Source organism: Acanthopagrus latus, chromosome 16 (genome assembly GCF_904848185.1).
Source record: "Acanthopagrus latus isolate v.2019 chromosome 16, fAcaLat1.1, whole genome shotgun sequence".
In the NCBI taxonomy this organism is placed as follows: Eukaryota; Metazoa; Chordata; class Actinopteri; order Spariformes; family Sparidae; genus Acanthopagrus; species Acanthopagrus latus.
In genome coordinates this window covers 11,290,308-12,416,870 of record NC_051054.1, presented here as the reverse complement: position 1 = coordinate 12,416,870, position 1,126,563 = coordinate 11,290,308, and the positions used below count along the sequence as shown (strand labels likewise).

Genomic DNA, 1,126,563 nt, shown 5'->3' with positions numbered 1-1,126,563 from the left:
AAAGAACGCCACAACACTCATGTTTGTGACCACCTTTTTAAATGTAACCCTGTTAAAAAGATAAATAAATAAACAGTGGAATAAAAAGCACTAATTTTATTTATTTTTGTTATTTGTTTCGTTTTCTTTTTCTTTGTAATAAGTGTATATTTGTGTTTGAGAAGAACATAAGAGTAATCTTTAAAAGTGAAAATATGTATTGGTTTAGGTTTCGTTACCTGAGGAAATCCCATGAGAGAGCGAGGTGAGAGGTCAGGCAGATGCGGAAGTGAGAGGAGAAGCAGAGACAAGCGAGGAGATGCATGGCGGAGCTGCGCTGCGCTCCTGCCCGAATAAACAAAGACATTAGACGCTGGTTAATGAAGGTGCAGGAGACAATCGGCCAGAGAGTCTCGTGGTGCAACTATTGAACTTGTTTTCACTATCAGTATTTAATCCATTCTGTCCAATAACATTTGGAAAGTCTAGAAGAGCTGAAGGTTAGAATATATTGTGCCTATAGAAGTTAACAGAAAGCTTAACTAGATGTTAGCTCCAGCCTGCATGCAGAACAGTGTGGAAGATCTGGTTAATTTAATCCCTGGGAGGTTGAACTTTGGCTTCATGCGACTCTGAGACACTTTCAAAAGGAATGAATGATGCTGTAAGCAGTTGTCATTACACATCCATGGGCTCTGCTCACCATTAAAGATCAGAGTGCACAAATGTTTTTTCCACCAGCAGTCGAGGCCTGAACGGAACAGAGGCTGAACTGATACAAAAAATACAGTTTTTGGTGAAGTATTCATGTACGATGAAGATTAAAAGCCCATTTTGAATTGAGTCAGGGAGCAAATTATGCCCAAATTGCTTCTCTTCGTAGTGCTTTCAATAAAATGCCTCACAAATTGGTAAAGGGTTATGGGGTGCCACATCAAAATGACAGAATAATTATGGCAAGGGCTATTTCATTGGTATAAAAAAGGACTCTGACTAGACAGAGGCCACTTTCTCTGTGTGATGTAGCAGTTTCTATATTTCATAATGCATTCTCTCAAAATAATTGAGTATATAACAGCTTGTTTGAACATTTAAAAACCATTATGACCGTAATTTATTGCACACTTTTGGGCTATATCTTCATCCTCTTTATCGTGAGTGTTCATAAAGCTCAGACACCCCGTTCTGGTCCCCGCCCAGGAGGTCTGGCCCATCCAGTGACCCCAGTGTCCCCCCGTCAGACTAAACAATGATGCTGGGTCAGCTCCTCATGGCCCAAGACAGATGGCTGGCTCCTCTCTGTGGTCGCCACCATGGCCAAGGTCACCTCCCCTGCTTTCTGTGCACCTGCACCCTAACACTCCCATCATCTTTATTCCCGCTACACCTAGCACACGCCACTGTGCAAAAAACCCCTCCCCCAACCCCCCCTCCCATGTTAACAGAGGAGAAAATGAACCATTTAGATTCTGCTGGTGTGTGTCACACCATGCTGAGGACTACATCCCATCTGCAAAAAATACCTGATGTACAATGATGGAAATGGAAGAAAATACTCTGCTTAAAGACAATTTCATTCATTTCTTAAGAGTTTATCAGCTGATTCGGTTATTACTGAAGAGCTATTCTGTTTGCATTAATTAGGGTATGATGCAGGATTGGCAAAAGAAGATAAAAGAGTGAAAGAGCAATGAAATCGCACTGAAATAACGCTAAATCACGACAAGTGCCTCTCTTCAGCAGCCCAAATCAATTGGCACCTGTGCCATTCTAGAAAATGCTCCACAGCACACCACTGGAGAGGGGGAGTGGTATTGATGAGAGGCTGTGATCCATGAGACAGGCTACCTGTCACCATCACAGGAGTCCCTCCCTCACCCATTCAATACAGCAGACCATCAGATCAATGTCCAGACACAGTCCTCCCCCCTGCAAAACTAATTATCTGAGCATTTTATACCACCAAGTCCCCTCCGCGCTTTGTTTATGCAGGCTGCAATTAGTGGAATAGTCAATAAAAATCTGGGGGAGGTACCGGTGAGGCAGGAACAATAGCAGAAGGTGAGTGGGGGAGTTTCAGGAGAGCTGTCACTGCAAAAGCAGGACGCACCACGGCAGGACAGTGTGTGTGACGGGGCAGACGGTATACTTTGAATTTCACAACGTGATCACGATCCAACACGGACTGTTCCTGTGAGTTTCTCACGAGTCCAAGTCCAAGTGAGGTGCCAAGCACTGTAGCATCGATTCCCCCGGAAGCATGATGCTGCCGGGTCTTTATATCACTCCAGCATGCACAATTAAGTTGCTGTGAATATTTATGACAGGTTTAAAGACATCTCTCTCAGTCCCCCAGGTGTCACAAAGAGGCTGTAATCAGAATTCAGAGGAGTCTCCTGCTCTCTGTCGATAGCCTGCTTGTCTACTGAGAGCTATAAAATCCACTCTGCTTCTAAAGGTTTGGTTAAGCAGCAGAGAGCCATGTTGCAGCAGCAGCTCAGGTTATCACACCGCAAGTGCCACCAGTACTGCTGGATATACAGATAAAAAGTTTAGCTTTTCAAGTTGTTCATAATGGTCATTATTTCATGTTTTCTGTGCAATATAAGGTCCAATGTTTGATATTGTTATTAGTGGCATTTATGTATAACTCATATTGTTAACTACAGTCACAGATATCTTGCATATCTATTTCTAGAGGCCAATTTGTCTTTCGATCTAACTGAAGTCTCCAGTTAATACAAAAATGAGTAAAGGTTGATCTGAATTCAACCAAAGAGACACACCGTTGCTCACTAAGTTCAGTTCAGTGTCAGTGTACAGCCTCCCCGTCCCCGAACCAGCAATGTGCAACCAAATGAAGCACAAAGTCAACAGCGTCAAACTGATGTTTCTTTAGATCGTCAATAATATTAGTTAATCTTTGAAACCTTTCAAACTAAAATTCTGGCCATATCCTATGTATACACCAACCTTCAATTGTGGGTAAATTGTAGTTGTTGACAAATACATTCATATACGCATATATACTATGTTATGAACCATCCATCCATTGTCTGTAACAGCTTTATCCCTTTTATGGGGTCATGTGGGTTTTTGCTGGAGCCAATCCCAGCAGTCTCTGCGCGAGGGCAGGGTACACCCTGGACGAGTCGCCAGCTCATCGCAGGGCCCTCACTGATGGCAGAGGACACTATACAAGGTGCCAACCGCATATCAGGAGCTGGGGTTCAGTATCTTGCTCAAGGACACTTTGACATGCAGCTCTGCTCAGCTCCGCAGCTGGGATATGAACCATCGACCTTCCGATCACTAGCCGACCTGCTCTCCTCGCGGAGCTACAGCCGCACCTCCGTTATGAATTTGTTAAATATTTCTGAACTTTTTATGAATGCTAAATAAGGGGTCTTAACGAAAAGTGTTACCAAAACCATTTGGAGACACTAAGGGACGTGAAACAGTCCATCCAAACACTAACATGACAGCAGGGTTTGCCTCCTCTGTGTGTGTGCGTGTTTGTATTTGTGTAACGCAGCAGGAGGGGGATAGCAAAAAGATTCAAATTGGACTTTTTTTCCACGGGGAGACAGTGATTGTTTCTGTTCACTGCAGGTCTAACGCCTACCATCTGTCAATAGAGCTATTCTGAGTCCGTCTGAAGCTCACCCATGTGCTTGAAATTCTGGAGGCAGATTAACGCAGGGGAAACAGATCTGCTGCAGTCTCACCACAAATCCCGATTAGTATGTTCATCTGATAATTCAACGACAGTTGGCGTGTCACTGAACACCGTAATGCTCGTGCATGGTGACACTGGAACTCTACTACGTGACGAAGCCAATAGATTTCCATGTTAACACTGGAGCAGTCAGCGTTTAATTTTCCTCCAGAGAGCTGCCAAGCCCGGGCCACCAGCTTGTAAAACCTAAAGGCCTGCACAACACATATCTTTGAGCGCACTCTTATCTTTAATTAGATTAAGAACCTTGATTTCCCTCCGCTGAGCGTTGATTTCCTCCTGGTGCAATTAAGCCGGTCAAACGTGTGCACTGATGTGTTTGGTCACTGGCAGATGATCTATCCAGAGAGCATTGATCCCTGACCATTGTTGCCAAGAGCATTCATCACCTCCATCAGAGGAGGGAAAACTCCTTAGATGATGCTAAACTAATATTTACCAAATAGGTGTGTTCATTGGTGCTAATGATAAGAGTTCAATCTATGAGAATTAATAGTTTGATTTTAGTTTCAGCCAAATCACGTCATTAGATTTGGATTTTTTCTCAAATAACGTTTTTGATGACCAGCTCCAGCCCTCATCTCTGTGGAAATAACCAACCTGCACCTGCACTATTGATTCCCAGGAAATTTTGTGCATGGTTGGTGAACATTATAACTGCTCAGGTAAGCATGTTAGTATTGTCACCGTGTGCATGATAGCTTGCTGATGTCAGCATTTAACACATTGCACTACTGTGGCTTGGTACAGCCTGGCAGAGCCGCTAACATGGGACTGTGAGTGCGTGGTGGCTATGGGCCTTATCTGAAACAGAGGTTACATTGACTTAAAGTTGAACTGCAATGGAGGGACAAGAATTTTTGTCCCTGGGTGATCAAACAAAAAAAATCCTTGCAGCAAACAGTTAATCTTGTAGCCTCTACAATATAAAACGAGGTGTTTTCATTGAAAATGACCAGTAGTTTGATGCTTTAAAAGAACAGATATTTGAATCCATCTCACTGGCATTTAGAACTGGGAGAGGTGCCATGTTATATCAGCCCTAACCCTTCATACTGGTTTCTTTAATACTCTTGCGGTTATCCCACAACATCTTTAATTACAAAGCTTGCTTTCTTCTTGTGAATAAAGCAAACAATCGGCCACAAGCCAATCGAAATTTTCAAAAACAAAAACTCTGATCCCCCCTCCCCCCATTTTTAATTGTTTCCTTTCATACATAGTGGGTAAGCAGTGTGTGGCTAGTTGACTAACTTCCACTCCCCTGCAGGTATGCAGACAATTAGCAAAGCCTCTCTCTTTGGTATTATTCCCTGCAGCTGTTCTACTGAGGGCAGGAGAGTGGTGGTGCCTTTTAATCAGCGCCGACGTAGGAAGCTCCCATGTGTGACCAAAGCCCCCCCAGACAATCTGAAATGAGTCAAGAAAAATAAGAGTTTGTCCCATACTCTCTCACAATCACTCCGCTCCCCTTCGCTTGCTTTCCCCCCACATTTCTCAGCCGTCCTGCAATTGCTCTGTGGCATTAGGTTGGCGACTCTCGCCTCAGCGTTATCTCCAGACAGCAGCCTTGGCAGCCAGAGCCAAAGTGTGGGAAATTCAAGATCCTGTCTCAAATGCAACCCTGGAACTGAGCCTTATCAAATGCCAGGTATGCCTCAGATGCCTCAAATGGGTTCAAAAACATCAAAACTCCCATACGAGTGCTTTAGACATCTGTGAGCAACTATCTTCTCATCCATCCATTTATCCCCTCTTATTCGCATCCAGGATCATCAGCGCTGGAGTCTTTCTTGGCATAAACTGGGAGGAAAAGGCTGGTTAACAATCTGCGCAGGTCACTAGACCATCACAGCGACAACAAGTGCTACGTGTTTTCATATTTCATATCTTGGTCTGGATTCACACACTTAGGATCGCAAATTAGGTCCACAGAACAAATCGCAACAATAGTCTGGGAGTTTTTTTTTTTTTCTTCTATAATTTGTTTTGAAACCAAAACAAAGGGTTCCCCAGCTCAAACAGTTTCCTGACATCCTCGGCACAGCAGAAGGATGCGTCCTCCTCCCCTTATCTTAGAGGAAGACGCTCTTTGTTCTGAACACGGTGGTGAGAATCTTTGACAACATCAAAGCCTCGCGGAGTGTTTCTCCAACCGGAGCGCTAATGAGAGACGACCATCCTGCACGGGTGTGATTACAGCAGCTTCATTAAGGGGTGAACTGATACGGCGCGCTCGGCTCTGGAACTGCTGCCTTTGGGAGCCTCTTTTCCTCCATACAACTCACATTCACTGAAGATCAGGTCTGTCAGTGATGAGACTGAGTTAAAACACTCCTCTGATGACTTTTGATCTCATGAAGAAAACAATAATGAGTGGCTGCCATTGTAAAATCTTGAGACGATATGGCAAGTGTGTTCAAAGAAGATTACATGTAAAATCAGTATCCTGCCAGGGCTGACAGAAACTTCCCGGTGCAAAAAACAAAACAAAACAAAAAAATCCTCCTCAGGGGTGAAAAGAGCCAGCGTGTGCAGCTGAGCTGTTTATCATCGCCTCGAGAGCCATGGAGCTATTCACTCAAAACAGGGAGGAAGGGGAAAAACAAAAGGGACTCAGTTAGCATTACGTGACACAAAACATAAACCCCGACAAATCACTAGAAAACCAACTGAGAGCGAGAAAGAGGGGAAATGAGAACAACTTGACCCTGGAATTCACTCCTTCAGCGAGGGACACCAGCGAGAGTTTATTTCAGCAGCCACGCGTCAGAGCACCTAGCCGCTGTATTTACAGTCCGGCCAACCTGCACTGATATTGTTATGGATTATTCTGTAAAATTGGTCTTTGTAATTTATCGTGGTTTATGGTTGGATTAATTGCTTGACCTTTTTGCCGTGTGTGGGACTCTGTGTGTGTGTGAGAGAGAGAGACTTGGGGGGGGGAATGAAAAACTGGACATATTCATTCGGCAAATTGTGCCATTTCTACAAATCTAATCAGAAACAATGAGAAAATAGAATCTACAACAGACTCGCTGACCCATATTGCCTGCTGTACAGGCCCTCAGTAGAATCAGTTTAACAGATCTGACTCCACCTTTTGAAACACAAACCAAGATCTCCTCCCTCCTCTCTTCCTCTAAATGGGGGTGAACGCTTTAAAGCCTCCCTCTTCTTCTCCATCCTCCTCCGATCGTGCCATAATTATTTGAGTTGCATTAGGTCTCCCATTAAAATTAGCAATGTTTTATGGTAATTCATTTCGGAAAAAAAACCCTGTTGCTTAGGGAGATAATTATCTCGATTATTCAGGCTCTCGTACCCAAGATGCATAGGGCACAGCCTCCCGTTTGCTCCGGGCCGTTCTCACCCACAAGTGGAAATAATTGAAATGTGGCAGATGTTTAATTATTGCTATTTTAAATGCAGTAGATCTTAATGAAGAGTGTATCGTTTCGAAGATTACCAAGTACGATAATCACACATTTCGTACATGCTGAGCGTAATTATTTTTTGTAGTAATCTAAACGTTGAACTGGTGAAATGATGATCAAGGAAAAAGGGTTCCTGTAAAGAGCAAAGAGAAAGGGGGGGGGCATTAGCTTTACAAAGACAAAACCAAATATTACAGTAGCATAAAATACACAACATCATATGTGATGATGTATGGTATGTGCAACACCAAGGCAACATGATGGATCAGTGGGCAGCTCGGACCCCAAAGGAAACGTGCTGGCCTGATATGATCTAGGATTCTCTTAATAACGAGGGTAGGCACAAGGGCACCGGTCTCAAAGGACATCATCCATTATTCATCTGAAGATCTCATGAATTAACAATGAGATAATCTCACCATATATGTTTTACATCATAAACAGGAAAAAACACTATTATCACCAATATTGTCTTATTTCCTTGCGTGATTCCAATTCTAAATTGATAAGTACATGCCGCACAAAGGCAATATTAATATTTGATTGAGAAGTGGAGGGAGGGTCTTGTCAGATCAAGTCAGTCATCTAAAATTAGAGATTAATTTGTACGACTGATTGTGATTGAAGAGGCGGCGAGGCTGCCCTCAGACGACAAAAACATCACCATTTTAAACACTAATTGACTCAAAACTACATCGCAGCTGGAGTCCTCAGAGGCAGATTTGTCTCAGGAATAAGTAACTAACACCCATCACACGCTGAAAGGATAATCATCGTAAGACCAAAACCAACAATGAATTGATCCCACTAACAAGTACTGCCTGTGTAAACAAAGCTTAATATGGTTTATATCTCAAAAACACATCACTGAGCCACACTGTCTCTTGTTGGGGTTTTGGTTTTAGTTGTTTCTCGTTTTATTTTGGAAGATTTATCCTCATGTGTCTTGTTGTGACTTTCCACTTCCTTTCTTTGTCCCTTTTCTGCTCTTGTTCTATGCACTCGTCTTGTTTTTGTTTGTATTCATTAGCCATTGTCTGTTTTGTTCTTGTATCTCCTGCATTTCTCATCTGTTCCCTGCCGAGCCTTCTCCTGTTTTGTCCGTGTTGGCTGCCCGTGTCTTATGTTATCCTTGTTTGTACTTGGTTTAGTTTTTCAGCTCTCGAGTTACTCTCGTTTTGTTGTCAGCTTTTCTTGCCTGTCTTTTGTGACTTGCGCTTTGGATATATGGACTACAGCTTCTCTTCATTAGAATCAGAATCAGTAATCCTGACTAACCCATCTGCCTCAGTTTTGTCTGCATTTGCCATTTGGACACTTGTCTTTGTTTGCCACACCTTAACACAGTGTACTGATGTGTTCCTTAGTCAGACTTAATGTGGGCACTGTAGATTATTTTGATGTGATTCTACAACCACGATCCTGCAGCTGAAAATACCTGCAAGAACATCAAATATACTCATCCGCTGCTGAAAATCGTCCCAGGCAAATACACAATTTTCTCCTGTTTTAGTAACTTCTGCTGAAGACTACAATGCCCAGCTGTTTTCAGAAAAACGCTGTTGTCTAAAAACAAAAATCGAACATACTTGACCTGTTTTTTAAGATGTCTATGGGAATAAAATGGCTTCGTGCCAGTCAAAGCATTGAGACGTGCAGACACATTGTTGGTTTTGGACTTTTTATGTGATTTTTTGAAAAGATGAATGATAGACAGAAGGGATATCTCCAGACCTTTACTTTAATCTCAGTTTTAATACACTTTCATACTTCAGGTCACTAATAAAACAATCTCACCTTCATATTAATTAGCATTAAAGGACCCCACAAAGGTGTCCGTCTGTCTTTGTGCTTGTGAGGGCAGATTGCTCTCACCCTATGGTCCACCTCTCACCCTCTGAGCCTCCCTCCTCTGAAGCAGGTCTTTTAATTAAAACATCGTAGTCGGACTGTACCATGTGTCCAACAGCCCCTCCTCCCCTCAGACGAGCAGGGCGAGCCCAGCGTTGAGCCGTAGTGGATGCACAGGGCCTGCCAGGAAGGAGATGTGATAAGAGTGGACATGATACAAGCCCATCACTGCAGGGTGGAGCGAAGTCATGGAGATTTGGGCCGCGGTCCAGCTGTCCCTCCCTTAATGCCAGAAATAACGTTCAGCACACGGACAAACAAATAGGATATTTGACTAATTGCTGAATATTCATTGCAAGAGTCTAGTATGTAAGTTAGGAAAAATCAACATGATGGTAAGAAAATGTATCTTACTCTGACCAACATGGATTTGTGCAGACTTAGCCGCTGCTGCTCACTCGTCAGCCCCTGAACAGGCAGAAGAACACGGCACCCATCATGTTTTACTGACATTTCAAATGGAGAGAGAGTGACAGCCACATGTGTGTGCGCCCTGCAGCTCCGTGAAACCTCTCGTGAAGAGGCAGCACCCTGAATCAGTCGCAGAAACAGCTTTAGTGCACATCTGTACGCTCTCGGTGTAAACATTTACAACAAGCTATCTGTGCGGTTATAGTGTTACATAATTCTTATCATGAATTTCAATTGGAGTTAATTAAGTCCTTAATCAGAGCCTTATTAGACAAGTCAATCCACAACCTTGGTCTATACTAGAGAGCCTGAAGTTTTCATCAGTGGTGGAGGAAGTACTCAGATGTGTTATCAGTCACATGCACTTCCCGTGTGATAGACACATTGTTTGACATACTAAGGTTGTTAATACTGATGCATCCTCTGCAGTAGCTGCTCAAGGTGGAGTTAGTTTTAACTACTGTATGTAGAGTTGGGTAGTGTAGTCCAGCAGTTGCCAACCTACACAGTCACCAGATAACACCGATGGTGCCTTAGATGATTAATAAGGGAGAAAAAACAAAGTCCTGCTTTACAAATCTGTCTTCATTCTCCTGACTTTTCCTCTGCGCCGAGGGGAAATGTCTCTTTGGTGGAACTAACAACTCACAGACATCTGAAACATGCCAAGGGACCCCAACTACATCCGGTTTTGTTGTAAGAGGTCACAAGCCAAAACTAATCTGCCTTCATCAATATATTTTTAATCTTACCGGCGATTTTGTTTCAAATACACATATTAATCTGACTGTAAACTATAGCTGTAGAAGGACTAGAAGTGTAACGTGGCATAAAATGGAAATGCAATTTTGAGGTACTTTCCTCAAGCGCAGCACTTCAGTAAATGTAGTCAGGTACTTTCCACCACTGGCTTTCGTCAGGGCTCACAGTAACAGAATGAAAGTGCTTTTAAACAAACAGGTTTTCATACTAGGAGAGAGCAAACATCTCACTCGAAGGAAAGCAATCCAATGTTTCAATTAGTCCGCTGGGCCGAAGCCAAGAAATCTGGGAAGTCACCGAACGAACGAGCTGGATGACATCACGATACTGGCATTACTGTGGTCGGTGCTGTTTAAGTGTGTTACAGGCAGGATCTGTCGCTTGGTATGAATGTCCACAATCCCTGAACAAACCGCTTCCCGACATGTGTTGTTTCATTCCGCCAAATTACAGAAAGATTGGCATTTACATAAAGTTGCTCAAATGCAAATTGTGCAAATAACTTCCACATACGTGTAAATGTTACATGGCAAGTGCATACGGGACAAGATTTGTGTTCAGGTTTTTTCCCAGGGGAATGCAATTACCGACCAATTTACACCCCCTCGTTTCTCTATGCTGCATTTATCTTTAGCAAGGTGCACTTGCGTTGAAATGAAGCATGGCAATGGTCTCAGTTTATGAACACTATCAAAACACAGTGGAATTGTCTGCCATATGCTCCGACGTGCTCAGGTTGCCCATCAATATGACTTCAAATTAGAGAGAATTCATCCCTCGTGTTCCTGTTTGATTTGGGCTTTCACTCCGAGTCCACTTAGCTTCGACAGATTACGGCTAATTGGTGTTTTTTTTTTTCTTGCCGGGATGCTCGCCACATTGCCGGAGCATCTCTCATGCCTTGTTGTTTGAATGTCGACTAAACGTGCTTCTGTTCAGCTGTTAACATGCACGCACGGCGCTACGCTTAACACCAGGGCCCGTGGAATTGTTTTCCACTAATGCTTCTTTGGATGAGTAACCGAAGAGCAAGAGTAAATCTCCCGAAGTGGTGATATGTCTACAAACACTATTTAACAAAGCCTGATGAATATTCAGAGTTCTTTTGCCCAGGCAGGAAATCCCTATCAGCCATTTTACAAAGTATAGCACATAATTATGCCACCTCTAAAATGGAGATCTAACGCCCAGTCTTGTCTGATGCCCCCAAGCTTTTAATTAACTAAATTACTGCATACTTCTCCCTGCATTGATTACTGCTATGGGGATTGATTATTTCCACACACACACATTCGCAGAGCCGCTGCAGGTGTGAAAACTAGATCTAATGAGAAGACTCGTTGAAAAATCTTGACAAAATGAAAGTAAAATATAGACATTGTGCCGGCTGTGGGTTTCACCCGACTGCTTGACCTCATTTGCAAATGAACCGTATTACAGATTTTGCTGGTGGGGGCATAAACGTCCTCCAAGCGCAGACAGAGGACAGATGTCCGGCTGTATCCACAGCCCCTCTCCCTGATCGCTGTGGGGTGACACACAGTCGCAGATTACCTGTTTCTGACTGCAGCCACAGGGAGGAAAGCATGTTCACCTGGCCTGTGCAGCTATTTCACTTGACACGTGTGGGAAGATGGGAAGGGGCTGCATCTTCAGTCCCCTTTATAAAGACAGACATTTTGAACCAGAGTGAAATTGCGGGGTTAAATCGTGTTCAACTGGATGGAAAATCGCAGGCGATGTTTTCCCTCCCAGTGCAGAGCGACTTTGTGCTTGGCAGCGTGCGGTGCGAGCGTGATCGTTCAGCAGCGCTTCCCCTAAATGTGGAGTAACTGATCAGACTGGTTCTTGTTTCAGCCTCACCTTGTTAAGATCCTTTACAGTTACTAGCATTTCTACGAGCCGAGTAATTTATCTCAGCCTTCAACCACACCTTAATTGAAAGGTAGTGATTAAATCGCAATTAATCAAATAGTCAGACTCTGCTTGCTATTTCAGACTCGGGCTCCGAGGAAAAACATGTCAAGAGCAGATATTTTACACAAAGACACGTGAATTTAATGGTTGCAGTTCCAATAAATGATTCTGTATAGTTAATGTTTACTTCACGGTTTTCAAGGACTCACATCATCATACAATTTGAGACTCTGCCTGAGGCTTCCTTTGAGCGAGCTGCAGGGCCGGGGCTCTCTGAATTACTGTAACCCCATAAAAGCACCTAAAGGCTAATTTTAAGACAAGCCCAAATAATAATCCAAAACCTGAATACATACAGGCACATACACGTTTTGTTTTTTGTTTTTTTCCCAACTGTGAAACTCCCATGGACTTTGAACCTTTTGACTTTCCTCTTGCATCAGCTGCTGGCACATCTGTCCAGAAGCTTGCTGGCCATTCTTGTTTTCACCCGCCAGAGCAAAAGTCACAGCTGTATCCGTATGGCACCTTTCGTGACATTCAGAAGAGGTGATTTGCAATCTCTCCACCACACTGACATTCAACAATATGGGCTCCATGTTATGATAGGATCTCTCTCTCTCTCTCTCTCTCTCTCTCTCTCTCTCTCTCTCTCCCTCTCTCTCTCTCTCTCTCTCTCCACCCCCCTTGTTTTCCTCTTGGGCTCTCAGAGAGATGGTGCAGGCTGCGGCTGCCACAGCCCTGCTGTCAGACTGCCATAGCAGCATCTCTCTCCCCCCTCTCAGCCCATGGGGTACAGCTGACAACACATGATCCTCAGAGCCAGACAGCCAGCTCGAGCACAGCAAGAGAGCCTTCAGCTAGTGCTGACATATTCCAGGGCCCATTTCAACAGATGGAGTTTTTACAGGTACCGTTTGGGGTAAAATACCTCGCTTCGGGGTACAGCATCTGGTCCATCACAAAGTGGATAGTGTACCCCGCCTAACCCCCCTTCTGCCACACATCTTCAACCCCTATCACCCAGTCCTTCCTTGCCTTTCTCCTTCTCCTTTGTACTTGGTAGGTACTGTCCATCAGAACAAACACAACACTCTTGTATCCTTGCTGTGGAGCATGCACACGCTGGTGAAGCATCCCTTTTCTGATTCATTTTCAGTCCACTTTCAGTCCATAATTCCTCAATATTTAATGCACTGAGCATATTAAGCATTGCATCAACAGATACAATTCAGCCCCACTCTGATTTTTTAATTTTTTTTCTCCCAGCTAAGGTCTATGACATGACTCAGTGTTAAATCTCATTTCCGCAGCAACTTGAGCCTCGCGGACCACTCCAAGTCTCCATCACTCACGCTGCGCTCAATAACCTTGGACTCATATTTCTCTGGCAGTGATTTAACGACTTGCAAAATTACATTGCGGTCGGGGCGCGCCTGTGTTGATGTTGATATCTCTACTCTTTACTGTCCTGTGTCCTGTCAGTCCACTCCTGTTATTTATCGCGACTCACGCCATGACACACAAGCAGCGCCCAATCGGCCATTCATCTCCCTGTTAAATAATACGTGCCAGGCTGGGTCCGGATCAGAGGAGCAAGGTGAACTATGAGGTTTTGAAAACTGCAGCGGATGAGTTACAGCCGTCGAAGAGTTCCTCTGAAGTTGTGCCACAGCGAGTCTTGCTAAGGCCTGACAGGCTGTAAAAAGAAATTTACACATGCGAGGCAGTTACTGTGGCTAGATTAGTGAGCTGCTTAATCCTGCTAGGTGGAATTTATGTGTTTTTATGTCACAGAACGCCAAAGAATTACCGTCGTGTGTTGTAGGAACTGATGCAAATCCTGAGCTCAAGTATGAGAAAGCGCAGGAAGACAAGAGACAGACTTAATACTGCAGTCTAACTGCCTTTTCATACTCCTTTGTCTCATATGTCACAGAGAGGGCTAAATCGGAGGTTCTCTGCATAAAAACACAATTGTAGAGCGGGAGAAAATCAATATTTGAAGAGTCTCAGTCTGTGCATTTTAAGTAGCCTATGAGAGACGAAGCATGCATATTCCTCTATGTCTGAATTATTAACAGTTCTATGGTTTGCCTCCGTATTGTAGCCGAATTAAGTCAAGAATGTGCACTCATTCATATATATTTGTTATTCATTTTATATGCTTGTTTACTCTGAGGTGGGATTGTATTGAGAAGACAACCTCGAGATATTTTTTACTTGAGCACACAAGCCAGAATAAACATGTGAATGAAAATATACTCTTAGCTTATCTGAGAACAACAGTTGAGTTTACTGTAAATGTCAGCTACTCTGGGTGGATTCCTTCCAGTTGATCTCCCCAGTGACTCTTTATTTATTTACTCCTGCTAATCGTAATTCAGTCCACACCACTCCTTCGCGGTAATTGCTACATACCGCACGTTGCTGGCAATTAATTCGCTAAAAATGTGGTGGAGCAGCGAGAGCACACAGAGGTATAGGTTACATAAATACTGCATGCACGCAATGATGCGTGTTTACACAGCGACATGCTGTGTGGGGGTCCATTTTGAAGGACCCACCTCGCTGCAAACACTATTCTAGAGGAAAATCATTGTCCCCATCACGGGAGCTTCACTAGGGCCTGTAAAATCTCTTTTACAAAAATCGATTTTTACCATTCATTTAAATGAAGACTCATAGCAAAATGCATCAACAGTAAGTCGCTAAAACCACTCAAGAGCTACAAAACTGAATCTCCTTCTTCTACTGAACATTGTTGAGTGCGGATGTGTTATTTTGAGGTATGTGCCATGGGTGTGAATTAAATCTTGCAAGGAGGATAAAAGATGAGGCTGACAAGGCAGACTTGCTTAATGGAAGTCACGATGGCACATGAGGTTGGTCTTAAATGGGAATATGTGACAAAGAAGATCCCAGTATCGCCACAAAATGGCCCTTGCTTTCTTTGTCACATCTGATGAACTTATGATGGACAGCGGCAACAACGAGATTAACACTGATATGACAGCAAGACAATCATGGCAGACAAATGGCCTGTAATTCAATCACTGGTGCAGGGCATGTCATGTCAGCCAGTCTATTGACTCTGACAGGCTGCACGAGGCGCTGGCAGACTTATATTGACCCGAGGCACACAAAGTGCTGATGCATCGTTGTGTAAATTACAATGAGACCGGTCTCCGTCACCTTTGACCAACAGCTTAGGAGAGGGGGACCTACAGAGTCAAAGGAGGAGACTCTTAAGCAAAAGATTATGCCACACCGAGAGTATATTTGTCACAGGCAGTCATGTTTTCTTCTTGGTTGCCAACGGTAACGACAAAAAATGTAATTGCTTACACAAAAGCAAACGGAACAATGACTCATAATAGCACTATTCTGATACCTAGAGGAAGGGTTTAATTGAATAGAGCTGAAAAAGTTTCCTGGACCAGAGGTGTTCTATAACTGCCGGATAATGCACCAGACAAAGCCTCAAAATATTAAGGAGATGATGGAGAATTATGTCCCACATCCCTTCAGTTCCCATTCCCATCACAGCTCGGATGCAATGCACAGCCACACATCCAGATCCTATTCATTAAATAATTTGCGTCCGGCCGTGATGGACTTTGATTGAATTGATCCGGACGAGCCCGGTGGAGGAGAAAGACGATGGGCCGCGATGTTTGGATCCGCTTCCACGCTGCGAGAGAATCTGTGTGTCCGGAGGATTTATCGAACACATTACAGCAGGAAGCAGAAACAAGCCTCCCTCAGCAGCATGACTAATGCCATTACAGAACAAAAACCCTAGTTTGTGTTTGGGTAATTACTGTTCGGACACAGTGATGGACAGAGTAAACACTGTTGATGAACGCCCACGCCCGTCCGCCACGATGTGAATAAAACACTCAGTGTCACTCAGGCTATTAATTTTACTGCCATCCAAGCCCCGATGGTAATTAAAACATGTTTGTCATTTTTGTCTTCTTTTCCAGGGGCACAGCTGAGTCTGATATGCAAAGGTGCCCAAAAAGGGATGTTCATCTCACACATACAGTGTGTGTGTGTGTGTGTGTGTGTGTGTGTGTGTGTGTGTGTGTGTGTATTATGGAGGGGAGGTGGGAGGGTAGGACTCAATCATGAAGAACTCTTAATCCGTTTTCATACCTTTGTTCAAAGGCACAATCACAGACAAAATGGGAACTAACACTAACAAAGAAGAGTAAGAGTGGGCGGATACAAGAAGTGACAGACTGCACAATAAGCAGGGGGGCAGATGAAGATGGGTGAAGGTAGGTGGTGCTACCTGTGCCATGACACCTCCGCCGCACAGCTTGCATGAGGCAGGTGTTGCCAGCCTCAGGGGTTTGGACCGTCTTTCACCTTACTGTACGCGATATTATTCCACCACCCCGATGCATGCAGAACTACGCAAACACTGCAGCGCACAAACACGGGGCAAACAAGCGCGCGCACACAAAGAACAGAGAGGTGGATGGGGGTGGAGGCGCAGGCAGGGCGAGCCAAAGGAGAAGGCACGGCACAAAAAAGAAAAAAAAAAAAAGCTGCTGCTGCTTGTGTAAATTGGCTGATGCTGCCTCCTCTTTGCCAGATTAACTCCACAGGGCAAGGAAGGGAAGGAGGGAGGGAAAGAGTGTGAGCGGGGGGCTGGGTTCAGTCCTTTCATCAAAGGCCCTTTCTCCCCCACCACTTCTCTTTCTTTCTCTGTGTGAGGGAGTGCCAACTCCAGAGTGGGCAGTCCATTTTGTGATTGCATGTCAAGAAGTAAAAACTACATTGTCTTCTCTGGAAATCACACCTGGCAGAAATAACAAGCTTTGCCGCAAAACTCTTGCAAGACATTATGCATCAAGCACTCACTTCCACGTTCGCATTTGTGCTTCGGTTTGGTCCAACAAAAACAGGCTGCAGAAATTTTCATCCCAGTGGATGCTCATGGAATAACAATGAATTGCATGCATCATCCTCTCGTCCCATTATTCTAATTCCAGCCCGTGTGTCCTGTGTTTGGGAGTGCTGTTTCCAGGCCCTGCGGCCAGGATATTTTAATCTCTCGTGCCTGGCCCGGGGCCATGAGACCGACCCTCAACCCTGAGAGACAGGTCTGCTGACACTCCTCTGCTCTCTATTGTGAGGCTGTCACATCCCTCTCTCAAATCCCCTGCCCACTTCTGTCTTCTTCTCTCCCCAGAGTGGGTGTAATTACATTAAGGAGTCAATCCGTGCTCAACCTTCCTATACCCACATCTCTGTCCCGCTGCATATCTTAGCATTCGTTTTGCCATAATCCTAACCTAGGGCAATAATAATGACCTGTGTCCAAGGGGCCGCAGCGCATTAGCCCCGAAACAAGACTTCTCCCACCTCATCCTGGAATAACAGTTCGTCTCTGAAAAGATGCACGGATAAACTAAACTTGTCATGTTTTCTTCTCTTTCTTAAATGTGATTCAGCTTGTTGTCTGATCAAATATCTGCTAAAAAATCAGTGTGCTGGTTTCATGAAAAGAAGAAGAGCTGCAGTATAATTTACAGCACGACATGTAGCTTGGCAGGCTAAGTTATGACAAAGGCGGGTTTAAGTGGGTGTCACTGAAAGATCTGAATATTAATCTCACTGTAAAAGACAAGTCAAAGGCAAAGAGAGGTGCACGCCTGCTCTTTATGGATAAATTATGTCTTCATTCAATCCGGAGGGGTTGAAGTTCACCGAGCTAATCACATTCGGGAATATTCACTCAGCTTCATAATTGCTTTAGCACCAAACCTGTAGTTGTAATCACATCACTTGGTTAATATCAGCATTGGGCTACTGTTAATCCAATTCCGTGCGAAGTGGGAAAGCATTGCTCCAAAGTTGTCGTAATTGAGTTACAGGCTATCGTTTTCAGGAAAATTCAGCCGGATTTCCACGGCTCTAAATGGGTGATTTGCTGGTGTGCAGAGTCCCCGAGGAAATCAGAGGTCTGATCAGACATGAAACCAAAGTGACAAAAGAATTGCTGCACCAAAATAAAACATCAATCATGGTTCTTACAGCTGCCTTACAATGGAATATGTAGCATTAATCGGCTCTTTGCCGACACTTCATTACAGAGGGGGCCGCTGGACAGAATATTTTAAGAAGTACAACAATAATACAATGTTTGAAGATAAATTAATTTTACATTGCAGCATCAATACTCATTTTGCAAAACTGGAAGACGAAATTGGAATCCTATTCAGTCCTTCTTGCAGCGCTGATGTTTGAGGGGGGATCGTAGATCAGTCCCAAACCTGGCCCTGTTTGAGTCTTAAGTGACGTTTTAATATACGATCAGTAAAAAAAAAAAAAAAGGTTTCAAATCGATCACATTTTTCACGTCTAAAAAGTGAAAATGCCCATTTTCAATGCAAAGCGAGGGCAGCTGAGGAAATACTGCTGTAACTGCTTCCACTTGTATGAATTATCTCCTGAAAGATCAAAGTGCTCCAGCCACATGTTCAATCATGTACAACCCCACTGAATAATTCTCCATAACTCTCCCATTGATTAGGAAGGAGAGATCAGTGCAGTGTACAGCGAGAGACGCTCCGGCACAGAGCTACAGTATAGGGCACTATTCCGCTCTCCTCCTTACATGAATGCATCAAAAGTATTTATCCACCCTCCACCTTTGCGCGGGTGAAAACAATGAATTTTGCATGGCTTCCCCTCCAAAGACAAAAGTGCCAGGTCTGTGAAGAAGGCTGGTATTGTGGTGCCCCCCAGAATCCACCCCAGACCCCCCGCGTGGAACCCCCCCGTCTGAAGTTACTCTGAGCGGAGAGGAGATGCCTGCCTGCCTCATCGAGGACCTGCTACTCCATATTCATGTGTGGATTTCAGGGGAAGACTCGCTCATCAAACACAGCAAAAAGTCAAACTCAAAGCACCTCCTTTTTTGGATATGGGGGCCTGTTTGATGTTTGCAGTGGTGCACTGTCATAAAAAAAGAAAAAAAGAAAAAAAAGAAAACAGTGTTCACTTTTGTGGTGCAGAGAATGAATCCCCCTGCCGTTAGTCCCCAATGTCCATACAAAAAAGCAATTCCAGCACATAAAGGATCAGTGCTCTATATTTTTTGTCTGTGTAATTTTTGGTCATAGTTTTGCCAAATGCACGATACAGTAGCCGAGATAAGTGAAGCGCACTGCATTCTTCAAAGTTCCCCCCCAAAAAAAACACAGTCGGGGACTGTGATACAAGGGGGCATTTCATTTGGTTGCAATCTGTAACCTCACCACTGCATGCTACCAAATCCACCACACTGGACCTTTAAACAAAGGGCCCCGACACACATGACATTGTGCTGTTGGTGAGTATCTGTCGAACCAGTTGTTGCAGTGTGTCCGGTGCCGTTTGCACCAGTCGACCCTGGTTGCTATTTTTTGTTGATCAACACAGTGAAACGGTAGCGGATCTTGTGAGAGATTGGCTGTTCAATTAAGTGAACCAGCACACTAGAAAAGAGACAGAGTAAGATTGGGGAAATGTCACCATAGTGTCCATGATTTCACCCATTTACGTGTTTTCTCACCTCCGCCTCATCACAGGTTCCATTTGCAGCTTTTTTTTTATCAGATATGTTCTCGGTCAAAAGTGGCTATATTAGCAAGTGGGGTGTGAATATGATTGACTGAATTGTGCTGCTGAAAAATGCTGCTTTATCATAATGGTTTGTATATCCACTGTCTTCAGTCCTCCATTATTCCTTTTTGATTGAAGTGTTTTCTTTGTGATGCATTCAGGTTCAGCCTTTTTTGGCAGAGACACGGGAGACCTGAGGCGACGCAACTGTCGACCTTTGTTGTCGCTAGTTCTTTGATGACAGGTCGGTGTGTTGGTGTGTTTAAACCAACAAGAGCACAAAAACAAACAAAAAAAAAAACACAAGGAGCTGTGTAGATTTCAGTGTCCTGCTACAATATAAACCAAAAGGTCCAGTTCATCAGATGACAGGACACCTTGCAGCGGTTCATACTCATCTAAGATCAGACGTTAATCCCACATTTGCCTCAAAGGGCTTCGTAATCTCTGTACATTGCTGCAATTAGCACATCAGCAGGGGACTATACACAGTCAGGTTGGACGATGTTGCACTGCAGTGTTGCAAAGTTGAGCCAAGAGCAACTTTTTGACGGACAACCATTGTTTGTTTTTTTCCCCGCAGCCCTCAGCGGCAGCTACCCCGGTCTCCTTGAAATAGAATGAGCCCGTGTTGCTTTTTTTGACACAGTGCTACCGTCGTTCCGAGCGTGGCCTACGGATACACAGGGCGTATTCAAGTGAATGACAAACCAAAGAAAACTACAGATGGTAAGAAGGTCTTTTAACGGGCAACAATAAGCATCGAGCATTTGTGTGTTTCATGGCTGTGTGTGGTTTTGTCAGAAAGGGCGAGAGAGGACGAGGCTGGCTGCCAACAGCTTGTCAAAATGCCCTCCGTGCAGAGTCCAGCTGCTGATTGTGCCATTTACATCTATCTTGCTTTTACCCCAGCATGCTTTCCACAGAGAGAAGCTTCCTTGTCATGTAAAGAAATAGCTAGTCAGTGAGTTAGAACTGGGACGTATGAATGTTCAGATGAATGCAAAATGTGCAGGAAAGGGATAAGATTTCGGTATCAGAAGCATACATTTGTATTCTGTTTGCTGTCCAAGTGCTATTGGCCAATCACGTAAAACCGGGCTTTGATTGTACGCATGTAAACAGTCCCTGTGTCGAGCATAATAGATGGAACAAAGAGCCCATCAGCTATCATCTGATGATAATTTAGCGTTTGTGAAAAAATCTGGAAGAGGACATCGTCTTTCAACTCCAGTCTTGCGCCTCAGATTGCTAACCCTGCAATCCATAAAGTGCAGCAGTTTAACAAAAGAGGCTACTGATACTGGTTGAATATGTGCCCTCGTTCTTCGCACTGAAAAGATGTCAGATCTTTCCTTCCCCGCGCTGAGAAAGGAGAGTCTATTGCAGCTGTGCACGAGTGCCTGTCAACATCTGAGCCAAGACAAACTGTGTGTGCATGCAACTGCTCCCCGGCCCTGTCATATGAGAGGTTTGAGGCTGTTAACACTACCACACAACTGCGGAGTAATATAGCTCGCAATCAAATCGCCGAACAAGCAACTAACCAGGAACCTGGTGTTTCTCTCCCCGAGAATTGTTTGTCTTCTTGACTTCTGCCGGTTGTTATCGTGTTACATTCTTCGTCCGAGCATTTGGAGGTTTTATGGTGATGTGATTTATATGGGCTTGTGGCACGTTAATGATGCCAGGGAGCCTTGCCTGACATCCATATTCATGAACAACTGTGTTAGGGGAGCTGTGGAGATGGGAGGAGGAGGAGGAGGAGGAGGAGGGACCGCCGCACGTCCGCCAAAAGTCTCCCGAGCACAAAGTCTGGATGGTGGAGCTGCCGAGGCCTCGAGTTCACATGCCTGTAGGCACTGGCCCACCTGTTCATCCAGACTAGTCGCATTCCCAGAGAGAAGATCAATGCTTATGGAGGAACAAAGCAACAACATGCTGAGATCTGGATATTCAATGTGCAGCTGCCAAACTTTAACCTCACACTGTGGCTACTGGTATATAGATTACAGATTACAGAACAGTCAACAAAATCCTCAGCTCCTAATGATCAATATCAGTGAAAATAGAGACAAACCTGGACTGTAGTTGAACCATCGTTTAGATAACCATTATTATTTAGATGGATTCTGGCACGTAATCACGGCTAATATGTATTTCCCCCGTTTGGCAGCAGTCCTTGTCACAAGAGGATCTTCACTTGCTGTATGCTGTGGTGAACAGGGCAGCAGGAGGCACAATGTGTGTGGATAAAAAAAGCCTGTCTGCTCCTTTTCCGACTGGCAATCCAGTCAGTTTGGCAGCCTGGCACCAGTTCTGTCTGCTTTCATATTTCTAGTATAGACTAAATGTTTGAATCTGTTATTTGCAACTGTGAGGAAAACGTATCCAATGATCCAATTCTCTTTGCAACAGCGGCGACAACATTAATATCAATTGGAAAAGCTACGGCAGGGGAAGTCGTCTGTTGCCACAATAAATACTTCAATTTTTTGCTATTTTATACTTCAGCTGCACTACATTTTAGAGGCAAATGCTCTTTAAATTCCATTACATTTATTTGATATTGTCACTCTTACTATGCACTTTGCGGACTGCAATTGGATATAGAAAAACATCCAATATTATTATACTATTCAGCGCTGACGATAATCAATCAACCCACAGTTTAAAGTAAATAATACATCTAAATACATGCATAATTCACTAACATTCTTTATACTGAAGTACATTTAATAGCAGATACGTTTAAGACTTTAACTCTAGTACTATTTTCCCTTTAACGCAAGTAATATTTTCCAATGATACAACTCTACACTCTAAGCTATAATTATATTGAAAAGGCAGGACATGATACGTGCTGCTGTGTGGAGATGTAGCAGTAATACCTTGCAACCACCCTCACAACATGTCATAACACATCCATCCAAAACAGGAAACCATACTGATGGACACAAGGCTGCAGTTTGCAGTCAGAGCAACTGCTTTCGGACAGTAAGACACAAAATCAGCCAGAATGCCTTCTGTCAGCTGGCTGGGACGACATCACCCGGCTGCTTCTCGTGGCAACAGACTGAAGTCACTGTATGACTTCACACTCAAAATCAGCATGTTAAGCACGTCTCCCGTAAACTCACAGATCCCCCCAATATTCTTAACTTGCATAGATTAACTGCTTTGTTAGAATCGCTGACTTATACTTCACAGTATATAGTCTGTGATTGTAATTCAAACGGGCTGCTAAAAAAGGGATGTGCACTGAAAATGTGACTGTAAAACACTGTTATTACACATTTGCCTATTCAAGTACTTAACTCCGAGGCGATTTAGAACCTCCATCCATTCTTGTCTATATCAGTGGAGAAGGCGGCAGGATTTCACGTCCTATTAGCGATCACGACCTAATCAATGAGCTGTGCCTTAAAACAGCTGACAGCTAATTACGAGGGCAGCTCTCTCTGTGTGCCATGCCATTCAGGTAACCAGCGGTAATTAAAGAGGAGGAAGAAATATCTGTTGGAGGTTGTTCCGAGCGCGGCAGAGGCGGCGCACAGAGAATTGCGTGGATACTCCAGGGTGAGGCCTAATTTGCTCCTGAGCAAATCAATAACCATTTCATCTCAGTTGCTATGGCGCAACATATACTAAAAACACAATGAACATTACCTTGGGGAAATTGGCGGCAGGAATAATCTCACTGCCGCTATTTTGAACAATGTCTTGTTGCTTCATTTGAAAAAAAGAAAAAAACAAAAAGAAATGGGCTGAGCGTTGTCAAGGACATTATGTTTTGTTCCATCCTCAGAGGGGTTTCCGTGCAGTTTCATTACTGTAACAACAAGGACCACAGTCAAATTACTTTCTTGCACCGCAGTACACAATAAAAAAAAACATGCGCTTTTGATGTAAAAATGAGTCTCGCTATATGACAGTTTCACACATTCTGTGATAACAATCATAAAAAAGGAGGCTCGGTACTCGTCTCTGTGATTTTAATACCTTTGGGAATCTGCATTACTGTACGATCTTCCACATGGGGCTCCACAGAGAAATATAATCATAAAAGAAAATAATTAACAGGGTCCTCCTGCCGAATTAAAGTCATTCATGAATCTTTTCATGTGCAGGGTTCTTTGCTCACAAACACACAGAACAAGATTCTAGAATACTATTCAGAAAGAAAATATACAAAGTCAAGCATCCTCCCCATGTTTTCATCATCGCCATCACTCTCATACTATGTTTCAGCAGTCGTGCTCATTACCGCAGTGCTGAGAGGTCCAGCAGGGTGTGATGAGAATGCATGGATGTCTTTCTGACGGGTCAAAGAGGTCGTACTTTAAAGTGGACCAGATGAAAGCTGGGGGTTGTGAGTTCAGTCGGCCGAGTGACGACATTGTTGACATGGAGCGACCGGTGGCGGTCCTACTTTCGGAGCTGTGGACGAGGGTCTCCGTGTTAGCACAGGAGGGGGAGGTCAGTCAAGAATGTCCCATCGTGGCTGAGCTCCACTTCCAAGTTCGTCACTGAAACTGAACCTCCGTGCTTCACATGCTTCACTTTGTCTGAAACAGGAGCTAACAAGGGGGGAAAAAATAGCTGGCGATCAAGAAGCTGTTTGTAAAATCTGATCTGATTTTAAACTTCAGGGGGAAAAATTATAATGATTTTTTAAATTATTCATTTATGATTACAATTAACTAATCTAAAAGTTACAAGCACTCTGGAAACTAATTGAAACTAACCCCGAGGCTGTGCCTCAGGAGTAGAGCCAGTCTCTTGTTCAGAAGGCCACTGGTTTGATTCCCCTGGCCTGCAAACTCTTGATGTGGTTGGCAGCTTGCATGGCACCCGACACCATCAGTGTATGAATGTATGTAAGTCGCTTTGGACAAAAAAGCGTAAACTAAATTGAAAATCAAAAATTTAACGAAACATTTTCACAAAACTAAGCTAATAACATACCAGACATTTGGAGAACATGATAATACAGCTGACAAAACTCACTATAAGGCATGTGGATGAGAAAAAAATACCAAATACTCTTAATATTCTGGTGCACTGTTGACTTGAATAGCAGACAAATGGTCTCTATTATACCATGACTGTCAGCTGCAATTAAGCGCAAACCAGAAACAAGGAAGATTGATCCAGTCCATCAGTAATTCAGAGAACACATTTATTCCCCACCTTGTTTTGGCGATGAATGAATAGCAGTAAAAGAGAGAGGGGGATTGTAACAGCCTGCCAACCAACTCAAACAGGCAAACAGCAGGACGCGCGCTCCCCGCCAGACGAGCCGCCATCACGGCAACTGTTGCCACGGCGCAGAGCTGCCAGCCTACTTTTGATTAGCGAGCGCCTTTGGATGTGATTGGCTGCAGTATGAATGGTGAGGCAAATAAGGGTCTTAAATGTTGGGTAATTAACCTCTTCACTCGCACATATTCCACTTCAGACAGCACAACTACTGACAGCCTCCTGTCAGCAACCTGCGCCAATCAGGCTCTAATGTGGGAGACAGAGAGAGGGAACACAAAGACAATATTTGGGCTGTCACCACTGTGGTGTGTCTGAAACTGTCTGTTGAGACAATGCACTGTGTCTCAGTGTTGACAATGAAAGGGGGGCCACTCACCGGTGCGGTGGAAGAAGAAGAAGAAAAAAAAATGCCTCACAGCTATAATCATCATCATCTACATGTGTAAATGAAAACAGCACACATAATCACAAGGTGTGAGTGAGGGGCAGGTGAAGGCAGGATGGGTAGAACGAGGCTTTGTCTGATTTGTGGATTAACCCAGAGGTTGGACTGTGACAGTCTGTTTACATTTTTCTGTATTCACAGTGAAAAAATATGTAAACTGGGAATGCAACAATGCGCTCACGATAATGTGAATTACAAGAAAAATACAAAAGAACGGGGGCGGAACAAAACATGTACGAGCATTACTGCAAAATGGTCACTATACTGCAAGAACATTAAGATCTGCCTTTGAAAAAAGAGAAAATAGGGCGAAGCATAAGATGCTGCAGTGATTTCCAGTATACATTTATGATGCGCATTAAGTTCACACGGTGTCCAATGTAGTGTTCTGACAAGGTTTGCTGCACAGTACACGTTGCATCCTTTCAGATGTTAGAAACCAGATCAGGTTTCTTCTTTAAAGTTGTAATATCGTCTACTTCACAACGATTCGGTGATGCTGATTCCAGACAGCTTTGATTGAGAAAGAAATATTTTTTCCCTCCCTTTCAAAGCCAATGCACACACTAACCTGAACAACGTCTTTATCGCAGGAGGCGCTTGTGCTCAAAATACTTTTGTCCACAGGCGTCTCCAGAATCAACAACAACAACAACAACAAAACAAATCCTTGTGGCAGCTTCAAGTTTGAATCTCTCATCAAAATGATTTCCATCAGGTTGAGTAAATATTGTCCTTGTAACCAACAGCTACTTGGCCGTTTGTGCACTGAATGCCTGTATTCTGTCTACAGAGGGTTAGGGTTAGGGTTCTGCAAAACCCCCTTCGACAAAGATACACAAAATGACTCTATCTGGTATAAAGAGGGAGACAAAATTCTGCTTTTCCACTGAGGAAATCCATTTCATCTAATCTGTTGCCATAACAGAGACCTGAAACCACATTAGCTTCATGAGTCACAGTTCCATCCAGGAAAAGATGGACAGTGCAGTGATCTAACCACCGAAAGGGGACAGGATGTTAGAAACTTGACTTACCAATTATGTTGAGCTGAATATGAAATCACCCTTCTATAGCAGGAGCTTTTAAAGGCGCCCTGCAATCTTCTGATTAGAGTATCTCCCACACAGTCTTTCAACATGCAATCACCAGGTGGTCATTTTTTTGTATATGGTTTCACTAATGAAGAGGCACTGGAGGAGCATTTAGAAAATGTCTGAAGAGGGGATGTCTCACCTCAGGGCTCAAAAAATGTAATTTAAAGCCCCATTTTTCCCATAAGATTTCATTTAAATATGAATCATTGCAATGAGTTACACACCTAACGCACGTCAACACAGCTAATTGCGTTTCCATTTCATCATGTTCCGTCTGACCAGCCTCTGCGACGCTGCACATCTCGGTGTGTTAGTTTGTTAGTTTGACCCCTGATCGCCACACGGAGCACAAAGCTACCAGATTTAAAAGAGTGAGGACCCGTTAACTCGAGCGTTTTCCCCGTGTCCTTGGGCTCCGTGTCGGCTCAGTGGATCAGGGAACCACCCTGTAGCCCCGGTGCTGCTGTCCACCAGATGGCTGCCGCTGTGAGCCAGCTAAGAGCCTGCCTGGTGGCCACTGAAACTTAAACGTAGAGGGGGCTGACGGTTATGAAGAAACGTCTTCAGACTAATTAAAAGGGTCTTTTTCATCACGCCCGCCCATCTGTTAAGAGAACACAACCTGATGGAATGGCTGGCTACTCAGTTTCACTGTGCAATTAACAGCGATATCTCAGAGAGCACTTTTTTTTTCTTTTTTTTTTTTTTAGAATTGAATTATTTAGCTTCTTCTGTGGGAATAATGAAATTTTTTATAGCCAGGGATCTCCTGAGTGCAATTTGCACATCTTTAAAAGAGGAAAAAAAAAAAAAGAAGACCTGCATAGTCAAACACAAAGTCATTAACCTGACTGTAGTGTACCACAACCGACCCAACAATTGATGTAATCAAGGACTTTACACTGTCTATTTTTTTTTCTGCTCAATTGTGTAGAACCTCTTTTTTTTTTTAAATCATGAATATTCATTGCTCATTAGCTCCCCACATCAGTATTCTAAAAGCATTTTAAAACAGTGTTTCTAAACAAAGCCTTTATGTAAATCAGTGGTTGTCTACAAGCAATCCGAACCAAGGGACTACGAGACCAACAAGGTCGGCGCGCGTGGTGCAGAAAGTTCTTCTCCTCAACATCCTCTGACAAGGTCAGTGCATCGTGTGCTGACCAAACATGGTAAACTCAGCTGTTGCACGAATAACTCGCATTTCAAATCACATTATACTGTAGTCAATCCTGGATTAGTCCTGTGCAGTGATTGGGAAAATGACATAACGCATTAAAAATGTAACGCCTCGTCTTGGCAGCAACATAAAACATCCACCTCTCCTGTGACTCACCCGTCCACCGGCACTTTCAGACTACATAATAGCATGATACTGCCAGCTCACTGTCAGACTGTATCAGAGACTGGCCGTGTGTGTATGTGTGTGTGTGTGCATTTTCATCACTTAGACGCTCGTTACCTTGCCAGCTTGCAGGTCAACACACAACAGGCTGTTTGAACTTGTGACCCACATCCTGCTCCTCATTACAGTCCAAACCAGACAGGCTGGATGAGGTAATAACAAGGGAGATGATTCACATTACAGTTTGCACCGGTATGCTAAATTATATACCCTATATGGTCTACGTCAATACTGCTTATAATGGCAACGCTTGCTAGCTCCCCAGCCTCTCTTTGCCCTGATGCTTGCAATATTACACTGAGTAAACAAGGTTAAGTCTCCAGCGATGGATCATTTCAAGTCGTCTCTAAGAGGCTAATTAATTCACCCTCACATTCACGTTGGTTTGATTTACCGCCTGTAGCGTTATCTCAGCCCGGTGGCACGTTGTTGGACTCATACAGTCACCCAAACTGAATTTACAGCGCAAGCCTACAGGACTGCACATCTTAAAGCTCCCCGTCATGGTGCAAAGTTCCTTCACACATGCAATCTGTTTTGAGGACGGAGATGTCAATGGTTACGACCTCCCTGAAGCACGACCATGCAGGCAGAGAACTGCGAGAGAGTGTGTGTGTGTGTGTGTGTGTGGTTTTTCATCTCGACTATAGCCTCTGATAATTTAAGGACTTTTCTCCACGCCAGCTTGTTTTAATTACTGGGAATAAGTGGCAGCATTTGGTCAGGTTTATGGGTCTTCTTCAAAGAGCGAGCTCACTTCAGACGGACCAATCTGTGGGACTGCAGTGCTGTAAATCCAAAAGTGAGAAACTGCTTCCACTAACAATGGCCAGGGCAGACACAGGCGGCCTAACATGAGCGGGAGGGGGAGATAGAGGGGGTTCAAGAAGCCGGTTTTCCTCTAATATGTCTGAAAGTTATAATCAACATTTAATGTGGTTGTAGACATAAGGTCATCCAGAATGACAATACCGAAGGAATTAAAAAATCAAAGTGCCATTTTCTTTGAGATATTTGGACATGCATTTGTCGGATTTAAATGCCTTTCAAGTGTCAAAGAGGGCAAAGAGTGCTCATTACAAAGATAACAAAAATGAGAGATGTAAAGAAAAGAAAGGAGGCTATCAAATAGACTGAGAGGTGGAGTGGATTTGGACGGCTTTGGATTGGGACTGAGCAGAGTTTCAATGCAGGGCCACTGGGTCAGCGCTGGGTTGGGGTGAAAAACTCCTGACTTTTCAGTGAACTCATTTCTATTCTCATACAACACCCAACTCCCTGCTAATGATGAGAGCCCCGAGGCAAGGTGAGCTGGGATACGGAAGGGAGTGGGGGGCCGACTGCTCTTAGCACAGTCTCAGCAGCCATCAGACGTCTGCAGCAGCCCAGGCCGACTGTTTCCACTCAGACTCTGAATTCCTAGGTACAGTCTGAGCTGACGGGCTCTGGAGTGATTTGACAAAGGGCTTGTGCTGTCTGCCAAATCACAACAGGCTGAGGATTCAGTGAATACTAATTTCAAAAAAGTTTCATACATTTTATTTGTCATGCTCACGTATCTTCGATTTGATTCCTCTGTAGGGTGATGACTCGTCTCTTCTTCTCAAGGTGTCAAAGCCTGAGAGCAAAAATCACCCCTGAGAATTAGATTTGAAACACGGCGACCAGCTGCTCTTTCCAGCCAGCCAGAATTAACCTCTCGTGCTTTTGATCAAAACAGAATTAACAGGGAGGAGGCAAGATGTTATTGCTCAGCAGGGTTTGGTTTCTCGCCGAACACATTCACAGTGCTACAGTATAACACTCAACAGGACTTCATGTATCACACTGAGCAGAGAGCCCCTCTGATGCACTGAGTAATTAATCACTCTGGACCTGCACCATCTCTTTTTATCTCACTTGCTATTTATCATATTCAACGTTTTAACAGTTTTACCAATTTGCCTCTGTTGATTCAAGCGGGCGAGACAACTGTATGTCCTCCCCAACCAGGAAAGTCTAAATTTGTTTGGGATTCAGTGATGCGTCAGGCTTAGGTGCAGCAAGCAAGTCATTTCAGACGTCCCTGAGTCACATTAATGTAAAATCAATGTGGAAAGCATCCAAAATAAATAAATGCTCTTTTCTACATCTAATGGTTTAGTTAGTCCACAAATTTCTTTAGCAAGTTTAGTCATTAAGCCTTTTTAAATCTGCTCTGGCTTTTCCATTATTTTGTACATATAAATAATAAGGTTCCAAAATGATAGAATATTGCAAGACTGCCAGTTGTAAACATGCATATTGGGGTCAGGCAATCAGTATAACCTACAGGAGGCTAGTATTATAGTAATCTCTTGATTTGATGTTTAAAACTGCTACAGTATTAATCCTTAGGCCAAAGAATGAAATAATATAATGACTGCATGAACCAGCAGGCAACTGGTGTATTTATGTGTGGTGAAATAGTATGAAATAATGAGGAAAATAGTTGAATTACTGGTGCACTAGTCTGTCTGTCTTGGAAACATTCAGCTTAATTAAACGTTGCACACAGGTGTTTTCAGTCACCGCGGCTGATCAGACCTCTGCTCAGTCTTTGGGCTGAGGTTGGACTGTCTGCCTGGCCTGCCAATACAAATGGTAACGGTAAGATTGATGTCATTCAAGGTCATTATGTTAAATAGTTTATTTTACTGTCATTAGTGCCACCAAATTTTAAAGAATCATATTTTCACACTATCTTGTTTTCATACACATCCATCCATGAACTCTCTGCTGCCTTCCTGAACAATGGTGGTGAATGTTATATTGTTTTGGTGCTCCCATAGTAGTTAAGTATATTTACTCAAGTAAATTACTATGCCTAAATACAACTCAAATAATCTATGATCTACTAGTTTAGATTAAGATCAACTCTATTGACCCTTGAGGGGAAATTCACAAGCGACCCTGCAGACTAACTATAGAAAGTAGATAAACCACCTTTACCAGCTTCAACATTAATGCATCAATAATTGTAATCCAGTGATGTAATATTCGGAAATACGCTATTGTGCATAATGAGTACTTTAGCTTTTGATACATTTAGAGTATTCTGATCCTAATACTTTTGGACTTTTACTTGTAATGGAGTATTTCTACACTGTGGTATTGCTTCTTTTGCTTGTAAGTACTTTTTGCTTTTATATCATGCTATATCATGCTGCATACAGTGTACCTTTTACCCATCCACACAATACGCTGTGTTCAATCCTATCGACTTCCATTTACTTTGACATGCAGTATTTAGGGAAACACGGGGTCTGACATGTCAGTTTACTATGGTTGGTCTAATATTCAGTTCAGAGTCAGAGTCAGAAACATTGTGGCTGTGTAGTGTGACTTCTTTTTATTATTTTGTGCACCAAACAAATTGAAAATAATATTGTGAGATTGCTTTTTGTAATGCATGCAATGCCATATAGATTACTGTATCATGTTTTATATTCAACTAAACTCAATTAAACGTAATTGCTAAAAGAAAATTAAATTGTGTAAAAGTAAGAAAGCCACATCAATGTCAGTGTGTCATATACTGTATGTATTAATCAACATTTCATTTCTTACGTAGTTCAGGTTGTTTGGTAACTTTTCAGCTGGCTGACTGATGTGGAGCTTAGTGATTAATTGACCGTTTGGATTTCCCAGTAAGATGAGAGACTTACAAACAGCCACATACAACTGAAATAATCACAAGTTTTCCCTCTGATGTAGTCGTCTGATCTATCACACCTCGGCTACCTGCTGTTTCTTCTTTGTGATAGTGTGGAGACAAACAACCCTGTGAATGAATACAGAACCTGTGAGCTCATGAAAAACAATCAACTCTGGATCATCAGTAAGAAGAAACATTTTATTCACAGGTACTGTAAAAGTAAAACACAAGCTGCCGTATTATACATTTATACACAGGGTTTGAAAATCCTATACAAAAACAAAGATATTCGAAAATATGGGTTTTGATATGAAATATGACCTCACATATAATAATTTCTTGGAAAAAGGTCTCGGTTTGGTAATAGTTATTTAATTCATAAGCCTAAACCCACATTAGTGAAAACTGAAGTTATTGTAAAAAATTAGAATGGTAAAAATGGAGTAGAAATCATCCTTAAAAATGACTAAAAAATCTCATGCAGCATCTTGAGAGAGGGCCTGAGAGAGTACATCTTTGTAAAAGGAAAAGAAAGCAAAATCATATTTGTCATAGATATAGAAACAAACATACCAAAATACAACAAAGCCAGTTTGTTTTTCCCGTAACAATCATTTTCGCCAATCATCTTTCCCCTCTCTGTGTCAGCCGTCTGATTCATAACAAGCACATTCTGGCAGCTACAAAGAGCTGATATCATGATTGATTTTCCAAAACAATGTCACCATCACTTGCCTTTTTTATTCACTGCATCATTTCACAGAAAACCAACTATTCTTGAGTCTTTGTTTGAGACACTGGATCAACTTCGCTAATTTGTCTATTTGAAACAAAAAACAAAACAAAAAAAAAAGCAAACAGGGGACAAAAGAGGACAAACTGTGTTTCTGCCCTTAAGTTATTATTGAGGTGTTTTTTTACAGTAGTTGCAGTGAAACTATTGGAATGCATAGAGGCTTTCTAGCGCTTGAAAAATACTGTAAAAGAGGCGAGTGGGCCGGCGCTATCTCATCTGTGCCTCTTTGTTTTTACAGTGTATGGATAGATAGCACCCAGTCCAAGGCCATTTGGAGAGAAATTGGGCTCACTGATGAGCGCCGCTATCAGTGTAACCATTCATCATGCTATCCTCCTCGGCTTGTGTAGCGAGGGTCAACTCTCTCAGGGTTGCGCGACCACATACTGTACTGAGGCACCGGAGAGAATGGCTGAATCAAGAATAATCGCTCGCTATCCATCACAGTGGTCCTCTGATTGATATGTTTTGGCTTAATCTCTCATTTTCAGTGAGATAAACACGGGCAGGCGCAGCTTGAGAAAAAAGCCCTCCGTCCCCCAACACGACTGCTGCTCTACCTTAGTGCATCCACTGAGACCCATTTTGATCAAGGCAACTGGAGGGAAAGAAAAAAAAATAATTCACCCAAGCCCGCTAGCGCTCACAGGCCAGCTGGCAGGCGATGAGTGATGACAGCAAACGCAGTCCTTGATGAGATAACATAGTCCAGTTTGGAAATCTAGAAAAACTACAGAACCAGAGAGTTAACATAAGGCGCAAGAGGCTGAATGAACATGGATAAAATGCTGACTGAGGTTTCAAACAAGAGAAAAGGCAAAGTCTGGGAGCGCAATAACATTAGCTTATTGCTTTTTCTTTTTTCCTCTTTATTTTTTTTTCCCCTTAAAAAGGATATTTGTACACACCACATAATCATATAAATACACTATACAATGCAATATAAAATATTTTTTTCTTAAAAGCAATATGTTCAGGGTTTGCCTAGGTATGCTGAAGATACCTGCACCATATGAAAAATAATGACTCAAAACAAAAACAATAGAAAAGGCACTTCCAGGTGTTGTTCATTGACTCTTGAGTAAGTGATGGCCACCACCTTGCCCGGCAGGCAAAAGCATTTGTGCTCACATTTCATCTCTCTGCCGTAAAAACACGTCCTGGGCAACGAGGCACTGTAGATTTCCTCGGATTTCATGCAAAGATCCGCTCTCGTCCCGTCTCTGTCACTTGTTGCTCCTCGCCCCAGCGATACGTCTCGTCATTCCTTTGTTCTCTCACTTCCTCGTTTCTCCACGTCGACTTTCTTTTCGTCCTCAGACTTCCACTTCACGCCGTCCCTCCGGAGCACCTGGCGTTGGCATGCTGATGTCAAAGCAGGTCACCATCATGACGCGGGACTTGCATAGATTGACACAGAACTCCAGCTCCTCTGTGGCCTGTGCCAAGGCCTCTAGGTACTCTGGAGACTCTTTATCCAAATTCGGGTCCACATCAACTGTTGGAAAAGGGGAAATTAGTTTTTTGATCACACGATGGCTTTTCATATTAACTTACATTAAAAGAACATTAAGCAGCCACTTACACTCTCCTATCCACTTGCTGGGCTCCATCATCAGTCGGACCTTGGTGTCTTCTAGCTCCTCCAACAACACTTCATGCTTCGCCCTTAGTTCCTTTACTTGCTGTTGCCTTCTCTCCAGCATCTTCAGTTTACTGTTAAAATACTGCAGGCCCTAAGAGACAAAGAGAGAGATTATTCACTACAGAGATCTTCCCTAAAGTTGCTTTGGTAGATTAGTTGACTGCAGTACCAGAAAGTAAACTGGCTGAAAACTGATAAGTGGAATGTAAAGAAACTAAAGAAACCTAAAGCTAACATCTTACTTGTATGTCTTGTTTTATAACCCTGCCCCTATGCTTCCAATTTTGTGACGTGAAAAATTGTTCTCTCCATTGTCTACTGGATTATAATCATGTTTATGTAAAACAGCCTGTTCTGCTAATAATTAAACCTGAGTCATCGTGAAAAATGAGCTCACCTTGTCAACATCCTGGAATGGTTGCTGGAGAAATTAAGGGGGAAACAGATGGAACAAGTTAGCATGTGAAACAAGACAAAATATAGTTTCTCAATAAACACACGAACTGCAGACGCAAGCGACTGACAACTGAAAACATTTCAGCAGTAATTTCGAGATGTGGAGGATAAGTCGTGGGAAAGCTATTTTACTATTCAGACAGCGACTGCTGCGAGAGAGAGAGATCATTTTTTCCTAATTGAAAGTAAATCAAACCACCATCTCGCTGATTTAATATCTTCTCTTAACAAATCCCTGTCTGGCTGCGCTGAACTTAAGGGAGCAGTTAATGATCCACAGAAGAAGAGTCAGCTATAAAAAGCCATCAGGCAGCCGGCGATGAGTGCTAGCGGTGAGCTGATTTGGGCTTGTGTTAGGCACCCTCGCATTCATCACACATTCCCTGACCAATCTTCTCATACCATCTTTTTCATTTTCACCTCTGCACATCACCAACAGCGTCTTCAGCTGCGAGGCTGAGCCATCGCTCATATCCAAACCAATTAACCCTCGTCAGTAATTGCCTCCCGAACTCTTGACATTCCCAAGGCTCACTGCCAAAATACCAAGCTCTGGGAATCTGGACGTAGACACTTAAACTCCGGGATTTGCCACTGAGCTGACTAAAGGTCAGACGTCTGAGACACATTATTCCTGTCTTGTTCTTTAAAAAGAAACTGGGAAAAGTTGAGAGAAGACATTCCCACAAGTCGGTGTGGAACATCTTGAGTGTTTAATGCAATAATGTCACACATGCACAATATTGCTCAGGCTTAGCAAGTGGGATTCACAGGACCTTGACCCAGACGTCACATTATCTCCAACAAGTTCAACAAGATGAACTACCACGTAGGACAAGATGGGAGTGACCCTCTGCTCACCTCTGCGCTTTCCTCCTGACGTCGCCTCTGGAGCCGTTCCACATCGTCGATCTCGTACACCTTGATCTCAAAAGGCTCCTTCAGTGGTCCTGACATTGGAGGCAAGTCCACCCACTGGCCTGCTGCGCTCGCCTTCTTCCCCAGGGAAGAAGTGTCTGGCAGGGGAGCGGGGATAAGCCGTCTTCTCTGGAAGCCTACAAAACCCAGGCACTCGTTACATTTGTGGTACAGACAACGGTGGTATCTGCTGGAATCTGCGAGTACATATGTATGAGTTTCATTCTGAGATATAAAGGGATGCAAGGCTTTATACAGGTTGGCAGAGGTGTGCTGATTGCATATTTATAAGTGTTGCATGAGTCACTATTTTGTATATACGCAACCTGAATAAACTCGGCGTGCTGTTTAAATGCACATGTATTCAAATGGTTGCTTATATAGGGCTGCAAAAAACCTGATCCAGGTCACTGCTGCTCATGTTCAATTCATCTTATTTGATCGCACTGTTCGAAGTCATCTTGTCTGGGACATTCATTATTATTTTCCCATATACAGTATGTATGAATAATGTATGCTGCTGATTCAAGAGGAACGAAAATCCAATGAAATACCAATTTGTGGATGTAATAAGAATGGATTCATAAAGTAAGAGGCTATGTGGCTAATTTCCTCGGAGAGGGTATTCATATATGGATGCTATTCCATCTCACACACACTTATTTCCTTGTGATATTTGTGAATATCGCCTCTACCCACATAGGAACTTGTAAAACCCAAACACCCAAAGTAGTTTCTCACCATTTGCTCTCTTTTTGGGATACTTGGAGCTTCTCGTTCTGCCCGAGGACGACATGCCGCTCTCGCTCATGGAGTCGTGGGCAGAGGAAGCGCTGCCTGTGGCCTCGCTGTCACGGATCATGCTCTCATATCCACTGCTGCCACCACTGTGGTAGAACAGAGCCGTGCGTCCCATAGCTGGAGGCAGCTCCCCACTCAACACACTACTGTTGTCACTGCCGTGGCCACTGCTGTAGCGTTGAGGCCGTCTGGGTGCTGTAATTTTGCTGTATGGAGAGGGCAGCATGGCCATGGGGGATTTGTCATCACTCACATTCACCCCGCTGTCATTCCCACTGTCTGAATCTCCTGAACCCCTCATGTGTTTGCCTGATATGTTGCCTGTTGCCAGTTCACTCACACGGCTGTTTGCAGCCCTCATGGCCTGCTTTGTGCCCATAATCGTTCGTGGAGGCTTACTGCTGACAGCGGTGGTGGTTCGAGGAGCTGGCGTCCGCCCTGATGGAGGAAGGTTGGCATTGGTATTCCTGGTAACGGGAGCGGCCAAAGATTTGGTGGAGGAGCTCAGGCCCTTGGAGCTGTTGGCCGAAAGCGACCGTGCCTTACTAGCATTGACTGCCCCTAATGCTCTGGGATTCACAGATGCTTTTACCTGACCAGGTTTGTTAAGAGTTCCTCCACTTGGGGATGATGGGCAGGTAGCTATAGGAGAGCTGGATGAATTAGGAATACCAAATCTTGGAATGGATTTGCTGGATTTGCCACTGCTGCTGCCCAGACTTGCTCCACTGTTCTCCCTACTGAGTGTAGCTCTGGAACCCGATAAGGACAGGCTTTCACACCTTTCCAAGGACATTTGACTGCCGTAATGCTGCCCAACCTCACCTCTGGCCCCTCTGCCCTTCAAGCTGGAGGTAACTTTGGCTGTGTTGAGGCTGGAGGTTTTGAAACTGATAGAGTCTCCTCTGTGACGTACCTCAAGCTCATCCTCTGATACAGCTGCCCTTGCTCCAGAGGTCCTTCCTGCCTCCCCATATGCTGACTTTAAGGCACTTTGGGGCAGCAGGGTCTTAGTCTTATGGTCAAGACTGGACTTTCTCACCGGAGGTGGTGGAGGAGAGGTGCAGCCAGGTCTGGGGAGATTGCTCGCTTTCTGTGAGTTAGCCTTGTTGTTCTTACCCAAAGAGGAGAATTTAAGGTTTGTGGTTGATGCAATAATATCTTGGGCTGCCTTGTAGTCTGTGGTGGAGTGGATGACCGGCACTGTTCCAAGGGTGGTGGCACCTCGTCTCAGCTGAGGCATTTTGCTGGGCGGATTCTTAATGGCTGACTTCTCACAGCCATCAACCACCCTCTGGGATGAGGTAGACCCCTGCACCTTAGGAGGGCGAGGTACACTGTTGCTGTTGTTGGATGTTTTGCCAGAGGGGATACCAGTGGGGGGGTGTCTGAGAAATTTGCTGGTGCTGCTGGAGTCAGAAAACTGAGGTTCTGAGTGGTTGTCGTTGCGCTGCCAAGGATCCTCCTGCTTCGCCTCTTGCCTTGGTGGCTCTCTACTGCTGCTGCTGCTACTGCTGCTACTATGTGAGATGGATGAGGTAGGTTTGATCTTCCTGGGAAGACTGGAGTGGACTATGGAGGGGCCATGTGGAAGTTGGGAGGAGCTAAGTGAGTGAGCTTTAGTTATTTTGGATGTGAATCTGAGGGAGCCTTTGGCTGATTCTGGAGACGGGGGGCACTTTGTCAAAGATAGTTTGCTTGAGGCGGCACTGTCACTGTCTAGTTCAGAAAAACTAAATCCGCTGTCATTTAAGGAGTTCTTGGCATCTCTTGGAGAAGACACACAGTGGAACATATCCAGGGAATCGAAGTAAAAGGTGGCCTCTGGTCCCATATGTTTGGCCTGAGGGAGGAAGACGTCCGTAGAATGAGCCCCTTCACTCTCCAAGGTGCAGACACTGACCTCACTCAGCCAAGAGCTGATAGATGAACCCCTGCTGTCTATACACTCCATTGCTCCCTCCTGGAGAGGTGCTACCACCGCAACGTTCACCTCTGATCCTCCGACAGCTGACGTGTAGGCATCAAACTCGTCATTAATGCTGCTGATGATGCTGACAGGTCGCGAACCAGAGGCCAGCGCCTGAAGGGAGCAGTCACTGTTAAAGCTGATAATGCTGGATGGCCGACCTTTGTCAACAAGACTGCCTATAGACAGCTCCTCCACCACAGTGAACACCAGCTCATCCTCCCCATTCAGCTCCACAGGCTGCTGCAAGGTGACAGTGGCTCTCAGGATGTCCCGATCCAGACATCTTTCTCTTAAGGTAGAGCGCACCTGGCACACCTCCACTGGCGCTCTGAGCACAGGGGAATTGTAAGGATCCCTCTTTTTCATCGCTTGGTGGCTCATCCCTACAGGAGGCATTCTGGTGCTGGACCTTTCCTCATGGTCTGTGTTTTCCTTGCAGGAGTCTCTCTGTTGAGAAGGAGGTGGGGCTGGTTTCGGCAAAGCTTTCTTGTTGAAGTAGACCTTCTCCCTCACCACAGGCTCAGAATTAGGTTTGTTGGTGCTAACTTTGCTCTCAGAAACCAAGGCTTTCTCACCATCAGCGCTGGTCCTGCATACATTTTGAACACTTTCTGATATTGGTGCAGGTATGCATTGCGCCTTGGCACTGTCCAGTTTAGATTTTGTGGTGGGACTGCCAGATGGTTGTGTGGCAACTGATTTAGGAGATTGTTTGGGTGACACACCCTCTTGGGTGTGAGAAGTATTTGCTACAGTCTTTGGTGAAACCGAGCCTTGGCTCTCCTTGGATATCTCAGTCTTAGGGCTAGCAGGATTCCGCTTGCCCTCCCCAACAAAGGCAGTGGGTTCTTCACTGCCATCAATACACTCAAGCCTCTCCTGCAGCTCAGCAAATGTGTTGCATTTAAAGAACTGGTCTCTGTCCAGTGGGCCCTCTCTTGCAGGCTTCTTCCTGTTGAGGGAGGGGATGATTGGAACAAAGGCAGGCGGGCCTTCATTATCACTGAGCTCTCTGTCCGAGATCGCAGTTCCCCCAGGGCCCACATAAATGACAGTATCACAAGACTGTTCACTGCTGGAGGAGTAGTCTGGGTCACTGAGCACTGCAGGCAGGTCTGGGTCCAGGGCTACGGTCCGAGGGTGGAAGGGCCTGAGGTGAGGCGGCCGGCGGATCCTCCCCTCCTCACAGGAACTTTCCCCTCCAGATGAACTGGATGCATACTGCGAAACAGAGTTAAAGCGAAAGCAAAGTTATTCTTTGGGTTTTGAAAATGATCTCATAAATGCAATTCTATCTTCTGAAAACATTAATGTACCAATCTTGTCTTTGTACACATCCATTTCCTCCTAAGATTAATTTCTTGACAATTTCATGTGGAAATCAATCGTGGGGCAAGTATTAATTCCTGTGAAACTGCCAGTCAATATTTCTACAGGTTAAAAGTGCACGTCAATAGACACACTGAAATTAATGTCAATAATACAAATTGCTGTATGTGGACTGCATTGTAATCATGCCTGGGACCAACGGTGATTAAATACATGCTGTCATACCACCTAATTATGTGGAGCATATATTTCCCTAATCCGGGGAGCATTACACACTTCCTCGGGCAGTGGTATTGATTACATGATTAGGTGTTAAAGAGAAGAGAAAAACTAGTTGTGAGTTACTGCACTAATAGTCTTCCATTTAGAGATGCATTCACACATTAATTTTCCTAATAGCTCTAAAGTTACAGCGGGAAGACAAATGTAAGGACTTAACACCACGGTTTGAAATACGACGCATGAAATCTAAGTTTCACATGCACATTAGAAATGTAATTGCGTTGATAGGAACACATGAAATTATGTTAAATAACATTTACCCTGCATGTATCATTTCTAAACAATGGAGATTAAATGCAGCACAGTTCATGCAAGAATCATTATTCAGAAGCACAATTATTCAAGCTGCTAAATATGCATATGTCGTTCCATTTAAAATTGTGCCATTACTGGTGGCTCTGGATTGTCCTCCATTACTTGTTTATGAGTTTATTACTGCATATGTTTCAGCAGATTTATCACTGCACCTTAGATTTCTTCTTCCTCATGCGGTGGATGCGGGATGCCAGCTGGATCGTCGTGAGTGAGTCAGCGTAGTTGGCGGGGGAATCGGAGATGTGGGCGATCATGGTGGTTCTGCAATTGATGTTGCCAAGGGACTCCCTCAACAACATGGTCAGTTTGCTGTCCCTACAGGGTGAATTTACATTATTAGTAAACAGCATAGTGATGTTTCGATATGGCAAAAGCTGACATGATTCCATGGGGGGGGGCATTTTGGATTCTCTGAACTGAAGAGTACCCCAAAATGACGAGTCATTAGTCTCATTATTCAGTCATTACCTGAGTAACTATAATGTCATCTTGAGCAACAGTGAAAGCTTTTATATGAGGCTAACTCAACAAACTAAACAGTCACACAGCAAACCTGAAAGACCGACAACACATGCAGCAACTTGCATGAAACAATTACTTATAGATACAACTTAACGGAAGCCAAAAGACAGTCAAATCAAAACTAATGAAGGGGTATCTTACCTGTAAGGTACATGTTTTGCTCCATTTGCCAAAGCCATGATGACATTTCCCAGTGCGTTAAGAGAAAGACACAAGCCTCCCCCTCCGTCTCTGCTCTTACTTAGGACCTTCTCACAGCTCCCCAGGTCGATGAGGTGCAGCCTGCTCCGTCCGCCTGACACTGTGCCAAGGACAGAAGCAGAACCAGGTGAGCTCAGAACAGACACTCCCTCTCTGAAGTCACTTCCTCACGCATAGCGCCGTGATGACAGGAGGGGCCCAAAGTTCAGCCAAGACCAGACGGTGGACTGTCGGAGCTGTCTGATTTATTTATGAGTAAGATTCCCACGCTGAAGTGATTCAAACTGTAGCCAGACCAGTGAACACCCAACAGATGTGTAACTCCTGGTAACTAGGAGGCCTTGCTGGTTAGACGCATAAAAAAACAAAAGTGGAACACGTACACGGTCCCCTTCTGATGATTTAAAATACATTGAGTGGGAATAGGCTGTCATTATAAAAATCACAGGGCTTCACGTTGTTATGTGGGTGATGTAATTGCACAAACAAGCAACAAAACACTAAACTCCTGTCAGAGAGGCTTCAAATCATTTGCTCTTGGCCAAAGTGTAACATGAATGCTAACAGATTTCTGCTTTACAGAGGCTACAACCAACTCATTCATAAACATTGCCAGTAAGAGCCTTGTCTGATGTTCTATTCATACTGTTTTTCTGCCATCTAGCTCGCAACAATTCCACCTTTTGATTATTCAGTGTGAAACAGAAGTCACCTTTCGATGGCTATAATCAGTAGGGGAAATGTTGTGCTCATGTTTCACACATGTAAGATGATGTGTACAAGTGTGAAATTGAAAAAAAAAAAAAAAGACCATTAGCAGTCATTAGTTTATTGCACAAATGTGAGGTGGCAAAGTGTAGATAAGGTAATCTGATGGTACTGACTTCCTCCCTTGCCGCTCTTCTCCATGCGGTACTGGTAAATGTGCAGCGTGAACAACATGTGGGAGTTGCGTCGATCCTCCTCATCTGCACTGGGCCTGCTGGTGCTGCGTGCAGCGATGGCGGCATCCAGGAAGAAGGCGGCTTTATCCGCCGTCGGGGCACGTAGCTCACTCTGATTCTGGAGCTGCGTTGGGGGGGAGGAGGAGACAGAGAGCTGGGTTAGGGTGAGCAAAGGAGACCACATAGGGCTTGAGAAAGAGGACAGATGTGAAAAGGATACCGGGGAAGAGAGGATAGAGAAGAGAGAGGGGAGCCAGTTAATTGGACCCCGGCACGCATTTCTTGCCCATTAGATTGGGTCTCGGGGGCAATTAAAACAGCAGATATGCACACAGAGGGAGGAGGATTAGGAGAGGTAATGGCGGAGCAGGAGGCAGGGGCACTTCCCTCACAGTGGATGTGATGATGGTGGTGATACAGAAAGAGAGGAGGGGAAAGGAGGGAAGGTAGAAGAGAGAGAAGGCGAGGGGGGGAGCATCATGAAGAGAGCCCACGTGTGGCTGCTGAGAGGAAAAGCAGGAAGGAGCTTCACAGAAGTGCTCAGCCTTTGAAGTCGGGGTCCATACAGATCCCCAAAAAACAACATCTGACAGCAACACCTGTGAGTGCCTTCAAACCTACAGTCTCCCACCATCCCCCCAACAGCACTTCCATTGTGCTGGAGAGGGCCAGTGCTAACACACAGGTAATAGATGCTGATGGATGCTGACAAGGGAGTCAATACAAAGGTAAGAAGAAAGCCATCAATACCACAGATGGGTTTGGTGGTAATATAAAGCGAGGATTTCAGAAGCGGGTGAGATAGAGCGAGGCTGACGAGGAAATTCCTGGGAGATGAAATAAAATACGCACACACACACACACACAAATGGGCACTCAAAAGAAAGAAGTCAAACATCTTTGGGAGAGGAAGAGGAAGATCATAGCAAGAAAGAAATCAATACTCAGACAGACTAATACTCCATAACCCGCAGAGAGAATGAAAAAGGATCAGCGAACAAAGACAGAGGAGAGATGGAGCGCTTCTCACCTGAGTGCCACAGATGGGATCCTCCCTCAGGTGGATGCCCGGGGACTGGCCGTCCTGCAGGCTGCCTGTTGACACCTCGGACAGAAGGTCCTTCAGCTCCTCGTCCTTCCCGAAGATTTCCACTGCGGATACTCGGACGGAGAAGCGCGTGCCCGTCTTCTCCTTGCGCTCATTGATGAGCTTGAAGAGCCAGGAAATGGCACAGGGCACGATGCCTAGGCTCTGAGTGGTGCTGTCTTTGCCAATCATGGTGTATGTCTTGCCTGGGGATGTGTGAAAGAGAGAGGGGGGATTGGAAATGGAAATATTGCCTTGTGTCTGGAAACCAGCTGCACTCACTATATGTTCACACTAAAATTACTTCTTTCATTAAGCTGTCTGGAATGGGCAGGAAGTTGACCAAGGAATAGACCCTGACAGTGGATATTTTCTGAGGGTTATTGTGTTTAACAGCTGCTGATGAATAAAAAATTAATAATGGTTGATGTGGGGCTGTGGAGGTGGTATCCAGTACATGCAAAATAAAAAAAAGTGCTAATCCAAGAACCCATTCCAGAAGCAGTAATTCTGCTGAGAATTATAGGTAGTGGAAACAGCAGCATGAGGAGAGTGAGCCCTTCAGCCTAAGAGCACTGGGCAGGCCAATTACTAAGATTTTAATTACAGACTGAGCCCTGAAGCCTGGATGCAGCATTTTACCCCCACACCCCCACCCGCCCAAGACTCACTACCCATTCCTTCTCTCCAATCTCCAATTCCTTGACTCACCCCAGTGCACCGCTAAGTCAATTGTGGACATCAAGTGTGGCTAACAAAGAGCAACGAGAGTTTTCTTTGGCTAACAAAGGCTCCCGTCTAATCTCTCGCCAGTGGAGGAGCTTACCGAGCTTGACTTGGCCGAAGCAGAAGATGCAGCCGTCTGCGCCGTTCACCACGGACTGGATGACCTCGGCTACTGTCCCTGAGCACACCTCAGCCTGTGAAAAAAAAGACAGAACAATGAATCCAAAAATGAAACCACATAAACCGGTTATTTGGTTTTGCTCACACCAAATCCCATTAATAGTTTCAGTATTTTTCATCACTCAGGAAGCGCGTGCATTTGTGTGTGTTTGTGTGCGCTGCAACACGCGGATTATTTTTTGCAATCTGTTTCAGTATGGGTCCTCTGGGGCGAGGCTTCTGCAGCAGAGGCCCCTTCCCCATACATCACACAGCAAACAAGGCCTCTAACAGCAGAACAGCTTGCTGTTAGCCACCAGCAGTGCCATCCCAGCGGCACAATCTAGCAGCTTGGCCTCGGCTCTGCAGCAGCAACATTTAGTCGGCGGCTTACTTAGGGAAATACTTGCTCCAAGTAGGTGGTGTGATAGTGGAGCTGAAGCTGTCACCCGTCTTACACCGGTGATGACAATCTCCTCTGATCTCGTGGCTATTTAGAGTTTACTGGGGAGATGTGGATACATGGATACAACCATTCCATTAAAAGGCAACGGTGTTTGTTTTAGTCCGTCAAGAGAGCAAAACTGGTCGACTCCCATGTTGCCAAATAGTAAACATGTACATGACCCTTTGCCTTTGATCTCAGTGGGTATGCCTGCTGTAGGCTGCAGGGGTCTGAGGTCATATATAGCTGTCCAATGAAAGGAGAGGTTAGATATAACTGGTATGGATTCAAATCATTCCCCGGAGGGCTTAAAAGGCCCAGCTGTTCGGCCCACACTGGTAAGAACAACCTCTGACCCAAGACAGGCATTTTTCCTCTAAGCCCCTGACCACACCCTGCCACCATAAAGACATCCCCTTGCCCTTGAGAGGCTGAATTCCCACACGACACCTTAAAAAAAACCACACACACATATAGCACACATGTTCTGCTGGCGCTTACTTGTGAGGCATCCTGGGTAAAAACAGCATCGAAGGCGAATATCTTTGGGACGGCCACGGTGGCAGATCGCCTGTGTCCTGAACCGGAGTGCGGGCTGGAGGCGGGGTCGTAGAGGGTGAGCTGCTTCTTCCTGCTGTCCACTTTCAGGAATGACTGAGACTCGGAGGAGTCTGCAGCCTCCAGAGATGGACAGATACGCATCATCACCTTCACCTAAAGCACAGAGCGAAGAGGAGAAAAAAAAAAAAAAATGATTAGAGAGTGAGAAAACATGAAAAATGGAGAGGTGGGCTCAGCAGAGGGGTGTAGGAATGCATTTTATGGTCTAAGCTTAACATCCTTGACTTCCAGAGGACAGAGCGGAAATGTGTGGTGGGCATGTTCATGAACGTTGAAGGCTGCCATGGAAACACTCAGTCTCACATTGACCGGCGAGCCCGATGGGTCAGCACATCGCCTTTAATGGTTTCAGCAAAAGGCAACAAGGTGCGTAAATGGCAGACCTTAATGCGGGTGAAGCGCCACGCTGGGCGTGGTGGATTATCCCTCGAGCCGGGTTGTTTTTCTGGACCAGGAGCAGCTCACCAGCATGGGAGTGCAGGAGCATATGGCCCCCCTCTTATCCCACCCACTCACTCACTCTTCCCTCCTTCCCCTCCCTCTCCCCCTCTGCAGCCTGGAAAATGGCGGCTCCGCATTAAGAAAGCTGGATGGAAACACAGCCTGTTGCATTCTGGGGCTCAACGTGCGTAAAGCGAGCTTACAGTCTTAGCACATTCCGCAGGTCGAGGTACAGTTCATCACACCCGCAGTGCTAAAAAGGATGACGGCTCATATCTAAGGGTGTTGATTTGGTGCTGCTCTGACAAGCCCGCTCATGTCTAATGTTATTGCTGTGGTTACAGCGGTGAAGTCATCCTGCCGGTTGCGTGGAGTGGCACCTCTTACTAATAATACCAAGTAACTTTCACCGATTACTTGTAATAATGAGTCAAAGGCAAAAGAAGTGTAACATCTTTAACATCTGCAGTGGAAGATTTATTAAAAAAACATTGACATTTTGGTCAAAAAGACCTTTCTCAATACATTTCCTCACGCATGTCTGGTTGCACGCCCATATTACAATCACCTTCATCTGACTTGCTGACAACTCTACTGTCTTACAATCTGATGGCCTGAAATACACCTAAACTGTATCTCCAAAGGCACTGCGCGGCAATATATCTGTGACTGACAGGAGACGCAAACGGCTCTTGGGATATGTATAGCAGTCTTTGGGCTCCCTGTCAACTCCCTGAGTGTTTAGTGTTACACCTTGCATAATATCAACTGAACAGTTTCCATATCCTGCAGTGTATGTGATAGGGAATTCAATCCCGAGCCGTTTCAAAGCTCCTTGAGAGAGTACCTATGATGCCTCTTGGGCATTGAAATAAAGACCCTCAAATATAGCTAACTGCCTTTCCTTTTTGAGAGAAGACTCTTTTGCTCAGCCTGGGACTCTCCACCCTCTCTACAGCTACACAAAAGGCCCATTCTTACCCGCACTAGTGTATAAATATTGCCACAGATCCTGGCACCAGCCCTGTGGAACTATGTCAATGGAAATCCCTTTCTTTCAGTGAGTGAATCCATCTTGGACTCCACAGGCCAAGTGCAAGCTCTCTTTATACTCCACAGGGGGCTGTTATCGTGACTGACATGTGCATATGTTGAGTAAATTACATTTGCTATGACATTTAAACCGGGCTTCCATATACGACGGCTGAGTCTACCAGACAGAGGCTAGCAGGCGGGCTAATGTCTCAGTTTTATTTATGTTGGCGGAGATCAGATACTCGAGGCTACAAGAGGATTGGCTACACTATTTTCACACCTCAGACTGTGTGCTAATGGCCCCTGTTTCCCTGTCCCTTGATCCCCCCCCGAAATCCATTAGTGTGGCTTGGCATTCCTCCATCAACTCAACTGTCTGTGCCTGGAAGACCTGCGTCTGGGTCAAAAGTGGAAAAGTGGAAGTGACCCACATACGGCTGATGGAAACAAGACATTCACCCAAGTCGAGGTGGGTTGAATTAATATGAAACAGATGCAGGCAAAGCTAAGGCTGTGTATGCTACTAAGAAATGTTATTGCAACTGTGATTCAACAGGCAAAAGACCGACAGGGACAAAGCCACAGAAAGCACATTGATGTGTCTGCTTTAAAATAACAGAACCTGAGAATCTGGCCAGGAGGAGCATCATAAATCCTGATCTCCCTTTAAATCCAGCCCCTTAAGCTGCACAGATGTGCAATACACCTCAGGTGTGGGCTTGAGGAGGCTTGTTAATAACACAGTTTTTTTATGAAGTCCGCGTGTCAATGGGAGATTTATAATATATGGCAGAATCTCTACCCGTCTGGATACCTGGCAACAGAAGCGAGCACTTCCTATCCAGGTGGGATCTAATCTTGTTAGGGGACTTCTTCTCCTGCTTTATAAATACAGGACGCCAGCTCAGACAAACAATACCCAATAAACCACAAAGGAAGAGCGACGTGTTTATACAGCTTTGTTTAATGACCATCCTATTGCTGCCAGCCCTGACTTTCATCATCGCTCAGCGTACCTAAAATGGAATCACACATCCTGCAGCTAGCGTGACCGCAGATTTGTGAATTATAGCTTTCGCTCTCTTTTCTGTATTCAGGCAGAGGAATGCTGGTTTCACAAACTGACTGAATTCATGACATTCCACGAGGCTTATCGGAATACATCTGCATGCACTGGACCAGACGGCACGCTGCCCGCGGACCAGTGTGTCGCCACCCTGCATTCCCCCCCTGCAAATGGGGCTCTGTGTGCATCTGTGGTTGTGTAGGGGTGAGAGCATAGTCTGTGTGCGTTATTGAGTCTTTGTGTATGTTGGTGTGCTCTCACCTTTCCCATCCCCGGGTTCTCTTTCACTTTGGACACGGCTCGGAGCAGGCATGGTGGGGCGGGGGGCGGCGAGACCTGCAGGATGCCGCTGAAGTTGGTGGGGTAAATGGAGGGCTCCTGCGGGTGGAGGAGCGAGGGCTGGTGCTTCTTCCGCTTGGAGGACAGATTCAGCTTCTGAGCTGCCCTGGAATTTAAAAAAAAAAAAAGAAGAAGACCTTTAGATTCAAGCTAAACTTAGAGAACCAGCTATCCATAAAGTCCATAGTATACATGAGCAAATCATTGCAGCTTGGGCAATGTTTTCTTGCAGCATGGTAGCCAACCAAGACCTTATTGATTTTAAATGTCTAGCGTGACATTTTTTTATAGATGTGCTGCAAAGCCTTTTAGAAATCCCACTGTAGCATAAAGGTCAACTAGCTGCTTTTAGTTTTTCAAAGTAAAAAAAAAAAATTCAGCAGGAGAGCAACACTATGAACATTTACCACTCAAAGAGCAAAACACCTCAACTACAATTTTTTTCACCAGAAACTACAAAGTCCATAAGATAAATGATCACCAGAAACATGGCTCCTCGTCTGTCAGGGACCAAACATAGGTTGTCACAGCAGGAAGGCACAGTAAATACATGCATTTATCTTGATCAAACACAAAACAACTGTCACAGACATGACGCGTTAGGACTGCTCACACACTGCCCTCTGGGATTGTCGTGTCTATCTCTGTTACTTAAGCTAAGCGATTATGACTGAGTATGTTCACCTGTCATTTAAGTCAAAGTGGAGAGGGTACTATATGTTGGGATCATTTACATCGGACAAGCTGGCCAGCACTCGATCTAGATAGCCCGAGCAGTTCTGCTGTGCTGGCACCAAACGGAACCCTCTGCTGTAACCGAATCCAGCCTTTTTGACAGTCCTCTAATTAAAATCCACTGTCATCCCGGCCTCTTGTCTCCCAGACTCGGTGCTAAGCAGACATAGATTGGTCACAGGGCCAGCAGAGTGAGGCACGTGCACCCCTATCTGTCTAAAATTCCTGCAACTCAAAGGACGGCAGCAATATCTCTGCACAGCCTGCGGGGAATCTGGCCAGACTTTGAGTGGTTCCAGGTACGGCATCGCTTTGGATCAGCTAACACCGCACCTCAGCTGGAAATTCAAGGTCAGGGAGGAAAGTAATACTCCGAGGAAATTTAAATGGTTTTCACTCAAGCAGTCGGATTTCAGAGAAACGCGGGGCAGACAAAGAGACGGTTGTCAACATGAGGGAAAGAGTGGCACAGAGAATGAAAAGAGAATTGGAGAGAGAGATTAAAAGATGAGAAATCTGCAGAGCAGGGGATTTTTAGAGGTAGGGGAAGCAGAGCATGGGAAAAAGAGGAGGAAGGAGAGAGCAGAAAGGAGCAGCTTCATGTGTGTCCTGGTGAGCAGCAGTTCCCTAATAGGCCAGCCTGAGCTCATTAGTCCAGCTCTGGACTCCTCCGGACAAGACTGGGTGGGCTACTGCCAAAAACACGAACCCCCCCTCCCCTTCCGTCCCTCCCCACACGTCCTGGAGTGACAACTGGCCGCCCCCACCTCTCCTCCTCAACACACCCCTCTCCACTGTACGCCCCCTGCAGCGACAGCCCAAGAGCACAATCAGGGAACACACTGCCGGCTGATGGAATAATTATTGCATCCAAGTAGGCTACAGGAGAAGGCTCTCCCCGGGGAGCTGCCTATGTGATAGCATGCGAGACGGATCGCGTGACAGGAAAAAAAAAAAAAAAATGAGATGGTATAGATGAATGTGAGATGGAGGGAAAGAAAAGGGGAAAACTACACCGGAGTACACGTGGCTGTGTGTGCAACTACGTGTGTGTGTATGTGTGTGTGTGCGCACGCATTTATGAGAGGCATCTGCAGCACATTCATTCAAGATAAATGTACACTGCTTCTCGCTCCCTCTCTCTCACCTCATTCTGTCTCTTTTCTCTTTCAGAAAAGAGATGAATCAAGCATCAGGAGTCACCATGAAGGAAAATAAATTTAAAAAAAAGCCACTATACTGATTTATAATTGTCTTGACCAGTGAGGAGTGCTCGCAACCTAAAGCTGTAACCTTGAGGTTTTAATTCACGCTGCACAATGACAACCGGTGCACATGTGCTCTTCAGTGGGAGGTGAGAAAAAGGGCCGATATTGCTGCTTTTTCAGCACAGTCGCACGAACACAGGGGAATTAATTGCTTGTCACTTTCTCCCCCTCCCTCCCTCCCACCCTCCCTCCTTCTCTGTTCCTCTCTCCGCCTTGCCCAACTACATGATCAGTGAATGGGAAATAGGCGGCGAGGAGAGGCTCGGATTTCTACGCCAACAACAGCTCGTCCACCTGTTCACTCCCGGTCTCCGTGCTAATGAAGCCGTTTCCCTGCACAACTTGTTCTACACGCTCAAACTGAAGCAGGAGCTCCGACTTCAAAGTCTGCCTTAAGTTTGTACAAAACGCTCTGTCACACAAACTGAAACCGAACGTTCGCTTCAACATGCAGCGGTGAGAGAAAAAAAAACGCAGCCGTGGTGTACTTACAGCTCTTTCCAATCCATTATCTAGTTTGTGCTTATAGTCAAAAAACAGACAAATGACAGAGTTCAACTTTGGGGTCCATGTCCGTGATGCCACTGTTCTCCATTACTCGCACATTTGATACGCTGGCACAGTCGCAGGGAAACAGAGCGAGGCGGGGTCGCTCGCTAGTTGGGGCACAGGGGTCCTCTTTGCTCCGATCGCAATCATCGAGGTTCCACTTGATTTCACAGAGGTTTGTAAGAACCTGAAGGGGTGGAGGGAGAACCAGGAGGAGGAGGAGGAGGCAGCAGCGTGGGCGTCATAGTAACTAAATGGAACAAGCGCCAGGTGGGGCAGGGTGGAGGTGGGCAGACAGGATGAGTGCCCTGCGGGGAAAAAGCAGTAGGGTTCACAGTGAGGGGGCCAGGTAGCCCGGAGAGCTTCTTTAAGAGAAGCGCCTCCTCTATTCCAATAAAGCTCCTCTAACTCTTTCCATGCCTCCTCTCCAGGAAAAGTTCAGCGTCAGTTCAGAGATGCAAAAAAAAAAAAAAACACCCTGCAACGGATTTCCCACTCCTTCTTTAACATCCAATCCAGCATTCATCCCACATGCAGCATGGTTGTCTCATTCAGTTAATCCACTGTAGCGCGTCTGCTGTGAGTGGCTTGCAGGTTTCCGATGCCCAGGTCCTTCCCGGAGTCGCCGCTGCTCACAGGCAGGAGGAGGGGGGGAGAGAATCAGCACGCATGGCCGGGCTGGAAGATTTCCTTGGGTAGCTGAGAATGAGGAGAATTCCTGCTCCTGTTCCGCCTCTCAGTCCTTCTCCTGCTATCGGAGAAATGCTGGCAGCTGTCCTGCCGTGTCTCTCTCTCTCTCTCTCTCTCTCTCTCTCTCTCTCTCTCTCCTTCACACACACACACATACACACACACACACACTGCCTCCCTCCTCTCTCTCTCTCTCCCTTTCTTTCCTCAGCCCAGCCCCTTTTTCCCTCCGACTGCCAGACGAGGTGTCAGCGCTCGATTGCTGGCTGCTCGCGGCGCAATTTGCGAGTACTCTTTCTCTCTCTCCACACACACACACACACACACACACACACACACACACACACACACACACACACACACACTCTGTCTCATACAAACCCTGGCGCGCGCACACACACGAATGCACCCCACCACACGTCACATGAATACTTAATGCATACAGGAGCCTTCTCTTCTTTTAGGGTCCCACACTTCAAACAGATTTGGTTAGTATGCCTACAGTGCATGCATGCATGAGCTTGAGTGTGTGTGTGTGTGTGTGTGTGTGTGTGTGGGTAGAGAGTGCACACATTTGTATTTTTTTTTCTTTGTTGAAGGATGTAATTAGCCAGATGAATGAGAGTGTTATTAATCATAAGGAGTGACGCACAGATAAGGAAGGATATACTTAAGAGCAGAAAGACGGATTGCCCGAATGAGCGATGCTCCGGCTCAATCGGTGAGCTGAGAGTGATTAAAAAAAATTGAACGCGAGCAAAGAGGAGGGGAAAATGGAGAGAGCGGTGGACAGACAATGAGCAGATGACATCTTAAAAAAGGCAGATTTATGCTGGCCAGCGTGGAGAGAGTGCAGCCAGTCAATGGTCAAGGGTAAAAACGGGGATTGAAAGCATGCGAGTGGGCGAGCGGCGGGGCGAGAGTACCCTGTATTCCCTGGGCTTCCAATTTACCAGTAAGCCCTCTCAGCCCCCCGTCCAGCCAGTTCTTGTTTGAAAGGCTGCTGCTTTTGGCTGCAGAGTGCCTACTACTACAACACATCGGCAGACAGAGTGGGTGTGAGACTTGCCAGATGAAAGTGCATTCAGCACACACACATACACACACACACACACATACACACAAGCTCTCTATCTCTCCGTTGGCTCTCTCCTTCTGACACAGTGCCCCTCACATGAACTCTGCTGGATTAAATTTGGAGGCTAAAAAAAAATAAAAAATAAGAAAATAAAAAATCTCCCTCCACCGCTATTTGGATAGCGCGGCGTAGCAATAAAACCGCTTGATATATCACATAACCTTTACCTTCCTCCTTGCCACAGCGAGCTTACCTCTGCTTTTTCCGCAGTGAATTCGCCTGAGGTGGGCTTATTTCCAAAGAGCAGGAACTGTGTCCCGAAGCGCTTCCGCTGAATCCCCTTTGAATCATGATTGGCAACAGAGTAGAAGACAATACTAATGTGGGCACCAGTGACAGTGCAGTCGGTCATTATTCCCATTGCAGCTGCCCTCAGTGTGGTTTCAAAATGACATAACAATACGGACCAGCCACAGTCGGAGCTGCTCCGATAGCCTTTCAGCTCCATCACTGTCTCCTTGTGAACAGACCTCAGGGACAGATAACGACTGTAATATATATAAATGAGCCGAAGCAAGACAGATGTAAAAATCAAAGATGGCTTGAAATAAAAAGCTCTGCGGGCGCCTTTTGTTCCAGAGAGGGCATCTAGATTCTGTCCTCACCTATAGAGGTGGCGACATTGAGGGAGGAGGGAGTGGAGGTCAATGACGGTGGAGAAGCTGTGTTCAAAGCGTCACTCTCGGCAGCTGTCAATACTCGCTCCAGCCTCCCTTTCGAGCTTTGTCAAATTAACAAGAGAAATTCCTCGGCCCAGGAGAACCATTAGCTGCCGCACCCATTATTTTGTTTGTGCGAATTTGTCTCTGTTCTCCCGGCTCTTTAGGTAGCCTGTCTCTGTGGCTAATTACCATGTTGGCCACATTTGCTATCCTTGACATTTCCTTTCAGTTATTCTCCTTTTTTCTCCCCCTCTTCCACAGACAAGATAAGGCTGCTCCGGCCATTCATGCAGGGATCAGATCGGTGGGACTGATAGGAGACACCCCCCCCCGACAGTGAGTATACCTCACACAGCTGATGATTAGCGGGCCGGCTTAGCTCCTCATGAATGGTGGTGGAAATACTGGGCTGCAGCCAGCCTCAACGCCATGCAATGATAATGACTTCGGCACAATGAGTCGGGTACGCTCACTGCTGGGTGCATTCACTGTTGATCCTGGACTCCGTAGTGAAGGTATTTTCTGAGATTTTCCTTGAGTAGAGAAGCAATGTTGTTGGTGTCATGAGACAAACCCAAAATGCCAAATCAGCAGCTGGTCGGATTGATTGGGCTGGATGTGTGCTGGTCTATGAGGTGAGGTGCTATGTTTTTAAGTCATAAGATAATCAATGAGAAACCTCCCCAGAGCTAAAATCAGTACGCACTGTCTTATTGATGGGCTGCCCTTGACATGATCAAACAGTATTCTGCCCCAAAGGTGTATGTGTGTGTGTGTGTGTGTGTGTGTGTGTGCGTGTGCGTGTGCGTGTGCGTGTGTGTGTGTGTGTGTGTGTGTGTGTGTGTGTGTGTGTTGGGGGGGGGGGGGGAAAACACAAATCCACCAACTGAGCTCGACTATTACAGTGTTAGTTCAGTCAAAGCCGAAGCAGCAGGCTGAAGTGCAGACGGACACCGCTGCTGCACTGTTCCCCAAATTTGGCTCGGATTAAAACAAAACTGAATCTCTGGTCGCCCACAGCCTGACCCGGCCGCTGCTCAGCTCCAGCGGTGATTAAGCCACCATGACATCAGCCCGTGAACACGCACAAACTCATATGGTGCACACACAAGAGGAGATGATGTCATACTCTGCCCACCAGCAGCCCTGGCAGCAAGAGGGCCCACCCAGATGAGATTTACTAGTGAGGTCAGGATGATGATCATTAATGCCTCCACACTGTTAAATGTTTTGGTTTTTTTTCTGAGTCAAACCACTTGTAAAGACATTTGTGTATACATGTGCATTACCCCAACACTCAAAGCTGAGAGGGTCACAAAGGGTGGGCTCTTAAAATAACCAAAGAAGTATGTGGATTCAGGTTACCTGCGCTGCACTGTTAGGCACATGTGGACAGTAAAAGAGAAACAGGCTGTTGAGTGGATGACAAAGCTGATCCTGTGTGGCGCTGAGGTTTAGTCTGGTAATGAGTCTGTCTCCTTTCTAAAGTCCCCCTGCAATCAAGGGACCACTGGTATAAACATTCATTTTGTTTTTTAATCACTTCCTCTCCCTTACCCTAAATCACTCAAAACAACTAATGCCTGAGGCCGAAACATCCTGAATACTGTGATTAATCCATGAATGCGAGGCAGCAAATGTTAATTCTGCCAAAAATGTGCAGGTTTTCTTCACAGGCGCTGCTAAAAAAGCTCCCCACCAAGAGATATGGAAACAGACGTTCCCCTCCGTTCAATGTTGTTATCTTATCATTCAGATTACCATCAACCAGATCCCAGATCTTTCCAGTCGTTTTGAAAAATGTGTTTCCTCTCTCTCCCTCTGCAGCCTGAGATACATTAAAATGGAAGAGAGAACTAACGGGCTTATCAGACTGTCAGGTGAATCTTATCAATCCAAAGCTGAAGCTTTTTCACTGACTGCCAGCCTGTTTTTTCGCTCCCGTGTGGCTGTTTTAATGATAGTCTGGGAGTAGAGCTTCTCTCTTGTGCTGGTTTACGCAACCAGCAGTTTGCAGGAAGTGGCCAAAACACCTCCAGGGCAGGATTTATACACTTCCTATAAATCTTCAGAAATAGATAAATGGATCCCGGCTAAACCAGACAGCGATGGATGCGATGTCCAGTTAGCTGTGCAGCATCCTGCCTGGCACGTTCCAAACATATTGGACCAAGGCCTTTAAGAAAGTCTCTTTGTTCCAACAAGGTGTTCAACAAGCCTTTTGTTCCTGCGCGGCGTCTGGCCTTGGACCCAGAATACCAAATGGGGCATCATTTGTGCGCTGACTGCCGACAGCCCAAGGCTGCACACACATCTTCACTGCACCAATCCCCGGCCAATTAGGTAAGGCCAAACACATTCATGTAACATCTGTGAGTACAATGCGTTGTCATATAAAAGAAAATCTCCCCCCCCAAAAAATGATGTCTCCTTATGCAACTGACTTGTAACATTCATGTCCCAGTGCAGTCAAAGAGAAGCTTCGCGTAAATAAAATCCTAAATTCTACTCAGGGTTTTCTAAACCTGTTCTGTCACGGTCTCCTCTGAACTCTTTTGAAACTGTTTGTGGACTGAGGTGGAAAACGAGGGATTAGGGCATCCTCCGGAGAATAGCTTGAATAACGGGGGATCATTTGAAGCACAGGGGAAGAAAGAAACGGAGCGCAAGTGGGGGAACGGGGAAGAAAGCAGCGCGGAGGCGAGGACGGCAGTGACAAAATAACAAATTAGAGATCACTGAGATGGAGAAAGAACCTCCAAATACAGTCAGGAAGAGGAAGGAGGAAGGGAGGCAGAAAAGAAAGAGGCAGTGAGAGATGGAGCTGTGGGGTGTACAGCCAAGTCCTCTCTTCGATCAGTGGGCCTGGCTCCATGCCAAGAAGTGCTGTCCATGAGGAGGTAAATCATTTTCTGCCTGAGAAAGAAACAGGGAAAAATGATCGTTGGGGCTATGCCACAGCCAGCTTGGAATTGCTTTATTCCCAAAGATGGGAATCCCCAGTCGGCCAAGAATAAATGGAACAGTTGGCGCCAAAAAGTGAAAAAACTCATCAATATTCAAGGAAGTCTGGTTTGTTGCTACAATGTTGAAGGCGTCAGTAGATTTAGGCGCTGGCTCGCATCAACACAGAGGTAAAAAGGCAACTTCGTAATCCATTTTGCTCTGATTTTGTCGCAAAATATCAAAGGAGCTATGTTAAGCGGATTTATCATCTGTGCCTTTGGACATCAGATCAAGAAGAAAAGGCTCGTGCCAACAGATTCTCACGTCCCAAAGGACAGTGCAAAGATGCAAATCTGCATCTTTGCCAAGGTTAACCCCTTAATGATGGAGGAGGGAATACTCTTCCTCAAACCCTTACCCTGAGGTAACAGTGACATCCGCTGTTTTTGTGTTTAATACCCTGCCCACAGAGCACCCAGCGCCCCAGTCACACACCCACCAATTCCCCAATCCCCGTGCTGAAAGGCCACAAAGCTTTCCTGCTAAGTTAGGGGCTTAAGGGGGCTTAAGTCAAGCAAAGGAATGAAACTTAAGAGTAAAAGTCAGTGGCTGTAATTCTATTTACAGTTCAATTTATTGTTCGTTTATGGCCTTAACTAGCTTGAACACTAGGCAATGAAGAGGTGAACAAAGCACGGGCATCAGCTCTGCAGGACCCATTTGTTAGTCAATGAGAAGAAAGGGGCCAATTTAAGGCCCCGGGAGGAAAGAATTGAAAATACCTGCAATGAGAGTAAAAAGGTCCTCAAAAGGAAAAACTCTAGCAATTGACCTCAACTTGTTTACAAGAGCCTCCCAGAAAACTGCAGCTTTGGGATGCGAGCGGCGGATAAGACGCTCAGCTATTACGTCAAAATTGGTTCAGGCAGCAAAAATAAAAGCCTTGGAAGAAAATTCACTTTTCAGCTGATGGGTGACAGACGATAATGAAGACATGCTCTTCCCTGCTCTGCAGACTGCAGCCCCCCCACCCCTGGCACTGCTGACAAAGATTAACAGCTGCTTTCATCTCCTCCAGCGCAGCTTCTCTCCTGCTCCTGCAGACACTGCTCCAGGTATACTCTGCTACGCCTCTCTCCCAGGCTGCAGAGAAGCTGGAATAACTTCTCTCTTTCAGTACACATGTTGAACTCTGATTCACCCGCCATCCCACCCACGTCTTCCCTTGAAAACCTCAGGAAAGTTGTTCTGCTCTGGGCATGCACAGAAAGCTCCTGGCACTCACATCAAGTCATCACTGACTTGAGTGACGTTTCCTGTCTCAAGAACCGGCTCAGCACACAATGGAGGCAGGATATTTGATATGTAACAGACAAATGATGATAATTATGAACGTGAAATGCCTCCCTGATAAAATATAATGTCCCTTTAGATAAATACACAACACCTTATCAGAACGATGAGTAACTTAAGAGCGGGACAAGTGTGGGAGAGACAGACGCAGGAGAAGAAAGCCAGCATACTTCTGCTCCACTTCTCGGCACCATTAATCACTCGCTGCCAGGGTAAGACACCTAGCGATTATTTATTTGCACTTCTCCACACAGAGGCTATCACAACAAACAGGCCCGCAGGCTGCTGGGAACATTTGGGAGTGATTAATCAGTGGGCCATCCGGAGAGACGGAATGGAGGGGCAGGGGAGTCCTAACATGTGTTTCTTAATCTATCATCTATATTCAAGTCAATAGGCAAGCTAACCAAAACTAGCGGGGGTCCAAGTCAGGTGGAATGAGCTGTACTGTCAGCGAGACGATGGCAGATCTGGGAGCAGACGATGAAATGACGTGTCTTTGGATGGAAGGAAGAGTCATCTTTCGGTGAACAAGTCACAGAAGTACAGGGGGGTCAAAAATACTTCTATATTACATTTGTTTCAAATGTCAGGACTCCTTGTTCTTCTTTGGTCTTTGGATATTAAATACTATTCATTGAGTATCTTTTTCAGAAAAAAACAGTTTTCACTCAATTGTTAAGCTGAAAAAAAATGTATTACATTTGAAAAAAACATGCAAAATAGATGAATTCAAACTACTGGTCCCAGACCTTTTGACCCTACTGTGTATAAAAAACAGAATACTTGCCTAGCTTCATGAGGAAAATGTCTCCCTGAGAGCATTCACTAAGACATTAGCGACTACAACCGCATTAACCCAAGCTAAGCAGTTTATCCTGTATCACACACCCATAAAGTCAAACCTGCAGAAACACACACACACAGAGAAACACTCACTGGGCCACATAGAGCGTATGGGGATAATGGGATTTTGTAGCACACTGCTGCTGGCTCTCACGTGCTGGGTCGTGAACCGATTACGGGCAATAATCCTCTTCATTCATGACGATGATGTGCACGCCGAAAAGCAGCAGAAACACAGGGGAGATAAATCCTCCGTGCTGCTTTTAGTTTCAAGCAGCGGTTTTGCAACTGGACAAGAAAAGGTCGGGGGTATAATATCCTACACAGAAACTCTTAATCTTTACTAATTCTCCGCTAAGAACTACATTGTGGTGCAAATATGATGTGGAATATGTACTAGAAGCACTATAATGCTTTCCCTGTGGTTGGTTGCACCAGTCTACATTTAAGCCAAGGGTTCATTTTGCACATTTGCAGATACAGTATGTTTCATCAGTCTCATAATTCCTTGGTTTTAATCCTCCACAGTTGCCATTGGACTGTCTTAACATTTTAAACCTCGGCCCTCCAGCAGCCATACTACCTTTTCACAATACTGATGGTGAAACATGTCATCAATTGAGGCTGTGGGTGATGATGTATACACCATCCCACCTGTCCTGACAATGGCCTTATCCTCCGTGGTAATCTGAGCTTCATCCCTAAGAGCTGGACCTCTCCCTTTTTACAAACACAAGGATAGGGGTGCTGTTTCTGACAAACTAAGGCACCAGCGTTGGGGGAAATCAATCCACTACCACCACCAATTAAGCAGCTATTAGTTATTCATGTGGAATCCACGCTGAGGCCGAGCACTGAGGAGCAACAAACCATGAGGAAGCCCCCACCAGGAGCCACCTTTGTTCCTCTGCACTGGGAGACATAAAGGCAGCTCATGGGAGCCGAGGCCACGGGCTCTCGTCTATGCATCTGCACACAATGGGTCATAAAATTTCCACAACGCGTATTCCCTGCCACCAGCTACCACGATTCTTATCCCGCGACACTCTCACACTGTGTCTCAACAACAATGCCGAGGTGACTGTAATGACAAAGATAATAGACTCGATTTGCATGACACCTTTCACTGAGGGACACTAAAGAGCTCTGGATGGCGTCGCTCAGCCCCCACAGGCACGACCCGTAATATCCACTCAACAGGATGGAGCTGCGATAACTGAACACTAATGCACTGATCGCGGAGGCCTGTGGGCAACTATCAGAGCCGTTATCCGGTCGAAGGAATGCCAGACGTGGGCCGGCAAACAGAGCTGGAAATGTATTGGTGCCGACCTCGCCTGCCCACACTCAACTAGTCGCACACAACCTGGCCTTTAAGATCATCCTCACCGACACACTAAGAGACAAAGGCAGCCCTGTGTGAGGTGACAAGCCTACAGGACAGAGGTCCGCGCTCCACATCCTCTCATTTCTCTACGTGTGAAAGGAATCTGTCAGGAATGGATGGCAGCGCTTCCCCCCTCTCCCCACAGGGCTTAGTAAACGTGGACCCGGGGTGAGCGTACAGGCTTGAGTCAGCGCTTCGTCTCTTTGTTTGTCGGCTACCCCCTGCACGGCCCCCCTGCAGGCTGTGTGAGTGGGCCAGACAGACTTCCTGACTCAGGGATTTATTCAGGAGGGGGGGACAGGGGAAAGGTTATCCCTTGCGCAGGCTTGGCAAACCCTCTGCTTTTCTTTTCTTTATCACTGGAGCCGATTGCCATTCATGATGACAGGCACAAGAGATTTGGACGCTGCCCCGCCACCCTGGTGCTGCGAGGGCCACTGAACTATCACACCATGTTATCATGTCCCAGGGAGGAGCGAGACAACCGGAAGGAGGCCACAGGGAGAGAGCAGCGATTATGTGAAGAATCAAAATGAGCACGTCTGTCAGAACATGCTCTTCTGTAGCACCGTTAAGACATGCATCAGAAACAATGATGCCTGTTATGTGAGAATCATTGAATATTATGAGTCAGATGGACGAGATGGAGCATGAGGGTAGTGGGACGCATCTACCTGCTGGAGATGCCTACAGCCGGATCTCCATCAACAGCTCAGCCTTGACGGCGCCTGACAGGCCTTGGATGGATTCACACCCGTGCTTATCTACAGGCTGCAGCCCCTTCGTGGCCTCAGCTGGTGCTGCCACTGTGCCTGCCGCTGCACGGGAGCAGCCATTAGCCCCATCAGCCCTGATTATTGCAGGAAAATGCCAGCTGGTGTTTTATCCAACAGCAAACAAAGACAAATACCACAGAGCAGCTCACCCATCCTGGCTACCACCCACTCAATACTTCTGACAAGCCATTCGCCGCCCTGGGCATGTGTTGCTCAGATTCAACAGATTGATATGAATCAATTCTCATTTGTAAGGCTCTGGAGGTAGCGCTAGTATTAACACTGCAGCTCCACCGAGGCTGTTTCTCCTCAAAATGGAGCCGGCAGTATGTTTTCTGCCATGCTATACATTCTGCTCACACGCTCACTTTTGGCGGAGGAATCCATCTCGCTGTGGCCTGACAACAAAACCATTACCTTCTCACCTCCGGGGAGCAGACAGTCCAACTCCGACTGCACAGAACTGCACGTTCCACAGAGCAGAACAGAGAGAGAGTGGGGGGGGAATGACACTGCAGCTCGGCGGACAGAATCAAAAACCCGACACACAAACGTTTGGCTGCACGTACAAGACAAACGCAAGAGCATCACACTTCAGAGTTGTCTCCACTCTTGTCTGTGTGCAACATAACTTACTTGACTCCCATGGTAGTGAATCCAATATTCTCCTCCGCAGACCTCCTGCCTCTGTCAGAGTGGAGCATCAGCCCGAGCATGCCTTCTGAATGACAACATTTACGAGCACATTCGTCCCACGTAGATGCCGTCCTGCTCTATATCTTTATCCCCCTGCCATGTGGGCCACGTCCACCGTGCTCAGCAGCAGACCCCTCTGCTCCACATAATCTGCCCCGCCTATTAGTCAGTGGCAGAGATCCCTGCTGTCAATCACAGCACAGCCGACCAAACACAGCGCGGTCCTGCTTTCTTTGTCTGCTTCGAGCCTCTCTGGAAGTTAGAGGTTAGTTTCGTACTTGTTGTTGTTGTAAGCTTCCTTTTTACTACATATTCCCACCTGCTGATGTCTGCATTTGGGTCCTCACCTTTCTTCAAACTCTACCTTTCGTCGCTCCTACAATAATCACGCAAAAATGTTGTGATATTTGTTTTTGTTGCCCATTACTGGCGAGTATTTTTGAGAAGATTTGAAAATATCAACATCTATATTGTGTATTGCCATACAGCCCATTGCAATGTTATTTCAGGCCATATCGCCCAGTCCTGATGGAAACTACACACTGAATGGACAATGGACTTCATCAAGTCATCCAGCATGCATTGCTCACAACAAGCACTCGTGAACCCGCAGTGCATCCACTTTGCAGCACGCAGGACTCATTATTGAAGAGATGCTCGTCCCTCCCTCCCACTAAATTATAGTCCAGCGCGGCAGAGAGGGCTATTTCAACTTCCTGATTTCCAATCTCCACTTTTGAAAGAAAAATCAGTCACATTTTATTCCCACAAGCTAATGACTTGTTTCTATGGTTACTCAGCCTGGGGGATGAAGGGCAGAACGAGTGCTGCTGACACAAAGGCAGGGTCTTGTGTGTGCGCTGGAGAACAGAGGCTAAATGGCCCTTCTACCACAATTACAGGAGGATTCCTTCTGCGGGATCACAGTCATTACAGCACAAACACTCACCTGGGCAGCAGCTGCGGGGCGGCGATGGACAGACCATAAAAATCGCTTCCTCCTGACACCCCTCCAGGGCTGCATTCCAACAAACAGCTGTCCGCCTGCCCCCGAAAAAGCCTGCCCGCCAGCATGTGTGCCACCCCAAATCCTCTACCGACTTGTTGCATCTCCAAGGCCCTCTAAACTTTTCCAGTCATTACTCACATGCGTCTTCAGAGCGAGTAAATAATCCCTCTCATGAGGATGATTAGTGCAAGAAACATAAACAAGGGGCCAACTATAGACCGTGGAAAGTGTCCACGCAGAAACGAGCACACCAGGAAAAGTAGATTGTAAACTGAGCAGTCGAGTCCTGTCAGCAGTGCGCACCGAGAAATCCCGCGGGCCCGCTGGGTAATAAACCCACCGTCACAATCAGCAGGTGTTAATGGAACAGAAAGATGGGTAGAAGGATCTGCAAGGCGGCAGTTAGCCACATAGTCTGGCCCCCCCGCTGTGAACCCCGCCTGGTTTCATTACACTACGCTGTGTCAATACACTAATCATATGTTCTGTCACAAGGCAATCAGTGCTCAACGTGCTAGTCAGCTGAGCGCATGGCTCTAAATCCATTACCCCCACCCCCAGTAATACACAGACACACACACACACACACACACACACACACACACACGTAATGATATGCAAACATGCACCCCCACACACACACACACCACCCGGTCATAGATTGACCCTTGGCTCCTCCTGTCTCCCTGCACTGTATAGTCAGACTAATTGCCAATTGGTCATTACTGACCCCGAGGTCATCTTTGTTTCAGGTTTTCATAATTGCAAGAGACAGGAAGCAGGAAGAAAAGAACAACTTAATAACTGGAGTTTCATGAAGATAAATTCATTCATTGTGTGATCAAAGACTTTTTCTAGTTTCTATACACTCTACTGCTGGTGCTTCTACTACTGAGTCATCAAAACAAGCGTATGTGAATGTTTTTACCCCATTTGAAGTCACTTAAAGGCACAATTAAGTAATTCGGGGGCACCGGTTATTATTTCTGAGGAGACACATTACTAATGTGTGCATGAAATGTACAAAAGTGTGTCTCTGACCTGCTGGTCTCTGCAGTTATCAAATCAACATTTATCCTAAAAGGATTTTTCAACTCAGTAGACATCTTAAATGAAACATATTAAATGCTTTTTCTAACCAGTTGAACGGTTCACTTATTTCCGCAATGAAAAATGAATGAATTGCTTTTGTTCTTCTCTCCGAGCAGCAGACTAGCTGCAGCAGCTCGACTCTAGCTAATTGCGTTCTAATTAAAATTTCATCTCTGAGTGGAACGGTGTTAGTGAATGTCAGACAAGTGTCTAAGGAGCCTTCTCCACTCCATCGGGGTAGAAACTGCTGTTTGGTTATTCTGCTCCAACATCCCGGGCTCTCAGGATTCATACATGCATCCCACTAATTGTATCTTTCGAGAACAAAAAGGAATACTAATAAGATGCAAGTTCTTAATCAAGTCTAAAACATGAAGGACACTCATTCCTTTGCTTTCTCTATTTTTTTCAATTGCAGATCCCCAGGCAGAGAAAAGAAAACAAAAAAAACCTGTTGATTGATTCAATCAGTTCTGACTTTTGCAGACTTACATTTCAATCAGCAGCGATCCACAAAATGATGAAACAAAGACACCCGCAAGATGATGATGATGATGATGATGATGATGATGGTATTCCTGTTGCAGGCAACAGCTGCAGAGGGTCAGGAAACGGGTGTGTGCTTCAAATCAAGCACAGTGCATCTCCACCGCTCTTTTCTCTATCTGCGGGATGTGATGCTGTTCAAAGCTGGCCCATCATCATTGTGTTCCTCTGGGCCAAGTAAAACACCACATTCTTGGCAGCAAATTATCACTGGGATGAAATGAAAGGTGGAACCCTTTTACTGTACTTCCACCTACACCTCCTCTGCCCCACCAGGACCCGCTACAGGGGAAATAACAAGTCCACCTCCCTCTTTTTTCCCTGCGCCTGGCTAGACTCGGCTCTCTGCGCAACTCTTTTTGAGCTCAGGTCCAAAGAAAACATGAAGAACTAATAAATCAGTGTCAGGAATTAACCCTGTCTAGCTGAGGGCGGCACCTCGCTGTTGTTCACGTCTGCTCTTGTGACGGGAAGCGGCACGCACAGGAAGTTGCATTTGTAGTGGAGGAACTGGAATGTCCCCTTCGCCAAAAGAAGAGGCCGCATGGCCCCCACTGATATGCTCTGACCCTGCGAAAGCTGGCAAGACAAACTCCATTTGGGGGTGCTTGGAAAAAAAGCTCCACAGATCCCCCATGGGCTTCCTGTCACACTCCACAAGTCCCTTCACCTCCCGTGGTGCAGAGCTTCAATGGTCCTATGCATCACTCTTAGCCAGCTTCCCTTTTCGCCAACATTCATTACGGCACAGCACTCCACAGAGAGTGGAGGCAGTGAATGTATGCACTGACCAGCCTGCCAGGGAATCTATCACTGACAATATAGCACATTGCAGCAGCCATCCACCCGCCTGGAGAGGGTGAAGTACTCTCCGGGGCAACAACAACACCGGAGCCAAGGAGGGCTGAGAAAGCCTGAGATATACAGGGACCAAATGGCTTAACGGAAAATGAATAAGTTGCAAAATCTGGAGCGCTGTTTCGAGTTGAAGACGCAAAAATGATAAATGTGGATCATGGAGACGACCTGAGCAACGACAGATGCATACTGAGCTCCGTGTGAGCTTATTTTTTTTCAGCACTTCACTAAAACAACAAAGAAACAAAGGAAAAAAAACACACCAAACATGAAATACCTGAGCTTTAACTTAAGCCCCTTCGTGAGACACTCCCTCTTCATATCCAATTATGTAATTCTATTATCTATTCATGGGCACTGGTGCCTGTAACTAAAGGTTCATTTAGTCCCATGATGGTGCGTATCCCAAGGCGATGCTACGAGTCAACCGTGGCAAGAACAACATCTCCACGGTGCAGGTGCCCCACATGGTAGTCAACACCGTGAACCTTTGACAGACATTCGAAAGGCGAGTCTGTGCACATCTCCTCCTCGCGAGCTCACGCAAACGCTAAACACTTCGTTTCACACCGCAAATGGCTCAAGCTAATCTCCCTAGCTTTTGACACACTCGTCCAGGGCGTGCTTACCTAATGAAGAAGGAGGCTGCTGCAGATGAGGAGGTGGATGTGTTGGCGACGGGCGCTGGGAGTCCCGGTTGGCTGGAGCTCCTCAGTCGGCAGGGTGTCAGGGTGCTGCTGCTGGTGCTGCCGGTGGTCATGGTGGTGACTTGGGCCTCCGAGGCAGTGACGTCCCTGTCTGCCTCTCCCATCAAACCCTGGGCCTGTTAACACACAGATACAGAGATAGGGCCAAAACCATCACTTACAAGTTTTGCTGCTCCTGCCCACCTTCCTTCCACTCCATTACTCCCCCTGTGCCACAGATGGACAGGCAGCTGCTGCAGCCAGCACCGGTTAGCGGGAGTCAGCGGTATCCACCAGAGAGCTCCCTAAAGAACAGCAAGGATGCTGCACCATTCATTGATTCTGGCAACACTCTTGAGGTTGCTCTGGCTGTAGCCCGCTGTAATTAAGAGATAACCCACATTTAATTAGTGATTAAATCACTAGCGATTTACTTCACCCTGCTCCAGATTGTATCTATACCTCCATGGGTAATTTGGAACTTTATTCATCGGGAACGAGGAACGCGTCTCCCTGCGAGTTGAGTTATACTTGGACGATCAAGCCTCCGAGGGAGTAAACAATCAACAACAACGTGAGAAATTAGATTTCCATGGCCTTAATGTTAATGAGGTATAAAACTGTGGCCGCATGAGCACACACAGCTCCGGCAGCGGAGGAGGAAACTGAGGTGAGGTGCATCTGTTTCTCTGCTAACTAATGCCAAAGATACACTGGATACACCGCCTGTATGCCTTCCTATTTGTTCAGCAGGTCATTTAAAAACAGCCCAGACAGTTTCATCATCAACACGATTCATAAATACAAAATTCTGAGTATGAATATGGCTGAACACAGGGCTACAGATGCACAGTCCACAAAAAATGGAAACCATCCATACACTAAGCCTTCTAGCCATCCGTTTCAAGTTGAAGATAAAACTGGTGTAGCTTAGTGGACATGGTGCATAAAGGTTCATCTGGAGCTCTGGGGCCTGCAGTGGTTCACTGACTGCTCATAGAGCAACTGAAGGAGTGCAAAGAGCTAATTATAAAAGCCAAAAGCCAACTCTGAGGCTATACGCTTCAGCTGGAGCCACCACAAACTGACAAAAGGTTAATCCTCACCGGAGACGCTAGTTTATCCTGCAAGACAATGATCAATAGCAGCTGACAAAAAATGGTTCTGTGGCTTTTCAGCGTCCGAAATTAAATAAATAAAGGCAAAGTTTTCCTAAAAACATTTATAACACACTGACACATGGACATTGTGTAATCAGCAACGACCTTGAATGGAGCACAACACAGCACTGCAGCCTCAGTGCCATTTGACAGGATATGTATTATAAACACAGTTCAGGCCCTCTGCATATTTACCACCTCGGTGTTTGCCCTGGATTCATGTTTGGCAACTAAAATAACATCCTTTACAATCTTTTTTTTTTGCAAAGTGTACGGCCTTCCATTATCTGCCATTTGTCAACACGGGCTGACAGCTGCACTATTTATATGCCAGGCCTGACATGTGAACGCTATACATCACGATGTGAGGACATATTCACATTCTGACATTCACATGAGAGGCTCGGCCGCCCTGCAGAGTGCCGCCACTGTCAACTTTGTATGTGCTACACTGTGCTGTTCTCCTCCCAGAAAAAGCTCAGGGACCAATTGTAAAACAGTGGTCCAGGGGCCTCATTACAGTACAAATGTCCTGTCTTCACTTATAGGAAAAATCCTATCATCCTATTACAGAAGCAATTCTTAACAGTGATGTCAGCTCCTCGTGTTGACGTGTTCATGTTGCTCCTCATCTTTATGGGCGGGGTCGATGCAATTCTATCTTGGATTTTTTTTAACTTTTCTCCCAACTGCAGCAGGGAAGCAGTTTTTTTCTGATAAACGAAAAATACTAAAAGCCATCCTAAACTGAGATAAGATTTCAGACAGACATTTCTGTAATGAGGCCCCTGCAGTGCATGTACCTCATGAATTCCCACTTTCCCATCTCTTCCCCTTTGAGCTTGTTATCAGAGTTACGAATCACAGCCCTAGTTTTTGGGGGTCTGGTTTTGCTCTCTTGAGACTTCATCATGGAGGTTAAGTCAGATATCAAGCTGCGGTTGTGCGAAGTTATGGCCTGAGAAGCACACCGTGGAAAGACTGGCTGCAAAGTCAAATGAGCCAAATACAGATCCTTGTGCAGATGTCAGAGCGGAAAGCCTCGCACCATGCTGGTGTCGGTGACAGGTTAGGAACTCGGTGCATACCAGGGAAGCAGACCCATTACACTTTGGCACGAAAGACGAGAGCACTCCACACACAGCCGTACAGGAAGCTGATGTGTAAAGAACATCAGATCTGTCACCGATCGAGTCTGAGCAGTTTTTAAACGGTTTAAAAAACAAGTGGCCGACAGTTTCGGGACAAACTGCGGACTCAGTGACACGTGCATACACACTCAAGCACATCACGGTGCCTATCAAAGATTTTTGTTCCCTGTGGTATTAAAACTGGAGACTTAAGCCCCTCAGCCAGGCTGCTCTCTGCAGCCTTGGACCTGAGCTGGCCCTGATTCTGGCTGAAAAGTACAATCTATCCCCTGGTCAGGTAATTAGGCCGTGTCAGTAGAGCCATGTGTGCTCAGCCGTTTGCGCTGAGAGTCGGTAATGAGCTGGCCTTCCACCCTTTAACCCTCAGCCCTCCCTGATCCCTTTGCCTTGGTTTACCACTAGAATGAAAAGGGCCAGAAAAAGGAGGGGGGGGGATACAAAGCAAGAGATTTGAACATAATGGAGAGAGTGAAGAAGACAATTGAAAGAGAGAAGAAGAGCTTGGGAAAGTGCTTCCTGTGAAGTCTGAGGTAAACAGCATAGGCCAGCACCCAATCAGCGGACTATCTTCTCCTCAGCCACAGAGAGTAGCCGGACTCCCCAGTGACCTATGATCCCAGCGGTCAACAGAAGATTACTGCTGAAGTGAAATAGGCCTTGTGTTAATCTGGCTGTCATGCTTGGATGGCCTCTCTAACCAACAGAAAGCAACTGAGGTGAGAATCGACTTCTAACAACACTGGAATCCTACAGTGCCCTCAGACACCCTGAAATTTCGCTACCGTCGATAAGAAAATACCAAAACACCAATGCCATTTATGTTGTGATTTTTTTTTCCCTACTTTGGCAGGACTTTGGATTTTCCCTCCCTTCCTTTCCTGTATCCTTTTCTTCCCCGATCATCGTCTCGGTGGCACACTGCCATGCAAACCCAGCTGCACCAAAGAAGCAGCAGCCAAGATCATCTGCTGGGCTTCCAATTGGTGGCAACGGAGCTGGCCCATGGCAGCAGGCAACCAGTGGGCCAATAACGGAAACCCTCGTGGGTCAAGAGTACTTGGACCCTAGTAGATTAGCGCACATGTGGTTGTGAGTTTTGTGGAGCAAAGGACAATCAGTTTCTTGTTCTGAATCGTCGCGCAGCACTGCTTGAAATGTTGTCTTCTGGATCACCTAAACTGCCATTGATTTCAAGAACTGGTTAAGCAGTGGGGCATTTGGAGCTGATCTAAGTTTGGGTTCTGCACCAGGTTTCTAGCAAAAGACAGTCTCTGCTACATTCATATGACCCATCGTCAGCCAGTTACTAAAAGGGAGCAAGATAGTTCAATTCCAACAACCACAAACATCATTCCAGATGTTAACCAGGGCCTTTTCCCTAATGGGAGATTCAAGGTGCCCTATAATGGGCTGTGTGTGGGAGCGCCCCAGGCTCCCTGGTTAACACACTCTGAAGGATTTCGGTCTAACACGCACAACGTCTATGCCTGCCTCTTTGTCTGAACACCACTCCGTGCTTTCCCCACACACACAAAAAAGAAAAAAACCAAGAGGGGATAATGAATTGAAGCTTTCGGCACAGCCTAACTCCCAATCCTCAAGAGCGTGTGTGGGTTTTTGTCATTCTGAAGGATCTGGTTTTAATGAAAGAAACCAGTTAAAGCCCTGTTTCTGCTGTGTCTGTAACTTCATGTCTTGGAGGGACATTTCTCTCTGTCGAACAAGGGCCCCGGCCTCAGCCAGCTATGTGGCAATGAGCAACTCATCCCAGCTCCGAGGGCCGCTAATTGCTTTTAGACACATAGATGAAGAACACAAGTCAGACTCTCCCTTCTGTGCCAGGCCGTTTGATTTGCCCTAGATTGCGTACATGCAGTTAAAAGCTTTTGATGGCTGCCCATAAACCATTGCCAAAGGCACTTGTTGACATTAAAGGGAGGAGTGAAAATCTGTCTTCAATTGTCGAGCAGAAAGGAAGGAATAACACTGCCAAGACCCATAACAGACTGGAGTTATCAACACAGTTGGAACAGAAATTTACAGTGTATATATATATATAATGGGAAGTATCAAAGTGCAAGGACTGGATAGTGTCAGCACATGCTGTTTGGTTTGTACACCGAGTCTGCCTGGTGAAGAATGTCACAGTGGTTTGTAAATGAGGTCTGAAACCAGATGTCCCTGTCAATACAGGAGGAGGCGCATCAGTAGAAAAGACAGAATGAAAAGAAATATGCTGTCTGATTCCAGAAACTTTTATTTTCATTTTCTCTTAATCTGCTTTTTACTTTCACCACTGATAAATCGATCATTTAGTCTATAAAATGTCAAACCACAAAACACTCAATTTATGATCATTCATAACATAAAAATTGTCATTTTTGCTTACAAAATGATTATCAGTTGACTATCAAAATAGCTGGCAATTTATTGTCTTTTGAAAAACCAATCAATTTATCGACAAGTTGTTGCAACTCCATTTGAAATCATTGTCTGAAAAATGTGGGTTGAGATGAAAAAAAAACTGCTTAATTGTGCAAATAAGCAGAACAAACATGATACAGCATGATGAATACCCCGATGGTGAAAGACCTCTCCAGCTCTCTTAGACATCAAACAACACACACTAAGGCTCATCCAACATGACAGAAGAGTTATGTCGAGGCTGTGGGGTGGTCATTTGAAATGCCCTTGAGGAGGAGGTCAGCAGATTAGTGTTGCGATGACCTCTGACCTCAGATCACTCAGGCTCCATGACCGCTGAGGAATGAGAGGTCAGCACAAGAGTTCTGACCCACAGATTCTCTGCAGGGCTTCTTCATATGCTTGTTGTGTAACTCAGATCTTAGATCTTAGGTGCACCAGAGTTTATGTGGATGGTATTTCTTATGTATTGTAACCAGGGCATCATTACAAAAGAGTGCTTGCTCAGCATCATCATCATCATCATCATCTCCTACATTTACATGAACAATGCACATGTTTATGCACACAAATTAATCTATTCTTTATATAAATTCTGTTCTAGTTTATCTTATTTATCTTTAGTAAATGTCTACTCTTGCGCTGCTACTTTTTTCCCCTTGTGCTGCTGTGTTGAACTGAATTTTCCCCACAGACGATCAATAAAGGCACATCATATCCTGATGTCTTAAAGGAAAAAAAACACCTGCCTAAGCATCAACTTCAAGGATTTTTCAAACTTTACAGGCCACAGATTGATACAAGGCTCCACACTGATCATATAACATGAGAAGTAGCATACTTAACAGAAGCTCACAGACAACTATTGGAAAGAAGAGAGAAGGATGAATGTGTGAACGCTTCTTAATTGTGCTTTCTGCGTCGCCTATTTACTGATAAAAATATCAAAAGGCCTTCGGATCGCTCTATCTCTCCTCGTCATTATTAAATCTTAGGATTCCAATGCCACGATGTAGATATGGCCCTCGCAACTTCAAAAAGGGGCTGAAGTAGCTAGTCGGAGTTATTGTCTGCTTTTATGAATTTAGGCTCATGCTAATGTATAAATATAAATCTTTAAATAGCAATGAATGAATGAAAAAGCGTGCAGTGTGATATAAAACGGAAAGGGACACCTTCAAAACATACCGGTTGAGGCTGAGGCAGGAAGTTGTTGACCCTGGAGATGCTCCACATGCCCTCGAGGTACTGCTGTGCCTGAATGGTGACAGTGCTCAAGGATCCACTGAGCTGCCCTCCTGCCACCGTCACCTGGACGCTTGTCTTTGGCCCTGAAGACACCGAGGGGCCCTGCGACCAGCCTGGTACCCTGTGCCGCTCGCCCAAGGGCAGCACAGAGTGGGCAGCCGGCTGACCTTTGGACAGCTGTTTTGCATGGACGCCGGAGGACACGGTGAATCTAGCAGGCTGCGGCAAGAAGGATGTAGCAGGCAGGGCGGCCATGTCTGAGCTAATGGTGAGGATGGGAGCGTGGAGGGTCTGCAAGGCCTCCCGCCTCAGTTGGTGGAGAGACGTGGCGCACACCTGGCAACAGCTGACACCAGCTTCATTGCTCCCAGGTGTTTGGAGCTGCTCGAACAGGAAGGATGCATATCCAGGGTCCTGTGGAGCAAACGGACAGAAGAGAGAGGCTTTAACAAGATTGCATGCAGCTGATCTCGAGCATATTTCACTATCTTTTCAAAGGATTTCCTGTATGTTGTTCACATTTTCCAGGCGCGTCAGTGGTCTGCAACCAGTGTGGTCCCTGACTGCCCTCCGGGACCCTCATTCCCTAATTCAACCACTTCCTCTTTTTTGGAATGGTTGTTTGTTTAGACTGAGATGCTTTGCCTGCATGCAACTTTAGACTGTTGATCAGGTCCACCAAACAATTTGAGAACAAACAAGCTATACTTGAGGAGACAACTCTGAAACAAGGCTTGTAGGGATTAGTGGAAGATCCCACAGAGGCATTCCTCACAACCAAAAAAAAAAAAAACAAGCAAACTGTGTCTTTTATTTATTTTGTGAAGACACAAGAGGAGTGAGCAGATTTCAGCTTATTTCTGCTTTCAGAGATGGTGTCCAGTGGAGTTTTGTCCTTTCACTTCATCTCTAAGTAGGCTCCCTAGGGTGTCCATCTCTGCTTGGGAGAAATGACAAAAGAAAACAACAGCTGAGGGGACTCTTGCGCCCCCAGAGCCATACATTTACATATGACAAGTGTCCCAGCATGAAAGCCTATGATGAGCTACCAAATGTGAAAATAAATACCTCCTCCAGGAAGCCGGAGGCACGGAGAGCTATCAGTGAGGGCGGAACATAACTTTCTCTTTGTTTTTAGTAAATAAACACGCACACAAACGCGCACACAAGCACACAGACAACAGGGTCTCTTAAGAGGCATAAAGGGGCACCGGGCTTCTGCCCAGCGGAGTCGTGGCCTAAGACATGAGCCCACAGCCCGTACATAAATGTTTACGAGGCCTTTGCTCCGTGGAACCTCCGAGGTGATCAGGAGGAGTGAGGCGGCGGGCAAACAACAATCCTCTGCTCTAATGCAGTGCCACTTAATACAGCTAACCCAGCAGACCTAGAGACCACAGAGGCAGGCCCTAAATCTCCTCCTCGTGAAAGCAGCTCAATACAAAGATGACCTTTTCTCCGCATACACACACAGAATTAAAAGTATGATCACGCAGACGTTCCAGAAAAATCAGATGGACAGAGAGCAGTTTAAGTAAATGCACCCTGCTGGGTAAGCATAATCTCCAGATCATCACTCTGTCATTTAAAGGATGGTCATGCAAAGGGTTGACCTGACGTTAACGGATTGGTCCCGGTTAATGATTTACTGTGTTGGCTGCTTACTTCACACATGGGCAGGCACGGACAGGATGCAAGCACATCTCAGAAAATACACTCAGGATGTAGAACACCCCATAAATCTCACGAAGAATAAGGAATGAGAAACGGGCTGACGACTGCGTAATGGCAGATCGAGTGCCATGTATATCCCAACGAGGAATGGATTTAAATGTAAGAAGCTTATGCTGGAATATGATGCTATGATAAAGCTTTAAACGCTGCTGGATCTCTGCTGTCGGATATTTATGCGCGGGGACGGGACAGTTCCGTTGGAATAAGATGAAACAGTCTGTGACAAATTGGAGTGGAACAAGATACAGGGCTGAAGAAAAAAAAAAAACACCACTGACTGCTATTTTCACAGTCTGGTCTGCCTTTACCTACATGCCTCTCAGACAGGAAATTGAAGCGAAGTCATAACCAGTCAACTCCGCCCTTCCATCACCCCTCACCCTTTACCCTCTCCAACCACCCCTCTACCCACCTCGGGGCACTGGTAGATGCAAGAAATCAATTTCCCTCTCTCCCTCCATGCATTGTTGGGTGTTGATTTAGGAGAGCTAATAAAAGGACACACAAAGCTGAGCCCATCTGCTATTCAGTTAGGATTCTGGAGGTTAGAGAGCGGGCTGCTCCTGTAAAGCTGTCTGTAAGCTTTATGCCCGGCGGAGTGAATAAAGGGTCAGGGCCACAAGGCTATGGAGGATGATGGTGGTGATGATGTTGGGGTTGCGGAGGAGAGTGATGTCGGTATGATAAAACTGGAGGCCACAGAATCCGTCTTTATATCATGGCTGGCTGGCTGTTAAAATAATATTGTGAGTTTGAGGGCTGTAGCGCGATACACAAAATATATGTGGACATTTTGAAATCTCCTCAAAAGAACTTCATGAATGCTCTGCAACACTCTCAGACCAAATACCTCATATATATATATATATATATATGAGGTATTTATATATCATGAAAATACAAATCATGACTATTGGTAGTGCTGCAAAATATAAAGGTGCAATATGTAAGAACTGGCATCCTGTTGAAATCACAGTCAAAACAAAGAGGCGGCATCCCATCACCAGCACAGTTAACTGCTGTTGAATGTTGCTACCGCTAGCTATGCTAGCTCAGTCGGCCATGCAGCTAGCGGTCCAGGCTGAGTGCTCGGGGTCCCCTAGTGAGTGTTGATGTTCAAACTGCTAGCACAGGACCACTTGCCTAAAAGTCAGCATGTAGTGACAGTCTTTCACAGCTCCTATGTCTGTGCTTAAGAGCTTGTGCATAAGCATAAAGTGGGAAAAAAAAACATGTTATGCACGAGTGCTCCCAGCCCAGAAGCCATATTGTTTCTTTTATCATCCATATGATCTATTACTGGCAGGTGCAAGTGGGTGTGAATAGTATTGCTGCTTCACAGGAGCTTGTAATGTGCGGCATCAATACAAACCAAATGTTCAAAGCATTCCCCCTGGCAGCGAGGCGTGGAGCAGGGCACTGACTCCTCCGGCCATTGTTCTGTGCGAGTGGGAGATGGTTTTGGTTTTTGACCTGAGGTCTGTCCACAGAGAGAGGCGAACTGCACGAGCGAGGATGTGAGGACACAGAGAGAGATAGAGAGAGAGGGAGGGAGGAGGAAGGTCGGGGTTGTGGCCCTTGCCTGGAGGCTTGTGGGTGGTTGTGTTGGTTTACTGCCTGTCAGCACTGATCTTTATTAAACTCTGGGGACAAATGCAGTCAGATGCTATGGCCTTATTATGGAAAGGAGGTGTGCCGAGCACACTGGGGAGAAAAAAGCCCTGCCTGTGGAATGAGCCCTTCACGGTCCTTAGAGACCTAAGTTTGTCTCTGTCCCTGCACTAACTGTGATGAAATGCAGGGCAGCCGCAGCAGGAGAGACAGCCACCCAACTAACTGACTGTCTCGCTGGGCTGATGGAGAGTGTCATCACAGACAGCACATGCCCGGAGGCTGATGGAAACAAGCTCAGCCGTAACCACTTATGGATGAGGGGACAGCGCGAAAGGTGTGCATGATTTCTCTCCTGTGCCTCCTTAGGGTGCACACAGAACCGGGCCAAGTCCCACATCGGATCTTTCCTCAAATCACACCTCATTTGCCTCGTCTCGTCAGCACACCTTTTCTCTAACCAGACAAAGTGTGACTGCCATCTGAATGTCTCCGCATTCATCATCTGATGGGCCTCTGCCGCCGAGCGCAAGGCCACATACACAAGCTGACTCAAATCAGTGGAAGGTTATACTGATTTGAAATGCATGAGGCCCCCTCGCCAGCCGAGAGACTTTTAGGCACGCTCCGTTGAAAGTAAAATACTCTGGGAAAGCATATTTTCTATTCCAGTTGAGCCCATCACACACTTCCCAGACATAAAGGCAGCACGTGACCCGCTGCAGCAGTGGCAGAAAGAGAAATGGGGCAAAATTGTACCAGCGTGTATCCATGATGTCGAGAAAAAAAAAAAAGCAAAGTTCTGGTGCTCGTCAGCTCATATCTGAATTGTTGGTTCGGTCTGTTGAATGTGGATTTCTTTTTCTACTTTCTAACATCATTCATAGTGCAAAGGATCCTCACTATTCCTTGCTCCCTCTGTGTTCATTGCGGCAGTTCAGTAAACAGAAATCGAAACACCAAAAAGACGATTTTAGGATCAAATTGTTCAGTCGGTCTTCCTTTCCTTCCCATTCCGGGCTTCTCCTTTATTATTCTACTAGCATGGAAACATTCCTGAAGTCGAAGCAACACCACGCTGCTTTATATCCGTGCTCGCTCAACCCTCTTCTCACCAGCACCAGTCCTGTTTACACATTACAATTCTTAAGTACTTCCTATGACTGCATTTCTTGTAAAAACTCAAGACCACACAGCAGCTGCCAGATCTAATGCCCCTTCACCTCCTGGCTCTCCCTTCCTCTGCCTCCCTTTAAGGATGCGACCGAGCCCTCTCTGTTTACTCGGCCGGAGACAGTGTTGACCCTAACCACACACCGTCTCTAGAGGTCTCAAAGGGATTGGCCCCCCAATAAACCGCAGGAGCCCAGGCCCAGGTCCCGGGGTGAGGACGAGAGCTTCCGGCAGGCCCACTTTCCCACAGGTAGCCCCGGCTCACTCTGACAGCCAAGCCGGAGAAAAACGAGCACAGCTGCTGGCCTTGCCCCGGGTGAGCACGGGGCATTAAGGCAGATTACATTCCCAGGATAAAAGCAACACATCCAGTGGTGTAATCCCTCTCGGCCTCCTGCTCCTTCTCAACTCTCACACCCGCCTCCCAAGCCGGCCGACTCGACTCAGAACCCCCTGGAGGAGCGGAGGGCTGGAAGGCCTGCGACTCTGATTAGATACCAGGTCGAGCTTTTAGTGCAGCAGCAGATCTGGGCCACAGACCATTAAATTTAACCACTGCCTGCTCGGAGGCAGAGGAGACAATGACTCAGGATGTCACACTAGCACGCTATTTAGCTCTGTGGGAACGCCTCTGGTCGAACACCAAAATGGGACGGCTCACCGAATCACATCAAACAGATGTTTTGCGCCTGTTTGCTGACTCGACAAGATTAAACAGACCTGTAATAAGACTTTCCCCCAAACAAAGAGACGGTATCTGCAGCAACACAAGTACACTGTCATTACCTCGCTGATAATACCGCCGCGCCACTGCAGGAATGAATCCATTCATCCTGTGTGTGTGTGTGTTTGTGTTTGTGTGTGTGTGTGTGTGTGTGTCTGTATGTGTGTGACTGTATGTGTGTGTGAGAAAAAAAAAAAGTCTGGCTGCTTCATTTTTCTGTCACTCTTTGGGGGTTTTATTGGAGCACAATGAGATCCCCATCAAATAATGATGAAATATCTCCGCCGCTCCCCCTGCATTCCTAATGTGAAATTTGGCTTTTGTCTGAGCGCGGCTACATTTAGATTCTTATCCCATTATCTTAGCTTAAGCTTTTGTGAGAGATAATGGCAGCAAAAAAATCGATTCCACTCTTGCCTTTTTCCGCGGGCTGCTGTCTCACCACTCCAATTTTCTCTCCGACTCTCCTGTGAATTCAAGTGTTTCAAACTCGACAACTTTTGTGAATTAAGGTAAAAACCGCGCAGTGAAGGGTGCGCGGGGTAGATAGTTGAATATGGATGCTTTGGGTTGGAAAACGCCCCATGAGCAGCAAAGTATGAAGGGTGCTTTCACAACAAACTGGCTTAGTTCAATTCAAATGGACCCTAGTGCGTTTCCCGGCTGCATGTGGTTCGCTCTGGCCGGTATGAAACCTGTCACTCGAATCAAACAACTGGACATGAAGACACAAGACAAACAGCGCCATTTCTTAAGTCTGCAAGAGTTTGTATTATCACATTCTTCAGAGATTGATAAGCTAGAATTACCTACTTCTGCAACTATCTTGAAGACAAACTGCTTACTTACAAAGTCAACAACACATTACAATGAACAAACTTCCCCACTTTTCAGATCAAACAGAAGATTACCTTGTTTAGAGAGATCTGTGCATCAGTATTCCATTAAATGAACAGCCAAGTGTCCCCTGCGTCGAGCATCTGTTTCATGTGGAGCTCACAGAGACAGATGTCAGTCTGTCTGCCATGTGCGGTTTAGTCCTTTTTCCTCCCTTTAACTGTCAGTGAACTGCTGACGGAAAATGCAAATGGACGGTGACACCTCCGACACATGATAGCCCCACCTGTCCGGAGTGTCACAGTGACACATCCTCGAAAGAAACCTGCAAGATCTTCTACAAAATACACTGTATTTTGTAGAATGCCCTGATAAGATCTAGAGTCTCGCTTTGTGATGGACGCTACAGTTAAAGCCGTCAAAACAGATGTCACCGTCCATCAAAGATAAAAAGGCTGTAGATGCTGCTGACCCTGAGGTTAAACACAGATAGAGTCAGATGCAATCACTCGTGAGTCTTTGCCAAACCACCCAGCAACCATTAATGACCTCATATTATGACGAGGCACCACTCCATATGGTCGACCCATTTATCAGGGCGTGAGTGCTTGTAGCTCCTCTCACTGAAGGCATACATGTTTTTATAAAAGTGTAATTACATGAAAGGTTCACTGAACCAGGCTTTAGAAGGAGAAACAGACGAAACAGATGCGTGTGTGTGTGTGTGTCCTCTTGTGTGGCTGTCTCTTTACACCACACCCATCCATCACTCCAGCCTTTCGCCACTTGGCCAGTTAATTACCTTTTCCTGTTCACTCGCGCACATAAAGAAAACAAGCCTCTTTCAGACTATTTGGACAGACTTCATTCCCCCCCCCCCCCCCCCGACTCCAACATCTCTCTCTGTCTCTATCCTCTGTGGACTCAAGGCGGCCTTCCCTGTCTCAGCCCCGGATCCGTCAAGCTTTCATCGGCTTCGGCCGAGGTCAGGCCAGGATACACCAGGTGGAGAAGCGGGGTGACTTTAGCAACTGCCAGAATGACGTCTTCCTTGGACGTCTAGTAGTGAATGAATATGTCAACTCAATAAGGAACTGATTTCACAGTAAAGAAACAACTAGCCCTCCAAAGTTTTCTCAACAGTGAAAAAAGCACCAGATAATCTAAAATGATGAAAATATAAGAAAATGTTCCACTTCCTGCTCATTCCTCATGCAGGGCTGCTTGCTATGCTGTCCTCACCAGGGACACACTGGATTGTGTATGTACACTTCCAACAACAATTGTTCAATTCTAATTAGAATGGCTAATTTTTTGGCTGCGAGACGCTCTCAAGGTACTTTCTCTTTTCCCCCAGCCGGGGCTCTGCTGTGGAAACGAACCGGAATGAGTACATATTGAAAAATTCAACACACAAGCTGGATAGGCAGGAGCCAGGTGTTGCTGTAAACCACAGGTGAATGCAAGGGCACCATGGGGGGGAGGGGAGGGGGAGGTGGGGTGATGGGCTGGAGGTTCAAAAGAGGAGAAGCAGGTTAAAAAAATCACCCGGCACGTTCTCGGAATGAAAAAACAGAGATTGTTATTCAGTCTTATACTCTGAATACATTATTTTGCAAAAGTGTGCGACAATTCGAATGTGAAAGCCAAAGCCGAGCATTTGCATTGGGCGTAGAACATTTCACCACTTGTCCATATATTTCCAAAGTCCTCATTAGTGTGCAGAGTGAAACTGAAACAGTACTTCCAGCCATCCACTGGAGCTCGTCGAGAGATCTATTTCTGTCCTGGAGCCCACTTTAAAACACTCATCGCCGAGCAGAGGATCCTGATACAATAGTTCCTTCCAACAGCCCATAGCACTACTTCACTTGTATTTCAAACCCCTATTCAGCCTATACACAGTGATGACAGCCACCTGCTTCTCCTCTGTCTGAGCTGTCACACCAAGAGAGCTGCACTCACTGCAGTTTGTCAGACAGGACGACTTCTCGTTTCAACCGGGGGGGGGGGGCCTCCCATCTCCCCACCATTTATTTAGAGAGAAAACAAACTGCTGCTGAAGCTCATGGCAGCCACGCGGAGGGTAGAGTGTGACATGCGGGTAATGTGCACGCGAATGGTTAATTATGACCGAAAAAATGCAAAGGGAGTTACTCATGCTCAAACACTAGTAATTGCACATCTTCATCAGCATCCTCCAGACTCCATAATGGGGAAAAAAAACCCCTCAGCCTACACATCAACAACATGATTAAAATTCATCATATTTAGATCAACATTTAAACGCTTTTTTCATGCCAAGCGGCGCGGTTGCCGTGCACACAAACATACGGAGCTACCATATTAGCATACCGCCTGCATTTTTCTACAGTTATCACAATATTTCATCCCTGACACCCTCCAGCGAAAATGCATAGCCACACATAGCGGTGTGAAAGTGATGACAAGGTGAAATGTTGAGTGTCCTACAACAATTATTCTCTCCACTTTCCCCCTCAGTATGGACGGTGCGGTAATTATCCTGGCAGGCAGCCATACGGATAGATTTTCAAGTTTTCTGTCGTTGCTGCTGCTTGGGTTTCAGTCCACCTCCCACTCTCTCTCTGTACATGGAGTGACTGCGCAGGTCCATCCTGCGAGGAAAAGCCCCATAATGACACTCCGTAAGTGGTTATTGTCGAGCGTGGCACTTCTTTATTTTGAAGACATCTCAATTTTCACTTATCGGCCCATGTGCCAGCTCGCATACGCAGGCAACAGGCTAACTTATTAGCATCACAAAGCTGCAGGGAATATAGGACGAGCTAAAGGTTAGTCCCCTCCATTTCGGCTCCTCAACTGCGTTCGTTACAGCAAAGCGCAAACCACCCTGAGCCAAGGTGAGCCTCCCTGTCCCATCCACTCCCAGCCTGCGGAGCATTATCTCAGAGAGTGACATGCTTTGTGTCTGACAAAGCTGCTGCGTGTCGGCAGAACAATGGAGCGGCAGAGTTTGCGAGCGGCGGAGCTGTTCTGGTGCAACAGCCAAGTGTAGGTACAGCAGCGAGAGAGAGAGGGGGAATACTAATTTATCATGAAAGATGTCATTACCATGCCAATGACTTCTCAGAGAACACAATTATCACTAATAATAGAAATTTAAACATCAGCCCGGGGCATTCAGCCAGGAGGGGTTGTATTATTGGAAAACTGTTGTCTGTTTATGAGAACTAGATACTGAAGGCTGGTGAGGGTACTGGTGGAAAAAACCACACTGAGATAAGCACTAACCATTATCTGTTTTTTCTTTTTGTTTTTTTTTCTCTCCTTGCTAATTGAGACGTCTAGACACATTCAATTGAACATCAGTGAGATAAGGAAGTAGGCTGAACTATCTCTGCGGAGAATAGTGCACACTAATCCACTTACTGAGTCTGATGGATTTTCATTCACTATCCTAGAAAATGCCTGGCTTATCGAAATGTTTTCACATGCACATTTTGCCACTTTGTCTTTTAGGAACAATGGCATCCCACAAATGGCCTTATGGCCTCCGACAAGAGGCAACTCCAACCATTTCACTTCTTATTCAAATCAGTTGGTGAGGATTGGTTTTTATTTTCTTAATGGTAAAAAAAAAACATGAAATTCTGCTTTATTTCAGAATTTACAGATCCTGTGTGTAGGAGTCAACTGACAGAGATGGAATATAGTATTCATAAATGTCATGTCTGCATTAGCGTATCCCCAGATATAACTAAGGGTCACCATGACCTTTCATGACCTTAAAATGAGCCTTTTGTATCTACAGAGGTCAGCGATTCAGATACTTTGCAGGATAAGTAAAGACTTCGACCTGCTGGTGGCGTTATAAGTCAGTGTGATTCATCCACTGGGAACCATGAATCTCTGCACATCATTTTATGGCAATGCGCCCAGCTGTTGTTGACATATTTCAATAACAGCCAAAGAGGGAAAGTCAGGGGATCAACAAAGTCAATGAGATCCATCCTCGGGGAAAGTCTGTGCAAAATGCCATGACAATTCATCCAGTAACTGTTGAGGTGTTTTACTCTGGGAGACAAATGCTCAGGAACATTCCAGCAGACAGGAGAAAGCAGACCAATTTGCGAAGGCTTTGTAACTTGTGTTCGAACGAGCCTGTGCACGACTAAGAGGTTGGACAAATCACCATCTAAGGAGACACGACTCAACAGCAGGAGACTGCCAATCTAGCCTTTTTCTCAGCACAAGCTATCACAAAACAGGGAGCGAGTTACAAAACACAACTCTATACAACAACGCTATTCCTGTGTCAGGGACGCCAACATCAGCGGACAAGGACACAGCTGCTGTCACTCCGCATCATGAAATGAAGAGATAACCTTGGAGCTGTTGGCAGCTTTGAGTTCTGAGTTCTTGGCTAGATACATTTGTCGAGGGATTTTTTTTTTTTTTTTTCAGCTCGTATGAAATGTCACAACACAGCAGGGCTCAGCAAGAGTTTAGGAATTCATCGTGATGGAGAAACAAGCAATCCTCGGAGAAATGGAAGGAAGAGGCAGGTTCGCAGCTGAATGGCGTGTTCCAGAGCCGCGCTGCAAGGACGGAACATGTCAAACAAAGTGAAAAACAGAAAAGTCTGCAGTGAGAGTCATACTTTTTGGCTCAAGGATGGTGTTCATCTGAGTCTGTCTGTCTGCATAAGCCCTGAGTGATGTGCTTTAATTGCACTTAAGAGCATGAGAACCACACAGTTAAGAGCAGTTAAATAACAACAGTCACTTAAGGAGGGAAGAGCTGTACATGCTGCAGGAGACGGATGCAGACTAATGGATCTTTTATATATTTATGAATGTAGAATGGGAAAGTAGCTAGAGGTATCATTAAGGTGGGGGGGTGTAAAACTTTGTGTATGGCTCATATTGCTTTGTTTGTATGAAGTAGATTGAAACAAAGGAAAGCTATTATGTCATGTCAGACTGAATCTTAAGCTGCATCTGGGCCTTTTTCAGCTGCAAACACACACACACACACACACACACACACACACACACACACACACAGTCATACGTAAAGAGGGTCTGGGGATGCAAAAGCATGCCCGCTCCATGCTCCGGGTTTGATTGTGGGACTCAGGGGTCAAAGGGTAACTAATTGTGCGACTCATGGGGGTCAGCATCGGCGCGGCCTTCTGCCACAGCACTGGAACACCACCTGAAGGTCTGTCAAGAAAGACAGATGAACTCCGACCTCCCTGCTGATGACATCGACCCCAGTCAGCAGCCGCGCGCCGTATCTTAATCTGGGTCATGGCGACAGGAGCAGAGCAAACGCTGCTGCTCCAGACAGGACGTGCTGAAGAAGCTATTGCTGATGTTTACCTGCCCAGTCTGGTGTTCAGTTACCCATCAATTATCAAAAATAAAACAAGAATTCTCCACAAGGTCAAACTTGGCGACTGCGTTGAGTCTGTAGTGTGCACACGACCTGCTGGGACAACAAAAGCAGAAAAGCCTGCTTGCGCGGTGCAACCCGGCTGATCTGACAATAGCATTCTTGTGTAAGCAGCTCTTTCTTTTTAAGAGATCCCATAAAAGGCTAAACTTAGCTCTGCCTTCAAACTCTCGGAATTCCACAAGAGCAACTCTCAGTTTTTACACGGCGGCTCCCCTGAGCAGCACCGAGGCGGGAGATGGTTATCATTTTTCAGCAGTCAATAATTAGCTGACGCGCTAATCAGCTGTTTGTGCAGCGTGCCTGTCCGTGCCTTCTCATTTCGCTGTGTCACAGCAGACGCCGGGGCTTTTACCTGCCATGCCATCAGTAATCCACCGCCTGAACCGCACTGATAGCTGACTCCACTGTCTGGAATGTACTTCTCACAGTTGAGACCCATAAAAGAGCACTTATCAGGTCGACTGTGCGCACGTGTGTGTGTGTGTGTGTGTGTGTGTGTGTGTGTGTGTGTGTGTGTGTGTGTGTGTGCGTGTGTGTGCCATCCTGTTGTAAAGGATTAACAAATATGTGTGATGGATGGTCACAAGCGCAGGACAACTCCAGCCTCATGGAAAAGGTATTGTGATGGAGGTCTCGGGATCATCCAAAGAAAAGGAGTGTCTCGCTTTCATGATTAACAAAATGTCAAAAAGGATTTCCCTTCCTAAACAGAGACTACAATCCAATGCGAGGCTGCCAGCCAAGGGGACACGGCCAGATGGGACGTCTCTCCTCTCTCTTCTGCCGCACTGTTTTGGAGACAAAAATGACCCGGACCTGTGTCAACAGCTGGGGAAAGCATCCCTCGCTGCGCTTTGTGAAAGTGATAAAAATAACGCCATGAAGGATCCCGCTGCGGGTTACGCCCTGGACGGGTCTGTTTTTCCTGGCCTGGAGGGTCACTGTCAGGCAGAGCTGGACCTCCAGCCAACACACATCAAGGCAGCGCTTTCCTAGCCTCCATTCTCGCCCCTGTCCTTTCCTGTTTTGACAGGAAACAGGAGATGATAACACAGGCGCACAAACAAGCAGAGATTGCCTCCGACCTGCTGCCACGCTGTCCTCGTGTGGTGGTGGACTTCTGTTTTCTTTAGAGGGCCTCGTGTCCAAACATACCAAAAAAAAAACAACACGCAGTCTAATGCAAACATGGACACCAGGCCACTGTGACGCACATGCATGCAGACACACCTGACACACATGTCGCCTACACACCTGTCCCCGTGCCAAGCTTGAATAGCCTCTTCAGAGCCTGGCACCGTCTTCTGTGTGTCTAGCACTTCCTCGCGGGCTCCCAGCAGCGTGCCAGCACGGTGTCACACACAGGAACACAATAAAATGGACCACCAAAGTCACGGACACAAGGCTGAAAGAAGAGAGATGAAAGCTGCAGTCGCCACAGGGAACCAAACATACACTGCGGAGGTGAGCCGTGGAGCAATGTCAGTACATAGCAGAGAGAGGCAGAGGAAAGGGAGGCATCTCTTGTCCAAGGCTCTTTTTTTTGGAATGTGGGCCTTTTATGTTGTCAGGAAGCACACCACGGTGAGACACAACAAGCGGAGTGACGGGGCCATTAGAGAGGCTTTGTTGACGGTGAGAGAAGCTCAAAGGGACGGTTCACTTTGATTGCCCTCTCTGATCCCCCTCTAGCCTTTGTTTATGAGCTAATTAAGTATTGTTTAGCGGCTGCAGGAGCCTCGAGCCCACCGTCCCCAGAGCGCCACCATGACTTTCAATGGCTACTGTAGGGCTTTTACAGCACCCTCTATAACTTAACAACTCCAGCTGGAATCTCTTTCTGAACTCTTTTCCTTATACGGGAACCAACCTCTGATGAACCCTGGATGCGAACGCACATGCAAGTGCATAAAGGAGAGGGAAACCGCACAATTCAGGTACAGTCCCGACGGGTCAAACGCAGTTCAAATGTGGTCTGCAGTGGCCTCGTCTGTGGGAGTTCAAGTGTGCCCTGCTTTCACCCCTCAACCCGACGCCGCAGCCAAAACAGCCTCGCGCTCACAAAGAGATGAAGACACAAATGCCCAGCGTGGGATGAGGGGAGGCCGAGGGGTCAGCGAGTGGACAGAACAGGGAGGAGGGGTGGGGGGGGCAACGTCTCGCTAGATGAATGTGGTAATGACCGTGTGACAGCGGTGAACACATGTTGCTGAGGGGCTGCTCACACAGACAGCTTCATATAAAATCTAACACTGACTATACTGAGTACAGTTTACTCAAGAACTGTACCTAACTACAATTCTAGAGTACTTTTACTTTCCATTTTCTGCTACTTTATACACCCACTTCACTTTATCATAGAGGCAAACTTTGTATCCCACTGCATGTATCTGATAACTTCAGTTACTAGATACTTTGCAGACTCAGGTTTTTCTGTGTTAATGACTCATTACTATCAGTGCTGTACCCAGAAGTCATGCTTGAGTCGCAGTTAACTCGTATGACCTAATGAATTATTTCGGAACAGCTCATGAACTCAACCCCAAAGGTCAGCATTGCTTTGTCTGACCACGTCCTCCCCTGGAAACCAGCACATTGCTTCAACGTCAAACTCAAACCTCTAAAACACTGCGTGTAAATAAAACCACACATTTAAGTTGGACCACAGAATAGTTTTACGGCCAGCCAGCTGTCTGGACTTGCAGCGGACACAGGAGAATGAGAGTTTCGGCTCTAATGAGCTGCCGAGTCGCCTGCTCTTGGAGGAGGGAAGGGGGAGGTGGGCTCGGACGCAGCGGAGGGTCAGAGGACCGAACATTAGCGTCCACTCCCGACAAGCTATGCAGGAATTCGCCAAGGCTACAGACACAGGTGTGCTCCCCAAGAGCTTCCCTCCTTCTCAACGGGCATCTGAGGGAGGGAAGCATTTCCGCGTCGCACAGACACGTTCAAAGGCATTCCAGCAAGGTTTTTTTTTTGTTTGATGCATACGTTTAGAGCAGTAAACAACGGCTACTATCTATCATGCTGAGCACTTTAAACACCACAAAACACCAGAGCTGCAATGATTGATAGGTTGGTTGTCGACTTTTATTTTGTCAATCATCGCCAACTATTTTGATAATCTAATAATCAGTTTGGCAAATTTTTTTAAAGGAAAAATGTCACAATTCTCGGATTGAAGCTTCTTAAATGTGAATATTTTCTGCTTTCCTTGTTCTTCTATGACAGAAGGTAAACCGAATATCTTTGGGTTGTGGACAAAGCAGGACATTTGGGAATATCATCTTGGGCTCCGATCAGCGTCTTTCACCATTTTCTCGACAACAAAAAAAAAATCGGCAGTCGCAGCTCCAAGAAGCGCCAGAAAGTAGGCAGCTCCAAACGACAGCAAATCTGTCTAACGGCCTCCAGTTGGGCCAAAGAGACTTCCATGAAAAATCTGTACACATACACACACATACTTGTCCACACTCTCTCTCACGGGCTTGTTCTCGCACTCGGCATGGGAGTCGGCCACTTAGTTGGGGGTCTGCTCTGCCCAGCGAGGCCCAGGCAGCGAGTTCCCAGAACAGAGAGGAATAGCTGGGCTTTTATGGGCGATGCTGAGCTGATACTGGGAAGCAAACGCAGAGGATGGAGAGGCAGTTTGGGACTCATAAACACAGAGGTTTAAGTTTAAGTGCCCGACACACACGAAGGAGATAAAACAGCCCAGAGCTCTTCAGCAGAGAGAGTGACATCATAAAATGGAGCGGCCGTAACAAGAGGGGAAGCATAAAGGACGGATCTATTAATGGGAGCTGGTTCATGGGAGAGAAGCAGGGGAAGGTTTACTCCACAAGCATCCGCCGGGAGTGATGACAAGCTCGAGATGGCATCAGTTCTCAAGACGGTATATCTCTGCTGATCGGAATGTAAATTAATTATCCTCATTTAGACTTTTTTTCTGAACACCAATGACCTCCTTGAAGTAAATGTGCTCACTTCACCAGCTCAGAAGTGGGTGGAAATATGAGCCAAGTTCATGATTGCACAAAAACTCAGTGATGATTATGAGGAACTGGGTTTTCTTGACTTTTATAATAAAATCCAAAGACGGAGCAAAGGGAAGTCCAAATGAAGAAAAACGAAAGAGAAATAGAAAACGGAGGACAAAGCACAAAACCATGAGGAGCAAATCAGGGAGACAGGGAGCACTGAAGGACACATGAGGACCGGGGGAACAGGGACAGGAGCACAGGAGATTTGCAGACAGGATGAATACCAACTAAAATAACGAGGGGATGAGGAAGAGAGTCACACTGGGAACAGGGCAGTGCTGAAGAGGTCGAGGGGACAAACGTATGGGGGGGAATCAGGCTGGGGAGGAGCACAGGAACACAGGAGGGAAACAGAGCACTGGCAACACAGGTGAGCAGGTGACAAACAAGATACAAGAGGATGTTAACTACAACATTAAACAAGAAATAACAGACCAAAAACCAAAACCATGGCACTGACAGGTCAAGCAGCCCAAAAGTAGCAAAAGCCACAATGTACCTCAGTCTTTGCTGCGTTTGGGAGCTCCTCAAACGTTTTCCCAAAAGTGCAAAAATCCGAGAGAAAAAGCCCTCACCTGCCAATCAACCGCAAACAATACCCCTACTGTACCTTGATTGACTTTTTTTTCCGGTGAAAATCCATTATGAAAATCCATACAGCTGAGGCTGACCTTTTCATGCGTTCCGCCAATTGAGAAGTTCGGCGACGCACAGTTTTCCACGGGAATAAAAGCAACTTCTGCTGCCATTTTGCAGAACGCATCGCCATGCTGTTTCCTTTCAAATGTCAGCGGGCAAATTGCAAAGTCGAGCCGTTCAATAATGAAAGAAAAATGCACGCCCAAACACACACTTTCCACTTCCACTACCCTTCCTCTGCTTCTGACTGCAGCAGGGGTAAATACTAACGTGCAAGTCTGAGATAAATATTGGACGATAAAACAACACAGGCCACTTACAGCTGATAAGTGAGTGGAATATAGTTTAACAGTAAGGATAAGTGCTATGATATAAGCACCCGGCCAGTTGCAAGTCAGAAAACAGCAGGGTGAAACTCACAGTTAAAAAGAGGTTGTATTCTCAATATACACCCTAAAGCCTAAGCCTGCTGAGTACCAGAGTAATGGCACCGGCTGGTCACCTTCTCCATCACCTTCTACATTAACTAGACCACCACCAGCCCTGTGCGCTGGAATGAGGATAAAACACGGGCTGTAATAATGCAATCATAAATTGGTAGCAGTTAAGTTCAGAAAGACGAATGACTTCTGCGGAAAAGTGGAAAGGATGGAGCGACTCCCGAAAGTGCTTTATCTCTTTTCTTTTTCCCTTGGTACTTACACGCACATTCACACATCATCAATACACACACACACACACACTCATCCCCGCTCACAGGGGCTGGACACTCAAGCATGAAATGAACATGAGCGGCGTGAACTTTGACTGGCATTTTCACGCCGCGCCAGGATTTATGGTGCACTATATACGTATCAGAACGAGCTCCCCGACGATAAAGAATAGCTCGGCGCATAGCTGGGAAAAGCCCAGCAGGACGGGTTAACACAAGCCACCTACCAATCACAACACAATCCCCATCACGATCCATCTACTGTTACACAAACACGAATGGCATCAAATGGGGATGTATGCATACCATCACCAGGGCACATATACAGAAATACGACATGAAAGCACGCTGGCGCACTCACGTAGCAGGATCACGACACAACCGCACTTTACTACTGTTGGTCGCTGAGAGGCTCCTTGGACATGTTGGCTTTAAATAAATATCAAAATGCAGCCAGTGCTTCCAGCCAGTGTTGATACAATCGGATGTCCTACTACTCCAGGTGATGATTATATTTTTTTTTTTTGTCCACAGGAGCAGCCAGAATCAACAAAAGCGCACGTTCCTTGTAACTGTTTTAGACAACTACATGCAAGAATTCTGTTCAAGTTCACTTTGCACATGTAAGAGAAAAATGAAAAGTCTAAAAGTGCTTGGGGGGGGGGGGCTCATTCCCTCTAAGCATTTATCACGGATTTTGTAAACCTCTAACATCCAACACTTAACATCTGCCAAAGAGGAAAACAAACAAGGCCAATGTCAAGTCCAACTCAGGCACCGCACTCCGCTGATCCACTGTTTGCTGTGAGCACGGGAGCCACGCCCAAACAGCCCCGAGTTTGCCGTCTGCATATCCATCTTGGCAAGGATACACAGCGCTGGCATTCTCTTTCAGCACATTGCTATAAGCCAGGCGATTTGTCTGCTACCACAAGGCCCGCTGTCAATTGAGCGCCGTTTTATGGAGCCAGCAGGAGATTACCTCCAACTTGGTGCTCCTCGATGTCTGTGCGCCGCCTTGAAAATGTATCTCAACAACTATGTTTTTTCCAATACTCAGAATCAAACTCAATAATGGACTGTAGTCTGCCTGGGTCGAGTGCATCTCACTTCACCGTGACAGACAGAGTCGGGCGGTAGGAGCCCCGAGATAGCATAAAACAAACATATACGTACTCAGAACCACACTGAGGCGGCGGGTCTCTAAATTAACCAGTCAAACTGATTGATTCCCTCTGGTTACACTTCTTGTTGCATTTGTGTTCTTTGCTCGTTGACATTTTCTGCTTTTGTTGCTCCGTTCCCATGCTGGCAGACCTGCGCTGTGCCGTAACACATCACCCTGTCAGCCCAGACTGCAGAGCCATTGTTTCAATTCAGTCTGGCTCAGTGTAACACATGATCCTTCAGCAAACAGCAGCAAGCCCATTCAGACAAGTGCCATTATGCATGGCAATCATCCTTCAACCACGCCAACAATGAGAAAACAGCTTACTAATGCAGGTGATGTCACAATCGCGGCCTTACCTGGTGCTTTACTTTAAAGGATTCTGTAAAAATGATCGCTAATAAAACAAAACTAGACCCAGGCCTCACTTTTGATAGCTCGGCAAATACACACCCGAGAACAAAATACTGCCTGCTAGCACCTTTCGAGTTCATTCTGTGAAACCACAACCTGTTTATTTTACACGTTTGAACAAATGACAAATGTGCTTTCTGTGAAATAAGAGTGTTTCACAAAGTGCCAGAGAAAGTATCATGGTGTTACTGTCTGTCACACATTGAGGCCAATACCATTCCTTTGTACAGAATACATCTCTTTAAATGCATCACACCACTCCAACATTTTAGAAAAGATCTAGGATAAAAGCTAAGACGGTCAACCGAGCGTGAAGCTCCTTGTCCTCTGGTTATTGCCTTCTCATCAGCTCATTATAATGAAATGGTGCAGCTGGTCTCCTAAGTCGCACACTTTGATTGAACGTCTTTACTGAATAGCGGTTCGGGATAATAGGTCGGCTTTACATATTTGACTTTAATGAATGAGAGAGGCACTGCAACCTTTACACTAAGTGAAGGCGGCAGAGTAAATTCCCGGAGTAAAGTCTGAGCTGCTCTAAATAGCTCGTCTCACCTCGACAGGTAACTGAGGGAACATCTGGACGCCTCTCTGTAAACGTTAAAGTGGCATGCGGCCGCACTGGGAAGGGCCAGATGGCCAGGAGAGGACATATTCAGGTAAACTCTGTCCATATGTGCGTGCGTGTCTGGGCTCACGCATGAGTTCACCTGTGTGCACGTGCCTGTGTATGTAAATTGTGTGTGTGTGTGTGTGTGTGTGCGTGTGTGTGTGTGTGTGTGTGTGAGTGCCGAGGAGCCTCAGTCAGCTCCTGTTTCATCTCTGCAGTGCAGACGTAAGGAATGGCAGTTATTCCAGGTGGAGAATTCCTCATCCTCCACTAACGGATTCCTTCACTATCCACCAGATGAAAGCCGATGAGCATCAGCCCTTTTTCCGCAGCTCATTTTCCAGCCAGACCCATCAACCCTTGCATCTGCACACCCTGAACCCATTTCCTGCACTCTGCCTCGCAGCAATTTACCCTCGCAATCGGCGATAAGTAACAGACCAGGCAGCAACAATTGGGGTCAATTCACTTTCAGCTCGTCAAATTAAAGATGTAAAGTGAAACTGCGGCAGACACGGTGGAGATGTGGCCTTCATTCCAGAGCTGCCTCAAGGTTAGAAAAAAGGGTTCTGCCCAGTCAAAGTCGACCCCTTTGAAAAGCAAGACCGGCTGTGAAAATCTGCAGGCAGGAAAGTGAATGAGGAACTCTTTACGCTTCCTTAACTACCGGTGGAGTTGTTCCACCATCCACATTATAAGCACTGTGGCTGCAATGTGCAGCTTCCAAGTGGAGATAAAGGCTGGAAAATAAAAGAAATGAAGGAATTTTTCTTCAAAGGCAACCAAAAAGGGAACCAAATGAGTCTTTTGTACCCTGCCATAATGAGCTTGTTCATTTGAAGAGTTTTTTTAAAGCCTACTAGTGGCAATGGGATCAGAATTTTGTGCAAGTGCCAAATGATGACCAGTTTTCTATAAAAATAAGCCAGAAATTCGCAGGTGAGCAGTGACATGAAGAGAAAAAAAATCATGCATAGAAATCAGAAATTCTGACGCAAGATGCATCGATGACCATTTTATTACTGCATCGTAGCCCTCTGAAACAAAGTGGGATCAAATCATGGGCTGCCGAGAGAGCGAACACAATGCATGCAAATGTGTCATGTGACAAGGTGGCTGTCAGCTGAAGAGGGAACGAATGGAGCTGTGGAAACTTGAGGTGAGGTGGCAGTGAACAGCTGCACGTCGCCGAGGCTCACAGATACACTGCGGCACGGTAGCGCCGTGACTGATGTCTGTGGTCTGCGGACCACTTGACACCAGATTATTGCTCTGCTGTTTAATACAGCCACATGCCATAAAGCAGAAGTCACACTGCACGCAGGGATGAAGCGGGGGGGGCACACCTCAGCCCAGAGTCTCCTCTATTCTCCTCTCTCGTCTCTCATCTCCTCCCAGGCTCTCTGGAGTGCATGCACTGCTGAGCAGGCACACAGGCACGCAACACACACATCACACTGAGCCTCGGGGGCTCAGGTGCTTAGAGGTGAATAGAATAATATAGTCATGCTCTGTTTTAACTCCACGTTAGCTCGAGTTTCACAACCGGAGGGGTTTTTTTTCCATACACTCCTTGTTTTTTTCATTATCCTTCCCACCATCCGTCTGCCAGTCACTCCGTCCTGTCGTCTGCCCTCCTGCAGCGAATCTATGGCAGCCTACACCTGTTTCGGCCCAGGTCGGCCCCCTGAAACCCTAACCCGCCATAAAGACTGGGAGAACTGACGGAAAGGTCAGAGGTCAGTCAACAAAGGCCTGAGACTCGCCTGAGAAACAGTAGCCAGGTAGGTTGACCTGCAGCTATCGACGAGCGCCCACTTTTCTCTGTCTCCCCTGAACCATTTCTCTCACACTGACGACTAAACACACACTCATCTACACACAGTATACTATTATCAACAAAGCATTGTTCCTGCCGGCTACTTGGCCATGGCAACCAAACACTTCTTCTCTGACAGTTTATAAATCCCCAAGTGGGCACGCAGGCATGGAATGTGTTAGAAAAATAGGTGGAAAGCAGGCACCATACAGTGAATACATGAGATTGGTATACATGCACACAAAAGACTGTGTAGAAAGAAGTGTTTACTTCACACCGAGCTACATCAAACAAACTCATACCACACAATGTCACCGACTTTTTGGCCAGGAAACATTTCGCATGACGTAAGGTTGATTAATTTCCTTTCTTCAGTGCTTCAGGAAACAGAGTCTGATTTGTAACACTCGCGTCGGATCCACTAACAACTCTGCGCTTGTGGTGGATCATGGGTCAAATGAGGAACAAAGCCCAAACAAATCAAACATGAATCCGAATGAGCTATTTGTGGGAATTACTGGAGCCATAATTTATGAATTCAACATGAAAAAACTGGCAGAAGGCCTCGTGGTGAAAATTAATTCCTGCAGCCGCATTCATAGTCAGACTCTCGCACACACGCACACATACACACACACACACACCATCCATAACAGGCATGGACACATTGTGCATACATCAGCGGTGCGTGGTACACATGATTCGCTGGCGGTTTGCTCTTTCTCTGTCTCCCAAATGTAACTACATTACACCTTTGTCTTCATGCTGACCTGGTCAGTTTTTTAAATCCTAAATTCAGTTCGAACATATCCAGAAGGCAAAGGTTATCAGAAAGGTGAGGCCTGGCTGCGACTGACCTCAACCTCCAAGCTCTCAAAGCCCTGCAGGACGTTTTCTGTTAATCATTCCGCGTACTCGCAAGGTCCAAGACTGCTTAAGTGTATTCATAGGCCTCAGTATTTATGAGTGGGTGTTAACACTGCTGACTTTATCTCTGACCTGCAGTCTCTGCAACATACCATACCCCAATATAGGCCTATGTGCTCTGGAACTGAACTGCAAAGACTTTAACATATATCCATGTTCCAGCCTCTTAGTTTTACGTATCAGTAACTAATGGCACACGATAAAGCGCACGCCTCCAACAAGACCCAGCAGTCTGATGTTGTACTCACTATTAGATACCAGCGACCTAAATCCTCCAATAAAAACCAGAACCTGCTTAGCCTTATTCCCATTCTCTCTGAGAGTTAGATGAAAAGAGTGACACCAGTCTTACGTATGGATGCTTAATAGGCTTATGAAGCTTTAGCTAGTCACTAGCCTTGCACATTGCAATTTGCATTTAAGTTGTGACTGCAACTGACCAAGATGAAGAACAGTGTCTATGACACCTCAACCTCACCTTGAACTGAGGTGCTAGCAGCGAGCTAACTTTAGCTGCTTCCCAGACACCACGACAGCAGTGGTATCCGTCCTTACACGAATTGGTGTATTCCTTTAACCTGAGCAACAAGGCACCCCCCTTCACCGCTCTCATCCTCCCTGACTGTCATCTCTCTCATGGATCGGCGAATACAATTAAGGTTAGCCCTTTCAAAAGACAAAAAAAACCCAACAAGGTATCAAGTGACAGAGCTCCTGTCTAAGCTGTGACTGTGGGGCTTGAGCTGCTCCAGCGTGGCCACGGGCGAGGAATTAAGGTCCTTACAGGTCACGGCCTATTGTTGTCACTGACACCCGCTTGGTTATTTCATGAGATGGTCGATGGCACGGGCACAAAAACACTGTCCGCTCATTACATCTCATCAGCACACACTACCAAAACGCGAAGTACCCCGCAGACTTACAGAGAGCAGTTTATGGGCCGAGGCTGGCTCTGATCCAGCTGCATGGTCCTGTCTGCCTGTGTTGACGGAGCCTCTGATTACAGCGAGACGCTCGCTGCTATCTTTGAAGCCGAGGCTGCAGTGATCATCTTTCTTTACATCGCACCTCACCCAGCCACCGTGTCCAGCCACAATAAGCGCAGCCTGCAATTATTGAATCCAGACTGTCTGCCGTTCGCTATTGAAGTTGTCGCTTACTGTGCCGTGGGTTTTAATTATGCAAATTAAGCAGGTGAATTCCCCTGATGAGATCAAATCTGGAGGTTGTCAGTGTGTGCGCCTGCTCGTCCTTTGAGCAGAGGGCATTTTCCTCCCAGAGTTTTTTAAATCATCCGCTGGTCTGAGGGCGGCTGGAGCTTAAGGCTGTTCGCCCAAGGGCATTAATTTCAGCAAAGTTAATTTGGGGTTGGGCCCTTCAACACAGTGTCATAAAATATTTATAATTAGAAAAGCATTGCAAACGATGTGTAGAAAGGGCAATGTCATTGCATGTGCAGTTGAAACAGTTTGAAAAAGTTGTCAAACTCTGCTCCTCCTGAAATAAAGCGGGAACTCACAGGCAGGAAGCATGAAAAATGTTTAATTGCTCTCGGTGGATGTGGACGCACAAGCAATAATTTGTCATCTTGAGTTTTCTAATGCTGGCTGGGCGGTTTCTGTGCAAAAATAGGAAGAAGGAGAAGAACGCGTTGCTGCCAGTTTTCACCTAGAAAAAGGGAAAAGGCCTTTGCTTGCCTACATTTCTTGCAGGCTGAGTGTAAGCTGTTTCCTTTAGACCCAAACAGGAAAACACAAGAGCTGTCTGGGAGGCCTCGGTGTGTGTGAACAGTGAACTTTCCCTCCAGGCGGCTTCGTGTATAAAAACACATTCGCTCTACCCAAACTCTCTTCCTTGAATTTTTATCTACTCGCCGCTACTACTGTATTCAAACAATAAGTCTACAGGCAGGGGTGACGGGGGAGAGGGATGTCTGGGGACCGAGCCGACTTCCTCCGCACAAAAAAAAAAAAAAAAAAAACGGATGGGGAGGGAGGGGAAGCGGGACCTCGGGTAAACAGTCTCCGCTCTCGATTTTTTTCCCATGACGACCGCAGACACAACACTGGACGGACCCTGGCAGGTAGCTCGGTCCCAGACACACACTCGGGGCCACCTGAGTCGCCCCGTTGACCTTATTCCCTCTGTGGAGGAAGCAATTTGGAAGCGATCATCCGTGACTGCGCCCATCCTATGAGGGCCCCGACAGGTGGGCAAAGACAATGGGTTTATTATCCCTTGGCTGGAGCAGCCCATACCATAACCCCGGCACAATAAGAGCACCCTGCCATCACCGTTTGCCACCCCAAAATTAAGGCCCAATTTAGCCATCAACACATGCAGAATGGGGGGGAAATGGGCTGCTCCCATCTACAAAGCACCTGGTGAAGGCCGCAAAGTGCTGCTGGAGGGTCCCACACTAAAAAAGGGGAGGTCAGTTCCCATGGCAGATAATGGCACTTTGCAGTGGGCTTAATGTGTTTACGGGGGGAACTCACCTGATACCTGAACATAGATCTGATACGCTCAGAACAAAGATTTAGACCACACATGCAGATGTCCCAAACAAGGAGCCCAGGTGCTCCAGAAATGGCCCCTTGTCTACCTGCTCAGGGTGCTGTGGGATTCTGGGGGGAGCCTTGAAGAGCTGTAATCCAACCCCTACTTCTCTCTCTAAAACGGGACAACAAAGGAGAACCAACCCGAGGGGGCAAACCCAGCCCGCCACAACAACAGCAGCAGTCTCAGGGCCTATATTTAACAGCGGTGGGAATTGTGGGAGCAGCCGCACAGGAACACTTTCAATGCACGGCGAAGGTCGACTGGGACTCCGACTTCCTCCTCCAGTCTCCGACGTGAGCGGCTCGCTCATTTCAACTCCCTCGACCACCCCCACACCCAGCAGCAAAATAAAGAGATAAGCATTGTTTGGCTAAACAATGGGCCACTTTCAAAGTCTCAAAAGCTTCCATTTTCACATCCAAGGCCAGCATTTGAAGTCGAGCATGCCAATAAACAACTTTACAGAAGGATGGCGAGAGCCGTCTCAGCACTATTATAAACCGTGGAGAGGATCAGATTTCATTGTCCAGAGATATCAGAGTTAAGAGCAGGTGCAGGTGTGCAGGAAAAGCCAGGAGACATGTGAGGTGCTACAGCAAGCAGCTCAGACTGAGAGGCTGCTGCCAAAGCTGACAAATGTGTACTGTGTGAGCCCTATTTTAACTATCATCAAACAAGAAATACTGTAAAAAAAAAAAAAAAAAGCAACTCAGGTGGTCACAGTACTTGTAACTTTAAGGTGTAAATAACTGCAAAAGAAAGCTTGAATTTGAAGCTAAAATAGTGCCAAGCTTATTAAACCAACCTTCAGTGAGTTGTGGTCAGCCAGGGCCAGGGCCTGCTTCCTCAGCTCGGTGACTTTCTTCTGACATTGCTGGCAGAAGCCTCCCTTCTCCTCCGACTCGGAGATGGAAACCGACCCGGCGCCCTCGGGAGGAGGCCGGCTGCTGCACCGCGCGTCCTCCGCAGAGTGAAGCCTCTTCCTGGGGGTTGCCGGAGACTCTCCGCTCGGACATCCCTCCACCTTCAGCACAAAGAAGATAGAGTTTGGTTAACTTTGACTGTTAGAATGACGACGGGTCACACCTGCAGTGCGCCCAAGTGAGAGCGAAACTTTGTTCTACCGCCAACCGTTTGCACCTGTCTAAGTGCGCACCGAGGGGATGCGAGTTGTGCGTCCTTTTTTTCCCCCACGTTGGGTGAAGACAACCCTGTTCAAACACTTGATCGTGAGCAGTGAGACACTTACGGTGAACATGCGGTCGTTGCGGTCCCCTCCATCAGGAGTTGCGCTGCACCCAAACGAGCTCATTCTCCCAGATCAAGGTTTCACCTTCAGGAGAACGTCTTCGTCAAACTCAAAAGCTTTCGCGGCTGAAAAAACACGGGACAGAGCCATAGGCTAGACTGGAGACCTGGGTGAGGGCTGCCGGTCATCTGTCAGACTGTACTGGACCAGCAGCCTCTGATGGGTCGAAGGCAAGTGGTGAGTGTGTGCCATAAGTTTCCAGCGGAGGAGTTTTGGTACAGGAGTGCGCTCAGCGGTGCGCAGGAGGCGGTGTTACTCCTGGAGAGGGAGGGCTGAGGAAAAGTTTTCCTGCGCTGGGTGGAGGGACTAAACGGGGGGCTGGGGACTGTTATTATGCCTCAAAGCACTCTGCATTGACTGTGTGGTGAACAGTGATATATTAGTCTACTAATACAACCTCATAATATGTACCTTCCCCTTCATTTCCTCTTGTTTTAAGGTGGGAAAATGATCCTGAATCCAGCTCAGTGGAGCTATGTGGCGTCAGACCCCAGACTTAGAGGGGGTTTTGTTTTGTTTTGTTTTTTGTTTTGTTTTGTTTTGTTTTGTTTTGTTTTGTTTTGTTTTTTATGGCTGCATTAATGGATACCATTAAATGACAATTCTGTGGACTTGTATTATTTTACGCAAATGTACCCAAAATTCCACCCTAAATTTGAGGAATCTCTTGGATCTCCATATGGATCAGGTGTTTATTCAGGGGTTCAGTCGGTTTAAAGGTCAGATTCCTCACCTCTTGATGATCATAGGTTGAAAACTTAATGCACATCTTCAGAAAATGATTGACTTTATGTAGGCTACCCACTCTGTTCTCTGCGTTGGCTTTATGTCACAGTCAGCACATTCCACCTTGATGAAAGGTGGTTCAGTTGAGTTTAAGGTACCTAGGCCATATAACGTTGATTAACGGATCCATCGGACCACCGCTCAGAGACTAAAATATATCATTTCCATCATGAGGTTTCTGTCTCAGCTGGTCCAGCAACTGTTGCCTGTCCTCTCAGAGCGCAGCGCTCTGCGCCCCTGCGTGTTGTTGGTGTCTGGCGCCATCGTCTGGCCAAAACGCAGAACAGCGTCTCTCAAACTGGGAGGGTTTTTCGGGACCAAGGTTAAATATTTAATAGGTAAATTTTAAATATTTCATGTGGATGATGTAAGCGACAGTATCCTCCGCGGTTTCTTTTTTTTTCTTCCTGCCCTCAAACGACCCACTTACAGACACTCAGTCTTTTGTCTTCTGGTTTGTACAACTCATACCGCACTGAAGACGATGTGACGGGCTGAAATTGAAAGCATAGAAGCTCAAATACGTCTTATACTGTCGTTAAAGCCGCTTTCGAGCTTTTTGAGGATTGTCTAAAAGATACGCAAAGATTTGTGTAAGAATAACAAAAAAAAGCAAAATTCATGATTAGCCTAGTCACAAATCTTCAGATAATCCGCAAATGCTCCAACTAGGACTTGTCGTTTAATTATTCGAATTCCGTTAAAAACTTTGGGGAGGTTCTTTATTTTCAACATACGGGATGATTCCTGAGAAGAAAAGTTGATCGATGATTTGCTGCACAATCTTGCTAAAGTGTTGAAAGAGACAAACTCAAGATGAGTGAGATCCGAGGCTGAGTGTACAGAGCTGGAGAGGAGCGTGAGGATGCTGCGAGATGCTGTTCAAGGTGCTCAACACCGGACAGGAGCCGTCACATCACTTGCCCGCCTCAACACCAGTTCACATTTATTTTAATATGACAGATCAGATAAGATTTTGATTTTTTTTTATTTATTTTTAAAAAAAAAACAGGTGTTTCAGGAAACTCTTACCCTTGTTTTCCTCTTCAGCAGGTGACTTGTAAATCCAAATATGATGTCGGAGTCAACGAAGATCGTCCCCAGGTCTATGACGCCGGGGTTGGGCTTCCCAGCTCCGGGAGACCCCGGTGAGTTTGGCAAAGCCATGTGGGCTGCGCGCGTGTCGCCTAGAGAATCCTCCACTCCTCGGGAAACCTATCTGACTTGTGTATCCATCTAATTCACCTCGCTGGTACCCCCGCGCAAAAAGATCCACCGCCAGGCGTTTTAATCCGGACATCCAGTGACTCACGGTGAGCGCCCCTGGCACGTGTGCGTAAAACCGCCTCTCAGATTTCCAGTGGTCCGAGAAGACAATAAAGCGGTACAATCCATCAGGCGCGCGAGAAAATATGGTTTAAATCCGGTGAAAGACTTTTTTTTTAATTTTTTCTGAAGCCACCCTGAGGCTGCTCGTGTCTGATCTTTGAGCGCTGCAGGTCTGAGAGCGGAGGAGCACCTTGTGCGTCTGCGGCTCTCTGCTCTCCAGCCCCCACCACTCTCTCTCTCTCTCTCTCTCTCTCTCTCTCTCTCTCTCTCTCTCTCTCTCTCTCTCACTCACTCAGCCATCATCTCTCTCTCTCAGTCCCCCTGTCAGACACTGATGAGCTGCTCTCCCATATGATGATGTGCTTGTGCGTCGTTGTCAGCCCCCCTCCCCACAACGACACTCCTGACCATAACCCCTTAATGACAGATCCCCTCTAATAATCCCATAATATTCATGTGGGGACTCAGTAATGACCTCATTGCAGCTTACTTTGTACCATCTCTCTCTTCTACATGATGTCCCTGCAGGACAGTACTGTATTCAAATGCATTTTTTTAAGATGGAGACGCCTGATTTCTTGTGATGATGAAGCTAAACTGGAGTGAGGTTTTTCAAATGAAAGGAAAACTGATTTGATTTTGATTGGTTTTAATATCCTTTATTTATTTATTCTTATCACAGGCTGTATAAAACATTGAATCAATCAAAATCTGCTTTAAAATAATCAACCAAACACTGAATAAAGCTCTCTTGCGACCTCCGAGCGACTTGATCATTTGAGGTGTTTGTGGCCGCTGGTGCTAAATAATGCATCTGATGTCTAAAAGTCAGTAAGATCTCGTGATTGCAAATCAATACTCAATGAATAGCCTTCACCATGTCCAGGCTGAGGGTAGTTATCCCACAGACTGAATGGAAGAGACCAGCAAGGTAGCTGCATGAAGCCATTATGTCGATGTCATTAGGCTGACTGTGCAGTATGAAAGACAATGTGAACACACAGATTCAGTCTTGGTCTTGGTCTGTCAGCTCATTTCTAATGTATGCACATGGAGCAGCAGAGAGACAGAGTGTAGTGATGATGTCATCCACAGAAGGTGAACAGTGGGGCAGGGTGACAGCACCCACAGTGATTTCACTCACACACGGTCATGTTTCCTGATTCACAGCTGGTCACTGCATTTAAATCACACTCATTTTAACTGTGACAACTCAAAAAAAAAAACAAAAAAAAAGAATCTGTGCCATCAGCGTCTACAGTAAGTCAGTGGTTTTGGATTTAAAGGGATGTGACTTAGTCTTGCATGCACTCTGTAACATTGGAGGACAGATTTTATAAGCCACCAAGGTTTGACATCCTGACTTTTTCCCTGGTGGGGGTCAAGCTTTTAAAAAAAGTGTATCCTACATTTCCCATAATGAATTATTACCCCATGCCCACAGTTTTGAACACATGCAGGCTGTCCTCTTCTTTTTTTATTGTATCGTGTTCAGACCATACAGTTCTTTTAAACCAAAGATATAAACTGAGAAACATTCATTTTAAAAGTAAAACCCGTCTTGATTAAAATCAAAGATGAAAAAACAGTGAAAACACAAATACGAACAAATGAAACCTAACAACAATACATAAAAAACATAGAGGTGTCATGTATCGTGCAATAAATACACAGACAAAAAATACCTAGAGTTTTACACATTTCCCCAGTTTTCAGTGCTTTCACTGGCTTTTTGTTATGAACATATAACCCTGATGATGTCACTATTACATCATCATATTTTCAGACTTGGAAAGCCACAGAGGACTGTTGACCGCGGACTTCTAGTAACCACGATCAGTATACTGATTTTGAAGTGTGAAATAGGTGTAATGCTTCTTTAAAGATATTAAAAATCCTAAAGTTTAAAGATTTCTAGACTTTTTGTTATTTATTTTGCTGCGCCGTGTACTTACGTTATCCCAAATGTTTCCAGCAATATTCAAATCCAGAGAAATCCCCAATCAGCTGAAGGTAACGGTGTGTTTCATTCCATCGCCTGTTGCTTTTACCTCAGAGTACCGCGAGGTGATAGGTCAGAGGGCGAGGAAGCAAGGAAGCAAACTTGACATGGATAAAACTTTAAAACTCGCATGTGAATATTTCTTGCCTGAGTCACGTCATACAGATTTTCATCTGTCATGGTGGTGGTTGTTTAACAATGAAGACAACAACTCCCATGATCCCACACTCCTTCTGATGTGATCTAACCATACATTTTTGTTTACATTGTTTTGATTGAGAGACCCCTGGTGGCGAAAATGACAAACTGGGCCTTTAAGTGAAAAGTCAGCGGAACATCTATATTTAGGGTGGATTCTCCCTTTAATCATTTGACGATTATGATTCAGCCTAGATGTCCCTCAGAAAGATTGTATTTAAACTCTCATGTTTGCCTTAATAGAGAACAATTATTTACATAATCTGGCAAACGTTTTGAAACTTCAAGGTTGAAGGTCAGCAGGACAAAGAGAAGTTTGAGGGGCTTGGACAAGTTTCATTATTAAAGGAAAGAAGACAGACTCTAGTGCAACAGTGACAGCTGAGCGGGGGGGTAAATAATAAATATTCTAGGGATGAATAAATTATTTTTGATCTCATACAAACACCTCACACACACGCACACACACACAGACAGAGAGGGAGAGGGAGACTCACACACAAACGCACACACACACACACACACACACACACTTTGGGTGATAAGGGGGAGGCAGTGCTTGTCAGCAAACCGATAATTACAATCCATAGTAAAGATGATTTACCACGTCCGTCACCCGGCTCTCCCCTCTGGAGGAGGTCGGGGCCGGGTTGGGTGTCTCTCCCCCCCGGACCGCTGATGAAATTCCGAGGACAGGGGGTGTGGTGGTGGTGGTGGTGGTGATGGGGGTCCCCTGGGACCGGATGTACTACTACATCTGCTGCCCTCGCTCACGCGCGCACGGTGAGATGGCTCCGGGCATCTCATTATCGCCTCTCCCCGCGTCTGATCCCCTCCGCCGGGGAGACCTCTGCAGCCTCTCATCCCGGTGCGCGGCCGGGCTTTGTGAGAAGCGTTTAGCAAATATTGATAGTTCTTGGCGCATGGAGGAGATCAAAGTAAGGGGGGAGAAAGGGAGGAGAAGAAGGGGGCTGTCTGAAAAGGAGAGGGGGAATAATCGGTGCACAGTGCTTTCATGAATGATTTATGCGGTATAAAGTAGCCTGTACCTTTGGGGAAGGGGAGGGGGGGATTTTCTTTGCTGGAGTTGTGTCAGATTTTGATCAGATAAAAGATCTGGACGCAATTTAGATGCGTTTAGAATATTTTATCGGGAATTAAGTCCTGGACACGTCTTATAAATCGAGATGCATGCAGAAATAAGGTGACCCAGTGACCTAAAAAATAGCCAGTTTCATGTGGGAAGTGACGGCAGGACGCATTGCATTTTGACATATTTCCCATAGCCGAAAGTTTCAGTGCTTTGGACAGCGACCATCCAACCGCAGATCCACGATCCACCATCCCGCACTGGACTCGACAGAGACAAATGAATCTTTATTGACTTGTTTTAATCAGTGCTTCTGAACGGTAAAGCAGCAACCAAAAAAAAAAAAAAAACAGGACAGGAGCGCTGTTAAAAACTTTGACTGTGTGCCAGCAGAATAAGATTACTGGAGCCTGAAGATTTTTACAGCCCTCCACGGTTTTCTGGACTGCAGTTGTAACACAAGGGGGCACAATGAGAGTGGAATGACGAGAGAGAGACATTCAGGGAGAAGAGAGGAGCAGAGGAAATCAAACATTTGGAGTAAAGACATCAAATAGATAAAAGCAAAAGCGTGCCTTGAGAGATGTTCGACTTTCTCAATAAAGGATCCATTCAAAAGGTAGTGTTTCCCCATGCGGATAGCATTTGTCTGACTGGTCAAGTGGTCCTAAACATTTCACAATTTTCTCAAAGAACTGTTGAACTGTTGAGAACCACTTAATCAGAGAGACACTTCTCCTCCTTCTCCTTCTTTGTCTTGTTCTTCATCTTGGCAAAATCCGTCAAACTTCACTTCGCCACAGTTGACTCCTCTGGTGAAAGAACAGAAAGAAGAAAAACAAAAAGCAGCAGCAGCAGCGAGGATTAGTTTCCTGACAGCAGCTGTAAGACAGCGAACAAATCACGGCAACAGATTTCAGGCGCTGAGGGGCCTCGGAGAGAAAACAGGCTGTGTGTCAAGAGTGCTTACCTGCAGAAGGTGAGGAGCTCTGTCCTTTGTGCGAATGTGATTCCTCGGTGTCACCCCTGCTCAGAGTGACTGACTGCACAGTTGAGAGCTCTTTATATAGTGTTTTTTGGGGCTAGGTCCATACAAGCCTCTTATTCAAGGAGGAATGAGGCCCATGCTGGTCTAACCGGATGAGCTGGGTTCCACCGGCAAGGAGCACGACAGGGCAGCCGCCCTCGAGACAGAGATAGCAAATACCAGCCAGTGCAGGCTGAGAAGTCACATGGACGCGTGGGGTTTTAATGTCATCCACCTTTTGTCTAATTTCTGGCAAATTTACCCTGCAGTCAGTTAAAAAAAAGAAAAAGGTGTTGGATAACCTCCATGTTAAAGTTTGATGTATTCCTCCTCGAGGCCTGCTGCTGCAGTCACAGTCCAATTATTATTCTGAACACATTTCTTGAGAGAACACAAAGGAACCGTGCTCACTAAGAGAAATGACCTCCACCAATTGGCTGGATGTGCACTAATTCATACAGAGAACCATGTCAAATGGGAAATTGCTCGTGAATCTTCAGCCAGGAGGAGCACGGCCACGGTTTCAGTGTGAGTTTCAGGGTTCGGTGCGACACAGAAGCAATCACTGGAGACAGTGTGTCGAAACAAAAGATTTATTTCTGTTGCTTGAGAAGGACCCATCACACACATACACACATGCACACACACACACACACACACACACCCTTTACATTTTTTTGAATACAACAAAGACAGTACAGACATTAACACAAACAGGACCACACATTTGAAGTCGTCTCAAAGTTGTTTGCACTTTAAAGTCACGTGTCATCACAGAAGATTCCAACATAGATAACGTTAAAGTATACAAAAGTGACCTGTTTATTTTAAAAAGTGAATCATATCGAACAACGTTTAACACCACGTGCACACAATGGTCATTTGTTTTGCCGAGGGTACGGCAGAAACTGCAGCTTCATCTCCGTTTCCATTTGAAAAGGGGGAGATGAGTGACTCTTCCAGCTCGACGATCAGCGAGTGGAACAGGCTGGATGAGTCTGAAGGGTGACTGCAGGTTTTTGTTGCACCTGTTTAAGCAGACGGAAATGAGAAACCTCCACTTCAGGGGCAGAGGCATACGTGGACTAGTGCTACAGTTCGACAGGATGCATGATTTGATAAGTTTGCAGACTCTGGTTGTAAAAATAAGCATAAAAATAGAGCTCACCCTGTTGTTCCAGATATCACTGATATATTGCTTTAGCAAGAGACAACAGTACTTCATAAAGTAATGTCACAGCAGTAGTCAGAGTTCTTTAACTCTTTTGGTGAATTATAAAATAAAGATTTAACCACAACCACATTCACCGTTAAAGGTTTCAGCATTCTTCATGTTAAAAACAGCTCAGGTTCAGCCTGAATTCCCTGATTCCACATGTATGTTCTACATACTTAGTGATAAAAGCACTTGATTCAAATATTCAGGATGATAATGTTTCCTCATACATGTACTGCTGTGCAACAATTAAAAATATACGTACACATAGTGCTTTTTTTAAGCACTGCGCATTCAAATCAGTGGCTACACAATGTTGTGCTTTCAGTGGGGTTGGAGGGAAAGACTGTAGGCCGCGGTGGCTTTAAACGTCACACAGATATACATGCTCAAAGCGAGAGTGACTGTGAGATTCAGCAGGACGGTGGACGCCGGGTGAAGGACGATTTAAGGGTGAAGTGGACGCAAACTGAGGACGGTTCCTGTTTGTCGGCTCACATTGCTTCTGGACGGGCGGTGAACTCGATCACTCCGCTCTGCAGGACCGAGACAAACAGAGACAGGGTTAGTATGGAGCGTTGGAGAGGTGAGAGACGTTTCGGTGCTCTTTGACTAGAAGCGCGCGCACACCATCACAAACACACGGGTACACGTGCCGGTCAGCCTTGTTTAAAGCAGGCTGCACAGGTTTAGCAGTTCAGGCTTTTGAAAAAGGTAAAAAGGTCTGAGGCAAGTTCAGCGCCTACAGTGACAGCTCAGCTCTAGTTTTGTTTTGGATTTTTATATTCATAGAACACATTATTAAAAACAGACAAATTAGGAAATCCTCACATCTGAAAAGCTGGAACCAGTGAAGCACATGTTGCTTTGACTCTGATTTGATCAAATTGCTCAAACAAACAATTTGTTAATTAATCACATTAAGTCCACTATAATACTTTTTTTAAAAAATGTAATTTTTTAGAAATGTACCAGATTACCAGATTTTCTCTTACATCCACTTTTTGAAATCTCTTTTAATTCATTTGGCTGTTCTCTCCAGCAGAGACCTCAGTGTGTGGGGTCAGGTGTTCTCATGCTGTCTGTGCAGGTTTTCCTCCAAGTGTTGGGTGAATTGGCAGCTCTAGATTGCCTGTGGCTGTCAATGTGTGTGTGTGTGGTATACACATGGTGTGTTTGCTTTAGTTCCATCATAGAATGTGACACTGGCAAGGAGTGTGATGTTGCTGTTTGCTCAGTGCATGCACTTCCAAAGACATTGGGCAGGACAAAAATGGACAGATCGATAGGTAATAGGCACAAGATGATATACACAAAGATAGAGGAGAGCCAAAGCAGCCATGAGAGAGGATCTCAGAGACAGATCGCAAGCATGCCCCGCCCATCATGGAGGGGAAAACCACTCATCGCTTTCCACTGATTTTGTGTTGCGTGAGGGTGGCTAATACACTTTAATTCATCTGTGTTTGTCTGTAAAAGGTATTATTTTTGCATGTGGTGTGTTCAGGAGGTCTTCCAAATTTAGAAACGAATTGTTTCGTGATGATATTGCTTTGCTGTAATTTGATTAACTTACTCAAGTTATTGGCCGAGTCACAGAGCAACAGGTTAGATTACAGGTTTATTTTTTTTGTTGCAACGAGAAACACGTTAGTTTTGCAATTCTAATCTCTAATCTAGTGTAATTTTCAAATAAATAATACATCCCTCTTCCTCTGGCGCCCACAAAGTACAAAGTACAAAAAAAAAAGAAAATCTCAGATGCCTTTGCACCAAAAAAGAACACACAATATATTAACTTTCTGGGATATGTGCACCCCTGCTGACAATAGATTTTATGATTTATAATCAAACATAAATAACTAATGAAGAGCTGTTAAATGATAGAGTCTCTGTCATCCTGCATGGTTAAAGGGGGTTTTCAGTTATAATAAACAAAATTACTCTAATGAGTCACTTTTCTCAGTGGGTAACCCTGTCACGTAATGAATTACTTTTAAATAGCAGTAATGAGCAGTAAGTTGCTTTCTAAAGTACCGCTACCCAACAATGGCTATTTGTGACTTTGCTAGCTTGATTGTAACTTCATACAGAATCTGTGTGGTATAATTTGTTCTCCAAAAGTTGGCAAAATTATTTCTTTATTCATTTGACCAACTTCTGGAGCTTATTACCACAACGTCAGCTCGGAGAGACCTCCTATGAATCTGTGGTTAACAGAATAAATGGCTGGTTGAAGCCAAAAAGTGACAGTTGTGCTAGAAAATGAAATGTGCACATTTTTACAGATATTTTGGTCGTGTTTCAGCCCTCGGTTTCATACTGTGGTGCCAACTGTTTTCCCTCCTGGTTTTCAGAGCGTGACATGTTGCTCTCTCTCTCCATGGCCATTATGGGACAAGCACACAAACTAGGAGACACACACATTCACCAAATCTCATTTACCTCATCATCATCATCATCATATTCATCATACTCATTAAAGTCACCAAATACTGTCTGAAATTAAATAAGACACACATGTAATTGAGAGGAAATTATAAACAGAGAATTAAACAAAAGCATATTGAATTAATCTGTTTGACATGAAAGAATTAGGTACATGCAGCAGCTAGAAGAGATCGGAATCACCTTGGATTTAGTGCTCATGAGATGGACTAAAAAGGCTACCACATCTTTTTTGCCAACAGCCTTGGCCTGTGAAGAAGAATATGGGTCAGTCAACAGGAAGTGGTTTTAATTTATGGATTCATAAGTGTTTCTCAAGTGGAACCCGACTCTCGAGAACGCACCACTTGAATGGCCGTCTGTCCATCATAGCCTGGTTTACTCAGATCTGCTCCGGCGAAGTTCCAGATTTCCAGGCCCTCCAGGTCACCGCTGGCTGCCAGGCTGACACACAGGATTTGACAGTTATTATTACTGCAAACAGCTCTGTTTAGCAAAATCAGTACAGAGTGCCACAGGGATGATATACTGTTTCAGGACTATCAGGAAGTTAGCAATGCCTTGGGCCCCTCTATAATATAAGGTGTAATGGAGTATTTTTAAATTGGATTTTGGATTATTGCAGAAAACAAGATGACATATTTTATGTCATAGAATAAAACATGAAAAACCAACCGAAAAAAAAACCCCGACTTCAAAAAGATGGAAGCAATTTGCAAATATGCAACCGCATCGTCTGGTTTTAGGGCTCATGCCTGCAGCACTGTTATTGATACATTAAACAGACACAAATGGGAGAAGGTTGTGTTGAAAAGACCTCGCCAACACATCAAGGAAACACATTTAAAAAAAAGTCGGGCTTCATGACGCAGATGTTTTTTGACTTCCCATAATAGCAACCTGTCATTCTTATTGTACCTCAAGGCAGGTGTGTTTCTGAAACTGCAAATCGGAACTGTCTTGACAAAACCTGTTGAGTGTCTCGGGCAGATAACTAACAGGGGCCACAGAGTGTGTGGTATACCTGCCGACACCAGTGATGCAAATCAGATCCGAAGCTATGCTGCCAGGGGGCATTCCTACAGTTTGCGTAACAGCGGGGCGACTGGTTGCACCGGTGTCAGCTATGCAGGATGGGTCACTGTGGATGGCAGTGAACTGGCGACAGTATATGTGTGTGATTGTTTGAAGACATGCTTCTTGTGTGTCTCACCTGCACAGCTCTGTTCCTGCTTCCTCCAGCTTGTTTCTGGAGAAGTGGGCCCCAGTCTTTCTCAGCAGCTGCACAACATCCTTGTGCCTGAGTTAGAGGACATGAGATGAAGGGATATATTTATCACTGTTTATATTAGCTGACACTGTAATCATCAAAGGATCATTTGGATATAACGTAATTTTCAACATGTTCATTTAATGCCTAGGGTTCTAGACTTTCAAATGTGGACTTTCACTGACAGAGCCAGCCTGGCAGCGACTGGAGTTTGGCATGTGGGAACACGTTCCTTGTGCCTGCAAAGAGTCGCCCACGCAGGAGTCACCTGCAGTGACACCCTTGGTGACAGGCGTTTAACAACTAAACAAAAAGCCCTGAAATTGCCCTACACTGAGTTTAGAAAAAAAGAACGAGGCTTGCTGTGCAATAAAGATTCAATTTGAGGTTTAATTGTTTAAAGGAATGTGGCGTTACAGCAAAGAAACTATTGAGAAGGACTTAGAAGACTTCCTGTCACGCGTTTAGAAGCCAGTATCTCTCATCTGTGAAACTGGGAGCAGGTTGGTAAGACTGGTTTAGAGGACACTCCCCATATTTGCTGTTTAACCCTTCTCTTTAGGTTTCTGCTACTCCTTATAAGGGCATCCAAGTGTGGTAATTAAGAAATGACGCATCACAGCAACTCCAGATGTATGACTAAGCTTCAGTCCATTAAATGATTTTATGAAGACATACAACTAAATCTAAACTTGTGTTGCACCAATAACGACATTAAAAAAAAAATACATTAAGAGAGAGCAGAGCAAGCCCAGGTGTGTGGCATAGGAAGTGTTACAACAGGTGTAAGCGCTCTAATACGTCCCTCCGCCATGACAAAAGGAAACAGGTCCACACTTGCAGTGTCAACCGTTAAAATAGGACAACAGCCATTTGGCACAGCTTCCACACATACAACGTTTTCACCCTGAGGCTCAACATTAAAAAAACTGGAAACATTAAGCACGGCTTCTCCCTCATAGACTTTTAGAGCAATGTCAACGAATGATGAAAATTAAAAAAATAAACAGCTATGGTAAAAATAAACACCATCTGAACTGTCAGATGACAATTAGCCTAATTAGTTTATAATTATTGCCTGGCCTCTAAACTCCATTATGAGTTGCTCCCCTGGTTTCAACCCCCCTCCAACAGCCGCTGCACCCTTGCTGTCACTTAAGCAGAGCCAGATTCCCTACCTTGCAGCAGCTCATTTAATGAAGTCGCCTCTACAGCTGCTATTAACAACACATTTTACCAGCAAACACTTAATGGTCCCTAATGGCCAAAAGGGGGACTTTAAATGTCTGCAACTTCATAAATGGCCATATTACTTTAAAAGGCAGAGGAAAACAAACATCAGCCCATTACGGTTTGAGTCTTACCTGAAGCGTACAGCGTTGCACAGGGGTGTGTCCCCATAACGATCTTTAGCATAGACTGACGCTCCGTTAATCAATAAGTACTGCACCATATTCAAGTGGCCCTCACATGCGGCGATATGCAGGGGTGTCCGTCCGTCGTAGTCGCCCAGACACAAATTACTCCCCTGTGATGAAGGAAAACATGTGAAAACATACTTTTGACAAGGCTGTCAAAAGTATTGATACATTTAAATCCAAGGCTGCAGGTTAATAAAAGAAAAAAAAGTCATCCTATTATGTGTGCTGAGGACCTTTTTTTTCTTTTTGCCTTGGTTTACCTGGAGCTTTAAGGATATGTCTGATGGGTAGAGACATTGTAATTTTTTTCTTACAGTCAACAAATCTGGAATAAAATGAAAAGACAAAAAGGCCAATGATGAATTGATCCTTCTGTATAACCTGATATAGCTTTTCCTCTGTGACATAGACTTCTGTCGTCATTCAAAAAACCCAGCAATGAGCCACACACTGGGTGACACATGGCTTGGCCACAATGACGCTACAGTGTCAGGCTGTTTCATGAAATAACTAAGCCTTTAAATTAATCTTTATGTTTTCCACGTGCTTTTAACAGAAATTATGGGAGTGGAGTGCCACGGACAGCATAGGGAAGTTGAGGGGGGGATTAACACATTGTTGGGATCTGTTTTTTCATGGGGTGTTCTGATAGCAACAATAATATATATTAACACCAGCCTTTTATGTGATGAAGAGTGCAATTTCTTGACTTTATTACTGGTCAGCAGCACTTGTAGAACAGAGGCAAGAATCAAATAAAGGAGGAGTGGGTGGATAAATGAAAACTGAAATGAAATCAAAGCTCAAGTGCTTTTATTCAAGTGTCAGGATGTTCAGATAAACGGCTGCTCACCAGTCAAGCTACATAAAAATACGCTAAGCCTGCCTTACCAGTCTCACCTCGTGTTTTGCTTGGCTGTGTGAATGACCTTGAGCATTTTTTCTGTGGCAAACCACCAGTGGGAGAGGTTTACCTGGGGGCATTGACCGCACTATACAAACAGATAAGATGGTTCAAATGCTGTTTGGCTGGCATAAAGGTTAATCTCTGAGTTGTGTTTCGAGGGTCTCAGAAGGCTGATGCATCAGACATCTCACAGGTTTGGAAATAAAATGGTTATTACATTACCACGTGAACTGTGTGTCAAATTGTTTGTTGATAGAGACCAGAGGGCTGTTTACCATTTCCTTTAGGGCTTCTAAGGCCTCCACGTCTCCGATCTTGGCAGCAGCACATGCCAGTGGGGGAGTCAGGGCATCACGGATGGCTTCGAGCTCCTGCAGACACCACAGGTTTTTGTTTTTTTTTTTTTTAAAAACTGCTACTTGTCTGAATATGTAATGACTGAAGCTTTTTTTTTATTGTTAAAGTGCCACTAACCTCCTTGCAGCTGATGCTCAGAGACTTGGCGATGACCTGGATGAAACGGCTGTCGCTCAGATTCAGCTTGGCTCCTGCTAAGTCGGCGCTCATCTCACCTCGGAGGTTCTGACTCATCATCTGGACACAAGAACACATGCATCTGTGCTTCACTTTTTTGCTTATGATAATAAGTGAGCTCCTGTTACTCAATAACATTTATGAATGTAGGCACCAACCTTTTTCTTGGCAGCTAGATCAAGGTCTTTCTTGGCCAGTACGTAGGACAGCTTTGACAGAGCCGCCTCTGGCGTCATGTCTCCACCTGCTATCAGCCCAGCATCCATCAACACCTGGGACAGTCAAAGGAATACGTGATTTGAATGATTCTTTAAAAATGTCGCGTTCGGTATTGACTTGCAGTTAATATGGCACACCTTGCCAGTGTTGTAAGACGCTGACACGGTCCCCCTCAGACACTGGGTGCAGTTTATGATGATGACACCAGAGTCAGTGGCCTTCTTCAGCTCTTCCAGCAGGTCAGGGCGGTTATCAGGGGCATTGCCACTGCCATAGGTCTCCAGGACCACACCTTCCATGGGTGGCTGCAGGAAAGCCCTCACCTGGAGACAGATAAAATAAAGACTCACACTGAAAACTCTCAAAATCATGGCCAACTAAACTGGCTGCTGAACCGTGCAGAATTAAATTGAGGAATTAGTATTCCATGTTATTTTTCCTGCGGCATCTCTCCCTCCAATGCACGAGTCCATCCACTCTCCTAAAAGCCCATCTGGTGCCGTCTATGCAACCAGCATCTCAGTCGCTGGTTGGCTGGCACCAGGAGGCCCTATACCACATCATTAGCCATGGCATATGACTAGAATGGCAGATGACTGAAATGGCAGGAAGGAGAGCAATTAATCTGAAGGTGTTAGCATGCATAAAGTCACTTGGCAAGACCAAGGCAGTTACCGTAAAATGTGAGAAGAAGGTGACATTAAAAGTGCCAGGTTCAGTCAGTATTTTTTGATGCGATAAGCAGTTTTGACGAGTAATGTTTGACAGCAGATTACCAATGAAGCTCTAGTACAGCAGGGAGCACACGGGGGCCCTGTGCCTAATCAAAACGCTGCCTCGTAAAGGCACTTAAATGCTGTAAGGAAGCCTTGATAGCCGAGCTGGGCAGTAGGAGCAGATTGAGACAGTAAAGTCAGCTTCCCAGCATCCTCTGCAGGGGAGGGGGGGTGGTGGCTAAATGTTACAGCATCTACGCCAATCCTCCCTTTTTTACAGGGTGATTGGTCATGGCCCATAACTCCCTCTCATCTTTCTCTGGGCTGAGCTTTGATGGCAGTTTACATGACCGCGAAGGTAACTGACGACGGGTAATAGCGCAATTAAATTAAAGTTAACTATATTTTACTGCAGTTCGACAGAACTACAGATTCAAGCAGTCATTTACCTCTGAAGAACATATTTTTAATTACATTTTAATACATTGAGAGGGCAAACATTTTCTGCATGCTGGTTAAACTTTAAGTATTTCCTGCCTTCATCATTTGACTAAAAACAATCTGGTGTTGATTTGAAATTGTGCAATTACCCAAAAATAATGGAATGACATCAGATTGCACTTGTGTGACAAAGTGTTCCTTTTTTTCTAAGATCATGTAACTAACAAGATTCAAAACCACCAACACTTTTGATGTATCGTTCAAATATTTTAACTATTTGCTCACGTGTCACATGACGGTGACAGAGATAGAATAAAACTTCTGAGGTCCGGTTCAGGGGCTGAACGACTCACAGTAGCAGCAGTGATTCCTGGGAAAAGCCGAAGCAGGCCCACATTCCTGTTCAGCTCGGTGCTGACTTGAAACTTTGCTGTGGTGTTGGCCCTCCACACTGTATCCCAGTTGACTGAAAAGGAAAAGATGGAGACACAGATTTAAAGAAGGACTCTTTCTGAAGAATAGTCACAAAAACTTTGACAGCGCTGATTTACTTGTAATATCCACTTCAGCGATGGCCAAAGGAGCCAAGTTAGGAGAGTTGAAGGCATTGAAGCTCCCCGTATCCACCTTGGTCACACGATTCCCTCTGTAGAGTTTGTTATAGAAATACAGGCACACCTGAACAGAGACAAAGATTTAACATATGAATGGAAACCTGTGTACATAAGTCAAAAGGCATTTGTCAAAACTGATTATCAAATGTCTGTAAATGAAAACCAGGCCATTTTTGTATCATGATTTAATACAAAGGATGCAACTGTTGTATCCACACTTTGGTTATAAATTGATAGATAACACATTGTTCAACCTGTTCTGTAATCATTGTGTGGTATTGCGAAATGCTGTCGTTAGCAAGCAATCTCATCAGACAAGCTGCCTTTGTTACCTGCTGACGCCCGTCTTTGTAGGACACACCACATTTCTCCACGCATTACGAATATATGGGTTTAAAATATTATCAGATTATTCTTATTGGTTCATTTTGAATTCATTTAATTTTTCATTTATCAACTTTACACATAAAATCTTAAAATCTTAAACTGGCATTCAGCCACAGCCTCAGTTTTTACTCGGCCCCTGACCCTGATTTTCTTCTACTCTCATACCAGGGAGAGCAAAATGTATTTCCCAGTTCCATTTCCTCACCTCAGGAATAACAAACTGGCCGGCAATCAGCAGCGCCCCCAGCAAGTTGTCTCTGCCATCATTTCTCATCTCATAGATGGGCACCTGAAGGAGGAGAGCGAATTACTTCCAAAGCATTTTGGTTATTCTGTTTGTCAGACCCCTGAGGACAGTGACTCTTACCTGTGAGCCGGTGAGAATGATGGGTTTGCCCAAATGTTCACACATGAAGGACAGGGCCGAGGCCGTGTAAGCCATAGTGTCTGTGCCGTGCAGGATCACAAAACCATCAAAGTTTTCATAGTTTTTCTAGAGAAAGACAAGAAAAAAAGGTTGATCAGAATGTCAGAATCAAATAAAATGTTCCCCGACATATCATATCGACATAGATCCAGCAGCAAGTACCTCAATGTCCTTTCCAATTCTACCCCAGTCATCTGTAGTCATATTGGAGGAGTCCAGCAACGGGTTGTACTCTATTACCGTGTATATTATCCTTTTATTGTCTTTGCTTAGCCTGGAAGAGAGCGAGAGGTTTATCTATGAGTTTCTATCATTATATACACAGGTTAATTATCATATCTACAGAAACCAAAGCAGAACAAAAGCAGCCCAAAGTGAATCAGTGGTTTTAGTCTTTATTAGTTCACTCCAAAACTAATTAAGGACACACGGTTAAACAAATGATTATCATCTTCACAGATGAGTGTTAGTCCTCATTGTGCTCACTTAACAAAGTTCTGGTTAAGTGTGAGAAGTGAGTTTAAAGAAGGGTAGGGGAATGCTAAAAGCCGAGCTGACTTTATGAAGCGAGACAAAGTCTATTTAGCTGGGCCTTCTGTCTCGGCAGCAGGGTGCCAGAACCTGTTTCAGACAGAGAGGTTTAAAGTGTAAAAGGGAGGGGCATGGCAGGCGTACGGTGAGTGCTGCACTTTCAAACGTGCCATTTTTCCTTTCCACCGTCAAGTCCTAATGTTCTGTAGTGCTTTATCACTGTGTATTGTAAATACAGGCAAAGCTGAGGGGAATTCAGGTGGCTGATTATATTTAACTTGAGGGTTATTTGATGAGACATTCCAGGCTAGAGCAAAAGAAAAAAACCCTGCGTTTCCTTTTCATTTAAAAACAAGCCTTGCATGAATTTATGTCGCCTCCAAGTGGAGTTTAACTCCCATGGCCCCACCTGCGATGCTCCGTGTAAGGCAGCGTGACTGGCCAAACAGCCATGGAAAGATTTTCTTTTTAATCTCCCTTTTAAAGAGACAGGGTGGGACACCCCCCGCATTACCATAGGGAAGCCTTATAACGCGGAGACAGGAGCTGAATGGAACAGCAGGGGGACGAGCAAGCAAGCCCCAGTCCACCCAACCAGGGGTCCTGCACTCACTCTTCTAATTGGCCCCAAGTCCATACACGACCCTCAAACATATGTTGTTGATAATCTTAAGGCCAACATGCCACAAGAAAACACTATTCAAATCACCAATTATTCATCTTTCTGGCAGTGTACCCCAAGGTGGAGCAAAGCTACACATTAGCATACCGGTGCTAAGATGCCTCATAGCTTAAGAATAATGAATATCTTTAAGTGTGGGTGTGTGTGTGCATCTGTATGTGTACGTGTAAGTGTTGGAGGTGGGGCGCGAATGGCCTTGTGGCACTGCCTCTCGTCATCCCATGAATAAAGCTTTTCAATAAATCAATAAACTAATTCCCTCCTTCAGCATAGGCTGGGCATAGGATCAACAGTATGTCTATTAGACTTGCAGATGAGCCCACTTCAGGTGATTTTAACGCTACACCAGGGCAAGGATGTGCAAATGTTCAAATGTAAACCGACAAAAAATATTAGTAAATTCAACAAGAACATGCTCAGACATTCACATTAAAAATTCAGTTGAATATCATGTTAGCAAAGGCTACGTTATCGACTCTGTCATTTTATGTAGTTCTCATCACGCTGATGTATGTTAGATTTTTTATGCAATATGAACAAAAAGACAAACTGGTTTGCGGCTGCAGATTTCTGAAAGAAAAAATAAAGTACTATGCAAGTATTTGATATATTAGCAAAGTTCAGAGCTGCAAGCCCGACCTCCAATGTTCCTGTGCTTTTGGAGAGTACTGAGGTCTTTTTGGGGGGTAAAATAATGTCCGCTGAATTTAATTTACATCTCGTCTCCCTGCAGTTTCAACGCACTGAGTTTCTCCAAAGGCGCCCAGTCCTTGGGGAAGGTTCCTTGGGTGGAAACATGGGTAATTAAGACCCCACAGAGACTGCTGATCAGCTGGGAGGCCAGTCGCGAGCTCTGCTCTTACCGCTCCACAGCACATGCACAAGACAATATGGATCAAACATGCGGCAGAGTAAGTTAGCCTTGCTGTTCCCAGCAGGCCGTAAGCAGCTACTCACAAACTAAACCTCCAAGAAACAGCAGGTTATCTCAGCTGGGATACAAATTAAAGCAGCTATCTTGTTGATGACAGAGGCGACATTAGTAGGCAACACACAGCTCCATGCTCCTGTGTCCTCCCTGGTATTTCCTCCTATTGCCAAAAGGCCACGTCGGCATGCACTTCCTGTCATGCAAGCACACAATAACATTGGGTCTCTAAGACAGCAGAGTAATTATAATACTCTCAAGCTCACTGCAAGCACACACACAACGCTAGAACTGCAACAGCACCCATGATGTAGATTCTCAGAATGATGTGTTATTTTCCTGTTAAAGCAACAAAAGGAATGTAGGGTTATTAAAACAATTACTAGGAGGAGAGGGAGTTGTTTCCATTTAGTTTCTGCCTCCTCTAGTATGATATTATATGAAGACCATAACACAAACTGTACTCATAGTAATAAAGATGTAGTCATGATTATAAAGGCGAAGATTTAATTTGTTTGAACATTATTTAGCCTATACAACCAACTGTTTTTGCAAACTATCTTAAAAGCCTATGTATTATTTCACATACTGTGGAAGTGAAATGATTCAGGCCTGGGTTAGCTTCCTAAGACAATAACCCTACTTTAGATTAAGTGGTACATTTTCTCACTATGAGGACGGGTAGTCCTTTAAGATATGATAGGCTTCCTTAAGAATATCTGTAAAAGCTGTCTATAAATCTTTCATTTCTTGGTTTAAAAATGTCAGGAAAAGTAGTAAATAAACTAGAAAATAATCACTTTTAAGAAGCTGGAACCAGAGGAGTTTGACTTTTTAACACTCAGACTAGACAAGATCATGCAAATGTGAAGAGCAGAACTAAACTTAAAGCTGTGTGAGGAATTCTGGGGGCACTTACGGCAGGACCAGGGTGTTCTCAGACCCGTAGTAGTCATACAGGCAGGTCTGCTGGGCGTACAGCTCATCGTGGATGATGGGCAACTTACGCAGGCTCTGCACAAACGCATTGGCTTTTGGGGCGAGCACTGTAGATTATACAGTAGAAATAGGAAGAAACAAGTGGTTATTGCAATATTTCATAGGTTTCCCTTGGTGGAATAACTGAACCAGCAACAATTTAGGAGAAAAGTACAGTCAACACCACACAGCAGTCTCATACTGAACCCTAGTGGTAGATGTAGGACATTGCATCATTGTAGAGGCTGAAAAGGATGCTAGTCTGACACACATTAAGTTAGGAAGTTTTAGGCTGTTGAACTAAGTACATTTATAAAATCTTTATGCAAAAGTGAAGACCTTTGTTTGGGATAATGAAATTCTAGAAAAATTTCCTGACATATAAAGACAGACAGATTGGAGAGAAAAGACTGTCATGGTCAATCATGACCAGCGCACACAAAGTAAACATATGCCATTAGGTCCAAAGTGGAGGTCATGTTTCAGTCACCTCAGTCGTTTCCATATGCCACAACAAACAGTGGTCATACTATTTGACTAGGGACTGACGCTGTTGAACTGACACACTGATATCGTGGATGATCCCAGTGTCTTTGAACACAGTAACGGTGAGAGACGTCATGATGAGTGTGTGCTAAACATCCACATCAGCATACTCGTCAAAGCTCCAGTACGGAGTGAGAGACAAGCCTACAATTATGATAAGATCTGATTACACAGCACTGTCAAAGCAATGCTGCCTTATGAGGTGAGTAAACACCACAGAGTACACAAGACAGAGCCTTTTACCACAGGTGGTGAAATATTGATGGATGGCCCTGCAGAAGTGTGGTTCTGGCTTAAACCCAGTGATGGAATGGAACTGAGAACATTCACTCAAGTACTGAACTTAAATACAATTTTGATGTACTTGTACCTTATTTGAGTATTTCCATTTTTACTGCTACTTCATACATCTACTCCACCGCATTTTTATGGCAAATATTATACTTTTACTCATCTACATGTATTTGATAACTTATTATCAAATACATGCACATGTATTTGATAACTTATTATCAAATACATGTAGTTATTTAGGTGTAGGTTATTAGTTATTTGCAATTTGCATGCTGCACCACAGCCAAAGTAGGTGCACTGTTTTAAATACTTTATTTTATCCTCAATAAATTGAATACTTGCATTGAGATTGTGTATAGAACATGGCCATGGAGGAGCAAAATAACAGCACGTCTGCCTGCTCAGAGTGTTACCAAATGCCCAAATTATGTCTTAGAGCTTCAGGAAGCAACCCTCCCATGCATGGTTATCTGTTTAACAACATAACACGGGGGTGATGCAGAGTCTCTCCCCTCTAGCCAGACGACTAGGAGGTAAAATAAGTCAGAGACACTAAATCTGCTAACATAGATAGATTCAAGCTCTCCTTACGAGTTTTACGCAAACAGCTTTGCCTTAGCTTGATTCGTCAGACATGTGGTCTGTAGAGGTATCGACAGTAGCTTTCAATATCTAGGTTGCAGAGACTGCAGAGCGGCCTTCACTATCCTTATCCAGACTTTAACATCTGTATAACATATGTATGCATGTATGTATGTATGTATGTATGTATGTATGTATGTATGTATGTATGTATGTATGTAAGTATGACCTCCTATTGTGTGGAGACAGAATGACCTGGGAGAATCGTATTTTTCTCCCATGGTATGTGTGTAGTAAGTAGCAGAGAAGGAAAACACTCAAGTAAACTCTAAATTGTACTTAGCATATGCACTTAGTTACATTCTATCACCATGTATAATTGACTCTTAATTGGGCTTTTGATACTTAAGTACATTTAATATCAGATACTTTTACACGATTACCCATGTTTTCCCTTCAGAGGGGAACTTTCCCTTTTACTTTGGTGAATTGGTAACCATTGGTAATCTTTTAACATGGTATGTTTATCATTTAAGTTTGACTTTTGGGTACTTTGTGTGACACTGCTTTTGGCTGAAGCTGGAGGGACCTTTAAATGTCAACGAAGTTCACTCCAATGCTCCACGCACACTGCCTTCAAGTCAACAACTACTTTGGTTATTCATTGAAAGAACCTGGGCTGCTGCTCCAGCTGCTGCTGTTTTTCAGCATGGCCTCCCTCACAGATTTACCTACTGTCATTCTAATAGCTGGCCATGCCGATTCTGTGGAACACCGATACAACGACTCGTTTATACATTTAAAACCAGCTGTCACACGAGGGCGCTTTGTGGAGCTACAGACCTATATATCCCGGCATGGTCTGTGTTGTTAATCTGCATGCAGGACTATTTTAGGACGCGTCTGCTGTCGTCACGCGGGGCTTAACGTTACTCCATGCCTCATGGTAACACGAGAACAACACGACTGCTACCAACACGCCACCTGCCCTCCACTCAGGCTGCTAACGCCAAAAAAAAAAAAAAACATCAGTAAAGTGACTGCAATACAGCTACCGTTGTCGTGAAGCGTCATCCCGATGGTCCCTCCGGTGTTGATGACGAGGACTCGCGCCTCCGCGGCCGCGGGGGAGACCAGCGGCTCGATGAGGTCCAGCGAGTTGCAGCTCGACAACTTTCTCATGCGGGTCGGGTGAAGCTGAATGCCTCGCGGAGGACCGACATCATTCCCCTCTGGCAGGTCCAACTGTGGCTGTGACAAAGCGCGAGCGAGCGGCGTGAGGTTATAGTCCGCCATGATGACTTCAGAGGAGATGGTGATGATGGGAGCCGCTGCTGCCACGTTAAAGAGCGCCTCTTCTTCTTCGTCTTCTTCTTCTCGTCCTTCCTCCTTTTCTTCTTCTTCTTCTTCTTCTGTCTCTCTCTTCTCCTCTAAGTGTTCAAACCACGGTGGTCTTTGAGCGCCCTGACGTACGTGTTAAATTCAGAAAGGCTGCTTCCATTCCCAGCCATGTGAAGGAGAAAAGAAAATCTTTTCAGTCAACTATGTTTTTAATTCAGCCTGCATGACTCTTCCTCGTGTAGGAGGAAGAACCCTCTTGACAGCGTTGTCCTTCAAACGCGGGTGGACAGTATCCTATCTGACGTCACTGGTGTGGGCGCGGCCTGAAGTGCCAGATACAGTAAATTCCTCTGCACTGATGCAATAACACGGTTGAAATTAATGCATCATAATGTATTTGAATATTATGTACTGCACTGAAATACTAGGTATTTGCAGGCAACTGCTTTTGAGGTGGTGAAAAAGTTCTTGTTTTACTTTAAAGGGGCACTGTTTTAATATTTACATCACTGATAAGGTAACAGGACAGTTGCAGAAATTTTTATTTGTTTTCCATAACTGAATAAGGTCACCAGAACAGTGCTTGAAGCTAGAGAGGTGGCAGGGTCCGCCACACGTAAACTGTGTTGTCCTTTTCAGTCGGTTTGTTTGTTCAGTCATGAAACAGGGACAGTTTGTACACTTAGTTTGTTTTGGCATGCAAACATAAGTAAATGAAGATATTTCCCCTCTGGTTAAATTGACTTAAATTGACCCACACAGCACAACTGCAAATCATCAAACCCAGCTGCATGTGAAATAAGTCATAGTTTAGCAACAATAAGCTCTACAACAACAACTAGCGCATGGTGTTTCATGCAGTTATTTTTTTGTTTTGTTTTGTTTTTTGTTAATGTGTTGAAGCTAATCTTTGCATGTCTTAACTCTTTAAGAGAAGAGTCTGTAATTTAAAGTCACACAAAAGTATGCAATTCAAGTCTTTGAATACAAAAGAAGCTACACAATAATCTCTAACACACTCAAAGTGAACAGAACTCTTAAATAATCTAATCCTACATTCAATGACCATGAGAAATAAAACACAGTTATGTCCAATGTCTTGCAGTGTTGGTATTTGATATGGTTTATAAATCCTGAATTTCTTATCCTGTTTAAGGCATATTTGAACCACTGTCCCTTTGAGCATTTTTGGCTGTCAGTCATATAAACCATGACAGTATATGTTACAATGCAAATTTAACTGTGAGCATTTCATATTGATTAAAAAATGTCAGCTATTGAATTATTTCCACCTTCTTCTATTGACCTGATTTGAAGTAGTTAAAGATGTAAGATTAGTTGATTTCATAACATTATGGGATTTGGCAAATGAGTCTGGTATGAATTTAAAAAGAAAAAGTTTAATCTCTATTCCACAATAAGAAGCGGAAGTTAACATAAGTTTTTCACTTTGATATAACTCTCCATTGTAAGGGACAATAAAAACTAAGAAGAAAAGATGCTCATTTATACCAAAGAATACAAATGGAACATATTACATTGGCCTCTGTGTAAAAGGAACACTGAAAACTTTCTGCCAAGCAGCAACCTGCTCATCCAGTTCTAGGAGCATATTAATAACCAAATGCTCAGTTCAAATGAACTCAAACCACAAGTCACAAGCAACTGCACAGACTGTGTGACCACACTGTGCTGCTAAGAAATCTTACTATGAGGCTCTTCCACAAAATCTGTACCACCATTTTCAACGGCTATCAAACATTACGAAAGTTGTTGAAAGACGAGATAATATCCATCAACATATTGACGACAAGAGACATAAAATAAAAACTAATGCACCCAGAGCATGTGACAAAAAAGAAGTTCCTATGTATTAATAACTCAGCAAAAGTGAAAAGCATGTCTCGGCATGTTTCACTGGGGGGAAAAATACCAAGCCTTGCTAGTGATCAACTGGTTTGATATATATAGGGTAATGACACAGAAGCACACACGTTTGCATGGTCTCTAGCAGTTTGGTGTCAATAGCACAATTGGATTATTGTGCCTGTTGACACGTCTCAAATCAAGTCCACACGGAACACATCTGTCTGTTATGTGGCACCAAATGGCCGGAGTGGTTCGGTTTAATCAACTGAAATCAAAATAAGGTGCTGATAAGAACCACCCAATAAACATTTAGCTCAGACTGCATTAAAACTATTGTTAAATCAGAGTTATTTATTTATTTGCATTTCTGACATCACTTGATCAGATGTGTGGGTTAGATGTGTTGTCTTCACACATTTAAATGTAGTATCTGTCTCCTACACATCTAGGAGACATACACTATATTTAAATGTGTGACAACGTGATATAACTTCATAATAATGGTACAAATCATAACATTAACTGATAAATGGACAAATTTAGCTCAATTCCAGCTACATGCAGCTTTATTTCGACCTGTGTATTGCTCAGTCGCTCTTTAAAGCAGGTCAGTATCTACTTTGTTTATTTTTTTTAATCATATTGGTCTTCCTAGAGGTGCAGAAGTTTGCAAAAATATACATAATGACAGTTAAATGTAAATGAAATCCAGCAAACTTAATTCAATTACTTAGGTAACTGACTTAACTTTTCCAAGTGGTGTGAACTAATCGCTTTAATTCATAGTGACTTGATCATTTGTTAAAGCTGATCAACAGGAATTCAAGCATTACATCATAACAAAATATACAGCAGTTAAGTATATGATTAATACAATAATTATAGCCATGATTAGTTTGATGAGGAGACCTTTTCCACATTTAACTCTTCTACTTTTCATAAGAAAATATTGTAGGCTACACACTCCACTTTACCCACCAGCTTCACGCTGTCAGGACTGTTTCAACCTGATCAAGTTCATTAAAATGCTGCAACATATTATCAAACTTTTAACAGTGAGAGTATTTGACCAAATGTTCATTAATGTTCTGAGTGACATCCCTACCACTAACAGACATTGATGACGCATGCAAAAATGAAATGTACTGAATGACTGTACAGGAGACTGACTAACTCTGGACTGTGTTGGTGTGTACAGATTACATGGAACAGAGCCATTGCAGTGTGGCATTTCACCAGTGCTTTTCCTGCTATGACAAGTCAAAATTTCCTGCTGCACATGACGTCACTGATTGTAGATTGTCATGCATGTTTTTATGAAGGTTGTATCTGACATTATATTGAACTTGCTTTAAAAGACGTGCCCCCGCGCGTTTTTGACGGCCATCACCACACAAATCATGTTTCTTGAAAAACCCTATTTTCATGTTATTACATGCCTGGTCACAGAAAATGTAGAAAACGCCAAGGGCAATTTCCATGTTGAAAAATCGTTATCTGCAACAGGTATATTCATTGCTTGGGTGTGTAAAGACCACAGGGGGAGGCTAGGATTTGATATTTCACAGCTTTAAGAACAGCAGCCTGCGTGGTCTGATATGAAGATTGACTTATTTTGGAAATCTTTTCTGCAACTGGTTCGTGCTCGTAGGTGTGAAATGTGTGAAATAATAAAGATGTTGGTAATTCATTAGAGTTGATTTGTTGTGTTGACATTTTCATTTGGTGGGTTTTTTTCTTTTAATGAAAATGTGATTATAACAGAAATAACAGTGAAATATTCAAAACTAATGTGGCAGCCTAGTGCAGTAGCACCAAATAGACACAAAGGGGCGACATTACCATTTACAAAAACACTGTAGGGAGTCACTAATCAAATTGAAACACTGGATTTAAAAAAATAAAAATTAGTCATGCTATGTATTGCCATTAATATGTAAATAAAAACGTGTGGTCATACCAAAGAAATCCACCAGGAAGTGCTCATGTCTCTAGCAGGCACAGTTTTGAAACTAAATATAATACCATTAACATTCTGACATGAATTACAGTTCACGCAAAAGGTTAACTAGAAACTAGATGGTGTAAAGAGAAGTAACGCCACAGTTTTGTTTAATCTAGTTTGGGTATTTCATTGTTATTCCTACGAGGACGTGGTTGCCCCAGACAGTGAGGGCTGCACCGAGCAGCAGCAGCAGCAGCAGCAGCAGCAGCAGCAGCTTGAATGAAGTAGACGGGAGGAAGTGGCGGTTAATGCAGCTCCACACCTTTCCGGTGTAGCAGCACTGCGACCAGCTCGACTTAAAGGAGAAAGGCGAGAGCTGGGTGTATTTATCGAGACAGGAGGGGGAGAAAGGAGGTAAATTACTTGTTTTTCAATTTAAAGTTCCGCTCATGAGGATGTGAGCGAAGCATTTAGTCACGGTAGCGCGTATTTTTATATTCAAATGTGAGCAGTTTGTAACAGCTAATCTAGTTAGCTCAAGGCTAGCTCTCAAGGCAACAAGCTAGCTGGTTGTTAGCTCGCTAGCATTCTTTTAGCAGCCATGAGCTGTAGCCTGCTAATTTGGCATGTCTGACCCTCCTCCTAAATCTCTTTTTCAGGGGGACAAGAAGTGGAGTTTAATGAGTGGATACATGTGCTGCTGAGTCACCGAGGGTTTTTTTTTTTAATTTCGAAGACGTCCCGCCCAGCACGGTGAAGTTACCCGGCGCGACGCTTGATGGACTAGCCGCAGAAAGCTGATTTTTCTCCTCCGGTAGCCGTGAAGAGAACAAGGGCGCACCCGATGAGGAGGACCGCCAGGCACAGACACCAGGAGGAATTTATAAGTACCGCGGCTTTTTCTGGGGCCTTGTGAGCACACCGTGTGTCGGCTCTCTGCAGCTTTTTAATCACCACGGCCTGTCTCTTGTCGCGCAGTTTCACGTTGATTTGGGCAACAGAATGAACGTCCTGCAACAGCTGCTGCTGCCAAGTTCTTAGTGTTAACTGTGCCATGTTGTGTACAGGCCCCGCAAACACTGTGATACTCTGAACAGCACTTCACAGGACGCACAGACTCTCGAGTAAAAAAAAGAAAAAAAAAAGTCGCCAAGTACTGTGTTAGGTTTTAACATGAGTGTGCATTTTTGACTTTTTTTCACCCTCCCCTCTTCATATGCTCTTCACCGAGTCATGTGTTCACAAGTAAGCCCATGAACTGAAGCTATAATCGCAGCGAATAATCATCAGCACTGTATATCGGACATTATTTTTTTTTCTCTGTAGGAACTAAGTATTTATGCATAAGAGCTCAAGATGGGGAAAATGCTCTCAAAGATATTCGGCAACAAGGAGATGAGAATATTAATGCTCGGACTTGACGCTGCTGGAAAGACAACAATCCTTTACAAACTCAAACTCGGACAGTCTGTCACCACGATCCCCACAGTCGGCTTCAATGTGGAGACTGTCACCTACAAAAACGTCAAGTTCAACGTGTGGGATGTTGGAGGCCAAGATAAGATTCGCCCTCTGTGGCGACACTACTACACGGGCACCCAGGGGTTAATTTTCGTGGTGGATTGCGCGGACAGGGATCGCATCGACGAGGCGAGGCAGGAACTTCACCGCATCATCAATGACCGGGAGATGAGGGATGCCATCATCTTGATATTCGCCAATAAGCAAGACCTTCCGGACGCCATGAAGCCGCATGAGATCCAGGAGAAGCTCGGATTGACCCGCATCAGAGATAGGAATTGGTATGTTCAGCCCTCCTGTGCGACCACAGGTGATGGACTGTATGAGGGCTTGACATGGCTAACCTCGAATTACAAATCTTAATGATTGAGTGCAGACTGTTTTAGGTCGAAACTATAATAACGTTGCAAGTAACAAAATAACTTCTCAAAATGAGTATGGTTAAGGAAAAAAAAGTTGATTATCTCCCGTTTATTTTTAATACTACGTTTACCCCATGACTAATTTATCTTAAACTGGGTTTGCTGGCTTCAAGTTTTGCTTGTACTCTGTAGCAGGCCTATATCACATTCATTATTTTGGGGCTTGCTTGATGAATATTGAGTTAATTGGGCCTAATGCTAAAGCCACAGAGAACACCGTCTTTGCCTATTCTGTTCCCTGTTTTATATTATTTTTCTAATGAAGCTGAAGTTTGTATCCTCATTCTTGGACTTAAGCTTGTTTCAAGGTTCTTCGGTCTCTGTTGCATTGGATTTTTTTTTCTTCTAAGGTGAGATCTTTACTTTCATGTAGCCAACAGTGAAGGACTATGGCATTGTTTAAACACAGTACTGTGATGAAAAGTATTTCTTCTCAATGGTATTGACTGAAAATATTCACCATTGCTTACATTTCATTGTCATCAGAAAAAAACAGACATGTTTTGTTACCCTCCCAATTCCCTTATGTGGGCCATATAGTTTACTGATTGACCTTTTGTGTCGCGTCTTGATACCTAATTGTGCTGAATATTCAACAAATAGGCCTCCAGTAACACTTTAAAAACATGCTTGTCAGGATGCATCTTTAATTTTGGGTAACACGTAGTCAGTCGACTCAATCTTTCCAAAGGAATGTCATTCAGCTCTGAACTCTCTCAATCTGATACCACAGTTGATTAGTCTCAGTATTGGGACATTATATGATAGCCTATATCTGTAGCATGAGTACGAAAGTACTGTAACCCTACATCAGAGTCCATCTGTCGTGCAGTCAGAGGGAGCTGTGTACCTGGTGAAATGTTGAAGACACCCTGTGGTGCAGCTCTTACTCCTCTTTTGACTGGGGGAACCATGTACAGAACAATGTCATTGTAATGTCTTATTAAAAAAGTGATTTTAAATCTGTTATGTCTGTTTTTTGGAGTTTATTTCAAGGATTTAAAGGCAGCTTGTGTGATTAGGTCTGTAATATTAAGCCACTCTAAATTTGGCAAAAGTCCAAAAAAGAAACTTTTACTTAAAAAGTAGTAGAGCTTCACATATGAACACTGGTTCTAAAAGGAAAAACATCTCTGGGAAAGTTTCGAGAATTCTCATAGTTCAAAGCAGAAGTCTGTATTTTTAATACTCTCCTGGGTTTTTGTGCTATGTGGCAGATTCTTCATAAAGGGTTTATGTCCACCCTCAGACTAAGTTGCTGGCCTCAGTTCCCTTGCCAGTAAAATGGGAAAATGTACAAAACAGGAAGTCCGACTGCTGGTCTTTTTGGAGCAACAACAGAGCCACATGATAGTTTGCATGAGAGTCAGAGGGCCAGTGGAGATATAGAGCTGAATTGTGAATTCTTTTTGAATGTTGCGTGTTGGTCGAGAGCCATGGTTGAGTTGATGCTGAGCTGTCAGCTGTAACTTCCTGAGTTTGCTTTTGGTTGGGACTGGTATGAATACGTGACTCTCAGTTGTATTTATTCAGTGAGTACAAAGTCTGATACAGGTCTGGTGTTGAGAAATTCAAAGGCAACACATATGGGATAAAAACAAAAGTGTGAGTAAGACTGTTGACAGAAATGACAGTTTACCAGTAAGAGTGTATGAGTAACCTGTAAGGAGTTGCAAATGAAACCTTTAATGACACTTTTCAAGGCAAGAAGCCACCTGCCACTGTGTGTTAACTGTTTCCACATAAGTATGAGCAGAATGAGTGTTGTAACAATACAACCATAGTCTGTGTGTATTCATATAGTCTCTCTATGTAATCTCTATCTGACCTCTGAGTTTCCAACATATAATAACTAATACCTGCTAGCAGGGAAGGAAGATGAGGTTCTCATCCTTTGTATTTTTACCCTTTTCTACCCTGCTAAAATAATGACCTCATTTAATTCTTGCTGCCACTGAAGAGTCATTTCTTCCACGCTTGAGTCTGTATAACTACATTACATTTTAATTGCAAAAAGTACTTCTTTTAAAGTTGAATTTGTCAGTTCAAAGTCTGAGACAGAGACCACTGAGGAGGAGGAATGTTTCAAAAGCTGATTAACAAGAGTGTGTTTTCGCTCCTGACAAAGACAGGATTGATGGTGACAAATGGTCTGACTGCTGTGTTTAGGGCTACAAAAGATTACTTAGTATTATTCTGCAGATTTTGAAGGATTTTTCCACTCGGCACACTGAAGGGCACTGTGTCTTTGCCAGTGTTGCACACATCCACATAAAAACTGGCACTATGGCAGCTGCTCAAGAAAGCACAGAGTTTGCATTTTTTTTCTTTGCATTTACAAGAATAGGATGCACACTCCCTCTCGCAAGAACACAAGTAAAGTATTTGCAGCGTTCACTGATACTCGGCCAACGTACCCACGGGCATCCACAGGCGTTTGGCTGGTGGCATTTTCTGTGTGGAAAAAAAGAAACTAACGCTTAGCAAGAAGCTGTGGAGGCCTCAGGATGTTTGCTCTAGCACCGCAGAGGTTTCCGTCAGACAGGTCAGGTGACACAGATAGATGTGACTCCACCGCCACAGACGATGTTTCACACAACCCACACGCCTCCTGCCGTTGTGATTTGAATGCTCCAGCAAAAGAACAGAAAGGATCAATAACTGAAATGATCAGCCATGATGCAAGTGAAGAGCATCCGCGGCCTCTGAGGGTATGTGTACATGCTTGCTGTCAGTAAGGGCTCGGTCAAGGGCCTCCATTAGACACTGATGGCGGTTTAATTGGGCTGTAATGGCCACTTTGGTTCCCACCACTTCATTACATCCATATGATCTTCACAGCTTTATTGGTAACACTGGAGCCCTCGGGGCAAGGACAGAGACTGTAAGCAAGGTTTATGACCTCCCTCCTCTGTAAAGATGAGACCTCCTGGCCCTTCGATCAACTCCCTCCATGCTCAGCTGGAATTCCTTGCACTTCCTGAGAGGAAAGGTTAGGAATGGGTTTGAGGTCATGGAAGGAAGCTCATTACTAAGTGTTAGAGGTCTTGAGTTTCAGTCTGGCTGGCAAAGGTGTGGGTAGAACATAAGTGTGTTCAACAGGTTGATTTGGAGCACGTGGTTCATATCTCACTGGTGTCGTAATCCGTGACTGAAATTCTTCCACTGGTTTGCATCAGAATGTGTGTGACAGTTAGGTCTTAGGCGGCCAGCGCGCCTGTTTGTTGGTGCAGTTCCTATGGCGACGGCCTGATGGGACCTCTGCCAGTGTGGCCTAGTGTTTTTGGTATCGCATAGGTGGCTCACCATGCCGCAAGTTTCCAGTCATTTCCTCTGTCGCTCGCGAAAAGGGGAAGAGTGGGAAGAAATCGAAAGAGAGCAAAGTTTTGCAATGTTGAAACCCCCCCCCCCCCATCCCCCACCCTTGTTGCACTGACAATTCGGCCCTTCATTAGCCAACTTGCCAAAGATTTAAAACAGCTTCAGAATAGCTGTGGTGAGTTGTATTACAGCTGCACTCCTGACACGCCTATACCCTGAGTTTTTGTTTGTGGTTTTCAGGGGTGTGGTCTGTCTTCCTCGCTTGTCTTCACTTCCTCTTAGCTCCCAGCTGCGCGGCAACATGCACGCAGGTAGCTCTGACACGACACAGATCTGGCCGTGGGTTGTGAAAATAGTCATCTGTGGCTCAGCGCTGGCCCACAGTTAAACAGCCACACCCGGCTGAATAATCGCTGTAGGATTTGTGTACATGCAGACACAAGCATTCTCGAAGACCATCATTAAAGTGGTTTATTTATCTGCCAAATGTAGGAGGAAACACCGATTCTGAGCTTAGGTTAGCGGCTCCCCAGGGACTGTAAAACGGCCTCTTTGGTTATGAAATTTTCTCTCTGTCCTCAGGTTAAGTCCTCCTCGAGAGAGCTAGCGAATAATGAACTCACGCAGAGCTCAGAAAGCAGGTCCGGAAGTGGCTGGAAGTTGTTTCAGGTTTCCTGCTGAGGTTAACGTGCTTGAATGCCATGCTCAAATGCAAGAAGCCCTTGGTTGCCCTTACACACACAAAGTCTTATCTATCTGTACTGCAGGTGTGGCGTTTTTTAACAGGGGCTCTGCTGCGTTATAGGCCTGCTGAATAAAGTTGAAAATGTGAGGCTGTGTAGTCCAAGGTGCACTCTGGGCACAGGTCCAAAACACATTCCGTTCATATCTGCGGCTGAAGGTTACTTGCTGTGGTGAAATTACAAATTCAGAGAACCAGAAAATTGTTGCGAAGCGTTGAAAGTCCACATGACATAACCAATTTGTGTTTTTAATGGAGAGATCAAGTGCTCATACGAGCATTAACTACATAATTTACGGCACTAAGCATACAGTTGTGTTGGTACAGTTTCGCTGGCCTATAATCATGTTTGTTTTTTCCACTTTGAAAACCATCCAATCTAAGACCCATTACATTTTCTGAGCCTCAGGGCTTCTATTTATATTCCATTATGTGAAAACCTGAAATTTGTCCACATGGCTCCCCTTGAGAATTGCAGGATGTTTAGCGCAGCTGTGTGAGACTGTGGACCAGTTTGTCCCTGGACTCGTGCGCCGTGTTTTTCCAGCTGTATCACTAGAGAGTGTAAAGGGGATCATAGCTGAGAGTCTTGCCTTTAGATGTAAGCAGTGTAGGAGATGGAGGGAGGGAGGAGGGGAGGGGAGGGGGGTAGGCGTTATAGATGGTGCTGCAGTCTCTTAGCTGCAAGGCACAGAAAGCTAAGTGCATCTGTTTCTGAAGCAAAAATGAAATCAATTGTTTTGACCTATGGCTCATTCATGCAGCACACAGGCCACTGACCTCTGCCATGTGGCGCCTCTCATTTGGCTTTTACATAACCTCCTCAACACTCACAGACACACTTTAAGATGTCAGGAGTCATTCACCCAGCATCAGTGTCCACCAGCCGCATGCATTCGCTCACAGCCTCCACACGCACACACTGGCTGACAGAATGATGAAGATCCATGCAAAGCAACCTCAAAGGCTCCCTTCAGCCGCTTGCCAACACCACTGTCACACTCCATGACTGACTACATCTGTGTATCTGACAAGATCGCTGTAATTACAGAGAAGTCAGTGTTTCGGGTGACAGTGCGTCTGGATTAGACAACAGTTTGGGGGCCTTGGAGGAAATCTCAGATCTTTGGCGAGTCAGGCGCTGCTGCCTACACTCATACACACAGTCCAGATTCAGAGTAGTGAGAGGTAATGACTCAGGGAAACGCTACACACACACACAGGCATGCTGCTCCCCTCCCTTCTGCAAACTCTCCCCTTGGTGCTGGGCCGCCACACATCCTAATGATGACAAATACATCATTGCACTAGAATGCTGTAGGGACAGCAGTCATAGGCAGTCAAGTTGCGATGAAACCTGTGGTGTTTTCGGGCACAGGATCAATACACTGTTACGTTTTTACTGATACCGCATGAGAGTCAATCCCTCTAATACATGAAGATTATTATAACAGTTTTCAACCTAAAGACTGCCTACAAAGACGGGATTCATACATGTTTGTGTTGCATGATTGTCATATCTAATCATTTCAATCCTTAAGATTCAGACTTTTTCTGGTAACACTTAATAAGGTACACAAAAATGTGAGTAGTTGCCAGGGAGCGAGCACCTGATAATTAATGAATCCTTAACGGGTGCTTCATGAATAACTGTGATCCAAGTACAATATAGTAAATAATCATCATATTAATGAATCATTTGGTAATGATTAGTTAATAATTATCTGTTACGTTTTTATTTTTATGTCAACAAATTATTCAAAAAATGATAATACATCTATAGAGCTCGTATAAAGGTGCAGATAAAAGTATCTCTTTTCCTTAAAAACATTACAGTGATTGTGAATTAAAGGAGCACTGTATAGTTTTATGGAAGAAATTCAAACTGAGCATTGAAATATTTTCAAGATTATTGAGGTAATGGTACAAACTTTTTTCATAAGTGAATAAACGAGCTGTGCTCAGAGGAAGACAAGGTCCTCAAAACGCTGTTGGAAGCTCAAAAGGTGGCAGGGTCCGCCAAATATAAACAAAGTGTAACAGTATGAAATAGTGTTGTCCTTGAAGGTCAGTCCCTCCCAGTCTTTTCTTTAGTAACTCATCATTATCTACTCTATAGTCTTTGCCACACAGGGATTCAGGAGCTACTCATTAATGATACATTATCAAGTCTTTCCCTAGTAGCCACCCATAGTTTTGTGTACCCTTTTTCTCCGAGTGCTGATATTACAGTATGAACACGAATGGAAGAAGGGGGGCAAACGTTCTCAATATTCTCACAGTTCTGGATTTGAGTCCCCTCTCAACTGCAGCACAGCTGTCTTAACAGCACCCCACCCTCCCCCTATTCCCCTGCAGGGTGTGTGTGTGTGTGTGAGTGTGTGTGTGCACAGCATTGTGTTTCTACAAGACGGTTGTCCTGACTGCTGGCACCGTACCACCTCTTGCTTTAAAATGCAAAGAGAGAATGTGCCACAAATGATCACAGTTGTTGCACCTCATTACTGGAGCTGAGGAACAACACTAATCACATGCACCGTTTTGGACTGGTGCCCCGGCCTGTTGTGCTTTTGCGCGGCACAAAGTTCAGCAGGCTTCAATTTGTCATGTAAAAATCGAGAGGGGTGCTCTGTGTGTGCTGGTGCTCACATTTGCAGGATCAGAGGAGTCACACATTTCTGCAGCCCGTCTCCTTCTATTTTTAATCAGCCCCAGTTTGATGTCTATTCTTGAGCCACTCCCTAATAGTTAGTGAGAAAATGAGTCTTCCTTTTTCTGGAGCAGTGTCTCTTGGCTCCAGGCAGCACGATGATGGTGATACAAAGGATCTTCTGTGTCACTTGGCTGTGATGCAGCAGAGTGGAGCGCGCCGCACAGGCCGCATGGAGTCAGGCTCCCCTCCACCCATCTGGTTTGGAGGGGTGCTGTGCTGCACCCTCATGTTTACTTGTTTTCAAACAACCAGGGAGGATGAACCAAAACCAATCATATACAAAAAGAGAGGAAAAAACAAGCCACATCGCACCATAACAACCTGACAGTGTTAAGGCAGTGCACCGTGTGGCCTATTCATCAACTTGTCAGGGCTGTGTTGTTCCTGCTGCTGGTTTTCCTCCGCAGGTAAGCCGTATTTCTACTAATAGCACCATCTGTTGGCAGAAGACGCCCCCATTCTGTCTTGGTGCATACAGCGTGCACCGCCACATGTTCAGTAATGACTGTTTACAGTCGCCAGAATCAACTGTTGTGTGTATATGATAACAGATTAGAGACGCCACCGCTTCAGTGTGGGCTGCCCTCATTCACCGTGAGCCTCCCTGTATTCCCCTATAGTGCTAGCCTAATTAGAAGACTATAACTGCATTTTAAAAAAATTATTTTTGGTTAACATTTAAGGAGGAGCGAGCACCAGAGAGACTGCAAAATAGATTCTGAATGATCTGACCGAGAGAGAGCGATGGGTGGGCAGGGTGCAGGGGGGGTTGGGGGCGGCTGGGATGTTGACACAGAATAGTAGAGCGCCCCTCTGCCCCTCTAATCTTCCCAATATCCCCTCTGGGTGCTGTCCCCGCCACACGGGGGGGACGTGGACTTAATACCAGCTGTGAGTCAAATTAATTAGCTGAACATATCCTGGTCAAAGCCAAAGGAGACCTCAATAGAGGGCTGATTGGGATTGCAGCAGTCCAGCTGCCCCAGGCAGAAGCAAGAGGGCAGAGGACGGCCACAGGGAGTGATTATCTAATATGAGCTAGTGTAGTAATTTATAGTAGCTGGAGAAAAAAAAGGCAATTAATCTCACTCTATTCCTCTAGTGATAGGTTGAATCATCGACCAAGGCCTACAGGGACTCAGGGGTCAGATTGCCAAGCTATGATTCAGCCCAACTACACCTCCATCTCTCTCCATGTACACGTTTTAAACCCTTTGCAGTCACAATAGGGCTATTGTTAATATTGAGGCAATTAGCTGAGACAGTGTTTGTGCCAGCATGTTTTCAGAGAAGCAAACAGGTGATAATGTTGTGTTCAAATGGCGCTTTACAGTGCATTGATTCTGCACACAAAGCTAATGCAGCTGCTGAAAATGGGACCGTGAAGAGATGCTTGTTTCTGTTTAAAATCCCAATCATTAAATTCAGGAATATTCATGGGTCTGGGGCGCCGTGCCATCACAGATGTTCCTGCTTTACAGTATCAGTGGATTTCAGGCAAGCAGGTTAGCTTTGCACTCCTGGATCCCAGCGGAGGAATACAGGGAGAAAAGAAAGGATGAGCACAAGGAGCATCTTATTAATGCATGATCGGAAGTGGTTTCGCTGTATTCTGTGATAAAGTGATTTATTTAATGGGACCTTCGGCGTGAACCCCATCCCGTCCACTTCAGCATTAACATTTTTATTTGGTCTGAGCATCGGAGGCCACCCTGCTCATTACACTACAGCTCTACTGTGTAAACAGAGAGCAGCATGAAAGGACTGTGAGGGGCCCCTGCATGCCTGTGGGAGTGTGGGGCGTACTTCATGGTTTATGCTCGAAAAAGAGCCGTAATCTTCCAGCTAATCTGGGGCTTGGAGCGGAATTCCCCTCGCATGGAGGGCAAAAGCTTTCAGCGGAGATGGACTACACTGTGTTGGCTACAGTTTTAATAACTGGGTAATCTACATAAATATAAACATATGGATTAAGAATTTAAAAGTCCAGATTTATTTTTCCCACTTGCAATAAATTCAGATTATGTAGTAGCGAACGCTGTCTTCACGGTTTATGTGAGTATTTATCTCAGAGATAAACATATTCAGATTAGTAATCTGACAAGATACAAAACATTTACACATAGTTTAATTCTTTTTTATTTCTGACAACTATTGCCCCCTAGCGTTCCACATGGGCAATGACTGACTTGACATTCCCGTTCACAATTACAGGAAATGTTGTAAATTACAGTGACAACCACTCACGCAAGGGGAATTGAACCAGCGACCTTCCGTCATGGCTAACGTTAGCTCTATCCCTGAGCCACAGCTGCTCGCTGTGATTATGCCTAATTATGCCTAAATATGCTAATTCAATGAACCACCATACTGTTTGTTTTAATAATGCACAGCAGAAAAAAGGCCAGTGCTCCAGATCAGAAGCTCAGTGAGTGGATCACAAACATTTTCAAGGCTAATCCTCAGCCTCATCTATGTGAACACCTTGGTTCAGTCTCCTCATCGCCTGTTTCTGACCTCTCTTGACCACAGTTCTGCCATGTCTGCCATCTACCTTCACAGCCCTACAATTACACAGACAATGACAGATAGTGTATGAGAAATAATTTTTTATTATGGGTTCACTTTTTATTTATTTTTATTCCAATCATACATCAGGACAGTGTTTTAAAAAAATGTTTTAAAAAAAGGTGCAGAAATGAAGACACATTGAATAGTCCACACATACTTTAAATATTCCATTTCACAATCTGATTTTCATACGGCATTATGATGGAACATTGATAACCGTACGTACAAGTTTTACCACACAAACTCAGACTTTTCTTCGGATGTGCAGGATGTGGATGTCTGGACAGCTAAACTCAGGGTCTTGCTTCTCTGATGGGATCTCCTCACAGCTGAAGTCTTGTTGCAGCAACTGGAAGACGAAAAAAAAGGCCGCAATGACTCACTGAGAGGCGACACAAAATATTGTTTATTATAATTGAACACAGTTCTCACCTTGAAGAACTGCCTTTCCACCTTTGGGTTGACGCCCTCGGTGCGCTGCTCGTAGCAGCAAATAATGCAGGTGTCTGGTCCGGAGAGCAGCTTCAGGCTCTCCACCAGCGGAATAATTGACTGTGTGGAATGAAATTATAGGTCACAAAGGGAAAACATTTGATACAGGGTTGTGTTCAAGAACTGCTGTAAATTACCTGCTCGTAATAGATGCAGTCTGCCATTAGGATATAATGTGGGGGTGGCATGAACTCAGACACATCCTCACCCCTTGAAAGAGAGTAGAAATCAAGCAGTTAGCATTTGTGTCTTACAATATTTTCAAAATGCGGCTTGGATGTGTGACTCAAATCAAATCCAAGAATATATAAAATAGAAACACAAGTACAAACCATTGCAGTACCTTGGCAGTAACTGATCCGCTACTGAGAAGTGCCTGGTTTTCCTGGATGTTCACCCTCAGGAGGGTCTGCAAATCCTCAAGATCTGTCACAGTCACCTGAGCTCTAAGGGGTGGAACATACAATGATGAGAACTGTCTTTTTTTTTTTTTTTTTTTTTTTAAATGTTATTAGTTTAATAATTAAAGGATGTTAGTTCTGCTCACACACTGTAAAGCAAGGGAGAATGATGTTGTGATATCTAATATGATATCTAAGCGACAGAGTAACAGGTGGACACACAGACTAAAAAGGCTGTCTCACCCCAGTGATGCTGCCATCAGACCAACAGCTCCTGTCCCAGCTCCTAGCTCCACTACCCTCCTGCCAGCCCACACGTTCACCCCTGAGGACGGGTCATGAAACTGCTTCGTCTCTAAATATTTCGCCAGAACAATGGCGGCATCCCAGACGACACAGCCGACATCTCCCAAGTAGCACTGCTTCACCTTTAAGACACAGCCGTCGTTCTTCTCAATTTCTCTCACAAAGTAATGACTGTCGTCTGCGTCGGCCGCCATGCTGGCTGCAACCGGAATAAGAAGAGTACTTCCGGTTTGACCTTTCCATAATAAAAGACACTAAACATTTACAAGAAACTTTCTTGATTTCCTGATTCAGCAAGAATTAATTCTATAGATTGTGTGTGGTTATTATTATGTTCTAATAAAAGTCAAGGTGTTGATGTTTTATTGATATGTCAAGTCAACAGTTCTCCACGAGGGCTTTATATACTCACAAGTGTTTTCAGAATAAAGTCATGGCCATGCTTAAAGTCATCCACAGGTTATAATTGTGATATAATGACAATAAACATTTGTATCAGGAAAGCCCATTTGTCAAAAGGCTCCTACGTGCATACTTTCATGTTTGTGGATTAAATCATTTTGTTCCATCTTTGTCCCTCTTACTTAATCTTCTTGACTGAACAACCTCTGGATTAAATTGCTGCTCTCTAGAGTAGAGCCCTGCTTTGTGTGGTTAAAGTCTTTTGCTGTTATTCTTTTGTGTAAACATTGCATTGGTGCATAAGATGATTGCTTCTATAGCCTAATATTATCAATTAATAAACAAACCTTTCATCCAAATACAATACATGTCCTCGTATTCATTGTTCTTGTTTCTATTTTGTCTACATACTTCCTAGGGCATTTGGTTTACAATGCCTTTAGACATTTACATTACGTATTCATTCATTTGTTGAGCCATTAAATGTAACTGCGCCAACAGACATGACCAAATGTTTCATAATTTAAATCAAACAGTCCTAGTAGGGATTAAGTGTTCTTGACATGCGCAGATTGTCGCTGCTGATGACGCACCGTATTACCATGGTAATACCGGTTGGCGCGTAAAGTCACGTCAATTCGATGCGGCGGGGCTGAGCTAACTAGTTAGCATATTGGATTTTACAGCTGCACACCTACGTTTGGTCATACAGGCCTTTCGAGCTGCCTGTGCCAGGTTTTAAAATGTTTGGCAGCAGCACAGAGGAGGTAAACTCCAGCGGTGACACCCCAGAATGTGGACAGACCTGGGGGGTGTCCTCAATGGACAGAAGCGGGCCTAATGAAACTACCTCTTATGGTCCCACATCAGCATCCTCGGGATCATCCCACCAAACTGTAGATGAAGGCAGTACGAGCTCCAGCCACTGCCCGTCACTCCCCCGGGTGGCCTCAGGTAATTAATGGGCAGCCAGAGTAAATTAAGGCACTAAGCTAACATTAGCATCTTTGACGTTTTACAACAGGGGTGATGCCAAACATTGAAGTTAGCTGAAATATAACAGTGACATACTGGATATTGAGTTCTCAAATCTCTAATGTTTTCACAGTGGATAAGGACACTGTCTCTGAGCATGACACTGCAGTATTAGTATTGCACAGACCCTCTCCTTATACTTTGCCTTGACATACAGGAGGTCAGCTCCATCACAGCTTCCAGTTGGGCGGGTTAACCTCCAGGAGCACCCCACTCCGCAGCCATGGAGGAACACCAGGACTCAGAAGGACTCTGGGCTCCTCAAGCTCCCACCCTGCACGGACACCGCTGACTGATCCTACGGGTACCATCGCTCTTTCAGTGGGTGTAAAGCTGTCTCAGGCTGTGTTTCTAATTCTGATTTCTTTCTTTCCTTCTTTTTTGCAGCGACAAGTTGCTCCTCAGCGACCTCAGCCTTTGGTGCCTCTGTGATTGTGGCTCTTGTTGAAGGGCGCGGGTTGGCCAGGGGAGAGATTGGCATGGCCAGTCTCAACTTGAAGTATCCAGAGCTTGTCCTCTCTCAGTTTGCGGACACTGGGACGTATGCCAAGGTAGCCCAGCCATTCATTGTCTAAAGCTATAAACTACAGGCTTGACTGATGGTTAATCACAGCTACTCTCTCAAATAATAGAGGGAACTCTTGTCTCAGCCATGTATTGTTTTGCTGAAGGTCATAACCAAGATTCACATCTTGATGCCTCTGGAAATACTGATGCCAGACACAGCCAGTGAGAAGGGGAAAGGGACAAAACTGTTCAGCCTCATCACAGAGAACTTCCCGGTACCAGTACAGAGCATGAGTAAACCACAAAATCCATTTAAACAAATATCCATTATTAAAGCAGAACGTAGCTGACTCATTTCACTTACTCATGCTTATTTAGCACTATTGTGTTTCTTTTTGTTTGGTGTGTCCCACCTAGTGTACATTGTGTTCCTGTTGTGAGTTGATGTAATATGTGCATTTTTATTGCGTTTCTTGGTCAGGGAGTTGCTTTCACTGCAATCCGAAGGAAGTATTTTAACGAGAGGAAAGGACTGGAGTACGTTCAGCAGCTGTGTGCTCCAGAATTTGGCACTGTCCTCATGGAAGTGCAAGCAAAGTACGCCACTGAGTACAATAATGTATAGAAATAGATATAATGTAACATTATATACTTTTTTATTACCCAGTGTCTTGATTTGCTCAGGTATTATTGCCTAGCAGCAGCAGCTGCTCTGCTGAAATATTTAGAGTTCATCCAGAACTCTGTCTACGCTGCCAAGTCACTCAAAGTGAGCTTTAAAGGGAGCGAACAGACGGCAATGATTGACTCGGCATCTGCCTCTAACTTGGAGTTGGTGGTTAACAACAGAGATCACAGGTGAGGCAGCCAGACCATGACAGCATACTCTTTGTGTAATGCTTGTAGAATCACACAAGTATTCAGTCTGCCTCTGCTTACCCGTGTATAGGAGCGAACATAGTCTTTTAGGTGTGCTTAACCACACTAAAACACCTGGTGGTGCTAGAAGACTGCGCTCCAATATTCTGGAGCCTCTGGTGGATGTGGACACCATCAACATACGCTTGGATGCCATACAAGAGCTGCTGCAGTACGAGGAGCTCTTCTTTGGCCTGACAAATGGTCAGAAACAAGAACAAAATGTTTTTAATCACACATCGAACATTGTGTATTCTGAAGATGAGAGTGTAGCACAGAATGTCAATATCTGTTCTTTGTCTGTACTCTTCAGGCATAGGTCACTTCCTTGACACTGACCAGCTGCTCTCGGTTCTCATCCAAATCCCGAAACAGGAAACAGTATGTACAGCACTTTCATTACTCATACTTGCAATGGAATGTCTTGTCATTAAGTGAATTTGTGTGTATGTGTGTGTGTGTGTGTGTCTGTTTAAATTCATAAAGGGACAGTTCACTTCTAAATCAACACTACATATATTTCTGCTTGGATCTAGATTGTTTTGGTGTGAGATGTCACATTTTGGCGATACCAGCCTTCTCCTAAACATGATTGAACAAGATGACAATACAATTCACCAACAATGACTTTCAAATCATGACCTAGTTGGTCAAGATAATTCACAGATTTTGCAGTGAACAGTATAATGTTGTTTTCTCTGTACCTATATATAACTGTGCCCACCAACTGTGTCATTGGGCAGAAGGAAGCATGCATCTACTCATGGAGGAGAGGCTTGTGCTTGTGAAAGTGCAGGAAAGTAAACATTAATGATGGTACATGAAAACAGTCATAATGGATAAATAGCATGACAGGCAACATGAAAAACAAAGTGTTTTTGATTGCGGGGAGAACTGTCCCTTTATCTCACTAAATGCCCAAAAATGTATACGTGCAAAATGTTGGCTTGTCATCCTCCTTTCCTACTCTTTTCTGTACTGTGACTATATTCCTACAGGTTCAGGTGGCTGAAGCAAAAATAACACATGTGATTCAGCTCAAACACACACTGGATCTGGTGCCACGTTTAAGGGTCTGTGTATATGTCTATTCACATACATGAATCTATTTCATGATCATCCTACAGCAATGGATGGGATGGGATAAAAGCATTTTACTCCACAAAAAACATAGTTGGAATGCAAATAGGAACTCCTTAAAGCATTAAACTTTCTGAACAGATGGTGTTGAAGAACTGCAATACAGCCCTACTGAAGGCATACAGCACCTCACTGGAAGACAACAGGTAATCGGATCTGTGCCTATGTTGGATTTAAATTTACTTTGGTGTGCTGTCTACTGGCTTCTCCCACTGTTTGTCGTTGTGTCCATCTCAGGTTTGACATCCTCCTAGAGCAGATCAAGACGGTGATTAATGATGACACCACCTACCTGAAGGGGAGCCTGAACATGCGCACCCAGAAGTGCTACGCTGTTCGCCCCAACATCAATGAGTTCCTTGACATTGCGCGCAGAGCTTACACAGAGATAGTGGACGACATTGCAGGTGTTTACTCTGGCTGATCTGTTGATGTCTTTGTTTTTTAAAATGCTTGTGTGAAGTATTTATACCAGGACGCTTATTGAATGGCACTGTGTTGCACAGGACTAGTGAACCAGACGGCAGAGAAATATGGCTTGCCAATGCGTACCAGCTTCAGCACAGCTCGAGGTTTCTTCATCCAGATGAAGCTGGAGGGAGTTGTGTTGCCTGAAGGGAAACTACCCGCAGAGTTTATTAAGGTACAGTCCATTAAAGGCAGATATAATGACAACACAAAGCTGACAGACAGATTAAGAGCAGAAAAAAAGGATACATTTGTGGACAATGTGAGGCATAATGTTTGATTCACTGAATGAAAATTAAAGCTGGGTTTTTAACATCTCCCACCTCAGGCAACCAAGCAAAAGAACAACTATAGCTTCACTACTGCAGACTTAATGAAGATGAATGACCGCTGTGACGAGGCCCTGAGGGAGATCTTTCACATGTCCTATTTGTGAGCAGATTGATCCTATGACGCACAAACATTCACAGTAATGTACTGTATGCTTGTAATGAATACTAACAGGGAGAAAAAATGGCTTTGTATAAGGGTTCATCTAAAGAGTTTTTTTTGCTGGGCTTTCTTTGAATAATTAGTTGATTTAATCTGTCAAATTGTTTCTCTGGATTTCCTTTCATTCCACAGATAAATATGATTACATATGAATGGCTAAATTCAAGGCTTATCTTTAAAAAATGTTTTGATGTCTGAGATGTGACTATTATTATACTGTAATGACTGACTTAATCCCAAGATAAAAAGCTAAAAAAGATTTTATTAGCTGACAAAGACCTTGACAGCCAATTAGTCAACATATTCATTAAAAGTGGGCACTGCAAGATTGTACATTTGTCTATCTAAGATAGTTTTCATCTAATTAACAGATGAATTAGATCAGATTATTTTGTTCTAATTTTTGTCCACTAGAGGGTGCTGTATATAAACTGTTATTTTCCCTCAGTGCTTTGTCCCTGCAGCATCTGCCCTGTCTCCATACAGAGTGATATGTCAGCTGCTGAGCACTGTCCACGAGCACATTCACTGCCTTTACAAGCTCTCTGATGCTGTATCCATGCTGGACATGCTGCTCTCACTAGCCAAAGCCTGCACCATCTCGGACTATGGTGAGTATGAATCACCGTCAAAGTCTAGTGTCGCATCAGTCAAACTGTCAAATCAACCTGGAAGAGGTCTGATGTTGTCTGAGGGAGTGCTGTATGCACATGAGGCAGCACCCAGCCAAAGTCACACATGACAGCCAGAAAAAACTCTACTGAGCCGGCGGCTCTGTTGGCCTCACTTCTTTTTTTTTTTGAGAGGGTCGTGGGCAGCACCAGTCCGGTCAGCCACGTGGGTGGTGAGCGCTGGCCCTCAGCTGTCTGAAAGCGTATCTCCATAGACATGTGCTGAGTGCCTGCCCCCTTCTATCCCAGCCAGCATGTACTCAAATTACCCCTGTTACATAAGTGTGCACTGGTGTGCTGTATTTACTGAGACAAATCTCCCCAGCAGAGGAGCTAGCTGGCTGTAACCACTGCACACACCTCTCTCAGAAATCCATTTTGTATTGTATTGTGACACACCACTTAGTTAACCAACCAGCAATTCCTTATGATAGAATGTATTCAGGTCACATCATAACCCTTTGTATCACTATGAAATATACATGCTTGCACAAGTCATCACAGAATCAAAAACTTGCTATACTAGTTTGAAGGGAAAATGGCAAATACTCATTCAGTATGGCTGTACTTGAATGCATGATCTCATGGAAATACATGAGTTACTATATAATCAAAACACCATCAAACTGAGTTATTTACGATTGTTGCTTTTTTTCTGCTGTGTCTGCCAGTGCGCCCAGAGTTCACAGACACTCTGGCCATCAAGCAGGGTCGTCACCCCATTCTGGAGCGAATGGCTGGACAGCTGCCTGTGTCGAACAATAGCTACATCTCTGAGGGCAGCAACTTTGTCATCATCACCGGACCCAACATGAGCGGCAAATCCACCTACCTCAAACAGGTGGCGCTGTGTCAGATCATGGCTCAGATAGGTTGGTGGCAAAACTTGTCAGGTTCACATGAATTTCAGGACATCACATGTCTCTGTGAAATCAGAGTTTTGAAAATAGACATAAGTAGACACTGAAAGTGTTGGAATTTATATAGATGTTTTGTGCTAGAATAGAGTCCTTGAATTTGATGTTTAAGAAGGTGTGTGAACCCTAGAATGTGTAGTGCAAAACTGTACAGTGCTATGCTTTTACTTGACATCATATTTGAGTGAAACCTTTGCATTATAATTCCAGGCTCTTTTGTCCCTGCTCAGTATGCCTCGTTCCGTGTCGCCGATCAGATTTTCACCAGAATCGGTGTAGATGATGATTTTGAAACCAACTCTTCCACCTTTATGTTGGAAATGAAGGAGGTGTATACTTCGGGGTTGCTCCCATTTTTTAATTACATTTACGATGGTAAACAATAATTTAGTCATCACTGACTGCATATTTTCACTCCTACAGATCTCTTACATAGTCCACAACGTGAGTGACAGATCCCTGATCATCATAGATGAATTGGGGCGTGGTACCAGCGCTGAGGAGGGGATCGGCATCTGTCACTCTGTTTGTGAGTTCCTCCTTAGCCTCAAGGTAGAGTATGTCTCTCTGTACAGTTCTGCACTGCTGCTCCTGAGTAAATAAAAACCAGATTAATCACATTCTTGTTCTTAATGCTAGTCATTTCATTTGCTATTATCTGTTGTGGTACACCTCTTTTGTCAACAGTCAAATAATAAAATAAATAAAGCGACAGTGAATGATTTCCAGTGTTTTAATCTTTAAGGCGTGTGCTGTTTCCATGCTGTTCACAGGCGTTCACCCTGTTTGCCACACACTTTCTTGAGCTGTGCCAGCTTGAGTCTCTTTATCCCAACGTGGAGAACCAGCACATGGAGGTTCAGCACACGCGCAGTGGTGACACTGGTGTTGAGAGCGTGGTGTATACGTACTTGCTGAATCGAGGCTGCTCTGAGGAAAGACACTATGGTACAGAGTCAGTGACATCCATGTACAATCCTGTTTAAATGAAGAAGTTACTGAGCTTGTTTTTGCTCTTCCAGGTCTGAGAGCAGCGGAAATGACTGCACTGCCTTCAACCATAATCCAAGAGGCAAAAACGATTGCCTCCAAAGTTAGCCAGCAACTATTGGTATGGTTCACGAAGATCTGATTTTTCCTTTTGTCCGGCTGATTCTGACGCCATAACCAGTGTACCTTACAGTGATTTGAAGCAAAACAAGCTTTTGTTTTACAAGAAATCAATATTAGATCCCTAGAGACTCAAATGCTGTAATGTGGCCTGTCATGACAGAGCACAAATATTGTTTTGTACCATAAATGATCCTGGTTTATATCAGAGTAGTGCTGGATAAAGAGACGAGACCCATGGTGTGGTTTATTATTGCTCTAGGCCAAACATCACAGCGATCCGGAAACACAGAGGCAGAGAGCTGTGTACCACCTGGCCAACCGCCTCCTGCAGACAGCCAGGAACTCCAGACTGGACCCCGACAGCTTACGCATGTATCTGAAGGGCCTGAAGAAGCAGTTTGAGATAGAGATGCTGGCAGCAGGGCAGCCAGCGTCCGTCGACAAAGAGGAAGAATGACTGACTCAGCCTTACAGTGGGGAGGGGCAGTGATACACTGATCAGCATCTAGACAGACTGTGTTTATAGTTTAGCTTATTTGATGTTAAAAGGCCCTATTTGAATTCCAGTTTGACCATGCCATTTAAAGTAAAAAAAATATTGCATGCTTGTTTTTGAAGTGGCAATAACTGTTTGCGAATGTCCTGAAGTCATAAGAAATTAAAATAAAGGAGGTAGCTGGGGAAGGAGATACTTCAAACATACTGGGAGTCCCAATAGAAATGTTTAGTACCAGATATACTGTATGAAAGTACTTTTTGTACTCATGTGTCTTATGGACTTGGGGGGAAGTGCAATGACCACTCCCCTCTTTGATTTTCACGTTCATTAGATATAAATTGCAGGGCTGTCTCGAAAAGGCGGGGCTATTTCTTGGCTGGCCTTGCATAAAAGCATCTCCAGACGGTATGCCCTGAGTCCCAAAACAAGCGTCCACCAGCAGTCTGCCTATGACCCGCCCCCGCGAACCAGAAACAGGAGATAGTCTGACGGATAGCGCAGAAGAAAGCCAGGCTGGAGGAGCTGCCCCGGGAAGTCAGGAGTCTGCCAGAGTCAACGCAGAACAACGCCATTTCACCACTTGTTAAGGGAGCAGCAAACTAAAGCTACAGGTATGTCTTGAGCCACTGTTTTCGGCGATATTTTGTTTATTTCATGTTTAAAAAGCCGCTTACTCCGGTCTCAGCGCAGCTAAGCTCTGTACCCAGGCCTAGCGCCGGCCCTCAGGACTTGAACGGCAGAATGAAGCAGCAGACCGGGTCAGAGATTTCAGGAGAGAGGGAGGCTGGGTCAGCGGAGAGACGAGGCCCGTGGAGGCAGATGTCCACGCCTCCAGACTGGCTCAGTGTTTTAGAAAGAGAAACTTAAGTGTTGCTACATTCATGGCACAGTTTCTTCCTCTCTACTAAATATCGTTACTGGCCGGCTAACGTGGGTACCTGACTCACGTTAGTTGGCTAGCGTTTATGTTAGCTAGCTCATTCATAGTGCTGAGCTCTGGCTACTCCAACTTAAGTGGCGACAAGCGTTTATCCAGTAGGCATTTAACTACCAACTACTTGTAGCGATGGGCAGGTCACTGTTGAGCCTCCCCTGATAAAATCAGCCCATTTTTGCTAGTCATGTTGGTGGAGTGAGCCGGACGTCGACAGATCTGTGCCTCCTCATTCTCTTTTATGGTTCATCTGACTATAACGTGTTACTTATGAGCTAGCTAGCTGGGCTAAGTTAGCAAAAGGCCACTGACGCCTATGTCAAATCACTTCTGCTTTTTCTTTGATTGAAGGCTTTTTTGTTGCTGTAAGAAACAGCTGCCTTTACGTATCTTGGTTGAGTAGCATGCACAAGGCCGACGATCAGACATGACCTAGCATGCTGGGACATTTGGTACTCAACCATATAGTGACGTGCCCTTGTTGAACGGCGAAGTGGACTTCACCAAGTACCCAACCTTAACCCAAGACAAGGCGAGGGGTGGTAACTTATTTCTGGTTACCTGTGTAAATTAAACGACACTTGGCAAACATGCAGTGAGGTGGTGACTAAAGATATACCAGTGTATACCTGCCATTGGCCACACTTGAGACATATTGGCTATGAATCAATCAGCCTCTCCTGTCTCTTGTGACATGGTGTCAGTTCTGTCCTGGTGGCATCTTTAGTGCAAGTTTCCCTTGAGGTCTATATGTAGATAAGCTCTTATTTAGGGGGTGTCTTGGTTTAACTTAATTCAATATGTATCGTGCTCATGAGTTTCCTTGTTACACCCTGACCAGGAAGATCAGAGCATTTCACAGGACTAATTTACTTGTTATCTATTCCAATGTTTATTACTTGATGCCCTACCTTCGGTCTAGTTTATTACTACTGTGCTGTCTGATGATTGTGAATCATCATTTTGTTGTCCTTACAGCTTAATTTTTCAGACAGAACAACCTTCCAGGTGTCATAAATATAACTTCAGTATTTCTTTTGATTACCAGTTAATGGTAATTGCCTTCAATCTTGAAAACGGTCTGGCTAAAAGGTAAAAGTCATTAGAGACTAATAGTCATTTCATAATGCTGGAGGTGCTGGAGCGACTGCCCGTTTGGACTTCACAGCTTGTGTTTTAGTTTGTGTGTGTAATTCTCCCCGAAATCATGTTGTTTCTTGGCTGAAGATTTCCTGAACTTTGTGCTTCCAGGAACTCATAAAGTAAGTTATAAGCGATATTTTCATCTAATATAGAAATTGGTTTCAAGATAACATTTTCAGCCATTTTGCCAAACACTTAGCACCATCTTAGACTAATTTGGAACTAAGAAAACATTTGTTTTGTATGTAGTTAATTACACTTGTGGTTGATGTGTAGTATATACATTAGACAAACTGTTCACTTGAATAGCTTTAAGTTTCTATGCTTTATTTTGCCATCTTGAAGGTGTTACATGTAGAGTGCATCATGGCCTGGTTTTGAAGTACTGTCTGGGTGCTTTTGGGCCTGATAGTCATCAGGAGTTCCCTCTCTGTCCAGGCCTGCCAAATCAGGAGGCCTGGCCAGCCAAGTGGCTAGATTCCGGGGAGCCAACTGCCCGAGAGGGCTTTGTCCTCCGGGCTCATTTTGATGCTGGAACAAGGCTCAGGCTGCACAAGGAAACTCATGCACCTTCCTCTTTGAGGCCTCGGACTGAAGGAAAGAACGCAAGCAAGCAGGCTTTAAACTTTCATACAACTTACTCCACCCATAGTAGCAATGTTGCTTTGAGGGTTATTTCACACTTTCTTTTTTTCTGACATGGGAGTTTCCTGGAACATGAATCGAATGTGATGTAAAAGAGTTTCCTGATTTAGGGGCCACTGAAAGGTAGGAGTTGAAACTCCATTACATCCATGGTGTTTATCTAGTACATACTGTACTATGGCTTTTTTGTGTTGGTGGTCTTATTTGGCCAACCTAGTTCTTGTCCAGTCAAAATCTCTAGGCCACTGAGAGGCCTTTTTTGGTCTTTGCATGCTTCTTATTAGCCTTTTCTGGATTCTGTACTGGTGTGTTGCTATTAAGAATGACACATCTTTTAATGAGGTCAGGTAAGAAAACCGTATAGAGCAGACAAATAGAGAATAACGGACTCTCAAGAACAAACTAATTTGTGTAAAGTATGGTATTGGTTTTGACTCTACCCTGAGTTTGCACAGTGCTCTCTAACCCAACAGCCATTTCTAAAATGTATTTGTTCTGAGTTTGTCCTCGGCTGCAGCCTATCAAGTGTGGAGGAATGCATGCTCTTTGAAACAGATGCCATGCAAGCGCATTCAAGGAATGTATAAGGAAAACATCCCTCATCAACTTGTAAGATCAGATGTATTGGACAGGGTCAAAACTCTTGGAAAAAAGTCACATAAGAGGAAAAACTTAGATCTTGAATTGGTAAGTAATTTGTTCACAATAAGATAAGTCAAGTATTAAGGGTTATATCAGACTTTTCATATATTTGTCTGTTTTGGAAGATTTAATGAGAGTCTTGGAGGTGCGAGAGAAACAGGGTCACCATTGCACTATAGGACTAAGCCTGTCAGTTCTCAGGAAGCCATGCTGTGGAAAGTTATTCTTAAATGTATTATCATGGGTAATCTGCTTAATCCAAATTACTAAAGAGGTCTGCTCTACGATGCTGACTCCTACGCTGTATTACTGCCGCGGATCTTGGGATTGTGCTGCACGTCAGGTCACTCGCTCTGTTGACAACACAATGCTGCTGTCGTCATCCAGGGTCTAACAAAACAGATTTTATTTTTCTTAAGTGCGCTGAGTTTGTAACAGATGACAATTGTGTGACCTCAGCAATTGTCACATCGAGTATGTCATATATGATCTAGTTAGGTTGATTAAGGATTGATTTTTTTTTTTTTTAAACTGCAAGCTCCCTGCCTATCCCGACAGCTGACATCAACATTTGACTGAGTTTAAGAAGGTTTTATTGAAATTGACTGTCGAAACATTGCTTTTACTTAAGTACTTGGGTGAGACACTGGATTCATAGAAATGTATGAGTAACTGTTGATGACATCTCATCTTAGCAGTGTGACTTATGTGTCATTTATACCAAGAAATGACAGTAGTGGTGTATTGGTTTGGTTTTAGTGGCTTCCCTCTGCTGAGCTGTAAAATGCCTTATGTCTCAAATTATTACTGCTTTATTTGCGTTGATTCCACCCCAGTTCATTCTCACTGCGCAGCCTTGAGGAGACAACACATTGTTCCTAAGAATATCTTTGGCAGATGCTAAACTGATGAAGTCTCGGGACCTCTTGACTTTGTAAACTTTGCCTGCAGTTGAGGAGGAACCCTTTTCTCCCCATGGCTTGAAGCAGGCAGGGGCCAAACTGCAGCTGCAGCAGACCTCGGCGGGTGACACTTGCATGTGGGTGTATTTTTGCCTCTTGCAAATCCATCCTGATATGAGTTGTGAATACCGCCATGTCGTCCTTGTGGGGGCTGAAGGAGGGAAGTGACTAAATGAGACAGTGAGCCATCTTCCTTTTTAGCGCAGTTGTCATTAGATGTTCTCGACCTATTTTATCCCCCTTTAAGCCACTGTGAGTGGAGTTTATGGCTTTGGTTCTCCTCTGATAACTTTGCTGTTTTCAAGTGGATAGGGCCAGCAGACTGGATACGCTTTTTTCTGTGTGTGTAAATCTGTCTAAAGTAGGGACGATGTTAAGCTGTGTAGCTGGGGTAGTGTTATCTAATTGGATCATATCATTGAGAGGGCAGGGTGTCAGTAAGAGCCCTCTCACTAGCACCCTCTCAACACTATTAATGTACTAACACCTCCTTTGCCAGTTGCCTTTGTTGGGAGAATTCTGTCAGTATAATGTCACACATAGAGTCTGTGAAAGATATTGGCAGATTGATGTAGTGCAAAGTAGCGGGCCTGCTTTTTAACTGTTTGTGCAACTAAGTGGCCTAAACAAACATCTTTTTTTCTTTCCTTGTCTTTTCAGAATGGCGGTGGACATCTACGACTCTCAGTACCTACTCATCCTGGCCCCTTCCCTGGTCATCGCCCTCATGTTCCTCTTCTTCTGGCTCTTCATGAAGGAAACCTCCTATGATGAGGTGCTGGCCAGGCAGAAGCGTGACCTCAAGCTACCGCCATCCAAGCCGGACACCCGTAAGAAGAACGAAAAGAAGAAGAGCAAGAAGAAGGAGAGTGCGAGTGGAGGAGGCGGTGGTGGAGGTGGCGGAGGAGAGTCTGAAGAGGATCTTCGGGATTTTGATGTCGCTGATGGTGCCAACAGCTCAGCTCTGGAGGTAGAGGAGGAACCTGTGGCTACACCAGATCCTTCTCCACCAGTACCTATTGCCTATGTGCCTCTTTCAGTGTCACCGGAGGCTCCTGTTGGTCTGAGGGAGAGAAAGAAGAAGGAGAAAAAAGCTGCCAAGGCTGCTGCCGCTGCTGCGGCTGCTGCCGCAGCTACAGCACCGTCAGAGGAACCAGAAGTGAATGGCTCAAAGCCAGTCAGCCGCAAGACAGAGGCACCTCTGGCCACGAGCAAACAATCTAGCCCTCCCTCTCCCCAGCTTGAGGTTCAGATCCAAGTCCAGGCCTCTCAGGCTCCCGTTCAGGCTCAGACACCTCCCCCAGTCTCTGGGAAGAAGAAGGAGAAGAAGAAACAGAAAGTAGAACCTGGTGAGTAGCCAGTTACAGTTGGTTGTCAAATAATTTCTCTTGGGGAAAAAAATGGAATGTGCTAACCCTTTCATTGAATAAATTCATCCTAAACTGTAGTGAGTAGTATTGGCAAAGAAATGTGAGAGGAAAAGTTAGCCAAGAGGTTTAGCCCAATAGCTGTGATGATAATTGAATATCCTCTACGATCAGTCTCAAGACAGACTTCCTGAGCTTGATAGTATTGTTCTCTATCCAGTGGATGACCAGCAGCCGGAGGTTAAAGCCGAGCAGGCTCCTGCTCCCGTCAAGAAGGAGGCTCCCATTGTGGCTGAAACCAAAGTTTTGGATGGTGCAGCCCCACCTGCTACCAGTGGCAAGAAGAAGAACTCAGCCAAGAAGCAGAAGACAGAGCCTGGTAATGATGATACAGTGGTCCAGGATTATATTTCTGCTTTTTTCACACTCTCAAACTGAAGCCTGAACTTGTACTGCCTTTTTCTCAAACCCAGTAGATGAAGCCCATGTTCTGGCTGACTCAACAGCTTCCGCCAACCACCAGGCAGCTCATAACGATGACGTACCATCCAAAGAAAAAGGAAAGAAACAGAAGAATGAGACAGACAAAGGTAAGGGGGATCCAGTCTTTGGTTTCTTTTTGCATACCAGCTGTTCAGCCTCACATTCACACCACCTATCCGATGTGATATTAACAGAGAACACTGAGGTGAAGCTGAAGGAGCTGCTGTCTGGTCTGTCCAGCTTGGCTCTGTCAGAAGCTGAGGCTGTTAGTGTGATGGCTCTTCTCAGAGAGAAGAGCCCTAATGCTCTGGATGCCTGGCAGAAAGTAAGGGATTAATAAACAATGTGTTCGAATGAGGTGTTCTTGACGAGTGACATTTCACACCATTTGCATTTGGCACCAGACCTGATATGCGTTTTTTTTAACATTGTGTCTCACCTCCAGTCTGCAGCCAGACCTGACCCAGCTGCACAGGAGCGAGAGAGACTTCTCACAACCCTGCAGGAGGAGGCCTCCATTGCCAAGGACAAAGTTAAACAGCTCAGCCAGGTTGAGAATCCAGAGTTTATGAATTACACTATGTAATTGATGTTGTATTATTATTAATATTTTTTTTTGTTCTTCTTCATATGCCCTCTTGCTTCTCTGCTTCAGGAGCTGCAGGTTGAAAAGCAAAAGACAGGCCGTGTGGAGGCTGTGATGAGAGAGCAACGAGCGGCCATGGAGAAAGAACTGGGGGGCATGCAGGCCAAAGCACAGGGCAGCTACCAGGAGCTCCAGACCATGCAGATAAAGGTGAAGGCACTGAATTATAGAGATGAACTTTCTGTTTCCAATTTTGTTGTTTTTATTACAACACTCCATGTTCTTGATAAACATGAAGGAACCCACTGGCATTCTTCTCAAGGCTGCACAGAGACTGAATCCTGTTGTTGTTGTTGTGTAGTTCCAGCAGATGAGGGAGCAGCTGGAAAGCCAGATCACTCGACTGCAGCAGGAGAATGGTATCCTGAGGGACGCAGTCAGCTCTGCCACCAACCAGATGGAGAGCAAGTCAGTGTTGCAGTATAATGGATAAGAACCCTTCTGGTCACACTCTCTAGAGCTTCATACATGTCTCGTCAGATACTCTTGGTCAGATACTCCAATTTATCTAATTAATATTGGAATTCGAGTTCAATGTCCTTACATTGCAGTTATATTTAAGAATTTTTGCATCTCTACATTATCCACAATATTTCTTTCTGCTCATGTCGCTCACGTTAAGGCACATATACACAGTGTGAAATGCAGCAAACAAGGTATTTGTAGTTTGATTCAGCATCCCACAAAAATGCCTCATCCACCGTTTTCCTCATCACTCATTTGCGCTCGATAGGAATTCCGCCGAGCTGAACAAGCTGCGTTCAGAGTATTCTGGCCTGATGAAAGAGCTGGCAGACAACAACAGCAAGCTGCAGCAGGAGGAGCACCAGAGGAAGTCACTGGAGGTCAGCTACAAGCAGAACGTGTCACAGCTGGAGGTACACTAATCCAGATGCACAATGTGTTTGTTTAGCCTGTGCTTCAGTTTCCCCCAGCCGAGACAAAAATTAACTGAGCTGTACAAAACCTGAGCTACGTGGGTGTGGTGGCGTTATCTGGGAAATGGGAGGAGGTTCTAGTGGAAGTCCTGGGGAGGGGTGTGGGAAATAAAACCTGAGAGCGAGGATTGTGTTGGCTTTGGAAGCAGGAATGTTTTGGGGCTTTGTACTATGTCTAAACAACACTTTTCCTGCTAAGCACCCCGATCAGCCTTTCCTGTCTTTCTCAACAGAAAACCTGCTTTTCTTTATTGCACAGACTATAGGGATTAATGAAAGAAGGCCAACAAGAATTTGGACTATCTATTTACTTAGTTTGACAGATCCAGAGAAGGGAATGGAAGAGACTGATCACAATTAAAACTTACAATAAAAGTTGATATGAACAGATGTTAAAATACACAAAGGAACAATATAGAGTACATTGGTTGATACGGGTGTAAAGGAATCTGCACATTTCATCTTTTGACCATGAAAGGAAAGAAAATGGATGGATGTCGTTGGCTAACTTACCCATTGGAGTGTAGTTGTACACTTGAAGCCGTAGGATTTTGATTCCCTCTCAAGCCACCCATGATACAATTTCATAAGCACTTGTTTTCTAGTATAATGTGTGGGAGGACAAGTGCTCACTAAATTAGATACATCTCTCCATCCCCAGGCCCAACTGCAGGACGCTAAGCGTCGTTGGGAAGAACTGCAGAATTTCCTCCATAATGTCAATGCTGAGAGAGAGAAACTTCAGGCCTCAAAGCAAGGTGAGCAAATATAACATCACACTATACATTTGATTATTTTAACTACTGCTACATCAAAAATGAATCTTCAGGTTACAATCAGCAACTGAATTTCTGTTCATGTGGGCGCAGAACTCCACAGCCAGATGCTGGCAGCAGAGACCGAGATGAACAACAAGAACAAGGAGATCCAGACCCTTCACAGCAGCCTGACTGAAGCCATGGTCTCCAAGGAGCGGCTCGAGCAGAGAGTTGTGGAGCTGATGGAAATGTCTCAGCACAGCATGCCTGACGACGCACTGCAGGCAAGAGTTCAGGTGAGCCAACATCACACACAACCAACTGTCCTTAGGTGGGAAATGCCCAAACTTAAAAATGTTGTGCGTTTAAGATACGTTGTTATAAAGACAGCAATTAAAATGCATAGTCAATTTATTCAGTGAGTATAGAAAGTGTGAGTTGCTCTTCACAATTATGCTCTGTTTTTAACAGGAACTCATGAATGAAAACAAAAACCTCCAGGCCCAGAATGAGAGCATGCAGGCCCAGATCTCTACACAGGTATATTTCTCAACCTCATTTACAGATGTTTAGTCAGATTAAGACTTATGTAGACTAATGAGATTTCTTCTCTTCTCATTTAGGCCACCCATGTCTCCCACATTGAGGAGATACAGAAGCTGTAAGAAAGAATTTAGTCTTTCAATCTTTTTCAGGCCTACTGATATGATTATTGTTGAGCAATTTTACATGTTCTCTCCTAACTCTTGCGTTTGTTCTGTTCAGATTGGCTGACAAGGAGTTGCAGAGGAAGAGTCTGGAGGATTCTCTAAATGCTGAGAGGAGTAGTGGGGCCAGTAGAGAAACTAAAATGCAGGTACAGTCACAGATTTGCCAGATTCTTATACGAAGATGTCATTGCTTCATTAGTCTGTAGGAATTTGTTTAACATGTTTCAGGCCTCATTGTGTTGGCAGGGAATATGGATTGAGCCCCTGCCAGAAAGCGGGCATGTTGAATCACATATTCAGATATTTTTCGTTCAGATGCGAAATGGATATAACTGAATTAGTAGTGTTACGAATTTGACACTGAGTGCTCTGTCAATGTTCCAGCTGTTGTCTGTCAGAACCTGTGTTGTCTTGGCATAATAAGTACAGTTGTTTGTATTTCCTGTCTTCCTCTTCTTTTTTAGGCCTTGCACAATGACAACATGTCACTGAAGGCAGAGATTCAGAATCTGCAGGCACAGATTTCTGATCAGGTCAGCTATGTACCTTGTCTGTTTTTCCAAATTAAAAAGCACTATGTCGTTGTTTGTTTGCCTGTTGGACACGCCCTCTCTATCTATTTACCTTTGACTGTCTCCCTGCAGGCTGCCTCCCAAATGGCTTTCGACCAGTTCCAAAAGAGGTGTGTGTTAAAATGGGAACATGTTTTGAATATATTTGCTGGCTTTGCATACTATCTCTTTCCTCCACAAAACTAATGTGTAATGGTAATTTACTGATAGTGACCTGTATAAATATTGCTTCCTACTCAGTGTCCTGGAGAAGGAGGAGAACATGAAAACCGTGGAGGGGCTGCTAGAGAAGGGGCTGATTGAGGTGGCCAACAAGGAGGAAGAGCTCAAGGTGTGTCTGTGTGTGTTCTTTGTTTAGCCAAGGAGGAACAAATGGGGAGCAAAGCTTCAACATGCTGTCTCTCACACAAACCCACATTTGGCTCACAATAGCTTAGTTCAAGTGACTCTGCATTTCACTGCTTGCCTTGTAATCACAATACCTAATGGGCAGAAAGTCTTACTGAAAGTCTTTCCCTGACTCAGGCTCTCAGAGAAGAGAACGAGGCACTAAAACGAGAAATGGAAGTCATCAAGAGTAACTCGGCAGAACAGGCAGGTTTTCTTAAAATCTTTATTAAAAAGGAATTTCTATGTTTTCTCCATGGTACTGTATTAATTTGTCTTAAATTATCTCTCCTTTAAATCACAGGCATCATCAGAGTCGACAGTGGAAGACCTCCAGAGCATGTAAGATCAATCAATTTAACTGATATTCACGGATAATGACAATGTATTAGTGCAAGTCTATGTTCCCCACCCTTGTCAACAACAAACAAAGACATTGATGGATAACAACATCTACATTTAGTTCCTCAAGGTCTCTACAGGTCCATCTATTAAAAGTCAAATAGTGTCTTTAATTCAATTTTATAAATATCGGGCCTTACAAGTCATTAAATGTTTCAATTTAAATTGGGCTTGGAATTGTAAAATGTCCCCTTAAAGTGGTATGTTGAAATAGATTCTGATTCTGTGTGACTTCAAACAGGTTGATAATGAACCTTTTGATAAAATTTCCTTTATAGGATCCAAGAGCAGGACATGAAACTAAAATCAATGGAGGAGAGTCTACAGGCAGCACAAAACAGCATCACAGCCAAAGAGAAGACAGCTGAGGTGTGGGCTTTTCTGTAATACACTTGATGCGGTTCCTTGTACTGTTCATGTTGCATTGTCCTAGTTTGAGCTCTCGTCTGAAGCAGTTTTTGTCTCGCAGGCTCTGGAGCAGCAGTTGGTTGCCCTGCAGGCAGAGATTGAGCAGCTGAGACAGAAGGAGACTCTAGAGGATCTGACCAGTGCTGGTAGCCAGCTCCAAGAACTCCAGGCTCAGTAAGTGACACACAAACTTGGCCTTGCAGTCTTCCACACTAAGAATCAAATCAGACCTATGATGAGCACATCTGACCTGCAGGTTAGTGTCGAAGGACCAGGAGATCCAGGTGCTGCAGGCTGAGCTGGGTGCGAGAACAAAAGAGCTGAGTGAGACGATGGAGCAGATGCATCAACAGGTGAGAAATTATCATAACAATATTGCTCACTTAAGCCTGCTATCCAATATGTTTTACAGTTTAAATTGGGAAGATTTATTCAGCTGTGAAAGACCAAGAAACCATAAAAGAACAAATTTACCCTCTGAACCCTGAGCAGTTTGTGGATGTTTCTTGTCTCTTGTATTTGCCTCTCCTCCTCCTTGCAGTTCAGTCTCCAGTTTCACACAATTTTTACATATAACTGTCAGTCATTTACAGCTTCCCTGTGCAGTAGTGCAAAGTTAGTTGAATGTTTGTTTTGCAGGATCTGATTATTGCAAACAGTTAATTTTTGTGCAAAGTAATATATGCAGAATAAAGTGATTTTCATGAAATATCACTATTTCAAGCTTGGAATTGAGTATTTTTCTTACCATGAGCGTTTCTCACGCATGATCCATTCAAGGACCTCCGTAAATGTGACAGTCCTGCTATAATTAAGCTGGAAGAATGGGATATGTGATTCAGGATGGAGAAAAACACTCATTTGAATCGAACTGCTCGTCATGAGGATCATCATAAATTAAAACTGGGACATAATGAAAATGAAATGAAAAATGTTATCTGCGTCTCCCCCCCCCCCCCCCCCCTTTTTTTTTTTACAGCAGTCCCACGCAGCGGTGCCAAGCCCAGAGCTTCTTACAGCGTGAGTAATGTTGGGTGCCATATGATGCCTCTTTTTTTTTTTTCTTTTTTTTTTTTTTAGGAGACTTGTATAATAATGTTAGTAATGAGTGTTTATATTGTTGGTCATCAGATTGTCAGAGAAGGAGAAGCAGGTCTCAGATCTGCAGTGTGAGCTGGACGAGCTGAAGGACTCCCTGGAGCTTCATAGGAAGAAGAACAACGTAGGTTTCCTGCAGTGATGACCTGAACCTCTAACAACAGTAACTGCTCTGGTCTAAAGCCCTGCGAGACATCACATCACTCTTCCTCTTGTGTCGTACCCCAAAACACCCCCCTCACACTGGAGTTGCACACTACATACATCCATACTTCCTGTTGTCCACTGCCACTTGGTCTCACCTGTTCTGCTTTTTGTTCAGGTTCTTTTTAGCTTTCCTCGGCTATGGTTGTGTTCCTCAACATGATTATACACATCAGTACAGATGTCTATTTTGATTTGCATTGCTTAAGCTGAGTGTTGCGTAACAGGGCTTCCAGCCTACTCTTGTTATGCTCGCCGTTGGCCACGACTGTTTCAGCTAGCTTGTCTGTGCTTGTGGGTGATTCAGAGCATCAGAAATGTGCCTGCCTTTTATTTTCGAGAGATGCAAATTATATTTGATCTATTATGTGTTTTTCATTTTTGTATCTACCATAAATATATCAAAACCTTATTGCTTTTCATTTTAGTAGAAAGTACTATAGCTGTCTTGCATACTGTGCATGTTGATTTTCCAACACAAGGTGCGAGACTGCGTCTCTCGAGGCTATTTGCTCATACTTATTTTTAGCGGATGGAGCACGGGTGAAAGGCAGAGCGTAGTCATTTTAGGATGAGAAATGCGTTCGGTTTGTTCTGTTACTCTACCAGTCTTCATATGAGGGTCACTGAATGCAATTTTCCCTGAGGCTGAACTGAAAGTAGTTATCTCTCTGGAACTGACCAAAACAGGAGCTTCGGGAGAAAAACTGGAGTGCAATGGAAGCTCTGTCAGCCACCGAGTCCATGCTTCAAGGGAAACTCAGCAAAGCTGTCAAGGTTCGGCACCCCCACCTCAGTCTACTTCACTCTAGTTCCAATCTGATGCATCCGCCCGCCCAAATGCTCTTGTTTTTATTTTTTTGCCATAATTGACCCAGTGAAATTTGTTTTTCCACCATCATCCATAATGAAGCTGCATACTCATTTACTTCCCTCTCGCCCTCCCCTCTGTTGTTTGGCCTCAAGTTTTCAATTGGCTGCGCGTTGAGCTTTTGACATCTGCTACTCCCCCTCAGAATCTTAGACTGTTTTAATAAATAATGGTTTCTTTAGTGGATATATTTCTGCTTTCAGCTCTGATACATGAAAGATTTCTCCCTGCCCAAAGCTCAGACTGATGCCTGGAAATGAGTGTGCAGTGTACTAGAAATGATCTCACTAGATGTCATTAGATTGAGATTCATGGTAATCATTTTACAGCTTCCTGTCTTTCTGTCATGTGACTCATTTCTAGCATGTTTTCCTGCCATCCTGCTTTGTGACATCCGTAATGTCAATATCACCACTTAATCTTCAAATTTGTTTAATTTGCTCAAATTTTTAAAGGGACAGTTCACCCCAAAATCTAAGATAGACTTTCCTCTTTCTTGTGGCGCTTTCAGCCATCTAAATTGTTTTGTGAGTTGCTGAGTTTTTGAGATATCAGCCGTAGATGTGTTTTTAAGACCCAGCAACTGTCACTGAAACAATCTAAATGGATAAATAACACTACAGGAAAGAGTATTTGTTATTTTTGATTTTGTGGTGAGCTGTCCTTTTTAATGCAGCTTATTCCTTTTTGGAATGTGTGATTGAAAACGTTTTAATTAATATGCAACTGTGCCCTTATGTTTCTCACAACTTACGCATCCTTGTCCTCCATCAGGATGAACAGATGTAATTAAATGTAAAACAAAATCTACAGTGTGTTTCTCGTAGCTGCAGGTCTCTTCCTGAAGAAGCAGGGTGGGTTACCAGATAGCTGGTCTATTCACAGTTACAGTGAAGTGTGTGTATATATGTGCCCTCCTCCCCCTACTTTAGGGAAGGGTACATGCTGAACCATCAGCACAGCAGCTGCTCTCCTGCCATCTGAGTACAGTAGAAAGCACCTTCTCTTCGATGAGCCAGGGAGTTCCTTGGCAGCTGTTGTGTACTGTCAGTGCATGCTGGTTGTATTCGACTCTACACTCGTCTCAGAGCTGCCTTGTGTGACACAGTGTGTTAATGTGAATAGAGCTTAGACTGCCAGCTGGCTAGTGCTTGGCATACATTCTCCCTTCAGGCCTCAGAGTGACAGTGCATGATGCTGCCCTATTGTGGGAGGACTGAAAGCTACCTTTTTAATTTATTGAAGAGTTTCGAGGTACTTTGTACAGTTCCATGAAAGCAAATTGATTTGTTTGTGGTTGCAGGAAGACTAAAGCATGTATTACGCTCTGAAGCTGAGGTTGTTGACACTTGATGTAGGTTTGGCCTGTTGAAAGATGTTTCCCTTGGGAAATGGGGGAGGTAGGACTGATATTGCGTGTATCCTGATTCTCTAAACTCAATTTAAGATCATGTTTAATGAATCATTCCAGTGACACTGATTGGAGTGTCTCGATGGATGACTTGATGTGTGATTTATTATAAAACAAGAAATGTGGTGGTCACATGCTTCGATGACCTCTTGGCCTTGTCTTCGAAGTGACAGGAATGTTTTAACAGTTGGTGCTCAATCTTCTCTCCGCTCTTTTTGTCCTCCTTACCCCCTCCCATCACATTGTAGGAGAACCAGACAGCACTCGCAGTGACTCAGGCCGAGTGTCGAGACGTTCTGCACAAACTTCTGCCCAATGTGCCTCTGCCCAGTGAGCAGGTATGTGTAATACTGGACTTCGACTGCAATTCAAATTGTGTTTGAATACCTCTTTCCTCCTGTGTTTCTCCTAAATCTTTATCTACTCTCTACTAGAACCATCAGGAGTGGCTCCACACATTTGAAAGGGCAGCAGCTGAAAGCTCAGCTACACAATCCACCCCTGTATCAGGGGACTCTGAGGTAAATAGAGTGGAAATGTAAATATGCACACCTTTCTTCTTAAACCAAAGGAATCTGGAGCAAAAAATTCTTCTCCTCTCTCTGTAAATAGGCACTGTCTGAGAAGCTGAAAGAAGCTGAGGAAACCCAAAGGATTCTACAGAAAGACTGTGAGACTTACAAGAAGGTTTTGGCAGAGACGGTGAGATAAGGTTTTACTTTGTAATAGTTGAGGTTCCATGGTTTAGACATGATTGCCAAACTAAGCTGTCATCCCTGCTGTCTCCACAGGAGGGCATCCTGCAGCGCCTCCAGAACAGCGTGGAGCAGGAGGAGTCTCGCTGGAGGGTGAAGCTGGAGCTATCCCAGGGAGAGCTCAAAGAGGTATGTGTTGAGGATGAGCAAGAAAAACAACTCCCAGATTTAAAGTGGTTATGTCATTTTGCTGTGTGCACCATTAATTGCAAAATTCTCTTGTGTTTTACCTTAGATGAGCCAGAAAGTCACATCTCTGGAGCAAGAGATTGAAAGACTAAGTGATGGAGCTGAGTTGGAAAATGTCAGTTCTCTTGAAACACAAATCTAAAGCTGACAGTCTCACATTTGTTAGAAGATGTATCATAGTTCATACTTCAACCATCTTGCTGGTTTTTCATCTTGTCTTTTGTCTTCTGCAGCTGAGACGAGAAAAGCAGCACTTGGAGTCTGAGCTAGAGAGGGCAGAGCGTGAGAGTGCCACCTATGTGACGGAGGTCAGAGAGGTGAGCCTTCAGATTCCTAGTAATGTCATGGCTGTGCATCTGTACATGTGGTCATTCCTGGAGAATGAGCTCTTTTGTCCATCGCTTTCATGTTCATGGTGTGTTTTTGGTTTTTGGGGGTTTTGTTTGCGTTTTGATGTTTTTGTGACATCCTTTTACTCTGTTTGTTTGAGGCCTATGATGTCCACACACAACAGACAATAAATACTAAACTGAAAGAACACATGTCAGCACTAGCAATTACTGGACTGACTTAATTGACCCCCTTTGGTAATTCAGAGTCATGCAAAATAGTATCCCCTGTTTTATTCATCACTACACACTAGGGGTGGGAGTCTCTTGGCACCTCACGATTCGGTTCGATCACAATTCAGAGGGCTATGATGATAAAACTATAAGCCCTGATTCTTACCAACAATACGGACATAAGTCCTTGGCAATAAAAGTTGCAGTAGAGATTGTAATTTGCGTTGCCCTGTCTGAGTTGGGTGGAAAATTTGATGTCTTGCTCAATGGTCCTCCGGTTGGAAGCAACTACAACCGACTGTTGTTTCCCTCCTCTGGGTGGAAACATGTAATGTGGTTCCTCATGTTTGTCATTTTTCCAAAATATTTTAGTTTAGTTTGACGCAACTTGCATATGATGTGGCTTGACCAGGTCCTTTTTCCCTTCAGCTGTTACTGAAGCCCGAATGTTTCCACGCTCTTGGTTTTATACCAGAGGGTTCCAGTAGAATTTCACTCAGCCATCTCGTGTTTTTTGTTCTGTGCATGCCATCAGCTGTCCGGGCGCTGCACTTCCGCACCTCCGAATTCTGCCTCTTGCGTTCTGTCAACATTATGTTGTCACTTAACATTTAGAAAATCAGTTTTTGACATTTGACATGAATCTATTCAGAATCGTCCGCATTGCAATGCATCTAAGAATAAATTATTTCTCCCACCCCTACTATACACCCCTGCTAAATATCAGCTCATATTACTGCATAGACTGTGTGCTAGTAGTGCTGTCCTGGATCCGACTCCCACAGACTCCCATTAAACACATGATCTCAAACTTAATTTCAGCTCAAAGATCTGTTGACTGAATTGCAGACCAGACTTGATGGCTCATATACAGAGGCTATCAGACAGAATGAGGAGCTGAATTTGGTAAGCGTTGCTCACTCTGTAGCTAGAGCTCCTTTTTTTAAAAACCTCTCCCTTATTGCTCTGCCAAAGGAAAGAGGGGTGTTTCCTGGCATCTTCTGCAGCTTTGGGTCATCATCCATAACCTCAGTGAACATGCTCTCTCAGCCTCTAACTTCCAGAGTCAGAGGTGGAAAATGATGACTCGCTTTCACACTTGGTGATACTTTAATGACTAATTCTTCCTTCTCTTCACTGGTACTTGACCTCAACTCACTCTGTCACGCCAGACATCTAACAAATGGCTTACTAGTTAACTTGCCTTCCTTCTGCAATGCAGAAGCCAAACACGCACTCAATTTTGTTACTCCACGCCTTCAACTGCACACTATTACTCCCTCAGCTTCCTCACAAACCTTGTCTGTCGGATTTGTCTCATTGTCTCTGTCTTCCCAAAATGCCCCTGGACATTTCTGTTGTCTTTGTGAAGCATTTGTGGTCATCAGTTTTTCTACAATGTAATGGCTGTGTTAAGACCAGCAACAGCACTATAAAGAAATGTTGTATTTTTCTGCCACGCTTTGCTGCATTGGCCAGTTGGGTACACACAAGTGTATATTCCTTGTACTCCTTCCTCGTGAATTTTTATAAGGCAAATGATGTAGTTTTACTCTTTTATCTTGCAATCTTGGAGACAAGAGAAGAAGTGACGGTAGACATAACTTTCCAGAGTATCATAAACTGTGTAACCACATCTGATAAGCCTTACAACGTGACTATATTACTCAAACTGGACTTCCCAGATCGTGATTCATCCTCTCACCGGTACCTGTAGAAGCATGCCCACACCAACACAGCCCCTTGCAGTCTTACACAGTGCTATTTTTGGTTCGAACACAGCCTAAGTAGGACAAGCAAAATCTGTTAAATCTGTCCAAGTGTTGAGCTCTCGATACACACTCTTTCTGTACATTGAATGCTTCTTCTTTTTTTTTATAACTAGGGTTAACAGGTGCCAATGGGAGGCTGTAATGTGCAGTAGAACATGTACTGACTGTCTGTTTTAATTTCAGCTGAAAACCCAACTCACTCAGACTCTGTCCAAGCTGGAGACAGAAGAGAATGAGAGGCAAAAGGTGGCTGGTGACTTGTATAAGGTAAAATTGTGAATTATTATGCTGCTGTTATAGGTCCAACCCCAGGCCACTTTGTTAACAAATGGAACTTTCTGGTTCTTTATCCAGGCCCAGCAGTCTCTTGATCTGATCCAGGGAGAGCTCTCAAAGGTTACGGACAACGCTGATGAGCTGATAGAGAATAGCAGTCTGACATCACAGAGGGTAAGATACTTGGGCATTTTGTGGGTGATGTATGTCTTTGTGTTCATGGTATCTGGTTGGTGACATTGCATTTGCCATGTCTTTTATAGGAAGAGATAGACAGAAAGGAGAAAATGACTGCAGGACTGAACCAAACGGTCAGAGAACTGCAGCAGCTGCTACAAGCCGTCAGCCGGCAACTCGCCAAGGGACAGGAAGGGGTAAGGCCTATTGCAACACTGTACTTACTGCCCAATAAAACATTATGGTATCCTAATCCTGAAGTCTGAGCATTTTGCATTTTTTAATTTCCTGCAGGAGGCTGACAAAGATCTGCCCAAGGTATAGTGAGAGGAGGACAGACCCCCATGCAGCCACCCTGACTGCACTACAGAGACCATCTTTGACCTTCGGTCTCATCACTACCACCGTCACACCATACTGTCACACCCAGCCCCCCCCCCTGTTTCCAAATCTCTGTCACCTCACCTGTACTGTAGGCAGCCCACAGCTGAGGTGCTGACAAACCACTCCCAGGCTCACTGTTGGCCATGAGGGAGCAGGCAGAGGTTTCCGTTGATTCCAAACACTCCAGACACTGTACCAAAACGCACTACTTCGCTCCCACCACATTCCTCTTCTTCAGCATCATAGCCAGATAATTTTTTCTCTCAACGTAAAAATGACATCCAGCATAATTTAAACTGTGTGGCAACCATTCCTGGTTCCTGTTCCTCTTCCCTGTTTAAAACACCTGTGTTTTTCAGTGAAATCCTTTTGAATACTACAGTAGTGTGTTGTTTATTTGTTAAGAGAGGGCAGTGATACAAATTTCCAACTTGATGAAACAAACTTTGGGTTTTCAGTCCTTTTTTTCTTAACTTAAAATCATGTATTGTTTAAATGTACCAGTTAGGACCTGCTGAAACACACGATGTTGTTGATCTGTTTGCCTCCTGACCAGAACTATTTCAAACTGTTCATTCATTCATGAATTCATAGCTTCATGCATACCTTGGCTCAGTATTGGGTGGGAGAGGGGGAGATCAGAAGGGGTCTCAGTGTATCCGAAGGGTCACTACGTGACTGTAACTATGGAGATGTATGGACAAATTGTAGTCAAGTCTGTACTGCAGCTCCAGAGAGGAGGGAATCTGTGACCCTGGCTGTGGAAGGAGAGGCCAGGTCAGCAGTGTTAGAGGTTTTTAATCCTACTGCAACTACTCTAGGAATAAGCGTCCCATATCATCTGTAATCAACACTTGCTATATTGTTGCTAAGTTCATTAACACTGAAGATTTTGTTCTTTTTGTAACAGGTGATGTTAATAAAAGGGATGCTTGATAAATCTGTGCAACGTTCCTGTTCTACTTATTTTTCTTCCACTGTACTTTTTTCCCCAGTACTTCTTTCCCCCAACCACTGGGGGGCAGCACACAACTTCAGTTGACATTTCAAACTGCTTTAGCTCACCCTCAAGCCAACTTCTGCTCATGAAGCTTTGACGGTGATGTATATTCTGCATTGTGAAGTATTTATCTGACTTCCTGGCACCCAAAATGTGTGTAACGTGCTGGGTTTATTTTAGGTAAGTTTTGTCGGACCATAGAGACGCTGACACTGTGTGCTGCCTCAATCATGGAACATTTGGGGTGTGACCAGTTTCCTGTGATGGCAACATGCTGTATAATCCCTCAGAACAGGAGACTGTTTTCTCAGCTCCTGCATGAAGTTTTCCAAAATATTTCCCATCAGTGAAACGATGTGAAAGAAAACAGGATTGCAACTGGTAGCTGAAATAATCAAAACCTTACAAGAACAATGTCGAACTTGGCTGTGATGTTGGGAAAATAAATCACTCTGTTGTGGTCCCTTGTTGATGCTGTGAGTGGCCGAGTGTGAAAGTGTGCTGTAAGCCCAGCTGTGCCATGTTTCTGATTTTTTTTTTTTCTTTCACCACTTCCAGCTGTCTATTTTATTGAAAGGATAAAGTCTGTGAACGAATTTGCTCTCTGTATGTGCACAGTAAGCTCTTGCTCTCATCTTTTGCATGTTAAAACAGCCTTTTAAAACAACAGGACTGTTGTGCTGGCTGGGGGGTCAGGTCAGGGGCGCGAGCAACATGGGATCAGCACATTCCCCACATTCTCCCACACTGTCATGCTGCAGTCAGCTGATTGGAGATCTGGCTTTTACCTTCATGGAAACCTCGCGACGGAACAGGCGCTGCTGTATCCTCAACACGCTCATCAGTAACTGGATAATACAGGGAGCGCCTTTCTCAGCTAGCTGCGCTGGAGGCTGTGCCTCATTACAGTGCCCTATGATGTAGCTGAATATAAAGTTGTGGGTTTAAATGTCTTGTTTCCTCTGAGTGAAATAAATAAACTGTCTAATACATTTACTGACACTTTTGTGGTTACATTTCCCACAGCTCTGTCATAGTGTCACAGTTCTTAGAAAACACTGGCATGTGATCCAATGTTGGTAAATGACAAAAGATTTAAATCTGTGAGGGTCATGTTACACTCCGTCAGACACTTACTGGTAGTCTCATGACTCCCAGAGACAGTCTGGTGTGTAATGCCTGTTGAAGAGCACCGAGGAAGTTAATGGGGGCTTTGTATTTCCTATGTCATCACCGCTCACACTGCCAGTCTCCATTGCGCAATTTAGGCTGTCGCAGTAGGCCTCCTCTGCTCCGCACGCTTCTTGCCTGGTAACATTTGACTCCTCCTCCTAAACATAGATTTGCACTCACACTCCGCCAGCACAACTTCGGCAAGGCAGCCCACTCCCTGCATCTGCTCTCCATCAGTGTGGTATGTGCTAGAGAGCCTTTGATCCCCACTCCCCCAACTCTACTGTGTGTGTGTGTGTGTGTGTGTGTGTGTGCGCGCACATAAGGGAGGGTGATTCAGACAGACATAGAAAAGACTGTAGTGCTCTTTTACACGCACAATGCCCAGTGGATGAAAGCAAGCGGAAAGAGACAGTGACACAAAAGAGCAGTAAACATTCATTATAGCCACAGTTTTTAAGGCCAGCCCCCTGGGCCTGTAGTTATAAACCTAATGCAGCCGGATCCTTGTGCACAAGTGCTGAAGAAGCTGAAGCTTCACTCCTCTGTACTATTAATGGAGAAGTATGTGCAGCTATGAGCAGAACTGCCAAATGCCATGGATTTATCTGAAGTGTATTGCTTACAAATGGAATAACACATCAACGTTGTATCTTGTTGTACTGCAGGGTTTTAGTACATAGAGGTGGGGAGGAGAGTAACTTCTCTGGCCCTGGTGACCCCCTGCTACCTTTTGTTTTTGTGTCAAGTGTTATTGCACTTTGAAACTGAACACCAGTTCAAACAGGAGGCCATAATTGCAGAAGCAATAGGACCACTGAAGGGGGGGCTGAAGCACTCAGGGTGCCTCCAGCTAGGGAGATCCTTGCAAAAACAAGACAGAGGCAGTAAAATGCTGATGGGACTGCCAGACAAAAGTGGAGAAGTGGCACATTCATCAGAAAGGCGTGAGAACAACTGGACAAGTGGGAGACATTGGAGGTTGAGAAGTTCTTGACATCCTCGCACAAGGTGTGGACATTTGGTTACAGTCTGCAAGTCATTCCCAGAAGAAGCAATTAAGCAGATGACTGGGTCTTGCTGTTATTATTAGACTGATTTGCATCTTCTCACATGTAGCCAGGTGACTAACAAGATACCACAGAGAGAATTACGCATATACCTGTAGGCCTTGCAGCCAACAGGAGATGAAACTAGGAAGCTCGACAATGAAATGAAATGATCAAAATGAACAATGGGGATGTGAAAATAAAACTTCCGGGCATGCAGATAAATAGTGATGTGATTATGTTGCATCAATCACATGTATTTTAGGACTGCAATAAAGTCATAATCAAATAAAGTTCTTGAAAGGGCCCAGGGGGGTCACCAATAAAATAAGCAAATCTGATTTCACCATCCTTTCACTGGCCGCATGTTATCTCAGTCAGGAAATTCATACCAGGATGATTGTTTTCACTGCCCAACCTTCTCTGCAGGCTCAAGTTACTTAGGACAAAGTAGTCATACCTCATAAAATTATGTCAGCGTTGACACATTTGTGCAGAGAGCGAAGTGAGCCACGTGACGCCGACATTCACAAGACGTTCCGACGAGACGTCTGTAGAAAAAACAAAACAAAACAAAAGGAAACGTAGTCTTGTCACTTGTGGGAAACTGGAAACTCTGCTAAGATTTCAAGAGAAGTATGATCGCTTTAAGAATTCCCAGATTGTACTCTTTGTTTACATAACACAGGGTGCGATCCATGGCCCATGAGAGGTGGCGAGGGTAGGGGATTTTACTGTCGGCAAGATAATATTGTTCACCCAGTGATAAATCAAACTCAAAACGCGTACCTCGGATGTAATTATGACCTTTAGTAATGACACGGAGAGGATTCATGCAAAAACTGTGGTTTAAACCTAGATTCGGTGCGGAGTCCCCCCCTACACAAAGTAAAGAGCAGCAGAATGGTACGTCCCGGCCCTGCTCCTCGCTGTTTTTGTATCTGCTTCAGAGCGGATTCAGCCGCCAAGTAAGTTACATTTTTGCCATGTCACGCTACAGAAGTTTGAGACCAATCTATTTATAGAAAAAAACTGATTTTGGTGTGGGCACCGAGACATATGCTGCTGGACATATGATCTGAAATGAGAGCCTGACGCGTCTTTTGAAGGGAATTCCTGGTGATTTTCTTTCCTTTTTTTCTCTTTGGTTGAGCCGCTGTTATTACTGTATAGCTGAGGTTACACAGTGAAGCCAGAAGCCTCATGTTTTCGTCAAGCCAAGAGGAGCACTGCGCCCCGTCCAAAGACCCGGTGAAGTACGGGGAGCTGGTGGTGCTGGGGTAAGTTCATCCTCGTTGAGACGTATTTTTGAGGGGGATATTTTCTCACCGTATAGGCTCATTTACGTGGACGAGAAAGCGAGTATTCGTCGCCAGCGAACTTTCACTCGAGCGGGCACTCACGCAGCCAACTCAGCGACGCGACTGTAAGTTTTGAAAATAAGATATGTCTATATTATGGCTTTCTTTTCATTAATACAGCCAAATGGCGACTTTTACACGGTTGGCTAGCTCTTTGCTTAATCAAGAAAACACGTCAAGCCCCGTGGAGATTCACGCGCTCACGTTACTCCACTAATCAGACACGTGCGCAATCACGAATGTGTACGTTTTTACTTGGTTGCCGAGTTGAAGGCGATGTCTCATTAGCTCACCGCCAGGACAGAAACAGCGTTAACAAGAGCTGCGATTGAACCTAACCACGGCCACATAGATCGTATCGTGGAGGACAACTTTAGAGGCCGAGGTTGAAATGAATCCCGCACTCAGCAAGTCTGACCAGGGCGCTCCCTCCTACCTTAAAGTTGGATTCATGGGGTTTAAGGAATTCGGAAGTGGTGATGGTCCCCTCCCCCAGTCCCCAGGGTTCGTCCTATTTTTCTTAACGCTATCTGTGGCGCAGACCACAAAACTTTACATCTGTGTTAAGACACACAGGTTACAGTCCCGCACACATGCACCGCAAGGCCGTGGCTTGGCGTTACTTCCAAGATGCCCACAGATCATTGTTGAAGTCAATGGTTTTTCTTATTCTTTACATTCACTAATGTCTGCTGCTCACATGGTCAGGTAGGGGACCTGAACAGCTACCATGCTTTTTGACCACTGAAGACCAACAGCGTCATTGTTGTGGGGGGATAAAACACCTGTATCACCAGATATCACCACAATATCTCAGTATCACTATATATTTAATTTTGGAGCTATATTCATCTACAGAATTGTTTATGCATACAGTTGCCACAAAGGGATATATATGCCCTTGGCCAAGGCTTGAGAAATCAAGGTACTCAAATCATTTCAAGCCCCGTGAGGCAGACTGTGACTTTGTGATGTGATTGGTTAATCAAGTAAGGTGTCAGTTGATGCTAAAATCATATCAAAATATTTCCATAAAACAGTCCTGCTCACTGATTTTCAGGATTCCACACAATGGTCTGATGCAACCATGGATAAAAGAAAAGTGGAAAGCTACCATATAGACACTTGTGTAGGCTCACAGGGTATATATTGTCACATCCCCACATGACAGCCTTGATTAAAGGTCCCAAACCCCGTGGGCGCACTTTTCTTTCATAGGCCCTTTAATTAAGCTATCTTTTCTGTAGCATGGTGGTGACAGTGAACATTTCACAATAATAGTGCAGTTATTCTCAATCTCAGCATGTCTTTGTTTATTTCTCTAAACTCTGCAGTACTTTTAACGTTTTATGCTGAAATAACATTAGAATAGGGCCTCATTGGACCTTGCTACTAAATAAAATGTGTCCATGGCACAGAGAATCAAAAACTGTTAAGTAGGGCTTAACCAATGATTATTTTCATTATTGATTACTGTCATTCACAGATTATCATCTAAATGAATGTCTTTCATAAAATGACTGTAAATGCACCAAAAAATGTTTTACAATTTCCTGAAGGCTGGAATGATTGATGATCAATCATTCGTAGTAGATTATTGTTTTCAGATCAAGTACTGGAAGTTGACATCAAATGCCTCTACAGATCTATTTTCATACTTTTATTATATATATCTTGCTCAAAACTAAACCGAAAGCCTATTTTAGACAAGTTTATTATGTCAAAGCTCCTGCATTGTGTTGAGATAGCACTCCACATTGGAGTACTTAGACTTCTTTTGTTGAATTGAAAAGAAGACATCTATGTATTATTCCAATAAGGTTTTAATTTATTTGGCACTGATACTGAAGCCGTCACATTGGCACACAGTGTTACACTATTTCAAACAATACCCAGCCCTAATCTGTTGCTGTGAAAACACACAAGACAGGGGCATTAGTATACGTGTCTCATCCTGCCACTGGTAAAACCTGGTGTGGCCTTTTCTTTGTTTGTCAGAGCGATTTCAAAACCACTACTGTGTTTTTTCAGGATTTGTTCAGGTGAAACTGCAGCCAGTTATCATTCTCAACAATCATGTTTATATTTCTAAGCTGTCAAGGGCAACATGAAAACACCTGCTGTGTCATCAGTGATTGGAGTTTGTCCAGAACTGCAACTCAGCTCAAAGTTATTAGGACTTAAAATGAACATTTCTAGGTGTTTGTGCTGAGGGAATTGCCTATATAGCATTTGTCTGGAGCTCTTGAAATGAGGTGTTTAGAAAGGTTACACACACATCTCGTGGTAGAGTGTGGTTTTGTCCCCTGCCCTCCACCCATACATTCACAGCCAGACTGCTTATTATAAGGGACAAAAAGTGCCGACTGCTTATTACCCAGGGCTGAGCATGTGGCATGCTTGAAGCTGCTACTTTTGTTCTCTCTCCTGACATAAAGACACATATTTGAATCAGATGTGACGGGTGTATAATCACTACCATGACATCACATCCCATTGATAAAACTGATGGTAGACAAGATAGCTGACAGCATGGAACAAAGCTTGTTTGAGCAGCAGTTCCCTCAGCGGTTTGTTGCCATGACCGTGGTGGCTCTTATTACTTGCATGGCTGCCCCCCATCTCTGCCTGCCTGGGCGGATTGGCTTGGTGCTGGTCAGTGAGGAGGGAGGAGGGGGGGTCGGGGGGTGGCTGCATGGGTATCCTGGAAATGAAAGGATGGATTGATCAGGGCCCAGCCTTTGCCTCTCCTCAGCTTCCTCTGTCCATTGTGGCGGGGTGACTGGGCCTATTGATTGAACTTTGAACATTTATCCTTAAAGAACCGCTCGGTAAAGGAAGTGTACAAATCAACTAGGGGACATCTTTGGTACAAACTGGCACTGATTGTTGAGATGAGATGGGTGTTTGTTGACCAGTGACTGCCTCCCATGTAGTGATAATCTGCTGTTTGTTTCAGCATTTTCCGATTATTGGGATTTTTCCTCCCATGTACCTTTTTATTTAAATTCTCTGATTCCATCTTCTGAATTATAATTATTTTCTGGTTTCTTGACTTTCTTGGGCAGTAAATTGAATATCTTTGGGTTGTGGACAAAACAAAACAAGATGTCATGTTGGGCTTGCTTTTTCCACCATTTTTTGCCAACATTTGACACAAAGCATGACTTCCTTGGCAGAGCTTAACCAAAAAAATCTTTAGTTGCAGGCAACTTATGGGGTAAAAAGTACAATATTTGCCTTGAAAATGTAGTGGAGAGGAAGTAAGCCTATAAAGTTATGTCAATTAATCAATTGAAAGGAAATAAATGCCATCTATTTATGAAAATTGACAGTTTTGGTCCTTAATGTAAAGATTTGCTGCTTTTCTGAATCATTTATGTCAGTGAATGAAGAGTCTTTGGGTGATGGACTGCTGGTTGGACAAAAAAAGCACTTTGGAGGCACCATCTTGGTTTTTGGGAAATTGTGATGAGAGTTATTCATAAATCTTTGACATTTTATCGCCTGAACAAACTGTGAAAATAATGGGCAGATTAATCGATAATGAAAACAGTCGTTGCAGTTGCAGCCCCTGTTTCAAATATCTGTCATCTACCAATCCCAAATTTGTACAGTTTAGACTGACATATCTGCAGCATTGATAGCCTTTAGTCTTACTTTGCAGCAGCATCTGACCTCTGTGCCACCCTCTGTGACCCTTTAAGGCCACCCTGCCTCTGTGTCATGCTAATGAGGGTTATAACAACTCAGCATATCTCCTCCTCATTCCCTTCACATTAGCCTTTCATGTTAGCATAAGAGGTAGGAGGTACTGTTGGCTCCTTAGTGCAACCCTGGAGGATAGGTGATATGCCAGAGTCTTCTAATCCCCGCTACTGAGTATTGGAAGGTAAATCCGCCGTCTGTCTGGCACAGGTCAAAAGGGAAAGCGATCACAATTAGTTGGAGCGCAGCTTTAAAGAGCCTGTCCTTGCTAATGTGACGGTGGCGGTTCCTCGATGTAACGATGAATGAAGGGCACGTGCTGCGATTCTGAAAGAGCCATGGTTGTATTTTCAGAATTCATCATGGCGATAAATGATGAGCTGCATATCATCTTATTATGTGTTGCATGTGAGACTTCCAGGCACAGGTTCCCGGCAGATAGCCCCCACCGTAACTACAAGGAAATCTGAATAATATATAGGCCTAGCTGCTCTTTATTTAGGTGGAAGTTTCTAGGACAGGTCTGATGAAATTGGAGTGTAGCGTTGGACTAGAGTTTGTGTTCTGTCTCATATGGGTCAAAACCACATAATATTTATATGTTTGTAGCCTCTGATTAATAAACATACTGTAGGAAAACAGTCCTGAACCGTCTTTTCAGAATGGATGTCTTTTTAAAGCAGCACATAAAAGAAAACCACTATTAGACAAGAATCATCAACAATCTATGTAAAATCTGAATTAATAACACATATATAATTCTGTATCCACTGTTATTTTGCCATCTTCCTCCTGCTGTCAGTATATTGGTTGTAGTCTTGTCCACATTGCCTCTCTAGTTCTCTGTGGGTGGCTTGTCCTACAGGCCAGCTTTGTGCACTGTGCTGACTGGGACCATGTGTTTCCATGCCTGACCAGCCATGTGGAGACATGGGACAGGTGGACTAGCTTTGGAGGGAGGTAGGGAGGAGTAGAAAGAGTCTTTTGATGCTGTATTTGTGTAGCAACAAAAATGAGAAAAATGTCACGTTGTGTTGTGGTTTGCGGGGTTCATCATTCCCTCAGTGATATTCATTGCTATGCAAACCTGAGGCTTTTAACAGAGATATATCAGTAGTGCAAAGTAGCTGTGCACCTCACTGTGGCTACATGTGAGCATGTGACAGAAGGTCTGTGTGTTGGATGGGAGTAGAGCATGGGGTGTCCCAGCTGTAGGAACCAGCTGGTGGATGGGGAGAGGACCAGAGCTTCCGGAAGCTTCTTCATTCACAAGGACCTGCCCTAAGTGCCTCGCAGCAGACTGAAGGGCAAAACTGGAATCCGCTATCGAGAAGTGAAAAGGGAGAGTAATCTTAGATGCTCTTCGAGTCGCGCTGAGAGGCTCTGAAATCAGATCTTAGAGCTTTCCGTATCAGTGTTTCAAATCCAGCTATGAGAGAACCAGTTTCAGTCATGTGAGCCAGTCCTCCACCCAGACTGTGCGTTCCCAAACCTGACGTGCATCTTAAAACCTGCTCCTGCCTAGCTGGGACACAGAGCAAGAGAACAGCTGCAGTTTACACAGAGTTGGCTCACTGAAATCACAAGTACCAGAGTGCATTATGTAATGAGAGACATTATCCAAGGTAACGCTTAGTTTGCTAATAGGGTGCATTAGATTGCCAGTGATGTAATGCGTGGCAAATCTCCTTTTGCAAAAAACAACACATGAATGTTTCTAATTCCCCATGTGTACTTGTTAGATGAATACAAGAATTTTGCCTGTAAATCACATTAGACACAAGTTTTTTTTTTCTTTTACAGCTTAAAAAGCCGTTTTCATAAAATATTTAACTGTGAATTTGTTGTCCTTCCCTCCTCCCTCCCCTGTGTCACAGGTACAATGGCTCCCTGCCCAATGGAGATCGGGGTAGACGGAAAAGCAGATTTGCGCTGTACAGGAGGACCAAAGCCAATGGTGTTAAGCCGAGTACTGTGCACATCCTCAACACACCCCAGGCAAACAAGGTACCAAATAGATCAGAGGATAAATAAGTGATTTATTTAACAGACTCTCAGTGAGAATGAACAATCGTCTGTGTGTCTCTTGATGTATATTTTGGACAGAAATGTATATAAGCATGCGATCCTATGACTGAGACAGAGGATTCATATTGTGATTGAACTCAGGAACTCAGCAGTAGGGATTTCAGTAGCTGATGGAACGTGCAGCAGCAAACTCCTTTACATTATTGTTGGCAGATTTTAAAGTTGACATTTCCACTACAATAACTCTAGTTCCTAGCCGGGCCTCATAGCTTTTCTTTGCACCGGAGTGCCTGCCAGAAACTGCCCCGTCGAGTATAACATGTCTGCATTCCTGCCGTTGGTTCCCAAGCAAAACTGCTAAACAAGCCAGAGGGATGTGCTTACCTCTGCACCTCTCAGAGGCCAATATTCCAGACATTTGTTGGGAGTTTAGACCCTCTGGTTCAGGTTACTCTCACCTTGTGGAACTTGACTCCTGATATGTGCTTAGAGGTTTTTCTGTGGCAGAAGCTTTTCATTGCAGTGATTGTGCATCATTCCATTCAAGATGTCTCTGCTGCTTCATGTTCCAAGTTGCAGGCTGTATGCTGGTCCTTAGAAAGTCTTGAATTGTCTTAAGTTCAATTTAAGACGTATATGCTTTAAGAATCCTTAAATGGTCATCAATTTGAATTTCTGTCAATTTATCTAATCTACTTACATTTGTCTAATCAATTTAAGGCAAAATAAGTCCACATTTCTGCACCGGTGCACCTGGAATTTAGCACGTCTGATTATGTTCTGTCGTACATATTTTTAACAATTAGTTTAAACTTTTACATCATTAAATATTTTTCAAAATACCCCACACAAACTTTACATTCATTTCAGTGCAAGATTAGCATGCAAATAATTGAAGTTATCCCAATTTCTTGTTGCGAGTGCTGTGAATTGAATCACTAAAACATTTAGGTGCACATTTTATTCCTGTTTAAATTCATGCACGCAAATGTTATATCAGGTGCAACTAAATTATATGCACCTTACCCATGTCAACAGTAAGTCTGGAGCCTTATATTTCTACATAAAACCTACCTCTGCACAAAAATCAGCATTACATTTGATAAAAAATGATTTTGAAAAGCATTAAATTGAAGTTTGTGATACCTGTAGACACCCTGAGTTGTCTCTCAGACATTTTGCTCAGACAACCATGTTTCACTGGACCCCGGCTGTTTTTACTGCAAAGCTTAGTTGAGCAAAGAATGCCATTTGCACGGACCGTTTCAAAGATAGGAACTGCTGTGCGCTTCTTCCCCTTTCACCACTCTTCCTCCCTGCCACCCTGTTTGTTACTAGGCCTGGGATTAGGAGAGTTGAACTAAAGAGGAAGTTGTTGCAGTTGCCTGACCCTACACTCCCAGCTGTACACAAGGTCAAAAATAGCCATTCCTTAGAGACGAGCAGTGTGGTGAGCTTAATTTGAGGAGAGCCTTCTTTTTGCACACGGAGTAAAGCAGACCAAGCTTTCATCCTTCTTTTTCTATTATTTTCTTTTTTTCAGCAGTCCCCCAGCCTGTTCCAGCTCCCTCACAGTGTAGCAGTGTCATATGAGCGAACTGAGAACGCTCTATGGCTCAGAAGCTGAGAGGGAAAGCTCACGTGTCTGTGCACACTCTGGTGTTCATGACAGATAATGAGGAGCTCCTGTGACGCTGCTGCCAGTCGCATATTCAAATCCTGCCTCTGCTTTCTCATCTCACCACTTGATCTCAATTACGGCAGTTGTGCATATGTGAATGTTTGCATTGTCCCTCCTTTGGGTGTCAGATGGCATGTGGCTGTGTTTTTATTTTCTTTCCCCACCAAAAAGGGGGTGGGGGGGTGACATTGTGCGGGGGAGGGTGTGCTCCCCCCCATTAAAAAAAGAAGAAAAAAAAGGATGCTTCCGTTAGGAGCGTGCATCTCTGAACAGGTGGAGCACCATTTGTTTGTAGTGGCGCAGTCGAGACAAGACTGCATGTGATGATGACATTTGTCCCCGTCTGTCTCCGAGGTTACAGCAGAGCGCTGATGACCCACTTTCTCTCTCCCTCTTTCCCTCTAGCACGTGACAAAGAGGAGGAGGAGGGGAGGGGGGTTGTTTTGGAAATGGCATTCGCAGATTAGAGCGGGATGATAGTGGCATGTGGTAAAGTGTTGATGGGAGCTGAGTGGCTTTGACCCACCACCCTCCGTCACTACACTGACTGACCGAGGCAGTTCAGCTGGTAGGCAAGCTTGTGTTAACTCAGGCCGGTTTATGGTCACTGTCATGGGAGTGTGACTTCACACACTCGTCTCTGTTCCTCTGCCAGAAATTCCTGCCACGCATCTTTGGTTTTAGGCAGTATGACTCTGAAATGAAAAAATGTTCTCGCTTTAATCAGGGATTTTAAAAAGTTTTGAAAGTTTGGGAAGAATTTGACTATTTTGTTGTCATGGTTAGAAATATTCAAATATATTCTTTAAAAGCAGAACAGTGTTCCATCTGGACATTCACTCATGTAAATGAAAAATCTTACTACTACATCTTCATAATATTTGAAAAAATGAAACAATCCCATAGTCATATTTGTTGTTCAGTTTAGTGAATATTAAAGGATATAAGCTTTGAAAGTCAGGACAGATTTGGTACAATGAAAATGCCTGGAAAGTCCTGGAATCTTAATTTCTGTCATGAATTAAAAAAAAATGTTTAAGTTAAACAAAAAACCTAATATGATGAAAATGAGAGGAAATATACGATGTATTCTCTTCTAACTAGCGCCATGGTTGTTGTTGAATCTTATTTGCCCTGGTCTGAAATTTAACATCAGCAATGATACAATGACTGCATAAGGCAGAAGTTGGTAAATAAAACACTCCTTTGTTGTTGGCACACCTATACTTAAACTGTTAAAATGTCCATTTGTTGTGTTTTGAAATGGCATTGTGATGTGTGACAGGTTTTTTAATTAGTTGTTTGTTTTATTTCAGGCTGTGAACTGTAAAGGCCAACACAGCATCTCCTACACGCTGTCCAGAAACCAGACGGTGGTGGTGGAGTACTGCCATGACAAAGACACAGACATGTTTCAGGTAAAGCTCAGTTACACTGACGATGATCGATCCAGAATAATTTCCCAAGGCCAAAAAGGGGATTGCTTGTTTTACCTTCTTTTTTTGTCTTTGTGCTAACACCTTGATACTACACAGAACAAAGAAAAACATTTAAAAAAAAGGTTTTAGAAGCTGTATTTATTTTTGGTGCAATAAAATATACTTGACAGTGATTATCAAAATATATGCTGATTTAATTTCTTGTGGTTTGATTGACTAATCTGGTCAATTCTAAAATTGATTATGAATATTTGCAGCTGTGACTGCATATTTTGTTGTTCTTCCCGAACCACTAGAGAGTGCTTGTGGCCTGCAACTGTTCTGTCTGTAGCTTTAATCTGAATGTACAGCAAGCTGATGATGAGCAAAGGGACACATGCCTCGCATTCAGCCCCTGTGTCCATGTGTCTGTGAACAACACTGAATAAATAGAAACGGACACAGCAGAGACAGGAAAACTACTCAGAAAATAGGACTTGGGGCAATTTGAAGTGAAAAAAAAGAGGAAATGAAAGGGGGAAATGCTTATTTTAAGCTCTGCTTATTCAGCTTGAGAACTGTTTGGACAAATTTCAACGGCGAACTCTGTGGTGGCCTAGAAAATAAAACTAAAATAATATTTTGGAGAAAAAAAACTTGGATTCTCTTCAGAGATGCACTGATATAATAACATGCTGCAGCACGAAACCGTGTTTTGTGCGCACACACACACAGCAAGATGATCCTGTATACCTTCATTCAAATGTCAAACCGCCACAAGCAGCCAAATGGCTGAAATGCCGGGAAGCAGAAATGTTTGAATGTCTGCAGGGAATTCAAAAGAAACCCTCCATTCATCCATGCAAATATACTGCAAGAGATCACGAGAAACTATATGATTATGGTATGATGTTGATTAATGAGTGTTGTTTTTCAGATTGGGCGTTCTACTGAGAGTCCCATTGACTTTGTGGTGACTGACACAATAGCAGGAGGCCAGGAGGGCGAGGAGACTCCCATCACTCAGAGCACCATCTCCCGTTTTGCCTGCCGAGTTGTCTGCGAGCGCAACCCGCCCTTCACTGCTCGCATCTACGCTGCTGGTTTTGATTCCTCCAAAAACATCTTCCTCGGGGTAATTATGATTCAGTGTACCGCCTGTTTACACACCGGATATAGAATTTCTGTCATTGACGCTGTTGTGTCAACAGTGGACTGCCACACAGCAAATCAGCTGTGTCATCATCTATGTTCTGTCTCACTCATAGGAAAAAGCCGCAAAATGGAAGAATCCTGACGGTCACATGGATGGACTGACCACCAATGGCGTGCTGGTGATGCACCCTAAGGGCGGGTTCACGACGGAGTCAAAGCCTGGAGTCTGGAGGGAGATTTCTGTTTGTGGCGATGTTTACACACTGAGAGAGACCCGCTCAGCACAGACCCCCGGCAAACTGGTTGGTATACATACATTAACTGAAGCATCATAAAGTATTAAGGAACAGTTCACCCAAACATTAAGCAGTCATTATAGAAACTTTGGTGAGGTGTTGTAGTCTAGAAAACATTTTTGGAGCTTCACAGCAAAACAGCGTTGTAGCATTCTCTTAAACAACGGAAGTAGCTGGGGATTTGGGGAAGTTTAAAACTTACACAATTAAAACCAAACATAAATCCTCAGCCATCTGATATAATCTGTGTCTCCAAAAGCCACGAGATCCCAAATTGGTTTGCAAAGAGATTATTTACACATTTACATTTTCCTTTTTGGGAGAAGTGTTCCTTGCATGCATGTTACATGCATGAGCATTCTTTTTTTTTTTGTTCTGCTAAGTGAAACTAAATGTGTGCCTGCTACATCCTCCTCTGCAGGTGGAGAATGAGAGTAATATCCTGCAGGACGGCTCCCTGGTGGATCTGTGTGGAGCCACTTTACTGTGGCGTACTGCGGAAGGCCTCTTCCACACTCCCACCCAAAAGCATCTGGAGGCTCTCAGGCAGGAGATCAACGCGGCACGGCCCCAGTGCCCCGTGGGTCTCAACACGCTTGCCTTCCCCAGCATGCAACGCAGCCGCGCCCTCTCATCTCTCGAGGACAAGCAGCCATGGGTCTACTTGGCGTGCGGCCACGTGCACGGTTACCACAACTGGGGCCACCGTTCAGAGCAGGAGGCCAGCACTCAGCGAGAGTGTCCCATGTGCCGGATGGTTGGGCCCTACGTGCCGCTGTGGCTGGGCTGTGAGGCGGCTTTCTACGTGGACACAGGTGCACCAACACATGCCTTTGTGCCATGTGGACACGTGTGTTCGGAGAAGTCCGTCAAGTACTGGGCGGAGATCCCTCTGCCTCACGGCACCCACGCCTTCCACGCCGCCTGCCCCTTCTGTGCCACCCAGCTCAGTCTCACTCAGGGCTGTACCAAGCTAATCTTCCAGGGCCCGGTGGACTGAGCGGAAGGGTCCTGCTCCGGCAGAGAAGATTAAACAGGAATGCCAACACGCTGTGAAACTGTTCCCATTATTTTGTGCTTTGTTTTGTTCGTATAAGCCAGCTGTGGAAAGGAGTAAGTCTTCTCAAGTTCTGGTCATAAACTGTGGATTCTGCACAACAGAGAGCCATTACAGATTGTTCAGGGCCTCTTGTGGATGTTCAGATGGCCACTGTGGGACGCAGAGATGGTGGAGCACACTGGACCACAGGTGCCTGGCTCCTCCAGAATGAAATACTGATTCAGCTGTCCTGCCGCTTTAAACAAGGCTCCAGCACTGGGCTGTTTTAAACTGCAATGGCTGCTGGTTTCCCATCAGAGAGCCATAGAATTAAGGTTGTAGAAGGAATGAATTGCTTTTACTCATGAATCAGACTGAAGCAGGTAATGGCAGAGTAGTTTTGGGAATAAGAAAAGGGGGGAGGGTTTTTAGTTCAATCCCTGATGGGTCTGAGAGAAAGTTTTACAGAGCCAGACAGCTGGACTGTTGGCTGGGAGAGAGGCCAGGAGAAACTGGGGTCTAACGAGTTAAGCGTTCCCCATTGCCCTGTCGTCCCTGAACCCCTAATGGCATCTAGATCATGTAGCTCTCCAGATTTTGGCTTCCATTTGCTGAACAAACATTAAGGACGGGGGAGGGGGGCGGGACTTTTTGTGTATAGAGATATAATCCAGTGCCTCAAATCCCAATAAACTGGGAATATTTTTCATAAACGAGAAAAGATATTTTGTTGAAGGCAAAGGGAGGGGTAGTTTTGCAGACGTAAGGTGATGACAACCCACACAGATTCTTCTCCACATTTATATCCAACAGAGGACGTATTTTACTACACTGAGGCCCTTGTACTGTTTTGTAATGCAAATGTTAATATATTTTTCTCCTGCATAAATAATGTGTGTGAGAATGTTTGAGAGTGTGTGCATGCATGTGTGATTGCGTGTGGGTTGGGCTGTGTGGGTGTCCTCGGGCTTTGTTTAAAATTGCCCTGCATCATTTCACCCCAATCCCCTTTACTATGATCTCGCCCACCACCCCAAAAAAAAAAGCTACCAGAGAGAACACAGGACTGAAATGGACCTCGCAGGGTTTGACAATGAATGTACTGAAATACATCGACTCTCCTCGCTGGTGGCGCCTCAGTTACACAGCTGTTCAAGGTATATGTAAGGCCGTCATTGGAGCTGTACCACCACATGCATCAACTGCACCTGATTTGCTAGCTTGCAAGCTAGTCGTGTCGCTGCCCCACACACACACACACGTACTGTATTCAATCTGCACTGTTGTTAGCTTTATCCCATGCTGGGTCTGATCCAATGATTTTGTACGCTGTCAAACCTGGGCACAGTCTCAGCAGCATCCAGAGATTATACCAAATATAAGGAGGAGCTGTTTTTCTCTCCACACGCAAGATGTAACGACCACTCTCTCCGATCCAAAGTGTTTCTGTAAACAATACTAAACCCAAACGGCTGCTATGGTGGAGTGTTGACAGCTCTGGATTACAGTCAGGGCTGTTAAGTTGCTCGCAAACCGTTCTCCATGGGAATAATGATATTATCGCGCACCATGCCAAATTTGGTGAGTTCTATTGTGCGTGGATGAGTCGAGTTGTCCAAAACAAAAGTAGCGGACAAATTGAAACTAAAGAATCTGGGACGAATCTTTGCACTCTTCCGGATGTTGGCTTGCCAGACTGTGCCCACATGTAGAGTGTAGTTGAAGGCGTTAATTCTGCCACTGGCTCATCAAAATACGATATAAAGCATTTATGAGATGTTGAGGGTAAAGTTCCTATTGTAGCATTCAAATTTTGCCCCAGGCCTCACTGACAAAGCCATGATCTCAACGGCTCTTTTTTGTTTTTGTTTTTTGGTTCCCTTTCGAAGTGAAACCTAGCTAGCATTCTGAAAAAGCAACATCAGCAGCATTACGCTTTACTCATACCACAGAGCATTTCTGAATGGCCCAATCGCTCCAGATTTTATGTAACCACCGAGCAGGGTCACGTACTAAAAGCCACATACTGTACAGTAGCATTCCTCTTCCAACACTTCGAGCTCAAACACTGTGCCCATTGCTTAAGACTGTGTTCTGTAACAGCTGCGGAGTAGCTGCCTCAAACATTCCTCCTTGGTAAACATGGGTGGGGCCCTCAGTTCACCCAAGGGCTTGTTCTATGATTATTTGTCTCCTACAGGAACTCTGTACACAAGCCATAGAACGCACTGATGCTCCCAATGCCTCCTTTGCAAAGAATAAAATATTTTTTAAAAATAACTTTTAAAGTGTGAGTTGGTTGTCTCTCCCTTGTTTCCGGGACCTGCTTTAAACCTGACAGTCGTGTAGAATTCCAACCTCTTTGCTAAGATAATGATTCAGTGATTTTAACAAGTTATGTGCAGCTGCTGAGGATCGGTTCCTTTTGTCAAGCTGCTGCCTTTGAACCCCAGATGTCCCCGCTGTGTACGCACAACACAGCATAACATAATGTTTAATCACAGTTACATGTGTGTTTCATCATTCGGCTGTGTGAGTATTTCTCTACTATCTTGGTTGCCAACATAGCTCTGGGTTTTGATAGCTCTATCAAACAGTATTTTTTTTATTTATTTATTTATTTTTTTTGAGATAAGGGACACATTTTTCTTGAAGTCTATTTTATTCACATTTCATGTTACATCTTATCAGCCTCATCTTAATATTTCCCATAGAAAATGACTGCATGAGCAACACTCCCTGGTGTTTAGTGCTGGCTGTAGTTTCCGTCTGAAGCCACAAGAGGGCACTATTTCCTCAACAATAGAGATGTTGGCTGTGAGCCCACCCAGCCACAGAGCCTGCGGCAGTCAGTAGCCACAAACACAGAGCAGAGAAATGGAAGTTTGAAGTCTTTTATGAAAAAGAATACATCACGAATACATACGAAAATTAACTAAACTGGCACGCCAATCCCCTATGTGCAATTATGTTTCTGCAGGAGATGCATGTTGGTATAGATTTAAAAAATGGACATTTCCTGATTAATCTATACATTCCATATGTCTCTGCTTTTGCTTTTAGTTCCCTTCAAATTAATTATACTGTTCTTAGATTCATTTCAGATTTAAATCCTGGCATCATAAATAAGGCATGGCTGACAAATATGCACAGTCTTGAGCTTTTATGTTATGTTCATGCAATGAAACATTGTGCTATGATGATGATGATGATGACATTTTCCATCATTCGCACGTGACTCCATCTCCTCTATAATAAGGGCACATGAAAGGGATTTAAATACATAACATGTCAGTTAGGCGTGTGGGGAGGAATGGAGCCGTGGGATGCCTTGCCTCCTAATTAACATTTCCGCAGTCGATGTGCGATGGGTTCATCGTGTCTGCACACTTGCCTGTTTTTCTGAATGACAGAAGAGACACTGAAGGTGACAGCATGCTAATTTTGAGATCACTCGGTGGCTCCCCTGCTTTAAGCGGGGCAGGGTTATGCAAATAAAGTGGAATGATACAATATATATATTATTTATTTTTTTCTCGAACCAGCTTCCTGGATGAGAAAGCGAGGTTCGTGTGCTACACTGACGCCGGTCTTTGTAAGAGAGTGACACAAACCTCAGTTCTCCCATCATCACCTTTTTAAACCTAATTAACTCCTAGCCCGTCACAGACACACACTCATATGTTATTCAGCTGCATCATTATAGTTGGACTAAAAAGTTCCTCTTTGGATAAATACAACACTTTTTTATTTGACACACACAATGTCGGACTGAGGCCTGTTCTGCACGAGGGAAGCATTGCAGGGGAAACACAACTACTGTCTGCTCTTTTAAAACTGGATCAGGAAAATGGTGCAGGAGATGTGCAGTTATGAAGTGTTTAGAAGCAGGGTTATATCAGTGAATACAGTAAATTCAGCAGTTTGGTGTTGCACTCTCACAAAGTTGGAGAACGAAAGACATAAACACATCAAAGACGGACAGGACAGGCAAACGTATCCTGACTAGAGAATGCAAAAAACACATCCTACATTTCCCATAATGCAACTCAATAGTGTCTTTCAATATACCTCAGCCCCTCTCTAGAGACATAGTTAGCATTATCTTTGATATTTTCCCTACAGAGGTTTTCACAAGCCGAGTAGTGCTCGACCAGAAGAGCAAACCTTTTCTAAAGTCGGTACAGTGATGATCCATTCAAGGTGTTATTTACATAATACAGTGACATGTAGCGATTGCAACATTTGAACAAACTCATAATATTTGTAAGCCCGTCACCAACAAAAACAGAATGTGACAAACATTATGTCCCAATCAAGTTATTCGTGCATGGAGGACAAGAAAAGCCAAGTCAAGTTAGGGCCGTCTAGCAACTGTCGTAGATGAGATGTCACACTCTGGTCAGGATGCATCACTCCACCACATCTTTAGATACCAAACAGATGTTTGCTGCTACATTCAAGGGTCTCTGCGGAACTTCTGTGTTGTGTTTGAAGCCAGCTGTTTAAGTTGGTGGACTCCACTGGCTGCCGTTGCTCTCGGTTGGAGGAGTGGACAGAGACTGAGACAAGACGTGTGCATACAGTCACATCCTTCCCACTGTCCTTCACAAAGAGATCCGCAGTCCGGCAGCATTAATCAACTTGAACAAATCATCCACAGGCTCGTACTGACAACTGAGAGAGGTGGGGGAGGTCTCGGTTTTATGTGTCATGTCACAATCCGCTCACATATGGCCAATAAAGAAGTGATGAATACATGAAAATCGGTATAAATTGTTACACAGAGCCCCTTTTAACAGGGGAGGTGCTCAGATCTTGCACTTAAGTTAAAGAACCAATATAAAAGTTTAGAAATACTTGGTAAAAGTCATGCATTTAAATCTTTATTCAAGTGAAAGTAAAAAAAGTGTCAGCATGAAAGCATTTAAAGTACTCCTCATGCAAAAATGAGATATTTCATATATATTATTAGATTATACTTACTGATGTATTAAGGTTTCCATCACTTAACTAATGTTGAAGCTGAAGTTGAAGGTGATCCTACCACTTTATAGGTTTATAGGTTGTGAATTTCATAGTTCTATCTTATATAATACATCATCATGATATATTTGTTGATTATATTTGCAATCATTAAACTAAATCCCAATGTGACAAGTAACTAAGGTTGTCATATCAATGTAGTGGAGTAAATAGTGAAAGTACCTCAAAATTGAACTTAAGTGCGGCACACCTTCATCTACTGTGTCTCAGATCAGAAAAAACCTGCAACTACCTGTTTCTGAGTGTTCAGCCTCAGCTCCGTGTGTTGTCTTTGCGCCCGTCTGCCCCCGAGACCCAACATGTGAGATGTCACAGGTGGCTGCAGGCTGCGCGCCAAGCTATCAGCGGGACGCCGTAGCTGGCAAGTTTAAGGCTGTGATATTTACCTCAATTACCCAGCATGCAGCTGAGGCAAATTATATGCAGATCATCATCTGTAAATAAGAGATAGTGCTCTTCCCCTCGCGTAAAATTAGGTAACAGCACATACAACCCCTCGGAAGCAAACACAAGACATGTTTGCCTGCCCGGTTTTTAATATAGTAAACTTGGCAGCCATGTTTTTCTTTATCTCCCGGGAAATTGGGCTGCCGTGGCACAGTGGCATGCGTTGGACGATGTTTTTTTTAAAATCCTCACTATTTCTGTCTTGTGTGGTTAGTCACTATTTACGCTGGCTGTTTTTTTTTTTTTTTTCGCCACTTACCAACACGGCGCTGACACTTTGCTGTCACCTTTAAGTCACCTTTCTTTATCCACGCCCAAGGTCAAACACCTCACACAGGACTCTCACTTTGCTCCCACGCAATTTGATCTCGACAAACAAAAAATCACATTTTTTCTGGGTATTACTTCCGCCTTTGCTTTCGGCGAGCTTTGCAGGGGTACCATTACACAATTCAAGCCGTACGCAGTGCAGTTTGAAGAGGATTACGATTATATCGGGCCTATTTACTATTTCATGTGGCTCTTGATGATACTTTGTACTCAGCCTACTCAGCTTATTACTTTCTCAATGAATAACAAATGAGTTGTCAAATAAAAGGCAAATAAACACAGGGCTAAGGAGGAGCCGAAACAAATATTTTATTAGAACATGCGAGGGGAAAATAGGTTTGGAGAATGAAGCATTAAATTCAAACATTCAGAGTCTACCTCTCTGAGCCTCTCGTGCCCTCTTTCTCTCGTCTGCTCCTACGGGGGCACATGTGGCGTCTTGCCTACTCATCCAAACAAGGGGACAAATTACTTTAATTATGGAGTAATTGCAGAGTCTTGTGTTAATTAAATCTTTATCAGTTCAAGTAAGTGGATTTCTCCCACATGGAAACCATGCAGAGACGTGCTTTCTTGCCCCCCCCTTCCTGCTCTGGCTATATTTTCCTCCGACGCCACAGTCTGAGGCCATCTTTTCTTCCCCAGTTTCACCCGGCTCTCCCTCTCCCTCACCCCTGAGATGATTGGGATTAGTGTCATCGGTGGGAAGGGGGCTGTTTCACCAACTCAGTCAGTAGCCAGCTGTTTCTTAAAAATACCATAACAAACATGATAGCAGCGGCGCGAGGGAGTGTCCTCCGCTGGAAAATGAGATACAAGATTTATCTGAGGTTCCTGGTGTTTGACAAAATTGAATCCTCTCATTTTAATTGCTCTCGACTAGGTGTGCTGCTGCAGGCGACGGGAAAACAGGAGCTCTGTATGTTGTCCCTTGTTCTCTCCAGACTATTATGTTCCATTGTGCAAAATGCCGATTATGATTTGCTTTATCCTTGTCATCTATCTTATTTAGGATCATTTAGGTAGCCACATGTTACAAAGGAACAGCGGCGCGCCCTGTTATTATGTATGTTTGAGTCCCCTGCTTCTCGTAATGAGAACAGGATCACAGAGGAGAATTAATCTCTCTGAAGACTCGTTCACTGGTTCAAGGTCCTCGCTGCATTTTAGAGAAAATGCAGGAAAATTGACTTGTTTTGTTTGATTTTTGTCGCTCGAGCATTTGATCCAAGGCTTGGAATATTAATACAAGCACTTGTCATTTTTCTTGCAGCTCTTGCTCCGTGGTTTTCTGAGTGTAAAGAGAGGGTGACGGCTCTGCATGATAGAATGTAAAAGGTCTCCAGAGTGACTTGGCTTTCCTCTTAGTAGGGGAAACTAACAAAATAATTACATGATGTTTTAAGGTTGTTGATTTTAAGTATCAGTATATTTTTTTTCCTTGCCATGTGTTTAAAACAATGTGATATCCACATTCAATGTTCCCTGGCGACATTTTTCAATACAAAGTTGCACAGATGTTAATGTTATTATCATTAAAAGAATAGAACAAAAAAATTAAAACAGTGATTGTATTTTATGCGCCCAGGACTTTGTTTTCTTTTTGCTGAGGTATCATAGGCGGTCTCTAGTTTAGTATGGAAGCTTGATATTCTGTCATCATGGAAACATTATCTTTTATACATTTTTTTTTCATTCGTATGGCATCAGGGTTGGAGGGGGGTTTACTGTAAAAATATATTCTGATACAGCTACTAATCACCGGTTAGAAGTGCAGTCAGTAATGTTATCCAAGTATCACAATATTAAAAGAACTTGATTACTTGCTGTTACTTTTGGATTACCTCAATACAAAACATATGCAGATAATGAGTAGAGTACAAACTGGTGCCAAGAATGTCCGCCCAAAATGGATGTGACACATCAGATAAAACACAACCACTGCTATCGGTGACTGTAATCACATTTGCCAAGTATCAAGGTGTATATCATGCGATACCAATGATAAGCTGAAATATCGGTGTGCCCCCACTCATCAGTGGCAATGAAACAAAATGTGCTGATCATATTTGTCATTTCTGCTGTCTACCTCACCATGCTGTGCCTTTAATGCATTATGTTTTGCTATGTTTTCAACCTGGGGAAGGTCAGCTGAGCATGGCTTCTCTCTGCAGTGCCTGTGCCACACTTGCACAAAAGCAAATGCCACTGTTTCTTTTATCCATTTCCATCAGTACAGTATGTGGATTTTGGCTCGTGGACACTGTCAGTGAGCAACTGTTTGGTAGTGCGACTGTTTATGGGACAACGAATGGGTGCAGTATGGCTGTGAAGCAGATTCAAAAGGGCTTAACTGGATTACACCTCATTTCAAGGATGCTTAAGGTAAGATTAAAACAGATACGCGGTAAGTGAGAAAAACACAAAATCAAATACATTGAATTTCACTCAGTGGTCTCGTAAGCCACTTGCTCGTGCGAGGCGGCCTATCCTGTGTTGTTTTTGTGAGGCGGCGGGTTATAAAACTTATCAGCAGCAATCAGATGAGACAATATGTAGATTGTTAGTGTAAAAAGGAATCGGCAGAGGGAACATACGCCACATTTCAAACAACAGTTTTGCTCTGTTGGACCGTCACAATTCACCATTAATGTCCTTTCTTATCTCATGCTACAAATCCCCAGAGCTGGAACATTAGAAGTCTCTAATCACACACACTGGCACACACACACACACAACTCACATAGAATCAGAAAAGATAATGAATTTAATACCACTGCCATTACAGTCAACTAATGTTTGTTAATAGCTTGGTGCCATATGGAACGAGGGCCTTAACCACGTGGGTAATTCCTCTGTTTGGACAAGCTGTCAATAAAAAAAAAAGGGGACCTACATTTTGTGGATGCATGAGGCTGGAGGATGTGCTTAATCCAGCAGACTCTCTAATGATGCCTCTGTGCCTGGAATAGCAGCTACAGGCCTCTGTGAATGTACTCGCAGCTGTTTTTTTTTTTTATCTTTCCAATCAGGGCTGAAATATGTGTTCGTATTAACACTCCATTGAGCATATGCTGTTCAGTCTGGCTGGGCGCAAGACTTTGGTTTTCTATGTGGCTAATGGAAGTGGTGGTTTTAGAGAAAAGACTTTATGACGTGCCTGATTACCCCCCCTTCTCTCCACCTCCCCAAATTTACTCCATCTCCTCCCCATATCCCTCTGGCAGCACTGCAGCCCAGCGGATAACCAAGCGTGGATTAGCAGTGACATCACACTGAAGAGATGGCTGAGCCCGAGTGTGAGGAAGGGTGAGTACTTGGGTGTGTGTGTGTGTGTGTGTGTGTGTGTGTCAGATGGGTGTGAGTGTTGTGTGAGCGTGTGTGTGTGTGTGTGTGTGTGTGTTCAGGACTGATTAGACGATGAGGGTGGTGGTGAGAGGGAAGCGAGGATTAGAGAGCCATCCGAGAGTTGGCTAGGTGCTGACACCACTCCACCTCACCAAGGGCTCAATTTACTGAGGGATCAGACTCATTTACGGTGGGCTGGGATTATCATCGGTTCAATAGGGCAATTTCTTTATTACAGTCACCCTTCAACCTGTGAAATATGGACACTTGTGAGACATTTACGGGTGCATGTATCTTGTTTCTGTTCTAATCTGGCGCTCTTCTGCTACAATCGATGTTGTATTGGCCACTGAAGCTAGCTTGATCGTGTTTAAATTAAGCAGTATTACTCTTACAAGACGCAAAGTCTCTGTTTGCTGCCAGTGCAGTGGTCACAATTAAACATCTATTAGGAAACGTGAGACAAATCCATCCATCACAACTCAAGTCCCTGGAGTTTAAACAGGGCTGCAGTGATGACTATGACTTGGAGTTTTTTTTTTTCTTGAAGGCTCCAAATCGGATAAGACAGACAGCTATGTTTGAGTTTGGGTTTACCTGGAATGTCAACACTCTTAAGCTGGCCCTCTGTATTGAACCCCTTGTAATGCAACGAGCATCACCTGATTCTCCAACCACACGGTCTGCTGAGAAAACAGGTTTGGGCTGCAGCCGCAACAAAAGAACAAGTTTAGTTGCAGCCAAATGTGAAGGAAGTGGATGCTGTGGCACTGAGGCAGGTTTGTTAGCTTGGGTGGGAGCTAGAGTGCAATGTTGAAAGACAAACCGCCTCAACAGATCTCTTTGTAGATATACATACAGTATGAACAAAAACACAACCTTTATTCATAATCTGGCAAGAAAAAGTAAATGCTTGCACTAAGAAAAACATACCGCAAAATGTGTTTGTACATTATTATTTTATATTTGTCTGTAAATTGACATTCAAAAATGTTATGCAAAATTGTAAGAAATAAAAAAGCTTAAGTATTCATCATTTCACTTATTTTCAGATGAATGCACACTCAGGAGCTGCTTTGCTGGTGTGGCAGACCCTCCCTCTCTCAGCCATGTATGCAGAGGAGGTGAGAGAGATCTCAGCTCCTCAGTCACAGCCAGGAAGTGCATTCCCTAGGTTTTCACAGGCAAAGCGTGCGAGGAAAACACGCGAGTCTTACTTCACTGAAAGGAAGGTAAATTATTATATTCGCAAGTAACAAATATAAACCAAAGCCACTTAAGTGACTGCTGTAACTTTTAGGAATGGCGCGTCCGTTGGTAGTATCGCGAGGCTTGAATTTTTGGGCGAGAATCCGCCTGATACTTCCCGGAAACAGGCGCATTACAATGTAGCCAGCCCGCACAAACAAACCCGTAATGTTAAGTCTTTACTTGGAGTCTTATTAACTTAACCTCAGCTCCAGACTAGCGTCTGTTCACACGTAGCTCGTAGCTTACAGTTTTATTTCCAAACTCCTCGGCGCCCGCTATGAATAGACGCTAACTAGCTTGCTAGTCGGGAGACAAGCAGCAGTTGACTGAAAAATTACCCGAAGAGAGAAATGTCGGCGGAGCAAAGGACAAGCTGGATGCTGACAGGCGCCACGGTCGCTGGTGTCACCGCCCTGTATGTGCCCTGTGTGCAGAGGACTGTGTCCGGCGGAGACTCAGGTTGGTGTTAGCCAGCTAGCTAATGCTCGCATGATCACGTGGTTTTGTTGTTTTGCTCGGCAGCCAATCGTGTGGCGCCTTGTCTGACGCTGCAACAGCACGGGTGCTGTCCGTGGTGCTGCAGGTACAGGAGCGTGAGTTTAACAACCCAAACTTCTACCAGCATGAGACACACGAGGCCTGCTTGAGAACAACATATCTTCATACTACTGTACTGATTAAAATACACGCACTGATAAAGACATCCAGTTTATAAAGGTGAGCATCAGCCTCAGTTATGTGATAACTTCACACTCCAGTACATTTTTTCACAGTCTCTTTAGTGGGTGAATGTTGAAGGCAGAATTGAATGTATAGTAAACACATTTAAAGGATAAGTTCACCCAAAAAAGAAAAATTCAGTCATTAACTACTCGCCGCCATGCCGATGAGATGGCGGGGGTGAGTCGATTTTAACTGAATTTTCACTTTTGGGTCAATTTGTCCTTTAAGATACTGCTTTCTGTATGAACATCGCTGGTAAATTAGGATTCTTTGAAATCAGTTTAATGAACAAATAAGATAACAAATATGAGATTTATATTTAATAACTTGTATCAACATATATAATTGTATTTTTTAAGGTTATTCTATTCTATAAATAAGTTACTTAAGTATGACAGTTGAAGTACATTCATATTTCTATGCAGATAATGCTGCGTGAAGGATTTCAGTGTTCATTTTGACACTAGAAATGATGAGAAGAAGGTTTCTATGAACTCTAAAAAATCTTTTAATGTGACTCTGGTGAAAAACAAAGTTGGTCAAAGGGATTATCATGATTAATGCTATGAGAATTATCCCGATATTGTCTTTGCCCTTTTGACCCTAAATTCAGTCACTTTTACTGAAGCAAAAAAATATGGGATTCATAAAGTGGTAACAACGTTTTATACTTTGTCAAGAATTTCAACCTTTCACACAACTGCAATAATCATCCTTTTTGTTCTCTAGAACCCAGAAGGAGAAAAAGAAGTAGGACGTTACTTATTTCGCTGAGTACACTACCTTTATAAGTTGTATAAATACCATTTGTAATGACAAAGTATTGTTGACAGCCCTTGACGTATACGATAATATGGGTTGTTTGTTTGAATTGAACAGTATGTGTGTATACATAAATTAAATTTGCGCTCTCCTATAACAAGGCTTAGCTCAGTGGACCCAAATGTGTTTCACTCAGCACCTTCCTATGTTGTAGTCCAGTGTGTTTTCCACCACTCTTGTAATGCAGTTTATGAAGAACTGCCTTGCACAATTACAAACAGTGTTTAGAAGTGATAGCTAGGTTACAAACTTGTAAATGTGGACTCGGGGCCATGAAGGCTCTGCTTGTTAGGTTTGCGCTGCTCTGGCATACAAGCTGCTGCGGAGGGGAATGCACATTTTGCAAAATGAAAGCATATGAAAAGCCGGGCCAGATACGAGCGAGCAGAGACGAGGGGAGGGAGAGCAGGCAATTGGAGCGCTGAGTAGCCCAGCTGGTTGTGCTGCTGTCTAGCGAACGGGCCCTTTGAAAAAATGGCCAGCCCCTTCTCCACAGTGTTTAGGGACGGTGCAGGATGCCCGCTCTGATAGTGCCAGCTGAACACCCTTCCGAATTCTCCAGGTCTCCGTCTCTGTGTCCTAATCTCTTTAGGTGTGATGTGCCCTGGAGAGGCTTGAGCACAGCCCCGCGGGTACGCTGTTGTCTAGGAATGTGGAGTGTGGAAATGACGGGGATTATGGGAAGACTGGTGTGGGTGCCCATGCTCCGCTATCACAAAGACTCTTGGCACCCATGCTGCTACCCCGTTGAGTCAATATTTTCCCTTTTTAGTATTGGGGCTGCAGAGCTGCATCTCTGTGGCACCGAGATGGATGTTTTGGCTCTATATTAGTTAGAGTTTGTCAGTGTTGAATGGTGTAAAAGTGTGCCACTACTGAGGGAAAATGAGTGAAATTGAGAAACCGATGAGGGGTGAGAAAGTGTGATGTAGAAATGATGGCAGGTAGCTGGCGGCTCATGCCAGGTGAAATGGAGCTGTGAAAACATTTAAGCTGTGCAGGTGGAGGAGTTCTGACTTCATGGTCCATTAGACTGATAAGAGTTAGGGCTCCTCATGTGGCAGAAATTTAGGCATAATAATCCACTGTATCGACAAGGTTGCAAAATATGTGATGCAGCCAATGACATCTGAAATTCAGCCATTCTGTTCTATAACGGTTGGTGCCGCATCGGGGGCCTGTGTACATGCTCTTCAAATGTTTATTTTGAAAATGTGGAATCACATATGCTTTGATCGAAAAATAGCCAACTGCACTTTGATGTTCTTAATGTAAGGTTAAAAATAATTTTAAAGTAATCAATCTTTTTTAATGTAATCTGTTTCCTAGGCTGCCTGTGGTGAAATAAGACTGAGGAAAGAAGGCCACAGTGTTATTGACTGAAATGGATGTGGGAGATGAGTACCCATCTAGTACCAGTAGAGGGAGCTGTCTTGAACCCAAACATTTATCAATGTCATTTAATCTGAACCAAATTTCAATTTTCATGAGTGGGAGATGCAAACATTGGGTGAGAAATCAGTCTAATTTGAAACGCTCTGGGTGTATTCTGGCACAAATGGGTTTGTGCCCAGATACATTAAAGCTTCCTCAAATAGCTTTTAGGTTTTTCTTTTTTTTTTTTCTCTTTTCACTTTGTGCTGCACCTCACACAGAGCTTGTCAAAAAATTGCGCAACCCGGCTCTTATTTTTGCGGCTTACCTCATTCTGTGACTGTCACCTACGTCGCCTTTTTCTGTTTGTGCCCAACGGACTGAACGAGACACTGAGACACTGGGAGTGTGGGAGCAGCAGAGAGGCACGTAGAGCGGCAGAAGAAAGAGGAAGGGAAAGGGACCCCGATGCATGGGGAGGATGGGACTGTGGGAGCATTATTCTCAGATCAGCATATGTGTGTCTTTGTGTGACAGAGCATTGGAGAGGGAGTCTAATGGTTTGTGTGTGTGTGTGTGCGTGTGTGTCTGTGTGTTTATAGCTGTGTGTATGTGCTGGAGGAAGGGAGGGAGGCATCAGGGGAGAAGCGAGAGATGAAGAGAATGAGCGTGCCGCTTAGGAAATGTCACACTGGGAAGATTTGTAGGTTTTGATCCTGGCAAATTAATGCAAAACCCCAGTGCAAGTATTTGATTTGGGAAAACTTTGGGAGCAGACTTGTCTCTTAATAATAATTATTGGGTTTACATTAATTTCCTCCCCTATTCTCTTCCACAGGAGAGCTGATCACCACTGCTTGTGAGCTGGGGGTAAGTATTAGCCGTATTGTTTAATCAATTCACTCATTAACTCTTATAAGCATTAAGGAAGTTTAATTAAGCATGGGCAGAAAGCAGATTAATTTACTTTCAGTCCACAGGTTTTTCCCCTTCTTTTCTATACACTTATTTTACTAAGTTGCAAGTAGAGAATGCTATAATTTGCAACCCGTTTTTCAAATCCAATTAAAGTCAATGGTAAGGCGATGGCTTTTGTAGGCTTTGCCTTATGTACGGTATAAGGCTTATTATATCCACCCCTCTTTTTTTTGTGTGTGTGTAAGCCGCGAAGAATGAACTAAATCGGGTTAACAGTTATAATAAGTTTTATTATTTAATAAAGTTTATTACGCCGCTGTGATCCTTTTAGGGAGGCTGTGTCGGTGTCACTATGCCAGTAATCCTGCCGTTAGTGCTGCAGTCCGTGTGGCCTGCCTGTCTGCCTTTCAGGCCTCCCCAGGGCCTCGCAGGCCGTCCCTGGGCCCCCGGCTGCTGGGCCCCCCTTTCTGATCCCCAGAGCTCCAGGATTCTGCTTCTCTGTTGCTCCCTTTGGCCTTTGTCCCTCAGCTGTCCTTCTGCTGTCCACCCCTGTCAGCCACACAGACCGTCCTCAACACTAATGCTCATTGTGGAGTCGCCCACCTGTCTGACGCTAACACACAACGAGCTACCCTGCTGAGTTGCTATCTTTTTGCTTTCTTTTATTCCCTACATCACTTCTTCTCTTTTGCTCCTGGACTTCCCTTGACCTACATGCTCTGTTTCCGATCCCCTCCCCTCTGAAAGTTGTGTCTGTGTTCCCAAGGAGCTTTTGCTGTGTCTGAGGTGACCGGTGAGGTAGTCACACTCTCACCTTTCAGCTCCATGTTCATTTGCAGAGCTGCCCCTTCTCCCTGCCTGCGCGGCTCGTGTTATCAGTGCCAGGGAATGAGTCTGTGTTTAATGACTGAGCCCTTATCTGGGTGGAGGAGACTTAGCGGCTAATTGCTGTGATTGCTGAGATCCCCCAGGCGAGAATGACTGCGGCTCGGAGGTGGTTTGGGGGCTGGGGCTGGCGAGCACCACGTGCTCCATGCATGGGCTCCAGGGAGCTGCACTGTCCTTGGGAAGAGGCCAGAGGAAAAGAAGTAAAGAGAGGGAGGAAGAGAGAGTGAGGAGGGCTCTGGTATCATAGCAGTCAGTTTGCGGTCATGCCAGGCTCTTCTGCATTACTGCAGCAGTACAACACACCCATCTACAGATTGCATAGGAACAACTAGATGAGCATCAAACATAACACATCCTACTGCTTCTTAATAATTTGTGTTAGTGGTTGCCACCTATATTCTCATTTTTCTCTTACTTTACCTCTCATACCAACATCTGCACATTCACTTTGGCCTGCAGTCCACTCAAGCACATCTGGAAATTAAGCAGTTTATATGCTGTTCTTGTGAAGCTGTGAATCTATCTCTCGTTGCGTCTCTAGATTTGTGTGTCAAACTTTGTGTGTCATTTTGTTCTCAGGTGGCCCATCCTCCAGGATACCCTCTCTTCACCCTACTAGCTCGCTTGGCTATGTGCCTTCTGCCCTCCCTCTCTCCAGCCCACAGTGTCAACCTGATGTGCAGCCTGCTGGGGGCTGCAGCTTGTGGTGCCCTGTGCATTTCTGTTTGCAGGTAAGCACATGAAACTTCACTTTTTTTTCCTTTCTTTTCCTCTTTTCAAGATTTTTGAGACATAGGGAATCACCTTTTATAAACACAACACAAAACAGTCCACACAACCACACCACCAGGCTGTAATAATTACATTCAGATTACTGAGACATGCTGTTTTCACTTACAGTGTTCATCCATCATATCCAAAACTGGTTGCAATGTTTAATAAGTCCCTCAGAATTGTTTGTAGGTTGTAGGTTCGCTTTTATCAGAAGCTCCTTGTTAACCAGTGACCGGACGTCCTTAGAAATGTAGAATTTGAGAACTCTCTTTCTTGCTATGCACAACAGTATTTCAGTCAATTTGTAATTGTGGCTGTTCCTTGCACTCTCCTCTTCAGCTGCAAAGTGATCATTCCAAGTTACAACCAATCCCCATGACCACCTGAACATGAATATATCAGTTTCTAGTGTAATTTGTTGGTGTGTTTGCGTTAACCCTCTGTTATGCTGTGAGCTTTCATTTTAAGAAATGTACCTCAACCATAACAGTCTTAGTGGTCTAGCTCTCTCTCATAGTTGGCATCTGCAAATAAGATGTGATGTCACTCAGTAGGCCAAATCACTGTCACGCCACAGCAAACACAACAGTCATTTCTGGGTGGACAACTGGCATTTGGTTTGACTTGCAAGGATATGTGAAAACAGCAAACTTTAACGTTTACAGAGTGGGCCAACCTAGCTCGTGTTTCTTCGATGCTTATTTTACATACTTTGTGGCTTTACAAACCAAGTCTACAAAAGGGTGACATCTCAACATCTGTTGGACTAAAATGAATGCAGAGGTTTTTTTTTCTTCTCCAAAAGTCATTGTAAACTAAAAAACACAGGACAGAACAAAGAAAATAACCCACTGTGGTCCTGTTGCTCATGCGTGTCATCTCTTTACATGCATCTGTAAAGCAAAAGTCAAATGTCTCTACCAATGAAAAGAGGTGGAGTAGAAGAGTAGAAAGGGATGGAGAGGGTCTTATAACATTCCCCTTCTGACTTTTTGCATCTTGATGCCGTCAGTAACAGACAGTGGTATTTTTGGGTCCTGACAGACTGGCAGCGTCGTCCCTGATCCTCTGCTCAGTATTCAGGAGCAGAGCCCAGCCGCCCTCCTTCCTCCCACCACCCTGTCCTGCCTGTTTACCCATCAGCCACCCGTTGTGAGCGTGCGTGTGTATGTATATCACAATTATCGCGCCCTCCAACCCCCACCCTGACGTCCCTGTTCTCCTGCCTCCCCCCCACTGCCCAGCATGCTCTCAATCCTGACATGGCACGATTTCTTATCTCCCCCCGTTCTTGCCTCCTGGGTCTGAGAGGGACAGGATCACTCACTCCGCTCCTCCCTCTCCCCTCTCTTCAACCGGCGCTTCCCTTGCTCAGTCATGAGCTCAGTTTACGCTCTCTGCATTGCCATCTACCACCCTGCAGTTTCGCCTGCTGCTGACCCCATCATGTAAGGAGTATTTTACCCCTTCTCTCTTTGTGTGTGATTATCTCCCATGGTAGGCCAGACTGCCTTACATCACACTTCTGCTGATCTTAGTAATTTCCCACATTGCATTGTTGGTGGCAGCTTAGTGTCAACATTTTCCCTTTTTGTCACTGTTTATGCATACTGGGGCATTTCCAAGCATGTCGTACACTTCTAATTTACTCTTTCAGAATAAGAATTGTTGAATATGATGTCATTTCTTCCTGCTGTACACCTTGGCAGGCTGTGAGGACCCTGTGATAGTCGGGGGGGAAAGCAGGTGAAAATGAAGTGCGCGTATTCCCAGGTGCTCAGTACTGGGCCTACTTCCTGTGTGCTTGGCCGGTGTGCGCTAGGTGGCAGGTGGTCTGTAGTGGGTCAGGGTACAGGGTCATCCCTGCTGCAGTAGGGCACAGGAAGTGCTCTCCAGGGGACTGGCCCTGAGCCCAGACTGCATCAGCCTCAGACCCTGCCCCGCCTTACTGCTTCCCAGAGTTGTATCAAAACCTATGACTTCGACCATTCTGCCCAGGAGAGGAGAAGAATAAAGAGAGGACCCAAAGAAAGGGAATGAACACTTTGCTTCGTTGGGACAAGTCCTCTATGATTTACGGGTCAGTTGGACGCCTGAACTCAGCTCTTGGCCAGACATTTACAGACGTTTATTTTGAGGCCAGAAAATATCCATGCAATCCGGGTGATATTTGGCTCACAGTATGCATGTTAACTGCAGCCCTGTTTGTAATCTCTGGGGGATTTAGATCCAATTTTGGATTATGGTCAAGTAAAAAGTCATTATGACGACCTCCAACCCCACCCACCCCTCCCAGCAAGGGATGATGGTAGCGGGGACCTCAGCCAGAGCACACAGTCACACCATATAAGCTCTTAAGTATGAACGTATAATCTACGCTTTCAATTTGAAAAATAAGCATAAAAGGTTTTAGTCATTATCTGCTCAGGGCTGAGTTTGGGATGAGCTTGTGGCTGTGGATCAGTTGGCACACTGTGCCTGGTGAGGGGTTACTGGAGAGGGCAAAAGACGAGGAGGGTGGAAGAGGGGGGAGAGGGTTTCTGGATGGTCAAGACCTCCCTCTCCGTTCTGGCACAGAGGGCATTGGGTGCAAGAAGACTGGCATAGATGTCATGCCACATCCCTGCGGGGTTTCTCTGGCCAGGCCTTTCCCTCAGATGAAATGCCAAAACAGACCAGTTGACACCCGGTCATACCTGATCTGTCCTTGCAGTAACAGATTGCCGTGTCTTTCCCCCCCGACAAAATTAATGTCTAAAATGTCTTGTTTTTGTCCATTTGAGGCTCTCAGAAACTTTTGCACTGCTTCTTATTTTTAGACATCCACTGGGAAGTCGACATTTTCCCCACAAACAAATCGTCGCTTTGTGTGATTATTTTCAGATGGCAAAATATATTGAAGTTAATACGGGTACTTGAAGGCAGTTCCTCTCAAATAGTAAATTGTAAGACCTTGAAATTCATCTGGAGTATACCCAACATGGCAAGCCTTTGATGTATCAATTTAAATTAGTCGGCCAGATTGCCGTGTTTAATGTGGGGGAATGTAAGTTGATAGGCTTGGAAGCCACTTCTCTCTCTCTTGCATAAGTTTAAATGTAGCACTTAGCCTCCCTTTGATTTGTCAATTACAGTTCTCTTGGCTTGATCATATGGTTTGATGGCCAAATTGCATGTCTTGTTATGTTTTCACACCGTGGCCTGACAAGCCTTTGAGGATGGTGGACGTAATGATAATTACTATCGATTGCGCTTGGAGGTTCAGAGAAAAGAAACATTTGGCCCGTGGAATGCTACAGGCTTCGGCAGTGAGTCTCTAGAGGAATGCACCCTTCATAGTGGGATAATCCAGACAGCTCCGTATCCTGTGCTCTCTCTCGTTTTACAGTTTAACTGCTAAAGCTGCTCTGAATCTCTGCTACCTGGGAGGAATCTCTCTCCATTCTCCGAGCTTATCCTGAGAAACCAGGAGCAGACACGTTAGCGCGCTGACAGCCATCGGAGCGGAAAAACAACCTCAGTCATCAGCACTTTTTGTTTGATCACGTGATTACGTAACAGGGTTATTGAAGCACACTGTCGGGCCTCCCTCTTTCCCCCGGTGGCCCTCGAAACAAAATGCACACCTGCGAGAGGCTCCCCCCGCCAAGAGCTGGCCCATGTGGCACAGCTGATACCTCAGTGGACCGAAGGGTGGGCGTGGTGCCATCCCCCTGCCTTGTGTTGCGTCTCCAGCTCCTTATAAGGACCTCAACCATATGGTCCTGATGGCGCTTTCCCTCCTCGCTCAGGTGGGTTGTTTTTCCACAGGGGTGGGGCTGCTTGCATCTTGTCGGGGTCATGTACGGAGCAATATGTGTGGGTCCTGTTGTTGTTTTTCTGGACATCTCGAGCGTGAGTTTTGGCATTTTGGAAAACAGCTGAATAGAGTTGTTTTGTGGGATAATGTTCTGACCTCTCCCTGCAGGTGGCAAGGCTGCCCCTCCCTTTCACATCTGCTATGGTTGGATAAAATCTTCATCCCAAGCGACGGTAGAGAATGCAGCCATACCGGTTTTCTTCTGAATAACGCAGAAGACAATTTTAGGTTTGTCTGTTTAAAAGGCCTGAATCTCTGGACCTTTTGTTCCGTTCCTGCAGTATCTCATCCGTCACATTGTAGTCCAACAGACCTCCTTTACTCCCCCCATCCTCAGCATGACCAATGGTTCCCCCAGGACTCATCCTCTAATACAGTTAAACAGATGTCTAATGAAGATGTTATTTCCTCATTACTGGCTATGGGATGGGGATAGAGAGGGAGGAGGGAGGAGGGCTAGATAGACAGCAGAATACAGTACCAGTTTAATATTCCTTTCGCCCGTGGGCCCGAGATTGTGTCTGCCTCGGACGTCAATATTACATTCCTCACCCACCACAGGCGGTCTTAATAAGGCACCAGGCACGGAGACGGATCAGACTCGGCAATTACAATTCACCCAGAATTAGTTAATGGAATCTATACAGCAACATTTATGTATCACTGGTGTGTGCCTAATGACTTTGTTGGAAAAGGCAGCAATAAAAAATGGCATTCAGTGAATTGCATAAACACAGGATTTTTGTAAATTGTTTTTTTTTCTTCCCCCTTTCTCCTGTAATTTTTGTGTGTTGGGTGGAGATTAAGATGGCATTCTGGGAGAAATTGTCATGTCAGTGGCTGCATTGTTTGAGCAGAATTGTGGTGATTAATTTTACACGCACTTGGAGCACTGGAGCGCTCTCCTGGAGGAGGGGTGTCTGAGCAGCAGAGCCGGGACCCTTATTTACCCTCCTCTCTGTACGAGCAGACAGCCTCGTCCTCGCACGCTGGATGAGGCAGGAAATACTGGGAAGATTCCGCCATAGCGAGTGGCTGAAAAGACTGCGGCATCCCAGATTCAAATATACTGTTTTGTTGGACAAAGAGAGGCTGGGCAGAAATGTAAGAATCAAGTGGCATGTGTGTGTGTGTGTGTATATTTTTATTTATTTATTTATTTATTTTTCCACTATTCATAATTCTTCATTCTTTTGGAAGGTAATTTGCACCAAATTATTACAGATATGGAACAAGTATTTCACTCAGATGGACAGCCTGTGAGGTTCAGAATATCATGTAATGATATCAGTAATTTATTCATCTCCTAAAAGGCTCTCAATAGGGATCATTACACTGTCAAATTTATGCAAAATACCAAGAAAATTCTCAATGCAATTGACTATATAGCACTGCTATCGTGTAAAATAAAAACCTCAGGACCATCAGATAATTTTGTTAGTCTTTCATTCTTCTTGAAGTTGTTGTTGATTTAAAGGGGCACTGCAGTGATTTAGCAGACAGGCGACAAGACATTTAAAACATGAATTGTCAAAATCAAAGCAGCAGAGGCCGAGATACTCATTGACATTTCCTGTCAAGTACAGGTCAAGAAAAGCCAAAACGCTGGATCCTACATTTCCCATAACGCACCTCAGTGGCATCTTTGGTTTAGCCCCTTCCTGCCTGGTCATTGTCTTCATCTTTCCAGCTTAATGCCCCAGTTCTATCAACGCACGCCTACTACTAATTATTTGTAGCGTTCAATCCAAAGCCAATTTATGATGAAGTCTATTATTTTGATAACAATTTAAAGCTCCTCCAAAGCCACAGAAGATCACATGCATCCGTTTTCACAAGCTGACTTGTATTTGACACACGTGTAAAATCTGAGAAAACACATACTCATCATTATCATGATACAGTTCCGCTGGAAGACGATAAAAAAAAAAATAGCTCAGCCCCAATAAATTGACCTGCTTTCAAACACTTTGTAGGCGAGCAGTTGATTTCCTGACACACATTTCATTTAAAAGCTTAAAATTTGTATATCAATCGCCGCTTGGCTTTGAATTTTCAAAGCGGAGCATCCGACACTTACTGCTGTCATATAATAGCTGCTAAGTACTCCTACTGGTGTCCTGGCCAGAGGAGAGCCCTGGGGTGTCAGCGAGGGCCAGCTGGAAACCTCAGCCTCAGCCCGAGCAGGCCACCTCCTCTCTCGGGCTCTCTCCCCTCTTCAGGAATGTGTGATTCTTTTCCAGCGCTGCTTCCCCAAACCACCACTCAGTTAGAGAACAGTGCGGCGCTGATCCGCGATGGCACAGCTGTGGCATTGTCTGTTCCCCGGGGTGGTGTGTGACAGTGGCTCCCTTGGCCAGCTCCATTGTGATGCCTCTTTCAGTTCAGAGTGCTGGTGTAGGCTTTTTGTGTGCTGCTATTTAGCACAGACGACTGGCTCTGGCACGTCTCTGGCCCATACTGTAGAGCTGAGGGGGTAAATGAGGCAGGTCCCATTCTGACACTTCAAAGTGATTTTACTGAGCTTTTGTTGTGTCCTTGAAGGGGACATTGCTTACCAGAGCCTGTTGTATCATTGTCATTTATTCTTTTTGTTTTGTTTTGTTTTTTTTACCTTTTGATCTTTCAGTTTCAGTTTTGGTAGTTTTTGTGTTAAACATCTTTTCATTTCTCATAATTTAAATATTATTTTGGGCAAAAAAGTTTCATTATTGGTAATTTTCTTTTCCAACCGCTCACGTTATTTCCAAGTTTGTGCTTCATTCCAGGCTTTATGCATCATTTTTGTCATTCAGTTAATTACCCAAGTGATGACACAGACATTTTGGCAGGGTGGATCAGTTCAGGGCAGAATAGTCTCGCTGTCAGCCGCGTTATTCTCCTGCCACGTCTCAACCGGGCCATTGTCACTGAGCCACAACATTTCAGCACAGCGGCGGCATCCTGCACCGCGTTGAGTCGCGATAACGGGGAACACGGCCACACTGGTGTCAGAATGTGTCCTGCTTTATCTGCGCGCCCTGGGAGCAGCCAGCCTGGAGAATGAGCTGTGGAGAGGCTGAGAAGGCTGACTGGGGCCCAGGTGGTCCCGCGCAGACAGACAGGTCATTTACAGCCCACACTGTACACACACCACTGGGCTCTTACAGACTGACAAGCTCTAACAGAGAGATTTGTCAGGCACTCAGGGAGAATAAAGAAGTAGAAGAACAGCGTGTGTGTGTGCGCGCATGTTTGTGTGTGTGTGTGTGTGTGTGTGTGTGTGCGTGCGTGTCTATGAATGTGTGACGAGCGCTGCCTGGCTATCAGACGAGGCTTCAGAGGCAGGAAACTATGTAATAACCTCGCCCGTGGACCCCCGCGACTGCTCCGCACCCAGTGCTTCCCCCAAAATCAGCCTCCCTGCTAAGTGTATGAGCTACGGGTTAATTGCCATGCAGGGAGGTAAAATTATGGGTGCGGGGGGTCTCTGCACCTCCACAAAAGTCCCCATCTGCCCCCCCCATCCCATCTCCACCCCACCCTTCTTCATCCTTCCTTCAAGTTACAACTAATTCCTGGAGCGGTGCAGCGAGAAAGACGCTGCTATCTCTTATTAAGACCCACTCCTAGACGCCCCATCAAAACACAGTCCACCCCCCCTTCTTTAAATGCACACACACACACATATACATACTCATTCACCAAGCTCGCCTTACAGTGAATACAGAGGAAAAGAGTGGCGAGAAGGAGGGAGAGCGAAAACCCAAGAAAAAAAAAAGGGGAAGTAGTCAGCAAGCAGAGTTTTTTTTCCTCCCTACCATCCTCTCGCTCTCCCTCTCCTTTTTTTTTCCTGATTTACCGCGCTTTCCTCAGAAAGCTCCATTGTTCCCCTAGCCTAAGTCTCATCAGGCCTTTTGTGGCTGACTATCACAGCGGCAGGCAGAGAGCTGGAAATGTATAAATGGTATCATGCCTTGTGATTAATGGCGGTGCTTATGAGTCAGGTCTGATAACGGGCCTGCTCTCTACTCAATTTCAGATACCGTTAATGGAATCTGTCTTCTGCGATTGTAATGTGAGAGCGCCTAATTTGCTATGGAGCTTGAAGCTGTCACCGGCAAGGGATTGTGGGGTCATAAGGGACCTGGCAGCCGTTTGGCCTGCAGCTTGTATCTGCGGTGCTGAATAGAGCAGCTCTCTGCCTGTCAGTTAGCTGATAGGCTGATGAGGACTCTAAGCCACTCCACACAATGGCGGAAAGGGCCATACTGCCTGACTTCCCTAATTGTCGAGCCTGCTCATATTTCAGAGCCAGCATGCCGGGGACTGGGCTGCGCTTTTTTTTTTCTCTTTTCTTTTTTCCCCCTCTCTCTTCTTGAACTTTTTTCTTCCTTTTTCTTTATTTCATCCTTTATCCCGCACACTGTCTCACCCCTTTAACGCACACTTCTCCGCACTATTTTCCTTTTCTTTTCCCTGCGCCCCATCATTTGTCGCCTCTCTCTCTCTCTCCCCCTCTGTCTCTCATTTTAGTAAGTGGTGGGTCTTAGCGTATGACAGATTATCCCAAGTTTGCTTCAATTACCGCAAAGGAGATGGAGACAGTACAGGAGAGGAGGAAGGGGGAAACTTTTGTGCACACATTATATTTAAGAAGCTGAGGATAAAGTGCTATCTCTACCACGGTGGTTTCTGTGCCAGTCTGCTCGAGATCAACCGGCTGCCGGGGAGGGAGTTCTCATGATATGTGAATGGCCCAATTCACTGTGAGTGTTTTTCAAGGTCTTGTCCGAGAAGCAAACTTGGGTTGAGGGAAGATTATAATGGGTCCCCAAATTAGTCTGGGGGAAGCGGTGGCTTTCTTTTTTATGACAGCAAAATTTTAATTTTGTGTAAAGCTGCTGACTTTGTTGTTTTGCCTTTTTCTGTGTCAGTGCAGTAAAACTGAGGTTGAAGAAAAAATGCTAAAAAAAAGGTCTTGAAGTTCTGTAGCCTCGAAAACTTACTAAGAACAAAAAGTTTGGTGTATTTGAATGTTTTGAGATATGTTTATCAAGTTAATATGAATCCAAAATGGATTTCAGTGATTGCAGTGTGTGAAGACTTCAGTGTCACCAAAGATGAATTAAGGCCTCTCTTCAGTGCTCAGTGTCTCCTCACTGTCAGGTTGGCAGGTCCTGGTCCTGGTGCAGTTCTGGCCGGAGGACTGTTCGCTGTGTCCAGGCTGAGCTGGCAGTGGTCCGTGGTGGCAGAAGTCTTCACCCTCAACAACCTTTTTGTTGGTCTGCTCTTTTTCTTGATTGCCAGCTTCCACCGTGCTGAGAGCACAACCCAGAGAAGGAAGGTAACTCAGCGTGGCACACTTCTGCCCTCATTGGGTCCTGTGTTCTGTTCCTCTGATAAGTCATTGCTACGATAACTATTGTCTAATATTGTCAGACTGCCCACTGGGGAGCGCTGTGCTGTGGCTTGGGGCTCTGTAACCAGCACACCCTGGTGCTGTATGTAGTGGCCATTATTCCTTGGGTCCTTCAACGCCTGCACTCTCACAGGGTAAGTTCTGGGGTCTGATTTTTAGAAGCTCCCATAGAGCTGAACTCAAATTACTTGTTTGTTACTCATAAAGGATGGAAAAATCTTAGTGATAGTATAACATAAATACTTCTGCATATTTCTAACCCGGTATAAATGGAAATTGTTTATCCACGAAAAATAAACCAGCATTCTTTCTGAAAGAGATAAAGAGATGTATCGCTCTGAAAAGTGCTCCTTATTTCAAATCCTGTTGTTTCTTTTTCAAACCAAGAAGGTTAAGAAACCACTCAGTTTTCTCTGGGAGATCTGTGTAGGCACCTGCCATACTATACATTAAGTATCAAGTCATGTTTTAGAACATAAATCTAAAGTAGACTTTTTTGGATGCTGATTTTTTAATGTGGGTCAGTTTTACATCCCTTTGGATGAACATTAAGTAATTAAGATCTCCTCTTTTTCAAACATCTCAACAGGAGCTGTCTCTGCGTGGCCTTGTGTCTTTGGGAGTGTGTTTCCTTGCTGGCTTTCTGCCATACATCTACCTGCCCATGTCATCCTACCTCAACACAGCCCGCTGGAGCTGGGGGGATCAGACCACCCTGTCAGGCCTGCTGACCCACCTGCTGAGGGCTGAATATGGCACCTTCAGTCTGGTAACTGCTTGCCTTGCTATAATTAGAATAACATACTCCTCCAGATTTATTTTATATGTATATACAATATGTATACATTGACTCACTGTATTTTTCTTGTGTTTGCAGGCAAAGTCAGAGAGCTCAGTAAACCTGACCACAATGCTCAAGTATGTCTTACTTAATTTTTGCACATTTTAAATACCAAGCACAACTATTATGAAGTATTTAGGATTTATTGTATTCACTCTGTTCATACACATGAATCAATTAATAAATTAACAACACAGTATGCACTGATTAATCACAGCACCTGGTAATGACATGACATCTTGCCATCTTATTTGGCATTTACGTTGTCTGTACACATGACATTTTTGTGTATTTTGCTTTTACTGACTTAATTTTACATTTACTATCACTAAATAAGTTGACGTTTCTATTGACTTATTATTTGCATAATTATTGATGAAAAATTTAATCTATTAAATCGTACTCAAAGCCAGCACAGTCTTCAAGAGCCCAAAGTGACGTCTTCAAATTGTATTTCACCTGTATTCTTTTTTGTTTCTTTGTTGGTTCGATTTATTGTTGCAGTTCTGGTGTGAATGTCGGATCGTAAGTTTCAGAAAGTTACTGTCATGGTCACAGCACCCCCTAATCCAAAGGTGTGGGCGGAGGGGGTTTTCGAGCGGTTCTGATGTAGTATTCTGGATCCTTCACTGAGTGTCCATTCAACTTCAATGTTCTGTTTCTACTTGGACAGTAGATTCTAGGGTGGAGAAATACAGAAAAGCTTTGATCTGAGGCACAGTGAGGGCACGCGTGGTGCTGGAGATGGAGGACCCAAACACTTTTTGTGCTGGTTCTGGTGTTTTACACCAGTTTAACCACAGATGCTGAGAGCCCTGAGAGACATTTGTGCAGCCCATTTCTCTCTCTCTCTCTTCCTCTTTCCTCCATCCAGCAGCTTTTGTTCTTCCCATTCCACTCTCTCCCATCAAAGCAGAACTGAACCTGCTTAGAGGGCCAAATCGCTGTGTTCTGTTTCTCCAGCAGTTTGAAATGATCACTCAGCTCTGGTGTTTAAGCGTGACAAGCTGTGATGACAGACACTGCAATAGAGCTGGAGAAATTGTATTTTTCCACTCCAGCACCCCACCTCCTCCACCCGATTCCCTCCCTTTCTCCCTCGCTGCCGCCGCCACCACCGCCACAGTCATCCCACTCCCGGTATCTTTCTCCAGCTGACGGGATGGGGGTGCATGTGCGTCTTAAGACCCCCCACTACCAGCCCCCCGTCTGCCAGGCACCCACCCCTTCCCATCACCCCTGCTGCTTGATGGACAAGCACACCTTCAAGATGGGGAAGAGAGGCGAACATGACAGGCATGTCGCACTGGAGACGTAAACCCGCCAGAGAAGCTGACACACACACTCCCGCAAACACGCGCTCGTGAGCACATTCACACATAGTGTACATTGGGAGATATAGAGACTCAATAAGCTGTCAAATAGAGATGGGTATTAAGGAAGAGGCAGGAAACTATCTCTGTGCTCTGAGCAAGCGCTCTGTGACTGACAGGCGCTGTGAGGAGAGGATGGGGCAGCGGGGGGTGGATGACACAGTCATTCGTATCTGTCAATCCGATTGAAAGGAGGAGTGCACAGTCCAAGGAGTTTGTTTTGATAGGGGATGGAGGGCATTTAATAATTGCTGTCCTTGAGTTCAGTTGCAGGGAGGGTAATTGAGCTCGTCTTTGGTGTCCATCACAAATGCTACATGTGTGTTTGTGTGTCTTGTGTGTGTGTGTATGTGTGCAGGGCCCAGTTGGACCATTGCCTGGCAGACCTTTCGCTTCCCACTCTGGTGCTGGCGGCACTGGGCATTCTCCTCTCCTCGTGGGACAGGTAGGATGAGCGAGACGGCGGCGCACAGAGGACCAAACTCTGTCACACACATCTCAGCAGCCACTTCAACCAAAAATCTAATCCCCCGGAGTAAAAGACGGGGAACAAAACCGCTGACAAAATGCTGATCTTCGAAAAAGAGAATACAAAAAAACACCGAGGCACCTAACTGTCAAGCTGTCGCGACGCTCCACATTCAAATCAAGAGAGGCTGATGTGTGTTTTGGATTTTCAAAAAACATGTTTGTGTGTACGAGTAAATCACTGCTTGTATGTATCTGCATGTGGCAGTGTGGCGGTGTGATCCAGTAATTCATTACAGCGGTGCCTATGGGGTGGAGCTGATAAAGTTGAGTGAAGCCCGGGGGCTCTGTATGGCACCGGCCACCCCCTGCCTCCCCCCCCGCTCCTGGGGTGCACTTTGATAAACTTGGCTGCACACACACAGATGAAGGTCATTTCATAGCAGGGAAGCCATTGAACAGCTAATTTACCTAATGTTTAAATGTTGAGTGGAAAGAACTGTTTATTACTACAAAATAAGAATGTATTTTTTCGCCCACTGTGCATAATGTGAAGGGGAAAAAACACACAAACAGAATCTTGACAGTATGCGTTAGTAGCTGTGTTAGTGGAACCCATCAGATCAATGTGTTGGCAGGAAAACCAAAAGTCATTTTGCGGTGGCTCAAAAGTGTCTCTTCAGGTTCAGATGATGATTTGTTTTCGCCAACAGGGTAACATGTTTTCTTTTTAGTGTATAAGTACATTTTACAGCTGTACTGTAATGAGTTTGTGATTCAGCGGTTGGCAGCAGCTCATTATGACTCAGTCTGCATTAGAAAATCAATCATGCACCTCTTAGCTGGCTGGCGTATGCGTTTGCTCCCGGGCTTGTGATCTCCATCCCTGCATTAATATTTTTATGGACTTCTTCAAAACAAATTGTTTTTTTCCCCCCACAGACTAAAAAGACATGATAGAAATAAGAACAACATTTTTTTGCTGAATAACTAGTGTCCTTTCCTATCTTAGGATGTGTCGCTCTGTGTCCTGGTTGTGGACTGTCATGTTGGTGCTCTACTCACTGTTTTTTGCTTGGAGAGCCAACCTGGATATCAGCAGACCCCTACTGCTAGGAGTGGTGAGATATTAACATTTCTGTTCTTTTCATTTATCTGCAGTCATCTAGTAAGTGTGTTTATACTCTATAAACTGAGTTACAACTGCAGTTCAAGTTTCAGAGAGTCGGACATCTATATAGGCAGTACATGCATTCTGAAATAAAGATACAACTACAGGAAACACTTGAGTGTGTGTGTGTGTCTGCAGGTTGAGCGTTTCTGGCTGCAGAGCGATGCTGCAGTGTGTGTGCTGGCAGGCCTCGGCTTGAGCCGGACACACAGCGAGCTGGAGAGGAGGCTGGGCCATGGGGGGCTGTGGAAGACCACAGGCTGGGTCCTCACCATGGCTCTGCTGGCACATATGGTGCGCACCAATCACAGGTGAGTGTTGCACTCAGTAACAGTAACAAACCTCCCGTTCAGTGTGAAGAGGAACATATGATACAGACCATAAATATTAGAACAATTTTGTTGAATGTTTGGATCCACAGCAAGGAAACATGGACTATGAAATGAAAATGCTGGTTATAAGTCTTAAAATTGTTGCTATTGTGCGTTAATTTCCGGGTCAAATAACTCTGTGGTACCCAACGTTATGTATGGCACTGATGGACGCATGACACAACCTCCGATCCCTTCTCCAGCACAATGCTATCTTGTGTGTTAAATTCCTTGACTTTGGCACCCAAATAGCTTTCCATCCGTTTTCTCCATTGCCTACTACTCTTGTTGAGTCGTGTTTGTGAGGTTATACGAGACAAACCAGAAAAAAAGCATGATGGCAAACTCGTGTCCTGGCAAAGGAAAAGGACTCACTGCATAGTTTTAGAAGGTTGTTAGAAATAAAACTGCTTAAATGCATTATTTTTGTTGAAACAATTGGTACAACAATGGTACAGAGTTTTAACCATACTGACATTGTTTATTTTCCAACCTCTGCACACAGTTGTACATAATCAACATTTGACCCCATCAGTGGAGCTTTCCTTCCATGAATATTCTAGCTGAATTGTATTGTGCTTCAACAGGCTAATAGTGAGTCAGCTAATGGTGTTTTAGTGTAAGTAGCAACTTTTCGATTCTGCACAATCAGTTGAATCAGTATTACTTTACAGTATTCCTGTTGCGGTAACTTCACTGGACCCAAATGTGTCCTAAGTTACTTTGGAATACTTCTGCTCGGTAAAGTTAAAGTGAAATAAAAACTCCCCTCTCATTCTACTTTCTTTTAAAATCCCCATGCATAAGTTTTCCCTGAGTCAACCCGATTTGTTTCTCCTCTGCGCATACCGCAGGTCTGAACTCCACATGTCAGGTTTTTTTCTCTGCTCACCCCATGGTAGGGGCTAAAGAGAGGCACGGTTAGCACATAGATTCCACTCGCAGAGCTCAGTCTGAGATGTTAGCTGTCCGAGAAGGCAGATTACACCAGCGTAGTGCTGGGGAGTGCCAGACAGCCATCACTGAGCGGCTTTGATCAAGGGGAGAGCATGGCCTGTGCTGTCAGACCCATCACACCTGTCTCCCCACGATTAGATAGGCAGCCAGAGCGCTCTGCAGAGGGGAAGGGGCGGGGGCACTGACAACTTACCCTCAGAGCACCTTGAAGGCGTACCTACAAACACACTCACACACAGTTGTGCACACACTTCAGAGCAGGATGCACTCAAGCCCTTTTTTGAACTCAAGTAAACACAACTTGTGGTTTTTCGATGACATTTTACAGTATGGTGGTGATGTGCTCATGATCCTATAGGGAATGTGATCAGAGCAGAAACAGCGTGGTCGAGAGGTTCGGCAGGGAGCTTCTGACTTCCGTCCCGACGGACTCAATCATCCTGACCAGAGGAGATCTGCCTGGAAACTCGCTGCGCTACTTATACTACTGCCAGGATGTACGGCCTGACGTACGGCTGGTGGACCAGGAGGTCAGAGCTGCGGTCATTTCTCCACTGTCTTATATCAGTTGTTCAGAGTGAAGCTTAAAGTAACAATGAAACATCTTTTAGAACACAAGTTTCCTTTTAAACACAGTTAAGTTTGAGTAGTTATACTAGAGATGCATGACACACTTTGGGCAGACAACCGGCCAATAAAGGAGGTGGCTGTGTACCCCATGGGTTGCGATCCACAAAGTAGAGGACTAAGTAGAAGAATGACTAATGCAGCACCCAACACATGTTCCACAACATGTGGAGGGTGTTGCTGCTACATCTTAACCTTTCTTACGTGCATTAATCATACATGAATAGACTACAGGTTAGATACTCAAAACAAGCAGGTAATTATTGCTCAGGAGTATGTATATTTTGTAATACTTGAAGAAAAAAAATCACATTGCTTCGATTTTAATAGACTGTGATTGTGATGTCAATCGAGATTAGGTGGAATTGTCTTTTTTGCATCACAACTTTCATCTTAACTTAAAAAAAAATATATGATATGTGTTACGGTCTGTACAAAACATAAAAGTTTTCTTATATCGGGAGAACAGTATTTGAAGACCAGGTCTCTGCAGCACCGCAGTAAATTATAAAGCTGCGTCTCTGATTTGGATATTACACTTGACCATACTGTGATTTCAATTATATACGACCAGTAGTGCAGCACTATTACCAAATTAGTTTTACAAGTAGGAGTACTAATTAAGTTAAACATTATTATACTGAGATGTTATGCTCCTTGTCTTTCACGTGCTGAGAGATTTTACTCATGACAAAACTGTAGAGAAAGAGAGACATGATTCAGAAAAGGAGGATTTCTGTATTTCTCAGAAAACAAGCAGAGATTTTGAGAGGAAAAGGAAGATTTGCCGGGCGAATATTTTTTTTGGGTGACAAAATGACAATGTGCCTCGGATGTATGACTGAAATTCATACAAAAAACACAGATTACAGCCTGACGACTCTTTCAGGCTTTCTGAGATGGGTTAGTAGTCTTCATGTACATCATATGTTTGAATGTCTTTTACACATAAGGGCTTCCAGACAGCAACGTACTCAAAATAAGAAGCGAAAACAAGAGCCTCTAAATTTGGACTTTTGATTAAAGTAAGAAAAACCCTGTGAGATTCTCCTCCGGTGAAGCGTACACTGAGCAGTCATTTAACTGCTGATCACACTGGAATACAAAAACCTGAACGGAGTTGGTGGCACTCTTTCTTCTCTCTAGATGATGACGTACTCGTGGTATGTGGCCAAGCTGGCGCAGCACCACCCTGGGGTTCGCTTCCCCGGCCGCTGGTGGGACCCCGTCCACCCTGAGGAGAAAGACACCTTCACCCTGGAGCAGTTTCTGTCCCACAACACACAGTGAGTCACAGAGAGAGAGAGTGAAAGGGATGGGCTGAATAGATAAATAGAAAGCTGTAAAATGGAGCGAGAGAGAGTGAATCAGGAGGGCGACAATGGTCCAAATGAACAAGTGGGTGATCTAATGAGGCAGAGATCAGTGGGATGGTCGACACAGCGGTGAGTGCGGGGAGGAGATAAGCCTGTAGAACTGTTGAGGCCATAAAAGGAGTTTGATGAACTACAGAAGTCGACTAATCTACTTGATTTGGTTAAACAGTCTCAGGCGGGCTCATTGCTGCTCCCCTGCTCTCATCATCATCATTCACTCCAAGAGGAATTGAGATCTAGAAAACTGGCTGGAGACCTGTTAATACCAAGCCCACCAGGGGGCAGTGTTTGCCAGGCCAACTTGTCTCACTCTCAGTGGGGCAACACTGACCTGTGGGATTAACCCTCAGGGCCTGAAAGCCTTTGGTGAGCAGCACGGGGGCCAGAGGGAAGCTAGAAGGTGTTGGGGTGTTCCTTTGTGTCTCGCCATTCACAGTTACCTGGGAGGAAAGAGAGGGGTGGGTGGTAAAGGAGGATGCGAGTGAGTCTCTGCCTGGTTCTCTTTCTGCAGGAGGCATGTGTTCGCCTGCATCGGGCTGCCTGAGGGAGACCCGAGCTGGGAGAATAGTTTCTCCCGATGGCCAATGGGTGTGTGTGATTACCTGGCGCCACTTCAGAGGCAGTTTCACCCTAAAGATTGGGCCGATCGAACCCGCAACATCTATAACTGGAGTGAGCCACACGACAGGTGCATACACATACATTCATAATGTGTGTGGACAGGTACTGTTGACCTCTAAACATACAGTTTCACCCTTTTCCCTCCTTTTAAGTAGCTTGAAGGCGGCAAGAATCACCTTATTACAAACAATAATATAGGCACTAGGGATGAAACTAATAATTACCTTCACTATTAATGGACTAATTGCTTCGATCAATCTCTAAAATGTCCAAAAAATAAGGAAAACACTCATCAGAGCTCAAAGCAAAGTCTTTAAATTGCTTCTTTTGTGCAACCAACTGTCAAAAACCCAAAGACTCTTAATAACATTATCATAAATGACAAAGAAAAGCAGTAAATTATTACATTTAAGAAGCTGAAACCAGCAAATGTTCGTCACTTTTGCAAGAAAAAATACTGGAATACTGAAATGACAGGTTTGTATCAGCTTGTTACACCTGTTCATTGAAGCTGTATGATGTTTAAAAAGTGAAATATTCACTATTCTATCAAGTGGAAATGTTCTGCTTCTAGTGTCAGTTCTAGTGTTTTGCTCCACAATGTGCGTTTGTAAATACCGAAACGGTGTCAAGACAGTGAGGTTGAGCAGGATGCCATTTCCAAGAGACCTGCAAGAAGAGTCCTTTTTGCATTTTCTTTGTGATGAAACTAGAACTATTCACTATTCTAGATAATCACGTATTTCATCGCCGCCATCTCCTCTTCCGCTCGTCTCTCTGTGGTCTCCAGTCATCTCTCCGCAGACTCCACAGAGCCTCCCTCGCTGAGGTTGTCCTCTGTTCTTCATGCTGTGATCCAGCTCTTTGTGAACGCAACCAGAGCAAGACATTAGGCCCTCAGCCATTTGAAATGAGACTGAAGATGAAAAATAATGAGTTTCTTATTGCATTTTGTCAATAACTGTGTCAAAAGTGGAATTAGTCAAAGCTGCATATTCTGTTGCCGTTGCCAGCAGCCCTTCATTCAGTCAGATATCCACGGCTGAATACTGTGACATTATTTCCCGCACCCTCGCGACAAGCGTGTCCGCCGATGCCCACAAGCCAAATATTAGCTCGGGAACCCTGCTAAAATATTCTTTTGAAGAAGAGGTCAAGTGTTTACAGTCAACAAAGTGAAAAAAAGGGAGATGTGGTTTTACCCCATGTCTAATGTGCTGCCTGGTATTGTTGCGCAGTCATTTAATGTTTATGCAGCAAACATTGATGTTTAGTGTATCAAAACCTGTGCCGCTGAGTGGAACAATATATTCACATAAATAATCATTTATAGTTAGTGGAACTGTGCACAAGCCAGCGCCTGAAGCAGTTTAGATAAAGAAATGTTTTTTTTTTCCTTGTGTGAACAGTTTCCATCCTGCGTCCTGGGAGCACGTCGCTAATGAGGAGATGTGGCAGGCCAGGTACAGTCAACTTCTTATTTCCTCTTCGGAGGGGGTGTATTCTTTAGTGTGCAGATAAAAAGCTGCGTCACGATTCGTACTAACCCGCTAGAACATCTCCATAAACCAGTCTTGTGTGGTAGAGCATCTACATGTACATTCTATTTGGTATCGGCATCTACATAAATCACTCCATTGGAGTGGTGCGTCTGTGAGTGCGGATCTGCATGGCTCATCCATCCAGCACTTAGCCCTGAGCCTGCGTGCTTTGTTTCAGGATGAAGACGGCTTTCTTTCTGTTTGACCTGGCAGAAAGGATGCAGGGAGAGGGGAAAGCTGGCCTCTTTGAGCTGTCTTACATTGTGAGTCTGACCTCAACAAACATGCAACAACACTGTTACCATAATGGAGCAGATTTAAGTGCCGCGCAAGGCAAAGCACCACATATTCAGGGGCTTTTTTTTTTCCCTGGTAACATCTGCTTTTATGTGTCTCTGTGTGTTTATGTGTTTGTGTTTGCCGGGCAGCTGTATAAGGAGATTGTGGAGGCCCACTCAGACTACCCTCCAAACTGGGACAAGAACTTGGCGCTGGCCTGTGAGAGGCTGCTCCGCTCGGGTCACCGGGGCTACAGTCCAGACAGCCTGCTGACCTGCAGCACCCAGCACTTCAGTCTCTACTTGGAGAAGGAACGTACAGATCCCCAGGCGGACGCCATACGCTCGGCCATTGCTCACCTGCTCCAGGAGAGAGACAGGCTTTCCCAGGGCCGGAGGCGAACCCCATGATAAGGTCCAGACAAACCTACACAGAGCTGGCAGACTGAAAGTGCACCGCAAGCCTGACCCAAAGTGAAAGGCACTGGGGAGTGATCCTGGATGCGCCTCTTCTCATGGCAGAAAGGTGGCCCAAAAGGATTGAAGAAGTAGTGTTTAGTTTAGGTTTTTGGCTAAATGGACACAGCCAAATTGGACTTAGACAGAGAACAACCACTCTGCCTTTCTCCATTGATGAATGTTTACAGTCGACGAGGAATGGAGCCTTAACTGACCCCAATCAAGCTGTGCGTGCTCCCCTTAAACTCGCCCATAAAACTTGATTGCTTTATCATTAACATCTCGTTCTTTTTTTTCCCCCCTCTTCCTCTTCCGCTCTCACAGTTTTCAACGTGCTGATTATTTTTGCCTCAGCCACTGCTCCAGTTCTCTTTTTCTCACATTAGGATGGCAAGGCCGAGATTGAGGGAAAACCAATTTGGGGGCAGAAATGGGGGATTAGAGCGGCTGTTTAATCTAGGACAGACTTGTGCTGTGCCACACAGTCCTCACTACCCCAGCACTACCCACCCATCCACCCACCCCTCTGTCCTTCCATCAGTCTATCTTAGATGGTCCTTTAAATGTTTAAAACTAATGGATTCGATGAGTGTTTTTTTCCCCCCTCTCCTCGTTCCTAACAGGAGGGCTGTAATCCCTCGTGGATTTAAATGAAATGTGAAATGTCACAATGCCAGGGACCCTTTTAGAGGTGCGTTTCTGCGTGCAATGTGTGTTGATTTGCGTGTGTGTGAACATGGTTAAATCTCCGCCCAAGCCTTTTTTTTTTTCTTTTTCCGTGCCCGGAAGCGCGTAGTCAATAAGCAGTTCGGCACACTGGAAAGACAGAGAAGCACAAAGTCATGCAAACTCCAGGGACACACAAAAGACACGCAACACTGTCAGCCTCCCAGCTCCCAAAAAATGAACATTTACCCCCGCGAGGGTTGCTGGAGAGACGATGTAGCATCCGAACACTGCAAGAGTCGAACGTCTTTGACGTGTTCTCAGGGTCCAAGAACTCACTTACACACTGTCTTTGTAAATGCTGATGCTGATGTTAATGAACCTTGTGCCGTGAAATTTGTCGTGCAGAGGTCAAACCAGTGTATTGCCGTAAGCTTCATAACACACCGCTGAAGGAGCCTGCTGTTTAAGATACCACTCGAAAGCGAAGGACAGAAAAGTGCATGTGTAGTTTTCTCAGAGTGTAATCTGCCCTCTCTGTTCGCAGGCCTGGTTAGCGGCTGTCAGCTGGCTGGATGATGAGATTCGACCTGCTGTAGCACAGATGGTTTGCTTTCTCTTAAAAAAGAAAAAAAAGGGGGGGAGAACTGTCACTGTGCTTTCTGCAGATTAAGATATTTCAATAAAGAGTCTGTTTATTTTAATTCATTTGGTGCCTTTTTTTTCACAGTACTGATCATGTTTGTTCAACCGTTTGTTTCTGTGTTTTCATCACAATCATTTGCTGTCCCTTGTCTCACGCTCTCCTGTTATTTTTTTTTTACTTTACTTTCTCCCTGTCCTCCCCTTTGTCATCCCTCTCTTGTCTTCCACCCTCTCATCCCCTCTCTCCCTGTCTTTCCCTAACCCCTCTGTTCCTCTCCTCTCCCCCTGTCTCTGAGAGTCAGTTGCCCACCCTAAATCAGCAAGCTGCCGAGGATTGTGGGAACCCATGGAATCGCCGTGACCAGGGATGCAGGCAGGGAGCCACGGCAGCGCTGGAATGTGGGGCGTCTGAGGAGATAAGAGCTGTGAGCCCAGCCAGGGAGAGGGGAGGGATGCAGCGAGAGAGGAGCGAGCGGGGTGGGGGTGGGGGGGGTGGGGGACAAGGCAGAGTGAGGAGGGTGAGACGGAAACAGGGAGAGCAGCGAGTCTATGAATGGGGAGACTGCAACACAACACCATAAACAGCCCAGAGAGCAAGACAGAGTGAGACAGAGGAAGAGGGGCGGAGGACTTAGGGGGGCACACACTGGAGATGGGAAGCCAGCCTTATTCCTCTTTGCATTTCATTTACATCCCTGGCCGTATCGACCAATCGGATTGGGAGCAAAGCCCAGGGCTTAGGAGGGGAATAAAAAGACAAAATGCCTTTGCTGCTCTCATCCCTCCCTGATAATACCCCTTCTGTTTTTCTTTTCTCTTTTTCTCCCGTCTATAAGTAGATACTGTCCGAAATGCCAGCGGAAAAGCGACACCTCCGCTTGCTGTGTATCTCAGATAGACCGAGCGGGAGCAGGGGCTGAAAAGACAGCTTTAGCAACTGGGCCTATCTCCTCTCCTCTCCTCTCCTCTCTCTGGCTGGATGGAGGCTTGGAGTGGAGGGAGGCGGAGGGCCGGGGTGTGTTGGTTAGTGTTTGGAGAAGAGAATAGAGGGTGTGAGAGGCATGATATACTGAGCTGGCCGCAGATTTTGCAGAATCTCACACTCAGGAAAAACTTTGCCTGCAGATCCCTCTCCTAAGCATGAGAAACCTGTTTCAAGGATGTTTATGAGGTGCCACCCATCTTTGTGAAGGTTGCCAATGCCTGCCACTGAACTCCACACATATTTTTAGTTCGGGATTGTTGTTATTGTGGTCTTCTAAGATGCAGGTTTATCCAAAATGGCAACTCTTGTCAGTTGCTTGACTGCAGATTTTCAACACAGTTAAACCTCAACTCTAAAGTCCCTTTAAAACTACTGTTACTTTGGCTTAACTAAATATTTTCCTACCGACTCATTAATGTGTATTTGGTGGAATTAGTCCCATTAGCGTCAGTCTGTGCTGACATGATGTCGTGATTGACTTGTCTCAGGTTTTTGTTTGCTCTTCACTCTTGATGTGTGTGTCTCTCAGTGAGTGGCAGCCACTGTTTGTGTGTCAGGTACAGTATGTTTGTCCAGGTGTTTGCGGTGCTCTTCTTTGTGTCCGTGTTTGTGTTTCGGTTGCTTTGCGTGTGCAAAGTGTTTTCGCTGCTTCTTAGCTTTAAAGGACTCTGCCATTGTCTTGGTGCTCATGTCTTTGTGTAGGCGCACCCAGACTATTGTGCTGCCGCTGGACTCGGTGCTGGCATCGCTGCTGATATAGAGCTTATTGAAAGTGATTGTTGCCGCACGGATGAGGGTTCATCTCAATAGGGGTGCGCAGACAAAGAGAGGGTCCTTTACCTGCCTCCGCCAGACGCATGTGAGCGATAAGGTCACCTTAGGACCCTGCATGGACCCCCTCCACCTTCACAGCGTCCTCATCTTACCTCTTGTGAAACAATCCAGACAATGGAGGCAGATGTGTGAAGGATTAGAGGTCAGAGGGTTGGGGAACGCAACATCTCCACTTCCAGGATCAATCTTCAACCGCTCTGTAATCTGTGGTCCCAGGTGCAAAATACCTCCAGTGGTCTCTCTGGCTGAGAGCTGGCATTGCCATGCTGTGGGAGCTCCTGCTGGGTGTGGGTGCTGATAGGATAGTGTGGGGGTGGGGTTATCACCTGATCGCGTGGATGGATGGCGGCGCAGAGGGATGAGTAACAAAGGGCCCTCGCTTTGTATCCGAGCCTCACCTAAATCCTCGCTGATTGATGCGAAGCGCGTGTTTGCCTACGTATGACACAGCCACGGTGATAACGTGTGTCCGTGTGTACTCTGCACGTACACATTTGTAAAGTTTTAATCTGTAAATGTGGAATAACTTTGAGTTCTTCAGAGCAAACTGAATATTATCCCCAAGTTCTCGTTGTTATCTTGTGTACACACATTTGTTTATTTGATACAGCCCCTCTCCACCGCTGCACTTCTGTATATCAAAGACAGCAGTGCAGAGCGCAATTGGAAAATGGCTACCGTGGAGAAAGGTCTCTCTCTGCTTTGCCTGTGAAGAGGCAGAAAAAGCCCCATTCTCTGCTCCCTTCTTAGATCTATTTAAATAATTGAGGAGTAAACTGACAAATTAGGCACCTTTATGGACGCCCCTGGGCTCTCTCTGGGGTCCTTCAGTTTCCCCAATACAAGAGAGTGCCACCAGCCACAGGATAATATCTCTGTGTGCTTTGAGAGGAGGAGGAGGAGGAGAGGGGGGGTTGAGGAGGAGGGTAGTGGACCAGGAGGGGTTTCGCCAATCAAGCGGGCCACACTTCCTCCCCCAGGTTCTAATTTTGTGCCACATTAAAGAGCTCGGCCTCCATTTAGGACACAGAGAGGCATTTTCATAATTTGCCGGGTCTCTCGACTAGCTCGGGGTGCCTTTTTTTTTTTTCCCCCTCTCTCTCCTCCCTCTCTCTCACTCACTCCGTGTCTGAATGGAAGGCCTGGGGAGGAAGAGGGGTAATTCATCCACCTCCTTTCAACCAACCGGCTTCAGTTCTGCATAATGTTGCTGCTAGGTGTGTATGGCAGCTAATATTTATCTCTTTAATAATTCTCCATTAGACCTGAATATTATTTGCCGTATAAAAGCCAACACTGCTTATTGTCGGCGGTACAAAAATGGTGTCATTCACGTTTTTGTGGATGCATTAGGGCTAATTCATACGGCTGCATTTAGCACTTTGAGTTAAAGACTGTAGTGGGTCTAATCTGTGACCATGCAGCCGATACAGCTGTGGCGCTTGCATTGATTAAATCTGCGATCTAGCATACAAGCATACATAGTGCACATAATCTAGGTTAAAGTTGTTTCATTTCCTCTCGCTGACACCATCCATTCATGCACTACGGCATGCGTAAGCATTGATTCATATGTGATTGGTCACATAATTCACAGTCTCAGGGGGCATTTCATCGCTGACAGACAAGCTAATCTAAAATCCCCCAATTTACAAATGAAAATCCCACCATCCAATTGAGCTAATAGAGGGACTTGAATGGGATAATAAGATGTGGTGTAATACTGTGTAAAAAGCCTGTAATGTTGTGTTGGTGTAAGAGCCTGTGTGACTGGATGTTTGACTGTTTGCAGTGATTACAGGGGCCTGCGGGCCTGGCGGCAGCTCCGTGGCTGGGACAGGGAGCTTGTCCCTGGGCAAGGAGATACGCCTGTCTGCCCCTTCTTGCTGGAGCTACAGGGACCGGGATGTCAGGAGGGGAGAGTGCTCCCTGTGAGCTCCCTCTCTCTCTCTCTCTTTTTCACTCTCTGTCTGTCTGTCTGTCTCACTCCCTCTCGTTCGTGCTCTCGCTCTGTCTGTACTATTGCAGTGCTTGCAGATGTGCACAAACAAGGGAGGATTAAAGCAAAACGAATCTAAACAGACAAATGGAATTAGAGTGATGGGTGTCGGTGGGCTGGTTCACAGTGATAAACATAATGATGCTGTGTGTGTGTGTGTGTGTGTGTGTGTGTGTGTCTGTGTCTGTGTGTGTGAGTGTGTTCCTGTGTCTAGGGGATTATCAGTGGTTAGGTGTGTGGTGTGTATGGCTGGGTGACTGCTTCTGGGTGTCTTTGTGTGTTTGCCTATCTGTCTGTGTTTTTGTAATTATGTGTGTGTATATTTACTCGGTTTCCACTTGTGTGTGTGATAAATGTTTTCTACAGTGCCTCACCAAAAAACGAGTCTCTACGCCCTCTGCATGTGTGCGCTTATATGTTGGGGTCATATTTCCTTCCTGTCTTTCACAATGTCTGTTTGTGTTGGCGCACTGGACATCAAAAACTCTTCGCCCGATATTGACACATGCCTAGAAAGATGTTTGTGGAATGCGTCGGTCCCATAAACCAATCTCGCGCCGCACCCTGCGGTTTATCTCCCAGTGTTGTGTGTGTGTGTTGACTTGTTTTCTTGTGGCAGGGGTCTGTGTGTTTGTGAGCCGAGGAGGTCAGGAGTGTGGAGGAGCCAGCAGGGGGGCCAGTGATCAACAGCCTGGGGCTCCCCTGCCGAGGGGCTCTGGGATTAGGGCTAAACCCTGCCCTGCCAGATGGGCACAACACATCCCCAACATAGCACACCAGTACCAGCACCTTTAGGGCCGCAATCGCCCCCGCCCCCTCCTTCTGTGGAAGAACTAGGCGACTGGAACCATGCTGGATATTCACTGGTACGCTCTCAACAGGCCCAGAGGTTATTATAAGTGTACTGACATGATCACAGTTCATTTTATGTGAAGCCTGCCCAGCGTCATTGTTGTATTTAAAGAATGAGCCATCCTTTTTTTAATTAAAGTTTAGAATTCCCATTAGCTCAGTATTGATTTTAATTGTTTTTTTGTTCATACCAGCCATGTCAGTGAACGCATCATCAATCATCTCTTCTCAGGACCACACAGGGTGGCGGCGCCGGAGACGAATGAGATGAGGTACTCTTCAAAGTGTCAGCTAGTGGACAATTTGGCCAGTCAGCAGGTTCAAGGGTATCGGAAATGAAACTTACAGGTTGTTTTGATGTGCTGTATTTCAGAGCCACGGGCAACACTGAAATGATAACGTGTGTGTGTGTGTGTGTGTGGGGGTAGGTTGGTGGCTGTGGAATCAGCAGTGTGATGATGGCTTCCTGCTCGATTTTCATCGCACACAGCTGGCACTAATTTGTCTCCAGTGCAGTTCATGGCCAAGTAGAGTCGTGCATTTATTTATTAGTTTTATTCATCTTGTTCAGTTGCACAATTTTTGCCATCACGAGGGGCATAAACTGGGATTTTATGGATCCAGGGAGGTCTGATAGTCCCTATGGTAACCTGTTGCCATATACTGTTTCAGATTAACTTGCCATGTTGGCATCCTATAGAAGCTGTACCACTATAGAAGCTGGTTTTCCATGCCACACTGTCGCTAGCCAGCAAAAACACACACAGTTCAGAAGTATACAGTGTCAGCCTGCCATAAGTCTTTGTGATACTACCCTACCTGGATCTGTTATCCACTGCTGCCCCAGCAGACTCGGGAAATCGTCTCTGTATTAGTAGAAAGCAGATTACATGAGTAAAGTGTACAAACAAATAAAAGATTACAGGCTGTGAACATGTTTCAGTCTAATGCCCTTTCAACAAGCAGTGCTCAGCACAATGCTTTTCTCTCCCCGAGCTAAATTTGGATTTCCCCTCTGATGTGAAGGCCTGCTGGCCAGCTATGTCTTCCACCAAGAGCACAACCTCTGTAATGACAGTGTTCCACACGACTGGCCTGTCTCCTCCACTGGTATTAGTTAGGCTTTGGAGTTCAAGTGACTACGGGGTTTAAACACAGGATTTTTTTTTTTTTTTAAAAGAGGGGGGAAGAAAGACTCGCTGTTGTTCTTGAAAAGCTGTGTTTATCCAGGATTAGAGACACCAACATGTTAATAATTGTTTCTCACAGAACTGCAAAGAAGCACTTTCCTGTAATCCCCTAATCAGGCATTACACCTCTGAGCGAAGCCACAACGCAGGCGCGTGGTGTCTGTGACGCAGCACGCCCACACTGTGTAATACACCCACGTCTTCTCCGACACCACACCCACAATCTACAAAAGCACCTGCTCTATTCACTCGCTTTTAAATCTGCCTTCCCGTATCCACTACATCCATTCACTAACAAAGAGCAGTTGTGCATTTTTTAAGAGGGCATCTGCTATGAGTGTTAGATATTTTTCACTCCAGAAGGAGAACAATTTGGTGCATTGATACACAACAACACGTACGAAGAAATGAGTCTGCTCTCTACGGCTGTTGATAAGTTCCCGTAACCAAGAAGTAGCGTGACGCATTGACATCTTACAAATTGAGCTTATCTGACCTCGTTAGGATCATTGTTTTAAGATTTAAGATGTGTATTGTCACTCCAGTTGCACATTTACACTCGTGAAATGATTTGGCCAGGTGTCTTCACTAAATTAAATAAAATGGATATAAATGATAAATGATAAATAAGTATATATAAGGCATAAAGATATAAAAACAGAGTATAATAGCAGTAAAATATATAATAAAAATGTAATGCAAAATAATTTTATTAGAAAACAAGTATGAAAACAGAATATAAATAGCAAGAAAAGGTGTAACAGAAAAACATTTAAAAGGGCATAACAATAAAAAAAAATAAAAAGTATAACAACATAATTTGTAGCAGCAGTGAAACCAGTAGAAAAGAAAACATTTTGATTTGGACGATGATTTTATGGCCAATTATGGATTTTCGCAGACAGTTCCACAGTAGTTTGTGCGCCCTGCTCGTGCGTTTCAGTGCGGAGCTGGAATGTATCACCTCCTCTGATGCTGCCAAGGTCACATAGTTTGCTAGTTGTTGGTCAGCATGTCAGCTGTCCTCTGTAGTACAGTGGCAAAGGGTCAGACTAAAGGCCACTGTACACGCTGAGATGATGACAGGTCCGAGGCCAGTCCTTGGAATGTGAGGGCACAGCCACGCCGGTTATCATAGGGAGATGTTGGTTAGCTTTGACAAGTCTTTAAATTTAATCAACTGAACCCATATTTTACTATCATTGAAAAGAAGGAGAAAAGTTTACTATGCATTAGTGTGCATGATTCCTTGGCGATGTTTGTGTCCACGTCAAAGTGATGGGTGTTTGTCCACCCCCACCTCATGCAGCTTTTCAGTTTTTCCATTTTCACATTCAGTGTATTTTTTCTTTTCATTTTTCCATATCCATTGCTGATGTTGAACGTTTGTTTGTTGTCCCCCCCCCACCCCCACCCCCCCCGGTCTCTGCCCCATGTCTCCTTGCAGGGCCTGGTGGGCGAGTGCGATGAGGGGATCGGCAGGGATTAACCTGGGGAATTTAATTAGTGGAGCTGTCGTCCCTGCCCTTAACATTTCAATCTCTCTGGGCTGGCTGGCTGGCTGGCTGGTGGTGCCGGAGCTGGACCTGCGATGGCCAGCAGCTGGGGAAGGAGGGAGGCAGGGGGAGGTGTAGGGTGCAGAGGCAAGACACGTTTTGACAAACAGATTAGTCTAGCACCGTGATGGAGTTTTCCTGGTGGGGGGATGTAGGATATGGAGCAGAGGATGGCTAAAAAACATAAATATTGTATTTTGGCCTTAACACACCTAGGAGGAGGAACATTATTACTATTATTTAACTTTAGAGAATCGTGATAAACAGCTATAGCCATGCAAGAGAGAACTTCTTGTTTTTTTAACACTTAAAAGGACTCAGTGACTGATCATGATAGCCAAAATAGAAATTTTAGTACTGCCTAATTGCTTAATTTCGTTGTTGTCTAAAAATGCTGTTGGTTTTTGTGAGATCAATATTTTTTGGTTTAAAATGTGCTTTTTTTTTAAAAAGCAATTTTAATATTTATGATCATTTTTGTTAATATTTTATTTGTATGTAAAATTTGTACATCCAACTGTATATTGCCTCCTTGGTGAGCAATAGAAGGGAGTAGCCTGTGTGAGCTTGGGGTGGTAACTACTCAATCCAAAGCCACACTGTTGCATTGTAATCCTGATGCTAAACTCCCCATTAACCCATCTGGGACCCTACAACAGCCCAGTCCCCCACCTGCCCCGCAAACACACACACACACACACACACACACACACACACACACACACACACACACACACACACACACTCACACTCACTCAAAGCGACAGTAGCTGTATGTTAGATGTCGTCTGTCCCGTTAGCGCCTGCTGGAGAGAGGGGGGGTCATGTCCGGCAAATTAAAAAAGCTGCTGTAGGAATGCCGCCAAGTCCCACAGGAGCAACCGGCACCCGGCCCCTCTTCCAGCGCTGACCCCGCTGGTCACTGGTGAATCCCCTGTTTGTATTCCACACACACACCCAGCTCTGGGGAGCGGTCCCAGAAGCCTCCTGTGGGACTGCTGATAATTTAAGTCAAACATTATGTCCCCTGCTTGTTTGACACCCATTTAAAGCTTTTCAATCACACGTGTTTGCGACAGTCCATCGCCAGCCTTGGAGTGCTATCCATGTCACAGACCTAATCAATTCTATTTGATCAGGTGCCTCATGTCAAAACAATTGATTTTTCTTTTGGAATCCAATTGGTGGACTGATAATTCAGAAAAGGGTAGATGTCCTTTTTGATTTTTTGTTAAGATGTATTTTTTTATAACAGTGGAGCCGTCGGTGGGCTCAAAAACCCCCCTCCCCCAGTGTGCCTCCCCATATTCCCAGCATGCCCCTCCCAGTGCATGGCTGGCTGGTGTCAGTGTGTGGCACTAATTAAGGACTCTTTAAGAGCTATGGAGCATACTCATTAATGAACTGTAGCATCCTTACTGTCCGTGGAGTGAGGAGGGGAGGGGTCGACTCAGTTTGAGGGTCTGCTGGCCTCGTGGCTCGCCGATCAGTTGGCGTCCAGAAGGTCGGAGAAGACCCACTGAGATGAGGAACAAGGTTTTCAAATTTCCTGTTGATTTTTAAAAACATGTCGGGTCATTTTAAGGGTAACCTGGCTTTAATGTTACAAGCTTTTAATTCGTCACAGTTGACATTGGTGTCGCCTTGGTGTTGGCCTATTTCAATGTCATGTTTTCTGTTTTTATCATATTCCAGGAATTATTATTTGTTAGCGTCTTATTAGGAGTTTATTAAGAGTCTTCAGAAGTTTATCTGCCCAGTTACCCCTCGCCCCCTCCTATGTTAAACAAAAAGAGAAAAACCTGCTCCAACTGTCCCCCTCCCTGCCATTTGTTTATTCCATTTTCATGGAAATGCAACACAAAAACAAATGGCTGTGTTTGTCCTTATGAAAGTAGGCCAAACAACCGCTGACAAACAAGAGGGGGAGAGTTGTAGGTCAGGGCGCCACAAGCCATGTGTAACCGTGCCTGACAAGAGAGCATGACACGATGTAGTGAGCCACAATAGACACAATAACATACAAACACCCCTGCCAGGGTGATGTAACATTGTCTAGACTCAACGAAAACACATACACACACGCACACACACACACACACACACACACAAAGCTCTCAGAGTGAGGAATACAGGGAGTGGACAAATTAACAGGAACACCACACCATAAAAGACATGCAGCTGCTAACTGACTGTTGGTGATATTAAAGAAGTCTGCTACTACTACTACTACTACTCCTCGTTTTATTAAAAATAAGGGTTAGGGTTAGGGTTATTGACAGTAAGTCTTCAACAGAGACTGAAAGAGGTCAAGTGGGGCTGATTAAAACGTTGTTATTCCACCGTAGTTCATAACCCTCACAGGGGGACAGATGGGAGCAGCTAATCATTGCTTGTTTGAACTGATCAAATTGTATTGAGCCGTGAAGTGATATGAATGAGCAATGACTACAGCAAGTGCTGTTAGAATTGATTACACACAAACGATTATTTTCCCTGTTGATTATTATCTCGATTAATTGGTAAAAAAATGTCGATCAGTGTTTCCCAAAGCCAAAGATGACTTCCTCATATGTCTTGCTTGTCCGCAGCCGAAGGATATTCAGTTTCCTGTCATAGTTGAGTAAAGAAACCAGAAAATGTTCACAATTAAGAAGCTTGAAAGAGAGAATGTTTTACTTGAAACTCAAAAAGAAATGATTCAAACCCTGTGGAAGTTGATATGTATTGTTTAAGCTTCGCAACAGAGGCCTCTATAAACGGAAGCTGATGATGATGATTTTCATGGCTTTTATTTTGTACTCTGACACATATTATAGTTCCTCTCAAGTGCACCATTGTTCATGATGATACTGAGATCTGTTGGAATACTGAGCAGCGTTTGTGTTGCACGTTAAAATCGGTTAAAAGCCCAAGTTTATAAGTGCTCCAATATGAATTTTAATTAGTAGCAGAAGTTGACCTGTTATGTATTCAAGTGTAGACCTCATTTAATTATAGTAGACCCAATTGTTTTTAAAATACCCCCCTTCGCCTCTCTCTCACACACACAAAAATGCACATACACACACACATACACACACACGTCATACTCTTTGTCTACTGCCCCATCGTCTGGCATAATACCTCAGGTTAGACACACGCGCACACACACACACACACACACACACCCAACAGATGCCCCCTGACGCTCATTCACATAAAGCGGGCACGTGATCGACGGCCCCGAGTCCACAGGCCTGCCAGCCTCATGGCATTGTGTTCCCCCTGGGCAGGCAGCCGGCCTCCCTAAATACCCTTTTGTCTTGGGTGGGATAATAACGCAGTGGCCAAGCCGCTGGTGTGGCACGCGCACAGCCACTCATCGCCCTCTGGTCTGTGACCCAAACAGGTGGATAGGAGGGTAGGGCTGGTCATGGCGGGTGGATGGAGAAGGGGGGGTGAGGAGGGGGAGGGGGAGGAGGAGGAGGAGGAGGAGGAGGAGGGGGGATGGGAGAGAAGAGGCTGCATCTGTCCCCACACTCAACGACTCCCAGGGTCAGCCACTGCCCCATATGCTCTCAGGAGAGAGGGAGGCACGCATGCACACCCAGACTAACAGGTGGAGGGGGGAGAGGGGGGGATTAGGAGAGGTAAAGTTGATCAGGATGGAGGGATTTTCAAACTGTCAAATTAGCTGTATGAGACCAGTGAGGGAGATTTGACTATACCCGGAAGATTTCACTTAGAGGAGATTCTTAACCCTTAAGCCATAGTAAATGTTTGGCCTGCATTATGAGGAGCAATTTTTTTGTCTCTGCCTTGCAGCCATATTGGCTCTCAGGCCCCAGAGCGCCGTCTCTTCAACAGGCAACTTTTGCTGTGTTCCTGTGTTCACGCAGTCGGCTCGGTTTCAGAGGCAGAAACTTATTTGTACTGTAAAATGTGATGCTTTCTTAGAAATCCTCATATTGACTTGTGTTTCATGCACTTTCTTTAGGCGTATATGAATCATCTTTGGGCCACTGGATACCCACGAGCATTTTTGAGCAGATTAATGGTAAACCAGCCCTTGGGAATGGTACAAGAGAAGTGATATTACTCTACAGGCTCCATCCTGTCAGCTATGATCACGTATTTTTACATGCTTAGCTTAAACCCTGGCTTTTCAGATTCAAGGCTATCGTGCCATAATGTCAAGCCTTTTTCTTCCTGCGTGAAACCACTACCATGAAGACAAATAGGGGAGCTTTTATTACATGTGGCTGGATGAAAAATGCACCTCACATGAGAACCGTTTTTTTTTTTTCTTGAAGGCTATTTTACAAAGATTTGTAGTTCGGCATCCAACCTGAATTAGAGCTACTTCCATATTAGCTGCAAATATTTGGAGGCATCTAGTGAAGGTGGAGCAAAAACATGAAAAAGAAAAAAAAAACCTTTTCGCAGCACATATTATAACTTGTAAAAGCAGGAGAGCACAGGTAAAACAATGGCCAGAGTAAGCCATCACAGTGAGGCAGAAAAGACAACACACAGCCTAAATAAGTTATATTGTTTTTTTAATGTTATTAATGACACGTGTGCATCCTGCTACAAGGAGCCAAAATGATTTCCATGAAAAGGTCTGTGGTAGTGCTGGGACGCAGGTATAAATGCAGAAGGTGGAAAAACTGGCTTGTTTATGGGACTGAATGTCAAAATGGCCACTAAAAAAGTTACATAGTGCACTTTTAGTTATGAAGTCGTTCCTGATTAATCACTGCCAGTCGTCTAAATACACCTGTTTTTTTCATTAAGGTCCATCCTTTGTTCCCAGAAAAATTCCCAAGAAAAAAAGCCCTATATCGCAATGTTGAATAAAGTAAGGAATAAATGTCCTGTATCCGTCCCCCTATCCAGATCTGCACCAAAACTTGATGGGGTCGATACTGGGCCGAGAGCCATCCTCCACACAAGCCTCGTGGAAATCTGTCTCATAGTTTTTGTGTAATCCTGCCGACAGTCCAACCAACAAACGGACACATTTGATACCATAACATCCCTGGTGGAGGTACAAATCACCTCTGAGAGACTCTCACGTGTTTAATGTAATATAGTTATCTTCACTGCAAAGTCAAAGAAAGTGTCTCAGCGTTGTGTAGGTGCTGTTTCCAGAAGTCGAGCTGCAGTTTTTGAACTTGTGTGATAGAGACGCCTGCTTTCATGTATTCGAGGCACGTTGGATAAAGGCGTACACTCGCTGGGGCCGTGAATCCTCAGAGCTTAGCCTCCGCGCGATGACACCCTGAAACAGTTCATTGATGTATAACACTCAATGAAATATTGAAATAAGCAAAGAGGAGATTCTGCCTTCGGGCTGATTTGCCTTTCTCTTCCATCGCCTCCTCACTGTAGTCTGACTGACTAACTGCTGTCCATTTAGGGAGAGGGGAGGGGAAGGGGTGGTGGTGGTGGTGGTGGTGGGGGTCTCTGAGCTCTAATCTGTTGGATGCAGCTAATTAATTTTTGGTTTCCTCCTATAGGCCTCCTGTCTCACAAGAGAATAGTGTTTGCAGGAGATTAAGAGATAGAGTGTTTGTTAGAAAGGTGTAAATTATCAGCGAGGCCTCATCGCGTGCACCTGTGTTAATTGTTCTAATGAGGGGTCTCGTGGGCTCGGCGGCCCGGTGAGGAGGAGAGAAGTGGGTCTTTCACAGGTAACCTCAGTGTGGATGTGGCTTAAAGGAAACAGGGGAGCCAGATGCACTTAAACAGTCTAAACACTTGTTAAAGAAAGAAATATTGTTGTATCACGTCGCTGCTTTAAGAGAAAGATTGTCCTTTTGTGAATGAATTCATTGCTGGATCCGTGCGGCCAGGGATTAATGTGAATTGAGAAAATGACATTGTTGCACTACTTTTTTCTCTTTTGAGATGCACTGTGGCTGTTTTTTTTTTTTTTTTTGATAGACCGTGTAGCCTGTGGTGAGAATACGGAGAGAAATTGGCTCCGTTCACCATGAAGTCATTAAATTTGTAAGCTATTTGTGATCAAAAGGTGTGTTTGAGGCCATTAACTATGGAGTTTGATCATGGCTTACTCGCGGTGTCAAATGTCAGTCGTTCCTGCTATTTCCCCTCAATTTCAGTTGAAAGCGAGTATTAAGCCATAAGAGAATATCAAAAGCGCGCTATGTAAATGCTGTTAAATACCACTACTGAAGTTTTGCTATATGCTGCATTGTTTCTGACTCGTGTTCGATGCTCAAAAATCCTCACTTTTACTTCGACTCAGTGGGAGTTCAAGTGAGTCCATCAGGACCACACGCAGCGATGGTCGACATTTTATGGACCAAACCATGCAGAAATATTTTGATCTTGAAGGTTCCCTCTTGACCTTGGAAACAGCAAACTCGAGAAAAGAAACTCTCGCTGTAGGTTCCCAACTTCAAACACATCTTGGGGCCTTCAACTGAGGGATAGCAGGAACAACTGGGCATCTGCATCCACAGAGGAAGGCCGTAGGATGTGGAAGAAAATGTCTTCTAAAAATAGGTTGGACTATTTTTCAATATTTTGAATTGTAAAATGCTTTTTTTTCTTTATAGCAGTCAGAATTGGGTCTTTCTCTACATATTTCCATTGCCTGAAATAACATTTTTATTCATCTTTATTAAAGGTGCACTACGTAGTTTTGGAATATAAATTTTACACAAAGCAAAAGATCTTCACTGACTGTATTTTATGCATAAACAAATTAAAAAAAACACATTTTAGTTTCACAAAGGACAACACAATTTCATACAGCTTTACTTTGTTTATATGTGGCGGACCCTGCCACCTTTCTATCTTCAAACAGTGTTCTGGGGACGTATTTTCCTCTGAGAACAGCTTGTGTATTCAATTACAGAAAACGTTTTTTAGTATTACCTCATTAATGTTGTAAACGTAAAAAATTCTGAGTTTGAATGTCTTGAAAAACTACACATTGCATAAGTTGTTTGTTATTGGCTTTACACGCCGCATGTATGACAGAACCCAACATACCAATAATGTCCTTTTACTTTGGAGCTTAACATGACTGTTTAATACTGAGTGGCCAAATTGTCTGTTTGAGCTCTCAGCAATATTAATGACCATTAGACATCAGTTAGGGGCGATTATAATTGTAATATTTCAGCACTTAACTCTTTACTATCCTGCTGTGTGTGTGTGTGTGTGTGTGTGTGTGTGTGTGTGTGTGTGTGTGTGTGTGTGTGTGTGTGTGTGTGTGTGTGTGTGTGTGTGTGTGCGCGCGTGTGGAGACATCACCATTAGGACGACGCATAATCCGCTATGAGAATATGTCCATTTGTCCCCATAAGGAGATTTTTTATTAATGGTCGGGGGAACATTTAATCCAGGGAATTTGAATATGTGACAATCTATAACCTGTGTTTTCTGTTGGGGTCAGGGGACCGTTTCTAAAATAGTTGATTTGCACAGAGTGGTTTGTCCCTGAACTGTCAAAATAAAACATAAACTCTTAAGCTAAAATGTCCTTTTTTTAAATGGGCAGCCTCTTAACTAGGTGAGCTTTAACTAACTAGGCATTAACTCGACCCATAAGCGTAGTAATAATGTGTTTTTTAACATATGCTGAGATCTGGTAATCTTCTTATGGGTTTGAGGGTTTTTTTTTTTTAAATTTCTCTGTGCCCTCTGAATAGCTTAAAAAAATATGCCTCGGTAATGGATGGTGGTATCCTCATCCATCGCCCTCCTCCCACCCACTATAACTTGAAATAGGCCATCAAGTGGCTAATGAACTGATAAGCCCTCTGTGTCCTGTGGGGCTTATGAACATCATAAGCCAAATGTTTAGGCATATTTGGCGAGACACTTTTTCTTTTTTTTTTTTTTTTTTCATAGAGTACTTATGTGAGCAAAGGAGTGAAAGTCCCTGACAGTGTGCTTTCATGTGTTGTGTTCACTGCAGGTTGCGGAAGAGGAAAAAAGTGAAACATCCTGAGTGTTTTCTGAGGTTATCTCGCAGGTGGAGCGATGACTGAAAGAATGTGTGGCCCCTTCTTTTTTTTTTTTTCTTCTTCTTTTTTTCCTGCTCCACCAGAACCTCCAGCTATAGTCGGCCCCCGCTCGTATCACTATCAGCCGTGGATCTCTGCAAATCCACGGATTTGTGAGAGCAGTCTGAGAAATTAAAATAACATGCTTTTTTGCTGCGCTTACTTTCAAATCTCTTTAGACTTCATTTTTTAAAACATCTAAATCTGTTATTATGGGGCCGGCGACACAAAACCCTTTTAATTTAATCTTTGACAAGATTATCAAATTCATTGATGATGTCACAAACTTAAATAATTTCAGGAAAATGTCGACTAAGCCTGGATAAGCACTTTCAAGGGGATACTGCTGGATTAGCTTAAAAAATGTGATTTATGTTTGTTGTTTATTTTTATGGGTTGTTGGCACATTCTCCCAGTCATTATGTTATTTTGCTTTTATTTTATTTCTTTTTTTTATTTTCATTACAATGCCTGGCAGTAAACACACATGAATATACTGTATATGTCATTAAGCAGCCTATCAAACAAGACGAGGCTTATTAATGTTTTTAACAATTTTAACAAACTCCCACATTCCTGGGTGGTTCCTCTGGTCTCCCCATGCCTGTCTTTGCCTCCTTCCCAGTGATGAACTGGCTCTGCTCGCCTCCTCATCACCAGCACTCACGTTTCATATTCACTGAAAGTTCCACCAGCAAAAATCTTGACTTGGACGAATCCTGCAGACTTTTGCAGAATGAGCCCTCGGGGGGAGTCTTGCTCTCATGCCGGCGTTTCTCTTTCTAACCTCACTGCTGATCGGACCTCGTCCCTCCCCTGCAGGCGCTGCGGCCTCCGGCTCCTGAGCAAGGGCCCGGTTGTTTTTTGGTCGCGGAGGATGGACTCGTGTTTGTGACCGACCGGACAGCGCCCAGACCAGGGGGACGAGGGGCGCTGTGTGGCCCGCTGTTAGACAAAAAAAAAAAAAAAAACCAGGAGGGATTAATGCCGCGTCTGTTGGTCCCATATGCTCCTCGGCGCTGCTTTTGGTCTTGATTAAAAACTCATTGTATGTATGAAGTATTGTGGAGGCCGGGGTGCCTAATCCTCCTCATGACTTGTGCACTCTGAGAGACACGAGGCTCCGGGGTTACAATAACAAGGCCATTGTGCGTCAGCTGGTATTGGAAGTATCAGTGAGCATCGATTAGCGGGGCGAGGGCGTGTGGCGGGGTGCGTGCTTTTATTTTGTAATCATCTGTGGCATCACTTCATATTTAAGAGGAGGCTGTCTACCTTTTTTTTTTTTTTTTTTTTTTTTTTTTTTACCCCCAACAATGACTCATGTTTTCTTCAGTTTACTCAGTGTGGTGGAGTCCGACCTCAAACTTCCTCCTCCTCCTCTGGTTTTGTTTCTCCACAGCTGATATTTGAAAGTGACCCTGCAACAGTTTTTGTTTTTCTTTCTCTCTCCCTCTCTTTTCTCTCGCCGCAACAGTCTGGGCTGGAGGAGTTGTTGACACTGAGTGCAGAGACGCACCTCATGAATATTCAGGCGCCTTTTTTTCCCCCTGTCAGACTCCGCTATTGTTTCCAAGTTCAATTGTTGCATTGTTTATCGCCATAACGATGTATACGCATGGTGCCAAACTTGGCGTTGCATTGCGGCGATATTCTAATTGATTCTTGAATATTAGTGCGCCAAAAAAGAAGAAGGGGGAAAAAAAAAGAAAATCAGGCTGCGTGATAAAGAAAAAAAGAAATTAAAGGAGCTATTTCTGCTTCACCCTTGAATAAGTTATGGATACGGGCTATTGTATAATTAAGTCTTTCAAAACTAAAACACACATACACACACCTATTTTTTTTTCTGTCCACAGGAGTGGAATCAAAGTCGCTCTTCTCTTTAACGCTTCGATTATTTCAAGCAACGCTTTTAATTAGTGCGCTCCTTTAGCGGAGACTCCAATGAAAGAGAGATTATTGGCAATGTCAAGGATGCTAATTGAATGTTGGACTTCTAACAATTAGCCCACTGCAGAGCCATGTCGACTCATTACAGATCCCACAGCCGCTCTGACTTTATTGTGTCGTGTCGTCAGGCAGGCTGACAGTAACGCTGGAGAGTTTGGTGGAGGTGGAGATGGTGATGGAGGTGGAGATGGTGATGGAGGTGGAGATGGGGGGAGTCAGCACAGACCAAACCCTCTCTCAAGTGCAGCTTTAACCTTCTGACTCCTCAGACAGTATTTTAAGAAGTGGATTTATTTATTTATTTTCGTTTTTTTTTTCTTTTCTTTTCTTTTTTCATAGGAGGATGCTTCATGCGAATAAAGCAATTCACCTCGCGCAATATTTTTAAAAGTCGTGCACACTTGGTAATTCATGTAGTGATGATTTCACAGGAGCGTTATGAGATTTTTTTTTTTCCGAGTTTAAAAATAAAAGCATCGAGCAGTAAACGTTCTGAGGTTTTTTTTCGGTGCCAGGTTTATCTCCTGGATGACATAGTCTCTTCACGACCCGACTTCATATTTAGAGAAATGAAGTCACCTGCGCTGCCAACTAAAACAAACTAAAAACAAACAAACTAAACAACAACCAATCTGCATTTATTTTTTGTGATGATATTCTTGGAGATGTGTCCCCCCCCCGGTGCGTAAAAAATAGGCCTGAACACGTGTAATTAAAGCAGTTTTCTTGATGGATTAATAAAAACATGAACGTGTGTTCACCTTCTCCTCTTGGAATACCAGTCCTCCTATCGGGGCGCACATTTGGGGATCAGGCATGTAAGACTCACGCGGTGGGGCTTTTGAATGGGACCACTGCTGCCCTGCGCCCCACACAGACCCCCGCCGCTAAAATATTGGGATTAACATCTCTTGGAGGCCTGGATTTAACGCTGCTTTCTCCCCCCAAAACCTGCGCACTCTCTTTGTTGAGACCGTTCTGAATTAAACTACAGGAAACCAAGAAAGGAAAAAAAAATCAACTATGACCCCCATATTCTTTTACTTTTTTAAACTGTAAATAATTACAGTAAGATGTGTAATGTGATTTTAATCCATGTTGTGTTGATATAATATATTTGATTATAACCCACAAGTTTGGTTGGATTGGTTGCCATGGGGAAGTGTGAAACTCATTATTGGTTTAACTAACACACTAACAAAACTGGCAACCTCTGTTTTTTTTTTTGTTTTTTTTGCTTTGTTTTGTTTTGTTTTTTTTGTTTTTAGATAGACATATATATTAAACGAGTTAAATCAGAGGATTTTTCCTACCTCCAAATACTGAGTCTGATTTTTTTTTTAATTTAAGCCAGGCCTAAGTAAAATTAGAGCTATTAATGAGTTTTATTTTTTTTTACTTACTATAATTTGTGCCTTTTTGATTTCCCCCACCTCATAATTCCTCTTTAAGTCTTCAGAATAACTCAAATGAACCATCTCAGAAAAAAAACCACCACCGTTCATTTTGCGCACATTATCAGACTCCCCCCCCCCCCCCCCCACACACACACACACACACACACACACACACACACACACACACACACTCTCACTCACGCATGGACACTCACGCACGCACACTCACGCACAGATCGTGTCTCGATGAAAAAAAAGAGTAAGCTCACAGGACCTTTATTCATGTCTTTTCAGCGGTGAGGTCACACCATCTTTGGAGCCCAGTGAAGGATCCACAATCACCGTGTGTTGAGATCAATGGAGGGGGAGCAAGTGTGGAGCTCTCAGCAGCCGAGAGTCATTTCCAGTGGGGCTATAATAATAATAATAATAATAATAATAATAATAATAATAATAATAATAATAATAACCCTTGATTATTACTACCATGTGCTGCTGGGAAAAAGTCTCGTCTCTCTCTGTGATGCCGGTAACTTTTAACCACTAGCATCTTTGAAAAAAAAAAAAAAAAAAGGTTAGAAATCTATTGGAGTCACAGCAGAGAGTCTGATGCGAGGGGGGCTCACACATTGCATACAATACAACAGATCACAGTTTCGAAGGCTAGCACAGATAAAAAAACACATATGTACCATTTATATAAGACACACACTGATTGTCTCTTAGAAACTACATATTGATTCCTTATAAACACTTTTTTTTCTTAAATAAAGTAGTGCATCCATGTCCACACACACACACACCGTCCCCGTCGTCTCTCCTGCCGGAAAAGCAAAGCTCGGGCAAAGTCGTGTAAAGAAGCCTTTTTAAAGGAGGTCTGTCCGTCCCGAGCACTTCGCCGGGAAGAGAGCTTTGAGTGTTTTTTTTTTTTTTTTTTTTCTTGTTTGTTTTTTTGTTCTCGGGTAAACTTTAGTTCCGTGGCTGTGGGTGTACTTTTTCTTTCTGTGCTGTCCTCAACAGGTGTTTGTATGTTTGACGCATAGAGGCACACACTGACAGACATGGATGAGGGGCTACAACCTGTGAATGAACGGAACAAAGACAAATCTCTTTGCCGGTGCTAAAATAAATTAAACCTCTCCTCTAGGAGGAACCGTCATGCCGAACACCCCCGAGGCCCCTGCCTCGCCGAGCCCGGCGGACACTCTGACCCAGTCCGATGTGTTTTACTGAGGGATGGCAGCAGCGCTGTGTCTGATGTGATCGTCACTGTCTGTGCACTTTATTCTTTATTTATTTATTTATTTATTTTGTTGCTCTGTTCACAGGACCTGGAATTTCCACGAGGAAGTTTGATCCTTATAATCCAAGCAATCGGCATTGAAGTTCAGCTTCCACGACGCCGCTTGGTCCTTATAATCCAAGCAGTCTGCTGTGGAGTTGAAGCCCAGGCCGGACGTCCCGTAGCCCTGGGTGGAGAGGGACGCCGGGGACTGGTTCAGATGGCTTGTGACCGCGTTCGTGCTCATGGGGCTGATAGTCGAGCCGGGGCCTGACAGCTGGTGGTGCATGGGGGTGAGGTAAGAGCCGCAGTCCATGCCGCCGAAGTAGGACGTCGAGCCGGCGTAGCCCTGGCTGTAGCTGGAGGCCTGGGTGTAGGTCATGGGGTAGGACCTCTGCATGCAGGAGGAGGAGGTAGACAGGGGGTCCGAGAGCGGAGAGATGGACGCCGGGCTCCAGATGGACACTGGGGCGGTGCTGGTGGAGATGACGGGGACCGTGGTGGTGCTGGTGGGGGGCGTGAACTGTCCGCTGGCCCCGCTCTCTGAGCTCACTTCTCTGGTCGGGGAACTTTTCTTCTTGGCAGGTCGCACCTTGTTCTGGCCCCCGTTCTGCTGCTGCTGCTGCTGCTGGCGACACTTTGCCCGCCGGTTCTTGAACCAGACCTGGAAGAGACACGTTGTTGGACAAATCTCCTCATTATAATGAAATTATAACACAAGTGATTGGTGTCTCGAAGTGAGCACAGACAGTTAAATGTTCATTTTTAATTTGTATTTATCCATGAATTGTTTTTTTTGTTTTTTTTCTTTTTAGAGAAGCAGATTAGTTTAATTTGTTTTCAATCCAAATCAAAATGTTTCTCGAATTTTTGTCAATGCGAGTTGGTTTTTTCTGGTACCAGTGGACGGATCGGTCTCATTTCATTGCTCCAAATTCTCGAAACAGGAATCTGTCGTTAAGTGGAATTATCTCACCCCACTGGCAAAAGTTTTCCACTTGATTTAAGGCGGACAAAATGCTAAGCTTCAGATATACTGTCAGTCACGGGTTAAGAGAAGTGTTTCCAGCAGTGCAGATAGAAAATCGATTTTTTTTTTTCGTTGTCAATCGAGCTTTTTGTTTGTTTGTGTTTTTTTTTTTTCACCCTCCCCCTTTTTTGTAACCCTCAATTACATCAACATAAACTATTTCCCCACATCGTTAAAACCAAACAAGCACTTTTTAATTATCCAAATATGTTTAAAACATGTTGGACATGTTGTGCCACTTTTTCCCCTCTGGTGTCTCACAATTAACTTCTTTCTTAAATAGATTATTAAATCACATCGATCGATTTCTTCTGGACTCACCTGTACTCGGGACTCAGGTAGATTGATTTTCAGCGCCACCTCCTCGCGCATGAATATGTCCGGGTACCGGGTTTTGGCGAACAACGCCTCCAACACGTCGAGCTGTGCGCGGGTAAAAGTAGTCCTCTCTCGCCTCTGCTTCCGTGGCGTTGCTGTCAGGAAAAAAAAGAAATGTAAGTGAATTAAATTATATTACGTATGTATGTATTCGTTTGGAAAAAAAAAAAAAAAGAAAGTAAAAGCAAGCAACATGATCAAACATCATCAAAGGCAGGTGTGTAACACAGAATGTATTTCTTGTTGTTGTTGTTGTGCGTAATTACGCACGAGTCCTGTGAGACTTGCCCGTGGCAAAATGTAACACTTGAGTCTAATGTGCCAAGAAATCTATGCAATCTGTGCAAAAAAATTAAAACCAATTTGCCAGTAATTCAGCGTAAAACATTTACAACTAAAATCACTCAAGAGGAGACTTAAAGTCCCTCCAAGTTGTTTTTGTGCGTTTTTGCAAAAAGTGTGTTCAAAAATGGCTCATGTAATTTAAAGACCAATTATTATACTGACGTTAATTACGAGTTGTTATTGTATCCCACAATTTAGAGGTCATTATTAGATTGGAAGGTTTTTTTCTGTAGCTCCTGATTTCACACTGTAAAACGTAGCCCCAAGCCATTACCAGCCATTAGTTATCATTCAGAAAAGTTCGCACCCACCTGGATAGCCCACTGATGGATGCAACAGATCCATTCCGGAAGTGGTTAAGCTGAGGCCATTGACTGTGTAAGGTGGTTGCTTTAGATACGACATCATGCTAATGTTTGTCTGAGGGCTGAAGTTGGAGAAAATTTTGAAAATTGATGGAGCTCCCTCGGTGCACTTGGTGTCCTCTGTTCTGTTCGCCGCGCTGTCCGTGTTAAACCGGGCACCTGTTCCAGAAAAACAAGGGGGGGAAAAAAAAAAAACACCGATGAAGATGCACCTTTGTGAAGAGAGGCTGACAGAGAAAAACGAGCCCTCTCCAAAACGCACGGCGCTCCTTAAAAAAAGGCACCGGCCACATCTCCAGCTGTCCCCCAATCCGACCCCTCCTCCCCACTCAGGAAAAGAACTATAACTGCAACAAGTCACTTTAAATCTTAATTAAAGGGCGCTGGCTCCTGTGTGAGAAGTATGATTATAACTGAATGTAGGAAGTGTTAAGTGCCCGTGTTATTAAGAATTAAAACAATCAGAAAAACTCCCAAAGTGAACAGAAACTCGTTATCTTAAATTTCTTTCCTCTTTATTTTACACTCTGTTTGGCTAATTAAACGTAATATATTACGTTTGTTTATGGCTGTAAACAGACAAATCAATGGCGCGAGGGAAGAAACTCAATGTATGTTAATGAGTCAACATAAGTAGCCTTTCAGTGCTGTAATTCCTGATTTGACTTGAAGAGAATTTTGAGTAATTTCTCCTATTATTAAAAATTCTGAAGAATTCCTTATTGTTTTTATTACGAGATTCAAATACATTTAAGGTAATTTATAGGTAAGAAATATTTGGAATTTTTTTTGTTTGTTTGTTTCAAACACGAGATAATTTGAAGCAGAGAAACTAAAATCAGGGAAAGAAAAAAAAAATCAGCGTTGTCCAGGTAATATCCCTTTAAACAGAGACATAAATCTGGGATGTTGATTGCTAAACGTGTGATTGCTGTCACTTCAACTCCAGTGACCCTCAGCCGTCATCCCCACTGCGCGTCTTGATTAGTTGCATTTTTTTCCCCTTCCGTCCAGTATCCAACGGTTTTAACCCCCTCATCCCAATCTGTCACACTTAAAAACAGACCCGTACCGGTTGCACACACCCGCTCGATAATAACCACCCTGTCCGAGAATTAATTATGATAAATGTTTTTTTTTTCCCTCCTCTCTCTCTCTCTCTCTCTCTTCCTCCCTCCCTCTCTCTCTCGCTCTCTCTGTTGATGAATTAACGAGCTAATCCGAGTGGCATCTAAGTGGAGCTGCGGTTTGGTATCAATACGCTCCCAAAGTGCTCCAGGGCTCCTGGAAATGCAAATGACCAGCGGGTACTCCTGTTAATAATTCCTGCTGTTTGTGTAGCTGAAATGTAATCACATTAAGATTTAATTTGGTCTCAGGCAGCACTTTGAAAAAAAAAATGAAAGGGGAGGTTGAATTCTTAGAAATGCTCATTTAATGGAGCGACACTACCGTTTTTTAGACGCTTAAATGCAACACGTCACCTTAAACCTCGAATACGCGCCGTGAAAATCTCTAAAATGTGACGTGTTGGTTCGTTCATGTGTAGACAGAAACAGGCCCCGGCACATCTTTCGACAGCAGGCCTATAAAGGTTCGAGCTCTGAGCCTCACGCCTCCAACAACCATCCATTTTTTTATTTTATATATATATATTTTTGGCTGCGTTATTTCGCCTGTAAATTAAAAATCCCGAGGCGTCAGTGCTGCCGTGGGAGATACACGAGGGTCTCGCTCGTCGAGTTGAAACTTCTCCCGGTGGAGGTGGTGGAGGTGGACGAGGCGTCCTCGGTGCAGCAGCAGCAGCAGCGAGAGTGAGAAATATACCTCCAGGAATCACATCGACGTGACCAAAAAGACAGTCAGCTTTGAATCTGGCACTAACACACTATCATTCATCTAACTTGGTCAGTTTGCCTCTAAATGCCGGATGCTTCGTGATCATTATGCGCGTTTCCATGGTTAAAATGTGTGTTTTCCTAATGGGGTTTGGTGGGGCAGACACGCACTTTCTGTCCTTCTTTTACTCTGCTCAAACAAATATTATCCAGAGTTCAGCAGTGTTCAGCCTTCATCTGCAGGTTGAAGCCATTAAACTACCCAAATGTTTCTCCCTGGCGTTCCTTTAAGTGTCGTCGTGTGTTTAATTTAAGCACCAAGCGTCGCATTCTCTTTTAAATTAAAGGAAAAGATTTCGCAAACCTTTAAAAAATCAGTTCCACAAGCTGTGTCATCCCCTAAAGGTTTCTGTTTTTTTGTCCTATGTGACTCTTTATTTCGACACAATCCTATTTCTAATAATACAAATAATAGTGATTCTAATAATGGGGAAAATAGAAATAATAAAAGTGAAACTTACCCTGCTACCGATGCCGGTAAAGTTCTTTGTCTGCTCGCTTTTCCTTACAGGAGAAATAATAAAAGTCAGCGGCGGATAAACGTCGTCCCGGCGGATCAAAAAACACAGAAAACCAGGCGAGAGCAGGAGCAGAAGAAGAAGAAGAGGAGGAAGAGGAGGAGGAAGAGTGCAGAGAAAAGTTAAACGTCGAGCGGCTGCATCAGGTTTGGAAGCGGTGCGACAGCGGCGGAGCGGTGATGGAGGAGGCTGCATGTACGCCTTTAGGATTTGTTGGTGTGTTGTGAGTGAAGTGGTTTGACTTGGATTTTGTACAAACTGCCAGCCAATGAGAGCCGCAGGACTGAGCTGAGGTCTGTCTCCGGCTCCGTCTCTCACACTGGTGGGGAGGATGAGGGTTTTTTTTTTTTCTTTTTTCTTTTTTTTTTTTCTGGGAAACAAATGTCTCCAGCTACTTTTTTTTTTTTTTTTTTTGACGCACAGTCCTCAGCCAATGGCAGCGAGAGGGCGACTGACAACATCCCCATCCCACCGCAGAGAGGGCGCATTGATAATAAATAAACGGTATGCCGATGGATGACGAGAAGTGGATGTTTAGTACCTTTTTATAAGCATATTTAATATTTAACATCGATATGAAGAAGATGTATAAAAGAAAATGGAGCAAAGTTGCACGGAGGCATGGGATGGTAGAAATATGCGCAAATAAAAGAGTTTTCTGTAAATATAATACTTGTATTATATTAACTGTGTAATACTTTCAGGTCAGTTTTTGTTGTTGTTGTTGTTGTCACCATTTTTATCATCCAAAAACGTATTTTTTATGTTTTTAAAAATCAAAGTATTTAACAAGTTAAAAAAAAAATCGAGAAATATTAAAACAGGGTTAAGCGAAATACGCGCAATATTAAGGTGTTTTTAAAGGTCTAAAGGAGTTAAATACTGTGAAGAGAAATAAATCTGTGACAAAAAAGACAAGAGAGAGAAAAAAAACCCCTAAAGCCTGATCTGAAGCAGGGCTCTGCCTCCGTGTGAAGGCTGCACCGCCGTCCTCTCACATTCCAGCGCGTCGCAAAAAAGAGGGATTTAGAGCGACTTATTTTCTTAAAACTGTCCTCCCGTCCGCAGAGCCAGCCAGTCTGCTCCCATCAGCCTCGTACAAGGCCCCTGCGCCACCGAACAAAACATTCGGGCAGAATATTTTCTTTTTTTTTTTCTTTCTTTCTTTCTTTCTTTTTTTTTTTATACAGCAGAGATACACCGAGCAGAGGCACCGGAGCTGCGGGGAACGGTGCAGCCAGGGAGGAGGACAAATGACAGAGGGGGGTGAGAGGGGAAATAAAAACAGACTCGGAGTCGGTTGCTGGAGACAAGAGCGGCTTTAACTTATTCCACTTCTGCAAGAGGGAGATGTGAGAGAGGGCAGAGGACAGGAATGAAGGTAGGCTTGTTTTTATTTTGGCTGTTATAGACAAAAAAAAGTTGAATTTTGTGTTAATGTTGCATAATAATAATAATAATAATAATAATAATAATAATAAAAACAACGATAACAATGAGTTGTTATTTTTATGTTTTTCTAAATATATATAATTTTAGTTCCGGGTCCATCCTATTCCATATTTTCCGGGGGGACCCACGAGCTGCACGAGACAAATAAGCCTCCTCTGTGTCACTTGAATTTTGAACCCGCGTGCCCATCTCAAAATAATATGCCGAGGGTTTTTGTCACGGCTTGGTAAATGTATCATCTTAAGAGGCTTTGTGGAACACCTACACACACACTCTCTCTCACTCTCTCTCTCTCTCTCACACACACACACGCGTACACACACACAGTCGCACGCACACACACACACTGCGCGCTTGCACGGACACACCCGCTCACTTCAAACAGATTTGAATATTGATTTAGATTTATAAACACAGGCAGACCGTGGGCTTTTATGAATCGTCATCTCGCCTCTCTCCGCTCGCTGCTCGCGCGGAAGGCCAGGCAGAGTCAAAGGTGCGGTGACAGCTGCCGGTGTTACCGCGAGCTGCAGCCCCGCTGCGAGGCTCCACACACACACACACATCAACTTTGTCCAAACTACAGTGACATCTTCTTTTGACAGATTTCGATCGGGGCAGGAAAGCGGCTGAGTGGATCATAAAACCCTGGATTTCTTTTAAACGGGCAGATTTGATCCGAGCAGAGGAGAAGGTTTGGCTGTGGAGGAGGGGGAGACGAGCTGCTGCACCTTCAGGTATCAGTTTTGTTTTGTTTTTAAATTTTATTTATGTTTATTTGTCTTTTCACTGCCGGGTTACACACGTGTTGTGTCATCTAATATGATGGGGAAAGTGGGGTAAAATAACTCACATTGTTAAGATGATTTAAAATTTTCCAAAACGTCCTATATGACAGAGGGCAGCTTCAGACGGATGTAAACATTAAGTATTGTGGATTTTTAATTGCCATTCGCTGATGGCCATCACAAAGGTCATAGTTTAACCTCCCAGCATCCCCCCCTCCCACCAGACTCCAGCCAAAAATACCCACATTTAGCGCAGGGTGTTAAGTTTAAATTAACTTTATTGGCTCACTGCTCATTAAAGATTGTTATTAATTCTTTCGCTTTCCCTCCTTCACACGTCCGGCCCGTGAGACAAACTGTCACAGTCTCATAATGTAACCAGCTCCCGGCTGAAAACAACATTTTTTTTTTTTAAAGGAGATGTGAGTGTTTGCTCATATTCCAGCAGCTGCGTGGTAATGCGCCCTAACGCGAGACTTTTCAGACCGCTGCGTGGCAAATCGTGACGTGTGATGCTGTTATCTGGCGGATCTCACCGTTTAAATTGCTAAATAATTTATTAAACTGTAAAGCCAGGCCCTCCGCAGGGACTTTGTATCTTAAAAGGACGTTTAAAGGGAGAAAGAGTTAAACGCCTCTGGCGAGCTGCGCTCCCACTGACTCCCGGCTAATTGACGACGACGGCTTTTATCTCCGCCTCTGCTGCACTCAACCTGAGGGTGAGGATTTCACCAGGCCTGCTCCAACCTGTGATTTCCACCAGTTAATGCGTAGCCTATGCATCCTTACTAATACATTGGACAGGCCCGGGTCTCTGACCCTTGTTTGATAGCCTTCAAAAAGAAAAAAGAAAAAATCTCATTTCAAGATTGGGTAATTACTGAGCCAGCAGACCTCCTTCTCCCCCCGCTCTGCGACTTGTTATCCAGGCATAACAAGAAATAATCAACACATTATGGGATGGATAAATGCATGTTTAAAAAACAACAACAAACAAATTAAATACAGCAAATGAAAAAGAAAAAAAGAAAGAAAAAATTCAGGAGAATTTAAATGTCCAAAATGAATATGTGAGTTGTTTGAATTTAAAGCTGCACATGTACATCTCCTGACTATCTAGGCGGCTCTCCTCTCCTCTCCTCTCCTCTCCTCTCCTCTCCTCTCCTCTCCTCTCCTCTTCCTCAGCCTCTCTCTCCTCCTTGTTTGATATCTGCATGGCTGAAGATGAGGAATGTGTTGGTGGAATTCGTTGAGCTTTAAAAAAAAAAAGAAAGAAAAAGAAAAAAGCCAGAAAAAAGGGGAATAAAATCCAATAAAGCCAATTCATATAGAAATGTTTATAATCTGTAATGTCAGGAGAATGGATATAAATGAACCTCATTTACAATTACCTTCTGACAATAAAACAAGCATACACTTCAGAGTTACTTTTGCCATATTTTTCATTTTTTATTATTAAAAAGTAATTTATAATGGCTCAACAATAAAGTGAATCAATCTTTACATCTGTGCTGCTCCTCTTTACTCTTAATCTCATCTCAAATCACAAACAACAACAACAACAACAAAAATGAAGCCTTATACAATTTTTACTCTTTATTATTTGATCCAGTCAAACCACCGAGGCTCCAGTGCTTTTCTTTAAACCCTAAATAAAAAAAAAATTTCGATCATTTTGTACAGATACGCAGCGTGGATCTGTGTTTTCCTCTGAGTGTGTGGGTGACAGAAAAAGAGAGAGAAAACAGAGAGAGAGAGAGAGAGAGAGAGAGAGAGAGAGAGAGAGAGAGAGAGAGAGAGAGAGAGAGAGATGAGCTGAAGTAGGATAATCACAAGCTGTATTTTAATTAGCCTGGCAGGTTTGATGGATACGTCGACGCCACCGCTGCTGCTGCTTCACTGCGTAGTGAGCACGGTGTCTAAACTGAGGGCTTTCCCCACGCTGTTCCCTTATCACAAAAAGGAGCTCCAACCTTTGTGTAATGTAACATGTAACTGACCCCAGAGGTCATCAAGACACATTCAGTCCCCTCCCCGGGGATTAAAGGGGGACGAACCCCCCATTCAGTGTCAGTTTTGGGAAGGAGTTTTGAGAAGCAGATTCACCAGGCTGCACTCTGAATCAGGGATTTTATCTTTACACTTGTTCACAAATTGAGTTTTGCCTCAAATTTTTTGCTTAAAAATGATTAAAGACAAGCTCGTGCTGTTGAATGAGTCGCCGCTCTAGTTCCTCTTTAATGAAAAGTTGTGCTGATCATCAAATTCTGGGTTTATTTTTCCACACACATTTTTTTTTTCTTCATGAATTCAGATGTGGTGCCTCAATTGTGTGTGTGTGTGCGTGTGTGTGTGTGCGTGTTTGCCAAGTTTGCTCTTTCCATTAATATGACATGCCTTTTAATTAGTGCCATAATTGTTTGTGTTGTGTTTGTGCAGGAGTTCGCCAACAAACAAGCGGATGCAATTAAACACACACACACACAAACACGCACATACACATGCCCGCCTTCAGATCATCAATGAGGAGGCAAAGTCAAGACTGGTGGAGAAACCCGGCAAGGACGAATGTAAGACGGGAGAAGAGTCGGCCGCCTGAAGGTTAAACACAAACTGTGAGGAGCTTCTTCACTTCCTGTTTACAGTATTGAAGGTCCTCATTTCACAACTTTATTGATCTCCTAATTGATGTGAATTTTTGGTGGAGAATCATTCAGTTTCCCTCTCTGTCCCAACTCTGCCTGGAAAGCATTGACAATACAATTAACAAATAAAGTCCATCCCTGTCAAACCGGCGCCCTGCTCTCTCTGACTCTCCCTCTCTCCCCCTCACCCTCGGTAGCCTTCTCCTCTGTGTGCTGAGGTGTCTGCATGGCGTGGTAAAACCTGCCCTGCAGACCGGACCTCTCAAGTCTTCAAAGGAGGAAGAACTCAATGTGGGGGATTTGTTCAGGCTTATTTGGTAACCTAGGATTTGAATTGGATTCTGGGAGGCATTCATAACACATTTGAAAATGTTACATTGTGTGATTTTGTGTGTAATCCCCATAATAAATTTTAGAAATGGTCACAGCACTCGCACAACTGTGACTATTCATGATTTATCAAATGGTTTTCTTGTCTTGCCTCTCGGGGGTGAGGTGTGTGTGTGTGTGAGAGTGTGTGTGTGTGTGTGTGTGTGTGTGTGTGTGTGTGTGTGTGTGTGTGTGTGTGTGTGTGTGTGTTGCTGGCAGGGAGTGGGGGGGGGGGGACGATCTCAGTCGTCGGTTGAGGAGACGGTCCCTCCGTTTTTAACCTTTCCCTCAACACTTGTTTTGTTTATTTGACCTGAATATGTGATAGGGTCAGGCACTGTGCTTCCACAGGGATTCTCTCAGACCCCCCAACAGCACTGGAGCACTACAACCTTCAGTGGATTATACCTCCCTGGGAGGAGGGTTAGTGTACACACACACACACACACACACACATACACACACACACTCTCTCACTCACACACACACTACAGGTACAGTGTAATAAACTCAGTGTATATTTTATCAAAGCCACAGTCATAGAGTAATAAGCTTGCTTTTCTCTATTCTCTCGTGCCTCTAAGGTGCTATACATATAAATGGCATTAATACAGTTAAGTAGAAATCTGTGCAGCTGTATCATTTGTTACAATGCAAATCTAATGAGATCATTTTTAAAGGCCCCCTACAGACATATTTTACAAAATATACAGCTCAGCTTGAATGCTGTTTTTTTGTCTGATATGGTTTTAACTTGAACAATGAAAAGAACTCCCGCACACTGACTGGCTTAATGCTGAAATAACTTATTACCTCCACCAGTGAGGTCGTGTTTTCACCTGTGTCTGTTTGTTGGTTGGTTTGTCAGCAGGATTACACAAAAACTACTTAACATATTTACAAGTAACTTGGATGAAGGATAGATCTCGGCCCAGACTCAACCCTCTTGGTGCTGATCCAGGATTTTTTTATTTTATTACTTATTTTAAAATTTCTTAACATACTAATTCAGGGATCGTGCAAGAGCGAGTACAAATCAGTGCAGATCATAGATCTGTTGAGCTGTAATTTAGGTGACACAGATGTAGCTGGTTTGAAATTTAGAGTGATACATGACAATGGAGTTGGATGTTGGATAAGGCTTGATTCAATTAAAGGGGACGGTTGGGCCTTGTTGCAGGTGTGCGCTCTGCAGAGTGCAGCGTTTCAGTCTGTCTGACCTTCATCAGATATCTGGATAGCATCACAACATGTAAATATATGCTCAGTATACATACACATAGGAGAAGCTTACATCCAATCAACCAATCAGAGAACCAGAGAAATGTATTTGAGTATTCATCACCTTTTACTGTGGGCCTCATCAGTCAGAAAGTATCAATGAAGACGTTATAAAGATACAAAGGCTCCAGATGATGATACCAACAAATCTTGAATAACAATCATACATCTTTAAAGGACCCCAAAAGTAAAACTGTTGAAAAAAGGAGATAAAATATATGAAAAAGTAGAAAAAAAAGTGAATTTACAAGTAGAAAACACCAGTATATTATAAAGTTGATCAAACATTCAATCCACTCAAGAAACACATTATAAATGCAGGCTAGAACAGGACACATTTCATGAAAGGGCATCCATTAAACACACCTACTCCCAAATAGCAATAAAAAGTCATGGTCATGAATGTGTAAGCACATACATAAACAGCATAGTTGTCTATGCATCAGTAGATTATAATAGTTGAGAATTATTCGGTAAACTGGGAACAAAATATTGCACAAAACCAATAAGACCTCATCGATGTATATATGCTATTCAACAAACACAAATCTAGACATATTAACAGAGGCCTTGTGGGACAGTGAGTGGGCGTTCTTCAGAATCAGAATCAGAATCAGAATCAGAAAAAGCTTTATTGCCAAGTACGATGTTACACATACGAGGAATTTGTTGTGGTGATATTGGTGCATGCATCAAATAACTATTAAGTGAAAATATAACAAATTAACAATATAAACTATTTAAAGAATAGAAAATATAACAAATTAACAATATAAACTATTTTAAAAAGTAGAAAATATAACTATACAATATAAATATATAATATAATATAAATATATTCTTATTGTGCTTACATTTTGTTTTATAAAATAGTCTGGTATGATTTTACCACGAACATTTTTTATGATCTAGTACAGATTCCTAAATTTACATCTACTTCTCCTAGGATACAAAAAAATCCAGAAGCTCTGAAATGCAAATGTTTGTTAGTTTTAAAAGTTTTACAGCTGGACACAAGCTGTCTCCTACTCTACCCAAAGTAGCTGCACTGGAGGGCTCAAGTCTTCGCATTGTTCTTGTGTTAGTTGCGTACTGGACAACGACTGGCAACCGTACCCATTGTGATGCCACAAAATCTTAAACATTGATCTAGTGCGAGCTCAGAGGAGCAAATTTGAAAAACAGCTTTACTTGTGTCAAACTGTGGGTTGAATACGCACAATGTATTTTCGAGTGGAGGGGGGCATGGAATATAATGCCCCTTTGCCACCAAGATGAGTGGTGGGCAAAGGGGTGCAGGTGCTTTACTAAAATAGCACAAACAGAAGTCAGAAAGCAGCATGTTGCACTCGATGGTCCAGAGGGAGTGAATAATGTTATCCGGTGGATTAACTTTCTTTTCCAACGTCGTCCATCACTTGGTTTGGTGGCTCCACTGCTTTGATTTCATGTCTGCTACATGAGACTCTCCCGCCTTAGTTCGATAAGAGCTACAGCAACGTGTGTGTGTGTGTGTTCGTGTGTGTGTGTGTGTAAATCAGTGTTTGTGCCCTGTCCAAACCCCACTTTGCTTTGAATGACACTTTGGCGATGCCCCCAGCTCCCCACTTCGACTTCTCAAGCGTACCCCCTGTTAGTGCCAACTCTGCCAATTCCTCTCATGTCTTTAATATCTCTCTTTGGGCCCTTGGGTTTTGCCAGTGAAGGCTCCCCCGTGACAGTTGGACATCGCCGTCACATTTGGGAGACAACGGCGGGTGTTTGTAGCGTTCCCAGCCCCGGGGCCTGTGGGGAATCTGTGATGGCTCGCCTGTCAGCCGGCCCCTCCCCTGTAATTAGGAGAGTAAACACAGCGCCTGGCTCGGGCTTGGGGGGGGAGTAGGAGGGAGCGGAGGAGGGGACCGTCCGGCTCCTGTCCTGCTGCTGCTTGAGCTGTCCGGCAGCAACTTTGGGATTGACAGACTGTGATGTGCACCCCATCCCCTCTCTGTGGAGGAGAGCGTTGTCTGTTAACATGCTGAGAGACATCAGATTTCCATTTGTACCTTGTTGAGCATCAGTGAACCAGTGAGGAGGCTTTTCACCGAACAGAGAAAACACCAAAAAAAAAACGATCTGAGAGCGATCGGAACAAGAACACATCAATGGGGAGAACCTGTTTCCTGCAAGTGACTTCATATGCCAGTGTTGGCCCAGCAGATAATATAAAACAAACCACCGCTAAGCCTCCGTCCCTCCTCTCTTCACCTCTCTCCTGGTTGCTGGGGGGACTGGTCAGCGGCTGGAGGAATGTGTTGTGGGCTGGAGTTGTAGCCGTAGCTTGGGACCGGCTCGGGGGGGCGAGCGCCATCCCACCCAGCCCCAGCCACTCTGTTCTGCCCAGGCAGGGAGGCTGGCTGCGGGAATTTCGAGACCAGGAGGGGAGGAATTTTTCACCGGAGGACCTGCCAGAGAAATGCCATGCGGGGAGCGATGAAGAGAGAAACCTAGATAGAGAGAGAGAGAGAGGGAGAGGGAGAGAGAGAGAGAGGGAGAAAAGGAGGATCTCAGCCAATTGAAACGCAGCCTGTCAGTGTCATTTCGGTTTTGTAGGATGCCTCACTGATGATGGGCCAGTTGCTGAACGAGCTGGTTGCCACACAGACACAGTGGCACCGCGTCTGACTCAGATCTCCCTCAGATGGCTTGGCGTCCAGTGGGCGCCGCTGAGGTAGTAAAGTCGGTGCATTTTAAACATTATTTCACCGTTTCAGTGCAAATCACCCGTCTGTATTAACCACCATCTGTCTCATCAACACATGAGCATGATCACGTGCACTAGTTTTTTTTTGTGTGTAAGTACATTTTAAATCAGATGGTGTGCATCAGTGTGTGCATGTGGCGGACAGGGAGAGTACAAAGGGAGGGGTGCCTGAAGGCCCAGTGTACTTGCCAAAGTCTTTACGGCGCCCAGAGAGCCATGCTGCAGCATCATGGTCCACAGCATGGAAAGACATGGGGCAGATGGGTGCAGTGTAGCAGCACAACCTCCCCCTTCTCCACCCAAATGTGAGGCAGCAGTGGTGGGAATGGCACAGTGTGAGAGGGAGCCTGGGTTCATGGCTGAAACAGAAAAGCTGTTGGAGGGGCATTTGGGGGCTGGGAAAGAGTGGGGGCTCAAAGCTGCTTGAGGAGGTGGGGGGCTTTGGAGAAGTTGGTGGGGCAGGGATCCTACGATGGAGAGGGAAAGCCAGTCCCCCCCCGTCACATCCCTTTGAAATCCAAGTGCAGGGGCACGAGCCCAGGGAGGAGTGGCAGCGTGGCCCAGCGCCTGGGCAGACAGGCAGTCACCGCACTGGGCCATAGTCCAGCTCGCCTCGCCTGGCCCCTTCCCACCCCAGCCCACCCCGTCTGGCCCAGGCTTACGGGAGTCAGGCAGCCGACCCCCAGTGGACAGGCCGGAGCCCTGCACTCTGGCGTTCCATCTCGGAGGCCCCAGCAGGGTTCGAAACAGCGGCAGCATCCACCGGGAGAGAGGCCCTGCGGAGATGTCCTCCCGTACCCAGGCCTCTGGATGGGGGCCCAGCGGAGTCTGCTGCTGATGATAACCCCCACCTCACCACCAGGCCGTTCTGCCTTCAGGGCCTGCGCAGGTCCACACATCCCCATGGCAACAGTGGCAGGGCCGTCCACACAATGTGAGTGGGCAACAAGCCAAGCGCTTCCAAATTGGGATGAGGGAGAGACATTTTGGGAGAACGCTCAGTCCCAAATCTTTTCACCTTTATTTTGTCCGCGGGTAATCGTGTTTTTGGCTCCAGTGATCCAATATCAGACACTTGGACTGTATTTGTTCTTTGAGCAGTGGTCAGCAGCAGCAGCAGCAGTAGAGAAACCACACTGTCTTTACTGTGAGGTTCTCCACCCCTGCTCCATGCTACTTCAAATCTTCCACCTCTCTTCAGGCGCTCACATTTTTTTAATTGTCAAATTCTAGGCGAGGACGGCAGGCATTTATAAAACCAGACCCTCAGGCAGAAATGACCTGAAACATTCGGAAGCGTTCGTTGTGCGTTTAAACAGACCTTGTCGTGGCAATATTAAGCCTGCGTAAACACAAGTAGTTCAATGACATTCACAGCAGCCACCTAAAGTTGATTCCCCACCCACTCTAAGCCACCGGGAAGATACTGTATAAGTGGTTGGGTGGTGTTTACTGAAAGTGGATATCTGCTGTTTGTTTTGTTGTTCTGCTTCCCGACCGTAAACACTGCACAGATTTCCTTGAGTGGTGTTTGAAACGCGTATGTGTGTGTGTGTGCGTGCCATGTGTTATATTTGCTGATAACAGGATTTACTCAAATTGCGAATCACCAGTTGAGAAAGGTTAATTGTCAGCGCAACTGGTAGAATGGCTACATGCAATAATTATTAGTCTAAGTTGCTTTATTATTTAGGGACGCTAATTAGGCATTAACTGTGGTCTCCTTTTTGGATCACCACTTCAAATGCATGTCAAATTGCATTAAGTTCACTTTGACATCCATTTATCAAACTAAAGGAATGCTGTTTTGTAGATGTCCTTACTGTGTTTATTATTATGAAACTGATCTGTTCTTGAGGTACTGATCAGAAAATTAGCCGAGGGGTTTTCAGAAAATTGCAGCACAGTCCTCATTTTATTCGCTGCGAGGACAATGCTGTGTGGGTTTTTTTGGTGGTGTTTTTTTTTTTTTAGTGGTTTGGTAATTTAAGATTGCATTAAGAAGGGTGTTTGATACTCGCACAAAAACCCCACAAACACTTGAGCAGGGATTTGAAGTGCAGTCTCAGTCGCACTGGTTATTAACCCCCTCTTAGAAAACACGAGGTTTTGGTCTGTGTGCCACCCATGCGGACGAGGCTGGCATGAATCTGGCATTAAGGTGAGGTGGAAAGTGACAAGAAAAGAAAGCAAGAGATCAAGGCGTGACTGCCAGTGCATGTCATTGCCCTACACTCTCATCAAATAGCCCCGTGCTGCTTCTGTTGCTGCCCAGACGCAAATTAATTTGGACGCCTGGAAAGACTGCAGAGCCCTGGACTCATCTCTGCCCTTTAAACGAAAAAAAAAAAGAAAAGACACCAGCGGAGAGCACTCCTCCAACAAGGGAACAAGGGGGGCAGGCAGGGGCCAAAAGAGGGGTTTTGATGGATTTCAGCAGAGTGTCTGGAATAAGATGGGAGGGTACAGAGGACACGGTTGAATGTGCTTGTCCTGCTATGATGACAAGATGGCTCAGCCACCACTGTGCCACTGGCCTCCCCCTTGCTTTCTTGCTCCCCTCCCTTCCCCTGGTACTCCCCCTCAGGACACCAGTCAAGTAGAGGGGAGTGTTGAAGGAAAGGGGAAGGTGGCTGGTTTGTGTGCGTGTGTGGTGGGGGGGGGCACTGATGGTTAGCCGCCGTTTAATCTCCTCCTTGGCTCACTGCAGATTCTTTCACTACATGGCCCACTCCCTCTTCTCCCCAAATCTGTACCTGCTCATCCCTGGGCCCGCTTTACAGGGGGGCTCTTGATCAGTGAGGTGATGGAGAATGGCCCTCGTCACACACACCAAATAGGATCGGATTGCCTAGGAGTAAAAGGTGAGAGCTTCATGGAGCTTGGTAAAAATAGAGGATGTAGTGGTGGGGTGGGTGGAAGGGGTGGCGTGCTTCCATAACCAGACACTACCAAGAAATGAGCTCTGTTTGAGATGGAGTTTCCAGGGCTTGAAAGTTTTAGAGGGGTTTGTGCTGGTGCAGAACAACCACAAAACCCCTCAGTGCATGTATGCTGGTGTGTGTGTGTGTGTGGTGGGGGGCAGGCAGGAGGGGGGTGAGGCGGAGGTCTTGTTCTCCACTGGCATGTCGTTGGCATGTCGTTAACCTCCCAGGGCTCAGGGGAAAATAAGCAAGCCTCTGTGAGTGCTTTAAGACCCAGGCTTCGTTTGTAAGGTGCCTGGGGAGAGCTGGACCCCTGCTGGAGGACAAGGCAACAAAACAGCAGCATGCTGATTACAGGAGGGATGGACACTGAAGGAAAGGGTTAAATAAAAACACATGCTGGGTCGCAGAGCAGCCTGCTGGGTTCAGTATTATACAGATAAGTGGCTCAAATGAAGTGTTTTAGTATTCTGGAGATCCTTAACACTTCACTTTAACTCGATACTGCTCATCAGTGATCCTGCCCTTTTAGTTATTTTATCTGTGCTGATGAAAGTATTTAGGGCTTTGACATGAATAAAAGTACAAATATCACAACATAAACTGTTCTATTACAAGCTATTACATTGAAAAAAAGTACTTTAAGTAAAAATAAAGTACATTCTTCTACGTTATCTTTTTGGATGCATAAGAGGCATTTTACTGCTGTAATGCTTTGAGGTGGTGATCATAACAAATGTTTCATTAGATAATCATGTTTTTACATGTAAAATTGTAACCTGCAATCTATCTAGTAGTAGTTGTTGGATAAATGTGGTTGTGCAAAATGAACCATAGTTCACCACCAAAATTAGTAAAGTATCAAATAATAGTTTTAGAGATATTTATACAGTTATTAGCTCTCTGACAGAAAGTATGATGAGAAGATTGACACTATCCTTGTGTCTATACAGTGAAGCTACAGCAAGCAGCCAGCTAGCTTACTTTTGCTTAAAAACTGGAAACAGGGTAAAAAGGTAGCCTTTGTCCAATGTTAAGAGGATCTGCCTACCAGAAGTGTAAAAACAACACGTTGTGGGTTTAGAGGAGGTTCTGTGCTTCACAGTTTCTTGTATGCGAACATGACCCAATGCAAAACGACGTCCCGATTAACAAACAAGATACGAGATGTAAGTTTATGAGTGGTAGACAGATTTGTTGCTTTAGTTGGTTCGAATGAGGAGTGAGATTGGGTTGGGGTTAGGTTACGAATTTCAGGCCTATTACAGGCAGAGAAGGGCAGGTTTGATTAAGAACAGGGTAACAGTTTATAGTAACCATCGTTAATAAATAGTATAAGTATAGTTAATTAAACTTCAGTGAATCGTTATTCCAATGTGGCAAACAATTAAATGCTTTATCAACCATTCATCAAGCCATTGTTTATGGTAAGTTGAAAGTGATAAACCCTTACAATATAGCTATTAACTAAAGTGTATTTAACTGTCAATTCACCATTTATTAATGTTGGTTATTAGAACGTGTTACCAACAAAATTGCTGTTTCCCTCTATTTTTGGTCTTTATGCTAAGCTACGCTAACTGGCAGCTGACCACTACTGATCTAAGTGTTTTCATATTGTAAATAAATACAGCAGTTCAGTAAATGTCTCTAGTTTCATTTCACACTTATATTAATATCTGTTTTGTTGAAGTATTAATGAAATCAATAATTCCCCAGCTGTTTCCACTACGCACAATAGATTAAGTGCTATTGTCTTGTTATTGTTACTAACAGGGTAATGTACTGAGTGATGTTTAATTCTGCTTCACAAGCTTTTAAATGTTGAGAACAAAAAGCCCGGAACAGAAAAACTTGGAGACCACGACACTTTCGGTCTTCTTATAATAATGCATGTTTATCACCATCACATAACAGCGAAAAAGGCAAAATAGCATGACAGTTTAGCCTTTGTTTTGAGGTTCAAAGTGTGTGTGTGTGTGTGTGTGTGTGTGTGTGTGTGTGTGTGTGTGTGAGTTGAGTTAATGAGATAGAGGCTGGAGATGGAGCATGGAGGGGAAAAAGTGGGCAGTGCGAGTCAGAACAAGAGGTTGGTAACTCTTGCTCAGTCTTGTGATCAAACACCAGTGGTGACACTACAAACTTCTATCCCCTCTTTTCAGCATTTCTCCTTTCCACCCCCACCCCTCCCTTCTTTTTCTACAGTAGTAATGCCCCTCACTATTTTTCTACATCTTATCCCTTTTAATTAGAAAGCAAATTCTGCAGCCTGGAGAGACCTAATCCCCTACAACCCAACAATGCACAGAGTGGCTTTGAACAGCCGACCTGCAGCCCTCAACCCCCAGTGCTTCAAATTCCCCCAGCACTGCTGGACCTTCAAGGGGGGAAGGGGGCCTTTTTTCTCCCCAGAACATTATTACTTAAGGATACATGTGCCACCGTATTTGCAGAACTACATATTTGCATTTTAGGAATGTTGACAGTAATTAACAACTAAGTGACACATGTGACAGAAATGATACAAGTGTATGCCAACTGGGTCTATCTCCCCCGTGAGAGATGGAGCCTCGGCTGATTTGCATATATATTAATGTCCCTTATTATATAGATTAGATCCCATTAGTTGTGGTGATTCTGGTAGAAGGTGCAGTCACTAGGATGCTAAAAGTCCCGTTATTATGTTAAAATGGTGTTTAAATTGTTGGAGGGCAAGAGAAAAAGATGGGGTTATGGCACTGATGCAAGGTTAAGGGTGATTAGACACCCTGACCATCCGGACAATAGGCTGAGATTAGATTCTGAAAGCCCCAAAAAGGAAAAAGGCCTCTCTAAAATGGAACTCTATTAGCTCTCTGTGCATTTAAACTGCTTGTATCTAAAATTACCAGCTTTCATTTCTTAATAAAAGTATATCTAGATGGAGCACACAGCCTGCCGAAATTAAATTCTGGCTTCCTTCCTGGGTCTCAGTGCCTTTTACATCCACTCCGGCGGTTAACACGAGGGCAAAGTGATCCTTTACTGAGCTGTTTGTCGGGAGAATTATGAAGCTGTCAGTGTCTGCTCTCGTGCCATCCGTGGAGGGGAGGTCATCTGATAGCGGTGATGATGAGAGAGGGAGGGAGGGAGGGAGGGGAAAAATCAGGCACAGAGTCACTGACAATGGCAACAGTTTAATCTACTGATTGCTGCTCTTGATTTACGAGAGAGCAGAAACACTGGAAAGTTAGATTCGGAGTCTTTGTGCTGCACTGCCTCCAGTGGCCGAACTCTTCTCCACCCCTAACATACATTCATCATTATGATACAGTAAACTTCAGCAGCATATGGCATGATGCAGTAGAGGATTATCTCTATGTTTAAAGGTATAACATGCAACATTTCACATTACATTTTTTTTTTAACAATGACTTTTAAGTCTTTAAAGTTTTCTAGATGTTTTTGTGTGCTGTCTCTGTAAGTTTCTCTAAACGCACACCTTGGCGACAATTCATAATCAACCTGCAGCAGAAAATGCCAAACGCGTGGGTGTGACTTGAACACCTCACGTATTTGTGAGAACATTTATGAATCATTTTTAGTCAGAGAGGAAACTGAGGGAGGACATTTTGGTTCAAAATGAAAGAGATGAAAGAAAAATCTCTGTCATGAATGAATAAACTGGGCCTGTACTGGGGGAAACTTGATAATTTGCAGACGACGTTCTTCAGAGCTGGGCCTCTTCATCTCCAGTCTCCCGGCTCTGTCACCTCGCCCCTCTCGCTGTGACAGTGTTGTCTTAGAGGAATTCATAGTTTTATTGACACAATGAGTGATCTTTCAAAGGAAACACCAATTACACGAAATAACTTAATTTAGCCTCCATATTAATCATCGCTCAACTAATTAACACTGATAGAGATGCCCTGAGCAGGGATAGTGCTCCGTGTATGTGTGTGTGTGTGTATGAGGGGTGCTGGGAGATGAGGGCATTCTCCCACTTCCTTTTTACTTAAGGCTCAGAGGATCTTTGTTTTTTGCATCCCGTCTCAATTAGTTACTCACGCTGTCACTCTGTCTGTCACATCCCGGTGTGTCACACAGGAACAACTGTGGAGTGGGCTGCCGGGATGAGCAAACAACAAGTCTGGGCGCGAGCATTCAGCAGGAGAGCGTGGGTCACACTCTAGCCTAAGGCCACCATATTCCTTTTCCTACTCAAGGGTTCAATTTTCAGAAAGCTACTTAGGTATTATTCTAATCCCTCACCCAGCTTTCTTCCCCCTCAGGGCCAGAAAACTCAGGTTACCAGTTTGGACACTTGATCAGGCGTCGTGCTGAAGTTTGAAGCTGTCCTCCGCGGTTCAGTTTGTTGCAACACCGTGTGTGGCACGAGACGGCAACAATGGCAGGTTTGAGGATTCAGAATAAGTGATCGGAACCACGACGCTGCGGAGCTGTCAATTAATATGTGAGTGTGTAGGAGAAGACCGCGCCGCCAGTCTTCAGCTGATGAAGAAGGCGCCAACTTATTAATAAAACATCACATCTTAATTTGCTATAACAACACATTAGCATGACAAAATCAATGGCTTTGATTTGGTATTCATGTATTTCTCTGAGCATATTTGCTGATCTCTTGGGCTTGTGTGAGCTCGGAGGTGGCGTTTCCCGAGGCTGCTGCAGATGGGGGGGGGGGGGAGGGCACTGCGCAGGTCATGGTGAGGACTGCTGGGAGTTGTGGGGACGTCCGCCTCTATGGGATGTTTTTTCTCTTGTACAGTTTTGTTGTCTAAATGATTTACAAACTTAATTGGCATTCCCGGGGGAAGGCTGCCAGCTGTCTGCCTGATGGCGAGGCTTTCTAATTTGGTGCATGGCGAAGGCTAGCTGCCGGGGTAGCTAGCAGAGCGGAGCAGGGCGCGCAACACGCCGCACGCTGCACATGGCCTGATCAAGCCCAGGGTTTGTTTGTTTTTCCCTCGTTTGTTCAGCAACAGACATTGCTTCACTGGGAAAGAGTGTAACAGCTGCTATCTAACAAGCAGAGTGCAGAGGGAGTGCTGGGCCGTGATGCTGGGGCGAGGGTTTTGGAAAAGGGCTGCCTGACCGCTGGTGAAGCCGGCAACACAGGCAAACGTGACCTGATGTGTTATCAATGCTAACATGTAGACACCAGAGTAATCCATGCAAGAGGTTTCTTTTCATTTCAATCATACTTAAAGTGGGATTTAAAAGTTACTGACAATGTTTCGACAAGGTCTCTGAGCTGTCACTTTCTCTCCTTGCTACCTTTCGCTCAGGTATATCTCCAACCGAGTAAGTGCTGTCCTCAACTCCAGACAACTCTGATACCACTGAGGGATTTCAAAGGTCAAGATACTCCTTAAAAAAAGTCAGACTAAGCTTGATTTCTGCTTTGAGCACTAATTCATATAATAGAGAGGAATAAAGAGCTTGAAAGTATTAAAGGTTTAGTTAAGGATAGATTTGGACAGAGAAAAGAAAGGAGTTAAGGAAAGATGGAGGATAAGAAACTGCTGACACCAGAGCGCACTTGGGACAAAAACACAAGTTTTACATACTTTCAAGTACTGTCTATACTCCTGTTTCAGGATGCTTTAGTTATTTTGAAGTAAAAATATAACATTCCTCAGGAGAATAATGTCATTAGGGAACTTATAGCTTACTGTAAATATTACATTATATTATCAACTAAGATTATGTTGAGATCTTATGAAGTAGTTACATGGCATGAAAATACCACATTTCAAGTACAAAATACACACCTTGTGGTAGCATAATGTACCTCTTTTACCTATTATGGGGCAGAATGCCCCCCGGAAATGTTATATTATCATACTGTAAGATTTACACTGACATTTTGATGTAGCGTCTTTGTAATGTGTTTATATACTGTTCTTTATTAAGTGGTAAGAATTGGACACCCATCAAATTTAGGAGCATATCACCAGAGTAATCATTAACTGCTGCTAACTGTGGCTGCTATTAGCTAGTAAGTTCAGTTAGCTGTCATATCAACTGACTCTGCCCAGACCGGGAGCCTGGAACATATTCAATATACTATTATATGTTTGAAAATCAAAACAGTTTTGACATTATGTCAACAACATGTACTGTGTTGCAGAGATACTGAAGTTAGCATGCTAAACAACTAGCCATGTAATACACAAAGTACTTCTCCGTACTCCCAGTGTGGAGCTGCTAGCTGCATGGCTAACTGTGCCCACCAGTCAATAGCAGCTACAGTTATCAGTAGTTAGTGGTTACTCTGGTTTATATACTGCCCGCTATTTTGGTTGTGTGTTGAGCTTTGACAGATGGCCAATTCTTACATATTGCACCTTTAAACATTGAAGAATAGAAACATTTTCTCAAAATTTTGCTAGATCCATTCAAATTTCCACACTTTAGCCCGCACACACTCTCACACATACACACAGATCCAGCCACAGACTACTTCCAGCTTAGCTAACAGAGGTGAGCCCTGCTGCAGTGACCTGTGTGGCAGGGAGGGCTGCTGGGGGCTTGCTGAGGCCAACCCCTGCCAGCGAGCTCAGACTGTAGGACATGTTGACTCTGCTCACATTATCACCAACGCATGGCGCTGCATAGTCACACAGGATAATTGGCCTGCAGTGGCGGCACGGCAGCGGGAAATGTAAAAGTTGCTGGTTTTTCAAGGGTAAACAGGACTCGCCTCCCTGACAAGGTGGTGACAACTGGTGTGATTTATAAACATGGGGAAGAGGGTCCATATTCATGATTTCAAGATGTGCTCCAGTGGTCGCCCCAAAGCGGCCTCTTGTTGGTGTAGCATCGATTCCGCTGAATATTCGGTGGATTTATTACAATGCCATGATTCTGAGGGGTATAAACCACGTGAGGAACAGCTTATCTGCAGCTGAAGTGGCATTAGATGCTGTAAATGTGCTCCTGTGGTGCAAGAAAGGTGCCATGTTTCCAAAGAGAGTGATATGCGCCGTCTGGCTTATGATAAACATCCTATCTGCGATGCTTCTCCTCTCCATGTGCTTTGAGATTCTTTAACTGTCTAAGTAAAGAGACACAAATACTGGTGAAGTGTCCTCTTAAAAATATGCTCCTGTTTGACAAATCCACAAGATATGGCTTGAGCACCCTATTAAGTGATGGCTAACAGCTGCAGCCTCTGTGCGATAGATGGGCTCCTCCTGCAAAGGTCTTGGCTCAAAGCCCATCTATTTTTTTCACCCACTTTTTCTTTTTTTTTTTTCTCTTCTTCTTCTTTTTTTTCTTTTTTTTCAAACGAGAGTCCGGATGTGAAGGCTGTAGAGGATCAAGGGATCTAAAGCTTAGTGAGAGTGCTGCATTCATGATGCATGTGGCCGGTGGTCGGGACTGCAGTGAACATATGCTGAGGTCTTTATTGGCATTCTGGAGGAGATTGGAGGGACAATCAATTAGCCATGAAGCTGTGTGTCCCCAGGGGGCTCTTCTTGGGATATCCAAATGACTTCCACGCACCAAGATGCTAATCGACTGGGCTTGACTTCGTGAGCAAATGCCACTGGGTAAAAAAAAAACTGCCCATACACTGATTTTCCTACAGGTGCAGGGGTGAGTGAAGTGAACATGCAGGAGGTGTGTGTCTAGACCTGGGTGGCACAAGCGAACCTGTTGTTAGCAGAGCTGCTCCTGACTTTAATTGGCCCTGTAATAGTCTAATTGATAAGTGTTGTGAGCAGGACAGGGAGGAGGCAAAGGGGTTGCACTGCACCCCTGGCCACGGTGTAGACTTGAGGGGAGCATGCAGGGGCACTGCTGATTATTCAACATGTTTCTCTAATCCCAGCCCTTGTGGTAGGAACCTGTGAAAGAGCCTGGTCTTTGTGCCGGGGGGCTAATCGTGTTTTGGAAACGCCGATCGAGGCTAATCTTCTGGCCTGCCTCTAATGTGGAGCCGCTGATATCCTCTGCTGCGATAAATTAAGCTACTTATTAATCTAATTATGGCACATTCATCCCCACAAACTTTCATGTGACTTGGAAAGCCCCCTTCACCATTAACTCCCACACCCCCTCCATCTTCCTCCTCTCCAAAACCCAGATCTTGAGACTGACTCCCCTCTCCCTCTCCCAGACTGCCTGGCCCTGGCCGGCCCAATTAGGAGCCCTCAGGATCCTGCCTCTAACGAGCCTCCAGGCTCCAGTAGGCCCCTCCACGCTGACTGGGGGTCAGTCTTACTCATTCTCCGCCTCTCTCCCCCCTGCCAAGTCTCCACCTGCTTTATGTTGTCATTCATTAATCATTTTTGGTTTCCTGCACTTTGAGGAATGGTCTCAAGGGTTCGCTTTTGATTTATACGTATAATACAAAATAAATCCAAAGCTTCAACCAGTTTTCTCTCCCTTTTTACGCCATGTACTCCATCCAATCATCCATTTTGGCTCTACTGTGGACCCCCTCGACATTTCGACTCGTCCTGAACTTCATAATGGCCTCCCTTACTGTGAAAGCAGGAAAAAAAAATTGGCCTCTTTCTAACCTGCCTCAGGCCATGTGATGCCTCAGCTCTCCGCTGCCCCGTAGTCCTGCTCTCAGCTCTGGGGTGATGTTGGTCCCGCTGTGTTTCGCTGAGCTTTCACAGGGTGCCATGGCTCTGTTTGGTGGGAATCTTGAGGAGCTGGGAAGTTCGCTGTGGGGAAGTGAGAGCAGGATGACAGGACCCTTCCCTCCGTGGACACTGACCCTGAAGGGAGATGAAAGAAGTTCACGTCTGCACCTTAGCAGCTCAAACTGGGCTGCAATCATCCGTGAAGGCCCGTCCACCCCCGCTGTCTCTCTTCAGCACCTCTCCTCTACCCCTCTTTTTCTTTGATTTTAGGTGAGGTGGAGGAGAGTGTACCCTGCCGTTTCGACTCCTCTTTTCCTCCATCCACTCCTCCTGCTCTTGTTCTCTCTCCCTGAGGCCGGTGGGAAACGTTTCCTTTTTTGGTGTTTAACTCGCAATAGCAGAGCAGACTTTGTTGTTACTGACAGCTGTGTGAACTTTCTCTTTGTTGCAACACTATAGAGCAGAAAGACTGATTGTTCGCACCATTCAAATATGAGTCTACCTTGTTTTGTGTTTTCCCAGAATACATTAAAATTCCCTTTAATCTAATTCTCTGTCATACACAGCCCGTCTCTGTATTGCCAGCTCCTACCATGACCCTTTAAATGAAAAATGTTAATGCTGTTTTTCTTTCTTTTTGTTGAAATTTTAATACATTATGTAGCATGCTTTGTGTGTGTAAACGTGCCATGCAAACAAACTTGCCTTTCCTTTCCTACTGTACCACACCTTCCACAGGTATAATCTGTCCCCCCCCACACCCTCGCTCAAGTCATGATGTGGATGTGCTCTTCCCTCAAAGCCAAGTGGCGGGGCGAGACGACAGGGAGGCGTTCCCTGTCATTTGTTCTTAGAAACAAAGGTTCTGTGCTGCTATCAAACTCCCATTAGATATGGAGAATTGAGTGTGCGGTCTGCACCACGTACCAAACGGCGAGGTGATAACACAACGCAGAGGCAGGCCAGGACGCTAATTGCATGCCGAATATTTATAGTCCAGACAATTAGCTGTTGCCTTTTATATGCTAAATAACAACAGCAGCAGTGGCAACAGAGAGAGAGGATGGGGGTGTGGGGGGGTAAGTAATTAAGATGCTCAAAACAGGACAGGGACATGCAGTCTGTTGTGCTCTGATTTGTTGCTAACAAACACAATAATTAGCCTGTTATTGTGGGATAATGAAGTTGCCAGTGTCCTTTTCCCTCTGCCAAGTGCCATCCTGAACAAGGACGTTCCCACCACTGCTGCGGTAACTGTGGACAGTGGCCCCGAGGACGAGGGCGTAGAGAAGTTCAGAGGTCACACGGTGTGTCATAGATCAGGAGGGGGGCTTTTGTCCGGGAATGTGGTATCAGAGACATTTCAAGAGAGGAGACAAACTCAGTTAGAGCATTTTGAATTAAAAATGCAGTTTCAGGATACGTATCTCACCCCTGTTCTCCGAGTCAGTCAGCCGCTATAACATCCAAACAGCAAAGCATATCAGCCAGTCATGTCGATGCACTGACATGGGGGCACAGTTGAGATTCACGATTTGGTGCCAGTGCAGCTGTACTTTGAGTGAGCGTTTAAGAGGTGGACGTCACGTTAATGCACAGGATTATCCAAGAAGTTGAGGTTATCCAAACAATCCAGGCTCGTTGTGAAACCATCTGCATGCGTTGTAGAAATATACACCTGGGGAAGAAAAGCATTTCAAACCTTTCTTTGGGCCAAAGTTTTCAAACTTTTAAAGCTGTTCTTTTTTCTTTATCAGATCTGGCTGATGATTCTATACATGCAGTTTTTATGTCCCTGCTGAGCACTGAAATTGAAGTTATGGCTCTCTCCCCATTCATTTAGGCCAAGTTCATATATGCACATGTAATTTTCCACCATTTTAGAAATAATCTCCATCAGCACAATACACCTGAAAACCCATGTCTCGGGGCCGTTCATGTACGTACAGGCATCTGCATGCCGTTATAAACAATCATATTGTACACTCGGGTTGGTTGCTTAGTGACAGTAGATACCATGAACGAGGCAGGATAACGCGACTGCTTTTCATAGAATCTCCTTTGATAACTTTTCAACAGCTGTCTTTGTTTCTCTTTTCCATTGTTGTATTACCAATGTTGTGGCATTGACGTTTGTGTCTTTCTAAATATCACTGTACAAATTAAAATACTGACATGTCCTAACACACACTCTGAGTGCGCAGATGATGCTACAAACACAAACATGTGTATCGCCGTCATCATTTCCAAGAGGCTCTGTTTTCCCACACTGTTATCCTACACTGTGGATCAGATATGCACTAGCGGTGCTTGAAAGCAAGTGTAATAAATCATTTCTGGAATACAGGTGGCTTCTTTGAAACTGCTAGTCTAACATTCGTGATACGTCCACATTAATTAACACGATAATTGTACTTCCGCTTACAGCAATTTGAAGGCAGGACGTGACAGCATGACACATGTTGTAGCTGTCGCCTAATAAAAGCTTAACTGTCACTATCTGTATGAATGTCCATGCACATGGGTGTGCTTGTGTGTGTGTGTGTGTGTGTGTGTGCGCGTGTACCAGCGTGAATCGGTGTGTGCTCCTTCTTTGCACATATGGCCGTGTATGTCTCTGACCCGCAGGTTCACTGAATCAACAATGCTGTCTGGCAGGATTAGGTGCAGCCAGAGCTGATTTGATATTTGTGGCTGATAGTGCTTGTAAGTACGCCTTTGTTCCCCTCCATTGTGGTTGAGATTAAGGCGAACCTCCTCTTCATCATCCTGCTTCAGTGTAGTAATAACCTAGATAAAGCTACTCTTTGATTGAATCGTTCCTGCGTTCGGGACCTGCTCCCGCTCACTCCCTGTCAGCTGTCGCTCGTGCATCAGACGCTTTCCATCCCCTCCCCTCATAACTCCGTCGCCACGTAATTCATTTTCTGTTTTAATTTGCCCACTTTTTATCTATAATACCTGCCAGTCACAATGCTAGACGCTAATGAGAATGCTGATTTTTCACTAATGATGACTGGAATGTGTTTGAATATTGTTTTTTGTTTGTTTGTCTGAACTGCAGCAATCTGAAACTGAAGACATAACTTTCCCTGGAAGTTTTTAATAGTGTCTCGAAGGTGCATCGAGTCTCTGTTTAGTTTGGGTCTTCTTTGCATCCGTGGATACTTTAAGAAACATCAACTTATCTGAGCAGTTATGCAAAAGAGTCTATGAATGCGGAATTATTTTTAAAACGTTGGGGGCTGAGTCGAGGTGCAGCGCTACGTAGGAGACTTTCGCTGTGTTTGGTGTCATGTGGGAGTCAACAGGGACTTGCTGATGATCGCTCTGGAGGTGTCGTGGATGTCGCCTTATGCAGTGCAACGTTTGTATTGATAGGTGCCAGCCTCATAATTTTATACCCACACTCGCACACTCATATTCAAATTAGGCAGCAAGGAAATGGAGCAGCATGCATAAGGAGCATGCATTTTAGATTTTGGGGGGTTTTGGCACCTGCATTGGGCTTCTGTATGAATACCAACCCTGAATTAAGGCCCTCCTTACATCACAGCTTGTCAGTGTTACGTAAAGAGTGAGTTGTCTGACCAGGTGATAGTGCCAATCCTCCTGTATGGAAGTTAGACATGGTGAGAGAATGTCTCAGAAAAAATGTTGTTGCCAGCAAAGACAAACACAGCAAACTGCATTGTGTAATGTGTGCTTAAATGATTGTGTTGAATTTGAAGACAGAATTCTGACATGGAAAAGTTCAGCCAAAAATGAAAAATGTTGTATATTAATATACCGCTCATGCTGATGGAGGTCAGGTGAAGTTTTGTAGTCCAAAAAAACATTTCTAGAGCTTCATAAAATGGCTCCATATAGCTCGTCCAGTGTAATTCAAGTCTTCTGAAACTCTGAGATCACAAATTGATTAAAAATTGATATTTACACAGTCTTTTGAGCTGAAATCTTCACTGTCGCTGCTGAGCTAAAAGCGTACATGCCATCTATAGTCGGTGCACAAGCTTAAAAAAGACATAAAGTCTTTTCCTATGAATATGAGATCTAGATTTCTGAGACTTGTATAATGACATATAAAACAATCATATATTTAAGTCATTAAGTCCCCATCTACTTCAGTGGTTTAGGAGAATGCTGCTTGGTCCGAAGCTCCAGAAATGTACGAAACCCTGACCCTCCATCAACACAGAGTGAGTAGAGTGTTCCTCCAAAAGTCAGAACTCAAATACAGTCTTCACATGCAGCCCTAAACCTCCAAAGGTTTAAAATATTTCTTCAGCACAAATGCATATATATATGGCACATCAACTGTAGATATATGAATCTAGTTACAATAAATTTAAACTTTACTCAGGGCTATGGTCCATCAGGACTGGCATGATGAGGTTAATGACAACCCCCAGTGTAATTTGTAACAGGATAGCTAAGACTGTTTTTTTTTGTTTGTTTGTTTGTTTTTTTAAGTATCTTGTTTTGTTTATCCCTGTGTGCACATAGTTTATCTGTCTACTTTCAGGTTTAATCTGCCAATTTCAACAAAGAGGTATCTAAGTGATTATGTCCAAAGACCTTGTCATACTTTGTCTAATGGAAGATCAAGCAGATGAGTGTCATTATATAACAGTTTGTCCTGTCTTTAACAATACATGATTCTATAGGAATAATCCATCCACTGTTACATTTGGAAAACTGTCGTTTTAACATCTCATCAAGTTTGTTTATGTAATCATGGCTACTTTTAAGCACAAGTTGTATATTTGTGTATTTATTTATTTATCATTTACCTATAAATATCATTCTGCATATGTTCATACACAACCCTCAGGGGTCAGAATAGAATAAGAAAACTCCAAAAAGTTTCACCCAGTGAAGTGATACCTGGGCAAAACCAGCATTAAGTCTCACCTGACCAGGTAGGAGTCCTACACAATGGTGTGGCATGGATAAACCGGACTCAGATGCAGTCAAATGTATATATTCAGTGTGTTTGTAAGTCCTGCTAACACCAATTCTCTTTCACACACACCTTATGGAACAGTTAAAGTCATGGTCGCAAACACATCCTTCCTATTTGTTCCCCCCGCCGAGGGTTGTCACATGATGAGAGGCAACCAAAGTCATTTATATGATTGTGTATCTTTCCTCCCTCTCACTCTCTCTCTCTCTCACTCACTCACTCACTCACACACACACACACACACACACACACACACACTAATCTCTACAGGTATTTCTCCTCGGCTGCTGTTATTAGAATGCAGCAAATGCTCTCTATTGATGCATGTCAGAGCCTCATTCTTTCATCTCCAACATTTAATTTACCGTCCTGTTGTGCCACTAATCCTGTGTCGTGCCATTTCCTCCGCTCCTCAGATTGCTCTCTCAAAGCCCCCTCTCCGCCAGATAAAGAGGAAGGTAATCGCCATTGTCTGGCTACAGATACACCAGCGCTGGCCCCCCCCTCCTCTCTCCGCAGCCCCAAATTAAAGGGCCGTCCTGCCCTCGCGCCCCCTTAATCACTGGCCTCGTCTCTCTGTGCGAGTGGACCCCAGGGCTGCTGCACTTTCATCCACAAATAGGCTTTCAGTGAGAACCACCCAGGGCTGGCCTCCTCGCAGGAGATCCCCACACACTCCTCCTCGCCTCGGCTCCTCTCTGCTCCGTCTTTCCTGCAGCGGTCGCTCTTCCAGCCTCACACACACTTGCTCTTCCTCAGGCCCCCCTCCAGTGATTGGACATGAAGAGTATTCTCCTTTCACCCTGATGAATTGAGTCTTTCTCTCTCCTCAGGAGGTCTGACCCACAAGTCTGTTAAGCAACTTCAAAGTGAGAGTGCACAGAGTCATTTCAGCTGTTTCAGCAGCCAATAACATCTTCCACTGTGTTCCACGCTCTAAATACTGTAATGTTGAGACGGTTTGCCTTCAACGCTGAAACGTTTGGCGTTAGACGTATCTGTGTGGTGCACTCGCATTCGTGTAATTATGGGGCCAAAGTCTGCATCATGCATTCAAGTGTGTTCATATCAGTTGAGGGTGAACTGTTGATGAGGCAAAACGCATCCAAAACCCCACAGATTATCGCTAACAGCTACTTGGATAATCAACTGAGTGATTCTGCTCACAATCATGAAGTTGGCCCGCAGCAGTAGAAATATAATTGATTGGCAACACAGTGTGGGGTTGGTAGGGTCAGCGCCCTGCCCTCAAATACGCAGAACCACTCAATAGCATTTAGCTAATTTCTGTTAATTGTGGCTCTTACTTCCCTCGGCTGAATTGACATAACGCCGGAGGGCTCAGCCAAATCATCACCATTATGACATTAGCAAGGGCTTATCCAGCGCTAAGAGCTTGAGCTGATACTAACACTAAGGAGTTTAGGATGCTAAGATGAGACCCGGCAATTGCAGTAGCTGCCGTAAGACTGATGGACAACAATGAAAGTTTACAATAAGGATCAAAGATCCTCGCCGGGTTAAGGGAACTATCCAATTAAGAAAGCGCGCCTTTCAATGCGTCCACACAAAGTTGGAGCCTCACAAGCAGGAGGCAAGAGACACAGCTCGAGCTAATGCAGAAAAGCTACACCCCCGTCTGCTAATAACAAGCCGTTTAGCTTGAGCGACTGCTGCCACGTACAAAGGAGCGACTGCTCTTTGCTACACGGTTAGCCTCTCTGCCCTGGACTTATTAAGGCTCCTGTAAGAGGGATTCTCCTCTTTGACTTGGGTGAAGAGGCTGTTTAATACACACACAGCAAATTAGTGGGGAAATAGTATTGTGCCTTTCATGGAACAAGGATGGGGTGGGGGGGTGGGGGGCAGCGACCAAGGGTTTTGGGGCTGTGGGGGAAGATGATTGCCTGTGATGTATCCCAGGTTGTAATCCTCGGACAAGAGATTGTGGGCTCCCTTTTAGCCAGCAGAGGAGCTCTGGCTGGGGAAAGGCGCTGGGCTTAATTAGAGTTGTCTGGGGAAGAGATGGGCTTTAGGTGTAGCTAATTAAGATCATAGCTGTGGCTGAAATGGCTTAAACTGCACAGCAATACCAGTCAGGTCCCAGAGGAGCAGAACAATACCAGCGAGACGCCATCTTTCTGCAGCCCATGAATGCACATATTGGCGATTAGGGCGACGGCACTTATAAAAGAGGGTGTCGGGGAGGCTGGGTACATGATTGCATACATTCTTCTTTACATTTACAGGAGCTAACCAAGCATGAAGGAGAACTGCTCCCAGCGCTGGTGTGATGACATTCATGTAAAGTTAATGTCATGATACGTGTTTAAGTACATGCTTTAGGTTGATTGACTGTGCAAATGATGTCCGAATACTAATTCAGGCAAAACACACGGTCAAATTTGTGCATGTTATATGTATTATATCAGCATTTCTACAATACTTGTCCATTTTGTATACATTAAATGAGCTGATGGTGGTGGTGTGACAGCAAGGGGAGATGGCTGCTAACTGAGAGAGACAGTTGCTTGAGATGGCATGTCAACATTTCTAAGTTTGTAACCACTGGATGTTTCAAAGGGACCATCAGGACAACTTCCAGGCATGTTTTTGTGGTGAGAGAAGCAGGTGATGATCTTTTCTGAACCCCCCCAAAAATAATGGAGGTGTTAACATTTCTGTTCTATATCGAAAATTGATCAAGATATAGCTTTCAGTTTGTTTTTTTCAAAATCAAAAGAAAGATAGGCGATTCTCTACGAATACAGTGTGCATCCAAAGATAGAAACAATACTTCAAAGACGACACACTTATAATGTATGTCATTTATAATATGACATGGTTGAAGTCATTTGATCATTTAGCATTTTTCATTGTAATAATAACAAGATTGTGATTCTCGCTGGTCTGAAAGGCCGGCTCAGAATTCTTGCTTTGGGCCCAACAAGACATAAGGGTCACTGAACCTGCGTTACCCTAACCTGTAAAAACCCACCAACAATATACTCAAGTGTTGCTGTAAGACACTCCTATCTTTTTACAGAAGAATTTGAAAAATGTATGACAGCTGTCAGGGAATGATCTGTTGATCTTTACATATCTAGATCTGATGGTCTAACAATGGCAGAGCTGTCAGTGCTGAAAGAGAATGTTTAAATCAAACATCGAATTTCATATTTGCGGTTTTGGAGAATCATGACACCCCTAAAAAAAAAACAGTCTGAGTCATTGTGATTCAGTAGGTCAATCGCCAAATCTCTGTCAGTCTGTCTGCGAGCGCCTGGGCCTGTTAGCGCCAGAGACACTTGACAGTAAGAGTGGAACTGAATCAAACTGGAGCCCTCTTGTGTCTTCTGGCGGGCAAAAATGGTTGGAGGCCAAACAGCCGTTCCCATAATCCTCACTATTGACAGGGCCTGCTCTGTTCTCCGCCTGATCTGTTTGGTCTGTCAAGTTAAGGGAGCCCCTCTAGTGCTTGTGGGAACCAAATCTATAAACAAACCCTCAACTGATCTCCGAGCCTTTCCTATGTATTGTCCTCGGCCTGCCATCATCCCCGCTCCTTCAATGGGAATCATTATTTAATTGGCCCCTGCAACAAAATGGTCAGTTTTCTGTTTTTTTTTTGCTCCATATCGGAGCGGGGAGATTATATTTCAACACACATGCATTTGAGGTTTCGGCGGTTTGGCTCCGTAATAAAAGTTTGAGGCTCACTTCATATTGTGAGAATGCGCCTCAGAACAGAATAAAGGTGTGGATGAATAGAGCGGCAGACAAATACATTAGATATTTCCACTGAGCTTTTCGTTCCTTTCATCGTTTCATTCATCCTTGTCGGGGACCAGACCTTTCTCGCTGTGACTTTGTTACATTTCAGCATTTCCTCTCTTGTTCATTTCAGCAAAGGGGTGAACTGGGGAGGGAGAGTTTTTTAAATGGAGTCGCGTAGCTGTGATAACCAGGCTCTCTCTCTCTCTCTCCCTCTCTCTCTCTCTCTCTCTCTCTCTCTCTCTCTCGCTGCCTCTCTCTCTCTCCCCACTGACCAGCCGTCACCTTTAAATCTGCCTTTTCATATTCCTCTCAAAGCATCTTGTTCATAGAAAAGGCGCCTGCCAAACCGGATCTCTGGACAAACAAGAGATGTGGAGAAAGAGAGAGATGGGAGGCAAATTATTTAACCACTGGTGAGGAATAAAAATGCCTCCTCTTGTTTCCCCCCTCAGTCTGCTACCTTTCCATGTGCCTATTGGTCGTAATAGAAGAAAAGTAAAAACATCAGGGGGAAATATGAATAATTGTATTACTGTAAAGGCTTTCATGAGTCTGTAAGTGCATTTGCAGCCATCTGCCTTATGTGAATTATCAATTTGCTCATAAAAAGGCCGAATGGAAATACAGAAAATTTAAAAAAAAAGTTGGTGCATATATACATATTTTTTTAATTCAACATGGATTTTTGTTTGTTGCTTGATGTCTCTGTTCATGCTTGGCATCATTCAAAATGAAGGGCTCCCTCAGTTGATTACCTGAGTAAAGGTTCAAAATGAAATACAATGAGATGAAATAGAAACAGATTTAGCAAATAAATGATGACTTACATGAAGCATGTGACTTCAATGTCCACTCAGGGTACAAAAGAAATGTTCATCACTCTCTACAGTGATGTTATTTAACCTTTTACACCAAACAAACAAAAATTCCACATTTGCATTGTGTTTTCTACATTGTTTTAGGGTCAACTTGCTCTTTCATCATGTTGTTATGACCCCTTCTTCTTCTGCAGTGGTTTTAGAGTTTTCCGACTGGAGACTTGGCTCTACCTGTTTCTTATGTTGATGAACAAATTCCTGATAAATGCAAAACTCTAGTAGATGGAAACACCCATTCATTCTTTTGCCAATTTTCTCAAGATTCACTTGAAATTTTTGATACATTTCGACAGAAACCTGCTTTCTAGCTACTTTTTTGTTAAAGTCTCCTCAAATTGTAAAGCGTCCATCACACCTGAAAGGCTACTGATGCATTGTAAACAGTTTGTCTTGATGCTTCAAGCTTCTATAGGAAGTGAGTGACAAATCCGAACAGCTATGTGAGCAAGGAGTGCTACCTGGGTGGTTTACCGGTGATGGGCTGTGGGAACGAACCGGCCAGCTTGACCGACAAGCCTGCGATGGGTGACGACAGCCTGGCCTCCTCACCCATGAATAGCCGGAGGCCCAGCAGTACCTAAAACTACATCTGCCAGCGCTTCAGAAAAAGGAAATAATTCAAATGGTAATCGGAAGGCCTTGAATCATAAGCCCAAGGTAAGCTATGTAATGCTGGTAAGACAGTGAGTAGTGCTTTATTGGTGGAGAGGGAAATCCTTTCTGCCATTCAGAGGAAGAATTGCAACAGTAATACCATTAACTTGCACCCTGGATCGCCAAATGGCATTTAATTGCCAATAGCGGCCCATTGTTTGGGTTGAGCGAGTTTAGGCTTCGGTGTGGCTGTGTTTATACGTGTGAGGGTTCATGTTGCAGGGGAAGCGGGGGGGTTAGAGGAGGTCATAGTGTAAGATGTCTGAGGAATGATGGCCCCGCACACATGCACAATCACACACACAAGCAACCGACGCCTAACTAAAGCTCCGCAGTAACTAGCTTAACTAAAGTCTTTAGGGAAAGTAAATTCGGACAAACTCCTCTCTCCTTAATACCTGATTTGTTCAACAACATGATTTGGGGCGCGTCTATTCAAGACCCTTTTGGGCCAAGCTGAGGTCTTAAGGCTCAAGGCTTGTACCTCGCGGTTATTGTGGGCTGTTTAGGGTTTGTCTCAAATCTCCTTGTGCGGATGTGTGGACGCTCCTAATGCTGGCTAATGGGCTTCGGCAGAGTAACAGTCTCCTAGCTCCCATTGAGGACCCCATGGAAAGCAGCATAAGCTCCATCGAATAAAGGGCCTAGCCAGACCTTTCTTTTGGAGTTTTTTATTATTGGGAAGAGGCCACCCTCCATCACCCCCATTTTCACCCCAAATCTCCTGTCCATTCTCCTTGGATCTTCTGTCCCCGCCGACCTCCCTCCAACCTGACCAGCACCAGCAGCCCCTCTCTGGACTATGAGCCCAAACCCATCAGCATTGTCATTACACCCCCTCCTCCCCTCGAAACCTGACACAGTCCAAGACATTGGCCTCCACCCCCCAGCCTTGTCTCATACCGCCAATGCTGACCCTGACAGCCATGTCCTGGGGAGGGCTAAATTGAATGTGAAATGCATGGTGGGTCCTCGCAGACTCCATTGTGCAGAGGGGGAGTCTGGGAGGCGAAGAGCGTCACTGCTCCTCAGTGCTGATCGAGTTTGACAGCACGACGGGAGGAGGCAAGAAAAACGTTCTCTTGCTCTCATTCAAAACTGAAAGAGGGCCTTTTTCAGTCCGGCCCTCCACCTCCCCCCACCAACCACCAACCACTTCTGCCTTCCCTCCATCCTCTCGCCGCCTCTTCTTCTTTTCACCCTGCAATGAAACAGGCCTTGGACCACTCGCTCCCCTGAGATCACACCACGTTTCAGTGGGCTCAACCTTGGAATGACAACAGAGGAGTTACATTTGGCATCACTATGATCATGTCATTGCCGTCTACTCCACCCACCTACACTGAAATACAGTGCGGATTTGACTCAAAACTCTTTGATTTTGTGTGTTTAACCCTTTTCACCCGCTGAACCCATGCAAAATAACCAGCTGTGTTTATGTAATTGGGTTACGGAGCTGTCATGTGTATATGCATACAAACCTGTGTGTATGCTGTGTGTGCACTTGTGCATGCAGGTGTGTGTGTGTATGTGTGTGTGTGTGTGTGTGTGTGTGTGGCTCCGAGTACATTATGGAAAGTGCTATTCAGTCTGTTCCGCTTGGTGTCAGGCGGCCCCTCTCCCCTGGATGCGGCAAACCCCTCATTTAATGCAAATGACAGTCATCTAGAATCCAATGCATCTCTCATCGCTGCACATTGCCTAATCAATGTGAAGTGCTGTGTAAAAAAATACATTGCCTCCCTGTAATAGTTGTTTTTGACCGAGTCAAGTGCAGCCCCTAGAATTAATCCCAACCTGAGATTCAATTATGGGCGCCTGGCTAAGCAGAAGAGGGATAGCACTGCGAGCAAGGGTGAGGGGACTGTGATCGTATAGCGGAGCTCGTCTGTATGTTTCTGTGTGAAGTGTATGTATGCGTGAACATTCCCGGTCCGGGACCTGTGGGTGAGTTATATATGAGGGCTTATAATGTGTTTTTGGCCTTTGCTGGCTTGAATCAGGGGCAAAAGGGCCCTTGGATCTCTTCCTCCTGGAGTCTCGACTCGTCATTCAGAGGCAGCCCACGTCGGTGTCCCCCGGCCGTGCTCTGTGTAGCCAAGGGAGATGTGGAAAATTGGCTGCTGGAAATTCGGAGTTGTGAAACCTCATTGTCACCTTTTTCTAATGAGTTCCCCGATCGTCAAATGTGTTCTCAGTTTTGACATTGTGCGAGGAGAAGGGGAGAAGGGGAGAAGGAGGAGGAGGAGGAGGTGTGGACTTACAGTTGTGGGAGGCGAAGGGGAGCTACTGTGCCTTCATCAATGTGCATGAAAGTCAGGCTGCCGGAAATTCATTTCTGCCGCCTGTGCCAGATAAGCATGTTTCAGGTCAGTGTTTGTGGAGCGGCTTTTTGAGGAGATGCCGTGTTCATTATAAGGTGTTAGAGTGGCTCTTGTAATTTTCATTCCCATTTACATACTGTTGTTCTTGGGATCCATCAACACCTCAATTGTGTGTAACGACCAATTTGAAGATATTAGATTAGCCCACCCAGCATGCACCTCCTCACAGACGACAGACGGGAATTTAATTCAGAGGCACCAAGGAAGAATTGATTTTTGGGGGTAAATCTTATATCAGATGTGCACCTCTGAATGTACATATGCATAAAGATGCACACTTACTTACTGTCCTGTGATGCACATGCACCACACACACATATTTGTGCAATATCTGCCATATACTATACACCAAAAGTTGATCTTCCATCCAGCCCAAGGACATTGCTGCTGTCTCCCATCCTCCCCCTCCTCTACCCTTCCCGACAGTGGGCCAATGACAACATAAACACAGAAAAGGCAATTTAGCTCCCTCTTTTAGAACTACTTTGAAAATAAAGGAATTTTAATTATGGACACAATGAAAAAGAAAAAAGGACTAAAAAGGGAGAAAACATTCACGCACAGTAAACAAAGCTGAAACAATTATCTTCTGGTGACCAGTCGGTGTTTTTAGAACAGTCATTTTAATCTTTTATTTACTGCAAAGAGAGAGAGGAGGAGCGAGAGAGCAAGAGACGGAGAGGGGAGAAGAGGGTGTAAGAGAGAGAGGAGGAGAGAGAGAGGGGGAGGGTGGTGAGAGAGGCTAGGGTGAACGAGAGAAAGATAATATGCATATATTTAAAATATCCCCACCCTCACAATCAAAAGATGCATTTTTTTCTTTTTTCTTTTCTTTTTTTTTTTATTAGAGAAACAATTTTGCCACACACCCGGATGGAGGAGGGGGTAGTTTGTCATTTGTTGTTGGAAATTGCTCGCCGTCAACCCCCAAAGACAACATTGCATTTTTCCATTCATCAGTGAGAGAGAGCGGAGTGACATTGTGAGTTTCCTCTGGTGGGATAAAGCCAACCAACAACAACAACAGCGACGACACAATGCAATGTGATGATGGCAGAGTGATTTTACACCCGGGCATAATTGAACCTAGAAGTCGCCTTTTGTCGACTTGTGGCAGAGTCATAAAGAGGCGGCCAGGTTATAATAGTCAGGTGATTGACATTCAGGCGTTTTGTGCAATGACCTATCTGGCGATACATAATATTACGTTTAATGGTCAATTTCAGATGAGAAGCACCTTCGCTCCCCCTGTGCAGAGAATTACAGTCCTGCACTGCTAAGTGAAATGATGAGGAAGAAATCGAGGCCTGTTCGGCGCTTTGGACACGGCGACTGTCACCTTGTAATTTGCAAAAGGGGCTGTGCTGTGGGACGCCGGTGTAAGTGAAATATAATTAATCTATCACATCTATTCCAAATGAGCCATTGACACCTTCCCTTTGAAGCCGTGCTGCTGCGTGGATGTAGATGCGTATCAGCTGTGTCTGGCCCCTGGGTGCCTCAGATATAAACATTCACTCCACCGGATGCTGTTATCCTCTATTGAGTGACACTGATGCGTTATGTGGGATTGGCCAAGATAGCAAGGCAAAAGCTACAAATCTCCATTTGCAATGAGGAGAAAATTCCATAGGATTAATTTTCTGTATAAGACCCCTGCCCAGGCCCCCAACCCCCCACCCTCATCCACAACTTCAGCTGTGCAGCCCGGTGTTAAAAGACCCAGAGGAATACTGTCTTTGTCATCCTGCCGTTTGGGGCCGAAGAATAAGAGAAGTTTTAATCCCCATTGTCCACGAGTCTGGGGGGGGCGGGGGTGGTCGGCGGCTGTAAGATGATCCAACCGGCCACACTAATCCCTCCATACCACTTTCGCCTTCACATCAAAAACACCCCCACCCTCCCACAAAGCAGCGGTCTTGTGCGTTGGACCCCAATGTGCTAAATTCTAAAGAGGAAAATGGAGCAAAGAAAAAGTTGCAACAACAGAGCAGAATAGACTTAAAGACAGTTGCACAGAAGATAGGGGCGAGCTCTGGGGGTGAGGGTGGGGGCACGGTAGGCTCCACGAGAACACACGCTCCCCCTGCTGCCACTCTCCCCCTCAGGTCGGACCCTGATGCTGCTGCTGCAGTTGCTCTTTTATAGGTCTCCCTGGCAACCGAAATATTTCCCGAATCCTGCGTGTTTTTGTTTTTTTTTTTCCTCTCTATTTTCTAGAAAGACTACAAGCCAAGGGGAAGGGGGACAGGTGCCACTCAGCCGAATGCACATGGGCTTACCGTTGTACACAAATACCGACTGTGATACACCATATTGTTTCTTTTCTAAATCCTGTTGGATTAGCCAGTAAAACAAAAAGGCAGCCAAATGTGAACAACTCAAAAAAAGAGTGGGGATTGTAGCTTCCAAGGGCTCTTTTTGCTGGTGGATCAAAAGTGATTTTTTAAGAAATGATCAACATAATGTGGATCGCACTTCAGCCTCCTTAAACAAGTGTTACCTACTTGGATATTTGCACATGAGGCAGACGGGTTGTGGGTCTTTGTAATCAGGCTGTGACTCCGCCCAAATCTGATGTCCTTTGAGCCGTCTCTCGAAAACCAAATTGCATCAGAACTCTCCCAAAAGGGGAAACTTGAAAGATATATTGCAACAGAATCTGATAACAGTCACCATGACGATTTTGATGATGACAATGAGACTTGAATGTAAAGTGAGATGTCTTGGCGAAGCGGGGTTCCCTTCCCTTCCTTCTGATGGTCGGGGTCATGAAGGTGAGAGGAGCGAGATGAGAGATGAGGGCCGGAGCTCGAGGCCACTGAAGTCATCGGGACAATCCAGTGTGTGGCCTCTGGGGGCACACACACACACACACACAGACTGGAGTTGCTCTGATGAAGTTCACTGTAATAGAGAGTGTGTGAGGAGTCAGGGTGGGGGCAGGGAGAGAAGACACACACAGGGGGGTGGTGTATGTGTGTGTGTCTGTGTGAGGGAGCCAGGAGACAGCCGTTTAAAATTCTGTTTCCTGCAAGTGAGGAGGCTAATCCTGCCCCCATAATTCCCTGCAGCCAAGCACCCCTCCTTCCACAACATCACCACTCCCTTTTTCTCTATCTCGCTCTCCCTCTATCTCGCTCATTCTCTCTCTCTCTTAGTGCACACTCCATGAGTGACAGCACAATGCCCAGGCCCTCGCACGCTTATCTAACTCTAGCAGATGGTCGACTTGGATCAATGCACACACGCCACGATCAATGGCTGCGATAAAGAGCAGCAGGGATGGTACCCTCTCCCTAGCTCCCTCTCTCCTTCTATCTGCCTCCCCTCATGCCCGTCCCGCTGCCCCCTGCCCAATTGTTTCTCTCTGACGCTCGCTCATCTGCATCTGCACTGGCACCCACCCGGCCGCGGGCCCTCTGCCGGCGCCGGGGTCCCGCTGATGGCAGGGGGTGCCCAATGTGCTGTCTGCTGCATCCATCCATCCACCTCCCTCGACCTGCTCCCTGGGAGAACTCTGAGCCCTCTTTCTATCAGGCTTATCATGAGATCACCGCTTCATCTCCTCCTCGCCCACCCTCCGCAACTTTTCTCACTCTCTCTTTCTCTCCCACACTGGCTCCGGTTGTATCTCACATGCTAATCTCCCACGGCTGGACTCATTCTCTTTCTGCTCCTGACCTTCTGTTCTCTTCTTGAACGCACCGTTTGCCATGTAGTTTGCCATCCTCTGATGACGCAACCCCACGCTCATCTCTTCATTCGCGCCCCCGGGGGTTGTCCTCACGGAATATTTCCACTTATACATCCATAATTACTTCAGTTTTGTTTCATCCAGCGTCACGCATGTTCGGAGGTGGTTCTAATGGGACGCCAAGGAGACGGAGGCTAATCAAAGTGGGTCAAAGATGGAACTGTGAGGAGAAAGTGGAGCAGAAGTCTGACTGAGCGAATCCCCATCAGGAACTATGGGTGGAAGTGGGCCAGGGTGCACGCTGCTAAACAAATTTAAACACCGTAAGCAAAGATTGTATTCAGAAACGCACAGGAGGATCTGATTTGCCAACAAGAGTCAAAACATAACTGACAACAAAATACAACTGATGTTTTTTTTGAAAATCACTGTTATGTCGCTACAACTTTAGGTTTACTGAAGGCCCTGACTCTAAATCATGAGTTCCTTCCTATGTTAAAGGGGTTCGCCAGGAATTAAGTGTTGTATTTCTATTAATATAGGAGACTTAAAAGAGATGTATACAAAAGAAGGATGGTGGAAATCAAAGCAGCAGAGGCAGAGACATGCTGATTTTTGCTCCTGGTATAGGTCATGCTCCAAAAACACAGGGTCCTACATTTCCCATAATACACTTGGATGGTGTCGTTCATCAGACCCTCCCTGTAGGGTAGCAGCCCATGCCTTTTAAACTCCACAGCTCCAGTTTGTCAAGCTTAGCTGAGGATTCATCCAATCACCTGTCAGGTATTTCTCAAAGTGCCTGCCCTTTTCCAAACAGTCTCCAAGTTTTTCAGTCGTCACCTGAACGGGGCTCTGCAGAACTTCTGAGCCGTACTGGATGGGGTCATTAGTTTATGTTAGCTGACTCCATTTCTAAACTTACATTAGCCACTGTAGCTACTGAAAGCACTGTGACGAGGCACTCAGGAACGTGCATAAAGTAACATCCTTTTAGACTGTCGCAGAAAATCCAACTCGGGTCCCTCACAAAGAAATCCACAATCCAGCAGCACGGAACAACTTAAACAAACTGTCCGCAGGCTTGTTTTGCTACAAGTTGTTACATAGACCCCATTCTCATAAGGTAAGTGGAATTGGATTTGTGTTGCCAGAAGCATTGAAGAAACACACTGGAATTGGATCAATAGTTGCCCTACATTTATAAATCCTAAACACACTAGGAGTTTTGATGGGCACTGTTTTTAAGTAGTTTAAGTAGCTGAAAACTGTCTCATCGCGATGTCTGCATTGTTGAATGAAATCACAAATTGAATTCTACTCACCTCCGTTTCAATTGGAAAATCTTAAAGATGGATATAATGACAAAAAAAATGTGATATGTTAATTTGGGTAAAATGACCCTTTAAAGTAAACTGGTCTCAACTGACATGTATAGATATCAATGGCATTACACTGCAGCTTTTATACCTATAGGACCAGTGCCTTCACTTAAACCAAAACATGAGGCCATGTGACTTGTCAGCTGCATAAACTTTGCCCCAGAGTAAGCTCTCCCCTTTCCTTCTCCCTTAAGGAATTTGTAATTTGCCGTTGGTGATGTAATGCGGTTCATAATAAGCCCATTAAAGCCTTTCTCTGTGCTGATGGAAAACGCAGTGGCAATATGGACACCTCCGCTATTTATACCTCTCAAATCCTCATGCATATTCACACAGTGCAGAGACGGGGAAAGAGCAGGCAGACACCCTGACAAATAAGTGCCTGGATCTCATTTCTTTTGGAGCCTAAGCTATTTCAGCACACTGGGGCCTCCTCCCCTCCTCACACTATGACCGCAGCCTCATCCATTCTCTAGGTCTGCCTGCTTTCATTTGCTCTCGGTCAACATGAGCGAGGGGATGTGTGCGAGAGTGTTTAGGTGTGTGTGTATGTGTGTGTGAGAGAGAGAGGGAGAGAGAGAGAGAAAGAAAGAAAGAGGGAGAGGAGGAAGGTAATAACGAGGCTTGGCTGAAGAGTCTAATCTGTTTTGGTTCAGGCACAACTGCCCCAAGTTGTGTTACTCGAGAAATACTCATCCTAACTCTCGGCGTCCTCTGGCAGCTGTATCCCACTTTGGTCACACTGCACATTGGTCAACATTGCTGTCTATGATATAAAGCTTTTCCTGTCCACCGCTTGTTCTTTAGGTTGACTTGTCCTGCTATTCTTTCTTTATATACCTTCAGGATTAGTGTTTTTCTGCCCCCCAAAACACACACACATAGCTTTCATACCTAGCTAATAATTATTGTAATTATCCCATAATGTTCCCATAGGGACCTCCTTTGTGTATATACTCCTTAATATGTTGAAATAAAAAAACGTAATGGTCCTTTTGTAATGACATCTCAGCTTCGTCTGTATCGCTAGTAATGGTATTTTATTACTGAAAGCACTTGAAGGAGCAAATATTTTGGCTTGAAATTATTAAAAACACAGGAGGGCAAAAATGTTTCCATTTGGAGTTGATTTTGACACCTTTCATACAGGGACTATAGATAGAGACAATGATATATTAAATTCAGGTGAAAAATGAAAGGAAACCCCTGCATAAATGAGTAGACAGACATAATTCATCCAGATCATCATCATGAAAACACCAAATCAGGGATGGGATGTTTCCAAAGAATGGTTCTCTGCTTTCCAGGTTCAGATTTATAAATGGCTGCTTATATGACCCCTGTTTCCCCTTTTGGTTTGGAGGAACACTTGACCACTCTGTTCCTAGTAGGTGGGATTGAGCATGGGCACTCCATCTTCCTATTCAGCTGTCAAACTACCTGACAACATTATAGATAAGGTGCAGAGAAGATTGACATAGCAGCACGATTCAAAGCAACCATATGTAGAAAGTGGCTGTGGATCACAGTGATCCTGCCCTCTCATTGAAGTTACATAGTGCAGAAACAAGTGATGGGGGGTGGAGTGGCTGAGACAGAGACACCATTCACCCTATCACAAGACACTGTGCCCTCAATATGATTTTGAAGCTGTTATTTTTACGGTAAAAAAAAGAAAAGAAAGAAAAGTTGCATAATGTTCCTTTAAGTCCACACAGAAATAAAATACTTTTTTGAAGAATGTTTACTTAACCAGACCCTCTGCTCCATCTCCGTATCCAGCTCTGGATCAGAAGTTCCTGCTGTATATTCTGGGCCTAGACCCATCCTCCATCCAAACTTTGTGGAAATCTTTCTGTCGTTTATGTGAAATCCTGCTAACAAACGAACCAACCGAGCAGCAAACAGACCGAGGTGAAATCATAATCCATTAAAAAGTTAAACGGAACATAAAGCCCAGTGTGCCACATCGTCTCCATGGGTTCTCAATCGGATCCAATCAGGATGCGCACCCCTGCTCCACCCTCTGATCCAAATATGGTCACTTGTGGTTCTAAAAAAACAAGATGGCGACGGTTGTAATGCCAAACTCGAGGCTTCAAAACGGTCGCCCTCAAACCAAACAAATAGGTGGCGTCACGGTGGGTTTACACTTGGTGTCAACTCCAAGTGAAATTGGATACGTCACTCGCTACTGATTGGTCAGGGCGAAACGGACAAAGCAGCCCCTGCTAACAACAATCATCGGCTAACGTAAACACGTCAGGTTGAATAAATGAAGTGATTATCAGGAATGGTTTCAGAGACTTCTTTAAGAATCTTTGCCAGGGCGCATTCAAGCTCCGCTGGCAGCTCGCTGTGGCCCGACACCTTACTTTGACACTTGATGTTGTTTCTTTAACTCGTCAACCGTCTGTACGTGCCGTTGTTGTGCGGCGGTCCCTGTGTGCTGACAGAGGGCGACCTCACAGCTCCCACGTCTGCCTACTGCTGGACAGATAGTCTGGCTGACCACACTCAGGCTATTGTCACATGAGCTGCAGTCTGAGGACGCCGGTGCTCCCCCTTCTGTCGCCCCCCCCGTCCACACACTCCTTAATCCTGCTTAATTTGAGTGCAAAGAAATTCACATGTGCCAGTAAGAACATTTACAGAGTACACTGCCTCCATTTTCCTCCCTAAAATAAAACAGAGCTTAAGCACTAAGCTTTATTGATCTTACAACTTGATAGTGTGATTAAGGGAGAAGATGGTGCCACTAAAAAAGTGCACACTTTTAGATTACAGGCTACGCTACACCACTTTTTAATTGGGGACTCATTAGCATGTCTGCAGACCTTGGCAGGACTGTCCTTGTGTGTTTCGCGGACACCCCTGAATATATGCGTGCAGTGTTGTATCTTTTTTTTGTGGGGTAGAAGAAGAAAACAGTGGAGGGGGGGCGAAAAAAGACTTTTTGAAAGGATAATCTGTAGAGGTAGTGCTAACTTTGGCTGCCATAGCTGCCACTACCCAGCTATCACAGGGGAGGAGTGGATCTTTGTGTGTGTGTGTGTGTGTGTGTGTGTGTGTGTGTGTGTGTGTGTGAGAGAGAGAGAGAGAGAGAGAAAAGTGAGAGAGGAGGGAGAGAAGGAAAGCCGTGGGCCGGAGAGATGCAGATTTGTCCCAATGGAGATTTGAACACCTCCATACTGTGGGTGGGCAGACACATGGAGAGACACAGAGCTAAGGGGCTGCACGGCCACCCGGTAGGAGAAACTCTACACCCCGGCGATGGTAGGCATTAGTTCAGCACCAGCTCTTTGGCTAACACACACACACACACACACACACACACATGCATGCACACACACACGCTCACACACACACACACTGACAAACCCAAAGGCTGCAGAAGTAGCAGCTTTGATCACTGAATCACTGGCAGTGACGACACGAACACATCTACCAGTTCCATTTAACCCACTTCCACTAAATCACAAAAACTCAAATTCATTTTTTCCCCCCACTCTCAACATCAAAGTGTTCCACCAGCGCGAGGCTGCTTCGTTCAGCTAGGTTCCATCTTTATTCGAAAAGACAAAGTCCCATTCAGCATCTGTCTATAAATGTCATTTTGGAACTAAAACTTCACATATTAGATGTACTGACAAATCAAACAAAAGTAAAATCCTCACCAAGCAGCCGAGCGAAAAAAAAAAAAACTGTGCCATATTTTCCTAAGATTTTTGTTCACATTAAGCCAAAAGGTAAGAAACATGAGACTAAAAATCCTCCCTTGACAATGGCACTATCTCATTGTTTGTGATACTGAATGTAATGTCTCAGATCTCATTGGCATCTTCCTCTGGCAGCCTCATTCGCTTTCCTTTTTGTATTTTCATTGTGGATTGTTGTTTACTGGCTCCAGCGCGTTATATCAGTGCCTCTCTTTCCTCAAAACACCTACTCATTTGAGGACTGATTCATTCCAGGCTAATTCATATTCCCGAGGGATTAGAGACATCTAATTTGGTGATATTTCTGTCATGCACACTTTGGATGTAGTATTCAAACAGCCTTCCCCTCCCCCCTTTGCCACAAGCACAAAAACACAAAAAAAAACCCAAACAAATACACTGCAACACATCGTGCAGCTATCTTGCTTGCCAAGCTAAGTATCGTCTCATGTGCTTGAAAGAATCTCATGTTTGTGTCTTTATTGGACGTCCACATCGTGGTGTGATAGGGAGATAAGGGTTCAAAATAGGGACAGGAGGAAGAACAATCTCAGCAACATGGAGATAAGTATTTCCAAATGTGAAATCGGGGTGCAGAGGCACAGAGGAGAGAACATGTGAGCCAATGGATCAAGATAAGAGGGAGAAACAGAAAGAAAGAGTGAAAGAGCTGGACAAGGCCCCTAACTGCTACCAACAGATTAGATTGGAAGATAGCAATTATTTGACAGATGCCTGAATAGACATGCGATCAGAGGTGAATATCTATGAATTTAGTAACCTCTTTGTTACCACCATGAGGCTACAATACACAGTGACGACAAGAACTCTGTAACTGAGTGTACCTGGCCAAGAAATAGTACAGCGCATAACCCTCCCATACAATGACAGTGTGTCATGCCAATCATGTTAATTTACAAAGTTTAGGCAGGAGATGTCATTTATTTTCAACCACACGTTTGCCTGGATAGTTATAGGTGTTGCATCTTGTGGACGCAGGACACGCAAGACAGTAAACGAATCAACCTCATACAGACCTTTTCCTTCACCACCGTCTAGCTCACATTTAATGCCCATCTAAAACTACCAGGGGTGCTGCTCCATTGGTCTAAGGCATAGTTCAATTGATTTCGCTAGCTTTGGACAGAGAGAGGCTTTCTGTTTCCAGTCTGAATGCTAGGCTAGGCTAAGCTAATCAAAGGAGCTGTTGTTAATATGTTAATATGTACAGCACATTTACGAGAGTGGTGTCAGTCTCTTCATCTAACTCTCAGTAGGAAAACCAGTTGATTCCCAAGATGCTGAATTATTCCACTTTAAAAAGACCACAGGGAACTGTAGCAATACGAGCAGAACCTAACTCAGGTAATCAGGTGTGTTATTTTACAACATATCTGGGAGATTGGGAGATATCCTGATTTATCCATGCATTCCGTTGGAGTGCATTGCAGTTTATTAAACATTTGTAATGTCACATTTTGGGCACAAAAGAAGAGGAAGTATTTTTCCTTCTAATCTGTAAAGCCATTGTCGTAGCATTGAGCAACACTTTATTGGGGTATGAGAACATTTTCTGGTTCAAACTCCGCAGCCCTTAGGGGGGTAACGACTAAAACAAACTTTTGATGTATCAACACATTCACTTTTTTGTTCTGTCAATGGAGCAGCTCCAGGCTATGCATCAAAATAACACAACAAATCAGAGTCACATTTTTCTCGCTTAACTGAACTGGTTATTTTCGCAAATTCACAGCAGAGCATCTGCAGGGGCAGGAAGAAGTTTGTGTTGAGTTTTCAGGTTCGAAGCGCCAACCCTGCAGACAGTGACTTCTAGACTCCTGAAGCCATTAGTGTTGATGCAGTTTCTCCCCAGCGTGCCCTGGTTTTCAGAGGGTGGCATGACAGTGATGGATAGCTGTAAGCTTGGTACCAATAAGAGCCTCCAAGTGGTCGATTTGGGGCCCAGGGATCCAGTAGATGGACCCTCCAGGAGACCCACTCTAAATTAAATCCTCTGAGGCTACCAAGCCACTACGACGCTTTCACTGTGCCCCGCGCCCATTCTCGACCACCGCCTCCAGCCAGTCTCACTTTTGTTCCCCAAGAACAAGTTTTTCCTCCTTAATTAATTCAACAAAAAGTAATTAAACCTTTGCATTTTGCCGACATGCCTCGTCTGCCCCCACCCTCACCAGACACAAAGAAAAGGTAGGATGGAGAGAGACGAAATTAAGAACACTCAGTGCCAAATGACCGTCGGAAGCAAAACAATATTAGCCCCCTGAGTCAGTGGCCAGGGCTCTTAATAAAGGAATAACAAGACCAGGCATAGAGCTGAGATGAATGCTCTGCGGTGGTGGTGCAGGTTGTATTGTTCGGCGGGGAGGTGGAGGCTGCTGAGGTGGACGGCCCCAGCCACAGAGCCTGCTCTTAATTTGCTGAGTGATGTAAGACCTCAGGGGTGCGTGTTGTTTAGCCCCGAGGGGTAATAATGTACTTGGCAACTTCTCCTCATCTCCCCCGCACTCAGCACTTTATGTGGAAATTAAAAAAAAAAAAAAAAGATGTTGCCTTATAAACTGCTATTGAAAGCTTATAATATATACATTTATTTGTATTTATCAAAAAAAAACATTAAAAGGTTTCTTAAGCAGTGAGATGAAATGAACCCTTTTCCACGTACATAGGGAAATAATTCATAAAAATCTAATTCACCAGTAGTCAGTTCATAAAAAATGAAAAATGACACTGTTTTTTAAGAAGACAAAGAAAGCTCTTTTTTATTCATAGATGGACAGTTGAAAAAATCAAGTAGTTAGGTCATGTCACCTTGGGTGCTGGGAAACTGTGATGTGTGTGTTTGCTATTTCTGGGTATTTAAAAGCAAAATTATGTAGGAACCACTGTTATAAATACAGATCCAAGCTCTGTAACAATGTTGCAAGAATTCAGAAATTTAACTCACCTTTACATTTTGTTCTTGATACTTATATCCTCAAGTAAAGAAACCCGATTCTTCCAGTTCATGTGCTCCAGCAGCCTGTAATCCGCAGTATACATGTTTATGGTCTTTAGGCCCCTGTAGTAATTACCTCAGTTTCAATGGAGCACATGATCCATCAACACTTCACTTGCATTCTCAGCATTTCAGCTCTGTATGTGGAACACCCATCACGCACATTCAGCGCGATCACATGATTTACCGTTTGAATACAAAGCCTTACATGAAAAAAAGTTATTTTTATTCTCACTGCGAGATTATAAATGATTCATGGTCCTTCCGCTGGGTGTGGTCGGAGGTTGGGGGATGTCTTGATGGTTTGTCAAGTAAAGAGAAAAGTTGGTTAAGCCCATGTCTTTGAACTGTGATGTTGGGTCAGACAGCCAAGGCAGATATTTGCCCAGCAAATATTTTAATCCCCAACTAATCACTTGGTGAGTCCAGTGGGTGGAGGATTGGGGTTGGAGGGCGGGGGAGGGCTGTGTGGGGGGGGGCTGCTGCGGTGGCCTGGCACATTCTTCCTGTCAGTGACACGCCCTTTTTTCCAAGGGGATTGTGGGAAGAGTCAAACAGGGCGACGTTTGGAGTGAGGCGTTGACTCAGGTTTCTGCAGAAAGGCCACGTGGGTGCCATGCTGGTACCTGCAGACCCACCTCAACCCCCATGAACAGTTAAGTCTGTAATTAATAACAGGTATGACTCCATTTGTCACTGATCTAAATGTGAAATTGGAGATATAAATGAACATTGTGAGTGTGCGTCTCTTTCATCTTCGGCATAAAGAATCTGCCCTCTAGAAGCCCCACTCTTTCTGCACTTTGGATTACATTTCCTTTGAGTGAAAATGCTGTGCATGCACTGCTCACTCTAAACATTTTTTCCACTGATGCAGAGGAACACGCTCTCTCACGCTGTGGCACTCCAGATTCCTCAGCCGTTCGGTGACTCTTGGCATTTGCTTATTATCAGAATATTCTTAATCATAGTGGAGACAGTGCCAGTGGAGAGAGCGAGCCGAGAGAGACACGTCAAAACATCTCCAACCGTAAAGGACCAGACAGCAAGCGTGATGGGCAAATTAGTCAGAGGCGCTGCCTAAATGGATGGCGAGGGCACAGGGGGAGAGATAGGGAGTGCGAGTGTGTGTGGAAATCAGCGAGGGAGCAGAAAACAGAAAGAGAGGAACCTTCTCCGTTTCGCCATTCAGCGGTGCCTCCTATTCCCGAAGCACTTCGCCAGATCACAACCCACTAACTGATAGAGAAATAAATTAAGGAAAGGCTGCTCAAAAAGATATGATTCTGAGGGAGATTTAAGGAGTGGAACTGATTGTGCATGTCTGATTCCTGCGCTTCAGAGTCCTCACCCGGGGGGCTTGGCTTTCAAAGCTGAGTGACTTGCACGGAGAAACACTCCATTAACAAAGTTCAGCTCTCCTCTGAGCCCCCTCCTCTCCCCCCCTCTCCCACCACTGAAGACCTCTCCCAGGCAGCACAGCTCTTTTTCTTTCTTTCTTTTTTTTTTTTTTTCTAATGATGTTTCAGGGTGCAGTGCCTTAAAATACAGGAGACTGTACATAAGGGAGCAAGTCGTTGACTGCGAGAGCTCCAGGCCTGCTTAGAGTCTGAAAGGATAATTCCAATTTATTACAACTTGGGTCGTATTTCAGGAGCTTTGGCCATTATGTCTATTGGTTATGATATCACTGTAATTACAAGGTTAATTGCTGAGATCTGGAGACACGGCATCATCATAAAATACTGCTGGGGCAAGAAACACAGGGGTCAGAGGATTAAGAGGAAAGTTAAAAAATCAATAGTTTTGGCCATATTACCTGACTTAATTGAGAAGGTGGATGTTTTTATACATCGTTAAATTGTCTGCCATCCCTGGCCTCATCATCCATGAAAATTATTCGGATTAGTTGCACGTAGATTGAGTTGTGGTATCAGAATCAGTACAGGTATACAACAAGTTGGATTAGCTGTGTGCATGACTCACAGAAACCACTTTATTTGGAGGTTGGACGTAATATGAGCACACCTGAAATATCAGTAATAATCCCCCACACAGGAAAGCTGTGTAGATCTTCATACATTCTTTTTTATCCACATTGCTTTTATTGTCTACTCTGTATATTCTGTACCACGTCTACTGCATGTTTGTCAACTGTCTCTTGTTCTTCTCCCTTTTTTTCTTTGGTAAATATATATATATTTTTTAATTGTTATTATCCAGAGGCAAGCGATACAAAATAAATAAAAAATTCTTTCATGTCAGACAGGCTACAGTAGCTGTGCCACCGTTTTCAGTCTTTACACTGATCTAAGACAGCCGGCTGCTAACTTTCACTGAAAAAGTGAGAAAGAGTGTTTCTTAAAAAGTTGCTTTTTGTAAAATCTTATCATCGCCACAAGAAATGTCAGCCAAAACTATGGAAATAAGACCCAAGTTCTGACAAACTCTTAACTGCCTTCTCTGCTTTTTTTTTGCTTTAGCCATGTCCACTCAAGTGGTGCTAAACAATTCATTTACATACACGAATCATGCTAAAGGGTTAACATTTGCTGAGGCGGCTCAGAGGGAGACAGAGGGGCATTGAGCAGGCAGCATGGAGGAGAGCAGTAGCTCGGGTCCCGAGTCCCAGGATTAGAGTCATGGGACTAGGCAGAGGCAGCACCATTACCTCTGAGTGGAAAGGGCTCAAACCCAGTGACTCCTTCTCAGATCAGATGGAGAGAAAACGACTCAGATAAAGAAGAGAGAGAGAAGCGGAGAGGGATGGAAGGAGGGGATACGTGTCCGAGTAGAAGGATTTCAGAAGTGCGGGGCAATTAGGTGTGGCGGGATGGGGAAGATGTGTTTTTATGGTCAGAGGAGAGTCTCGTGATCACTTTGAAAGAGTGTGCTCATAATCTCTATGGAGGGGTTACTGCAGAGAGAATCACTGCGGTAATGGAGGTCAATTTCTGCCACTAAACTTAATTTAACTTAACTGAATCCATCTGATACGAATCCCCCTAAAAACCCCATTCATAAATCCCTGTATTATTCCGGTAGGGGCCGTTATCACATGAATGTATTGCAACTTTATCGCTCGGCTCATGTCTACGACTGAGCTCTTGACCATTAACCCCTTTCACTAGTCAATACGGCACTGGAAATATTTGATTTTTTTTTCTTTGCATGGGTGAGAAGAAGAAGGAGCAGAGGAAGAGCTAGGTGAGTGTGGATAATTGAGCAGTCTGCAGGCATGGAGCCCAGAGATAAGTGAAAGAGTCAGAAATTGAGTGTGATGCTGAGGCGAGGGCCGGGGCCCTTTATTTGATGGAGAAGAGAGGAAAAAAGGAGAGGAGGATGTCTCTGAGGAGGAGAGATAGACAGCAGCAGAGCGAGGGACTCAGAGACAGAGAAGGGGAAAGATATGGATGGCAGGCGGCAATTACTGAGACTGAGGCTCCATGTGAACACAGCCAAGTGTGTGTGTGTGTGTGTGTGTGTGTGTGTGTGTGTGTGTGTGTGTGTGTGTGTGTGTGACAGAGGGAGTATGTGAGGAGAGAGAGGCACATAGCGAGAGGGGGAGGCATAGAGGAAGAGGGAGGATTGAGATCTCTGCCTGCCTGGGCCCCTGCTGACTCTCATACAGGCAGATCACAGGCTCATCATGTCAGCTCTGTTTGTGGAAATCCTCCCTCATCAAATGACAAATTTGCTACACGTTTACCTTTATCAGATCTGGGAAGAGAGGCAGAGGAGACGAGCAAGGGAAAAAGTGTGTGTGTGTGTGTGTGTGTGTGTGTAAGTGCCTCTCTCTGTCGCCGCTACCGTCGAGGGGCCAATTACTTGCTCCTCCGAGAGCAACTCTGCCATCTCGGGCCCTTTCATTCAGCCTCCCGCCCTCCTCCTCCTCCTCCACCACCACCTCCTCGTCGGAAACATCTGTCTCTGAATATGCAATGAGCGTGTCAAAGAGAATACACCCACGTCCTGCACAAAGCTAATATTTGCTAACATCAAACCTGTCTGTTCTGTCTCTAGTGCCGTGTACGCTGCTGGAACAGGATGCCACCGGTGCTGCTGGGAACCCTCTCTCTCCCCCCCCGCTGTAAGATTACTGGCCTTGTTACTGACACCATGCCTCGCTTCCCTCCTTCTTCCTCCTCTTCTTCCTCCTCCTCGACTCCCCTCTGACCGCCCTCCTCTTATCGCACGGACCGCATCTTCTCCTCCTTCCTTCCTCTTCTATTAAGGTTTAATTGACTGGACTTGGGCCTCATCAGTCTTCTTGAATAAACATCAATATTGACCAAAGTTTTGCATGTCAGCTTAGGCTATCTGGATTTTTTATTTTTTATTTATTTATTTTTTTTATGGCTCATGGATGATGAGTACATTTAACCTGGCTCCACTTGCCTGCGATACACTGGAGAATATTCAGTATATTGTGGTATTTTATAGGCTTAACTGTTTACACTGAGGAAAAGCCTAAAATCAATAGAGAGATGGGAAGATTTGATTATATCTGTGGGATCTGGCACTTGTGAAAAATGAGAGCATTTATACGAATGATATTCTAATCTTCAGCTATATTGAATCTGCAGTTATTTATCTTACGATAAAATATGGATGAGGCTTTCGGGTCTGAAGAGTGAAGCCAATGCAGAGGTGGCTTAAAATTGCATTCTTTCTGATGACGAGCTGGTTTCAAGAAGAAGTCTGGTTTCATGTAAGCTTATGAGAAAATGGCCCCACTTCTCGCTCGATTTATTACCCCTGCAGGTTTCCCATGAGTTTATGTCTCGACTGAGAGAACAATAGACAAATATAAATAAGAACACAAGAATATGGAAGTTAGTTCAGCTCAGTTTCTGTGTCATGTATAAACAAACACCCTCTTCATTCTCCACGCCATCCCCTCGCCTCAAACACCTTCCTCTCCACTGACTCAAGTGACACCATTTGAGGCAGTAAATCAGATTTCCTGCAGCTCCTTCAGGAGCCATAAAAGACTTTACAGAACAGACTTTGATGTACAAAATCGGTGGGGCGATATAAGATGTGACATGATTGGAACATTTAAAGCTCAGAGGAAAGTAAAGATCCTGCTTCCCAAAGTGCTTCCTTCCAGGACTCTTAAGGAAGCCCATTGATCTTAACTGCAGATAACTCTCATCATTTATACATTTAGGGGTGCCCAAGCTTTCCCCCCCAGCCGGAGGTCCTTAAACATCCCATATTGTACAAAGTGAGCTCTCCATCTCTTTTTGATTATAAATCTGGTCTAGGTGCAATACACTATAAAATACTCTGAAAGCAGTGAAGCGCTCAATCCATGAGGGATGAACACAGCCTGAATTTAGGAATTGTAAGTTTGTGTGATCACCACAGTCAGTCACCCTTACCACCACCGCCATGGTCGCAAACACAACGGCAGATATGATGCAGAAACTTGGTGGGCAGGGCCTGCTCAGGCCTCTGTGAGATAACCAATCAGAGCAAACTGGGGGGCCTTAAAGAGAAAGAGCTTTCAGACAGAGGGTGAATATAAGACAGGCGTGAAATTATTTACCAACTTGCTGTGTGTCCACCGTGTTCAGAGAATATTCATGTCATTTTTTAAAAATGTATTATTATTTTTTTCTTCTCACTATGAAACATCTAGCTTGCAAAATCCAACCTTTTAGCGGGCCAACTTTCGACAGCCCTGATAAAGTCATAGACCTCGACTATTATAAGGAACGGTGGCTCCCTGTCCATGACCTATAATATGCTTTTGAAAAATACATGGAACCAACACTTCATGAATGAGATAGGAGGGAATAGCGACACACTGTCTCTGTCTCTGTCTCTGCTGACTGATGGAGATTAAAGAGACAGAGACACACACAGAGAAAGATTATAGGAGAGCAGAGATTGACTGCTAGAGAGAGAGAGAGAGAGAGAGAGAGAGAGAGAAAGGGTGAAAATGGGAGGGAGGTGGAGAGAATAGATGATAGTAGGCTATGACAGAGAGAGAGAGAGAGAGAGAGAGAGAGAGAGAGAGAGAGAGAGCATTTGCATAATGTCCTCCACCACAGTAAGTCCCTGAGGCTAGCCATGCTGGATAACAGCGGACCAATACTCTTAATTCAATCTCTTTATTTTTCTAATACTTCATAAATTAATAATTCGTCCCCATTCCACCCCCAGACACCCCCACTCGTCCGCAAAAAACCACCGTGAGCGTCGAGCTGAGCTGCCTAAGTTTGTAACTTTAACCCAAGAAATTGATGTGAGCAGGCCTTGAGGCAGACCTGCTAATGAATGGATAGAGAGAGAAAGAAGAAAGTTAAAAGATGGTCTTTTATAAAGTAATTTAAGAAAATCCTGTTAGCTGGATCAAGTACAAGAGTATAATTTCTCAAAATGGGAAAAAGAGGAGCTTTCGCGCCTCTCCCGCACACTTAATAACAAAATTAAGGAGGTAAAAAGATAAAGAGAGGGAATCAATTAGGCCGGGCCTGGTAAACAGTGCTGAGAGGGTGGGATGGCCCATGGAGGTGGGATGATGGGTGCGATGCTCAAGCACTCACACCCTCGGGCGACCGGATTCCACACCACCTCCCACGCTGACATCCTCAGTGAGAACTGGGCTGGGTGAGGCCAGAGGGGGCGGAAACTCCGGGCAGGTAGACACACACACCTCTGTCCACACACCTCAGTGTTGCTTTAATAAAGGGAGAACATTGTGCAAGTCATATCAAAACATACATAATAAGACTGATGTCATTTTTCGCCCTCTAGTCTCTGCCTTCCTTCACTAGAGTGCTTCTCTCTCTCTTTTTATCAGGTTGACGATGACACCATCACTCCCCTATGGCGGAGACGTGGAGAGACACCCATCAAGCAGACAGCCTGTTAACCAGGCACTAAACACACTGCAGATAAGAGGAGATTATCAGACTGTTATTGTTCCAAAGGGGAGTCCTCTGTCACAGAGACCTGACCAGGATCAGTCAGTCGGAGAAGACTGAGGGATGGATGGATGCTACAGTACATGGTGGTGGTGGTGGTGGAGGTGGAGTTGATTACTTAGGGGGGAAGAGGATCCTTCACTATCTCTTCCCTCTGGTGTAAGCATAACCTTGGCTGCGACACCTCAGGGAGTGAAAATCAGATAAATATAGATGAGGAATATTTGACATTTGTTTTGAAAATGACACCATTGTTATTAGAATATTTTAGGGGTGGACTGATTGTGTGCATGTAAATATGTTTAAACCCTTCACATACAGTTTTCTGCTTTTGTCTCACCTTAAGTAGCTCTCTTAAAAACCTCTTAATTCAACCATATCAGATGGTTCCAACACTTTATTTACACAAAATATCTACAGTATTAATCCTTTCCATATGTTATATTGAATGTTCAAAGCCATGACTCCAAATTTTTTGTAGCTGCGCCATTTCATCAAATGGAAATATTGTAGATGCCTTGTGCATCATTTCAAATTCTTATTCTTTTTTTTTTTTCTGTTTCAAATTCGGCCTGACATATTTCTAAACCTTTTCACTAAAATGTATAACATTTGGTTGCCTTAATTATATAATGATTATAATATAATTTACATTTGTTATTCGTAATCATAGACCCCTTCCACCAAGATATTGCAATCTGAGATGATAGAATTAGAATTTTTTTTAACAAATTATTTGTTTAAAAAAATTATAAATTATTTCAATAATTTTGGGGGGAAATGACTGAACAAATATAAATCATATTATAAGTAAAGCATAATTCCAAATTAATTTTTCTGTTTTGAGTACACTGTCACACAACTAGACTGTAATTAAATGACAGATAAAAAGTGAGAGCAGAATTAGCAGTTTTGCATTTCTATATTTGTATACACATTATTTACAATTACTACAAATTAATCTAAAAGACAGGCTGCATGTTGCAAATTATTAGCAGCATAAATTATTTTAGAGTCTAAAAATCAAAACACATTCATCAGTATTAGATTGTATCTAAGGAAACAATAAATGTATCTTATCTTATCCATCTCTAACTTTACCCGGCAGTGAAATGTGACCCTTTTGACCTTTTATCCAGTGTTTCACTTGCGTTCCACTTCCTCAGTAGATAAAAGCGAGGATGAATGGTCTCTGTGGGCATACCAAACACTGAGCATTATTTGATTCAGACTCCCCTGGGTGTTATGACTGGGAAATAATTGTACGTATTTGTATTTGTTTCTTTTTCACTGTGGTGTGCTCTGGGTAATTCTTAATACCTTCTAGAGATTATACGGTAACTCCCAAACTCCCATGATTATAATTAAGCCTGACTTGGTTATAAAATGAGCAAATAGCAATTTAGTTTTGCATCGTGTGAGGGAGCATCTCTGTGTGTTCCTCCGTGCTCCCGCCGCTCCATATATCTTTATATTTTCTGAATATGCTTGTGATTGCGCTTGAGAGTTTGAATGTGCATATGCATTGTGTGTGTGTGTGTGTGTGTGTGTGTGTGTGTGTGTGTGTGTGTGTGTGTGTGTGAGAGAGAGAGAGAGAGACTGGGTGTCAGGGGAAAGTGCTGCGGAGGAAAGGCATATATATACGGGAATGTTTGCCTAGGCATGGAGACTGAAATCATCTTCCTTCTGGCAAAAAGGAAGAATTAAAAAAAACACAAACATTCCCCCATCCATTCTCTTTCTCCTCCTTATTCTCTATCTTGCACTCACTCTGTTCAGCTTTCTCCCTCTCTCTTTCTGTATCACTTACAAAGGCAGCCGTTTCCTCCAAAATGAGGCCACGTACGGAAGGTATGCAAATGAAATCATTGCTCGTGGATTAGAATGGGACACCATATACCCTAAATCATGATTGTCAATCATGGCTGGGGATTAAGGGATATGGGCTCACAGACCTAAAAAAGCAACATTTCCCCCCTCAGGCAGATCCCCATTGTGAGGAGCTCTGAGGAAAAGAGGAGCTCCACAGGGGAGGAGAGCAACACTGGAGCACTAGTGCCCCCTTCTGTCTGATGATCACGGCACCATTTCATCATCAAACACCCAGCCAGTCTGAACAGAAATAGAGGCTGGCACACACAAGCCTATTCATTTACATTCAGTATAGCTGCGGGCAAAAAGCTTGATTAGACAAATGCACATGCTTTGGTGATGCAGTGTTTCATCTTCAGTGGAGAGAGAGAGACCTCATTTGTTTCTCTGGCATGTGTGCAGGCTTGGTTCGACATCAGTGGGTTAGGAGGGCCAAAGGCCTTACAAACGTAACAGATGTTTGTTTGCCCTGTGAGTGAATGTGTTTAGCACTGAAGTCTCTTAAGCATCAGAATCAATTTGTTCTTCATACTGTCACTGTGTGATTTTAATATGTAGTGTATACTGTATGCGTGTGCATTTGTACATCTGCCAATTTGACAGCCAGTGGTGCACGAATTTAAGGAGGCAAGTATAATAAAATAAGAATAAAAACATGCATTTTTTGCAGTTTAATTACACTGTACGCCACTGCTATTAATAATCACGGTCATACATATTAATAGTAAGAAAGAATAGTGCACATGGATAATTCTAATCACAGATTATTAAACAGGCTTAATATGTGGTAAATTAGGACTCCTACTTCATATATCGGAAGCAGAGCAGCTCCTCACACAGAGACATGTTTAGTGGATTGTGTGTGCAGACCCTGGAGCCCTCAGCTAGAGTGCCAGTCTGTTCCTGTGGAGCAGTCAACCAGACAAACCCAGCCAAGAGAGAGCAAGGCACAGGCACCGGGCCAGGAAATAGCACTGGAAAACACTCCGCTATGGCAGAGAATTAATAGTGTTCTTATAGCAGAGAAGTCATGGGGGGAGGGGGGATAAAAAAAGGAAAAGCACACTAGTTTAGCATCATCGAAATCGACGGTTATGCGTGATTGCAGGAGGGTTTCATTAAGCCCCATCAGACTAGACCTTGATAATGAGAAAAGTGAGCAAAGGAGGAGAGTTGGCACCGTTCACATCCTGCACAGTGCAGCTCCCGGCTGCCCAAGACTGAAGGTGGCGCGGCACCTGTGCCATTTTGGCCCCGGCATCGTATGGGCAGGAGGTCAAGGCCAGGGCAACATCTGCATCACATCAGAGGGCCTGGCTGTGTGCCCACATCATGGAGAAATCCTAAAGAATAGATTTGAGAAGGACGCCCAGTCTATACACCATTCTCAACTCAACAGCAGCGTAATAAATCCATGATTTGCGCTATTTTGATCAAACATTTAACTCTGGCCACATCTGTTGCACTAACTACACAGGCAGAAATGTGGTGGGCTTGAATAGAGATGGAAAAAATGACGTATACCTGCACGTGAAAGCCAGACGACACACTCCGCAGTGTGTCTAGTCACAATTACCTGACTAATTTGAACAGGGGGATCCTTAATACCGTCCCTGTGTGTCTCCTAACAGCGAGACCACCTGAGTCATCCTTCCGATGGCGGGCAAAATAAACCACCAAAATTGATACGAGCCGCCAGCACACTAAAGAGCAAATCATTATGCATCATTAGGTGAAGATTTAGTTTAAACGTGTTTAGCAGGAATTAAGCAAAGCTGTTGTTGACATGGATTGACTGCTGTAATGCTTTATTGTCAGTGCTCCAGGAGGCAGAGGGAGGGCCGGCCTAGTTGGGGTAGCAGCAATTCGCCGAAAGCAAGGATTTATGGGATGTTGGAGGACTAGCCGGGTGTGCAGAAAGAGTGGAAAAACGGGAGAGTATGGTCAATGATTTGGCACAGGAGACAAAGGGAGGGAGATGAATGAAAAGAGGGTAAACAAATGAGGGTATCTGTGGTCAGTGGAAAAGAGGATTCAGATGCAGAATTTAGACACTTGTATACGGATGTGTACGATTATTTTTAACAGGCTCAGGAAGCCTGATTCTGCTCATGAGAAGGTCCTATATCTAAAGTCCAGGTGGTTTGCACTCTCAATGCCAGATGAACTGCATCAGAAATGTTTAAAAACTGAGCTCATCGGAAGGATGCTAATGGCTGTAACTCCTGTGGCAGGGAAAACAAAAGGTAGAATCAAAGGTAGAACATCAACAACTCATGTTCAGTTCAACCGCAGATAAGTTTCCCTCTCCTGTCCTGGCGCCCCGGTGTTTGTATGTGCTGCCGTCTTTATGTGTCTGAATGTGTTTGCGAGAGCTGCTCAAACCGACGAGTAAGAGAGGACAGTCTTATCCAGCTCTCCAGTGTTGACAGTATTACTAATCCCCTCCACCTGCTCAAACAGCCACCCCAAAAAACACATCCCTCCCCCTCTTCCATGTGCCTGTGCCGGGAGTCCCTGGGGCCAGGCTGCGCCTCTGCCTTCGTCTCCACACCAGTTATCGTCGCTGGCCCGGCTCCGCTCCCCCAACCCCTTCCTGCGCCGCGCACATTAATCGCCACAAAAACAAATAGTTTTCAAATGTTTGGAAAAGACCCACTGTTTGCATCAGGGCCTAACAAAATAATTTTTACAAGCTATCCAGTTGTGATTAGGGCTGAGAGAATTGAATTTATGTGGCATTGATAATATTAATATTAGCCTAATTAATTATGTTGTTTGAACTTGCACAGCACAGTGTGTACCTTCTACACAACACTAACCAGCCGGAGCTGGAACCGAGCTCTCAGGCGTCTCTATCTCCCCGGCTCTCCCCCAGTCCATGACTACTGCACACAATTCATCAACTCGTAGATATCTAATCCCCTCTGGCTCTGCGCACTTCCTGAAGTCTAAGAAAGAACTTTACTCTGGTGGCAAGAATTCCCATGAATACTTGATGACTTCTATAGAAAGGAAGACTATTTCATCTCACTTTGAAAGTGACATTTGCGGAGAGGACTTCCCAAACTTTCTATTGGCAGCTCTACGAGGGATATTCAGAAGAGGGACAGTAATAAAATGCAACATGTTTTTAATGAGTCATTAATTAAGGTCAACAGCAGTACAGTGGGAGCAGCTTTGCGTGGGAGACAGTCTCAGGCATTGTGGGGACATAAACCCCTTTCTTTTTTTAGTGCAGAAGACGGCGACTGAGAACCTACAACAGGTCCCCTCCAGTTTGTTTCCTTAATCAGCGGAGGTCAAAATTTCAATGTCCCCTGACCCAGAAACACTGCAGATCCAGCCAATAATGTCTTTGGACTGTGTGCACTGCTGGATGAGCAAGTGTTGATCTGTGCAATTACAGCGACACATACTCACTGACCCATCACACCAGTCATCTGAGCCTAAAAAGGGACCACCCAAACCTCCGGGGAGATTCTCAGACCTGGTTACAGCTCAGATCACACTTCTCTTTGATGGCCTCTTGACCTCTACTTTGTGATCGCAGGTCAAAGGGTCGAGAGGTGGTCATGTGTCTCTCCTAGTCAGACTGAGCTCTATCTAACGCTTGGCGGGGCCATCTATGTCAGGTCCCCTACAGTTCATTACTAAGAGTAGCTGTTTCCAATACACAGTGCTACTGCAGGCCTGATGTCTGACTCTACAGCGTGATTGTGACAGTCTCCCTTCACAGCAGCTTTAGGTCTATTTCTGTGCAGCCGCAGAATTAATATATTTGGCACAATCAAAAAAAAAAGGTTTCTTCTTTTTTGTTTACATAAGCACAGAAATCATAATGTTGTCCGTTTACTTATATATATATATATATATATATATATATATATATATATATATATATATATATATATTATATATTATATATTATATATATATATATATATATATATATATATATATATATATATATATATATATATATATGTCAGAAATCTTAGCCATGTGGATTGGTCGTGTATTAGTATTTAAAAACAAATGAAATCAAAATAAAATGCACATTTCCCAAATTCAAGAAGCAGCGGGCCTCATCTCCATGATGCACAAAGCGTTCCCAGTTAAGTCTATGTGCTGGGGCCGGGCCAACATATTCTCCGAAGCAGGGAAGGGTATCTCCAAGGTGCATCATCTTTATCAAAGCATTGGGTTACTGGACGGAGGGCAGCGAGGTGTTGAGTCAGTCATTAACTGAAGTGTCGGCCCAGTCTGGCTGAACGGTAGTCCACCCTGAGCTGGACAAAGGCGTGCAGGAGGTTTCGGTCCAGATTGGTGAGCTGCTCACCTGAGCAGACCTGCTTTAGGTTGTCAGGGGCAACGACCAGGAGGTTACAGAGGGCATGGAGTGTGTCGAAGAGCTGCAGCACCAGAGGGACCTGGAGGACACACAGGCACACACACTGTTACACCTTGTGAACCACATACACCGAGTTATTCCCTGCAGGCAGCCATGGCTGCCATGACAGATGCTCTAAATGATAAATCACAGCTGATCATTGTATAATGAGACAAGTACAGCCAAGATGCAAGTAACTGAATAAACAAAGTGGCATAAAGGGACAACACATCTTCATTCCATTTTACATTATTTATTTTTGAAGGACCCTGCCATCTTTCTAGCTTCAGACACTGTTGTTGGGAGCTTGTTAATTCAGTTATGGACAATATACATTTTTTTGAGTTTGTATTATTACCTCATTGATATCCTAAGTTGGAGTTTCTTCTCCAAAACTACACAGTGCCCCTATAGACTGATTATCAATGCATTTGATAGACTGATCGTTCAAAAGAATTGTGTCAGAGCAATCACTGAAATCGATCTAACCAGTCTCTGTTATTGCAAACATAGTGGCGACTTTGTCAGAAGAGCCGTGTTCTGCCCTGTGACCGGTGTGTCCTGGACCTATGCCCCCTCTGCTCACCCTGAAGTCCTTGGCACATCGTCGGTATTCAGCCACGTCGCAGATGGCCAGCATGCCTCCCATTGAGCTGTAACTGTACTGCTGTAGGTGCTCGTGGATGAGCCGGTGGAAACGGACGCCCAACTCCGTCAGCACCGTGTCCACATTCTTCCCATCCATGGACTTTCGCACGTGCTCCACCTGTCGACTGACGTAGGCACATACCTTGGAGCAGGCCTGCAGGGCAGGGAGACACACAGGGAAAGATGGAAAATGTGCTGACAAAATCCAAACCAATGTTTATTTTGAGAACAACAGGCTAAACAGATGTAAGAGATTTTTTTTCAAGCTTCTGATTTGTTTTATTTTGCATGTGAGCTCAGAGGTGGAAGCTGAATCCTTGTATCTCTTACTGTAGTGTACTGGATCATGACGTTGTTCTCGTCCTCAGGCCTGAAGTCAGTCTTCTTCTGCTCTGTTGCCAAGATGTGCTTCATTTGACCCACCATGCAGTTTATCGTTCTGTGAGTAGCAGAAAAACACAATGGAAAGTATCAAAAAACACCATTCATTGTTCTATCATTTTCACATATGAAACAAATTATATGTAAGAGCGGTCTGTGGACCATTATAAACACACTGACTTGTCGATTCCTGTGTCCAGTTTTACTTCCATCTGCTCAATCACCTCTTTCTTCTTGTGCAGGCACTCTGCCAACTTTGGAGACGAGCTGGAGATATTTTGAAAAGGAAAACTCAGACGGCCCAATCTCAATTTTGAATTATCATTAAATCATTTTGGTCAATAAGAGGCAGTAGCAATATATTAACCAAGTACCATATCAATTATTTTATCCATAAACCCAGATCTGACCTTATTAGAGGCATGAGCTGGTCATTGAACTGCTTGTCAAACAAGTGGAAGATAGAGTTTGCCTGTTGAACCACATCCAGGAAATACAGGTTGGCATTCTTGGCATCTGATGAGGGAATTGCTGTAGATCAAAGAGAGAGAAAATAAGTCCAGACAAAAACACCAAAAGGTAGGTGAGAGGATAAATCAATATGACTCACATAAGCCAAAAACAAGTGTTACCTGCACTCTGTATTATACCACATATAAAACATTTGCAGCAATGTTCTGCTTCGGCATCAGACAGTGAGGAGGAAGTAATCAAACTATGGGGTAATCAGTGTTGCATTTCTTCGATGAAGAATATACCTCGCATGAATTCAGCACTGAGAGATGAATACACATGTTTAGTTCCACTGTAGCTGCCTGAAAACGATAAGCTTCCTTCTGTGTTTAGCCACGTGTACAATTGAATGCAAAGAAATGCCACAGAGGCATGACCTGCTTTGCATTAAGGTAACTTCTATAACTCTCTGTTTTTTTGATAACTGCCACAAAACATAGTGGTTGTGTAACTGAATGGTATCCATAGCAACAAGAACCATCTGCCCCGTGACAAAGCAAGAGCCCATGAACATAAGTAGGTGTATTAAACTTCACAAGGGTTGTTCTGATGATAACAGCACTGGAAATATCTCTGATACTTCCTGAAACTGCTGGAATCGGTATCGTAAGTACACAGGTTTATGTACTGATCCAATACTGATCCATTATTTATGCCGCTTGGAAGTAGCAGTCTCCACTGACGTATTGATTTAAACTACACGAGTAGCCACTATCCATTATCAGTAAACAACTTATGTAACCTCAAGCACATCCATAACATAACATCCATACATATATGCCTAGTAGCACACAGCTGTCCAAATGCATTCAGGAAACATAATTATATTTGCAGATTTGTGCCTTCAGGGTATTGCTGGTAACTGCTTCATGGATGAAAGTGGAGGCCTTGGCTGAGCCCTGTCTTAAGGTCCTGTGACGGATGATTGTTTTCATTGTGGGCAAATCTGTTTTTCTCGATTGAATTACTTAGCTGTTTGGTCTAAAAAATATCAACATCCTAAAATATCTTGATTGTCCGCAACCCAAATATATTGACATAACTGTCACAGAGGAGTAAAGAAACCATAAAATAATCACATTTAAAATGCTAGAATTGATCAATTATCACAATTTTTGGAAATTAACTTAGAAGTTGACACTTTTGTGGTCTGCATCCATCAAAGAGCACAGTCCTTGATTTGGGACACAGCTATAGTGAGCAGTGCAGCAGCAGTTTTTACTCAGTGGGGCAAAGTCTGGATTTATCTCCTTAACAGTAGGTCAGATAAACACACAGCAAGTGCAGATTATGGCTAAAATGAGCTGAATTGGATGTACCTGAGAGGCCAATCTCGAGGGCGTAGTCGATGTGTTCCACACAAAGATGGTCAACCAGCAGCAGGAAGATTGAGAAGGCATTCTTGGGCAGGTCTGAAGGATCTGAAAGCTGTGTCAAGCGAATCAGAAAGAAAGGGGAACACATTAAACTCTTTCAGCCCAGCAGGATTTTCTCTCTAAAACTGCCTTTCTCAAAACTTATTTTTGAGTACCCTGTTGCATCTTTCAAAGGCATGACGTGTCTCCTGCAGCAGGTTGACAACTAGCTCTGGGGATAGGAAGGTCTCCCCATGGGTGTCAATGATAGGGCCAAGGGGGAGATTGGTGGCCTGTCTGATACGCTCCTTCAGTTCTTGGATGCTGTAGAAAGACACATATGCTGATTATTGTGTTACATCCTTTGTTATAATTCTCTGATCTAATCCTGAACTGTCCCAATATTTGAAAGAAAGTTACCAGAATCTGACCTGCCAGTGCCTATTGGGCGTTTCTGATGATTCTTGGAGTCATAGTAGCGCTGCAGAATCATGGCACCTCGAGTGCGAAGGTATTCCCTCTCCATGTCAATGTAGCTTTCCAGATATGAGGAGAAGATGCTCTTTATCAGCTTGGACAGGAAAGTGTGCTTGTCTGAACCCAGATTGAACTCTGTCAGTTTGGTGGCCAATGCTGTGGTCCTGGAAAACATTTAAGATGTGAGCATTAAGGTTACTGTGTAGACAGGGAGAGAATCAAAACACATGTGGACAAGCTAAATACCTGGTGTAAAGGTCATAGAGGTTCTTGAGGTACTGTTCAACATCAGAGTGTCGAGTCTCATCCAGTTTTTCCCTCACGTGGGCCTGCAGACATAACGGTGTCAAATATAACATGACAAATAACTCACGACTACATACAACTAAACAGAGAAGTAATACACATACCTGTAATTTGTTTTCAAAGATGTTCTGGATGAGTTTGGCCATAACAGTCTCTGGGCTGCTGAAGACCTCTCCCACCTGCTTGTTGACCCTCTGACAGAGGACCGCCGTGTCCTCGAACACATCATTCCTCAGATAGGCCCCCTAGGGAGAAAAAAAATTGGGTTAACCATGAGCCTGGTGAAATGACTGGACAACAAAAACATGAAACTTTTTTTCACTCACTTCCTGGCACTGCTTGATGTAGACGTCCACACAGTGTGCGTAGCCCTTGTGGAAAAACACACAACAGTTACTTTTCGACAAGACTTTGTCACTGAAGAGCATATAAAAAGCAACAGTTTGATTAAATGTGGAATACAAATCAAATGGAGACATCGAATATGATTCTTCCAGGTCACCTTGAAATGTAGTAGAACCGCTGCCACCTCACGCATACGTCCAATCTCACCCCTGCGCTGGGCAGCAGTGAACTCCTGGATTAACTGCCGCTCCAGGTCATGGTACTTACCTGGGCAGAAACATAGACAAAGACACAACAAATAAGATTATCACTTGCATTAAGCCCTTTCATATATTTCTAAAGGGGACTACAGTAGGTTTTGCAAACTTACTTGCAATTTTTGCCTTGACATCTGCAAATCTGTCAGAAGAAAAGATTATTAATCTTAACAAGGCAACTGCAAATTATATCCCACAATAAGACATTACAAAAGGAATGTGTGGTTCATTTCTAGGATCATATGAAACTCAATTAAAAAGGCTTTATTACTTGGCTTACCCAGTGAGGAAAAGTCTATATCACTAATACACCACCTTTTCCTTGTTTGACAGTGCACTTGTCTAAAGCTGCCCCCCAGGATGCCTGACTCACCTGTCGAATGGCAGCTCCTGGGCAATGAGATGCAGCTTCTGAATGATATCAGCAGCCTCCTTAATCTGAGGGGGGGAGAGTAAGAAAGAGTGAGTGTGTGTAAGTGCGTGTGTGAGAGAGAGAGACAGGAGGCAGGTGAGGCGAAAAAAGAGAGAGAGACCACAACAGGACCATGAGAGGTGGACATCCAGACAGAAAGCTGGCAGGCCGCCGGCGGTCTCTCCACCTGGGGGATCATCATTTTAGAGCAGCCCTCCTCCACCTCCCCATGTTGAACAGGGAGCTGATAACAGACAGGCTGCGCTCACCTGGGCATCGGCAGCAGCGGCGGCGGCAGCAGCAGCAGTCCTGACTTAGCACCACATCCAACTCTTTATTGGCATGCCTTTTCTGAATGGGCTGTAATCCCACAGGAGTCTAAATCGCCTTCAATAATCTGTCCGGCCAGGGATATCTGTCTTAAAAAAAGGGGGCCCTGTCGAGAACCCCCCCTTCCCCCCGCCCCCCCTGACATACACACTGGCTGAAAAAGCCCCAGACCTACGAAAGGCCCGCCGTCCGCAACTCCTCTGTTCCCGCAGATGCCTGCCTCAGCTAACATCATTACTCTGCTCCCGTGAGGAGGATCCAGCCTTTCTGCTCGGCGAAGGTTTTCTAAGTATCTGTCCCCCAGCTAAGATTAGCTAAATCCCATGTAAGTAATGTAGCCGTCTCCCTGCAGTCAGGGTTTAGCAGCACTTGTCTCCACGCTGGCGGCCCAGCCCTCCCTTTCAGAAGGATTAGCAAAGCCATCCCCCTTCAGCTATTCACTTGCAGCTTTCCTCTTTCCCCTTCGTCTGGAGGTATGCTCAGGAAAAGGAATCTGGCCAGATATTTCTGCATGCCTCTTCGCAAAAACTAGCTCCATCTCCAGCTCTCGTCTCTGGGATTGACCCCCAGACTCGCTACTCTGCATCCGCTAATGATGCTGCTGCTAACAGGAATTAATCTAAAGCATCCCAAGCTCTCTGCTGTCGCTTACAAAACTGCAAAATCAAACTTTCAGGGGTCACTCGTCTCACAGCAGCATGGCGTCTGTGTAGGCAGGAACTCAGTAAAAGTGCATCTCATCTTCCAGCATGCATGTTATCGCCGCCCTTACATGTACCATAATGCCACAAGCTCTTTGCCGCTGTAATTCAGCACAAAGCCGAGGACCAACCAAATTCTTGCTCCGAGACAACCTCCTGTAAATGCAATTAGGGTTGACATGAGCATGTTGACATCCATGCTAGTCAATCAGCCAGCTATTGTCAGACAGCAAATGACAGTTTATTAATCCAAATTAGCCGAGGGATCCAACTAAAGGGATAAACTTGACAAATTAATATGGATGGTTTACCTCATAATCCTGTTCATTCTCACCTCCAGCAGTATCACGACGGGGGTCCTCGTCAGTGGACACACACACACATTCAGTACATGCACACACCGCTGCAGTGAATGGGAGAAACATATGCAGCACACTCACCTTCTCTGGGTTGTTGAAGACGTCACTGCGTAGGTCTCCATCCAGGAACTCGTTGAAGTAGGTCATCAGTCGCTGAGCTTCCACGGCCCTCTGCCGAGGTGTATTCACCCCCTCAAGCTGATCGCCAAGGTGACAAACCTTGGTTGCTACATAGCTGATGTGTTCATCGAGTTCCTGGAAATGCTGAAAGGCCACCTGAATTGAGAAAGAACCAAAGGAATTTTTTTTTAAAAGATAAGGGGGGTGCTTAAACATCAAATTCACACACTTTTCAAGAACTTTCCAGGCCCAGTTCCCTCAAATTCTCAGATCCAAAACAGTAAAGTTTGAGAGACAGAAGAGTCAGATTTTATTTATGAAGACTAGCAGGCTTCACAAGCATCAGTTTAAAAAATATCAAAGGAAGTTCAGTTTCTATATAAATTCTTTCAATTGACCCATGTACAAATGTTTCAGGATGTCAAGGACCAGTGGTAACCTTGGATTAGATAATTCTGCTATGTGATGACTAAAGTGGGTGGGTGCCATGGCTGCTTTTCTGCACAACACACCTGGTTGCTCCTCTGCAAGTCTTGCACTTTGTGGGCAAATTCCTTCGCCTCACGATGACACTGATGCTCGAGCTTCTCCACCCGCCGCTGGATCTTCTCATCCAGTTGCTTCAGCTCTTCTATGTGGTTCTCAAATTCTTCCAACAGCCTGTCACAGAAGAAAGAAGGGTGCATCCTTCACTAACAGCAGGTAAAAAAAAAAAAAAAAACATTTAAAAAAAAGCTCTTACTCTGGAGGAGTAACTGGATACCAGAAGGTTGAATCTGTCCCACTGACCTCACTGTTATAGTTATAGTTAGTTACAGAATAGTGCCGGATATTTAATTCCTGGGTCCCCAGACTTAAGAAGCTCTGAAAACTAGCAACTTCGTCAGCTGCATTTTAAGTGCCATCAGGACTGCAGAGCAAATGTTCTAAGTCAGCACCACATTTCACAGAGTAGGAAACATCCCAAAATGATGAGTGTATAATCTCTTGACTAATTCCCTCAGCACTGGCTACAGCTTAAAGACATCTCCCATCCCTTCCCAATAGACACTCATTCCCTCGCTGGTGACTCACAGTATGGTGGCCTCCACAAGATATGTTGTCTCCGTCTCCTCGCTAAGAACTTCCGAGGAGGTGGTGGCAACAGTTTTGTGGAGGAAGTAGATAAGGCAGGATGGATCCACAGTACAGTTAAACTGTTGTGGCATTTTTGCTTACGAGAAATAACTTGGTCTCAAAATGTGTAAACATAACAACAAGAAGTGAAAATCTTAAGCAAAGATATTTCCTGTTTTTTTTTATTTATTTATTTTTTTTTCCATCCTACCCATCAAAAACACGTAATTAGCATAGCACAGACCAAGATGAGCTTTGGTTAGTGGAGGAGGACAAACTCACTTTCACTTCAGCTCGCTGAAGTTATAAATAAATGAATGTTAATTCATATTAAAAGACTTTCATCTTAAAACGTATGTAATTATTCTCATGTATTACGTTTGGGGATCTGAAACAGTTCTCGGTCTTAATGTAGGGACAGACCGATTATTGGGCCTATGTTCAGCATTTCAAGGGATATTTCTGTCAGACTATCAGATGTAACATCATCTAACAAAATATCTCCCTTCCACAATACTATATGATTCTAAGACATTGCAATTAATAGTCTACAAACATTAAAATGATCTGAAACTGCAAATTAACTAGAAACTAAATCTATCAAATAAATGTGGTGGAGTGAAAGTATTAAGTCCCTAAAAATTGTAGTGGAGGAAACTGTGCTTCGGTTTATTGCATCAAAGATTGTTCAAATTTAAACACAAAGAGTTTCATTTTCATTTTTTCTTTTTAACTGCAAACAAATATGGATCCCAAATATCGGTTCTCAGACTAAACCCTTTTAAAAGTCACCAAGAATTAAACATAATGGTTGGAGTGAGAGCACATTATGTAAAAAGAGATAGGTATCTTCTGGTTTATTAACATGACTTGACCTGATAGTAGAAGATTATCTGTCGCTACATCTGATCAACTTCAGTGAAAGTTTAAAAGGATGAGGCGTAAATGAATTTGAGGAACAGGCCAGGAAGATGTTGTTACGTCAACTGCAACAGAAACCAAAGAAAGCACCTTTGAAGAGTGAGCTTGCCACTGTCATGTTGGCAATGAAGTTAAATTTACGTGTGGTATTAAAACTCAATGAATGCAAAAGCCTTTCATATCTGATGTTAGATTTTGATTGTGGAAAGGTGCTCTTGATAGCCTGAAGTGCACTGTTCCACTCATGTTTAGGGGAAGGAAGGTGTGTGCAGTACATATGACTGAAAGTATACTATAATACCTTTTGGGGTCAAACGCCTCAGCTCCTCCCTTGGAGCCTCCTCCAGGTGTCCTCCATGCCAGCCTTTCAATGTACTCATCTGCATCAAAGGGCTCCTGGGGTGGGGAGGAGGTTACATAGGGTAAAACATCCGCACAACACCAGGTGTTTACCAGAAATGCAACAAGAACAGACTTACTACACTGCATGCTTCACCCTGCTATAACGTTAACATATTACTGCCTTTGTGCTGACTGTGCTTCACTCTAACAGCCAATAACATTAATGGTTCCCCGAATAACCCAAGTGCACAGTATTCACCACCCATTCTCTAAGCCTTGCGACAAAAACAAACGTCTCCCCAGCTCAGTGAGACATTATTTATTCTCACACACAAACACACACACACACAGGATGAATAGTACCGTTAAGCTACCGTTAATGAAAGTAAGCTACCCAGCTAGCCTGACAGCTAACACAGCTCTCCGGTGCAGCAGTCATTTTACCTCGAACAGCTGAGCAGTGGTCGCCATGTTCAAGATTCAGCTGGCGGCGCAGTGAGATGAAATTCAGAACAAGGAGCTCAGAGTCGGCAATACCGCCGACTTCCACATGGATTTGCCGATTTCGTATAGTTTTGCCCTTTGTTGACAGCTAGCTGGCTAGCTAACCAGCTTCCTGTATGGGTGGAGAAGGGTGGAGACAGTTGCTCGCATGTGCGCAGGCGCACGTGTCAGCTGATTGGTGGTTGTTATCACGTGAAGCAAAAGCAGGAAGTGCGTCGCGGCGTCTGTCAAATTCTTACAGTGAAGAATGTTGAGTTTACCAAGCTGGAGGGGAAGATGCTGATATTAATGTTGGTGTCAGAGAAGAGTGTGTAAATTGAGGATTTTCAGCGCAGTCGGACAAATGAGTGTGCGCGCGTTGTGGATAATTTCTCACGAGAAGGGAGACAATGTGTCCATACGCTTTTCGAGGTATGTATCTGAGGTATTATGCCTCTCATATTCCACTTCCTGTTTACAGTAGGGTGAGCAGTGTATGGTAGAAGACCGTAGAAGTGCTCTAATGTAGTGGAATATCTGCTGTCACACTGCTTCAGCCTGCAGTGTTTTGTTAATGCCGTGTGTCTCCCCCACACAGGAGGTTTTCTACTGTGGAGCACCGTGCAAAGAGGCTGGCAGGTTCCTGGTATGTAGCAGTCCCAGATGAAAACACTGTGCTGCAGCTCCTGCTCACTGAGCTGGGGCTTTCAGACTCAAACAAGCCCTATGTAGCTCTCAGGGATGACTGCCTTCATTGCCAGCGATCACCAGCTCTGGAGCTGCGTGTGGATGGCCCTGCAAAGGCCGTACTATGGCCAGTGTTGGCCATCTCACAAGGGCCTCTCATCCTAGCTTGCCTGCCTCTTGTGGATGCCCCTGCAGAGCCACGTCCACCCCTTGCCAGCCTGCTGTCTGTCTCCCAGGGCCTCACGCTTCTTGCAGGTCTGCAGACTTTTCTCCTCGGCTCTGGGGGTAAGCTTGACAGCGAGGGGCTGGCCTCTCGGCTGGCAATGCTGCCCGCTGTGCTCCTGCAGGTTTGTCCGCTTGGCACACCCCTGGATGTGCCACTACTGGGTGCACCTGCCACAAACACAGTGCCCGCTCCTGCTGGTAGCCAAAAGCAGCCAGCCTGGAAGACGGGTCTCCACCGCGGTCGAGCTGTGGTGAACGTGGCCCTGGCAGAAACAGTACGCTCCATGCAGTATGGTAACCGGAGCAGACAGGACCTGTGGGATGTTTTTGGCACTGTGACATGCAAAGTAAGAGCAGAGTGTTAAAGAAAGCGAGTAACGTTGTAGCATTTTTTTTTCTTGCCTGTTTCCATTATTTTTCTTCTGTCCTTCTGTCAACAGTGTGAAGTGGAAGGAGTGCTCCCAAATGTGACGGTGACTCTCACACTGCCGCCAAATGGTTCTCCACTACAGGACATCCTGGTCCATCCTTGTGTCACCTCACTGGACTCTACTATCCTCACTGCCAGCAGCGTGGATAACTATGATGGCTCAGCTTTCTCTGGGCCATACAAGTTCCCCTTCTCTCCTCCTCTGGAGCCATTCAGACTATGCAGCTATACATCTCAAGTATGAAACAAACTAACATATTTTACTTATCCCACATATTGTGGTAATAGTGGTCTCATGTGATTTCTGTAATTTTTTCATCAGGTCCCCGTTCCCCCTATCCTTGGTTCGTATCAACTGAGGGAAGAAGACAACCAGCTGCATGTGTCGGTAACCCTCAAACTTCATGAGAGTGTGAAGAACAGCTTCGAGTACTGTGAGGCACACCTGCCATTCTTTAACAGGTAACCAGGATGTAAAGATTGGAGCAACTGCCCTAGTTTGTTTCTATAGCGCATGGTATCTTACATGGTATCTTTGAGGATAGATTGTCAAGATCAAGGCAATCTACTTGTGAAAATCCTTGTGAAAATATTTAGAATGTGATTTAGGACACTATTCTGTTAACAAGATGTAGATTGAAGTTTGATAATCAAAAATATACTTTAAAAATCTTTATATTAACTACTGATGCACACATGTCCCTGCTAAGCTAGTAATCTAATGTAAATTAATTTCAGCATCACCTAACAGCATCAGTGACAATTATTTTTTAAAGTAATCAAAGTGTTGAATTACTAAACATTAACATTTGTAAACAGAGATACATAGATAACACATAGCATTTTTTATTAAAAGAGCAAAACATTGAGACGTGAATACAAAGTAAACAGATTTTTACACACAGGTTCCAAAGTAATAGAATTTTGAAGAGCGCAATGGGAAAGTGACAATCATAAGTCAAATGTGTAATGTTGATATGTGACAATAGTCTGATATTCTGTAAGTGAATTCTGTCCTTATTAGCCCCCGAGTATAAGTCACACTAAGGTATCCTTTCTACCATAATGTATAACTGTCAAAGACATGGTCCATTGTGATCTGTAACAGATCCCTCCTGCATCTTATTAAAACTGCACAGATTTCTTTGCAAAAAAACCCCTGCAGGTGTGAGATTACAGTGCATTAAATAACTCATCCTGACTATATAATAATGTATAAGTCCTACAGCCAAGTAATAACCCCATTAAGAAAATCGAATAATCTAATGTACAAGTCTCATACTTGCCTCTATCATATTCAACCATGTGATAAAACACTTTGCACTAACATCTGCATGTGTGGTGTGTGTGTCTTATGTAGAGATCAGATGGGTGTTGTGGATGTGAAGGTGAGCTTCGGACAGCTGGATACCTCAAAGGAGAAGAACCTGTTGGTCTGGGCTCTGGGTAGGCACTGTGCTCCTGAAAACCCTTTTAATGCAAGTGTATATCTGAAAAAGGAAACATGACGAGCTGTTTTCCCCGCACTGATATTTAGGACAAAAGTTCCCTAAATCTCGTGAGGTCACAATGGAGGGCAAGATCAGTTTTTCTGGGCCAACAGCAGGACCCACTGACCCCCTCTGCACAGATCTTACAGCTTACATCAAAGTAAGTTGATACGTTTGGTGATTCATGTTGGAAAAAGAGCGAAAGATTCATGATTTACGATCCAGTTTGTTTATTTACAGCCAATGTACGTTGCAACTAGTTTCTCTTTGGATAAGAGATATTTGAAATACAGGATACATTATTAGGTTTTAAAGTGATAACCGCTCTCACTGTTACCTTTCCAGTTGTATTTTAAAGTGCCTGACATGACGTTGTCTGGATGCTGCGTGGACCAACATTCAGTGCAGGTTTATTCCTCTGCCAAGCCAAGGATTGTAACATGTAAGCTCACTACAGTTTTTGTACCAAAATGGTTTGCTTTACGCACATTTTCTAAAACTGCTAAATGTTCTGTCTGTCTTATTTCCAGCCCGAGAACTTCTGTCCAAAGAGTACTTCATATGGAATTCAACAGGAACTGCTCCGGTATCCTCTGGGCAGATGATGCTATAGCATGGATACGTTGGTGTATAGGTGCACAGTTATACTATACTGTGGCACGACTGAAGACTTTTTAAAGAATAATGGAGTGATCCAGACTGGATATGTGAGCCCATAAAATGTATTTGTTACTATCTTGTTGTTCCTAGAGAGCTTACAAATGGTAGAAAATGTAAATAGCAGTGGGAATAACTCATACAATTTTACAAGTTATCTCACATTTTCATGGAATAAAGTCTTTTGTCTTGCAGAATTATGGATTTTGTTGTTGGATGGACACTTAAAAAAAAAAAAAAAAAAAACTGCCCCTGTAGTGCAACTTCTTTTCATCCGCCAGCCCTCACCCTCCCTCAAATTTATCCCTTTGCAGACACAAGGGCCACCCCTCGCTCTGACAGTCCCACTTCAGTGACTCTCCATCAGCCGGATAATTAGCAGCTGGGGCCTTGTCATCAGCTGTTGTCGGCCTGGAGGAGAGGGGCGGCCGGGCTGTGAAAGGCCAGGCTGGTCTGGCCAGTGTCTTGGCTACAAAAGGCTCCTCTTTTAGACCTGGCAGGAGTCCTTCGCTCCCTCCACCAATCACCCCCCCACACACACACACACACCCCCCTATTGACCCCGTCCCCGCCCCGTCAACTAGTGGCTAGTTCAAACACACAGCCTCTCCAACCGGACTGTGATTGAGCGCTGACCCTCTGGCCCCTCTGAGACTTTAAAGCAGCCGGTCCCATTCAGCCAGCAGGACCTGCCTAATTGGTGAAAAAGTCACAAGGATGGAAGTCGCCGTTTGAAGCTGCATAGGTGCTTTAACTTAATTAATGAAAAACTTTAAGCACATGATTTTGGTCTGTGTTAATTTAGATCTCACTTCATCTCACTTTATAATAAATATGCAATAGTAAAGAAATGATTTGAAGAGGGACATCCAGTTTCCCACTCTTTACTACTACTTGAAATGTTCATACCGATTCTGTTACATGACTGCAGTGAGCTCCACCTTAGTGTATTAAGTAGACTGAATAACCAGCCAGTGAAGGGTTAACTTGGAGGAGATTGTGCCCCACTCTTCCACAGCAGCCAGACTCCTCTGAGTGCCCTCATTGTCTGCTGTTGGCCTCTTGTGCCCCTTGCTGGTCCAAATGCTACATTCTCACGTGGATTTCCACTCAGAAGGCTGACCATGACCAATCCTCTGTCAATTGGAACCAATTGCTCACACGGCATCCTTCACCTTCTTTTTATGTAGCAGTACGGAGTGGCAGACACCGAGACCTCTCGGCTCTCCCCCTCCACGATGATTTGGCTTTAAGGTCCAGTGTGTGTGGCTAGCGAACTGGAAAAGGAGAATTTTTTTTTTTTTTTTGAAGAGTTGGGCCACTCTAAATCTCCTCAGTATCCCAATATGTGGTCAGTCTGGCTCCTGAAGTCTGCAGTCGGTGGCCTCTCACTGGCAGCCTTTGCTTTGTTGATTGAATGGATTGCTAAGTAGATGGACTCGTTTTAATGCTTTGCTCTGCTCCAGTGCCTTCAGCTCGTACCTTTGGGACTTTCATTTCATCATGTCATGTCTTTTGTCATTTTTCTTTCTCTTGTTTACACCCATATGGGAAAAGGATAATCACTTTTGTACAGTAATCTTTACATCCCAAATAAATTTGTGAAAGTAAAGCAGTGGTGTGTACGGTCGCAAGTCATTTAAAAACTACCACATGGTTGGGCTGACTTACCAACGGACCTTCATACCAAAACGTTAACGGCGCTGGTTCAAGCAGCGCGACTGTGGGACTTCACTGTGTCCCTCAGCACAATAATGACACCCAGTGGTAGAGGACAATAAAGTTCACATTAGACTGTTTTTACTTCTGCTTTGAGATAGTCCTTGTGAACTGCTGCCAGATAGTAGCTACTAATTTATTTCCTGTCCAGCCCCCGGTGGCGAGATGTGATCCCAGCAATGTTCATCTATCTCACCGTGCCAGAGGACCAGGCTTCTTATTTTTTATTTTTTATTTATCCTCCACTGTGGCCTCAGGTGTTTGGTAGGAGTCCAGTTGCTCTCAGCCTCTCTAAACACGCTAAGGGCCGGCCTCAGAGAGACCACTTGAATAATGATGGTGCAATTAGCAGCTTCCTGTTTTCAGTCTAATTATTCCTCAAGAGCTGCATGTCTTTTCAGAGAAGGGGATATCTTTAGATACTTGAGGATTCTTTTGCGCTAACCCCAAAATGCCCAGTACTGGACCAGCTGCTTCATGGTGGCTGGCTGATGTGAATCCTTTGAACTGAATATGAGAGGTATTTTTGGATGTTTGCTGTCAATATCAAGGGGAGAATGAATGAGCTCCAGACAGTAAGTTTTCTCACTTTTGTGCATCACCTTCGCCTGTAGAGGGCACCATAAACTCAGCCATGCCAGGAACATCTCAGTTACGTTTATATCGCAAGTTGGTTGACTATGCACTCTTCAGTCCAGTTTATGGTCCCAGATTCCAATTGCTGCTCTTATCCTCCCTGTCTGAGAGCTTCTGGCAGACTCAGGGCCCATCCAACCACTCCTCTGTGTTTTACCCCTGTCTTCTACACTCACCATTTCCCTCTCATTTGTCCATGAAGACAGTCCCCAGTGTCCGGTTTGTTGAATCCTTTTTTCTGCTCTCTCTTCACAGAGGTGGGGCAGAGATTTTGGGTCGAGAAGGCAGCTGGGGTCCAGACTTTCTCCTGTGGTGTCATCCCAGAAGATGTCCCTCTCTGTGGGCCTTCTCACAAGTTTCTGCCTCTGGATCCCTTCTGTATTTGGACCTCCAACTAAAGGGCCAAACAAGCGGACCACATGATGTTGGAATCAAACAGTAAGACCACATTAAGACAGATTTTGAATGAAGATTGCTTGTTTAAGTAATAGTTTGCAGCCGTACCATTAACTGTGTAGACGACCTTATGCCTTCTTTGCTCTCTGGCTTGGCGGAGGTGAGCTCGCCGATGCCGATGAGCCTGCTGAGTGAGAGCTGTCTGGGCCTCCAGGAACCCTCCCTGTAGAGACCACAGGGCCATTAGACACAAGTGGTGGTAATTAACTAAGAACATTTAGTCCAGGACTGTACGTTTATACAAATTTCAGGTACATGTACTTAACCTCAAAGGGAAATATTATACTGATCTTAATTTATTTGACAGCTGTAGCTGCTGTTTTTCTTTGGATTCATATGCTGTAAAAATAGAAATATATAATAATTCAATGCATTGTTTCATATAATACCATTAGCACAGCCTTACTGTCTAGTTGCTCTTTGTAAAGTTTCAGATGTCAATGAGTACTTCCACAAAATAGAGATTTCCCTCACTAAATAAGTAAAGACTGACGAATAACCTTCTTTCCTAGATCTATATGAAATAGTTAAAATAAGCACTGGTATTAACAATTTAATAATGTAATTTATGATAATCTATCAGACCCTGGGGCCACAAAGTACCATTACACATATAGAATTTGCATCATATCAGATATTTTGGCAGTGAAATATGGACACTTTGTGATTTTGTCTTTCTAGTCTGTCCAGGGTTAATTTTTTTTGTCCAGGGAGTTTTCGTTTACTCGAATACACTCTCAGGACAACAGATGCCGTTTGCTTTACAAATGACAAGTAGAGGATGTCACCACTCATTCCATCACTGTAAGAAACACATTTACACATAAATCACAATGCATTATAGGACTTGAACTGGGGACTGTCAAGGATATACCTCTCTTTGTGTCTATGAATGTGTATCTAATAGTGGGGACTTTTCTGTTCTCTGCACCCTGATAGATCCCACCGAGGGCCAGTCATGGCTGCAGACCACCCAACTTTCCACTCCACTGTTACTTTAATCAGATCCACTGGGACAGGAGGAGCCCACACTCGCAGCTGACATCTCTCTCTCTCTTCCCTCTCTTTCTTTCCACCCCGTCTTCTCCCTCCATGTCTCTTAAGCACTGCTGCACACTTTAATTTTCCCTCGATATAAAAACGTATGATCTGAATTATTGATGTAAGATGCACTCCAGCTCTTCGTCAGGATGATTTACCTGAATCATTCTGCCGGTGCCAGAGCATCCTGTCTGGCCTGTTGTAGAAAACCGGTGGACATCCCCACCTCTGCAGTCCCGGCCCTGCAACAAACATCAGATTCCTTGCTCGGTTTTGAGATGGCATGAGTGTGGTGATGCTGAGGCAGTCAGACGTAATCATTTCTCTCTTTTTTTTTTTTTTTCCATTACCATGACAATTTGATTGGCAGTGCCTGTGTGGCCAATTTGAAGGGCCAGTGGTTGCAGTGCCTGAGGAGAGATAATGATGGGATGTCTGGGTAAAAATCACAACCAGTCAGAAACAATAATGCAAAACTATGTCTGCCTGAGTCCAAGCACAGGATTGAAGGGATGAGAGACTCCTCAAATAAATCAGGCGATGAGAATGGCCTGTTATAGCTCATGTATCAGGCAGCTGATTTTGCCCGCTAACCTGGGGTCTTCGGGGTGGATGGGAGTGTATGATGCTTGAATTGTTGCTTTGCTTTGGGGGGATCCCTTCTGCAAAGCACGGTTCTTACAAAAAAAAAAAACAAAAAAACATGCACACACTGTTATCTCTTATCAAAATCAATATCACAAGACAAATGATGAATGTCTGAGTTGGAATACAACATTAGAGACATGAGATTTACTAACCTGAGAGTGTGGAGAGTGCAATTTCTTGCTTCAGTGGAGGTAAGGTGGTCTTCCTCTGCCTCAGAGATCCTGACAACTGCTCCACTGTGACTGGCAGAGCAGGGAGGGTCCATTGCGGTTTGGGATGTGTTCCCTCTTCTTGCAGGCTGTTACATGGAGCTACTTTACGCTGACCCGTTCTGGAGCCTGTGGAGCCCATTGTCCTTCTCCCTGTCCTCTGGCTCACAAGCTGAAATACTTAACTCTTCTCTAGTAAAGGTAATATAGGAAAAGTTTCAAACATCCTTCTCCAAGTTTAGCGTTAATAAAAACAACTACTCTCACCTTTTTTCATGTTTTCTCATCACTCGCGTGAACTCTGTCACTGTAGGTCCACTGGTTTGTTAACTTTTCTGATGTAGGGTGTCGACTCCTTTGGCCTCTCTTAGTTACACAATAACTTCACCTTCAAAATTGACTCTCCATCTTGCCTCATTTGATTCGGCCACTCCACAACAAACCTGGTGGTCTTCACATGTCCCCTGCTGGCACCCTCATTGTTTGTCCTGAAGCATTTCTGTCTGGTGCCAAAGTGATGCAACAAACAGTTTTGGTAGCGGTTAAAAGAGTAGGTGTGTACTTCATCCCCCTGCCTTCATACTTTTCATTATAATGAGCTGGGTTTCTATGGCAACTGTCCCTACAGGTTACTTTGTAACTCATAAGTTAATGCTTGAAAGCGCCTGTTATTTCCCTGCACCCCTTCCATATTGGAAAGCCCAGAGGGGTGAGGGGAGAGACAGGTTGGAAAATTGTTAACTGACTGAAAATGAGCACTCAGAAAATCACAGAGGGAATCTGTTACAAATGTGAGTCGTGTCAGGCTGCATGTCAAGTTGTAGTTTTTCCTCATCCCATACGCTCTGTACATCATGTCACAGCCAGTTACAGTAGCTTTAAAGTGTGCACTGTTCTTCTTCGTTGGTGGCATCATTTGTTACAGGCCCTGATTAGCTACTGTATGTGGTGAACATTTACAAAAACAACTATGAGATTGCTCGCAATTAACCATCAGTGTCAGTGGTCCCTACAGGAAATATCCTAAAACTACTGACTTTGATTATCACTTAGCTTCTCAACTAGCTCGACCATGAGGTTAAATTGCTTATGTTTTATTGAAATATCTTATTACTGCCATGACATTTGTTATAGGCAATTTATCCATGGTGGCTAGAGGATAATATGTACAAGCTCATACCACATCATGTCAACATGTATGTTTTTCAAAAAGCCGACTTCAGCTTTGTGGGCTAATACCTGCAAAACCAATGACATTCCTATGAGCAGCACATTGGAATCTGTGCTAATGCGCAAATATCAGCATGCTAACACACAAAGCTAACATGGTAAATATTACACTAAGTATCATACTAACATGCTAAACTTAGCCCCTGCTAAACATCATCATGCTAGCATTTTTGGCTTGTTAGTGTGCTGAGGCATTGACATTTAGCTAAAATCACTGCTGTGCCAAACCAGCCTGCATGACTGCAAATCGAGTGTTGTTATTATTTAAATAATTTAGCTTTTTTTTTTCAGTGATGCGTCTGCAGTTTGGACACAGTGGCTCGGCCTCTTTGTAGCACTATTAGTTGTCTCATGTTTCTGTTAAAAGTGCTGATCACTGGTCCTTCTTTTGCAAATGATGCTGATTCGACTCGTAATATGACCAGGCCTTGTAGCATTATTCTGTCCACCCCGTATCTAAATATCCAGTAAGAATGAGTACAGAAATGTGTTATCGTGGCAAAATAGACATCACATGACATCCACGAGACCTCTCTCTCTTTCTCTCTGATTAACACCTCTTATCAGCGTCCAGCTGGGTGGCAGCAGCGTAACTGCTATATCACGGCATAAAGATTTGAACATTTCACATTCATCCGCCTCTTCTAGCTCATTTATTTTGATATGTTAAAATGCCACTGCAGATGTTTAGCTGAAACTGTCACCTCAGCAAATGCTTCATTAGAGGTCTCAACTCACTGAGTGCATACCAGCACTCATAGTGGCACAGTGGTGTTGGACTCCTGGGAATTTGTATATGTGTGCACAGTTATGTATTAGGACTGACAAATTATTCCACTGACACCCTCATCATCTTAGCAGTGCTATGTGGACTAAAAGGTAATTTTTCCACCATGTTTGTTTTGCTCCTCAGGCAAAGTGTCCCATGGGTGTGACTGCCAGTCATATAGGAATGCCTCATTACCACGGGTTGTGTGTTCTCTGTGAAAGTGGGTGATTTATAGCCGAAACATTCAATCAGAATCATTCTCAGTCTTCTTCAGTTTGTGATGTATTTGTGTGCGGACGTGTCTGTGCGTTGGCAAGTGACGGCTAAATGCAGCACAGAAAGGCACTGCATCATATAGAGAGGAGAATACTGCAAAGTCACCGCCGTTAAATCAATGCAATGCACTTTACTGATTACTGACATTGTATGAGTCATGCATCTAAGGCCTAAAAATACTTGGCCCTCAAGTATATGACGATGGTTTGGCTCTTATATGTTTTTAAAGGGCTGTTCCCACATTGCCAGCGTCAAAAGAATGGTGATCATAGCTAAAACCTTGAAATCAAAATATGCGTCTTCGCTAACATTAGACCATACAGTCATTTGGCATGTTGTAACAGTGAGATTCCATTGGAAGAAAATGTCTGCAGGGTGACAGGCAAGATTTTGGTCCACCCAGAAAATACATAATAGTTACAACAACAACAACAACAACAACAACAACAACAACAATAATAATAATAATAATAATAATAATAATGATAATAATAATAATACTTTTATTAACTGTTTGTCTCCACTGCTATGTTATTTTTTTTTCTTTATTTATTGGCTTAATATTGCTATTTGTTTATGTTAACTACTGTCACTTTACACTGTCACAGCTGCCTCTTACTACTCTGTGTATAAACAACACGGTTTTTAGGCAATACTTCTTCCCATTTTTTATTATCATACATTGTATATTTGTACTTTTTCATATGTGAAATGAAGAAACAAAGAAACAACATACAGTATTTTGTGTTTCTGTCCATCCCTTGAGAAGAGATGTTAGGTTGTGGCAATGGTCCTGAATGCAAAATCTATTCTAATCTTTAATGTCTTAGGAATCATCTTTGCTGAGCTCAAGTAAATCAGACTCTGCTGATTTAACTTGATGAACCTGTGGAACTTTGATACTGATTTGGTCAACAAAAAAAAAAAAGAAATGTAAAATATGTTCTAAAATACCATTTAAGAACTTCAGATTCAGCCACGTACATGTGCTCACCTAGTAACCACGACAATTGATAACACACGGCTATGAATGTGGGGTTTAAGTCTTTTATTATAAAACCAAAAGAGCCTGTACATTACGCATAGTATAATTGCCATTCTTGTATATAATACTATTCAATAAGACTTAAAATAATACTCTTATTGATACAGCTCTAAATAAATATCATAAATACATATAAGATTGAGCCAAACTCGCCCTGCCAATATTTATATTCACAGAATACAGTCCGCAGAGCAGGTCAGGGGAGGACACACAGCTCTTGGTTTGGGGGCGTGCAAGAACAGGGGCTGAGCGTGGCAAGTACTTCAAGAAAGTAAATAACACTTTCCACCCTTTCAGTTTTGTAAGATCCATAAATGTTCTCTGTTCCCCCTCCTGCAGTGAAGTGGTGGAGACTCTGAAGTGTCTCCCGTTTTAAAATTCATGAAAATACTCCCTGCCTTCCTGATAAGAGAGTCCATGTGGACTGAACACCCCGCCACATCTCCCGGGTGGGCAGTGAGGGAACATGAGCAGACACAGCTTCAAGACTGGTTAACAGAAGCTACTAGCAGAGCTTGGCCGTGTCACGCCAAGGGAATGGAGACAGCGCCATTTGCCCGACTGCGGCTTCGAGTGTTGACACTGGACTCCGTGAGCTCCTCGCCGTGTTCCTCCGACTTCTTATCCGCGATGTTGGCCAGAAAACGCAGTGTGACCGAGTCCCACTCCTCCGGCAGCAGCAGGAGCAAGAAGCCTAGGCAGATGATGCAGGTGGCTGCCAGACGCACCACGCTGAAGATCACCTCATGTTTCAAAACATCCACAGCTGCAGCAGGTGAAAGGAAGACAGGAACAAAAGAGGGAGCCAATGCGCAGGGCAGGAAAGGAGGGTGGGGGAGAAACAAAAACAAATTGAGATTAATTACATAAAGTAAGATAAACCACAGGACACCGCGGCTGTAGGGGATGAGTGGAGCAAATGCGCCTCGTAATCAGCACAAGGGATCCACTTTATCCCCTGTGTCTTTGCGGTCTGGAGTCCGGGGACACGTTGGTGTAACCCACTGACCTTCATATAGTCCATCATGGTTAAAGAAAAGAACCTGTCTGGGCATTTAGTATCGCCTTGGCAACCTGATCCTCCCTCAGCGAGAGAATAGTTGCAGGGTCTGTTTAGGCACATTGATGATTAAGTTTCCAGGATGAAAGCGGTCGACTTGCTGTGTAATCTGTTTGCTACAGAGTGCTGACCCCTCAAGACAAAACCACAGTATGCGTGGCCACTTACTCTCATTTTCACAATCATGTTAATTTCCAGCATAATAATCAAGACATAATGATCACGAAATTGGAGGTAAGACTCGAACCACATAATCAAAAAACCTACCTGCATTGCCTGGCACACTGAGCAGTGTCCCTATGGAGATGAGAATGGGGTATGTGAGCACTACGCCAACGTGGACCAAGATGTTGAACACTGTAAAAGACAGGGAAGAGGTTGAAAACATGAAGGGACAAATTAATTACAGCTGAGATGATAAATCAATAAAGCAACATTTCCACCAGCGAAACATTTCCTGGGACTAGGAGCCTATGGAGGGACTCGGAGGGCACTGCCTTCTAAAAGTACAGGAACTTTGGGGGTGGGGCTTTCAGTACTGAGCATTTCTGATTGGTCGAGTACTTGAAGCATTTCGTTTCAGCCAGCATTTTAAAAAATCTGCTACCAAAATCTTTTTTTTTTTTTTGTTCATTGTGGAAAGAATACGACATGGCTGATGATAAAACCCAGACATGCCTAAGCCCGCGCATTATTGTTCTTATTTGCACACAGAAATTCCATATATAAAACTGCCCTCCCTTTCACATATATTAGTGGACTAATTTGCCCAATCTTTCCAGGTATTTACACTGAGATATGCAACAGTCTTGTAAATTGTTGAATTGTTTTATATGCATGCAACCAAAGCCCACTCAAACGTAATCACTCAACACTCATCAGACTACAATGGACTTCAAACGGAAACCTGAATGCTTCAGATGTCTTTTTTAAAATCTCTTAGCTGGGACTTGAGAAATTGCAATGGCAAATTAATCGAATATGAAGAAGTTTAGTTAGCTACAGCACTAAAATGAGTTCAGAATGCTTGGTTAGTGTAACCGATGGGTGAAACCATAATCCTAATTCTCCCTTAGGATGTGTATGTGCTCTCACCCAGCCACAGTCCTGCCAGTCCACATAAGTATCCCCAGGGCAGTGAGGACAGTGAGCCCAAGTGCTCTACCCTGGTGAAGTAGAGGATGAGGGGCACACAGGAGATGAAGATGAGATTGAAGAAGCCCATCGTGGAAAGGAAGTGGGCCACCTCTCCAAGGTTTGCGCTGCCCAGAAACATCTTGAACAGCACCTGGATGTCGAGGAGACAATTGGGTGTTTCATCAGCATCTGAGCATCGGTGCAAGTATTTACAGTCAGTGTACCGGCAATCACACAAATGGTTCGACCTGCAACATGCTTGGTGGTCTCACCTTATAGAGAGCTGATGTTGAAGCCGAGCCCACAGCCAAAGCCACTCCCACAAAGGAATCGCCATGAAAACCGTCGGCATAAGCCATCATCACAATGCCTGTGATGGCCATTATGGCTGCCACAATCTGCAAGTAAAGATCCAGAACCATGAATCAGTACTCCTCAAACAGCCATATAATGTGTCATGATCATTGGTGGTGTTTTCATACAGACCCGAACACCCATGAAGCGGTCCTTGAGAACGATCCAGGACAAGAGAAAGACAAAGGCCTTGTGGCAGCAGTAGAGGGCGGAGACATCAGTGGCGGTCAGCTTCTTCAAGGCCAGCAGGTACAGGTAGTTGGTCAGTGTCCACAGGATTGAGAATGGTGCTGTCCTCTTCACCAAAATCTTGAGAGTCATCCCATCCTCCCCGAAGAGTTTGCTGCACTCCCTGACAAAAGGGACAAAACACACTAACTGTTTTTGAGAAAATCCAGCAAGGCAGATATTGTTTATTGCTTTGTTGGCAGTTTACCTGAATTTCTGTATGGGGGTCTGCTTGTCCCGTGTGATGACCATGTGTCCGGAGTAATAGATGGGGAAGAAGAGGATGTTCCAGTTGCTGCTGAACCAGGAGATGAAGAAAGGACAGGAGAACGACTGGAAGGTCAGCTTAACCACCTGGGTGGTGCCCACCCAGGAGGAGGAGACACACAGCACCATCAGCAGACCACCCAGCACCTTCAGAGCTGCGTTGGTACATGTCTGATAGGACCGGCTCTCTCCGCTGGTCTCACTGCCTGGCGTCTCCGCATGAGACTCTGAACCGTCCTCTCCTGATGGGACACAAAAGGAATAAAAGACAGTAAGAGAAAAGGCATTGCAGCACCTCTCCATTTAGCATTTTCTGTATGTTTTGTAGTATAAAAGGATGTAGCTCTGTGTCTCCCTGGCTGATGTCCAGCACATAAGCGTATTTATTGATCTATCGCCCTCAGTCATCACTACCACCGTTTGCACTTCTTGCTGTAAAGGCACTAATGCATGAGGCAAGGCTTTGGTAAAAAATGTGTCAGGATAGCATTGTGGCTGCGCATGTCATAAATAGCTTTGTCGCCTCATGATGCAGCACGTACTGTACACCCATAGTCAGGTGTGCACAGAAACCTGATGCCCAGAAAGCAGGAGTAAACCTAACCACATGACATTCCTCAAGAAAGTCATGTCAACCTTGGCAGCCACTGTTTTCATTGTTTTCACTCTGCTCACGATCCAGCTACAAAAATGACGCCTTTGGGATGGATCAGAGAGGGAAACTGAGAATTTTATAGATAGATAGATATAATTAGATAGATAGATAGATAGATAGATAGATAGATAGATAGATAGATAGATAGATAGATAGATAGATAGATAGATAGATAGATAGATAGATAGACAGATAGACTTACTGACTGCATGAGTAAATGGCTTATGGACCTTAATGGTGCTGTATAATATGTGAAGTGCTGTGTGTGCGAGCGTTTTGTGAGAGCTCAGATCCGTTCTTTAACTTTCAACAGCGTGATCAATTTACACCAGGGCAGGAATAAAAGATGACATGTGCTGGATGTCTGCTGCCTGTGCTCTCTTTGCTTGCTCAGCACGTGAAGCTCTGCCATTCCCACCACGAGAGCCCTGCAAGCACTGAAACTTGCATCTGTAGTATCCCCCATCTACATCAGTGGGGCATCCCGCGGGTGCTTATTATTATATCTAACAGTCTTTTGGTTTGTTATCTGCAATGAGATCTCATCAGGAAGTCAAGCAATGGGAGTACGAGCGGCACTCACTGACAGGTTTGATGAAAGCAGATTGTGCTCACATGTAAATAATCCAGTGTGTGGAGCACAAAGTCTTAGATAAGCTAACGCCGGTAATGTAGCAGTTTCATCTCTGTTTAAGGAATTTATACTGATGTGGTGCCACCTTGTATCTTCTAAAGTGTATGTGTCCAATCTGCTGACTGGCCACAAAGGGAGGAAAATGACACTTTTCCAGGAAGAATACTTCTTCTTTAATTGAGTAATGTAGTGAACAGTCTTGCCAAACTCACTTGATAGATTGTATGATGAGATCATTGCTGGCACCTAGCGAGAGTAGCAGTAAATGTTGTATGAGAGAAAGAATGGTAAATATAAAGTCGCAGTCACATTAGTGCAGTGCTGAAGAAAGCAGTCAGAGTACCAACACCTCAGGCATAAGTCCTGCGTTTGAGAGCTCAATTAAGAAAAAAAACAGCAGTATTATCCACTAAGTGCACTTTAAGTAAAGTAAAAAGTATTCCCCAGAAAATGGGCCCCTGGGACACCTATATTATCAGATTTTTTATCATCAGGTTGTCTGTTACTGATGCATCAATGCATAAACAGCATTTCACTTTTATGTGGCCACCAAATGTCGTGATTGGTTACACATTATTTTTAATAGCCTTTCAACACTAACTAATTTGAATGTGACTCACAACTAAAGTTATTAAGTAAATATGGTGGAGTAAAAAAAAAGAATTATACTTAAGTAATGTACTTGAGTACAGTTACTCATTCATCACTAGTTATTCTTAATTTTGAAGCAAAGATTTTCATTTTTAAAGCAAATATATATCGGATCCAAATATTGGTCTCCTCGATTACTAAAGGTTATAAATATGAATGTATTTATTTGTAATTCTTTGTGTCTTGGACAGGTTTTTAAATAATATATGAAAAGTTTAGAGGGATTTTTTTGTTTGTTTAATTGAAACTCTTAATCTATTAAACAGAGATTGTCCCTGTCAGGTAAATGTAGCAGAGTAACAACTACAATATTTTATTTTGAAATGTAGTTAAGTTGAAATTTATAGCAGAGTATACGAGTAGATGTAATTAGTTACTCTCCACCACTGCATCAGTGCAGCACTAGCCTCGTTTAATCCACCATTGCAGAACCACACTTCCTCACTAACAGCACAGTGTTTGTAGCAAAAGAACAAAAAAAGCTTTCATGTATAATTTAGAAAACCTTTAGTAGCCTTTCCAAAAAGTGTGAAACCGATGCTGCTGCTGCTGCTGCAGCTCATGATGATGATGAAGTCAAACTCAGTCCTTTTTTAGTCCTGTTCACTTCATTATAGACTGTTTGTGTCTATAACCTCAAAAAATCTCTCAGAAAAAACCCTCAGATAAAAGGTTTCACCTTACAGTATTTCCCAGCTGGGAGCAGATCTGGTATGTGGTGAAAGCAAAATGTTCAACACTGCTACAGTTTCTTTTCTACTGGATCATCGAGGGATTTGGGCTAATTAGATTCTGTCACAGCAAGGATTCTTAATCAACCTAATGAGCCTGGTGGTTGCTAACTGCAAAACTGAGATCTGAAATTTTCTGCTAGAGAGAAGCCACTCTTTTATTCTTTTATTTCCCTCTCTCTCCTTCTCCCACCGAGCTAGGTGGTTCGTGTTTCGTGGCGCTGACAAAACCTAAAGCTTTTTAGCGTTGCATACGGGCTTTTCTGTCCCGTGGTAAGAGCCACTACAGGCCAACCTGGTGCCAAGATGCAGTAATATTATAACTCTACTATTCCCCCGCCTCATAAAAGCAGCTCTCACAGCCAAAACTGGATTCACATAACAGACAGTGTTATTGCTGACTAATATATTGCTGCTAAAAAGTTGCAAATGAAACAATAATCCCTGATGTGTGTAGGCTCGGTATTGCAGTGAATTACTCCACTAAAAGTAGAAGGTGTGCTGTCTGAGGTTAATCTCAATCAACTTGGACTAAGTGCACTTGTTTGGAAAACTGCTCAAATCAGCAGTCTTAAAGTGATTAGACTTAATAATTGAGCACCAGCTGTCAGAAATCATTTGGTGCATAATTATGAGCCCAGGTTTCCTTTAAAAAGGTTTTTGTAATTAAGATGTAATAGTGGTAACAAATGCCTTAACATTAAAATATATCCACAAGTACACTTAGAAGAACTGCTTAGAAAATGTAGGAAAGCTACATACATATATATTAAATGGAATAATTGAGTCGATGGCCAGAAAAAGGACATATTTGAAAGCATGCCATTTCATTACAGAAATCACTGTACTGCATTCATTACTGGCACCAATCAACAGAGCTTATCCACTCTGCGTGACGCAGTACGCCGCTCGAACCTCACATTTCAATCCATCCTGTGTTTTATCCCCCGCCACTGACGCTGCACGCCAGTGACATTGATGGATGGGCCCCTGCTCAATCCAATATGAAGCTCACAGCCACGTCTGCAGTGTTACAGGCAGGCTGACTGCAGGTCAAACGGCATCCAGTATTTATCTAAATTAGGTCAGAAGATGTGGCATGGACTGTTCATGGTGATACTACATGAAGGAAGGAGAGGCGCAAAACAAATACAGCTACGTCTGCTGTCAACACATAAAACCTCTTAACTCTGCCAGCTGGAAATGGGGATGATACAAATGTGGGTTTTCACAGCATCTGGAGGAAAACTGCCAAAAAGTCCTTGTGAAAACAGTTAAATACAATTTCTGATTCTGATCTAACACATGCAGCATAACAGTGACTGAAGTAGAACACATCACACCATTTGTATTTCATGTATATCTGTACACTGAACATGGGAATACTATGTTGACATCAAAAAATAAGAGAAAAGTGCTTCATAGTTTTGAGCAGGCAATTTGAGCGAATGGATATAAAACATAGTTATTAGTATAAATTGGGCCTCTCTGATTCTCTCAGTTTACCTTCAGAGATGGGGCAGGTCAGAACCTGAGTGCTGTACGAGCTGAGGGGAGCTACACGGGCCGAGTGCTTCTTCATCCTCCACTGGCGGCACAACACACTGTCCTTCCCTGGGAAGTGAATGTGTGTGTGAGTGTGTAAGTGTGCCCGGGCTGCTGCTGTTGCACGCTCAGCAGCTCCTCCTGCTAGCTCCGTGCATCCTCACACTCCTGACTCCTCCGCTTCTTCTTCTTGATTGCCCCCCCACCCACCCACCCACCCCTCCTCTTCCTCCTCCTCTCAGGTCTCTGTCAACTCTTCTGTCCTCTTCACAGCGCTCCGGTCCTGACTCTCCGTTCTTCTCCAGACCCGGCGCTCAGTTACTGGTTCTCTCTCGCTGTCTGTCTTGATAGTGACACAGCTGAGTGGAGATAGCTCAGTGGAAGTGCAGTGAAGTGGAGACTCTACTGTTGCACTGTCATGCCGTGATCCAGCGCTGCCACTGTCTCCAAGGGAGACTGAGCTTCAAGTGTGTGTGGCATGGCGCAATCACTCCCCTCATCTCTTTCTAACCTCCCCCCCTTCTTCTTTTCGCTGTCTGTCTCTCTCGCTTTTTCCCCTCCTCTTCTGTTGCTCCACAAATCAGCAGCTTTGTTTGGAAGGTAACCAAGCAGCCTGGGCTAATTATGCTGCCTTAGCTGCTGCCCCCTCCCTCTCTCCTTCCTGCTCCTCTCTCTTTTCTACCTGACCAGGCTCTTCTCACCCCTTCCTCTCTCTATATATACTCTTGTCCTCTGTCTTCCAGTGTCTTTCTCTCTCTTCTTGGCACACCTCCTTGCTCTTCACTACTCCTTGAGGGTCGGAGCTCTCCCCTGTTGCTTTCACCACTGCAGCATTAACACGATTGAGCCCTGACAAAAGCGTAACCATCACAAAGATGTAACAGTCCTAAATGTAGACTCTGTTATCCAAGAGGCCATAAGAGGGCATCTGCCCACACTTACACCCCCATTACACAGGCACACATCGCTGCTACCCAAAGGATAACTCCATTTCCAAAGATGGAGTAAAGGAGACAGCAGTACAAACCAACCCAAACAACAAGGAATTCATTTTCATTTTAAAGAACTACATGTGTTTAAATTGTTATGTGTCATTTGCAACTTTAAGTTAAGAATGATACCATGTATCTTAAGCACTATCTGAAGCAAACTCCTGTATATTTTATAGGAAATAAGGTACTATTTATCACACCAAACCCCTATGATTGGTGGAGGTAAGAAGACCGAAGAAGACTCTGCTAGACTGGAAGCTTATCTAACAGCAGCATTTGGATCACTTATAACAAACTATGTCAATAACCTGACACCTGGAAATGTGACGTTGCTGATAGGAGATGTTACTCCTCTCATAAGTACAGGCAAAATCAGCAACAGCAAATATTCCCCACCCATTCACTTCCATTCACTGCGAGCGTAGTGGCAAACAAAACATTCACACCCGGTGATGAAGCCTATTGGCATCCTGGAGTAAAACTTTGGTGCAATTGGAGCAGCAGCCAATAGCGAAGACGTGTGTGTGGACGAGCCCTCCAATGCACTATAAACCAGAAAATTGAGTTCTATGTCTCTCATCCTGCACTGCCAACATTCAACACCCGCGGACAACGGTTATTTATTCATAATCTTTTATGGCGCCATTATCTGTTAGTACCTGACGCTGTTGTTGTATTCCTTCAGTGTGAAAAAAAAAATAAAATCCAGTCAACCAGTGATTATGAAGCATGAGTGAATCAGCTGGTGCCAATGAGCGAATGCAAACGCAGCTTCGGAGCTCTGCCTGAACAAATGCCATCCATCATTACCTCAGCTGTAAGCACTTCTGATCGGCGCTTCTTCACTTGTATTTAAGCAAACATTACTGCTCAGGACGTTAATGACCGTTGATGGGGTGTTTTTTACATTAAATATGTATACTGTGATGACTTCAATACTTTTAGAATGCTTTTGCCAGCACTTTGGGACAGTTGAGAGAAACCATCTCATCGGTAGCCACCGTGGACCGGAGGAGGGTCAGCCTGGGCCATGATGTGAGTCACACTAGGGACTGTGGTCTGGAGTTTCCATCTCAAGGAAAGCCCCCGGACCATTCAATCTCGAGCTGTGGTTTATCTACCTGAGGGTTTAATGGACCTGCATACTGCTGGGGCCTCTACATCAACCACATATCAGTGTCTAGTGTATGCGGTCAGACACATGAGGCCTTGCAGCCTGTAATATAATCTTAAAATAACCTGTGCTATGCTATGCTCACCCTTTCACTGGCAAAATCAATACTAGCCAAGCCCGGAACAGCAGAGAAAGAGAATGTAAACATGCAGTCCAGTCAGCGTAATGGCTTCCATCTGAGCTGTTTTTTTTTTTCAAATAACACTAAATGATGCTGTTTTGCAGTCATGTTTGCTCTCATTATATCAGTGTCTCCCAGAGCCCCCTCCCTTCCTGTCCGTCCCTACTCTCCAAAGCTCATCAGCCAAAGTTCTGGCACTTGTACAGAGAGCATAGCAGATCAGAGTGCTTCTCTGTGCATTCTTCAGGCTGTGAGAGAAAAGCACAGTTATCATTTGGCTTTTTTGTTATGATGGAAAAAATATGCAGGGCCACGTTCCAGTAACACCATGGAAATGTATTTGTTTTAGCGTTGAGGAGATGCTTTGAAAGAGCAACTCTGACAGTTTTTTTAGGGACAAAATGCGAGCACATTCATTTCTCTTGGTCATTCATTGTGGCGGAGCGAGTGTTAATGCCAGTGCTTGAAGTTGAAGTCATGAGGCTTGATTAAAATGTTTGTGCATTAAGTGTGTGATGCAAGCACAGCTAAAACGCATGTTTGGTCAGGCGTAAGTAGGGGATGAGCTGGTGGGTATGGATCCCCTGAGACGAGGAGGGTTAAACTTAAAAATAGCTCTGCTGATGAGTGGAGCCAACCGCTAGACAGGGAGGGGACAGAAAAACGATCCAGTCAGCAGCACAGCCCAGGATGCTAATCGCCAGCAGATTAAGAGAAATACCTGGAGCACGGCAGGGTGCCACAGGAGGCCACAGTTCACTTACACATATTAGACCAAGCCCTTAAAGTGATTGATTGTTTGTTTCTCTACTGTGTGCCTTTAGATTTTTAAGAATTGGTAACCAAAGCTTAAAGGGACAGTCCACCCCAAAATAAAAAAAAAAAACAACAACAACAGATTTTTACTCCTAAACTAGCAATAGACAACTTTTGATGACACCATATGTGTATAGATTGGTTCGCTATAAATCTTGCTTTTACGATGCTATTTAGTCCGCTGGACATGGACCAAAACAGGAAGAGGCATTGTTTCTCCAGTTCGTTATCCCCAGGTACAAATGAAAGTGCAATAGAAAAGAACCCTACTGATGGCAGAGGCAACGGATGATAGAGCCTGATCTGTTGTCTCAAAGTCTGTTCCCCTGTTGATGTGTGTTTCCCCTTACCTCTGGGACTTGACATGTTACTGGAGTTACAGAAGAAGAGTAGTGATTCAAACCCAAACAATGTTTTCCAAACCCTAACCCTTAGTATTATTGCTGCCTTTAACCTGACCAAATTGCAACCGCAAAACAAAGGTCCAGTATGTGTGCTGCTGTTTCTTTCCGTTTGGGTATAAGGATGTGCTGGTATCCATCTAGATTGTTTTCGTGCTTGGTGTGATTTGTCGAGTTTTGGAGTCTTTGCTTTGCTTTCTCTTGAACATGCTGGAACTAAATGGCACTGTGGTGCTCAAAATGCCCCTCAAAAATACCTTTGAAAAACTCATCAGCAATGTCTCTTTCCAGAAATCATGACCTGATTACTCAAAATAATCCACAGACCTTGCTGCGAGCAGTTTTATGTCGTAACTACACTTTCTACCAAACTACACTGTAATACTTGTGCTCATGACAGCACAGAATGTAAATATTAATCCTCCTCACCTGAGCTGTAATGTTAGTATAGTTAGCATAGTTAGCTAGCCTCATGAATAGATGCATGCTTCCATCTGTGTGCTGACACAGTTGGTGGCTGTAAATGAGTAGAAAGAAAATGCTTCCTACATGAAACTGCTCACACCATGGTCTGTGGATTTTTCTGGGTCTGCATTTCTTCGCCGCTTTGAGCACCACAGGACGAGTGCCATTTTCGTTTCATTGGAGAGAAGGCACGCATGTCTATGGCTGACCATGTCTTGTTTGTTCTGTGAACTGTTCCTTTTACATGTCACATTTTTGATTTTTTGCCAGCTCCCAAATTCAATTTTAAGCAGCCCACCAGTGTCATATCCAACTCACTTTGGGTTATAACACTAACATTTAATCACATCACAAACCACAGCTCTAAAATGATAAATGATCAATTCCGCACTAACAGTTTCAACCAAAAAAACAAACATCAAGACCTTATATAACCTAAATAGGTCTAACTCCAAACAGGAAGCTGAGTGTATATAGCACAATGGTACTATTTCATCCCAGATCAAAGCACAAAATAGTACAGCATCCTCTCTTTACCTCCATAGCAACAGTGGGCCTCCTGTGTACTGACGCACTGAACCAATTCAGGTTCTTTTGTCATTTAGATTAATCAGTGGTCCTCAGTTGACGGAGCGGGCACCTTTGTCTTTCGTCCATCTCTTTTGCTCATCACATCTCAGTGAGGACCAGAAGCAGAGAGGGAGGATAGGAGATGAGAGACCGAAGCGTGAATGACATCTGCAGCTGATTTTTGCTGTAGTGACGACTGCGTGTGAATAAAGTGCTGACCGCTAGGTGTGTAGTTTCCACTCACTGGACCCCACATCATCAACTCAGCTCAGTGTAGTTAGAACACTAGTAGATGAGGACACCTAGTGGTGAATGGAGAGCTTTACGTGTGTACGTGCTGAACGTTTTTTTTTTTTTTTTTTTACCAGCAGTGGGAGTGGATGGACATGGCTGGATTAGTTCATCATGGGCCTTCAGGGCATAAACACCTTCTGTGTAATGGGGTGTAAGATTTTCCCATAGGAGTTAAAGATCTACACTTCTGCCACAGCGCTATTTATTGGTCATGTAGTACTGTATCACTGTATGTCAGCAGGTTCCTTAACATTTTGGCTTGCCCAAGCTATTCATTTTTTGCGCCCCCATTGTGTATTTGTGTATGAACATACACGTTTCCAGACTTTACAGTGAATTAAACTGTATAGCTGCTTCATTATTATTGCCTTGAGACTCTTTTGCTGCGATACTGCCTGGCCTAACCGTGCCTAATTTAAAGTTTTATTAAACACGACTTTATTTGGGAGTAAATCCACGGTGAGCACAATATAAACTAAAATAATTGAAGGGTAACGTCAGTATTTTTCAACCTGGACCCAATCCTGCCATGTTTTTGTGTCCAAGTGACTAACGGGGAGAACATTCTTTAAATTTGGTCCAGCTGGCAACCCAGGAAACAGACTGCAATGTAATCCCTGCGTGTAATTGCACACCATCAAAGTCAATCATCAGCCATCAATGTAAGGTGCTTGTTTTTGCCACTGACAGGCTCCGACTGTTATTCTCAGTGTCCATCAACATTATGAGAAGGATACAAGCCGCGTGGTAGAATAGGATCATTTTGGTTGAACCAGAAACAGTTGCTTGTCATTTTATTGTCACAAAAAGACACTTCGTTAATAATAATAATAATAATAATAATAATAATAATAATAATAATAATAATAATAATAAAACTCTCCAAATCATCTCGGTTTGTCTTTCCACTTTTCGGTCCAAATGAACCATTAATTTAAAGCACTAGATGTCTAGACATTTATTGCCAGAAAACTACTTTTGATACTTTAGTCTATCTCATATCAGATGCAGTAAGTGTTTTACTTAAGTACTATTTGTATGGCTCAGAGTTTCACTTTTACCAAAGTAATATTTTAATACAACATCTTTACTCTGACTCAAGTATGACCTCTGGAGACTTTATATAACACTGTGGGAAAGCCGGTGTCCAGTGATTTGGAAGAAATAACACTTCAACCTCACTTTTTTTTAGCAACTTGAGTTCAGTTTTTTCTTTTGCAGACAATAAGAGATGATACCACACACATTTACTGCCCTTTGTTTCATTGGCAGATGTAGAGGGTCACTGTGTTGTTGTTGTTGGATGCACAGACCACTAGATGGCAGTGTTAGGCTGCTGACAGGACTGTAAGTGCCCTCAGCATCAGGGAGAGGCCATTACAAACCTTTCACACATTGTGCCCTTCTGTTATGTCATATTATTTTTGGATTACAGAGGATTCCTCGGAGGAGGTAACATTCTCAGCCATGAGGCGAATTTCCGCAACAAGCCACAACATTTTTGTGTCCTGACACAACAACATATGACCAACAGCACAGTGACGTGAGTGCAGGTCAGCAGTTATGTAACGCCTGTGGAGGAAATATTGCACCCATTACTTGCAGGGTGGGGTATTTTTTCTCTCATTCCCAGGAGCATGTGGGACCAGCAGCACTCCAGGAGTTGCTCAGGCAAATCTCCCTAATATCCCATTCAACGTTAGACTGGTTATAAATAGCACCGAGCGAGCAGGCATGGGAACGGGCCAGTCCAAAATAACTGCATGCACGTACAGAAGGCCTGAGGCAGCGTTTGAGGAGGAAAGTGAAGATTCACCTGATGTAAACACTGGACCTGAGACGAACACAAACGCGTCCACAGACACGTCTATTCTCTTTTCTTTCCAGACTTTCTTTCCAGCCAAACATGCCCTTAAAGAACACCCCATTGTGATAAATGCCCGTTTATCAAGCCCTTCCCTCGATGTTTTCCCTTCTGAGTGCCTGCCTGTGCAGCCGTCTTGCTGTGATGCCAGCGGTGAGCACCACAGGCACAGTGTTGAGCGGGACTGTCACTAGAAGTACCTGTCATTCCTACTGCACTGTACCTGTTTACCCAGCGGGGGAGCGTGACTGCACTACACACTCTTCCAAACAGCCTTTTTCTAAATTGCTTTTTTTCCCTCAAACAAGGTGTGCAGCAAATGATTGGGGCGGCTTTATCGAGGAGGTGCTGAGGAAGCGTTTACTGCTACGGATTTATAGTCAATTTCATCCCAGTTTTTATTGTTGCTCTAACCTCGCTTGTTTTGTTTGTCTTCTTCCTTTCATATCGTATCTCTTTATGTATTAGATCATAACCTACTATATATATATATATATTTCAGCCCGGCCCCTGTCACGAATGTAGTCCATAAGCCCCCTTAGAGGCATCTTCTAATTCAACGCAGATGGCAAGTGGCAATAATATACTGGCAGCAGAATTTTACTAAATATATCATTACCCCAAAGGCCTGGCAGGACGAGCCCACTGTTCTATTTAGGTTCTCCTTTGTCTCACCCTTTATGGCAAATGAGACCCAACAGATTGAGTGACCCAAGTTCAGCAGTGAACGAAACAAAGGAAACTGTGCTTCTCGGAGGAAGCGTGGAGGACGGCGGGCCTCAACACACGAGCAATTTTGGCCAGCGCGGCTTCACAGTGACAGCACCAGCAGCGGCATGTTTAATAGCTGTGCAAGCAGGAAATATGGTGACAAGCATGTTGCCCTGAGGAAAACCTTCTGTTGACTCTGGCATGCACAGAAACCAGTTGACGGATGGATTGAAGAAACACAGGGCTACAGATGGCATATTTTATCGGGGAAATGGGAAAACACACCTCTCGTAATCGAATACCCTGCTCTCCACTCGCAGATACACTGTGGCTGTTACAGGCTTGGTACGGGGTGCTCTTACAACCCACACCTGCTCCTTATACCTGAAATTACATCACAGATGACAGCCCATCTTTCATTTTCCTGTGCGACAGTCTGCAGCAGGCAATGAGATGGGACAGAGAGAGGCCTGTGTGCTGAGAGCTGGGGCTAAAACTAACAGCAGTCTCCTTTATTGATTAATCTGCTAATCACATTCTCGACAAATCGCTTGGTGCGGTCAAACGTTTTGTTTTGTCCACTGCACCAAAGATAATCGGGTCACTGTCATGTAAAACAACAAAAATCTTCCCCTATGAGAAGATGCAACCAGGCGATATTTTTTGGCGTTTTTTTGCGAAATGTTGACACGCAGATAAACAGGTAAACTCGGGGCCATTTCATTAACCAATGGGCCGCAATGAATCTGACCTAATCCAGTCCACGAGATCCAAAACTGATTTTAAAAGACGTTGTTTACACATTTTTCTGATGCCAAAATCTTCACCTTAACGACAAAGCTAAAAGCCTAAGTGCTCACTCTGAAGCGGGTGCATGAGCTTGGTGTAAATAATGTCTTTTCAACTCAAGCTGGGATCTTGTGGCTTGCGGAGAGATTTTTCAATTTTTCAGTCTTTTTTAATTTTTTTTTTTGGCTTGACAACAAGTCCCCATCTGGAGAATGCTGCAAGAAGGTTTGTTTTGCCGTGAGGCTCTAGAAATGTTTTGAGGACTTCGAACTTTTTCACTTTCACTTGTCTCTCCATCGGCATGAGGGTGAGCAGACAATGACTGGAAATTTAACTTTTGGATGAACTTGTCCTTTAAGCTTAGCATGAATCCTATTAATTCATGGGTGTGTTTTCAACAGGGCTGAGAACGATGCGCGCATAAGGCGATATTAGATTTCTTAATTTGCTCGGTTATCAATTTCAGAACCGCGGCCAAACATCTCGTCTTGTAACACAATAGCACTGTCATTTCAAAGGCCCCTGAACTGTTCAATCTCTCTTCAGTTCCGACTTTCAGGAGCCCCTTGTTGATCAGCCATTCCGCCACTTGATTGGTATGGACACGTGGATATTTTCCCAAATGAAAGTGTGTGATTGCATTCACGCTTAATCTACTGCTACTGACACCCCTGATAAACAGGAGGCCGTTATTGAGAGACAGGCTCATTTCCCCTTCCTCAGCCTCGATCTAAAAAAATCCATTGAGGTGCTCTCAGCTCGACTGAAGGAGCCTCAGCTGGAACCGCTCTTGATTGAACGAGGCCCCCATCTGCATACGCACACATTTTCCCCCGGAGACTTAAAACAAGTGTGCGTCAGAGTAAATGTGTAATGTCGCTGAGGACAAACGCTGAGTAGTAGGTTTGGGGAGTAACACTGTAACACCGGCAGCACGTCTCTCTTACAGAATTCTGTTTTCATGTCATGAATATGTGGTCAGGCTTTTATGTAACAGCCGGAAGGAGACGGGAGGGAGTGTGTGCGTGACAAGCCCAGTGCTTAGGGGTGAGGTGAAACAGCATCTGAAACACAACCTTAGACAGCCAGTTAGAGCCTGCTCTGCACACCTTGCTTCATTACCATAAGGCCATTTGTAAAACCAGTAATTGGCCACGCACCAAGCATTGCAATATTGTCTTCCCCTTTTGCAATCCCCACGGGCACTGACAACACTCAACCAGAGGGGCCAGATTTTTAAAAATCATCCCCTTGAACAAAGTGCATCATCAGCTTTATCCTCCAATCCCAGCCATTGTCTCCTTGTCAGCAAATCTCAGAATATTGCTCCACCAATCAAAGCCACATCGACAAAATGAGAGTTATGGAGGAGCTGAACGCACACAAGCGCTGCCATATCTCCAGCACGATATCAGCTAGGCAGCTGGCTGCACTCACATGCCTCAGCAGAGAGAGCCGCTGTGTTTGTCATGTGGGGGAATGGATTGTTTTAATTAAACATTCGGGGTGTAATTGAGTGTTTGCAGGAGTTCAACAACATGAGTGTTTGATGTGGACGACATGAGGCGACAGTTTAAACAATCAACTTTGAAATTGAATTGGAGAGTGGCAGCATCAGTTGTGCATGACACTTTGCTGTGTAATTACAGAGCCTGGTGGAGTTGGATCTGCTCTCTCTCTCTCTCTCTCTCTCTCTCTCTCTCTTGTTGTCTCTCTCTCTGTCTCTCTCTCTTGTTGTCTCTCTCTCTGTGTCTCTCTCTCTTGTTGTCTCTCTCTCTTGTTGTCTCTCTCTCTGTGTCTCTCTCTCTTGTTGTCTCTCTCTCTGTGTCTCTCTCTCTTGTTGTGTCTCAGAGAGATGGATGGGCCAGAGCATCCAGTGTCCAGCTGATACTGGCAGTGACTGACATTCACGCTGTCTCATAATAGCCTTAATTAAAATCCAATTAGTTGAGTGTGTAAGAGCGGATTTTTATTTATTTATTTATTTATTTTTGCAACAGCCCAATTAGAATGAAAACTAATTTGCAAGGACAGAGGAGGCGTGCGTTGTTTCTTTCTCCACGCACCACTGACGCTGCATCACCTGCGTTTTTATTCTCTGTGGCTATAGTAAAAAAAAATACTCCTAACATATTTTACTACCAGGATAAAATCCAGCTCTCTTTGACTGACGCGATCTCACACCTGGCAGAGGCAGCCGTGAGACTGTCGCATCACCCCCACCCCCTCAGCATCCCATCAGCATACTTTGTTTTGTTTTTTCTTTTCACTCACTTCTATGGCTGGAGTAGCCCGGGTTGTAGCCGTAGTAGCCGGTGATCCTCAGGATCCGGTCCTCGATGTCGTGCACCCCGTTGGCCGTCACTTTGGGGTTGCCGTCCGCGAGCGCAGCGCAGCCGCCGCCGGCCGGCGTCGCCTTGCCCGGCAAGTGCGTGTTCTTCAGGGGCTCCAGAGCGATGCAAGGCTGGTCTCCACTCTCCAAAACACTCTCGGTGCTTATCATCGTAGGTCCGAGCGGACAGGGAAGAGAAGTGAGCGGGGGTGAGCCCCGATCACCATGCGAGAGACCCTCCGGGGGGCTGCAGCAACAATTAGCAACAAGGCGAGGACATCCGGAGCCACATTCACATTCCTTCAGTGATGCTCCCGGACGCAGAGCAAGGTTATCAAACTCCAGGAGCCTGGCGGACATGAGACACTAGGGGGCGTGTCACTACTATCACATGGCTCGGATTCAATTAGATGAAGGAGGAGGGCTGTAGTCAGCAGCGAGGGAGCAGAAGAGACAACAGTCATTACAGCCTTTACAAAACAAAAGTCTTCATGGCATTTCATCTTTTCCCTCCCCTTAGATATTCAGTAGAAATAAAGCTCCTGCGGTTTTCAATAACAAAATGTCCCATAATATCTCTGTAGTCTGCCTGCCCTGTGTTGTGATATTCATTTGTGTGTATTGAGACTACTCAGGGGTATTTGTAATCTGTTATGGTGGCAGTTTAATTCAACATTAAAGGAGAAGTTAACCCAATAATGAAAATTCAGTCATCGTCTGCTCCCTCATGATGGAATGAAATTGTCACAGCACTTGCAGATATTTCTGCTGTCGATCATCTAATCAATTGACTGAATAATTTGTGCTTCTGTTGACATTTACGTCGAAGATATTGACATTTAAGCATCAGTAGAATTAGTAAACATTTAGGCCATTTAAACCTTTGAAAATAACCAATGAACAGCAATTTATTATGTCATTAAAGGGTAAGTTCACCCAAAAATGAAGTAGTTTGGGACTTCTTTTGAAATGTTAATCACAAAACAATGGGCTCCATGCTACTTCTCCAACACAGCCCAAGTCTCCAGAGGCCCCGTGACAATGACGGGAATTGAAAATATGGTGGTCACCCAACACGCAAATGAATGTTGCACGTTAACCCTTTTAACTGTGCAGATATAATTTTTAGCTTAGATATCAATAATAATCAATAATGTCATAGCTTTCAGAGACTTGGATTACACCATTTTTTTGTTTATTTCCTCTCTTTTCTTTTGATGTTTTCTTACTTTTTTAAAACAAGTCCCCATCTTCTTCAGTTGTTTTGGAAGATGCTGCCATGCTGTGTTTTTTTGGAGCTCCGGAACATTTTATGGGTTGAAAAACTTCAGGTCTTTGGTGTCACTGTGATGTTTCCGTAATATTTTGAAGTGAGCTTCATTGATCCAAAAACAAGCTTTCTTGCTCCTCAATATCAATCACTGATAGAAAACCAGAATCTAAAATAGGCATGCACTTCCACAGCTGTTGATAGAAATTAAAAGGTCACAGAACAAATAAGTACCAGCTTTCAGCTTCTCATTTAACACCACACACAGAAATATCTGAAGAGGAATTTATTTTTGAGACACTATTTTCAGCTTCCATTCACTGTCTCTTCCTGGTCTCTGATATCTGTGGACTAATGCCTCCTCTGATCCCACAGTGATGTCTCCATTTGTTGTATTCCATAAAATATGAATGTGCTTCAGAGAGAAAACTGGTACTGGTTTGTCTGACACTGGTTCACAGCTGCTGACTCCCCCTCTGCACTTGAATGTGGACTGTAAGTGTTCCAGCACATTTCCTGTTTTCCTTTCAGTGTAGTACAATAGCTTCCAGATTATGAAGTTTGTGCACATTATTTTATGCCACACTAAATAAAGTTTTTTTCTTATGACACTTATTGTGGCTGTGAATTTTACTCTAAAGTAAAACCCAGAACAATCTCTTTTCCTCTCTCATCTCTTTTCCTTGGCCACAGGTTCTCGGTCTGGCTCTTGGAAGCCCCACTTGACTGGATCCCCCAGCTTGCAGATGCTGCTTGAAATAGGAAAAAAAAAAAAAAGAAAAAGAAAAGGAAGAAGAAAATCTTAAAACTGGGCTCCAAATCCAATAACACAAGATGCAGTATTGCAGTGTCTCTCCGATACGCCTCTTTCCAAGTCCTCCACTCTCTGTGTGAAATCGATTCCCAGTGTGTGGAGAATTTGCGCCCCTGTTGGCATTGTTGTGCAGACACATGCTGCGGTTTATGATGCCCTTGGACGCCAGAAGTGCTTCCTCCCCCTCTCTTACTTACTGAACCAATCTCCACCTCATGTTCTTTTGTTTCAGTTTGCTCGCGCTCCAAAGCACTTATCTCACACATTCAGTTCAGGGACAGCTTTGTGGCTCCAACAATGAAATGCCAGTGCCCAGAAAGTTTCTCCACGCCTTTCGGGAGTCGCTAATTTATTATTGGACACTTTCTTACGAGCCTGTACAGATACAGTCCAAAAAAAGTTTTTCTTTGGTCGCCTACTTTTGTCGCTCTGTATAGTTTATGCAACACAAAATGTAAACATCAGAAGATTATGCGTTGGTTGCTTTCATTCTTTCATGTCGAAAGGTACTTGCCTGAGTTATTATTTTTGTATCAGCTGCTAATGCATTCATGAGGAATTCAGCTCAAAGGGGAAAATTGCTCTCCGGCAGCAGCGGGCTCATTAAAAGTCTTTGCAGCCGTAACCCGCATTAAGGAAACAGTTCACGCATGAGCGGTGACAATGCAAGTTCTGGCTTTTTAGATCTTAAATGCGCGGTCCTGGAGTGCGCGTGAAAGTGTCATCATCGTCAAGTGATCTCCATAGAAATCATTCAGTCCTCGGAGCGATGTCTTAAAAGCTTTCGTGAAAGGCAGATTCATGTATCTTCTTTAATATCGCCTGTAATTGTCCCCCCGCCATGACGATGGAATGAGGCTGACTTCAATCTCAGACAACATGATTAGCATTCAGAGCAATCCCCTGGACACAAATCGCTTCCCCTCACCTTCCCCTGCTCTAACTGCCTCTATTTCAGCAGGAGAATCACAACCTAAAACTCCAATTATCATGTGCATCAGAATATGTCTTCTGTTTTAAGATCCTGGTCCTGATTTTGGTGTATTTTTCAGAGATTAAAGGAGCACTATGTAGTTTTGACGAAGAAATTCAAACAATATGAAAAGACAATGTGAAAAAAAACTGAATAGTACACCTTTAATTGAATGATAGTTTGACAGCAATTGCCCCCAACTCTAATAGCTCACTGAATCCTCTCCTCGGCGTTCGTGGTGTAGGAATTCAACCAGAAAACATAATCCTTTGCCTAAGTGGAATAAAAGGACACACCGAGGAGACAATATGTCCCATGTGACTCCATCCCAGGCCAACCCCGGCGCACCAGCACCCCTCACAGAGGCTCGACAAGTCACCTTAGAGATCAGTGACTGGCTCCCCAGCCACTTGCTGTATAAATATTCAATGTGCACTAAAGATAACCTGGCCCGTGCAGCGGGGAGAGAGAGGAAGAGGGATGTTGGGCAGAAGAAGGGGTTTGTCATTTGAATACAGTGAGCGCGACTGTGGCAGCCGCGTGGCACGTTGGCCTGCAAAGGTCACGTTTGAAAGCTTATTAAATATTTCATCGCTTTGATCAGCGTGTCTCGCTGGTAATGTATGGCTTTAATTAGAGAGAAAGAAGTGAATAATAAACTAACAGGATAAATTATGCCATCGGTGCAGATTTACAGGATGAATAATCACATTTTTTTTTTAAGCGAAGAAAGCCAGAAGAACACTCTCTTCCTGCAGTGGACTCTCTCTTGCACAACAACAGTGCATGCTGCTGATTTCACTCTCTCTCTCTCTCTCTCTCTCTCTCTCTCTCTCTCCATTGTGGCTGCACGATAGATAAAATATCATAATGTCCTTTGAAGCCTTACATGACCTTTCTTTGTTGTCTCCATGCGAAGGAACCTGCTTATGAAGTCTCGCGGAGCACTGAACGGCCTCTAGGGTTTCCTCTCCGTCTCCCTCCGGCAGCAAAAAGTTGATTTGCCTCGAGGAGGTAATTGGCGAATGAGTCCGCTTGCTCTCTTTCGAGCATGACAGTCCGCACATAAATAAAATATACAATGACCAGACTGCATTTTTAAAAATAGACGACCCACAGAGCCTTTGCCACTGTCCTGCCAATTCCATCCCTGCTGTGTTTCGCGCCTGTTTTAACATGCTTTCAGTGGAAGACAGTTACAACCTGTATGTTCGATGCACGCTAACAGGTTCACAAGTCGCCACTGTCGCCATGCTGCACATCGGGCCCAGCAGGCAATTAGCCTACATGTCATATAACCACGACACGTAAACAGGAGTGTTTTTGCACATGAAATTTTCATAAGCAGCCGACTGGGTATCCACTTTCTTGAAGGTCAGCGTCTCCACATGTGGCCGTGCATTGTAAAGCATGACCACGAGATTTAATGCTGCCTGACAGGTGACGCTGGAAACGTCACAGAAGTCGTCAGCAGAATGTTTTAAACATATGGCCTGTACATGAGGAGGCACTTAGCCTTTGACCTCATATGATATGTTTAAAGAACAATCAATATACCAATCTGAACTGCTGAATGTTGGAGTAAGGCTCTCCATCGCTTGATGAGGAGGCTGTCAAGGCGTGTGTAGAATAATGTATGAGCTTTTGAATATTATACAGTTTCTCTGCTCTCAGTCACTCATGTATATTTCTAAGCTCCATTTAAACACAGTCAGCGTGTCTTAACTGAGGATCATTCAACTAAGCAGTAAAACAACATCAGAGCAGCCTCATGCAGATGTTAATCATATCCACAGTGTACTTCTGTCATCCCTTCTGCTCTTATTTTCATAAAAGTGGACAAAGGCTGTGTCCCTCTGGAGTGAAGTATAACTTGATCTCACCTGCTGAATCCAGGAGGCAATGCTGGAGATGTACGGCCTCTGGAGGTAACAGAGTTAAATCTCTCTGCGTAGCTTTTCTGCATGCTTCAACCCTGCTTACTGCAGTCAGGATGATGGATTAGACCACTCATGTGAGGGGGGCTGAGGAGCAAAGGCTGGACGACAACAGCAGGACAGGGCATTTAGTCTGATTGACCAGGCAGGATTGTTGGTAATGCTCGTAGATATTGGCTGAGGGCATGTCTCCCTTCTCGCCTGCTCTGAATTTAGATTGTTTCCAGATATTTCTCACAGTAGATGCTGTGCAACAGATTGCATCCAAAGATACTGTATTGTATTTGAATTGCATCATTTAGGTTTTTGAGAAATGTGACTGTAGAAATAGAGAAACATGCATATGTTGAGCTGCTTTGAGTCACAATAAAAAATCTGGTTCCAAGCTAGAATAACAAGGGGTATTAAGTCTAATGTTGTTATTGATAGTAAATGAATCCCTTATCTTTAGTTGATTTCTAAAAAGTCATTCACCAAAAGAACAACATTTGGGTGGAAAATTCATGTAATCTCTCACTAAATGGCCTCTCACTAAATGAGAGAATGAGCTCAATGCTAATGTCAGCGTGCACGCTCACAATGTCAACGTAACACATAGGCCGTAATGTTTACACGTTCACCATGAAAGTTTACTACGTTAGCATATTAACCTTTGCTAATCACCAACATAAAGTACAGTTTAGGCTGCCAAAAATGTTATCAGTTAGCAGGTATTTGGTCATAAACCAAAGTAGGGCTGTTTATCAGCCCAATATTAATTAAAATAAAAATGTTAGCAATCAAATCTATGTTCAGCTTTGTTGACTGTGTGATTTGCCTCTTATTCTAGGAAATAAATTATCCTCAAAATTCAAATGTTGGGAGATGGAGAGCGTCTATAACCATAAGTTTAGAAGCGTACAGAAAGGACATACACACTATATACAAAAATACACTTACTGGTGCAAAAAGCTAACAAAAGATGCACATGCCTTATATCTTCGCTAGATAATTTACAAGATATTATCATATGTGTCTTATTTAAAAGTTATCAATATTTCATTTTTTTTAACATCATCATCATCATTATCGTGAATATCGTAATATTGTGAAAACCCTGAGACCATATTATTGGATATTGTGACCTGATGATGATGCTGTAGAGGACCATGAGATTACCTGCATTTTAACAGTCCCACAGAGACTCATAAATGTCAAAGCATCCATTTCATGTGTTGACATAAAAAACACAAATGGTGACCTCTTGGTGGGGATCTCAAGGTTACTGAGATCCATCCTCTGGGGACAATGACTGTACAAAGCTTTATGGCAGTTCCTCTAAAAGTGATTGAGATATTTCTGTCTAGTTGTAAAGCGACCTACCAACCTACTTACATAATTGACATCCTTAGGATCATGCTGCTAACGGGCCAAAAGAAAAGAGCACCTAGATAAAGGGGCCTTCAGTATTTAATGGACAGTTCAACAACCTACACTACATCAGCTCCATCACATTTGACTGTAAAGAAGTTTCTCTCTTCTGCTCCACAGAGAGTTTAATGGTCCCATTGTACCCTCAGCCAAGAGCTACTCCCCCTCAGCTCATTAAGCACGATCTAATACTGGAGTGTCAATTCTTGGAGTCAAGCTCGTTGAACCCTGATGACATACTGATGATGGGAATTCAAGGTCGAGATGGGTATTGACTGGGAGATCTATTAAGGGATTTGGAAATTCTCCACAGAGCCCTCTGTACCAGCCGCTGTCATTTATCCTTTAATGAAGAATGGTGTCGGAGGCTGCCATTGTGCTAGATTTGTCTCCAGTGGCTGTTGCCCTGGGCGAGGCGACGGGGATGCGTAGCTAAGCACCCAGCCCAGTGGGTCAGAACCGGCGATGCTCTAAATCATCTTCCCCCGGTAGTTCGAGCCGTTATCCACAACTCTTGTTCTTAATGGTTTCACTCACACACACAGAGCCCCTGACCAAGGGAGCAAGTGTTCTCAGGAAGTACCAGTCAGCATACACTGTCTATAGCTGTGTTCTTCAATCCCGGTCCTAGGGGCCTAATGAATGGGTCGTTTTCAGGCCTCATCGTTTAAATCGGGCGGTGTGAGGCAGGGAAACATCTAGCATAGTAACTTCCTGGATTCAAAGCTGTTTACCTGACAACCTCACAGCAGCAAAGTGCTTTAAAGGTGCTCACAGGCGGATTTTCCAACCATTTGGCAGAGTCAGGCTGGCTGACGTCGCCCATAGGTTTCTGAAGTGTGAGGTGGCTCCAGCTGTTGCTGTTGTTGGCAGGGTCTGACTCCGCTTAACAGCAAGCTAATCCACAAATGGAGCCAAAAAAATCCAGGCTGCTGACAGGTAGCGAGACAGGTAGCAGCAAGCTGTCACTCAAAGCGCCCAGGCCCTTATAACTATTCAGAGTTTTAAGCTGTAACATAATTTTAGTAGTTGTTGTCATTAACAAAGAAAATGAGCTATTGAGACCAAAACATTCTCTTTTGTACCAGCCTTTTGTAAGCTTCTTTACTGCTGTATTATAGTTGTGTCTCTTAAAATGTGCTAAGCCTTTTATGTCTACTGGGATTAGTTATGGAGTGACCCTCAATTTGCTTGATTGAATTCAGGGTTCAAGTTAGTATCAGGTTGTAAAGCTTATGTGTCACATCACTGCTGCAGATTTAGAGTGCCTTTGTGTGAACCTCCTCTTGAGGTGTAGCTCTGGTTGACCCTCACCAACCCTGTATGTGCCAGTGAGCAGAAGGGAAGCTTATTGATGAGTCAGAGAAATAAAACTTATTTTGTTGTCGTCGTTGTCTTCATACTGAAGCACAGTAAATGTCTGACAATTAATATTGTCCAAATACAGAGCGACTAACAAAGCTGGTCTCTAATTCATGCTGTTATGTTTTCACTTTCACTCTCACAAACACTTCAATTCCACATTAAACATTGAGTGGTCTCTGAGTAAATGCAGCCGTTACATTACCATGCGTCATCTCATTAACTTTAATGAATAATAGCTTGTACGGTTGTTCACACCGCTGACTCTCAAGCTGTGAAGTGTTTGTGACCGTTTTGTTTTGTTTTTTCACTGTATGACACAGATTCTCATGTGTCCTTTCTTATATATTGTAATGCACTCTGTATAAGGGCCTTCCTATACCATGGTGTCATAGTACATCATTATCACTGTCCAGGAACTGGCACTTAAATTCGTACAATATTGATGATGTCTTGTTAATGCAGAAATGATGCATTCAGGTGTTGCCAGTTTCAAAACAGACCATAGCTGACTGCAGAATTAGTATATTGACGTTATTTTTAGATCCCTTTTTCTAAGCTTGTGTCCTGTTCCCACAGTGCGCCACATGGATAAGACAGGTGTGCAGCTGGTTCCCTGGAACAATCTCTTCCACACTGGCTCCATTGTGTAAGCATATTGGTTGGTGCTTTATTTATCCTCCCTTCCTAGTGCAAAATATTATGCCGTCTACCATCATTTTACAGCTGTTACCAGAGTGCCACCCTCTGGCCAACCTGCTAATCACACACACAGGCCCGTTCCCATTCCCACGGGCTGAATTAATGCTGCAGAGTTTGCACACAACATGTTTATGAAGAAAAAAGCTGAGTGAGTTGTGAAGCTGCTCAGTTGTCCTCCTGTTGGCTCCATCTCCTTCACTTATGTTTTTACAATCTACAGGTTGTCAGAATTGCTTAACACTATGGTTTTCTGTCGTGAAGCCTGTTAGAAATAAGTTTGATTTATGCTGCGAAGACTGAAAATCTTTTAGTCTATATGAATATGTCTGACTTGAATTAACTTGAGTTGTGTCTTCTTATGACTTTGAGTGTTTTGCTCTTATTTTAGATCGGAAATATTTTTAATGATGTTGAGATTCTCAGCTGGGAGCTGCACATTACAGAAGGACCATCAAAAGATAACTCTGTCAGTTTGTCTGATGTTTTCTCTTAAGAGCATTCATTTGCCCTAATCACACATGTATGAATTATTAAATACAAAACTCAGATATGTATGTAACATTAATGCAATATTCACAGGCGTAATGTTTGAGTTTTGATGAATTTTTTAGATTACATGTTGTTGTGAGTTTTTTCTATTTTTTTTTTTTTTTTACTTTTTCTGTGTTTTTTTAATGTCAGGAAATGAGCTGCAGCCTCTAGAGGGACACAAGAGTCATTTTATTGCCCGCACTTAAAGCTGGTGGCTGAAAGCAGCAGATCCCCCCATCGCTGCCGTTCAGGGGCTCCAAACACTCGCTGTCTTTTAGAGATTTAATTGTAGTCTCAGAATTTTACATTTCCCAACATTGCACTTGAACATGATCACTTCAAGGGGATGACACAGCATCAGAAAATAACATAATGAGCAGTAAATTATCTTGTTTGTCTCGGTAATGTAGGATAATTATTCAGGAAAATCTTTTGTCCAGAAGCCAAAAAAAAAAAAAAAACACTCCCACAACTTTATCAAAGTGAATTTGCATTTTCTCATTGCCCAATATCCATATTGACATTGTTGCAGCTGCTGAAGTTGTGATCACTGCTGTAATTAACTCAGTAATATCAGGCCGGCTCCTGCCGGCATGATAATTTGGTGTGCTCATGTTGCATTATAAAAGCCGCTACATTATTAAAGTCTACAACGTTACAGTGAAGTAATTATGTTTAGTGAAGGAGGCTCACTTGACCAACCTAGAGATGTGAAGAGGAACTGAGGGAGCACTGAGTAATGAGTAACGCCGTAGTACAGACTGGCATATACGCTCAGTAGGACAGAGAACATAGTATCTGGCTAAAGAGGCTGTCTATTTATGCCTCCCTTGGGGGATTTAGATTTAAAGCTTTCATTCTTCATTTTATGAACTGAAATGAGAGCTGCCATAAAGGCAGAGCACGAAGGATGCAAAAAACATGGCGCTGAAGATTGGATTTGAGAGCGAAATCCTAGAGCTCAGGTAGACTTTGTGTTCCTGAAATGAACATCACACATTGAATAGCTAATCAAATATTTACAATGTTCAATTTGACTGAATTAACTATAAACCACATGGCTGAAGGGCAGATGATCCTTGTATATCCAGAAATGGCCCAGTCATACCCAGAAAGAAACGCTGCTCCTCGCTCTTCAGCCTGCAGCATCAGTGTTTACTGTAAATTGAGCAGACTTTCTTACACATGCCAAAAGTTATCGCATCGGCACCTCATGAAAAATGTAATTTACTGGCTGAACGAGTCAGGGTGCTCCAACTGCACTGTAGGACGGCATTTCCCAACCACTTTCTGGGAACTGAGATTAGGAGTAATTTCAGATGTTCTAGTGATTGCCAGGTCTCCCAGAGCATAACTGAGTCCAAACCCCAATTTGCACCACCAGCCAGTCCGATAAAATCTGTATAAAATCTGTATAATGCATGCAATATATATAAATGCAGTGATCAGCTTCAATTGATCAATATTACTTCTGACAGGCTGGAATTGCTGCATGTAACATATCTGCGTATTTTGCAAGTGACCCAGAAACACAAATGTGAAAATGGTCATTTGAGATGACATAATTGAGTAAAATCTCCTGAAATGATCCTAAAATGCATAATGTCTCAAATCTCACTTGGTGATTATGTTTAATGCATTTGGACTGTGAATATACATCACGGATGACATCACTCAGTCTGCTGACCTATCCTGGCTTCAGTGCACATAACCATGGACAGGCTATATGGCTACTCTATATTATCATACGTCAGTTCTCTTTTCTTTGACTGATATTGGCTGATTTCCCTGAATTACTGACAATTCTTCTCCCCCCCATGAGACTGTAACTATAAAACTATACAGACATACTGTATGAAAATCTTACTTCAGACCGTACTCCAAGGGACAGTTCATCACACATGTAGCACTTTCTATACAGCTACATGCTGAGTTTTAAAGTCGTAGAGATGTCTGCCTTCTATCCAATATCATGGAACTAGATGATACAAAAAAATTTAAAAACGCAACAGGAATGTCTCTTGAAAATCTTAAAATCGTGATCCTGATTGAATATAATAATAAAACTTTGTTGTGAGCAGTTTCATGTTGGAACTCTTTTCTTTCTGTAGAAAGCGTGTATCTACTCATGGAGGAGATCACTTGGTTTGCGAGATTTTTTTTTATTTTTTTTTTAATTTGTGCTTGCAGGTTTATTCTGAAAATCAAACCCAAAGGCTTCACATTCACATCAAAGTCTCTGACAATTGCCAGAATAAAATGCCAGCAGATAACGTCCCTGCAATCCACAGATATGTCTCAGTTTTTATATAGAGTGTTAAAAACAGCACAAAATCAATAAAATCAACTGGACCGACAATGACTGCAGAGGACTGACCTTTCAAGTACTTTGCTGTGTTCTCCAAATCTCAGACTTTCACGGTAATGGGTGGTGTAACAGATGTTTCTGATTCTGACATCCAGTTCAGTACTGCAGTGTGCAGTGTTTCCACATTTCTTCTTGCTATTAACGGTACATCAAGGCATGAAAGGATATACACAGTTTTATTCTTGTTGACAGCAGCACCAAGGCAGCAGAAAACTGACAAAAACATGCACCAATTTGTATAATACGTTGTGCTCCATTTGCCAGTTCATGGGAATGACAATTTCTTGTTAATGTGAGGGTTTTCACTTGTTCCCCATCTCCCAGGAGACCTGCTCTTGGCTTGGCTGCATCACAACATCTCAGATACCATCTGTTTCAGACATGACAATGAATGTAGTATTTTCCGCTCCTATCTGCCTGCATCTTTGAAATTACAGAGTGCTCTCATCTCTTCCTCTGCTCCACTTTCCTCATTTCCACAAGAGGAAGTAAATAGGCATCAACTGTCAGTTGCACCTTTTTCACCGGTCTTGAATGCCCTGACAAGAAAAAAAAAAACACACCCACTTTCACAAATACAGAAACAGTGAAAGAATACAGACTCCAATGTGATCGTTTCAGTTTGATGCCTCATACAGTAGCACTCCATCCATCAGATGTAAAACTCAGCAGTGTGAGCTGTATACCGTACTTCATGAGTGCTTATTTCCCATGCTGTAGTTTCTGAGGTCTCCCAGCTGTTCAACATCTGCACATTTGAGTTTCCTGCCCAGAGAATAAAGGTCTGCCGATTGCATGAGCACATTTCCCATGCTTGCGTGCTCAGCCTGATCCTGTTCCTCATGCTCTGCACCCCGTCTCCGAGGCCTGTAATCTGATCCTGGACCCAACATACTACAGTCTTGCAGCACACCATCCACGGTGCCACAAGCCGTGCTGCCTAATAGTTACGAGACATGCCGCCCCCCCTCACTGCTGCAAATCCCTTGTCACTGTAGACAGAAGATGAACAGCAGTGTGCAGGCTCCTCAAGTTAAGTTGGCATTTCCTTCAGCGACTTCTCCACATTGATAAGAGGCCTCCCAGGAGACACAGGGGGGGCCAGAGTGCACAGAGGAGGGGAGCACCAATTTAATTGCTGATATCACGTGAGTGTGTAAAAACCACTTGCCAGAACCCATTTGTCAGTGTTTATCTGTTATGTGGAAGCCTGCAGAGAGCTGGGACAGAGTTGGGGGAGCAGAGGGGGTGGAGGTCCCTCGGGACGGCGAGCCCCTTACCCTTCCAACCTCGCCCCCGGCAGAGCCATAAAGCTGCTGGGTATCTCTGCGGTGAAAGTGGACACAGTCACGACAGAAAGGACCCAGATTCACTCTGGTCACAGTGTGGGAACATGTCCTCTCAGGAAGACGCAGGAATAATAAGAAGAGGAGGAAAACCGCGGGGAGGATGAGGAGGAGGGGGGTCACTTGTAACTGCACCATCAAAGGCGGTAGATGTGGGACTGCTCCTTCCCCTCGGTTCCCCTGCTTAAGAGACAGGGGAAACACCCCCCCCTTTGGTTTGAGTCCTAGCGTTGAATTCCAAATAATGGCCCATTTAGTACCATTTAGTCTCCAGGCCTTCCCGCACATACTTTTCTGCATGTTTTGACCACACTGTCACAGATTCCCATAAATCACCAGCATTCATCCGCCGCATGATTAATCTTTCCATCTGCAAGCGTGCTGGCTGCGCAGGTGCCTGTGGGCTGGTGTTTCTTTACAGCCAGGTGTAGCAGAGTGCGAGTGGAGGGAGCCCAGAGGATAGACGGTGGAACATTAGAGCAGAGTGTCAATTGTTCGCTTCCAAAATATGTCAAAATGATAGATGTGGTGGGTACTGAGTGCTCGCTTTTGTATGTTGAAAGAATACAGGGTCAGTTGTAAACAAAAGGCTGTGATCACGGGCACAAAGACACCCGATGACTGTCAGGCTTATGAGTTAATGTCTTACAAATTATAAGACTCTCCCAACTGTATCCAGTTGGGGTCATCCGTTAGATGTTTTTTCTATCATACAGTTCCATCTTTGTTACACAGTTTCTTCTGAAGTTATACAACGGAACCGGTTTAAGAATAAGGGTCAGTATCTCTGACGTCCTCCATCTGCAGATGGATGCTTACTGTTGATGCAGGAAGTAAGCCGGTGTGTCCTTATTTAGATTTAGGGGGATCTATTGGCAGAAATGAATTATAACACTCATAGTTACGTTTCGTTTATAATCACCTGAAAGTAAGAATTGTTGTGTGTTTGTTACCAAAGAATGAGCCTAGAGAGAGTGGCTCCAACACCATGCAGCACTTGTTTCTACAGGAAGGACTTAAAGCAGTGAGGGTAGAAGGAAAGCCACGGCAAACATTCCAAAGGGTTGCCGAGTATAGTGGAAAACCAATATCACTAAGCAACATTTAACTCCTACAAGGCCTCTTCTATGACTAGCTCCTTTGAGGTATTGCTGGGTACATTAGTCATAGGCTAACGTTAGCGAGACACAACAATTCAGCAGTCATCAGAGACTGTGGCCCTTTCCCCTCTCCTCTCTGTAATGTTACATTCATAAGGTAAAGTCTATTTCCCCTCCAGTTCCAGTCAGCAGTCAACATTACAGAACATAAACACCCAACAATGGAGGTCACCTCTGTGGATCATGGCTGCAGTCAGGGTGATAAACAGGCGCAATGATATATTAACTTTTTAACCCAAAAACGTTTAAAAGTAACCCCTTATGTGTCAGTTTGTTTATATTTTATATTGTACATATAATAATCAGTGTTTGTTTATTGTTTATTGTCTCAATGTATGCACCTTAATCACCGAGACAAATTCCTCGTTGGTGTAAAACCCTTCTTAGCAATAAATCTGTTTCTGATTCTGATTTTGAGCTCTTTTCTCGAATTTAAACGGCTTTGATAATGCTTTGATGAAGACGCCCCTAGCGGCAGAGGTTACATACTGTATGATTGCAATATATCGTCTGCAAGAAACAAGAATAATCTTTAACTCAGTTTTTCAACCGGTGGTCCCCCTATCAGACTTCTTTGAAGCCTCATTAGTTGTTTGAAAAGCTGCTACAATGCATCTGTACACTGCTGATAACTTTATCAGGGTTCAGACGTGTAATATTTGCTATAAACATAATTGAATTACTGAGTTCATGCTTTTTTTTCATGCCTTTTGGTTGTATAACATTTTTTTTGTTTAACTAATGAGAGAACAGATCTGTGTCTGAGGTGAACATACCATTCTAGCAATCCTGCTGATATGAAAGTACTTCCTGAACACAGCCTTCAAACCCTCATCGGCACCACTTTGTCATCTGTGTGTCTGTCTGTGTGTGCATGTGTGTGTGTGTGTGTGTGCGTGTATGTGTGTGTGTGCGTGCGTGTGTCTACCATCAAGCCGCCACTAGCCTCCTTTTAATCCCAGGTCATTCAGGTCTGCTTAAACACGGAGCCGCAGAATGTAAACACAGCCTTATTAACACTGCCAGACTCAGTAATCTTCCCCAGTAACCTTCAACCATGACTCGGCCTCCAGCCTCAGATGTGCATTGTGCTTTGCTCGTTATAGCGTGCTGCGGCACTGTAAAGTTTATAGTCGACATTTTCTAGATTTGATTGGTTTGACTTTTAATTGACATCAGTAAGTATCTTGTCACTCCGCACTGCATAAAGATAGAACTGTCATCAAAAAATGTAAATATGTGTATTTCCAAAGGAATTTGGATGACTAATGATTAATGAAGGGATGTGTGAAGTTGCAGAGTATTTATAAGCTGTTTGATGGAATGTAACCAAGGCCCACTTTGATGATAAGGGTTGCAAATCGGTTTTCTATCTTATAACTCCAAACATTATTGTCCAGATGTTCTAGAGATCCCTCTGAAGTTTTTTTTTTTTTTTTTCTAAATGCTCAAGTTCATGACATGGTTGTATTCTATCTGTTCATGGTAAACACAATATGACCAAAAACTGGTTAATCCCATATTCCAGTGCGTTCATTAGAACACTGTGAGACCCCCATAAATGTACTTTTTTACACAACTACATACCGAACCCAGAGATGTGTTCAATGAGAATTGCTCATCTGCCGTATACAGCAAAAAAGTTTCTAGCTTCTGGGTTTGCTTCCTGGTTATGCTGCCCACTGCATATGTGCAGCTGGGTTTCTGCGCAGGCAACACCTGCAAGATTTTGAAAATCAAAGTTCGTGGCCTGAGAAGCCCTCGAGAAAACGAGAAAACCCTCCATAGATACACAATTCATAATAGACAGAGTCATCAGTGACTCATTTAATTAAATTATCTAAAAATCACTTGCACCAAGCTTCGTTTCATTCTCAAACTTATTGTCATCAGACTGACATTTTAGTGACATCACTTAACGTAGGATTTGACACATCTCCATCAGTTAAACAGACTTTTGACTGTGTAAAATCAGTACAGTGTAGCTTTGATTACATCAAATTGTTTATTGTGAATGATTGCACTCAACAAGATATTTAGTTGTCCCCAAAGAGCATCATCGTAGAGCTTCATAGGGATTCTGTGTCTTGCTCGAAGACACAGGAGGTAGAATCCAAGTTTAATTGGGTGCTTTAACCTTGGTGCTGCAGTTGAGAGATGATCCTTCTAACCATTCGGCCATCCCGCAATCCAAGTTGCCTAAACAACCTCATACCAAAAACCTTATCTCTGATGATGGCACGGCAACTTGGACATTTAACAGGCATCCATGTAAGCCTTGTATCTCATCCCTTTGCTCTCCCGCCTTAGGATAGTCAGTTGGTCTCATCTCCACTGGGAGCTCCTGTTCCTCCTCTTGCTGATCTGTTTACAGACCACGACCAAACACTCGGTGACTGGCCCACAGTTCGTCTCTGTCTGTTTACGCTCTAAGCCAAAGTACGCACGTCAGAACTGAGCCACAGTGGCCAAGGGGTTGGGCTCTAGGGAAAAGAAAGCCATGGCCCAGGGGAGCTGCAGGTGCATGAGGCGGAGTTTCACAGTTTGAGGACTTATGATGGAAATACCAACTCCAGAGAAATGATGAGAAGAGATGGAGTGGACCAGTCCCTCCAGTCTGATCTCTGTGAGTCTTCTTGCTGCCAGAGGTCAGAGGTCACACCCTACATCAACACTGGGAACAAAATAGTTAAGTGAAAGCATCTCCAGTCCACCTAGAACGCCCAGTTAGTCAGCGCTTGACCGTCTTAAGTGGGAAGCGCCAGAACATGACGTTTATATCAAATCTTGTTTGCGTTTTTCCATGAGAAAGTTGGAGAGCTCTTGGACCGGCTCCATGTGCTCACAGCTCTGTACCTCATGCAGTGCCTCCCACAAAAAAAAAAAAAAAAAAGGGGCTCGTCATGTGATTGAGCTCAGGGACAGCCACCCTTCCCATGGTGCTCATGTTCCTCCCCTGTCCCTGGAGGGTGGATGGAGGGCCAGGTTTGACTGGACGAAAGGGAAGGAGACAGAAACAGGGTCGGTGCGACGAGACAGAAAGAGAGAGACATCTGCTTCTCATCTCGATGGGAAAATTCCCAATTCCCCCGATCCTGGAGATTAGGATGGAGTCCCCCAGACAGAGCATGCTGGCTCCTCCGAGGCTCACCATTTGTAAGCAGGCTCCCTCGGGCCTTGTTGGACTCAATCCAGAGTTTGAGTGAGTGAACCTCCGCTTGCATCGCGGGGACACACCCCCAACAAGCAGGCGTAAATGCAAAATCAAATAAGCTACCCCTGATATCTTCCACGTACAGCTGGTCTCATTTTGAGGGCAAACTGTGATATTCTTACAATTCAGTGAAACTTGACTGTGTCTCGTGATGTGTGAGCCTCATCATGCTGCAGTCACCCCCCATGATGCCCTGCGGGCGCCGCTCTGTTTATCATCTCCTGATTAGCCCTGCGTATGTTCACTCTTTTCAACTCAGGGTGTCGGGAGCCAGTTAGTGGTCTGCGTGCGTTCAACACCAGCTCCTTCCACGATGGTTCAAAGCTTATCACGGCACCTTCTAACCCCCCTTCAATGCCAGACCTGCTCCCGAACACCCATGTTCAGCGGCCTTTGTTGATCTTGCTGCTGGAACTGTCAAACACCAGCTTTCAGTCATTCATCCAAGCTGATCATTGAGCAGATGCAAAGCATTCTCCATTGGTAACACAGTGTTGTATAGTCTGAGCGCAGCCATGCCTGTAATCACACTTGATATTTCTTGGATGTCACGATCTTACAGACAGGATTGGTGTCCTGCTCTTCGTCAGAGATGCATATTGGTAGGTCCTCACAAAAGAGTCTAAGCTGTGCTACACATCCTCCGGCAGAGCACGCTGCATTACTGAAAACTCTGCAAATGTGATCAGGGAGTAAAAAGATCTTATGTTGTAATGTAAGAGCTGTGAAGGACTCAGCATCATATCACTGATCAGCTTCTATTTGGATATCAAATCCAGCTTGAAAATCGATTCAATTAAATCACTAAATAGGAAGGGTAAAAACAAAATGTTTCATGTCAGTCAGTTATCCTCAGTCGTATCCAGATGTTAAAGGGACGTGTGTGGATCAGTTGCTGGTTCGTTTCCATGCAGAAACTGCAGAGCAAGAGGAGAGTAACTTCTAACTGCGGGACGGACAGCCTCCTCCTTTCTCACAACCCCAGACTCACCATCCTGGAACTTGTGTATTTATTTGCTTATTTTCTTTTTAGGGTAATGGAAAATTAAGCTTCGGCCAATGTCACTAAAGCGTTTTCCTTTTTCAAATGGAACATCATGCTGATATTGTCACAGAGAAATTAGGAAGCGCCGGTCAAACTTCTCTCTCTGTCCGTCGCCTGTGCTTTAATTCAATATAATGCATGAGCCGGTGTCACTGTCCGCCTGCTTTATCCACCCGGGTGGTCCTCATTTATCTGTCCCCTACGGGCACAGCGCCGTCTGGGATTGGTTGTCTCCGCCATCTCCATGGCAGCAACACTTCAGGACCAGGAGTAAAACAACAAACATACACATTGTCCTGAGTAACGAAATCTCCATGTTCCAGCAAGTGCACAGTAGCCACGACGCAACGAGGAGCTCAGCCGTTTTCTTTTTTTCTGAGGGGGATGTGAGTTAACTGATGACAATAAATGTGCAGTGTTGCCAAATTCCCATCAGTTGGCTGTATTATTTATTATTGCAAGTTATTAACTTTCCCTCAGCCTTTGACCTCCGCCCACCCTCTCCGCGCTCCGCTCCCATTCTCCTGTTCCTTGTTCTACAAGCTATAGCTATTTGAGTGAATGTATTTCTCTACACATAAATAAATCTGCGTGCACAATTTTGCTTGGCCGTGGTTTGTGTAAACACTGGCGCACAGATGAACTTCACCTAACACTTGCTCAGGCCACGGCCTACTTCTGTACTTTTCCTCTCCGGGCTCCTCTTCTGACAGTCGAGTTTGACCAGCATACCTCGAAGTCACTGCGCTTGTAAGCGAGTCTCTGTGGGTTAGAATCATTTGAGAAGGGTGAGAGATTCCAGCTTTCTCACACCGCTGTGTTGTTAATTTTTTAAAGCTCAGGCCTTGTGCAATCTTTATCATCTGGCCCACCAATCCTTTTCATCAGCATTTGGGCATGTGTTCACTTATGAGATGAATCATTTGACATTTTGGGAAACAGGTTTTTGTTTTTTACACTTTCACATAAACAGGAAAGACACTGTTGACCCATTACATCGTCAGTAAAGGGGCGCTATCACCAGTGAAGCCACTTGGTAACAAACTCTTACCAAAGCCAGTTGGTAGAGGAGTGAAAACATGTTTTACATTAAGAAAAGCCTTCAGCGCCATTCTTTGCTCTTCTTTGAATGAAATACACTCTTAAGTTCTGATATAACAGAAGATTTAACAGTGAAGACACCATTGTTGTTTTCAAGCAGACGGTCGCTTCTCCTGCTGATAGTCACTTGTAGGAGATGATTTTCACAGGATTACACGCACATGTCATCTGCTGAATCTCAAATTTCCCAGAATGTCTATCTATTATTTTAATGAGAGTGTTAAAGGTGTAGTACATGATTATGTTGTCATTCTGGGGCTGCAGCAAGCTTTAGAGCGTGTGCATAATGCCGGTTCATCTGCAGCGGTAGAAATGTTTATTTGAGCTTAGCGTTGCATTTAATGCCATGTTTACAGCAATTGTACAAGCGTTACAGGGCCGACCGTCAGCTCGCCCAGGTCTCCTTTATGAATGCGGCCGATGTGTGTGTTTTCTGAGGAAACCTTTTAAAAGCCTTACACATAGCCCCAGAGGGAGGATAAACTAATTTGAGGTTTTAAAAAAAAACACTCTGTGCCCTGAAAAAATAAACAGCAGCACTCAGGGGCGATTGCCGTCCAGTAAATCTCGCTGCCTGATTGAGTTCATGTTTACTCAAGTGTCTCCCACTTCTAGGAATAAATCTAATCTGGCTGCCAATCGATCTCAGTGCAGCATTTACTATTAAAAGGGACATTCCATTAGCCTCTGCCTCCTTTATCTCTTTTACTAACATGTCAGAGGGCTAGAAAAAAAAAAAAGGACGCATGTTTACAGTGCGATCTGAGACTCGCTGCAGTACACCTGCTGGTGCTCAGAGAAGTGAACATTATATTTACGTTAAACATAATTGCGGGGTTGTATTTTGAAGAGAATGTTTGAACATGAGAGAGATGTTAGAAACATCTCATTTATCTGTTTTAAAGGCCCAGGCTGAACCACCTCCTACAGCGTCAACCCATGAACTCGTGAATGTGCTCCACATGTGGGACCTCTTAATGGAGTTTAGAGTATCACCACAGGCCTGAGTTATAACCTGCTCTCTGACTGCAGGACCTCTTGCGCGCAGTTTGCGCCGCTCGCTCTTCATTTATAAAGCTAACGGCTTTTACAACTGGCAGTGACACAAGCCGTGATAACTCACCCTCAGTGCTGTTTCTTCTCCTCTATATTACAGACCGCAGGCTCTTGTCCCAGCAGCTTGTAGAGGTGATGAAATTTTATCTTAGACAAACACTCGGTTTCCTTTCCAGAGTGTTGCTGCTGCTGTGCTCAGTTAGTCGGGGGTGCACAGCCTCACGGACAGATGGAGAGATGCTTAGACCGGATCTGTCCAGCTGCAGATGTTAGCAAGTATGAGACAGTCTGTATGTCATAATTACGCGGACGAAATACACATGACTTGAAAGGTGTTTTGGCCAACTGAATGTAAAGGGGAAAAAGAAATGTTTGGAGCACGTCACGGCGCCATCTATTATGGAAATAGTTTGACTTTTTGGCAAATCCGCTACTTCACATTCTTGCTGAAAGTGAGATGAGAGAATTGATACCAGTGTCCTACGCCAAGTTCATGTGGGGTTTGAGCCAGCAGGAGGTTGGCTTAAAGAATGAAAATAGGGGAAAGCATCCAACCTGTCTCTATTCTAAGTTCCAGTGTCAGCCTATCACTGCCTCAAAAGCTCACAAATGGACCTTTGTTGTTATCGCAAACAGAAAATTGGTATTTTGGGATTTGGTATTAGAGGGAGCGTACTAGAACAATGTCTTGATGATACCCATTCGAAGGCCAAATCTGTAGTCAAGGGACATGATTTTGGTACTGAAAGCGTTCTGGTTCCCATTTGTACTCTGTTTGTATTCCAAGTATTACTGACCAGTCACATTCGATCACGCTGATCAATCGTCTTGAGGAAAGAAAGCAAAGATGTGTCTGACCCAAAATGTCAGAGATGCGTCAGAGCACAGAAATGTATCAGCTCTTTCCGTTCCTCCAATCGCCAGTTTTTGTTCAGCAGTGATTGAATGCCGTATGGTTTTGCTATAATCGCTCCTCAAATTAAACAGAATAAACTGAACCATATTTTTCTTGTGACATTGAGAATTAAACCCTCAGTTACCCTGTGGTTACCCCAGTCAGCTGACATGGGGATGTCCAAGACACAGCTGCATTAAGTTAAATACTATCTGGAGATATCTGCAAGGACTGATTCATGAAAGCTCCCACACTAAAATAACTTCCAATTGTCTGTTAACATGTCGACCGGCTTCCTACAGAGTGAAACAATGCAGACACACGAGCAGACTGGGCATGAAAACAGGATGACACCTGACGACCTTGGAACAGTTATATGTCTGAGACAAAAATATGTCAATGAAACATGGAAGTGTAAACAGGATCTGACATGTTCGAAATGAATGAACTTGTTGTGATATAATGCTAATCACCTTAGGCAGCAGTAAGCAGCTTTTTTACTCATGGCTGGAGCACTTCCTATTTTCCTGTTGTTTTTAAGTATAGTTTGTTTCCCATTAATATGGTCGGTGCAGGGGGGAAAAGATTCACGGTTTGTCGCATCTAATTAATGGCAGGAAGAAAGGGTCTGGGTGTTAAATATTGTCGTATCCTGTTTGGGTCTGCTGTCCAGGTGGCCTAACATGTGTAAAGTCATATTACGTCATCCCTCGCAACCCTCCTGTTCAGGTTGTCCTCTCCTTTTTGTGCTTATTTGGTGCTCAAAATATCTCTGCAGCGATGTTCACAGTTTGATGCCGTGTCAGGATTAAACACAGACGATTAATAAATCATACTCATTAAGAATAATAAGACTTACAGTGTCTTCTGTCTTCCACAGAAACTTTGGTCTCCCTGTAGGGCTCTAACTATTGTTAATGAGATCCTTCAAAGTAAGGGGCTCCCTGGCTCTCCACCTTCCCCTTAAAGGCCCCACTGTGGAGGAAACCGAAGCTGCCCCGGCAATGATGAATGGACGTCATTAATGTTGTTCATCTGTTTACCTTTTACTCGGCAATCTGGGAAAATGAGGGGTCAACAGCAAAAGGGAAATGTGCTTACTTTGGCACTTCAGTTCCTGAGAGCCACCCAACATCAAGAGACACCGCAGACTGCGAGGGACTCGTACATTCAACCAGCCGACCTTTCCTCAATCACAAAACGCAATTAGAGGAGAGGTTTGGTCGACATTTCGATCTTTGTTTTTCATTTTTGGATCCGTTAAAGCTTTCAAACATTCTTGATGTTTATGAAACGTCTTTTTTTTATATGCCTAATCATAATGGGTCCTTCTTTCTGCACAGCAGGCTGGAAAAAGAAGCCTGTTTCTCTTTCAGATTGCATTCAAGTTGAGTCATTCAAATGGATCTTTTCCTCTGAAAAGGGTATTGAATCTAGCAGGAGTGACAGTTTTTGTTCCTCCAAACACGGAAAAGAGAAGACACATAGCTGACACTATCAAGCTTTGTGGATCTAGCCAAAGCAATTGCAGCATCAAGGTTGTTTCCAGGTCCCCCGGAATACGCTATCACTCGATCCAGGTTTGCTTGTCTTGTCAGTGTGTATTTATAGTGCAAACAATTTGAGTGATCTTATTAGGCCCTATCAGCCGGTGCACCTTTAAAAACAGAGATAGATCACCGAGCAGATGGCGAGACGGCCGCGAGAGCCTGGCTCTCCTCTGAGCAAACAAAGTCTGTGTGGCAACGGCCTTTGACTCTCCTATTCCAAATATTTGAAACAACACATGACGATCACTTGCACTATGTCAATATACAGAAGCTTCACTTTTGCTTGATGTCGATATATTAATTTCATGTCTTAGAATATCCTAGTTGTCACAACTCCATGTATGGTTTAAGTTTGGACACAAAAAACACCTGGTTGGGTTGGGGATAAATCATGTTTTCACTAATGCTTGTTGCCACAGAGACAGCTGGAAAATGTGTCGACTTGTTGCTAAATGTACCTGGTGTTGTCGGCTGAAACAGGAGGTTAACTGTGGTCTCTGAGTGGTTTTGGAGCCATCCCGCCTTGCTGTCACACCATCACCAACCCCTGTCTTACTGAGAAGGAACTCGCAAAATGACCATATATGTTGACTGGGCAAGCAGCTTATTACCACCAATATTTATGTTTCTGGTTCAACAACAGCCTCTGGTGGCTGTACTAATTATTACTGCAGCAAAGGAGGAAGTCAGTTAACGTGGTGTGAAGAGTAACAATGTTTCCGAGCGTTGCGTACCCTGCACGGTGACTCATTTCACTATCATAATTTTAGCAATTTGATCAGATAACATTTCTCAGAGAACCACAACGTTAAATGATTTTATTCCTATAAAAGTTGGCCAGACACTAAAACAGAAGTTAGCCAGCTTGTGTGACAGAAGCTTCTAACGCGCAGACTCTATGGGCCACACAGCATGGAAGAGCCAGGTAATTTCATACCTAGTAAGTTGAGCTCTGTTGGCTTTCTGTGCCACTTAGCAACTTGCACTGGAACAAACAGGGCTCCGCCTCCAACTCTGTATTGTCATAGTTAGATTCATGATTAGGATGACGTCTCAGTGGGTGGATGGGTTAAACAAACAATGAGTTTCACCCAAGAGACAACATGAGCGACTCTACTTAGTTACGTAGCTAATTTATGGCACATACAGGCTGTAATGTAACCAAAGTATGTACGACAAAGATCCATTATGCCTCTCACTGGTACAGAGTCACATTTAGAAATATCGATATGTCGTTTTGAGAGTCACTGGTCACTGACCTATTCAGTCTGTTACATATGAGGACATGTTGGTAAAATAATTTCGACATGTGAAATTTGCAAATTTGGTTGGTTTGCAAAAATGCTTGGTTTGAAAAAAAAAAAACAACAGACAACGGCAACATTTTAATCTGCAGACTGGGCTGACTTTGAAGGTAGAAAGGCTGGACAGCCTTCGGTCCATCTGCACTCGCACTGCTGCTGCAGTAAGGTGGATAAATAGACGGTCAGAAAAAGAAGATTGATAGTGTTGTAAAGACAACTCACCACCCAGACAATGACAGCACAGCCAGAGAGACAGGACTAAAACAGAATAATTGTAGAGTCCAGTTCCCCAAAGAATCACAGTTATCTTTGCCTCCATTCTGTCCTCTCCCTGAATTTTTTGAACAGTATCCATCACTGCCATGTAGAGATACAATTTAGCAAAAGACTACTGTGATATTCCCCGGCTTAATTAGTAGAAACGTCCTTTCAAATCCCTGATTGTTTGCACTTACTGACGCTGTGTCCGGGGATGGGGGGGGGGGTTAGATACTTTGCTCAAAGTGTCTGAGATGTTTAGAAACACCAGCGCTCCTGAGTGTGGTCTTGTACAATAGAAGTAGGCAGTGGAGCTATTCAGCAGCGGTGAAGGAATGTGTGGAAGCCCACAAGGAATCCTTTCGTTCCAGGGTTTCTCCAAACACAGAAGTCCCACACTGAAGATTAACTCTGTGTGTCAACAGTAATGGAATCTCCCTTTCTGTCTCTGCAAACTTGACTAAACACTAAAGCCTCGGAGGAAAATCGCCGTGCATCCTCGAGCCCGGGCCAGCAATGAGTATACCATCCATGTCAAAAGATCTCTCAGTGTTTACCTTGCCTCAGTAGCTTCTGAGTACTCCGAAGAAGTTTCTCAGCAAGCCTGTGTACACTCCACTATAAATCACCTGCAGTGTATAGTCTAGAAATCAGAAATAAAGCACCAGGAGCAGTGTGACAACCGGTGCGATAACCATTTACAGCATCGCATAAATTGGCATTAACATGTTGCAGCTCAGTAAGAGAGGGGTGGACGCCTCATCTCATCAGGGGAGGCAGATGAAGCACAGCAGAGAGGAGCATAGAGAAGGGGAGGAGATTTAAATGAGCAGCTTGAGGAAAAGGTAGTGTGGGGGCAATTAGAGGCAAGTGTGCTTTTGTACAGACTGGAGCTCAGAGCAGGAGCGAACAACTGCTGCAACCTCATGCCTGTTTTTTTGTTGTTGTTTTTTTTTTTCTTTCTCTGAAAGATTTTTGGACTGAATCCGATTTTGCTTTTGTCTTGTTTTTTTTTTTTTTTGTTTTTTTTTTGTTTAATTTAACTTTGTGTACACTGAATATGCTTTGTGAAAACCGGCTGCTGCTGCTACTCCAGCCCTTTAAAGGCTCTGTGCTTTGATTCAGCTGATTTTAAATGTGAATGCAAAGATTTTTTTTTTCTTTTTTTAATCATCCTGACAGTATTATTGTATTGCTCCAGCGCCTCCGGTTCTCCTCTGGGGCCTTATTCATTAGTAAGCACAATCATCAGGTTACACGCGGCAGCAGGGCTACGTGACTGCACTCATTCTCAAAACCGGGAACGGACGACTTGGAAATTCCGTGTCAGCATTTTTTCTTCTTTTTTTTTTTTCTTTTTGGTTTCTCTCCTGAGAAGTTTGGAACTTCTTCTTGGATTGTGTTTTATTATTGTGCGCATCGCTCAGGAGTCATCATCCCCCCTCCCCCCCGTTCGTCTCCACTCGCAGACATCGCGAAATGAAACTCGGTTTCGTCCTCCAGACCGCGGTGGCACTTCATCTGCTGCTCTCACCTGCACAGGTAGGAAGTTGCGTTCAAGGACGCTCCATTTCTCAGAAAAGAGCAGAGGGACGCTTTTCTCTCTTTCTTTCTTTTTTTTTGGGGGGGGGCGTTTTAAAACCGAAACTGGAGTTGTTATGTAAGGACTTCACACTGCTGAGACCACAAAGTAACTCCTTTACAAAAAGACGGCGGACGGTAATGCATGAAGTGTCAATGATCAATTGCGGTTTGACAGCTTCACACCCATTTAAAAGAGCGCCAGTCTCCTCTCTTCATTCATAAGATGGAACGTGACAAACTGCATCACTCCGCCTGTGTGGAGCACATGATGCGAAGTGACTCACTGTTATATTTGGCCAAGTTCTCTAAGCTTATAATTACAGCTGCATTATTTCGCTCTCCTGTACGGTGATGAGAGCTTCTTTTTGCAGCGCATGTTTCCATCAAGGAGACACTCCTCTTCAATAAATATTCAAAATGGTAACATTTGGACTTTTTTAAGGCTTGTCAGCAGCAGCAGAGGTAACTGATCCTGGTGAGTTAGGCAGGCTGCTTAGTCTGAGCAGTCAGTCACACAAGTCAGTGTTTGGCAGCGTATCAGGCCAAACTGGCGAGGAAGTTTTACAGTCCCTTTCAGCCCCTCTTCTTGTTTTATCCCAGCAGATATCTACATGTTAATGGGCACATGCAGTGTGAATAATCACCAGAATAAAGATGAACCAGTGTGAATTTCTTTTGAAAGTTAATTTCAGGTCCAGTCATATCCCTGTCAGGCTGGCAGTAGTACAAAGCCGTTCTGTTCTCTGTTGCCTTGGCATTGCCTTTTAGTCTTATAATGAAAATGTGCCAGAACAGGACAGGGCTGAAACCAGAGTGAGGGCTCATTCAAAGGCCTGTGTTGTAGAAGCACTTGTAAGAGAAGGTGCCGCCAGACAGCGGGACGTGTGCCAGCTGACGCACGGGGCTCTTGAACCCATTCAGTCTCTGATTTCCTCCCAAAGGTGGCTGGAGGCTGGCAGCTATCTCTGATGGCTCTCATGTTTAATGCAAAACCAGGCCATCCCTGCATCCATTCACTGTCACAGTTCATACACCTCTGCCGCCTGTTAAAGAGTGCAGCCGCTTCCTTTTTTTTTTTTTTTTTTGTCTGAAAATACAAGTATTGCACTCATTATATCAGGCTCCTCGAGGTTGGAAAAAAAGCTCCACGTCCCACCAGATTCTCGAGCCGGAGACTTTGCAGCTGTTGCTGAGTTGAGTGAGTGGGAGAGGCATGGGATCACCACATCTCCACTAATCCTCATAATCAGCTCATGGCCTGCTCAGTCAGAGTAGGAGTGACAAAACCCAGAGCCCGGCAGGTTAAATGGCTCCCCGCTGCCTGAAAGACTGACAGCAAATATAAACAAAACAACTCTGAGATCCAACAACCTATTTGTCAGTTCAGACAGGACCTGAGCTTGTTATTTCTGGCGTTCTTCTCTAACCCTTCAGTTTATAAAGCCTATAAAGGAAAGGTTGTTCTTCTCTCCCGCTTTAGTGCAAAGACACAAACAAAGATTTCCGCTTAAATGAGTCAGAGGAATCGAATATTTCACATTTTTAGCAGACTAGCAACAGTCATGCTAGCAACTCTCTTCTGAGACTCTCCCGGTAGGTGCCTGTCCTGCCAGCTCCCACAGTTAACTGTCAGACTGGCGTACCAAAGTGGAAAAAGCAAGCATTGGCCATGTGGCTGGGAATGCTATTTATAAATGTCTACAGCCATTCTCATAGCCATAAATATGTGCCACTAATTTATAGTGATGATTTCTCATCAGTGTCACAGCTGGAGCTGTCGTCAGCGTCCTTGTGACTCATCCATGTCCGTTATGAGACGTGGAGCGGCCAAGAGAGGGTGGGGTAACCTCACTTCTGCTTAATGATTCTGCTTTACTACCAGGGATTTACAGCATAGCGCAGTGTGTGTGTGTCTGTTTGTGTGTCAGTCTGTGTGTACGTGTGTGTGTGTGTGTGTGTGTGTAGTTAGAATATGCTGTACTTTTTATCACAGGAAATTCACCGTCATTTAAATGTATGATGAAAAACTGTAAGATGGGGGGTTGCAGCAGTGCTCAGTCTTTGTACCTGAAGTCTACTGCTTATGTTGACTCTTGTCCCGTTGTCATTGATTGCATTTGTCAGTGGTTAATTACCTGGCAGTGAATGATTCCCTCCCTTAACCACAAGACTACATGGCACCCCGCTACTCCTCAGATTCATCTTGCAAAACCTCTCGGGGAGTTGGGAACCATCAGTGTGAGGTATGTTAGCAGTTACACAGCTGTTACATTGCGGAAATGAGCCATCACTACTGTTTAACTAAAGCTGGCAGCTACATAACATAGCACCAAGCTAGCAAACATGGCATTATAGTTATGCAAAACTGATGTGTTGGTGGTCCGGTAAGCATAAAGGTCAAATAGATTTAATGACATGCCTGCAGCTTAATATAAAGATGATGCATCACAGCCTTAAACTTCTCCAATACAGCACGATGTTCATTTTGTAAATTATTATTATTATTATTATTATTATTATTATTATTGTTGTTGTTGTTGTTGTTGTTGTTGTTGTTGTTGTTGTTGTTGTTGTTATATTTCGGGGTGTGACTACCTTGTGAGAGTCACTACCATGGCGCAATATCCTCCTCAGCTCCACCCTTTCTACCAAATATGATCACTTCTGGCTCCAAAAAAACAAAGATGGCAACAGCCATAATGCCAAATGTGAGGCCATGGGTGACATCATGGTGGGTTTACACTTGCTCTAAACGAGTGCTTATTACATTAAATCACAGGTTGTGATTTTTCAACAAACAACTGATGCAACTGGCTGAATTTATGTTGTCTCGAAGTTTGTGGTTCTAAATCACGCTCGTTTTCTGTTGCAATTCACTCTCTTGAAACTGTCTTGAGCCAACGCGTTTATGGCTATTGACAGCAGCTGGAAACACCTGGGGTTCCCTTTTAGAACAATGGTGTCCTCTTGGTCACCCTGTCACTGCGGCGGTCTAATGGAGAATATGATATAACTGCCATCCACCGGTTGTTCACATTCCTCGACACATTATCCTGTTCAATGTGTTATTGGTACTTCCTGTGGGTATATAATCCACACACTGTGCATGTACAGTGTGTGTGTATGTGCTGTGTGTGTGTGTGTATGTGTGTGTGTCTGTGTGTGTGTGTGTGTGTGTGTGTGTGTGTGTGTGTGTGTGTGTGTGTGTGTGTGTGTGTGTGTGTGTCTAAACTACAACACTGTAAATCACTGCTATCTTGGCCTGTACTGCCAAAATCTTTAGTACCTGTTGCTTCCTGCCCATTTCCCTGCCTCCATCCACCACTAAAACAAAGCTGGGTTTGTCTGTGTGCGATACCTTGTCTTTATTGTCATAGTGATTGTGTGTATAAAATGCAGGTGAAATCTTGCATCAACACAGCCAAACCCTTCTGGGATTAGTCAGCATTTCCACTTAAGTGTGGGGGACGTGCACCTCAGCACAACCGAGGATTCACCTCTAAGAACTGTTTCTGTTATATTGAGAAAATCATTGAAGGATGAGAATTATAAGCCTCCCTGGAATGAGATTATGAAATTCTTTGTCTGTTTGAAGATGCAGCATTTTCCTTGGATATTCCCATAGAAACCAAATATAGGAAAAACTACTAGCTCAATTCATTTGGCTTTGCGGTTGGACTCATCCCTTCACTGGTAACACACGTTCCTGATGTCTCCGTGCAAAAAGAGGCAGTGAGCCTCCACTTTTGCTCAGTGTGTGTGAGGGAGGACGTGGCGTTACGCAGGTGTTTCCTTTGCATCACCACAAGCAGCAAAACAACACTTGAGTCTGACCATCTGTATCGCACTCATGTGACTTTGTGTGTTTTTTCTGATTCTTGATCATAACTAAAGCCAAGTGGGGATGTCACATTTCAAGTTTGAAAAGTTTCATAAGCAATAGTATTTCATAACCCTGACAGTTGACACCATGTACAGGTTTCACAAGAGCAGCCGTCTCTGCCCAGATGCAACTCAGTTTAAAAACATTTAAAAAGTCTCACTACTCATCTTTCTAGTTCAAATGCAGGGCCATGTCGTGGTGGTGACCTGCTGACTGATAGGGCTCTTATTTGCACTGTTGTGGTATTTCTCTCTAGTTGTAATGTCCTGGCCCAAGGGAGGGTCACAATCGCATTCAGGAAATATGGATTTCTCCTTCCTCCTGGAGGAGGAGGAGCGGTGGCGCTCGGGGCAGCCGTCTACTCAGCAAGCTTTAATCTCCCATCTGGATGTAATTTACTGTGGTTTACACAGGGAGAACAGCGTTTACTGTAATAGAGACCACAATTACCACCGGTCAGCCTTATCTCAAGACCTGTGGCGTGTGTGTGTGTGTGTGTGCGTGTGTGTGCATGCGTGCGTGTATGTGTGTGTTTGCGGATAGCATGGTTTAAACAGTGGTTTGTATGGGTTTGTGAGTCTTTAGGGGGACATTTGTGCATGCATTAATGGACTTGTACTGAGGAAATGGTGTTTATCTAAATCAACATTACCTTACCTCTCCCCTGTCACTTGACCGTATTTTATTCTTTTCATTTATTGTTTTTCTGTCAGAAGTTAGACAACTATGACTGTAAAGTATACAACTATCTTTTTCTTGAAAGAGGAGTTTAAGAAGAGTTGTCTGGCAATTTGGGAAACATCTTATTTGCCATGTTGCTGTGACGTAAATGAGGGCATTGACACCACTCTTGTATGTGCGCATTAAGCTAGAGCCAAAAGACTGTTAGCACGTGTTAGCGTAAAGCAGTCTGGGAAGAGTTGGCCAACACCGCTGCTTGTTGCATGGTTAACTGAGCTTGCTGGCTAATGGCAGTAATGGTTAGCAGCAGTTTGCGGTTACCTTGTCAATATGCTACCCCCTGTTAATTGGAGTATGAATTTGACAGGTTGGCAATGCTTACATATTGCACCTTAGAGTTCATGTTTCAAAAGGGTTAAGGTGCTAGACTATTCCTTACCTCGATTCTCACCAAGAGACCAGCAGAGACTCCAGGAAGCGTCCTAACAACAGCATAAGAATGGTCTTGATCTTCTCATCTAACTCCCAACAGGACAGCTGTGCAAGTCAAGCTGTCCCAATGTTATTTTCCTCAAAGTTAAAATGTATTTTTATGCACATTTCACAATCATAGAGTAGCACATCTGTTTATTTGTACTAGTTTGTGGCTTTGACTCATACCCCCTACTAGAGGTGTGTCAGTCTTCAGTGGAATAGCTCAAAGGCTCCTTTGACCCACATTACTTGGGACATTGTTGTGGCACATTTACCACATGCTCTGTTGATATGTGTTGGTGTTTTGGCCACGGTCTGTGATCACAAGCTCTCACCCGACCACCCTAGAGACCCAGCTGGATACTGTCAGACCGTAATGGCAGCGCTGTCATTGTAGGTTCACCCGCTGCCTGTATACAAAACAGAACCTGGCGTTCTCTGGCAGTGCCGGAGAACAGATACAGAGACCCACAGGCTCCTTTGAGAGCCCTGAGAATTAATGTCGCGGTCATGGTGTTGATGATGTGGAATCTGGTTCTCGATAAAGGATGGATGAGTGGGATCAGTGAGGCAGGGAGGTAGCTCCGTTTCTCACTCATCTAGCTGTCTCTGTGTTTGTATTCGCCTGTTCTGCTTTAGTGCTCTCTGTCTTGTGTGGTCCCACGTTCACAGTCAGCTTTCAGCCAGACTAAAACCAGAATCCAGTCCCACCCTGGCCTATATGTTTTCAGTGAGTTGCAGATGCAGGTGCTTTACTGGTCTAGATTAACACTGGGATGTTTGCCAGCTTTGCCTTTCCAGCTCGTATTTTCCTGAAAAAAAAAAGCTGCCCTCCGTATACTTCCCCTGAATTACCAAACTCTGTCCAACAGTGGATTTAGTTGACAGACATTACCAAACCACAAGCCTGCGTCTCATCCGTGGTCTGTTTATCCACACTGTCACCCTCACCGAATAAGGTTACGTTTGAAAGTAGACCCTTTTGGAAAGCAATGTAAACAATGGCATTATGCCCAATCTTAAAAAGAATTGAAGAGGGGGTTTCCAAAGTTGGCCCAAATTAAACCAAGAACAGAGCGCTGCTGATTATCTTAGCCCTCAATGAGTCCAAATTTTAAGGAGTTGCCTCTTTCTAATGGTTCTGTTGAAGGTCTGTGCCTGTTACAAAGTAATCAGAAAGCTGTGGTCATGGCCAACTTTTTTGATAATTGACTGTTTTAGTCATTTTTCAAACACAAATGTCAGACATTTGCTGGCTCCAGCCTCTCAAATGTCAGGGTTTTCAGCTTCCTTTGTTACTTATGATAGTTAACGCAGAGTCTTTGTCATTTGGACTGTTTGTTGGGCAATTTGAAGATGTCACTCTGGGCTCTGGGAAATTGCATTTTCCACATTTGTTTTAATATTCTATCGACTGAATGATAAATCTGTTGAGTGTGAACATGATCTGCAGAATTAATCAATAAAGAAAATCATTGGTTGCAGTCAAAGATGTTGAAGAAGCCTCATGAGACAACCATAAATCTGATAGTTCAGCTGTAGCAGAATCAATTTACACCTCTTGTTACTCCAGAAAATATTTCTTGCTGATGAGTTTTCATGTTTTTCAATTTTTTTCCTGTTCAAACTCTGCTTTCCAGCTAAAATGAATTAACTGCCAAAGAACTGCAAGACGGATGTTGTTGATTTTAATGAGCGAAAAGACAAAACAGAACAGCATTTCTCAATCGATCTAAATAAACAGAACACGCCAAAACATGGCTCACTCTCACTGTCGCTGTTGTGCAACTGAAAGGAGATGAAAAACCCAGATGACTCAATCCAGCTCTGCATCATCTTCGAGTACAGTCACGTCACAAGAAGTCGTCCTGTCCATTTAGGCTCAACATTGCAAAGAAACCTGCCTGCATGTTTTATTACTTTACATCTGTAAGTCAATACACTTCAGGAAACACACTGTGAAACATACTGGCTGGTGTCCAGATCTCTTTGGCTACTGGCCAGCGTACCTGCTGTTGAATTACCCATCAACCCCTGCTCCCCAGCTTGACCCTCAAAGTTGAAAAATCTTGTACAACCATAACGCTGCGTCCCCATCATGTTTTGTTTTTGCTCCCTATGTATGCTGCCCTTCCTCTGACAGATGGAGTTAAGCAAAGAGGTTAAAGATGACGCAGTTCAGCTGTGTGGGAGTGGAGAGTAATGAGGGCCGGAGCCTCTTTGGCCTGACAGCAGGAGCCCAGGGACACGACAGGTCCTCTTATCTGACCCAGAGGACTGAGCAGACTCTCAGCCAGCAGCTACAGACTTTCACTGGAGACTTCAGAAACATAGGAGACCAGTTTTTAACATGACTTTGCAATCAAGCCTGTTGAACCCTGAACGCCCCGGTTTCTTTACCGCTGTGGCTGCTATAGTGATTTTAAAGGAGTTGGAGAGAAGAATTTAAGTATAAAATAGTCAAAACGTAATTACAATTATCAACATGTGAAGAAATGTCAAAGACTTATAGTGTTGAGGAGATTTATGCTAAAGTTAGCATGTTAACCAGCTAGCCCAAATCCAGCCTGGTTTGCACCACGCTGTACTTCTAGTGGTAATAATCTGTCTTTTGCTCATCTTCTGCTTCCCGCCTCTGTTGTCATCTGTTCCTGCCATGTCTTTTTCATCCCTTAAGTCAGAGACCTGGTCGGAGCCGCTGTAAATCGCCTCTGTATTGCATTACCTTACGTTAAACTGGTTTCTGTCTGTCTCAGAGGGTGTACTCGGGCACAACCCAGTTACGAGGCTGCTGAACACGGCCCTTTTGCCGCAACATTTCCCCCTTATTTGTACCCTTTCTGGGCCTGAACCTCAGTGGTGCTCCGAACACTCCCCAGTGCTCTGACAACTAATAGAACCACTTGCCACACAGATAAAACTAGCTAACTAGTTACAGTTAGCATAAGTTAGTGGTTAGTCTGACTATACGCTGGCCCCTAGTTGTTTGGAGCATTGTTTTCAACACATTTTTGAGATGTCTCCCCACTCAAAACACACCTCCCTTGGAGCAGGGAAACGTTTAAAACACACAGGACAGAGTACCCCAGCAATAAGATTGAAAAACACTGGTTGGGAGTATGACTCACCGACCTTCTATTTGCAGAGCAGTCTGGTAAAACACAGGTTGGCAAAAAGGTCACTGAGAACCAGATGTACAGAGTACAAAATGTAAGATAATTAATCAATGACAATCTTAAAGCAATTTATTAAATGAAAACTGCGTATAAAAGTGAAGTTCAAATGCAGTGTTATCTTTCCTTTCACTTTGTCATACTATGAATTGAAGGCATATGGTTGCAGTTCAGATTAATGAGCAACCTTGATGTACTAATTTGGGCATATTTGATCTTTCTGAGGATTATTTGGTTAAGTGACAGTAATGGTTCCTTTAAGGTCAGTAGTTCTGCTGCATAACAGCTTTGACAGAGATCAGTCAAATTTGTGTGGGTTGCCCCCTTTTTTGTTTTTTATTCCAACATTATGTAACTTGACCATGTCTTCCTTACTCTAGCATCCTTTCTTGTATGGATTTTTATTTTTACGCAAAGGATGTTTCTGGAAAAGTTGTAATAAAATCAACCTCTGGCTGCATTTAATACATTTTTATGTTTTTATTTCCCTCCTCAGTTGCTTTTAGGGCTGTTTTATTGTGCATCGCCCAACTTTCTAACATTTAATCTTCCATCCACTGCAATATATGTTGAGGGAAATCCAGCTTTACAAAATGTACCACAGTGGGGATATTTTGATTCTGTGTGATGTTTTTCACCAGGATTGCAATGTCACATTTTAAATGATTTCACAACAGTTGTTGTGTTGTCCAAAAACCCTGATGTTGCTCATGCAACTCAGGGGACTCGAGGTATTTTATTCTTAGCCAAGAGTAGAAGAATTTATAGTGAGGTCAAGTCAAGTTTGTATAGCCCTTAATCACAGTTAGTCTCAAAGTTCTTAACACCACATTATGAAAACAATAAATGAAAATGACACACAACAACGAGAAGAAAAAACTCCCTGAAGAAGGTCATCAGGGAATGAAGTGAAGGAAACCTTGAGAGGACTACTTAAAGCAATCCTGCCTCTTGCATTTACTGGACAAGTTTATACACATGTACTGATATAAAGTGGTTCTCCCTTTCCACCCCAGCTGAATTACCTCCGAGTCACCATTAATCACTTGGTAATGCTGTAAGTGCACAAGGAGGGAAGAAATGGCTACGTGAGGATCCTCATGCAGCCTTTTATAATCTGGCAGCTTCTTGCTGCCAGCTCACTCCTCTGTTCTCAACCACACGAGGTGCCAAAGATGCCTCCTCGCCATGTCAAGCCTTAACCCATGACCGAGGTCAGAAATCCTCCCCACCTCACCACATTTCTGAACGGCAACCGAGTCCAGAGCCAAGAAGCCCTTGTGATGCGGAGCAGACCTCATGAACACCCAAAGACAAGAAGAGAGAGGGCAGATCATATGCCAATTAACGCTGGAAAAGGATTTATTTGATCCGCCTGGCATTGCTAGAGAGGATAAAAAAAAAAAATAATCAATGCCCCAGAGAGTGGAAGTGACTTTTCACAAAAACTTAAACTGAACTGTGACTTTCCCATGCTGTGCATGTAGCAGACTCTCCTAGCGGAGCTCATATCCTGTGGTGCTGTTGTAAAGGCGACACAGTTCAGTGAACGCCACTCTATAGAACTACTCATTTGTCAGAGGAACAGCTGTACATTTTGGCCAGATGACTTTGGGGAGGAAAAAAGAACAGATCCCGCTTACACAGGGAGTACTGAGCCTAAGTGGTTGCCTGGAAGCCCTTGTGTATCTATTGATATCTGTCATACATGGTGTTCTGCTGCTGAGAAGACAGATCTGTCCAAGACGACACTTATCTCAGTGACAAGAACCTCTGAAATGTTTGTGAGTGTGAATGCATCATGATCATCATCATCAAAGCAGGACATTCCTCTTTAATCACATTCTTGGGGAAAAAATAGCCGAGTGTAGCTCCGTGCTGACTGATGTTATCCTCACCCTCACACTCATTTCCCTTCATAACAGAACAGAAAGTAGATGTAGCTCCCACAAAGGTTGTGGGAGAAGTAACAGTCCTTGTTTTCATCATTTGGGAAAGTCCTTATCTGTCTGTTTGCTATTATGTAACAACATTTTGGTCCAGCACTCGCAGTTAATCTCCCTATCAGTGTCGTAGCAGAAATGTCACCAGGTGAGTGAAATGTAACACCAGCGATGAGGAGAGATTTCAGAGGCAGGTCGTCTGTCGCCAGTCCAGCTCCTCTGCCGAAGGGTATTTTATCTCAACGTAGATGTCCCCTTCCTGAAATGGAGTCAACTGGAGGTTTTGTGTTTTCCCAGGCGAATGAGAAATGCACTCTGTTTATCACTGAGTGATGGGAAAAAATACGGAGGGGAAACTATCAATGGGAAAATAAATAGAGAGATGAATCTTACACCACAGGAAACAGGTTTTGAACCTAAACAGTTGGGCACATACAGAGGAAGAGTGATGTGAAACACTGGATCCGCTGCGTGTCAGAGAGACTTTTTTCACTGCAGGGTGGACAAAGGAGGTGTGTGATCGTCTGCTTTAGTTCACTGTAGTTCCAGATCTCACCACCAGAGACGTTCCAGTTTTCAGGTTTCATGCTTGCTATTATCAGTCTTGACCATTTAATTTGGATGCCCAGCTTAAAAGATAAGGGGTACATGCACTAAATTATGTAGTCCGACACAATGATTTGATAAGTGACTGTCTTTTTTTCTTCTCTTTTTTCAGAGTCTACCCTTGTTAGAGATAAACAATACAACTGAAGGTAAGAATTTCTCCTCATCTTATTCCTGAAATCATCTCTAAGTGTTACTCAGAAAAAGTAGTCCCCATACTGTTTTGACAAGCCATGGTTTTACAGTGTCTGAGAATTCTGATGGAAGTCTGACGCTAAGCAAATGACTGGTGGCAGCTCTGACACAATACCTGCGAACAGAGGCGTATTCTCTTACACTGTGTTTGTCACGCACTGTTGAGAAATATCAATTAGCTAGCCGCGTACGGAAGTTCAATGAATCTGATTTGAGTTTAGAGAAGAGCAGGACATATCTGAGCTAGCTGGGATGACTCAACTGCTTACCTTCCCAGCTCATATCCTTTTCCTCCCTCACATCACTGCAAATTAAGCCCCCCCTAACAGGGAAATTAATTAAAGACTTGCAGAAATTTGACATTTAACAGAATCGCCCAGATGAGAAGCAGACATGGAGTCAGCTCAGGGAACTGCGGCCCTCTGCACTGTACAACATTATGGTTCATGGCCTCATCTCCCTGCCATAGAAGCTTCCCCAGCCGTCTCCTCCCAGCCTGTCTGCCTTTTATAAACGGCTGTTGTGGTGTCAGGCTCCATTCGGTGACCTCCAGGGGTCACTGCAGTCCCAAAGGTGCCCGCGGGGCAGCTCAGCTCCAGCTCCAGCAGGGTTCTGTTCATGGCCATGTTTCCAATGTTTGTTTTCTCTTCCCTCTCTGTTTGTTCGGCCGTAGTGGTCCCTGTTCCTCCCCCACGGTCTGTGCAACTGGGACACTTTCACACATATACCCCCACAGGAAAGCCTACTGTACATTAAACAAACATTTTTTATTACTGCAGAATGAAAACAGGATACAAACAGGCGTATTGCATCTGGTTTTAAGTTTCCGTGGACATGGTATAAGGTTGCCATTGTTGGATTATTGAGGCACACACTGATACTGCTTGTCTATAGCAGTCCCATGTATCCCTGTGTCAGTAAAAGCAAAGAACTGTATAAGCTGAGTAAAAACACGTTTTGTATCTGATGTTAAATGTGTCAAGTAAATGTCCTTTTAGTATCAAAAGTACAAGTAAAAATAAATTAGGCGTATATTAATGTGTGTGTATGTCACGTAATCAACTAGACAGACAATCGACTCATCACATCACATCACTAGTGCATTGTTAGAGATGAATCACTCATCTGTGGTTTTAGCAGGCTGCGTAATAAGTAACATCCGTGGGCATCAGCTATTAAGATACTTTGAGATGGCTTTCTAATGATCTCTTTGGATGTTGAACATGCATTTCTTTGAACAATCATTTTCTACATTACGCAATATTAAATAAACATAATTTCAGGTGTATAAAGAAGAAAAGACTTGCAGCATTTTATTATTTTACTTGTAACAATATTTCCAAGCCAGACAAGAATGGTGGGGAATTCAGTCCACTGAGATCTGTGCAAGATTCCTCATATGAGGCACAAGCTGACTAGTTTTCTTTTTCTTTTTTTTGTGCAAAGTGGTCCACAATCATCCTTCTGCTCTCCTCCATAGTGTTGATGTTCCAAGAGGTGTGGGGTCGCAGCTACTGCCGGACCATCGAGAAGCTGGTGGAGGTGGTGCAGGAGTACCCGACAGAGGTGGAGCACATCTACAGCCCCGCCTGTGTGCCACTGGTGAGGTGTGCAGGTTGCTGTGGCGACGAAAACCTCGAGTGTCATCCCACCCAAACCACAAACGTCACCATGCAGGTACTGGACATGGACGGTGTCATATTTGTCTGATCCTCTACTGTGTTTATACTGTGACTAAAGTATATTGAAAATCCTGACACACTTCGTCCCTCAGCTGTTGAAAATCAGGCCATCAGAGCCGGATAAAGAATATGTTGAGATGACGTTTGTGGAGCACCAGACATGTGAATGTAGGTAAGAAAACAAGTCATAATCTGTGACATGAAATATTCGCAAGTCTGCAAAGACAAAACCCTGTCTCCTAGAAATGGTCTTTTATCGACATAATGAGGAAACATTTTCTAATAAATGCAGACGCCAAGAGACAGAATGTCCACATCGAATATTCCACCGCAAAGTTCGCTGACAATATATTTTATTTGTTTTCCCACAATATCCGCTCAGAGCAACAAGAGCATGTTTAAGATTCTTCTTGGCTGGATTTAGGCAACAAAAATGTTTTGTCGGAGAGGATAAGGCTGCTTTATTAGCATTTAAAGAAAAGCCACAACCTTTTTTCTGTCCATGCAAAACGTGCTTTTTGCTGCCTAAACCTAACCACATGAAAGATGTGAGCCTCCTCCACATGAGATTTGTTTATTACAAAAATGCTTTGTCAGCAAAAACTGTTGCCAGTGAACATAATCCAGCGTTAAGTTTTGTACGCGAAATTTATTTTGTGATCAGTAGTTTTTATTGCTTTCCTTTTTGAATCGAACAAATACATTGTACCGCAAAGCAAGGGCTGTGAGAGAGCATGGAGCATGGAATAGAAACAAGGTTACAATTATACGGCTGAGCAGCAGACAACACTGAGACCCGGTGTCTTATATGAGCGTTTTTCTAAGAGACAGGGTTGGAAAATACTTACAGTGACTATAAACTCACCAGGATGTTCTTCCAAATGTATTCATTTATTTATATTTCATTTGCTCTTCAGAATGAGGAAACCTATTGTGAAGGTCGAAAGGTAAGAGCATGAATATCTCGTTCAAAACAATATTTATTTCCAATCTCAGAAAATGGCTTCTGATTGGTAATTCTGTTCGTCTTGTAGGAGACGGCAAAGAGAAAGAGGAAGAGGAAGGAAGAGGAAGGAGAGACAAAAAACGAAAGACTGCGACAGGTGATGGCACCTTCCTGGGAGACGGTCTTGATTTCTCACGATCGATTAACAGCACTGAAGATGCATTGTTCCTCCATGTGTGTTTCAGGTGCCAGATCCCTCGCAGGTAACTGCAGTGGCGACCTGACCCCCTGTTGCAGTGTGGCTTGCTATTTATTTCCAACCCAGCGTCAGCATCAAGAGTCTCCTACCAATACTGTGCCTGCAGGCAGAGGCTCGAACAGCTGGGATGTTTTTCGCTGACACGCCCCTCCTGCTGATGGGCCCCAGCGCTTGTGATGACGAGCTTCAACAGGAAGTGCGTTTTGATCGGTGGAAACACTGCTGTTACACACCTGACACGATGGACGTGCCTGGGAGCCAGTGCAATGTAGAACCGACCAGACCAATGCCTTCTCTTTTCTCCTAGTTAGTACTGTGTCACTTAATGTAATTTGGTCATTTCTTTGGTATTTAAAGGTGTTTTAAAGTCTATATTTATTGATACAGCTTGAATATATTTGGACCAGCGACCTTTAAAAAGTTTGCCATTATTTGTTCTGACATTTTTCAAAAAAAAGCCTCGACCTAGTCATAGCAGCATATGTTGGACTGAGTGTGCAGCTGCTTTTTACATGCAATAATGTAATGTCTCCCTCTAGTGTCTGTGGAAACAGTGATCAAAACTGCTCTACTGGAAAGTCCCATCACTTCATCAGCTTATTAAAATGCTCTATCAATCACTTATGAAAGAATAGACTTGAGTTTTAAGTGTTTTACTGTCAATCAATTCCTGAATAAGAAAAATATTTATAAGAAAAGTTTTGTTTCTACAGATGAGTGTGTACGAATAAATAACCGATCAAATTGAGAAAAAGCTAAATTGTTTTTTATTGTTTTGGCAGGTTGGATACAATGTTAGTTATGTATGTTTTATAAGTGAAGTCTGAGTCATGGCTGAATAAACGAAGCAGGTTAAAAAAAAACGTGGATGTGGAGTGGCTACAGCTCTGGATAACCAGGCCTGCTGCAAGAGACCGTGTTCTAACAATACAGACATCAGTACATTTCAAAAAGCACAGCAGGAGGTGCATAGTAGGCTGCAGAGCCAACGTGACAAGCCCAGTAGGAGCGGGCAGATCAATACTACAGTTATCAGTACCCTCAAGCAATACACATTACATATTGATGCCTATTAAAGAGCATCAGTTATAGTTACTGTTTTCTTATCTTACTGTGACTGAGGGTTCTCGCAGTTTTAAAAGCATTTCTCTGCTTTTTGCTGTTAAACAGTGCATACTTGTGTCCACCTCGATGACACAAGACCACCATAAGCCCCACACCACGGGTGTCTTCCTTTGTCTGTTTTTGGAAACACTGCATTAAGGAAGGGATCAATTGAAGTAGATTATGTAAAAGGATGTTTTCTTGTAATTTTTTGTTTTGTTTTGTTTTCATGTACTACACGAAGAAAATCTATGAAAATGTTAGTATTTTTGTTTCAGTTGAATATTTATTTTTTAATTAAATTGTTATGGTTGTCAGCTTGACTTGTGTGATTTATTTATGCTATATAAGACTGTTGACAATGTTTCATACATAGTAAAAGTAATAACAAGTCATTCAGTCCATACTAGGAGGCTGTGGTGCATTAGAAAATGATATACACAACAACAACAACAACAAGGCAGTGAGACAAAGACACTGTTTTATAAGTGGCCAACCAAGGGGGGTTATTTATTTATCCTTATACAAAAAAAATCTTATTCATTCCTTCATTCATTCATTCATTCATTCATTCATTCATTCATTTATTCATTCGGAGAAGAGGAGTGATGGGGGAAAATACCACAAACACTCCACTGTAGGAGCTTATTCTCTCCAGTAGATGGCAGTAATGACGCATTAGGAAATGCCAGCTGCCATAAAACCACAGAAGAAGAAGCAAGAAGACGCTAACGTGAAACCAGAGTCGAACGCAATTTAACTACAACCCTGGATGCCACAATAAACGGATATTTGTTTCCAAATAAAGGGCGTCTTGGTAAGATTTGCTAAAATAATTCCAATAGCCAAATAGCTTATTGACTCTCTCGTGCTGTGCTGGAAATATAAGCTAAAGATACGGTCGCTAGCGTCGTCTAGCTGGCTGAGCTAACAGGTCAGGGGCAGGGCAGTAAACAGTGAGCCAGGCTACCGTGGGTAACGTTACAGACAATAAGAGCTAGCTAATGATGCACCCCTCCTGCTAATAATTTAGGACTTCTGCAGCTGCACAGTTATCTAAAAAGTGAAAGTTAAGCAGTGTGAGGCAGTCACCAGTAGGTTAAATGTGGTAAACAGACAATAGTTAGAGTCGACGAAGTTGCTTGCGTTAACAACATTAATGCTAGGTTAGCTAGCTGTAACCAAGTCATGAATATTGAGCAGTTTGGATAATTAACTTATTATTTTTGTGTTTGCGTTGACACTGCTCGTCATTACTTGGCTTTTAGCAATGGTGAAATGCATCACGTTACACAACAGCAGCGCTGTGCGTCAGTCAGATTGGCTGCGTGGGTGTAAAAAGGCCGTTTATGTCAAGCTTAGCTCAATGAATAAATAACTTTATTATTGCCACCTAACCAGCTTCAACTTTAAGAACAATTTAAATTACTTGGGCTTATCATAATTTGATGAGTATTTTCTAGCCAATACCTTAAAACAACATCATCCTATTTGTGGGGATGTTCACAGGTAAACATGGTCCGTACAGTGCTGGAAACACAAATCTTTATAATAATCTGTGCAGTTTTCTCAATACCAAAGCATTTTAAAGCAGCCCTTTCAATTAAAGCTTAACTGATAACGTATCAGCTATTTAATTGCTTCCCATCTATTTTGATAATAGACATAATTGCCAGTTTGAGTTATTCTTTAATGAATGGCACACATTTGCTCATACCAGCTTTTTGAATGTGATTATTTTCTGGTTTCTTTTCTCATCTATGCAAGTGAACTGAACATCTTTGGCCTGTGGGAACTGAACATCTTTGGCCTGTGGAAACTGACTGACATCTTTTTCTGACATGTTTTAGTCCAGACAGCTAATCAATAAGTCAAGAAAACAATTATCAATGTAATGATAATAATAACTAGGATTTACAGCAGGGTGCCTGCAATGCCTTTTCTAATGTGAAACTGGTGTTTCTGAGTTTCCTGCCTCAAGTCTAGAGTAGACTGATCAGGGAGATTGCAGTGACCTACTGACCAGTCATTAGCTATGAATTATTTGTCAATAATTTATAGGAGCACCGATTAAATAGCAGTTCAGTCTGTTAAATGTCCTCCGCCTCCAAGTGAGCTGAACAATTCTGTGCAATCATGAACCTAAATTGGCTGAGTAAGTTTGGAAACAAACCAAGTAATGGAGTGTAAATAATGCACAAGCAACTTTGTAGTTAAAAGTTAGGTTAAGTCTCACTGGGCTGTAATTAACCTATATTACAGTCTTTGCTTTCACATTTTAATTTGATGGATGGTTTTGTTCATGTCTGTTACTTTTCAACTCTTAACCCTCCTCTCCTCTCCTTTTTTTTTTTTCCAGAAGAGACCACCATGAACAGTTTTAGTAGCCCCAACAGGCACAGGACATCAGCGTTCACCAGGACAACATACCTTGGAGCACCCAAGTCGGACCTCGAGAGAGATTCAGGCTTCTCAGGTTTGATTCAATTACGTAGCCCTTTCCTTGAAGCTGCTGTAAGTGATTTTTATGGATTCCCTGCCCACGTCATCCAACCAGGATAAAAAACAAGAGGCATCTTGTCTGCTTGTTTGAAGATTATAACTGCACATTTATGTGTTGACGTAGAGAGGAGAGAGGGGATTGCTAACTGTAAAACAAGACTGGAAGTTAACTTCAACAATGACAACATTTACAGCACCTTTAAATTCTTTATGTTTTGTGATATCCTAGTCTATGTTTTATGTTGACAAGGTTGTATTGCCAGTGTGGCATGTGTTGGGATTGGGTGTACGCTTATATAATTAGCATTTTCATTATTAGAAGAAACGGCCCACGTCAAAAACAAGGTCAACCCTAATCAAATGTGGAGATCTAGGTCACATTTTCTATGTAGGTTATCTTCTACTGGGTCAAATTGCCTTATGACTTTTATTTACAATCTGAAGACTGACCTGGATTTAGATTAGCCCTCCTCATCAGGTTGATGGTATCCTATTCCAGATGCTTATCTACATCTGCCACTGTTGTCATAGTACTAATGTTTTGCATCAGGTTCACAATAGAAAGGTTGGTGTGTTGGTTTAGGACACAATGAGACCCATATACTTGTCTTCTTCCCCTCAGATGCCAGCTCTGAGTACCTCAGCACAGTCGATCTGACTGACTCCGAAGATGCAGGAAGGAACGGGTCGATTCTCGGCCAGGACCCGGCTGGTCCCCAAGTGGCTGTGATGGGAGGGTCATACCCAGGGCTGTCTCCAATGATCATCATGAATAACTTTGTCTTAAAGCAGGTAAAGAACAGCAGCATGTGTGCCTCTGCCTCATGCTGTTCATTTTCTTACTCATGTCTGCAGCTTGGGGATTTTTCCTCTGAAATTTGATTTAGCCCGGGACAGCATTTGCAGGTGTTGCATCACAGGAGGTTGCATCTTGCTCAAATGCACTAACATGATATTAAGGGACTGTTTTCTTTTTTCTTTAGCCGTCCCAGATGGCTCCAGCAGAGAAACAGTGGGGCTTTTCTTCCCCCTTAGAAGTGATGCCTCAGTCACAGGTGGTTCTTCTTCAGCCCATGGTATCAAATAGTAGCAGCAGCTCTCCAAAGACGGGCTCTGAAAATATCCGACAATCAAAAAGCTACATGCCCATCCTCAAGTCCTATCCCAAAATCGCTCCACACCCTGCAGACGCTCCCAGTAAAAGGGTGGGATCATCAAAGGTGAGGACGAGTTCCACATCAAGATATGACCAGCGGCAGAGAAGGCACCACCGCAGCCACCGGCTCTATGGCTCCCCCAGCCCACAGCCAACACTGCAGACTCCAGTCAACCCTATCTCCAGCTTTGAAGCAGCAAACAACCAGTCACAGGCAACCGAGAGTCGGGAGCAGCTGAACGACAAGTCTCTCTCCCCGCTGGCAGGGACCAGTTCTCTGCTGCCCTACACAGATGAATTGAGGACTGAGATTGACAGCGACAGGATGCATGCTGAAAAGTACCAGGATCCCTCCTCCATGGACACTGACAAACAGAAACGCTTCAGCAATACCTACAACATTCTCAACAAATCTGGCCTGCTGGGAATCACCATGCGCACAGATCAGCTGATCAAGGAGAATAAACGCACACAAGGCCAGCTGCAGCAGCTTCAGGAGCAGACGGCCCTGCTGTTGGAGGCTCTGAGCAGCGGTGACCCGCAGCTCTGGTCTAAATTGCAGCTTTCTCTGCAGCACGCAGACAAGGAACAATAGGGAGCGAAAATGATAAATAATCCTGGAGTGATACAGTATATTGATGGACATGACCAGCAGTTCTCAATCAGAGCTTCTCAAGGTGATTTATTGAATGTGAAAACATACATCACGAAATCTTTATAGGAAAAGCTTTAATCATTACAGCATCTAGCGTTACAACTAAAAGAATTACTTATAACAAATTTTGCATATACTTTTGTCAGAGTCTTAAATCTGCAGGCTGCAGAGCAAGAAACATTTAGAACTGCTGGTCTAACACCAAGCTGAAGCACATCCACTAATCTGAAGTGGGAGGAGTTAAGAAGCATGCTTACATTTCAAACCCTTGCCTATAATGAAATTTCTTGCCTCTCCTGCAACGAAATGGCAAGTATCACTTGCAATAGGGCTATGGCTTCTATATATTGAACTCCTGATTGCATAAAATGCATGCCTTACAAAACGTGAGGCCACATGGGGTTAAATCCTTATACATGCCTGAGCATCATCTTTACTTTTTGAAATAGAAAACCTAAAGCACCTTTACGAATAGGACGATGTCTAATTCTTTTGTTTACTTTGTTTTTGAATTGGACGGTAAATTAAACTGAGTAAGCACATGCCTCTTTTGTGAGGAACTGTACGTACTTACAGCCCATATTCTCAAGGCCGGCTCACAGTGAGAGTCCAGAGGGATGGCAAAACCATAACTTTGTTTATATTTTTAATAATTTTCTTACTTGATGTCAGTATTATTTATTCAAAGTTATGTTTCTGACCAACACTAAAGCTGTGTGAATAAAAAAAACAAACCAAGCACATTATAACACGTTTGCCTGTTCTGCAGTGAAGCAAGCTCCTTTTCTCAAAACACACCTTTTGTAGGAATTTGCAAAAAGCATAAACTGTAGCAAGTCAAGTGCTGTAGCCACATAATATTTCTTGCATTTTGCATTTTTTGTTGCCATGTTCATTCCTGCTGCTTAAGCTTCGAGTGATGTGTATTTATTGAATCCTCAAGGCAAAGAAAATGACAGCTCAGTAGGTCCTTTAAGTTTCATATTACAGACTCTTGCACTTTAGTTTTTAAGATTACTGACAACATTTTTAGGAAAATGTTACGACTTGTACCCCTAAATGAGCATTGTGTCTTGATAAAACAATGTGAATATAAATGTTTATCTGGATGCCTGTGCCTTTTTGGATATGTTCATGTTTGTATTTCATATCAATGCTTGAAAAGCTTAGCTTGTGAACTTCACGTGGAAGGAATCTGAATGTACTTTAAGGTCTCCAAAGAATAAATATTCTTCGAATCAAAATAAATCATGCCCTGATTAGGAAATCCATCCTAGTTGTTGTAGATAATAGCATGAAGACAAATTAAAACATAAAACAGTTCAGTTTTAGATGTTAAGTTGAGGTTAATTGCTGTCTTATTTATTTCAGCATCAGTACTGTTGCAACATTTTGTAATCATGCATAGTTTTAAAACTAAGACATAATGAAGGCAGTTTTGGTTACAAAGGGCAGAAGGAGCGTTACAAAAACAATTTTACGGTCACTTTTAAGAGATTGTTTCTTCTTCTTGTTGTGAAATGTGCTTTCTGTATCGTTTCTTTAGCAAAAGTCACTTTGACTAACAATGAACTGTCATAAAAACTGTTTGAAGATCACTTCCTTTCAGTCGTTTATTTCACTTTAACCGTCAATTAATCAAACTTTATTCACAAAGCAACTTTCAGTGCAATTGAAATGTGATTCACAGTGCTTTACAAGTGATAGACAAAATCTAGGACAGAAAAAAATTAATTTAGACATTCATGAACACAAAAAACCCAACCATCCCAAGTTAGACTGTGCAGGAGTTTGCTCCACATAATTTGCCTAATATTTAAAAGGAAAAAAAAAAGTTGATAACATGAAATAGAACCAGAGTGTAGTTTTTAATAAATAAAATAAGAAGATACTTAGAAGGTGATTTGAGCACTTTTATTGATATAACAGGAATAGACAAAATAGCTCTAAAAAGTATATTTACTGAAGTCCAAAACATCTTTGACATGATGTTGAATATGTCGCAGCATAACAGTGAAAAGTCCTTACTAGTATCATACGGAGCGCCCTATCATCAGCAGTATAGTGGATATATCCCATCTTTGGGGTCATCGCTAAGCATGAGTTTATGGCACATTGTGAATAATACCCTGGATAATAATTATCATCTTCCCATTTCCCGCCCATTCTTATAAAGGAGCATGTTACTTCGCCCTCATCAAAGCATCATGAGTCACATTCACTTGAGGAGAAAACATCAGGCTTAACGTGGGACAGCTTATTCTCAGAGCGGTGTCGTCCAAGCCTGGCAGTTTACACTATAGACACATATTATGGTTTCCTTGTCTGCTAGCCCTTAACGTCAGAGTATATTATTGTTGTAAAAGCTACCACAAAGTTCCTGAATGTCACATCGTAGCATCCTACAAGGAAGTGTGGAAGAATAACACTCTACTGGTAATCTCAGAGCAATGGCACAGGCGTTGAATGGTAACACTTTATATAAGGGTACACATGCAAATAGGAAAACTCAGTAGTTTACCATGATGTCAACCACAAAATGTTTCCTTCTACTTCAGCCGTGTAGGAGAATGCTGCAACACTGTTCTGCTGTACTGTGAAGCTCGAGAAATGTTTTGTGGACCACAAAACCCTTTCCTCAGTTTGTTTATTCAGTTATGGAAAAGATAAATATTTCTTAGTTTGTATTATTACCTCATTAATATTGTAAATAATACAATTCTGAGTTTGAATTTCTCTTCCAATTCTACATAGCATCCCTTTGATAACAATATATGATCTTCCTATTTGTTAATCGCTAGTTTTTTGTTAATCTTCCATATTAATGGTGTCAATGAGGTCTTACTCATAACTAAAGCACTAATTGAATTGAATGAGGGTTAACAAACTACTAACTTTAGAATGGGGAACACATTCTTCATTAGAAAGACTTAATTTAGAGTTATATGGACACCATCAATACTTCAATTAAATAAAAATGATACCTTATGAAGTCCATACTGAGCAATACCTTCCTTACTTACCTCAACAAGCATTAATTAGGAGGTTATTAAAGGAAAACTCCTGATTAATGGCCTAATAGTTGTAGAATGTGGTCATGCAGAATAGGCATTAGTAAAAGCTTGATACTTACCAATAAAAAGGCAATAAGCTACCAATATATAACTATTTAGTGGTAAGTATGTGCACCCTAATTTAAAGTATTACCGTTCAAGTAAATAGCATAATAAAAAATCGCGTAGCTGCAATTGCATGCACTTATGCAAAGCCATTTTTATAATCCAATGCATGTGGAAGAGCACGTAAAACTGCAGGATGTCCTAAATCATTGGTTCTCAACCGAGACCGTCCCCAAGGGTGGTCACAAGATAATGTCCAGGGATCGTGAGACAGTTGTGGAGAAAAAAAATAGTATTTCAGATTGGGGAATGTTTTTTACATAGCATTGCCTATACCAGTGATATAGTTTGCCCTAAAATATTATTTAGTGTGTTTGTGAAAGAGGCAAAGTGTGTTCACATGTGTTCTGATTGGGCACACACACACACAAAAAAAAAAAAAACTCTACTTTTATTTTGGCACTTTCAGGATGTTGTGAGATACGAGTCCCAGTGCTGGAGCGGGGTCAAAATCCCCAACCTGAATTGTCTTGTGGGTCGCGACTTGAAAAAGGCTGAGAACCACTGTCCTAAACAACCTACTTATAAGTCTTAATATTGCCTTGTCAAAAGCTGCTTACTTAACACACTTACACTATGCGCTTACTCAAAAGTTTCACACTTATATATGGCTCCTGTCCTTAAAGGAATGTGTGCTAACAGCTAACTATTTCATGGATTAACTTTAAAGGTCATAAAGCATCCATTAAGTGTTTCAAATCAATCACCACGTGGATCCCAAGGTAGCGTTTTCTACAACTCTCGGCCTACTTAGAGCCATCGCTCAGTCCTGTTTGTGTGCATCTGTGTCGTCAGAGCACGTCTCCACAGTCTGCACGGGCAGAATAAGGCCAAGGATCCAGCGGGTGCCAAAAACGTCCTTGAGGTTGGTTTTCCAGGGGCTGCGGTTCTCCACAAGCTGCCCCCTCTGCATCTGACACCAGGTCTGTCCCCGGGCCACCAGCAGCACCTGCTGGCAACAGAAACCTGCACAGACCAGGCCGATACCGAGCCACACGTACAGCATCAGCACCAGGAACAGCTGCAGGCCTGAGATGGTTCCTGTGGAAGGGGGAGACGGAGAGAAGGGAATGTTTAAATCCCGGGACGTGTGTTTTCTCTTAACGGCTCGAACTGGACAAGCTGAGCAAACTCACCCATGAAGAAGTAACCAGTGGAGAAGGGGAGGAGGGTGAGGAAGGTCAGCGGGTTCTCAAAGGAGATGGAGTACTCCACGGTTAGAAAGGCCACACCGAGAACCAAGGAGTACAAGCAGGTGCACGACGTGTAGATGCAGAACATGATGAAGTAGCGCATGTTTTTGTTGCCAATGCAGTTCCCGGTGAAAAAGCAGTGGTGGTCCCTCTTCAGGATGACTTTCTTACACAGTTTGCAGAAGTGCCGGCCGTTCAGGAGGTAGTGCGCGTCCACTTTGTCCGAGCAGTGCGGCGAACACACCGGAACCGCCGTCTCGTTGGCGCTCTCGGCGGGGTACTTAATAGTCATTATGTAATTCCCCAGCGCGTTGAACATCAAGAAAAGGAAAACAACGGTGTGAAGAGTCGTGGAGCCCCTCAGCGACGTGTCCGGGCTCGGGAAGATGGTTGGGATGAAGAAGCAGAAGTGCAGGATGAAGGTGACCGCTGTAGCCATGAAGAAGTACGCGGGCGCCACAGCATTGAGCAGCCGCAGTTTTAACATCCTGGTGAACATGTCTGTGTGAGAGGGAAGACACAGTGAGCAGAGGGAGGAGAGGAGTCATTAGGAAGGACACAAAATTAATCTCCATTTTAAAGGTTTACTATGACTAAGAGGTTAGAGGTCAGCACAATAAAATGTTGGCATTTTACATTTGCGCAGACCACAGATAAGTTGACAGCAGATCGGAATAACCCCCTCACCCCTATACCACCGAGCCCTGAGCAATTCCTTGTTGGGAGAGAAGGGTAAGGCAAACTGCCAAGGCCACATGGCCCTCCAAACAGAGGTTTTTCAGAGGCCATATGTTTTTTTTTTTAGATAAACGGCGATGGCATTTAATATCAGACTTGCCACAGCAACATAAGAGAAATCCCCACAGCTGAAGAGGCCATATTCTAAATGGCCATTTTACAGAGGGAGTTCTGAGGGTCAAGAGGTCACAGAGGGGTAGGGTGAAAATACCAAGAGTTTTTCAAATGTTTTTTTTTTTTTATCTGACAAGTGAGAGACCAATGTTTGAGACAGCACACAGAACATAAAAAGCCCTTAAGTCTCCACCGATGTGCTTTGCAGAATTGCCCGTTTTCAGAATTTATTGTTGATCAGGTTGTTAAATCTGTTCTGAAAGAAAGAGAGATTGATACCATCATCCAATAGCAAATAATTCCCAAATATTAGGTTTATCATAATATCCTCTGATTACTTACAGTTTAGAGTTAAATATATTTGCAAATTCAGTATTTATTTTCTTTAAATTATAATACAGCATTTGTTTAAACAAAAATACCCTTATGTTGAGGGTCACTGTAACTGATCATGATAATTCTAACTGTGTAATACTGTGTACTATAAAACCATGATATTTTCTGAGATGGTTATTACTCACACCATCACAACCCAAATATATACACCTATTTCACACCTTAATGGTCCTGTGTTTATTGTCACCCATCTTTTTTTGTTTTCCGTGTTTTTCATTTCATTTAAATACACTGAGAGCAACTTCCTTATACATACTCTACCAACAACATCTTATTCTAGGATTTAGTTTAGACCTACTCCCATGAAGCATCTTGGTGAAAGAAAACACACCGTCTTTTCGGCTAAAAGACATCATGACAGATGATGTGATCTCATTTAATAAAGAGTCTGCTGCAGATGAAAAACTAATTTTCTTTGCAAACTAGGATCTGGGGACTCCCAGGGGCCACTGAGAATACCAAGAATATCTCACCATGTTCACTGTGATCTCCTAACCCACAGCACTAACACATGTGTCGATCACCAAGAGAATCAGACCAACACATGAAGGAAGGAAGGAGCAGCCACAGATTAAACCTTAACCATGGGTCTTATGGCAGCCCAGTGGATGCCCCGGGTGACAGAAAGCATATGCATCTCAATCGAGGACTATCGCAGTTTTCCTCCTCCAGGAAACAGATGAGACCGGTGCCAGCGATGGCGTCAGTCATTTAACTCCCATGACGACGCAATTAAAACGATTATGCGGTGAATCCGTCATGATCGCTGCCTACCTGCAGACGTCGGGGAGCGGAGGAGCTGTCCGTTCAGCACCGCGGAGCCTCGGCTCGCAGCTCAGCACGCTCATTCAAACGCACCCAAGGAGCTGCGGAGCCACATCGATGTCTCCTCTCATTACCGGGGTGTGTGCTCCTTTGTCTACCGCCGCCTGTTGGTCTGGATGCGTCTCTTTTTTTTTTTTTTGTTTTTTTTTGTTTTTGTTTTTTCTTCTGGTCTTTATGTTTTATTCATTGTTTACTCTACCCGCCTGTGAATTTAATTTACAGCCCAATTTACTCACCCTCGTAGGCAGACTACATCCTCATCGAGTTCTGTGGAGGAAAAGCCTTTTTTTATTCATTTATTTTGGCTTAATCAGTAATAATGAAAAATACTTTATATAGACCTTTACATGTGCAGTGCTCATATTCTGTCTGCTCATATTGGTGTTATGAAATAGTAAAACAGCAACAGTGTAAAAACACTTGGACACTAAAAGTGTCAAATAAAAGCAAAAAGTACACTACTTAAAGCAGGCTATGCTATAAATAAATGTACATATAAACACTTTTTATTGACTATTTTCAATAAAAGGTTAATTCAGAATTCATTAACATCTAGTTAGTGGGCTGTGCTCGCCAGCCCACTATGGACACCCTATAGCAGAGAGGAGAGCAGCGTCCAGCTCAGACAGACAGTTAATAAACAAACTGTATGTTCATACTTACTCATCACCATGGTTTATCACCTGTTGTACATGTAAGTACTCATTTCATCTTTAATACAGGAGGTTCTATCTTATATTATATTATATTATATTATATTATATTATATTATATTATATTATATTATATTATATTATATTATATGTTGCAGATTGAACATATTTGAACTTGAGAGAAAGATAGAGACAGATTAATGTTATTATAACCTGTAGTAGTAGTTGTAGTTGTAATTGTAGTATTAGTATCTGATTATTAGAAGTATTGTTCAGAGATGGCATAATATATGAAAATTAATAAAAAGGGGGTAACACTTAATTAAATATTAGTTAATAGTTATTTCACTGCTAACAAAACATGTAAATGTTGATAGACATCAGTTGCAACTTTATAATTTTCACAGATGAATTAAACAGTATTTATTAACATTTACAAAGTATCATTTGTTTGTCAACAGTGGAATAGCTATTAACTGTAATTAACTATATATTTACCATTCATCAATTTAATTATAATTCATTTATGATAACAGAAATAGTAATAATAGTTTTAAGGATGTCCACTCAGTTTCTGTATTAGTTTGTGGATAGTGATTTATATATATATATATATATAATAACTATATCTTGTAGTGTTGTTAGTGCTGTATAACTGTTATTATACTTTGGTCTGTATCAGTCATCTGTATAAATGAACAATACATGTTGATGCCCAGTTTTTACTGTGTTGATTGTTACTTCTGACTGTAATTATTATAAGTAACTCATCTCTCAGTGTGCAAAATATATCTTAAAGTCAGATTAACTCCAACGTTCACATTATAGTTTTTATCAGTGCCTGTAGTGTTTCGTACGGCAGTGTGTTGCCGCCACGATACAAAAAGAAAAACAGCTCAGTATCATGTTATAATGTGAAAAGTTTATTGTTATAATTAAAATGTTCATATTTTAACATGATAATGTAAAATATATTTTATAACATGAAAATCTCTTATTACATGAAATGTAAGTTGTCACATTATAATAAGAAGTGTTTGCTGTTATAATGTGATCAGTTTGTATCTCATGATATGAAAATGTCTGTTTATTATGTAAAGAGCTGTTATCATTTTAAATATATCCTGAGCATTTGACTGTTTTTATTATATTTCATGAATTGTATTTCAAAATGTATGAAAATGTATCTTGCTGCACTTTATTTCTCACTATCAGTCATTTTAATGTCTACAATAAATATCGATTTCTAAATGCACATATAAGAGTGACAGAAGTTGTGTGAACAGGTCTGATAGCAGCTTCAGTCGAGGAAAAAGCAGAAAATATCAGTAAACTGGATTATAGCGACAAAACTTCAGCATGCTTTAATATGAGTCGGATCTCAGAAGAAAAAACATGACAGCTATCTGTGTCGGCTGTTTATATTGCCACAATTCTTCAACTTCTTCCAGATATTAAGTTTATTGTGACTTTGCTGTTGTGAAACATTGCTATTCCTACTCACATTCAGAGTAGCCGTCACACTCATTTCTTGGTTTTGTCACAGTCATAGATGTGTAGCCTGTATTTCTAGTTTGCACTTGCCCTCCAATAAATAGCCTAATAATAAACCAGTGTTTCATTGCTTTTAAAGAATTGCAGCTGAATCGCATGTCTTTTAAACCTCAGTGTTATGATGATCTGAATAAACTCATGTTGACAATAATCTGTTGACACAAAAGAAATGGCAATTGCATTTCACTCACAGCCACACAGGATACACAGCTAAGTAGTTAGCTTTCTATAAGTACTTCGTTTATTAATTTTACATGAATTAATCTATATATGTGCACGTCCCTGATCTCCTGTGATAAACATACAGGTCTTGATGAGGGAAACCAAACCAAAATATAACAGAGTTTTATAGTGATTATTTTCTAAGGGAGCTGTCTGACTGAGTGTGTTTATTTCTCTCATTAATCTGCTGCATGTTGTTTGTGGATCTGATGGAGACACATAAGAACACAACCAGGTGAGCTGCATCTGTTATCACTCATCTAAACATATGAATATATACAGTCAGTGTACTTAAAGGATGTGATCCCATGACAGCATCCACACACCAGTCAGTGATCCACTAACTGGTTTCACAGACTTGTTTTCTGCTCTCAGCCATTCTGTTTTGCCTCTTAACTATTCTAACATTACTGCCCAACGTACTGATGCGCACAAACCTAACTAAAAATTCAGAGAGGGAAGATAAGACACTTGCAGCATCCTCCTCCTCTGAACTCACTATCTGAAGACTGCAACTGATAACAAAAGGCTCCTGAAAACAAATCTCCAAAATGTTTCATGAGTTAAGACAGTTTAGCAGTGAATTTGTGAAGGTCTTAAATGCGTTTATGCGTTAAAACAAATTCTGTTAAAAGTCGAAATTTTGACTATTTTTCATGTTTGTTACATTAGACATGTAAATTCACAATGTATTTGTGTAACAGCCATTTTGAAACCTCACATGCATGACAAAAGAAAAATAGCTGTTGTGCCTAGCAACAGTAGCTATGCTGCTGTGTGGGGGAGGGACTAAGGTTCTAGAACATCTCTGATGTATGACCTAAGGTTCTAGAACGTCTCTGATGTATGACCTAAGGTTCTAGAACGTCTCTGATGTATGACCTAAGGTTCTAGAATGGCTTTGATGTATGACACGTGAACAGAATGTCTTTGATGTCTGACCTGATAAAATATTAGACCAGGTTTCAACACACGCACATTTGGTTGTAGACCTCATTACTGCTCAGACCAGTACGTGGAAACTACGCTTTGTCATTGGGAGACGAATCACACACATTTTGTGGTAGACTTATTTTCTGCTAGTGTTAAAACTCAGACTAGTACGTGGAAACTACGTTAAGTTACTGAGAGACGATTCAAAGATGATCGATCAGAATCCAGCTACGGGCAGCATGGAAACAACAGCCACACAGGACACAACTCAGACACAGGAGCCATTTGGCACTGATACTTTTCGACCACAGGTTGAATCCTTTTTTCAAAGGATGACACCAGAAAGATGGCGAATGCTGAGTTTTGGTACTCCTGATGGGGCCACAAAGATTATGCTGGCAGACCTGCTTTTACACATAAAAACATCTGTGTGTCAAGAGTTGCTGGCCCATCTTAGGAGACGTGCAGATGTGACTTTGGACAGTCACACACTAGATGCGTACAATGTTACCGACGGACTTACTCAGACTTTCGCTGAGACTCTGGGTGTTTCAGATCCAGTCCAGTCTGCCAGCTCGAAAGCGTTGTCAGACTTGGTGGACAAAGAGATCTCAGAGTCCGTCAACTCTGCTCTCTCCTCTAGTGCGGACAGCAGGGAGCACATCACTCCCCCCAGCAGACTTAACACTATGGTTGAACATGCCAGCAGAATATTAAAGGCATTCGCAGCCAAGATTAAGTTTTCTTCCAGTCCTGTGTTAGGTGGACGGAAGAAGGATGAAAAACTTAAATCTGCGTCAGTCAGTCAGTCATCACTTGAAACAGTGGAATCAGACGGCCAAGAGAATATCTCATCAGAGGACAGCTTTGTGAGAGCAACATCTCAAGCTGCCATGAGAATAATTAGGAAAGAGCTGGATGACATTGCAGAACCTGTTTTGGATGACGTGTCGGCATGTGAGACGCTGCAATCTGGAAGCTCTCAGCAGATTATGGCTGTTGCAGATGACATCGCTGAGCTGATTGTTGAAAAGACTGCAAGTTTGGAAGAGACAGGCTTTGCAAGTTCCAGTCCAAAACCCAAACAGCAGCAAAAACTGAAAATAGTGTGCAGCAAGATAAAAACCTTTCTTGCTAAGAGTCTTGCCAGGGCCGGCATTTGTCGCATCGCAGCAAACCTAAAGGCACAGTTCCTTCAGGACACGGACGATGACAGCAGTCAGTCGTTGCAGTCGCTCATAGATAGTATTAACTCTTTAATTGAGACAGACCAGTGTGAAAATGATGCGGATGGGCTGGCTTCGATTCCTTGGTTCGAAAAGATCTCCAGTGGTGAATCCCAGGAGGTCACACAGGAACTGAGTGATGTCCTCTACAGTCACCTCACAAATGGAGACACCCCCGAGGTTTTCCAAGAAATACAAACACCTGGGGCACAAACCTGCTCGAACAGAGAGGTTGCCATTTCACGCTCTGTCATGTATGCTGACATAGAGATGCAAGTGAGGAATTTTCTAGCCCTAATGAGCTGGTGGCTGTATACTCAGAGTGACAGCCACAGTCAAAGTGTGACACAGACTTTAATGTACCAGGTGCCAAAGTCTCCCAAGACAGCCTCCAGAGTTGAGGAGACACCAAAGGTGGTACAAAACAAATTGTCTGTACGACTGCTCGTTGAGATGGTGGTTTGGGACACATTCGTCAAAGTCCATGTGATTCCTGAAAAAAAAGAGGACATCATTCAGCGTTTATTTAAAACCATATGGGCTAAGGTTGAAGGTGCAGATTTATACATCAAATCGTTAAAAAACCTCAGAAAGGCAATTTTTAAAGAACTGTGTTTAATTTCAGGCAGTGCAGAGACACTATTGCTTGCACTGAATATGGACGACCCAAGACTTGATAGTTGCATTGCACTGATATTTAAAGATCACTTGACGACACCACCAAAACAACCTTGCGCCATCAGCAGGTTCTTCTCCTCTGTGGGCGAATTCATCTCCAAATCCTTCAGAGGTAGACGAAAGATTGGTGTCCTGCCTACTGACAATTTTCAACCTGTGTAAAACACGGGGTTAGGCAGAGAGAAATTGCCCCCACCTTCAAAGATCATCTGACGACACCACCAAAACAACATAACGTCATCTGCAGGTTCTGTGGCCCGTTAACAGCCTGAGACCTGACGTGACATGGGTTTTACTCCAGGATGCTCCAGTTTCTCCCACTTTCCTTGCAACCATGAAGCCAATGGGGGCTTTAATGCCCTTAAAAGCTAATTGGTAGCAGGAGACTACCTTGATGTCCAGGCTACTTCCTACTCCACTGGCCTCTGTCAATGTATAGAGCCCAGTGGAGCAGGAGGCGACCTTGATGTCCAGGTTAGCTTAAAAAAACAACTTCTTTTCCTACTTTCTGTGGTGACATGGGGTTTACTCCGGGATGCTCCGGTTTCTCCCACTTTCCTTGCAACCATGAAGCTGATGGGGGCTTTAAAGCCCTCAAAAGCTAATTGGTAGCAGGAGGCTACCTTGATGTCAAGGTTAGCTTAAAAAACCTTTTCACAAAACTAAAAATAACACATTTTATCCCACTTTCCATAGGAAATAGACAACTGGAAACTGGCCCGTAACGGCCAGAGACCTGAGGCTCTCTGAACGTTGATGTATCTTCTGTAATGACATGGGTTTTACTCCGGGATGCTCCGGTTTTTCCCACTTTCCTTGCAACCATGAAGCTGATGGGGGCTTTAAAGCCCTCAAAAGCTAATTGGTAGCAGGAGGCTACCTTGATGTCAAGGCTACTTCCTACTCCACTGGCCTCTGTCAATGTATAGAGCCCAGTGGAGCAGGAGGCGACCTAGATGTCCAGGTTAGCTTAAAAAAAACAACTTCTTTTCCTACTTTCCATAGGAAATAGACAATTGGAAACTGGCCCATAACGGCCAGAGGCCAGAGCTTCTCTTAATTTTTGATGTATCTTCTGTAATGACATGGGTTTTACTCCGGGATGCTCCGGTTTTTCCCACTTTCCTTGCAACCATAAAGCCAATAGGGGCTTTAAAGCCCTCAAAAGCTAATTGGTAGCAGGAGGCTACCTTGATATCCAGGCTACTTCCTACTCCACTGGCCTCTGTCAATGTATAGAGACCAGTGGAGCAGGAGGCGACCTTGATGTCCAGGTTAGCTTAAAAAAACTTTATACAAAACTAAAAATAACAGCTTCTTCTCCCACTTTCCATAGGAATTAGACGGCTGGAAACTGGCCCATAACGGCCAGAGGCCTGAACTTCTCTGAATTTTTTATGTATCTTCTGTATTGACATGGGTTTTACTCCGGGATGCTCCGGTTTCTCCCACTTTCCTCGCAACCATGAAGCCAATGGGGGCTTTAATGCCCTTAAAAGCTAATTGGTAGCAGGAGGCTACCTTGATGTCCAGGCTACTTCCTACTCCACTGGCCTCTGTCAATGTATAGAAACCAGTGGAGCAGGAGGCGACCTTGATGATGTAGCTTTAAAAAAAACTTTTAAAAAAATAATTCTTTTTAAAAAATACTTTTTCCCCCACATTCTATAGGAAATAAACAATCAGAAACTTTTAATAATAGACCAGCAGAATACAAATATTAACAAACAGTTATTCAAAATCAAAATCTACAGTTGTGATGAGTGCCCACCACTTATTTATCCAAAGGACTGTATGATTTCACCTTATTCAAGATTGTTTAATCGCTTTTCACTAAAAAGGATGTTAGTAAAATGTAAGATGCAGTGATTGCAGTATGTTGAAGGGCCATTTAAAGAGGATAGCATGATAACATCCTGACCCATGAATACATGATGTCTAATAATGTAGTCATGTGTCAAAGTTGCCAATAGAGTGTTGCAGGGATGATGTATTATTGTAGGCTAACCAGGAAGTTAGCATCCCCCTGGTTCCATCGACAAAAAGCTAATCTCGGTGGAAAACATACATTTTAGATATTTACAAATTTTGTTCATCAAGATAATCTTCATAAATCTACCTCTTTTGAGATTTTCGAAGTGTAAATTAAATTGCTAGATATTAGGTTATAAACAGACTACATTGCTGTCACATGACTTAAAGCTGCAGTCTGGAGTTACAAGAAAAACATGGACTCAGCGGGGATTATTGCAGATTACTTGAATGATACAGTTCCCAGGTCAGACACCAGATAACCAAGATGTCACATTCAAAATAACAACAACAGCATAAGCCCCGATTGTTCCATTTCTGACCAATACAACTAAATTACAGTGACAGGTGCCTGATGCCGAGTCACTGTAGTGACCCGGGTAACAAACAATATTCCTCACATGGCGGGAAACAGAGTTACCACAGTGCAGCGTCATGTTGTCTTTCTGAAGCATGAGCTAACCAGTAGCCATAAACACAATGCTAAACACTGGGGTTAGCATACAAGCTAACAAGCTCGATTTACCAACAAGCTACATAGCTTGACTGCAACATCATACGGCCATATGCACTATTGCGAGTATTACTGTAACCACGGACACCGACACGAAAAACTGCCAAACATTTCCCATAAGGAATGAATGGGACGAGGTCAAAAAAGTCGCAAGTCTTCAACATTTTTCAAACATCTCTTGCTCTGGCATACGTTGACCTAGACACACCATTCGAACTATAAAATGTAGATAAAACTCCAAATTATCAACATGATGTCATACTTTTGCCTTAGCTTTCGTAGTTTTTTCGTCACGGGCCAAAGCGCACAGCCCACTCTCGCGATTCCCCGGCAGGGAATTGTCTAGTTTATAGTTCTTTTACTATTATCAAACAATGAAATCCCTTATAAACCATTTGTTAAGCAATTGTTTATTTTAAAATTGCAACTGATGTATAAAATACTTTGTCAGTGGTTAATAATTACTGTGTAGCTCATCTATCATCTAGGTAAGCATGCTCACTTCAGTAGACGTCACAGATTGAGGTCTGACATGTTGTTTCTTCACATGACACTGACAACTTAGTTCATTTTTGTATATTTTCAATAATATTCAACGTATGGCACCTTTAATATAAATGGCTATGAGTAGTTTATAAGAATTTCATTGTTTTTTTGACCATGAAAAAACTGTTAGCAAGGGTCTAATTAACTATAAATGTATCATAGAGTAATGACGCTTACTACAAAGTGGTATCTATGCATAAATATACTGTTAATTTTGGTGGAGCTAATTTGAACGACACACTGTTGACAGTAGTTTAATCAATACATTTGCATCAGATCTTATACACTCATCATATGTGAATGAAAATATAATGTTCTAATATATAATGCAAGTACTTTATATTTGTATATATGTATATATACAACTGATCGCTCATTATGGCAATCAAGTCATTATGACTTCATTAAGCAAGGGGGGGAGATGGGAATAGAGAATAACTCAGTTTAGTCTGTAGAAATGTAAGTTTTCCAGTAGGTGGCAACACATCCTCAAGGATTTCATTTTACAGGGCAGTCAGCCTGGTGATACAGATTTATTGTACTCTGCTGTTTGTAGGCGGAACAGATCCATATTTTGTTTAAAGGTGTGGTATCTCAACTCAATCTCCAATTTTCTTTCTTTTCAGTTCTTTTTTAAAAATAAAATAAAATATAGCCTAATATATACCCCACCAGCAAGAATGAGTCATTCAGATTTGGACAGCTGTTCAGATATGTATACATGTTCGAACAATGATCGATTGATTGACGTTAGAGACACTAGAAGAAAAAAGATCTGAGAGTTCAGATTTTCCTCGTCGCTCCCTTAGCAGCCTTCAGGCAGGTGTTGAATTGTCAGACGGCCCCTGAGTAGGTGGGAGTTTCTCTTGTTTCTTGGTATTGGAGGAAAAACACACACACACACACACACACACACACACAGCAGCAGCAGCACCCCCCATCAGCAGCAGACGCCAGCGATCAGGAAGCTTTTCCCAAGGTGAGAGATGCGAATGTTTTATTGTTCGTTTGTTTTAAACCTCGTATGTCCGTTTGGTGATGTGAACGAAGGGATTTTATTTGTGGCGCAATCGTTTTTCATCAAGTTACAGAGCTGGAGGAAGGTGGCTGTGCAGACAGTCAGTGAGTGCTGCAGCGAGGGAGGGAGCACACACAGATACATGCTGAGAGAGAAAGAGAACCAGCTTTTATTTTCAATGATAAAAGCTCGATTTGTCTTTATTTTAAATGACGTGAAAAGGAGCCGTTCAAACGCTTCCTGCATCGTGGCGCAGTGCTGTTATTGGTCGGGTGGGATGAGGATGTTTTTCTGGCAACGTGTCAGACTATTACACCCAAAACAGATACATCCCTCCTCCTCCTCACTACAACACCTATTGTTCGTCGCGGAGAGAGCTGTCTGGTGGAGCTTTTAATGAGCACTTTTAACTGCAATTTGAATTTCCCATTGGGATTACACTAATAAATAGGGATTATTTTGGTTTCCATCCATGCTGTGATGATGCTGTGTTGTCTCTGCTGTGGCTTGGTGTTGTTCAGTCTGAACTGTGTGATTTACTACAGACAGGAAGACTTTATTGGTCAAGAAAGTCGTTTGACCTGTTGAATCCAGGCTTGTTCTGCTGCATATTCAGGAGGTTCTGACACCACCTGACTGACTCTCACATACCATTTTGAGAAGGTAAACTGAGGTCATAGCTGTTTATATACCATTCCTGTTTTGGATTATGCATAAATCTGTTGGGTTGAATATCATGTGCGTAGGATTGTAATTTTTAAAATCAAGTGACACCATAGTATATTATGTTAAGTCATGTAATGTTTTGTATTATTCCACAAGTCATGCCATTTGTGCCTGACTGCGACGAAAGGAAGTGGCCTTTAAAGGATAAATCTGGCATTTCAAAATGCCAGATTCATAATGGATTCATTATTTTTACATGTTGTCTGATGTGCACAGACTTCTTTTCTTTAGAGATTATAATGCTGAAAAGGATGCTGTTGTATTGCTTTGATGTCATTTTAGAAAAATAAAGTAAATTGTGAAAGGAGTGATTTATAAGATATGGACAGAATTTTAGCTTAAAACATTCAAAAAAACAAACAGAATAGCGTTTCGACTTTATTGGCGGCCCTGGTCCGAGAGACATGATGTCTCTTAATACCACTTTGTACCAGACAAGAGGTCTGATAGCATAGCCCATATAGTTACAGCTGGAAAATGTAAAAGTGTGAAGTATGCTTTTTAGTCTAGTAGGTTAAAAGACATAAACTCATAAATGTGAAGAGAGGAAATATTTGTACACCTATTTTCCTCACTAAACACAAAAACACAACTGTACACCTTCTGAATTCAAGTTTCTCTCAATCAGACTAAGACGATCTTAACTGCCTCGTTAACTCATCGCAAAACACGCTACATTCAAACTCGACAGAAATGGCAAAATAAAACTCATCAAAACAGTCTTGGTATGTGTTCCTACATTCACCTCTGGTTTAGTCCCACGTCACCATGACTTGTCTGTGGATAAATTGTCCAGGTCAGACCTGCTGTAAATCACCTCCTTCCTTTATCCCCAGTTGACTGAGCCCCATCGCCCACAATGACCCTGCAGGTCATCTGGGGTTGCGGTGCGGACAGACTTTATACAGCCAATATGGCCACTTAGCTCCACAGCTGGTCTCTACAGCCAAAGAGTTCAGCATACTGAGCATGAGTGAACTAATGTGCTGCCCCCTATAGATTTAGAGCCACCTTTGTATTTTTGCTAAATCTTACAAAGTATACCTTTAAACTTGGCCGGTATATCCACATTTTTCACTCCCCAATATCAGTATCATCATCAGCCCCAGAAATTGAGTATCGGTCTGACTCTGATTATGCATGCTGAGGTCAAACACACACAGCTCATCATGTCTGATGATTAACGGCAGTGATGATGAAATTAGCATTAATTAGAGAGGGAGCTTAGTCCAGCCTCCCCTTTATAGATTTGAATACGCTTTGAAGACGTACGAAATTGCAAGGAGGACTTTAGTGAATGTCCTTAATTACTTTAAGAGTGACGTGGCTTTAAACTCACACTTTGGAGCCCACAAACCCCTGTAGGTTTGAAATGTCTCTGTAAAAATTACATTAAACTGGTCACTGTTTGGAATGTAATTGGAGTGAAATGAATCCTACATGTCAAACGGATGCTTTAGATTAAGTAAATGAACAAGCTGATGAACTCACACACAAAATTAGATGTATTTTAACAGTTATTTGTTTTTTCAGTCTGTGGCATTAGTATACTGTGTCTTGATATGTACATGCCTGTCACTTTAAAATTTGATCCGACACTGAAAAGGTAAGCACCCACAGTGAGTGACTGAAGAAAAGAGAGCAAATGAATGCTGGTCATCTTCAAGTATCGCACAGACATGAATATTTCAGGAGACTCGTAGCTGAGATTGAAAAAGGAGCTTGCAGCAGGGAGAGGGATGTACAGCATCAAACAGCTGCTCAACAGGCAGACAATAGTAAGTGGCATGTCAGCGTAAGCCTCTGTGCACGGCTGTACTTTATCCATCTGGCTTCTTTCTCTCTGTGTTTGTTTCAGCACCGCGAGGAGGTGGACAGCTCCGGCTGCACTGAATGATCAAACAGCAAAAACAGAAGAGTAGGTCCATGAAGTTCTTTTTCATTATTGATTTGTTTTTCTCACCGCGCAAAGCATCAGAATTCATGCTTTACCGCTTCACGTGGCCATGTCTACTGAAGTAAGCCAGAGGTGTTAAAGACGCAGACCAAACAGTGTGCAGATGAAGAATGTTCACTACAGTAAGGTTTAAGCTCCGGGATATGAAACATGAAACCTGAAGCGTGACTTTATATTTGACTGTTATGACCAGAGCCTAGGGGAAATCATGGTGCAACATGAAAATGAGACTTGCCTCTTCCCATCCTCCAAGCACCACCAGCAGCGAAGCATTTTTAAATGGTTTTATTCGCAAACACATCTAGTACGCAATCACACATGCTGTCAGGAACCAGTGCCCACAGGAACTGGTGAGGAGCTGGCCCTTAAACTCTTGGCTTCAAGGCAGGAACCAATCAGCTCCCTGGGACAACCTGCAATCACTCGAACACACTCACTCAGGTAAAAGAGGGTTATTCAAGGAGAGCACAAAGCACAGAGAAATGTTTTATACGACCAGGGGTCTTAACATTTACCTAGGTTTTAAAAATGACACTAAGTCATTAATGTATGATTAAGTTCATCTGGCCTCAATGGATGTCACCAAAAATTGTTCAAGGTTACAGTATTTGCACCCTGAAGTTTAAGATCATTCTTTAGATTGTTCCATGCAGGTTGTCTTTCCAACTCCCTTCAGACTTTGGGAGCAACAAATTGTAAACAAAGATTGGGATTTTCATATTTCCAGTTTGAAAGATAAGAGAAGCAAACAGGAAGTTTTCACTTATTGTGGATAAAAAAACATACTACTGACTGAAGTGGCAAAAAGATGAGAGACATCTATGAGACATGTTTTGAGGCATTCATATGATGGGATAAATTGTCATAGCACTGCAGGTGGATATGTTTGTTGTGCTGCCTCTAATCCAATAATGAATGAGAGTTAGATCTCCATTTGAGCCCAGACCGAGAATCTGAGAGGAGCAGCCCACGCTGTTAACAGATTGCACACACTACTGTGTAACACCGCACACACACGTCTTCCTCTCCCTCTCTGCCTACTCTGGTAGTGATGATGATGATGATGATGAGGGTGGTGGTGACGGCATTGAGATGTGTGATGCAGGTGTGTGCAATACATCCCCGATTGCATCATATGTGAGATGTACTTCTGTGAGTCATCTCCCCGGCCACATGTCACGGGCCGCCGGGCATGAATAAAAATGTCAGGCAACACTTTGGTGAAAGCCTCTCGACGGAAAAATCGAGCACAAACAGAATATCAGACTGAAGAAAGCAGCTTACGAAGGCAGGGTTCGCTGTGAAGCCTCCATTTGTATTCCACCTGCTTTATAGTCACAGCGGTTATGTACCATAGGCTCGGCTTTGTTCCTTTTAAGTCTTTGATGGTGAAATGACTCCCTGCTGTTTGAGATTCCTGCTGTGAACCTTCCTGCTATTCCACAGGGGTCCGTCACAGCGATGCCGACGCATGCGGCATTGTCACCGATGCACACACAAAGTCAGCAGCGGAGAGCATGCTGCCGTAAGCTTCCTATAACACCAGGAAGAAGCATCTGATCTTATCTGATCCTGTCACTTGTCACACATTTTATCCTGCGTGTTGTGTGCACACTGGAGGCCAGAAGTCCCATCTGATAAACATGCAGGACGTCTATTTATACTATATCAGATGTTGTGAGCAGACTTTGTCTTCTAGTGGTAATCCATTAAGTACAAATGACACATACTTCCCATTAGAGCTGAAATAAATTGTGAATTAATCCATTAGTCTAATGACAGGAAGCGAATCCAACAGATCAGTTGTTCAGTTATTGTTTTGTTTGATATCCTTCTCTCTGTATTTGCACTTTTGTAGATGTGGGTGTGGAGGTCATTTTGACTATGAGACTCAGGTTTTTTCACAGGCCCATGTTTAGGATTAGCTCCAGCAGATTTTGCAGTATAATAGGCTGTGGGTGGAATCCTCCAGAAGCTCGGGGGTCTGCAGAGAAAACACAGATTAGACTGTTTCAGCATCCAGCACACACACACATGCTGTAGTGAAGCCGTCACTGCTGCCAGATGGGGTCTAATGAGGAATGGCTCATTCCACACAGCAGCAGCGGGGCAGACACACAGCGTCTACCCCCGGGGCCCTACTGAGCATGAGCAGCCAGACAGGAAGCAGGTGTATGGTTTGTTAAGCACGGCCCGCGTCTCCAGTCATCGCTCCGGTCCTGCTACACCTCATTCAGCCCTCAGAAAAAAAGAGGCTGGGTGGAGGAGGCTGCATTAACTGTGTGCTCTGAGCAGACACACCTCAGTGATCTGCGTTTGTGTTGTTGTGTGATGGAGAGAGAGTGAGGTACGAAAGGAGTGAAGCGCCCTCCCTCCTCCACTGAGCAGGTGGTGAGCAGATTGTGCTGAAACCTCCGCCCTCTTCCCCCCTCCTCAGGCTGAGTCTGACGAGGGTCGCACACCGACACCACCCTCAAACCAAAACCATCACAGCAGAGGCCTGTTGCTCCTGTAGAGCTGCAAATAAGATGCTCTCACACATGGCATCCCAATAAACTACAGAGAGGATGCGCTATTTGGACAAAAGTATGTGGACACTTCCAATCTTCCCAAAATAAATTGTCGTACCATTATATTTTAGAGCTTGATGTCCAGACCTCAACCCCATCAGACACCTTTGGGTTGAATTGGAGCCAGGCCTCATCGCCCAACATCACTGGCCAACCTCAGTAATGCTTAGCAGGGAGCAGATCCCCACAGCAGGTTCTGCAAAACCTGTAGAAAGCCTCCGCAGAAGAGTGAAGGCTGTTTAGCGGCATGTAGAGTTTTAAAAATGAGATGTTCAACAAGCCAAAACAGGTGTTATTTCCAGGTTTTTGCAATGTAATGAATGTAAGTGAATGAGAGTGCAGATATGCTGCAGGAGTCTCATTGCAGCCCTCATGTGATTTGCAAATGTGCATCAACTCCAGCTACGATTATGTTTTGGAGTGCTGCTTTGATGAGACATTATTAAACCACAGTTCAGCCCCTGGGTCATGTGGATTATGTGGAATAATGTAAACTCCCTGTGAAAATGACTTCTGAACCCTGAAATAACCTCGTCGCAATGACAAATGATGCCACAAAGGTTGAATGTCAGTTTGACGATGTCAGTCACACTTTTATTTACCCAATTTTAAATTACAACTACATGCTGTGGTCCGTATCCGTTCTCTCTCCCTCCTTCTCTCTCTGTTGACCTTAGTTCCCACGTCCATGCTGCTAGTGTTCCTCCATATCTGCTGGATGTCTAAAAAGCAGATTGTTTGTAAAAATGTTTGCCATATTAATTTTTGATGTCAGTGTTGTGATATCACCTTGTTCCACTGCCCCATTGCCAACCAAAATATGCAGCTTTTAAGCTGACATTCTTTAAGTCAAGATGTATTTAAGTTATTATGTCCACCCCTTGTCGCCTGTTTAGTATGCTACCATGGCTCTCAGCACGCCGCAGGTGAAAAGTACTGGAAAAGATCAGCTTCCACGACATGTCATCTCATGTAAGCGGAGCTGTAATGGCTTGTTAACAGTTAATTAGAGATGGATTGTTTTAACTGAATACCTTTTAAACACCAGGATTTCCATAATCAGTGTCTGGGCTTTATATTGACATGCAGAGCACAGCTAGTAATCGCTCATGCATATTCTACCAGCTCCGGGCCTTTGAGACGACGCTGACGACAGGGGAAACGTCAAGCCTGTCTCTACCGTGCAGGTATCGCTGTCTCAAGCTGAGAGAACAGTCTTTGCCAGCACAAACAGAGGAGTGGAGGGGGAAAACTGCATGTTTAACAAGGCTGCAGCCAGTGCAGTCAAGAAGATAACAACAACTCCAATGCTATTATTCTTTATTTATGGTGATTGCTACTTGTCCTTCGAAGGGGGGGACACTTTTTATCTCACAGTAGCTGACATTTGATGAAGTGCAGAGCTTTGGAAGTCAACGCAAGTCCACGTTTTATTAACGGTTCTGCTCTTTGGCAGAACGGGGCCATCTCTCTCTCATTCCCCCAAGCAGGTCATGGATCTTGATCCGAATGAATGTTTGACGATGAGAGGGAGCGCTCTTCCGCGGCTGTCCACCAAATGGTTTATGTTGTTGATGAGGCTTTGGGGCCGCCGGCAATAAATAACTGGTCTCTTAAAACATGTTTGGATGTAAATATGTCAACTGTCATGGCTGTCTACATGACAACATAGATTCAGCCTCTCATTTCAGCATGCCTGAGCACTTAGTTTAGGCATCCAGGGAAGTAATTTAGAGGATGATAAAAGTGAGTAGTGGATGCCAAGGCACTTGGTTTAAATCTTGGCAGGGAACTTTGTTGGGCACCGTCACCCAACATCTCCCCAGGGTTTTTAGCTATGTTAGTGGCACGGTTCCATGATGAGCAACGTCTAGTTATGTGTCGACTGAAATTTATCGTACATCCATTGACGCGCCTGAGAGGATGGATCATACTCACAAACTCACAAACCCCCGACTTTTCCTTTATCACGACCAGTTATTTGTTCATTTATTTATTTGGCCTCAGCTGTACATTGTGTCAAGTGCTAGTTAGCATAAGCAAGCATGCGAGACGGCAAACATGGTAAATTGTTGAACATCTGTGTCTTGTTTCTTCATATGACTGTGTAGTTGGTGACACAGCACCAGCCTAATGGGACTTTTACACAGTTCACAGCAGGGCTACAGCTGAAGCTGATTTGATCAAAGTGTTATGAGAGACGGATGATAGGCATCTGGATTGAATCAGGGTTTATTGCAAGTTATCGATCCTCCGACTCACGGTTTAATTGTTTTGTCTGCATCACCTCGGGGATGTTAGCCCCCTCTGTCTCACACACAAACAAACACACACACACACACACACACACACACACACACACGGACACCTCAGCATTTTGGGGGGTTTTTTCCTGGTGCGCCGAGCTGATTAGCTGACCTGAGTTGGCTTTTCCTTTTCACAAATAGGGTTATGTCTCGCCCTTTTTTCTGCTTCTCCGACTGAAACTCAGGTATACCACGTCGCCCAGCGGCTCCTGCACTGACTTCAGCATCTGTGTTTATAATAGCCTAACTGAGCACAGAGGAGAGATTTCACTCATGCTGCCAGAGGGAGGCACAACACTGCCTCCCAAGCCAAACATCAGTTTGTAATCTGCTGTGTTGGCTTGGCAAGCCCGGTTGAGGGATGAGGAGGAGAGAAATGAGCAGAGGGAGAGGATTAGAAGGACTTCACATTTGCGGAGTTCTGTAAGATGGAGAGGAAATGGACACCATGGGATCACTGCGAGCGTGTTTGAGTGTTTATACATGAGGGGCGTGACAGCAAGAGAATAGCCGTGGAGTCAAACTGCTGAGTCATGCTGTGACGTTTGTCCAAATGTTGTGTGAAACCACACCACAGTCAGCCTGTATCCCTCAGCATCCTGCTCTGTTCTGGAGGTGGAGTGGAGGAGTTTCACTGTCAGCATCAGCAGCCCCGGCAGCGTCGAAAGTGACCGGTCTGATGCAGGAAGGAGAACCGCTCAATGAGGCGATAAAAGGTCTGTTCAAGCTTCTGCATGTCAAACTCTGTCGGAGCTCTGTGTGCTCTGTGTGCTCCCAGTTTTACGGCTCGCTAGTTTCCCTTTCTTCCACATCGAGGCGTCATTTCTGTTCGACTTAGCTCCTGTTGCTGCTCTTGATTTGTTTGTTACCATCAGCTCATCACAGGAATCTAAAAATAGTCACAGAGGAGTTCAGCGCCGCTTTCCATTTTTAGGCTTTTCAAAATGATTACTGAATTGATTAAAAAAAACAAACAGGCAAATCCTGCTACGATCACAAGCAATAACTCTCTTATATTAACAGCTTTTGAGACTAACTCTTGATGTTTTTATTGTTTTATTGGGCTATTGATCAAACAACTAAAATGTCTTGTGTAAATCAAGTCAGTCCATCAGTTTGTTTGAAAATTAGACAATTTTGGACACAAATCCGTTATTCATTATATTTACAATATGAAGAATCTAGTGAGTTAAATGTCTATTATTAAATGACAATAAAATAACCATTTAGATCAACCATTTTACAAGAGTAGACTCTCAGTCTGATGCTTTCTCTCCTTCCACTCTACGCCTGTGTGTTCATTAATCCATATTTAGCTGTAAATAATCCCTCTGTGCATATCGATGGCTTGATACATTATTGGTAGAGAGAGAAAGCGTGGCTGATGGTACATCGGCTTCTTTTGAAACACTCTCTGCAGCCTGTGTGTGTGTGTGTGTTATGGATTTGCTTTGTGATCCATCCTCGGGGAATCTTCTCCCGAGTTGTCTCCAACGGGAGTTTCAGATGCCGTGTGTCTGCAAGCTATACAGTTTCACAACAGGAAGTAAGAACAAGTCTAAAGTGGTGCTGAAGGAGCTGCTAAAAGGCTACTGGCTTGTATTTTTGTGCTCCTCTGCTGACAGTGTGATGTACAGCAGTCCAGCAGCGCTGCCATTGATCAGCTCGCCTCCTACATTAGACATCATGCTGTGGCTTCTGTTGCACAATAAGTGCTGTTTGGTAAAACGCCTCACAAAACGGTGGTGGAGCTTCTCAGGAAGTGACATCATTGGCGCAGTGGTAAATCGTGCTTGCCAGTTTGGAGGCCTTTAGCTTCCTCTCCCTATCTCTCCTGTTACCGTGTGAGTCTTTTGAGAGTTGGACGGCAGCGGGTTGCGATGCGGTTTTGGCTGCCGTTTCAGCTGCTGCGGAGCCGCGTTTGCTACCAGCCACGCCGCTCTGTCATGGCAACAACGTCACAGAACGTATTGTTGATTGTCAGTTTTCCCATGAAATTCAATGGCTGATGCGTTTCACTCAGCCGGAATCGCAGTATTGATGCAAAGCTTTGTCAGCACTCTGTTACTGCTCCATTTCCTCAGACTGTTTATTCAGTGAGGAGTGTACACAAGCCGAGCAGCTGGGAGTCGGGACTGTATTGATCGAAAGTGAGCTGAATGTGTGCTGCTGGAGGACAGATGGTTCAGACCTCTGTTCTGTGGTCATGGCAGTGTGAATGATCATATCTTGTACATGCTTCTCTCGACAGAGGGGGAAATCCACAAAAAGACGCTCCCCAACAAGCTGTACGACACGCAGTTAAAGCTTTAACTCTTCACGTCATTCCCACGACAGAAATATGTCCTTGCCCATGTCGCTGAATGGGCTTGTTAGCGTCATCTTGTTGAATTTCATGGCTTTTTAAAAAAGCCTGCAGTGCATCTGTCATCCAGCCAGTGTGTCACGTTCATGTTAATGCTCTGCTTTGACTTGTCAGATAAAGAAACAGACGCAGATCAATGGCCGCTAATGGACCGTGATCATCACCACAATGGTCCTCGCAAATACTACTATCACAACTGCACTTAGAGTGAGCGGCATACACCGAGAAAAATGAGTCAGAACGGTTGTATGTTGAAAACAGACCATTAACCTCCAATTGCATAGCTTATTACCAGCACCACACTATCACTCACTGTCTCCATTAAAAATCGCAACCGTCGTAATTCTCAGCGAATATAAATACAGGCTGGTGTGGGCTGCTGAAAAGCTGGCCATTATGGCAACAAATGATATGACTAAGACTGGAAGCTCCTGTTTGACAACAAGACTATGATACTTCTGAGAGTGAAGTAACACATTGCATGAAAACTACATTCATAAGCAATGAAATGCAGCTTTTCTCAGTGTGCTGCATGCTACACCCTTACCATTTGTCTTTATTTCTCTGTTTCCTCTTTCAGGTATGGTCCAGCGCTGATGGCGCACTCTGAGCTGTTTGTGACGAGAGCGCCCCCTGTGGAGGGGAGAGCTGTGGAGCTGGATGTTCTGAGCTTCCTGGACCAGTTCGGGGAGGACAACAGCACCGCTGAGAGATGCTACCGCTCGCACTCCCGCAGCAGCGTCCTCCAGGGGCTGCCGTTTGGAGGGGTGCCCACAGTCCTCGCCATCAATGGGGTGATGTGGATGGTAATGACTCACACACAGCCCTTTAGTCTTACTTTCTATATATTTAAAAAAATAAAACATTTATAATACTGCCTATAATAACGCCAGTTGAATTTTTTAAGTTAAGTCAACTAGAAAATGTTCACATTTGAGAGGGTTGAAACAGAAGAGAGGATGGAAACGATCACTTATCAAAGTAGGTGTTTTCTAGCCATCAGCCATTAATGAGCAGTTCATTTCAGCTCCAGTTAGAATCATGTGTCCTCTCTTTAACAGGAAGCTTGCTGTCCACCTTTTACACCCTGAATCATCTCTTCTTTGTATGCTGCTGCAGTTTAGAGGACCTTGACAACAAGGTCTCTGAATACATCCACAGCTGCCAACACCCTGTTGAGATGTTATGAAGTGCCCTGATCTAAGCAGACATCAAGAGGTGCTACATGGACAGAGGGCTGTTTCTGTAAAAATACCGTCTCTAATAGACATCTGTCTCAAGCACTCAACTCCGCTCCTGATGATGATAGAGGACAACAGCAGCACGAGGAGTGTTCGGAGTGCTGGACATCATACATAAATGAATTAAATGAATGCAGACATGCTGTATTGGAAACCTGTCAACACAAGGTTGGGTACGCTGTTTCAGGTGGTGAAGCTGTGACAAGAAGGGGATCCTGGGGTCTAACTCTGACCCGGGGAGTTTGCATCCTCTCCTTCATGGGTATCAAACATGAAATTACATCCAAAATGTGTGGTATTCATCTGGCAATTTGAGAGTCTCTGCGATAGACTGTGACTGCTGGTGTCTCAGTGCATGCTGGGGAAGGCTCCAGCCTCCAGTGACCCTGCGAAGGATGGTCAGATGTCCTCATATATCTTTGAGTGTTTTTGATCAATTAATAAAAAACAGTATGAAGAGGTCCCAGCTCAGCTGAGGGAATATGAAACCAAGTCATATTTTATGTTTCATAACCCTCTGCTGAGCGGGGCACACAACTATTATTTCCTCAGTGAAAAGTCTCAAAGAACAAACACAGACTTCAAATTAAGCTTGGCCTTTCAAATCACAGCGGATCTTATTTGTCTCCTCCTTGTCAGGGCTTTAGATGTCGTAAAAACATACAATGCACACAAATGCAAACACATATTAGGTGTATGTCATATACATCAAATTGCATTAAAGGGACAGTTCACTTGAAAATTCAAAAGACATATTTTTCCTCTTACCTACGTATAGTATTTATCCATCTAGATTGCTTGGGTGTGAGTTGTCAAGTTTTGGAGTTTGCCTGTCCAAACTTTTTTTTTCTTTCTACTGAACTACACAGTAACACCACGCAGAAGGAAGCGAGTGGATGAGAGGCTCGTGCTCAGTACATGGATGTAAAATTAGCTATCTTAGTTATCTCGCCTCTTGTCTGTGAGTAGATGCTAGATGTTTCTTTCTGCACAGTAATGGAGAAAGAAAATAGTTCTTACATGAAGCTCAGACATCGCTGTTGAGTGTTCTCAGAATATATAATTAATGTATTTTAGATTTCCAAGTGAACTGTCCCTTCGAATGTACATGTTTTGTACATGTTGTCTTTCCTTTCACAGAGAATAAAACATGTTTACTATTTGCCTCATGATAATGATAGGCTCTCCCAACAACCTCCTTTCCACTGTCAGCCCTTGTCAAACTTGATCTCTGCACTGGTATCAGTCTCAATCTGCCACCTCTGGCTCATTCTCTCTCTGCCTGGTTGTCAAGACAACCCAGAGGGCTGAGTGCTGTCTCTTAATGGCAAGCACGAGTCAGAACACGCCCCCCCGCCCCCAGGTGACGGGAGCACGCCTCTGCATCTATCCCACCATCATAGAGAATAAATCATCTGTGGGACTGGAGGAGAACATGCCCACGCATCCAGACCAAATGTAATAAAACAACGGGGAGGAGACGGAAAAACTGAGAGATACAGGAGAGAGTCTTATTTGAAGAAGGAGTTTGGGCCCCGGCTGCTAATGCGAACATGTGCCCATGATTCATCTACCAGCCTCAGTCATGTCAAGGATGGCCTGATTGTCTATGCATGAGCCCCGCATCACTAAAGAAAGAATCGTTCAACATTAATGGGAGCTCTCTTCCTATTAACATGGCTGTCACCCCTGAACCAAATGGCTTTTAAACTCAAATGAGTTAATGATTTAACGCCATAATTAAAATCAAACATTCATCAGCACTTTTACTCAATTTGCATTTGTCAACATTCATCCATCAGTGGCCTGTTCTGCTCTCGGAAATTTAACCCGCTCTGTTCAGCATGAGTCCACAGTTGAGAACCTTGATATGTCATTGAAAAGGCTTTCCTCTCTCACAGTTAAGCTTCTTTTGTGGCAGAATGGAGGCTATTCAGATTTATTCTTGCTGTTGACCACACTCATTCGTCATTAGTGCTCAGCATGTGTTCCCCGTGTGCATGTTGACCTGCCTCTGGTAGTTTCCAAGACAACCACATACTACTCTAAAGAAAGAAGAACGGCTCATTATTGCTGCTGTATTTTGAACCTATTGTTTGTAGGCTTTTTTTATGGAGACTGGCCTCAGCTTTCAAATCAGATAAATGGAAGGGTTTGGTATGATATTAGGCCCAGAGCAGATGAGGACAATGTGTGTGTGTGTGTGTGTGTGTGTGTGGTTGTGTAAATGACTGCATTCATGGTCTTGTCCCTGTGTGTTACAGTTCCTGTTGCTCATCTTCTCCTGCCTGAGGAAGGCTGCGTGGGATTACGGCCGCCTGGCTCTGCTGATGGAGAACGACAGGTGAATCCATCACTCGCTGTCTTACGCTAAAAATCTCTCTCAGCTGTGGGTCTGTGAGCCACGTCAACGTTTAAGATGGTGAAGTAAGTCTCAGTGGGCCCTCTCGTGAGTCCTGATCCAGAGGCCTCCACCTCCCTCTGCTGAGTACAAGTGGTACTGCGTAGGAAGGAGAATAGTGCTAGGAGCTTCTACACAACCAATATATTTAGCATCCTCCCTTGAAAAATAACTTAAAGGAGATGCTGAAACTTTTGTCGTTCTATATGGTTCTTATTATCAACAAATCTCATTGGAAGATTGAAACAGGCAATGTTTTAGTCCATCTCTCGATGCTTTCTAACTTTTTCCTCCTGTCTCTGGCACCCCTCCCAAATTCCTTTTGTTCCTAGTAATGAAGCCAGTCTTTAAAACAGGTCGTAAATACAATATTAATTCGTATTAGAGGTCAATCATTTCCTAAAACTGCTGGGTACTGCAGTTTTAAGCAAATATATCTCAAAAACAAGCAAATATAAATGCTAATTTATAGAACTATACTCATCTGTGTACTAACACGAACTTGCTGTGTGAGTATTTAAGCCATCATGAAACATATCCCTTAAACAACTGTTTGATCGACTAATTGAATGATCACCTTTACTCGGGGCGGCTGTAGATCAGGTGTAGAGCCAGCACCTTGTTATTTGAAGGTTGCTGGTTCAACTCCCCTGGTCTGCGTGTAAAGCGTCCTTGAGAAAGATACTGAACCCCAAACTGCTCCTGATGTGCTCGTTGGCAGCCACCGCCATCAGTATATGAATGTATGTATGAATTACTGTGGACCAAAGCTTCTGCTAAATGTAAATGTAATAATGTAATAACCTTTTAGGTTTCGGAATGAGTCGAGGTCCGCCCAGCAGTGTGCCTGAGTCTGCAGTGGTTTGCCTCCGCTTGAGCTGAGTCTCTTCTCCAGGGGTTTGCAGGCTCGATTATTTCTGCCTGACCTGTAGCGGCTTCGTAGCACCCGAGGGCGAGCAACATCTGTGTGTTTTGCCAGGCAGTCCGCTCTCATACTAATTCGGTTATGCTGCTTAATTTGACACGCTGCTGAACTGTCAAATTTACAAATTCAATCATCACACTGACTTTATTAGATTCGACCTTACTGCATGTGTTTTATGTTTTCTCTGTGTACACACACACACACACACACACACACACACAAAGGGATTGATTTCAGACAGGTACTGTGCGATGATCTGTGCGTGATCTCCTTTACAGCCCAGAGTTTAAAAATAGACGGTATTGATATGGTCCTGTCAGGCCACAGTCGATACGTTGATCTTGCTATTTCTTTTTTTCATCTTCCCAATTCAGTCTGACATCCCTGTTTTATGGAGAACCAAGTGAGAAAGAGAAGTCTCCGTCAGAGTCCAGCCCCTCCGACTCGGAGACCAAGGACATGGTGAGTTGTTCATCAGCTCCTTAAAGCACCAGGGAAAACCTTAATTGCATTTTCAGATTAATTAAATGTGCCCTGTGGATTTCCTCGTAAACAAACACTGTGTTGTCTACACCGAGCCTCTGTCAGAGAAACACATTTTATGTGTCCTAAAGGTCTAACAAAAAAGTTTAATGTGTTTCATACCTTGTAAAATATTAGCAAAGGCTATTTTATGTGTTGAACCTGCCTGGTCTAGATTCCCAATTAAAACTGATTGATAATTAGTCTATGACAGTGTGTCAGATAAATGCAGTAGATGTAATGTGAAAGGGGTCACACTAAACCACAGAGGATAATCACCCAACTCAGCAGATTCTTTCAGCGATTTGGGACATTTTTAGCATCTGTTAGCCCAGTTTATAACACTCAAGCTTCAATATCATCAACCTAGTTTCCAGGAAGGCAGGTTCTCAATAGGACAGCTCTGATAAACCCACTTTGTGTTTTCCATCCTGCAAAACACAGCAGGGAGACAAAGTTAGCACTTAGCTAGTTGGACACTTCGCAGCAATTCATTTCTGATTGGTGAACACACAAACAGAGCAAGAAAAAAAAACTGGTCAGAAGCCTTACAAGTATTTTCAGGCATATTCTTTCAGTATCTTTTTTTCTTTGTTCTGCCGCCTTCAACACTGGTGCAAATATAGTTATTCTTGCTTTAATAGCAAAGTATGATTCAGCTTAACAAGCACAGCATTTGAAGAAAAGACTATGCAGTGCAAAACATAAAGGAGAATGCACTGTGGGATATAAAGAAACGCATCTCATTTTTTGAGAGACGGCAGCACCACTCACATTCTATCAGTCTTGGTCATGTTCTCATTTCATTACAAGTAAATTCGTCCCTGACGTATTGAAGTCTAAAACTGCTGCATGCTGCACATTTATAACAAAGTCCCCTTGTCTGGGATGGCACTGTGTCAACTGTTGTAAGAGTGAAGTTTGGATCATGACTCAGCTGGACTGTCTGTGACTCCATGACACCTGGGTGATAGACTGAGGTCACTCCCTGGATGTTTATAACGGTGTAAGACAAAGAGTCAGACTGGAGTCGTCGCCCTGTGCCTACACAAAGCTGAGGCTGCAGTAAAGTGGTTACTGCTCCAGGCTAGACCTATTAAATCCCCATCTCTGTGTCACCCTGCAGACCTTATTAGTATGCAAATAGTGGATGCATGTTAGTAAGCCAGATGTGGTGTGCACGCGCTTGCGTACATGTGTCATTTATTATGTTTAATAACGAATCCATTGGTTGTTTTTATGATTCTCCTCTCCTTCCAGGGCTTCTGCTCGTGGCTCTCATCTCTTTACCATATGAAGTAAGTGCACAGAGCAGTTGCCCTTGCAATTATTTTACCCTTCTCTCATCTCGGCTTCCATCTTTTTATTGGCCCTGCTGTCTTCAAAGCTGATGTCACAGTCAAAATGTAAAGTCTCGTGTTATATCTCATTTAGCAGGGAAAACAAACGAGTCTGGGCTCATGTGACCGCTGGTGCCGTGGTTTCCCCTTGAATATTTGCACTTGCTGGAGTCTGACTGCACACAACAGATTAAGGCCTGTAAAAAAAGGGCCATTTTCACGCTGCCCATGGTTTCCATAGTATTGTGGTGGAGTTTGGGTGCTTCTGTTTTTAGCTCTCATGCCAGTGGCTCACCCCGGGATCCCTGGGAAAGTGCAAACCCACCCTGTGAGTTCGCAATGTGTGGGCTGCAATGAGACCAGCCTGCACCTCTTTTCTTCTCTTTTCTTGCATTTCTCCTCCTTTCTTTTTCTTTTTTTTTTTTTTGGTTCTATTTTATGACACTTGGTTTCCTGAACCTTCCCGCTTTTGGTTACCACAGCCTCTGACACCAAAGTAATGGTGCCACAGTTTGACTCGTGATGAGGCATCAGCTGTCGAACCGTTGCTCCTGATAGTACGAGCTGCGCACATATGAGAGATTAATATTCCTCTTATTTTCATCACAACCTGCCTTTGTGCAAATTCCACCTCTGAATCATTTGCAGCATCTTTGTGTTTTTTATCACGTAGCATGGAAAGTTTCTGAAGATTCTGAAGGTCTCCCCTTCTCTGTTTTCTGCAGGGACGAAGAGATACGCAGCAAATGTGGCATCGACGCCGTCACGTACCTGTCCTTCCAGCGCCACATCATCCTGCTCATGACCGTGGTTTGCCTGCTGTCTTTGGCCGTAATCCTGCCGGTCAACTTTTCCGGGAACCTCCTGGGTATTTCAGTCCCTACATGAAGGCCTAGCCGGTTGTTTGAAAAAGCCGAGGGATATCCTTAACCATGGGGAGAGACACATGGGGCACCTCGCGGGGAGAGAGTCCAGGCCACACAGAGAACATCACACACATCCACACACCAGATTGTTTGTTAGTCAAACGGTCAGAAACATAAGCTTAGAACAATCTGCGGTACAGCTGATCTTAAAAAAAAAGAAGCCAGAGCATCTCACGTAACAAAATGCAATCACAACTAACGTAAACTGAAAAGATAATTGCTGAATTGCCCATAAAACAACAGCACGAAGCAAAATTACTATTTACATGCAGTACACAAAGGCTACATTTCATTTATTTTGAGTTGCTAGCATACCAGTGGCAATCCCCCAAGTAGGATCATAGAAATAGAAAGTGCTTCATTTCCTCATAACATACACATGTAGGTGTCGGGCGTTGCTAAATAGGAGCAGAAATGCCTTTTGGCAGCTGGGTGCTTATTTTGTAGGAAGTGTTGACGAAGCCGTTCCCTAACAGGATGAAGGCAGGAGCCATTATGGGGTCTGCGAGGGAACTGGGCCTTCTACAGAAACACTTTTATTGCTTCTGGCTGTCATCTTATAGAGCAGTGTGTCACCCCAGCCGTTAAACAAACCCACACCCGTTGACAGGCTGCCATGGCGACGGAAAACAACGGGTGCCCAAATTAAAGCGGCAGAGTTAGGCATGACTGCGATGTTCGAGTCCTGTGTGAAATTTCATTGAGATGAGAGAGATGTCATTAAACTTGGATGGGGAGGGTTTTACTCTTAATAGTGACATTGCTTCATCGAAGGCCTCAGACGAAGGAGGAGGGGTTTTCCCTCAAGTCATCTTGGAAATTAAAATGTCTCGCTGTCTGTCGTGTTCCATTATTCCTACAGGAGACAGCCCCGAAAACTTTGGAAGAACAACACTGGCTAATGTTAGCGCAAAGTAAGTCCAACACTTTGCGAGTGACATCAGCTCTCGTGAAATAGCGCAGAACCATGAAAACACACTGGACTGTATATGTATTTGTTGAAGTCACAGCAGTGTTTTTTGTGCCCTGCAGGGACAGCTTTCTGTGGCTCCACAGCATCTTTGCTCTGGTCTACTTCATCATCACACTGCTGTGCATGGCTCACCACTCCATACGGCTGGAGTATAGAGAGGATGAGAAGGTCTGTCACCGGCACATCACACTGTTGCAAGGTCCAGTGTGTAGGATTTAAAGTGATCTATTGGCAGAAATGGAATGTAATATTTATGAATATCTTTTCATGAGTTCAGTATTATCACCTGAAACCTGAAAGAATCATTGTGTTATCGTTACATTAGGATTAGCCTCTTATATCTAGCAACGGGGAGCGGATCATTTTCCAGGGAGTACGCCATGTTAGAAACATAGAAATGGCTTTTTGTGTTTCTACCAAGGGATCTCCATACAGTCTGGACCCTTAAACATCAAGGCCTGGTCATTTCTCCTCTGCAGAAGTATCCATTTCTCTTGGCTAATATACAGTAATTTGCAAGTTAGTACAGCTGGGAGAAATGGGATTGTCATTAGTTTTTAAGGTATTTGTTCAGATGGATTTGGCCTGTCACAGAAATTAAGTTAACTACTTGTCATATATATCTTATCATCTTATTCATATATGAACATGACCTCGATCAATTTCTGCTGCCCCCAGTGTTGCCGATTATGTCAACACGCAATTTTTGTACTTGTACGTCAAACAACAATAACGGTGTTTCTTTGTTCAACCAAAGAAGTTACTGTGACAGGTCTAATCAGGATTCATCCTCTCAGGACAAATTATTCCTTGTTATTCTATTCCTCCATATATCTCCGATGGCACCACACTGCTAGCATGGCTTATATCACTTTAATAACTCATCGTGGTAATTGCATTATATTTTGCAGGTAGCCAGGACACTGATGATCACCGGTATACCAAGAGAGATCTCTGACCCAGGACTTATCACTAAACACTTCCAGTACGCATGTTTTCTTCTCTGTTTCACTGTTTAGTCGAGTTTAATCCTCGTCTTATGTTTGGCTCGTGTCACAAGGAACCCCTGACAGTTTTTTTGCAAACGCATGTACGTGCACAGTCTCTTCCCCGTCATTCTGATGTCCTGAAGTCCTTTTTCCTCCATTCCACCAGTGAGGCCTACCCCAGCTGTACCGTCACTGATATTCGGTTCTGCTTTAATGTGCACAAGCTGATGAGGCTGGACTTAGAGAGGTACAGTAACTGCTACAGACTGCAGCAGCGCATTTTGTGATCAGTGTGAGACTGCTGTTTGACGATGTTGATGTGTTTTGCAGGCGCAAAGCGATGAAAGGCAGGCTGTATTTTGCTACAAAGGCCCAAAAGGAGGGGAAGATCCTGATCAAGACCCACCCGTGCGCTCAGATATTCTGCTGCGACATCTGTGGCTTTGAAAAGGTGCTTTTTTTTTAATCAACATTACTTGGATCAGTGAGTTGTGTTGCACAGAATGCGTGTTACCACTGGATGGCACTGCAATCCAAAAGTAGGCACACACAGCAACAGCACATCTTGCCACTGGTGAATCTGGGGATCTCTGTGGAGTGAGAGATGCAGTGAGTAATGGGTGTTCTAACTTTTTTCATCCGCAGGTGGATGCAGAACAGTACTACAGCGAGTTAGAGGAAAAGCGGACCGACGAGTTCAACGCAGAGAAGAACCGCATCTCCATGAAGAGGCTGGGCATCGCCTTCGTGACTTTCCGTGATGAGAGGATGACTGCGGTGTGAGTAAACAGCAGCATGACACCGAGGTTTTATGACTGTCAGGCCCTCTCGTCACGTAAACCCTGTCACAGCGGGGAGCCGACATTAAATTCATGGGGACACATAAAAGCTGCTGAGGCAGATTTCTGCAGCACTTTTGGACATGTTGTTTTGTTTCTGCAGAATTGTGAAGGACTACAGTCGCGTGCACTGCCGTCGCAGACTGCAGCAGTCCAGCATCACCACCGTGGTGCAGTCGCACAAATGGGGGGTCAGCTACGCACCCGCTCCCAGTGACATCATCTGGTCAGTACTGGCATTACTGGAACTCAGAGAGTTTCACTTTAAGGGTCCCCATAGCCCTAGATCCCTAACTTAAAGGGTAACTCCACTGTTTTTTACACATTAAAGTGTGTTTACAGGTCTTGAGGTGTAGTATTGCATTTATGAAAAAGTAGTACAAAGCCTTGTGGCCCCAGAAGAAGCTGCATGTGATCTGCAGTGAGACCACTCAGTGGCTAAATTGCGTTGTTGGTAATGAGGACAAGAATGATGTTATACCTACAGACAACAATTCCCACTCGCGCTCACACCTGCAGGTCTGCCTGGACCAAGGGGAGGAAACCAGAGCACAAGGAGCAAAACCCATGCAGACACATTTCGAGTGTAATATCCAGTTGTACATGTCTGATGCATCATTTAGACACATTTCCCTGTAATTAAGCATGACATATTTGGTATCTTTGGAAAGCGTTGTATCGTGACTACACTTGAAGCCAAAGTTCTGCGGGCTGTAATTTTGCTTGTTGATGGAACATTAGCTTGTAATGATGGCGCTCGAAGAATCTTTTTATTCAGACAAGAGGTACAAATTATGCAAATTATGCACTTCGGCTTTGTCGGAGTATCTGCATCAGAGCTCCCGTTTCTTTTTTTTTTTTCCACCAGCTCTTGATGTTTGTTTGTAGCAGATCTCCTTTAAATGCCATTTAAAGCTCATTCCCTGTCCTTGATTGGATTAGCCGAAATGCATGTTTCTCGTCTTCGAAAGCAAATTGCAGCAGTCCCAGCGAGATTATGTAACAAATGACTGATGCATATGTATGGGAGATTAAAGCAGAGGGATGGTAGCGCTCGCTGTTTGTGCTTCACGCCTGCTCGGCCGCAGCGTGCAAATGTGTTTTTGTCGCACCAACTAGACGACTGGAGCAGGTACTTTTGCTCCTTCATTAAAACTGAGCGCTGAAGTGTGCTGCTCTCCAGTGGAAACTCACATACGGAGAGGTGGCTATTTCAGGCTTATGTCAATACATACAGTAGAGGAGTGTCAGGGGACATCAGTGTGTTAACTGTCCCGTCTTGCTGGATGACTGTGAATTGATGCTCGTTATTTTCCCCCCCTCACCAGGGAGAACCTGTCAGTGTGCGGATCTCGCTGGTGGCTCCGCTGCGTCCTCCTCAACATCCTCCTCTTCCTGCTGCTCTTCTTCCTCACAACTCCCGCCATCATCGTCAACACCATGGACAAGTTCAACGTCACAAGGCCCGTGGAGAGTCTGCGGGTCAGGAGTTTGAGATTAAGCTGAACCATGTGGCCACCTTTTTAACCCTCTTCTTAGTCATTAATTAACCATTTTCCCATCCAATCCAGAGCCCAGTCATTACCCAGTTCTTCCCGACCCTCCTGCTGTGGGCGTTTTCCGTGCTCCTGCCCTTCATCGTCTACTACTCAGCCTTCTTCGAGTCCCACTGGACCAGGTACTCACCAGCCATCGGCCAGCACTCTCCCCTCTCCTCTGAAATGGAAATGCCTGTCCTTCCATTCTTCAAATGGACCCTTCATGTGTGGCATGTCTTCCTCTCGACTCCCAGCATTTCTCCTTTTTCTTTTTTCATCTCAGTTCATTTTTCTTTTCTTTTTTTTTTCTCTTTCACCCTGTTGCTCTTTTTTACGCTCTCCCCCCTCTCTCCCTCCCTCCCTCTGTCACTCTCCCTGCACTGTTATTCTGGGCAGGTTGTCATAGAGATCTCCATGTGAGGATAATGATATGCACAGTAGTCACCATGCGCAGAGGAGCGGCACATGGCGACTAGCGGGAGGAGGAGCAGAACAACTGTGCATAAGGAGACAACCTCGCGCGGCACCTATGAGCACCCTTTCTTTACATAACCACCCCCACAAACGTGTTGTGCAGGCGTGATGTGCGAAGGACCGAATGCAAATCGACTGTTTACTGGAGTGAAAAGCGTAGTTCGTGCTAATGATCCCCAGCAGTCCTGTAAATGCGGCGTCAGCTGTCTTTACATTGCATTATGTCACATTATAAACTGATTACGCTGAGGGGACCTGCGCTGGTTTTATAACTCAATACGTATTGCGTAATGATGTTCTCATCATCCCTTATTTTTCATCTAATGTCTCAGATCCGGTGAGAATCAAGTGACGATGCACAAGTGTTTTTTGCTGCTGGTCTTCATGGTCATCCTCCTGCCTTCGCTTGGTCTGTCCAGGTACACTAACTCTCAAAAAACCCCATAAAACTTATTTTTCTTTTGATTTCATCCACTTTTAAATATTCATACTTACTGAAGCATGGCCTTTTCATATGTTACTCTTTCTGTAGTTTGGACCTATTCTTCACGTGGCTCTTTGACGTCCACTTCCTGGATGAAAAGGATGTCAAATTCCAGTAAGATTTCCCCTTTTTTTTCCATATTCGACCTTTAAAGTCACAGGCAGATTAACTTTTAGACAAGGTCACATCAGCGCTCACAGGTTTCCTCGTTTTCCTTGTTGCAGGTGTGTTTTTCTCCCTGACAATGGTGCGTTCTTCGTAAACTACGTGATCACATCCAGCCTGATTGGCACAGCTATGGAGCTGCTTCGCATCCCGGCGCTGACGGTGTATGCCCTCCGCCTCTGCTTCGCCAAGTCCCAGGCTGAGCGCATCCATGTCAAACGGGTTAGCCGAGTCCCCTTTCATGCTTATCGCAGTGTTTGCGGGTTGGCAACATGAAATTGTGTTCTCACTGTTTGTGTTTTCATCCACAGAGTCAGGCCTATGAGTTCCAGTTTGGCCTGGAGTACGCCTGGACCATGTGTATCTTTGCAGTCAGTATGACCTACAGCATCACATGTCCCATCATCACACCCTTTGGTGAGCAACACACAGCACAGCGATTCCCCTTTATCCTCATCTGCCTCTTCCTTCTTTCCACCTTTAGTCTTTCTCCTCCACCCCATCACCTTCCTTCTCTGTCTTGTGTGTGTGTGTGTGTGTGTGTGTGTGTGTGTGTGTCCCTTACATTGCGCCCTCACTCTCCTCTGCTGCCTGCCAGTCCGATGCAGACTGTGTGAATTTGCTGCTGTAGTCCCAGACACCCAGACACAGTGAGTTGCGAGCCAGACGCCCACTCTGCTCCTGTCTCTGCCCAGAGAGCTCAAAAAGCTTCTATTTACTTCAGCAGTCAAATCCTCAAAGCCCTTTTCATACATAATACCCCGCTGTTCTGTGCATTTTAGCTTCCTGCAGACTGCATGCAAAACTTTTTTTTTTTTCTCTTTTTTTTTCTGAGGCAATACATACATGCAATCTTGTCGGTTGAGTCGAACCTCGTCGGGTGGAACCACAAAGAAGCAACACAGCATTTCATCTAACTGCCAAACCTTTGAGGTCCTCAGACCTTACTGTGTGTGTGGGGTTTTGGTGAAGCTTGGAGAGAACAAAATCGAAAATATGATGTTAAAGGACCACAAGGATTTCTGCCTTTCAGCCTTAAATCAACGGCACTGCCTTCCATTTGCTTGCTTGAATGCTTTGTGGATGCTGTTTTAGATATTGTAATGTCCATTGTCTAGGACTTTGGGGCAGAGATGGGGTATAGAATAGAAGCTGTTCATTCAGTTGCAGTCTGCAATCCTACACAATTCAATCTTTGTTTTCTCTTTGATACTGCAAGTACTGATTAATGAAGTAAGTTTTTGCATGTTTTCTTCCACCCCTCCAGGTCTACTCTACGCGATCCTCAAGCACATGGTCGACCGATACAACATCTACTATGCATACGTTCCCACCAAACTCAACCAGCGCATCCACAGGGCGGCCATCAGCCAGGTCATCGTGGCTCCCGTCCTCTGCATGTTCTGGCTGCTCTTCTTCTCCATGCTCAGATTAGGTATGACCTCCATTGTTCTGTCCTGCCACAGCACCTGTAACTGTCACTGAATCCTAAGTCTATTGCCATCAAACTGCAAAATGTACTTTGAATTCTCCCCTCACAGGTCCAACGCATCCCATCACCCTCTTCACGTCGGTGTCCCTGCTCTCCTCTATTGCCTTCTCCCTCTTCCGCTTGTGCCTTAAGAAGCAGCCAGACAAGTCGACCAGCTACCAGGTCAGCTCCGCCACACACACCTCGCTGAGATACGTTTCAGCCCAAGATGCAATAATGCTGAATGAAAGGGTTGGTTTTTTTTTTTCTTTGTTTCAGATGTCTGATCAGCCAGCAGAGGGGACGTTCACTGATGCAGACAGGAGTACTGTAACATCCACCACTGCTTCCAGTGTACAGTACCACATTTTAACCTATGAGCCCGACAGTTCACCATTAAAACACATCTTACAGGATCATTTTAGTACATTTGCGTGTTTTAACCAAAGAGTTTGTCTACAACAACAGATAAGGGCCATTCTTAAATTGATTAAACCAACAGCTGTTTGTGTCATAAAACATCAGCGTTATGATATGAATTTAACAGCATTGCTCAAGTCCTGAATAGGCAGCAAAACCACTAATAAACTATGGCAAGAAAATACTGTAACTTGTATGTGATTTATGATAAATGGGTTAAGATAACCAAAAGCGCCATAGAAGTGATAAATAAATACCTTTTCTCAAGTGCTATACTATCTGGTATCATTAGTTTCAGGTTACCTTGCAGGTATTTAAAAAACTGACCATATGATCATCTTATAAACAATGTGTTAGATGTCATAGAAGTTTTATGGCAGAACTTTGACTAAACACAACACACTTACACATGAAAGCATCGATAATAGTCAATAATTCATTATTATATAACAAGTACATCTTCTGTGTAATGAGTGCTGTTGCTTTTAAAACTTAAAGTAAAACTAATACTTATGTACTTTTACTTAAAATAAATAACAAATGCAGGACCATTACTTGTAATGGAGTCTTGTTACAGTGTGGGACTGTAATTTTTGATTACATAATGTCTGAATACTTCTTTGATCACTTAAAACATGCACGATGTTCTCCATGAGGTATTGAGGTTAACCTTCAAAGCTGGATTTATAATCTTTGCCAGTCACCTTATTTTTCAGGTTATGAACTCTGAGAATTATTAATGAGCTAAGATCTGAACTTGTATCTTTACCCCGTAAGTGTAGGGTGGGGAACCACCACAAACCCTTACTGAAAAACAAACTTTCATCTTGTACACTCCCTGTGGGGAGTAATTAACCCTTTGACACGATCGTAAAATGTATGTTGATCTTCCTCCCTCAGCTGTTTGTGGCATCCGTGCTGCTGGAGCCAGAGCTGGCTTTGACTCCGATGCCCTCCCCAGCCCACCACGGCTATGGCGCCATGGTCAGCTCCCAGAGTTCGAGCCATGGCCAGGTGGAGGAAGAGGAGTGTGAGGACCAATCCCAGACCCATGAGACTGAGCTCCAAGACCCACCGGACCCCTACTGCTCCAGCCCACTCATGGACAGCCCTGTGGGCTACCAGTAACACCAAATCCCCCAAGCTGATTCCACGTGTCCTTCACCTGGGGAACACGGATTGCTAAATGCCGCAATGCAGCATTATCGCCACTAACCTCAGACTGCAACTCAGCTGCCTCAGACCCCGAGAATGGGCTTGTTAGAAAGGGCGAAGAGCCCGAAGATGAAAGTAGTTTAAGAATACAGGAGCAGTCTATAAATGTATAAATGTATAGACAGCGGTTAAAACATCTACTGAACCTGTCTCATGGACACAAACATCAATCGTGACAGAAGATACATCCTCCCTAAATGTACAGATTATCTTAAACTACTGGATGCTCCGTGACAGGAATTCCATCTTCTTCTACAGCTTCATTTGCAAGTTAAAAAGGTTAAAACTCATGAAAGTGACTGGGGTGGATTGCAATCAGAGATACTCTGTCCATGCTGTGGCACTTGGACATGAGTGGAGGTGAAAGTACCCATCAGAGTGGGTGGTGTGAGCAGGCTCCCCCCGGCAGACTGACAGAGTGATCTGGGCACGGGTGATATCTGGTTCCTCGGCGGCAGAGCTCGGGGAGGCTGAGGGTGAGGGCAGCTAGTTGTGAAGCCATCTGCAGTGAGAGAGCAGACAGACGGAGGGTCGAATGTAACTCAGAGATGTACTGTAATGTGTGTACGCTCTCTCCGAGGAGGCACAAGCAGCTCGACTGTACCTGAAGCTTGTTGTAACTATTTTTGCTACAGTATTTTTGGTGTCATCGATATTGTGCTTTGGGTTGGGCTAGGTCTAGATCGGTCAAGGATTTAAAGAGCTGTCCCATCTTAATCAGAGTATTCCCTTAATATGCTGTTTTTACTGTGTATGTGATCCAACTCAGTTTGATTGATATTTTTTTAACCACTTTCTTCCAGAGAGTTAGATGAGAAGATCGATTCCCGACTCATGTCTGCCTGACATTTCTTGGCTGGTCGCAGCAACTTCCTGGAGTCTTCTCGTCACCAGTGGAGACTCCAGGAAGTCACTGTGATGGGCAGAGTTAACCTTGTTCTCTCAGTCGCCAGCTCTACAAGGTTTCGGTTGTGGGTTTTGGTGAGCGTTATATGAGCCGATGCCACTTACGCGACTGTTGGGTGTGTAGCATGTCTAATTATGCATTTTCACTATCTTATACATCAACATTATATGTCAAACAGCAGCAACTTCAGTTAAAATATTACCTTTTAAATTTATAAACATCATTATGTGTTGGCTCTGGCACAATTCAGACGAAACAAAATGCTAACTGGCTGCTGGCAACAGCTTCACTGTATATTTACATTCACACCAATGTGAACAGGATATCAATCATCTTGTGTAACTCTCCGCAAGAAAGTGGGTTTCCCCAAAATATAGAAGTGTTCCCATAACTTCCACAAGCTATGGGAAAAATTAGAAGCACATCCTGGAATTACAGCATTTTGAAAGGATTTGCCATGGAGTCTATTTTATGCCACTGTAACACAACAACAGAATCTTGAGAATAATTTATTCATTTTGCTAATTATGTGAAATACTCAAAGTAACTAAACTAAATGTTACTACTAAAGCCATTATATTAAGTTGTTTTAGTTGTAAACATTCTAAATAATAATGATTTGTTACCCTAATGGCTGAAATGAACTTATTTGTATTTACTTGATTATTGTTAGTGAAATATTTCTGTGCTCCAATTAAGTTTTATGTCCCCAACGCTTCAATTCGAGCACTTCTCTACTGTACCATGATTTCAGTTTATTAACCTATTCCTTGTGACACTCCACTGCATGTTGACTACTGTATGTTGTATAAATGAGGTATGCATTCATATCCTAATCCTTAAAGTTTCCTGTGTGCTAATCTCATTGGTTTACAGTCTGTATGTTTGCAGGTTTTGTATATTTTGGTGGAGGTTTTATTTTGTCACGGTGGGATGAGAGTTTGTTTATTTTTTTCCCCATGAAACTGAATGTAAACCACTTGTAGTTTGTTATTCACGTCTCTTGCTGTGCCTTGAACAAACACTTTCTTTCGTGTGACAATCCAGCATGGCCTGAAATATGCTGCATGGACTGAAAACTAAAGAGCGGGGGAAACAACCATGAGATAAAACAAAAAACAACAGCAACAAAACAACCCAGAGTAGCATATTTTCGTTCAAAAGCCAACAGATACGCAGTGAACTCGTTCTACCGAGACACTGACAAAACCAATCTTCACGTAAGGCCCACTTACTGCAATTTTTCTGGAGCTTTCGATTCAGATGGTCTTCATCTGCTCTTAAAGACCAATTATAATGGTCAACTTGTAGAGGAACAGGTGTGGAGAAGCCCTAAATACACCCGTAATAAGAGAAAGTTTGAACATCTACAGATCAGTGACGATTTCATACGCAGATGAAGACCACATGATATGATCAAAAGATCCAGAAAAAGCGGGTAGTCGTAGAGCTCCTTGAATAGGTCAATAACTGTCAAGCTCACCACACTTACTCACTTTACATTACAGCAGCACTGTTGCTTTGAGATGCTGAGTGTTGTGGTCTTGTTGGTGCCTCGTTGTCAAGTTCAATCAATATCCATTCTCGGCCGCTGTATCTTTTGATCACACAGATCTTGTAACATTTACGGCCAAGCTCGCTGTTGAGGAAACAATCTGTGGAAGTTGTTAATCCAATCTTCCATTAATCCATTTTTACGTCGGTATGAGAGGGCTTATTATGATGTAACTCACATAAAATCAAAGGCCTGTGAAAGGAATTTTCAAAAAAGAAAGTTTTTCTAAAAGCTAAAATGCATTTGTTCATTTAACAAGGAATCTAATTCCAGTTCCTCATGCTGTTTTAAAGAGATGAAAGCTGGCAGCAGAGAGAGTATGAAGTGGTCAGTGCAGAAAATCATGAAGTAACATCCATTTGGGAGAAAAAAAAGAAAAAAAAACATCAAAGTGCATCTGAGAATTTCTGTCCCTGAACTGCCAACATGTCCTGTGGGTTTCTCTTGCAGTAGCTTGTTTCACAGATCATTAAACGTGCTTTCCTTTGAAAAATACAAAATAAAACTTATTAGGGTATTCTTAGCTCTAATGGCCATGCAAGGAGGGATTGTCCATTTTCATGCTTAACTAGTTTTATTGTATCCTGTCATGTCTGTTCATATACTGTCGGCTCAGCCGTCTAAGGTCTATTTGGAGGTGCATTAGCTTTCCAGACATGTCCGCTGGTTTCTGCTCTTGGTTTACGAAACGTGTGTATCATCTTTATTTCGTATGTGACCGGCCTGCTGTAAATGCAGGTTGTTATATCTGCAAGAAGGTTGAAGTTAGGGGACAGACTGCGCTTGAGATTGATCCCTGTCAGGCTAACGAGTTTTCATCTGTCAAAAGTGAAGTGCTGTGATCTGAAATTAAAATTAATTCAGCTCAATCCACTCATCTTGTCCCATGAACTCCTTATTGCCCTCCTCTGCTGTGGTCTGTGATGAAGGGTTTTAGAGAGGGGGTGAGTCAGTCATCATGTGGGGAGTAGTAGTGAAAGGGTGAACGTTCATGTGATGCCTTCAGGAAATGTGCAAAGGATATTTTACATACAATACAGGTTTATGGCCGAGGCTGAAATTAACCATGTGAAAGTCCAATCTGTAAGATAGTTAACTGTCTCATTCCCAGGTTTGGTTTCCCAGGTCAACAGATACAGAAGCTTCTCAACACAAGTTGGAAACTAGACTCAATAATCAACTATCTCACAAATTAACCTCTAAATTCATAGTTTGAAATGATGGGAATATGCTTTATTTATGCCCGACATTTTGGTTTTTGTACTAAAACAAGTCAGATCTAATTCGAAGCCAGGCTAGCAGATTTCCAGCTTTCCAGGAATTAAACATTGCCCAAAATAAAGTCGGACAAAGTGTGCTGCTGATGACAGCGATTCCTTTGTCTCTCCAAAGATAATCGCAGACCAGATATGCTCAGTTCACAGAGCTGGAGAGAGCATTGCTAATGAATGCAGGTGCATGTCAGCTCAGGGTTTGAACCAGCGTGTCTGCAAACAAACTAGCCCCGGGACGAGCCTCGGTAAATACTACAGGCCTCATTTGTCCCTCAGACCACATCTAAGGGTGGATGGGGCAATTAATCGTATGACCATCTGCTTTCATCCAAACCACACTGGAAAAGTGGTAGCACCATAGTGCCAGTGGTCAATACGGTTCCAGCAAAGTGGTGCACGAGTAGGATTTTTTTCTGCGAAACGTCTCTCAACGACTCGATGGATGTCATTTTTTTTCTGCATGCAGTGAGAGGTTTTGTAACAAGAAAAAAGCAAGATGACACGTCTGCCGTCACATACACTGCTTCTTTGTTGCTAAGAGTTGAAAATGAGAGAGAAAAGTCCCTGACAGTCTCCCTTGTCACCAGTGGCAACTGCTAAGCGCCTGCTTCTCAGTGAAAGGTGAATTCCTCTGGGTGCGTGGCCTGTCGCTCGCCTTTCTCCTGCCCAGATGCTTAGAATAGAAAATGTCTCTGCCTCCTGCGGAAAGCATATTGTCACTCCCATCTGGGTTGGTGTCAGCATGCAAATTAGGCTAAATAAGGTGGTTTTGTTTAGCATTTACATAATGCTGCAGGTCAACGTGCAGGCAATTTCGTTAGTGATTTGAATTAGGAGACTTATGAAAGTTCATCCTTGACCTCAGAAATAGTAGTTGACCGAACAAAACAATCTCAAATTGATCATTGTAAAGACTGTCTGTGAATATTGGTTGACCTTGGAAAACGCTGCTAATGCATCAGTCAGCACCATTTAGCAGCTGTTCAAGACCATTTGATCCTCATTAAAACAACATTTCTCAGGATTAAATTGCCTTCCTCAATATACATATATATATAGTAATAGGTGTCTTGAACAGTCATCTAATGCAGCACAGCAGGTGGTTACAGGACACGCAGCCATAGCTGCTACAAAGTTTAATTGATACATAACCCTGACAAATGATCTTTGAAGTCACAGTATGTCCTTAAACACACAGTATGAAATTTCTGCTGCTACAGGGATGTGTCCATCGAAACAAAAGCATGGTTCCATGGGATCTGTTACACAACTCAACTAAGTAAAGGTCCATATATATATTTTAACGCATATGTTACATTTTATATCTTTAATTGAATCACTGCACATTAGCGTAGCAGCTTCGGTTACACCTGTAAAGTAGCAGAAAAAAAAGACCTGAAGCTTAGAAATAGCTTTTCGATTTGCATTTGTAGGGGAACTGCACATGTAAAACACTAGTTGTTGTGTGGCCTGTGTCAGCAGCTGTATAGATCCAAACAGAAGTGTATCTGTCTTGCTGAAACACCTCCTGTGTGAAGTAGGTTTGTCTGCAGGAGTAGACCTACCACAGGACACACCCTCCAAATAATCGCAGTTTAGCAAGGTTAGGTTTAGGAGAAAAAAAATTTGGTTCAAATAAGTACATTGATTCAAGAAGTCATCTCAGGCAGTAGTGTTATGTCGTGGAGTGGGCATGTCGTGCAGTATGCAAGACTGACAACAGACCTTTTCTCCCGTTCCGAGAAGCTCTAAATGTGTTTTAATCCACAGCTGAACATGGTCCCAAACAAATACACTGTTTACCCTGGTTTGAGTTATGTTTGCCCTAAACTACAGTGCCTAGCTGTTTCAGGATTTACCGATTTACATTTTCAGTAGGAGCCAATTGGTTTGAAGGATGGGAAATTCATGTTTCCTTCTTTTCACAGGAATTGTTAACAATCAGAAAATATGTGAATGGCACTAGCCTTGTCCTTTGCCTCATGTGAGAGGCGGCTGTCTTCCAGTTGCCGATAGACAGCTCACCCTCGCTGTTGTGGTTGTCGCTTGGAAGGCGCGGGCTGCTCCCAGGGGAGCTAATCAGAGCGAGCCTTATTAGCCTGCACGCGTAGTCACTGTCCGACTCCTCGCTCCTTTCCACAGGATGATTTAGGATGAGTGAGTGACTGAGCAATGCTTTGCTTCGCTCCTTCATCGACACACACAGACACACACAACTATGGACCATCACTTAACAGTTGCCATGACAACGTTCAATACCCCCTTCATTCCTAAACACGTTGCAGACTTTCTAAAAATAATGTGTGTTGTCTTTTCTCGCAGACTCATCTCCAGACGACAGCCTTCAGAGCAAATCCTCGCGCTCTTCAAGGCAGGACTGGAAGCATAGGTGCTGATTAATGAATTGCCACAAGGGATATAAACACCCAACGTATTTTGGTCCCTAGCTCACTGGATTTTGTCGCAATCTAACTATTGGCTGGTGACCCGAGAGATGGCCGGGTCAGAGTCCCCGGGAAGAACGGTGGCGAGACAACTGGCTCAGTGTTGCTCTGGAGGCTGAAGCGAGACGTGGAGCGTGGAGCCAACATAAACACAGCAGACTCTCACTGGGACAGGGAGAGTGAGGATACTGTTGGGGAGAGCAGGGAGACAGATTAAGGCCATGTCAGCCACTGCTCCCACCGCAGAACAGACAGCGAGCTCGTGGATGTGACTGTTACAATGATACAACCAAATTGTATATCAGGGAGAAATGAGCCCTGTGTGCTCAGATTATCTCCATCTCCACTTCTCTCATTAAAGAGGCAAACTAACATTCAAGCAAACTGTCTACAAGGATTGAACACGTTCACGGAGGAAAATACAAACAAACAAAAAAAATCCAGCATTACAGAGAAAAGTGTATGAAGCATTAAATTCTGTAAACAATGTCGATGTGACATTGTGCAGTTGCATGAGTAAGTGGGCTGATGTGCCTGCAGTCGCCCTCGTCTCAAGCCGAGAGCGATGAGCCATTCGGCGCTTGGATCTTATGTAACACTCGGGGATGGGCTGTCAGTGGGAAGGAAATCAGGCATCGTGTGATTGATTTCAAGCGCAGACCATTGTGTTGTTAACCGTCAACAATCTGAGCGCGGGAGGAAAACACACTGACCTCGATTAGCAGTAAAATATCCACAGAAGATCACTTTATTTAGTCTCCAGTAAGCACACAACAAGTGTAGGGTGGAATCCAGTTTACAAAGAGTGCGTGCTTGCATTAATTCTAATGATAATAATTATAACAACATAGTAATAATAATAATCATAATGTGCGTTTTTGGTTGAAGGATAACTAGGTGAAGTCATCGCTGTTCAGTAGCAGCTGATAAAGATGAGGTAGACAGTGACACACCCAATATGTACAGAGCTGCTGGATGTTAAATGGGATAACATGCCAGTTGTCAGTCATGCCTGCTAAAAAGACCTAATGTCAGGTAATTGAAAACAGAGACATGGAGAACAACAACCTGCACAGGGCTGTGTACTGAAGAAAGAATCACTACAGATACACCAAACACACAGTCAGTTAATTAACATTACACCTCCGGGCTAGAAAGTAGAGATAGAATATATACTACTCAAGGATAAAATAGCTGAATAGAAAACTCTGCTTTTATAATTTTCTGTCAGGACTGCACATAGAAGTTAATAGTATCTCTATTATTTTGATTACATGAAGGATATACTGTTTAGTACATCATATTTGAAGAAAAAAAAACAGTGCTCTTTAACTACACATACATTTCAGAATATAAAAATAAAACTTTGTAAATGTAAACTCAGACTAAAGCGATAATAACCACATATCAGCAGCTTGGATTTACAGTTGTATGGTGTTATTATCTAATACTTGGCACACTGTTGCTAAGTTACTTGGCATAATGACCATGAATGTAAATAACAGCTGAGTGAGGATGATACATACAGCGTTATGGCAGCAATAATAATAACACCACACACATATTAGACAGTGACAACACACAGTACCTCCGTATCATTTGTTTTGCCTTCATAAATTAAAAAATACAAATCAGTTAAGTTTGGCTTTGTTTCATAATCATCCAAAACAATTGTTCACTTCCTGCTTAACTTCCTGAGCCAAAAGAAACACAGGGCCACTCTGTTCGCCTTCACCTCTAAAGCAGAGGTTATACATCGCGAGTAGCCACAACAACACAGTTAATAAGAATTACTGAGATAAGCAACTAGAGTACAACAAAACCACTTAACACTAACAATGATTGGAAACTGATAGCCAAGGAACAAATATGTTAAAAGTCCTTCAAGATGCCCTTTAACTTTTCAAACTCTATAAAGGTCACATAACAGTCTATTAGTAAGAGTTTAACAGTCAGCTGAAGCCTATTGAAATACTCACAATCTCTACTGAGGAGAGCATCACACACCGTGTCGAGTAAGGTGCATGCGGACGCCTTAACAGTCATAGATCACCAAAGATGAGCCACCAGAGAGTATAACAGTTCTCATCTATTGAAGATAAGAATTAACAGTTGTTTTGTCAGTAGGTTAAATTTTAGATGAACAAAGTCGCACACAAAAAGAGGCGTAATGATGCGTAATATCAATAGAAAACACAGTAATGGTTATGATTAAGGTGGTAGGATTTATCCTCTGTAAGATCACATTGCTTTGTCCATGTTTTGTAAAGTATCACTGTGTTCCAGTTAGATAGAGAGCTGCCCATGTTGGCCACAGTAACCATTACAGTTTGAGTAGTGTGTGATGCCTAAATATAATATCTAGTGTTTCACAACTGTGCAGCTCTTTTAAGATACAGCACAAAGACCACTACAGTTACTGTTATCATTGCAGTAGATATAAAAAACATTATATACAAAGAGCCTCGACAGTTTTTCTCAATGAGAGGCGCTCAGATGGTTACGGGTCCAGACTGAGGAGAACTGGCTCAGACCCTCACAGATGTACAGCAGCATTGCCTGGTTGTAAAACATCCACAGCAAAGGAAATAAACTCTGTGACTGGTCGACCCAATTGTGAAGTGTAACCACACCATGCATCTGCTACGCTATGCAACCCCACTCACAGAGCAAATGTACAGCGTTCCATGGCAACCACATTGAGTGATTTGACAGCATCTGATCAGTGGCTCCCTCTGCGCGTCTCAGTCAGCCTTGTCCTCACCGTTCTTGGCCCACCCTCGGCTCATGGCTGCTACCACGATGCTGTACATGTTGAGCCAGGCCTGACGCAGCGGCGCCGTGTAGGCCTGGCCCAGACTGCACTGCAGCATGTAGAGAAGGGCCTCACCCACCATCTGAAGAAGTCCAAAACAAACCAGAATACAAACACACACAAAGCACATATTATACACTGCGCATTAAGTTGTGAAATAAATTCCTTGAGAGCGGTACAATGAAAGGTTGATCATACAGCAAATGCCTCGGTGTTGACTCCAACTGCCTGATGCTTCCTCCCGAGGTTGAGCAGAAAGTCCTCCAAGGAATGAAGGTCGTCCAGATGGCTGACTGCTGCGTCGATCACAAGCATCACCTGGGATCACGTGATTACACACACACACAACCACAGAGGGTGTTCAAGGCCATGCACGAGTACAAATTGTAATCTTGTAGTGGTCGGTGCGGCGAACAGAGCTCACCTTGGTGACATGTTCCAGGAACTCAGGGCTGGAGAGGCAGTCTTGTGTGGAGCCACAGTTTGTACTGTAGTGGAAAAGACTGAGGAGCGCAGGGTCCAGCTCAAACAGTCTACCACAGACAAATACCACACTGTTCTATAGGTGTATACACATGGCATGGGTTGCCAAACATCCACACAGCCACAAGATCAATCTGTAAATCATACATCTACAAATCTCTCCTGCTGGTCTCTGATTTAGCGGCAGCTGTCTCAAAGTAAATTGTTGGATTATTGCAGTCTGTCGCCAAGCAACAAGTCAAGCTTCCGGCCGCTGCGTGGTGAAAGTGTGCAGCGGAGGATCTAGCTTGTTTCTCTCTCCTCACCTGACACATATTCTAACATTATAGCGTTTCATGGACGACATAAAAAACATGCGAAACCTTATGACTTTTAGTTATTAGAATGCATGCTAATGGTAGAAGGACTGCACAGGACATTTTCTTCCCTCACAGGTCACTTTACTGACTAATTCCATTTGAATCATGGGCAAGCCTTTCTTTTACAGTCCCCTAATTATCAGGTATTTACTGGTTACCCAATAACACACTATAATTTACCATATAGTTATCAGGTAAATGCCCAGTATTTTGGCCATAGTTTCACTGTATTTACTTTCTTATTACCATTGGTAATTACCTAGTAACTCTTTTGTGTTACCATGAATTTACCAGGTAAATACCTGGTAATTAGGGGACTGTAAAAGAAAGGCTTACCAAATCATGTTGGTGGTGTATAACATTACCTGGAAAACATGATGACACCATGAGGAACTTTGTTCTTGCCCAGGCTCTCCCAGCTGCCTCGTATCAGCTCCTTGTCTTTCCCTGACAGCTTCTCCATCCTCCCTCAGGCTGCAAACACACGACAAGTTCTTCTGGGGGGGGGGGGGACACACAACTCCTCTACAGGACAAGGAGGCTCAGTTTGAAGAAAGCCATAACATTTGAGTTAATCCACAGACCAAACTTCCGGCCAACCCACCTGGAAAACAAAGCAGAGCACCAAGTGAGCGTCACATAGCTGTAATCCTGATGTAAAGAGGGAGCCAGGACTGCAGGAGATATGACGAACAAATGTACTGTACCTTCTTGAGGTCAGTCTTCTCTCTGAACTTCTTCTGGTGCAGCCAGGCTGAGGGGTCTGTGTGTGCGTGTGAGTGTGTGTGAGTGTTTGTGTATGTGTGCAGGCAGCAGCCTTGCCTGACACTCTGGTGCACTTGCTCTCTCTTCCCCCGGCCCACGGTGCAGTCAGGCAGACAAGTTGTGCCACGCTCTTATCTGTCACACTGGCTGCTATCTCTCTCTCCCCTTCCTGCTTGCCTCTTGATATGCTCTCTCTCCCGCACTGGGGATATTATTCAAGCCACTGAAGGAGAAAAAGAGGGATCTCTCTCTTCTGCTCCAGAGAGGCTGCAACGAGCCACAGCTCCTCCTGCAGGTGAACCAGGGATTAAAACATAAAGAGACTATACATGCACGCACAACCTAAACTGCACTTTACAAAAACACATGGCCCTTGAACTTTTACTTTGTAATCAAGAGGATATCAATCAACAAGAAATTAAGATGAACAACACAATAACCACAATAAGATGTTTTAAAGCAGGTGAAAGGCTCAGTAAAAAGCTGAACCTAAAAAGCACGACTGTCACTGCAGCCGGTAAAATGAAAGGTTTAAGTTTGCTCAAGGTCGAGGGAAAAGTCAAAACCCGACAAGGAGAGATGAGGTGAACTAATCTAATTGGGAGTCTAAATTCAAGCAGAGAGGTCATTGGAGGTTAGGGCGCAGGCTTCATTTATGGAGGAAGGGGCACCCAAATGGCTCAAGAAATTTTGAGCATCTAATCCTTTCATTCCTGCACAATATTGATTTTTTTGTTCTGCATTTATTTCTTGTGAAAAGTATTGTCATTATTTTTCTACACGTACGACAACAGGAAAAACTCAGGCAGGCAGATAATGGATGGAGTTGGACTGGAATATATGCAACGAGGCTGGTGGGATAGTAGGCACAGGTAGACAGGGGGCAATAAGATGAGCAGGGATGCTGGGAGCACAGGGGATACTGGCTGGCAGGTGGGAGTGTGAGGATATGACAGGGGAGTTAGAAAACGGAAGACCAAAGTGGCAGATGGGGAAAATATGAGAGTAGCAATTGGCCGACATCGCGACGGTGAAGTCCATTTGAGGCCTATATCATCTACTCTAGGGCGTGTCCTCACACGCCTGCCTACATTTGCAACCCATGCATTTACAGAATTAAATGTGTGGGAATTTTTACATCGTTCAGCGGCTGGAATAATAAAAGACCTGAGCGTGCCACCTTAGTAAAATTATATTGTTCATGTGCTAAGCAGAGCCACTCCTCAAACAAGCGTGATCATAACATTCGCCGGCCAAGTGCACAGCCTCTCATTAATCTAAATGAGATGTGTTTGTTCCCTTTCCCAGCTTCCGCACACATCCGAGGCGCTATGGTTTGTTTTTTAAAGAGACGATTTCACAGGACGCGGGTTTCTCACTCAGATATTATCTAACAGGTTGGGAGAGATTGGTTTTGTTTTCAGCCGTGCACCGTGGGGGATCAGAGGTGCACAGCGCTCTCCTGAGGGACTACGAGGCAGAGCGGGGAGGGATACATGGTTCCCATGACAACCTGACAGGATGGAGCCCTTGAAGCTTTGCCATGTGATATTTGAGATCTCAAGGAAGGGGCTGAGCAAATATTTATCATATTTATAAGTACTATGTAATAAGATTTGGGCTTTTCTACTTTTCTAATCCTTTTAATTATTCATATTTAATCTTGTGCTTATTCAAATACCCAGACAGTGTTGTAACGGTCACCTTAAAGAGATGAACATCAGCCTGGTAGCACAAAATGGTATTAGAATTGAATGTAACATGTATTTTTATGGTGTCCTGAACTGAACTTGTGCAAACATTGCCTTAGATAGCATCAATGCACAGTAACACAGCAGCCTATAAAAAGTACAGCCCCCTTATACGTTCTAGTATACTTTTCTCCATGATTACATTTTAATTGTGATTATACAGATATACAGACATTTCCATGTGGCTTGTATGTAAAAATTATGTCTAAAATTCCTGGAAGTCAGCTGTCTAAGCACAAATGGAGGTTGGAGTCTACAAGCGTATTTGATGTGGGTCTATAGGCCTGGAGCAGACGAAAGAATTGGTCTCCGTGCAATGTTTATTTAGGTGGTGGTGTGGTGGTGGAAACAACTGGGAACTTTAACCCAACCATCTGAGAGCTGCCCATGTCAGACGCTTGGTGTCCTTACGGGAACTGCCAAATCAAAAAATACAGATTTATTCAATTCATTAAAAGAAAATAGAACAAATAGAATAAAATTGATAAAAGTGAATCTGTTTTTCAATATTGGGAGTTTCTTGTTTTTGAGTGGGTAAAACATAAAATAGTGTTACAGACACAGTGGCCTCAATTGCCATTTTGTTTGTGAACTGTTTATTCTGGTAATCAGGTCTTATGCTTATCCTCTAAATTACAGTGTTCATATTCCTGAGCAAGGGCCAACAATAGTTTTCTGCTTGTACGCAAGGCAAAATAATCTCCCAAGACCCCCCACAGCATATTATCATTAGGGTTAGAGGGACCTTTTGGCCCCTTCAGGCCCTCTCACTACCCAGCAGGGCCCAGGACAACTGACCCTCCTTTGTCTGTGGCCCTGTGCTTAGTAGAACTGTTGTCATAAAACTAAAAATAGCATGCATATTGTGTGTGTTTGTTTGTGTGTGTGTGTGTGTGTGTGTGTGTGTGTGTGTGTGTGTGTGTGTGTGTGTGTGTGTGTGTGTGCGCTCGTCTACAATAATCTCAAAGCATTTAAAATGTAGATCACTTATAAACAATATACAGTCCCATAAACTTTTATTTTTCAGTTGTAATCCCTGACAGTTGTGATTGTAAAGTCCAGATGTTTTGTAATTTCATACTTTACAGGTCTGCATCTTAAACCATCACACACTCTTTGCCGATAGTTAGCAATGACATGAATCATTTCTGCGGACAGTGTTGTTTTCTAGCGGAGAGGCCACAGAAAACTCTGTGCCGCTCGAACCTTTTTGATCATGGCATTTCTTCCCGTTTGGACTTCACGCTCTTCTCTTCCACATCTTCAATTTTCTCCCCGTCGTCTACATTTTCCTCCCTAAATCAGACATTTCGGGTTAGAATAAGGCTATATTGTAATTACATCGAACTTTTACTTGGCAACAGTATTTGCCTTTTCTTCACTAAAACTGCAGGGCTTGCTCAGAAAATTATGTAATGTAATATGACCAAACCACATAAAGTCCTTGGCTCTCCAGAGGCAGTGCTATTCATAATTTTACCGGACACAGTGGTCTTACGCAGTGGATGAACAAAACTAAAAATTCTCACTGTGCATACCTGCTATGAATGTCAATCTCGTCTGCATCGTCCCCAGATCTGGATGATGTTGATGTTCCTTCAGCTGCCTCACCATTCTCTTCAACAAACTGCTCCTTTAAGCCGGCTGTCTTCAGCTTGTTCCTGTATTTCTGCTCTGCGTGAGCCTTTGCATTTTTCTGCCAGTAAAAACACAAAGTTACGCTGGAGGGGCATGTCATTTATAACGTGGTGTAATCTCCCTAGTTCACTATGCCACTTACCTGTTTCACCTGTTGGAACAAATAAGGGCGTTCACTGACTCGTGCCTTCATGTCCCGTAACTCCCTCGTGTACTTTCTCATCCGCTGTTGGTCAGCCTCCCTTCATGTAATTGAAGATTATAGTTTGAGCTACTGTGGCAGGCGTGAGCGGTTGTTGTGATGTGAGTTACAAAGGATGCAAAATTGCAGAACGAGCGGCCTCACTTGACCAGCACCCACCGGAGATACTGTAGTTTTTCAGTATGCACCTCTTTCAAGCTGCTGTGTGGGTCCAGCAGCTTTGCATGAAGTGTGACTGCCTTCCTCATGGCCTGGGACTTCATCTGGTACATCCTCAACCATTCTGCACCCTCCTGATTCCTGCTATCCCTCATCTCCATTGACTTTCTGTGAAAGTAAAAAGATTTTGTCTGTAAATATTCTGTATTATTTAACCCATTAGTGTCTTGAACAATAAAGAGGAAAGTAATCTAAGTTACCTGATGGCCATGCCGCGCTTCCTCACATCGTCTGTGATGAATGTGGGGAGTGTGTCTTTGGACAGTGATGTTAAGGTGCCAAGGGACTTGCTTCTACTGAGATTACTTATATTTGGTTCCTTTAGATAAGGGGAATAAATTGTTTTTGCTGAACAAATTCATATTTAACTTAAAAATAAAACCCTACATGATGCAATACTCACAGCAGGAGAGCATACATCAGTAGTGTTTGAACTGATGTAAGCCAGATGTGAGCACGAAGGCCTTTATATAGTTGTGTCAAATCTGTGCAGTGAGCTGTGACAGATGTAGGTGTTCTGCCTGATGATACAGCACAGAATGACATAGAGTGGCTAAAGTAGTTTATCAGTTTGTGGAAATAAAACTCTTTCTTTTTTTTCATTTTGTGCTATTCATGTCCTTTTTCTTTCTTTCTTTCTTTCTTTTTATTATTTGAGTATCTTCTTTTTTTACTGTGAGAACAATAAATACACTATAAACACAGTCAAAATGAAAATGATCAATTGATGCATTCAAAATACTACAACATTTCATGCACACTTACATGATGTTAAACTAGAATTAATGTATCTAACATCGCTTCTTCACGTGCCAAACTTTCTGCAGCTAAATGTATCTATTTATAACATTAGTCAAATAAACCCACCTATTACTGTCTGACATGGTGTATAATAAGACAAATTGCTCCTCTGGGACATTAAAGTTACGCTCTACTCTAAAATACGTCTCTGGTAATTATATAATGTTGGCCAGAGAATATATGAAAGGAAGACAGGAAGGAACTTTCCCTGATCACAGGGATCATTCTACCACTTTGGATTACTGTGAATTACTGTTACACTTCTTTGATTACTGTTATAATTATTTTTACTCTGCAGTGGCCTCGTGTGAATCTTCTACCCAGACAAATTGTGCTGAACATGTGTAGGGACAGTCTTGTAGATATGTGATGGATCTCATGAAAAAGACATTTCTGCTTGAACTGAGAAAAGAGTGTGAATAAATATTATACAGCTGTGTGTCAGGCGCTGTAAAAATGTGGCTTCAGTTAAACTTGATGAATTATGAGGTGGAGAGAGTTTGATATACAACCGTTCGAGGGAGGGAAATATTCCCTCTACGAGGAGGGCCCACTGTACATATTTTAAATAGCTTTACAGTTCCACAACCAGTTCCACAACTGAGGGGACTGGTCAGAACAACCTCAAGAAATAACAGATATGCCGTACAAGAACTTAACCGATACAATAAATCTTTCATCATCAAAAAGCTTCTCCCAAAGATACAGAAGAGAAAGTCAGATGTGACCTGGTCAAAGTCTTTTGTCACATTTTATGAGTGGTGAGGGACCAAAGGAATGCATGATCTGCAAAAACTGCAGCATTTGTTTGTCAGTTCTTATTAGGTCTTTTAGCGTGTGTTTGGCGCAGTCACACTGATATGGACCTGTTATAATGAGCAATGATTTAAGTAATCAGCACTGTTTGTCAAGTGGAACATTACAGACTTTAAGGAAGGCTAGTGGTTCCCTCCCCCCTTTAAAGACGTGAAGTGGTGGGTGGATGTGTTTCTAACCATCCATCAAGCTGAGAAGTCATGTAAAACTACAACGTGAAGCCATCTGGTGCTTTGGAGTCCTCTATGTCATCTTATGTAATTCTGCTGCAGATCCTCACTCTTCAAAGCAGGCTATATTATTTACATTCTATTCATGTGATATTTTTTTAAAGTATATTTTCAAACACTGCCCACCAGAGTTACCACCTCTGATGAATTTGAATTATACAAATGAAATGCGTACAACATAATCAAAGCAGAAAATTCAAACCACACTAAATTAAAACGATCTTGCATGCTAAAAGAACAACAGCTACAAAAGGAATTAAACCTTTTGAACAAATTCTCATAGTAAACAAAACAACGGGTCAACGGGTCAAAACAACATTTACCTGTGAGTTTTCAGGGTTCATCCTACTTTTCCTCTCAGGGAGAGCTGATGTCCTCAGATGGAAGGGCTGACATTTGATCGTTTCCTTACTCTGTGTTTTTCTCAGCGCCTCTGTCTGCAGGGCTCTGTGCAGCCTGCTGAAATCAGGGACCTGTTGGATGATTTTGGGTCTGAAGCTGGGCGTCTCATCCAGGAAGCGCAACTTTTCTTTCCTAGTGCGCTCGGCAGTGCGAAGTTTCGGGCTGCCAGACACAGTTGAATTCTCACAACGCAATGTTGTTTGAGTGGTGACTTCTCTGCAAAGCTCCTGGTCTGCATAGAATTGAAATGATGTTGAGGATGAGGCCAGGTCACTACATAAAGTACATCAACATACTGTATACATGCAAGAAGACGAAGAATATGATGTTTTTTCCTCCAAGTGGTGGCTATTTAGGCATCAAAAACTTTAAAAATGGAAGAATCTTAGAGGAAGACACCACTCTTTGTTTGAACTGGGGTCACACATAGGCATTTCCTTGTATAAAGGTTAACAAGCGAGAACATTTGGGAAGCAGTGAACTCTATACTATTCTAAACAGCCAGTATATCCTAGCTTTAAATTGACACATAGATTTGTTACAAAGAGTCTGATCTCTCACTACTTTCACATTAATTCCAACTAGGGCACTAAACAGTTCACTAGCATCATCCCATGAGAAGGGGAAACCCACCTTTCACCTCAAAATCTGCGGAGTCTTTAACCTCTTTGTGAGGAGGTTTCTGTACAGTAGCAGCATTGCTTTTTTGATTATCTGAAACATGTTTTGTCATCGCTAAAAGCTTCTCCCTTTTCTCCTTTTCTCTCTCCTGGAAGCTGAAAGGTTTTTGAATGGAGAGCAAGAAATCCCTCCTCTGCTCACGGCACTGTTTCCTCTCCTTTTCCTTCAGCTCGTTCATCTCCTGATAGAGGGGCTTGTTGACATGGCTGGGGACTGGGGGAGCACGGAACTTCTTCTGACACTCAGCCTCAGCCTCCTTCTCTTTGATCATCTGTGTTGTTTCAGATGAAGCTAAGTGTTCACACTGTTTAATCCTGGCAGCAGTCAGCATGGAAGTCCTGACTGAACAATGCTTCCAGTTTTTTAGAGAAGATGAATTCTCTGACTGTCTGGGGTGGTATGAAGTTTCTTTGTCTGAGGTGAGGGCAGATGTAGAGGCAGATTTCCTCATTCCCACATGTCTGAAAAACAATGAAGATCTTTAAGAAAAAACACAGATATAACTATTACCGAAACTACAAAAAAAAATTAATTACAACATTCGAGGAAACCTACTTGGCCTGATGATTCACTTCATTTTGATCACTGGTCTTTTGGTCTATTGACAGGTGAGTGTTCTGATGAATCCTCCTCTCCAGCTCCTCTCTCTGTCTACTCTCTGTCTCCTGCAGCTGCTTCCGGAGGGCCTCACTCAGGGCCTTCAGCTGTTGTTGGAGCATCAACTCTGATCTCAGTCCATCCTCCAGCAGGTTCTCCAGCTCTGACATATTTCTCCAACCTGTGAAACACACACAAAAAACCCAGGAAGAATAAAATGGAGGAAAATCAGATTTCAAAAATTTAAAGGCTGTCTGTTCCTGGAAACAAAACATTTGTTTTAATTTGTATATCAGCTGAGAGAAAAGTGACACCAACTTTGAGAAGCAGTTCATTGTTGAAGTCATTTGTCAAGGGAAAATGCCAAAATTTCCTGTTTTTATATTATCTATTTGATTCCATCTAAAGGATACTGGATTTATGAGGCCATTGCCAATACCAAAATAGAGGAGTAAAATAAGGTCCAATATCAATATTCTTACATATATACAATGTACATGAATAAAAACATTTTTTGCAGTGACCCCTCACATCAATGCACTGAAACAATAAACTTTTCTATTTAAGTAATGATTAAATTACCCCAAGTGTCTTTTTCTACCTTAAGTTCTATTGTTCTGTACTGAACAACCTTATCTTTGACACGTATCGGACAACATATACACGGATACCTTTCTGTACTCTACTATCTACTTTACCATACACCTCCAGCAAGATCTCTGATCAAATAATACACATTTCATGACTTAAAATAAGCTTAATGGCTAATATGTAATTAATAATCATGGCTAAATTAAATAAAAGCATGACGATTTTCTGTTTTTATGTCTTTGCAAATATAACATACTCTAGTTTTTGACATTTCAAGCTACCTAAAGACGTCCCTCCCTTACTTTTATAAAATTTAAAAATGCTGACAATTATACAATTCCGCCTCCAGTCTGTGTAAATGGGTTACTATGGCAACGGACCTGTGCACCCTGTTGACGTACGGTTTCTTTACGTATTTACTTTAGTCCTTTTACTTTTAAACTTATATACAAAACTTGCTCTCAATTTCTCTAAACACATGCTAAAAATTTTGACTTATAATTACTTTCAAATAAAAGGTAAAAACGAGTTCCCAACCTGGTGAAAGATGACTTTTAAGAAGTGGCGTCGTAGCGTCAACAAACACATATATCTCCCAAAGTTATGTCTCCGCGGACAAGACACACCACAGGGTAGGTTAATGAGCTCTGCTGTTGAAATAAAGTTAACCGAGTCTTTTTGTTACACCTGAAACGAAGCAAGTGTCTATTACTCACACTCACTCCTCCGTTTTTGGTAGCATTAGCACTGTTTGTGGACAGAAGCCGGAACATCAGCTGCGGCGGACGTCTTTTGTGATTGGACGCGAAACCGGAAGTACTTCCTTTGGAGCGCTTGTCAACAAAACATGGCTGGATTACAGAAGGGACACGGCGGCGGCTATTAGGACACATTCAAGGGGAAACGTCTCTCTGCTTATCATATGAACGTATCCACAGTTTAAAGCCGGTCTGGTTTCTCCTGTGTGATTCGCGGCTCGTCCCACATGAAGACAGAGTGAAGACAGAGACATGCATAAGCTCACAAGGGCGACGCTGGCCTTAAACGGTCTTGGCCGGTGTTTTATTGCAGAGAAGCATTTATCTGGTATTAAAATCATCAGCCGAGGATTAGTGTGCGCAGAACATGGAAACGATCCTGGCAAGAATGAGGTTTATGATGTTATTATATCCGGGGGAGGAATGGTTGGATCTGCAATGGCATGTTCCCTCGGTGAGTAATGCCTTCCCAGCCCTGACTGACCACATTTTGGTGTGTGACTCCGGCTATAATTAGCAAACAGTCAAATGTAAAATATAAAGTATTGTAATCAGGAGCTGGTTTTTACTCGCATAGACCTGCGTTTTTAGATAATCTCATAAAAACGTGTGGTATTTACCAAAAAAATGTCAAAACACTCACAAGTTTACCACATGCTCTGAATAATGTCTGCAAAAGCAAGCTGAATATGTGCTATATTTTTTCAATAATATAATATTCAAATCATGACGTTTCCATTACTTTTGACAGGTATGGATCCCAACTTGGAGGGTAAGAAGATTCTCCTGCTTGAAGCAGGCAACAAGAAAGTGATGGACAAGGTGCCAGACACCTACAGCACCAGAGTCAGCTCCATCAGTCCAGGCTCTGCGACCCTCCTCAGCAGTACAGTATACAATTACAATCTCTCTCAATATATCATTCATTTTTGAGGTGACAGCTTCACCACAGACAGAAAATATATTGAGAAGTTATTTCTGCGGCGATTAGCTACCTTCCGGTGAGACGCTTGCAGCGCTAGACTGTTAAATGGCTCTCACAAGGTAAGCCAGGGATCAGACACTGTGTCCAGTCTCACAGACTTAGCAGGGATCATATCTGACCTTAACCGTTCTTGTGTGATAGGTCACCTCACCTGGGATGTTTCCTGACACTACTTTCTTAGTCACAGAAGGAGAGTTTTTCAAAAGTCTAAGCTGTTATTCATATCTCTCTCAAGCCTAGAGACTTTGGCAGCCAGAGAAAAGGAGATTCTGGGATTTCAGGCTGGGTAATTTGAGCTTGATTAACTCATCAACACTCTGTGTTCTGTGCCCTAAATCCAAAATCTCAGGTCCACAATTTACTAAGAATAGCAGGACATTATAGCTTGTTATTATTATTATACTGTCATTTTATAAAACTGTAATAATATTACACCTTTTTTTCTTATTAATAAATGCTTTTTATTAGGCTACCTGTATGTGCTGCACACAGCCACTGTTTTACACACATGCCTATCACCAATTAATAATTTGACAGTTTATGTACAGATTGATTTCAAGCCTCAGTACGCCTTTCAAGTGTTCTACCAATATTGGTTATTTTCTCACTTGCTCCAAAAGCATGAGACCTGCAGAAACAGTCTGAAATGTCTCAAAAAGGATCCAAATCCAAATTCATCCTGATTCAAGTCTCAACATAGCAGTAGCGTCAGGTATAGTGTGTATGTCCTGTAAGCAGTTCAGTGATCAGAGCATGGACCACAGCAATGACAATATCTGCCCTTTAGGTCACATATTCTAATACACTTAGCGTTTTTTCTATTTATTGAAATTGGTGTGGTTTTTGCATCCGATTGCCAATAAAATAAATTGATTTAGAAAAATGTTCCTGTTTGGCGTTGATACAGCTGCCTCTCTGTCTGTAGTCTCCAATTTGTGGTCTCAGTCGACGTCCCACCCATAAACACTATCTGATTGGTTACATGTCTCGATTAATAGCTTGTCAACACTGAGCGCTCTAAATCTGCAAATCTGTTGGAGTCAAAAGTACAATATTTGCCTCCAGAGTGTCAAGGAGTGGAAATATAAAGTAGCAGAAAATACTCAAGGAAAGTTCAAGTACCTCAACATACAGTGCAATACAGTGCAGTACTTGAGTAAAATGTGTTTACTTACATTACATCACTAGTTATTCTACATTATGACACTTCTTACTGTAAATATACTGTATATTAGCTCCAATTTTCGGTTATCAGTCTGCTTAACTATTAGTAATCCGTATCAGCCAATAACAATCCACATCGGTTGATCCCTAATGATAAGCTGCCTGTAAGAGACATAGACATAGAAAATAACCTCCTCCTTTACTCTGCTCACTTGCTTCATTTGTGTATCATATATTGACTTTACAATGTTAACACCTCAATCTGAGCAAACACTTAATCTGAATATGACACTGAAATGTCAATAGATTATTTAAAGGGAATGTAGTGCCGTAGTGCAAAGGAGTTTAGTTGAAATATCCTCAAGGGCTCCTGTGCAAAAAGCAAGTGTAAGAGCTTTTTATCCAGAACAGTGTTATGGAACCCTGCATATCAATTTACAGTAACTTTGCACGGTCTTTTCTGTTCTTACTGTATTGTTTTTAAGGTAATTCGAAAAGTTGTTGGTCACAAAAGATGTTCTGACACTAATTTTATCTGCTCAAAACTGATGTCAATGTGCAAAATCTGATACCACTGAATTTAAAGTATTTGCTGTTTATGCTGACATTTGCTGGAAGTTACACAAGTTGCCTGCCGTCTTAATGATTTTTGCAGTAAAAGATCAGTTAAGTTGCAATCATGTGACAGTAGCCTATACGCTACAGCAATCTAGCATGTACACAAAAGCATAACTCATGTCAAGTATAATCTCTCTCCCTAAAAGTCTTTTAGAATGGGTGGGCTTTAACCTCATGCTGTGCAGGGTATGATTATTTGAGATACACTGCCATACGTTGTTGCATCACATCACCATTGCAACTGTTCTGTAAATGTGCTTGTGCAAATGCAGGTATTGGAGCATGGGAACAAATCACAAAGATGAGGTGCAAGCCCTATCAAAAGATGCAGGTATGTTAATCTTCAGCTCACTGCTACGTGAAGTGTCTTTAAAATCTCTTCAACAGAAGTGTACATTAACTACCGCTGTGCTGCTCTGTCAAGAGTTTAGAAAAATAGCATTTCAGGGCCAAGAAAAATAACCAGCGCCAGAACTGCAGTACGGAGCATCTCACAAAAATCTTCCTGTTATACAACTTCAGTTTTTTCTTCATATAGTCTCCCAGACTGTCTAATTTACAGTCATACTGTATGTATTTCTGTCATCCATCAATCTCGGCACCGTACAATTTGTGGGGAGAAAAATCTGTGACAGTCAGCTTCTACTCAGTCATTCAGCTTAATGAACAAGCATCACAATACTGCATCATATAATCATGTGTATGGTATGTAATTGTTCGCATTAAAATGGCAAACAGAGGTTTCATGTAACATGCATTTTGTTCATTCCTTTGCGAAATTTATGCCCTTCCAGTAGCGCTGCAGCGTGCGTGCCACAAGGAATGCCAAAGGCTGCATGGTATATTTTAAAAAGAATGAGCCTTCTCCGGCACATTCAAAGCGCTGGATGGCTCTCTGACCGTGCAAGTTTTATTTATTAAAGCCATGTTTTCTATGAAGAGTAAATCATTTTGATGTTTTTCAAACTGGTACTCGCTCCGGGCATCTACTAATTACGAAGATTCATGTGAACAACGGCAAAGAAGATGAAAGATTAAGAGAGTGGTTGGTTGTTTGCTGCAGAGTTAACCCGCTTTACGGCTGTGGGCGCAGGCTCAGTCCCTCTTGTAAGATGTGGTCGCTGTGTACCAAACACTCGACCGCAGGGTTTCTCTCTGGGCCTAAGATGTCATCATGCAGTGCCTTCCAGTGATTATGGTAGTGTACCTCTCCCATTATACCTTCACTGTGCTACCACTGTTTTGGCATGTTTGCCCATTGACTCTAAAGTCATATACATCTCCAGCCATAGCACTGGAAACTATGTGCTGCAGGTCAGCTCTAAATAACATTCTTTCCCTGCAATAAAATGCTCTTCCATCTTGAATGTCTAGTAAGCATTGAGGGTTTAGATTTGAAACCAAAGGCCATCGAGGCGTCACTTTGCCCACATTTCTCTCTATAAAGCTGCAACGGAGTGTATTGTTTAAACCTTGCGCAGAAAGTGAGAGCGAGCAAGTGATTCCACTGGAAAGCTGCATCATTTCACCCTGCATTAAACAAACCCAAAACAATTTTTGGGCTGGTCCCAGTAAATCTTTCTTCCCAACCACTTATCACAAGTTGCAAACCCACTGCCATTAGTGGTTTGCTGTGGGGTATATCCCCCTACTTTATGGCAAGTTGGAAAAAAGTAGTAGCAGCAGCAGCAGCAGCAGCAGCACATTACTGCAGAATGATGGGTTCTGTCAGCATAGTTACATGCCAGGAGAGGATTAACCTTGTACAAACACTTTTCACCCCCCTGACGTTTAGCTGAAATGGTGCTTTCAGGGCTGGAATTACAGAAGCCTAAAACTATATCTCCTGCCACTTTTGGTTGTGGATAAATATTGACTGGCTCGTCATGTCCACAAACATGTCATTTGTTATTTGTGTTTCCACGAAAATGTTTGCAAAAATCCTCATCGCAAAAAATGTCACTCAAATGTCCTGCACCTCAGAAGGCTCCATTAAGCCGGAGTCCAGCCGGAGGGGTGTTGGTGACCCTCATCGTTCTGGGTTGTGCCAGCCTCTGACGGCAGTTAACAACTTTGATGTGTTCAGCTCTATATATAGGGATAGGGGGGTGCTTTGAAGGATAGACTTTGTAGACCGCAGGCATAATAGGTCTCTCATTTAGGTTTGGGATGCCTGCTCTGATGCCCTGATCACGTTCGATAAGGAGAACCTGCAGGACGAGATGGCGTACATCGTGGAGAATGACATCGTTGTGGCTGCGCTCACTAAACAGCTGGACGGCCTGTCTGGTAAGCACAGACGCTTATGATTAAAACATGAAGCCCAACACAGTAGCAGCGCTCTGCAAGACCTCTTGATTCCTGTTCCATCTGCCTAATGGACGCCGCCGCCACGTTTATTCCATCCTGTCCCCCAGGTCTTGTTTATTTGTACTCTCTCCGAATTACTGTTTTTGAAGACGAGTTCAGCCCTTGGAGCCGTCCATGTTTTTCCTGCAATTTCAATCACACTCGGGGAACTGCAGAGTCCCGGCACCCTCCGAGGACACGTGAAGTGGTCCAGTGACCTATTTAAAGCTGCCATGTGCTCCCAAGCTCCGCCACCTCTAAAGACACAAAAGCGCTGACAGTGTGTAGCGCTGTATTGCTCTTGACATTAGCCCAACTTCTGGTGAGGTTCGCAAATAAAACCTCGCTCTGCTATGTGCTTGACAGTTAAAGTGGCATATTTATAAACAGTTTTCAACATTATGCACCAAACAACGGATGTGTGGTTACAGCACGTTTTTGCCTCATGTGCCTCCCATTTGTCCCTCTCTCTCTCTCTCTCTCTCTCTCTCTCTCTCTCTCTCTCTCTCTCTCTCTCTCTCTCTCTTTCTCTCTCTTCTCTCTCATTTTAGCCATGGTGTTGTTATGCGCAATGCACTACATGAAAAGTGTGCTGCGTGCCAGCTGGTTTCAATGTAACCCTGCTCTCCAATCACTGAAAACCCATATTTGACTGTCGTGTTCAGGGAACCAGTAGCCGTTCTGTGGATGGGTTGCGCTCCAAGTCGACGTGAGCCAGCGTAGCTCGGGATGCTTTCATGTTTGGGATTTCTGCAGCTGCTGATATTTTGGGAAGAGGGGCAAAATCTAACCAGCTGGCAGCATGTGCAAAGTGTGGCATGGTGTTGTTGTAGATAAACACTATTAGTCAGTGCAATGTGGCAGGCCAGGGCCATTAAGAAGATTGTCAAATGTGAACTTCGTCAGCTGCCATGTGCCAGGGAGGAAAACCAGTGGTGTTTTACGAGGTGCTTTATAGATCTTCCACTGCTTTGCCTGCAGGCACACCATCCTCTCGTTCTGACGGGAAAAGAAGCAAAAGCACTGATTTCGTGTCATGATACATACACGGGATCCAAGATTGATCCCTTTGTTGTGCGCAAGTCACGACAGTTGCCATTTCAAGAAGCACTGCTTTTTCTTTTTTTAGCCACCGGTTTTATGTCCATGTTGTGTAACAGATAACGTGCAAGTCAAGTACCGCTCCAAGGTGGTGAAGTACGCGTGGCCCATGCCCCACCAGGCAGCCGAATCCATCCCGTGGGTCCAGATCACGTTGGCCAGCGGAGAGACTCTTCAGACCAAGCTTCTGGTCAGTTGGACTCACATCACGTCACATGCACAAACGGTAGCTTTTCATCTGATCTCTGCCTTATTATGAGTTCACTATTTGACGTCTGTTCTTCAGATCGGTGCAGATGGACCAAACTCGATGGTGAGGCGGGAGCTGGGGATCCCCACGGTCAAGTGGGGTTATGACCAATCTGCTGTGGTTGCCGTGTTGCACCTGTCAGAGGTGAGTATCACATTCAACACATGCATACGGTATTCTTTATACTCTTATTATATGTACTATACATCACTTGATGATGATGCGTCTACATACTTTTAGATGCATCATTGTGCGCTACTGAGTGAATTTACTCAATCTTTTCATTATGATAGTAATTTTAATGTCACAGCTGTAGTCACGCTGAGAACAATACACCCACCCAGAAGTACCCTTTGTAATGTCTTGTTTTTATGTGCAATATATGTAATTATAACGTATGCCCTACAGTGCCTTGCCACAATATTTCAGTCTGTTATTTAATTTAATTTATGTGTTTGGCAGCCCACGGAGAACAATGTCGCATGGCAGAGGTTTCTCCCAACGGGACCCATTGCAATGTTACCGGTAATTCGCTGTGGTATTTTTTTTTTTGCTTGCAAAATACAAAATATATGTCACACAAGTGTTTGATATCGGTGACCTCGTTCTGTGCACCGCAGCTGTCAGACACAGAGAGCTCTCTGGTGTGGTCGGCCAGCCATCGGTTCGCAGAGGAGCTGCTGGAGATGGATGAGGAGAGCTTTGTCGACGCTATCAACTCTGCTTTTGTAAGCCCCAGACTGCTGATGTTGTATTTATGGTCAGGTTTCCACATGTATCAGAGAATGTTGCAACATTTCTGTATTTTTGTGCAGCGTACTGTGTGTGGCAGGGGTTCTCCTCACGTGTCAGGCTGTTTTTAGAGACTCATAAAAGCAACGTTGTCATTGTTTTGCCCCAAACTTTACACAATGCTAATATTTCGCTGTCCATTTTTTTATGTTTGGAGAAAGTCCTTTTTCCCAAGCTGGCTATTTTTACTGGGCCTGCCGATGGACGGGGTCACCACGGTTGAGTCACGTTTGGTTTCAGGCCTGGTTTGCTAATTAAACCTGTGGTCTCCCAGTGTCGACCATTACTGCATGGAATGTTTTTCAAACAGAGCTAATTCAACTGCATAGCCTGGCCGGCATCTTCTTTTAATTAGCCCAGCTCCCGAAGCCCTGCCAAACCAGTTAGTTAGGGAGGGGGGAAAACAGGCACATTCGCTGGCCTGGAGTTCAGCTTTAGTCCTGTGTCAGCTAATTTCTTTGTCCACTCAAAGGGACAATGTCTGTTTTCTCTCTCTTCTCATGTGAAAATGTCTCGGTCTTCTTGCCTGTCTGTGTGTTTTGCGCTCACAGTGGAGTAATGAGAACCAGTCGGAGCTGATTGAGACGGCTGGCTCTCTGTTCCGCAGCGCCCTGTCGGCCATCATGCCGTCTGCAGGTTCACCCCGACAGCTTCCCCCAAGTGTGGCAGGCATCGGCCCGAAGTCCCGGGTCATGTTTCCTCTGGGCATGGGCCACGCATCAGAGTACATCAGGCACCGGGTAGCTCTCATTGGGTGAGAAGATCATAATGAAAAATAACATTAAAGTTGCAAATGTTGCAACAAACATTATCAACAGAATGTGAAGATGTCTTCTGCAGATTTCTACTGAAGTAAGTGTGTTAACTAGCTCGGCCTCCTGTCATGAAATACAACTTTGTAATTCAAGAGGTGATATTCTGATAGCAAAGCCTTATCCATATCCAATAAGTGAAATCACCAAATGGCAAGAAAGGAAATATTGTTACCCCATCTATCCTTACTAAACAGTAAAATACACTGTGCATCATCTGAAGTAACTGGTCTGGTTTCCTAAAATGAAGACACCAATCAAGTTGTGTTTTGAGTCATTCATTGTTTTTCCAACTTATGTTTTACTTCACATATAGCTGAATGACGCTTTAATCAAAAAATAGCCCGCTGTGAGTTGGATGTATTTGGACAGAGAGGGGAATATGTTTGTCTTTGCAGGGATGCAGCCCATCGCGTCCATCCTCTGGCAGGTCAGGGAGCCAACCTGGGCTTTGGGGACGTGGCTTGCCTCACACAGCTCCTGAGCCAGGCGGCCTTTAACGGGAAGGACCTGGGTCAGTGACAGCCCTAAACAGACACAAGAGCTGCAACCATAGCACAGTGGTTTCCCCCTAAGCACTTTTCCATAGCCCCGGCTCAAAACGCATGCTGTTGATGTGAATTATAAAAAGCATCAGCCTTTCCGGTAACATTTATTTGATGTTTTTTTTCTGTCCATTCTGCCAAGAACTATATGTAAGATGCTTTTCATAACAACATGAAATCCTGTTATGAGATATTGTGTTTATTTTGTTCCTCTGTTAAATGTCCCAAAGTCAAAATAGCAGCAGTGTATTGACTTAATGCAGAAAACATATGATGGACATATGCATGCTTTTTCACCCTCAGTCTTTGTTTGTTTGTGCAGGAGCGATTCAGCACCTGTTAGAATATGAAACGGAACGCCAGCGGCACAACCTGCCCATGATGGCTGCCATCGACCTCATGAAACGCCTCTATTCCACCAACGTCGCTCCTGTTGTCCTCCTACGCACCTTCGGCCTGCAGGCCACCAACATGCTCCCATCTCTGAAAGTAAGCTCATCCAGCCTCTACGTCCAGACATATGCTCCTTTACACCTCTTTGAAACTGGCCATCACTCTGATAATATCAACCACCTGTCAAACCTATGCTCCGCCTCCACTGGGACCCCACCCTCCACCCTCTTTTCTGATTACACGGAGCTTTACTTTAGCGGTGTCTATAATTTCCTAGGTTCTGAACCTACTACTATGGCATCTAAGTTTAGCCCCAAATTTAGTGTTACCAAAAGTGTGTGGGTGGGGTGCAGGGCTGGCCCTGGGGCAGCGGACAGCGGTGTTGGCTTGTGTTTTCACACCCCTTTTATTACCGACCACTCATGTGAAATGGCTTTATTCCCTACTAAGTGTTTCAGACCAACACAACTATAACTGGTTGTAAAGGCATTTCGCCGTTAACGTGACATTTCTTCCATATTAAATGTTGCGCGTTCGACGCTTTACAGGTCTTGTAAGAGGCGTTTGGTGAGCATGATTCAGAGGTAACCTAGTCTCTTGGTTCTTGTCTCCTTTGCTGCTGCAGGAGCAGATCATGGCGTTTGCAAGCAAGTGATGCATCTGTCCTGCAGTGGTTGGTTTTGGATCTCCAGATACTGTGAGCTTTAAGGCTGTAAAAAGTGTGGTTGTACAAAAATAAAATAATAAAGATATATTTTAACTCCTGTGATTTTTTCTTTTGTTTGCTTTGGTGCAAAGTAAATCCACGTTGACAAATAGTGCCCTACATTGAGTGAAATAATCACTTTATTCAGTCATTAAAATGAAGTTTGTTTAGTTATAACAAAATCAGTCAATAATGATCTTCCTCTTCCAAATGAAATTTCATCCACAAAACTACATAATGCACCTTTAAAATCCTCTTTTCAGATGCAATTCAGTGACCGAGTTCTTAATTATCCATTAAGAACGTCATTCAGCTATTAAGATGTGTGAAGTGTGTAATTTTTTCAGATGCAGGAAATAGTGTAGTCACAGTTCATTAAAACTATTTTTCACTCAAAGGTGGAACTATTTTTTTTCATAGAGGAGACCACAGGAGGATACTGGCGCCCTTCATAGCAAGAAATCTGTCTCAACATAATAAAGTGTAATTCACACAAAGGTCATTTCTCATGTTTTATTAAAACATACATGTACTGTATAGTATACACTTATTTCACTGGATTTAATAAAAACAATTTACATATTATCAGCCATCAGGTTATCTATACTGATGAACATAGAGGCATTTCTGAGAAACTGTGCAGCATAACATTTTTTTGTAATGTAAAAGCAGTTCCTGTCGAAAGATTTTACAATTCAAAGTTTACATCATGTATATACAGCAGTAGTTATAAATCGTGTTGAATACTGGAAAGGCGGCGAAGGCACTGCGTGAGGAGCATTAGCACGGAAAGTTCAAGGGTTAATATTGGATGAGGATAATTCAAATACTCTACATTAGATACACTTTTTAAATATTTGTACAGTTCACAAGAAAAAAAAAGACAAAACAGAACAAACGAAGGGGTCATGGGTTTTCAGACGTTTTACGTAATTTCTGTTTGCATTTTTGCTGTATTTGATGGCTGTAAATTATGTTGATGGGTCCACCATCTGCCCTTAATGAGAGGTTTTTCTATTGCTAGTCTAAAATACAGCCCAGACCTAGGGCCTCTGCAATTTAGCCATGCTTGATTCAGTCTTTACCACTGTAGACTCAACAAACAATAATGGCTGAACTTTAAAATACAGGCATTAACCTCAAACATGTAACAGCTATACAACACAGTCTGTGAGAGGCAGCTCTCCGCAGCGCACTCTCTCTGCCCCCTCAGTCGTGGTGAACCCAACGCTACATGATTAATATGTACAACTCAAAGCAACCGACCATGTCTTAGCTACAATTTCTACAATTAAAGTGTTGTGTGCAAAGTTGAAGAAAAGAAGTCGACTGCTCTATTTCCAATGATGTCTATCGTCTAAAGGCGAGGGGCAAGAGAATGAGGGTCCTGTAAAATAGTTTACTGCTAAAATAGAAAAGGTTGATTTACAGGCATGTAGCAGGAAAAAACTATGGTTGCACTTACAGCAACTAGTCTCTAAATATATTCCACTTTAGTGTACAGGGCACACCAGGACCACAGTAAGCACCAAAATACCATGACTGGTTGTATTGCTTCTAAACTAGCCTTCTACACATTTAAACAGGTAGGCGTGAACAACATTTCAGATCAGACACCCATGAAGGAATCAAAAATGTAAACGTTTTACAAAACAATAAAAGTCAGCCCACCAACAGTCATGAGCTCAACATACAGTAGAAATAGCTGGCCTTATAAAAATATAGTGATTTCTTCTTTTTTTTTTTCTTTTCAACAGTTCTCGGAGTGTTCGCAGGGTGCCGAGGTTGAGGAGAAGAGGAAGGGGCGTTGTGTGGGTGAGGAAGCATGGTGGGACCGAGTGTGTCTGTGAGGGGGACGGGCTGATCGAGGGTGGACGGAGGACGGGAAGCCTCACAGTGACAGACTGTCCCTCTCAGTGCCGGCTGCAGTGACAGCGAGCTGCCCTTAGTGGTGGATGTTGAGGTTTCTGAAGTAGTCGAAGGTCGCTCCGAGGGCCCAGCTCGTCTCCACGTTGTTCACCTTCTTGGTTAGCTGTTGAAGAGCAGAGCAACGGGAGCATCTTCATTACCACCACAAAGTAACAATTCCCTATACTTTGTCTTGTCTTCTACTGATTGGAAAAATACAGTGTTTAAGACAGAATATGATGGGGTTTTTTTTGTGACGCTTTTTCTATTTGGTGTCTTCGTGGCTCTGGTTTGCTCACCTGCAGCACAGTGCTGTCCTTGAAGCCAAAGCCCTCTTTTAGCAGACAAGTGATATATGTCATATCCATGCAGAGGAAGGGGCTGATAGCGCGGTATTTGGTCATTTTGTTGCACACTGCAAACACACACACACAAAAAACAAGGTTTCAGACATGGCATTAACACAGGTTCACATACCTCTGGCAGAGAGATACCTTCCATTCCATGTATAGACAAAGAAAAACAATCACCTTTCTAACCTCTGTGCTACATGATTAAAAGATGATCTTTCTGTTTTTGTATGGCTGAATAAACAGGGAGGTGTGAGGAGAACGGCCGAGGGTCAGCACAAGGCTGCGGGTGGGTGGCGGTGTCGAACTGCCCAGTACATAGTTTGAGTGTTTGGGTATGTGTCAGCCCCCAGGTGGTGTGTGGCTGTCAGGTGCCCTCCTGCTTGGGCCAGACAGACATCGTCAGCTCAGCTGCCAGCTCGGCCTGAGCCAGGCTTTGTCCATGTGACGGTGTTCTCACAACACAAACAGCTTTGTGTAACACACCAGCTCGCTCCAACTGTAAATCTGGTTCGTTCTACATGGACATTACAAGTGTCACACAATCAACCTGATAAGTATCAGTGAAACGCACTGAAACACTGTTTTTTGAGAGGATCAGTTGTGCCAATTTGGTGCAGTTGCACCAGCTGATCGGGCACAAACAAACTTTCGTGCTTTTTGCTGTTTAGACTATGTTGCGCGAAGTTTGAGCGGTTAGACGACTGATATATATAACTTGTAAGATTGTTGGTTTCATACACGAGCTCATCCCTCCCTAGAGAAGACATCATTGTAACCCTTACCTTCTTTGGCTCTCTTCTTAAAATCCCTGACTTCAAGTGCACCACCTCGACTGCCTTCTGCGCAGGAAAAAACAAACACACATGCAATTTGAATACCGACTTTGTGCAGAAGATGATAATTAGCTGAAAGGATAATGGCACTGGAAGGTACAGTAGCATTTCGGTCTGTGCCCACTCACCAATGAGGCCAGACTCCACAGCTCTGTCGAAGTAGTAGGAGAAAGCGTAGAAGACGCTGCTGCCCTTCACCTCATAGGGTTGGTGGACGATTCCTTTGATGACTTTCATCACCTCATAGTAGCACAGCTTGTAGCCAGCGTAGCCTGAGGAGGTAGAGACGAAAGTTAAATGTGGATTTGTCAAAGATGTACCCAACATCTTTTTTGCGAAGGGAACAATGAGTTAAAAGTGCTTGGATGCAGCGATTCTCGGAATGCAATCGCAAGAGCCTCCAGTTTGAGGTCAGCCAGTCGGTTGAAGCTGGGGGGCTCACAAGGGAAGCCCCGGAAAGACAAGTTTCACACAGCCCCACGGGTGTACGGTTGGCTCAGTTGTGCCGGCAAAACCATGTGCCGACAAGAGCGGCAGTTAGTGCGTCCCTGTTGGGCTGCCTATTTTTACCACATAATTGTGAGCGGTCCAGATCAAGCCACTCGTTACACAAAAAAAATAACAACTCAGGGACAAGCCCAGCATCTTTTGGCTACTTGACTGTGGTATGGGAGTGACTGCCTTATTTGTGAAGTTAACTGACAGTTTTCTTTTCGTTTAAATACAAGGTTGACTGCAGTATAATTGTTCGAGAGGGAGGACGGGCGAGAGAGAGGATGACAAAACATGCGTTTGGCGCCAAGGTTACAGAAAACTTGAGCGAAAAAATGTTCTCATGCGAGACTGCGTTATACTGTACTCTATTGTGTTCCAGGGCTGAGAAAGGAATGCATGGCTCGCTGCATCCAAAGGCACCGGGAAGGAAATCAAAACCTCAGGCTGCCTTTATCTCACCGTCTGGAATCCCGCTAACTTTGTAGGTGGTTCCTCCAAAAGTCACATCTTCTCTGAACTTTTTTGGCAGGCAGGAGCTGGTGAAGACTTTCCAATCTAGACCTGGAGACAACAAAAACAAGAAAGAATGCATTATTTCCCGATGAAGGAATGACACAGCAAGTGCAAACAGCGAGGTGACAGAAAGGTGCTTGGTACTCTACCATCAGCTCCTAGTGCTCCAAGAGTTGCCAGTCGGGCTGCATACAGTCCATTTCCAAGGTAGCTAATGTGATGATGACACAAGTTTTTAGACTGATGCATTCGTTTACTCTACAGAATACACATGCGTGTTCACATCCAAAGAGAATAAGACAGCTTTGTCTGTTTTTACCTGTGTGTGTAGAGTTGATACGTGTGGTTGAAGAGGTTGAATTTGGCGATGTAACTGGAAGGGGCAGACTGAATGGTTTTCTGTTGGACACACAACAAATGTTTGGTGTTGTATCTTTGGTGAGGGCATTTTCCATTCACAACATTGGATATTTCATTCACCTTTGACTTGGGAAGAAATGTGATCTGTGTAGATCCTCCACCCAAGTCCAGGATGCCCACTGTCTTCCTCGTGTTGGAGTACAAGTGACCTATGAGAAATAAACACATCTTGCTGGGTGAAGGAAACTTTGAGTCCGTCATCCGTGCAACAAACAGAGCACACTGTGTAATCTTGTGGATTCATTGCCACTTTTAGTCAAAGTTTATTCCTTTTTCCTTTGTCACAAAGGATGCATGTCTTTCCCTGCTGAGAGGGGAAACACCTTTCTGGTTTCGAAAGCCTAACCTTGTTGATCAAAATACATTTGGATGGTGCCATAGCTGTGTGAGAAGAGGCGAGGAAATATTGCTTGTTTTCTCAGCCTGTTTGGGGCCAGTGATTCAAGCTCATAACCTCAGACAGGAGACAAGAGTCTCTCGCTGCCGGGCTTCTGTGTACACTGGAGCCTCAGATATGAGCCTCCTGACCACTAACACCACCATAGCAAAACACAAGCAATGTCTTACCTGTAAGGAAGTTCACTGTGACCCAGGCGAGGACTCCTGAAACAGCACATGGGTGAAAATGTCTGCATTAGCAACAGCCCGAGAAGTGATCACAACTGATGTTCACGTTGGTGTGTGTGTGTGTGTGTGTGTGTGTGTTCGAGGTGCACACTCTCAGCGCAGCTCTCCTTCATTAAGCTGATGTTAAAGTGGCAGAGGCTGGTGCAACTTCCAGACCAGCCCAGGTAATTACAATTGTCTCAGATGTCGAGTTATTGCGCTCATAAAGTGAGGATAATGAATGGCACATAGTGTATGATGAAACACAACATGGTGAGGGTGTCTTAATGAGTGATGTGGAGGATCGCACTAAATTATTGGGCGTGGGACGGCGGGCAACTCACGCTGGCATATTTATTTGTCTCAATGAGGTAGTGACAGACCTCTCGTAAAAAGAGTAATGAGAGCAGGCTCGTTTGTTACATCCTCAGTAAGCGAGGCACCTGGTCAGACAATATCTTTAGAAATCATAATTAAAAACAAAAAAAAGTGAGTTTTTTTGTGAGTGTAAATATGTTTTGGGGACATTGAAAGGTGACCGACCTTCGTTCGCTCCATTCATGATGGAAACACTGTTGTCTGGCACAAAGAAGGGGGACTCATCGAACACGTCTCGCACCTGTGGGGTAGATTTATCACCGTTTCGTTACCATTATCTACTTTTTTAAGTGTGAAGGCAAACGCAGTGACGCTACACTACATGACACAAACACTCTGCTCCAGGAGACGAACCGTGTCTGCTCTGTTTCAGAGTGACAGATAACTCAGCCACAAACATGGCTGGGACAGTAGCCTGGATTTAATACGTTAAATGACAAATCTGGTTACTCCACACAAACCCCACAACAGCTGTTTTTTTGCAACATGATAGCCACCAAATGGGCAGACTCTCTGCCTTTTTTTTTTTTTTTTTTTCAGTGACACTTGTAAGCACTTAGTGGTTTCTCATCTCCGCTCCTTGGCGGGACGGGCGCTGTTTGTGCCAAACCATCTGAGGGCAGAGAGAAAACGTGCCTCACCTCCTTCAGAAGAGCGCTGGCCTTGTCTTCGGGGAGCAGACGCAGACCCGCCGTGGCCTTCAGGACCACGGGGGTCCTGTGCCACTCCTCTTCCGGCACCGTCTTCTTGGCGATCTTCAGCAGCTGCCTGATGGTGTTGCCACCCTGCAGGATCGAGGTGTTCAAAAACAGGTGTAAGTCACAGGCAGGTAAATACAGGAGTGGGCAGCAGTGACATCATCACCAGGAGGTGTTTTTTTGGGGTAATTACACCGTGTTTACATCACATGAGCCCAACCCTCGGAAAATCCCTGTGGTTTTTTGTTGATTTGCACACAGGGAACACCTCCCTAATACACCTGATGATTAATGGCAAGTGATGGTGTGAACAGGCGCACATACCTCCTCAGGGTTGTCCTTGTAGGCAGACAGCCCGGGCTTCACTGCGTGGTAAAGCTCATTGTCCAGAACCGGCAGCTCGACTGAAAAAGCAAGAGGGACAGTGAGCAGATGGTGAACCAGAGTGCAAACTCCATAAATACAACAGAAACTCAAGTTAAGGTGTAATTGCATATCTTCTCTGTCACAGCTCCTGATATTTAGACTGCAGCGCCTCACCTACATCCTGATTCACTTTTTTTTTTTTGAAAAGGTCTGCTGCTTCCTACTCAGTTGAGTCAGACAAATTAAAAGTCCATCTGGGCTACTTTTAGAAAAGCCCATGGCACTGAGTGCGCCGACAGCATGCCTGTCCTCACAGCACACAGCGAATGACCCAGCAGCAGGCAGACAGAGTGGGAGTGTGGAGGGAGCCCTGCTATTGGTTCAGAGAGGAGGAGAGAGAGCGGGGAAGAGAGAGAGTTGGGGAAGAGGACTCTACTCACCGGGGTCTTTCTGGATGAACTTGTAGATGTGGATCCTGCTGCCCGTGCTCCCGGCGTCGAACATGATCCCGTAGAAGACCCGGGTCAGGTTGACGGGGGAGGAGGCTTCGGGCACCGGCTCGTAAACCTCAGGTGGGTGGTAGGGCTCAGGTGCGGGATGCACGACCTCGGGCACCGGGTGGAAAGCCTCGGGTATGGGGTGGATGACCTCAGGCGCCGGGTGGAACACCTCGGGGATCTCTGGGTAGGTCGGCACGCCGGGCTGCGCCGCCGCGGGCGCCGGGTTGGAGACCTCGGGAAGGAGGTTTTCCGTGTTGGCGGAGTGCTCCCGGTAGCGGTAGAAGTGAGGGATGTAGCGGTGGTGCCGGTAGTAAGTCGCCTCCGCTAACAGGAGGCTCCCGAACAGGAGCCACACGGTGAGAGTTTGCAGCAGGTTCGGCGTGGCCATTGTGTTCACAGCCCGGGCAGGAGAGTCACAGACAGGAGAGCTGAGGAGAAGAGGAAGCCCTGGCGGATGATGGAGGAGTGGAGAGATTGACAGGGGAGAGAGACTCAGGACTGTCCGGTCATCTGTTTACAGTATATAAAGACATAAGGGCTTGGCACAGGGCCACAGCCAGAGCAGCCATCCACCAATCCTGTGGCGGTCCATCCCAAATCCATCAGGAGTCCCCCCCCCCCCCCCTCCTCCTCCTCCTGTGAGCTGAGCTGGAGGCTGACTACCTGCCTACCAGCAGCATTTCCCGTTTTTTTTTTTTTTTTTTTTTAAGGAGTAGGAGGAGGAGGAGGATTATTTTGGGTTATGTTTTTCCCCTCCTCATCTTTACTGCTTATTCTGGAGCCAAAAAAAAAAGAGAGAAAAAAATCCCTCTTAGTAAATGAGAAAGGGGGTTTATAATGAAGTCAAAATGAATGGCTCGCGCTGAAAAAAAAGAGAAAAAAAAGAAAAGAAAGGGTCTTAAAATACTTTTTATGGGTGCGTTTAAGACTTACATAGTAACGTGCCTCAAACCCTGCAGCTCTTTGGACTTTCACAGCTCCACTTCTTCGCCGCTTCACCTCGCTTGAGCTCAAATTTGGCCAATGACTAAATTAAAAAGGATTCAGGTTCATCTTTAGAGTCTTAAAATGACTCACTGCAGTGTGTAAAAAGAGGAGGCAACTTGAATATGACTTGAATATGAATATGACAACGTTTGCATTTCTGTCCTAATCTTCTTTAGCTTTATTTTAAAATAGCTTGGGCCTTACACGATAAACTAAAATAAACTTCAGCTCATTTATTATTTACTTATGGTAGAGCGGATTCTGCTTCATTTATTAGGTATTAATCTCTCCACTGCATCGTGTTCAGCAGCAGGAGTGAATCATGCATGCATTTAAACAATCCTTTCAACCTCCCCGTCATGATCCTGCAATAATCGCCACATTAAATCCACTGCAGCCCTTCCACCAACCTTCAAAAATGCAAATGTGACCTGCACTCCAGCTGGCATAAAAGTTAAAAGAATGTCAGCAATCATCTCACTCCCACTCATCCCTGTGTTAACCACAGGCTTTCCAAGGGAAAAATATTTGGGCAGCGAGGCACGTTTCACGAGAGAGAATGCATGAAAAGCATGAGTGGCTGTTTCTCCGCGTTAGGTGGGTGGCTGGCACGGCATCACGAGAAAAAAAAAAAAAAAAGCCATGCCGTAGTGTATCTGCTAATGCTTTGTCATGTGACGCTCAGAGTTGCTGCAGAAGCACCGGGGGATATGGCACAGAGGGACAGCAACTCAGAGACCTTACATGAACTGAGATTTGTACCAGGCTGTGGTATTTTCCACCCACTTTGTATCAACAGAAAGAAGACAGAGATCTGTAACAGGAGGCGCTGGTAGTCTAGATCCTGAGGCATCCGTGAAGATCTGACCCTACCCCAACCCTGACTTAACATGTGCTTATACCAGACTGCTTCACCTCGTGCAGAGGGCGACCGGGAGGAAAGAAAACGAGCCGTGGGCCAGCCCGGCCAGGAGGGTAAGGGGAGGGCAGAGGTCCTTCAGATGGGCACGGGAGAGTGCGGGAAGTCCACCGAGAGGACAATGTGGGGAGGGTGGGGCTTGGCACCAGTGTTCCCCCATCATGCCATTCCACTCCCAGGACACTCAACTGTGCAGAGCACTGTTCCAACACTGTAATTTGTACTAAAAATATTGGACTTTCTTTCCTCCTTCCTTTTTTCTAAATACTGTGGCCACTTTTTTCAATCCTGTGGCTCACCAGAATGGTCGTTCGCCCCTATCAAAGCGTACATGTGCAGGACCTCTCGCTGACTTGTGCCCATAGTTGTCTTGGGCGCATGTTTAACAGTGTGATAATGTGACTCATAAAGATGTCCTAATAGAAACTATTTTCAGGAAGTCACACTTTGTCTGGTCTACGGTTTGAAATCGCTGTTGATATTTACTTGCCGTTGGCGCCGAGACACATCCCGTGGTTAATGCTGCAATTTATCAGGATAATGAGCGGTGTTCGGACAGCTGCAATCCTCCTTTGATATATGAATCACAGCCCATGACCTACTTTATATCGTCATTAAAATGTGATGCAATAGGAATCGCCCTACAGGCAAAATGTCACGTGAATTTAGACCAGCAGAAATCTTGAATATTCACTCTGCAATTAGCCAAACAATATCTCCTGGGAGTTCTGCGTGCTGCCAAATTAGGTTAGGATGTCAACCAAACGCGCACAGCTGCAGTATAAATTGTGTGTAAAGTGCTCCTCCACTGCATGACACAGCACATAACAAACATGATGTTTCAAAGCAGAGGTAGGTTCAATTTTGGTATTTTGTTTCAAGTTAACTGCAACCGTAAAGCATGAGAAGGGACCCCAGCTTTGTAATCTGCGCTGTGCAATATATCATTAATATGCTGCAATGTTGCCCTCAGGAATGCCATGTTTGTGGGTGTCCTACCCCGAAAAGTCCATTGAAGAGACCCAAACCTTGTCATTACAATTCCAATGATAATGACAGCTTTGAAAAGTTCAGGGTTATTTCAGTTTTCTCTCCTCACTGTCATAGTAATTACCTTTAAATTTAGTCTTCAAACCGTGTTCATGATGCCAGAGCAGCGAGCGACCCTATATGATTCAGTTTACAGTAGCTACACCCAACACTTTTGCGATATCTCCCTTTTCTTGTTTTAGGGATAATCTAAAGTGGACACTCCGAGGTCCTGCAGAAAAGCTAAACAAGATAATGGGGAGGATTCAGCGGTTTGGAGCTTGAATTACGGCCTCTGTAACTTTACATTGTCTCTTTTGTGTTTCTTTTGGATGACCGTCTTCGAAGATGAAAAAAATGACTGCATTTACGTTGATCTTTGTGGTTTTCCCAAAGCTGAAAAAAAAAAAAAAAAAGAAAAAGTAAGGGATGGTAGAGAGTAAGTAACACACAGTCCTTTCAGTACAACATGGACAATGCTGCTGACAGGAGCCAAATGTATGTTGTGTCATCATGTGGGAGGAGATCATGTGCAAACAGATCCTGTTTGATAGAGCCCAGCTTGAGACTACTGTAATTACAAGACAAGGGATGAATACAGCCATTCTGTGTCAGCCCAGAGGCTGCTGAGCAGAACAGAACATGTGCATTTCATTATCTCCTACGGTGATCGGAGGATTGATTGATTAAAAACTTCATTTATTCAGAAGAAACTCACAAGTGCGCTACTGCAGACGGACGGATACAAAACACAAAACTGCATCTTAATCTAGAGATCAATCAATAATGGAAATAAGTTTTAGTTACAGGCCTGATCAATTTCTGCGCGGAGAACTGACTAAATGTTGATATTTCAAAAGCTTAAAAGCAGATAAATTTGAAATTGAAGCTTTATAAATGAAAAGGAAGTGTAAAGAGTACAAAGATTAGGATTAGGCAAGTGACACTGAACACTGTTGGAAGTTCAGAGAGGCGGGCAAATCCCCAAAAATATGAGTCCAGATGTAAACAGTTTTTAATGCTCATGTATATCTAAACTTCCTTTCTCAAATGTTAACTAATTATTTGTATAAACTCAGGTGTACGTCATAAACATGGGATGATGTCAATGAGAGGCCTTTTCCATTTCCATTCCATATTCTGCAGGCTGTCCCACTGTCACGTCGTATCAGCACTGATATACACTATATTACCAAAAGTATTCGCTCACCCATTCAAATGATCAGAATCAGGTGTTCTAATCACTTGGCCTGGCCCCAGGTGTATAAATTCAAGCACTCAGGCATGCAGACTGTGAAACAAGACATTTGTGAAAGAATGGGCCGCTCTCAGGAGCTCAGTGAATTCCAGCGTGGAACTGTCATAGGATGCCACTTGTGCAACAAATCCAGTCGTGAAATTTCCTCGCTCCTAAATATTCCACAGTCAACTGTCAGCTCTATTATAACAAAATGGAAGCGTTTGGGAACAACAGCAACTCAGCCACGAAGTGGTAGGCCACGTAAAGTGACGGAGAGGGGTCAGCGGATGCTGAAGCGCATAGTGCAAAGAGGTCGCCGACTTTCTGCACAGTCAATTGCTAGAGAGCTACAAACTTCATGTGACCTTCAGATTAGCCCAAGTACAGTACGCAGAGAGCTTCATGGAATGGGTTTCCATGGCCGAGCAGCTGCAGCCAAGCCACACATCACCAAGTGCAATGCAAGGCGTCGGATGCAATGGTGTAAAGCACGCCGTCACTGGCCTCTAGAGCAGTGGAGACGCGTTCTCTGGAGTGATAAATCACGCTTTTCCATCTGGCAATCTGATGGACGAGTCTGGGTTTGGAGGTTGCCAGGAGAACGGTACATTTCAGATTGCATTGTGCCAACTGTGAAATTTGGTGGAGGAGGAATTATGGTATAGGGTTGTTTTTCAGGAGCTGGGCTTGGCCCCTTAGTTCCAGTGAAAGGAACATTGAATGCTTCAGGATACCAAAACATTTTGGACAATTCCATGCTCCCAACCTTGTGGGAACAGTTTGGAGCGGGCCCCTTCCTCTTCCAACATGACTGTGCACCAGTGCACAAAGCAAGCTTATCACGTCTTATCAGCACTGATATATGACGAATCCATCGTTAATGGGAAAAGTAAACCTGTCCTTTTAGTAAAGCACCTTGCTACCTTCAGTGTTGTAAAAATAATTCAAAGGAAGAATTAAAGATATTGTGCTAATATTACTTTGGAAAAACTGAAGGTCACCAATACAAGTGGAACCAGAGTAAAAAAAAGTCTTAAAGTATAATCTGGTATTAAATATGCTGAAGTATGAAAAGCACAAGAAAAAGTTAACTATACATTACATTTACATGAATGCACACACTGTACACTGAAGAATGGTTTGACTGATGGTCGACAGTTGGATCCATCACTTAGCATTTTTTAAATTTGAATCAATCACTGATGCCGCATGTAATATGCAGAGAAACGACTGACTACGGTTCTAAAATAAATGTAGTGAAATAGTTAATAAATAGTGTAGTAGAGGATAAAGCAGAAGAAAATGGAAATATTCAAGCTGAATGTGAATAGACTACCTTAAAAACTGTACTTAACTGCACTACTTGAGTAAATATACTTAGTTACATTCCCTCGTTGGCCACAGTAACCTGTCAAACATGGAATATGGGGATTGATCTTAGAGTTAGTTAAGCTTGTATTAAAGATTTTAGAATATTTTAGTTTGTATTTTTATGTGTTTGTGTGCCTGTTTGTGTGTCCTTATGTTGTCGTTAGGATGTGACTGGAACCTCTTTGAAAGGATGTTATGGGTCATTAGAGGCAGTGAAATGTGTTTCAGACAGAATTATGCTATATAAATATGTGAATTTGCGTTCCCAACAAACATGGTTGATTAAGGTCGTGTATCAGATGCGGAGGAGGTGTCAGTTAGCAGAGGACCGGGGACACAGAAACTTGACCTTTTTCCTCGGCTGCCGTGTCTCCATGGCATCAACCGTACACAAACATTTACATTCATAAATGAACAGCAGCTCGCACCAACCGTCCTGCGAAAACTCCTGGGATGGTTGCCGTGAAACTTCTCTTTCTTCATGGTGGTGCTGTGCAGAGCTCTAGGCGCTAACAGGGGCAAGGATGCCAACGAAGAAAGTCACCAAAGTGAAGAGGGCGAAAGCCGGGTAAGTGCGCACTTCTTCTGCTGCGTTCACGCTCAGAGGGAAACTCCAGATACTACACCCCAGTGTATTTTTGTTGTTGTTGTTGTAGGAAAGGAAAGAAAGACGGCAAGCAGGAGTCGAAAGCAGACAAAGAGTCGGACATCGAGAAGGCCAGGGCCAACGCTGTCCTGTGGGAGCTGAGGTTTAAGGACAGGGAGCAGGCTCTCAAGGAGACCAGCGAGGCCGCCTTCAAGCTAGGACGCACCAACGAGTACCTGACCAACCAGCTGTACCGCGCCGAGCAGGACGCCATCGACACGGCCGGACACTGGGAGAGAAAACGAGATGCTTATGAAAAGGAGGTCGGTGTTTGTTTTGCTTTGTTTTTTTTGCTTGTACGTGTGCATTAAAACGATGACTGGTTACAAAAAAAAGAAAAAAAAAAACCTTGGTTGTTTTTTTTTAACAGATCAGTGAGCTGCAGGAGCGCCTCAGGAGTCAAGAGGCGCAGGCACGTGACGAGCAAAACAAACTGGTGAGTTCAAATTTAAAACGCGGCCACAAGAAAAGAAGAAGGCAGCTCTCACTGTGGGCCCGCAGAACATGCTCAATTTGGCATGTTCGCAGCGGGACACTATACTGTGATTTACACTCCAAACCTGCAGCATCTGAAAAATGTGCTGCGCTGGGTTCCAAACAGCTGTCTCGTGTGTAATTATGCTGGCATTTTATTATGCAAGAAAACAACAACCCAAACAAAAGCGACCATAAAACAAAAAAACAAAACCCTCACATTCCGAGATACATGGTCTAATGTTATTTTTATTTATGTAAGTGGCCGCAGGGGCGAAAAAGCATAATTTGAAAGTGCTTGGTGGGGAATTGGCAGCCACACTGCTGGTCTTGATGTGTTAACCAAACCCCACACACAGATCCTTTGCTCCAAAATGCCAGTTTAGGTTACATAAGGCACACCATCTTTTTTTGACTTCTCCTCGCTGACCTCTGCAGCTTTTTGGTCAAGATCAAGCCGTCAAACTGATATGACAAAATTTCAAGGAGCTCAACTAGACAAAAAAAAAAGTACAAAATAAAGGACCTCTCGCTTCTTCTTTTTGCGAGCAGCTGTTTTCCATCTCCCAGCTCTTACTTCACGCTGGTAAAATGGAGTCCAATAAGCTTCTGAGGAGGAAAAAAGAGGCATGGTCTGGACCAACTTGAAACATCCCTATTTTAGACATGTATGGAACTGTCACATATGTCCGGTTATGGGGGAAAAAACTACTGTCGAGTGGTTCAACTCTGAAGGCATGTCGTTCACGGCCTCTCTCATTGTGAGAGGCTCATCCTGAGAATGGACTTAGCTAATGGAAAGTGCTCCATCAACAGCGGTGCTGGGAAAACCTGAACGCACTGGCTTTTGTCTGAGGAGTGTTGACAAACGCACTCAGCCAAATAATTATTCTATAAAAACTTTTCCAGCTACGGTTTGTGCACAGTTGTGAGGAAAGCGACAGATGCAGTGCAACAAGAAACACTTTGAAACTGTCCACCGGTGGAAGTGTTTTGGAAAGCTGACCAGTTGATAGATCACACAGAGGGCAAATTGCACACGACACAGACCGACTTGAAAAAACTGTAAATAAATAAATACTGCAGATTGGCGCAGTGATGTAGATGGACGTATACAGAGTTATGTGAAGAATAACGATTAGGCCTCAAGTTGTAATCAGATGGTTGATCGAGCCTCTCATTTAGTCGTCATGGACATGTTTGTGGGTGCGTGTTTTTGCTAGTCTCTCATGACTTTGGTCATTTTGTCACATTTTTGCTCAGACGGGCTTTTCCACAGTAGCATCTTGAGGTATTTGGCCTGACTGATCTGTGTTGAGGTCGGTTTTGCTAAAGAGTTTGGCCTGTGTGAACTCTGGTATAAAATCCTCTTGCCTGACTGATGCACGTTGCACTTATGGGAACTTTGCAGCACACGAGTGGATGCAGTTTCACAGGAATGCATTTAAAGGAAAGGTTCACCCCAAAAAAGGGAAAATTCTGTCATTATCTTCTCACGCCAATGCCGGGTGAAGTTCTGCAGCCCACAGAACATTTCCGAGGCGCAATTTCCGGTGTTGCAGCGTTCTCCTAAACGGCTGAAGTAGATGGGGACTTGGTTTAAAACGTCTCTAGGCTTCTGGGGACTTGGATCACACCAGATGAGCTGTATGGAGCACATATATGTTTTTTTTCCCCTATATATTATAACAAGTCCCCAGCTACTTACGCACTTGAGGAGAATGACTGTGTTTTGCTGTGAAGCTCCAGAAATGTTCTGTGGACTGCGAAACTCCACTCAACATCCCGTCGGCACGAGGGTGAGCAGATGGTGACTTAATTCTCAACTTTTGGGCGAACTGCTCCTTTAACATTTATAATGTTTTGGTCTCACCAGGTGGAGGAGTACACGCTGCAAATCAGTGAGATGCAGGAGCTGTTCAGAAAGCGGTCCGGCGACTTTAACATGATCCAGGAAGGAATGAAGGAAATCAAGAAGTTTCAGACGAGGAAAGCCCAGATGGAGCAGGAGCTCAGTGACGTGAGCGCAGAAAAGTGACAGACTGTCAAATGTTTCCTGTTAAGAGCGTTGATGCCACAAACAATCCCAACTTTTTTTTTTATTCTTGTAGATCAGAGAAAGCATGGAATTTGCTGAAAAGGAGCATCGGGAAAACCTGAACGAAATGGAGACCAATTTCTTCAAAGAGAAGGTAAAAGAATCTAATGTAAACATCTGATCAGTTTGGAGCATTATGAATGTGTTAACATGCACATTAGTATCCTGGCTAGAATCAGGTTTTGCCCTTTCCGTACCATCTATTAGTGGATGAGATGTTAAGAAATCAATCAATCGTTCATGTATACTGGGACATAAATACCAACGATTTTCATGTTGTATTTAAAGATGTATCCTGAATATAATCAAAGACAGGATAAGGCTCAAAACCAGGATACTAATGCACACACTGACTAGAGAAATACATCATTTTGAAAATATATCAATCAAACGGTTGGTTGGTTGGTTGATTGAGGAGACTCGGCCCCCTATTCATGGACGGATTGTTAGTGAAAAAGTAGCTTGTGGCTGATGTTGCCTCAGGTGGAACAACAACAAGTGAGTTTCCCCGCAGGTTCGCCTGGAGAAGGAAGCCGAGATGAAGATCATCCAGGTGGTGGAGATGGCCCGCAAAGAAGCCATCGAGTGAGTGTTTCCGCCATCCCTCTACGATCTAATTTTGTGCTCAGAATGCAAAGGAAAAATAATTTACTCACAGGCGTGTTTATGTGTATTAATATATATATATAACTAGAACTGATGTTATTCCTCTTGACCACACCGGTTGGTCACGTTCAGATAGTGTACATCACCCAAGCCAACGATCACATCTTCAGCCGCCCCCGAGCGTCCTGCAGGAAGGAGAGTGTGATGCGTGAGCGGAAGACCATGGTTTATTACTTTTGAGGCCGTGCGATGTATATTTCACCTCTGCTATGTTTAGTTGGTTTTTCCAGCTCGTCAAACGTCAACATTGATACTGGTGTGGTCCTGCCCGTTTGGTCTCAGTGTCAGTAATTGATTTCATGTTTGAACATATTTAGTTCGTACTTAAAAGTCAAGTAGACTGACCCTGTTTGTTCATCTCAGTGTGAAGGAACCGCAAAACGTGAAAAAAAATAATCCAAGAATCTTTGTGTTTTCAGTGCGTGCCTGTTACATGTGCACAGGGATGTGTTCAAGTATCTCTGTTGTCCTGTAAACTTTTCAGGCAGCTGGACGACGCCTCGCACTCTGTGTTCAAGGAGAACGTCCGTCTCAATGAAGCGCTGAAGTATCACATGAAGGAGGCAGAGGACCTGCATAAATTGAAAAGCTCGCTGGAGGCGGTTAACGCTTCCCTGACGCTGGACAAGGTTTGTTTGAACCAAGGGGCAGCAAACAGCAGCGCTGCTATTGGGCAAGTCCTCGGATAGAGAGCATTCATCTCCGTAAAGTCATTCTCAGTCGTCTCGCTTATGAAACACTTGTCAGATCTGTGCAGAATTTATTTCAGGTGGGGTTTTTTTCCCCTTGTGTTGTTTACTCGCGCTCACCCCCAACCTCCTGAGTACTACCCAGCCTCTCTGTGGCCAGCGGTTGCGGTGAAGTTTCCACTGGTGTATAGGTTCAAATTTTAGTGGCTTCTCCTTCGCAGGTTTCTGGCACCGATTCCGTTAGACAAATAAATGTTGGCCTCATTAATCTTACCTCTGGTGATGACGGTTAATCAAGGGAGTAAAATCCACCTTGTTGAAGCGTTGGCCACTCACTCAGCACAGCACAGGCCGGTGCACAAATCATGTTCTGTTCCAGCACTGTACTGGCATGCAAATGAAAGGATTCTGTCATCGTTGTTGAAGCTCTGCTCCTCTCCTCTGTCCGCTCACCCAGAAAGAGTTTGAGATGATGGTAAAGAAGAATGCAGCTCAGTTGGAGGCCCAGAAAGAGGAGCTAACGAAACTGGAGGCCAAGGTGGCTTCACTGGAGCAGACTCTAGAGGTGAAAGCTGGTGAACAGAAGCGAGAGTGGGAAGGGCAGAGGAAGGAACTGGTCAGCATCGTGGCCAACCACGTGAGGCTGGAGAAGCAGCGGAAGGAGCGGGAGAGGGAACTGAGGGAAGCTAGGGCGCAACTGAGCGCCATGATGTCGCAGCGCAGGGAGCTGGAGGACTTCTTCCACGAGGCGCTGGCTGAGGTTAGGCAGGAGATCATGGCCAGCAGGAAGAAATACATAAAGGAGGCACGGCAGGATTATCGCAGGAGGATGAGGGAAGCCACAGCAGGAGGGCTGACGTTCCCCCCCATCCGCACCTTTCATAAAGGCCCCCACAGTACCAACTCTGTCTATTCAGAGGTGGAGGCGGCTGCACGGTGGTAGGTCCACTTCCCATCATTTCCATGACTTTTACAGCTCTGTGTGTCTTTTGTGATATTTTTAATTCCTCGTGTTTATCAGCACCAAGAAAACCCCTCAGCTCATTCATACACCTTTTTCCACTAAATTAGCCAGTTCTATGTAGGTGGGAAAGCCCCCCCTCGGTAGTCATCAGAGCGTAACACTCAACATTATTCATTTCACACATACATGTGTCCATTAATTTGATCTTACCCACATGTATTTTAGGACTCATCCACCTGGAAGCAAAGTTGAAATGTCAGATCTCACTTGGGAGCAGAAGGAGCAAGTGCTCGGGCTTCTCTTTGCTAAAATGAACGTGCAGAGGGAAAGGTAATAAAACCTCTCAATGATTGTATTTTGTTTGTCTGAGCTTAAGCGCTTGCTGGTTGCTTGTTTATCGTTCATTGACATCATCCTTAAATAATACTGCACGATCCACTCATAATCCCTGAAAATGGACCGAAACTTCTGGACGAATTACCTCTGCACAACAAAGTGCGGTGACACCGAGCGGTCGCTCGGGCCAAACTTCTGGTGACTCCTCCCTCTTTTTAATGTTTTAAACAGCCATTTTCTCAGCAGAAGAGGATACCATAAAACATCAGTTAGGCTTCAAGCAATTTTCTTTTCCATCCAGCTGCTTAAAAAGAATGAAGAAAGAGTCTGAGCACAATAGTAAAAATAGGCCCCGCCGCAGAGTCGTGTGCTTGGAAACAAACATCTGGTCACGTCGATTTGCTTTCAGCCTATTGGCCCTTCTTCACGTGCACCAGCAGTTTATTTTGTTCTTTGAAACGCTTGTGGTCAGGGAGCAGCTGGTAACATGATTTTCAGAGAGGAGTGTGCAGGGGATCTGGACGTATGGGGGTATGGCAGGCTGGAGGAGATGTATATTCATGTTAACAGTGGTCTGGCACCTAGTCCGGCAGAAAAACACAGAACATTTGGCCACTGGAGAGTCTGTTATCTAAGACCATGTGCATTGTGTTGACCCAGAGTAACCCGTCTCCAAGACAGGCTGCAGGCCTGAGCGCATAGACACCAATGTGCTAAAACATGTTTTTTTTTTTTTTTTGCTATGAGGTTCTGTATTTAACTGCAACTCTGCATTTTCCTGATAGGACACCCAGCCAACATGTGGCCCCGTCTGCCTCCTGTGAGAAGAGACTTGTGGAAAGTGACGCTGAGCACGACAGCATAGTAACTAAAGAATAAAAATTACTCTTCATCCTCGCAATTACAAAGCTTGTGCAGATATACTGGTCCCATGCTCCATGTTTTAAAAAGTATTGGTCGTGAGAGCATGAGTACCTCAATACATGTTGATTTATCATGGTTGCATTTTAGCTTTGTATAATGAGGACTGTCTGCCAGAATGAGAGAGGAGCTCTTCCAGGCGGCCTTCATCACCCAGGCGCCTGAGCCCATTCTGCCCTCGAACCCAAACAGCCTGCCGGATATACACACCACATGACCTCTGTGTGGCCTCTACATTGCACATCACACTGTGCATTGTTTTGCCTCCGCTTTGTTCGCTTCCCACAGAGCGTCAATCATGTTTTATAGCAGATTACAAGATGTTTGTTTGTGCTCGTTATAACTATCTCGCATATATCTATGGCCCGATGAGTATTCTCTTTCATGCATTAGGCTTGTTTGAATTCTGTCACAACTCATTTAAAAAGCATCTGTTCCCACAAGACAAAAATTCCTTTCTTACCACAGTGCTTATACAGAAATATGCACATGATAATGCACAAAATCTCTTAATCATTGGAAGGTGAGTCAGTGAAATACAATGCAGTGTGTCCATGGAAACCTTCATTCATAGGGATTACAGACACTACACTGAGTCAGGTGTTTCAACATTGGTGTATTTTACATTGATCCAACAATATTTCCTCATCTGTACAGATTTTTATTTTTAAGAATCTAATATAAAATCTTTAAAAATATAGTTTCCTATGTGAAAGAAGTGCGTCTTGTTTATCTGACTGAACAACAGCGCTGAGTTTTTAGCGTCCCATTGTTGGCATGGTAACTGCTGGACTTTTCAAGGTGGCATCTTCAGCTTTCCATTGTGAAGTTACAGTTTTGATTTGTGTGTAGAACTGGATGCCCTGGAGAGAAAAAATAAAAACATTTACATTGAAATGTATGACCGCGACATGTGGCTTTCTTATAGCTATAACAATTTCATACTTGTTTTCCGTAGAAGTTCGTGTCCCCTCTGAAGGATCCTCTTGATCCAGTGAAGGAGAACATAGGCAGTGGGACCGGGATGGGAACATTGACTCCGATCTGCAGAAAACAAGCATTTTCCCTTTAATTTCCATAAGTGGAAGCTTTGTAAAACAATTCCCCAGGATCTTAAATTGCTAGGATGAGTAAGATGCGGCTGATGAGAGGTGTGGTATATCCATGCTGTTTAAAAAACAAGCTTACATGATCGCACTAAACAAAGCTAAACCTGTGGCTTATATTGCAGTTTTTAAAGCACAATATGGTCTTATGAGAGGGAAGAAAAAACTAAATAAAACATTTTGTTATGAAGGCAGCAGAGGAATGGCACAGTTGGTTTTGAATGTTTGAAACAGCGGGAATGAGTTTGGATGCACTGAAGCCTTTTGGCAATGGTGCAGCGAGGGAAAGAAAAAAGGAAAAGTAGATGTTTGTTGCATCGAGGTTTGGACAGGAGGACAGCACATGGCCTGCACAGCATTCCCCGACATGTGAACAGCAAACACGGCATAACTAAGGCTCCACAGGCAAACAAACAGGGTAAAGTTGGGCCATATTTATGCTTTAACGTTGAACAGGACCCTAGGAATCCCTTTTGAGTTTAATTTAAGATTTTGCTCCTCAACTACTACCAGGAAAATTGTGTCTATGTCCCCCTGTTTACAGTTAACGGACACATATTTGCTGTTGCTATTTGTAGTCCTGACCAGTGGGGAAGTGGAGGGAAGGGGGTTGCCCGATGTGTTTATTTTAGGTTACGGCCAAACATTGCTATACTTGACATGGAAAATAATTGTTTTTTTAATGTGTGTGAAGGTTTTCAAAAAGAAAGGTGATGTGCTCCTTGCTTGAGATGCTATATAGACATGACAGAGAGATGTGAATGTCTCCTTTCTCCCAAAACAGAGGAACACATTTGGAGGCTGCAGTCACTCACCTGGCCAACATCCACCTCATGCGTGTATTTGCGTGCAGTGGCGCCATTTGTGGTGAAGATAGCTGTGCCGTTGCCATAGGGGTTCCTGTTGACCAAACTGATAGCATCATCCAGAGTGTCTGCCTCTAGGACAACCAACACAGGCCCAAAGATCTCTTCTGTGTAGCACTTCATGTCAGGCTGTGAGAGAACAAATGTGAACGGAGAACGGTTTGATTCTAGACTTGTTCTTAAACAGTCTGTTGCAAATACACATGTACATATAAAGACACTGAACCAACATACTTTGACATTACTGATAATGGTTGGACCAACGAAGTTGCCATGCTCGTAGCCCTTTACGTTGACATTTCGGCCATCCAGGAGTATCGTAGCTCCCTCATCCAGCCCACTCTGGATAAGACTGCAGACTCTGTTCTTGGCCTGGGGAGAGATCAGAGGCCCCACGTCTGCACCAGGCTGGTCTCCTAGCAGGGCCCCCAAAACAACCAGCTATAAGGTTTCATTCTATGGCATTCTCATGATGTGAGAACATTAAGGGCACTGACATTCAAATATGTCTTTTGCCACAAACGCAAAAGCCAGGACGAGGGGCACCCTGAGGCACTCCCTCAAAAATGGATACTTACGGGTTTCCTGTCTACTACACAAATTAGAGTCTATATCACTTCAAACGGGGAGAATCATTCTCTATTTTACTCCACATGAACTTGCTTTCACAAAGATTTGATGCTCTGAACCGCCATTTAGGTCTGAGCCGCAGATCTGGCCACAAATTTGCAGCATGGCTGACTCAACAAGCCCTCTCTCCCAGCTGACTCCAATATGAAGTGAACAGGGCAAAAGGCGAGAGGTGTGGTTAGGACAGTGCGGGTGGCCCCTGAGATGACTAAACCAAAGGGCCCCCGGGGGCCCAGGACAGGCCGAGGTGAAGGGCTGGGTGACAGGGCGCGGTACCTGCGTTGACGCGCAGAGCTTTGGATCGCTCCACCAGCTCCGGCAGCCAGCTCCGTGCTTCGCCCACCAGGATAGCGGTGGACAGAGCCATGCAACGCTGTCCCGCTGCCCCGAACGCTGCACCCACAAGCTGGTTCAGAGTGTTCTCCTTGTTGGCATCAGGCATCACCACACCATGGTTTTTGGCTCCCTATAGTAAATGAGAAGTGGTTAGCCTTCTGCTGTTTGATCTACACATCATGGCAAACTGGTCTGTTACAAGTCAGAACATAATATAAGGTAATTACATATAAACAGCCTACAAATTTTATAAACTTAATTTGTTCCATATTTTAGTCCATACTGGATTCATGTACATCAATCAAAATAAGTGGAAAGAACATCTTCAACACAGTTGCACAGCTGCAACCTCTGTTTTTCGTTTTTCATCATCTCTCATCTGTATAGCTGGAAGTGAGGAGGGTCAACAATCTGTAGGACAACACTGCCACCTTCTGGACATTTGCAGCAAGTGTCAGTGCTGTGTAATATCACACTCACCATGTTCGACTGGACTCTCTTGCCATTTTTAGAGCCCCTCTCGTAGATATACTCCCCAGCTTGATTTGAACCCACAAAGCTGATGGCCTTGATGGCGGGATGGTCACAGATGAAATTCACCGCTGTGGCAGAAAATACAGTTATAGTTATGAGTTAACTTTAGATATCCTACCTTTGGCCACCAAAACCTTGAGAAGACACACCTTGAGATACTGTGTTCAAAAGAATGGGATGGATGAATAACTGAAAAATGTAACGTCTCTTGCGACGGCTTTTGTCAGTGCGGAGGCATAATAAAAAGTAGTCACTGTGTGGCATACTGGTACATTAAACAATGTGTTCCAACAATCATCTGCTCAAGGTAACAGAGACCACCTCTTACCATCGTGTTGGCCGTGGATAACATTGAGTGACCCATCTGGAGCACCGGCATCCTGCAGCATCTTGACCAGCAGCATGGCACAGGCTGGCACCCGCTCCGACGGCTTCAGTAGATAGGTGTTGCCACACACCATGGCCATTGGGAACATCCATAGAGGGATCATGGCAGGGAAGTTGAAGGGAGCAATGCCAGCACACACTCCAAGAGGCAGGCGGTAGCTGTAGATGTCCATGTCCTTGGTGACGGAGGGCATGGTCTCACCAAGCATCAGAGAGGTGATGCTGCAGGCATGCTCTACAACCTCTGTGAAAAGTAGTAAACACTATGTAACACATAAGTTCATACGTTTTCTTTTCTTTGAATGCAGATGTGTGAGACTATGAAGACATGGTTATGTCTAATGTGACTCAAACCAAACTAACACAAATTACATTTTTGGAAACAATTGGACAGTGGTCATTTTTGCATGTGAAGGATCTGTTTGACCTAGATGAATATTCAATGTGCCGACTTTGTGTACAGAAGAGGAAAATGTCTGCAGCATGAGACAGCACAATTAGAATTCTCCTTTTGTATCCTTAATTGTTGACACCAACACTAATAATATCTGACAATATCTGTTACTGAAAAATGAGGTGTCCCAATTAAAAAAAAAATCTTTATTGATGAAAAAGTATGGGGAAAGGTAAGAAGAACAGCAGAAATTAGAGAAGGAAGAATCTAAAGAAATCACAGTGTGAATGTTACAAGTTGAGAAATATCAATGAATAAAGATGTGGAATATTTCAAGGTTTGATGAAAAGCTGACACTAAACTGAATTGCTGATTTTCATTGGATAGAGAAACAGCTAAAAGGAGTATAAAGAGTTGTAAGAACAGGAAAGAGAGGTTAGTATGTTTGGGCATTCAAAGTTGAATAAAACTACTGGCTTAAAACTTGAGTGAGAAGAAAAAAAGTTGGAAAGAATATCAATAATTAGAAAGGTGGGAATGGAATGGAGGAGGAAAATACAGTATGAGCTGGGAGCTAAACTGCATTGCTTGCTAGAAAATTGTAAGACGAAGCAGCTAAAGAAGTATGAAAATGGTTGGAAATAGTCTAATAATATAAATGGGACAAGAAAGTTGCATAAATCTCAATGTGTGAAAGAGTTTAAATGAAAGTTGAAAAATAACTGTAAAAGTTGGACAGGGATGAATGATACAAATTGGCGTCAATCATTTAAAGGGCTCATGAAGAAAACCGCCCTTTGTTCTGGCTCAGTATAACTCATTAACTGTTCCTGCAACCACAAAGTGAAAGTCTACATAACATGCAAACGTTTACCTATTTCTGCCCTTTGTAAAGATATGTAAGTGTGCACACAAACGTTAGATAAACTTACGCAATCCTCTGAACACATCCCCCTCTGCATCTGCAAGGGTCTTGCCTTGTTCCACTGTGATGGACTTGGCAAGTTCTTTCTGAAACACAAGACGGTGCTTGCGTCAGTCCCTTGTTTACAGATTTAAATGTAATATAATCTCAACTAAACTTAAGTACAACATGGAGACAGGAGATATCAAAAGCAACTGTTGCTCAAGTTGATAAATCAATAAATCAAATTTAAAGGTGCTAACAAAAGCTCTTGTTTCAGTTGTACCTTACACTTTCCGACCCTTTGACTTACAATGTTGTCCTTGATAAGTTGCTGATAGCGAAGAAAGACCTGCTGTCGAGCCAAGATGGAGGTCTCTGACCAGGAGCGATAGGCTCTGGAGCACGAGTCCACGGCAGCCAACATCTCCTCCTGGGTGGCTTTGGGTACACGAGAGATCACCTCGTTTGTAGCCTGTAAAGGAGGAAAAAGGAGTGTGGGGAATTACATTAATAACCTCAAGATTATTAGTTTCAATCAGCAGAGGCTGTTCAATGTTATCTAAGTAGATGTTTAACAGATATGTGGGCAATAAATCTGAAGGACGCAGGTTATTAAAAATATCAGGATTTCCACATCCAGTCCTTGAGGAAATATTTATGCTGTTATGACTTTTTTCAGTGTACAGCAGCTGCGGTTTAAGTAATAAGTAGTTACTTTTGAGTAATAATTCTCAGTTTTTTTTAATTATTTGATTTTATTCAATCAGTTTTGAATTCTGTTGTTTTAATTAAAGATAACAGATTAAAGATGCTGTGTATCTGCTTACATGGCAAAGTGAAATTTTGAGAATTTCTACATTTGCAATTGTACTTAATGTACTTCAAGTAAGTTAGAAGTAAGAAGAACCCAGTTTGTTACCACAGGCCGAGGCACATACATAAATCAAGTAACACGTTAAACTACTCCCCGGTTTGGTGATCCAGGCAAGGTGACATACTTACAGGGTTGTGAATATCAAGCCATTCTGAAGACTTCGATTCAACAAACTTCCCATCAATAAATAGCTTGGTGGTAGGCTGTGAGGAGAGATGTAGTGTTGGTCAGTGGTATAATTTTCCATGATTGACATTTGATGCAGTGTGTAATAGCAAATAACAATGAAGTGTCCAGTGTTCTCAACTCACCACTGAGGAGGAGTAGCACAAGCGGCCAACTTTAAGTGGGACCTGAGAAAGAAACACAGCAGGGAGGGTTAAATCTTCAAATGCAATTCATATAATCCATCTGTCCAAAAACTATAAGTGTAGCTTTAGTTTACGTATTTTGAAAAACAAATACTCATAATCTGCGGTTTCCAGTTTCAGCCTGAAGTGCCCACAAGATTAATGTGCAACCACAAAGTGTGGAGCAATGAAAGACTTGAAGGGGACAAAGTCAACCTGACTGGAGTGAACTGGCTGAATGAATGCAGTCAAGCCAATAGGTGCAGAGTTTTCTGATAAATTTAAATCAAGCACACACAGAATAGTTGAAGTAGGCCACTTCAGCAATCCAGAACTAAATCCTGCAGCACATGACAACCAGCACTTTGTAAACAATGTGAGCTGTCAAGCCTGCCTGCGTCATTTGCAACTGAGGAGAGTTGGGCTGTATACACGTTTAACGCTTACCTTTGTCTTAAGCACTGATCGTAATGCTGTTGTCGCCATAGTGGACATGTTATTAAGTGCAGGCCTACTTGATTTGACCAACTCCACAGGTAGGACGGCGGCCAGCAGAAGACGACATCCACAGATGGAAATAAATAAATATATTCCCTGTGGGCGGGCTCTGGAGAAATCAGAGGCGCTCTATTGGCCGCGTGTTCGCACGCCCATGAAAGGCGCTGCCTGATTGGGTAGAATGCACCCACCGTCAGCCAATCTGTAGTTGAGATTTTAGGTAATCCCGCCTGAGCTGTGGAACCTGGCTAATGATTGGATAACAAAATTCCTCAACATGTTACGCAGCACGGAGCTGAACTTTGACCAGAAGCGGTGTTAAAACCTCATGAAGACTAGCTTCGTTCAGGGTGTCTGAGCTATGCCTTCATGATATTAACGTACTGTACATGTAATTGTATTCTAAAAATAAAAACGATAACGTTATCACAGCCACAACAATGCACGTATCCTTCATTAGCCTCGCCAAGGTACTGTAACAACACTGTTAGCTGTTTGCTAAGTGTGTGTGTGTGTGTGTATGTGCCCCTGGTCGTTAATGTGAAACATATGGAGCCCAGATGTTGCTGAATCACAGACCAAAGAGTAGGTAGGAGGGATATTTGGAGCACATCCTATTGGCTGCAGCAGGACGATGAGACTGTTAGAAAGCTGCTTGAAATAGTTGATCCAGTCGAGTTAAGGGGGAAGTTGAGCAAACAAACAAGCTATGGCGAACCAAACCAAGGTGAACTAGTGGACAACAAACTTAAATATGTAAAAAGGGAAAATGTATTTTCAAAAAGGTCTAAATGTTTTCTTTTTTCCCACATGCAGCCCGTTCTTCATGGATACTTTAGAAGTTCCTGCTCCTGGAGGGTTCGCATTGGTAAGTCATGCCACAACATTTGACTGCTTCAGTGGTTATTTAAAGCACTTTCATGTCAACAAGACGATGACGATTTCACTTTTTTTCTGCACCAGCTTTTGCTCTGAAAGGTGTTGAGTATGACCAAGTTCCAGTCAATCTTATCAGAGATGGAGGACAGCAGGTACAGTATAGATTTGCAGGATTCATATCAGTGCAGAACAAACATACTGTACATTAGGGCTGCACAGATAATCTAAACCATGGCCAATAAATGCATTATCTAAATCACTACAAGCTGCAGTTTGTTAAAGGGAAACTATTGATGCTACACATTTTTAAAATTTCTCTAAATCCTCTCCTTTTGCTGAAGCTTACACAAGAGTACAAGGCATTAAACCCCATGCAACAAGTGCCTGCAGTTGAGATTGATGGCATCACGCTCTCTCAGTCGGTGGGTCCCCCAAATCTACACCTATGCAAATTCCTACTTAAACATTAGTTTTGTTAACCAATGTGACTTCTAATGAAAATGGTCTCTTGCTCACACAGCTGGCAGTGATCCAGTACATCGATGAGACTAGGCCAGGACCTCGGCTTCTTCCAGCAGATCCGAAGAAACGTGCCCAGGTTCGGATGATAAGTGACCTCATTGCCTCCGGGATACAGCCTCTGCAGGTGAGAACAGCACATTTCAAATTATTGATGCTATTCTGGGCTACAAAAGTCAACATTTGCAGGGTCACAGTATTAATGAAATCCTTGATGTTTCAGAATTTGTACGTGATTCAGAAAGTTGGAGCAGAAAAGATGCCGTGGTCTCAGCACTTCATTGATCGTGGCTTTCAAGGTTGGTGCAAGATCAACTGCTCTGCTATAAATTTAATATTACACCAAGACTTGACTTCTTCCAATATTTATGTGCACCTTTCTCTTATAGCTCTTGAACCCATTCTGAAGCAAACAGCAGGGAAATATTGTGTAGGAGATGAGGTAAGAGCTTAACAACGCATACACATGTATGTGATGCACATTAGAAACTGTTCATCTGACTCATTGTTTACCTTTTAGATTTCCATGGCTGACATTTGTCTGGTCCCACAAGTCTACAATGCAGAGAGGCAAGTAGTCAAATATATCATAAAGACTGCATCATATATACCACATTAATAGTCACCCTAAGAAAAGGTAAACATGAATGTCATAGCATTTTGTACTTGCATATAGTATGTTATGCTTTGTTTGCATGAAATGTGCCCGCTACACCCAAGACCCAGCTGAACTTTAAACACTCTCTACAGAGAAGCCTGACCCCTCTGTGTCTTTAATCTCTACAGGTTCAAAGTGGACGTTGGGCAGTATCCAACTATCAAAAGGTTAAATCAAGCTTTACTTGAAATTGAAGCTTTTAAAGTGAGCCACCCGTGTCGCCAACCAGACACACCTGATGATCTGCGTGCATAGTACAACTCAGTGGCTTTGGAGAAAATTCATGCAACTTTATACATTGTTAAATAAAATGCTGTGAAAAAAAAGTCTTCTCAGTGTGGTTTCTTTAAATTGCAAGGAAACTGAGTTAAAAATATTTATTAGCATTTTAACTTTATGCATTTATCCAGTCCAGCACTTTAACCTCAAAGATATACTGACATGTGGGGACATAGACAAGGACATAATGTGTAAAACATGCAGATGAGAGATTTGTTATGCAAAGTGTAAAACCTCTCTGCTCTCTGCTTGCAGCATATTGCCTGTATGAAGGAAATACGGATAGTTATTAAAATAAATGTAAAAAGTACCCAACAACGTCTTAAGATGCAGAATACATCATGCAAAATTATTTAACACGTAAAGAAAATCAAGTGAAAAGTACAAATCTAACTTAGACATACATACATACATACATACATACATACATACATACACAGAGATGGTAATCTTTCTGTGACATTATCTGGACAGATCACAGCATCCATGGTTTTAAAAAATAAAAAACTTAGTGTCCCATTTGGATTTTTTCCTTGATGGACTCATCACTTGTCGCCTGGAATGTCCAATGTGCACTTGACTGTGTCGTTGTAGAAGGTACCGGAGCAATCCGACCCACCAAACACAAGCACCGTGCAGAGGACCCTGACATTTTCACCTTGTTTTCGCTTCTCAGCATCTGTTTGGGTGAAGCAACCCAAATTGATCATGCTGTGTCCTGCACGAGGCTTGTTGCAAAGCAGAGGAGATGCTAAAGAGCTCCACATGTTGGTGTCTGAGGAGAAGTCAATGCAGGCAGATTTACTGTACACAACAGCTGATTTGTGATGCAGGATGAGTCAAAGTACATTCATATATCTATGAAACACAAACCTAATTATCATGTAATATATATAATCAGATGTTAGTGGCAGAAACTCACCCGTGTTGAAAATATGTACATCCTGCAGGGCTCCTATTGCGCTGCATCCTCCACTAACTAAAATCCTGTTGACCGAAACTGGCAGAGCTGCATGAAACCTGTCCATGTACAGGCAACGATGTTTTTTTTTAAATATACCAGAACTGTTTTAATGCCATGTTCAACAGAATATATAAACTTACTTTTATAATTTCCAGTTGAGCAAAAAAACAACAACCCAAAAACAAACAACGCACAAAGACGGTGTAAGTGTCACTAAAGATTACTGCATATTTTGCGTTAAATCTCATGGCGTTCAATGCAGTTGTGTCTGTCCAAAAATATAAAAACCAGATGGCCACGTTAATGACATCTCTCAAGGTTGATTAGTCCTGCACTACTCACCCTCGAGGCAGCGGTGGCATGTTCCCACACTTCACAGCTGTGTACTCCATGAATCCTTCCCTCATTAAGAAAAAATGAATATCAGCTTAAATATGGACAATTTATTTCATAATCCAGCCACCTCATCATCATTTTACCCAGATCTAGAACGTGGAGATCATTAAGATAGGTAGCAGTCTTCCGTCCACCAAATATTACCAACTTCTGCGACATCAGTGTGGCTGAGTGTCTGTTCCAAACAAACATAAGCATGAGGTTAATATTAAAAAGATAGAGAAAACAGTATTTTGATGACAACAAATTAACAGTAAACTGACCCAAACCGAGGAAGAGGTCTTTCCCCCTCCACAATTGGCTGGTACCAGAGTTCAAACTCTGGGTTGAAGATGTACAGAGCATTACTGCAGGGTTTTTCCCCAGAGGAATGGCTCTGCTGAACTCCACCGAAGACAAAAAGTTCTCTCTTATAAAACGCTGCAGAATGATATGCCAAATTTGGAACATTTCCTTTTGCCTAAAAGGGGGCAAAACCACAAAAACAAACCAAAGGCAAGCTTTTCCCATACCACCACTTGAGTATTTGATAAGATGGCAAGAACTACAACATCTTAGTCACTTGCAACAAACCCACAGTGACAAGCTTCCACTTCCAGGTCAGAGTACTGAGGATGTACAGCTCGCTGTAGCGATGACCCTCCCTCAGGCCTCCGTAAACGAAGACACACTTGGAGTCTGTGTCATAGGTCGCAGAGTGTCCTCGAGCACATGGGGGTATGGGTTCAGAAGCAGAGGAATTCATGGGAAACCAGAAGTCGTTGTCTGGGAAGAGGTCAAAAAAGAGAAAGACAAACACATCATGTTCAGTCTGAATGTGCACAATGCGCATTTTTTTTTAGAGTTTCCTAGCATGTTTTAAATTCTGTCTTTGGTTGTTAAGTTTTACTTCATGATCTGCCACCTTGAAGATGACATGCTTTGTTATCAGCATCTATCAGTGAGCGTTGTATGACTGACTCAGCTGACCTAACTCGAGCTTCCACAGGGAGTCCCGGCAGTAGGTTTGATCCGCTGTCTCTCCTCCAATGAGGATGGCTGTGTCTGGATCACTGAGACACATCGTGTGGCTCCAGCGCTTTGATGGACACACTGAAACTAATCACAATCTCTGTCAAAACCCATTCAGATGTAACCTCAATGATTTAAGTTCTTGTTACTGACCTTCTCTGTTGTAATTCTTTATCTGCCCTGTCATTTCATCGTGGCTGTTCATCCTCATTTTCTTAGGTGTTGAAGCCTGGTCTATGTCCTCGGAGCTCCAGGTCAGGTGGCCTCTCTTGCTAATAACTGTCCGTCTGGGTGTCTTAGGCTTTCAGCATACATCACAGGAGTATATCACACTATAAGTCGCCTACCTTACATGCATGCATACATGAATATATTCTTCAGCATGACTTCTTCTTACCGTAGGCCAAACTGGGGGCTTATTCCCCATGGTGGAGTCACTGGTGTCCATTTTATTTACTTGGATCTCAGCACAGAAAACACTATCACCCAAGTGCGAGGTGTCGGCAATTATCTGCGAGGCGTTGGTAGCTATCTGCGAGGCAGGCCATCAATGCAATGTTGTAGAAGTGCAAGTGTGTAGATCACAGCAAAACAAACGTAACCTCATCTATCTCACCGTTTCATTTGTAGTGCCTTGTTGTAATGTGCAATTAAAGATATCAGTGGCGTTGTTCTGGGAACAAACACTTCCGTTGAACCAGAGGAGAGTAATGCTGAAGACACTCACCTACCTTAAATGCATGCAGACATGAACATATTCTTCAGCATGACTTCTTCTTACCGTAGGCCAAACTGGGGGCTTATTTCCCATGGTGGTCTCACTGGTGTGTATTTTATTTACTTGGATCTCAGCATAGCAGACACTGTCACCCAAATGTGAGGTGTCGGTAGTTATCTGCAAGCCAGGCCATTAATGAAATGTTGCAACAGGAGTGTAGATCACACCAAAAGAAATTGAACTTAATTCATCTCACCGTTTCATTTGCAGTGCTTTGTAATGTGCGATTAGAGAGATCAGTGGCGTTGTGTTGTTCTGGGAACAAGCACTTCCTTTGAACCAGAGGAGTACTGCTGAAGACACTGGCTTTATCCTGCAGCTTGGCACAAGTCATTGGATGGAACAAAAACAATTAACAATGTACAATGTCATCAAATTTGACGCCCTCTGAATCTAGATAATGTGATCATAACTAATACTTTGTCAGGTATTGTATACCAGACACAATACAAGCATTAGAATTAGGCCTGAATAACATTTTAAAAAATATTTTCACAGATATTACCATTGCAATATGAGTCACAAGGAATGGTAATGTTTCGCATTTAATTTTCACTGAAAAAAACATTAAAATATTGATATCATCACAGCTTCATTTATAATAGCATGTTGTGACACAGTTTTTCGTTATCAAATTCGGATTTCAATGACATTTCTGATGAACTGTTGAGCCCCAATTAAAATAAAAGTGGTGGTTTACCTTATGCTCAACGTGAACTAGTAACAGTTAAATGGTAACTCCACCAATCTTACACGTCAAAGCAAATTTACAGATCTGGAGAACTGCTGCATACGTGAAAAAAAGTATTTTGTGGCTGCAGAGGAAACCTGGTGCCTATACATCAACCACAATGCAACTTAGCCACTGAGTGACAGGAAATTCATCAGACACAAAAGGCTTTATGATTTGTTTTTTTCCCCACAGGTGCTGCTGTACTCCCCAAGACCCATAGCTACACTTAAATGTGTAAAATTGGTGGAGTTACCCTTTAAGCCATCTCTTTACTAACCTACCTCTCCACACATTGTGAGCACAATCTTGCCATAAACTCCTCTCCTGCCCTTCTCTGCTGCCTCTGTGACAATGTCATCGCTCCAGTCACCCTCCCAGGTCAGGCACCTGAGTTCAGAGCTCATTTTATAACCATTTAGACTGTGGTTGTAATTGTAGAAATAGGCCTCTTTATCCTGGACACACATACCTTGCTTGTGAAGACAGGGTCCCGATTTTCTGGGCTGGCACTTGTGCACTGACCACAACATTTACAGATATCGTCGTTTCACTGCATTTCCATTCTCCAAGGCCAAATATAACCAGGTGTTTGGGAAGAGGCAGTGGGACGTGGACCTGAAAGCACCGTCGGTTGGCCTTGCTGCGGACCCGGCAAACGTGTTTGAATTGTTTGATTCGAAGTGAAAACGGCTGAATGTTTTTGGTTTTTGCCTCGAAGATGGCCTACCTGCTGAACTGCCGGGGAGCGTCACGCAGAGACCAGAGGACATAGAAATTGAGCTTCCCCATGTTGTCTCTGGGCCTCCTCGTCGAGAAGTTCGGAGCGCGAGCAAACACGCCAGGAAACCTTCGATGCTGACCTGGAGCTCCGGTATTCACGTCTGATTGGCTGACTCCAGCTCGAGGCCGTTGTGAAGACACACGTGAGGCTGCAGTGCAATTAATATGCAGGCGTTGCTGCGGTGTTTGGATGACTGCTCCTTTTTCATTTACAAAAGCAAAAAAAAAAAAAAAAAAAAAATCTTATCTTGTTAATGGCTTGTCCCACCCGTGAATTTTAAAGCAGGCTGATTTTTATTATTTTTCATATCAGTAGACCACCTGAGGCTTTATTTCATGGTAAAAACCTTAGCTATATTTGACTAGTTAGATAAATTCACCTTTTGTTGAGAGAGTTCACCTCTATAGTAATCTTTGAGGCTGTGGTTTAGAGAAACCTGGCACTGACTTCATTGTGTAGTTTTATTTTACCAACTGATTGTTGTTGTAGTTTTGTTTTTAACCAAATAATCCAAATAAACAACTCTGTATTTCTATTAGCACACTGAATTACTGATGTATTAGCTGATATTTTTTACTTTTTTGACTTGTCTATGAGTTATCAGTTTTTAGTGGTTAGTAGGGCTGAACAATAGGCATAAATAAATGATATGCATAAATAAAAAACAAAACAGACATGACACAAATTGTCATTTGATTTTCACTTACGAATATATAAAAGTGATGATGGTGGGATTTGTGGTGGACCAGACAAGCACGTTCCCTCACATCTGGAGAATATGATTTGTAGTCCAGGCATCTCTACTGCACCACAATGATTTATTTATAATGCTAGGTTGTGACACATTTTGCCTTGCAGGTCCTGCAATTTGAATATTGTATCAATAACATTTAGATTAATTTGCTCTCAGCTCTAGTGGTTAGCGTATTGTATTTGCTTATGTTGTCCTTCTAGCCTCCCTTGCGTACAGTATTTAATGACAGGGGACTAGACACTGAAAGCACCATGACGATGCAGTTTAATGCAAAGGCACCTCAAGCTGCAGTTTCCTTGGAGGGTTATTCCTCAGGACACATCAAACAATAAATAAATAAAACATGCTCTAGTTAGTGCACAGTTGATAATGTATTCACAGCTTTTATGGTAAAATGCTGCAGTACAGTAAGATTCTGCACATTTCTTGTCCACCCCTTTTAAAATAATCACACTCTACCTGATTTGCAGTTGTAACTATAACATATTTCAGGTTGAACAATTTAAGAATATTTTCATCCTGCTGCTTGTAAATCCAGTAAACTGCGAGGGACATGGGGTGTATCTCTGGATTCTGACTGGCCTTTGGGGAGAGCTGAAAATAAAACCTGGTTTCATCAGCACCTCTGTAACAATTACATCAGTCCCCTAATGCCACACGTTAATGGAGGCACAGGGGACCATCTGCTTTCTAATCCTGGCTCAGCAGTGAGACTGTTATGAAATGATGGTTGGAGGGAGACTACACACACCAGCGGTCTGAGCGACTACTCTTAAGCTGTCACGCTCCAACTTCATCCTGCTCTTTTTCCAATCTATCTGTTATCACAGTCTTCGTGATTGATCCCATACCCACAATAATCACAAAGAAAGCTACACAATAATCTCTTTATTGAGGAATATAAATCTCAGGAACAAATGTCATCATGACTTACAGTAAAAGGTACAATACAGCGATCACTGGAAGCTTTGAACCAGTAGCTTTACAATGTTTATGGCATTAGCAGCCACATCTGGGACATCTTTGGGAACATGCGCACAAGTGAGGTGTGACAGTCGTGTCGATTTTACAAAGAAAAAAAAAAAACAGGAAGGAACAACTCAACACATGTAAGACCAACACACTGATGATAATAAAACAAAACACACACACACACACACACACACACACACACAGTGACGTTTACCTACACAGATCTGTGCACAAAATACATTTCGACCACCCCCCTTCCTCCGAAAACAGCAAATTAAAGGGTGGGAGGTGCGGCATGTGTAAATATTGAATCTATATTACATAATATGAGCTTCATGTGATAAGGGAACGACTTTTATTTGTGTCATAAAAAGCACACTTTGGAAAACAGTTACCGCTCACTTTAGTACATTCAACTCATATCTTTTACCAACACACCACTATGACAGTAGACGGCATTGTGCACAGCATTTGTGGAACATCGTTTAAGCAAAAATAAGTTAAGCTACAAAGCAAAGGGATAAATACAAGTAACGACAACAAAGCAACATAACCAAAGAAGCAGCACGCGTGCACACACACACACACACACACGCGCGCGCGCGCGCACACACACACACATAAAGGACATCATTTCTTTAGAGCACTGCTGATTAAGCACCTGGACTGGCGAAACAGATTCTGTGCAGGTGTTCCCTGATCACTGCTACCATAGAAATGTTACGGCTGGACACGATATATGTTTTATGACGGCACTTGACCACATAGCACAGTGCATACATGGGAATATGGCACATATGCAAGGCGTCTTCGTACATCTATCAGCAAGACATTGGAATAAATCAATCTGAGCATATAATTCAGTATGTGGCAAAACAAGCAGATAGTGATAAAAAATAGATATGCCTATATTTAACCTTTTTATATTATAACTTTCAGCTTCTTCCAAGCATGGAATCAAAAATAGTTCTTAAGAGTAGTATTCTTCTGTAAAGTATACATTCATAAACAATAAATTGGCATCTCAGGCACTGTAATAAACTCTGTAGTAAAGAGTTTTGTTTCGCCATAGTGAGTAGGAGTTGTCAAACTTCAGGAGATAAGTGCCTTCACCTGGAAAGTCGTGGCTTCCCCCATTCACGGACAAGTGACTGTCCTGGCGGTACACAGGCAGGATTTCGGCCAAGTTCGAGTTGGTTTGACTTTTGGAGCCCTTCTCGATGTCTCCATTACTGACAGGCCCTGCAACAGAAAGCACATAAACCACAAAGTCAACACACCGCCTGCGATCCCAGCTGGAGGAGAGCACATAAAAACTGCAATTAAGGTGTGTTTTGTCGATACAGATTGACTGATGTGTTTAATTGCCGTGACCGGGGGGGGGTTAAAACAGGACTAACTTAGTTGGTTAGTTTTTAAACTGACTGACCTTCCAGCTCCTCCTCTTCCTCTTCGTCATCACTTGACTCGCTGATGTGCACAGTGATGGACCGGCTCGTGACAGGAGTCCAGTCGAAATATATGCCGAAGCCAATGTCATAGCCGTCTGTTGCAAACTCCCAGCACACTTTTTTGGCCTCGGGGACAGTGGGCACATGAACTGTCATGATGTCGCCCCGGTACACTGTCACCACGCTGTCCTCCTCCGTTCGCAGCTTTGCCTTCAGCTCCTTCAGCGCAGCAGATGTCCATGTCGTCGGGGGTTTCAGGGGTGGCATCTGGGCTGCCAACAGGAGCAACAAACATGTCCGTAAAGAGCGTAACAGCGACTCTCATCATCACGTCTCTATCTTAAATGAGCCCTTTTTAAATTGTAGACTAATGTTTTGTTTTTTTTTTCCAAGTTGTAGCACACTATAGACCCAGATTTATAAAACCCTACTGAATCCAAAATCACAGATTAAACCAAAGCAGCAGTGATGATGGCACACTCAGCAGGTCTCTCACCTTTCATCTCAGCAGAGAGCTGACAGCTCCCAGCACTGTTGTTCTCCTCGCCTCCTTCCCCGAGGGCCAGCTCAGCAGGGGCCTCCTGATTACCCTGAAAAAGCACACACACACGCACACAAGACCGACGTTACAGCTCAGAAACGATATTATATTGCACTGCCCTGTTTATTGCCTCTCACTGACAGCTCTTCCGACACACTTAAATATTAACCACCTCAGCATGCTGCCCTGAATCCTCCTTGGTTTGGTCCATGTCAGCTTGGTTCTGGGACTGGGTGCAGCCCTGTGAAAGGTCTGTGCTCTGGAGCCTGAGGAGCAGATAGTACACAAGACAGCACAATAAACAAACAGTGCAGACTAAAGGATGCGAGAAGTATTAACCAGCAGCACACATCTCCTGACAGCAGCTTCAGTAATAAGCAGCAGTCTCCTGCAGCAACAGGCTACCTGTCCAGCGGTCGGTTGTCGCCTTGCATGGATGTTATACCGGGGAACGAGGAGAAGGACAGAGATGACAGCCGCGACTGGAGCTCTGATGAAGCCTCTAATCTCTCCATGGCTGCGAACACAAGACTACACCTCAGTCTGCGTGGCTGGAAAAGATGTAACCCCGCCTCTTCCAACCACAGGGAGGAGGAGGGGGGGTGTCAACAGAGAAACTAGCCTCCTACTGCACATAAACTACACTAAACAAACTGCAGCCTGACATTAATGAGCCATGTTAACCATAGCACACACCGGTGATTTAATATCTGCAGCCGTAGAGGCGACATTTGTATGGTTTTTTTTTTAACATCGGCTCGAACGAGCTTCCTCTTCAAAGTCTGACATTAGCTCGCTGCTAGCTAGCTGGTTAGCTCACGCCATCGAACGCGACCTTAGCAGGCAGAGAAAGTGGAGCCGGAGATGCGGGCACACTGGGCACAGGCATATCTTACCAGGGTGTAACACTGATGGTCCAGCAACGCGGTGTTATATCACTTTAGTCCAGATCAGGCCATCGGGAAACGCGCCTCCATGTCTCTGCAATCATGTGATGGGTCGCTCCACGGTGCTGCTGCCGCCCGACAGGAAAAAAACAGACTCGAATTTTTGACACTTCCGTGTTTTTTCTCGAGTCTCACCGAACATCTGCGAGTGTATCCAGACCCTGATCCAGTCTTACTTGTTACATGATGCACAGATTTGTTATAAAACAAACGCCAAGTCTGTGGAAGACTTTGTCCTCCAGCTGAAAGAGAAAAAGATGGAAATTTAGGTGTGAGATATAAAAATATTCCAATGGTAAATCTTGATTATGACATAAAACGGAAAAAACATGACAACAAATTAATTAATAGGATAAGTTAATCAAAGGTTATAATTATGTTATATTGTATTGCAGTTTGTACTTTTAAATTCTTATGTATGACCATATGATTTTTAAAAATCTCATAATAGTGACTTCCTGTTTCATCATTTTGACTTTTTTTTTTAAAATCTCCCATTTATGTCTTAATGTCGTACTTATGACATTTTATCTCATAATTTTGATTTGGTATTTCATCATTTTGACTTCATAAATTGGACTGTTTTCTCATGATTATGACTTCTTGAAGTTTTAGTCTATAACTATTTGTTTGTTGTATTTGCTAAAATTGTCATTATGATCTGTCAGTAGACTAAGATACAGGTCAGCTGTGTGAGAATCCACTGTCTGTGGGTCCACCCAGTGGCTGTAATTAGGTTTGCAAGAATCAACACAACCAATCAGAGCAGAAAAGTGTCAATCATGCCTGTGCGTGCTGCTGGAGGCCCCCTCCCCCTGCACAGAGCCTGCTTTCAGCTGGTCTGAGAGGTTGAAGCTCAAGATCAAACGGTGAACAATGGTGGAGAGGCAACAGAGCAGAAAGATGCCATCCCACAGATGGCACCACCACTGCCCACGTTAAAGACGAGAAATAAGAAAACTGACAAAGAAAAACTGTGTAAAAAGAAATAATTGGAACGTGCCAAAAAGAAAAATAGGATACATATCGTAGCATCATTTCAGAGGTGGTGCATGTTTTTGTTGTTTTTTAAACTTTATTTATAATAAAAAGATAAGGAATAGTTGAACACAATTAGAGAAACAATTCAATCAACAGTGGCGGAGCAGACATTAGAGATGCTTTCACACAAATCAAAGGAGAACAATGACTATGCATGAAAAACTACTGGTTAAATTGAAATACACTATTGAGACCCATTTATTCAACTGCAATACTGCATACATTACGTTTTTATTTTCAAAACACAACTGTCTGATGTTGCTGTGGTCTCTAGCAGTGATTTGTATGCTGCAGAGATGCACTGCTGCATAGATTTGCTGCTTGATAGAAAACACAGCAGGGGCGTCTTCTTGGTCTGGGCATTAGTAAGAGAAATCCAAGGAAAAGGCCTGTGAAGAAGAAAAAGAAAGTTAAAATATAACATTTTAAATTAGTGTTTCTTTTCCTTAAATCTGTCAACACTGCAATACAATAAGAAAGGGACTGCTTGATGCGTCTTATCTGGACAGTTAGACACAACAGAAATACGTGTTGAGTGCACTCACTCCTCTGGTTGAAGGGAAGATGCATTGATAAAACTCAGAGAATTTAATTCCACATTCCTTGGCCGTCTCTCTTCAAGGACACTATTGACCAGAATGAGGGCATCGCTGGATCCCAGGCTGGCAGAGGTGCAGATATTTAGCAGGCTGTACAAAACTGCAGACACCCAGCTCAGACCCAGAGAAATCCCACCTAAATGTACAGGAATATGGCTTTTAATTAATTACATACAGTGTCAAATCAATGGGGACGCTTCACTGCAACAGAATTAAAATGCTGCGCCCACATCTTACTTAACAAGACACGTTCAAATGCAAGCTCTGCAAAATAAGTCTGCAACAGTGAAGCATGACATACCACTCATTGTGAGAGGACAGGACGCCTCTATCAGCACTGGATCCGTCAAAGCCGCGGTCAGACGAGTGCAGGACAGCCACACGTCTGCAGTGTCAGAAGCTACAAAGTCATACTGTGGTTTGAGAATGAAGTCGTGTCCAAGACGCTGTGCTAATCTGGAATCATGGATAAATAGAGATGAATACAGTGATTGAAAGTGAACAAACGACAGTGCTGCATACTGGGAAGTGTGGCGGTACCTGGTGACAGGCACAGCGGAGGTGAAGCTGTACACAAGGCAGTGCTTTGACAGGTGAGGGCGGAGATCAGCGCAGACTTTGGGGAGGTGAGAGGGCAGACAGCAGAGGAACAGAACATCTGCCCACGCTGCCAGTCTGCCATTGTCGAAGAAACATTCAACTCCTGTCCGGGTGAAAGCCTCTGAAATAGGTAAAGCAAGACAAAGACAAGCACGGGGCCTTGAGTGTATGTGTGGCCTTTGTAGAAACTCAGGATGCAATTTAGTTCAATCAGCTCATGGGTTATAGAAAACAAGACAGCATCTACTTACATCTTAACTGAAGCATTGTGTATAATAAATGTTAAAGCCATAAAAAGCATACATTTGTACATTTTCTCTTGAAATACTGATGCAGTCATTTTGGTGCTACTTATTTGTGACACACTGGCTGATTTTTAGTTTTGGTTCATTATATTGTGTACCTGCAGATTCTGGTCTTCTGCTGGAGATCTTAATGTGTGATGGTTTGATGACAGACTTTTGAAGGAGGGACAAGAGCAACTGTCTCCCCATGTTACCCATCCCAAGTATCCCAACACAGAGGTCACTGTGCTCTCCTGGACAGTCTCTGTTTGCTGTGCGACTCCTGATGACATAAAAGTGCATCAGTCAGCTGCAGACGGTAAGATGAAGTGTGCTAAAAGTTGCGGTAGAGTTGTTTTCTTTGTGTCATAGACGCTTTAAATAGCCCTCAAGAGACGTTACCTCAGTGACTGGATGAGTTTACACAGGAAAACTGCGTGCGCGCACCCGCAAAGCGTCAGTCCAGCCGAGCGTGCGCGCAGGTAAACTAACCCTCTCTCATTCTCAGCCAGTCCAGCCTCGAAATCACAAAGTACCTCCATCATCACCGAAAATTTGACGAGAGAGCACAATGACAAGCTTCGAAACACAGTCAAATGAGCCTCGTTTCCATGTGAATGGATCAACTTCCGATTTGACGGCGTACGCCTTTCAAAATAAAATTCTTAGCAACAAACGCTAACTGTTCAGAATAAAAGCACGAATAAAACTGCTGCCAATCCAAATGAAACTGTAACCAAAAGATTTTTCCCTCAAACATATATGGAAAATGCAGATCAGTTCATGACAACGTGTAGCCTGACTGTATGGAATAAAGGGGTGGGAAAAAACACACACATTGAGCCAGCCCCTCTGGTGAACTGAACCATTTTTATTTCCCTTTCATGCTTTTAATACAAATTCATCAATCAACTGTATGTACACGTATGTACATGAAATATTATCCTGTCCACATAAACAAGAACATGTGTAAATCAGATACCTGCACCACAACATATCATACCAAATATCAAGATCCAAACATACACTTAAACAAAAAAAAAAATCAACTGTGCAGGATATTAAGACTTTGCTTTCAAGATTTTGAGCAGATAGTGTCATTAATATGAAAATGTGAGCAGCAGACTGATCAATTCAACATTTAAAACTGTTTGGGTTTTTTTTGTTTTATTTTTTTTAAAAAGCAGCTTTTTGCAAAAATGACACAAACACTGATCACAGCTCAAAATAAAACTGGGAAACTTGTGAAACAAATTTAGGGAATCATACTGTCTCCCGTCATTCATTTGAGCAAGTAAATCTTCAGAGTCACCTAAAAGTGCTGATAACAGAACTTCACACAACAATTCAGTCCCTATATTTGTTCTTACAAATTTGCATGAAATGTTACACGTTAGGATTTTTTTACAGTAAATGACAAGGCCCACATACAGTGCTTGTTATATAAATCAAGGGTCTCTACACCTATAATATCAGTGTTTTTTGACACCAAATAGGAGAAAGAACTTAACAACATACAACTTGTAAACAGAGCTGTTTGAGAATGAAGCAAATGTTTGTGCCTCATGAGAGGCCTATTTCTTCACTGTTATGATTTTACATTATAATGCCTGTATTTATCCCATATAGAGACAATATGTGGCTCTTTAACTCGTTACTCTATGTATATCCCTTTGATTAAACGTACAGTTTGACAATGCTGATAACCATGAAGGCACTGTGAGGGAACAGTTAAGCTGACACAAGCAGAATCACATGTAGCTCAAATTGCCACGAGATGAATAGTATCTTATTTACACCGAGGCTGTAAATGCGCATCCGAGATGTTCCTCTTCCAAAACGCTCTCAAGAGAAGTTTAAATTTACTGGCTGTTGCTTCGGCACAGTCATTGGTTTCAGGTACCACATGGCAGTAAGAATTACTCTTCGCCCTGCCTCCATTTCTGAGACTCCTCCTGGCGCGCATCAGGGTGAATCTGGTTCCTCATCCCACCCAAGACGTTGGAGGTGGCTTCAGTGGCCATTATGAGTGGCTTGACCACTGCTGGAGGGAGCTGGCGGAGAACTCCACCCACTGCACCCGTCATTCCACGCTGCTCGTGCTCCCGAGTGGCTGTGTCATATATGGTCAAAGCCGTGTCTGTGATCCCCTGTAGACGGAAATAAAATCATTGTGAAAACAGCCTCTTTCCATTTCTGTCATTCAAGTATTAATATTCTAAAATATTCTAAATATTTTTTATACCTCTTTTACCACAGTGTAGGCTTTGGCTACACCTTCCCTCAGGTCAACGGGCTGATGAGCCAGTCCGTAATGGGTGAACCGTTTTATCCTCTTTGTGTCTCTCTCATCAGGCACAGGAGACACCATGTCATAAGCCGTCTCAGCTGCTGCCTAAAGATGACAAACACAATACACAACACATTGTCTGATGCCTAATGATGGCATTTGTAGTAAATACAGACCATTTTTACTAACAGTGGAAAGTTTACCTGGATGGTCCGCACCATCCTGTTGGTAAGCTCCAGAGCAGCCATAGCAGTAGAAGTTCCAAATGAGGCAGTGCCGCGCTGAAAGCCGCGGACTATTCGGCCATCTTTCCTGTACTGCTCAATCGGCAGCCAGACCAGGTCCCTGAATCCTTGAACTGGACATTCATGACAGACAAGCCTGAATCAGTAAGCTCACACACTGTTTATGACTTTCACAGCAGTTTAATAATGCAATCATGAAATAAATCTTGGCATAGCTTCAGAAAGATTAAACCTGGACATACGCTATTCAATCTTGAAACCTGTCTACGCCTTGCCTTGCGCCTATGCCTGCTGCACTTCTTTTAAAATGTTGTATTGTAGCTGATTCCATGCATTTTATGTATACAATCATTAACATGGATTTTATTCTCTTCTTATTTCCTCATCTCATTTTACATTTATACTAATTATGCATTGTTTTAAATGTTCATTCTGTCTTTTTTTTTTAAATGGGAAGAATTTAGCACATGTAATTTATTTGTTTTAAAGCACTTCAATCTGCATTTCTTGTATGAAAGATAAAGTTTACCGTTATGGTTGTTGTTATTACTATTACTATTATAGCAAGTTGTGACTTAGGTGACTCGGTTATGAACATGTGTTGTACTCACCTAGTTGTACCAGAGAGTGAATGGGTCCTACACCACCGAGAAGTCCTGGAAGCTGGTTCTTCTTTATGTCGTTCAGCCACTCATTTATTGCATAGGAAAACAGCTTATCCACACCTAACAATCTAAAATACAGGCAACTATTAGCTTCCTGGGAAAAGCTATTAGTTCTCTGTGATTAGTGAATCACACATTTGATGAGCAAGTGTTGTGCTGTGTCAATGAAATTTGCTCCATTACTGGCTAAATCCAAGATATCTAAGAATAAACATCACAGTGTGATACAATATCTGATTTATTACTCTGGTAAACATACCCTTGTCTATAGCACAAACGCCTCAGTTTCAGCTCGGAACAATTAAGCTGCGTCAACCCGATGATGATGCCGGCAAATGTTCCCTGAAATACAGCAGTCATGAAATCATTCATAATGCACAGATGAATTAAGTGGGATTTTAATACATTGCCCCCTTAGAAGACTTACTTGCTCCATTGAAACATGCTTCCCATGGTAATCCAGGCGAATGGGAACCTCTGAGGTAAATCGAAACTCCCTATTAAGAGAGGAAAACATGAACCCAACACAGACAAGCAATTAAATCATTTATTTAATTATCATATGGTTTCCTCCTTTAGTTATTTAACACTGACCGAAAGAAGATGGGCTGGTCTGTAAAGGAAGGAGCAGAGGCTTCACTGTCAATCAACTCTTCCCTGCCTGATGTGGAGAAGCCATTGTGGCTCAAACGTCTCTGAGCAGGTACTGAGATGATCGGGGCTGGGTCTTGGCTGCTGCCGGCATGCTTGGAGAAGCTACAGGAGATCTCTGGAGCAGCAGCTTTTTTTGTGGAAACACAGACAGCTGCAGAACAAAACACTGTCAGGAGTCAGCGTTTAAAAGTGAGGCTGATGTTAAAAGAGCCAATAAGCAATTCTGGATCAGGACAGTTGATTATTGAGTGTTAATCCCTGGGTGACACTCTCGGTCTGAATTCTGAGCTTTACCTTCTTGAGCAGGCGGTGAGAAAAACTCTACTTCAGTAGCAAGACTGGCAAAGAAGTCCTTCAAGAAGAACAGTGCATCCTTCAATCAAACAAAAAACAAGTCTGTCATTTAAAGACATGTTACTGAAGACATATGAGACATCTTTGATACAGTGGGAAAAATATATTTTACCTGATCAATATTGAGGCGAAGAGGCATCAAAGAAACACGCAAACAGCACTCCTGTGGAGTCTGGCCTGACTCAGGACACATGTGCAGTGCCTTAACTGTCAACTAAAACCAAGAACAGATGAGGCATTATAGCAGGCCAAGACTTGACTGGGTTAATATGAAAATGTTGCCTTCCTCACCATGTTAGAATGGGCTTTTCGGGGCATTTCCTTGCTAGAATACAAGTAGAGGAACTTGTTCATCTGTGAGGTAGCCAGTCTGTCACGAATCTCCAAGTCCTGCACAATGAACACCTGCCGGGACACTGGCTGATCCATCGCCGGACCAGAAGCCAGCTGGGACTGAGGGTACACCTCATGCTGAAACCTCACCTGGGAAAAAGGTCAAAAGAAACAACACAAGGTATTTATGTGATCTATGTGAGGGTTGAATAATAAAAATGTATTCCAGGTGAAGAGGAACTATACCTTGCTGAGCTGTATCTCCATCAGCACATCAGGGTTCCTTCCTCTTCCACCTCCTGCCCGTCCCGAAGCCTTGGCCTGTCTGACCGGCGTTTGAGAGGGTGAGCTATGAGGTGTAGACCTGCAAGTTGGAGAAAATAACAAAAAAATTCAACAAGCCTGTTTCCTTTTGAGCATAATTTAAGCAGTGTGTGCACAGCTACATAGTCAATGTCTCACCCTCGGCTTCTAGCAGGAGATGCGGTGAAAGTCGCACTCCCAAAGTCTTTTCCACCATAGAGGTGCCAGATAACAGAGATCTCCTTGATGAGGTAGCGCACCTCTGGGATGGGAAAGTTCATAGCTCCACGGCTGGAATCACTCCCCTCCAGGGGCTGACTGAAGTAATCATCTTTGATTTCCACAGGGTCTGAAGTCAACTGCTTTACCACTGGCTCCTGATCAAGATCCTGAAACATACAATGCTTACCAGTGAGCACAAACCACATTTTCAGTCTCTTTGTTATGCAGCCATAACTGTGTGTAAATATATCCTGACCTCTACCCGGGACCCTGGTGTTTCCAGGATACAAAAGTCATCCGTCTCTTGGGCCAGGTTAGGGACAGGAGTGATGAGAGGAGAGTGAAGCATGGGGTAAGTGGGGCTTGGCTCTTGGTTAAAATTTCCGCTCTCATCCGGGAACAAGAATAAGTCTGAGCGAGGCGCGTCATGGTCTTGATTCTGCTCCTCATGTGCACCTATAGATGTTTGTAGAAGTATAAAATCCAATTGAGTAAAGTTCATTGAAGAAAAAAAGGTTCATCTTTACTGAACAAAGTCTTTACCATTCTGCTGCGGCGCTGCTGGGTGCTGCCCGTCAGTCTCCTCCATTGCTTCACTCATCAGGTCCTGCAACATCTGCTGCTCAGTCTCAGCGAGCAGCGAGGTTTGAGATGCGGGCCGGCTGGGAAACTCCACCTGTCAAAAAACACATTCAAGCTGAGTGTGTATGACCCTGTTGCAAGTATGTAATGCTGGCATATGTTGGCGTCACAGCTGACCTTGGTTCTTTGTGTGGTGCTGCTGTGCTTGGCCTCTGGTTCTGCAGGGGGCAGTAAGTCTCCATAGCTGGCAACGTACTGGATGAGGTTCATGAGGGCGGCACAAGAGTCGGAACATGTTCTTATGTGAATGACATCACTGGAACAACGCAGCTCAAACCTGGGCTCTGACTGTCAACCAAGAGACAAAAAGATGATGTACAAAATTTTCAACCTTATTGTCAAGTGAGAAAGCTTTAATTAGTTATTAAGAATCAGACAACTCTTACCAACTTTCCATCCACTCCAGGTTTGACAGCTGTAATCCGAAGCTCCAGTGTTCCCATGTCTACCACTTGGACATAGTCTGACGAAAAACCGAAAGAAAACATAAACCAAAGCTGCATTTAACCCTGTCAATCAGCTTCTTCAAAATCATCACTGAAGTCAACATACCGCGTGCTAGATTGACAGAGACAGCGTTACTCTTGTCTGAGAGGAACAGAGCTGCTTCGTCCAAAATGATCCTGTGCACAACATATTAAACTCAGCAAGGGCAACTTTTTCTATAACTTCAGCGCAATCATGTCACTTTGCATAAGCGACAAATCTAGGAGGCATTTTATACCTGAGAGTTGAAGAAGAGTGGTCCAGGGAGACACTGCTGGAGATGCTGAAAGTCTCGACAAGCAGCAGTGATCGGAGTGGCAGGTAAAGGGGCCTGCCAAGAGAAAAAAAGCCTCATGACAATACACACACACGCAACAAATTACTATTTAGGAAGAGTTATGAAGTGTGCTTACCTATAGTCTAGAGAGCAGCTCCACAGGTGTAAATGTAGGGTGGTGACAGATGTAGGAGGGGCGTAACCCAACACAGGCTCATCGGAAACATTCAGAAAGTCAACAATCTGTTGCACAGAAGATTACAGATGTGTGACTTTAATACATTTTATTTTAGGTTTTGTAAATGTTAGTGAAGTGGTAGCTCCATCTTGGCCTACCTGGTCATACCAGCCCAGGCTGGGCGGGACCACTCTGTGCTGCAGCGTGGCTCCTCTCACTCCAACAGCAACCAGAAATTCCTGCAAAAGAAAAGCACACATCACCACAGTGAGCAGACAACACAAAGTGAGCTGACTGATATGCTTTAAACACTGGTTCTGCCAAATAAGAGAAGGACTTGAAAATAGTAATAAAATATCTACATGTCTAAGGCAGAAATGTGGATGTTCAGGAATGAGGGAATGTTGTCAGTTTTTATTCATGTTATGTTCAGTCATGATCGTCGACTTTCTGGTTCACATTTTTAAAGATCACCTGATGTTTCCAGAGAAGTTACATCGACAGGTTTTATGCCTTTAAATTTATGTTGAGACAGATGCTACGGCACAGTTGTGGTTCCAGGAATAATTCAATAATCAACATTTAATCATGCCATGCATTTATCAGCAAGAAATGTTGATTCAGCTGCCCATTATTTGACTACTCAGGCAGTACATTAAGGGCCCCACTTACAAAAAACTGGTATTCACCAGGCACTTACATAGCACAGTCAAGGTTTAGGTTGAAGAGTAAATCAAGAAAAGTTTCTTTACTACAGTAGCACCATCTACAGGGCAAATGTACTCCTGAAAGTGTCTTTTGAGGCTCACAATTTGCCATGACTGTCTTAGTTAACATATTTCAAACAAATAGCAGGGCTCAAGCTTTGAAGGCTCAAGCTCTGTGAAGCACCAGCTAAACTCTGAACATGATAAGAGTCATTGTTGATTAATTAAAACTTAAGAGGAGTTTGTAACAAAGGAACATTCATGACGGATAAAGGAACAAGAGGATTAATGTGGTACTGGAATTCCTCTCGTCACTTGAGCATCTCTCATATACTACATGAGTGAGTGAACATCAAAACAAACTAAAATATCTGGTAAGTTAATATTGCTTTATTTATTGGCAGATGTATCGAAAGTATATTATAGAGAACACTTTTCTTAATTGCTGTTTTCCACTCGCAATACTGGCAGACAAATGAGCCACCAACACCAACCCTTATAGAATTTTGTTTCACCCTTTATTGGTATGCAAAAGAAAATTCTTCTCCTATTGGTGGCTACCAATAAACATATTTAAATCACAGTCAAATAATAGTTTTTGTTTAAATGTTTTCTGTACATTAAAGACAATCTAAACAAGTGGACTGTTGGGAGCTTGTAGCCAGCTCTAATGAAGAAAATGTCTTAATGAATTCATTACAGATTTTAAATGTTTTTTCATAATACCACTTTCAACTCACTTACCTATGCAACAATGACTCTGGGGTAGCAAATACATGCTGTTTGATTCTAGGGGGTGTCAGCAACTTATTAGACAGAATCTATACCAAGTCAGCATGGCCTTCCTTACCTTGACATTGCGCTCTGCATTTTGTGATGAGATTTTGACAGCGACAGACACCATGCTGCGGGCCTCCAGACCAATTCCCTCTGAGGGTGTTGAGGATCTCTCAGGAGGCGTCTCTGATTGGTAGATGGTTTGTTCCAACCAGTGGGGATGTGTCCTGCATGGCAACTTGATGTCTGATACAGAGGGGCCCCCATCCACAAGTCCTGAGCAGGATAAGAGTAAGACATCAGTGAAAGAGAAAAGACATCAGTGAAAGAGAAGTACATGAATGAAGAACAGTGCATTGACAGAATATAGTAAATACTTGTAGCTGGTTTACCTTGATGATACATGCAAACACTACTGGTGTGGAAGCAAATGTAGTGTTGGTCTTTATAGCCTTCGTACTGCGTCACACTGAACAGCACAGCATTTTTCACCTCCAGCCAGAACTCGCCATGTTTGTTTTTTAGCACAGTTTTATCCTCCTTCTGGAAGACAAAAGATTGAAACTTAATCACAACTTCCATCATATTTTATATCAATAAGGATGGAACTGTAGACGATATCAAAAAGGGTTTGAGTTTACCTTAGCATTAGTTTGAAGAGCCACCAGACCATGATTGACACTGATGATGACAGAGAACAGACTCTGAGAGGTCTTGCTCTGAGCTTTGGGCTTTTTCTTCTTGCGAGACCTGAGGCCCAGCTCAGAGGCAGGAGAGTAGTAGTGCATGGTCTCCTCTTCTGACCCACTGGTCTCATCTGAAAACAAAACGCAAAGCATTACTATGAAGTTAACCATAATTCACATTAGACATTTCTATTTCTACTGCAATAAGAAGAGTCTGACCCAAATGAATGGCAAGTGTTTTCTGTCATCTCACCTTCAGGGCCAGTAGAGCGGAACTGACTGAAACTGTCCTTGGAGTAAGTGTTGATCAGCTGACTGGCGACAGAGAGTCCAACTCCATACGGCATGCTTTCTATTGTCTCCACTGGAGACGGAGCAGTCGGTTCCCAAAGCAGCAGGTCATTGTTTATCCTAAAATAATGAAAATATATTTGTTCTTACAGAGCAGGCAGGGGTTAGTCTCTTGATAAGTATCTTGTTAAGTCTTGGCCACAGCACTTAATTTTGGTTTCAGCTAATTACAAAACATATTTATACATACATGTAAAATGCAAATGTTAATTGCTTTACTGGCCTGTGGCTTAATTCATTTTTTTATGAAGTTTGTTGAGAAACTATAAATGATGGTTTACTGACAATTGCCTTTTGGGGCCTTTGGGGCTCTGCAGAAACCAGTGATCCACTGATCTTTACAAACCAAGACTCGGCAGTCTAACAATAGGCAGTCAAAGCGGGAACATTTCTTTTAATTGAAAATAGGGTTAGGGTTGGGGTAATTGAAAGTCAAACTGAATTGTGGATTTTGAGAATGGTGACACACCTAGCTGTTTTGCTACAATTTCTGTACAAAAACTGTGACATTATACATTCTGTACCTGTTGTGTAGTTTTTCATAAAATGCCTTGCTGGGGAGGACTAACTGCACGTTGGGGAAACACAACTCAAGGATGAAGCGAGAGTTGTTCATGGTTTTTTCCTGAAACTCCGTCATCTCTGCGGCATCACCAGGGATGACCATCTGCAATCAAAAATATTTTCTAAACACAGGCTTGTCGCCACCTGCTTTGTCAACAGGTCAGGTACGCAAAGCATCTGTCATACATTTGACTACATCAACCAGAGGATACCCTCTTGCTTCTGAATGCAAATACATCCACATGCACGAAGTCCACCTGCTTTAGACCAAAACTGTAATGACAATTCTTCAATTAAGCAAAGTGAGAAGGAACTCTTTCAAATAACAGTAAAATAGGTGTGCTTCAACATTTTTAATAGTATAATTGAAGGTTTGCGGATGTCGAGTGAGTGTTTCATGTTGTCAAGCATATCTCTGCATTGCTTACGTATTATTACTGGCTCTGGTCAAAACTGAGTAGGTCATAAGTTTCTTGTATTTCTTTTTCTAAGCCAATACATTTGTTTTCCAGTGCACTTACCCAGTGGTTTAAAAGAAAATTGCTCCATTTCAAAATTATTCATAAAATGACAAGTAGTTGGTTGCATATCAGCATTTTGGTTGTGGCCCTTAAGCCATGACCTACCTCTTCATTCTCATACATAACCCTTCTTGAGGAAAAGGGTGATGGCTCTGGCTTCCCAAAGTCACACACATCCTTCAGTGAATGAGCAGCCCCTTCCTCCTCTTCCTCTTCAAGGGAATGGTCCTCAGCCCCCTCGTCATCTTCAGTCGTCACCCGCTCGAGGATTGAGTGGACTGCAGTGGGGTTCATCTTCAGCACGACCCTGCTCAGAGAGATTGTATGTCACTAAGAGATTATCCCCGAACTGACAGATCAGTTTGAGGTTTGTTAGATAAACTTACCTCGGCCAATCAAATTTTACGCTTTCAGATGTTGTCATATCGCCATCCATGGTGTGGGACACTCTGAGGAACCGGGCAGCTGGTTGATCTGGCTCCTCCTGAAACTTCCCTACGCAAAGAAAATAAAGCAGTTAAAAAGCAAGGACACATCAGGGAGATGCTTGAATTTTCTTTCCCCTTTAGATCACATACCAATAAGCTCCCTAAAGGTGAGCTCCATTTTTGTTTGGTCAGGAGAGCTGCCTCCCATGAACTCTGTTTTTACTTCCAGGTCCTCAAGCTCCAGGTGGAGAACTTCCTTCTGCAGAGACTTCTTGAACCATGGGCCCCTCTCCTGATCTGAGCGCAGGTCAGGGATGGGGAATCGGACTGCAAGGCCCAGCAATGGGGCGCTCACAGTCAGCGATACATGACAGTTGGTGGGTGTATGGCTGTCATCAAGGAAAACCTCCGTAAAGGCTTTATGCTGTGAAATGAATAAAGAAACAAATAATTATATATAAATTGTAGAAACAGTTCTACCTTTCTTAAACCAAGTCTAAAAGGTCTATTGTGCAGAATTGAGGGGCATAAATCAGATATAATATTCTTGTTTTCAGTACTGTTTGACCACCTGAAACTAAGAATCATTGTGTTTTCGTCTCAATAAACATTTGGTTGCAAAAATAAAAAAAATATTTTCATCTTAATTAACATTTCTTGGGATGCTCTTACCAAGCTGACGTGTTTGTTATAGGAAGTGTACAAGTGGGAGGCCATCAGCTCTGTGGTAGCCAGCTTCTGAGGTTGTAGCAAAGAGTTGAGACGGTCTACAATGCTGATGTCCAGCTCACAGCGCACAGGGCCCAGCTCCACCTGTATCTCAGCTTTCCTGGGAATGGTGCTGAGGCGAACCTGGCCGCCCTGTGCAGAGAAGCGAAGGGTTGACTGAGCAGAAGCCCGGCGAGTGCTAAGTGTTAGTGCTGTGGTTTCATGTTGGACTAAAAAATGCTGTTACCTGAGGGCCTCTGCGCTCGGCCTGTTTGTAAAGCAGGTGAAGGCAGGTGGTAAGTGGTGCATCAGCACTGGCTGCCGTGTCAAATGTCAGGAGCTGAGGCGTGACAGAGAAACTAGTGAGAAACACTCCTAATGTCATGCCAGCTGCAATTTTCTGGCATACTGAATGTATGAGCAGTGTTTAACCAACCAAAGCACAGCACAATGCAAAATGTGCTTAGCTCAGGCTTGAAATTCTAACCTCAGTGTACTGAATGCCTCTCTGGGAGCTGCCATTGACAGCCTCAGTGGGGAACAGACACTCCAGAAACTCCATCTGATCTAGGGAGACGTCAGTGCTAAAGGTCCGCAGGCTGGATCCCTGACAGTGCTCATACTTTATCTTCAGGCCCTGAGCCACAAATCTACAAATATAAATCCAGATCAGACACATATTAAAACACTTTAATGACATTTCTGTGCCACATTATGCTTTAAAGGGAATTATTGATCAACAAACGTGCACCTGAGATGGTCATGGGGGCAGGCCTTGTCAAACATTGTCCGAGACTGAAGGAAAGCAGCAGCGGTGAGATGGCCTGGATCCACTGTGCTGAAGAAGTGTGTAGCAAGAGGGCCAAGGGGACTCGGAGTCGCATCTGGTGGTGGCAGCGGGTCGATGTGGAGGACTGAGATAGCCAAGCTACTCAACGTCAACTTTAACACCAGCTCTGGCCGTGACTCATCACCGTGGGTTTTGGATGGATGGGCTGAAATACGACCACAGCTCATTAACATACTGATCATTAATTTTCACTCTGGTGAAATGTGGACTGCGTGTTTGTAAAGTCTACTCGAGCCAACTACTTCTCTACTCATTATCACTGTTTATCATAGCTTCAACTACAGATAAAGCTCTTATCAGGAAGATATGCTGATGTAATCTTTGCTTGGAATAACAACCTGTAAACTCCTTTTATTTACTTGGGCAAACAGCCATGAGGGACTAGTAACGTATGCAGAAATAAAGTGACATATTGTGATACTTACAAGCCTGTCTCAGTAATTTTTGAGGAAATTGTGAATCCCGTGACTGGATGGGAGTTTCACTAGTCTGCTTTTCTCTTTGTCGTGGTACGTCCATGTAATCATCCCACAGAGCCTACAAACACAGATATGATCTGATTTACATCACAAACTCAAACACCGTAAAGTTGAATCAATTACAAGTTTAAAGATGTGTTTCTCAAGATGCATTGAATTTAAACAGTAAAACTTGCATAAGGATTCAAAATGGCTACTGATTATGAGTGTAATCCCATAAACTAAAAGTTGAATTTCCCATCTATTTTTTTTCCACTAAACATGCACAAGAACTTCCTTCCTTTGTGGGCTTCTTTGCTTTAAGACCTTAAAGTAATTAAACATATATAATATGCTACATATAAAAAGGACTCTGGCATTGTAAAGAGTGAGGTGAATTTGTTTGGTTTTGTTTTCTGTTTGTCATGAAGCTGTTAGTACATATGTATATGTCCATGTCTACTGTAAAGGAAGAGAAAACAAAAGAGAACAGTAACCAGACCACCAGACCACTGTGCTCACCTAAATAACATTTCAATTTGCTGTGATGACACAAGTTAAAGATGGAAGACTTACTGTTGCATTTCCAGGGGGAGATTCCCCTGGGGAGGCAGAGTAGTTGCTATTAAGCGACAAATCCAAGTCAACCGTGGGTGGTTCACCCAGAGGAGGAAGCGATGACAAGCTGTGAGACATGTCCATGTCTGCCATGGAGAAGAACACATCATCTACATCACCCACGGATAATAGGAAAGGAAAAAGAAACAACACATTTCATTAGATAGCTGCAACCATGATTTCTCAGAAAAGTCAGTGGTTAGAGAATAGTGTTTTAGTCCAACCTCGACTAGACACAGTTCTAGTGGTCTGGCTCTCAAAGAGGTCAGGATCCGTTCCCAGCACAGTGGTATCCTTCTTTAGACAGCGGTTCAGTTCCATGTGGAGGCGATACTCATCCTCCTGCTGTATGGGTCGGCTCTTTCTATCCTTAGCCCACTCCTGTGAACCTTCACTCAAAGAATAAGAAACACTCTTTTCACTCCATTTCCAAATAACTAATTGCTCATGTTCCCTATGATCTACCAACAGAGGGGTGCTCACCTCCACCAGAGAAAGCTCCAAACAAGTCCAGAAGAAGATGAACTTGGCGTGGGGACAGTAGAATAAGAAGTCTTTCAATATGTCCAACAACTTCCAGCTAAAGCGAAACATACAAAACACCCTTGTTAATACCAATCATGAATAGTTCATAATAGTGAGGACCGTATTTTCAGAGAATCTTTCATAATTAAGAAATGGTTTGTTTACCTTTGCTCCAGGCATTGCTAAGTTGTTTTTCAGGGTGAGGGACAACTCTATTTTACCACCGAGGCTCCCAACCTGCACAGGTTCAAAAGGTGTTGTTGAGGATACAGGCTCTGTGAACTGGGGATGAGGCTCGCATATTATTTTTGGATTCCAGCTGGGGGAGAGCTTTGGCTCAGTTTCCTGCAAAATAAGAGATATGCATTTCCAAAAAAGGCTTAGACGTACAACCCTTTTATACAATTAAAAAAAAAAAAAGACTCTCTACACCAACCGCTGGAGTGGGGGAAGTTTTACAACCAGCACGGGACACATCTGAGAACTCATCCCAAAATACGGAGATGCCTTCCATCTGCAGGTTTTTATGAGCAAATGTGGTTGGCTGATGCACATTGACATTTGAAGTCTCCTCATCTGTTTCATCACAGTAAACAATCCTGCAAACATCCATGAAAAAAATGATCTTAATACAATGCATGTGCAACATATCAGGGACATCTACATTCAATATCAAATAGTATATTGTCTGCTTCCCCTTAGCAATGTTTGTAAACTGCCTGCTGTCCCACTGACTGTCCACACTTACTTGTTGATTCGAATCTCAAGGGCAATCCCAGTTTTAGAATTTTCTGGAATGTGTTCGACTCTGAGAACAGTATCCAAAAACGTCACTTTCACTCTTCTCAGAACTGCAAAGACAGGAATTTAAAATGAGTTACTTTACATAATATTTGTCTGTTAAATCTTATTAGAAATGTTGCTGAACAGCTGAGACATAATGTACCTGTTTCTATTGTTTCTGCAAACTTCTCTAATCCCTCAAAAGGCTGAAAGCTCTCTCCCATGTCGTCGGTGAGTTTCTGGCTCAGACATTCTTTGGCGAGCTGCATGCTGCTTGTCATGAAACTGGACCAGTACATGGGCTCTGTGCCAGATGCTGGAGGAACAGCCAGTTGTGACAGTCATTTACTTTTCAGTAAATGTACTCATCAAATACCATTCATGTAAACACTTTTTCACAGATGGTGTTGTAGTGGCACATTGTAGAGTCTCTACTCACCTATTCTTGGTCTTGGTCTAAGCACCATCTCCAACCCCTTGACCTCCAGTGCACAGTTTTCCTGCAGGAGTGCTGCCCATGGAACGGTCAGAGAAATTGTCTGGATGAAACCCGCGATTACCTCAAAAGGGGCATCTGCCGTCTCTAGGAGCTCATTGAGCGACTGAGGAACAAGAAATAATGCTGTAGCTCTTCTCATTCATGTAGATTACGTTTAATTCAAATTAATTAATTCTGCTGTATTTCTAGACACAAAGTCACAAACATACCCATTTATCCAATGGCACTTGTGCAAGTGATCCAGTGCCCTGATAGAGGTCTAAACTGAGCTGATCCAAGCTCAGCTTCTCCTGCAGAAAGTTGCCCAAGTACCGATGCAGGAGGTACCTGCAGGCCCGCTTCTTGATGGACTCCGAAAATGGCCACGGCATCTTAATGTGCTAGGTGGACAGTACACAGGGTAATCTAATGGATCTGGAGCCTCTGCAACCGGAATGCTATACCTACTTAGACAGCTTTGATTTGATCACTGCCGTTACAGTCGTGTCATCCCGTCGACTTAAAGACATGGATAAATCGTGAGCTCAAACACCCTTCATATCCCAAGATCAGGGACACTTTGGAGGATGTGTTGACACTCAGGGATATGTGAGAGAAATGGTCCGACTCCAGTTTGCTGCGCCTATGGAAAGACACATATGGTGCCCTATTTGTAATTGTACACTGGACACAACATGAGACTTGGCACGAAATATCTACAGACAACACAGTCGTCGACAACAACAAGCTTCCTTATAAGCGTCAGTTTAAGACAATACTGATTTAAATTACTCCCGAGTGACGTTATAGTATAGTAAGGTGAAATGTCCTAATGATGTTACTGTTGTCCTAGCGTTAAGCCTTATGTTTTCCACAGTCTAGAGCCGGTATAAACTAGCCAAACACGCTTGCGAAATAACTGTTAGCATGCCCCATACAAGTCGCTAGCTACCCTTTGCCATGTTTACCTAAACAGGGCTGTCATCGTGGTCAAGTGACGGGAGATGCGCTTTGACTTCTGGCTAGACAAAGGCATGTCACTCGGCTAACTAGCCGGCTAGCAAGTATGAGGCCAGCGCGTTTAGCTAGCCACAGCTGTAGGCAGAACGAGTAAACATTAGCATAGCCGGCTAACGTCAGGCTAAGCTGACAGCAGTGCATGTTAGCTTGCTAGCAAGCTAAACTCAAATCAAACATTTCCCAAATGTGCCCACACATGTAAGACGTCTGCTGACCAAGAGAAACACTACACGTATATACAGCAGCTCGGTGTGCCGACATGCATGACTAAGTAAACAGAGTCGAGGAGAAGAATGCAGCTCATAAGTTACCTTCTGACTGAGTTGTTTACAAACACTTTCATGACTCCGCACCAATTGAGCCTACACACTCCGGGGCGGGATTAGCCAATGACGTCATAACATGGCGGAACTGCGTGGTTCGTGGGACATTTTACTGGGTCGGGATTTCATTTAGGTAGTTATTTAGTCACGAAGCACATTAAATAGAAACAGGGGGCGGCGTGATTTTATTTGGGCGACTTTAATCTCTGGTTGTCCACAATTCTGAGCCCCAAAAGTGATCTGTCGCTCGTTAGTTAGCGCTCATTTGACTTGAACCTTCCCCGCGGAGGAGAGCTCCGAGTGGGCTGGAAGCTTCCACAAGCCCGGAAGAGCACAACAAGCGAGGAGGTGAGAAAAATGAACGCAGCCTGTTTTAGAAAATGTTATTGCAGAATAATCACTTCAGACGTGCGTTGAATCTTTCATTTGTATGAAGTAGGCACGTTTTAGATATAAACACAGTGACTGAAATACGCGTATGGCCCACAGAGCGGTCAGTTTTGTTGAGCCAGTGCAGGAGCTGAATGTTAGTTTTCCCTGAGTTAATCCCAAAATGTTTGCAACACTAGCCTTTTAAGTTTGCTGCGTTATCAGTCGAGCTAAACACCAGTGTGTCGATTAGCCGAATTACCGCGTTTGCATGAAATTAGCTCATGTATACAATATTAATGATGATTAACTATGTCTGTAGGAGGGACAGCGACCAGCTGTATTTTTCTCCTCAGCCTCCCACACAAGAAGCAGTCCTCAGGATGTCGCTGTCAGGCCGATTTTAAAGTATGAATCAACATGTTGCGTGATTGTTAGACTCATGTAATCCTAGTGGTGATGGAAAGTGACTCAGTATATTTACTGAAGTGCTGTATTTCAGTACAGCGTTGAGGTATTTGAGTATTTCCATGTCATTCGACTTTATACTTCTGCCTCAGAGGGTCCTTTTTCCATGTACTCCACTACATTTATGTAAATATAAGATACAAATTTCTTGATCAAGCGACTGAACACTGTATTTCAAATCAGCTCCCCTTTGACCAATTAAACCTATAAAATGCCACATACACATTATTGCATTACAACTGTAATAAGAATAAATCAATACAATATTTGATACAATGCTTCAAACACCATTTCTGCATTAAAACCTCTGCATTGTCCTTAAAACGTACAATTACAGTAGTACAATTAGCTGATGGTGTTTGATCCATCACTGCAGTGCTTCTGCTTGTAACTGATTATGTTTTCATTGGGGCACTGCTGCTTCTACTTACGCAAAGGGTTTAAATACAACCTCCTCTACTGAATGTAGGTGAACGTGCCAATAGGTCTTCAACTATCACTCAATCTGTCGATTTGATGATCAGCACAATCCAGCCTTGATGATTCATTCTTGAAAACCTAACACAATGCAAGAGTCTGTATTTATCTTCATCTAAGTAAAATCTGCTGAATGTAATCGTGAAAATGGACAGTGGGATTTTCTTTTGGTTCAGACAACTTGGAGTCCAACCTAATTGGTGCTGTGTGTTGATTTAATGTGTAATAACAAAGGTATGAATAATATTTCTCCCATTAAAAATGACAAATCACTTGTTTAACCTGTTGCAGCCACATTAGTTTGAGGTCATCAAGGTGGAAGGAACAGGTTTAGTAAAGATGTGTGTGTTTCACAATCAGCCATCAATACTGGGGGCTCATTGCCCATGAAGGCATCCAGCCAGCAGAGTCAACAATGACAGAGCCAGATGTTAAGGAAGAGGCCTCAGGTGACATGCAGGAAATGTCTCATGCAGGAATGCACCACAGACTGCTACCTGGCATAAATGGAGCACAACAAGATGCCGACTGTTCAACAAAAGCACCAAAATATTCCGTCCTGATGGACATGAATTTTGATGTGAGCTTGAAACATATTTATTTTTTTAAAACAATAATGCAGTTAAATTTAATGCCTTTGATAAGCAAATGTACACCGTTTGATAACAGTCCTTAAAAGTGGTACACTGTTGCAACACCCACATCTGAATGATGGACAGTAACACCATAACCTAGCGGATGAAGTGAAGCACAAACATCATAAAACTTGTTTGTGTGTGTTTTTATGTCGGGGAAGAAGGAAGTGTCTCTGAAAGTTGGTTTGGATATTGATCTTTTGGACACTTGTATAATTTAGCCATATTTACCTCAGTCATTTTAATATCATAGTCAAGTTCAACCAAAATGTCAAATTGGTTTAACCTTTCCTCTCACTGACAACATCTCAGAGGATGCTATATACTTAAATTAGTCCACTTAGCACTCAAAAAAACCAACAACCCACAGAACGGTGGGATGCACATTTGTTTCAGTTCTGCTTTTTTCTTCAGAGAATAAACTTTTCAGAAACAGGTTGTGATACACTGTCACTGCAAGCTGAACCTCAACCCTGCTGACCCTGGACAACTATATTTATAAAGGTTTATGACCAGATGTTACAGGTGTAGTTATAGATACATTTTTTTCACTTAATTGCTGTCTCAGTGTAGATAATACGTGGTAGGAGTGTTAAGTACATTAAGTACATCTTGTCTCCATGACAGTCGAGAGCAGACAAAGTGTGCGTCTGGCAGACCTCTGCCAATCATTGTATTGGTCAGCAGGTTTTAATAGCACACAGTAACATCTGGGCTTCAGCTGAGTCATAAATGTCATTCTGTTTTAGGGGATGGAGGTAGACTGCCAGCCCGAGGAAGCCATCGTCTCTTCATTTGATGAGGACTGTGTCGTGCTCGGTGACGTCAAGGACATGAGATTGGAAGCAGAAGCTGTGGTCAATGACGTACTTTTTGCCGTCTCCGAAATGCACGTGTCACAAAGTCTCACCAGTGCGTCAGACGTGGCCTACATAAACGTGGAAACAAGGGAGGGAAACCGGTACTGTCTGGAGCTCACAGAGGCGGGACTAAGGGTAAGGTGTAACGATTAATCAATTAGTTGTCATCTATTAAATCAATCACAGACTATTTTGATAATTGGTCAGTTTGAGTAATTTATGAAAAAAAAAGTTGAACAAATATGATTCCCCCGTCATGAATGTGAATATTTCTGTTTAAGTTTCTTTACTCCTCTATGACAGAGAACTGAATATCTTTTGGTTGTAGACAAAACAAGATAGTTTTAGGACATAATCTTGGGTTTTGGGAAACACTGACATTTTATTGACCAACAAGAAAATAGGCAGCATTACAGCCTTAGTAAGATAAACTCACACAGTGGTTCCTAGCTTGTGCATGTTTCAGACCCCAAACAATGCTGATTTTGACAATAAATCCCTCTCCCACACAGGTGGTGGGCTACGCCTTCGATCAAGTGGATGAGGATTTGAACACTCAGTATCATGAGACTGTTTACTCGCTTCTGGACAAGCTGAGTCCCGGTTACAGAGAAGCCTTTGGCAATGCTTTGCTCCAGCGGTTGGAGAGGCTGAAGCAAAACGGACAATAAAACAGGACCAAGATGCTGCAAAAGCTGCACAAGTGGAATGGAGGTCGATGATGTGATGGATATGAGCCAACCATAACCAAGTCTGCTCAAATATTATAGCCTATTATGTGATTTCCACCTGCCTAGCTACCACTACAATGAGGGGTACCCTGCCCTATCGACTTTGCTTTGTTCTGACCTTCATATCATTGAATGACTTAATGTTAGTTTAGTAACTTTGGTAACTGCTAGGGATTGGCTGTATGGGCTCTTTTGCAACTTTGTGTGTTGACTTTAACTGTGGAAAGATCTTCCCACTTCCACATGCTACACATTTGTACCTGGGCAGTGTTTGAGGATTCTGCACCTTTTTGTACTCATTGCTGTGATCTGAGAAAAAGAAGCCGCAAGTTATGTGAATTACTGACCCTCCCTCTGCCTCGCTTGCACTAAAGCTGTGACCTGATAACTGATCAAATATACACAACTTGTTCGTATTCGCCAGGTGATTCAGTGAGAGAGCCAAAGCTGTATTCTTTCAGTGCAACTCATACATGCTGCCTTAATGACTGACTTTTGGTTAGAAAAGTACATTTTGTATTGAAGATAATGGGTTGTCCTCTCATGTGGATAATGAGGTCAGAAACTTAATATTTGAAGTTTGTCATAAACCAATTATCAAATTGTTTGGATTTCTATGGTTTCCCCACCATACAGTGCATTGCAACTCAAGCTTACATTTCAAACTTTTGCTTAAAGAATTTACAGCTATTCTTGTGGTTTAAATATTTTTGTATTGTTTTGTCCAACTTTTGGTTAATTGTCAGAATGCACAGCCATTTATTAGACCTGTACTGGACTTCTGAACTACTTTTAAAATATTGGTTTATTGTGTATATGACCTGATAAGCTTGTGAGCATCAGTGTTGTGAAACATGTTACCTTTGCATTCAGTTATTCCTTGCTGCTGGCCTTTGCTCAGACCAATAAAATTCTCAGAATTGTGAGAAGTCAGTTTCTCTTTTTAAAAAAAAAAAAAAACAAAAAAAAAAACCCAGCAGATAAAATGTTAGTCTAAAAAGTTCACAAGGAAGACAACTTACTTTGAAAGACAGTTTCCTCCCAGCTGCTCAGGCAGTGACCGCAACATCATGTGCTGCTTTTGAGGAAGTCAAAAGTTTAGCAGCAATATTAAATGCAACAAGTGTATTGCTGGAATTTGCCCTAATGGCTATTTTACCAAATGTTTTACTAAAAATACTATAAAAATATATTAAATTCTTACACACACTGCAATGTGGGTACATAGATTTATTTTATTAGAATTTCATTTTCATATTCAAGCCTGTATGTCTTACAGTAGTGCACAGTCAGTAAGAAATATTACAAAATTTTACGCAAAAAAAAAACAAAAAACACTGTATGTAATTTTCTGACTACACAGCAGCCAGTAAGTCAGACAAGACATTTGCACTGTAGGGGAATGTATTCCAGTAATTCACACAAACCATGCCACAACTCCCAAAACTGTTAGGAAGATCGCAGCAAATATCAGTAGAATTTAAGGTGTGCGCAAAGTCTTGCAAGCTATTGAAAGACGTACATCTTAAAAATAATTTGGGTGAATTATTAAAATGAGATCTTGATTAAAGTCATTTCCATTCCTTAGATTTTTACTCAAAGTTGAGTCCCTTTTAAAAAACACAAAACAAAAAGAACACTTGCAAGTCTGAGGTAATGTTGCTAGTTTAGCTCACAATCTGAACTGGAAACTTGATGCAGAACAAGTCTTTGTTTTCATCGTCTCTCAGTTCCCACTCCACAGTCAGCTTTATCTAGAAAAACAGAAGAGACATTAGCGAACAAGGTCTGTTTGCAATTCTTTCATGTAAAAAGTAAGGGGAAGTGAAAGAGAGGGGAAAAAAAACAAAAAAAACAAAAAAAACCTTTTTAGATCAGTCGTGTTTGGCTGAGGCATGTAGTAGAAATATTTAGCCAGTATGGAGAAGTGGAACTGTAGCAACTGTTTGCACACTCCTAGTAATCTGACTGAATTTAAATAAAATTGGTTAAAAAGTAGTGTTGTTGATGTCACATGAAGTACTTACAGCTGGATACTCAGTCTTTACAGGAAGGGAGTTCAAATAGTGATAGCTCTGCTGCTTCTGGATGGGACACTGGATTCCAGATTGGCAGCCATCATCCTTGGGAATAGGGAAGGGGATGGGAACTCCAGCAATAATGCCGTGAACCAAAGCCTTGCTCGTCTGGCTCGCCACAGCTACGACAAAAGTTATAGTGGAAGTTTAAAGAAAATGCATTTATAGACATCTAACAGAAAGAAGCATTTAAAAAAACAAACAAAAAAAAAAAAAAGAGCACTATATAGCCTTACCACTATTAAATGTCACATTGACACTATAGGACTGTCCTTTGTGCAGCTGGCATGGCTGACTGGCACATGGGTCAATGTCCACCATGGACACTTTGCCAGAAGTTGAGCCTGAAGAGAAAGAAAAAAGGTTTTCATGACATTTCATTTTAAGCACATAAGGGAACAGTAGTTAACAATTTAGTTCTAGATTACACCAAAGCACAGAAGGATGCAAAAAGAATGTTTTAGTCTGCTTGAACTTGTTTAAATACTTTTCACTTAAGTGGAAAATTAAATACTTGTTTAATCTGAAAATACTATATTCATTGTTGGCATTGAGTAGATTACGACTACTCAAACATTTGTTGACGGTCTTTAAATAACCTAATGTCAAAACCATCGGGCCGCGCCTTACTCATTGGATGGTTTCAGCGCATACAGCGATGAGTAAGGAACCTTGTGGCTCTGGAGGAAGCTTTACATAGTCTGCAAAAAATAACCCTGATGTCAGGTGGTCTAATGAAAGAAACTGTTGAGTTGCATTATGGGAAATGTAGGATCTAGCATTTTCTTTCACTTCTAATCCCTTTAAAAAAGACTAAAAGACAAGTACATGTTGTACCGTTTCCATGTTCTAAGGATAAAGGGAAAAACAAAAAACTAGGGACTGTCCTTGTTCACTACTTATCTTATTGGTCAAATGACACTTACCTGGAGTGTCATTTGACCAATAGGTAAAGTCCTTATTAAAAACACATTGAAAACCCACAAAAAGATGAGTTCACGTGGCAGGTGTTCATTTGCAGGTGCGTCAATTTAACAACATGAGTTTAGGACATCTCATATTTTTTGCAGGACATATGTAGATCCAGGCACGAAACGGGCTAATTAGTTGGGAAAGACAGTCAATGACTAGACAGTTTTGATATGCAACTAAAGCTTTGGGTGACATGATGGAAGTTGTAGTTCAAAGTCAACGCCTGGCCATTTAACACACTGAGGTGGCTACTGTTTCTCATGAAGTCGGCCCAGTGGAACTTACCGCAGTCAAAGAATTTCACCGGATTGGCACAGGTGAGTCCAATCAAGCAGAACACAACGATTAAGCCAGTCCGGACATCCATGTTTGTTTGGGTGTGTTTTGTGACCCTAAAAAAAAAGGGGGGGGAAAGGGAGGAAATATCTATTACGCAACATGAAAACACATCATACGAGTTTAACTCTGAGCAGACGGAACGCGTGTATTGAAACAGATGACTTCTTGTTTGTTTCCCCGAATCGCCCATGTGTGGCAGTGATTTCAAAGTTTAAAAACACCCGGACATAAATTATCTTCCGCTTCCTGGTATTAAGGAAAGGCCACAAACAGTTTATTCTTGTATCTAGAATAGTAACTAGAAGTAAAAGTGAAAAAATCGTACCTTCTCGTGTGCTTTCGTCGGCTCGCGGAGCTACACCGATAACTGCCTCGGACCTTTTATTTCGTGCTATCACGAGATCCTTGTAACGCCTATTTATCGGCAGAAGTTTTGTTTTTTAATCCCGGAGTTCAGCCTATCAGGAAACTCCCTCGGCGTCAGGGCCCTGCCTCCAGCGCTACAATTGGCTGCTCAAAAGCCTAAAGCAACACATGACAACCGGTTACCTGTAATATAAACCCCAACGTACACATATCACTGGTGGATCTTGTAGGGACGTTGTTCCTGTGAGACAAAACTGCGGGATGTATTTCCTCAAGACGTCTGGGCTTGAACCGGAAATACCTCAAGATTGGCAGGTAAACTGGCGAATCAAATAGCCGCATTTGTAACAACATGGGCACACCTATTTGACGGACAAGCTTTTTAGCCAATAAGAATGCGTCCTGTCCCTTCGTTGCAAGTTGTGGGAAGAACTAACCAACATTTGTTATGGAAGATGTCATTCGTTAGAGGAGCGATGATAACTGCGTCAAAGTCGAAAGTATTGACCCTTGCCAGGTAACATCAATGTTCCGTATGTCATTAGGGATCTCAATGAACAAATCGTTAATCTATGAACGATTTTTCCGAGCAAAAAGAAGCTGTGCATCTAATCTTTGCCCGGGAGTTAACAAGCTAGCTGTAATGCTAGTTAGCAGTAGGGGTCAGTGACGTCTGAAGACTTACTGTTGTTTCATCATGATCTGATGTTCACATAATATCACTGTTTTGCAGGGCATCTACTCTTCTGAACAACCTCAATGTGAGCCAACAGTTACACCGGGTTCCTCCAAACCCCTTGCCCCCTTTTACAGCGGGGCTTCAGCGTTTCAGCAGCGCCTCAGCCCAGGAGAAGTCAGTGGTGTCGGGTCCATCTGAAGATAAAGTGTACCTCACTGACTCATGTGTGAAGGTAAGCAGATACCCATTCATGTCTAAAAACCCAATTTAGAATAAAGTTTTTAAAGGTTATAAACATGTATGGAAAGCCAGATAGCCCAAAAACTCAATGTGACGCTGCTCCAGTGACATAAGAGATGGTAAATACAAGTCTTAGATGTGCAGATGAACAAATGTTGACTATGGAGCAACTACATTATCATCATTTTCTGTTAAAGGCTATTGCCCTGCAGCTATTAATTTCATTAATGTGTTGTTTTTGTGTTGTTAGCACTTCATCCATCCTGCTCATGTCCTCCTTTTTGTTCCAGAGACTAGGGGAGATCATGGAGAAAGGCGAGTACCTGAGGATACACGTGGAAGGAGGCGGCTGCTCCGGGTTCCAGTACAAGTTTTCTGTTGTTAGTGAAAAGACTGAAGATGACAGGTAAACAGCTACGCATCTAGCTGTCAAGATATTGGTTTACACTGGCCTCCTCATTTTCCAAATTGTCTCGGTGTTAATCTGATCCAATCTGTTCTGCTCTGCTTTGCTTTCAGAGTTTTTGAGCAGGGAGGAGTGGGCGTCCTCGTGGATCAGGACAGTCTGGAGTTTGTGAAAGGAGCCACGCTGGACTTCACCCAGGAGCTGATCCGCTCCACCTTTCAAGTGCTCAAGAATCCCCAAGCTGATCATGGCTGCTCCTGTGGCAGCTCGTTCTCTGTCAAATTATGAGGCTGTTTCAGTGCATCAGTGTTATTTAATACCCTGATCTACCAGTTTATCAGAATATTAGAGAGACTTCATAATATAAATGCATTCTAATAACAATTACCAAATAGAGATATTTCAACGCCTCTCTGACAGTGTTTGCTAAAATTATATAATATTGTATTATAAGCTTCACAAAGATAATTTATTGCAGCGTGATATGATATTGGCTTTAACAGGGCAGGTGTACCGAATAAACTGGTAACTCAGGATATTAAGACTCTTTTTTTTGAATTCCGAATTTGATAACTAATAACTACATTTAGTGACAGTGAAGCTGGCATACAGTCATTTTTCTGAAAATCAAGTGTTTGTTTTTGGCATGAAACTACTTGAACTGAATGAGAGAGCAGAGGTGTCATTTAATCATACCACAATTTGCAATATTCACCTGTGATTTGTGATGTATTCAGTGAAAACAAAGGCTCAGTTGAAGTGTTTGAGTATTCAGTGCTTAGATTTTATTTTGTGTGTAAAATATGTAAATAGGCCATATCTATAAAGAGCAAAGCTTTATTATATTTTGTGTCATATGAAATAAAATTTAAAGTTGATCTTGAGGTATTTCAATGTATTACACAGAATATAACTTGATGATATGATGTATGATGGAACAGGTTCATAAAGGTAATTGTCATCAGTAAGGAAAGGGCAGCCAGGAAGAGTTGTTGATAATTGATAAAAGGTTAGTTTCAGCACTGATTGTTGGATTAATTTGATAAGGTTTACATGTTCAGCATAAATAATGGTCAGTGAATGCATCTCACTCCAGTTCATGGTCGCCTTTTTTTTTTATTAAAGTGGAATTTAAGAAACATCTCACAAAAAATATACAAAAAGAATATGTACAAATGATATTTACACTGGTATAATTTAAATCAAAATATGCAGCAATGTTTTTTTTTTATAATTAGTCTGTAGTTAGGAGCAAAATGTTTTGCACTTTTCAAATTTTCTCTCTTGATAAAACATTCCATTTAAGCAATATATCTGATTACACAAAACATTAACTTACTGTTCAAAATAGTCACACCATTCATATTCATGAAAATGCGACAGTAATACATCGTAGCAGCACACTGAAAAGTGACCGAAAGAATTGCAACAGTGCCTTGAAACATCAATTTTACAGCTGTTCTTTTTTTTGTTGTTGTTTTCTTGAGGAATTTGGTTCGGACGGATTGTCTTCCAGTAAGCCATGCACACCCACTAACCACAAACGAGTCCTCAAACAAGTACGCACACGTTTACATGTCATGAGGGGAACACTGCTGAGGGAGGTCTGAGGTCAACCGGTCAACAACACAACCACATAAACAATAAATGGACCATCAGGGTAACACAGTGACCAGGTCAGGTGTACAGTGCATAGTATGCTTTGGCATGCTGACATCCAGAACATAACAGTGGATGTTACATTCAGGAGGAAGGCCACAGGATTTGGAATCACCAGTAAAAAATAGAACAAAGGACGACATGATCCAAAAAGTGAAATAATACAAAATGAATCCAAACCCTCATAAATCAAACACTCAGATTAAGGCTAATTCAGTTTGCTACATGTTTTTTAAAAAATGGCATTGTCAGTGACACATTTTCATACACCTGCCAAGTAGCAAACTGCCATTTGGGACAATGTTCACAGATACGTTCATTCTTAAAAAAATAATCCCTCACTGAAATGATATGCACATACTGTTGTTAGAGAGGTGTTTTTCTTTTCTTTTTTTTCTCCTTTTTTTAAAACGATGATGTGATGTCGTGAGAGCAGGGCTGGACTCCCTCCATCTGTGTTCACAATCAGGACTGATTCTGTGATGAAAATGAGCCTTGCACAATTGCATGCACCTAGTTTTGAGGCAGTAAATCAGATCACCACTTTGAATCATTTACAAGCTGCCAGGTCTCTCTTCTTCTCCTCTTCTCTGTTTAAATGAATCCTTCTGTTTTCTCTGGAGAGCCATGCCAGGAGACGCCCAGACTCTCTGAGGCAGGATGGTCCAGGTGTGATCCTCAGTGAGGGGCATGGACACACCTCCACACAAAGAGGCTAGAAAAGGACACAGTAATGGTTGTATCACTTAGTATGTGATTGTCATATTGTGTGTAAACTATGTTGTCATTTGGGAGTCTCAGTCTTACCTTCTGTCATCTCCACCAGCGCTAACGACGAAGCGGTCTCCACTTGAGAAGCGTACATTAGTCAGGTGGGCAGAGTGGCCCAGAAAGCGTTTGTGTTTGGCCTAAAACAGATCATAAACACATCATCCAAGTGGTATTTCTTTTCTAAACTGCAGCCAACAGATGTACCTGTCAAGCGGCATTGTTTTAGTTGAGTTAAATGTACAGCCACAGTGACACAGATGTTGTTACAGAAATATAAGGGTGTGTAAAAGTCCAGTGCATCTCATGCAAAACCATTAGTGGAAAGTAACACATACTTTAGGTGAAGTAAATAGTATTTCTATTGCGACAGTTCACAACAAAGCGTATCTAATGACACTTTTTAAAATTAGAGCAGGTCAAGACTCCTCAATTAATCACATTGATTAGAAGATGCATTGTTTTCTGTGATCCTTGGGATCTTTTTTGATACCACCATTAGAGGGCGTCAAAGTCAAGAATTTTAAGATTATAGGTAGCGAGTTTGTGATTTCCAAGGCAAAACAACAATGAGTAAAAAATAATATATATTAAAAAAAATACTTACAAACTTCTCCGGACATGGAAAGTCAAACAGCTTTACCATTCCAAAGTCATCGCCTGTGACGACGTTAAGGCCCGAGTGGGACACACAGGCACAGGTGACGTCTGCTTTGTCAGTGTTACGGGACCAGATCCCCACGACCTCGTCCCCAAGGACACTAGACACAGGCAGAGAAAGAAAGATACATTTACATTACATTTGTGGCTCTGCTGTTCCAGCATGATGTATATATGTATTAACATTTTGACTCTCACCTTGTCCAGGTGGCCCAGGTAATCCTATCAATCTGGGTCTGCTCTGTGACCTGCCTTCCGGACGGCACCTCGTACACCAGTCGTTTATAAGCACCTGTGGATATCTGTTTAAATGCATTTGAGGTTAGACATTATACAACCAGCCAGCTACTGAGACATAACATACTCTCTCATTGTAAAGTTGCTGAACCATCACACAGTCTTAACCTGGACGTAAGCGCTGTCCGCTGAAAAGTCCATCTGCATCACGAAGCTGGGGATGTCCCTGCAGCAGTTGATGCGGTTCAGCTGCGGGCCGAGCGTCAGGTCGTAGAAGTCGACTGCACTCTCAGTGGAGCCTACGGCCAGGTAACGAGAGTTTGGACTGAACCTGTAAGAAAGAAGTGCAGTGTTACAGAACATCAGTGTCTGCTTTACTCCAAACTCCAAACTTGGCTCCAAACTAATTTTGAGAAACTGGAGGGAAAAAATAATAAATATATTGTAAACAAAATAGTCTCTAACCATAGTGTACCTTGTGTAAAGTCCTGCACACATACTATTATCATTACCTAATCTTTATTATCAGATATCTGCATATGAAGTCTGTAGACCAAAGAAACAAGATTTTGATAACAGGAGTCTAGTTTTTGTTTGAACTCCTTGCAGTATTGACCAGTCGTGTTTAAATTGGCTTTAGTTGCATGCAGGTAAACAGTCTATGTGGAGAACATAAGAAGTGGAACAGATCGGCCAAACAGCAATCTGAAACAATAACGTATCGTCTGATGACATTTTAGCTTTTTATTATTTATTTTCTTCTCTACATCCTTCTGCAGATAGGCTAATTAAACAATCCAGTCTAGACAATGTTCCTGAACTCCAATTCCATTCTCATGTCTCAAGCTGACTGGGAACAATGACCGGCGCACGGATAAGAAACTCCTGGTCGATTATCCAGGCTACATCAGAAACTCTGCAACACCTTGGATGATGACCCCGGATGGGTTCTGAGACTGACTATTAGTACCTAATATCCTGGATAGGAGAGCGCCGGTCCCTTTTCTTGCCCCAGATTTTGAGAGAGGCAACCAGCAAGATGATGAACTCTCCATTCTTCATGCCGATGGCCACCATGTCTCCTTCAGGACTGTAGCTGATGGTACGCGCTGGGTGACCGAGGTTGACCTTATTCAGCATCTTCTGTTGTCCACAGAGGGCCATGCAGAATCAGCACATATGTGTTATTTACATGATTTTGTGAATGAGGGAAACCATGTTAATATAAGCATGTCCTTTTGGAATGATAGAAATATGGAAGCACTGGGAATAATTCATGAGTTCTGATTGGTTGGAGGTAACATGTATGTCTGACCTTCTCTGGGATGTCCCACAGACGAACAGTGCCATCCTCCGCCGCAGACAGAAACACGTCTCTGGAGGGGTGGGTGCCCAGGCCCCAAATAGGTCCGTCCATATGTCCGTTCACCAAGATGTTGCATGCTGCATTCTTCTCTCCTACCTCGATGATTTCTGCATTCCTGGTTCCCACAAGGATTTTACCCTGACAGAGCAGCAAGTAAAAAAACGTGTCAAAACATGAGATGAGATGAGGCGAATTAGCTGGAGTGCAGTATCACCTGTAACTTCTTACCTTTCCTCTGCATACAGAGCGAACGCAGTCTATGATCTGTCCAGTTTCTAATCGAAACGCTCTGCAGCGCTTCAGCTCCTGATCCCAGAGCTTTAGAGCGCCTCCCTCCTTTGAGCTATGGAGGAAAAACATATGATGACATTCACAGCTTTAAATAAAATGTATGCATTTCTGTCTCATATGTAGTTTTTTTCTTATTGGTATTACATTTATTTGGATGAGGACATAATTGCATGGCACTCACGGTCTTTCCTTGCCTCCAGTGACGATGAGGCCGTCTCTCAGTGTGGTGTACATGGTGAAAACAGGGCCCGTATGAGCTTTGGCCACAATTCTTACTAGAATGTGTTCCTTCCACACACACACATCCCCACTAATGGTACCTGTAAATGTCAAGTTATTCTGAAAAGAAAACAAATCTGCACTAATCTAGTGGCCTAATAGAGCAGAGCGAGCAATGCAAGAACAGTTCACAGCACATTTGAGCAAAACATGGACATTGGATTTCATTGGCTTTAAATATCAGCAGAGTCAAATCATGAAAATGTATGAATGTATCCAAAAAAACACAACAGTTTTTTTAATTTGACCGAATAAAACACTTAATTTAGTAATTGGTTGGAAGTCACTTACAGCTCCAAATGCTACAGACAGCATCGTCTGCATCCGGGCATCCTCGATAGAACTCAGCACACCTTTTTTGCTCAGCAGAGCCCGACCAGCTAACGTCCAGAAACGCACATGCTTGATCCCCACAGACACAAAGTGTGTGTCAGAGTCTGGCCGAAATTCAGCCACAAAGATCCTCTGAGTGTGACCTATCCGGCTGGCCACTTTGGCACCTGAAAAACAAAAGCAGAGTGTGATGACAGCCTGAATCTCTCAACCGTGGTGGGACTCTCTTATCTCCAGAGTAGGGACCAAGTTTAAGGGGAAGATTTATTTTTACCTTCCTGCCACTTCCAGATGGTCACGGTGTGTTCAGGGTCCAGGCCCACAGACAGCAGGAGTTTTCCTGTGGCACTAAAGCTGACAGAGCACACCCCACCGGAGTGGAAACAACGAAGCACAGACAGTGTCTGTTTGGTCATGGCGTCCCACACATGGATGGATGGAGATGTGGCTAATGGACAAAGAAGGGAAATTAATTATTTGCCTAAATCTACAAACCACTTCCTTGAGCATGACTTGTGTCATGTTTCAGACTTTAACCTAATTTCCTAAAACCTTTCTATTGGGTTTCTTTGTTAACTGGATTTCTGTAAATTCTGTGCTCAAATTTAACTGATAAGTCCACCCAAAATGAAAATTCAGTCATCATCTAATCACCCCCGTGCTGATACAAACTCTGGAGAAGAAATAAGATCTTTTCAAATTACTTTGGGATCTTGGGGCTTCTGGAGACTCAATGGATCAATGCTGGATAATCTCTATGAAGCCCTTTTTTGGGTTGTTTTTCATGTTTTCAATCAAGTCCCCATCTACCTCAGTTGTTTTTGAGAATGCTGCAATGTGGCTTTGCTATGAAACTCCAGAAATGTTTTGTGGACTTTGATAACATTTTTTTCATTTTTGGGTGACCTTCTCCTTCAGCAAATCCCTATGACTAAAAGGGTATAGGCTAAAGTTTAGACATGCCTTCATAACTTTTTAAATCATGTTAACTGTGATGGGAACCTACAAGAAAGAGGAAACACTTCCAAAAATCATTCATAGGTAAAGACCTCAAATCAACTGGCCACTAGATGGCAGTAACATATAGTCATTAATGAGTCGAAACTGACAGATTTTCTGTCAATAGTTATCAACACCATGTTTCCTGTTTTACATTAAGACATATTCTGAAATGTCCTTACCTGACATGTCACCAGTATCACCTGCAAACAAGAACAATCATATTATCTGACGGAACCAACAAATTATTTGTGGATTATTTGTGACTTTCTGAGCAATAGTGGTTCCTACATTCGACAAAACCTTCTACTTTCTACATATTTGGATAATTTGCACACATTATGCAGAATTCATAAATGCTATGAGCATAAAATGTGACAGAACTGAGAATTATGCTATCACATATCGTCTGTCATTTAATTTTCTGCCAGCTCGGAGTTGTTTATGTGTGTCTGTCTGTGATGATGCAGCATGTGTGACAATCCCACGACTATTCATGTATGCAAAAATGGTAATTTTGCTCGTTAGCTGCTTTATAGTACAGATATGCTTGCAGGAGGGGGTTGGCCATCTGGCTTGTACAGTAATCCCCCTGCACAACACAGGATAGAGGGAAGAAAAAATGAGGTGGCTGGTGACACGGGAGGTTAACAAACATACCTACTTGGCCAGTTGCCACCACGTTGGGGAATTTGGGATGTTGATTGATTGTCAGGCACAGAATGTCGTCACTGTGTTCTACATAGAAACTTTGGCAGGCTGTGAGGAAACACACCCAACCCCCACACACACACACACACACAGATACAGAAAATACAAACACGTATATGTTATACTTGCTCTCAGGTAGGAAATAGTTACACAGTCAGAGATTCTCCCTGACCGCACTCTGTCTACTTACAGGTCGTCAAGTTGAGCACGATGCCGACTGAGGCTGTGTGGTAGATGATGTCCGCCCCCTCATTCAGGTAGTGCACATTGTTGCGGCAGTCATTGCCACGGTAACCAAACACCAGCTCCAACACCAGGTCCTGCGGGAGAGTCAGAAAGAGATCGCCAGAAAGTCAGAAAGGTCAATGCCATGACAACTAAGATGTTCGGAGCCAGCTGCAGGCTGAAGTAACACGTGATTATTCGATTAGAGTCCCCAGAGAGGCTGCCTGGACAGAATACGAGCACACGGTGTCCTCAGCTGAAATAATCAACTCAGAAAGCAGCACTTCTGAATGTTTTTCTGCTCTGACAGAGATAACACTGCTTCCGTTGACTTAATGCACAGCATTTCTGCTGCTAGAGGCCTCTCAATCAAAACAATGAAAACAAAAGACTTCGTTTGATGATGTTATGAAGTAGCGTGGGATCATGAGAGTCGTTGTCTTCATTTTTTAACAGCCACCATTGTGGTTGACAGTCTATCAGACGTGCCTCAGGCAGAAATGTTCACAGTCGAGGTAATGTTTTTAAAGTTCGATGTTTAGTCGTGATTGTTATAGCGACAGACGATCAACTGCAATGCCGCCTTATCTTGAATAAAGTTACACATGTCACTGGCTTTCAACATTTTTGGAAACGTGGGATAATGTAGCTAATGTGGCAATGTCCAATATTATATCTTTAAAGATGACGATCTGTATATATCTATAAGTTTGTTGCATTTCAAGAAGAATGTGAGGTTTGTCTCACCTCAATGGGTCTCTTCTTTTTGCCAACATTGTTGGTTTGCAGCTTCTCCGGCTGTGGCAGCGCTCTGCTGACAGGAGGCCTGAAACAGACAGCTGGGATAAGATGGCTGCCGCGGAGCTGCTCATCATGATAATGATAACAATAATGTTGCTGCTGAAAAATATCCCACAAACACCTGCTCATATGTGCACATGAATACGAGATATTTTATTTCAGCAGGAAGGACAAACCATGTTTGTTTCTGTCTGGAGCTACACTAGTTAAGGTGTGATGAATGAGCAGATAAGAACATTTTTATTTTTTAATGTCAAGGCCTCAAGTGTATACAGAGTTTGTATAACCAGCAAAGAATAAAAGGACAAGAATAAAGTGACTGAGGGGGAACATTTCAGTAGAGAGTGAAGTCGGTTGTAGTTTATTTAGGTTTAGCCACCAAAACTATTTGGTTCGGTTTAGGAAAAGATCCTGGTTTGGGTTAAAGGAAGGAAAGGTAATCATGGAGAAAGATGGTTAATTGTTGAACCTCATTCCCAGGTCGTCAGATAACAACGTTTTTGTTTGAATTTAGAGCCAAATACTGACAGACCAAAATCTTGGTATTTGAGGACCTGGGAATGAGACTCAACAATCGACTGTGTTTCTTCAGAATCACCTTCCCTACCATTTAAATAGTCCTTTCCACACTCTTTCCCATGTGTTGGAAAGCTCTGAGGGCTGAAAGGTTTCTGCCAGAAAGGGCTTTCTTGCTAAAATCCCTCAAAGAAAACTTTCCCCCTGTGCCACTTGCTTCATATCTAATCTAGAGAGGTCTAAAAGAAAAACCTGTGTATGTGCTCAGAAAGTAAGTAGCTTACCTTGACCCTCTTCATGGCAGCAATAACAAAGAAATAAACAAGAATTAGCAAAAAGGTTTCTTACAGCATTCACTGCTGCCCGGCGGACACACAGGAAACACAACACCTCAGCCACTGAGGACATAAAACACGTGAGTCAGCACCTTGCCGATGCTGCAGGGATGCTTGAAAAAATAAAATAAAATAAAAAATTGTGGGGAAATCAATAAAGTTTAAACACCAAAAGTCTGTGACACACTTGAAGACTGACTGTGATGATGGAAGATTTGATTGTTGCTATTGGCACTGTTTCAGCCTAGAAATATAAACAATACTTACTTAAAATATCTTTATACGACTACATGTCTGACATTCCTTCGAGTTTGATGTGTGAAGTTAATCCAAATTAATTGTGCCATTTCCCCGGAGTCACTCACTATCAAAAAACACTTTGTACAACCCATTTACTTTGTTCTGCTGACAATTAAATTGGAAAAATAAATTGAATTCAAGCTCTAATTTAACTTTTAGCCCAATTTGTCCTGTCAATCAGAGCAGCCGCTCATTAGCAAGAGAATTAACAAGTTTGTATGTGGGAGGGAAAAAAACACAGAACTGTGAATAATCAATTAGAACTGGTGGGGTTTTTTTACTGAGGAAACAGATATTAAGAAATTTCTATAAAACTCCAAGATTCTTTTTGACATTTTTTGAGTCTCGGTATCTTTCTTTCTATTTCTGGTCATTGTGAGGGATGTAGGCTGACCATGTGATATAGTCTCTCAGTGTAATCGTCTGTAATCATACCTATTTCAACCATGACCACTACTTTTTCTTTTATTGAATATCAACATACTGTACATGAACACAAAAGCTTACCTGACCACCCCTTGTCTTCAAGCAGAATTAAAGAGCGAAGCAGGGTAATGACAGATGGACAGCCATTGAAGGAAAGAAGAAGAGCAGAAAAGGCTGAGTTATTTCAAGGAACAGGGCAAGAATCCCACGCAGGAAAAGAAAATGCTGTCTGAAGGAGGCAGGTTTGGCCTCATCTTGACGCAGAAGCCTTATTTTTCGTACTAGGAGTTATTTTCTGACTGCTCAGAAGCATCTTTCTGCAACATCATAGCCTCACTGAGGAATACCTTTCGTCCACAGAGGGCTCTTTCAGCTGCAAGTGGGGCTTCACACCCGTCATGGGTCGCATGTTCGTGGATAAGGCCTTGATGGTGTAGTTGAGCTCGTTCTCCCTCGTCACATCACTGTCGTAACCTGGTGAAAAGACAGGAATGGCGCAGATTTTAGCCACAGAAACATGTGATGAGAAATAAAAACTCAGAGGGGACGCTCCTCTCTCACCTCCGTCATCCTCACTTTCAATGTCCGACTCCTCGCTGTCACACTGCTTGAATTCCCGGTGGCCCTCCGGCTCATGGGCCCAGATCATGAGGCACGTGTCACCCCCACCGACTGTCACCAAGAGGCTGTCGTCATGGGTCCATCGCACATTGGTAACATGTGTGCTGTGGGCCACATAGCGTTTGAACTTTGCATATTTTCCCTACGGGATGAGGGACAACATTTGTTTAACAGTTGTGACATTAACACAGACATTAGCATAGCATTTGCATAAACCTTAAACATTAGCCTTAAGACATGAGACGCTAAACCACATAATACTCAGACTTATGCACTGTTTCGTACCTTGACAGGGTATCTGAAGAGCTTGACGTATCCTAAGTCATCTCCTGTTGCTAGCACCTTCTTGTCGTTACTAAGGCATGCAGCGGTCACCTCAGTGACCTCACTGATCAAAGGCCAGACGCCCTCAACAGACGTCCCCAGAACACACGTCCATGTACACCAGTCGATCTTCTCCACCTGAGCCAAGAGAGTGAGTGAGTGAAGATTCATTCACATAGCAGTTTCTTAATTTTACAAAGCAATTCACACTAAAAACATTAACTACCAAACAGGCAGGACGGTAGAAAACACGAGAGCAATAAAATACAACATAACAATTAGGACATGTAATAATAAACCTTATCATTAAGAGCTTGATCACTTTCTAGAGACAGCCAATGTTGAGAGTCAACAGCAGTGTATTGTGCTCTCTTAACTTGGTCTTTATTAGAATATAAGAGGTGGCAGTCATCAACACTAAGACTGTAAGCAGGAGGAAACAACTAGCCCGGTTCTGTCCAGTGTTGATATAATAAACCTATCAGCAGGGACACGAGAAGTCTACATAATGCCGTTTTTTCTATTAATTTGTGTGGCCTGGACAACATGCATCTAAACATTGTTAACAATACAAACAATTTGAGAACTGCACTACAGCAGATGGGAAACTTGACCAACATATCATAGGTCAAATCAACCATATAAAGTAGAGTTAACAACAGCAAGGACATGAACAGTGAGAAAAATTCCCCAGACGGCAGCCACTCTCAGGGCAAATAATAAGGATCTCTGCTTTGCCAATAATCAATATTAAGTTCTGGGATAACAAGCCTCTCAAAGTGTCAATTTATTCATTTTGTTTCTTAGAGAAAGTGAAGTGAAAAGATAAATAGAACTACAAATTTAAGGCCCAACTAGAACAAATAAATGAAGAATAAAATGGGGCTGAGAAAAGACCACTGAGACACTCCATAGCTCACACGTCATCACCAACCATCACAGACAACCGTGTGAAAAATGAGATATAAAACAAAGAGCTAAAGAAAAGCCCCCACTGTATCAGCCTGTCGATAGTGATTCTGTGAACAAGTGAAGGATGGAAGAGTGAAATGAATGTGGGGAACAGAAGACAGTGTCAAGCATGATGATAAGAGGAGGACATCTTAAGCTCCATCGGGACACGAGCTAGTGGTATCTATCATCTCTGACCCTTATTTTCTTAATGCTTCCCTCCCAAGGTGTGTGAATGTCACGATGTATTAAAAGGGACCCCAAACACTATCCCACTTCCACTGCCAAAATTAGAAAGATACTGGTGAAAAGTGGGCCGTGTTAATGCTTCACTGCCCTTCCCCGAGCCTCCTCTGATCCCGAATGGAATAAGTGGGCCAGCGGCACAATAACCATGTCTGCTCCTGTGCCTTATCTCCCTGCTCACCTCTGTGGCCGGAATGGTCTGCCTCTTGCCGCGAGGAGCTTCAAAGAAAAACTGCTCTTTAGCACCTGTGTTGACTTGCAGTAGTTTTCCTGTGAATGAAAAAGCCCAGTGGGACATGATGCTTAACTATTTTGAATCCATAATTGGTGTCGTTTGCAAAGGATTTACTGAGGCGATAGTATTCAAGGAATCATGTTTACCTCTCTTGTCCCAGTCCAGATGGGTGATGTAATTTAGGCATCCTTTGCACACCCCGACCCGCTTGCTGCTCATTACATTGTAAATATCCACAAATGTGTCTCCTGATGCCACTGCGAGGTACTTTCCAGCACCTGCACGGGAACACAGGAGAGAGAAGTGATTTGTCTGTTTGAACAAGTGATCAAAAGAATTAAGGATTTCTAGCTGGCGGTGTCAGTCCATTGTTCAGTCAAACCTACTGACTTTCCCTCTGGCACCACCAGCAGGTCAAAGTTTTCACTTGAGTGAATTATCTCTACATCTTGGATTGGCACACAATTATTCACAGACATAGACGCGCCCAATAAAATGCACCTTAAGAGCATTTTAGATTGTGGTATTAGTTGTTTTACTTAAGTAAAGGATGTGAATACTTTCCACTTTCTTTAAATGCAGCATCACAAAGCACCTGTCATGGCTGTTGACTCTGAACTTTTTGGTAATATCAGAAATTAAAAAGAATTCTCGTTATTCCTTAAAACCCACCTCCTGCTCAGCCTTACACAGCTGTGTACAGTGACTGTGGGCTCTAAAGGGACTCATGGGTGTTGGGTTGAGAAATAAGATCTGCTGCATTGAGGATCAAGGTTAAGTGTCCAGGCGAAAGAGAGTTTAGTTTCTTGCTCTCACTTTGTCTGCCCCCACTGTTTCCCATTCGGCTCTTACTGTCTCGCTGTCTGGCCCTATTACAGAAAACCATTAATTTGGGTCAGGCCTGCAGCAATATCTCTGCGACTCGCAGTGGGATGAAAATATGTATACCTGCTTAACTTCTGCACAGCATCCTACATGCACTAAGATGCTTTGAAGGGCGCCCAGATTTTAGATGCCAATTTACATCTCACGCCAAGAGTTTTTTGCGAAGATTAAAGAAATGTGGAGGTGAGTGACCGACCTGGAGAGAACCTGATATCTGAGATGATGTCCTTGCGGTGGTGGAAGGACACCAGGTCCTCCAGGGTGTCTGCGTTCACAATGATGAAGCTGCCGTCATTCAGGCCAACCGCTAAGGCTTTGCCATCAGGGGAGAAGCAGCAGCAGCGGCCGCCTGTGGTGGATTATGTGTTTGTTAAAGCCCTGGGACCAGTGCATTTCCTGTCAGAGAATACACTCATCTGTTAGAGTGGTGACTCACCTTTTCTGAGCTTGCGAACAGCCAGCATGCAGTGGCTAGGCGAGAGGTCCCATATGCGCAGGGTTTTGTCATCGCTGACGGTGGCACAGAGAGGGAGATGGGGATGGGTGGCCAGACCCCACACTTCTCCCTCCATGTGACCCTGCAGACACATCCAACAGCATTTATAATTTATCTATTTAACAAAAAGGACCCTATGATCAAAGCTGTGATGTCATAACCATAAAGTCACCGTCCTCCTTTATGTTTTCCTCCTCTCTGACGTCAGCAGTGGGCTTAGTAAATCAGATGAACCATATATACCCCATGCTATTATTCTTTTTGATATTCTAAAGGGTAATTTTGCCTTTACAACAGATAACTGAGGACAACCTTTACTTCTCTCATCAGCTGCTCCCATCCATCAGAATGTGCTTGTATATTTTAAAGGTTTGGCAAAGGGCAATCAATAGCCTTCACTCCATCTGCCTACAATCACAGCAGCCTGGGAGACATTGCAGGACCACTTAACTAAATTAACAATCTCCCATTCAACAGCAATAATTCATTGTCATGTAGAGCCACCGCCTTGGTGATTCTGCATTGCTGCATGAAATAGAAACAGCAGTGGTGTTTTAATTGCATTGAGGGGCTATGCTGGTGGGTTTGTATGTTGGGAGAGTGGATAAGCACCTATAACTGCTGACTATATTTCAGAGAGTGACCTGTTTTTCTTTGGTTAAATGTTTGCAGCCATGAAGAGTTTCAGGAGGTAGATATCACTTTAACAGAAATCCTGTTTTTTTTTGACACTGAACATCACAGTTTCCTCCAGCATCATGATTTCTATTCATTTAAATACAATGCTTGAAAATCAACCTGCACTGATGTTAAACTTATTTTAAGTGACACATCCCGGCAACGCTTTGTCACTTAGTTGTGTGCTTAAAGGATTCTACAGCTTAAGAAATTTGAAGTAGTTAGAGCACCCTTGAATACATGACCAAGTTTCACAGCAGTTCTACCACCCTATCAAAATGCAATAAAAATACCACTTTACTAAACAAAAAAGAAGTCAGAAAACATGTCAGCTTATCATCCAGTGCATCCTCAACCTTTAAAATCTTTACTAATGTAGAAAATGTCACCTTACAGCTCATCACAATGCAGAACAACTACTCATGCATACTCTGTGTCTGGGATAATGAAGCTCAGATGGAATCTGATGTCCTATAAAATATTAGATTTGTGACAGGTTTTGAGCTATTTTCATCTGTATCTCACCTGGACCAGTAAAGTGATGGGGCCGCTCTTGTCCACCTCCAAGATCTCTCCATTCTTGGTCCCTACCAGGATGTGGCCATGGCCCAGAGATATGGCACGTATGGAGGGGTTGTCCTCCAAAAGTAACCCTGCAGAATCGATGAATGAAGTCAGACCTTCAACTTCCTGCCCACCAGTGTTCCAAGTGTCTAAGTTTTCTCACATGAGCCTTGATAACACTGCTCTTTTTCCAGTGTCTGTCGACCTGCGCCTCATCCCTTTGTTAGTTTAGTTTGTATTTAAGCATGTGTTTCTCCCTCACTCGTTGTTGGTTTGTCTGTTTCCATCCATGAGTTTCCTTTGTACTTATGCCTATTCCCCAATCCTCGCATGCTCCCTGTGTTCCTTATTTGTTCCCTATTTGTCTGTGCCTGCCTATTTGTTGCCAGTTTTTTGTCACTTGCCCTTTTGTTACTTGGATTCTGGACTTTGGTTATCAGTCCCTGTATGTGTCTTATATTTGGGTCCATTTTTGCATAAATGCGACAGAGCCAGGACACAGGAGGGAAATGTAATTTTTTTCTAAAAACATTGAATGATTTGAACAGATTTGGCATTGAAGCAGATGCTGTTCTTACCTTTAGAGCCTGGAGCTAGGACTGCCCTCTTGATGGCGTAGGTCTTGAGGCATCTCTCAAAGGTGTCGTCCCAGAGAGCAACTATACCATCCTTTCCTCCGGTCACAAATCCCTACAAAGCCAATATATTTCACATTTAATGCTGCAATGATCTCCTGATGACAGATAGATACTGAAATTATAATATATTACTAGCATAATATTAGCACATTTAACATCATCTGTTGCACAAAATAGAAGATCAAAAGCTTGATTATTCAATGTGAGCTTTCATATCTTAACTGCTAACTGTTCAAAGAGTTAGCCAGACAGCCATTGAACCTTTGTCCATATTCTCAAATTTCATAGTTCCATCTCAAAAGAGAGTGAAACAGGATTTTAGATATTCCAAGACACTATAAATAAGCTTATGCTGGTCAGTTAAAGAGCCTTTTCCCGTGCGATACCTTTTCTAGAGCGTGCACACTGAATACAGGGCCATCATGAGCCTTGACAGTCTTCATCAAGAACATGTCCCTCCAGATGCAAATGTCCCCTGTGCATGTGCCCGAAAACACCATCTCCTCAGACCAGCCGTACACAGCGCACATCATAGTCTCCGTCTTCCCCATGTTCCCCTTGCGCCCAATTAGACCACCACCTGAAGAGCGAGCGAGAGAAGCTGACAGTCAACTCACAGGAAGACAGTTAAGAAAGAGTTCTGCTTGTTAGAGTTTCTTCTACTCGAAGAATAAAAATAAGAAAAACTCCCCAAGGGTCTTACCAGCCTTATGCCAAAACTTCATATGTTTCACGCCAGCTGTGATGAGCTTGTCAGGAAGGTAGGGATTTATTTTGACAACAAATATCTTGTCCTTACTCCCCCTGAAAAAAAAAATTCAAATCACAAAATATGCATGGAGAAGAAACATTCCATTCACACAACTTTCATCTTCATCGCTCTCATTATTTTTGAGAGTTTGAATGACAGATACACTTGAATTTCAAATGTTAAAAGAGTGTATCTGCTGTGGCTGTTAGCAATAATACAAGGGCCGAGCGCATTAAGCAGGCTGCACTGAAGTTTTTTTAATGATGGCGAAGAAATGCAGAAATATGCCTCGCTTTCTGTTTCTGCGTGTTTATCACCAAGCTGAGTTGCAAATCAAGTCTGGAGTGTAAAATGTCTCTGAGTAGACACAATAAATCCATCCTACAAATGTGTTAAGCGGGATTAGCATTGTAAAAAAAAAAAACATAAAGCAAAAACTGGCAAAACTGAAACTTATATTTGCATGTACTGGCTGTATTCTATAGACAGGACTGAACTCAGAGGATTAATAATGACCGGATTATCATAATTCTCTGATTTGTTCTCTTCTCTCCCTCTGACTTTAAATTGAAAATACTTCTTTGCCCTACTACGATAATTATGTTGTGAGGATTTGAAAATGTGACAGCCCAAGTAACAAACTTTTCTGTGTTTTATATTATTGCATTCTATTATATACACTTTAGGTCGCAATTTTAAGGGTAGCTCCCTGACAAGCATTACAAACTCATTGGAGACAGAAATAAAGTTCCTGTAACTGTTTCTTTTGATTGCATCGCACAGTATGAACGTTAGAATTAGTCGCTGGTTCTGTCTGGTGACATGGAGTGTATCTGACACTTCAATTTCTCTAATCGTTTCCCTTTGTGCTGCTGCATTACTCTCAGCCTCAGTGAAGAAACATCACGCCCCTCTCCTCCCTCTTTATCTCTTATCCTCCTCTTACCCCTCTCTTGTGATATCCCTCACCTCCCCATTTTGCCACCCTTCACCCTCCTTCACAGTCTCCCTCACACACACCCACCCCTCCTCACCCAGCTGAAGACTAGACAGTGGCGGTGCGCAAGCTTGGCTCTGTCAGGCCCCATTTCCCTCTGCCTGCCTCACTGCACTGCCCACCAGGGTCTGCAAAGGAGATTATTGCAGCTCAAAGCTGTTCCTGAGCTGCAGTGGAGCGCCTGGCACACATCGTGCAGGAGAGCAACCAGCTCCGAACTAGCCAGGGGGAATTTCAATGGAGTAGATACTAAATATGAACATCAAGTAGAGCGAGTAACAAAGCCAAGGCAAAGATATTTTTGGGATGCGGATGTTTTCCAGTTAGGTACTTCTGGTTTCCAGGATTGTATAATTTTACCTGCTGTGAAATTTTAAATCCTTCAGCGTGTTCTGAATGAATGAACAACTCTTATGTTTTACAGCAATTCATAATGCAGGTCTGGTGAGACAATCCATTTGCATCAGATGTACAAGGCTGGTGTGTGTTCATCATATCTGGTCGCGTGTATCATTTACGTCCTATGTACACAGTGATCATTGGCATCTTTGTCTGCAGCAGTATAGGGAATCAGTCTGACACACTTGAGCTCAGGATTATGTCGCCTCTTAGAGTAAATCTCCCTTTATCTTTGATGTGTTCTAAGATGTGGACCTTTTTTATAGTGGTTTTTATGGTCTAATTAGTTTCAGCCATCAAGACTTGGAGGATGTGTGTAATTGCTTTTGCTTTTTTCCCTGTTACTACTGTTAATTTATCCCTTTCATTACTTGATTGTTTTGGCAACCTAATAGCTTTTAATGCCTTGTTCTGTTCCTCAGAAACAGAGAAAATTTTCTTCAGGTTACCTGTGTGTTTTAGAAAAGATTTTTAGATTATACTTTTTGTTTTTTAAAGCCTTGAAGGGTGATTTGCTAACTCCTTATGACCCGGGTCTCTGCCTGAGATCCTCCAGCAGCAATCCAGCTAAAGGTTCCAAAATCTCAACCTACTCTCATCCTCCGAGCCACATATTTCCACTGTGGTATTTCTAGATATTTCCACTCTGAGCCAGATATAACCAAACTTCCCAGTTTTCTTCCAATCTATAGTCGGAAGGTTTTCACAGAGGGCTTTGGTCACATGTCATTTACAGCCTGATTTTTGTAACATTTTATATCTAAGCATGACATCAATGAGTTTTTTTTATTGCTGTTGACAGTATTTTGGGGTGAATAAAAGAGATGTCAATTATCCTCTGTAAAAAACTGTGACTCTAATATGTCAACAAAATGAAACAATAAGTTTGACCCTGGCTTTATCCACTGTTCAGATGCAAATGAGGGCATACATAACTAGATAATGCCCCATATGCATACTTAAATAACATAACAAAACTATATATATATATACAAATACTATTGTCTTAATGTAAGTGATCAACTGGGGAAGTTTTATGGTGGGTTTATCCTCATTCACCTGTAGTGGCTCCCCAATGTTTCTTTGTAAAAATGAATCTGATATACCCAGAGCAAGAACTCACCAGGATAAGCTAATGAAAGATGTAAGTTGAAAAGTAATTCTTTTTAATTATAGATCTATCGTTTGGGCCCTGGGGCAAAATCCTACTCTAACCATTCAGACTGGCAGGGTAAGAGCTGCAGTGAAGCAGCCTTGTAATCTAAAAGATAATTCCCTTTCTTTCCTCTCCTCCATCGATCACGCTGCCAGTCCTGCATAGCAAAGCGGCCTCAATTTAACCCTCATTCATAAACGTCCATATTTAAACTGAAAGCACTAAAACAATGAGAACTGAGAATTAACATTATTTCAAAGCTTTTGGGGTGTGGGGACACTGAAGTCTCCAAATGCTCTAATATAATTGTACTAACCGCATGGCAGACAGCTTCTCCCCCTTCCTCCAGTCCCACAGCACAATGGTGTGATTGTCGTCCAGGCCCACCGAGGCGAGCCGTTTGCCATCCGCTGTGGAGGGAAAACCAAAACCACTCAGTACAGCGCGGATAGAGCCAGCTCCTGACTTGCTTCATTGAAGTTTGGCCCTTGTTAGCGACATGAAAGCAGCCTTGTGGGTTTGATCTACGGCAGGTGATTCACCAACACTGACATACAGATCACAGCAACTGCCTCTTTCTGGGGCCAATTAAAGGAAGCTAGAGGAACAGCTCTACCTTGATGCTGTCAGACTGCTGCAACTAAAAGACAGCAGGAATAGGTTTTTTGGTGTCTGGTAAACTGGGTGTCATGTGAATTGGACCCTTTTTTATGTGTAAAAGACACTTTTTGTTCCCTTGTGAAAGCAGGAAGTCTGGAAGAATTTGTGAATACAAAAAGTAAGTTTTGTTGAATCTGTCTGGATTGGAGAACTAAAAGCCAAGTGAGAGAGCGGCACCGACCAGAAAAGTCCAGAGCGCACACTCCGAGCTGGTGGAAACCCCTCAACACAGACATGGGTTTTAACGTTTCCGTGTCCCAGATGTGGATGGAGGAATCTCTGCCGACCTGGATAGACAAGCACATCAAACTTAATTCAACCCATTAACACATGAGAATCTAGACTCTGATGCAGGAAAGAATTGCTCTCACTTCATCTCTAACAAGCCATAAACCAAAGTTAAAAAAAAAAATCATGCTTGCAGCTACCTGGCCTGTTGCTACAAAGTCCTTCAGGGGATGGATAGCTAGACAGAGGATGTCATCATCATGACCCATGTAGAAACGTTGGGTATTCTGTTGTCTGTTGTACACCACCCCAATGGCAGCTACATGGTAGACTATCTCCCCAGTCTGGGTGTAGAACAGGTTGCTCCTGCAATCATAACCCCTGTAGCTGCAAAGAAACAAAGAAAAATGGTGTGAGTCCTTTGGAGGAAAGGAATAAATTAGAACCATGATTAGAATTTTTAGAAAGCTTGTCTCTTTGAAATTTATATTGGACTTTCCTGGGGACAGCCTACCCATGAATGAAGTGCAGCTTCACGCCGCTGCCCGGTGCTCGCTCTCTCTTCTTCATGGCCATCGCTCGATGCTTCTCTTTGCACTGCTCTTTGAGTTGAGGTAGATCTTCTTTATAAACCTGGATACATGCAGAAAAGTCTGTTGGCTCTGTGTTTAAAGGAACATTTCACCCAAAAATTAAAACTGAGTCATAATCTACTGACCCTCATGCCGATGGAAAGTGGGGCGAACTTGCATAAGAATCAAAACGATTTCAAAAGACTTTATTTACACCCTTTTTAAAAGCCAATATCTGCTCTTTAGCTGTGAAGCTAAAAGTGTTAGCAAACATCCCATCTGAAGTGGGTACTCAAGCTTGACCTAGCATTGAGGCAGTAAATAACATCTTTTAAAATCATTTTTGGGATCTCTGGGCTTCTGGGAACTTAGAATATGCTGTCAAGTCGTATGGAGCCATTATGTATATTTCAGTTTTATAACAAGTTCTCATCTACTCCAGTTGTTTAGGAGAATGCTGCAACACTGTTTTGCTGTGAAGCTCCAGAAATGCTTTGTGTACTACTTCACCAGTCTTTCCATCGGCATGTGGGTGAGTAGATGATGACTGAATTTTCATTTTCATGTGAACTTATCCTTCAGTAACAAATAGGATACACAAGGTTTAAAAGACAAACATTAATGTGATCACAAACCTGTCGTCTATATGTGAGCTGCGTCTCCTGCTCAATTTCTGAGTCCATCTCAGGTACGTCTGACTGATCGGAGTCCGACTCTTCACTGTTAGAGTCTGCCAAGGTCTCTGCAAGCAGAAACAAGGTTACATCACACCTCAGTAAGTAAAATCCTTCCCTGCCTCTAAATCAAACGAACAACCCGCTGCACACTATGTAGGGAAAACACTGCACCATGTTTCAGTGGAAGCGAGGGTCGATCATGTAATAATACTGTGACATCTCCTATTTATCAGGCGGTCGCACTGCACAGTGACATCGCTCAAGACAAATGGATAAAATTGCTGATGTAGCACAGTGAAGGCGTGCCAGGACGAGGCAATAAACAGAACTGGCAGCTAAGGACGGCTATTCACAAGATCCATTAGGAGAATTAAAAGGAAAGGCAGTTAGTATGTGCCTTAATTTCAGAGAGCACAGCTGCGCTCTGTCTCAGGAAAAAATATGACTTGGGAATGACAATGCAATTATACCTTCCAAGCTTCGTTCACTTTTATTGGATTTGTCTTAATTAATGCGATGGCTGTTCCTTCGCAGAGCTTTATGGAAATGGTGGTTCACGAAGGAAAGTACGGAAAGGGAACACTCTAGTACATTAATTGCTCTCTGGTGGTTAAGCACGCCAAGTTCATGAGGCTGCAGGGAGAAATGCAATTGCACATTATGTAACAGCCATTTTCATTCAAACAACCCCTGATAGGTAACTAAGAAATGCACCGTAACATATGATTTCATTAAATGGGTTGACATCAACGCAATTTTATGTGGAAATAGTCATTCTTTCAGACAGATGGTAGTGAGCAGCAGCAGCAGTCAGCTGATTCTAAATGAATACTTTGACATTTTATGTGTCATGCGATATCTCTCACTGTCCATGGTCCTGAAATCTCTGCTTTAAATGCTACACTTGTACCGCAACTGTCAGTCTCCTCTTGGCTTCACCTCCATATTTCATGTACAGTAAGAATTCAGAAGTGCATTTAACAAAAAAAAAACTATTCCATCAAAGCCATTTTGCAACACACTCCATTCACTGAGTGGGACATTGAGCAGACATCAAAATCTCCATCAGGGTTCCCCACTTAGCCTGATTTGATAATGTTTGGTTGGCAGGAGCCACTGATTTTGTGAAATAAGTAATATCAGAAATGCAAGTCACTGGCCACCACACAGGGATACATTAAAATGTGACACTGTAATAATCCTGATTGGGCTGATGAAGGTAAAATGTAATTTTTTCAGATACATTTGGACATAATGGCTACATCATCATCACTGTACCTTGTGGTGCTATATGCAGAGCTTCTTTAGACTTTCTTTCAGGAACAAACTTCCACTGGAACACAGAGTGATCAGCACCGCCAATAGTTATGACCCACTGATAGTCATGTGACCATCTTGCGTTGGTTATGTGGGCTGAGTGACCTAAATACTTCTTAAATTTTGCACCTAAAATCAAGAGGAAACAGATCAGTAACAAAGCGGATATAAATACAAGAACTGGGCTTTAAAAATCAGACAACTAAGACTCCTTTACCTTTTTTTACACATGGATATCGTAGAAGTTTGACTAAGCCATAGTCGTCAGCTGTTACTATGACTTGATTGTTAAAGTTGGCGTCCACAGAGTTAATGTCATTGATATCTGAGTACTTGGGCCATATTCCATTAATTTCAGGGCCCAACACACACGTCCATGAAGCCCACTGTACCAGCTTCAGCTCCTCCCTGTTGGTCACCTCCTTCCCACCTCAATAGGAGACAGAAACATTTTATCTCACAAATAAGTTCGGACATAACTTTGCCTTTTTTCCTCTTACAGTTCCAGTATTTTACACAAAATATGATTCACATAGCTGTGATACAAAGGTGATCTGCCTGGAAACTCAGACTTACTTGGCATCCTGTAGAAGAGCCTCCTGCCGCTGCCGTCATTGGTCTGCAGGAATTTGCTGTCCGTGGACCAGTCCATGTGTGTGATGAAACTGTTAGAGCCGATGCACTCGCCCACTTTCTTGTACCTCTGCACGACACCATAGATGTCCACTGAGTTATCATTTGAGCCAACAGCTAAGTGGGCTCCATCGGGGGAATACTTTAACTCATGGATGGCCTCCTTCCTGTCCTTGATGTGGACTACCTCTGTCATATCTCTGGAGGGAGGCAGAGAAATGTATCTTGAATTAGGAGCCAATATGGAGTCAAAATGATGAAGCTCTCCACTGCAGCAGCCATTCGCAGAGCATCAAAATTTCCCATTTGGCCTCCAAATTGTGTACCCACCTGACTCTGAGGACGGTGAAGGAGCCATCCTTCATTCCCAGCGCCAGGTGAATCCCATCAGTGCTCACGGCGGCACAGCGAATAGGCTCCTCCATGTTACAGCGAGCAATCAGTGCATGATCTATAAGGCTCCATATCCTTTAGACACAGAGGAACAGGACAAAAGAGGAGGTGAAGCAGAGATGAGTTAACACTGAGTCAAAACAACCATGGCGATGATGTTTGTGGTGTATGTCCTTGTTACGAATTTGGTTTATGACTGCACACTGACAATAGCTTTATTATTGTAAACAAAATGAATCAGTGCAGCACTCTCTGCCCAAGAAGACCTTCTTTAGAGAGGATCAAGGACAGTTCATTACCCCTTAAAATTTGAAACAAGAAAATGTGGAAAAATGTTCTTTAAACTATGATTTTGTAAATATATGAATTCAAGTAACAAAGCAATGACAAAAGCTTTTAGAAACACATTTCAAAGGTTATGTAGGAAGGAGATGTTTGTACCACCACCATCAATAACTGTATTTTTACAAAAATATACTTAATACTGATTTACAACCCTGATTCCAAAAGAGTTAGGACACTGTGTAAAACCTAAATGAAACCAGAATGCAGTCATTTGCAGATAAACTGCATTATTGTCTCTGTCCCCTTTAATCTGTTATCAGGATTATAATACATATTCCCCAAACCGAAACAAAAAAAAGGTACTTGAATCACTGTTACATGGCAGCAAGTATCTCTCAAAGACCTCTGTCAGGTTAACATTGAAGCTTCACCTGACTGAGCGATCATCACTTCCTGTCATGGCCAGCGGCTTGGTGGGGTGGACAGCTAAAGCCCACAGCTCACCCTCACAGTGACCCTGCATGATGAGGAAGGGCTTGTTGCGGTCGTGGACGACGACCTCGAAGATCTCACTGTCCTGCGTACCCACCAGGATATGATCTCCCCGCCAGCAGACGCTACGCACGGACAGCCCTGTTAAAAACACACATATACATTAAAAATCAGGAAAAAACCCAAACATTTAAAAGCATGCTAACATGAAAGCCGACAGACATTCGCCAACGCCTATACAGTCATATAAAGAGACACGACAGGGATTATAGACAGGAGGTGCAAATAGCCATCTGCAGGCTACCTAGGACGGAGATTCTGACAGGAAAATGCAACGACAGCACATGCTGTCAAGCCAATCAGCAACCGACTCTGGGCAATACAGCGAGAAGAGGATGGCAGAAGCATGTGCTGTATACATATGTGAACGTAACATCTGTATACGGCGTAAAAACTGCAACATAGCTTGGACTTAACTTACAACAAGAGGAACAGCAGAACAATGTGGGGACTGCTACAAACAGACTGACATATTAACTTCGCCTGCAGTGACATTACCCACCTCGGCTATTTTCACCTCTAGCTACTGTTAGATCCAAGATTATAAATACAAGAGATGGAGAAGATAGAAAGGAAAAGAAAGAGAGCATTAGTAAGGAGAACAGAAATGGCACAAAGGCAGTTTTTACCGAGATTCAGACAGTTCTTCTAGTGCCTTCGGAGGCCTCAGCTTTGCCTGCAACCTTTCTGTACTCAGATTAAAAACAAAAGATGCAGTTTGACATCACCTTTATATCCTTGGTCTGTTTCCCTGAGATCAATGACAGTAATTGGTTTGAAGTTGAGATCCCACAGCCGGACACAGCCATCTCGGCCCCCGGTGGCGAAGCCCTCTTCACAGACATTCATGCTGAAAATCCCTGACTGGAGGAAATGACAGTCTGTCAATGAGGATCTGCACAACAAATGAGCAACGACAGAACTAGCCCCACAAACAGAACACGTAGTGCTGCTGCTCAGCCAGGCATTTGTTTAACAAGGCTTTCATTATTACAAACCAGCTACTGTGGCCTCAAGATAACACAGAGCGAGGTAACTGGGGGTGTCATATTTGTTTTTATTACTGGAAAGCCTGACTGAAGGCCTCCTTAGGATAAAAGTTTTTGTATTCAAAGAGAGGCACCTTGTTAAACCCTCAGTGAGACATTTGGTGGTACAAAATGCAGGAATGAACATGTACTCTACTGTAGTCATTATCCCCTCCCCCAACCTCCCATCCCCTCACCCAGCTGTTGATCCAATAGATATCATTTAATCCTGTGGAGCAAAAGGCTGATCCTTTCTACAGAGCAGAATCAAACGAATCCAGCACGTGTGGCCTCCACCCCGATTGGGGCTTTCACTGGGATTCTTTGGTGCGTGGTGAAGCAGGATGTGTAAAAGCCTGAGCCACGGAGCACAAAACTCACCCCATGAGCTCCTTGCACTGTCCTCATCAAGTTGATCCCTTTCCACACGTAGATGTCACCATTCAAGGCACCCGAATATGTGACCTCGTCCTTGGCGCACGCAAGGCAGAGGATGGTCTGGAGATCCCCCGTTTTGCCAAAAACGCCACGTTTGGGTGTGAGAGCATTACCGCATAAGCTCCAGAACTGCAAACACAAAACCGAAAGAGTGAGAGAGCGGGGTGGCTAATAATCCCCCCATGTAATCCTGTCCTGAAAGAGCAAATAGACAATTATGGAACATTTGGATACAACAGAGTGAAAAACCCATCAAGTCATTTCGAGTTTGACAGCCACACACAGAGCAGCTCCATTAACACACACTCGCACACACACACAGACCTTGAAAGAAAGTCAAATTCAAAATGCTCTCCTCTTCATGCGATACTGGGAGCTCTTGCTGGGGGTCAGTGTTGTAACCACCTGATCAGCATGCACAGACACACACGCACGCACGCATACACGCCGGCTCATTATTTATGAACAAGGTCATCGGGATGCACGGGCCGGGCTCGTCTGAGGGCTAAATCCATCAAACGGAGGGGGAGAGAGCGTAAGGGAGACGCTCCGTCTGCATGGAGATGAGATCACAGGGATGAAGCTCGAGGAGGGCGTCTCGAACGCAGCCGTTGGCAAATGAAACACAGACGCACTCGTCACCAGCAAGCATCAGGGAAATGACGGCCCTTTTTCTGGATGTTGCTGCGCATTACCTGAAGTCTGGTTCACTGCGAAAAACCTTTTTTACAAATTACCTTGGATCAGGATGATTCTGCTCAGAAATTGTAGGCAAATGGTGATGCTGTTCTGGACCACATAAGAACTGATCTGCAGAGGCTTGATCGACAGTCACGCAATGAACAAATAAGCTCCTCAATAGTGACAGCTTGTCACACCCTCACTAACAACTATCCTTCTGACTGATAGGGCTGCTGCGTGCTAACAGGAGGGATCGATTATCAGAGACAGGCATCGCAGCCTCAGATACAGCCCTGCCATCAAGCATCTAAGGCTCGTACGCACCTCAACAAGACAGGTTTCTCCAAATCCTGAGCTACTGACCGAGCCCTGAGCGGGCATTGCATGTGCATGAGCTTACTTGTGAGGTGGGGGCTGAAGGTTAAGCAGCAAACATCATAGGCTTGTGACTGTGAGTAATCTGTAAAGGTGTATATGCAGGTTGAAGTGCGTCACGTGCAAAGGGTTGGTGGGAGAGAGGGGTGGGAGGGGGTTTTGCAGCCCAGCCTGTTGCAGAGGCAGCGGGGAAGGATGCGGCGTGACTGCACAGCCCTCCCTGCCCACAACTGATAAGGCAGCAAGACACGGGCGCCGGCTAATCCCCTCACTGCTGAATTACTGAGAGGAGACGAGATGCTGGGGGGGTTTATGATGAGGCCAAGAGCAAGAAAGAAAGGCACAGAGGGAGAGCTGAGTAGAAAGGTTGAGACTGGAGCAGGAAAATGGGAGTGCTATGAGTGTTGAAACCAGGACCTGGTTAACAGTGTTGCTTTCTCTGTGTAACACTTCATTTCTTAAGCATCCTCCAATGCAATTCGGGCAGAGAGGAAGTTGCTCCCCTTATCCCAGGATCAGGGGTATGTTAGTAGCTCAGTAACCTTTGCCATCGCTCCAAGGAAAACCTTTTAAATGTAATTAATGCAGAGAGGGTCGTAACTCACCAGCTACTGCACTGCATCACCTCTCACCCCTTTCATCTCACTCATGATAGCCCCTCCCTGTCCGACTACAGTGACCCTGAATGTTCTCAGAGTGCAGGGAAATACACACTCATAGCCAACCTATTTAAAGCATACTTGATGTTCAGATGCAACTGCTGGTGTCTAATAAAGAGTTAGCTCAGCGGTAATTTTCATCTGCAATCACTTGGCACTTCACTGTTACGTCTTATAGACTTACACCCCCAGTGTTCAGCACAAAGAAATGCATTTCTTTATGGATGGACACAATACAACCGCAGACATGGCAGAGATACTAATTTTCTCTGTTTAGAAAAAGCAAGGAGGTTGACCTGAAAGGTGAGCAGCATATTTTGCAAAGTACTGTTAAAAGATTTATAAGCCATGATGCATGAACTCTACATGCTACCAGTGTTAGCTAAATGTGCCACTGAACTCTTCACTTTGAAGAAGTGTGTCATGGTTTTGGGTTTAGTCATTTCCTGAGATTATCGCCTCCTATCACTGCCTGGCTTTATCTTTTTTCCCTTTTTCCTGCTGATTGTTAAAATTTTTCATAGCTCTCGAGGTATTTCGGACTGGAAAAAAAAAGAAGGAGTTCACAAACACATCAGAGATCTTCGAGTTCAGCTGACTCACATACATAGACAAAGCTCTGTATGACATTATACATACACACAATAACTGAACAGCACTAGAGACAGGGGACTAAGGAGATGCAAAATGATGCAGTATACCACACAACCCATTTTGGTGTGTTCACTATGATGGGATACGCAAGTTTCAAAAGTCTGCAAATAGACACTGTGATCACACAGGAGATGAATGAAAAGCAGTGATTGGGAGTAATTTATTTATTGTAATAAATGGGCTACAACATCCCAACATAGGGCTGCGAGACAAGTCTGAGAGAGTCTCGAGAGGCTTCACAAGCAAAACTGCTGGTATGGCCATTTAAACAGCTTCTAATGAGCAGCTAGCAAGGCAGTGTGCAGCTGATTGGTAGGTGTGGTGTTTATATGTGTGTGTGTGGGCTCAAGAGGAGCACCCAAAGGTTTGAGCTGTCCTGAACTAACCATAATACAAATGATCATATAATTAGCTGGGAGGAGCTGTGTGATGAGGCGAGTGCTGCCATCAGCCACGGTGCTCGTCATAGAGGTTGTATTTTCCTCAGCCTGCTAGTGAGTGGATTACTGGGACTAAATCTCCTGGATGCTCTGAGTGCTATAATCGCTGAGCGAGCACAGGGCCGGGGAGCAGATGTCACATGGTCCGCGGGGTGAAGGCTGGGGAATTATGTGGGACAATTGCTGGATTGCCTTGGCATCGGGAAACCAGAAGGGAGGTAAAAGAAGTAGAGGAGGAGGAGGAGGGGGAAGACCAGAGGATTCAGCGGGGACTGGAGGGGGGTTGGGTCCGGCGGCTGGACGGGGTTTCTGTGCCATGGTGGTAGGGGAAGAGTTCAAGGGGGGAATTACTACGAGAGGAGGCAGGTCAAGCTGGATTGACAGGGAGTCATCAGTGAGATGTTACACTACTGGGAAAGACAGCACAGTAGGCTAAACCTCCCCACCCACAGTGTTTAGCCTTGCAGGGGCAGTGGACACACTTCCTACCACGATTCAGTCTCTACACAATGTTTGGGAAATAAGCTTCCGCTGTGGCTCTGAACTCCTTGTTATTTCCTAATGGCCGTGCCTTTCAAGGAACACTACTACATATCCCGAGGGAAGGCTTGGCAAAGACACCCTGCATCGGCTCATCAAAGATGTATGAACGCCACTCTTCTGTGAAAAAGAAGTGATAGAGATAGGCCTGAAAAAAGGGAAGCGAGCGCAGCTGCAGTGTGCACAAGAGACGGGTTTTAAAAAGCTGAATGAGGAGGGCTGAAAAAGGGAGTAGTGGAGTCATGCTTCCACAAAAAAAGAGATAATTTTTCCTCTCTGCAGTGCAGATTACTACAAATTTAAGGGAAGAGACTGTGAGTCATTGCCTGTCCTACTTATGTTAAGTGCCTAATAACCATGGACTCTGGAATAAAGTGAATTTGCATATATCTATATTAAGACTTTGATATGGTCATGGCGATAAAGCGGAGATGGCAGCAGAGAAAAGGGGCATGGAGTCAACGGATTCTTCAAACTTCCTAAAAATCATAATCTGTATTTGAGATATTATGCAAATGAGGCACGAGGGCTCCAGCTCTCAAGAGCCGGCTGGAATCTACAGGGTGCAAAGTGACCAGGAAGTGGCTATACCTTGATATGTTTGACACCACAGCTTACAAGCTTGCTCGGCTGGTACAGATCCCACGATATGTCGAATATCTGCGGGTAGGAAACAAACAATGCATTGAATATTGGCTCATTGTTACATAAACACCAAAACATCATATTTGCATTATACAGAGAATTGATGCTTCATGTATCTCTTTACAAAAGGCTTGTAGAAGAAAAAGAAGAAAAAAAAAATAACAGTGGAAATGAAAAGAGAAATTTGTGTTTGCACTGGCTGTGTTATAATGTGTGTGGGCTGAGTTAGACAACAACAGCTGCCTGTATTTCATTTTTTCAAAATTCCTTTTCATTAGCTGTGCACCCTCTCAGATGGGGCTCTGGAAAGCTCACGATCAATCAGGCCTAACTTGTTTATGTCCCTTTTGGGCAGGCGCTCCATCCTGCGTTTTATAGCTAATTGAAGCGGTCGATACCCAGCTTGTGACGGCGTCAGGGGAGGAAGCAAGTGTTTACCCTGTCTGTATGACCGGGAGCGGCTGCCAGAACCTTCCCTCTCCTCCAGTCCCACACACAGATTGTGTTTTTAGAGTCTAAACCCACGGACACCAAACACTGCAAAAAGAGAACAAAGAAAAAGAAATCCATGTCACAGATTGTACAGACTCTGCTCTGTTGCACTAATCACCACAAAACAAACCTAACTACCTCCACTGTAGCATGGCAGGCCACAATGAAAGAGCTAATAACGGCTACAGAGCAGAACAGAACAGTTGTCCAGCCTCTGGCACTTCCAGTGAGCACATTTGAGTGCTTTTTGCTGGAGGAGCCTCCTATAGTTGACTGCGAGTGAGTAGGCAGCAGCAGCAGCAGCAGCAGCAGCAGCAGTGGAGCAGAAAAGAGGAGAGCAGCTCATATGGAAATCCTTCTCCACTCTGCAGCTTCCACTACATGGTAGAGGATGTCCTCTTTGATCCACTACTGAATCAATGTTCGACTTTTGGATACAAGTCTCTGGTGAGGCATTTGCAATGTTCTAACTTGTATTAGAGGGGATTGTATTTTAATGACGGGCAAAGAGGCCCTGTGTGACGAAACCCGCTGAAACTATGCAGATGAGGGGGTTGAAAGAACATCCATATTTTGATTCTGTTCCATTCACAGTAACGGCGTGACTCGAGGGATGTTGCCCTGTCAATTTGTCCACCACTTTGTACAAGACTGAAATATTTCAACAACGATCATTTGTAAAGGAGAGTCTTTAAATTAAGACATTCGTATTACATCTTCAATATGACCATAGCGACATCCTTATGTGACATGAAGACAACTGGCTAGAATAGCTCAGAACAACAGGAATAAAGTAAAACAAGTTGCGCACTTTGAACCAGACAGCACAACTGCAGCTCATACTGAATATCTAGAAGTGATGTCTTGAGCATCAGTATATTGTTTTAATAGATGGACAGGGGTGACGGCACAAGGGATTTCTCTGGATTGGCCTGAGTTCAGCTCTAACTTCCTCCGATCCAGGAACAAGAGAGGCGGTGAGTAAATAGAGCCGCTAAACTGAGAAGCGATGGAGCTTCCTCTGGCTTTAAACACTGTCACATTCCATCTAAATCCCTAGCTCTCTACCCGGGCAGGAAAATAGCACAGGGTCATCTCCCTGTCTCTTACAGCAAGATACAGGAGGTATAACTCCACTACAAGAGCTCCTATGGGAGGAAGCGAGACAAGCAAATATAAAAACCTAGAGAAGGTTTTGCACACTATCGATTCTCATAGTTCAAATCAACATTAGGTGGAGACTGCAGCGTGTAAATATTAACTGGTGGCAAGTCTGCAGGGAACTCGTTTGAAAGGTGCAGCAGCAAGTTGCTTGAATAGCTTAGGTGATGAATATGTGTTGCATGGTCCCACTCTCTGGATGCCAGTTGCTTATTTCCACATGAGTAATTACAGGCTATTTCTCACCTTAACACAACCAGGTCCTGTCAAAGTCTCTGATGCAAACTACCAAATATGTTTTCCTGTAAAATCTACCAAATAGAGCATGTCTGGGTGCAGCTGTCCAGCTAATACTGCTGCAGCAATCACAGATGTGTCATTCACAAACTCGGCCTGGCAGGCAAGCTTCATAAACCGGCCTTGAGCAGCTTTCAAGTCGAGTTTTTGATTGTCGCCACCGTGCCTCTCAAACTGAAGATTTCTGGTGACACTTTCAGCTGTTTTTGTTCCTTTCAACAAGGCACAAATCAGAACCTCATGGAAGAAAAATAAAAGAATAGCATAACATTTTAAACAATGGGGAGGGAACAGTCAGTTTCATCATTTGAACATCATTGTTGCTGTATGCGAACTGTACCTGTCCCTCAAGGTCGAAGGCCAGACAGGCGACGCCGTGTGTGTGCACATCCTTGAGGATGGACACGGTCTGCACGGTGTAGGAGTCCCACACACAGATATAAGGCTCCTTGCCCACTTGTCCTGTGGCCACCAACACACGCTCTGGATGTAGAGCGAGACTGTTAAAGGGTGAGAGAGAGAGAAACATCTGGTTAGCTTCGACAAATTGCGTGCTAGTGTGTGCGTTTGTTGAACGAGGGATTCGGCCTCCCAGCAGAAACCACTGGGATGAGATGAACACATTAAGTCGGTGATGGGTCTGAGTATCGAAGCAGAGGGGCAGCTTGATGAGGTGACATTGTTCAATTAACTCAGTCATGCTCAAATACACACGCGCAGCAGGGCTCCTTGGATGCCTACAGGCTCTTCCTAGAATATATCAAAATCAGTGATAGTGATTCTCTGAATTTCGTTTCCATGTCCTCGATTTTGCTCATTTTGTCCAGCGTCCCTTCAACTATCCTCTGCCCATTTCACCTTAATTCATGGGGTTTTCCTTGCATATCACCAGGCATATGTTTGTAAAACTGTTACATAATCCCCCCTCCCCTCCCCTCCACTTGTACCTCCCCCACCTACACACAGTCCCACTCTACAGCTGAGCAACAGCCTGCTTTATAAAGCCCCCCCCCCTCCCCACTCCACCCATCCTTTCAGCAGCCGCCAGTCACGTTCCAGGCAGGCCTGAGTGATTCACTGGGCAATTCTTCCTCTTGCCTTGCCCTGGCCTATATATTTCATGCTGCGACGGTGCTCCCTCCATTATAATCAGACTGCCTGTTTTGCCAACTGCTCTCCAGAATTTTTAATCCTGGCTTTTATTCAGACAGCAGGCTGGAGAGAGACTTCGCAGATTGCCCAGAATCAACCTGCTGAAGGTGTTCTTGCACTTTACGCCTCAATCTACCTCTCTTCTTCTGTCTTTGTCAAAGTTTCCAGTGAGAATCTTCAGTGCCTGACACCTCATCTTCATTTCGAAACGCGCTGTCACCGCGGACTTGACAAAGCTTAACGTCTCTGAAAGCTGACGTGGGCTCGATGTGACAGCCCGGATCTCTGTCCTCCCTCGTCCCTCTCTCCCTGTTCTCTCTCATCACCTCCTCTTCCCCACCTTCTTTGCCGAACGTCTCTCCAACCTGGCACAATTTCTCATCTTACTTTTTATGAATTATATAATCAGAGCAAAGCAGCTATAAATAGCATTCAGAGGAAGAGGGAGAAAAATGATTGGAACACTTTGAGATGCAGACAGCCACCGCAGAAAAAAAAAAACAGCTTTGGCACAAGCAGGCAGGTCAGATCAAATCTGTCTGGTTTGATGCTGGAACAAGAAACACAAAATCTCCAACAGCGTCAACAGAGTCAATCTCAGGCCAAAAGTACATGCAGAAAAGCACTGAAACTCTGCTGGACTTTCACTTCAGTGATGTCTCATACTCTACCAGCGCTTAACATGTATAATGTTTCATGCTACTGTTTGGAAAATCCAAAGCAGTCGGAGCCAGCTACACCAAGATCACCGTTTCATTTACATTTCTGTCAGCTGAGGAGCTTGCTAAATGCCATCACTAATGACTTAGCCTGCGGTGCAATACAAGGGTTCTCTTGTTTGATACAGGCTACGGCTGTTCGATGCGGCTGTCCTCCATCTGTCGAGTCCTGTACGACAAAACTAGCTAAATACTGCAGCAATTAAGAATCCTAAACAGCCTGAAGTGAACAAACAGCCTGAAGAGCTGAGGTCTCACAATGAAGATGCAAAGATGCAGCACAGGAAGAGGCAAAGGTCAGCTGAGCCACCCAAAAGAGCAGGAGATACACTTGTATCCACTCCAGCATAAATATTTCACCCTCTTCAACATGAGCAAAACCAGCTACCGAGACAGCTTTGATCCACATTCCCTAGCAGTGATTTTGTTTGTCTGATTTTGCCCATGGTGAATTACAAATAAGTCTAGCAAGGTATATTTCCAATTTTTTTTTTTTTTTATCCAGCTGCACATCAAGTTCCATGTAAAACACCTGCCCTTCCAGCTTAAAACAGAAAACCTAGAATTAAAGTTAGTAATAGATGAGTGTGGTGCTGCTCTGCTTTATTAGATAATAAAAGACATGCTGTCATGACACCCATGAGGAAAAAGTCCTCTAACAGAATATTATCCTGGTTTCAGAAATGTGCTTAGATACAACAGGAAATCAAAATGAGAGGCTCTGTACACTGTAAATGGTAGTATGTTATGGCCAAATAAATAAATCAGACAGAGTTTTATCTTACTGATAATGCTAACTGAAGAAGAGATTAATCAGTCATCAAAATAATAATCAGTTGCATCCATAATACACATCATATTAGCTTGATAACTGACTTGATATCAACTTTTTTTTATTCTCTCACGAAGGTCACATTCAAAAGCAGAAGTTAATACACCCACAACTCTGTATAACCCTTCAGATTGTGTGTGAATGCAACCAAAGCGCACACCTCATTATGTCCATTGTATGGCTCTCTGCTCCGTGTGTGTGTTCTTGTGTGTGTGCAGCTCAGGCCCGCCTCTGGTCAAACACACACAGACTGCAGCATTTATGACAGACCAAAGCAGAGACATGGAGACAGCGATGTAATGTGGTCTGTGTGTTTTTATAGAGTTCTCACCTCACACCCTGCTGGTTGCTATCGGCTTGGGGTTATACATCACAGTGTTAATGTGGCAATAACAACAGATAATACAAGCAGAAGGCTGAGTTGCTTCAATTAGACATCGCCCAACACTTCTAGTGGCTCCTAAGTGATGATTGATTGGGGTTATTTGAAAAATCCTGCATAGTGTACATTTAAACTATTTGCAGGGATGCAATTAACAATCATTTTCTTAATCAACAAATCTGCCAATTATCCTCTGAAATAATTGATTAAAAATGTCAAAACATATATACATTTTGTCATAAATATGTTTTAATAATCCAAAGACTGGCATCACTGACATCTGGGCTGTTTCTAAGTAAAACATAACAACACGAGTAGCATCCTCCAGCTCATCTCTGTAAAACATTCATAACACAACTTAAGCAAGACGTCCCTCCGTGTTTATTTTCTTAATCCCAGCAACAACAATGCTGAATCATGCCACTGAACTAAGTAACTGTACTGAACTCGGGAGGATCCTAATCGGGGTAGACAGATTTGCTCTTTAGAGACCACACTCCCTTTCACAGAGTGGCCTGGCAGCTACTCGCAGTGATGATGGGACCTATAAGACCTCAGTATCTTACTGACACTCTGCACAGAGCACCTGGAATAAAAAGTGTAAAGGTAAAATATACTATACTGCATTAAACACTTCACAGGACATGGGTGTCAGTTTTGAACTTTTGACTTTACCTCACATGTTAATATGCAGAGGTAGCTCACATTAGCTCAGACAGCTTGCAGAGTGTCCCCTCTGCCATACCTGACTCATTTATACACTGACAACTCCAGCTAAATCTAACAAGAAATATTTATCAATATTTATCTGCCTCGCCAGGCTAAACGAAACAAGACCAGCCTCACTCTGGCATCTATAATCCATAGCTCTGGCTGTGGTCCATCAAAAAGTTAACAAGATATTGTAATATGAGACAGCCTTTTATTCCTGTGTCCATGACATGTCGCTGGCACTAGCTCTAACTCTCTATCATAACAGAGAACATGGACAAGCCAAGATTTTGAAGAAGAGGCACAGTACTAACACATCTTGGTGAACAGCAGAAAAACAAATGCTGTGAGAAAGTGACATTCTCATTAAGTATCAAATACTGTTTTTAAATTTAACAATATAGGAGACGCTGAGCTTTTTCAAATGCATCAGTGGTTAATGATACCGTGAGAATTTTGCCTAAATAACCCTAGAGTGGAAAAAAATCATTTAAACGTTATGATTTAAACAAAATAAACAACCAATAATTGAAAAGACAAATTAATCTGACCAAATGCTCTGTCACACAGCACTGTAAGATTTACGAATTAGGTGCCTTAAAAGATTGAACCTATGAATAAGCAGGTAGCACCCTGCTGCTGCCCTCTTCACCCACACTTGTTGAAATTTTACTCACAAGCAATGACACAAATACGTTTCCTCCCTATCTTTATCTGGACTAGATTGTGAGAGATGCTTAGCAGAAGTCATGGGAACACAATGGGATCACACACTCAAATCACCTTTTAGCAGTGTTTTTTTTGTTTTTTTTCAACTGTGCACATCTGTGTTTTGAATGCATTCGCATGCATGGTTCAGATCGGTGCGTTCATGTCCTGCATGTCAGCCTGCACTGCACTGCAAAAAGAGCAGATTAAGCTTTGCAGTATGGACAAACTCCTGTGCTGTAGGTTTTAAGCAGCAGCCTCAGGTGCTCTCAACTAGAATAAAAATCTGAGTTGCAACCGTGTGGAACAATTACAGAAAGAAACAGTTTATACAATTGTCTAGTCATTTCACTAACACGGCTCCAGGGAAATCAGGTTTTAACTACAGCATATTAAAATCTTATTATGTCATTGCCCAATAACCTGCAAATTTACACAGTCTCATAAAGCAACACGTGCACAAGGTAAGGCGAGACTGTGTTACATCCTTGTCCACTCTCAGTGATAAAAACCTGCCTAGTTGCTCCTCTACATAAGACTGGGAGACCAGTTAAAAGCAGCTGCAGGGCAAGATGAGAACCCAAAGGGAAAACAAGACCAGCAATTAACTGATGAAGTAAAACAGCATTTTTTTATGTATGACACAAACAAAATATAGCAGCAACCAAATTAGACCAAGAAGAAGAAAAAATAAGAGCAACAGAGAGAGAGAGAGAGACGGACAGGGAGCAGGATTTAAATCATAGAGCTATCTGAGGGGGCTGCATCTCTTCCACATGAGTTAGTGCAACGTGAGAGCAGTCCAACAGTTATTCAGCACTGAATCTGCTGAGGATTGCTCATTGTGCCATGGCAGTGGAAGTCAAAGGAAGTATTTATGCAAGCTAGGCATGGCACAATGTGAAAACTTCACGTCATGATTATCCCGGCCAAAATAAATGCAATTCACGATATCAACCTAAACTCATAAGTCGCTTGACCTTACATTTTGTAACAGGGATGGGAATGCAAACTGGAAGAGTTGAATACTATTCCACACATCAGACTGAATTTTTTTTGTGGGGGGTACCATGAGCAAGCCTTTTCTTCAGCTACAATGACAAGTTTAGGACTGTGGAATGACTGAACAGATGTGGGCTCCCCCCTTGTGGCAATTCAAAATAATTGAGGAATCTGTATAAGGGTGTATGTTAGCGAGCTACACAGCTGTTTCAAGTCATTAAAGTGAGCTTTTTCATGATTATTTCGGTTAATGGAAACTCACACCGATCATCCCAAGTGTTTTTATGATCCATATCATGACAATTTCTGTAACTGTCTAATCACATCCCAGAATATGAGCTTAGCCTTTTTATGTGATACATATTACTTGGTTTGTGCCGACAACAACAGACGGCTCAAGAGATCTGTAACTTGTACTGCAAATATCACAAAGATGTCTGATGGAAGAACTTTAGATCTTTGGTAACAAAAGACTGAATGACGTTACAACAGTAAGCATGGATGACACATTTGATGGATTGCCTTCGCATATGCATGCTGTATTTTTTGCATGAAACATTACACCGCGGTCCAGTCACTGACTTCTCCAGCTAAGCGTTTGAACTCAAGCACTTCACCCACAGGGCAGTGGAGGGTTAGTATCGCTATTGCCCCATTAATAATGAAGCAGGAGCCCAGCTGACTACCGACACACTATATAATGCTAGTCATCTCCTGGCCAACCCACGCACACATGTCAACACGAGCGCTGGAGCGTTGAACACAGGTTGTGTGTGGCATGCTGAGAAAAACAGTTTGAAAAAAGACGGGGGGTGGGGGGGGGGGGGGTTGGCAGATCATTGCATGTGTGTGATGTAACACTGGTGACTTTGCTGTGTGTTGATCAAAGAAGCAGGTGATTCAGGGTTTTGTCTCTTTGTCAGAGAAGCTCTCCAAGTCAAGGATGCCTTCAAGGACGGCTGTGTTCAAGTGCTTTTTCTTTTTTAGATCGGTGCTGGAGAGTTGAGACATGCAGAAATCTTTCAGGACATGTTGAAATGTGTCTGCCTGCCATCTGAGAAGTCCATCAATGACAATAATTGCTCAACAGTCACAGAAAAAACAATGTACAGAAACACTTTGCACTGACACATTCTTTAACAATCAGAAATGCTGCTTTTTGTCAGTGTTAATAGTGTAACAAATTAAATATATTTAATGATGAAACAATAATAACTAATACTGATAACTAATGTGATAATCTAGCAGCACTGAGACTACAAGAGGTGACATGAGGCGTGGCAACAGTGTAATCTCTAGTAGTGAGAGAGTCCAGAGGCGACCCTTCAATCGGGAGGGATAGTTGGGAGCACCTGTCCAGCTGGTGTGACACCGAAGCCCCCGTGCGAACTCTGGGGATGCTGCTGAGAAGGCGCGCGCCCCTCAAAGAAAAAATATCACGTTACATTACACAAGGTGACACCAGCACCTTAACAGTGACAACACTACAGTATCAGGTCGTGGGCTGCCGGAGCTGTCCGAGGTGCTGAAAAACCAAAACTATCATGCGTGTCATCGTTACACTACCTGATTATGTCATCGTTGTGCCCCAGGTAGAATTTCTGCTTGTGTTCCCGGGTGTTGTACACAACTCCCACACCGGCGACGAAATAGACTATCTCCTTGGCGGCGGTGTAGTACAGGTTGTTGCGGCACTGATGTCCCCGGTATCCGTACACCCACTCCAGTCTCAGGTGGCAGTTCGGAGCAGTCCTGTCAGCCATGTCCGCACTTCCGCGTGTGTCTCTCTGTCGCTGTCACCGGAGGATTCTTTTTTTTTCTGATAAAGTGTCATTCACCAGAAAAAAGGATTTATTTTAAGCCCATGCGTCCCATTAGTTCCGTTGCATTTCCACCAGTCCGGGGCGAGCGTTGAAATTAGGCGTTTGTGAGGGTCATGTGAATTTGACCGGATGAAAAAGCCCCTCTGGACTCCTACCGCACACAGCAGGTTTACCTAAGACGCTGTCTCCATTGTGGGGGAACCTACTCGTGCTTCTTAAGCCCCGGGCTCTCGCTGGCGGTCCTCCTCGACACAGGTCAAAGCTCCTGTCAAATCCTTCAAAGATGGAGCTGCGCTGTTATTCCGCAAGCACCGCCCGCAAATATGACGGATCAGCGCGCCGTCCAATCAGAATCCTGAGATCTTCCTCGGGGGGGCAGCACGAGAGGACGTCTCCGTCACTGCCAGAAAAGTTATCAATATCAACCCAGTGTGAGCTTATTCAGTGGTAATTTGCAGTTACCATGTATCGAGCTGTGATGATAATGTAATAACACATGCAAATCTGTGAGGCGAATAACAGTGATAATGATGAACTTACTAATAACTGAATCATGTATTTTAAAATACAAGACATCACTTATTCCTCAATTTAAACTCCATTCACACACAATACAAAATCCTACATAATGCAGTGCGTATGCCAACAACTCTCCTGTTTCTTTTCTTTTTTCTTTCTTTCTTTCTTTTTTTTAAAAATTGTTTTGTTTTATGCAAAGATGAGGTTGACACTTGGGAGCATTCTGGACTTAGTTTTAAACCAAGAATATTATTTCTCTTATCATTACAGTAAGCGCCAGAAAATACAGGCATTTGCTTAATTATTCATTCTATGAGGTTAGTTTCATGAATAACCATTTTCAATATCTCCTATTGTTTAGATTACCCTGTATTAAAACTGGAAATTACAATAAGTATGCTAGGATATGTAGCATATGATTATGCATTTAAAGAGATCTCGGTAATGGAACTATGCTTTTTTTTATTTTCATGTAGGCTTAGGGGTATTATTTTTCATCTATATAATTTACTGTATTAACAAAGATATGATACAAATACATTTGCTTCATTTCACTTTCTAGTAAACATGTTGGGTGTACAGATGTCAAAGAAGGACACTATTACAGAATTAAGAAATCAATCAAGAGGAAGTGATTATTTCAAGATTTATATTTGAACATACAGGATTAAAATCAGTTCTTTATTTAATGCGCATGTCGGATAAATGTGATGTTTGTAATGCTACAGAAAATGTTGAGCACCTTGTCGTGAAGTGTAGTAAATATGATGAAGGGGGAGAGGATAATGCATTAGGATATATGAACAAGGACTGAGATAGAGTTTGGAAGGGATTTTAGGGATTAGTGACAAAATGAGGGGATGTTATAAGGCCCCTTTTTATTTTTCTGAAAGATACAGGTTTAGATTGTAAGATTTTCTTTTACTGTTGCTTATTTTGTTTACTTATTTAATTGTGTGGGTGTGGTTAGTATTCTCATTAACCATGTACTTGTAGAGAATAACCTGAAGTAGTTGAAACCCTGAAGCTACTCACTCCGGTACAGTAGGTGGCAGCATGAACCTTTACACGTTGGTTTGCGATCCCCCATTAAACTAGAGAATAAGAATAAGAATAAGCGTAAGAATAAAAATAAGAAGAATAAGAATAAGGAGGAGGAGAAGAAGGAGAATAAGAAGAATAACAATAACAATAAGGAAGAGGAGAGGAAGAAGAAGAAGAAGAAAAGGAAGAAGAAGAGAGGAAGAAGAAGAAGAAGAAGAAGAAGCCCCGCCCCCCTCACTAAATAGCCTGTTAGCCGACTCCAACACCTGTTTTCGCTTTACCCAAGCGATGGAGGTGACGATGGACCCATTGTTCCTGGCATGGAGCTATTTCAGGAGGCGAAAGTTCCAACAATGTTCTGATATTTGCTCTAAAATATTACAAGACAGCCCCTACGACCAGGTACAGTGTTGTAGTTAGCCGGGCTAGCCTAGCATGCTAGCGATTAACCGTTAAGGAAAGCCTGCTTGTTTGCTAGCACAGGGAAAGCTGTAGACCCTGCTGTATAATCCTGATTAGTCGAGTCCTTGTAGTTTATCATCGTTTAATTCAGGGAACATTGTATTTGTTGAAACGTCTTTGAATCGACATGTGTCATGGTTTGCTGAAACATAAAGTCATTTATATGTTCATTACATTGCAGTGTTTTCACTTTTCATCTGTATTTTCCTCTGCACCCCCCTATTCATTTTTTCCTTAACCCTGCTTAACCCTTCACTTCTGTCTACTTCGTCTTCTCTCACTAACTCACTGCATGCTGTCTCAAGGATTCCTCCTTGCCTATCACAGAGGTAACAGTGACTGCAGTCTGTTCCTCCCCTCATCCCTTTTCCATCCTTTTTCATGTGGATAGATGACAAAGGTCCCAGCCCTGACATCTGTACTTCTATATCTGAGGTTTTTTATATAATCTAATCACTGTGTGTCTCACAGGCTGCATGGAGCTTGAAAACTCGTGCTCTCACAGAGATGGTATACATAGATGAAATTGAAGTCGACCAGGAGGGGATTGCAGAGATGATGCTGGATGAGAGCTCTATTGCCCAAGTTGCTCGTAAGCTTTGACTTTTCTCAGTGCCTTAAGGTTAATAATAATTAAATGGTTAAATTTGTCCTGTTTATGAGACTTAACTAATTTTACAGGACCTGGAACATCACTGAGGCTCCCTGGAACAAGTCAGGGTGGAGGTCCCTCACAGGCTGTCAGGTACTGACAACCATACAACTGCTTGTACATTGACTTGACATTTTTGCCATGAATTATATTTTCAACAAATATTCCTTTCTGAATTAAAGGCCTATGACACAATCAGGGCGTCCAGTAACAGGATTTGTAAGACCAAGCACGCAGTCAGGGCGCCCAGGGACGATGGAGCAGGCTATCAAGACTCCCCGCACTGCAAGCACTGCCCGTCCTGTCACCAGTGCTTCAGGGAGATTCATCCGCCTGGGAACAGTGAGTAAACATTTCTAAACTGGTGTCAGCCAGCAGGCATGGAGATGCTAAATGTAAAACGCAACTATGCTTTCCTCACCAGAGCACTTCTTTGAAACGCAGAATCTTCCTTTTCTTTAATTTTTAATGATTATCTCCACTGTGATATTTGTGTTTCATTGATCCATGCTGAAAGTATTTCCCCCTCTAGATATTAATGTTGTCAGACCAATACCTTTCACCTATAAGTGCTTCTGTTTATTGTTAATCATATTTTATTTTGCTATGTATCAACTGTAGAAAGCCATGAACTATGACATTTTGTTTCACTGTTTCTCCAGGCCTCTATGTTAACCAATCCAGATGGACCATTTATTAACCTGTCAAGACTGAATCTGGCAAAGTATTCCCAAAAGCCTGATTTATCCAGGGTGAGAGTGTGATTTGCAGAAATTAATCAAGATGACTGTTTTTTTTCCTCACACATCAAATAACCATAATGTCCCTTTTCAGACACTTTTTGAGTTCATCTTCCATCATGAAAACGATGTGAAAAATGTAAGTTTTGCATAATTCACTTTTTATTGGTTTGCTTTACATTGTGTGAGATTGTTGACTATCATTCATGCAACACAAACTTCATTTTTCTTGTCCAGGCTTTAGATTTGGCTGCTCAAGCTACTGAACATGCTCAGTTCAAAGACTGGTGGTGGAAAGTCCAGCTGGGGAAATGCTACTACAGGCAAGCAACTCACAAGCATCCACATTGCTTGAGCTTCACAAACTGACATTTGATGAAGTTGCCTTTTTACAATATATGTAATGACTCTTGCATCTTAACGTTGCAGGCTTGGCTTATATCGAGAAGCAGAAAAACAGTTTAGATCAGCTCTCAATCACCAGGAGGTGGTGGATACATATCTCTACCTTGCGAAGGTACTGATGGAGATATCATAGCATTACAACACATAATAAAACTTGTTTTGCAATGGAAAGTACTCTGTTTCTATGAGCTTAATGATTGCTTGTGTTCTTCCTCAGGTGTATCAGCGTCTGGATCAACCAATAACAGCACTCAACCTTTTCAAGCAAGGCCTGGACCACTTTCCTGGTGAGGTTACCCTTCTGACAGGAATTGCTCGCATACATGAGGTATAGTATGTCACTATGATCACTACCATAGAGTCCACTGAGTTCTCAGGCATCTACAGATGCAGGGAAACCATATGTACTGTCTTCACTGTGATACTGTCACAGGAGATGAACAACATTCCATCAGCCACCGAGTACTACAAAGATGTCCTGAAGCAGGACAACACTCATGTGGAGGCCATAGCCTGTATAGGCAGCAATCATTTCTACACCGATCAGCCTGAGATCGCCCTACGCTTCTACAGGTCAGATCAGCTTTTATGAATAATTTATGTACTGTATTGTTACAGCGCAGGTAATGAGATGCTATATCCCATCTGTGATTAAATAAGCTTCTCCCATTGGTAGACGGCTCCTCCAGATGGGGGTGTATAACTGCCAGCTGTACAACAACCTGGGCCTGTGCTGCTTCTATGCCCAGCAGTACGACATGACTCTGTCCTCATTTGAGAGGGCACTGGCCCTGGTGGCCAATGATGAAGAGCAGTCGGATGTGTGGTACAACATTGGACACGTGGCTGTGGTGAGTTCACAATCCCTGAAAAATATCCCAGAATTCTGATAATTTGATAAAATATATTGCATGTTGACTTTTACCATATAGAGCTCACGTGCTTATGACATACACGTACAAGTTGGTACAAATTGCATGTGTTCTATGTTTACAGGGCATAGGGGACTTGACACTGGCCTACCAGTGTTTTAAACTTGCCTTGGCTTTTAATAATGACCATGCTGAAGCCTACAACAACCTCGCTGTGTTGGAGCTGCGCAAAGGTCGCATCGAACAGGTAAAGATGTATCTTTGAGTCAGAGAGCTTTTAGTACACGTGTAAAATACAAGATCATAATGGAGCCTATTGGGTAAATGCAACACAGCCTATAATTAAAGAACCACTGAAACGTCAAGATTATCGTTACATTTTAATGTAGTCTGTGTAAGCAAAGACAATTTCTCATATACACCAGCCACAGTAGTGACTGTTTGAAAATGTTCCTTCCTAAAGTTACACTCTCACACAACAGATCCAGCAAGCTATAAGCCACCGATTACACCAACCAAGAGCTGGGTGCTGAATTATTTAAGCACTGATAATATGATGTGATACAATATATTATGAGGTCTGTTGTATGAAAATAGGGTTATCCCTGAACAGCATGAACTCTGTTCTTGCTCCCAGGCCGGAGTCTCACCTAGCTGCTGCAATGCTAATAGCCTGAAATAAATGCTAGAAAATGAGATGATATTTCTCACCAGAGTAATGTTAACTAGAACGGGAGTTATTTTAGTTTGATTGCAACAGTGCATCATGCCTCGCAGGCTGTTTTTATATACATTCCTCAGAACATTTTTAATAGCAGTTTAACTGCCACTGATCTGAATGAAGAAATACAGTGCAGATTTTTTATCCAGATAAACTTTGATGAAATATTATGCTGTCTGCAATGTTAATGGTTGTCCTATATTTGATCTAGTCTAAAGCCTTCCTGCAGACTGCTGCATCACTGGCCCCTCACATGTATGAGCCGCACTTCAATCTCTCCATTCTCTCTGAAAAGGTAATTTATTACTATCCAATTAATCTGAACATGTGCAGTAGTTAAAAAGACAAAGTACAATCTCAGTGATGTTTTTGTCTGTGTTCAGATTGGAGACCTTCAGAGTAGCTACACTGCGGCCCAGAAGTCTGAGGACTCCTTTCCCGAGCACGTCGACACTCAACAGCTTCTTAAGCAACTTCGGCAGCACTTTGCAGTGCTGTGAGCGTCAGACCAGCTTTAGGTCATTTTGATAGTGAAAGGTCGGTATGTTATTCAGACATGGAAATCAACAAATGGCTGTTAGTTTTTATTTGTGTTTATTTGTCAAATGGTACATTAGCACCAGTGGCTAAGTTAATTGTGATTAATATCTGTGACTTTTGTTAGATGAACTTAAAAATCTGACTCTATATCACAAAACAAATGACATGAATGAATGTACAATTCATGGGAAGCTGGATGTTTCCCAGCTTAACTGGTAATTTAGTGTGTAGTTTTGTATAGCAAATACAAAATATATGTGTACATAGTAAAGGTAAATATTTTATTTATTACAGTAAAATATTTTTTTCATTTTATAGTCACTTCATGAAGCAGATGTATTTTCTGTATTTTAAACTACTTGACCATTTTGTAGTACCAACAGACAATAAAAAGACCAAATCGGATGACGTGTAAAAGCCTTGAAGGAGTCAATTTTTCATTCAAACAATTAAACATAAAGTAAATGTTTTATATAAAGCGTACTTTAACTTGTAAGTCTTGGTGCCATTTCGCAAATCCATTTCAGGTCATGACTACATGGAGCATCGTTCCAGGACTTGTAAGGATTGCTCCTGGGATACGCAGCTGCACAGTCTTCATTGCCACTGTTGTTGGGCTCTCCATCATTCCAGTACCTGAAATGAATCATCAAAACCATCATAATGGCTTTGTCACTGTATCAAATTAGTAATTATTGTTGCCTTATTCAGTATACAGATTAACAACTGTTACCCTTCAGACAGTCTTGTTCCATCCTGCCATTTCCAAATCCCTTCTTCCTCCACATCTCTCAGTCCAATCCAGAAGCCACTGTGACTTATATGTCGCGAAGGGTCTTGATAATTATTTAGCAATTCGCTTATTGCCAGCTGACAACACCGGAAACACAATAAGCACAGACACACACGAACATGTTTATCCATTTCAAACTCTAAATCATTATGAAAAGGAATTGCAAGGAAAGGAAATGCAGATTTTTGTGTGGAAATGTGTTGACTAAATGTCAAGTCTTACGTGTTTCTCTCTGCTGTCTACCACTGCCAAGTCGCCGCCTCTTCTTGTGCAGAACAGCCTGGCTTCCTGCCATGGTCTGCGTGAAATGGCTTCGGAGAAGGCAAAGTAGTAACACAGTGAGTTTGTGTATGTCCATCCTGGTAAACAGTGTCTGCAGCCTTCCTCTGTTACCAAAGAAAATGGAAACATGATGTGCTGTCGGTTCAGTCAATTCTCATGTATTTGATAAAACGTAAAAAAAAAAAATTAAAAAAAAGGCTCTCACTTATCATTGGCATATGGGATTTCAACGCTGCTATTTCCATTCTAATTCTGTCAGTCTGCTTCTCGTAGTCTTTAGTTCTTCTCTTCTCGTGTTCAAGCTCCCACTTGGTTAGTTGCTGCTCACTGATCGCTTGTGCCAATTGTTTCTTGGCTTCGTCCCTGCGTTGGATTGCCGTGTTGTATGAAGCCTGCAATTTGGACACCTCACCGCTGATGTCCATCACAATACGCTCCCCATCAGTGAGCTTTCTATCTGTATATGATGAAGATTTGAGTCGGAATCTGACTTGAAGTTTCAGCCACATAAATACCGGTTTACATGCTTTCCGGCACTTATACAATTGCCTACAGTCTAAAGGAGCACTATGTAGTTTCACTGAGGAAATCTTAATCTGAATTCAAAACTTTAAGTATACAACTATCATCCACTAAATGTAGGTGGAAGTGTAAGTAAAGTACAGTATTTAAGTAGATGTGATCAGTTACACGCCACCTCTAGTTACATTACATTTAAACTTTCAATGGCTCCTCTTATGACTTTGCTTTTGTTGGAAGACTTTATAAAACACCACTGTGTGAAACACAGTTTGAATATTATGAATCATTCATGTAATGTCACTTCAGGACTAACACCACAACATTTTCACACTATTTTCAATCTAGGAGTGTTTTGTAGGTTAACAGTAACTTACAGTAGACTCCCAGGCCAATATCAACTGCCAGTAGAATGACAGCCAGCACCGTCAGGCTGACTGTGAGCCGCTTGTAATGATTCAAAATGGATTCGGGTCTCACCATGGACATGGACACTGCACAGAGGAGTGGTGGATCAGTATCAAGGCTATAATCATAGCAGTATAGTTCAGTATTAACAAAAAAAAACCAGATGGATGACAAAGGTAAAGGACAAAAAAAAACAACAACAACTGAGGGATGATGGTTCTGGGATCCTGCTCAGACAGAGTTTTTCTACTTTAACTTGTCCCTTATCTGTATATTTCTAAAGATGATAAAACCGATGCATTTAATAACTTTTAACAAAACATTTTTATAAATGAAGTTGCCAATACTATTTCCTGCACTATTTTAGAAGCCGGTACCAGTATCAAAAGAAGAGATCATATATTAAAGCATTCTTCTTAATTAATTCATTTTTCATCAACTGTACCTTGTGGCTTGTCTTGTCTTGAGTAGAGAGGATTCTCATCTGTGCCGAAGTCCTCTTGACTAATCAGTTTGTTATATCCGCCATCAAAAGTACCACCTGAACTTTCTGTGTCCTCCATTTTGACTGTTCAGACGAGAGCAGTCTGACATATTTGTCCAGGAGAGACTATTTGTCAGGACGTTGCCCTGTGTGTGTGTGTGTGTGTGTGTGTCTGTGTGTGTGTGTGTAACATCACAAACAGAAAAATCTGGTTCATTAGTTAAATATTTACAGGGAATTTGAGGAGGAATGTTATTTTCTGACCACAAAAAAACAGTCAAGCTTTCTGTAGGTTTCACTTTATTTTTATTCAGTCAAAGCACAACATTTTCTTCCACATACAACTGGACATCTTGTGCTTTATGAGACTGAGATAGAGATTTCTGGCATTTTCACACCGAGAAAAAGTTATTTTCTGCTTAAACAAAAATGACAGAAAAGGCATTGTCTACTGCACACTAGCACACAGGTGTGTGTTGTTATTCCATATATACCGGAAGAAAGCGTTCAACTTTAAAGTATCTACATTTTGGGAAGTTTCTTGTCTAGCTTGGCTCCATCTCACATATCCAGCTCAACTGATGGTCCTGGCAGTTTCCATTGTACCACGTCTTTACATTATCAGAATGGTAATAAAAAGCAGCACAGTTCCCACTCTGAGGTCCATTATGGTTAGGCTGCCCGAATCTCCAGTACCTTGGATAAAAAAACAAAAAAAGTATATTATATGATATTACTATATTGGTTTGTCATGGATGTATCATGTAGTGAACTACATAAATCAAAGGCAAGTGTTGAAAGTCAGTAAGATAATGCCGCTTACGCTGTGTCCACCTCAGTCACGTTGTTAACCCAGACCCACGCACCCGGCATCGCAACATCAGTGAGGCCAATCCAATATCCGCTCTGCCACCACACGGGAGAGCTCAGCCTTGGCACATTGTCACTCATGAATTGCTGTAAGAAAGCAAAGGAGTTCATATCTTACTTTTCAAGCTTCTCGTACTGTATGAAAGAACAGACCTCAAAGGTTTCTTCTCATTTGGCTTCCTACTCTTAACAACAAACACAACATATGTTTGTTTGTGGCAGCCAGCTAGAATGCTTTAATATTGCCATACCATCGATTTCTGCAGCGCCTCTATTCATCCTCGGTCTGACCACTTTGTTTTAGCGTGTCTCTTTAAAAAAATCCTGCCAGGCTTAAACAATTTTCTTTCAGTGACACTTTTCCTTTCCTTTGTTTTTCGACCCACCTGCTCCTCCAATGTATTTATCACAAGCAGGTCGCCTCCTTGTTGAATACAATCTGCTCTGCTGTCCAGCCAGTTCTTTTTAGAGTTAGCCGCTTGGCGAGAAGAAAAATAATAGCAGGATGATTTAAGGACAATCCATCCTGGTCGGCATCTGCCACAGTTTTCCTCTGTTGCAACAGGAGATTGGGAAACGGACCAAAAAAAAAAAAAAAGATTTTTGTGAGCTTTTAAAAACATTTCTTAAATATACTGTGAGGAATAACAAATACATACATTGTACAGGGTTACTGTACAGTCTGCTTTACCTAAGGTGGTTTTATTAGACTGCAGATTTGCCCTCTGTGTCTGAAGCGTCTCAATCCGTCCCTGAAAGCTGTCAGTGAGGGCCTTCTGCTGCTTCACTTGCATCTTTAGCTGGAAATGGTCGGTACGCTCTTTCGCCAGTGCAGACTGGGCCTCCAGTGTAGCTTTGTTGATACCGCTTTGGTTGCGGAGATAGTTCACTTCAACGACGAGAGAATTCGCAGCTGAATTGGGACCTTGAAGGAAATTGTTTTGGGCTTTGGCACCTGAGGAAGAGAAACTCATAATAACAAAGAGGAACTGTGGTAAAATGGTTGTGTGAACTATCTGTCCAGAGCTGCTAGCAATAGTCTTGCTAAAAATGCACGCTTCATAACTTCCAATAAAAGCCACAGTTATGAATCTAAAGAATAAAGGAATACCCGTGGCTTCAGAACTGGTATTCAGGCAAACAAAGAAACCTGAAATTGCCACTTTGAGCTCATGCTTTTAATGGAAACTTTTCTTGTTTTCTGACATTTTACAGACCAACTGAACTGAGTTGTAGACTTGACAGAGTAATTCTGATAATTCTGAAAATAATTGCATCAGATTACAGCTGCCGAATCCAATCTCAAGCATCCATTTCTGCAACCACATCAGATCATTCATTGCCTGACAAGATGCACTTTGAATCTCTCACAGGAGTAAAATGCACGCTCCTATTAAAAAGAAACTGCTTTAAAAAGGCAACTAGGTTTATGTACATACAGTTACAGTTTAAATTGACTGATAATATATATTGATAATAATAACAATTCATTTCTACAATTGGAAATATAATCTTGCATATCTATACTTTGGTATTGTTTTAGGTCAATTGATCCAGATTGTACTGTGGCAGGATTGTGCATCAGATAGAGATGATCAGCTGTAACACTCATACTTACAGTAAATCCCAATGACAGCAGCAGTTAACAGCAGAACGGCATTCAGCAGGCCCAGACTCAGTATAACCACGCGGTGTCGTGAAAATGCAGACCGACCTTTCTCTGTAAACATACCTGGATAATGTTCACCTGAATTAAAACCTTTAGCGTATGTTTCATCTCGATCAAAATACATAGAATACAATTATCTCATTACATTTTTAATTGTAAAACATGTGTGAACATAATCAAAGATTATATTCAGCAGTGTTTCATGTGAATGTCAAGTCTCGGTCGCCGGTTGACCTGAAATCACACCGTGTTAGTTTGAGGGAGAATAGAGTCAATAGTGGTGTCACAGAAGTAAGAAACTGGTCAGAAACTGCAGTAGATAGTTTTAAAGTCAGCTGTACCTTGCCCAGATGATTTATGATGAGAGCCTGAATGCCCATGAGTGTTAAAATCTCGAGAAACCTCCTGTTGAGACGACATTTCGTCCTCCGGTTCTGACTGTGACTGCATGGTGTCCATTATGACTGTTGCAAGTGGTGTCTGTATTGATCTGTTTGTCTCCTGCTTGTACCAGTGATAAGGTGAGTGTTAGTGTGTGTGTGCTTTATGTGTACGTCTAGATTGTCGTCGGTAAAAAGGCCCAAAGGTTACCAGTATCTGTGCTTGTAATTGTAAAAGTACTGAATAAAAGCACCTAAAATGTTAGCAAAACTGTGATACAACTCATTTTTTACATTCAAGTCTTAAAATATGATAATGTTGACACTGTGCTTGCAATTTACTGCAGACTGCAATGCAGACTGATGTAACATTAAGCATTAACCTTTTTATTTTCAAATGCAATGCTTTTTCAGCCCACTCATTTAGAAAATTCACATCAAATGAAGCACATTTTGGAGATTCTGAGTCGTAGTTATTCAAAAGGCGCAGATGTTCTCTCTTTCTGTGATTGTAATGTATTTCCCTGTTATTCTGTATTTCTTTGCTGACATTACAGCTGTCCATCTGAGAAACTTCTACTATTAATGTCCACCCTGACATTTTACAATTTTATTCACAGCACAGTACTGCAATCCACCGAAATGTGTCAAATCTGTCAAGTATGAGGCTACTTAAGGTCTTTGCTCAAGGTGCTCTTAACACTTCTTTCCTCCAGTTCCAACATTCAAATGGGTGTTAAACAACCTTCAGTAAGTTTTTTTGTGTGTGTTTCAAAAGAAAGTCAGCTATGTCTACCAATTAAGACATAACTTTTGTGTTTTGTGAGGTTTTCCTTATTTATCCACCAGCCCGGATGCAGAGTAAAAAAATCTGCATGTTCACATAAAGGCCTACATATCATAATGACATTCCACAAAATGTGTCGTTTCACATTCATATCACATGTTTATGACCTGTCATGTCAAGATGGTGGTGAAATTAAAGGTAAGAAGGCTGTCAAACCGGCGAACCAATCGAGGAAAGTGGCCTGTTTCATGTGGATTTTAACAGAGGAGATAAAATGCGTTAATTAGTGAGCTTTACACAGGTTTGTTGATTGTATTACCAGCGGATGCAACCATGTTAGCTGAGCCCCCCTTTTGCCAGTTATTAGGCACGGCTAAGCTAAGCTGCTGCATACAGTAACCTTGTACAACTTTCTACGGCCAGAGAAACAGACTGAGCAAACCATCTCCACTGTATTTACATCAGTGCCACTTTCTGAAGTCATACTGAACAGAATGTTGTAATAAATGATTGACCAATAAACCATTTATTTAGTCTTTACAGATCAGAAATAAAGTAAACCATTATAATTTCACTTTTTCCTTTAGAACAAAGCCATTACTGTAGTAATTATGTTACTAAATTACAAAGCAGTAAATAAACAAACAGATGGTATGTTGGGAGAGTTACAGAAAGAAAACACCACGGCAGTGGTTACATCAGAAATGTATCTTAATTGCATTGCAGTAAAGTATATTGTGGCCACTTCATTAGATGTGTGCATACAGACATTCTGTTCTTTAAAAGTTGTAAGAAAAAATATTTTCAAAAGTTTCTTAGGTGGAGTTAACACTGATGAACACAGCTGAGCATAAAAACGCAAACTGTTAGCTCACATTAGTTGGGGCTTTTTCACAAATCCATTTCAACACTTGGGCATCACATCGAACATCATTCCAAGCCATGAAGAAGTTCTCTTTGGCATACACCGCGACACAGACCTCATGATCGATATTGTTTGGCTCTCCATCCATCCAGTACCTGGAACAGATGATCAGTCCAAAATTGTATGGGTGTGTACAGTGGAGGGAAGTAACAACGTCCAAATACTTTGTTAAGGCATTTAGATTTTTCAGTTATCTGCACTTGAGTTTAAGAGTTTTACATTTTCTTACATCTTTTACCTTTTACTCCTTTTATTTTAACACAATTATCTGTACTTGAATGAAAAACAGCTTGGAGCTTGGAGGAGTTTGTAAAAATGCAAATTGTGCAAAACATCCCTGCGAGATATCCGACTGATGTACCAGAAGATGAACCAACAGCGCGACGTTACGCTGATGATTTCTTACAAACACAACATGTAACATAAATAACTCTTACCCTTCAACCAGTGTCTTTCCATTCAACCACTTCCAAATCCCCTTCACGTTTGTATTTTTCAGTCCCATCCAAAAGCCCTGTCTGACTTCTGGGTCCAGCTTTCCTAACAAGTGAGTCACCGTTGCATTCTGACAAAGAGGAAATATAAACAGATTTATCCCCCCCCCAAAAAAAAAACTTTCAAAGACAGGGTTGCAGAGAAAAATGTTTGCATGTTGATCATTTACCTCTTTGTCTTTAGTGTCTATGATTGCAAGGTCACCTCCATGACTTTGGCAGAATTCCCTAGCTTTTGGCCATGACTTCAATCCATCAATTTTGGAGAAAGCGAAGTAGTAACACATTGAGTTCCTTAAAATCCATCCTGGTGGACATTGTATGCAGCCATCCCCTGTCGGCAGAGAAAGTAACAGTGAATAACACAAACATATCAAACTATAAAAACACATTCTGCTATTCAGCTTTTTTATGATGTGTAATGACAGTAAAACAGTTCTTACTAGTCATCGGTAAGTGGTATCTCAGGGAGGCGATGTCCTCTGTCATTTTAGCAACAGTTTTTTTGTAGTCTGTGCTTCTTTTTGTCTGGTGTTCCATCTCCCAGTTGGTTTGTGTCTGACGACTCTCCTCCATGTTCCGCTGCTTCATGTAATCGTTCATGGATTCGATGGCGGCTTTGTAAGTGTCCTGGAGAGCCGTCAAGTCTTGGCTGATGCGTTCTGTATCTTCAGGTGTGAGGTGGGTATCTTTGAGGTCGTTGTCTGTAAGTGTCGAGGACAAACAGTGTTACTTTTGCAAGTTGTTTTGATTCTTTATTATACTATGTTTCTCTCAGATTCCCACTCTTAAGCAATCTTGGACAAAAAACATGTAAGTGACACATTTATACTGAATCTTATGGGATTCCACATCCTGATCTAAATATAAACCTCCGAAATATAGAATAAACAAAGCCACAAGAGACTACAGAGGTGGTATTTAGAAGTACAGATGTCCAAACCCTTCAGCCAGAGTACATATTTATTTATTTGTAGTTAATTTATAAGTAAAAAAGGTTTAAATTTCATATATTGTATTTTGTGATAATGGAAATTCTCCTTAGCTGCAGCCCCAACCAATAAATCCATGAGCACTGCACACAAACATTGACTTACAGTGGATCCCCAGGCCGATATCAACCATGAGTAGAACAACAGCGAGGAGCACCAGGCTCACTGGAGCCAGTCTGTGATGCGTCATACTAGATCTGGGTGCTGGACAGAGAGAGAACGAATCAATATCATAAAGCAAGAAACTCTACTACTACTGTATTGTACTCTTTTAACAAGATAGTTTATCATAGATGTCACTGAGCTTTACAAGTGCTTAATCATATTAGTGCTGTTTATTAGAAAAGCTTAGAGACATGATACAAATTCATCTGCACCAACTAATATCAGAAGTTTTTCACGTGTTGTTATATTTCAACATATTTTAGCACAGATGTTAAAGAATCAGACCGAATCAACATGTCAGTGATAACTTTGAACGTACCTTGTTGCATGCCTTCATCAGAGAAAGGGAAAGAGTAATTAGGTTGCCCCTCATCGTGCATGTCCTCTTCACATATCAGTGTGTTGAATCTGCTGTCAACATTACGACCTGGAGCCCTCTCCATTCTGGCTGTCAGTCATACGAGAGGGCATGCCACAGATGGTTTGGCAGGACGTGTCCCTGCGTCGGCTCTTTTAGCTACTGTTGCTGAGCTCATCAACAGTAAAGTTCCAATTATTACATTCCAGTGAACTGTCCGTCCATGAGAAAGGAGAAGTGAAATTTTGAGGGTGAACATTCAGTTACTTTAACAGAGTAAATCTGTTTAATGTGTACATCCTGCACCCCCTCCCCCCAAAAAAATACCAAGGTAGAGGTCTAGTTCATAGGAAAATCAAAAAAATCAGTGACAGAAGGGCTTCCATCTCTATTTCACCTCACTGTGTTTCATGAGTCAGGCCAGTGACTATGACTGACCAAACCCATCAAAAAACACAATTCCAGTGTCAGTTCGTTTCTTGTCATTTGAATGTTGTAATATTGAAATATGCCTGACTCCTGCATAAAGTCAGCTGACATGATGAGGGCCTGAAAGTGCTTCCCCTTACCTAACCTTGAGGCTCTGTGTCAAAATGTAATTTCAAGACCACTGTTATTTCACTTGATACTGTGCATTTATTATGCATATTTCATGTGATTTTTGAGCCAACTTAAAAACTAGGAAATTGGGGTAACTTGAGTACAAAATGATGTAGCATAAGCACTTAATTCAGTGGTCTGTCACTGGAGTGAGTGAGTGTGAACTTGCAGGGGAATTTGGTTTGGAAAGTCAAATCAAATTAACTTGTCAAACCAGATCTGTGTTTCGCGCATGTCTGTTTGTTTACTGTGTTATTTCTTCTGTATCGTACTGATGTGTTTTCCACTGCTGTGGTGTAACTATTAAGTAATTAAGTATTATCTCCTGTAAAGTACCAGCCGTTTGGATGTCTGTTGTTATATGTACACAGGGTTGGGAGAGTTATTGTACAAATGTATTCAGACGCAGTAACTAATTACCTAATAAAAAAGCGTAACCTAATCCAAGTATCATGATAATAAAGTAATGTCACTGGCTTGATTACTATTGTGTTACTTTTGAATTACCTCACACCAAACATAAAACAAAAAAGACTGCAGAAAATAGACATCATTTAAATGACTTTAATGACTTAAATCTTAAAGGTGCTCTATGTAGTATTGAGGAAGACATTTTTAGTCAGAAGAGAAAGACCCTCATTGACTGGACATTATGCCTTAATAAAGAACACAATTTCATACCATTTTACTTTGTTTATATTTGGTGGACCCTGCCACCTTTATAGCTTCAAACAGTGTTCTGGGGACTTTATTTTCCTCTGAGAACAGCTTGTTTATTCAGTTATGGAAAAAAATAATTATTATAGTTCGAATTTCAAACTTCGCAGTGCCCCTTTAATACACACCTGGTGTATTCCGCTTCACTCAAGAGCAGAATGATGTTGTGTCGATCACGCAACAAGGGTGGTTCAGCTAATTAATTGGCAGAGCTGCAGCTGATTGTGAAACGTGGAAGGAACCCTCTCTGAAAATGGTGCCTGAAGAAGTGAAAAAAAAAAAAAAAGAAAACTCTGTACGAAGCTGCTGTTCTCAGTTCTGCATTTGTCAAAGACAAGAAGTGAAAAAGTGTTTAAAAAACTGTTACATTATAAAAGTGTAGAAACTTTACTGCATTAACAGGATTTGTTTCTAAGGTGCATTTACATTGCACAGCTGGACAGATTGGAATTGCAAGCAATTTTTTAACTGACAAAATGTTGAATGAATGTAAAATCAGCATTAAGCCTCATGCCTCACTAAGTCCTGTGAACACACCATTGCAGTAGTCTAACCTGCTCAAAAAAATGCATGCAAGTTTTTTTCTTGGTCTTGTTTGAACAGAAATGATTTTATTCTCGCCATTTTTTTGGTTGGTAGCGGGCCGATTTTTAGCCTGTCTTGTTTGCGCCCAAAAACATTGTACACTGTATTTTCAGTATTCAGTTGTAGAAAATTCCAACACACCCATTGGCACTTATGCAGAAATTGTAAGGGGACTATAGTCATGTGATGACACTGTTATGTAGGATTGTGGTTCATCAGCATAAATGTGGTGGGAGATGTTATTATATCCAATAATCTGTGCAAGGGGGAGCATGTAGATGTTGAATCAAAATTGAGGAAACTTGAGGAACTCCACATAGCTGTTGAGACAGTTATGTTTAATGGTGTATGGCAAATGGGTTTAGTATAGATGGTTATCAGTAACATCACACTGAAATGTAGTTTATCTATACATTTTATGTATGAGGACTTGTACTGACTGTTGAATACAGTTACTATTACAATTATACAATTAAATCAATACAGTATTTGAAGTTGAAAAATGCACAGAAACATCACGTCAATCTAAAAGGTGTTTTATTTGTTTTTTGGAAGAGTTACAAACATATGCTTGTGTTTTCTGCTTTGGCAGTACTTCTCTATTTTAGCTTGATGTCATCTCACATATCCAGTGTCTGTGTTCACGTTGACAGCTGGCATGATAACGTGTCTTCCAGGGATTACTGGGGCTATGAACTGCAACCGCACAGTCTTCTCTCGATGCCACGCTATCTGGTTCTTCATAAATGTAGAACCTGTCACTATACAAACTTTCATCATACATCAAGTGTATTTGGTGATCCATCCAGTACCTTGAGAAAAAACAAGTCATTCAAGAAAGTAATCAATAACAATCCATAAATCTTTCCACACTGGCACTATAATAGTGCAGCTCTCACCTTTGTTCCACTTCTGTGACATTATTAATCCAGACCCATGTCCCCTCGCTCTTTGTGTCAGTGAGACCAATCCAGAATCCGTCCTCAAAGATGGAATATCCAGTTTTTGCGTTTTCAGAGCAGTCACTCACAAATCTCTGTGTATACAAGAATTAAACATTTTAAAGGGCTCAACTGTATAGCACAGTGTGTAAATATTTATGTCAGCATTATTATTTACATATTCTTAGCAGTATTATCTTGTTTGTTTACAACCCACCTGCTCCTCCTTGTTGTCGATCACAATCAGGTCAGCTCCTTTTCTAATACAGTCAGCTCTGCTATCATGCCAGTTCTTTTTGATAGTAGAGGACTCAATGACAGAAAAGTAATAGCAGGACGAGTTGTAAAGAACCCATCCAGGGAGGCACCTGCCACAAGTCCCCTCTAGGAGAAATAAAAGATTTCTTTTCAGCCTAGCTTTTCAGTATTCTAACTTCGTTTACTAAATAACAATTCTTTCTCACCCAAAGCCGACATATTGGACTGCAGATGTATCAGCTCTTCTTGCAGTTCCTCAACCTGCTTCTGATAATTGTCATTGATGGTCCTCTGCTTCTCGATTTTCTCCTTCAGTTGTGCATGGTTTTTAGCTGCCCTCTCTAAGGCGATCTTGGCTTCCTCTTCAGCTTCGATCACATCACTGTGGTTGCTGCGGAGAAAGTTCAGCTCATCGATGATCGGTGCTACAGCTGAGTGTGAAACATGGAGGGAACCCTCTCTGACTTTGGCACCTGAGGAGGTGAAAACACATTGTCACAAGGAGAGTGAGAGCTGTGTCAAAACTATAGAGGCTCGCAGAACTGCATTTATTTCACGCAAGAGAAAGTGTGTGAAAATGTGTTTTAAAGCTCAACTTCACTGTTTCAAAACCCTCATGAAACCTAAGTGACTTCATTTGTGTTTAAGTAACATAGTATGATCTGAAATTAAACCAATTTCAGCCATTTTTAAAACATTCTGAAATAAATTGAAGGTCAGCATTAAGCCTCTTATGTTCATATAAGTGAAATTCCACAGAAGAGAGAAATGACACTTTAATGAGTGCTTTCATACTCACAGTTAACCCCGAGAACCACCGCAGTTATCAGCAAAACAACGTTCAGCAGTCCCAGGCAGAGTAAAACCAGCCGGTTGGATCCATCTGTACCTGTGAACATTGTAATTCATCAGGGTTTAATAGCAGTTACAGGTGATTCTCTATATGATGAATATCACCTTAAACCTCCAAACACTGAGACTTGGTGGTAAGGCCTGGCCTTGTAGAATAACATTAGCAATGCTCCCCATTCAGTAACATTTGAGTAATGACAGCATAAATGTTATCACAATTACAGGTTGATTTGCTAAAAAAAAAAAAAAAAAGAAAAAAAGCAGTATGCATTTTGTTATACCTTGTATTTGATAGCAAGAGCAAACTTTTCCATCGCGGTTGAAGGAAACCTTGGTTAAATTTGGTATGAATGATATTTTCTGCCCAGCACCTGTCCATCTTTGTTGATTCTCCATTGCGATGCTGCAGCTCTGTCCACTTTGCCTCCTGCTTTATAATCCATGACAGGATGAGTGTGTCTGAGTATGAATCCACCTCAAATGACTGTTCGTCAGTTGATGATGTCGTAGTTCCTCAGTGTCTTTTCAGTTCTCTTTTCTGTTTAAATCTAAGAATTATAGCACTGAGGACCCCACACTGGCCCCTGGTGATATTCTTTCACATACTGGACAATTCAGCATACAACACATTTGTCATCTGGATGGCATTAAACTCAGAGTGGCTGTTTATGTTGCTTGTAATTGGGGTGAAGTAAACATCTGTTGAGTATTTTAACAAAATGTTTGATTGTGTTGAAATGGAATCAATCAGCCACTTGTTAGCAAGTGCTTTTCTTAGACACGCGAAGGTTCAGAATTGCCAAATGGTGTATTTATGTATGTGTTTATGTCTTAGAACAAAATGTGAACATCTCCTAAAGGCAAAACAGTGTGTTTAGCCTGTGGAGCGTGGCTGTGTGCCCAACCAGCTGATCAAATGTAAAGCAGTGTCACTCCACACTTGATGCTTAAAAGCACTTAAAATGCTAACATGTGCTGCTGATGCTTAAGTTCAGCTGGGACTGATGGGAATGTTAGTAGTTTTGCAGGAATGACGGAAATTATTAAATATCACCCTGAGTAGGACAAGAGTGTCTGTATAAAATGTAATGGCATCCGTCCAAAATTTGTAGGGATAATTTGATCTGGACCAACGAGGGCGACTGAAAGTGGACTGATGTGTCATAGCAACCAACCTTGTGTTCCGGTCATATACAAAGTGTAAACCTTTAAAGAAATAATGATTGTCAGTAAAAACTGTATTGAGCTGCACTTTATTATAAAAAACTCTACATGGGAGATCTTGGTTCTGATGTTGAAATACAGTTTGAATAATGAACAGCCAAAGATGCACAGACTCATCAGCTCGGTCTTAAATGTGTTTTATTCTTCTTTCAGGGAATAACAAACATATTCTTCTGTTTTCTGCTTCAGAGGCACTTTCTGATTCTAGCTTGATGTCATCTCACATATCCAGTGTCTCTGGTACAACTTACAGTTGATATCGTTACGGGTCTTCCATGGATTGCTGGGGCTATAAACCGCTGTCGCACAGTCTTCTCCATGGCGGTGTGCATTGTTTGGTTCTCCGTCCATCCAGTACCTTAAGACAATCAAAGAATTTTCTTTGCTTAATTCATAATCCACAAATCCTGCCACATTGAGACTATACTAGTTCAGCTCTCACCTTCGTTCCACTTCGGTGACATTATTAATCCAGACCCATGTCCCCTCTGTCTCTGTGTCACTGAGACCAATCCAGAATGAGTTCCCTAGGATGTCCTGGGTCCCTCTCATATTTCCAATGCTGCCACTCACAAATCTCTGTGCAAGCAACATAACCACATTTTAAAGGGCTCAGACGTGAATTTCAAATACAGAAAATGTATTTCAACATTATTACTGACAACAGTTTCTGGTTTGTACAGAGACCCACCTGCTCCTCCATGCTGTCGATCACAATCAAGTCAGCTCCACGTCTGATGCAGTCAACTCTGCTATCTGGCCAGTTTTTTGTAACAGTAGAGGACTCAGTGTAAGAGAAAAAATAGCAGGACGAGTTGTAAAGAACCCATCCAGAGAGGCATCTGCCACAGTTCTCCTCTAGGAGAAATAAAAGATTTCTTGTCAGTTTAGCTGGTCAGTATTCTAACTTTATTTATTAAATAACAACTACAGTACAAGTCTTTCTCACCCAAAGCCGACATATTGGAGTGGAGATTTATCAGCTCTTCTTGCAGTTCCTCAACCTGCTTCTGATAATTGTCATTGATGGTCCTCTGCTTCTCGATTTTCTCCTTCAGTTGTGCATGGTTTTTAGCTGCCCTCTCTAAGGCGATCTTGGCTTCCTCTTCGGCTTCGATCACATCACTGTGGTTGCTGCGGAGAAAGTTCAGCTCATCGATGATCGGTGCTACAGCTGAGTGTGAAACATGGAGGGAACCCTCTCTGACTTTGGCACCTGAGGAGGTGAAAACACATTGTCACAAGGAGAGTGAGAGCTGTGTATTAAGAGTTTCCTTTATGGACAATAGCATTAGTTTCTTTTGTGAATAGTCTGTAGAAATATCAATATGGAAGTAATATAATATAAAGACATTGTACAATATCTTGCACACTGTATTGTGTGAAAAAGTGTCTATTCAGCTAACTGATGAAAGTGAAGTTCTGCAGAAGAGGGAAATGAAACTCTTAATCAACCGTCATACTCACAGTTAATCCCAATAATAACAGCCACAATCAGCAAAACAACATTCAGCAGTCCAAGACAGAGTAAAACTTGACGATCTTTACAGAAAGTGGATCCGCCTGTAATGGACAGAATAATGTTTTAAACAATCAAGATTTGATTACAAAACACATCATATTTTTTTCCATGTACCAATCCAATACAATGGAAATTAGATGAATGTTGTTTCATAACTTAAAAAATTCCCTGGTTACTCATTTTAACGCACAAAAAAATCTGAGTATTCTGACTAATCTGAACATGTTACATACACAGGTTTTACATTCTATTTTATCAAGCTACAGTTACATTACAGTTACAGTTAACTACAGTTACAGTTACACAAACCTCAGTAACTGCAGTTCAAAACTGCAGATAGCACATATCTGAGATTTATACTTTTAGCTCTTTAGCTCTTCATTCGCTAACATTTTAATAATTACAAAAAAGTAGTGTAACCAAAAAAAGAAAAGAAAAAAAAGAAGGAAATGTGTCAGATGCTGCAGAACAAACTATACCTCGCCCAAATATTTCGGAGCAAAAGAAGAACATCCTTCTCTGTGAACTGTCCATGACTGCAGTGCCGTGGATACAGACTACCGCTTTTTGTATTGAGCATGAAAGTGAAAGTTTTATTGGGTTTCTTCCCCAAACCAACCCATTACTTGGAATTATAGGCCTATGTTTATTAGTGCAGTGGTAAACCTCACACTAAGCTTGAAAATAAGGATGTGCAACAACATTGTTGGACAAACTCTTGTGGAGGGAAAACCCACCTCCAGTTTTTATTCTTACGTTATTTCAGGCTTTGTTAAAGGTGCAGTATGTAAGAACTGGCATCCTGTTGCATTCACACTAAAAAGAGCTGCAAACATAGCTGCCAACTGTAGCTACAGATAACTAGTAAGCTCAGGTAACTTGAAAGCTGGGACTGGAGGACTGGGACTGGACTGGGAGGAAGTGTTTGTGTCAATAACTATCAGCCTATTGCGTGTTGAGGTACAAAATGGCTTGGGGCTAGCTGGTTACCAACTTCAACAGATATCTCTGAAGAACAATCCAAAGACGTTTGACATCAAAACTGTTATTTCTCCGTATTCTGTTGATAATGGTAATCTTTGTTTTAATGTGAAAACTTGACATATCAGGCCTTTGATGACCTTATTGTTTGGAATGTTGAGCAATCTATTAGTGTGGATTAGTGTCACGTCAGGACATACGTTTGAGTAACTGAATCTTTGTTCATATTCATGTTACAAAACTCTTCCTTGGCACCCTGTAGGGAAGCATCATCATGTTGGCACTGCAAGGCAAAAAAACCCCAAAACGTTCGGAAAGTACCTTTTGGTGACTTAACGGTTGCTGCCAACATGACAGTCTTAGCTTCCTCGGAGACCTCTTGGTGGCCTCCCTTCTGCACCCTGAGAGATATCGTGTAGTAATAATTCATACGTTGGACCCTCCAGCTCATCACGTGTTTATTGCCACACACATGATTCTGTATCCAATCAAAAACATGTTTTTTGACACTACTGGATTCAACAGTGGCTGTTTTAACTTATAGATTAAATGACTTTGTGCTTACATTAACAATAACTCAATTTTGCCTGTATTGCAATGTGATCTGTATGAAAACTTTCACTCTCACGTCATGATTTGTGATGAATTACCATCTGTGCATCAGTTGAAATGATGTCTGGATAACCCTCTGGTCCTCATCCTTTTTCCTGTGCGAGGCAGTTGTCCTGTCAATATCACAGAACCCTGTGTGCGTAAGAGCTTGTGATCCCACTTTCTTCTCTTTCCAATGTGAGATTTCCCCCTGACAGTATTTTAGGCACTCCACCACTCCACAATATGACCAGTATGTTCAGATTGGAAAGGCCTATCTACAGACTTAACAACAAGTTCGCTTAGTGAATGTTACACGCTCGACAAATGGATCAGTTAACAAAGCCAGGTTTACAAAGCATTGGTTTGTGGGATCTAGTATCTAGTATCAGAAATAACATTTCACTGATGTCCTTAAACGTAGACATTAAAAGTAACTTACTTGCACCCCCTGCTGCCCATAAATCTCAGTCTCGCTTTGAAAAAGACATTCTTAATATGTTGTTGAGGCTCTACTCTTCTGTGAAACCGTAACATCTGTCACACGAGTGAGTGATCAGTCACAAAAATGTTTTTCATTCACTCAACCTTTAATCGCACTCAGAAAGACCACAGTAAGGCACCAGTTTTACATGCTGTATGTCAAGTTTTCATCATAAGAGTCTACATCCATGCTCGCAGCTCTAGGATGTTTCCCTTCATGTTAACGTCACAATGACAATGACACTAATGTTGATGATTAGCAGGTATGATGTTTACCATCTTCTCAAACTTAGTAACCCCTGCCACGGAGGTTATTATTAAGAGGATTTCTACAGATAGAACAAAACATGCTTCGAGAATAACTTACCAACCCTGGCTTTAAAGAATAAAATATATTAAATCCTGATATAGACACTAACCAGGCCTGTTCATGATGGTTTTCAGCACATCTTTGAGCAGTCAACCTGGATATGGAACTACATGCTCTCCACGGCTAGCTGGGTTCCATTTCACATAACCATTCCTTGTCCCCCTTGCAGTCTGCATCAAACCATGCTGCCCGAGGGTTTCTCATGATCATAAGTGCTGCACAGTCCTCTCTCTGTCCATAGTCGTTGGGCTCCCCCGGTATCCAGTACCTAAAGCAAGACCCAGGTTTCACTCTTCTTATCAGGGCCACACGATATGGTAATACAAGTCACACTGTGAATATTTGATATTTCAATATGGTTTATGCAGACATTTTCATTTTTTTCAGCACAGTTTTCAATTTCACAAATGATTTGTGATTTTGAGGGGGTCTGTTCCAAGCACACATGTTTTCTTAGATCTGGAACACAGGTTTGTAGGCCAGCGCATCTCTGCAGCAATACACCTTCAAATTCTTGTTTTGCCCCACATTTAACCTTGTTCAGAGGACGCCAGCTTCTTGGGATTTGCATATTGCACTTGGCCATTTTGAGAGTTTTGGCGATTATCACATGACAGGGGTTTAATCAGTCAACAAACTGACAGTGCAGGCAAGTGTCATTAACATGCCACCTTTTAAGATTTTGATTCACAATCACTGTTACACCAAAACTAATTCGATCAGATACATTTTGAATCTCTTTCAACTATGCAACATGTCATTTGATGGATACCCAATTTCACAAATATCCCGAAAATTATTTAGCAACATAACAGTTTGACATTTTGGTAAATGCACTTTTTTTCCCATCTGAAGATTGATAGCATATTCGTAATTGTAAACTAAATATAAAGCCATAGTCAACAGGCAATTGACTTAAACACCATAACCGCTGGAATCTGGCTAAACTGGCTCTGTCCAAAGATTTGCCTTCCAAATCTTTATACTAAGCTAAGCTAAGCTAATTGCCTGCTGACTCAATATATTTACCATATATGACACATGAGAAAGCAAATAAGGGCATCAGCCAAAATGTCAAAAGTTTCTTTTGCACAGGAAGTCTTAGAGCTCTTACCCTTCACCCTGCAGCGTCACATTGTTTAACCACACCCAGTTGCCCTCTGAGTGGATATCTGTAAGGCCAAACCACACTCCACCTGACTTGCTCCACCATGGCCGAATGCTTGGATCCAGCCTTGGTAGGGTCTCGAATAGATTGAGCTAGGTGAAGAGAGGTTAAACCACATCACGATTAAAGGCATACATTTACAGTATTAATTAGCAGAGCCAGTCTATCTGGGAACTGATGAGCTGCTGAATACAGCATGTCTAATAAACCATAAGGTTTCACCTATTGTCTGTAGCGATATAGCTTTTCATATGCTAGGAAAAGCATGGATGTTGCGATGAATGTTATTAGTTACACATTTTTTTTGTTTTACCTGCTATAAGTCGAAACACCTGAAAAGACCTTAACTTATTTTTCTCTTGTCACACCTGAGGCTGATCAAATCTGTCACTGAAGACAGCCAGCTATGGTTGAGAGCTCTGGAAAAAGCTACTTTTAGTAAGTCTTGTTTAAGTGGGTAAAGGTAGATTTCATAGCAAGTGAAATCATCTGGTAAGCTCCGAAAATGGCATCGCTTTATTGCAATGCAGGCTTTAAAGCCAGGCAAAACAACACTTTTGCCTTATCACAATATAACGGTATCCAGAATAAGACGTTATATATAGCAACGATAACAATATGATACTGATAAACGACCCAGCCCTACTTCTCAGCACACATGAGGAAGGGTAAGAAACAAAGAGCTGTGACTGAAATTCCTCCTCAGCTCCATTCCATCCCCTCACCTCTACTCACTTTTCTGTCCCATTTTCCATCCACAGCGCACTGGACTCACCTGCTCCTCCCAGCTATCTATCACGGTCAGGTTGGCCCCACGCCTGATACAGTCCGCCCTGCTGTCATGCCAGTTCTTCAAAGGATCGGATGTAGATTTAGAGTGGAAGTAGCACGTTGTGTTGGCTAAAAACCACCCAGGCGGACATCTTCCACAACTTTCCTCTGTTAAAGAGGGAACTTGAGTTGAAGTCGCTGCAAGAACAAAATGCTTGAATCTGGAAACGATTGCAACAGCCTCTCACCTGTATCAGATGTATCGGACTGCAGTGTTGCCCTCTCAACGTGTAGTGTCTCGAGCTGCTTCTGAAGGCTGTCGCTGAGGGTCTTGTTCTGCTCTAACTGCAGTTTCAGCTGCTGATGCCTCACAAGCTCTTCCTTAAGTGCTTGTTGGGCCTCCTGCCAAGCTTTGATGGCATCAGTCTGCATTACCTGAAGCTGCTTCACCTCTACAATGAGCGCCTGTACTGTTATTTGGTCGGGACTGGATACCTCACTGGCTTGACCACCTGTGATAGGTAGATACAAAAGGGTCACTTTTTCATTCATCTTTTAAGTGATACTTAGAAAACAAGTTACTGTTAAATATTTGCCAATTGATTGAAAGGTGTAGTAAGGATGGTTAATAGTCATACTCACAGTAAATCCCAATAACAATAGCAGTTAACAGCAGAATAGTGTTTAGCAGTCCTAAACACACGATAACCAGTGGATACAGCGGGAGACTTCTGGACCCGACTCTGATTGTGCGCACAGATCCTGAACAAACAAATGCACAAATGCAGCAGATAATAACGGAGTGTATATGATTTAAACCATCACAAGAGCAGTTTAAATAGTACCACTCTACCTTTGTTTCCTGTGTTATGGTGTAAAGAGTTTCCATCTGTGTTGAAATCATTTGGAATCATTTCTGGATGTCCCTCTGTTCATCAGGCTTTTAGAAAAAATCAGAAATCCCTCCCAACTGGCCACTTTAATCTGTGTGAGGCGGCTGCTCTTTGTTCGTTCTGTAAATATTACAAAACTGTGTGCAAGGTTGTGTATGTGTGTGCTCGACTACCTTTTACCCCCCCCCCCCCCCCCTTCTCTTCTTCTTGTTCAGAAAACCTGGTCAGGGTAAAATCTGTGTGTCAAAGGAAAATGAAAATGACAAGCATTCAAAAATGCAGATCCAAATCCAAAAGCTGGCTTTATCATGGTGAAATCCTACAAACATTGACAATGCATTTTTAAAACAAGCTGAATAACTGTACTACTTCACAAAGGCTGCAACACAGAGAGATGGCCTAAGGCTGAAAAGAGCCATGGGTAAAGCCTCTTTCTTCTAATGTAAACTATTATTACCACCAAGGCAACAAAGCCTGAAATATCTCTTTTTTGTGAACACACAACAAGTGACAGCAATGCCGTGCTGTCCTGAAAAGGAAATCTGATGAAAGTAAAGAGTCAGTGCATGCAAATCATTACAATTCTTAAAAAAAACAACAACTTTTATTGTATTTATCTTGAAGGAAACTGGAGGTCACATGTAAGTCATTGGGCTCATCTGAATCCAGCCATCTAGAGAGAGACAGCATTATTGAAGTGCTTGATATGTGGCATTGTGGACCACCCGCTCTGTGGACTTACTTGAATATCATGAAGATGATTCATCTCTCAACAACTGCAAGAAAAACACAAGCACAACCCATTTATACACTGTGGTAAAGTCAGCCGCTGAACCATTTCACTGTAGCAATGTGGAGAAATCTCACCTCAAAATCAAAATCACCTCCAAAATGAATACACTATTTACATGATTCTGACCTTTGACCTAAGATATTCTGAAAAATAGAAATCACACAAAAATCCAGTCAAAACAGACGTGTCTCTCATTAGACTGGTATCAGAAGATACTGTGGCATTGATTTTGAGTCAGTGGGTCAAATGACTTGGACGCTGTTGAAATGACATGACAAGTGAATGGGATGGCTCTCAGGTGAAATTTGACTAAAGGTAAAATATTCAGTTTCCCTAAAAAATCCTCCAGGAGCTGCTTAGGAGCATGTTTCAGGCCATTTGGAGTCCACTGGTACATACTGTATTTGTAAAAATAAATCACCTCCAAAATGAATGAACTCTATTTACAGTATTCTGACTTTGACCTTATGTCAAAGCAGTTCCTTCATAAGTTAGTTCATCTCTGTCTTCTCATCTTCTTCCTGGTGTCTTATTCTGTCTCTGGTTCAAATTTGGTTTCACTGTATATACATTGAGAAGATCCATGTCACTACACAGAAAAATAAGTAGATGAGTAAATCTCTCAATCTACTATTCTATTTTACATATTTTTATTTTTATATGACATATTTTATGAAGAATTTATCATTATTTGTTATTAGTGCAAATGTTATTTATCATTATTGTCAATATTATTATTATTGCATTACTGTTGTTATTGTTATATTTGGATTTTGTAACTATGATAGCCTAAACGTGTTTGAGGAAAAGGCAATATCATAAATATATCAATAATACTGGCCAAATTCGATATACAGAACATAAATGCAAGATTTACCAGCCAAATTGTCTTTCTTTAAAATTGTCTTTTGTAAAAAAAAATTGAAATTATTTAAACACAAGTACATCTCCCAAACCTGTAAATGTACACACACACACACACACACACACGCACACACACACACACACACACACACACACGCGCACACACACACACACACACACACACACACACACACACACACGATAAGCATATGATTTATATGTTTTTATAAATGTAATTGTTTTGTTGTGAATTGTTTTTCCTCTCCTCCTGACTGGTGTGGTGTTCAACTGTCAAATCGTTTGCAATGATCAATTTGTTCAATAAATAATTTACTGAATAAGGAATAAAGGAGACCGTTTAATTTGACAGTTTCCGGGTTTGGGCCAAGTCAAGCCTAACACGCGCAGCCGGGACGAGCGCCATTACCGGAAGTGCGCGGTGCTGGCCTTTCATCGTAAAGCACACCACGAGGCGCTTTGGGGGAGAACTTTTGTTCTGAAACTTCCTAAAGTTGGCTGAACTGGTCCATTTTTGTTGTGTCATGCTTGACACTGGCGAGACCACTATAGCTGCGCGTATTTCGCCCCGTTGTGTCTTTCTAACTTCGTTTACCTGGCGTGGCTTTGAGGCATCAAGCAGCGCTCGTACTTTTGACAGCCCTGTTCGTCGGCCGACGCGGGTAACATGTCGGTCGTGTGCGCGCGTTTCTAGGAGCCTTTCAGAAAGAGTTGTCGCAAGGCCTGTTCGGGTTATTTCCATCACTGCCACTGGCTACCAAGTCTCAAAACAGAAATGTCACTGGACGACTATGAGAGACACTTCGACTCGCTAAATTCAGATTTAGGCGGCGGGTCCGTGGTCAGTGAGCGATCAGGGTCGGGCACGTTTAATGGCGAAGAAGAGAAGTTGCATTACATTCCTATCCGGATCCTCGGGAGGGGGGCGTTTGGTGAGGCAACTCTGTACAGGAGGACAGAGGTAAGTTCGGGAGCCTGTCTCAGCACACGGATCAACACTTCAGGGCCATGCAGCAGTCAGGTTCTCTCACGAAAACTTGGGAGTGTTCCTTAAAATGGAGGCATCGTTGTAACAACAACAGAGCAAGAAAGTAAAATGTCTCAAGTGTCTCGCAGTTTTTTTTCTTTCTTTGGACATGGAGTTTTACAATCAGCAGACGCGAACTGTAAACACATCCCTATTCTAGCAGACATGTGCTGCAACTTGTGGATTGTTATGATTTACTGTGGAGGACCTGTGTGTCTGACTGAATTGCTCGTTGTTCCCATGTTTCAATACCTCTGTGAGAAATTCCTGAGTGAGAACAGGATAAATCACTTTCCCATGCCTTGCTTCTTTTGTCCCTGCATGACTGTCTGCAGTACACGGATTCGCACACCCTCTCATGCCACCCCTCCTTCCAAAGAACATTTTTCACCGATTATATTATATTTTGTGACAGATTTTCCCTGTCCATCCATTCTGGAGGGTCACATCTGGACATGTCACTTAAATTATTTAATTACATGTCCCCCCCCCCTTCTCTCTGGCTTCCTCCCTAGGACAACTCGCTGGTGGTATGGAAGGAGGTGGACCTGAACTCGCTCTCCGAGAAGGAGCGCAGGGATGTCATGAACGAGATAAGCATCCTCTCCATGCTGGAGCACAATAACATCATAGCCTACTTCAATCACTTCATGGATAAAAACTCCCTGTTCATTGAGTTAGAGTATTGCAATGGTAAGGCGGCACTCTGGGGGGGGGGGCTTGAGGTTAGTTTGAATGCTGGTCGTGTGTGACAGAATGCTAAACGGGCTTCTCATCGCAGGAGGAAATCTCTACGACAAAATCAATCAGCAGAAGGGGAAACTCTTCAGCGAGGAGGTAGGGCTACAACGTTGCGGGGAGATAACGTCACACCAAACAGGCTGTTCTCTGTTGGATCTTCACCTTTTGATGTGTTCCCTTAGGTGGTCATATGGTACCTGTACCAGATTGCCTCAGCAGTGTCCCACATTCACAAGGCTGGGATCTTACACAGGTAAGGTGTTCAGCCCTTACCGCAGCCACCTGGCGGCTCGCTTGACATTTTAAAAATGTTGTTTCTGACAGGGATTTTCTTTTGTGCTTTTCTTGCAGAGATATCAAAACTCTGAACATTTTCCTGACCAAGACCGACCTCATCAAGCTCGGCGACTACGGCCTCGCTAAGAAGCTTGACGCTGACGTTTCGATGGCAGAGACTGTAAGTCAGTCCTTCCCCCTGGCATCTTTAACCCGACAGGCTATGATTTGGTAAATAAAGTGTTAGACAGTGGTTATACCCCCTAACTTGACTGACTCTTAGTCGTGTGGTGGTAATGTAGGTGTTGGGCATGTGCATGCTCTTTTTTGAGATATTGTTTTATCATTTAAAGGCTCATTCAACATGAATTTAGCGAATAGAATTGTTTCTTTGATTTCGACTCGCCATGTTGTAACCGAGGTGTCGCTGTAGGCTAGCTCATCACATGCCCAGGGTGAGGTAACAGTGAGATGAAAACACACATTGTTCATATTATGTTGTCGCCCTGGATGCTGCTGTTGCTCTTGACGAAAATGGGGACTGTAGAGTTGACCACGGATTATATGAGGCTGAGGGTGTTTGTTTACAACGGTTTTCTTTGCAAGTACTCCTTATTGGAACTATAGCACTGCACAGTTTTATGTAATAGGTCATTCTGCTTGAGATTCATATTTTACTAATCTTCTATTTTTGCACTGTTGCTTCCTCCGTCAATCCAGTGTGTGGGAACGCCATATTACATGTCACCAGAATTGTGCCAGGGAGCAAAGTACAACTTAAAATCAGACATCTGGGCCATGGGTTGTGTCATCTTTGAAGTCTTAACTCTGACAAGAACATTTGATGCAACGGTAGGTTTTGACAACCTGCATACTGCAATCTCACTTTACCTTTTAATCAGAAAATATTCCCCATTTTTCTCACCGCAATTACTTTTTTTGCTGTTTGTGTCCATAAGAACCCTCTGAACCTTTGTGTGAAAATAGTCCAGGGAAACTGGACTATGGAAGTGAACTCGGATGTTTATTCCTCGGCGCTGATCAAACTGGTGTATGAGTGTCTTGATCAAGTGAGTAAGAGCAGCTTAGTTTCGGATTGATGCCAGGGATCATAGTGTGCAGTACTAATCAGCATCACATCTTGTGATGTTTTTGTTTCGCAGGATCCAGCGAACAGACCCACGTCCGATCAGATTCTGGCCCAGCCGATCATCTCCTGCTACAGGCAGTAAGTTGTTTTGAAAGGAAAATGATTGTTCTCTCTATTTCCTTGATAAAAACCTATTTTAGATTATGCTGGATGCTATGAAATCAAATCACGCACTGAAAAACTCCCTAATTCTCTGTTAGGGAGCTTGAAGATCGAGTTGCCCTGCTGAATTCAGCAATGAAAAAACCAAAGTAAGTTGTTGACGCTGGTTTTCATAGTTTCCATTTTAAAGATTGTAAGATGTGTACGTGACTGATTTGTTGCTGTGGTTGTGCCGTAGGCTGAGTACAGTGACTGACACCCCTGTCGCTGTGGTGACCACGCGCTCAAGAGAGGTGTACTTCTGGGGCGGAGGGAAGTTCACCCCCCACAAGATGGACATGTTTAAAGGAGGCAGCAGTGCCCAACACGTGTGTGCAGGCGAGAGTCACTTTGCGGTGGTGACGGTGGAAAAGGAGCTGTATACATGGGCCGTGAGTATCGATCCGTTGCTCTTGGAGAGATACACTGGATCCAGTCTTTCTTGTGCTTCTCTGCAAATAACTTTCCAAACCTTCTCTTCAGAACGTCCAATGCGGAGCCAAGATGGTGGGCCAGCTGGGGCACGGAGACCAGGCCTCGTACCGGCAGCCAAAGAAGGTGGAGAAGCTACAGGGGAAGGCCATCCGACAGGTGGCGTGTGGAGCTGACTTCACGGCGTGCATCACTGGTGAGTTAGGAAAGCCTCCTGGAACATGAGGAAGAAAAGAAAAAAAAACCACCCTTTTAAACCTTGCCATCTTTGCAGATGAGGACCAAATGTACATGTTTGGGTCGGACTATTACGGCTGCATCGGAGTGGAGGGTGAGCTCGGCATGGAGATTTTGGAGCCGGTGCTTTTGGAGTTTTTCGAGGAGCGGCCTGTTCGCCAGGTGTCGTGTGGAGACAACCATGTGGTGGTCCTGACTCAGTGCGGAGACATCTACTCCTGGGGCTGTGGAGAGTATGGTACATGGGTTTGCTGTATTTACTGTTGTTTTGACCTGATGTCATGGAGCTTCGGCCACTGTGTTTTTGTTGTAATAACTCTAGCCAGCAGGTGGAGATAATGGCCCTTTTAATGTACAGTCATACTCGGTGTTCCCAGTCAAAAATTCCTTCATTTTCCCACTGCAGGGCGTCTCGGTCTAGAATGTGAGGACGACTTCTCCTCCCCGATGCAAGTAAGATTTAGCTCCCTGTTCTGGCGTATCTGTGACTGTTTGTCAAATTTGTAGCTGTTCAAAAGTACTTTCTGTTTGCTGGTTTTGCCAGGTGGACATCCCTAAAGGTGCCACCATCACTTCAGTGTCCTGTGGCAGCGATGGAACCTTCTTTTTGACAGAAGCTGGAAAAGTCCTAGCGTGTGGAAACAATGAGTTTAATAAGCTTGGGCTGAACCAGGGAATCTCTGGTCTCAAAAACCACCCTGGAGAGGTACTGGCTTGTGTTCAGAGGACGGTTATTATCGAGACCGAGGGTGATGGCGCTATGTTCATAGGCTTTTTTTTTCTGTCCACAACACCAGGCTTACCAGGGAATCCCGTACATCACCACACTGACCTTGGCAAAGCAGCTGTCGCGGTTCAAGATCCACGCCATAGCTCCAGGGAAGACCCACACAGCTGCAGTTGACGGTACGGCAAAAAAGAGGCTGGTATTTGTATTGTGAGTGCATGAACTCGTCCCAGTTTCAGTGAAATTATGACACGTGGTTCCTGGCTTTGCAGGACGCGGACGTCTGATCACGTTCGGGTGCAACAAGTACGGACAGCTGGGCGTCAAGGACTTTAAGAAACACCAGGGCGTTCAAGTCCTCGTTGGACCCTTCGGAGGGAAGATAGTGACCAAACTGTCTTGTGGAGATGGCTTCACTATTGCAGCCACTGAGGGTGAGAACATGTGCATTGGTAGCTATAATATGTATGTATTTTTTTATTTTCTGTCAGTGTAGCAGTTTGATTTATTTTATAAAAGCCACCGCACCAGGCATTTGGTCCTGAGGATATGTCCTCATCTGCATTTGCTCTTTCAGACAATCAGATCTTTGCGTGGGGAAATGCAGGAAACGGGCGGCTTGGGATGCCTGCTGATAAAGGATTTGGTTCAGAGGTATGCCCTGCCATGCCAAGGCCCATCTTTGGTTCCCTCCACCATGTACCAGACCTCTCTTGCCGTGGCTGGCACACCATTATCATTATGGGTTAGTAATTGCAACCAGACACTTGTACGGGGCAGGTAGACAGTGTACTGATCGAAGCAGCCAACTGACTACAATGTTGTCTTCTTTGCAGAGAAAGTGCTCAACTCCAAGACTATTCGCTCAAACAGCAGTGGACTATCAATTGGCAGTGGTGAATACTTTTCTTTGGTCACTGTACTGTGTATGGAGTCTACATTTACACCTACAAGTCTACATTGTGTGTGTATGTGTGTGTGTGTGTGTAGGCCTGGGCCAGGAGGCATCTACATCCACAGTTGATCTGGACATAGAACCTGGTTCAGAGACGGAGTGTCGTGACAGGGGTCTTGGGGGCACAATGGAGGATAATTCAGAGGAGTGCTTCCTGGAGACCCCGATGATGTCAGCAACAAGTCAGACTGGCGACAGCTCCTGCCCTTTCTGGCTTAGAAAGGTTTTTTTTAATCTGTTTATATATATTTATATCAATAATTTTTGATCACATCACAAATTCAGTTCTAATCCAGGTAAGTTTTCATCTGACAGGAGCTCGAGGATGCTGAGTTTATTCCTTTACCAGAAGGCTCGGAGCTGCCCACTCCTGACCAGCTCTCTTCTATCTCTGAGAGCATCACGCTGCCTTATGAGGAGCTGAAAGAGCTAAAGGCCGCGGCAGCAGCAGTCAGCAGTAAGACGGGCTTATCGGTAATGCCAACGTTGCTGTCTTTTCCACTGATCTACAAATGGAAAAAAATAGACATACAGCTGTTGATACTGTGAAACACTCGCACCATGTCCTCTCTCAAATTTCCAGACTAAACGAATGAGCTGTGGCAGAGTCAACGGACAGGACGAGGATGATGTCTTCAAAAAAGGACCCTCAGGGGCATGCTGTAAAGCAAGTAGCGAGGTCACACAGGTATCAAGTATGCACACTCAATCATCATCTTATGAGTACATCTCATTGCCACAGTATTTGACAAAAGGCTTGTTTTGCAGCTGCGAGAGACGGTTGCTCATCAAGAGATGAGGATCCAGATGCTTGAGAAGCAGGTGAGACATTTATCCCAAAAGCTGCCTGCCCGCTTCAGTGCTGTGCTCAATCCTTGTACGTGAGTAACAGTGTGTGTTCCTGCCGTCTCCAGGTCGATGAGCAGAAGAAGGAGAACGAGAGGCTCTGGGCAGCGATCAGTCGCTCAACGCTACGGGAAGCAGGATGCGACAGTAATGGGAACCATCGCTCTGATCGTATGCCCAGGGATGAAGGAGGAAGAGGAGGCGGATTCACAAAGCACGGGGGCCGATCTGCAGGGGCAAGCGTGTGAGACTTGGGGGAAGTGTCAAAACCGTTAAATATTGAATTGAACAAGCTGGTTAGATGGGGTGTGGAGGCTCCATTACAGGGTGCAGCCTTGTGCACCCGTCCATAATGGTTACATTACAGTATACATGTTTGACAGAGCACCAAGTTGCATGATTACATTTTCAGTTATTGCATATGTAATACTGTATGACACCTTGCACACCGGTATATGCACGCATGTGCAGTGATCTAGCTAGTTTCTCCACAGACTGAAATGTTGGCTGGATTCAACATGAAGCATCGGACCTTGTCACCTGCGAAGGACAATCGTCATAGCGATCAGAGTGTTGCGCTGCAATGTGAATGTTAAATCCATATTTTTGGTAGTATTATTGTTGACTTAAAGTGATGTCACCATTGAGTTTTGAGTTGTCAGTGGCTCGGATGTTAGTATCCGATTATTATCCAACTATTTATCACACAACAGGTAAGACCAGCTAATGCTAATAGTAAACTGTTTGCTAATGCATCCAAAGGTTTCTTCCTCTCGGTGGTTTAGAGATGGCCAGCCAGCATGCTGTCCAGATCGATCGTGACTCTTGTTAGTGCCGGCCTCCAATGTGAAAACTTTCTTATGTGTCACTTTATTTGTATTATTTTGGTGTCATTTGATATCCTTAAAAGTGCCTCATACAGAATATCCTATAATTTTTTTTCCATATTTATCAGACATGTTAGCTATTAAAAACATATTCTAATATTCATGCAAATATATATTTTTTTAATTTGCATGTTTTATTGACATAAAAGAATTTGTGTGAAACAGAACTACTGATTCTTTTTTTTTTTTTAAAACAACTTTTGGTTGCCTTTTCTTATTGGCTTCTTTGACACTTGCATTCTTGTTGGTGCAGCACATGTTGATCATCCTCGTGACGTGTATGAACACTTGAATAGTTTTCTCTGAAAGTGGAAAATGTGGTCTTTAAAGCATTTATAATATAGCTGACCTCGCAGCTATACTTTTATTGTTTTCTTAATGCTTTCTTTTTAAACCATTTTAACTGTCTTCGGTACCTTATGAAATGTTTTACCGTATTATTCATCATTTTGGAAAGCAAATATGTAACTTTTCTTTTTATTTGTTTGAGGTCCGTTGGTTGTTTATTATGTGTTATAACAAATATATATATACAGTTTGTGTGTGTAAAACCTTTTGACATGGCTATGGTAACTGTCAGATGTCAACAGTATCACGCTGGCAGTATTTTCAGGCAGTAAAACATTTAATACAGTGCCTTACTCGCAAGCTATTGAAACCAAAATGAAAAAGTGTGTTTACAACATTTTAAAATCTGCTTTATTTTTTTTTCACTGGTTAACCAAATATTGTGGCAATTTAACAGTGTAAACCCTCCTTCTCTCAGTCACACTGTTGCTTCATGCTTTGTGTAAAAGATACAAATAAAACTAACTGCTATATTTCATTATGCGTGTACAGTCACTATTTCTCACAATGTGTGCTACAATATACCATACCTATTTATATTTGTTGATATCGAAGGTGCACTATTATTTAATTTGTTTTGGCTTTAAAAAAAATCTGATAAAAATGTCTACATAAAAACTACACAGTGCACCTTCAGCATGTGCTGTCCTTGTAAGCAGTCAAAGCTAACTGTTAAATTAGTATGGAATGTATTCAAACAATGTAGACAAGAAAAATCTGTAGGATTAACATCAATTAGTTCAAAGCCTACTGACAATACTGATGATGTTGTGCTGAATCCTGAGGATCCCTTATTCAACTGGTTCATAACTGAAGTGTCTGGACCATTTTTGCTGTGGGGTCCCAGCTGGCAGTCGAACCTCTTGCAGATTCTTTGCGTTTCCCTTGTGGTTCTGTCTTGGGTTCTTTTTCTTTAAAACCTGAATAAAAAGACATCATAAACAGAAAAAACTTAGTTAAAATACTCAGTTTAGCTTAAAATTCCCATAAAGCTGCATCTTAAGAAGCAGAGGCTGAGATATCTTGACTTTTAGTCCCTAGTGTGAACTGAATCCTACATTATGATAATAATGAAACCTTTTTCCTTGAAACCTCATGTAGTACAACTGGTCACATACCACACAGGGTAGCATCAAAACAAACTGTTGAAGCAACTGCAATTTAAGTTTGGGTGGCCTTTTTCAAAGAGGCCAAAAATTTACCGGCCTACCTCTGGAGTCGTGGATACGCTGTGGAATTTCAAGAACTCCTCTAAGGTGGATCCCTTGGTCCTGTTGTTGTAGGAGTTGAAGACTTGGCGATGTGATTGTTTATGCTTTTTGCATATTTTGACATGTACCTCTAACCTTTCGCTTGCAAACTTCCTGTTGCAGATTTTGCAAGGAAGACGTTGGCTTCCGACGTCAGTGCTCTCTGTAAGTGTGAGCTCCCCCTGCTCCGGTCCATCTGAATGAGAAGGGCCGGAGACTGGTGGAAGCCGTGGTTCCCCGGACTGGTTTCTCCCTGCACCTCTGCGATTCTCTGTTGCAGTTCGATGAGAAATTTTCTGTTGGCTCATCTGAAGCTTGTCTTGTTCGTCATCTGAACCATACATATCTTTCCATGTCCTGTCCCTGTATTTCTGATCTCTTGTCTTGTCTCTTTCTTTTGCTTTCACAACTGTTTCTCCCCACATGCCATTATCTTTTCCATCCCCTCCATTTCCTCTGGTGCGCTCTTTCACATTTTCCCACCTCGATTTGATTGGCTCTCCACTCATGTCTTGCCCATGAACTGTGATCTCATGAGTTCCCCTTTGTCCTTTTCTTTGCGAGTGGGGACTGTGTGAAACTTCTGTTTCCCTTTTTTTCCATCTGGCCATTTCTCCTGCATGTGTATTCCTCATTCTGTCATCATCCCTCTGATCTTCTTGCCTCTCCCTAAGTTGTTTAACATCCTCATGTCTTTTTTCTTGCTTCATCATTGAACTACCTCTGACTGGTTCTCTTCTCATCTGGTTATCACCTGCAGCAGCTTTAACACTATCTTTCTGGATTTTTTGTGTTACTGTTTCCTCTAGCCTCCACAGTTTCTCCTGTAGCAACAGCTTTTTAGCATGAATTTCTTTGTCAATGTGCAGTTCTAATTTGGACTGTCTGTGAAAGTCTCTTCTCGGATGCTGGGATGCCGCGGTCTCTCTGGTGCCACTTGAACGATGTTCTTTGGTTCTTGGTTCTTTTGTAAGGTGTGAGGCGAGTGTCCTGGGGTTGTGAGGTCTAATTGTCACAGGCTTGTTAGGAAATGGCAGGTCAACTTCACCTGCTCTCCTACCAGGTGCAGCAACCTGTTGTGCTTTATTATTGACAACGCCATGTTTTTTTCCTGTATTGTTGGTCTGCCCTTGAAGACTCTGTCCTCTTCTTGTGCTTGTGCTCATGACAGCTGCTGAAGATCATGTGTTTGAGGATGAATCGTTGTTGTTGTATAGATCTTTGTGCAAGACACCTGAGCACTAAGCACCAGCCACTTCCTGTATATTTTCTAGAATTAAAAAGAAGAAAAACAAAGTAAGGTTTTAAGAGAAAAGCTGGTATCTGCAGAGTATGAATTGACTTTGGGAATGAGTCAGTCTTAAGTTACTCAGGTATTTCCATGTAATAAGTCAAGAGACCAAAATGTTGAAAATTGTTCAATTAAAGTCCAATTTAAATCCTCAGGTTGAACTTGACAATTCAAGGAGAAATCAAGACAAACTTACTTGTTCTGTGGCTTTCGATGAAATTATAACTCAGTTGTCATGTAACATTTTGCACCATTCTGACAACATTTGGGACTTCTTGTCCGTCTTCCTTCCTTCCTTCCTTCCTTCTGGCTTCAGGATACGTAAGTCAGTGAACCTTAAGAGGAAATTGGTTGACAAATGAGTTAATTTGCTGATGAGGACTGTGATGTTGTTGAAAAACTCTAGAGTAAGCAATTAAGTGGATCTTGAGTGGAGTATTTTACACCAAAAATATCATAAATTAAAAGGGCAGGGAGTCAGAAACCTCAGCAAAACATTGCTGATATGACCGTGTAACACATACTGGCCCAAACCATAACCTATAAGTTGATATTTAAAATATAGCAACCTGCTGTCTACTAAATACTTTCTAACGGTTGACAAAAAAATGTCCCGAACCCTATTTAAAATGTCAAACACTTACTGACTGATTTTCGAATTAAAACTGACCTTGGGTTAAGTTTGTTACAAACACATCCAGTCGGAGAGGAAAGAACTGTTGCAAATCATTCCCCCCTTGTTTACATTGGTTGCCTAGTAACAAGGCGAGGCTGCTCGGGTGTTCTCCCTGAGTGGTCCGACAAGCAACACCTCCTGAAGCGAAGTTCCCGTATGTGTTTGAATCGAGATCCTTCGGAGCAGCGCTGTGTGGTCCTCCCACGGCTTTTTAAATATAATTCAGGTGAATAATAACTCGGACAGTGAGCTATCGTGTTTTCATAAAGCATGAATACGAAGCTAAGCGTGTTAATAATCAGGGTTTCAAATGATTTGAGCAGAAACAGGTCGTGTTAGCTTAGCGTGTGGTAGCCATAGCCCAAGCGATGCATGATGGGTCCCTAAAATAGACAAGGGCTGTTTTGTTTCTCCTTTTTCTAGGTCCACTATGTCCAACGAAGATCTAATTTCAGTGGACTATGAAATCTTTGGCAGAGTGCAAGGTGTCTTTTTTCGGAAATACACTCAAGTGAGTTTCACTGTGATATAACTTAAGCCTTATGGGCTAAAGTTATTATCTTTTTTAGTTGACGTGAACATCTTATCTCCAGATCCACTCTCTAGCTTTCTTTGGAGCTTCTAAAATCTTCTAGAGATTCATATTGAATTGTGGATCCATTATCATCAATTCAGTTATTTATAATGAATGATGATGAAAACTGAATGGAGCTCAGAAGCTACTTAAGTGGACCTTGATATAAGATCCCCCATGTCAAACTATCATTTATATGGTTAAAATGCTCAGTCTTTTAAGCTTTAACACAAACATTTCATTTATTTGGTTCCGAAAATGACAGCCAGTCTCTTAACATTGTCCAAGGCCCATCCAGACCACATCTCAGTAATATATCTCCCATGTTCTCCCTCAGTTGCCTCTGCTGTCTCCTAATTCATAGTGTTTCACTTTCCAGGCAGAAGGGAAAAGGCTTGGCCTGGTTGGATGGGTCCAAAACACAGGCGCAGGAACTGTTCAGGGGCAGCTCCAAGGCCCGCGCAGCAAAGTGACGGAAATGCAAGAATGGCTGCAATCCACCGGCAGCCCCAAGTCCAACATAACCAAGGCGGAGTTTAAGAACGAGAAAACGCTTGATCGCCTGGAACACTCCTCTTTTACCATTGTAAAATAGCATAACCAATGTGTTGTGCCTGTTCTACTGAAATAGAAGAAGTTTTATTTATTTTGTCTAATTTATAGGTGGGACTGCAGCTCATATGATTAATGATTAACTCACAAAAGATTTGTGCACGTCAGGTGTCCAAACATCTACAATATGTGGAATCACATGAACAAATTAAAATTCCTTGCAGTTGACGTCACATTGCTTGAATTGTATTGTACTAACTGCAGCAAAGTAATGATCAGTTATTAGTTTTGTCAGATGAAACACTGAAACCTTGGCTGTCAGGAACATAGACTTGAAGGGGTGAGCATATTGGGATGATATTAGCGATGGTTCGACATTGAAGTCTGTCACTGCTGTCATCACCGGCCTCCACAGACCGACTGAAGGAGTCTGAAAGGATCCTGGTGAATCACTAAATACTCATCAGAATGCTTCTGCCCTCCTTGAGAACCTTGAGAAGAAAGATGAATGGACATAGTCATAGTCATCCACAGACACACACACACACACACACACACACACACACACACACACACACACACAAACAATATGTGTACTGTGTAAGAATTAGGGAAAAGAAGATGATAAACAAAACTAAAATATTTAGTGTTAACATTTAATATTTGAGGAGAAAGGCAATCTACCTGTTATTTGACTGTATCTTAGATCACATCAGTTTAAAAAGTGTGAATAATTTGGGATCAATTAGCCAGGAGAACGTGTTTCTTGCAGTGATGTTTTCCATATAGAAAACAATATTTATTTTCACATTGTGTTACAGATGTAGGTACTCCTCCTAATGGGCACCGTAATTGAGAAGATGGAGATGGATATATTGCCTTTTTATGTTGAAAAGAAAAGAGCATCATTTAACAAACTATTAAATCGAAAATGGAAGGATAATATTGAATGTTTGTGCAGTTAATGAGTGCCAAAGGAAAACATGAATTGCAGACTCCGGACACTCGGGGGCGGTATGCGCGTTCAAAGCAGGTTGCTACCAGCCAACGGTTGTAGTTCGGTCCTTCGCACCGGAAGAGGGCGCTGTTAGATTCAGCTCACAGCTGCTACGCTCATCTCTTGATGTTTCACGTTGACTGTAAACAGCAGCTAGGTTTGATTTTAGCATGTATTTTGATGCTGTACTGTTGAAATGTTATTCAACGAGCCCCGCGCCCCACTTGTTTTGGACGAGTCGCAGACAAAACCACAAAGTAGAAAGCCACAGAGCTAGCTAGCGTTAAGCTAACGCGACCGGACGTTAGCTAGCACGGGCTAATTATTATTTTGAGACACTTTACTCACTTACTACTGTGTTTCCGGTCATGGCAGGTGAAGTGCAGCGCATTTAATGAGCACAATGATTAAGTGTTTGCCTAAAGAGGTTCAGGGGAAACTCCGCTCGGGTGTCGCCATCCCCTCGCTTCAGCAGTGCGTGGAGGAGCTTATCCTAAACAGCATCGATGCAGAGGCGACCTGTGTTGGGGTCAGGGTGGACATGGAGGCGTTCAAAGTCCAGGTAATCGACAACGGTGCTGGGATGAACGCCGAGGACATGGAGTGCGTGGGGAACAGATACTACACGAGCAAATGCAGCTGTGTTGAAGACCTGGACGACCTGAGGTGGTATGGTTTCAGAGGGGAAGCCCTGGCAAGTGTGGTCTCTCTGGCCACACTTGTTGAAATCTCATCGCGCACCAGATCGTCGGTGAAAACCCACGTCAAACTCTTCAAGGATGGCAAGGGCATGGATGTGTTCGAAGCAGAGGCTGCACGACCCTCTGCGGGGACAACTGTTGTCATCTGTAACTTCTTCCACAACATGCCAGTCCGGAGGAAGAGGATGGACGCTGTGCTTGAGCGTGAGAGGATCAGGCACAGACTGGAGGCCATTTCTCTGATGCATCCCTCTGTGTCTTTCACCCTGAAGAATGACTGCACAGGAGCCATGATGGTGCAGCTTCCTAAAGCTAAAAGCACCTACCACAGGTTTGTCCAGATACACGGCCTTGGTCGAGCACAGAAGCTTGGAGAAATCAGCCACATGCATGGGCAGTTCGAAGTGATTGGTTACATTGGCAGAGAGGGCCACTACAGTAACAGCTTACAGTTCCTGTATGTAAATGACAGACTGCTCCTGAAAACACGGATACACAAACTACTGAACTTCCTCCTACGCAGGCTGAGCAGTTCACATCAGAGGAACGACAGTCCAGAGAGGCAGCCTGCCATCAGGAGTCCAAAGCTTAAGCGGAGCCAAGATCTTCACGGAGTATACGTCATAAATATCAAATGCTCGTACTCAGAGTATGACATATGTCTTGAGCCTGCCAAAACTCTAATAGAGTTCAAAGATTGGGATGGTATTTTGCTCTGCATAGAAGAGGCAGTGAAAGCTTTCCTCAGCAGAGAGAACTTGGTGGCAGTGCTTTCTCAAGATTATTTGGACGACGTGTCTCCCCGATTGTTTTGCAATGACAACACAGACAAAGATGGTCACAATAGTGGCAGTTGTGACCAGGCAACTAGCAGTGCTCCCACACTAGATTACAGTATTGGGATGAAACTGGCATCTCATTCTGTTCATCGTAAGTGCAACGATGACACTGTGTGTGAGAACAGTGTTTGCCAGGAGTATGAGCTGACGGAGACTGAACAAATAAATGAGTTGGAAAAGATGAAAAGCATAAAGAAAGAATGTAGAGAAGGCCTGGAACAGGCCTCTGATAATAACGTTACTGAAAAAGGGGGCCTGACATTCAGTGAAGCTGAGGAAGGCTCTCAAATTGTATGTACCAGTAATTCCATCAAACAAGCAACTGAAAAACTGGAATTTTTAACAGAAATTGATACAAGATTAAATGTTACTACCTCAACCAGCAATGAGACTTCACAAGATGGCGTAACTCAAGAAATTCAGCCTGATTTAAACTGTGTTGAGCAAAATTTATCAGACTGCCAGGGTTCAGAAGGAAACAAACAGACTTTAGTGAGTAACAGAAAGATCCGACTGTCCGATCCATACATTCATGAAAGTCTGCAGACTCAGGACAAATCCCAAATCAACAAGTCAGTATCTCAGGAGCAAATTTTAGCACATAAATGTGAAGAGAGATCCTTCGCTTCAAAACGCAAAATCTCACTGGATGCAGCCCAAGACATAACTGGTCCGAAACTATTCAAAGATTTGGCTCCTATGATTCCCTCAAAGATTCCCAGAAGTGTAACTTATCCAAAGTTGTCTATATGTAAAGAGTCTGGATCTCTTGAGAAGTTCAGAAGAGTGTACGGTAAATCTGATGAACTGCAGTTAACCTCTCAAGTGAATAATACTCGACCTGCACAGTCAGACAGCCTCCGAAGCCCACCAACCCTCTCAGTTTTCACAAACGTGAAACCAGTGTCAGTGCAGAATAGAGGCAAAAAATCTTTGGCCGCTAAACTCTGCCTTTTGAAACAACACAGGACAGACAATCCAGAAGTGTTACCACGTCCATCCAGCATGTCGTCACAGGACGATACTCGTCTCACTGGGCTTACCGATAGCATCCGAGGAAGCAGTAACGATGAGGATCCCTGTGATACTGCGCTGAATCCTGAGCCAGTCCCACTTTGCAGTACAGAACCTCAGCTGGCTGAGAGGGAGGAGATTACAGCATCAGGAGACTGGATTCATCACTACGACACATCTGTGGGAAAGACTGTATACGTGAACAAAGTGACTGGGCTCAGCCGATATGAGGACCTGCCTACTGAAGAAACACATGTGTGCTGTACGTCTGATGTCACCAATATGGCAGTTAGTGTCATCTCTGAAATGGGTGAGAAAGCGGTTTCTCTTGTCTTATTCTAGTTTTACTGTTGTCATGAATGTTAAATACTATGTTGTTCATATCTCTTAAACTGTAGGAATGGAATACAGGTGTTACCCGTTTCAGGTGGATCTAGTGTTGCCCTTCCTACCTAAATCCAGGACAGACAGAGTGATTAGTTCAGGGCTTGATGACCGAGGTACCTAACAGACAGATCAGACTGTAGACTGTAGGGTGCCTTAAACACACAAAGTATATGAAATAGATACTTACCTGTCTGTCTTACAGATGGCAATGTTGAGAGCTCCAACTCCCTTACCTCATTGTATTCAAAATGGAAAAACCCAGTGTTTGTCCGACCTCCTGAGGTAAACAACATTTGTATGTTATCTGTTTTAAAGTTTAGCATTAGGATTTTTCAGCTGTTCTTTTGATGCATTGTGAACACTCCTGTGCCGATAGGTTGGGGTGGACATATCAAGTGGGCAAGCTGACGGATTGGCAGTCAAGATCCACAACATCCTGTTTCCATACCGCTTTTCAAAGTCCATGATTCAGTCAATGAAGGCAAAGTTATCTTTAGTTTTCCTTTTGAAAGTTCTGTTAAAATAGTCTTAAAATGCTCCAGCCATTCTTCCTTCATCGATGCCATGAAGTAATTGCTATTTAAATACCTTTTAGGTTGTTCATCAAGTGGATAAGAAGTTTCTTGCATGTCTCATCAACACAAGGGATGAAGAGCCGGCCGCACTTTCTGAAACTGAAGGTATTGACTGGAATGTTACAGTTTTATCATTTGTTGTTCAACATCTCAAGCATTTCATATTGAAACCCAGGAAACCTGCTGGTGCTGGTGGATCAACACGCAGCGCATGAGAGAGTTCGACTGGAAAATCTAGTTGCAGGTAAAACAAATTTAATGTGTGATGAACAGTGTCAATATAGAATGAAATGGAAAATCAGTAATGCTGTTGGTGGGACCACAACGTCACCCTGGGGTCATACAGTAACTATATGTCCTGTCATAGATTCCTATGAGGATGACCCGGATTCACCCGGTGAGAGACGTCTGTGTTCATCAACCATTTTGCCACCTCTTGAGATCAGTGTAACTGAAGAGGAGCTCAGGCTGCTTCGGTTAGTTTTCTCTATGAGCATTGTTCATCGGGAAGATATGTTGCTAACTCGGCGTCTCTTTTTTGAGGTGAAAATGCTGCCAATTTAAGAGGATTTATCTGAATTTTCTACTTTAGTGGGCCCAGTTCCTTCCTGGAGCCACAGCCTTTAGTGTTTTTTTTTTTTTTACTTTGGTGTGATCTGTGATGGTATTGTCATTACTTGATGGACTGCACTTGGCCCTACACTGGTTGAGGTTTAAGAGCCAGCTGTCTGCTATATTCAACAGCCGAGACACCCTTCAGCAGATTTTGGCAATGAGGTGAAAGATGGTAGCAATAAAGATGACAGAAAGGGTTGGTGCAGTGACGCAGCCTCATTTCACCTCTGTCTCAACCTAGAGCTGTTATGAGCATTTCGGCTCATATGCCATCCTTAAATAGCGTCGGTGCTCTGGAGAAATAATAGAGCTTACACTGTCAAATGCCTTTGTTAAATATCTTTAAGTTTTGTGCAAAAATTGTGTTTTGCTCACTGTGTTTTCTTGAAACTGTCAAAGAAGCATGTACATATTCAGACAGTGGTAGGAGTCAATTTGTAGGAACATTTGCAAGCACTTTGCCTGATTTGGACAGATTATGGCCCTGTAACTGCAACTGTCTGCCTTGTTTCTCCTCTCGATTGTAGTTACTGAAAGGATGTTCTGGAGCTCTGATCACTTTGTTATTCAAAATCCTTGGTCTGACGCACACAGTCACTTGCTCTGAAGCCTGTTGTCGTTCCTTTATTTACATTTTCTAGATCAGAATGAAGCCTGACATTTTGTTCGAAGTTACTTTCATTTTTTCGACAAACTGCACCACGCAACTTTTCCATCTTGCTATTTGACGGCTTAACTGCAGATTAATAACCAGTTGATTTCATGACATGCACATTCATACATTGGCATTATTGTTTTAATTGTATTGTGAACTCTTCCAGGTCTTGTCAGCCACATTTGCGGAGTTTGGGCCTAGAAGTGAAGTTCTCACAAGTAGTGCATCCGCAAGTCTTTGTTGGGAAGGTACCGTTGTGTTTTATGGAAAAGGAGAGTAATGAGCTCAGGCGGGGGAGACCATCTGTTATCAAGCCAATTGTTGAGGTAAGACTTCTGAAACCTCCATTTTAAGAACATCTATTGTATTTGTGACTTAAGCTTACCTTTTTGCTCTTTTCCTATGACCACACATCAGGAATATCTTCGAGAGCAGATTGAGGTAAGCTTTGAAGTTTGATTCTAGCACCTATTCCCTATTTGTGTGGGGAAATGACCTCAATACTTTAATAATAATTAATTGGTATCCTTTCTGACTCTTTGTCTCAGCTACTTCGCTCAACTGGTACAGTGAGAGGAACTCTGCCTCTCACTGTCCTGAAGGTGCTAGCCTCCCTAGCATGCCACGGTAAGGTTAAATTACTTCTCTCTCCTGTAGTTTCTGATTCAATAAGTCACAATTTCAACCTAAAATCTTCATACAAGTCACGGTATACATGTGTGCTTTAAACAGGTGCCATCAAATTCAACGACAGCCTGAGCAGAGATGAATGCTGCAGCTTGGTGGCATCCTTGTCCTCCTGCCAGCTTCCCTTCCAGTGCGCCCATGGCCGCCCATCTATCGCTCCTTTGGTAGACATCCTCCATTTGGACAAAGACCAGAAGGTACCAAGAGGAAGAAGCACATCTGACTTTGTATTAAATGTAGTATTCACTCACTGAATACAGTAATCAGGTTGTGACTAAGCATTCTTGTCCCTGCAGGAATTACAAAAACCCAACCTCCAAAAGCTGAGAAGAATGTATAAAGCATGGAAACTATTTGGAAATACATAAGTCGGTGTGTATTTTATTTTAAATGTTTATTTCATGATTCCAAGTAACTCATAAGAATCCCCCTGTCAAATTCCCCCGAAGCCCTTTGACCTACAGAAACAGCTGTACATTCACAGGAAGACACATGTCAGAGATGAATACCATTACATTTTGTTAGAGGAAATACTAAAATAAAAATGAATATGGATCATATGTGATGCATCATCAGAAAAACAGCACATTTTGACACACTGAGGTAAATGTTCCCAAAGCAGCGCAGTCCACTTGATGATCAGGCTGTATCACTCAGGTCGCGCTCGCAAAATCGTCTTCACTCAATCAACTTCTTTGACCTGAAGAATCTTCTCAAATAGAACACTTGCCATATGGCCATTGAACACAAACAGCTTATGGAGATGATGTTGATGAACAGCACTCGTGTGTTGGTTGAAGCTGTGTGAGATAGAGAAAAAAGCACCAAAATATTGTCACAATGGTCCCAAGAATTTCTACACAGTGAGCTATGGATCACACAGAGGAGAAAACTGCTGCAGACCATAGTTTAAATACTTCTGGCCACACAGCAGTTGATTTCCATCTGTTTTTTTTTAAAGGCAGAACACCTTATATCACACATAGGGGTGTGGCCAAAAGGTAAAAATGCTCGAAAAATTTAAACTCATAGAAAACGGTGCAGCTGTAATTTCCCTTAAGCAGTTACTCACAGTGTGCATGTACATCAAACACATTTCTCTCATCATTTACCATTTGTGTGTCCCATCTGTTTCCCTCGCTTCCTCATGTAGACAAAGTCATCCATCATGGAGTCTGATAGGCGCTCCAGAGTTCTCAGCTTTTTTTCAAGGGGGCTCAGTTTCTCCACTTTCGCGATCTGACAAAGAGTTTGTAAAGGTGAAATTTCATATTAGTCCACAAAACATTTGTGGAGCTTCAAGAAAAATGGCTCCATACTGTTTTGCTGTGAAGCTCCACAAATGTTTTGCGGACCATGAAACTTTACTGGACTTTCCCTCTACACGGGGTTGAGTGGATAATGACTGAATTTTCATTTTTGGCTTAATTTTTTTCTTTAACATGGCCCCCCTCACCTCCTCCTGGTTCAGTGTGTCCATGCCATGCTTTGTTTTCAGAGTGACCAGTCGGTCTGGGACCTTTCCATTGCCTATGATCATATGAGCATTAATAGCTCATTAGTTATTCACAGAAAACCAATAGTTATTGTACTAATTTATCCATTTGAGTTGGAATATTCACATTTACATATTTAGAAAATTCACTCACCCACTGATAATGTGCTGTGAAAGCAAATCTTCAACATGTCCCGAGTTTCTGTCGTGAGGGAAAATTTCCCACTTGTGATGTTCTCCTTTTTGAACAGCAGGTCGCCAGCAGAATCGGTGATCTGAAGAAAGAGTTAACACAGGGGTCTGCCACAATCTCATTTAGGAGTGATCAGGATTAGTTTTGTTTCCTGATTCTGAAGTCTTCAAAACTGATAAATTGACACAAGGTTCCCCTAACATATGGTATTGGACTGCTCATAATGACATATTTTAAATTGTCTTAAATTTGTTGGTGCTATCTTGATGAAATGTTTTCCATACAACTTTGTTGTTTTATTTTTGTACTACATTGTAGCTACACCTCCAGAAACCTCAAATTAATTAAAATAAAAAATAAAAAAAAAAGAGAGAGAGAGAGAGTTGTGCTGCAACTATTGTGATACAGTTGCACTTATAGCTTGATTTTTACCCTTATATCTACCCCCCAAATTAATTAGTATTAACAAGAATGTCATTTTTTTGCAGTATGGGCTAATGTCTTATTTATTAATCTTGCATTTCTGACGTGAGAAGTCTATAGAAAGTTTGCCATATGTTACACGTGCGACACGTTCACGTACCTTCAAATTAGTTGTAGTTTCTGGCTCCTCGCTGACTTCATACTCACCTGTGACCAGCACATTGTTGTGGATGTCTTCATGCAGACATTTCACAGAGCGGACCGGCAGGTAGAACTGAATCGCAGACGCCAGGCCCAAGAGGACCGGCAGCAGCAGGAAAACGCAGAGTCTAGACATGCCACCGATCCCTTGCTGTGATGCGAGCGAAGGATGATGATGCTCCGGTCCAACGCATCCCGCTCCCCCGCCCCTTTGTCCCTCCTCCTCCTCCCTCCAGTTCCGGGTCGTGACACGTGACTTCTCCGCCCCCACATGTCCGACCCTCCCCACCTCCTCACCACCACCACCACCTCCTCCTCCCCAAGTAAACAATTCAGCATCATTTTATTATGTCTGCTAACTGCTCTCGATGCTTATCTTTGGAAAAGGCAGTCCCGAGGAGCTGAGCTCACTGAGAGGGCTGCCAGACGGCTGAGTTAAAAATGAAGGGGGGGTCATTTCAGTCTGAGTGTCTGTCAGGAGAGTCAATAAGCTGTAGTCGACAATTTTTTTCAAATGTGCAAAATGCGTCGCGTCGACCCTTTGTAATACTTATTTTTGTTGTATTATTGGATCAGTGGATATTGTGTGTTCGTGAATTTCGCCCTTGATTAAATGAATGCAGCTGAACATCGGGTTTTCATCGCACAGGAAATGGTTACATATGTCTATTTATAAATAGGCTCACGTTTCTCACCCCACATAGCTTTCTTTTAATTTATTTATTTATGAAGCCGATATTTGTGAATGGGACGTGGAAATGCGCCGAACGGGGGAATGTGGCCTTCTTGTGGCGTTGCTGCGATCACTTCTAGAAAGAAAACCAACGTGTATGTATTTACAGAGGATTCACACAAGAGGGTAAATGTCAAAATAATGCTGTTTTACCCCGAAATGTAGGCCCCGTGTGGCTGTCAGTCTGCCCCCCCCTTCCCCCTCGGCGGATGGTACAGTCTTGGTTCATTCATAAAATTCTAGCAGAGCATAAAAGGAGGGGCTTGCATTCTAGTCGTCCAGTTACCAGGTATATACCTGGAGAAAAGACCCGAGCCGCTCTGCTCAGTGGAAGGCCAGAGTCATATTTGTCATTGATCGGGACTGGTGCTTTTTTTTCTTTCTTTCTTTCTTTTCTTTTTTTTTTTTTTTCCTCTTCTCCCCCCTCGTGATGTATCACAACAACCTGACGCCTGACATGGATTCAGACTCTCCCACCTGCCGGACAGAGTCTCCTGTCGGGACACTGTGCCAGAAGACGCCAGAAGAGGCGAGCTCTCCAGCGTCCTCCTCAGAAAGCAGTGCAAAGGTATGAATGGCTTTGTTGATCATATATTCAACATGCAGCCCAGGAGGCGCTTCAGTGACAAGGAAATTAAACAGCCCCCCCTCCCTTATTTAATGCGAGTGTCCTTATGCCTTTTATCCTGACGATGGGGGGAGGGGGAGGTGGAGCTGATTGATACGATGTTAATTAACTGTGTGCGCTTAATTTCTTCTTATTATTTTAATTTAAACGTCATTTTTGGTACATTTAATATTTTTTGCGGGGTGGAAGGGATATCAGAGATAAGAGCAGGTGGTAACGTGTCAAAATATCAGCATCGGTCGGGTTGTTATGATTCCGACGTCCTGGGACCAAATGTGAGCGTGTCGATGCAGCGGTTCATTGAGAAAAATAAATCCATTCAGGAGACTCCACAGCATCCCTGCGTCAGTGTTGACGTCAGAAACAATGATAAAGTCAAATATTGATCCGAAGGAGGCTATTTCTGGTGGGGGTATATTTCAAGAATATCCAACACAGGCCGGCTACCCTCTGTTTGAGACTCCACATCGTTGATTTATAGGTTTTTATTGATTGCCATCACAATAACCTGACACCTTTTTAATAGCAATGGAATGGATTCATTTTAAAAAAGGGATTCTCTTATAATCCTCATTGTTGGTTATTTCCTTTTTTTTTTTTTTCAGGAGCTCTGCCAAGAAATGAGCGTTCAAGACACTCCATTCGTTCCAACAGTCACCGCAATTTCCTCTACCCCAGATTTCCAGTGGATGGTCCAGCCTACGATTATTACATCTGTCTCCCCTTCTCTGGGTAGCAAGCAAGCCAATGAACCACAAAGCTCTCACCAGGCAACACCCAAAGAGGGCGGGAATAAGGGAAAAAATGCTGTCAGAAAGGGGAAAACAGAGCAGGTAGGGTCGCTCAGATGAGGTCTACCTGCTATTGGACAGAATAGTCAATAGTGTAAATTTACATATGCCAATCTGAATTCCTTGTGTGCAATGCTGCTATTGTGCATGCTCCTCTGGTGCCGTGTGCTGGCGGTGTGCCTTCCTTAGGCAGCCGATTTATATTCAGGTCACAGCAAGTCTGCAACAATGGTCTATTTTTAGACGCATTGCAGCGAAACATGCTTTTGCCATTCTTCGGAGGGTGTATTGTCAGCGGATGTAGCGGATTAGGGGATGAAATGGCTGGATTCTTCAAGGCAATAACTGAATTATTCCTCTTGCATCCCAGCTGTCTCCAGAGGAGGAAGAGAAAAAGAGGATAAGGAGGGAGAGGAATAAAATGGCTGCAGCAAAGTGTCGCAACAGACGGAGGGAACTCACCGACACGCTGCAAACTGTAAGTAAACAGTGATGCATTTACTCAGCTGTCATTAGCACTGGCTGTGTGTGTGTGTGTGTGTGTGTTTTCCAATGTGGATGATTTTTGGATGTCACTCTATCCGAAGGAGGCAGACAAGCTGGAGGAGGAAAAAGCAGCCCTGGAGACGGAAATAGCCAACCTCCTCAAAGAGAAAGAGCGTCTCGAGTTTATCCTCGCCACACATAAACCCATGTGCCAGATGTCAGACGAGCTGGAGTCCATTTTCCAGGAGCCCGCGGGGTCCCCAGAGCTACCGCCCAGTCCAGACGAGGACAGCCTTCCAGACGATGGCACCCAGGAAGCTCCTTCGCTCCAGGACATGGAGATCCCCAGTGATCCGTCCACGGCGATCTCTGGGAACTCCAATATCTTGCTGTGTGCCAGCGCCGAAATCAACATCTGCGATCTCGAGCCCTCCCTGGACATTAAGGAAGGGCTACTGGAAAATATGTTGCCCAGTCTGGAGGAGAAAACCCCCATGGAGACGGCTCGATCCGTGCCAGACATTGACCTGAGCAGCTCTCTCGGGGTCTCGGACTGGGAGACCCTGTACAAGTCTGTCTCCAGTGACCTGGAGCCTCTCAGCACTCCTGTGGTGACCTCCACCCCCACCTGCAGCAACTACCTGTCTGTGTTCACATTTGGGTGTCCCGAGCTGGACTCTCTCACAGAGGGACTGGACAGTCATAAAGGTGGAGGGAGCAAAGCCGAATCAGTCGATCTACTCAACTCTCCAACTCTTTTAGCCTTATAATGTACAGAGGGAAGTGATCCGTGTGATCTCTCTGGCCTTTTTTTTTTTTGTCCTGCAGGTTTCCTGACTTTGAAACGATATCGAACAACATATGCCACAGTTTGCTGTAACACCTTCAAGGAATACGTTCATGAAATGTCTCGTGCGTGACTAAACAAACATATAAACTTTCTCCAGATAACATAGCCGACAGATTGATGTAGCTAAAAGCATGGCTGGGACTGAGATGAAGTTTTGATTTTTTTTGAAAAAAACGCATGCTGACGAATTCCAAATACTTTTCAGAGCTTATATATATATATCTGATCTGTTCCTAGATCTAAGATGTACTGTGGAATTTAATGTTACAGTATGGTTTTTGTGCTTTGTTGTTAACAGTGTATTGATTGATGTAAATGTTGTATTTACATATTCATCCATGTTGAGTACCTCGCATACCTCAATGTCATCGACTGTGGTTTTGACCTCATTGAAAGTTTTCCATGAAAACATCCAGTGCTATATATACAATATATATCTTATCAAGATGTATGTATTATGATTTATTTTTTTACCTTTCAGATTCTTTGTTAAATTAAAAAAAAAAAAAAGGTCAAAATGAGCATTGATTGCTTATCTATGCTGCTGAATAATTACAATAAACCTACATTCAGAGTGGTGTTTGGGGCTGCTGTTGTTTTCAATTTTTGACTTTTATATTGTTGCATTAAATTTGAATTATAACTCTACAGACGGAGGCAGAGTTCAGATAAGTGCTTTCGTTTTCCTGTCTCGCAAAACCCTAATTTACGACGAGGCTTGTAGATTTCCCAGGGATCCGTCCTGGATTCGCTCTGAGACTCTCTGTAGGTGAGCGGTCGCGCTGTATTTCCAGATCAGGCCTCCGTCGGAGCCACATTTCTGTCGTTGCAGTCTGCAGCCTCAGTGTTTCTTTATGGGAGGAGCGGTGCGACTTCCCCACTTCTGCCCCCACGATGTACTTTTTTACATCCCTGCTTACGTTTGGCTGGCATAGCCTAAGTTCCGCATTCCTAAATCCTCCCAGATTGGGATCACGTTTAAAATCGGGCTGATGCAACGATTCCCACTTTTTAAAATCTACTCTCGACCCTCGGCTGACCAGAAGAAAGGACATTTGTTGCACCTGGGATCAAAGTCAGGTCGGTATCGAAAAACTTCGTTAAGTCGAGGGACTGGCTCATTTTCTCCATACTAAGCAGCGTCTTGGCGCGCCGCGCACAGGTCACAGCGAGCAGAGTTGGCGAGCAGGCAGGCAGAGAGAGAGAGCGGGGCTGGGATGTTCTCGGTTATTCGGCGCGACCATCTCTGCAAATCTTTAGAGTTTCACTGCGTTTTTTTCCCCCCCTCCGCTCTTCAAAGTCGCCCTGACATCTTTCGCGGAGCATGCTGCAGAAAGCTCGTTTTCTTTTGTTGGCTCGCTCCTGTTTTAGTGGAAGCGCGGCGTGCACAATTCAGAACAAAATGTCCCTGTGTTAGTGCTGTCTAACCTGCACGGGAGCGTCGGATCCTAACATGTGCGTTTATCTGAAGACAAATCCGCTGCGGACCAAAAAAATAAAGCTGTAACGTCTTTTTATTTATTTATTTATTTATTTATTTATTTATTTTATCACTGCAGCTCTGTGATGGGACAAAGTTACGTAAGATAAATGCCGCACTGAAGAGAAACTTCCGCTTTCAAGTTGACCAATGGCTTCAGCATGCAACACAGTGTAGGCGATCTGAGGGCACTGCATTCATATTCCTCAAACGCTGAACGTTCAGATTCACAGACTGACCCCGGGCTTTCCTCTTTTCACTGTGCGTGTTCAGAAGAAACGATGACGCCGCAGTGAGATCTGTAGAAGTGAACTGGCTTGTTGGACCTTCAGGGGAATAATACATTTAACATTAAAGGGCATATTTTTAGCATTGGACTTTAGTATAATGAAATGATGGGCATTGTTCCATACTGTATGCTTGTCAGCCCTGTTTATGGTGTTAAAGTGGGTTTGTCTTTTGCACTGCCTGGTATTTTTGTGCAAACTTAACACTAAATTTCTATGATGCAATCACGCATTACTTCCATTTTGCACGTTTGTGTGAAAAAAAACCAAACAAACCCAAACTGGCATATCACCCGATAAACACAAATTCTGTGCAGTGATCCTTCAAATGTGGTGATTGAACACACACAGATATGTAACAGAGACCAGATGTTTTACAGTTTAACAGTAAACTTTGTTGTGTAAAATGCCATCAGTGCACTGTGGCAGTAAACCTCACTGGAAATTAAAAAATGTATAAATTACCCAAAGAATCTTTTTCTGCATTATATATTTCTGCATCTTTCAGTGTCACATCAGCGCGTACTGGACAACATTTATGCCGATACATTTTATCTGTGATAGGCCAATATCGGCTGAGCATATCAGCTAAACTGATACATCGGTCAGGCTGTAGTTTGTTTTGCACCTTTTTCTTTTCTTTTCTTCTTTTTTTTTTTTTTTTAAACAGACATTTGCATCCGGGTATCATGTGCCAAAACCATGACCTGCAGAGTTCCACTTTTTTGACCTGTGTTTTGAGGAAGTGTGAAAACTGAAAGTAATTCCCATGCCTTTTTCTCATGTCGCCTGCCTCGTCGTGTTCTCATGATGCATAACTGTTCAGTAGATGCGTAAATCGCCATACATGAACTCCTCCCTTAGAATTCTCATAGATATTTCCTCACAGATGATAATAACAAGCCAGATGGCTGTTTTCCTATTGTGACATTTATATCAAATCGTGCCTGTTTGTTGCTTCAGTGTGGGCTAAAGATCTCTGAGTAATTGACCTCAGATGGTCGCTTTTGGCTGCATCATGTGGCTTGGAAATCCGCTGAGCTGTCGTAGTAATTTCCTGTGTCTTTGGCTGGTTTTTGCTCACACACCTCGCTCATTGTCTCTGGATATATTTAAATGTTCGGGCTCAGCATTTTTCAAATTAAGGCATTTGTCAGTGGTCGGGCAGAACAAAACACGCAAAGAAAATCTGCTTGGCACAAAGAGTTGCGAGTAAACAATGTCATCTCTTAATTTTTCACTTGGCTAAACAAAACAAGTTAAATTTGGGGGTCAGGCTTAACCACATTGTGCTGAATTTTGGCAGCTGTAGTCCACTCCCTTGTCGTGAAGTCTCATAAGGAGGAAAGCATGGTTCACGGGCATTTCTATTCTGGCTTTTGCTTTCCTTGAAATAAAGGGGGAATTTGTCTGAGTCTGCTTTGTAGGCTGTCTTGTTCGTCTCTCTTTTGGCCTCTGGGGATTACACGAAGTGTGTCTTTCTGCCAAGATCTCAGTAAATGGTTGCATATTCATTCCAGAAAAAGAAGCAAAATAATAAAATAGCCTAATGAGAGCAGCCTCAGCATCCGGCTCCTGTAACAGACCAGCAATTCATCACAGTTTGGGCCAGTCTGACGGCTAGAGAGGAGCAGTGCACCTCGGGCAAGTGCCTGCTTGAGGCCCTGTGACCGTCTGCTGGTCTAAAAAAAGTACTCAGATATCTATTTTCCCTTTTAATTTGTTAATGTTAAATGTTTATTTTTTTTCTTTTCTCTCCCCTCACACCATGAAGTATGCTCCAGCGCGTGCTATGACAAGCCGAGCGGACAGAGTTTTATGTGTTTTTCATTGATCTGGTTTAGTTGCCGACTGAGTGCCGTCTCCCATTTTCTCCCTCTGCCTCCTAGCTGTGGTCACGACCGAGTCTGACACGATGCCAGGACAAATCCCAGATCCCTCTGTGACAGCAGGCTCCCTGCCCAGCCTGGGCCCGCTGGCTGGGATCTCAGCCACCACGCTGACTGACAAGCTCAAATTTGGTGACTTTCAGGAGTTCGGTACGATGCTGTCGCCTCTGCACTTCCTGGACAGTCTGGGGAAGAGGCCCCTAGTGATCAAAACAGAGGTAAAGGAAACAGTGAGTGCCTGATAATGCAATCAGAAACGGTTAATTTTGACTCTATTTGCGTTATTTTTCTTTACATTAAACATGTGTGTGTTTTGCAAGAGTGCAGTTAAAATATATTTAAAATTCCGCATACACATTCCAGCTAAACTGAGTGAAATATGTGCCTGAACCGATGAAAGCTGGTTTGGATGAACTGGAAGAGCCTTTGCAGTGTCATAGCTTAATCAACAGGTCCATCTAGTGGATGTAGCAGGATGTGTCGCAGTTACTATGATAAAGAATATAATACAAATAAGCTTTTATTATTTATATGATGGCATATGATGATTTTTAGTAGTTTAATGTTCAGCAAGGCCATCGCAACTCCACCTGAAACCTTTTCACCTGCACTGTTGTTTAGAGAGATGAGGAGGAAGAGAGGAGGAAACGAAGGCGAGAGAAAAACAAAGTGGCTGCGGCTCGATGTCGAAACAAAAAGAAAGAGAGGACAGATTATCTACAAAAGGTGGGACACACCGAGGTTATTACTTCATTTAGAACACTTTCCAGCTCTACCTCCCTTAATGCTTCGCTCTCCTTCCATCCACTCACAGGAATCAGAGAGACTAGAGATGTTGAACTCTGACCTCAAAGCCCAGATTGAGGAGCTGAAGCTTGAACGGCAGCAGCTGATCCTCTTGCTCAACCGCCACCGGCCCACGTGTATTGTCAGGACAGATAGTGTGAAAACCCCGGAGGGTGAGGCGAACCCCCTGCTGCAGCAGCTCGAGGCCAAGTGAAGATTCGACATCTTTTCTAGAGTTTACAGTTGAGAAGAAGCACCCGACTAGCAGCACTTAGCTTTGGGCCCTGGTCGTGGAGGAGAACCAGCAGCCAAATCCTCCTGTCTTAGGTCTCAGAGCATCATGCCACAAACTATGGATCCAATGCGATTGGACTGTTCAAACTGGTCTTTGTTGCTCTCTCTTGTTTAGTCATTCATTTGCCATCTAAACTTAGCTTGAGCCATTAGCCAGCATGGCATCTTTAACATATTTTCAGCAGCTGAAATGGATTTTGGTTGGGAAGATAATAACTTTCCATTATGAAAAAAGCATTGGTGGTTAAAGGAGCACCATGTAGTTTTGGAGAAGGCATTCAGACTCCGAATTTTGATACTTATAATCTAAAGGAGGTAATAAAACAAACTTAGACATATATTTTTTCAATAAGTGGATGAACAAGCTGTTCTCAGATGAAAATAAGATCCTAGAACACTTTGTGTTTGTGTGTTTAAGGTCAGTTTGTTTATTTAGTTTGTTTAGGCATAAAAAAACAGTCAGTGAAGAACTTTGTCTTCTGATTAAAACCCTAAAATTACATATTGCACCTTTAAATGTCAGCTAATTTCAGGAATGCATTTGGTGAGAAAAATATTTTGATTTAAACAGTCAGTCACCTGCATTTCACTGACAAGTTTTATGTGGTGATAAGGCCACAAATAGAGCTCTTGTTTTTAAGGAGAGGTTGCAATACTCCTCAGCTCTTGTGCCCAAAAATAGCATGTATTGTGTTAATTGCTGAAAATGCATTCTGGGAATTGTAGGAATTCTCACTGAACTACAACTAGAAGATGGGAGCAATCGGGAGCCACTATGTTGGCCTAATAGACACATTTCATAAAGTATCAGATCAAATATCTACTGGAATGCAGTAAGCAGCACATACTGACAGTGGTATGTGGTGCTATGAAGAACGTATACACACACACACACGCAAACAGTCAGAGGCCATTTTACTACATCATAACCTTCATGATTTTTGGGTTATCTCTGTTCCTCCACACAGTTTGTGGCAGATCGACTGATCTTTTTTTTTAAAAATTTGTCTTTATTGCTATGTTTTGGCGCAGGCGTCATGTATGCACATATATATATGGACTGTTTACATTGTACTTTATTTTCTGTTACCATGTTACTACCAATTATGTTTTTTTATATATATACTTTTGTATATGATGTTATATAAGCATATAAGCTATCACAAAATCCCATTTTGTATTTCCATAAGAAATAAATGTTTAGTTTCTTTTTTTTTCTGGAATTTCTTGTAACAGAAAAACAGAATTGAAAACATGTGAGACATGCATGATATTTTGGGGAATCGTTCTCTTGACCTGAATGTGTTGTGAAAGGTGCCACCTGGTGGCCGAAAGCAGCGCGACCTGAACAACCGCTTTACTGCTGTGAAACTTGGATATTAGTTCAGTTTTCTGACATCACACAGAGTGCAGAAGAAAAAAAAAGTGGGGAAACTTTTCATTTCACCTGAGGCTATTTTGACACAGATTATAAGGCAGTATCTAGTGCAACAACTGGTAAAAGAGACTTTCTACATCTCTTATTCCTCTCCCGGCCACAGAGTCCCTAAAGTACGGAGCCTCTAAAGGGACATGTGGGTGAAGAAGCCTGGGAAAGCGTTTGTAAATGGAGGCTTGATAGGTGAACACTATTTATTCATTTAAGTGTAGTTACGGTGAACTCGGACTACATATTGGGGAGGACTCACGATGAGTATATGGGGTGTAACGACTCTGTGAGAGCTGTCACTGACTTTATACACAGGCTTTCATTTATCATACAGTTCAAAATCTGTGCGCCTGGCAGCACAGTATGTGTCCACTGCAGCGACTTCACACACAAGCTACATGAAAACCAAAATCAGATCAAATCAAATTGATGTTGCACAAGATCTGTTAGATTTCATATGCAAGAATCTCATATCAAAAATAAAAGAGGGACATTAAAGAATTCCCCCCCGCAGTTCATACCAGGAGGGATTTAACCTTCAGATTAACATGGCCTGACTGAGGCAAGACAGCCTAAAACTAGACGTAGAGAAGTTGTGGAAACCGCATGATATAATAGATATATTATGAGAATTAATATATTTATTAATATTAATCGGCACAATTGGAAACGAAGTTCAACCGACAGATGCGACTTAGTCCTTTGTTGTTTTAAAGACATTTTAAGCGGGTTGTTGGTGCTACAAGTGGAGGCTTCTCGTTTAAACTGAAGCAGAAAATGGGAGATGATACGCACATCTCACACGACATGAGCGCACAGGATGCCAAGGGTGATGGTCCACCTTTGGGAGCGGGCGGTCCAGACGCCGGGGACCAGATTGAATGCAGCAGCATCCCGAACGGGGAGAGCGGCTCCGCAGCCACGACGCGCCTGTACAAGAAGCGCTGGGCGATCGTGTTCCTGTTCAGCTCTTACTCCCTGAGCAACGCGTACCAGTGGATCCAGTACGGGATCATCAGCAACATAATGATGAAGTTCTACAACGTGGACGCGATGGCTGTGGACTGGCTCTCCATGGTCTACATGCTGACCTACATCCCCTTCATCTTCCCGGTCACCTGGCTCCTGGATAAGAAAGGGCTGCGGGTCACAGCGCTGCTGGCCAACGCGCTCAACTGCGCCGGGACGTGGATCAAGGTGGCCAGTGCCCAACCCGACCTGTTCCTGGTGACCGTGCTCGGACAGTTCGCCAGTTCCCTCGCCGAGGTCTTCATCCTCGGGATGCCCTCCCGCCTGGCATCGGTGTGGTTCGGCGCGGATGAGGTTTCCACAGCATGCTCCATTGGAGTTTTGGGGAACCAGGTGAGTGGATCTGTTGTTCTTTGTAAGGGACACTCCCCTCGGTGAGGCAGAGAGTTGTTGATTCTCAGAGCAATTTTAGACTCAGACCGATGAATCAGATCTCTTTAATACATGCAGCATGGAGAGAAGACCCGGAGTGTTCTCTGCAGCCTTCCAAAGGTTTCTGACTTGAATACAGTGGTTACAAACTTTAGGACAGATGTTGATTACTCCTTCCCAGAACAATGACCCCCTGCTGATGTTTGTTTGGATACTGCCTTCCCCAGGCCAGTGACCACTTGCTGTTTTATTGGAATTCGACCTCATGTGACCTTTCTGACCCTTACCAGGTGAAGGTAAGGAAACAGAAACAGAAACAGAAACCTCCTGTGGTTAAAGGTGGAGGGGAATCTCACCTCCTCTCACATCCTGATTATGTTCTCTATCATACATTGCTTACAGAATTCAAAACTAAATAATTTCTCACAACTTCAAGGAAAGAGTTATTATTATTATCCTTCAATAGACTAAACCCAAAATAAGGCCCCAGAATGCAATTTGATGCTAGAAAGGTGGACGGTCCAGCCAATATAAACAAAGTAAAACAGTATGAAACTGTGTTGCATTTAAGTTCAGTTTGCATATTTTTGTTTTTTGTAGGCATAAAGAAAACCAATAAATGAAGATCTTTTACTTCTGATTAAAATGTCTTCCCCTAAAACTACATAGTGCACCTTTAATGTCAGCTCATTTCAGTAATTTATTTGGCAAGAAAATATATCTTCATTCAAAAAGTCTGAGCTGAAACTGACCTGCGTTTGATTCAACGTTTCTTCACGTTTCACATCACAGCCTCTCCAGCATCTGCTTTACACACAACACTTGGGTATTTGTTATGTTTTCTGACATCACAAATAAGGAAAGCAGGGGGAGTTTAATTCCACCCGAGGCTGTTTTCCCACTCAGTGTAACAGTGAAAACACTGATAAAACGGACTTTGCACATCTCTTTTTCCGCCTCCCTTCACATGCAGCTCAGCGTTAAGACTTAAAACTACACACATGCCTCTCCTTTTGCATTTAACAAACGAAAAGCAAATGAGATGCGGGCATATTTTTGTTCAATTCAGATTTGACTCTTGATCCACATTTAATCGAAGAACATGAAAAATATATATATAAGCATATAAGAATAGAAGTGCTCAGTATGAACCAGCTAATAAGAATCCTAGATGTAGTAACAAGGCAGTCATTGTTCATACCAGGGGGGATTTAACTTTCCAGATTAACATGGCATGACTCAGGCAAGAGAGCCTTAAAGTAGAAGTAGAGAAGTTGTGGAAACCTCATAATGAATGTAAGGAATATTATTAGATGGAAAACGTCTGTGCACTGTCACAATTGGAGATGAAGTTGTAACAAGCGAACCATGAAGACAAACTTCAGTGCCACAGACGCTGTAGTGCTCTGCTGAGTGTGATTTAACTTGATGGTAGGTGTGTCCCACTTTACAGTCACTGTCATGTCCTCTCTCAGCAGCTGGGGGGAGTAGAAGTCGGGTCATATCCACAGTGCGGGTGATAAAGGAGATTTCTGAGACAGCTCAAGTATTAACTGAACTTGTCGAGGGCGGGCCAGTCGTTCGGAATGAAGTCGGCATTTGAAGTTGTCTCAGTCCTCTGGTGAGGACAAAGGAAACCAACATCACTGACAAGTAACGCTTTCTATACTGTCACATGGACCGACAGATGCGACTTAGTCCTTTGTTGTTTTAAAGACATTTAAAGCGGGTTGTTGGTGCTACAAGTGGAGGCTTCTCGTTTAAACTGAAGCAAAAAATGGGAGATGATACGCACATCTCACACGACATGAGCGCACAGGATGCCAAGGGTGATGGTCCACCTTTGGGAGCGGGCGGTCCAGACGCCGGGGACCAGATTGAATGCAGCAGCATCCCGAACGGGGAGAGCGGCTCCGCGGCCACGACGCGCCTGTACAAGAAGCGCTGGGCGATCGTGTTCCTGTTCAGCTCTTACTCCCTGAGCAACGCGTACCAGTGGATCCAGTACGGGATCATCAGCAACATAATGATGAAGTTCTACAACGTGGACGCGATGGCTGTGGACTGGCTCTCCATGGTCTACATGTTGACCTACATCCCCTTCATCTTCCCGGTCACCTGGCTCCTGGATAAGAAAGGGCTGCGGGTCACAGCGCTGCTGGCCAACGCGCTCAACTGCGCCGGGACGTGGATCAAGGTGGCCAGTGCCCAACCCGACCTGTTCCTGGTGACCGTGCTCGGACAGTTCGCCAGTTCCCTCGCCCAGGTCTTCATCCTCGGGATGCCCTCCCGCCTGGCATCGGTGTGGTTCGGCGCGGATGAGGTTTCCACAGCATGCTCCATTGGAGTTTTTGGGAATCAGGTGAGTGGATCTGTTGTTCTTTAAGGAAAGCCTCAATAAAAAAGATCTCTTTCATTTTTATCTTATTACATTGCTATGTTTAACTATCCTTCAATGTGATAAACCCATGGCCGGATTAACCTCTTAGAGGGGCATATGTTTTCTGTGGGGCCCCGGGTGACCCCCCCCCCCCCCCCCCCCCCATCCATATCCACAGACACTGACCCCTACATGAGGACAAAACCTAACCTTGCTCAAAATTAAGAATTTGATTAAATGTAATAAACTGAGCCCAGTCTCAACCATGGATGTCGATGAAAGGTCTGATTCGTAATATAGTTGATTGTTGAGTCTCATTCCCAACTTGCACGTCTACAAACACAGAGCATCAGTCTGACAATTTAAACTTAACAACCAATACTCATCCACGAAACATATTATTGTATATATTTAAATAACGTATTGATAGAATATGCACTGTAATATCCTAGTCATATGTTGCTTTACAAACATTTAGCATCCTAACATTACTAACGTCTATGGCTAACTGATGTAACACAATATAATTTCAGAAAATGTTACCCCTTACAGATGAGGGTTAAAGATTGAATGACAGAGGAAATACTCGCTGGGAACATCTCTGTTCTCAACTAACAGGATAGATTTTGTGGCTCTTCTACAAGATTACATAATAATGCTGGACATGCCTTTGTTGACAGTGCACGCTATTGCTCTCAAACATTTCCAAGTAATCAAATAACAAATATCAGAATGACATGGAGTGAGTGAGGCAGTTGTCCGCTTCGCCCTTACATCAATCCGACCGGTTTTCTTTGCAAATTTCCAGGACGTGAGGAAGAAATATATTAGTTTAGGCTGAACCAACCAATAGTGACAGAATGTGAGTGGTGGGCTACCCAGTACCTCTTTCTTTTGTTTAAGCAGCTGACAGATCTACCTGCATGTCTATCATGGAGTACATGTGTTAAGGAGGTGAAACTAAGTAAACAGGATGCTAAATATGTCATCCTTAACTACACAGGTTGTTAAATACATCACACACCCTAAAACAATTTGCATTTGCATGAGGAGATACTTCAACATTTTGTCTATGCCTTCTGGAAGTGTGCTGGTGTGTTTTTCTGTGTGTGCTGACATGTTAAAGCTTATCTGCATATCCACAGTGTCTGCTTACCTTGATAAAGCTCATCAGGGCTCAGGGCTCATGGATTTATTTGATTTTTTTACTTGTTCGCCTATTATGAGTGGATTTGTTGAAGCACGGTGCTGTCTTCTTATTCAGCCAGAAAGCAAACACTCCTCAGCTGATGGAAGATGAAATATTCAGATCATTTTACCCAAATATAAGTTTCTACAGGAAAGCATAGAAACAACCAATCACAATTACAAGTCCTGCTTTCAAACTAAAAGCACAGAAGCATCAACAGGAAAATGGTGGTGCCATTATCAGCTGCTTTGTGTGAAGTAGTTAAGTCAGTGTTTCCACCCTAAAGGTCAACACATTTTTAAAGGGTCACAAGATAAATATGAGGGCCATGATATTTATCAGAAATGAACAAGGGAAAAATAAAGTCCTGTGACACAAATCTGTACTGTTTCTGATATTTGTGAAATACAGGATATTTTTCTCATTTTTAGGCCTCATAGTTATATTTAAATGAAACTATTTGGTGAGTATCGATGGGAAATCTCTCTTTGACAGAACTGTGAAAAACAATATTACATACCATTTGTGTAAATTCCAACATGAAATGTATCTCGTAAATTTAGCAATCGGATATGTAGGGGTTTAAAACTCAGCTGTGGTATTTACCTATGCCAATAAAGGCTACGTTTCCACTTGTGTATGTTTGATTGATGGTATGTTGGTTTGTCAGCAGGACTACACAAAAACAACTGCATGAATTTTCACAGAACTCGGACCCACTAAGCATGTTGAAGCTGAGAAAGAACAGCTCCAATTCTGTCAAAAGAGGCATCCACAGCAAGAATGAAATGCTCCTCGAAGTCAGGATGGGCTAGGGTCACACTGTGTGATAGATCGCTTTTCAGATTGTCAAACACATCCTGACACTCGGATGTCCAGTCGTCTGCCGAAAGCTTCACTTGACTAGAGCACTTTTTCTCATGCATCCTCCTTCGCCGGGTTGTGCCTCCAGTCTTTTGTTCTGAGGGGAGCTTGAAAAGGGGCCTGGCCTGCGTAGAACAGTCTTTGATGAAATGCTGATAATACAGCACCATCCCCAAGAATGACCGAATCTTCTTCTGTGAAGGGGTGACACCGTCGTTGTCCATCACGTCAGACACCTGTACCTGGCTAATGACTTCAAACTTTCCAGGGTCTGTCTGCACCCCTGACTCAGAGATGACATGCCCGAGAAATTTAACAGACCTCTGCAGAAAGTGGCACTTTTTCAGTGCAAGCTTGATGCAGTCTTCCAAAGGTTTCTGACTTGAATACAGTGGTTACAAACTTTAGGACAGTTGTTGATTACTCCTTCCCAGAACAGTGACCCCCTAATGTTTGTTTGGATACTGCCTTCCCCAGGCCAGTGACCACTTGCTGTTTTATTGGAATTCGACCTCATGTGACCTTTCTGACCCTTACCAGGTGAAGGTGGAACCTCCTGTGGTTAAATATGGTCCTTCAAGCGAGAGAACACCATCTCCAAGCGCTCAAGTGCTATCTGCACAGTTGGCCCAAAAACCAGGAGGTCGTCCAAGTAGCACAAGTCATAAGAAGATTGACTCATGTCTCTCAGTGATCTGGGGAAGCCTGTCTCTCCACAGGTCAGATCAGTTAGACCAAGTTGGAGGGGGAGATTTGCCCCACGTGAGATGTTCACTCTGCGGTTGTAGTGTCACACAGCATTGCAATTTCAACGTGCCAATCTTATCAGGCACTGTGTTACCTCTCCACCTCTCCATGTTGGAAAGAAGTGGGAAGAGGTGATGGCTGTCTCCTTCAGTGACACTACTGGGCTCAGACATGAGTTGCCAAATAGCTGAAAGTCTTTGGATCATTGTCTTTATGGCATTGCTGCCCAAGATCATGTCATGAGTCTGTCCAGGCACCATAACCATGGGGACAACCATTTTGCAATCGTACACTTCTGTTTCCACATCTGCAGAGTAACCTCTCATATCTGGATTATGCTGTAGGAAGCACTTTACAGCTTGTTCACTCAATGTGCATCCTGTAGAGCCACTGTCGATCAGCGCCTTTAAAGAGACACCTGCTGCAGTGACAGTGGTGTAGAACAAACTGTCTGACCTCTGAATTCTGTGTGTACCTTGAAATATGACAGATTTGTTAGTGGGCACGCTGAAACAGACTGACTCCAAGATTGACTCAACATCATTCATGGGAAGGACACCAATAGGATTCTCTCCATCTTCCCCTGGATGCAGATCCATTAGTTTCCCAACTGCGCAGATGGGGTGGATGTCATCTGCACAGGGCAGCCATGTCTGGAGTGTTCAGGTGAGAAACATTTGAAGCAAAGTTTCCTGTCGCCGCAGTGAGTGAGGGCAGAATGGGTTGTGTCACCACAGACAGCACATGGTTGGTTATTCAGACCTTCAGTCCTGGAGGGTTTTGATCTAGGCTGTCTGGTGGCACTAGCTTGGGTAGGAGTAGATCTGTCCAGCAGAACTTTCTCCAGCATGGCAATGACACTTTCAAGATCAGCTAAGTCTGTCAACTTGGGTGTGTGAGAGTCTTTTGGGTCAGGTGGAGGTGCCACAGTGTGGAGCATTTCAACTTTGTTCACATACACATTCTCACTGGGCCTCCTGCTCACAGCAGCAGCAGCACTGTATATTAGTTTCACCTTTTAAGTTGAAATACTGAAATAAATGAACGTTTGCACAATATTCTAATTTTATGAGTTCCACCTGTATAACTTATAGTTATTGTTAGTAGCCAGTAATGCCTCATATTCCCATATCAAAAGGGGTCCAGGTGTCTGTTTCAGTGTTTTGGATATCTAAAAGCAGTTAAACATTTGGATTTTAGCTCGTCTGTGTTTGTGAGTGTGTGATGTGCCTACTATAGCAATAAAACCAAGCTGCTACAATGGGTTCACACATTAAAAGCAAAACTCTAAACAGAGATCCATCACGTGACTACAGAGGTGGTAGACACTTGAGTCAATCAGGTATGTGACTGAGATCAGATCAACTTTGGGAAGAAAGGAGTGATAAGCAGTAATCTCCACTTTAGGAGCAGCAGGCTGTCCTGTTTACAGTCAGCATGTAAGAAATATCTGCTGGGTGGGAGGGGCGAGTCAGGTAAAGTGCCACAGTGTTAAGAGAGCACACACACAAGGAGAAATGTTTGCTCTTCTCTCCAGCTGTTGAGTGCTGCTGAAATCTGAGGTAAAAGGGAAGCGTTTCACCTGGAGCAACATGAGTTCTCAGGACGAATTTTCTCAAGATGACTGGTCTCAAACAGGAAACGACAAAACCAGGTCTGGGGATTACAAACAACCCCTGCTTCTGGGAGACAGCAGCAACACACTGGAGACTTCAGTCCAGGACAGAGCACAGCTTTTCCCCCTGATGGAGACCAGACTGTACAGGCGACGATGGCTCATGCTATTCATCTTCTGCTCCTGTTCCATGAGCAACGGCTTCATGTGGCTGCAGTACAGCATCATCGGCGACATCTTCATGCGCTTCTACAGCGTCGAAAGCATGACCATTGACTGGCTCTCCATGACCTACTGCCTCACCTACATCCCCCTCATCCTGCCCGTCACTTGGCTGCTTGACAACCGGGGCATGAGGGAGGTCATGGTGGTGGGCTCGGCCTTCAACTGCATCGGGGCCTGGATCAAGACGGGCACGGCCTCCCCTGACATGTTCGCCATGACCTTCCTTGGCCAGTTTGTGTGTTCAGTGGCTGAGGTTTATTGCCTAGGCCTCCCATCCAGACTTGCATCCCTGTGGTTTGGGCAGCAGGAGGTGTCCACCGCCTGTTCCATTGGCGTTCTGGGAACCCAGGTTTGTCTCTGTTTACTTGTCGGCCTCAGTTCATCATTTGCAGCATGTGTGTGGTGTTACAGACTTCTCAAACCGGTGGTAAAAGGACTGTATGAGTGAGTTTATCAGGCAAGCATTAACTGACCTAACTGCACTAACCTCTTTAGGCCTCATAATTTTATTTAAATGAAACCATTTGATGAGTATTGATGGGAAATCTCTCTTTGACAGGGCTGCGAAACAACATCACACACCATTTGTGTAAATTCCAATATGAAAAGCATTAGCAAATATAGCAATCAGATATGTGGGGGGTTAAAAACTCAGCTATGGTATTTACCTCCAGTGGAGGGGGAAAAAAATCACGGGATAAAGGGATATTCCGGCGTAAATTTAATCCATGGTCTAACACACCGAGACACTGAGTAAGACCCCCACTCGAGAGATCATGTTTTCTCACCGCAAGCTTATGTAGTTTTGGCAACCTCAGAAAAGACCACCTGATAACAATACACTCCAGTTTCTGACTCCATCAAAAAGCCAGTCACAGCCACAAATGATGCTCAGAACAGCACCAGACTTAAGCAACTGTACAAAAAGGGTCCCATCACATAGTTCGAGGCATCAAACCATGGATTAAATTTACGCTGGAATATCCCTTTAAACGAAATCGCTTGACCTCGAATTTACAGAAGGTGTCAAAAAAAAAAAAAAAAAAAAAAAAAAAAATCACAGCAACACAAACTTATTGACGCTCCTCTTCCATCTCCAGTGACGTTAAATAGGCCACTAATAATAGTTTTGCTGTTCCTTGTAATGCTCACTAAAATGATGCCATAGATACTAATTACACATTTATTACCGTCACTTTTACCAATCTGACAGCAAGTACAGGGGTCGATTTCCCTGACACTCCTTTTGAAAAGTGGTCTGTCCTGAGGGTGCGGTGCCCAGCCAGATGGGAGGTGACGTGCACAGTTTCGCCGTCTTCCGCTGGTACCAGTGCGTGTGTGTGAGGTGGAAGTGGCGGGGCAGTGTGTGGATGCTGCGCTGCTCCAGGTACGGTACACACCGACGCTTCTTTTCACATGTCTGGTCTTTGGTGGCGCGTCTGTTGTGGATTCTCGTGAGGGGCAGGCTGCGGGGATTTTAAAAAAAAGTTTGTTAATTATAGCGCACGAGTTGACGCGTCGTCACTTTCAGGAAGCGTAAAGTCGGGCGAGCCATAAAAAAAAACAACTGAACAGACTTTGTCGTCAAGATAATGGAGCAAAACGAGCCTCAAATCGTTTTACTGTCTGCTTATCCGACACGGCGGAGCGATTTATTGCGCTGCTTTCATGGATATCGAAGCGAACGCGATAACCGTAAAGAAATCTCGGAAAAGCCGATGAACAGACTACTGTTTAGCCTGCTCCAGTGACATCCCATGGCCGTTTGCGAGGCCGTGTTTTGTTTTGCTTAGTTTTTTTTTCCCTGTAAGAAGCCTGAGAATAGTGATAACGAAGCGTGTGTTTGGGACGCAGTTTGACTATGAGGACAGCTGTTTTGCTGCTCCTTGTCTTCCCTTCACTCCTTCCACTCACGGGAGCCAGAGAGGCGGTGTAGGTGGAGGCTGGAGACGGCAGGGGCACTGCAGCTCTACCGTCAGAGCTGTCCAGTCTCGAGCCCTTATTTAACCGCAGTTCCGTCCATTATAACTCAATATAAGAGGCAGAGATGACTTTTAATATTTTAGTTGCCAGTAATGCCTAACATTCCCTGTCCAAAGGGGTCCAGGTGTCACTTTCAGTTTTGCCTATCTAAAAGCAGTCAGACTAGGTAAAGGTCAACCTTCCCCTCCTTTTCATGTAGAACTAGAATGGCACTCAGTAGCGCGTATACCTCTGCCAAGGCCCTACAGTCCCCTTTATTTCAATCAAGGAAGACCATCATTAAATGCTCTAGACCCGGGTTTCTGTATCTGCATCAGATTAAACTCACTCATAGATGCCAGTCACCTAAACACGCCTGATTTTGTCGTCAGGATCCACTCTTTGTTCCGTGAGACATTACCGAAAAGTTCACTGAAAAGTCTTGCAGTGGTAGCCCTGCCATGGACCCCACAGTTTTTTCGTGCTGTCCCCCCGTATATTGACTGCTTTGATTCCTTAGCAGTATTAAAATCGCACCTAGACCTGCGTTTTAATAAAAACAGCATGGAAATATCACTTTCTACACTATGGGACCTTCAAGCAGGTAGTGACAGAGCATGTGTTTAAATTAAATACCATGCTGATTATGCCCATATCAATGTTATTTGTTTTCAGATCTGGTTCATGTGCATGTGACACTCTATTTTTAATATAATGACTACCTACACATCCCAGGCAGAAAACACAAGAGATCAATAACAGCATCACCCAGAAACATAAGTGTTCTGCAATGATATGTTGCTAAATAGGTTTTCTTGTTCATTTGTACAGTCACTTATTGTTGTTTCCAGAAATTGCAGTGACGTGTATAAAAAGGACCACAAGTCCTACACTCATCTGCTGATGTGAAGGTGAAAACACCTTCAAGTTAAAGCTGGAGATCAGCATTTAATTTAAAACCACACAAACAACAACAACAAAAAAACCCAAAAAAAAACAAAAAACGTGTGATGAAAAGCACAATAATAGTTTCTGACTGGACTCTATGTAAACATTTATGTTTAATCAGCTAGGAGTGGGTGTGCCAGCACACTTGGTCCAAACACAGGTGATGTAATACAAAGTGATTTGACATTAGTAAATCCAATTTTTGAACCAAAAACACTTTAATAACCAGTGTTCCTGTGGTGGGATACTGTCGCCTTGTGTCAGCACAGAGGTGTACTTCCTAGTAATACAAGAGGTGTTTCTAAAGGGAATCTTCTGTGAATTTTTAAAGATGTATTCTCATATATTGTTGAGAAGGGCTGTTGATTACTGCAAATTTAGTATTATTTGCACAAGGCTCCCAGTATTTGACCTACACGGCTACACTTTGTTTGCATTGTAATGTTTGCTAACCACAACCAACTGGGGCGTAGTTTCATGCTTTAAACAAAAATGTATTTTGAGTTTGCATTCTTTCCACATTCTTTCTGCATTATTGCATTCTGAAGACACTGCAGCTTTTGCTATGCATCAACCCCAGTGGACTTTATCTCGTCTACGTTTATGAGTGTGTGGTGTTGCTACAATGGGTTCACACATTGAAAGCAAAGCTTGTAACAGAAATCCATCACATGACTACAGAGGTAGTAATCACCGGAGTCGGTCAGGTATGTGACTGTTGGCTGAGATCAGAGCTTCCCAGCGTCACTCATTATATCTAAGCTGCACCCCAGATTCAAATTTTTGAAGGAAGGAGTGACAAGCTGTAATCTCCACTTTAGGAGCAGCAGGCTGTCCTGTTTACAGTCAGCATGTAAGAAATATCTGCTGGGTGGGAGGGGCGAGTCAGGTAAAGTGCCACAGTGTTAAGAGAGCGCACACACAAGGAGAAATGTTTGCTCTTCTCTCCAGCTGTTGAGTGCTGCTGAAGCCTGAAGTAAAAGGGAAGCGTTTCACCTGGAGCAACATGAGTTCTCAGGATGAATTTTCCCAAGATGACTGGTCTCAAACAGGAAACGAGAGAAACGGGTTTGGGGATCACCAACAACCCCTGCTTCTGGGAGACAGCAGCAACACACTGGAGACTTCAGTCCTGGACAGAGCACAGCTTTTCCCCCTGATGGAGACCAGACTGTACAGGCGACGATGGCTCATGCTATTCATCTTCTGCTCCTGTTCCATGAGCAACAGCTTCATGTGGCTGCAGTACAGCATCATCGGCGACGTCTTCATGCGCTTCTACAGCGTCGAAAGCATGACCATCGACTGGCTCTCCATGACCTACTGCCTCACCTACATCCCCCTCATCCTGCCCGTCACTTGGCTGCTTGACAACCGGGGCATGAGGGAGGTCATGGTGGTGGGCTCGGCCTTCAACTGCATCGGGGCCTGGATCAAGACGGGCACGGCCTCCCCTGACATGTTCGCCATGACCTTCCTTGGCCAGTTTGTGTGTTCAGTGGCTGCGGTTTATTTCCTAGGAATCCCATCCAGACTTGCATCCCTGTGGTTTGGGCAGCAGGAGGTGTCCACTGCCTGTTCCATTGGCGTTCTGGGAAACCAGGTGTGTCTCTGTTTACCTGTAAGCCTCAATTTGTCTTTTGCAGCGTGTGTGTGGTGTTACAGACTTCTCAAACTGGCGGTAAAAGAACTGTGTGAGTTTAGTAGGCAAGCATTAACCGAAGGAGAGCTCTATCATCTTTAACACTCTTTGCAGCATATCTCAAAGTCAGTGTCTGCCATCTCGAATGCGCGACTGTCTGTTCCCGTGAATTCTGTTTCCAGCCTTCTTCTTGAGTCAGCAGGTTTAACACAGTGAAACACTCTCACAGAAAAAACTTTGCGGCTGCCCTCCACTTCAGCTTCTAACAGCGAAAAGGATCCTAGAGAAGTGATACATGTTACAACTTGCAGAACAGACTCCTGATGTTTGCTTATATAGATGGTTTCACTTCTGATAAAATTACCTCAGGATGTCACATGTGGTATATAAAAAGTTAATGGAATTTTTATGATGTGAATGTATTTGCTCAGAGTTTACTTTTAGGGTATTTTCTAAAATGCCCACAAGATTTCCAACATAGTTAAATCTATACTGGTGTCTTTGTGCTAGCTTAATGAATCTCTCTAAATGTACGAAGAGCCTCCATCTCCTGCTTTCAAAACAAGTATTCTTTGGTTTTAACCTCAAAACACTGTCAGTAGGTTATTTTGATCCAATTACCAGAATATGTTAGAATGCTAACTTCCGCAAACTACTGACATGCTTCATCTTGTCATTTCTATAGGTTTTCAATTTCATGTTGTGACATTGCTGCAATTATGGTCCGGTTGGGTACAGGCAAAACATCCACGTGGTTAGGGTCAGGAAAAGATCAGGTTTGAGCATTTTGTGTCCTCAGTCAAGTAAATATCTTAAACTGTGTGTTATTTCTGGCATTAAACCAAAAGACACATTGACTTTGAGACAAGGGAACCAGAAGTGCAAACATGCTAACTGATTTCCGGGTCTTTGGACTCATTACTTCAGCACTCTATTTAGCTCTAACTAATTCTTTCTGTACAAGCCAATAAAAACAGCCAGTGAATGATACACAGGCACTGGCAACACTGTACATAAACATATACCATAAAAAAATGTCCGACTCCTCCGTAGCCGAACTGTTTTCCTTCAATTGAAGTCTGCCCTCTCTCACCTGCCTAAAGCCGAACACTGCATGCCGGCCATTGTCATGCCTGTTTTTGTTTGGTGCTAATGTCCCGCTCCCCGCCGCTCAAGATTGAAGAACACATTGTTGTTGATGTTTACTTGCTCAGCATGACTTTATTTCTTTGGCTCTGGTCCCTAAACATGATACTTTTAAAGTTTCAGGCTGAAGCGGTCTACATATCCCCATGGACGTTCAGAAATAGTTCACACTGAACAAAAAGCTGGTAGTATTTCCATAATGGGCTGTGATACTTTGAAGATCAAACAGATCAAGAGTTTGTGTGCCAAAAGTATCCTTGATGTGCACCAATTCAGAATGAGCTTGTTTTGCATGTTATCAACACTTGCTCTACTTATCCAAAATGCACAAAATGTTGCCATACAGTGTATTTTCTTTGCTTTCGATCTGCAGAAGAGTCAACTCTGCTGGTCCTGTTCTGTCTCTTCTTTAGTGAATGATTGTAGCTACTGTAAGATGCTTAACATCAATACAGCAACAGTATCTCTGAGTGCTGCTTAGGGAAACAGGTACAGATCGATCCATCATGCTGGCTTTAACATTCCCCGACTCGGTCTGATATATTTCTGTGCTTCCTCGCCTCACAGGTTTGTTCCTCCTTCAGGAACATGTCTTGTCACTTTCTGCCCTTTTCCCTTCTCTCACCTTACCCCTAGAGCGGCTGGTGCCCCCCCGGAATGCTCTTGAGGCTGTAGGAAGCTGAAGAAGTGGGCGCTTCTCATGTGGTATTCAAATTTGGGAAGTTTAGTACACCCCATTTGTCCCAGATCCACTAAGTGGTGAGGGTGGGAGGGGAGGGTGGTTTTTAGAATCTAAAATGTCAGACGTTGTATCCTTATGTCTAGTACATGTGTACACAAACAAGACCCCTCACAGTACTGCTACATCATAAAGCAATAGTTTTAGTTTTTTTGGTAATTCTTAAAGATATGCTTATATCCTTCATTGCAGAGTCTGAAAAAGAGATGATCAGTACCACTCTTGTAGCTGTCCGCCAAGTATAAAATTGCAGACTGCAGCTGGTTAGCTTAGCATAAAGACTGGTAGAGGAAAGTGTCCAACACATCCTCCATAAAAGTGCACAAGTTTTTACACAGAAACACGATACAATATGTTTGTAGAAGAGATATGAGAGGTGCTGTTTGGCAGATTTTGTTCTGTCATCATGCTAGGCTAAGCTAAAGGTCTCGTGGCTCTAGCTCTTTATTTACAGAGCAAATATGCAGCAAGAAAGTGAATAAGAATATCTCCTGGAGAGGCCACACTCCTGACATATTTTGAATGTCGCCAATATGTACAGTGAAAGAGCGTGTGTCGCTGACGTGCTCACAATAGCGGGTAGCCATCACTCACACATATGTCAAACAGTCAAATGCCAGATGTGAACTTAAGTTGCATCAATTTTCTCATCAAGGCACATTAAAAATCTTACCCTTTTCTACAGGCTTCTTTCTATGATTCTTTATTTCAACCTTTTTCCACTTCAACAATGACGTTTCCTTAAATGAAGTGCACTGACTGTATTTGTTTGTGTGGTCGTCAGCTGGAGGCGCAGAGTCATTTATTTAATTTCGTGCCTCTCACCCACAGATGGGTATTGCCATTGGGTTCCTGATCCCACCCATCCTTGTGCCGAATGTGGACGATATGAATGAGCTGGCGTACCACATCAGAGTCATGTTCTACATCAGCGCAGGAGTGGCCAGCGTCATCTTTATCCTCGTGATCATCGGTAAGATGATTATTCACATCCACAGGCTCGTCGAGTGAGTAAAGGGCCTGTCAGGTCTCCTTTTTGCTCACTCACGCAGTAACAGCGCCTTTCAATGTCATATAACTCCCACAGTCATGGTTGTAAAAATACATAAAGCAAAGAGTGATCCTGACAGGTTGTGTTTTCCAGTGGTCGAGACAGTGACTAAACTGTTATCTAAGTCCCCTCGCCCCTCACAGTAATGCCACCAGTGTTTTATATTTTTAAGTTGTCATTGTCATGATATTTTTAGATGAGAACACAAGTTGTTCTCCAGAAGGATTTTTGCAGGATTAGATGTCATCGTCTGACGCACAGTTGTATTCATGTTTATAAGGTAGAGCTTCTGATCTGGTTGTTGGGCTGCTCCTCAGGCAGCACTGCCAGAGAGCTGCGTCTCCCTGAGATGTGCTTTCTACCGAAAACTCAAAACCGCAGTTCACTGGAAGAGCGGCTGCAGTAATTGCTCTAATTGTCCACCTTTTGATGAGATGCGTTTGGACATGATGTGAAATACAAGGAGAAAGTCAGGGGAGTTATGGAAATGTTTTATCAGCTCTGTGAAATCCTCCTTTCACATCCACAGTCAGAGAAACACACTAATGCTTCACCAATTCAGTTAGAATGCTCTTTAATGTATCTATATACATTTTTTAAAAGGTAAAAAATTGGTTTCATAGAACATCAATGATTATTAACATTATTGTTTGTTTAGGGGACTTAGAGCGGGTGTCTCACACAGTTGATTCTTAGCCAGCTGGAACAAACAGAGTAACTGAATTATCTTTTATTGGAATGTCCAATACTGGTTTGCTGTCATGTGCAAGAATGATCATACGCACGCACACATGTGCACACTTACGCACGCACACACACATTTGGCTGCCACTGTCACTGCTCCTGCTGTCAGAATGACCTTTGGCTTCACACTGATCAGAGAACAGATGACACACTGCCACATCAACACGCCTAATGAAAGGACTGTTTTCCTCCCTCTGATAAATTTCTTCAATCCCAGACAAACACACAAACTCAATGAACTGTTGTGTGTTTTGTTTTCCAGTGTTTCAAGAGAGACCAGAGATCCCCCCCTCCCAGGCCCAGGCTCAGGCCGGGAACATCCCCCCTGACGAGTACTCGTACACAGCTTCTATCATGAGGCTGCTGCGCAACAAGCCCTTCATGCTCCTAGTGCTCAGCTATGGTGGGTCCCTTCTTGATGCCTTCCACAAACAGAGTGGGACAGGAGACTTGTACTGTCTAGCTTGCTTTAGTTTTCATAGGAATGCAACATGTAATGAGATCATTAAGATAGCTGTGAAGGAAGTGTCATAAAGGTGCCTTGATTACGTCATTGTTGAGGCCACTCCCACCCTCCAACATCCCTTATCTTCTTACAAGAGTAACAAATATGAAAAAGCCTGCAGTTCAGGCCATCACAGTTATATCTGTGGAAATCCCCAGTCTTTATCAGCTTATGGATGCATGTGTCATCATAACACATGACTTCAATTGACTGCAACACAAGTGACATCTCAAAAAAACCTTTAAATCAATGCAACACGCCCTCAGCAGACGTCCAGTCTACTGCGGGCGTGTTGCATTTAGATGTTGAGATGTCACTTTTTGCTCAAAGGTCACTACTTAATGAAAACAATGTTAATGATTCATTAATCCACAAACCTTGTTGTGAGCAGTTCCACGTAGGAGCTATTTTCTTTTTTCCTGAACTACACACACCAAGGTTATCACCACACGCAGAAGTAAGCTTACATGCACTCACGGATGAGAGGCTAGTTAACCAAGCAAACCAACTGAGCGCATTTTACAGCCCAGCCAATTAAGTACCCTGTTTGACTTTTGGGTGAACCATCCTTTTAAGGTCCTTGAACCTGGAGACATTTTATATGTCGCTCCAGTGTGAACTTACTTTTGGCAGAAAAATAATTAAAAGGACTGACGGCTGCTATAAACTTGATGTGTGAGGTTGTCTGCCGTGTTTCAAGGGGGCTGTGTGAGGTCCCATCTGGACCTTTTAATCACCCTACAGGTCTTGTCAAAATAGATTCTGTTTGTCGTCCGCAGGGCTGAATGTTGGCTGCTTCTATGCTGTCTCCACACTGTTGAATCGGATGATCATTGAACACTATCCCGTAAGTCCCAGCGTGTCTGCTCTGCCGCCTGCTACTGTCTTATGTGCTTTATTTCCAACCACATAAGCTTTTTTTTCCACCTTATTTGTTTCTTTCTACATCCCTTCACCATCCCTTCCTGCTGCTAAGTGTCAGATAACCGGGGATTGTTAGGGCTCAGAGCTTTGAGGACACGATAACAATGTCTCAGGTGTTTTTTGGTGACGGTTTAACCATAAATGTCAATGTTTTTCCTCCCAGGGTGAAGAGGTGAATGCTGGGAGAATTGGTCTGACAATTGTTGTTGCTGGTATGGTCGGCTCGCTCATATGTGGCATTTGGCTGGACAAGACCAAAACCTACAAGTAAGACATTTCCGTAGGAGGTCATAAAAAATGCCAGACTGAGCTAATGCAATGCATCAGGGAACGACAAAAAAAGTCTTCAGGCAAATAAGTCTGTGACCTTAGTCTGCCTCATAGACATTAACATTATTTGGAATTGGTTTTTCAAACTCACTGCCATGACCTCTGAAAGGTAGTGCTTCGACATTTTTTTTTAGTCTTAAGGGTAAACAGTCACTCTTGCTTGCTGCAGTGTTGTCGATGCTTTGAAACATGGGCTCTCTGCACGGACTATCTTTTAAAGCATCCCTTCACAGGGAGATGTCCATGTGAATTAAAGCTTTTGTTCAAAGTGGGCACGAATGAGAATCCAGCGGAAGTGAGTTTTATATCTGAAGTCCCTCTCTGCTTATCTGAACTGACAGGCTATACTCTGCTGCTCCTCCCGGGTTGCTCCTCAGGCCTTGTGCCAGCACATTAAACATTGAAAATGCTAATGATTCATTCTTAAAAGTGTAAATATCTGATTAGTATCTAATTATTGATGCTTTATTTGTGTCTTGACTAAGCATATCAATGCCATCCTGAGAATTAAAACTTACCTTGTTTTCGGAGTCCTGGATGTCTCTGCCTCCAGGGATCTGGCATGCAAACTATTATGACTGGAAAAAAAATTCCTCGACCCTCAGATGCCGCACATGCCATCAGAATGCGTCGCTGCCAAAGCAGTCATGTTGTTGACCCTCACACTCCTATTGTCCCATGTGGGAGAGAGTCGGAGGACTAAGTTATATTAACAAAAATGTTGTGCAGCGGGATTTCACGCGTGGTTGTGTACGTGAGAGAGAGCTTCACCGGAGTAAGCCTGTTTGTGCAGATGACCTTAGTCTTAACAAGGTGCCATCAGTGACTCAGCTATACTGTGTCATGCAGTGAGGGATTTTATTTCAAGTGAAACATCAATCTGGAAAAATATGCGACACAAAAAATCTGACTTATTGTCATAAAAATAAATTTGAATTTAATCTCTTGCAGTGGTAGACACTGAGGATATTTGGAGGCATTATTCCTGCTGTGCTGTAACATGAATCATGCAAATGTAATAGATGAACATGATATGATGTATGTTTGGAGATGGTCCCACTGCTCCAAGTTAAACCTGCGCCTGTTGTGCCTGTCAGAAGGTAATTTCGATACACAACCCCGATTCCAAGACGCTGTGTGACACACAAATAAAAATGAATTTGTATAATCTATTCAATTGAATGTTTCCCCCCCATCAACTTCATTTGTTTTGTTATAATTCTGCGGCTGCTTATTCTGATACACGCGACTGTTTTATTTAAAGTTTACACAGCATCTCAACTTTTCAACAATCAGGGTCATATTAACAGTTCGCAATATATAGAGACGGCATGCATCATATGACCACCAGCACCCAAATGATTATCAGAATGTATGCTATAATTGAAGAAATCACTGTAATTCTCTGGCATCCAGGCCACACTTTAGGTCTTTGACAAGTTTGTACAGAAAACCTCCCCTGGTTAGTAATGATGAAAGTATTTCTTTGTCCTGATCAGCTTTGGCAGGCTCGCAGCAAACGTGAGCCAGGTCACAAGATTGAGAGTCTTATACATTCATGGAAAGTCAGATTATGTTGGATTTCTAAGTTCCTAAGTCTTGAGGGTTAAGTTGAGCAAAGCAGCATGTGTAACCCACAAACAGTGCGTGCTGTTCGTTAATCACTTTTCATGCCACTTAATGATTGGTATTCATCTCCTGTCTCCGCAGACAAACCACCTTGGTCGTCTACCTCCTCTCTCTGATTGGGATGCTGGTCTACGCCTTCACCCTCAACCTGGGTCACCTGTGGGTGGTGTTTATCACAGCTGGAGGTCTAGGGTAGGTTACCTTCGTTGTGTAAGGCCACAGAGGTCCTGTTAGCTGCGGCAGGTTACTAGCCAACATGCGATAACCTTGTATCTCATCAGTTTCTCATCATTTGGTTTATTTGAAGGGAACTCTTTTGCTCGGTGGAAGTTTAGAGTGGCTCGTTATTGTTTTGCCTTTTGAATTTGTGAGCCAAAAAGCATTTTCCCCATTATTCCAGTGAAGCTGTAAGTAGTTCGTGTTTCTTTGCGTTTCTCTCATCTCGCATTAGACCCACTGTGTCAAAGCCAAAACTAACGCTCCTCTGTTTCACCCCCACAGTCCACGTGCTTTTTGTCCCCACAATTATTGCTATTTATGGTAAGCTGATTATGCCCATAGCTGGTTTCCATAGCAATTCCTTTTCATTCCTGAAAGCCAGACAGGATGTATTATATAGCAATTTACACTTGGCCTACTTTTGAATTCGTGGCGCTGTTGGGATGAAAACTACTGCAGAACACACATCTTCAATGAAGCCTCAGATATGACCGTCAGTGCCTCTCTGTCTGTCTGTCTGTCTGTCTGTCTGTCTGTCTGTCTGTCTGTCTGTCTGTCTGTCTGTCTGTCTGTCTGTCTGTCTGTCTGCAGCTTCTTCATGACTGGATATCTACCTCTGGGCTTTGAGTTTGCCGTAGAGCTCACCTATCCAGAATCAGAGGGAACCTCATCTGGGCTGCTCAACTGTTCAGCGCAGGTCAGTAAATGTTAACTCTCAAAGAAGAGACAGGCTGAACACACATGACAGAATAGAAAATATCATTTATTTTCTCTCCTTCCAGATCTTTGGAATCATCTTCACCATCTCCCAAGGGAAGATCATAGATAAATGGGGCACTCTAGCGGGGAACATCTTCTTGAGTATCTTCCTCCTGATAGGAACAGTGATTACAGGTAAGATATTAACCTTTCCTGTAAAACAAGAGTGAACATTGAACTCGTGTCAGCAGCTGTCGACGTGTAGGCACGTGATTTTAAGGGGAACTTCAAACATGTTGTGAGTTTGAGAAGTTGAGTGTGGTGCTTTAAATTGTGTTTACACTCCTTGAGTTACACGCAGCAGTCCTATCTTTCAGAGTGTAAGGTTGCCACCTAGTGACGGAATTATGAGTCACTATTTGTTAGATAAAAAAATTCAATAAACTGATGCTCTTTTTATATAAAGCACCAAATGTACTCTTTCTTTATTAAAATACCATATTTTCTAAGGTTAGGGTTAGAAAGAAGAGATTTAACACTGTTTTCTATATTTTAAGTTTGAATAAACGCAGAAACCATAACTGCCCAACGCTAAATGATTCCCGCTCTGCCGTGTTCATCTCAGGGTTCATCAAGTCTGACCTCCGACGACAGAAGGCCAACCTTAAGGCCGAGGTGCAGACGGCGAGTGTGAGTATTTCTGTGTGTGTTACACGAAGGCGTGGGTGGGATCTTCACATCCTAGTGGAGAGGGAATGTGTCAGGTGCCGCCCCGGCTCAGCACTGTACGCTCTGTCCTCACACTGCTGCAGACACCGCTGAATGCAGGGGCTGCACTGCTGCGCTGGTGGAAACTTTCTCTCTAAACTCACTAAAAACATCCTCTACTCTCAAACGCTGTCTTGCAGAAAGCGCAATTCGGCTTTGTCTGGCAGCTCTCTGACTTGCTCTAACAGCATGTTTATTATCGTTTGCCGCAAAGTCCCAAACACGTTTGAACTTGGACAAAGACGTGCTTTGTAAAGCTTTTTATAAAGTTTTACAAATCACTTTAACAATCTGATAATATGACACCAAAACCCACTATTAATGAGTCAAATCGAGGTTAATTTATTTAGTTATTCTAGGACGCACATCATCAAAAACAAATGCATCTTTCTGTGCTCCCATTTAGGTAACATATCACAAAGGAAGACTTGGTGAAACTCAGTGGCCACCGGCCGCTCAGAATCACCTTTGAATTTTTAACAATGAACAAAATCTTACTTGACATTGCGTGTCTTCTGCTGCTCGCTCGCTGCCTTGTGTAAAAACAAGCTTGGGACCCCCTCCTGTCCTTTCCTGTCCTCTCTCGGTTCATACTGTTCCACTCCTAACAACATGAACGCGGCTAAAATGGAAAGCTCCTGTAACACTCCTGCACTCTAACAAAACTTAAATAAGGGTTAGGGTTAGTTGTTTGATTATTGAAGCTGTTTTTACTAAATTGTTAGAAACCAACAAACAATACAGGCACAGCAGTTGGAAATGAGCTGTAATAGGTCAATAAATGTGACATATTTAAATCGATGATGCCAGACAAATACTCATGATACATTTTTTTTTATCAAGGTTACATCATATTAAGCATGTTATACTGCATATTCTCCTCACTAATGGCTTTGGAGCACAGGTAGCACGCAGTATTAGCTGGGTGTGTAGGTTTCGGTAGGGGGCAGTCTGGTGTTGGTGGTGGTGTGGTATGGAGGACATGGTAAAGGATGAGGCGGCCCCTCTGGGCCCCTCAGAGGTGTGACAACCAAGCTATCGTTCCAGCCTACAGGCTCCGTGACATCGGTTCAGGACTACGGGGCCACAGCATGCAGCGGCGCACACAAAAGGGCCAGTCTTGACATAAACCTACAACCTCACTAGAACCAAAAGCGCACACCTGCTCAGGTAGGGGCACACACTCTATGAAGCTTTAATAGCCAGTCAAAATTTACCACGAGCAAACACACAAAACAGACGCATATGGCGGCAAACAAACTTTGAACGAATCTGCCAACATTCAACAAAACTGTTACAAATTGTCAAAAACCAATATTGTGTTTCAACCTACAAAGATAATAGAGGAATCCTTGCATTTTTAAGCCTGGACCATATATTTACATATTTTAGTGTATAAATGATGCCTGGGGTTCATGACAAAAGGTCTTGCTCTGGAGGAACTGTTTCTGAAATCAGACACAATAACAATCAGATCCTATCGGTGGAAAAACAAGCATGTGAATAATTACGCTGCAGCCATTGCAGTCTGTGCCTCAGCTGCTGACTGAGGCAACCTACTCCGCTGATTCTAGACACTTTGGAGTAATTTTGACACCAGATCATGGAAACACTCTTCACAACAGCAGTGCTGGTATAAAACTTAAGGTTATTTCTACTGAACTGCAATATGTTCTTCACCCTCAGCTCTGAAACAGGTTCACCTGCTGTAACCGTGGATCATACTGGGATTACGACCTCCAGTAAAACTCAAAATGAAGATGAAATTAATATTTAAGAAAAAAGATACCTTGCAGTGTTTTTTGTTGTTGATACTGTACACATGCTGTTGCTCTCATCAAAAACATTTTTTAAAGGTAAAATTTGAAAGTGATATGACATTATTGGTGAACAGTTAATGATAATGTATTGAATAAGTGTATTGTACGATTGTCCTTCTCAAATGATGTGACGAGGTGAAAAAAAACGCAACTTGTCCTCATGTGCTTTTCAGTGTGATTGTAACCGCCGTCCGTTCTCATCCTTTGCAGGATGTGACAGCTGATCTGGAAGGAGGCGCCACTCCAAATGAAATCCTGAATGAGAGGAAGTTATGAGGACAGATGCTCCTTCCGTCGAAGACACCAGGCACAGATACAAACATAAATACTGACAAAATGCATAAACATGCACACACGGCCAGGGAGGGAAAAAGGCTACTGTGAAGAGTGATCACATGTAAACTGACCTTCACTGAGCAGCCAAAGAACCAGCAGACATGCAGCGTATTTGTACTTGATTATACTGCAACATGATGTACTGTATGGACACCAGAGAGACACACTAATATCCGAAGTGCACCTTAATTCATCCCAAAGCAAGCACAAGTGAATCAAGCACAAGGGGAACACGCTTGAAGTGTTTTTTACATTACAATCCATTGTGGGCATTTTACATGTCTTGTCAGTGCAATGCAACCGCCTCTAATGACTCTGACTTTGTTTCCTGAGCTTTTACTGTCCCTCTCTCGTTAGTGTTAGCATAATGTTCTACGTATCTGATGCAACACTGAAACCGTGAGTATTTCCTGATGTTTAGAGTTTTGTTAAATGCAGTCTGTGACCTGTTTTGCTGCTGATTATGAATACGATTGATGCTGTGCATCTGAGTACACTTTGGAGGGCCGGTTTTGTCCTTGTTCTGCTGTAAACACAAGACACTTGGTGATGATTGTCTGGACCGACACTCAAGAGCAGCACTAGACATGATGGGAGTATTAGGCTAATGAATCTACTGTAGTTGTCCGTTTACACAAGAAAAAAGTTTTTATGTACAATACTATTCATTTGTTACTGAGAGATGTAGTTCACGCAGTGTAACCCGTGTTGATACAGTTTGTCATCATGTTATACTTGATGTTTTGTGACTAGTTTTCTGTTATTGTCTGTATTTATAGTGATTATGTGATTTTGATCAGTGCCAGTTACATTTAACAGTGCTGTGAAAATGTTTCCACACACCCAGGGTTTTTAAACCTTTTGTCTCCCATTAATTAATTCTCATTGTAGTTCAAGTTAGACTCTAGATCAGTCTAGTGCAATGGTTTTCAAACTTTTTGTGCCAAAGGCACACCAAAGTATCTACTAATAACAAATTACTTTTGAGATATTAACAAAATGATTCATTTGATACTTAAAATTTTATAAAAGCAACACCTGCATTAAAACCAAACAGTTCGATTAATTACAAAGTACTGTGGTTTCCTGTAGGTATTTTTAAGGGTATACAATTTGCCTGTGTATTATGAAATGAATGCATACAAATTACTGATATGATCAAATAAAAACTCATTCATCCCTTGTTGTATATATTATTAACATATAGATGCAATAAAATCCCACAGCACACCGGAACTTACCATTTGGGAACCAGTGGTATAGAGACTGAAACGTTCTTCTTTTTAAAAACCCTTCTCTTAAACCCAAATATGAGATCTGAGCAGCACAGAATATTAGATGTTTGTTAAAAAAACTGCACAAAACGCAATAACGCCCTTGGAAACAAGAAGTCTCACACTGTAATCAAATCATTTCATTTTTTAAAATGTTTTATAGGATAATCACTGTGCTTAAATTTAAAGGGTGTACAAACTTTTCACAGCACAGAATCAACAGCGAGAATCATTTCTGATATACTTGTTTGTGATACTTTGTAATGAAGAGCATAGTTTTATACTGTACATCTGAGGTCTTTGGTAAATCATGAATTAAAAAAGGACAGGAAGCGGTGGTCTGGTGAAATAAAACAACATTGAACAACATCAACATTCTCAAAGAAATCTCTGCTTGAATCATTTCACTCGGCAACACCACAGCTGTAGCCACAACTGCAAAACTTTAAAACCAAGCAAACATACAAAAACCAAAAACTCCCTTTACTTATGAGCACAGACGCAAAAAGGATGATTGTAATTCAACAAGGAAACATTTATCACAATTGTCAAGTTGAAAGTAAAAAAACCAGGGCAACATCGGGAACAGATGGAGATGTACATAGGCTATAGTAAGGAAGTTAAATCTGAATCTCATGTTCTTCAAGGCAAAAAGCAGCACCCTGTGACCAGTCACAAGTGTCTGATGGTCACTGTGAAGGTGCGTTTGATGGGGTGCGGCAAAATTAGTTGCGCTTCTTCTGTCGTGCTCCGACTTCCTCCTGTGACTCTGGAATACACTGGAATCCAATCAGCATTCCTAGGATAGAGAAACCTACAACAACATGTGACAATGCTATTAATTAAAAAAAATAAATAAATAAATTAAAAAAAAAAAAAAAAAAAAAAATTATATTTATATATATATATATATATATATATATATATATATATATATATATATATATATATATATATATATATATATATATATATATATATATATATATATATATATATAAAAATAAATACCTTCTACAAACTGGAATGTCTTTGTTTGAGGGGTAATATCAACATATAACCCATCCCTCCTCACTTACTTGCCACAATGAGAGGTGCCATGACCCCGATGGTCAGAGGGGCAGTTTTGTAGATGAAAGCTTCAGACAGGAAGTGGCCCAGCGCCAGCACAAATGTCCATAGGGTGATGTGATACAGCCTGCGGGAGCCAGTAGGACAGACAGTGAGAACACATGAAGACTGCAGACGTGAACAAGGTGCAGGAAGTGAGAAGCCGTCTTACGTTTTGTTCTGGATATCAATGGCACAGGCACAGCGAATGATCGACGACAGCAACGTCCAAATACCAAATGTTCGAGCTTGGAGGCCATTTACTAAGGAAACGTGAAGAAATGAAAAAAATCAGGAATGCAGGAGTTGGAATAATAATCTTAGGACACAGCCACCTGTATATCCAAAGGAACAGAAACAGAGGAGGGTAAATCTGCCTTAATCAGTTAACTGACTGGGCACAGACAAAATATTTCAATCTGATATAGGCTTATCACCAAAACATTTGTCACGATGTTGGCGGTCAGTTCCATTGTTTCCTTTTTGCTTTATAAGGTTCATCCTCATGTGTCATGTTGTGTTATTTCCCTTCTTTGTCTTGTTTTCTCTCCCTTGGGCTGTACTGATCAGTTTCACCTGTCCCTGATTAGCTTGCTGTGGATTCAGTGCATGTGTTTTCCCCTTTCTGTTGTCAGTTTGTCGGTGTTTGCTCTGTTTTGGTTCCTCATGCTTCATCTGCGTTCCCGCCTATGCTCCCTTCTGTTTGTACTTAGTTTAGTTTAGATTTTAAATGTTTTTGTGTTTCACTGCTTTTGTTTTGTTTCTACTTTGGCCTGTTTTTCTTAGTGTTCGCCACCTGCCTGCTTTTTGTTATCAACTTTTCATCGAAGCTTGCTTGTTTTTGTTCCACCACTTGCCTGCCTGAGGTCTGCATTTGGGTAATTTTATTTATTTATTTTTTATTTATTTATTTATATATATATATATATATATATATATATATATATATATATATATATATATATATATATATATATATACCTTTAGAGAATAATACCTGAAATGTCAATGCTCTCTGGTGGACAATGTAAGTTTTTTAAAAGACCTCAAACAACAATTTAAAATTGCAATTTCACGTGACTTATCAGATAGCAATATTGTGATGATTGTAGCAGAAAATTACCAAAATGCAGACCTCAGGCAGGCAAGTGGTGGAACAAAAACAAGCAAGCTTCGATGAAAAGTAAGTATGTAAGATGTGTTTTGAGAGATAACAAGTCTTGACCACTTAAAAAAATCATGGTGACATTATTATGATACTTTGTCGAGCTGTCATGTCTCACCAAACTCTGGCGTGCCCGTGTAGAGCTTCTCTGACAAAAAGCTGTGATCTCTGAAACTCTGCACGGTGTTTCCCATCGCGATGACGGACACCATCAACAACCAGCTCCGCAGGACGTTCAGAAAGCGACTCATGTTTTCAGTCACCTGTCAGAGAGGAGAAGTCAAGTCTGTTCAGTGCAGGTAAACAACTTCAAACTGAGGGACGGCGGAAGTGTAGCTGGAGTTTGTTACAGACAGGATAGCAGGTGTCTCCTCGCATGTTACCTGACTGACACATTACAGTGAGGCTGTCTGCAGCTAGCAAGTGGTCTTCAATAATAACCAACGTGACATAACAGGCTAACGCTGCTGTACCTCTAATACAATTAACGAGCTTGTAATGATAAAAAAAAAACAACATGAATAGCGCACATATTTACCCGTTTGCATATGTCACTGCAGTGTCAACATGCTCCTAAGAGTAAAATAAGAAGTACTGCATACAAAACAACAAAGTAGGACTCGAGCCAAACGAGTACGATGTTACATTCACAATAGTAAGTCTGTCAATATCGGACTGTGGGGATGACCAATAACAGATCTGAAACATGGCTCCATCCAATCGTACCATTCATATGATTGGCCCGTACGGGCGCTCAGATCCCGCCCACTTTGTCCCACAGCCAATGACAACTAAGGAACGTGGTCACCTGTAGGCGTAGGGCTACGTACAAACAAAGAGTGCATGTGGAGCGAGAGTACAATCTGTCAAACATACACGTTAAGCACTAATAAGCAGATTTTGTCAGGTTTCGTTCTTTATTTTAATTCAGTGCACACGTTCAAGATATCCGACGACTAAATGCGCTGTTTGAGAACACTTAGCTTCTTAAACCGAGTATACTGGCTCTCTTTCTGTCGGTCGGTTTCTGTGGTCTAACTGCTGTGTAGATGCAGTGTTTTGGACAGGTGGACGAATAAATATTTTCCGCGAGTGCGCATGCGCAGTCCTCTGTCCTCTGTTGCCACTCAGTTGTTGTAGTTACCAGGAAGATTAAGCGCGATGATCAATTGGCCTTGGAGATACCAGCTAGCAGTAAGCAGGCGCTCAGGCATAAAGGCAAGTTGACATTGGTGTGTGAGTGTGTGTGAGGGTGGTATTATAAAAAAACAAAACAAAAACAAAAGCGTCTTCTTCTCTGACTGAGCTGACTGCACCTGGGTAGCTTCCGGAAGCTGAAGGAACATGCCAGTAACGAAGAAGTCTCTAATGCTTGTTTGCTTATCTGTCTGTGTTTGGTCTGAACGCCTTCATGTCTATTGTGTTGTTAATAGAAACGTAGCGCCAGTGCACTCATTGATAAGTAGAGCTAGGAAGCAGCTGTTGTCGACTGACTGTGTGCTAGCTCAGTGTGAAGACATGCTCCAGCCATGCTCTTTGTTGATGAGCCGCAGTAACGTGGTTATTAATATGGTATTAAGCACGACAGAAAGCTGATGATATTCAGTGACTGGTATTATTATTGCCATCACCTGAACAAGGACCCTCAGCACCTCATCTCCCATCTCATCCACGTTTTTGCAGGTGGAGGTGATAGGTGCCATGATAAAACCTGCACGCTTGATCCCAGGAAGATTTCACTGGGCAGCTCGTCCCCTCTTACTGTGAGGATGCCAGCTGTGATCCGGGATAAGGAGGACTCTGAGTCCTCCTCAAAGAACGAGCATGAGTAAGTGTTAACACAAGTACTACTAATTGCATTTTTGCAGAAGACTCAGTCTACTGTAGAATCACATGCTTTCAAAACAAAGATGATATTATGTGTTTTCTGCTGTCATGTTTATGTTGCTTTCGGTCAAGTCAGTTTTATTTAGCCCAGCGTCACATATTTGCCTCTAGAGCTTCTGCAGTCTGACGCAGTCTATCCTCCTCGAATAAGGAGAAGCTCTCTCCGGAAAACTCTTTGACAGGTTTTTAAAAAAATTTTTTTCATGCACAGCCAAATGCAAAATCACCTCAGAGTTTCCCTCAGCTGTGATTAGCCTTTAAATAGCAGGTCTGTGCAAATGTCTACATCAGAGCATACTCAACACATACTCGTTTGTGGGAGTATTTTCTCTAGATACGTATGCCTTGATATGTTTGCGCAGTCTTTTATTGTTAAAAAGTCATAAACCATGTGATATCATAAAAGCATTTGTCTATACAGGCTGTTATGTAATGTTGACATTTCATGGCCAGTGTCACTGCAGTCTTTTCTCAATCTGACAATTTGTTGATGTTAATGTTTAACATGACAGTCATATCAGCAGTTTGGAATTCATGTTTAATGCTGTTATGGCATATGAATAAATGTGTGTTGGGTGACAGTGGAGTGATGTTAAACATATGAGACAGTACATTTGCCATGGACACACTTTCTTTCATATTGAGATGAGTAGGACATTGCTCACAGTCCCTGCATCTTAGTGTCAGCTGAGTTCGTAACCCACTGATCCTCCTGGAGAGTTTAAATACAGGATTAATGTGACACCATGCCGATTTTTTTTTACCCCTGGCCGTATTCTTTGTCTTTGCAATTTGCCATGGTTTATAGATTGTGTAATCTTATCAATGCAGGATTACTGAAGATGCCCCAAGCCCTATAATAATGCATGCCATGATACATTTAGACAACATTAAGCCTTGAGCTGGCTTTCATTTTGCATAATTGATGATTTGAATTGAAGTTTAACTGAATGAGAGCAAAGGGCATCATCTAACTCTGTATCATAGCTGCAACAGTTGGTCTATGTTATCCTGTTTCTGCCAACTAATTCCCTCTTAAGCTATACTTAGTCATACCGTACTGCGAACCAGTGTGCCACCTGCTTTCAGACTAATTTCCAACCGCTGAATTAGTTTGGATTGCTTAGTGTTAGGGTTTAACTTCCAGGCGACCAGTAGCCTCGGAACCGGTCATATCTGCGAGCCTTGATTATCGGTGTGTCGATGCCAGGGTAGGTGGCCAGCACTGTTGTTTTTAATTTGAGATTAACATGTTGTAAAGGTTTATGACAGGCAACCCTAAATAATGCAAACAACAACAGAGGATAGAATTACAGCAGGGCAAACACAAGAGGCACATAGCACACATGAAGACACAACATGTATGTACATGGACCACACATGTTCAGTATAAGGCATGCCTGGATATTTGTACTTGTCTTGAATCTATTTTTTATTGTATTTAATAGAAACTAAAACAACATGAACATAAGAACAGATCCTTGATAGAATTAGCATTAACAATCTCATGCAGATTCTAGTAAAGGCACTATATGTTTAAGTCTGTTCTAGTCAGCTGATAAAAAGTGCCCTAAAGTGCCTACAGTAGATGTGGCTGTCTTCGTTAATGCTGATCACACAAGAGAACTCTGTGTATTGAAAAAAAACCAAATAGTTAATCTGCCTATTCAACCAAATATTTGCAACTTAAAGATATAACATGCATCATTTCTGCTTTAACATGTATTTAGTTGTGTACTCACACTATCCCTCGTGTTTCCAACATATTCAAACAAAAATTCAAGGTCGCCTGTCATGTTGACTTCTGGAGTGTTCAGGAAGGAAGTTGGTGAACACAAACTTAACATTAAAAAAAATCATCAAAACATCACCGTGAGAACATTTCTGCTTGAGTCACGTCTCTAGATTTTTCAGTTGACAAGTTGTTGAACAATGAAGACAACGACTCCCATGATCCTTCGCTACTTACGTCTTTTGTTCTGTTTTGATTGAGAGACCCCCTAGAAATTGCATACCATGCTTTTAAATGGTCATACATTGCCAAAAAATGTTACTGTGATGGCAGCAATTTGGCCTTTTGTCTCAGGCCTTTGACATCTTTTGTGTATCATATCTCAGTAATCATGATGGTGGTTTATGTTGAAAAATAAACAACAGATAAATTTGATCAGAGAGCTTCGTATGCGGGCGTGCAATAAAGCCACCGAAGTGAAAAAGCTATCTGCCGTATTGTCTGACATACCTAGGGGCAGCAATTGTTTACATGCCTCTGGTCCTTATCAGGGCCGTCCGTGCCTGATTGAGCCCTAGCCCATCTTCATGCTACCTTATCTTATTTTTATCCCACGATAAGCAGGCTGGGTCTGGTACTCTCGGACAGCCTGCAGTTTATCAAGGGTGTTTGCTAGTTCAGTATGTGGGTTTGTTGTTGCCCAGCACCTCCTAACTGTGTGTGGTTCTGTCCCTATCTGCCTGACTGAAACAAACACCACGTCAGGATACATTCCCTCGGCATTAGGTAAACTACCCTGCCTTTCACCCGGGAGTCCATCTCTGTGATATTGTTACTTGGAAATTTTACTCTGTGTGTTGGATTGTCAATGTTATTTGACGTTTGACTTTCAAAACAATTTGAACAATCTCCCTCTTAACAGTGACTGTGCGTCATCTGATTGTTTGTCCACTAGAGACCATCCCTGCATCGCCTGGAGCGGCCTTAGGAAGACCGTCCCAGTTCTCTTGTTTTTCCCTGAAGCTGTTGTCTCAAAAGATGCCAACATCTGCTCTGCTGGAGGTGCGCAACAATCTGTTAAAGACAGTGATGGAATGTAACTATTTAGTACGTTCACTAGTAGCAACCTTAAGTATGATACGGAGGTATTTTTTTACTTTACCGGAGTATTTCCATTTTCTACTACTTTAGACTTCCTCTCCACCACATTTCGAAGACAAATATATAAAAGACGTTTACTCCACTAAATGTATTTGATAACTTTAGTTACTAGTTACTTTGCATGTAGCAAATATTTAACTTGTGAGGTTACTTTGAGCATCACAAGCCAAGTGCAATCTAGTTCCATTATATTTGAGAGAAAACAGACATCTCTGTTTACCGATATCTTTAAAACTTGGCAGCTCACACCAAAGAAAACGTATGTAATACATTTTGGGGCGAACTGTCCCTTTTAAAGCTACACAAAAGCCTAAGAGAAAAGATGATGATGATGATGATGATGATGATGATTACAGACTATGGATCTTTTGTTGTTTCATTTGCTCAGGGCGATATCACATGGCCTTCAAGATCGTGCGCACGGAGAGCCGCCTGGTGCGAGAACTGCTCACCAATCACGGATTCCATGAGGTAATGTTCCCCACTAAATCGTGCAAATTTAAAAGATTAGCCTAAATCTTGTAAAAACTCAATTGTTTTTTAGCTGCAGGAGCTATTTATATACCTCTCTGCTGTGTAGGATGAGGGACTAGAGAGCTGTCTTTATTTCCTTTTGATTGATAATGCCGATGTCAAAGCCCGGGAATGCACCCATGGAAAAAAAATAGCTAAATGACCTCAAGAGAGCATTAATCCTGTTTCATGAGGGCACACAATCCCCATTATTGCTCTTTCCAAGCAGTTACAATTAATTCCCTTTTTATTTCATTTCAATGCTTCTTGACTCCCGCTAACCCATCATCAAAGGCAGACGAGTGTCTACCACAGCTGCGACAGAGCCAAACTTTAATAAGCCTTTATTACAAACATCTGGCTCTCCCCTAGACACTGAGCAGCCATGTGAACTCTGCCTCCTAACGAATTGCTGGAATAAAACAAAACAAAACAGAATGATTTGAGGGTGATGAAAATCTGCGAGCCGGCCTTCCTTTTGAGATAATTACTGAAGAGCGGGCTGTATTTCTTCAGGTTAGTGGTAAGGCGTCTGATCTGCTTCTTAGATTTAATTTCACCGAGCTGTCATATGTGATTGACATCAGAATATAATACTGCTGCTGGTGGCTGGAAACAGAGCGCGTTCAGAATGAAGAGCAACGGCTATACATGGTTTTATGCTTTGTTTATAATCCCTTTGCAAAGATGATTTGCTCTGTGTCATCACTTAATCTAAATGATCTGATCCAGTATGACAATTAAAGTCGATCATTCTGTCCGTTTTTTTTTTGTTTTTTTTTTTAGGTTCACCAGAACAGTAACGACTTCAACCTCATGTGGACAGGGTCTCACCTCAAGCCTTACTTACTACGCAGCCTACAAGACTTCCAGAAGGTCAACCACTTTCCCAGGTATAATGTAGTGCTCAAATGTGCGTGTGCATCGCCACCGTTTTCTGCGTTATAAATATCACCGCCGAGCCGCTCTAAGCCCGTCTGTTCAGGCGGTGTGTTTGTTGGCGTCCACTGCAAAGCGTTTTTGCTTGGACCAGTGCCTCTCTGAAACATGAGATGAATCACACTGTCAGGCAGAGAGCGATCTCTTGCTGTTATGTATGCATTTATTTTTGTTCTGTCAATGTTGAAGCTACAGAGCAGTTTTTTCTGGTTTTTTTTTTAAACCCGAGCTTCTGTTCAATTCCAGGTCGTATGAACTGACGCGCAAAGACCGCCTGTATAAAAACATCCAGCGAATGCAGCAGACTCACGGCTTCAAAGACTTCCATATCGTTCCTCAGACTTTTGTGCTTCCCTCTGAGTACCAGAAATTCTGCAGTAAGACGCCTCTCAGTTGATCCTGTCTTTATGATATGTTCGCAGTCATCCTACATGCTACATTTTTCCTTCCTGTCTGAATCCCCTCTTGTCTCTCCTGCCTCGATCTCAGATTGTTTTGCCAGGGACAAGGGTCCATGGATTATAAAACCAGTAGCATCTTCAAGAGGGCGAGGCATCTACTTGGTCAGCAATGTGAGTGATTTTTTTTTTTTTTTTTGCCCACAGGAGTTTCAGCTGTTTCCCACCTTTTTGGCTTGGTTGTCCACACACTGGTAACACCTCATCACAGGTTATGTCCTCAGTTTACCCAAAGAAGTTATCACCGTACACAATATAATGTATCTCTCGATATTTCGTTCAAATTATGACATCATGTTACTGTAACGCAGCCTTTTAAACCAGGACAAGACAACGCTAATGTTTGTAGAGATTCTTAGAGAGATTTGTAGAGAAACAGTTCATCAGAAATAATGAATTAACATTTTATTGGACTTGAACGCTCTGCAAGTGGACCTTTTGATAAGAACTATTCAGTTAAAATGTTGTTTATTATCTTCCTTAGTACCCTCTTACATTTCCTTTTCTCTTGTGGGATGTTTCTGTGTCCAAGGTCAAGACCGAACCTTCAAGCTTGTACATACTTTTGTGGAACTGAAATATTTTGTCTTTTACTTTACTGTCCATTAAATCTGCGGGTTTGCCTGGGAACCAGCGCTTTATTACCCCTTTCAAATTGATGCAGCCTGTGTCTTTCCCCAAAATAAAGCTGTGTTTGTTTTGACACTTTTGCTTGAAAAAAGACTGAAACAGTTAATTGATTAACACAGCAGGTGGCAAATATATTTCTTTTCCATCGAATAATCGATTAATTAACTAATTGTTGCAGCTGTAGTTTATAGCAGGTAGCATCCCTCTGTGCTGCCACTATTTTAAGTGTGAAACTTTAGTAAAGCTGTGTGTTGAAGAGACAGTTTGACACTTTGGGAGATGAACGTATTTGCTTTTTGTTGCTGAGGGTGAGGTGAGAATATTTATATTACCACTCAAATGAATAACTTTGAAGCTCCAGCCAGCAGATGTTATTTCAGGTTAGCGCAGCCTGGAAACGGCTAATCAGCTTTCCATCTGATTCATGCGTTAACACGGAGTCACATTCAAGTCAGACCTGGTGGGAGTTGACCTTAAGCACACTGACTTACTAAATAAAATACTAAAATACTTTGTGAACTGAAACAGTCGGTTGGCCAGATGTCATTTGAGTGTGTGTGTGGGGGGGTTTGAGACATTAAGTGTGGAGTAAATCACACTCCTCCAAGGCTCCGGCTTTTGGAGGAGCCCAACAAGGTTCTCACTCTTGGAAAACATATGCACAATTCTTCTTCTTCTCAGGCATTTTTATGAAACAGTGGAAAGAATGTCAACGATATTTGGAGAGAAGAAAGAAATACGTTCACTTTTTCTTTCTTTCTTTCTTTTTTTTTTTTTTTTGCTTCAGGTTTTCTCTGAACTGTAGCCAGCACTGAGGTTACCCCCCCCCCCCCCCCCCCCCCCCCCCCCCCCACACACACACACACACCCCTCCGTCCCCCGCCCCATCTCTTCTCAACTTCACCACCTGCAACACATTTCAACCTCATAAATGACCCATCTCCCACCACTGGATTGTATTTTTATAGGCTGTTATTTAACGCTGACCTGCTAAGGCCAGTGTCACTGCAGTCTTTTTCTTGATCTGATCATTCTTTGATGTTAATGTTTAACAGCGGCGTCACATCATCCATTTGGAATTCACTATTTAATGCTCTGTTATGGCATATGTATGAACGTATGGTGGAGGACGGTGGAGTGATGTGAAACACAAGAAATGGTACATTTGCCATAGAAATGCTATTTATACTCTTTCTGTCATATTGAGAGATGTTGACTGAGTTCGTCCAGTTGAAAATCATTGCTGTGGTAAATAATCTACAACCTTAGTTGTTAGCTGGCCAATGAATGGCATATTCCCTTGATGTCTTTGCTGTAGATTGTTGCTTTAAACCTGTTGGAATGATAATTGCTGCCTTCATCTTCCTTGTCGTGTTAATTATATTGTTTTGTATTTGCTTCTGTCTGTCATCTGCAGCCAAATCAGATCTCAATGGATGAAAACATCTTGGTGTCTCGCTATATTAATAACCCACTACTGATAGATGGTGAGTTCCCCTTCACCACTTCATAACTGCAGACAGACGCAGCTAATCTGTCTGATCTAATGTTTTGTTTTTTCTTTACAGAGTTCAAGTTTGACATGCGGTTGTACGTGTTGGTAACTTCATACGATCCACTCCTTATCTATTTGTATGAGGAGGGCCTGGCCAGGTGAGCACTGGTGTGGGTTGTTGCATTGTTTGAGGCGTTGCTGGCATGATGATTTACCTACACACCGCAGTTATCACTGAGCTACTTTGGGGCAAAAATGTTTTCTATAATGAAAGAACACCAACTTGACCTGAATGCTAGTGTTGAGAATAATCGACATCTTATCTATTTTACACATGTGGAGTTTAAATGGTAAAAGAAAATCTGCTGTTAGTTATGAATAATTCACAGTGATTCAAAGGATTAAGGTACTTGTATTTCCATTCTGTATTACTCTATACTTCTATTCCAGGACACTTCAGAAGCAAATATTACAAGTTTTACTTCCTGTCGATGATTTTTGATGTTTGTGATGAACTGAGAGATTAAGTGTTTGTCTTCTGAGGACATTCTCCTGCCTCTTGAATTAAAACTCTTTTAAATAGTAGTAGAAGTACAGCAGATACTAAAGCCTTAAATACATTATCCAGTCATCCAAAAGAAAAAAGACAAGGTAGTAGCACCTGTCTAATAATGATATTATAGATCTATTTATCTGACCTGTTCAAAAGTTTTGGAAGGTGCAAGTCATCAAAACAGTGCATTGGGTTGATTTGAGGCCAAGTCACTATAACTGAAGTCCACATTTCTGGTAGTAGAAGTAAAGTAGTAAATGCAAGCTTTAAAACGCAACACACGCAATTCTGCAGCGACAGTGATATTTATCGAAAAACACCATATTTGATAGTAAAATACTAACTGCTGCACAGCGAGTACTTTGTTCTTACATACTACTACTTATGTGAAATGCAGGACTTTTACTCATTGTAGATTCTTTTCAGAGATTATTTTCCACCTCTGGTAATCAAGCTCTTGGTCTTTAAGGTGCCCTCAACAGTTTTTAGCTGTCTGCTGTACATGCGGGACACTGCCTGCTTTGTGCACTCCACACACATCCACTGGTGCTCACTCGATGCCCAGAAGAGGGCAGCCTTCGCTTTCCAAACCAAGAGCTGTTGTGGTGACTTTGAAACAAAGCACTCTATTGTTCCAGTTGTAGGATGTGCTCATCAAAAGTTGCTGATTGGTGTAATTGCACCATGTTTATTGGAGGCTGGTATTTAGAGTAAGGATAATTTATTAATCCTAGAAGAGGCATTTATCAGGCACAGAAAGGTCAGGAGAGGGTAGATGATTTACGGGACGACTGGGGGGGATGTGCTAGAAAACAAGGGTGCTGCTGCCCTCTTGTTTGCTGTAATTATCAAACTGTGCGCAGATAATCACGACCAACTTCTGATTCCCGCCTCTATCTCTTGACATTCCTTTTGGGTTGTGTTGGTATTCAGGTACGCACAGTGCGTGCCAAGGAATTCTCATTATTGCACATGTGGCATCCACTCCTCTCAAACGCTGCCAGACACTAATCTCTCTCCCAAGTGCCCCAATCACTCAGTCAAGTGTGAGCCTCGTGAATGTGGTCATCATGGCAGAACGATATACTATGAAACTGTTGGACGGCGAGTCAAGTTTTCTTATTCTTGCACAAACAAACACCGTCTCTCTCTCTCTCTCCAGGTTTGCCACAGTCAAGTATGACCAGACTTCAAAGAGCATTAAGAACACATTCATGCATCTCACCAACTACAGCGTGAACAAAAAGAGCAGCGATTATGTCAGGTAACATACACTGAATGCAGAGCTGTTATGGGAAGCCAGGTTGACTCATCCTTTTATTGTAACACGAGCGTTTGAAGTGCATTTCTTCCTTTTCAGCTGCGATGACCCTGAAGTTGAGGATTATGGGAACAAGTGGAGTATGAGTGCAGTGTTGAGGTATTTGAAGCAGGAGGGGAAGGACACCACATGTGAGTCAAACCTTCATTTTCTTCCCTTTCTCTCCCCCCAGCTCAACTTTTCCTTTATGTTTTAAAGATAACGTTAAGTAAAATGTACCCAGTTTGCAGCGAGTGAGTAAAACAAAACCTTTCTATGTCAGATTGTTTTCTTGATTGTGTCTTACTCCAGTGCTGATGAGACAGGTGGAGGACCTCATCATCAAAGCAGTACTGAGTGCTGAGCTGCAGATAGCCAACGCCTGCAAGATATTTGTTCCCCACAAGACAAACTGCTTTGGTAATTATTTTGTATTCTTCTTTTATGGGTTCACAAATTAAAGTGTGTCTACAAGTCTTGTAGAGTGTGTCTGCATATGTGTAAAAACTAGTAAAAAAGCTGTCTGTGGCTTCAGAGGAAGCTTAATGTAATCTGCTATACTGCGTCCAGTGATGTCACTCAGTGGCTAAATTGCATTGTTGGTAATGTAGGCAACCTTTTCACATATGCAGTAGTACTCCGCAAGACCTGTGAACATGCTTAAATGTGTAAAATGTTTGGAGTAGGCCTTTAAATGTATTTGATGACACAGTAAGTAAACATAGATCTAGATGTCGACACTGATCTAAAGGTCAGTGGCTATTTTTAGGCCGAATCCAGGCTTGAGTAGTAACGGATTACATGTAATTTGGATTAGTAATCAGATTACAAAAATAAGTGACCGTAATCAGCCCATATAACGTTTCACTCAAGTCACTCCTCGTAGCAAAAGTCCTCTATGTAGAATACGCTGTATTCTCACGTGTAGCTTGTAGCAGTACAGTAATGCATCATAGTAATAATCATAAATCTGTTTGAGATGATCTAAGGAGAAAAAAAATATTATTTGTGGAATGTTTTTGTCAGTATAATTACTGATTACATTTAAATCACATTTAGGCGCTGGATACACTTCATAGAAGTCTGATGCTGAGTGCATCAGTAGTGAAACAAACAGTCCAGGACAACAAAATACTTTTGGATCACAGTTTCAGAAGAATCTCCTCTGAATGAAACAGTTTGTTTTTTTTTTCGGCTCACAGTGCCGATACACCCTCACACACTTTGTCATACACACATTACCACACCCCTCATATTTCCTTTCAGTTTCATATTCATTGTCCGGCAGTTCCTCTATACTATTTCTCCACTGAGCTGAGCTGAGCTTGTAGACAGTCATTCCTCAGTGTGGAGCCTTCCTGCCTGTCGCTGCCCTCTGACCGGCTGCCGGGTCGTGGAGGGCCTATTGACTGAAGCAGGAATTTGCTTCCTCCTCTCAGTTGCCATTCAGGTCTGCCTGATTTCGGCTGACTGTTTTCTTGGCTGCTCTTGCCTTGCAGCGGGCTTGTGTGAACTCCATTTTGGAGCCATTACCCATGTTAGTGTTGGCACTAATTGTCTGCGCTCTCTCTCTCTCCCTGTCTGGCAGTCTCTCTGAGATTTGGGGTTTGAAAGCGAGCACATCGGCCAAGCCTCCCTCAGCACCACTGTCTCTTTTTCACTCTCTTTTTCCTCTTGTCTCGCTGTTTCTGTTTGTTTATAATTCTCCCTCTCCTGCTCACACTCTCTTTCACCTCTTGGATGTTAGAAAAATAAAAGGCTTTTGCAGTTGTGACAGCCTTCGGTAGACATAATAGCTCCCCCCGATTGATGGTTGTTTGGGCTGTATTTGCGCCATCAGACAGTCGCCTGCATGAAGATGATATCTGCACCCTGAGCGTGGCTGTTATGTTGAAAAACCACATTAGCCCAGGGTGTGAATGGTGACCATGCAGGTATTTACAGGGAAATGCGGCTTACCAAGCCTCAACCTGGCCCTCATACTGTACACACTTGATAGACATGAGTAAACAACCAGATGACACATCGCTGGCGTGAGAGTGAAAATCAGGAATGGAAAACAAGTTTGGTCTCCTTCTCATTCATTTACTCCCAATTGTGAGAATGCTTTAAGGAACATCCAGTGATGCCATGTAAATGTATGTACTGCACTGCACTGCACCAGCAGATATAAAGAGAACTCTGTGTCTGCATATACAAACTAATCTGATAGAATAGTGAATGTTAGGGATGCAACTAACAGTTATTTTCAGGAATAGTCAATAATCTTTCAGCCCATAAAAAAGGTTTTCAAATTCCTTCATTTGTCCAACCAACAATTTAAAACCCAAATACTCTTTATTCACCATCATAAATAATAAAGAAAAGCAGCAAATATTCACAGTTAGGAAGCTCGAACAACTTTTGTTTGAAAGATGATCGAAATGATTAAACAATCAGTAAAATAGATGCCGATTAATTTAGTTTCTACTGAATTATCACTTAACCGACCAACTGTTGCAGCTCCAGTAGATAAATACAGTGTAAATCCAAATTTGTAGAGGGAACGTCTTGAAGTGCTCATCTTTAAGGGTGTTTACATCCTTATTGGTTGAACACTGTGGAAAAGTTATACGTGCGCCTGTAGAGACCCGTTTCAGAAATGGATACTGCCGCATGTCATTGTGTAGTACAATAACAATTAGATCTAACACCTTCTACTAGGACACATAATACACTGTGGTCTGCTGTGAATGTGCACATTATCCCTCTTCAGCTGTATCAGTTTACTATTGAATTTAGTGTAATTTTGTTGTCTTCGGATGGCCCTGAGCTACTTAATTACAGCATTCATAGACTGTCTGCAGGATTAAGTTTCCAAAGAGAGACAGGGACGATTCCAGAGGACCACCCTCATCCTCTCTCCTTCTCTCACAGTGTGGTCGTGTTGCATGCAAGCTCCTTTTGTGAGAGCGTATGTATGGACAGTATAAATACAGAGACATGTAAGAACCAGTCCAAGTTTTTCTTGTCTCTTAAAGGGACAATTCACCCAGAAGTCAAAAATACATATTTTCCCTCTCACCTGAAGTGCTAGTTATGCATCTAAATTGGTTTTGGTGTGAGTTGCAAGAGTTTGGGAAATATTCTAGAGTTGTCTGCTGAGTTTTTCAACTGTATTTTTCAGTGCTTTGAGCACCACAAGCCGGGCAAACTAGGTCTTTCATATTCAAGAGAAGGAAGACGTCTCTGTGGCTGACAGTACAACACCCAAACAATCTAGATGTAAAAATAACACTACAGGTACTATTTTGGGGTGAATTGTCCCGTTATAAATAAAACCCACCCAAACCACCAGGGAGTAATCTTTACTGTTAGTCAGTCATTGTCAGCTTCAGCTCCCTTTCTCCTTTTTCTTGCACCTATCCACTCCACATTCATTCTTGGCCTGTGCAGCTGCCTGTAGTAGTAAACAGGTAGAGCGTCAGAATGCAGGGCAGAGAATACATGCGTGTTAGGGCAGTGAATGTGCTGATAAAAGCAGCCATTGTTCGGAGTGTTTTATACGGTCTCTGGCTCGTCTGGAAGGGAGCCATGCAAGATCATAAAGCACATTATAATGTTAATTTACTGCAAATTGTTCCCTGCCATTTTAATGTCTATTAATGGCTTTAATACAATGTTTATTGTTTTCGAATGGGATTTCTTCCCTTTGCTCAAATTACACATCCGTATCTAAATGGGCATACTGTTACGAAAATCTTTTTATAGCTCCATAATGTCTCATGTGGGAAGAAATAAAAACAGCAGATTTCTTTAGTTTTTTTTTACATCGGTAAGAAGTGTTTGAGTGAATGTGAGTGTGTGTGAGTGTGTGTCTGTGTGTGTGTGTCTGTGGGGAGAAAATACCACCCATGTAGCTCCTTACCGCTGCCTTGTGATTAATGGACGAGCTTTTTTGCTGAGGGATGCTGATTACGAGATGTTTTGACTAAGATCTGATTAGCCAAGCCAAAGGCCTATTTTATTACACACAAAACATTCCACTTACTGGTCCTGTGTTCCACTGAACGTCCCTCATTAAGTGCTGAGTGTGGTTGGATCCCCCTGTCTGTGAACCACCCTCCCTGTTTTACATTTGTCAGATACTCCCACACTTCGCTTGCTGCACAGCGCTGGTGTGTCTGCGATGACAGTGTGGCTGCTGTATGATTCAGAATCCTCTCAAGAGTGATTAACAGATCGGGCCCGACTATCATAATAGGGCGAAAGAGTGTTAACTGTGACTTTAATTTGTTGTCCTTGGGGTGTTTTCATGATTGTGGCTCCGAGCAGTGCTCCCTGCAGCAACAGTAAAAGAAGCAATAATTTATCAGAATGATGCAAGAGTAATTCAATTGTCCTCGCCTATGGAGAAAACACACATAAATGAGATACTAAATATTGTTGTTGTGGGCCAACAGGCTGCATGGTCAGGGCGGGGAGATCATTGTTTTTGGGCGTTTGTCTCTTGTGGTGAAGTTTCCAGCGGCGCCCCTCCAATAATTTAAAAAAAGAATGCTCTTCATCATCCCTTTTCTCTGTCACATTTTCTTTGGCTCCCTCCCTCTTTAATGGGTGTGATGTGGATGTTCGCCGCCTCTCCTCTCCTTGTCTGTGGTGCTTGTTGTGGGCACATTTAACAGCGTCCCCCCCGGCAGCGGTCGAGCCATAGAACAAACGTGTCTAGCAGTCAGCGAGCGGCTCGGCAGGCTCATGGGGCAGGAGCGGCGTCTGCTCCTAATTGGGGGAAAATGCGCGGCACATGGAGTCAGCTTGTCGGGGGCTGGTGAGGCGGTGTAACACCTCCCCATTTTCCCCTGTTGTTGTGGTGCCACTGGTGAGGCACTGCAAGCTCCGACCCATTTATTCCAGCACTCTGTTCCCCAAGACTAATGCATGATGTTTTATGACACACGCACTCTCTCCGTCTCTACTTAAGTCTCGATTCGTGTGTGTGTGTGTGTGTGTGTGTTTCTTACACAGTAGTGGATAGAAAGGGATACGTCGGCAAGTGGAAAATAAAATCCTCGTGCTCTGCTTAAGCGAGCAGCGTTTAGCAGTGGGGGTCCAGTCCATCCTCTGAAGTTAAAGACGTTTAAACATGGCAGTGGCAGCTTCAGTTGCACGTCTGGGCTCCAAGATGTATGGGAGACTTTGTTCGGTTCCACCATGAAAATAAAGTTTGCAGTTGCAACAATTTGGACCTCATGAGCATATTTTTAGCTCCATGTTATACATCCCAGTGAACAAAATCCAGTGTTTATTTTGTCCATCTTGATACAGATAGTGACAACATACGTAGGGCTAAAAATGTACAATTTCTGTTTAATTTAATTGAGTACTCCAGTAATTTAGTCTTACACTGTCACAAAGTTGAGGAGCTCAAGAGAGAAGGATTTTTAGAAAACTGTCAAGATGGAAGAAATCTGGAAAAACCCTGGGTCCTATATTCCCATTAGTGCAACTCGATAGCACCTTTCATTAAAGTCTCCCTGTCTGGTAAATGCCCATGTCTTTAAAACTACATGCCCCCATTTTGTAACAGTATCTGTTGGAGAGTCGATTCTCCAAATCACAAGCTGAGATAACCTTGATGACATCATCAGTTAACCATTTTAATGATGATGAATAAATTGATCTCGTTGTGGATAATCGGTGTGTTTAAGCACACAGTACGTAATTTCTGCCACTGGGGGTCTTTTGAAAACAAGAGCCTCAGGATGATGACGCTGTGAAGAAGCATGGGATCATGGGAGATGCAAACCAGATGAAATGCAAAGTGAGCTCAATCAAAATGACAAATTTAGGTTTTAACATACGTTAAATCATTTGGGATAGATAAATTACACGATTCAAAGACTGGTCAAGTTGTTTTAAGAAAATTTATTATGACAATGTCATATGTTAGAGCCTTAAATGAAAGACCAAAAGTATACGGCCTGGGGCTACAGATACACAGACATCTGACTCACCCAAAACTATCTGATTAGCTGCTGGTGCGTTTTGTTAACATATACTGTGCAACATTTCTGCATCAAAATATCAACTTGACTTTTGTTATACGTTTGGTTGATTATCCCAAATGTTTCCAACGATGTTCCTAGAGAAAAGTACATAGTTTCATTCAACCTTACGGTGAATTTCATATACTGCTTTCCTGGAACTATAACTTCTTGGGAAACATCAGATGATGCGTCAGAGACAGTGAATGTAACAAAACGCGACACTAAACTTTAATGTATTACCTCGTGTTTGAAGGGTGATTTTTGCCCGAGCTATGTTGGATGCATTTTCATCAGCAACAGTGAAGACAACGACCCCTGTGATCCCTTGCAATCAGTATCCAGCCAAGTGCAGTATCAAGCCACTGCTCGCTGTCACACTGACTTTTGTATGCTTAACACTGGCACTGACCTGAGATGCCTGAACAAACAGTGCTGGTTATGGCAGCTTTGAACCCCCCCCAACCACCCCCCTGGTCTATTCTCAACACAGTCTTTTCTTTTGAAGTGCCATTAGAAGGATTTTTTCCTGCGGCTCTATGGCTATGGCTTTGCCCTGTCCCTGTAAAATAATGTGGTTTCCCTGCATGCTGCTGCGGGGGCCGGTGGGTCTTTGGCTTACAGGGTGACACTCCCCAGAGCAGTGCGAGGCCTTTCATAGGGCACGCAGGCCAACTCTGTTCTACTGAGCCATATATCAGTCAGTGAAACGAGAGGGAAAATTGGGATATATTGGATGAAGTTTTGCACAGGGAACTCCCTGACCACTTTGTAAAAGGCTTTTATTGTGTCACTCAGTGCTAAGCTGTCACTGCAGTGAAATCTATACAATATACAGCTTTAGGCTTTGTAATTTCCCAGGTTTCTCCCACTTGGGACACACTCCACATTCCCAACTTTGTACTTCTGGAGTTCATATTAAATAGGGGTGGGAATTGCCAGAGGCCCAGCAATATGATGTTATACTTAAGTCACAATACGATATCATTGTGATTTTTAACGTGATGGTGTATTGTGAATGTATATATACTATATTTTTTCAGCTGCAAAGGAAAACATCTGCCCACTGTCAACATCCTCTTTATCCTCACAGATTAAGTTTCCAGTTTGTTTTCAGTCATGTTTATTGCAGTGAAATGGGTTTGTCAAACACAAAGGCTGACCAACACTGTCATTAAACACTATAAACATTGCATGCACTTGACAAACAGTTTTGTATCACAGTATACAATACATAGTCCAACTTAATTTTATCATCCCAGTACCAAAAAGTTTAATAGAACACACAATATAATACTGTGCTGTACCAATTTGCCCCTAACCCCTAGTGTTTTATTGCCCCAGTTTGACAGGATACAAATTTATTGATGGGTGTGAAGCTTTTTCTGGTACCCATTAGCTTGCTGTCCTTCTTGTTAACAAGCAGTGACAAAATATGGACTACTTAACCTTGCCTGTCACGAGAAAATTATTGCCTGTGTGCATGAAAATATTCACCACCACGCCATGTTTCTGATCTGCCGTCCTCCATAAGCAACTTCATGACAGATGAAATGTGTATGTGCTTAGTTAATGTCATTTAGCCAATCCCTCAGTAGCAGGCTTTGGTGATTGACTTTATGACATACATGTAATCAGTTGCAGAGAGGCACAGGCCGCATTGCCAAATGCCACGTAACGAGGCTATGACAAAACTCTTGTGACTTTAATGCCCTTCATCCATAATTTTCAGTGAGCAGATCTCAGAAGTTTCTAATTCTGCTTCGTTCTGCTGCCTACTTCTCAGTCTGTGGTGGAAGCAGTTTGATTTATTTTTTTTCCCCTCTGTAGAGCTGTATGGTGTTGACGTGCTCATTGACTCAAACCTCAAACCCTGGTTGCTAGAGGTGAATCTTTCTCCCTCCCTAGCCTGGTGAGTGACACCATCTTAATGATTTGATTCTTTATGTTGTTGTTGTTTCAGGAGGGTCCTCTTGCTGAAACAATTTATTTTACCCTGGCATCTCGAACAAAAGATCCTTATCTTCTTCTGACAGCTGATTAATTTGGCTGTACCCTGTTTTTTGGAATGTGTTGTAATTTTCATTATTATTATTTTTCTTTTTTTTTTAAAATCAACTTCTCTGCAGTGATGCACCCTTGGATCTGAAGATAAAGGCCAGCATGATTGCAGACATGTTTTCGCTTGTGGGTGAGTGCGTGCTGAAACAATGACTAAACGATAACTCCCATTTGAATCCAAAGTTTTGCACAGGAGATTGCGCCTCGTAGACTTTTGGTTTGTGCAAATTCACTGTGCCTATCTACATGATTAAAACCATTACACCTGTAAATGATATGCTGGTTAAATGAATCACATCAAGGAACGATTAAGCTTCCTCAAGCCAGATTATTTGATAACACATACTTAAAGGGACAATATGTAGGCACTGACCATCTGTTGTACTCCAAACAAATAGGGGGCAGCATATCAACAGATACTAGTTCATATTATAGCTCGATGCTGCTGACTTTAGCTGGTTAGCTTAAATTAAAGGTACAGCTAGCGGTCCAGACTGGGAGCTTGGAGCACAGAGGTAGTCTTAGTGCTGTTTACATTACTTGGAGGAAGGTTTTCAGGTCACAACGTCAAAACTGTGCTTACATTTTGCAACCTCTGACAACTAAGTGGAAAAATAATACGTAAATCTCATATTTTGCTTGTGGTAAAGGGCATAGATGATTCATCACAAAATTACTTAATTGGGTATAAAGATGTTAACTCTGGTGCAGCTAATAAAAAAGGAAAAGTGCTGAAGTTACACTGGATTTTCTTCACTAGTCTCATTCTAATCACACTTGTCAGGTGGAGACAGTCGTCTATTGTCTAATGCTTAATGTTCCAGTTAATTCCACTGGTCGGGTTTGTGCAAACTGCAAAAAAAACAAAAAAATGGCTCCATAATGGGAGCTCAAGTGTTGAGATAGTGAACCACAGCTTTTATTAATTAACAGCAAATGACTTGAGGACAAAATTGTCAACAGAGGCTTGAGTTGTTTTGATGTCATTAAGCTTTATTGAGAAACTGGATCCAACACGTCAAACTGAAGCAATCTTTAGCATGTAGAAATAAAAAATGCCTGGCCCAAGGCGGGGATAAACACTGTTTATACAAAGAGTGTTTGCAGCAGGGAACAAGATGCGTCTCCGTTATGTCTCCTCTCTTCCTGATCACTGAGTTCTCGTACAGAAAAAAAAAAACCCAGCGTCAAATATTTTGTGATATCTAAGTTTAAACCGAAGAGAGTCTCATACCCTGACCACCACCACCACATTTGGTTTGAAAGCTTGTCTTTGTTCGTGTGGATGACAGCTAAAAGTACACATCCAGCAACAAAAGGGTAACCAAACTCTTGCATCTCCTGATTATTCAACTTCATTTAATCCTGTTATTTACCCGTAATACCAATTACAGGGTACATGGAGCTGGCTGATTAGCAGGCGCCCACCTAAACTGGCACTGAACCACAAAGTCTATCTGTGGTTTTAGCCTAATGATATTAAAGGAATGGATATTGTGTGTGTGTGTGTGTGTGTGTGTGTGTGTGTGTGTGTGTGTGTGTGTGTGTGTGTGAGCGAGAGAGAGAGAGTGTGTGAGTGAGTGTGTCTCAGCCTAGGCCATGCTGTGGCTTGAAACCCTCCCCTCCGGCTCATTAAATGAAAGAGTGGAGTCATAAATTGCCAGTTATCTTTGGACTGAGACGTTACTGCGGATCTGGGGGAAAATGAGCAGTGGCATGTAAAACATAGCACATCTATTATGTACCAAACAAACTAAGTCGCTGTTGGCTGATAACACTTGGGCTTCATCCCAGACCTGTAAATAATGACAGCATTCCATTAGCGTTCATTTTCCGCCTGTGTGTAGCTGTCAGCTCCGTGTCGCCCGTGTTTGTAATAATTGCTATGTTTAGGCAAGAGCATGATGATGGCAGGGGCCTGATTCTTACCTGACGGCTTGGATGAGGTAGTACAAATAACCTCAAGGCCCAAGCTGTCAATAGACTTAATTCAGCTTGAGTGTGACTGCAAGATACAACACAAACATATTTCTTTAACATTTCACTTTTAGCACTGGTAAGCTTTGAGGGAGTGTGGGAATTAATAAACAGAAGGTCACTGATTTGAATCTTATTGACTGGGTGGGAACATGTTAGTGGGAAATGTGATTTGCAAACCTCCCCACCCATATCAGCTACCACTGAGACACACTAAAATGTCAATATGCAGAGCTGTCTAAACCCAAAGTGTCACTACACATGTTTCCACGACCAAAAAGTTAAAGGAATAGTCAGACATTTGTGCTTAGCATTAGGATCAGACACGAGGGGAAACTGCTAACCTGGTTCATTCTGACTGAAACTCAAGTACTCTGTACAAATGCCAAAATGTATAAATGAAACATCAACTTCTTGTTTTTACACTTGGACAGAGCCAGGCTAGCTGTTTCCCCCCCGTTTTCAGTCCTTACGCTAAGCTAAGTTAAGCTAAGCTAAGCTGAGCTGTAACTTTATGTTTATCAGACAGATATGAGAGTGGTATTGATCTCCACATCTAATTCTTGGCATGACAGCAAATAAGTGAACTATTCCAGCCTGTGTACCCAGCTGCCATCTGACAAGAGATACAGAAGTATCCACTGCCATACCACTGCACTATGGAGCAGCTTCTTTTCTCAGGCTGTGAGACTCCATACCTGAAATGTACATATTTATGATATATCATTTAATCATTAATTTAAATGATTTAATGATTTAATAAATGGCAATAGCTACATAATTTTGCCGTATAGTCCAGGTTGTAAAATGCCTTTTGAATCGACCCTGAATCTCGATTCTGAATCTTAAGCAATGTGCAGTGGTTCACATCAGGGAGTTGCGGTTATATAGGGCCAACACTGTGCAAATAAATTAAAATGTGTCTTCCTTTTCCGTCCATAATCCCCCTGAAATCGATATAATGGCTTTGATTTAACATGACATTGTTAAAGATATTGTTGATGTCCATGTCATTTATTGCCTCAAGGTCCCTCGCTTTACTTTGGTCTTGCACTAACACTGAGGATCTGATGCAATATATGAAGGTCATGGGAGTGAGTAACATATTTAAGACCTGATGTCATCGATATACCCCCTTTATGGTTCTTCTGTGTCCCTGCAGGCTTTGTGTGTCAGGACCCCCTGGACCCCGGCCTCAAGCACCAAGCAGCTCAAAAAACACAGGTACTGGATGCTCACACACACACACACACACACACACACACACACACACACACACACACACACACACACACACACACACACACCGCAAAGAGCCAAGTGTTGCACTCATTCACCCTTCCTTGTGAAACATTCATTCTTGTCTTCATCTCTCTGTTGCTTGCAGTACATTCCTGCCACTGCCATTGAGCTCTTCTCTTACCCTCATGGAAAATTCACTGTAATGCAAAACAACTGCTAATGTAATTACACAGTTTGAGTGACATCAGTTTGTAAGTGCTACACTCTGTGGCTTATTGTTTTATCATTTCTAATCAAGTGACTAATGCTCTCTCTAGGCCTCGTTGCCTAATGATGCCACAACAGCTAATGCACTTGGCTCCCTCCACTCGACTACTGCACCCAGATTTGGCGCAGGACCTGCTGGAGGGAGATTACTAAATCAGACAGATTTCTGCTCCACCTTTTATTGTGTAAAGGGACTGTTTAAGGATCCACTAACAATGTTTCATTGTTGCATGTAGATGTAGCATGCATGCTTTCTGTCTGCGTGCGGCGTCGTAAAGATTAAACAGTAATGCTGATGCTTCCCCACAACTCACTGTCTTCACCCACTGCCTCTTAGAAACCTCTTTCTGCAACGACAGCCACTGCCCGCAGCAGATTGGTGAGTTTTCCTCCGACTCAGACGTATTAATCTTCTTTTGCCTTTCCCCTTTTTTTGCAATTCCCTGATGCCTGTTACATTACCGGTAAGAAATTGCTCACTCCTTTTTCCTTATTTGATTATGTGGCTTTACTATTTTTCATTGTGACAGCACACTGCTGTATCGATTCCTAATGCTATATTTAATAGGATTCTCATTACATTAGCAAAGTGGCCACAGTAAGCAAGTGCTTTTAATGCTGCAGTGCACCACTTGACTCAAAACTCAGAACACTTTGTGGTACAGCATCTCAGATACAAAACCAGGGCTGTCAGGGAGGCTGTTGAAGAACTCCAGAGGCCTTCAGAGAAGCCGTGCTCTCCTTTTACTCTGATTAGGGGCAACAGTTGAGTCTTTTTTCTGAAGGATTAGGCCATGTCACTTTTTGGCTGCCTTTGTATCCCCCCAGCCGCGTCAGACAAATTAAATGTAATCCCCCTTCTATTTAGATGACAAATTCTGCATGTGATCCTGCGGGGTTATGCCCCGCTGTCTGGCCCAAGTTCTAACCTGCATGCCAAAGTTGTCAATCACAGCCGGGTAGTGCAAGTAGGGGGAGGCTGCCAGGAATGCCAATGCACAACAAAAATGCTCCATTAGAAGATGACAGAGGGAATATTTTGTTACACAGGGTGTAGTTTGCACATTTTCCATTTTCTAGATGAGAATTATGTTTCAGATCTGTGGGTTGTTTGTCACTGATAAATACATTCTTCACAAAACATTTAAGATTTTCATATAATCTTTAAACACACTACAAGGAACTTTAAACCTTAACTAAATTCTGATGGCTCTTTGTGATAACTGTAAGCAAATGAGACCATCAGTGAGAAGATGTGAGAAGAAGTGCCTGATTTTTAACTGTGAAGTGCTGAGGAACAATTGAGAAGTCACACAGCCTGAGGAAGGAAGGTGCTATGTAGTCTGGAGGTACAACACTAAAACTAAGTGTACTTTGTTTTACCATCATCATACTACCGGAGCACCATTATCTTACCACAAATAGATATATTACCTCATCATGATGCGTTCTGCAAACAACAAAAAAAGAAAAATAGTATTAAAAATGCGTTGCCTCTTTCTTTCACTTTATTCCAAAACAAATGCAAGTTGTAGCCAGATCAAGACAGCCCTGTCACCACTTTAAATCAATTATAAAATGTAAAGAATTTTTTAGCATTAGTAAGTATCAGTAGAAAGATGAATGACAGCCCCACGATTGGTTTTAGTTTAGAGTAATATTGTTTCCACTGTTCTCCCCCTGTAGCGACAGAGGCCCGCATCAGCCAGTAACTCAGAAACAGAGGGATCCAAGGACAAGCAAGGAGCTAAACAGGGCCAAAGAGACAGCACTCTGAGCTTGACTGCTGAGGAGGTGAGGGCCCCTGCAATGGTAGCTTGCCACAAGACGTGTGCAGTGTTGTTGAATCAAGATATTATAGGAACCTGAAAGGACATTAACTCGTCTTTTGTTTTCTTTCACTGACATAGATCAAAGTGCTGAGGAGGATAAAGGAGGAGTACGAGAGACGAGGAGGATTCATTAGGATTTTTCCCACTGCAGAAACATGGGAGCTTTATGGGTAAGCTGCGCCAAGAAGGAGCAGGCAAATCAATTGCAATCCCTAAGCATTTTTTGTAATGTTACTCATTACTAATACAAAACCAAACCATGCAACTCCTCTTGACTGTCATTAATTGGACCCACAGACCAAGGTGTAGCTACAGAGTTGTGTCTTATGTTCCAAGAAGGGCTTATATCCCGCAGTTACTTTATGTTATAATGGCATTGAAGCCCCTATTAGAGAGGAAATCCGTCTCCTTGCTCACAATTCATATTCCTATATGAGGATTTGTTGCCTGATTGATTCCATGGCCCTCACTGCTGCAGGGATTTTGAGGCATTTTTGAAAGCATATTATTGAGCAGTCTTGGAAATGATTGGTGCACTTAATAGCGGCTGCTTCCAGAGTAGCTATATCACAGAAGCCTCATTTTAACACATACGCCGCAAATAGTAATGTCGGGCCTCATTGGGGCTCCTGCCTTGTATGATTATTGTAATTTGCTTATTATCTTTTTCTCTCAGTGGATATTTGGAGTCCAAGACATCAATGAACTACAAGTTGGCAAACAGACTTTTCCATGAAAGGTAAGCATTTCCATTGTGGTCGGGATTGAAGAATAAATCTCTCCATCAGTTTGTGGAAATGGTCAGATTGTAGCGTGGCGTTTGTTCGGTCTTTCGATTGGATAGGTGAGAGGAACAGCTGAGAGGATGTTGAACAGTCAACTTTTCCATTGCATGCCCAATGTCGATGTGGCATTGCGGCGTGGATTTTGGGGCATGAGGGGAAAGACAGTTATAGATAAACTGTGCCTGTTTATCAAACCAAATTCTTGTTACTGTAATACAATGTGCATTTATGTTATTTGAATCAGTATGGGCGTTCAAGTTTTAACCACAGCTTGACTGTTGCACAATATCGTCTGGAGATTTGCCCCCCAGCTAAGCCCATCTATGATTTTCCATTTATTAGGTGGCCAGATTAGGGAGATGGTTGTTGCTGCAAGACTTCGATTGCTGTTATTATTTGCCATTTATCCTCTCCCTTTGGACCATCACTGTGTCTCACATCAACATCTGGACAAGCTGCTCAACCACACTAAACTTTCGTCCTGACCTCAGTTGACGTTAAAATGTATATTTATTGCTCTGCTTTGCAATTGTTGGTGATAAACGTACAAATCGTTTTGCTTGTTGTCATTACAGTTGTGTTGTTGTCTTGTTCTGTCTTTCAGGAATGTGAACGGGAATGTGCAGCTGCAGGTGGACGCCGTCCACGGCTGTCACGTTGTCCAGTATGAGAGGAAGCTGCCGCCTCTGGAGGCACATAAAGTCAGCAGTGACCCAGACATCAAGGATGCTGACAGCCAGCCTTCTGTCCAGACTTTGTCTGAAGACCAACAGGCAGATGTCAGAGCTGGTAAAACCCAGCCAGAGGTCCAGGCCTCCCAGCACTACTCCGACTTCCCTGCCACTATAGACTGCACACCCATTCATCCACAGCACTGCTCTCCTGCCCCGACCTCCCCGCCTCTCCATTGCCCGCCACCGCCGCCACCTCCTCAGCCACCATCCTATGCGCAGTCCCTGGCAAAGTCTCACTTCTGCCATTCCGAGCCTCTTTCCGACCCTCCTGCGTACACCTCTGCAGTTGTGGTCACTCAGCCCCCGAGAGCAATGTGGACAGCTGTTTCCACTGGCTCTAACACACTCTGTACTGGGCAACCAACCCAGAAGCTCAGGAGGATTAAGCCCTTTACCTCATCACCGTCCAGCTCTGGAGCAGCCTCTTCCATCCCATGTGCCATGCACATCTATAGCCAGACGCTTTCTAGACCCATCTCTGCAGGGCAAGGTAAACTCATTATTCTATGTACATGCTGTTGTAGAGCTGACACAGATAGCATCTTTGAGGCTTCCAAACTTCAGTAAGATTTTATCCATAAATAATCAAAGATTCAACTAGTGGTCATTACTTAATTGTATAGTCGAGAAGGACAGGAAGGGAGATATCAGCCACGTTCTCCCCATGAAGGGGTCCAACTTGCTCTTGTCACAACTCTAGTTAAATAGAGCTCAACACTGGCTGCCCACTTTTATGAATGGATCTGGTTCCTGAAGTGAATTTCCCATCATTCACTCCACTGACGTTTCAAAAATTTTAGCCTAGAACCAAGCCAACCAAATACCAGATGGAAAAAGTGCAAAAACGGAAAAAATGGACAAAGTCACAGGACTGTGTTCAAAATCATTTCAAGACTGAATACTCATCCCACAAACCATAACAAATTATTCTTTTCAAATGACTTTCAACTCATAACCACTAGTATGTGACCTGACTTGTAGTGATGTTCCCTTCCCTCTGGACACTTTTCCTCATCTCTAAAAGAAGCAGCAGGTCAGAAAGGTAAATTGTGGCTGCTGTGTTTGAAACGTAATGTAAACGATCCAGTTGTCTAGGCAGTGTCCCACTGGGCAGTGTCACCTTTTTGCTCAACCAGTCCGTGCTACACTTTAGGATTGTGGGTAACGCAGTATTTCTCCATGACATCATGGATCATACATGTTTTCTTGAAACAAGGTTGATATAACACAGATTTGTATCTTATACAGGGGCAAATACCATCGTTTTGCAATAGCTTGTGGTGAGTCTTTCTTGAATGGTTGCAACATAATGACTGATAAGCAACACCCACAATTCAGAATGAATGGAATTGGATTTTCACTTCTGGAACCTCGCTGTTGAGTGCTGTAGTGATGTGATGTGTAGCCTAAGAGCATTTGGCCCTTTTTTTTCAAATTTAACTCCATGTTCTAACGGTTACCTTTTGTTATTCTGTATGTCAGGGATCAAGAGGAGCAGCTCCAGTAAGCTGATGTCAAACTCATCAGGGACATTCCAAGAGTTAAGCTCCCTGTCTGCCCAGGTCCAGTCTAACCAGCAGGCCTTCATCTCAGCACTGCCAAAGATGGCCGACAAGCAGGTCGCTCGCCACTATGCCACCTCAAGTCAAATCAACCTGCTGACGCAACACGTGAGTTCATCGTATGTTTTTTACCTCTACAGCCCGCTGAGCCGACAGCTGCTCCCACCTGGAGCAGGAAGTTTCGCTGTCCTCGCAGAAGAGGCTTTAGTTATAAAGCGACTGTAAACCGATCCGTGCAAATGTTTCATGTCAGGAAGAAGAATCTGGCCCCTGTGCAGTAGTCTCTCGCTGTGAGGTCTCTGATATTTCTCTTTGTTGATGTGTAAACCTGGCTCTGACCCCATGCTGATTGGCGGCATCTCGCTGCTCATTCGTTCAGCAGACCTGTTGGAGCCGGAGGGTCTGCTGCCTCGCACCGTGCACCTTCCTCCTTCAAGCCCTCGGCTCGCCTGCAGTCTGTGGGCTGAGGGTTGGTGCGGGGGTGGGTCTGGAACTGGGGTTTGAAGCTGGCTGGCCTAAACAGTGGTGAGCCGCATCAAGCTTCGGCTCTGTGTGAGGTCTCATTATCAGATGCACCATGGGGGAGTGATTTCTGTTGATACTTAACAAGCAGCCACTTTTTTGTGGTAATTGATGCTTATAAATAGAGGAATGTAGCAAATTGGCACTGAGCAGGGGAGCGCCAGCTCCGTTGCCTCCATCACCACCTTCTCCTATATTCCTGAGAGGTTTGTCATTCTGCGTGGGGAGCCCCTTTACCTTTCTTCCCTACTCCTCCCCTTCCTCCTCCTCCTCAACCTCACTGGATTTGTACTGTCAAAGTTTTTTTTTTTTATGTGTGATGGCACCAGACCACACAGACTGCAGATTTTACAGCTTCCTTTTGACTGTACATTATTCCATCTATCTTAAGAGGTGTTTGCTGTATACCCCATGAATAGTTAATCCTGGGCTTGGCAGCAGTTTATTTTGCGGAGTAAAATAGTCCAGTGTTCAGCACTTAAAGGCTCAGAGTACATTTTGTGTTTTTCTAGGGCTCAGATTTGAAGTCATTAAATCACTTGCTGCGCTAAATGGAGAACTTTGTAAACATGAACAACACCCCGTTGCACTAGATGACCTCTAAGGTTTAAGTAATTACTCACTCTCATGAGCGGCTACATGTATACAAAACAGAAACTTGAAATTGAGGAAAGCCAGGCACAGCCGCAATAAAGCGAAGATACTTGTACACTGTACTGCATAGATATGATGGTGATTCCTACATGATGACAAACATGACCGATTACATACACTGGGGGATGGAAACTGTGCCCATGTGGTAAAGAACTTGTAATTGAGGTAGATATATTTTACATATGAATCTTATATAGATCTCCTGACTTGATATATGATTTATGACATTTCTTCCAAAATGCCCAGCAACTTGGCACCCACATGTGTGTTTTCATTTCCTCAGTTTATATCAAACAGTCTGTATGAATACCACCAGTATACCTTAATAAGTGACTTGGAGCTGTAGCTGTATAACACCATGCTGACACATTTTTCATGCTGTACAAGGCTTGGCAGCATTACAATTTTCCCATTGGACATTTAGTGCACAGGAGGAAGTAAAGTAAATAAAACGCCACAGCAGTATAATTGATTCTCCCATTAGATTTCACTGAGCATAATTCCCAGGGCAGCGCAGAGGTGCAGTTTTCTGCTGCAGTCCTGATGTGGTTGTAAACAGATTCGACCTGTCGAGTCACGACAGCTGATTCTGCTATAGATGGAGAACTTGGAGAGGACCACCTGGATTTAGTGCTGAGTGGAGGCTAGCTCTGCCCTGTACTGTGTGTACATTTCACACAGCGCCCCATATACAATAGAATGCAGGGAGGAACACAAGTGCGTATTCATCAAACATTTGCTTTAGACACTAGTAGAGAGATGTTGAGACTTAATGTTTGAATGTGAGTCAAATCTCCTGCCGTCTGCCCACAGCTGAGCAACATGATCCTGGCCAACAGGATGCTGCTGGGCAGAGAGAGCTACACGCTGAACCCTAAAGTACGACATAGTGCACCTACACCCCAGGGCCCAGTGAAGGCTGTTCACTCTGGACCAGATCGATGTAGCAGCACCAGGTGAGTCCAAAGATATGTACTGTGGAATATGCAGGGAATATTTTGGTCTGATTTTAACAGACCCATAATACATAAATGAATATCTTTTCTGCAGCATGATGAGGAATGCACCAATGAATTCAGAATTGATTACTTATTAGGTCGGGTATCAGACATGATGAAAATATCTTCATAATATAAAGTTTCTTCCTCAGTAAGTTGTTATGAAATTCAGTGTTTTTACTATCTGAAATACTCCGAAATCAAGCCTCTGTCGTTGTAATTATCGTCTGCAAACTTATGTAAATCCTGCTCGTTCTCATTGTAAAATTCTAAAATTAGTTTCTAAAAAAAATCTTAAATTCTTACTTTGATCTCTGTCTCAAACTACGCTGTGTCGGGTCCATGAATTTGAGGGAACTGGGTCTGAAAAGTCCGGCCAAAGAACAGTCTGTTCCTTTCTTCATCTTATCTAACTAATAAACAGGAACACAGGTTTGGTCCTGTACCTGAGCTTGTTGAACGAGCAGCCAAACAGTTCTTAATCGAGGACAAATGCACCTCTAACTTCAGTGTGCTGGCTAGGTTGCTAATTAGCTGCTCAATTGCAACACATTAAACAGAATGTAAACATACCTTCAAATAACACTTGGGTCCAGTTATAGCCCTTATTGTTTAATACAGCAGCCAATCTTAATGCTAAATAATAATTAAAAAATCATATATATCATTGTTGACTGCAGAAAAGGGATGCCTACAGTTGTTGTCAGGTGGACTAAGGAAGGGTTACAATTCTTTCCCCATACCTCCACACCTCTGCCCACTTTTAAGTGCCCCAGTTTGCCTTTTGGTCAAGTTTCACCATTGTGCACACGGGAACTGTTTATTCGCCCTCCCCTAAGGCAGTAGGGAAGGAATAGTGCATTACTGTCTCAATGGGGTTCACTGCCAGGGTAAACAGCATATCTCTCCTCTGAGAGCCTTGAGTTTGAGATGCTGTCCTGGTGTGCAGTGCACTGACAGAGACATTATAGTTAGTATTCACAGCCTTCGGTTCAAGCCTGAAAGGTTAACATACTGAGGTTGAATGTTAAAGTTTGTTGTCCAGCTTGTTTTTCTTTTCCATTCTTGTGATTGATGTGTTGATGTGCACGTATAAAGTGTTATTCACTTTGGCCAAATTAACGTCCTGAGGACGTTCTGTGTAATCAGCCTTACGCAAGTCTTTATTGTAGATTGCGGTTGCCTATTTGGTCACACTCAATAGAATCTAAAGGCTTTTTAAATGGTCTCTGACGACCTTTAAGATTGAAGATTGTTAGTCTTTGGAAAAGGATCACCGAGTGCCAACACTCCTCTGGCCCGACTTGTTCAATATGCGTCTGGAAATGGGCATTTTGTTCCCTCTCTAATTGTGCTTTCTTTGTGGAGGTAACTTGCAGTGGAATTGGCCGCTCGGCGCTGGGAGTGTGTGAAGCACACTGGCAGCTTAAAGCAGTGCGTTGGAGGGATGGAGGTGGTGGTGAGGGGGCGATGTCAACACCCACGTAGTCTGTCTGCTCCAGGCTCTTGCCTCTGGAACCACTGAAACCCACCCCCTTCCTCACATTGCTCTGAGAAAGAAGGAAACAGCAGGACAGAGTGTGATCACACGGTCATGCTCGACAGCACTGGGCCAGAATAATAAATCAGATTTTGAGGGTGTAATTTATTAATGGGTTAAGAATCTATGATCAATCCCCTTTTATTTTTGTCCTGAGATTTGAGTGACAGTGTCTCAGACAGCTTGGCCTTGATGTTGGACTCTGTTTTTCCAGTCCGGCCCTTTCTTGTGTATCGAGCTGTCAGAGAATTCCAGGAATGTCTGGCTTTTTTCACTTTTAAAAAAAAAAAAAAGTTTTTATTTCCACAAACCAAGTAGAGAAATTAAATAGAATTTATAATTGTACGGATACAGAGGAAACAGAAGTCACCTTTGAGTTTTGTGGCCTGATCACACATTCCTTCTCTGAATATCATCATTCCCTTTTTGATGTTTCTAATTTTCCACATATAAACATATATTGGCTCTTGATTTAAAAAACAAAATGTAAGTACAGCTCCATATTCCATCTTTTCTCATTTGAGGTTAATAATTCAAAAAAGAAGGGATATTTCCCTTTATCTTCCCATTGATCACTGGCTTGCAGTATAAAAAGCTCTCTTATACCATAGTACTTATCCATTGGGTTTGGTTTTTACCTCTTATTGCAGTGAAATGTCTTTAATAAGATATTAGGATAAATTTCCCTGATTTCACCTCGGCCCTGTTTCTTATAACCCAGAATTTCCTGAGTCCCCCTCCTCTCTGCCCTCTTCACTCAGGCTGATGGTTTGTGCCAAACATACTGAAACTGTTAAGCACACTGGCTCTTTAAGCAACCACAGGGGTGAACTATGATGGGTTTCAAAGAGCAGCACAATGCTTTGAAGTGCCGCTGCCAGGATCTACCAGGTATGCTGCATCAGCACTCTGAGAGCCGCTGCCTCACTCCGCTGCATGTCTCCATATAGCCACAGTTTACTGTGGGATCATTGTCATCATGTCTGTGATGATCTCCATTCAATGTACTTGTGACGAGATGCGAGCACTTTAAAACACTCGGTCAACAGACATTCAGACGTTGAGACTACGACAACCGTTTTTTTTTGTGTAAGATTATTTCTATAAGTTGTTATTATCGTTGTGAAAAGTTGGCAATTTGTAGCATCTTTTGTTTGACTGATTCATCTCAGTTTTGAATGCTTTGCTTCGCTCCTACAGTTGTGGTTTGAGTCTGTGATGGAGCGCCAAGTCTGTCTTGTATTAGTCATGTGACTCATTAATTTGTCCTGAGCTGCGTTAAATTGCCTCCCCATTTTCTTTCTCTCTGTACTTACAAATGACCGGAAACCATTATCTCCGCAGTGTTGTGTTCACTCCAGCACAGCTAGACCTGAGAAATACCACGACCCTGTTTGTGCAGGGTATTTTTAGCTCTGTTCAATACTTTGGTAGATTGATGTTTGACTTGGTCGAATTTGTAAGGACATACCATTCCAAAGGGTTTTTATGGCAGCCCATCGGCTGAGCCAGCAGTCCAACTAATCAGAAAAAAACTCTGGTGAAAATGTATAAACCTCTTTGATGGGGGGACAAAGTCACCGCAAAATTGGTTTGATGTCTCTCTTTCTTTGAATTTAAAGGAAGAGAAGTTTTTATTCACATTGATTGAAGCCAGATGTGGTAAAAGGAAGGAGAACCCTTAAGGTAAGGCCGAGTGAAATTCCAGTGAATGAATTCAGGTTATTTGGAGGATTCACACACCTTTATAGCAGCGTGTGTCCAGCAGTGTGCTGCATTAGTGTGTCAAATCTGTGACACTCAAATTTGCCAGTGGACCAGGACTGAGTCACACCAGCCATTGATTAGTTTGTTTATGGGAAGTCATTCCTAAGTTACTTCTCAGCTTGTCTGGCGATCTTGTGTTAAACTTGGTACATGTTTTTACTGGTAAAGACTAAACTCAGTGAGCGCCAACCCGGAGTTTCAACGTTGCTTTCTCAAAATGTATAAATATAAATATGTATACATACATACATACATAAAATGTAACTTGGCAAGTTATCCAGAAAACTCAGTAAACCTGTTTCTTCAAACCCGCTTTTTGCTCTTTCAGGATCCAATATTGCTCATCACTTACTAAAACATCAGAATCCCTGTCTAGACTGCTCCCACAACAAATCCCAAGACACTAGTCATTTCTCTTTTTTCATATATTTTGAGGTCAGCTCTATTGGGTGTCATGTTGATGCGATAAAACAAGATAAACAAACAACGGAGCAAAAGCTGGAGATACCCTCGCACTCTCGAGACGGCTGATGTTTACACTGACCAGGCAGGGCTTTGAGATACTGTGGCATGATGTCATCTGGGATCATCCATTTTCCCACATTCACGCCGAGTTAGATTGATGCCGCACATGTGCTCAACTCGCGCTGCTGTGCACTTCCACAGTAAGTCATATCAGCATATTAAAGGATGGCGAGCGCAGCAGGGAGTAAGCTGACACCAGCGAGCAGAAGTCCGGCAGGAAGGGAAGTCCCAGATAGTTGGAGCCCCACACATGTGCTGCACGAGTGATGAGAAACTCAGATGTAAAGCTGTTCTTCTCTTTCAATTCTTTTCCTTTATTCCATTGGTCACCGTGTTGGATGAAGAACTCCTGCTGTTTTTAAATTCACGGTGATCCGTAGTAATTTTCTTTGCGTGGTGTTGTGTTGACAAGCCCTGTCTGAAAACACTTCTCCTTGGGGTCCCACTGCGACACTGTGCTCACGGAAAGCACATGCTCCTGTCCGGAGAAATAGTCAATTTTCGACCATATGCTAATAAAATGGTAGCATTGGAGGTCCCTGTGGTCCAGTGTGCAAATGGCAGCCAAGCTAAAGGAAATGACTGCTGTAAACAATGAACGAGTTCTTGTTTTGTCTCCTGGCGTTGTAGAATCCTCTGGCCTTGCGAGGTTTACAGACAAGCCTTTGTTTCCAGGAGCTAAAAAAAATAGTGTTGGCCCGTGGTCACACCAGTTGTTTTCGCAATATATGTACCATTATGTGAACTGAGAAATACATGGGTGGATAGCATTTTCACATGAGTTTGAGATCCCTTGTGTCTTTGTTTGGCCACCCAGGACAGGATTTTTTTTTTTTTTCACTTGAGCGACGCAAGATCATTATCCCACAGAGTGTATTGTTGTTCGAGATTAATTGAATTCTAATTTTAGATCATATCATGGTTTGGTTCTAAAAATAAAGCAGCGATTGTGATTTTAAGTCTCCAGTGTTTTCTTTTACTCTAGACCAATGGACAAATGTTTTTGCATGTAATGGGAGGAATTTCCAAGAACTTTTTTGTCATTATGACCCCCAGGGATCCCATTTCTTCAGCTGTACTTGTATCTCTCTTTTTTTCCTTCCTTGCAGCTCCCAGTAGTGCTCTTTATGGCATTATTTTTGGCTGAAGTGGTACATATACAGCAGCACACCACCAGACTCCAGATAGACTCAATTTGAGCGTGTCTGAAGGGGGAGGCCGGTCACCTCATTGCTTTAGCAGAGGCCAAAAAGAAAAAAAAAGGGTGGGGGGGGGGGGGGGGCTGAAACAGGCTTAGTTCTAATGACAGATAATCCAGTTACAAACTCGTGGAGCTCGTCAAAAGGTTGCTTTCCAGGTTGTGGCTTTGTGATGTGAATGGAACGTGAAGCTCGGGGAGCACTGAGGCAAAGAGGAAAGGTTTTTAGTTCAGCCTGCGTTTGCCACAGGCTTGCCCTCTGCTTTGATTCTGATTTGCACACTTTGGATTGAGGCTTCTGTGGGCCCACACTGGGACGATGTGAGGCTGTCTTGTCTTTTTTAGTTTTTGTTGGGAGTTCATTAGCTGCTGCCACATCTCCACCATGGGTAGGGGATAATGTCATATTGTGGTGCATTGTTGAGCCACTGAAGCCTACACCATCTCACAGTATTCAAGATCATTATTAGCTATTAAGACAGGTCTTTTGTAAGTCAGTAGTTGCTTCATTTGAAACTACAGGGATTAAAGTAGAAGACAACACAAATCTCATTTTACTCACTTACCCAATCACAATATTAGAAAGTAAGACTTTAATGTGCAATCATTTAAAAAATATGCCTGTACTCCTACCTCAAATTGGACTATAATTCCAGTTGTCACACCTCATCTTCTGTGTCCTCCTTATATTTTCTATGCTCTGTGTCTGTAGAAGGTTAAATTCTTACCAAATATATTAGGTTTTCTGGCTCTCTTGTCGAGAGTAAGATGAAAAGACCTCAACAACAAGGTACAGCGAGCTTCCATTTATTTTAGCTTAGCATAAATACTGAAAACAAGCAAAGCACAGGAGCCAGGCTAGCTGTTTCCCCCAGTTGCAGTCTTTTTGCTCAGTGGTTGTAGCTTCATATTGAACAGGGAGACTTTAAAGAGGTATTGGTCCTCTCACGTGACCCTTCCCAAAACTCTTTTGAGTTATTCTTCAAATGAAGTCGTAACAGTTTTGCATTGAAATGTACAGCGATATGTCAAGTCAGACAACAACTCCCATAAACCCATGCTTCTGCAAATCTTTTTTTTTTTTGGCCTTTAAGGCTTTATTGAGAGCTTAGATGAAGATTTGACAGGAAATAGAATGAGCCAGAGGGGGAGTGACACACAGTGAAGGGACCCAGGCTGGGAGTCGAACCCGGGCCCGCTGCAGCAAGGAGAAAGCCTCTATACATAAACGGGGCCCCAAAGCTACATCTTTTTATACACAGTTTCACAAGTGCAAATGAAAAACACGGAAGAATAGCAAGTTAGTAGGTGTGTTTCTATGTGTCACTGACTTCTTCATTTCTGCTCTCCAAGCCACAGGCCGTTGAAGAATGAGAAGGGCCTCTGGGACGAGCAGGTGTGCCAGAGTGCCAACAGTTTGGTGACGGGGATGAACTACCAGCAGCACTACCAGCCCGCCCAAGGAAGCTACCAGCTTCAGTTTGCTATCCAGAAACTACAACAGCAGAGACTCCAGTCTCAACAGCTGCTGGACCAGAGCCATTGCAGATACCAGGTATAAAAGAGATTTTGCTGGTAAACCGTCATCCTTTAGTGCACAATCCCTGGGTAGTTACTTTCAGACACTTGGGCTAGAACCTTTGGTGGAAAAATGGAACTGGATTTGTTTTTGATTCCATTTGAATAATGTTTTGTTGAAAGGATCGAACTTTGTAAAATAAGGAGTTAGTAAAAGTGTTAAGAGAAAAGTGTTGTTCAGCTCCTTAAGTTTTCATTTGATGTCTCACTTTAAATAAACACCATGCGGCTGAAAACTGACAACGTGTATGAGAACTATTGAGCTATAATTCAGAAAAAAAACCCTCATATTTGTGTCTGTACAGAATATTCCCTTACCTAAGCACAGTGCTGTCCAAAATGGTCCAAAATACACCCACATCAAGGGGAAAGCTTTCATGTTAGCATTTACAAAGATATTCGGAGAATCGCTTTCCAAACCGCTTCACAAAAATGGTGTTTGGTGGGAACGTCTTCCTGAACAGAAGCTCATTCCTGGAGAGCCTAACATGACTTCTCACCCCAAGATTACATTGTTTGGCCGAGTGACTCGGCTAGGTTTATACTGGAAGGTGAGCCATCAAGGAATGCTGCCCGTGAGGGCACTAAAAGGGCCCCCGGTTCAGAGTTGCTTATGAATTTGAAGTCTGACCATTACAGCACAGATCATATCAGATTTGAGCTCTGTTTGTTTTCCTATTGCAACACAAATAAAGTTTTTGGGATGTGATTTTCTCAGCGGTAGTAATGTAGCGACAAAATACCTTTCAGTTGTGCCTGACTGGCCGTGACAGATGTGGTTTGGCTGTTTTTAGAAGGACATTAAAAAGGTAAAGTGGTCTTAGTCATATCGCTCTGCATAATACTTAATGTTTAGAGGAAAAAGGAAAGGCCTTATGTGGAGTCCATCCATGGATGAAAAGAAGTGGAGACATGCTAACAGGGTGGATTGATTCGATGCCCCATCTTATTTCTGACCTGAGTAATGCTGTTACTCTCGCGTCATTGTTTTTTCAGCATCTTGGTTGAGCCTTAATTAATGCAACTGAGGTGATATTTGTCTCGGCTTGGTCTTGCCAAGGCATGCAAGGTCCAAAAAAATCTGTATTGAAAGTGAAGTCTTCCATCTTGCAGCCACATTATGTATTATTATTATTACACATTTTGACTCCAGATTTAGTTGTCTGAATCTTTGCATGCACCCTAATCGGTCCAGGAATTAGTCAGTAACTTGACCTGAATACTCCAGGGATTCGGTCTTTCTGACACTACAGCAAGTCATATCATTGATTATGTAGGATTAAGTAAGAGTAACTCCACCAACCTTTACACATTAAAGGTGTTATATGTAAAATATATGTATTGTGCTGAAGAGATGTCCCCAAGACCTTTAAACACGGTAAACGTGTAAAAGTAGTGGAGTTGCTCTTTAACAGAGGACACAAAAGAAAGTGATTCATTTGGTGTGAGTGCTCATGTACACATGGGTTTGAGTGTGTACCCTTGTGAGAGAGAAAGAGACAGGGGGCTGTTCCGGCGCCCCGCTCCACGTTCCAGTTACTGGGTGCAGACTGCGCGGCTCCTCCACAGGCTTGGCCCCGGGCCACCTGGCAGCCAAAGAAAGGTGCCCTTCCTGGTCTCGCTCAAACTGAATTGCGGCCATGGGCCTCGCAACCTGGAAACTCAGCTTCTCATTTATCAGCACACAAATTACATCAGATACTCCCTGTCACACTGCCGGCACTTTGAACGGCTGGACTGTGACGCTGGAAAACCATTAGCCTGTTAGATAGCCGTATAAAGCCGTGGAGAAAATAGCATTGGCATGAGCCGTGATAGGAATGTATGCAAAGCATTCCCCTGCTCTGCAAGGACAGAGTGAAATGTGGCTCTAAAATATTATGTCAGAACTAAAACAGTATTTTCCCCCTTCCAAAGCCTTTGAAGAGATCTTGTACAAACAAATAAATAATGTGAAGAATTTGCTCCTCGGTGCGGCCAACTGCAAAAAAATGTTGAGCTTGTTTTGATACTGGATGGCATTTCATTAATATATCTGCAATAAGTCATGTCAAGCACTCTGATATTTCACCTTAATGATCAGAGATCACATATTTTTCCCATGACTGACCCATTCCAAATGTGATTGCACCACGTTATTCCTCTTTTGGAATTGGGTTTGATTTTATTTTGTCCTAAATAGTGCAGTGGATGAGTAGTTTGAGGTACTCATCCATAGTCACGGTATCACCTACAGTAGATGACAGTCAGCACACCCCCAGTTTGGAGAAGCAGCTGTAGCCCTGTCACAGAAGCTAAGCAATATACTGCTGCGGCCAAGGGCAGCAGCACCACATATTTAAGCCACCTTCAAAAAAACACCCTATATTTAGAATATTGAAGCCATTTAATCCATCTATGCTCTCTTTAAAGGCACCAAACTTTTGACGAGAACACTCATTAGTTCCTGGTTCGCCCCTCCTATTAGTTCATTAATTTATGTTGTTATGTGACTTTAGTGTTTGTTTGGTGAATCTGAACTAACACAAACCAACCTAAATATGTTTAATTTTTGTTCAAAGTGAAACATATTTTGCAACACTGATAATGCTTTAGGAGATTGTTGTGATGAAATAATGTACAATTTAATCAAATGATTTCTGTGCATTACCTATTCTGACACCTGTTTAAATACCTGCTTTTAACTCAAATGCTGTTGTAGACAGTAGATGTCACATGGGTTCAGCAATAGCACTTGCTCTTGAGCCAAAATTGTGCCTTAACACTACAACAGAAGTCATCATTGCAAACTTAGTTTGTTGTCTGAGTTACACTGACCCTGATTAAAAGTTTCCTTTCTTGTTTCTTAGGCTCAGTTTCCAAACCAGACAACGTCTCCACACTCCCAGGCTCCCACAGATTCATCCAGCTGCCCTCCACCCGGCTATCATGTCCGGCCCGGTCATGGTCATGGCCACAGTCACGTCCGAACTTGTGTTAGTCCCGTTCTCGCCCCGAAGCCACCCAGCGATGCCAGAGAGGGGCAGACCAGGAAAAATGCAAGGAAGCGCCTCGTCAAGTGAGACCAGTCTCGCAACTGAATGCATTCATTGCTGATTTACAGTTCTGATTCCTTGTGCTAATTAAATCCGCTATAGCCGATAGCTTAATGAAGTCACTATCTAATGTGTAGCACATTAAGTTGATTGCAGCGGGATGGCATTGATTGGCCACCGCTTGTGGATCGAGATAAAGTGTGTGGGCCTTGGTGAGTTCAAAAGGACACAACTAATGCTAATGAGAGGAAGAAAATGTGTGTAGTGTGAGTGCTCCCAGTCCTTTGGCCGCGGGGTGTATCTGCCAGTTCAGTAAACAACCTCATCACAGGCCTGATTTCTGCCTGAACCGTAAACAGAGCGTGGTTCAGTGGAAGGGCCCGGGCTCCAAGCACTGGTTAAATCCTGTTTGGTTTGGAGATAAGCTGAAGAGCGCAGAAGGGCAAATAAAAGGAAAGGAGTGAAAGAGGGCTGAACTGCCAGCTATTTCCCCCCCAATTACTTTATGACTTTATTATGGCAACATCTGGCCAAATTACACAACAACAGCAAGCCTTTGTGATCAGGGCGCATTGCTTGTTTGAAGCACGCTGTTGCAGCGGTGAAGGGCTCCTCACAGCCCTCTGATGCCTCATTTCCACATTGATCTGTGGGCAAACCAAAATGTATTCCCTCATATGGAATCCTACGTAATTGCCGATGTGTACGTCATACGTCTTTTAAAGCAACAATATTCAACTTTTTTACCCTAAAAGAACCGCCTCAAATCATTTTTATGGTACAGTGTCTTGTAACAAGGTGAATGGTGTCTCTGTCTCAGACACTCCCTTCCCCATCAATTGTTTCTCTACCATGTAACTTCAGTGAGAGGGCAGGATCATCGCATTACACACTCGTTTAATTCAAGATACAAGTTTTCAAGACATAACATTGTTGTGACGTAATGAGTATCATTTGTAGTTGGCACCTACTTTACGCCTGACATATTGTTACAGAGCTGGAATTTATATTCACAACAGTGGCGCTGCGCGCGCCAAATCACACAAGTACCAAAATATTTCACAAAAACCGATGACACACCTGGCAGGCCAACCTCGCGCGTCTTTCACCATGCGTAACCGGTCCTGTCTCCGTCTCGATAATGAATAATAATAAAAGCAGGGGAAATAACTTCTCTCTCATGTCCGTATCCATCCTTGGAAGAAATTCTTTGCCTCTCCTTGAACACCAGGAGCATCATTTTGTTATTAAGGACTCAAAACAAAACTTTGTAGAAACCAGCGGAGGCCAGAGCTCAACTGAACAGTTTTTATTAAAAGTGAGGGATGCTGGATTATTGGGGCCAGTACTTAAAGGGACTAAAATAATTTGGTTATCAATATGTCGGACAATTTTCTTTTATAATATATCCCGAAAATAGCTCTTTGCAGTTACCCCTCGTATGTGGTGATCAAACAGATGTGCACTCTGTGTTAAACAGGCAGGATGTTTTACACTCTATCCCTCCCTGTTGCTGAAGTCATTCACTGAAACTTCACAGTCCTGCTGACACTGTAAAGAGTGGAGCCCTCGCTCTGCTGACGTGTTACATTCAGTCATCTTACTCCGCTGGACCAACTGTACCTGGCATGCGAAGAGTTAAGAGGGCAGTGGAGCAGCGCAGGGGTTGTAGAATAGGTTAGGGCAGCCGGGTAGGTGCTGTGTTTGCTCCTGTGTGTGTGTCTTCCTGGCAGTGGCTGTGTTTACCCTCCGCATGTGGAATTCCAGAGCCCCCTCACACTCTCCTCTGTCCTGCATTTTTGCGGTCGACCAGTGTGACAGGGGAGAGTGTGGGAAAAACGGAAGCTTCGGGACCAAAAATGCACGGATGGAAACAATGAAATGAAAGAATAAAGAGAGGGGAAAAAAAGGAAGAATGACAGAGAAATGTAAACTGGGTCCAAGAGAAAGGAGATGATTGTTCGCAGAGAATGGTGGGATAATAAGTTGCTTCCCTTTATTTCCAGCGCTCATTTTAGGGGGCAACTCAATACCTCTGTTATTGAGGCACATCTGAAACGCATCCCAGTGCAGGCCTGAGCTCCTCCAACTTATAATAGAATCACTGTGCTGGGTGTATTCGACAGTTCAAGGTTATCTAGGCCTCCAAACACCTTCCTCTGGCCAGCTGTTGAACTGTAGTGATACACCGCTAATGGTCACTGACAGCTCTTAGTTGAATCTGTTTATCAGGATGACATTTGGTTTTTGGTTCTTGTCGAGGAAAGGAAATGAGGTGAAGATTTCTGTTGATGCAGCCAAAACGACTTCCTCTGCACGGAGGCCTGCAAGATGAAATCCGGCGAGAGTGCCGTCCAGCCGGCCTCGCCTGACACTGCAGGACTCGTGTCCAGCGCTTGGTCTGTAGTCCTCGTCAAGTTTTTATTCAAGATTAAAAGAAGCTGAATGAGCCTTGGCATGGTTTCCGGGTGCCTTTTTGATTTTTAAGCTCAGCCAACATGCGGTACACTTGCTTGGAGCAAATGTGCCTCGTGTTGGTATCCACTCAGCAGGGCAGGGCTCTCTGGTCTATCAACATACCGCAGCTGCCAACCCGAGGGGCTGCAACGACTCAAAGTGGAATGACTTCAGTGAAGGCTTTGAAAGGACCAATTTGTAACACAAATAAATGAGCCTGTTTGGTATTTTGTTTGCGAGGTTTTGGCTAGACACAGCTGTAACTGCGGAAACCCAGGCTGTCGTGTGGCATTACTAATAGGGTGACAATTACAGCAGCGCCATTAATGTCAGCCACGCTGCTGCTTTCGCTCCCTATTAATCAGCCACAACAGTAGTTATTTTCACGGGATACTGTATACACACAGGAGCTGCCAAACGTGTGTTTATGGTTAAACTTTATCCCCCTTCGGTCAGGCATACTCACTACCTGAATGCACCCAAAAGTAAAGCTGCACATCAGCTCTGTTTACATAAGTCCCTCAGCTCTGTGCGAGCAGTGTGAAATTTTCAACTTTAGGCTTACATGTCATCCCCGCACACTGCAAGTTCAGATTCTGTTCTCGCCTGCAGCTTTCCTGGCTGACTCTTGAAGTGACAGAGTGAGAGACTGTTGACAAAGAAAGTGATGTGAAGAACCCAGAGGTCAAGTTTTTTTTCTCCCTCCTTTCAATATGAAAGGAGTCACTTCCTGTCGAGGTATGCCACGCTTAAAGTGGGCCAGTTCTATTTGTGGTTGTGTAATGGTATGAAAGAACAACTGTGCAGCCCCTTACAAGGAGGCAGTGTGTACCCTCATTACCTTGTTAATGCTCCTTTGGCAAGCTGCTTTTTGGGGCGAGAGGTTAATGCCAGCTAAGCTTTATTTATTGTTCCCCCTAAAAAATGCTTAACAGATTTAATGTATAAGGTTACGGACGTGTCTGCTCCTGCTCTACGCCCCACCACTTCTAATAATGGTTTACTTTGGGAAAACACTGTGTTTGCTGTCTGCTGAAGTGAAAAAAGACTTTGTGATTCCTTGTCTATGATCTGCAGACTTCTGTATGAAGCCCTGTGGGATAAACACACAAAGTATATACTATCGCGCTGACTATTCACCCTCTGTGAAAGACGATGTATACGCCCTTTCTGTCTGTCGCCGTTGCCCGCAGGTCCACATAGTCAGTAATCACCACAATAGTCTTGCCAATGTGAAAATCACATCACCAGGATGAGGAGCAGGAATTTGACCCCTTCGTGTCACAATAGCTCATGAGAGGCACTCAGTAAACACTTAACCCCCACCAGCCTCCAGTGGCTGCACATAAAGGGAGAATATTTGAAATTGACACCACTTTTCTTCTGTCAGAGAATGCCATTTTTTTTTTTCATATAGCGCTCTCTCTATCAAAAACAATGAAATTTAGAGGTAGTTTGATGCTGCAACAGCCACCGCTGCAAGAGGAAGCTCTCTTTGACAGTCAGGCGGAAATGTTCACAGACAAGGTAATGTTTTAAAGTTTATTCAAGTCTGAAGACTTCCTTCCGCACTTTCTGACGCTTCTATTTCCCTGGAAGTTAGAGTGACATGCGAGCACATAAAACACACCATTACCTTGAATAGGATTACAGATTTCTTTGTCATAGTGGAAGTACAAAACTCAACAAAATATAAAACAGATGTCTAGTCATTTTTTTCCAATTTAGATGCTCACGTCACAAATTAGACCCTTTTTACCCCATTTGATACACCATATAATGTGAAGAGATAACTCTGATAACTAGATCAATATACTGGTATAAATCTGTAGCGAAGTGTTACAGTGTTGAGGATAGTTGTTAATTTTTTCAGATACAGTTTGTCACCATAACCTGATCTGTTTGTGCTTATCCTGTGTCTGATCAACAGGCAGATGTCTGCGGAGAGTTCGGCCAGTGGAAGCGGGTCCAGCGACCAGCATACAGTCTACAAAGCCATCTGTGGCCAAACAGGTGGGTCTGATGCTGCAGTACAGTGTTGTAACTTGGCCTGTCGGTACTGTAGTCTGCCCTCTCCATGCCAGTGTCAGTGATCACAGCCAGGCATATCGGACATTCCCCACGGAGGACTGATAACCTCCACCGGATATTTTTAGCCGGCTCATGCTCACTCAGCGGTTTGCAGGATGTGTACATGCATTTTGCACGCTGTAAAAGATAACTACATTGTCATAATGATAAATAGCGTTCAGACTTAAATCGCAGCCTTGTTAGAAGAGTCAACTGGGGTTTTGTTGGCTATTACATTACAATGGCTTGTGCCATGACCTTCTTTAGAGTTCATGCCAAGTGGAGATGAAGCTGCCAGATCAGAATGAGTATAAACAAACTTTTCAGCTCAGGATTTTGTCTTTTTGATCATATAGTCTTTATGCGTCCCAGAGTAGAGGTCAGATTACTGCTGAAGGATAAAGAGGCCTAACAGTGATGACATCTTCCCTCTGTAATGAGATCCAGTGATGGGAACGGTTTGGGCATTCCCATCTGTTGGTCATTCCTACGCAGTCGTAATTACTGTCCGTCCGCCAAAAGGGCTGTCCAGTCGTGCCCCAGAAATCACACTGAGAGAATGAAAAATACATTTCATACTCTGCTCGGTTTATTATGAGCAATGAACTCCAATTGTGGGTGGAAGCACTCACGTGCGCCCTGTCATCCTGCCCTATTTCCACAACTCTTTCCATCCTGAGCAAAGTGTTGGGCTTATTGCAGTAACAGTGATATTAAGCAGTTTGCGCTGATGCACACGTTTGCCTGATCAAGGGCTTTTTCCACAGACCTACTACACGGATCATACTATTCATCACATCACGTGAGTGTCACAGCCGAGCCGTCCCAGGGATCAGCTTGTTGGAAAAACACAGTAGCTGTGCACCTCCCCGCTCTAAAATGAGTGTGCGCGAGTGTGTGTGTGTGTGTGTGTGTAACCAGAACATTTCTTTTCATTCTCCCTCTTCCCCCCAGACTATGGAGGCTGGCTTAGGTTAACAAACATCTTATAAACTCATCAATTACTGTAACTGGATCCGTTGGGAGAAGCTTCTGAATTTCATGAATGCATTTTTTCCGTCGTTCAGGGCGCAAAGGGTGGGGGAGATGCTTCGCTCTCGACTTAAAAAAAAAATGAATGTCTGAACTAAAGAAGAAGAAAAATCCCAGTACAGAAAAACCAGTTAGCAACCGTGAATGGGACTGGGAGTTGAACAGAGAGTCAGTGTAGTGCTGTGGAGGGAGGAGGGTGTTACTAAAAGGGTCACAGTCTTTGTGCGTCAGGTCTTTCTGCCTACCCAGTGTACCTTTTGTAGCGAGATGACTGAGTTCCCCTGATTGACTCTGACAGGGAGTTAGAGCAAGGTCCAAATGGAGAGCATTCTCTATGATCAGCTGTCAACCATCATTAATCACACTCTCCCTTTATCTCTCTCCTCTCTTAATCTCTTCCTCTCTTTGCTCGTACAACTCTCCCTTTATCCTCCGAAAACTGTTCCTGCTCGCTCACCCAGTTTCCCCCCTTTTTCCTCCTCTGCTTCTTCTGTGTCGGCTCGAGGGGAGGGGTTTTGATGAGGACCTATCAAAGCCTACAAACCTAGATTATATCAGCCACATGTGTTTTACAATGCTTCCCTTGAAGCTTTCTTGAAGTTCTCAGGGCTCCGCAGCTGCTGACTGAGGAGATTTATGGCTTTCAGTTTGAGGAGGAAATGAATGCTGCACTTGTGCCATTTTAATGGGAGTCTGATCATGTCAGGACGGATAGCTTAGGCCCCTCTCTCTGTCAAAATAAGAGTGTAGTGATGCCTTGTTGGGAAAGGAAGGTAGTTATTGGCTGTCATCCCCTTTTCAGATGTATTATGTAAGTTATTGGATGTTTTATTTGAGACAGATACGCCATTCTTTGAAAATGTAATAGGTATGACACGACTAGATAAGATCAAATGTATGTAATAACAACAGTGTATGATTTTCTAAGTCATTATATTTAGGTGTAAGTTGCAGAGATCCTAAAATGATGAATTTAGATAACTGATTGTGCTTTTATCTAACTTCTGTTCCAAGCCATTGCACAAACTGTTGACATCATTTCTAGGTCGAAATGTCATTTGGAGCGTGACACGTAAGAGGGAATATCGCCCTTTTATCTTCCTTTTGCTGAGCTAGAGGAAGCTGCTTCCAGCGGTCATGTCATCGGATTGGAAGTCGGGGAGATGTTTTCGTTCCCCGGCTCAGTCAGGCCCCACGGTGTAAAAGAGCACAAAAATAAACAGAGTGTGCAGAGGGGGAATGAAAGGGAATACTGTTTGGGAGCACAAACACGGCAGCTCTAACTGTACTTGGAATGCCTTTTCTACTGGATAGTGGCCGCGTGCCAGCCGATAGAGAGGAGAAGTCTAGGGGGGATAGCAGGACAAGAGGCCAAGCACCGAGATGAGCGAGCAGATCTGCTGGGGACCATGAATCATTAAGAGGTTCAACAAAACATTCACCAGGAGGGGATCAGTTTTATTTATTTATTTTTTTCTTTTTACAGAAAAAAAAACTCTTCTGTTGGGAAAACCTTCTTCTTCTTTTGAGTAACTTGACTTTTATCCATCCCTCCCCAGGTCTTTCTGTGTACCACAAGCTGTTCCAGGGCCAGCAACCTGCTCACAGATGACAGGAAGGCAACCAGAGGCCCGTCCTGCCCCTCTGCTGGCCTGACAGGTGTCTCTGCATGTAACTACATCCTCACAGAGGTGTATTCTGGGAAAGGACAACAGCAGCACATGAAAGCATGCCAGACATCGAACAGGGCCCTATTAACTTCTCGGTGATACAGCCACAGACATGCGAGAGGATGGTCGGCGAGGCCAGGAATGCCCAGCTTTGACGCAGGTCGGGATTTTGTTGCTCAGCTCAACATCAGTTGGCCTTTTCAGCTCTCCTCTCCCCCCCTTCTCCCCCTTCCCCTCATCCCTCTCGGCTTTACTCAGTCTTTATACCAACAGTTGTGCGCCCTCATTCCCTCCATTCTACTGATGCCACACAGAGATTTCACTGACAGATAGCCTTCAGCAGATGCTTCCTCAATGCCCCAGCGGCATTCTACATAGGGGATTCAACAATTTATTCTTTACTCGTGCATGAACTGCATGTGCTCCGCGAGCCATTCATGCTGACTTTTTCTTCCTATAAAGTTACACAAACAGGTAAGGTGGGGCTTTGCTAACAAAGGGTTTTGTAGAGGTTGCCTGTGCAGCTCCTCCCCTCACTCACATGAAGAAGTTTCTTTCACGTGTGGCTTCTGGCATCAGAAACTCCAACTCCTGGCCCTTGTTTGACGCCAAATTTCTGCCAAATCACACTCCATGGCCATTGCCTAAGAATGTGCTAGAGTAAAGCATCCTTAAGGCTGAAATTGTGAGTTTGAATACGAAATGGCAGCCTTTTCACCCTTGACGATGTAAACCCGATGCCAGGCAGTTTTATCAGCTATATAGTTGGCTTGTGATTGTTACTGTAAACTGTTGAGATGTTGTTGTTGTTGGCCTTAGATGGACCAAATGTAATTTTAAAAGGAAATAAATTATTGTTATTGCATCAGTATATATTTAGTGTTTACCATAAGGCCTTTTTTCTGGCCGGTTCTGTAGCTCAAAGCATAACATAAAGAGGAATTATGGTTATGCACAGCCTTGCCTACAATGAAGGTTAATGCTGCACCAGCAGACAATGTCCTCGTGGATATTCTGCTGCTTGGGACCATGTAGTGAGTTCACTCAGGGCGTGTTAATAGAATAAAACATATCTGTTGTATATCAAGAGATTCAGCATATGTTTATGATGTCTGTGTCAGGAATACTTGAATTTCATGCATGTCTTTTTCATATCAACTGATGATTCCCATCAGGATGATTTTGCACAGATTGTAATTTCAATGCAGTACAACAGAACTGGTTTTAATACACTTACTTGATGGTATTTCTTTTGTAGTGATGTTAAACGTTGTGGATTTACTGCTGTCAATGCCAGTGCATGCTGTGTTACAAGAATCCAACAGTGGAATCCCAATCGGTGTGTATATTCTCCTGTTGTTTACAGTCAGGCATTTAATCTGTTAAACTGCTGATTGTTCACAGCACACATGCATGGAAATGTAATATTTCATGGATTCATCTTGGCAGTCTGTATGAAACAACATGAGAAGGGAAGACCTCGAAAACATTAAAACATGCTGATCGTGTCAGTAGATGTCTTTTTTCACCACACATGATGCACACTGGAAGTTGTCATTGACTGGATTGGATTGGTCATCTAGATGTAGCCTGTTACCTTTAAAGGGACAGTTCGCCCAAATATGAAAAATCTATTTTTTTTTTAAAGAGATGTCTGCCTTCTCTTGAATATAATGGAACAAGATGGCACTGGTTTTGTGGTGCTCAAAGCTTCTCTCTTTCCAGAAATTCTGAGCTGGTTTCTCAAGATAATCCACAGACCTCGTTGAGAGAAATTTCACAGAGGAAGTATTTTCCTTCCATATTACTGTGCAAAGGAAAGGAATTGTGCAGCTCCCTAATGGAAGAGAGGCTAACTAGCTAAGACAGTTAGGCTTGCTAACATTACAGCTCGGCCCAGAGGAAAGACACTAATATCCCTATAGTCCCACGTCCATGAGTGGATGAATGCATCCTTTTGCACAGTGATACTGTTGGAAAGAAAATAGTTCCTACATGAAACTGCTCTCAACGAGATCTGTGGATTATCTGAAGTAACTAAGTCATGATTTCCAGAAAGAGACACTGCTGTTCAGTTTGTCAAATGTATTATTTGAGTGCCATCTGCTTCCCTTATGGTATAAACAAGCTCGATGGATACATAGCATGATGAGTAAGAGGAAAAATATGTTTTTTTGATTTGCATTGAACTTTCCCTTTAAAAATTAAGAGCTCTAAAATATAAACTTAAAAACAGAAAAAACCCAAAAAATGAAAATAGAACAAATCTATCCAACTGTCCATTTTTTTTAATTAAAAAAAGGTGTTTCCAAGAGTAATAAGAAAAAAACATTTACAGTTCGTGATCTAGTTTAAGTGTTCACTTAGTGACATACATCGTCTCATACAACAGAAAGGCTTCACTGTAAAACAAAACAATCCCTGGAATCACCATCCTGTTGTATTACAGAGGTAAACATAACCATGGAAATACTACTTTGAAATAAAGGTTGGTTTCCAGCATGTTCGCTTTATTTATTTATTTATTTTTTCCTAAGGTCATTTTTATTCAACAGCATTTAATCCTAAACAAACAGTGTCAGGAGCTGCGGCGTGCACAGCGTCAGCTTCCAGCTCGGACGTTCGAAGGTGTCCTGTGTTGCTCTCTTTGGCGTATTCCTATCATGCTGAGTTCAGTCCGCGTTCCCAGTCGTTTTTTTTTTTTGTTTTGTTTTGTTTTTTTTTTCTCTTTTTGACTGCAATTACTTTGACGTCTTTAAGAATGCAGTGGTCATTGCAAGACAATTCTGTTTCTCTTTCATTGGGCTTTTGAATACCGACGTTATGTAACACTGAGGTACAGGCTCTTCAAAATGCTGGAATATTTAAAAAAAAAACAAAACAAAAAAAACATGAGAGACGAGGCGATTCTTGAAGAGGTCTGATGGGTTTGAGAGCGTTAGTGGAGTGGTGTTTGACAAGTCTTCTTTGTAAATGCTGCCAATGGTTTTTAGAGGAGAGTGGTGGACTGCATCTTTCGAGAGAGAGAGAGAGCGCTCCGGCGAAGGCTGAAGCAGGGGGTCGGAGGTACTCGTGGAGGACAACTGTACCACGCCCCCCCTCTAACCCCTCATACCCGCTCCTGAGTAGTGCTGAGAGCCGTCACATCCCATGTCTCTCGCAGGGCCCTGAGGCCCCAGACGCCTAGCTGCACTTGCAGGACTTGACCACCATGTTAGAGAGCTGCTCAACTTTAGGGGAGCGACCCACGTAGTAGAGGATGGTGAGGGGCTCCAAGTCCTGAGGAACACAGCAGGGGGACGCGGACGCCTCCGGGTTCAGGGTGTTGTACAGGCTCAGCAGCTTTGGGGGGGGGAAAGCAAAGATAGGAGATAGGGATCAGCAACGACTCAAAAGAGATTTGTGACTTTAATAGGATGTTTTCACTTTGTCTCACCGAGCTGTGGGTGTTGTCTGCGCTGCGTAGGTAAGGACAGGGACCAGAGCAGAAGTTAGCGTAGTACCCCTCCGGCTGATGGATCCACCTCCAGCCCAGATCCTGACGGAAATTAATATATAGTGGTCGCACACAGCAGTTCTCCTCATAGTTGCTGCGGACGAGAGAGGACAGAACAGGTAACGCACTTCACGTATAACACACACATGTTTTATATGTTCTCCTCCCTATGGCCTCCCAGGCAGAGATGAGAGAGAGAGAGAGACGTTTAGAAATTCCACTCTTAGGTGTGCCCTTATTTTCCCTCTTGGAGTCGGCCCAGGTGTCTTTGGTGCTGCCTGTCAGCCTGACAGAGGAAATCCAAAGCGGAGGAGATGGTGTGTGAGGGGAGGCAGCGTTCGCTAGTACCGGGACAGATCCCAACTTGTATCAGCTAATACCTCTGTCATGCTCGTCTGGGTGATTAACAAGCTTATTCTATGTATTCTGTGCCCACATACTCTTCTTCGCTGCCATCTGTTTGAGACGTGACACCTGATATTTCCATTTCATGTTGCCTCGGCTGATGTACTACCTGACAATTTAACCCTTTCGGAAGACCGCAATCATGGCCGTTTTCTACGCATTTATTCATTTTCAAAACATGACAGCAGCTGCAAGGAACTTGGTAAAACCATTTTAAAAAATAATTAAGCGAAATGTGAGTATTCTTTCCTCCTTTGAAATTTAAGATGTGCTTTCTGGTTACCGGCATCTGTGGACAAGAGCAGCACGCGTGTCACCGCCTCCTGTCAGAAGATCTTGATCCAACTAGCAATTGCATTTGTTTTTTGGGGGAAGTAAAATAAGGACTTAGTGTATTTTAATTACTGCTTTTGCTTTTTCGAAACACAGCTGTGTGCAGGATGAGACGAGGAACCTATTTGCCGTGATGGAATATACCTTCATTCAAGTTCTGTTTTTAAGTACAATTTTAAGGAAATTCTGCTGCTTCATACTTCCATTCCAACATTTTGGGGCAAATATTGTACTCACTTTTGAAATATTGTATTTATAATTTATGTTTATTTGATATATATAATACTTGTTACTTTTAAGATCGCATGAAACATCAGAGACGAAGTAGCACATTTTTGGATGAAATTATGTTATCAGCAATCTCATTTAAAAAATCTTTCTCTTTCACCAAAGTAATGATGCTAATATCTTCTCTTTAAATCTAATATGACATTAGGTTACATTTTACAACATGGCCCTTTTTGTTGGTATGTAAGAATCCCTATAGAGCTATAATGTGATGACGGTGAAAAAATTTAGTTTTGTTGAGATGGCACTTAAGTAATCAGCATTCACAAGAATTGTCATGTCTTCATGTAATAACAAGCCAGCAGCACGATATGGCTTGGTAGCAAGACCGACATAAAATTTCACTTTACAGACCCGTTGATCCGCTGTTGTCTGACAATACAGAAGTATCCGCTGCCGTACCAACAGACTAGAGAGCAGCTTCCTCGGCTTCTTTCCACAATTCATTCTCAGCAGACTGCTATGAAAAATAGTTTAATTTTCGCAGTTCAACCTGTTGATAGGCTTTGAGAACAGCTGCATTGAAATCGTCTTGCTGATGGTCTCATTTGCTAATGTAGATCAAATAAAGGCAACAGCATTAAACTGAGAGAACGTTCCCTGTGTTATGTCCAGCCAGCTGAGGGTTTAAACGTCAAAACTGGCTTTGCGGGTGTAGTTGCTGAAATGACTAAACAAAGGTAAAGACAACGAACGATAGTCTAAGCAGCGCATTTGCCACAACGAGGAATTTTGCCTTACTTGAAGCAGTAATTGGTGTCGAGCGCCCGCTTGCGTCTGCGGGAGGAGGACTGGGCGTCCAGCCTGTGGGACGGGAGCATCATGAGGATGAGGTGGGGGTAGAGCTGCTCCTTTTTGTACTTCACACGGTTCAGCTCGTCATAGTCCGCTTCCATACCTGCAGGAGCGAGTCAAGTTAGTCTGGAGGATACTGAGAGGAACTGCACAGAAATGAAGGGGATTGTGCTGAGAGCTGTGAGGATGTCCGTGCTTTGAGAGCTGACTTCAGTATAGTCAACTGTAACTTTTACAGAAGGATACTGTAAAATCCAGGCTGGGCTTCACTCATTTTTGGCCCAGTTTTCTGTCTTATTCAACACTGGTCCCTTCCGTTCTCCCCCATGGGCCTGTGTCTGCTCATCCAATCTACCCCTGATAGTTAAAGCAGTGGACATCTCAGGAGAGATGCTGCTGGTGGATATGTACGCCTCTCTTTAATTCGGGGCCAAGCGTCTGAGCGCCGTGGCAGCACATTCCTTGCGGCCAAGCCAGTCGGGAGTGTTCCCAGGACCGAGGGCCCGGGGGCCCCAGTGCTAAGTGAGATACCAGATCAATTGTATTCCCATGCTCTGTGTCCCTCTCTTCCTCTTTGAAAGGAAACCCATTATCTTAAGATTTCAAAAGGTGCTGCTGCTTCAAGACCAGTTTTCCTAGCCAGTTCTTTGGATCTCGAAATGCTAAAAAAGTGGTTCTAGTTGGCACTGGGTCCAAACCAGCACCTGAATCGTTTGGTCCACAGGTTGTCGAATATGATTGTTGTTGTTAGTTACATTGTGCAATGCCCTCCATCAGTGACGTATCCTCTATCACAGTGGTTCAGTTCAAAACTGGTGGAAGCGTAGGCTGGTTTGCTAGATAGCACCACGGTTTCACAAATATTGAACGGAGCCACTTCAAGGACCAGAGATAATTTGGTGGGAAAGGGGTGGAAGAGACAACCAACAACCAATGGCTCAGGTATCTTTTAGTTAGCAGTGAATGTAATAAAGCAAAATATACTTTCATGCAGATAAAGAAACAAGAAATCAACTGTATCTGGACTTTCAAATCCTCTCCCACTTGTAGAAGAGTCCATTCTGCCAACATGGCAACACCAGATACAGTGTCCTCTAAAGGCCCTATGTAAAGAGGTTTATAGGATTTATAGGATCATTAAGAAAGGAGAAAAAACACCAATGTATGCCAATATCCACTGATAATACACTTCAATAATAGCAAAATCTAAAAATAGTTATGAAATGTTGGCAACATCTGGAACAGGCACTACAAACTGAAACTGGAACCAAAAACAAACTCCTAGTGTAACAGTTTATATCAGCTCCTGAGACTCGCTAATGCAGATCATCCTAAAACCAGCACTGCCTCAAGAGTGCTAATCCGAACAAACCAAATTGTTCAACAAACAGAAGATGCCTATCTGAAACATTAGACAAATGAAACCAAATGCAAACACACATCAATGTTATCTGGCTCTAGATCCTAAATATAAGCTGGAAGAACTTCTTTTATCTGCAGGAGATCAAAAGCAGAAACAGGATGACATGCCGGAAACCAACACAACACAGGAGATTGTGACTAAGATATGCTCTTAAAATGGGACAAATTTTATCAGCGAAGAAGACACTCCAGTTATTCATACTCCAGTTTTACAAAAAAATATGAAAATATGCAAGGTATTTAAAGGAATAGTTGACCATTTTTGGGGGGATATGTTATGCTATGTTAGCCTTCTTACTGTAAGTTAGATGAGAACATTTACACCAATCTCGTAACAGAGAATATGAACATATAATGTGTGCCATAACCTGGGCATGATACTGTAATAACATCCCACTTCATTTGATTGCTTATAAATGGAAACAATCCTAAGGATTAATTTGGCACAGCTGCTGCTGTTGTGGTTAGTGGTGCTGCATCAGGCATGTGTGAGCTGACCAATCAGAGCAGACTGGGTACTCAGGAGGGGGTCCTTAAAGAGACGGGAGCATTTCAGACAGAGTACAGTACTGCAGCACTGGACAGTCTAAAAAAACGGATGTCTTTTTTGAGCATTCAAGCATGTAAATCTATTCTAGTAGTAACTCAAAATAAAATCAGGAATGTAAAAAAGAGCAAAATGTGTCTCAACAAAGTCCTAAATATCTCACTTTCTGTCACATCCTGAGGTATTAAATGCAGTCTCACCTTTGAACTTGACCTCCAGCACCTCATTGGCATTCTCGATGATGTCACCATTAGGTCTGAAAGTGTGACAGGGACAATGCACACTGATCTCCAGGCCAAGATTGGTCTCTGAGGGGGAAACAAGAGCAGAGGGATGTAAATAGCTGACATTTTTTCCCCGGGGCCATTATCCTTCATTTCAAACGAACCAGCACTCTCTGGCAGGACATGCAACTAAAAAGGTGTGATGCAAGGAAACACTTGAGGTGTCCCGCACTCACGTCGGTACATCAGCCACTCCCTCACTGTCTCAGTGACATCAAAGGAGACCCACTCTTCCGTTCCCTTGGTCAGGACGTTCTTGCCCCCAATGTAGCGCTGTTTGGCTTTGGGGTCGTCTTTCTGGAGGATCTGTGAGGAAAGATGAAAATGTGACCCAGCTGCATAAACTCTCTTTCTTTTACACACACACACACACACACACACACACACACACACACACACACACACACACACACACACACACACACACGCTGAACCAGAGCTGTCTGTCTGAGCCAGACTCTCCAGGATGCCTTGGGCCAAATGTCTACTCCTCATGGAAAAAGTGACTCCCTGTGTTGATATCCCCATTTTGCAAGTTAATGCCTGCGTGTTACCCTCCTGCCAATGAGAACCTGGCTGTCCTTCACATCAGCAGTTCAAACTTCGACTTGAGCCGGGCTCCCAGATGCAGTGTCAGGCGGTTCAGAAACAAAAAGCCGGGGTTGCAGGTATCCCTTGACTGTGTTATCGTGTGGAGACCCCCAAATATACAAAAGCTGGCGACGGAGGACAATGCAACAGTGTGGTTCAGACATTCCTATCTCCATCAGCACCTCTCTGAACAAAGGTGTTTATCTGCAGTGAGAAATGTGCGTGTTTGGGTGGCGGGTACGAGCACTTAGCCCCACAGCGGTGCTATGGATAACCAGGTTCCTGAACATTGTCAGGATCTAATCTCTCTTCCTGTGGGAACGAGGGGCCACCAGGCTGCCAGCGTCAGCCCTCTGCCAATCAGCTCCGGCCTGAAAAAGTGCGGGGGCGAGCAGGCAGCTCCATTTACTCCCCCGGTGGGTGACCCTGCCTCTATCTCCTCCTAGGCTCCTGGAAACAATCTGAGGGCCTGACAGTCTGTATTCAGCGCCGGCCAGAGCCTTGCCTCAGAGGCGGTATGCAGTCCGGAGACGCTTGTCTCCCTGGCAGGAAATGTTGGAACCTGATCATTACTCCTAGTCTCTCACGGGAGATTAATGAGGAAAAAAAAAAACCTGCCACCCCGCACACACAGACATCTAACAGATGCATGCTTTGACACACTTTTAAAAAATGCTCATAAATACCCAAATGCAGGTGGAGATCTACAGCATGAACCCCTGTGTTGAAAGCACCGCACCTTACTTGATCTAACAAGGATGGACAACTGCTTTGAGATTGACAGCTAGGAAAGAAGAAACTGCCGAATGGTGATCTAGGGTTTCTCAAAGACGGCTGTGCAAGCTCTTAAATTTGTCCTAATGCAGAATCCATTTGACTGTAAGCACATGGAAGAATGATCAGCACATGAGAAGAGAGGAAGAGAGGGAGTCGGACACCCTAATATAAATGTTTTCATCTTTCTCGCTGACCTGCACAGGGCCGGCCTTCTGAGACAAATCGAGCGCATTACCCGACCCCCCCGCGCTCTGCTAACAGTGGAAAGGAACGGTCAGTTCTCACACCTGGTAGAGCTCAATCCTCTGCTCGTTTCTTTTGGCGCCGGGGTTGGGGATCCGCAGGGCTCGGAACTCGGCGCGGAACAAGTTGGTGGAGTTCTTCTCCATGGTGGAGACGTTGAAGCGGAATACCTTGGAGGTGATACCCTTAGGGCAGTAGGGGAGGTCATCTGCAGGGAAAGTGGAAATGATGACTCAACAGATGTTATTTAATATCTCCTTTAAAAAAAACCCCCATCAAATTGGATCTCTCATTGTTGCTTTTGTCAGAATTCTTTTGAGCTCTTTTCCATCTGTTCCCTCATCGTGTACATGTTATCAAAGCCTATTTTTCCACTGACATCCCCACAGGGGTGGACATGTTACCCTTCTGATTATTGATAACCTTTTCACAGAGGATTCCCCTCGACAAACCTTTTTTTATTATTATTGTTTTTACTATTTCTTGTCCATTCCAGAGAAACGTGGGCCATTACCGCGCACCATCTGCTTATGCTTTGTGCGGTGCGAGTTAGCAACAAGTTGAAGTCATGAAATTAAAACCAAATGTCCCATGTGCTGTGGTGGTGGTGGTGGTGGAGTAGCAGGCTGCAGTGAGACGGCAGCGCGCTCCTCCTCCGCCCACCAGCTCTGGAGCCCAACAGGTGCTCGGAGGGCTCAGACAGCGGCCAAGCTATTCCCTGGAACTGAGAGGAGCATGTGGGCTCACGTGCTGGAGCAGAACAATACCTGAGAAACCGGCGAGCAGGGGGACGCCAATCGTGACAGTTAACACCACTGAGCGCATGCTTGACAAGCAATGACATGCTGTATTACAGGTATGCGTTCGCGTGTGATAGCGCAGTGACCTTTAGCGGAATCGGCTAAATAAATGGCCACATTGTGACTCTATCTTGAAAAGCTTCCTGTTGCACTGAAACCTTTTAATGCCATTGAACAGTTTATTAATTTAACAGGCCAAGCACATGGAGTGTTGAGCAAAACAAGCACATAGCAAACTTTTTATGGGCCAAGTGGAAACAGTCATTTACAGCCAAGCCATGGCTAATTTATTACCCCACGCTTTAAGCTGTACTAGCACGCCTCAGATTTGCTGGTGGTGTAAAAAAAAAAAAAAGAAAGAAAGGGAACTGCACCTTTATGTGATTTGCACCTCAAGCAGGACAAATGGAAACTCAGAGGTTCAGTTGTTTCCGTGTCACGCACAGGGAGCTTGCACATCTCCGAGTGTCTGTACTTAATTTGACCCATAATCCTATTTCTGTGTCCTCCCAGTCATTATCTGATATTTCCACAAAGCTTTTTTTAAAAACTTTCCCTATTTATAGGTGACCTTTTCAGCATTCATCCACCGCCAGATATCTGTCCAGTGTTTTCCACACAATCTATAAGGAGGAAACCTCAGTAGCCCTTTCCTCCCCTCACTCACTGCTCCGTCTCCCCACTCTGCCTCCCCCACAGAAGGTGGAAAGCCCCACTTGGAGGGGAGATTTGAAATTCTAATCAAGTCTTTGGTTTCCTTTTGGATGACCTCATTTTTCCCATTGCAATGGTTTTAGGTGGATTTCACATTATGGCTTATTTTTGCCAAGGGTCTGAAAGGTAATTTGTTCCATGTTGGTAAGTGGAGGGGATTGCTTTGTATAATTAAAATGAAATACATTCACCAATTTACTGACCCTCACCATTTTGGGATCATGGCTCAGGGTCTTATTCACACTCTTTATTTAAACATCAACAAAGTAAACAAATGAGATTTATTGTTAGGACTACTGTTTTACTTAAATTACACACTGGTCTTCTTAAATCAGACTCTAATGAGAGAATTTAGTTTTACTGCAGGACCTTCTCATTAACATGCTTGCAAAAGCTTATTTATAGCCACAAATAAAAGCCTGAACAACAAAATGATGCCCAGTTGATCTCATTCTCGTATTAACACTCAATTTATTTGAAGATTGATGGGCTTTAAATGAGGGATTTAGAGGTATATTTGTAGAGGAAGGCCTGAGGACACGCGTGCCTCGCCCAGACACTGTGGACCACACCTGACACACGCTCACCCTCCTGTGTCTGTCTGGGATCCTCTGCTCTCATGACACACAAACGCCCTGATAAAAGAAAAAAAAAAGAAAGAAAGAAAGAAAGAAAGAAAAAGCTCTCAGGAATCACCTCTGTTTGCCCTTTTGCCCGGAGGATTGTCCGTGATGTCAGTCTCTCCAGAGCTTTGTGGAGGTAAACAAAGGAAATAGGAAGCATAAGGCAGCAGGTGCTAGCCAGCTGCTGAGGTGTCTCGCCCTCATAGAGGACTGCAGAGATTTCTTTGGAAATTTAGTAGTTAAGAGTGTCTGAAATTAGCATGTGTTGGTATGAATTGCAGTCCACATACTCACGACCAAGATATTAAGCTTTAATAAGACATATTTTTGCATCAGAGTCTCATTTCTCCACTTCCTGCTGTGGCAGACACTGACTGTGGCAGGTCACTACACCAGATGAGATAATGTGCTGCAGCTCTGTTCTGTAGAAAAACAACTTTTTTTTTTTTTTCTTTTCCACTTGATTAAGGATGAGGAAGCAAAAAATGGCTAAGGCGTGGGAGCTGGGGGGGAGAGAGATGCTCTTTCTTTGGGAACGGGCCAAAGACCTCTGTCTCTGTTTGTTCAGATGACATCATCTTCCTACTATCCTGTACACCAGATACCCTGCTGTCCTCAGCCCTCGTCCTCTCGTTTGTTACTGACCCAACACTGAATCAATGATTGGCTTGAAATTTCACTGAAACGGCATGCTTCGGGATGAGCCTTCTAATTTAGGCGCTGGTGAATTCTTAAACTGTTATTGTGCCAAAGGTCATCCTCCAGTTCAGCTGTGTCTCTATCTCCCTTCTTCAACAGCATTTGGTTTATGAGGATAGAAATGAGCCGCGCTGACCTCCTCATGCACCAGAAAGGGAAGATCTACAGCTGCCCAGTCTCGGCTATGCTTCATCTAGACACAAAATGGCACATGCCTTGATTTGCATTTGTAGTAATGTCTAGCAGAGTAGTCTGGAGCAAGTGGCGCATTCAAGTATGAGAGAAAAGTTTCTGTTTAACTTTTTAACTGGGCACGAAAAAAAAAAAAAAAAAGAAACTTGACTGTGGTCCCAAACACTCCCACCTTCCAAAAAACGGTGAATGTAAAACTCATTATATCCAGCAGGAATGAAAATGAACTACACTGCAAAATTATCAAGGTGACAGACATTATGTTCCTACACACTGCAACATGCCCCCGCTCGCTTTACAATTACATAATGGAAAGGGTGAGAAAAGCGCTAATTAATGTATGTTGGCAGCCTCTGTTCATTTCTTTAATATCCTCCTTGGGTAAGCTGGTTAGTGCATGAAGTGGCGCCAGCAGCGAGTCAAGTTCATGCCTTGTATTATCACCTACAGCATGAGACCGGCGTGATGTGTCCTGGGCACCTGGCCATCACTGATCCCACTCCTCAGACCTCTTGTTTGTTTTGGGAGCTCCGGCTACCTCTGACCAGTGGATAAACCCCGAGCTGTGTATTTTTGAATGTCAGAGGCACTTTGTGGGACCTGTGAAATGGATTTGATTCAGGGCTATAATGCTGGAACCGGCGGAGGCTCTGCTTAATGTCACAGCGCAGCATAAACACCTGTTGATTTCAAAATGGCAACACCACGCACTAACCGGCCTCTGACCCCGAGCGAACGGGCACACGTCCAACTCCTCCACTTAAAAGCTGACTTTCTCTAGAGAATCTGCCGCTCGGCGAGCTTCTGTTTCTGATTTCTGGAACGATCAATGGACCATAGTTTATACAGGAAATACCAATATGGATGAACAAGGGAATTAGATCATAACAGAAGGCTGCTCGACTCCTTGCTACTAGAAAGAAATAGTAATAGGGAAATAGAAGTGAGAGAGTCGTAACAGTGGATGAAAAATATTGGGAAACTCACGGCCAGAAAATGGAAATGAGGTATTGGAGTTGGCAATAAATACTAGACTTAACTGCCTGAGAATTTTCCCCGCTTAGGAATGTGTCAGACTTAGGCTGGAGTTCCCATGGCTTTGGTGTGAGGTATGTATGAGGAATGGTGCTCATTCCAATTAGACTGTTTACTTTGCCCTCTCCTTTGCGCGCCGCTCCGCCGCTCACAGGCGCGTCCGTGCGTAAAGGCAGCACAGACACGAGTGGACTGAACGCCAGCTGGAAAAATTGAGATCCCTGTTTTTGACACTGTTGGCTCACCTGTGATGACTGCGTATCCAGGCCAGGTGAAGGTTTATAGCTCCGTGAGCGTAAATAAGTTCGCACAAGTGAGTTTTCAAAGGCATTTGGAGCGGGTTTGAGCACCTTGGCTGAAGGCGCAGTGGCAAAAAAATAAAAAATAAAACACCTTGCCAATCACAAATAACTGCACCACCCTATATATTTTAATGACCCGCATCTAAAACGTCAAAGCAGTTGCAGTTTATTGGGTGAGCGTAGGAAGTTTGCAAAAGAAACACTTGAATTGCACGATCATAAACAACACTTACTGTTTTCTGGCGGACCATTGATCATGTTGAACTTGTAAATCTCTTTGGCATAATACTCAGTCTCCGTGTTATCCTGTCCGCAACTCTGCTGCCTGTCTCTCCCCAGCTCCTCAATCAGCTCCTTGGTGCTGTTATAAAGCGCCAGGACCTGAAACGGCACTTGACTCGGACCTGTTGTCGCAGGCGGACTGGTCAGCCGGAGTTTACTGAGGATCTGTCCCCGGACCGCCTCTACTCTCTTCTTCTTTATGTGGTCGATGTCCACAGTGGTGCAAGTGGATAGCGACAAAGTCATTGTCACAAAGTTTGAGAGGAGGAAAAACAGGAGCGCTTTGCCCAGATTCATATTTCACTCTGCGTTCCGCTCGCAAACTGAGGCTTGTCAAGTAAAAGAAAACAGAACAAAACTAAATTCCGATCTGAAACAGGATCCCTTTTCTCTTTTCATTCAGGTCGTGAGTGAGTTCCGTTCCTGGAGGATTCCCATTTTTTCTCAAGTGCTATGTCATCTTTGCCAAACGCGCACTCGCATGGGAGCAAATCCGTGCCATTTCTTTTTGTTGTTGTTGTTTGTTTTTGTTTTGGATAACAATCTCAACTCTTCATTAAAACTGCTTGTCCTACTCTTCATTCCCTCTTGTCTCATGCGAGCATCTCTTCTCTCCTTCCTCCGTTTTCAGGTTCTCCATCGCATTGGGCTCTTTCCATCCACTTGTGCCTATGGAGTCAGTGCGCCTCGCTGCTATCTCCCCGCAGTCCAGCCACAAACACACTCGGGCGCTCTCCACGCTCACTCATAATTTATAGTCACGAGCTGTGACGTTTTGTTTCAGAGGGAGGGGCAGCGAGTTATAGCCTCTATTCGGACGATGAGATGTGTCCTAATCTGAAATGCATTTAATTAGACGCGTGGTCGAAATTGTTTTTCAATCGGACTTGAAATAAAACCGTGCGTAATATTGGGCAACATGCGATTGCGCAAGAGAGAATCCCCACTGATACACCAGGGGAGTACTTTGTTTTTCTGCCCTTTCAACACATGGAGAGCACAAACACGTTTCTATTATACGACGTGATAGACTAAGTTAAGCATGTTTTGCTGTATGCTCATACATTTCTATAAGGACCCTTGACCTGATTGGGGGGGATCATTCAGTGAACTTTTATAATATAGTCTTTGGACGACATTAACTACATCCAAAACACAGCTTTGGGGGGAAATCAAACGCAGATGTAAGGCCAAAGTTAGGGCTAACAAAAGGGAACTTGAAGGTGCACAGGGAGCCCAGCCAGCTGCTGTGATCCGCTCCACGCGGCTACCGTTCAAAAAACATAAAACATGCGCAACAGCGACATCTAGCGAGCAGTCGGGGGGAAAGGCCCGTCCCGCTCCTCTGACTCCTTTCTCAGACAGTGGCTGCATGTGTGAGCTGTGGTAGGCCGCATGATGTGATGGGGTTGTATGGGATCAGGAACTGATGAGAGGGGGAAATGATAAAGGAGTGGGAGTTGTGGGAAAGATGCTGTTTGTTTTCGTTGAAGGCAAACTCTCAATCCGATTGTTTAGATGACATCATTTTTGAATGAAGCAACTCTGAGTCAGTTGATTGGCCGATCGGTCACTGTAACTGGGTGCTTCAGAGAGCAAGGCATGGGATCTCTAATTTTAGGAAACAGTCACGTGACTCTGAAACGTTTTCATCAGTTGACCTATTCTGTGTTTGTGACACTGTGCATTGCAGTTTGGTGACATGATGGGCCAGTATGGGTCACTGATGTACCGCAGACAGATTAGTGTGGTATCTGGGGACAAATTCTTCCTAGGCTTTTGACCGTACAGTAGAGAGGATAGTGCAAAGATAAAAATTCCTGATGCACAAGCGATTAATTATTTTTAGAGGCATTTATAGTCATCATCATCATCATCATCATCATACCCAGCAGCAGCAACAGTGAAGTCAGTGGGGAAATGAGCTGCTTAAAGGCACAACAACAGTCAACTTCTTGATATCTCCTCAACATTCCGGATATTTGGCCGGAATAAGAAAGGAATTTTGTTTCATTGGTTGTGGGAGTGTCCAAAGACACAGGCCTATTTTAGGGAAATGTTTTTAAAAGCTTATCACAGATAACTAAAAGTAATATCCCATTGAGGGCAAAAATGTGTTTACTTAGAGTATGCCCCAAGAACTTTGTGTTACATTATCTTAAAATTCTTCTTGGAAAATTAAACACTAATTACGACAGAAAAGGAAGTGTCTAAATATATAACAGTCAAGTATTCTGCCTTTTCTTTGATGTACTTTGTAACTTATTTTTATCTACACAATTATTATTATTATTATTATTATTATTATTATTATTATTATTATTATTATTATGGCGTACATGTTTGCATACTGGTGTGTTTCTCTTGGTTATTGAATAAATTCAGTAATTAATAATAACGTTGGAAAAACACATTATACTCCTCTTCTTTCCATATCTTCTGTGTATCTTTAGCTTTTATATTTATTTATTTATTTACATACACTGACAGGACTTCACAGGGGCGCGCCGCTCGCTCTCCCTCTGATCGGCGTTACCATGGTGAGCGTTGCTATACGACGCTTCCTGGTATCCAGGAAGACGCTGCTGCTCTGGCTGGGGATAGCAAGCAGGAGAGAAATGGACGATAACTTTCTGCTCAGAGATGCTGGAACCGTGAAAAATGTGAGTGACCCACCTAGAAAGTGAGCAGGAGCAGAGGAAACATTCATTTTGTGCGCTGTAAACGGAGTTTAGAACAGAATGTAACGGGGCGTCAAGGCTATTGCTAGCTGATTAGCTACGAAGCTAACGTAAATATCAGTATTAGCCAGTCAGTGAATCAGAGAGCTGCGGACCCTTCCTGCTATCAGCAAAGACGCATTATCATTTACTGCTTTTGATCAACGGCATCAAGAAGGTTTGTCTCTGAGTATGCACCTAACGTTAACTAGGTGGTTAGCTGTGTTAGCTGAAATATCCCGACATGCTTAGCAGCTGAGCTCAATGATTTGTGGGATGTTTTGTTTATCACAGAAGGGATTTCTCCCCCCTCTTTCAACCGGTATGACGCCTGTAAGTGCTCTGTCAACAAAAACATACACGTAACGTCCAATCATCATTTCCCAGAGTGGAATACATGTTGCAGCTAGTTAGGATTCCTGAGGGGTTCATCTACCTCTCTGTGTGTTGATGCTTTGGTTGCTGATTGTTTAATGTCCATTTTTATTGTGCTGAAATATTTGCAATGAGAAGTAAACCATTACTTATTATATTTGAATTACATTCAAGCACTCAGTATTGCTAGAAAGCATTGCTTAAATATTGATGCCTTTGATCATCTCCAATTGAGCAATTATTAAAGCAGGGTTCTGGATCAGCATGTCCACTGACTCTTTTTCTTCCATTGACCGCATAAAATGCATCATCCTATCGATTTCACCTCAGCTTCAATGGACATGTAGCTTCCGCCTACTGAGATACTTCATGGCTCCGAGGATCTACATGGGATGAAAATTTTAGTTTTCAGCGTTATATAAAAAAGAACTTTTGTTAGGAAATGACAGTACTGTTTCCAGAAATTTGTTATGACTATGCAGTCAGTTTCAGAAATGACATTTTACTAAGGTATATTTTGTTGTTAAAAGAACATGCAAATAATGTTACATCCGATTTTGAAAGTAGAAAAATGGCACAAAAGTAGATTCACTGCTCCATTCTCAAGGATATGTGTTCAAACAATGTTCATTTTTTGATTAATGCTCCCATCATATGCTAAAGAAGTCTGTCATCTTTCATTTACACAATGTGACTTCACAGAATTGGAAGTTTTACAAAATGACTAAGCTCAACAACACCTCAAACTCATTAGATGGCACAGTGTAAGCTCGATGTATTGCCCAAATCTCTGTTAGCTGTCCTTTCTGTCTTTATGATATCAAACTCATTTCCCATTTTAAAACTATGCACATTTCCCAGGTTGCAAAGTCTGGACGGAGAGCTCGCCTTGCAGCAGACCAGTCATCGTTTGAAGACTCTCGTCACGTAAGGAAGTCCTCAACCTCTGCTTCAGTGGGAGAAGTATGTGATCACACGATAACATACATTTAGTTGCATGATGTGATTTCACCTCACAATTAACTTCATCAAAATGCGTTTTGGTTTTGTCTCATACATGAATCACAGGATGACGAGGAGGTAGGTAGCATGAACAAAATGGTGACTTTGCATGGCTTCTGCTGCTAATCCTCCAGACTCAGCTTTGTAGCATTTATACTAGTTTGTTACAGTAATTGTTGTTGTATTTGATATCCAGGCCTCTTGAGATTCACCACCTCTCACATTACAGCAGACACAGTAGTGCCATCTTGACACACATGGTATAACGTTTTAATGGCGTGCTCATTTCTGTAGAGTTGCCATTTTCCTACTTGAGCAGGTTTTAAAGCAAATTCAGTCAGTGTTCCAAAACTGTAGCTGCTCTTCATTTATTGTCCTGTGTGTAATGGCTCTGATGTGCTTGCATGAAATGTTTTGAAGTGTTACTTCACACAAGCTCTAAAACCCTTTTAAGCTTCAGAGTGAAAGAGCATTGTAATTGTTCTCTTGTAAATGGTCTAATTGAAAAACAAGCAGATGACATCACTTACATCCCCATAAGTCTACCAACAGTTTTCATAAATCTTCTCCTTATACTGCCTGGTGTGAATCACTTTAAAAAACAAGAAATGTTGTCATCTCTGTGTCTTCTCTGTGATCTCTGTCTCATAAAACTTGTCGGAGCTGATATTTTCCAAATTTAGACTGAAAATAGGGCAAAAATATATGAGAGGAGTCGAATCAGAAGTGACAATTTCCATGTAACAAATAATTTCACTTTACTGTCGTTGGCATTCATGGAATCATCTCCTCGATCTGCACACTGTAAACCAGCCAGCATTCCTAAAGCAAAAACAATTCCAGCGATGCCTTTGCTTTAGGCTAATCTTCCCAAATTAGGCCAGCATCCCTAATGTATGAACCAGTATTCTCGCGCCCTCTCTGACCTGCTGTGAACATGCAATACATTTTTCCAGCGTGTCGTGCGACTGGGTGGGTTTATTTGCAGTCTTCGTTTATCAACCCCGGCCTCTTCTGCCGAAAATACCCAACTGATTGGTCGCATTCCTGACATCCTTTTAAACAAAGCCTCATTTGCTTTTATGGGCTCACAGGGTTTGGTCATCATAAGTTCCTTGCCCTGGAGACCATCAGAGAACCTTAAAATTAGAAACCATGAGGGATAAGCTAATTGCCTTAACAGCCATAACTATTTTACTACGACTGTGAGGTTCATATTTGGTCATGAAGACTTGGAGGCGCAGATTTATTTTGTTTCTCAGAACACTTGTGGTCCTCTCCATTTTTGTAGAGTGGAATAACTGTCAGAGGAGACATTTATTACACTCAAAGACACTTGACTGTATTATCTTGTCCCTCATGAAGAACGTTCATTGTCAAAAACGTTAAACATCAGAGAGATTTCACATCACTCAATCACCCTTTTTTGTAATGTTGCTTAGAATGACTCAGTTGTCATTATTGTAATCCCTTTTGTTCCTAATAAAGAGACAGTTACTAATTACACAAAGTTGAGGGAGCCAGTTCAGCCTCAGCTCTCTCGATTAATGGTAATATACAGCAGAGCAGAGAGGCTCCTCCTCCTTCTGCCCTGCTTAATGGTGACATTCAGATTTATAAATGGCTTTGGTGAAGGAACCGGCCATGAAAGATTATTTCCTCTTTCATCATAAACGAAAGAAATTCTTCACGAGCACTTTGTCCTCTGCAGACCCAATTTAGTAATGAGAAATGTTGTGCCTTTTATTTTTTTTCCCTAATTCATTTGTCTGGTGCCCACCCTCAAGGAATTCATTCATTCAAGTGCCGGTCTCATGGTCTCAGGATCGAGATGCATTCTTAGTTTACTATTTTCAGAATCGAAGAATGAGACGGGTCATTTTTTTTTTTTTTTTTAAGTTGACGATCTATTTTAGGGTCGGACATACAGGCCCTGGCAGTTCCCACACTGTGTTCCATATGTTCTTGTGCTGGAAACTATAAGTATTGAAAACTATAATAAACAAAACAATGGGGTGCATACAGCTGACTCTGCTACACATACCAGGCATATTGTTTGCTATACATGGGGTTTAAATAGCTGAAATAGGGGTGAACTTTGGTTAACAAACAGTCCCTATACATTAAGCAGGATGTTTAATCTTGTGTCTTTATGCCTTTAACAAGGGCTGTAGGGGTTATTTTATTTAATTATCTTTTAATCTTTTAATTATTTTCTTGTTTACTCAATTAGTTGTTCAGCCTATAACATCTTGATCAGTGTTCTTTAAAGTCCAAGGTGACATCCTTAAATGTCTTGTTTAGTCCACAGCCCAAAGATACTCAGTTTACTGTCATAGAGGAGCAAAGAAACAAGAAAATAATACTAATTTGATTCATCATTGCAGCCCTACCTTTTAACATTTATACAAGTTCACAGGTTTACTTTATCTGTTGGGATCTTTATTCTCTGTTGTCATAAATAATAATGCCACCTCCTGGCACCTTTTCAGGTCTCTTGTTTATGGCTTTTTCACAGTATTAAAGCACACACTATAGTCTGTTCACCACTGTGTCGGATAGGTTCTGATGGAAAACATAACCCAATATTTCTGACAATAATTTAAGAAGTCTCTTACACACACAAGAGATTTCTGTTCTTTATGTTTCAAGATTAAAGCCCAGCAACTGTAGCAAATATGATTTATTTATTTTCTATGTGCGTGAGCAAACATTCATTGAAGCTGTTTGCTATTAAACCTCTCTCATCTCTCAGGGCCCTCCTCCTAAACCAGCCCGGCGGCAGGGTGGCTGGGCAGAAGAATGCTCCAGCTCTGGTTCTGCCAAGTACGTATCCTCACCTTTTCCCTCTTCTCCCTTGGCTATGCCGAAGGCGGCGACCGCGCACTGTGGTCTCGGGTTATGTGTTATTAATGAACTCTCATACTGTTGAATGAGCTTATTTATCAGTGCATATTTGGCACTCAGGCTGTGAATCAACAAGGTTAGAGGGAGCCTGTCTGAGCAGGCAACTCTCCATTCGTCTTCATCTGTGAGCAAGGCGGTAATTGACATGGTTAATGCATCAGCCACAGGAGGGCACTGTTAGTCAGCTAGCCACTTCATCACGGGGGTTCAAGCCACTTAATCACCCCTCACCACTGCAGTCTGCTCTTTACACGGGGAGCACAACATGGAGAATTCATGAAATATTTGGAACAGATGGAAGCTGTTTGCCAAAAGCTTTCATCTTCAACTAACAGATCTAAATCTAAATACATGACTGAATCAACATGAGGCATTTTATTGTACTGTGGAACCACCTCTCTTGTTTTCTCTCCCACCTGCCACTGTGCCTCCTTTTTTTTCAGTCTCAGTGGAGGTGAGAGCACAGGAGATGCATTCAAGTGAACAGGCTGAGTCAATTGTGCTTATTTGCGTAGTTTACTGCACCGTTAGTGCAAGCAGGGAAAAACAGCAAACTCAATAGATCTTTCCTTTTTCACAGAAGGTCAGCGTGTCGCTTCTCTGCTTTTTTGCGTAACCCAGCTTGATTCTTGGTCTCAAAGCGATTGAAATACAGGAGGTGTAAAAGGGGTTTGCACGCGCATTGATCCTCTCTGAAACAAAGTAAGTAATGGTCCCCCCTGGAACCGGCAAGGACTTTTCCCTTCAATGTCACCCCTCATGCTCAATCACCGCCGCCCTCCTCCCACTAATCCCAGCGCAGAAATCCCAGGATTTGTCGATCTATCACTTCTAATTGACACTAAATGATCTGTCAGTTTATTGATGAACCTTTGAAACCAGGTTGTCACAATATATTTTATCCCTAACAACTTTTTCCAGACAGTTTTACCATGTCTATCGCTTTGCCTTACATGAGTCTTAATCAAGGGGCCTGTAATGTGTCTTAAGTGTCGCCACCCCCGCCCCCCAGACAGGACACAGTCCAAGGGCAGGCAGGTAGGCTCCCTCAGCGCCTCTCTGCCCTGCCTGGTTGGACTCTAGTACCGTCAAGGCTGGTGGTCTGCACTCAGATAGCACGGATAAGACAGACCAAACAGGAGTAAACACTTTTAGCTAAGAAATGATTTTGCTAATTGTGTTTCATGTCATTCTCTCCTTCTAGTTTGGCTCTCCCTTTTGAAAAATGATTTGTCAGGTGATGACAGGTCTTTGTGATATAAATGTCTAATCAAAAGGACATCGTTGTGCAGTCTCTGTATTTTTTACGCTGCTATATTTGTTTCTGTGAACTGAACAGCTCTGATTTTTAAGTCAGTTTAATCTTTATTGCCCAAACCCCCTAATTAAATTTGCCTCAAAGGCTTCACAGTCTGTTCAGCACCCCCCCACCCCAGAAAAAACACCTTAACAGAAAATAAGTAAAACCATGGGAAAAAAAGAGGGATCCCTTCTTTTTGGTTTGGAGTTGGTGTGTAGGTGCTACTTTAGATATATAAGCTTTAATATATTGATCATGCTTATTCACAGGTCATTTGGCTTTCTGGTGCTGCCTCTACTGCTTTGTGAACACTGATTAGTGTGCGGATAATTGAATCCCAACATTTGTAATTACTATATGTATTACAATACACACTTATTTTATTACTTTTTTCATAAACGTATATTCTTTTAAAGGAATATATTTTTATTATCAGTTGATACTGTAGGGCCACTATTTTGATTGCTGGCAGTATGAAAGGAGGAAAATGACAGCAGAGAAATGACTGGGTGTGATGCGTTTGAAACCAGTAGGGGGCACTACTCCACCAGGAGAACTAACAAAACCACTTGCATCTTGAAAAAAGACCTATACACACTTTTTGGCCACTTATTAAAACATACGAAAACATGTTTTGCTTTGATTGCTTTCTTTTATTTAACAGTGATTTATATGTTTACATACTTCTTGGGTAACAATAATGTAGTAACTTTAGTTTTCTTTGGCGTCTGGTGTGATTGCTACCTGTCTTAAATCCGAGTGAATGCTGAAAATACTGTGCTGAGGCAGGGAAGTGTCAAAACACAGTATTTTGGTGTCTGGCAAGCTCTGTTCAAGCTGGGCTGCGTAAATGGAGAGAGGTCTGAAAATAGCGGCACGATCCAGCAGGAGATGAAGCTGAGAAAACAGAGAGGAGAGGAGAAGACACGACTATGGTGGACCCCACTGTGTCTGATACAGCAGAATTACTATCATTAGATACAGGTGAAGAGGATGTACGCATAAGAGTAAATCTGAGGACTCTGTGAAGATTGGGGAAAAATATATCATAGAGATTTTTGCTTACCATTATTTTCTATCCAGGAATAATGTAATCTAACAAATGTGTTATTTAATTTGTCTAACAGTTGCTTTTTTTCTGCTGCTGCACAGATCTTCAAGCAGACTTGCCGCTGACGACCTGGAAGAGTAAGTTCACTCTGCTGCTGCATCCATATTTCACTGTAGACCTGCTGTTGTTGATTGAATTCAGCACTGGTCGCATTTTGTGTGTTTGTATGAAAATAAGTCAGTGTAAATATTTGTTCCCGTTGCAGTAAAGTGGAGATAGCGCTGTATTTTCAGATTGTCCTTGGTTGCAGCTAATCCTCACCTTCCAAGAACAATCACTTAACATGATTAAAAAACAGCGTGACTGAGTTGTCATCACTTTTATTGCTGTTAGGAGCCAAGTTGTCCTGTTATTGTAGTTTTTCCCCCCTCACGCTCCCTCCCATCATTCTGTGACTAGAATAGACATCACGGGAAGAGGCAGGTAGAGGACGGAGTTGTCTATGTTTTAGTCATCAGCGCTGTTGGAGCCCGATGCCTGACTGGCTGTGGTGAGACTCAGGCTTTCTGTGTAAAGTTGTTACCCTGCAGAAAAATCCCTTATGTTGTGCTCCTGTCACGACTGTCTTGTCTTAGTAATACTTATTCAGACTGCTGCTCCAGCTGAGTATGTGTTTTTTTTTTTTTTTTTAAATCCTGGAGGTGATCTTGTCTTAGGCTGCCAGGGTGGTCACTTAGACAAGCACTACAGCATCTCATAGCGCTGTCAGTGCCTTTTGGCAAAAGTGACTGTTCAGAACTCCAGTCAGTGTGTAGCACACTGAGCAGGTGTCCTAACTACCATGAGAGAAAGATAAGACGAAAACAGGCCCATCATCAAAGCAAAGCAGCTCAGGAGTCATCTCGCTCACTCCCTGTGATGACCTCACCATCGGGCTGCATTTTGAAAGCATTAAATAATTCATACTCTCACACTTCCTGTTTCTACAGCCGCCGCCTACGACCACAAACTCCCCAGGGATCAGATGATGAAGGAGGTAAGAGCACCCTCACTATCCCCCCACTCTGTGTCTCTGCTCATGGGCAAAGAGGAACCCTCCAGTGCCTCCACGGCACATTCATCCTCTGGAAGTAGAGCAGATAAGCAGGCGGTCAGATCATCGCTTTTCACTGATGCTCACGCCATATTTCTCCTTGAATCCGGCATAGATTCATGTGTTAGAACCCTGCCTTTGACCAGTGTGTGACTCTGTATAAGCGTGATGAAAATGACAACTTCATATGCTCATTAAATTAAGTTAGATCTGTGGCTGATGGAGAATATTGTTAGAGAATGTAAATGTTCCTTCACTACCCAGAACGACACAGTTGGTGACCAACACGCACACACACACACACGCACATGCACGCACGCACACACACACACACACACACACACACACACACACACACACACACACACACACACACACACACAAACAGTGTCAGACAGGTGCTGTTGAATACAGATCCAGCGGTAACCGAGTCACCTGAGGGCCCAACTCTGCACACCACAAACAGTGTCAGGACTGAGGGGGAAATCTCAGCTAAACCCTGCCTAGAATAATTGTTCTATTTTGTGGCGCAAGGCAGCTGGGGACAAATAGGGTCAAACAGCCTCACTAAAGATAGGTTAACAGCATGGAATGGTCTGGTGACAACAATAAAGGACTATTACACACCCGTACTCCCGGTAGTATTGAGTAATTCCATTTATGAACAAATAAACAAAATGCCATATTGATCATTAACATTTTATTTACAGCCAGTATGTTGTGATTCTGACTGTTTAGAAATGTCTATCAAGACGTTTCTAAATTCACAATAATGCAGAACGTCAAAAAAGTGAAGTGATCATTTTAAAAAGTTGTAAATCTGTCATGAATTGCAAAAAATAAAAAATAAAAAAAGTAAGTTAATCCCATTAATTAAAGGCTGCACAATTCAAAATTCAAAATTTAAAATATAGTCCAAATCACAGAAGCTTCTATTTCAAAAAAAGGTTAAATGTGACAAACAGCATTATAATTAAGGACTGTAGTGCTGCAGATTTGCAGATGTAAGAAGAAAGACCCACACAAATGTCGTATCATCATGATTTTGAATTATTTTTCTGTGAAACTAAAAAAAACGATTTTCCCACTAATTGTGAAAAATACTGAGTCAAATGTATTTTTAGTATTGAAATATTTCACTTTTTATTATTCTATTTTTCAAGAGTTATTAAAAAAATATAGTTGTCACTCAGAATAAAGGAAAATGTACCTCTGCAATGTTACCATCAAAAAAAGTGTCACTGTATTTAAAAACTTCCAAATTACATTTAAAATGTGTTGATAAATCACTTTGTTTTACATATGAACTGCAGGATGTGATGAACTGTAAAATTCTTACTATACTGTCAGTTTCTATTACATTTATGTACACACACGCGTGCGCACACACACATATTGTCCATCACTGTCCAGAATGAACTGGTTCAAATGGCTGCTTGAACGAAGAGTCCAGAGGTTTGGTTCTCTTGCAGTTAATGCCGCCGGAAAGATGATTACTCTGTGGAGGGAGACCTCTTAATACAGAGCTGGAGGCAGGGGCATTGGAAATTACAGTGCTGAGGGTTAGTGAGATAGCCCCTGCCATCTTGATTATGTCCCCTACCCTTATCCCTTATGTCCACTGGCTACAAGCACCGAGAGAGAGAAAGAGAGAAAGAGAGAGAGAGAGAGAGAGAGAGAGAGAGAGAAGGCTCACCTAGTCCCCTGCTCCCATCTTCCCCATCAGCTGCCCCCCCAAAGCCTCCTGCCGGTCACTTAAAATAGCACCAGTATCACAAACACACTCATCTCGTTTCATGTCTCACTGTCTTACTCTCAGCACGTGTTGTGTTGAATATTGTCCTGTAAGCTTTTCAAAAGGACTCTGGTCCAAGGTAATCATTTGACTGGACCCCTGTGTAGATTATAGGAGCCCAAGTGATATCCTGCTCTCCAAAGTCGCTGACTGGCGTGTGCCTGCCGGGAGTATGTCTACACTCACAGCAAATTATCCCCTTTTGATATTTACATGCTCCAGCGAGGAAGCCGGACGGGGCCCGTGTAATAAGGATACGCGTGGCCTCGCTTGCTGCCAGACAAAAGCCACCTTGATACATGTCCGGCAGAGGGAAGTCATTGTAGGTAACGCGTGCCGCTCTGAGGAGAGACGACTCCCTCTGATGGAGCTGCCCTTTGCGTTAGAAGAAAACACTGGTGCTTGTTTGCAGCTGCTTTGACGCCCTGCTTGACCTCCAGTAATGGGTTGAATTTGAAGCTCATTTAAAAATGTTGTTCCCTTTTTTCTCTTAATAATAGACTTTGCATATAGACAACATACGCCTCTGTGCTTCACATTGAACTCTCATGGAGTGTGTTAATAGTGTATTACTGGCTGAAATGAAAAAGGGTGTGTGTATGTGTGTGTGTCTCTGTGGATGGATAGACAACCCAGGAAGCTGTTTGCAAAGAGCCGGACGGCAAGGCTTTTTGATGTCATTGCACTAAGACCATTAAATTTGATTGGGGGTCCAGGGGGGACGGATTCTGCTGAACGCTGTGCTTTGTAAATGAGAGGACAAAGTGTCACCGGGGCCTCATGAATATGAAATACCCGCGCCTGCATTTATTTGGATATCAGAAACACAGATGAATCTTGTCAGTGGCTAAACGAGCGTGGCATTTTTAATTTGGTTTAATTAAAAAAGAGAAAGAAATAAGTTATCAGCAGAGGGATGAGCTTTTGTTATCTACCAAAAGTTGATGGGTTAGGATGTGAACAAGTTGCCTTCAGAATCCTTGATCAAAATCATTTCCCAGTCCGTCACTTTTTATGTTGCGCTCAAATTTAGAGTTCCATCATAGATTGACATTTCTTCAGCTTCAGTTTATTTTCAGAGATATTTTGAGGGAATAGTGACACCGATGCGAAGATATTTCCTCACATCAGATGCAGACTTCCATCTCTTCACCTCTATTTAGCTCCTCTATTGACTTTCCCCTCAGGGTGCAGTACTGTGGTTAGAGATTACTGACAACCCTCTTCATGCAGTCCAGCTCTCTTTTTCTCTCACTATCTCTGTTCCTCTCTCTCTCTCTCTCTCTCTCTCTCTCTCTCTCTCTCTCTCTCTCTCTCTCTCTTTCTCTCTCTCTCTCTCACTCTGTCTCTCGCTCTCTCTCTCTTTCTGTCTCTGTCTCTCACACTGTCAACACTCAGCTGTAGAGCTAATAAGGATGTGCAGTCTGCTGCCCCCAGAAAATATTGTACAGGAAAGCTACATGACACCCAAAGTTAACACATATAAGATATAAGGGCAGAAGGGAAGCCAGTGAAGTGTGTACTACATAAAAATGTGTACTAGTGACAATGATGAAACATTTTTTGTGAAACATTTCTTCTTTATTGATGGTTGTGCCTTACATTCTTCTTTAAATATACAATAACCTTCTAGTGTCACTTATATTGAAAGTCTTTGAACACATATCAATCAGTCTCTTTCTTAATTATTAGTTGTTCTTCTTATTTTCATCCAATCTGTCTGTTTTCTATTATTACTCCTCACTTACAAATGTCCATCTGAAAAATGCTGTGAAAGTTTGCCCTGTCCTTCTTGCGAGTGGAGCCATCCTCTGTCCTGTTGCGTTTTGCCAATTAAAGTGGGTTCCCACTGTTCAAGCAGCGGGTTGGCGGCTCCTGGCACTGCAGCCCCTGCCAGGCCGCACTGTGACTTCCGACCCCACACAGATGGGCCCGCAAGCAAATACTCTTGCACATGGCTGGATGCCGCCCCAGTCGGAGTGGCAGAGTGGACATGGAGGTCGGCCTACCGGCCACTGCGGGTCCTGGGGGTGGGCGGCGCTGACAGGGCCCAAATGCTAAGGTAGCAGGGGGTGCTTTCTGGGGAGCCCCTGGCCAGCGCCCCTCTCACAGCAGGAAGAGCTGCCGCCTCGCCTCCTGAATATTCATGGCCGCATGGCTATTGTGACAGGGCAGCTCTTATGAGGATGTAGCGAGAGAGAAGGAGGGGAGGAGGTGCCACACAGACATCACACATACACATACTCACACAAAAAATATGCACTTCAAGCATACATACACAGGGGATTTACTGTATTTATCATAGACTCTGTCAGCTGGCTGCCATCATATTTCTCTCCAGACTCTTTTTCAAAAACGTAATTTGATTGTTTTTTAAAACACTGAGGTCTCGTTTTTTGGTTACAGATATTCCAGTGATTCCAGAACTTGATGAAGTCCAGGAGGAAGATCTTACCAAGCAAGTTGCAGCTCCACCAAGGTACAGTAGTGAACGCCTTGAACTCGTAGAAGTTCATGCGCTCAGGATTCATACACACCTACACACACGCAGCATGTCCCCAGACCCATGTATGATGAGTTAACCTCTGTCTGTGCATAGGACACGAGATCAGTAGCCTGCTCTGGTAACTTTGATGGTCACCTGTCCTTCTTTCGTGCAGAGTCTCTTGCTTTATCGGGCTGAAATAGAGAAATAACAGTTGGGTGTGATTTATACAATTCTGTTACCAGGGTCCCAACTAACCGGGCCCTTTGATTTACAGGGCAGTGAGAGACACGCCGACATGTGTCGAATATGTAGCAAGGCTATGACAGCGGTGGAGGTTATTAGGCTGGGGCTTGCTCTCTGTGCGAGATAATATCCACATTGAACTCATTGCGGGGGCAATGTAGCGTGTAATGTGCAGTAAGTAGGACTGGCATGCACTGCTAGGCCCCGGCCACTTTGAGAGCCCCCCCACTTAATTCCAACCCACAGATAAGCAGCTGGGTTTCAATTTGAAGCGTTTACCACTTGGCAACCATCTCCTGCTCTCTGTGGTCTTTGCTCGAAGTCTTGGAGCTTCGTTATGCATAAACTCCAAACTTCTACAAAGCCACTTCTCAGTCTGGGTTTTGCGTGTCATGTGAAAGCACTACAGTCAGGCTTACCTCTGTTTTTCTGATTGAAATACAAATCTGTTAGTATGTCACATGCCTATTCTGACTGTCTATCACCCTGTTAGCATCCAGGTGAACCAGGTTATGACCTACAGAGATCTGGACAACGATCTGAAGTATAACTCTGCGTTCCAGACATTAGTAAGTCAAAGCCATTCATTTTTATATCTCTTTGATATTCCGATCTCTCAGCTCGTCAAGGTGGTCCATTTAATTTTGCAACCAACGTCACCTCTGTTTGTGCATGCTCAGTGAATTTTACTGCGCTCTTTCTTCAGGATGGAGAGATCGACTTGAAGCTTCTCACCAAGGTTTTATCGCCGGAGCAGGAGGTGAAAGAGGTGAGTGAATTTTTAGTAAATATAGCTTGTGGGCTCCAAGCGAAGGCCTGTCCAGCTGTTTCTAGAGCACCAAGGGAGGTTGCCACTCTGTCTCCCAGGTAATCAAGATTTATGATGTGTACATTAACACCCTCTGTTCTCCTTCCCCATTCTCCTCTCTTTGCTCCCTCTGTTCCCCATGCTCTCCTTCTTGGTATGTCTCCCTCTGCCTCTCTAATTCTTCTTTTTGCCCCCTCTTCTGCTCTGCAGGATGATGTGAGCTGGGACTGGGATCATCTGTTTACAGAGGTGTCCTCAGAGCTGCTGATGGAATGGGATCAAGGAGAGAGTGAGGAGCAGCCTGAGATGCCTCTAACATGAGGAGGAGGAGGTTTGGTCTGGGACTTTAAATGGCTCCAGTGGGAACTAGGTGAATGTCCATTACACAGAAGGGCCAGTGACTTTGGTCTTAGAAACTTTAATTACTGGTTGTTATCCAGAATTTATATTTTGTAAAGTGTAAATACAGTCTTTTTTGTATTTTCTAAATAAAGGTCAGTGTGCAGTGAACAGTGCTGCGCTGTCTCACCCTGTCTTTGTTCCAGTTTTTTTGAATTTCATCCTCTTTTGTTTGTTAGTTTTGAACTTAAACAGCCAAAAGGCAAACTGATTTTGTTTGAAGAGCTTCCCTGAAAAAAGCTGTCACAGATAAAAATGCCCTCCTTGTACTGCCAGCATTATCAAAACCCTCATACAAGTCCAAGGTTGATAATCAGCTAAGCTGAAATCCAGTTGATTGTGTTCAAATTAACATTCCTCATTAAAGCCTACAACCTTATTGTTATTGACTGTGCCATTGACTTTATCTTCCAGGTCCTCGATAGGAGCAAGCCCTTCACTATTATCTCAAATGCATTGAACACAGTTCCTATTGACACCTGGGGGATTAGCATACATTATACCTTTTACTGGATAAAGAGGAATGGGAACAAGACAATAGTTGGTGTCAGGTTTGTGTTCTTTTGTGTGAAAGAAAACAATGTGAAAACACTGAAAATAGAGCTGACAGAACAGGCCTCAGGATGCTGGCTCTGACCCCTTTGCTCAGAAGTAGATATAATTTATGAAATGCATTGTATACTGTGACTTGAGCACACGCCGGTCGCATGTATCAGCATTCAGTTTTGTCTTCGGTTCATGTGTGTGAATATCAATGCAGGCCTCCGAAGTCAAGCCAGGTCTATTAGAGAAACAGCTGTAACATTTACAGATTGTGATTGGGTTTATTTCTGCTGCAGAGAGCAGTCTCATGACATTTGGAGATGCACAGCAAAAGTCCTCAAGGACACATAATCTATGCATCTAACAGCTCAATCACTGGCCATCACAAACAGATCCAGATTTTTTTCATTTAGGGGACCTTGAATCAACTTCATCAAGTGTAATGGCTCCGGACGAAGCTATCACACGGGATATTTGTGCTTGGAATAACTGTGTGTCTCAGAATATTTGAGCTCTAACACAGTGAGTGATCTGTGTTTGTTTCTCTATCAGACATACAAACGCACACTTTTTTTTTTTTTTACCGCCTCCACAATTGGCTTATTTAGCCAGACTTAATGAATTCTGCCCATATGCCCTGAGCAGCTGCTATGTTGCCCCTTCCTCCCGCCCCCGCCGAGCTGCGAAGTGCCCATCCATGTAGAGACAACCTCTAGCTGTCTCTCTGGAGAAGGCTAAGCCTGCCACTCTTCTGCTGGCAGCCGGCCGATGCTGTCTGAGGTGGACTGCGGCCGGGGCCGAAGACTCAGATTAGGGCTCGGTGATCACGGGTTGCGGCCGGCCTCAAATGATTGGCCCGAGTGCCGGTGGATCAGAGAGGGGATTAGAGGAAGAGAGAGAGATCCAGAGACGCTGTTTGGCATGTGCTCGCATCCAGCTTCTCAAAGTGACCTCTCTCTTCCGCCTCATCCCGCCGCTCTCTCCTCCTTTATTCTCTCCATGTCTCTCAGTGTATACAGTACATCCTGATGCTGCAGCGAGGCTCACTGTGACCTCTCTCTGTCTGGGTGCAGTGAATTCAATCACGTCAATGCAGCTGTAATATATACATAGTGAAGAAGACAGTTGTGTTCTTGGAGAGCTCTTCGGTTATGGCGGTAGCTTTCACATGAACATGGTGTCACTGGGAGGTGAGCTGAGTGCGAGGCCATGTTGATGCTGCGTATATCAGATCAGGCGATACAGGCCTCACATGGGTTTAGGGTGTGATTTGTTTCCCCTTGACATTTTTCTATTAAAATAATGGAGCCATTACTGCTGTAAGAATCCACATTGCACCAGTGCATGCGTCTGTAATCCGATATTTCACTCAAAATGTTCCAGTAATGACACGATGTTTTAAAAATCCTTTGATTCAGTGGGACACATGCAACACACAACTCAGTTTATGTAGGAAAATAAGTTTTCTCGTGTGAACATATGCTGTTTGTTTTTTAAAAAGCAGCAGTTTGTTACCGAAAGACCCCACTGTAAAACCTCCAGGTCAGTATGGACCAGCTGAACACTGGGAGTTCTCAGGCCGTTGAGTTTAAATGGGTAATTTATCCATGTTTTTATTGGGTCCCTCGGTGGAAATGGCTTGTCATTTTTGTGGCAAAGAAAACAAGCACAAGGAAGTAATACAATTTTAATAAATGAAGAAAACGGATGAAGGCCCCATTAATGTCATGTTTTTTCCTGCTGCTCGTCGACAGGCTTGTCCTAATATATTTTGATATTGGGCGCTAATTGGAAGGATAGAATAGAGATAATATGCTTCCAGCTCTAGCTAATATACTGTGGTGTTGACAGAAGTTTATACATCTTATCTGGTCTCAATATCTGCCTTCCATATGGCCCAAAAGCAATATGCTGAGGTGTAATTAAAGAAAATGGGGAGATGTGGCGATAGCTGGGGCCCGATGCCGGGGCCCCGCAGACAGAGAGTGAGGGGTGAGGACAGACAAGCTAAAGCTCAAGGAATATTAGGACCGGTTCATTCCGCCAGGGGCCGCGTGCCTGTCACAGGTTCCCTGTTGTGACCTGGCCGTCACGTGCGTCAAAACCGACCGTGAGGGGATTATTAGCAAGTTTAAAGGCAAGAAAATAAAGACACCCCCCTTTTAAAGCCAGGCTGAGATCATGTTCTACACATTAATTTATAACATAACTATTTCTACTATATTCAAATGGATCTGGTGCCCTTTGAAACGAGCCTGAAAAGGCGGCGGCGGTATTGATTTGCCACAAAGACTCCATGATATTTCAAGTTTAAAGGAGAGATCCTCGCCACACAACTAAGGGAGTCAGATCAATATCATTTTTTGATCAAAAGGGGATTTGCTTTTGAAATAGCTAGATTAAACAGATGTTTTATTTTTTCCATTAGACACACTCCACCTTTAAAAGCCCGCAGGGGGTTGCGGGAGAGGCGGGAGCATTACACCACAAAAGAGATGCAATAAAAGGGGTATTTTTTAAGACCGAAAGTTTGACGGGTTGAAAAGTATTTTCAGTTTTGTCAGTGCTATTTTTCCCCTCTATTCTTTAGTTAATATTCTGTCGCTCCAAGTCCTTTTTTGTTTACCCCAGGTGGGCTCGGACATGAAATGGCCGGGATGGTGGCAGCTTGGAATGCCCCTGGGCATCTTACGGCCGTCATGTTGTCAAAGTACCCGGGAGGGGGAGTGAGAGGGCTGCAAGGTTTTTTTTTTTTTGTTTTTTTTTTTCAAGTATGAGATGGGTAAAAAAAGCTTCTGTTCTTTTTGTAACAGTCAGATAGGTTGAATTCATTATTATTATTTCCTGCTCTCCCCTTATATGTCTTTAGTGAAGTCGAGGTGTTGGACTGCGAGACGCGGGGGGTTTCGAACATGAAATACAGTCCAGCTCCACATTTGTCATGTATTTTATTATTTCCCTTCTTCACCTCTCAGTCCTGTACGCGAGGTCCTTCATTTTTCACATGACTGGTTTTCTTATCATTGCGGGCCCTCTCTGCTGGCCTATGAGTGACTTAAAGGCAATAAAACACAAAACATTCTGTAAAACACGGATGCCTCCCTGCTCGCGGAGGCCCTGCAATGCCTCTCCGGGAAATTATGATAATAACTCAGTGGCGGTTGGAGTGGCCAGGTCGCTTGCGCGGGGCTGGGGGCAATGGGATGGGGTTCACCAAGGTCCTCTGAGCAGGGACGGGTCAAGGTGGCTTGTTGGGCCTTCGCAAGCCACCCACCCACCCCCGTCATAAACTCTTTCCATCATGCTGGATGCCGTCCACAGCCAGGTATACAGCAGAACCTCTTTGTCTTGTAGCCGCTGGCGATAAAGCAAGGGCTGATGGGAGGAGAGTGGTTGTGTTGGCCCCCCGGCAGTGGCGGGGTCAGCCGAGGAGCTTATCATGGCCAGCAGAGGAAAACGCCTGAGTCAACACAACTCCACTGTTTGCCCTCTGAGGGTCGCAAACACACACTTCTGTCACTGTGCTTTGAACTTTTAATGTTTGTTCCTTTCGGGAGGGGAAAGCAGTAAGAGAACTCTGTCTAGTTTTTGGGTGTCTGAATTTGTTGCTGGGTGGAGGGAGGGGTGGGATGTAGGCCCACAACACCTCTTGAGCGTGTGAATGAGAAGGAGCGAGGACAGGAAGAGAGAGCGCGGGGCTCCACCACTGAGGTGCTGACAGAGGGGATCGAGGGGCTGAGATTGCACCTGTTCCGGCCCAGCACCCTCCCAGCAGGGCCTCGCCAGAGTCTCAGCCTTTCTCCTGGCATCTGTGATGGGGGCCGGGGCCAGTCCCACCTCCAGCGCTCGCTCCACCTCTTCTTCGCTCACAGGAGAGAGACGGGGGAACGCTGGAGGCTCCATCTGCCATGGGCTTGCTGCGGTCTCTGCGGCCCGCCTGGGGAAGGGGGTTGCTGGTCCTCCATGACTCTGCCACGGGGGTCTCACAGTGGTAGACCACGGCGCAGCACATCACACGTCACACACCAGCTGGCCAGGCTCTCTGCACTGTAAACAGAGACTAATGACCACACACCAAACACCACCTTGGTAGAGCGGGGGGGGGGTAATGTTGGTGGAAAGGTTTGGTTTGGTTTGGACAAAGACAAGCAGCATTCTGATTTGACTTTACAGGATCTGCTGCTGTAGGAAAAGATGTTCGAGCCCACGGACACGGAGCTCACAGTCACAGCGGGACATTGCTAAAACTACTCTATGGCTCTGAGTCCACCACACCACAGTCCAGCATGCTCGCAACATCACAGGCCTCCCAGTACTCTGCAAGCCCCCAGGCTCAAGCCGGTCCACCCGCTGAGTCCGTAAAGCTCTCATGTTGGCCTTACGTAGCCCTGAATTGTGGTATACAAAAAAGTGTGTCCATGAACATGAATCCTTTAGATTCAGTTTTATCTCCAGAAGCACCAACATCAAAAATTGATTTGAAAAGACAATATTAACGTCCTCAACACATGATCAAGCGTGTGCATCCATTACTGAAAGGGTGTGCTCTGACGCTTTTGGCTAAGCAGCTTTAAAATGGGAGTAAACAACGTCTCATCAAATCAGTTTGAGAAATTGCTGCATTTGTATGTATTTTTTTGCGTTTACTGCGCAAACATCTACTACAGCTGTTTAGGAGAATGCTGCAATCTGTCTCTCTGTGAGGAATCAGAAATAATTAATGGACTACAGAACTTCACCAGACTCTTTCCACTGGCATGGAGGTGAGAAGCTAGTGACTGAATTTACATTTTTGGGTGAACTCATCCTTTAATTCAATTTTGGAAGCTTTTGTCTTGAATGTGGCGTGATGCTGTACCATCACCATATAATACATTTAGCATCTGGCAGAGTGGCCTTGAGTTTTCTGTCTCCAGACTGAAGGACATCTGTGTCTCCATGTTTCCTGCCCCGTCTCATTCAGGATCTCCTTGCTGGTGCCTCCAAAGCTCCCTTTTCTCAAGAATCCTCCTTCTTAAATCAAATTATAATTAGCATCCCCCAACCAGATAATTTCATATACCTATGTCCTGCTATCTCATTTGACGTTTTTCGTCCTGATGTCCCCAACACATGCATTCATCGATATAAATATATATAGGGATATAAATAAATATACCAAATGCAGTATAGGAGTAATGTGACATTGAGTGTTATTCCCCAGTTAGGCAGAGAGAGGTAGGGAGGTCACTCGGCTACACTGAGCCACTGGCAGCCTGGGCCCCGCTGGTCCACTGGAGTGACTTGGCTTCATCTACAAACTCGCAATAAATATCTGGCCATCATTTATTTTAATTCACTCCTTTCTTGCTCAGATGGAATGGATTCTTAACCTTGTAGGACAAGGACACCCGCATGCTGCCTGCCTTGCCTTAGCTGCTAAATTATTCTTCATTCTTCAGGGGGAATAAAAAAAAAAAAAAAAAAGAGGGAGTCCGGCGTTGCTCAAACTGTCAGCTCCAATGAAAAGCATGCCTGAAAACGTTGTCACTGAACCCCTGGACATGGAAAAGAAGGGGAGTGGGCATTGAAAGACAGGGCGAGAGAAGTGAGGGAGAGAGAAAAAGGGGGGAAGGGGAGGATGGGGGGAAGTCGGCAGCCTCCAGAGTGATTTATTTGCCAAATCAGGACACAATGAGTCGATTATGAGTCCTCTAATAAGAGAGAGTGTTTGGGGACCCACTAATTGGGCATGATTGAGTTGCAGTCTGGGAGCCGGGCGAAAAGGGAACCTGGTCGGCGGCTGTCATGCAATCATCAGCTAATCAGAGCTTTGAAATTAAAACTGCGTGTTTAGGGTAGAGGACGGGATAATGGCAGGGACCTGCCTGAGCTCTGAGGCTGCCTGAGGAGGACGCTGGTAACGTGTGTGTGTGTGTGTGTGTGTGTGTGTGTGTGTGTGTGAGTGTGTTTGCCTCTGTTTATTTGTATGTGTTTATAAATACAGTATGTGTGTGTGCAGTGGATGAAGGAGATTACTGTATTCACTATGTGTGTGTGTGTTTGTGTGTGTCTATGTGTGTGTGTGTGTGTGTGTTAGGGGCCTCTTATCTCTGACTGTGGTCTGCGCTGGTCTTGATGAGGACAGTGAAGGAGCTGTAATCAGCCCAGCCCTTGTATTAAGGAGGGAGCATTCAGTGTAGTGCGTGTGTATGTGTGTGTGTGTATGTGTGTGTGTGTGTGTGTCTAGCTTTAAGTCTCCAGGTAAATGATGAAACCATATGTGTGATTTTATATAAATGTGGGCACAAAAACAAGAAATTGGATCACATGATCCAATATTATATAATATTTTGAAATTGTTTTGTTAAATAATTTGATATGCTTATGCTTTTGTCAACAGTAATATGCCTTTGTCCTTATACATGAGGTGCAAATAGCTGGAATAATTTAAACAGATATTTGAAGCTGAACTGAACTGTATATTGGTCGTTTTAGTTTAGTTAAAAAAGACCTAAAACAAAAATACAAAACACCTATTTAAAGAATAATGAGAAAAAAAAATGTTTCTACCCATTTACTCATGTTTTTGAAGTCCTATAGCTCTATACAAATTTGGGTTTAAAAATCTGTAAAAAGGAAAGACTTCAGACCTGCATCTACAAACATGTTTTAGCCCTCAGTGTGACCAGTTGTGTTTCTGTGTCGTCACTAGGGGGCAGTGTTTATCTGCAATGCATCGCGAGAGCACACAGACGGGGCTAATTGATGTCAGGTGCTTTCTGTGGCTACGTGGGTAGAAACTGCAGGCTGCAGGTTAAAAAAAAGCAGGATATTACAGCAAGAATACAACACAGTTATAGCGTCTGTGTTCGAGGTACGATGAAAACATCACTTTTACAAGACAGTATGTCATTATTTTTGCAACTTTATTTGCGGGGTATTTAACATACCGGACTTCCTGCACACATCTCGAGGCCACTTTGATGCGGTAAATGCTGCGTTTGCTTTTGGCTGATCTGCGTCACAGCATAGTTTTCACGGAAGATGCGTTTATTTATTTATTTAAATTTTTTTAAAGTTTAGATACATTTTTGGAAATGATAAATAGGTCTGTCCTGTGAGACTGAAGTCCTAACGTTCAAAAAGGAGGTGAGTACCAGTCTTGTAGAAGATAACACAACAACAAAACAAGCCATATGTATAAAAAAAACTCCAATCAGGTAACTTATGCTACACTCCCGACGCCCCCCCCCCCCCTTTTTTTTTGTTTTCTGCCCTAAACATCATTCTCATTCATTCTGAACATTCAAGTTTTAAATGTGTTTGCTATAGCTTTAAAAATAATTCACCATAATATTTCTACAAATTAAAATACTGTGGACATTTACAGCCTTCTCAATAGTGAGATAAAGGGTTGTTGATGTAGGTCGGTCGGTAGTTTTAGATTTAGGATTTTAAGCCTGATATTTAAGGGAAAATGTAGAGAAAAACAAGTATTCAATGATAAATGAGATTTCAGTTTTAATGTTTAATATTACAGAAAACAAGCTGGTGAACTGCATGTGGGCAGGACTTTTTGATTTCATGCTGAATGTTCTTTAAACCACATTAAGTGTCTGTAATTAGTCCACTATTGTTATTGTAATGGTACCAGAAAATATTGAGTCATATTTATTATATTTCATTATTAAAAAAAAAGTTGTTTATAAATGTTGCTGCTATAGATTAACCTATGTATATCAATTGATATCAGATTCTCAGTGGAAGATATTCATACAGTAATGAATACATTTTTACATCTGTTGTCCATAACCCTTATATTCAAATTAAGGAATCCTTCAGACAGTTCACATGACACATGTCTGGCCCTGGATGTGTTTCAGTGACAACATTTTTTTTGAGAATAATATATAAATTTTCAGCATTTCATTTCATTTCTCTGAGCTTTCCTATTTCCTGCCTCTGTCTCCAAATTAACCACCAAACAAACCAACACACACACGGTATTTCTTTCAATCCTCCTAAGGCCTTGTCTAATTGTGAATGCGTCTTACATCTAAAAAGGGCCTCACTATAAAAATCTGAAGTGGGTTTAGGCATAAATGGGATTAATTCCCAAAGAATGTCCTTTGCTCTTCCTCCCATAATTTCATTTGCAGGGTCCACAGGATGAATAGCCAAGCAGGCAGTGATGTGGAACTGGAGGACAGGCCTTGCGGGGCCTGTGCTGCTACACCGCAGCCTTCAGGTTATGTTACCTTGATAATGTCACAGCTGCAGGAACCACACCGCCCACCGTACAGGACACAGGAAATCCAATTATCCGCCTTCTAATGTGTGGGAATTTTACGCTCTCATTTCTTAGACTTTGGCTCTAGCTGTGCCTGAGGGCAAACCTACCTGAGGAAGATTCCAGGGATTGTTATTTATTTCTTTACTTACCAGGAAAAACGTCCATTGGCTTTTTCACTGAAATCAATGTTATATAAGAAAGTTTCTAGTGGAGTGGAAAAGAAAATTTCTTGACAAAACCCGTTGACTTCGGTTGAAAAATCATTTTGTTTAACTTAATGACCCATTTTTGTGTGCTTGTTATTTAAATCTGATATCAGTATCATGCATACAATAACTTGACCACACACAGCTACACACAGAACAGGAGCGACCCTGATCCGTCCTGGAGTCAACCAGGTCTTTGTGATCGCTGTACATGGGAGCAGGTCCCCCACCTGCCCAGGACCCCCGACTGTTTTTTGATTTAATTAAAAGGAAGAGAGTGCATCAATTTTGAGCGCGTGGCGGGGAGATGACAGTACACAAATTGAAAGTAAGCATCTCAGTGGAGCAGGGAGGGGGCCGGTCCATCATTAACACGGGAGACAATTCTGTGTGCAATGTAACAAGATTAGAAACATTATTATCATTCCACCGCTAGACATAAAGCCCTGCCATGGGGGGGGGGGGGGGCTCAAGAAAGGCTCTTTACTCAGGACAGACAGGCTTGAAAAAGCATGGTCGTCATGATATTGAGCCGAATCACATACCTGCATTGTTTTTTTTTAATTCTGTCTGTGAAAATATGTGGCTCATCCCTTAGGGAGGTTTCATATTTTCAGATACTTTACCCCACACACTGCAGTGATTATGTATCTGAGAAGTGATTATATATCCCCCTCCCTGCTGAACCTCCAGCACGGATCCAGTGATGGGCTTTGCTTTTGGTCCGATCCAAAGGAATGTGAATGGGCTCCGAGTTCGAGGAGGAGCCCTATTAATGAACAGTAAAGACAGATGAGTCTCTCTCTTGCCAAGCAGGTTGCCTCAATTGGATTAGCAAAGCTGAGATTGGGATGGATAGCTGTCTATGTGCCAAGTGGCCATTAGCCCAGCCAATATGCCAATATGACGGTACACAAAAACAGGCTCAGGATTCCCCCTTAGTGATCGAGGCACTGAGGATTTCTAAAGCATTAAAACTGTACACTGATGAGTGTTTATCAGCTGTGATAATAGAAAGGATCATTTGTTGATTTAAAAGCTGACTTCTTTAATCACAATTGGCACCTGAGCTGGTTTCCCGTATTGCCTTTTATTGTCCAGGAAAATACAAATATCAGTACGTGGTGGAAGTGATCTGTCAATGGCTGTCACACTGTACTTTATGAATGAAAAGCTGCCCATTTCCTGGCACGTATCAGAGTGAGTTGCCATGTCTCTAAGCTGATGTCATGTCCTCCGCCCGCCGATGATGGGCACCGTGGATGTCAGTGGACACCAGGGGCCCTTCTCCAACCAACTATACAAATGGGCATGAGTGTGAAGAGCTGGGGAAATGTTATCAATCACCTCAGCGTCCCGGCGGAGGAGCTGCTGGCGTTTGTGTAGAGAGTCCCACTCATACTGATCCATATAAAAGGCTGTGTGATGTATTAGAGCAGATGAGCGGGGGCCGGCTCTGACACATGACTGACAGCTCATTTGACAGCCCCAGGAAAGTGTGCAGGGAAGTTTCAATCTAATCTAATGCTGCTGAAGGAATGAAATTGTGGTGCGAGATTATGTTTTCATGTTACGTCCCCTTTAGGACAACACGGGCAGAATGGGATGAATATGATGTGGCCAACCCCCCAACCCTGGTCAAGGAGATACCTATGGAGCCAGACGACTCTCAGACGAGACCTCCTGACCTGTGTCTCTCCCCCTCAGTCCGCCTCAGTCCAGGGAATCAGGTTTCTGGAGAAAAAAAAAACAACAAGAAACTGAAACCTGCCTCAAAGCCATATCTGTGGGTAAACAAAAACATTTTTGTGTCATGCATTATCAATCAGCTGTCTCGTGGGGCTTTCCAAACAGGTAATCTCTGTCATTCAATCGCTCCACCGCACGAGCTGGGTCCTCCTGAAATGGGATAGCCACAAAACAGACATTAATATTAAGTGCAAGGGAGATCGGCTTCGCTCTGACTGCTCTCCTTTTTTCATGAGTGCACAGTATCTGGGTACCTGCGTCTCGAAATCAATATTCCTTATTCGCCATTTTCTTATACTAAAAGTCCTATTTATTGAGACAACATTAAAGCAGCCCCCGTTGACTTGTGAAAATATTTCCACATGCCACGCTCAGAGGTCACAGAGGTCACAGGACATTTCTTAATTACACCAGAAATGTAAAATTATTTTACCAGAAAACTATTTAAGCCCAGGAGACTCAAACCTCCCAATGCGTGCTCCCACAATGATCAATCATAGAGGGCTAATTAGCCATTTTACAGCTATTAAAAAAAAAGACACTCAGCCCTTTTCATTATGCCCCATCTATTTTCCCACTCTTATGGCCTTTTCTCTTTTTTCCAACTTTTGAAAGTTATTAGAAACTTCTGCCACCACTGAGGAATAAAGCATCAGTTTTCCATATTAGACACGCCAGGCTTTCTTCCCCTCCGTCCTGTGCGTTTTATTCTCAGAATGAGGTCAGCAGTTGGCCCGTGAGCATTGAGTGTCAGCTGCTGTTTTTCCATTGAAGTAGACTGTACTCGGGTGTTTAGCTCTGACAGGACTGACGTTGGCCTCTTAGCAGCCCGGTTACCACAGAACCCGATCCCGCACGATCAAGCGGCCGTGTCTGCCCAGTCTAAACTCACCTTTCCCCAAACACACAAATATCTCCTTCCTCTGCTTCCTGTGGTGTGCCTCTCCTCTCCTTTTACCTCTCACCTCTCCATCCGCCTCCACACTCCGGCTTTTCTGTGTAGCGGTGTCCACGTTTCCCTGCTAATACCACGGAAGCCCCCGCGAACGTTTCGCATTGTCTAAGTGATCATTAAAATTTATGGCGAGCTGACTTCATCCAGCTTGCTAGGCCACTCTGGCATAAGTCATAATTATGTGATGACACTGTAAGACGGGAGCGTCCACGCTGGCCCCGTCTCCGAGGCAAGTTAAATGATATAATTAGCCCAGTAAGAGGTGAAAGCTCCAGGTTGGATAAGTTATTAAATGTTTGGATGAACCTGAGCTCCATTTCCCTAACTATTCGCTGTCTTCCTCTCACTCCCGCACCCTCCCTCCTTCCTCCAATAGCCCATTAGCAGTTATGTGATACTATATGCTGATGGGGCAGTGGACAGAGAAAGTGGGTAAATTAAGCCTGACCACTGCTTGTGTTATGGACTGCTCTTATAAGGTGCCGCTGAAGGACATGGCAAGACTCAAGAGAACAGCACATTACTGAGGGACTTCGACAGACCTGATGGCACAGAAATGTGAGCTTAGCTGAGTTTGTGAACTTGGAAAAAAATGTCACTCTGACCTTCCTTATGATCCGAGGCACCGCGTTATGTTGATTGCATTCATTAAGAAGTCATCTATGTCCTGTAGCTTGCTGTTTCCACCCCACTGAGGTGTGGGAAGCGATACTGTACGACAAACACAGGTCAGAAGGGCAAACTTGTCAGATTTAACCCATCAGATTGCTCAATTTGTCCCCAGTTAAGCTGTAATGGAAGGCAGTGCACTGAAGTTGACAGCGTGCCTACCGCTGGGCCCTTGAGCCTTGGTGTGTGCGCCGTTGTGTGTGCGAGTGTGTGTGTGTCGCGCTCCACCAGAGGGTCTCACCAAGCATGACTGTGTGTTATTCACACTGACGAGTTCCACTGTTCACTGTCACCTCTCATTGTGAGGGGAAATAAGCCTGTGGAGAGGTCTGCGGACAGAGGAGGGTGGAGGACAGAGAGGAGGCTGCAGGCAGCCCCCCCACCAACCGTCAACCGACTAGTTTCTCATTCAAAAAAACCCCCAAAGATTATTATTCTTAGATATCAGTCCACCTATTCACTGAACAGATAGATATTCAGATGCAGTCTGGTTATGTTTTCTGACGCATTCTTCCAGACAGTGGCGGAGGCCTGGCTGTGTGGTTGTGTGTGTGTGTATGTGTGTGGCCTTGTTTGGGGAGGGGGTGGGTGTTATGGTGTTTGATTTGTTGTGAAGACTCGAGCAGCAGGACTCAGCAGAGTCCAGGTTGGCCCAGCAGGCCCGCCGAGAGTGACACTTCCTCTCTCTGTCTCGTCCTGCCGAGAGCCCTGACAGCAGGGACCTGGTGCTGAGCCGCGTCCACGTTCATCATCACCAGAACCAACCACCCACAGCGGGCGGAGGTGTGGGGGGGTACTCGGTTATCTGTGTCACCCCACTGTCTCTCCCCCCCCCCCCCCCCCCCCCCCCTCACCTCCATCCCCCTCCTCCTGCTCTGTCTTTGGCCCCTCTCCAGAGAGACCAAACAGCCGCTCTCTCTCTCGGCTCCCTGATTGTTTTTGTTCCTGCGAGCAGACAAATAGAGTTTGGACTCTTACAAAAGAAAATGCCGCAGCTCATCTGATCTTACTGCCCTAAGGAGTGGCCTGGCCTGAAGGGCTAGTGATTGGAAAATTACAGTGCTGCTCCAGCCATATTGCTAGGGAGTCTCGGCCAGACTTGTCTTTTTTTTTTGCTATTTGTGTGAAAGGCCATCAGGTGAATGGGCAATTGTGAACATTTACAACGCATCCATCAATACTTTGAAGTGATTGGCCAGTAGCGGCGGTGTTTTAAATCTGGAACATTGGTATGGTAATCCTAATTTGTGTAATTTCTAGGGATACACCATGTGGATAACAGATAAATACCTGCTTCTCATGGCCAATACCCTAAAGTTAACCGGTAAGTTGACATTTACGATATTTTAAAACAAATGGATAAACTATAGTTTATGCACGCCTGAGTGGATGAAAGCCTAAAATGTAGTGATTCACTATTTCACAACTCTAATATGATTTGTTGTGTTAGAACTTTCAGAACCTTTTTTGGAACATATATTGCTAATCGTGTTCCCTTCCTCTGAAACTGTAAAAAAACCTCCACACCAACCACATGTTTTGCTCTCTTGTCCATGCTGTTTATAATTCCAATATATATCATCATCCATCCCCAGTAACTTCTTCGACTGATTGTATCCTCTACATGTGGATTTAGAGCAAACTAGAATGGGACTCAAGGTGGTCCCCTTAATCCACACAAACGGCACCACTCATATAGATACATGCCGCCTAGATATGTATTTCACTCATTTTACAAGTCTGAATGATGCTAGTTTTTGTCTCTGCACAAAAATAAACAAAATAAAAACTGCTAAATACTAAAATTAAATTCATCCTCATCGAACTGGTCAGCAAAATTCAGTGCGGAGCTGCAGTCATAGATTTGGTCTTTGGGTAAAAATACCTGTTCCAGAGTGTTGTTGAATCCGCCTGTCCCTGCTGCACAAGTGGCTCTCTGATAAGTGATTACAATTGGGGCGGGAAAGGAGGAGTAAAACAAGGGCCTTGTCAGCACAGACCCTCCAGATTTGAGGTCAATTTCGCCCCGATTGCATGTATTTTTGTGTTTGTGAGGGGAGGGAGAGAGACGGACTGGGAGTTTACTGTCGCCTCATTGAAGCCATCATCAGCACTTGACGAGCTGAGGCTGAAGCCTGTCAGTTTCATCCTTTTGTTTTTCCCCTCTAGCCTGCCTGTCTTTTATTCTTCCCCTCCTCCCTCCCCTTTCCCCCTTTTTCTCCCCCTCATCCCTATCTCTGCTCCTCTTCCACCCCTTGGCCCTGGCCCTCTGCCTGCTCTTTCGCTCACCCCCCATGTTCGCAAATCACTTCTTCCCGTGTCAGCAGGTAAATTGTTTTGTCCTCCCATTCCCTGCTTTCATTACCTTGTGTAAATTAAGCGATATGTCGTCCACCGGTGCGCGCCAGAGCACTCACTGCGCCAACGCCAAAATCATGAGATTTGGCATAATAAATGAAGACAAACTGGCAGTAGCAGTGCTCCTCTCCGCGCGGGCTCGCCTTCATTATTCGCTTAACTTGCCGGAGAAAATGACTTAACCCTGACCTGTGTATTTCGTCCCATATTCACTCCAGATAAAAGCCTTTTTACAGCGCACAACAATTTATATTCCAGCAAAGAGGCTGCTTTTCTCTGTCAGTTTTCCAATCTCAGCTCCTGAACACACGTCATTAAACTTGTCTTGCCTTCCTGTATTTGTCCATCAGTCCTTCTTTTTACATAAAATCTGGCAGCATTATTCTGGGATTTGATGGCACCCACTCATTTTTTCCCCTTGGAATGTTTGATTGGAAGAAATATAGCTGGGCCGGGGCTGTCTCCTCTCCTCTGTGGAATCATGCACTTGATGAAATAGTGTTCCCCCAGCAAGAATAATAAAAACAGACTTGTGCATTACAGGGGGCTCTCAATCTGCCAGCTGGGCTGAGCTGAGCGAAAAAAAAGCCACCCTGCTCCTGACAGATTTTTATAGTTATCCCAGCCGATAAATGGAAACGGGTGACCAGGCCTGGGGAAGGCCACTCTGTAGCAGCGTGTTGGCTGCAGGGCTGGACAGTAGTGTGAAGTGTGGTGTGAGTATTAAAGGGCTGAGTCCAAAGAGACAGGGGTGCTGTTACCACCTCCTTTCCTATTGTTTACAGGGAAAACCTGAGAGAAATTGTGGCTACTCGTAAAACAGAAATTCAAACAGCCATGTTAGTAATCTGTTAGTAATTCTTTGCTTCTGTAGCAATAAAGAGGAAACCTTAAGTCCTGTGTCCTGTGTCACACTGTGGTCTAGCTCCATTGAGAATGAACTATACAAGATGAAAAGGGTGATTGCAACTGTCCTTAGGGTGATGGGTGTTCACTTTCCAATTTGATAGTGTCAGCATTACTATAATATCAAGCTCACTTCAATGTAAAAGGTCACAGGCACTTTGCATAAAGTCTTTCTTTCAATGTTACTGGAGCACAGCCTGGAGTTAGTTAGTTTTGGTTCGGTGTCGCACGAGATGGAAGTTGTTCTTGCTTGTCGTAAAGCTACATATGGTACATTGTAAACACAGTTATTGCAAACTTATTTATTGCATTAAGGCAGAAAGTAAAGGTTATTTTTCGTGTCAATTAATCTGTTGATTATTTACCTGATTGAGTGAATAGTTGCTTGATTTATCAAACCTATCACTCACTCTTCCAATGTTACCCGACAGTCTAAAACCCGAATATATTCAGTTTTTCATTTATAGAAACCAGAGTAGAGAAGCAGCAAATCCTCACATTTTAGAACCTAGAACCTGTGAATTTCTGCTTAAAAAGAAAAAGGGAAAAAAAAAAAAAAAGACTCAATTATTCGAATAGTTGCCAAGTAATTTTCTGGTGATCAGCATTCAATGTAGTTTCAGCTCATTAAAACACTTTGCACAGAAAATTCAGTTGAATCACAAATTAAAAAGATGGAAACAATTTTGAAAGAATTAATAATGATAAAGAGAGCAATAAGCTCTATATAGGTCAAGATGTGGAAACTATAATGAATTATGTGTTATTATGTGGAAGATAGTTCATGTTTGCATAAAGTGAGTATGAGAGTATATTTTCTCCTACATTACATGTTCTTCCCACATTTTGCTATAAAGTAATTTGGCTGTCATGAAATTAGTAAAGCTGGATGAAAATCTTAATTTTTGCTGAATTTAATGCAATGAAAAATGTATTTTTTTACCCTCCACTCTGACTTGTGAGCCCTCATCAAATTAGGGTGGAAAAGCACAGGAGCCCAGTACTTCTATGTGAAACTATATGAAATCAAATGCAAGCAGAATTTTCATTATATAAAATAAGGAGTTATAACATACTGGGTTTAAATGGAGGTTGAAAAGTTCCGCTGCAGATTGTACCTTAAGATTTTTGCCTTCTGGGAAGATAATCAGCCATAAATGGCGCTCGTTTCCACCTAACAGGCCCTGATTAATCAGCCGAGCTGAGCAGCTAATCAATCTACCTCTAGTGCTTGCTATGCCGGGTCTGGAGAGCCACGTGTAGCCTGCCTCCACCTCCTCCTCTGTTCAGCTGTATTGTGGAGAGCAACACAGTTTTAAGGGTGAGACAAAATGCACACAGTCAATTTTGTGAATTGTTTAGGATTTTTTTTTTTTTTTTTAACACCTTTGATGCTGCTCATGGTCTTGGTTAAATAAGTGCTTTTTAACGTTTTAAAGAAGTGAGTTTCATTTGATTGGTTTTGCTCTTTTTTTTACCAATTGACAGACCTATTTGTTTCTTCTTAGCTTTTTGTTTTGTTTGTTTTATTTTGTAGGCAGTAGAATGGGATTTAAATAATGAGGAGATGAGAATTGGGGAAAGTCCCCAGCTGGACTCAAACCAGCTCCATTGCAGCTACATGAATATATGCCATAGACCACCAGACAGAGATCCCCATAAAGGTGATTTAAAAATAAAAATTACTCTTCAAAATGTTCATAATTCTTCTTATGGGAAGAGAATTAACAGAGATCTGGTCCAGTGATTATCTTGATTAAAAGAAGGTTGGAAGTGATTTTAAAAAGATCTTTATCTTTTTATTTGTGGATCAAAATGTTCCCTCAGTTTGTAGTATTGGAATAATCATGTTTCACATTATTAATTTTGTAAAAATCTTTAATGAAAATGTAACAGCAGTTCCCTCTTCCTCATACACATCAGTTAATAATTCCAGAAATTAAACTGTGTGAGTGGGCAGAAAGGATGAAGACGGCATGTTGTTTTTTAGTGTCACTTATTATTTTCTGTATTTTCACACATGCCTATCAACAATCAGTGCTGCCACAGACTGAATTTATTCACATTTCTTGGCAAGTGAGCAGCTACTTAAGCATTGGTCCTTGTGACGTCCATGCTCTCATCAACCAGAAATGCTCTGCCATCACTTTAATATCATATTTTATCTTCTTGTCTTATTCCTTTAGAACCACTATTGATGCTGCATGAGTGTACACATATATTAAATCATGCAAAAACATAGAAAGATAGAATTACGGCAGCGTTGACATGGAGGGTTTTTCAGTCACACAATCTTGCAGCATGTGTTGAATGGTTGAAGAATCAGTCGCACTCTCCACACGAACCCCTGACAGACATCTTTTGGACATTTCTGAATGCTTTGTTGTTTACACAGACACGCCACACAGATGTCAGAGCGGCAGATAAAGGATCAACTAAATGGGCACCTTCTAAATTGACATGTCATATGCACCTTAGTGGATCAGGTTGACATGACTACCCATGGCAGTGACGCATCTGAAACAATGTACCGGAGGGTCTCCAGGTACGCAGAACAACAAACAAACACAGCTTACTGTTTGATTTGCGTGACAGCATAAAAAATGCTCCTGAGGTTTATGGGCCAGCTTTCCAGATAATTTTGTCAATAGCTGAGGTCACCTGGGGACACAAGTAGAGTGTCAGAATACTAATAAAGGACCTCAGGGGTTGGCTTTGAGATTCGGCAGGTATTGCTGTGGATGTAATGGTTGTGGCTAAACTGGGACAGGCTGAAAATGATTATTTATCAATGGTAGACAATATTCCTCGCGTGTTATGCTGGCAAAAATGAGGGTTTAGTCAGAAATAGTCATGGACCAGAAGAGATGGATATCATAACGATGGTAGAGGAGATTGAAACCAGGCAACACTTGAAAGCCAAAAATGCAACTTGGGAGTGTGTCACTGCTGCACATCATCGTATTGCTCCTACAAAGTTAACCACAGGTTTGGGAGCACATGCGTCCAAAACTGCAAAACCCCTCCTGGAAATCTATGTCAAGTCTAGGCTTTGCTTAGAGACACAATCAATTCCACGTCAAAGCAAAGTTTGATTAAAAACTACTGTAACGTAGTTTGCTGCTTTTAGACAAACTTAACAAAATGCATAGTTTGTTGGTTTTATAAATGAGGCTGCAGGGCTGTACTGGAGCTTTTCTAAATTGAGGCATTGCTACTTTTGCTCAAGTCAGCGTTCTGAGTACTTCTTCCACCATCATTTAATATGGACTGTCACCACTTACTGCACTCAAAAATGACATGTAGCAAAGGTGAACATATTTAACTACCACACACAATAGATTTAATCATGAATACTAAATTAGTATTTTGAATCTGCTTCAGATCTGTCAATAAAAACTCTAACAAAGATCATCTAAAATCCAAAGAGCTCCAGCTGTAGTTTGAGACGGGCAGCTTCGCTTGGTGCAGGGAGTTCTCCACTCCAAAAAGAAAAGGAGAAAAGAATGATACAAACAAAGGGAGGAAAAAAACTCGAGACTCCAACTCATTTTTTACTGTATGAAAGTTTCACAAGGTCGTTTGGAGAGTCATGTTAACACAATACCTGAATACAGATTTGTTTCCTTGTTCTACAAGTCACGGAGCTGCGAGTCTTTAAGCGATCATTATTACCATACAAATAGACAGATCTATTTAACAACCCCCTTTTTATCGCATAACACTTATTCTTTAGTGTTGCTCCCTGAAAGGCACTGAAATGCGTCTCCCCCTCCTTTTTTTTTTTTTTTTTTGCAGAGGAAATCGTCTCCGGGTTGATAAAGGCTCAGAGCAATAGAAGAAGCAAGGCTGACATCTTCTTAAGAGATGATAGGAGAGCCAAATCAAATAGGATGGAGCAGTCACTCTTTTCACAGATAGGTAGCTCATTTCTGGTGGCTGAGAGTTTGCATCCCTAGTGGCGCTCTGCCTGGGAAAGATAGCTCACTCGGACTCCATTCATTATTTCATTCCCTGCCTCCTCTTTTCACATCTTAGCTACTTCTCTCTGTCTCTCTGTCTCTCTCTTTTTTTTGCTTTAATGAGTTGCCTATTTTGCTCAAGTGTTGATGGGGATCTTGGAATTTAGATTTGGAGACAAAATGTTTAATCACAAGCGTTTTTCATTTGTGGAGAAGAGGCAAAAATCAATTATTTCTATTAGACAATGCTGATTGGAAATGAATGGAAGTGGTAGCGTTTTGAAACAAAGGCTCCATGGTGGCAAAGATAAGTGTCAGTCCTGCCCCCCTGAGGTACGATATGTGGTTTGGCTTATTAAGCAGTTTGCAAACATTTTGCCATTTAATCCATGTAAAGGATTTAGATACCATGTCAATGCAAACACACAAGTAACTCATGATACAGTGCGCAGAAGTCATTCATTGTAGAACAGAGGTAAATAATGTAACATCACAAAGAGTCAATGTCACACTCATTCAAACTTAACATCATTCACTTTTTTTTTTATTTATGTGCGTCATCACTCACAGATGGTTTTCTGTGCAATATAACTTCCCAGGAACTTTTCCCACACACTATTTACAGCCAGACTTAATCAATCAAACATAAAGCTCCATATTATATTCAGCCGGGCACTTCCTGAAGAGCACTTTGCTATCACATCCCTCACATTCTTCGCAAATCCCTTTGAAAATTATTTATAAAAAATTAACTTCTCTTGCAAAGGGCTCATTGAAAAGAAGAATTACATGAAAGATAAAACATTTTATCGGCGGTGAAAGACTAGACAATGTACGTCGAGAAATTGGGAAGATGGCAGAAACAATGAATATTAAGTGCCTAAGAATCTAAAGCTGCTGACTAAATTGAAACTGTATATCCTGAGGGGGCAAGGTTTCCAAATTGCTAATTACTGCCTCTGAAAGGGGGCCGTTTCTGATATGTTTGCTTGTGAAAGGCTGCTGCTTAATGAAGCAGTGGCTCAAGTTTTTTTTCTTTCTTTTTTTTTTATATTCCCACTCTCTAGCTTTCAGGGCTCTCTCTGGACTTTCCTCCCAGGCCAGAACAATGGCGGGCCCAGGAGCCCAGCTTCCCCACAGGCCCCGGCGAGAGGAGGCCGGGGGCTGGATACTGAGGGAGCCGCTCAGCGTGCTGAAATATGGAGGCGACAGATAAGGTGGCAGCGGCACAGAGAGGCCCTCTCCCATGGGCCCAAGGGGAAATTTGCAGTTATTAAGAGGAAGATGAGAGAGATTAAATGGCTTTTGTACTCATTTTCACAGAGTTTTATTTTTTTTTTTCATTATTTGGGCTGCCTTCATCTGAGAGATGAAAGAAGTGGTAAATGACTTTTTTTTTTTGCTTCATTCAGCTTCACACTGGCTCTGAGAGACAATTCTTCATTACTGAGAGTTGTCACACATCATAAAACACTTCTTAGTACAGTATTGTTTTAAAATAGAATTACTGTTATCTACAACTAATCTTAAACCTAACATGGTTTGGGATTATGTTTGAAGAAATTAACAAAATGTTACATACACATGTAGATTTATTAGGATTATGTAAATCTGACCCTGTTTGATTTCCACCGAAGAGAGGGGAATAGACTGCATTTATATGGCTTTTCATTGTCTTTTTAACTTTTCACTCACATGCACATAAACTGCAAATGAGGTAAACAAGTGTGTTGATTAAAGACACAGGAACTGAGGACTGAACTGCCAGCTCTGTAATTAGTGGATGAACCTTTTGAAGGTCTTGGTGTGGGTTATATGATATGTTGCACTGCACTGTGAGTGTCACTACCACTAAGTATCATACTGCACTATGCTGCACGCACTTTAGAGTTGGAAGGGTTTGTAGCTAAAGTTGGCCTGTAAAGTCGGACTAGTGGGTAGATGAGTCTCCATGTTTGGCCTGGTGACAACTTGTCACTTAATCACTTGTAAGCAATCTTATTCTTTATAAAGAAACCTAAATGCTTTAAAATTTACAGGTGGGGCATTGCTGATGTATTTAATAATGTAGAACAAAACTTAAATCTCTTCAGCTGGTGTTAACCAAAGGCCTTGTTTCAGGCATCTAACCAAAAAACAAAAAAACAAAAAAACACAGACTTTAAGATAAATGAGCTAAAAGTTAAAAAATGCTAACTTATTTCCAGCTTTAGGCTTCATTCTGCATTCTTGGGCAGATTTTGTCAAGATAACATGTCACAAAACTTTACAGATGCCCCCCCAGCTTTCCTCTCTTCACCACATCCAATTCAAATCCTGAATCATGGTATCTCAGTTTCAATCATTCCCATCCACTCAGACCATGTTGTGATATGATCACAATCAGTGTGTATTGCGCTGGAAACAGTACAGGAGAGAAGCGAGTTTGTGAAACGGGTGAGCTGTGTCATGTTTATGTGCATTACTTGAGAAACAAATGTATATGTTGATAGCAAATGTTGACCAAAAGTTGACCATGTGATGATGGCTGGGCATCCTGAACAATCCTGGTGCAGTCCCCCTGTTTTCTCTGGTCAGGGTCCCTGGTCTTATTTTCTCTGGTCATGTCCACTGCAAAGTGCAAACTGATTGGGTGTAGTGGTTGGTGTGATCTCATCACAAGATGGTCTCTTTTAGTTCTATATTACAGGAAACCCACATAGGGCACACTGTTGAGAATAACACCACAATATGCGATCAACATAATATCTGTCAGGCATCACAGATACATTAGTGGAAACCTGAATCAGTCATCTGTCTCTGCTGGTTATAAGAGTGTGATGGTGGTATAGTTAAACGCGTTATCTGCAGCTCGGCAGGCTGACTGTGGGCTCTTATCTGCATGAACACTGTGGCGGTGAGCGGTGGCGCGCTGTTTGGCAGGAGCGTCACAGCGGAGCGGAGACGCCTGATTGGCCGCACAGCCAGGGCGGAAGTGCGTCTGGTGTCTCAGCTGTGGTGAAAAACAAAACAAGACGAGCTGCGACTGGTGAGTGCTCAGACACAGCAGCCTCTCTCTCTCTGTCTATTATTGCATAACGCTAGGGTAGCTGATGATCGGTTATGACACGGGTGCTGTATTAAACGCCGTTAAACGTTGTGTGTCGTTGATGAGTTGGTGAACTGTGAGGAGATGTGCGGCTGTCCAGGCTGTCCTTGTGCTCAGCTCACGTGTGACATGTTGTTATGTAACACAGAGCATGCAGCAGGCAGCCCAGCCTGCCTCTGCTATTGTTCAGCCGCACTGATGTTTGTACAGCTCCCTGATGTCGTAATGAAGAAGCTGCTGAGTGTTTTTTTTTGTTTCTTTTTGGAGGCGCTGATTTTTAAGCAAACATGCTGCAATCAAACAAAAGGGCAACTTGAAAGTTTCACAGTGCGGATGGATCATCTACAGTTTGATGCTGCCAGACTTCTGAGGGAAATGAGCCTTGGGGATAATTTATGGCTCAAAACACGACTGAGGTTTGTAATCTCTGGGTCCAGAGATTACAAACCACAGGTGGAGATCATAGCCGGAAACTCCCACATTAGCAGCAGGGATCGGATTAGATTTCAAACTACCGGTATAGCACGAGCTTCCTTAATCTGTCATGTTGTTACAGTGCTCGCTGATCATACAGAGAGAAATTCAAAGATAACACATTTTCATTTGGTGAAAGTCATGATGACAAGCAGTCATCGGGTATGCAAATGGATGGAAAAACACGTTATAAACTACCAATATTTTAAAATAACCAGACATGACTTTGAGAATGTTGCTCATCCAGCATACAACACACCTGAAAAACCAAGATACTTCATTATATTAATGCAAAAAACAGTAAAAATCCAACACTGCCATGAAACCCTAACCCTGTGCATACATCCATTAATAAACAGTGTCATGGGTCTGCAATATCACCATGAGGTTTCTGAATGTAACTTTATTTAGTAGTGACTTTGCAGATTTAGATCATTCAGTGTTGAGTAGCTTTAACACGTGACATGTAACCAATCAGATGGTGTCGTAGGCGGGACGTCGTAAGACCACTGAGTTTGCTGGACATCTTCTGAATATTGCCCTAATACTATCCCCACCCCAGTTTTACTCCTTACCCATCTTCCAGAATCCAAAAATGTGCAGTTTGGAAACACAAGTAAGATGGCATGAATTACTGTAATCTCTACGGTTCACCTGAAGAGATTTTAGCCACCTGCAGCATCGATCACAGTCTAAAACTGTCAGATCCCTCACCCCTCTTTCCGTGACTGTCGCATGTGAGACTAACTTACCCTGCTCACACATGTTGGATTTCATTTTGGCGTAGCATCATGAATGGTTTTAAAATCCTTGTCTTGACATCACTTTAGTTAACTCTGTTGTATCCTGTGTCTTTGGTCCCCAGCACCATGATGGATGAGCTGGTGCAGGACCTGGTGTCTGCTCTGGAGCAGACCTCAGAGCAGAGTAAACTGGGGGAGCTGTGGGAGGAAATGGTCTTCAATCCTCTGCAGCAGCGAAGGCAGATCCGCCGCCGCAGAGGCCGCAAGCGCTGCCGCGAATCCTCCCTCTTCCCACTGGAGCACCGTCGATGCTGGATTGAGGCCTCTGAGTCCAGCTTGGACGAGACTAAAGGATACAGAGAGAACTCTTCCTCAACCATCGCTGCCTCTGTGGCCAACTGCAGTGACTCCGACGACATGAACCCAACCATTCGATGGCGCTCCGTCATGACAGGCCCGGTCAGGACTAGGCAGCCCTCCTGGCCAGAGTCTGACTCCTTCACCGAGAATAATCCTGGACGGCCGCTCAGGAGGCGGAGGAAGGTCAAACGCATGTCCTCCAACGTCACTGTTAGGCTGCAGCAGAAGCTGAAGGTTTCTGGTGTAGACAGGAGACGGAGACACAGGCCAACTAGGATGCAGCATCTGTCAGGATCGAAGAAGAGGTCTGGTGGTTGGGTGGCAGCAGAGCGACAGACTGAAGGAGCCAGGCTGATGGGAAAGGAGTGCTGGAAGAGAAAGATGGCCAAGGAACGCAGAGATGCTGCGGATGAGCACATGTCTGAGGGGTAATGTCAGATTCAAGGAAGGATATCTGTATTTTCTTCGTCTTTTTTTTTGTTGTGTTCGAGTCAAACGTCACCCTTCATTCGGTACAATGTTGTGGGGCCGTATAGGAAAAGAGCCTCTCCACACTCGGTGTCCAAAAAAGCCAAATGTTAACCCCGTCATTGTTTAAAGCGTCGGGATTAAAACCATACTGAAAAGGGAGCTCAAAACTCCAAAAGCGCCTTTTACCCTTTAAATGGAAAGTTACCAAGGCAGTTAAACCCATAACATAAAAGTCATGATCATAACTACTATCAGACAGAAGCAATTAAACAAGGCGACATTTAAGATGATCTATACCGCCTGTCTTCATCGAGCCACTTGTCAATATCCAGCGTGTCCTCAACTAAACCAAAAAAAAAAGGTATCAGAATCATACAGTACCACTTCACTTTAAAGGATTGAGTTGACATTAAAAATGAATGATAGAGCCTCTTCATCCTCATCTCCTATAGCTGAAATGATCACCAGGGAGGGATCTTTGATAGTTATGCCTCCGGGCATCTGCCAGCTCATTATTTCCCTTCGAGAAATATTGTCACAAATAAATAAGCGACTTGGTGTGGTATTGATTTGTTTTGAAATGAATTCCTGTCTTGGGCTGGGTAATTAAAGCTGGGTCGGTCCCAGTGTCCCACAGTGCACCCGCTCCTGTGCATTTTATTTAGCAAAACTAAATGTAGCTGTGAACTGGCAGCAGAGAGGGGCATTATATCATTACTGTCAAAAGACTAAACGATGACCAGTTTTGTCCTGGCAATAAAAAGAGGTCGTCAATTAACAGTTAGTATAGAAGTATAGTAGTATAGGACAGTATTGAATAGATCAATAATTTGATCTTTTGAACTTTGTGAGGAAATTGAAAATGCCCATCCAGTTTCCTTAAGCCAAAGTTAAAACCCAAAGATATTTTATAATTTGCACATCTTAAAAACAGTAAAATCAGCAAATTTGCGTATTTGATTTCATGAAAAAAAATAACTTCAACTGTTAATCGCTTGTCAAAATAGCTGCACATTAAATTTCTTTTAATAAATTTGTTGATTATTTAACACTTTTTATTCACTAAAATTCAAGGTTGTAAGTGTTTTTTTTGCCTCACAAACAGATGATATGTGCAAGAGGCTGATAAATAGACATATACGTTGGGCAGTGCAGTTCTGTTCAGTGGCATTATAACACCCAGTCAACATCGTCTTTTACTGCCTGTAAGTTCCCATTCTCAGTGTGTCTCCATGCTCCTGCACGGTGTATTTCCTTTGAGAAGAAGACATTTGAGGTAACCGGTAATGGGACAGACCGAAGGCTTTACATCTTCTGGTTTAATTTGTGCTGACCTCCCTAGCCCCTAAACGGTACTTGTTTTCTTATTTTATGGAAAAATCAATAGCCGTTCTGACAGAAAACAGCTCCGGAGAAGAAATAAATGGGAACACCATGGCACGCTGTCAATCATTTCTCACTTGCACAACGCCAACGCTCTTGATTGCTGCTCAGTAGACTGCCACACTGTACTGAGGGCTGGAACAGTCTAATGGTTAAGCCGTGGCGGAGGCAAAGGATATGAACAAATGGCAGCAGTGATGAGGGCTTGACAGTGGTACAACAGCAATATTTATACTCAGAGAGTGTACGGTCCATTTGATGTTAGACACAGATGCCATTGTCGGAGCACTCGGATTTCTTTGGTCTCCGTTCATTCCATTAACCTTTTTCATACGGAGTGTCTGGTCTCTCCTCAAGGTCACTCCTCTTATGTGCATACGGAGCGGAGCTTTGCCATCAGCCACCCAAGTGCAAGAGGAGCAGATGTTGGCAGCTCCAGTTGGGCTCCACATCCTTGATTAGACCTGGCCCAGCCTGCTGGCAGTGAGGCCACCTGGCACCCAGGCTGGCCCGGCAAACAGGCCTCACCTGTGGGTAGACGCCTTCCCGGGCTCAGCCTCCGTCTCCAGCTGTGCGCTGCTACCGGTGACTTCAGCCCAAGCCACCAGAAAAAAACAAAGCCACTGTGTGTGCTTTTGTCACACTCAGCTGTATTGTGCTGTCATTTATATTTTGAAAACTCTATGAGGAGTTTTTTTTTGGGGGGGGGGAGCAGTGCAGCATTTGCTGAAGTTAATTTTCATAAATCTCTGAGACTAATCCAATTACTGCAGCTCAGGGATGGTGGGATAACCTTATAATCAGACACCCATGGAAGAGGGCATGGATTTGGGTTGAGGCGGCTTGTTTGAAGAGCCCACAGATCCATTGTTATCAGCGCTTTGCCCCCCTCCGTCTCTGCCTCTTCTTTATTCCTCTGCAGAATGAGCCTGGGCTCAATAAATGGCGGCTAGCCTGTAATCTCTGTGCAAACTGGTCTGCCTCTCCCAGGAGCTGAGGATTATATCCTAATTATTAGTGCTCATCTGGATACTGTGTTTTGCTTCACCTCTTTGGCTTGTACAGAGACAATAGGGCCATGTGGGGAGTTCAGCTCTAAAATACTGGAATGCAGTTGCCCTTGCCTTTGTTTCACCATGGACAATTTGCATTATATATAATTAAGACTTATTGGTTTATTCTACAGCACCTAATCCACTATATAATATCTCCATTTTGATGGGCGGAAGTGCTACTTTGTGAGTCAAAGACCAAAGTTTGCCCTAAGATGTTTGTCAACTTTTCCTGACAAAGGTCACTGCTAAAGAAAGCGGAGGTTTTGCTATTGGTCCCAAGAAAAATGGGGGTCTCAATTATTCATGCCATTAATTAGGCAGTACTTAATTGAAACGGTCTCACATCGGCCCGTTGCTGCTCCAAGCGACATCACATTACACCTTTAATACGGATAAATACTTAATGGGTGTCTGATTAATTGTTTATACCTGTGATTCTTTTTCAAACTTTGCACAATTCCCTCCGATGAGAACCAAACCCATTTTTTTCTTTTATGCCACTCTGGCTGCTGGAAATGGTATACCATCACTTGTTCCTAATTTCTAAGCAAAGTTGTGTACAAAAAAGTAGTTGTTGTAGAGCTTGTTGCTGTTTGCTTAACTCATGTTAGAGCGTTGTGTGCTCCAGATGCCAGCCGATGTGTCCAGCGGTGGGTTACAGCTGAGCCGAAGCCTGGGGAATCGGTCTGGAGATGGGGGCCGAAGGGGTGGGACCGTGGTGTCAGCTCGGCCAGACATCTTCCAGATTCCCCCGGAGAGGCCTGCTCCCCTCTCACATCTGCTTCTTGCGGATGTGAGGAGATGATGCCGGACCATCTGGCCAGGAAAAAAGACGCGCAGGCTGGACGGACGTTTTTCTGATCCTGCCGTCACTGGCAGGCCTCTGCAATATGGCAATGCACCGTATCAGCGCATATCTGACCCTCCAGCTTTCTCCTGTGAGCAAGGTCAGCGATGATAAACAGGAAGCAAAATGCAAGGCAATCAAGAGCATCGAGCTCCCGCCCTTTCATAAAGTAGTTTGAATGTATAGCTGCGTTGGAAGGAAAATACAAGAGATAAACCGACACCGCTTTAGTCCGCTCCTCAATACCGTCTGCTGTCCTTGACCTGTTTGTCTCCACTAAAGACAAAAATCTTTCAAAGATGGTCACAGATATATAAATGTAGAAAATCAGTGATGTTAGCTTGCCTACTAACATGGACACATTTACAGAAAAATGCTAAATGTGCATTATCCTTTAAATAAAGGAAAATGAATTAAATATAGAGTCATTTAAAAAACAAAAGGCTCAGTAATTTCTGAAACAACTGGGCACTGTAGTTTTTTAGCAAACATTACTCAAACAGGAGCAAACAGTGCTTTTGTTGGGGACTGTTTTCAGCTGTACAATATATATGGGAATGGCCCAAGTTCAGCAAAAGAAGGACTTTAGTGTCACCTACTGCAATTATGCAACTTGTCATTTAAAGTAACTGGTATTCTGAAAAGGGTTTTAGGACAAACACAAAACAAAACTATATATATATATATATATATATATATATATATATATATAAAAAAATCCTTTTGAGCTCTCGCCCCTCCATCTTCATCACCTCCGCCCTTCCCCTGACACCCCCGTCATGACCTTGGAGTGTTCGGAGGTCCTGGTTCAAGGTGGCTGAGGTGTGAGAAATGTAGAGAAACCCAGGGTGGTCTGGGGTTAACAGAGGGGGGACACAGAGGGTGTGGATCCAGTGTAACAGGGGTTGCCTGGGGGTGTGGAGGGAAGCAGTGATGGAGCAGTCGAGGCAGTGAGCTGCCGCAGCCCACACGGCAGATGTTGGCCAGTTGTTGGATGGAAGCGGCACGTCTGTGGGTCGCTCTGTGTGTGGGGCACACCCAGAGGGAGGGGCAGGCAGGGGAATGTGTTTCGCTCTGCTGTCATCCTCCACAGCGCAGGCCAGATTAGATTGGAGCTGACAGCGGAGGATATTCAATTAGATTGTGCATGTCACTCAGTGGCTTCGATCAGAGCCTCCTCTCATGCCTTTGTGTTTGCCATCTCAACAAGGGAGAACACAGCACGCTCTGTCTTTTTGTGTCATTTCCATTTATGTCGACCTCCAGCTCCGGACTTCTTCATTACTTCTATTATTGAATGCTACATGTTAAATATTGACATTACATGGCCATGTAAATTTCTGATGCACATTGTTCACTTTTCAGATGCTATAACATTGTCTGACCTGAACAACCCATCAGGTTTGAGAGGACAAATCAAAACAGAGTTCCACATCCTCAAGTGTCATTGATATTAAAGAGACAGGTCGGCGGTGTTCATCCACATGTGATGTTTATCTTCTTTTCTTTGCAGGGAAACCAGCAGCACATGCAGCAGTGACCCTGGCCTGTTCACCAACGATGAGGGGAGACAAGGTATTAAAACACAAATACATTTAATGTATGGGAAGTTGTTAAAAGGGCGCTGTGTAGTTTTACAGAAGAAATTCAAACTCAGAATTTTTATATTGAGAATATCAATGAGGTAATATTACAGTCTCAAAAAATAGGAAAATAAGGTCTCCAGAACACTGTGTGAGGCTAGAAAAGTGGCAGGGTCCGCCAAATATAAACAGAGTAAAGCAGTATGAAATTGTGTTGGCCTGTAAGGTCTGTTTGTTTATTCGGTTTTGATTGGCATAACAAAGAAAATCTGTAATTAACAATTGTTCTCTTCTGAATAAAATTTCTTCCCCAAAACACAGAAGTGCCACTTTAAGTGCAACACCTCCACCTCTTTATGTGGTTCAAACTCATCAGTGATTTGGAGCTCACAGATGAAGCATTCCTGAATGTGTGAAGAGAGATGATGAGTTGTCAGATTTGGACGACACCCTGCCCGACTCCGAGGGAATGCTGGGGCTAGAGAGGAAGGTTTCGATACAATGGGCCAGTTGCTGGGCACCCAGGCGACTCTAATAAGACGTTGTCATGTCGTGTTAATGAGCGCTGAAGCCTTTGCTAATCTCATTAGCCGTGGTGGGGCCAGGCGGCCTCTGATTTAACAGTTGTCACTACACCTTGACTGTGAGAGGCATGGTTCCTGCGTGTTCTCTGCTGACTGACAGGTCTGAGGAGAGCTGGTCGCCTGGGGACGAGACGGGTGTTGTCTGGTTGTGCGGTAGTGTGTAGTCAAAGGAGGAAGTCATTATTGATGCACACACCATCAGTTGAAGCCTCCGCTGGTGTTTTTTGGACCACTAAAGACATGGGAGCTTAATATATAACGTTAATTAAAGGATGTAAAGCTTTTTTTTCTGACCACTTAATTATATTATTACAGATTTCCGCTTTATTTCCAACATTGTCCTCTAACATTACTGTGGTTAAATCTGTGCATCCTATAGTAGCTCTGCACTGGTGGTGCTTTGGCGTTTTAATGAAGGCATCATAGCACTGCAACACATCATTTTAAATCTGGACTTTAGATTATGGCAATTTTACAAAAGTGTGTTGGTTGCTAGAAATATGCAGTTTTCAGCAGTGACACGCTAACTGATGCAACTCCCTCCCTGTTCCTGTGTGCAGGCGATGACGAGCAGAGTGACTGGTTCTTCGAGGGCGACTGTGGAGTCGGGACGGGCGTGGCCGGCCTGTTGCCCGGCTGGGACTCGGACAACCAGCTTTCCCTCGAGGATAACGGTCCGTCGCCCACCTTCCTGCAACCTGCACGGCCCTCTCAGAGAGGTAGAGGGTTTTGACAAATATTAATGATCTTTTCTGACCATTTTGCAACACAGGAAGATTAATCCATTGTGTATTTTCGCAGGGTATCGGTATGATTCACGTCTGAAACGAGTGCCTGGCTCTGCAGCCTGCTGCATCAGGAAGGACAGGAGGCGGCTTCCCAGCAAGGTTAAAGCAAACTGGCATCTTCCCCCTCAGTAGAAATCTGGTATACAGATTTGATGTTTTTTGTTCTTACTGTGTATCTTTGATTTGTGTTTTACAGGCAAACAGCATGCCAGTGTATGTAGAGCGACTCAGACACTTTTCCCAAGATCCTTACCAGAGAGAGTAAGCTACGCTCTTTTAAAAACAAAATTATACACAGCTCTTGAGGTATTATGTCCATCTGTTTCCATCAGTAATTATGTTGTTTCTCTTTCAGCTTTTGGCTGCCTTCTGTTGGAAAACGAGACAGAAGCCAGGTATGTTCAATACATTTGTTTCCTCCAAGCTTTTAAAAAAAAAAACAAATCTTTTGGCCCCTTTAAATGGTGAAATTGCAAACTCTAAATGTTATTGATACTTTCAATTTCCAGTTGAACCCTTTGTGCCCATTACCAGTGTGTCCTATTGACATGGTGTCAGAGAGCTCCCATCTCAGATGTTCCTCCTCAATCTGCACGAACAGGTAGTTGATGCCACTTGTTAGTTAAATGAAGCAGCCTCTCAAGGGCCTCTTGGAGACACCTTTTTTTGTTCGATCAAAGCTCAATATATTGATGGATAAGTCTATGACCAACTCATTTAAATGAATCTGTTTCAGAGCACAGGTCAGTGTTAACCAAGCTGATCTTTGTTAAGATGATGCCTCAGTGACTGTGAATGTGTCTGTGTGTGGGTTGTGGTCCCAGCACTTCCTCTTATTTGTCATCAAAATGAGATTAAGCTTTCAATGTGTGTTTGTGTGACCTTACAGGAAGAACTTGTCATTGCTGTTTTGATGAATAAATGAGTGAATTCCAGGCATGTTTCAAAAACACTAAGGGAGGATTTAATCTTTAGTTTATACGTATTCTGTCCACATCCATTGCAACCCATTTTGTTGACATTTGCTTTACTTCCTGATTACTTCCACTCCACTGGATTCCTAATCCAGCTTCTTATATGTATAGTAGTAATAATAACAATTACAAAAATCAACTGTTTTTTTTTCAAATATATGTATTTTTTCACATGACCCCGTTAAAGTCCAATTTGTATACATGCTGAAGAAGGGCATCTTCTCTGAAACCAATGTTAAATAATCAAATGTGAGCGCTGTCCTTGTCTTTCTTTTCTGATTATTTACTACTATTTCAGAATTCAGCACCAAGTATTTTCAGTCTAAACTTAAATACTGCCCCAGTGTGTGATGTTAGATAGCATGCCGGCTCTCTGGAAGCGAAAGAGGCATGACGTGTAACACAACAGCGTGTGTAACAGCATGTGTCATGTGTCAACATGTGTCCCATCCTAGTGGCTCACAAGGTGTTGATTCGGCTCTGTTACTACCTCTGCTGATGGCGTAAAGGTGGAAGCTCAATGCTCTGCCATTCTGTGTTCGTGTGTATTATCTAGAACGGTGAGGCAAAAAATCCCTACATTCCTGCTTTGAACAGGCTGTGCAAAATGGACTAAAGTGTTATTTACTGTTATTTGTCATCAGTTTCAAATAATTTCTAATAATTTGATGATGATAATTGAAGTATAATAGGGGTAAAACGATGTAAAGTATGTTTTTTGAGCTCTCCAAAACCCCAAACAGAATATAAGTGTAATGTGAGTCTTGGCCTGAAGTCTGATCTGAGCTGACAGCAGATAGTTTGGCTTCAGTAATAGTTTATAATTCAATAGTTTTCAAGGTCAGTGTTCACCAAATAGAGAAATCCTATGTGTTGACATAGTTGCAATGCCGATTCAAATCCCTGCATTTCTGGGACTGCACAAAAAAAGGTTCATCCAAAAGATGTTTGTCAAAGCATCTCATCGCTCCCAGTCATCCCCGCAACTGTTGGATCTGCATGGGGGGACTGTTGAGAAGCCGCTTTGCCCCGTTGGCCTCGAGACTGTGGGACTCCTCATTGTATTGTTTCCTCTCTGCCTATTTATGGTGCATTCTTAATTTTGTTTCACACACACTCCTCTGTCTCCCTCTCTCCTGGGTTATTTCACAGAGCGCTCCAGCGCTCCTTGATGAGGGGCAAAAACACGACTGCTATGAAAAGCCCCCGACTTCTTAGGGCTTTCTTTTCTAAACTGGCCCTTTCTTCTCCACCTGAAAGGTTCCTTCAGATTCCAGTTTGAGGCATTGTGAATACTAATTTCTCTCTATTAAAAAGCCCTCATATCCCTGCCATGCTCTCATTTGAATGGCGGACTCAGGGGAGACCTCTTAATTCCTTTATAGTGGGATTCAAGACCCTTCACTTCAAAAAGTATAAATCATACTCCCAAATGAATGAGGCAGAGAGGGGGGATTGACGAGAGGGGCTTCTGATGTGTCCCGTTGGACGGCACGAGCTGAGTCTATCTCCCCAAGCTGCTCAAATCCACTCTCCAGTGAGACGGCTGCTCTGTCCTTCCGACCCAGCCCTGCACACATGGCACCCATTTACTTCCCCTAACTTCCTCCAAAGCACACATTCACATGCAGACACAACACGCGACAATTAGTGCTGCTGTTTTGTGTGACAATGAGAAATGCTATAATCACTCACGCTTGCTCTTAACAAACTTTAAAGTGTCCGCTCCTGATTTCACTTCACTATATTTTCATTTCTCTTCAGCGTCTAACCCGCATGATCGATTTCTAGCACAGAGCTCCCATGCATCTGACTTTTCTTTGTTTCCAAACACCCTTGAGAGAAAAGTGTTTTCTCCGTGGGCAGAGTGTGAGCATTAATCTTGCACCGCGGCCAGGTTGAAATGATACTGTATTAATAAAAGCTGTCATCTCCTGTTTGCCGCGAGTTGACGGCGACAATCAGAGATTTGATGCTAAGTGATAAAGGCTGTGCGAGGTTGCATGCTGTTTATCCTCGTGTCGGGCGCGTGAATAGGCGCGATGCTTTGTGGGATTTGGCTGTAATGCTCGGGGCCGGTGGCCACGTTAAAATGCATAACCGCCTCCCACCTGAGGCGGGCAGCAGCAGCTTTTATCTATTGACTTATTTATTTCTAAATGACACTTGCGCTGTGAGATAAATCATAGTCTTACGCCACTCCCTTCCCAGTTTTCATTTTAATTGTGAGATCTCGGTGTCAGCAGTTAGTATATTGGTGTGAGTGGCCTATTGATTATTGATTTGGAGCTATTGATTATGTTCCCTGGAGAACCTAATCCTTTCTGATTCATTTGAATACCTCTATTAATCTTGAGATCCTGCTCACACCTGAAGCGCCGTGTACCCTAATGAAAATAGATGGCCATTTTGTAGCTGCAGCTCCTCACTCCTCTTTTGATTTATTATTTTTAATTGATATATTTGCTTTTGGATGTGGGCACCAAAATTACAATTGACCCTGTGTCAGTGCTGTTTTACTCTGTGCCCTAAGGGACTGCACTGCATTTAAAAGTGTCTCATACGACCTGAAAAATCCATCTTGGAGACTTTTTCCTCCGTGTCCTTGTGTCTTTGATAGAATTTAGTTGTCGCTGGCCGTCTTCATTACATATGTCTTGTTTTTTCATTGCTCATTGCCTCTGAGTCAATCTTTGTTTTCTCATCACAGTTTGTGTAGATTTAGGGACAAAACAACTGGCCAACATCTGTCGCGTTGTTAAAACTGATGAAGTAACAGATGCTAAATAATAAAAACAGTGTTGTGCATTTTTTTACAACTTCCCTCAGTTTTACACTGAGCCATGTAACATGCTTATAAAAAGCCTTTGGGTTCTGCTCGCAGATGAATGCCGGTGTTTTTCCTTGGTTAATGAGCCAGCTGATGGTATTCTCATGTTTGATTAGCATTGTGCTGAGCATCTCCGTGGGCTCCTGGCGGCCCCAGAGCGGCTCTGCCTCTCAGTTCTCAGCTCTGGGCGGCAGGGGAGGGCCCTCGCCTCCCTCCAGGCTGCAGGGGCCCCCGGAGTGCCTCTGCCTCAGTGTAATGAGGGAAGAGATGGAGGGATGGACCTCCACACATTAAGACCAAATGCATCAGGGTATTACTTTTAATACCGCAGGCGTGCCTCGTGAAATAATGCGACGTTTAAACGCGGATCGATTTTGGAATTAAAAAGTTAGTTTGCAAAGATTTACTGTGGGGAGTTCAATGCCTGAGCTCTTTATCAGGGGCGCAAATGGCTGGTTATGTGCTGTCCGACAGAGGTACGATTGAGGGATCGATAGGCGCGTGATTTACTAACTGGAGTACAGGTAATCAATAAGTATAAAAGTAAATGAAATATGCATTACTGGGATTTTATTAGAGAGGGGTAGCAGGGAGAGAATAACGGTCAGGCCATTTATTTTTATATCTATTGATTATACAACATAGAGACTTCGCTCAAAGCGTGCCCTGCACAGCTCTCGACACCCCGTGCCTGCACACCCGTCATGTGATTTATGGGTGTTGAGGTCATGGAACACGCTGCCTGTTAAAAGGCTGCCCTGACGGGGCCTTATTGTAGCAGCATGTGCCTTTTAGGGCTGTGAGCCTCGAGTAACCTGCGGTCCTTGATGAGCCGGGCTGGTTAACAAGGAGCTCTCTTCTGTTGCAGTCTGTCATGGTTAGAACAAGACACCGTATCGTTCTTTAAATCCCCTCTGAGATGAGTCTAGTTTTGTGTCACAAGCGTAAAGATTTTACCTTAAATCTTTTCTGTCACCATATCTAGATACCCCCCTGCTCCTCCTCGCACCACACTACTCGGCCACATCAGCTGCTCCCACACATCCCCAGTGATGGAACGGACCTTGACCTTAACTTTACATCTTCGAAGTCAGGGCTATTAAGCTGTTGGGGGTGGGGCTGGGGGGGCTTTTCCTATTTCAGGGCTCCTGACATATGACACAGGAGGCACAGAGCAGGTGTAATTTGTTTATGTGAACTCTGCAGTGACTCAGCCACGTGCACCCCGGCACCTCTCCTCATCGAATATTCTCTCAGGTGAAAATCTGTATAAATGAAGAAAAATTAAGAGGTGGCAAAATATGCATTAGACCGAGGCCAAAGCTAAGCTGCAGTGTTTGCAAAAAAAGCTAACGCTCGTGTTTATTGACTTTTATTGAATTATTGAATATCTACATGTTTATGTGTGTATTGTGACTTGGAGCTGCATCATCATATTTTGAGTAACATTTGTTCTGTGTGTGTGTGTGTGTGTGTGTGTGTGTGTGTGTGTGTGTGTGTTTGTGTGCGCGTGCGCCCACCAGGCAGACTAACGTTACTCCAGGACTGTTGTGCAGAGGAGACTCCAGGCGGAGGAGGGAAACTGAAGCAGTGTCCATCACATCAGGTAACACCGTCCACACATACTGATGAACATATGGCTCCCTCACCGCTCTCCTACTGTATAATATTATGATGATTAAACCTGCAGATTCAAAATCTAAAAAAATCGCAAAGAGAGAGCTTGAGGTGTCATTTTTGTGGTGTAAAAACTGGGAGACTGTCACTCCAATAAAATATCTCAACAGCTATTGGCTGGATCAGGAAATGTTTCACAGACATTCATGGATGAACCATACTGACTTTGGTGACCCAGTGATATTCCTCTAGTGCAAACTTGAGGTCAGAATGTGGTTTTAAGTAGAATATCTCAATAACTGTTAAAACAATTGCCATGAAATTTGTTATTATTCAGTCTAATTTGCTTGCAAACCCCCCCCAAAATAGTTTACTTCCTGACAATGCAGCTCCCAGAATATGTGCAATAGACTTTCACCAGTGAGTCCCCACTTTGCCCAAAAACATTGCATTCTGATGATGTCATGCATTTTTAATAGTCTCTTCCCTCAGCTCAAGGATTGTTTTAGAAACAGTACCATGAGTGGCCGCTGGGCAAAATTGAAAACAAGGATGAGCAGCGGCGCCGTATCATGTCTTAATGATATGTACATGATTACTGTTCAGTGTAGTAATATGTACATGATTACTGTTCAGTGCAGTAATATGTACATGATTACTGTTCAGTGCAATGTCACCAAATCCTGAGTTTGGTTTACTTCAATAAAATTCAACCTGGCTTGTTTAAAATTCCAGACTATTGTTAACAACTGATTAAAGGCTCACTAAGATGGTGCACATTGTATATACGTTATACCCAAATATTAAAATCAGATGAGTATTATAATGAGCTTGTTAGCATGCTGATCTTAGCATTTATCTCAGCGCACCTCTCTGCCTAGATCCATCTGACTAAACTGGCATGTCCTTACTCTTAGTCTGTAGATTTTTCTCATCCCACCAAAATGACAGAAATTGTTGGTGAGTGAGTTAACAGGGAAGACTTGGTGGCTTTGTTACGTTTGGAGCTTTCTGTTAAAAGCAAAAGAAGAGGAAGAGTGTGATGTGGAGTTCGTCCTATTGGAGGTGGCACCGAGCAGCAGCCGTTGTGTCTGTTTGGACCAGTGGAGCTGCCTTTTTTCATTAGACTCATGGCTCGGGGCCTTGTGTCTTTGCCGGATTGAAATCTGAATTGGTTTGTCCACCTTTTCTTCTGTGTCCCCGCTCCGTGCTCCACTCCTGCAGCTGCTGTTTGTCATTTAAATAACAAATGCCGGTGGTCCCCTGATTTAGTGAGGGGTGCAGGCCTCTGATGTATATTAATATTGCCGCACAGTGCACTGTACCAGGGTCCATCATTCATTCGGATAAAAGAGGTGGAATTTAAAAACAGCCAATGCTTTACTTGGATACAGATTGCATCCATTTATTGTATTGAGTGATGGAACGGCCGGCAACTCTGTCCTTCACCTCCAACCACTTCCCATAAAAGTAAAAAAAAGGATTCACCCCTGGCCCTTAAGGACCTCTCATACTCAACATGCGGAACGAGGGGCATTCCTCAGTTTCTCGACAGTTAACAGACCCGCAGTTTGTTGTAAAGAGGTGGAAACGTTTGTTAAAGTCTTAAACAAACATGAAAACTGATTCTTTTTCCACAGATGAAATCAATTATAATGGACATCCGTGCAAAACAAGTGCAAATTACAAATAAGCAATTATATGCTTTTACGTGTGCTTTGGTGTGAGTGACTAAAAGATTATCTTTCTCCCAAATTGCATAGGAGAGTCCCTGATTGGTACATTCCCCTCAGCCCTGTTCAGAGTGTTTGCCTGCTACTTGAGTCTAGTGCCCCCTGTCCACCATGATTTATCATGCATCCCATGTCGTCCAATGTCAGTTTCTGCAGCTGCAACTGCTCTGTATAAATCTTTACTTTGGCAGCCTGCTGCACCGTGTCTCTCCTCAGTAATCTCACCACCGCCAGGAGATGCACATTCACTCTGACAAGCTTTCACACTCTCTGTGTGCAAATCTTGGTTTGTTGCCATTCTGGCATAAATGTGCACAGAGACAAAATCAGATTCAGTGATTTGCTAAGTGGAGATGTTTTCTGGTAAACATCTTGTTTGCATGGAAAGATTGTTTAAGGATGGCGTGTTGCTCTTAGTGAACACGACAGCCGAGTCTTTGTTTGAGTTGGCCAGAGGAAGTGGATTGTTGTATGTGTTAGTGGTTGATTTGAAACTCTGTAATCAGGAGTGAAAATGGTCTGCGGCTGGAGGTGTCTTGCAGGGCTCTGTTGGGAATTACTGAGGCGGTACCCAGCTGTTGCTTTGTCTTCTTTCTTTACCCTTTTAGCACTTCCACGGCAGTGTTGAAGCTGGTTGTGAGAATAGAAAAAAAAAACAACACACAAGAACTTATCAAGCCAGGTATCTGTTTGGATTAGATGACCGCTCCATTTCTCAGCCTTAAATTGGCCATTTTCTACTTTTCACACCAGCATCAATCCAACAATCCAACTCAATCCAACAAGTCCTTACCAGATATAGAGCTTTCCCTCAAATGTTATCAGGTATGATTAAAAATACAGATTGAAATAGTCACTTTAACTGGATTTATTTGGATTTCGTCCATCATTTTCTACAAATATTGATATTTGTCCTTTGCAGTGAGTGAGTTATAGAAAATTACCCTGAAAATGAACTCATTCTACACACTCCACAAATTTCAGAGAGCTCTTCTTAAGGCAAAGATGAATCAGTAAGTGTAGAGATCCTGATGGATTTTAATAGCCTTGGCTGGTCTCACACACAGACTAATTAATTATTGCAATTTTACTCCTCCCCTGCTGTCTCCCATATTGCCCTTCATCTTTATCTCTTTAAAGGGATAATGGTAATAAACCCAAACTTGAACTTATTCAGTGTGCATCATTTCAGGGAGAGTTGAGGTAAATAGAAGTCGGCCTGATTGACCTCATCAGCGCGTTATTTCCAAATGCTGCCACATGTGTGCGTGCCCATGTGTAGGCCAGCACCTCGGTCAGCCCCGCCGCCTCTCTTCTCCCTTCTGTCTTCATGTGTCTCCTTGCCCGAGCAAGACGGCTGCGTGACAGATCACCTGCGTCGGAGGCCCGCCGTGTTCCTGCCCGGCGGTCCGGCCCCCTCTCATTAATGCCCAGGCTGGTGCGAGGGCCGTGTGGCAGCACAAGACAAATAACGCTACCACTCAGCCATCACTTCTGCTGACAGAAATGCAGCCCACCGCACTATTTCGCCCTCTCCGGCTCCACTCCGCACCCTGCTCGCGTCCTTCAAAAAGCCCCCTCCATCCCCTCCATCTCCACCTGCACCTGCCTGCGCTGCTCCACCAAACTTTCATGGTGGCTGTTTTTTTTTTTTTTGCTGTTGCTGGAGGCTGAGCTCAAACAGTGAAACCCACGCAAGCTGACACAGTGTACGGTGCCGCCTTTGTAACCACTCTAATTGTTTTCTGTTAGTGGAGATGGGTTTGTTTTTAGCAGCTCAGTCCGTCTTGACTTGTTTGTGCGCAAACCTTCTCGCCAGGAGGTCTGATTTGAATGTCCTATTTTTTTTTTTTTTTGTGTGCATGTATGCGTGCGTGAGAGAAGGAGAGCGAGCAGGAGAGAGAAACACAAAGGCTAATCATTAAAGAGCTATTCAGCCCTGTTCATTTAAGTGTGGGAATCAGCAGGCCCATTACTGTCAATGTGTAATTAGCTGATTAATAAACAGGGGGAAGGGGAGTGCTCCAGGAAGGCCTGTAATGATTGTTTTTAGAGAGCATCACATGAGAGCTTATTAAGATGGTAAGATGGTTCCATTCAACCTCCCATTATCACCCACAATAAATGCGTGTACTGTAATTCTCCCATTGACAGAAAACCTTTGCGTTGTAAGGTCTTTATTGACCTTGATGTAAAACCAGTTGAGTGTAGGTGTTCCGGACAAATGAAACGATCTGTTATTAAAAGCAGTTTGATGTGAGCGTTAACTCCTTTTTTTAATTCTTCCCTGGGATCATACATAATCTACAAAGAGGGCCTCATTTTAATGGGCTTTAGTATTTCAAAGCTTTATGTTATGTACCTCCTTCCTGCATACAATCAGGGGTTGAAATTAACTTGACAACCATTATAACATTACATTTACTCAAATACAGTTTTAAAGGTACTTGTACTTTATTTGAGTATGCCCAGTGCACTGAAACAGTAACTATTGTAAAAATTATAAAACACTAAAAAAATTTATATGCGTGAATATCAGACAATAAACACACCCGATATTGATTGATCTCAAATAGGCCAACCGATTTATCAGTCTGGCTCTAATAAATATATCAGTCACAGTCATACTTTTACTATTTATAGTTCTGTTAAGTCCTTTTTGTTGATAATTCTTCTGTACAATTTATAAAGGGGCATTTTTGAATTGTTGTATTGGTGCATTCACATAAAGATTGAGTACACCACCTTACAAGGAGTTAAACACTTTCCTTAAATGAGCACAGCCTTGATTCCTGTTTTATTTAAAGGGTTTAGTTCCTGTAAATGTCTGTTGCCATGATCACAAAGGAAAAACTGCTTAAATCCTGATCGTGACCTTGACCTAGAACAGAGTCTGGTATCCGCTATGCCTTGTGCATGTTAACACAGTCAGAAACTAAATGTTCCCAGCCATTTCTGTGTATGTCGAATATGAAAACTCCTGAATTTTGATCCAGGGCCTTTGACTATGTTTAACCTGAGTGTTTGGGTTGAACCGCAGCAACGGTTAGTCATCATTCCCTCAAGAAATATTAATCAATTATCTTGCCCGCCGGATCAGTTTGGGGAAGAAGTCATCTGGAAAGAGGCACAAGCAGATATAATGGGAACGAGCAAAAGCACATGCCAGTGAATGCTGTAATGCCTAATCCTTTGAGACAGCCCAGAGCCACAATGTCACTTCTAGTTCCCTTGTCCTGCTCTGCGACTGCCTCGCAAATGTCTTGTGTGACCGCCGCTAACTTTTTTTGGGGGTAGATCAGGAATTTATTTATCAAGCATGTTAGGGAGTGCAATTGTTTTAGAGTTCCTCTGTCTCTTGCAAAAATTGGCCCCGCTTTGCTTTCAGATATTTCCCTTCACTCGCAGACACAAAAAGCTTTAAAGGTGAGCGACATCAAGAGAAAGGGGATCTTTAAAAAGGGAGGTAGTCAGTGGGATGTGAACGTGTGATGAATGGAGTTGAAAACATACAGCTTCTTACTTCTTACACAGCATAACCGGAGGGGGGGAAGTTAAGCCATAGGAGCAGCACAGATTGGCCTTTTAATAACCATGTCCACAAGTCATATGGGGCCAAATTGGATTTGGCTCACTTGACCAAAACCTCATTAATATTTAACCTATTAGACGAGGATTGCTTCAAAGTTTTATTTTAATACACCTAAAACGGCGAGCGATCCAGGAGCCGCGGACTAAATTAAATTTTTATTTCAGAGCCCGTCCATTGAAACAGTCAAGGAAAATGTGATTTATGTGAGCATCTTTTACCGTTTGCTCTCAGTGTTGTGTTACATGGCCAGAATATGATATATGCTTTTCTTTCTCTCTGCAGCCAGCAATACATTTCACAAGGATCACCAGAGAGAGGGGGCACACGGAACCAGTAACACCTCGACCCTGGAGGCTGTAGGACCAACTGCATCAGGTTCATGCTCTTCTATTTCTGCCCAGCCTGAGAGTTTATCTTTCCTCCAGGCGGGACCATGAGGACACCTAAACAGGGCTGGACAAGAGTGTGCCAAAAGAAAAAAGCAATTGTGCTGGAGAATGAAAAGGCTCAAACTCCTCCTAATGCACAAGGAAAAACCTACAAAGCACATCATTATTCCTCAAATCAGCATGTTACTGCTAGAATCCAGTCTTTCCAGGTAGTATATTAAGCATGACAAATGTTAATGCAATCAAGCCTTGTTAAGCCTTCTCCTCAAGAAAGAAAGCAGCTTCAAGAGGCTCCTCGTTTCGACTCGAGACCCGGCGGCTCCTCCTGTTTCCACACACAGTCTCCAGGCCACCTGCTTCCACACAATCCGGCAATTATGTCCACTCTAGTAGCGCAGCGTTTGTCAGCTGGAACACTGGGAGGCTTGGTCAGGTGAGGCTAGGGGCGCGGGGAAGGGACAGTCTGCTCCACTCTATGGCTGTGCAGGAGCCGCACGTAGCTATCTCTGCGACGGGAGAGCATCAGAATGTTTAGCTACCACATGCTGCTGCAGGGTTCAGAGAGGCGACCACCGGTAGAGAGCCACACAAAGTACAGGCCTCCTATTAGCATGGATTTGAAAAGCTACAGTTTGTACAAAGGTGCTCATTAGCACAACACAGAGGGAGTGTAGTTGCGGTCCTCGGAGGGCCGCCTCTGTTCTCTTCAGCTTACCTTCCATATTCAAATGTCCCCCACCCCCTCCCCAAATGTGTTTAAGTTCAAGGCCAGCTGCAGATCTGTTTGAACAGGCTGTTTTTTTTTTTTCAGCAGTGGTGGATTAGTCGCTTTTTTTCGGAGTCATGCAGCAGAAGGGAGTCGGAGAAGCCGTTGGAGGCGAGAGAAGAGAGTCGCACAGTATCTTTTCACCTACCCTTGGGGTATACATTTCCCAGGCTCCCTCGGCATCAGATGCATTAAAAGATCAATGGCGGCATACAGTGAGATCAAACGCAACAGTGCACAGCAAGCTGGTAAACAAGCATTATTTTCAGGAAAATGCATTTTCATATACTGTAGGAATCAAGTGAAAAACTTTCCACTTGACCTGAACCATACAGGTGGAGCTGAGATATATTGATAATCCCTTTAATAGCTTTCGATTAAATATTGAAAAATTGGATAAAATGATCAACAGGATGTGAATAGATTGCAGTCTGTACATTATGATGTCTAAGTATTGGATTTAAGTATTACATTTAAGTTGTATGAGCTGAAAAGTGTAAACACACTTTGGTCCAAGAGCTTCAAGTCCAAACTGCTAACTGCGCAACTAACTGGGCTAACTAGCTGATGATGACAGATCAATCCACAATGGAAATAATCATTAATTTCAGGCCTGCATGTAAGTGACGAGATGAGTAATTAAAAAAAAAAAAAAAAAAAATCACAATTTATAGTAACTGCAGTTTTAACATCGCCTTTTCTCTGAGCAACACTGAAGTTAGAAATGTTGTCACAAGAAAAAAAAAAAAGTGTTGTGAAAAGGTATTGTAAGGTGAAATGAGTGAAACAGCTGAGTGAATTTGGCTGTGTGCAAAAGTTGAATGTCTTTGAAAAAAACAGGCATATCTCAAATCTTCCTATCGCTAAATGGCGCAGGTATGCACTTTCCATAATGATTGCAATATACATTTTTTGTGAAAATGAACTGAATATCATCAGCTCCTTACTGCATGTCTTCTCAGACACTTAAAGGCCTTATTTAAGAGAAGAATCGCATTTAGTAGAATGAGATTTGCCAATTAACGTGAGTTATATGTCTGCAATAATCCGTCTGAGAAGGCTTTATGTGATCATGTTGGCCAGGGATGACATTTATAAATGCAGTGTGTGCACACTCGTCTAAATGGATGCCTCACACAAGACATCCTGCCACAGGAATCAGTCAAAGTGTTGAGACAGAGCGCCCCCAGCCCGCCACACCCCTCCTCGCCAGCTACATCCGTTACTGCAGCTTGGCCGGGGGAGTCCAGCAGCGTCTCGGGCTCTTCCCACATGCCTGATTGATAGGAACAGCACATTAGTTGTAGTAGTAGTAATTAGAAGAAAAAGAAGCTGTTGATAAATACATCGATGGCTTCTTCAAGACGTATGCCCCTGAACACGCTGACAAATATCGACCGTGTAGTGTTTTAAGGAGAGCTTCTTGCTGTTGCCTTATCCGTCAGTTTGTGTTTTGATGCCAAGGCACTGACAAGGAGGCACGATGCATCAGTTCAGACACAGTTCCATTAGTAGCAGGAGGGGAAACCCCTCGCCTGCCTCGCTGGTAATTAGCAGTCACCATAATGACACCTCAGCCAGACTGTATGCCCCAAAATGATTTTCCGATGGCCAGGAAGTGGAGCAATGGCTTCCGTGCAGCCAGTCAATTGCCCTGTTACAGTTAAGGAATCCAGCAGGCTGGTACCACTCATATTTCATCCCAGGTAAAGATTACCTGTCAGGCCCATGGGAGATGTATTGATCTGTTTTCCTTTTTCCGCCAGCAATCACCTGACAAAGGCACCTAGGAGGCGAGTGAATGAGTGATGCCTGGTCTGTCTGCTCCAGCGTAGTGGCTTCTAGTGTCCACTGATGGGTGGAGAGGTGATGAGGATGAGGAAGAGATAATGCAGTCATAAACTCTGTTTGAACCTCCTCCGTATGCATGCAGGGCAGCCCCCTCGGCCCCCCAGGTCACAGGTCAGTGGGGAATTTGCTTCCTTTTTTTTTTTTTTTTGTCAGTGGCGTTTGTTCTCGCGGCGTAGTGTGTAGTGAAGACAGAAACACATGCAAAAGTGGTCTCTCTGGTTCCTGCTGACAAATGCATGTTGCGAGTCACCGTAGTTCAACTCACTTTGGGTTTCAAAAGTGATCCGGTTTGATCTTGGCACCCTTCTCTCAATGAAATCCAACCTTGTGTGGTCAGGGTTTCCTGTGGCTGTCAGTGTGGCTGCTGCACTCGCTATGATCAATATATTTTACATTATCTCATGTTTTTGTGGCAGCTAAAAGTATTTATATATTTGCCTTGTTCAATGGAATGTCAGACTTGATATTATCCACAAAGCCATGCATTTAAAGTGATTGCACTGTATAAACTGTGTAGTATTTATGATGTGATGCATAATTATAGGTCCATTAACCGAGGATTTAGGTTCTGAGGACATTAAATACATAAATTCAATTTCATGATAGATAGTAGAGTAGATATGTCTCTCTAATTTTTTACTGTCGTATTTTTTAATTTCATTTACAAGGATTTAAGTATATCTCCCTGATATCAGGGCTCTTAGGCAGCTAGCCACATTTGATACGTAGTACAAATAGCATCTTATCTCACAGGCTGTTATCTTTATATTTAATAGCAGTGGAGGCATGCCTAATTGCTTTGCAAATGATCTAAAGAGGATTACTCCTCACTTAAAAAGCCTGCACGGTGTTACTAGATGTTAAGAGAGACATTACAATGGTAGAATTCAATCGAAACCTGCAGTGCAGCGTTTATGCAGTAGCTCTGTTTTTCTACTATCATCGCCTGATGTCAAAACAACTGTCAACCGTCAGTATGAGGCAGATCCTCTGCTTCTGAATAAACTCTGTATGAACATGTTTATGTGCTATCGTGAATAAGAAGCTTTTTTAAGAAGTCCTGTAGAAGTGGCCATTTGTGTATTTTCAATGATATAAAAGGATTTCTTTTTTTTTTTCTTTTTTTTAAAGATGACGTAATGTCTTGCTTTGATGTAGGTCAAGTTGTAATCATTCCTCCATGTCATGAGTATTTATGGGAAAAAAACTGCAGTATGTATTTATTTCAAATACTGAATTTGTGTGCAATAAATGGGTTGTCATGACTGATACACTGACTTATATGTGATATTTTTCTTTTATTTGGGAGTATTATAGTATAGAGAGACAGGAAATACTGGGAGAGAGAAATTAGGTGATTAGATACCACAAAGACAAAGCTAGACATAACTAATGAACATTGTTAATGAAAAAAATCAAATGGCATCTGTAAATACATGTTGTTTTTTGTCCTCTGTTTCATTTATGCACAGAGGCTGCACTGCTGAGGGCTCAACTGTGCTTACACTTGCCAAGAGACATCAGTTTGCAAGTGTCCACCATGTTTTTTTCTTTACGTTTTGGCAACTGGAGTGCTTTGTGGTTTGGAGGTAGACATTTTTCACCTGGGATATTCAGACCTCTGACACTGAGTGAAACGCAGTGTAAGGCAGCGGTCACACATATGCAAAATCAACATTTCCCTCCCATCCAAGTCTATCCTATGCACAAAGAAATGCTAACATGCCGATACTGAACGCATTTTTTTTTTTTTTACCATTTTCACTATTTACTTCAGCCTGTTAGCATTGCTAACATTTGCTAAGTAGCGCTTAAACTTTGGCTGCAGATGTGATTAGTGCGCCATGAAACGTCAAAGGTTCACCAAAATTATTTCAATTTATCCTCAGGGGAACATGAATGCTTGTACCAAATGTGGTAATCCATCTAGTAGTTGTCATTCAAAACCACAAATGGTGGCAAAGAAAAGGTAATTATTATTCATCCTCAGGGGAGCAAGATTCCATCCAGTAGACTTTGAGATTTCAGTCTGGACCAAAGGTTTGGACATATGGACTGAACGACCATCCATAGAGCTGCCACTGGAGTGACACAAGCCCCACGATATTTGACAGTGGTCCGGGTGAATACAAATGTTCATGTGGCAGACAGAGAAAATACTCCCTCGGCTGATGGAGATTATCAGTAGATCCCCCACTGTTAATCTTGCGGCTGAATGCTGAAGATGGTGGTAGTCACTTTGCCACGTGTTGAGAGTCGGCGCAATTCTCTCCGCTCACCGGTGGTCCACGGTTACAAATCACATCATCAGCTGTCTGAACACCCACAGCCACCTCTTCTCCACCAGATTGATGGTGAAATGGAGGAAAAATCAATGGCTTCCTCTCGTCAGAAAGAGCCAGCTCTGTCATGTTTGGGAGTTTGATGTTACCCTCTCTTACTCTCTCTCCACTATGGGAAATTGAAAGCTGAGTTTGAACAAGCTGACAGACGTGAACAGACTGGAGTCTCTTAAGTCGATACAATGACCGATTTCAGTCTGCTGCTTTACTCGTGAGGTTATCAGTTCTGCCTTTTATAAAAGACACCCGAGACGATCACAGTATTCGGCTCGGGTTGGTTTAGTTTCAGCTAAATGAGAGTTAGCCTTCAAACTGACTTGTGAGCTCCGGTGTAGGTGACCCTGTGAGCAACAGCAGTCAGTTTTCTTACCAGTCAGCCCCTCAGGAGTCCCCCTTCCATCACTTCATCCTTATCACCACTGTGACACACTGCAACTGTGAAGCAAGGTTTCCATTCACTGGCTGCTCCGAAATGAGCAAGCATCACTGAGCTTTTTCACTCCGACACATATCCCCCCCACCTAATGGGAAATTCAAATATCACATATCAGCTGAATGCAATATTCACTTAGCGAGAGATAACACTCCGCTTGATGTGTCTCATGTATCCGGTTCAGAATAGGCACGGCTCAGTCTCTGACACCAGATCTGACTGTGAAACTTGGTGTATAAATTCCATCTGACGCTCCTGGGCGCACCCTGTTCACTCACTCTGTGCTTTATTGGCGTGCATGTGTTGATCCTCTTGTGTATTTGAGGGAGAGCAGATTCCCCGGGCATCTGTGCTTGTCCTGCTGCTCCTCCTGTGTCTTTACACCGGCACCATCCCTTTTCATTTCTGCTGGCATTCTAATCAGAGCGTTACGAGCTTCAGTGGGTGAAGTACGCAGAAAGTTGTGTTTCCTGACAGCCAATAAAAACCGTATAATCTCCCTGATTCAAGTGGCCCATTTAAAAAAAAAAATACTAACTAGTGCTATCACTCAGACCACCCCCTTCCCTTTTTCTTTAATGCCCTTTTTTATTTAATATATAGCCCATGAAAAATGAGAGACTCCCGCTTCGCCGTGTAGATATTTTGTTGCTGATGATGCGAGACGAATTTCCATCACAGCTTTGTTTCCAGCGGGTGAGCGGATAATCTTTTACAGCGCAGGGAGGGAGGGCACCACTCCCATCAATCTCCGGGGCTTATAGCTGCAGCATGGTTGCCTTACCTGACCAGAACGCCTGCATCGCACCACCAATGGCGGGCCCACTCAGGGTCAGGAGCCACCGGGGGGGACGTAGCCGCACCGGAAGACGGAGCAGCCACCTCCCAAACCCTCCTTAACCTGCTTCACTTCTGTTCCATTATTCCTGTCATTGTTATTATGTCATTTTTCTAACAAGGCGGTCACGTCTGAGAGAGCAGCATTGCTTTCCCGCTGACAGCCCTGTGAAACTATGTTTGCAGCGAGGGCCTCAGCTGCTCCTCTTGCCGACACAAAGCTGCTCCAGAGGTTTCACCCCTCCGTGCTTCTCAGCCATGTGCATTGTGTGTCGCAAAGCAAAAGGTTTCAGTTTTAGTCGTGGCATCTTGCCCAGGCAGCCTCTTGAGGGGGGCCCCTGGTGGCCCCCGGGGCCAGTGTAGTGGCTGGCAGGCGTGGAGCTTGCTGCTCTCTGCACCCCGCTGCCCTGGCAATCGCCTGCTGCACAGCTCTTCCCGTGGAGACAATGCTGCTCTGATTGACAATAATGGGAAGTGGCAGAATCGATGGGAGACAAGAGAGGGGTGTGCGTGAAATTCTCCTGGAGCTTCCAGTCACAGACCAGGGGCTCTGGCACCACTCACCTGTCATCCCCGCAGCACCAGGATTAGAGCCTGTGACAGCAGGAGCAGCCTGAAGAGAAAGATCCTGTGGTTGTCATCACCACTGACAGTCTGGAAATGGTGCCTCTCCTGCACACTTAGACTACATTTATGTTCTGTGGTCCATGGGATTTCTATCAGAGCAAAATGCAAGGGTGGCAAACATCTTAATCTGCAGACGAGAGAAATCATTCTCACTTCAGATTGAGACGAGATAAAATTACCCGACACAAGAGCACAAGACATAGAATCAACTGAAAGTAGTGGATGGCATGGCCTCTAATGAGCCATTTAAGTGAGTGCTTTCAAAAAGTATCACATTTCAAGGATTAAAATAGCAGTTCACCTTGTGCTTGGGATGTACTGTGTGTGTGTGTGTGTGTGTGTGTGAGTGTGTGTGTGTGCTGCTGCAGCGGATGGAGGGCATGTGTCGTGACAGGAGGGGCACTCCATTCTCTAATTGATCGGCAAAAGATGCACATGAAGAAGACGTTAGAGCAAAATGAAGTCATAACAGTGGATTGAGACATTTATTAAGTCAGACGAAAGGCCCTCAGAAACGTTGAGATTGTTTATTGATTTTTGTGTTTTGGCTGGCTGCGCAGGAGTAATCGCTCGTGCTGCTGCCACGGAGGCTACGGGGCTCGAGTGCAGCCAAATGTTCAGGTGGAGGCTCTGACTTCCTCCTAAAGGAGGCAACTTTAGCAGCAGAGCACAGAGCCTTAATTATGACTGCAGTTGTTAACCCATTTTTATAAAGGTCCTGACCTGGAACGCCTACAGTCAGTTAGCTGAGAAAGACATATATTACTGATATGTTGGCTGGTGCTAAAGGTAGTATGACGGTACTTGACTGATTGTACTTCATATCGTGTCCTTTCATCAGATTGCACTTTACTGTTTTTTGGGGGATTCAGTCTCTTGAAGGCCGTGTTAAAAAATAATATCAGCACAGCAAATTTGGATGACCGGGTTCCTACATGCACACCTCACCTCAGCAGGACCTGCTGGCAAATGAGCTCATGACTTTTGTGTCACTACATGTACGAAATGTTTTCAATAAAACCAAATACAACTTACGCTGATCATACAATTATAATTTCAATATCCTTTTAAAAGCTTTTTCCCACCCAACAGCAGCATTATTTTAAATTTCATGAATGAACACAAACATACATAAAACCAAACAAATTTATGAAAACATATCAGTATCAATACAAAACACAACTTTTACACTGCTGTGTATAATAGTAATATCAATAAAGCAGTAAAGCTGTACTGCTTGAAAGATGAGACGGAAACAACAACAGCTACTACCCCTGCCTGCCCACTGCTCCCTGGGGATGGGTTAAATACCAGATCCACTATGTTGAACATTGCATGATTTGTGAAAAATAAATCAACACTTTTGTGCAGTTTCTAACAATGTAATGAAAATCAGTGGTGATGCATGACGCTGGCTATAAAAGAAAAGTTTAAAAAGTACAAAATCATATTTTTGTCAAAGTCAATATATCATTAGAATTAAAATAGTACCTTGGTAAAAGTGAAAGTCATCTATATGAACATTGCTTGAGTTGACCAAATATTTGCCAGGCTGTTTATTGGATCAGATATTCAGCATTTTTCTGATTAAAGGAGTTGTTTAATTTCTTTTCCCTCTCGTTTTCTTAACTATTTGTCAATGCCACTTTAGGCTCTGGGATATTGATATCATAGCTGTTTCATTTTTTTTTTTCTGACATATTTTAGACTCAGTGAAGAAACTGACTGGGGAATATTTGACATTTTAGTTGGTAAATGATGATAATTGTTAGTTGTCACCCTTTATTAAATAGTTCAGCATATTATTAACCGTGCACCACAGCTGGACTGCTAATATTTCTTCCTCTGCCAACAAACAAAATAAAAAATGATTTCACTGCTTCACAACTGTCCCACTGCACACGTGTGCCTTTGTGCGTGTGTGCTGAGTGGTGGTGGTGAGTGTTAGGTAGAGTTCAACCATACTGGTGACATCAATCTGCCTGTTCTTTATTAGACGGAGCAGTGAGGTGTAACTGACTGCATTGTCCACAGATGGACTGGGGCCCATAGCACACGGGACCCTGGTCAGCCACCCTGACAATACAATCAATAACCACACACTCATTATGGGAGCCCTGCCTGCCTTCTCCTGCCTTCCTGCCCCACAGAGCCTCCCTCCATGCTTCACCCCATCTTTAACTCTCTCCTCGCTTTACTCTCACTATTTCAATCTTCCTGCATTTTCAGAAATGTCTGACCCTCCTTTTGCTCTGTGCATTACTTTTGAGTTTGCAAGGCACGTTGCTTTTCTCTCAAATTATATCAGAAAGCTGAAACAGGATCAGGTGAGGGGACATTTAGACGTCCCAGCTACTCAGGCTGCGGCACTCAGTAGTCGGGCTGGACAGTAGTGGATGACAGTGATCCAGCTTGGAGCCTCGGGCCTATAAATGGTAATGCCCTCCACTTGCCTTCCTCATAAAGCATAATAAAAGGAGGTTATAAATCCTACCAATTAGCTGCGTCCATCAGTCGCCTTAATTGGAGTGTCGTGACTGGCTAGGGGATGACCTTGTGTGCCAGAGAGCCAAGACAGACGAGGGGGCCAGGGGGGGAGATCTATGTGGATACGGAGGACTTGGGCCTCTTTAAATCAACTGTATCTAACAGGCCATACTGTAGTTAAGGGTCGAGCCATATGGTGGCAAAACGTTTATGCTGACAGGTAGCGTTGGTGTCGTCAGCATAAATGTGTGGGGTTTTTAAACGTGTACGAATAAGCTTCAGGCCAATACTTTGGTTAGAAATTTAGAATGGAAAGCACATGTTAAACAGTGAGTCGACTGAGAGATAAGTTTTGTACCTGTATCTGAGGAACAGCGTGTTTAATTTGCACTGAAGAGTGTGGTGACATAAAATGCAAGTAGAACATCAAACATGCCAATTCTGAACAAAACTATTTCCCAAAGCACAAAGTTCAGAGCACCAGGGGCATGTCGGTGTTTTCACTGCTAGTAAGGGAGCTCTGGACAGGGACCAGTCAAGGCTAACTGGTTAGCATGCTATCTTCAGTAGATTTCTCTGCAAAACAACACATAGACATCATAACCTCATAACTGCTGCTTCATTTTTTAAATTTTTTTAACTGAAGTTCTTACAAACTGCGAACATTTCATGTTATAATATGATATTGATCCACTTTTCTCTTCTGGTGTGGCAGCAATATGCTTCTATACACAACAAAGGTGTCACTTCTCCCATTAATACAGCTTTCTATGTTCAGTTTCTAGGCTGTTATCCTACTGCTACTGGAGATAAAACATTCTCGATATTGTGTAGTAGAGTAGAGAGCTGAAATACTTGTATTTGATTAAACACATTTACTGTGAACTTTAGTGGTGAAACAACTGACATGAAGGAGGAAATAATTTAACTTAATTGAACACTGTGATTATAGAATCAATATGGCTGACAAAGCGCTGTATCCACAGATGCACAGGCATCCCCTTTGATCAGTGGACACAGGTGTTCTGGGTTCAATAGGCTCCACTCATCCTGTAGTGCAGCGGCTCGTTCTTTCTTCCCCTCAGCGCAGCAGTTAAATCTACCCTAGGTCCTCCTGTGGGCCTGGCCATCACACCTTTCCTCTCAACACCTCGGTCAAGCGCTCTCTGTGGCCACTCAAACCTGAGACCTCAGCTTCCGCTCTCACTACGAGCACCCACTATCTCATGACACCGCTCTCCCCGAGAGGAAACACTGAACCCGTTTGTCTGTGGAGAGCTCCGTGTGCAGATGCAGACGTGTTACACTGCTCTCTCTCTCTCTGCTCCGGTCCCTCCACCTCGGGATTAGGCAGTAAAGACCAGTTAACCAAGCAGCTGTCGGAGAAGAGTTTCTCTCTGGCTGACTGAGGGCTGCCGACAGTTGTTTCCTTTCTCTCTTACCGTCCGGAGATAATTCAGTCAACAGGCTTTGAACTGCAGATAAGGGAGGAAGAGGATGATCCGGGGGCGGGCCTGCTGTATATGGGGCAGGGGTAGAAGGGCAGTACAGGGAACAGGGAAGCATGGGCAGGTGTATGGGAATTGGAGAGGGCCAAGTAAGATAAGAACTAAGACAGATGCAACTGACCAATTTACAGTATTAGTTTTATATGGTTTAAAATGGATGTAGATTTTTTTTGCACTCACAATATGACCTCTTATCTTCTAATGCTGGCATGAGTACATGAGAACTCGATTTGAACATGTGACTATGTGATCAAACAGACCAAATTCAGTATTAAAAGTTTCCTATTTTGGACAGGGTGCACTTATGTAATTGCTGAAATGATGGATCCACGCTAAATAATGCTCATCGTTATCACCAGACATTACTCGATCTAATGTTGCAGCCAGAATGCCATCATGTAACAGGGGCCAGATAAGGTTAAATTTGGGTGTCATAGCTCTTTTTATCTTTTAAGTCAGTCATAGGAACTGATCTTGCATCGTTTCTACAAAACAAGGTGACACTTTATTTTCTGTTTGCTTTGACCATGGGGCATGACTTTGGAAATTACATAAAATACCCATCCCAGTAGGCAATAGGTCATTTGAGGACAGCCAAGAACAAGCGCTTGGCCACAGGTCCCACTGATCTCCCTCCCTCCTGTTGTCCAGCAGACCACAAGGGCTACAAAAATGTCTGTCAGCGTAAGTGACACGTTATTATTTTCTAACTGTATTTTTAGTGGTTGTCTGGTGTTAATGGCTTGTGCTTGCGTTTTTTTTTCATGGTCGGTTTTAAAAGACAATCAGCCAGCGGCGGAGCCGATGCAGCTGATTGTGGGCAGTAGTTGTCCTGGTAAACACACTGTCACTTTGGCTGGCACAGCTGCAGTGTCTCTGGTCTTGTTATGTATGGATAGGCTCTGTGATGGAGCTGTGGCAGGGCAGCCCACCAGCAGCAGAGCCCAGAGATACTGCAGTGGCTCCAGAGGACGCGTAACGCAGAGAGGAGCAGAAGTACAGGACAGAGGCAGAAGGAAAACCCGAGATGGCAGGTTAACAAGAGGGATGCATTTTGGTCATTTTGCTAACACAGTCATGTACCTTGAAAAGTCATGGAACTTTAAAAATCTTGTTTTCCTGGAAAGTCATGGAATTATAAAAAAAATCGTAACTATTTTTCTATTTGGGCTTCCTCTCTCCCTCCATGTAGCTGAAATTTTGTTTGAATCTGGTGTGTTTGATTAACAAGCGTACAGTCAAACTTTGGTTAGAAACGGAATAAGAGACTGAGATCTAAGCTTTTCAAAAAATGCTCAGGATATCTGATCCAAATACAGGTACACAAAGCACTAGGTAATACCAGCACTCACTGCAGCCGCTGTAAAACTTTGGGCACTTATGACCCACTTTTGAGTTGACAATGCAAAAAGAATCCATCTATAAAGAAAAATGTTAAGAGACAATTTTTACATAGCAGTTTAAGCTTAAGATATGAGATTAGTTAAGACTTCAGCGATCCCTAACCTGGGAAACTCACTTGTTGCAGCAGCTCAAATGCCAGAAGCAGAGGGGAAAAGTGACTGAATGATATAAATTAAACAAGTCAATAATAGAACAAAAGAAAAAATGAAATAACAATACTATAAACTGTATACCCTTAGTTCACATCAGATATATACAGGTATGACCAAAATGGATAATTTCACTTGATAAATTAATTCAAAAGCACTTTGAGTGGTCAGTAGACTGGAAAAGTGCAATAGAAATTCAAGTCCATTTATTCATAATTGTAATACAAACTTAGCATGTAGTAATACACTAGAAATGTATAAAAATACTGTATATAAATACAATTGCATGGTAACTTGGATTGCACAACATACATGTAAGTCATACAGCCCTGTCATTCGCTCTCCTCATGCATGCTTGCTCATTATCTCGTTGCTGTCAATCCCAGAAGTTTCCGCAGATTCAAAGCGCAAAAAATGTCCATCAAGACTTCCCATATCACATCACTTGTCAAATTTCATCTGTCATAATTAACATCTCTCCTGATTTAAGTATAATTTCCAAGGTTCCTTTACTTTTTCCAGCATGAAATTTAAGTTAAGTAAAGTGAACATGAACATAACTGTGTAACACACAAAAACGTACTTAATTTTAGTATATTCTGTATGTGTACTAACAGGTCTTGAATCTTCATGAACATTTTATGGGTCCTTGAATGTCATGGAAAAGTTTTTGAAAATGTCCATGAATTGCATCTCCTGTGACAGCCCATGTTTTAGTGCTGCTCAGTATCATCCTGTTCTTTTCCCTCCTGCGTTTTATGAATGCAAAAAGATGGGGGAGAGGAAATTAATTTCCAATAAACGCTTGACAGAGTGGCTTTTGTTTTGTCCGGGACACGTGGTTTGGCATACCTGCCAGGTGTTGTGCGGCGCGAACAACCCCCCCTTCGCCCCTCTCCTGCCAGGCCTCGTGCTCCGTGGCAAGGTGCACGATGAAAGGCCTCGGGTGGGCCATCAAAGGGCCCATTGAGATCCAGCCACGAGCAGGACAGAGGGCCACAGTGTGGACCGTGGAAATGTGACACCCTCTGACAGAAGCTCCATACAGCCCACTCAGGGCCACGCTGACAGGCTCGCTCGCAGGGGATCAGGAGCTCTCTCATTCACTTGTACTGACTCACTACCTGCTGACCCCAGGCTAAAGAGACGGTTACAGAGACAGAGAAAGGGATGTTTACAGTCGGGGAGACAGTGACCTGAAAGGACATGGTTTCATAGATAATCTTAAAATGTTGTTTTCACGTTCCAGGTGTTTTGAGAGATTAGATCAAAATCTTAGGGGCGGACAGACATTATGACATTGACTTTTTATGGAAAGATACTAAAAGAAAGACGAGCTAGAAAAATGACTTACAAACATGTAAAACAATGGGGACTCCACATTTTTTTCACTTGATTAAAACTTTTGACGACTTAATCTTTAATGAAATGACTATTAAGACACTTCACACTGAACCTGACCTTAAATTCCCTGTATCAATATCACAATCAGTTGTGTCACATCATGGTTTGCTCTGACGTAAATAAGCATATCTGATTCATGAATGATGATTGAAGAAGGTGTAGGCAGGTGTGTGTGGTAAAAGGAGATTCTTGTATTTGTCGGTCATCATTGTGTCAGTCAATGGATCAGCACATGCTGGCTTCATTTTCTCTTCCCCCCGCCCACCTTTAAATACTGTTCCGGTTAATTGCAAAAAGTAACAAAATGTGAGTACATGACTTATTTGAATCAGACAAACAGTGGAAAAGATCTGTTTTGCTATTTCATCATACAAAACTATTTGTACCTTATGTACTACACTAGTATCCCCTCTATCTGACCAGAAATGAAAAAACTTTTACAGGGATATATACATGTTGGACATTTTCTCAAGCAATTTATATAAGTATACCTATACTACATAAGTAGTTATGATGGAACTGGGTCAAATTTTTACTTTTACTTTTGATATTTTTAGAATATTTTGTTGCTAAAACCAAAATTTCTGTGACGGCAGTGTCAATAATATATTATGGGGACATTCGTAAGCCATAAAAATGCATTACTAAAGCTTTATATCCCACTTCATAGACATATCCAGATCTCTGGATGAGCGTATTCTGATCCAGTTAGCTTGCAAATATTCAAACAGTTTGCTTGATCTTCTCCGTCCCTTCTGTATATTCTCTTTTTTAAAAAACATCTTCATATCAAAAATGTTTTCCCCCTGTAGTGGGCTTGTGATTATTATGCCATCTCTATCTGCAACTGACACAACCTCTGATAGAAATGAATGTGCGATGACATCATCAATATGCAGATTTGTGTATGATGCCATTTGGTGACCTTTACCAACTCTTTGAGCTAATGCTAGCTACTTTCGTAAGAAAAGGGTTGGCAAGAACTGGAACTGCAGCTTTTGTTTGGCTTAATTCCTCAGTGCCGAGGTTGTTACTTGGTATGTTCACTGGGTAAACCTGGTTCCCTATCGTAGTTAACCTGCCTTTAAATTACTGGCCAATGGAAAAGTCACCTAAAGACATAACAATTCATGCTGCGCGGGGACATGGATGTGGATCCATCAAATTGCTTTTGAACGGCCACTGTCATCCTCAGGGCCTTCGGCATATCGCTGTGCCAAACAAAATTCAAGCACTTCCAGACATCTTTGCTCGATGGAGATTTGCCACAAAAGCGCTGCACGCTCACTTCAAAGTTGAGGATCTCTCAGCAGAATGATCTTATTAACCAAGCACCTCCTGAATGTCATTCCCACACAGATAAAAAAGAAGCGTGTTTTAATGAAGCGTAATATAACTTTAACTGTGAGTCTCTCAAATTAGCAGCGGCCGGGTCATGACTGGGCTGCTGCTCTCGTCGATGCCCTCAAATAAGCCTCACCTGTCGGGCAGTAAAAGAGCATGCAGGACCTTTAATCATCAGCAAGTGAGCGGTGGCGATGCCGCTGTCCCTGAGCCCACGACTACAGGTATTAATAGACACACACTTGACAAACGGAGGTTTATACTGATCGAGTCATGCGACACTTGAATGTGTTTATGTTTTTTAATCAGCTTCAGTGTAATATGAAGTTGCTCTGATCAGTAAATATAAAAATGAAACGTAACATTGCTTCAGGATACATCAGTTGTTTGCATTCTAGTTAATCTCGATCCACATGAGGCGAATAAAACAAATGAATTCAATTTATCAACCCCTCAGTTCTCGTAAATAACGTGAACAGCATTCAAACCCCCAACTTGATTGCGCCATCCTAGCCATTCAAGCTCATCACCTTTAAAAGACACAGCCTTAAATAATAAGAGTTGTTCATGTTGACACCCTGGCTGATGTTTGTTGCTCAGTAATATATTGCATCGGCAGAGCAGAGCAGTTGTCTGCGCTCTGCACCTGCACCAGCCATTCAGCCTGAAGTCTATAAATCCTGCGAGCTGCGAGGAATCACGGAGCTGAAATGTTCACTGGACCCTGTGGTTGCCTCTTCTGTCACCTTACACCACATGAACCCCCAGATATGTGTTGTTTTTTTCTTGGTGCATATATGTTTGTCTGTGCACTCTGGAGCCTTCGCATGCGGCGGTACTTTGATTAGCTGCCCTCGCCACACGAGTGGATTCCAAACCGCGATCCCACACCCACCCTCCCTCCACCTCCCTCTACGCCTACCCCCAACGCCACGTGCCACCGGGCTGTGCATATACAAATCACAACGGCCTTGTTAGCATAGTTTAGTGAAGATGTCAGCTTTACGAGGGCCAGGATGCTTGCTATGCGTGTCAGGGACAGCAGGGGAGGGGCTGACCCACAAGGGGAGTACAGAGGGGGCACACAAGCCCTGCACTGTAAATTTAGGTCTGAGGTATGGGAGCTGTGAAATGACAGGCCCAGACCTCTGTGGAACAGTGTGAACCCATGCCGCACTGTGTGATTTAACAGGGACACAACAGAGCAGGCAGAATTGAAACTGAGAGAACAGGATCCTCTTATCAAACAATAAAAAAAACCTCCCTTGTTTTCTGATATATCATAAATAATAATTTGATCATATATCACGAAGATGCCTTTTCCTGTGCTCATAATCAAACCTACGATAAATTGACATTTGCTCATGAGTATTGTTTTGAGTGTGCACACATGTGTGTGTGTGTGTGCAGGGGGTGGGGGGGTTGCTGGCATCATTAGATTGTTAATCTCATTTCCTTTCTGATGATTGAAAATGGAGAGAGGCTCTGAGTTTATCAGGCAGATAAATGGACGGCCCATCCTCTGAGAAGATCTAATCTGTCATGCGTCAAGGCTCGGGTTCACCTGCCGCCGGATAATAACCATGTCGAAGGGCACTGATGATTTAGGAGAGCGCGGCTCTTTGTTTGCCTTTGCAAACACCTGATGGTTTCATTAATTAACCGGCCACAATTAGCGAGCCCACGTCACCGCCAGGTAGACTCCTTCAAGAGAAATATGAGATATTAAAAAGCAGGGAGGAACTCTATTAGAGCTGACCTTTTCTGTGAAATTACTGATATTTGAGATTTAATTCAGAATTCAATGAAAACTTCATTTTTATTCTCACGGCTGAGGCCCTTTCTGTCTCCAGTCTGAAATGGGGTCTCCTGCAGCCTGCAGGTCGTTAATTATGATCTTTATAAATTAAATTAAGAGGATGTCACTGCTTGATTTTTTTTATCTTCCTCTCCTACAGGTTAAAGGGTAGATAAGATATTTATCACCTCTTGACTGATCTCTTACATATTAATTGTAAAACGCAGCAAATTCCCAACTTAGCTCTCTGGTACATTCTGCTCTCAGTAATCTGGTAAACATTTATTACACCTTACCAGAGTGCATTGTGAATATCCTTGTGAGCTATTTAAACAAACGGCCTTTCTTCCTCTGAGGCTAAAAACAATCTGCGCTCCTCACTTGACAGTTGGGTAAAATATTCAGCGAGTGGAGCTGCCTTTGACATGTGACAGATACGGACCCTGGGACAGAAAAGACAGTGTAATTTTGAGGGTATCCGTCCTGATAAAAATGCCTTTGGCAAGATGATGCGCAGTGTATTGTTACACAGTGATGTTTTAAGAGGTGTAATGCTCCAGTTGATTTCAGGGGAACTGGGAGTACTGTTCGTCCTCCGTCCTCTGTCACTATATACATCACATTTCTGTTTCACTCTTTTCTCTCTCGCCAATCTTTCACGTACTTTTAAACACAAACGCACTAGAGCACAGGCGCCCGCCGCACTCATCTCTCCGATTCCTTTGACTCAGGGCCACTGCAGCTGCCTGCTCTCATCTCATCTTATCTCTCTCTCTCTGTCTCTCACACACAAAACACACACACACGCAGCCACTGCCATCCCCTTGCATTTATTTATTCGTTATATTTCCTAATTCAGTTTGACGAATGAGTGACAGCTTGACACTTCATTCGGCAAGATTAATAGAACGACACAATATTTACGTGGCAGAGACAGCCAATTATCCCACCATCTATCATCCAGATTATCTTTCTGATTGAAAACTACTCGTCCATGTAATCGGAATTATTTGGAATTAGAAGGGAATTTATGGCTTCTTGTGTCACTTTTCCTGGACGGTGGTAAATTACAAATATTAGATACATAAAGAGAGTATAAGAAATGGGATAAATAGAGGCCTGGAATTAATGTCACAGGACTCCATTATTTATTTATTTTTTGCTGGGTGCATCTGAATGAAGTCAATTTTACGTTTATAGGTTTCTTTCACACATAGTAATTCATATCCTACTACATTTTCGAGGGATGCACCGATATAGCGCCCTAATATTGCCCAATATTTTCCTTGCTGACTGCTTTCAATGTGTATGTTGGTGTATTGTGAGCTAAAAAGGCTTTTAAGGCTTTTTTAAAGATTTATTTTTCACACAATAGAAGTTTATAAGAAAGGTTGTTTCATGTGGTCTCGTGTATATGATTGAAATTGTGATTTTTATCAGTTATTTTTTCAACAATGAAGATTTCTGTCATAAACCCCTCAGATGTGAGATAGAGACACCATTCACCTCGTTACAAGACAGTGTACCATCAACATGATTTTGAAGCTGTTATTTTACGGTAAAAAAACGGTGCATGAGCGTTTTCTTTGCCAGTAGACGTAGATATATTTGATTGAGCAATGAGTTACTTTAATCAAAAAGCAGCATTAAATGTTCAACTTTGAAGACAGTAATGGATAGATCTTATCAACGGAGATAGCCTTGTGAGTATTGATCTCTGGCTATGTTTTTAAATGTCCATCTCACTCAAGGCAGAACCGACATTAGTTTACTCCTTCAACCTCTGTCCTTCAGCCTCTGTTGATTAATTCTCCCGACTCATTCTATCTCAGCCTACAATACTTTGTATTCTGTTTTCATACATCACCTTTTCGTAACAGTCTCCTCTCAAACTTTCAGCACTTGATTAATTTACCTAATCTCATAGCTCTGCTTAATGTCTTTGAGTATCTACTTTTCATAGCCAAACCACATTTTCATTCTGTTTTTTAATGAAAATGAAAAGAACAGAACAAATGAGGTGTACCCGCAGACTGTATAGGTATGTGATGTGGTTGTCGGTATGTCGCCGGATCAGTCGCGAAACAGCGGATGGACCGGGCTGACAGTAAAGCTCCAGCACGTCTGCGCCTCACCGTAGGAATCAATACGCCCCACTTCTGCAGAATTTGAAGCTCCTTTTTAAACAGCTATATCGTAAATTAAAATAGACTTATAATGTAATCTGTTGCCAAGAGTGGTCAATAGCTGAACCAAAAATAAATGTACCTAATATTTGTTATGGTACATGAATTGACTGAGCATTTTTCGCTGTAGGTCTTTAGTAATGAAATTTGGAAAGTGACGTTTCATCCATTTAGTAAATCCTGGCAGTCTAAAAGCCTAGCACTCAGTCATTTCTTGTTTTAGAAATGGTGAAAATTGCCACATATAACAATGTTGCTGGGGTTTGATTTTATTGGCCAGAGTGCGTTCAGACTTGTAAATGGGATTATGCCATCCCGATATAGTGCCTCAACAACTAGCTTGTTTATTTTTATCCTCTTATTAGGGGAGTTGAATCCTTAAAGGGTGCCAAAATTATCCTGCAAATCGCTGACAGGGAAAAATGAAAGGTCTCTAACGGTTATTATAAGCAATCTGTCTGCATTGAAGCACAATGTGACTGCTGCGCTTGCGATACCAACGAGGTGACCTCAGTGAGATGGGGAGGAGAGACGTGTTGAAAGTCAGACACACCGTCTGGATGGGACCACCAGGAATATACACACACCTCACACACCAGGTTTACACTGTATCTACCCTTAAAAGGACACTCAGCATGGCATTCATATGACTGCTTCATACAATATATCCTTTAAACTTTTGTGTGGTGCATCATCTGAATATTTGTGCGGTTAATAGTGTGTAGGAAAATCACAATCGTACTTTATTTTGTCGTCAAGCTGTACTGTAAACTAGGGTTGTTCTGGTACCGATAATACTGAATGTATCGGTGAGTTTGCAAGTTTACGCAGCAGTGGGAAAGGACATCATTTATTTACTGGAAACAGAACCCTCCACTTCCTAGCCACGCACACCTGTATACAACACATGGATTTGTTTCTGCACAAGTGGCCAACATCTATAAACAGCAACTGACTTGTGTGACTTTAAGCACATCCACTGATAAATATATGTACAGTGGGCTCCAAATGTCTGAGACCACACTGACAATCTTTAATATTTTTGAGATAAACCGGAACTGAATAAAGTTTAAGGATTCCGAAATGTTTGAAAACATGGTTTTGTTATGGCATGTAAAATAAAGATATTACACTATGTCTGAGTCAGCCACACATTCAAACAAACTGAACAACTCAGTGCAAATCTCCTTGATACTAAGGTCAACTTTCCTTGAATTGTAACCCCTCCATTGAAGTATGTGTTAAGATGACACTCAGGTGGATCTGGTTAACTCATCAGTGTTCCCTGTTACAAATACAGCTGTGCGTCAAGTTTCCAGCTGATCATTGCTTACTAAGTAGCACTGTGATCGCTTGGCCAGGGCTCCAGGATGCTGCAACTTAATATTTACATTGCCTGAAATATAGTAGTTTATTTTTCAAACAATTGAGGTTAACACAGTTCAGTTGAGTTCCTTGTTGTGTGTAATTTAAATGAAGAAAAACATGTAATTCCAACTTTAATCCTGTTGTCAATAAAAATGCATTAATGGGTGCACCTAAAAAAAAAGTTTCAGAAGAACTCTAGTAACTAGAAACACATATTCAAAGCACAGCTGTAAGAGATAGAATGAGATATATACAGGGGCTTAAACAGAGATCCACAAGATTCAGATGAGTAAGATTATCAAGAACAAAATAGAACAAGCCATAGTCACAACACTGAAGAGAAGTCAACATGTCAGTCAAAATCATTGTTTTGATGTCTGCCTCACGATCACCTGGAGATCCATGAGTCTAACTTTTGACGGCCAAAAGAGCAGTCATGCTGTTGATTACATTATTTCAATTTTAAAAATAACTTAACTTTTCCTTTACCAGCGTTGTTCATGGATAATTCAACTGCTTTACAGGAGACTGAAGGGGTTTTTTTTTTTTTTTCGGAAACAGAAATAGTTTGCCTACTTTCAGAATATTTTTATATTCAACACAGGAATTTGTTGAATAATCACAAAGGAAAAGGTTGCAGGAAATTCACTTAACGCTCCACAGTCTGACTGTCCATGTCGTGCAGATGCTCTTTGTTAAATTTCTTTATCACTGATGGCTGCAGGCTGCCAGAGGAGCTGGTATTTTGGATATATCTCATGAGCTGGTGGAGTCGGATCCCTCAGCTGGTTGACTCCTGGGACCCCGGGGAGCAAATTAACAGTATCGAGCTCTTAGCTTCCCCCGTAACCTTTCCCCATCCTGACTGACATTTGTGTTTTCCTTTGCCTTGGGCCTGGGCGTATGGTGGCCAGTGAGAAGATGCACAGAGATGCTGCATATGTTAAAACAACCGCCTGCATGTGTTAGCGTAGGGTTATGTGACTGTGTGTGATGTGGGAATGTGTAAATATCTATACATGTGTGTCTGTGTTTGTGTGTGAGCTGGTACAGCTGTTGCATGGGGGAGGGGGAGTTGGGCTTCCACTGCTGTGAAACTGAAACTGTGTGCAGGAGGCTGCTATAGCAGAGGGGTCGCGACCTCAGAACACGGCGCAGATTCACAACTCTGACTGGGACGTATCTAGAGACCGGCTGATGAAAACAAGAGAGCTGGGATATTGTTCTCCAGCTGAGAATCCTTGTCATGGTCTTGTCACATTATCATTACACTGCAGTGAGTACTCTGTATCAGGACTGTGTATTCTTGTTATTTGTACTTGATCTACATGTTATGCTACTTTATACCTCCACTCCTATTGCATTCATTTCTAGCAAATGTCAGACTTTGTACTTGGTAATTGCCATGTAAAATGATAATGTAACTGTACATTTTTTCATGTACAATGTAAATGTAACTGAATACATCTGTTCTATTCTAAATGCAGGACTTGTTCTTGCTGTGGTATTTTGCAACATCTACTTTTACTTAAAGGCCGAATAGTTGGATTTTCAATTAAAAACTCAGACAAAAGTAACCTCAGTCATCACTTATGAAGCACGTGCCATGACTGTATCATCTGTATCGTTTTCGTGACATTTCCTGACGTCAGACATGGTTGTGTAGCCCTCAGCCAATAACAGCTAAACTGTGCTGTAGCCTGGTGGTACGGCTGTAAAACACAGTTTACTTTGCTCCACCATCTTCATATTACTGTTATTGATCTTGCATCACAGCAAATAGATGCATTTCAACATTGAAAACATCCTGTGGTTTAAAAAAACAAATGGTATCAAAAATTCATTGTGTCTTTCTTTCACTCACTTTTAAATACATGCATGTGCTAGCCAAATCAAGATTTTAAAGACAGGAGCCACTGCTGCTTTTTGTCCACAGGGGCCACCAGAATAATAAAAAAAATAAACCCTAAAGTTTTTCTTATAGCAGCTTTTACAGACAAACAGGCTAAATAAAGTCAAATATAAATTTGCCCCCCAAATCATATCCGAGTTGCTTGCATTTACATTGCTTTTAAACTATAAATTGTACACCAAAGTGCACGTCTGTTTTATTGCTGTGACTAGATGATACAGCTACACCGAAAACAAGTGTAATTGAACTTTCTGAGGAGTGAAGGGGACGCTGTGGATTTAAGTTCCCCGGCCAGTTGAAGGGGTTTGGGAAAAGAGGGATGGAAATACGGCTGGGTATATGAACCTTACAGTGGAGCTGTCATGGTGCTAATGGAGGAAGTGGAGCAGAGGGTCAGGAGTCCTCAGCACCTGTGTGGAAGATTAATGACCATGGAGCCACGGGAGGCGAAGACGGACAGAAACAGAGAAACTCTGAAACAGGCCTATCTACTACCTCAGAGGTCAGGCCTGCTTGAACTTTGCTCGGGAGCTACGATATTAACTGTGAGTGTGAATGTGTGTGCTCTGCTGTCACTGGTGTTAATCTTTGAAAATTACATAAATATAATTCACTTCAACAGATATCAAAATGCGCCTTGCAACATGTAAGGTCTATGATAGAGTGGTGCGATTCATATTCAGCACAAGCTGTTGTCCCTTTAGACCATAAAAAGGTGCTCTCAGGCAGTGATGACAGCAGAGACCTTTATGATTACCTCAGTAGCATGTAGCGCCACAGAAAAGAGATATCATCATTATCTCGACACAAAGGCGGCCCTCACATTGTTAAAACAATTTGCTGCTTGCTAATGTAGGCTGTCAGAGCGGTGCACAGGTCTAGTTCCAAGAGTTAAGTTGTAGGCTTTCTTTTTTTTTTTTTTTTCCTCCTCCCCGCCCGCCTGCCTGGGGAATCACGGCGGGTACGAGGCTCATTTCCTCATCAAACACAGGACGAGTGATTTGGAATATTTATGAGGCTCCCAATTTAAGTTAAACATTTAACAAAAAAGCATCCGATTAAAATGAGACAGCAGAAAGGGTTAAAGTCCCCGTGGGCAGCCAAGGCTAAAAATTAAACACGGGAATGCTGGAGATGAATTAAAGTAGCCAGTCTAACAGAGATTTCAGCTCAGTGGCATTACTGTATAGAAGCAGTGGTGATATGGTATATGTTGAAACAAGCTTTTCATTGACTGTGACCAGAATTCTAATTAGGTATGAAGTGATAATGCTTTGATAACGTGACTGCGAGATCATTTTTGAATAATCTGCATACTAATGTGAGAATTTCACATAAATGAGACGTCAGATGAAATATGTTAGGAAGTAAAACAAGAAGCAAGTCCTGAAAAAATATATTTATTCGTCTATTTTATGACATTTGAAACAAGAAAGGACGCTCTGCTGATCATTATGTGATACAGTTCAGTGTTAAGCTTGGTTATTGATCTCAATCTCTCTAATCTGAACGTTGCTGAATGAAAATAAAAAAAAAACCTGATAAGCACACAACATCTGATTGTCGAATACAGATGACTTATGACTGTTTCCTCTAGTAGTCCTATCCCAATAAGGATATCAGAGCTAGTAACCCTGCTTAGGTCAGAGGGCACGTGTAACACAATGCCATATTGACTTTATTGATAATCTATGGCTCCCTTTCATTCTTTTCCTCCACTCGCACTTCTAGTCTCTGTAGCAGCACATCAGTGAGCTGCTGAGAGGGAGGGGTCAGCCAGCTCCTGCCCCGCTCAGTGACTCTCTCTACTTCCTGTTTAATCACCGCTCCCTCAGGGACATTCTGCCATCCATCTATCACACCAACAAAAAGTTCAGGTGCTCTATACTTCCGAGAGATCAGGCCAGGTCTAAGTGTGTGTATGTGCATCTACAATGTGCTTTGGAAACAATGGTTTCCCTGAGATGCACATGATATTGTGAAAAACCACCTCTATGTGTGTACAGTATCTGCATGGTGCATTTATCTGTATTTCCGTGTGTTCAGCGCTGTATTACTGTAAACAATGTCCATGTCAAAATGTTAGTTTCCACAAATGCTCCCCTGCAGAGGAGGAGTGCTGTTTGTTTCTGTTTTCACTGGCAGCCCTGAGGGAAGTGACTCATGCCTCAACCACTGAGACACCGCCTCAGGCCATCATATGTTGCCCTCCAAGGTTTCCCAATGCTATCACCATCCTCTAGTGTGTGTGTGTGTGTGTGAGAGAGAGAGTTTTCATGAAAGATTTTCCATCCATCTATCTGTTTGTCTGTTTGCCTGTCTGTCTCTCTTCTAACAGAGGCCACATATTGTTGCATGAATTACTGATGCAGCAGTCGCAAACAGTAAAGTTACACAATTCTCAGACGCACATTATAGACAAGGAACCAACATTGGATGAAAACAAAACAAAACAAAAAAACAGGGGTCCAGACTAACTTTTTTGGTTGCAGTTGCACCTGCACATAATTTAATATTTATATATTTTAATTTTCTTTGCTAAACACTTAACAGGAATAGAGGGGGAAAAAATGTTGTTTTTCATATAGATCACAGCACACGCAACAAGAAATTGCAATAACCTCAACTGTTTAAAACCTGTTTGACTACTGGAAATGTTTAGTTGCACCCTAGAGCCCTGAATGCATACTTTCATTTTATCTTAACATCCCACCAACTGCAGTCTATATAACCAATAACTGGCAATCCTACAAAAAAAATCAGTCTAATTAGTATTTACCATTTCTGTATTCTACTGTAAGGTGATTCTATATTTTTTTATTTTAAGTTTGTATTTATGGAGATGAATTCAAAGATGGTGTATCCTGGAGCAGCTAACAGTGCTAACGAATTTACTTTTTTTTCATAATACAGCACAGAAGCCTCCTTTAGCTCGGTAGCTGCTGACAATAACTGACAGTCAGTTAACACCTGTTAGTGCCAGGCGTTGGGAGAAATTATCACGGTGTCTGATTTATTATAATGCCCCCTTGGTTGATGCAAATGGTTTTCTGCTATTATCTTGTAGCCTGGAATGAAGGTCTTCCAAAGGCAGCCCCCCTATTGTGGCAGTGTGATCTCATTTTCTCAGCGGTGAAGCAAACCGCTAGCCTCCCTCTGATCCACCTGGCAGGAGGGGAGTTTGGACTGAGACAGGCCGGCCAGCCTACTGACCTCTGGGTAAAATCTGTAGCTGCGCTGGGCAGGCAGCCGGTGTGGGCCAACGATGGGGCACGAATGACTGAAGCAATAGGGCTGTGATTAGCTGACATGGCGGCTGGGTTTTGCAAGCTGTCCTATTCTTGGGCGTGGGTGGGCAAAGGGGCAGAGCGGCTAAAATGGGAATGAATGTATTGATCCTGCTGCTGTTATGAGAATGACACGCGCAAGCTAATTTTTACAGGAGGGGGAACACATTGCTGGCGAAGGCAAACTGTCTGTGACGTAGATAAGCTCCTAAAGAGCGCATGGAGCCAGTGGATGGAAGAAAGATGTGTCCGTGATTTAAAGGAATAGTTTGCCATTTTTACAGTATTTCTTTTTTTTAAAAAAATACCTGCCCTTTTCCTGACAGTCTCCAAAGACAACTTCTAAGATGGTTCAGTGCAACAAACCTACAAATGTGAAGGCCTAGTAATATCCTGTACTTTTTGCTAATTGCCTGGCAACCTCAGCTCTTGCAGCCAAGACACGTAAAACCTAGAGGTGTTGGTATCCACATTTTGTGAATTTTTAGACTGAGCCAGGTTAGCCATTTCCCACAAGTCATCTATGTTACAACAAGAAAGTAATTAAGTGTATTCCCCCAAAATGCCCAATGCCAGTGTTTCTCAGGATACCACCATTCAGTATGAGCACAATCACAATAAATGTATGGAATTATGTAGTCATTATGCGGTAGTGCTATATGATGGCTAGATGGGCGATGTCACAACAAGATCCCCGCCATAGTGCTACCAAGCTGTCCTCTGCCACCTCTCCTCGCTGCCCTTTAGCGCCCATGGGAAGTGAGCTGGTCCAATTGGAATGCTGCAGAGTTCAGAGGAGGCTTATTCTCACTCACGCCACTCACTGAACTCCTCCACTCTTTTTGCATAAAGTAATTGCTGTCAGGGAGTGTGCACTGCGGAGAGTTGCTTGGGCGCCACAAGCACAGAGGGTGAGATTAGGGAATAAAAGAGCTAAGTCAGTGCTACTTAGGCACTCCCAGATCCTGCGTCTGTCATTGTGCTGCCATGGATGAGGGCTGACAGTGATGAATATTGGCCAAAAGTTGGTATTCCACATGATGATTTTCCCTAATGAGAATTGATGAATGCGGGAGGGAGGGACTCGGGATCTTGTGATGAGAGGAGGGACCACTCATTAGAAGCCAGTCATGCTAAGTTGAGCGGCTTTAAGGTGGGCAGGACTGCTGGGCTGAGCTATGCCACTCCAGCAGTTCTTCAGAAAACATCAGCTGATTTTATTGATCAGTGCTGCCTCACACAGAAGAGTGTCAAATGGGATATATCCATAAGAGGAAACAAAAATCAATAAGCAAACTCCCCCCCGTGCACAAATAGCATTCAGCAATACTGTCCACATAGCAGAGCGTTTATTAGTCGTGTGTCAGCTTCCACATATGTTGTCAGAGATCTATAGCAATTGCTGAATCCATATGCATGAAGCTGCGATAAACACCTGGGCGTGGGACAGTCATGGGCCTCTGCTGTCCCAGCTGCGGCCACATCAGCCGGGGAAGGGGAAAAGGGCCGCTGGTCTAGCAGATGGCAGCGTGGGCTTTGAAAAGCCATGGCCCTGAACGAGCCCCAGGCAGCCCCAGAGGCCAGCACTTAGCCAAAGCTCCACATGTGGCAAGCCAGGAAGGACATTAAGTGGATAATAGTTAATAGTGAACCAGGTCATTTACTATCATGTGCGCACTTTATGGAGCAAGACCACGAGTGTGTGCAGAAGGGGCCGTGGCTCAGCGAAGGTTTAACTTTTAGATGCAGATAAAAGTGCTAAATGATCACACAGAGCCATTTGCACACTGTCACATTCTTGGATAAACATTGTGCAATACTTCAGGTGCTTTAATGGCTTGTTGTTGGGTAGATGAGAAATGCATATTAGTGGAAAAGTTGCTCTTTCAGTCATATGACTGACCACGGTTTATGGCCTTGCTCATTTCGCCATTTTCTACCCGATATGTTACTGCCCCTCTCCCTTACAGGGCCCAGGGCCATGTGATGTGTCACTCCACTATGGTTAAGTATAGATGAAGAGATAGCCTCTTTAATATCCAGGAGCTCATTTCACAGTGGCTGGCAGGTCACAGCACGATGACAGCTAAACAAGCTAGTCCACAGGATGGAACATAAGCCACACAGAGCATGTGGACTGTGGCCTGAGTGCACAGGGGCACAATCAAGATGGATTGTTTTTAATATACAGCTAGTGGTGAAAGCATACATGCATTTGCCAGTTGCTCATGTAAACAAGATGCACCAAAAGTGCATATTTTAAAGTGTAACGGTCTCCACCAGGCAGAACATTTTAAGTTTCTCTGTATTTAACTTCACTGTTAAGGACAGTCTGAATGGTTTTTTTCCCTCCTCTGTCATTGGCAGATGTAAAGCAGGGATATCTGGGGACACATAATAGGATTGCCTTGTCTACATTGTATTTTCTCTCAAAAGTGAATTAGGATATCTCTTTTCGTCACATGGGGAAATAACGTATCCAGTAGTTGCATTCAAAAGCATTTAACCACTTTGTGCTGTACTCATAATTGGATTTTAACTGCAGGTCCCTTCAAACATCTAGCCATCACCATCTCCAATATTGGATTTTTCAAATACTTGTATTCATGAAGCCCTCTCTTTATTCCCTTCCTGTTGAAACGACATGATTTTTAATCAGCCAATGCACAAAATGTCTGACTGCACTGGAGTCATTAAACCTGCCTCTAGACAGACACATGCACATATCCCACTGACTGCAGAGCCCATTAGAGAGATGGAAGATTATGGACTAAATGAAGCCATTAGTTACGCAAACCTAATGATCATCTTATTTGTATGTGTAACTCTGATCCATTTCCCCCGCTCAACTCAAATATTTCTTCCCTCAAATGATTTTGGAGGAATTGAGTAAAAACAACAGCGGCGTCAACAACAAAAACAACATCAGGACCCATAATGAAAGGAGCGGAGGCAAAGGCACTCAGGTGATTGCATCCATTACCCCTCTCCACTATATGGACCCCTTCATAGGGATTACCCCTGGTTCCAGAGAGGTTGATTATTAGACGCTCGCAAAGGTTTCGTTTGAATCGCCCCAGTTAAACGAGAAATTGCAGGCTGAGGAGAGAGGCTAATAACAGTTATTAACCCCGTGCGGGCGGCGGTGTAAAAGAGCGCCACAATAACGAGGTGCACCACCAAGGTTTGAGGCGCAGCGCAGCTAGCACACCCCCGAGGAGAAGCTAACTTATTAAAATAATGAATTAGCCGACCAGATTACTGCAGCCTGCGGCAAAGGCAATTATCCCCCTCCAAATCCCTGGACAGGGCTCCCTAGCGCCACCATAAAACAAGTGCTCAGAAAGCTGGAGCCCTGCGCTCCACACAAATGAATAGGCTGTTAATTAGGATCTCTCCCGCTGCGGGTAGCCTTCCCACTGCCATAACAGAAACCACTTCCCCGACAGGGAGAGGAGGAGGGGAAACAGTAATGGGAGGATACTGAGCGTGTGTGACTGCAAAAGATAGTGAAATATTTAAAGAGTGAGAAAAAGTGAGACTGCAAATAGTTTCACTAGGAGGAAAAAGATCCATAGAATGACAAGGCATGAGCTAACTGATGGAGAGACAGGTGGAGTAGTTGGTGGCCCCAACTGACAGCTATGTGTGAGGCCTCTTTGGAGACAAACAGGGTTAGGGTTAGCATTTAGTCCAAGCCCAGAGCTGTGAACTTTGTTGAATATTGGAAGGCTTTATTGTCCAAGGTCAGGTTCCAGTCAGCCAGTATCAGTATCACAGCCTTCCTTCAGTAACTAAACCTCTGGAGTAGACATGTTTTACACAACAGAAATTCTCACAAGTTGCCTCTAAATCCCACACTGCAAAAACATTATCCAAACAGTGTGAAGACATCTATGTATTTGTGTTGTCGAGATGCCAGTTGAAGTTAGCATTCTAACCATCTAATCCTGTCCTGCCTCTCAATGCCACCTGCCAATGCAAGTGGCTACAGTCCAGTTGCTCCGTAGTTTCAGATACACTGTAGCAGATATATCCCAGCTGTCAGTGTACTAGATGAACTAAATAAACTCAAAAAAATTTCAAGAAATGAAATGCTCCTTCTTCTCTTCTACTTACTAAATGGAAGGTCCAATCGTACGCCTTCTAAATTCAAGTTTCTCTTTTTACCTAACTAGACTAGCCACACTTTTCACCTGCTGCTGATGTGTGACTCTCCTAACCCAACCTGCCGTGTCTTGTTGTCCCCACCATCGGAGTCCAACAGGCAGGCCACACTGGATGCATGAGAAGCACATAACATCTTGCTTTTCATTTCGGTGTCCATGTCCATCTTCTCACTTGTGTTTCAAGTAATACGCTGGCGATCCAGTCAGCTTCTTTTTCACAGGAGATTGCGATATTGTACTATCAATGTTTACTTAATGATTTCAATTAATAAAGTAAGTAACTAAATCAACTTTGTAGATTTTGATACATTACAAGCAAGACACACTTTGTATTTATTTTTGTGTTCTCTTTTTATGGAGCAGTGCAACATTTTTAAATAGAGCAAAAACTAAATGAAGATCACATAAAGCAGCTAGAATTCCCTTAAAATAAGGAGTTCTACTGTCCCCGCTGAAGAATCGGTCCTGCCACGAAGAAACGGTCGGGCAAGGATGGAAGGGAAGTAGGCCAGTGGCCACCCTGAAAAAGAGCCCGCTGTACTTCATGACATATATACAGCCCCTAATGGTTATAAATACTGAAGTACCACATGGTTGACACCATGAACCATATATGGCCACCTTCTGCGATCACCTTCCAACTCCACATCAGTAGAAATCACAAAAAGTTTTGAAGGCTGGACTCACCTTGTCCTGCATAGCTACCGTTACACCGAGCGAGGGAGATAACTGTCAAAGTGGAAACTGTGCCAGAGGGATAACTGCTGCACATAATGTAGATCAGCTGCTGCTTTGGTGTGGATGATCTATTGTGCATTTCAGTTTTAAAGTCTGTCCAAAAGAGTCTTTAATATACTCGCTCAGAAGTCACGTTTTTCACTATGACTAAAGATTAACTTACAGATATATTTGGATGCTTCAAGCAATGTGCAAGGTTGTCTTCCAAGCAGCGGCGATTACTGTATAATCAGTCTTTATTTGCAGTGATAATAATGTTGACTCCCTGTGGATTTTCATGTTTTCATGGGGAATACTAGATCCTGTTTTGCCCGTCGCAAAAACTGGCTTGTTATGGAAATATTACTCTCTTGGGTATATTATGCCACTTTTAATTAGAAAATAGCATTGTATTTACGTTACACTAATGTGAAATGCCTTTCCTTTGCACCATACGGCGCTATGTTTACTGTATATAGTCGTTTGAAAAATGAAACATTACCTATTAATAGTTTGTAAAGCATACTCTTTATAGTACAATCTGCTCCCAAGAGGATGATTATATAGTCACACAGTATGCAGGGCACGAAACAAGACATTATGCCAGTGTACTGTATGAATATGCCTGCAAGGCTTGACATGAATGCAATTTCATGTAATTTGAATGCCTTTCATGAGGCAAGGACTCTTTTGAACTGTCTTAAAAAGCTCATCCACCATGGTAGCTGCCAGTGGCCCTGGGTACAGAGGAGTCATGTCGACAGGCCCAATTAATGATGGGGCGTCTGAGAGTGAATGAATGAGGAGCTTTGAGAGGATTCCTCCACCTTAAATCCCCCTGTGCTGCTGCTCCCAGACTGCCTGTGAAGAACAATCAAACGGCAGCAACCCCCTCCTATTTATCACTTTAAGACATTAGCCAGACATGGGCCTGAATATTAACCAGCTCCTTTTCCAGGAGAGTTCCACACCAAAGGCTGCGTGTGGCAACATACATTTTTAATCACAGGGGAAAATGAGGCCTCTCAATCGCTCTCATCTATTACTGTGTGCTTAACTCTCCGCATTTTTTCTCCAGGGCTCTCAAAACAGGAAACAAGCTGTCATTTTTGCTGCTGCTTTCCTTGTGGTTTCTGGTTAAATTTTAATATCCTTTAACAACATTTTATCAAAACTGCAATGATCATGATTTCATACTGAGTTTCATTCTGCGGTTTGCTGATGGATCCTTATCCAGTACGATTTGTTTGTAAAGCAGAATCTAAACTCTCGCACTGCCTATATTGACAATGCTGACAGAGTTCATTTCCCTGGGTTGACTGTACATCTTTGTGCATAGGACAACTGGGCTGAGGCAGTGGAGCGTGAGCCAGGCCTCCACAGCTTAATTGGAGTCATGTTCTCCAGAGCCTGGAGCAGCTCCTCTCCCTGCACCGGCCGCTCTGGTGCTGGGCCTGTGGCGGGAGCAGGAAGGGTAGGGCACGGGTACCAGGCATGCAGGGAGGTGATCTGTTCACCCCATCCTCTCCCTCTGGGTCCCCCCCACTGTGACACATGGCACCCTGGTGACAAGGTCACTCCACTGTTGTGGCACCACAGGGGGAGCTTGCCTTATTATCAGGAGAGAAGACGTTCTTAAGAAGAATCTAGAGGAGAATCTGATCTCCAATCACACTTATTCACGCAAGACAAGGTTTTTTATGTCTAGGAGGTTTCTTTCTAAGTTTTTCAAGGGTAGAAATTGATTTGAAATGAGTTAGAAGATATCAAATTTTACATCTTGATAAAAAATACTGGAATTGATATAATTCTTAAATTCATATTTATGTTTATACTCATCTTTAAGATTAGTTTTAAATTATATTTAGATACAGAAGGGGAACTCATTAGCAATCCAATAAAATAGCTGTCCAGTTAAAATAACTTTTTAAAAGCTATATGTCCAAACATTTCTAAGAGCGGATGGATTTCACATTACGATTGTTGTACAATGCAGCAAACCCCCAAATATTGGTGTATTGGCCTGTCTTAAATGTGGCCATGACCCACTGTTAAAGCTTGACAAAACAAAAATTATATGAAAATGTAGACTAAAGTGACATGTATTGCAGGGTATTGCAAGTGATGTTGATATTATTCATAACGACTATTCAGACTCACTACAAATGTCAGTCCAATTTGTCTATGTTATATGGACTTTTATTTTGAAATATTTTGCTGATTTCATTTTGTGTGCGTTAAAGTTTTAATTTTTAACATTTCTGCATTAAAATGTTTAAAAACGACCTTTACTAAATATTTGGTTGCGTTACTAACATCCAAGTTTCCAAACATGACTAAATATATAGGTAACTTTAAAACATTTCTTTAAATACAGACATTAATATGTCAAAGAAAGACAAAACAAATGAATCATTTTGATTATGTGTGTGTTAACAAAATAAAATGAAGTACTAATAGTGCCCTGAAGGGAAACATACTTTTGAACCTTCCAAAGGCTTGAAACAATTTAATGCTTATGAGACAAGCAATGAAGCAAATTTTTGGTTAAGAAGTTAAAAAGCTTTCTCTGCACTATTTTTCCAGTGTCCCATTTGTTTAGGTAACCATTTATTAATCACTGTTTAGTGAGGAAATTACTAAAATCAGTTAAATGATGTAAACCATGCATGAGCTGGCAATGCACTGCCAGCATTTATCAATCACAATCTCTCTCACAGTGTAAGAAAGTGGAAACTAAGGAAAGTCATTTTGTGCCCAATGAAAGTTTTCCTCTGGAAATTTTGCCTTCCATTAAGAATCGAATTAAGCGCTGGACCAGTGCCTTCGGCAAAGTCCACCCCCCTCGAAATACACACACTCACACACTTCTAATTTGTGATTTATTATGTTCTAGATGTGTTGGGAGCATTGGTGTGCTGTTGAGTGAGCGGTGGTTTATCCGCTCCACAGTGGGCATAGTATGTGTGTGTATGTGCTTGTATTTGCCATTGCATATGTGTCACAGAGTGGGGGTGAAGCAGAGTATGCAGCCATCATTCACTGCTGTGGGTCAGCCCTCACACGTGACAGCAGGTGACCAGTGTCAGACAGGAAAGGTCACAGGCCTGCAGTCTGCACTCACTCCCAGTTAACAGAGCTTAAAAAAATCCTGTTTACATCCCGGCAAGATTTGACTTTATAAGACAGATTATCTGCCTCTCCTGCCGTCATGGTACTGTTCTGAGGCTTGGGTCACGATGAGATATAGCACTAGCACTTGCTAGTGCGGCTAAATGTGCAAGCTCACTTTGCCTCTTTGCCTGATGTGTTCTCTCTGTCCTGCTCTTCTCTGTCACTGTTTCACTTTATTGTCCCTTTGTCTCCAGAATTTAGACAGCACGTAGCCTTTCTTCCTGGCTCGTCTGTCTGCATGGACCCCGATGACAGTGAAGTCTGCAGGCAATGTTTTTGAACATCTTTCAGCCTGGCTGCTCTCTGTGGGAGTCCTCTGACTTGAAGGTACTACCTTATTTGTCTAATGCGTGATGCACATTTGACATTCACCTGTGTGTGCCTGCGTGTGCCTGTGTGTATTCATGTGTGTTTGTCTGGACCTTATTCTTGTGTTCACAGGCCCATTAGTTAAATAGATAAAATGGCATTGTTCCTGTTTCATCTCTGTACCGCCTGAGGGGTGTTTTTCCTTGATTGCATTACAATCACAGTAAGCTTTCCCTCATTAGTGGTAAGCATGTTTTAATTTCTTATTTTAGACAGGGAAACACATGCGTGCACATGGAAACACTCTTTTTGTTGTAAGTGCAAGAGGTTAGATTTTAGTTTTCCTAGGTAAAAAGCTGGTTGTCTTGGTTTTATTTTTCAGGGAGGATAAAATCTGCTGGGTGAAGATTAGCTATGAAGTTTAACGTGGGAAACCTTTGTACTAGCCCCTCCATTGTGGGAAAAGGGCATTGATAGGAAGGCAGATAGAGCTGATCAATAGGTAGTGCAGTTTTCTCCCCAGGCCTTCTTTCATATCTCTCCCTTGTTTGTGTTTTGAAGGGGTCGGGGGTAGGGTCTGGTAAAGTGGTGGCGTGGGCGGGCTTCTGCCCCTTTATCAATCAGGATTTTAATTACACACGTCTAGGGCGACAGCTAGATTAGAAACCAATCGACGCTATCGGCCACAAAATCTAATTACTGTTTATTGACAGATAAGGGCAGGCCCCCTTCACTTTTCCAAATAAGATAAACCTCCCCCCTCGTACACAATGAAGAGCAGCGCATACTGTCCATGAAAGACTCTATGATAAGTAAACCCCCACCGCAGGATTCCTCTATGCTTATGGAAGGACGTTGCCTCTATGGACTTCTCTGTTTTAGATGATGCAGGATCAGTGCGAGGGAGCTATATTACACACCGTAAAACTGCATAAGCTTTGTAATAGTAGAAGACTTTTTCCTAGACAGTAGACAGTGCTGAGGTTTTGTTCCTGTAGAGCTCATCTCTGCAACCTTTAACCTCATGTTTCATAAACTCTAGCTGCTCCTTTTTTCCCAAGTTTCTCATACACCAATGGGGTCTTAATGATGAGTAATGAGTGACCTTTAACCCTGCCGAACACACACAGGTGAAGAATCCCGTCTCCTGTAGACACACATCTCCCCAGAGGACAGTCCATCCTCGCCCCCCTTGATGCCCTCCCCTCTGAGCTCGAAACACCCTCCTCACCCGTGGTTTTACAGCCTCCGTCACCACGCAATGCACTTTGCCTTTAAAGCCGAGAATCTGCCTCAGGTAAATATGGAGTAAATGATTGGATTATTGTTCTTTCATTTGGCTGTGTAGTAATGGCTGGATTATAAACATTGCACAGTATAGATTTCCTGTCAGATCCTATGAATCAGACATCCTTATCTCATTTCCAGACTGCCGCTCCAGCGAGCGCTGCCATCTCCCAGCCAGGGAGTCTGGGAGAGCATGGGGAAGCCATAGGCGTGCGTGCACACACACATGCAGACATGAACATATACAGACAAAAACATAAACAGACAGACAACCAGACAAGCACACACAGCCGCGCACATTTGGGTTAGCGGGAGAGAGAGGGAGGGAGACAGAGAGAATGTTGTCAACCAGCACAGCACAGGCACTCCAAAGTCCATTCGAAGATTTCAAAAACCACTTAGGCCCCCTGTCCATATTTGTTAAGCAAGTAAATCTAAGGGCTACGGCGCACTGAATTCAAAGAGAAAGAAGAGACAGCGATGTAGAGAGCATGAGCGAGAAGGGGAAGGGGAGAAAGATGTCTCCTAAATGAAATTTAGGCGAGTGTGGGATGGAGGATGGCAGACAGCAGGTGGAGGGAGAGGGGCTTTGGACCCTCTGATTCGGTTTGAAATATGTTTGGGTTTGAATTATGCTGTATTTTTGACCAGGACAGGAGATTGATGCCTGATTCGTCTGATGGTTGGACATCATATCAGTGGTTGTGTCTGATATGTTTCATGTTTTGCTGTCTCTGCCTGCCTCTCTGCCTCTTCACTGAATTTGTTTTCACTGGATTACCAACAGTGTAATTGGGTTACAGAGCTGTGTGGATCAGTAACTGCTGCACGAGCAAGCTTTTGTTGGAATCCATCAAAACTCACCAGAGGAGTATGGAAAGTCAACAAAACAACACTGACGAAATTGATATTACGAAAATGTAGCGTATACGTATATCCTTATGTAAGAGCTGACATGTATTCTAAAGCTTAAAACATCAAAAAAAAATGTTATCTTTTGTTCTTTTGAATTAAAAAGGGCTTGAGCTCGATTTGTGTCATGGACACACGTTCCAGTTTGGCCATCAACATCAGACGGAAGAACCTATGGTCACAGTGACGTTGGCTATCAACGTAATTTATTTAATGGTGACATTCAGAAAATCATAAGAAAAGCCCATGAAATTACGTTTGAAGTGGCAAATCAGTACATTTCAATACTACAATATATAAATATGTTTTTGTGAATAATATAGTGTCTGCAGAGACCAAAGACAAAACAAGTGGATATAGCAAATTGACATGGTGTTACCCACTGCTTTGTGGACTACTGGTTAGAAGCCTTGAGTCTTTGAGTCTTGAGCCTTTTGGAAGTTTCAGTCTTGGTGGTTTTAAGCCAGAACTGATGGTATTCAGACTAGAGGGCGGAGCTAGGGACGAGCAAGGGATTTGTCACAATCCGAAGTGATTGGCTGCCCACGTTGAGTAGCCCATTCACGAGCAAGTCTACCGTCCTGGACAGCTCAGGATGGAAACTCCACTTGGACAAAGATGTGAACGTCGAAATTTTCTATGCTGTGACAGGCAACCACACACAGTTGTAATCATAATCATGAACTCACGTCAAGTTGGATAACTTTTCTCATAAGCTCACGTGCAATTAGTGGAGCCGTCCCCTGCTGCCCACTTGAATATGAATGCTGGTACCATTGGCTTCACTTGACCTGGGCAAAGACAGCTACTCTTTTTTTTTTTTTTTTTTTTTTTACATAAACCAACACTGATTAGTCTACCAATAATTTTCTTGGCTAATTGGCATGTTAATACAATTCCAGAAAATGTGCATTATAATTTCCTCATGCACAGGCTGACATCTTCAAAATGCTTGTTTTGCCCGACCAGCAGTCCAAAATCTAAAGATATCCCTTTGTTTAAAAATGACATAAAGCAAAGAAAGACGGCAAATTTCACATTTGGGAAGATGTAACCAGAGAATGAAAAATTGTATGTAAAAATAATTATTAAAACATATCCCAGCTGATCAACTTATCATCTTATTGTTGAAATCATTGAGCAAAACTCTTGAGTGTAGACACTAAAGGAAGGATTTTAAAACTCCATAACATCACAATCCATCAGAATGACTGGTCGACATCTCATGGCTCTTGCTTTTAAAAGAGGACTGTGTAAGCCAGTAAAACATTTTTAAAAATCACATTTGAATTCATAAATTGAGTGATATTCTTCTTCACAGTCTGGATAATCTTCCTGTGGGTTGTTGAGAGGCGCTCACTGCTAGTTAATACACCTAACAGAGGGAACTGAACAGGGCCGCTGTTGTCACTCCTTAGTGCTGAAGCGCTGTGCCATTACATTTATAGATTTTCTCTTTGATGGGATAATTTGGTCTTTATATCTCTCACAAATGAAGTGATCCTCAGTGCTCCTTGCGCAGCTCAATGTGCAGGTCCCATTTTCAAATACAGTTAATTGCATTTGAAAAGAATCAATGATACTTTCACGGTGACAATATCATTCTTTTAATGTCACTTAATTTCCTCAGTGAAATGATTACATCAATAGCCTGGAACCCATTTCTATCTTTCAGCATGAATTAATCTATTAAGGACAATAATTACACGTTTGTAATGGATATAGGTTTTTGTCCTCAGAAGTAAATGCAGTCGAGTCTTCATTGTGCGCCTGGTTGTTGGCACTGTCCTGACTGTCATTCATTCAGTTTATGAATTACACTATCACCCTGGGAAAAATAAATAAATAAAAGGTACCTCTGCTGCAGCTCCTTGGTGGCCTTGTTGTGAGATAGCCCTCCCTCTAGTGGAGATGATAGAGTTGGTTACTGCTGTCAGATGGCTTAATGCTCCCCGGTCCACAGCTGAGGCAGTCAGTCAATGATGGATAATCAAAATGTGAGCAGCACAAGCTTTCATGAGACAGGATAAAACAGACAATGTTGAACAATTTCAATTATTGTTTACCACATTACTTAAATAAAATGGGATCCAGAAGTTTAAGCGTTATACCTACAGCTAAAATACATCTTCACATTGTTTTTACATACACAAGATTTTTTCTGGTGTGTGACATGTTTTTCCATAACAGTGTCAGTGGACCGCAAAATAAGGCCTGTGGACCCCCAGGGGTCATGCAGAGGGCGGATACACCTTTAATTTCACCCTCATGTTAAACAAATGAATCTTACTTTATTTTTCCTGTGATGGCTTTCACAGTATCTCACTTGCAGAAAACTACATGCCAAATTCCATTGCAGAAAACACACATTTAGATAAAATTAAACAGGGTTTGTAAACACATGGGTTATGTGATACAGCGTGTGTGATCTCTGCAACAGACGCAACCCTGCTATTGTCCTGTTACTTATTCATCAATTGTGGAAACAAACCGACTGCTGTGGTGTTGAACCTTTCCACGTCCGCCGTCACCTGCCATTTTTCTCAGGTGAAAAAATTACCTCCAACCACACTTTAAGGCTTGAACCAAATTTAGGGCTAGTGGTGGTGGGGGGGGTCAAACAGCTGGAAACAGAGCACACGAGTGCGAGGTATGAATAAAATAACAAAGCTCGAATAAAACGCTCAAAATTTTGGGTCTTTTTTTTTCTTTCATTTTTAACACGCGTTATCAGAAACAAAAGTGGTATTTAAAGTCACGAGACATAACGGAACCGTTACGTTTGTAACTTATTTATCTCTGTCTCGCGCGCGCGCACACACACAAACACACACACATACACTCACACACTTTGAGTCACATTTGACCCCGCGCTCACCCGGGTCCTGCTGCCGGTGCTGGAGGTGTTTGGTTTAGCCACAGGGAGCGCGCCGGAGGAGGAGTTGATAGGGTAGCTGCGGTGCGTGACAGTTGAACGGCGCGCTCAGGCACACAGAGCCGCACCACCAGCAGCACCAGCACCTCCACCACCACTACAACCTGGAGACACCCACCACCACCACCACGCCAACCTGGAGTCAGCACCACCACCTGCTCCGCCTGCACGTCTACCTTGCGCTGTGCTCAGACCGGGATGTGACATGACTTGTCCAAGTAAGGCACACTACACATTCATCATCCTGTCTTCTTCTTCTTCAATTTTGTTTTTCTGCATTGATGAGTGTAAACATTTTTATGCTAATTTTAAATGTAGCTTCGACGCACCTGTAGCTCCTGTAAATGACATCAGTGTGCACGCGGTTTAGCGCTAATTGAGGCGTGTGCAGTGCAGCACTGTACCCTGTCCTCTGGGAATGGTCACTGAATTATACTGCTGTGCGCATTAATAGGTTAAATGTGGCGACGTTGAAGGCCTAGCTGCCTGGGTGTCTCGAGACAAATTCCGGGAGAACTGTTTTTGTTTTGTTTTTTGTTTTTAAATGCAGGGAACTCAAATTGAAGATTTATTTGCCAGTTCCTTGCAAAAGTTGTAGTTTTAAGGGAAGCTACAGTAGGTTGTGTGTAAGAGATGCTTTCTTCCGGGTCAAACTTGTTTACGTCACCAGATTTTAATGACATTTCGTATTAGATAATTAGAAAGTTGGTTGAGGCAAAAGGATCAAAGCTGCTTCATGTTTGCCATAGTTGCTGTGTTGTTATGTTTAAGTTCTGCTGCATGAAAAACAAATTAAAGCATCAGAATTTTATGGCACTAATGGATTCATTATTATAAGTCAGACAGTATTCAGTTCACTGCTTAAAGTTGTTTACTTTGCTAAAAGGACTGTAATGTAAGTCCTGCTCATTGTTTTCTTCAAGTTGATTTCAAGTAGAATGTTTTTTTTTTGGTTGTTTTTTTCAATTGCATCACCCAAACAGACAGTACATGTAAACAAAGAGTGAATAAATGCAAATGCTTGATGCCATTAAACAAACAAAAAAAAAAAAAATAGAAAACAGAAATCTCAATCATCTAAAAAAAATAAAAAATTGTTATATAAATCAGAGCAGTCCTGCTCCCCGGTCGTCATACTCCACTAACTTTGTCATGCCATGTGTTGATTGAGTGTTTGCGTAATGCAGCTCTATTCTTTATTTGTATCAGATCCCTTCCTGTCAAATCAACTGTCACATGCCTCGACTTTTTTTCATACCTGGGCTGATAAGAAGCGGCGATATCAGCAGCAGTGCTTGCATAGCTCACACTGCATGACAAAAGTCTGCGTGGTGTCAGTCGAAAAAACCTCGAGAGGCCAGTGGAGACTAGGCAGAGATGTGATTTATCAAGTGAAGGCAGTTATCAAGATGAAAGACAGTACACAGGTTAGATAGAAGGATAATGTGGCTGTTTGTGTCTGTTGTGAGGAGGCACCCTCCCCCTGTGATTATCTATCCAGTAGTAAGTAGGTCTTTTGACTTACATAATTCTGAATTTGCAATTTGGACTACTTGTTTTTTTTTAACAGTTTCAGTTTCTTTAACTGAGCTTTTGTATTTGAAATAATTTAAAAGATTGTACTTGCCAAAGGAGGTAGATAAGAGAAAAACAACTTGAATACCTAGCTGAAAATAAATGTTTTGAATTGTCTTTAAAATAGAGTAGACATTGTTTCTTGTCTGTGCCAAGTGAGGTGCACAGACATGTTTAATTTTCCTCTTTGTCCCATATGTCATTCGGTGTCTTGAAGCCTGCGAGCTTTTTGATAGTGATTTTACTCCTCTTTAAGGAATTAAACTGACAGGTGTTTGATTTGGCATCAATCTTAATTGGATTTTCATTTATTTGGTCGTTTGTTTTTGTCACAAAAAGGGACCAGATGCTGTGTGATCTGTGCCACTGTGGAGGCACTATTGCTGCACATCAATAGGCCTGTGATGATCAATAGGGATTGCGTGATGTTTTTGCATTGATTATAGAAACGTGAGCCGATGAATGGAACTGGAGTCCTCTCCGAGGGTTATACTGTTCCTGTTCAGCAGAGAAAACTAGAGCGCAGCAGAGCGACCTAACACACCTTTTTTTCTTTTTTTTTTTGCATGAATCTGCTGGTAGATCTCGACTCCTCCTCACTCACTCTTATTTTTACTGAAGTAGCTGAGGACCGTTGTCAGAGAGTTGTGAGAGTTAAAGAAGTGTCCCAAGCTGCTGTTTCTTTCTGCTTGACTCAGCTAAGTGTCAGCCATTGCCGGACTGCTCATTTCTCCAATAAGATGCCATGGTAAGCTCTGTTCTTATAATGTGGGGATACAGTAACATGGAGAACCTCACTGACTGTGAAATGGTATCTGCATTCTCGGCATTCTTACTGAGCTTGATCAACAGTGAAACACAGGCGCTTCTAAAGCTGGGGTTAGAGAAGACAGGGCTGGATTTTCCGCTGCTTTAGAAGCTGATGGGCTTCCAGAATATGAGTTATGGCTTGAGATCATCTCTCACAGGTGGTGAAAGGTTTCACAATGGTACCTCACATGTAACACCGGCAAATGGAGCTAGCGACACAGCTCAATAAATACATTTACTGTCCTTAGTGGTTTGAAAGCTATTGCTTTTTGAAAGTGAAGTGCTGCAGATGCACTCGACTGCTTGCTGGAACTTCTATAGTGTGGTTTAGGCTGGTGTCACTTTATGGTCCGTTATATAATGGTGCATTTTGATATCTTGAAAATGCACAGAGTGGATTACAGTACTTTTTTTTTGTAGGGATAGTCAAGTTCTGAAATGTCACCTGCTTAGTAAAGTTCTCTGTTGCTGCTGTTGTGTGATCGCCTTGGCTTTTCCCTCGGCTTTGATGTTATTGCAATGCATATTGATGCAAGCGTGCAAAAAAAAAAAAATGTGGAGACAAAATGCTTTTATTTGCAAATTAATCAAAGATGGATCACAAAATGTAAAAGAAAAAAAGTTTACTGTTTACTGTTAAATACAATAAATGTTCCTTTTTCTTAAAATCAAACACAGAAACATATAAATGAATCAGGATTTTCAATATTTCACAAATGCAAGACAGACAGTCTAATACTTCTATTTATTATCTTCAATCATGTTTGAATTTTTAAGCATCCAGAACTTAAAACTTATTTGAATGAAAACTTTGTGTGTTGACTTTTCTCCCAGTCACATCTTTGTTGTTCATGTGATCGGTTGTTTTGTCTGTGTGCGTGCGAGCCATGTGTGGTGTGTGTGTGTGTGTGTGTGTGTTGCACTTGTGCATAGCGGAGAGCGAGTGAGCGAGCGAGCGTTTGGATCCCTCCTCCTCGGTGCTCCGCCGGCCCCTCTGTCGCTTTAAGTCCTGCCCCTCGGAGCCAGCCAACAGCAGCTGTTCCATATTCATCAAGCCCTTGAGTCTTAAAGAGCCCTATCCCGACCATGGAAAGAGTCATTCCTCTCGCTCGCGCTCTCATGCTCTCTCCATCTTAGCGCTCATCCCACTGCTGCTGCCTGCGCTTCTCTCTCTCTCGCGCTCTCTCTCTCACCCCCCTTTACCTCTCTTGTCTATCTGTCCCTCCCCCCTTCACTCTCTCCCTCTCTGTCACACACACACACACACACACATTCACTTACACACACTCAGACACTTTCTCTCTCTCACACATATATACATAAACACACACACACACACAACACACACATGCTCATGCACACACGCGCCCACTCAATCCATCAGAGTCCAGCATACCTGTGCAGGCTGGGGGGAGCGGTGCTGGAGGGGGTTTTTCGCCAGCGTTGTCTCTGAGGGTGCTGTGCCATCATTTGGGGAAGAAGCGGGGTCTCAATTGTTTTCTCTTTCCTCTTCTTCTCATTCCTGGAATGCTAAAACTGGACTGATGGACATTTCAGAACTTTGTCTTCCAGACCCTCTCAGCTATCATAACCAGTAGGTGCACCTTGTTTCTAAATTTCCTTCTGTCACTTTTTCCTTTTAACCGCTCTGTTGTGATGCAGTTTTGTTTCTTCACTGTCTTGTCTTTTTTTATTCTCATTTATTCACTCTTTTAACACAGTCTGCTCTAGTTTTTTTTCTTGAATGCTGCTACTTCAGGAACTGAACTTTTTCTTGTTTTAGCAGCACTTTACCTCTTGCACCTACTCACACTCTTTAACACACACTTTCTCTAGTTCATTGTTTTAAGGGCTCTTAAATGCACGCAGGACTTGACAGTAGAGAGCAACAGGGCAGGTGCAACTGTGTATGTGTGTGTAGATTTACTGTGTGAGCACATCATGTATGCCAGTCTGTATACATTTAATTCAGAGCATGGCTGATTGATTTAGCTTGCCCCTCAGCAAACTGTGTGTTTTCTCGTAAAGAATTTTGGGGTACCTGTCCGCTCGGGTTAAAAGGTTGTTTGCTGATGGCTTTGATCCTAGATCGGGCCACCAGGGAGAACAAGAATAATATTTTAAGGAGATGAGATTAGCGCAAATCTGTGGAATTGGAGGGGATAAATTACACACTATAATATTTGTAGCCAGAGAAAGACGAATGAAAAAGACCCTGTAACCTCAGTGAGCTGGCAGGTCTGTCCCAGCCAGCGGCACGCGAGGCAAGCTGCCGTCTTAACAGCTCCTGGTTGCTGGGACAGTCTGAGCTCACAGGACCTGCCACAGTTAGACTTTGTAAATCCACTTAGAGCACACATGTAATGCAAAATAAACTTCAGTCTTCAATCTTTAGTTGTAGAACATGTTTATGTGTTGTTTAAATTTTATTGGAAACAGTTTAATGGTCCTATATTGATGTATTTACGTCACACACACCACTGTTAATGCATGAAAAACACAGACTAAAACATATGGCTTGTTTAAAGTTTTGTTTTAATTTGTACACAATTTTTATGTCAGTCTTTATTATATTATATGTTACATATTTGTATTTGAAATTATTGTTAATATAGTATATTAGCAAAAGTGGGGATTTGTGGAAGACCAGTTAGATGTGTTCAAGACATTTCAATTACATGAAACAGTAGTCATTTTGATGTTGAACTGTTAAACTAATTCTGTTACTCTGTCCTTGAAAAATTTCTAGAACAGTCTAATTTAAATTGTTAATTCTTATCGTCTGCCAAAATTAAGTTGTCTTGTAACTTCCCTTACACTGAGCATTATTTAATGATACCACAATTTAGTTTTTTTTATGTTACACATGCAATGAAAATACAAAACAAAAGATAATTCAGTGTAAAGTTAAAGAGTGTAAAGAGCTGATTTTTGTCAGTATTTATTGCTTTACAAGTATTCTTTACCTTAGGCTTCAAAGATTTAATCTGAGAGACAGTTTGAAAAAATATGATATCATAGACATGCAAGCAATAATCTCCTGTGTAATTCCACTGAGATGAATTATAAAATGTCACTTCCCTCTCAGATACCCCTTAATGCAGAATGACACAAACAGCAGTATTTCTGTGTCACATCAGACATTATATGTGTAATTATATTTTTCACTGTAGTAAACCCTGGTATTGCTAAAGCACTGTAGGGTGAAACTACAACAATATGTATTTAGTTTTTAAGCAGATCTTTAGAGCACCACATGTATATCACAGCATGTTCATATAGAATTATCCTAAAATCTAAAGAGATGTTTTCCATTTTTCAAATTATTTTACCTATAGATGCACTTTCCAACACATTTTGAAAAGTATTAAATGCAATAAAGAGAAACATTAAACATGGAAACAGTTGACATTTTCAGTTAAATCATTTGTTTAAAATGTTCTTTCAGTTGAATTTATTTAACTTTGTCTCCTTTCAAATTATCTGGCAAAATTCAGAAATGTATTTATAATTGCACTCCAAGGGTTTATTTAATTTATTAAACATAAAATAAAACATTCTTAAATATTTATACAAGATATTTTTCAGTAATAGAATACAACTAATGTTTCTCTTTCATAATTTGGTGAGTTTTTCTAAAGCATACAATATTATGAGAGAGTTAGATATGGTGTATACTGATTTGAAATGTGTGTGTAATAAAATAAAAAGTAGTTGATCTAATGTCACTTGGCACAAGAAAGCTGTTACATTTCTATGTGTGACATTTAAAATAACAGTGAAAAGAGCGTTTGCGCTGAACAACAGGGTTGTGAACAGGTGTTTGATGTATAAACCCCAGTAACCCTAGATTTGTTTAGAAATTACTTTTGAGGATGTAATAATAGTTTTTGACAAGCGTAAAATCTGTCACAATATCATGTAGAACTGATGACAGTAAATTACCATTTTCCTGATTACATGTCCGCCTACCTACAGTCAGTTATTTGTGGGATCTCTCCAGCGCTGGCCTGAGTGTGCTGCTGTTCATTTTGCTTCAGCAGTGGCTCTCTGCTGCTAATTGTGCAGCGGTATTCGCAGCCCCTCACTGTGGGCTGAATGTGGCCGTGCTGCTTGGGTGAGAGGATTAGTGGGACGTATGTGCTCCATGTAATTAGCGCAGCACTGTTGTGGAATCACTGTAGTAATACACTCTATAGATTGACCTGAGGGCATTGCCACTGAGTGGGAATTTGATGGAAACAGAGTTTCGCTCCTCTTTTCTGTCTGCACATTAGAGATATTTAAAATGTGAGCGCTATGACCAAGTATTTTGATAGCACAGGTTTTTACTGAAAGTTTCAATCCCCATGAAGCCCGTTGCACTCGTCTTATTTTTCACTATTTATTTACTTGTTTGAGTTTAGATATCCCTTGACTCGTGCAGTGAGATGAGTCATTTATTGTCCGGGTCTGACCATCTTGTTGTTGATCTTGTATTGCAGTAGCAGTTTCGTGCCACTCAGAAGTCATCCAGCGCTGAGGATTTTCTGTCTGAGTTTCCTCGTGCTTAATAGAAAACACACACACACACATTCTGAGCGGCAGTGAATTGAGATGTGACTTCTCTCTGCTTCTAAACGTTCCATCAACACCCTCGCTTTCCTTAAGCCCTGGCAGAGCCACTGCTATAAACTAACAAGGCTATCCAATTTCCCTTCATGAAATAAGAGCTTTTTAATGTATTTTTTTTAGAGAAAGAAGTTAGCACACAATGATGAATTAGATTTCAATTTATTTGACTTCATTCCCAGCTTGCTGCATTAGAGCCTGCAAACACCCATCTGTAGCAGTCCGTCCGCTTGATTCTTATTAGGTTTCAGAAAACAAGGCGAGGGAATTGCATTAGTGTATCTTAAGTTAAAAGCTCTTTGCTCTTTGACCAAGTGTTTCATTGTTATTGGGTTAATCAGATTTTTGCTGTCTTCATGGAGATGCTATCACAGGCTAGAGGCAGTGGTGGGTAACCAAAGCAGCCGTGCACAGACACTATCCAGATGGGATCAGCTTACGGTAATTTGGTTTCAGAATACATTACCAGAAGAGGCTCCTGGCCGAGAATGGCCACCCCGCTGCGAGCCAGGAGCTGGTGGCCTCTGTAGCCACAGCGTTCAGCCAGACCCACCTGTCCCACTCCCACCCTCCTCATCTCCCAGAGCTTTTAGGAGGTGTTGGGATGTGAGCCTCTAAAAGAAAATCTCATGTTTTAAAATTCAGTCTGTCGCCCAATTCTAAATACTTCTTCCTTGTACCAACAGGGCTTTGTTGTCCAATTCATTAGAGAGATTCCTGAGTCCACTGGCCACGCTGGAGCCCTCTCATTTCTGGTATCTAGTATCATTACTTTCACTGTAAATATGTCACTCAGCTCAGGCTGAGCGGGGGGAGGGTGGAGCATGTTGTCCCTCTCCAGGCCAAATGGGGATGCAGAGTGTATTGACACTCTCTGGATGTTCACTGTTTTGTAGGTTCAGAGGTATTCGGGTTCATACTTGTTAGCGCTTAGGCTGGCTTTTAAGCTTCTACATTAAACACTCCCATTTATGTGTAGTGGTGCTTTATTCCCCAGGCAATCCATTGGGGAATTAAGTGTAAGAAAAGCATGCAATATCAAGACTTTTTCTGAAACTATGTCATTATTTTTTAAATATTTATTCATCTAGATTCCAGAGCTCTCTATTTAATATTATGCACAAAAAATGTCATATTACAAATTAACTTTGTGTTTTCACAACAGCCAACATGTCAAGTATTGAATTATATTATATTGAATATTTTTGGTAATATTGTCCAGTTGTGGAAGGTTATTATGACATGCAGTCCCTTGAGACCCCATCTCATGTCGGACCTTTACACCTGTCACTGATTAGCTTCCATGACTCTTTGGCTACAACACCCACCCGCACAGAAACCACCAACCGTCAGTGCACGCATCCCTCCTGATTTTCTCATCCATTGTAACCTTGGACACCTCCACTGCAGTGTGAGAATCTGTTTAAAAATAACCAGCTCCATTAGTCTAGAAGGATAATGCTAGCCTACGTGGGCTCTCATGCCCTTGTGGCAGCAGAGTGCTATCACTGACACGGTGCGTCAGCACTTCTTCCTGTTGCTCAAACATTGAAGGACTCCTCCTCATTTATGCACGCATACACACATGCATGTACACACACACACACACACACACACACTATCTAGATAACGGAAGTTGAGAAGAATAACTGAGTCACGGAAAGAGATGGGGGGGGAAAAATAATGAGAACGGTGGAGTGTTAAATTAGTTACAAGAAAGTTTTCTGTTTGCCGTGTTTCGTATGGCTCTCTCAGTTAATATTGTGTTACATGCATCCCTTTAGATATGAATGCTCACTAAAACACTGGTGCTTTTAAGCCACTCTGTTCTAAATGCAGTGGAGGGAAAACTGCAGGCCCACTAATTCACACTTGGTAAGAAAATGTGATGTAAGGTGGGTAACTATATGGGTGTTTATCAGTGAAGGCTATTGGTATTGAACGCCAAGTTGTTTGAAGGTTATGTTTCGGAGCAGTAATTGAAATGCAAAATAACGTTAGGATCGATGCTTAGCTTTGTTTATTTATGAAATCAATATTGAAACCGTCCGTCACAGTAGCAGCTCTGATTCCCTCTGACAGCCTCACCAAGTCTTCTCTACATGGCTCCCCACATTACAGCTTTTAGACCAAGCGCTTTTTTTTTTTTTCATTTCTCCCTCACCGCTCTTTGATAAAATGTTTCAGGCTCATGTGTTAAAATACACGGTCTGTTATTTGAAGAAGATCTGTGTTTCGTATCATCACCAGCTGTTAATATAAAAAGTCTGATTCAGTTTGCAAAGTTACAGAAGCTCTGCTATGGGTGTGTCTTCAGAGTACCACTATCTCTCACTCTGATTTGCCCAGGGGAAGTAGATGTGACCAATAATCAGCCATTGACATGGCAGTGTGTAAATGGCCAGCTACTATAGGCCTAGTTTATCTGTACTGAACAGGAATTCCTATCGATGTATTTGTTTCTGTTATCGCTCATTTTACAGAAATAACAAAAATCTTTAATTTGAGTTTTTAAGCGACTCAAACATTAAATTATACAAGAACACAGTCTGCAAAATCCTGTTGTTAGCTATCAGAACTGGAGTCTCAATAAACTTATCATAGAAAATAAATATGCGATAGTGTGAAAAAAGAATCTGTTTTGTAAAGGCCTTTGAATTCCTCGTGGTCTCTCACATAGAATTCAAATCTTAAAACATGAATTCCGAATCAGTTTTCCTTTTCTGTTTTGACTTCAATTCTTATCAATGATTCAAATATGAAAGTTAAATGAAATCAAAACAGCAGTTCAGTCCGATTCTCAGGTCAGTTTCTGTCTCTTCTTTCCACAAAACTTTATCTTATAAGATATTAATTTTATCTAATAACTGGTGTGTGTGTGCGTGTGTGTGTTTTGTCTGCCCTCACACATTCATTTGTTCATATTTGGACGCAAAACACGTTCCCATTAAATCTCCTTATGAGACTACCCCTACAGCGCTAAGTGCAATCCGATGGTCACATTGAGTGGCTGGTTGTTGAACCTGCCACTTGGAGACTCCCTCCCTCCCGTTACGTCCGGCGACACCAGACGTGTTGAATGCTGAAATGCGTGTTTAGATTGCCCCCTGAATTAATTCAGGAAGTATCCCCAAAGTTTAATTATTCCTGAATGGTGTGGTGGTGGACACCACCGTATAAATCAGTTAGGCCCACCCGCCTTTTTATTACCAGCACTATTTATGGGGAATGTGTGGCAGCTGGTAGAGATGAGCCTGTAAAAAGCTAGAGGCTATTGCTATGACTGTGTCTGCTGCTGTGGCAGACAGTCATAGCAATAGTGTTTTTGAGCAGCATCAGTTCAGCTCGGAACTGTTTGAATTGTGCGGCACAAAAGACAATTGAAATGTGAATGTCGATTTTGACACGAACATGTTGTATAATAAGTGTTGTTTTAATCTTGATTTTGTGCCATGATGATGACACATTTACACATCTGATCGTATTTAAATGATCTTGGAAACCTGATAAACCTGATAATTCTGGCCTGCTTATCATCACCTGTGTGTATGCATGTACATTTGTATCTCTATATTTGGCTCTTCTTTTTATGAAGAGGGCAATTTATGACAGAGGCAGGGTGGGCTCTTTGTTTTAAGCAGGTAGAGTTCCCCCCTAAACAAGGACGGCCTATCAGAAGAAGATTAATGAAGTAATTTCATGCATGGCTCTATGCCTCTGTCCTCCTGTACGCACAGTCACTGTGTCTAAACCTGTGATTTACACTGGACTGTGTTAAATAGCCTTAACCCTTTATAATAATATGTCTCTCTGTTGGTGATACACACAGAATCACATATTGCAAAGGAACGCGCAATCAGAAATACCCTTCACCTTTCGTATCAAAATTAACCAGCGTCTTTGACATCTTTTCTCTCACAGTTCTTACCACAAATATCTGGACAGTGATCATGACTTACACTCATTTATTTTTTTTTTCTTTTTTGCTCCAGTTTCAATCATTCGTATTTTATAATCCCCTGTCTTTATTTTGCATAAGGAACCCTCGCTGGGAGTACGTGAGAGGTGTGCTGTGGTTGATATCTGCTGGCTTTTCACATAATTTATGGCGGTTAAACAAAAGCTAGCCTTTTGTAGCATAAAACTGTTTTTTCATGACTCGTTCCTGCAATATTACCCTCTTCAGGTCAATTATTTTAGTTCCGATTTTTTACTTTCTCTACAAGAGTGCAGAAATATCGGTCATACTAAATCTTTTTATTTGAATTTGATTTATCTTATTATCATGTCACACACAGAAAATCACACTGTTTATGATGGGATGAGAACTCACGGTATACTGTCACAATATGTTAAAGATGGCTTCATGATGCAAGAGATTGGTGATAAACGATACCTTGCAGAACTTGCAGAAATTTATAATAGGTCACCTTACAGCAACTGTGTATCTCAAGAGGAAAACATACTGTTCCACTGAAATGTGAAGACATATAAAAACAAATTTAAAATCAAGTATACAATGTTTTTACTTCTATGTATTAGTTTTAAAGACCAACATGATGAAACATTGTGTAAGTAAGATGTGTTCCATTATTTAAATGTCAAAAAGAGCTCAAGTAATGATTATTTTCTATTTTTAACTAATCTGTTGATTAATTCCTCGATTAATCAATTAGTTGTTTGATCTGTAATTGACAGAAAATGGTGAAAAATGTCAACCCCTGCTTTCCTAAGACCGAGATGACTAAAACAAATTTTTTTGTTTTCCAGAACGTGAAGCAATTAATGTAGTAGTCAACAGCCAGTTTAATTGTTGCAGATTTAATTTAGACTGAAAGCATGGAGCATTGCAGGAGAGCATGTTGTGATTATGTATATTACATATCACACAACACCAGGTTGTCTGATGTTATTTACCACACTAGTCTTTGAAGGAGACTTTTAATATACCAAATGTTCCCTAATCAGAAACTGTGTTTAAGAGTGATTTTTGCCGGTAGTGGACTATAATTACTTTTTCTACTTATCACGAGCCATTGTAAATGTATGTTGTTAAATTATACCATGGCCATGCCACATAATGGGTGTAATGGAAACTAATCTTTTCTAATGAAAAGGCAGAATTAGAAATTTGATCCCAAATGTGCTGTGCGGCCGGCTAGACTTATCACTGAACTTCTTTTTCACACACAGTATGATGAGCTGTCCAATTCTGCAGGGAGCTCCCCCGCTGGGTCCACACAGACGACTGTTAACTCTTTGCTCTCCGTAGCGGGAAGTTTAGACGACCGACGACTCTCTTACATCCTCCACTGACAGCAGCTCCATCATTAGCCATATCCTGAACTCAGCCCCTTATAAGAACTGGATCTGCCCAGTGCGGCCCAGACAGTTTACGTCAGACAAACAGCAGCGCCTGTATCACAAGAGGCCCTCTCTTTCCTGCCAGCAGCATCTCTAGAACAGGAAGGAGCAAGCGGGGGGGATCAATAGATGTGATCTGCTTCTTGGCCAGCACTATCTTGTGGTGCCGCTGGAGCATGGGGCTCATGTTGTCGTAGTGGAGTGAGCTCATGGCTTTATAAAGACTACAATGACATCGCTGTGGAGCAGCTAAATATAATCCTCTGCTGGAGACTGAAAAACTTAATTGCCCAGGCCACAGAGCAGCACCCCCCCCTCCCCCCAGTGGTAACCCTGCACGAGCCCCTAGCCTACGGACTATTGATCCGGGGCCCTCGCTCTCCATCGGTACGATAAACACAGCTCTCTCTCTCTCTGTCTCTTTTCTCCCTTCCCCTCATGTATCGCTTACTTTGTCTTTTCCTGTTTTTCGGTCTCCTCAACTTCCCTTTTGTTTGCCTCCATAGATCTGCACATCATAAATCTCTGTCAGCTTCTCCTGAGTGTCTGGCATATCCGTTAATAAAGAGGCCCCTCCCCTCCCTTCAGGTCCACCTCCTCCCTCAGCCAGAGCAGGACTAATGAATGAGAAACTCCAAAATTAGGGGCCTCTCCCTCATAGATTAGAATGGGTCCCTATGGAGTGCCGGGCTTGCCTCCAACCAAACCACAGCCATCAACCAACTCCCCCTCCCTTCCTGCCATATTTCCATCTTTCATATTCTGCCTGCAACACAAACACACACTTACCAATGGGCACATAAGCACAGACACACGTCGCCCCAGGAGTCTTTTAGCCCCTTATTCCCCTGATGGTCATTAACCTGGAACCAGTTAGACAGAAAAGCGTCCTCCATATTTCAACTAAGTATGTTTTGGAATATCCATTCCCCTTTTTCTTCTCTCCCATGGGCTACCCTCAACCCCTCCCTGAGCCCCAAGTCCTTTTTTATTTACATTTTCCCCTGCGAGAACACACAGCGAGTGAGCACCCTTGGTGGCATAAACTGCTGCATGTTTTTCTGAGACTTTAAGTTGGGCTGTGCAGAATTGCAGCGCGGTGTCCGCTCTCCCAAAAATGAATCCCCGGCTGTTTGTTGGAGCGGTAAGAGGTGGCAGTGGCCCCTGGAGGAGAGGTCAGCGTGGCAGCTGCCAGTGGGTTCTGGCTGTGGCGGGGAGGCTGAGAGGAGGTCTGTCAGGAGCTAATTGAGTTCGTCCTACCAGCGCTGACTCTGGGGCCAGTGGCTTATCAGGCCACATCGCCTGGGGCCCTCCAGACAGATCTGCCCCTACCGGGGCATCTGATATTACCATCACCCTGCCTGCAGATGTCAACTCCCACCTCCCCCATGCACCCCTTCCCATCCACAGACCCAGTCTGGTCAGGTAGCAGGGCTGTGACACTCTGGGATGAGGTTAGCAAATGTTATAAAATTGTGTTTTTGGCCTTGAGAGTGAAAAGGACATCAAGAATTTACTCACTGTTTAAGTTGAGCCCCTAGCATGGGCCTGTGCTTGTGATTTACACATGAAACAGGAAGAGAGCTGTAGTCATCCAGAGAACAGCGGAGGATGTCAGTATCTTCCTGAAGTGAGCAGGAAGCTCTCAGCAGGAATACTTACAAATTGGCTCAATTAGATCCCGAATGTACTGCGTTCTTACGCCGGTGTCATCCAGTGTTCAGAGTGTCGCTTGCAGGCGAGGGAAGAGAGAGAATGAGCGCTCCTCAGTTCCCCTCTCGGAAGTGGAGGAACAGCGAGTGCAAGACGAGCTGCCAGATCATTAGGCCAGCTAATCCTGGTCACAGCAGCACCAGTGGAATGATATTAGGGATCTGAAATACTGTTAGGGGGGCCAGGTGGAATCAGATTAAAACCAAACTGCGCACTGTGCGTTTGCGGGCCCATAACCCACTACTCAGCATGAATTTTGATCGGTACAAAGGGAACAAAAGGAGGCGGAACAGAGAGAGAAAAGGAGAGAGGGAGAGATAGTGTGTCTTAGACGAGCACTGCTCCTTTGGGCAGCCAGGCAGCAGAATTTGAAATGCTCTTACCTTGAGGAAGGAAGTAAGACAGAACTATAGATTTTATAGCATCAAACCTCAGCTAGTCCAGCAAATCCTTTCCTGTCTGCTCTGTCTGTGTAGCACACAAGCTAATTAGCACCTGCCCCACATACTGAATTATTTATTACAACTATTGCTGCTGTCAAACTATTTAATGTTCATAATTCATTTTCCCCATACAATGGTATTTATAGATTTAAATTGGACCTGTCCCATTAGAGATTACTAATATTTATAGAAATATTTTAGACTGTTTGATTAATACGCCAGGTTCAAGTGGTTAGTATTCCCTCAGTATCATTAATCAATATATGCAGCCTTGTTAAAAACATAAGCATAGCAGTGGTATAATGTGTCATAGCAGAATGAGTTAAGGGGATTCCAGCCAGAACATTTATTATAAATGACCACATTGAGCTGGAGGGGAAACAGTTAAGACACTTATGCAATTATGCTAAGTGTCACCCTGAGGGTGGCCTTTGAACCGGGGTTAAGCTTACTCTGAATTTGTGAAATAAAAGCTAAATGGAGCCATCTTGTGCGCCTGCGTTTTAATATATAGCCTTTAATAAGCCAAGTGCAGGTGCCCTATCACACAGGTGCACATATCCATCTGAAACAGAGAACATAAAGCAGATGAACACAGAGCCGTGCATTAATTTATGGCGATGCAATCTGCATTCATTATCAAGAGCGGCAAGTTCTATTTAAGAAAGGCATGAAATGGATTCACTTTTTCAATTTCTGTCTGCAAGGGCATTTAAGAGTACAAGTGGCTCATTTTTAATAAAAAAGAAAATCTGAATAACCGCCCCTAATGCAAAGTATGAAATGATTTTTTTTCACTGATTAAACTGAGAGTAGCTGAAAGAAATACTTTAAATTAGACAGCGTTTTCTTCTGCACAATGGTAGTTGTGTATCAGTTTTATATAGTGAAGGCTTCATATTGCAAGAAGAATTCCAGGAGTGCTCAGGCAAAGGGCTTATTCCACAAGGTCAACGGTTTTAACAGGGGGCATTTTTTATTATTTATTTTAGCAGTTAACCTTTTTGTGAATTTCCAGAAGTGGTAGGCACCTGGAGCTCCGATGAATATACATGACAGCAGGGAGGGAAACCTGGGAATGAGATTTAATTTGACACGCTGACCCCCATCTCCACGGGCCCAGGAAGCCAGGGTGAGAAAATAAGGTTGACCCACTGACCCGTAGGCCTGAACCCCTCCGTCACCCCACCCTCACAATTAAATCAGCCTCAGAGAGCAAGAGGCAGTCCGGCCGACTGGTAGGGGACACAGCGGAGGCCTCTCGTTTCCTGTTTCCTCTGAAGCACTGCGAGACAGACAGCTATCGTCCAATCAGGCAGATAGGGGAAAACCCCCACCAGCCTTCTCACACTGATGGTAAACTGACATGTCAAATATGTAAACATTACCATTAGTTGGCAATATGCTAATGGAACTAATGTGCTAAGGCACAACTTGGGCTGTCTAGCTGCCACTCACTAGGAGCCCCTGTGTCTGAATTTGCATAAGCCATGCAAGGCTCAATTTTGTTAATGCAGGCAAGTGCAGGTGACCTTTCACCCACCTCCGTGGTACCTAATGCAAAGAGATGTGTGTGTATGTAAGTGTGTGACCTCGCCTTGACCCTAAGAGGTCACTATGTCTACACTCCATCCCCAATACATCGAGTTATCCATCTCCTCCACCAGTCCTCCATCAGAATAGTTCACTCCGATCTGCCGACCAAAAAATGAGTCGAACATGCCAAGGCTAAGTTTTCCCCCCCCGTTGTTCTCCCAGTGCAATTCCAAGCTAAAGGTTATAGAGCGGGACTGAAATAGATTTATATGGGCAGGGAAGGCTTCAGAGTGCATTTTGTGGCCACAGCCAAAAGGCTGCACTTTAGTCTGCACACGTTGCAGCATCATATTGCATGTACTCCAAAACACAGTTATTAGGCAGACAGTGAAAAAGTCAATATCTTGCCATCATGTTTCCTTTTGGTTGACTGCTGACTCAAGGAGACAAGCCAAGGTCCACTCTGCTCTCTAAACTATGGAGATGCTCCTGACTCGATGTGCTCTTTTTGTGTGTGTGTGTGCACTTGCGTGTTAAGTTGAGTGCTCCCTCTCGCCCTCTTTCTATCTCTCTTTCACTTTCTTTCTGTCTGTGGTGTGTTCGTATTGTGCGGGCATTGTGTGCGCACCTGAGTGTGTTGTAGTTGTGTATATTTGTACACTGAGCACTTTGCCGTGGTGTGTGGCTAATGACGCACTTAAGATCCTTCCTCTGGCTGACTGGTTTATAGGGAAGGTTAAGGCACGCTGTGATACAGAAAACTGACTATTGGAAAGTCTTTTATAATTAAATAGATATTATGTCCTGACAGACATGAAACTTGATATAAATGTGAAATATTGTTATTTTTTATTATGATATATATATATGATAGATTATTATGTAGTAGATAAACAAGTGTACACTGTGTGATAATCATCAACCTGCTTATCAAATGCTTACACATTTTAGTTTAACAATAAACTTTATTGTCTAAAATAACATCAGTGCACTGGAACAGTAAACTTCACTGGGAATTTGATAATTATGAAATGCCCCAAGCATCTTTTTTTCTGCATTATTACTTCTGAAAAAACTTTTGCTAATTATTTTCTTCTTCTCCTCTTCCCTTTCCCACCAACCCCCTCTCCCCAACTCTCCCACTTCCATACCTCTCCCAGGCTGCTGAATAGAATGGCCGCTGATGACCGGCACCTACCTTCTAGTTGTGGGTCCTACATCAAGACGGAGCCGTCCAGTCCCTCCTCGGTCATCGACACGGTCAGCCACCACAGTCCAAGCGGCAACTCAGACGCAAGCGGTGGCTATGTTAGCACCATGAACAGCCACTCCAACGGCCTGGACTCTCCACCTATGTTCACCCCCAGCGGGCTTGGGGCCGGCACCTGCCGCAAGCGCTACGACGACTGCTCCAGCACCATCATGGAGGACTCGTCCATAAAGTGCGAATACATGTTGAACTCCCTCCCCAAGAGGCTGTGCCTGGTCTGTGGAGATATAGCCTCGGGGTATCACTATGGGGTGGCCTCTTGTGAGGCCTGCAAAGCCTTTTTTAAAAGGACAATACAAGGTATTTTTTCTCCTCCCCCCCCCCCCAACAAACACTCAGTACAAGTTATTTCATTCCATGACGCCACATCACACCTGCCATACAAGACACCTTTGGCCTCACAACAACACTGAAACATACTCAGTCCAAGCGATTTACTATGTAAAGAAAAATCACTGGAGTGTGGAAGATGTTTTCCCTTCCTCCTGAGACCAACAACAGCAATAAAAAAATCTTTGTTTTTGATATCATTAAAGCATGCAATATGACTGGTGTAGGATAACAATAAAAAACCTGCACACTTATTAATTGATTACCAAATAACTCTATTTTAAAATGTTGATTGTACAGGTTATTAGAAAACAGAAAAACAAGGAAAATTTGGACATGGGACAGAATAGCATAGGTATGATTACATCATCTGTCATGGGTGGTGGTGTATGGTGAACATGACATCATCACTCATAGGTCAGATTTGTTGCAGTGGGGGGGCAGCGTTTGCCCAGATGCCTGGGGGGGTTCAGAGAACATGCTTTATTATTCCTATCCTGTTTTGTGTTTGTGTGTGCGAGCCTGGGGACTAGGGTGCGATCGGCTATCTGCGAGGCATGATGTATCACAGCTTCTCATTAGAGAGGCAATGAAAGGCCCCCCACTGTGAAAACGTGCGCTCTGCTCCAGATTAATCAGGAAGACGGAGATATTGTTGAGCCTGGAAAAAAAAAATCTGCACAACAGGCACAGCTGCCCAGGTCTAAGCCTTGCCGGCTTAGTAGTGCAATACATGCAGCTGAGGAAAAAGAGATGAAACAGGTAAAATGATCCAAATGTATGGTGAAATGAGATGGGTAAGAGTGGGGAAAAAAATAGGAATCTGATATTTAAACCGAATGAGTCTGACATATTTTATCCATTCTTTCACTGCATTTTCATCAAGTAATGATTGCAGGAGAGCAGGCTGTCTGTCTGGATGATAGGTGTTGATTTTGGACCTTACAGCCCTATCAGCTTTAGACAGTCTATGTACCTTTTGCAGGCAAACAAAAGCATTAGGCCAAATCCTCCTGTTTACCCATGCTGCCATCAGCAATCCTGTCTATTGACAAAAGATGAACATTTTCTCTCAAGTAACATAACTGGGCTTTTGTCCCCTCACTGAAAGTACACTGAAGGCAACACAATGGAACAGAAAAGAGGCATCGGGGAAGAAAGAGACGTCTTAAGTGGAGCAATGGCCCAAACAATTAAGAGAGAGGTACATGGAGAAAAAAAAATTGAAAGCCCCTCTTTTTTCCCCCCTCACTTTGCATTGTCGATTTGAAATCCCTCTCTTACTCTTCTTGGAGGGCTGCCTGTAATGGAGCTAATCTGCCGTCGTTTGTCCGAGCCACAGGAGTTTTGTCAATAACAATCAGCGTTTGGAAAGTGTAATTAAGGCCGAGGCTTTTCATTAGGAAGAAGGGAGGGGGCCGTCTCCAGGGATGGGCATGCCAATTAGAAACTCAGGCACGCGTCGCCGGGTAATTTCAGGGAAAGGAGGGGAAAAAAACCCAGGACTTCTTTAGATTGGAGAGGGACCCTGCTGCTCTTTCAGAGGAGAGGAGGAGAGGCTTAATGGCATAATAATCAGACAGGGGTCCCAGGCAGAGAAGGCAGGGAGGACGTAGGGACTTTTTGGGGGAGGTGAAATCCTTCTGAAATGATAATAGAAACACATGCAGGATCGCTGGAGGAAAACAGAGGCAGTAAATAGCGGGATGTAGAGCCCTTGAAAGAACGAGAGGGTGCCGTTGATGAGAACTGATTAATTAAAGGAATAACGAGGCAGTCAAGGGTGGAGTGTGAGACGGCCCTCTCTAATGAGAGGAAAACAAAGGAGCTGTCTTTTCCAGCACTTTATCACATTGTTCTATAGCACTTAGGGCAAACAACATGCTAAGTTAATGTTAACCATGTACATGACAGTTTCTTTATCACCTTGTGCTCACCTTGTGTATTATCTTGTGATACAGCAGCTAATTCTCAATAGGAAATTTGTAGTTGTTTTTGAATGTAAATGTATATAATCTTTAAATGTAGTTGTGTTTAAGATATTTTGACAAAAATTCAGACATTTATTCAGTGAGCAACACACCATTTTCTGTGCACTTTCCACTCTGGCCCCCTCTTCTTCAGCTGATGCCCTTACCTTTTCAACAAAAGCGGATGGAAAATCCATCTTCTGTCACCTATTCATCCACTGAAAAGCCCCTTGAACTCCTACGTGGAGATAGTTACATTAGTCAAGGCCAGGCCCGAATTAATGTCAACCTGGATCTCCATCCATCCCAGAAATACCCCTGTTCTCATTGCTTCCTAATCACCCCCCCATTCCTGCACCTCACGTGCCCCACCAATCAAAAACATAAATCTCTTATTGAACCGTGTTTTCTTCCCATTTTGAACCCAAGTGTAAAATTGCTTGAAAACCAACTGAACTCAGTGGCCCCCTTTTTATATGAAGTAATAGACCTTGACAGTAAGCCTGTAAAAGTCAGTTTAGATTTTGATGAGAAATACCTGCCATTTTACTGTAATTTACTTACAAGACCTGACTTTCCCCTCTGTGCCCTGGCATGGGTCCTGAAAAGCCATAAAATAGATTGAGACAGATACTTATCAAGAGAAGAAGGAGGGAAATCTTTTTCTTCTCCCTTCACTCTGTAATGTTATTGGTAACCATACCATAACCTCTCTAAAGACAGATAAACCCGAGCATGGCCCTCGGGTTAAAGGGGTTCCCGCCAGCATGCTTCATCTCTGAAAGTGTAAGTGGCCGCACTATTACTCTACAGGCCAGGATTTCCAGGCATCATTTCTGAATGACAAGCTTACTGTAAAATATTTAATAGATGCACCCTTTTGAGTCAATGTTGAATCTACCCTTAGTAAAATCAAAACTTGCGTGATGCTTTGTTTGATAGTGTTCAGGGTACATTAATGCTTCCTTTACTCACTTATGTTGTTCAGAGTCACAAACTGAGTTAAAATCCAGTTGCTACAAACAATATAATTTACACACAAGACATTGATCATCTAAAAGCTATAGTATCTCTCCTTTTCAAATATAAACAGCTAAGAGCATAAACGTGAATATCAAAAATTACATTTTATTCAACAATTACAAGTTTGACCAAAACACAATCTATTTAACACAATTTAAGATTGAGCTGATTATAGAAATGTTCCAGAAGCAGGCGAAATATGTATCAGGACAATAAATATTGTGCATTCCTAATTTTCAAAAACTACAAATAAAGTGTTTGACTTACTATGACTGAACAAAATGACAAACAATTGAATTAAAGGCTTGTCACCACTGTAGTTTCCATCAGCATCAGATGTGATAAACGTAGCTGTTGTAATGTTTATTAAAAGACCTAAAAATCAATTTGGGAGCAAGTTCCATTATTGTGATTAATTTTTTTTTTTTTTATGCTGGAGCTAAACTTTTGTCTGCACTTATATGACGGACTGTGCCTTCAACATCAACATTTCTCTGATATTTTTAGAGTCCTGTTTTGAATAGGGGCTGCACTGATACTAAAACCCTCCCTCTCCTAAATATAAACCAAATGTAGAGATGAAGAATTAGTTAATCCCCCCCTCTCTCCGCATTGAGCTGAGAGAAGCCCCCTCCGACAGACCATCAGACGCACAGAGGGCTTGACAGGACAGGTGGACGGGGCGGTGCGTGAGCGTGTGTTTGTTTTTGTTTCTGGGGTGTGTGGTATCAAAGGGCTAACTCTCTTAGATAGCCACCAGGTGTGGTTTGTGCACATGTCCCCTCAGAAAGCAGAGGGAGGGGAGCAGGAGAAAAATACCCCTATAAACAAAGCGTCCTCTGGGACACACGGGGTCAATTGTGGCGGGTTGAGCCATGCAAGCAAACCTGCAACAGAGCAGACGCATGTGGGAATACGTTGTGTTTTTATAAGGATATAATGAAGTGAACAAAGATTTGATCAGACTTTTTTGATGTATTTAGTATTTTACGTCCCTGAAATTTGCTGATTGGTTAGTGTATAATGGGAACGCAAACCAAAAAGACCTCCATGAATCGATTCCAGTACAGCGTGGCACTGATTGCCTCCTCCCAGCATATGGGAAATGGATAGGATTATTATGGTCTGTTTCTGCTATGACAACAGAGAAAACAGACAGAGGGAAAGACAATCAGAGCTCATCAGCCGCTTTCCTCACACCTTTATTTACCCCAATCCCAAAGAGATGAGGAAAATTAGCATAATGATTTCTAACCCAGATATAAGGAGGAATTTCTAATTATTTATAACATCTTGGGACCCTCTACTTGATCTGTCCAATAATGTTAACATAATTGCATAAGTTGTCAAAGGATGTTGGAGGGCTAGTGGAGGAACGCCGTTGGAATATTACACAGCTTTCTGTTTCTCTGTACAGAAATGTGCAAGAGTGAGGGTCAGAGCTGTGGAGCAGCTGCAGGAGGTTGGGATGCAATCCTAATGTGCCTGTGTGTCAGATAAAATACTTACTTAATACATACTCTGTTAAAGGCGTTTCTGTACAGTATGTGTGTATGTAGCAGTTTCAACAAAGAGCTTTTGCTGATATATTGCTTACTTGCATGTAGTGGATGAGGGGAAAATATTGAGGTAATTCTAATGATGAAATTCTTTTTTACTACTCTACATTTTATTTCACTGTACGGACATACTATAACATAAACCCGAGGTTAAAAGAAAAGTTTAGAAAAATACCAATGTCAAAAGCTTTAAAGCTGAAAGCCCGCTCAAAACGAGCATGATTCAAATTCCTAGGCTGCAGTGACCATTATACTGAAACCCCTTATTGAAAACCCCCTGAATACAGTAAAATGTAGGGATTCAGACAGAAGCGGAGGAATTGCCTCACATATCCTGCCCTTTCTTTTGCTAATGCTAGAGTAGAGTAGAGCCGGCTCTTTTATTGTGCAGCAGTGAAACTCTTTTTCATTGCTCCGTCCTGGAATCAGACGCTGCGGTTGAATAATGCATAAGGCCTCTTGCCTGTACACTATGTAAATAGTCAACAATGGCAACAGTGGTAACAACAGGTTTGGGTCTGCAGGAGTATTATGTAAAGTGGTCAGGGGCAGCATGTCTGGCTCTCTAGCCTGCTATTGAGGCAGTGGCAGGCCCCTCTGAGCACAGGGGGACATGGCCTGCGCCCGCGGCCCAGAGGGGACACGCGCAGAATTAATGAGGCCAATTTACTGTTGGACCAGGGTGGCGTCTACCGATGGTTCCTCAAGGACTATTGTAGCTTTACCTCCACCCTACATCCTCACTCTTTACCTCTTACCCCAGCTTCTCCTTCTGCCGTGGCCCCCAATGCTGGAAGGTTGTGTTTCTTGTGGGAGGAACACCTGAACTACCTGCACAATACAGAAATGAATTCTATAGGAATCCGTGTGATTAACAAGTACCCGTGCCTGGATGGCAAAATATGATTTATTATAGACCATCTGATAGCACAGAGTACACACGGTATCAGAGGCAGCACTCAGTTTTTTAGGGTATATCACGATACATAATATATATGTGTGTCATGTTTTGAAAAGCACTTTGAAAATGCTAGGACTGGGTGACATCATCAAATATCACAACTTTTTTTGACCAAATACCTGCAGATATTGTTGGGCCAGACTTATGGTAGTCTGGTAAATTCAGGCAATGTAATCTCTTTACTGTAACGCAGCCTTTAAAACCAGGAAACAGACATTAGATCACATAAAAATGATATCCAAAATCGAAGATGATATATTGTCTCATATCACAAAAATAGATACTTCCTCCTCGTATTCTACCCAGTACTTGAATATCTGCACAAACATTTGGTCATTGCATTATAATGAATCAATCAACAATGGCTTGGTCATTGTTAACCTGCTCTCATTTTCCTTCTCCTCAGGTAACATAGAATACAGCTGTCCCGCCACAAACGAGTGCGAGATCACGAAACGGAGACGCAAATCATGTCAGGCTTGTCGCTTCATGAAATGCCTCAAAGTGGGGATGCTCAAAGAAGGTAAGAAGAGTAAGAGAATTTTTTTATTATTCTTACACCCCCAGAAACACACACTGTACGACTGTTGGTTCATAGCTATCATATACCCCCCCCCGCCAAAAAAAAAATGCCATTGATCTGATAATAAATTATTATAGCATCACACACTGGTTCTCACACGGAAGTCCCAGACTGCTTCAGTATTTTTCATCTACCAGCCCAGAGTAAGAGATGCTTACAGTCTAACTGGTCGGCCCTAGACAACAGTTCCCAGCCCCCTTGTCCTCCCCCTCGCTACACAGCAGTAAATAATGTGCAGTTGAGCTGGGGACAGAAATATGCTGAATAGGTTGATCCTGCCGTCTGAGTAATAGAAATGTAACAGTATTCCGCCTGGAAAGGCTCCGGCCAGGTCCCTGAGCACACACTCGGCACAGTCTCAGCTCTCCCAGGCATATTGATCCACTAAATGTTTTCCGAACATCTCAGCTCTCTTCCTGTGGATGTTTTTTTTTTTTTTAAAGTCACGCCATCAGGGAATTCAGTGACAATTAAACATGCTTCCGATGGATTTGTCTGGCCGGGTTTCTACCCCCCTCCCTTTGGCCACTGACTCAGTCCCCTGAGACACAGAGACTTGGCTGCTCTTCCGGGGGGAGACACCTATCCCTTCTCCCTTTACCCCATTGCATTAGTGGACGCGCTCTCATCTGCCTCTCTCTTTCTCACTTGTTGGTTGCCCCAGACAAAATGAATAATGAAAGATATGTGGCTTGGGGGTGAAGTGGCGGTGTTATATTTATTCAAGCGTCCTCTGGGAGCCGCTCAGGGACTCTGAGGAAACGTGTTTTCCTCAAGTGCTGATGAGTATGGGTCAGGTAGCACTTGTGTTGTGCAAAGTATGATTGTCCCTTATGGTTATACAGTGGTATAAATACTCTGCCAGACAGAGGCTCTGATAAATGGAATTCTGTGAAAATTTCCACTTTTAGGTCCTTCGTCAAACTCTGTACAATAAATATATCCCACCATTATTCCTCCCACTTTTCATTGGATAGTGGGATTTATGGATGCATATATATCCAGTTGCCACCTGAAGCCAGAGTCATAGCCCGTATGGATCTCCTCACAGTAACAGAATCCCCTGGACTGCACGCAGCCAGATAAAACCTCAGTGCCAGAAAGACAGAGTAATCGCATTACTATCTGATGAAAAATTTATGCCAATATATCATCTTGGAGAATAAGAGACTACAAAAATATGTAGCTGTGGCTGTAAATGAATGACCAATGTCAGGTCAGGAGTAAAAAGAGTGTAAAACTCAAATATGCAGACTTTGGCTAAGCCTGAGGTTCTAATGCACACTTCTGTGTATTCAGCACATTCCCAGAATAAGAATGACCCTTCTTTTGACTCAGCGGCTGTCATCACCACACTGCAACTATTGTCACCGCCTTACTGAAGTCTTGCATTGCATAGGTCTCTCTCAAATAACTTATATCTGTCACCGTCAAGATTACTCAACATTCGTCATGATTAGCTGAGAGACAGGAAGTGCATTTATAGCATAAGCTCTTCCTTGTGGTCCGGCACTTTAAAGTGCCACCAAGACGAAATGGAAAGAGAGACACATGGTTTGTGTCCACTGTAAGCTCTATGAAGCCGTCGGCTCAACGCCATGCTGGTGTAGAGATGGCCACTGCTCATGTGACTGAGGCTGCCACTTACTTTCATTACTGGAGAAAGGTCACATTGTGTCTCAATGGAAAATCACCTAATTATAACTTTACTGCTCCTACAAAGTACAGTGCTGCCCCCCAATGAATCAGAAGATTAAATCAGTCTCTGTCTCTGAAACAATAACAATATTAGGCATCTTCTGAGGTAATTAGAGGTAGATATTTATACTCTGAATGATACAATTCATAGGATATCAGTACTGAGCAGGCACAGAAGCTACAATCAGACCATTCATCTCAGGAAAATGGTCTTTGGAGATCAGCAGTCTGATTACAGTAGACCTGCCTACACCCTGTGTTAAGTCGCTGTACTTTCCGTTGACTGTATAAAGGAGGAAGTGATCAATAGAAGAATCAAATGTCTGGGGCAACAGGTTTTTCCTCTGATCAATGAAAACGGATCAGAGCTTAGAGCAGGAGAGAAGACAAGATACTATTGAGAGATTACATTGACATCATTCAGTGGTACTTCCTCTCTCTCTGCACAGACTTCCTATATTCCTCACTCGCTGACCCACAGATTCCCGAAGAGGAATGCTTTACATCTGTTGAAATGCCAAAAATGTTTTTATGTACAAGCAGCATTGAAGGACAAAGACACTAGTTTTTGTTCCATTGTCTTTGCTGTGTAACAGCGCATTGTGTAAAAGTAGAAAGTATCCTGTCTTATTGTAAGAGAACAGCGTTAAGGTCACCAAATTTGCTGAACAAAGGAGCAAAGTATATCTGCACTGATATACAATACACCACTCTTTGTTCAGCAGACTGGCATGCATAGAACAACCACATCCCACAATAGCCCCCGTCATTGTCACATAGAGAACATACACATAAACCACACTCCATTCACATGTGTGGCCCCTGAAATACTAGACATGTAAATGTCCACACGTTTGTCAGGCTGTGCATGTCATGAGGACGTATACAGTCTGCTTCAAATATGCAGAACTGGCAGTAATAATAAAGTAAAATATTGCTTAAAATTATTTTTTACATTTAGAGCAGTCTGAAGTTTACTTTCAGTACCATTTGGTCTGCAACGTACAATTATTATGTCCATTATTTTCCCAATTTGTTGATTAGTTCTTTGGTCTTTAAATTAGTTTACATTCTAAATAAACGTAGTGTCAGTCAGTGTTTCTCAAAGTTCAAGATGACAATATCAAATGTCTCATTTTGCTCACAAGGAGTAGAGTAGCTAACCTGTAAATGTGACGAGGGTGTCAGCATGGCAGCTCCTGGGTTCAGTGTACATGTGGGGGGGTGATGCGTGACAATTTTTCCGCTACACTCGCTCATCACCATTTGCGATTAAAAATGCTGCAACACACTTACAAGTATGCAAAGCTGGCGACAGGGGCCCTTTGAAATAGTGCTGACGGCAGTTTAGCGGGACGGCTTCCTTGAAAGGCAAGGTTCACCATGCCTTGCCATGTGGCCTTCTGATTTTCCCAGCTAAAATAGGGTCCACCTAAGCCCCCCTTGGCATTGCCAACCATCCCAGACATCCTGACACTTTCCCCAGGGAGAGACACCCAGAACAGGTGAGGGACTCTAAATAAGGGCCCCAACCATGGCCGGCCACACAAAGTGAGTGAAGACAGGCCCTTTTGTAGGAGTGTGCTCTGAAGGGGATTATTATTGTTTTTGGAGAGAAAGAAGAGCCCTAGGTCAGCTGGCCCCAGCCCCCACCCCGAGGCCCTGCGCTAATCCGTGCACAAATGCCAGCCGCCTTGGCTAAAAGCCCTCTCCCCCTGCACCCTGCTTTGAAGAGATGATACCCGAGCTCACCCGCTGCTACCCTCACTGCACTGTGTAGTGAGCCATAAAACAGCGAGATGACTTTGGATGAGGTGGTACTCAACTCTCTTCACACATTTATAACACACCTACTGTTTACTTTGGAGTCAGCACAACAGAGCGATCAGAGTCAGACCACTTAAAGCTTTGGGTGCCACCAAAGGGACATTTGAACCTCACAAAGGCCCCTATAAAGTCCTGGCCACGGTGCCCGACAGGCAGCATGAGTGAATGAATCCGTCTAGCTGCTCTTAATCACTCTCTCTTCCTCTCTGCCTGTATCTGGACAGTAAAATGAGACAGGTTAGTGCCAAGCTTTAATTCCTGTCAGCATCTGTTAATTATGGCCAGGACTGTTCTAATTAAAAGAGGCACCCATCTTACCTTCGTCGCTGGCTTTACACCGGCTGACACTGCCACATGACTCAACCGGCAGAGACGCAGCCACCTGGCAGCGGCCGAGGCTCATCGGGAGTGCCGGAAGAAACCGTAGAAAGGGGTGACATCACGTTTAACAATGAGAGGAATTTTCCATCTCTACAGTAGAAAAACTACCATCTGAGCTGAAGTGGAAGAAAGTTTTAAGCGCTTAGTAGACGCGAGTGTATGAAGGCTATTCTCAAGTCGCCTTCACAGAAAAAAAAATATTTCTTTTTATGTTGCTCATAAAGATGAAATTGTCATGGTGTGTGCGTGCATGCATGTGTGTAAAGCAGAGGTAGTTGCCTTCAGATGATTCCCTGGTGCTTGCTGGGAAGGATGAGGCTCTGTTGGGAATTGGGGGTAATTAGGTTAGTGGGTTGTCAGTGTCAGGAAATTGAAAGACAATCCTAATCAGATTTGTGTTTCTAGGGAATCAAATCATTTATATAAGTAGAAGAAATCTCTATTCTACATTTACATGATGATACAGTTTACTGGACCCTTCCTCCTCAGATGTGAGGGATAAAGGGGCTTCAGCCATGTCAGATAAGAAGTGAAAATCAGGCGTATTATATTTTGCAGAAATCCAATGTTGAATTCCTCTTTGTTAAATGAAGGCCACCGCTTCTACCTTACATCATCTGATTTTGCGCTCCCCCCTCTCCGTTCACCAAGCGACCTCCAATCACCACACATGGGACACATCCAAACTCATCCCCTCCAAGAGCACTCGCTGATGGGCAAATTGTATTAGGCTCATTTGCAGTGGCCACACAATGCCCAGGTTTGACACCGTCCTCCCTGTTATAAAGTGATGAAATCATCAAGGAAGTGCTCTGGCTGCGGGTGTTGTTCGCCCAGAGGACGCGGGCGGCTGACAAATTAACTCCTCCTCCACTGCAAGCTTTTCATTGAGCCTTTTCTCATCTGCCCTTTAATATTAAATTTGTTTGGTGGGGGTTACATTATGCATATAAGTTAAATTGAAAGGATTCTCCCTCTTGACAGGATTAAGATATCAGGGATATTTAGGCTGTACGGTCGCAGTGACATGCCCGGACAAATATGACGAATGCAAGATATAAATGTTTGCATACAATTGCATTAAATAACCAAATACCTGCCCGCTGGTATCAAATAAATAGAACAGCGTAGATGAAATATTTTAACTATGTTGAAAATTAATAGAATAGAAAAGACATCCAAATGGAAACATTCTTATCAAATAATGAGATAATAAATAACTTATGTTATGATGAGGCCGGTTTGACATTTACAGTATCAGTGCGCAACCTGGCCCCCTAGCTGTGGCTGGGGGTGATAAGGCCTCAGTGCTACTCCAGTGAAAGAGGGGTGAAATAAGGGTCTTTTATGGGAAAGCAATACCTAGTTATCTATCTGCAGTATGACAGCGGATGTTTTGTACAGTGTGTGCGGGACTGTTGTCTCCGCTTGTTCTTTTTCTGGATACCGACGAGCACATCACCTGAGCTCACACACACATACACACACACAAGCAAAGAGGCATGTAGCTGGCAGCTAATTAGTATGCAGTCTGCCTCAACCCCAAAAGCTAAATAATTAGAGGGCCAGTCTGTGAGATCATTGACCCCGCGTTAAATATTCATATGTTTAGACCTGCTCTGGGCTCAGCTGTGTCACAGTAGACCAGCCAGGCATGGACCACATATGGGAAGGCAGCCATGCCTCTGACACATCCGCACACCCACACACACACACACACACATACAGGAGTGAATGCTCACACACGCAGACACACTCCTAGCCACTCTGCAGATCTTTTAAAATACTGCAACAGAGCATAGAGCTAATGATTATTTCCATTATCAATTAATCTACAGATTAATTGTACATTTGATCATCATAATTTTATTTCATCCAACCATCAATCTATAACTCAAACCTATTCAACATCATAAATACCTAAAAAGTAGCAAATCCTCACATCTACACTCAAACAACCACTTTCACACCTGATCTTATACAGAACATGTTGTTTCTGATCATCATTCCACATTTCTAGTGTAATGGACTGACATTTATTATGTGTACCTTTTTGTCTGAGCCTGTTATTTGCATGTATTTGATATCCCTTAAAATCTGATCTGGAAAAAATACCCTTCTTCATCTCATGTCCCCTCTTGTCATTTTTTTAACCCAGGAGTTCGTCTGGACCGTGTGCGAGGGGGCAGACAGAAGTACAAGCGGAGGTTGGATGCAGAAAACAACCCGTACCTGGGCCTGACGCTCCCCCCTCCCACCAAAAAGCCTCGTGAGTACTGCTCCGCCACTAAACCATTGTCTTGCTCCTCTGTCAACATGCAGGGAAAAAAAACTGGTAAAACTGCATGTCCCATGTTTGAACTGTTGACGGATCACTGGTCAGGCATATAGGTCAGCTATTGTTGTGGTCCGTGGTGAAATATGGGTCTGATAAGTCTATGAGCGGATGAACAGTAGTAAAAGACGACACTGATGACACAGTGCTAGAGGACACTCTCGGTCTAACACATACATTTCACTCCACTCACATGCATTCTGTAGGGATAAGAGCTTTCAGTGCCTCCGTTTCACTCATACAAATTCAAGCTCCATCCATTAATTTGCATAATGGGACGAGAAGGAAAGCGAGACCACCCCTCTGCCATGTGTTAGAATTTCACAGATGTTTATCTGCTCGCCGCATCTTTGTGCCTCACTGAGCATTGCGGTGTTATGACCTTTGACCTCTGCTTTGCTTTGACACCACCTCACCCCTCCCTCCTCTTCTATCCCCAGTCACAAAGATAGTGTCTCACCTGTTGGTGGCAGAGCCAGAGAAGATCTATGCCATGCCTGATCCCACCATGCCAGAGAGTGACATCAAGGCTCTGACCACGCTGTGCGACCTGGCTGACCGCGAGCTGGTGGTAATCATCGGCTGGGCCAAACACATCCCAGGTATAAAACAGATTATTTTTGCTTCCGCTCTCCTTTTTTTAAAGCCGTTTTTCTCCTATCCACACACTCGTGCACGCAAACGTAGATAATTAATGACAGCAGCTCATCCAGCCTCGGGGTGTGTGCAGGATGGAGGGGGTGCAAAATGGACAAAGCGCTGTAAGGAACAAATCAATAGAGTGCATCTAAAAACCCGGCATTGAATGGAGAGGGGGACACTGAGCTGGTGCCAATGTATGTTGTAATCACCAGGGAGATTTAGAACAAAGTTGGGGCCCTGCCCAATCCAACGAGACATCATATCACACACAGACAACCACATATATGCACACACGAATGCACACAAGCACACATACATTGAATTATTGATGGGCATAATCATGTTTCTTCCTCGCCCCATAGGCATTCTGATAGACGAGGTGTTAGGTTATAAGAGGCTGTTGAATTAAGGATACAGCACCTCACGTCAGCAGAGATTTTGCTTCCTTCAAGAGTTTTGCCTCTGATTTTGACAGAGAACGCATTGTTTGGCCGCTCTTTTTTTTGCAACCGAGGCAGATTCTCCTTGATCTTGAGTGTGACCCCCATAACTCTACAACATTACAGTGCTGTAGGCATCGAGGGGGGGAAACAAACTAAATGAATGTGTCCCTCGGCGGCACCTCCATAACCTCTTCTTCTCATCAGCATAACTTGGACAGGCAACGGAGCTGTCAGCATGCAGGAAATGTGCGACATCACTACAGCACTGACGAACACTCTGCCTTTCTCACACACACATACATAGATACAAGTGTGGGCTTCGCGTCAAATCAGGTAATCAGAAGATACATTTCTGTCCTAATTCATAGATTCAGAAGGGTCATTTATTTTCCGTGATGTGGACTCCACCTGACCTCAGCCAGGTGCATTTTGTTCTGAAAAGGTATTAGAGTACTTCTCAGAAGGAGGGGTATTAATCAGGTACAGATCTGATAGTAAGGAGATTAGAGATGGATATGCTCTCAGCCCCGGCCCCTTACGCGTCTAAACTGTTTGGATCACTCCCCACAGGCCCTGCGTGGTCAGCACACTGAGAGTTTAACAAAGAGCTTAGTCAGGACTGGATCACAACTGACCCGATAACACACTCTCATCGTTGTGACCCAAAAATTACACCGGCGTCGCAGACACATGCACTAAAAAAAACATTCGACATTCCTGTGCTGGCTGCTGGAGGCATCGCTCACCGAGACGCACATATGTATGGATACAGCAGAGAGAGTCTGTCATCTTTTTATCTTTTACTGTGGAAAAATACAAAATACTTCACAGGTCATCTGAGGCCACTGAGTGAGCAGGTGTAGTTAATAATGTAGTCCACGGACCAACCCCATGAATCATATTCTTAACACACCATTTTGTTGTAGGTTTTAACTTTGTATCCTCATGTGCATCATCATTTTAATATCTGTACACACCAGCTCGGATTTTGTGTGTCATCGCGTTGAAGCCCAGTTAATCAGATTATACTAACACGTATTGTACAGTGGATAGATTCATATTGTTAATGGGATTTGCCCCCACAGACTGCGGCAGAGGACTTTCGTCATTCCAAATGTGTCGATAATGATCATTTAACCCAAAACCTGAGGCAGTAAGCCTTGTCAGTCTGATCCAACTGTGACAAGTACCTGGAACTGAATGGATGCTACAAATGTGCTGCACCTGCGAGATGGTAGACTTTAAGTAGATTATTGAGATCTGTCTCTGTAGAAACTTCACACTTGTGCTTTTGTTGTATATTTGGTCATTTTTAAACATGTTGTAAAATCTTTTCTTAGCCCAGGCCTGTTCTTTTTAAATTGATATGAGGTATTGAAATTATATCATTACTTGATACAAGGCGTGTTCATTATATTCTGATATGTCTTTCAAGTATGCATTCAAGTAAAGTGATGTAGTGTTCTCAACTTAACAGATAGTTTGACCTGCTCTATCACTTTATTCCCACTTGGTCATTATATCCACATTACTGATGTTTGTGTATCAGAATGAAAGTACCAGTAACCACCCTTTTATTTACATTCCTTTTGTTGTGTTTTCCTCAGAAATATCATGAACATCTGATTTCAAAATAACCAGACATATATTGTGTATCACTCTTTAGCCTTAAAATATTGCAGTATTATTTTAAGACCATATCGCTGCAGTCCAGATTTAAAAGAAAATTTGACAGGATAACGTCTTCCACTTCAGCTGACTGCTTGGTCTGTGTCCGTCCCTTTGGTGGTGTCTGTATTAGGACAGTGGGTGTCCTCTGGCCATGAAATGGCTGCATAATTGAGTTGTACATGGCTGAACCTGATCAGAGACGGTTCACTGGTTGAGCGAGACTCCATGCACTAACACTCCATGCAACAACGGTACCCCAGGGCAACCTACCATGCGCGGCTCCTACAATATTTCTCCCTCCATCCGCTGCGGGACAAGAAAGGAACAGGGGGAAAAAAAACTGCTGATTGCATTCTGATAGATTTTTGCAGCCTTAGGCAATGGAATTAAAAAGATTAACAGTTCATTATGAAGTAGACCACATTGATTAGGCCATTGACAGATGGGCCAATAACCGAAGTCCAAATGTAACAATTTAAATGTCATGAAAATTGGCACTTACCTTCTCCCAATTGATTTTTAATTTCCCCTATTCTCGGCTAACATTTGAAAACGCGTTTCAAAAGTGGCATAATGTGGAGTCGAGTGGCCCTATTGAGTTTTAATTGGAGGGCGATTGGAGGATATCAAAGCCCTGTCATTAGTGTAGATGGTATCTTTGCCTTACAGGGTCCGATGTCAACTTTGTCCTCCCGGCTCTATTTAGCACACCATGAAAGGTCAGTTTGCACACATGACGCGCTTTTTGGATTTTACAGTGTTTTTTAGATGAAATAAAAATCAATTAGATTGGGTGAACTTGCTACCTGATTTTAATGAGGAAGATATTGAAGGCTGGTGTCACATATCAAAAGCCTTTTCACAGGTTTGAATTGCCCAACTGCAGCCTTGCCCTCACTCCGTATCTGCCTTTGATTAATTGATAATCGCTGCGGAGCTTTCGGACACTAGTGTCACGGCTCCAAATAGCACCATGCAGCAGAGTCAAAAGCGGCTGTTGCCTGCGGGGGGTAGGGTCATTAGGAGCAGTGTTAGGGGGATGTTGACAGATGGCTTGTTGCTCCTAAGGTGCTAACAACCTTTGACACACATAGCAGTCCACTGTCCACCCCTCTGGCCCCCTTCCATCCCGTTAAAAGCTGCATTTCACTCCACCCAACAGGTTTAGGGAGGAACTAAGTTTACTGACAGCTTCAGTACACACAAACCTGTTTACCACTTTGACATCTCTGACTACTTCAGGATAACAGCGTGACCCCTATGGCACCCCACATCCTTTCCCACCCGTGGTGGGAATATCATGTGCTCATATGTAAAAAAGGCCATGCACGCTGCTTATACAAGCGGTGCTTGTTGTTTGGTGTTTGTCAGCTCCCATCCCAGCTTTCCCGGCCTGAATGTTTTCAGCTGGGAATTCTCAGAAGGCTAAAGGGCCAAGCAAACATTGACTCTCTTCTGCTGCTGCTGCTGCTGCTTTACTCCTACACAACAAAACATATTTTTGCTCTGGCATGTCACCCCGAGAATGTAAAATATTTAAACAGCATTTAGAGGTTGTGTTTTTGCCTTAAATTAATTTAGATTTTTTAATTGAACTTTAGAAAGAAGATAAACATCCTCCGTGTGTGTGATTGCATCTTTCCTTGTTAGATTCAGACCAGATGAATCTGATGAAATGATCTTGTTTGCATTGTTCTATTCATTACTGGTGTTTTGGGAATATTCATCATCTGTGCTTTATTGGATTCCAGCTCATCAGCTCTGCTTTTGACAGACAACCGCCTGGCGTGTTGGTTGTTAGCATGGAGGCGGCGATGTTAAAAAGAGATCGCGCCTCTTGTATGTTGTCGTGTTTGTGTCAGCTCAGCCCTCCACCATAATCACCCACCCCATCCACCCATCAGCCCACCCTCCTCCAGCCCCCTCCGGGCTCCTGTTTTCTCTTTGCCATTAAATTGTGAAATCTACTTACTGTGTTGCCAGCCTGATCCCACTCAAGCTGCGTAATCTCCTTGTAATAGAGTGTGAATACTGCCCGGCAATAAATCAGCACCTCATCAGTGCACTTTATTAAATATAGACACCAACAGACAGCTCTTAGTATATTCAATTTACCCTCTGACGTAGGCTTCAACACAGGAGATAAAGATAGATTGAGCAATCAGGTGGATGCTGAGGCCTGAACCCCAGGCAGGAGAGCGGGAGGAAGGCGGAAAAGCTGCGGGGAGATTGAGATGGGGGCGTATTGGAGGCAGACAGGCAGTCAGGAGTGTGCAGGGCCACGAAAGGGACATCTGCCAGGCAGAGTGGGGGAGGGCTTTGTTTGGTTACTGTGACACATGAGCAGGTACATCCAGCTTTGTAATTGTGCATTTGCACCGTTCGTATTGTCACCAAGTTCAATCTGTACCGAATACTACGCGTGAAGCTGTAGCAACAATGTAAAAATCTGCGTCAGATTGCATGTAAAATATTCTGCAGGAAATCTTATATGCTGATGTGCCTTTAAGTAATCGTCAGCAGAGCTCCATCCCTCATTAAGCAATGTTGCTTGATGGCAGCAGAGATAAATTATGTGTAATTACTGGCAATGATTAAAGCCTGATTCGTCCTGTTCTTTGGGGCTACACAGATGTATGTAACGTCAGGATTGGGCAGTGGGACCCTTGGGAGGGCTAAAGACTTCTCCGTCAGGGTCAGGAGGTCATAGGGTGCAGATTAAAACAAGGGGATTACTGTATTTAACGTTCTTCAACCTCATAACGTTCACAGGCTAGTGGTCAAATCACCCATTCCCCTAGCTACTTACCACGGGATAATGGGCTGGTTATCACGTCGAAGAAGGCAGATAGTCGGCTCTCCTGAAAGCGAGCGCCGGAGCAGAAAAAAACAAGATTAATTTTCTTTTTCACTGAGTCGATTTAGTTTGTATTGACACGATTTTGTCCAGTAAAAAAATCAGCCTTTGTGTCATCAAATCAGCGAGAGAGGCTCGCAGCAAAGTGAGCTGTTTGTGTTGCACATGTCGCCGGACTTCAGGTCAAATTATTTATGTCAAGCGCAGCAATTTATTACCAAGCTGCTATTGATTGGGTCCTCCTGACGCTGTCATGTAAATTCAAGAAGAATCATGGTCGGCAGCTGCACATAAACACACCCAGATATACACAAACAGGCCTGCACACACACACACACACACACACTATTATGAAGCTGCTCAAAATTGCCCTTCATTCATGTATTGGCTATTCATCTTACATCTCACACTGTAGCGTGTCACTCTGCCAGATCAGAGGAATCTATACAAATCAGAGGTGCATACATTTTCCTCCTATCTTTGTCTTTTTTCTTTTTTCTTTTTTTTTTAAACTCCCATCTAGAATAAAAAGCTTTGATTAAGAATAAGCTTATGGCAGCATGATCATTCAGCTCAGTTTGAGGTTAGGGAGAAAAAAAAAAAAGACGTGCCGAACCCCTGGGGTCCTGTTAGGGGCAGTTTTACTCCAACTGGAGCCCGGAGAGCACTTGACTTGGCTGAGGTGAGATTGCCGCTGGGCAGGAGTCTTCAGGGCCTGCTTGTCCTTCTGATAGCCAGCCATGATAGATCAGCCCCTGTCCAGCCAGAATTACTCTCTTTCCTCTTTCTATCTGCCTTTTCCTTTTCCCCCTCGTGCTCCGGTCGCCTTTTCGCTCACTGACGCTCTTCTCTCTTTCTTATCTCTCTTCCTCTCTGGCTCATATCTTCTCCTCTCTTTTATCCTCCATTTCTCTCTCTCTCTCTCTCTCTCTCTCTCTCTCTCTCTCTCTCTCTCTCTCTCTCTCTCTCTCATTTTTCCCCTTTCTCTCTCCCTCCCTCTGTCTGCTCTGTTGTCTGATTGAGGGTGAGTTACGAGGGGGCTGCAGCTGGAGGGGGCCACCGTGCCTCGTAATTACATCTCTTTTTATTACCCGCGCTAATGGCCCTCGGGGAGAGGGAAACAATAATAAATTAATAGAATATGAACTCCGGCTCAACAGAAATCTCCAGCATTTCATTTTGGACCGTCCTGTGCTCTGGCAGATGAAACGGCGCTCTGATTAATCTCCGCAAGGGGTTTTGAAGCAGCCGTCTGTGGGTTTGGGCTGCCCCCTCCTGCCCACAGCCGAGGGCTTTTGGGGAGATAAAGGGAGAGATGATGATTCTGGCTTCTGTTGTTGGTCTTTAGTGGTCTTGTTTTCACCCTTTGAGCTTTGAATGATGGTGTGCTGATGAAGTCCGTGGTCACTGGGCTGATCTGTAGTGTTCGTCACCTGATTATATTTTTGTTCCTTTGTCTAGATTGAACATATTTTACGTTTAGTAATTCTGAAGGTGAAAATCCCTTTGAAACATTCAAACTGGACAATATTGTTATCTAAGTGTTGTCTCCTCCTAGTTTAAAAGGCTCCGTTATAGTAGTGGATAATTTTCTGAACTTACCGGACTGTTTTACAGTGAACACTTTCAGATCATTATTTATCAAAAATGTATATTTGATTTTGTTGCCCAGTACTAACAATTATAAAGTAAGGGTACTTCAGATTCAGAGATTTTAATTACCTATATATATCATGTATCATGTATCGCTGAAAATGTTTCAATATTATTTAAAGGCCATATCACCCAGCCTTTGGACATATGATTGCTCTACCAGCAGGGTGCTTAAATCAAAATGAACAAAGAAAAACTCTGCATTGTTGTTATCTCCGTATTCCAGCCACAAAGACTTTCAGACAGAAGTCTGACGGTGCACTCAGCAGTGGAGTGGAAAAGGCCCTTCAAGCGCACAGACAGGCCTCTTTGATTTGGTCAATATTGTGTCATGTTTGGTCAAACCCCGCCAAGGCAGTGGGCTGGAAATGAAGATGTAAATATTGATATTTCATTAGAGGAAATCACCCACTCCGACGGCACTTAACCGGGCCACCTTCAGAGTGCGGCGGCCGGAGCGCAGTGTGACCTGCGGAGTCGGGAAGTCACTTCATTACTCGATTAAATTGAGTGGAAAAAGGCGAGGCAACGACACGAGATCCCATTTGGAGCGATAATTTAGGCCCTGAAGAGAGGGGATGGAGCAGGGGAAAAACACTACCTCTCCATCTCACAACACTGGATTAAATTCAAGGACTTTTAGCGTCAAAGGTAATTGTAGGCTGCTGGGCTGCATGTGTGCATATGGCTGAGAGGTGTCCGCCGTATCAGAACAACTCTAAAGCCTCTCCAACAAGCCCTGAACGAGGCCTTCACATGGGCTGTCACATTGGGAGCAGCGCTTTAGTTCCGCTTCAGTCCTCCTTGGCATTAAAAGGCTCGACAAAGCCTTGTCTGTGATTGTGATGCCAAACCTGATGCGGCAATCAAGACCGCGTCCACGCTTGCATGACAATTTCCCTCCGGCCAGTCCACATTCTGTCCGACTTAATGGCCATGTATGCAGACAAGGAAATAACACAACAAAACATTTTAAGATGCAGTCTGGATGTGTGTAATGGCAGAGGCCTTTACAAAATATGGCTTATTGCCTCCACTGATAATAGTCAAGTGTTTTGAGTGCTTTCGGCAGTTTGCTCTGTTGGGTCTAATTTAGGACTCTTCAGACCTCTGACCGGTCCAGCCGGGCGCCAGCACCTTTCTGTTAGCACTCTATTCTACTGACTATTGATTCCCCTTCAAAATGTGAAGGCCCTCACATTCTGATCACAATCTGTTAATTAATGTATCCTGCAGCTCTTCCCCTGCAGTGGTCATCACCACGATAAGGGAAATTGAACACTCTGGTACTACTCTCTCCCTGGCTCTTCTTTTCTCTCTGCCTGTCTCTCTCTCTCTCTCTCTCTCTCTCTCTCTCTCTCTCTCTCTCTCTCCATCGTGTTTCTTTTTCACTTTCTCTCACACTTCCTCATCATGCTTCTTGTTCTTCTCACACGTGTGTGTGTGTGTGTGTTTGTGTGTGTGTGTGTGTGTGTGTGTGTGTGTGTGTGTGTGTGTGTGTGTGTGTGTGTGTGTGTGTGTGTGTGTGTGTGTGTGTGTGTGTGTGCGCTCTCATGGTGTCCTGGCAGGGGGAGATAAACATCAGGCTGGTGGCTGCACCCCAGTGAGATCATTTATATTTAAGAGAAAATGTGGGGCATAGGTGCGGCGAGCGCCCTGGTCAATACAGTAATCTGTCGCCTCTTAATCACGCCGTGGCAGGTAGCGTGGCAGCAGCAAACTTGTAAAAGCAATCATATTAATCAGGGGTGGAGCTGAGGAGCCTAATGTGCTGTCAGAATGAGCCGCCTGCAGGCATGCTGTGCAGGAGGAGGGGAGGTGGGAGATGAAGGGGGGGCTCATGCAGTTTATTGACATCTGAAGGGTAGTACGAAGGGAACAGGGATGAGATGGCTATCTCTCGCTTCCTTTCTCTTTTTGCCTTTCCCCTCTTTAATTTGTTTGAGTTTCTCACAGCTCATCTTTTGGGGATCTAGCAGTTTGTTTGATTTAATGTTCTATTCTGAGCATATGTAGAGGTGCTGAAGGCGAAGTGACAGCGATGTGACGCGCCCGAGCTCATCAGCTCTTCCTGCTGATGTTGGAGAGTGAGGCCTTGGGTTTAAGCAGGTCTTCAGAATGGGCTTGAACCAAGTGACCCCCTTGCTCTATTTATGTGGGCACATTTATGTGCATAGATGTCATGACCAGCACGGGCATATGTGTGTGTTTGTTTTGCTGGTTGACACATGTTTTGCGTATCTTTGTATGTTGCTGTGTGTGGGTGTGTGTTTGTCCTCGTCACCTCCTCCCGCTACACAGTGCATGTCATGTCCTCAACCCCTCCAATGAGAATGTGTCTCAGTGCTAATCCGCCTCACACCAATAGAAGTGTGACAGGATACAAGGGGGTAACCACATGGCTTTGTGTGCCCCGGACCTTTGCACCGATTTACTGTCCTCACTTACAGTAAAGCCCACTCAAGTGCTCTGACACCGGCTTCAAAGAGCACCTTCCACTGTGCATTTAAAATTAAACACCAGTCGCTAACATGTGCCTCGGCATGCACTCTGGGCTACCGGGAGTTGACAGGTCATGTTTGGTTTACTGATCAACTCCAAGTGCTTTCTGTTCTTTTACTTTGAAATACTTTATTGTGCTTTTCTTATGATAAAAGAGGACCACTGCCTGAATCATGAAAGAGGCACAAACATATGCACATACATTTTATTTTTCCCTTGTTGGTCCTCTTGTCCTCATCCACTTTCTCCCTCTGTCTTTGCAGGCTTCTCCTCTCTTTCTCTGGGAGACCAGATGAGCTTACTGCAGAGCGCCTGGATGGAGATCCTCATCCTCAGCATCGTGTTCCGCTCGCTGCCGTACGAGGACGAACTGGTGTACGCTGAGGACTACATCATGGACGAGGAGCACTCGCGGCTGACGGGCCTGCTCGACCTCTACGTCTCCATCCTGCAACTCGTCCGCAAGTGCAAGAAGCTCAAAGTGGAGAAGGAGGAGTTCGTCACCCTCAAGGCCATCGCTCTCGCCAACTCAGGTGAGGCATCTTCAGCACACTGAAGCGTCACAAATAATGTTTGGGCATCGTGATTTTTAATTGAGGCAAATTTTATGTGCATTTTAATGAAAAGTGCATTATTTAAAAATAAGCATGACAAAAGTTAGAGAATAACCTTGATGGAAAGTGTATTATTTATTATTTAGTTATTTCAGATAGTATTTGATAACAATTGTTTTCTTGTTTTAATAATATCAAATCAGCAGAAATAATGCAGTAAGCAGTTCATATTTTAGACACAATCTTTCAAGAATTTCTATAATCATTTAATATAAGTATTTATTATCAGTTGAGGAACAGACTTTGGTTTTGAATATATATATATATATATATATATATATATATATATATATATATATATATATATATATATATATATATATATATATATATATATATATATATATATACCTCTTGTTTTGTGTCTGTTATTATTTGATTCTACAATGCAATTTATTTTTGTTTTTAAAACATTCTTATTATTCCCAACCTTTTTCCAATTCATGTTGTAAAAGTAATGTACTATGTGAAATATGACATTAAAAAACAACAGATGAAAAAGCACACAATACATTAAAAATACTCTGAATTTGTAGCTTTATTTTTTTTAAATCAAGACATTCAGAATATTTCACCTTTTCCTGACTGGACCTCTGAGTAATGCGCACTAGATGGTATAATATCCAGAAACAGCGAGTTATTGTCTGACACAGTTTCAGAAATGACATTTCTTAGTTTTTCAGGAGTTTTCCAGTGTAACCTTTAGTTTGGAGCGTGAGATGGAGAGATGGAGGGAAGATAAGGGCAATGTTACAGGAAAGAGGGATGGAGGAGTGGAGTGGGGCTTTTTTTTTTTTTTAATTGAACACCTTCCATGTTGTGGTATTTCTCCAGCGCTGCCTCTCCCCTCTCTTCCTCTATCTCCATAACAGTAGCTGCAGGGCACAGCAGCCACGGGAGATAAATTTAGCATTTCATTAGGAGCACAGGGGCTGTCAATAAAATGTGTTAAGTCGAATGGAATGAGTATCAGGGAGTGATAGGCCTCGTTTGTTCCAATGCCGAGACGGCACGCCGCTATTGACAGGCTGCTTTTTGAGGAGGCAGGACCTGTCCCCGCTCTGATCAATGCATGCCTGGGTCACTGGGCCGCTTTTCCCTTGTTTTGTCCACGGCTGAAAAATGAAAATGCTGATGGTGGGCCTTTGCTTTCAGACAACAGAGCTTTGGGAGGGAGGTGGGGGAGAGGAGAGCTGGGGGTCGAGGAGCAGGAGGAGGAGGAGGAGGAGGAGTAGGACGGTGTCCGGAATGTTAGAACAAGGTCTCTGGGAGATCACTCTCCCGGGAGCCCCTCTGTCTGACAGCTGTGAAAATTCATAGCGATTGATTTTGTAATTAGCAGTTTATCAATCGGATCGACGTGGGCTCACTGATGGATTGCGAGGAAATTGTTTCTTCAAAGTTGTTTTTTTAAGACCGCCCCTCCTCCAAGGACTACAAGCTGTGTGCTCTCCTGCCCTTTTTTTCCTTCCCATCTGTTGAGATGTCTCTATCGCTTCTTTTATTCTTTCCTTCTTTTCCCCCTCGCCGCAAAACATTCAATTATGGCAAGGTTCGGATCAGGTGTATGGCTAAAATGTGCTTGTGTTTGTTGGTGTGGAAAAAAAGGAGCAAAATATTGGTTTGACTTGTTAAAAATGAAGCTTGTTAGATTGTGAATTCAGCCTCTGTGAAAAGAACAAGCGATAATTATGTCACCCCACATCCTCATTTGAGAGTATTTTTTTTCTCCTTTTTTGCCTTTTGTTCTTCCATCCACCCCCCCCTTCTCGCCTCCCCCTCTCCCTCCCTCCCACATTCACTTTACAAAACGACCTACTTCATTTTACCACTGTGGATTTGAAAACCGTCAGGGTGAGAAATGTCTCAAGGTCTTGGGAATACAGTTGTTCCAGTCAATGAATTTGGGGCGAAGTCTGAAATCTGTTTTGCCTTTTATTGTCCCGTGTGGTAAAATATGCGCCGCCAAGGTGAGACGAGTCAGGCAGCCAATGACATGCCGCCTCCGGAGTGCCAGACACCGGTTAACCAGTGAGAGAAAGCGCGACCCTGGACTGTCCCTGAGAGAGGCTGTGAGATAAAGACAGAGGCAGGAAAAAGGCGAGAATGAGAGGGGAGTGCTGTAACATGATGTACAGTAGGATCAGAAAAAAAAAGTGTGGGGGGGGGCGGGGGGGGGCAAAAGCGTAGCGAAACATTATAGGAGCAGAGAACACTGGAGAAAAGCCAGACTGAAACTGTAGACTGATCTAAAACTGGCCTGGAGGGGAGAGAGATTTGGGCTGACTGAAGCTGAGAGAGTCACAGTTTTTCTTGTATAGAGAACAATATAATTGGAAAGGTATAGTGTTACTCTGGTAAACGTTAACGTCAACCATACAATTAAAATTTGAATAAAAGTCTTAAAGTATTGCATATCAAATACATTTTAATATTAAAAGTAAAAGTAAATTATTCATATATATATGCATATATTGTGTATTACTGGTTGACCAGTTATCAGCATTTTTGTGAATCAGATTTGTTTGGTTTTCCATTTTTGGTTTATAAAAAACATAGCTCTGATATATATGAAGTATAGCGTAGCAGATAATGGATACACTCAACTAAAGTACAAGTACCTTAAAATTGTACTTAAAGGGTTACTTTTAAAAAACATGTTTACACATTAAAATGTGTCCGCAGGTCTTGAGGAGTACTACTGTAAACTGCACAGGTGCCTATATCACCCACAATGATGAAGGGAATTTATCAGATTACATGCAGCTTTCTCTGGAGCTACAAACGGCTTCATTTGACTTTTTTATGTATGCAGTTGTAAAACAAAAAAAAACCTTTCACACACTTAAAAGTTTAAAATTGGTGAAGTTACCCTTTAAGTAAATGTCTTTAGTTACATCCCATCACTGCAAATAATAAAAGAAATGTTCAGGAAATGTTTCTATTTATATAACTAGTTTCGTTGTTTGTAAAATAAGCTCATTAGAGTCTGTTTCCCCTCCAATCTGATGGTCAGAAGCCCCTCTGAGAGCAAGAAGGAAATTAATTGAAAGGAGGTGTTGTATTCATCTCAGGCTCGTTTATGGCCTCCAATTCTCTAATGGAGCCCCCTTTTTTTTCCTTGTTTTGTCGCTCGAAAACAATCTGTCCTCTGGAACAGTGAGGTGTTTAATGTGTACTCACTCAGCAGAGATTGGGTGCTATTCATGCCATTGTTACTGGAGGATAACATTGATTTTCAGTCCCGCTGGTCAAGGGCCATATGAATGTCCCCCCCAGTCCACCAAAGATTAAATATATAAATAAATAAATGAAATAAAGCAGATGTTTTTTTTTTCTTTTTTATGATCTATTCTTTATCTTGTCTGGGTGTGAGTTACACTGATAGTGTGTTCCCTTCCCTTACTGCTACTGGCAGAGCAGTAAAGATCAATCATGAGATTTAATTTTGTTTTTAGAAAAATCCATTTCCCATCACTGCTGTTATATTACCAGTGTCTCAAAGTGCAAACTACATTTCATAGTTTCAGTTGTTTTTTTTTTTCTTTTCAAATTGGAAAGTCTTCATGTTTCTTTCTCTCCTTTCAGACTCCATGCACATAGAGGACATGGAGGCGGTCCAGAAGCTCCAGGACTCTCTGCACGAGGCCCTGCAGGACTACGAGAGCAGCCAGCACCAAGAGGACCCCCGGAGGGCGGGCAAGCTGCTCATGACCCTGCCTCTGCTGCGGCAGACGGCCACCAAGGCCGTGCAGCACTTTTACAGTATCAAGGTGCAGGGAAAGGTGCCCATGCACAAACTCTTTCTTGAGATGCTGGAGGCCAAGGTCTGATGGGATTGCAGCGGATTGGCCAAGCCGAGCTGAGGGCAGCATCAGCAAAACGGAAAGAGACTTGAACCAAGACTGAGGGTACTCAGGAGAAGGAGACCCCCCACGGACTGCTCTAGGCAGGACAGAGACTGACCTCTCTCACTCCTCCTCCTGGAGCCCTGGGACACTAAATAAAAAAGAACAAATGCAAAACTTGGTTATTAGTATAAATATAAAAATGATGCAGATTAATTTAAAATATATAAGAAATACTATGTACAGTAATAATTTTTTTGGTTTTTGTTAATTGTCAGTGGTCATACTGTATATGAAAAGGACCCTTTTGCCCCTCAGCATCTTCAGAACAAGTAGTTGCCAGATCTTGATAACAAGATAGAGGATTCTTTTTTTTTTCATAAAACTAAAAGTTCCTTAAATTTGTTCTGAAGAAAGCAGAGGTGTCAACAACACTTGTCTCACACATGTGTTTTTTTTCTTTGCCTGGACTTGACCAGGACATGTATATATTTATTATTGGAAGACTGAGTGTACAGTTCAAAGTCTGGTGACCTCGGTGGCCATTTTCTCTTGTTCCCCCTCTGGAAAAAAAAAGAAAACAAACTAAAATTGTTACCTAAATGTGAACTCTTATCAGTTTAAATGTACTTGGATATACCTCTCCAGAGCAGTAAGCTGTGTGATCTTTGTGGATCTGTCCTCAGAGTGGAAGACTTGCTGGTCCCATTTTTAACCAAACTAGCATAGGCAGGTACAAGTAGTCAGTCGTCTTATTCTGTAGTAACTCAGCAATAAAGGGAGCTGTAGGGAAGCCGGGCTAAACCTCCTATCCGTCATGTGCTTTTCAATGCTGCTTTAGCTAAAAGACCATGCCTGTGCATCTCAGTCCCACCAGTCGGACAGACCACTGTTGCGCACTAGTGTTCCTCCTCTCTCTCATGTGGCGGTTTGTGTCGGTGCTTGCTCATGCAACCCATTGAACCCCAAATTTGGTCATTGTTTTAAGCCGTGGAAATTGCCTCTTGGCATGCAAATAGATGACCCGATTCGAGCTAGGTGAAAGATGATCAGTGGGTTCAGTGTGGCAGTATCAAAGGATTTATGCCGGGTGGCAGAAGTCCAGGAGATTCCATGTTCAAACAATCAGAGGCCCATATGTCAAACACTCTATTTTGGGCCCCTTTAAGCCTGTGGCAGAGTCATCCCACACACAGGGAGCAAGGTGCCCAGCATCTGCTCTCGCCATTTTAGACACCTCCCGTCTTTTAATAGCCGCGCCTGCGTTTACAGAGCTTCAACCAAACGGAGGTAAATGGCAGGTGCAGAGTGGGAGCAGTGGCACTTCACACTGGGTTTATTTTTAACTCAGCGGGAGGTTGTTGTCTGCGCGGCATCCCTCCAGGAGTACATCAGACACGTGGAACACTTCTTGACCTCATGTTGACACAGTGGCCAGTGAGGAGTAACACCCTTCCCACTGGCCAGGAGGCAGGCATCTGCGAGGAGAGCTCAGGATGCACAAGCATGCACATGTGAATAGCTATGCAAGAAACAAAGTGTCAGCATGCTTCAAAGGGTAACAGCAACCCAACAGTGTGTCAGTACAAGGTGTGATCTCTGGTGGGAGGAAGAGATCTCGTGCTCCCTTCTCCCTGTGTTTAGCTACATGTCGTTACACTGGATGTGAGTGATACTGTAGTCCAGTCCAGCAGAGAGAATGTGTTGGAGGCAAATGCTTATACTACTGAAGGATTTTATGTGATGCGATAAATTGTGGCGCTGTCACAACAATATGATACTGTGATCAAAGGAATCCCTGACATTGCAGTTGGGTAGAGTTGCCGCCATGCTTGCGATATCAATGGCTAGCACCGCTCCAGCAGCCGGCAGGCCCTTTTCTTACAGCAGCCTGATTGGCCGCGTAATGGAGGATGCCTTCCCTCTCCAGCACCCAATCATCCCAACGTAAACTAGCCGCTGTCCAGTTAACAAGCTCCATTGTAGAGGGTGACAATATAACTTGAGTTATTTTACTGTTGTGCAATACAACAGGGACCAATTCTGACTGAAACCATGCTAAAAGCATGCTTTTACTTAGATTTGGGAGAATTTGTATGCTGTTAAGTAACATATTCTAAATCCCTCTAATCAGAAACATGTATCCTGTATATCAGAAGAACTATATTTGATTTGCTCCTCTGATAAAAAAAACAAAAAACTTTTGTGCTTGTTTCAATAAAAGTGCAGTAATAAATGAAAACTTTTGCAGAAAATCTTTACAACTAGAATTTTGTAGTGGCCCGAGATGATCAGCCATAAGAATCACAACAATGGGAGTCCTCTCGTCTCCCTGTTTTTCTTTTTACCTTGCAATATGGCACTGTGTTAAGTAAAAGAGAACATGTCTTACATTACAAGCTGTGTCTAAGTGTGTAAATATATTAGCGTCAATACAGTAGGTTGCCGAAATACCATTGAAAATAAAGTATGCAGCGCCCTGCTGACTACTACCTCATTATCTTATTGTCAATATTTCTGATTGAACACTTTCTGCTCTTTATCATCCTCACATGTCTGTGACAGACCTGAGCCATCCATTTTTTTAAATCACAAAACTGTTCCTCCCTCAGTGCTCCTGCCAAAATATTTGTAATTGTAGTTATTGATCTTCTCTCCCCATTCATTCTTCATAGATTTGTTTGTAAAGGTAAAGCATGCTTCACGTCGACCACGTGACTGGGCCATCAGTGGGTGTGACCCCCATTTTGGTTACGAAGCGGGTATGTGTTTTTATGAACATCAATGTGTCAGAATTGGTCCCTTGATGATAAATTGCGGACAGGGGCAGGTGACTGATTTCCTGCTTCTGTGCTCTGAGTATTTATGGTGTGAAATATATCATTTGGCAATGGTGTACATTGATATCTCTGATCGTTAAATCACCAATATCTGTGTAACTTTTATGTTTTGATTTTCAAAAAGGTAAAGGATCAATGAATTAAATACTCCCTGAACTCTGTGATTCTTTTGTGGTCTAACGAAAAGAAACTGTTGTAAAGCAAACTTTGAACAGTTTCATACGTTGCGCGGGTGAGTTTAGCAGGTGTGATGTTTGTCACGTTTTCTGACTGCCATGAGTTATGCAGGTATGTGGTCATATAAGAAACTTAAAAGGCAAAGGTCCACAAACCAAACACTGGCTCTACAGATGGCCAATCACAGATTAATGGGGAGGCAGGGGGTATTCAGTTGGTTGCAGTCAGCAACTCCACCTCTAGATGCCACTAATGTCCTACACACTGGACCTTTAAGAAGTCACCAAACAATGCAGACAGTGCAGAACAGGAATATGTCTCCAATTTTATTGCAATCCATCTAATAGTTGGAGCCATATTGCCAAAGCCCCAATTACACATCTTCTGGGAACCATGAATGACCTACTTAATTGAGAGATAAAGTCCTGAGGGACCTTGTTTCAAGACAAAGAAAAACATACAAATCTTTCTGGATCCCGTTGAATGAAAGAATATGAAAAAATCTCAAGTCTACTCAGTTAGTTAGTTCTCTTTGTCAACTAATATACAGTTTGCTCTTTAAGGTTTCAATGAGTTTTAAACATTAAAAATGTTAAAAACTGCAACTTTTTCTGATTCTCACCATTACCTGGGCTTTATGTAACCAATTTAAACTATTTACATGTATTAATTTTGTATGCAGATGAAAAAGAGGGAACATGAGTAGGAAAAACAGTTGGAGAAACTAACAAAAAGGCTTGGCAAGAAATGACTGTACAGCAGACATTTGCTGTATGCTGTGTTTACAGCCTGCTAAGCCATTCACCCGGTACAGTGACACCTACCCTAACCCTGCCCTCTGCTCAGTGTAGTTACCCATTCTACTACTGAGACGGAGTTCAGCGAAGGGACAGAACAAAGAGCAGACCAGAGCTCCCAGCAGACCGCAAGATGGGCGGCAGCAAGAGGGGCAAGCCAGTCAGAGATTCACACTGGGGCCACCCAACCATTCATCCCGCCATCCACTGCAGCCCACTGCAGGGCCAGGAGCTGTTGAAAATGGATCCGTCACAGGAAACAGGCAGACAGACACGCTAACGCTGATGGAGGTTGGGGGGGGCGGGGGAGGTGGCGTCGGGCTGTAGCACCATTATTTCAGGAAGCTGATATTCCAGGGAGTTAAAGTATTCCCTTCTCTATATAATTATAAGAGCCAATTTCCCTTTTTGAAATAATGTCTTGCTAACCAATTAATTGTAATAATCCTCTTCGTGGAAACAATGGCGTCACAAGGCGAGATGACTCGAGGATGAAAGGGGTTGAAAAAAAAAAAAAAAGGAGGCCCCACACAAATAAAATGTAGAGCACGGGGCGCCGAGTGCTGTGTTTTTAAACGCAATGTGCCGCTCGTTTCTCATGCAAATCACCCAGTTGGACCGGATATTGCCATCAATAAGTTTCCCACAGATACAGTAGCAGGGCAATCATTTACCTCCATTGACAGGTCAAAACACCTTTCATTAGAGTTACGAGGCATCTCATCAAGATGCGGCCGCGCTCGCAGCTGTATGACTGCTGTGTATTGCTTAAGTGTGTTTCATTATTCCCAAAGCAACGTTGATGATGGTGAGGGAAAGGATTACACGTCAGGGTGAGTGATTGGGTTTGAACAGAGCTGCTGCATACACTTTGTATCAACCCAGGGCTCAAATTACACTTAGGTTGAAAACGGAGCACGCAAATGCCCAGGAGAGCTTGTGGCACAGAAATGAAGAGTGGGCCACCATCTCTCTCTCTCTCTCTCTCTCTCTCTCTCTCTCTCTCTCTCCCTGTTTCCCTCACACATACACACACTTTTCATCTCTTTCCTTTGTCAAATTTTCCTTCTGCCCCCTCCTCTTCCCCTCTTCCCCTCTTCCTCCTCGCTGCCACGCGCTCTCCTTGTTTTTTTGAGGCACAACCATCCTTTATGGGCATTCTTATTGTTCCACTGATTCTGTTATGTGTATTTATTGCTCCATTTGTGAAATTGGAGGCACCGGCCGACAAGCCTATTACTATTCAATAACAGGAGCTGGGCATTTTCACAACCGTGGGCTATCAGTGTCCCAGACAGAAACGTTACGTCACATCAATTTCAGACAACAGACGGATTGCTATATTGTTGTTGTGTATTATATTGGAGGAGAAATTTCAGCCATCTCCGCAGAGAGGGAAACCGTGAGTGCCAGCAGTCGACAACACGTCCGATCCGCGACAAAAGGACAACGTAACCGGCTCGAAGAGTAGATCTATTTCCTAATAGATCCTGGTTACTGCTGTCCTGTACCTGTCCCAGTAGCAGTATCTGAGCCATGACTGAGCTCTGACCCTGCCCAAGACTCTCTTTGGCTGATCAATAGGCTGTCAAAGTGCCTAGCAGGCACACACACACACACACACACACACACACACACACACACCAGGGCCATCTGAGATTTCGCCCTCTCATTGTCCATCTTCACTGTTTTAAGTGCATTTATCAGGTTACACGCCTGCTCTGCTCACCACTTAATGCATGGCTGAGCTGCTGTCCTAAAAAAATCTAATGGCCATCAGCGGACCTTTGTCCCAGTTTGTCAAATTACTCTGGTTACATTTTTTTCAGCCCACCGTTATGCAATTTTACAGTGAAAGGTGAGACTTTTGGGGGGGGGTTACAGTTTAAACACCCATTTTGATCTGCTGTCTGGACCAAAAACAGAAATATTATGTCAGGTCTTGTCAGCAGGCGATTTGTTCATTTTTAACCGAGGGGACGGACCTGGTTCAGTCCACTCACAGACTCTGTTGGTTCCTCTGGTTTCAGAGCCATAAACTACAGTCACTCGGCTGCCATTTTCGTGGACATCGCACTCAGGGCGGGAAGCTCACGTCACGCTGTTGGTGGAAGCTATATCAACGTAGGCAACCTGACCAACTGTTATAATTTCCCTGTTTCCTGATTTGATTTTCAACAGTAAAGCCGAATCCGGAGGTACATCGGACCACATTTCCAGGTAAAACAACAGGTTTGATAACCTATTAGCCTCCATTAGAAAAGAGCTAACGTTAGCATTCAACCACAATTAATGGGACGCTTGATACAACAGGGTTTTGATGCAACATGATTAGGAAAGTGATTCGGAAATATCAACACACATCTTTCATTTGTCCAAACACACAATGTAAAGGAACGGTAGCTAGGGAGTTTCTGAATGCCTCAAGATGTTCACCATCCATCACTTTTTTCCACTTGCCGATCAATTGGCAGCTGTAAAACGACAGATGTCTGATTGCCTACGTTTGTATGACTTAGGCGGAAAATGGCTGCCGTGTGAATGAGGTCTATAATCTGGAAAGTAGATTCTAAGTTGCACAAACCTCAATCAGATAAAGAATCAATAAGTCAGGCAACAAAACAACCTTTCTGCCCATGCACCCTGCTCTTCTATCTGCTATTAGGGGACGGAGAGGGGGATGCATTTTAGTAACAAGGGGGATGGCACCCCTCCCCTCAAACAGCCTGCTCCGTCTTACATTCTGTCTTTACGTTTCTGGGCCAAGCTGTAGCTCTGCCCCTTCACAGAGAGAGCTACAGGAACGAGCTTCACTACTTCAGCCGATAAGCGCTATAGAAATTAAGCGAAACCCGCAAAAATCCCCTGAGAACCCAAGTCCCTAAGGACGCAGAGAGAAGTGCGCCACCACCAGCCCGGAACCGCCACACAGGACGCCTGTTAGGATGAGACCACACTGACCCTTCAGCTCTGCACAGAAAATAGGGCTTTTAGTTAAAAAGAAGAAGAAGAAAAAAAAAATCAGTGCACTCGCATTCCCTAACACTCGAAGCATTGTAGGAACACAAGAAAGCGGGCAGGTAATAAACACACACACACACATACGCACACAAGATAACTGCATGTGAAGGGTTTTGTTCCTTCATTTGAGATTTATTTGCTCGACTGTATCTTTATCTGTGCTGCTCACTGATATGAAGCTGTGGGGGGAGCAGAAATATTTCTAACTATCTGCTGAATGTATCTCCCTCCACCCAAGGAAAACACTCTTGTGCGATGTGTGTGTGTGTGTGTGTGTGTGTGTGTGGGGGGGGGGGGGGGGGGTAAACTTCTCCCTACTGTTTTATTGCCTCTGCCATGTATTCACACGTTCTTATGGGCTTTTCCAATTTAACCACTGGTTTGGAAATAATGAAGGAAGATAAGGAACATTGATAAGCATGGATACGTCCATCAAATGGAGAAAAACTCACACACAGGGCGCCGTGTGTGCTCACTTCACAGGCGTTTAACACAATTACCGTGTTATTACGGAGGGTCAGGCCTGTCTTTTGAATTATATTAAGACGTTTGCTCCCTCTGAGGGTGCAGCTGGGGTGAACAATCCCACATTTTCTGTTCGCGTTTAGGAATCTTTCTAATTTTAAATTTTTCGCTATCAAATAAACAATGTTTTGTTTTGTTTTTTTTTAAGGCCCACTTATTATACATTAAACAAACCGCTGAATATCCTGAGTAAGCCTTCAAATGAGTGAGCTGTGATTTACAATATTAATGAGGGGAGATTTTTTTTTTTTCCATTGCTGAATAAACAAGCTGATTATAAACCCTGCTTCAGTCTGGATTTGACTTGTTCAGACATGGCTCAGAGTTCTCAAAGCAGTGTGACCTGATCTCTCAGGACCACAGGACCTTGGACCCCAGGGTGCTGTGACCTGTGTAGATGCTAATCTACATGCACCAAAAAGGAGTTTCCTCTCCACCTCTGGACGCCACCCTGGACACACACCTGCTGGCTTCTGGGTGGGGGCCTCCAGACTCAGATGCATGCTGGCAACTCAAGCATGCGTGGAGAAAAGAACTTTCAGGCCCCGACCCAATAAAGTCAGGCCTGAAGAAAAAAAGATCACCTGTACACCTTGCTGAGGGTACATGACGCTACGAGAGAGAGAGAGAGAGAGAGAGTGATGCTGGACACACCGCCGACAAAGGCCGACTGGAGGATTTGATGCAACACCTCCTCTCTCTTCATCCTCATCTGAGGTAGTTTGTGCTCATTTTACAGATCAGTCCCTGAATGTATTTGCATTTTGCTAATGCTTTACTTAAACTACAATTTATTATTTTCCTAAAATAACGTGTTAGCAGGCCTTTTTATTGGCAGTACAACAAGAGTGCTTTATTGGTATAACTGAGTGGACTAGGCTGGACAAATAATTATCTATACTAATAATTGTGAGATATTATTTTAACAGAACACTGTTTGAAGCTAGAAAAGTGGCAGGCTCACTTTTGGTTTGTTTATTTAGTCATGAAAACCAAAACAGATTGTTTATTTAGTTTGTTTGACATAAAAACAAAACAAAAAAAAATCAGTCAATAAAGATCTTTCTCTTCTGATTCAAATGTCTTACCCAAGACTGCTAAGCTGAGACACAGGTTTCATCATGTGTCATTTGCTGATTATCCGCCCTGTGCTTGTTGGTACCGTGGATTTTCCTGCGGTCCAAAGAGCAAGGGAGGAAATGGTCAGGCTCAACTCCAGAGGGAAGCCGCGGATGGGCCTGACCTTTTCGTCATGTCAAGCAAAGGTTAGAAATCTCCACTGGCCTTAAAGCAAATGCACTTGTTTGCAATAATGGAGGAGGCCCCTGCCTTTTTTCAGCTAGAGACCAGGTCTGGTCCCAAGAGAGTTCCCTCTGATGGAATTCTCTCTCCCTGCACGCACGCACACACACACACACACACACACACGTTGAAGAGTACTGTCTCCATTGCTAGCTGCTTTGCCGTATAATTAAGTTCAAGTAAGTGTCAGGCTTTCTTGTATCGAGCAAACTAAACTCAACTTGTTTTGGAACAATAAATTAAATGCAGTTTTCCAGGTCATAAAATGCACCGCTCGTCACGACGCGATCATCCCTGTTGCTCGCGTCGTTCGAGAGAGAGAGGGATGAACAGGGAGTCAAACAGTCAACAGCATGATGAGTCCGAGCGCCATGTGAGAAATAGAACCGTGATCAGCCACCGAAGACCCCGGCGAGGGGAAATCACCCATCCCCTTATCCTCTTATACGAGGTATCCTGCAGAAATCTCATAAATATTGGCAAGACACTGGGACGTCTGGGGCCTATAGACATATTGTACATCATATAACACATATGACCGCTCGTAATTCACGCATTTATATTCATAAACGTGATTTTGTGTTTAAAATATGACTCATAAAGCATGATATATGGAAATTGACAGATCATATGTGATTCCTGAATTAAATATCGTATAGATCACGTGTTTTATGTCCTTTTGCCTCTCCTTGCCTGAGAGAAGAGCCTTGACCACGCAGGTAATTTACAGTGTTATGGGATGAGTGCAAAACATGCTGTAAATAAATAAGAGTCGACCCATTTCATTTTAGGACGGTGGGGGGGGGGGGGTTAGACCGCCACCCTGCTGCCCCCTCTGAAGCGGTGATGTCCCCTCGCTGGATGCATCTGTATATCACCGGGAGAAGAGGGGACCGCAAATGGGGCAGCAAGCGACACTATGCAGTCCATTTGCTAATTTCAATATGGTGTCCGTCTGTGTGGGTATGGCCTTGGGCACAGTAGCAACACCCCCCCCTCTCAGTTCGCCCTCCCCCATCTCTCCCCTGTGTCCCTTTGACCTTGCACTCAATCACAAACAGACCACACACACACACACACACACATACGCACATTCATATTGACTCTGTAAGAAACTATATACAAATCACATCTGCTTTTCACACCACGAGAGAAGCTCGGACACATTTTTATCTCGCACAGTCAGACAACTGTATTCATTTCGGTGTTCGGTGCTCGGCGTCCTGTCATTTCTCCGTGTCGCATCACCCAAAGTGCCTCTAACGCTGTGAGTCCGTACCAGATGCAGAGCCTGCCGATGCCTGACGAGCGTCAATACCTTCAGTGTGCAGCAGTGGGACTCTTCCCTATTGTCTCTGTGCAGGGAAAGCTAACATATCAGCAGGCGTTTTAGGACACTTAGGGTGAAGCACAGTGGAATTAAAGGTGCAGTATGCGGTTTTGGGGAAGACATTTTAATCTGCCTAAACAAACTCTCCGCTTTCATGACTGATTACGCTGCGTAAACAAACTGACCTTAAAGGACCACACAGTTTCACACTGTTTTTACTGAGAACAGATGTTAAGTCATATTATATAATAATCAATACTGAACATTCAGAGTTTGAATTTCTTCTCAACAACGACGTCAGTGAGCACAGTTGGAGGACAGATTACTGTAGAAGCGTGTGTGTCTCTGTGGGTGTGCGTGTAGCCCCAGCAGCACTGACATACTCTGCATATGGCCGTGTTTGAATTGCCGTGATTTGCTCAATAACTCTCCACAGTGATATAGCTATGATCATTGCCCAGCTGCACGCCGTGGCATCAAATGGGCAAATTAAGCGCGCTTTCGCTCCACAGCGCTGCTCCCCTGCGTCACCTGCCCACCTTCAGCTGAACCGTCTCCTCTCCTCCCGGCAAACTTTTTCCAATAATTTGAAGAAAAAAACAAAAGAGAGGAAACTTTACTCCGTCCCCGCAGCCACGCTCTTTGATCATATAACACTGTCATTGTTTTGTCCTCACTGCCCAGCAGATCTGACTGGCTGCTGTTTAAAGGTTTACTGGCCCATGAATCGTGATTAAAACATCTCCCGTGAAATGTTTTACGGTTGTTGCCGTTTGTGCCTACCAGAACCTCCTAACACATCCCTGTCTGTGTGCTTTCGCTCACCCTCCCTCCCTCTTCCCTCCCTCCCTCTCATTTTATCTGTGTGTGTTTGAGAGAGAGAGAGAGAGAGAGAGAGAGAGAGAGAGAATGCATGTGTGTGTGTGTGTGTGTGTGTGTGTGTGTGTGTGTGTGTGTGTGTGAGGGATAGGTGTTGGAGCAGAAGCAGAGGGAATATTACACAATCCTCTGTGCATTATTGTAATTAGATTTCCCAGGATAGCTCAATTAAGTCATACTGCTCCGGGGACCCGGTGGTTTGTGGTTTGACACCCGCTCACAAGGGGTCCGGTGTGTTAAATAAGCCGCAGAAACTATTTAAACGGTCACTATATCCTTTTAAACGTACCTCCACATTTCTCCCTCTGTGTTTGTTTACCAGCGGGCTCTTTTTTTTTTTTTCTTTCTCGTCTCTGCTAACACAGAGGGCAGGTAGAGGTAGAGCTCACACTGCATCTCGGCTCGGTCGCTGTTGAAGAATGAAGGACAGAGCACAGTTTTCCTGAGGACAGCCTTGTAATGTAATGTAATGTAATGTATATTCTAATGAGAAGAGCTCCATCTATGGACCACCTGTTGAACTGCATTCATGATCAAAAATCCCCTGAATCCAGCTTGTTACTCCGTGTTGAAGGAAAAAAAAAAAAACGCTCCCGGGGTGGTAAATAATCCCGACGCTCTATTTTTAGTAGCCGCAGGATAAATCTGATGGACACTCTGTATCGCTGTAGAGGTCAGCTTTAAAGGGCTGTCCTGGCTCTCTGTGATTATTTATTTGTATGAATGGCGACCAAACGTGAATATGTTTTGGAGGAATTGCACGTCATGTGTGGAGACAAAGGGAGATTCAGCACTTTTGATGATATGTGGTTACATTACTGGTCTCAAGGCTGGCGCCGAGTTTAAATGCTCCAGTAACATTTCCTTTTATTTATATCCGCAGACCTTGGCTGAAATAAATGAGTTGAGACAAGTGTGAGGGGGGCCGATGTTACGAACAATTTCTTCCTGACGTCGGGAAACGAGTATGCGCGAGACATTCAACTCTTTCACTGCCAGTGGCTGACAGGCCGTCCCGGCTCGGCAGCAGGAGGCCTCTTAAAAAGATTCAATGTCGGCATCAACGTGAAAGTCGTTGTGTCATTATCTTAAATCTTAACTATCCAGCAGGATTAAAGTGTGAGAGACAACCATATCTGTCAGGGGTGGGCAGGAGATGTTTTATTCTCTGTGTACAGTGAGTGCCCCTCTCACGCGCTGAGATGAGCGGTCCCAACCGAGGAAGTCACTCCACAAGGGTCATTCTTGCAGCCTGCCTTCAATTTACTGCCACTTTTAATATTCTGTCATAGTTAAATTTTTTATTGCCCTCTTTTATGACCATATCCTTATGTCCCGTGCTTATGAACTTTTCTATGCAAATCACTCACTTGAATCCAAAATGGAGCCCTGCGCTCTTTGTTTTCAGGCATGCTCAGACAACCCTCCCCCCCCCCCCAAAAAACCTGCCTGTTTCTGCCTTTCGTGGCATCAGACGCTTGTTTTTTTTTTTGTCTTTTTCGCTCCTCGCTTCTCAGTGTGCGTGTGTGGTCCGGCGGATGGAAGGGCGCAGCTGTCCACAGCAAACAACTGAAGAAACGGCCTCAGAATTTTGGAATTCAAAATGACGTCAACTCACCGCCAAAACCTCTCCATGTGTGCTACAAAAGTGTGTGAGAACAAACTGCAAAAAAAAAAAGAAAAGAAAAGAAAAGAAAAAATCCTGAGCTGAGTGTAATGATTCTGCCTTTTCTTTTTTTTTTTTTTTCTTCCTTGTAGCGCTGCACATGAACCCACTGGGGACTACTTTCTCCGAGCTCAACATTTGTACTTGCTTCACCTCGCCTGTATTTTCACACTCTTCTTCCTGCCTGACGACTGCCCTGCTCTTGTTTTCTCATCCTCTGAGGCTTGACAGGCCGGGCGAGCGCGAAAGAGAGGAGAGAGGAGAGAGGATGGTGAGCCGGAGATTTACGACTCCGTGGATCTGCCACTTTGAGGATGAAGTTTATGAATGCATTTAGATTTTTTTGTCCTCTGGCGCCCGTGTCTCGCGCACACGCCATAGGTTACAGAGCTCCCTACAAAGACAGGAGGGAGCCGGTGCCTTTTCATCTGCTGCAGTATGGATCATCCAGCCTAGCCGATGGGGAGAAAGAGAGGCTACTGGGAGACTGACCAGTGGCCGGCAGGACTGGACTATTGTTCTGGTGCCATGGTGACTGGGACCAATCAATATTACATTAGTATGACCGCACTATATGGATACAACTATCTCTGTGGCGGCCCCTCTTGCTCTCTGACTGTCTCTCTTTCCCTCTTACACACACACATACACACACACACGGGCCTTTAATGATAGTTATTTGATTGGGAAAGGTGCGTCGAGGAGGGGGCAGTCCTGACCGGGGTGATGTGTGGATGTGCAGGGGGCCTCTAAGTACTCATGAATGGTCCTAATGAGGGTAGAAAATGGAGACATAAAGAGGGAATGGGTACACTTTTCACTTTAGTCTGACATACCGTTGCTGCCCCCCGAAGCCCTTGAGGGGGCATTTGGAGAGGGTGCGACCATGCTTCAAATCCTCCTCCTCCTCCTCGGACTAATTGTTGAGGATATTGACCTTGGGAAGGAGGAGAGAGCAAGGGGAGGGAGGGAGTGAGGGGAAGGGGGAAATCGGGTGAGGGGTTGAGGTGGTTCACAGTTCACTCTGGTTGCTTGACCTACAGAGAATTTATTCTTTCCTCAAAGCGGCCCACACACACACACACACACACACACACACACACACAGCCGGAAGTCTGTATACATGGCCATTGCGGAAGGCAGGGGGATCGAAAAAGGAGAGTAGTGCAAATCAAACGGCGTCAATGAACGCAGCATCATAACTGCTGGAATCAATCACTCCAATTTCAGGCCTCATTTTCACCCCAAGTCATTGATTCCGAGCACACGCAGCACTATTGGATCCACGCCGGGCAGAACGCAGGGGTCTCTCGCACAAACAAACATCCCTTGCCCCGACCCCGATCTGCGTCAGACAAGTTCACCATCCTGTTCTTCCTCAAGTCCCAGTCAATGGGTGTCGATATGCTGGATTGGCCGGGCGACAGGGGCTGGAAGGGGGGGTCGATGAGGGGCTGATAAGCAGCGAGAGGCTGCTTTGTTTCAGTAATGACGGCTTAAACAGAACGACCACCGGCCTCTCTGTTAACCCACGGCATCACCTTAAACAACAAGGACGCTCACTTAGTGGCAAGGATACAGACAATTACTTCTGGGTTTTAGGCACTGCGGGTTTGTGCCTTGGTGTCAACAACTTCATAGACTTCCTGGAGGATCTGCAGGAATTTGTTGCTCACCACTCAGCATTATGAAGAAATGTAGCAGTTAAGCACTTTTTTTTTATTTTTCAAGCTGATTAATTGCCAACTTAATGGCATTTTATAATGTTACATTAACAATTTAACGATTTAATACTCTTGGTTCTGCAATGCAATATCCAAAATTCATTAGAAGTAAATCATGTCCCATTACCGATGGCGCTGTGGTTATTGAAATTGTAATCCTGATTTATATCTCGGCGAGATATGTCGTATAGAGGGAAAATCACGGGATGCACCAAATGTTTTATCAGACGGTATAGCCCACGTGTACGCATCCACATGCACGCACACTGGGAAATGTTAGATTACATGTGAGAAGGCAAAGGGTAAACAAAAGCCACAATATATGTTTTGGTCCCCGAAGTCACTGATTCAGACTCTTGCTTGTTTTGTGTCTGCTGTCAGAGAGGCATGGCTGTATGTTCGCAGAAACAACTGAAAGACTCAACTCCTCACAGCTCTGCGTGCTTTCCTGTTTTTAAAGGTGCAAAACGTGAGGATTTTAGTTGAAAACATTCCTAAATGTACTAAAATTAGAACTAAAATGTGAAGGAGTAACCGTTTTGACGTTCTGATTTACAGTGTTGCAGAGAAGTCAAATGGCGTTAGGCACCAACACCCCATCGGTGCTTCAAAATTTTGAACTAGCAGCTACAGTTAGCAGCAGGTAGCGGTTCCTCTAGTGATGTGCTGCCAAGTGCTGCCAATCTTACATATTGCACCTTTATCCAACCGTTTACAGGTTCCTCAGTGTGACGTGTCTGCTGCAATACACCCATTTTGATTTAACTCCACTCTCCTGCACTGCAAGTTACCCCGGCTGTTTATACGAAGGTACACCTGCACTCCAAAGTCACATAACAGGACCTGCGTTATCATTTCATCCCCTTTAATTGACTCATATACTCCTGCCCACAGTGTTAATTTTACAGTATGTAGACATGGTTTACAGACATTAAAAAACACTAAGATAATGTAAATCACTACAGTATAAAAGAGAATTAGCGTGATGTATTTATTACATTAATACGTGGGCTGGTAGAAAATAAAAGAGTCATGTTCTCAACGGATCATTGCCCCTGTTAACATTTAGCGTAAAGGCTGTTCCACCATTGCTTTGACCACTTGCTGTGCTGTATGACTGCAAACAATAGCCTTTTACTAGAAAGCCCTCCTCCTCTCCTATGACAGGCTTTTATGGCGTGACAGTTGCACTATACCTCTGCAATTACTTTTCAATTAGCGCGATGAACATTTCCAACACTGCGGCGCAATTATTTTATAGCCCAGTGTCTTAGCCCATTAATGGTGCTACCAACAGCACAGGAAGTGATAAACCATCTGGCCGGGCTCCCAAAGAGATAGAGCACACTTAATGGAGTGAAAAAGTAAAAGCAATTAATGTCACATTAATATAATGATAATAATGCCTTCCCTTACAGCTCTGGCAGGCAGAGCAGGGGACTGGGACAGGGCTTTTATAAGCGCAGCTAAGCTGAGAGGAGAGTTGCTCTGCTGGGACTGTTGCACAGTAACAGCCCCAAACTGCCTGCAGGACGAGGGAAAACAAGCTCACTGCTCGCTGCTATGTCAGTGGGAACATCACACCAGGCAGGGAGAAACAGTCTGAACGCAGGATTAATGAGACATGGTAGGGAGGAGTTGATGCTGTCACACCACTGTGTGATCCATAATTGATTTTAAAGATATTATGTGTAATTTTTGTTTATTAAAATGTCTAAAAAAACAAGCCGTCATGCTGTTTTGTTTCCAATAATGTTCAAACTCCGAGAAATCTCAGTTTTATTCAAAGTAAGGGTGTATCTCATTTGGTTGCCTGTCACTTCAGGGGAAAAGCCAGGTGTTAGGTCAGAGAGTGAGGAAGCGAATCAGCAACTTGACTAAACGTAAAGCGAATAAATCTCTAAACATAACCTCACCTGCGAACATTTCTGCCTGAGTCACGTCACCAGCAGGGGGTGGTTGCTTGACAGCAGAGATGGCAACTTCCACGGTCCCACGCTACTTCACAGCATCGTCAAACTAATGCTGCATTCATGTGTTCCTCAGATGGTCACACTTTCCATTTCAGGAGTCGATCATACAACTGGTGTTTTAACGTTGCGTCAACACGGACGATTTTTGGGGCATTTTGGGAAAGTAATGCTTGTTTGTTTCGTATGTAAAGGGAGCACAGCTGAGCCTGAGGATGATACAATTTGTCTGTTTTAATACTTCTGCTGTCAATTTTACCGAATATGTCTGAAAAAGAGGACATCGTCTTGTGGTGTGACGGCATTCAGCAAATTCTGCCTTATAGGTGGTTTGTTGTATGTTAGCACGCGCTCCTGCATGTGTGTATTTTTGATCTGCAGGTGCACAAATAAGTAAGAGAGTGTGTGTATGAGTAAAGCTGCAGGTGCACTCGCTCAGAAGCCTTGTTTGTTTCTTATTATTTGAGCCTCCGTGTGTGTGTGTGTGTGTGTGTGTGTGTGGCAGCGCCTGTCTCAGGAGTAGCTCCCCTGTCCTATCTCCTGACCCCTCTGTGTTCCCGCCGCCCTGCTCTGTTTGTGTTAATTCCTCTACATCTCCAGGGTGGCTTACATTAGAATATCTTAACCACTGGGCTGCATTAGCATAGTGTGATGGATGCCGCTGAATCTCCATGCCAGATAATGTCCACATTTTGCATTTTAAACTAAGCTACGCTATGGACGTGCTATCCATTTTCACAGGGGGAAATTAGGTCCTGGTGGGAGAGCGCCTGGCACTCTGTCATCCCAAGCAAAGCTCCCTGCCCAGCTTTTATGACACCTCTGGGGCACCATACAGAGACAGGTTGAGGGTCATTGTCTAGCACTGGTCAGCTGTGATGTCACATAAACACTTGGTAAACTTGGGTGTCAGTTTACTCCACTTGTTTTTTTTAAAAAAGCTCGCCAAAAGTTGGGGATGGATCGCTCGTGCGAGGTTCCTCCTGCAATATTCATGTGCTTCTTTACGTCCACCTGTCCGCCAGTCTTTCTGCTGCACGCGCTGCATTTCCTCTCACGGAGTTACTTTCAAGTGAAGCGTGATAAATCATGCATAATTTCCATTTTAATCCGTATAGCCCGGCAGACGACTTGTGTGCATATGTCTCGGCGCAGCCAGACTGCCTTGGCTGCGAGGGAGTGTTGATTTCCGTTACAAGGCTGTCGCGGCCCCTCGGCAGCTGATCAATAGGAATAAATCAGCGGGCTCCTTTATGTGACATGAGATAGTTGTACATTTATAAGCCTCTTTATGAGATAAGATCTCAACACTTGAGCCTGCGTCATACACACCGACACACAATTACATGCCGAGCCAGGCCATGGATGCTTATTAAGCAACAGAATAACAGCGTGTCTGTACAGTTTGCCTCAGGAGGGATATTCCTTCATACAGAACCACACTTAGGTTTTTATTTCTTGAGCTTATTGGCAGTGATAAAGGCACTCTTATGGGGTACTACCAAGTGCAAACCTTTAAAATCTGATAGAAAGAAACAATTACATCACAAATCTATTGTGCATGTCGTGCGTTAACCTTTTATTTGTCAAAAATCTCCTCTCATTTCACAGCTGATGCAATTATACCTTTACACTCATTAGTAAATGTAGCTCATTTCACGATTTAATATACACACATTTAGTACACTTGATAAGGAAATGAAGAACTTTAATGAGTGTTTTGGACCTGTTGCTCTCAGGCAGAGGTATTTTGAGGTCATAAAATGGCATTTCTCCTTTTTGCTACATTGATTTCATTGTTTCTTCAGAAAAACAAGTGTTACGTGTCCAGTTTTCTATGATATTGCTGTCAAATCTAAACTTCGACCATATGATGTGGACCATTGTGTTTCCCAGCTAACACGGCCAGTTGCAGGTCATCTAATCCCTTAATCATCTCATTTTTGCGCTAAAAAAACAGCTTTGAATTTACTCTGGGTTAGGCTGGGACAGGCTTCACAGGCTTATTGCACACAAATTTCCAGGTATAAGAACAGGTTAAGGTAAAAGAGCTGAAATCTTCGCAGTATATAAACATATCCGCAGAATCGCGGCCTCATTGATTAGTCGTCTCCTTGCTTTCCCTTCACAGAAGCATGAAAGGCATCGCCGTGCAGCCTAGTAATTCTGTAATGTTCTGCTAATTACGTTTGACTAATTATGATTCTTTTATGTGGCAATATAAGCTGGGAGTTTCCCCCCTTATTACGATATAGGTCCTTGCTCTGCTTCATTGATCATGATTTGATACCGAGGCCTCCGTTTTCTGTTTATTTTCTAATTAAATATTAGCTTTAACCACTTTGGGGGGGGGATAATTAAACTATTACAGCCCCTCATCCCCCCCCACAACCCATTGACCGCTCCAGAATGTGATCAAGTGAGACTCAAGCTTTAATTAGATGCTTGGACATTAGTGGAAGTTTTTTTTTTTCTTTTTTTTTTTTTTTTTTCCCAGGTTAGGAAAATCAAGCAGGATGCTTTCAACACCAAGCACATTGACTGAGCTCAAATTACATCCGCCTTTAAGTAGCGGATTGATTGGGGAAGGAGAGGCTGCCTTTACGAGCTAAGTGTTTCTGAATAGAGCTGCAGCACATACCTCCTCTTCTGTCCTTTCACATGGCCCATAAAAAGAGCTCCCCTGGAATGGAGTGTGGAGTATGTGAAAAACAGGAGGGATAATTTAACAACACACGTGTAGATGAAATGGAGGGGGGCGGGTGCTCTGTGGCAAAGACAGGATGTCTCAACAGTGGGAAAGCAGAGAGGAGCGTGCAGGGAAAGGTGTGTGTGTGTGTGCGTGTGTGGGTGTGTGGGTGTGTGTGTGTGTGTGTGTGTGTGTGTGTGTGCGTGTATGTGTGTGTGAAGGAGGGGGTGGGGGGGGTGGGGTTGGAGGTGGAAAGCAAAGTGCCACTGCGCTCTCTTTCTATTTCTCCACAGATGATGGATAGCAACAGTGGGGAGAACAAAACCAAGCATTCCTCATGCTGTCACCACAATGAAACAGGGACATAACAGGATTTGGTCACAATGCGAGCGGAGCACTTCAGAGAGATGCCAGGCCATCATGCCACTTCTACTGGAAGTCAAAGACTCCATCCATCACCGATAACGTCCCCTTAGCATTTGACTGGGGCTGGCGCTGCTGTCTTCCCTGGGACTTCCCAGTCTAACTCACGAGCCCGCGTGATGAATTTATTGCTCCGGCCATTGTTTTGCTGTTGATGTTATTCCGTGGAGGAGAAGGTTGTAAGCGAGGGTGGAGCATTTATTGTAATGTATGTATTCAGAGAGAAACCTTATTTGGTTATTTCTTTAAGTGAGTTTAAGGAAAGTTTGAAATTCTTGGAAAAGCTCCTCTCCGCTTTCTGACAGACGCTAGGCTGACTAGTTCAATACACAATTGTGCAATGTAACTAAGTACATTTACTCAAGAACAGTACTTGAATACAATTTTGAGATATTTGTACTATACTTCTACTCAACTACATTTTGGGGGTTGATATTATTCAGTTTACCTCGCTACATTTATTTGATGGCCTTAGCTGCTATTGACTGCAGATTTACATCACTGGAAAAAAAATGTAATGCATCACTAATTATAATTCAGCAATATCATATTATATATTATTCTGTTACAGTACAATTTTACTTGGAAAAAAAACATTAAAAGCCCTCTCTAGGGTCCCTTTTTGGTTTGTCCTTTCTTGGCTACGGTAGAAACATGGCAGTGCAACATGGACTGACTGTAGAATAGGATCCATTCCCTCCTTAGATATAAAAGGCTTGTCTAAGGTAAGAAAACATTTTCGTGATTTATTTTTCAGGTGATGATACACAATGAAAACATGACTATAAATATGCTGTTATTCCATTTATGTGAACAGATCTCACTAAACCCTACACACCACACCTTTAAGTAGGATTTCAAATGTAGGAGTTTTACTTTTAATATTGCAAAATATCTAAATACTGTTCAATATGTACATGGGGCTAGCTTTGGTTAGCAGCAAACAAAGACAGGAAGCAGCTATTTTGGCGCCGTCTGAAGGCGTAACCAGGTTAACCTCCACAGGTTTCCTGCTAACTTCTCAGAGGCAACAAAAAATGTCATTTTTACACTTCTGTTTGTTTTGGGGTTTTTTGGTTTTTTTGTTTTTTTTGTTTTTTTTTTTTATTTTTTTTTTTTTTCATCAGATAAACCATTCACCATTTAAAGTGTTAATTAGTGAGGTACTGTTTCTCTGTTTCGTATGCTATGGCTGCTTGGGATAAGTTGACATATAATGGACAGATCTGAGAGTGGAGTGATCGCCTCATCTGGTTCTGGCTCCCCTGGTTCCTCTGTTCGAGATGTCTTACTACCCCTATAAAAGCCCTCTTCAGATGCCAAGAAGTTGCACATTTAATAAAGTTTAAATAAGTGCATTCTTCCTCTCAGCCTCTCCATTCTGGTTAGTGTTTTGTTTTTTGTTGGTTTTTTTTTAGAACAGCTTGTTTCATTTTCTTTGTCTATTCAGGGGTCTAATCTACATCCAGGGAGAACAACACCTGCAGGTGTTTCCCCCTGTGTCCAGAGCTGAACGACCAGCTCTATCTATGGCGGTGGGCTGCGCTCGTGTCGGTAACACAAAGCCCCCCAGTCACACTACACAAAACCAGGACTACGGGGGAGGACAGCCTTTACAATCAGGCTGAATGTTTGGCACCAGGTGATAAACATGATTGTGTAATGCTCCTGTATGTGATAATGTGAGTATTGTGCTGTGAGGAGCGGCAGTGGGGGTTGGGGTTGTGGGGGGTTAGGAGGGGTTGACATGAAAATGAGGGATTGGAGGAGGGGAGCGTTGAAGGGGGAGTTGCATTCTCAAAATTAAAAGTTGTAGCCTATTAGTCTGTGTTTGGTAGCTGAGCACGCGCCCATGCCTAACATGGCTGCTAATAGGAAAAGATGTGTGGAAGTGTATGATTTATGGTTGCACGCAGGCAGGGGTGGAATAATTTGGTGCAGAACGGGTACTTACTGAACGGCAACAACTCGGCTACTTATCCGTACTTTCTGGTGATAAATTAGCTCTTGTTTAAAGTAGCCGGGGACCCATTTTTCATTTTGATTACTACACTTGATATCTCTTTCTTTCTTACTCTCTCTTTGTCAGCAGTGGCTTGTAGCATTTCCTGTGTATGGTTTGGTGCATGCTGTATGTGTTTGTGTGTAGTCAGCCCAGCCAGCCGCTGGGTCCTTTAACCCCTCAGCGACTGGAATATTGCAGCACCCTCCCATGTAAGAACAAGGTAACGTTGTTAATTGTGAAGAGACCCAATATGGCCAGAGTGACATGGCTTTTCTCATTGACCGTGAGCTGTCCTGCTGCCAGCTGGATGCAGGGTTCCTGTCAATCAGCGGCTGACCCCTGCCGGGACCTTCCCCTGCTCAGACAAGGTTCCCATTGATCCCTCCGTCGCCCCTCTGACAGGAAGCAGCCTCAGTGGGGGAAATAAGCAGGTGAAATATTAAGTTATAAGTCAGCTTCCAATCAATAAACAGAGCCAGGAGCCGGGAGGGGCACGGCCAAACCCCAAAGCGGGAGCCCCGCTAGCCGGGGGGTAATGCGATTGAGGTCTGTGGATCACCCCAAAGACCTGCAGGCAGAGTCGAAATCATCCCTCCGCTCCCTGACTGAGGCCATCACACTGAGTCCACTGCCAAGTCCTGCAGCGCTCGCTGGCACCCGTTCTTATTGTCCTCTGTTTGGCAGTGCCACCAGTGCCCAGGCAGAGCTGGACACTCTACAGACGGCATAAATAAAACATATGAGAGCTGTAATGAGAAAAGAGCTGCAGGGCCAACAGAGCCAGAGAGCAGTGTCCACACAGATAGTCCGGTGCAATTACAGTGGAGCCAACAGCTCCACCTTTAGTTCTCACCGAGAGCTGCAGTGTTACATTGATCACACGTCTGCATGCGTCTCAAGTCCATTGTCCTGAGTAGTTTGTTTGAATCAGTGAGTCTCTGGCCCTGGGGTGGGATAGCTTGGCAGGTGTCAGCGGTTATCTTGGCCTGTCTTCTGTGGACAGGGCAACTGAGGAGGTGGTGCCGAGCCCCTGTCAGCCCCCTCCCTGTTAGGCCTGGAGGGGGCAGGGGCGCAGGGGCAGCAGGGCAACTCGGAGAGGGCCCTTTCTCCTGCAGGGCTGCATCTCCGGGGCCTTCTCCTGCAGCCCCCTCTCCGCTCCCCTCCATACTCACGCCGCTGACTGACAGCTATCTTCCAGCTGCGGGACAAGCACCCCGGCAACCCACCGCTGATAAAATGTTAATGTAATTAACAGATAATGGCTGTTGTTTTTAGCTGTCAATACTCGGACTGGGAAAGGATAAAGGATTGGAGCTGTACAAAGTCACATTCAGATATCTGCCAGCCATTGTAGAATTCAATTATTTCGGCAACACTACCCCCCACCTGTCTTCAGCTACTAACCTCCACACCACCATCGCAGGCCCCCTCCACCTGCCTTTATTGCACAGAGGTACACATCTGATGGTCTTCATGTGATATTGACAGCCTTTTCTTCTGGCCCGCTGTTCGAACCAGCTGTAGAGGGAAGACAGGCCTGCTCTCGGGCCGGCCATCTTGAACTTCTTCATATTCAGCCATGTCTTCCTGCTTGCTGCTCTTAGGTCATAAATCATGTGACGGAGGCAGGCAGCCACGGGGCTCCTCTCACCTCGGACAGCGCGTCGGACACAGACGCACCCAGCCAGCCAGCCGGCCGGCCCGCCACAAGACAAATGTATTTATATTTGTAACCAAAAACACGGACGCCTATCAGGACATGGCCGGCGCTGCTTTTGGACATCGGCTGCCTGACTATTCTGGTATTTTAATAAGTATCAAGCCCAAACAAGATTAGGCGCCTCCAGTTTACGAAATGTCAGTGAAGGCAGCGCTATCACTCATAATAAATGGGCTTATGCAAACACCGGGGTTTTTGCCATGCATAAGAGCTTGTTTGGTGTGCACCACGGTGATGCTGTATGCTGATATGCAATTATTCTAAAGAGTATCAAAGTTCAGGTGTGAGTCTACCATCTTGTTGTAGCAGCAGGGGGATGCTCTGAGCAGCTACAGATTACCACAGGAATATTCCATGAATAAAGAGGAAAGAACTTGGGACGATAAGGGGGAGCCTGAGAGTATGATAAAATACATCCCATAATGGATGATTCTCTGTGTATTCATGTTTTGTTTTTGGTCCGACTCCATGGCTGATATGAGTGATAGTCCCGTAGCCCTACCCTTAGCCGGATTTAGTCCTAACGATGTCAGACTGGAACTTTGATCAGTCCATCTCAAGTGTTTGTGCTCCTGCTCCCTAATTAACCCAGTTTGTATGTGCTAATGACACCTAATTATCATTTGTGTAACAAGATTGCTCTCATTGCCATAATGAGAAAAACTCCTTCAAATGTTGCACCGCTTACAAGCGGGTTTGTGCTGTTATTAGCAGAGTGTTTATGCAATCACATCTAATTGAAGTGTTAATTAAATCAGGAATACCATTTTGCTAAACAAAGACGCTAAGTAGAGGGAGTTGTGCTAAAAGCTTAAACACCTCCCTCCTCACCAACCATCACCTTCAGCCCCACAACCCCCCACCCACACACACACACACACACACACACACAACTCCCAGTCAGCACCCTCCGCACCAGAGGAAGAAGAGCCAATCAGACTTGATTGGCACTTTGACCAGCTAGTGAAATCAGGCCCCTCCCTCCCACTGCTTCAGTGTTAATTGCCATGCACAAGAAGGTGGGAGGGCCGCTGGCTCTTGACCTTGTCCACCTGTCAGTATCTACACAGCTGTGGACGAGGGCGATCTCAGGTGACCAGATACACACAGGACAAAAGGAATTATCAGTAGTCAGCAGGCAGAGAGACGGCACACATTATAAAACATCGAGCATGCGTAAAGACTGACAGGTTTAGATTTTTTTCTTGGATAGTGTTTGTGTAGTGTTTAATTGTATCACAATAGACATCATGACTTCATTGCTTCGAGTCGGCTGTGGCTGACACACTACCTTCTGTCGGCTCACCCTGATTCTGACTTTATTTTTTTTTTTCACTGTGAAGTCTTCACATAAGAACATTATGCCTGTTTTCTTCAAGTAATTGCTGAAGTCAGTGTGAGGCAGACTATGGGCTATGAATTTATATTATATATTATAAATATTATGACTCCTCGTGAAAGCATTTTTTCTTACAAAATAGAGGCTGAAGATAAATTATCTGTTTTCAAGATACTGGCTGATATATTTGGACAGCCCTGTCGCCGGGATAGTGTTAGCAGTAAACGTTTCTCCAAACCATAGATACGTTCAAAATTGTGCCTGTCACAGGCGAATGTACTATATCGACATTTCCACATCTACCTACCTACCTTTAAAGTTGGGAGGCGGAGGCGATGAGGCTATTACAACATGTATATGTGTGAAACTGCTGGATAGGCCTCAAGACAATTTCCCAGCCATGTTTGTGGTGACACAAACCAGGTATTTAGCTGGGTTTTCAGCAAACAAAACTGGTATTTAAAACCAAAACATGATATGTTCCTATTCCTTTGGGGCAGATTGTCAACCTTTTCAACCAATCTATTTATCTGTAGTTTAAAAGAGACAAAGTATGGACAGAGGGACTGCAGTATTTAGAAAGTAAAAGGATGGCAGTATGAAAACACCAGTACAGAAATGACTTTTACAGATTTTGTATTAATCAAAAACATACAGAACAACAGATGTATACAAACTTTATTTGTTTAAATGTGTGTCACATCTTATACTCTTTATTTTAACAATACGCGCTGGGATGCATCATTAGTGATGTTTAAAATAGCGTCTTACTCTGGTTGAAGATAATGGCAGCAGTAAAATAACCAAGAACTATTTTCCAACACAAGTTTATTCAGGACTACAAAAGTTCAAGAGGACAGAACTGTTAAATAAATAATAATAATAATTTAACTGAAAATTTTATATTGATGATATCAATCAACCGGACAGTTTTTTCCCTTTTTAATATTATTTTACAAATCCAGCTGCCTCCACCACACAAGCACCCTTTAGTTTCTTCTAAAATGAACCCATGTGATTATGTTGCTTAACATTATGTATATTCAAAACATCAACTATGTGTTGGTATTCTCTTAACTGGGGTGTAAGAGCCATGAAACAGAGAAAAAAATATTTAGTCATCAACTTTTTGATGATTTTGTCAGACAAAACACTCAAATCACAATTGAAATGTTGGCACAAATAAACGCAATTAACAGCATGTGTCAAAATGCAAAGGAAATCTCTCTGAACAAACCTACAAATGAAGGCTGGGTTGTTCCTGACATCTCCAGCTGAGATATGAATGAATGCTTTTCGCATATTCTACCAAGCATTTAACAAGAAATTCACCAACCTCTCAGTCAAAAAGATTCTTATTCCTAACAAATGAATGTATGTTGCATCTTTATTATTTGATTCTTGTGCTACAAAACAAAATACATGAAATGAAAGGATACTGTAAAATGTTCCCTATATCACCCCGTAAGTCCAGACAATATTTTAAAACGAGTGGATGGAGTAATTTAGTAAGTGGCGGAGCTCCATCCGTCCCCCTGGTTTGCATACTCATTCCCGGCTCTCTGCTCTCACCTTCTTCTGCTTCAGTCCGATGATCCATTCCTCTCCTCTGTCTTTACGTTCCATTCCTCCTCCTCTCAATCTCATTTCATACCCCAGTCATTATGTCCCCCCCTCCCTCTTCTCCCATCCTGCTCCTGAACGGGACCCATTGGCCCTGATTAATCTGCTGCGTTTGACTTAATGAGAGGTCATTCACATATCTGATCACAATGGCTACAGGAATCAATGATAGATGGCCACTTGGCAGAAATACTGAGGTGCTGAAAAAAAAAAAAAAAACCCTGAATCTGTTACGACTTTATTAGATATTCCCCCTCTACACTGTGTACCTGAGTGTGTTGTATAACTGTGTGTGAAATATCTCTTTCCAACCTTTGAAAAGCTCTCGGATTGCTTTTCATTCCTCTGGTATTACAGTCGGTGCCTGTGAGTCGAGTAACTCGACTGTGCTATTTAGATTCTCAGCTCAACACTCTCTGGAGCTGGATAAGGTGAGCGTTGTGACTGAAACGTGTGTGTTTGTGTGCGTTAAGACCAGATACACAATAGGTCATTCAATAATACAGCGTTGTGATACACACATCTGGAAGGAGAGAGATATAGCAGGCATCAGCCTGCACGCACGCACGCACACAGAAAAACCTTCAGTTAGGAGATTATGAATTGATTTCTTCCGCCCTATAAAGCCCATGTCTTCCTCGCTGAATGCAGTAATGTGTCCACTTGACCTTTCTTGGTGGGCTCCTTTCTGGTGAATTGACTCCTAAGTGTTTGGCCCTGGCCTTTTCAGCGCCATGGGTGTCCTCCATCTGCAGTGTGGCCCGGCTGGCAGACATCAGCAGCCTGTCAGCACATCACGCTCGCCGTACAAATGCAGACGCGCTCATTCTCTATCACACATAAACACAAGTGCGCTGAACTATGCCGGGATGTGACAGAGAACAGAGGACTGCAGGACATTGTGTCCATCTCAGGCTGTAACAATGCACGCAGCTGCATTTTGTTCAGACTTGCGGGCAGATGGAAAACAATTTGTTGCACATTGTGAAAGTGTCCCATATGGAAATTGCCTTTTCACATGTTGTGAATTATATATTTGACATGTGAAATGAAAATGTCACATCATGTGAACTGGACATTTTCACAACGGTTTGACTGTTTTCACATATGGATGGAAATGTCCTCACTTGAAACATTAGCAAATATAAATTACATACATGCTTTTACACATGTGGATTAGATAGAATTTCCACATATGGAAACAAAACATATCAGATGAGAAGATTGTGGATTACACATGTAGACAATTTGTCACATGTTAACTAAAATTTAACATCTTAAAAGAAATATTTTTTTCATGTGGAGTGGACATTTTCACTGGTGATCCAGCATTTCCACATGTGAATGAAAATTTCCGTGTGTGAAATTTACATTTTCACATGTGAGTTGCGTACATTCATATGTGACTGGCCTTTTTCCACACATGTGGTTTGGAAATTGCACGTGCGGAAACAAAGCACATCACATGAAATCATAGAAAATTAGCTTACTCACATGTTATTTTACAATTTCATACATTTTCAAATATGATTTTCACATGTGTACTAAAGTATAAACATATGCAATTTTCATTTTTCATGTGTGACTTACATGTGTCTGGCTTTTTTCACGCGGTTTAGAATTTTCACATGGGGAAACAAATCATGGCGCATGAGATCCCGTGATATTTGCGTCTTCACATGTGAATTTTCACATGTGAACAAAAATTTAACATTTGAAAGCAAGATAATGTCACATCTGAACTGAACATTTTCACAACTGGTTTTTTCACATAAGAATAAATATTTCCATATATGAAATGTATGTCTCTACATGTGAATTACGTACGTTCATATGTGACTGCCGTTTTTTCTCACATGTGATTTAGAATTTGCACATGCGGAAACAAAACCCTGTGTATGAAATCCTGTGATATTTGCTTCTTCACATGTGAATTCAACATTTTCAAATGCGATTGATGTTTAGGTTTTCACATGTGAACTAAAAAATATAAAAATGTGAAAATGAAATGTGAACTGGACTTTTCACAACCTTTTTTATTCAACATATGGATGAAAAATTCCACAGAAGAAATCTATATGGTCACATGTGAGTTCCATATGTTCGTATGTGATTGTGTTTTTCCACATTAGAATTTCCTCATGTGCAAACGACCACCACATGACACTCTACTGTGCTGACCTACAGCATGTATGAAGCCTTTTAAACTGCACTGTAGATATAGTTCTACACAGCATACTAGCCTGTCACTGTTCCATTCCACTACATTATGCAGAGTTAGACACGTGTATGTGCTGCCACTGAATTTCCTGGTCTTTGTCCAAGTGCCATCTCAGGTCCATGGAGTACGGTGGCAGTGAGACTGGTCAGTGACACAGAGGTCCCGGGCTTCTGAACTAGCATCTGTTGTGGACGGGAGCAGCACAGCGGCCGCCCTGTCCTCGCTGTTGGCCCGACACCATCCCGCACTATCCACTGTCTGTCACACCCGGCGCCCTGCAAAGTTAATTGTGAACTGGAGTGGCGCGTTGGGGCCCTCTCGCTAAGCAGCCCCTAATGACAGGCAGAGAGACAGCTACACATGTTCTCTGGCTCTCCCTCTGGAGGAGGCTACAGATAGCGCTCCGGCACAGACACTGACCTGTCACAAAGCTGTCAGCAGCCAGCCTGTCAGCCGTGCAGCCCAGCACGCGGCCCAGCTATCCCAGGTGCTCGGCTGACAATCTCCGCACCCTGTTCTGTCGGCTGCTCTGCCAAGCCTGCTGCTGCTAAGATTCATTAAGGCTTTATCCGAGGCGGCCTTGGCCACTTCATTATGAACACACCTAAGAGAGTGTGGGACACAAATAAACAACGCTTCCCGTGCTTTGAATGGCTGTCTAGAGTCGATGTTGTTCAGTCATCTTCTGGTGTTAAATTTCCAGAAAACTCTCACTGCCCTGTTCCACTCGGTCTCCCCTGTAACGATGACTCCTGAGGTGTGCGTTTTGTGTTTATGAAGGATTCTCCTGGTAGTGTAATGGAGCTCAGCACAGACGTATGGAACACATGTGCTAATATCTCCTCATAGGAGCCCAAATGAGCCATTACAGGAGCTAATCTGACAGGCATACTGCATTCAGTTCCCCATCTGCCAGCCGCGGTGCTGAGAGCCACAGTGTGCTCCTCCTGAGTGCAGAGCCGGGACGGATGGGCCAGATGGAAAACACCCTACTTTAGTGGCAAGCCGCTGACCACGGATGCAGAGCGACGCAGGGAGGAAGAGGAGAGCCGAGAGCTTGCTCACCATGGATGAATCAACCTGGATTCAACATCCAGTTCTGCACTGTAGTTGTTATGTTCGATCCTTTCTCCAGAAGCTGCGGTATCTACTTGGGTATGTTGGCCCTTCGCCTCTCCTCCTTCGGATTTCTTCCACACTGTTAACCCGTGGAGAGCAAGTGGAGAAAATGTAGGGGGAACAAAGGGCCGATATAGGCTGCCGTCTACCTCTTGGGGAAGAAGACATATAACATTAATGGTATCCGTTAACATCTCCTTAACCCCAATCCCCCTTGCTCGCCGAGCACCTCCCATCCCCTTCTTTTTTCCCCCTGCAGCCAACCGCAACCCACTCACAACCCCACCACGGTCCCCTCCACCTCCACCCCCCTCAGGCTCTGCTCCCTGGGGGCCTGTTTGTTTCCCTGCCAGGGGCACAGGCGGCGGAACACTGATGAGGTGCTCAGGCCACCGTGAAATGCGCCATAACCTGCCAGCGCAGGGGCCTGGTGAGATTGCCGTATTTACTTTTTAATCTGGCCGCCTTAATACATGCGATAAAAACTTTGTCACATTAGATGGTGACAGATGGGCCCGGAGATGTTATTACTGGTCGGGGGAGAGAGAGGGTGTTGGGAGGAGCGGGTGTGGGCTGGGGGGGGGTGGGGCACAGGGCGGCAAGGGGGTTGGGGGGTGAGAGGGAGAGAGGCAATGCCCCCAATCACGATAATTTTTCATCACCCCAATTACATTGTTGAGTGCGTCTCGGCGGTGGCATGTGCACACCCAGTCCTGCTGCTGGGTAAAGAGCGCGGCAGAGAGACATAAATAAAGATAAAATGAGGTGCCCTAGGTCTTCTATCCCGCTGACTACTCCTCTGCCATCTCTCCAAACTGATGGAGGCCCCGTTTAAATGAAGGCTAAATCTTATTTAGATAAGAGAACTGAACTGCTGCCCGGGACGAGAGCATCATTGTTTGTTACTGATGGCTGGAGAGGAAGGGAGGAGGAGGGAGGAGGAGGAGGAGGAGGGAGGAGGAGGAGGGGTGGGCTCAGGGGAAAGTGGCTGGTCTTTGCATGTTCTTATGCTATAAGAGAGATTGAATGTTGTGTGCGTGTTTGCAGGCGTGCGGACCACGTGCCGCGAGTATCCGTCACTATCCAGACGGACAGCTATGGTTTTTGTTTTCTAAGTGTGCATTTGTGAACTGAGTCCCTTGTGTAATAAAATTTCATCGTGGTATATCCATCCTAATGTCGTTTCCTATCTCGGAGCTCTTTGGCCGTGTATTGGATGGAATACAATATCAAAATATATCTGTTGTTTATGGCTTCCCTTTATAGCAGAACATCAAAATGTGCGTCGCCGTGTGTGTGTGTGCTGCACAAACATTTTGTCTGAGCCAGTGAGCACACAGAGCGCTCAGCTGCCTCAAGCAGCACAACTTTAGCAATTGTTTTCCTTTTTTAATTGTTGTGGAAATTAAATAAGAGTGTTTGTGACATGAGTGTTGTAGGTAATGAGAGCCGGAGAGCAGCTGGGAGGCTACGGGCCTGCGTGCGCATCATTAGGAGCTCAGAGGCTCCCAGGCTCCACGGTAGCGTAAGCCGCTAATGAAAAGAATGTAGTCACAGATCTCATTTTTCAGGCAATTCTTGTGTAAACTGGAGATTTTCCAGTGTATGCACAGTGGAACAGGGGCCCCACATAAATCACACAGGCTGGCTGCCTCCAGTGAAAGAAAGAGGGGGTTTGGAGCACATGCTAACCACGCAGACATATGCTGCAGGAAACCGGGAGTCTGCAGTGGCACAGCCAGAGAGAGAGACACTCACAGCACCTACACCTGTCCACCCTCCACCCCCCCACCCACTTCTCCCCATCTCTTCTAGCTCTCTATCCATCTCCAACGCGCTGTCCAACGGCCCAACCCCCATCCTCCCCCCTCTCTAACATCCCCTCCTACCCGCAGGCAAACCAACCAGCAACGCCTGCATGCAAGCCATTGAAATGGGTCATTTTTTAATTAAATACAATATTAATTACTGCGAGCATCATTACCGATATGTGAGATTTGACTAATTAGTGTAATAGTTTTGGAGTCACGCTCATTAAATATGAAAATTACAGCAGTAGAAAAGATTGGTTCCGTGATCAATCTTGTATGGACAGAGAGGAAATGATTTAGAGAATAGCTTTTATTGTACAATTAACTCCATTACAACCTGCCAGACAAGAATAAAGAGAGCAGGGAATTTGGTCGGCGCTAAGAGTTTTCACACAAGTGCTGCCTTCGGCTGCTGGCTCTCCTCAAACGCAATCTTTTCCCTTGTAACTAGATGAGACACTTGCCAAAGCATACAATCCCCTCCAGAGAAGCCTTAGCCTCATCACCCACTCAATTAGGACAGCTGCTAAATGGAAGACTTGTTGATCTCTTCTATTTGACACCCTCAGAGTTCGTTGTACTTTAGTTTGGCAGCTCAAATAGAAAAGCAGGTCATTGTCAGTTTGACAGAATTGTTCCAGTGAACTGTGGATTCATTTTGAGCTTCGTCTCAGCTCAAACGCCGTCTCTGGAAGTGACAAGTTGACCCACTGAGGTTTTACCAGCGCTGGAAGAAGTATTCAGATCCTCTTCTCGAGTTTAAGTACTAACAGCACACTGTGAAAATACTTTACTACAAGTAATAGACTTGCATTCAAAGCTTACTTATGAAGTGTGAAATATTATCAGCTAAATGTACTTAAAGTATCCAAAGTAAAAATACTCATTATGCATCAACTTTTTTAAGGTTGAGCTAAGTTTAACCATTTTGTTCATACTGCTGGGAAGTTACCTCTACTGAATTTAAGAAAGAATTGTTATATTCAAAGTATTCAGACGGGACATATTTTACAGAATGAACCGTCCTCGTGCTGGAAAAAGAATATGGATGGTCTCCAAGGTGGCAAGTGGGCACTGAGCTCCACTGTTGTTTGTGTGTATCAGGGTCTCTCTCCACTGCTCTGGTAAACACATTACATAGGACCACAGCCAGTGCATAAGAGCTGAACAGAGCTCCTCTATGTCCTCACCATGTGTACGACTAAACACTGAGCAACAGAAAATTGGCCCCTTTGCTGGAGTGGCTTCTGTGTGTTTAGCATATCAAAGCTGTGAAAATAACCATGTTTGCGTTGCCTCGTCTCTTTCCAGGTGGTCTATCATATCTGGGCCCTCAGACCGGATGGCACGCACTGTGTGTGTTGATCACTATGGCATCTGGGTAAGGGGAACACCCCTGGCTGGCACCGCAAGTGTGTTAGTTTCAATACAAGTGATGGCAGCCATGACAAAGCAAACAGGACAGAAAACTCATCCCAGTTAGGCTCCTTTTTACACAAATGTGAGAATGGTGATAGATGAATGCCATCAGGTACAGTGCAGCGCATGCCCTTGTAATTATCATTTCAGAGATTATCATCACAATACTTTGACAGATTATAAGTACTTTTTCAATGTAATCCATCTATCTTTCTTCATTGTTAACACTTAAAGGTGTTTATTATGACATTCATCTACTAAATGTGGCCTGCCATTTCCCCCTTTCCATAGCATTCAAATCACAACATTGCTGTTGTTTGAGTCATCTGCGACTCAAGTGGTTGCGCTAGCTGAAGTTGCGAGTGCTAGCTAGAGATCGTTAACGCTGCTAACTCAAGATAACTTTAAAGTTGATAGCCATACTTAAGAAATCCCACAAACTAGCAACTACCAGGATTGTTGATCACTGAGGAAACACAGATATCACTTGATACCAACAGCAGTGTACTGTTTGTTCACAAACCTCGTCAGAAGCTGGAACCAAAAATTGAAATTCTTAAAAAAAGGATTAGTGAGTAATTCATTTTGGACCCAACAACATTTTTAATATTATTATTATCAGATCAATCTTGACATCATTATAATGTTTTTTAGAGAAATGTATGCAAGATCTGTCATGAAGTGTCAGAAGAGGCAGAAATGTTCATCGACAAGTTACATTTAAAAGTTTTATTCCTGTCTCATTTACTCAGGTTCATTGTCCTCCCTCCTCACTCTTTCCAGGAAGTTATGGCGACAGCTGATTGAACGGAACGCGCTGTTACCTTGAATTAAATTAAATTTGGGATAATGTCCGTACACAAATCCACAAAACATTTTACTAATGTCTACAACAACTGAGATAGATAGATAGATAGTTTTACTTCAGAAATGTTATGTACTATGTCTTTTAATAGTGAACAAATTGGATTGTCATTTAAAATCACTCTTTTAAAGGTGTTATTATATCATTATATCATTATTATATTAAACCTGTAAAGCATTTAAACGTTTTTGCTCTGCATTTGCATCCCTTGAGATCAACCCAGTAGTGAAACTGTCCATAGCTTATGACCTTGTCCCTTGAATGTCTTTGTGAACCTCTGCTTCTATACATATGTACCATAAACATTTCCCCCGCTTTGAATATATGCAATAATCCTATCTCCAGCCACATGAATACTGGTCCTCCATATTATTGTAATGCTAACCTCCAGACTGCATGCCTGATAGCCAATACTTTATCACAGCTTTGCCTTTTTTATGGGTCTGGTGTCTCTTTAAAATGATTGCCCCTGTTTTGATCTGATTAATTTTGTGTGAGCGCAAACAATTACTTTTCATCTTTATCTACTCAAGGAATCACCCCTTTTTATGGGTATCATTTATTACAGGTAGACAGCTACTTGTTTATTAGAATTTCAAGCAGCCTATCGCGGCTGAGATCTCCTGCGGTCTATATTTACATTTCAACTTCAGCTAAACAGGCATGACAAACACACATAGCAAAGGGCCAGCCGTGGCCACACTTCATTTTCATATTGCCTCCTCGCAGGCCAGACGGCCTGGACTTAATGCAAAAGTTCCTGACATGGTGGCAGAAGGCGCTGAGCGGGAGGGAGGCGAGAAAAAAGAGAGGTGGGAGAGAAACTGAATGAGGGAGGAAGCATAGAGGGAGAGCAGGGGAAGGTGGTGGGATGGTGAGAGCAGGTTGACTGAGTATGTATTTGAGCTTTCAGGTGAGTGTCCATCATTCAGGGAGAAGGGATGGGTTCATGGCCTCTGAAATCCATCCATGGCAAGGGGGTCTTCACAGTGAATATAAATATATGTGTGTGTGCCACGGCCAGGGCCACTCTTGACAAGCCAACAGCTGTTAATTATGAATTGGCCTGCAGAGAGGGAGACAGGCTGGTGAATATGCAGAGCTGAAGGAACGCGCAGAGCCCGTGCAACACAAGTGTCAGACCCCTACCGCAGCCGGAGTGGCAGGGGTTGACCTGGGTGTCAATCACTGGCACCGGCCAAGCAACAGGACAGGGATTGCTTGGAACTGACCCAAAAAAGCCACAGTTTGACTCACATGGAAATAAACTTTTTTATCTAATGGTAGCACTAGAAAGTTAAGTTTCATCTCTTTCTGACAAATATTCGGATTTAGAAAAAAGGCACGTGATTTAGGAACCAAAAATGGGAACAAGTCAATGTTTAATCTCCAATGGGCTGAATCACAACATTTCCAAAGGGAGATGCAGTAACCAGCCAATCACAGTGTCAACCAGCTGTTACGTTACCCATTGGTTTGTGGACGTACAAATTCAGTATCATGCTGTGTTAAAGAAGACTTGAGGTTTGAGACCATAAACTCATTAGGAAGCTGTTTGCTGAGGTAATAGATCAAGTGAGAAGTAGGGTCATTTTCTCATAAGCTTACATACAGTCTGACTTTTTTTTTTCGCAACCAGTTGCTTCGCCGCCTGCTGGCCATTATAAATTATTCAGTCTTGTCACTCTTTTCCTTTGGCTGACACTTTTTAAACCCGGAAGCTCCATCTAGATTTTGAACAGTCGATGCTGACTACCTGCCGGGAGATTAATCACGGTCCAAGCACCTCACAAACCGCAGTGTGCATCATGGATCAATGGATCAATAGAGCTTGACAATATCTATCTTTCTACATGCAGTTTGTCTTTGATAATAATCAATAAAGATGATGATGTGATTTTCCTTTACACCCCTTGAAAGAGAGGGGGAGGAGGGAGGGACGGGGAAGGAGAGAAAGAAAAAGATTGCAAACCATAATACTGCACCTCACCTGGGTGGATTATTTTCAAGTCTATGACATATTCTGCAGATGTAGATACTGAAGCTGTGTGGCTGCTCTAACCTGTTTAAATGAGCCCAAATGAAAAGACTATCGGCAATGCACATGCGCTGCTCACAGCATATGTGACCCGGCCACGCTAGCAGCTCTGTGAAGGCTTTTAGGCAGCGTAGTGCTTTGAGCTAAATGCTAACACCATCACGCTAACATGCTCACAGTGTTAATACTAACATGCTGCTGTTTGGCAGGTTCATGTTTACAGTGTTCACCATCTTATTTTCGCGTGCTATGCTAACATTTGCTTATTAGTGCTAAAAACAACAGTTGCACAGAGTGTTATTAGTTTGGCAGTTACTAGGAAAGAATTTGAGTAACACACTGAACAGGAATCATCAGAGTTATTACAAACCATCAGGAGACAGCAGTTGTCAAGATATTTTACTCAAAACTCCATTGTACAAAACATCAGGACATCAGTTTGATTCATCCTCTGGGCACCATGACTATCTGCAAAATGCCATGACAAACCATCCAATTAAATTTAACCAATCATTTTTTCAGGTATTCACTACAACTTAACAAAGATTGATTTAAGCAAGAGGGTCATCAGCTGATATTTAAATGTGTCCTTAGTACAACCACCTAGCACTGATCAGAAGACCTACTGACATGACATGATAATGCACTGTAGCATCTCTAATGCAGGCAGGAGACATTGGTTGTTGTTCTGAATTTGACTGAGATCTAGTGTAAAGAAATTGTGTAAGAAAAAACCTGAACAAATGCAAAGAGTTTGAGCACTGACCCTCTAACAACCCCAGTTAAAGGGGGGATTCTTACATCTTATTTGTCATCCTTAAAACCCAATTTATCTCCTTCCAGTCACTGTGGAGAGCCCCTGCGTGTACACACTAGCCATTCACAGTAGGACCAGGGTGAACAGGGCCTATGCCTTTAATGACAGGAATATCTTCAGGAATTTTAATTAATTTTCCACTCTTAGCAGCTGAATCTGCGTTAATTTCCCCCTCAAGGACTTTTATAAATTTCATCATTAATAAAATCAGACATTCAATTAGTCCCAAAATCCAGATTGCCAACTGTTTCATAACAGTCCTGGTCTGATTTTCCCTTTTTTTATTAGGTTGGGTGAAAAAAAAAGTTAAAACTAATTTCATTAATCTAATTGTCATAACTTCGAACCATCTCTTAATTAGTTCAAATTAATATGATTAATCACAATAATGACAAAAACTCATTCAATTACAGGATTTCAATGGCAAGTGGATGTGTTGGGGGTGATAGGGGCATAAAGGATGAGGGCGGGAAGCAGAGCTGGCTGCGAGAGACGGGATTGGTCGTGATTATTCCAATGACTGACAGGTTATCAATCATGCTGCACTTTTAATAAAGGCTGCTGGAACTTCAGTGGAAGGCCTGGCTCAGTTGTCTCCTTCCTTGTTTTATTTCTTCAGAATCCTTTGGAACTCTCTTCACTCCTCCATGAATTATGATCCTTTTTGAATGACTTCAGCTGCACATTTTAATGAAGAGAGTGGTGTGCATAAAAACAAAAATGGACTCATCCATATGTAAATAAAATGACAGCAGTGCATATGATCATCTCCGCTGGCCCATTATTGCAGAAAATTGCATACGTTTATGCGCTGGAATGATATCACTTTATTTTCATTTGTCTGAGCGTTTTCGCTAAAGCTGCAGATGAGTCTGCCCCCTCTCTGCAGACATATGGATCTGAGCGATGCCTGCTTTCAATCAGGGCCACCGATCTAACAAAGCAGGGGAGCAGAAGCATGTCACCATTTGTCACATGCCACTGGGGCACAAGCTGAGCAGCAGGCACACCCTCGGGTGTGTTAGGCCAGGAGGGAGAGCTGCAGCTGCCAGTCTCGGGCAGGTTCCTTCTTTTCGAATGCCGTCCCCCTGGGACCAGCCACCCAAATGTCCCCAGCCAGTCATCTGGGACGATTTGACCTGAGCTCCACCCATCTGGATTGAGGGCTGCAGTGAGAGGGCTGTTTAGCCTCCATCACCCTGAGGACGGAGTCTGATGATTTGGGAGGCCCATCTGGGAATAGAGATCCCCCCCCCCGGAGAGTCTAAACCTTAGAGTCCTAAAGACGCCCCTCTCTTGGCTCTCCGTGCCTGCACTCTACTTCAGACACTGATGCTCTGATCCCCTCACTCCTGAGCAGGGGGAATACACCTGCCACCCCAGGTAAAGCAGCCAAAGCCCACTGGAGCGTTAAGCAAAGCATAGCATAGATACATATGTTATGTCTCCGTGACAGTGCTTATCATGCAGCTCAAGGGCTCCCATCCTTTACCCAATGGTTATATCTCACACAGCATTGGATCCATGTCCGATGCATATCTTCACTGACAGCATAGTTGAAAGCCTGGAGCATGACAGACATGTAAAAGTGTACATTGTACACCCAAGTCCGCTGAGCATCGCACGCTGCGGCTTTTAAGTTCCTACACTGCTCCGTGGCATGTGTTTACCGATGGCATTGTTTGCGGAGGCCGGTGATTAGAGGCTATTGGAAGTGATGTAGAACCACATGCCACACTTCCAGGATGCTGTGACCACATGGGGCAGCATATGGAGCTATTTCCTCTGCTCTCTCCAGGACTTTTTAGACATGTCAGTTGGGCCTTAATCATGCATTTTTCTGCATGAGGGGAGAACTGGAGTATCTGAGCCGAGCTGGCTTCTGTGCCCTGCGGACAGTTGTCCACCAACCCAGTCAATCAATAGTGCCCGTGCGCCACTGTGGACAAAACAAGCACACTTACAAAAACAAAAGCTCACAAAGACAAAGAGTTTACCTCGGCCCCATTTAGGAGCCTGTGCTTATTCTGTCCATTATTCAGGCCAGCGTGCTTTAGACCATTTCCTTATTGTCATCATGTTTTTTAATTAGAGGAGAGTGGGAACTAGTGGATGGGGGACCATACCTCAATAGTTCAGCCTTCTGGAGACTCAGGGACAAAAGGGGCATTTTTCAAGGTCTAAACCCACCCTCCCCTCATATGCGCAACCATCTCTTAGTCCCCAGCCACCCTTGAGAGGGAAGCGCAGCCTTCCATGTGCATAAAGTTGAAATAAACTGCAGTCTGTATTTTCATTGGGGAAAGCGAACCCAATTTACACGCTGCTCCATTGGAGATGAGCACTCTAGCGTACCCTAGCTGGTAATCTTGCCCAGATTCCCCCCTTTGTGTCCTGCATTATTGTTGAAATAAATAACCTTTCACTGCAATCAGTGTGGGGATCTTCACTTAAATTATCGCCCCACAGATAGCTCACTCATGATCTGCTTCTATATCCATTAACTATCCGGGAAAGTGATTTATTGGTGAAGGGTAAGAAAAAAAGGAATGAGGAGGAAGGCAAAGGAGTCAGTTTGGTTAGACAATAGTGCCCTCTACTGTAGAAAAGTGGATTGATTTGACAGAGGAGGAGGCTGGTACTGATAACATCTGCAACACTAATGAGCTGATGAAGTTTTGAAAAAGGCTCCTGCACCTCTTCTGCACTAAAAGCAGCTCGTGTGAGGCTCTAAGGTTGACCATCAACTGAACGAAGGGCCAGTTCAGGCAGTAAAAAACAAGTCCAGATCCAGAAAACAGCATTAGAAAACCCCCAAAACACACTCAAAACACTATAAAACATTTTTTCAAAAAGCACTGATCTTGAGTACAGTTCAGATGGAAGTATGGGCATGGACACTGTGCCCTCTCTCAGCAGCAATTCAAGCCACGGCTCCAGTACCTAACCCCCCCTCCATCCCTCCATCCCCTCTTCCGCAGTCCCTCCTTCCCCACACTCCTGTGATGTGTCGTTACACGCTCGGCTGGCTCCTCTTCCATGACAGACTGTTACTTCCTGGAGCGGAAACGCATTTGATTGTTAACATCTGGGCCATTACAATTGCAAACTAGGGCTCTGTACATCAATCAGGAAGTGATTTCAAAACAAAGAGACCGTCCTCCAATCAATCTATTGGGAAGCGGGGGCATTACATGCTCCTGTAATCCCGGCTAATTAGCGGGATAATGGGAATGAGATTTATGAATCTGCTGAGGAGAGTGGAGGTGCGAGGGCACACTCAAATTAGCAGGGATGCACGCCAGCCAGGGCTGCAATAAGGAGGATGTGCTGTTGGTTTTTATCAACTTCTTGCTGCCTGGCCACCTTTGGATCGGTGTCACTGTAGAAGGAGCACCACAGGCTGATGAACAGACACTGTGTAAGGAGCTGAACTTTATGTTAAACATCCACCTGTTGCATCTGTTGAATGGCAAAAGACACCGACATAAAAATCGACATTCAGTACCAAGGAAATTATGTTAAAGCTCCCCTCCAGACATGCATACATGAAAAATCTCTAACACATGTCTGACGTGGTTTGTGCAGGGAGAAAGTATAATTACCACAGCGAAATCTGCAAAATGGCACCCATACTTCATTAAGACTATATGACACAAATATTTTCCAGTTAATGTTAAAGTTTGGCGCGAGATGCACTGGGGGGCTTTAGGTTCCCACATCACACATGTGTAGGCTGGATAGTGCATCGGGATTGGCTTCAAATCTATTTGTGATGTCACAAATCTCCCTCCCTAGGCCTGCCTCTTATCCTCAGGTTTCCAGTGAGCACAGAGAAAATGTACACTGTGTGTAATTAATGTGAAAACAGATTTTGCACATACGTCGATCTACACAGAGAAGCTCAGTCACTCAACTGTAGGATGAGACTTTTAAAAACATACAGTGAACAAAATGTGAGAATAAAGGAGCCCGTTAAACACTTTGGTGACCCGGTTGCCCACATTGACATCACATCGGTTTCCCCTAAACTTTGAAGGTAAAAAGTTCTAGCAAAACGCTTGTTGTAGTCCCTTTATAATAAAAATTACATAAAGGGATGGATTACTAGTATAAAACTATTCTTATGTTGGAGGGTGGAGGATGAAGTGAGGCATCTCAAAAGCCTGGGAATAGAAGCTGCTCTGTAGTCAGGTGAGTTAAGATTTTTTTCTCCTCTCTTAAAGAAAGGCAAAAGGGACAAAAATAATGTGAATAAATAAATAATCTGAATATCAACAAAATAAGAGAATCTGACAACACAATCTTCCCTTTCCCACAAATTATTTGTACACCCAGTGACTGAGGGCGAGTGTATGTACAACACCGACTGTGTGGCAGTGTGAGTGAGGCGGTGTTTCCCTGGAGGTGGCTGCCTCTGTGCCACCCTGAAGCCTCTTCCTCCCCAGCGGCCCCAGGCCTGACCTTGCCCGCTGGCGGGGGACATCTCCCATTAAAGCAGCGCATTGTGATAAGGCCATTTCTTTTCCTTCAGCATCCCTTTAATGTCATCCCTGAAATATGAAGTCATTAAGCGATATTAAAACAGTGCTGACAAACTAATTAACAGAAGACATTATACGGGATGGGCTCGATTAATCCGCTTTAATTGCTCTTTTAAATGGGGGCTCCAATTAAAATTAATAAAGATTTACTGGTGATCACACCAAACTACACCAAGAAGTGGTTGTCTGAAGGGCAGCCTAAAGTCAGCGGCCTCCGTTCTCAAGTTGCACTCCCTTTTGCTCCCTGCGCCCTCCCAGTGCGAGCCTGCCAAAAGAGCCTGTATCTATGAGCTGGAGATTAAACACAGGGACAGTCCCAGTGCCCCCGGTCCCCCAGGATCAAACATCCCTGAGCTAGAGACAAAAGGGCCTCCAGCTCGGGGAGGTTTGATCCTGTCTTTGTCTCTCCAGGACCCCACAGAGGAGACACGGCCTCATTTTCCCATTAATATTATTAAAACCACACACATGCACAGACTGTGCACAATCAGCCATTCTTTTTCTAACTCACAAATATAAAAAAATAGGGTGTTGACAATTATTAAAGAAAATTTCATGGTGTCCACATCCCTGAAGTCCTGAAGAATCCCCAAACTGTGGTTCAGCTTCCATGCAGTGGCAAGTGCACCCCTCTGTGGAGGGTTGAGTACATGACAGACTCATTTATTTGACTGAAGTATCCCAGCCACATATATATTAAGGCATAGAAAAGTATTGAGAAAAGTAGGGCAGAAACATGAAAATCCTCAAAATGGCAACAATTCCTTCCAAACATTAAAAATGCAGAATGTAATGACATCCAAATATTTTTCATTTCATTAGTTTAACTGCTCAGTTGTGCACTGGAGGCTTCCTCATCGCACCTGTGTACGCTGAGTGTTTTACGAGGGGTTCCAAACTTGGCTTCCAAACTATTTGTGATGTCACAAATCATGCTCATAAGCCCGCTGCTTAATATAAAAAAAAATTGTGAGCACAGAAAAAATGTACACTCCTAGCACTGAATGTAAAATCAGCCTTCTAGTGCTCAAACATTCAAATGTAGGAAGAAGAAAAAAAACATACTTTTGACTGGAGGGGGACTGTAGTGATTTATAGTGTAGATTAAATTGTAGTAGAATGCTATTGTTTGGCTCAAATCTTAAAAAAAAAAAAAAAAAAAAAAAAAAAAAAAAAATAAACACAGGAAAGACTTTGACACTTCCACTGTCAGAGATGAATGAATTGGCTGAGGCGAGCTGTGTGTATTACAGCAGAGATTCACTAGATGATGCTGTTACCCTTTTCTATTCATCCATCTCCAAGAACTGAGCCACTGGCTCTGATTTCATTTTGCCTCTTTCGGTGCGAAACTGAGAAAAGAACAGCTCCATCGAAAGCTGCGCTTTGTATAAATGTGCCTGTCTGTGGGGTTAAGCACAAAACATCTGCTCAAAGTGTTTTTTTGTTTAAATTTGATCACGTCCTGTTGCCTTTTGCTTTTCATTTCACCTTCATTACAACGCATGCTCCTTTTTTTATCAGCGACTCTAATACAGAACGTAATTTCATCTGGCGCTGTTTAAGTTGAGGCCCTGTCAGCCAGAGGCAGTTAAACAACTGAAGGTATTTTCTTTGTTTTCTTTCATTATATCAGAGGTGACCAAGTCTTGTTCAGAAAAATGCTACACAACAAATTAATTTGAGCGAGGCACTTTGGTCCGACCAGAGGCATTTTAATTGAGTTGAGAATGTAAATCAATTTACTGAAGAAGACAGATCTAATTGAAAAGAAATGTCTATTAAAAGATTAGTGAGGTTTATTGTCTCCAGTCTTTGTCATCGACCAATCCAACTAATGTTTTAATTTCCTTAATGTTATCATTTCTGATGTAATTGGTGCTTGGGCGCCTAACAGGTTTTCCAATTAAATGTTTTGGTTTTGGGCAGTGAGAATGTAATTTCCCACAGCAACAGGACACCTTTTACAGAGGTGCATCACGTCGTGTTGCATGCTGCATAAATATCTTCATTCTTTTATTTTAAAGGCGCCATGTTGCCTCTTTGTTCAAGTTTAAGAAGACAAAATGACATGTAATCATACAACAGGCTTTGTATGTGCTGTCATTCAGAGTGAAATACATGATTGGAATCTGATTCATCGGGTTTAGTTCACTGCTGTGATTTGAGCAGATGTTAAGCCCAAGGCATCAAAAGTAGCTCATCTGTGATTTTTGTGACATCACAAAACTTGTGTGTGTGTGTGTGTGTGTGTGTGTGTGTGTGTGTGTGTGTGCGTGCGTGCGTGCATGCATGTGCGATCAGTGTGCTTTGAGCGGGTGCCTGGAAGAAAGCGTCAACGGGTTTGTGGAATTTTGCTTCGGTGGCACAACTGTGATATGAGGTCACCTCGGGCATTAGTCATTAGGAGGGAATGCATTGTGGCTGTTTTTAAGACATGGCAGTTGTCTGCATCCGCAGCGGTCACACAATGAATGCAGGCCTTAGAAAGTTGACTTGAATTGGCTTCGGTGAACAATGTGAACAGCATAGTTTGGGGGACATTTAACAGCTGGCTGCTGGACGTGGATTAGAGGCACCTTAGGGGCTCGGCAGTGACACGCAGTATTTTCATAGGGGGAGTTGGACATTTGTGGCCAAAAACAAAGCGTTCACCTGGTGTGTCTTGTTTCTTTAAAGTGCTGCATGTTGCACTGTTTTTTAATCAGAAGAGAAAAAGACTGATTTTTTTTTTATGCCCAATCAAACTAAATAAACAAATTTCATTTTTATGACTGTATAAAATGAATAAACAACACGCTGTTTAACCTTGTTTAAACGTGGCGGACCCTGCCACCTTTCTAGCTTCAAACAGTGTTCTCGGGACCTTATTTTCCTATATGAACAGCTTGTTATTTCAGTCACATATTTTGTGTACTACTACCTCAGTAATACTGTAACTATAAAAATTCTGTGTTTGAATTCCATCTCCCAAAACTAAATACAGAAGTGCCCCTTTAATGCCGTGCCAAAGAAAACTATAACAAACAAGTTTTATATTATAATTTAGTGCATCTTTAATTTCAATAATCATCCAGTACAATGTCTGTGAGGGAAATTGTCAGAAAATGATTGTACTTTACATGACCTTTATACATGATAATAAAACCCATGGCAGTCACTTGCATTATTTTCACATGCACATTCTGTGAAGCTAATAGTTTACAACATAATTAAAGAACATTATGCGACGTACAACAGCGGCGCATGTACATTTACACAACACACGAGGCTATGGAACGAATACGGAAATTAAAGCAAGGTAATACTGACAGCAACTGCCAAAAATCTCTTCCAGTTCAACTTAATCAGGCTACACTATCGTTTTTATAGTATCGAAAAAAAAAAGCATGAATACACTGTAAACATTTTTTACACACCTACAAACTGAATGTGTTGAGGCAGATTATATAAGTAATAACACTAACAAACAGAATAAACCACAAGAGCTTTCATTTTAATCTGCTTTTTGATAAAAGTAGCACATACAGCATTTTAGACTATAGGTAAAATGATGTGTGTGTGTGTGCGCGTGTGTGTGTGTTTGTGTGTGCGCGCGCATGTGTGTGCGTGCATGTCTTCACAGGTCTACAAAATGATTTATTATCCAACACCTACATTTCACCTCACTAAGATGCACTACAAGAAAAGATGAAATAATACTGTCGAGTGACTAACTTCAATGCCTTCACTGTCATAACTCTCCACCCCGGCCTATAAATAGGAAGACGTCTTGAACTCATCGGGGACGTCGCTGTCCAGTTTACAGATCACCTTGTATATGGCCTTCTTCCAGGAGGGGTCTGAATCTTTGGCCGCAGAGATGGCGTTGTAAAACTCATGCAAGGTGATTTCAGCGACCTCCAGGAATCTGTCCGGAACCTGTAAAGAAAGAGGGGGAAAAGAGGAAAGGTTGAAGTCAATCTGGTTAAATCCTTATTCTCATATTGACAACGCGCGCCATACAACGCCGCGTTGCAGTCCGTCTTCAGTTTTCTCAAAGTCGAAAAAACATATGAAAAGAAGACCTGTAGCGCAATTCTTCAAACACTCAAACTGATGAAAGGGAGCTGGTCTCTTTGTTCTCTGCACACATACAATGAATGCAATGCTGCAATCATTAACTTTCATTATAGAGGCCTCTTTGATTAGCTAGTCTTGTTTTTCGTGAACCTAAACTAACCACCAGTGAGCTTTCTTCCCAGGGATGCTACCCAACAAACCATGATTATGGATCAAACCAAGAATATGGCCAGGAGCTGAAGATTAAAATGAAATGATATAAGACTTGAGGTGATTGGATTCAGTTGTAAATAGCTGAATAAACTTACGTAAGAAAGATTACCAGCAAAATGTAAATGGAGACATTATTTTTTTCCTTTCCTTCAGTGTGTTATATAGGTTATTGTACATGTAAAAGATCATTAAAGGTTTAAAAAGCCCAACATCCGTGCCAACTGGAGCTCCTTTCTCCCACAGAAAACACTGCTCCTGGAACGCCTCGTCAGTATTCTCCCTTGTAATTGAGTGATTTGTGACATCACACTACATCCACATGTTAAACACTTGCATAATTTATACCTAGCGGCCAGTTTGTCATGTAAGAATTAATAAAGGTAACAGCTGCTTTGTTGTTGTAAGCGCTGCTGGCTCGGGTGTATGTGAGCTGACCTATCAGAGGAGGATGGGTACTGAGGAGGGCGGGCCTTTCAGAGCCGGGAGCTAAAACAGAGCATTTCAGACAGAGGAGGAATACAGATCTGCTGCACCTGACAGTATGACAAGTGTTTTTTGAGCACTAAATCATGTAAAACTACTTTAGTGGAAACTCAAAAAACAACGATGAACCTGAAAATGAGCGTAATATCTCTGCTTATTTATCTCTCAAACTATTAGTTTAGTTAGTTATTTAGTAATGTTATCAGTTTCATATAAAACAATATATACATTATCAAAAGAAAGTTACAGTTCATTTTTTGTATGTTGTGTAAAACAAAATAAATACTTGTCTTTAATACAAATGCAGCTTTCATCCCAAGTACAGTGTAAATACCATCCTTTGATTCTGATATCATTTTAATTTCAAAAGACACATTAATTGTGTTACATTGATATGTTGAAACTGCTTTTTTATCTGTGTCTGCTGCATCTGTGCGTCTCCTTTGAAATGACTGACTGAGTGCCCCTTTATAGAGTGTGACCCTTTAAATTAGGACCTATGACAAATATGAGCTCCATCTAATAAAGCTTAATTTGGGGAATCGTGTTGAATAACTGGAATGGTAGAATAAGGCCCATGTGATTAAACTGGAAGAGTCGGCAGGATTAAGGTTAAAAATGGAGTAAGAGTCTGGGAGTGACCCGTAGCTACAGCGGGATCCATAAAAAAAAAAAGTCTAGAAGCAAGGGGTGCTGGGAGAAAAACGCCCTGCAGCCCTTGTTTCCCATCCACTGACTGGTTAGCACAACAGTTGTTGGCATAAGTTATTTTTCTTTCCCCTCATCTCCTGACACAAAAGCATCCCTGGGAAAGGAATGTCTTGGTCCCAAGGTAAAGAAAACGGTCCCGTCCCTTTCCCACCGAACGGCCTTCTCCCTCGGAATCCACAGCGTCTTTCTCAGCATTCCGCATCAGTAGCAATCTCGGCCCCGCTCAGGCGTGCTGGTCCTCTAATCCTGAGTTGTTTTAGTGGGATTTTGCGGCTTCCTCTTCCCACAGTTTGATAAAGCATCACTCTGGAGTTTAGATAATGGCTGTAAAGGCTGGCCAGCCACAGGTGCGCTGTGACACAACAGGTCAGCACATGGACATACATGATCGCTGACAGGAGGACATGCTTCAGCAGGTTACTAACCGCTGTGACGAATGCGTCGACTTCAGTGCTTTAAAGGAGTATGCTTACTCACTATCCGGTGGAGCGTTAGATGAGAAGATTGATACCACTCTCACAGCTGTGCGGTAAATAGCCTATGAAGTTACAGCCGACAGCTAAGATTCTTATTTGAAGTACAGTTAGTTGAGTGGTAGCTGTCTTCTTGTCTATCTTGCCATCAGAAAGCAAAATGTCAAACTCCTCCTTTAAAGCACTGGAGCTGACACATTAGTCAGGGCAGTTACAAACCTGCTGTCAGCATGTAGCTTTGTGCTAAGCTAAGCTAAGCTAACAGGCTGCTGGCTGTAGCTTCCTATTTATCATACAAACCCACTCTCTCTTCCCCTTTAGTCTAGTTTCTATTTAGTTTTATTTTTTTGCCATGATATGAATGTTTTGCTTTAAGATAGAGTCTAACTATATCACCAATTTATGTAAAGACAAAATAAAAAATAAATACGTATTTCAGGTGGTCTACCTTTTGGAGCAGGGATGAAGAAAAGAACTGAAAATATCTTTTTCCTATTGAATAAAAAGTGACTAATGTGTCCCACGGTGTACGGACATCATGAGACCCGTTCGACTACTGACAAAACCTCATAAGCCGAAAGAAATCAACTAGAATGATCTCGATGCAAGCCGCAACACAAAAGAATGAATGACTAACGGATGACACTTACGTGGAAGTCGTTGGCTTTGTTGTAGTGCATGTTCAGTGCCCGGAACAGCTCTGAGTCCCTGCTAACTGTAATGTCTTTGACATCGCTGATGCCGTCAACGATGGACTGGCGGGCGAACTTCTCCATCTGGATGTAGTAGAACTCCCTGAAGTTACTGAACCACTTGATCAGCTGGGAGGTGATGCAGCGGTTGAACTGGAAATGGAGAGAAAACGTCCCTTAATACTGTGCACAAGTTTATTGCAATCCTGGGACCGCCTGTGATGACAGCAAATGAAAGTGGACATCATCCTTTTCTTTTCGGGATGAAGGGAATATGTAATTTCAGAATTTAATTTCAGACTTCAATTAAAGCATAAAGACATTTAAGAAAATTAGCCTTCCTGCTTTTCAATTAAAAACCAAACCCTTTCCATAATCGACTCAAAACCTGCATTTGGTACCTGTAGGGCGAAAATGCCACCAAATGGTCTGTCACTCTACGAGACATTAATTGCTCTGATCCTTTCCCACCAATGTCCGGGGTGAAAAAACATCTGTCAGGCCTCTGTATTTCTAAACTCAGTCTTGACATTAGTCTTGTTATTCTATCTCCTCATCCAGAAAGACAGAAAAAAATGCCTAAGGGCTGGGCAGGCATCAAAGACGCTTCTTCTCTCTGGTGTGGTGGGTGAGAAAGCGGCAGCATAAGGACAGAAGGAAGCTTCCCTCTCATTGACTCGGGCTGATAGGATGGAATCAGACACTGGGATTAGGTGCTCTTTTGTTCAGTGCCACTTCCCACCACGGGATTGTAAGCAAGGAGGAGACGTTCGCAGGGCTGCAGCAACAGCATCCTCCCCCCTGACCCCGGGGGTCAGAGCAGACTGAGGGGCAGGGGCCCGCACCGGCTCGGAGATCCATGGGACGTGGTGGAAGGAGAGGGGATGTGAGAGAAGCTCAAGGGGAGAAAAACAGGAGGTTTTTGAGTGTGAGCTTGTGCTATAATTAGGAATAATATTCTCATGATATAATACATAAGGAAGCTAGGATAAACACGATGAATGAGAAGAGATAACATGAGATGAGGAGACAAGAGAGAAGATTAAAAAGAAAAAAAAGGAGGAGACAGAAGAGGAGGCATGACGTGAGACCAAGGCCAAAACACACAGGATGTTGTGTTTAGGGCCAGCTCACCGCCGCCTGGTTGCAGCCGCGCAAGTCTCTAATACCAACTCTCTGTTGACACTCAATAGTAATGCCTTGCCTACAGAGTCCTTTGTCACTCCATTTGCTGACTGGAGTGGCTTTTTTTTAAAGAGAGAATGCCCCTGTATCTCCCTCTGCCCCCAGGACATACTAGCAGCTCAGTGGCTTTGTTATTTAAACCCTCTGCGTTTTTGTTTTCTCTCCTCCGACACACTGCTGGATTTTTTTTCCGTCCCAAACACACGCCGACAAGTCGATAAACGCAGCACAAACAGTCCTAAAAAAAGCAACATTTGTTTTGTATGTTTAAAAAAAAAATAAATAAAAAAAAAAAAAAAGCACGCACCTTGACGTCAGGGAAGAAGGTTTTCAGCACGTTGGAGCTGGGGTAGCGGGTGTAGAAGAACATCAGCTTCGCCTTCTTCAGATGGCTCGGGGTGAGGCCCTCCTGGATGTTCAGGTTTATGTTAAGGCAGAAACACTGACAATTAAACGCAACACACATCATGCAGCCGCGTGCAAAGTGATAGCAGACCAGAGTATTGTGTTGCCTCAATCTTCGGCTAAATTGAATTTCCCTAAAGAACAGCTCGGCATTAACCAGGGAGTCAATAATGACCCTAAGATGTGCTTATTGGCAAAACAGAATTACGAATTAGATTAGGGATTTTTAATTAGAGAGCAGGGCACTTCATGCCTGGCAGTTAAGACAGCTTGTTTGGAAATGTTTTGAAAAAGGAGCTGACTTGATTTAAAGACGACATATGTCACCATATTATTATTTTCCTCCGGCAAAAATGGGAAATTTGGTCAAAACGTTACGGAATAAAGTATAAAATTATAGATAATATATATATTTAAAATTCTAAAGGTGTAAAATATGTCCCACATATATCACGATAGATATTTCCTCTATTGCACACGTGAATAAATTCAATACCTTCTCAAGTTTTCCCCCTATGGCAATGAAGACGCTCAGGAGAGCATCCTCTGTAGTCCACCACCACCATGCCTTAGGTCATAATATTTCCTTATCTGGTCACCGCACCATACATTTTATTAGGGAACCCTACCTTTGAAATAAGGAAGTTGGGATGAAAGATTTATGTGGTATTGTTCAAAGAGAAGCAGAGCTCTTTGCACTGTAAAGATAAAGCGAATCCTGAGATGGGCACCACATGATATTTCTCTGTAACGCCTCGCCACAAGAGAATCAACAAAATTGAATATTTCTGTGACTCGTTTTAAGATTTTTTCCTGGATTATTTACGTCACAATGAGCAATAGTGAAGAAAATGATTTACGTTGATTAAATAAGGCATTAAATAACAAAGACATGCAGATATTACTCAAATCATATTCCACATAATTAAAAAAAAGATTAAGAAAGAGTAATATATATATGTGTGTATATATATATATATATATATATATATATATATATATAATTTCTTAATCTTTTTTTAATTATGTGGAATATGAATATAACTCTAGTTTCCTAACAATGGCCACATTTTTGTCCGTGAATGGAGAACTTGAAGGTGCACTAGTTTTTGTAGTTTTGGAGAAGAATTTATTTGATTTTTTTTTTCAGAAGAGACAGATCTTCACAGACTGATTTTTTTATGCCTAAACAAACTAAATTAACCGGTCGTCTTCATTTTCATGACTGAATAAACCAAATACACTGTTTCATACTGTCTTACTTTGTTAATATGTGGCGGACCCTGCCACCTTTCTACCTTCAAACAGTGTTCTGGGGCCTTATTTTCCTGTGGGAACAGCTTGTTTATTCAGTAAAGGGGAAAATAAATATTTCTGAGTTTGTATCATTACCTCATTAATATTGTAAACAATAAAATTCTAGGATATGAATTTTACCCCTGCTCCTTTAAGAGTCCCTATGAGGCCAGAAATACTGTTATCTTGCACTCTATTTCATTCATGTACGTTCTGAAAAAAGGTATCCAACAACAAATGCTCAAGACAAGAGCTCAAGTGTTGTGGTTGGCAGGCACTTTTGATTTCCAGCAGCACTCAGATGTGACCTTTTAGATGCACCCCTATCACTCTGATGATGGAGAAATAGATCCTGCACCTTTTCAAGTCTGAAAAAACGACGCTTCCTGAAACAGAAACCGATGCTTTCTCTGCCTTTGAAAAATTGGCTTTTGTTCCTGGCAATTCTTATCAAAGCCTTGTATTCCTTTTTATTTGTCTTTTTCTAAACTTAAAGTCATTACTCGGCTCAGATTAAAGAAGACGCTGTAATTTTCCATGGGGTTAGCGAGATCAAAGACAAAATTCTCCTTGAAGTTTGTTACTGGAACTGCCCATGCTGCAATGAAGCTCAACCAGCCATTGTTCACATGGAGGAGCTGAAATATAGAGAATTTGTATAAAATAAAAGGATGAATACAGTATATATAAGCCATCGTAAAACAAACCCTGCTTTAATGGAGATACTAGGGAATAGTATGATGTGATGGCAAGGTTTTTCAATTTGTGCAGGTATTTATTTTTGAGGCTTGAGTAAATACATCTATAACAAAATATAGTCGTTGTGTAAAAGCTGTTTTGTGTTGTGTTTTTTTACTGCACTATCAACCTACATATGTAAAAAAACAAAAAAAAAACAAAAAAACAAACTCTGTTTCATATTTTTCTGGTCATTATCAAACAATATTTTTTTATATCCTGCTTTAAGAGGATGTAAAAATGTAAAAAAAAAAAAAAAAAAAAGCACAGCTAATATTTCTGTTTTGGAAGTAAAGGATATGTTGAGGGACATGTAGGGGTTTCGCTCGGCCATGCTCTGCAGCTCACCACACTCGATCTTGACGTGGGGGAGACACAGATTGTCGACTGTCACTGCCCCCAAGGCAGAGGGACGACCGTGGTGGCCGAGGTGGCTGGATGTCACCTTGGACCTCATGGCGATGGCGTCCCAGGGCAGGTCCACTGAGTCTGGGGAGGTGCGGTCCATTGACGGGGGCATGCAGGGGAGGCCCCCGAAGTTGGAATGGGGCCCGTACTTAAGGAGATGCTCTAGGATCTGGCTGTCGTGCAGAGGGGTGCTGTAGCTGAACTGAAATGGGGCCTGGTGCACGGGATAGGGCCTCTTCACTGTCGGGGTGACGGAGCTCAGAGGGGTCACTGCCGGCTTGCGGACCACGAGTGAAAGCGCCTCTGTCTGGTCCTGTGGGCTTTGGGCCTCGGAGCTTTCATAGTACTCCAGAGAGCGCGGTTTCACCAAGGCCTCCTCGGCCTGGGGCTGCTCCTGGGTGGAGCCGGCCTGCTGGCTCTTCCTGTCAACACCCACGCTGATCTGTATCTCTGGCGATGAGCACATGCGCTGCTGAGGGGACAGGTCCAGCCCTGTGGCGGGCACCTTCTTGAACACCCTGTCCACACAGTCATTCACAGCCCGGGAGAGCTCCTGCTTCAAGGTTTCTTGAAGGTTCTGACTCTCTCTTTGGTGCACCATATAACCGACCACTTTCATTCGGTCCTTACACTCTGCAGTCACTCGGCTGTTCTTCCGTTCAAAGTCGTCATCAGTGCTGTTGTAGTGTGACACTGTGCTGGTGTCATGGTCAGCTTTTGTCTCGTCCCTGTCGTGTTCGGGGTCTTCCTGGTTGTAAACTTGCAGGAACTTTTCCTGGAGCTGACGCAGGAGCCTCTGCATGCTGTGGAGCTGCTCTTTCAGCTTGTGACACTCCTCGTCCTTGGTGTTGCAGTTGTCGCTGTTGCTGCTGCCAGGTCTTCTGCTCGCCGGTCCTCCAACGCTGTGTTCCTGATGCTGAGGCAGCCTCTGCTTACGTTTGTTCTCCCTGTATGCTTCTCGGGCCTCTCTGGTGTCTCTGGCGTCCGTGTCGGACCGCTCACTGTCTCCATGCTGCCGGCTGTTGGGAGAGCCCGCCATGACCCTGATAATGTTCTCCACTCTGGCCCTCTTAGCCTGCAGGTGGTCGGTCATGGAATGCTCCCCCTCCGGGCTGCCTCCCGTGGAAACATGAGCACTGGGAGAGGCGGCTTCCACCGTGCTGTCCTTAGAGGAGACGCTGCTCTGGTCCTCCTGGCCGGAGTCAGCGGCAGTGGAGCTGGAAAGGTAGAAATGGCTTTCCTCGAGTGCCCTCTTGTTTTGGATTGTCTTGCGGAGGAGCTGAGAGATGATGGATCCGTTGGAGTACGAGGCCAGGGGCTCGTCGTACATGTTCCGGCGGAAGCAAGGCAGCATGACATCAGGTTTGTCGTCCTCGAGGCAGCCTTCACTCGAGCCGTGCATGCTCTGGTCTGGATGACTGAGGTTCATCCTCACTGAGAGAACTGGTGAGGGCTTCACACGTTGCAGAAACAGACTATTGTGAAATTAATCTGAAATAATAGAAAAATGGAAAACAGGTAAAATAATGTATAATGAAAACACATTTAACACACAAATATAGCCACTTATTGCTTTTAAATGCTTCTGTTTCTTTACCTGTTGATTTATATGTAATGTCTCTCTATGCTTTTTCGAGTGGATAGCAAATATAAACTATATCAATTTGTAATGGAAAAATAATCAGATCAACACAACAGACGCAATTGCAGGTTTCTTTTTGTTTATAATTACACTTTACATTTTCAAATTACTGTAATAGAAAATCAAAGAGCCCTGCAGTATTTGAAGGTCCTCGGTCAAGTGAAAAAAAGACCCTTCATCTTTAAGCAATAAACAGGAGCGCAGTCTTCTGTATCATTTCATCTCAGGATTGTAATAACGGTTTAACACAAAGGAGAAAAAGAACAATTGCGATACATCCATGAAAGATGAATTTCAGCTTATGAAAGCCACAGAGCGTGCACGCACAAGAAACGGCTCTGTGAATACATTATTTACAAGAGAAAATATCATGAAAACCGCTTTATTTTTCATGATTTTTTTGTCTCAAGAAATGATCAAGAGACGATCTCCACTGCTTGGAATGAAAAAAAAGCTCAATAGCCTTGTTCTACTTTATTCCCTTTAAGTGCATTTTAAAATATTTTCTGTGCTGTAACGCTAAAACGATGGGCTGCAAGTGCATGAAGGGTGGATTTGAAAAGAAACAGACAATAATTCTATATCAGGCACTTCCACTTACGTTTCTATTGCTGACTTTTTCTATCAATAAACACTCTATCAAAAAGACCAAACTGTTTTAGGCCAATATAGAGGAACACTTGTGCCATAAAGCCTGAGATGATTTCATTCTCCTATATTATTTTGACAGCATGAGTCATTTGAATGTTTCCATTCACTCTTTACAGTTTGTAAATGTCCTGCTATATAACAGACCCTGGACCTGTTATAAATTGGGGATAAACTGTTATTTTACCCACCCCTTGAAGGGGAGCATGCAATCTACAGCTGAAGTGATCGATTCTGAAACTATTTATTTATGAAACTAGAACGAAAAGTGAAGTTTGAATCCAAAAGAATAAGCTACACATTACAACAACAAGCAAACCGAATGTACTTGAAACATTCACTTAGCAGTCAATAAACACTGAGCAAAAACATCAACAACAACAAAAAAAAACTCACCAAACGTGATGAGAGTTGGCAGCTGAACCTTAAAAAAGCCTGCGTGAGAGTGTCATGAAAAAAAAAAAAAAAAGAAAGAAAGAACGTAAGAAAGAAAAAAAAACTACCCAGGAGTTTCAAAGCGCTCTCGTGACAACCCACTAAAAGTGATGTGAAGAGGTTTGAGAAGTTGCAGGCGTGCACTTTGTCACACTCCGACGGGGCTGCAGTGTAACCGCGGCGGCGCACAGACACAACACAGTGACGGGACCTTACCTGTTGCGCTGGGACGCGGAGCCGAGCTGCTGGCCTGCGCGCTCAGGCTTGTGTGAGTCGGACCGCGGCTGTGCACGGGAGGGAGAGCGGATGGATGGATGCATCAAAGGGAGCCGGGGCGTGGCCATGTGAGAAAAGGCTGTGAGGTGGTTTTGCACATCACCCACAAAATGTAAAGAGGAAGAAAGTACGTGTGAGGTGTCGGAGTGACAGTCTTGGGTTGTGCTCTAATAACCATGCTCTGATAATTATTTAGAACAAGATCTCAGCACAGAGGCAACTGGTGGCCCCAGCAGTGAAACACACACGGGATAAAACACGAAGAACACATAAACATAGAGAGTTGAGTTGAAAAAGTTAAATTATGAATAAAAAAGGAAATATCCTCTGAAGGACATGGACCAATGTTAAGACAAACATGAGCTTTGTCAGTTGAAAAGTTAATTCAGGCCTATAATTTTTCTATTCTGTTCTCCTCTGTGTCTCAACATTGGTACCTGTAGACTTCACCTCCTCGCATTTTATCTAATCTCATCTCTATTCTAGGGCTGGCTGATATGTCTATTGGTACTTATTATCAAAAAATATTAATACATTGAGAGTTTTGATGAACAATCATTAAAATGTGCATACAATGACTACGTGGATAAAGGCAAGAACAAGCAGAAAAGTATGGCAAGTTTAAGTTTTTCTATAGCTTTTAAAACCAGGAAAACACTTTTGATTTATCCAATGATATCCAAAATCTAAGACCACATAAAGTCTCATATTACGATTACAATATAATATTTTATATTGCCATGCCATACTCTATTCTATTACATTGTAATCCGCTTTGTTCTGTTCTATTATTTTCTATTCATGTAAAGGAGGTTGTAACAGCACCTTGTTTAGTCTTTCTTTACAGATTATTTCCATGACTGTCTGTCTCAGTGGATAGTGCAGAGGGGGTCAGAGGGGACCACATCGAGCACTCCCCCCGGCCCCCCCTCCGCTCGGAGCACTTGGTTTATCCCACACCACTTCCTCGCCTCTTGCAGCTTGTCGGTGTGACAAAGTTTCCCTTCCGCTGGCAGGCTGCTGTCACACAGCCACCATGTTATCCCATTCCCGGTGTCTCACCAGGAATTTTGGCCGTTCTCTCTCTGCCATCCGTCAGGTAGGCAACAAGCGACTAAACTGTTGTCTACAGGACTCGTCGCTGCCTTTGGAGGCGCAGCTCCTGTCTGCTCAGCCATGATAGCGTTAGCGTTAGCATTAGCCGGCTCGCTGCTGTAGGCCACGGGCAGGCCGTAACATTGCAAACCAAGGACAGTATGACACTTTCCTTCACAAGTCATTGCTGCAGGCTCTGGGAAAGTTCAGTGCAGTGCCCTCTGTCATAGGTTGGTCTCGGGATTTAGCGTGAATATTAAAGCTGTCTGACCTCAGCAGAAAGCAGCTGGTCCATGTTCATGTACAGTTAACGCAAACTTATCCAATAATGTTTATGTCGCTAGCAAGCACATGCTAGCAACACTAAGCTAACTGTAAAGGTAGGCTAGCATGCCGGTTTTAGCTGTCACTCTGAGGTCATGTCGTGGTTGTTGTTCACTTAATACAAGTATTGAATAAACGTGTTCTCCCGTTTTGGAGTGTAACTTTGTGTAGCTGCATAAGAGTTTAGGTCAACAAAGTCAAATGTCAAGCACAGTCGGAGATAACCTCTTACTTATCAGCTTGTTGGAAAGATTAGCTGCAGATCATTAGGAGCTTTAATGCTGCTGTTAAATCAGCAGCTCACATTAAAACTTTTTTCTTTCGTGCATTTGCTGGTTCAGGTCTCATGCAGCACCACACAAGCCACCTGTTTGACGGATCATTTTATTGATCATGTCAAAGGTCATCCTCTAGCGCGTCAGAAGTGACCTTTGACCGACAGCTCTGCCTTCTGTCCCTGTTGTTGACTCCACTGCCACTAATGTACAGTCAAAACTGTTATGGACTGCCACTGTCAGACATCCACACTTAACTTAAATATTAACTTATGTGCACACATTTCCACACGCGTTTGTGACAAGTTTTTATTCAGCACAGTCCTTGACACTTAAAACCTTGCAGATACTTTGTAATGATTGACTCTGCCTTTCCACAGGGGAATAATGTGTTAGCTCGTCGGGCCTCAGGAGGTATGTGTACTTTACTGTTCAAGCTTGAAGTTTCAAATCACATCTTTGTATTGTGGTAGTACCGCTGCAAAAACCTTATTAACACATTGCCCTTGTCTGTTTTCCTACAGCCCTCTCAGTCAACCACTCTGTTACTTTCAACAAAAATTTGTAAGTACAATCACTCATAAAAACACCAAACTTAAGTGCAGTGTTGACACTGTTGATCTGCTGAATGCGTTGTTTATGTCCTGACATGGACAGTCCTCAGCCGATCAGTCGTGTCATAACTTAAGCACCGATCCTCTGTCAATAAGCTATTCTACAATTATCAGTATATCTGTCTGTTACTTAAAATGATACAGTGAATATAACGTAAGAATGGTAAGATAATTTTGTGGGATATTTACTACTTGTCTGAATGTATTTTTTCTGTTTTCTACAGAAAATCTGATCCCCGGTCCAGCGTCTTCCAGATCCAGTACTTCAGGACGTCTGTAGCCTACAGTATGTCTTTCATTTTTACAGTTATCCAAATATGAAGCACAGCTTCTGATGTGTAGAGTGAAGACATGTATTTTCTTTCATTTGTCTTCATTCTCCAGGAAATGAAGTCGTCACAGTCAAGACCCCTGCATTTGCAGAATCTGTCACAGAGGGGGACGTGAGGTGGGAGAAAGGTAACTTCACTTATTAATGAACGTGAACATATCACAGCAGGTTTAGAGCCTTTTGTACAGAACTTGCTTATGTTAGTTGCTTCTGATACAGTCATCAGCCAAATCACAACCAAGCCCAATGAACTGAAGTCAGTTTGTGCTCAGGTGCTAAAGCATTTTTCTCCTTCCAGCTGTTGGAGACACCGTCTCAGAAGATGAGGTGGTGTGCGAAATTGAGACTGACAAGGTAAAACTATTCCCTGTTGTTGATCGCTGATAATTGTTTGGCTTTGCCTTACAAAGTGAAAGCCTTAAGAGAAAAGTTTTCAGTAATTGTTTAGAAAATGGTAATAAAAACATTGCACTCGATAAGAGTTAATTTGACACTTATATAAATTTATGCATTCATTAGTTTGGCTCCAGCCAACTCACAACTTATATGCCACTTGGCAAATGTCTAAACTTTTTACCTTTCTTTTTCATACTTTGGATTATTTAGACTTTGTTCTTTTCTTTGCTATTAGACTTCAGTGCAAGTTCCCTCTCCTGCTGCTGGAGTGATCGAGGAGCTTTTGGTTCCTGATGGAGGAAAAGTCGAGGGAGGAACTCCGCTCTTTAAGCTTCGAAAAGGAGGTCTTTAATATTGTATTTGTATTTGAATAAAATAATAATTAAATACAATTATCAAGATGGTATTTTTAAGTGGTTTGTTTCTAAGTGTTCACCTCTCTGTCTTTAGCCGGCGCTCCCAAAGCTGCAGAAGCTCCAAAGGCCGAGGCCCCAGCCGCTGCAGCCCCCCCCCCACCTTCTGCTGCACCTCCTCCACCTCCTCCCCCCACCTCAGCTGTGGGTCCCATTCCTACTACTATGCCCCCTGTGCCACCTGTGCCAGCACATGCTATGGACTCCAAACCAGGTTAGTTGTAATGAGACAGACGGTCAGTGTCATATGAGATCTGTTTTGCTTGACATCTGTGCTCTTGACTTCCAGCTCACATGATTAATCATTGTTTGGCTTTTACCATTTCCGCTAAACTGATGGGAAACTGATTTTTATGTCTTTTATAGTTTCAGCCATAAAGCCCACTACTGCCACAGCAGCACCAGTGGCCCCAGCAGAGGGTGGAGCTAAAGGTGCCAGGACAGAGAGCAGGGTAAACTGTAAAAATCCCTAATCTTGAAACAATATTTTGTAGTTTTATTGACTTTTATATTAGATTAATAGTCCTGTAAAGTAGTGTCAGAGATGTGGACCGTTAAGTGAGTCTAATAATTTCAGTTTTTTTCTCATATAGGTTAAGATGAACCGCATGAGACTGAGAATTGCCCAGAGACTGAAGGAAGCCCAAAACACCTGCGCTATGTTGACTACGTTCAATGAGGTCGACATGAGGTAGGAAATTCTAGCTTAGCTGACCTACATTATTAAACCCACGATGTTATTTTAGATGATAAATGTGAAATGTGCTCTGCTACGTTAACACTTCTAAAGAGAAGCCATTGAAGGGGAAAAGACAGACTTCATAGAGTGTGGCAATCAGAATCTGTTGAAATATTTAGAAACATGGTTTGTAAATGTATTTGTATTTAGTAGGTATACAGTATACTTACTGAATGCCTGTTGTGTTAAAAGCCTAAACAACACTTGCACAAATGGTTATAGATTGGAATCTGCCCAATAGGAAAAGCTTTTTGAAACTCAATATCCTCTTAAACACTGGAATGTAAATATTTGGTCGTAATGCCATCTAAAACGAAGATAAGAATTGTTAAAACAGGTTTTATTAATTTACAAGGAAATGTTATTGTCTGCACTTGCCCCCTGTGCTGAAGAGGACACTTTGAGGATTTCTTTTCCCCGCAAATGTGTGGTGTCAGCTTTCGGCTATTCAGGGTTTTCTATGTATCCTAATTTGATTGACATTGACGGTCTGGAGGAAGACTTCCCAGGCTAGGGCTCATCTGGAGCCGAAGGAGCTAGTCAGAGCAGGAGGCTGGAGCATCTGTAGGGGCCCACAGAGACCTGCGCTCTGAGTGGAAGAGCTGCCTCAACCGATATGGGCTTTTATGACAGCCCAATAAGATTTACAGGCTCTAGAAAGTGAAGATTTTTATCGCTTCTTCTCTCCTTTCTCGGAGAGTCTGTGTCTTGGGAGGGGCTAATTATGTTAGTGTAGAAACCCTAGAGCTCCAACAGGGTTAGAGACAGGAAAACAAACAATTAAAATGAGAGATACAAGAGAAAAATGAGCAATGGGGAAACGATTAGCAGCCCAATTTCAATAGCTTTAATTCGCCATGATCTGTAACAGCGGCGTAGTTTGTTTTTCCTTTAAAACTATTTTAGATTTGTATCTTTCATAAAATGGTTACAATATTGAATCATCCTATTTTATTTAATTATTACCATTTTTTAAATGATCATTTTTACATTTCTGGTCTGTTCATTGTACATAAAGCGACAGATCAGTAACCAACTTTAATACCTGTCCAGTTCCTTGAAAGGTATTTTTTAAAATGTTTGAAAACACAATTCTGTCACGAGCTGTAGTCAGCCCATCAAGAGGGGGACATTATATTTTGTATGAATGTGTATTCCAAGTCTTGCTACTTGTTAGGCCACAGATTTCCTTTTTTTCATAACTCCCATCAAATCCAGTATGTCTTAGTATTCAGTTCTGAATCCTTGTTGCCTTCATGCCAAATTGTTGTTGATGACTTTTCTCTGTTTCCCTGCAGTAACATCTCAGAGATGAGGAAGTCTTACAAAGATGCCTTCCTGAAAAAGCATAACATCAAGTTGGGTTTCATGTCTGCATTTGTGAAGGCTGCTGCCTACGCTCTGGCTGACCAACCTGCTGTCAATGCCGGTATAGATCTAATTTTTTGAAGAGAAACTTGACTTTGTGGTCTCAGTTTGACTGTGCCTCTGCATGTGTGGTTTCAAGTCACAGCAAGTATGTCTGCTGAAGAAAATGATTTAGGTTTCACAATATTTTCTGCCAAACCTCAAAACCAACGCAGACTTATTTATTGCCTTTGGACCACCCTGACCCATTTACACAGACCACACTGAAGTAGGGGTGGTACGACGTGCTGCCTTTAAAAAAAAAAAATGGTTTGTTGGTTTCACCTTGATAATTACCTAGAAAATAGCACAAATCGCACTACTCTTAGTAGTGTAGTGAAGATTTATAGTTTTTGTATACTAATATAATTTTTTCTGTGTAAAATTTAAATGCTTTCTCTCTATTTTCAGTAATTGATGACACAACCAAAGAGATTGTGTACAGGGACTACGTCGACATCAGTGTGGCTGTGGCCACACCAAAGGTTAGAGAAGTGCATATTGTAATGCCAAGTCTAAGTGCTTTATAGCCCACTTGTCTCTAATGTGCAGGGCAGAAAATTCAGTAATATGACTTCTCTCACAGGGTTTGGTGGTTCCTGTAATTCGAAGTGTGGAGGGAATGAATTTTGCTGATATTGAGAAGGCCATCAATTTGTTGGGAGAAAAGGTAATGTTTTATTTTTTTTATTATATATAAGTTGTTCAGTGTTCTGGTCTTGCTGTTTCCTTATGATGTGATTGATAGTTCAATGTTGATGTGTGTCCATAGGCCCGCAAGAATGAGCTGGCTGTAGAAGACATGGACGGCGGGACCTTCACCATCAGTAACGGTGGCGTGTTTGGGTCCATGTTCGGCACACCTATCATCAATCCACCACAGTCTGCTATCTTAGGCATGCATGGCATCTTTGACAGGCCTGTTGCAGTCGGTGGCAAGGTTTGTGTCCTCATCGTTAAACTTGCAAATACATGGTTGTTTACAAAAATAAGAAGAAACATTAAGCAATAGAGTGGTCACATATGGAAAATGAAAGTAATTTAATTGAACGTCTTCAGTAAATCAAAGAACACCATTCCTTTTTCTCTCTTTGTCACTCAGACTTCCAGAAAAATGTGACAAAAGTCCAAATATTCAATGATCTCTATTGCTGAGGACCCCTAAAGCCCATCAAAAGACCCCTGTTGGTCTCCAGACTTCAGTTTAAAAAAGCCCAGTGGACTAAAATCACAACATGCAGAAAGAAATGAATGATCTACACCCAGTGACAGTCAGCAATTTCCTATTGCTTGATACTTGTTCTTTTTCTTGGTAACAATCCTGTGTCCACTTTATTTAGTTTCACATATTTTACTAAAGCACATCACAGGGAGATTTATACTTGGCCTGTATTTTCCAAGCGGACAAGTGTAAAACTAAATCATTTAAAACAAATGTAGCATGAAAATATTGGGTACAGATGTCTGATATACTTGTATGAAATCAATGTTAATGTTTACCACCTCGTTCAGTACATTAGAATTTATTCTGAGCAATTTTCTCTTGTTCAGGTGGAGATCCGTCCCATGATGTACGTTGCACTGACGTACGACCATCGCCTGATCGATGGAAGAGAGGCCGTCACTTTCCTGCGCAAGATCAAGTCAGTTGTGGAGGACCCCAGGGTGCTGCTCCTTGACATGTGAACCTTGTGAACTCCAGGCCCAACCAAACAAACCACCCTACACAAACAGTGGCTGGTCTCACCCGATGAACATTACCGTAACTGCAGTTGATGTATTTTGTTGTATTGGTTAACTAGGGAAAAAAATGATTTTTTTGGGAAACAGTTGGGTCGTGTGATGGACGTTTGTAAGGCTGGGAGAGGTGAAAGGTTTGGTGCTGTTGTGTTGAAATGTCAGGGTCTGGGGTTTCTGTGGTGCTGGTCTTTAGATCAAAACAGGATATTACTTATGTGGGCCATATGTCATTTTCTACATACAACATTTTCAACCTATTACGAGATGAATTGCAAATATAGATAAACTGAATAGTATCATTTTACTATTTTGGGTGAGAGAAGAACAATGAGCACATATTGGGCCAGAAACCAAGAAACACTATGTTCTAAAATGTAAAAAAAAGAAAAAAAACCTCTGGATTTATGCCATCTGTTTCACAAAAAGCTCGATATGCTGTGTAAGAAAGACTATTTAAGAAAAAGAACGTTTTAAAGAATAAAAGCTGCATTACTCGACTGTGGCTTTTGGTTGTGTGGTTTTTTTTTTTTTTTCCCCTTGTTATTTTTTGTTTTGGTGCTTTCATATTGGCAGCCTAGATCATTAAAGTTATAGGCTGAAGGGTATTTCATCTAAATATATCCGAATGTTTCTCTATTCTATGACTACCATTAAAAACATGTTACTATTTTATGTAATTCCACCTTTGGGTTTCGTGCTGCTCTTAAACAGAAAAGTTGTCTTACTCGACAGGACTGAGCCTTATGACTCAGTTTGTTATGACAACATCAGATTAAGGTGGGTTGTACTTAATGGTACTGTAGGTGTCGAAGATTTGAAACGATTGCAGGTGTGAAGTTCATATCCCCTTACTTTACATCTATAGTGATAAACTGTAAATGGTCTCAGACATCTTTGGAGCCATACATACAGCCTATTGATCAGTTATAGACAGACAGAGGCCTCAACAGGACCAGAGATAGAGAAAAGGTAACAATGTATTGCCTAATAGCCATCTCTTTCTACAATATTTCATGGCAGTCTATCCAAACGTTTATATATGTATAATAATAGTACACATTTTTGTGATCTTTTGAAGGAAGACTGTTCATCGGTTTTGTCATTTTTCAGTTTTATTGTGAGATTTTTCTTTGGGAAGCACAAAATGCAAAGGGAAACCAGGATCTGGTGCTGCATCCATTGCGGCCTCACGAGGATGCTCAGATTCAAGGTTCCGCTTCACTTCCCATGCAGCACAGAGAGATGAGGGGCGCAGCAGCTGCAACCTGCTAGCAGCTCAGAGCTTTCCAGGAGACGCTGCTGAAGAAGGGATGACACTTGATGTCACTCACTCCTCCACCTCCAGAGCCCAGGCGATAGCCGGCGTCGAACTGGAGCAACTGTGGAGCAGCATAATGAAGAGTGGATATACTGTAAGATGATTTTTTTTTGTTTGTTTTACAGATGTGGATGTTTCAAGCCTTAAACCTGACCTCAGTGAGCAGAGACGCAGCTGCGGTGCTCAGGTGGTCGGGGATGAGCAGCTGGGTGTGGGAGTGGATTCCTGCTGGATGGAGCTGCCACAGCGGCTGGAGGCACAGTGAGTGAGAAACAGTGAACCAGTGACCAAGCTGTAAACTGGAGCTGCAGCGATTTATCGATTCATTGCTGAGTTATCAGCTATTAAATTAACTGGCAACTATTTCATAAATGATTGATACATTTGAGTAATTATTCATGCAAAAAAGTAAAGTAAATATCTTTGTGCATATTGGCCTTTTGGAAACACTGATTGACATTATACACCATCTCAATAAACCAAACAACTGATCAATAAATCAAGAAAATAATCAATAGATTGATCAAAAACTAAGTAAATTGTTAGTTGCAGGCTATTCGCAGAATTGACTCTGTGAGACTCATCGTGCCTGCTGTGCCTCGGCTTACCATTCCAGTTAGGAGTTCAAACAACAAGGCCCCAAGACTCCACCAATCACACGCCTCTGTTACCCTGGATACACCTCCAATTTCTACAAAACATACAATGAGGTGAGTGAAGTTGCAATCATACACAATATTTATTCCCATGCAATGTGCAGTCCTTGGCCTGATATTCAGGATAAGGTGGACCAGCTGAATGTGGCCACTAGATGGCAGGTTACACCCAGGAACAACTCCTGGTTCCAGCTGACAGCACATCTTTACCTGGAGCGCAGTACATCTGCTCCATGGCTCTGGAGCAAATCTCTGACTGAACCTCGCTCCACTGGCCGAAAAATGTCAAACACACCTTCCCTGTGAAAACATCAAAACATCCCATCAAGAAACAGAAGTACTGCGGTTTTCCCCCATGCCATCTTTCACAACTATCTTACTCACTCACCGTTGCTGGTGAGCAGAACGTTTCTAGGGTTGAGGTCTCGACACACGATGCCCTGCTGATGCAGACTCTCCAGGGCCAGCAGGATCTGAGCCCCCCACACACGCACCTCTGCCTCGGGAAGCCCCCAGCAGGTCTGCATGGCCTTATCTGTCGGGGAGGACTTGGCAGGGAACCGAGGCAAGTGGCACCAGCCATCCACCTCTATGATCTGCTCTTCCCCCTGTCCCACAGAGTCCTCTGATTTAATGATAGCATCCGTGTCCTCTCTCTTCCTGTGAGGTGGGGCTCCAGAGGAGAACCAGCTCGCAAATGATTTCGCGGGCGCCACCTTCTCTTTAGGACTCAGTTCGCAGGCCTCCTCTACGCCGTCAGGGATGACCCCTGAAAATGTCCCCTGTTTGGCTGCGATGCTGTGGCAGAGGGCAGCAGAGGAAGGCCAGGAGGTCTCTGAGGTGGTCCTAGTGTCAGTGTGGTCAGAAAATACTGCTCTGTCTGTGCTCCTGATGACCACCACCCCATTTCTTTCCTCTGTGTCGGGACTGCTTTTGTCCTGCTTTGAGTCTGTGACCATGTCTACAGCGGCGGTGCTGCCCAAAACAGATCCATGCTGAGAGCCACTGGTATCCCATGATGCCCTGCCACGGATCTGGGTTTGGCAATGGAGAGGAAGATGCAAAATGGCAGGGGACGAACTCAAACCATTATTTTCACTGTTCGGTGATCCTGCTTTTAGAAATGAGGTCTGACTTGTATGAGGTTCCGTTTGTCCAAGCGAAAGGCTGTCAGTCACTGCATAGGGGTTTATTTTCTCACAGTTTTGTGCTCGATCGGCAGCTTTCCAAGCCTCTTCGAACTCTGAGCTGCACTCCGTCAGTCCCAATCCGGCTTTCTTTGTATGGATCTCCGACATGACATTGAGAGCCCGATTGACACGGGCACAGGAGAGAGGAAGGGCAGGCTGTTCCTGAGTTTCACTGGAGTGCAAACACAAACTGGGGGCTGGTGGGTGGATGCGGGTGTTGAGCTGTGTCCTCGTCGAGCCAGAATGGAGAGTTAGCCGATCGAGCTTGGTATAAAATGACGCGGCGGAGCGCGTGTTCTGGAGACAGCCCGTCTCCTCGATGTAGGAGTGAGTCCCGCAGTTCTCAAGTCGCTGCTGAGTCTCGTCCCAAGACGTGGGGAAGTCCGTATCCGGGCTCTCATCGGTTATCTTCTGTGGAGTCAGGCGTGTGCTCCCTCCGCTGTTGTGCTGGTAGTCTGTGCTGATGGTGGGTGAGGTGTAGCTGGTCTTCAGCTTGATGGTGTGCTGGCCAGAAGTGAGGCATTCTGGGTGTTCCTTGGCCTTCTCGTTTCTCAGCTTGTGCAGCTTGGAGAACAGCCTCCCACCTGAGACGATAGGGGACGAAGCATCAGTGTCACTCGGTTTAATTACATTGCAAAAAGCACCCAAGTAAACATTTGTTAGTAAACTGTAATTGCAATTCTGATACTGATGACTTATTAAAAGCATATATGTTTATCCAAGTTCGGTTGATTCAGTAGTTAACAACACAAAAAATAGCCCCCCCAAAAAACGTATCTACTTAAAAAACTATGCAGGTATGAATGTAATTGAACTACTGGTAAGCTAATGTAAAATGAGCTACTTGTTTAAAAAAAAAAAAACCAAGCATTCAAACTTCAGAGGAAAATGGCCACTGTGTGTTAACGTGGTCAGTTGAGAAACAGAGCAGCTGTTGGCAGCTCACCTTTGACATGCTCGAGATGCAGATACACGGCATCCTCGCTGACGTAATATCTTAGCAGCTTAACCATGTACGGCACCCCCTGAGGAATGATGGTTGGCCGGTCCCTGCTCTCCCAGCTCGACTTAACCAGACTCTGCAGGAACACGCAACGGCTGATCTTAGTCGGGTTAGGGTTAGAGAAAACAGATGCGTTTGTTGTGTAAAATCTCCTAAATCAGTCAAAAAAAAAAGTCAGAAAATAAACACCAGCTACTGCTGTGGTTGCCTCTGTAGAGATCAGTGCCTGTCTGTTACATTCTCCCTCTGGCCACTGAAATTTGAGGTGCGCCGTCTTGCTCCGGCTAAAAGGGAGAGAGCTTTCAGGCGGATCAATGCTGGATGATACTCAGGGAGACAGGATGGGAAGAGCTCCCATCGACTGGCCTGCCACACAATACAGGGACTAGTTGGCTGCCAGATGGCAACCCCCAAATCATTCCTGCTATCAGTGGATAGTTGTCGCAGTCTCTAATTTTTATGTATAATAATAAATCGCAATGGCCCAATTTTTTTTAATTTTTTTTTTACTCTGGACTGCACCTCTGTATCATGTCAAAGAAAATTGAATACTCACCTTAACAACAAATGTCTCCTTATTGACCATACTTTGGACAATCAGGACCTTTGGAATGAAAAAATAATATATAACATCCTCAGGCTTCTGTAGAAAAGCAGGATATAACAAACACGATGGTGCTGAAACTCGCGGCTTACCTTATCAGTCACTCCGACCACCTTACACATCTCCAGGTCCTCCACGGGCGAACTCAAGTGTCTGATCGGACGGAATCTCAGACTGCTGTAACCCTGGTGGGGAAAGCCATGGACAGTATATCAGTGACGGTGACAACTGCAGCACATGGCAAAATCAAGAAGTGCATTTGTCCCCCCCAATATCTGAGATGAATGAGGCTTCGTGCGAGACAGACAGGCGGTACATTTTTTATCTGCACAGCCCGGTCCCCAGAATAAAACGCTGGCATTGTATGTCTCTGGCAAACTGTGTATATGTTTAATTTGCACGTTTCACATCGCTTCACATCACATCAACATTTCTACCGAACATATACTCATGTTCAGATTACAGATTTTTTACAAGACCCATCCATCATTGTGGCTCCAGAACCAGTAAAGCAGAACAGAGAGTCCATTGTGCGAGGTGGCGTTACAACATTTGTAAGCAAATATTAGGCTTCAACGTATCTGTGGTTTGCAGAAACATACATTAGACTTATCTAACTTATCTAAGGTGTTGACAACCTCAGAGTGTGTCGAGGCTAATCGTCTCACCCCTAAATGAGAGCTTCCCTTCCCGAGGTTATCCTGCAGATGCGTTATGAAGATCTCTTCAGCTCTCTTAAGATACTGCGTTGTCTTCCTCTTCACTGCCTCCCGACGTTCCTTGTTTGGGTCCACTATAAAACAGTTAAACACCAATAAAGTGAGAAAGCTACTGCAGCTGTGTGAACAGAATAACTCTCACAGATAAAAGTCTGTCCTGACTGAACCTGGGTCTTTATCTAGTGTAAGAACTGGTCACACACAGAGATATCTTTTGACACTGGGGGGGAAATGACTTGCCAGGAAAGGGATCTGTCTTTAACCCTTTAGCTTGTGGCTTCCTGTTTTTATTCTGGTCCTCATGTTCCTATCACATGTCTTGCTCAAACACGTCTTTTCGAAATTCCCCATTCGCCACGTCACAGAGCCACAAAAACTTGTCCGAAAAGACCTTAAATGTCAACTTACGCTGAACCCCATTCAGGAGCAGGTCCACCCCGTTCTTATAGTAACTGAAAGCCGCCTCATAGTCCTCGTTGACCTCGCTGTCCAGGGCCATGCGGATCTGCTTGGCCGCCTCCACCAGGTAGTCTCTCTTCGCCATCACTGCCTGCCTGTTTTGGGACCCGTCAAGGACCAGATGGGCCTGAGCGCAGCGTAACACGTTAGATTTTTTTTTTTAAACTGTGGATTCAGCTGCACATTGCAGTTCGTCGAGGTGTGAACATGCTTCATAAAATTAGAAACAGAAACTGAATCTGACTCATAGCTGCAGCTCTAGGGCTTTTAAAGGCTCACCTTTGCTCCCTGGCGTCTTCAATAGCAGGACACATCTCTGTACGCTGACACTGAGCTCGGTGCGTGTCTGCCCCCGGTGACTCCACGGCTCGGGAGCATGATCATCTGAGCGAGCAGGATGAACAAAGAGTTAAACTCATGACCAGGACAGGAAGTGAGTACAAGCCACTGTCTGCTATTTCTGATGAATGGAAAGAAGGAGAGTTGCAAAAGATGACAGGGAGGATGACTCAGAGCCCTGAGGCACATTGACGCGTGTCTCAGGTAAATTAAGAAGCCAGTAATCCCTCCAAGGATGGTGGGGAGCTAAGGATGACACTGGAATAGGTGACAACACCCACATCTTACTATATTCTCCTACAAAAACAGAAGAAGGAGGAAAAAAAAAAAAGCATCTGTGTGTGCAACACTAGAGAACTACCCACACACTTATTCAAATCACATGCAAAGGATTATTTCCCAGGGGCAAATACATTTTTTTTGCTGACAAGTATATTTTAAAAAATCCCTATTATCATGAAATTAATCTATGTCACGTGACACACATGTATTTACCAGCCACACAGTGAATGCTAATGTTCACTGGAAAAAAAAAAAAAAAAAAAAAAAACTCCCGCTGATGTCAGATCTCGTTTATTTTCGGGCAAAGACAAGAAACACAAACATCACTCCCCATCCCTGCTACAGTCATGGAGGCGACATCCTCTTGAGGAGTGTTATGAAACAACACAAAGCCATCCTCAGTCTCCTCCACCTCCATCCTCCATCACCTCCCCAGCGTGCACTCATACATCCGACATGCTGGTGGTCATGCTAAATACATGGACGTGAAGCGTATAAAACAAGCGGTAAGTGCTCTAATACACAGTGTACCTGATGTGAGGCGAGCATGCCCTGGACCCTCCACCCCAGCCGCAGCATCAGCAGCAGCAGCAGCAGCGGTCCGTGTCTCCAGCAGCCTCAACACTCAGCCCGGCAGGAGAAATGGGGAGGAGGAGAGAGCTCAGGCGAGGCTGCTGATTGGTCAAGCATGATGTCACTCCAGGGTACCATTTCACGCGAGGCTCTCATTTCGCCCCCCTCCCCACCTCATCCTTAAAGGGACTGTACTGTTTTTGTGTGCACTCACTGAAGGCCATTTTCAATCCCGGCTTCTATCTCCAAAATGGATTGATGGCTTTTTTTAATTTCTTTTTTTATGGGTCAAATCCCACGTGAACTATGATCAGTTTACAAAAAAATATTTTGAATTATAGGAAACATTTGATGTGACACCATCCACGGTGAACAGTGGATAACCCTGTGCAGAATCCATAATCTGCTGGCTCTTGGTGCTCAGTACCAGATGGAGCCAGGCTCCAACCGGAGCACAGAGGAGAGTCGTAGTCCCCAAGGGAGGGCCGGCTTACAGGGAGGAGGTGGAAGCTACAATACAGAGCAGGATGGGTAAAAGGAGGGGAGGGAGGAAAGAGCTTCAACCTTTTCCAAAAAGCTCAAGGGGAAAGGGAGGGGTCTGATTTATCACAGGGGTTTACGCCCTTTCTCAAATGTTCATTCAGTCATATTTTTTTATTTTGCACACTTTTCCTTAAAGTTTCTAAATAGTGTACATGCATACATTTCTTTACAGTTACCATTTAAGTGTTCTTAAAGGGTAACTACACCGGTTTTACGCATTAAAGTGAGTGGAGTGAGTAAAGTAAAGGTCGTATAAAGCCTTTTGTGACTCCAGAGGATTAAATTAAATTCAACTCAGTAACTCTGTAACCTTGTAATTTGAGGCCAAGCAATGCTATCAGCTAGTTTTTGTGTATATATCTTTTTCCATAATAACCACTTCACTGGTAGAACAGAACTTTCATTTAATTTTTTACATATTTACATAACATTGCAGATATAAAGTCAAGCAACTCGTCAATTGAATGCTTCACTTGGATTTTATTAAGGAAAATACATAGCCTTACGGAGCATAACAGAGCTCCGGTGACAAAGTGAGTAAATACAGATCAAACGTATGAATCACAATACGGCAGATCATAAAGAGAAGGGATCATTCTTTGTTAAACTTCACATTGTAGGACACGTAGAAGCCATTGTTGTACATGTAGAGCTTCTGATCAGTGGGGTTGTAGTCCAGGTTGCTGTACTTCTCCTGGAACTTGGGGAAGGGGATGCTGAGGTGTTTCTCCTGGTTGGTCCTCGTGTCGTACGCGTAGTAGATTTCCTCCGTGGTGAGATCCACTGACCTGGTGACATACATGACTCCACAGACCATGAAAGCATTCCCGGCCAACTGTTTGAATGCATTGGTGTTCCACTCGTCCTCGATGCCGAAAGATTTCGGATCTATTTTAGCGATGACCATTTTGCCTTTGCTCTGGTCTGAGGCGTACATTACCCACAAGCCATTTTCATCAGCTGCAAAGTCCAAGTTCTGATTGGCTGAATAACTGTATGAGAACCTCGAACTGGCAGTTGGGATCACTCTGTGGCCATAACTGGAGGTGGTCAGGTTCAGTTTGGCCATACCGAAAGGTGAGTTGATCTGGTAATATAGAGCGTTATTGTAAACCATGTAATTGTTACCGGTCCCGACCCACCCTGATGCTGTGCTGATGGACTTGAATGCAGACCTCCGTAGCAGGTTGTCATAGTTAGAATACAAATAGAAATTCCTCAGCTGGGTACTCTGGTATGCACTGTACCAATACATTGACTCAGAGCCTCGCTGAGGTTTGGAGTCTTTACCCCAGCCTCCGTATGCATAGCCTGCATCCAAATTAGCATTCATTTGGATCACCACTGGTCTGCTGATGTTCATGATTCCCGTGTGATTGCAGTTGCCTGGACAGAAGGAGCAAAATGTTGAGAGTGGCTGGCGATACCTGATTTTTAGACCATTATCCAAAAACTTCTGACAAGCTTTCTTACCAATATCTGGCTTGATGAGCTCCTGCTCTATCTGGCACTCCTCCAGCTTCCTCTGCAGCTTGGCGAACTCAATGCGGATCACCTCCAGGTTGCTCTTGTCAAAACTCTCCAGTTGGTTCACAATGAGGGTCATGTTGCGAATCTGGGAATAAACACTTAAATCAAAGTGGTATCTAATATTCTAACGGTGAAGAAAGCCAGGTTATTTGTAAGTTAAAAAAACAAAAAAAACAAACATCTCTCCCACCTCAGTGTACAGGCTGTCAAACATGGGCGAGGAGGAGTTGAGCGAGTCTTTGAGCTGGGTCACCAGAGCCTCAAACTCTCTGAGCTCAATCCTCAGCAGCTCAAAGTCCAGTTTGATGTAACTGTCCGCACTAGTCTCCAGCATGACCACTCTCTTAGTCAGCTCTGAAAGCTCCTTCAAGTGGACCTCCAACTTACCCTCATAGGTCACCATCTGAGAGAGTGACACACAATCAGCATAATGATCACACCAGAAATGTATTTGTTGATGTTTAATAGCTATGGAATGGTTCAGAATTAAATATAATTTGGTCAAAATGCACCTTGCTCATTTGAATTTCCACTTCCAGGATCATATCCTTGCTGACTTGCTGCATGTGCTCGACCCGGTCGGCAGGAAAGGTGGTGTCAGGCAGATACACATGACAAACGCACTGACCCCACTCACCCACTGATGCAGTCACATTGCCCGACTCCCAGTCCTCCACTGGCTGGAAAATACATTATTAATGTCAATTAAAATAAATGACCGATGCATGTTATGATATGAAATATGGGTCACTTACAATCCAGGCTGAAGCAGGACTGAGGGCTGGCAGGAGCAGCAGCAGGATTGGCAGCATCGTGTCTCAGTTTTACTCTCAAGTGTCCCCTCAGTAGCCTGGTCAGAGGGCTTTTAAAGACATTTCTTATCATGTCATCATCGACACCTTGGCTCTTCTCATAGTTATCACCTCGTCGCAGGTATTCTTCATCCTTGTTTGCCATTCTTCATCCTTGTTTGCTCACAGTATCCTCTGAGGAAGATGCCACGTCAGCTCTGATGTGAACATGGGGTGTGGATGAGAAAAATGCCATATGTGGTGAGCACCTCGCCATGGTTATGTCCTGTTAGCCAAGAGTTGCATGTGTTTTATGGTCAAATGATGTCATCATGTGAAAGTCAGACACTGTGTTTCAGGCTGTTAGTTAATTCTCGGTGCACTATGAATTAAGGAATCAAATGGTGTCTTTGAATTGCTTCACCACCTACATGGTTATTTGCATAATCTTATGCATGTGACTTCGAACAAGGTGTTTCGTGAGAAGGAGATACTGTACCACAGGGGAAAGTCTTGGGAGTGAAGTGATGATTCAAACCCCAGGTAGTCACTGTGCAGTACATGGCGTTTTTTTACTCACTTCAGTAGCAACACTGAAGGAAATGACTAATTTGTAGAGAAAGAAGTGTGTGGGTTTGACAGTTATAAACATAAAGAAGGGTGAAAGTGTAAAATACAAGTTTCATTATTATGTCAAAGACATCTATATACTGTTTGGCAGACATATGTACTAAAGTTACCATGCTAACTAGCAAGCCACGTGCCTGAAAACAGTGGAACAAAGCTACAGTGTTAGAGGTGTAAACACCAGCTCTGCCCATCTAACTGTACAGCTAACAAGCTAACAGTGGCTACGGTCATTGAACAGAATAGAGTTGACTGCAGTTAGCATGTAGCCTGCTCTGGTGATATATTGCCCCAGTTTGTTGGCAGAGATAATTCAACAGGTTGCAAATTCTTACAAATTGCACTTTTATAAATTAGCGGACGAGTGCCACCACCAAGAGTCCTCTCCACGAGTTCAATAATCATGTGAACAAAAAGTAGTGTGGGAAAAACAATGACTGTGTGATCCACCTCTAAATTTTACTCATATATCCCTGCAGGTTCCTTTTAATCTGCCTCTGTGTACAGCGATATATATAGAAAGAAAATATGATGTATGATGAGTGCAAATGCTCGCAAACAGGGTATGAGAGGTCAGTGGTGGGTCTTAAAAGATATGGTTCACAATCGATCTTTTAACAGCTCATATTTTGACATGCTGTGGCAGAAAAAGCACAGGTGTAAGTTATTGATAACATTTAGGTGTGCCTGCCCCACTGAGCATGCTGGGTCTCTGGAAGATCTTACGGAGATGTTTAACTGTGTATAATATTTTATTCCTGCCATTAGTAACATTTGGCTATCTGCCTACACCATTCTCAAAAGGCTTTACTGAAAACCTGTGTGAAAGTATGTTATATAGTTGATGTGACGATGTTGATGATGTGATGTGCTGTATGGAGGCTGAGAACGTCACTGTTGCAGACACAGAGGCATTTTATTGTGCTATCCCTGACAAACTACATGAAATATTGTATATAATGCAGTCTGTTCATGAGCTTTTGGACAATGACACACTTGACACTTTTATAATGCTTGAGATCATTTATTAGAAAGAAGGAAGCTACATGCAAGATGCAGTGAAAGAGATGATTGAATGATTTAGCTCAGGACAAGTGGTGGTTCCACAGTGGCTTCAGCTGTGTGGTTGAACCACAGATGGTAGGTCACATAGTAGCCATCATTGTACATGTAGAGCTTCTGGTCGGTGGGATTGTAGTCCAGGTTGGAATACTTTTCCCGAAACCTCTCAAATTGTATACTGATGTAGCTCTCTTGTCTGGTTTTGGTGTCAAACTTGTAAAATATCTCTTCAGTGTGGATGTCAACTGATCTGAGCACATAAAGAACGCCACACACCATGAAGGCATTGCTCACTCCCGGTTTATAGACGCTAGTCTGCCATTCCTCTTCAACCCCAAAGGAAGGCTCGTCTATTTTGGCCAGGATCATCCGACCACTGGACTCCTCTGAAGCGTAGGTCACCCACAGGCCAGTTTCATCAGCGGCAAAGTCAAAGTTCTGATTGGCTGAGTTCGAATAGGAGAATCTGGAGCTAGCCTTCGGAATCACCCTGGACTCATACTGTGAGGTGGTGAAATTCAGTTTGGCCAACCCAAACGGGCTCTTGTTCTGATAGTACAGAGTGTTGTCACGGAAGATGAAATTGTTCCCTGTGCCATACCAGCTACTGTGTAAGCGCTGATGATTGAAGTGGGCTCTCAAAATGAGGTTCTTGTAGTTAGTGTAGAACTTAATGTCAATCATGGAGGGACTAGTGTACCCAGAGTACCAGTACATAGATTTTCTGTCAGGAATGGGCTTTGAGTCTTTCCCCCAACCTCCGTATATTTGGCCAGTACTAAGATCGGCATTCAGATGGCTTATGAGGGGCTTGCCAAGCCTGGCTATACCTGTGTGTGCACAAGACCCTGTAGAAAGAGAGGAAAACAACTGTTAAATGACCGCAAAGACAGCTTACATTTAAACGGGGATGTCAGTGTAAATGAGTTTACCAATGTTGGGGTGGAAAAGCTCCTGGTGGCGTCGCTCGCACTCCTCTAACTGCAGCTGCACCTTGATGTACTCCCGACGGGTCACCAGGACCAGATTCCTGTCGTAGGTCTTCTCCAGCCTGTTCAGGGTCTCCACCATTACTGTGATCTGCAAGAAAACACATGGGGGTTTGATTTGCATTGTGTGTATATAATTGATGTGGCAACCGCCATCAGCAGGACTTTACCTGTACACGCAGAGACTCGAAGACAGTTGTGGAGACGTTGATGGAGAGCTGCAGCTCATTAATCAGAGCCTCCACTTGTTTGATCTCCACCTTTATCTCACTTGTGTCGGCCTCGCTGTAATCATCGGGGTTCTTCTCCATTTTTTCAATCTCGACTGTCAGCTTTATTATCTTTTCTGCATAAGACGTCAGCTTGGTCTCATACTCTTCTAGCTGAAAAGAGTCAGATACGAAAAACATTTTACATGTTGTTTTGTCTGTCTGAAATGTGCGCCGAATATAAAAACAATTCATGTCTCAAATGTGAGGAAAATTAGCAAAATATCGAAAATATCAGTTTAAAAACTGCAGTCAATTTTTTATTCAGCGCTCCACAGAAATGTGTCATAATCTGTTGCACGTGCTTCTGAGACTACCTTTCCCATCTCCAGCTCCAGTTCTTGGGAGATCTCCACAGCCGTCTGCTCCACCTCCACCAGGTCTGCGATAGGAAAGGTGGAACTGGGCAGGAAGGCATCACAAGTGCACCTGTCCCCGGTTCCACCTCCACCTCCACCTGTCTCATTCCTCCCCTCGCTCAACTGGCCCACGCGCTGAAAAACAAAGAGGTCACACGAACATACTTTACAGTAGATTGGCTGACCCCTACAGCCTCAAAGAATATAGATGAATCAGTCGAGCCATACATACCCCCCAGGCCATCGCAGAGCTCAGCAGTGCGAAGAAACACAGAGAGCCGATCATTATGATGTGGTCAGAGTCGTTATGATTGAGAGCGCTGGATCTTTGGGGGGTTATATATGGGTAGTGTAACCTTCAGCAAACAGAAATGAAACACCCGGATGTTTGAAATGATCCATCCGTGTTTGAAAGACGAACTGATGGGTGGGTCCACCATCTGACAGAGTTCCCAAGTGTTATGAAATGCTTCGTGTACCAAGACGACCCGTCGGTAGAAAACTGAGAGATGCATTTGGCACTTTTAGAAATTAGAAGAGAGATAAATGCTTAAAATCTTTATTTCAATTAGTGATTGTGTGTCACACCCAACAGTGTCAAGCAAAAAGAAAAACATTTCCTAACATTACACAGGTTTTGACAATCGTTTGACAGTTCTCCTTCAGTTCTTCTTCTTTGAGCCTTTATCGACACGTTTCATCGTTTTCTTCCTCTTCACTTTCTTGGTTTTGGCTTTAACCTCTGGCTGCTTGGCATTAAGCGCAGGCCTGGACCTGGTCAGGTGGTTTGCAGTGGGGCTCAGCTTGCTGTGGCCCATCTCCGGATTGGAGCGCACACCCTGGGCAGAGATGGACTTGCCCGGAGGAGAGCGAGGGGAGTCATCCAGGAGGTTTGGCTGCGAGTACGAGCGCATAGCCGGGGAACTGGTGGGCCGGTAGGACCTGGTGCCTCCTAACATGGGCAGGTGGACGTGCTCGCTGCTCAGATTGGTGACAGAATAGCGACTGCTGTTGGACATGACAATGTGGTGCCAAGAACTGAGAGGAGTGGCAGAGAATGGCTGAGGTCCGCCTGAATCCTCTTTGGCAACTCCAGGGGATATGACCAAGGAGCTGTGTGGTGTTACGGCCTCGACTGCACTCTGGAAGGTCTTGAGGATGCGGTCGCTCTTCTGCTTCTCTTTTTTCTGACGGGACTCAACCTTCCTCAGCTGGCGGCGGTGATCCCTCATCATCTGCTTTCTTGTATCTGCCAGTCCCCTGCACAGAAACATGAGATAATCCTGCTTTAGGGAACCAAGCTTCAGGATTGCAGCCAATTTACTGCATCATCCTGAGTCATTCAGGGTGAAGATCTGGACAAGTTCCCAGCTCATACATAAAACACAACGGTGAATCAAACAATGATGATTCGAGTGATTGTAAAAATTCACAGCTGTGCCAAGACTCACAACAACAATAAACCTTAAAAAATTACATTGTGAAGCATTTAAGAAGGCCCATCTGTGAGCATGAGCAAACAACAGGAGACGCGCCCACCTGTAGTCTACCATTCCTGTCCTGTCACGATCGAGTCTCTGAATCAGCTCCTCAATCTGGTATCGATCCAGAGGAATACTTGATTGCTGTCATGGTTTCACAGAAGAAAAAGGAAAAGGTCAGAGACTCTAGACTCCTTACAGAGCTCATCATGCGTGATTTCAGGGAATGATTACAAGGTATTCTGTCAATGAAATTCATCTGTGCAGTACTTCCTGTAAATGTCACTGACTCTGCACAGTCAAAAGGTCTAATCAATTTCAAAAACCTGCACTGCTTTCCTGAAGTCAGCAACAGGGACTCGCATGGTGCCGTCTTTGTCAATATTCCGAAAGAAATCCCAGAGTCGCAGCTTGCGCTGATCCAAATAGTCCTTCAAAAACATTGGGAGAAGACACTTTGACAATCATGAAATATACATTTAGAAGCAAACAGAGACACTCGCTGTCATTTGATCATTTTAATAAATGAACGCCTGAGAAAAATACCTATCAGACACCGCACATGAATTATAGTTTAAATGAAATCATGGAATGTAAAATATTAATTTTTGCAGACTTTGTGTCAAAGTAAGCACATTAGAATACATGCGGTTTTTTTAAGTGGTTATCAGTCAGGTATTACACATCAAAGTAATGCATTTCAAACTGGGTACTCTGTCTCCTGCAGTAAATCACACAACTGTATATCTAATTCGACTCAACATCCCACAAAACTTTGCATTTAACACGACCCTTTATTTTGAATTTATGCAATAGCATTAGATGCAAAATTCACTTGTGATTAACATACTTGAAATTACTGTTTTAGGCCAATAGCTTAATTCTCATTAGGCGACCAAACAAACAAACCTGGATGACTTTCATTGGATCAACGCGTTTGGGCGGCTTCTTGGCGATGAAGCCTCCCACTCCTCCATACTGTACATCCAAACTGGGATGCTCCTGACACGTCACCTCCAGCAGATGCACGAAATTCTCATTTACCAGCACATTCTGTTGGACAAAATAATGACGGCGAGGACGAGATGGCATACACAAGCATATACGGATTGACTGTGTTTCATGTCATTGTGACGGTATGTTTTGTTGCCACAGTAACTCACACATATGTTGATCTCCTCCAAGGCACATCTGTGTGTGTTCTTTACCACGTTAACCAGGGCCAGCGCTCCCTCTACTGTTAAAGAGTTGTAAGCCAGCTACAGTGAGTGAAAGAAATCAAAACGTCACTTTAATAATCATACACATGACGTGTGTTTGATTTGCACAGCCTCGTCCACCCACCAGCAGGACACGGAGAGTGTCATTGAACTCAAGCCCCCTGCACAGCATGCCGACGCCCTCGTTGGTGAGCCGGTTGTTGTTGAGATTGAGGTGCACCAGAGTGTTGTTGAACTTCAGGGCCTCTCCCATGGCCAGGGCACCCTCATTCCCAAAACCGTTCCACGATAGGTCGAGGTGTTTTAACATCATATTCACCTAAACGTGGACAAGCGTGGTCAGACGTGACGGACAGACAGCGGCGTCAGTGATCAACTGAATTATTTTTTACAGCCACACCTTAAGTCCAGCACAAAAAGCCACAGCCCCTTTCATTCTAATATGGTTCCAGCTGAGATCCAGCACCTCAAGACCCTCGTTGTTTGCTGCAGAAATGCAAGGTAAAATCAACATAAAGTACTTGGATCTGATGTCCACTGCAGTAACACTGAGAGAAGTGAATTTTGATGTACCCAGCAGCTGTCCCAAATGTGCCCCTCCTTTCCCACAAAACTCATTATGGCTCAGGTCCAGTTCCTTTATTCTGGAATTGGTCTAGATGTTAAAAATATATATATATATATTAGCAACATAATCATTGTAAAAGTCATTAAATATCCTATCTAACTAAAGTGTATCTGATAGCTCATCATGACACACTCACAGACAAGGCATCTGCAAAATATTTAGCATCCTCGTCGGTGAATCCATTTCCTGTTGGGACAAAACAGAAATGTTTAAATATACAAAGTAATCATAATATTGCTGTTGCGGTTAAATCCACTTATCTTAAGCATAGATTCAAGCACCATCATTTGGTTTGTATCCATCTTTACATAACCTCACTGTCTGTACAGTTCACTGTGCACATTACCTGAAAGTTTCATCGATTTTAATGAAATGTTGTCCAGTAAGATTTTAGCCACACACTCAGCTCCAGCAGACAGCAGATAGTTGTTGGACAAATTCTGAAACAGGAGAACAGATGCTTGTGCAGTATACTGTTTAATGTCAGACAAAATGTCACCTAAAAAGCACTTGTGCCCTCTAGTGGCATGTTTCCAGTACAACATACCAAGTGCTGTATGGTGAAATTAGCCCTCAGCATCTCCATCAGGTATTTAGCTCCCTCGGCCTGAATGTGATTGTCTGCCAGCTCCAGAGTGTTGATATGCATATCAGACTAAAAAAACAAGGAGCCGGTCAGAAACGTTTGATTTGATTAAGTCACACTTAAACAGCACTTGCATTTTAAAACTTACCACTAAAGCAATTGCAAGTGCCTTGCTACCTAAAGGTCCAAGCCCATGGTGGCTGAGGGTCATGGTTGGAGAGTCAAGGTTCCGTATAAAGCAGGAGACCGGCACCACATCCACCAGCTTACAGGCCTGCAGGTAGAGTTCAGATATGGACGTCTCCTGGTTGCTCTCCTCTTTCTCTGGAAATAAGTGAGCACATACAGTATGATTAGATAGATAGATAGATAGATAGATAGATAGATAGATAGATAGATAGATAGATAGATAGATAGATAGATAGATAGATAGATAGATCCCCAAAGGGAAATTAGGTTGTCATTGCAGCAAGTACATTCAAATACAAATACAATCAAAATACAGGAGCAAGTATAGAAACAATAAAGTACTACATACATTATTATTAAACAATCAAATACTATATACAATAACATGCTTAAGTGGCTATGAAATAAGATAAAGTACTGAGGTAGAATGATTTTACCACTATATGGACCCTGGCTTATACACAAAGTAATGAACAATCGTGTTGATGTTATGTTCATTTTTATAGTTTTGTTTGGAGACTAAGAATGATTTAACTTCAGGATTGTCAATTGAAAGCACACAGTAACAGCAGCACACATGCAGAATGAATCCAGGAATTAATTCAATAGACTTACCATCTGACTCCAAGTCTGTGTCAAACTCATCCTCCACACCCTGGGGTCGAGTCGGGGATGGACAATCCTCATCTTTCAAGCAGAGGGACTCAAAGGACAGTGTCGACATTGCTTCCTGCTGTCAGAGCCTATGTCCTCCTCAAAACCATTTCCCCGATGCAGAGGGAAAACATTCTTCGAGGTTCATTCATTCCTGTGCATTCTGTACAGGGCTGGCACTGTGAAATGAAATAGGCCTGTGCTGGTCACCAGGTAATTCTACCCATCAGGTAACGTGTCATGTGTAGTGACATTAACAATGTATGCCTCAGTGTGGTAACTCTCGGTTACCCTCAGGGCGCAGTTATGTTATACCTGCCATTAAAACTACCTGCTCTGCAAATTGCCTTTAATTTATCTGCAGACGTTTGTAATTGTTTTGTTTTTATTCTATTTCATGAATTGATGATCAAACCATTAACCATCTTCTATTTCTTGTAAGATCACTTTAATCCACTGGATGCTTTGGCATGTCTTATTTGCTTTTATTATTTGTTCTAGTACGTCCGCGAGGCAATATGTGGGATTAATAAAGTTGCCTGAACCTGAATCCAATCAAAACTGTGAGTACAGCATGATATAGGCTGTGTGTTATCGTATAGTTTGGAGTAAAATATAATTTTATAGGATGTTTTGCTCATTTTCATACTATATTATATGCATGTATTTTTTTCGATTAAGACATTCAGAAAAAACACCTACATGAGGAAAGCCCACCTTTGACTTTTTGACTTGACCCCTAACCTTCTTGCTCACACCAGCGCGAACAACCCCTCGGGACGCACATGCGCAGACGACATCAAGAAGCATGATTGGCAGCCTGTTGTTTTACGCGCTGTACCCGATATCACGGTACCTGGCCTTTCGACTCTCAGGTAAAGTTTCTGGCAGAGGCGTCCGCGGTAGAAAGCCTCGTGTTCGGCTGAGAAAGTTTGTGGGCTTAACGGGAACCATGTGTGCGTGTGGCTCGAGCTAACGGTGGCTAACGCTGGATATAGGTCTCTGCTGACTGAGCAGTTTGTTTTATTCATACGTGCGGTGCGTTTGGGTCGGGATTCAAACTTTGACTGCAGGGTCGTGTGTGTGTGTGTGGCTCGTTTCAGGTCGTTTACCATGTGTGAAATAGCATTTCCTCCTTTGTGCAAAACGAACATTTATGACTCTTGACGTTGGTGCACTTTAGCCATCTCTAATTTTAGCTCGTGGGAGCAGGTGTTTGCTTGCACCTGTTTGTTATTTTTCTTTGGGTCGTGTTTGACTGTTTTGCTGCGTAGTTTACGTTCAGTCTTGCACCATATACTTTATTGTGGGAGCATGTGGTATTTATTTATTTTTAAATATACACAATGAATTCAATTGCCCACATTTTTCATTTTTAAATTTAGATTTAGCTATAACAATTTCCTGAAAGATGTTGAACATTATATAAAACAAAACTCCGAATCTGATAACAAAAAGGCTATTAAAAACCTCAGCATATGTGCTTTGTTGAATATTTTTGTGTATTGTAACAAACATACCCCTGGTTAATCTGTCTTTTGTTGTTCTTTGTAGGCTGTCCTTGTAAACGATACTCTAATACAAAGAGTTATACGTCACATGTTTTAACACTGGTTTGAATTAGTTTGGCAAACTCAACAGCACAAGCTAAGTTTAATGTTTCAGCCTAGTGTAAGGGTACGCTGTTTACTGATTCTAATCTTGTCTTCCAGAGGCCTCGAAGAAGGATCTACCCCCTGCAGTGGTTAATGGCACGGCAGTGTGGGATGGTGGTGCTGTCACAACCAGAAGGCTCATTCAGTCTCAGACAAGCCTGTTGGACCAGTGGCTCAGCCCGAGCAGTGGGACGACGGGAGAAGCGAAAGAAAGGATGAAAGAACCAAGCCCAGAAAAGGAAGAGGATACAGGGCCTGAAGCAGATAAGGAACAGCTGCTGGCTTTCCTGCACAGAGACAAAGAGAATGAGGCTCCGTCAGAGATGAGCGAAGCGCGACCTGCAGCAGAGGAGAAAGAAGCCGAGATCAGTAATGGACCCCAAGAAGAAGGTCCTAAGGAAGAGGACACAAACATGACAAATCACCATGAGATGTTGCATATGATGCAAAGCACAGACGATGGACTAATTTGTCCAACTGAGGACACTAATCCAGAGAGAGAACTTGGGGCCCAATTAGAGTGCCTACAAATGGGGGACAGTGCTAAAGTTGCCACCTGTCCAGTGCTAAAAAATGACGAGATACCAAACCCAGAAGACTCAGTCACTCCAGCTGAGCCCAGCATACAAGAAAGCAGCGGTCAAGTACAGGAACAACTACAGATACGAAGTGTGGAAGAGTCAAGAACTCCAGCTAAGGCTCCAATCGAACTAACAGAATGCTGGGATGAATATATCTCTATCTCTGCCGATGAGATGCATGGTGGGGAAAGCTCTGAGCTGTTATTTACCTCCCTTCTCTCGAACAGTCAAATCCACCTCGACCTCAGCAGGGATACTCAAACAGGATGGCACTTTCCTGCAGGGCCTGGCCTGACAGAAGAAGTGCTGTGCCCGCCGTGGCAATTTCCTGCAATGAGCTATTATCCTCCAATAGAGCCGGCAGTGCCCTTTGAAGGTGAGGACCTCTTAACAGGAGTAATATTTCCTGTGTAGTGACATTTTGTCTAAAACTCACTGTTAGTTTGATATCCAGCTGTTGCACCAGCTCATGTGGATTTGTGTTTGTTATCCACACAGTAACGTGGAGAGTGTGGGAAGACGTGGATGAGAGTGCCTCTGCAGCAGAGCCTGCCCTGGTACCCATCCCGTTCTCAAAGGCCTCGATGGACTTCACTGTTATGTCCTACAACATCCTTGCGGATGACTTGCTGGAGGCCAACCAGGACCTGTACACACACTGCCCCCTGGAGGTGCTGGATTGGAGCTACCGCTGCAGCCTGCTGCTGGAGGAAATACTGAAATGGTCACCAGATGTGAGTCCAGTGTACTGTTTGTTTGGTTTTCTGAAACCAGCCACATTTTGTATCTGCATTATCCACTGATGACTCATGTCCTGTGAGTAGATTCTGTGTCTCCAAGAGGTTCAGGAGAACCACTACCATGAACAGCTGTGTCCAGTCCTGTCTCAGATGGGTAGGTCGTCTGAGATAATTCCGTGGAACAGTGATTTTGGAGGATATTGTGCAAGTGACGTCACGTGTTGTGTTAATGTCGTTCCTTATGTTGTCGCTCTAGGCTACACCTGTGTGTACAAGCGCCGTACGGGAACCAAAGCAGACGGCTGTGCCACCTGCTATCGCAGTAGTCGCTTCTCGGAGGTATCCGTCACACCGCTGGAGTTCTTCAGGCCTGACACGGAGCTGCTGGACCGGCACAACGTGGGCATTATTGTGTTGCTTCGGCCAGCAGTCACTCGGGGGTCAGAGATCAAGACGATGGGCCCACCCCTCTGCGTGGCCAACACCCACCTACTCTTTAACCCCAGGAGGGGCGATGTGAAGCTGGCTCAGCTGGCCATACTGCTGGCAGAAATTGACAAAGTGGTCAAGTCCTGTAAGGCCAGAGGCGAGCACTGTAACCTCATAATGTGTGGGGATTTCAACTCGCTCCCCTACACACCTCTGTACCAGCTGATCACCACCGGGGAGCTCTACTACCAGGGTCTACCAGCGTGGATGGTGAGGCTGAAACACTGCAAAGACCAACTTAGTAGAATCAATACCTGGATAATATTGAGTTTCTACAGATGTAATAATACCATTGTTTCCTTCAGAATATCTAAGACGAAATCTGAACTTGCGGAGTGGCTAATATTGAGTAACAATCTGACATCACTGTGTTTTAAAGTATGTGTTGTTATTCATTTCAGCACAACCAATATAACAGTTGGTCATAATTGTTGGAAGATATTGGCCTACCACACATATGTTGTCTGTGTATATATTGTGCAAATGAAGTTATTAGTGAAGTTTACTGTTTCAGTGCATTGGTGTCATTTTAGACAGTGAAGTTTATTAATAAAATGTAAAATATCCTGTCTTCATCAAGTGTCTGATAGTTGTGTTTGAGGGGTCATTGCAAAAAGAAATTGTATATTTGCAGATATATTGATATTTTTACTCCCCTACATGGATATCAGCCCCAAAATTTGATGCTTTATTTGTAGCATCTGTATGCTATCGTCTGTTCATTAATGTCATGGTATGGATATGCATATAGTTACCACAAGTCACTAGCTGTTGTCTACTTGTAAATCTGTTAAGTTGCGTACAGTTGCAGGGATAAAAAAAAAAAAAACTACAAAGCACCATATTGTTGCAGAGACTTGTATACTCGCTGATACCTGATTTGGCATTTTAGTTTGTATTGGTGGCATTTCTGATAGTAGTATCAGAACAACCCGACAACCTTCTCTCCTGTCTAGGTTCCTTGTTTCAGGTTGTCTGCCACCATTTATACAGGAGTTACTTCTGTAACCATGTATGTTTTCATCCATCTCCAACAGGTATCAGGTCAAGAGGACCTGTCAGACAAAGCCTACTGTCAGAGGCTGTTTGCTCCCCTGTGGCCCAGCTGTCTGGAAATCACTGACAACTGCCAGTACACAGCTGTCAAGGAGGAAATGAAGAGCCCGAGTCAGAAACGAGGTCAGTGTTGAGAAGTTGTAGCATGCTTTGAACCTAATGTTATATTTGTCATTTTTATCTAAGGAATTCATGTTCTTAAGCTCTTTGTATTTCTTTTTCTCACTCACTTCCTATGATACATTTGTTCTGCTTCTGTAGGGAAGTTTCAGTACAGGCATGACTTTATGCATCAGCTGCGCTTCTGTCCAGCCGCATGTGTCCGTCCAAAGGACTTGGAGCTGATTCCAGGCGTGACTGACAGCACACCAGGTACAGTCGTAAAAAATATTTAAAAAACACAAAATCACCTGTAGTTGTTCTCTCGTGTTGATCTGAGCATCTGGTTCACCTTTCTTTTTTATGCACAGATGCCTCAAAGGGAAATCAGACTTATGATAAAAGGTCAGTTTGCCATCATCTTTCAGCCATTTTTGTGTCACCTATCACACATTAAAACAAACTGTGGATGTGAGAGTAATATGTTTCGTGTCACAGGTTCAGACACACTGTCACTCATCGTTTAGACCTGGAGTCGGTCTACAAACACATTCTTCCAGGCTCTGGCAATCCAGAGGTCACAACCCTGCACGCTGAAGCCGGTGCCACCGTCGACTACATCTTCTACACCCCAAGACGCATCTCACCCGCTACCGATAAAGGTACGATGGCGTGCCGCAGACGACAGTGTTGCAGCTACTACAGATAACTTATTTGTTGTTGTATTTTCAGGTGATGGTGACTTGGAGCGTGAGGGTCTGAAGCTGATTGGTTCCCTCTCCCTCCTGTCAGAGGATGTCTTGTGGTCAATGGGGGGCCTTCCCAATCACATATTCCCCTCCGACCATCTGAGTCTTCTGGCCAAATTCCAGCTGGAACTGAATGTCCCGTGATGGAAAAGACTGGTTGAACTGAAAGAAATGTCAGAAAGTAAGCACCTTTCTGTTCAAGTGATTCAGGTACAAATCTGTACACATTTGTTTTTTCTTAGTGTGAATACCAGTAGGTGGGGTTCACAGGATCATAGTTTTCTTATGTATTATAGTCAGTCCTGTTCCACGTGTTTTTATGATGGAGAGTTATGGTGACGTAATAGTTCATTTAAAAAAATAAAATAAAAAACGGAGGCAGCGATTGCTTTGACTCTTGCTGGTGTGACGACACACCGACCTGTTCATTTTGCTGTTTTATTTTAAAGTTTCAAATGAGGAATACATTTGAATGATTTCCAACTACATTTCTGAGTCAGTTCTATTTTTTCAGATGGTAAAAATATTGAATAAATATTTAATTCATGTGTGGCTCCTTTTGTGATTTTTGCTCTTTAACGCTGTACAGAAAGCACAAAGTTACAAAGGCTTCAGTAGGGCTGGGCAATAAGGTGATATTGTACTGTTTTCATATTTGAGACCAAAAGGTTTTTTTTTCCTGGTTTTTAAAAGCTGCATAGCAGTGATGTGATTTTCTGAACTTACCAGACTGCTGTTTGTTCTTCTACTTGCCTTTTTATCCAGTAGACATTACTTCCACATTCTGAAGACGATTATCTATCCAAAATCTCACAGTTTGTAAAAGTGCCAGTTGTCCTCACATAAATATTGTCACAATATGTATATCAAGGTATTTGACCAAAAATATTTTGAATTTAGATTTTTGTCACCCAGGCCGAGTATTTATGAGGAGCTTTTGAAATAATATAAACAAATTTCTAAATATTAATGTATTGTGTATGGCAATACAGCCTAAAAATCTTGCAATACTGTATTAAGGTCAAATCAGCCAGTCCTTCTTCAGAGTTTTTAGCCGTTTCCTGGATTTATAAAATGGCACATTTAAATGCATCCACCAGCACTAAATCCTCCAGTTGGTGTCTGGCTCCCTGTGTATCCTGCCTGGTGTAGCGCTGAGATAGCGACCTTAATGTTGGCCGTGCCCCTCCTCATCCTACTACACTGAGCCACCCAGTTTGCCAGGGTGAAGATGTCTGTGTGTATGTGGGTGTGTCTGGTTGATGCACGCATGAATAATTCATGTAGATAGTTGAGTGTTCATGCATGATGGGGCTCAGTAAGAGCTTTGTGTTGTGTGCGGACTGTAGAATATCCGCAAGAGGATTCCCATCAGTCTTTCACTCGCCCATTCTTGTGGGTGTCCTGTGTGGGAATAACTTGTGTAGAACAATCATCTACAGGATGAAAACTTGAACGTATAGAAGAAATTGAATTGTGTGTGTCTTTGCACCGCCTGTGGCATCAAATGCATCCAAGTAAATGAAGTAGGTCAGTAGGGCTTTTTTCCCTTCAAGTAGGTCATTATGCCTTCTGTTTTCCAAACACTGGTGGACAAAGTGTTTGACATCTGGAATCTACTGGAGGGGAGGACAGGAATGTGTTTATCATAACCTCCATCTCTTCTCAATTCACCAAGGGAACTGCTGCAACATTAACAAACCCTTGTTTTAAAGAGACAGTTCACCCCCCCCAAATCACAAATATATACATATTTCCCTTTTACCTCAAGTGCTATTTATCCATCTAGTTGCACAGAGATGTCAGGCTTCTCTCAAAAGTAATGGAACAACATGGAACGCAATGTCAGGTGCTCAAAGCAGCAACAACAATGCAGTTTCAATAGCAATGCCTGAATTCATGACCTGGTTGCTCATAGCCTTGTCAGATGTTTAGGAGCTATTTTCTCTCCGTATCATTGCTCAGAAGCAGCTTAGTTAGCTAGCCTCTCAGTGTGAGCAGATGCACGCCTCCCTCTGCGTGATGACACAGACACAAAATAGTTCCTAAATGAAACAGCAAAATGTCTGTGGATCATCGTGAGTAACAGGTTCATGTTTCATGGAAAGAAACACTGCTGTTGAGTTTTTCTCAAATGTATTTTTTGGCACTCTGAGCTACACAAGTCAAGTGCTATTTCCAGACTTGAATAAAGGTTGAGTAAATGAATCTTGTTCCAGTATATTCAACAGCAAACAGACATGTTGAGGGGCTCACTTCACACGTGGTTTTACACCAGCACGCTGTAACTTGACTGTCAGAGGTACATTATTGGCCTGTGCATGAAAGTGCTTCCTTGCAGCCTGTTTTTCATCGAATGCAGCAGCCATTAAGCCGTATTAGCTGATGGCTGTGCTGGGAGGTGGACTTGCATCCATCCACTTGGGGATCCATTAAACAGCAGAATCCTGATCATGAGAAAAGCCCACAGGGCTGCCAGCACACCACAGCTTTTACTTATATGACTGCAGCAAAACCTGGCCACGCCTTAACAATATGATGAACGGAATATTAATGGCAAACAATGTCAGGCTTGACAGCATAGTTTTTCCGTTTCAGCTGCTGAGAGAGTTTGACATGATGATTTAGGGATGGAACATGTTGAAGCTGTCCCACTTAAGTGTTTTGATTCACTGTTTTGCTGCACAGAGACCTATTCTTCCCTTGTATGGAGTTGTTGACCGCAAGTTTCCTTTGTATAACCGTGTGGTGTTAAGTGATCTCGGCTCTCGTCATTATTTGCCTTGGTGCCAAAAACTGCCCTTGAGCTGTGGACACTGTGCTTAGTGTGAACTACAGTGAGAAAAAAAACTGGCGCTATTCCTTGCCTGACAATGTATTACAGCGTACCTAATGATTAACCACAGAATTTCTGGAATTTGTTTGGATTTAGACAGCTTAAAGGTGCACTTTGTAGTTTTAGCGAAGACATTTTTATCAGGTTTTGACCTTAAAGGACAACACAGTTTCATACTGTTTTACTTTGTTTATATGTGGTGGACCCTGCCACATTTCTAGCTTCAAACTGTGTCCTGGGGACCTTATTTTCCTCTGAGAACAGCTTGTTTATTAAGTCATGGAAAAAATGTAATTATTTTTAGTTTAATTATTATTAGTTTAGGCAAGGTAATAAAACACGTGACCATACATTTATAAAAATGTCCTTTTAACAAAACATTGAATGAATAAGAAAACAAAATGGTGTCACCACAATTCAAGTGAGCCTTTATTGTGATCCTGTAAATCAACAGTCTGTTTGGTACAAAACAGTTGTGTTACAGACAGACAGTGCACTGGAATGAAAATGGACAACACCTACAGTACTGTACACATTAAAATGATTGCTGTGGGAACGTATTCAAAATGGTGTGTAGTAAATATTAAAGAGGTCCACTGCTGATCACCAACACTGACGGAAGTATAAAATGACAGAATTTTCCGATTTAAAAAATAAAATGAAATACAAAATGTGGATAAAAGTGCTGTTAAAAAAAACGCCTTTACACCTTAAACTGACGTCAGTTCCTTAGACACCACTTAAGGCAAGTGAAATATTGAATTTAGTTGCTACAAATAAAAGCTAGAAACAATGTAAGCAGAGCAGTTATACAGTACATATAAACTGACTTGTCATTACTTTACATCTACATTGAATGCAGATAAGCTCAGTCAGCTGCGTTGGCATGAGTCATTTCCTTATCTTCTCCTAATAACCACTGATGCCTTTATACTCTTGAATACACATCTGTATATTGTGCATTCAAACCCATATTCAGCCCCAGTGGGTTAAATTGCATGCTAAACGTACTAGCGTCTGGATATTAGGTGTCAATGAACTGTCGCTCAGAACTGATTTCATTCGCTTTCAGTATCTTTTGGAAGAGCAGAGATTACGCTGCTTTGTGTTTTACTTATGCAATGGTCATGACAGGTTGGGTATAAAAAGTATTTTTCTTTGAATTCTCATACAAGGCACGAGGGTAGTGGTTTTGCAAACTAGTCACTACACAAGCAGTTGCTGCCCAGCAGAGCCTAAGTGGATTTAAAATCACATTACATGTATTTGCACACTTACAGTACGACGATACAGATTGCGGACGAGCTTTAAGAGCTTTCGTTGAACAGAATAAAACCAGTAGCACATTAACATTGAGTGGTAGCCTTGCCCGGTGCTTGGAGTCATATTTCTCGCTGGGTTGAGTTAGCAGAAAACTCTGCAGCTATTTAAAAATCTTTACAAAGTGCTGCACATATGACCCCTTTTATAATTTGGGAATGCTGCCAGCACCAATTACTATCCACAGTGCAGCTCCAGGCAACGCCTCTAAGAACACAGACACAGGGAAGCTGAATGAGGCATTTGTTTTGAGAGAAAAAGTTGCTGGTGACCTATTCAACATTGCATCCAGTGAATAGGCCAATGTGTGTACAAAGGATTGATCAATGGCCCCATGAAACGAGAGTGTGGTACCTTTAGACTTAACAAGCAAGCTTAAACACATCCTCAGACTCGAATCTGGTATCCGTTTATGTCTGTAGTCGATTTTTGCTCCAGAACCTTCTTCTCTCCGGAGGGGCTGCAACAAAATCCAAAAACAGGAGACGGGACAATGAGTTTTATTCACATCAGGAGCGAGCTGTGACTCATTTTAAAAAAAACACTTCTCCTTAGATCACACGACATCAGCAGTCCCAAAACTGTCCCCATGACTAAAACAAATTCACGTCAGTGGCTTCAATGCATGTATTTTTAGTGAAGAACCGATTTATCTGCAGCACATGATTAATCATACCGTCTCTCAGCGCGGCTGACCCTGCGTATGGGGCTGCCTGGTCCTCTGAGGGGTGAGCCCATGCTGTTCCTCCTGTCTTTGGTGGGAGAGGGCGGTGCAGGCTTTCCTATCTGCAAAAACAATCCACACATCAGAATCTCAGTCACTTTAAAGAAGACATATTATGCTCATTTTCAGGTTCATCATGTTATTTTGGGTTACTCCTAGAACAGGTTAACATGCTTTAATGCTGAAATAACACACCAGTTTCCTCATATTCCCCCCTCTGTCTCTTTAAGGCCCCTACTGAATAACTAGTCTCCTCTGGTTGGTCGGCTTACACATGCCTGACCCAGCACTGCTAAATCAATTGCCAACGTAGCTGCTAGGCAAAAGTGTGACGTGATGTAATGTACTACAGAAGAGGGGTTTCAGAGGTTGCTTCTGTTGGATCTGACCTTTTTACATGCACAAAAAAACGTGAAAAAAACTAAAGGAAAATAACAGGTCCAGTGTTAGGGTATGATATCTCCCTGTACTTCTAATGTGATTGTGCTGAGCGCTCACTGTAAAAGATCACCTATTGACGGATTGAGCCAGCCATGCATGAAGCACCGCAGAGCAGAGTCAAGCCATCACATTGGTTTTATTATGCGCAGAGCTCAGCATCAAGGCTGCCTTTATTATGTTAGCATGAGAGGTGATGAGAGAGCATCATCTGAGAGAAATGGCTCCTCAAATGGCAGGTCAGCTCTGTGTCACTGCGTGTGAAGACACAGCGCGTCAACAGAAATCTAATAAAGCTGCTCACACTGGCAGTCTTCCTGCTGAGGACAAACTGTTTCTTCTTCATTGTCTTCGGAACTGCAAGAGCCGCATCAGCTTGTGTCGGCAGGGAAATGAGACTTTAAAGGACCCGTACTTTATTTCAGTGCCCCCTTTGATTACAAAGCAGGTCAAATCTCTGTATAACTGCTGTGAAGATATCAACATGCTCAATCCACAGAGAAACACACACAGCCCCTATTTGTCGCAGTATTTATTCAACAGGTGGCCAATTCTTACATATAGCATACAAACATATGAGCCTGAAAACCTTTGAACCTGCAAAATTATAACTTTTCAATTAAAAAACATACCTTCAGCCTCATGTCTCGAGTGTGCCTCTCCAGCTCCTTCCGTAGCTCCTCCTTGGTCAGCTTGTCCAAGTCTAGTATCGAATGTTTCCACTCGATCTGCTCCACGCTGTGAGGGTCATGCGACACGTACTGGCCGATCCTGACCTTGCGCAGGGTGTGCCAGTAGCCCCTGTAGGCTCCCTCAAACTCTTGCACCAAGTCCATCAGTGTCCGGAGCTCCAGGGGCTTGAACATGAGGTCCTCCCTCCGGCTGATGCCCAGTGCGCCAAAGCGCCCCCCGCTGTGGACTCCGAGCACGATGTGGTGGAAGTGGTTCCCTGAGAACTGAGACTGAAAACTGAGGGGGAAGCGCTCCACACCTGGCATGTTGTTGGTGAGGTAACTGTGCAATGGAGGGTCAAGGAAATCTGACTCAAGAGTCTTGAGCAAAATTTGGGAAAAAGCAGCTCATCTCTACAGTCATTGCTACAACAACAAAGACTCAAAGACATCAAAACACACAAAGCATCTGCTGCTGTAAGGATACATCCCCAGGATCACCGCCTCCAGGCATTTGATTGGCAGAGCTTCCCGTGTCATCTCTTTAGCGATGTCCATCAACCTGCGCAGTACAAGGTGAACAAGGGAATAACACAGTAACGCTGGTTAACCATACAAATAACATTTTCCATCGGCCAGGGAAATACAATTTGTGCTACCAAATCTAATAAAGTGACAAAAGGAAAATTGTCTTCCAGTCCTCCTCTGCTTGACCTTAATTTCAAGACAAGCGGATGATCCGCCAGCATCAGCAGCACGTGCTAAACCATGAGAAATCAACCGACGCTGTCACAGGCGTCCTGTGTCAGTGTTCAGCGAGTCCATCACCGATGATCGGTCTAGGATGAGAGAAAAATCAAATTGTGCTTACGCAGTAAGAGGCCGGCTCTTCTTTATTTCAAAAAACTGTGTTCCCGTGTGATTGTACCTGTAGGAAACAGTTAAGGACAAACAATAACAGGAAGAATATGTGTGTGAGTGTGGGGAGGGGAGACGAGCACTTAAAAGTGTTGTGATATTCATAGGTTGTTGGTTAATTATGGATGAATCTGGGCTCTGACTGGATATCTAGCTTAATATAGAATCTAGAGTGGCCTACTTTAGGATGTTTGGCCCATATTTATCAAAGTGTGGCAAAACAGTGGGTCAGTGGGATTAGTAAAGATAGTTTGTAGGCATTCATTTTTACATTAGTAAAAAGGTGTGATTAATCAAAAAGTTGTCAACTATTGACAACTATCACTATCTATGATCAGTTTTAGTCATTTAGTCAAGAAAAGCTTCTCAAATGTGAATATTTTCTGGTGTATTTAATCCTCAGTAACAGTAAGCAGAATATATTTGGGTTGTGGACCCAACAGGCCATTTGAGGCCATTTTCTGACAATCCATAGGCCAAACAACTAATTGATTCGTCGAGAAAATAACTGGCTGATTCATCAACACTGAAAGTAATCGCTTGCTGCAGACCTAAGATCAGTTTGTTAAATATATCACTCGACCTGTACATGTCAAATAACCACTGCTTTAAGTCCACCGTGGCACAAACCAGCCAGTTGTACCGACTTGGTCAAAGGATACTGCAAATCCCTGATGTACTTCTGTATGGCTTCCAGGCGCTGTGGGATAGGGGTGGTAGGCTGGTATGTAGGCACGCTCGGTATTGGAATCTGTGGGACAGAGCATCCAAACAACTGCGTTACCATTATACAATCCCGACAGTCATTGCAGCTGGAGAATGTAGTCCTGTGTGCCCTCCATGCACTTCTCTGTCCAGTATAGCTTTAGCAAAGGGTTGTCTTAATTGCTCTTGAACAGCTCCCCTGAGGAATGAGCATTAAATACCACTCTTCTTCATCCATAGCATTCGAATGTACCATGAACAAAACAAGCCTTGTGTTTTGATACTGGGGTGAAACTGGGGAAAGAACTGATGAACACAACGAATCATTTACTTGTCACGTGGGACTGCATAGTAACGCTGAGATGCGACGTTGTCCCACGACACACGGGTGTAAATTGCCTCTCCACTATGTGTTACTTTGGCATGCATCCTGTGAAGTTCACCCGTGCCATGGATAATCAGCTGCAGCTTTTAAAGGCAAAGGTCACCCAAAAATTCAAACAGTCATTACCTACACACCACTCGTGCTTATGGATGTCAGGGTAAAGTTTCATAGTCCAAAAGAAATTTAAAAAAAAAATTCTGAAGCTTTCACTGTAAAACTGTGTTACAGCATTTTCCTAAACAACTGAAGTAGATGGGGATTTGTTTCAATAAAACTACAAAAAATGAAACATAAATTCTGTCCATGCAGCTTGCCTGGCATATTCTAGGTATCAAAAGCCCAGAGATTCAAAAATTGATTTATAAAGACTTTGTTCACACACTCGAAGTTGCGGTGGAGCTCATGCACCTGCTTCAGATGGAGGTGTGCACTAACGCCTCTGGCTGAGCGACCACAGTGAAGATTACAGCTTTAAATAACGTCTCTTAAACCTATCTGAGTTTCCAGAGACTTGGATTACAGAAGACAAGCTGTATTTTATGTTTTCCTTCAGTTTTTTTTTCTAAGTTTTAAAGCAAGTCCCCATCTACTCCAGTTACTTGGGAGAATGCTGCAACACTGTTTTGCTGTGAAGCTCCAAGAAATGTGTTGTGGACAACGAAACTTCACTAGACTTTACATCAGCATTGGGGTGAAAAGATAATTACATTTTAATTTTTTCGATGAACTCATCCTTTAATGCACTCTTACCTTGGGCAGGTCGGTGGCACCCCGGATCTCCTTCCCCAAAGCTTCCCCACTTGGGTGTATTCGAGCCACATGGCGCCACATCCTCTCCCAAGTCTCCTCGTCCACCGGGAGGCCTCCTCTGTTGACATAGAAGGGCACCCCTCCATCCCTCAGCTCTTCTTCGCCTTCATCCTCCTGCTCCTCGTCCCTCTCCTGCACCGAGCCCACGGTGGCCCTCAGCATCCCTGCTCCTCCGCCTCCTCCCCCTCCTCCTCCTCCTCCTCCACCAGGAAGCCGACACAGGAACGTCCTGACTGACCGGTGCTTTGGACCCTTTCGCTGGTTAATCTGCTTGCAGGTTTAAGTAGGTTTCCACAACAGATGGCCAACTCATGACACCCAGCAGCTTGTGCCACCAGTGTCTCAGAACAAAAGCCAGAGCTGTGGGGTCGGTTGCTAGAATCTAAAGGTGATCAGCTGTAGTTAAAAACTCACCTCCGTGGTTGAAGCAGCTGGTGAACCAAGGATACCACAAGTGATGTACAATTTAAAAAAGAAATTAAAATGATAAAGACTGATTTTGCTGCAAGTGTTCAGCACTTTGGTTGAATCTAGTGGACCACAGGCCACCCAACAATCACACATCAATGTAAATAGATCAATTAAGACACTAAGGTTCAGATATGCAGCCTATTTCACTGACTATGTCTGTGAAAGTTCATCAACAATCCCGCCGGTGTGACGCTGTGAGAGTCTGTAAGAGGATTGACTGTGCAGACAACAAAGTATTAGAAATGACTAATTCCCTGTACCGTTAGAGGTCATTCACGCCCCAGGAAATCCCGCAAATCACAGCTGCGGTGCTCTCCCATCACCCCGGCACTCCTCACGCATCCGCTCCACCTTCGTCTCAAACCATCCCCTCCCAGGTCCGCCGGTTCATTGTTCATGCAGATGCTCCTGGGTTCACTGACTGCGGGTTGGATTCACGTCCAACGAGCCGCTCAGACACTCCCAGACACCCGTCCACTGCGCATGCTCCGGACCGAGCGGATGATCTCAGCCGTGACAAATGCTGCGTTCAGGTGCTCCCCGAAAGGTGCCAATCTGAGATCCCCCAAAACGTCTCGGACCACTTTTCTGTTTCATGTTCCTGATCTGACAGTGTAGGTTGGCGGTGAAGGGGAACGATGAAGACAAATGCCTTTTTTTTCTCTCTCTCTCACGAAAAATTCAACCTACATTTTTTCTTATTGAAGGTGTCTGCAGGTAGATACTTCATTTAAAGGTTTTAAAGACCTTTTCAACATAATTTATTGCCTAAATTAAGACTTTCTCGTGGACTTTTGGACTTTCTTATTGCATGTGGCAGATTCTCACAGCTGCCCAGACCCCCTCCACCAACATCCACATTTCTGGCTATTACAGAAGACACACACCATCTGCGGGACTGTGGTCACACTCCTTTTTCACTGAATTCATTGTCATAGACCTGTGTGGGGAGCAGTCTGCTTGTTTGGTGTTATATACTGTATGTTTGGATATGTAGTGTGTGTGTCACTTAGGTGTAGCTGCGGAACAACACATTTATATTTAACACGGTTGTGCTGAGCCCTGCTAGAATTAACTAACTATAACTCAAAGTAAGTCACTCACTGACTTTTGATGATTTTGGGTTCGTAAGACAGGTCAGCTTTGTCTGTTACACCTGGGTATACACAGGTCCCAAGGTGACTGAGGTCACTCCAGTGCCAAACTTTCATTACACACTACGTACAGTACATGTGTTCACGCAGGAGGAGCGACAGCAAGACGTATACTTTAACCAGTAAAGTAGTATGTAGAAAAAACATGAGCCACTTTTTACATTTGATGAGTTTAATGAAAAACAAATGTATTTTAGCTTCATATAGTAGTTATTATATATACCTCAGGTTGGTGTGTGCCCGTGGAAAGTAAACCTAATTAACCAATTATCATAGTATCAGAACAATGACCCATCCAAAAAAAATTGCCCAATGGCTCAACTTGCCCCAAGGTAGGTGTAGAATGAGCCCAGGGTGAGTTGAGCCATGTAGGCATAAGTAGAACTATTGGATTTTAAAATTTGACAAAATCAAACAATTCTGATACAACTTTAAACTTTAATGTAAGACCATGTTTGTATCCCAATATTCAACTTTAACTAAACATTTTTCAGTAACTGTATTCACTACAGAAAGACTCTATATAGGCCTACATGTGCTTTTGGTATCCAGATAACATGTGTCAGCAATTTTGCATTTATAACAGCACATGGTACATGGAAACAATGCGTTTGTGGTTGTAAGTGTAGTGTCTATACACTAAATGATTTCTGACCGCTCTTGGTGTGGCTCAGATTTAGGGCCTCTGTGTTTTATTCCACATTCTGCTTTTTAAGACTGCATGGAAAGATGAGAAGTTTTTCCCATCTAGCTGTTCCACCAGCTGTGATTGGTTTAGACAACCTCTTCATGACATCCTCTGTTGGAAAGGTTCCTTCACCCACTGATTTGATTGTGAAAGTTGGCCTGTTGTGCACTGGGCACACTCTGCCTCTCTTCAAGAATCTCGCCTCGAGCTCATCCACTACCTCACGTAACCCAGTGTTGTGGGATACTTTAGCCTTACCAGCAAATCTGAGCACGGCAAAATCACCTACAGTAAGGGCTGTCAAATCCTCAGCGCTCGATTCTTCCGGACTTTCATCACCTGTGCAGTCATTCAGAACAACAGCGGTGTCAGTCTCTTCTGAGCTGCTTTCCTCTTCAATTCTTTGCTGTCTGCTCTTTTTCTTCCCTCCTTTCAGAAATTGCTTCACAGTTAGCTTTTTTTGGAGACCTCTTTTGCAGTCTTTCACTGGGGTGCTCGCTTCAATTTTCTCAGGGGTGTCAGTCAAGATTCTTGTTTTGAGCCTTTCACACTCTTTTGAGCAGATTGATGAAGTGCTCGACGTAAAGACATCTTCATTTGTCCATCCAGACTTGGTTTAGTATCCAGCTAAACTCAGGAGTCCTCCTCAGAGGAAATGATCCCTGTACCGGTCTCATGGAAAAATAGACAGTGGTGGAACAGCATTGCCTGTTGCATTCACAGCACAAATCAGTGTTACAAGCTGCCCTCTTTCAGCTGATTTCACTGAGCCAACTTGTCTCTTGACCTTCTCTCTCACAATTTCTTTTGGTGATTGGACAGTTGTGACACCTGTCTTGGGATGATCTGTCACATGACTTAGAATTGCTCTCAGACACAGTTAGCAAATCTGAATCCTACTGCTCCATCACTGATGCCAGTTTGTGGAGGAATTCTCCAACATCAGTGACTCTTGCCAGTAATAGCTGCTGGGGTTCGCTGTGATAGATGGTGTTGCTTTTTGAAGAGCTCAAACCAATCAGGACCCAGGTGAAAACCCATTAAAGAAATAATTTTGCAAGACATGTAACCTTGGGTTGTAACATTGTTTAACATTAAGATGAATTAAACTGAGAACTAACATGCTCTCTTTTGCTCTATCCAGTTTTCTGGAATATAGATTCCATTCCTGCTAACTCAAATGCAAGTTCTCTGCATTTCAAGGCAGTTAGTCCATGAAACTGGTCTGCAAGTTTCTTGATGTGGCTGACAAGTTCCAGCTCCATGTTGTCGTCAAAAGTGTGAAGATCTTTTGCTAGTGTGGCATAATCTATTCTGGGAACTTTTCCTTTAGCTGTTTTATCAGTAAATCTCTTCAGTGTCATTCTGTCGATGCTGTGGCCGTTTGCCACTGAATGGAATCGAATGGAACTCCCCTCTGACACTTTGCAGCCTTGCTGCTCTCTTTAGATCATCCAAGGAAGCTGAGGCCCTTATTTGTCTTTCCTCGGTACATCCTTGCCATTTTTATCCAATCTAAATTATCATAAATTAATACTAGAATACACAGATTACACCATAGGTTTAGCTGAATTGAACCTTTGGGGGTAAACTGAGCCACTGATCCAAATTGCCCCCATCCCAGTGGCTCATTTTACCCCACAACCTCCATTTTGTCAAAACTGTTTCAAAAAATAGCTCAGATCAACAATTATGTTTATTACATTGTTTTGTAGCTTACACTGACATAAATTAATATGTCATAATGTCCAGAATACATCTGTTTTGATTAACATACAAGACACATAACTTTTATTTATGTGATTTGATAATAATGATTTAATCAATTTATTCAGTTTCTTTATTTTACTTATTCTATTTCATTACTTCTGTTCTTCAATTATTTGTTTTTAATCATTTAGCTATAAATGCCATTTATTTGCAATTTACAGTGATGTTACACTGACACTTATTCTACTTCCTTCTGCTTTGTTTTGTCAAAGCACTTTGTAAACTGTTTAGTTTAGTGCTATATTGATGAAGTTTATTATTATTATTATTAATATTATTATTATCATCATCATCATCATCATCATCATCATTATTATTATTATTATTATTATTATTATTATTATTATTATTATTACAATCATTGTTATTATTGTTATCATTTCTATTAATAATATTATTATTCTGTTTTGGTCTTCATTGGTTTTTATATATTAGTTTAAAAAATGCACTTTACTATTTACTTACTTTACAATTTCACTTTGTATTTGAGAATCAAATATTTCATTTAAATGATTGTTTTGATTATTTGCAAATTTAATCCAATGATTTATTCTAATATACTGTTATATGTTCATGTTTGTGGAGAGGCTCTGCTGCACTATTTTAACAATTTACTATGAAAAATTGAGCCTTTTCATTTCAAGCTTTTGGTGCACATGGTTTGCCGTTGACGCTGCCATGTTATCCGGCCGTTTCGTGCCCTTTATGACAGTTTAATATAAGTTCTGACGCTCTTTTAATGTAACTTTTTGGGCGCCATTTTGTAATAGCTTGCGTCGCGCCGTGTCACGTGACTAATGCAGCGCTGCAGAGACTGTCCTCGCCGCTCTCAGTGTCAGATAAGGTGTTTTCACTGTTTAGCAGCAGGGGTGCTAAAAAAGAGCAAGAGCAGGAGGCAATCCATGTGGAACACTGTCTGCTGCATGTATGCGACGCTTTCAGAAATGTAATCATTTTAATAATGCTTTCTGTTCAGTCACCCATCCGTGTGTGCTTCTTCACTCTTCCCACCAGGTGTCACTGTTTTACCTTTTGCTACACTGCTTTTCATAGATTCAAATGTATGTATTTTGAGTGGAAATTAGATCAGACAGTGTTGTTTGAGGGAGCAGAGGTGCAGAAATGGAAGACCGGAGGGCAGTTAATGTGTCGTGTTGTCTTCTACAGGAGCAAATGCCAGAAATCAGCCCCTGTCCCGCCTCCTTTATGCCCTACCTATATCTGTTATATGTATAACATAATTAGACAGTGTATTATACTTCTATCTAAAGAAGAAGGCAAAACAACTGGCACATTTCATACATCTCTCTGCATATTGACACATGCCTGCTGCAGCCCATCCATTATTGAATCTGCATTCACTTCAGTTTACAGTTTGCATACTGTGTTTTCAAGTTTGCGGATACGTCTGTGTGACCATTCTCAAAAACACAGTTTAAAGACAGCCAATAGTTTCCATTTTATTTCTACACCACAAATATTTATTGAGCAGATCCATGATAATCAGGTAAATCGCGAGCAGAATACCTTGTTTTTCTACTCTCACAGCTTCCAGCCCGTCATGCATGATGTTCGTTCACGCTGCCTGTCGTCTGCTCTGCTGTTTCAATGGATGTCAGGCTATTTGTCATCATGGGTGCATTGCATGTTAACAATGCCATCAACATTTCCTGTTATCACATTTGCACAAAACTCCTTCTGCAGAATCATAAAGGAAACCTTAATTTACCCTATAAGTTCAACTGAAGATGGTCCTCAGATGAAAATAACAGGAAAGGGGAAATGTATGTACCAAATATTAATGGGACAACAATGTCTCTGGATATTGTTCCAAAAGTCCAAAACATTTGTTTGAAGAACGCCACAAGTACAAAGTATTTGATTGGTAATATTTGACATATTACAACATAATAGAGTAGAGTTTGAGAAGTGAACAAGGTCTGTATTGACAAATTGCATCTTTGATGCAGACTGAATATAATATCTCCATTGTCCATAGTGTCAACTATTCAGAGTGGTATGTATATGTTGTTGTCATTAATTTGAGCATCTTAGATATTACTTCTTATGTAAAACATTTATGTTATGGCTTTATGTTTGTCTGGCTCTGACGATGTCTGCTTTGTTTCCAGTGACGTACAGTGACTAGCTACATTATGATGAAGACCAGCGGAGCCAGATTTTTAGCTCCACTGTGAACTTTTGAATGAGATAAGAGCTGCTATTGTTCCTGTATTACAGATCTCTCATGCCACCGTGTGGAGAGAGTGTCTGTTTATTCATCAAGCGAGGCAAAAATAACCCCCCTCCTGAACAACTTCGCAAAACCTCTGCTCTCCACTTTCGGTCTTTTGTCTTGTTCCAATGTCTAAGCACAAGAACAGAGTGGTAGAGATAAATGGAGAAACCAAGTACATCATGATAAACATCACTTATAAACAAATGGCCACGTCTGGTGTTACATGAGATTTCCAGAAAAATAAGCATGTTGTGATGGTCTTCATGTGACATTTCTCAGATGGTATTTGAGAATATATTTTTATGCTTAAAAATAAAAAAGGGGATTTTGTGTGGTGTCAGAAAATGACATACAGCCCAAACAAAGGCACAAATATGCATGAGCCGTTCATATCAGTCTTATCAACAAGTATGCCAACTGCTACCATTCATTATAGGATTGACGGTGTATCAATTATGGGAAGAAGACCTAAGAAACATCTTTTACACGCTATGATTTAAACATCACGTCAGCCTCACTTTAGTGATTTACGAGTCCCATGCCAAGGATTTATCACTAGCACAACCAAGGACACAGAACACAGGCGATTAAGTAAACAGACAAAATTAAATACAAAATGAATTCATATTCATCCTTGACATTTCAGATGTTGGAGGTGGACAGATGGATACTTGCTAACAGCTATCCGATATCTCTCCATTTATTCATAGCGTCCTCCATCCATCACATCCTCCAGTTCTGAAGGAGCCACTGGAGCCACTGAAGTGAGTCTATTGCTCAGTAAACGGTGTAAAATTACGTGTAAAAAGAATCCAACCATAATAAGTTATCATGTCATGTTTACACACACCAAAAAACACAATAAAGTAAAAATAAATACCCACACAAAACTAACAAAGGGATGAGGTACAGGTGAAGTGAGGCAGGGAAAGGACCAGTGAGGGAAAGGAACAGAACAACACTGGAGAGAGGGAATACAGAATACTGGAGAAAGACCAGAAAACACCTATGAAACACACAGACGATGAAATAAAACATGACAGGGCCATGACACATTTCAGTGTCAAGGAAAACATCTTAAGGTCTTGAAATCTAAATGCTGACGTACTTTAAGAATTTTGAAAATGTGTGATGCTAATCTTTGGGGGAGTGAGGACACAACTGAATCCAACAGCCGTTTCAAAAGGTTTGTGACTGCTGCAGTGAAAAAAAGTGATATTTCATGAGGCTCGTCATTGTTCAAGAGCAGTCCAAGGCCACTTTCAGCCTATGAATGTTCTTTCAGCAGCAAATACCCAAGAACAACACAAACTATTGACCCTTACATTGCTGTGACACGACAAACGATAACAATCGCCCAGTTACTAAGTAACAAAAACCCATCAGGGATTAATTGCAGGATCCATAGTCAGGATGGAAGATGATTAAAGTATGTTTTGACTTTCCATTCAATTATCATTTTGTGCTTTCAAGGGATTACGGGAAAAGGTTGCGAAGTGGCCAGTGAGTCAGTGAGATCATTGATAAGGTTGGTAGGTTTCACTTAATCCAGGAAGTCGTCATAGACTGAGGGAGGCGGCGGGTGTAAATCGACCCTGAGCGATGCTGAATTCCTTGATAAAAGGCCACCCCTCACGCGGAGGCACAAAGAAGAGGGTACCTTCTCCTAACATGGTAGTACTCTGTTTCCGTCTGTGACCAACTCGTGCTTTGAGCCAGCAGATTTTTTTTCGATTGATCATTTTCATTTTCCTCTCTGTATTTTTAGGTAACTGCTGCGATCACGATGGGCTCAGTGAAATCCGCTGGACTGTCTCTTCTTCTGCTGTCTTTTCTCCTTTACGTAGCAGATTCTTACCCCAACACTGACTTATCGAACAGTAAGATGTGCTGCCCTTAACCTCACACGTGCTCTGGCACTGTATCACAAGCAGTCAGTGATCGGTAACTTTTTTTGATTTCGGTGGTAAATCCTGCATTGTCTTTCTCCAGTGGGCTGTGAGGCGTGCACGCTGCGAAAGAACACTGTTTTCTCCAGGGATCGTCCGATTTACCAGTGCATGGGCTGCTGCTTCTCCAGAGCGTACCCAACGCCTCTCAAGGCCATGAAGACGATGACGATCCCGAAGAACATCACCTCTGAGGCTACATGCTGCGTTGCAAAGCACGTCTACGAGGTACGGACGAAAGACACGTTTGGCAAACCTTTCTTTAAATGCTGCGAATTTACTATACACTGGGGGGGTCACAGCGAGGCGGAAATGAATCTTTGAGGGGTTGTCGTGAGAACCCAAAGATCCACGTTGCTGGTTTAAATCCATCCAGGCTCTCTTGTTGCATCGCCTTCTCCATCCCACGTGCGTCCCATCTGTCACTAAATGCTGCTCACAGTAACTGACAGATAAACCAGAAAAAAAGATCTTTAAAACAAATGAACCAACAAAAAAAAGGAAAAAAAAGGAAGGATTTAGCCTTGAAGAATTCAGTTGATCTGGCAGGAGATGACAGGCTCTGTGTTGGCTAATTATTTCCCAATATCTGCAGGCAAAATGCTCAAGTTTAGAAGGTGGTCAAGAAAATCAGAAGTGAAAATTACATGGTTTATAAAACTTAAGTTTTAATCTTATGGTCAGATGAGCTTAAAATTCCCAGCTACCTGCTTCAGATGAATGGGGAACAGTATTCCTCCCATTCTCCATGTTTAGTTCAAAGACGTTTTGTCATTTATCTTATATATTTCTTTAGTTTCTATGCAAATTAGATAATTGCAAGTTGTTAAATTATACAGACCATTTTTTAATACAAAATGCCCACAAAGAGAGAATTTCAGACTAATAAGACTGTGGTGTCAGACGATAAACACTTGATTTGATTAACTTAAAATCTGCTGCAGCCTCATATTAACTCAGGAGGAACTTTTGAATACATCATGGTTCACAACAAGGCCTGTGGATTTTGTCCCTGATCACTTGAAAGTTCAATAGGAAGGAATGTTTTCATGTCGAGCTGTAAACAGATCATTTGCTCTATTTTACCTTGGGATAAATGAAGTTATATCTTATCTTATGTACATTTAGCTGATAATACCTCAGTACTTTTACTCATAATAATAAACTGACCACAGCTCATTTCACAATTTATTTCAATCCTGTTTTCTGTTGAGCTCAGAGGTGTTGAAGTGCAGACACGCCGACGCCTCAAACTGCTGCAAGGCATCTGACGTTACATATTTGCTGCTGTAGACTGATGTGACTTTGTTGATGTTGACTCTTGTGTCGTTCTACTCCTCATCTCCTCTTTCAGACAGAGGTGGCCGGCATAAGGGTGAGGAACCACACAGACTGCCACTGCAGCACCTGCTACTATCATAAGATATGACAGATGGGAACCGGAGACAATTCTGTAGCACTTGGCTTGGCAACAGAACGTGTTTCTTTTAATATGCACGAGCTCTTCTCTGTTTTAAAATGTGTGTTCTTGTGTTGCCAGATAATATTTTTTTATTGTCTGTGTCTGTGTCTCTGTAATGTATAATGTGTAATTAGCCTACAATTTTTTTTGCATTGATAGATGTATAGGATTAACTATAGATTGAAAAAGCAATTAAAATCTTCATCAAGATGTTGTGTTGCCAAGAATGTGTCTTCCACTGGGATTGTTGGTTATGTGTTGTTGGGAGCATTTATTGTTTTTGGGTGTCGCTTAAAGTAAGTTTCTTTGGACAAACGTGTCTGCTTAATTACAGGATAAATCCACCCCAAAATGAAAAAAATCAGTTTATCATCTGCTCACACCCACATCAGTGGTTTTAAAAAGTAAAAAAAAAACAAAAACAACTGACAAAAGGACATTACAAATGGCTTCATACAGCTCGCCCCGCATAATCTCCAGCTCCAGAACCTCTCCAGAATTTAGATTATACTGAAATTAAATGCTTAGAAAATGCATATTAATTGCCTATTTGGAGAAAAGTAGGTTGTCCGCTTATTTGTGAAGAGGAATAAAAAATATACAATATAAAACTTCCTAGAAGTCATCACACATCATACTGTTGCACTATAGAGTAAGACATTTCAGCCTCCATCCTTTAAAGTTCTATTATACTGTTCATGATTTACAAAACATAATAACAGTTTTACCGCTCTTATAGAGTAACATGCTCAGGTACATGCTGCCTTTGAGGCCAGACGAATAATCAGCTGGCGCCTGTCAGGGAACATCTGCCATACTGAAGTGTCACACTGAGTCAGGCATGATGTCAGAGATGACATGTACTCTGAGCTGTGTGGAGGAACAAGGAGGACAGGAAAATCCTGTCTTGTGGAAATATAGCAGAAATAAGACCCCAAATTGGTTTGAAAGGAAGCTGTTAACACCTCTGACGCATGGTGCTCTCACTTTCAGATGAGGTGCGTGCTTTTAACTCAGCAGCTGCCATGAAGATTTCAGCTTTTCAAATCAATTTTGGATTTTGGGGCTTTTAGGGACTTGGATTTTGCTGGACGAGCTGCATGAAGGTTTTCTTTCTTTCTTCCTTTCTTTCTTTCTTTCTTTTATGGTTGTTTATCAACATTTTAAAACATGTCCCCATCTACTTCATTTATCTAGGACAATGCTGTAACACTGTTTTACCATAAAGCTCCAGAAATGTTTGGTGCACTACAAAACTTCACCAGACTTTCCATCAGGAATCGAAGTATTGAATTACATCTACTATTGCTGTAATTACGGGAGTTGTATGTCCTTTTTTTCAAGTTTAGATTTTCTCATACTTGAGTATGCATTGCACAATGTAATCAACTTGGTTACTTTTAAAATCATAATTGAGTGCTGAGCACAATATGAAATAACATCTGAACCCTCCGTTCATCTGCATTTTTGTAGGCTATCCGATGACAAACGGGCCAATGAAAACCGTGACACATGTACAGACAATAAAACAAAGCTCTGCTGCAGGCCCAGGTTTGGAGGGACGACTGCGACCTCTGACAGGAGTTGGGAGTCATTTAGACTAAAGATTTAGAGAAAAAGAAACCCCTGTGATTGAGTGAATGCCTGCTATTGATAATGCATTACAGTAACTAATGCTAGTGTGTGAGATTACATATTCACTTATCATTTCAAAACAAGCAGTTTTACTTGTAACTGAGTAATATTTCAGTAATGTACATGTTCTCATAGCCTGCTCTATTACAAATGTTCAGCACTCATGGCACATGGGGGTGAGAGGATCATGATTGAATTTTCATGAGTGGGTGAGCATATCCTTTAACCAAGGACTGGAGTAGACCTGACTTACAAGACCAAAATAACCTGCTAGGACTGAGGACCAAATGACTTGAGTCACATGCCTGCTGCCTGGAGGTCACGTCTGACCTGCAGTATCTGCGGATGGACGGTGTGTTCAGGGGACATACAGCCGTCCTGCGATCAGCTCATGCAGCAAACACCTCACGTCCAGCCTGTATGCGGTGTGTGGTTCTCTGTCACTGTAAGGTCGTTGATGCTTTGTTGACATCAGAGGTGTGTGTGTGTGTGTGTGTGTGTGTGGGGAGCACACGGTGTGCTCACCCTTCCCCACCCCCCTGCGTGCGCGTGCGGGTGCGAGTCTGGCAGCGTAACATCTGTGCGTACGCGGTCGTGATTGTTGTGAAGATGGCGGAGGGGGAGACAGAGAAGGAATATGACACACGGAAAGCTATCGAGGAGCTCCGAGAGCGGTTCCAGGGTTTGACCACAGCTTTGAAAGAGAGCTCGCAGTCTCCGCTGGAAGCCTCGCTGCATTTCTGCCAGGAGTTTTGCCAGGTTAGCCCGTCCTCCTGCTGCTCATCCCGGGCAGCCTGCAGCCCCTCTGGCTTCCTGGCCGAGGATGCGCGTCTACGTTTGCTACAACAATGTAGCTAAGGAGCTAGCTGCCTAGCTAGCTGCCTGGGCATTTCGGGATGGGGGAAAAAAACTCCTCGGTGGTTTTCAGCCTTTCCTACAATGATGTTCGCCTCTGGCTTGCACTTATGTGCAAAGTCTGACTAACCACGCGGGGAGAAGTCACGCAAATGTGTGCGCGCTTTGCTTGTGTTACTCGTATTTTCCAGGCCAGATAGCTACTAGCAGATGGATGTTGCTAGCTGTTATGCAGGGTCCCCCTGTCCTGTGCAGTGGTCATGCTGTGCAAAAAAATGGATAGCTACGTTAGCGAGATTTTACAGGGCGATTGCATTGATATCCATTGTTTTACATCGTTGTTCCCCTCGCAGAAAACACAATTCAGGCGTTATAACGCTGCATCTGCACGCTGGTTTAAGTTTTAGCTTGGCGTAAAAAGGGGTTACTTTTGTGAAAGCTGCTCTATCGTAACGGAAAGATCAATGATTTTTCCAAGGTGCTAGCCCAGGCCTTGTGCACTAATTAATCCAGCCCACCACATCAGCGGAGATTGTTTATTACAGCCACATTAGTCAGCGCCAGCAAAGAAAAAAAAGAAGATGTTGAATTGATGTCAATGTTATAGCGAAGCGATCTGGCTGCAGCTGGCTGAGATTTTTAAAAAAAGGGAAAGTGTGGCAGCAGTGGTCACTGACTCCATTACACATCCTCCTCATTAATGTGCCCTGACCACGTAAATCTCATGCGAGGGGTCTCCGTTTACCTGATATCAGCCTCGTACCGCAAGGATTGCACCAAATTACAGTGCGAGTCGTCGGTTTTTGTGTTTGTCCCACGCCATAAACCCGGCGGAGAGCAAATTCATTCAACTTAAAAGTTATTTGTGGGGGAAAATAGGACGAGCCTCGGGACTGAATGCTGTGGCTGTGTGCAGCGAAGACCTGATGGAGACTTATCTCATCAGAAAATAACCTGCAGGAATAATAAAAGTCACTCGGGGTGAAATGGATCTGCGTGAACATTGTGTGTGTGTGTGTGTGTGACGAAGAAATGGAGGGACTTTTCAGAGATGAAGGTTAGGCGTCACTTGAGCTGAGTGAAAAGAAGGAAAAAAAAGAGGGAGCTTTCCTTTTTTTTCTTTTCTTTTCTCTCGTTTTTTTTTTGCAGAGCTGCATAACTTTGGTGCTTTGTCTGGTGTCCACATCTTGACTGCATTTTTATAATCAGTGTGTAATAACATGGTAAATATTTATCCAAGTTAAATTTTTCATCCTTTATGAGATTTCTTTCTTTCTTCAATGGAAGGTTAAACTGTGGATTTTTAAATCAACACATCCGGAAGAGCTTGATATTTCACAGTATAAATTCATCCTTAATTACTATCACATCATTCAGTCCTAGCACATAGTAAATAATACATTATTAAATCTCTTTTTCTCTCCAAACATGTTATATTTGCTTTATAGAGGCAAAGTCCCGCCCCTAGCTCCTGTGTGCCCTATTGGACCTTTTGTTGGAAAAAAACATTATGTTTTTGATTTGTGTTTTATAATCCTGTTTGAATTGTGCCTCAGATAACACACATGATGTTGGTTGATTTTAAAAAAAAGAGTTGGAATATAACAGATGCAAGTCGAGAAAGTCAGTTTGTTGCAAAGAGAGTAAAATAGCATTTAGTGAACTACCTTGTCTCGCTCATTATACGTCACCAACACCAACGTAGCTGTTACCTCATCTCCGGAAAAAAAGTGTTAACAAAGGTATGAAATCAGAATAAATCTGGCCATGCTGACAGATGCAGCTTTGCAAAAGACAGGTTAGTGAGTTTTGTGAGCTAACTTATATTCAGGACCGACTCTCCAAGTTGTTGGTGAGTGTTAAAAGAGACAAAATTCAAACAGGATCAAAACATTTAAAACCTTTATTTTTAAAGGTGACTCAAAATAGCTTACAGACCAACTATTATTTTCATTATCGATTACTCCATTAGTTATTTCCGGTCTCTAAATTTCACAAAGTTATGGCTGTACGATCTTGAAAAAAAACTAACCCTGCAGTAGTTTAGTTGTCTGCGGATTGTATTGTAGCAAATCCTCAAGTTTGAGAGGCTAGAAACAGACAGTCTGTCGTTTTTTAAGCATCAGCTCAACTTTATCCACCTTTAAAATAAATCAGTCTGAGAGTGAGTTAATTCTTATTGTAATCTTTTTATGTTTTCCAGGTCCTCGTGGAACATGCTGGCCGTTGGAAAACTGACGAGGATCCACTGCCTTTGCTGGAGGTCTACACTGTGGCCATCCTCAGCTTTGCTAAGGCCGCCTCCTGTCTCTCCTCCGAATGTGAAAACGCGCCACTCCTACTTGAAAAGTTAGCACTGTGAGTAGAAACACACTGCAGAGAAGATCTCTCTGTCCAATAAATTTTATTATTTGATATACATAGGCCCATATAGTCCAATTTTTTCAAACAGTGTCTTTATTATTAACTCGACTTGTATAACTGTTACACATTAATGACAGAAATAAAATGTAAAATGCTTTAAGAAGTATTTCACCACTCGAAAAATGGCCCTTGCATAAAACCAGGCTGTCAATGCAGTAGAAAGGTGAAGATATTTTTGAAATTGGTGCAACATGAAAGGAGCTATATTGTTCCCTTTCACTCAAAATTATAAAAACACACAATAACCAGAAGGCACTGAGTGTGATGGGTAGTACACTTCAAGGGCGGTGTGGCAGATGCATTAACAGGATCTAAGATCTACGTTTCTAGTTTATCAGGGTTGCCTAGTTTGATTGAAGATTTGTGAGACGCCTCTGACTCAAGTGTCTCGCTCTGTCTGGATCCAACTATACTTTTTGCGTCCATGGGTGTAGGCATTCAAAAATGCACAAGTACAATCTGTAGTTGATCAAACAGCCATAAAATCCACAAGGTGCCACATTTACGTGATTTAGCCGGGGTTCTAGGTGCAAGCAAAATTAGAGAGATACGTTACCATTGTTCAGTTGCATCAACTACCAACTTTGTAGTAATACAAAGGCAAAATTGGCAAAATCCCAGTTTAAGTCTTCCTGAATTAGTTAAGGTGGCAAAGAGAGAGTTACAGGTTTGCTTTTGCTAAGTTTGCTTTGCTGTCCCACTGGTGTTGTTAGGTATGGCTGACAGGGATCTCTTTAGATATTACATGAAAGATGCACAATATTTGACAATAAGAATAACAAAAAAAAAAAGCACATCCAAATCCCAGCGGAAATTTAGACATGAAAAGTTTGGAAATATGCTGCAAACTGTATTCAGGAGCTCTTCAGCTATTCGCACAATGTGCTCTTGAAGCAGTTGTGGAGGCAAAGTCCTTGAGGCTGTAATACAGAACAGAAATGTAGGCTACCTCTTGGGGAGCTTCGACATATTTGGGATGAGCTGCACGCGGAGGTGCAGTGCATACACAAAATGAAGGGAATCAGAGGCAACAGCTAGCACAAGGATTTTAACTTGATTAATTATTGATCACAGTTACTGATCTGCGTATTCTGAGTTTTTGCATATAAAAAATATTAACAGTGACTAAATCAGCTCCTGATTAACACCTCTGTCCGTACTATATTCAAAAATGCCACTCTGGCTTTACAGCAGCACATTTCATGGCTACCCTTATTTTGTGTAGCGTGTACACATCCTTGACCTAAATGTGGCTTTAACAAATGACTATGTTGGATTCGCAGGAGCTGTGCGGAGCTGCTGCTCTTACTGCCCCAGCATGTCCCTGGTGCCTTATGGGAGGAGTTTCAGTCCTCCATGAAGGTCAGTGTCTCCCGCGCTGTTTGGAGACTTTTTCTGAGGCGTATCTCTGTTGCGATAAGCAAAGAAAAGCTGACTGTTAGTCATTAGAATGCAATTAGTTTAGTTAATCGTTGTAACATTATGAAAATGAATGAGCTGAATGTTTGGATCGGTAGGTTCATTTTATGTAATGTTCTGTTATCGCTGCTATTTGAGAAATGTAGAAACTGTTGAATGGTGACACAAATTTCTTCAAATAACAATTGACTCATTGAGGTTTTAGCAATTTATTTACTACATATTTATTTATCTTCTGTTGCAGTTGGCACACAGCCTTTTGCAAGAAAGTGGGAGCACACAGCTTTGCCTGCTCTCAGTTCTGGCACAGGAGGACGGCGTTTGGTCCAACACCACACTAAGCAGCATCATGTCCAATCAAATCCCACAAACTGAGCAAGGTTAGTTCTCACTTGTTCCTAAATTGAACAGTTGTAACTGCGTGAGATTTATAATTGTTCAGTGTGTGTATGCAGTTTCTTATCACTTGTCTCCGCCTTCTCCTTTTTGTTCCTTAGTTCACGAGTTTCTTGAGTTGGAAGGTCCCACACTTCTGAACATGAGAATAAAGCACCTAATCAAAGTGGACAATGTCGATAAAGCTGCTGTCCTTGCAAAGATATGCTCAGAGTATCCGGGATATGAAGGAAAAGGAAACTTCAAACAGACCTACTTGGTTTGCATCTGCATGACAAAAAGTCAGGAGCAGCTAATGGAAGAGGTAAGAAATGATACAGTTCTAAGTACCCACAAAGTCATCATATCTGATGCTTGACAATGTACCTATTACAGTTCTTTAACCCAGGAAATTACCCAATAATACAACAGGAAATTGAAAAAAAATATGTTTGAAAGTTTTTTTTATTTAAAACAAATAGACTATTGGACTGAAAATGAACTGATATGAAATCTAACAGCAAAACCCATTAATGTCTCATCACTTATTTGATTTTTTTTGTAACAAAAACCAGGTTTGAACAGTGTGTCAGATAGTTATTTGATTTCATTTAAAATGACTATGGCTTTATTTCTCTCTCTCTCTCTCTCTCTCACTCGCTCCATAATAGATTGCATCTATAGACTGTAAAGATGCTCTCGAAATGATCTGCAACCTTGAGTCGGAGGGAGATGAGAAAGGAGCTTTCTCCATGTGCTCTGCCTTTCTCAAGCGACAGCTTCTCCAAGGAGATGTTTATTGTGCCTGGTGAGTGTTGCTGTTTGTGTCAGATAAACACTTTCAAAATGACCCCCAGGAATACAGTGGTCATGGAAATGATTAATTAGGCGATTGGATGAAGCAATTTCTGCAATAAACATGTTCTCAGAGATACCATCTCTGTTGAGCAGTGTTGCACATGCAGACTCTGAGTGTGTGTGTTTTCGAAGGTTCATGTCTCCTAATAGCCTAATGCTTGAGAGGCTGTAGGCCGGCTGTGAATGAATGAGTATAAATGGTTTACTCTCTACAAGCTATAACTGCAACAGCGACGGTCTAGTTAAACATACATCTTTAATTTGTGTAATCAGAGTATGTGTATAAGTAAAGCTGCAACAATCAGTTACTAATGTTACTTCTACTGCTTTAATAATTGATGTATCATTGACATCATTTTTATAGGACAACATATCAAATATTTGATGGTTCCAAGTTCTCAGATGTGTGAATTAGCTGCTCCTCCTTGTATCATATTATAGTGAAACCTGTTTCACACCATTGGATGCCAAAATGTGGTGCGGCAATACAGAAAATCTGTGTAAGACTTTTCTGCATGACAAGTAGGCACACCAGGTCTGGTGCAAATTATCTGTGGTGCTGTATACCATTTTTAGCTCCACTTTTCTTTTTGGACAAAAATCCATGTGAAATTGATGTGAAAAGGCTTTGAGATTTATCTTTTGGGGTCTTTGGACTTCACTTCTGACAAAGCAAGACAAATAATATGATGGCACATTCCAGTCTTTTAGATTGTGCCATTATAATATGTCTTGCTGTCTAACAGTAATAAAAATAATGGTGAGTTGTTTTTAACAGTTATGTTTGTGATGTTTCCCAGGGAACTCACACTGTTCTGGAGTAAGCTACTCATGCGCTTAGAGTCGTCAGCGGATGCATTTCTTGGACACAGCAAAGAGATGGCTCTTCTCTGTAGAAGCGTCTGTCATATTCTGTTTCTAATCAAAGTAATCCAAAATGAGGTAAGAAAAATTAGTGCTTATAACCATTCACTCAAAGAATTACTCAGACTCTTAAGATACTACATCAGTTAAACAGATCTCAAAGTCAAGTCTTTGGTGTTTGTATGTTTCTGTAGGTTGGAGAGGTGGGGCTTCCAGTGTGCGTGGAAATGTGCATTCAAGCTTTGAAAATGACCTCCAGTGACCACAAGGATAGCAAGTCTACCATCTGCAAGACTATTTCCTGCCTCTTGCCAACTGATCTAGAGGTTAAGCGTGCATGCCAGCTCACAGAGTTCCTCCTCCAGCCTACCATTGACTCGTATTATGCTGTGGAGTCACTGTACAACGAACCTGACCAAAAGCCTGAGGAGGACGGAAGTCTACCAGTGCCCAATTCTTTACGGTGTGAGTTACTGCTGGCCTTGAAGACACAGTGGCCTTTTGATCCAGAGTTCTGGGACTGGAAAACACTGAAACGCAACTGCTTGGCACTGATGGGCGAAGAGGCAGCTATTGTGTCATCTATTGACACACTCAATGACACAGACGAACAGGAGGTGGAAAGTGCACTTGGCAAACTCCCTGAATACAGAGACCTGGAGGATTTTCTGTTAACCACTACAAATGAACTCAATGAAATCACGGATGAAAGAGAAAAAAACAGAGAGGCTAAAAAACTTCGGGAGCAAGGTTTTGTGTCTGCCCGGTTCAGAAATTGGCGAGCCTACATGCAGTATTGTGTTTTGTGCGACAAGGAGTTCCTGGGTCATAGAATAGTTCGCCATGCACAGAAGCATTTCAAAGATGGAGTGTATCTTTGTCCTATTTGTGCTGACAGTTTTGAAAGTAGGGAGGTTTTAGAGCCACATGTAGCATCACATGTAAAGCAATCTTGCAAAGAGAGACTAGCTGCAATGAAAGCTGCCAGGAAGGTAACCAAACCACCTCAGTCACCTAAAAGTCCATCAAAGAATACAAAAGTTGCTGCCAAGATGAGCATGAGTCCTGTTAAGATTGAACCCCAAATTGGTGACCAGTTGGCATCTCCTGTTAAGATAGAGCAAACTACATCTGACACACACATAAGTCAAGACTGTTTCTGTCCTGTCAAAAACTGTTCCAAGGCTTTCAAGTTTTTCCGAAACCTCATGGCTCATGTCAGATCTCATAAGGACGACGAAGAGGCCATGAGGTTTTTAGAGATACAAAAGCAGAAGGTAGTGTGTCAGTATTGCAGACGGCAGTTTGTTAACGTAAGACATCTTAATGATCATTTGCAGATGCATTGTGGCAGCAAACCATACATCTGCATACAGTTGGATTGCAAGGCCAACTTTAACTCCAATTCTGAGCTTCTCATGCATAGAAAAACACATCCTGAATTTAAGGCCCAGTGCATGTTCCCTAACTGTGGCCAAGTTTTTAGTGAGGCCTACTTGTTGTATGATCACGAGGCTCAGCATTACCTTACCTACACCTGCCAAACTGATAATTGCGGCAAAATATTCTACTCACAGTCTCAATTCCTGTCTCACCAAGAGAATCATAGTACAAATGTTGCAGCAAAGAGTTTGCCCATCACTAACCAAAACCCTCCTCTCACTCCAAAAGTACAACCACCAGTGGAGGGCACCCCGAGCCTCGAAATGATTAATACAGATGTATATATGAATGAGCCGTCTAAGGCGGACACATCACCAAGCACATTAGAAGAAATTGCTAAAGATGTAGGTCCTGTGAGAGTGAAACACTCGATTGAAAGCATGCTGAACTCTGCAGGAGAGCTTGAAATAGAAGAACCAGAGCAATGCTTTACTCCTCTCACAAGCCCCACTCCAGCACCAGCTGATGTGACACCAGCACCTGAGGCTCCTCACGCGCCCCCAAATGTGGTCGGGCAAGGTGAAATCCCTCCAGTATATCCTGTACCCATTGCCACAAATCCTGTGGCAGGACAACAGGGAGAGGTTCTTGATAACGTCCATGGCAACAAAGCTCCTAAAGCAATCACACAAATAATTTCTCCAAGTCAAATCAAGACAGAAATTCCCTCTTCAATGCAAGGATATCCTTCCAGCACGCCTACTGTAACTGCTGGAAATGAAGAGAATCTGCATTGCTGCCCATATAGTGACTGTACCAGGGCGTACAGTACAAACAAAAGTCTGTCTAGGCATGTGAAGAAGCAACACCCTGAAATATTTGAAGACTGGAAATTGGCAAAGAAATATAACAAAGTGGCCAAAATTACAGCAAAAAAGGCACCAAGTGGGCCAGCTTCACCCAGTCAGTCTCAGAACATGTGGAACAGGCAGTCAAATCAGCCTGGGGTACTATGCAACAAACAGGGGATGCAGCAAATGGATTACCAAACGGGATGCTCGACCTCACCTGCCCAATGTTATCCTGGATCAATGGAGCCCGTGCCTATCACGCCAATGGTGAACCCCACACACTACCCTTCATGGGGAAGCCCAAATAATCCCAGTGGAATGATGCAGTCAGACATGTCCCAGTCATGGTCTGCACCTCCAGTGAATAACTGCTATCCAGATGCCTTCAACATGAATGAGTACCCATCTCGCAGCTATCCTCAGTGGCAGGCAGACCCTTATCAGACCACGCCGTCAGTCCCATCTGACAGAGACCATTCGATGGTAGCTGTGCATGGTCCCACTACATCACACGCTCCTTCAGATTCAAGTTTGATGTCCCAATATGTGTCAAGCTCTCTGATGCTTGACAACGGAGGGCAAATACATAATGGAGGGCATCAGTATGGATTAATGCATCCAGAGGGCAGTGGAGATGGTGTGGATGTGAGAAAAATTAGTCCAAGTATGACAAGTCAGTTGGATAATGGAAACAGTCTCTCAACAATTGACAGCCTCCCTGAAGGAGGTTATCACACGCCATATGATCAGCCAGAAAACTCCTGTCATACTCAAGGCTCATCAGTTGATATTCCCATTAAATGTCTGAGCCCAGAAGCCCAGATTGCATTAAAACCCTCACATGATGTAATTAAAAGAGAGAATATGTCCACTCCTGGGTATGAGCCGATGGACAACTCTGTTGATGAAATGCTCAGTCCACCAAGTGTCACTCAGACAGACTTTCCTTTCGAAGAGGGCTGTCCGAATGCTGACTGTGAGGCTGATGCCATAGAGGAAAAAGCGGGTGACCCTGACATGCAGAAAGGAAAACGCAGCAGGCTGAGCAAGCGAACCAAATGGCCAGCCATCATTAAAGATGGCAAGGTCATCTGCAGGAGATGCTTCAGAGAGTTCACAAGCACCAAGTCTCTTGGGGGTCATTTGTCCAAACGCTCACAGTGCAGGCCTGTAGATGAAATAGATCTAACGGCCGATCTGCCAACGTCTTTTCTTGATTTTCTCAACGACCCCCATGTCCCTGACACTAACGGAGGAGTATTCAACATGTCAAATGGTGATTTCTCACAGGAATCTTGTAGCTTGACCACTTTGACTTCACCAATGGTGTTGAAACAAGAGCCCCAAAATACAAATATAATGGACTTTTCAAACTCAATGTCCATTACCCCTGAAAACCAGCAAGACAAGACAGTAGAGCTGGCTAATCCAGCCCTCGCTGTACCTTATCAGGAGGATCACTTGATGGAAATCTCACATGCCTTTCAAAGGCTTGATTTGATTGAGGCTGCACAAGAGAAGATGCGGAGTGCTCTTTCATTAGAACAAAATGTCAGTCATTGTGATAAAGCCCCTGAGATTGAAAAAAGTAAATTACTGAGTAAAAGTGATGACAAGCCCTCTGAAAAGGTACCCAAACCTTTTAAATGTGACCAGGATGACTGTGAATACTCATTCATGACAAAGGAGGCATTATTCAGACACTTGACTAAAATGCACGATTACACTAATGAGATGATAGAAGAACTTAAAAGAACCCCATCCAAACTGTCTCCATATCCTTGTCAGATATGCCCCAAAACATTCACAAGAACGACAGGTTTGAGAATTCACTATGAAAAAGTGCATCGGTTGTCCAAGGCAGAGATTCAGAAGCTAAAGATAAGTGCTCGAAACAGGCGTGCATTTAGGCTTAACAAAGATAGCATGCCTATTAGTCGTGCACCCACTGATGCCAACAGCAGTCACACAACACCATCTGCCTTGGTGTTACCTTGTATAAAACAAGAACCGCTTGACATTGCAATTGCACCTCAAACAGACAATGAGAACAATCCCGAGGTGCCTCAGATCACCTCGCCAGGAGATTCAGTTACACAGGGCTTCATTCCTGACGCATCAACTGTTACACAACTACCATCACCTCCCAGCTATTTGACTGATAGGTCATTCGGTGAGTTGGCACCATCAGATCATGTGAAAACCCCAGAGCGACCTAAAGTGGCTATTGTAAACAAGAGTCCAGATGTGAAACACAAATCCAGAAATAAAAAAACAGAAATGCAAGAGAATCTCAGTGCGGTTGGCAAAGCAGTAGAGCAGCAAGGACGATCAGATGCATCATTAAGCAAAGTCAAAGAGCCAATGTCCAGCCCCGCTTCTGCATCTGCATCTGCTTCTGCTTCTGCTTCATCCTCCCCAGAGAAACCTAGCAGCTCCAAAAACACACCGACAAAGGATGAGCTCCATAAGAAAGACAAATCTCAGAAAAGGTTGAGTCTCAAAATGTGTGAAACGGATGCCTACAGTCCATATAGACCATATCGCTGTGTTCATGAAGGATGCACTGCCGCATTCACCATCCAACACAATCTGATCCTTCATTACAGGGCCATGCATCAGGCAGCCCTGCCCCCCAGTAAACCTGAACCTGAGCCCGATAAGACTCCTGTTAAACCTGTACAGGAGAGCATTGAGATTATAAGCAAAGATCATGAGGTCAGGTGTCAAGTGAAAGACTGTTCAAGGGTATTCATGGGAATCACAAGGTTAGTGCAGCATTACCTCTTACTTCACAAGTTTAGCCGTGACAAAGCCACAGCGATGATGGCCAGTATGACCATAGGGACTTTCAACTGTGATCGGCCAGAGTGCGCGCTCCCCTTCAACAATGTGGAAAAGTACATCGAGCACATTAAGAATTTCCACAAGGAAATCGCCATCTCTGAGAGCGGCTCAGTTGATACAACGTTTAAGTGTGAGTATGAGGGATGTGACCGCGTTTACACTACGAAATCGAACCTCCTGCGTCACCTGATAAAAAAGCACGAATACGTTTATGACCCTAAAACAAGTGACGGAAGACGGACTAAATCAGTAGGGCTCTTCGTGTCTGTTAGCAATGGGAAAGAGAATATGGAAAGTAAATTCAAAATGAAGAAGAAAAACACTAAAAAGAAAGATGGAAAAGCCATTGAGCACTGGACTAGTTTTGGAAAGCCTACACTAAAGTCCCACGAGGAGGCGTCAGCCATGTGCACGAAAAAGTACACCCTGCAGTACCCATGCATGATAATAGGCTGTGATGCAGTGGAGCGGGCTGAGAGAAGTATATTTAAGCATTACACCACTCATGGCCTCACAGAAAGATACATTGAAGACCAGAGGAGCCAGTTCATTTTCTGCAAAAAGTACCCGCGTGCCAGGTTCAAAGATTCAAACAAGTCAGAGGGGGCGTCAAGCTCATCTTCTGAGGAGACCGAGCCAGAAGACGGCGAAAAGCCCAGTGACCAGAAAACAGACGAGCTGGAGGATCGAATAGGTCAGGAAGACAGCAAACTGTCCTATGACGATAGTGCAGAATCTCAAGCTTCCACTGGGACAGAAGGGGGGACAAAAAGAGGCCGTCCCAGAAAACCTGCACAGCCTACACCAGCTTGTCCAGAGAGGATGCAGACCCTTAGGAATCGTACGACTGTTAACAGTTCCAGAGAGAACTCAAATCCTGGTACACCAACAGCCCAAGAACAACGTGACGACGGGGTTACGTCAGGGTCTTTCAAGCCTTTAGGACTTGAGGACTCTTTTCTTAAGTTCTTGGAAACCTCAGAGTCTACACAGACTTCCAAGCGCAAATTAAATGACAAATCTAGTGCTGAACTGCCATCCAAAAGACAACAAACTCACAAACAGAGATCTGCAATGAAAAGCAAAATAACTGGTTGTGAAAATCTGGTAGACTTCAGAAATCCCCTGAATCTAAAATCAGCAAACAATGTCAAGATTGTCATTGATAAAACATTTTCAGACGGTGCTGATCTTTTGCTAAAGCAGCTACAAGACATGAGGCCCATAGTCATTATAAAAAAGTGGCTTTATAGCGGATCATAGCCCACTATTTTGTGTTCAACTCAATCTCACTCAGGATTTGAGAAGTTATGCTGCAGAATGGTTTGTTTGTTAATGCATCAGATTTCCAACTGATAACAGTCCTGGTCACAGTTAACGATGATATGGCCTATTTTGTACTTAATGAAATATTGTCTTGGATGATTTTAAGTATGTATGTTAGCTATAATAACCAGGTAATCTATAGGGCATAGATTTTAGAAACATGTTTGTATTTATGCTTAGTACTGAAGATGTTTTTTTTTCTTTTGCTAAATGGAGACTTTTAAAGAAAAACAATGTTTTTATATATCCCTATGGGATTTCAAGTTCTGTTTGTATTTATTTCATCCTTTTTCAACACTAGTAGACCTATCTGTAATATTTACATGTCTTCCACAAAGTGTTCAATAAAATGATACTGGTTTTTGTAAGCTATTGTCCACTGATCTTTTTGTATTCGTTTTTGGATAGAAAGTCGACATATAATGGGCAGCATATTATACCATTGCTGAATTTCTGAGGAAACACAACAGCAGGATAACTTAAATGAATCTTCTTGTCTGCAAAGTTCCTTTTCACAAAAAATTACACCTATCTTTTGATAACTTTCTCCAGCAGTCTAGTTTCAGATGAAATTCAGGTTTCAGTGCAGACCCCAAACAGTAGCCTATATGGTATGAATGCAAATTAAAGAAAGTAAGTATTTTTTTAAAAAAGGGCTGAATAAAGTCCTGTCCAGGTCCCTGTTTTTGTCAGAGCAATATTAGAGAATATCAGAGTGTTTCACTGACACTGGAGAGAGAGCTAAATATAAAACATGCCACATAAATAACTAAACAAATACAAATTCAACAAAGTGTCAGAGTTAATTCTATTATGTAAAATACTGCTGATGAATATGTATCAGCAGTGGTAGAATTTAACTGTTCATTTACTGAAGTACTGTTCTTGAATACAATTTGAGATACTTGTATTATACTTGAATATTTCCATTTTCTGCTACATTATACTTGCACTCAACTACACTCTGGAGACAAATATTGGACATTCTACTTACTACTCAGAACATTTCTAAATGATTTACTTCTATCTTTATATCCAATCCAATAATCAACCAGGCGGCTAATCAGTTGATGCAAAGTATATAGTGTATACATACTTGTAACTATATGTACAATTTACTTTTACTCTTTTAAACCAAGCACATTTGAAGCCTGATGATTATCAGATGTTTTAAAGACTATTACTGAAATAATATTCATGTCAATGTCGATTCACTTTTACCAAAGTAAAACAATTTAACAAGATATTTTTACTTGTACTCCAGTGTAACTTTAGGGTACTTTAAACAACACTGATTTTCATATTCAGCGTTAGGGAGCATTTTCCTGTGCACGTTATCTGTGCACATGAATATTAACGAGTGGTGTTCAAGATCAGCAGTGTTGACAAATTCCACCGCGGATAAAATCGGAGAGTAAGGTAATATAAGCAAATATAATGAAAGCTAAAACACGTTAACGTGGCTTGTGTTTTACACTTGTTAAGGATAGTTAATGTATAATATCAAACCGGAGAGGTTAAAACGTTTATAAACACACCCGCCTCACCCAACCTGACCTGAACACAACCACTTCCGTAAACGTCACTCTGGCGGGAAGTAGTAGCTGCTTCGTAAGGCACTGCACAAGCAACATTTTAAACAGATATTTTGCCTTTAAACAGGCACAAATCCCAGACTGAAGTGTCGTGGATACAGAAGTATCGTATGTGTAGCGACTGCTGATATGTCTACTTCCTCTGTGTCAAAGGTAATGTAATATTCTCACGTGATTCAACGTTAAACCTCATGAAACTAACCTGAGACTGGAAAATCGTGAAAACAACATGGCCTCTTCGAAGTGAAGTGTCTGTGTTCAAGTGTAAAGTTAACGGGTACTTTCTGTAACTTATTGCTATTGTTGTTTCAGGGCTGTTTTGTTTTTAAGCCAAGCGCTAAGAAGAAAAAGACGCTCAGTTTGGGTGAGTTGTCATAATGTTTACAGCAGAGTATCCTCAGCAGCTACAAATGAGCTGTCAGCCAGATGAATTGAAATGTCAGACGTTGTTCACAGTGTGATTCTATTCTTCCACAGAGGATCACTTCACCCAAGGCTGTGAAAGTGCTGAGAACAGTGAAAAGCGATTCAAGCTTTGTCAAGATCTATGGGACAAACTTAAATCGGACACAGAGGTAAGAGCAAATATTCGACATGTTGTTGTCTTATGATGGTGTCATCGTTAAACATAAACGTATATGATGTGTTTTGGAGCTGTCCTGTGCCCATAAGTGGCCAGCTATAATACAAAAGCAAAGCAGTGTTTTGCAGTGTCCCAAAAACAACCTGATGTGGTGACAAAAAACAGGTGACACCACTCAACCTACCTTGACAGTGCATTATTGTAAACAAAACTCTCTGAAGCACTGTGCCTCTGAAACCAGTTATGCATAAGGAGACAGTGAACGATATTAGCTGTGAACATGGTCTCACAAACAATGAATGGATCTTTTTTGTTTAATAAAAAAACTTTTATGACAATGTCTTTCCTGTCTAAGGTTTTACAGGATGACCTCAACAGGAAAATCTTGGACAGTTTGCTGGACTTCACCAGGAAGTGCTCCTCCACTCGCCAGCTCAGCGACTGGGCATCACAGATGAGGGCGAGCGAGATTCCCACAGCGGCTCTTGTGCTCGGTAAGACATGTCAATATATATGAATTCTGAATATGTGGAATTATTTTACTGCTTTGTTTTTACATATTGATAAATTTGCACAAGATAATTCTCTTCTCTCTGACATTGAGCTGACACGTAAATGAATTTAAAAGGTGTAATCTAAAGAGGAAAAAAAACGTAATGCTCTTAAAAAAAAAAAAAGTGTGATATTTAACGTTTTCAACAGCCAAGGAAAAAAGTAATACCTCTACCTTTACAGTCTTGTTATTGAGGGTTTCTCAAAGCCTAAACTGTTATGGTATCATGAATCCTCCACAGGTGTGAATGTCCCAGACCATGACATGACCTTCCAGAGTTTGTCTGAACTGCTCCAGCAGTCTGTCACCCCTCATGTGGCCTCTGTACAAGCCAAAGAGTGTGGAGGTAAGGGCCTTGAATACTTGAAGAAAATTGTTTCTTTGTATCTTAGAGTTTTAACAGTAGTGGCTTAATACTTACTTTATCATGTACCCCCAGAGAATTTTGTGCTGTTAAGTCTTCATCCTGTCTGCTTTATCATTTCAGCATTGAAGCATTTGATGAAGAGGGTCTTGGAGAGGTTGATGGACACTGTTGTGACTGTAGATGATGAGGAAGAGGAGGAGGCGGAGCAGACCAGCGCTCAGCTCCACAAGAGCGTGCACTGCTCCCTCAGTACGCTCTGTGATTGGTACAATTCAAAAACAAAGGTGGGACCATGAAGCCCAGTTAGTGTAAATGATTTTATATTTGCAGTTAGGTAGAGCTTGGGTATCGATTGATCTGCAGATTTTTTTCACTATTAATTGTCTTGTCTATAAAAATGTAAGATTATGACAAATACCAATCACAATTTTCCCAGAGCCCAGATGACATTTTCAAATTACTTATCTTATACAGCCAACAGCCAAAACCCAAAGACTCTTCATTTACTGTCATAAACCACAGAGAAAAGCAGCAAATCTTGACTTTTAAGAAGCTGGAACCAGCCAATTTTCAACTTTATGGACTTGGACAAATAATTGCAATTCATTGTTGTTTTACCGATTACTTGTCTAATTGTTGCAACTCTACAGTTAGTTACACAAAGAGAGTTTCATCTCCTAAACCTTTTCCCTGTATTTCAGAAATCCAGCACTCCTGGAAAAAAGCGAAGCTCTCCCTCCAGAGATGATCCACAGCAGCCTCCTGTTGTAATTATTTTCAAGGATTTGGAGGCTTTCAACCCAAAAGTTCTTCAGGACTTCATACTCATCTGCAGGTAACTACAAACTCTGAGTCAAACCATTTGAACTGCTTCTTTGTAAGTTCATCACTGCAGCAGCCTCTTGCTGTTTATGGAATAATCTTCTGTAAAGATCTATGAAGTTCAAATGTTTAAAACGTTGCTCTCTGTTCAACAGCCGCTACATAGAACGTCTTCCACTGATGTTCATCTTTGGCATCGCTACGTCACCCAGCACCATCCAACACATGCTGCCCCACTCTGTGTCCTCCCTGCTGTGTATAGAGCTCTTCCAGTCCCTGTCCTGTACACAGCACCTGGCCACAGTCATAGACCAGGTAGTTTCACTCGCGCTCATGTCAACACATTCTTTATTCTTTATTCAAGTAGAAGTACAGGAAAAAAAAAGGCTGAACCACTGATTCAGCTTCTTTACAAGAGAAATATCAGGCTCTGAACAACTAATCAAAGTGTAAAAGTAAAAAGTTTCCCTTTGAGGAACACACCAAGCTAACTGAACCTCACTCTCAATCCCAGGAAGTCAGATTTTGGGTAGATAAAGAAGCAAAGAATCAAGAAAATCAGACAATCCAGGCAGACGGCTGCAAGGTCCCTGCAGATGGGAGACACTAACATGCATTTTATCCCCATTAGAGTCTTCCTCTCTGTCTGTTTCCATTTAGCCTCAGCTTTACATAATTACTTCTCACCATGGCTTCCAATGTGTGATATGCACAGTAACCAGTAACCAGCATGTTTAGTATGTACAGATTTTTCCTTACCAGGCTGTTTTTTCAACTTTTTAAATGAGATCCCAGGAGGTTAATTGCATTTTTTGTGCTTTGTGTTTCTTCCAGGTGATCCTGACACATCACTTCCCTTTTAAGCTCAACGCTAAAGTGATGCAGGTGCTGATCAGCATCTTCCTCTACCACGATTTCTCAGTAAGAAACTTCATCAAGGGCGTTCAGGTACAGAGTGGCTTTGAAATGCTTAACCCATCATGTGTGTCTTACTGCAGATGATGTCTGCAGATGCAACCCAGACCCGTGGTAAACAAACTCTGCTCTGTCTCGCTGCAGTTGGCCCTGCTGGAGCACTTTCACTCTCAGCCTCTCAGCGTGCTGTGCTGTAAGAAGAAGGACGCTCTGCTTAACGTGATGCAGCTCAGTCACAGCGATTTGGAGAGGATCAGGAATCTGCCGTCCTTCAAGAGGTACAGAAACACACAATTAAAGTTAATCTCTTGGTAGACAGAGAACTGAACTTTTGTTTTTGTTTTGTCTTATCTTTTCAAGTATATACTAAGCCTTTAAATCGAGTCTAACCTGTGTGAATTCCCAGGTATGTAGAGAAGCAGGAACCTCAGGAACAAGTGAACCTGTCTAAGGATGACTCTCATTTAAAGGTGCATCCTTTGTTTTTGTCTCTGCATTTAATTAGCCTGCATACCTAGAAAGAATCTAACGCTTTAGGTTATTTCTGTTTTTAGGAGGTGTGTCAGAAGCTGATAAAAGGCCTTCACAAATACCACAAAAACTACTATCCCGTCCTGAGGTGTCTCCACACTCTGACCTCGTCCTTACCTCGGTACCCCCTCGGAAAACAGGCAAGAAATGACTGCTTTATAATTGGTTAAAACGAAATGTGGACAGAAGTTGAAGTAATAAGTCATTTTAAGAAACCTGGCTTGATGTAACTCTGAGCTGTCTTTGTGTGACAGGTCAGAGAGCTTCACATAACATGTCTGGAGAAGAATGTGTGGGAGAATGAGGATTACCAGACAGCCATGAAGCTTCTCAAGTAAGTCTGGATATTTAACCTGCATGTCAGTAAATGGGACCAGCAAACAGGCCTCCCCAAAATGAGGGGTAAAAGAAGAGGGACACAAAATTTGGAGTAAGAAAACAGTAACAAACAGAGAAAAAAAGGCGTCTTTCTTCAACAGAAATAATAGACTAAGTGAAATTATGCTCAAAAATCAAAGTCTATCATCCGCCCTACAAAAAGATAGCACCTACTGATCAAAGGTATATACGATGCACACAAGGTTGCAAACAACACACAGCACAGCTGCTGTCGTCTGGCCCCCCTGTCAGCCTGCTAACATAATTATAACCTGTTAACACAGACATGAATTAGTTGTGACATCATAACGATGTTGTGATAATGCATAAAGACCTGATGCAAGGCTTTCGACCGTAGAAATTTAGTTTACACTCATTTATATTTCAAATTTGGAAAACATCATCAATCTTAAAATATCCAAATGTTGTTCTTCTGTCCCTCAGCCCACTTTATTTACACAGTTCACCACCAGACAGCAACAAATCCATGGATATTTGGAGGATTATTGCTCCTCCAGGTGGACAAATAGCTGTTAATGCGCAGTAAAATAGTATTTGCCTTTGTTGCTGGATACTGGAGGATTGTTTCACAGGAGCTCTCCTGAACAAACCAGACTTGAGTCTAACAACAACAACAATTTGGTCTAAAGTTAGCCACTTGTGGTGTGACCGTACCACTCAGTGTAAACCTAAACTGTGTTTTTCACCCCCAGGATGCTGGCTAAGGATGAGCTGGTCGCTTTGCTACAGAGGTGTGTGGAGATTCTGCAGCCTGTCAAGTCAAAGAAGATGACGAACGCTTTTCTCCAGCTGACAGACCTGCTCACCAAATTCAAGCAGCTGGACAGTAAGTCGTGAAAATGAACGTTGCGCATCCCACATGAAGTTATTTTCTGTGTGTGGATTTTACTTTCCCCAATTTTGCAATGGGATCTGCCCTTTTCTCAAAGAGTTCTTGGGAATAGGCAGTGAAATGTGACACATGCATAACACGCTCCTTGAAAATCTTTTGTCTTGTTCCTATCAGCAGTAGCTGCTGAGCCTCCCCCCTGTGTGGAAGAAGCCATCACCTCTCCAGTGAGGAATCTTCAAAAGAAAACAGATCTGTTCCAGCTGCAGAAGGTTTTTAGGGTTTTATGAAGAATGTTATCATCACAGCATTTCTTTGAAGAGATTCTCCACCTTGCTGGTGTGCTGTAATACCCTGAGTCATAAATGATCTGGTTATTCCTGTGTGCTCTAGACGCTGCTGGAGATGAACGAGTCCCGCAGAGCCAAGAAACTGAGTCCGTTTGAGGTTCTGAGAAACGAAGCTCTCGAGTTTCTCGACAATTTAGTGAAGTAATACATTTCACCATCCTGCTTCACCGAATTAAATTACATATCCAAAAAAAACTACAACTTCTCTGGCTAACGGCTCTCTCTCTCTCAAACGCAGGAGTCATCTGTCTCCCCCTGAGTCTCACACACTGAGTGAAGTTTGCTACTACAGCTCTTCTGCCACTGTGAGACGTCATCTGAACGCTACACCTCGCACCTCCATTCAGGCTGCTCTCAACAGCCCCTACTACTATCTTCAGGTAGAGCAAGCTAATATTACCAAGTGTGAAATTAGCTCAACATGAGGAGGAACCGAAAGCAATGAAAGTATTCAATTATGTGATAATTTAACTATTCTGTTATCTTAAAAAACAATTCATATTAGCCAACACATATTAACCATTAACTAGCTTCATGTTAGCATGTGTGTATGTGTGTGCATGTTGGCTCTTTGTCATCATAAACCTCTTATTATTGCCTTATTCTACACCAACATATTCATCAACTATGAGACCGTTAATAAGAGTTCCCTCAGTGACCTCCACCAGTTCAACACTCACTCAATCTTTTGTTTGGGCCCTGATACACGTCCTAAAAATGTGTCTACCTTCTTTGTCTTGTAGAATGAGAGACTGAAGACTGTGGACGGGAGCGTCTCGAATTCTGCTCCCGATATCTGCATTGCGTACAAACTCCACCTGGAGTGCGGCAGGCTGATTAACCTCTACGACTGGCTGGAAGTGAGTTCACGTGCTGAATAAATTTGGTATTTGGCTGTTGACACACAGCTCCTTTCAACTTTTCCTTTCAAAGTTTGAGGGTCTGAGAGTTTTGTTTTTCATTCTCTGGAGGAGGCTGTATTGATTCTGTGGATCAATGTGTCCCGTTATTGATCTGAAAAATCAAATATTGGCCAGGACTAGACCGAATGTTGACATAATTGAAAACCTGTGCTTGCTTTCAGGCCTATGCCACGGTGGTTTCTGCTGCTGAGGGGAACGATCCAGATTCTGACAATTACGGGAAGGTGGAGGAAGTCAAACAGTATCCTTCCATAACTTCATTTACCAACGTTTCTTCTGTCAGGCTCTTTCAGCATTTCGTTACTTTGTTATGAGTTTTTGATTCATTTAATATGTATAGCTTCACGGCAGATGAGGTGTTTGGAGATTTGTTTGAAATCCTCAGTGAAGAAATATTGTTCCTCAGCTTGTTCTCCAGTGCCCGTTTCATCCGAGCTGTGTCGGAGCTCGAGTTTCTGGGTTTCATCAAGTCCACCAAACAGAAGACGGACCACGTGGCTCGACTCACCTGGGGAGGCTGCTGACCCGAGAGTCCAAAAGGAAACCGCACATACTTCTTTACATACACTGGTGGCTGCTGTTTACTTACATTTAAGCTCTAATCACATTTGACTTGGATTAATATTTTGTATTGTATTTTCCCCTGAAATAAAATCAGTAGTGTCTGATAATCATGAATGCCTTTTTTTCATTGCAGTGTAGTAAAGGCCAACTCCACCAATTTTAAAAAGTAAAGTGTATTAAATAATGCTTAATACAAGGAAGTGTAACACGTTTTTTAAACGTACATTTGTTTTCACTAGAAACAACTGGTGGACCAAATGTATCCTTAAGGCAGGCCAACTGTGGCCCAAGGGACCTACTTTTGGCAGTCCAGAGCCAGTTTCATTATATTGGAAAATAGGCAGATGTTAGGCAGAAGCTATCAAAATGAATTAACAGCAGAAAAAAGGAATGGAACGTTTTGGTTTTTAAGTGAACTGTCCCTTAAGAACTATATATAGGGAAAACTCTGAATTTCGCAGCTCTACAAGAGGATCATGGTTCCATAGTGTAGTTTACTTCACTAGAGCCAATATAATAGCCGACGACATCAGTTCATATAATGTACACATACCATCGAAATGTCTTACATTGCTCAAAACATTTCAATTCTTAAAAGATTTTTATTGTTTTGTCCAATAAGATACATTGGTTTCAAAGTTACCAGCAAAATAAAAGTCAAAATAAATAAAAACACTGGTAGGGAGGGAAAAAACAAAAAAAAATCTAATTACTTTCTGCTCAATTTAAAAGCACTGAACTGAGGAAAAACTGCAAACGTATTCTCTCCGTTCAGCTGTGTTTCTTCTACTTCCTCTCAGATTGACCAGCAAACTTTAAGTAAAACTCTGCGCTGCTTTATCATATTTACATGTAACAAACAAGAAAACAAGTGACAAAGCCTGGAATGCTGGGAATCATTACAAAAGTGAGATAACTGTAGATTACACGTACAGCAGGAGGAACATAGGCCACTGGTAGAGATAGGGTCCATTAATTTACATTAGGAAGCACCTAGTTGCTTACAACAGAGTGGTAACAACTGACGAAGCTCCATATAAACCTTTGCCCAAAGACAGAAATATGGCACAGTAAGAAAAGTTTCATTTAAATTCGCTAAACTGAATCTCTTACAATGATTAGCTTTTTTTCTCTCCTTTCTTGAGATATCACATGACAGCTTGCAGCAAGAGAAGGCCGTCTTGCAAAGATTTCTGTGCCACACTCAGGAAACATCTGGAGAGAAGAGAGATGAAATAAAATACAGAAAGCAGACATGTTACTTCAAAGTTCAAAGGCGGAGCTCAAAACCAAGATCCAAGACTTTCTCACTCACAGAGTGCCAAGAGAAACAGGAATGTGGAGCCATGATTTTAGATGAAATGAAAAGAACTCACAGCTTGCTGGTTGCTCCCCGAATCGTCGCATTAACTGATCGTGTGTGAACTTCACAAAGGTGTCATATTGTTCTGAAATGTAGAGGACAGGAAATCAGGAGTTATTATTATATAACTTCGTGCCAAACCCTAAGGACAATGTGCATTGTTGGAGTAAGACTTTCATTTTGTAATTTCCCCAGAGCGTTTACTTTTAATTTCTCATATTACCAATCAACATTTATGTAGTCTGGGACCTATCGATTAATTGATTGGTTAAGAAAAAAAAAAAAAAATTCAAGACCCTAAGGACAGGTTGTATTGTACATGAAGGTGTTCTGATTTAAATCTATATAAATAAAAATGGCTTGAGTGTTCTGAGTCATAGTAAAGTATCCTTGTTTGTTGTGTACCAACCTGCCAGTTTCGAGGTCATGGTCTCCTCATATTCCTCCCGCACCTTCTCTTCCCTTTCTTTCAGCAGACGTTCACAGATCATTCCAACTTGTCTGAGAGTGAATAATGGCTGTTCTTTTCTAGTGGGAGAGACGCCTCCAGAAGATGTTCCTGTACAAAGTCAGACAGATATTTAAGAATCGTGGTGTTTGGGTCTTTTATCTTTTTTTGGTGGCATTTCTAATTTCGCCTGGAGACATGTCACAGCGATTCTGGGCCGGTCTACCCTGTAGGCAGTGTGTTACTCAACCAACCTGGCATGCTGGAAACATTCATAGTAGACGACTGGGACGGGGATTCTGGAGAATAGCAGCACTCGGACTGTTGGTAGCCTCCATCTAGATGCTTCCTCTTTTGAATGCGTTTGTACTCCTGCTTGATGCTGTTGAGGATTTGTTCTAGTGGGTCAAAAGATAGTAGGAAAAAAAAGACAAATAAGGGTCCATTAGCGAAGACAAAAGACCACTGTCATGTTAGTCTTTAACTAAACTTGATCAGCGGCGACGTTTCTTTTTTTTATGGTTTCACATACTGTGGTTAAACGTGTGGCTAATGGTCAGCAAGCAGGCCAGCTTGACCAACATTAGTACCATTACCTGCACTAAGTGTTGACGACGACTCTCCAAATGGCGAGGGCTCCATGCTAAGATACTTCCTAGGGGATGAAGATGAGGACGATGGGGACACGGGGATGCATCTTCGTCTTTTCGGGGACGTAGGACTCATCAGCGGATCGAAATCCATGGTCCTCTTCAGGGTGGCTCCACACGCCATGACTTCAGTTTGTCAAAGGGAGGGGGGGGGGTCAAAATACCGAAACAAGACAATAATGAAGCGATAACATCAGGTATTTCAGATAACTGCTAGCTATGGCTAATCTTTCAAACGACTAGCCAATAATAGTGTGAAACGTTCCTCTCCAATGAGTTTCCCTCCCTGAGGAATACATTCTGAGCATACTGCGCAGCTGAGGCTTTAAATATTTGCTAGCAAGCTAACGTTAGCTCTGCCTGCTAGCTAATAATCAAAAAGAAAACAAAGCTAACGTTAGCTTTGGCTACCGCTGGTAGAACTGTGCGCTTTGGAGTATATTTGAATAAAACATGTTATTACCTTCTGGAGAGAAAGTTGGTCTGTCCGACTAAATTGAGCAACTCGTGTTGTTGTAAAAGTTGCTTCCAAAAAGTTGAAGTGACGATCCGCCGGCTGCGGGCCAACTGTCTAACGGGGAGCTAGCTAGCGCAACTTAGCTGCTTGTTTTTGATATGAGGCTGTCGGCTTCTCCGACTCGTGACGTCACGTGTGAAATACTCTGCAGTGCATTCTGGGTCATGTAGTGAAACAGTCAACGGTGATACATTAAAGGTTAATTAGAGCCCGAATTAATCAGTCAATCCTAACTATTTTATTTTATTTTATTTCATTTAGTTACAATACAACCTCAGTGTACCATCACTGATCTACAGTTCCATTCATTGGTGTGATCTGCCTACCAGAAATAAAGGACAATAGATGGATGATGTTTGGTTTATATCCACAGGAGGGCAGTGTAACACAAAAAAACAACACAGGGCCTTAGCAGCTGTGGGTACCAAATAGTCAGGGATCACAAGGTAATTTAATTGGTCATTAATAAACATGTAGATTTGTTCATCTGTATATAACAGTATGCATTTTTTTCCGTAAATGTTTGTGAAAAAACATTTTCATCTTTGAAGTCCTGAAAAAACTCCTCTCCCTTTCAGCTGCTCATTATTCACTTCCACGATCAGACCAATGGCCTGTGCCCTGTGGTCACAACAAAACTTAGCTTTGGGGCAAACAAGCCAAAAAAAATTATTCGGCCCATGGCTCTAAAAGAAATATTGTCACAATCTTTTTCTTTTTCTTGTGTGTGAGTTGGCTGCAAGTGCTCATGTGATGTTGTGCTGGGATTTTGCCATTTTATTGAGAAGAAAAGACACCAGATACGTCGACAAAATTAAGATAAAAATAGACAAACTTCATTTATTTATTGAACTCATGTCCTTGCTTACACACACCATCATGAGACACAATGGCACAATGGATGCTTCACAAGTGTAGCTTCTCACAAAACGCCGTCACTGTACCATAAGCGCATGAGTAATAACCAGCTATGTTACATCCCGACTCACTACGGACTAAAGTTTTGATTTGATCAGAAAGCTGTTCATGTTTCAAAGCATGACTCACCATTTTGCCTCGCAAAGTAAAAATAAATAAATAAACACAATAAATAAAGTAGGATAACGTTTAAATGTCAAATTTCACAATATCATGGTCTTACAGAAGCATCAATAGTTGATTTCAAATCACTAATGGGATGCTAGGTTTACTTACAAGCAGTGCATTGTCATTCAAAACTGACATTTCTCATGAAGGTAGACACAGTTTCACCTTGCATTACCACCACAATATTGCTATGATGTGGAGAAAAGAAAAAGAAAGAACCAAACGGAAATGTTCTCTGCCTTAAAACCGAAATCTCCAGCTCCCCACACATTCAGACGGCAGAGATGACGGAGCGGAGTGTGAAAAATAGGCCCTTGTGCCAACTGGTCCTCGCGAATGTGACTGTTGTTCACTGACTGAAGTGAAATCAAATTGGCATTGTCAACCAGACAAATCATTTCTCAGTAACAGAGCAAAGAGAGCGTCTCCATCGTCACACTCCACTATAGTAACATATAAATATTACACGTTTCAGCTTTAAAGCAACAAAAACTTGATTTTCAGCTCTGTATCAAAGCCATTTTTTTTTTTTTGGCACATTTCACAGTAACAGAGCAGTGCACGAAGAGGGTCGGGGATACTCTACAATATCTTCACAGTTGTATCAGAGCGGTGCCGCTTGTCTCTTAGACCGGCTCTGCTGTAGAAGTCTCAGTCCCTCCAGAAACAGTAACCTGGGCGACTTTCACCCGAGTCTTTCCGCAGCCGGCTCCGTCTTTCCCCGCCCCGCCCGCTGTGCCTCTCACACTCCTGCTGTTCCAGTCACTCTCAGTGCTGTTGTCCAGAGTCTGCGACGCTCCCCGGCACATATGGCAGATGTTGACGAAGGCCCTGCGCAGGTCCTTGCTCCTCATGGCGTAGATCACAGGGTTCACGGTGGAGTTGAGCAGGGTGAGCATGCTGGTGAAGGCGAACACAGTCTTGATGAAGTCGTTCACCTTGCCAAAGAGGTCGTAAACCATGATGGCTAGGAGCGGGCCCCAGCAGATGATGAGGGCCACCAGGATCAGAACCAGGGTTTTGGCCAGACGGAGGTCCATCCGGGCCTGCTCGGGCCTCACCGTCTGAACTTTAGTCCCCTCGGCGGTGTACACGATCACACTCCTCTGGGAGGTGCGGCTCAGCATGCGGACAGCGTGGTTGTGGGACTTCCAGAGGATGAACATGTAGGCGTAGATGATGAACAGGACCAAGATGCTCGTCATCCCGATCCAAACCATCAGGTACTTCTGGTCGATCAGAGGGAAAATGTCTGAGCAGACGGAGTTGAGGCGCTTGCAGTTCCACCCCAGCAACGGCAGCAGCGAGAACACAATGGAGATGGTCCACATCAGGCTGAAGGCGATGACTGCTTTAGTCTTTGTGACGATGCGTTTGTACGACATGGGCCTGTGGATGGAGATGTAGCGGTCGATCGCGGTGAGAAACAGACTGCCGACAGAGGCGGTGAAGGAGGCGATGACCCCGGCCAGCTTGAAGAGGAAAATATTGGGGCTGTCCTTCCTGTGCAGGACGTGGAAATCCAGGAAGCTGTAGACAAAAATGATGCTGCCTATCAGGTCAGCCACAGCCAGGCTGCCTATGAAGTGGTAGGAGGGTCGAGATCGGAGCATCTGGGAGTGCAGAATCACACACAGCACCATGAGGTTCTCCAGCACCGTAAATGTTCCCAGGGTGAGCGCCAAGATGGCGATCACGAGCTGCTGACCAGGAGAGAGGATCATAAAACACTCCATGTTGTCCACCATGTCCTCGCCGCACTCGCTCTGCACAGAGGTGCCATTGCTTAGCAGAAAGTCTGAAGCGTTGGTGGGGAAAATGGGAGAGAGTCCGCCATAGATGACCTCCTTATTTCCGGGGACCAGTCCGGGGAAGGGGTTGCTCACCGAGGCAAAGTGAGGCTTCTCAAAGTTAAATCTGCTCTTGATTAGAGTCGAGTCGATGGAGGGGTCGTCGTAGCTGGCGTCGTTAGAGCCGAGATACTGGACGCCCGTTGTGAGCGTGCTCATTGTGGTGCCTGCTATCCTGTGCAAAGCCAACTTCATGGCTGGTGTGTGGCTACGGAGGAGCTCAGTGGAGAAACAGCATTAGACCCGCGCAAAAGGACATCTATGAAGAAAAAAAAAAAAAAAAAATTTCCATGAAGAGAAAAATATTAAATACATAGAATGTGTTCAATTGAATTCTTAAAAATATCTGAGTACATGAAGCAGCATTAAGATGAACTGAGGAATAATAGAGTGAAAAATGAATGTGCTGCTAGGAGATATTGGGGGAATCTGCGCATCAGCCAGCTGACTCCAGAGCAGATGCATCCCAGACAATAGTGGGAAACTGAACAGTTGATGACAAACCTGTGCAGCCTCGGGGGAAATCATTGCATTAAGGATGTAGGACAGCCCGGGCTTTTCTTATTAATTAAAGGAGGTCATTAAGCATTAAGCTGTTTTTTTTCCCTCAATAATCACTGGATTAATTAGGCATCAAGGGAGGGACAAGATTAAGAGCGCACATGTCTGTCTAACGATCCATTTTACACCTTTGATGCCAGTAATGATAATATTAATTATTAACAATCAAGTTTACATGAAGAGAAGAAAGACTGACAATTCAATAAGACACGACCCGTCGAGAATGAGACAGCTTGGATCAAAGCTATAAGAAGAAATTAAAAAATGTCACCGAAAAAAAAATAAATAAAACTAACTCGAGGAAGATTTGTTAGAAAAGTACAAATTAACAAAACAAAATACATAAATAAATAAAACGTACCTTGATTTTCTCAGTGCAAACATCTCGACTCGATCCATGATGATCCAGAATAAATTAAAATAAATAAATAAACTAAACTGGGAGTAAACCAGTATGATGCTGCTGCTGCTGTTGTTGTTGTTGTCTCCACCAACAGTTTTCAGCACAACTCCAGAGCTGGAAGCCGGCGTGAAATCTGAATAGTTGTTGTTGTTGATGAGTTGCCGGTGGGATTTGTCGTGTGTTGGCTCCCCCAGGCACCGCCAATGTCAAACACAGTGGAGGCAGACATGAAGCCGGTGCGGAGTGGAGTGTTGGAGGGAGCGGGCTGCTTTTTGTGCGCCTGCCGGTCACGTGGTCTGAGGTGTTGGAGCGCAGGAGGGAGCGCATCCATCCACACCTCTTTACACGGCGGCACAACAGCTGCTGCAGGCGACACTAGAGAAGCCAGCCTTCACCCGTGTGTTTGGTCGAGACTGGATATGTAATTACAATAATATAGTTATAATAATTATATGATGGCAATAACGGTTTTCCCGCCCTCTGTAAGTGTTTTTATTATTGTCCTCTGAAGAAATGGATAATAATTGGGTGTTTTTGTTGGATTTATTTGTTTGTTTTCAGCCTAAATAGGGAAATATTTCAAAGCTAATTGTTCAAACATCTTTATTCACATTACACTTGTAGGATTTCACTTGTTAAAAGCGGGCTAACTGGAAGTCACACTTGAGGAAATGTAAAGATATCATAAATCAGAATTTGAACAGTCAAAATTTTAACAATAGAAAGTCCGAAATATCTATTTTTTTGCGATAACTAAATGAAAAATTTGTTCTCAGAGGAAAATATGGTCCACAGAACACTGTTTGAAACGTGCTGTCAGTTTGTTCATTCAGTCATGGAAACAAGGAGAGCAGGCATTCAAATGTCTTCCCCAAAACTACACAGTGCACCTTTAAGGTCTCTGATATTAGATGTATGGTTTGTTATTTTGCCGATAAATGTTTCAAAAACTACAAGTAAAGGTAAAGTTAGGCATGTTACATCATGTCTCTTTGGGTTGACTGATTATCAGCCTGGTTACTCAGCTTTTTCCTTTTTTTGTAGTAATCTGATGAAATTCTAGTTAAAGATGTGCTACTTTGGCTCTGATGGCGCATGTAAGTTGCAAACTAACTAATACCTAAAGTTATATAACAGTTGTAGGTAAGTAAAGGTGTGATATTTGCCTCCAAAATGTAGTGGAGTGGAAGTACTATAGCAGAAAGAGCTCAAAATTGTAGGGTATTTATTGGGTAAATATGCGTAGTTATGTTCCATTGCTGTTTACATGTTTATTCATGTTATTCAAAGTGCGAACAGCCAACCTTTGAAAGATCCATCCATCCGTTCCCTCCTCACCCTCCGTCTTCTCCCTCTTTGCTTCGTCTGTCAGCGGGGGTTCTTTTTCTTTTGCAGTGTAAAGATTTTTCAGTTGTTCCGCCGTAACATGGCAATAGCGACTGGGGAAAACAGTGTCACTTTCTGTTGTAGTTGTTCAATCACACACGCACATCCTTTGTGGTGTGATTTGTCGTTCATTTTTGCAGTACAAATGGAGCCCGGCGACAGACTGAAGGGCACAGTGAAAGTGAGGTTTGCAGGGAACCAAAGGGTGACACGGGTCATTTTTCCACAGCCATTACACTTTGCAAAGCACATGAGAGCGTATAAAAGTAGCACTTAGACTGTTGCTGATACTTCTATATGTTTATTTTTGGTAGCTGGGCATTTTAACATTATAGTATTACTACTGTTACTTGAGTAAATCTGAACACTTCTTCCAGTGCTGCTTTTGGAATATGAATATTACAGTCACCTCATGCTGGTAGTAAGATTAAAAAAGACACCGCACGGCGTTGGCGGCGCAGTGTCGCAGGCGTCAGCACTGTTACTTCACAGCGAGCAGGTTCTTGGTTCAAGCGCTCCGGCTAGCTGGAGTTTACATGTCTGCGTGGGTTTAGTCCAGGTGCTCCGGCTTGCAACTTACTCTAAACATGTACGTTTATATGTTGAATGGTGGCTCTATTGTTACTATTTGTCAGTGTGAGCATGAATGACGTTTCAGTCCTGTGATGAGCTGGAGAACTGTCTGGGGTCGCCAGGGTTCAAAGGTTGGCAGCCAACGTTTCTGCAAACCGCTGATACGTGCCATAGGCTACATCCCACACTGTGATTTCAACAAAACATGCCACATCACATCTCACACGTGTTTACGGCCTGGCTTTTGTATCAGGAGGTGGAGGTGATGATGGTGGTGGAGCTGCAGGCGAGAAGGCTGCAAAACCAGTGACTGCAGCTCACGACTATGTTTCAATCAATTTGTAAGCGTGACACCACCGGATAGTTTTAAGGAGACCTTGGGACAATTTCCGGCTATTTGTGATGACAAAAAACACCCAGACATTTTCCACCCAAACAGGTGTTTTAAAACAAAGCATGATGTGTTTCTATCACTAACCACCTGGGAGTTGTGCCTAAGCCTAACTAGAGCATAGATTTTGAGGACAATTTTGTCACAACATATAATAAATATGCACATAAAGAAATGTCTGTTTCAACATATCCATGTTTTGCAGAATCGAACATTTCTGACATTTATTCCAGCAGTTGCCAGTGTCAGCTGGGAACAGCTCAAGGCCTCCGCGACCCTGCAAATATAAGTGGTTCAAAATAACAGAAGATGGAACTCACGGTGTAATTTGCATGCAATTTTAAGTCACATTGCGACTGAAAGTCCATTCTGAATATCCTCCACTATTTATCTATTTATTTACTGCAGTTGGGGGTCACATGCACACACTATTTAGAGTCCTTTTCCTGTCCTGCGCAGCTGCGCAATTATTTCCACTATGCACTCCCAGCAGAGCTATCTCCCAAATTACATGTATCTTGTTGTGGAAAATACATGACATTTGGCGATGCAACATCATGAGAAAACAATGAAAGGCATTGCACATGATGCCAGTGCCTCCAGATCTGGCAGAACAGAAGAGGCTGAGGAGTCATCCAACTAATTACTGAACACTTGTTATGCTGTGCTTGAAGCAGATTCAAGCAGCCATTGATCACTAGAGCATATCTAATATGTACATTTTTATCAAGACAGTTTACACTTAGGGACTGACGGTTTAAGTGAAATGTCTTTTTAATGCCGGTTGATTGTGGAAATCCTCTGTAATCCTCTATAGGCTTCAATGCTCTGTGATGTTTTTCAGGGTAAAGTTTTTTGCTGCGACTTTAGCTTGAAAGCAGCATCTATCATCTCTCAAAGCAGGGGGCAGAGGAATCCACAGTCCACATCCATCATAATAATTATCATCAATATTTCAGTGTCATCCTCACCGAAGCATCAGCGAGGGAGACAAAGCTGTCTGCGCTGACAAAAGGCCTCCATATACGAATGTAACAGCGAATCGTCAATTTTTCTAAATCCTCTTCCACCATGTGGGCCGCGCAGTTATGGGAGGCTGCTGCTATTGTTTCACGTCCATCTGTCTTTGGTGCTGAACACTGCAAACTATTTACAGTGATTGATTTCTGGGAGGTTTCCTCATGAAAAGGCACCACAATGCATCTCATCAAGTATCGATCCTCCTCAGCTTACAGTGAGTGGCTGCCTGCATTACGAAATACTTTCTCTCGGTCTTCCAGTCCTCTAAAATATAGAGACGTTTCAAGCAACAGACATGTGAACTAAAAGACATTTTCAGGGGGAGACCACTCTGAGCGAGAAGTTACTTGTAAAATCACAGCGCAGGAGGCGTTTTTGGTGATGGAAATGTAGTCGCTACACACAGCCCGTTGCAAGACAAGACACTAAAGCAGGCTGTCTGTCTCTGATGTGTTTGTGTCGAGAGGTTGGAAAATGGGAGAGAGTGGAGAGGGAGGGAGGGAGGGAGAGGAGGAAGAGATGCATAAATAGAGAAGGGGAGGAGGTTGTGGCTGAACACTGACAGCTCTTAACAGTTTCCTAATCTGCCACTTCTATATTCTGTTCCTCCCCAGCTGGAGGCACTTCATGTTGTAGCCAAGGTGGCACACCAGAATGAGGCTGAGCTCGATTCAACCCAGCTCAGCGGCGAGGAAAAAGCCCAAATCGTAATGTTCTTACTAAACGTATTCAATTTACACGCTTCATGCCCCGTACAGTCGCGCGCGTCATCACCGGCTAGCACCAGTCATCAGCCGCCTGCCTGCTCATTATTCACTTCATCACACGATTAGATGAATCAAACCTGGCCTCGTTGAGCCAATCAAAGGTGTTTGTTGATCCCTCTTACCAGAGACTTTTAATTGAACAAACAGCCCCACAGCCGGGGAACATCATCAGAGATAATAAGAGGGAGAAGTGAGGAGCGGAAGTTCCCCGTCACTTCTCTCTCTGCTGGATTGGATTTCCAGGACAGAGCTTCCTCGCGGGGAGCAACGGCGCAGCAGCGAGGATGAAGAAGTTGTGACTTTATGCCTTCAGCGAGGGAGCTTCATGCTCGATAGAACAAAAAGAGATCAACTGTCCGAACCGAAAAGTACCAGTATGACAAGAAAGACGAAAGAAAGATGGAAAGAGAGACAACACAGATGAGATGATAATTGTAATTACAGGCACACATTTGAGTTTTTAACTAAACTAGTTAAGTTGCTGTGTGGAGGTTTCAGTAAATCCTTGTTAATGATGACACCGGGGGCCACTAAGTGAATTTTGCTCTGTATCTTCTATGCACTACTGGGCAACGGCCACAACACTGATGTGATATACTGCAGATAAGAATGTAATTGACCTGCATCATGTTGATAAGGTTTAAACAAAGTCACACTGTTGTTATTGTTTGACTAAATTTACACAGATTGTTTGTTAGGGCCAGTGGATTCCACTTCCAAACTGATGTTAGCTAGTGTCACGCACCGTTTCTTGGCCAAAGAGCTGCAAGGCACTCGGGTGTGTTTCAAAGTCGTAAAGTAGTAACCTTCCATCACGTAGAAAGTGGGCCACATGTTGTTATAGGCAATGGTTGGGTCAGTGTCACATTTACAAAAAAAGGACCCAAACGAGGCACAGAGGCATGCAAAAAGCGAGCTCTGATGAGCGCTGAACACCGGTCCAATAATCCAAGATAATCAAAACGCCAGGCAACAAAGACAATCCAGGCAGCTAGTACAAAATAAAACAAGAGACAGCGAAACCAAAAATCCAGAGCATGACAGGGTGGATTGTGTGAACTAGCCCAATTTTGAAAGTAACCAAAAAATCCCCAAAAGCCACTCCTCCAAAAAACTCAGAGGTGAGACGTATCAGCGGCTAGTTCGCCATGTGTAACAAGCACTTTTACCACTTTTAGTGAAATCAATACATTTAAAAACAAAATAAAGCTGCCTCAAACAAACATCAGTCCAAAGACTGGCTCCCTGGTCCAGCAATTACTTCTCTTCACTGTGGGTGTATGTGCTTTTTGCTAACTGTGTTAGCTGCTGAACACAGCATCCAGGGCTTATTAAAGGCCTGTGAGGGCCGCAGGCACAGGATTTTTCCATTTATTCCCAGCGCGTTTGATTTATTCATTGCTGCCGGGTGTTTAGAGATTCTCTACAAATACGACCAAAAATTCTTCTAAAATAACTTATTGAACCCTTTAGGTACTGCTCTAATCCGTTGACACTCTGGCAATACAAAGCGATTGATGCATCTGAATTGCTTTGAATTGTTTCTTTTAAGCTTTAAACAATTTGAGCGAGCTGATTAGCTCGATTCCATGAATTCCCGTTGCAGAAATTAAGGCTCTCGCAACAGAGCAGACAGAATAACAACATAATGGTCAGTGGGTAGAGTCCCCTTCATGCACCATTTAGTCATATAAAGACCTTTTTTATCTCAGCAGAACACAGCGGTAATCACAAAGGCTTAGTGGGTGGTTCAGTGGATGCTCACTTGTGCAAACACCATGCAAATGAAACGCTACAGGCACAGATGAGTTGCTCAGGCGGCGGTGCAGAGCGTCAAATCACGGCTCCGTCGAGCTGTTTCTCCCAGTGTTGTTCTTCGTGGTCTCCAGGTGAGACAGCACCTACAGCAGCGGCCTCGTAGCCTCGGAGGAAACTGCAACCCAGAACAGCGATGATCTCCGCTCGCCTCGCAGTGCCAGTTGCCTGATTCAGAGCCAGTTAATAATTCATTTGCCCCACCCAGCTGCAGAAGCTCGCGGAGACTGACGAGGAGCCCAAATGGACCTGACTGCCATGAGACCAGCAGTCACCTGTAATCACATGGCAATTTTTCTGTCGGGAAGAAGGAGAGTAGTTGGGAAAGTGAATTTATTTTTAGCTGTTTGCTGCCTTTTATACACATCCTTTTTTTTCCCTTCATGCGTTTGCAGTCCTTTAGCATGACTTCATTACTTAAACCTGACATCGCTGATCTTCGCAGCTACCAGGGCGCCGCTGGTATTTAACGTTAAGTTGATGTATGAACTTTTTAGTAAATTTCCTCTTTTGACTTTCAGCTGATAAGAGGCGCCACTGGCTGTCTCCTTGTATTTCTGGCCACTTGATGAGTTTTAATTCTAGTGTTCACCCTCGTTTTTCACCTTTGTGTGTCTCCAACAACTCCTGAGGTAACTGCGAGAACTGACCCATCACGTTTTCGGTGGGGTGTACCTGTCAGGTGTTGTTTACGGATTGAAATGGACAACATTTCCATAAATCATGGTTGGAGAAAAAAATGTGAAATGACAACTTGAAAAAAATCACTTTAATAAGAGTAATGATGATAACAAATCAGATCCCGAATACCTACAGCACCCGAGAACATGTGCTGTAGGCCACAACTTTCGATTCTGGCATCGCTCCTCCACAAGAACATTTTGTACTGACCGGGGTAACTCACGCATCCTCATTCCGCTGCCTGCATCGTGTTTATTCTCCCATTACCGGCAGAGGCATCCAGCAAACAATATCAGAGTGCTCTTACATCCCTGAAGACTTTCTTTCATCACAGAGATACTTTGTGTCTGCAGCTTTTAGCGTTATCACACGATGAAAAAGACTCCACGGCGAATGAGCTGGCGCTGAAGAACAAACAGCTTCAAAGTGGTTTTAAATGTTTTCTTTTTTTTTTTTTAGTGTTGCCTTTATTCCTTCCTCACGTGGTTTATAACATCAGTAACAAGTCTGTGCAGTGCATTTATTTTAATTCCCCTCTCTGCTTTTAGTGCACTGAGAGGAATTTTAAAGCAGAGTAAGGGTTCATCAAAAAAAAAGCACACAGATTGCAGGAGAAACGAAGCACATGGTGTCAATGAGTCCAAACACATTTGCGGTGAGCAGCACAGAGCCATTTGACTTTTTCTTTGATAGATGCTGGCATGTGATTTGCCATCAGTTGCACGTGAACCATTACTATTGATTGTTGTGGGACGTGCGTGTACTCATCAGCCTTTAAGGGAACAAAACCAAAAGCGACTAATGAAAGGCAAACTCAAAAAGGGGCCCTGATTCATAAAAGTCGCTCTTCTCCCTTTTTGATATTTGGCACGTTGCCTCAAACGTTCCATTGAAGCCTCCCCACGTCCATGCACAAAAATGTGTCTGCGAACAGATTAATTTAGATTTACTGTCCACTCAATTATGAGAAAACTCTTTGACGTACCTATCCGTGAATATTTCATTTAGGCGCAGTCCACGGTCCTCGGTCCTGGGCAGAAACAGCAAACCACAGGGGGTTGAATAGAGTCTGAGGGTCACAGTGGCTGTATCACATAAACTGTATGCTGTGGCCTAGTTATTAAAAGGTTGGGGTTAAAGATGAGCAGGTGGGAGATGACATTTCAGCTGACATTTCAGGGGAAGTATCAACCACCAACCAGGAAACCACACTTGTACTTTTTGAACTTATTTGTTCGTCTCATTTTTTTAAGCAGTGATTTAATTATGTGAGCTTTGTTTTTCTGGAAAAAAACAAAATGAATGTTTGCAAATGCATGAAATGAGCATGGTGTAATGTGTCAATTATGATTTTAGCTAGTGTTTGTTTAACATTTCTTAAGAAGTGTTAAAAGTTTTATGGTAAGAACTAAGTAAAGTGGTCCTATAGAGAATATACAGAGAGTAACAATTGATAGATTGTTATTCTATTTTAACTGTTTCGATTTTAAAGGTCCAGCATGTAGGATTTAGTGGCATCACCCTGCAGATTGCAACCAGCTGACCAATTTGTCTCACCCTCCTCTTCATCTGCTGCTAAAAATGTGAAACATTTGCACATTTCACGAAACATGCAAAGCACCCGTCTCCAGAGCTGGTGTTTGGTTCGTCGAATGCATTTGACCTGCAACCTGGAACGCCCTGAGTGTGACATTCGAGGAAAATGACCAGCCGTCTCCGTGTGAATACGTTCAATTGAGAGGCCCTGCTCCCGTCTGTGGATTTCTCAGTTTGCGCCTCCTCTATTCCTTCCCTTGCCTCCTCTCCCCAAGTCTTAGTCCCTCCCACCTGAGATGTGAGCAGACGAGGCAGGGAAGAGACACTAGAAGAGAGGAGTCGAGGGAACGGGCATTTAACAAAATGAGACATCTGCGCTTCAGAGCCGTGTATTAAAGCGATCGTGGACTAAATATGGCGCGTTGCAGAGCTGCATCATCCCCCCTTAAAATAAACCATCGCACATCGAGGGATTGAACCTTGACAAACTCGTCCATGTCCGCCTCTCAATTTTAAAGCACATTTTCGTAGGAATGCTTTGTTGCGTCTTTCGCACCATCACATAATTCAGCTGACGCATCCAAGGGCTGTAAGTTCGCCGATTGTTCCTTGTGACAACAAAAGACCATTTCTGACGCATTGTTAGGTCAACAGACACCGACAATCAGCAAACTGTCAGTAAAGGAGCAGATTTTTTTGAAAAGTACCAGCTCATGAAGACAGATTTGATTATAATCCTTGTCAGGTAGAGCGCATATCTCCTCCTCCTACAGCTATCACAGCCATCTGGGCTGGAAAATAGATTGATGGCTACAGAGCATAAACAGCCCTGCTGGCAGCCAGCCATTAGCCATCATGCTGAACTTGGCGAACAGAGACGATGCCTTCACTATATACCTACAAACCCCCCGCTTCATAACACTTCACAGCTTGTGACCTAATTGACTTCAGGCCTACACGTATGTGGACTAAACTTTGAATCATCTGTGGATATGACACAGCAGTATATTACAAAACCAGCACTGGTATAGGATTTAAAGTACAGACGCTAGAAGTTTGGGATAGAAAGTAAAGAAACTTTTAGAAATCATTTCAAACTTCCAGGTATTCATGTGTTCTCCGCTCCCCTCTTGTTCTGAGGTGTAATTTCTCTGCTGTGACTTTTGTCAGACGCTCATAAGCAATTCGGATGGAACAAATATTTTTCAGGCCGCCTCAAAATCTCTAATTTTCTTTCCTTTTTGCCGATTTGTTTTCCACGCTGTGCTCGAAATGCTGTCATTAAGAACAGCGCGGCCCTGCAGAGAACTCAGACGATTATCAATCTTATTTGTGACTGAGAAGCTGTGGAGATTGTAAAAGCCGCACCGTGTCTTTGTTAGTGTTTCAGGTGCGTCGCCATGGAGACAACAACTGCACAAGGTCACCTGGCTCTCACCAGTGTGCGCCTGTGTGTGTTTAACTCTGCAGAGACCCTGAGACACAAAAGAAGTCGTCCACAGTTGGTTTGATTATGGCGTCTTAGAGGGGCAGCAGATGAATGTGTCGTGTTCAGTTTCTGTTATTATACAGGCCTATCAGCACGACAGGATTGCTGTCATCCTTCAGGCTAGATTGCTTTTTCTTTTGCTGATTGATGCTGTGTGCCTGTTGGCCTGTCATCCAAACGCCTTCCTCTGCCATCCCTCCACACTGTGCGGAGCCCGAGATGTACAGCGTTGCTGATAAAAATCATCTCTCATCACCGTCAGTGCGATCATTATGGGAATGGGTTGCATTTTGATAAGCAGGTTCACCTCCATTCATCTTGAATCATTTGTTGGCATCATGTTATTGTATTTCTGTCAGTGGCTCCTTTTTTTTTTGACATACATGGGGAGCGACAGATCAAGTTATTATGTTAGCTGCTCAAGGTCTTGGTGACTCACTGCTGTAAAAACTCGCTCGCATAGAAATATTTACAGTGAGTGCGAACCCACCCTGATGCCACCTATTGGTCTGTGGACCACCACAAAGAGTTAAACTGTTTTGGATTATGGCCATCGTTATCTGCAGTGATCATATTTGGACAGGAGGGTGAAGCTGGGGAGGAAATCCTGACTGGACCCTCGTGCGAACCTGCAGGCATGCCCTGGTTGTGACCAAGCAGGAAACTCCTGGGCTGAGAATTGAAGCCAGTGCCCAAAGTACCAAAAACTGCAGTTCCTTAAATAGCCACTTGAGGCTGACTCCAGAAGTGAGTCAATCCCCATAAAGTGCCCAACTTGTCTATGGCCTGGTACAAAAAATGGTTCTAGTCTCTACAGCTAATTTGTTCCATCATGACAACTATAGCGCAGGTGATTATTATTATTTTTATTTTTTTTATAGAACTCAGGTAGTGCTAAGATGGTGATGGCTGGTACCACCCGTGTCATTTTAGCTCTTCAGATACCTATATGTGATGTTTTGGTGGCTCTGTCCACAGTTTTATACAGTCAGTGGTTGCATACCCTCCTTTATCGTCTAATTTACTCTAAATGGAACCATAGATTACAAAATTAACATCATGCTGAATCGAAGATGATTCGAGAATAAAGACCATAGACTCATTAGGAAACGTGGGAACTGGGAAGAAGGTTAATTTTCTCACGAGATAGCATACAGCGTGAATCTGTTTTGAAACCAGTGGAGCCCCCTGCTGGCCGTTGGAAAAAATTGTTGCTGCAACCCCGAAGGATCTGTTAATGCTTTATACAGTCAGGGGTTTACAGCTTCTTGTGCTGGCACCATGTGGCCAAATAAGAGCCAAAGAGCAGAGCAAACATTATGCAAACAAGGGTTACTTGTGTATCTGTTGAGGGCTATTTTCAGCCTTAGATTTGGGGCTCTGGTGTGTATCTATGGCCCCAGTAGGCCCATGTGGAGTCCAATCAAAATAAACTACAATACCCTTGTTCGTCGTAATGAAGGAACCTGGCAGCCAGCGGAACAGTGTGGCTCATATTTTGCAATTTTAATTGTTTTTGGCCAACCATGGCGCTCTGTGGCACGGAGGAAGAAGCTAAATCGGGTTTTGGCCAGGCAGACTGTGTTTGTCAGGAGGTTCAATTCATTGTCGGTGTGGTTGGTCTTTTTATGGCATTACACTCTTTCTTTGCTATTTTAAGTCACAATACCAAAACTCGTTTCTCAGAGAGGGGAATATAAATACACTTCTGGTTGTTATCTGTAGGGCGTTCTTCAGTCTCTTATCAGAATATGAGTAACATTACGAGACAAGTTGTATTAGTTTTGGGTTCATACAGGTTCAACCCCCATCAGTCTCCTTCAAAAACTGGTCATGGATGAGGTCAGAGGTCATTGCCACCAGAGTCAGGAGTTCATTGTTAAGTTGGGATTGATTAATGACGTGTCAAGCAGCAACACCTGTTCCTACGAGATGAAATCAGCATTTAAACTGTTTCAGATCCAGTGAATGCGAGGCTTTCGTGTGCATTTCACAGCTCGCTTTGCCAAAGAGTGTGTATCTGTGTGAGTGTGTGTTAACGTGCGAGAGAGAGAGAGAGAGAGTTAGTGTTAGGATGTCTGTGGCATCAGAGAAGGTGTCTAAATCATTTCTTTGATGTATGAGCACTGGGAGCTCGGGACCGAAATCCTAATATTACATTATTAAAGCCGACAGTTTTTGGCTATAATCATTAGAAAGAGGAGTTCATGTGAAGTCTTAATGCGTGCTATAAATGTATTAGAAATGATTTGTTTTTCGTCTCATCTCTGAGGTGTCATTACTGTCCAAACAGCCATCTGGATGTGATTTAAAAAGCTAACATTAAGACTGTTTACAAGATAAAGGCTAGTATGTCTTTCATTTTCTTAGGATAGACGTAAAATAATGTTATCTACAAAAAAGCTTCCCTGTCCTTGTCTTGTTTTGAATTTATATTTGTGTGTTTGTGTGACTTTGTATGCTACTGCTCACATCAACACTGCCTCTATTTGTATGAAAATTGAATTTTTATTCATTCCCGCAGAGTTTTTGTGTGTGTGCAAAATACAAACCTTCAGGGATGCCAACAGCATGACCTCCAAAAGGAGGACACCTATCTTTCAGTCCTGACAAATAACCATAGAGATGTTGAAAAGATAAATACGGGGGCGGGGGGGCAGAATTGCAGGGGAGGTTGGAAGTACTAGTTGATAAACGCTAGACTTTGAAAGTATCGTCATTTTGTTCTGTTCGTCTTCCTTTTGTTTTCCAAGCCATTTTACCTTGAAGCTGAAAAATAGATAAGAAAAGCAAAACAGCCTCCTGAAAATACAAAATATTCTCGTAATTGTCAGAAAAATAAGGCAAAACAAGAAACAAAGGTTGTTCATTCCACACTGTATCACAAAAAACCTCTTTTTTTTCTTATAGATGTGACAGTCTCAGAGAGAGAAGTTTATCGTGAACGTGGCACCGGACTGTGAGATCATGAAAATTTAAGCGGTTCATCTCCTTGGGAGCTTGAATGTGCTCTGTCAGTGCCCTCTGTTATTTAGAGTGAGATGCGAAGTAAATGTTTTTACCTAGAGGTGCAGTTTCACAGCAGAGTGTGTCACAGATGTCAGTGTTATGTTGGATAAAAACACATGAGTGCATGAAGGTGCAGTACCAAACACAGGGTAAGGTGTGACAGCGGTGTCACACTTCATGCGAGCTGGGGTGGATGGATGTATCGAACACAGAGCTTTCCTCCAGGGTTCATGTCCTCTGTGAAACCAAGAGTCACTTGGCTTATTTCAACTTACAAATGTAAGTAAGACATGCGCTGCAGATTTAACCAATGTCAAGTACGGCACGCTTTTCCTAATACTAACCAGGTAGTTTTGAGCGGACGTTACATATTTACTGATCTGCAGGATTGAGAATGTGTACTTTGACACTTAGGAGAAGCAAAATGTTGACCGGCCTGTGTTATCGTATTGTGCAACAAACAGCAAAGATGGCTACATGGACCAAAAGATGTTACAGAACATAAAAAAAACATGTAAAAAAAAAAAAAAGCACTCAATAACAGATATAATGGCAGTTCAATGAAATGGCAAATGAAACAGAATTTAACAGGAACATCACGACCACAAGTCAGACACACAGCTGAGGGTCCTCACTGAACACGTCTAGTTGTTTTTTTAATGACATCAATCACATTTTTTGGGAGGGATAATCACGGAAAGCAGGAAACATTTTTCACTATAGGCTCCACATCTGACACGGCTGCTTCTTATTTTAATCAGGCAGCGAACGGCGCCCTGTGGTGGGTAACCTGGTGTCTACATCCTGTATGATGATCGTCTGATTGTTGAACGCTGTGTTTATGACATCAATCAAGAGGGCTGTGGAGTGAATTACATCCGCAGCAACTGGTATTTAAAGTTGTTTGGTATTTTTCTTTATCACAACATCTAAACAGGTATAGCAAGTAAAGCACATTATCATAAATATTATATTACTGCCAAATGATTTGACCACCTAAAGCAGTGTTGTCCCTAGAACACCAGCAGGAGAATAAACCTACACATTGACCAATGTTTACCAAGTAATATTAATATACATGCTTGTATAGATGAAAAATTCAATACCAAAGGATTTTATTTGGCTGTCTGATAAATGTTTTTGTCTCGCACGGCTTGCACAAACAAAATGTTTTGGTGTGATGACTTATAAATTGAAACGCCATATCGCTGAGACACGTCAGGATGTGTTCAATCTCCACCAAACGTGCGATCAAAACAAATGTAAAACCGGCGAGGGAATGATTTAGCTCCTCCTGACAGAATCTTTCACAAAATCTAATTAGGCAAAAGCAATTTCATGAGCGCGCATTATCTCACTTCAGCTATTTCATGCAAGCAAAGATTTCGCTTCCCAGCCTCGGAAACAGGACCTCTGGGCCCGTAGGCTGCACGGTAGAAGCAGGATATGTGATAAATTAAGCGAAATCAAATCTTTGCGGAGTGAAGTTAATTAAAATAGGTACAAATCCCACCACTGAGCTGGGCGGAGGGGCTTGATCGATGAGATTTAGATCAAAACCAAATGATGTATGTCGCTGTGTCATAAAGGATGGAAACCTCTCCTTACTGTCAGGTCAGTCTCTAGTTATCATGCGGTATTACTGCTGGGATCAGCCATTAGTATGTGGGCACGTTTAAAGGAACAGGTCGGCATTATGGAAGATATGCTTAATCGCTTTCGAGCCGAGAAAATTGTCACTAGTAAAAATGCAAGCGAATGCCAGCAGCCTTATATGGTTGATAGTCGATATATTATATTATTGGTATTTAGTTGAATTAGCTTAGCATAAACACTGTAAACAAAGGGGGGAAACCAGCTGCTGGCTCCACTGTGCAGACATGCAAATTGTATCTTCTGGCACAGCTGTTGGCGCGAAAGCAAATAAGCATATTAACCAAAATGTCGACCCATTCCTTCAGCCTACAATTTATTATACAAGAACATTAATACACTCTGAGTGTCAGAGGAGGACGCGCATCAAAGCTGGTTTCTTTCAGGCTAACCTTGCAACAGGGCAGCCGTCACAAAAGACAACATACCTCTGGGTCTGTGGCGGCACAAAGAATCCAGTTGTGTCAGCTGAGGTTTGATTTTTTATTTATTTATTTATTTTTTGGAAACGCTTAAGTATTATTCATGCACAACAGGTCACAGGAGTCTGAAAGGAATATTAAGTATATTCATTATTCAGGAGGAGCTATGAATCCGAGAGAGCCGTGGCAATCACATTAGCAGATAAACACAGAGGACAAGGAAGACGCCTACGAGTTCCCGTGGGAGAGCTTCCAATTAACACTCAAGCTTTCTCCCTGACATGTTAGCTGGCTCGAGAATGTGAAGAGCTGGAAGACAGAGTGCTCGGGCGTACTCGGAGGGAACGCGTTATTTTTTAAAGGTGAAATATGTACATTATATATAGTATAGATGGGGGGAATTTTGGCGTTGCGGTATGTAATTAAGACACCAGAGACACTTTGAATGTATTTTTTTCTTTGAGATAAACAAGTCGCACACGGTGTGATCAGCCATGACCTTTTTAAGTCCTTATTTCTAAAGCTTTTCCTTCTTTTTACTTTTTCGTCTTGGAAGCTGCCTATCTGTCAAGACTGAAAAATCTTAATTATCATTTAATGGATTGCCAAGGGTTGTTTTCCCCCTCTAGCACCACCATGAGGTTGACATTTGTTAAAGTGACAGCAATAGACAGCCACAAAAGTTAGTTAGTCCTAAAACCAGGAAATAATTTAGCATTTGTGCGCAGGTTCCCTCGTCTTAAAGCTGAAGGGTGATCTTTTACAGGTTTTGGGTTCATTCTAATTACTTATCTTCAAAGTTTGTGACCAAATACCTGCAAAAAAAAAATATTTCTGTTAGCTATTTTCCTTTAGTCCTATTTAGCAAATGTTTGTGTGTGCTAAAGCTAAAACATTACCTGCTATAATCGGTGCGTTACCAGTGCCATGCGCACATTAGCGTGCATGTATTAGCATGAGCTCAACTGCGCCAGCATTCTGGTATGGCTGTACAGTAAGTCGTACTCAGACAGTAATGATAGTCTATTTAAAGCCTGAAAGATGTTTATTTTGGTAATTTTGATAATGGCAGGTGACACTTTTAGTAGTTTTTGAAGTTTTAGTAGTTCAGTCTTGTATGAAAAAAAAACCTGCCTAATGACGGGGGTCCTCTTAATCTACCTGTTTCTAACCAGCTCTCTGTTTTGCTCCATTGTCAAACATACCCGTGGGCAGATCTACTGTTCTGACGAAGCAGTTTCCCTCCCTCTCCTCTGAAAGCGTTTGAAAAAAAAAAAGAAACCACAGACATTTCTTTTGCGGTTGTCTGTGGCCTTTTCACTATTAGAGCCAAACACTGATTCCCACTTGATCTCTGCGTCATCCCTGCAGACTCTTGGCCCCTCAGTCGCCTGGCATCACCACAGTCTATGTTTTATTTAAACGCTTGCTGCTCGTGGCAATTATCAGAGCCGGGGATCCTCTGAAGAGAAGAGAGGGGGGCGTTTTCTCCCTCCTGTGGAGCAGAAAACTGAAATTAATCCTGCCCCTCAGGAACGCACCGAGTAAATTTTGAAGACTACAAATTAAGCTTACAGTGAACCGAGGAGAGCATTGACATTGCAAATGCAATACATGTGGATCGTACGAATACACTTTTGAAGAGCCGGCTGCTCCTTGGTTTAGCGGTAGTTTTCAACAAAGTCTCCCCCTTTTCAACTACAGCTTCGTCTTGTTGATGTAAAAAAAAAAAAAGGGTGTCATTTGAACTTTTGCAAACCTAATTACCATCTGAGGAATTAAGCACTTCAGTTCTCTTACCTTTTTTCACCATGCACTCATGACACATTTGTTTTTATCCTAAAAGACCATGCAGCACAACAACTCAGTGAGACAACATTTTCCGATCTGCATTCCAGCTCCACTCTGCACACACCCTGCTGATAGCGGTTTCCTCTGTGGTTCGAGGGACTACTTGTACTCCCACTGTTCACCACACTGCCCACAAAGGCTGATGTTATTGAGGCAGACAGCAGCCTTTTCAGTGCTGTCAAACAAAGAAAAGGGCACCGCTATGGCAGTGGTGCCTCTGAAGCAGCGAGGGCAGCTGTGTGGACACACAAGAGAATATATAACCAAAAACCCCAAAGACAGGGAAAAAAATGGGCCCTGTTCAAACAGCAATCTAGGTTCTGTATTTCACCAGGACATCTTCACTTCTCGGACCGTCTGGATCTCTTTTTTTTTTTTCCACATCTATTATGCGCTTCTTCAATGATGGCTTCCCCTGCCTGTGCAGACTATCAAGTTCTTCCTCTGCACATTACAAACAAACACTTAATGGGTGTTGCAACCCGAGATGAGAAAATGTGCCACTATCTGTGCGCCAGAGGATTTATTTATTTTTTAAAATTTTTTCTCTAACAAGGGTGTTAGGAGCAGAAAATGTGAACGCTTTTATTAACTGCAAAATGAGTTGAGGAGGTAATAAACATTTTTTAATTCAAGCTCTGACAGTGTAAAGAAAATATTTAGACACCAGGATGAAGCTACGTTTCCTCATAAAAACAAGAACAAATTGTTGTGGAGTGTAATCCCACCCCCACTCCACCCCCTGAAGATGCAGGATGACTTGAGAAACCAAGGTGTTAATGTATTCCAGCTTGGAGAACGCCGAAGCACACTGTGTGCACTGATGTGACATTAATGACACAAACGGGGACTGTCAAGTTGCACATTCACCCACACATGCAACACTCACAGTTCCGAGGCCCGCTGGTGATATTTTCCAACTACCGGGCAGCTTCCTGCGTGTGATATCGACTGGATTTCCGGGGGGGGTCTCCTCTAAGGGTGCGTTTTTTTGTTTGATAGTGATGCTGACAGGACAGAGCAAGCACGACTGACACACTGTCAGTTTCTGTCAGTCAGCCGGAACCTCATGTTTAAAAAATCAGGCTCATCGACAATTTGTCACGGCTCATGTTTGTCTGTTGGAAACCGGTTGGGCTGAGGTTAATATGAAAGTGCATTTATTCCAGGAGAGAAGAAAACAAGATGAATGTTTCAATACGTTCAAATAAAAGCATATTCAGATTTGTACCGTGCTTTAGAAAATGGTGGATCAAGGACATAGTGTTTTCTTTGCAACAGTGAGGAGAAACACACAACATTTCTAGAGCTTCACAGCCAAACAATCTCCTGCAGCACTCTCCCTATTAATTGAGGTAGATGGGGACTTATTTTAAAAAGTAAAAAACAACCACAAAATACATGAAATGACTGGGTACAGCTTGATCCAAATGTCAGGAAGCCCTGAAATTCCTAAGTGATATAGAAAGATGTTATTTACACTCTTGTGCTGTCGAGTTCGCTGACCCACAATTGGGTGCGCAAATGCTTTTAGCTCGGCAGCTACAGTAAAGATTTTGGCTATGTAAAGGCTGTAAAAAATGCATTTCCAAAAATCAATTTTGGATCTCGGGGGATTCTGATTCAGTAGACTCCGAGCATGCCGGTTGAGTTGTATGCAGCCTATATATACTATATATACTATATATATATATGTAATTCAGTTGTGTTTAAAACAAGTCCCCATCTGTTTCAGTTAGCAGAAAGCTGCAGCACTGTTTTACCATGTATCTTCACAAATGTTTTGTGGGATGAGAAGATAGTGATTTTTGGGTGAACTTATCCTTTAAGTAATGTGGTCTAGGGTGTTTGCTTGTTTGTTTTTTGTTTTTTTGAGGCTTGAATACAAAACTTGATTTCCTGCATTTTTGTGAATGTACACACAAAATGTTGCCTTCTCTCCATCAATTCGTGGTGTCTTTGTTTATGGAAATGGAAACACTATATTCAGGTGCAAGCTGACACTTCATCACATTATGTAATGAAATGCAGTGAGGCTCTGAGGCATTCTGTCTTGCTGTTCTCCTCTCGATCATTGTCACTTCATTTAATTAATTAATTAATTAATTTAATGTCATTCATTGTTTTCCCTTCTGAGTCATGTCGGCATGATTCACTCCTCTGTCCTCTTTTATTCTAATTAATTATAAACCCCTGGACTTTAATAGCTCATTTGTGTGTCTCAGCCAGATTTCTGCTCATGTTCAAAACTCCCTGCGCATCAAAACATATCCCACATATCTGTGGGACAACAGTTTCTCCCTTGTGCTTTTGAAAGTAGATCAATGCTCAGTGTTAACAGTGTGAAATTGCCCAACACTGCAAGCCATTAGCTGAAACTGTGGTGCTGACAGGGAATGTGAAACTTTTTGTTTTTGACAGTTTTTGAGGAAAAGAAAAAAAATGTCCTAATAAATCAACGCCTGAAACTGTGTTGTAAAGTTTATTTGATTTGTAGTGAATTGGCTCCTGCAGTGGTGCCCAACCCCCACAATGGGACACGATCAGCCCAATCACCGGGACAAAATGTTGGCAATTCTGCAATCCACTGATACATCCAAATGTGCACTTGTCGTAGACTATGTACCATATTGACATGTAAAACAACGTGTCACCTTATGTTCACATCACATGTTTATTACATGGCTTTCACATCAGGTGGTGGAGTTACAGGAGGGCATGCTGCCAAGCCAGTGACTGCCCTTTGGAGTCTACATTACAACATTTACAACTGCAAAAAACACATTTCAGACATATAATAGACCAAAACAATGTATCTATTTATAAAGAAAATTATCAGCAGATAACTTGATGATGAAAACAACTGTTAGCTTCAGCTGTAGTCATTGGGGAATTTGCAGAGTTGTCTGTTTGCAGCGTTAAGTGATTATTACATCCAGCATTTGCAAAAAAAAGGCACTCTGAAATGTTCAGCTCTTCTTGATTGTGGAGGAATCTTGAAAGCCACAGCAACGCTGCCACACATGCTCACAAATTTTCCATCCAGAGAATTTTTTTTTTGTCATCATGACTAACATGTTATTCGGCTGTTGGATGTGTGCTTCCATAGATTGATGCTGAGGTAGAGGCACGAACACATTGGTATGTGTCCCACACTCTGGCTGTGACCACACAAACAACCACCCAAGCAAAGTCTGTCGTTTGTTACATCTCCCGTTGCAGAGACATGCTGTCATCAAGAGCACATCAATTCATCGGAGCTGTCAAGCTAGCCCTCCTTTGGGGCGTCCTGCTGTTGTGACGCCCGCTTGCATATATCATAAGTCACGCATCACTCGGGCTTGATGTGATTCCGAGTGGCTCAACCTAAAACATCTACGCGGCTAATATAGAAACACCGAGCGCTTGTTAACTCGTGTGTCATGGGGGCAGATGGAGGGTTCTCTTTGTCCACTCGGTGGGCACAATCACTTTGACATTTGCCAGAGCGCAATTGTTTTTTGGTCCTCCCTCTGAGCTGGTGTGGGTTTTACTGATGTACTGTTTGAACACTAACACACACGCACACAAATCTCCTCGAGTTCCACATTTGAGGAAGCGCCGCACGAGGCCCAAAAAACATGTGCAATCATGTGAACTTAAACACATGCTCTCGGGGGCAAATCCCTGAATAAGACAATGACTTGACACATGGCTGCCTCCCTTTCGATGTCACTTAATTGATGCACAATGGAGAGTGTCAGCGTCATCGGCGGGGCGTAGAGTGAGCTGACAGACAGGCCATGTCAGGAGGCAGTCTTGGTGTCAGCTTGCCGAGCGCCGTTCAACATGTCTCCTCCTGTGACTGACAACCGCCCCCAATTAACCTACAGCACAAATACAAGCAGAAAACACATACATGTACACCTGCTCTCTCTCTCACACACACACAGACACACACACTCGCTGGGTGTGCGACAGCTGTGGAGTTATTCATTCGGCGCTAATTGACCTTGTTTTTTATGGGGCCAGATCCCGGTTCAAGGGAAAGCTTTGTTTGCTTGCTGCCTGTGTACAGTCATCTGAGTAGCTACAGGCGACGCACAGAAAACAGATATATAAAATCTCCCCTTGATAATAGCCAAGGTTCTCTTCCTTAAAGGCCGATTCATCGTCTGCTTGCTGAACTGCTTGAGATGAAACATGAAACGCGGCAGAATACTGATTTCTTTCCCGCTGCAGATTTAACGGATGCGGAGCTGTGTGCAAAGTGTGTCACTCTGGGTCCCTCTAGCGTGCTAACAGACTGATGGGTGTAAAGGATTCCAGTCCCAGCCTCCATTTACTGTCATTCGCTGCAGCACATCACACGGAGGAGCATCATTTGGACGGTACATGCAAAATTACGGACGGGTTTGTCTCGGATTATGAAGCTTTACCTTTATGGAAGCCTTGTGGTTGAAGGCTTCCGAGCAGAAGGCGAGAGACTGATTGTGGCCAGCAGATGGCGACCCGGCTTCATAGAGGCCCATTTAGGAGATTACAACATACTTTCCACCCATTACTAATTTTCGCCGCACTGCATTAAAGAGGAAGACAGCAGTGTTTGGCAACGCTTTATTTCACAGGTCCAAAAATGTCATGGTCAGTAGGTGTCAAGTTTTACTGAAATTTTCCCCTACATTTCCAGGGAAACCTCTGACTGCTTTCTGCTTAGAGCTGCAGGGAGAATTCAGAATGAACTAAAATCATCAACAGGCCGGGAAGAAATAGCTGTTTGGAAGTTATAACGTCTGTGTTGCAGAAATATCTACTGAGGTTTGCCCCAGCCTGTCACAGTCCAAAACTCCTGTGCTGGTTTCAATATCCTAGTCTGGACCGCTATATGAAAGGCTAACCGAGCTAACTAACTAACAGCAGCCACAGTTAGCAGCAGTTGGCGGTTGTCCTGATGACATGCTGTCACCTGTTTGGGTGGCCAATTCATACATGTTGTACCTTTAACGTACTGATCATGCCATTTTAACTCGTTTCTGATTAACTTCCCCTCAGTGGGACTCTGAACTGACCTGAGTTGTTGCAAAAATGATTGAAGACACTGACTAATGATTTACATCCAAATGAGTTCAGCAGAGCATGTGATTTAGAAACCACACCCATTTTTAATGCTTTTTTATAATGAATTTAGACTGTATCATAAATCTCTCAAATGAATGAACTTTAAATCTGCAAAAGAACTGTTCTATTATATCTCTTTGTTTTCTCCTCCTCAGCACGTGCTAATTTGTGTTCTTGTATTATACCAAGCACGCTGTTGTTCATAATGATCCTGTTCAATAAAGCAAAACAAAAAAAAAAGAAAAAAAAGAAAAGAAAAAAAAAACCCTTGTCATTGTTAGGAGATCTTCCCACAACCCCAAATCCACATGGACAAGCGACAGCAGATGAAGGACGCGCTCCAGCTGTGCGTCGACGCGCACAAAGACGAGCTGCACAGTCTGAGCCGGGACATCTGGACGCGACCCGAACTCGCCGGCGATGAGACGCATGCGCACGACAGGCTGGTCCGCTACTTCTCTCAGGACCAGACATGGACGGTGGACTGTCACTACAAGCTACCGACCGCATTCAGGGCCAGCTGGGGTCCGGTCGGCGGCGGCGGGGAGGGGGGCCCGGCTCTGAACGTGGGCTTCCTGTGCGAGTACGACGCGCTGCCGGGTATCGGGCACGCGTGCGGGCACAACCTGATAGCGGAAGTGGGAGTTGCCGCCGCCGTGGGGCTGAGAGCCGCTCTACAGGTCCACACTGAGCTCCCTGTCCCAGTGAAGGTAACAGGGGACTCGAGTCACACTCACACTGTTCTGATGATTTAATAAAACCCCCACAAACGCTTCAGTCAGCTCCTCGGAGGCTGACTCAACGAATGTTCAAAAGCTGTTCCTGCAATCTTTATTTTATGGCCTATTAATAATAGAAATGGATAATTTGTGCACAAATGCAGGCAATGTTTTAACTTACCATCACTACCACAGGCTACATGAATGTTTAATTAAACAGATGACCAGATAACGAACTGTGCCGATGAAACTTTGTTAAAAAGAAATGCAGATATATATTAATGTGTCTTTTTTTAAATTGTCCTACCAGATTGCTTTTCTAAATAAATTATAAGAAAAAGGTGCACGTCAAAAACATTACAGACACCTCAGTATTACTTTTCTCAAAGTTTGGCAGGAAACCCAATATATGGAAGCTAATTTCTGCCATAAAGAAAATGAGATGAACACTTGCATGGTTAGTAGTCAGTAAGAAGTCAACAAATAATAATGAAAAGTTCACAATGAAATGTCTGTATTAAACTAGATAACCGTCCTGGGAACTCCTGCAGAGGAGGCCATCGGAGGAAAGATCGACCTGATCAATGCCGGAGCCTTCGCTGATGTCGACCTCGTCTTCATGGCTCATCCAGCTCAGCAGGACGTGTCCTTCCTGCCCTGTGTCGCGCTCACTGAGCAAGTTTCTGCAGTTTTCAGATGTGGATTCATAACTTTAAGCTCCACTTATTACATTTATCTCTTAACCTGCTGTGTTGATGCTTCGCAGGGTGATTGTGAAGTACCATGGGAAGGCCTCTCATGCTTCTGCATACCCGTGGGAGGGAGTGAATGCGCTGGATGCTGCTGTGCTGGCCTATAACAACCTCTCTGCTCTCAGGCAGCAGCTCAAACCAGAGTGGAGGCTTCACGGTGAGCCAGGAACTGCGATCACTGTTAATTCTGAACAGCACACCTCAAAGTGCATTCATTTTCAAACTGTCATGGATGAGAAGTCATCTGCTGAGGTCTTGTCCTTGGCAATTTTTCTGGGGTTTTCAATCGATTTAATTTCCAAAAATGTGAAATGAAAGTGTTGTGTTAAGTTGTTGAAACTAGCCTGTGGCAAAGGGAAAATTCAAAATGTTAACTTATCACGTAAACAACAAATACAAAAACTGACCTGAAAAATGACTAAATGTCTAAAAAAGACAACATATATATTTGTGCTGCAACCAGTCGAACCATGTGCAAGATAAGATCGTGGCTTGTCGAGAAGGAACTCCATCACGGTCAGACCTTCGGATCAAACACGCGATAGATTCAGGCCCGTAGCTCAGTGTCCTCAATGTCACCTATAGCATCTAATCTAACATCATGACCTCAGTACTTTTAGGATCCTGGCTATGGCCCTTTTCAAAGGCAGAGGTATGTTTATCTCTCTGCTGGAAATCTGAAATAAAACACATCCTTGGCACGTAAACCCACACAAATTGTGTAATTGTACAGCACACCCTCTCAGCCTCCTTTGTCTTCTTGTTCTCTTCTGCAGGCATCATCAAACATGGAGGGGTGAAGCCCAACATTATCCCTGCCTACACCGAGCTACAGTTTTATTTGCGCACGCCGCAGATTCGGGATCTTTGCGACCTGAAGGCCAAGGCTGAGGCTTGCTTCAGGGCTGCTGCTGTTGCCACGGGCTGCCAAGTGAGCTTACCTAAAAAAAAAAAAAACCCAAAAACCTTGTCTTCCATTTGTTTCCCCCTCAGGCGGGACACACATTATATCCCTGATGTTGAAGTTGACTCCACTGTTATGTAACACTGCCCTTTATAACATATTCCTGTAATTATGCTCTGAGCGACGTACTCCTGTTGCATAAGTCAGTTTGTTGTCTTCAGGCGGCTTCTCTCCTCCGTCTGCACTTGCTTCAGGCAGGTTAAAGTGAATTTGCGGAGTGTGCACAGAACTCCATATACTGTGTGAAAGCACTCTTTTCTATGAGAAGCCGTTTAGGCCAAAACTATGTGCTTCGTGCATACATTTTATGCTTGTGGGTACACTTGTGTTTCCTTTAGGTGGAGATAAGCTACCCGGCCCATGATTACTACGACATTGTGCCCAACTCTGCGCTGGCAAACCTGTACGAAAACAATGGAAAAGATTTGGGGCTTCAGTTCCCAGAGCAGCCAGCCAACTTCTCTGGTAGGGGAGAATAAACATTTCATTGAAACAGATATTGTGAAAAAAGGAAAAAAAAAACACAAAAACCTTGGGGCTGTGATGTTTTTTCTTTTTTTGCTCCCACAGATTGTTTTTTTGTTGTTGTTGTTCACCGAGCAAACAAAGAATAATCATCACCGTGATTTTCATAATTATCTGGCAGGTTCTACAGACTTTGGCAACGTATCATACGAGGTGCCAGGTATCCATCCTTTCTTCTATATCGGCACAGACGCGTTGAACCACACCGAGGAATACACCGAAGCAGCAGGTACGGCAGCATGCGTCTATTCAGAACAGATGTTGTCCGCTCTAATGAAACTGGAGTTGCATCAGATGATCATCAAACGTTTTCGGCCCTCACCTCTTTCCAGGTCACTTAGTCTGTCTGTTTGGTTTTCTATTTACTCGCTGCCTTTTTTTTTTTTCCTCTGCCAGGAGCTGAGAAGGCCCAGTTGTTCACCCTGAGGACAGCCAAAGCCCTGGCTATGACAGCTGTGGACGTCGTGTGCTGCCCTGCTCTGCTACAGCAAGTGAGGGAGGACTTCAGGCTCGCCAAACTGAAGCTGGAGAAATGACTAGCTCCATGAAAACAATGACTTCATTAATAAGAGTTGGAAGTGCTAGTGTTTCAATAGCTAATTAATCATCTGGTTGAAAACACCTTTACACTGGGGACACTGATTAATATGTATTATTGTGTATTATTGGACTAAATACTGTAGAAGTGCCTGAAAGCTGAATCCTTTCTAATGGCCAGTTAGACTCCACTGGTTTCAAAAAGAAATCCAGTGATATGTAAGCTTATGAGAAATAATTGCACTTCTTACTTGATCAATTACCTCAATAAACAGTTTCCTAATGAGTTTTTGGTCTCAAGTACTAGTTTTAAGTCTTCTTAAATACAGCATGATGTTCAGTGTGTAAATTGTGACCCTGTATATAGTAAAATAGATGATGAAACACAGTATGTAATCAGGAAACCTAACCCAGAGAAATAAGTTATTTTATTGTTTTTCTTTTGAGTACATTTTATTTGGTTGCCTGTCGTTATAACTTCCAGAATAACCAGACAATGAAGACGTATGATCCCACACTACTTATTTACATCAACAGGTCCATATATTTATTAGTCCAGTACTTTGGTTTATACCTATACCTATATAAGTACCTGCAAAACTAACCACATTTACATCCACATCAGATTCAGCCAGTGTTTAGAGCTAATGGGCAAGTGTTAGCATTTGGCTTAAAGCACCACTGTGCCGACACTCTGAGTTACCAGTAATTCTGCTTTTAGACTTTTTAACTGATGATGTTTTTTTAACTGTGTGTGGTGTCCAGTCTCACTCATTCAACTGCCCATAAATCTCTATATCAAAAGGCCCAAGTACAAAAAGCCTAAAACTGAATGTTTTCTTTGAGATTTTTCTACTTGTTAGTTAATATCCTCCCTGTCCATAACGTCTGAACTGAATAATTATGCTGACAGTTATAAGAGATAATGTTATATCTAGTCTTGACCAAATTTTTGGACATGACCTGATCAGGACATGGCACTGCTTCGAATTTCTATTTCTCTCTTCACTCGTTTTCATTTCTGGGCATGCTTTCACCAGCGCACACTGGTCGATTAAAGACCTTGCCTTCCCCAAGGAGGTCACAGATGTGGTGGAAAATTCATGTCCCTGACATCTTTTTGATGCTTTCTCCCTTTGATGTCTTCCTGCCACAGTGAAGCCTTTGTTCACGTTTTTGAGAGGTGATCGTGCACAAAGTCTGAATTGTCACCGCACCCAAAATGATACAGAAACAGTCTTCCACATAATCCACATTTTTGATTTAAGGAAGCAGAGCAATGGTTAAAAATAGGCTTAATGTCATACACGTCTCCCTTTTACATCACATGCGAGCAGTTAATGGTTTTACAGAATATGCAGTTTTTTATGATTTGGTATGGAAAAACATCAGCAATCAGACCTGTGCCAGAGATAGAAGAGAGGCCAAGCAGCTGGTAGCAATCCAGTGTCTAATCACTGTGACAGCTCATCCTCCAGCACTGTTTTAAATATACTGTACAAGTGAGCGGAAAGCAGGATATATAATTTGTGACTTTGGGGGTCGTACCGGAAAAATGTGGCCAAATCCCTCAGCTGACATGAAGTGTCTGTTTGTGGTTTGTTGTTCAGGAAAAAAAGCAATAATCAGCCATGCATCTCATTCCATTTCCAAGTGTATTACATGTCGTTTAGCTCTGTAGCTCTGCTTAAATCATTTTCACATTCTCAGAAAAAACAAAACATTTATTAAACATTTTGCCATATATAACATTTTTCCAGAGTTTAACTTAATATCTGTGTGCTTGGTCACGTTCTGTCGAGCAGAGTAGAGTTGTTTCAAGCTGAAAAAGACAATAAAACTAGCAACTAACAGGTCACAGTGAACCTCATAAAGCCTCACAACACCAAACAGAGGGGATGAGCTTCAGTTGTATTTTTAAAAAAAAGAAGAAATAACAACGTTTAAATAAAAAAAAGTCAATACCATAATCAGTGTCTGGGATTTACTAAACATATACTTTTTTTACATTTGTGATTTCGGTAGATGGCATTGTTTAAACTTTGTCAAATCACACAAATGCAATGCAGGATGTAGCTTGACAGCCAAAATAATGGCATTGATACAAAGATCACAAGAAAATACTGAATCATAATAACGTGCTGCAAAAGAAAAAAGAATACGAATAATCTGATTATCAGGTTTTTAAAGGAACAGTTCCGCACACAGATTCCATGACAATGGCTTTTCTCACCAAGAGTCAGATAAGAAGACTGATACCACTCAGACATGACTGAACAGGGAACATGCAGCCACAGCCGGGAGGCGGTTAGCTTAGCTTAGCACAAAGATGGGAAATGGGGAAAAAGACTCAGAAATCAATGTACCAGCTGCTCTTAAACTCCCCAGTTGGCATGTTGTATCTAGTTTGTTTAGTCCACACAAAAAGTGAAGCCGGGAATATTGGTGGGTTTCATTTGAACTCAGAAGTCTGAATTTCCAAGATCACGTCAACTAAAAGGCCCAGTGAACTCGGAAACGCAGAGAACTTCATTCTTAAAATCCAGGCAACATATAGAGACTCAGTTTTTGTACAGATTGAATAAACTAATTTGTTAATTATTGAGTTTTAAAGGTGCCGGTATGCTAGTTGTTTCCCTCTTTTGCTAAGCTAATTACCCTCGAAGATAGCTTTATATGAAACAGACAGATGTCAGAGTGGTATCCATTTTCTCATCTAACTATCCACCTGAAAGAAAATAATTGGAACTATTCCTTAAAAGTTTTTTTTTTTTTTTTTTAAGTTAATCACTGATTGTCAAGTATAGTTCATGAGCAAAAGAGAAGAAATCTGTCCATACCTGGCATTGAGTTCACAATATCACTGCATCAAGAACTGAAACGTAGCCAAGTTCAACTGCACAATTGCACAGGTCCATGTTTGTGCATCTCTTCTCTGTGCAGTTCCTCCTCAGACAACAGAAATCCCCGCACGTCTTCCCATCAACAGCACAACAGTTACAAAATGAAACCACACAGATCTGATGGAGTGACGGAGCCAGCGACGACGTCTGTCCCGTTTGTCATTTTTAACCTCTTCAGTTTTAAGTGGCTGGGTCAAGAAGGCAATGGTCCCCAATCTGTCAGTGGTCCCCATGCATCTTATGAGCAGTTTCTCTGTCTGAAAAGCATCAAATGTGATGTTATGTTCCTGCTCTTTAACAAATGAGTCGCGACTGTCACAGAGGATCTACTTCTGCACACCCGGGTTATGAGTAGATGGACCAGTAGATGATGTTAAAGAGGATGTACGCTCCAGGGAACACAACCCGCGAGTACTTGTCTATGGCGTGGGTGTCTATCCAAATGTTCACGTAGCCTCTGGATGGCTTCACCTGGCCTGTGATCTGCGGGTCATTCAGCGCCACCTGGGCCAGCATTCGCTCCTGGCGGCCGCCGTTCTCTGGCATCCCATAATTCCCTGTGGTGTTTATGTCCATAGACCCGTAGCCAGTGATCTGGGGGTCGATCATCATGTCGTCGGGGTTGCCAATGCCGCATGTACACGGCAGCTGGAGAAGAGACAAAAAGTCCCTTTGAGCTTTGCTTATTGTAAACGCAGCGTTCTGCAAAGTCATCCCAACAAACTAAAACATAACTGCATTAGTTTATTTATTTTTCTTGTTAATGTTTATTCTTTTTGCACACTGAGGGCATTAATGGCTTTGGCATGAAACATTAATAGACGGATGTTTGTGCTGGAAATGCTCCTCGGGGTACGTGGGCAATTTGGCTCCATATGCTGCAGCATTTGGCAGATGAAGAATAGCAATATAGTACACAAGCTGTAGTCCCAGAAATAATTTTTCCAAAGCCCCGAGAGCACAAAGAGAGCCAATTTAGAAAATATTCATGTGTTTATTGGAAATGCGTACAAATTATTAATTAATGTTTCTACTGCTTTAGTCAAATTTAAATGTGTAAAATACTTGAATGTAAAATCAGGTCAGCCGTGTCCTGTGTTGACTTTGAAAGAGCTAGACGTGTCTCCTTTCTTGCTCTTAATGAGAAAAATACTTCTTATTAGTTCCTTTTCACAGCTTTTATTTGCAACTTTAACAACTTGCAATTGCAACTTGCAATTTTAATCAGTCCATAGAGAGCTGTAAAATTAACTAAGCTTCATAGTTACATTTTTATTTGACCTTCAACCTTTTACCACCCACTGTTCCACATGTGTGACACTACTTGTATGTAGCAGCTGAAAAGATGACTTGTGCAATGGGAATTTATATTAATGTGAACATGTAACTCGGTGTCTGTGTTTATGTGTAAGTGACAAATGGGGACATTTTTTTTTTATTTTTTTTTTTTTAAAACTGGTCCCGTTGCAGCCAGCAAACAGGCAGCGATGTAATCCCTGTGGGTAATTGCACAGCATCAAAGCATTGAGAATTAAACCCACGGAAAGTTCTTGTTTTCGCCACTGAAGGGCAATTGTTATTCTCAGGGTGGCTGACAACATTAAGCAAAGGGTCCCAACAGAGACCGGCTCTTTTTGATAAAGAATGAGATCCTAGAAACAGCCGCTTGCCAAGGCCACCAGACTCCATTTACAGAAATGGTAATTTAACAATGCAAAACACACTTCATTCAAACTCCACAGAAAAAAAGATCAATAAATAACAACAAAACCATCTTGGTTTGTCTCTCCACTCCTCAAACAATCATTAACTTTGCTTCGATCAAAAGAAGGTTTTTATTCACGGCATTAGATGCGAAAATGTTCTGGCTCCAGACACTGTTTTTTCCCTGCTGCTTTTCTGATGTCTCCGCCCTGTCTCGCTCCTCTCTCCCCTGATATTTTCACATCTAACGTCGTAAATCAAAGACAAAACAAGACTCGTGATTGTTGGAAGAGTGGAAAGATGTTTTGTTTAAAGGGATTCAAACAGAGAGTGCCTTACAACGCTGAAATGACTATTTCTGTAAATGGGGCCTGGTAGATTTCACAAGAGCGATATAGCAGCTGTTTAAAATGACTTTGCCCTTTAGCAGAAAGGTCTGTCTCTGTATGGATCCTTTCCATTATGTTGTCAGACACTTACAATAACGCTTACAAAGCCTGTCAGACAGTTCCTGCAGAGATTACATGGCAGTCTTTTTCTTGGCTGCCAGCTTCAACAATGCTGCTCAATAGCAGACCAATTTCAAAAATCGTTGTCCTGATTAGTCATTTAGACACACAACCATGGAAAAAAGGGTCCAGTTTTACTAGCAGAAATTAAATAAAAAATAATTCAAAAATAGCATTGAACATCTGCTGTTTTTTGCCTAGCACCTGTTCCTGCACTTGCTGGATGTACACACTATGCATCTAAAAAGTTTGCACAGCAGATAGAGGATGTCGTGGATTAGTTCTTAAATGGTTAAACTATTATATATGTAAAGGTTATGATGTCCTCTGCACAGCTGCAGTATATACAGTTTGTGTTGAGGAAAAAAAAGCAACTCCCAAGAAACAGATCTGTTGCGCAGTCCAACTCTTTCCATTAATAATTCATGCGAAAACATCACAGCAACATTTGTGTCTTTAACTTTACTTGCAAAACAAAAAAAAAAGGGAGGAATGGGCCAGTCACGCATGCATTATTTACTCACTGTATGAAGAAGAAACACTCAATGAGAATGATGTTGCTTTTACTTTTTATGGGCCAGAATCCAACTAAATGTTGTGTAGCTGTAGAACCCCTGCAATGTTGCTCTGAAGTGTTGCATTTTTAAGAACTTTTAGGGGCAGATAAACAGACACTAGTTCGTAAATCATGAAAAGATAAACGCGTAATAGCTCCAGAGGAAGATCAGATGAAGAAAAAAAACACTTACTCTCTCCCTTAGTTTCCTCTCTTTCCTCTCTTGGACGGTGGAGAGGTAGTTGACCGCCGCATACTCTATCACCGACAGGAAGACAAAGACAAAACTGACCCAGAGGTAAATGTCCACTGCCTTGATGTAGGAGACCCGCGGCATGGAGGCGTTGACCCCGGTGATGATGGTGGACATGGTCAACACTGTGGTGATGCCTGGAGTAAAAACACACGAACACATTAGTTACGTCAGAGCTTGGGGTTGGGACGCTAACACGGAATGCCATAAAGCACAGAAAAGGAACATGAGACAGGGTTTTTTTCACTGTGATCTGCCATAATAGATTTCAAAGTGCATAGTGTTAACAGGTCTGTCTCAGCTGCAGAAAACTGACTGACTGACAGGATAGATGCCTCCTTTACGAGAGTCATTTTCTGCCTGTTTCCAGACAGCATGCTAAGTTAAGCTAACCAGCTTCTAGCTGTGGTGTAACATTTACTGTAACAACCAGCATCCATTTTTTCCTCACGAAACTCCTGCCAAGAAAACAAATATTTCCCACAGTTTTGCCAGATACATATGTGACTGATGGTCAACCAACAGGTGAAAAGTTGAAGCAGTGACACACTTTGATTGGCAGCCCCGTCAATGGTATAATAAAGCTGAAATGGATAAATAATTGTAAAAGGTGTTTACAATTGTTTGTAGAAATAAATAGGCAAACAAATTCAAAGGTAAAAGAACAAAGAAATGAATACAGAAAAATATATGTATAGTATAAATACATGTAAAAGTGGATACATTAATAAGTAAAATGGAAAATTAAATGGAAAGTAAATGAATAATTGAACAAATACAAAGGTAAATAAAGCAATTTAATATATTCATTGATTCATTTTTTAAAAATTATTTGATCAATTTTTATTTTGGCAGTGTCAGTCCTCCATACCCATTATGATGCGATTTTTTTCCTCACCCATTTTTTGTTGAACACTCCTTCATTTCTTCAACTAAATGATCTTTTAGAAGGGCTAAATTGTTTAGGCTGAGCTCTGAAAATGAGCCTCTGTCCTACCGAGCGGCACCCTGGCAGGGACGGCCCTGCGGTCGATCCAAAACGACACCCAGGACAGCATGACCATCAGAGTGGCAGGGAAGTAGGTCTGCAGCAGGAAGAAGAAGATGTGGCGCCGCAGGGTGAAGTGGATGTACAAACGATTGTACCAGCCTGGGAAGAAAACATATCACCGTCACTAACACATCACACGTCACATGTTAGCTGCTGATACACCATACACACACTCAAAGCAGGGGTTTGCAGCTATTGTGGCAGCGATAGATAGGACACAAAATCCCTTTTTTTGCTCCAGGTCGCTCTTCTGAGCTAGAAGGTGATGCGTGGTTATGAGAAGGCTGCACAGCTTCCATGGTGGCTCTCCAGCAGCACACACAAGTGGTTAGATTCATTTCATTTCGCAGTAAGGATTAAATATTAGTACGGCTCTACTGGGTGTGACGTTCAAGGGACATCGATTTCATGAAAAGAGGAGTCGATCCTTTCGTCGGAAAAAGGCTTATGAAGTAAAATGAGACGCACTGAAGCTGTAATTCTTTGTGATCTAGTTATTACATGCTTTATGCTCACATTTGGCCCATTTGCATAATCAGCTCAGTTTCGGCTTTAGAACAAACTTCTGCAGCTAGGTTTCCATCAGTTTGTGTCTCTGGGCCCTGGACTTCTTACACAGTTTGTCAGAATTAATAATAGATTTTCAAACTCGTCGACCTCTGGGACATGTCCTCTCACTTCTGCTCTGCTCAGTATGAGCAGATGACTGTATTTCACACGCTGACTCAGTGCGGATGACAAAGATACAACACTGGTGGGACTGACTTCCTGTAATGATGAGACGTATCTTGTGGACTGGTGTGACAAAAACAATCCAGAAAAGAAAATCAACAAAAGTAAAGAAACTGAGGTGAGCTTGGGGAACGCTGGGGCTTCATTTATAGATGAAGCTGTTTCAGATTTATACTTGAACTTAGTCTTAAAATCACATCTGTCAGTGTACCTAACCCTCTCACCCTTAAAATGATATAATCAGGCATTAGAGTGGATGGCACAAAAGCCCCCTAGCAGCCATAGGTTCAGTCATTGTTTTAAAGCCTAGTTCATTTATTATAACTATTAATTATTCATGATGTAAACATCCTCAGATCAAATCAATAAGTAAAACATTCACATGGCATTATGGTGTGCTTTGAGACTCCCAAATCAAACCACACAAAGCTGTGTGTGTGTGTATGTAATGGTACTCTGTCATGAAACCCATGAAGTCGCTTTCTCATTATAGATGATGTCATTATATCTTAAGTCAAAACATGTTACGTTGGGAATGATATAGAGAACATAAAGACTATTGCCCATTACGATTAAGAGACTTTTTAGGATATAGTAAAGGGTATTTATTCACAAATATGTATGTTTGGCAGCCCTAAGGTGATTTAAGGACTAAACAGCAGGGTTAAAGAGGTTTAGGTCGATTCATAAAAGATGCTCAGGCAGGCCCTAAGAAACCCATCTGTAGTTTAAGCACCTGTGTTATTTAAGTCTCGGATCAGCTTAAACTGACGGCACCTTGCCATACAATAATGCCCCTTTTCTCAGGACCGCAGGCCAAAAAAGAAAAGAAAAAAATAAATAACTTTTTGGAATATGAGAGCACAGTGACGGTAGCCAAAGTACGGTTATATAAATAGCTACTCACACGCTGTTTCCTGCTTCTTACTCTAGAACAAAATTGGTTCTAAGTCTGTTCTGTAAAAAAAGTCATCAACAACGCCACCACTGGTGAGAAAAGAGCTCACCAAACACTGCTCTTCCTGAGAAAATTTGCTGGGTGCAAACTTTGCAGTGTCACAGCTCTACACTCTACACCTTCTCATTAAATGTGTGGCGCAGCAACCCTATAGCCCACGAGAGAAAAAAAAACTGACTGAGTCCTGCACACAGCTTCAAAAATAATTGGCTGTCAGCTCCACACCATTTCTGAGTTACACTGTCCCACATCTGCATTCAAGGGCGGGCCCAGCCAGCCCTCTATTGAATTGGGTTAAACATTCACACAGAACATCTCACATAATATTACAATACATTACAGAATCTTGAACCCTGAATATATTAAACGTGTGTGTTGTGGATCACAGCACCTGTGCTGCTGTAGAAAGCCAGCTTGGCAGTGGTGTGAAACTTCTGGATGAGGAACTGCGACAGGGATATTCTGTCGTCAGTGTTCAGGGATTCGTTGCCTTTCTTCCAGTGCAACATCAGGTCATCGTCCGTGTACGCATCTGGAGGGGAAAGGCGTGAGAAGTAAATTCACATGAATGATTGCTGGGTGTTGATGTGAACAAAATGTGAGACAAAAGAAGATTTAACAAGGCGATGGAGGATGGTGCTGGAGGTGAAGGTCTTAACATGAATGCTACGTATTCCGTTGGAAGCATCACTGTGTTAAAACATTCATGGCATGTTGTATCTGAGAGTTCATGAGACGTCCAGGGAACTACCTGACATTTTAGCCTGAGGAGGAGTGCAAGAGTAAAGCTCCTATAGAATCCAAAATGGAGATGAAAGAGGAGTATGAGTGTGGTCAGTTATTCAGTTGCAACCTGGACTACTCAGGTAGTTAAAATGTTTGCAAAAATAGAGTCTGGGAAAAAGTAGAAGTACTGATTCGACTTCCTTACTCAAGTAAAAGAGTACAGGCTCTGAAATGTGCTCAAAGTATAAAAGTAAAATCCCTCTGAATGGCCATTTCTGTGCAAAGCTACCTGAACCTCACATCATATCAATGCAATTCAAAGCCAATAGAATTTAAAGTTAGAATCAGCGTGATTTGTTCGAGCTGTTCATAAACGCACCACAAAGGCAGCTGATTGCTGAGTAAAAGAAAAGTCTGATCATAGGCCGTGAATGTTCATATGAAAGTGGCTAAACAATGTCATCTCAAGTCTGATGAAAGGATGAATAAGCAGGTTGTCTAACTGAATTAGCTGTTGATGTTTTTTACTAAAGCCACTCACAGCTCTCAATCTCCAGCGAACAGGTCTGGGTGTCCAGAGGGAAGCGGCTGAGGTCCATGTTGCACATGGCGGTGACAGTGACCCTGCAGGGGGTGAAAAAACAGTGACATGAACAAAAACGCATGCTGTGATTATCGCAACGACACATTTTCGTGTACATGCTGATTCATTAGTCAACCAAAACTAAAGAAAGGAAAACGATTTTGCTCCTGTTACTTGTGTTTTCCTGCTCATCGACTGCCCGAAGCGCTCTTTCCCCGCAATTTCCCATCCAGCGGCCTGATCCCTCACTGTCTTTGTAAATATGAATATGCTCATAAAGCAGAGGGTGATTAAAATCGTGCACATCATCACTGGTAGCCATCTACGGTGCAACGGAGATATCTGTGAGGTCAGGCGTCTGCCTGGAGCCCAAAGGATATTAAAGGACATTATCCAACAGAAATATCCGCCGCAGCACCACCAGAATATAGAGCGGCTCTCCTCACACCACCATAAGAATTACTTCTCTGAGACTTAGAGGGACTAAAACTTGTTTTTTCAATTTGGTTGGGCAAATTTGTGTTGGAGATTGAAACGTAAATGGCCGATGAGATGACAGGCCTGATTAAATAATTGTTTCCTCTTCTGATGAACTTTCACACATCTTCTGCTACACTGATTACAATCATCAAATGATGCTGAAGTGTTATGGAATGCATCATCAACCCTGACCTGAGCATTTCCACTGACCGCTATGTCATCTTTTCATGTGGTGTCTCCTCGTGTTGTTTCTCAGTGTGTGGCGGAAATGGAAATCTCACGTTCTACAACATGGGACCTTTAAATGTTCAATGTTTTTCTCCTAGTTTTGAGGCTCTGTGGCTTAATTAAGGCTACACAGGCTCCTGCCAACATGTTCACCTGAGACTGTAGAGGACGTTGCCATCAGGGTAAACCCTCAGCATGACGTTGTCAGTCGTCGTGTCGTGGATGAAGGAGCGCTTGGAGTGGACGAAGAACATGTCAGGAACCCAGATCTTCTTCACCAGACGGCTGTCGAAGGTCATGCTCTGGTTGTTGGTGCTCGGGAACGACAGCCGCTCGTCCTTCCAGTAGTGACGCAGGTACAGAGTCATGGTGAAGTCCTACAGGAGGGAGAAAAGCATTGTACAGAGGTTTATCGGCTACATAAAAGTAGTGTTTGTGCAGTAAGATATCCCCTGTTATTGGTAAATGATTACCTGTTATCTGTTTATTGGTTGTTTGTGAGCGGAATTACACAAAAACTACTGAACAGATTATCATTAGTTTCCCACCAAAACATATAACTGAGTACAGTTTCATGCGGAGCCTTATCAAGATCTACTTCATACTCACCATGTCCACCTCGGAGATGGTGTCCAGGCTTTCAACCTGAACATCTACTCCAACAGGTATTGGAGGACCTGTGAGAAAATGGAAATGTTGGCAAATGCAGATGTGTAGTGGGCAGAAGAGTCAGAAGAGATGGAACCTTTTTGCTTTGGAAATCAAGTTTTTTTAAGAACATAAAAGCAAAAAAACAAAACAATGAATCACACAAATACAGCGCAGCTGCTTGCATCACGACTGTGCCGGTCCTGGCTGGGATTCTAGTTTTGACCTTTTTTCAGGCTTCCTACTCTGCATCATCATCCACCGATAGTACACGAATACAATTAGGTCACGGTAAGTTGATGCAGCTGTGGATGGAATCCAGCTCTGTTTTTCCACATCCAGCTGCCGGAAAAAAATGGACGCAGCCAAAGGAGGCAGTGAAGGTCACTTGGTGCGTTTTCAGCAGCAGATTGTCGTGTGATTAAAAGTGAAAGAACAGCACGTGTTTTTCTCCTTGAACCAAAAGCCCCTGTGGCTGTTTGTTTTAGCTGAATACAGCTCTCGCTTTTTTTTGGTTCCTTTGCCTTTAAAAAGACAAATAAAAAGATAAAGACAGCTAAAGGGATTACGAATGTATATATTTCATTACCATCTTGTAAAACAAAAGCTTTATTCTCACCATAATCCTACAGTTCACAAGGATGGCATCAAATCCCTCCAATGTACAGCAAAGCAAAAGACGAGTATTAACACTTTACTGAGCTGCAATTGGAAACTCCAGCACAGCTTGTGTGGACGGTGTCATTAAGATCTCCAAGAGCTTAACGCTTATAGGACTGTTTGTCCCAAACCAATGATCACTGCATAAGGATCTTATCCGACTTGACACAGATGTGTCCAAGTTGCAACATAAACAAAACACAGTGCGTATGAGCACTCCTGACCTCCGAACGCCGGCCTCATGGTGAAATCGTGGTCGTCTATTCTCAGGAGCTGCTCAGATTTTGTCATCGGAGATTTTGTCATGTCTGGACTTCGTTTGTAAATCGGGCTGTGAAACAAGAAAAGGAAGACATGAGACTTTTGAGGATGTGCAGTTCTTCTTTTGTGTAAAAATGGATTTGCATAAAATCCTTATTACTGTGATGATGTTTCAGTGAATTAATAAATAAAAAAAAGTTTAAAAATCCTCACCTTCCGGATTTGTGACCTCCACCCCCGTCCATTCTGGTCTCTCTTCGTGACCTTGTGGTTAACAACAGCGATAAATAAAGAAAGAAAGAAAGAAAGAAATAAGAACATCTGTCACATACAGCAACAGCAGCTCTAAATATATTTTGACTGAATGACTAAAGCGATTTGTATCTTAATGACCTATGAAAGTGATAGAAAACCCAGCAATTATGATAATCAATCAATTAAGTCATTTTCGGAAAAAAAAAGCCAAACACTGGCTGCAGCTACACAATATCTCTGGGTTTTTGGCTGTTTCGTTCGAAAAAAAAAAAAAAAAAGCAATTACAATCTCACCATGGGCTCTGTGAAATCAAATTAGGCATTGTTCAGTGTTTTCTGAGATTTAATAGACTAAAAGATTAACTGACTGACTGAGAAAATTGTACCCATGGCAAAAATATGTCAGCTGCAGCTTTCAATTTGAAGATAATGGCTGTCATTTTTAAAAACTGAATCTACACAGGTTTCAAAGTAGGAACAATTTTTTTTGCGCCTCTCACTTTGCGCTAAGAAGATGCGGTACATCCTGTTACATCACACGCGTTTGTATCCGCAAATCAAAAGAGCATTTCCGCACTGCTTCAGAGAGAGCCGACTCTTCTGCGTGTCACTTTTCAAGAAGGGTTTCCTCTGGTTTAAGCAGCCTTTTCAGGCCACGCACAGACAGACAGAATAGAGAGGGAGAGAGACAGAGAGAAAAAGAGACAGGGAGGGAGGGAGAGAGGGAGGGAGGGAGAGAAAAAAAAAAGAAGAATTCTAAAAACCCTAAAATGGATTATTAGAGTAGAGCATGCTGTGACAGACAGGGCCAAATCCCTGTGACAACCACAGACATGCATTTAGGAAATACCACAGAGGAAGAGAGAGAGAGAAAGAGAGAGAGAGAGAGAGAGAGAGAGAGAGAGAGGCGGGAAGAGAAGAAGGGACTGAACACACACAGAACAAAAAAAACAGCGAGATATAACAGTGAGAAGAGGGTTTTCACTGGATGCGTCGCTGCAGTGTTCTGATGGGCAATGGGTGCTACTCGTCTGCGTCCATCCAGCAGCTGGTTCCTAATCCTCTTGGCAAAAATGCCTTTTCCAATCCCCCCCTCTCTGCCTGCCTACAGACCGCCGCCTGTCTGCTCTGCTCTGCGTTGCGTGGACCGACGCCGTTTCTGATCTGCAGCCACGGACCTGCACGCATGCAGCACAGCTGGAGCTGCATCAAGGTTAATGGGCCAGATCTGACTCTGAGTCATTCTGTACACATGAAAGTATGCCGCCATACAAAGGGGGAGAGATAAGCCACGACCCCCCCCCCCCAAAAAAAAAAAAAATAAATATGAAAAAAGGGGGGTTAAAGTTTACAGCCTGTAACAGATGGAAAGGATGTAGCAATGTGTTTTGAGACTTAGCCTTTACAAAAAAATCCTGACATAGGCTGACAGACCTCTGGAAAAAAAAAAAAAAACAATTATTTCCACTTTCAATTGTCCATTGTTTCAGTAGCAGTTGTTTTCCTTCTAAATCCACATGACCCCTTTGGCTCAATGCTAGTTGCTAGTTTTATGTGTTTATGTGGATGTGGCTGCTGCATTAGGGTTAAACTAAGCAATCAGGAGGGGAGTGATGAAGTAAATTTAGCTTTAGTAAAGGCTAGCTGTGGCTAGCTGGTCAGCTAGCTTTATTTGGCTGTCTTGCTTTAGCTGCATTTACCGATTAGGAACCGATTTTTTGCTGTTCTGTGGCAGCTGCACATTCCATATTTCGTTTTCATTGTTAGTTTACATTTCTGTGTTAAATGTAAACGGCAAAATCAAAATCAAATCAGTTTGTGCTAAATGTATCGCTAGCTGGTTCAGGTTAGTGCAGTACTGCATATGATACCCATGATACTGATAGGCGCTTTAAATTTAGATTTAGCCTACTATGAAAATAAAAGTGAGACCTGCAACTATTTTGGCAGTTGAAGAATACTTTTAGTCATTTCATAGGCAACGCTACGGGTTTCTGGATTGTTGTTTGGACTAAACAAAACATCTGAATGTGTCACATTGGACAGAGGAATATTTAACGGGCCTTTTTTCGCTAATTTCCAACATTTTGGCAACAAAATAATGGATCTATAAAATAACAGATTCATTCATTGCTTTAGCTGCACAGTCAACCATTTAGCGTGGTTCTGAGCTGTGTTTTATGGTAACTGCACATTTAAAATCCTGCCTCCACACAGGAATAACACATTTCTGTGTTATATAAAAAATAAAAAAAAAAACATATGGCAAAATAAAACAATAACAAGTTCTGCTCTCAAGTTTCGTCTATACATGTACAGCAGCTGCTAGTTACAGTTTTAGCTTTGACAGCAGGGTGCATCCACGATACTGCGGGGTGCGTTTAGTTCGGACGTTTTACTCTTACTGATCCTATGCTTTAGATGTTTAAGTGGGAGTGTTAAAACAAAAAAGAAGAAGGTCGGAAATCGGAAAAGAAAAAAAAAAATGGAATTGAGCAGAGAAGCGAACTCGTCCAGCGACCACTCAAAAACCATCCTTAAGACCTCGTGGAGGTTCTCCTCCTCCTCAAGAAAGAAGAGAGAAAAAACATCTAAGTATTGAAAAACTCCCACAACCCACGCCAGCAGCATCCAGCCGCTTTTGCAATTTCACACTCAAGAGAGGAGGAGTGGAGCGATGAGACACAGGGAGAGGAAGAGTTCGACTTCTGCATAAGTGTCGGGAAATCTTCCCTCTTGCTCAAAGGGGAAGGACAGATTTACATTTGATTTGTATTCTCAGACCGCGTCTGTCAGCAGAGAGAAGAGTGATGTGAGAGGACTTTAAACTAGTTTGGGGGTGGAGGGGAAAAAAAAAAAAAAAAGAAGCAAAACAGCGAAGCACAGATTTTGATAACGAGGCGACACTGTTGTTTAGAGATTACAGTGCGGCTTTGAGCCACTTGTGCTTTTCTGTCTTTTGAAGATTTTCCACAGATGATTACGATTGTGCTCCTCTCACTTACGTACTTCACGATCATCTTTAATCACCTTAGGCCTGAGATGATCACGTTAAGTGACTGTAATTTCATTCATGGAGGATTGTTTGGATTTAGAAAAAAAAAGGATGGCTTTAACCTCGCCCCTTCAGTAAGATCGCCCCTGCCTCGTCGTGCACTTCCAACATCAAACAGGTTTATCTCACTGGGATGGATGAGGATCTTGATAGTGAGCAGATTGTTTGACATCTCCTCTGATCTATAAATAACAACGGTTATAGCATGAGAAGTGATACTGTATCTAAAGGCAGGGGGATTATGATTTGACAGGGTTTGTTTGAATATCTTAAGTGGATGCGAATCACTCACCGCTGATAGCGCTATGAAGCATACAGCGCTGTGTGCTGCCATGCTTGGGGAGAATCTTATCATCTTCACCAGAGATTAATGCAAGGACAGTTTGTGACTTGAGGTCCTCGGGCTAACAGCTGAGCGGTGCGCTGATGTTCTGACAAGGGGACAGTTGTGTTTGGAGATGCGAATGCTGGAAGAGGGAATTTAATCTACACCGGTCATTTATGGGGGACTTGTGACAGAAAATGTGTCTTTTTTTCATTTCATCCCTCCATCTTGAGGTGCTGATCTTGGACTACGGCTGCAAGTGATGAATCAAGCTGTTTCTCAGCAGAGTTAAACTGACAGCAGATTAATAATCCATTATTTTTTCTGAAGGGAAACATTTGGTGGTTCTGTCCTCTAGAATCTCAGGATCTGCTGCTTTTCTTTGTCTTTTGTGATCATACATTGAATACCTCTGTAGTTTGGGGGGAAGAAATTTTAATCAGATGGGAAAGATCTTCCCTGACTGAATTTCCTAGGCCTAAATAAACTAACTCGCTTTGTCTTCATGATGGAATAAAATGAATAAACATATATTTGACGGACCCTGCCAACTGTCTAGCTTCAAACTGTGTTCTGGGATTCTTATTTCCCTCTGAGAACAGCTTGTTTATTCAGTTATGGAAAAAAATCAATATGTCTGAATTTGGATTATCACCTCATTCATATTGTAGCGATTACAATTCTGAGTTTGAACTCACTCTCCAAAACTACATAGTGACCCTTTAAGTTTTGGACTGTTTTATCAACCCAACGATAAACTAATTGATCGGGGAAGTAATCAGCAGATTGATCCAGCGGCCCCGGCTGCAGACCTCATGTGTTCTTTCTCTGCTCCCAGACCTGATATTGCTCTCTACAGGTGTTCACAAGTCACTCCAAACTCTTAAGTATTGGACAAAATAGAATAATCACGCTCTTACATTCAAAATAATTATGTCAATTTTGCATTTACAGCAGTGTTTTCACGCTTCAACATGCGCTCAAAATGCTACTCAGTTACCGGAATTATGATCTAATTTGCAATTCTGATCCAAGCCAAAGTCTGCTTTTGCTGGTTTTGTGGTGTAAATGCAAACATCTCCTCCACTAATCAGATCATTCACCGCTTTTCTTTGACACACTATGACAGCTAACTGAATACTCCGGGGTTTTTTGGCCTGAACGAGGCGCAGTAAGTTGGCACCATTTCTTCGCTGTTTGCACACATTTAAACAAAAAAAACCCAAAACAAACGATGAATCAAGAGAATAATCAGCTAAATTAACCGACTGTGTACTTTGCACTTCTGACAAATTTGCAGTGCGTATTCCAGCTTCCCAAACGCCTACTTGATCCCACATCTGCTTTTTGCCTCACTCTGTGCTCCAAATTAACTGAATTGTCGTGAGAAATGAGCATTTCTGACATGAGTCGTGAGAAAGACAGCAACGCTAAATTCTTTGGTCAAGCTGAATTTGTAGCTTGGAGCGCTAAACATCATTTAAATCGGTCCTTTCCACTTAATTCACTTCTGTCACATTAATTCCATCAATAATATGTGGAGCTGAGGACACTTCAACGATTCCCCTGATCTAGTTCAGTCCCGACTGAAACATTTAATCCAATGGATGCATTAACAAGGCAGCAATTAGCCTAAATAATCACCTGGAAATGACATTGACTACAACTGCTGCCAGCAGGGAAAACATTAACTGGCCCTGCAGCGGTTGTGGGGCAAGAGAACACAGCATTCGCCAGTAGTACATAAATAGATGTGGGGATTTAGGTCTCCCTCTCTCGCCGCTCTCCAATCTGCCGTCTGAATAAGTCTGTTTTCAGAGGGGGAGGGAGCAGCACAGGTGACACAGGAAACACGGGACAACATCATGTAAACCTAAAAAAAAAAGCAACATAAACTAGAAGAACATAACCTAGAATTAAGATGCGGATTTTTGCATCAAAAGCCGAATTTAAGCCTCCGGTAAAAACATGCACTCCAGCGTTTTGTCTTTTGTGACTCCTCTGACATTACCTGCTCTGTTTGTAGGTCTCCAGCTTGTGACCCCTCGACTGGGCCATCTTCCCAGCTGCGCCCGCGAGCCAAACACAGAAGAGCACAAGAACAGCATCCACCTGCATGGTTCACATTCCCCAGAGGACGGACCTCTCCTGTCAGTCAGAATCTACTCCCCTCCAGGGTTTGGAGCACTCTGCCTTCCTGAGACATTCCTTTTCTCCAGCGCCGGAGCCGATAAGAGGGAGGAAAAGACAGCAGCAGCAGCAGCAGCAGCAGCAGCTACACTTGGCTATTCTACGGCCTGAGTGGAAAACATCCTACGGTGCTTAATCTCCACAGTGGGAAAAGCAATTTTGACTAAACCCATAAATCCTTGAGCGTCAGATGGTACAGATTTGATCCCTGCAGCGGCGGATGTGCCTGCCTCTCTGCGCTCTGCTGTGCTCAGATATATCCTGCACTCTGATGTGCTCTACTCCACTTTGCACCGCCCAGAAACACCAATTCTCACAATGATGCAGCGCGCTCATTTGTAAGGTCAACAGTTTAGAGATACAGGCTCGCAGAGGCTGGGAGGAAGCTCTGCGTGTGCTTGTGTGATGCAAAAAAAAAAAAAAAAAAAAAAAAAACCTGAAAAAAAAAAAAGGATTCTCGGGTCCTCCTGATGCTGCAGTCTCTCGTGTGGCATGTCAAAAATGTTTTCACGCTTTCAAATCGGCGGTTGTACTCATTGATGTCTGCAGGATATGAGCGTTGCTTAATGTAAACTTGGACAGTGAGAGCAGGTTTTTTTTTTCCTTTTATCACTGCGGAGTTCTTTTCTCACCGAAGGTTGTGGTGTTTTTTTTCTCTTTTTTTTTTTTTCTTTTTTTCTCAGGGGAGTCAGAATTGGGAATATTTTTGGATGCTCCAGAAAATGAATACACAGGTGGTGTGCTTTGCAAAAAATCCATCAGAAACCAGGCCAGCCGAGTTTTCAAACAAGAGATCTACAAATGTAGAGCATTAAGAGGATATATAATATTAAATCAAAAGCCAAAAAAAGCAATCAACTTTTTAATGTTTAGAGTATTTTTTTTTTTACACTGATTTGGTCCTCTGTTTTTTGTCATATGACGCATTAAAAACCCTACATGCAGTTTGACCATCGCACACTCATCGATCAGAGGATACACAATCGGTGTGTTTGCTTCTATTGTTCGGTGAAGAATAGAGGCTCCATCACTATTTGTCTGCCAAGGCGTGCTGTCCGTCTGAAAAATCCAATCAAAAAAGGTCCCATGCCCTGACGTCACCGTCATCCAGGCCATGTGTCAGCCTTTTTTTTTTTTTTTTTTTTTTTTTTTTTTTTAGCAGGCTGAACAGTTGGATTATAAGATCATGAATTTGGGTTAGCTTCATGGACGTCAATCTGAAAATTGGTGTAAGTAATGTTAGGCATTGTTTGGGTTTCAGATTTGTAGGTCCTTTTTTTAGAGTAGTGCTGCCGAGGGGGGCGGATGTAAGGGCTACCAACAAAAAAACAAACTATCAGGAATGTGCTCTTTCTTATAGTAATGTTTCATCATTCCTGTTCCCCTGATGTAAGACATCATGTTTGATTGGAGCCCAGGCTGAATAACACTGCTGTGGCCTATAACAGATGTATCAGTATCGCTGTATATGCTGTCCAATATGCACTTAATATTAAACCTGAGATTATGATGCAGAACAAGGTGAATGAAGTCATTTATAACTATCAAATTAAAAGTAAATTTACCGTTTTAATCCGCTCACGTCATTCTGGACACTGAAGTTTACTGTCAAACAGAAAACAACGTCCTCCACTGTTACAACTACAGCCTAAGTAATATGACTGCTGCTAACAGCCTGGATACTGCCCAAAGTGAAACCTTAAGAATCCCAATTTGACCTAAAAACCTCAATCTCAGTGTTATGGAATAGCAGAGGAAAACATCTGGTTGTATACGTAAGTGGGCCGGTTTTGTTAATTGCTGATCTAGTAGAAATACCAGCGGTTTTAAAAGGCAGCATATCCAGGTGGAGAGGGGAAACACCTGTCAGTGTGGGAACACATTTTGACGCAACACACTGCTCTGTCCTCTGTTTTACCTAGGTTTCTATCACTCTCCCTCTTTGCCTGCTTTGCCTCCTCCATCTGCGGGGTTCTCTTTGCAGTGCAGACTTCACACAGTTATTCCAGTTGGTTCACCGTTACCTGGGGACACAGACCGGGGAAAACAGTGTCCCTTCTGGCTTTAGTTGCACGATGACAGACATGCTTCGTCAAACTTCCTTCTTCAATATCGAGCATGGTGGCAGACCAAATAGCAGTGAAAGTGAGGGCTATAAGGAACCAATCGCAAAAAAAATCCTGCCTGCATCACTTATCTTTGTCATATTTTGATAACCACATTCATATATACATATTGGCACATACACCAATTTCGAAACTTGGATGCAAAAATGATCTTTCCCCACAAAATGAGTATAACATATATATATATATATATATATATATATATATATATATATATATATATATATATATAAATATATATCTATATATAGGACAAAAATAATTTTTATATGATTGTTTTTCACCAAATCATACAAGGATACAAATGTTATAAGTCACAAACATAAAATAACATCACCATGAAAACAAATCAGTTGGTCTCTAATGATTACAAGATGCTGATCTGTTTCAATATGAGTGACTATCTGTTGCAGCTGGAATTGTAATCTTTGTTTTTTCACCAACAAAAATCAAAAATAAAAATGATGATTATGTGTGAGGATGAATTTGTAATGGTACCCTACATTGTGATACATTTAACGTTTGTCAAAAATGTTGACGCTCCTGCGACTTAGATATTACACTTGATCATCTTGTGATATTGCTGATCATTTTGATGATATTTCTACCAATTCAAATTATTGAAGTGTTTATATATACATACACAGCCGCTATCTCTGGCAGGAATGGTCTATTTCGGGTGTTTTTAGTTGAATCACTAACTCAGTGTGACTAAGGAGTTTGATATCACCATTTTCTTCAAGTATTAGAATAAGAGGGCATCTTACCTGTTTACCTTTCCTTACCTGACTGACCTGACCATGACCCAGTTGAGTCACTACTTGTTGCTACTTTATCTGTTGTTTAAGTCGTTAACATGCTCTCAGCGTGTAACATTATGTATCTAAAACTAGTCTATCAGCAGCAAGAATTGTTAATGAGCCGTTTCTATGTAGAACTACGTCACTCTCTGGTATTAGCCAATGAACGGTCAGAAAATGTCATCGTAATTGTTGTGCCCCGATTTTAGTCTGTCAGACTGGCAGGCACACTTCTCATCGTGCTGCATGAGTCCTTTTCTGTACACCAGCCATACACATGTCAATAAATCAGATGCGATATGACAAGAGCTCGGTCATAGCCAATGATTCAGAGACACGACCTTTGAATACTAATAGGTGAGGCGGGGTTTTGTGCCTGAGAGTCAAAAAGCAGGGAAAATTGATTGAGGGTTTCTGCAGTGAGGTGATTGGCTGGAGCACTACTGGCGCGAGGTATTGTAAAGTTTAGAGCCAGAGGAAACTGACGATCACTGAAGTGTTTATTTTGTTGAGCTATTCAGTGACACATCAGACCCGATCTGATACGTTATGTCAGCGAAGGCATCGATGGACGAGCAACAAATGTGTCCGTGAACAGCTTTTAAAGTGACGCGCGCCACTTCCCACCAGCTGCAGTTTAGCTAGCTTAGCTGCTAGCTGCCAGGGCTCTGAGTCAACGGTAAACATGAGCTCCTCAAGGGAGATAAAACGTAAGTATCCACTCGCTCTTACGTTCATTTCAAGTGTGTCTCTGTGTTTACGGTGCTGTGCATGGCAAAACTTTTAATGTGTGATTACTACGTGTACAGAGCTGCACAAAGCAAAGAGCAAGGCGCAGAGCAGCAGCAACTTAAAAGAGGAAGCTAGCATCTGCAATCAGCTTGGAGAGCTGCTGTCCAGAAATGGTAAGTGGTTCATAATAACAAGCTAATGATCACAGCATTCTACTGATTGTTCAAATAAGAAATGTATATTGTACAATAGGCATGGACTTGTGTATCTGCAGATAGACATGGCTCCTTTTAATTCAGCCTGTGTGCATTTACAAAATTAATAGACATAATAAAAGCCATGCTTGCTCACTGATTTCTCTCTTAGTGTGCACATGTTTAAAGATCCTCTGCACACATGGATCAGTGCATAGAAAAAAAATCCCAAATGTGTGGCTGACATGGTTTTTGCAGGAAGATGTATAATTTCCAAATTAAGATTCTTCAAATGGCCTCTTTTTCCATCTCCAGAGTATATTGATATGCAGTTACTTGTCAACTGTCTGCAGCTTTAGTATATGTCCACTGGATGCTTCAAGTTTCCACATCAGACTCACAAATAATCATATTTCAGCGAGCATAGAGAAAAATCTAAGCTGTTATAGCAGCTGATGTGAAAACAGCCAACTAGTTTTGAGCTCTGCAGATACATCATTCAGCACAGTCAAGTTCAGGCATTCAGCCGTAGCAGCATGAAGAAAAACATATTTTTGCTGTCGTAAACTGTTCATCGTCCGCATCCCTGCAATTCTTGAATGATATCATTTTTCTCTGTCCTGCTTTTTGTGTATGCCACATGCGCATTTGTCCTTGTGTATCCCAGGTGACTACAAGGCTGCCATCAGCGAGCACCAGGAGGAGTTGGCTCTCTCCGAGGTGCTGAACGACGTGATTGGACGAGCTGTGGCCAACCGTAAGATAGGAGAGTGCTACGCAGAGATGGGCAAGTTCGATGCTGCTTTGAAAGTGAGTCGATTGGAGTGCTTTTAATAAAGATTTCACTTTTGGTGATAAAACCCAATTCTTCAAGATCTTTGAGTTGGTACGATAGTGATTCACTCTGCAAGAATGTTACCAAAGCGTTTTACGTGGTTGTGTGTATGTTTCCTCTTCAGCACCAGCGGCGTCACCTCGACCTAGCTCGCTCTGTCCGAGATCATGCTGAGGAGCAAAGAGCACTGGCCACTATCGGTCGAACCTACCTCTTCCGTTACGAGTCGGACCAATCAAGGAAGAGTTTAGAGCAAGCGGAGGAAGCCTTCAAGAAGAGCCTGGCCATTGTGGATGACTGTCTGGAAGGTCTGCTTGTTTGTATCCTCTGGGATATTATTAAGCCTTTCAAATTGTACTAGCGCTATCAAGTTTTTGTATTACCTGTTCGCTCTACATTTTTTTTCCTTTCTCTCACCTCTAGGTAATGTGTCAGCGCGAGAGATTAGCGAGATGAAAGCACGCCTCTTCCTCAATCTCGGTCTGGTGTGTGATCATCTGGGCGAGCCCAAGCGTTGCAGCGAGTTTATCCGACGTAGCGTCTTTATCGCAGAGTAAGAACATCCTAAACTACTTTATCTCAATGTCGAATCTCAGGAAGGGGCATGCCTAATGACACATACAGTAGGTGCACTTTATCAGTCAAAGGCTTCCTGTTATTGCTAACTGTGGTTTCTGCATTCTTATCCGGTAAAGGAAGAGTCAGCTGCTGGAGGATCTCTATCGTGCAAACTTTAACCTGGGCAACATCTACTTCCGCAACGAGCAAAAGTCCAATGCCGTGCGCTGCCTTGAACAGGCCAAAGAGTGTGCGAGGAAGATTAAAGACAAGTTCAGCGAGAGCGAGTGTTTCCACTGCATTGGCAAGGTATGACCTCGCTCTTGAGGACGCGCTAGTGAAGATATTCCATCTGTGATCATATTTTGGAACTCCTCCATGACGTTCATCCACAGGTGCAGCTTTCTCTGGGTGATTTTGTGGCGGCTAGACGATCTCTGAAGGAAGCTCTCAAGCTGGGTTCCCAGCAGCCTCTGGACAGGCAGGCTGTGAAGAAAAATTTCAAATATGGTAATTTATTTTCTTTTATCTGCTCAGTCTTGTTGATTATTTGTATTTAGTCAAAAGTATTTTTTTTTTTTCAACAAGGCAGCAGAGTTGATGTTTTGTTTCAATTGCCACAGCGGACAGGGGCTGCAAATTAGAGGAAGAGCTCGGGGAGGATCAGGGCAAAGGACCGAGCTCCCATCAGGCTGTGGGGCTTGCAGAGCAGCTGGGAGACCTTTACTCTAAGGTTGGCTGCTACAGCAAAGCTCTGGATGCATATCAAGCTCAGGTAAAACAAGTTTACTTTTAGCACCTGAAATTGACTGCGTTTTAGCTCGTCTTCAGTGTTTATTCACAGTATGTCACCACAATCCATCATGTTAATCTCTGTTGTCTATGTGGTGTAGCTAAGGGGGGCTGAGGCGTTGGGAAAGCCTGCCAGGGAGCTGGCTGTCATCCACGTGTCCCTGGCTGTGACTTACACAGACCTGAGACAGCACAGCAAGGCGGTGGAGCACTACAGACAGGAGCTGGCTTTACGACAGGGTAGCTCGTCTGAGGTATCTATGTACACGCTGTATCTCACATCACCTTCTTTCTGGGCAGCATATCGATTTTTCTTAGACACTTTTAGTGCATCAAAAAAGAAATCCTGAATATATAGAGAGATAAACGTTGCGTATCACAATATAGCATAAAAAATACTGTGATAATATTTTAAAGGATCTTGACAGGTTGTTTATAAATGTAAATAAAACCCTTTTTATGTGTCTGTATCAGGAGTGCAACACTTGGCTGAACATCGCAACAGCTCAGGAGGAGAGCGGCTGTTCTGTGGACGATATAGACGGCAGCTACAGCGAAGCCTCACGCTGCGCTCAAAAGTCTGGGCAGGCCAGGCTACAGGTGAGCATGAACAAGCGTCTGAAAGTTGCCAATGCCTCCTATAGAATAATACTGTGATCACTATGCAGAGACTTCAGACGTCTGAGCATCGGATGCTGTGTATGGCCGCCCACAGAAACGTGTGTTGAGGCTGTGGCTGGCGTCCCAGAGACGGTGTTGCTCATCTACGGCAGATGACACCGAGGCGAGGCTGCAGGAGCTGTGTGCTGCCGAGGGATGGAGTCCAGACAGGAGCGATGGTGAGGAGGACGAAGAGGAGGAGATGGAGAACAGTGAAACTCTGGACGATAGTGACGTCGTCCTCTCAGACTCAGGTAGACATTCTGCCCCACGGGTGTCTTTAGACAGATCTCTAATATTTAAGTTATATCATGTTTGCCTTGTGTGATTTTTTTTTTTTTTCTTTTCTTTTCTTTTTTTGCAGATGATGATTTGGAGGGTTATGACAAGACGGTATCAGGAAGGAGAAAAGCAGGAAGGGTGAGTCACGCATCAGTCACTTCTCATCTTTGTTTTCCATGTACGTCTTCAGTGTTTCACCCTCGGCTATTATTATATCGATTTGCTGCTTTAGTGGAACAAGAGGAACGAGAAGGGCGAGACATCCCTGCACAGAGCGTGCATAGATGGCAACCTGAGGCAGGTTCAGTATCTGGTGGAACAGGTAGGAAAACATTTGTGGTTTCAAAATGTACTGCATTTTTTTTTTTCATTGGTTAATGTGCAAAATCGAGACACCAAGATAATTAACTTCACCTACTTGTCTGTGTGTCAGGGTCACCCGGTGAACCCCAGGGACTACTGTGGCTGGACTCCCCTCCACGAGGCCAGCAACCACGGCCACTATGGTAACTAAATTCACTCCTTTAGTCTCGTTTAATTGTTGCTGTGTGAAAATGAAACCACCTCTTTCATCCTTTTGTCTCCTTTTTGTCGCTCTCTCATCCAGACGTTGTAGCCTTGCTGCTGGAGCGTGGCGCTAACATCAACGATCCCGGCGGCCCCTTATGTGAGGGGGTGACTCCTCTCCACGATGCCCTCGCTTGTGGCAACCTCAGAGTCGCCAGGCTCTTAGTGGAACGAGGGGCTTCTGTCACCCTGCGCAACTCCAAGGTAGGTGGGAATGTCGAAGCATGTCACAACTCGATGTTTGTTTGGTTTTACGCAGAAATTAATTTATTTTTAACTTAGACCAGCAAGGTCCAATGATAAGTTTGAAAAATATCACATATATTCACCTCAGATGAGGTTAAATCACGACAGCTAATATTGTAATCACCCCGGCTCCCTGGCATCTATAAATCGGGTCCAAATAGGACTAACATGTGCATCTGTCTCTTTCTTTCACCTTCCTCAGGGTCTAACCGCCATGGACACCCTCCGTCAGTGGCAGAGGACGTACAGCAGAGAGTTGGACCAGGAGACCAAGCAGGAGTGCGTCGCTACAGAGAGACTGCTGAGGAAGGCGCTCACGGGGGGAGGTGAGGCTTTTTCATCGTCGTAGAAGTTTATCCTCTGTTCGCCTTTTTAAACATCCTTTGAAACCCTCTTCTTCCCCACTTATCTCTGACTAACACAGTGCCGGCTGCTCCAGCCCCAGCCAAGCCTTTCGATGCCCTGCAGGACAGCCAGCTGTTTGATGCTGAGAACTCGGAGCCGCTGTTGTCCTCTGGAGGGGGCTGTTCCTCCAGCCAAGACTGGCACCGCGCCAGGAACTCAGAGGTGAAGGCAGTACCTGCCAGCCCCAAACGGTGGCAGAGCCATGGCTCAACACAGCGCCACAGAGCCAGAGGAACAGAGGCTGCTGTCCTGTATGGGGTAAACATAATTACTCCTTACAAATTCATTAGGATTATAAAAACTCTTTGTTTAGGATCCTCTAAAATAACAATTACATGTTTTCATGTGTACAAATTTCTTAGAACAACTGCAGCTCCTCAGATGACAGCGACACTGAATGCCCGGTCAGTCCTCTCCGCCCCGTCCGCCCCAGAAGCAGTTTCCCAGCAGCCCCGAGTCAACAGGAAGCTCCCCCAAGCAGGGAAACCAACTCCATCCCAAACTCAGGTCGGGAAAATGTCAGGGAGGCTCCTGTGCCGTCTGTCTTTGCGCGAGAAGAGTACCAAAGCGCCATCCGGGGCTTAGGCAGCGCCAAAAGTCGTCTCCAGGGTCTGACGCAGCCTCAGTTCTCCAGCACACCTGCTGTTTCAGCCAGCAACAAATCGGCTCTGGTACCTGAGGAGGAATATCTGGCAGATGACTGGCTGGAGGACGACTTGGAGGAACTCCAGCCGAAGAAGAAGAGGAGGCTTCGAGAGGAACAGAATGGGTTTAGAGGGGAGGGCACAGCCTCGTCGTCGACAGCAAGAGGTCAACACATGCACTTAACCTCTGACTCGACCTCCAGAGGTAATGATTTCCCTCTCTTAATCTATTTTGCCCCACATTTCTTTGTTTGTGTCACTTACATTTTGCTCTTCTTCTACTTCAGGCTCTGCAGTTCCATCCTCTTCCAGCAGGGGTCTCTCTCTGAAAAAGAACAGCTCTCAGAGGCCTCACCAGGTCAAGATGACTCAAATGCCGGGGATGGTCAGGTTGGGCCGACGAGAGGTCAACAGGTCACACAGCCCCACAGTTACAGATGATGAGGACATGAGACCGGAGACGCCTCCGCCTCCACAAGTACACATGCAGGTCAGGAGAAATCTTTGCACCTTAAACTTTATCTTGAAGGAGTCACATCTGGAGAAATGCACGTGAAAACAGTATTTCTTGCCTTGGAAGAAGAGAAAGCTAATGTTCCTTAGTAAGGCCTAATTTCCAGTTCAAAAGAGTCAAAATTTCAGAGATTTCACATTACTGGTGCAGCGTTGACATCTGCCAGACAGTTATTAATATCACTGGGAGCTGGAACTGGAACACCATTTTTCAGGGATCTGTCGTCTTTCTTGATTAACTTCACACAGTGATGAATGTGGTGGTAAATGTGAGCGAGGCGATCAAGAAAGTAGCCTGATCACCAGCTTATCTTGGATCTAAACCGCTTTTGTGTATTTTACATCACAGTTTTGCATCCGTCACAACGCACAGTTTGTGTTTCAACATTTGCAGAACTTTGTCTTGATTTACTTTCAGGATTTTGAGTCATCTTTAGGACTGATTCACTGATTTTGGTGAAACTGGATTATGTTTTATGGAGAAAGTATGATCTGGGAGCTGCTCATAGACATGTCCTAGTCTTTATAGAGTGTCCATGGCGTGGAGCCCAATGCACATTTAGCACTATTGGCTCCTGCAAATCTGTGACAAGTCCTCCTCTTGCTGCCTGTTTGCCTGCTGAAGCAATTTGAAACCTTACAAACAAACGTACCATCTTTTATTATCTTGTACATTCCTCATTAAAATGTTGCGCAGACAATGCCACAGTAGGTCTGTCTGAGATTTGTGTGCATTATGCAAGTGGCTGCTCTTGCAGCCTGGAGCTGCACGCCTCGAGCATCACGAGGAGCGGGCTACAGATGCCCATGAGGCCCCAGTTTGTTTTGTTTTGTTCGCTTGTTAAACCATTTTCAAACTTCTGTGGACCGAACCAAGCTGTCTCAAATGACAACACTCTTAGATTACGTGCAGCTCCAACATACAACCCTTTTGGTAATTGTGGAAACCCCCTTTAAAGAAGCCAATCCATTTTGCTTTTATGTATTTTATTTTATTGATTTTTTTTACTTGTAAATGTATTTCAGCCTCCAGCTCAAACCTTTGCTGCTCCCATGCCTACATCACTGCCTCCACCAATCAGAATGAGGGTCAGAGTTCAGGAGGATGTTTTTCTCATTCCAGTTCCTCAGAGGTTGGTATACTTTTATATACAGTATGTCATGCTATTTATCTGAATGAATGATGTCTTTTTTTCCTTCTATACTGCTGCTAAACCAATTCTGATTGGTGCATTCTGCCTCAACAGCAGCACCACTGATGTGCTTTTTTAGATTTTTTATTTTTTTTTAACCACTGGATTTACTGTTTTACCCTAAGCACCACACTGTTGTTTTTACATGTTTACCCTTATCCTCATTGCACTGTGCTCCAGTGAGGCTGACACCTGCACCGTGTCGTGGCTGTGTGAGCAGGCCGCTCAGCGTTACTACCAGAAATGTGGCCTCCTGCCTCGCCTGTCTCTGCAGAAGGAAGGCGCTCTGCTCTCCCCGCAAGACCTGCTGCTGGCAGTCCTGCACACCAACGAAGAGGTGAGGACGGGCATTAGGAAAAGGGCCTCACATGTTGTGCAATTAGTGAACTTCATCAGGGCAGAAGTCGGGCTGCAACTAACGATTGTTTTCATTATCAGTAAATCCTGCCGATCAAGTCTATAGTATATCATAAAAAATGGTGAAAACACTCATCACAATCCTCGATTTGCTTTTGTGTCCAACCAACAGTCCAAAACCCCCAAAGTGTCTCGGCACTTTTGCTTGAAAAATGGTTGAAGTGATTAATCGGTTATCAAAATAGTTTGCAATGTTTTTGTTGTTGTGTCTTAGGTCCTGGCTGAGGTTTGCTCCTGGGATCTCCCTCCTCTCCCTGAGCGCTACAAGAAGGCCTGTCAGAGCCTGGCAGTGGGTGAGCAACACACACAAACGCACCCGAACGCAGACACGCACATTCTGACAACCCATCCTGGAGCATAGCATCTCTGTATCACCCTGCAGTTGAGAACAAGCGCGTCACCCGGCTGTGCGAGGCGCAGGACGGGAGCTCCTCGGTGTCCGTGTGCGGCCTCAGCCTGGACCCCTCCTCCCTCAACCCGCTCCTGCGTGCTCTAAAACTTCAGGCCAGCCTCACCGAGCTGCGCATTTCTGGCAACCGTCTCCACGATGCGCTTCTTCCTGAGCTGGTTGCCACCGCGATCACCATGCCTCGGCTTCGGCTGCTGGACGTTTCCGCCTGTCAGATTACAGGGGAAGGGCTGGAGAAGGCTGTGAATGCTTTGAAGGGACAGAGCCATCCGGCGTTTCCGGTAGGTCGTGCATGTTTTTATATGCAGCGATTTTGTGGCTGCCAGCGTCAAAAGAGAAACTCAGAGGATAAACCTTACACCACTTGTGTGACTGTGATTGAGGCTGCCAGCACATTTGGAGTTGATTCATGTCAGTGGGACTTCCTGGCCACTCAATTTGGATTTTGAAAGTGTGTTTTGCATCAAACGCAACCCGACACAAGAGGACGATGTTAAATCAAGAGTTAGAGTCACAATCGGAGTTGATGGGCGCAATCTATGCTGCTACTAGTAGAGCAGTATGGACGAGAACGCATAGAAAAACAGCCCGTGGATGGTTATTTGAGGGAGACATCAGCAAATTCACACTGCCACTTTAAAAAATACAGTGTACCTGTTGTTGTGTACTGGTTACTAATGCCTAAACATGGCTTTGACGAAGTGTGAACACAGCTCCTCCCAGGTCACACTGGGAGGAGCTGTCACAACCCACAGCATTTCAAAACCATGCATGTTTTACTGTCACATCTGAGAGTCATAGGCTGCCCATTTTAAAGGGCAATTCCAATGTTTTTAAAATTAGCGTCTTAATGACTAAATGGGTGCAAACAGTTTTTGGAAATTGCTCCATTAGATTGCCTCCGCTGGCTACGAAATGGACCGTAGTGTGGGGCAAACTGCAGCCACTTTGTGTTTAATGCGTGACACAACCTGTTAAAACACCAAACTTAAAAAATATCACAAACTGAATAGCAGCAATGTGAAGTATAATAACTCTTGCTATCAGAAGAGTCTGGTGGCTTTGAACAGAGCAATATAGCAGATCTTTCTGTCTGTCCGTCCTTTTCATAATGTTGTCAAAGACTTAGAGTAACAATCTGAGCCTGCTAGTACCAAAAGGAAACTCTTTGGGGGACGTAGCTTTCATTATGGATTACGGTACAGCTATTGCAAACCATCAGGCACTGTAGGCACTGTAATATTTTTAAAAAGAGTCCAGGTTTTAAAAATCCTTGAATCATGCCTTAATATGAATGCAATTTAACAGAACAATATTGCTGTTTGTGGACTCTTCTCACAGTGTCTGGAGGAGCTCGACCTCAGCATGAACCCGCTGGGTGACCTTGTGTCAGAGTCCCTGTCCTGTCTGCTGTCCTGCTGCCCTCTGTTAGCCAGGCTCTCTCTGCAGGCCTGCGGCCTCACGGCTCGCTTCCTACAGCAGCATCGACTGCTGCTGGCCAGCGCTCTGACAGGTGATGCCCGAACAGGCTGAGTCTGTGCTTATTTTAACTGAAATGTCACTTAATGTTTAAATAAGGTGATGTGTGTCAGCCTCAGTGTCCTGATAATCAAGTCCCTGTTTTATTGATAGAGCTATTTTGAGTTTAACAAACAGGAAGTGTCAGGATTTCTAATTTGCTAGAAAGGAGATTTAGATGCAGCACAGACTATCCCAGCTTTTAAAAGATGTTTTAGGCTTTAAAATGAGTAAATAAATATGTTAATATCCTCTGATCCTTCAGGAACAGGACACCTGAAGTCAGTGTGTCTGTCCCACAATGCACTGGGCTCCACTGGCTTTGAGCTGGTGTTGAAGACTCTCCCTCTCCACTGTCTCACACACCTGGATCTGTCCGCCGTGCGCAAAGGTCCTGCTGATTACCTGCAGCTGGAACACCTCACCAATGTCCTGTCGCAGGTACACACACCAATCATGTTCTGCACACAAACAGTTTATTACAAATGCCATTCAGAGCAAGCAAATTAAAGCATTCTTCTCCTCGTAGGACGAGTGTTCGGTGACTCACCTGAGTCTGGCAGCAAACGGGTTGACGGACAGCACTGTAGCCAGCTTGGCCAGGTGTGTGTGTGTGTGTGTGTTTGTGTGTGCGTGTCTGTGTGTGTGTGTTTGTGAATATTTGCATGCATACGATTTCAATAAATCTAAGGTTTTTTTTAAAGAATCATAATATAGTGATGATGTTAACCTTGTCTTATTTGGGTGATTAGAATCATTTCATGTACTCTACATTAATACAAAGCCAAGAGCTATTTTTCACTCTATGATTTGAAGTTAAAGTTGTTTGGTTTGCTGTCATCAGTTTGTCTGTTTTAACTTTTCGGACTTCCAGGTGCCTGCCGTCATGTACAACTCTGGTGAGTCTGAACTTATCGGGAAACCCGTCCGTGACGTCAGCGGGGCTTCACAACATCCTCAACTCCCTCAGAGAGGCTCGTCGACCTTTGACCCTACTCAACCTTCAAGGTACGTGTGTGTGTATACACCATACGCAACGGTTAGATTCACAAGCTATGTTTCAATCTAATTGTAAGTCACCTCTGTGCTGTATCCTCCCGTCTTCAAACTGTCCTCATTCTGACCCTGTTACACCTTTAATCATTCATGCCAGTAAGTTTAATTGAATTCGAGTATGATACATCATAGATGTGTACTTCATAAAAGGCGTTCCCCCTCGATCTTTTTGTTTTCGCCGTTGTAAAAGAAAGACCAGTGGGAGAATCAAGCATTCACTTTGAATTCCTGCTTCTCGCTTCGCCTTCAGGTTGTCAGGTGTCCGGCCCCTGGGACACCGCAGGCCTTGACGGATTGTCAGAGCTTGTCCAGGATCTCCGTCTTTGCTCCCAGGGACTCAACAAGCTGGATCGGGAGGCCCTGAAGCAGAGCTGGGACAGCGGCCGGTCATGTGGGCGCCTCATGGACCGAAACAGCAAGTGCCTGCTGTCCGCTGTGGCCCCCTCATGAAGAGGGAGCAATGAAACGAGACGATCTTCATCATGACACTAAATCTGAGCCAGGTGACATTTATAATGATGGTGCTACTCTCTTTTTTTTTTTTTTTTTTTTTTTAAGGTTGTCATCAGTAAGCAGTGATCGCTCGAGGCCATGCAATTAAAACAAGGACATTCTGTGTAAATAGCTTTTATGTTTCATGTGTCTTGTACGCCTTATTTATGTGTATGTGTGACAGTTTGATGTGTTAGCAGTGTGCTTTTGTCATGCTGCACATTTTTTCCTCAACTCGCTGAATTATTAAAAAAAAGAATGTAATTAAAGTAAACATTTTTCATCTGTTACAGATTTTTTTTCTGTTTTTTTTTTTTAACATGCATCACTGCTGACTATCAGCTTGTGGCTACAGCAAGGTTTAAAGACCAAATGTGGTCAAATGTGCTGAAGAAGGGGTAGGGCTCATTGTTGCCCACTTCCGTCCTCAAAACATTCTCAATATGCAGCCCTGTCTTCTCGGGTTTTGCACTGAACTCGATCTCACAGATGCAGTACTTTTTCAGTCAATCTTGAAGCACAAAGTCGGCACTATGGGAGGAAAAATTTGATCATTTTCATTTTAATATCGGCAGATAACATGCAACCTGAAATTTAACGTGAAGCTTGAAACTAAAAGCTTTAAGATTGAATTATGTCTGTAGCTTAGCTAATTTCTAATGAAATGGAAATCCCTGATGATTGAGATCTTTTCTAAAAACCTGTTAAAGTCAAAATGGTCCCCGGGTTAAAATAACTACTTTAACTTCAGTTATGTACGTGACGTCACTTTACATTCGTGACTTTGATTAACTGACTGTTGATCTGTGGTTTCACACTGAACGCCAACAGTGTTCAGCCAAAACGTCTGTCCCCAACCGCCTCCATGTGTGGACCTTGTCACTCACTATATTTAATCCCACTTTGTGTTTACTGCTAAGATATTATGTGTAAATGTTCCATCTTGAAGGTGTTCTTGTTAAAATTCAGCCACTTAAACTTTAAGTTTAACGCTGTCGTTTGAATCTCCTGCACCCTCAAGTGATAACCAGTTTACTTACTTACTTACTTACTTACTACTTACGCTAACATCAAGATCTAGATATTTTTTAAGAATCATTTGTATACATGTTTTCAATATAACCATTAATATAGGCGCCTTTTAGCTGCCCTATATAGTTTCACTTCATATTAAATAAACCCTTGCGTCTGCGCTATTAAAAAGAATAAAACTAAGAATATTACATTTATATATTTTGTTAATGTCAACAAATCCAATCAAACATCCAAATCTAACAATATGTTAGTTCCAGCAATGCTGTGGCCATGTCTGTGGCCCCCAAAACCAGAGGCTGTCACATGTCACAAATGTTTCCTAAAACAGCGAGGCGCCAAAGATTTCAGCTCATGTGACTGCAACAGGGGAAAATGGAAAATGTTTTATTTTATAGAGTCTTTTTTCAGAGTCCTTTTTACAGTGGCTTATTTCTACTGTAGTTAAAGATCAAGGGACTACAGTGAGACATTCCCACATGTATGTTCTACTTCACACAAACTCCAAATAATGGTTTTACCTTTATCATTGCTTCTTGGTACTGGTACCCAGCAACATCCTGTCAGAGGGTAGTTAGTGGTTAATGGTTGTTGCCTTTCACTTTCTTTCTGACTTGCTTTTTTCTTTCAGCCTGAGTGAACGTTTTCTTGCTTTTACCGATCACCTGCTGGACAGACATCCCATGTCACCCATCGGCCCATCTTTAAAAGCTCCAAACCGCAAGTAGAAGGTTCAGCTCCTCATTTTTTTTCTTATTTGTGCTGCATGTATTTTGCGGTTTCCTTTTGAAAATAACCACAAAGACTTGTACATATGAATTGATTCAGCAACCGCCCCTGTTGTGTGTCAGCTCTGGCATCACACCATCAACATGGTGTTATTCATATCGAACACTTTGATTCTCTACCTTCCATACTGCCGCTGTCCTTCTTTTAAAACATCAAGTGCTCATGAAAAAATCTTGTTAGCTTTTTTTGATAACATTTTAAAGGTTTTTTTTGAAAGGTCTGTTAAGAAGAAGTTTCAAAGTTAATCACTAAAATGTGAATTTATGAGATTCAAATGGAAGTACGTATTGCATTTAGTTAAACTAACACATTGTCCGGTCAGACAAACAATGGGCATAAAAAGAAACAAAATGATATCGTCTGTACAGATACAGAACTAGACTTTATCTTTACAGACATGGCAAAATAGATACCAAACGGACTTGCCACAAAGTAAATGCAGTGATGAATAGATGGCTGACAGAGATATGTCATTTCTGCTGCTAGTCTTCTTTCAATCAAAATAAATACGAAGTGTGGGATCAGAGGAGATGTCCTCTTTGATAGACAGCCACCATTGCTGATGCCAATCTATCTACTTGTCTCAGGTGGAAATAGTTATGGATAAGGTGGAATATGTGAAAGTTTCATTTCACATTATATTTAGTATCATTTAGTATTGTTCACTTTCCCCCTCACTCTCTGACGTATGATCTGATGTCTTCCCTAAAACGACAGCGTCGTGCAACCAAATGAAATGCACCATTTACACGTTTCAGATTTCTCTGGGGTTTTTTTTAAAAACATTTTTGTAAAAGTTTAGGATAATAAATACACAACTCAACAAAATATTTAAATGCTTTGAGTAATTTAATGCAGAAATGTTACATGTTACATGTACGATTGCCTTTAATCAGAAGCATGCTGAGTGTTTGGTCAGTCTGTGACCACAGAGTTTTGTTTTTCTTGCAAAGTATGGGCAAACAATGCACACAATCTCAGGGATAGTTGATCATTTCAAAGTTTGCATCTGCGTCGCTTCGGTAAAAGAGCAGGTTCACCCACTCCTTTGGCCTGAAGAGAAAAAGGGAAAGCTCAAAATAATTTGAATGTTATCCAGGATAAGAAAAGTTCTATATATATATTTGGAGCAAAAATTGAATCAAATATTGTTAGTATAAGTAAGGGAGTACATGTCATTAGGTCTGATGACTCACTTGCAGGCTCCGGTGTTGACACAGATCGTCCTCACGTCATCGGTGGTTGTGAGTTCCTCAATCAGTTCTCCGAGGTGCGCCTTCACAAATTTGTGGCACTTAGCCTTTAAAAGGCCGATCTCGTTGCAGATGGAATTCAATTTTGTTGTCACGCTCTGTAGAAATAAAAGAGAAAAAATGACTTTGTATGTATAGATCTTTTCACAGCGCCTCCCACCATCAGTCTTGGAGACATCTTATTTTACCTCTGCGGTGACGTTTGGTCCAATGACTTTCTTCACCTTCTTTAAGGCCCACTTGCACGCCCAGCAAATGCCTGGAATCTGCACATACAGGTGACACCTACATTAAATACTAAGATAAGATAGATAAGATGTTCCTTTATTGATCCCAGAGAAATGTCACTGGTAACGCAGCAGTAGTACAGAGGGAAATAAGTACCAGCACAGGATTAAGTGTCAAAAAATAGAGACAATAATGAAGAGATACTGGAAAAAAATATGTCAAATAGCTATTTGAATAAAGATATAATAAAAACTATTAGAATAAAGATAAACATACTATACACAGTAGCTGCCTTTGTGGGTACATGACGTGTGCAAATGTGGTAAATGTGCCTGTGAAAATGTGCTATGTGCCAGGGTCCTGAGATTTAAATAACAACAATGTGGGGTTCAATAAGCACTTGTTAAACAGTAACTGGTTTATAACATAAAAAATATAGTTATAAGCAAATACTACTTACAGTATACTGCACTAGGCTGAGGGCCACCACCACAAAGTGTATTTGAAGTAGTTAAAACCAGCTTTACCTCGAGCAGGGGCCGTTTTTTCTGCAGAGTGAGTACTTTTGATACTTTAAACACAACTTGCTTCTGTATTTTCAGACTAAGTAAGTTTTTGAATGCAGTCATAATAACTGCATTTTTATATTCACTGATCTGAAGACAGTTCCGGCTGGGATACGAACTGAAGTCAGGGTTAAAATTTGGATTGGTTCCAGGCCATAAGTCGAGTTTAGTTACAGAGCTGTGGCAGATAGTTGAGTGATGCTTTGTTGATCATCAGTTGCAGATAATCCCTTTAATATGAGATCGTTTGAAGCTGCGTGTTACCTTGCCGGCCTCGCCAGAGATCTCTATGTCGACCGGCTCCTCATCGTCGGTGTTGATCTGAAGGGTTCTCCCGTGGACAGTCCAGACTGTGAACAGACAGAATGTTTAAGCATAATTTACATGTTAAAGACCATTTTCGTATAGAGTTAAAACACTCTGTAGCCCACCACAACATGTCACGAGGATGCACACAAGGAGGACTGAGGAGTGTTCCATCGCTGGCAGTGAGAGGTGATCTCTGAATGTATGTGGCTGGTGCACGTTCATCTTTTATACAGAGCAGAGGTGAGGGGCTTTTACCACAATGCTCTTCCGAGCTTTCTACAATGGAAACTTCACACAATGTAGAAAGTTTCAGTGGTTTTGAGGGGACCACATAAACATATGTCCCACACATCACGACAGTTATCGATTCCAGTCAGCATGTAGGAAGCAGGTGTTGGAGCCAGTGTTTGTCACGTAAAGCTTAACTATTTCCACATCACAGACAGAGAAACCCTGGTCGGTCGTGTGTGTGGTGATTACCATGAACTGACACAAACCACACAATGTGGACGTGTTGTTTTCCTTTCAGCTGAAAGCTCATTTGGCTATGAACGCAGCTAATGCAGCTTTTTTTGGGATGCTTCTGATGCTGGTTTTAGATATTCACTAAATATAGTATTATACTTTAAAAATACTTTTTTGTGTGGTCTATAGTTGTTTGCACTTTTTCAGCTTGAGGGGTTTCACGCCTGACTTTGAAAATGGTTTGACAGTGACGACTGTCTGCCTCCATGCCAACAGCTCGGTGACCCTGTAGTCATACCCGTGCTCTGAGCTACACGCTAATGTTAGCGTGCTGATATGCTTACAGTCACAATGCAAACATTTACCAACTCTGACTAAACACAAAGTGAGGCTGACACTGTGGGGACTGGCATCGACAAATCAAACTTTAATTGCTTGAAGCATATTTTACTTCATATTTTATGTATCTGGTGTTGCAGATACCTAACACATTACAGTAATTGCGTTATATGGATCTAGGCAGTGATGTAACAAGGGTTTCCTATGAAAGATGCGCAGTCGGGCATGAAGCGATAAAATCTCAACCTCCCAGGTATAAATTACCTGGATCTTCCACATTGCAAGGGCACCAGTGCATAAGAATTAGATACTTCAGCCGAGCAAGCTGGGTTCCAGTTAAGCCTGTGACTTGAATTGGCATAACATTATTCAGTCATACCACTGATCTGTTGTGATGCTCAAAACAACTTATCCACAGTTTAGCCACATAGCCACTTATTTCATAATGTGAGCACATGGGAAAAAGTATTTATGGGCCACTGCGTCACAAGATGTAATTGCACAATTGTATTGTAATACAGTAAGGAAAAGCAGCGTCTGAAGCCAGAATATTATCACATCTAACTCTGTGAATTAAAGGTTCATTTCAACCAAACCAGAGTTGGTGACTGCTGAAAGAGTGGAAAGACAAGCCAAGATGGTTCTGATGAGTTTTATTTTGTCAAGTTTGATCGAGGTGTGTTTTACGACGATCTGCATGGCGAAATGACTGTTGGGGGGAGCAATTTACTAGCTTCTGAACATGCGGCCTGTGTTTCCACTGTGCTCCAGTTACTTTTACCTCATAGCTTTACTTTTACCCCTTAAACTCCCTTAGCTTTTATACGTTGGTCTCTGTATAAAATGGGTCTTTGTCTTTGTTTTTTTTTTAAAAAAAAGGGGAAGAATTACACGGCATGATGACATAAGCCAATTCAGAAATGCTTTATTGCAAAGGTAAACACAGTAGAATATCCACACAGGAAAAGTGGAAACATTATTTGTACACTTTTTGAACTATCTATAGACACATGACTTGCAGATTTTCAGTTTAACACATACAGTCTTGGGAGAATCAAAGTCTTCAATGGCATCAATCAATTTGTCTCTGAACTTTCTCATGATCTTCTGGCAGCCAGACCTGAGGAATTTAATTTTCAGCCAGTTGCAGGCCTTGTCCAGCAGCTGTCGGATTTTTTTCTGAGGTGAAACACAAATGAAACATAATCAGATCATAAGAATAAACGTTTATGAAACAGTATGTCATTATAAGATGTTTGCTAAGAACTACCCAGATTGTCCTCTTAAGACGGACGTGAGCTGTGAATAATTCAACCAAAAAATTTAAAAATAAAGGCATCCAGAATTTAAACTAAATAAAACACAGTAAGTATTAAGGTGAACAACATAGGGATTTTGTGAAATGCGATTTTTGCTTTTCTTTCTTATCTCTCTGTCATCTTGTGAGCCCACGGTCATGAAAGTCAGCTTTAAAGAACATGATCGCTTGAGCCAAAATCCCAAAATATGGGACAGTTCACTCAAAAATATGTAATTTGATATCTTCCCAATTAACCTTTATCTGAAAAAACCCCACAAATGTTCTTCCATAGCACATCATGACAGAATCAAAGGGAGCTTTGGTGTTAACTGTATTTTCATTTTTGAATTTATTCTTTAAATTGACATATTGAAAGGTAAGACTTACAGCTGAGTTTGAGATGACATACAATGCATGTGTGATAAGGACAGTTTAAGAGACAGCATAGAGTGCTCGAGTGCTTTTTTCAGGGAGCCTCAGTCAGCCTCTGCCCTGCGTATTCACATATATTTTGCACTGATACCTTCGAATGATCGCTGCCCAGGTGCTTCCTCACCCAGGACACGATGAACACACAGCCCCTACATACACCAGGGAAAGCGGCTTTCTGAAACATTTGGATTGATAAAAGAGAATGAAGTTAGAAAATGCTTCTGTTGACGTGGCATACAACAGCATGAGAGGTGTGTGTGTGTGTGTGTGTGTGTGTGTGTGTGTGTGTGTGTGTGTGTGTGTGTGTGTGTGTGTGTGTGTGTGTGTGTGTGTGTGTGTGTGTGTGTGTGTGTGTGAGTGAGTGTGTGAGTCACAGTATTCTCACCCTAACACCTTGTTGTGACTGCAGTGGAAAATCCTCCTTCTCTTCAGTTCGGACCACCAGTGACCTAACGATAGCTTAAAGACAAAAATGTCTCAGTAAGAACTTATATTCAAAGGAAAATGGGCTAAATAACATTGCTTTCTTACTTGTGGAGAGCAGGAGAAGAGCGATGCTGATGGCGGACCTCATGGTCGTTCTTGTTGTCTCATCAGAGCTGACCTCAGCGGCTCCTCCTGTGGCTTTTTATACTGTTCCAAAGCTTCTGCTATCTTGCTTCTTAAACACCTGATCAGCACTTCATTTACCACAAGAATGCCACTCCCAAAAAGTCAAACACTGCATTTTTTTGACAAGTTGTACCAAGTACACAACCTTCAAGTATTTTTATAAAACACTTTGAGAATTATAGTGATCTCCAGCCAAGACAATGGACATCAAAACAGGTATTTTAGGCTAAAATGTGGTTGTTTCTGACTCTAACCACATGGGGTTTGTGCCTAATCCTTACCAGCCCATAAGCACAGCACTGTCACAACATAAAATTGAACCCAAAGAAAAAATAGATCATCATGTTGCACATTCTGGCTCCATGTGTCCGGCCCTCAGAACTTCAAGATTAACAATCGCTCAGTTTTTTTCCTGCTTTCAGTGGTCCAGAGGAGGCAAAAGCACCAAATTATTTTAGTGAGATTGTCAACAGAGGCCTGCTTTGTATGAGACAACTTACATGTCAGTCAAACATCAATTATGATCACGCGAATCACCGTTTACTTACCTTTGAATGATGTTTTTTTTTTTTTTTTGCATGTTTTAGTCATTTTCCTAGCAGGTATGATGGCTTCACAATGGTCAAATGAGTGTTTACCCGTTCTGTAAATAACCTGATGATTAACACATTTATCGATAAACCACCTCCGGATGTGTAGCATGTGCAGATCCTGCTGACCCAAGCCTTACCGCTATACCCCGACCCCGACAAGCATGCATCAACTCCCACTCTGCAAGGAAACGCAGGCAGTGCAAGCAGTTATGTGGCCATGACATGATGTGACTGTGAATCATCTTGCAGGTTCACTCAGTGAGCTCTCTGTTCACATGCCAGTAGAAGTAATGACAGTAATGAAACAAGTTATTCATCTGTCTTCCTGCTTCACTGAAACAACAATTGAGGTTAGCACTCACACTTTGTGTAACCTGGTCCACACACACACACACACACACACGAGTTCCTAGTAAATACTTTTGTTGGAATAGTTAATTGTAGTCTTAAAACACTCTTACACATGAAAAAGTACACGTGCGTCCTATTAGTAATGCAAAACGACAAAAGGTGGTTTAATCATCATGGTATATTGAGGGGAAATATCTGCGGCTGAAAACAACACTGATAAGAGTTTAGAAAGAGGACCAAAAGACTGTGGTGGAGGTCACATAAAACTCTGTAGAACCGATGGGAAATGCAGAGTCGAGTGATAAAAACCTCTGCGTTCGTCAATACAAGCGACCACACTCTCGGTTCTTTGGCCCACTGTTCACACACAAATGTGGATTAACGCTGCATAAACTTGAGCTTTTTACACAGATTAATACAAATAAATTCCACCGCTTGAATGGAGTGGAAACTAAATTCTTCAAGAGGTGCTAAAGTTATACGAAGAACCATTTTCTTCAACAGAAATCCCCTTTGAATATAAGAGGATTCGTGGTATGAACTCCTGGATGTGTTCTATATGAAACCCTTAGAATATACAAAGGTTCTCTGTCTCTTGTTAGCACCTTTAGAGAGTTAAAAGGTTCTGGATATTAGTTAGATTCTAGTTTTGGGTGGGACCATTGCACGGTAAAAAGTTTCTCTGCCGAACCTCTTATAGGGGGTTGTGGGGGGAATCTTTCCAGAGGGCTCTAGGTATAATCCTTTATGTTGAGTTGCAGTGGACTGATAAGATTCTGGGTCTAGAACTGGCCATCTGAAATGTTGTCAGTGTGAACCTATATAAATGGTTCGACCAGGAACCAGAAATAAGTTCTCCTAGGGGACGAGCCAGAGAACCCCAAATAGTTTTAGTTAGCACTTTAATTTGCGTAATTAATTAATTTGTGTAATTTGCGAGTGTACACATACACATGCAGTCGAAGTGTGTGGTGTCATTTCCAAAGTTGTGTCTGATCTCACACACTTTTTTTCTGGCTTTATTCTCTCTGACTGATTTTCCAGCTTTGTTTTTCACTGCTGTCGCATTACACCAACAGGCGGTGCCAGAGTCATGTATCTGAGCGTGGCTGGCGTCCTGAGGTGATGGCAGAGTGTGTGCCAGTATGGAAACACAGGAAAATGGGCAGACACTGAAACTGCAGAGTGTTTGTGGCCGTCTCAACTCCTACAGATAGCCCGCGCCTCCAGCAACAGTTTGAACATGCGGGCAGCTGGTTAATGGAGCTGCTGAGGGTGCGGATCTCTCTCTCGGTGGACTGCAGGGTGAACAGATTGTCTGCTCAGATGGTCAGGTAGAGCCAACGTGAGGCTCACTGAACTGTGAGAGGAAGAGGTGAGGAAACATCAGGTTTTAAAGTTTTGGTCGACCTGACGCATCAGAGAGCATAAAGACTAATGTAAACTCAAAAAGTGGTTAGATTAAACCTATTTCAAAACAGCTGTGTGTACTCATCACCAGACGGTAACACTAAGCTAAATGGTTATTTCACTGTTACCAAATTTTCTCTGTTAAACCACTTATAGGCCATTTATCAAGCAATTGTTTATTCTAAAGCTGCACCTGACATTTATATACCAATATTTATATAACAGTTGCTTTGGATTGTATTCATTAATCTTCATGTAACTACAGTACATTCCAGTTATGTACAGTTAACTGAGGCCACAAAGCATTAACAGACGGCCCTTGATCTTTCTTGTGTTACGATGGGCTCTGATGCATTCATATTAATAATGATAATATAACAATATATCATATATATATTAATGATTGTGGTAAAATTCAAATAATCCTGCTCAATTGTCTTGTCAAAACCTTTGACAATCTCATTCAGGTTTTCTAAGAAGTATAAAATTAAGCATTAAGAGCTTTCAGAGTGCACGAAAACTGAGACGTTAAACTTCGAAGGCGTCTCTGTGCTTCTTACCCAAGTGTTTCACGCCTCATATCCGGTCCTCACCACTCCCTCGCTGTGAAAATGGATTTGGTTTCCCTGCGCACTTGGAATAACAGAGTCACAATCCACTTGTTTTCACTCGCATCTAAATCACATCATAGTATGCATAATTGTGCGATGTTCCCCCGTCTTTTTGGGGGCCCACTTGTGCGAATAATGAGCTTAATATCGATGGGTAATTAATAAAAACGAGAGGGAAGAGAACCATGATAGAAGCTCAGGAATCATTCTGACAGATGGAAGACGTCAGGCGAAGGATGAAACATTAACACTTGTGTTTCCATACAATTAAACCACAATAAAAGGAGACATGACGTGCTTTTGTTTGTTGTGATAAAGAAGGAACTTTAATCTTGTATGTACAGTATGTACAATAATAGAATTCTTGGACATTCGACAAAGCCAAGTTTCAGTGCAGAACAAACCTTTGGAGATATACTATATCTACTACGATGCAAGACCCTTTCCGTAAAAAGCACTCCGTACGCAGAATCCGTACGAGAAGTGCTGCTCAGAACCCACGAGAGGGATCACCTTTAAACCAGACGACTATCATTTTCTTACATGTTCCACTCCGTTCACATTCCCAGCAGAGCACATGAGCTCCGTTCACAAAACTATTTCCACGCTGATTCTGTCGGAGTTGTGCCTCCTGATTCACGTCCGTTTGACAGTAAACGAAGTTGTAAAATCTTTGAAAAAAACAAACACAAAAACAACCAAAGAGAGAGAATCGGTTCATAAATCAACCAAAAGAAGAAAAAAAAAAAGCCTTATAAGAGAAATAAAAAAGGATTTTGCAGCAAGGAGTTTGCACAGTTCTGTATCCACTGTAACACAGGTTGGAATAGCGTTTGATGCTAATGATGGTATAATAATCACCATTGAGTTAAATCGTGGGTAGCAAATGAATAAGAAACCTGGGGAGTGTGAGGGCGATATATCTGAGGGACCACTGAGAATTTCTTTAGTCTTTCTGAGGAATCTGTTGGGCTTCTCTAAAAAAACACTCGCCCACATCACTTTAATGCATCGGATGTGCACTGCTTGTTTCTCACCTGTTGCGTAGTTCTGTCATGGGATTGTACGAGTACCGCAGAGGATACACAGGAAGTGACTGCTCAATATACTTAAGGGAGATCTGGAGGCTTCGAAGAAAGTTTTTCCATCACCTTCTGACATCATCGTCGCTTTGTCGTCCAAAACAATCTGATATTTCAGAGCCTATCGCGGACTACTTTGTATTAAAAGCTTAAAAACCTTTTGCTTTGAACGTAATGTAAAAGCATGAGAAACTAAACTATCTGTAGGAGGAGGAATGCCATTGTACGTACTGAAACCTTGAAAAATAATCACTGTATTGAGTGTTTGTTTCGTTTTCTTTGGCTTAAACAGCCAGCCGGCAGTTCCACGTTCAGAAAATAAACAGCTCGTGGTGTAATAAAGTCTACGGAGGAGAAAAGAAAAAAAAACCCCACACACATCAGCTCCATAAATTAAATAAAATCCAGTGAAAGAGAGCTCTCCTGCCTCTGTGTGTCAGCATCTCTGAGTGGACAGGGAGTGAGGAAGGCGACACAGTCCTCATTGACAAAACCAGCATCACCTTCACATCCAAACTCCAACTCTCTGATGGGGCGAACTCCCTCAGTGCTTTCCTTCTGGCCATGCTGTCAGTTCGGTTTCCTCCTCCTCTGACCTCCAGGCGGCGGATCCTCCCTTCCCTCCTTCTTTCTCTCACCTCCTCTCCCGCTCTCTTCATTTCTCCGAGAGTTTGCGTCTCAGATGATTTCCAGGACGTCGCACGGCACAAAGCCTCTCTTCTTTCCACTCGCCACTCTGATAAAGCCGCTGCGTTCCCCCTCGCTGCTCACGCAAATCTGCAGGGGGGAAGAAAGATGTATTGAGCCAATGCCAGTTTGATTGATATTGCTTCGACTGCACAGTATAAAAAAAACAGGGTTAGGGTGTAGGGAAATAAATCAAAGCAGGGATAACTCATTTGGCAAATAAACTCTTTAAATGTTTCCGTAAGACAAAAAGGAATAGACAGTTTAGTTGATGACTGAAGTCCATACATTTGACCATATTATGAAATGTCTTTATGTTAGGGTTAGTCCCCTTGGCACCAATTGAGGGAATTCTGAAATACATGATGATGTTTTCTCAAAATACTTTTAATACAATAGCAACAGTTAAGAGAGGACACATTTCTGTTTAAGTCAGGTTGAGAAGAAAATTGTTTTCTGGGTCTGGTGTGGATGAACTCAATCCCATCCAAAGATGCAAATTATATCCATTTCCAGAAAATGTACATAATATCTCTGGAAGATTTCCAGGAAAAGTTAAATAATAGACCAGTGGGTGACAAAGAAAACCAAAGAAAAAGCGTTTTTTGGGTTTTTTTTTTTTTTTTGAAAATTTGAACTCTGCTGACAGGACCTGACATTTAAAATATTTTCTTTGGTCCGTTTTCATGTTGATTATAAAACATTGCTTCATTTATCACTTTCATTTCATTCAAAGGCGATAACGACGATGCTGCTGTAGTCACCGTGAAAGACGAGACATGTTGTGTTTGCATGTTCGCTCTCAGTGCCCTCAGACGTCGTCCCCTGGGTGCGTGCGACAGGAAAAGAAAGGCAGCGGGTCACGGACTCATCGTGTTTTCAGTGGTTTCATCTCCACTGGGGGTTGCTTGCTTTAAGCCTCTCTGAGTCCCAACATGCCCTGGAAAGCATTGTGGGAAAAAGGGGGGCCTGATCTAAGTACAGCCCGTTATGCCAAAATGTAATGGCGACCCTTGAGAGGGATCCTCCGCCAGCCGACTCCATGTGAGTGCATGTGAGGGGAGAGTGGCTTGAGGTAAAGAGGCGACGTGGGAGCTGCAGGAGGGTAATAGGATGGCTAAAGAGCTGCTGGATAATGTGATTCTGATGTGCTGTAATGGCCGGGGTGTGATCGTGAATTAAACACAGGTGTAATGTGGAAATTTTTATGTCCGCGATAAAGGTCACTGCTTCCCTAAATCATGATGCGAGATTGTATGTGGGAGAGACCGTGCCAGTGTTTTGCCTTTGTGGCTCCAAAGTCAACCAGTCAGCCCTTAAAAAACAATCCTGTCGCTGTCGTCTGATACAAAATGTAAATGAATCATAAACTTAGAACAGTATCCTTCTTTTTAGCGTGATCGCCAGACGTATTTACTTTTATCTGGCAGGTTTTGACAAGCGTATATTCACAAAAGAGAACCGTTTTCCTTTATTGATTCTTTTAAGGGGAATAAAGTAAAAGTTTGAACTAACAGATATTAACGAAATGTCCCTCATTGACTTCTTACATACAATACATTACATCACTTCAAGAAGTTTTATGTTTAAATATTCCATTTCCAGAACAGAAATCCGAACAGTGGATAAAACCAGTCAACGTTTTTTACAGAAGGAATAATGGATATCTCATTTTATCACTCCATAAATTGAAAAAATAAAAATAAAAAATTCAACAGCCATGCCAAAAAAAAAAGAAAAAAAAATCAATTTTCACCAAGTTTGAAGGAATTAAGTGTTAGAATATAAATCAGACTATCAATGATGTATGAACTCTCTGTACAAGCCTTCAGATAGGAATTAAAAATGGAGCGTTTGCTGGAAGTAAGCGCTACTGAAGTGGAAAGTTGTGTATGAGCATGAGAAAGAATGTGTCTTGATAACATTTAATGATATCTGGAAATTACATACCTATCAAGACAAAAAAACAGTGAATAAGGTGTCACAGTGGAACTTCCCCAGTTGAATACTAACGATTGTATTCTATATATATTAGTTTTTTAATGTTTTTTTGTTTGAATATGCAACAAAATAAACTCCTACACGTGCATTTTGGGCACCGGATGCTACAGTATCATCGCATTAAATCAACACACATATTGACTTTAATTTCAATGTTTACTGTGTAGCATTCAGCTTCTTGCATCTTTTCTTGTGCTGGGAAGATGCTCACGTGTCAAAACATCTCTGCGTCTTATCATTAGAACCAGGTGCACATACACTACCTGCCCCTCCTTCAGGGTGATCTGGCCTTGCTCCTTACAGCCGATGAACGTCCTGTTACACTTGAACACTTGATCCCCTGCTCGCACCAGGTGAGCAAAGGCTGCTGGGAAGAAACCGATCCTGTCCTCAATTACCCCCTGAAAAAAAAAAAAAATAATAATAATAATAAGTCATCGAACATGTGGACACGTGGGGCGACTGCACAGAACATAAGAGGATTACAATCCCAGTGTCTTTGTAAATGATTAAATCCTCGAAGAAAAAAAATAAACACCGGGATTCTTTCGGTTACAGTACAGAACACCTGTGTGAAGTTTGATTTTAGATCATACTGTTAACCTGGTTACATAGATAGAAAAGAAATACACTACCTGTGTCTTTGAATATGGCACCTTTACATTTAATGCTGGTGTTACATCAGTGCTGATGTTTCTTGACTTGTTAAAGTATCCATTGTCTAAAGACTAAACCAGCCAGATGTCTCTGTTTATCTACAGCCGGTGGAGAACAACAACAGCATTAGAATGCGTGATGAGTTTCTCCATGGTCTGGTGGCAGCCGGCTGCCTCTGTACAGCCAGGCTTTGGGCCCTTTTGTCTCCCTAATTTATCTGTCATGCATTTGTGTCCAGAGGCTGCCTGTTTGCCTCGCCGCTATAATTTGCAGCTCGACTTCCTGTGATCCATCAGTCAATTTTAAACTGCAAACTGTACAACTGGGCGACAACGCCTTTGAAGGTTAATTATTCTTATAACGAGAAAAAAAGTTTTAGAGGAGTCATGTAATATCTTGGTCCCGTACCTACCTTCCACCAGTCGTCGTTGGAGTCGTCGGCCAATAAGATTCTGTCTCCCGCTCTGCAACACAGAGCGAAACAAAGAAGAAATTACTCAAAAGGTTTTAGGTCTGCATGCTCATATGATAGTCTAATCTAATCTAATCTAATCTAATCTAATCTAATCTAATCTAATAGTAGAAAAAATGAGCAATGGGCTCTGCTTGACCCCCTGTGACCCTGTATATTTATGAACAACTTTAACAATGAATCAAACTAGTACACAAGCAAGAACTGGCGAGCTAGTGTGCTATTTCCTGTGTACTGCAATTACAATTCAAAAGCCTTTAGTAACGTCAACTCATTGGCGTGATGGCATCTGAAGGTATGAAGTGGGAAGACAGCCGTTCAGTCTTTGGCCATCAAAAGTAGATTTATTTGGATATCACCCTGAAGATCACCTCTCTACTTGATCTACTCCTCTGTATGTCTGATGGATAACAAAGAAGAGGAGAGGCTGTTTGCAGTTTTTTCCCTTCTGCTTTGAATGAGACTGGATGCACCTTAATCCTGTTTGCTGTAAGTAATTCTTCTTTATCCAGGAAACGCATGAATCACTTCACCCACCCCATCGCCGCATGTGCCATGATTGCTAGCATCTGTTCAAGGCCGTTGGCTACATTTCGCCAGTAAAAAAAAAGGAGCAGCGCAGTCAAACCAAATGTTTGGTTTACGTAATTTCCCTTTTTCCTCGCCTTGTGGTCCGGTTACGACACTGTGCTGTCCTTTGCTCGGTAATTCTCACCATGACTCAGAGGACGCTCATTTGTTGTGGGTGAGAAACTGCTCGGCACCAGACGTCGTTAAAAATCCTCCAAGGTGACAAAGTGAAAAACAAAGTAGATTCACCTTGTTTAACATTCACATTGTCCGTTGAATAACAAAAAAAAAAGAACAGTGGGTATTTAAAAAATGCAATAACTCATCATCATTACAATCACCACATAGTCGCAGGTAATCATGTAATCAGAGCATGTGGCGACCGACGCTAATCACAAACCTGATTTTCCTGCTTAAAATGGAAATGGAAAAAAATTGAAAGCTTTTGATTAGAGATTCCGTTTTCACCTCATTTGAGCTTTATGTGTTAGTGTTCGATGTATTGATTACTGTCTGCAGTGAAACCCCGACGAGAGAAAAAAAAAAGAAAAAACACTGATGTGGGCTTTCGTAAGAGATGAAATATGGAACAAAGCTCGGTGAACTTTGTGCTCAAGCACTGGCGGTCAGGGAGCTGTAGAGAAGACGTCAATGAATTTTATATCAAGCCTGCCGATTGAAGTTTTTCTCTACCGAAGGGAGAGGAAGGGCCCGTGAGTGTGCGATCGTGAGTGTCCGTGTGTGTGTGTGAGGGAGAAAGAGAAATGGAACAAGTGCAGCTACATAGTCTTAAGTCCTCACAGGACTTCTGTGAGAATCAGGAGTAAATGGTACTTAGGCTGAAGGACTGCTCCTGACGGATGCTCTCTTTCCTGGGGGCCTATACCCCCAAAATGCGTTGTGGATGATGCCGGATCAATCACAGTTAGGGCATGGACTAAAACCTGTAGCCTGAATTCCAGATTGTACTAAATGCAATAAGACTGGCGAGACAGGAGACAGCTGTGTGTACTTTGGGACACTTTGGAGTCGTCGTGTTTCTGGCCACCTGGCAAATTAAAGTCCAATATTAAACCGGGTTTTAGCTCTGTTTTTTGGTCTCCGCAAAACCCCTGAAGGAAATCTGTGACTCTCAAGCTACTAAATGCTCCGTTTTGTTCAACAGCTAGCTCCTAACTGTGTCTGTCAGTTGCTGAACAGGTGGTGTAATGAGGATTTTCACAGCTTTTTCACTTCAAAACAGCTGACCTGTCCGAAAAATGACGACATGAGAGTGGATGAACCAAAACACTGAGTTGTGGGCCGGACGGTGAAAATAAAAAAAATAGCTTACAGCTGGCCATTAAGCTCGGTAAAGACGACGTGTTAATTCTCCATAGTTTAATCACTATGAGTGAACATTTCCCATTGTCACCTCGTTCTCACACTCTTTACAGACAAATACAGGTTGCACTTTAACAAAAAGGGAAAAAAAAAAACAAAAAAAACATCAAATTAAAAATAGCATGCCACGGTAGATGATACAATGATTTATCATAAATAAACTGTCATTTCTACTGTCATCGAATGTAGCAAATGCACATTTTAACTGTACCGCTGGCACACTGCCTGCCAATAAATGAACTTCTAAAGACTCAGAGTGTTTCTCTGAGAATATATCGAGAGGTGAGATCGACTGATATTAATAGACCATGGCGGCACTCACACAGGTACGATTAATGAGGCCACTCCAGAGAAATAAGTCTTTAAGGACCATTACCTAAAATGAGGAAGCTAATTAGTTTCCTTTTGTTAATCTATTCTTGTGCACTTGGACGTCTAGTGCTCTCAACACAGTGATTATATAAGATAAAAGAAACACGGAAAACGCTAATTAGCAGACGACCAAATTTCCCAGCGTGAAAAAGCGGATGAATATTGACAGTGAGCAGACACTATGTATGTGTACATACAAGACCAACGACAATACAATAACCTCTTATTTAGGAGATTTACATCAAGTGTTGAAAGCTGAACCGTGCTCACAGAAAGATTTTAATTGCGGTGCGTAAGTCCCGGTTTGCTTTGTCTCCTTATGACAAAGTAAGTCAGTGGCTCTACTGGCCCCTGACAGCCGATGTCACAAATAATGAAAGTGGTTGCTGTAACCAAATTTCTTGATCACATGCGACATGTGAGTTCCAGTGTGTGTAAACTCACCTCATCTCCAGGTCGGTGCTGTCTTGGGGAGTGTAGCTGTGCAAGGCCACGTAGGTGTTCAGCTTGAGGACGTCTTTCTGCAGCTGGCTCGGCTCCAGCTAGATGCCAAAAACATGGAGGCACGTAAACACGCACATTTGTTTTTGTTTTGTTTTTTTATGAAGTCTCGGGGAATGAGAAGGGAAATGTGGCTGACGAGTCGAACAAAGCTCACAGACAACACAAACACAACGCAACACCATTATCCTCTATTGTTATTTCCCTCGCAGTCGCATCTGAAAATAGTCTCCTGGCATCCGCATAGGCAGGAGAAGCCCTTGTTTACAGTGCACCGATAGACCGCGGAGATGCTTAAGTTGTTCTGCAATCTGTTCCTTCTAGTCCTCCATCAACATGAGTGGGAGAAGAGGGACCGGGCCTTCGTGAGCGCTCAGGAAGTTAAAACAGGACAGGGCTGTGGGTGGGGAGGAAGTTGTCGGGAGAGTGTGAGCACGATTAGCGGGGAGACGCGCCGAACATCCTGCTGCTCTTCACACCTGCTCGCAAAACTGGTGGGTGTTTTTTTTTTTCATCACCGGTACCTGCCTGCTGCGACCCTGAAATCCCTCCAAATGATGACTTGTCCCGTTCCCTTCATAATGGACGGGAATTTAGCCAGAAGCTATGAAGAATAGCTTTTTAAGACACACTAATGGCTGTTTTCTTTTTTTTTTTCCCAAGACAGCAGGAGTATTTCGCCATCTTCCGGCACTGTGGTAATGAAGAGGAGTGTTTTCTGGTCTTTTGTGGCTCCCCGAGTGTCACCCATGTGGACTGGCAATGCCTCTGATGGATGAGTTGAGTTAACGGCGGCCGCGAGGCAAACTGCCTCTGTGGCCTCAGGGTTCGAAACAACAGAATCAAACAGTGGCAATCTATTACAGCTAACTAAGGGCTGCCCGCTGGCCTCGAGAGGCTCTTGGTGCTGCGGGAGCCTGAAGGAGAGGCTGGGCAAGGCCGAGATGACAGCCTCCTTTCTAAGTGAGTTATTTCTAAGTGTTATTGAAAAATACAGAGGGCAGTAATTGAGGTGAGGGACAGTGTGTGAGGAAAAAAAAAGGAAAACAGAAAGACGGCATTCCTTTAAATCTGCAGTAACCGTTTGTTTGTGGCCCACCTGGGGGTAGAAAAACAACCTGTAGACGCTCTGACATATTCTCACCCTGTTCTCATGGCGAGCATGTTAGTCAACAGCTGCCTATTTACATATCTGGAGGACGCGGAGCAATATCTGATTTGTGTTTCTGGACACCTGCTGATTGCAAGTCCAATATTCACCCTCCCCCTCGCTGTTTTGCTCCACCTGCTCCTGAGAAAAGATGTCTGGTAACTGAGCTGCTAAATGCTCCAATATGCTCGCTAACTGGTCACCAACTTTGGACAAAGCCAAGACTGTAAATATGTGGGCCTAACACCAAAACAAAGAGCTAAAAGTCAATAAAATTCTCCATAGGGCTGAGAGTCAGGTCATAGTTTTTAGGTTTGACACTATGAGAGACACCTTTTTTTACAAGGTTTGAATTCAGCTGTTCGACACATCTTATACTTCTGGCAACAACTAAAAAAGCTGCCAGAATCTGTTTGGACACACAGAAGCTGCCTCAAATGAACAGACAAACGAAGAGAGCGCCACCTACACTAAAAATTAAGCTTCCGGAAAACCAGAGAATCCGACTGGAAAAGAAATCACAGCTTGAGCCAGACCATTTTACCGTCGATTGATCTCGGCGTAGTTTAACACTAAACCTGCAAAGTGTGAACAGATGGGCATCCTGTGTGTGACTGCGTGTGTGTCCCGTTTGTGCGTGTGAGCCTCTCATCTCAAATTGGACTCTCCGTCTCTGGTGAAAAGGCATTTTTTTTCGAGCGTTTCTCTCCCCGTTCATTACCCCGCGGAGCCTCCATCTGTCTGTCCGCCAGCCCGGGCTAATGGACCTGTCGTCTGACAGACAAACAGCCCCGCTGCCAGCTGTGCTCGGTCCAGCCTGATAACAATTCACTTCAGGTCTCTCCGCCGAAATGGAGAGAGTGGCTGTTATATTGTATTGCAGAGAATAGGTGTGTGTGTGTATGTGTGTGTGTTTGTGTGTGTGCGCGCACGTGCGTGTTTTTGTATTGTTTTTTGCCTTGTATGGTTATTTGTTCATTTTTGTGTTTGTCCAAGTATCTCTGGTCTTTTTCCACTGTTGACAATGGAGATAAACATGTTAAACTATAAAAGTAAACAGGATAGATGGCGGCCCATCGAAAATATGTACAGAGAGCACTGATACTGAGAGCATCTCTCCCACAGATCCCACCATGGGAGCTGAAAAGAAAGAAAGAAAAAGGAACGGTTTTGAAATCTGCCCATGAAATATTCATCGTTACTCTGCGGGGGGGAGGAGGAGGAGGGGGCAAGACGTTCACGGCATTTTTTTTTTTTTCCACGAGCATGAATTTTGCACAATCAGCACTGCATCTTCACTGCAGGGAGAACGAAAAAAAACAGCGGCACAGGGCCCAGAGCTGCAGATCCAAACATCGCTGTAAGGTCAGGCCTTCTCTCTGTCGGTGCAGGCCAGCGATCGCGTCAGCTCGGGTATGATTTGTTACAGCAGGAAGAGAAGTTTTCCATCAAAGTCCTGGGAAATTCAGCAGTGACGACGGAGGCGAGGGGGGACAAGAGGGACTGGCTTGGTATCAGTTCTCAGAGTGACCAAGTGGAGTTCAGGCAGTGGTCAGTGAACAGAGTCGTTCTCAGAGGTCTTGAGACTGAGCCACTAACACGTTGCTGCAAGAATCTGTGCTGCAGAGTAAAACTAAGAAACTGAGGATGACTGTGAAAGTGAAAGGTGGGCAAATTTGCTGAAAAGACAGTTTTAGCGTTCCATTCCTCTGAAGTAGAACATTCAGTTTTTTTTCTCACAGGGCAGCAGATTTTCTTTGTCTGTGAAAATACTGACTTTTAAATGTGTTTCTGTTTGTGTTTGAGGTAAATTGAAGGCTCACATTTTTTGTGGGCCAAATCGAGTAGTATGACCTTCACTGGATAACTGATAAAAATGATATCAATTTCCAGAAAATACAAGACACAGATGGGTTTGTTGGTTTGTCAGTGGGATTACACAAAAACCACTGAACAGATTTTCCCGAAACTTGGATGGAGGATGGGTGTCTGCCCAGAATTCATTCTTGGTGCAGAGTCAGGAATTTGCGTTAATTTCTCTTGGAATAACGCACGGCACATTTAGGCGGATGGTATGAAAAGGGGAATGTTCGGCAGAGATATTAACAAAGAGAATTTGTTGTTCTTAAATGACTTCCTGTTCAATTCGGTCCGATTTTTTGGTGTTAACAAAATACAGGTGTTAGAAAAGGTTGGTTTCTCACCGGCAAATCCTCAGGTTTACTCTCTGGCTGATGGTAATGCTCCGTCCCGTTCTCGATGACTGTGAAAACTGAAAAAAAAAACAAAAACAAAAAAGAAAGGAAAAACAAGAACAAGAAAGAACAAATTACAAAATGAAATCAACACCCATTTAAATAAACAAGCTGCAGTGTTGATCAGATTACATGTTGGAAACATAAAAAGAAAGACATCCTTGCTATTTGTTTCAACCTTAACAGGAAAATGGCACCACGGGAATGATCATGGGAAAGTCACTGTGACGTCAAAAACATTGCAATCAACTGGCTTGATTGTGACTTATCTTGTGTGCAATTTTAAACACTGGCTTGGTGCCTGCCCTAAATCAAAAACATGATGAATCATAAATATCTATGCTGTGCCAAATATTCGAAGACAGCGTTCCATTGACCATAGTTGTCATTTTTACAGTAACCCACACGCTTTCAAGAAAACTAGAGCAGTTTGGTGGCCGACATGTGGCACAGGCCAAGAATGTACTCTTTTCTTCCTTTGTTGGGTCAGGTGCTACTCTCTGATGGGAACAGTCCAGCAGCATTGTAGTCTCGCTCCAAATTGCATTTTCAAATGCCAAGGTCTACATTTTTATCTTCGCAGTTCAGCCCTCGCCAGTCAGAGCGAATGCTCCAGATTGTAGAGGGTCAGCGCCTTGCCCCGTCGCCACAGAGACTATTGTGCAGCTCAAATAAACCTACTCACCATTAAATCAAGAGCTGCACACAAAGCAGATGAAAAAAAGAGGTCCAAACGTTTCTACAGGCTTCTTTCTACAAGTGACTCTATAGCAGCAACGAGGCAAAAAGTGCGATTGCACTTTGGCGGAAAAAAAGTAAAGAACGTAATTCTCTGGCTCATTGGATGAGAATTCGATGTTGCAACCTTCCCAGACTCTCTTGTGGGAAGAGAAGTAACAGTGTGTGTGTTTTTTTCCCTGTGTCACTACATGGCTTTGATCCAGACGCACACAGTGTACCGCAACGCACACTCACCATCATCGCTGTGTTTTCTCGACAGCTCCTGCCTGCTGCTGTGAGCCACCACTTCCTCCGGAACTTTATCCAAGTCGTTGGTCTGCAGCGATTTGATAGAACAGAACAAAATGATGATACAGATAGACAGAGATGGACACAGCAGCATGGGGACAGATAAAGACAAAGATGCCAATGATTATCAAGCCCTGAACCCCTTTATCAGACCGAAGAGGAACGGATCCCTTTAGATTTCCACGTACAACAACTAGCTAAAATTCATCTGCTTTCTCAGACTAACCAGCTATTCTAGAGAAACCTGTGGTGGAGCAAACACGCTGTTTCTAAGTCTGCATTTGGAAACTATTATCATAACCCCTGTTGAGATCACATTGTCTCCGTGAGCCACACACACACACGCACGCACACACACACACACACACACACCCAAACACACACACACACCCATTCACTAACAGCTGCACAGGACAGGACAGGATGGCCTCAACCCAACAGCTTTCAGATGTCCTCATAGGGAGGCACGCATCCAGACTGTGCATACAGCTTAGCTTACATTAGAAGTGATAAGCTATGAAAGACAGATTTCCTTTGCGCATTACATACACAGAAGTGGAAAGGAGGCCAGGGAGTGGAGCTCTGCAATCAGTCGAGTCCATCTTCAGAGCTGTAACGTGAGTGTTTGCGCCGGCATTTTCCCTCATAAGCGCCTGGGAAAGACTGCCTTTATTGGTAGTGTTTACAGCCCCGCAGTGGCAGTATCTATTTAGACCATCAGCTACACTGTGTCCGTTGCAGTGGGACAAAATATAGGAAGCATTACACCGGACCGTGATGATCTACAAGGTGTCACAGGTCTGCACGCACACTGCGGTGTAACACAGGGGTGCTACAGCAGGAGATATAAAAACTGAAAGCCACTTTCTTTGTGCACAGTGTATCTGTGTTCGGGTTTAAACAGACGGATCAAAAGAAAACACAAACCGACATGATGGATGTCTCTTACCGAGTTTCTGTGTGGAGACTCAGAGCCGCTGGCCCTCTTGGCCTTCTGTGCCAGCGATGTCCCGAACCTCAAGGCCTCGTACACAGGGTCCACCTTGTTGCCACAGGCTTCAGAGGAGATATAAGATATTATGATATAAGCTGATGGCAAGTAAGCGTCACCTGTAAGCTTCCAGGACAGCCATGCAGTGATTTACAAGATCATAAAACCAGGTAGGGAAATCTCATAAAGCAGCTGTGGAGGAGTGGTTCTCTATGCTTCTCACCGATCGGCATGACTTCCTTAATGCAGCCGTACTGTTCCTGGATCAGTAACGGGGAGCTGTAGTACCGCCGAAAGCCTTTTGGCTGAGGAGAGACAGAGAGAAGCGACAGACGTTAGCCACCTGACACCGAAATACTGAGCGTTAACACTCTGTTTAGCTGATCGTTTCTGAGCACAACTGACCTCACAGAGAAAAAACTTCTGCAACACTGAGGTTGGACATTTGAATCACAACGACTGTACTTCACACTGCAAACTCAGCAGACTGAAAACATGTACACGACGGTATTTAAATAGTCAAACATGCAACATGCAAACGGAAAGGTAGGAAGTTCGAGAGAGACAGACGGATGGTGGGAGAAAGACAAGATGCTGAAGGGGTTGTTTCAGACCCCGTCCACACACTGTACTGCACCACCCCGAGGCTGAGGAGCGACTTCAGTTCCACTCAGTTTCACTCACTCTCAGTCAATTCTCATGTTCAAATCGCGCGTTACCATCGCAAATGAACAGCTAGTTCGTTACACATGGAGTTGGGTCGGTTCAGGCGGTCCACTGCGCCTGACAAGAACAGGCTGTCGTGAAAGTCACCGTCTTAATTCATCCTCTTGTCATGTCCGCCTCCCATCTCTCGAGGCCCTCAAACATTTATCATTTATATATCCATTACCTTGCTGCTTCCTAGCCAATCAATACCTCCACATCTCTTCTGAATCCTTCTTAAGTACAGAAGAAAGACAGATGATTGAAATTCTCCTCAGTCCCTGCAGACATGATGTCATCTGCAGCACACTGGGTAATGAATAATGTCTTTTTTTTTTTTTGTTGCATTTTCTCTCTGTTGTTTTTCCCGGAAGAAGTCCTGGATAATCACTCAGACATTTAGTGATTACATTAAATAAGATTAATGTTTCCTGATTACAACAACCTTCACTCTTTACTGAGCAGGCAGCAGTGAGACCTGAAGCCAGAGGACTGCCTTTTCTCTCTGTCGGTTTACATTTCAAGGATTCAAGTGGCAGGTGGTGAAATCTGCATCGCAAATCAGTCTTAATTTTTGCATGTGACACTTCTTGCGAGGAGACGGCTAAAATAAGCAACCCTTGAGCTCTTCAGGCTCATCTGAATAACTGAGATGTCAGACTTTCGGGGGAGAAGTCTCATTTAGGAAAAAGGTGAAAAGCGCACACTTGTTGGGCCCGTTTGGTTCATTTGGCTGCCAACAAGAGACACCGCTCACTGATGCCGGCAGTGACTTTGTTGACCACACTGATGCTGAGACAGACGGACAAAAAAGAAAATCAGCCTTTATGTTTTTTGGGTGATTTTTGTCAATTTATTAAGCACATTTAATGATCTACATCCGAAGGATGAGACAAACAGAGCGTAAAGCAGGAATATTTTCCCAGCGAACTCTTTGAATGGCAGGTTTGTTTTAACCAAACCAGAGACAGTTTTGATGAGTTCTTCTAAAGTGTTTGATTGTGTTTTATTGTTTCGTAGGGATTTTTTATTTCTTGACTTTTGCGAGTTTATTTGTTAATTGATATGTAAAGTATAAATGAGCGCTTGTGGAATGAAACAAACTCACCTCTCACACACATCTCCCGGCTGAAACTGGGGGGGTTAATCGCTAATATATCTGAAGATAACATGCACGTGGTGAATGCTTTCATTTGAGCAGCGTTGCCTCACAGGAAGAAAGTCCTGGGTTCGAATCCCGCTGAGACAGGACCTTTGCATGTTCCCCCTGTACTTGTGTGGGTTTTTTACTCGGGGTACTCTGGAGTGTTGATTCCCCAGATCGGGAGTTGGTCCTCCTGGGCGCGAGGACCGCCCACTGCTGTTCACCACGCTGTACATGATGCATGATATGTGACCTAAAATGAGAGTCTTCCTCTGTCAATCTCTGAACAAACTTTGATATTCTCGAATGAGAGTCGTGCTCAAGGCCACCTTCTGACAAGTGTCTTGTGTTGTGTAAACCAGGCACCACGGAAACCAAAACAGAGAGAGAATCTGGATACTGATTGCCCATTGTGATGGCGTCATGCTGACAAACGGCACCTCTCTGCTATTGTTGGTGTGTGCGTGATAAGCATTATCCTTGAAAAAAAAACAAAAGAAACAACGACTCATGAGTGAATCATTAAGTTTGCACAAGCAAGGTTCTGAATCAGTAAAACTACTAGCTGAATCGTGTCACAGCTGCAGAGTGCCTTGCGTGTTACAAAGCACTGTGGCGGCGCTCATCTCTCTCTGGTTAGTAACTGAGAGCGGGTCGGGAAGTGACTCACACGTAAACTGACACATATTGATCATTAATCACGTTCCGATCCGGATCGGCAGGTCTCCCAGAAACTCCGAGGGGTCAACCTGACTCCATAAGTAACTGAAAATTTCTTTACAGAGCCTCTGGAACACATAAAAACAATATGATTGGCTAAATGTTGCCAAAGCGTATAATCAAGTAACGTTACGTAACCAAGTAGATGAATCACGAAAGCCTGCGTGTTAAATATTACTTATTTTTGTTATGAATTAATTGTCACTGTTACATGGCGCTCAGAAACCCTAATAAGAAAAGAGACCGGCTTAGTGGTTTATAGACATTCAGATGCATGAGGTAACGTGCTCTCGTTGCTGAAGGGGTTCTCAAGCCAAGAGAAACAAGCATGGCTACAACGTGTCCAAGTTTAGAGTAAGTCGAATTTAGACCTCCACTCCTCCAGGGGAAACTTCCCTTTTTATGCCTGACCCCTCGACCTCATTTTCCACTCCTGAGAGCCGATCGTATCTCCGGGCCTCGTCCCTCTCGTGGACAGAAGACGTCACGATCGGGAAGGAGAGAGTTTTTGAGACGGGCCCTCCTTTTTTTTTTTTTTTTTCGCTCATTAACAACCGTTTCAAATTTCCTCAACTAATTCCAGCCAAATTTCTCGAGGTACGTGCTGTCGGATACTGTGGAGGAACAAGGCAAGAAAAAAAGGTAGAAAATCACACGTAATGTGACCTGACAGTGTTACAGTCTCCCTCTGTTCGGTGTGGGATGTGTGTGAATGACTAAAGATTCCCAGTTCAGTCCTGACTGCCAGTATGATGGGCCGCTATGGAGGTGAAAGCGTTTTCTTGGCGCTGGCTTTCCCTGGTGCAACTGAACCCTCGCTAGTAAAGACACTCGGCCCATCCCGACGCCACGGCCAAATGGTCTCACTGTGATGCAGGCCTGCAGATGGTGATAGTAAATCACATTATAGACCCCGATCTCAATTATCGTTGCCCAATAATGAGAACACGCCCCCAGAAAGTGTGTTACAACAGTCTATGGTATTTAAGTTGGTGGGGGTTTATTACAGCACAGGGTCATTAACTCTGTCTTATGAGGTAATAACAATGAAAATCTGACTTACTAACTCTACCAACTATGAAATGAATTCCCCGTCTCACTCAATGGGGCAGATTCGTTCTAACACTTTGGCACGTTTAAACCCGAATCAGCTCCTGCTGCACTTTCAAGTTCGGTCATGGCTCCCGTTAAGAGCTCATTAGCAGAAAAACTGCATATATGAAACGGCGCAGGGAAGCAAATGGCTGAAATTAAAGCATCTTGTGTATTTACTACCAAACAAAACTCCAAAGATGCATCTCACAGACTTCCAGTAATCATACAAAATGACTGAAAAATGGAAAGATTTCACGTAAACCTTGTTTCTCCAGCTTTTCGTGGACTAAGAAAATGTTATTTTCAAGGTTAACCAAGGTTTCCAGTAAGATTTTCAAAAGGGTTAACAAGACTAATAGGCTGAAGTATTTCCTGCTCTTTCAAAGATCCCATATTTTATTCAGAAAGTAAGATTTCTCCATGTCTTTTTGATCATGAATCAGAACTAGATGTAATATAAATACCGCAAAAGTATCAAAAAGCTTATTCCCATAGCCCATCGGGACTTCCGTAAGGTTGTGATGTCACAACTGTACAGTCACAGTCTTCCTCAGATCTGTAAAAGATGACCAATCGGAGCACACTGGCCTTTTCGGGGGGGGTTAAACAGACAGGCACTAAATCAGATCACTAAGTCGGGGTGAACAGAGGTGTTGCAGCAGTGGTTAGCATGAGAATAATAATGTGTTTTTTGAACATTAAAGCATGTTAACATTTTCCTGTAGACACCCAAAAAAGTTATAAACCTGAAAATATGCAGAATGTAGGAAACTGAAGGGTTCAGCATGCTTCAAACCAAAAATTAAATAACCAAAATTATGCAAAAGTATTTACAGCTGCCTTAAAAAAAGAAAATATCAGCAGGCTATGGCAATATTAGTCCCAGTCTTTTGCTCCAGTATACTGTGTGCCAAACTATTCACTGGTGTCCCTAATCCACCTGAACACAACATGAAACACACACCTGGGAGTTAAGATAAATGCGATTAATCTTCAACAGCAGCGTACCGGAGCCGACATGTCCCATCTTTGTGATTCTGAAAAGTTTTCACAATCTTACTGTTTCTGCGAGTGATATAAAAGCTGAAATTGAACAATTAATGACGTGCTAATTATTCCAAACACTATTTCACACCCTCTTAGTTTGACAAGCAACCAAGGCTCAACTAACATATTAAAAAAGAGACATCAGGGCTGAGACCTCGAAATGCCAAACACATCATAAGACCGTTGCGTGTTAGTGTGTCATCTTCAATAGTGGTTATGAAGCAGCCTCGGGGTGATTGTATTGATCCTGATTTAATGGTTTATGCTGGAGGGGTCAGCATTTTGGCATTACTATTATCTAACACTCAGACAGACAGAGTGATGATATAACGATGATGAGGACGGTGACGAGGATGGATGGTGGTCACAGATGTACCAGCACACTCACACATAGAGTGTGATTTTCTGAATAAGCACATTCTGGTGGGAAACGGTCCGACAGCCAATTCTAATGTGTCTGTTTTTGTTGCTAATGACATCAGTAATTATATTCCTGAAGCTCAGAATCTCCCAAACTGTTGACAGCAAAGAGACAAATGTACTGTCTATATCGTCTTGATTTATTCTGTGTCATGCATCTCACCAGCTTGCCCATGCAGCGCTGCTGCCCCACTCCGTTCTCACACTTGTGGTGGAGGCTCATCTTGCAGGCTTTGCAGCGGAGGCCGTGCTTCGCCGTGTTCCCCGCCAGGAACACCACATGCTTGGCTGTTGTACCTGATACACACACACACACACACACACACACGCACATACACACACAGAGAAAATAGGCAGCAGGTTCAGATCTATCAAGTCAGGAACTGTGCTCGTGGTGTTCCCAAGTGAGCAGGCAAAAAAGGCAGAGGTAATGGAAACTACTGGTCAGAGCAACATCTCATTCATTTATTCATTGTCTTTGCACTCGTATTCCTCGCCAGAGTTTCTGCGTCTGTGAAACCTGTGAAGCGACATGTGGAACATTTTAACAAGGACAGAATTTAGCACACGCGACACATGATACACACTTTCTGCAAAACCATTTTAACCAAAGTGACTGTGTCTGAGCCAGCGCCATCGCCGCCATGTGAGGAAAAAAACCAAACCGGTGCCTGCGTGCAGCTCGTCCTCACTTATTAATATGTGACTCACAGTTGCTGGAATAAATTAAGATTAATCTGACTGATTTGTGAACCGAAGTTACGCAACATTGCAACTGCAAACGTTCAGCCTGTACGCGCGCATCCGTGCGAGGAGGTGTGTGAAGTGAATACGGAGATAGACAAGGAAACAAAAAATGAGAGCGATTTTTTTTGTTCGGGGTGAAGACAAAAGCTCAACAACAACAACAACAACAACAGCAGTTTGTGTCTTTAATGAAGATCAGCGAGCATGGGGATTTGTTGCCGCGTGTCTCATGTCACAGATTTGATTGTGTAAATGTGCGTTTGATAACCAAGAAGGCGGTCGCTGGATTTAACAGGGTGACCTGCTCAAGCTCAGCTGTTTGTCAAAGGTTCGGCTGCATTAACTTTTAAATATTTAAAAGATCCTGATATTGCTGTCTGGACCTTGAAGCATCACAGACCATATTCCTGCTCAGGGCAGCAGAATCCTGAAAACTGGGGTTGGGGGAGGAAGCTATCATAACTCTCCGCTCTCCTGAAACTGTGTATGCTTGGAGGTAGTGGAACGGCCAGGGCTTCAACATCAAATATCAACTCTTTAAATATCATGAACGAAAAGACCTTCTGAGTTCAAGATCAAATACAAAGGATAATACTTATCAACCATTAACCAACTGCTTGTTAACACCATGAGCTGACACTCATCATCCCACACAGGTTCTACTAGTTGGTTAGCTATGAGCAAGACCTCACTGATGAAAAAAGCTTAAATGCTACTAATATGCATGCAGAGAAACATGAGCTAAAGGTTAATATCAGTACCCTACTGGAAAGTGCATGATCCTCCAAAAATATGAGAGGAGAAACAAGTTCCTGAGAGGACGAATTATTCCTCTGTGTTCCACACAGCACGGACAAAAAAAGAACAAAAAAAAACACACCACTTACAGCCAGCGGTGGCTATTTGACATATCATTTGACAGCTATGCCACATTAACAAGAGAGGACAGTATTGCGAAGTCCCGGTGCTGTTATTAGTTGTAGTCTGACAGCTGTGCACTCCTGGCTCCGTATCGATTAATCGATGAGCACGTGCCCTTCCCCCGGCTCACTCCCTGCATGTGAAAATATGTCAATGCAAAGGATTCATTGATTGGCGAGCGTCGAGAGCACAGGGAGAATAACGGGCCCAGATCTCATCCGCGGAGAGATCGCCAGGTTTGTTCACAGCTGTCAGGTTGTGTAAAGTTCTGATTTCGAGCGAGCGTTGTGACAAGCAAATAATGTCTGCATTTCAGTCCGGATTATCCTCAACACAGCAGCATATTCAGGATGATGAGCAGGGTGAAGAGGTTCAATGAGCAGTACAGCCGTACTGTGAATGTGAAACCAAGCGGAACACCTGATCCTCCGAACAACACAACAACAAACACAGGAAATAATGTGTACTTAAGGTACAAGGCCTCTCGGGTGTAGTCTACCTAGCCAATACGGGGGGGGAAAAAAAAAAATCTCAGCTCGCTCTTCACGTGCTGTAATTTGAACCAGAGCTGACTAGCAGTGGAGGCCACTTGAAACTCAGTAATGGGTGGAAAACTGGATCTGCGTTCCTCATTTAAAACTCGCGTGTCGCTTGGCTGAGCCTCACCGACACAGAGCTGGAGTGGACTCAGTTAACCTGAGATGGAAACCGAGGGAAATGCGAGCCCGGCCTCATCGGTCAGCCGCAGATCACCCCAGCGACAACAGCAGCAGCAGCAGCAGCAGCAGCAGCAGCAGCAGAGACACAACGAGCTCCAATTTTTAGGTCATTCTAAACCAGGTCGGCCGATGACGCTCTCTAACGAGCACTTGGAGTTCCATTCTCCTTCTGGTCGGCAAACAATGTCTCTATTGCGTCTTCAAAGCAGCCTGACCCCGAGCTCTCGTCCGTCTCTCTGGATGCACGGGAAGCCGAGTCGCATTCTCATCTCAAGCTATCGTTGACTAGAGACAAGTGGTTTCCCTACATGTGAACAGAAGTTTAAACTTAGATTGGGCGAGTGGTTTAACAGTAAGACAGACTTCAGAGGGGTTAGCTGAATTTAAAATTCAAATCGGTAAGATAGTAGATAGTTGAGTCTCATTCACAACTCTGGACCTCTGGAAATTGGACCTTGAATCTGTAGGATTAAACACAAAACATTAATCACATTCTTCAGTATCTGTCTTTTAAACGCCACTGAAATGTGAAATGTTTTGTGCAGCACCTTATTGAAGATTGCACATTATCCTCCAAAACATGACAACAACACAGGGAATACGGTGAAAAAGTAATCAGATCGGTTTACCAATGTCGTCAATATTAGTAACAGATTTTTGTTTGAGGACATGATGTTTCTTTGCAAATTGTAGTAATATGTCAATTAAGTGTGTATATTAATCAAATCATGAATGAAAAGTACAGTATTTCTGTTGCCGGCTAGCAAGAGTAGCAACATTAAATCGGCTAGTTTGATCGCACTCAATCAAACTAAGCTGTTCAAGCAGGCTGATACAAGAAACCGACGCTGCCGTCTTCTTCCAGTAATGGCGTGAGTGCGTTTAGGTGCTTTTTACCCCTCCAGGCCCAGAGAAAGTGTCCCGGGCCTTAAGGCTTCTTCACAGCTGTGGGGAAAGTGAGCAACAGTGCTGCTGCTCTCTCTGGCATCTGCTGTTTCTTGGCTACTTCGCCTTTAAAGCCCATTATTCATTCGCACTACACTAAAGGACGAGACTCCTGCCAGACGTCCAATACCTTCTTCATCTCGCCTCTTATTTTTTTTTCCCCACACAATCTTTCTCCCTCGACTTCCCACTCTTCCTCCCCTCCTGCGCAATCACTCTTACGCTGCACGCTCGCCTTTACAATAGCCACACATTGATCCATTAAGCCTCTGTTCTCGCTTCACGCCTCCTGGTTTCCCTGTGCAAATAACCTTCATCGTGACAATAACTCCTCCACCTCCTCTTCTCCCTAAGCTCCACCAAAACACTGAACCGAACGGCATCATTTGGTGCGTTTGCAAATGTTTCTGCCACAGCCATTAGTCTTTAACGCTTATAAAAACTATTTCCCCATCTGGAAAATTTAAGGAAATAAGGCCTAGAATGCTGATGACATTGTTATGTTCTGAGTATTTCTGTTTTCACGTGTCCATCTGTTATCAGGGGACTTACATCGGGAGCAGATGCAACGGGAACTGTTTTTAGAAATCAAATTCACTACGGCCGATGAGGGGTGTCACGCCGTCTGCAGAGATTGTCTGTTTATCTGAAGATCTCTGCCCTAAACGTGGGAGTTTAGAGGCTTAACTGTCTCCATGTCATGTGTCAAACGGTGCCATATGTCACTTTTCTGGCAGTGAAGATTCAAAACGAAATGTGAACGCGTCTACCGAAATTCAGGACAATCTAGCCACCAGTTGTCCGGACATTTCAAACAAAACCTTATGGCGGCATTAGAGGAAGCGTCTCTCCATGGACCATGAACGTCCGAACAAAATTTCACGGCACTCCTGCTGATATCTGTCGAGATATTTCGGTCTCGACCTAAGTGTCAAGCTGACACTCTGCCTTCACTTGTCTGCCCGCGCGGCTAAAAGCAGCTTTTTCCCGTTGTTTGAGTCTAACACGTCAGCGGCCTCAAAAATATCTCTCTCTCGACTTTTTCGGTGACTGACGTCGTTCAGCTGACATTTTGCCTCCGCTGGCACTCACTCTTGACATTTTACAATGCGCCTTTCGATGGAGCGCCGGCGTTGGAGAGAAGTTTTTCGAGACGCAGCTGACATTGTCTGCGTTTAAAATGGATAAAAGGCAGCGGCGGGTGGAAGCGCGAGGTCGTCACTACGCGCGGCTGCTGGATCTTGTGTGACAAAGAGAGGAAACACAGCTGGCACTCACTCCTTTTCACGGCCTCAGACACCTAAGTGCATCTCGGTGGTATCACAGAGAAGCCTCAGTTAGCCACCACAGCAGTATCTGTATACTCTTCAACCTTGACCCCGAGATTAATTTCTCTCTGGGAGAAACCATGTGCGTCTCAGGGATTTCATAGCATGGATCGGTGCGTGTTGATCAAGTGAGTTGACTGTCTCATTCTTTAAACATCAACTTAGCTGGAAGTTGGAAGCCTCGATTTGAGGCGTTTGAGGGATTTTAAGAGCTACTCATTGTCAAACCCCTCAGACTGGTTGCAAGATATTAATATAGTAGTAGTAATCAGTATATCAGACTGATTGACTGATATTTTGTAATGGTTTAGCTTCAATCTCTATCATCTAATCCTCCGAGCTCCATCCGTGGAATTTGTTACGTAAGTTCACGACCCAAAAGCAGCAAGTGTTTTGTTTTTTTCAGCCCCGTAAATCATATTACACCCCCTGCCAGCCACAAACAACCCTCCCATTCACTCACGCAGACGTTTAATTTAATAAGCCATTTTGCAGCAAGGACCTGCAATCAATATCTCGGCATTAAGCGATCAGAATCCGAGCATTTTTATGCACCAGCGAAAACAAATTCATTGTGCCTTTCACAACAAGGACACCTATAAATAAAAACTGAACACTGCACATATATTTAAGCCCATGTAATAATGGAGGGAAAACATGGCTGAAACAAAACAGGAGCGAGGATAACCTTGGAATAAACAAAGGGATGTGTTCTGAATACATTACTTAAGTTTCAATGTTACTCTTAACTTAGTTGATAGCTGTAAACAGATGTTCTTTGAGCTTTTCTGAGTGATTATGATGGCGTTTGATTATCACACGTGGTCACCGGCGAGCATTTCAACAACAACAACAACAACAACAACAACAACAACAAAAAAAAGCTGAACAGGAAGGAGAACATGTGTCGAGCAAGCCGGGATCTGAATAGCGGTGTTGACGTTGCTCGAAATGATACATGGATGCAAAAACAGTATGTTGGCTTACAATTAGGCAAGTGAGCGCCAACATAAAAAAAATATAATGTGTTTATTGCCCTGTTAAGTATTCAGTGATCTGGTTTACTTTAGATCCATCTATGAACCTAATAAATAAGTCAGTGAGCACTATGATGTAATTCCATCTATATAATGGACGACACATTTCATTTGTACAGGCTTTTATATAATAAAGGATCCTCCTTGAGGAAGTATGTGGGTGTGTAATGTTCCTAACAAGCCTCTTGAAATATTAAAGATATGATATGGAACATTTAAGAGTTGAAATATCTAAAAACAAAAGAGACCTATGCTAAATATTTTGTTCAGTTTGTACTTACATTACCCCAAATGTTTGCAACCGTGTTCAAACCCAGAGAGCTGCAAAAATCTGTAAAATCTGTGATTTTACTGAAGCTAACGGTACATTTTATTTGGTCCCCTGTCTCTATAACTTCTAGGAGAGTCAGAGAGACTAAATGGAAGAAAAAAATGTAGTCACGTCAGTCAGCTGCAACGGTCGTGATTTAACAATGAGGACAACTCCCACCATCTTGCACCATGTCACAACTTTGTCTTCAAACTACGTCTTTTGTTTAAATTGTTTTGATTGAGAAACTTAAAGCAGCAGAAATTACATCTTTTATACTAAAATTGAAACTTTGATAATGTGATTGACCTGGAGCGTGATTAAAGGTGTGAATGTTCACTGGCCTATTCGATTTTACTTCACCTGCCAACGATTCTTGATGCATCTTGATGCAACTCAGTCCGTCCTCAGATTTCTGTAGAACTGCACACGGCCACTTTTTCATCATTTAATACAAACAGTAAGATAAATCCGTATCTGAAAGTCCTGCTAAAAATCAGACCACAATAGACTATACAAAATAAAAATCTTGATCTTTCCAGCACCAGCATATGTGTCCATTATATCCAGTATATGTCCAATAATTTGATATATTGTAAACGGTATCTTTCCGTCACGTCTGGCAGTTTGGGAAATGTTGTTGCAAGTCGTGGATTCATAAAGGCACAAAAGTATTACAGACATTTTTCACTTCACAGAAGCTTTCTCCACCGTCATCAGTGCCATAAAAAATAATCACTGCACTCTTTTGACTCTGTGAACCTTCAGCAATATGTAATGAATGGCCGTTAGGATTTAATAATCGCAGCATGCTTGTAGCAGCAGTGTGAGTCCCCTCTACTCCACGGCGACAGCTCTCTCCCTTTCTCTCCTGTGTGCTGCTCTTTGACTCTGGGACACTGAGTCAGACTTTGACGGCACAATAACAGCTTATTACACACACAGACGTACACACATAAACACACACAGACGCACACAGATAACCACCCTCCACTCTCCCTCCCCCTCTCTCTCTCTCTCTCTCCGCAGCGGACCACAATGTGTTCTCGTTAAAGCAGGACAAATGAAGAAGAGGGCAGCATCTTTTGTCGTGAGTGGACCAGAGGGCCCTGCACCTATCACAGGGCCAGGCAGACCTGACATCACACTTCCATTATTAACAGACCGCTGGAGGACTGTTCGAGGCTTACGCCACCAGACGCGCCTCACTGGCCACATAAAAAAGCAGACCAGTGCAAAAAATGTTTTAAAAAACGTGTACAGTATGAATGTGTTTCATGGTGGGATGAGCTTTAGTTTGAATCGCATAGTCATACATTCAAAGCAAAAATTCTTCAGGATGGAAAAAAGCCTCTACACAACACTATGAATTCAATCTACAGTACATGCTTTTGTTTGGTTGCTCAAGAGCACTGCAGACCTGTAAGTGTGAGAGTTGAACCAGCTGACAACCTGTGTTAACTGTTTTGGGGTTTGGTTTTGTTTTCAGCATCCTGGTGGCCGCAGAAACCAGCTGTAAACACAATATAGACGCATCATCATATATCATATAACCATTGTTTCAGCTGAAATGGAAAATTTGTTCGCAAACAGTTTCTTATTGATGCATCCCGTTGACGTGAGGTAACAGCTTTATTAATTTAGAGTAAAGACCATGTCTAATAATATTAAATCTCCTTTTAGCTCCATTTCGATCTCCACCAAGTATCGGTCACTTTAGCTGTTGAACGGTCCACCGTGTTCACCAAAAAGTCACTCACTGTGTCTAACTACTTGGTACAGGTGGAGCTTTTTGAATGAAAACAGCTAACGTGCTGGAAATGACACCGGTGATGACTGTCAGAGTGAACGAGGGGAGAAAAGTTGAAGCTGAAACTTGCAAAAAAAGTCAGTAGAGCCGAGAGAAAGTGCGGACTACTGTGGTTTTGTAACTGTGCACAAAGCTTTAGGAATGCACAATATACAGTCTGTACTGGCTGATGATATATCGACCCTGTAATGGGAAATTAATATTATCTACTGTCAGGCCATAATTAAATCATAGCTGATAAACCGATAATATGGAGATGAATTGCTTTCACTGACTGGACTGATGAGAGCAGCATCTACACTGTTCAAATGAGGTGGCGGTATGCTCCTTTAAATACCAAATAATAAACACAGAGAAGGAGATGAAGAAGCTCAGCACGATGCTGTCGTGCTGCTGCTGAGACTGGAGAGACTAGACAGCAGTTATTTTGCAGTCTCACAGGAAGAATACGCAATTGTAAAACACGAGTTTAAACCACCTATTATCAACTTCTTCTTTAAAAACACAAGAATATGTCATTAGTATTCTAATTATCAATATTGGCCATGAGAAGCAGGTGGTCATCAGTTCTCATAATGTATGTCCTCAGTGCAAAGAACTGGCTCAACCTCCCAACCAATATCTTTTGATTTTCTTCGTATAAAAATAGACTGCTGGCAAACTGCTCAAGTTCTGGTGTCCCTCCACTCTATATGTGCACATTTACATGCTCGTTTCCTAACCCGCCAGTCTGATGTCTTTTAATCCGCTACCAGACGTGATATCAGGGGCTAGTTGAGCAGATGGTGCGGGCAGCCTTTGTCATTATCATGCTGCAGAGGCCCCCCATATATATAAGACTTAGCGGTCCCGCAGCACTGATGGTTAACAAGGAGGAGAAACTTGAACATCTGTCGGGGGGGGGAACAGGTTCGGGAGCTGGCACGACTGTTGTTGGCTATCTGACTCCCTGGCAGACAGGCAGAGGGAAGTGGCTCAGTGTGCAGGAAAAAGGGAGGACGAGAAACTTCAGTCACGTGTCAATGGGTCTGGCTGGAGGTTTCTAACTGTCTTGAGTGTGTTTCGGTACTTGTGTGTCCGGTACTGATCACACTAATGTCGGAGCGAGGCGACCATACCTACGATCATGTGGTTGCAGACGTCACAGAACGTGGGCTTCTTGAAGATGTGCTCCATGAAGCAGTGCCCCGCCGAGTCCACCTGCAGCGGGTTGCGCGACTGGGAGCGCGACGTGGGAGGAGGGGCGCAGGGGATGGCCGGAGGGACCGGAGGGATGGGCAGGTTGGTGGTGTGCGGCGGGGCCATCCCGATGTTGCAGAGATGGCCCGTGCTGCTGCTCACGTCGGACAGCAGCTCCGTCTTGTTGTCGCTGCTGTTTCGGAAGAAGTTGTCGGCGCTCTTGCTGCGGATGCTCTTGGTCTTGAAGGACAGCGAGCGCTTGAGCCTCTGCAGCTGTAAAAAAAAAAAGAAAAAAAAAGAGGGAAATGACGTTGAAGAAGAATGGAGCGAGGAAGGGGAAAAGAATGGAATAATGAAGGGAGAGGATGACGGGGGAGAGAGAGAGAGAAATTCAGAGCCAACCGAGAGAGATGGGAAGTAAATTAATTCCTGTTAGAGCCTAAATGAATCGCCAATTTAGCCTGTGGAACCTTCAGGTGATTTCTCTGAGTCCCACGCCTGATAAAAGGACCACTGCTCGGGGCGACGTTTCATTGCTTGGCAGCAAACCTTTCTCGAGGTTCCCTACCTGGAAGGTAATGTGATTTCCTGGCTAGGGCGATGCATCACGTCAACCACTATTCCTCACACGCTATGCTGCCGCTGCCGGCTGCTGCCTCTATCAATCTCATTAGTCTCCTCTTTTACAGTAACACTATTCATAACACTTCTCGCTGGCAGCCCGTCGTTTAACCCTCGCAGTGTGTACTTCCTCCTCTGCGAAAACTCACTTAATTCTGGGCTCAAACACGCAATAAAGAATCTCTGTGCTACTGTAATGCAATTTTACAGTTCTGGCTTTCTGGCCGGTGCGTGGCTGCAGGTCTCCTAATGAGGAAATAGATTTTATTCTAAGGGTTAGTAAGCAATTGATGGGTAGGAAAGCACTCCTAATGATCCATTATCTCCTAGCGCACCATTACAGGCCTGGATGTGCGACTGTAAACACGTGAACACCTGCGGCCGGTATTTCAGTTTTTCTGCCGCGTGCTCGGGGTTGGACCGCCCTCTTCGAACTTTAAAGTATTAGTGGGGATACTACATCTACTGCAAAACAATAGGTCGAATAAACACCCATACATAGTTAACAGTTGCTATTTTGGGCTAACAAGCCTGAGCAAATTATCTAGAGAGCTTCTCACAGCTCGCAGCTCTGGTATGGTAAAGATCAATCAAATCCACGGGTCACTCCGGGAACAATCAATTTGGACCCTTTTCTCTACCATTACCGCCCCCGCACAGGAAATGCACACATGACGATGTAGCCGCACATATTATGCTGCAACCTCTTGTGGCGCATTACGTCCACGGCTGTGACGCGCCCTGGAACAATAAAACAGTGGTAAGGCAACAACAGTAGACTTCACACAGCTGATTCTACATAACATTAGATGGATGAGATTTTTTTTTTTTTTTTGGTGTGATGGTAAAGGATGCTAGACTTGTTTCCTGTGAGGTGGTTTTATGTCACTGAAATAAAAAGACAATCGCAATAAATAAATATCTCTCTGAATGGTCAAAGTGAGGGAGGAGATGTGTGCATGCATCAAAGGGGGGGGTGGGGGGTCATGCTGCGTTTGATGACACCAAAAACTGCGCGTTCTACTGTAAAAGCAGGGAGGGTTAATGGGGAGGGCGTGACAGAAAACAAACTAAAAACAAAAACAAACCAAAAAAAAAAAAAAGAGCCAGTTATTGCATAAGCTCATATGTCAAACCATTCGGGAACATAAAGAGTGTGCTCTGGGAATATGGGTGATGATGGATCAAACCATTCTGTGGCACAGACCCCACTGAGCGATCGATCTTAAAAAGGCAGAAAAAGTTGTCGCGTGAGACAACTTTTCATCCTCGTGTACATGCAGGTATGACTGAGATCAGCGGTGCGCTACAGTTTTTTGGTTTTTTTTTTGCACAAGAGTGGAGGCTCACCTTGCGCTTGTGATGTTCGGGCCTCACAGTATTCTTAAAGGAGGGATAAAAACACAAACACAGCTTTACTTAATGGTGGTAAACTCGCATCCTGTCTTAAATCACTTTTCTGCAGGCCGCTCGAGGACTAGGACGAGATTGCTGGAAGTGAGCGAGGCTGTCGTTTGGCAGAAGCTTTAAAGATGTTGTGAGTTGCCGGCGGTCTGTTATCATTATTTTTCCCGGTGACCAAATGTGCCAGAGCAAGGGCTCACATGCCGAAACAGTGCAAAGGAAGCGGTCGTCTCTGTCCGTCATCCCAGGGAAGAGTGAGGAAAACGGAAGCAAAAGATAGATTCAGCCTCGTCTTTAAAAAAAAAAAAAAATCAAGCAAAATAAGAGGAAGAGTGAGTCTCATCGTGTCCTGCGTGAGAGTTTTTGTGGACGGGACGGGGAGAGAGCTGCTGTAGCCATCCACTACCAGGATGACGAGTCCAATATTCTGCCACTAATTGTAGTAGTCTGGGCAACATGTGGCCCACATAGATGGCAGAGCGCCTGAGGCAGCTGTGGATCTCTGTCACACAGCCTACTTTTCTTTCCTACATCGGCCACAAGTAGAAAGTGCCACCAACCCATGTGCCACTTACTCTCTAATAATAATACAGTATAACTTCCTTTAACACTACAGCACAGTGATTCTGTTTCGAGGAGCCTTTCAGGTTCACGGCTCCTATCAGTTCTAGATGCCTAACTCAAGAGGAAAACACAGTATTGTCACTGAAGCACCTTAAAAGAGCGTGTTGTGTTTGATAATGACTTTAAAGTGACCTCATCTGCATCTAAAGGTTGTTTTCCTGCTGTGCCACAGTGCCATGATGTTACTCTGATGGTATTCCAACACGCTGAGGAGGGCTGGCGTACTAAAAATGAGTCTGCAAACATGTTATCTGAGTGCTTCTCTGTCCCATTTCTACATCTGATGATATTCCTGAAATCTTCCCATCATACCAACAGGTATGGTTTACTCCCTGAATCAGCTGGAGAGTCAGAGATAATACAAGAAAGAGTTTAAAATACACGTTGTTCTCTCTGGGAGCTGATCCCTCATGAGTCGATTTTATGGCCATGTTGACAGAAGTTTGTTTATCCTGCTCTTTTAACAAGAGTTGGGCTGATGCACAGAGCGACCCGACAGTATATCAGTCTAATGTGGTAAATAGTGAACATAAACAGGGAAAGTCCTACCTTGGTTTCCTGCTGGCTGGCGTTTGCCGTCGGGGATTTGGGTGTCTCATTCTGGTCCCGTTCGTCCTCTTTGCCCCCACTTTCGTCCTGAATCATGTTGGCCGGCGGGATCATCCTCCCTATCTGGGGTTCGCTGTTTAGCCTGACTGTTTGTAGAGTTTGTTTCCTCCCCGAGCTGTTTATATCGTTCCCATTCCTCTATAGTCACCGTGACCCGAGGAGGACGAGAGGAGGAGAAGTCATCCAGACCCGCTGCTGCCGCCGCGAAGAGGAAGTCTGAGTCTCATCCACCGACTGGGAAAAGATCAGGAAAACGTCTTGAAGAGGCTGCGAAGGAAGAGCCTATCGGATCTGAAGTTTGCAGTCAGTCCCGTTCAGCCTCAGAGCGCCTCGTCCTTCTAAAGGAGGCTCTCGCGTTTATTGTGTCGTCGTGCGTAATAATGCCAAGACATCTCCAAGTCCACGCTGCGCGCCGTGCGCCACACACTGCCAGTACTCCGATGGGCGGAGAGCCGTGAGCGACCGAGGGAGGGAAGGATGGGGAAGGAGGAGAAATATGACACAAGGACTCTGTCCTGCCAAAACTCAGCTGGAGGACAATCAGGGAAAAGCACCCATATGGTCGAACTGAATCACTGCCGGATAAAAAGTTAAAAGATGTTTACGAGGGTGGTCACATATTTTCACACTGGCCCATTATTTCCTGGCTAAATTTCCTGGCTTTTTTTTTTTTTCTTTCTGGAAACAGGTTAATTTCTAAGTAACCTTAATCTTCCTTCTTTAGACTAATTGACATGCACTGGGACAATGTTCCTGAAATAAAGTAAGTTTGATAAGTAAATAATTACATTTAGGAATAGATAGGGAGCTTTTTTTTTTTTTTTTTTTTTTTTTTTTTTTTACCGAAATCAAACTGAATTATTGCTAGAAGCAATTGCTAATTTTGAGAAATATACTCCATCTCTTACCATGAGCTCATTGTATGTCCTTTAACTACATGTTAGCTTGGATTAAATAACAGATGATGAATAATAAATTATGTTAAGGCCTCCTGGGAACACAGTTAGAGCTGCAGCCTCAGTCCAAAAGGAACAAATATCCACCTGCCAGCATCTGCAAAGCTCGTCATATAACAAACACATTATTCATTGGGTCAATAACCATCTCAGAAAATACCACAGTTATCAGTTACCAGTTTTTGCGAAAAGGGCTATCATAGCCTCGCAGACATGTTTCATGAAATGCATCTGAAATAACATGTGTTTTTTCATTAAGCTAATATGGGTGAATTCAATGCCACAGTCCATCTTGGACACTGTCTACTGCTGCCATCCCGATGCAAGAGTGCAAGAAAACGTGATAAAGTGAACTCCAGGATGCACTCCCTGTGGACACACAACCATGCATTGAAAATGCAATTCGGGCTGCCCTAATGGAATACCAGTTAGCCTCTATGCTCCTCTGAATGCTTCAGTAATTAACAAATCCTTGTGTGATTTTATTGCATAGGTGTACTGTTTATTAAGAGATGGTGAGACATGTGGGACCAAAAATATTCACAAAACACAAAACAAACAGTCTGATATGTCACAGAATAAACAATTGAGTGAAACTCTAAAATATCCCTGGCTAATTTTGAGTAGCACTCGAACTCTGAGTCACATAACAAAACAAGGTTAATCTCACGCCCCTCCGTCCACCACTGCAGTCCATTATTAGATTAATGAATATACTCGAGGGTGCATCTGTTGAAATTCACTTTTCTGAGAGGATCCACTCAAAGAGTCGGACAGGAAAACAACCACACTATGGTGCAGGGTATATTTACGCATCGATAAGCCATTATATAGAAAACAAACAACATCACGACACTTTACCGTCTGAGGTGAAATATGAGGTGTCTCACCCGCCTCGGATGGGATAGGCGTGATGCCCGCTGTAGTGATACATCACGCTGCCTCCCTCCAGGCTCCCCTGTGATGTGATGTCCTTGAAGTTACATCGCGGGACGAAGGAGGCAGGCGCCAGACTGCAGCCTCCTCACTCTGACGGGAATGCAAACACCAGCATGGTCCCAAGGAGTGAGTCTATCAACCAGCTCAGTTTTCTTGTTAGAGTTCATAAGGGATTCCCTTCCCAAAACCTCCCACATGCTACATGCTCTGAAATGAGACCCGAATCGGGGAAGTGTTTCAGAAAAAAAGCTGGCATAATGTTAAGAATAATCACTTGAGCTTTGGTGTTTTCTAAGGCAGCTATCGTTTTTTTTTTTTTAACAGACTGTAGTTGACCAAAAAACTGTGGATGTGTTATTTTGACACTCCTCTGCCACTTGTGATAAACAAGCTCTTGACAATTTACAGCATCACCGAAAAGCATCATCTGACTGACGAGTATTCAGGGGCTGAGTGTTAAGGAGCCACACATCACAGAACGCACTGCAGAGTCGCCGACGCTCAGAGGGTGGTGGCATTTACATCTACTGTTTAGTTACCCTGTGCTTGTTTAGTTTAGAAGGGTGCGAAGAATTAATTCATAGTCGCTACGTTTCAGGTATCGCTGTAGCACAGAAAATCCAAATAATGTGACACTCCGGACAGATGTTGCCTCCTGTTCTTGTACCCACATAACTTCTAAACTAGGCCCCAGTCCGCAGGCTCTAGAGGAGCACAACTTGTCAAATTATGGGGTACAAAAACCAACTGTATATCAAGGTGATCCCCAAAGAGTGGAGTGGTGAATGTTTGATATAGGAAATAACGTCACTGAAATGTAGTCCTATAGCCAGATGGAATTTGAATTTGGTAGAATAAACCTCAAGGTCAATTCACTTGCTTCCTACATAGCTTTTACTCTAACCACATCACATGTACGTGCCAAAAGATGTTCTAGCTTCTGGGTTTACTTCCAGGTTAGACACCCCACTGAACATGCAGTTTCTCCCGCTGGCCCCGCCTGGGAGTCCCCGCTCTGCCCACAGACTTTTCACTGTGGTGAAATCACAGATTTTCTTGGCTCAAGGAAAGTTGTATAAATGTAAACCCTCATTGGATCAAAATTACAGAATAGAAAGAGACATAATTGGCCTTGTTCGCAGTTTGAGGTGTCTTGTCAACAGTTTTACATGTCTCCTGTTTATAATGGCTGGCTACAATACCCCGAATGGCCACCGGGCAATACTGGAAGCAAGGCTGAGTGCTGCCCTAGAATCAAGGTCTATTATACATTAATGCTATATTCACACGGCGGCCATTTTCTTCTGGCATCAAGTCCTTGAAACATATAGAATCTCTCTAAAAATTCTTATTATTTCACCATTCACAAGTGAAAAAACATTTCACGGTCAATCGACAAATTTAAAAGCCATTATCTAACATTAGCATTCATTCACATCCTAGCCTAGTTACTGTACCACAGTGTTGCATTTTACTACAGGAAAGGTGAAATTAATCCCAAATTATCAATGCAAATTTTGGACACATTCATTTGGACCTGGAAGTGAAATACACAGCATGTAGTCAAATAGTCACATTAGCTGGAAATTGCCAGTTAGCTTAGCACAAAGTATAGAAACGGGGACACAGCTAGCCCAGCTCCACCTTTACAGCTTACCAGTTAACATGCGATATCTCGGTTAGAAACCAAAGTCTAAAAACAGCATATCATGTGGTTTTATGAGGGGGTTACGTACGCGACTATTTTCGTCAGCTCATTTTGAGACCAGACATGACTTATAGTTGTAGGTTGTCACACCATAGCCCACCACCTGGAGAGTGCACAAGACAATCCCCCAAGTGAGTCAGTGAGCCAGACAACCGCAGCATGAGTCAAATGTTGCATTTGTGCTTGTATGTCCATCTGTGTTCGTGTGTGTATGTGTGTGTGTGTGTGTGTGTGTGTGGTTCCTGTGAATCATGTCAGCAGGAAAAGCCAAATGCATGACCAGAAGCCAGTAAAGAAAGCTAAGTGTGAAGAGAGGGGAGAAATGAGAGACCATTAGAGAGAGATAGAGAGAGCGAGAGAGAGAACATTATAATTTCCTCTCTCAGCTGCTGCTGGACCATCGCGGTGGAAGGAGGGCGTGAAAAGATGAGAGGAAGACGGAGAGGACAGAAGACTGGAGGGATGGGGGTTAATTATTCCAAATGAAAGGCCTCATGTGAAGAGCCAAGTTGTGCAATTTCATGGCTTAGAGTCCTCGTTCCTTTCTTACATATATCCCTGTTTATAAGCAGTGTCAGAGCAGTCCTCTTTAATAAACTGTTAGATTACTATTTAAGACAGCGGTGCGACCTCCTCTATTTGTTTCTAACCTTGAAGTCCTTCCTCTTGTTTACCTGCCAGCGGATAAGACAGCCTGAATAATATATTTGAATTGTTTAGCAGATTATATCGGTAAGTAAATTCCATCCGCGCAGACATTTCCGTTTGGGAGGCCCGTGGTCAAACTTCCCAGAAACGATTTTCAAGTTTTTTTTGTTTTTATAACCTGTTCTGGTCATTTTCACTGGTCTCCTTTGAGATCTGTTCACGTCCACATGGAATATGATTCAACATGTAAATAGCCGCAGACCTTTTTTAAAGTCAGATCGATGCAGAAACCAACAAAACTTCATGACGGCTGGCTTCCTCCATCAGCAGTGTGCAGTGTAGACTGTGGAGAAGCAGTGCAGCGTATCTATTGATTTTTTTAAAGCTGAAGTTGTGTTTTCTATTTTTTTTTTTTTTTTTTTGCATTAAACCGCTACGTGTAAATTAAGTAAATCACGCCTGTGTGATTTCCGTAATTTACACGTGTGTGGCAGAGCTGTTGATGAAGGTGTGTGCTTCAGGATGCGCTGAAATGTGTTACTTTGGTTGATTAATGCTATGGAGTCGCTGCAGATCACTAAGCTGTCTGCAGGTCCCTGACACAGAGTTGTAAATGGCTGTTGTACTGTTCGGGCACGTCACTGCATATGTAATGAACTCACACATTAATGTGAAGTATGAAAATCTACGTCACTGCAGATTACCGCTGTCTTATCAAGAAGATTATCAAGATCTCCAGCTACCTGACCTGTTGCTGGACTACTTACGTAACTATTCATATGCACACTATGCAGGACTAAAGCCAGTCTGAGAAATACGTTCTACGTGATCTGTCCTCTCAAGCCATAATTTCATATGTTGGAACTATGCTCTGTAGTTCATTACCCAAATCACAACATGTGGGTTAGAAAAGATTGCTTCTTCTTGGAAACATTATGTGGACTGATCGGCCGACGCAATTTCCGCTCATTGTGTCTCATTTACCGAGAAAAGTTATGAAATCCCCTCTCGAGCTTTGTCACACTTGCATGTGCCAAGATCCACATTTTGCCTCTTTCTGGGAGTTTCTCAGCCACTCCGGCAGACTCAACATGTCAGCCAGTTATTCTTGGAGGAGTGTGTTTCCCCGCTCTCACACACATGGTGTTCCGGTGCCAAGAAGAAGACATGCTGAATCCTGTCATCACTGCAATTCCATTCAGAGCAGAAGCAGAGCGCTGATCGAGTAGTGAACGTATGGTTGTGGGTTTTTAACCCCAGCCCAAGGAATTTGTCTGACAATTTTTTCACCCGTGTCAATTTGTTGGTTAGCTGGGCTGTCAGCAGGATAATACGGAAAATCCTGACTGGGTTTCCTTGAAACTTGGGTGGACGATGGGTCTTAGTCAAGAGTATAGCCAAATAACTTTTCCAAGTAAAAAGGGTCAGGTAGGGATGGATTTGGCGAGGATATTGAGTGTTTATAGCAGTCAATACGGTTTGTGATGACTGTGAATTTAGCCCCCTGGCCATGCAGCTACATGTCAAAGCAACTGACAGACGGACCAGGAGCAAACACAGCCAGACCGCTGCCAAACTGACAGCAGGGACTATAGTACCAAGGTGGTTTTCATGCTTGTTCCGAAGGATTGTTTATTATTATTATCACTGCACCAGTGGAGCTTCTGTGCCATGAATGCTTTCTAATTTAACACTGCAGCAGTTCTATAATTTATGGCTCATCTATCACATTTCTGTCCATAAATGAATAAGTTCAGAGCAAGCAGGAAACAAGTGAAGCATTATAATAAAAACTCTGATTTAATTGGATTCACTGCGAGCGAATGGAGACACATAGGGAACAAAAGTACGAAATGGTTGGAATGGCCCTTTAACGGGCGGTCATCTAAATGTGTAAAGTGTTAATTTATTCTCTTTGTCCTCAGCTAAAAGCAAAACTGAAAATGTTAGCAATTAGCATTGACCCAGCCTGACATTTTATACAGATACACACACACACACACACACACATAGACACGCGTGTCCCAGCATGTGTTAGCCTACAGTAATTGGCAAATGGATTCCCTTAGAACCAAGACTAATTAGCTCACCTTATTATGGGCCACCCTAGGAATAGTCTCTGCAGGGTACATGATAGACCGAGAGATAGGAGTATATATATATATCTATATGTGTGTGTGTGTGTGTGTGTGTGTGATAGAGAGAGAGAGAGAAAGAGGGAGGGAGTGATTTCAAAGGGAAATGTAACTTTCTGAATCAACAGATGTACTGATGATGAAAAAGATTTGGCAAAGACAAATTATGCATGAAAATTCAAATTACTGGGCATCCAGTGGGCCGACAGGCCTATTTTGATTCAAACCATGCAGGGGCCTGTGTTGCATGATAAATGTTTGTCTTTCTCCCCATGTTTTGTGTTCTCATTTTTGAATGTAATAATCCTTAATCACTCGCCTGTCAACCCCACTATGCTGACAAGACTCCACTTATCAATCTTCTGATCGGAGCTTTTGAAGGAATGTAGATGTCCCTTTAATCGCCGTCACTGAATTCTGTCTGTTCTGTTTTTTTTGGAGTCTGTGTGTAGACAAGCAGGCATTCATATTTGTTTTTGTTCACATGGCAGGCTGATATTAACGCTCTAAGGGTTTTAAAATGCTGACTTTGTCACAGCGTGCCGTGTCTGTAATGATTCATGCTGGTTCAGCAGCTCGCAGGATCTCACACTTTTAAGGTGTAAAACTGAGATGCTGTACATTCTGTACATTCCCCACTGGACACCGATCGAAGTGAGTGCTGCTTTTCGAATTGAAGCATCATTCTTTCATCACTTTATTTGACCCAGTGACGCACTGCTGACCCCCTCTGACCATGTAACTGGTCTCCAGCTGGTCATTTCCAAGTCTCAGTGTGTGGCAGTTAGAGCAAATGAGACGGCAGGGGCTAAAAACAGCACAGAGAGGCAGCTGATGCGCCGCCTCGCTGAGAGCAACAAGAGCGAGGAGGGGTGACCTACTGTCAGAGTTACACAGGTTTAGCTTTTAATGGTTTTATTTTTGAACACACCGCATGTTTTTTTTCTATGTTCAATTGTTTATGATCCTGACATATTTTACATAACAAGCTCAGATTCCTTGAATTCCTCCAGTGATTGTTGCATGAATCAAGTTTACTGAGTAATCTGGACTTATAACAGATGCAAAGAGAAATGTGTGTATATATATATATATTATTTATAAAGAATTCGGGGCCAAAAGTCATCATCTGACTGTTGTATTTTAACACATAGTATTTCCTCTATGCATACTTCATCAAACATACAACAAATGTAGAATCACCAGACTTCTATTCACACAGTTGGCTCGTAGGGAGATGTTTTATTTATACCATGGGATGGTTCAGCCAAGCAATCTGATTTATTAACGACCGGTTCCAACCGTGCTGCTAATCCCCATAAAACATGGCTAGCCAGGTTTCATTAGTTGCCATGCCAATTCCCAACAAGGGGGTTAGTTAGCACTCGCTCTGTTATTTCTTCTGGCTTTGATTCGTATGTATTTCACACCATTCTGAAGATACTTATTATACTCTTGAGGACTTTCCTCACAGTATATATGAGCACTTAAGCAATGTTAGTTGTCTTTAAAGTGAAATGTGCATAACATAATTATCATGTTGGGCCGGAAAGTAAAGATGTTCAAATGAACTAAACTTCGAATAGAAAGCTGTTTGTTTACACACTCCCGATGACACACTATTTCAAGGACGCTCTTCTTTACTTTAAGTCTTCCTCGCTCCAATTGGAAAATCCAGTCTAAAGTCAACAACAAAGAAATATATACATATAGTATCACCAATGCATGCCCAGTACTTGGAGAACATATTGGCTTCTGTGTCATCATTTATGAATGACTCCCACTCAGGCCATGATACTGGGGCACCATCTGGGACTCACAAACTGGCACTTATCAATTTCTTATCAAAACGTGACTCTGAGCTGATGGAAAAGAGGGCATCTTTCCTGCGTCTTCCTCTCCCTGGTTCATTTCTAATATATTTCTGTGACTCTGAGGCTACTCAGGACCTTACTCTGATCTGACCAGTTGATAGTTGATAGATTCCCGAAGATGCTTTTGTGATATATTCTTACTTGGGTGGCTGATGGACGCCAGTCGTCACCCATGAGGAGCCGGCGGACTAGAACAAGGCCACGATGATGACTTGCTCTAATTAACAGTGTAGAAATGATGGATCTGAACACACCGTGCTGCATTGTGCTATTACCCATCAGGCTCATCTGTAATCCCTCCTCATTACGCCTTCACCTCGTTTTATTTCCATTCATCACTTCCTCTATCCTACTTGCACTTTTTGCAGGCCAAAGTTAAAGAAATATTTTGACATTTTTGCAAATATTCTTACTTGCTTGCTTTGCCGAGAGTTGAATGAGACAACCATCACCATTTAATCTCTATATAAGCTAGAAACAGAGACAAGACATCCTGCTTTGTCCTCCACTGTCCCTGTTTCAAGCTGAGTGTCCAGAGTATCAACAAATATTTGTAAAACATTCAAATGTCCTGGTTTGCACCACAATTAAAACAGCAATTATGATACTTAACTTGTTTTCAGTGCTCACACTGACCTTTATCATGCTCTCTCCCACTCATTATCCCATTATAAAAGCATTAACAATGCATGATTTGTCCACATTAATCAATTAATCAGTCACTGTCAGGACCGTAGCCAGTCTATGAGTCATAGTGTCATAGGCTGTGACGTGTGTGGCACTTACTTATGGAACCTGTCATTATGCTATCGGTTAGCTGTCATTCTGTAATGCTAAAAAGAGCTCCAGCAAGGAATTTCCTTCCTTTATAAACTTCCTTTGAAAGGAGAGCTCTGCAGGTGTGATCCCCTATGGTGTGTGCACAAGAACCTGGATAAATGTGATACACTTTTGAAAGTACGCTCACCTGAGGAACCTCGGTGACTAGCCAGGAAGTCATTAGGAAGGAAATAATCACGTACTAAAATTTAGCTACATTGTTTCATTTTTAAACTTTGCTTTCTAAATAGATAAAGCATATTCATTGGTGAGTTTTAGCGGTGTTGGGAGGTGGATTTTGTTACTCGAAAGAGTCACACAATAATGACATTTACGTACCAGTCCAGTATCTACTCGCCCCGATGTTGGTGGGAGGTCAGGAGGAGTTGGGTAGTCCACAAAGCATCGCTGGAGCTTCACGGTAAAACAGCTTTCTCCCTAACAACTGAAATAGATGGGGACTTGTTTTAAACAAAAAGGAAAATGGAAATAATAATAATACAGAACTTACTGTCTCAGGAAGCCAAAATATTATTTACACCCTTTTTGAAGCCAAGATCTTAATTGTAGCTGCGTGTCAACGATGTACGTAACATCTTTTCAAACCAGTCTGGGACCTCTGAGCTTCTGGAGACCTGGACTGATGCCCGATGAGCTGTGTGGAGCCAATTCATGTTTTTCTTGGGCTGTTTTTCTTCAGCATTTTAAAACAAGTCCCCATCCACTTTGACACAGTTTTACAGTTGTTCTGGAGAGTGCTGTTTTCCCGTGAAGCTCCAGAAATGTTTTGTGGCCTACGAAACCTCACCATCAGCGTGAGGGTGAGTATTTTCCAAAAAGTTAAACTACTGTAATTCCTTAAAGCACTTTGTGGTTCGAGGGGGATTTAGCTCAAAGTGAAAGGCAGATCAAGAGATATTTTAAAGTTAGTTCCATATCCGACAGATGTTAATCTGGCTGACAGGGACCATTTTAGATTTTAACACGACAGTGAAAACGCAGCAACAGGTTCACAGCGAGAGGCAGCGCAACACTTCAGCGCTATCAACAGTTCCACTTACGGACGCAATTTACTTTGCATCACAAAGCAATCCTGTTTAGAGGGCAAAGCCACTAATAAGGCAGAAACACTACAAAGGCCCCAAAAATAGCAACGGCGGAGCGAATTCAATGGAGCTGCTGCCGCTCTTGTGGCGCTGTTCCTGTTGTGACTCATAAGTGTTAGTTTTGTGTCTTGATGACGCGGGCGGACGCGTGGGTGACGCCGGGGGAGGATGGGTGGGTGGGTGGGCGGCAGCAGCAGATGCACCGCTTGTGTTCCCCCCCCCCAGACCCCTTGTCATCCACTCAGTCTCGGCTTCATTCAGCTGGTTGTTGCTATGATACAACACTCGAGCAGAGCAGGCAGGCAAACACAGGAAAGCTGTTAAGTTCGCGTGCATTCTGGGAAATCTTTTTCTATTCCCGCAACAACAAGTTTGCATGATGTCAAGTCTGGATTGCAATAGTAGTTAACTTAAGTCCGACATGTTTATTACAGTGGCTTTTCTGCGCTAAATGAAGAGCATGGTGAGACTTTGACAATAAGCTGGGCGATCGGAGCAGCTCTTGGCTCTCAGGTTTGCTTCGTCTTATGAGGCTACTGAGGAGCTGGGGAGCTGTTTTGTTCATCATAATGCTCAGCGCACCGTGCCTCTGGTATTTCCACTGGCATTTCCACAGTCGAGGGCCATTAAGTCCAGATAACTAGGCAACAACTGCACAACCACACTGAGGACAGTCTCTTCTCAACTCACTTGTGTTAAATTCACTTGAACCCAGAGAGCAAAAACCTGTTTGTTCAACTCTGAGTGACGGTCGGACAGGCTGCTGTGTGGGCTGAGTTGAAAAATCCACTTGGAATCAACATTAGACAGCAAAAGTCCATTTAAATGTTGAGAAAACTATCTAGTATATGAGGACAAACACGGATCAACAACAAAATACTGTCTTTCTGAATACATTGCAATCAAAATTAAACCATTTTAGGGTGTGTGTGTGTACGTTTTGAGAGATGGATGACAAAGTTTATCTTATCTCACGCCTAGTTCATGTTTATACATTTGTCTTTTTCTATCTGGGCAGCGACGAGTGTCATCTGGTGTCATGCCTGTTTACTGAGAATCCCCATAAGCAGAATGTATCATCATAGTTTCCCACACATAAGAATACATTTCAGTTGTGTTTCATATAATGTCGTTTTGTTTCGTGTGACGTCTTTGTGTTTTCTGCCAAGTCATGGAGTTTGCTGTAGTAATGATGCACTTTGTGTAATGTTGCTGTGTTTTCTGTAACGTTGTTGTGTTTTGAGTAATGTTGTTGTGTGTCCTGCATATAATGTTCTTCTGTGTTTTTCATCAGTCATGTCAGGTGTACATGTACGTACAACAGTTAGAATCCGTTCTGTATGAGCAACCCAAAAGGAGCCACCTGCTGCTTTGTGTTAATTTGGGTAAACATATTTGTATTTTCAACACAACGCTTTGTGCAAATCTCTTCTCTTAGATGACAAAGATGTTTACCTGCACTTCCAGCACCAACATCACTTTGAACTCGGGACGCCAACGCAGCATTTTAAGACGTGAACCGCAAATGGAGGCATTTCCGTCACTCCCAGGGGGATGCAAATATGGCAATAAATAATACCTACTGTGACATGTTTTCTGTAACACCTGCTGAATGAGAGTAATAGCTCTCTTGGAGTGATATATGGTCCCCTGGTTTCGCCTCATCTCAGCTGTAGCTCAGCGGCGCTCGACACATTTGTCAAATCAATTCATCAAAACCAAAAACCTGAGCAGCGTTTCTGTCCGAAAGTAAAACTTCATCTGTTTAGATGACACAGGACATTTTCCCTCTGTGAAGAGGAACCAAAAAGCAATTCCCTTTGATCATATTGCTCATGAAAGAAACAAATGGGCAGCGTTAGAAAATGTGTTGTCCGTGTCCAATGACAGGTCTCCTTCTGCATAGCCTCAAGCGACGTAAGGAGACGATGATAAAAAGCTCTGTGGTTCAGAGATACGGAGGAGCCACGCTGACCAGCCAGGATGACAGATAGTCCACCTGTTGGCATGTTTCCGCTGCTTCATTGCCACTTATCACAGAGTGGGAACTCGGCTGGAGACGCTGCCCCATGTGGTGGGACTGGAGTTGCCCAAACTGCAGAGACAGTGCTGCAGAAGCATCTCCAGTAGGGATGCAAGTCATTGTCTTGCAAGACACACGTCTCAAATGTTGGTGGGTCAAGTCTCGGGTCAAGACCAGCGTGTCCGAAGTAAGGTCCTAGGGAAAATGTCTCTGGCCCGAAAACCCACTTCAAATGTTCAAACACAGCAAGACTTACATTTACAGAAATAGTTTAAAAAATGTTTTAGCGATGCTCGCAGGATGGCGCTTGGCAAAGTCCCGGTCAGTCCGCTGCTTTGGTCTAAACTAAAGTATCCCAACAGCTGTTGAATGAATTTGCCAGATTGTGTCCCTGGAGGAGGAATCATACAGACTTGGTGATCCCCTGGCCTTTCCTCAAGGCATCATCATGAGGATCACATTTTGGGCTTTAGGGTGAAACGTCTCAACAACTGTTGGATGGATTGCCATAAAACCTGGGACAAACATTCAAACCTCCCTCAGGATGCACTTGTAACAACGTATCAGAGGAGTAATTACCAATGGCTGCTCAGATAGAAGTGCGGGTGTGCATTGCAACGTTAGGCTAGGGCTAATTGTGTGCAAATGTTGGCATGCTAATATGTGCAACTATGACGGTAAACTCAGTGAACAATATACCCTCTAATATCAGGATTTTAATATTGTTTAATATTGTCCCTATGAGCACGTTAGCATGCTAGCCCACTCTGATAGCAAACGCCTATTCACATCACACTGCTTCAATAGGATACTCAGTATTTCATTTCATTTTACTACTTTGTTGTGAGAGCCCGTTCAACAGCTGCAGGGAACCTCCAGAAACTGCTTATTCATATGTGTATTAAACAGCTCTGAGATTCTTTTCACAAGTCTCGTCGTGATAAAAATGTGTCAATGTCACTTTGAACTGAGGGCCTGTAGTTAAAGGCCTGTATAAAGAGCCTAATTTTGACACTGAGCCCTATTAATTGAGCTCTCCACAGACATCTCCCTGTATCTAAAATAGGTAGGAAGTCCGTTGTGGAGGTGAAGAGGGACAAAGTAGGCCAAGGACTCTCACAGAAAATAGACTGCGAGTCACTGAGGGGCTGGATCATCTTGGGAAAGGACAGGAAATGGGAAAGAATGTGGGTTAACAATAATCCATGAAATTATGCAGGCGTGCGAATACAGGCCCCCCTGCGTGGTGTAACAAAGTGAAGAGGTGCTACATGTTATCACTCTCAACTTTATCCAGCTACACATACAAAGGCTAAACGATCATGTGTTGAATATTCCCATCAGTGGCTAAGTATACGTACTCAATTACTTATTACTTGGGTATTTATATTTAATGCTGCTTCATCTTGCCAACTGTATTTCAAAGTACTTTTACTAATTGACCCTACTTCATAGCAGAGCCCTTCACATATAAAACATACTGGATGCTCAACTTATACATGTATAAACAGTTATAGATTAAAGGACAGGTTCACCCAAAAATGAAAACAAAGCCACTGTCTACTCACACTCAAGTTTTGTAGTCCACAAAACATTTTTGGGGCTTCACAGCATTGCTGTGTTCTCCTGAAAAATTCAACTGAATTGTGCAATTCATTACACATATGTTAGTCCATTCAAACGCTAACAAGTCAACTTGTACATATAACAGGGGAACAGAGAGAGAGAGACATGTTGGAAGCTGCAGCAAAACTGAATTCAACAAACTTGATTTTGTTCACCTGCACTGACCCTGTGTGGGGACCACTGGAACTACATGGGATGCCAAAAGCAAAATTCTTCCCACAGACTAAACATAGTCAGTCTCAAAACATCAGCCAATCTTTATTTACAAGACCTTACATGACAAAAAAAGAAAAAAAAAGAAAAACAAACAAACACACAGATAATGGTGGCAATGGGCTTGATCCTACACAGAGGTACGAGGATGGTAAAACCTAAGAAACAACAGATTTAAAACAAACTGAAATCCTTTAAACTAAATTCAGTTGGCAGAGTATCTCAAGCACAGACACACAGTTAATATATCTAAATTCACATACGGTAGTTTTGTCAGTTACTGGGTTTGTTCTTCATCTCTTTGTTCAATGAGGAAACTGAGAACACAAAAGGTAATGGCCATTTCTAGCAACACAAAACACTCTCTGACTCAACTGCATACTGCGACACACACAGTGGGCACGTTCATGTTCAGTCCACAACAGGTAATTTTTCACATCGCAAAACTACACCAAAGGATTCCCAGTTGAGTCGCATGAACACGACAGATTAACAAACAAAACAAAACAAAACAAAAAACACGTGGAAGTGAAACACATTTGAACAAAGATTCAGCAATGCCACACACACACAAACACTCACAACTGGTCCTAAACACTGTTTTTCACTCTATGTGGGTAAAGCGTGAAAACATGGTAGAGATGAGGATGAAGGGCACATTCAGGAGAGGGCAGGCAGGCAGGAGTGGGCTCATTAAATCAAACCCATGGCACTTGAACTAATATGGGGGGAAAGAAATCAGGCATTGGAGCAGGCAAAGTATCTGTGGTAAGGCGTCAACAAGCATATTATTATCATGACTCACATTCTCATACAGAAGGATGTAAAACTGTTAGCTTAGTTGTCTACATCAAAACTGAAATCTCCTCTTTAAAAAGGATATGTTCAGCCAAAATTAAGAAAAATCAGTCATCATCTACTTACCCCCATGCCGAGGGAAGTCGGGTTGAAGATTCGGTGCTGCATTTAGCATTCTCCTAAAACGTTTATCAATCGGGACATGTTTGATATGAAAAAACATAAAATTGCTCCATTCAGCGCCTCCGGGGAAACCCTAGTGTCTGAAAGCCCGGAAATTCTAAATTGATTTAAAAAGATGTGATACACACACCCTTTTTAAAGCCAAAATCGTAACAACTGCTAAGCTAAAAGCGCTAGCGGGTCTGAAGTGGGTGCCTGAGCTCTGCTGTGCTTCAAGGGTATAAATTCTGTTCAAACCAATTTGGGCTCTTCCGGAAATTTAGGTTCTGCACGCCCGCTGTATGAGGCCATTCTATGTTGTTTTTTACATTTAAAATGTCCCAATCTGCTTTAGTTGTCCATCACCATGAGGTTGATGAGCTGAATTTTCATTTTTGGCTGAATGTATCCTTTTAATATCATTAACAAACATCATAAAGGAATGAAATCTACATGCATTCCTGTCTGAACAAACCTGTACACGCTTGTATCTGATACTTTTACATACGTACAAAAAAAACAATGGGTGCATATTTCACACATCAGTTAGTACTCATTCCATTTTAACAGCTCAAACTTCAAACTATATCAGCATATACTCACTCTTTTCAGTTTCAGTGTCAAAATCAGTGCCCTGTGGTTCAGTGACTATAAATATATATGTTAATCACAAACAAGAGGACAGGCTTTGAGAAAGTGGAGCAGTTTAGCAAGCAGTTTATAAGTATATGATGCTGTGTGCACATTTGCAAACTCACTGTACTGTAATGCAAATATTAAACAGCACAGATCTGAAGTTATCCCCCCTCCACTCACACACTCACACTGATAAGCTACAGTACATCTCTGCATGTAGATCTGTTTCATTTGCACATTAAAATATTTTCAAGTATGTTAGAAGACTTCTTTACATAAGTGAAAAACAAAACTGTTTGCATCTCTTCTGTGTGAAACTCAAAATGAAAGAAAGGATAATAGCAGGATGGATAAAAGGCGTTTTAAAGGGACATTCTTCAATTCAACTCCAAAAAAAAAAAGTCTGTTAGAACTGTTTGAATGGACAATGAGCTATAACTCAAACAAACAAAAAAAACCCCATTTAAAACCAAAACAGTCTGGAGAAAGTGTCTGTACAGCAGTGGAAACAGTCTAGAAAGCCTTAAGTAGATGAAATATGCAATGCAGTGCTGAAACTGATTATTGTTACCCAGACTTGGCCGTTCCCCCCTCACACTGCACCAGCAGTGTGAAGTTCCCATTTGGTTTTGAATGTCTGGGACAAAGTGTTTTTGTGTTCTAACTCTGGCAGACAGCTATTGCCTTGGGTTTGAAGAGCAAGGTTGTGGATCCATGGGTACATATTCCACAGGCAAAGGCCTAAAAATAATGAGAAAGGAAAAAAAAACCAACTATAACTCCCTGCAACTAGCACCAACGATAACCTGCCACGTGCCCTCAAAAGGTTATTTATACAAAAAAGTAAAAAAGAAAATTGACTATCTGCTATCCTTGTCCTGACTTACATGGAGCAGCAGGATCGGATATTGACGATAAACACATGATCGGGCTACTTCCGTTTCAGAGAGGCAGTATCTTCTTCCTTCAGGACAAACTTTTTCCTCAGAGCTTCAGATATAAGAGAGGCAGAGTCCTCCTCTCTGAGGGACGTACAGCCTCTGTTGTACCTGCAATGACACCCACCAAACAGTACAAACCAAATCATGTAACAACTATCATAATTGTGTATGAGAGGGAAGAAAGTGTCATTTTAAACTCATGTAGAAATATTGTTTGGTATTCAAAATAGAATAACAAATGGCAGGGTTCCTCCACCTTTTCCATAGTCACATTTAAGCAAAATAAATCATCCTGTATCATAAAAAGATATTTGGCAGGCCCCAAAAATACTAAATCACCAGCTGTTACAGAAACACGGCAGCCTGCTTTTATTAGGGTTCTTATTTCCTTATCTAAAAATGTAATTATTCAGTTGGGTAGTGATTTTGCATGAAAGCAATGCAGTACAATTCCAACTAGTTTTATCAAAACCCTGAGCACCATTCAGAACTTGAAAACACAACATAGTGGTCATTATAACAATTTTTACATAAAGTGTTTCGTGACATGTATCATTATATTAATACAAAATTACCTACTTTGGGGTCTCACATTTTGGTCATATTGCACAGCCCTACACAACAGCATGCAGCTGGTTAGCTTAGCTTAGCTGAAAGACTGGAAACAAGGGGAAATGGCTAGCTTGACTCTGTCCATAGGTTAAATAATCGACCCACTAGCATCTATAATACAAGCTAATTAACACATAACTAGAAAGTATAACTCTTTTACTAAGTTTTAAGAATAACAAACAATAAGCTGTGTGGGGTTTACATCATTGACACTCTTACCTGTCTTTACTCATCTTCATGCGGTTCATGTCCTTCAGGATGTCCATGACATCAGCAAAACTGGTGGACTTTGACAGTGACACTGTGTCCTCCTCTGCCTCCCGGAAATCCATGCTGGGTCTGTCCAGGTCAAAGGTCGCTGATGCTGTCATGGAAACAGGTGGCAGAGGGTCTGGGACAAGCTCTGACACCACAGACACCACATCCTTCTCATCCTCCTCTTCTTCCTCCTCCTCTTCTTCCTCCTCTGTGACATCGCTGATGACAAAAGAAGCAGAGGCCGTGGCAGCTGGCTGGTAGGGCATCGTCTCGAAAGGCGCCATGGAGAAGCTCATACTTGTGTCGTCAGGAGAAAGCAGGTCAGGGGTCATAGGGTTGGAGTCTGAAAGAACAGCAGCAGGGTGGAGTTTGAGTTGGCGTGGAGAGAAAGGGACAAAGAAACTGGGAATATTGTATATAGTTATTATCAGCCTGTGCTCGGGTCCGATCACATATTTAATCACATAGAAATACATTACATCACTACATTCCTCAGCATTATGTGATTTCTTCATGAAACAAGCATTTACATTTAATGTGTCCCTTGAACACTCAATGCTTCCAGGATCACATTGCGGACATTACACCAGGACTTCTCGAAGCCCGGACCGCTCTCCACATCTGGACATCCAGTTCTCTAATAATTCAAATTGTTTTCTGACATCCGTGCTAAAATGTTCAACTAGTGACACCCAATCGCCACTGAACCATAGAGATTATGTTTTGTCACTGACCTAGAAACTGATGCCAAGACATCTTAGTACCAAAGAGCTTTATGAGAATCAGGGCAGCTGACTTGGCAACAAAAGGATAACAGTCACATGAGGACAGTAACACAGCACTGAAACATGGGCTCAATAAAGCAACTTTAAATCTACACTGCTTGAAGCATCTTTATGAATCATAAAGTAGTGTGACGTATCAGTGAGGAGGGCGGCATGTTAAATGTGTGACCAGGCAATGTTTACACTGCAATTCTTGCTTTGGTTACTTACCAGAATCACTTGACACAATCTTGGCGATCTGTGCGCGAAGTCTGCTGAGCTCGTCCTGCAGGGCAGTAGTGCGGTTCAGCGCCGTCACCCCAGGCTTCCTGAGCCCCTCCATCCTTTTGCCCTCGCGGCGGAAGTTGGGCACAGATGAGTTCCTGTGGAGCACCAGGAGAGGTGTTGGCCGCCACTCATGTTTCAGTGGACGGGAGTCACTCCTGTGAACAAAAGAGTGGGATGTTAGTATTTCGAAACAGCAACAATTATTAATACCAAAACTATAAGGGTTGAATTCAGCAGGCCATGTCATCTGATACCTCTCTCTCCCTCTGCTCTACTTTTCCAGCAGTTTGTTACAGGTACAGCACAATCCAGTAGCACTGCAATAAATTCTATCTTTGTTAAGCTTATAATGTGCAGCTTCCACCACCGACAGCTGCAAAAATCTGCATATAACTGAATCAGCATCTCTCAGACACAGTGTCAAGAAAACCAGGACATCATAACCTTACACTGCATTTCTTTAGGCTGGTCGTGTGCATCTAACAAGATGGGGGAACAGACAGTCTGAGATAATGGAGAAGTGAATTGGCACCAGTCCATAACCTTAGTGGATGTCTCTTTGGGTTTGACTGGACACTTACCGCACTCTGGCATATGTCTCTTCTTCATCTGCGACAATCCAAGCTATGTCTGCCAATGTAGGAACCATAGGTCCATCCATAGGCCGAATAGGGGACAACCCCGGTAGTTCCTAATACACAAGGACAATGATTAATATAGTATAAACAATCAATTCTATTATAATAATAAGGGAATATAATTAGCAGATAAAGTGTACTGTGCTGGACTTTTGGGATCTGATATTTACCTGAAAACATGCCCTTTGTGGTGGTTTGAGTGGAAGGGTGGAACCTATTCTTCTCACAACACTGCGGGTGGATCCATGAGGCTTATTCTGCCAGATAGGAATAACTTCCTGTAAGGCAAATGTTTAAAAAAAAAAAACAGTCTCTACACAACGCATAATACTTTAATATCTTCACTAACACTGCAATTTACTGCACAATCGTGTGAGAAATAAACTTTCAAGTTAAAAAGTGTTAAGAAGACATCATCAAGACATCATCATCCAGATGGTGAAACTTACTGTGTCTGTTTCCATGCTGATGGCGGGATGTCTCATTCACTGGGAGGTTGCACACCAACTCTTGGTGTTAGCAGCGGCTTAAATAGGGACAGTTCAGTTAACAGATACCATGTCCGTACAACTGCCAACTCCTGGGATATAAAGTAGTGAGTAGTTTGAGCATCTGTCAGACAAACATGCAGGAGGAAAACACTGTATCACTTCACTGACTTAAAACAAATAATCAGGAAATTATCAAACTAATCAAGTTCAAATAATCATTTTGATGACTGACTAATGAGGCATTATTTCAAGTAATACACATGTGAAAGATGCGCCTTCTGAATGTGAAAATGTGCTTGGTTATAGCTTGTGCTTGGTTATTCTGTCTGATTTTAAGCTGATATTTACATTGCATTACATGCAGCACTCTAGGCATTTTACAATATAATATTTATATATTAGATGTCACACCCATGCATACATCACTAAAAACGATACTTACTAAAATGAATTATCAGCACTCAGCACTGTTGACTTTATAAGTTATACAACCGGAGAATTTAATGATGAATTAATTAATATTAAAACCCGTCGAGCTAGCTAATGTTGGTGCAACTTCATCATCTCACCGTGACTGGATCAAACAGGGGAAAATCATCCGTGCTAACATATCCCACCTAGATAATTATGTCTTAAATTTCAGACAGCTGACCATACATTACCGCCACAGTCCCGACATTAACTAACTTGACAACAACACGATGAACGCCAGAAAAGATGGCTTTAGTGTCGCGGTTGGGAACAGCTTCGCTCAGCTCACTAGCCGGTAGCTAAACCGTCAGCTAGCTTTAGCAACACTAACAACGACCCCCTTGACTGACCCTCAACTGTCCGTCAACGTCGCTAATTTTCAGTGTGTGTATCTTTTATCTTCATTGAATGTAATTAATGCTGCAAAAGCAAGACTCACAATGAATTCGGGGTGTATCTGGGAAAGCTTACCCGTTAAAAGCGTTAGCAAGTCGCAGCTTCTCCTCTACGTCTTTCAGACTACAGTTGTGTTGTCGTTCATGACGCCGGAAGCCTGCTCGTCCTTTTCCTGTGTTTTGATTGGCTGGAGCTCCGTGAGCGTCTGCTGTCATATCAGAACTTACACAGGCGCGCCCCCTGCAGGTGGAGCTGAGCAGTGCTGTACACATGAATATTGCAAAGCAACAGTGGAGTAAACTAACTCTAAATAAGTAAGTAAATACATAATAATAATAGTAATCATGATAATAACAACAATAAATATTCATAAATCCTAATTGACAAGCCATTGAAGACAAACTATTAAATGTATTCTGTGTGGTACAACATACCTATAATGCCTTCAATCATCAAGATAAGAACACAATTTGGGTGTCTTTGATAATTGAGTGTAAAAGACTTGAAATAAAAGCCCGCAACGTTTTTCTACTGTCACCAGTATTGCAAAAAGTTAATAATGTTTATGGTAGTTGTAAAAAGTATTTGAAACATAAAGATACGATTCAAAACTTGAAGAAACTTTTTTTATAGTTGGTTCAGAAATACAATGGTAGCGACATATTACTACCACTGCCATATTTAAAACAAAAAAAAAATCATAATAATATCATAATATCATGTTCTTTGCATTTTAAGCTGCCACATAAGTGTGTAGTGTAGGATATTTTTCTGTTGCAACTTATATTCCCCAATGTCTCTAATGCCAGAAAAACAAAATAAATGACCAGATTTGATCTGTCTACATTAGCTTCAAGATGCTTTGGAGAATGTATCTCCATCTATGTTTCTGTGCTTTATAACTTTCAATTCTTTTTTTTCCTGAACTTTGGAAACATGCATGTCAAACACTTGTAGCCACTGTTTTTATTTGCAAAGCAAGCACATTTGCAAACATCAAGGCACAGGTAAAAGATAGCACTGTTAGTGAACAATACAAATTCAATGAGAAAGAAATTAATTTTAATAAACATCTGCAGTAAAGAAAGAAAGAAAGAAAGAAAGAAAGAAAGAAAGAAAGAAAGAAAGAAAGAAAGAAAGAAAGAAAGAAAGAAAATGTGGTAAGATGTCTGAAAATACAAGATATTTCCCTCCCACCTACTTCCGCCTTCGCTGTTGCGTGCCGGGCGAGGGGGGGAACTATCTTGACAAACGTCGCGTCAGCGCTTTAAGCTCTGGGCGGAGCTTGATTATTGAACTTGCTACTTTTGTCTGCAGTGATATCATAACACTGCAATATGAAGAAGCGCTCATATGACCGCCGCCCGTCTGCATCCCAGAGTAAGACACACACAGGTAGGTGAAGCTACTACCGCCCACCTCACCTGATGCTCCCCTCTTCATCTCCGTTGGGGCGCTGATGTAATGCTTTCTCTGCAGCAGTCTCGATCGTTCTCTTGATGTCGTCAAAACTGCTCTCATCCTCCACGCCGATCGTTTCACCTCCGGCATTTACAGGAAGCGAAATGTGGTAATTATTTCAACAGCTGACCCGAGTTCATGCGAAGGATTCGGAACAGCACTAAAAGAAAACATGTCAGAGATGACAGACGGATCACCACCCGACGAGATGTGTCATGAGTTGCCAAATTTAGGCTTTCCCAGGATGTAGCCGGATGGATTCCTATGTGATGGTTTTGAGCACAGTTTCACAGCACGTTTACTTTCAGCTGGGATACAGAATCTGATCCATCTCAGAGCAGCTGTTGATGTGTAATAATGTCCATATGCAGGTTTTAAACAGTGAGTGCAAACAGCCTCACTTGTCCCACCTTGATCCCCAAGCTCAGACAAATTGATCTGAAGCACAGTCACGCGCGCGCGCTCGCACACACACACACACACACACACACACACACACACACACACAGTAGTTGTGGATTGATTGACTGTGTAATTGAATTGTAAACTGGCTCCATTACTCTGCTAAATGTCCACCACTTCCTGATGGGGGTCATGTGGCCGCAGGTAGAACTTTTATCCCATGTTTGTAAAAATCAGCCCACAGTATTTTTATGACTGTGCTGCCTTGTGTAGGTGCTGTAACTGGGGCAAAGGGAAGGCATGAGGACTAAAAGGAAGAGGAAGGATGCCAGCTGAGCCCCTCATCCGCCTGCGACTGCCACCGCTGCCAGCATCGAACTAAAGAAGCACAGAAAATGGCTCAGTCTGTGAGGAGGCCCGAGACTCTAGGAGCCATGGACCACGAGCCCCAGAGGGACAAGACCAGGACCAGCTACTTTGGCAACGTCAAGACCAGGTCAGGCCTCGTCCGCTGCCTGGATTACTGGGGAGCAAAGAAAGGGGGGAAAAGCTCTAAGCACACATGTGACCGGTTTGGCTGGTGTTTGCTCCTCAGATTTAAGGAGCTACAATCAGGTCTTTCACCATTTTGGTCATATTTTAGCACAAAATGCACATTTTCTTTCAGCTGTTTTCATCCACTGTCACTGAAGGACTCCATCGCATAGCATCATGTGGGGGAGAGCTACAGCATGTTGCCAGGAACTCACTTTCCTGGCCATCGCAGACGACACCCACTCCCCTATAAATAACTCTGATCAGACACGGCGTTGCTGAGCTATACAGTTATTCACACCTCACATGAGCGATGAATCCTCTAATTCCTGGGGAGAACTAGAGGGAAATATTTATTCTAAGATGATATGTGCAGAAATAACCTAAGACTGTGAGATTTGGCTGACACTTTTGGCCCAATCTTTTGTTGTTACGGTTTCGTTATATGTAATAATTTGACAGACAGTAAAGGAGCTCACGACTATTTTGTTGTAGCAAAACTGCCTCCCCACCTCTCTGCTTCTGAAACTTTCACACAGACGCCGATGGGGAGAATCAGACTCCCGCAGTGAAAGGGCAGTGTGAATGGGGCTACTGATACTAGGGAGTAAAAGAATTAGATATCCATCTATCAAGTGATATACACATCCTTTTTGCGACGATCCCTCAAATGTAGTTATCATCAGTTGTGACAAATGTATGTATTGGAGGTAGAATTATTTTAAAATGTACTCCAAGCATCTTCTTCTGCATTATAATGTCAAAAAAACAAAAAAACAAAAGAGAATTATATTAACACATATCAGACAATATATACAAGGATGCCAGTATATATATTTGTCTGAATCATTATGATAACACTCTATAAACTTTTCCATCAACAGAAACTCAGTTATGTTAATATATAGAAATATGTCACTGACAATTAAGGGGAATTGCAATCATTTCACTTTTATGTCTATTTGATTTATTCATTAGAGACATTTTTGTTTTAGAAAAGACAGTTATCGATGACAATTAATATTTTGTAGCAACTGAAATGTTAATTCTGTTTGAGGTTGAATTTTCAACTTTAAAACACCAGTTTCTGTTAAGCTAGTTATGACTTGTTTTCACTTTTCTTAGAATACAATTCTAAGATGCAAACGTGTGTGTTCAGATTAGGGCCACAGCTAATCATTGTTTCAGTTATCCATTAATCTGCTGATTATTTCCACGGTGAATTGCTTACTCTTGACTTGAGCCAGCAAAATGTCCTAGGAAATGTGAAAATTCTAGATGTTCTAGAGCCTAAAGTGACGTCTTCAGTCTGACCCATTTGTCAAAAAAAACAAACACGCTTGATTTACACTCATAAACACCAAGGGAAAACAGCAAAGCCTTACATTTAAGAAGTTGGGACAAGATAATGTTTTAGTTTTATGCTTTAAATGTGACTGAAATGAAGAATCAATGATCCAAATAACTCTTTCAATCAGCTTGTTGAGCAATTAGTCAGTCATTTCAGCTCTGTTGCAGATGTGACTGAATTTGAGTGTACTGATATCTGCATTTTATCTGTTTTTTTGTTTTTTGTTTTTTTTTTTCCCAGGCTGGGCTCCAAGCTCCCTCCAGGGGTCTCTCAGCCTCCACAGTTCGCTAAGGGGCCATGGGAGACTCAGCCTCAGGCCCGCGTGACGCCGAGGCCAAACGCCAGCAGCCAGCGTCAGAACCAGCCCGCCGTGGGCCGGCCTCTCAACCACATCCCCCACATCAGAAACCCCAAACTGCGGCAGTACTACCTGCAAGGTACTGTGCCGCTGTTGGATGTCCTCTGGGCAGGGAGCAGGCTGAGCAGCTCGAATTTACATTTTATGATTCTCATACTGAGCCTGCTGGCATTTTCATGTCTTTGCATGAAGTTATTTTCATACTGAGAGGAGCGACAGGCGTACAGTAATCCTGTTAGGAAGTGATGATACGGCTTGTGCTGCGTTCAGGACGCTGTGACAGAAACAGATCTTTTCTGTTGCTCACAGGGACTTCATGGGATCTCAACAATGCGGCCGTGAAACAAGAGTCTGTGAGTGGACCGTCAGATGACAGCTCAGGCAGCGGGGTGAGTCACATGTTTTTGTTTTTTTTTTCTTTTGTCTTTCCAGAGTTTATCCAACTCGTTGCGTGCACCGAGGGACTCAGCCTTGAGAACAGGTAAGAGGAGAACTGGGAAGCTGGACAGAGATATATCACTGCATCTATAAATCATCCGGTTAGCGCAAGAATGTTGAGGCTGGTAATTGGTTACATAATTTATGGCCTTGAAAGGGTTTGATAAAGAGCGCCCAAGGTTCAGGGTGTCAGTCAGAGCCGTTTGTCAGACACTATGGGGAAACAGAGTCTGTTTCAGAGCCTCTTCAACAAATACCACTGGAGGAATGTTTATTCTAAGGTATTTTTCAGCTGGGTTTTTATACTTCTATCTGCCTGTGTATTATGTCAATTCTGAAAAAGGGCGCTAGTGCTCATTACTAAGAGCGCTAGTCTGACTTGTTCGACCTTTGCTTAGAAATTTACCACATCGTCCTCGTTCATAGTAAGCTTGTCTTCCCTTCTTCCTTTTTTCTGAAGTCATCAGCTCTTTGCGGTTTCTGTTACAAATGTATATTGTGACATGGAATTGAACTTTTCTGAGCTGAAGAGGATGTGCATTCATTCAGTTGCTTGTATATTGGTTACACCCACGTGTCAGTTTTTGAGGAAATTGTCATCAAGGGTCACAGTAAAGTTTAGGGATGAAATTCAAAGTCGGTATTTTAACATTTACAATTACAATTTACAATTATTATGTCCTCCAGAACACTGTATTTGGTTGTTGGTTTGCGTTACTCTGAGAGGCGCTTCTATTCCGAGGGTAGATTTAAGAGCAGAAACACTTGATTCATACGGAATACAAATCAATCAAAGACAGTTTACAGTGTTATAGGTAATAATCAAAACAAATGATATTTAAAAGAAAAAAAATATGATGAGTTAATATGGGCAATGACAATAATAATATTAATAAAACAATGGTTATAACTGAAAAATAAAATGTAAACACTTAAAAAAGAATGTTGAGATTAAAATGAAGGACTTCAGCTGCTCATCAAGTGATCATGGTCATGAAGTTGAACCTATTTATGCGTGACATATTTAGTGTCATGCCTGTTTTTCAGAATTCAATGCACTCATTCAATATGACCTAGTTCCTGTCTGGACATGCAGCTGTCACAGGCTGCAGAAACCAAGGCAGAGCTCAGTGACACTGACATGGTCCTTCCTTTGTTTTTTCTGCTTTAAGACAGAGCGACACTGACACTTCATCGCGACATAAATCAGACATTTAAAAGGTTCAGTTTCAGTCATAACTCAGTTGTGACCCAAAGTTGTAGTTACGGGGCTCTGGCTTCGTAGGGCAGCACAGATGTACCATACGTACCAACGCATATAGATCGCGCCCAGATGAGCGCACATCCACGCGCTTACACCCACACGCCAGCACGCAGTGTTTCTGTGGCCACGTAATCTGTCAGGCGGTGGTAATCTAATTTGAGTCGATGGGTCCATCTGTCAGTGGAAGGTGGTTGTGGAACGGATGCTTAAACACTATAATATACCTGACTTGCAGTTGAACATCAGATTTCATCTGGTTCCCACATGGTTGAGCTGATTTGCAGCTCAAGCATGCAGCGAGATCCGCGCAGCAAATTGCAGCGGTAACCTGAGCGTGTAATTGTGTGAAACCAGCGCTCTTAAATGTAACATTTATTGACCTTTAAGAAAAGAGAACAGCATACTGCGAGATTTCTCTCAGTAGAACAAATCTTTGTTTTTGAAGGATGCAAAACAAACTCCATCATCTTACACAAGGGTATAGGCGCTCAGATTCGAGCTTCTACTGAAAATGTTCTCGTGGTTTTAGGGTCTCCCTGGGGACACGGTGTTCAGCGTGTCATCTCAGTTCAGCGGTGTCGCCGTGTCCTCGGCAGAAGAGGGCAAAATGGGTCACCGTCCATCCCGATCCTCCTTGAACTTGCCTTCCTCGTCTGCTGCCCTCATCTCCAGAGAGGTAAGAGCCGACTTCGAGCGCATGATGGCAGCTGAAACTCGTTGCGTGTGCTGTGTGTGTGTGAAAGGATGGAAATGACAGGTTTCTCTGCGTGCTGCTGCTGTATTTGAAATGCAAAACAAGGTCTCTCGTGAGCCCGTCAGCCTTTAGCTATGGGCAGCCAACATGCTGCTGTATCTTGAAGCCTTTCATGCAATCGGTACCTCACCCTGTAATCTTCATGAGCAATCTCAGATTGACAATGTGCAGTCTTTACTCACTGTCATGTTGTGGTCACGTAGAAGCTGTAAGGATACTTACCACCACCCTCATGTGTCACAAGGAGCAAAGATGTGACTACAAACAAAGATGGGAGGGGAAATGCAGGCCTGTAGAAAGAGGAAGTAGTCACTCGTGTCACCAGGTCTTATGTATTTCAATGTCAGAGCTATTCTTATCATGGCTTCCACTCTGAAGCAGCTTCTTGTCCCGAAGGGGAAACACCCCTCTGCCGGTCAAGGATCGCCTCAACCAAAACTGGACTCGGACTCAGATGCTAACCTGAAGCGAGAGGTGGAGGCGGATCGGGAGTCTCTGGATACACTTGCTGCTCAGCCTCAGTCCCCCTCACCAGAGGCAGAATATGACAAACTACTGGTGAGTAGAAAAACACATTACATAATCACTTGGGAAGCACTAGTTCTGGATTTTCTTTTTGGATAAGTATAAGTGTAACTGAAGTGAACAGCAATTAACTTCAGTTTTATATGAATATGATATGAATTTCCATTGAATGCTACTTTAACCCTTTATACTTGTACTCAGTGACTCTTCTGAAAGGAGTGCTGTACTTTTACTTCACTTCCTTTGTTTGACAGCTGTAGTTACAATTTACTTCTCGTATTTAGATTTTACGAGGGTAAAATCAAGATTTTATGAGGATTTTGTAAGATTTTACATACAAGATGATAAGCTGCATGGTTACGTTACACTGGCAGTGATTAAATCACTGGTTTTTGCCACTTTTACTTGTCACCACAGAGAGTTTTTTTCTGTTCCCCTTTACACTTTTCAGAGGATTTTATTGAAGTAACTATTTAAACTATTACAAAGAATAGAGAAAAGTCCACAAAAATGAATTACTCCATTAATAATTCTTATGAGCCCTCGTAGTCTTGTGTCACGACTCTTTGTTGGAATACAGTCAACTAAACCAGCTGTAAATAAAGTAGCTAAACTAGTTCCAACTTGATCAGTGCTGCATTAATGCATCAGAATGAACCAGTGTTAGGTCGGTTACTTAGTGTTTTAGAGTATAGCACACTTGGTTTGTCTTTCCACAGTCACCTCTAGTTTGGACGAAATAAATCCTCAATCTACCTCTGAATTTAGAGGCTTTAGGTGGCAAAGTAACATGACATTTCACACTTCAGCTCAGAAAAGATAATCCCATTGTTGAAAAAGACGCAGGGATGCAAGCTATGCTGGATAACAAGCCTGTCTCACCCTCAGGTGTGCGCACACTACAGGTTAGGAGCTTCTTTTTTTTAAGATACAAAAATGTGAAATAATTGGTGTGTATGTTATCAGCTATTGGTGATTGTATTAGCTTCATTCTTGAGAAAAGGAAATTAGTAATGTGACATTCAGAGGTGAGTAGGAGTGATGCAGATGCTCCACAGCCAATAAATCATTTGAGTTTTTTGTTAAAACACAGCAATCAACAGCGAAGAAGCAGAATCCTCTGTTGTTAACCCGATTGTGTCACATCACTGTCTGTTCATCTCAATGAGCTCATCGTGCATTTCTTCCAGTTATTAGACCGTGATTAGCTGTGGTGAAGACAAATGGGGTTTTATAATGGATCAAATAAACAGAGTGTGTTGCTGTGGAAACAAGCACCAAAACAAGACACAGTCATCAAAACATTACAGCGCAGAGAGCAGGCTGATCTCAGGGACACAAACATGACAGCGTGGTTTAGGGGTGCACAAATCTTGTGGTTTCCAACATTCCAACTAACAATTATTATTGGTGATAAACCAATTGTTATTATGCCGGGGACTTTATTACCTTGTATGTTTAATCGTCTGATTTTATTTGCCTCAGTGACTCATAAAATAGCACAACAAACAAAAAAACAACAACCTTCCAATTTCCAGGCCTGAGTGAACTAGTCTGAATTACTTGTTTCATCAGACTAACAGCCTAAAACCCAAATACATTCAGTTTACAACAGTAGAGGAATAAAAAAACGAAAGAAAGAACATCTACAAATGTTTACATTTGTAAAACAAGAACCAGTAAATTGTTAGAATATTTTCTTAAAAGAATGACTGGAATGGTTAATCCTACTCGTATCAGCTCTTATTCCATCATGAGGCACATCTTGTTGTTAACTCTGATACATTATGTGACGCTGACAGGATGTGGAGGCGGTGCCGATGCCTGACGGACAGCTCTGCTTATTGGCTCTGCCACCAGAGTGCTGTCAGGGCGAGGGACCCGAGGCCATGCAGTACCTCAAGCTGTTCTGTCGCTACATCACAGACCGCAAGGTGTGTGTGTGCGTGTGTGTGAATGCCACTTATATCTGATCTGTTCTCTTTAGCTGTGGACATTGGTAGATTATCATCAGTGTTTCCTGTCTGGCTCTGTCAGGGTGTGGTTTCAGGCATCCTGCTGGTGACTTCTAACAAGATCTTCTTTGACCCGTGTAAGACACACCCCCTGGTGAAGGAACACGGCTGTGAGGAATACCTCCTGTCATGCGCCGTTGACAGTCTGGCATCTGTTTCCTTCTTCTCCGACATCTCACACGTTCACTTCACCAAGTCCCAGCAGAGGTCAGCAAGGATCCGCTTTCTCCTCTGCAGCATACAGACTACAGATTACATGAAAAGTCCATACAAGTAATTATTCTTGCTCTTGCTTGTTTTTTTGTTGTTGTTTTTTTTTTTTTTTTTTTTAGGAAAAAAGGAAAGAACATTTTCCAGAAGTTGAGAAGTGCCAAAAGGCGAACAGATGGCGTCCCAGACCCAAAGGGGGAGTCTGCGGCTCCATCAGAGCTATCTCTGGATCTGAGCCTGACCAAAGAGTCTTCTGCGGAGGAAGAGGAGGCTGAGAGCAGAGACATGGCGGAGGCTGAGGAGGAGCTGAACAGCAGCCCGCTGGAGGTGCTGTCAGAGGCGTCTGTAGGCGTCCTGGGTGTGGCCGTCCTGAGCAGCGCCGCCACCTTCTGCTGTGGAGGTCAAGAGGCAGTGAGTAACCTGCGGCACTCTGATGAAAAAGACAAGTCCACTGTGAAGAGCAATACTGCAGGTACGAGTGTGATCCACGGTCCGTCTGAGAGATTTTTCCCGTGCTTGTTTTCTTTACCATCGCTCCATGTTTACTTTCAGGGCCTCGGAGGTCGTCGGCGGGCAGTCCAGGGAGTCTGATGTTTGTGCGGCTGCGGGTTCAGCCGTCTGCAGGGAAGAAGAAGGGTATAGGAAGCCTTCAGCTGGGGTCGGCCAAAACATTACCCAGAAGGGAAGCCTGGCTCGCCCTTTCACAAGACAGGTGCAGTAACTACTAAAGCACTGACAACAGTGTTTGTACAACAATATCACTCAAAGGGGCCAGTAGCTTTTTGGCCAATTGAGTGTGCAAACGGTCAAAAACACACCTATGACATGTTTTATTATAACAACGGTGGGCATAACTGCACTCCAAAGTCTACAAGTTTCCTCTTTTTTAATCGTGAATACAAGATTACTGCCACCTGGTGGTATGGAGAGGTATTTCCTTTCACAGAGGCGCGGAATGGATGAGCAGGTTGTCGGCTTTAGTGTTTTTGGCGTCCACAAGTGCAGCTTGTTGGATGAAACAAATTCGATATGAAAACAGAGTCACAAGGTGGTAGGTATTTGCCTTTTTGCAGAATAAATGAATGTAAAAAGTGTTTCTGGGGTTCCTCCACGTACCACTAGAGGGAGCTTGCATACCACTTATCCTACAATTCCCACAATGCCGCTCAGTTGCATCTTCTAATCGAATGCCACACATCCAGTTTGTGAATCTGGTTTTATGTTCAAAACTTTTGTACGCCCCAAGCCAAAGCACACGCTTTGGAAAGGCAGCACACGTCGGTTACGATAAGCTGCGTGTTCCTCAGCTAAGCTTGCTGTCTCCACTTGAGCCCAGCATGGACATTTTCCATCCACTTGTGATGCTCAGACTGGTCATTCCAGTTGAATATTTACTTCCTCTGTTTACCAATCTCTCGTCACTCAGTGCACATTATAAAAACATCAACACTACCTTCACCGAAGAGTACAAAGGTTACTCCAAGCAATAACAGTTTGCTCTGGGAAATATCTCTGCTCTGGTCATATGTTATGCTACAGTATGCTTGTGTTCTTCTGCATTTCAGAGGGAATATTGCACTTTGAACTCCACCCCATTTAATTCACAGCTTTAGCCATTCCTTAGATTTTATCCCCGAAATATGTGAACGCCTGCACCATTATGGAAGCAGCAACATTAAAGGACAAGTTCACCCAAAAATGAAAACGGTGGACTTCAAAACTTCACCTGACTTTCCATCAACCTGAGAGTAAGAAGGTGATGACTGACAGGTTATCCTTTACTACTGCTTTGATGATCCAATGATATGATGATAATGATATAATGCTAACAGGGCTCTGCATAATGAGGACTTTTACGTTGATAGTTTAAGCAGGCTTTAGTTGCAAATACTTCTAGTAGTTCTGGTAACTTTCCTTTACCGAGGCTGCTGGGTGCGACACTTAATCAAAAACTCCACCTCAGTGAAAGGAGAGTTACTGATTTGAGAATGTGTACATACAAGTGCTTTGAAAGCGTTGAATCATCTCCTCATGGTAATGTTGACGCAGCTGCTGGGGTTGTTTGTCTGAGGGAATGCTTTTCTCTTGCCTCCCCCCCACAGCTCCGACGAGCTGTATGCCTACCTTACACACTGTCGACCAGACTTGTGTATCCTCGAGGGAGTGGAGGAAGACGGCGAGGCCAACCACGACGAAGAGGAGTTCGTGCTGATTGAGGACAAACAGGGGGAGGAGGAGGACGAGGGCGAAGAGGACGAGGAGGAGGAGGCGTTCCAGAGGCATCGCAGCTCAGGGGACGACTGGGAGGTGAGAAGGCAAAAAATGAGCTGTCAGGCACCAAAATCTTCTGGAACAAATTGGCTCAGTGTATTTGGTTTTGTTACCGAATGCATCGATGTTTCCATGCAGATGGTGTTGATGGAGGAGAGCGGGGACAAGCTGACCCCGGCCATCGACCGGGACCCCGAAGGACTGAACAATATCGTAGCGAGCAGCCACATTTTAGAAGCTTCGGATGTCAGAGAGGTGAGTGACGCTCAGAATAACTAGCCCAGATTTGTTTGTGTTTTCATTTTAACGGTCATAAGCAAAAATTTTTATGTAGACAAATCATTTTTTTAGAATAATTTCAATAAAATAAGCGCAGTATTATCAAGACTAAAGCTGAACTAGCTAATGAATAAGACCAGGAAACATGGGAAAAAAAAAGAAATAGAAACAAAGAGAGACAAAGTCAATAGCACACAGAAAAGGATAATTTATGTTTTCTCCAGCATGGCATTTTTGGGGAGTATTTTCCTTTCATGAAAAATGTGTGATTTCGGGCTTTATAAATATTGACTCTCTACAGCTTATATATTAGCAAGTCCAGTTTTGTCGGTCAGCTATTCCAGAGTTAGGAGTTGTAAATATTTGACAACCAATCTCTATGCAAGAGCTACATGCAGCCTGGTTTAATTTAGAGATGACCAAATCTCTCTTGCTCAACTGGCTAATTCAGTATTGCACCGCGCTTTAAAATACCCTTCTCTTAACGCACACACAGATGTAACCTGTGTGCCTGCTGATGACAGCATCTGGCTCTCTCTGTTCATATTCACACTTCCTCCTCAGATGTTTCTCCCCTGCTCTAATCTTTTCTCAGCTCTGTAAGGAGCTTCCCCCCAGGACAGTGGGCCACACCTGGCAGCTGGCTTACAGTACGTCCCGCCATGGCGCCAGCCTCAAGTCCCTCTACAGAAAACTCAGTAGCACAGACTCCCCTGTGCTTATTGTCATCAAGGATGCATTTGACGAGGTAAAACACACTGTAGTGAGTGAGTGATGTATCTTTGAAGGCTGATAAAGAAGATGTCTGTGGGAGTTTTTTTCAGTTGGATTTTTTGATTATTGCAGAACATAAATGATACCTTGTGTTCAGAAAGATAGACGAACACCACTTGATTGATTTTTGAAGTAGAAGTAAAAAAGCTAAGGTTAGGCTAACTTTAGGCTATGGAAAATGTCTCCAGTGTAACCACCACTAAAGCTTCCTACTACACTTTTCTATGCACACTGACCTATAAATCGGTCAATCTGCTAGTTGTAAAGTTAGAGCAAAGACACGTAGATGCTTTGAAATTCACAGGAATGGGATTTACTGTTGGAAGTCTTAACCACAGACCTCTTTTCAGGCATCTCACCAGGAGCATCCAAAAACGTTTTTTCACGTTGACACTGATATTGACAATTACCTGAGTGAATACTTCATTTATTTTGGAAACTGGAAAAAACCTGGATTTTGCACTTCCCTCATCTCAAATCCATTGTGTATTTGACCCTCAGGTAATTACCCTGTGTACAGTATCACAATTATTTAGTTGGAGATACATAAGTAAAAAAAAAAAGTTTTGCAATGCTGTCACTTCAATATCAGAGTCAAATTGACAAAATGTGTTTGGACGAGTTTTCCTTGTTTCTATTGAATTGGTGGTGTATTCTAAAATTGTTCATGAATAGGGTTATTAGGGTATTTAATGACTCAATTAGTCAGGAGGTGTTAAAATGTCACAATTTACTCGTGAAACCATCTACATTTGACAGAGTGAAGCAAATACCGTTCTCTTTCACTAAAAATAACTTGTTTGAAGTAACTACATAATCACACTCTACAGGTGTTACATAAGCAACAATAATTTACCATCAAATTGTTTAGTATTTATGGCTGAATAAACATCTTCAGCATAGGAAAACACAACCACGATTACATTTTCTTTTTGCCTTTTATTTAATTTTTTATTAATTTCTTGATTTTGTTATGTTTTTTCTCAATTAAAAAAATGTGTGAGAAAACCGGAGCACCCGGCAACAACAAACACACATCGCCGCGGGAAATCTAGAAACTCCACACAGCAATGATCGAGGCTTGTAATGCAACCCTGACCGTAGCTGCGATGCCACAGTGTTAGACACTGAGCCACCGTGCTGCCCTGGACCCGAACAAGAGGGAGTTGGCAATTTAGCTATCACTGCTGCCCGTGATGCTAGTGTTTTCTTTTTTAAAATTACAAATGTAAAGTTGGGCTAACCGAAGCAACTCGGAGGAAACCCGTACTAGCCTAGGAGCTCAAGAGACTGCGACGGCAAAGATGGAAGGAATCATCTTAAAGGAAAGACGTTCTCTAGACCATCACTACTCTTCACTTCAGGTCAGGTGTGATGGTTTGTGAGCTTCTTTCACTGTCGCTGTCGCTATCGCTATCGCTATTGCTATCCCTGTCACTGTCACTGTCACTACTTGTATGTTCATCGGTGCAACACCTGAAGGCTTTGGATACAGCTTCTCCCACCCTTGAGAAGAACCTGGAAATTCCACTCTTCTTCGGGGTCGGACTGTTGAGGGCATCCAGGTGGAACTTGACATACCTCACAGCAGCATCATCAAAAGATGGATCGTTTGATGCCAGTGCAGCCTCCAGTATCAGTTTAGGAGAGCCAAACTCCTTTTCGAGGTCTTTAATCACGGCTTTGTTGACTTTTCTCATGTTGACCCTGTTCTTTTTAGGTGCACCGTCATCGAATCTGACCTCAGCCTCGGCCTTGTCGGACAGACGCTTAATGATGGTGTTGATATCTGCCTCCTGATAGGAGAATTTTGATTTCGTAATGGCCTTTGTCAAAATCCTCAGCACCAGTGGGACTATGATGTTGTCAGTCGACCTCTCTGATATAAGAGAAGACTCTGAGGAACCAGTGTTTTCAGTCACTGAAGTCTCATCGACAGTGTTTCTCAGAGTTTCATCATCATTATCAGTAGGATCGTTGAAAGGTTCTACCGGAGTTGAACAGCAGGATGTTGAAGGCTGCCTGTCCGTGGCTCCGGGGGACTGCGGTGCGGTGACTTTGTTTTCTTCCTCTGAGGTCACTGTTTTTGTGATTACGTCTTCGATGTTGCTCAGTGCGCCAGACACTTCCTCACTAAAACTTATCAGAATTGTTTGCTCCTTATCCATCCAGAGGAGTATCTGCTGCAAGAACCGTCCCACTAAATCTTCTGTAATGGCATAAATGACTTCAGGAGAAAGGCAGCACTGATTGGCAGTCCTCCTGACAGTAGATATGACATACTCAGAGGTACTTCTTCCAGTTGGTGCCGAGGGAACGTCGCAGTTGTTGGAAGTAATCAAATGATCATACAGTTTATCCGTCAAATCTTTTGAAAACTGCCTCATCATGCTGTCGAGTTTTCCTACGATTTTTTGTTGTTCGACCGGTTTCCTTGTTAGGTTTAACATCTTGTACATGATCTCAACAACGTTCTTGATTTCCTCAAATTCCAGCGAAGAATGCAGCTTCTTTCTCACAGCCTCAGATTTGGGCCTTGGAGACTTTGGATCAGCTCCTGGTAAGTTCAAATCTTCAGAGGGAGAGTCCTCTTTTTTGAGCGTAGCCTGAGAGGGCCGACTGAGTGGCACGGTGAAGCCAGGCTCGCTTTTCTGAGTTGATCTTTCCAGCTCTGACCTCATTTTCTCAAACTGCGTCTTGGCAAACTTGAGAAATCTGCTTTTGCGCTTTTTTTTGTTACTTTCATGGGCATTGACCCCTGCCTCTGAGGCAAAAAGGCCTTTCACAATTTTAAGTATCAACCCCATACTGAAGTGAGGTTTGGATGTTCTGTTGCTCTCACTGCTTTCATCGTGCCCGTGGTCGGAATAATGGAGGTCATTACTTATAATGCCGACGATGTCAAACGCTGCATCATAAGCATGAACGGAGGGGCTGGAAGTGTCCGAACAACTGTCAGAGTCTTCTCGGATTTCCGCCATCTCACTGGACCATTTTCCGAGGATGCTAGCCACTTCCTGAGTCACTGAGAGGACAGAGACCCTGGATTTCAAGCTCTGAGGCACTTCGCGTCTCACTGAGGGTTCCAGGCTCTCTGCTGTACATCCAGAGCTGTTTGGCAGCGAGCAGCATCCGAGGCACTTGAATCTCAGTTTACTTACGCATCTTTTCAGATATAAGCTAGCAAGGGCCAGCATATGACGGAGAGATGTGATGGGCACGGAGCCAGAGACAAAAACTGCAGGCTCTTCCGGCAAGGTAGGGCTGCTGACGGCCAGAGTTAGGGCAGATTTGACCTTCAGTGAAACTTGCCTCTCGATCAGCTCCGTCAGCCTCTCTACACTCTTGCATTTGTCCTCTGGGAGGTGGAGAGCCTCAGCATAAGCACCTGCGAGGGTGTCTCCCAGGTGCATATTTAGGCTGTCCAAGGTCCTAGCCCAATCCCTCCGGGAATCTTTGCTCAGAAACAGCGGTAAGACGGTGCTGATGACCGACCAAGAGAGCGTCTGCGTCATTTCGCAGAGCATGTCGGTCAGCATCGTGTCGACCCCCGGCGCGCAGAAGCCCTCAGCTAACAGGCTCCACTCTGCCGCCGAGATCCTGTTGAAATGTTTGTTCACGATGAGCTTAACAGCCTCTGGATTGATGATGATAGTGTTATCCGCTAACACAATAGGATTGTAAACCCTGGACCTGGACTGCTCCCGTGAAGACATGTCTACTCCTTTTGCTCTAAGCTGTTTAGAAATGTTGCTGAAAGTCGTCAAACGATGTGTATGTATCTACTGGCTCTGGTGGTGCCTGTGTGTGTGTTGTCTGCTCTTTCCAGATCAAAACTGACAAGCTAACAGGCTGTGGAGCGCCTGTGTTCTCACGCGTCATATGGAACGCACATCAAAAGACTCACGCGCACATCAGAGACACACGCGCCCCTGTCGCGCGCGCGCATGCACGCTCACAAACATTTTGGTAAAAACAAATGAATGAATTTAATGAAATGGTCGAATACAAATGCTAATACTTTCCTTTACAGCGACGAGGACAAATTCGCAATATATGTAATAAATCAGACTCGACAAGAGCCGCCTTTGACTTGTGTTAGATGTTTTTGTCATCAGTTTCACTTCATGTATTGAGGGAAAGATACACAAACAAACGGGATTCATTAAAACTCCGCTGCTCGTCTCTGTTTGTCGTTATCGATCGTTATCACCTTTTCTTCCAGGATGGATAATTCAGTAATATGGCTCTTGCCCAAGGTTCTCGGTTTTCACTCATAACTGATCTGCTACAAGTTGACGTGTTTAGGGTGAAAAGCCTGCGCTCTGATCCGGAGCGAGTCAGGGAGCGACGGTCCGCTCGACTACAACATGTGTCCTGAAATCCGCTCCTTCAGTTTTCATTGAAACAAATGAATAACAATGATATCACATGTAATAGAGAATAAACTTCGCTCTTCGATCTTCCGCCTTTTCTTTCTGGAAATCTGAGTATAAATGACGAGTTCTCAGTTTAAACCATCAAGTAGCTAAACAGCTTGAAATACTGACGCTCAGTTGTTCAGTTTTGCTGTTGTTGTTTCGAATGTAATTATAACAGATGTAACTGAGATTTCAGTGCGAGCTAAATAAATTTTTAGCTATTTTCAACAAAATGCCCCAATAAACTCTATAGAACAATATAATAACCTAGATCTTTTTAAAGATATGAAAATCCACATGTGATTAACACGGATAGATGAAGAATAATAAGGGTAATATAATGTTGTTGTTGGTAATTTGGTTCAGGTCTATTTATTTAATTTGTATTTAAATAATGAGAAACCTGAGTTTTAATCATGTTGATCATCTGCTGATTTCAAGCACAGAAAGAAAAGGCCCAAGTTTGTCCATTAAAAATGTCTCTGACCTCATTATTGTGTAAATCACTCATGTGATGTTAGGTGGAAAAGCACAGCAAACATATAAATGCAAAACCAATCCACAATCCACACAGAGAATGTCATTTTTTCCTGACTGAGCTCAGTATTTCTCCAAAATCTGAATCATACTGGCCTGAAACAGCAAAAAACAAAATGTCTGTGCATATTCTTGTTTTAACAGATGTTGTGATATCATGTCAGTTGTGTTTTGTTAACGTTGCCGTCTCTCTTGTGACTTTCCATTGTCAGATATTCGGGGCCTTCCTCTCCCACCCTCTGAGGCTCAGTGAGACGTTCTACGGCACCGGAGAAACGTTCCTCTTCATGCTGCGCCCTCGCTTCAAGGTGCCGCACGCCGCCGCTCGTCTCCAGCACAGTGACTGTAGTAGCGTCAGCTCAGCCAGTCTGTAAAATGTCTGCAGAACATCACAGATACATCCGGCATTTGTCGTTTGTCATGTCACATTGTCAGGAAGTCATGAAAAAAACAAATTAAAGGTGCTGAGTAAGTCATCAGGTTGAGAAGCGTTGTGATTGTTTTTGCCTTTTCTCCGCAGTGCTTCCGGTGGACTGGAGAGAACTCATTTTTTATTAAAGGAGATTTGGACTCCTTTGCCATTGGTGGAGGCAGGTAATGGTTGTTTGTCTTTCTTGCATTAAATTCGATGTACTTTTCTGGAATCCTTTCTGCCTTTGTTGCAAAAGAAAACATTTCTCTGTCTTTACCACTCGTTCCTTGTTCCTGCAGTGGTCACTTCGGTCTGTGGGTGGATGAGAACTTGTACCTGGGTCGCAGCAGCCCCTGCTACACCTTCAATAACTGTTGCCTCTCCGAGACCGATGACTTCCAAGTCATGGAGCTGGAGGTGTGGACGTTCAGCTGAAGAGTGGCCCTGACTCGCCTCGTCCCCGCCTGACCAGCTTAATCAAGACGGCATTTATCACCGGCAGAAACAAACACAGCCCGCTCATTCAATTCATGGAGACATCTGTGTAAAAAAAAAAAAAAAAAAAAACCCAAAAACAATCGCATAAAAAAATCAACCACAAAAGGCTGGATTGAGTGGTGTGGATTTCTAAGTGAACTGAGCTGAACCGAGCAAGGCTGATCTTGAGTAGATTCGCGTTTCCGGGGCTGGACTGTTTCATGGTTCGACTCATTCCTGTGGGTTTGGCAGCCGGACTTGAGTTCTGCTGAACCGAGTGGAGCTGAACTGTTAAGAGACTGGATTCCTCACCTCTTGGATGGAGCGGGTTACAACTCTCAGAGACTGCACTTTTTGCTCCCAATGTGAAATCACTAACTTCATGATGTCATTTATTTATCACGTGACCACAACGGTACCCCTGTGTTGATAAGGTAATGCATGCCCCTACTTTTACATCATCTTCAGTTCATCCTGGAAGTTTGAAGCACACGCCACACGTCTTCTTCTGAGGATCTCTTTGAAAACTGCTTGTACACAGCCCACGGTCCCACAAACACAAACTCCCGTCGTCACCAATTGCTTTTAGGAGTTTCACTGAATAGCGGCGCAGACTGCAGAAGTCAACACTGGAAAGTGATCATGCAACAAAACTTGAAACTGTCAGAGCACTTAGAGTCGCATTCATGACTATTCTGAACTCCTTTCGTTTTTCGAGCGCTGCCTCTTTCACCCACTGTGGTTTCTGATCGTGGAAGGGAAAAGCTGGAGAAGTATTCTCATCAATGCTGTTTCATCATTCTACATGCTCTCGCTCAGAGAGTCCGATCTACTGTGCTTCGACCGTGCAGTAATGTAGATTAGCTAATAAAAATCAGTGCAAAGTGAAAATATTAAAACAACGTCTGTGTGGTTGATTGTTGGTGTGTACAGTGCGGGCGAGATGTCTGCATAAAAAGGAGTCAAGTCATAAGTCAATCTGTAAAAAAACACAAAAACAAAACATTTTTATTTCACCTTTTTTGAAAAAAAAAAAAAAATGGCACTCATAATTTCCCCATAATGACATGGAGTGGACAATGTATGACTTTGCAACATAATGTTACTGTTATTTACTGGATTTCACCATATTTTTAAAAAATATTTTTGGTCCCTGTGTTCTTCAATTTCACTCTTAAAAAACAGAGACAGGCCTGAAGAGGAAACTCGTCTGTTTGTATGATTGGAAAAGGGTGAAAATGAGGTGTGTGTAGGTCCAGTTAGTCACCTTTCTTTGTTAAAGGTCCCATATTGTTAAAAAATGATATTTCAATGTCCTTTTTTGACTATAAAGCAGGTCTAGTTGCTACATTAATAAATATCAAGAGGCTCGATCCACAGACAAATGCACACGGAAACTGTGCCTTCAAATGAGCCGTTAGGACTTGTCAGGACTTGTCAGGACAGAATTGTGCCAAATTTACAGACGTTTTCAAGGCGTTCTTCAAATATCCTGTTCAAAGGAATGGGACAGACAACAGGAAAACATATCAGCACTGGCAAAATAAAGAAATCGGGATGATATGGGACCATTAAAATGTCAAGGAGTTCCTCTCATCTACCCAAAGACAAAAGCAAACATAATTTAACTGCAGCCTTAAAGAGGAGAATAACAGTACATGGTATCATGTGCCTCTCAGTTCAACAATCAAACAATTTTACAGACATATGACCATTTGCTTACATATTAATATGCAATATATAAATATTAAACAAGCCGCAAGGAACCCTTATGGATTTATTTCTCCTCTACAAACTCAAAACAAAATTCTTTGGTGTGGTCACATCGTCCTCAAAACAGAGTATCTGGAAAATATTCAGCATTTGGCTTTAACTCAAAATAGAGGAAAACAACTGAATAAATCCGTTTTAAAGTTACACTGTCCAGTTTTTTTTTTCCCTGCCGCTGTTGTCCCCAGAGTCGGAGGAGGGTGTTCCCTCCAGCAGCCTCAGCAATGACATCAGGCGTCGCCCGGCCCTGAGGGGGCTTTCAGGCAAAGTCGTCACAAACTGCTGAAACACAACTGAAAAGGCAACAGCTGCACCGGCTCCGTCTCTGGGCACACTCGGCGGCATGAAAACTCGCTCAGTCGTTTTAATATTGCACATGCATTACCAGGGTATAAAAAGAAAAAAAAACTGTAGCAAGTTACAGTGCTATGATTCATTCAGGAGTAGTTTGAGGAGTGGTCTGTGTCTACATGGTATCAACAGCAGCTGCAAGCAGAGAGAGCAGATCTGAATATGTCACCATTACTGCTCAGTGTGCAAAGCATTTGTAACTCATTAAAATATACTATACTGACAGTAACAGTAGGTTTTAGAGGCAATACCTCTTTGTACTTCATCTGTATGGACAGTCTCTCACCATACAAATACTGGATATAAAACTTTCTGACCAAGAGAGACGCCCACAGAAACAGTTACAAAGAGGATAGAAGGCAAAGACGTTTTTTCAGCTGCCAACACTGACAAGAAAGCGCCTCTCTGTAATTATCGGAGGGTTTTCCTTATCTTGGACCCCAGAGGAAATTCCTCTCGTTTCCCCCACCACGCAGATTACTGTGCCAGGTACTCCTTGGCTTTCTCCAGCCCCTCCTTCAGGAAGCTGATGTAAGTGGACGTGGACGGGTCCTCGAAGCCACTGGAGAAGCTGAAAGTCGCTCCTTCCTCCTCTGGTTTCATGGCCGTCTGGTCCAGGAAGAAGTTGGCGTTGATGTGGTGGACCTGAAGCCAAAAACAGGAGGACATGTCAGTCAGTGGGAGTACAATGACCTTGACCTCAGACCTTGCATGTGCCGAGGATGGAAAGTGATTGACTTAAAACATCGATGGGAGTGCTTCCACATGTGATCTGTGGAAGAGTCAAATATTTACAATCGTTCCATTGGGCAATGCCACCATCATCTCCACAGGGAAGTTGTAGTTCTCCAGGTGTAGTCGGGCCTTTTCACTCAACTCGTGATTGTGCTCATTAGCCTGTTTGAGAAATGAAACATTGAGTGTTCAGATCTGAACATAAGGAAGGTCAGTGTAGTACAAAGCATTTTGTTTTCTGTCACTGCTGCTCACCTGCATGTTCTCTAGCTCTCTGACCAGAGACCAGCTGCTTATGAAGCTCTGGTTGAGCAGCGCCAGGACGGGCGAACTTTCCAGGACGGTCTCCCGGAGAGTTCGCCCCGAACCTACAGAGACACAACAGACGGAGATGTTGAATATTGACAATGCTCCTAAATGTACCATTCAAAAAGGTTTAGTCCAAGGTAGGTGACCAGGTGTCCTGCTTTATGAGGGACTACACAGCAGTTTTATACCTAGTCCCTAATAATTCAGTTCATTTCATAGAATGGTTTTATATCTAACCATACATTATCCATTCCACTGCAGTACCACTGAGTGTGCTGAACTAGATGAGGGTGCATTTTACTGCTTTTTAATCCAGCAGTTCATTTGAGAGAGTATGTTTCTTCTTCTTTTAAAGTTACATTGCCTTTAGAGTATCTATGCTCCTGTATGAAGCCAGTAGCCTGAAACTTGACACTACTGATGGTGACATTAGAAGGAGTGCAGTCTTTCCTACACAGTTCCAGAATTTTGCATGTCTTCAATTATACCAAATATATACAGTCATATCAACAGCGACTGACTGAAGACTAAACAAACACCATTTTCCCCAGAGATTCTCAGGCCATAGAAAACACTGCCTGCAGTATTTCTTATATAAACCTGTTTTTATCTGGATGGAGCCCATCCTTGTGATTTCAACACTTTTTCAGCTCACAATAACAGCGTGCAATGCTGTGGCGTGATCTCACCTCAGCAGGACTGGTCGTCTAATGCTCCCCAAAGCAGAATGGAATGCACCAGTTTGTTCTCTGCTTCAGCGCGCTCGAAGGCCTCTGAAAAAGGCAGGTAGGACACCTGGGAGGGAGACACAATGAGGACAATGAAACTGTTGACCAAAGGCTAACAGTGCGCTGACGAAACACTTCACGAGCTGTTACCTTCTTGAAGGGGTAGAAGGTGACGTCGAGGCGTCGAGTGGCTTCTTGCCGACTGAGTTCTGATGTCCAGTGGATGTCCTCGAAGACGAACTGGATCGGCTCGCCGCCGCCGTCTCGACTGTCGATGACATTGCCCTCCTCATCCATGATGATGGAGGGAGTGGATGGGCCCGTGGACTGCAGCTCCATCTGCAGACACATTAATAACTTCTCATTAAAAAAAAAAAACAAAAAAAAACATGACAAACCATAAGCTGGAACTTTTATGAGAAAAGAGTCTTAAAGGGAAAATATTTTATGATCTTTAACATATTTCTGGGGAAAAGATTAAATGAATCCTAATCACATTCCAACATTATGACACACTGCGAGGAGGGAAGTAAATCAACACAGTGACGCGACAAAAATCCTTACAAACCACTTGGAGAGTAATTGCACTGAATGAGTTTAATTTAGCTTATTGAGCTGGAACTAAAATCAGCATTAGTGTAAAAAAAATGAATACCTTGGGCACTCCATCATGTGGCTACACGAAGATAAGAACAGGAAGTCACATGAATATAGCAGCAGAGACACCCTGCAGCTGTACCTGTGGCAGATAGCCGATGTCGACCTCCATGTTGCTGCTCTCGCTGGCCCCGTACAGCCACTCCATGTCCACATTCAGAGACCTGGAACACAACGGGAACATTTCACACTAGAGCTACAGCGGCTCAACGCTCTGTGTGGCGGAGAGATCGTGAGGCATTCACCTGTCATTGGGGACGTAGAGGTGAAAGTGGCGGACGTGAGACGCGTCTTTGGACAGAACGATGTTGCCGGTGAACTGTCCCGGGGTGAACCAGAAGGGAAAGTCTGGCACATCATTGAGCTGGAATTCAGCATGAATTCTGCGGAAGGTGAACACAAGGAGATTTATTGTTCAGCAAAGATGTGTCCACGTTTTTTTTCTCCACTGTGACAGAATGACAGGAGAGGATTGTTGCAGCCTATTAAATGCGCATTTCTAGCTGCTTCATCACATAGTGTCTGTTTTACTGCTGACTGTTTTCCGAAGTGAGCCATGAATTGTAAGATTAATTTCAAACTGTCTGAAAGCCAAAGCTGAGGGCAAAAAATATTAAATGTTCGGTGAATTAAAACTCCTACACTATTTGCAGCTGCATTAACACACAAAGATAATGTATCTTTGACAAAAGTGGACTCAGTAGACCGGATCAATCTCTGCATGGAGATTTTAAATCCAAATCAATGGCTGCCTGCCAGGGAGGACATTACCATTAAAATTCATAGTTTGTTCTAGATATAAGTCAGCAGTAATGTAAAGTACACAGAATTAATGGGCTACAAGAAAAAAAAAGCACCACTCAGGCCTTTCACGCCTCTTTCTGAATCGCTCCTCACCTGAATACGATGTCATAATAAAAGTCGTTGCTGGCACGAACGCAGGCGACGGCGCCCTGAGGAGCGAAACGTGATTTGATGAAGGGCCGAGGGTGGAACATACTCAGCATGGAGTGGATGAGAACCTGTGACGGGATGAAAACAACTATTAATATACCGCGTGATCCTCACAACCCAATCGGACGCCGCAAAACCACGCATCTTTTACCTCTTTGCCCTTCGGCGAGGGAGGGTGGTAACGATTGTTGGGCAGGTACCCGGTGAAGATGTTGAGCTCGCTGGGAATCACCCACCACGTGTCCCCCACCTCGACCTTGTTCTTGGGGGGCAAGAAGACTCTGAACTGGCTGGCGGAGAAGGTAGACGAAGGCACCGCTGGGCTCTTCCAGGACCGGAGCCCGCCCAGAGAGCTGTGAGACACCTGCAAGAGCGCGACGATCCAAAATATAAGCTTTTACAATTAAGGTTACAATCTAACCTACAAGTTATATTGTAGATTACATTGATGACTATAAGTTAATTATCAGCTATTTTGTAGTTGATTAAAGACTTGGTTGGTTGCTTACACATCTTAAAATAAGAAATGCAGTTAGTCACAGGTGGGGAGCATGAAACCTCAAAGCTGCTTCGCTTCTCTTGGTGGCATCTGTCCCAGATGATTTTATGTGTCTGGATGCGACATAACGTGAAAGTAAATCAGAGATGTATTTAAGCCCGAGACCATTTAGTGCTTTATAGATGCATAATACGATTTTTATATCTATGCTTAGGCACTGGAAGCCAGTGCAGTGATTTAAGGACTGGTGTAATGTGCTCCTCCTTCTTGGTGTTGGACGAGCTGCAGCTGTCTGATTGATTTTTTTTTTTTTAACTAAGACCTGTGGGGACACTGACACAATAGTCTAGCCTGCTGAAAATTATAGCATCAAGTTTTCCTATTGCTATCTTTAGACAGAAAGCCTTTGATTCTTATTTTGAAGGTGGCAGCAGGTTGATTCTGTAATTGTCTGTAACCACACCAAGATTTCTGGCTTGATTTGAGGATGTGTGTCAGGTGAAAGAGCTGGCTCCGACTGAGAAAATGTATTATTTATTTATTCACGAAAACTTGTTAACAGTCAGCGACCCACCCACAGATGACTGATGCATCACGTAGCCAATGAGACTTTAAATAACATATAGTTTATTACAGTTACAAGCAAATGGAAATTATTAAAGTTTAGATAATCGTGTGCATTTTGCTCCTCGAGCAGGCGGTTTTTCCACCTGAACAGTTGTGTTGGACTATTTCATATGCACAAAGTTCATGTAAGTGAGGAAGTAAAGAACTATATTGAGTTTTTGCCCCGTTCCTCTCGAACTTGGACCATGTGAGACTACATTATCGGGACCCCTTGTGTTTTCCAGCTAACATGGGTGTTTACAGGTCATTTTTGCTTGCAAAAATTAATTGAGAAAAAAAAACCTAATTCAGTGTGTTCAAACTCCTATGGAATAAAGACACAATCCAATTTTCCGACAGCCTGGGGAAGAAATTCCTTTCAAAAGAGCACGATAGCATGCCTGTATGACAAATGGTTCCACAACAGCTCAGAACTGACTGTGGGCTGGACTGGGACGGATGTTTTAGGTCGTACATTCTCAGGAATAAGGACAGGTTGATACTAACTGAATCGAGTTCTCTGCAGAGCCTAAACAGCGATCAATAGAAAGAGAACAATAGACCTCCTCTTACCCCGAGGAAACCATCCTTGCTCTTTGTCATAGAGTCCAGCAGCAGAGGCTGCATTTTGGCCTCCAAGGTTAAAGTCTCTCCATTGGGGTCATGGGCCACTTCCTCCTCATAATCCACCGGGGGTGTTATTCCTGAGTGGAAGTCACAGGGATCACAGTCAGTACGTGGGATGCAAGTGACCAGTGAGGGTAGGAGGGGGCAATGACTAAATGAACAAACACTCAGCAAGACAGATAAAGTGACGTACCTGTGAGTTTCTCAGCAATAGGTTTAAACTCCTCCGGGCTGAGATAGAGATCGTGGTCGGTGTCCAGGGAGGAGAAGAGAAAAAGCCCCTCGGCACCCAGAGTGCGAACGCTCTCTTCCTATTGGAGGGGACACAGACTGATCCTGTCACACACGCTTCAAGGACTTTGAATGCAGCATCACAAGTAGGACAGTGGGTCTCATCACATGAAAAGACACACTTTTGCAAAACATGCAAAATGACTCAAATGTCTGCTGCAGACGCATGATCACATTGCTGCAGTGTTTTGCCCCTGGGGTCAGAGCACTTATTCTTCCTCCCTCAGCGGCCACAGTTTGGATAGAGATCAGCCCAGAGGCCACAGATTCCTAACATGTGTTTGTTTCAGTCAGACCACCCTCTCTCCCGGACAGATGCGTGCCTACCAGCGCCTGTACAATGGAGGGAGAAGAGGGGGGAGGGAGAAGAGGGGGGAGGGAGGTAGCAAGAACAACTCAGGGACCCGCCGGAGCCAAACAAGCATTGGATTAAAAACAAGAGGTTGAGTTTAACCAGCTGTGGCACAGACCCAGACCCTCATAAAAAAAACACCCGGGCGTGGAAGAAAATAAAATGCAGATGTGGTGTTTTGTGGCAGGCTGATGTCTGACAAATAAATGAGTCCAACACACATTTCAAGTAACGTGAGAAGGACATGTCCTTATAGTGATGTTAAAGTAATTAAAAGGTTATAAAATGTACAAGGAGGTCAATGAAAACTTCCTTTTAAAACAGCCGTGCATCTTACAGCAAGCTGGCATTTTCTGACACTATCACTCTTCAAGTTGCTTTTTGTTTTTCAGACACAAAGTTAAAAAGATATTTTTTGAGACGTGTGTATAGTTACTACAGATGTGGCTCTCTCTCTCTCTCACATGACGTTTGATGAACTGGGCATCTTGGTAATACTTGATCCCGAAGGCGAGAAGGGGGACGGCACCGACCAGGAGCAGAGTCCACAGCCCCTTGGAGATCCAGGATCCAGAGCCGGGACTCTGGTGCCCGCGCTGCGGCGAATTTTTGCTCCCATCCTCGGGGGATGTTTTATCCACGTCCGCGGCCATCCTCGACCTCCACGGCAGCTATTTAGGCGAGGGCATTGTCGTCGGATAGCGAGCGAAAAAGGGACTTTGCCAGCGGTGGTCGTGCAGTGTAAACTCTGTCCTTAAAGTGGCGAGAATCCTCCGACACTTCTGTTGTCTCGTAAGCCGGGCAACGCGCGTCTCCCCCGGCTGTTACACTCGCTGGCAGCAGCTGTGTAAATGCTAGCTAGCGGCGCAGATTTCTTATTCCCCCACATCTAATCTACAACCATTCGGATGTGGTCAGCGTGAGTCAAGAGAGAAGAAACCGGATATTGGGCGACGAGGGTGTCAAAATAAAAGATACGGGTGTCCACTTTCTTTGCGGAATGATATAAACTTGAATCCGGAGCGAAAAGCGATGGTTTAATTCAGATCTTCGGCGCACTGTATCCCTCCGCTGGGCTCTTGTTTCCTCGACATTTCACTTTAAACACAAGGAAAATACCTTTAAAGATACGCACAACAGCCTACGATAATATTTTCACATTTTTCTACACTTTACCACGGAATCATTACAGCTAATGCGCCAGTTCGCCGTCTATAGAGCATTATTTTGAAAGCGCCGACCGGAAGATCGTGTACATCCTGTCTAACTTACCTGAAGTCGGCTACTGGCACAGTAGTCACATTTTAAAGGGGCCGGGTTGCCTCGCCCCCCCTCCCCCCAGGAATGTCTGCTAACAATCTTCAATTATATGTTTCTCTGCCAAGGGAAGCTATCATTACATTACTTTTTTTTTTTTTTTGCAACTCATATCTGCCAAAAGAAGTAAAGGCTTTATTTTTTCTCAGGCAACTCTTTATATTTTCAACATAACTCTGTAACAGTACCTTCATTTCATATTTACTTTTTTGTATTTTCATCCTGCATACAGAGGAAATATGGACATAAACATATTGAATGATAACCCCCTCCTAGACTCAGATGGGAGAGATTGCCATCATCTGGTATTGTGTGTTAGACCGATGTGTTGCCAGACAAATCCCTGAGTCAATAACACCATAGATTTGATTTTGCCTGAAGGTTAAAGGTTAGTATGGCAGATGCTGTAGTTGCCGATCT

The 1,126,563-nt window shown here is 43.2% G+C and overlaps 71 protein-coding genes and 6 long non-coding RNA genes across 182 annotated transcripts; 36 read left to right on the top strand and 41 right to left on the bottom strand.

The window, feature by feature from the left end:
- The first annotated feature begins 31,812 nt into the window (after nucleotides 1-31,812).
- LOC119005092 lies at nucleotides 31,813-49,807 on the top strand. Its single transcript, XR_005070379.1, has 4 exons — nucleotides 31,813-31,875; nucleotides 40,339-40,481; nucleotides 40,949-41,031; nucleotides 49,676-49,807. It is a non-coding gene; the product is annotated as an uncharacterized LOC119005092 (long non-coding RNA).
- On the bottom strand, nucleotides 31,853-99,391 carry kif26ab (kinesin family member 26Ab). 4 transcript variants are annotated; one of them, XM_037072563.1, is made up of 16 exons: nucleotides 98,530-99,391; nucleotides 96,208-96,426; nucleotides 70,928-71,401; nucleotides 64,948-65,141; nucleotides 47,690-47,873; nucleotides 44,767-44,979; nucleotides 43,762-43,855; nucleotides 42,879-43,141; nucleotides 41,789-41,972; nucleotides 40,845-41,004; nucleotides 40,334-40,496; nucleotides 36,224-39,476; nucleotides 35,426-35,619; nucleotides 34,506-34,529; nucleotides 34,049-34,199; nucleotides 31,853-33,961 (listed from the first exon to the last, which is right to left on the bottom strand). In XM_037072563.1, the coding sequence occupies exons 1-16, from the start codon at nucleotides 98,662-98,664 to the stop codon at nucleotides 33,780-33,782; spliced, it is 6,087 nt and encodes a 2,028-aa protein (XP_036928458.1). In that variant the 5' UTR covers nucleotides 98,665-99,391; the 3' UTR covers nucleotides 31,853-33,779. The 4 variants fall into 4 exon arrangements, with proteins under 4 accessions (XP_036928458.1, XP_036928459.1, XP_036928460.1 ...); XM_037072564.1 differs by lacking the exon at nucleotides 98,530-99,391 and adding an exon at nucleotides 96,652-97,107; XM_037072565.1 differs by lacking the exons at nucleotides 96,208-96,426; nucleotides 98,530-99,391 and adding an exon at nucleotides 93,764-93,833.
- A 4,329-nt stretch (nucleotides 99,392-103,720) lies between these two features.
- Nucleotides 103,721-120,880, bottom strand: aspg (asparaginase homolog (S. cerevisiae)). Of its 4 annotated transcripts, XM_037071073.1 has the most exons (18): nucleotides 119,340-120,879; nucleotides 116,804-116,930; nucleotides 116,188-116,223; nucleotides 113,906-114,017; nucleotides 113,684-113,809; nucleotides 113,522-113,605; nucleotides 112,867-112,993; nucleotides 112,669-112,781; nucleotides 111,296-111,481; nucleotides 111,098-111,211; nucleotides 110,880-110,999; nucleotides 110,681-110,776; nucleotides 109,442-109,605; nucleotides 108,021-108,107; nucleotides 107,152-107,251; nucleotides 106,991-107,056; nucleotides 106,805-106,858; nucleotides 103,721-104,895 (listed from the first exon to the last, which is right to left on the bottom strand). In XM_037071073.1, the coding sequence occupies exons 1-18, from the start codon at nucleotides 119,578-119,580 to the stop codon at nucleotides 104,854-104,856; spliced, it is 1,995 nt and encodes a 664-aa protein (XP_036926968.1). In that variant the 5' UTR covers nucleotides 119,581-120,879; the 3' UTR covers nucleotides 103,721-104,853. The 4 variants fall into 4 exon arrangements, with proteins under 4 accessions (XP_036926968.1, XP_036926972.1, XP_036926970.1 ...); XM_037071077.1 differs by lacking the exon at nucleotides 106,805-106,858 and having other exon boundaries at nucleotides 119,340-120,877; XM_037071075.1 differs by lacking the exon at nucleotides 116,188-116,223 and having other exon boundaries at nucleotides 104,854-104,895; nucleotides 119,340-119,580.
- A 2,659-nt stretch (nucleotides 120,881-123,539) lies between these two features.
- Nucleotides 123,540-126,349, top strand: arf6b (ADP-ribosylation factor 6b). Its single transcript, XM_037071078.1, has 2 exons — nucleotides 123,540-123,853; nucleotides 124,099-126,349. The coding sequence occupies exon 2, from the start codon at nucleotides 124,796-124,798 to the stop codon at nucleotides 125,321-125,323; it is 528 nt and encodes a 175-aa protein (XP_036926973.1). The 5' UTR covers nucleotides 123,540-123,853; nucleotides 124,099-124,795; the 3' UTR covers nucleotides 125,324-126,349.
- Nucleotides 126,350-134,750: 8,401 nt separating this feature from the next.
- vcpkmt (valosin containing protein lysine (K) methyltransferase) lies at nucleotides 134,751-136,165 on the bottom strand. The gene is made up of 5 exons (XM_037071725.1): nucleotides 135,866-136,165; nucleotides 135,554-135,667; nucleotides 135,359-135,431; nucleotides 135,162-135,281; nucleotides 134,751-135,078 (listed from the first exon to the last, which is right to left on the bottom strand). Exons 1-5 carry the CDS (start codon nucleotides 136,120-136,122, stop codon nucleotides 134,974-134,976), a joined length of 669 nt encoding a protein of 222 aa, XP_036927620.1. The 5' UTR covers nucleotides 136,123-136,165; the 3' UTR covers nucleotides 134,751-134,973.
- Nucleotides 136,166-136,925: 760 nt separating this feature from the next.
- On the top strand, nucleotides 136,926-144,293 carry msh4 (mutS homolog 4). Of its 4 annotated transcripts, none has more exons than XM_037125041.1 (20): nucleotides 136,926-137,284; nucleotides 137,523-137,669; nucleotides 137,753-137,916; nucleotides 138,037-138,147; nucleotides 138,354-138,469; nucleotides 138,557-138,730; nucleotides 138,822-138,994; nucleotides 139,104-139,171; nucleotides 139,789-139,863; nucleotides 140,012-140,076; nucleotides 140,168-140,337; nucleotides 140,437-140,573; nucleotides 140,727-140,830; nucleotides 141,377-141,501; nucleotides 142,233-142,433; nucleotides 142,689-142,807; nucleotides 142,902-143,030; nucleotides 143,252-143,426; nucleotides 143,501-143,589; nucleotides 143,851-144,293. In XM_037125041.1, the coding sequence occupies exons 1-20, from the start codon at nucleotides 137,074-137,076 to the stop codon at nucleotides 144,046-144,048; spliced, it is 2,751 nt and encodes a 916-aa protein (XP_036980936.1). In that variant the 5' UTR covers nucleotides 136,926-137,073; the 3' UTR covers nucleotides 144,049-144,293. The 4 variants fall into 4 exon arrangements, with proteins under 4 accessions (XP_036980936.1, XP_036980934.1, XP_036980935.1 ...); XM_037125039.1 differs by having other exon boundaries at nucleotides 138,037-138,166; nucleotides 138,349-138,469; XM_037125040.1 differs by having other exon boundaries at nucleotides 138,016-138,147.
- A 143-nt stretch (nucleotides 144,294-144,436) lies between these two features.
- Nucleotides 144,437-163,731, top strand: ktn1 (kinectin 1). 4 transcript variants are annotated; one of them, XM_037125035.1, is made up of 36 exons: nucleotides 144,437-144,701; nucleotides 149,077-149,765; nucleotides 150,004-150,162; nucleotides 150,260-150,373; nucleotides 150,461-150,591; nucleotides 150,712-150,816; nucleotides 150,922-151,062; nucleotides 151,214-151,320; nucleotides 151,646-151,790; nucleotides 152,512-152,608; nucleotides 152,720-152,904; nucleotides 153,080-153,148; nucleotides 153,232-153,269; nucleotides 153,374-153,464; nucleotides 153,783-153,851; nucleotides 153,963-154,000; nucleotides 154,131-154,221; nucleotides 154,416-154,484; nucleotides 154,582-154,619; nucleotides 154,958-155,048; nucleotides 155,149-155,261; nucleotides 155,344-155,440; nucleotides 156,067-156,107; nucleotides 156,219-156,309; nucleotides 157,080-157,166; nucleotides 158,920-159,009; nucleotides 159,106-159,192; nucleotides 159,284-159,373; nucleotides 159,463-159,555; nucleotides 159,662-159,730; nucleotides 159,849-159,932; nucleotides 161,001-161,084; nucleotides 162,134-162,217; nucleotides 162,305-162,400; nucleotides 162,490-162,600; nucleotides 162,698-163,731. In XM_037125035.1, exons 2-36 carry the CDS (start codon nucleotides 149,078-149,080, stop codon nucleotides 162,725-162,727), a joined length of 3,813 nt encoding a protein of 1,270 aa, XP_036980930.1. In that variant the 5' UTR covers nucleotides 144,437-144,701; nucleotide 149,077; the 3' UTR covers nucleotides 162,728-163,731. The 4 variants fall into 4 exon arrangements, with proteins under 4 accessions (XP_036980930.1, XP_036980929.1, XP_036980932.1 ...); XM_037125034.1 differs by having other exon boundaries at nucleotides 150,257-150,373; XM_037125037.1 differs by lacking the exon at nucleotides 157,080-157,166 and having other exon boundaries at nucleotides 150,257-150,373.
- LOC119034226 lies at nucleotides 155,450-167,883 on the bottom strand. The gene is made up of 3 exons (XR_005079506.1): nucleotides 167,807-167,883; nucleotides 166,470-166,560; nucleotides 155,450-155,903 (listed from the first exon to the last, which is right to left on the bottom strand). It is a non-coding gene; the product is annotated as an uncharacterized LOC119034226 (long non-coding RNA).
- Nucleotides 166,954-180,975, top strand: peli2 (pellino E3 ubiquitin protein ligase family member 2). 2 transcript variants are annotated; one of them, XM_037125043.1, is made up of 6 exons: nucleotides 166,954-167,289; nucleotides 172,956-173,085; nucleotides 176,104-176,205; nucleotides 177,143-177,340; nucleotides 177,474-177,662; nucleotides 178,078-180,975. In XM_037125043.1, the coding sequence occupies exons 1-6, from the start codon at nucleotides 167,213-167,215 to the stop codon at nucleotides 178,654-178,656; spliced, it is 1,275 nt and encodes a 424-aa protein (XP_036980938.1). In that variant the 5' UTR covers nucleotides 166,954-167,212; the 3' UTR covers nucleotides 178,657-180,975. The 2 variants fall into 2 exon arrangements, with proteins under 2 accessions (XP_036980938.1, XP_036980937.1); XM_037125042.1 differs by lacking the exon at nucleotides 166,954-167,289 and adding an exon at nucleotides 167,640-167,874.
- Nucleotides 180,976-188,848: 7,873 nt separating this feature from the next.
- On the top strand, nucleotides 188,849-215,333 carry tmem260 (transmembrane protein 260). 2 transcript variants are annotated; one of them, XM_037072313.1, is made up of 16 exons: nucleotides 188,849-189,098; nucleotides 192,875-192,906; nucleotides 194,422-194,573; nucleotides 203,624-203,801; nucleotides 203,897-204,010; nucleotides 204,466-204,645; nucleotides 204,754-204,794; nucleotides 206,449-206,535; nucleotides 207,571-207,679; nucleotides 207,868-208,040; nucleotides 209,416-209,587; nucleotides 210,831-210,970; nucleotides 211,572-211,748; nucleotides 213,091-213,144; nucleotides 213,401-213,485; nucleotides 213,651-215,333. In XM_037072313.1, the coding sequence occupies exons 3-16, from the start codon at nucleotides 194,473-194,475 to the stop codon at nucleotides 213,909-213,911; spliced, it is 1,872 nt and encodes a 623-aa protein (XP_036928208.1). In that variant the 5' UTR covers nucleotides 188,849-189,098; nucleotides 192,875-192,906; nucleotides 194,422-194,472; the 3' UTR covers nucleotides 213,912-215,333. The 2 variants fall into 2 exon arrangements, with proteins under 2 accessions (XP_036928208.1, XP_036928207.1); XM_037072312.1 differs by having other exon boundaries at nucleotides 188,849-189,576.
- Nucleotides 215,334-234,359: 19,026 nt separating this feature from the next.
- otx2b (orthodenticle homeobox 2b) lies at nucleotides 234,360-239,958 on the bottom strand. The gene is made up of 4 exons (XM_037072311.1): nucleotides 239,823-239,958; nucleotides 237,410-237,622; nucleotides 236,697-236,848; nucleotides 234,360-236,009 (listed from the first exon to the last, which is right to left on the bottom strand). Exons 2-4 carry the CDS (start codon nucleotides 237,504-237,506, stop codon nucleotides 235,386-235,388), a joined length of 873 nt encoding a protein of 290 aa, XP_036928206.1. The 5' UTR covers nucleotides 237,507-237,622; nucleotides 239,823-239,958; the 3' UTR covers nucleotides 234,360-235,385.
- LOC119004965 lies at nucleotides 235,512-245,169 on the top strand. Its single transcript, XR_005070350.1, has 4 exons — nucleotides 235,512-235,643; nucleotides 239,873-241,260; nucleotides 241,937-242,068; nucleotides 244,559-245,169. It is a non-coding gene; the product is annotated as an uncharacterized LOC119004965 (long non-coding RNA).
- A 52,739-nt stretch (nucleotides 245,170-297,908) lies between these two features.
- On the bottom strand, nucleotides 297,909-307,568 carry exoc5 (exocyst complex component 5). The gene is made up of 18 exons (XM_037071874.1): nucleotides 307,385-307,568; nucleotides 306,900-306,994; nucleotides 305,074-305,221; nucleotides 304,523-304,717; nucleotides 303,013-303,077; nucleotides 302,753-302,781; nucleotides 302,540-302,649; nucleotides 302,364-302,408; nucleotides 302,142-302,282; nucleotides 301,978-302,060; nucleotides 301,686-301,895; nucleotides 301,431-301,578; nucleotides 301,219-301,327; nucleotides 299,797-299,917; nucleotides 299,567-299,653; nucleotides 299,336-299,444; nucleotides 298,944-299,159; nucleotides 297,909-298,397 (listed from the first exon to the last, which is right to left on the bottom strand). Exons 1-18 carry the CDS (start codon nucleotides 307,409-307,411, stop codon nucleotides 298,209-298,211), a joined length of 2,127 nt encoding a protein of 708 aa, XP_036927769.1. The 5' UTR covers nucleotides 307,412-307,568; the 3' UTR covers nucleotides 297,909-298,208.
- Nucleotides 307,569-307,647: 79 nt separating this feature from the next.
- Nucleotides 307,648-311,158, top strand: ap5m1 (adaptor related protein complex 5 subunit mu 1). The gene is made up of 8 exons (XM_037071875.1): nucleotides 307,648-307,855; nucleotides 308,022-308,682; nucleotides 308,776-309,003; nucleotides 309,088-309,227; nucleotides 310,126-310,211; nucleotides 310,303-310,415; nucleotides 310,601-310,697; nucleotides 310,786-311,158. The coding sequence occupies exons 1-8, from the start codon at nucleotides 307,788-307,790 to the stop codon at nucleotides 310,866-310,868; spliced, it is 1,476 nt and encodes a 491-aa protein (XP_036927770.1). The 5' UTR covers nucleotides 307,648-307,787; the 3' UTR covers nucleotides 310,869-311,158.
- Nucleotides 311,133-316,211, bottom strand: LOC119004709. Of its 2 annotated transcripts, none has more exons than XM_037071876.1 (7): nucleotides 315,889-316,211; nucleotides 315,565-315,813; nucleotides 315,359-315,441; nucleotides 315,115-315,174; nucleotides 314,923-315,006; nucleotides 313,772-313,886; nucleotides 311,133-313,661 (listed from the first exon to the last, which is right to left on the bottom strand). In XM_037071876.1, the coding sequence occupies exons 2-7, from the start codon at nucleotides 315,761-315,763 to the stop codon at nucleotides 313,321-313,323; spliced, it is 882 nt and encodes a 293-aa protein (XP_036927771.1). In that variant the 5' UTR covers nucleotides 315,764-315,813; nucleotides 315,889-316,211; the 3' UTR covers nucleotides 311,133-313,320. The 2 variants fall into 2 exon arrangements, with proteins under 2 accessions (XP_036927771.1, XP_036927772.1); XM_037071877.1 differs by having other exon boundaries at nucleotides 315,565-315,793.
- A 2,484-nt stretch (nucleotides 316,212-318,695) lies between these two features.
- On the bottom strand, nucleotides 318,696-337,400 carry slc35f4 (solute carrier family 35 member F4). Of its 2 annotated transcripts, none has more exons than XM_037071749.1 (7): nucleotides 336,675-337,400; nucleotides 321,929-322,229; nucleotides 321,625-321,844; nucleotides 321,411-321,536; nucleotides 321,097-321,289; nucleotides 320,269-320,358; nucleotides 318,696-319,707 (listed from the first exon to the last, which is right to left on the bottom strand). In XM_037071749.1, the coding sequence occupies exons 1-7, from the start codon at nucleotides 337,090-337,092 to the stop codon at nucleotides 319,466-319,468; spliced, it is 1,590 nt and encodes a 529-aa protein (XP_036927644.1). In that variant the 5' UTR covers nucleotides 337,093-337,400; the 3' UTR covers nucleotides 318,696-319,465. The 2 variants fall into 2 exon arrangements, with proteins under 2 accessions (XP_036927644.1, XP_036927645.1); XM_037071750.1 differs by lacking the exon at nucleotides 336,675-337,400 and adding an exon at nucleotides 326,165-326,377.
- Nucleotides 337,401-361,891: 24,491 nt separating this feature from the next.
- pgfb (placental growth factor b) lies at nucleotides 361,892-377,875 on the top strand. 2 transcript variants are annotated; one of them, XM_037072422.1, is made up of 8 exons: nucleotides 361,892-362,570; nucleotides 364,737-364,855; nucleotides 373,485-373,521; nucleotides 375,048-375,244; nucleotides 375,342-375,421; nucleotides 376,167-376,196; nucleotides 376,284-376,352; nucleotides 376,441-377,875. In XM_037072422.1, the coding sequence occupies exons 2-8, from the start codon at nucleotides 364,787-364,789 to the stop codon at nucleotides 376,460-376,462; spliced, it is 504 nt and encodes a 167-aa protein (XP_036928317.1). In that variant the 5' UTR covers nucleotides 361,892-362,570; nucleotides 364,737-364,786; the 3' UTR covers nucleotides 376,463-377,875. The 2 variants fall into 2 exon arrangements, with proteins under 2 accessions (XP_036928317.1, XP_036928318.1); XM_037072423.1 differs by lacking the exon at nucleotides 364,737-364,855 and having other exon boundaries at nucleotides 361,894-362,570.
- Nucleotides 377,876-378,226: 351 nt separating this feature from the next.
- On the top strand, nucleotides 378,227-383,469 carry cipca (CLOCK-interacting pacemaker a). The gene is made up of 4 exons (XM_037072281.1): nucleotides 378,227-378,375; nucleotides 379,918-380,034; nucleotides 380,683-380,852; nucleotides 381,044-383,469. The coding sequence occupies exons 2-4, from the start codon at nucleotides 379,929-379,931 to the stop codon at nucleotides 381,809-381,811; spliced, it is 1,044 nt and encodes a 347-aa protein (XP_036928176.1). The 5' UTR covers nucleotides 378,227-378,375; nucleotides 379,918-379,928; the 3' UTR covers nucleotides 381,812-383,469.
- Nucleotides 383,470-383,560: 91 nt separating this feature from the next.
- On the bottom strand, nucleotides 383,561-388,552 carry zdhhc22 (zinc finger DHHC-type palmitoyltransferase 22). Its single transcript, XM_037072282.1, has 3 exons — nucleotides 388,266-388,552; nucleotides 386,187-386,744; nucleotides 383,561-386,091 (listed from the first exon to the last, which is right to left on the bottom strand). The coding sequence occupies exons 2-3, from the start codon at nucleotides 386,740-386,742 to the stop codon at nucleotides 385,814-385,816; spliced, it is 834 nt and encodes a 277-aa protein (XP_036928177.1). The 5' UTR covers nucleotides 386,743-386,744; nucleotides 388,266-388,552; the 3' UTR covers nucleotides 383,561-385,813.
- Nucleotides 388,553-396,352: 7,800 nt separating this feature from the next.
- Nucleotides 396,353-425,424, top strand: tmem63c (transmembrane protein 63C). 16 transcript variants are annotated; one of them, XM_037072070.1, is made up of 25 exons: nucleotides 401,319-401,479; nucleotides 401,821-402,960; nucleotides 403,841-403,916; nucleotides 408,196-408,421; nucleotides 411,121-411,200; nucleotides 412,557-412,644; nucleotides 413,965-414,002; nucleotides 414,770-414,912; nucleotides 415,833-415,884; nucleotides 416,003-416,111; nucleotides 416,855-416,928; nucleotides 417,099-417,179; nucleotides 417,263-417,383; nucleotides 417,578-417,711; nucleotides 417,875-417,997; nucleotides 419,100-419,253; nucleotides 419,343-419,449; nucleotides 420,116-420,202; nucleotides 420,316-420,381; nucleotides 420,492-420,654; nucleotides 420,744-420,849; nucleotides 421,700-421,867; nucleotides 421,974-422,086; nucleotides 422,183-422,257; nucleotides 423,224-425,424. In XM_037072070.1, exons 2-25 carry the CDS (start codon nucleotides 402,942-402,944, stop codon nucleotides 423,449-423,451), a joined length of 2,631 nt encoding a protein of 876 aa, XP_036927965.1. In that variant the 5' UTR covers nucleotides 401,319-401,479; nucleotides 401,821-402,941; the 3' UTR covers nucleotides 423,452-425,424. The 16 variants fall into 16 exon arrangements, with proteins under 16 accessions (XP_036927973.1, XP_036927964.1, XP_036927962.1 ...); XM_037072069.1 differs by lacking the exons at nucleotides 401,319-401,479; nucleotides 401,821-402,960; nucleotides 403,841-403,916 and adding exons at nucleotides 396,360-397,652; nucleotides 400,276-400,815; XM_037072067.1 differs by lacking the exons at nucleotides 401,319-401,479; nucleotides 401,821-402,960; nucleotides 403,841-403,916 and adding exons at nucleotides 396,360-400,195; nucleotides 400,276-400,815.
- A 4,308-nt stretch (nucleotides 425,425-429,732) lies between these two features.
- ngb (neuroglobin) lies at nucleotides 429,733-434,224 on the bottom strand. Of its 8 annotated transcripts, none has more exons than XR_005070363.1 (7): nucleotides 434,083-434,224; nucleotides 433,741-433,979; nucleotides 432,958-433,066; nucleotides 432,732-432,851; nucleotides 432,385-432,615; nucleotides 431,698-431,807; nucleotides 429,733-429,906 (listed from the first exon to the last, which is right to left on the bottom strand). XR_005070363.1 is itself a non-coding variant. In XM_037072463.1 (5 exons), the coding sequence occupies exons 2-5, from the start codon at nucleotides 433,836-433,838 to the stop codon at nucleotides 432,463-432,465; spliced, it is 480 nt and encodes a 159-aa protein (XP_036928358.1). In that variant the 5' UTR covers nucleotides 433,839-433,979; nucleotides 434,083-434,224; the 3' UTR covers nucleotides 430,437-432,462. The 8 variants fall into 8 exon arrangements, 3 of the variants coding, with proteins under 3 accessions (XP_036928358.1, XP_036928360.1, XP_036928361.1); XR_005070364.1 differs by having other exon boundaries at nucleotides 431,726-431,807; XR_005070360.1 differs by having other exon boundaries at nucleotides 429,736-429,906; nucleotides 431,698-432,615.
- An 85-nt stretch (nucleotides 434,225-434,309) lies between these two features.
- Nucleotides 434,310-442,915, bottom strand: fam161b (FAM161 centrosomal protein B). Of its 4 annotated transcripts, XM_037072453.1 has the most exons (10): nucleotides 442,606-442,738; nucleotides 441,436-441,658; nucleotides 440,833-441,359; nucleotides 440,121-440,431; nucleotides 438,151-438,269; nucleotides 437,891-438,058; nucleotides 437,672-437,771; nucleotides 437,430-437,587; nucleotides 437,098-437,187; nucleotides 434,310-434,429 (listed from the first exon to the last, which is right to left on the bottom strand). In XM_037072453.1, the coding sequence occupies exons 2-9, from the start codon at nucleotides 441,645-441,647 to the stop codon at nucleotides 437,106-437,108; spliced, it is 1,677 nt and encodes a 558-aa protein (XP_036928348.1). In that variant the 5' UTR covers nucleotides 441,648-441,658; nucleotides 442,606-442,738; the 3' UTR covers nucleotides 434,310-434,429; nucleotides 437,098-437,105. The 4 variants fall into 4 exon arrangements, with proteins under 4 accessions (XP_036928348.1, XP_036928347.1, XP_036928349.1 ...); XM_037072452.1 differs by lacking the exons at nucleotides 434,310-434,429; nucleotides 442,606-442,738 and adding an exon at nucleotides 442,785-442,915 and having other exon boundaries at nucleotides 436,891-437,187; XM_037072454.1 differs by lacking the exon at nucleotides 434,310-434,429 and having other exon boundaries at nucleotides 436,891-437,187; nucleotides 440,833-441,341; nucleotides 442,606-442,854.
- On the top strand, nucleotides 442,896-454,437 carry coq6 (coenzyme Q6 monooxygenase). Of its 2 annotated transcripts, XM_037072462.1 has the most exons (13): nucleotides 442,896-443,280; nucleotides 443,578-443,712; nucleotides 445,866-445,924; nucleotides 447,756-447,882; nucleotides 449,103-449,233; nucleotides 449,330-449,437; nucleotides 449,756-449,818; nucleotides 449,914-450,021; nucleotides 450,637-450,839; nucleotides 451,296-451,411; nucleotides 451,765-451,931; nucleotides 452,461-452,532; nucleotides 454,299-454,437. In XM_037072462.1, the coding sequence occupies exons 1-12, from the start codon at nucleotides 443,079-443,081 to the stop codon at nucleotides 452,488-452,490; spliced, it is 1,449 nt and encodes a 482-aa protein (XP_036928357.1). In that variant the 5' UTR covers nucleotides 442,896-443,078; the 3' UTR covers nucleotides 452,491-452,532; nucleotides 454,299-454,437. The 2 variants fall into 2 exon arrangements, with proteins under 2 accessions (XP_036928357.1, XP_036928356.1); XM_037072461.1 differs by lacking the exon at nucleotides 454,299-454,437 and having other exon boundaries at nucleotides 452,461-452,604.
- On the bottom strand, nucleotides 454,432-462,937 carry entpd5a (ectonucleoside triphosphate diphosphohydrolase 5a). Of its 4 annotated transcripts, none has more exons than XM_037072456.1 (15): nucleotides 462,854-462,937; nucleotides 460,545-460,638; nucleotides 459,552-460,386; nucleotides 459,070-459,149; nucleotides 458,689-458,832; nucleotides 458,213-458,288; nucleotides 457,631-457,666; nucleotides 457,124-457,212; nucleotides 456,963-457,042; nucleotides 456,793-456,854; nucleotides 456,590-456,691; nucleotides 455,764-455,907; nucleotides 455,585-455,641; nucleotides 454,749-454,864; nucleotides 454,432-454,573 (listed from the first exon to the last, which is right to left on the bottom strand). In XM_037072456.1, the coding sequence occupies exons 3-15, from the start codon at nucleotides 459,997-459,999 to the stop codon at nucleotides 454,487-454,489; spliced, it is 1,521 nt and encodes a 506-aa protein (XP_036928351.1). In that variant the 5' UTR covers nucleotides 460,000-460,386; nucleotides 460,545-460,638; nucleotides 462,854-462,937; the 3' UTR covers nucleotides 454,432-454,486. The 4 variants fall into 4 exon arrangements, with proteins under 4 accessions (XP_036928351.1, XP_036928354.1, XP_036928352.1 ...); XM_037072459.1 differs by having other exon boundaries at nucleotides 459,552-460,058; XM_037072457.1 differs by lacking the exon at nucleotides 462,854-462,937 and adding an exon at nucleotides 462,632-462,761 and having other exon boundaries at nucleotides 459,552-460,058.
- Nucleotides 462,938-465,472: 2,535 nt separating this feature from the next.
- On the top strand, nucleotides 465,473-471,938 carry si:ch211-163l21.10 (basal body-orientation factor 1). The gene is made up of 10 exons (XM_037072460.1): nucleotides 465,473-465,725; nucleotides 465,814-466,066; nucleotides 466,174-466,239; nucleotides 468,154-468,297; nucleotides 468,389-468,469; nucleotides 468,890-468,960; nucleotides 469,526-469,670; nucleotides 470,188-470,669; nucleotides 470,920-471,024; nucleotides 471,816-471,938. The coding sequence occupies exons 1-10, from the start codon at nucleotides 465,682-465,684 to the stop codon at nucleotides 471,907-471,909; spliced, it is 1,485 nt and encodes a 494-aa protein (XP_036928355.1). The 5' UTR covers nucleotides 465,473-465,681; the 3' UTR covers nucleotides 471,910-471,938.
- A 564-nt stretch (nucleotides 471,939-472,502) lies between these two features.
- On the bottom strand, nucleotides 472,503-485,978 carry LOC119005045 (methylmalonate-semialdehyde dehydrogenase [acylating], mitochondrial-like). Of its 4 annotated transcripts, none has more exons than XM_037072447.1 (25): nucleotides 485,778-485,978; nucleotides 485,520-485,690; nucleotides 485,332-485,437; nucleotides 484,514-484,636; nucleotides 484,321-484,434; nucleotides 483,937-484,071; nucleotides 483,693-483,840; nucleotides 483,498-483,626; nucleotides 483,106-483,293; nucleotides 482,792-482,988; nucleotides 482,612-482,703; nucleotides 482,475-482,529; nucleotides 480,745-480,786; nucleotides 480,229-480,352; nucleotides 478,297-478,338; nucleotides 478,114-478,188; nucleotides 477,422-477,583; nucleotides 477,137-477,215; nucleotides 475,752-476,054; nucleotides 475,370-475,491; nucleotides 474,830-475,019; nucleotides 474,158-474,339; nucleotides 473,873-474,052; nucleotides 472,897-472,995; nucleotides 472,503-472,814 (listed from the first exon to the last, which is right to left on the bottom strand). In XM_037072447.1, the coding sequence occupies exons 1-25, from the start codon at nucleotides 485,837-485,839 to the stop codon at nucleotides 472,710-472,712; spliced, it is 3,225 nt and encodes a 1,074-aa protein (XP_036928342.1). In that variant the 5' UTR covers nucleotides 485,840-485,978; the 3' UTR covers nucleotides 472,503-472,709. The 4 variants fall into 4 exon arrangements, with proteins under 4 accessions (XP_036928342.1, XP_036928343.1, XP_036928344.1 ...); XM_037072448.1 differs by having other exon boundaries at nucleotides 484,514-484,630; XM_037072449.1 differs by lacking the exon at nucleotides 483,498-483,626.
- A 1,480-nt stretch (nucleotides 485,979-487,458) lies between these two features.
- tmed8 (transmembrane p24 trafficking protein 8) lies at nucleotides 487,459-490,642 on the bottom strand. The gene is made up of 6 exons (XM_037072717.1): nucleotides 490,446-490,642; nucleotides 489,955-490,066; nucleotides 489,722-489,815; nucleotides 489,505-489,598; nucleotides 488,987-489,280; nucleotides 487,459-488,799 (listed from the first exon to the last, which is right to left on the bottom strand). Exons 2-6 carry the CDS (start codon nucleotides 490,062-490,064, stop codon nucleotides 488,582-488,584), a joined length of 810 nt encoding a protein of 269 aa, XP_036928612.1. The 5' UTR covers nucleotides 490,065-490,066; nucleotides 490,446-490,642; the 3' UTR covers nucleotides 487,459-488,581.
- Nucleotides 490,643-491,557: 915 nt separating this feature from the next.
- noxred1 (NADP-dependent oxidoreductase domain containing 1) lies at nucleotides 491,558-493,661 on the bottom strand. The gene is made up of 6 exons (XM_037071791.1): nucleotides 493,423-493,661; nucleotides 493,140-493,303; nucleotides 492,677-492,857; nucleotides 492,438-492,592; nucleotides 492,083-492,272; nucleotides 491,558-491,926 (listed from the first exon to the last, which is right to left on the bottom strand). Exons 1-6 carry the CDS (start codon nucleotides 493,563-493,565, stop codon nucleotides 491,761-491,763), a joined length of 999 nt encoding a protein of 332 aa, XP_036927686.1. The 5' UTR covers nucleotides 493,566-493,661; the 3' UTR covers nucleotides 491,558-491,760.
- A 210-nt stretch (nucleotides 493,662-493,871) lies between these two features.
- Nucleotides 493,872-509,555, bottom strand: atg2b (autophagy related 2B). 2 transcript variants are annotated; one of them, XM_037072746.1, is made up of 43 exons: nucleotides 509,455-509,555; nucleotides 508,354-508,766; nucleotides 508,085-508,247; nucleotides 507,809-507,961; nucleotides 507,611-507,713; nucleotides 507,299-507,461; nucleotides 507,028-507,207; nucleotides 506,821-506,917; nucleotides 506,562-506,726; nucleotides 506,296-506,447; nucleotides 505,687-505,798; nucleotides 505,163-505,406; nucleotides 504,899-505,061; nucleotides 504,659-504,751; nucleotides 504,376-504,564; nucleotides 503,854-504,127; nucleotides 503,662-503,770; nucleotides 503,381-503,582; nucleotides 502,715-502,857; nucleotides 502,093-502,250; nucleotides 501,795-501,970; nucleotides 501,546-501,696; nucleotides 501,227-501,429; nucleotides 499,828-499,908; nucleotides 499,628-499,734; nucleotides 499,453-499,545; nucleotides 499,281-499,351; nucleotides 499,115-499,191; nucleotides 498,846-499,016; nucleotides 498,630-498,762; nucleotides 498,343-498,542; nucleotides 498,024-498,253; nucleotides 497,808-497,925; nucleotides 497,520-497,711; nucleotides 497,341-497,442; nucleotides 497,169-497,247; nucleotides 496,815-497,025; nucleotides 496,648-496,717; nucleotides 496,480-496,562; nucleotides 496,167-496,288; nucleotides 495,514-495,668; nucleotides 495,266-495,415; nucleotides 493,872-495,170 (listed from the first exon to the last, which is right to left on the bottom strand). In XM_037072746.1, exons 2-43 carry the CDS (start codon nucleotides 508,513-508,515, stop codon nucleotides 494,940-494,942), a joined length of 6,231 nt encoding a protein of 2,076 aa, XP_036928641.1. In that variant the 5' UTR covers nucleotides 508,516-508,766; nucleotides 509,455-509,555; the 3' UTR covers nucleotides 493,872-494,939. The 2 variants fall into 2 exon arrangements, with proteins under 2 accessions (XP_036928641.1, XP_036928642.1); XM_037072747.1 differs by lacking the exon at nucleotides 509,455-509,555 and adding an exon at nucleotides 509,092-509,439.
- Nucleotides 509,556-513,932, top strand: LOC119005193 (gsk3b interacting protein). Its single transcript, XM_037072754.1, has 3 exons — nucleotides 509,556-509,814; nucleotides 512,165-512,410; nucleotides 512,788-513,932. The coding sequence occupies exons 2-3, from the start codon at nucleotides 512,168-512,170 to the stop codon at nucleotides 512,944-512,946; spliced, it is 402 nt and encodes a 133-aa protein (XP_036928649.1). The 5' UTR covers nucleotides 509,556-509,814; nucleotides 512,165-512,167; the 3' UTR covers nucleotides 512,947-513,932.
- Nucleotides 513,933-514,221: 289 nt separating this feature from the next.
- Nucleotides 514,222-516,880, bottom strand: LOC119005192 (NPC intracellular cholesterol transporter 2-like). The gene is made up of 5 exons (XM_037072753.1): nucleotides 516,721-516,880; nucleotides 516,342-516,448; nucleotides 515,321-515,428; nucleotides 515,034-515,206; nucleotides 514,222-514,760 (listed from the first exon to the last, which is right to left on the bottom strand). The coding sequence occupies exons 2-5, from the start codon at nucleotides 516,421-516,423 to the stop codon at nucleotides 514,674-514,676; spliced, it is 450 nt and encodes a 149-aa protein (XP_036928648.1). The 5' UTR covers nucleotides 516,424-516,448; nucleotides 516,721-516,880; the 3' UTR covers nucleotides 514,222-514,673.
- Nucleotides 516,881-517,121: 241 nt separating this feature from the next.
- Nucleotides 517,122-518,964, top strand: isca2 (iron-sulfur cluster assembly 2). Its single transcript, XM_037072752.1, has 4 exons — nucleotides 517,122-517,278; nucleotides 517,495-517,672; nucleotides 517,971-518,086; nucleotides 518,200-518,964. Exons 1-4 carry the CDS (start codon nucleotides 517,157-517,159, stop codon nucleotides 518,372-518,374), a joined length of 591 nt encoding a protein of 196 aa, XP_036928647.1. The 5' UTR covers nucleotides 517,122-517,156; the 3' UTR covers nucleotides 518,375-518,964.
- Nucleotides 518,965-519,182: 218 nt separating this feature from the next.
- Nucleotides 519,183-557,277, bottom strand: eml5 (EMAP like 5). Of its 5 annotated transcripts, XM_037072748.1 has the most exons (45): nucleotides 556,733-557,277; nucleotides 550,001-550,160; nucleotides 548,149-548,247; nucleotides 547,657-547,725; nucleotides 543,660-543,845; nucleotides 542,979-543,114; nucleotides 542,753-542,776; nucleotides 542,130-542,331; nucleotides 541,351-541,488; nucleotides 540,964-541,220; nucleotides 540,605-540,817; nucleotides 540,349-540,516; nucleotides 539,029-539,135; nucleotides 538,336-538,454; nucleotides 538,022-538,208; nucleotides 537,775-537,880; nucleotides 537,250-537,343; nucleotides 534,334-534,434; nucleotides 534,017-534,210; nucleotides 533,571-533,682; nucleotides 532,954-533,081; nucleotides 531,691-531,832; nucleotides 531,451-531,603; nucleotides 530,516-530,647; nucleotides 530,316-530,404; nucleotides 528,899-529,075; nucleotides 528,554-528,755; nucleotides 528,340-528,466; nucleotides 528,074-528,088; nucleotides 527,216-527,224; nucleotides 526,362-526,440; nucleotides 525,580-525,709; nucleotides 525,339-525,437; nucleotides 524,861-524,881; nucleotides 523,954-524,127; nucleotides 523,638-523,846; nucleotides 523,249-523,406; nucleotides 523,005-523,119; nucleotides 522,726-522,914; nucleotides 522,381-522,553; nucleotides 521,579-521,741; nucleotides 521,372-521,475; nucleotides 521,121-521,274; nucleotides 520,553-520,653; nucleotides 519,183-520,460 (listed from the first exon to the last, which is right to left on the bottom strand). In XM_037072748.1, the coding sequence occupies exons 1-45, from the start codon at nucleotides 556,927-556,929 to the stop codon at nucleotides 520,424-520,426; spliced, it is 5,949 nt and encodes a 1,982-aa protein (XP_036928643.1). In that variant the 5' UTR covers nucleotides 556,930-557,277; the 3' UTR covers nucleotides 519,183-520,423. The 5 variants fall into 5 exon arrangements, 4 of the variants coding, with proteins under 4 accessions (XP_036928643.1, XP_036928644.1, XP_036928645.1 ...); XM_037072749.1 differs by lacking the exon at nucleotides 542,753-542,776; XM_037072750.1 differs by lacking the exons at nucleotides 527,216-527,224; nucleotides 542,753-542,776.
- On the top strand, nucleotides 525,721-526,529 carry LOC119005194. Its single transcript, XR_005070409.1, has 2 exons — nucleotides 525,721-526,129; nucleotides 526,404-526,529. It is a non-coding gene; the product is annotated as an uncharacterized LOC119005194 (long non-coding RNA).
- A 1,394-nt stretch (nucleotides 557,278-558,671) lies between the features above and the next one.
- On the top strand, nucleotides 558,672-563,361 carry ttc8 (tetratricopeptide repeat domain 8). Its single transcript, XM_037072736.1, has 14 exons — nucleotides 558,672-558,954; nucleotides 559,486-559,606; nucleotides 559,696-559,759; nucleotides 559,849-560,008; nucleotides 560,329-560,418; nucleotides 560,501-560,545; nucleotides 560,644-560,729; nucleotides 560,836-560,923; nucleotides 561,029-561,139; nucleotides 561,245-561,384; nucleotides 561,488-561,662; nucleotides 561,808-561,930; nucleotides 562,616-562,699; nucleotides 562,788-563,361. The coding sequence occupies exons 1-14, from the start codon at nucleotides 558,841-558,843 to the stop codon at nucleotides 562,902-562,904; spliced, it is 1,518 nt and encodes a 505-aa protein (XP_036928631.1). The 5' UTR covers nucleotides 558,672-558,840; the 3' UTR covers nucleotides 562,905-563,361.
- Nucleotides 563,205-565,578, bottom strand: LOC119005179 (C-type lectin domain family 4 member M-like). The gene is made up of 6 exons (XM_037072737.1): nucleotides 565,392-565,578; nucleotides 564,916-565,032; nucleotides 564,225-564,476; nucleotides 563,960-564,123; nucleotides 563,678-563,814; nucleotides 563,205-563,580 (listed from the first exon to the last, which is right to left on the bottom strand). Exons 1-6 carry the CDS (start codon nucleotides 565,507-565,509, stop codon nucleotides 563,430-563,432), a joined length of 939 nt encoding a protein of 312 aa, XP_036928632.1. The 5' UTR covers nucleotides 565,510-565,578; the 3' UTR covers nucleotides 563,205-563,429.
- A 135-nt stretch (nucleotides 565,579-565,713) lies between these two features.
- LOC119034272 (C-type lectin domain family 4 member G-like) lies at nucleotides 565,714-568,565 on the bottom strand. Its single transcript, XM_037125111.1, has 6 exons — nucleotides 568,311-568,565; nucleotides 567,919-568,032; nucleotides 566,992-567,255; nucleotides 566,687-566,853; nucleotides 566,254-566,387; nucleotides 565,714-566,126 (listed from the first exon to the last, which is right to left on the bottom strand). Exons 1-6 carry the CDS (start codon nucleotides 568,426-568,428, stop codon nucleotides 565,976-565,978), a joined length of 948 nt encoding a protein of 315 aa, XP_036981006.1. The 5' UTR covers nucleotides 568,429-568,565; the 3' UTR covers nucleotides 565,714-565,975.
- Nucleotides 568,566-569,643: 1,078 nt separating this feature from the next.
- LOC119034273 (low affinity immunoglobulin epsilon Fc receptor-like) lies at nucleotides 569,644-572,391 on the bottom strand. 2 transcript variants are annotated; one of them, XR_005079516.1, is made up of 6 exons: nucleotides 572,032-572,391; nucleotides 571,653-571,751; nucleotides 570,999-571,259; nucleotides 570,726-570,889; nucleotides 570,499-570,601; nucleotides 569,644-570,156 (listed from the first exon to the last, which is right to left on the bottom strand). XR_005079516.1 is itself a non-coding variant. In XM_037125112.1 (6 exons), the coding sequence occupies exons 1-6, from the start codon at nucleotides 572,153-572,155 to the stop codon at nucleotides 570,003-570,005; spliced, it is 930 nt and encodes a 309-aa protein (XP_036981007.1). In that variant the 5' UTR covers nucleotides 572,156-572,372; the 3' UTR covers nucleotides 569,644-570,002. The 2 variants fall into 2 exon arrangements, 1 of the variants encoding a protein (XP_036981007.1); XM_037125112.1 differs by having other exon boundaries at nucleotides 570,499-570,626; nucleotides 572,032-572,372.
- A 2,101-nt stretch (nucleotides 572,392-574,492) lies between these two features.
- On the bottom strand, nucleotides 574,493-576,571 carry LOC119004737 (oxidized low-density lipoprotein receptor 1-like). The gene is made up of 6 exons (XM_037071911.1): nucleotides 576,305-576,571; nucleotides 575,971-576,060; nucleotides 575,378-575,644; nucleotides 575,131-575,297; nucleotides 574,872-575,008; nucleotides 574,493-574,784 (listed from the first exon to the last, which is right to left on the bottom strand). Exons 1-6 carry the CDS (start codon nucleotides 576,417-576,419, stop codon nucleotides 574,577-574,579), a joined length of 984 nt encoding a protein of 327 aa, XP_036927806.1. The 5' UTR covers nucleotides 576,420-576,571; the 3' UTR covers nucleotides 574,493-574,576.
- Nucleotides 576,572-577,368: 797 nt separating this feature from the next.
- Nucleotides 577,369-584,137, bottom strand: LOC119004921. Its single transcript, XM_037072248.1, has 13 exons — nucleotides 583,987-584,137; nucleotides 583,776-583,895; nucleotides 583,382-583,645; nucleotides 583,138-583,301; nucleotides 582,309-582,454; nucleotides 581,319-581,462; nucleotides 579,988-580,033; nucleotides 579,249-579,441; nucleotides 578,715-578,810; nucleotides 578,197-578,463; nucleotides 577,939-578,105; nucleotides 577,690-577,826; nucleotides 577,369-577,605 (listed from the first exon to the last, which is right to left on the bottom strand). The coding sequence occupies exons 1-13, from the start codon at nucleotides 584,045-584,047 to the stop codon at nucleotides 577,452-577,454; spliced, it is 1,959 nt and encodes a 652-aa protein (XP_036928143.1). The 5' UTR covers nucleotides 584,048-584,137; the 3' UTR covers nucleotides 577,369-577,451.
- Nucleotides 584,138-586,105: 1,968 nt separating this feature from the next.
- On the top strand, nucleotides 586,106-593,946 carry LOC119004337 (serine/threonine-protein kinase Nek9). The gene is made up of 23 exons (XM_037071147.1): nucleotides 586,106-586,662; nucleotides 587,244-587,421; nucleotides 587,510-587,565; nucleotides 587,652-587,722; nucleotides 587,821-587,926; nucleotides 588,466-588,597; nucleotides 588,705-588,815; nucleotides 588,909-588,973; nucleotides 589,096-589,146; nucleotides 589,236-589,428; nucleotides 589,520-589,664; nucleotides 589,743-589,943; nucleotides 590,112-590,158; nucleotides 590,250-590,411; nucleotides 590,503-590,611; nucleotides 590,705-590,866; nucleotides 591,010-591,177; nucleotides 591,269-591,328; nucleotides 591,423-591,610; nucleotides 591,703-591,861; nucleotides 591,971-592,075; nucleotides 592,156-592,209; nucleotides 592,302-593,946. Exons 1-23 carry the CDS (start codon nucleotides 586,477-586,479, stop codon nucleotides 592,479-592,481), a joined length of 2,889 nt encoding a protein of 962 aa, XP_036927042.1. The 5' UTR covers nucleotides 586,106-586,476; the 3' UTR covers nucleotides 592,482-593,946.
- zc2hc1c (zinc finger, C2HC-type containing 1C) lies at nucleotides 593,797-596,818 on the bottom strand. The gene is made up of 4 exons (XM_037071154.1): nucleotides 596,680-596,818; nucleotides 596,206-596,344; nucleotides 594,679-595,988; nucleotides 593,797-594,388 (listed from the first exon to the last, which is right to left on the bottom strand). Exons 3-4 carry the CDS (start codon nucleotides 595,882-595,884, stop codon nucleotides 594,260-594,262), a joined length of 1,335 nt encoding a protein of 444 aa, XP_036927049.1. The 5' UTR covers nucleotides 595,885-595,988; nucleotides 596,206-596,344; nucleotides 596,680-596,818; the 3' UTR covers nucleotides 593,797-594,259.
- acyp1 (acylphosphatase 1, erythrocyte (common) type) lies at nucleotides 596,772-598,039 on the top strand. Its single transcript, XM_037071162.1, has 3 exons — nucleotides 596,772-596,911; nucleotides 597,109-597,196; nucleotides 597,639-598,039. The coding sequence occupies exons 2-3, from the start codon at nucleotides 597,116-597,118 to the stop codon at nucleotides 597,852-597,854; spliced, it is 297 nt and encodes a 98-aa protein (XP_036927057.1). The 5' UTR covers nucleotides 596,772-596,911; nucleotides 597,109-597,115; the 3' UTR covers nucleotides 597,855-598,039.
- A 161-nt stretch (nucleotides 598,040-598,200) lies between these two features.
- On the top strand, nucleotides 598,201-606,773 carry mlh3 (mutL homolog 3 (E. coli)). Of its 4 annotated transcripts, none has more exons than XR_005070185.1 (13): nucleotides 598,201-601,672; nucleotides 601,761-601,862; nucleotides 601,952-602,031; nucleotides 602,126-602,230; nucleotides 602,345-602,429; nucleotides 602,500-602,568; nucleotides 602,692-602,800; nucleotides 603,761-603,920; nucleotides 604,012-604,035; nucleotides 604,143-604,221; nucleotides 604,327-604,478; nucleotides 604,578-605,556; nucleotides 605,616-606,341. XR_005070185.1 is itself a non-coding variant. In XM_037071139.1 (13 exons), exons 1-12 carry the CDS (start codon nucleotides 599,203-599,205, stop codon nucleotides 604,647-604,649), a joined length of 3,507 nt encoding a protein of 1,168 aa, XP_036927034.1. In that variant the 5' UTR covers nucleotides 598,201-599,202; the 3' UTR covers nucleotides 604,650-604,653; nucleotides 606,637-606,773. The 4 variants fall into 4 exon arrangements, 3 of the variants coding, with proteins under 3 accessions (XP_036927034.1, XP_036927035.1, XP_036927036.1); XM_037071139.1 differs by lacking the exon at nucleotides 605,616-606,341 and adding an exon at nucleotides 606,637-606,773 and having other exon boundaries at nucleotides 604,578-604,653; XM_037071140.1 differs by having other exon boundaries at nucleotides 604,578-604,653; nucleotides 606,028-606,341.
- Nucleotides 604,937-606,766, bottom strand: LOC119004343 (transmembrane emp24 domain-containing protein 10-like). The gene is made up of 5 exons (XM_037071158.1): nucleotides 606,553-606,766; nucleotides 605,931-606,051; nucleotides 605,738-605,811; nucleotides 605,394-605,520; nucleotides 604,937-605,081 (listed from the first exon to the last, which is right to left on the bottom strand). The coding sequence occupies exons 1-5, from the start codon at nucleotides 606,727-606,729 to the stop codon at nucleotides 604,960-604,962; spliced, it is 621 nt and encodes a 206-aa protein (XP_036927053.1). The 5' UTR covers nucleotides 606,730-606,766; the 3' UTR covers nucleotides 604,937-604,959.
- fosaa (v-fos FBJ murine osteosarcoma viral oncogene homolog Aa) lies at nucleotides 606,771-610,661 on the top strand. Its single transcript, XM_037071156.1, has 5 exons — nucleotides 606,771-606,916; nucleotides 607,794-607,894; nucleotides 608,560-608,787; nucleotides 609,116-609,223; nucleotides 609,333-610,661. The coding sequence occupies exons 1-5, from the start codon at nucleotides 606,865-606,867 to the stop codon at nucleotides 609,999-610,001; spliced, it is 1,158 nt and encodes a 385-aa protein (XP_036927051.1). The 5' UTR covers nucleotides 606,771-606,864; the 3' UTR covers nucleotides 610,002-610,661.
- A 190-nt stretch (nucleotides 610,662-610,851) lies between these two features.
- Nucleotides 610,852-616,040, top strand: jdp2a (Jun dimerization protein 2a). Its single transcript, XM_037071159.1, has 4 exons — nucleotides 610,852-611,161; nucleotides 613,738-613,955; nucleotides 614,359-614,463; nucleotides 614,552-616,040. Exons 1-4 carry the CDS (start codon nucleotides 611,074-611,076, stop codon nucleotides 614,735-614,737), a joined length of 597 nt encoding a protein of 198 aa, XP_036927054.1. The 5' UTR covers nucleotides 610,852-611,073; the 3' UTR covers nucleotides 614,738-616,040.
- Nucleotides 616,041-616,993: 953 nt separating this feature from the next.
- flvcr2a (FLVCR heme transporter 2a) lies at nucleotides 616,994-641,772 on the top strand. Of its 6 annotated transcripts, none has more exons than XM_037071149.1 (12): nucleotides 623,341-623,493; nucleotides 624,365-625,016; nucleotides 631,936-632,077; nucleotides 633,162-633,302; nucleotides 634,184-634,251; nucleotides 634,492-634,595; nucleotides 636,369-636,479; nucleotides 637,098-637,203; nucleotides 637,289-637,400; nucleotides 637,831-637,895; nucleotides 639,021-639,143; nucleotides 640,004-641,772. In XM_037071149.1, the coding sequence occupies exons 2-11, from the start codon at nucleotides 624,420-624,422 to the stop codon at nucleotides 639,117-639,119; spliced, it is 1,545 nt and encodes a 514-aa protein (XP_036927044.1). In that variant the 5' UTR covers nucleotides 623,341-623,493; nucleotides 624,365-624,419; the 3' UTR covers nucleotides 639,120-639,143; nucleotides 640,004-641,772. The 6 variants fall into 6 exon arrangements, with proteins under 6 accessions (XP_036927048.1, XP_036927045.1, XP_036927044.1 ...); XM_037071148.1 differs by lacking the exons at nucleotides 623,341-623,493; nucleotides 624,365-625,016 and adding exons at nucleotides 625,761-626,054; nucleotides 628,529-629,180; XM_037071153.1 differs by lacking the exons at nucleotides 623,341-623,493; nucleotides 624,365-625,016 and adding an exon at nucleotides 616,994-617,608.
- Nucleotides 641,539-644,369, bottom strand: erg28 (ergosterol biosynthesis 28 homolog). 2 transcript variants are annotated; one of them, XM_037071160.1, is made up of 5 exons: nucleotides 644,217-644,369; nucleotides 643,797-643,941; nucleotides 642,686-642,776; nucleotides 642,483-642,601; nucleotides 641,539-642,217 (listed from the first exon to the last, which is right to left on the bottom strand). In XM_037071160.1, the coding sequence occupies exons 2-5, from the start codon at nucleotides 643,927-643,929 to the stop codon at nucleotides 642,129-642,131; spliced, it is 432 nt and encodes a 143-aa protein (XP_036927055.1). In that variant the 5' UTR covers nucleotides 643,930-643,941; nucleotides 644,217-644,369; the 3' UTR covers nucleotides 641,539-642,128. The 2 variants fall into 2 exon arrangements, with proteins under 2 accessions (XP_036927055.1, XP_036927056.1); XM_037071161.1 differs by lacking the exons at nucleotides 643,797-643,941; nucleotides 644,217-644,369 and adding an exon at nucleotides 642,951-643,111.
- Nucleotides 643,855-691,383, top strand: ttll5 (tubulin tyrosine ligase-like family, member 5). Of its 4 annotated transcripts, none has more exons than XM_037071144.1 (26): nucleotides 643,855-643,977; nucleotides 645,362-645,506; nucleotides 648,253-648,359; nucleotides 648,847-648,929; nucleotides 649,758-649,864; nucleotides 650,157-650,287; nucleotides 650,400-650,482; nucleotides 652,416-652,485; nucleotides 652,567-652,651; nucleotides 654,209-654,310; nucleotides 654,407-654,498; nucleotides 654,659-654,766; nucleotides 662,200-662,281; nucleotides 662,499-662,560; nucleotides 665,570-665,631; nucleotides 666,254-666,295; nucleotides 667,603-667,710; nucleotides 667,827-667,918; nucleotides 668,425-668,487; nucleotides 669,138-669,757; nucleotides 670,750-670,937; nucleotides 672,819-672,961; nucleotides 679,387-679,588; nucleotides 682,461-682,669; nucleotides 687,034-687,116; nucleotides 689,765-691,383. In XM_037071144.1, the coding sequence occupies exons 2-26, from the start codon at nucleotides 645,448-645,450 to the stop codon at nucleotides 689,815-689,817; spliced, it is 3,036 nt and encodes a 1,011-aa protein (XP_036927039.1). In that variant the 5' UTR covers nucleotides 643,855-643,977; nucleotides 645,362-645,447; the 3' UTR covers nucleotides 689,818-691,383. The 4 variants fall into 4 exon arrangements, with proteins under 4 accessions (XP_036927039.1, XP_036927041.1, XP_036927037.1 ...); XM_037071146.1 differs by lacking the exon at nucleotides 643,855-643,977 and adding an exon at nucleotides 644,751-644,896 and having other exon boundaries at nucleotides 679,393-679,588; XM_037071142.1 differs by lacking the exon at nucleotides 643,855-643,977 and adding an exon at nucleotides 644,751-644,896.
- Nucleotides 691,384-692,145: 762 nt separating this feature from the next.
- On the bottom strand, nucleotides 692,146-704,421 carry tgfb3 (transforming growth factor, beta 3). Its single transcript, XM_037071155.1, has 7 exons — nucleotides 703,655-704,421; nucleotides 699,101-699,264; nucleotides 697,622-697,751; nucleotides 697,362-697,469; nucleotides 695,139-695,295; nucleotides 693,312-693,465; nucleotides 692,146-693,217 (listed from the first exon to the last, which is right to left on the bottom strand). The coding sequence occupies exons 1-7, from the start codon at nucleotides 703,998-704,000 to the stop codon at nucleotides 693,059-693,061; spliced, it is 1,218 nt and encodes a 405-aa protein (XP_036927050.1). The 5' UTR covers nucleotides 704,001-704,421; the 3' UTR covers nucleotides 692,146-693,058.
- A 1,790-nt stretch (nucleotides 704,422-706,211) lies between these two features.
- LOC119005209 (intraflagellar transport protein 43 homolog A) lies at nucleotides 706,212-720,018 on the top strand. The gene is made up of 9 exons (XM_037072774.1): nucleotides 706,212-706,366; nucleotides 707,660-707,761; nucleotides 710,556-710,626; nucleotides 713,160-713,195; nucleotides 714,048-714,094; nucleotides 718,353-718,425; nucleotides 719,171-719,246; nucleotides 719,384-719,446; nucleotides 719,696-720,018. Exons 1-9 carry the CDS (start codon nucleotides 706,241-706,243, stop codon nucleotides 719,804-719,806), a joined length of 705 nt encoding a protein of 234 aa, XP_036928669.1. The 5' UTR covers nucleotides 706,212-706,240; the 3' UTR covers nucleotides 719,807-720,018.
- Nucleotides 720,019-727,195: 7,177 nt separating this feature from the next.
- LOC119034451 (G patch domain-containing protein 2-like) lies at nucleotides 727,196-765,906 on the top strand. 5 transcript variants are annotated; one of them, XM_037125474.1, is made up of 13 exons: nucleotides 727,196-727,558; nucleotides 730,494-730,694; nucleotides 743,935-744,600; nucleotides 749,442-749,503; nucleotides 750,656-750,814; nucleotides 750,897-750,982; nucleotides 751,080-751,144; nucleotides 751,239-751,278; nucleotides 751,393-751,484; nucleotides 755,894-755,944; nucleotides 756,211-756,293; nucleotides 761,912-762,004; nucleotides 764,551-765,906. In XM_037125474.1, the coding sequence occupies exons 2-13, from the start codon at nucleotides 730,561-730,563 to the stop codon at nucleotides 764,559-764,561; spliced, it is 1,542 nt and encodes a 513-aa protein (XP_036981369.1). In that variant the 5' UTR covers nucleotides 727,196-727,558; nucleotides 730,494-730,560; the 3' UTR covers nucleotides 764,562-765,906. The 5 variants fall into 5 exon arrangements, 4 of the variants coding, with proteins under 4 accessions (XP_036981369.1, XP_036981368.1, XP_036981371.1 ...); XM_037125473.1 differs by lacking the exon at nucleotides 755,894-755,944 and having other exon boundaries at nucleotides 727,197-727,558; nucleotides 761,912-765,906; XM_037125475.1 differs by lacking the exons at nucleotides 727,196-727,558; nucleotides 730,494-730,694 and adding an exon at nucleotides 742,342-742,535 and having other exon boundaries at nucleotides 761,912-765,906.
- LOC119034454 lies at nucleotides 736,950-740,822 on the top strand. The gene is made up of 3 exons (XR_005079569.1): nucleotides 736,950-737,209; nucleotides 737,941-738,090; nucleotides 740,575-740,822. It is a non-coding gene; the product is annotated as an uncharacterized LOC119034454 (long non-coding RNA).
- An 8,697-nt stretch (nucleotides 765,907-774,603) lies between the features above and the next one.
- Nucleotides 774,604-801,298, bottom strand: LOC119034455. The gene is made up of 4 exons (XR_005079570.1): nucleotides 801,168-801,298; nucleotides 800,146-800,300; nucleotides 775,275-775,560; nucleotides 774,604-775,171 (listed from the first exon to the last, which is right to left on the bottom strand). It is a non-coding gene; the product is annotated as an uncharacterized LOC119034455 (long non-coding RNA).
- Nucleotides 801,245-847,943, top strand: esrrb (estrogen-related receptor beta). Of its 8 annotated transcripts, none has more exons than XM_037125484.1 (8): nucleotides 801,245-801,442; nucleotides 813,414-813,971; nucleotides 818,437-818,846; nucleotides 824,796-824,921; nucleotides 831,037-831,147; nucleotides 831,654-831,815; nucleotides 841,245-841,514; nucleotides 845,184-847,943. In XM_037125484.1, the coding sequence occupies exons 3-8, from the start codon at nucleotides 818,450-818,452 to the stop codon at nucleotides 845,426-845,428; spliced, it is 1,311 nt and encodes a 436-aa protein (XP_036981379.1). In that variant the 5' UTR covers nucleotides 801,245-801,442; nucleotides 813,414-813,971; nucleotides 818,437-818,449; the 3' UTR covers nucleotides 845,429-847,943. The 8 variants fall into 8 exon arrangements, with proteins under 8 accessions (XP_036981379.1, XP_036981378.1, XP_036981377.1 ...); XM_037125483.1 differs by lacking the exon at nucleotides 813,414-813,971 and adding an exon at nucleotides 808,907-808,975 and having other exon boundaries at nucleotides 801,246-801,442; XM_037125477.1 differs by lacking the exons at nucleotides 801,245-801,442; nucleotides 813,414-813,971 and adding exons at nucleotides 804,844-805,203; nucleotides 808,907-808,975.
- Nucleotides 847,944-889,879: 41,936 nt separating this feature from the next.
- Nucleotides 889,880-900,904, bottom strand: prox2 (prospero homeobox 2). 2 transcript variants are annotated; one of them, XM_037072343.1, is made up of 6 exons: nucleotides 900,800-900,904; nucleotides 899,915-900,053; nucleotides 896,867-898,464; nucleotides 894,434-894,541; nucleotides 892,900-893,094; nucleotides 889,880-890,228 (listed from the first exon to the last, which is right to left on the bottom strand). In XM_037072343.1, the coding sequence occupies exons 3-6, from the start codon at nucleotides 898,400-898,402 to the stop codon at nucleotides 890,061-890,063; spliced, it is 2,007 nt and encodes a 668-aa protein (XP_036928238.1). In that variant the 5' UTR covers nucleotides 898,403-898,464; nucleotides 899,915-900,053; nucleotides 900,800-900,904; the 3' UTR covers nucleotides 889,880-890,060. The 2 variants fall into 2 exon arrangements, with proteins under 2 accessions (XP_036928238.1, XP_036928239.1); XM_037072344.1 differs by lacking the exons at nucleotides 899,915-900,053; nucleotides 900,800-900,904 and adding an exon at nucleotides 899,660-899,698.
- Nucleotides 900,905-900,929: 25 nt separating this feature from the next.
- Nucleotides 900,930-907,810, top strand: dlst (dihydrolipoamide S-succinyltransferase). Its single transcript, XM_037072345.1, has 15 exons — nucleotides 900,930-901,073; nucleotides 902,049-902,082; nucleotides 902,193-902,232; nucleotides 902,507-902,568; nucleotides 902,667-902,741; nucleotides 902,912-902,967; nucleotides 903,245-903,353; nucleotides 903,460-903,636; nucleotides 903,789-903,874; nucleotides 904,016-904,113; nucleotides 905,460-905,590; nucleotides 905,980-906,053; nucleotides 906,155-906,238; nucleotides 906,341-906,508; nucleotides 907,120-907,810. Exons 1-15 carry the CDS (start codon nucleotides 901,011-901,013, stop codon nucleotides 907,252-907,254), a joined length of 1,392 nt encoding a protein of 463 aa, XP_036928240.1. The 5' UTR covers nucleotides 900,930-901,010; the 3' UTR covers nucleotides 907,255-907,810.
- A 588-nt stretch (nucleotides 907,811-908,398) lies between these two features.
- Nucleotides 908,399-914,501, bottom strand: rps6kl1 (ribosomal protein S6 kinase-like 1). Its single transcript, XM_037071646.1, has 12 exons — nucleotides 914,410-914,501; nucleotides 913,537-913,641; nucleotides 913,207-913,384; nucleotides 912,748-912,872; nucleotides 912,172-912,264; nucleotides 912,032-912,079; nucleotides 911,419-911,551; nucleotides 909,671-911,056; nucleotides 909,493-909,582; nucleotides 909,235-909,317; nucleotides 908,781-908,876; nucleotides 908,399-908,687 (listed from the first exon to the last, which is right to left on the bottom strand). Exons 3-12 carry the CDS (start codon nucleotides 913,340-913,342, stop codon nucleotides 908,577-908,579), a joined length of 2,301 nt encoding a protein of 766 aa, XP_036927541.1. The 5' UTR covers nucleotides 913,343-913,384; nucleotides 913,537-913,641; nucleotides 914,410-914,501; the 3' UTR covers nucleotides 908,399-908,576.
- A 953-nt stretch (nucleotides 914,502-915,454) lies between these two features.
- si:ch211-173a9.6 (olfactomedin-4) lies at nucleotides 915,455-917,422 on the bottom strand. The gene is made up of 5 exons (XM_037071746.1): nucleotides 917,280-917,422; nucleotides 917,037-917,204; nucleotides 916,715-916,927; nucleotides 916,468-916,609; nucleotides 915,455-916,380 (listed from the first exon to the last, which is right to left on the bottom strand). Exons 1-5 carry the CDS (start codon nucleotides 917,334-917,336, stop codon nucleotides 915,587-915,589), a joined length of 1,374 nt encoding a protein of 457 aa, XP_036927641.1. The 5' UTR covers nucleotides 917,337-917,422; the 3' UTR covers nucleotides 915,455-915,586.
- Nucleotides 917,423-918,950: 1,528 nt separating this feature from the next.
- si:ch211-173a9.7 (olfactomedin-4) lies at nucleotides 918,951-920,976 on the bottom strand. The gene is made up of 5 exons (XM_037071748.1): nucleotides 920,854-920,976; nucleotides 920,580-920,756; nucleotides 920,164-920,376; nucleotides 919,937-920,084; nucleotides 918,951-919,852 (listed from the first exon to the last, which is right to left on the bottom strand). Exons 1-5 carry the CDS (start codon nucleotides 920,905-920,907, stop codon nucleotides 919,023-919,025), a joined length of 1,422 nt encoding a protein of 473 aa, XP_036927643.1. The 5' UTR covers nucleotides 920,908-920,976; the 3' UTR covers nucleotides 918,951-919,022.
- A 188-nt stretch (nucleotides 920,977-921,164) lies between these two features.
- LOC119005088 (leucine-rich repeat-containing protein 74A) lies at nucleotides 921,165-927,070 on the bottom strand. Of its 5 annotated transcripts, none has more exons than XM_037072559.1 (14): nucleotides 926,900-927,070; nucleotides 925,341-925,558; nucleotides 924,685-924,860; nucleotides 924,498-924,605; nucleotides 924,297-924,390; nucleotides 924,087-924,136; nucleotides 923,896-923,977; nucleotides 923,723-923,808; nucleotides 923,447-923,641; nucleotides 923,266-923,361; nucleotides 923,012-923,155; nucleotides 922,429-922,533; nucleotides 922,161-922,246; nucleotides 921,165-921,881 (listed from the first exon to the last, which is right to left on the bottom strand). In XM_037072559.1, the coding sequence occupies exons 2-14, from the start codon at nucleotides 925,447-925,449 to the stop codon at nucleotides 921,284-921,286; spliced, it is 1,929 nt and encodes a 642-aa protein (XP_036928454.1). In that variant the 5' UTR covers nucleotides 925,450-925,558; nucleotides 926,900-927,070; the 3' UTR covers nucleotides 921,165-921,283. The 5 variants fall into 5 exon arrangements, with proteins under 5 accessions (XP_036928454.1, XP_036928453.1, XP_036928451.1 ...); XM_037072558.1 differs by lacking the exon at nucleotides 926,900-927,070 and adding an exon at nucleotides 926,492-926,674; XM_037072556.1 differs by lacking the exon at nucleotides 926,900-927,070 and adding an exon at nucleotides 926,097-926,209.
- angel1 (angel homolog 1 (Drosophila)) lies at nucleotides 926,122-931,300 on the top strand. Of its 4 annotated transcripts, none has more exons than XM_037072551.1 (10): nucleotides 926,122-926,254; nucleotides 927,092-927,991; nucleotides 928,114-928,349; nucleotides 928,440-928,509; nucleotides 928,612-929,054; nucleotides 929,882-930,023; nucleotides 930,162-930,272; nucleotides 930,371-930,404; nucleotides 930,498-930,661; nucleotides 930,732-931,300. In XM_037072551.1, exons 1-10 carry the CDS (start codon nucleotides 926,188-926,190, stop codon nucleotides 930,890-930,892), a joined length of 2,328 nt encoding a protein of 775 aa, XP_036928446.1. In that variant the 5' UTR covers nucleotides 926,122-926,187; the 3' UTR covers nucleotides 930,893-931,300. The 4 variants fall into 4 exon arrangements, with proteins under 4 accessions (XP_036928446.1, XP_036928448.1, XP_036928447.1 ...); XM_037072553.1 differs by lacking the exon at nucleotides 926,122-926,254 and adding an exon at nucleotides 926,260-926,377; XM_037072552.1 differs by lacking the exon at nucleotides 926,122-926,254 and adding an exon at nucleotides 926,279-926,417.
- Nucleotides 931,301-933,986: 2,686 nt separating this feature from the next.
- Nucleotides 933,987-940,486, bottom strand: vash1 (vasohibin 1). 4 transcript variants are annotated; one of them, XM_037125029.1, is made up of 8 exons: nucleotides 939,496-940,486; nucleotides 938,318-938,406; nucleotides 937,609-937,665; nucleotides 937,225-937,299; nucleotides 936,699-937,080; nucleotides 935,581-935,690; nucleotides 935,259-935,364; nucleotides 933,987-935,111 (listed from the first exon to the last, which is right to left on the bottom strand). In XM_037125029.1, the coding sequence occupies exons 1-7, from the start codon at nucleotides 939,715-939,717 to the stop codon at nucleotides 935,292-935,294; spliced, it is 1,008 nt and encodes a 335-aa protein (XP_036980924.1). In that variant the 5' UTR covers nucleotides 939,718-940,486; the 3' UTR covers nucleotides 933,987-935,111; nucleotides 935,259-935,291. The 4 variants fall into 4 exon arrangements, with proteins under 4 accessions (XP_036980924.1, XP_036980922.1, XP_036980923.1 ...); XM_037125027.1 differs by having other exon boundaries at nucleotides 933,987-935,364; nucleotides 939,496-939,986; nucleotides 940,287-940,486; XM_037125028.1 differs by having other exon boundaries at nucleotides 933,987-935,364; nucleotides 939,496-939,937; nucleotides 940,287-940,486.
- Nucleotides 940,487-944,487: 4,001 nt separating this feature from the next.
- Nucleotides 944,488-949,709, top strand: cga (glycoprotein hormones, alpha polypeptide). Its single transcript, XM_037071709.1, has 6 exons — nucleotides 944,488-944,584; nucleotides 946,588-946,641; nucleotides 947,351-947,551; nucleotides 947,646-947,757; nucleotides 947,870-948,054; nucleotides 949,181-949,709. Exons 3-6 carry the CDS (start codon nucleotides 947,480-947,482, stop codon nucleotides 949,253-949,255), a joined length of 444 nt encoding a protein of 147 aa, XP_036927604.1. The 5' UTR covers nucleotides 944,488-944,584; nucleotides 946,588-946,641; nucleotides 947,351-947,479; the 3' UTR covers nucleotides 949,256-949,709.
- A 1,697-nt stretch (nucleotides 949,710-951,406) lies between these two features.
- znf292a (zinc finger protein 292a) lies at nucleotides 951,407-964,493 on the top strand. Its single transcript, XM_037071708.1, has 8 exons — nucleotides 951,407-951,682; nucleotides 953,982-954,136; nucleotides 955,486-955,564; nucleotides 955,866-956,001; nucleotides 956,119-956,321; nucleotides 956,668-956,804; nucleotides 957,655-957,796; nucleotides 957,913-964,493. The coding sequence occupies exons 1-8, from the start codon at nucleotides 951,533-951,535 to the stop codon at nucleotides 964,060-964,062; spliced, it is 7,152 nt and encodes a 2,383-aa protein (XP_036927603.1). The 5' UTR covers nucleotides 951,407-951,532; the 3' UTR covers nucleotides 964,063-964,493.
- Nucleotides 964,494-965,680: 1,187 nt separating this feature from the next.
- orc3 (origin recognition complex, subunit 3) lies at nucleotides 965,681-972,670 on the top strand. Of its 2 annotated transcripts, none has more exons than XM_037072112.1 (20): nucleotides 965,681-965,873; nucleotides 966,033-966,084; nucleotides 966,198-966,295; nucleotides 966,659-966,797; nucleotides 967,098-967,202; nucleotides 967,344-967,507; nucleotides 967,925-968,058; nucleotides 968,201-968,360; nucleotides 968,880-968,993; nucleotides 969,105-969,238; nucleotides 969,367-969,430; nucleotides 969,515-969,631; nucleotides 969,746-969,825; nucleotides 970,583-970,716; nucleotides 970,900-970,991; nucleotides 971,113-971,210; nucleotides 971,308-971,449; nucleotides 971,813-971,929; nucleotides 972,154-972,233; nucleotides 972,411-972,670. In XM_037072112.1, exons 1-20 carry the CDS (start codon nucleotides 965,850-965,852, stop codon nucleotides 972,514-972,516), a joined length of 2,154 nt encoding a protein of 717 aa, XP_036928007.1. In that variant the 5' UTR covers nucleotides 965,681-965,849; the 3' UTR covers nucleotides 972,517-972,670. The 2 variants fall into 2 exon arrangements, with proteins under 2 accessions (XP_036928007.1, XP_036928006.1); XM_037072111.1 differs by having other exon boundaries at nucleotides 965,682-965,873; nucleotides 970,897-970,991.
- A 468-nt stretch (nucleotides 972,671-973,138) lies between these two features.
- Nucleotides 973,139-975,657, bottom strand: LOC119004843 (akirin-2-like). Its single transcript, XM_037072114.1, has 6 exons — nucleotides 975,481-975,657; nucleotides 974,964-975,143; nucleotides 974,622-974,765; nucleotides 974,329-974,478; nucleotides 973,933-974,004; nucleotides 973,139-973,771 (listed from the first exon to the last, which is right to left on the bottom strand). Exons 2-6 carry the CDS (start codon nucleotides 975,139-975,141, stop codon nucleotides 973,761-973,763), a joined length of 555 nt encoding a protein of 184 aa, XP_036928009.1. The 5' UTR covers nucleotides 975,142-975,143; nucleotides 975,481-975,657; the 3' UTR covers nucleotides 973,139-973,760.
- Nucleotides 975,658-976,348: 691 nt separating this feature from the next.
- On the bottom strand, nucleotides 976,349-979,676 carry LOC119004842 (cannabinoid receptor type 1B-like). The gene is made up of 2 exons (XM_037072113.1): nucleotides 979,393-979,676; nucleotides 976,349-978,729 (listed from the first exon to the last, which is right to left on the bottom strand). Exon 2 carries the CDS (start codon nucleotides 978,663-978,665, stop codon nucleotides 977,247-977,249), a length of 1,419 nt encoding a protein of 472 aa, XP_036928008.1. The 5' UTR covers nucleotides 978,666-978,729; nucleotides 979,393-979,676; the 3' UTR covers nucleotides 976,349-977,246.
- Nucleotides 979,677-1,000,632: 20,956 nt separating this feature from the next.
- Nucleotides 1,000,633-1,004,908, top strand: LOC119004976 (peptidase M20 domain-containing protein 2-like). Its single transcript, XM_037072331.1, has 8 exons — nucleotides 1,000,633-1,000,650; nucleotides 1,001,406-1,001,834; nucleotides 1,002,370-1,002,518; nucleotides 1,002,610-1,002,752; nucleotides 1,003,372-1,003,526; nucleotides 1,003,898-1,004,024; nucleotides 1,004,206-1,004,313; nucleotides 1,004,481-1,004,908. Exons 1-8 carry the CDS (start codon nucleotides 1,000,648-1,000,650, stop codon nucleotides 1,004,618-1,004,620), a joined length of 1,254 nt encoding a protein of 417 aa, XP_036928226.1. The 5' UTR covers nucleotides 1,000,633-1,000,647; the 3' UTR covers nucleotides 1,004,621-1,004,908.
- A 122-nt stretch (nucleotides 1,004,909-1,005,030) lies between these two features.
- LOC119004975 (gamma-aminobutyric acid receptor subunit rho-1) lies at nucleotides 1,005,031-1,025,742 on the bottom strand. Of its 6 annotated transcripts, none has more exons than XM_037072328.1 (11): nucleotides 1,025,610-1,025,742; nucleotides 1,024,617-1,024,722; nucleotides 1,017,087-1,017,137; nucleotides 1,016,837-1,016,943; nucleotides 1,015,914-1,015,981; nucleotides 1,015,458-1,015,681; nucleotides 1,014,555-1,014,637; nucleotides 1,013,679-1,013,819; nucleotides 1,011,544-1,011,696; nucleotides 1,010,487-1,010,683; nucleotides 1,007,870-1,008,172 (listed from the first exon to the last, which is right to left on the bottom strand). In XM_037072328.1, exons 3-11 carry the CDS (start codon nucleotides 1,017,116-1,017,118, stop codon nucleotides 1,007,870-1,007,872), a joined length of 1,308 nt encoding a protein of 435 aa, XP_036928223.1. In that variant the 5' UTR covers nucleotides 1,017,119-1,017,137; nucleotides 1,024,617-1,024,722; nucleotides 1,025,610-1,025,742. The 6 variants fall into 6 exon arrangements, with proteins under 6 accessions (XP_036928219.1, XP_036928223.1, XP_036928224.1 ...); XM_037072329.1 differs by having other exon boundaries at nucleotides 1,025,592-1,025,741; XM_037072327.1 differs by lacking the exons at nucleotides 1,024,617-1,024,722; nucleotides 1,025,610-1,025,742 and adding exons at nucleotides 1,022,153-1,022,316; nucleotides 1,022,520-1,023,096.
- A 297-nt stretch (nucleotides 1,025,743-1,026,039) lies between these two features.
- tonsl (tonsoku-like, DNA repair protein) lies at nucleotides 1,026,040-1,037,431 on the top strand. Its single transcript, XM_037072695.1, has 28 exons — nucleotides 1,026,040-1,026,334; nucleotides 1,026,434-1,026,529; nucleotides 1,027,218-1,027,360; nucleotides 1,027,510-1,027,693; nucleotides 1,027,809-1,027,938; nucleotides 1,028,081-1,028,252; nucleotides 1,028,339-1,028,453; nucleotides 1,028,567-1,028,718; nucleotides 1,028,837-1,028,989; nucleotides 1,029,210-1,029,335; nucleotides 1,029,451-1,029,649; nucleotides 1,029,760-1,029,815; nucleotides 1,029,910-1,029,999; nucleotides 1,030,111-1,030,183; nucleotides 1,030,285-1,030,448; nucleotides 1,030,693-1,030,816; nucleotides 1,030,915-1,031,153; nucleotides 1,031,258-1,031,744; nucleotides 1,031,827-1,032,029; nucleotides 1,033,079-1,033,185; nucleotides 1,033,426-1,033,582; nucleotides 1,033,877-1,033,955; nucleotides 1,034,045-1,034,352; nucleotides 1,035,413-1,035,584; nucleotides 1,035,855-1,036,030; nucleotides 1,036,119-1,036,192; nucleotides 1,036,464-1,036,597; nucleotides 1,036,896-1,037,431. Exons 1-28 carry the CDS (start codon nucleotides 1,026,310-1,026,312, stop codon nucleotides 1,037,093-1,037,095), a joined length of 4,338 nt encoding a protein of 1,445 aa, XP_036928590.1. The 5' UTR covers nucleotides 1,026,040-1,026,309; the 3' UTR covers nucleotides 1,037,096-1,037,431.
- A 5,596-nt stretch (nucleotides 1,037,432-1,043,027) lies between these two features.
- Nucleotides 1,043,028-1,044,455, bottom strand: LOC119005033 (antimicrobial peptide NK-lysin-like). The gene is made up of 4 exons (XM_037072428.1): nucleotides 1,044,382-1,044,455; nucleotides 1,044,236-1,044,309; nucleotides 1,043,942-1,044,025; nucleotides 1,043,028-1,043,297 (listed from the first exon to the last, which is right to left on the bottom strand). The coding sequence occupies exons 1-4, from the start codon at nucleotides 1,044,422-1,044,424 to the stop codon at nucleotides 1,043,115-1,043,117; spliced, it is 384 nt and encodes a 127-aa protein (XP_036928323.1). The 5' UTR covers nucleotides 1,044,425-1,044,455; the 3' UTR covers nucleotides 1,043,028-1,043,114.
- A 3,131-nt stretch (nucleotides 1,044,456-1,047,586) lies between these two features.
- Nucleotides 1,047,587-1,079,874, bottom strand: stac (SH3 and cysteine rich domain). 4 transcript variants are annotated; one of them, XM_037072424.1, is made up of 13 exons: nucleotides 1,079,780-1,079,857; nucleotides 1,077,903-1,078,537; nucleotides 1,076,676-1,076,708; nucleotides 1,074,644-1,074,977; nucleotides 1,065,872-1,066,005; nucleotides 1,060,801-1,060,882; nucleotides 1,060,536-1,060,642; nucleotides 1,059,533-1,059,614; nucleotides 1,058,507-1,058,574; nucleotides 1,055,096-1,055,193; nucleotides 1,052,267-1,052,318; nucleotides 1,051,461-1,051,598; nucleotides 1,047,587-1,049,286 (listed from the first exon to the last, which is right to left on the bottom strand). In XM_037072424.1, exons 2-13 carry the CDS (start codon nucleotides 1,078,014-1,078,016, stop codon nucleotides 1,049,188-1,049,190), a joined length of 1,341 nt encoding a protein of 446 aa, XP_036928319.1. In that variant the 5' UTR covers nucleotides 1,078,017-1,078,537; nucleotides 1,079,780-1,079,857; the 3' UTR covers nucleotides 1,047,587-1,049,187. The 4 variants fall into 4 exon arrangements, 3 of the variants coding, with proteins under 3 accessions (XP_036928319.1, XP_036928320.1, XP_036928321.1); XR_005070359.1 differs by having other exon boundaries at nucleotides 1,049,276-1,049,286; nucleotides 1,052,263-1,052,318; nucleotides 1,079,780-1,079,874; XM_037072425.1 differs by lacking the exon at nucleotides 1,079,780-1,079,857 and having other exon boundaries at nucleotides 1,077,903-1,078,591.
- A 12,155-nt stretch (nucleotides 1,079,875-1,092,029) lies between these two features.
- Nucleotides 1,092,030-1,098,694, bottom strand: mtfr1l (mitochondrial fission regulator 1-like). Of its 4 annotated transcripts, XM_037072142.1 has the most exons (8): nucleotides 1,098,540-1,098,694; nucleotides 1,097,556-1,097,718; nucleotides 1,097,277-1,097,384; nucleotides 1,097,050-1,097,159; nucleotides 1,096,412-1,096,623; nucleotides 1,095,378-1,095,759; nucleotides 1,094,493-1,094,654; nucleotides 1,092,030-1,094,346 (listed from the first exon to the last, which is right to left on the bottom strand). In XM_037072142.1, the coding sequence occupies exons 2-7, from the start codon at nucleotides 1,097,589-1,097,591 to the stop codon at nucleotides 1,094,537-1,094,539; spliced, it is 966 nt and encodes a 321-aa protein (XP_036928037.1). In that variant the 5' UTR covers nucleotides 1,097,592-1,097,718; nucleotides 1,098,540-1,098,694; the 3' UTR covers nucleotides 1,092,030-1,094,346; nucleotides 1,094,493-1,094,536. The 4 variants fall into 4 exon arrangements, with proteins under 4 accessions (XP_036928037.1, XP_036928036.1, XP_036928039.1 ...); XM_037072141.1 differs by having other exon boundaries at nucleotides 1,092,030-1,094,654; XM_037072144.1 differs by having other exon boundaries at nucleotides 1,092,030-1,094,654; nucleotides 1,097,277-1,097,363.
- Nucleotides 1,098,695-1,099,743: 1,049 nt separating this feature from the next.
- si:ch211-15d5.11 (oxidation resistance protein 1) lies at nucleotides 1,099,744-1,117,047 on the top strand. Of its 5 annotated transcripts, none has more exons than XM_037071488.1 (16): nucleotides 1,099,744-1,099,859; nucleotides 1,100,601-1,100,823; nucleotides 1,102,453-1,102,649; nucleotides 1,102,880-1,102,959; nucleotides 1,104,802-1,104,948; nucleotides 1,105,423-1,105,584; nucleotides 1,107,354-1,107,485; nucleotides 1,107,589-1,107,773; nucleotides 1,107,899-1,108,248; nucleotides 1,108,329-1,108,488; nucleotides 1,109,879-1,110,083; nucleotides 1,110,186-1,110,302; nucleotides 1,110,922-1,111,074; nucleotides 1,116,271-1,116,366; nucleotides 1,116,579-1,116,652; nucleotides 1,116,770-1,117,047. In XM_037071488.1, the coding sequence occupies exons 2-16, from the start codon at nucleotides 1,100,723-1,100,725 to the stop codon at nucleotides 1,116,903-1,116,905; spliced, it is 2,295 nt and encodes a 764-aa protein (XP_036927383.1). In that variant the 5' UTR covers nucleotides 1,099,744-1,099,859; nucleotides 1,100,601-1,100,722; the 3' UTR covers nucleotides 1,116,906-1,117,047. The 5 variants fall into 5 exon arrangements, with proteins under 5 accessions (XP_036927383.1, XP_036927382.1, XP_036927380.1 ...); XM_037071487.1 differs by having other exon boundaries at nucleotides 1,105,408-1,105,584; XM_037071485.1 differs by having other exon boundaries at nucleotides 1,105,405-1,105,584.
- An 880-nt stretch (nucleotides 1,117,048-1,117,927) lies between these two features.
- selenon (selenoprotein N) lies at nucleotides 1,117,928-1,125,765 on the bottom strand. Its single transcript, XM_037071491.1, has 12 exons — nucleotides 1,125,291-1,125,765; nucleotides 1,124,377-1,124,494; nucleotides 1,124,130-1,124,260; nucleotides 1,122,603-1,122,815; nucleotides 1,122,395-1,122,519; nucleotides 1,121,743-1,121,880; nucleotides 1,121,580-1,121,661; nucleotides 1,120,991-1,121,179; nucleotides 1,120,802-1,120,907; nucleotides 1,120,059-1,120,171; nucleotides 1,119,864-1,119,965; nucleotides 1,117,928-1,119,713 (listed from the first exon to the last, which is right to left on the bottom strand). Exons 1-12 carry the CDS (start codon nucleotides 1,125,477-1,125,479, stop codon nucleotides 1,119,546-1,119,548), a joined length of 1,674 nt encoding a protein of 557 aa, XP_036927386.1. The 5' UTR covers nucleotides 1,125,480-1,125,765; the 3' UTR covers nucleotides 1,117,928-1,119,545.
- Nucleotides 1,125,766-1,126,563: the final 798 nt, after the last annotated feature.

Excerpts from the sequence above, each read along its gene's own strand:
- kif26ab (XM_037072563.1), bottom strand. The coding sequence starts at position 98,664 with ATGGCTTTGCCAAACTCACCGGGGTCTCCCGGAGCTGGGAAGCCCAAC. Across the intron at positions 47,874-64,947 it reads GCAGCCTCCTTCTTCATTAG|GGCAGCTCAGAAGCTGAATC; the intron begins GTAAGCACGCCC and ends TTTAAATTCCAG. Across the intron at positions 35,620-36,223 it reads TCCCAAAAAGAGAGCAAATG|GCTTCCAGAGAAGACGGCTT; the intron begins GTGAGAAACTAC and ends TGGGTTTTGTAG.
- aspg (XM_037071073.1), bottom strand. The coding sequence starts at position 119,580 with ATGGCGGACTATAACCTCACGCCGCTCGCTCGCGCTTTGTCACAGCCA. Across the intron at positions 114,018-116,187 it reads TCTGAGAATCTACATCATGG|GCTAAGCAAAGACAATAAAA; the intron begins GTGCTGTTGCAG and ends GCTCTCTTCCAG. Across the intron at positions 110,777-110,879 it reads TGAGCATCAGCTGCAAGGAG|GAGCTCGAAGCCATCCGTGA; the intron begins GTTAGTGGCACT and ends TGGTGTCTGCAG.
- arf6b (XM_037071078.1), top strand. The coding sequence starts at position 124,796 with ATGGGGAAAATGCTCTCAAAGATATTCGGCAACAAGGAGATGAGAATA.
- vcpkmt (XM_037071725.1), bottom strand. The coding sequence starts at position 136,122 with ATGGCGGCCGACGCAGACGACAGTCATTACTTTGTGAGAGAAATTGAG. Across the intron at positions 135,432-135,553 it reads ACTGCCAAGGTACTGCAATG|GGGTGAGGATGTGTCTGAGT; the intron begins GTTTGTACTTGT and ends CTCTCTTTCAAG. Across the intron at positions 135,282-135,358 it reads ACTGCATCTATTACGAGCAG|TCAATTATTCCGCTGGTGGA; the intron begins GTAATTTACAGC and ends CATTCCACACAG.
- msh4 (XM_037125038.1), top strand. The coding sequence starts at position 137,074 with ATGTTTGGCAGCAGCACAGAGGAGGTAAACTCCAGCGGTGACACCCCA. Across the intron at positions 137,917-138,015 it reads ACACTGGGACGTATGCCAAG|CCATGTATTGTTTTGCTGAA; the intron begins GTAGCCCAGCCA and ends CTCTTGTCTCAG. Across the intron at positions 138,470-138,556 it reads CTCATGGAAGTGCAAGCAAA|GTATTATTGCCTAGCAGCAG; the intron begins GTACGCCACTGA and ends TGATTTGCTCAG.
- ktn1 (XM_037125034.1), top strand. The coding sequence starts at position 149,078 with ATGGCGGTGGACATCTACGACTCTCAGTACCTACTCATCCTGGCCCCT. Across the intron at positions 157,167-158,919 it reads AACTCAGCAAAGCTGTCAAG|GAGAACCAGACAGCACTCGC; the intron begins GTTCGGCACCCC and ends ATCACATTGTAG. Across the intron at positions 159,731-159,848 it reads ATGGAGCTGAGTTGGAAAAT|CTGAGACGAGAAAAGCAGCA; the intron begins GTCAGTTCTCTT and ends TGTCTTCTGCAG.
- peli2 (XM_037125042.1), top strand. The coding sequence starts at position 167,762 with ATGAATCCCGCACTCAGCAAGTCTGACCAGGGCGCTCCCTCCTACCTT. Across the intron at positions 167,875-172,955 it reads CCCCTCCCCCAGTCCCCAGG|GTACAATGGCTCCCTGCCCA; the intron begins GTTCGTCCTATT and ends CCTGTGTCACAG. Across the intron at positions 177,341-177,473 it reads CCAAAAACATCTTCCTCGGG|GAAAAAGCCGCAAAATGGAA; the intron begins GTAATTATGATT and ends TCTCACTCATAG.
- tmem260 (XM_037072312.1), top strand. The coding sequence starts at position 189,468 with ATGTCGGCGGAGCAAAGGACAAGCTGGATGCTGACAGGCGCCACGGTC. Across the intron at positions 207,680-207,867 it reads GACCCCTACTGCTAGGAGTG|GTTGAGCGTTTCTGGCTGCA; the intron begins GTGAGATATTAA and ends GTGTGTCTGCAG. Across the intron at positions 210,971-211,571 it reads TTTCTGTCCCACAACACACA|GAGGCATGTGTTCGCCTGCA; the intron begins GTGAGTCACAGA and ends CTCTTTCTGCAG.
- otx2b (XM_037072311.1), bottom strand. The coding sequence starts at position 237,506 with ATGATGTCGTATCTAAAGCAACCACCTTACACAGTCAATGGCCTCAGC. Across the intron at positions 236,849-237,409 it reads TCCATCAGTGGGCTATCCAG|CAACGCCACGGAAGCAGAGG; the intron begins GTGGGTGCGAAC and ends TTTTCCTGACAG. Across the intron at positions 236,010-236,696 it reads TACCTGAGTCCCGAGTACAG|GTCTGGTTCAAGAACCGGCG; the intron begins GTGAGTCCAGAA and ends TGTCTCTTCCAG.
- exoc5 (XM_037071874.1), bottom strand. The coding sequence starts at position 307,411 with ATGGCGACCACTGCTCAGCTGTTCGAG. Across the intron at positions 305,222-306,899 it reads GAGGCGTTTGACCCCAAAAG|GCTGTTGGAAGAATTTGAGA; the intron begins GTATTATAGTAT and ends CTTCTGTGACAG. Across the intron at positions 301,328-301,430 it reads CCTTTGAAAGATGCAACAGG|CTTTCAGATCCTTCAGACCT; the intron begins GTACTCAAAAAT and ends CGCTTGACACAG.
- ap5m1 (XM_037071875.1), top strand. The coding sequence starts at position 307,788 with ATGAGTGTGCGCGCGTTGTGGATAATTTCTCACGAGAAGGGAGACAAT. Across the intron at positions 307,856-308,021 it reads GTGTCCATACGCTTTTCGAG|GAGGTTTTCTACTGTGGAGC; the intron begins GTATGTATCTGA and ends TCCCCCACACAG. Across the intron at positions 309,004-309,087 it reads TATGCAGCTATACATCTCAA|GTCCCCGTTCCCCCTATCCT; the intron begins GTATGAAACAAA and ends TTTTTTCATCAG.
- LOC119004709 (XM_037071876.1), bottom strand. The coding sequence starts at position 315,763 with ATGGGCTCCACAGGCTCCAGAACGGGTCAGCGTAAAGTAGCTCCATGT. Across the intron at positions 315,442-315,564 it reads TGCACTCTCCACACTCTCAG|AACCGTGCTTTGCAGAAGGG; the intron begins GTTAGTAAATCT and ends TTTTTTTGTAAG. Across the intron at positions 313,887-314,922 it reads GCACCGGCAGAATGATTCAG|GGAGGGTTCCTGGAGGCCCA; the intron begins GTAAATCATCCT and ends TGGTCTCTACAG.
- slc35f4 (XM_037071749.1), bottom strand. The coding sequence starts at position 337,092 with ATGTCCGCCAGGCTCCTGGAGTTTGATAACCTTGCTCTGCGTCCGGGA. Across the intron at positions 322,230-336,674 it reads GGGCTACTCCAGCCATAGAA|GAGAGGACGGTTCAGAGTCT; the intron begins GTGAGTGAAAAG and ends GTGTCCCATCAG. Across the intron at positions 321,537-321,624 it reads ACCGCTTCATGGGTGTTCGG|ATTGTGGCAGCCATAATGGC; the intron begins GTCTGTATGAAA and ends CTTTACTTGCAG.
- pgfb (XM_037072422.1), top strand. The coding sequence starts at position 364,787 with ATGGCACCCCGCTACTCCTCAGATTCATCTTGCAAAACCTCTCGGGGA. Across the intron at positions 375,245-375,341 it reads CCACAAACGTCACCATGCAG|CTGTTGAAAATCAGGCCATC; the intron begins GTACTGGACATG and ends TTCGTCCCTCAG. Across the intron at positions 376,353-376,440 it reads AAAACGAAAGACTGCGACAG|GTGCCAGATCCCTCGCAGGT; the intron begins GTGATGGCACCT and ends TGTGTGTTTCAG.
- cipca (XM_037072281.1), top strand. The coding sequence starts at position 379,929 with ATGAACAGTTTTAGTAGCCCCAACAGGCACAGGACATCAGCGTTCACC. Across the intron at positions 380,035-380,682 it reads GAGAGATTCAGGCTTCTCAG|ATGCCAGCTCTGAGTACCTC; the intron begins GTTTGATTCAAT and ends TCTTCCCCTCAG. Across the intron at positions 380,853-381,043 it reads ATAACTTTGTCTTAAAGCAG|CCGTCCCAGATGGCTCCAGC; the intron begins GTAAAGAACAGC and ends TTTTTTCTTTAG.
- zdhhc22 (XM_037072282.1), bottom strand. The coding sequence starts at position 386,742 with ATGTTCACCAGGATGTTAAAACTGCGGCTGCTCAATGCTGTGGCGCCC. Across the intron at positions 386,092-386,186 it reads CACTGGTTACTTCTTCATGG|GAACCATCTCAGGCCTGCAG; the intron begins GTGAGTTTGCTC and ends CCCCTTCCACAG.
- tmem63c (XM_037072069.1), top strand. The coding sequence starts at position 400,583 with ATGGTGCAACATGAAAATGAGACTTGCCTCTTCCCATCCTCCAAGCAC. Across the intron at positions 408,422-411,120 it reads TCAATGGGGTGATGTGGATG|TTCCTGTTGCTCATCTTCTC; the intron begins GTAATGACTCAC and ends TGTGTGTTACAG. Across the intron at positions 420,382-420,491 it reads GAAAAGGATGTCAAATTCCA|GTGTGTTTTTCTCCCTGACA; the intron begins GTAAGATTTCCC and ends TCCTTGTTGCAG.
- ngb (XM_037072463.1), bottom strand. The coding sequence starts at position 433,838 with ATGGAGAAGCTGTCAGGGAAAGACAAGGAGCTGATACGAGGCAGCTGG. Across the intron at positions 433,067-433,740 it reads GGTGTCATCATGTTTTCCAG|ACTGTTTGAGCTGGACCCTG; the intron begins GTAATGTTATAC and ends TGTCTGTGGTAG. Across the intron at positions 432,852-432,957 it reads TCCTGGAACATGTCACCAAG|GTGATGCTTGTGATCGACGC; the intron begins GTGAGCTCTGTT and ends ACGTGATCCCAG.
- fam161b (XM_037072452.1), bottom strand. The coding sequence starts at position 441,647 with ATGTCAGAGCTGGAGAACCTGCTGGAGGATGGACTGAGATCAGAGTTG. Across the intron at positions 438,059-438,150 it reads AAGCGCGGCATGGCCATCAG|AAAGTCAATGGAGATGAGGG; the intron begins GTAACTTAGATT and ends TTACTTTCACAG. Across the intron at positions 437,588-437,671 it reads TGTTCCAACAGGTGAAACAG|AAAAATGCAAAGGCTCACGC; the intron begins GTAAGTGGCATA and ends TTTTACTGGCAG.
- coq6 (XM_037072462.1), top strand. The coding sequence starts at position 443,079 with ATGCATAAGCTCACAAGGGCGACGCTGGCCTTAAACGGTCTTGGCCGG. Across the intron at positions 443,281-443,577 it reads TGCAATGGCATGTTCCCTCG|GTATGGATCCCAACTTGGAG; the intron begins GTGAGTAATGCC and ends TACTTTTGACAG. Across the intron at positions 449,234-449,329 it reads CTCTTCAGACCAAGCTTCTG|ATCGGTGCAGATGGACCAAA; the intron begins GTCAGTTGGACT and ends TCTGTTCTTCAG.
- entpd5a (XM_037072456.1), bottom strand. The coding sequence starts at position 459,999 with ATGGCCACGCCGAACCTGCTGCAAACTCTCACCGTGTGGCTCCTGTTC. Across the intron at positions 458,289-458,688 it reads CCAGCGCTCTTCTGAAGGAG|GTGCGAGACGTGTTCGATGA; the intron begins GTGAGGCACGTT and ends TCTACCCCACAG. Across the intron at positions 457,213-457,630 it reads CACAGTGAACTTCCTTACAG|GTCACTTGTACTCCAACACG; the intron begins GTAAGACATTGC and ends TATTTCTCATAG.
- si:ch211-163l21.10 (XM_037072460.1), top strand. The coding sequence starts at position 465,682 with ATGCCAACGAAGAAAGTCACCAAAGTGAAGAGGGCGAAAGCCGG. Across the intron at positions 466,067-466,173 it reads GAGATGCTTATGAAAAGGAG|ATCAGTGAGCTGCAGGAGCG; the intron begins GTCGGTGTTTGT and ends TTTTTTTAACAG. Across the intron at positions 468,298-468,388 it reads TGGAGCAGGAGCTCAGTGAC|ATCAGAGAAAGCATGGAATT; the intron begins GTGAGCGCAGAA and ends TTATTCTTGTAG.
- LOC119005045 (XM_037072447.1), bottom strand. The coding sequence starts at position 485,839 with ATGGGGAAGCTCAATTTCTATGTCCTCTGGTCTCTGCGTGACGCTCCC. Across the intron at positions 484,637-485,331 it reads TGCTCACAATGTGTGGAGAG|CTGCAGGATAAAGCCAGTGT; the intron begins GTAGGTTAGTAA and ends ACTTGTGCCAAG. Across the intron at positions 475,492-475,751 it reads TATCCACGGCCAACACGATG|CGGTGAATTTCATCTGTGAC; the intron begins GTAAGAGGTGGT and ends TTTCTGCCACAG.
- tmed8 (XM_037072717.1), bottom strand. The coding sequence starts at position 490,064 with ATGGAGAGATTAGAGGCTTCATCAGAGCTCCAGTCGCGGCTGTCATCT. Across the intron at positions 489,599-489,721 it reads ATTCAGGGCAGCATGCTGAG|GGTAATCAGGAGGCCCCTGC; the intron begins GTGGTTAATATT and ends GTGCTTTTTCAG. Across the intron at positions 488,800-488,986 it reads GGAAGAGGAGGAGCTGGAAG|GGCCTGTCAGTAATGGAGAC; the intron begins GTCAGTCAGTTT and ends TTTCTGTTGCAG.
- noxred1 (XM_037071791.1), bottom strand. The coding sequence starts at position 493,565 with ATGATGGAGGTACTTTGTGATTTCGAGGCTGGACTGGCTGAGAATGAG. Across the intron at positions 492,593-492,676 it reads TCCGCTGTGCCTGTCACCAG|ATTAGCACAGCGTCTTGGAC; the intron begins GTACCGCCACAC and ends CCATGATTCCAG. Across the intron at positions 491,927-492,082 it reads TCTTCCCTTCAACCAGAGGA|GCCTTTTCCTTGGATTTCTC; the intron begins GTGAGTGCACTC and ends TCTTCTTCACAG.
- atg2b (XM_037072746.1), bottom strand. The coding sequence starts at position 508,515 with ATGCCGTGGCCATTTTCGGAGTCCATCAAGAAGCGGGCCTGCAGGTAC. Across the intron at positions 508,248-508,353 it reads AAGTGCCATTGGATAAATGG|TCGCTCAATGAGCTCCTAGA; the intron begins GTATGTTTGTGA and ends CTTGTTCCTCAG. Across the intron at positions 503,583-503,661 it reads GTAAAATTTGATTGGCCGAG|GGTCGTGCTGAAGATGAACC; the intron begins GTAAGTTTATCT and ends CTCTCTGAGCAG.
- LOC119005193 (XM_037072754.1), top strand. The coding sequence starts at position 512,168 with ATGGAGGTAGACTGCCAGCCCGAGGAAGCCATCGTCTCTTCATTTGAT. Across the intron at positions 512,411-512,787 it reads TCACAGAGGCGGGACTAAGG|GTGGTGGGCTACGCCTTCGA; the intron begins GTAAGGTGTAAC and ends TCTCCCACACAG.
- LOC119005192 (XM_037072753.1), bottom strand. The coding sequence starts at position 516,423 with ATGGATGTCCGGACTGGCTTAATCGTTGTGTTCTGCTTGATTGGACTC. Across the intron at positions 515,429-516,341 it reads GGTGAAATTCTTTGACTGCG|GCTCAACTTCTGGCAAAGTG; the intron begins GTAAGTTCCACT and ends CTTTCTCTTCAG. Across the intron at positions 515,207-515,320 it reads CAATGTGACATTTAATAGTG|CTGTGGCGAGCCAGACGAGC; the intron begins GTAAGGCTATAT and ends CTTTTGTCGTAG.
- isca2 (XM_037072752.1), top strand. The coding sequence starts at position 517,157 with ATGCGTCCTGTCCCTTCGTTGCAAGTTGTGGGAAGAACTAACCAACAT. Across the intron at positions 517,279-517,494 it reads AAAGTATTGACCCTTGCCAG|GGCATCTACTCTTCTGAACA; the intron begins GTAACATCAATG and ends ACTGTTTTGCAG. Across the intron at positions 517,673-517,970 it reads TCACTGACTCATGTGTGAAG|AGACTAGGGGAGATCATGGA; the intron begins GTAAGCAGATAC and ends TTTTTGTTCCAG.
- eml5 (XM_037072748.1), bottom strand. The coding sequence starts at position 556,929 with ATGGCTGACAGGACTGCTCCGAACTGCCACCTGAGACTGGAGTGGGTG. Across the intron at positions 541,221-541,350 it reads TTCACCGTCCTCAGAGTCAG|AGATATGACAGAGGTAGTCC; the intron begins GTGGGTACACAA and ends GCCTCCCTCCAG. Across the intron at positions 537,881-538,021 it reads ACTTTGTAGCAACAGGCCAG|GTCGGCAGAGATTCCTCCAT; the intron begins GTAGCTGCAAGC and ends TTGTCTATCCAG.
- ttc8 (XM_037072736.1), top strand. The coding sequence starts at position 558,841 with ATGGAGGTGACGATGGACCCATTGTTCCTGGCATGGAGCTATTTCAGG. Across the intron at positions 558,955-559,485 it reads AAGACAGCCCCTACGACCAG|GCTGCATGGAGCTTGAAAAC; the intron begins GTACAGTGTTGT and ends TGTGTCTCACAG. Across the intron at positions 560,546-560,643 it reads ATGAAAACGATGTGAAAAAT|GCTTTAGATTTGGCTGCTCA; the intron begins GTAAGTTTTGCA and ends TTTCTTGTCCAG.
- LOC119005179 (XM_037072737.1), bottom strand. The coding sequence starts at position 565,509 with ATGGAGGACACAGAAAGTTCAGGTGGTACTTTTGATGGCGGATATAAC. Across the intron at positions 565,033-565,391 it reads AAGACAAGACAAGCCACAAG|TGTCCATGTCCATGGTGAGA; the intron begins GTACAGTTGATG and ends TCCTCTGTGCAG. Across the intron at positions 564,477-564,915 it reads TATTGGCCTGGGAGTCTACT|ATAGAAAGCTCACTGATGGG; the intron begins GTAAGTTACTGT and ends CATCATATACAG.
- LOC119034272 (XM_037125111.1), bottom strand. The coding sequence starts at position 568,428 with ATGGACACCATGCAGTCACAGTCAGAACCGGAGGACGAAATGTCGTCT. Across the intron at positions 567,256-567,918 it reads TGCTGTCATTGGGATTTACT|GTGCCAAAGCCCAAAACAAT; the intron begins GTAAGTATGAGT and ends TCTCTTCCTCAG. Across the intron at positions 566,854-566,991 it reads GTCTAATAAAACCACCTTAG|AGGAAAACTGTGGCAGATGC; the intron begins GTAAAGCAGACT and ends CTGTTGCAACAG.
- LOC119034273 (XM_037125112.1), bottom strand. The coding sequence starts at position 572,155 with ATGGAGAGGGCTCCAGGTCGTAATGTTGACAGCAGATTCAACACACTG. Across the intron at positions 571,260-571,652 it reads TATCGGCCTGGGGATCCACT|ACAACGACCTCAAAGATACC; the intron begins GTAAGTCAATGT and ends CGACACTTACAG. Across the intron at positions 570,627-570,725 it reads TAGACACTAAAGACAAAGAG|AATGCAACGGTGACTCACTT; the intron begins GTAAATGATCAA and ends CCTCTTTGTCAG.
- LOC119004737 (XM_037071911.1), bottom strand. The coding sequence starts at position 576,419 with ATGGAGAATCAACAAAGATGGACAGGTGCTGGGCAGAAAATATCATTC. Across the intron at positions 575,298-575,377 it reads GTCCAATATGTCGGCTTTGG|AGGGGACTTGTGGCAGGTGC; the intron begins GTGAGAAAGAAT and ends TATTTCTCCTAG. Across the intron at positions 574,785-574,871 it reads GTCACAGAAGTGGAACAAAG|GTACTGGATGGATCACCAAA; the intron begins GTGAGAGCTGCA and ends TTTTTTCTCAAG.
- LOC119004921 (XM_037072248.1), bottom strand. The coding sequence starts at position 584,047 with ATGATTCCAAATGATTTCAACACAGATGGAAACTCTTTACACCATAAC. Across the intron at positions 578,811-579,248 it reads CTCCGAAATATTTGGGCGAG|GCGGATCCACTTTCTGTAAA; the intron begins GTATAGTTTGTT and ends TGTCCATTACAG. Across the intron at positions 578,106-578,196 it reads CTCCAATATGTCGGCTTTGG|AGGAGAACTGTGGCAGATGC; the intron begins GTGAGAAAGACT and ends TATTTCTCCTAG.
- LOC119004337 (XM_037071147.1), top strand. The coding sequence starts at position 586,477 with ATGTCACTGGACGACTATGAGAGACACTTCGACTCGCTAAATTCAGAT. Across the intron at positions 588,974-589,095 it reads ATCATCTCCTGCTACAGGCA|GGAGCTTGAAGATCGAGTTG; the intron begins GTAAGTTGTTTT and ends ATTCTCTGTTAG. Across the intron at positions 590,412-590,502 it reads TCAAAAACCACCCTGGAGAG|GCTTACCAGGGAATCCCGTA; the intron begins GTACTGGCTTGT and ends CCACAACACCAG.
- zc2hc1c (XM_037071154.1), bottom strand. The coding sequence starts at position 595,884 with ATGAGCACAAGCACAAGAAGAGGACAGAGTCTTCAAGGGCAGACCAAC. Across the intron at positions 594,389-594,678 it reads GCGTATCCACGACTCCAGAG|GTTTTAAAGAAAAAGAACCC; the intron begins GTAGGCCGGTAA and ends CTTTTTATTCAG.
- acyp1 (XM_037071162.1), top strand. The coding sequence starts at position 597,116 with ATGTCCAACGAAGATCTAATTTCAGTGGACTATGAAATCTTTGGCAGA. Across the intron at positions 597,197-597,638 it reads TTTTTCGGAAATACACTCAA|GCAGAAGGGAAAAGGCTTGG; the intron begins GTGAGTTTCACT and ends TTCACTTTCCAG.
- mlh3 (XM_037071139.1), top strand. The coding sequence starts at position 599,203 with ATGAGCACAATGATTAAGTGTTTGCCTAAAGAGGTTCAGGGGAAACTC. Across the intron at positions 602,032-602,125 it reads TGTTTGTCCGACCTCCTGAG|GTTGGGGTGGACATATCAAG; the intron begins GTAAACAACATT and ends CTGTGCCGATAG. Across the intron at positions 604,222-604,326 it reads AGCCTCCCTAGCATGCCACG|GTGCCATCAAATTCAACGAC; the intron begins GTAAGGTTAAAT and ends TGCTTTAAACAG.
- LOC119004343 (XM_037071158.1), bottom strand. The coding sequence starts at position 606,729 with ATGTCTAGACTCTGCGTTTTCCTGCTGCTGCCGGTCCTCTTGGGCCTG. Across the intron at positions 606,052-606,552 it reads AAACTACAACTAATTTGAAG|ATCACCGATTCTGCTGGCGA; the intron begins GTACGTGAACGT and ends CTCTTTCTTCAG. Across the intron at positions 605,082-605,393 it reads ACAGATGGGACACACAAATG|CTTCAACCAACACACGAGTG; the intron begins GTAAATGATGAG and ends TATCTCACACAG.
- fosaa (XM_037071156.1), top strand. The coding sequence starts at position 606,865 with ATGTCCGACCCTCCCCACCTCCTCACCACCACCACCACCTCCTCCTCC. Across the intron at positions 606,917-607,793 it reads CACCACCTCCTCCTCCCCAA|ACTCTCCCACCTGCCGGACA; the intron begins GTAAACAATTCA and ends ACATGGATTCAG. Across the intron at positions 609,224-609,332 it reads TCACCGACACGCTGCAAACT|GAGGCAGACAAGCTGGAGGA; the intron begins GTAAGTAAACAG and ends CTCTATCCGAAG.
- jdp2a (XM_037071159.1), top strand. The coding sequence starts at position 611,074 with ATGCAACGATTCCCACTTTTTAAAATCTACTCTCGACCCTCGGCTGAC. Across the intron at positions 611,162-613,737 it reads GCACCTGGGATCAAAGTCAG|CTGTGGTCACGACCGAGTCT; the intron begins GTCGGTATCGAA and ends TCTGCCTCCTAG. Across the intron at positions 614,464-614,551 it reads GGACAGATTATCTACAAAAG|GAATCAGAGAGACTAGAGAT; the intron begins GTGGGACACACC and ends ATCCACTCACAG.
- flvcr2a (XM_037071149.1), top strand. The coding sequence starts at position 624,420 with ATGAGTTCTCAGGACGAATTTTCTCAAGATGACTGGTCTCAAACAGGA. Across the intron at positions 632,078-633,161 it reads CTTTATCCTCGTGATCATCG|TGTTTCAAGAGAGACCAGAG; the intron begins GTAAGATGATTA and ends TTTGTTTTCCAG. Across the intron at positions 637,204-637,288 it reads TGCTCAACTGTTCAGCGCAG|ATCTTTGGAATCATCTTCAC; the intron begins GTCAGTAAATGT and ends CTCTCCTTCCAG.
- erg28 (XM_037071160.1), bottom strand. The coding sequence starts at position 643,929 with ATGAGTCGCTTTCTGAACGTCCTGCGGAGCTGGTTGTTGATGGTGTCC. Across the intron at positions 642,777-643,796 it reads CACGGGCACGCCAGAGTTTG|TAAATGGCCTCCAAGCTCGA; the intron begins GTGAGACATGAC and ends ACGTTTCCTTAG. Across the intron at positions 642,218-642,482 it reads GGCACCTCTCATTGTGGCAA|GTTTCTCTATCCTAGGAATG; the intron begins GTAAGTGAGGAG and ends ATGTTGTTGTAG.
- ttll5 (XM_037071144.1), top strand. The coding sequence starts at position 645,448 with ATGCCAGCTGTGATCCGGGATAAGGAGGACTCTGAGTCCTCCTCAAAG. Across the intron at positions 645,507-648,252 it reads TCCTCAAAGAACGAGCATGA|AGACCATCCCTGCATCGCCT; the intron begins GTAAGTGTTAAC and ends TTTGTCCACTAG. Across the intron at positions 654,499-654,658 it reads GGAGGGGAAGGACACCACAT|TGCTGATGAGACAGGTGGAG; the intron begins GTGAGTCAAACC and ends GTCTTACTCCAG.
- tgfb3 (XM_037071155.1), bottom strand. The coding sequence starts at position 704,000 with ATGAATCTGGGCAAAGCGCTCCTGTTTTTCCTCCTCTCAAACTTTGTG. Across the intron at positions 699,265-703,654 it reads CAATGGTCCGCCAGAAAACA|ATGACCTCCCCTACTGCCCT; the intron begins GTAAGTGTTGTT and ends CTTTCCCTGCAG. Across the intron at positions 693,466-695,138 it reads GACACCAATTACTGCTTCAA|CAACTATGAGGAGAACTGCT; the intron begins GTAAGGCAAAAT and ends TCTCGTCCGCAG.
- LOC119005209 (XM_037072774.1), top strand. The coding sequence starts at position 706,241 with ATGGTGAGCGTTGCTATACGACGCTTCCTGGTATCCAGGAAGACGCTG. Across the intron at positions 719,247-719,383 it reads ACTCTGCGTTCCAGACATTA|GATGGAGAGATCGACTTGAA; the intron begins GTAAGTCAAAGC and ends CTCTTTCTTCAG. Across the intron at positions 719,447-719,695 it reads CGGAGCAGGAGGTGAAAGAG|GATGATGTGAGCTGGGACTG; the intron begins GTGAGTGAATTT and ends TCTGCTCTGCAG.
- LOC119034451 (XM_037125474.1), top strand. The coding sequence starts at position 730,561 with ATGGAGCCAGACGACTCTCAGACGAGACCTCCTGACCTGTGTCTCTCC. Across the intron at positions 730,695-743,934 it reads CCTGCCTCAAAGCCATATCT|CACCATGATGGATGAGCTGG; the intron begins GTGGGTAAACAA and ends TTTGGTCCCCAG. Across the intron at positions 751,279-751,392 it reads GAAAACGAGACAGAAGCCAG|TTGAACCCTTTGTGCCCATT; the intron begins GTATGTTCAATA and ends TTCAATTTCCAG.
- esrrb (XM_037125477.1), top strand. The coding sequence starts at position 805,154 with ATGGACATTTCAGAACTTTGTCTTCCAGACCCTCTCAGCTATCATAAC. Across the intron at positions 818,847-824,795 it reads TTTTAAAAGGACAATACAAG|GTAACATAGAATACAGCTGT; the intron begins GTATTTTTTCTC and ends CCTTCTCCTCAG. Across the intron at positions 831,148-831,653 it reads CCCTCCCACCAAAAAGCCTC|TCACAAAGATAGTGTCTCAC; the intron begins GTGAGTACTGCT and ends TTCTATCCCCAG.
- prox2 (XM_037072343.1), bottom strand. The coding sequence starts at position 898,402 with ATGAACCTCAGTCATCCAGACCAGAGCATGCACGGCTCGAGTGAAGGC. Across the intron at positions 893,095-894,433 it reads CCTTCTTCCCTGACGTCAAG|TTCAACCGCTGCATCACCTC; the intron begins GTGCGTGCTTTT and ends CTCCATTTCCAG. Across the intron at positions 890,229-892,899 it reads ACAAAGCCAACGACTTCCAC|GTTCCGGACAGATTCCTGGA; the intron begins GTAAGTGTCATC and ends CTTTCTTTACAG.
- dlst (XM_037072345.1), top strand. The coding sequence starts at position 901,011 with ATGTTATCCCATTCCCGGTGTCTCACCAGGAATTTTGGCCGTTCTCTC. Across the intron at positions 902,569-902,666 it reads CAGGACGTCTGTAGCCTACA|GAAATGAAGTCGTCACAGTC; the intron begins GTATGTCTTTCA and ends TTCATTCTCCAG. Across the intron at positions 902,742-902,911 it reads GGACGTGAGGTGGGAGAAAG|CTGTTGGAGACACCGTCTCA; the intron begins GTAACTTCACTT and ends TTCTCCTTCCAG.
- rps6kl1 (XM_037071646.1), bottom strand. The coding sequence starts at position 913,342 with ATGGCGAAGAGAGACTACCTGGTGGAGGCGGCCAAGCAGATCCGCATG. Across the intron at positions 912,080-912,171 it reads TGGTCGGAGTGACTGATAAG|GTCCTGATTGTCCAAAGTAT; the intron begins GTAAGCCGCGAG and ends TTCATTCCAAAG. Across the intron at positions 909,583-909,670 it reads CGTTCTGCTCACCAGCAACG|GGAAGGTGTGTTTGACATTT; the intron begins GTGAGTGAGTAA and ends ATGTTTTCACAG.
- si:ch211-173a9.6 (XM_037071746.1), bottom strand. The coding sequence starts at position 917,336 with ATGCTGCCAATCCTGCTGCTGCTCCTGCCAGCCCTCAGTCCTGCTTCA. Across the intron at positions 917,205-917,279 it reads GTCCTGCTTCAGCCTGGATT|CCAGTGGAGGACTGGGAGTC; the intron begins GTAAGTGACCCA and ends TGTATTTTCCAG. Across the intron at positions 916,928-917,036 it reads TGGAAATTCAAATGAGCAAG|ATGGTGACCTATGAGGGTAA; the intron begins GTGCATTTTGAC and ends TCACTCTCTCAG.
- si:ch211-173a9.7 (XM_037071748.1), bottom strand. The coding sequence starts at position 920,907 with ATGATCGGCTCTCTGTGTTTCTTCGCACTGCTGAGCTCTGCGATGGCC. Across the intron at positions 920,085-920,163 it reads TCGAGTCTCTGCGTGTACAG|ATCACAGTAATGGTGGAGAC; the intron begins GTAAAGTCCTGC and ends GTTTTCTTGCAG. Across the intron at positions 919,853-919,936 it reads GCTTTTCCACCCCAACATTG|GGTCTTGTGCACACACAGGT; the intron begins GTAAACTCATTT and ends CTCTTTCTACAG.
- LOC119005088 (XM_037072559.1), bottom strand. The coding sequence starts at position 925,449 with ATGTCGACACTGTCCTTTGAGTCCCTCTGCTTGAAAGATGAGGATTGT. Across the intron at positions 924,861-925,340 it reads CACAGACTTGGAGTCAGATG|AGAAAGAGGAGAGCAACCAG; the intron begins GTAAGTCTATTG and ends ACTTATTTCCAG. Across the intron at positions 924,391-924,497 it reads ATTTCACCATACAGCACTTG|AATTTGTCCAACAACTATCT; the intron begins GTATGTTGTACT and ends CTCCTGTTTCAG.
- angel1 (XM_037072551.1), top strand. The coding sequence starts at position 926,188 with ATGATTGGCAGCCTGTTGTTTTACGCGCTGTACCCGATATCACGGTAC. Across the intron at positions 928,350-928,439 it reads TACTGAAATGGTCACCAGAT|ATTCTGTGTCTCCAAGAGGT; the intron begins GTGAGTCCAGTG and ends TCCTGTGAGTAG. Across the intron at positions 928,510-928,611 it reads TCCAGTCCTGTCTCAGATGG|GCTACACCTGTGTGTACAAG; the intron begins GTAGGTCGTCTG and ends TTGTCGCTCTAG.
- vash1 (XM_037125026.1), bottom strand. The coding sequence starts at position 939,717 with ATGCTGAGGGCCACCGTGGGCTCGGTGCAGGAGAGGGACGAGGAGCAG. Across the intron at positions 938,407-939,495 it reads GTGCCACCGACCTGCCCAAG|ATTCCAATACCGAGCGTGCC; the intron begins GTAAGAGTGCAT and ends TCTGTCCCACAG. Across the intron at positions 935,691-936,698 it reads CTCGAGACATGAGGCTGAAG|ATAGGAAAGCCTGCACCGCC; the intron begins GTATGTTTTTTA and ends TTGTTTTTGCAG.
- cga (XM_037071709.1), top strand. The coding sequence starts at position 947,480 with ATGCTGAATTCCTTGATAAAAGGCCACCCCTCACGCGGAGGCACAAAG. Across the intron at positions 947,552-947,645 it reads GGGTACCTTCTCCTAACATG|GTAACTGCTGCGATCACGAT; the intron begins GTAGTACTCTGT and ends CTGTATTTTTAG. Across the intron at positions 948,055-949,180 it reads TTGCAAAGCACGTCTACGAG|ACAGAGGTGGCCGGCATAAG; the intron begins GTACGGACGAAA and ends CTCCTCTTTCAG.
- znf292a (XM_037071708.1), top strand. The coding sequence starts at position 951,533 with ATGGCGGAGGGGGAGACAGAGAAGGAATATGACACACGGAAAGCTATC. Across the intron at positions 955,565-955,865 it reads AGTTTCAGTCCTCCATGAAG|TTGGCACACAGCCTTTTGCA; the intron begins GTCAGTGTCTCC and ends CTTCTGTTGCAG. Across the intron at positions 956,002-956,118 it reads AATCCCACAAACTGAGCAAG|TTCACGAGTTTCTTGAGTTG; the intron begins GTTAGTTCTCAC and ends TTTGTTCCTTAG.
- orc3 (XM_037072111.1), top strand. The coding sequence starts at position 965,850 with ATGTCTACTTCCTCTGTGTCAAAG. Across the intron at positions 967,508-967,924 it reads GGTACAATTCAAAAACAAAG|AAATCCAGCACTCCTGGAAA; the intron begins GTGGGACCATGA and ends CCTGTATTTCAG. Across the intron at positions 971,930-972,153 it reads ACCTCTACGACTGGCTGGAA|GCCTATGCCACGGTGGTTTC; the intron begins GTGAGTTCACGT and ends GCTTGCTTTCAG.
- LOC119004843 (XM_037072114.1), bottom strand. The coding sequence starts at position 975,141 with ATGGCGTGTGGAGCCACCCTGAAGAGGACCATGGATTTCGATCCGCTG. Across the intron at positions 974,479-974,621 it reads GAATGTTTCCAGCATGCCAG|GAACATCTTCTGGAGGCGTC; the intron begins GTTGGTTGAGTA and ends GACTTTGTACAG. Across the intron at positions 974,005-974,328 it reads CATGACCTCGAAACTGGCAG|AACAATATGACACCTTTGTG; the intron begins GTTGGTACACAA and ends TCTACATTTCAG.
- LOC119004842 (XM_037072113.1), bottom strand. The coding sequence starts at position 978,665 with ATGAAGTTGGCTTTGCACAGGATAGCAGGCACCACAATGAGCACGCTC.
- LOC119004976 (XM_037072331.1), top strand. Across the intron at positions 1,004,025-1,004,205 it reads GCAGCCAGCCAACTTCTCTG|GTTCTACAGACTTTGGCAAC; the intron begins GTAGGGGAGAAT and ends ATTATCTGGCAG. Across the intron at positions 1,004,314-1,004,480 it reads GGAATACACCGAAGCAGCAG|GAGCTGAGAAGGCCCAGTTG; the intron begins GTACGGCAGCAT and ends TTCCTCTGCCAG.
- LOC119004975 (XM_037072327.1), bottom strand. The coding sequence starts at position 1,022,253 with ATGTACTACTGGCGAATGCTGTGTTCTCTTGCCCCACAACCGCTGCAG. Across the intron at positions 1,015,982-1,016,836 it reads CATGAGGCCGGCGTTCGGAG|GTCCTCCAATACCTGTTGGA; the intron begins GTCAGGAGTGCT and ends ATTTTCTCACAG. Across the intron at positions 1,011,697-1,013,678 it reads GGCTTTCTACAGCAGCACAG|GCTGGTACAATCGTTTGTAC; the intron begins GTGCTGTGATCC and ends TTTTCTTCCCAG.
- tonsl (XM_037072695.1), top strand. The coding sequence starts at position 1,026,310 with ATGAGCTCCTCAAGGGAGATAAAAC. Across the intron at positions 1,026,530-1,027,217 it reads AGAGCTGCTGTCCAGAAATG|GTGACTACAAGGCTGCCATC; the intron begins GTAAGTGGTTCA and ends TGTGTATCCCAG. Across the intron at positions 1,032,030-1,033,078 it reads CTCCACAAGTACACATGCAG|CCTCCAGCTCAAACCTTTGC; the intron begins GTCAGGAGAAAT and ends AATGTATTTCAG.
- LOC119005033 (XM_037072428.1), bottom strand. The coding sequence starts at position 1,044,424 with ATGAGGTCCGCCATCAGCATCGCTCTTCTCCTGCTCTCCACAA. Across the intron at positions 1,044,310-1,044,381 it reads TCTTCTCCTGCTCTCCACAA|CTATCGTTAGGTCACTGGTG; the intron begins GTAAGAAAGCAA and ends TTTGTCTTTAAG. Across the intron at positions 1,044,026-1,044,235 it reads AGTCACAACAAGGTGTTAGG|AAAGCCGCTTTCCCTGGTGT; the intron begins GTGAGAATACTG and ends CAAATGTTTCAG.
- stac (XM_037072424.1), bottom strand. The coding sequence starts at position 1,078,016 with ATGATCCCGCCGGCCAACATGATTCAGGACGAAAGTGGGGGCAAAGAG. Across the intron at positions 1,076,709-1,077,902 it reads CCAGCCAGCAGGAAACCAAG|AATACTGTGAGGCCCGAACA; the intron begins GTAGGACTTTCC and ends CCCTCCTTTAAG. Across the intron at positions 1,066,006-1,074,643 it reads CTGCAACCACATGATCGTAG|GTACAACAGCCAAGCATGTG; the intron begins GTATGGTCGCCT and ends TGTGTGTATCAG.
- mtfr1l (XM_037072141.1), bottom strand. The coding sequence starts at position 1,097,591 with ATGAGACATCCCGCCATCAGCATGGAAACAGACACA. Across the intron at positions 1,097,385-1,097,555 it reads TCAGCATGGAAACAGACACA|GAAGTTATTCCTATCTGGCA; the intron begins GTAAGTTTCACC and ends TTTGCCTTACAG. Across the intron at positions 1,094,655-1,095,377 it reads ATGAAGATGAGTAAAGACAG|GTACAACAGAGGCTGTACGT; the intron begins GTAAGAGTGTCA and ends GTGTCATTGCAG.
- si:ch211-15d5.11 (XM_037071485.1), top strand. The coding sequence starts at position 1,100,723 with ATGGCTCAGTCTGTGAGGAGGCCCGAGACTCTAGGAGCCATGGACCAC. Across the intron at positions 1,102,650-1,102,879 it reads GCGGCAGTACTACCTGCAAG|GGACTTCATGGGATCTCAAC; the intron begins GTACTGTGCCGC and ends TGTTGCTCACAG. Across the intron at positions 1,105,585-1,107,353 it reads CAGAATATGACAAACTACTG|GATGTGGAGGCGGTGCCGAT; the intron begins GTGAGTAGAAAA and ends TGACGCTGACAG.